General features: G+C 38.5%; 9 protein-coding genes and 7 long non-coding RNA genes across 39 annotated transcripts; 5 read left to right on the plus strand and 11 right to left on the minus strand.

Annotated features, from left to right (window-relative positions):
• Window positions 1-219: 219 nt before the first annotated feature.
• Window positions 220-72,859, minus strand: MYOM2 (myomesin 2). Its single transcript, XM_053973080.1, has 37 exons — window positions 72,800-72,859; window positions 70,811-70,943; window positions 69,672-69,791; window positions 67,909-68,047; window positions 67,575-67,732; window positions 66,634-66,726; window positions 56,239-56,327; window positions 56,108-56,158; window positions 55,665-55,829; window positions 50,475-50,636; window positions 48,444-48,585; window positions 46,634-46,833; window positions 45,892-45,945; window positions 43,114-43,241; window positions 39,974-40,157; window positions 35,922-36,096; window positions 34,492-34,613; window positions 31,677-31,864; window positions 29,087-29,213; window positions 25,857-26,035; window positions 25,577-25,691; window positions 24,874-25,030; window positions 24,675-24,781; window positions 22,944-22,988; window positions 22,325-22,461; window positions 17,409-17,553; window positions 17,226-17,285; window positions 15,736-15,803; window positions 11,897-12,010; window positions 10,462-10,549; window positions 7,287-7,325; window positions 6,507-6,612; window positions 4,571-4,734; window positions 4,223-4,259; window positions 4,078-4,100; window positions 3,195-3,250; window positions 220-1,300 (listed from the first exon to the last, which is right to left on the minus strand). The coding sequence occupies exons 2-37, from the start codon at window positions 70,915-70,917 to the stop codon at window positions 974-976; spliced, it is 4,371 nt and encodes a 1,456-aa protein (XP_053829055.1). The 5' UTR covers window positions 70,918-70,943; window positions 72,800-72,859; the 3' UTR covers window positions 220-973.
• Window positions 72,860-78,135: 5,276 nt separating this feature from the next.
• On the minus strand, window positions 78,136-82,530 carry LOC128805744 (uncharacterized). The gene is made up of 3 exons (XR_008436546.1): window positions 82,458-82,530; window positions 79,497-79,529; window positions 78,136-78,401 (listed from the first exon to the last, which is right to left on the minus strand). It is a non-coding gene; the product is annotated as an uncharacterized LOC128805744 (long non-coding RNA).
• A 908-nt stretch (window positions 82,531-83,438) lies between these two features.
• On the minus strand, window positions 83,439-85,640 carry LOC128805743 (uncharacterized). The gene is made up of 3 exons (XR_008436545.1): window positions 85,254-85,640; window positions 84,019-84,182; window positions 83,439-83,680 (listed from the first exon to the last, which is right to left on the minus strand). It is a non-coding gene; the product is annotated as an uncharacterized LOC128805743 (long non-coding RNA).
• An 8,969-nt stretch (window positions 85,641-94,609) lies between these two features.
• LOC128805745 (uncharacterized) lies at window positions 94,610-101,643 on the plus strand. The gene is made up of 3 exons (XR_008436547.1): window positions 94,610-94,686; window positions 94,794-94,970; window positions 101,074-101,643. It is a non-coding gene; the product is annotated as an uncharacterized LOC128805745 (long non-coding RNA).
• An 11,922-nt stretch (window positions 101,644-113,565) lies between these two features.
• Window positions 113,566-136,209, minus strand: KBTBD11 (kelch repeat and BTB domain containing 11). 2 transcript variants are annotated; one of them, XM_053973666.1, is made up of 3 exons: window positions 135,967-136,209; window positions 121,986-122,117; window positions 113,566-121,547 (listed from the first exon to the last, which is right to left on the minus strand). In XM_053973666.1, exon 3 carries the CDS (start codon window positions 121,470-121,472, stop codon window positions 119,700-119,702), a length of 1,773 nt encoding a protein of 590 aa, XP_053829641.1. In that variant the 5' UTR covers window positions 121,473-121,547; window positions 121,986-122,117; window positions 135,967-136,209; the 3' UTR covers window positions 113,566-119,699. The 2 variants fall into 2 exon arrangements, with proteins under 2 accessions (XP_053829641.1, XP_053829642.1); XM_053973667.1 differs by lacking the exon at window positions 135,967-136,209 and adding an exon at window positions 122,314-122,402.
• A 7,917-nt stretch (window positions 136,210-144,126) lies between these two features.
• ARHGEF10 (Rho guanine nucleotide exchange factor 10) lies at window positions 144,127-256,976 on the minus strand. Of its 9 annotated transcripts, XM_053973134.1 has the most exons (29): window positions 256,090-256,976; window positions 238,898-238,973; window positions 224,577-224,747; window positions 222,146-222,436; window positions 221,180-221,243; window positions 219,927-220,006; window positions 218,792-218,848; window positions 216,013-216,176; window positions 212,804-212,920; window positions 211,532-211,646; window positions 208,930-209,042; window positions 205,132-205,209; window positions 204,726-204,905; window positions 203,337-203,453; window positions 201,451-201,543; window positions 199,868-200,038; window positions 197,428-197,573; window positions 194,956-195,131; window positions 179,719-179,834; window positions 177,956-178,083; window positions 177,381-177,481; window positions 176,337-176,458; window positions 173,969-174,055; window positions 172,418-172,641; window positions 171,193-171,350; window positions 162,553-162,695; window positions 156,572-156,746; window positions 150,003-150,125; window positions 144,127-148,054 (listed from the first exon to the last, which is right to left on the minus strand). In XM_053973134.1, exons 2-29 carry the CDS (start codon window positions 238,932-238,934, stop codon window positions 147,540-147,542), a joined length of 4,062 nt encoding a protein of 1,353 aa, XP_053829109.1. In that variant the 5' UTR covers window positions 238,935-238,973; window positions 256,090-256,976; the 3' UTR covers window positions 144,127-147,539. The 9 variants fall into 9 exon arrangements, 8 of the variants coding, with proteins under 8 accessions (XP_053829109.1, XP_053829101.1, XP_053829105.1 ...); XM_053973126.1 differs by lacking the exon at window positions 212,804-212,920 and having other exon boundaries at window positions 256,431-256,976; XM_053973130.1 differs by lacking the exon at window positions 212,804-212,920 and having other exon boundaries at window positions 176,337-176,455.
• Window positions 256,977-259,466: 2,490 nt separating this feature from the next.
• Window positions 259,467-266,325, minus strand: CLN8 (CLN8 transmembrane ER and ERGIC protein). Of its 2 annotated transcripts, XM_053973848.1 has the most exons (3): window positions 266,238-266,325; window positions 264,250-264,890; window positions 259,467-263,830 (listed from the first exon to the last, which is right to left on the minus strand). In XM_053973848.1, the coding sequence occupies exons 2-3, from the start codon at window positions 264,835-264,837 to the stop codon at window positions 263,516-263,518; spliced, it is 903 nt and encodes a 300-aa protein (XP_053829823.1). In that variant the 5' UTR covers window positions 264,838-264,890; window positions 266,238-266,325; the 3' UTR covers window positions 259,467-263,515. The 2 variants fall into 2 exon arrangements, with proteins under 2 accessions (XP_053829823.1, XP_053829824.1); XM_053973849.1 differs by lacking the exon at window positions 266,238-266,325 and having other exon boundaries at window positions 264,250-265,436.
• A 37,967-nt stretch (window positions 266,326-304,292) lies between these two features.
• DLGAP2 (DLG associated protein 2) lies at window positions 304,293-752,559 on the minus strand. Of its 8 annotated transcripts, XM_053973320.1 has the most exons (18): window positions 673,163-673,184; window positions 532,163-532,195; window positions 453,270-453,302; window positions 450,262-450,381; window positions 450,122-450,181; window positions 435,522-435,674; window positions 427,196-427,337; window positions 400,092-400,157; window positions 384,447-385,516; window positions 368,355-368,566; window positions 353,031-353,178; window positions 349,663-349,882; window positions 331,672-332,021; window positions 322,239-322,324; window positions 320,598-321,013; window positions 312,353-312,444; window positions 307,843-307,995; window positions 304,293-305,484 (listed from the first exon to the last, which is right to left on the minus strand). In XM_053973320.1, exons 9-18 carry the CDS (start codon window positions 385,446-385,448, stop codon window positions 305,266-305,268), a joined length of 2,898 nt encoding a protein of 965 aa, XP_053829295.1. In that variant the 5' UTR covers window positions 385,449-385,516; window positions 400,092-400,157; window positions 427,196-427,337; window positions 435,522-435,674; window positions 450,122-450,181; window positions 450,262-450,381; window positions 453,270-453,302; window positions 532,163-532,195; window positions 673,163-673,184; the 3' UTR covers window positions 304,293-305,265. The 8 variants fall into 8 exon arrangements, with proteins under 8 accessions (XP_053829295.1, XP_053829294.1, XP_053829293.1 ...); XM_053973319.1 differs by lacking the exons at window positions 435,522-435,674; window positions 450,122-450,181; XM_053973318.1 differs by lacking the exons at window positions 427,196-427,337; window positions 435,522-435,674; window positions 450,122-450,181; window positions 450,262-450,381 and adding an exon at window positions 752,451-752,559 and having other exon boundaries at window positions 673,163-673,217.
• Window positions 752,560-752,818: 259 nt separating this feature from the next.
• On the plus strand, window positions 752,819-829,063 carry ERICH1 (glutamate rich 1). 4 transcript variants are annotated; one of them, XM_053974276.1, is made up of 7 exons: window positions 752,819-752,939; window positions 768,033-768,227; window positions 782,063-782,197; window positions 810,256-810,633; window positions 813,338-813,532; window positions 815,961-816,029; window positions 818,076-818,159. In XM_053974276.1, exons 1-6 carry the CDS (start codon window positions 752,918-752,920, stop codon window positions 815,978-815,980), a joined length of 945 nt encoding a protein of 314 aa, XP_053830251.1. In that variant the 5' UTR covers window positions 752,819-752,917; the 3' UTR covers window positions 815,981-816,029; window positions 818,076-818,159. The 4 variants fall into 4 exon arrangements, with proteins under 4 accessions (XP_053830251.1, XP_053830252.1, XP_053830249.1 ...); XM_053974277.1 differs by lacking the exons at window positions 815,961-816,029; window positions 818,076-818,159 and adding an exon at window positions 828,703-829,063; XM_053974274.1 differs by lacking the exon at window positions 815,961-816,029 and having other exon boundaries at window positions 818,076-818,651.
• On the minus strand, window positions 816,700-858,580 carry LOC128805518 (uncharacterized). Its single transcript, XR_008436469.1, has 3 exons — window positions 858,411-858,580; window positions 823,962-824,060; window positions 816,700-816,819 (listed from the first exon to the last, which is right to left on the minus strand). It is a non-coding gene; the product is annotated as an uncharacterized LOC128805518 (long non-coding RNA).
• LOC128805520 (uncharacterized) lies at window positions 839,228-842,296 on the plus strand. Its single transcript, XR_008436471.1, has 2 exons — window positions 839,228-839,318; window positions 841,113-842,296. It is a non-coding gene; the product is annotated as an uncharacterized LOC128805520 (long non-coding RNA).
• A 28,349-nt stretch (window positions 858,581-886,929) lies between the features above and the next one.
• TDRP (testis development related protein) lies at window positions 886,930-914,476 on the plus strand. The gene is made up of 4 exons (XM_053974278.1): window positions 886,930-887,123; window positions 899,295-899,354; window positions 908,984-909,087; window positions 911,366-914,476. Exons 1-4 carry the CDS (start codon window positions 887,016-887,018, stop codon window positions 911,709-911,711), a joined length of 618 nt encoding a protein of 205 aa, XP_053830253.1. The 5' UTR covers window positions 886,930-887,015; the 3' UTR covers window positions 911,712-914,476.
• A 7,408-nt stretch (window positions 914,477-921,884) lies between these two features.
• On the minus strand, window positions 921,885-952,049 carry FBXO25 (F-box protein 25). 4 transcript variants are annotated; one of them, XM_053974269.1, is made up of 11 exons: window positions 951,994-952,049; window positions 948,967-949,110; window positions 942,218-942,327; window positions 941,395-941,444; window positions 938,424-938,516; window positions 934,732-934,825; window positions 933,814-933,998; window positions 931,754-931,936; window positions 929,456-929,599; window positions 925,749-925,775; window positions 921,885-923,131 (listed from the first exon to the last, which is right to left on the minus strand). In XM_053974269.1, exons 2-11 carry the CDS (start codon window positions 949,101-949,103, stop codon window positions 923,042-923,044), a joined length of 1,113 nt encoding a protein of 370 aa, XP_053830244.1. In that variant the 5' UTR covers window positions 949,104-949,110; window positions 951,994-952,049; the 3' UTR covers window positions 921,885-923,041. The 4 variants fall into 4 exon arrangements, with proteins under 4 accessions (XP_053830244.1, XP_053830245.1, XP_053830247.1 ...); XM_053974270.1 differs by lacking the exons at window positions 925,749-925,775; window positions 951,994-952,049 and adding an exon at window positions 951,907-951,962; XM_053974271.1 differs by lacking the exons at window positions 921,885-923,131; window positions 925,749-925,775; window positions 951,994-952,049 and adding exons at window positions 927,566-928,103; window positions 951,907-951,962.
• Window positions 952,050-1,043,853: 91,804 nt separating this feature from the next.
• FAM110C (family with sequence similarity 110 member C) lies at window positions 1,043,854-1,052,073 on the minus strand. Its single transcript, XM_053974273.1, has 2 exons — window positions 1,050,913-1,052,073; window positions 1,043,854-1,047,745 (listed from the first exon to the last, which is right to left on the minus strand). The coding sequence occupies exon 1, from the start codon at window positions 1,052,045-1,052,047 to the stop codon at window positions 1,050,953-1,050,955; it is 1,095 nt and encodes a 364-aa protein (XP_053830248.1). The 5' UTR covers window positions 1,052,048-1,052,073; the 3' UTR covers window positions 1,043,854-1,047,745; window positions 1,050,913-1,050,952.
• Window positions 1,052,074-1,093,774: 41,701 nt separating this feature from the next.
• Window positions 1,093,775-1,097,499, minus strand: LOC128805519 (uncharacterized). The gene is made up of 2 exons (XR_008436470.1): window positions 1,097,391-1,097,499; window positions 1,093,775-1,094,010 (listed from the first exon to the last, which is right to left on the minus strand). It is a non-coding gene; the product is annotated as an uncharacterized LOC128805519 (long non-coding RNA).
• A 3,467-nt stretch (window positions 1,097,500-1,100,966) lies between these two features.
• LOC128805517 (uncharacterized) lies at window positions 1,100,967-1,106,343 on the plus strand. The gene is made up of 3 exons (XR_008436468.1): window positions 1,100,967-1,103,470; window positions 1,103,921-1,103,978; window positions 1,104,892-1,106,343. It is a non-coding gene; the product is annotated as an uncharacterized LOC128805517 (long non-coding RNA).
• Window positions 1,106,344-1,153,433: the final 47,090 nt, after the last annotated feature.

Genomic DNA, 1,153,433 nt, shown 5'->3' on the forward strand with positions numbered 1-1,153,433 from the left:
CAACTGATGCCCATCCTATTTGAATGTTTCACAATAAGAATGTATTGAAAATTTTGTCTAGAACATCACCCATGGAAGAGTCCCCTTGTTCTTTTCACTGAGGAGAATCAAAGACATAATTATCTTAAGTGACTGAATTGTATACATATCGTCTGGTGCCAGTTTAAGCTTGACCTGTATTGTAAAAAGTGAAATTAATGTTGCAAGTGCCATCCAGTGTCTGTGATTAACCATAATTTGCATTCTTTATTGAAAGTCGATAGTCTGCATGCTATCAGCTATGAAATTGTGCAATAAGCAATAATTAATGAAGAAGAGTAAATAGAACTAGTTAGGCGTGATTTGGAGTAGTGAGTAGCGAAGGTGACTTTTAAAGTTTTATTAGCACAAAGCAGGAAAAACAAAATGCAACCATGTGACTTATGGTTCAGTGAATAAAGAGTGGAGATTTGTAAAAGTCTACTGAAGTCACACTATTGATAGAACAAGAGTATCACTACTAAAGCAAGATTATTCACTAAATGTACAGGACCAAGGGCTTGAAAGCCAAAAGGACCATCTTTGAATATCTATCTGACTGCAGTTCACTACCTTTACTGATGGGACATTTGTTCTCAGAGGCTTGTTGGATTGCTTGGAGTTTGGGGTTTTTTTTGCAGAGGATTGACAAGTGTGAAAATGAAAGTTTACTGTAAGTTTGTAGGTTTTTGAAACTTGCCATTTCATATGGGAACCCCTGGCAGGAATTTGTCTTTTCACTGTTTGCAAGTCCTACTCTATTATATGCATTCAAAATGAGATTGTTGCAGATGTGTACAGCACCACAGCACAGCTACCTCCCTAAGCAAACTTAAAAACTTAGTTTCCCTTTGGATATTACAAATTAATTTTGTGTGGCAATAGCTCAAACACAGCTTATATATTCTATTATGTTTGTCAAACATAGGGTGAAGCTTCACTTGTTACAGAATCTTCATTTGCCCTCAGGTTTGAGGACTTCTTCTGATGGTGGTATTGGCTTGGGTTTAGCAAGTTGACCAGGCTTAATTTCAGGCATTTTTTCACCATGTCTGTACACACTTACAGTGACATCCACTGTTTCGCCACCATACTTGTTCTTGACATGGATGCTGTATTTGCCTGAATCTTCTGAAGTCACCCCCTTGATGGTTAAACTGGCATATTTCCCTTGTTCCAGTGAAAATGCATAGTGCTCATCAATTTCAAAGGCCTTGTCATTCTTGAACCAAACCACTTCAGGGTCAGGATTTCCAAATACAGTACAGGTCAGATTCAGTGTCTGAGGGAGATAAACAGAAGTAATTTTGAGATCAATAGGATTTGTTTAACCTCTGTATTGTTTTTAGGCATTTTTTATTCTTAGCTAATTAAACATGGTATCATGTTCTTGAAGACTAAAAAGTAGAGTCTCTAATATTTCTTTTTCCCTTCAGACTTTCCGCCATCTCACCAGTAACTGTGATACAGGAACAGCCTCAGGGTTTCAGTGTCTGAAGATGGTAAGTTGGACTGTCATTGCAGTCCTGCCTGCAGGAGACTCCTGACAAACCATTAGTCTGACATGAGGTTCAGGCAATGATAGTTTTAAAAACATCCTTGAAGCTTCCCTGTACACAGTAGGGAGGAGAACTGAGCAAATCTTTTCTGACCAAGGCCTCCTGAGGTTATTGCTTGAGATGATTAAAAAAAAAAAAACCTTAAAATAGAATACATAACATGAATCACTGGACTTTGATTCCAGGTGTGGCTGACTGAAAAAGTGGAAATATTTTATGGAGAATAAATAATACATAAATACTGGTAAAGTGCTCTCAAAATCATAGAATGGTTTGGGTTAAAAAGGACCCTAAAGATTATCTTCTTGCCATCCCTCTGCCATGGGGAGGGACATCTTCCACAGGCAGGGACACCTTCCACTAGACTAGGTTGCTCACAGTCCTGTCCAACCTGACCATGTGTTACATGCATGTGAAGCACATTCAGAAAATAGCTGATATTATGTAATGGACCATCCTGGCAGCTTAGCATTTCTCAATGGCTGAACTGAGATTTAAGGAGCTTGTAAAATTTTCATGAGCATTCTTCCAAATTTTTTATAGATGTACTGCTGAACCCCATTTCGACCACCCTCTAAGAGTGCGTGTGTAAACTTCATGTATTTAGGTACAGTGATCACAGAAAAAATGAAAGAAACATCTCAAAAGTTGCATTGCTTAGTCCGTATTTTGTTTACCTTTGCTGAAAACTCACTCTGCACAAAATTTGGCCCTAGATAAAATCACCTTAAGAATTTATCATATGCAGCATTGTGTTAGGAAAGAAAATAAAAAAGAAAACAGGAAAAAAATAAAACAAAGAAAAACCCTACTGTCAGCAACCCTAAACTGACAATTTCTACCAGAATTCTTCATTATATTCCCTCCACATTCCCCTTCAGGTTTCACCAAATCCTGATCCAGAGGGAGCTGAGAAAGTCCATCTGCATTCACACATGCACATTTTTGAGGAAAGTTTTTCTTGATTGATGATGACTGAATAGGTGTGATATAACTCAGAGTAAAAATAAAACAGGAAGAAATTTTTGGTGATCAAAAGCAGCATGTGTTCAAAAATACAAGTGGTCTTGCACAATTACTGCATCCAAAGTCAGAATGCTGAAGGAAGATTTATATACTATGGGTGCAATCTAGTGGCAAGCTGAGTCTGTGGGTATTCCTGAAGTGATATTGTGTAGGAGGCAAAGTTAACTAATAGCATATAGGAACTAGACTTACTATAAAATATATAAAGGAATGATGATGCAAATGCAAAAATAAAATTTTGGGAAAATAACTTGTGTGTATTAGTGTGAGTTTTATTCTTTCTGTCCTTTTTGTAACATAGGCAACATTTAATTACTATTGCTTTCAAAAGTGATGTCATTTAAGAAAAATTAATAATTAAATTATAATAATTAATCAAGTCTTAATAAGTTAATATTAAAAACTTGGCAGATATATTCCACAGTCATTTTAGATAATTTGGGTCTGTTCTACTTATGAAATTATAGATGTGAACTAAAAATAAAATTATTCTCCTTCTGCTTTCAGTTTCTATGAAACCATTTGCATACCCTCACCCTTTGACATCAAAGCAAACCTCTCACTGCTCAGCAAGACAAAAGCTGTCCTTACCTTCCCATCCATTATAGTAACGACATCAGGCAAACCACCAATGACTTTACCACGATCTAGGAGTTAAAGAAAAATATGGTGACCATATGAAGTATGAAGTTCAGACCTCAAAATTACTAATTTCTTAATGATTTTGGAGTCATGACTCACAGCTTTTTTTTTTTTGCCTTTTTATTTAAATCTTAAAAAAACCCACAATTTTTGTGATATTTTGGGAGGTGTTTAATGTGTTGCATAATCCCTTTAGATTTTTTTGACTGAGATTGTGCCACAGCATTCTAAATTGATACAAATATCAACCTGCTGAGCTTGACAGTTTATGTTTTGGGCCCAGAGCAAAGTAAGGAGGGTGCTTTTAGCATCTCAGTGGTATCCAAAATCTAAGGAAAAATTTGTTCTGCCGTGGACTTTGTGGGCAGAAACATCATGTCATCACCAGGGAATTTATATCATTTCCAGTCCTCCTACAGTCCCTAACTGTAACGAGCTTCCCCACAGTCTAGGTCTCGGCACGCAGTGCAGAACAGGCAGCAGCTGGCAATTTTTTACTTAATAGATAGATCCCAATATTTGGTATTCTCAGCAGCTTTCAGACTCAACACCTCTTTGTATGACACACAATTCACACTTCACCAAATCTCTGCAGACACAAGAAGATACAGTGGAGGCTTGCAAAATATGTGAAGTGTTTAGTGTGTTTCCATTGCAAATAAAGACAACTAAATCCACAAATTACTATTGTTATTGCAACATTTTGTGCTAACAGAGGATTTCTGTAGCCACAGAATTCAGTAAGTTATGGCACTATATCATGATGAATGCTTTAAAAAGAACACTAGATCACATTGTAAAACACCTATGATAAAATGTAAAATAAACTTACTCTTCTCAGCAAAAGCAGCTGCCCTAAAGTTGTTGAGAAAGAAAGAGAAACATATAATGTTATTGATGAAATTAATAATAAAATATATTTTGACACTGCTGGCGCTGTTGTTATGGCATTAAAATACAAAAGATGCAGCACTTACTTGAGTCGCTGGAACTCTTCATATGCCTCATCAAAAGCTGTAACAAAACAATTGAGAGGGTTATTTTCCATGAACATAACTTGCACTGGGGCTCAATAAACATTTAAACACATACCCATGTTTAAAGCTCTTTTAAAACCTGTACAGAGTCACACAGTAGCACAATGAGAAACCATGCAGCTGGTGCTGAAAACAGATACAAGACTAAAAAGATAATAACAGTTATAAAACTTACTTATCACTGGTTCTGATCAAAGACTATCTGTTTTTACTGTAATTCCTCTATTTTCAATAAAATCTGCATAATCTATGAAAAGGCACAATACAAATCTGATTTTATAAGTATACCTTGCCCAGAGAGATCAAGCGTGCGTTTGTAGGATTCCTTGCCACCAAAGATTTCAAATGTGTAGTTCCCCTTATCCTTTTCAGTGGGTTCACTTATCTGCAACCAGGCAACATCTTCTCCACCTCCAATCTTCATCTTTTCACCAGAAGAAATCTTAGATTCCCTGGGAAAAAAAAAAAATATTCATAGAGATGAGTTTGAACATTCTTTTCCTGTATGTTGTCCAGAGGAAATCATCTATAAAAGTCACAAATTATAACATAGTATTCCTAAGCTATAGATAGATTGCAACTAATGGGCTCATTTTTCCAGAATACTCTTTGCTTCTGGGAGGGAATATGAAACACTTTGAAAATATTAACTTGAGTTTTCATTTCTAAGATTCATTTGTTCACCCTTTTCTCATTCTCCTTCCCTCCTCACACAGAGCTATGCTTACATCTTTATGCACATACATGATTCTGTGTGAAAATGCTTAGGGTTCTATGCCCTTCACGCACAGTAAAATATAATACATAGGGGTTGTAAATTATAGGCAAATCACTTTTTTTGATGAAGGAAAGATATCTTTTGCATTTCATTAACTTCAAAAATCAATTAACAAAAAGTTACTCTTGCATCAAGTTAAAGTACATTTTTGTTTAAAAAAAAAAAACAAGAAAGGAAAATGTCTTAACTGTAGATAAGTAATAAAAACTCTTTAAAATGACATTAGCTTGACTTATCATCACTCCTAGTTAAGAATAAAAGAAATGCTCTGCAGATTCAGATCAGGTGGTCTTCTGGTCCACAGTCTGTCCCGAACAGAGAAAATAGAAGAAGCTATTTAATGAGAGCATATAAACCAGACCATTTTCAGTGCCTCAAAGAGAGCTTTCTTCTTTCACTCATTAACTACAGAAATACTTCTTTCCGTTCTTCAACCCCAAGCATCTTTAGATGGATTTTTTTAGAAATTAAGTCAGTTTTAGCTTTTTCTTGATCACTCATTTTATTTGACTAGACAGAGCTGATTTGACTTCATAGCTAGAATTATTTTGATGGTGAAAAAGTATTTTTACCATTTTCCTTTCTTTAAGACAGCTTCATTGAGTTCAGCCTACCAAATTAGATTTCTGGATAGAAATGGCTGTATATTAGAAAATATTGCATATCATGTTTCCCACTGTGCCCTGAATAGATGATGAATACTAGGTCTAGAACTTGTATTTTATTTCATGCTATGCAAGACAATTAAATGCTAGCTAGAAATTTACATGGTGGGGAAAAAAAATAAAATCATGGGTTGTGTAGCATTTCAATTTTTCCAGGAAAAAAAAAATTGCTATAACTCCATTTAAAGGAGATGGGAAGCTGGGAGAGGTTGGTCAGTTAGTTGGTTGGTTTTGGTCTTTCTTTTAACAGCTCTGATTATTGTCCTTGTATTCATATAGGAATTGAAATTTTATTCATTCAGAATCTCTGTTCAATGATCTTCAAGGCAATCAAAGTGTAAGACATTATAAAATCTGAAATATTCAGGGGGTTCTATATGTAAATGTAAATATAAATATAAATATGCACACTGATATTCCCATATTATCCATGTAGCATTCTTTACTTTTATACTTCTATGAATTGGATGGTAGAATAGACTGTCACTTTTAAAACTCAAGCAGATACAATAGAAGACAAACAGTCTTGTGTTGAATAAGATAACACAATACAGTAGATTCCTTTTTTCTGTCTGTTACAGCCCTCCTGAGTGTGTTGTATGAGCCTTCTAATATTTCTTTTACCTTATGTACTTTCTATGTTAAAAGAGAATATATTGTTCTGGAAAGAGAAATTCATTAATGTGTTCCAATTTTTAAATGAATGCCACGGAATAGTAAATATTAAATTGTAAAGACAGCATTTTTTCTCAAGTAAAACTGAAACAATATTCTCATCTACCTGTGGCACCAGCTGACTTTCATTTCTTCATTGTAGTATTTCAAAAAACACTGCAGCCTTATTCCTTCTTCAGTGCAAAGAATCTTCAGGGGAGAGGCTGACTTACCTAGATTAAATAGAGCACATGTGGATCAAATAGGAGAGATAGTGGAATGAACAGGAAATGGAGCAGTGGATTATTTGTACTGTCTGGACAAAAGAAAATTCAAGACCTGGGTCATGATTCTCAAGTATCACAGAGACAATTGTCATAGCTCTCAGGGAACATTTGCTGATTTATATCAGGTGAAAGTTCAGTATAAGTTTGTGACATTATTGTCATATACAAGCATAATGACTGGCAAGATCCATTGTGAAATAATAATCTAATCATATAATTGCCATGAAAGAGTTGTATAATGATTCTATTTGCATAAAAATTTTATTCTTTTGCAAACCCTCTTCTTTAAATGGAAAGAACAGCTTCTCACTGGGAACAGATTCAGAACCTCCTTCTCTCTATATCAACATTCATTTACTAATGGCAAGTAGGAAGAAAATTATTGCTGGAACAATTTCACAGAAACTAAACCAAACAAGCCAGGTGGAATAATACTTTGTTCCCTTTTAATAGTGACAATTAGCAAGGTCAACTGCCTGTTCAGAAAATTAATAATGTCCATAATAACATAACATTGAGACTCTCAGAGATTTCCCACTTAAAATAAAAGTTTTATGTCTCAGCATCTTGTGACTTCAAAATAAAAAACGACATGAAAATTCAAGACAGCATTTACTTACCACTCATTCCACTCAATGCCAGAATTATATCATCATAAACTGCACAGAGAAAGGAAAGAAAAAAAAGAAAGAAAATGTACCATCAAAATTCAATCAGAATATAGCTTTTTTATGTTCACTTTAATTAAAGCAATATGGGAAATCTTCATATCCTTAAGCAAAGAAAACCATTAAAATTGCAACAGGTGTACAAGACAAATTGGAAACTGTCTGTGTACAGCATATGAATTCTGTGCTATGTCACTCAATATCTCAGCCTTTTGTGGAGTCAGCTGTCTGGTGCCAAATCTTTGTCTCTCTCCCTTAGGCTAGCAGAAAGAAATAAAGTCATTAAAACCGAATAGTTCACATTCAAAGGAGAGTGCAGGTGAAAAAGAAATTATCTCATTCTTGGTGAAAACAGTTTCACCTTCTAGCTGTAGGGTGGCATTTGACAGAAGTGAAGTCCTTTAACAGCAAGTGAAATAAAGCAGGTATTATATCAAGCTTTTGAAATATCACAGAGCTGATGGGTTTGTAGCAGGAGAGAACCCCAGAGACAAGGGCACAAGAGTGAGGGACCCTTTCATAGCAGAAGAATCATATTCAGTGACACCGTGTAAGATGAAAATAAAAAGAACCACCATAGTCTAAAGAATGCATAGTCAAGTCTGAAGGATGCTTATTCAACATTGATTAATTTTCATGAAAACGGAAGACAGAGAAATGCATGAAATTCAGAAAATACTACTTATAAATTTGTTCTGTATTGATCTATTTATGCACATTTTTGTCTCAACTAAAAATATTATGATACAGTTCCATAATTCTTTGCAATCTCCAGTATGTTTCTACTCATACCTTGACATAAAGACATTAATTGCTTATTATATCTATATCTTACATTACAGATGTCTGAGAAGGTAGGGTTGTGTTAACCATACTGTCCAAATGAGGCTGTTTAGGGGTTTTTTTTGTTTGTTTGTTTGTTTTTGTTTTGTTTTTTGGGGTTTTTTTGTTTGTTCTTTTTTTTCTGAGAGAATAATGGGCAGAATTTATGCAAAAGAAAAATGCCCGGGAGACTAGCAATTGATAATACAGCCTTCTGCAATAAACCACAGCTTAAGAATTCAGCCTGGTACTCTTCCTCTTGTTACAGATACTTCCTCTATCTGCTGAAAAGGAATGTTAAGATTTTTGTTAAACTGAATTAATTTTTTAACATGTCTTTCTCCATCTACTGGCAAAAAATATTCATTATTTGGGACAAATGTCTACATGCAGTTGAGATGAATCTAGATTCACTTTGGCCTGTTTGGTGTGATCTAAGCAAATATTTCCAGGGAAGCACTCTTCACCAAAGTTAAGTAAAATTCACTCATGTTGGCAACAGATCAGTGTTTGTTATGCATTCAGATTGCAGAATATTCTGAGTTGGAAAGGACCTACAAGAATCATGAAGCCCAAGTCTTAAGTGAATAGCCCATACAAGGATCAAACCCAGCACCTTGGCACTGTTAGCACTATGCTTTAACCAACTGAGCTCATCTCAGGGTCAAAGTAAACAAACATTTTTTACATGAAAAATATTAAATGTAAATAGAATTGCTGTATCTCATTGTGATGTTTGATATAATATAAAACCTTTTCTAAATGTCTATCATATGTCTATTTTAGTTTATATTCTCTTATTTGCATTTGACTTCATTCGAATGTCAGTGGATACCGAGCTTGAAGTAACCTGCCCCACAGAATATGCAGTCTTCCCTGCTCCTGCTAGACTTCTCTTTTTATCCTTTATGTTTCAAGGCTAACTCCACCATTTAGGAGAGCCATTGTTTGGTATAATAGTGCAGTTTTCATGGGTTTGCTGGTTGACATTTTCAAAGCCTCCTGGAGCCACAGAATTAGACACTGTGAATTCTCTAAACAGGCATTTCACTGTACATTTCAAGCACAACACTGTTTGCCATACCTGAAGTATAGTCAGTGGAAGCCCTGACCATATGAGGGAAACCTACAGAACCTTTTACTTACTCCAGTGGTCAGGATACACATACACAAATCCACAGACTAAGGGAATGATATCTGTGTATATATCAAAGGACAGGAAGGGAGGAGGTAATTAATGAGAACGTATTGCAAAGTGTGGGACCTGAGCATGACATAAATGGTATGGAATAAGGGACAGAAATTGTACTGGTTTTGGCTGGAATAGAGTTAATTTTCTTCATAGCAGCTTTACTTACTATGCTGTGTTTTGGTTTTGTGACTAAACCAGTGTTGGTAACACAGGGAGGTTTTATCTATTCCTGAGCAGTGCTTGTACAATGTGAAAATCTTTTTCTTCTCCTCAGACTGCCTCACCAAGAGGAGGCTGGGGACACACAAGAAGTTGGGAGGTGACACAGCCAAGACAATTGACCCCAACTGACCCAAAAGACATTTAACACCATGTGATATCATACCCAGTATATAAAGCTCAAGGAAGAAGGAGGAAGTGAGGAGCACTTTGAAGTGATGGTGTTTGTCACTATTTGAAGTGATGGTGTTTGTCTTCCCAAGTCAGTGTTACATGTGATGAAACCCAGCTTTACTAGAGATGGCTGAACACCTACCTGCCCATGCGAAACAGTGAATTAATTCTTTGTTTTGCTTTGCTTGTATACACAGCTTTTGCTCTACCTATTAAATCATCTTTAGCTCAACCCAGGATTTTTTCACTTTTCCCCTTCCAATTTTCTCCCCCATCTCACTGAACGAGAGTGAGCAAGTGGCTGTGTGGGGCTGAGATGCCAGCTGATGTTAACCCATAGAACAGTTTTATGATTTAGAATCAAAAGCACTCTTGGTCCCCACTGAGAGTCCCACATGAACATAGCACTTTGTTGCTTTAGGTTTTTTTGTAGATATTAAAGCTTAACAAACCTGAGAGAGAGTGTTCTCCTATAAAATGGAGTGTCTGTCTGGTTAGAAACATACTTCATCTCCTGCCTGTCAAAATGCTAGAGATTAATCACAACAATGTGCAGTGTCACCTCTCCTAAAGTGCTGATCTGCAGTTCAGCAGATAAGAGAAATTAAATTCAAAGAATGCTAAAAATATATGCAAATTTGCCATTTGCAAGGATATATCTTTAACACCTCTGGAGAACATGTGGAGATCATTATTCCACCACAGTAGATTGAATGTTACCTTTTCCTGATAATTCAAGAGAAGATACATCATGACCTCTATCATCTGATAGTGTTGCCTTATAAACTCCTTCATCTTTGCGAGACAGCTGCAAGGAAAACACAAGATGTTTACTGACAAACTTGATAGTACTACATAGTACTAGATTTGCTCAACATCTGCACAATTTTCTAAATAAAACAACATACATTGTACTGTCTTCTGGATAAATAACCTTACCAGAGAGGAGATGGACACTATGAATGGCTGGTTCATGCTTTTTTTATGGAGATACATTTAGTTCTTAAGCCTAAAATCTATTCTGATTTCAGTTCAATTTCCTCTAGAAACCATGAGTTTTTTTTTTCTTGTTCCAAAAAGACAGGATTGATCTCGGTCAGTAGAAATTACAAGCACTGTAGTAAGATGTAACAAGGCATAACTGCAACCTACACAAACTTTAGAAATCTAATTTTTCTTCAACAAAAATGATTATTTTTTGAATTATGTAAATCATAACAGCAAATCTATATCCTGTAACATCAGCTCCTTCATGCTGCTTGCATTCAAGCAGCAACTGTAGTCAAATTATATCTATTCTAAATAAATAATTGATTCATTACCCTTGGAGAGTTTATATTCTGAAATCTATCACAGTGATATTGCATTAAAGGCAGTAGGGATTTTTGGGTTTTGTGGGTTTGTTTTCATTTCTTTTAAAACCTGAAGGAAAATATACAAAAATTTATATATAGATTGGAGATGACTTAATGTTTAGACTTATACAAATCCAGAAGCACATAAACCATAGCAGAAATATAATAAAATTTAATTACTAGTAACAAGAGCAATCCAAGACAAGCAGAAACCACCCTCCCCAAAAAAAGTCTACTCCCGAAAAATGAAGCTGGTAAGTCAGTATCCTCTTTCAAGGGAAATGAAGGAAGGAAATTAGAAGAATATGAAGCCAATAAATAAACAATTTAGATGTAATGCACATTACTGAAAGCATAAAATCTCATTCTGGGAGATTTTGTCACTTCACAAAGGCAGCAACTTTGTAAGTTAAGGTTTCAGATAGAAGTTGGGTTATCCTGTTTGCATAAAGATAAATCTTAAGAAGCCATAAACTTCAAACTTATTCATTTTAGGCAATAAAACTGAAACACTGTTAAAAAATAGGTGATTGAAGTTGAAAAATTAAGGAGTAATAATAAAGAATGAGATACAGGTCACCCAAGGACTCTGAAGCAACTTAAGCATGAACGCTGAGCTGATTAAAAAATCAAATACTTTTTGCTAGCAATAGCTATTCACCAGCTAATTGAAGAGCAGAAAATATGTTTTTTCTTACAACTGTTCACAAAAATCAGGTAGCTGGCTTGCTGCTTTGTCTGGCAAATCTATAGTCTGTCAAGCAGAAGCTGTCATTTGTAACCGGCAGGCGATACAGTACCTTGGGAATACTGAGGTGACATTCTCCTTTCTGCAGATCAGGCAGCTCCTCAACATCAACCCCAGAACCATCCTTATACCACTTAAAATCAGTCTCCTTCTTTGTGTTTGCAACCTGTACAATGGAAAAGGCACATAAGCCTGGCTATGTCCTGAGGAAATGTATTGCACTGTGAGAAGTCACACAGGTACTTTCAACATATGAAACCATTTTTTTATAACACATGTTAAATAAAGCTAAGTGAAAAACCAATTTCAACCAAGTCCTGCTAAGCAAATCTTAGTCCTACAGTGTTTTTGTAGCACAGTATACAGGTTACAACTTCAGAGCCCTGTAAAATCCTTAAAGAAAATCCTGGCAATCTCTTCCCTTAAATCGTTTTGCACCCTTGCTCTGTGCTTTTAGAGTGTTAGAGATAGCTGTGGAAGAAGTATCTTTCAAATTAGAGCTTCTGAACTCTCCTTTATCTTTTTGTGTTTGCCCTGTGACTCCAGAGAGTTGTAACACAGAACTTAGGCCCTATCTTAGTCTTTGGCCAATTTGGAGATTTATCGCAGCTACCTAAGCAATGTCTCTCCCATGGATAAGCTGCAGCAAGCAACTGAAATCACTATTCTGAAAGCATCCGAGACTTCAAAATTGTGAGCCGCACCAAAAATCCTTTTTTATTTTACCTTCTATATTGAGTCCTATGGGACATACAAAGACCTGAGGAATCCTACAAATTGCAGTCTCTTCCAACAAAAAAGGCGCTCAATACCATAGTGCATATGCTGTTTGAAAGCAAGAATTTTGCTGTAGTAGCAGCAATTCATTGAAACAACACCTAAATAGACTACAACTGTACCTGAAGTACTGTTCTAATTTTGATATAAAAACTGTATATTGGTTACACTTGAAGTATTGCTGGATAAATTACCTCCACCTGTGAATTCAAAGAAGCTAAAAGTGCAGCTCTTTTTAGAAACCCCTTATTTTTTTATCCTCACTTTCATAAACACTATGGTTTATTTGACATCACTATCTCCATACCCTTCTAAAAGTCATAAAAGTGCAATGGTATTTTGATGTGTAGCCTGAATTCTCAGTCCTTGTGGCTTTGGTAGAAAGACAGAGCTGGCAAGATATTTCTCAGTCCCTAGGCAGTTGCTTTAAAAAGGCTCCTTAAGGAAAAGGCAAAAAATGGAGCAAATGGCTAGAGGGCAGCCAGGAACTTAATACAGATCTGCAATAATTTTCAAGTGGCTTGCTTGGAGGAAAAAACATGCACCAATTTCTAACCCTTTTACATTAGAGAAGTCATTCCATAGATGAACAGCTCTATGAAAGCTCACCGTAGAGGTGACAAATAAGAGGGTCTTCTATACTGATTCCTAGACATCTCTATCAAGCATGCTCAAATTAATCACATCTATTCTTGCTTAATAACCAGCATGGTTGCTATGGATCTCTGACAGTATTTGAGATCACCACCTGGTCCAAAGCAATGACTTGCTGAAGAAAAGTGAGCAACATTTTACATTTACCAGTAACTACAAAGTGGCTGTTCCTGTAGTCCTATGACATGAGTGGCAATTTTATTTGAACAAAGCCCGAAGGAACAAGACTTTAATGCTTTTCAACAATTTTTCATCAAAGACTGTTAGCACTCAATCTAACAATAAATAGACTGAGTTTCAGACACATGCAATTTGCAGTGCTGAAGTAATTTCATGTTGGCATTTACTATGAAATGTTACATTTTTCACTGTTTAGCCACATACCAAAAATCTTGCTTTTAACAGACACAGTACAAATAAGGGCCAAAGCTGTGCAAGAGCAAGTAGCTTCTGAGTGTTCTGAAATTTAGAATTACTGGAAGCAAAATGACAGTAGTTGCTAGCATATGAAGAAAAATAAAGATAAAACAAAAAGCAAAAAGCAAACATCATCAAATTTTCATTCAAATGGACAACCATGTTCCACTGACATTGAGGGGCTACAATACCAAGAACATGGTCATCAGTCCCAGCTAATTCATAATTAAATATTAAGTCAATCAAAACTCAGTCAGGTCCAATCATGTAGAAAATAAGGGATATGTGAGGTAATATTTTATATACTCTTTTATAACACAATCCATATTTCCACATAATTTCTGATATGGGCCTGGATCATACAGTCCGTCCTTTGCCCTACACAAGCTTCCACTTGATGTGATTTCCTAGCTTCCCTGTGCCATGCAATGGCCTTTAAAAAAGTCAAGGTAAAGTACCCTCTCTTACAGATACTTCCTTCACATTATCCCAGGCTCTTAAAAGAGGCAAAAACTCCCTTGACAATTTTTTTTTTTTGCAGAGGTGCAGTAAACAGAGCCTGGAAGAGACCTGGGTCAAGTATTATCATATGGCCTTAGATGGCAGGGATTATTCCTTGATTGCTTTTATTACCACAGAAATAGCACAAAGTGGCCACACTTCTAACTTGTTTGTCAGGTATGCGGAGTTTGAAGGACAAACCCAGGCTTTGTTTTTCAAACTCTTTCTATGTATAAATACAAGTTAAACAGACATAAACAACAGTTCCATGTGAACCTAACGGCCAGTCACATACTAACAGTAACAAACATTATAAGGTCAATAGCATAGTTAAAATGATGAGTGTGCAAGCAGCTCACATCCTAGATTTCATTTACATAGAATGTTCTGACCTTGTGAACAAAAAGCACACTGGTGAAAAGCAAATAATCAGATGCTCAGCCTTTCACAGCTTCAGTGCTATAAACAGGCTTTACAGTCAATGAAAGAAGGATAATTTCAGATTAATTTGTAGAGAATTAACAGTAGCATAACTGGTTCAGTGACATTTAATTCCCCATGTGAATGAAAGGATAAGCAGGGTTCCTGCCTGAGGCACATGCATGTGGAGATTATAAAGTATTCCAGCAAAGGTACACTGTGTTAACTAATGTTGAGCCCTAAACTGTGAGCACATGGAATGGCAGCTTCAGCACCAGGTCAGGTCTGCTAGGAATAATTTGAGGTTAAAGGTGTCCTCGTTAATGAGCAGAAAAAAAAATCCCACAAATGTGCATGTAAATTGCTCATAAAGAATGATTCAAGTTAGTCTAATTATAAGCCAAAAGTTTTTCAAAAGAAGAGGAGAAAATTAATACAAAATAGTCCATATTAGAGGAAAAGAGAATGAAGAGGAGTTTGCTGCCTGAATTCAATGTACTTAGTTTTTCAGACCTCTAATTAGTCACTCTAGAAGAGCAAAACAAATGAAAATTTATCTGTTCAGAAAGGCATTTAAAGATGTTAACAGCAGAAGTTACACTGAAATCAATATACATTATCATTACTTAAGATTCAAAAGTCATTAGCCAAAGTTGCAAAAATAATTTAAAAATCATGTTTTATAATCTTAATTCTCGAAGTCTTTGTAGCACATTTGATTACAGTTGATTAAATAAGAAGACATTTTGTTAGAGAAATCAGAAAATAGTAAAGAAAGATTTTGAACTCTGCCTTTTTTAAGCTATTTTTAAGGAAGAAGAAAAGGAATACATCTTAAGGGATGTATATTTCATGCAAATTATTCTTATGGCTCACAATTTTTATAAAGAATTGGACCACCTAATTATACATTTAGAAATTTCCTATAATATTTTTTTCTTTCATTAACACTACTGCTGAAAAATTGTAAGTCAGAAATTTTCATATTCAAATTTTCCAAATAATAAATAGTTTTCATATGAAACTTTGGTTTTTAAAGGTATCTAAGTATTTTTTCACATTTTTCTACTTCAATTCTTCATCAACATATTCTAAAAAATAAATTCAAGTATATTTCCTTACCTTACAAGAAAGTAAAACTTCACATTCCTCTGTAACATTCCAATACAAAAACTCTGAGAAGTGAGGACCTAAGAAACAAAATAATCATAAAGCAATGTTGTAGAATGAAGAGTATCAGAAAAATCCAGTGAAAGAAAGAAAAAGGATGACAATTTCAACATCCTTACACAAGAACAAGAGGGAACTCCTGAACTACCCATGCACTAGATGGAAAATCCTGCAAGTTTTTATCATAGTTACCCAGTGTCTACATTACAGCTTAGAAACTTGACTCTTATCTCTGAATCTGTATGAATTGGGTAATATTCCAAAATATAAAATGGTGAGAGAAATTATTTTATTGAATATCTTTGTGCCAAATTACCAACTAAGCAGAGGAAAGAAACAAAGTAGCTACAAAGAAGAGTACAAATAATGTATTTAATGTAAAAACAACAAACTCATGACAAACATTTTTTGCCCAAATAATGTAAAATCTAAAAATGTGTTAAATATTACAGGCAGAACAGAAAATATTCCTTTTCCCCATGAAGGTCCCACTCTTGCCAAGAAATACATCCTGATGAAAATTTGCTGACATGCATAGCCTTTTTAATTTTTTTTTTTTTACTTATCTCAATAAATGTACATGTCTTTGTGTTGGCAGGATCAGGGGCCTTAATTCTGATACCTAAACCTGGGAAGTTGCAAAGTCCAAGACTTTAACTTAAATCATTGAGTGTTGAAATATTTTGTCAGTTTATGCTGTAAGTGGTATAATTTCTTTCCTAAATCATTTTTAAACAGCCTTCAAAAAGAAAAAAATAGAATTACATTGCTTCTGTACAGAATCTTACTTGAGCTATTTAGGAAAAAAAGTTTTTAATAATTATTGTTAGTTTCATCCTGAAAGCCAACTGCTTACAAGTGAAAATTACAAACTAGAACTCAAGGTCAGTTTTTTAAGGATTTCACAGGGATAGAATTCTGAATTAGGTATCCAATAGTAATTTTCTCATTCAGCTGCAAGCAATGTTGATAATGAGCATATAACAAACTCTACAAATGTATAGCAACTATGCAACAAATATACATTTAGTTCCTGGAATTTTGCCTCCATAGAAACCATAGGGCCAAGCTTTTAATCTTCCTTATCTGGCACTACTTGTCTTGTCCATCTACTCTTCTGTCAATTATATTGAACAGACAACTTGAATGCTTAAAACTAAATGCACTTAAATGTTTTGTTGGAACGGTGCCTACAGCAGGCACACTTCGCATGAATATTGAGCAAAGGAAACCTTTTGTGAGAACTCCTTTTTTCTCTTTTAGTGAAGGTTCTGTCACAAATTGACAAAGTTGGAAAATAAGATCCACCAAGGTTTCAAGTGTCTCCTAAGACTGAACAATATCTTCTCATAAAGAAAGGAAGCTGTAAGTGTTTAGCATTCACCAGGGATGAATCATTAGCTGTAAACTGGGCCTGAAGTCACCAATCTGCTCTGTCTTACCTTGTTTTCTGAGATATTCCTTTCGTTGGAGTTCAGACTCAGCCAATACTCCCTTGAATGCTAAATTTTAGAAGAGGTGAATGAAAAATGAGTTAGTCACAAAATTACTCAAAATTGAGTAATTGAAGTTTACTTCTTCATCAGAGTCAAAGTTTCAATATTTTAACGTTTCAGTGAACATACCATCTCCAATGAGAACTAATGAGGACTGGTTTTTGGCCTTTCCATCCTGAATCTGTACTGTGTAGGTACCTTCATTGTCAATTGTGAATTTTTCCATCACCATTTCTATAATGCCACTTGAACGGTCACAATTTATTTTATGCCTCTGAAATAAACAAATAAGTACTTCAGTATACTCTAAATTACTTATTATTCCTATTGAATAAATTATGAGTTATATTCCTTCCCCAACAGTCAAGCTTTTTCATGTCCTTTTAATTGTAAACTAAGGGAAGAAAATGCTGTTTTATTTACTATTGTGCAATAAGATCCCAGTGATGACAGAAACCTCTGTGTGTAGCTGCATTTGGAATCCTCAAGTCATCATAATATATCTGGTTTGTATTTGAAAAAATTGTTTATGGCACTGTGCATATTTGAAGAGCCTAACAGCCAGCCTTTAGCTGCATTACAGCTTCCAGTTCAACAAGGGGGTTTGCTAGGCAGAAGGACTATTCCTTGCAGAGTCCAGAAACAACTGGAAATATTAAATGTGGATCTTCAAATAAATCCATCATACCAAATCCAAAAAGTCATCCCTACTAAATATCTGAGACATATATAGTAGTCAATGGTGGATCTTATTTTCTCATAAGAAAAGTATAATGATTTTCTCATTTAATGCTAGGTGTAATTTTCAAAGAGCACTTTAAGCAAACGACCATGAGAAAAGTAACTTGTGCAAATCCCACAGAGTTTCTGGGACCCAAAAGGGATTGACCAAGTCCAGCAAAAGAGAGATGTAATTATTTCAGGATATATAGTTACCCACGTAAGTGTTTGCTGAATACACAAAACACCAAATATTGACTTGAATTCAAAGTTAAATATGCTTTTCACTGTTTGTGTCCTTTATGTGTTTGCTTTTTATTAAATATTTCAGAAAGATAAATTATTGTCGAGAATCATCATGGAAACAGAAAATTACAAGCTAGTATTGGACAATCTTTGCAGAGTATGTGTTTTGAATTTTCAGGTACTGTTATAAATATAACCATGTTTTACTAAAATAATCTTTTATTCAGTGAGTTACAACTATGAGGACAATGTCCCCCACTAACACTGATGTTTTTTGAATCTCAACTAACAAATTCCTAAAGCTAAGTAAAAATAACCCATAGAAGTTTCTTGGTGAATACTTTCAGGTAAACGATGTGGCCAAGGATATTACACACTAACTTCCAGTCACAATTGCATAGAACAGTAAATGTCACCATCTAGGAGTTATATACAGTGAATTACTATAGACCCTGTTACTTTTAAATTTACTATACATATTTTTAAAAGTAGACATGATGTCTTATAAATAGAATGCCTTGATAAACCTGTTTGTTGATCTACAAAAGTAAAGAATGGTACTAAAGTAACAGATAGATAAAGTTTAAGGAAGGAGAAAAAGAAGAAACATTAAAAAAGCTAGTAAAAATGCCACTTATTAAGCTCTCTAGAGTCTTATTGAAATGGAAGAACCTCTAAGTTCCAAAAGTAGTAGGAATGACCCCACAGATATATCTGCTTTAGCTTTGAGGGACACATCTTGGCCAGCCTCAAAAAGACTCACTGTTGTATGGATAACAAGTCTGGAAGAACAGTGTCGCACAGTCAAGATATTTAGCATTCAGTACTGACATTTTCAAATTTATAAATATTTTAAATCTTAATGGGGTAATGGAAGAATGAAGAAAAAGAAAAGATGTGGAATTGACAAAGCAGCCAGCTAACAGATTGATCGGGATAATAATGTTTTAAGGGATATGCATGTTAATTTGAAGACACAATTTCCCATATAGAGTGCAAAGAAAGATGCAATGTCAAAGAATAAGACAAGATAAAATTAATTGAGAAATTAAGTAGAAAATCTACTTGTGTAAGACTTCATTTGTAAGAGTTAAGGTGATAGGTGAGGAAGGTTAAAAAGAGCATTAATAAACTTACCTAAACTATCAAAAAGTGAAAATTTCAATGTGCAAAAGTCATATTCTTGCTAACAGCCTCTTCCCGTGAGAGGTCAAGGACTACACTGGCATTTACTTCAAGAGTTCCCAGGGAGAACATTAAATTAAATTTTGCAAGAAGCAGAAAAGTTTTTTTAAAAAAATGCAAGAGGTATGTTTTAATCTGATTCTTTATAACACTTAAAAAAAAAAAATCTAGTTTTATTCAACAAAATATTAAAATATTAAAATTAAATCTGAGTAAGTGGGACTCAGTTCATTCCATTTTAAGCTTATTCCGAAATCTTACCAAAAACACTCCCTGTTAGGACCTAGCAGGAAAAATTAATCACTTCAGCCAATGTCATGAATCAGGCCACAATTCACCAGCATAATGGTCTATTGAACATGTTCAGTGACTGTAGCCCAGTCTCCAGACAGGTTTTAGAGTGCAATTAGGCTTCTAAGTATTGCCATTATGCAGCAAGATGAAGTTCAATGATTTTATGGGCATCATAAATATTAGGCTTTTATGTGACTTTCCACAAAAATATCATCTGTCTCCAAACATAAATGTCACCTGTGGGTTACTAATTAAAGAGGTGAAATAATGCAGCTGCATTTCAAGACTCTTTCTGATGTCAACACTTCCAAAACGTATGTGAACTAAAAATAGCTCATTCTGTTCCATGAACATTGCCAAGACAAAGTATTGTCATTTCAATACATCCTAGGCACGAATATTCAGGTTTTCAGTGCTATGGTTTGTTACTTCTTAAAGAAAGAAAAACAGAGAATTATTTTACTCAGAAATACTTCTACTTGTCAATATGTAATTAAAATAAATGCTCTTTGCTTTTCTATGGTATAAAAATGCTGATAAAGCTTTTCTGACCCAAACCAAGATTTGCATTCTCAAGAATAAACTGAATCCTTCAAACAGCTGCACTGGAGATGAACTCTTCACAGGAAAATATTTCCAGTGCTGTGCTTATGTCCTGTAGATGAGCCATACTCTTGCCCTGCAAAGGCATGATCTTGCTCTCTTATCAGCCCAATCTTTTTTATGCCCCTTTATATGAAAGGTCTTCCTAGAGCTATAAAAATGTGGGAAGCTGGTGGCCTATCTTTTTATCTCTATATAGCTGTTCAATGCACAGTTTTTAATCCAAAACTAAGGAAACAAAATAGAAAGTGCTACCATATAAAAATTTTAAGTCTATGAACACTGCTGCACTGTCAAGTGCCTCCCACATTATACATAAAACTATTAATATCAGCCTCAGAGAGTCTTTGGGAACAGCATGTTGTTGGTTTGGAGTCCAAAACTGAAGCATCCATTTTCTTGAGCTATTTTTCTAAAATATTTGTTCTTAACACTGGTCTGTGTGTAAATTCTCCTTCTGAATAGACAGAGTCCAACTCTTTTCCCAGTATGAATAGGTTCACACTGCAACAGGGATTCTATACTGAAAAAAAAAATATTTGAGTTACAGATTGGCCTTCTTTTCAGGTATTATAACACCTTAATAACGTGGTATTAAGAATCTATAGGATCCAGGGAACTACAGGACCATCAGCCTGACTTCAGTGCCAGGGAATATAAAGAAGTACATGCATCTTGAGAGACACCAACATGCACAGGACAACCAGGGGATAAGGCCCAGCCAGCACAGGCTTGTGAAAGGCAAGTTCTGCTTTAATGACCTGATAAACTTCAGTGACAAGGTGACTCACTTAGTACATGAAGGAAGGGCTGTGGATTTTGTCTACTGGGAAGCCTTTGACACTGTCTCCCACAGCATTCTCCTGGACAAACTGGTTGCTCATAGCTTGGATACATGCACTAGCTCCTGGCTAGATGGCCAGGGGCAAAATTGTAGTGAATGGAGTTAAATCCAGTTGGTAGATATCACAAATTATGTTCTCCAGGGCTCAGCAGTGGGGTCAGTCCTGTTTAATATTGTTTAATAATGATCTAGAGGAAAGGATAAAGTTGGGTGGGAGTGTTGATCTGCTGGAGGGTCTGAAGACCCTCCGCAGACTCTCTGCTGGAGAGGAAGACTTTGCAGAGACATCTCAACAAGTTCGATGGCTCAAGGCCAATTGCATGAGGTTCAACAAAGCCAAGTGCCAGGTCCCGCCCTTGGGTCAAAACAAGGCTTGGGGAGGAGTTGCTGGAAAGTGGCCCAGTGGGAAAGGACCTGGAGGTGCCAGTCGACAGCTGGTTGAGCATGAGCCATCAGCATGTGCCCAGGAGGTCAAGAAAGCCAATGGCATCCTGGCCTGTATCAGCAACAGTGTGGCCAGCAGCACCAGAGCAGTAATTGTACTCAGCACTGGTGACGCCGCCTCTCAAATCCTGTGTTCAGTTCTGGACTCATCACTACAAGATAGACATTGAGGTGCTGGAGTGTGTTCAGAGGACAACGGAGCTGGTGAAGGGTTGGGAGCACAAGTCCTGTGAGAAGCATTCGGGGGAGGTGGGGTTGTTTAGCCTGGAGAAACAGAGGTTCAGGGGGGACTATTAGTGCTCTCTGCAACTGCCTGAAGGAGGTTGTAGCCAGGTTGGGATCAGATTCTTCTCCCAAGTAACAAGCAAGAGGACAAGAAGAAATGGCCTCAAGTTACATCAAGGGAGTTTAAATTGGATATTAGGAAAAATTTCTTCACTAAAAGGGTAGTCAAGCATTGGACCAGGCTGCCCAGGGAAGTGGTTGAGTCACCATCATTGGAGGTATTTAAAAGACAAATAGATGTGGCACGTAGGGACATGGTTTAGTGGTGGACTGGCAGTGTCATGTTAACTGTTGGATTCCATGATCGTAAAGGTCTTTTCCAACTTAAACAACTCTATGATTCTATGATAACAATAGAAACCTGCAGGTTTCTTAAACAAAATCACTTACGTATTATATATCACAGTACTTATTATATACTTACATCACTGTTTTCGACTTCTTTATCATTAATGACAAATCTGAAAGTAGAATCTGAAGATAAGCTTTCAGCCTGAATCCAGAAACGAACTTCTCCTTTATCAAGAACCTCATAAGCTAATTCTGATTTCAGTGGTATTGCTACAAAAAGAAAAGAATCAAAAATCAATAGTTCATGAAACCTTGTGAGAAATAGGAATATCATAGCAAAATACTAGCAATTCCCTATTATTTATGGATTTTTGGGTATCAAATTAATTATACACAGGTAAAAGTCTTCTGACGCAGTCTTTGGCTGATTTTTAAATTAATTTCCCAAAGAGAGAAGAGAATTTACAGCTTACTGTTTGTACATTGTGTAAGGATTTCACTAGTAACAATTTATAATGTATTGTCAAAGTTAAACTTCAGAGATATTTAGGAACAATGATTTTATTTGATGTCAACTAATATTCTTCTAAACAAACTAAAAGATAAGGAAGCAAGGTGTTCCATGCTAAATGAAGCTGCCATGAAAAATGAAGTTACTATTGTCTCAGGAAGAATCATTTTGGAACTCCAGTCATTAGTATGTAATTATATTACTTCTAGAAGTGTCTAATAGATTCAGATCTTCAACTTACTTGGATTCTTTATTTCATAGCTTAATGCCATCAAACGTTCAAACTCTGAAAATAAGAAAAATGTTCATGTTTTAATTTATTCTGAAAAATAAAGATAGCAAATGGGTGTTGATGAAAATAAATATCAGCATCAGCAAAGTCATCTCCTTAAAGCTTGTATATGAATTCACAACTCTTAAAAAAATGACTGAAAAAAAAGATTTAGGAAACTTAAATTCTGATAAATGGATTCAGCAAATGTTCTTATTGCATGCATTTTAGTACACATTCTCTCATGCAAGGGAATCTAAACAAAGGCAATATAAAAGAAATATGGTAAACAATGGCTTCTAAGTAGTGTATAAAGTTCCTTTATCCCCAGACTTCCTTTCTCAGACTGTTCCTGAAAATTTTGTTTTACTGTGGCAGGAAACAAGATTGAGTGCAGGTTAGTCTGAAAACAGTACAGAAAGTTCTAGTTAATGCACCAAATCCTCATGAAGGCCATATGAGAGTCTCGAATTTAGTTTTTTAGATTTTCATACAAATCCTATTTATCATAGTCATTACCAACAAAGATTTGGAAAATGAACATTACTGCCAATTCCAAATTTACAGATAATGTAAAGACCAGAGAAAATTAGCATGGATTTATGACATGATAGAGGATTTAGCACAATTACAGGAGAATTTATAGCTTTTGAGAGAGTAAATGGGCAGTGAAATGATGGTTTTCAGTGTTAAGATGAAAACTCTGATACTTGTGCAGAGATCCAGTATAAATAAAATTGTAATTTTCAGTGATATATGATCAGGAAAGACGTAAGGGAAGAATGGAATGGGAAACACCTTCAGTGCTTTATAAAAAAAAAAATTCAAAGTTAGAGAAGATGATGACAAGATCTACAGAAAGATTTCAGAGCGATACTTCAAAACTTAGCTAAAGGGCAGTTCTCATGATAAGGGCTCAGAAATCTTCCATGTCCTGGAGAACTCTTTTTTTCACCCCTGAACATGGATTTCTTCTCAACACCTACTTGGAAAGGGTGGTTTGACATGTTTCTCACTGTGATTCCTTAAACAGCTTAGTAGGTTGAGAAGCAGAGGGATTTTAATACTTGAGGAACTGGGCAGAGCAATTACAGCCAAGAACTGGGAAAGCACCAAAGTAATTTTTATTTTACGCAAAACAGCAAACTCTCCTCTTTGTTTTTTATGTCAGCATTTCTCAATGATAGAACAAAGTGAGACTGAAGCAAATTAATTTTGAATCCAATGGAAAAAAAAAAAAATAGCTACAATGAAATAAAGCAAAACTAATATATGTAAGCCAAATGATAACTTGACCCAATATATTTAGGCCTTGTTACAGCATCATTGTTTTTCTCACTAATTTCCTGCATCTTGATTATGAGAAACTGCATCTAGAGTCTCAAGCACAACTGAAAGTGTAAGGGAAATTTGCAAACATCATTATAATCCCAGCATAATGAAAACAATTCTAATTTGCCATATTTTTTATCTTTATCTAGAAAATGTTGCCTGAAGTTATCCCAGCTTTCCTTATGATAATCAGAAAAATGAGCAATCACACAAAGCTTGTTGTAGGTTCTTTTTTGTTTTTCTTTAATGCATAGGAAATAATCTGAGGGTCGTAGGGTTCTATTCTGTTTTTCCTTGGGTAATTTTTAGTGCCCAATTTTTAGTTGAGGTGATACAGTGAAGAAAGATTTGAAATTGTAAGGCCCTTACCTTGATCATCCATAATGAAGCTGGAGGAAATCCCATCTGTGTCACTAACTGAGATAGAGTAAGTTCCCAAGTCTGATTTATCAGGATTTTTGAAGTACAGCTTAGAACTAAAATCACCAATTAAAAAGAATATAATTAGCTGCATATCACATTTTTAACATGACTTACTGATTTCCTTTGGTAGATTGGCATGACTTACTGATTTCCTTCTGTTTCAATCTTAAACTTATGAGAATCATCAATCTCCTCATAAGATTTACCCCATGCAAAATGAGATGCGTCTGTTGCTTCTTTGCACTCAAAAGCCAGGTAAATATTACCCTCATCATCCACACCTGAATAGATTTCTTTTGTTCCTGCAAAATAGGAATCAACTCAAATGTGAAGACTGCATTTTTCTGTCAAGGTGCAATTCATAAATTACTAAAGCCCATGTCTATTTTGTCCTAAAAGATGCTGATTTTATTAGCAGGTCTATGTCATGTGCTGACTCAACATCACATGCTTGTAAGTTTCTTACTCTACATGCAAGAATTTAATGATTATACTAATAAATGCTTATTGAGAAACAATGAATAAGATAGAACTGAATATGAGAAGACATGAACGTTTAAACAAACAAATTTTATTATCATTCCTGAAGCTTTAATAAATGTGTTTCACCACAAGTAGCACCTTTGTTAGAATAAAAACCAGAATAACTGATTATCAAATAACTCCAGTAATAAGTAAAGAAAAATATTATAATCACTGTATCTGTATCCACATGATGTTTTCTTTAAGGCTAACAGATTCTTAATTCTTTAAATACTTATATGTGATATAGCAAATTATGTTGATTAAACTCAATTGCAACTATTTTAGTATTTAAGAAACAGAGGAGATTAAACAGTTCATTTTACCTGGTCGTTCCTCAACAAGCACTGGTTCAGATATTTCAGATGACTTGCCTACCCCAGCATCATTCACTGCACGAACTTTGAAAACATAGGTATGACCCTCATGTAAGCCAGTGACCTTAAACAAGATAAAGGGCAAAGCCAATTTAAAAAACAATTTAAACTATTTTTGTTTACTCATATGAAGATATTAGCAGAAGCTGAAGGTCAAATACATGCATTTTTTATACTCAATCGGAACTTCTAGCAGTTTTATATTAATATTAATTAATAAAAATGTTACCTTAAAATAGCGCTTTGAAGTAGGTTTTTCATTAGCAGTGATCCAGTCTTCTGTATCTACTTCTTTATAGTCCACTAAATACCCAGTAATAGGGCTTTTGCCTTCATACACAGGAGCTTTCCACAGAAGAACTAGTGATGTATTTCTAACTTCACATATCATGAGATCATAGGCAGGACCTAAAATATTTCAAATATTGGAAATTCACTTCAATATAATGAAGTTTTGCAAGCTGTTCCTCTAGAGACTGAAATGTACCTCTATAATTTTGACTGTATCTACTTCCAAAAATCTCATCCTTTACAATACACCTCGTATATGTGGTATTTAGGTCATTTCCCCCTCATGGCTCTGTACAGCAATACCTGCCTTATACAGTGAGTGACATTAGTATTCTGAAGCATACTTGCTTAGGTAGATCTCAGTAGCTTTATTTTAAGGTTAAGCTAATCATGTGGAAAATCCATGCAGTTTAAGATTTTCCAACAAGAGAGGCTTCTTGTCTATTATTTAACCCACCAGCCTCACATCAAAGTTGCTTCACTGAGCCTGATTCAGGTTCATAATTTAACATGAGGTTTTTTATCTTTTCATTAGTATACATGAGCCATGATCTTTCAAAGTAATCCAAAATCCAGTGGCACCAAGGGACTTTGGATCAGGCTTCTTGCTCCCTGACAAAAGAATTTCCATTGTGAACTGGATAGCTGCAGCTGAGAGGAACTTCTCAGGATTAATGATATCTGTTAGGAGAAATATTTAAACCAAAAATATCCTGATATTCTACAAATAAGTGAGAGTTTATGTTTGCAACTACCAGGTTATGTTCTTCCTACTATACTTTCCTTCTCTTTCACTAACTGTTGAAGTGCCATTCAGCCTAACTTACAGCAATTATTTTTTTACTATACTCTTGATATTTATTTACACTAGTAAATAAATATAAATGTAAAGGCATAATTATATAAGTTTCCTACCATGGCCAAAGACCCATGACAGAGTACTCATATTCAGTCAAATCATATTGCTTGCTTCTTGTGCTTTAGATGTAGAAAGCTGAAGACTTAAGGATTAATTTGAGACTTAAGGATTTCCTCAGTTTTCAAGATATTCATTTTCCCTACAACACATCTTACCATTTAAAATAATCATTAAAAAAAAAGGAGTGGAAAGCCTTATAAATAAATCTAATTGCCATTCCAGCCTACATGTTGTTAACCAATGATGAATGAACATAAAATTTGTAAAGGATGATACTCAGCAAATACACTGAGGGAAACAAAAAAATTAGAAGTTTTTCTCCAAAGTGGATAAACAAATTTCAAAAAAGAAACATATTAAATACCTGTTGCAGACCTTATAAGGATAAAGATTAGATATGTCGTGGAAAGAATGCTATTTTCAAGGAACTTAAAGTCTTCCCTCAGGGCTCTTTAAAAATTCCAATCTGAATGTCCATATATCCACAGATAATTAAAAATACACTGTGAAATGGACCTGATAGAAATCTAGACATTACAAGGAAACGTGTAATGAAGGATGTCCTGTTCAGAGGAGTCTGAGACCCCAGACATTTCTTTTTATTTAAAGCAATGTAAGATAATCCATTAACAATCATTGCTATCACAGAGAAACTCACAGAGACACCTAAAACTAAAGTTTTGTGGGTGGATGAAATAATTATGGACTCTGGGCAAAGAATCCATCACTTATGCTGGAAATCCTGCAAAAGGTTTTGGCCTTTCTAAGGAAAGCTTCATTCTATTTCAAAAGGTGGAAGAATATTTTGTTGACACTTGGGAGCATATTGCAGACACATTACACTAGTCCTCAGTACCTTTAGTAAGTCTAGGAAGAGGGTCAGGCTCTTTCTCCCAGTCTTAAATCTCAACTATTTCTTTTCATTATTGCTAAACCATTGTTTAAAAATGTATTTTACAAAAGGCTTGTGAAGTATTTCACAGGTCCAGAGATCTGAGGTTTTTTGCAGGGTGGGCAATGTTCTTTGCATGTAGTGGGTTTTTTCAAGCAGGAGGAAAGCAATACTGTCTATTCAACTCATATCATAAAGAGAATAACATAATCAGCCAAACACTAAAAAGGTCAGATTGTTCATTATGGTAATTTCACTCTCTCCATTTCCTGAAAACACATTTTATTTCTTTATCTGTCATTTAAAATGAAGGATAATTTTCACTTCTTTACACATTATGTAATTTCGATGATGTTTTGAAAAAATTGTAATGAGTATAAATTGTAGAGAATTTCTTTAAGAATAATAATTGTTCAGATGATGATGCATTTACTCTAAATATTACGAGATTATAAGAAAATGTTATTAAAGTTAAGGTCAGAGGAGTAAACGTTTTGTTATTGACAGCTTTGTCGTGTCAAATCCATATGATAAGACTTTTGAACTCTGATGAATTTAGCTAGAAAACATAAAGACAAACAGCTTTTCAGCTAAAAATATGGGCATTTAAAGGAACTAACTTGGAACTTAATAGTGTAATTTTTGTTTTAGAGGGCAAAAAGAGGGGGATTTGTAAGCAGGCAAATGACTTGCAGAAGGTAGAGTTACAGTTGCTCTACTAGCATTGAAAAAATACTTATTTGGAGTAGTGTCTCCACTTTTGGCACTGCCACTACTACTGTGGGTTTGTTAGCACATTTGTTCTAACACCTGGCTAATAATAATCTCTCAGGTAGCACCTAGGTACAATCTAGGGGAAACACACATACATGGGCACACTGAGAGTAGAAGACTAGCTGTGCCACTTGTCTCTACATCAAGAAAAAGACCCTTCTTATATGTTATTTATGACCAAAAGCTAATGTAGTTTTGGACTCTGAAACTCCAGGAATACTCTTAGTAGACTGCATTTATGGTGCAGAGATATTGTACAGGTGGTGGGTGTGATGCGGAGCTTGTAGGGCTTGAAGAGGTGATAGAGATACAAACATAGACTAAAGGCTCAACATTCTTTGGAGCTGGTGAGAGCAGTGAAAGAAAGGGACACTCAACAAGCTAAGTAAAGGTCATCTATTTCCTAAGAAATAGATGTCATCATTGGAGGTGTGGCGGTAGCTTTTAACAGATCTCAGAAGCAAGGGCAAACTCAACAGGAGCTATGGAAGAAATTATGTAAAAGACATCCTGCAGATTTTGGCTGGAACTCCGTGGCTGTGTTCTAAGAACTTTGGGATTCATTAAGAACTAATATGCTTACCAGGTTCTGGCATAGTCCAGGCTTTACACTTGAAATGCTCGCTGGGATCTGAAGGTTGACCTATTCCAACCAGATTTGCAGCAGCAACTTTGAATTCATAGAAGGCATCTTCAATCAAATCCTCTACCTTTTTCATTTGAGAAAACAATATATCAAAAGCCATGATTTATATTCATTTAATAAATACTTGGATATAAACATTCATTAATTGATTATCAGGCCTTACTTCCATGCTGAAGGGTCTAATTTGAATACTTTACTCTTAAACCAAACACACTGCAGAGCTTTATATTATATGTCCATGTTTCAGTCACATAATCCTAGGAATAACAGCACTCATATACTGGCATGAAAAGTTGTAAGAGTTTAGAGCAAAGGTTCAAGGAGCCAAATCAATGAATGACCACTATCAGATACTTACGTGTGAGTGTTCTAAAATGAAATACTTTCTTGTGTTGTTTGTGAATGGCTGTTCATAAGCCATTCACTTAAGCAACAATTAAAATTGTGTTTTGCTTAAAAAGGTCACAAAGGATTGACCTAGGAAGAAAAGTAAATTATAGGAAAATAAAAGAAAAAACAATCCAATTAGTTCCACAATATGCTGATATAATTCCAGGCAAGAGCCTCTCAGCAGTATTTTGTGGCTTGTATGAATCTTTCTCTTAATATTGCTTACCATTACAAAGTGAGAAAGTAAGCACTGGTAATGGGATGAGCAGAATCCATAATAATCCTCTGCAAACATCCCTGGTAAATGAACTCAGATTTATCTAATGAGCCCATCCCCACACCAGCATCTCAGATTTTGAGATCAAAGTAAAGGACTAGAAGGCATGAATGTCTTGAAACCCAGAACACCTCATGGCAGCAGCCCTCTTCCATCCTTCTTCTTCCAGAACACCTAAATACAAAAAAACAAGTCTTCTACACCTGATTCCTCTGAATAATTTTCCCACAGTTATATTTAATCATATGTCTCAAGAGAGACAGCTAAGAGTGGTACTCCTAGTGGAAATACCAAACAGTTTTAGATTTTCATGAATAAATAGTTGCCTTTGAGAATGTGAGATAAAAAAGGATTTTGGTGTGATTTTTTAATAATAAAAAAACATGTGATGGTAACAAACATATCAGGTAGTATCAAATTCAAGACCAAAGCAAACAAGTTAACACAGAAAAGCCAGGCACTAAAATAATTTAGACATAATTTTCTGAAGACAAGGAGCTACATAGTGTGATCCACAAGACAGAAAAACAGATCAGCCTGTGAAAATTATTTTGAAATCCCAGGTTATTAAGAGAAAGAATATTTGTGGGGTTCCCATAGAATTATTTGATCAGAGAAGGTTAAACCTTCAGTGATTTCCCAGTGCTGTACTGAACATCTCGGGCATTCTCTGTTTGCAGTATGTCATAAAATATTCTGTGCTACTAAAAGCTGTCTTGGTTTTGTTTACCATCAGTATTTCAGATTCTAGCCATTCAAACTAATGTATGAGGATGCACCTTTAGGCACAAATACAGTTACTGGCAGGACTGACACTTAAATACCTAGTTAAATTCTCAATGGTAAGCCCTAATTTACATTACTTATTTGTTCAAATGCATTAAAAAAATATATTGAAAACATTGCTTAATATTGCCCTTTCATGCTTATCCTACCTGCCCTTTTTTATTTCTCATCACCCGTGGTCCATCTGCTATGTCAGAGATGCCAGTCATAGAATGCAGGCACGCACGCATGCAGGCAGAGTATTGCTGCCTGCCTTCTGTGCATGAAACATTCTTCCTCAGCTCATCTGCATCATTATCTTCTACTTCAGTGTCAAATACCTGCAAGACTTAGTTCTCTCCTAAGGTTTACAGGAAATTTGCTGACTTAAGAAATAAAATTTTAAGTATTTGTGAGTAAAATCTGATTGTTTAACTTAATTTAAAAAGCATCACATTGATTACTTGCTATATGCTACCTCCCTAACTTTTCTTCATGGAAGTTCACACCCAAATTTTCCTATTTTAAGAAACATTTAATAAATTGCAAGTGCAACCAGAAGTAATTTATTTCAAAACTGTACTCTGTAAAGGCAGTGACGAGACATAATGCTGAGTTCATTAATAAACATGCTTTTCCAGCTGAAGGCAGATTTTGAGAGTAAGAACAGAGACACTTATATTTTTTTCCAACCCATCTCCATTTCATTTGCAAGTCCTCAGTTCTACAGAGAGCAGCTTCCATCCTTTCTCTGTATGTTGTTTTAGATGTGGTGATGTATACAGTGGTGATGTATACAGTGATCATTAACGAAAATAACTTGGGGAACTTTTTATAGCTCATTCCTCTTATTCCTTGTGAAAAATGTGCTTCACACTTTTCCCTCCAAAATTTACTTATCTCAATGGTCTTATTCGTATTAGAATTTCACAGTAGAGGATGGCACTGATCTTTTAGCCCAGGTGTAACATTGCTGCACTCCGAATGGAAGTGCCTAGTTTTGTTGAAGAATTTAAAGAATTTCTCTGCTAAAAAATCTGAAGGAATTTTCAAATTCAAATCAACTGCAAAAACATAATGAGCAAAAATACTAACCGTATAAATCGTCCGGGTAATAAGGGAAGAATTGACTTCATGCCAGTTTTGATGGTTAGCTTCCCGTTTATCCATATAATAACCAAGGATTGGTGAACCTCCACTGTACGTTGGTGCTTTCCAACCAAGGATCATTGAATGCCCATCACAGTTCAGAAGAGTGATACCATGAGGATAGGAAGGACAAGCTACAAAGAAATATGAAACCTGAGAGTTAGGACAGAGTCTAAAACACTGCAGTGGAGAAGTTGCTTAGCATGTTTGATATTGCTTCTGTTTTCTGCAGCATACTGCTCTCAGCTGCACAATGAGAGCAAAGTGGTTGTAAAGTTGCTAAGCAACATTCATTTTATCACCAGATATAAACATGCCTAGCGTTTTGCCCTCTCAGAAGGTAGCAAGGAAGAGTAGATGATTGCAAGGAAATTGTAATGTCAGCATCTCCAAACCAAAAATTATGCTAAAATATTTAAATGGGTCAGAAGACCTCTTCCTAGGAAGAAAAAAAAAATAAGCTGCTCAAATACTTATGGAATACAGTAAAAATCATCCAATAAAACAAGAAAAAATATTATAAACTTGAATGAAATTAAGTCATGTGACTGACTCATCTGTGCTCACCACAGTTTTCCTGTACTGTCCTGATATTATATGCTTTATTCAGACTGTGACTGCTTTTTGACCCAGAAAGAGGAGAAGATATTTAGACTTTCAGACTATGTTGAGGCAGAAAAGTAATGTCCTCCATGAGGTTCCTTGCATGGGTTTACTCCCTTCTGTAGCAAAAGCAGAATTGTCACCAAGGCACCTTCCTAAGGATGAAGAAAACCCTTTTTCTGAGCTTTTTAATCTCCTCCTACTGGCAAGCACCCCTTCTAGCAAGCAGTTTTGCATTTGTCATCCATACTTGAAAGTCTGTCCAAAGATATGCCTTTCTTGGCACTGGAGTGCTTCAATCAGTACAGCTAAACACCTGTCCCTAAAGCTGATCTGATACTTACAGTTGAATTACCAGGATAACTTTAGAGAATGTAACTTACCTCATTCAGAAAAGAATACATTAGCAAAGACCTTAGTACAGTCCCTGACTTTGTAGCTGTATTAGTGATCACCATGAAAACCAATAGTAATCAGCAGAACTGCCCTTTAATACTTTTTTTTTTCAAATATGGTGCTATACTCAGAGGTCACAAAATGTGGCCTTTGTGTTTACTGCCACTTCTTGATAAATAAGAATGACAGTAGCAAATTCTTGTAAATAATCTTAAAGTAATACTACAGAAAGATTCTGGTCACACTAATGCTAGGTCATCTATAAATAGTCCTGCTAAATTCCTGTAGAGGCTACAAAAATGGATAAAAGCTGTCCACATCCCATAAGTGTGTGTAAGATCCACATGCTCTGTGTTTGATGATGTACCCCATGCAACCCTCATCTCCAAAACACACAGTGACAAATAAGGTGCAAGTGCATTTACAACATTGTGGTGATAGATGTGCAAGTGTCCATGCACCACCTACCCATATGAGACACACTTCCTCCTAAAAAAAGTCAAATAGAGTAACTTTGTCAGTAACATATTTACAAATTTACTTTCTATTGACTACACTGAATTATAAATCTTTTAGAGGATTATTTCTCACAAATATGTCTACTGGTGTTCTCCAAGAGGTGGAGGGCACTCTGCTGGGGAAAACATGTCCTATTTAAAATTTCTTACTATGGAACTGACACTGTCCCTTAATTCAAATTGAACCACTGTTCTCCCTGACCTGCAACCGCAGAGACAGAATCCGGCCGAAGGGCAACATGGAAGCCGTGACCAACCTGACCAACCTGAAAGGCATCAAGTGGGTGAATCATTGATTGATGACTCGGATGCAGACAACGCGAGTGATCACTCTGATGAATCCTCCATGAATGGACACTGAACATTGTTCATTTTTCTTTTCTTTTTTCTTTTTTTTAAACTGAGAATGGTGAGATGTCACCCTGATTTTTAAGAGTTTTCTAAAGCCTTCTGAGTTTACATTCTTGTAGAGAACTTTCTCATACAACTTTCTGTAAACAACTTATTGTTTTGCATTCTTTCATAGAAGTGGAGAAATTTGATGTACAGGTAGTTTGTCCAGTGTCGTTGGAGAGGTGGCACGTTCACCCTCCAATCCACTGGCACCTTTTGAGAACTATAAATGATTGGAGTCAGAGGAAATAAATTAGTCTCTTCATCGTGACCATAGCTGTGGTGCGTAGTTTTTCCTTGTGTCATCTGGTGACAAACCACAATAGCCCAGATCTGTGTATTCTTTGTTGTAAATACTTATTCAACCCTTCACTCAACTTGTACCATTCCCACTGAATGCTGCATGACTGATCTTACACAGAAATTTTGTTTGTGGGACAACAGAGGGGATTTTCTGATTGGATCAGTTACGCAGCAATAAAGCTTACTGAAACTCTTATAAATGGAGCAGATGTCATGCTAAAATGTTTTGCACCACTCCAAGCCACTCAAAAACTAATTGTCTAACTTATTCAGTATTTAAATTTCTTTGATACAGCCTAGGAGGAAAAGGCAACCTGTCATTAAAGTGCATCTTACCCAATATTTCTAACAGTCATTATAAATAATGTCTTTTATGAAATGTCTTTTCTCTAGAATAGTCACATGCCAGAGAATAGACATCATTAAACAGATGTGCATGATGGCTTCAAGGTATACTATTATAGTAAATGAGACCAAAAGAGGTGATTGCTGAAGATATGTCACTCATTTGGGAAAGAAGAAGCTGAGTTGCACAGAATCACACTTACTAAGGGCTGCCTGCACTGTTACAGCCTCCGACTCCTGCGAGTTTTCACTCAATCCCACAGCATTTGCAGCTTTCACACGGAAGACATATTGCTCTCCAGTTTCCAAACCATGAACAACAAACCTGGGTTTAAAAAGATAATATCACATATAAGTGTATATTTTACAGGACTCATTCTATGCAGTAACATGAAATTGTGTATCAATTAAAAAACTCAACTTCATGAGTGCTTCACAAAGGAAAATATTTCCAAGAGGGAAACTGCAATAAAAGGCATGATGTAATACAATATAACTGTAGCAAAAATGGCAGTACTCATTAGATTGTTAGTACTGATCTAGCAGGTGAAGTCAGATAAAATATAATATATTCCCTCTGAACTTTGTATTGCTAAATTCTAATCTATTCTGGGAAGGAACTGTATTTTTCACTGTAGTTTTATATTCATTGTCAAAAATAGCTTTCAGTTGTGATCTGAGTTTCTTACTGTACTAAATAAAATACTCAGAGCTATCCTATTGTAATATATGTTCACGTATGAAGAAATGAAATGCTTTTTCTTATTTTTGTGCTTTCTCAACCCCCTTTGACCAAGAATTAGTCTCTTTTTTTTTTTTTAATCAAATTTCTTGACTACTTGAAAATCAGACTCATCAGAATACAAAGTCACTCAGTAAATGACTGACATAATACACTAAACAAGATAATGTGTTTGTTATAGAAAATACAAACTAAATATCTAATCTTTGCATTTAGTGATTGATTCCAATAAAAATAAATATGATTTTTCAGAGAGAAAATTGCTTGAAGAATCTTATAATGAAGTTTGATATCTTCAGCAGGGAGTAAGAAATCATCAGAAATTGAAACAGTGCTAATGTCATGACAAGGGAATAGAAACAGGGTCTACTGTTCTTTATCCAGAGATGTAACAGATCAGGGAGCTCTGATGTTTCTGGAATGGGACACTTGGCTTTCCTGCACAATAGTATCAGCTGCCAAAGCACTTTTGCCACTATATTTATAGCAGGAATGGCCTGACCTTTTGCTCTGTTATTCATGGACTATCATAAACCTTTAGAATTCCCTCTCCTTTCTCATACTCTTCCTCATCAGGTCTGTTTACCCCACAACATGTACTTAAAACAGGCATATGTTGCACTTACTCATGTCCAAGACACTCAGAATCATGTCTTTAGAATCTGCTTTTAAAACTCAAAGTCATGGAATAGAAAAATATATGAAAAAAAAAAAGTGAGGAGAATTGCCCTGCAATTTGGAAATCTTGGCTCTAAGAGTCTGCAGACTGTTTTTCTTCACATTCATTCAACATTCTCCTTCAATTATAATCCTATGGCTTAGCACATAAATTGTCCTAAAAATATCCTGCAGTTTTTAAACTTCCCAAAAATACAGGAATATTATCAATACCTGTTATATTTAATAGGTTTATGGTTACTGGGTTCCCAGCGATTTGATCCCACCACAGAATACTCAATGTAGTAGCCATATAAATCCTCTTCATGTTTTGGCTTATCCCATTGAACTACAACTGATGTTTTTGTATTCCTTGTGGCCACCACCTGACCAGGTGCAGAAGGTAAAACTAAGAAAAAGAGATAAAACACATACGTATTAAAAAATACATAAAAATAAAAGTAATTTGAACTAGATTAAACATTGCATAATTTGATCATATTTGATCACTACAGCTATAACTACTCCTTCCATGTTGATATTGTTATATGATATGTATTTTAATATATTTCTTTACGTCTGGATATCTATATATATGTGTGTATGCAAATTTATTTTTCTATTTTTTTTTCTCAGAATGCTCTGTGATACTCCTTACCTATATGATTTTATACAGGTTTTATGATAGTCAATTATAGAAGCACATATTTTCAAATAGGAGTGTGGATAAAAGCATAGAGATATGAAAATCTTCACACTCTAATTTCTCTCTCAAATAAGAGGTTGAAGGATAGCTTATCCTCAAATAAGAGGTTGAAGGTAGCATTACTGTGTCAGTAAAAATGCACATAAACTACAGAGATGTGATATCATGAGGTTTAAGAAGTACTATCTTACAGTTAACTAATGACAGCCCCAATTCCAAAAATATGAGCTTTTCAGGTCAACTTTAAGCATATATTTGAATGCCAAAACTTTATCTAAAAGTAGCTAAAAGAATGTCATAGAAGCATAGGAACACGGTTGGAAGGGATCTCTGGGGATCATCTAGTCCTTCCACCCTGTCACTGAGAGTGGGACCATCACCAACACTAAACTAGTGTGTCAGTCACGGATCTGTACGAGTCTTGGAACCTTCTGACAATGGAGATTTCACAGCTTGCCTGCACAACCTTTTCCAGCACTGCACTCTTGCACCTTTCTCATTAAAAGACTGTCCAGAATTAACTTACTAAGCTACAATTTTTGGCTCTTGCCTCTATTTGTCATTTGACAATACTGAGAAGTTTGACACCATCATCTTTGTAAGTCTTCAAACTAAATAAGCACCTCTCTTCATAGGTCACAATCTCTAATCCCCTGGTCATCTTGTTGCCATACAGAGGACCTCTCCACTTTACAACCACCCCTCTTGACTAAGGAAGCCAGAACTGGGAAACAGCACTCCAGGACCAATCTCAACACCACCAAGAAAAAAGAGGATAAAGCTTTCTACAGTCTGTTGACTACAGTTCTTCCAGTGTACCATAGTATGCAGTTTATTTTACATGCAAAGAAAGTTCGTTGTCAGTTTACACCGATCTGAGCAGATGAATGTGGATAAATAGAACCAGAAATATTGAGATCCAAATGTGAAAAAAAAAAATCTTAGTAAGAATCAGCACACAGTCTGTACACTATAAAATATCTATCTGAGATTTCACAGTTCAAGAAACAAAAGCAATGTCTCAGCTTAACACAACAGGTTAAGAGAGGCACTCAGTACTCGCCCTTTGAAGGTATTTTAGTTTCCTCAGATTGATATTGCAAAGAACTGCAAGCAGCATGAAACAAAAGAAAGGCAGCATGTTTTCCAGATAGTCTTTCAATATTAAAATAAAAATTAATACTTACATACTGCTATAATTTATGCTATAGATTTGTAAGATCAAATTCATTCAGTCTGATAAATGAACCTACATTTAGGCTTTTATACATGTCTACAAGCACATATTCTTGAGCTGCCACTGTAGTCAAAGAGCTAGGGCTTAACTCAGTTACACAAATGTGGAAACACAGAGCACCGGGAATGTTTCTCTGTCTACTCTGGGGTGTCCTGACCCCCAGGGGAGCACTGACTTTAACCTTCATTCATGGAGAAAACTTCCAAAGCCTGAAGGTAAACTAGAAACTACAAATTGTAGAGATTGTAGATAGTAGTGCAGTATGTCACATGAGTGAGAAATTTAGGTTTTAAGATTTTTAGTATGCTATAGATGGGTTCAACATGGAGGATATAAAGTGTTGTCTTGAGTTCCTTTCTTCTTTCTTCTTCTTCCTCTTTCTTCTTGGGTTTAAGTAGTATCTTGTAATTAGGTAGAAAAATCCTCATTGCGGGTCTCTAGAGATCAGTTATGTTAGAAAGGAAAATAATTTAGGTATCACTTCTTAATTAAGTAGCTTAGTTTTTGATTAAACTAAAAAAGCCTTGTAACAAGAGATTGCTAGCCATTTTTTTGCTGTTTTTCCTGCACGCAGAGTCTAGTGCAGACAGTGTACTGAAGTTTTAATAAGATAACAATAAACAAAAACCAAAGACCAAAAAAAGTCCAATGTGTCTCTCATTCCTAACACAGAACTGCTCCAAGAGGGTCTCCCCTGCCAGGGGAGCCCCAGAAAGTTGCCCAACTTGGGGCCCACAAATTCACAACAAATAAATTAATTTAGGGCCATTTCAGACCCTCTGTCACTTCTTCATGGAGCTGTCAGATATGACTCAGGAGATAATACCTACAGTCCTCTGAAATGGCAAACTAAAAGCATTTCAAGAGGATGTCACTGTGGCCAGTTAAACTGAGCCTTCCATCAGTGCTTGGTAGGGTGCTGAAAATTATTAATCTCACCCCAAAACAGACACTCTACAGCTGGGTGACATGGGGCAACTTATGACATCAGCCAATTTATATTCCAGGCTCCAATTGCCACAGTCAGAGCAGAAGCACCTAGTGCACCTGTAGATACCATACCTGTGTATGGAAACACCTAAATTTAGATTTTAACCTCAAACTGAATACTTCTTTATCAGTCAATTAAATTGCATAACTTTCAGTGTCATTTAGGATGGCCTAGGATACCCCAGCCATTCTTTAGTTTCTGCTCATAAGGTACCAATAATCACTGTGTAAGGATTGCCATGCCCATGAAGGTTTCCCAGGCACCCTTAAGAATATCAAATGACACTAAGTGCAGGCAACTAAAACGAGTAGTGTTCCTGCTATATTTTAGTTCAGGTGGCAAACTCTGTCTCTGAAAATACTCCTGAAGTTTCTCTTTAAAACAGATTCTTCTACATTGTGCTTGATTTAAAGCTGTGAGTTATGCAGAAGGTGTTGCGTTAACCCCTAAGGGATAGCTTATTTTCTGTACTAAGTGCAATAAATACAGTGTTTTTCTTCCCTACCTTGGGGAATGTTGAATGGTTTTAATAATTTATGTGCATTAATGAGACAACAAATCAAGAATATATGAAAGCGAAAGATGCTTTTCTTTGTCACATAGTTACAGACCAAGCTGAAAGTATGGAATGTATTTTTAATTACGGTATATCAGATACTGTAAATATTTTTTATATTACCAGAAAGCATACTAGTAGGATATGTGCACTTAAGGTGACAGTTATCAATACATCAAGCTGTTATGTGTGGCTTGTGTAAAACTGCAAAAACAAAACAAATATTTCAAAAACAAGATGAATAACCACTCCCTAAATTTTCATTTGTGTTTTTGAATGTGATCCCAAGATAAACATTTAATTTTCATTTGGAAAATCACCACTGAATATGTAGTTGTATTTTTCCCTGAAGTCTACTCATCTGTATGACAGAGGAATAGTGCACTAGCAGTAATTTGCAGCTCAGAATACTAAGAAAGAAATGAATGGTTACCTTATCTAGCTGAAACTGTAGGGAATTAGGTAGTATATAATTACCTGAGGCAGAAAATATAATTATTGAATTTAGTGATTAACCTATTTTTTGATGTCTCATTAATAGAACACTGAAGAATGAAAAACTATAAATAGTTATACTGATTATTGTTTTCAGTAGCAAGGCTTGTGATCACTAGGAAAATTCAAGAAAGTCTCTAAAATTTAGCATCATTGTCTTTTTTAAATCCTTCACAGAATTGAACACAAATAAAGTCTACTACTACTATTGTAGTTATACTAATCTAATGAGAGTTCTCTAGTTCCAGTTTGTAAAATAGCTATTGTTTTTAATATTAATGTCTTAAAATTAATACCTTACCAGTAGTGTCTTGTGGTTGAATAGGTTCTGTGATTTCAGATGGATCGCTGATGCCATTTTTGTTTGCTGACAACACTCGGAAAACATATGGTTTTCCTTCTGCAAGGTCAAACACTGCATAGCGAGGAGATTTTACTGCAACCTGTGCATTGACTCTTTGCCAGCTTCCACTGCCAACCATGGACTACAAAAAACAAAAAAAGCCATGAATAATTTCTGTGAACTGTCAAAAAGTGAACATATTGCTGTATTGCATCCTGTCATGAATTTATTTAGGAGCTATGAGAGAAGGATCACTCTCAAATGCCTGACTTAAACATATGCAAATTCTCATTGCTGGTGCATTCCATTACTCTACAAAAAGGTCTGAGTCGCTTACTGTCTCCTTGCCTGTCTCGACTTCAATGCATGCACACTTGTACATACAGCCAGCCTTCTTTTAGGGCTGTGACTGTCATCTGTGATTGGCCCCAAGGAATTACTTTCATGTCCTGCAAAACTCACATGAGCACCCAAAGTTTTGGAGTCAAGAAAACAAGCCCTAATCCAAATTCTACAGAAAGGTAGGGAGGGAAATGTTGCTTTACTCACAACTTTATTTATTCTGTTGAGTAAGGTCATGTCCCCTAAAAGTATTTATCAAATAAAGTAATTACTTTTGTGTATTCTCAATGCAGCAGCTGAGCTTATAATCACCAAAACTGCACATGGAAGAGAGCCAGAAAATCAGTACTCCGAGAGAAATCTGCTGTCCATTAGATTTCCCACATAAACTGTTTATTCTAACCAAAAATTAGTCACGGAATCTTTCAGAAATTTCAAAATTTTCAAAAACCCAAGTGCCTAATAAACAGATTGAAGAAAATTTCCTTGGTTCATAGATAGGTGCATAGAGTTTATATGTTTATAAAATTTTGGAACAGAAATTCAGGGAACAATCTGATAGACTGTGAATTTCTTAGAGGAGGAACAGTGTTTCATGGGTGCTTGGAAAATACCCTGTATATAATGATACCTACAATAGGCAAATAATAATAATGTAAACAGGTGGAGTCATATATCAATCACATCTCATAGGTACTGAACCCACCTAGTGTTCTCAACAGAAAAAAAGAAAAATAACATCAATTTTCTTCATATTAAAAAGCTGTAAAATATGAAATAAATATTATTTTGCCATATATTTTGCTTTACACCATGAAAAACATTAATTTCTTCTTTTCACAAAGAATCAGCATCGCATTTTATTCTGCAGTTTGATTTGATTTATCTGTTAAAAAAATATTTCAAGAGAACATAGAAAACTCATTTCCGTATTGTGTCTCTTGAAGGCTTTACAAATACATATTTATTCTTCAGGATTGAATCTTCTTTATTTGAAATAAAATAATTAGAAACTGTTGTAAATTAACAGATGACAGTGGAAAAGCAAAAAGCAAACATTCACCTATGAACTGACTAAGCTGTTCCTATACATCAGTTATTTATGCAAAAAGATTTTAAATTCAGGTATTAATTAGTACAATGAACCTCTTTCGTCTAATAATAGCATTTTAGTCCTCATTCTTACTTTCCTTCAGTAAGTCTGGTGTTTAATTGAGATTTTTTTTTTTTCATCGTTGTCACTGCTGTGTACTGTTTCTGGAGCTATAAAAATTTATTTGTATAAAACAAGCAGATAATATATATTTTCCAATTCATTCTTAGAATTAAATTCAGCTAAACAAGTGTAAGTGTCCACTCAATGGAAATCTACCTCTGAGCTTTTTATCTGGGCTATTTCTGCATATTCTGGAACTAATAAGGTGTTTCCATGACAAGAGGTGGTTCAAAATCCTTACATCGATATTCTTGAAATTTATAGATAAGCAAAGACATATGTAAGTGGGAATAAATGCAAGAAAGGCATTATATTTTATTGCATAGAAAGAAAAACTAGATATTTATTTCTATGAAAATTTTTATTACTTCTTTTGAATCCATAAGGCAGAGTGGGAGAATGGTCATGCTTGCTGGAAAATTTAACCAGTGAGTGGTGTTCACTTTACATCGATTTATTCAACATCCAGCAAGTAATGGATGATGAAGAGCGTAGAAATGGCCAATGGAATTCTTTTGAAGTGGAGGGGGTTTTTGTGTGTCTGAGAGGGAAAAGACAAGCTGGGGGTCTGCAAAAAAGAGGAGTGGCATGAACAGGACGGCTGGGGAATGAACTGTGGAGGAATGTGCAGAATTTTAGATGTGTGAAGAAAAAAACTTGCATAGTAAGGGCCTGAGAAAAGGCTGTTACAATATTCATGGTGCAAATTGAATGTGTGGCAGTTTTATTAAGAGGTTTAGTGTTTGTGGATTGGTAAGAGGGTGCATGTGCTAGAGGCATAATTCATAAAAACTAAGTATAGCTTGACCTGTAAGTGTTTTAGAGGTCAGGTATGAGGCCCATTTTACCTACTAGAAAAACTTTGTAACAAGTTGCTCTAATCCAATATAATTTGGAAGCATGGCTCAGGGACAGATTTATCTAAATTTTATTCACTTATGTGGATGAAGAACAAACCTCTCCTACTGTGAACACTGAAGTCTCCTTTCAATGCAAAGAGAAGAGGAAGGCAGCCATGGAGAGCACCAGTCTCAGTGAACCTGAGACAGGCATCTGCCTCTTTGCTGACCTTACAGGGGATAAATTGGAAATGTCAGTGTACAGTAGATGCTGCAAAAAGTGAGGATCAAATTATGAGTTACTGTTTATTCCTTGTTCTACCACAGAACTAACAGAAACTTCCCTTTTTTGTACAGAGACTGAAAACTTAGAATCATGCCTGTAGGACTGTGAAAACTATAGATGTTTCTTATCTTTTTTTTTTTTTTTTTTTTCACTGCTAAATGTTCCCATTTAGACAGCAGTAAGCAAATAGCATAAGGGGAATCCTTTTCTCTGGGCCTTGAATTTCAATGCTCATTAAAACTTATAGTAAGACATTTGATTATCCATGCTTCTCTAATATCCCACTTCCAAATCCTGCAAGACCACAGAAAGTGTTAGTTTTATTGCTCATTCTGCATTTCTGAAAAGGGCTTGAGTGTAACTGAACACAGCAACGAAGCACCTTTCAATAGAACACCACTATACAGTGCAGTACCTTCTCAATGAAATATGTCAGTGGCTCCCTGCCACGGGGAACAGGTGGATCCCAGCTGAGTACAACATATGTTTTGCTGATTTCTGAAGCATGTACATTGGTGGGAGGGCCTGGAATCTGAACATCCCCTGTAAGATTAATAAATGTAGCAAGTGTTAAACAGCAGATTAACTCCTGGGTCAGCATTCATGCTACAGCTCATCTTTCTGATTCAACTTTCCCACCCTGCACTGCAATGCTCAGCTATTAGGGGCAGTGATATCATCTGTACAGTTCACCTGATCACTTCAATTAAATTTTGATAAATAAAACTTCAGTATTAATAGCTAGTTACTTACTCTTTCAGTAAAGGTTAAATGTTCTCCCTGAAACTCTCTGCATTTGTCAGACTTTTTCCTTTGATCATGTTTGAATTACTCCAATCTGCTAGTAAAAAGCCTCCTCACTATATGCAAACATTTTTTGATCAAAGACAGAAGTTTAAAGAGTTATTATGAGAAATTAGAATTTAAAAAAATAGCTGGAAGGGAAGTACAATCAGAAAAGAAGCTTTAAAACAAAGGGGAAAGCAGGTAAAGGAGCAGAACCTGTTAGCAATATATCCTGTAACATGATGGTATTATCAGCTGTATAGTCAGAAGCACTTCTAAAATCTAGGAATCAGAGACATAAAAATATGTCACCAGTCCTCTCATGGCTCCACCACGTAGTGTGTCCTGATCAAATCCCTCTCCCCACTCTTTACTGAGTTACCAGCAGTGTTAGAGACAACCTGCCTACCCTGGGCCAGGTAGGAAGAATTCAGCTCAGCCTTTCATGGTCCTGCTCACTGACTGCAACATGAGAAAAATCTGGTTCTGCTATCCAAGGAATTACAGTGGGGCAAAACAGCATTAGATGGGAGAGTGACCTGTGGTGGACCTATGATGGACCTCTGCACAGGCACAGCTACACAGCCCTGAAGAAGCTTCGACTTGGTAGTAGGTCAGAAATTGCAACTCAGCAGACACCTAAAAATTTTATCTTTATGGTTTGTGATAGAAAAAGAAAAAATCTTTGTTCTGTGAAGGTAAATTTTTCCACTTCTCAGGCTAAGAAAAGAGCATATATCCTCTAAATGTGTGTCTTTAAAAAAGAGAAAAATATTTCAGTAATAATCTCTAAATCATGGCAATGATATTTTAAATGATTATCTGTAGAATGTTTTAAATATTTATCTGTAGAATAAACCAGACCCAAAATATACACTGATATTATTTTGTCATATATATTTGCCAAATCAAAACCAAACCTTTTTTAAAGCAAACTGACATATCCAATGAAAAATTATTTCTCACAATGCTTTCTATATTTGATTTCCTACAAATGTAATTTTTTCTTTCAGAAAGGCACATGAATCAGCTGAGTTTAAGATGAAATTGAAGACCTATAGTCAAGAAAATTACAATAATCCTTCACAGCATTAAGAAAAAAGGCTTCCAAGTGATTTCAGGTAACAAAATTTCAACATCTTTTCTTTCATTCTTGGAAAAAAAAAAAGCGTCCATACTTTGGGATGACATAACATGGTGATAAAGAATCATTGCCAGAATGGCTTATCAGCCTGAACTAAAAAGGAAAACCATTTGTGATCTGTGAGGTTGTTCTTTCAGAAACAGTCTTCAATCTTGCAAATGAAAGTAGAGATCTACATAAAGAGTGATATTCGAATATTCATCCTCTATTAAATATGCACATTCATGTGACAGAAATCCAAATATCATTATTTATGACTGTTCCAGAGTCACCATTTACTGGACCTGATCATTCTAAGGCAATCCTGAGAGCAGAAAAATGATCTATGAAGCCAAACAAGACAATTACAATCTGATATTGGGGTGTGCCTCTGATCCTGTAATACCCATATCAATTTATTTAGATTACTATTACAAAAATAGAGAAACTTTCTCTGACTTGTCCATGCACTGGGAAAGCCATTTAATGTCTGATTCTCCTTCAAACTACATTTTTTCTCAGGTGATTTCTCTTTTACTATGTTATTTTTGGAGTTACAACTTTATAACTTTTGTGGAAGAGAGCAGACAGACTTTTGTTTTTTTAATTTTGAGCCATTATAGTTAACAATTTTAACAGTTCAAGTGTAAAGAAGGTCATTATTCAAGTATAAAAACCCAATCATTCCATAGAGAAACAACTAAAACCTAAAAAAAAAATCAAACTTTATCTCAAAATTTGTCAGGGATCTCTCCAGTTCTCCTGAGGAAAAACATTAGTCTATAACCTTAGTCTATAACCTTAACCTTAAGAATAACCTCAATTCAGGTCAATTCAACCTCAATATGTCTACCTAAATTCAGGTAGACTTATTAAAGAATTGAGATGGATTGTGTAAGTTTTTATGAGAATGGCAATAACTTGCTCAGATAGTCAAAATCAGTCTAAAAAAACTATTCTTAGCTCCCAGAAAGCTAGAAAGAGGGGAAATACGGGCAATCAAATGCCCAATCAAATGGGCAATTAAATGTTCAGCCATTTCAGTCAGCTTAGCACTAGTAAAAGCAAAAGGGTAAGAAAATGCTGTCAACATATAAAAGTTTTGCTGTTGAGAGTGTGATGATCCCCATCTTTTACACCTCACTGTTCACTTGTGTTCGCTCAACCTCGCAAGTCATGTGTCTTTATTTCTTAATGGATTTCTTTTCAAGTTATGTTTCTAATTATGATGCAAAATTCCTGGAGTTTAAGCAGATGGACTGAAATTGCAGAAATGCTACATACCTTCAAGGTCATCCTTACTGATCACAATCTTTCGCCCTTCATCCACATGAACAGCTGTTAATCAAAATATTCAATTAGTTTGTCAAACTAGTTCAATATATTTACAAATCTTGCAAATTATTTCTTGCCACGTGTTCAAAAGCCTGTATACCTCTGTATATCTTTCCCCAGATAGAGTCAACTTGAAATCATATACTGGTTTATTCACTTTCATAGGAAAACAGGGCATGATAAGACAGTGTTATTCAAAGATGTGTTAAAAAGCAAGAGTCATAGTTTCAGTAGATGGATTTGATTTTGAGGCATTAGTAATAAATTGTACCACAAACTGTACTTTTGTTATAGGAATTAATCATAAAGCATACACACATACATAAAACACATTTAGAGGAAATTGCATATTCAGCTCAGATTTCACAGGCAACACTGGGGCAGTGCTTTAAGGTATTCATGATTACTTGAATTCCCCTCTGACCAAAAGGAAGACATGAAACAGAAGGTGTGCAAGTACATACATGATATACAGAATCTGCACAGGGGTTTAGGACAAGGCTAAATCAATAAAACTACTCCCCAGAGCAAGCTGGCTTACTCTGTTCATGGAGAAGCTCTCATAACACTACTTTGCAGTCTGTAGTGAGATATTCAATCAAAGGAAGAAATAAACTCTTCTCCTTAGGTTAACTGGGCAAACAGAATCTTAAAAAAAAAAAAAAAATTAAAGAAGCTTTGAATAGCCTACTTTGTGTTCTCTCCAGGTCAACGGGGTCAAGTGCTGCAACTGGTTCCGAGGCTCGCGAAGGCCGGCTAATGCCAGCACTGTTCACTGCTCTGACACGGAATACGTAAGACCGTCCCTCTTGAAGACCAGTCACAGGATACTTGCAGACTTTTACAGGAGCATCATTGCACTGGACCCAGTTTTCCAGACCTACTTCACATCTTGGAATAGCAGAAGACAGCATTTGTCAGTATCATCTCACAATAAATATGCCGCATGCTACCCACACCAGGTCAGAACCACAGAAGTCACCTTTGCTAGGCTGAGGAGCTAAACCATACATCTCATTAATGAAAGTCACACACTTTATACACTCTTCTCTGGTCAGAGATCCAATTCCCACTCTGTTCATATTTTTTTCATAATGCAAAGTCATTTCTCTTCCATGGTTTTTGGCCTTTTCAAATCTATCTGCTTCCCTTCTGTTTGGTTCTCTTCCTTGCCATGTAAAGAATAAATTATTCACTTTCATTTTTAATATTCATCTCCACAGAACATGATGAATTTGCAAGATTCACCTAATCATTTTCATTTCTTCTTTGTCATATTTTCATGTAAAATTCTTTGTGCCTTTCCCTCCCAAAATGACTGGGCCACAGAGTGTAGGAGTCATCAAGAAGAAGAGTGATGTCCTCATACTGACTGCTTTGTGTGTACATGTATAGTTTGTGTCCTACTACTATAAAATTCTGTGTAGAAGATTCTCTTTTGCCCTGACTGTACCAGAAAAAAAGTCATGTCATGATCAAGGGCTCCTTGGCACTGCAGTGACACAAGCAACATGTCAAATGGCATATCTGACTAGATTATACACAATATAGGTGAAATACTCCTATAATCTATGTACTGCATAAATTGGATATAGATGGTAGAGTCCCCAGGTCTCAAGTTAATTTCCTCATACTGACTACCATTCATAAACCTCTATTTTTTCAGTTTTTCCCAGACAGTTATCATTGAATTAGACCAAATGACAGCATAGCAAACAGCAATGAGCTGCAAATGTTGCTTTTAAGTGCAGAGCACTATACATTATGAAATCATTTCAGTAAGGCTTTGCTGACTGACAGTTTCAGACACTGAGGATAAGATGATCTGCTCTGGCTACAAGGAGCAAGCATTTACTTCAGTGGGAGAGCAAAACATACAAAACAGTCCTTGGATCCTCTGCTTGCCAGCTGCCTGCACTGATCTGAAACCCCAGCAAAGTGCAAAGCTCATTGAAGGACAGAGGCCTGCCAGTCTGATTTAAACTGCCAACTCCCAGGAGTCCAGGCCTTGAGCTCCTGTTGTACTACATTCAAGAAAGAAATAAAAAGATAATGTAATAACTCCTAGGTTTCAGCTTTTGCAGTAGAGAGATTAAAGAGACTAAATCTAATTCAAGATGCCCATGGAGTCTAACTTTTATAAATTAAATACTGTCAGGGCTCATTCTCTGATGTGCCCACATCCATACTATTGAACATTTAAAGTGCATGATAAAATGTGTCTGCCTGCAAATATTACTTGGAATGGCCTCCAGCCCCTGCTAATTCCCAGACTGTGCCCAGAATTGCCTGTGAAAGTACTAAATCATCTGGGCCAAAAGTTTTCCAGGGAACAATCTCATAATTTAACACAATGTGTAACTGAGTTCCAGTGCCAAGTGTCTGTAAACATATATCCAAAGAACACACACATTGAAAGGATATAATGGTATTTTTTTCTCTTCAGTATATACATATTTCTGGCAATTAACAAAATTAAATAAATGATAATGTTTACATACTTGTCAACAAAATATCCAATAACAGGGCTCTCACTGGTTGTATTCGGTGGTTTCCAGGTTACAATAACATAGTCTCTGTTAGCATCATGGCATTTAACATCCATTGGTGCCCCTGGTGCTCCTGCGATCAATGCATCAGCATCTGGACCACAAATTAAAATAAATTGGTTTTGACCCCGACTCCTCTGATATACATCAAAAAGTCAAAGGGAATACTTTCAGTTCATTGTGCTACTTGTTTATATGAATGGAAGCCCAAACATTTTATGACGTACTAATTCACTGCAATAATGATTCAGGACCATAATGTCTATATTTTTATACAGACAAAGTGTTCAAGGATATTTTTGAGAACAGAAAGGCTTTTTAGGAACCAAACACGTCTTTTTTTTTTTGTGAGAATTAAAAGCTTAACCCACCCATGGGTTTTTGATGCTCTGTCACACTGAAAGCTGTGACTCAGTGTGTTACCAATCAGACCAAGGTACTCAATAAAAAACATGCAGATCAGGAAAAAAAATCTCTTAAAGAATGAAAAATTTGGATACTCATGGAACATTTGTAACGCTATGTTTTATTTATAATCCTAAATACCATCTTTAAGATACCCTTTGTGGCTTCATTTTGAGAGATATTGACAAGTCTGGACCCACAACTTCTAATGAAATCTCTTAACAAGTTCTCTCCCTTCAAAGGAAGATTTCCATAACAAAAAAAAAAAAAAAAAAAAACCACCCTATAGAGAGTCTAAATTTATAGAATCTAATCCAAATCAGTTGTGAAGTAGTTTGTGTTCAGTATCAAGAGAATGACCAACAGACAACACTAGAGACTCCAGAGGACATAGCACAAGGCCAGGGTCCTGGCCATGCAAAGGCATCAAATATAGCATAAAATGGACAAGAGAGATGCCTACAATTTACTCATCACTACAACAAAAACTTCTAAGAAAGCTTTTGTATATTAGTGGAGTTTTTCACCTGAATAATGTCTTTCTTGGAATGTAAGAGATAACTTTAGCAAATTGTTTCTAAGGAGATCAGGATGCCAGAGTGGCTTATTCAAGATATACTTCAAAGCTGATGAAGCCCTTACACCAGTTCTGTGAGGAAGTTGAATTTCAAACCTCTGAAAAAGACATTCACTCCCTCTACCCCACATAAACTGCCTGGATGACACTCCCACAAGGCACATATGTTCCAATATGTTTCCAAGAAGAACAAGGTTTAAAATTAATGCAGCTACAGTGGCCTCAGTGGGGCTGTTCCAGTTTGCCCACATCAAGGATGTTGTCCAATGTATTTAAGAGAGTGAAAGAACTGCTTAACCAGAAATATTTTTATCTTTCAATTAAAAAAATATAAAACTGAGTACTAAGTTCTCCTCACAGGTACATGTAGAAGTTCATTTTTACTTCACTGAGAGCTGTGCAAGGAAATCTGATGAAAAGTTCAGACCTTTATTCTATGTTAATGCATTTATCTCCTTTATCTATGTCTCTTGTGAAAACTGTATTTCTTCAGTCAGTTAGTTTCTTACTTTGTTTCTTTTCTCTGTTTAATGACATGACTATGACTGGTATAGTGGTATAGTGGGAATATTTCTTTTGCTTTTTCCTGCATGTATCCCTAAGAGCAGGCACAAGGTACAAGAATGCCCAACAAGGCTCATTCCAAGTCCAATCTCAAAAGCCAAAACCATTACAGTGAGAACTGATTGTATGCAAAGATGCTTATTTCCTACCAGGAAAGGAGATGAAAAAGAAAGAAAGAAGTTGTTTCTTCATAAGTATGGTTTTTCGGGTTCTCCAGGAAACAAAATGTCCTCAGAAGCATGCTCCTCTTGAAGCTCCCTATTCATGTAAGATGACTGGTTTTTAGTACAGACTACTATATACAAATCAAATTACTATGAAATTCCACAGGGCTAAATTTCTTTCATACTTCAATTGCTACATGGGATTTTTTTCATAAAACTAAACTGTATAATGTTTTTTTTAATTTCTCCTCAAGAACCAGATTAAAAGTTTACCTCTTACAAATAGGTATGCACTGCATTCACTGATTCCACCTCTTGAAACCATGCACAGAGTGTATAAACCTTCATCATCTTTGTTCAGATGAGTAAAGGAAAGAGCTGCCTGGCCTTCTCCAAAATACAGCTTTGTCCACTTGGAGTCCTTTAGCAGCACATCTGGAAGAGAAGACCCATCAGACACGTTACTGTGCTACTAGAACAATCTGCATCCTAGTGCAGTTCTCTGCTAACCAGGGACACAGACTAATATTTATGCCAGTTTTATTTGGAATGATAGTGCTTTGGATGCTATAAAAACTCTACAGAGAGTAAGTTGCATCTCTCTAAAATTATTCGATCAGTGAATTTTAAAGAATATGAGGTCTGGTAATACACTATGCAGTATTAGCCACAAAATTCCTATCACTATTCTTTTTAATTCACTGAGAGACAAAAATGTTACTCACATTTAGAAATATTGAGGTGAAAACCTGCCATACCCTATAATGAATGCAGGGTGGGACCTTATTTCATTTTTAATAAGTTTTGCTTCCTGTTCAGGTCAAATGTCAGTTTATTCAATTTTTTCTTCCAAATTTAAAAAAATAGATTTCAGTTTAATCTGAAAACTGATATAAATATACACCAAACTTAAATCTTCAAGGCATACCTGTTGAACATTGAATTGAATTAAATTAAATTTAAACCTCTCAAAGGTGAGAGGTGGTGACCCAAGATTAATGCACATTAATCTGATTGCCCAGTGAAACCAGAGCAAAAGAGTGAACAGGATGTTTTATGCTAGGCAAAGGGCTTTCTCATATCATCCTTTTAAATAACTGATTGGATTATTTTTGATTTTTAACTCCCTAAGGCCAATCATAGATAAATTTATTGTAATCAATGCAGCAGAACTGTATTTAAAAGATCTGAATATCTATGAATGTTCATTATTCTACTGCTTAAATAGATTTTGTAGCCGACACTCAAACATTTGCAAAGGAATCAGTGTTCTCACCTACCAGCTGAGTTTCATAAGTAGGTAGAAAACATGACACACGTTCCGATAATAAAGCATGTGGCAGACATGCACTACTAAATCTTACAGCAGTAAATTGCATAATCAGCTAAGCATGTAGTAGTTTTATGAGACGTACACAAACTAATTCAATCACATTCCTTCCCATGAGATCCCTAGTCATGTGATCCTTACCTAGAAAACCTGACTGTCCCCCTTCTGTCATGCCTGCCACAATGGTACTCAGACTTTGTGTAGAGAGACATGATGTACTTTAAATTAAATCAGAAAATATCTTCACTTAGAAACTTTGACCAATGCATGAGCCCTGTAGAAAATCCTAAGCATAAAAAAATTGATTAACCAGCATCTCTGAAAAACTGGTCACTTATTTAGACTCAAAGTTTAAGTGAATTGGTAGCCGCCATAGTTTGAATATATAGAAATTGTAGGCAAGCCTGTAATGCTACTAAGGCCAGAATCACCCATTTCCATTCTTTATGTGTACCTGATAGCAGAAATTGAGGGGGCACTTGTGTTTGGTAAGAGCAGAAAAACTTCTCTTCCCCACACAAGGCCAAAGATCCACCAGAAATTAAGAGAGGTCTGCTTTTTTTTTAATGCAATCTGGATTAACAACTTTGTAGGCAAGATAATTAGAATAAAGTTTAGACATATTTAAAACATATTTAAAAGTTCTAATAGAACAAGTATTCCTAAGCCTGCTGCCATAATAATATCACAATTACAAGATCTCACTGTTTACAGTTGATTCACATGTTGTGTTCTGTTATTTTCCCCAGAATTTACTTGCAGAAGACTAATCCTCAGAAGCAGTGTGTCTCAAACCTCACATGCTGTTTATAAGATAATTTTCCTAATACATGACTCTGATTAAAATTCATACAAAGAGTGGAGAACTACTACATACTGAAATTTATTTTCATCATGTATTTTTTGTTCTGCTGAAATTTTATCTAGATTCTTCACTCCATGATTCTTCCTTCTGAAGTCAATTATTTTATTCTAGATTACAGTATAAATGGCTGTGGAATGCTGGCACATAGCACTTTATAGTGTTTATATTACATTACAGATCAATAACAGAAAATTCTTATTATTAGCTGAAGTCATGTCCAGATTAGATATACATTCCTGAAGCATTATTTTGATTTTGTTCTTTCAGCATCTTGAATGGTTCTTTCAGTATCCTAAATTGTTCTAAGTGGGCCATGAATAACAGCCATCATATTCATGTTTGTGAAATCCCAAATCAATTCAGAGGATTTCACTGAGCTGACTTATATGCCCCTAGGAGTCTACTAGATACCCTCAGTAAGGCTCACTAGTGTGAAGCCTATTTATGCTAGATGAACACATACTTCTCCTGAGTATAATTATTAGAAGTAGATCGTACATATGATTTATGTATGTAACTCAGGGCTTTAGTTGCTCTTATTTGATTAACACAAACTGAAAAAATTTAGAAAGGGTACTGTTGGAATGCATGAAATAGAAGCCTCTCTCAGTCCCTCAGAGAGAGAAAGGAATGCAAGGATTGAATTGGAACCTTTAGAGAAACTGAAATATATTAAGCCACACAGATGTGAAGTAGGAGTGTAAGTTTTAGTTTTAAGTAAGTAGAAATATATCTAAAGTGCCTCTTAAGAGACTGTGTTAGCTAGTAAGAAGCACTAAAGCCTAGTTTAATGTTCAGTAGTGTCACCTTTCACAAAATTAACTTAGCTCCAGACATAATAAAAACATAGCAGCACATTGCTTGCATTTCTAGATAGAACAGATAGAACTATTGGCGTGAGCAGATAGAGCTATATGCATAGATTTTGTGTAAGAACTGACACTACTTTCGCACATTAGAATTAAGCTCAGGTAGGTGCAGGAAGAATGCTTTGGAATCATGTTTTTATCTGATTGGATGATTTATTAATAAAATCCCCCTGTATTGGGGTGCAAAGGAGGTGGTAGTAACTTCTGCTAGCTACTTCTGCTGCTTCTGCTGCTTTTGCTTGGAACATCAGGATTCTATGCCAGAAAGCTTTTAGCACGGACTAATACTCTTAACTCTACACCTTCGAGGCTGATTTATTCATGCAACAAACAGCTTTACAACAACCAGCAACTTCTTCTGTCTCTTCAAAGACACAAGACCCACTCATAGTTCGACAGAGTACAGTCTTAATGCAAGAGTAGAATTAAATATTACCTCATGATGTTGGACAAATTATTAACTTCTCATTGTTTATATTTATGCATTGCCTCCAGCTCTCAAGGGACTCAACACATGGAACTGTAGCACATAACATGGGTTCATAGTGCATGAATTCCTGCTGTGTTTGGGAAAACGTTCTGCCAGTTAATGTACCTGTATACCACTTGGAAATATTGTGATCCACATACTTGTAATGAAGGAAAAATCCAAGCTTGTTTGTAACATCCTATTTCACGTAACATAAGTAGAATAATGGGATGAACACCTATCTGGCTCCCTAGCAAAAACTTGGCTTAAAACAGACCAAGTTTTCATCTCAGGTTTTCACAAATAAAGTCTTATTAAGTTAAATAAGGGGAGAAACAAAAAGCAAAGAATTGTTATATATCAAGAAGGAATTATCTCATCATTATGAAAGAACAAAGAGAAAGGGTCATGAGCTTTATTTCATAGGGCAACAAAATGTCATGTCCAATGAAAAGTGGAACAATACTGTACATTCCTTGAAAATTAGAAATTCTTCTTAGCTACAGTTTCAAATTTAGAATTTGTGAGGTTTGGCACCTTGAGAAACTGTGTCCAATAAGTGACAAGGTAAAGGTACCCTTGAAAATGATGGTTCATCTGATAGTGAAGTGAGAGATTATTTTTAGTTTTTAAAAATCCTGAAGCACATAGCAAAATTCCTGTATGCTTCAGTGGGAACACAATCTGAATTAAAGGATCAGCCTTAGATTTTAGGTTATTCACCAAACAGAAAAAGCCATTTTTATTATCTCATATTTTTTACTTCAATGACATCTAATAGTTCATCACAAGGAAGTATCCACAATGATAGAGAAATAGGAAGGAAAAATTAAGTAGTAGTTTGTTCCCTGAAGAATAAGATGTGAATGTATGTAAAACTATGATCTACATGAAACAAATGGCATAACAAGCAGTAATGAAACAATTCTTTTTCTGATTTTTGTAATCATGAATTTTCTTGACTGCCTTATTAATCTTATTGTCGTTTCTTAATTTATTCATCACATTTTGTCCCCCATGGAAATTTCTCCCAATTTTTTGGGGACGAGTCCAAACATCAGTCTTGGAAGTTCACCATTCTCAAATGTGGTCCCCTTGGGGAAAGGTCTAACCATTCAAAAATAACTAAGGCTTTCCTTAAATCCTCAGGTAGAATAATTACTTTAGAAACCTACACAGATTGTGGTTGGTGAAAAGTGGTGGAATAAATATCTACAACAGGCTGCTATCCTAAGCTCTAAGTAGCTAGTTTTATGTTTCAAAACCCTTCTTTGCTGCAGTGAAAAAACACTACTCATGTAGGGTTTGTGTACCATTCACCCCAGTATATGATCAATTTAGTGATGTTATTTTGAGTGCTTCATTGTAAGACTGCTTCACCTGGCAAAACATAGGTTTTCACAGACAAAAGAGGCAAGGTAAGAAACCTACTACCATGTCACATAAACAGCAGAGCAAACATATGTGTATCAGGCTTGGCTTCTATAAATATTGCCTAACTATACATTGATGTGATTTTAATATAAAATTCACAATAAATGCTGGAGCAAGATTAAAGTAGAGAGCCATACCTCAGTACTTCAAACTTTAATTTACTGCCCTGTGAATACCCTTCAGCTCAGTGGTCACAGTATTCAACTATGAGTCATTGTGAAATCTAAGAACTGGCTTTGGATCTCTTCCAAGTAAATGTTCTATCTATTGTACTATCACAATATGATGTTACCTCCTGCTGCTATTACTGTGTGCTCAAGAAAATGTTGACCAAGTCACTTAATTGAGAGTGCAGGACTATAAATTCTAACTAGAGATATTTCTTTTTCTCTATTCCAAATTTAATTCTGAGAATATGATGCTCTAAACCTGACCTGTATCCTCAATGTCTCCTCCAGCATTTTCCAGGTAGATTCTACTCAATGTAATAACTTACCATCTCTATACCACTCAGCACGAGGTCGTAGTCTTTTCAACTCTGGAGTGATCAACATAGAACACTTCAAGGTCAGTGTTTCACCTTCAGTTGCAAAAGTGACTCCAAACTTCTCCAGAAACTGGACATCAATGTGGGTGAAGCAAACGTCATATGACAGAGGCACTATGCATAAGAAAATGAAAGCGTTCTTGAGTACAAGTAAATTGTACTTGGCACAGATTAGTGTCTGATCTGAGTAGGAGATGGAGTTTTCTGTTATATTGTATGCTGATCTAGAAATTCAACTGGGAAAGCAAGAGCATCTGGACAGCTCCTACTGTAACTCAGTGCTTAGAAATCAAAATCAGAAGAAGCTAGTTGTATCCAGTTTTCCTGTCTGTAAAACATTGCCCTGACAAGAGGACGTAAATTATCTAAGCAAATAGAAAAAAAAGGCTTACAGTGGAAGGGCATTACTGCAGCTGGATGAGGCTCTTCATCCTCTCTGAACCCTATGAATAAACATACAAGAAACATTCAATGACATGAGCATTACATTTATTTATTATTTTAAATATGAAGTAGGACTTACTTCGCACAATCACAGCACAATTAGTTGATGCCTGACCGTGGACATTTGTTGCAACTGCTGAATAGGTTGCAGAATCATCAAAGTCAGCTCTGAAAAGAGGAAGGAGAAAAACAGATGTCTCTTTAGGCAAATAAAAATTCTCTTAGTGATTGATATGACAAGCCAAACTATGTCAACCATAAGGAAAATGTATAAAGCTCTTTACTGGTAGGGAAAGTCTAGAAAGCTCTTTACTGTCCATACAGTGCAAGACATCCATGAAAGACAATCAGAAAGCTGCTACTGTTTTTAACTGCAATTTTATCACAGCTTAGTGTGCAGGCTTCATTAACTTGAGCAAACTGGAAATGACCTTTAGAGAATGATCAAAAGAAGATAGCTGGACAATGCCAGTCTGGCTATACCCCTTCCGTATGTAACCTTCTTTAATCCATTTTGCCTTTCTGCCATATTTTAGAAGAGAGACATAGAATAAAATTACATGTCATTCTTGCTAAAATTGTGCCTTCTATGTGTATTCCCAGCTGACAGACACTGGTATTTTTGCCTCTCTTATATCTCAATCCAGGAAAATTACAAAAAATCAGGAACGTGGATCAAAATTGTTTAGGTGCAGACATAGTTTGGTTTGTTATATTTTTTAGTGAGAAAAATATTCATTATGCAAGGACAGTATAAACAAATATAAAGCAAAAAACAGTTACTCGGTGCAAAACACTGATAGTGTCTCACTTAATACATCCTTCCTTGAAGTTCCATGAGCACATATGAGATATAGCTACAAACGTTGATGCACCAGTTCTTTTCTTATTTAAAAATGAGTCCATCAGGAACAGTTTATTTAGTATTAAATTTAATGGAGGCCACCCAAAAATTTTCAGTTATGACATACAATATTGTGAATGCATCCATTTAGTTTCCTCTCAGAAGAGCAAATTTGTGTCTTCTTGGCAACTGCCAAGTGATGAAACTCTGATTCCACCTGTCCTCTAAGAGGTCATATATCCCAGATGTGGGAGAAGGAATATGTAAGGGTGTTTTATGGAAATTGCATAACAGGATGCCAATTTTGGAGTATGTAGCAGCTGTCACAGACGCATCAGACACCTATTTTTCACTTCTTGCATGTATTCTGGACAGTGCCATATCATAAAAATGATACTATCTGTACTGGCATGGCTAAAAAAGGACAAGTTGATGAGAGCCCCGTTAAATTGCAATTTATCTCTCTAAATTTACAGGTCTAACAGCTCCTCCTGGAGGCAACCCTACCACCACATATTTCACAAAATCAAGAAATCAATTACAAAGTCTATCATAAAATTAATTATCAAAGATGTAAGGGTAAGTCCTAAGACTAGACTACAGTCTTAACCAAAAAGCCTGCAGCTGGGTAGGAAACCCTAGTACAGTCTGAACAGGCACAGTGAGACTGAAAAACAATGTAAAAGAATTGAAATTGCAGAATTGTTAAGGTTGGAAAAGACCTCTGAGATCATCAAGTCCAACTGTCAACCCAGCACTACCACTATGCTAAACCATTACTATGCTAAACCATTAAACCATGACTTCATGATCCAGAGCTCCAGGATTTTTGAAAACTTCCAGGAATGGTGATTCAACCACTTCCTTGGGCAGCCTGGTCCAATGCTTGACAACCCTTCCAGTGAAGAAATCTTTCCTAATATCTAAACTAAACCTCCCCTGGTGCAGTTAAAGCTATTTTCTCCTGTCTTGTCACTTGTTACCTGGGAGAAGAGCCTGGCCCCACCTGGCTACAACCTCCTTTGAGGCAGTTGTAGGAGCAATAAGGTCCCCTCTGAGCCTCTTTTTCTGCAGGCTAAACACCCCCACTTCCCTCAACTGCTCCTCACAGGATTTGTGTCCACATCCTTCACCAGCTCCATTGCCCTTCTCTGGACATTCTGCAGCCCCTCAATGTCTTTCTTACAGCAAGGGGCCCAGAACAGGACACTGGACTCCAGGTGTGGCTTCAGCAGTGTCGACTACAGAGGGACAATCCCTGCCCTGCTCCTACTGGCCACACTATTGCTGATACAGGCCAGGATGCCATTGGCCACCTGGGCACATGCTGGCTCACGTTCAGCTGCTGTCAACCAGCAACCCCAGCTCCTTTTCCACTGGGCAGCTTTCCAGACAGCCTGTGCCCAACTTGTAGCCCTGCCTGAGGTTGTTTTCATCCAAGGGCGGGATTCATTTTGCCTTGTTGAACCTCACACAGTTGGCCTCAGCCCATTGATCCAGACTGTCCAGATCCCTTTGCAGACCATTCCTACCCTCCAACAGATAAGCAGTCCCACCCAACTTGGTGATATCTGCAGACTGACTGAGGCTGCACCCATTCCCCTCATCCATGTCACTGACAACAATATCAAACAGTTCTTACTCCAGCACCGAGCACTGGAGATCACCACTTGTGACTGGCCACTAGCTCGATGTAATCTCATTCATCACCATTCTCTGGGCTGTATGTTATTTAACAGTTTGTTTTCATGAAGTATTTTAAGGAAATTACAATACCTGTTCCCAGAGCTATATAAAGCTTAACTGATTCTGGACTTGTTTGAGAGATGTCAGACTTGACAACACTTCTTTGCAATGAATTTTTAAAAGCAGGACATTTTTCTTTTACTATCCCAGTTTCACACTGTTTAACACTTGTGTAATAAAATGCCAAAAGGCGATATAAGGCTGCAGTACAGGACAATTTCCTAAGGCATGTTATGCCTCTATACAGAAATGTGCATAGTTCATGCATTCATCACAGTCTGGTACAGTACCATACCATAACAAGTTAACAACAAATGAAGAAGCTCAAAAATTTCTTACAACGGGCATTGCAGAATTAACTCTTCTAAAGTTTTAAGGCATTTTTGTCACTCTGCTATATCCTAATTTAAGAATCTATATATAGAATATATAGTAAATAGTGTAAATATACTATGTTAGGTGATGCCCAGCGTGGGAGATGGAATGCTGGACCGAGATATCAGCCGTCCAGGGAGTCTGAACTTTTAACCCTTTCTGGGAAATGAGGGCTTTGTAAAATATTACTCCTCCTTGATTTGTAGTGGAAGAGAGACAGTCCGGGACCTGACATGTTAGAAGAAGAAATACTTAGGTGGGAGGAGACGATGAAGTAGCTTTTGGCTGGACTTTTCTTGTTAGCCATGGACTGAACCAAAATCTCCTGCAATAGAGACTGCATTTTAGGGGGATGCAGTGGTGACCCAAGGAGACCTGCTTCAGCTTCTAACCGCACAGGAATGGCAAGAACAGAAGAAAGCTGAGGAGGGAATGGTGATGCCCTCTGTCTTCAGGAAAGAAGATGAGTTCTGTTCTTGGACCCTTGGCCCCAGGGGAAAATGGGGGGGACTGTAGTCCCAAGATGAGAAGCTGAACTGTTGTATCTTTGGGTCCGTGGCAAAGCATCCTTAAAGGAGCCCTATGAGCAGTCTGTCCATGCACGGTGGTGAGAGCACTGTGACATGGAATGGAGAGTGTCGCACTGGCAGATTTTCTCCGGGCGGTTGCCATGTGTGACAGGGAAACACAGGGAGTGGCAACTGTGTTTCCTGGGGGGTCTGTGGTGCAAGAGAGACTTCTCTCTCCCTTGATAGTTTGAGTATTGATTATCTGAAGGGTGGTAATTTGATCAGGAATCCCGGGTGATGTTTCATGGTGGGTGTTTTAGGAATTGGGAGGAGGAGGGGTGTTTTAAAAGGTCTTCATCCTGGATTTAGTTTATGTGTTTTCTGTAGTAGTAGTAGTTTAATAAAGTTTTTTTTTCCTTTGTTATTAACCTTGGGCCTGCTCTGCTCTGTTCCTGATAACATCTCACAGCATTTATTTAGGGAAGGTGCATTTTCATGGGGGCGCTGGCATTGCGCCAGTGTCAAACCATGACAACATTTAATAAATTAAACAGCATTCATCCCCAGAAACTGGATCTTGATTGCCCTAATGTCGATGCTTTAGAACACCCCTTGCCAAGCTTTGGTGTGCTCCAGCTCACCAAAAGGATTCCCACACACAGCTCAGGAAATAGTAAAGGACCTTTTCCTGAAAGGTCCAGAAAGCAGTCTGGATGTCTGGCAGCCCTCTCCTGAAGGGTGAGAAAATTAGTCTATCTCACACCAGGAGGTCACTGTGGTAGAACATGTCTATAATTTGCTGTGTCAGGCAGAGCCCAGGAGGGCATTTCCTAGGCACTGGTGGCAGGTATATGCCACAGTGTGCCCTGCAGTCCTTGTCCCCAGATACCTGCCCTATAAAGCCTTCCTGTCCTTCAAGCCACAGCCCAACCCACATTCTGCCAAAGACCTAAAGAGGTGCACAGTGTCTTCCTACCACCTGCATGCCCAGGTTTCTCCTGGATGAGCTAGACCTTCCCAAAGAATGGTTCACACTTACCCCTGGCAGGACATTGCTGGGAGAGCCATCCTGTGTATGCTGATCAGGCCTGATCCCTCCCTGGCCTGGACATGATTTAGACAGCACACAGCACCCAGCTCATAAATGAGTGATGAACATTACACCAGCACTGCTGCACTAGGCCATTTCCTCACATAAACAAAGCATTACTTCAGGCTGCTTCACTTCTCTCAAATTCAACTTAACTGCTCTCTAACATTTTGCTGTTCCTATAGAGTGTTGACAACAAAGATAAAAAAATCAGCATTGCTTGACTGAGGTTAACTCCGATTAAATCTCACTTTAAACCAGTCATCATCTGCTCACAGTGTTTACTTCATTTTCCTGTAGAACACCAGATAAAATTGTTAAATAGGAACCAATATCTGTAAGAATTACACAGGATTTAGGGTCTAAAGAGAGATTTACTGTTAAAAAACAGGTGACCTAAAAGTAATACAGAAAATAAAGAAACATGTATTGTGGACTAATTTGGGGTCCCAAACTGTGCAAAACCACTCAAAGTGTTGGAAATTTAAAGGTGTAAGAACTGCAAAGTTGTCTCCTGAAAGTGAAGAAGTGTAATGGCAGGTACCTGATTAGCTTTTCAAATGAATATATCTGTGCTCATCTCTATCCCCTCCCCATAGTTTTGCTCTCCTAAGAAACAGCAAAATACATCTTTTGATGAGCTCTTTCTGTTTGTAATGGTGTCCAATGGTAATGGTGTCCAATGGTAGAGAAAACAGAATATTATCTTAAATGTCTCTAGAACAAACAGGAGATTCACAAAAGGATCATATCTTTAGCCAAAAGAAGCTCAAAATCTGAAAGCAAATATTTCACAGAAGTTAGTGACAGTTATAATTAATTTTCTCAGGAAGAGCATAAGAAGTAACTAACCAAATAGCTGACCACATTCTTACAGCATCCTTTGTTTTTTATGAAGAGAAATGAGACTCTTACAGTTATTATGAACACACAATTCCACAGGCCAGGCACTTCTTATTTAAGAGGTCATAACAACTCTACCCATTTTCTGTAGCTTACTGCTTTGAAAGCAATCTGTATGTCTTTGCTATGATCACTCCTTTGACTCTCCAGAAGAGAAATAAACCATCTTAGACAGCCTAGTACTCTCTGAGACCCCTTTAAATCTTATATTAGAAATGTAGGGTTTTAGTGGCTAGGAGCTAGACAGCACTTTTGTTTCATATTCACTATGAAGAAAGTTGGATAGGATGGCAAGTTACTTAAGGTTCTGACTTTTCTTTTGTGCCAGATAATGCTCAGATGGAGGATTATCCTGGAAATTATCTATTTCCTTGTATGCTAAAAAAATCTTAGATTTCCTAAATTGCACTGTAAAGTGCACTGAGTCAAGACCAACTAGAAACTACATTTGAACTACCCAGGAGGCAAGGTGTGGTCTAACAGTTATTCTTGTTTTATGATGGAGAATGTGTTTTTCAGCCTTTACAAAGGTCAGATAAAATATGCATAGAGCATAGATAGCATAAAATGTGAGTGCAGAACTGTGTCTGTCCCAAGGTACTAATACTTTTCTGCAAATATTAAACTGCTCCAAATCCACATGAGGTTCTGAAGTGCTAACACTTGTGTGGGGAATATTCCCCAGCCTGATACATCTATTTAAAATGCATATATTCATCCAACTGACTAGTGTACATTAAAACACAGGAGTTAAGAGTGAAATAGCATCTCTGCCTGAATTAGAACACAATTCAGTGCATGTAAAGAACACGAGGCAGTACATAGTAAATTACACAGTTAAAAATTACTCCTTTGAATTCAAATGACAATATTTTCAGTGTTATGTGACATCAAATTGTGGAAATAGAATTGCCTTCTCCTGCCCTCATTCTCCAGTCAGAATGAATCTGACTGATTCTTTTTGTTTGGTTGGATTTCATTTTTAGGGAAAAGGGACCTCTGTTATCAGGTGGCCATTTCCTCAAGCCCCCAGCTACAGCAGCTTATAGAAGACAGTGACACGTCAGAAGATCACAGATTTAGGGGCTGTTGTTTGCCTTTCAGCAAGGAAAGGAGAGCAGTACACCATCTTGCTGCCTGTACAGCCACTGATGCTGCATACTTGCAAAACCCAGGGAGCTGCAGTCTATCACCCACCCACCTCGCACAGCTCAAAGGCTCTGCGGGCTACGCCGGAGGATTGCCTTTGTCTCAACACCTCTGCTCTGCTCTGCTTCCACCTCCAGCGGAGAAAGGGCACGCCTCGCTCTCTAGCTCTCCAGATTAAATCATCTCAAGCCTTTTGTGCCTAATCAAACTAAAATAGCACTCTACTGACCGCACAGGGTCATTTGTTAAATGAGAATAGCTAGAAGAGAAGGTTCATTCAATTTTTAAGCTTTCCTTTTTGAAGCGGTGCAGGCGGTGCTGCGGGCTGGCGCGCCAGAGCAGAGCTGGCTCTGCCTGCTGCCAGCAGGAGTTACACTGCACTCTGCTGGCTCTGCCGCACGCTTCTGCTGATGCAGCTGCAAACCTTCTCCTCTGCCATGACATGCACTGCTTCGGCTCGGACTTTGTTAAACAGGAAAGGGAGAGGACCCTAAGAAAAGAAAAAATGCTGTCAAACCTTGAGCCCTATAGATGAATCTGTGTGGCCACACCACACTGACAGTCCCCTGGAATGTCAAATGTCCTTCCCTGCTCCTACCAGCCAGCTCAGCTCACCCTCCCGCTCACTGAGGGGTGGGAGTCAGGAATACCCCCAGGGAGGAGCATCCTGCTGTCTCCTCTACACACCAGCCAATGTAGCTGGGAATATAACACAGTCAATCACAGCAGAATAAAACCAAGTGATCCATTTAATAAGTGTTCAGAGTAAACAAAGAAACAAAAACTCTGTTGCTAAACAAGTATTAGCAACCAGGAAGTTAAAAATGTTACAACTGTTAATTACTGAGGTAATCACTAAGATAGAAAATATTTTTCAGCTACTTCATAAAGCAACGGCCTCATCTTGACTACCACTGATACAGAAATCTTTTCTTGTACTATGTGCCTATGCATAGTTAAATTATGTGAGATAAAAAACACATTTTAAACCAACCCACACATTCTCAGACATGTATGACTTATTTGAACTACCAAGAGCTTTCCCTCCAAGGATTCCTCACAGTCTCCTCCTAATAACCTATGAGATGTGAGTTGAATGATGGGATAAACCACCAGTGCATATCACTTCTGCAATCATTATGAGATCTGCAAAGAACTGAATTAAACTCCAAACTCTTTTTCATTACTGCTCAAGGGAGACCTTGAGATCAAACTCCCATTTGAAGAAGTTTAAAAGGAGCAAAAAAGAGGCACTGTATGATCACGATAGCACTGAATGCACACAGAAAATGTGGTAATTGAGAACATTGCATCATAAAAAATATGAGACAGAGAAATTAAAATTATCTGGTTACTGTATAGGCTTATGGGTTCTGGAGAACAGCAAACAGTGGAGGATGAAATTGTGTCCAGTTACTACTTTAAGACAACAAGGTGACAGTAACGTTTCGGTGCCTCAAGAATGTTTCCACTGGGATCAGGGAATACTCACAGGAATAAATATCACACTTGCATCAGAAGGAAAAAGTTCACTCCCTGGGCTTCGCTGAAGTGCTAGAAAAGTAGCCAAGAAATTCCAAGGCCGTTCTGAGCGGCTGTGGATAAGATTACATTCAGCTCAGCACTTTAGCATGAACAGCTGAGAAGAACACAGAAGTGGATAGGAAGAAACTCCTGATGGCTCCACCTCCCAGAAAAACAAATTATTCATAAAATACAAAATGCAAGTGCACAAAGATATTAGTGGAAGATACAGAATTAATAGATACGTTTGTATAAAAGAATTAATAATAACGTATGTTAACCATTATCTATACATCTATTTCTTTTAATACAAGATACAATTAATTATGTGCTAACAAAATGGTCTTCCACTTCCTGCATGTCCATTTTCTGTGTTTTTAGGATAGAAAATATAGCTGATGATCAAGTTTTGAAATAAAATGGATTACCACTAAAGAAAAAAAAAATAGAAATTTTAATGTAATAAACTCAATAAATCTTAACCATCCCCCAGTATTATTTTAAGTGTAGATGGGAAATTTGTGGGAGACCAGCAAGGAATCTTTAGGTGGCAAAAAGACCACACTGCCAGACAGAATGAAAGAGAAATGGAGCAGGAATCTCTGAAGATGGCAGCTTGGCTGAATGTGAGGGAGTCTGCATGAGTATATACAGGTCTGGGACTAGGAGACAGGGGGTGGGGAAACCTGAGTAGGTGCCAATAAATGACTCTGTGGTATGTCTGAACTTGCCTGAAATACAGCTGGGTCTGAACACTCCCAAAGCTGGTTGTGCCTACATGACTGATAACCAGCAGAGAAAAGAGAGAAAAATCACCAAGGGGATGGAAGCCATTACTGCCCTTCAGCCTGATTGTTACAGGCACTCAGAAAGCAGCATCAGCACTGATTCTCATTTCTTCTAAAAGCTATTTACTCCCAAAATGTCACAAGGGGACCTACATACTACATAACTGGCATCTGGACTCACCAAGCAGTTCCTCAGGAGGGATAACCAAAGGAAATAAACAGTCACAGTCACTCACCATCGGGAAGTGACCAAAGTTTCATCTCCTGACTGGCACTCACACATATCCAGACAAAGGAGAGGGTTTTCCATTTCTCTGCTAAAAGGGAGAGGAGTGCAAAAGGACAAGCTGTTTTTGTATTTTAACCTCCTGTTATTGTCTTCAAAAGTAATCTTGGCAGGAAGAAACACTGGTATGAACAGATTCCATGGGTACAGAGAGCAGTTAGCAAGCATGCCCTGGGGGTAGAAGACTGAGTGCCTTTGAAGCATCTTAGGAAGCAACAACCTGGTGATTCTTGCTGCCAGGTTCTGTACAGGGATGTGTTTCTGCCATCCTGAGCTATGATAGGGTTGACAGTTGGGCTGAACTTGGCTGCAGGATGACAAAGGAAGCAGTCCGTCCCAAAGGCAAGAAGGAATGATGCACTTATTTTCTGTACTAATGCCACAAGGCTGTGCTCAGGGCTGCTTCCACTGCTGACAGATGGAGACAGAGCAGAAGATTAAATGTTTGGCCAGCCAAGTGTTAGCCACAAATATTCCAGCTGTTTCAGCACAGTTGATGCTCATATTCTGGAGAAATTAAAAGAAGGGGTTTCTGTCTCTGCTCTAGATATTAATTTTCTATTTAAATATTGCAGTAATTTCTTCATTTTTATTTGGGTTTTTATATATTTTAAAAAAAGCATACACTAAGTCACGTGTAACATTTCAATTGTTTTGGAAAGCATGGGATTAGTTTATGGGAAGCTGTAATACCCAAGCATGTTCTATATCACAAAGTTAAAATTTTGAAAAAATAAAATTAATTAAATTAGAACCTTTTAAAAAAGTAATTTACACTTCCTTACTTTCTGGAAGAAAAAAAAAAAAAAAAAAACGAGATGGAAAAGTAAGCAGGACCCAGCATACAGTAAAACAAATACAGCTGTGTATCCCTGCCTTGCCCAGCTATAATTTTGTTTACCTAAAAGAGCTTCATCATGACAAGAACATATAATTTTCCACTTCAAATGCTGAGAAGATATAATTCTAATAAAAAAGGAACTACCATTTTTTCAGCTACTTGCCTCTTCTTTTTATATCTCGTAGATTGCTGAGGTTAATGAATACAAATATCTAATTTATAATTTCATTTTCACAATCTAATATTCAGGTACTCTCCAGGCTGGTGAACCTTCTCCAGCCTAAAAGTGAGTACCATCAGAAAAGTGTGCTGAATTTAATAATTCTCTTTCAGCCTTTGTGTGAATTTTAAATTTTATTTGATATAAAATACTTTGTATAGAGTATAAAAAACCTGTTTTATTCCCCAGAAAGATTTACCTGTTTATATGTAACACATGTACTCCATATTTGCTTTCAATTCTGTACTTTGTTGGATCACTTGCAGGAGAAATCAATTCCTCATTTTTGTACCTGACAATCAAGAAAAAAATAAAACCCATAAATATCAGCAACTATTAATTCGCCTGGTAGATCTTTGGATCAAGATATCATTGACTATCATCTGAACTCTCTCTACTTGCACAGAGTATTTTATAGTAAGTATGGATAGACACAAATTGGCCCATGAAGGTAAAGCAGGACCATTATAGCAGCAAGGAAGTGGAAAGAGAAGATGCACACTCAATCTAGAAGATGAGGAAAAGAAGTAAGAGAAGATGGCATGGGGCTTGAACTTTCAAATCCACTAACCCTGACACAAGATGGGAAGCAAACTTTATCTTGTGCCACACTAAAACACTTCAGCACAATAAGGGGAGCAGCAGCAGAATTATGCCTCATGTTAGGTCTTTACAGTCCAGCCTGAGGCTTTCATATATACAGGACAGCACCTGTCCAGAGAGGAGAGCAGCTGAAAGGACCTTCATGTCCTCCTCAATGACCACAGATACAGCCCATGACAACAGTGGTGCTGTGCACATTTATCCAGGCTTAGAAAGTAGCCTGTGAGTTCTGTGTATTTTGCCACTTGCTACTTTGTGTTCAGGAAACTCAGTGGCCAGAAAGACTGGAATGCCTTCCACTGTCTGCCTTCTGAAATGCTTGAGTTTGTTTCTCACATTGCATGGGGCCACTCAGCAAGTTTTCCTCCCACTCCTTCCACTGCAGTATCAACTGCTACGATCCAGCACGTCTAGGAGGATTATAAAGGGGATTTAACAAAGCCATTATATACATGACACTTATCAGTTATGGCATAACTTTCAAATGAAAAAAGCTTAACAACATTTTTAGAGGGCTAGGAAAGGCAAGTCTCTTACCATTGTACAACAGGCATTGGAAATCCTTGTACAGTAAAGCAAAGGCTCACTGACATCTTTTCCCAGACTGTGTGAGACCTCAGGCGCACTAGAATTTCAGGGGCTCGACTTATCCTTTCTTCAATGATATGTCTTTCCAGAGCCATATTTTCTTCTACCTATTAAACATGGGAAAAGAAAAGAAGCATCTGGCACCAGACTCAAATAGGGTAGGAGATCTAACCTTAAATTCACAAAAAAGATACTTAATCACTACTCATATTTGAAGAGCAGGCTAAATTTCAGTACATCTTGTAATTATTTTTGCATAGGAGCAAAAAGATTCAGCAGGTACCATTCTTTGCACAGCAAGTCTATCCAGATGTTCTCGAGCACGGTGCCTGGCTGTGTGAATCTCTTTTTCCAAAGCAGATAGCTCACTGGCAAAACGGATTCTTTTCTCATCACTTACATGAGACTTTTGCTCATGACTCCTGTGGGACAAGAAAAAAAAATCAGGTAACCACCACGAGGCTTTAAGTTTGTCACTCAAGTACATCAGGGAACCAAGGGCTCTGAAAGCATATCAGTAGGATGTAAAATTTAGGTTAGGAATCATTCTTAGCATATATCTGGATACCCTGAGTATGTGAAATCACATTAATTTTCTTCATATTCTTTCCCCCTGTATTTGTTGGGTCATATCTCTAAGTCTTGAATTCTGCCATGGTCACATTGACATGGTTCGCCACAGTCCCCTGGTAATCGCAATCAAGAACATGCCTAGCCTCCTTCTGGCCCCTGATTTTCCTTCCCATGGACACAAGAAGGCAGAGCAGTGAAGGGAAGTTCTCTGCCTGTTCACAGCCTTTTAAAAGTTGTGCCTAGCTTACACAGTACCCTTAGTTTTAGAAGCTTTAGAACCTGGGAGCCCTTGTAGCTCCATGGGCTGTTTCACCTGACCTCACCTGAAAGATATGGACCAAGGAGTTCACAAGGATTTGATGAACAGTTGCATGCAAAAAAAGCTGTCCCTTGACAAGGATGAGGAGGAAGTATTATAGAAACTACCAGGAAAAATAGAAAGTTTTGAAAAAGTTGTGAATTATTCCCTGAAAACCTAACTCCACAGATTTTTCAGAATTCCTAAAAACACCCCAATTTGTAAATGTTTTTAGGAGGAACTAGCTCAGTTTTCTTCATTCATGCTGATTCAGTATACAGCCTATGCTACTTTTTTACTTCTCAGGACAAAAAAGGGTACTGAATATCAGATATTTCTAACATATCTGTCAATATAGTCAACATATGGCAAGACTCTGAAAGCATAACCCAAATAAGAAAAGTTCCATGAAATTCAGTGAATCAAGATATTATTTGTCTGATACTTTAAAAAAATTATTTGTACCTATCATCCAATGTACTTTAAATACCAGCCACGTCTTGCCACTTTTTATATTGCTGAATTTTAAAACAGTTTTAAAAACCTAAATTAAACTATATAAAATAATTTAGTTTTGCTAGAGATTTCTGTTCTGAGGTTATATATTTCAAACCAATCCAAGTACCAGAACCATATGGATGTGTGTGATTTGCACAACATATTTTCTACACAAGCTAGGATTCCTTCTTGTAATATAAATCCTCCATGTCTTTGGTGCAGTAACTGTAGAGCAAAGCAGAGCAGAAACAGTGAAATTCACTGAGGGGAATATTGTCATCAGCATGGTTACTCTGGGACATCTTATCAAGGCAGTAACTGAGACATAACAGTAAACCCTTTTGATATTCAGGAAAGAATTTAAAGCATTTAAATTGATCCAAATTAGAAATTTAGGAATAGTGGAGTTCAAAATGAGTTTTGGGTAACCAGATGGATTCTAATTTATTTTTGGTTTAAAGCTGTTTTCAAGGGTCAGAGTGGGAACCAGGGGAACAACTCTGGGTTGAAATATGAGACTGAAAGTGACACTCAGTCATTTAGTGTTCCAGCCAAAATAGATTAGTGAAGAACAGTGACAGAGAAGCCTCCAATCTTGTCAACTCAGAAAAGATCCCTGGCAAAAGAGCTGGGACCAGAGCCACTACACAGGTCAGAGTGGACCAACAGAGCTTTACCTTTTCCTGGATTCCTGCATTGCTTCATGTGCCAAGGTGCGTGCCCTCCTGGCACAGAGTCTACATGTGGTTTTGCCCAAGCCAGACGATTCATAATAAGCAGCCTGCCTGGAAGCAGCCCTTCAAATATAAAAGAGATTGTTATAACCCAGCAATTCAGGTAAAACATGAACTCACAAGCATCGAAGAAATTACATTGAGCTGAATGAGCAGAACACCATGACTGAGCACTGCTCAGTGAGAAACCTTTGTATCTTCACTGACTGCACTAAGTGCTGATTGTCACTTGTCCTTCAAGGGCTTTATGTCCATCATCTGTCAATGAGGTCATTAGGCATTTTTATTTCATTCTATTAAATGTATATTTACTTCAGTCTTCAATCTTTCAGGTGTGATGATAGCATTTCAGTGAACCCCAAGGGTACCAGACTGTCTAATACACAAATCATAATACATACAATACATAGCATTGTCTGTTTTGAAATGTTCCTGCTTTTCTATATTCCACAGGTCTTTTTGCAACTGTCCTCTTTCATAAGGGAAACTGGACCAGCTAGACAGCTAGGCAGGCATGTTAATTACCAAGTAGGGAGAACAGTGATTCTGAAGCAACCACAATACAAAGTTTAAGGCTTTGAGATACAAAGGATGTGTATTTTCTGGTTAAAACCCTGAGATTTCGAATGAGAAGCATTAAGCTTTCATTTAAGTTTAAAAAAGGAAATTGAATCACAAAAACTATAATTAGTTATAGCCAACTTCAGGAGAAGGAATATCATCATGTCATACAGAAGAATGGATAAAAAGTTGCTTCTATGACTTACAATAAATTTCACGGCGATTTTTCTTAAATCAGAGTTTCAATTTTAGCCTACAAGGAAGAATTTTCAATTTAGAGGTACCAAACAGGACAGATCCTAAGCTAAAAGGCCTATGTAGGCATCTTGGAATGTTGCTAGGAAGTTTAGCCATGATGGTGGGAGACTACAGACAAGGAGCATGCCAATGGAAGGAAGTGGAAAACTATCATTCTGTATAAATCACATTTTTTGGGGGTGGAGGGAAAGGTAAGTATCTTGATTCTAAGAACTGACTACCCAAAACAGAGACCTGCTTATGCTCAAATACACGGCACTTACTTTCTTGCTGCATATTCCTCAAGTACATATCTTGTCTGAATGTTGCGATAGGACTGATCAAAGTGCTTGTGCCTCTTCTGGTAAAATGGCACTGCTATTGAAGACATATTTCCTCTGTGACAACCAGTAATTCCTGCAGAGAGTGAAGGTAGCCATATATTTAGCCATGCACACATTTAGCCATATATTTCAGACTCTTTGGTTTGATATTTTCTGATATGTAGACATGTATGTGAATATGTCCAAGGTATAAAATCCACCAATTTGTGACAAATAGAGCCATCAGTCACACAAGTGGGTACCTCAGGCTGTATCTTATCAGTTGTGCAGTGTGAGCTACAGAATCATAGATGATGGTGTAAAAGATATTTCACTGGATCATTTTTCTCCTTCTTTGCAGATATCATTTAACGCCTCCAGAGAAATTCCCAGGGATGGAAATTTGACAGGTTTTTGGCCACTGTTAGACATTTCAGCTCCCTGCTCTTCAAACCTTTCACTTTTTCCACTTTGGCAATTTATGCTCACTATGTTTTGTTCAATTCGCCATGACAACAAATAGACAGTATTCGCTCACTTTTGTAGTAGCCTGTTGAAGATTTTCTTTACTTTTCTTTCCTGCTCTCTTGTTTAAACCCATCAAAGCTGGCCCATGCAATCTTCCCTCGTGGGTTATTTTTTCTGCACTATAAATCATTCTGGTTTCCTTCTTGTGGACTTTCTCCAAAGCATGGCACAGTTTTTGATCAATATTTGGATATTTGATTCAATATTCCTAGAAGCAGTGTGGGGAACAAGAGCACATTTCCCACTGAGTTAGAGTTAAGCAGATTACCAACCACATAATTAAAAGAACATGGAGGTGCCTACATCCCTTTGTGCTCATTAGAAATGTGATGACAACTTCTTGCAAAAGTGGGAAATATCACAAGCCATCTTGTGAGTAGGTGCCAGCTTGTGTAACTGCAGTCTCAGTGGGGTATGGGGTTCTCTACTCCTGGGCCGTTAGTCCCAAACACTGTGGAGGGATCCCAACTGAACAGCCAAAACCTCCCCCACAAGGCACCTACACTTCAGTGAAAACAGAAGCAAGCTTCCAGTATAACTCTATAAAGCAGATGAAGATTTATTCAGGTAAATTACTGCAGTAACATCCAATACCCTACTAAAAGCTGAGGGGAGTGTCCCTGTTGTTATGCTCCCTGTAGGGTGCAGGCTGCCAGCCCCATGCCAGCACCCAGGGCACAGGCTGAGGCATGGCCTGGGATCCCCCTCAGGGCACCATGGCGAGTGAAGCAGCACCAGCTCACCCAGGGAACACATTAAGTGTGTGTCAGGGTCCTGAGGACAGCAATGGATCTGACTATCCCAGCCCAGCCTCCTCCAGAGTTCCTCCTACCCTGCCCACAGCCCAGGATCCTATGTCAGTCCCCAGGGCCATCAGTTTCTGCCCCAGAAATGACAGCAGAACCAATCTCCAGCTCCCCACAGCCTGGCCCTGCCTGGATGTAGACCATGCAAGAAGAACCTGCCTCAGACCAACACCAGAAGTCCTAATTTATAACAAAAAGTCACATAAATAAGCAGCTTCATGATATATATCAGACGAAAGCTCAAAGGGATTTGAAAAGAAATCTTATAAGCTCATTTAGATAAAACATTTAACAAGTTAAAATGACAGTTAATATATACCATAGTTCCAGCATATAGTATTTGTCACAAAAAGGTAAAAGGTATTCATTGGTTAAGTAGAGTAAAAAACTGTAACTGTGTCTGATTATTACTTGCAGATAGTCAAAGGCAGAGTCAGATGCTCCCAAATTATGCTGTTCTTATATCAGCTACTTTTACTTTTCCAAGAAAAAGTAAGGAACAAACAGTAGGTATATTTAATAGAACTCACATCTTATTTTAAAATGTTCAGAGATCTAAAGAGACTTTTGCAATTTATCACCTCATAGCTGCAGCTTCTGCATAACTTAGAGTTACCTTTTCAGCTCTTTTTCAAGATATGAGAATGACAAGTCACAGGTTCAGTAATGAGAGCTTTAGGCAAAGCACAAGACACTGCAAAACAAAAATTAATCAGGTTTACAACATTACTATGGGGCATTAAAGAAATATATCACCACATTTATAGAGAAATAAGAAACTTAGCATGACCCAAGTTATTTCAGCACCTCACAAAGATGACCTCATTCAAATGCTGAGCTGACATGGACCCCTCACCTATTAACCCATCATATGACACAATGTCTTGGTTACACGAGCAGAGTTGCACAGACCCACAAGCAGCCTTGGCTTCTCCTAGTTTTGATATCTGTACATCATGTGACTCTACATCTGCAGACATTGAACACTGGTTTTCTTCCTGCTGTCTAACTGTGTGACTATTGTGTATATGACACTGGATTCCACATTAGTTTATATGTTAACTGGACAATTAATGGTATGATTTTCCCTTTTTTCTATTTTTAATTAGCCTTTTTGCCTAAATGAATGTTCAAAAGACAAACACAGATTAGCTCACTCCACTATAAAGCACTACTCATGTTCACATGTGACCAAGTTAAATAGTTCTGTGAATTTATCAACATGCAATGTAAATGTTGCTACATATATAATTCACACTGAGATCCACTTTATAAGGATTGCAGAGTAATGCCCATTTATCTGGATAGATCAGTCTAAGTTATTTTCATTTATGAGAGAGGAGAAAACACGACTGTCATTTACAGTCCAACCTTTTTCACTAAATGTAAAACTTACATTTTAATTAGTGTATTTTTTTCTATTTTTCAGCACCCAGGAGTCCTCAGATTTTGGTTCATATATTTTTCACGTTTATCCAAACACCTTCAGTATATAAACAAGGGTAGCCATCCACTCATGTCCTTCATACAAGCAATAAAAAGAGTTTTTTAGCAGCCAGACTCACTTTGCCTTCTGTTAACACAGAGGGGAGCTGCCTGGCAACAATTCCAAATGTAATAATAATCATCAGTTAATTACAACATTTGCAGAGTATGTATTTAATACTTAATAGTGCTGCAAAGACAAGTATCAGAAAAGCAAAATCCAAGACACACTGTCAAAACAGCATATAGGGTATTGAGCTCCTGATAAAAGAAGTTTCTACTGTATTCCTAGGAACAGTATGTTGACTGTTTTACCTGTTTTCCACTGATACACATTTATATGAGATTTTTGAAATTTATTCTAATATTTAGACAAGCTACCACTAAGACAGAGAACATGATATGCTGATGACAGCTTAATCCCAGTGAATTTATTGGTTTAGATGAACCAAAATTTTATTAATGGCAGTGTCTGGAGACCTAGATATATTGGCAAATGAATTGGTAGAACTGACTCTCACTAAAAGTGAGATGAATGAAGTGGTCTGGCAGAGAAATTGGGGGAAAAAAATCCAGTGGAAAATTGAGAGCCCAATAACAACAACAACAAAAAAGTAAAAGTCTAGAGAAAGACAAATTAATTATCTGAATGATTATAACAAATTAAAAAGCAAATCTCAAGTCTTATTTACCAAGTTCTACTGCAAGAATTTTGGAGGCATTGCTGAAATATATGGCCTGCATGTCATAAACAATCCTTGAGTTACATCCATGCACATCCTATTAACAACCATGGATTTCAAGAAAAAGACCTAGAATTACAGGAAAAAGATGATCCTAAAACATTTGGTGTCTCATCTGACCTTTACACTGTTAGTGCAATGTAGCATCATTGTACTCCTTTCTTTATATTATTATTATTCCCATTTGTTTCTATGACTGTAAATGCTGGGGACATCAAAGGACCTAAAGTGCACTAATCTATGTGCTGTATAAACCACTCAGAAGATTATTAAACACAAAGAAAAATATTACCTCAGCCAAAATATCCTTAAGGATTAATGACATCAACCACAGGTGAATTAGACTATTCAAGTCAGTTTACATAAACATACATTTCTTCATGCTTTGTAGCATGTATATAACAAGCCTTTTACTTGACTGTGAGTGAAAGGCTGAGCTCCCAGGTCAGGATATGTATGCATAGTTTTGTGACACAGTAATACTGATCTGAATAGAAAGCCATAATCTAGGACCACGTGACAAGGGGCCACATTCTTGAGCAGAGAAGCCAAGGGTCTGATATAAACAATGTTTGTCTGATAAGTGAGTTAATTTAAGATTTAAAGGACAAGCAGTAAATTGTAGCATGATCATTTACACTGCCTCAGAGAGCAGGCATACAACCAACTAAATTGATGGATAGCTTGACAAATGCCATGGTAAGAAGAACATGGCTGCACTCACCATAGATAGACAACTTGCATTCCCGGGTTCAGAAGGCTCGTGTCACAAGCAATGCACTGTACAGCATGTATTTTCTCAGCCTGACCTGCCAGTGCTATACCATGCAACATGCACTTCTGTGCTCAACTCTGTTCCTGGCCATCTGCTGAAGTGCCAAAAATTATTCACAAGTTCTCGCCTGTCCTCACGTAGTCAGAAATTTCTTTGACGCTTTGCACTGATTTGAGGGCTTGTCCTTTTTTTCCCATGACTTCGACATTTTTTTCTGTATCTGTCTCTTGTTCTGCTAGATGTTCTCCCCATTGTTCAAAGTTAAATGTTTTCAGGAAGCTGCCAACTTATACTTTTATGGTGCATAAAAGCCCTTGATATTTAACTGATAAAATATATTTAAATCCATATCACCTACATACTATAATGAAAGATAGAAAAAAAAAAAAAAAACACCTTCTATTAATTGTTCCTAATGACCAGTATAAAAAATTACCATATTGTCTCAAAAAATATGTGATCCTTTCCAGATGGTTATATCCATGCTCTAGAGATTGTAGACTTAATAACATATTATCATTTTCTCCCATAAACTGAATTTGGTGGAAATCTTGTAAAACCATCATGAGCCATTATGCAGCTCTAGACACTTTAAACAGAATAGTTGGTAGAGGATCTGGTTAATTCATCTCCATTTTGATAAGAAACTAACTTGATATAAAACTGATTTGACAAAATTTGTATGTCTCTCCAGTCTTTTTTCTCTGTACACATGTGTATATTTAGATCTTCCACAGAAAATTATGTTTTGTGAATGAAAAAACCTACTCAAATATACTGTAATTTTAAGATGTTTCTTCTTCCTTTGAAGATCTTGTTCAGTCTGCATAAGAATTCAGATTTAGCTTTTTCAACAATAGAACAAAAATAAACATAATTTTTAAAAAATCATACGGAATTCTCACTTGCTTACTCTGCTTAATTCCAGACATCACTCAATGAGCTTGAACACTTTTTGTGTTCAAGGTGTTTGTGTTCAAGCTGTTTGTGTTCAAGGTGTTTTTCTTTTTGATTTCTTTAGCTACATCATATTTGGTCTTATGTTTTACTGATCTCACTGCCTTTTCATGGAAATAGTATTTTCCTCAATTCACCAACTGGTTTTAAACAGATTCAAATAATGCCCTGAAATGCATGCATTACTTTTGTTATTAAACATAATAATAAAAAAAAAAAAGAGTTCTCTCCTCCATTTCTACTTATCTGAATACCCAACAAAGCAACATTTTCAAGCAGCTGACAGTATCAGCTATCACAGATGTCTATCATTTTTACTAATTTCATGTTTTGAATGAGTAGACTTTCAACATTTCCCATCATCAAATGATACTGTTTTCAATGACATACAGGTAGATTCAGCAGTTTAGTGCAATTATTTAGCTATAGCACGTCTATAATTAGGCAGATTGAACACCTTGACTTTGTAATAGTCCCTGAGTGGCTTGCTTCACATTCTAGCCAGGACAGTTAGTGTGGAGGTAATTTGAAATATGTAATGGGTGGTCATTATCCACAACCCTTGATAGGGACCTTTTCTCTGTGGAGGTGAGCAGCAGGCAGAGTCATGGGTACCCTTCCCTCCAGCAAGGTAATTGTTGTGAAGGGAAGCACCAGATCCTGTATTTTAGTGAGTCTATAAAATAATGTAATTTTGCATTTTCTGTGACTTTCATGAAGGAAAGGAGTAGAAGCTTCCAAACTGAATTTCTTTCCATATCTCTAATAGAAACTGCACAGTATATATCCCAGATAGGGTATTAATGTGGATGTTACCTTGTGAATTCATGATCATGCAAGACTGGCAATTAAATGAGGCTAAATTTGTCCACATTGACTTGGATCCTTGCCACCCTAACATTCCAAATGTAAAGAGTTCAAACACGTTCTGATAAAGTTTGAAGACTTCCCTTCACTTGGCAAGTGTATTATATACCTTCAACTGGACAGCTAAGAACATTGGACATGATGAGATGATAAAAATCATATCCCAACATTCATTATGGTACTTTTATTGCCTCATAGGCATTATCAACACACAGGCATAATTTCAAGAGCATGAACTTAATTTCCTAAGACTCTATCAGTGGTATTTAGCTGGAATTTTCATGTGGCCCAGAACACATCATTTAGTTTAGAGCAATACAGAACCAGAAACACATCTTCTGGAAACATGTACATGAAAGCATGGCAGACACGAAATAAAAGTAGATTTTTTTTTTTTTTTTTTTTTTTTGCCTACCTACATCCCATTCTTCAGCAGGCCAAATAGTTTTGCCAGCTATTACGGGATTTTATGCTTAATTATTTACACCCAGACTTCAGAAAAAATCATACAGTATAAGCACACAAGAAAGGGCATTGCCAATATTTGTGCAATTGGAAAAGCATATATATGAATAGAGCTACGGATTTCTGCAATGTACTTCTTTATATGCGGAAAGAAACAGAGGGAATGTAATACACAATAAAATCAAGGTGACTATGGACAGAACAAAACAATCTTACTTCATTTTTTTTATTTTGCTTTTCATGAATCAATTTGTGTCCTACTTATCGCTTGTTTTCCCTGAGGAAAGTAATTTTTTTTTTACAGGAAAGCACCCAACCTCCTTCTACAAGTACTCTCATTTGTTCTGTGCAAGAAATACATGGATAGAAAATTGACTTACCTAGGGATATAGAAAAACTGTAAAGCAGAGAGGAAGACCAGCCTTTCCCAGCTTAGCAAACACTGCCCAAGGAAAACAAATAATTCTCCTCTCTAAAGGCTACTGCCCCTTCACTCCTATTTAAGGGCAGATGCAGGGCTATATTTAGAACTAACCAAGTGATTCTCCCAAAACTGGGGTCAGCCTAATATGCAATAAGGGAGTGATATAAAGGCAAAAGAAAAGCATCAGCCTATGTGGAGTTTAATACTGAATTTTAATAAAAGACAAACCTCATTCCTTAAAAAAGCAGTTGCTTATGTTAAAAGTGGAGTTTCTTTCCTCAGCAACACCAAGCACATGGGAAGCAATTGAATGCCTGAAAACAGTTTAAATTTTTTATTTAGAAAGGTTTGAAGTTTTAAAATAATCAGTAACTTAGAAGACCAGCGAGGAGACATAAGATTGAGAATATTATTAATAGAGACATGAGATCCCCTTGGTGCTTCGGGCTGTAAAATGAGCGTCTCTATTGCTTCTTTAAGAGCTCTCTGGATGTGAGAATGTCTGCAACATATGAAGGCATACCAACTGTATAAAACCCCTATTATTTCCATCTCTATTACACCACCAGTCAATCTGAGAGAGATTTTTCTATGTCTTGTAGGTAAAGTGGGAAGAATTTAATATGCATAGAGACATAAGAATGCAGAGGAAAAAATACAGCCAAAGCAGCCAGCTCTGTGAGACCTTGGTGGTCCTTGATGGCTCCCGATTATTACCAACTAAAATGGATGCTTTCTGCCTGTAAGGCTCTAAGGTTTCTGTCCAGAAGCTACAAGGCATCACTGTGGTGCTCTGACATGTCCAGATGGCAGGGGGTAGTAGCACTGGCTCTGCAGAGCTGGTAGACTTGGGATCAGTCACTCTGCCCCATTCTGGTGGTAGACAGCTGCACAGGGATTGCATCCATATGGGGGAAGGGAAGGAAGACTGGGACGTCTCACAAGGATTTGTGAAAGGCATGAATAATTAATCACCTTCCTCTTATTCTGTCTGGAAATAGGACAACATGCCTGGGAAAACCTGGCTATATGGCAGACCTAATCACACCTCATGACTTAGCCCACAATGACTCAAATAATCAGTGAGTCAGCAACATACAAACAGTATTCATTGATCTTAAAATTGTTTGAAAATAAAAAGTTCTATTTTCAATTTACTTATACAGAAATCCAGTCATTGTCAAAGTGACTAAATGACAATCTCTTCCACTGCCTGGTATGTGACACTGGATGCACAAACAATATTATTTTTAAGTCATATATTCTTCTTATATATACATGTAGGGAACCAGAGCAAGAGGTGGAAAAGCCTTTAAATCACTGATTCTTATCCCATCTGCAGTGTTCATCCAAGTTTCCTAAATAGCTCTGGTGAGGATCTTTCTTACTTTTTTATCATCTAGGGCTACTATTTGCTTGAAACAGACTTCTCCCTTTCTCCCATTGATCTTGAATTATAACTCAGTCTGACAGAATTAGATCTACAGAGACAGACAGAGTGGAATGACTGCATATGCCCTGAATGTAGATGTTGCTTCAGAAGCAGCTGTCAAAGTAATTAGCATGTAATAATCCAGAGCAAACCCACTTTACTTACCCAGCTCCATCTCTTCTCTCCTATTGAATTTTCCTGTGGGAGGTAAAAGGTCATTTTTCAGGGAAACGTTAAAGTTCTCACTACGCTCTGCTTTTCATTTCTCATTCTATATTTATTATCTCTACAGAAATGGAGGCATTTACAGCCTACTCTGTCTGCCTTTACACTTGAGCACTCTTCTATTTTAAGTTTTCTTCAGGGTGTGGCTGGATGACAAAAATATGGAAGCGCATCCTAAGGACTGTGGGGGAAATGCCAAAGGCAAGAACAAGCTATGCAGGAGGGCCAGTCCCAGGCTGTGTCCAGGAAAGACAATAAATAAATTCTTCTCTTCATACACAATACAAAATAAGATAGAAGGGGAAACTGCAATATTGTGTTATTCACTGCTAGTGAAATTTAGGCAGCAGAGCACAAAAAATTATCCAGCATTTAAACTATGAAATAATTTTCTATGATATTATTATAATAATAATATGAAATTATATATTCCTACTTCCCCCCTAAAACAGAAGGTGCCTTCTGATCCTTCTACTTCCCAAACAGATCTTCCCTAAGAACTTTTCTAAAGCAGAGATTTAACAGGGTATCAAAAGGATTACTCAAGCATTGTAAACTTAGCATGTGCTAAAATCCTTCTGTGAATTTGGAATTTTAGAATTACTTCTTTATCTTCTGCCAGTCCCTTGATGTGGGTTGCTTAACTGATACAGGCCTAAGTCTCAACTACTCCAGCAAAGGGAAGAACTGAAATGGAGCTCAGGAAAAAGAGGTGTTAGCATTTTAGCCATTGGATTAAGCACCAAAACAGTAATGAAATTAAATGGAACAGTGTTAAAAGAGGTATGTTTTTAGCCTAAAAGGGTGTCTTAATAGTGGCCTTGTGCTTTTATCTTTCTCCAGTTCCAAGAAAGCCTAATGCATCTTCGTATGGCAGCTTCTGAAGCCCAGGTTTGTTAATATGTTAACTACTGATTTCTTCAAATGCTTGTTGCATATTCATAGCTTCATATAAATTAAAAGATAGGTAACTAGCAATGAGGTTCCTCATCTCTGCAGCAGTCCTATTATTCACTCAGCCCTGTGGTGAGGTTTCTAAAGCCATGCTAGAACAATGGATACTGTGCACTGGTGATCTTAGAGCAGTCTCTCTTCACAGTTACCCAAGTCCCAGCATCTCCCTTGGTATTACAAATGAAAGACAAAACAGTGCATGCAAAGTCAACCACATAAAAAATAAATCATGTTCTTTCCTCTGTTGGTGCCTTTGGTCAGAAATTCAGGATTATGACTTATGGGCTCCACACACAAACCCAATAGAATGTGTCTCATTCAGAGGAGAATACCACCACCTGAAAGACTGAACTCAAAACAGTTTTGGAGGAACTGTACCTGCTCATGAAGATGAGGTAGCAAGAGAGCAGTAACAGATGCACTTGACTGCTGACAGCAATGTAAATATGCAGTGGAGCACAAATTCCCAAGGGAAATACACCTTACTGCTTCTTTTAAGTGGGGAGAGAACAAATCCATACTGACTTCTAAGAAACCTAAGCACTTATCTCTCTACCTCCTCTTTTCTTTTCTGCTTATTTTCTTGTTTCTCTTGGTGCATTTCCCTTATTCTACTAGAACTTCCTGATTTTCTTTTTCAATGCCCAACTTGCAAGTATTTTAAGGCTGGCTTCATACAGCTGAAAATTGTCAAAACCTTTAACTACCCTTCTCAGAAATTAGACTATGCTGTGTGGAGATGAGACCAAAGAGTCCACTAATTTGGAGGAGGAGGAAAATATACTTCCAACTAAGGGAAGGGTGTACAACTCCCAGGAGAGAGGACAATGGCAGCTGAAGGAAAACAAAATAACAACAAAACCCCTGCATTAGATGCAAGATGTTTTAAAGAGCCAGACAAGGATTTTCAATCAGCAATTCTTCTGAGCTAGACTGAACTGAATCCAGAATATAAAACAATTTTTGCATAAGTCTTTGAACAAACACTAAAATACCTGAGCATACAAAATGTTGGTGATTTTTCCCTGCAACATAAGGCAAAATTAATCTCTTAGTAAGTATCTTCATTTCTATCTAAGACAAACACAGCACAGAGCTACAATTCACTGAGTTACAGCAAATCAATTATTTTTTAAGATACCTAAACAATAATGTGTCCCCCTGCTGTCCAAGAAGCCACTTTAAAGCCCATCAGAGTCAGTGCTAAGGTTTTATTGACTCAGGAAAGCTCAGATTCATATCCTTCTTGATTTAATATCTGCTCAGTGGCATCTCTTCATTTACCTTTACAATGACACCTGTACAAAGACAAGGACTATAAAGATGTCTGTCTTAGCCTGGTATATTTATTCCAGTTTCACACAACACACTTGGCAGGTACCTGCTGCTGCAACAGTTACCTTTATCAACTAACCCCAGTATCATCAGCAGCACATTAAATCAAGAGAGAACCACGGGCTGTAAGAAGACAGAGAAGGGACTAACACTGCAGTGGTCTGGTCCAGAGGTTTCACCATACTTGGAAATGAAGGCAAGGCAGCTGCCCTCCAAAATCCACCATTAAGCAGCACCATTCAAAGCCTGTTTTAATGTCCTCAAGCTTCAGTAGCTGGCAGCTGTGGGGTTACTTCTCGTAACAGCATTTACATACAGGATTCATATCAGACAAGCACAGACAACTGAGGCACAGAATCAGAGAATGTTTGAGGTTGGAAGGGACCTCTGAAGGTCATCTCATCCAGCCCATTTCTCCAACAAGGCTACTTGGAGCTGGTTGTCCAAGACCACATCCAGATTTTGAATATTTCCATAGATGAAGACTTGTGGTGGTTTTGGCTGTGGTAGAATTATTTTTCTTCCCAGTGGCTGATATAGAGCTGTGATTTGGATTTTTTCTGAACATAGGGTTGATAATAAATGTTTTTGTTATTGCTGAGCAGGGCTTACACAGAGCCAAGGCCTTTTCTGCTTTTCATGCTGTCATGCTGATGAGGGAGCTGGGGGTGCATGAGAGGTTGGGAGGAGACACGGCCAGGACAGGTGACCCAAATTGACCAAAGGGATATTCCAGACTGTATGGCATCATGCTCAGTATATACAATGGAGGGAAGAAGGGAGAAGGAGGGGACATTTGGAGTAATGATTCTTGTCTTACCAAGTAACTGCTGTGTGTGATGAGGCCCTGCTGTCCTGGAGATGGCTGAACAGCTGCCTGCCCTTGGGAAGCAGTAAATTCCTTGGTTTGCTGTGCTTGTGTGTGCAGCTTTTGCTTTTCCCGGTAAAGTGTCTTTATCTCAACCCAGAAGTATGTTTACCCTTCCAATTCTCTCCCTGACCCTGCTGGTGGGAGTGAGCAAGCAGCTGTGTGGGGTTTGGCTGCTGGCTGGGGTTAGACCATGACAAGAATACAAAACCTCTCTGGGCAACCAGGGCCAGCTCTTGGGTGCTCTCACAGTAGGGAAAAAACAGAAACCAAAAAACAGTTTTCTAATGTTCATAACCTCTGTGTTTGAGTTTGTGTCTCTGACTGGAACTGCCTCTGATTCTGTCTCCTTCTCCTCTTGGGCTGGCAGAAGTTAAAGGTCACTGGTGAAGGCACAGGCATGACACCCTCCAGGTTCACAAGCACCCACACATTTGCTGTCTGGTTGCCTACTCTCTGTCTGTCAGTGCTTGCTGCAAACAGATGCACACTCTCATGATGGCTGATGTTGCAGGCACCCCACAACCATGGGTGCCCCCAGATAGCTATATGTAGAGTATAAGGGCACCTAAACCCCCCAGGCTGACACCAATAGCTGGCAGACAGTCCCCCCAGTAATTGGCAGCCAGTCCATGCAGTACTCACACACATGGATGAAGAGTGAGAGAGTTAAGAAAAGTTTGAATGAAGACAGGACAGACTGTGGTGATCAGGCACAGTGCTCATTCAGATAGGCGCATTTTATATGCAATCAGCCCCTTTCACAGCCTTTTCTGGGTGATACTATCTTTGTTCCTCTGACTTCTTCCCCTAAACATTTCTTCATCATTTTATGCAGGTCTACCAATTCTCACACCTCTGGTCCAGCACTCAGGATCTTCGCTTACCCCATCTCAACATCTCCAGGTAAAATCTTCTCACGCTCCATATATCCTCACACAAATAATGTGGAAATTATCTGCTCCTGCTTCACACGGGAAAAGGAGAAGAAAAGGAATACATACAGATCACATGACTGTGCCTGCGTTGTGAGTCCAACTTGAGAGCTGACATAAAAACCTCGAATGGTATCAAGTTCAGTCATATCCTTCTGTTCAAGGTCAATGAACTTTTTATGGCATATCCAACAGTTCATGTCACTAAAAGCACATAGTTGTCATGTGATATCCCATGCCACACAATATACTGCCTGACATATATTATCATTACTGTACTTTAGAATAATGAACTTTTACTGTATTCCTGGAAGCAGGTAACTCTCACTATAAAAATTATATGTTTTTAATTAATAACTAAATTACTTACACCCACAACAGCTCCAAGGAATGGAGATCTGACAAGATTTCACTGTAAATGGGCAAGAACTATTGCAAAGGCAGATCAGGAACAATTTTCTTAAGCAGCTATATCAGCTGGCTCCCTTAATTCCTCTTCCTCACTATTGCTGGATATCTTTGATTCTGTAGTTGCTAAAAGCAAAAAAAATGAGTTTACCATAGGTAGATATAACAAGTGTGCTAAGACTGATAGTCTCAGGCAGACTCCAAATTTACACTGTTTTGATAGATTTTCATATTTTTAGTAAGAACCAAGAAAGAAACCACTGTTTAGCAGGAGCGTTAATGAACCACACTGATTCTTCTCCAACTGCTCAGTAGTTGCTTCTCCAGGTCTTCAAGAGCAATGCCATAGTCCATAAAAAACAAAGCAGGACTTCATTATGTCTTCATACTGAAGAGATCTACTTGATTATTCCATCCCTGCAACTACTGTTTCTGTCCATGGTGCATATAATGGTGCTTCAGGTCAAGCTACCTTTGGAGGTCACCAGTTCTCTCCATTGCTGCTACTGCTCCTCCTGTACAGTGTGAGTATTCCTAATGGGGAGGTTTTGCTAAACTCTTTGTCCATGCCATTTCACTGATTATTTAATCTTCGCACTCTTTGCCAATCAGTTGTCACTAAATCAGTCATCCACTAGTGTCCTTGACTCATTTGACACAAGGACTCATTTCATTTCAAAGGGTGCTTTTACCCAAATAAAAACTGTAGGATTCGCCACACAAACACTGTTCACATTAAAACAAAACTTAGAAAAGTTATTCTTAATTTGTTCTCTTTTTTTCATCATTCATCCAGACTAGGTCTTGTTTCACATAATGACCTGCTGAGTATTCCTCTGCAACTGTATTTTAATCACAAGGTAATATTTACATCACTGATTGAAGAGCTTGCAGATATAAGTACATATATTTTGAATTCTACCTCACTGCTATCTGAATAAAACAATTTTTCTATTATTCTTAACTTTAATCTGAGATAGCTATGTGCTCCAGATACACAGATAGCTTGAGATGGCAGTAAAATTTTTGCACTACCTGTCTCTTTTACTCTGATTTTCTACTGCAATTAGGCAGCATTAGATACCACCAGCATCTGGTATCTACTGTAACATATCCTAAAAAAATGGTAGGCAGATTCAGAGAGCTGCAAGACCAAAGCAGGCTTTCATCCAGCTTAATAAATATCTTGAGGCTTACGTCATATCAGAACGGCACAGAATGTAAAGCTCTGAATGCTTAGGACAGCTGTCCTCCTTCCCTGCCTCGGTGGCCTTTCTGATTACACTTGTACCCAATCCCATCCACTGGCAGTGTTTCCCAAGTGACACAAATACTGCAGCAGCACAGGAGACGATAAAATCTTGAGCTGAGTGTAGTCGTCAAGATGTCTGGGTATTTATGACAGGACAACAACAGCAACATCACAACATCACAGAAACCATTGAGGTTGCCTAGAACCCCAATGAGTTCCGTACGTGATAGATCATTCTTCTTTACCTGACAAAGGAACTCAAATAAGCTGCCTGAAATTTCCAGTGCATAGGAACTCTTGACTGGAAACATATAGTTTGAGGCCAGAGTGTCATAGTCATCACTGTCTTATTTATACCTCAGAGTCTATTCAGTTGTGTTGGCTACTTTCGTGCAGTGACACCACGGATTGATAAAACATATGGTTAAAACATCAGCTGGCTGAAGTACTTGTACTATAAAAGGAAATAGGTGTTAATTTGGATGTATCCAGGAATTAATCCTTACTTATTGCTCACGCTTTTCTCCAACTCTTAATTATGTTTACCATATGTAGAAAAATGTGCCTTTTTTTTTCTAAAATTTTAATTTGCTTAGCATTACCTTGCACACAGTAGTCTTTTGCTGGCTTCTCAGATTCAAAAAACACAGTATTTTCTTCCTCTGAAGGTGCTCACATACTAACCCTCAAATTTCACGTTCCCACTGCTATTTCATTGCAATTGCTAGACAGAATACTGGTTTTGGACTGTATTCTGTCATTGCAGCCTACTAGCACAAAGAAGTCAGGACTTCTGTGAACATGGTAGCAAAAAACCAAATAACTAAAACAAGTTTGGGGTTTAGATGTTTATATAATTGAAATTTTCCAGATGTACGAAAAAGGAGAATGATTCTTTGAAGATATTGCAAACAGGCAATGAAGTAACAAGGAAATTGGAACTATGTGTGACATAATAGTGGACAGTCACCTGGAGATGAGAGACAGACACAGTTCATGGTATACACTAGCAGTGGAAGAAATAGTTTGCAGTGATACCTTGCCAGTACTGTCCCTTTGTGTCTTTCTCCAACTTTTTATTGTATTTAGTGTAAAAGAATTGTGCTGTTTTTTCTAGAGTTGAAATTTATCTATCATTACCTTCCATGCAGTAATTCATATCAGAGAAGCAGTATGAACTTGCCAGCAGTGAGTCTTTCTGGCCAAGAAGGCCAATAATATCCTGGGGTGTATTAGGAAGAGCATTGCCAGCAGGTCACAGGAGGTGATCTTTCCCCTGTGCCCCTGTGAGGCCATGTCTGGAGTGCTGTGTCCAGTTCTCAGGACAAGAGAACCATGCAGGCCCTGGAGCAGGTCCAGCAGAGGGCTATGAAAATGATTAAGTGTCTGGAACATCTTGTACAAGGAAAGGGTGAGGGAGCTGGGCCTGTTCAGCCCTGAGAAGAGATGACTGAGATAGCTACAGGTATCTGAAGGGAGGGTGTCAGAGGATGTTTCCAGGCTCTGGTCAGTGGTGCCCAGCAATAGGACAAGAGGCAGAAACTGATGCACAGGAAGTTCCACATGAACATAGGATGAACTCCTTAATTGTGCAGGTGACTGAGCACTGGAACAGACTGCCCAGAGAGGTTGTGGAGTCTTCTTCACTGGAGATATTCAAGAACCATTTGGGCACAATCCTGTGCCATGTGCTCTAGGATGGCCCTGCTTGAGCAGGGAGGTTGGACCACAGGATCTACTGTGGTCCCTTCCACATGACCCATTCTCTGATTCTGTGATTCTGTTACAAAAAAAATAATATTCCAGAAAGAGGAAGTGTGTAGGAAAAGGAACCTTACCAAAAGGACACCTTAGGATTATGATCTTTTCAGAAGTTTTCTGGGAAATTATAATTAAGCAATCTGCATTGGATTCCTAAAATGTAATATAAAAGTTTTCACTTGAGCTTTAGCTTTGTGTCTATAAAAGGACAAATATCCCTTGTAGATGTTTTATTTCCTGCTTAATCCTAGGTAGAATTAGTATAAAGACGTAAAGAGTATAAAGCTGATTGTGATAGCTGCTGGTGAAGACACTGCTGGACAGCTTGGAAGATCGTGTCTTTGCAGGAATCATGAAAGAAGCCAGTAAATAGAGGCCTGTGTAAGAGAATGTAAGAGCTCTATTCTGGACTTGGTGAGTTCAGATGGACAACAAAATATGATGGCTGGTTTTCTGTGCACTTTTGATCAATAACACACTTTAAACTCACATATGATACATATGGAACAGAAATACTGCCTTCATTTTCAGCTGGAAAAAAAAATATAGCACTGAAAAGAGAACAGACAACTATATGTAATCTGTCTAATAGCAGAAAGGAATGTATGTGCAGTGTTACTCCCTTTCAAATGGAAGTATGACAGGAATTTCCTCATGTGTCACATACCCTGGCAAACAATTGTGCCTCATGACAACCACAGAGAAATAGTCCACTAAAACTCAATCCTCAGGTAATATAGAGAAGTTGTCTCAACAGTTTGACTTCTGATTTGCTGTGTGCTTTATTCATTATTATTGTTTGCTATTCCACCTCCTCCCACCTCCCCATACCTCCCTTAATAATTCCCAATAAGAAAGAAAAGGGAGATTCCCACATGTCCCATCATTAGTGCCAGCTCAGAAGATGAGACAATGACTAGGAAGACAATGCCACTATCTCTCACCACTCAGACACATGACAAGCAGGGTAACACATAACTTACCAACATAACTAATAATGACATCCATTAGTCTTCTGATGGGTCTCTCTACAGCCAAACTTCCTGCTGATAGAACTCACAGGCACTTGGAAACTGATGGGTTAATCCTGGTCATGAAAACAACCCTCCACATCCAGCCCTTCTGAATTCACAGCTGCAGAGGTGCTATATTCCTCCCCTAGAGCACCTAACCTAAGTTAAGGTCAGAGGATGTATACTGCTCTGGGCAGCAGCACAACACATACATTTGCTTTGCTGGTTTAATCTTTCCTAGGAACCTGCTATTTGCTGTTGACAGGGCAAGGACACCAAATGTACCTCTAGGCCCGGTATAATAAAGTCACTCTTATGTTAAGACAAAACTTATGAAATACGCACAAGGGATGTTAAGGAGGAAATGGTCAAAAAGTTGATCTGTATTCCAGAAGCTAATGAACATTTGCTTGGTGAATGTAATCTGTTGAAAGAAAAGAATAGAGAACAGCAGCCAAGTAAGAAGGAAAGATAAATCATTGTGTATGACAGAGATCTGAAGAGGAACCAAGTATGATGATATCTTTCTAGACAGATACACTATAGCTAAAGATCAACACCAAAGATCAATAACTTCCTCCAGGAAATAATTGAAATAGCAGCTATCCAAATACAGCTGCCTGTAAAAGATGTTTAAAATGAATAATATCCAGAATCACATCCGGTTTCTTTAAAACATTCAAGGAAGTTTCATGACTTGATAATTCTGGCCACCATTTACAAGACTACCAACTAGTATTTAATTTACCATATCTGGAATTATGTGCATTATTAAAATTTGCATATATAAGTGTTTACACTGACATACCATGGTGATGATTAAGGGATTAGAGCAACTGATATGCAAGGAGAGGATGAGAAATCTTGGCTGCTTATCGTGGAGAACAGAAATGTCAGGGGATTTTATGTATGTGTATAAATACCTAAAGGGAGGGTGAAAAGAAAACAGAGCCAGGGTGTTTCTAGTGATGCTCAGGAATGTGATAAACTGTAGATTGGCTTTGGGGGACTGAGATGTGGCCAAGAGCAGGGCAGGAGGAGGCCCTTATTAACTCCAAAGTTGCATTTGGGAAGGAAAGTTGGTGAAAGTCTCCTCCACACCTCTGACTTTTCTTCAAACACATTTCATTGTGTTGGCCATCAGTGAAACTGCTTTGATCAGGAAATGCCTACTGCCTTCCTTTTACCACAGAATGTAGCATTTGGTGATTAAGAAATTCAAAATAACAAGCAAGGTTTCCATTATACAGTATTTGTCTTTAGACAACTGGTCCATTCAGATGCTTAAATTTATTTTAAAGCTTCATTTAACTTCTGCAATATATTATGACTCACGAACTCCAGTTTCAAATAGGCAAGTTTCAGTGATTTCAATATTGCAAATTATTTAAACTTTACACTGCAATATAATGATAAATATCAAACTTCATATTAAATATCATATATATAGTATATGAAATATTAGCTTACATTCAACAGATGTGGATACTGAATTGCTAGCAAAGGCTTCTCAGGTCCAAGGAGGATTTTCAGGCCACAATGAAGGTGCATTTACACTGTTTATGAGTTCTTAGGAAATGCTTCTGTCTTCCCTTTTACATTGGGAAAGCGCAGGACAGCAGATCAGCCCTGGCTGGAGGGCCCAGCCCATACCATGTAGTTTGAGGAACAGATGAGAGGACAGCCACGAGCCAGGAGAGTGTCTGGATGTGAGACTGCTCCCACCAGCCTTGTAGCTGTTATTGCTAGTGGCTCACCAAGCCTGAGACCGAGGTCAGAATGAAGGAAGCATTAGACCATTTTCCAAAGGTCTCCTCAGAGACAGCCTGACCTCTGAGCTGGAGACAGCCACAGCCCTGGGCCATGCAGCTCGAGGTTTAGCACTCTGCCCTGCATCTGCCCATCCCCTCATCCCTGTGCTGGTTAGGGGAGCCTGGGGCTCTGCTCCTCTGCTGCAACTCCTCCTCTTTGGTATTGACTTCCACATGGAATAAAAAGGGACTGAATTTTCCCTCTCCAAATGGCTATTTTTCATGCTGTGGCCAATCTCTCTAAAATTTGAATATTAAATATCAAATGGAAATAGCTTACCTAGGAGACCATATAGAATAAACCTAGGATGTGGCACTTAATAAAGGTGACAGAAGAACCTTCATTTATCATTAGTATCAGTTCAAGGACTTTTGCTGAACCTCAGAAATCAGAGTGAAAAAGCCATTTGCTATCTAGTCTAGAGTGATATATACATATATTTTATATATATATATATATATATATATATATATATATATATATATTTGTGATTCAAAGTTTCTCTCAAAAAATAAGATCTATTTTGTAAAAATCCAATCAGCATTCACCTCTGTCAGACCTTCGTGCCTTTCCTGGGGAGGGCAGACCAAACTCAGCTAGGTCAATTTTTGCTCAGTGTAATGGGACTTACAGGACCATTCCAGCAGTTGTAACTTCAGCACTGTGCTTCAGATCATTTATTCTGAAAGTAATTTTTTTTCCAGGATCATTTATTTTGGAAACTATTTTAGTCCCTACAAGCTGAGAAACACAGTGAAGGAAAAAAAAAATTTGGAGCTTCTCCAGGATTTGCACAGAGATAAATTTGCACAAAGGTCTTTCCCACTCTCCACATGACCCCTGAGACAGCATAAAACTAACCTAGGCTAACAAAATATGGAAATGTAAATGTGTTGTTAAAAGGATGCCATTTATAAAAGTTAAAGAACAAAAGAAAGAGGCTGAAAACCATTTAAAATTATACAAAAAATAGTATGTCAGTAATAATAAAAGGAGAAAATATTGGTCAATCACTATTTTATACTAAAACACACTCATATATTGTCTTTGAAAACTCTTCATCCTTTATAAATAGCAAACCAAAGAGTCAGATTTTCAAGGCATGGAAAGCTACTTCACTTGTGTTTTCCACACACACACTAAATTTAAAAAGAAAAAAAAATAGGCCAAGGAAAAATAACTAAGACAAGGAGATGTTCAAGGTCAAGAGTCAAAGTATGAAAAGGCTTCTTTGTCAAACATGGTCTTTTTATTTTAGCCAGATTCTCATTTATCTTCTGATATTTCTGCCCTGGGAATTTAATTCATAGTTTTTAAATAACCCCACTAAGCAGCTTAATAAAAATAATCAGCCTGTCCTTTATAAAATAACTTTTCTTGCAAAATAACTTTGTTACACAAATGCAGGAGTACCCAATCTCCATCCCTTATGATGCTTTCTGAAGATACAGATAGCACAGAAACACTTCAGAAAGTGTTTTTATTTGGGTTCATCTTAAATTGAAAGACTACTAGCTATACTACAGAGAATGTCTGCCAAACAGCTAATTCTGTAAAATACATTTGCCAGAGAAAACAGCATTGTCCTTACCAGATAGGTTAGCTATTTCCTTCTTTCTTTTTCTTTTTATTTTTAAAAAGCAAAATATCAGACAGCTGTGGCCACATATTTTATCTAGCTACTCATCTTACTCCCTTGGGCTACTCTGAATAACTTAACTGCAATTGAAATCCAAATTTGGCTTGCTAAATTCATTTGACAGATGAACTAGAAAAATGCCATTTGTAAAAGTAACATGGAGATAGACATAAAACCTTTTTTCATTTATTAAGACATTTTCTTTTCCTAATAAATATATATAACAAACAGGTCCTGTCTGAACATGTAACATCTGGCATATGAGCACTTCTGTCAAGACAAAATACAGATTTTAAATGTTTGGCTCTGACAGACCTTTTAGTGTGGCTGGAATTTTTTCTAACTTCAAGTTTACCTGAGAAGCCTCTTAACTTATGGATAACTTCACAGAGTAATACTCACATCCTCGTGTCACTTACCAATGACTTCAGCATACTCAGTGAAATAATACAGCCATTCCATTAATAAAATAAATGCAGGGGTACAGAGAAGAAATTTATTTCTCTTTTCTCCTTTCCTTTCCTTTCCTTTCCTTTCCTTTCCTTTCCTTTCCTTTCCTTTCCTTTCCTTTCCTTTCCTTTCCTTTCCTTTCCTTTCCTTTCCTTTCCTTTCCTTTCCTTTCCTTTCCTTTCCTTTCCTTTCCTTTCCTTTCCTTTCCTTTTCCTTTCCTTTCCTTTCCTTTCCCTTTCCTTTCCCTTCCCTTTCCTTTTCCCCCCATGATTAGGGTATGCCTCCATTATGTCATGAAAATCCTTTGACACAAAACGCAAAGTAGCATTGTCTTTGTAGAGAGAAAGTAAAAAAATGATAGTAGGGCCAGAATGAGCAAATAATTTTTTCATTTGTGATCATTAAGCTTTGTAAGGAATTTTTGTATCAGCTCCTTTTCCTGCTTTTCATTTCTCAACAGCACAAATAAAGTTGCCCTTGCTGCTGCTCAGTAGAAGCCACTACCCACTACCCACTAGATGGGGCCCCAAGGCAAGAAATTCTCAGCTCACAACACCAGGTTCATTCTGAGACACTGCATTTCCAGGGGAGAATTATTATAATAAGGGCAAAAGTCAGATATATCAGAACCCCAAGTGTGTTTCAGAGTTCAAGCTGAATTTGTAATTTGGTTCAGAAGGATACTTAAATTCTACTAGAATTTCCTATACCAGAAGGATAGCACAGACCCTCTACCATACAAATTCTACCTAATCCTTAAACCCACCATTCTTAAAAAGGGAGGGGGGGGGGAAAGGTCCTTGTATTTCACCAATAAAATTCAGAAGATTTTTCACATAACTGGATCTGACTACATAGGATTATGGCTACACCTACTCACAGGGGAGGACAAGCACAAAATCACCTGTAACAAGTAGCACCATGTGTTTCCTCCCTGTTGGTCCGGACAACTGCAATGCCACCATCCCTTAGGAAAATATGTTTCCAACAAGCTACAGTTCCCAGAGACGTTTTAGCTCTATCTTGGTCTGCTGGGAGCTCAGCCTCTCACAAAAATGCATCAGCTTCCCTGCTCAGATTCTGCTTCACAGATCTACAGAAAATGTTGATCTTCGCATACTTAGTGAAAAAAGGGGTCACGAAAAAGCCTCTGCACTTCAGACCCAGAGACATAACCACTGATCCAAGACATTATTGTGATTTTATTCACTTTAATGCACAACTGTTTTGCATTTAATCCATTCAAAGTTGATTCTCATCTGACAATTTACCACCTTGTATGCAACTGTCCTATAACGTGAGTGCAGACTGCTATTATATAGCTTATCCCACCTATAGTTGTAGCTGAACCCTTTACCATGGACTGTCTTTACTGTCAGTGGAGAAAGCCTCTCCACAAATGCAATTCATCCCATTCCAAAGTAAAATTTGTCCTCCTAGGGTAAGTAGTTCAGACATAGGTGCCAAAGTGGCAGAGGTATTAGAGGTGTGCAAAACCAGCCCCTGCATCTACTTCTCAGAGGAGACATTGTTCTTAGCCTTGTGTTTAACAGCACATGCAGTAAGAACATGAGCTTTTCTCTCCGATTCATCAGATTTGCAAAGTAATTTTATTTTTGTATATCATCACTGCACAGCAGCAAGTGCAGTGATGGGTACCAGCCCCCTGCTCAGTGAAGACAACCTAGACTTGTTCATGCCAAAATGGATAACATCCAAGCCGAGGCTGGCTGAGTTGTTATCCTGTTTATGTCTGCCTGGATCAAACCCTGGAGTGGCAGCCTTCTCTAAAGGCAGCTCCTGAAGGTAGAACACACTGGCTACTCATCAAGCTTCACTGTCAGACAGATCACCACCTCTAACATTAAAAAGAAAAGAAGGGTAATCGTACTGGGTGACTCCCTTCTCAGGGGAACAGAGGGCCCCGTATGTCAACTGGACCCATCCCATAGGGAAGCCTGTTGTCTTCCTGGGGACCGGGTACAGGATATTACTGAGAGACTTCCTGGGCTGATTCGGCCCTCTGATTATTACCCACTGCTGATACTCCAGGCTGGCAGTGATGAGATTGAAAAGAGGAGCATCAGGGCACTTAAAAGGGACTTTAGGGCACTGGCTCAAGTGGTTGATGGGGCAAGAGCACAGGTAGCATTCTGCTCAGTCCCCTTGGGTGGCAGAGACAAACAACGGGAGGAATCAGAGAGCCTACATTATCAACAAGTGGTTCAAGGATTGGTGTCATCAGCAGAATTTTGTTTCTTTGATCATGGGGCAACATTTTCAGCAGCTGGCCTGTTGGAACCAGATGGGCTCCATCTCTCTGTTAAGGGCAGAAGGATTTTAGCTCCTGAACTCACAGAACTCATTGAGAGAGCTTTAAACTAGGTTTGAAGGGGGAAGGGGATGCAGCTGGGCTGTCTGGAAGCAGGCCCAAGGGTGATAAGCCTGAGTTAGGGGTGAAATCAGCAGCCCAGCTGAGGTGCATGTACACTAATGCACGCAGCATGGGTAACAAACAGGCAGAGCTAAAGGCCATGGTGCATCAGCAGAACTATGATGTAATTGCCATCATGGAAACGTGGTGGGATGACTCACATAGCTGGCGTGCTGCACTGGATGACTACAAGCTCTTCAGAAGAGACAGAAAAGGGAGAAGAGGTGGAGGGGTGGCCCTTTATATTAAGGAGGCTTTGGACGTCATAGGTATTGAAACTAATGACAAGGAAATTGAATGCCTATGGGTAAGAATTAGGGGGAAGGACAACAAGGCTGACATCCTACTGGGAGTTTGTTATCATCCACCCAACCAGGAAGAAGAGGTGGACAACTTATTCTACATGCAGCTGAAAAATGTTTCAGGATCATCAGCCCTTGTCCTTGTATGCGATTTTAACCTACCAGACAGCTGCTGGGAACTTAATACAGTGGAAAAGAGGAAGTCCAGGAAGTTATTAGAGTGTGTGGAGGACAATTTTTTGTTGCAGCTGGTAAGTGAGCCCACCAGGGGAGGGACTATGTTAGACCTGTTATTTGCAAACAGAGATGGGCTGGTGGGAAATGAGGTGGTTCGAGGCCACTTGGGGCATAATGATCAAGCAATTATAGAGTTCTCGATATTTGGTGAAATCAGGAAGAACATCAGTAAGACTTTTACATTGGACTTCTGGAAGTCAGACTTTGGCCTATTTAGGAGACTTATTCAGAGACTTCCTTGGGAAGCAGCCCTTAGAAACAAAGGACTCCAGGAAAGGTAGGCGTGCTTCAAAACAGAGATCTTGAGGGCGCAAGAACAGACTGTCCCTGTGTGCCAAAAGATGAGTCAATGAGGCAAACGTCCAGCCTGGATGGGCAATGAGGTATTGAAAGAACTAAGGAATAAAAAGAGGATGTATCATCTTTGGGAGGAGGGTCAGGTCTCTCAGGGAGTATTTAAGGGGGTTGCTAGGGCATGTAGGAAAAAAACTAGAGAGGCCAAAGCTCAGTTCTAAATTAATTTGGCAACCTTTGTAAAGGATAATAAAAAATGTTTTTACAAATATATTAATGGTAAAAGGAAGGGTAAGACTAACCTTTGTTCTCTACTGGATGCAAGAGGGAACTTAGTGACTGCAGATGAGGAGAAGGCGGAAGTGCTTAATGCCTTCTTTGACTCAGTCTTTGGTGGGAAGATGGCTTGTCCTCAGGACAACTGTCCTCCTACGCTGGTAGATGGTGTTAGGGAGCAGAATGGTCCCCCTGTTTTTCAGGAGAAGGCAGTCAGAGAACTGCTGAGCTGCTTGGATGTTCATAAATCCATGGGACCAGATGGGATCCATCCCCAGGGTGGTGAGAGAGCTGGCAGATGAGCTTGTGAAGCCACTCTCCATCATTTACCAACAGTCTTAACTCACTGGCGAGGTTCCAGATGACTGCAAGTTGGCCAATGTGATGCTCATTCATAAAAAAGGGTGGGAAGGAAGATCCTAGTAATTATAGACCAGTCAGCCTGACCTCACTACCCAGCAAGGTAATGGAAGAGTTTATATTGAGTGTCACCACACAGCATTTACAGGATGGCCAGGGTATCAGACCCAGCCAGCATGGGTTTACGAAGGGTAGGTCATGTCTGACCAACCTGGTCTCCTTTTATGACCAGGTGACCTGCCTGGTGGATGCAGGAAAGACTGTGGATGTTGTCTATTTGAACTTCAGCAAGACCACAGCACACTCCTGGAAAAGCTGGCAGCCCACGGCTTGGACAGGAGCAGTCTTTCCTGGATTCAGAACTGGCTGGATGGCCTGGCCCAGAGAGTGGTGGTGAACTGTGCTGCATCCAGCTGGTGGCCTGACACCAGTGGTGTCCCACAGGGGTCTGTGCTGGGGCCTGTTCTGTTCAATATTTTCACTGATGACATGGATAGAGGGTATTGAGTCCTTCATTAGTAAATTTGCAGACAACACTAAGCTGGGAGCCTGTGTCGATCTGTTGGAAGGTAGGAGGGTTCTACAGAGAAACCTGGAATGGTTGGATGGATGGGCAGAGTCCAATAAGATGACGTTTAACAAGTCCAATGCCCTGTCCTGCATTTTGGCCACAATAAGCCCCTGCAATGCTATAGGTTGGGGATTGTGAGGCTGGACAGTGCCCAAGTGGAAAGGCACCTGGAGGTACTGCTCGACAGCCGACTGAACGTGAGCCAGCAGCGTGCCCTGGTGGCCAAGAAGGCCAGTGGCATCCTGGCCTGTATCAGGAATAGTGTGGCCAGCAGGAGCAGGAAGGTCATTCTTCCCCTGTACTCAGCACTGGTGAGGCTGCACCTTGAGTGCTGTGTCCAGTTCTGTGTCCCTCAGTTTGGGAAGGACACTGACATGCTTGAGCGCATCCAGAGGAGGGCAACAAGGCTGGTGAGGAGCTTGGAACACAAACCCTATGAGGAACGCCTGAGGGAGCTGGGGTTGTTTAGCCTGGAGAAAAGGAAACTCAGAGTTGACCTTATCACTCTCTACAACTTCCTGAAAGGTGGTGGTAGTCAGGTGGGGGTTGGTCTCTTTCTCCAGGCAGCAACTGACAGAACGAGAGGACACAGCCTTAAGCTGCGCCAAGGGAAATATAGGTTGGATGTTAAGAAAAAGTTTTTTACCAAAAGGGTGATAAAGTAGTGGAATGGTCTGCTTGGGGAGGTAGTGGAGTCAGAATCCCCGGATGTGGTTCTAAAGACTGGATGTGGTACTTGGTGCCATGGTTTAGTTGAAGTCTTCAAGCATAGGTTGGACTTGATGATCTTGAAGGTCTCTTCCAACCTAGTCATTCTATGATTCTGTGGTTCTGTGAAGCTAACAGGAGGTTCCCAGGCATGGTAATTCAGTCATCAATATTGTAACAGTATTTAAATTCCTCTCTTTTGGACTATAAGACTGGGTGCTTTCCCAGACAATTCCTCAGTACAGGCAGGATTCAGCCTGAGCAAAGTATCATTGCCCATGGTGGTTTGGAGGCAGTCCTCCTGTACTACTAGGTAAGATAGCTTCATAGTGCAGTATAAAGTAGTTCTAGGGATGCCAGTAGTTCTAGGGATCAACCATGACAGACATAACCCTGTTCATTTTAAGAGTATATATATATATATATATATGTATGTATGTATCTACATCTATCTATCTGATAATACCAGAATCTGGTAGACTTAAAAATGGAGCAGTTGCTGAGAATGAAAACTGCTAAGCAATATTAGAGTGAGGGCAGGGGAGAGACAAGTACCACAGGAGCAGTATGGAGGTGAAGCAGCTTGGGCATACTATGGCAGGGTCACCAACCCTCTTGAAAGTCTGTAATTGTAGCAGGGGAGAACAGCATACCATAAGAAATCTGACAAATTTCAGTTGAAGAAATGGAATCATTAAAGTGTAAATTCAGGGTTTAACTGGAGTAAAGAAACTAAAACAGACAAGACTTGTCTATGTTCACAAATAGGCTGGCTCAGGAGAAGGAACATGAGGTCCAGATAAAATTGAATATTTGCAGTGACCAAAATAGGAAAGTGCTTCTGAACAGGCAGGCTTAGAAGAGCCACTCATTCCTGATGGCAACTAAGCCTTCTTCAGGAGCTGCACAGAGCAGGTCCACACTGAAGAATGCTATCTCTCTGCTGTACAGAGCTTTCAAAACAGACTCTCCTCCTATCCACTAATATAAGGGAGGGGGAAGGAGATCTATTACTTCATCCTCATGCATGTGGCAGCTTTTCTTTGCTGCCTCCTACACTTCATCTGCCACTGCTTTAAGTCTGCCCACTCTCCCCCTTTCGCATGGTTCTTGTACGGCTCTGTGTCAGATATTCCTTCGTCACCTGCATGCCTCGTTTTACCAAGGTCATTTTCTCACATGCCATCATCAATTGTTCTTCTCATATCCTTTTCATGAAATATTCAATCAATCAATCAATCATTTTCCATGTTTGTTATCCTCTTCAAGGGCTTTTCATTGTCCAAGTTACTTTCCTCCTGTGCTTTATTACACTTCAGTCTGCTGAGCTTTCTCCAAAGTTCAGCATGAGATTACAAATGTGTGGGTGAGCCCATAAGCTCTCAGACTGTGTTCTCAAGATAATTAGAAGCATATATTGTTAGAAACATGGCATCTTTGTTCAATTAATATTGAAATTACATACTAGTACTGTATGGCCTAAAGACACTTCTAGAACTTACAAAATACAGAGTAATGCATTTCAGGCATTGAGATTTTTAGTAATATACTAATATAAAAATAAGGAGGTGTTGAAACTTTAGGTAGATTAATAGGAATATTACTACCTTAACAAATTTTTCATAGTATCCAGCCTGAATATTTCTAGCAGAAGAGTAAGCAAAAATTAATCTGATTTCTTTCTGTATTTCCTAAACAAACAAAGAGATCAACCATGACAGTGCTCTTTTACATAATAAAAGACTTTCCATGTTCCCCACTCAGAGTTTCCTCTCCTAAATCAAACACAGCCAGTGCTCAGAAACTTTTTTCATTTCCCAAATCTCATCTTGCTTCCCTCTGAACTCCCTCTGCTGAATCCACATTTCCAGTCAAGGACAATGCCTGAAAGTAGGTGCAATATTTCAGCCCGTCTCACCTATGCAATTAATCCTCATTTTACAAATAATGCTCCTGTTCAGACTTTTAGCTAAATGGCAGATTTCTCCTTGGTATATAACAGACTCACATGGTAACCAATATCCTTTGCTTTCCCTCACTATCCTGAGGGACTTGGGATTCTGTCACCTGGACAGCCGCACCCTATCTCCATTCCACATTTAATTTCACATCCACAAGAGAAGCATTTAATGTCATTCATTACTTTTGCTTAAGGTGTGAAGGGAATGTCTTTCTTTTTCACTCCACTTAGGAATAGCCCACAGCTTTCTTGCTGTACTGCAGACCCCTTGCTTTTTGCAATGTCTGCAAAACTTCATCCCCAGAAAAAGATGCATACTGAGACACTTTGTGAGATAAAGCACTTCTGGAGAGCAAACTCCTCCTTGTTCTCATGAAGCTCATTTTTATTGCCAGCAGCGGCATATGGGAGAAAAGACACACTCAGCCTCCCTGTGGGTGACACAGACTGTAAGATCTGTGGAGGAAGCAGGAGGAAACTGATACATTTGTTACTACAAGGCAGGGAGCAACATGACACAGACCAAATGGCTAAACCAGGCATAGTGTCCAGGACCTTGTCCAGAAAGAAGAGATGAAATAGACTATATGGCATTAAAAAATAAATTTTAAAAAACCCAAACCCAGAACAAAACAAAAGCTCCTTAAAGCTTATTTCAAGCATCACATTGCCTAAACAGTCTGGGAATGGGATGGAAAGAAAACCAGCCTTTCATTAAGTCCAGGAGATTAATAACTTTGAATTTTAGTTTTCATTCCTGAGACCACCAGAACAAAAACTTTCAGAGGAATAAGATGTTCAGATCAACAGCCTGAGCTCACTATGGGCATCTGAAAAGCCAAACAGGGTATATGAGTTACTTGCTGCCCACCTGAAACGTCATGTACCACATAAAGCAGTCTCAGGTGAGTCTCCCTGAAAACCCCATAGCTCAGTCATAGCCTGAGTTATGAAAAGCAAGATCTGCATCTACCAAAATATTCACACCATTTGTTACTATTCTGGATATACTACACTTCCTAGTTAAGAGATTTCACATCTTCTTGTTGCTGCACCTTCCAGTTCTACATTTTACTATTTGCATTCTTTGTGCGACCTCCCTTTGACAGCATAGCAGTCAGCTTCTACAACACTGTCCTGCAATTCCCTACACATTTTCAAAGCTTCTTTTCTTCTGAAAGAGGAAAAAAACATAAAGCTAAGGCATTTCATTCTGTTCTAACCTGTTGGAGCAAAGTTATCAAGAAAATACAAGTTTTTAATATATCTACAAGTCATTAAATGAGATTTTCTCCCTGTGATATTTCTCTTTCTGTGCTTGTCTGCAAATATGGCACCAGTGTGGCACAGACATATGCTTAGTTTCCACATGGAATAATCTCACTGAATCCCACAGGTGAAATTCGATTTAATTACAGGAAAAAAAGACCTGTCTCAATTGTCTCACCTGGGTACTGCATTTCAGCAGTAAGACTATGCTGGCACAAACTGTTAAGCTAAACACAAGCATCTGCTGACACAGCAGCTATTCTACTTAAGGCTCAAGGATATTTTATATGTATTTAGGAAGAAAGATAATGCATGTGTATGGTAGTATACAATACTCTTTAAGCATTGGTAAAGCAACCCAAATGCAGAAAAAAACCTCTCAGTGTTACACAGAATAATGACTTTGATGGATTGGGTAAGGTTTTAAAGACATAAAGTATTTTATGTAAGATGCAGTGACTCCTCTGAACAGCGGAGGACATTTAGTTACTGCAACTTGTCACTTGAATGGTATCCAGAGAGAACAGTGGGACCAGTGAGGAAACTCAGCCTGGGGATAGGCAGAGAGAAAGGCTCTTTTGTGTGGCAGCAGAGGCAGAATCCCAAATGCTCATTTTCACACACAGACAAAGGAGGAAGGGCAACATTTATCTCTTCTGTTTTTTCTAATTTTTTTCAGGGTCTGCAGCACAAAATCCCTCCTAGGCAAGCTGTCAACAAGGAGGAAGCATCCTGTGTGCAGGGGCCCAGCCTGGCAGATTAGCAGTATTGCTCACCGCAAACCTGACGCAGCAAGAGAAGCTGCTGTGAGAGGACACAGCAGAGGAGAGCTCTGAGAGCTGTGGAAGAAAATAACAGATACAGCTGCCACTCTAATCATTGCACCAAGTTTCCAATGATGTCCTCATTTTGCCATGCCAGTGACCCAATGTGGGATGCTAGAGGAACTCACAGCAGTCAGTGGAGAAGATGGTAGGAATTACAGCTGAAGGAAAACTAGCATAGCAAAGCTCAATATAAGCTTAATCCTGCATACCACACTGTGTTGCTGCTGCATTTTGACTTCACTTGTTAAGCAAGACATGCACTGCAGCAACTGGGCTTCTCTGCTGAGAGGAATGCAAACTCTAGATCAGAGGGATGACAAGAGACACCATTGCCTGCAGTGACTGTGGCCCGCAGCTGAGCAAGAATCAATCATGTTGGTTTTTATTCCAGATCTTGGAGCTCTTGAGCCTTTTGCATTAAAACTTTGCTGCATAAACAACTGAGAGAGGGACCAGACTCTGAATCTGTCTGCAGCAAACAGCACGGTCCAGCACAATTTTATACCCTGTCTCTCATGCCCTAAATCTCTCAACATCATCTTACTGTCATAAAAAGAGGATGAGATGCTCTTCAGTTTGAAGGGTCTAGGACAATGTGATTTTAAACTTCTTCAAGTACAAAAAGCACTAGGAGATATGTTAGTGACAATACTATTAAGAAACTGTATGGCAGAACAAGTGCCACAGATTTTAAAGAAAGAGAGGTAGTATCACATTGAAAACAGTCTTTTTAGGCAGCATATACAAGGTATGAATGTGCACAGTAAATCCCAGCGAACCAGAGTACTTCCGTTCCAAATACAGACAAGATTTGTGACAAAGCCAGTATTGTGCTCACTGCACCACCCCCCCCCCCCCCCCCCGCCCTGTAAATATATTAATCACTGTGATGATCTTAAGGGTATTTTCCAATCTTAATGATTCCATGAAACTAAATCATCATCATCAGATTTTTTCCAGGCACACAAAACTTACTCATCTCCACTGCATCACAGAATGAGTCCACATGCCCTGGGAACATAAATGCCTCCTTGGGCACAATTGAAAATGTACAAAACAGTCATACAGCTCCACATTTACATTCTCTCCAAGCTCACCAACTAGGCCTAGCACATTAACGATCTCTCATTCAGACAGACCTCTCAGAACCTCCTTTTGGGGTCAGGAACTGCACAAAATGCAGGGAGATTAATCCTGTGTATCAGAGGCAATTGTCAGTGCTTTATTGTATATGAGGGAAGAACAGCTTCATCCCTTTTCTCTGCCCAGGGAAATGTGAACTCTTACCATCACATCCTGTTGATGCAACCAGCAGTCTAGAAGTGTTTCTAAATGCCTTTCTCAGTCTTTTCTGAGCTGCATATGGCATGGAATAATGAAACATCTGATGGCCTGTGTGAGGGAAATAACTCCATAGTCAATTTTGGAGAGTAGACACTGGAGTTAGGTATTAGTGACTCCTTCAGGATTTTTAAAAAATAATCTCAAGTATTGGCATATCCAAGCATTTTGGTGACTTAAACTCTAAGATTTTGCTCATACCATCTTTCGTAGTTAGCTCTGCCATAAAGACTCCCTAACTGAACTGCCCCTTACACTGGCAGAAAAATTGTCTCATTAGTGATCACAATCAATCACACAAACAGAGAAACTTTCTGTCAGTCTAACTCACTCCATATATAACAGGCCATTCCCACAATCAGCTGACTTATATGTGAAGGCCCTAATGCTTCACAGATGTCCGTGTTACCTCTGCATAAACCATGAGTCTGGACAAGTTACCCAGCCATAGGGGTAAGAAGCATCAGAGTGCTCCTAGGAAGAGCACCACCATCCAGTATGGGCTTAAATAAGGGTTGTGAATTTGCCATGAAGAAATGTAGGAGAGATGAAGGTGATGGGGAGGGATTGAGGCTGTCAGGGGTTCACGGTACCGCAGGGAGCTGCAGCCTTCAGCAGAACTGGGTACTCTAGGCATGACTATAAAAACTGATCTGCTTCAAATATAGCTCAGAGAGTGAAAACAGTGTGGAGCCATTAGGTCTGGCACCAGAAATAGGATGTAAATAGGATGTAGAGCTGTAACAAGGACCATGAGTGTCTGTTTTCCTGTGCAGGTGAACAAGCCCAAATGCTGCTGCTTCTACAACCTCCTCCCTCTCCCTGCCCACTCCCCTCAGCCTCCTCTGCCCACTGCTGCTGTGGTGGGGACAGCTGGGAGCAGCCCTCTAGGCAGTTAAATGAATCCATGAGGAAGCAGAACCGGGAAGAGCAGACCCCAGCTCCCAGCCCCTCTCTGTGCTCATCACAGGCTGCTGGAGAGATGGAGCCAGGGCTATCTGACAACCCACTTCAGCTCTGGATTTAAACACATTGGATAGACTGGAGGTAGAGACAGGACAGGTTTCATGCCCTCCACCCACTCGATTTCCAACTGACTGAATGTTACTCCAACAGTGTTTTTAGATTTGTATTAACCCTGCAATGGATAATGCTCAATGCTGTTTTGCCCAGACATCCAAAATTACAAGCTCTTTCAAATTTTCAAAAGGTGAAAACCAAAGCATTTTCATTTTTTAAGCATTTACAGCTTTTCCTCCATATTCTGATCTGAAATTAGTGTGTTTTCTTGTTTCAAGGAGGTGCAATAGATAACAGCAAGCCAAACATATGACCCAGGGGAGGTATTTGAACAGGAGCTGAGCACAGCTCTCAAACAGACTATAAACCTTTCATCCCTCATTCTCAAGCCTCTACTTTGTTTATGCCAAGTAGAATTTACTAGAGTAGCAGTTAGTAATGCTAGTGAAGGAAACTGCAGGCTGGGTGTGAGAACAGGCCTTATGTCAGAGCACAGTTCTTATCTTCCCTCAATGCTTATGCTCAAGTCATGTCTCATCTGTTGTGAGAGATCATTATCCTCCTGCCTGTCCTAGCACCTCTGCACTGCTACTATCACTTCATTATTTGTCATCCAACCCACCAGCTTGCATGTTTGTGCAAATTTCATCTGTCTTTTTGCTTTACTATCACCTGCTTCATTTAGGTTTATATGCCACCTACTAGCAATAAGGCAATAGTTCTGTTTCCTCCCATGTGAGAAACTGAAATCTTATGGTTAATGGCTTAAACTTTTTTTATAAGGACTTTGCCCATTATGGAAAAATTGTATAAAGAAGCTGTGACCACCAAAGTCTGCTCCCTATCTGAATATGCCTCCTGACTGGAACTGGACTGTGAGTCAAACCACCTAACTTGAGAGAAGGGTGGTACTGCTGTCGAATTATCTTCTATCTAAGGAGAATGTATCCACAAGGAAAGCCAAACCCAGCAGCTGTCCTGAAAATCAGCTCTGGCTGGGCTCAGGGTGAGGGAGGCCATAGCCCACAGATTCATTTGCTGAGGCCAGGTTTGCACACACTTTCCCTAGGCCAAGGTGGGAGAAGAATTTTTGGTTGTGTGGTGTAACCCCATGTCAGATGGAATACTCACCCTCCCTTACACAAACTGGCTCAGTTGTAAAACCCCTCCACCCCAGGAAGGCCACATCCACATGTGAGAGGCAGCTGAGGAGGGATCATAAACCATCAAAGACCCCCAAAGCACCCCCAGACTCATTCCTGAGGCCTTGTACCAGAGGACTGCACATGATGCAAAGTGATGCAACCAATCCAGAGTCTATGGCAAGAGACAGTGTAAAACATCTCTGCCAGAGGAAGTACCCGGATGTTCCCAACTAACCTGAATACATATTAACCCTTTGAACTCTGTGTTTTGTGGGAACCTCACCACCAAGAAGACCAGAAGAGGATCAATGGGATGCTGCTGGGATCCACAGAGTGGTGAGTTTTCCACCTAACCTATCTCTCCGTCACTCTTTCGCTCCCCCCACGCCTTTCCTATTTTTTTCTCTCTCCCTCCCTCTTTCTCCCTCCCTCATGCTTAGTGTTAAATAAAATCCGTACTATTGACTTTCAGCATACAGTCTCTTCTGCACCTTAATTTGGGCAGAGGCATCTCTGTAACAATAACCAGATCTCAACATCCCATAGTAAGTAACTTACCTCTGGAAATACTTGATTTTTTAACAGAGAAACATTCATAAAAAGACTCAAAATATTGTTTATCTTGAGATATTTTTGACTGATTTTTTCTCCTCTTTTTCCCAGTTCTGTTCCACTGATGCTTGCAATGGTCAGATAGATAACCTAATTTAAAATACTGCCACTAGTATCCAAATTCTGTCTTACATATATCTTTAAATTAGGTTAAAAAACAGTGTTCAGAATCCCAGTGGTCTCTTGAAGCTTTTTGGGCTAGATATCAAACCCTGCTATCATCATCATATTTCAACTAGTGATTGTAACCATGGGATATTTTATTTTAAATTATTGTGGAGTATATGCAGTCACTGTCACCTAGGAGATGTTGAATGAGTAGGAGTTTAGCCACAGATGATTTTGAAAAGTCATATTTTCCAGGGTGAATCAGATGATCCTTTCTTTAGCTGAAAGGTGTCCCTGTGACTAGTGAAAAATAAAAATTTGATATAATCTCTTCTGAAAATACAGCTGATAACAACTGTGATCACATCTGGCATTTTAAGGAGTAGTAAAAGGAGTTGTGTATGAGCAGAAAAGAGAAGAACAGTGAAAGATGGAGAAGTAGCATAAAGGCTAAGGAAATTACTGAAATCCCACTTACTTAACAACAGATGAAGTAAAATTTATGTTTCCGATATATATTTATGTAAAGTATTACCATGAGTGCTGAGCTCATAAACCCACCAGTGAAAGAAAAGCAAGAAAGAAAAGTGCAAAAACCAGAAAGAAAGTCATCTACCTAGATACAAACTCTTGGAAGTGATGGGAGGCATCCTTTAAAACAGGGGAAATTATAAGTTTTAAACAGGTCATATGAAAAGTATCTTACTTTTCTAAACAGAATAAAAAGGTGGAGGAAAAAACAGAGCCTGTAAACTTAGCTGTGTGCATCAACACAAATATTGGCCTGCAGACAAAGCTTTGCCTACTGCCCCTTAATCAAAGGAGCTGTCCTAGAGTTTTCTTAGATCAAACAGAGAAACAAACAAACAAACTATATGGGGAGAGAGAAAACAATAAGGTCTCTGTTTCTTTCTTGAAATTTACTAGGGCAACCACCGTTTTTACTGCAGTCACAGGCCTTTTCTATTTACAAATTCAAAGGCCAGTGCTAAACTTTAAAAGATGCTTGTGCCAGGCTCTGTTTCCAATTACCTGTACTGTGTGGTTTCCCAAATGGGGTTTCTGCTGAAACTGTAATCAGTCTAAAGTTAAGTCATATCCACAAATGGCAGCTTGGATTAACAGGCTATGCTCCACATCCCCAGCAGCCCCATCCTGTCTACAGGAAAACATTGTCTTTGCTATCATAAGAGCTCAGCTAAACTTAGATACATTTGTCTTCAATTCAGATGTAGGCCAGCTACTGAGGAGAAAATTGGCAAACAGATATGAGGGGAAACTATTAACAAGTATGCTTTCTGTAGCACCTCTTTTTGAGCTTGCCCTCTTTTCAAACTGCTTGCAGTGGTGAATGCAAGAGGCTACACAGGATGCTTGAGCACCTAGAAGACACAATTTGCTCTGTTTACTGAACCCCAGTATCTGTAAAGTATTTCCAGCACAGAGACTTGCAAGTCTCCAGTTTTGAAAGGAAGCTATATGCAGAAGGACTGCTGGAAGCAGCTCTTTCCATAAGCAGGTTGTGCCCTTGAAATGAAGCAAAGCTCTCCTGCTAGCTAGTTTGGATGAAGACAGAGTTACCACACTGCCAAAAGGAACTGCTGAGTGTTTCTCCATACTTTGTTTTGAAATTTTTAACCAGACACGTTGTGGCAATCACCAGCAACTGGCAGAGGCAAGAATTGATTGTTCAGTGAACTACACCACCAGAAATATTTAAAATGTCTTTAATGGGGATGGCTAGTATATTTTAGATATCCTCACAACCTTAGATCCTGACAACAGCACATGGAATGACACTGGCAAAAGTGTCCCAGAAACAGTTTTTCACAAAGCACAGATCAGCATTGCTCTCTTGACTTCGTGACTGGTGGCCAGTCACCAGTGGTTCAGGGGTCTGTGTTGAGACCAGTTCTGTTCAATATTTTTATTGATGACATGGATAGAGGGTATTGAGTCCTTCATCAGTAAATTTGCAGACAACACTAAGCTGGGAGTGTGTGTTGATGTGTTGGAAGGTAGGAGGGCTCTGCAGAGAGACCTGGAATGGTTGGATGGATGGGTAGAGTCTAATAAGATGAAGTTTAATAAGTCCAAGTGCCCTGTCCTGCATTTTGACCACAATAACCCTCTGCAGTGTTATAGGCTGGGGATGGTGTGGCTGAACAGTGCCCAGGCAGAAAGGCACCTGGGGGTACTGCTCAACAGCCGGCTGAACGTGAGCCAGCAGCGTGCCCTGGTGACCAAGAAGGCCAGTGGCACCCTGGCCTGTATCAGGAATAGTGTGGCCAGAAGGAGCAGGAAGGTCATTCTTCCCCTGTACTCAGCACTGGTGAGGCTGCACCTTGAGTGCTGTGTCCAGTTCTGTGTCCCTCAGTTTGGGAAGGACATTGAGATGCTTGAGCGCATCCAGAGGGCAACGAGGCTGGTGAGGAGCTTGGAACAGAAGCTCCTGCAACTGACAGAACAAGAGGACACAGTCTCAAGCTGCGTCAAGGGAAATATAGGTTAGATATCAGGAAAAAGTTCTTTACTGAAAGGGTGATAAAGTACTGGAATTGTCTGCCGGAGAGATGGTGGAGCCACCATCCCTGGATATGTTTTAAAAAAGACTGGACGTGGCACTTGGTGCCGTGATTTAGTTGAGGTGTCAGGACAGGTTGGACTCGATGATCTTGAAGGTCTCTTCCAACCTTGTGATTCTGTGATTCTGTGTATCCAGATTTGCAGCCCTTGACAAGACCTATGAAATCTAATGAAAACACAACACTTTCCAGGGCATGTGTTTGGTTGGTTCTTTTCTCCCTTGTATTAGGGATTTATTACATTTCTTCCTTTTTTTTTTTTTTTTTTTCTGACAGAATTCTAAATTCTCTGAAGTTTACAAAAAGAAGCACTTCAACACTGTAATGAGATTTTACCCTTTAGGATTTCGGAAGAGAAAAAAAGGAAAGTCTTATCTGTTTTAATTCACGTAAAGGACTCTAATGGCCTTCCAGTACTTTTGACATAACTTTTGAGAGTTAAGATAAAAACATAATCTCACCCTAAATCTTAAAAAATTAAAGTGAAAAAATTGATAATTGATTTGTAACCTTAATTATGGGCAGATGGCAAGGCACTGAACATTATTTCAGATAAAAGTCTTTCAAAAAAGACTGTGAGAAAGAACATGACACTTCTCTCAAGACTACATGTCCTTCCTGATATAAAATACAGGGGCAAGAGATGAAGGTGGAGGAATAGGCACAGCAGAGGTATTACCATTTCCAATCTGTTTGTGTTTTTACTCACCTGGTTCCTCCACTGCAGGCATCTGTGCATCTACAGAAAGGCAAGCATCCCACTGCTTTTTCAGAGCCCAGGAATGATGCTACAAAAGCCCACAAATAGGGACAAAAGTAGGAACAGTTCCACTCCTTTTTTATACTGGTCAGGTTCACAGGAAGAAAATATTCTGTTCACATGGAGTAAAATGTTGCAACAGTAAAACGCACTCCACAGTATTAGCCAATATTCCCAAAGTCCTTTACTGATGAAAAAAAACACAAATATATTTCCAATACCTAATGGGTTGAACTACCTTTCTCTCCCTCCCTACCCCCACTTTTCTCTTTGGAGAGAACTGAAGCTTTAACAGCTTTTCCCCAGTAATACATGGAATTTTATAGCAGAGCCAGAAATAAAACTAGGTCTTCTTGATGTCTCTACTTCCTAATGCAAGAGCAGCAGGAACTAATCATTCATTGCCCATAGAATTATCTTTTTTAAACTATGTGCAAGCATATATGAGTCAACATTAACAGGGAACTGTTTTCCTAGGTAATCTGCACCCGTGATTTCTTCTCGCTAAGAATGTTTCACTCAAGTCCCTTTTTGCTCCCATGTTCTCTCCCCACCTGCTGCCATCCGCCACAGCACAGCAGTGCAGAGTCCCTGTGCAGCACTGAGGAAGATGAACTGCTGCAGTCACTCAACTGGCTCCTCTGCCTTTTTAGTGCTCCCAGAGAGCTGCAAGAGTTCAAAGAAAGTGAACCTATTGCCTGAATCCCTTCACATTTAACCTGTGCATGAGGAAGCCTTGGGTCTGATGAGGAGACCTACACTCCAGCTGTTTACACAAATACAGTAGCAGCATCAAGGATAGCAGCTGCAAATCCTTGGTTTTTTACTGCCCCTTCAAAAATAACTTTTACAAGTTCTTTATTACCACATATAAGCTGAGTTTTTTTCTTGGCTCTTGGGAATGAAGGGCAACCTTGTAATTTGAGTAAGAGGAAGCCTGGAAGTGTGCTCTCCCCAGAGACCTACAAAGGAGTAACAACTGAGCCGCTGTGCCTCTCTTGTTTTTAGGAGAGGAAATATACAGCTTTGCTCCCTTGTGCAGGCACTGAGTCAGGCAGTCTGGTCAGGAAAGCAGTGCGAGCTGGAACAAATTCTGTTCCCCATGGCCTCCCAGTTGTTGCTTACAAGAGAGTATGAGGTGAGCAGAGACTTCCTCTTCTACCCTTCTACATGTTATAGGCATATGTAGTGATAGGTACTCTGACACACACCTGTACACAACAACCTGCTCATAAAGTCTGATGTAGCAATGACAGCAGGTATGACGAGTTAAATGACAGGCTGGGCTCTTTCCCATTAGTGTGTCAGCTAGCTGAGTAAGAGCCAGCATGGGCTTTTTATGGACCAGGCTTGTCAAACATTCCATATGCACCACCATCATACCTTTATACTCCAACTCTGTCAAAGGCAAACCAGACTTGGACACAGACAGAATCTACATTTAAATAACACTGGATTAATTGAAAAAGCACTTAAGAAGGAGATATTAAGGAGGCTAATTAATTAGGGTGTTTCAATTTTTCTTTCAGTAAGTGTTTTGAAATACACCATTTGCTTTAGAATGGGGTGATAGAGTACTGCACCTCCAAGGTGTATTACTGAATCACACAATCAGACTCACCATTTGCTTTCAGTAGATACACAGGAGCAGAGAACTTTAGTAAGAATGTAAAGCAAAGAGGTTCATCTTCTTTTAATTAGCCCATGGAAGTTCTCACGCCATGCTGCTCCAAACCCAGAAACTCTCTCATGCACCTGCATGATTTTGCATTTTTCTAATAGTTTAAAATGTATTTTTAAGAAGACTCTCTGCCTGTCTAGGACTTCATTATGATCTAAAAAGAGACTGGCAATGATGGAAAAACTTTATTTGTGTTAGTTGCATTCCCTAAAGTTATTTTTAATCTCAGGTTTTATAGCTCTAGTTCTAAAAAAGATTCTGCATTTTTCTTTAGCTAGAAAAACATAGGAGAGACAAATGATCCATTGAGGATGATTGTGGCACAGACGATAGATCTGCTTACCTGTACAGAATAGAAAAAAAATTCCTACAAATTTTCTACTGTCAAACTCTGCAGTGATTTTTCACATGTGCAATGAACTGCAAATCAGCCGGTCAGGGAACAGAATTGGATGAGACATGGAGATGGGGATTGTGATGACACAGTATTCCATCATTTCATCTGTAATGTACTAACAAGTTGTCAGTAAATTAGTCCCTGATCACTGAGATAATGGTATCTAAATGGTGTGGGAATTAAATTTATTCTGCCAGTTTGTGCTCTTACTTTACTCTTTACTCAAAGACCTCCTAGCTGGTTGATACTTTAATCCTGCAGTTCCTTTTTCCTGTAGCTGCAGTTCTGAGGTGACTTAAAGCTCAGCTCAGCTTAACAAAAGGTGCTGAACTCTTGCCTTAAGTTTGCATAGTGACTAATTTAATTGCTCACAACTTTCTCTTTAGGAAGTGAACAGCTCATGGTTCCATTTTGCCAAAAAGCAGATGCATTAAGTCTTCCACACTTCATCTAAAAATTTAGGGCTGTATTAAGGGAAAAAATTATCAGGCTATGGAAGGAAAGTTTGCCTCCTGAGGAAAGGAGTTTCAATGATTTACAATAGGTTATATTTCCAAATTTCCAAATTCAGACTCCCTGTGTTACCTATTGAAATGTTTGAGTAGAGAGACAAATACGTACAACCTCTAAAGGGAAAAAAAAAAAAGATAATGAGAAAGGTAAAAAAAGAGAAGACTGCGTAACAAAAGAAAAAAAAATAAAAAACAGGCAAAAAAAAATTAAAAAAAAAAAAAAGGAGGATAAAAAGTCATCCCCTTCAAGACTCTCCATGTATAAGCTGCTCAGCAGGGAATTTGAGAACTGGCACTGCCAGCACAGGGAGCACAGCAATGAAGGGCATGGCCCAGGACAGCCAGGCGTGTATCATTTTCTCTCTCCTTCCCAAGGACTCCACATCAGGACAGCTGTCCTTCAGAGGATGCTCAATCAGCTCCTTCTGGTCACTGTTCACTGCCAGTGACCTGCCAGGCAGGTGTCACTGCTGTCAGGTACAGTCATGCTCCTCTCCCTCTGCCTTAGCTTGCTCACCAGCAGCTGCTCCAGTTGGGATTTAGGAGACACAAATCCTCTTCACATTCACTTTAAGAAGAAGCCTGCAGGTACTGCCACATTTATTGCTTCCTGACCTTCTTTTAGCCACATGCTGTTATTTAGCCTAGGAATTCCTTCCTCTCTTGACAGCTGCCTAGACAATGCAATCCTGAAACAGGAATGGGGTTTGTTTCTAGGCATAGTCCCAGCACTAACAGCTACTCAAGTTTCCTTTGTCCCCACCCATGATAGGTACATCTGTCCATAGGCTGTAAACTCATGCTTGATGACATGTTGTTCACTTGATAATTACTCAGTATGACATGGGAGTTCACAGCTATGTGTGATTTCCCTGTTTGCATAATCTAGCAACTGAAGATTTGTATTTCCAGCAAGACTTCTCTGCCTTCAGGGGAATAAAGACCAACACCATCTGCTTGCAGATGTTTTTATACAAAAACTTACTGTGAATTTTGAATATACAGACACAAGCGATGCATTATACCTGGAAATAGGTAACAACAGGGAATTTTGTGTGCCCAGATTGAGAGGTCTTTGAAACCCAAATCTTTTGTGCTACAATTGTTTGGTTTACCATTTCAGAACTGGAAAATTAACCATGGCACAAGTTATTGGACCAAATCACATAATTTACCAGACTACACCTGAAGCTTGAGCCTCGGGCCTAAGCATCCCAAGAGATGCAAGTGCAAAATGTTCAGTGAATCAAGCAGGAGTATAGGCTTGAGATAAACTTCATTGCCATGAAACTTCCCAGTGTGTAGTTCACAACACAGAGAAAAATTAAGAGTTAAAAATTTACATTCTTGTGAAGGAAAAAAGAAACAACCCAAAACCCAAAGCACATTCAAGTGACTGACTGCTTGAGTCTTATTCAATCAGAGCTTTTCTTTTTGTTTTCCAAAGGAGGTCCCCAGTGATTTTATAACAGACTCAAAACTCTGGGGCTGAATGGAAAAAAACCCCTGGTAATCTAAGCTGTATGGTTGAGCTATTCCAGATTTACCCTCGTTTAATCAGCAGCAGAATTTATCCCTTCTTAAGAAAATATAAGAAAGCCTGCATATTGCAACAGGTAAGGAAATAAGAGAAATTACAGCAAGTCCAATCCCATGTAGTCTATGAATACTGAAGTTTTCAAACAGGTCATATGGCCTCATGTCAAGCAAAATATGTGATGAGAAAATAAGAAAAAGACAAAGTAGGGAATTTAAATTGTATTTGATTCTGCTTTTACTTATGCTGCTGTAAATCTACACCAGCCAAAAATCTGACATGTGGGACATAATACAGGAGAGTATCCTGGAAAAACCTACATGTAACTTCAATAAAAGAATAATGCACTTTAACATACTGACAACAAAAAAGAAAAAAAAGGAAATAAAAGTTAAGTGGAGTATATGCTAATCTGCATTTAAGAAAATGCTTATACTGCAGAATATTTTAAGTTCCAAACACCCAGGGCACTGTAAAGTGAAAATTTTCTTTTTTTTTTTTGGCTTAGTCTTAGAAACATTTCCTAAATATTTACCTGTCTGATAATTTGTATATTTTTGTCTTTGCTTTATAAGAAAAAGTAAAATACCATTTACTGATTGGATAGATAACAAAGAAAAAACAACAATTACCCAGAAATCCCTAATGGGGAGCATAAGCTTTTTTTAAAGTATTTATTTCATTACAACATAAATTGGGAGTACATAAAAAGCTTTGCCTATATATGCTTCAAAAATGAAACTATTAATACATCAGTTACACATATAATTCACCTGAACTGTGAACAGTGTCTAAAGAATTTGCATTAATCTGTTGAAAGTGGCAGCATCGACATTGTTATTTCATGATTTCACAGATTTGTCAAGGGTTTATCCACTAAGACTCGAAAACAAAGCAAGAGACTCCTGCAAAAGGTAGCTTATTAAACACCGTGGTGGTTTGAGAAGCACTGCAGGTGTAAAATGGTAATAAGTAGCAATATAACTGGTAAAAACCTAACCTGTTCAAGAAATAGTTGAAAAAAACCTGGCCCTATAGTCATCACTGTCTCAAGTACCAACTGTGGTTTCCCTTCCCTGCTAGTTGTTTCAATTGGACATACAGTAGGTACTTTTGAATCTGAATTCATCTCTTCCGTCCTATCCCTCACTCCCATTTCTTTCCTTTCAGTAATTCATGAAAGTTAGTCTCCAAAAAAGCCTGCTGTTGCAGTTTAACCCCAGCCAGCAGCTCAGCCCCACACAGCCCACACTCCACACCCCACACTCACTCCTCCCAGTGATTTGGGGGAAGAGAATCAGAAGGGGGAAAGTGAGAAAATTCATGGGTTGAAATAAAGACAGTTTAATAACCAAAGCAAAAGCAGCACCTGCAAGCAAAGCAGAACAAGGAATTCATACACTGCTTCCCATGGGCAGGTAGGTGATCAGCCATCCCCAGGGAAGCAGTGCTCCAACACACATAGAGGTGACTTAGGAAGACAAACTCCATCACTCCAAATGTCCTCCCTTCCTTCTTCTTCCCCCAACTTTATATGCTGAGCATGACAACAAATGGTCTGCAATATCCCTGTCGTCAGCTGGGGTCAGCTGTCCCAGATGTGTCCCCTCCAAAGCCCTTGTGCACCACCAGCCTCCTCGCTGGTGGGGTGGGGTGAAGAGCAGAAAAGGCCTGGGCTCTGTGTGAGCACTGCTCAGCAACAATGAAAGCATCTCTATTATCATCACTGTTTTCAGCACAAATCCAGAACACAGCCCCATACCAGCTACTGTGAAGAAAATTAACTTGACCTCAGCCAAAACCAGCACTCCTGCTGATTCCTATTACCAGTGGGTTCATTCCAGCAGCTCTCAACATTCAGTAGGCCAAACCAAATGAAAAGTGTGTCATCACATACGCTGAGCACACAATTTCACTGAGCTTGTGTATCAGCCTCTGCTTGTAGTAGCAGCAATACAAAGTCAGAATAGTTCCAGCAACGTAGTAAATGCATGGAACAAACTACATTATCTCAGAGTAGGAGCTGAGGCAGGAAAGAAGTAAAAGCATACTTTGCTACAATACTACTCAGACTCATACTATTGGAAATAGCCAAACAGAGCTGTTCTGCTAAACCAGTGCCAATCCAGTTTGCAAAATAACAGCAGAAAAAAAGACAAATTAATAAAATGTTTTTTACTATGACTGTTCAACAGTACTACTGTTTCCCCTTCTTGTATTTTCTTAAGTTTCTCAGGAGCAATGCTACTGGAAAAAACAAAAAAGCCCAAAGATAGGATTCTGTCTAGGTCTGGATTAATTCCAGCAGAGAACACTACATATCAGTCCAGACACTAAGCATCAGCACCACTGTTAAGCTTTGTGATAATGAAGGTTAACAGATTTATGGAGCAGTCAATGGAATACATGATGTAAATCAGGAAAAGCAATAGCCACTCATGAATAGTGGTAACTGGGATACAGCACTCTGAGAGCAACTCAAACAGCACAGGAGAGGTATGGCTTTCATGTGAGTAATTTATTCTTTTATCATTTTAAATTTTACCAGGTATTTATTTACAAAGAAACTTTCTGTGGATAGAATTTACATCAGCAACTGCACATTTTTAGCCATTACTAGAGTATGACTAACATCCTCCCCATGTTGTTTAACAGTGCCAGTTTTGATCAAACAGGATTATTCTTTTGCGAATTACTTTTTTGACTTAGTTTCAAGTGTAAACAGAATCTGTACACATGCTTTTGCTGCAATTAAGATTTCTATTTTACAGAACCAGTTAGTAGATAGAAACAGTAAAGTTTCATTTGTTAATAGCATTTCTTTATTGAAATCGGGATTTAGTTTGAGGTTCTATGAAGGCTTTAGGCATTTCATTGTTAGGTACTGCAATGCCTCTTTACGGAAGTGGCACCCCTGAGAAGAACCCAAATTACCTGTTTGGCTGCCCAGTACAGTGCATGGACGAGCTCACTTCAGACTGGTAACCCAAAACACAGAGCCTGTTTGCAAAAGCTTTCCAAAGAAAACATGTCTGATTGTAGCAATTTGTACTAAATCTATGGTGAATAGAGGTGGGGCCTGCAAGCTACTCAGAACTCAATGTACAGGAGCCTATGTGTGTAAGCTTATGGAGGATTTGCATGAAGCTCGCCCCTGAGGAAGAGCCGCAGGAGGTGGTCCCAATGTACCTCTCTTGAACAGCCATCGAGATTTGAGAACACACGCACACACACACACACACACACACACGAACTGCAAGGCCCCAGTTCAGTCCTTACTCAGCTTATGGGAATTCAAATTCTCTTATGGGAATAATCCTAAATTCTCTAGCAGACGACCGTGAAAATAGGAGTAGTCTAGGAAGGAAAAATTACTCCTTGAAAAATTAGGGCAACTATCTCCTGCATGTCCCATTAAAATGGCAGGGCTGTAAGATTCAGGGGGAAGAAAGAGAGCAGGGCAGACAGACTGTGTCTCTCTAGCTAGTCTCAGATCACTCAGTGAGGATGACTACATTCATGACTACCTTGACTAGCCCCAATAGTTCCTTTAGCCCAGACAACCAAAGAGAGGGAGATGTGGACTGAATGCTTGCAGGCTAAGAAAGCACACATAGGTCTCCATGTTCCTATGTAAATATGGTACACTTCAGGCTACTCTAGAGAAAATGGCTGTTTTAAAAGCAAAACACATGCAAACACAACTTGAGGGTGGCCTGGCCTTTTGGTTTGTACCTAAATTAAACCCTATTACATCAGTGGTTTCTGGATATCCCACTTGGTAGGTAGATGTGGAACTGCTCTGAGCAGTTCCAAATGGGTGGAGGGGAACTGCTCAGCAGCTCCCCAATTCAAAGACACAGTTGTTGATAGATTTAAGTAAAACTGTAGGGTTCTGGAATGAAAATTTCAGTCTTTAAATGCCTGAAGACTACCTAAATTATGGTTTTAGTACCCAAGTTTGGGGGCAGGAAGGGGGTTTCTTTGTGAAGATAGAACTGGGGGAGAAAACAATTCTCAGCAAACATGCCTCAGGCCTACCAGGGAGGAAACAGAGGCCACAGAGTAGGAAATCTGGCTAGAAACATGCCTCTGTTGTTAATCATCAGGCTGTGACTACGCAGTGTGCAAAGGAAACAGGTTTGATAGACAGCTACTAATGAAGCCCAGACTCTCCCCACTGACACTGTATAAACAATGAAAGCAGGTAAGCACTTGGTTCAACTTTTTTAAAATATAGGAGCTAGCAAAAACACAAACCACTGCAGGTTTTTCAAGCACTTATTACTGTAGAAATGTATTTCTTCATAGTGTACAGCAATAAATATTGGAAGAAAGGATATGGTTCATTCTATTCCTAAAGTTTGTGGATTATTGTCACATCTTAAACCATGGAAGCTTCTCAAAACTCATTTAGAAGCATTTTCATGGCATTAGCAGAATGAAAATGCTTAATTAACAGGAATGCAAAACCTGGCTTGATACCTCACTACACTGTAGTATAAGAACCATACTATGTAAGTCTTTGAACTATGAAATTGCCTTGTATTGCAAGATAAAACAGACGTTTCCTTGTGTTCCTGGTGATGCTACTATTTCAAAATCTGGCCTAGCACTTACATCTCTAGTTTAAGTATGCACCTAAGCCTTGACTTACACAGCTTGAAATACTTTCTACAGTTAACATAAAAATTATGCTGAAAGCAAACATGTAATTTTTCTTTCCTACTCAAGCTACAATACTGTAATTTAATCTAGAGTCAATATTTCCAAGGATTCTCATCTGAGAATTAAATCAAATATTCTGTGAAGGATGTTAAATTCCACTGTACCAACCTATAATGAGGCTAAGATAAATGTTACACTCCACAGGCCTACAGCTCCTGCCTGGCTGATGCTTTAATTAGCTCACTAGGGAACAGGCTCACTTGGCTAAGAACTTCTAGGACTGGGCCACTGTTTTCTACAGAATGACTAACCAGATCAGCTGCATTAAAATCCTGTGCAACAACAATGAGAAGAGAAAAATAACCCCAAACAATAAAGAGAAGAAAAGAAGCATCTATGAAGTTCACTATTCTCTTTTGTAAAGATAGTGTCTCGTAGGACAGAGCCTGCTGCCTTCCTTTGGAACTAGCAATTATGTGTAAGAATGCTAAAGTCTTGTTTAACAAAAACATCTTAATAATACATAAAAAGACTTGCTTTTTTTGATGCAAGATCCCTATGTCTTTCTAAAATATGAATCTATACTAGAACTTTGAGCATAAACAATTCTCTTCCATAGTCCATGTGAGTTCCATGCTGAAAATACAGCAATGTACCAGCAAAAACACAGGTTCTTTTTTCAGAAAAGGTTTCTCAGTGATTTAACATAAAGCTAAAACATTTGCCTTGCCTACTGATTTTTTTTTAAAAATAAAATGTATAAAATAAACACATGTGCCCTTTTCAATATAGTCTGTCTGTGCAGACATTGCATGCTTTCCAGTTCTGAGTAACATGACAAAAAGTGTGCTCCAACTTTCCACAGGCAGGAAGTTTTGTATGGTTTTGCCTCATTTGGATGCTGCCCCACAAACAGCACTCTTGGGCAGTTTAGAATCACAATGACAGCGTACGCCATCAGCACGTACTGCAATTAACAAGGACTTATTGATTACAGCAATCATTAGTTCAAAATAAATAAAGCAGTCTCTCAATCAAAAGACAGAGAAGTAACATCATGCTAGTGCACAATATAATCAATATGTGTAGCACATTCCTATTTTCCATGTCCCCTTTTCATGGTCTTGCAAATAAGTGGGAAAGGCCTTTTGCCACAGGTTGGTTTAGGTTAACCTTCCTTGACCTGCAGTTAATTAAAGAGCATATAAAGTACAAACTTTTTCCCCAGCTCTAGTGCCATACATGGACATGTCAATTGGTTGCAATCTGAACAGCTTCAGTTCATTTTTAATTCAAAATCTCTGATCAAGAAAAGTAATAAAAGAGTGTGTTTTCATAGAAAAAAACATTGCCTTTTTCAATTAAAGAATATATCTACATTTCATATCTACCATAAAATGCCACATTTTAGAAAGGTAACTTGACTTTTTTTTTCTTTTCCTTTGCATTCCAAGTAAAACATGTGGCTCACATTTGTGTTACTTAAAACATTAAGTTTGGTATCTGTTAAATCATCTGTGGTTGAAATTCCTGGGACTAATACAGTGCCACAGCTTCCTTAAACCATCTATTGCACCAGAAATGAAAGGCTGTGATGGAGATGTTCTTCCTATACTTTTTAAACACAGGAAATAGTTGTTTTAACATGAAAACAAATGCAGCTAAACTATGTTGCCAGCAATGTTTATCCCTCAGTATCATCCCAGAGGGGAAAAAAACAACAAATGAGAGAAGTCTCCAGCCCAGATTGCAACTACGTCTAAACACACAACCAACACTAACATCCCATTATGAGACTGTTGTCAAGAATATTTTGGAAATCCAGGTTTAAAAATGTTTTTCTCAGATTGGGGATTGGCACAAACATAATCCAGAGATTATCCTTTATAGCAGCTTTTACTTTTGCGTGCTTGGCTTTTCACACAAAGCCCAGCAAACATGAGAAGAGTTACAACTGAGATAAAACCAGCTCAACATCTTGAGAGCAGAGAGGCAGAAAGGGGAAGTCCCTTTTCTCTGCACACAGAACAGAAATGGTCCCCTCTGTAGATGGGAGTTTGTGGATCTGTGACCCAACTCCCCTCTCAGGAAGCCAGAGCCAGGTTGGCCACCTTACAGTGGGAGGGAGCCCTCCTGGTCCCCGGTTTTGTCCAGCCTCTCAGGCAGGGTAAGTACGAAGGGTAGGAGGACACCCTTGGCATCCAAGGGAGCTTTAAGAAGCTCCCCATCAAAGGTGCCCTTGAGCCCACCATCTGCTTCCACCTCACCGTCCTGGGCTAGGCTGAAGCGAAGGGTGCCGGTCCGGTTGACGCAGTAGATGGTGTTGCCCAAGGGGGCACAGCGGAAGGGCTGGATGGGGCCACCGCTGGGCCGCAGGCTGGCACACTGGCTCCAGCACTTGGCCACTGTGTTGTACCGGAAAACTTCAACGCCGCCGCTCGTCCCGCCACCTGGGCCCTGCTCCCCACCACGGCCACTGCTCACATCAAAGCGGTAGATGAAGCTCTTGAAGGCCACCATGTCAGCAGAGCGCCGACGGCTGCTGTTGTAAGGGCACTCCTGCCACTCGTCACGCTTGGGGTCATATTTGAGCAGGCGGTAGAAGAGGGAGCCTCCTGACACATAGATCTCCCCGTTGCAAGTGGTGGCCTCGTGAGCCACAGCAAAGGCACCCTTGGGCAGAGGTGCCACAGGGCTCCAGCGGTCGGCCCGCGGGTCATACCTTTCCACAGTGAAGAGGCACTCACCCCCCACAGCATAGAGGTAACCATCCAGGGCCAGCAGCTTGAGCTGCGAGCGGGGCTGAGCCAGCGGCCGCACCTGGCTCCAGGTGTCAGTCAGGGGGTTGTAGCAGAAGACCTTGTCGGAAAGGCGGGCCCTGGGTTCACTGCCCAGCGGCCCCGTCACAATGCCCCCTGCAAGGAAGAGGTAGTTGTGGAGGACACACATGGCACAGCCCTTGGCATTGGCCTCCTCGGGCAGGCGCGTCAGCACCCTCCACTCACCGGTGCTCTCCTGGTAGTAGTGAATGAGGGAGCCGCTCTCCTCCAGTGACACCACGGAGGAGGGACTCTGTGGCCGACTGCTCTCGCGGCTCTGTGGCCGGCTGCCACCACCCGGCCGCTCGAAGGCATCGCTGACCTCGGCCACCAGCAAGCAGGGCCGGCCGGAATCCATGCGCTGTTGCAGGATGAGGTCCCGCTCAGCGCCACTGAGGCGGCCGTAAACGCTGGGCTCCCGCAGCACCTCCAGGTAATGGTCGCTCATGAAGCGATAGGCAGCCTCCCGAAGCTCCGCCAGCCGCTGCTTCTTGGCCAGGCAGAGGAGTTGGTAGCAGTTGCCGAGGCAGAGCTGGGCGCGCATGGCCTCGGCGGCACAGTGCAGGGCACAGGGCATCTGCAGGACGCGGGCACCGCTCACCACCTCAGCCAGGTTGTCGTGCCGCACCTCGCCCATGCGGGCCGTGTACACGTAGTCGATGAGCAGCCGCAGCGCGCCGTAGCTCACCCCCTTCACCCGCAGGACGTCCCGTGAGGCGCGGGCACGAAAATAGTCACTCTTGGCCGCCAGCACCGACTTGTGCGCCCGAATACGGCGGCCCGACACCTCGATCACTAGGTCGGGCTCCTCCGACGGCCGGTCCCGTGGCCCCACCACCTCCTCATCCTCCTCCTCCGGCTGGCAGGCGGCGTTGTTGATCTCCCACTGGTTCTGCACCACTCGGCCGCCGGCCGCGGGCGGCTGCGGCTCGGCAGCGGCGGCGCTGAAGCAGAGGGAGGAGCTGAAGCCGCAGGGGGCGGCCGGCGTGGGCGGCGGCGGCGGGGGGGGAGCGCCGTTCGCGGCCCCGCTCTCCTCCTCCTCCGGGGCCGCGCCGCTGCCCTCCATGGAGCCGCGCTACCTGCGCCGGCGCCGCGCCTGGTCCGTGCAGAGCGCTGCCGGCCGCCGCGGCGCGGCCATCACCTGCGGGACAGACCCAACAGCGCTCAGCATCCGCGCCTTCCTCCGCTCCCCCGCGGCTTCTTTCCCCCCCCCCCGCCTCCCAGGATTAGTATTCGGGGCCGCCGCTCTCGCAGGCGGGGCCGTCTCTGGTTTCCGGGGCTAAACCGCCGCTTCTCCTTTCCTTGGGGGATCCACCCTGCGGCTCGGCCGCCTCCCGCGGCTAACTGCGCTAGCTCAGTCCCTGAAAACCTGAGCTCTTTTGGTGGGACGGGGGATTGCCCCGTCTGAACAGCCTGAAAAGCAATTCTGGTTTTCCCGTTGCTCTGCAGAAATTTTAAGCAATCTGCAGGCACTGCAATCCTTTTCAAGACAACTGGTCCCTACACTGCACTGGGTGATGAGCGGCAGATACTTAGGAGTAACGGCAGACACTTAGGAGTACTATCATGATGTATTCACCTTGTGCAACTGTTTCAGTGGAAGGCTGAGGCTGCAGTCTATTCTGGAAGGCAATTCCCCACTAGCCAAATTTGATTTTGGATGACCTTCAGGAAGTTCTCTTCATATCAACGTTCCTCATATGCATTCCCCCTGTTTAAAACAAAAATATTATTTTTAAAATCGATAGGTTATCTGTTTAGTTAGAAGTCTGGGAGCATTAAAGTTATGTCTCCTTTAATAATATATCTAGAATATCTTAAAGACACTGTAAGTATGCTAATAATCCTGAGTGTTTACGAAACACATGAAAGTATTTTTTCTGTACTTGGGACAAAAGCAATCTCACCATTTGTGTAGCAGCATATGTAGCCGTAAAGCATTAGCAAGGTGTTAATCAGACTTCATAAAGATTGCTTCATGTCTTTATTCAAAGATTCTGTTAAATAAAAGTAGAGGCAAGGAAAAAAAATCACAATAGATAATTAGAACATGAAGTGTCTTGTGGGAAAAGGCAGGATACAGGGAGGGCATAGCTGTAAGTAGGTTAGTCCCTGTCAGCACAATCACCACCCAGCTGTACCTTCATTTCACAAGTATAGATAGTTTTTAGAATTTAATGAAGTGCCATTTCTTTGCCTCATGTTTGCTTATGAATTTCTCAGACTTGGAACCAAGCATCAAAACTTGGTTTAAGTTTTGATGAGTGACGCATAAAAATTGTCTGAATGTACTTAACACAATTTAATAAGTATCTGCAGCCCTGATTCTATTTTTAAGGAGGTTATTAATTTCCATTAAAATCCCCTTTGTCAGTTTTTTCACAGTCCTCAAGGAACACTCATTTCTATGTAAAATATGCATTGTGGCTTCCTTTTCACAGACATGATTCATTTACCCTGTTAAATTAGCATTAGGGAGATCTAACTTTTTAATTTTTTTTTTTTTTTTTTTACTGAAAGCATAATTGGTAAATGACATTGTCTGGAAATCCCTGACACAGACAGGAAATCTAGAAGCCCATACTTGCAATGCAAACTTTACTTAAATGGTAATATCAGTCGTCCCACATGGTGATTTATTTTGTGCACCTGCTCAGTAAGGGGCTTTCTACTACATTTGATCACATTCAGTTAGACTGAATCAATGCTAAGGCTTGATTTTTGGGTATTGGAGACCTTCAGATCACAACAACAGCATTTTAAAACTTATTAGAATTAGTAGATTTCACCAAGTTTGTATTCCTCATCTGAATGTTTAAAAATCTGGGACTTAGGAACTTTCTATGACTGTATGAACTTTGGCTAGCTTTAGTGGCAGACTTCCTGCTGTCCAAACCCAAACACTGTAGGTCAAGCTTTACTGAGTTTTCTCAGTAATGTCCTAACTAGACAAAAAGATTTGCAGTGATCTGTGTACACTCACAGTGTCTATAGAAAGTGTACTGGGCAGCATCCCTGTTGATGTGATTATGTTTTTCATCAAGTCTTAACAGTACACAGAGCAACTACTGCAACTAAGAATACTCTGGCCATTCCTGACACACCTCACTTCTACCACTTCTCCTAACTTCTACTTATGTATCCCCCCTACAAGAAGGATTGAGTACCTTTACATAGTTTCAAGCTCTTGGTCATGGCTTGATTTTGCAAGTGAAACTATAAAGGAAGAATGAAAGAGAATGCTACCAAAAATTAGAAGTATGGGTGATTAAATGTGAAAAGTCAAAACCAGTAACTCTAATACCAGCAATATCTCTCTTCGGTGAAATGTATTTCTTCCATTATATCCCAAAGGAAAATCACCATTTAGAATATTCAGAGTACTTCAAACAATAACCGGAAAAACTTATCTTTTCAACTTTCTTAGCTAATGGGAAAAGAAAAAAAAAGGGTGATATTCTCCTCAAGCACAGTAATCATACCTTTTCCCATATTCAAATATCTGCTTGGTTTAGAAGTTTGGTTTGACATATTTGAAATGTTATTGAGAAAGAAGCTTATAACAAACGTCTGTGTTAACTCACTACAATTCCCCTGAGGAATTGCAAGGATAAGGAGGGACTGATGGCATTGCTTGCTAATGGGAAACAGCAGAATTCTGAAGAAAATTATCCTCTGGTATATCCAAAGCTAATTACCAAGGATATGCTGAATTTCATGCTGAGCATGAGAAGGACTTGAAGTACCACATACAATTAAGGCAACAAGGAATTATATGGGGAAGCTGAAGATTTAGAAAAGCTGAAAGAGAGTTTGGAGGATTTTGCCAATGACAGCAATGACCATGACAGCAATCCCAGCACCTCTGTCTAGTTGAAAACAAAATACAAGAATTACACAAAGATGAAGCTGAAAAAACAATTCAGAGAAGTAGTGGAACCTTGCCACAATTGAGCAACACGACTGATCTGAGTGAAAAGGTCATGGATTTAGTATGAAACAGAAAGATGCTGAAAGAGCCTGATGGAAATACAATACTGAACTCCTCCTCTGTTCTTTTCTTACCTACAGTGATCAAAGAGTTGTACTGCTGTTCTTGCAACACAGAATATTCAAGAAGTACAGAATTGCAGAAGATACTTGATAGCTGTGATTATTCAGAAGAATTTGACCACCCAACGATCTCATTTGGCTTAAAATAAACTTGGTTTTAACATTTTTTCAAAACTCACAGACAGGATAGGTACTGGAAAAGGAAGCAATCTATTGAGAGTACATGGTACCTATGGACTGAGGTCACCTTTTATACTGGGGACTTTTAAGTCAGAAGCTGAATTACTTGGTCTGAAAATGTTTTCATTATCATGGGTTTGGTCTAGGGATGATGTAATGCTAATGGACAGAGGAGCTGCCAACAAACATGAACTGTATTTACAGACTTGGCAATGACACACACAATACCCTGAATGTGTGGCCCCAACCTCAAATGCTGTGAGACACTGCTCAAGTAACAGCACAGATAAGAAAGCACAGTTTTTCTGACAGAGAAACTGTAATAAAGAGCTGCAGGTAAAGTTTCCTGGCATTGCATTCATTTGGCAGTCCTTCTGATAAAATCCAATTAAATGCTTGTATTGAATTGTTCTCTCTTCGTTTTTCTTGTGCAGTGCCAATAGCCTTTGATCTAAACCACCTCCTCCAGCAAGACCCACTTTCTCCGGGGAATATGTGCATGTGGGAGGAACCGGGTTACTTCTCTCCAGTTCACAAATGGAAACAGCTCTGACTCAGTCACGTGGTAAATAAAAGCAGTGCTTTCCCTACCATAAGCAACTCTAATTTACATAAACAGGCTATCCTCTCCAGCAAACTTACCAGTTCAGAAATGACAGAACACCATTCTGCTTCACCTAGTCCATAAAAAAATGCTTTTATAAAAACTTGGACTGCCAAATTTTTACTTCAATAGAGAAGTCCCTTGGGATAGGGGTGTAATCTGATTGAGATGATTAAGGCTCTGTATACTGTCTAAAGAGGCAGGATCATCAAAAGAGAAATAACATCCCTTATATTTATTTTAAAAACTAAACAATGACTTGAAAGTAGAACTGGCCAGGGTGAAGTCTAGGCAGTGTCAAGTGTAGAGTGGTTTGCATACTTATAAAACTAGTCTGCAACACTCCTGGTCACTGAGTAGATCTGTGAAATCTGGAGGAAAAAATGTTCTCTTTGTACATAGGGAAAATATTTGGAGCATAAAGATGACATTTCTCTGAAAGGTCCTGCACTGTTGGATCTCATTACAAATTTAAACTCTCAATCTTAACCACTTTATTAACCTCCTATTTTTAAGAAAAGAGTACAATTGTCTTTCAATGTGCCACCTCAAGAAAAACAGCATAAAGAATAACTTTTTTCTCTCCCTCTTTTAAAGTTAGGTATGTTACAATCCTAGTGTCTCTTGTCTGAGCCTCTGGATATATGGCTTTTATAGTATTGCCTTCACACTCGTGTGGATGCAAATTTTGACCTCTCAAGGTGCTCTAATTTTTTGACAATATGTAATAGAGGTATGAATTGGTCTTTATCTCATAACTACAACATTTTCATACAACCACAAAGAAAAATAAACATTTAAGAATTGCAGCTTATGACTACAGACCACACAAAAACCATGTGGAGAGCAATTTCTCGTCAGAAACTCAGGGGGAGAAATGGCTGTGTATGTTTGGGCAGGGAGGAAGAGAGAGAGGAAATAAGTCATAATAAAAATATTATCAAAAGCTTGATTAAATTGATACTATAGCTAACAAATCTAAACCAAAAATATACAAGTTCTAAACAGACATCACGACCGGAGAAAAGGTTTCCTAACAGTGATATCCATAGAGGCAGACATTCTCTAAAAAGGAAACTATCTTTCTGAGTTCCTTCCAGTTTAGATTCTTCTGAAATAGTTAGGGAGGAGTAGTGCCTCTCAGGAGTTCTCACAACAAAAAGGAAATAACACTCCTACAAAAGCAAAGATTAAGTGCAAGTTCTCTCCAATATCCCTCAGAGTAAAGAAAGTCTGACAAAAAAACCACTCAGAAACAAATTTGAGTGACTACAATACCTTTGGGAAAAACTTCAGGGCTGATGTGGTGTCTTTATCACTAATGCACTACAGGTCAAGAGATAAGTATGGCATGACAACACTATACTGAATGTAACAAAACGTTTAATGCAGAATTGCTGCTAATTCTACACAGCTACACTTCTAAATATGAGAGCATGTGGTCACGTCTGTGATAAACTGAAGTCTGGTTGCTTCTATCATATCTAGGGACAGCTACGTTAAGTTGACAGCAGTACCAAACATACCAGCGTGGTGCTACAGATGAAAGGATGAATGCAGTCCTTCAATGTGTGTACTGGGAAATACAGAGTACTCACAGGGAAATGTTCCCTTTCCTCTACAGCATTAGTATGTTTGCAATGGAACATGGTGGTTGAATGGATGGAAGCATGTACACTCAAGGCTTTACATTTTGGAAGTAGCATTTAAAAATCTGTGAAGACAAAGAAGAGTACCAAAATATTTCAGAGACATAAACAAACCACTTTAGTGAGAGACTCAGAACAGCACTTTGAAACCAGACAAAGGCTTACTCTGTCTCCAAGCTGCACACCAGCTCCCAAGCAAAAAGGTGATACCTAGCCTAGAAACCCTCTAACAGACACATGGCTTTGGAGAAAAGGTGGCTTGTGCTAGTAGCCTGGAGAACTAGTACAGCAAGCCTTAGTCACCGTGAAAAAGGCAGAGCTGACACTTCTTCAGGGCTTGGTATGTTTGCTCTGTGACTTGATGACTGTGCACAAGTGTAGGCACATGAAAATTCTGCATGCTGAAGGCTTTCTTAGGCTGGTGAAGAAACCCTAAGCAAACCAAGTGTAAGTGAAAACAAAGCAAAAGATTTGTGCTGCTGAGGGAAAAAAAAAAAAGACTGTTAGAGAATATTGTGGTTAATTAAAGTTTATAATAATTGATAGGGAGAGGGAAGGATGGGCTCAAGGAATTCTATAGAATGAAACCCAAAAAGTGCATTCAGCTTAGAAGGATCCTGAGTGAGAAAACTGTCAGGGTATAAATATTCAAAGACAAAGAAGTATCCCATGGAGAAATACACATTTTTATCCTGCCACACACTTCTGTCAATACTGGATTATGGTTCATGTAGGATGCAGGATCTTCATGGACATTTCATGTGACATGGGAAGATCCTTATTGTAATGTGATGAAAGGGATCTTGAGTATATGCCTTGCTGGAAGGCAGCTGGGAAGCAAGGGTAAATAAAATTAGACAGGAGCAGACTAGTTGATCTAGAAATCCTTTCTGACCTTAAATTCTGGAAATTGCCATACACAAGGAGTACTGACTTGAAGCAAAGCATCAGCTTGTGATGATTAAAAGCCTCATTTAAGCATTAGTGTGTAATGTAATGTAATGTGGTAATGTTGACTGCAGAAATGCTTTTCATTATTAAACTGTCAACAAATTGCAAACATATTCAAAGTCTCTACAAACACTTTGGCAGTGGTGGTACTAACAAAGGAGGAAGAGAATATCCACTGAGAAACCAAGTCAAGCAAACAAGCAAATTAGTTTAGACAGATTTTTGAAAATGGAAGTAGAGTCAGCCTTGGTTCTGCATTCCAGAACAGCACTTGATCTCCATAAATGTACTACACTCTGCCAACACACCTGCTCTGTACTGCATTTAATACAGAAGATGGGGTAACTTTTGGAGGAAATTAAATTCTTGCTCTAAGATAAAACTGGATTTTGCTTTTATATCATTGTAGAAAGGACACAGAGATTGAAGAGCCCAAAGCACCATAAATCTGCCAAAATATGTCACCATTGTGCTTGAAAAAGACCGAACGTGAGAGGTAACAACAGACTCCAAAGGGAAGCAAACAGTCCCATTTTTCTGAGACTTATACCTAGGAAAAGAAAGTAGAAGAATAGGCAATAATGAAAATGCTTTTTTCCCCCAGACAAACTCTAGATCTGGTACTTAAGAGAAAAAAAAAAGCCCCACTTTTAGCAACTGAACAGTTTCACTGGTTTATTGACAAATTAAGTAAGTGATGCTAAGAAAGGCAGAAGTCCTTTAGACACGGAATGAATGGCACCCTTCTCATTTTTGGAGCTCATATATAGTTTCTTTGTCCAGATACTTCTTCAAACTTAAGGTTTACAGTCATTCTAGCTGCAAATAAAAATTATATTACAGGCAGTTTGACTTCAAGAAAAATTCCAGGTTCCTGCAGACAATGTCTCTACACAAACTTTGGACTAGATTCAAATACAGAGAGACCCGCCACAGTGCTAAACACGGCAAAGGCTGACTTTGAGGGCAGGTTTATCTGGCAGCTGGCAATGTAGCAAAGATGTAAGAGCTAAGCCAGCCAGATCAGATAGCAGAGCAAAGCCTCCAGCATGACAGCCCTAATCTGAAAGAAGGAAAGGAATCAGCTTGCCATGGCAGAAATGCTGCTGGTACACTTTGCTGTTGGTCCTATAACTGTGACCTACTAGGTTACTCACAGAAGTTTGACTTCTTTTATTTTTTTTTCAATAAAATCAGGCCAAGGTGGATATACATTGGGCCATATTCCCACACAGAATTAACCTGTGGGTGGGATGCACCTCCCAGTTTTCCTGCAAGAGAGACCGATGCTGTGTGTCTGAGCTGTACAGCACTGCTGATCTACCTGTAACCAGCTCCTGGAATGGAAACTGGAATATACACACAGGTTCTGTACACATAGGCATGGGTGGGTACAATTAGATCCCAAATGATTTGGATCCTCAAAAATCAGCGCATGAGAGCTACCAAGGGCTAGCCAGTAGAAAAATACCAAAGACCATGGTGATGAAGTGCTTAGCTTGTGCAATCAGGGGACTTTAGTTCTTGCTTTGGGCGCCTCAGCCCAGAATCCTCTACAAAATATACCTAAATTACTTTAAAAGGTAGCAGTATTGACTTTTGCTGCTATGTTCTGTACAATGATTAGAGCTCTGACCAAGCCCCACGGGAAACTTGTCACTATCCCTTCCTTTGCCTGACAATACCGAAACCCCCAAATATCAACCAAGTGCCCAAACATCAAGTCTATGAAAGAAGGCTTACTCTCCTTCAGACTAAAGCAGTTATTACTTTTCAGAGAAACAATAAAAAATGGTTTTGAGGGTGAGGAAGAAGAATCCTGAGTTCTGCTCCCTGCCAAAAATGAAGTTTCTGTACTTCTTTCCATAGCCTTTAGTGGGTCAGGGCTCAGCTATATTGCCTGGAGATCTAAGCCATTCTGACTTGTGCTAGGATTGAAAAACACTTGCGCTGATCTCAAAGCAGAAACGCATGCTGCAGTCATAGGTACTTTTGAGGCAAGACTTCACTATCAGGAGTACCTGTAGGCTGTCAGCCCAGATTTCACCAAACAATGGGAATGCTTTTAGCAGCAGTGATGCAGCTGAGGGCTTAACAAAGTATGAAATGACTTTATGTAATCATTGGAACTAAACAGGGAAAGAAGAGAAAGTTGAGTGTAATACATGCTGTTTACATTAGCAGAAGCTAACACTTGCTGACCATTCTGAGACAGAAATAAAATAGGTTTCTATTAAAATACTCTTTTTTTCATGGGCTGACGCTTTCTGCCTTGGATGCATAGCATTTTTTACTATAATGTGAATTTCATATGCTCAGCCTGAGTGTTCAGGCAAAGGTTTTCTGGCACTAATTTCTCTGACTAAGCTCAACTTCTACAGCAAGAATTTAGAGCAGGCAATTCAGTATCTCCCACTATGTTTTTTTTCCATTGAACAAGGCAGACAGGTATCTAAATTAAAGGGACAGAAAAGATTGCCTGGTTATCTAATCTTATTCCTGCAAGAACAGGCCAAAGAATTTCACTCCTCTACCAAGCCAGTAACTTCTGGATGAATTAGGTCAAAACATTGCTCTGTTCAGATCATTCACCTCACATCCATTTTGTTTCTCTGTTTTAGCCAAAGGCCTTGATGGAAAAGCAGGTGTCAAATAGATCATCCTGAATACCTTGAAGAAATGTACATACTGCTTTTCACTTTGGAATTCTCTTTCCCCAAAATGATCCTTGGTCTTTCTGAAGAGCCATACAGACCAGCAACACAACCATGAAGGGTGATTGTGGTCACAGGACTGTCCCATCTGCTTTTGGACTTCTTGACACAGAGTAGAAGTAAAGACTGTAGTATGTCTGACTAATCCATGACTCAAACTTATCATTTTCAAGTGCTACAGAATAAAGGGTTGCTAATGCATACAGTTAAATATACAGCATGTTCAACAGTCATAGTTCTATCCTTGCATTTATTAGTTTGCAATCTGGACAGAGGTGTACAGCCAGGAGCCGGAATAAGAAGTAAGACTTTTACATCAGAATGCTGAACACAGAGAGATGTTTGGGTTTATGGTTATGATTTGGGAGCTGTGAGAAGAAGCTTAGATTCAGGGATCCTAGTTTGTGGTTCTGACCATTTAGAGATTTTGATGTTTCAGTTAGAAGTCTAAATTTTGGTTGCTTCTGACTAGAAAGATTTTAGATACACATCAGCAACATCTCAAAGCAGATACTGAGGCTTTTCAGCCACTGTCATGTGAAAAGATGCCTGATTTTGGGAGTACAATCCAAGTATTTATTTCCCATAAGGCTGCAAAATGTCTTGGCAGAAATACTGTCCAGGTATAGGACTAACAGATTCTTCCAACTCTCTTGCCTGTCTCAAAGGTCATTCACAGAGAATGAGTGGTATAGACCTCATCCTGAACAACAAGAAGCAGCATCAGTGAATTTTATCACATGAATGCAAATGAACAGTCTTTGCCCTCGTTTTCCTAAGATCAAAATTTAAAACTTCTTGGGACACATGGCACTGACAAACTCCAAAGCTCACACTACAATACACTCAAATGACATTTACTTTTGTTGTTTCTGCATCTACTGTGGAAACCAAACTTCAAAACTCAATCATCAGTTGCTGTTGAAGAAGTGTGTTTGTGTACTGCTCACTTCCATGGCTTTGAAGAGAATTAGGCTTGTGATAGTAGCCTGTAACAAGAAACTGCCACCTAAGTTTCACAGAGAATTTTGATACAGCCAGAGTTTGACATCACCTTAAATCCCAACCCCACTGCAGTCAAGGAAAATTTCCATTAACTTCATGAGCATCTGGATTTCCTACACTGTTCTACTGGGTCTACATGGCAATGTTTTGGCAGTGGGAGGGCTGCAGGGGTGGCTTCTGTGAGAAGCTGCTAAAAGCTTCCCTATGTCTGACAGAGCCAGTGCTAGCCAGCTCTAGGACAGACCCTCCAGTGGCCAAGGCAGAGCCCATCAGTGATGGTGACAGTGCCTCTGGGATCATAGAGTTAAGAAGAGGAAAAAGTTACTGTGCAGGAGCAAACTGAGAGAAGACAGGAGTGACAATATGTGAAAGAAACAGATCTGCAGGCTCCAAGGTCAGTGCAGAAGGAGAGGGAGGAGGTGCACAATGCGCTGGAGCTGAGATTTCCCTGCAGCCCATGGTGAGGCAGCTCTGCCCCTACAGCCCATGGAGGTTAATGGTGGAGAAGAGATCCACCTGCAGCCTGTGGAGGATCCCACACTGGAACAGGTGGATGCTGTGGATGCCATGACCCTGTGGGAAGCTCACACTGGAGCAGATTTGCTGGCAGAACTTGTGACCCCCACAGAGGGCCCATGCTGGAGCAGTCTGTTCCTGAAGGACTGTACCAAATGGGAGTGACTCATGCTGAAGCAGTTTGTGAAGAACAGCAGTCCATGGGAAGGACTTATGCTGGAGAATTTTATGGAGAGCCTTCACCCAGGGGAGAGACCCCTTGCTGGAGCAGGGGAAGATTGTGAGGAAGAAGGAGCAGCAGAGACAATGTGATGAACTGACCACAATGCCCAGTCTCTCTACCCCTAAACCACAGGGGAAGGGGGAAAGGTAAAGAATTCAAGTGTATAGATAAGCCTGGGAAAAAGAGAAGTATGTTGGGAAGATGTTTTTAAAATCTGGGTTTATTTCCCATTATCCTACTCTGATTTCCCTAAGTCGACTCTGTTTTGCTTTTAACAGTAACTGGTGAGTGATAGCTCACTGTGCTTATCTTGACCCATGAGACTTTACACTTTATTTTCTCTCCCCTGTCCAGCTGAGGAGTAATAGAGCAGCTTTAGTAGGCACATGGCATCCAGCCAAGGTTAATCCACCACAACTATACAGACAAATGTAAACAGTAGCTTTTTTTTAAATTAAAGCAATGCAGTGAGTTGCAGTAAAAAGAAAGATGAAAAAAGCTACAGGATAAGAGAAAAACTCTCCCAAGAACGGATTTGTCTTTGACTGACGGAATCAGAACATTTGTTTCACATGCCACTCCCACAGCAAAGGGCTGGCTTTTAGTTCTTACTGTCTAACACCTAAAATATGGGTTGCAGAAATAATAGTTCATTTCCAGAGCTTAGGGCCTGTTTTTTCAATCTACTTACAAGAAAGGGGGAAAGAGAAAAAAGCAGAACTGCTTTCAAGAAGAAAAAAACAAAACTATTGTAGAACTCTGACAGGTTGATAGTTTCAAATGATTCACAAGTCCAGGAGCCTGCCAGCATTTAGAGATCCAAAGCTGAGATGCAAAACTTATCTAGCTCCCTAAGTACTCCTGGAGGAGTCAGTGTCCAGAAAAACAACTAAGAGCTTGTGCTACTCTATGAATGCATAAATGTAAAATAACTTCAATTAATGCAAATTATGTTGTGACAGACAATGTAACAGCATGGAAGCTGCTTGACCAACATATGTTGATTTGTATAGAAAGATTGTGGTTTCTGGCACGTTTCCAAGTGAGTTAAAAAAGGCTGTCAATCTGTCTGTTTCAGCCAGAGGCACAGCAATGGCAGCTTGTGAAAATCACACCTGAAAAGCATTTATGTGACACATCTTTCTTCTCTCCCTGACACACGGTGCAAGATCTGTAGGACCACTGGATTTTTTCTCGTGCTTGTTTTTCATTAAATAAACTGACTTAACCAATCATGAATCCTGCTATCCCCACTGATGAGCTATAAGAAAGAAACTGGGAAGTACCAAATGTATAGTGCAGAATAAAAACACCCAACCAGCATTTTTTTGCATTAACACTCAATCAACCATATACAATACTGACCCAGTCTTGTAATCCTTCTGAAGCCAAAACTGCCAGTTAGCATCCAAGGAGCATTTTAGGATGAAGAAAAGGGTGCAGCATTGCCAAACAATTGGTCCTGATCCTGCAGAGAGTTACACACAGATTTAAACACTCTGTTCACAGGACTAGCCCCACTTGTAATGCCAACATCTGCAGTGCAAACTGAGTGCTTGCTTAATTAAGTGCAGGAGGAAGGCAAAATCTCTGTCCATTTACTGTGTCCATTTACATGGTGAAGAGTTCTGGCCCAGGGAATTGGGCAGGAATATACAGCCCAGGCTAGGGAAAGAGCAGGGTCCCTTCCTGCTCAATGAGAGCTTGGTCACACATCAGGTTAAACTTGTTGTCAAATCCTGAACTGCTATAAAGTAATTCTTCTTCAATGAAAGGAACTAATCATGCCTGCTCACTGACATAACAACACTGAGACCAAACATGAAGCAGAAACAATAGATTATGACAGTTTCACTGCAAAAATAAAACACCAAGAGTAAAAATGTCATGTCCTGAGAAGGCTAATGAGATATAATACAATGAAAATGAGCTCGTTTTTTAAATGGGTATTTTCAAGGACATGAAGAAGTGGCATAAAATGACTTCTCTGCTTCTGTTCAGAGGCAAGAAACAGACTCCCAACCGCAACACTGTGTAGTGCCAGTAAGGATAAACAGAAAAATCCCTGCAAAATCCACAAATGATCCCACCACGGAAAAAAAAGTTATTAAAAAAAAAAGTTTAATTCTACCTTGAAAGAAATTGCAGGATTTCCTTTCATGTTTTATTATACCCTTCTTTAGCAGTCAGCTGCCGCTAATATCCTCTTGCAACAGGATACTACAGGATGCTGAAACCCCTGGTAAGTAGGATCTGGATGCAGTCATCTCACCACATTGTCATCTCTATGGTAACCTAGGCCAGCCCTAAATACTATAATCCTGCTTTACTATAGTAAAGCCAGTTAATGACTTTAATTGAATGTTCCTGCCAAATAATGGTGCTCTAATATTTACTGACATTTCAAGTCTGTCCATCTCTTTGGACTATTTGTTATATTGAAAAGTGATGCAAACACAGCATTTGTAAAAGAAAGGAAGCCTTTTGACATTATCAAGGTGCAGTCCTGCAAACTTCAGCTTCTGAGTTGCACCACTGACTTCAGTGGCTCCACTGCAGAGCACAGAGGAGCTGGGGCAGGCATGGGACCAGCCTGGCTCTTGGCAGGTTCTCATCAGACAGTGCCATTAGCAGTGGATGACCAGAGCATGCACTGGATGTCCTAATTAAAGAGTGAATAAATGCTGTGTGATGGGCCCTGGGAAGAGGAGAACGCAGAACAAGCAGGATGGGCCAAACAATTAAACAAGGGAGGAAATACTGCTTTGTCAATACTACTGACAATTTAATTATTATTTTCCACTAATATCCCACTTAATTCCTTTTTGGGAGACAGATGGTTAAGTCCCTGGAAAACAGAGAAGCCCTTTTGCTTCTCAGATCATACAGAAAGATTGTTCTATTTTATTCCTATTCTATTTTTTTATTGTCCTACTTTTTTCCCTAGCTTTTTGCTCCAGTTTTCTATTATTTGGTTTAATTGCTGTGGGAAAGCTTTACAAAATGTTATTGTTTCTAGAGGGTTTTATTTTTTCCTGATGGGTAAAAAAAGTTGGCTATAGGATTTAATACTATCGTTTTCTGTGCTACGTGTAAGTTTGGGTTCAGAAGTCTGCTTTTTGTTGCTTTAAATCACCAGACATAAAAATCTACCTGCTGAAATTCGGTATAAGTTTTTTTGAAGCATCTTCCACCCTGCCAAATCCTGCGTGCGTATGTTCACCCAGGGCTTGCGCGTGCTTTTAGTAAGATAGGGCAGCACGCCATGAAGAATTTATAGCGGAAAGCAATCTCCTGCTGTTACACATCCCTAAACGTTAGAGAGTCATTTAGATTTTGAACAGGTCAGCAGGATAAAAAAAATATATATAATAAAATAAAATACGCAGGCATCAGGGTTGGCTCCTCTGCGACATACGGAGAAGGGATATGGAGATATGCCCGGCCTCCCCGCTGCCCAGAGAAGGTGGATTAAGGGGGCCAGAGGAAAGAGAAAAGAAACACGATTAAACCTGACAGTGCTCCAGCAGCCCCTCTCACACACACGCGGCTACCGTGGCTGCACGTCGCGGTCCTTACTGCAGATATCGGCAGATACCGGCACCAGTCCTGCCCGGAGGCTCCGCGACCCCGGCCCCGCTCCCGTCCCGCTGCCTCCCGCTCACCTCTCGGCGGCGGCCGATGAGCCCCGCGCAGCTCGGGGGCAGCTCCCGCAGCGCAGCGGCCCCGGCGCCTCGCCCAGGCAGCGGGAGCGGGAAGGCGGCTGCGAGCGGCGCCGCGATGCCAGGCGAGGCAAATGGCTGAAGCGCAGGGGCCGGGCTGGCGGAGGGGCCGGGCGGGCGCGGGGCCGCGCTCAGCCCCTTTGTTCGCCTGGCAGGCGGAGGGAGGAGCGGGCACGGACCTGTTGCTGCTGGCGGCGGCTGCCGGCGAGGGGCAGCGGCCGAGCCGGGAACGCCGCGGGCTGCCCGCGCCGCCCCGCGGGGCTGAGGCGGGGCGGGCGGCGGAGTGGCCCCACCTGCCCGCGCTGAGGAGAAACTCCCCCCGTGTGGCGCCGGGCGGGGAGCGCCGGGTCCTCCCTCACCTCCGGGCGGGGCCGGGAGCCGTGCCGGGGGTACGCGGGGCGGCGGCGCCGCCGCTCCCCTGCGTCAGGCAGGGCTGGGGGCTTTGCCGCAGGAGCTGCAGCGCAGCGCCCCGGCTGGAGCCCCGAGGGCCCGCGGCCCCCGGCACCGCCCGCCCGCCGGCACCGCCCGCTCGCTGCGGGAGGCGGCGGGGAGGCTGCCCGGACGGAGCCTCTGGGTTATTCAGGTGCCCGCCGGCGCAGAAACAACGCCGTGGAGGCCAGTTGCAAATGGCACCATGGTCCCATTTTTTCCTGCGCTTCAAAGCTGAGACTCTCATCAGGATTCTCCGAATTAGACCCGCTTTTCAGTTTCTTAGAAAACAATTCACGTTATGTTATTTGGACTCTGGGTCTGCTCCCGACACAGGCAGTGGTACCTAACCTAATTCAAGTCCCATCGCAGGCTGCAGTTTGATTTCTGCCAAGACAGCAGACAGGCCGCCCTAATCCCTGACCCATTTCTGGTGCTGGGCTATATTGTATTTTCTTTGTAGCATATAGTTTTCCTATGATACTGCTGCCTCAAAACACTATTCATCTGCAGGTTTTCTCTTTTTCCCTTTCCACGGACTCCAGGGACCTGTCAGACTGGTTCCCCTACAGTGCCCAGTGAGTGGCTCCTGGGCTTGGGAGACAACCCTGAGCAGACTTGAAAAGCAGCTACGATCTCCTGTCTCAAATTAACCTGACAATTAATTGCTTCTGTGCTGACAGTGTGGCCATTGCAGCTGTGTGTTCTTCCAGCATCATGGTTGTGATGGCTAAGCATGGTTGGGTATCTTCTCCTTCATTTTGTACTATTGCTTCTACTTTTTGACATCAGTTGTGCTAAAAACTCTCATGTGTTGACTTAGCACTTAATAAACTAAAGTACTTGTAAGCAGTGCTGGATAACTATAACCACTTGAAACCCTTGGCTCCAGTCATGTTGTGCTCTGACTTCAGAGCAGCTTTTAACCAGCAGGCGGGTGTTCAAGCAGAGGTCACGTCTCATCTTGACTGAGAGAGGCAGCGCTCTTCTGGGAGCTATAAAATAGATAAGCAATAATCATAAAGTGTCACCAGGGTTTTAGAAGAGACAGTAACCACAACATGTGGCTTTAGCATAACTGTAAATTTGTCACTGTCCCCTGATTTGGTTCCATTACAAGGTTAGAATGTAAGTTGTGTACATGGTTTTATTCTTGGCTAGCTGGAAGAAATTTCCATGTGATACAGTAGATCCATTAAAACCTGCCAGAAATAACTCTTCTCTCTGACATCAGGAATTAATATTCTTGCTGTTTCATGCTACTTTAAATACTATATAATTCAAGATGACACTACAATTAGACAACTGATACAGGTATGGGAAATTATTTTCACTTTTAAAATCTCTGTTGTACTATTTCTCTGTGGAGTATTGTCTCTCCTTAAGGTGCCTGACTTCTCTTCATACTGATGAGAGTTATGTGGCTGTGGCAGCAGTATAATATCTGAGATCATATCATTCCGACTCATGCTTTCTGAATACATAACGATTTTAACCACTACTGGATTTTCTTAGCTTCTCTTCAGGTTTAATTGCCACATCACATTCCAGTATGAGTGCACTCTGAGTTATAGTTTGTGGAGACCATTTGAAAACCTGTAGTAGGTAGGAAGTAGCATATTGTGTTTTTATGGGCCCTGTGGATAGAGCCAGCAGAAGACCTTTACAAAATCCAATTCCATGGAGATCCTAGCCTGAGAAGTCAGGTAGCACTTGGCTGTTGCAGACTTCATCCTCTGCCCTCACTGAACGTTGCCAGAAGCAGATCAGCTAAAATGACCTTTATGAAAGTTCAGCTTTGGGCAGCAATTTCCTAACTTTGTAACTCAGTCTACTTTCTTCCCACCACGTTTCTTTAGAGTTCCCCATGCTCCTTTGTCATTAAACCCATTAGTGAAAACAAATATAAAGGAGTTGCTGACCTCTTAGCATAAATTTGCAAAATACTGCTGCTCTGTGGATCATAGGCCAGGACACTTGCCATGGAGAATAAGGCTGCTCATAAATTAGCCTCACAGTTTCTCATAGAACTGGAGGTGATGAAAAAAACTGGGACATGCACAGTGGAAGTCATCTCAGTTTTAGTCACTTGATTTCCCTATTTAACCTGAGTTCCCAAGGCTCCATTTATAATTAATGTACAGTAATAACTATGTCTGAAGGGCAATTTTTTCTCACCTATCTTTGACATCTTATCTTAGGATGAGGTGAATCACCCTTTGGTATTTCTTATTTTTCTCCATTAGCTGTAAAGTCAGACTGGTACAGCTGTAGACAATTTTTAAATGCCTGATTTACATGAGATGAATCATTGTCCCAGTGTAGAAAAGACCTTATCCTAAGAAATCAGGTATCATACAGTTTACATGCTATGTAGTTTGGTGCCTGAAATTCATTTCTGTAGCCCAGCTGATGTGACAAATATTCAAGGGGACTGATAGATTATTGTAATGCTGCTACTGGCCATCAGGACTTGCTGCCATCCTCTGTTCTGCAAGGGGCAGTTAGCCTGGGGCAGCAACAGTAGAGCGCTGAGTAGAGGCAGGAAGGGAAGCATTTGCTGTGCTCTGCCCCAGAAACCTCAGGTGGCCCCTGCTCAGTCACATACAGCAGACTTCCTTCTGGACATGCAGCCCATGCTCTGTGTCTCTCACGTACCAGCAGTGGTGCTCAGTAATTAAAAGGAAATACAGTTTGGAACAAAATAATTTTATCAAGTGTTTCTCTGGTTAAAAAGAACAATCCAAATGAAGAAATAGTAATGGGTAGTTTTTTTGTCTCACACACCTCTTTAATCCTCATCAGGCAAAATGAAGTATTCCTTCTAGAAGGCATAATGCTGCAATGTCTCCAGTGCAGAAATAGACAATAGTGCTGAATGCCTTTCTCATGACAGGGTCACCAAACAGCATCCTGATCCAGAGCACATCTGCTCAGAGCTTATCAGGGCCATGCTCTTCCAGAGCAAGGTAATATATTTATTTTCTTTCTCCCACTGGCTGCACCAGCAGCTGCATTGCTAGCACTCCCGGCTTGTAGGCTATCTTGCAGGACTGGGTTATCATGGTAGCTGGAGCAAATGCACAGCTCCTCAGCCAAAATTAGCCAGTAGGTCACATAAAAAATTAATCATCCCAGTCTCAGGAGGTTGATTCTTGGCAGAACTTATAATTTAAGGAGTTTAGGAATAATTTAACCAAATAATTATTTTATCCAGATGAAATATTCACTCCACATCCTATGAATCAAGAAGTGTTAAGCCTTCCTAGGTAATAGGCTCAGAGTGTAGCTCACAGCATATGCAGGCTAGCTTCTCTAAGTAAGCAAAGTAGAATCCTGCAGGTAGTGTACCCATGGCAGCATGGGACTGCATATGGGTCCATGCTCAACTATTTACCCAGCTAATTAGGTGGGCTTTGCAGCCTTTGATCACTGAGTCCATCACATTGTGGGCACATGTCCCGCACATTAGGCAGGACTGGTATGTCTGCACAGACTTGCCACCAGTGCCTTTGCACATGCAAAACTGCTGGTAGGCTATTTTTAGGTTTCTGAGTTAGTTTTGTTGGGTTTGTTTTTTTTTTTTTGTGATTTGGATTGGCACGAGGATGTATTGAAAAAATAAATGTTACAGCATCAAAATTCTGGAACAGATAATAGTTGAAACTTGCTGAAATTCCTTCTGTGAATAGATTACTGGAGTGACAGATACTTAGTGGTAGTAGCTAATGTCTGTGTTCCCTACAGTGCCCAGGCTAGAAGCCAACATGTAAAACCAAAACAAAACAAATAGAAAAGAAAACCTGACTTCTTATGCTCATCCTATGAACAGCTGAACACTCCCACGTGAAATGCTTCTTGGTGTTGTAATGCCACAGACTCAAGGATTGGTTTGATGGTATTGCTGGAACAGACCAAATAATTTTTGTATTTCTGCTGAGCAAAGATGCCTAAAATACATTCTTTATATTTGGAATACAAAACCTATACATGCTGTATACATGTTACAAATGATAAGTTGTATACATCTGATGCAGGGCCAAACTGATCTGCCTGTATTATTTTTCACACATCCCTGTAATACGCCCAGATAGTAGAATTGGAAGAAAAGTGCTGGTTGCACCATGAGGGTTATCAGCTTGTAGCAGATAGAGCTTTACAGTTGTAAGGAAAAATAAATCATAAATATTTCTTCAGTGTTGGTTTGCATACTTCTGTGCACCAGAGACAAATGAATATTGGTTTTAATTTAAGAAAAAGCAAAAAAAAAAAAAAAAAAAAAAAAAAAAAAAAAAAAAAAAAGCATAAAAAAAAGGCCTTATTACCACAGACTTCTGCCACCCAAAAGAGTGTTCTGAATAGGTAGGGCAGTTTTTAATGAGGTTGAAAGCATCTGATAAGGTTAAAAGATGGGGAATACACAACATTTACTTAGATGAACAATTGAGAAAATGTGCACATCATTGTTAATTTGCTAAAAATAAAACCCAAGAGAATGTGAAAAAAAAAAAAAAAGAAAGCCTACCCTTGCTCTTTACATTGCTGAATTTATCCAGTCATTTCTTCCGAGCCATAATCAGTCACAGATTGTTCCCATCACCTGTCTCATCTACATGTGTAGAGCAAAATACCTCTACCTGTGAGCAAAATACCTCATTATCTGTACATTTCTCCCCAAATGCCGTATAGAATGTTATCATGTATTGGCATAGGCTATAACCAGCTTTGCTCCCCTGAAAGGCAAGGGAACGACTGGCACATGGATCACACCTGATACGGCCTCATGGTGTGTGTCTGTAACCTCTGCAGTGCTCTGCACTTCAGCAGTGCAGATGCAGCTTAAGTTAACTGATGGTGTCAGTTGCTTGTGATCACGATTAAAAGCATCACAGGCCGCTCTGAGCAACATTGCAGAATAGTGGTTGCTCTTACAAATCTTGGGGGTAATCCTCCTTAATAAAGCATGCAGTCTGTGCTACCCAACTCTACAGAAGAAAAGAATCTCCTTAGAAAGGGAACACTGAAAAGCATTTAGTTAGTGTAGTCTGGCAGGCGTGTTCTGCAATTTGAAATGCACACAGAGCAAACCAGAAAAGCCCACAGGAAACCATTTAAACAATTTGATTTGGAAGGCACGAGCTAATGCAGTTTTTGTACCCACATTAAAGGTGATCCTGATGCTCAAGTTGAAACCCACAGAGTTTCTCTCCAATGTGGAATAAGAGAACGGAAAAATGAAACTTCTGTAGCTCTGTAGCTAAGTTTTTTGAATTTAAAACCATTCTTGTTATCTGCATTTGGGCATTTAAGATACATAGGTTTCAGTGGAAATCAGGTACTTCAGTGCTTTGAGAAAACTCTGCTGGAGGCTCAGCTCAGCCTTTTGATGTCAGAATACTCCTGTAACTGTATTTCCAGTAAATTCTTACAATTTTATCTCCCCCAAGGTGTGTCATTTTAATCCTAGGTGTTCTGGCTCCTCTTGTAGGCTGGGACACACACTAATGATAATTATCATTGGAGTATAACAATATGTACAACAGTAGAACTTGCAGTTCTGCTGTCAAGGCCTGTTTTGCTGGAGGAAAAAAATCCCTTTGAACACCTTTGAAGGTCATGCTGTGAAAGACTAACTGCTTTATAGTGTGGTTTATGGAGCTTGGCCAAAGCACTTGAAGCGCTTTTGGTCATATATCGGCATTGTTGCATTTCAAATGGAGTTACACAGTAAATCTTAATTTGCTAGGAAATTTTCTGATCCTTTTGTCTGAAGTTGTTTCAGTGTTGCTTTGTTGACTCCTTGTTTTAGGAGGAAAAAAGCGTTTTTTGCAATTTGGTAGCTGGGCTGGGCATGTCTTTAAATAAAATGCTATTAATCAAGTAAGCACAATTGCAAAACAGCAGCAACTAATTACGAAAAATCTTGAGCTAGATTTCTCAAACTGAATAGCAGATAGATCTGGCAGTGTGCATGCTGCATTTGTGAGGAAACAGGATGTAGATTCTACATACAGCTATAAAGCCCCTAAATCTTAAAAAGCATAGGAAGTAGACCAAGAATTTTGAGCTGTGGCATGGTGCAAGCAGCTGATGAACCATCCCAAATTAACAGTGGCACTTTTCATACCAGCTTGGTACCTGTATGGTACATGTCAAGTCTATGCTAGTAGGTATTTCTGTCTCCTGACAGGTCCCAAGTTCCAGACTTTTAGGCAACCATCCCACAGAAAGAAGGTTGTATGGATACATGCAAGGCTGCATCAGTATCAAGAAACTAGAGGCAGAAAGCCTATTCTGCAACTGTCACCACACAATTTACATCAACATAGTTAATCAGTTCCTAAAATGTAGCAGGTAAGTGGCCTTGCCAGTGCTGTCTGACAGGAGCAGCCCAGGCCAGGCTCAACCCCAGCCAGTCAGCTACTACCTGTGATCACAGCTCAGTGCTCCAGTTGCCGCCCTAGTCCTGGCCACTTTACTCACACAGACATTTTCCACCACCACATGTACAGGACACCTGCAAGGAAGAGATTGTTTAAAGGACTAATCATGGGCTTGGAGAGCAGCAATGGCTTTAATCTGTGTGCTTTTACAGACTCATCATATAGCTTCAAGTCAGGCAAATGCTTTTCAAATTATTTTCTTCCTAGCTACAGATACAAATCTGCCTTCTTAACAGGACTATTATTATGTGAAGTATTATTACTATGAAGCTATGTAAAGCAATCTAAAAATACTGTTATCAGCTCCATGGTGTCACTCATTGCAATACAGACTAGTTCATGCAGAACTCTCCATTACAGCTGCACCTTTCAAATGACTGATATTCACCTGCAAATGCATTTTACAAAAACCAATTTGTCTATATGCAGTTAGAAAATTAAACAGGACAGAAGAGAGAGGACCAGTGAAGTTTAAGTACTGAACCACAGTTCAGGAAACCCTTCTCAATATTCAGGCCTCTCTCAAAGAGGCAGTAAGCAATTTTAGCCCTCAGATTGTCATTATAGATAATGAACTGTAAATTCCCATTGGGACAGAATCTGTTTCCAGGTGTGCACAGGTATCCTGCGCTCATATGATTTGATGTTTTTCAGAACCATGCACTAAAGAGATGTATGCAGCCAGGAGCAAAAAGGCAGCTTTCCTAGCAACCAACGAATTCTCAGTAAATCCTCTTGTTTGTTTATGCTAGCACAGGTACACTCGAAAAGGCTATTGCTGAGTCTGTATTTAAACGCAATCGTGGGATGTATGCATCCTTTAGGGGAGATTAATTAGAAAGAATTGCCTGTTAGCAACTGAAAATTAATTTCCTCTCTTAAAGCCTTTGCTCTGCAATACTCATTTTCAAAATTAATGCTTCTCATTTTTATGCAGCATGCATGCTGCCCAAGTGCTGATGCTTATTCCACACAGCATAGTAGAAATTCTACTGCTTAGACACTATTTGTGTCTATTGATACAGTAATCAAACCTTATAATAAATGACTACATAATTTTTAGAAACTGCATTTGCTGGCATTTAAATTGCAGAAATGTAAAACTAAAAAAATTTGATCTTTGTCATCCTAACCACTTATCCTGTTTTCTCTTGCATGAGTCCATATTATTCATTAATGCATGACCCAAATTCTAACCTTCTAGTTAAAATGACAAGATGTTCTTCTGAAGTTAATTTTTATCATATCTTTTATTCAACATTTTTCTCAATTTATACTTTGAACATAAATACACAAGTTTTATGGCTCATGTTACAAAAGACACTACTATGTGTTAGAAAACATATATAGAATATATCGTAGTGGTTACATTTGCTCCCCTTTTTTCCTATTATTTTCATAACTTCTATTAATCTAGAAAAGCAGTATCAGAAAGCAAAATCCAACCTCTGAGCAGCACAGTCTACAACAGCTATAAGGACTATTTGTCAGCTGTAAGAGAAACTTTGGTTCCTGCCTGTTTTTATAGTAACGTAATACCAGAAAGTTGCATGTCAAAAAGGAACATTGCCCCTTGTGCTCAGTTTAGTTAAACTAAAATCTAGTTTATGACCATATGTATTTTTAAAGACAGAGATACAGCTTCTCTTTTGCTTTACAGCTTGGTAAGATAAATAGATAGGTATTTTCAAATTAGGGGAATTGACTGAGAGACCCATTCTTTTCTTACTGAAGTCACTGGCAAAACTCCAACGTACTTTCAGAAGAGCAGATTTGTACTTTATTCTATTGATTTGGTCTGTATATAGAACAAAGAAAAGAAAATTACTGACACGATAAATGTCTCTTTATAACTCTCAAGAATTACTGCTAGGGGATCCTGTAATGCATGGATTTCCAGTTAAGTGTGTGGTGGACTTTACTTACTGCTCCTAGTGATGATCAAGATCCATCAGGGAGTAGATGAGATTCTCCAGTCCTGATGGCAGGGACGTAGAATACCATGCCCAAGGAGCATGCGAAATAAAACCTGTGGTCTTTTTGCTGCAGCAGAGCCAAGGGATACTAGATTATATATGCTTTATACACAGAAGAATCTCTTAATTTGCTTTTCAGCATACATATATTAAACTGTACAATGTAGTACTTCCACACAGTGGGCAAAGAGCAGCTCCCAGGGCCATAGCTATGGAAGAGTATAGAAAATGAAACTGGCCTTGATCTCTCAAGCCAGGGGAGCCTAAGCAGTAGGTCAGGGAGGAAAAGAAGAAAAGTTTGGGAAAATGTTGCCAGCTGCCTGGCTTAGAGGCACTCTGCTTTTTTCCTTTTTTTTTTTTTTTTTTCCCTACCAGGACTCAAGCCAACACTAAGCCTGTGCCAACACTGACAATACCCAGCTGAAGTTGCAAGACACATAGCAAAAGACATGGAAGAAAAGCACAAAACAGTAATGAAGATCCTAAGCCTACAATACCACCTATAACACGTATCCTTTGTGACTCATTGAAATCCATGCTATTATGGCTCAATGGAGGATGTAGGCAAAGCCTCTGAAATCAGGATGCATACCTGATTCTGAAATGCCTATTTTGGTGCCATTTAGCAGGCAAAGACTGCCTTCACCAGCATTCCCTTTGTCCCCCTCACTGGTGTCAGGCATCAGGGAAGACCTGATGTTAGTCCAGTGCTCTGTCAAACTTGCTCAGCCAGCCTACACACCGATTTTGGGGTCACTTTGATAGAGGTTTGCTTTTTAAAGCAGACAAGACTGAAAATTTTAGACGTACACAGATCTGTTGCAAAGTTAAAAAAATAAATTTCAACATCATTTAAAAACCCCAACCCTACTACTGTATCCAACAAAAATACTTCAGTCTCTAGTACTGTTTGCCTTGAAATGGCACATGCTGGGAAACACTGCACTTATGGTTGATAGTGATTTAAACTAGGCAAATTGAAAAAAAACAATGGAATCAAGGCTTTGAATTAGAAGTAGCAAAAACCATTTCAGGGCAAATCACCCTCTTACCAGGATAATAATGGTACCAAAGTAGCCAGAAGTTTTATTTGAGTCTAGTCAATGCATATATCTTACAAACATTCTACTTCAGATGGCATTTTACTGAAATGATGGACAGTATTAGAGTTCTTCACAAAACTGAAATTTAGTCATTCTAATTTCTCTGTATTTCAGTCTACTGATGAGGGAAAAGAATGTTCCCTGCAACTCTATTCAACAAGTTACCTGCATTAAACAGATTTTGCCTGAAGGATGTGCCTCATCACCATTTCTGGTAATGTCTTTATGGTCTGAAGCCTTTGTCTTGTATTTCACATGTGCAGAGATTAGTGCAACAGGCAATTTCAGTACAAATGCTAAATTCAAAGTTTCCTTTGGAAATACATACATTCATGAATAAAACATTGATCAGGTCCCTACTTAGAATTCATCCCTTTTACAGTACCAAAGTGACAACTTGCCTATCTAAGGGAACGAAGCTGTGCACCCCACTTTCCCAATACCAATTTAGAGGGCCATGCTTTGCTGAAACTGGGTGAAAAGAAGTGCTTGCTACTCAGGTATGACCATATCTCTGCTGTTGCTGTTGCACTGTGACATTATTTGATAGATGCTTGCCTGGGGACACAGCACAACTCAGCTAATGTAGGACTTATATTGATTACCTGTACTTCCTATAGATATTCCTGTATTAGTATACATATCTTCCCAATTAATGACTTAATTAATAACTTCATTATTAATTTACTGGCTGTGCATGCCTCCTTAAAAATGTTACAATCCATGTTTAGCTTTGATACTGAGTTGAAGAGGGAGGATGTTAGCAACACTACAATGCACAGCTGTCCTGTATCTGTATTTTCTATTTGCCCAAAGCCATTGCATCCTTGCAACTTTCTGTATAACAAAAACAAGTTGCATACACATCACACCAAGACAATGTGCTTTTTGTACTGCAACATTTCTAATAATACTGAGCATTAGAAATTAGAATTTTAAAAAATCTATGTTCTATGCTGAAGTAAACAAGCACTGATTAATTAATTTAGCCAGTTTTGTTCCAACCAAACTCTGGTATGTGGAATGAAGTTTCAAGCTATTATAATTCTTGCCAAATTAATACTAGCTCACATTAGACTACTTATTATTTAAAAATATTTGTTAATTTGTTAAAATCTACTCTTCCATGCCAAAATCTACTCTTCTTTCCAAAATATGTCACTTTGAAAAAAAGTAAGAACAACTGATTCATGCAAGCAGAAACCAGCATGAGACATGACATGTCTTCCTTGCCTTCCCTAAGTGCTATAGAACATAATTAAGATATTTATAAATGTGAGTATAAATAAGGTAAGAGATTCTAAAACCATTTTAAAGTCCCTAACATTCCTTTTTTTTCTAAGTATCAAAGACAGCACCAATAGTTAAACATTTTCCAATACTCTAACACTGCAGAATGTTCTAAGTATGTGAAGACTGTCTTGCACCCTTAATCATGGGATCCAAGCCTACTGAAATTGCTCCCAGGTGTATAAAGCCTATCTGCTTGGGTCCTAAGCTGGCATTAGCCACAAAAGGATATCACATTTATTTTAATAGCAAAAACAATCTTGCATTTAGTTCAGTTAGATATTTAATAGTGGAATTTGCCAGACCATCACTGAAGACACTAGTTCATCTTGTCGCTGCTGCTTGGTCTTCTTGTTCACTCTTCTGTGTCCTTGGCCACCAGAAATTACTAATACTGAACTTGCTTTCATTTTCTTAGATTTCTGTCTTTTACTTTTAAATGAGATATTTTGATCCTTCAGAAGCTCATAAATGTTACTGTCCTCTGGTCTGTATTCTAGGGAACTTGATCCATGAGACAAAGTAAGGGATCCAGAAGATGATGACAAGTCACTTCTTTGTGCAATGGACCCTGCTGAATCCCCCAGCCAAACTGCAGTGTCCTGGGTGTTACTAAGGGAAGAGCCTGGTCTTTCACTGTGCAGAATGTTCTTTTGGTCATCGTCCTTAGGTTCTGAGCCAGGAGGGAGGCTGTTTCTCAATTTGTTTCTGTTCTTTTTGTTTATAGATGTAGCTGTTACAAGAAACTTGACTGGGCTATTGTGTGCATGGTATGACACCATTCCTCTTCCTGGAGCCAAAAGAAAAGACACAATTAAAGAACATTATTTCTCAGACCACAGTGTTCTACCATAATTAGTTCATGAAATTTGCTCAGAATAGCGTAACTCTTAATGCCCTATTATATGCATCCAGTCTTTTGCCTTGTGTGGACACTATTTACAGAAAAAAAAAGTACAAAACTAATGTTCTACCACAAGTGCTTTAGGACTAATAAATCAGCTGAAATATGGCATATGAACTTTAGATTATGTACTTTTGTGCTCTGTTCTCACTATGGCATGAGCACAGAAATACTGCTGACTTTTTAGCCAGCATCAACACAAACGTTGATGCTGGCTAAAACAACAACAACAACACTGCGTTTTCTCCAGTAATCCCCACATATTTTATGTACCCCAAATCAATCCTGTTCTACCTCTGTACCTCTCCAGAAAAGTATAAGAACATCTGTTTCATTGCAACAGACCCATCCACACTGTAGAACAGGAACTAAAACTCATCCTTCTGGTTGTCTAGTTACCATTATAGATTCATAAGGAACTGACTGAACAATCATTTTTTCTTTTTTTTTTAAGTATTTAATCAGTGGGATATTGGTGGTAAAAGGAAGATTTACACAGTGCAAATCATTAGAATGTATGAAAAACAACTTGCACATGGCCAAATTGAGAAGCTGTAACAGTATCAATAGATGTGCCTTTTGCAGCAAAAAAAAAGGGAGAAAAAAATGGAATTCTACCAAGTAAGCTACATTACTAAAAAGAGCTAGGCAAGCAAGGGGAAAAGCCCACAAATCTTATAAATCACTACATCTATCCCTAACTCCCAAATGCATTTCACATTCTAAGAAAACATATTCTACTTTTACAGGAAGTACATTCATATAAAGATTAATTATCGTTATTGGAAACATAATGGGGAAAAAGCTATAGTTTTTGAATTCAAAATACAGTTACCAAAGTTATCAAACAACTGAGAGAAAACTAGACAAGTATCTGGGTAAAATCTTGATCCTAGATAAATGCAAGAATACATGACATAAACCAAAATAATAAAAACAGAAAATGGAAGAATGAGAGATTTTTTTTGATTCTGCATATATGCATATTCTTGTAATTGTATTTATTTTCACCTAAGATAGGTTCCAGATATTTACAAAGCATTTATCTTGTGTCATACCAGATTATTGCTGCGTATTTTGCTGAACACAGAGGATTTAATTTTCATTTTGTGAAGTTACATAAGCTTTTTTTTCCCCCTGGAGGAAGCTGCAAACAGCTTGCCTCATAAAATCTGCCAGCTTCCCTCTGCAACACAGAAGCTTGAGCAGAACTCTGAATCCAAAACACTGGGGAAAAGCCCCTATTAAACACACTTTTAAAATCTTGCTTCTAATAGTAGCTTAAACATTTGTATAGTGATACAGAAGCATTCGTGTGTTTGTATTTCAAACGGGGTAATATGAAAGTAACTCATAAATACATCTCTCCAGAATCCAAAAACCTTGATCACTTTTAAAAAAATGAAATATATACCCTCATATATTCCAAGTCTCCATTTTGGGGGAAAAGGGAACACAACCAATTTATTAAAAAACCAGTTAGACAACATGCTCATTTTTAAGTATCTGTGTCTCTAAACCTAATGTATCTATTTTCCCTAAATCTGGAAATAAGTCTGTCTGCATTCTCTTCTCATCCCCATATATTTGGCTGTACTCCAACAGGATTAATGCCTATTTGTTAAAGAAAAACAGCTGTCCCATCTCAAACAACTGAAACAAAACTAGACAAGTATCTAGATAATATTGTAAAGCTCGGAAAGAACAACAAGTATAATTTCATCACACAACTCTAACTTTTGTCTCAACAATACATATAATTTGGCAGGTTCACTCAAGTTACTGGCAGAAGTGACATCTTCAGTACTCGACATGTTTGAGAAATTTCACTCACCAGTTACTTTGGGAATCCCCTGCAAGCGTGGCACTGGTAACGCTACTATAATACCCAGGTTTGTTCCAACCAGCAGTAACCCATGGCACACCAGGAGGCTGGTCACAGAGACACGCTGCTGCCCTGTGGAGGTTGGCAAGTGCTCCGTTACCGAACAGTGATGACCTTTGTCTAGATCAAAGCAACTTCAGGCAAACACAATCAGCTGTACAATCTCAATTCAGCAAAGCACTCGTTGCAAGGCAAATATTTTGCTGGATTATGGAATTACACTTTACATACATGACAAATATTACTGAACTTCTGAAACATTCTACCCTAAATCTCTGAACCACAGCATCTAAAGGTAAACACAGACAGTCTCTACAAACATGCTTTTATGAATAGGCTATGTTTGTATATTGCCAGTAATAAAACTGAAAAAGCATTTCAGTTCACAATACTCAAAACCACTCTATACTCAAGACTCAAGCCTGCTCATTATTACTTTTTTCTCCTAGTTTTTAATCTGTGAAACTCTATCTGAAGTGCTGTGTCCACCTAAGTTTGGGTATGGGTCCCAACATACAAGAATGGCATTGGCATATTGGAAGAAGTCCGACCAAGATGATCAGGGGACTGGAGATATTAAAGGAAGTGCTGTCTGCACCTACATGATGGAAGGATGCACAGAAGACAGACAGATTCTGTCCACATGTGTGCAGTGATATGGTAAGACACAACATGCTCAAATTTAGAGCATGGGAAAATTGTATTCTATACAGGGAAAAGCTGCATCACTATAAAGGTGGTCAAAAACTGCAATGGGTTGTTCAGAGATGTGGTGGAATCTCCATCCTATCCAGAAGTATTAAAGTTTTGGCTGGACAAGACCTTGAACAACGAGGTCTAATCAGGCCTTCTTCATGAAAGATGAACAAGACAGCCTCCAGAGTAATTTCCAATCAAAATTACTCTATGATTCTATGGTTTTCTACAACGGTATTTAGAGGATTGCTATTTTTCTAGTGAAAACAAAGTAATTTTTGCTTGCAATGCTGACTAAAAATATGTTTGATTCCATTTAAATGGATTTTCAAAATGGCCTTGGCAAGCTTCAGAAAAAATGAAACTATGATCAGCCCAAACTTTTGCCCAAGTCTATGGGGAGGAGCATTTAAACTCTGCTCAAAGCTTGAAGAATTTCAAGTTCAAAACATACACTTTCTTAGGTTTGTTATTAACTCTACATGTAAGAGAGCAGTCATTCCATCTTCATCATAGCTCTCAAACTGTGAATCACTTCATCATTAGGTCAAGAATTTGAATTCCACATTTGATTTAACTTGAGTAAACCCTCATGTTCAGTACTTTGGAGAAGGATCTTAATTATGGTGCTTCACAAATGAATGCATTTTCTGTCTTGTCCGTTGAAGCTGAGCTAATTGGCGTCCAAGAATATATGAATTACAGACTCAATGGGAAAGCAGGGAAGGAGCAGCTTGACAGTCACCCAAAGCATTTGACTGGAAAACAGGAGGCAGGCCACAAGTCTTTCCTCTCAGAACTTTACAAAACCAAGTATTAACCCAGCAATTGTGTGTTTTAAGAAATTCACACAGGGTCAGATCTGGAATCCAAGGTCTGTCTACCATCCTAAAAGCACATCCTTAAACACCCTAAAGGCATAATGATTGGGTCATCCTTAAACACCCTAAAGGCATAATGATTGGGTCATCCTGATCAGGTGTAACAAGGACAAGTTTAAAAGGCTCCATCTACTTGTGCAGACCTTCAGACACTGCTACACTGAGTTCCATGAACTATACATGTTTATGCTGGTAGGATGCATCATCCCTCCTCAGCTAAATGAGCAAGGATAGTCTATGTTGTACACAAATTACAAATCTTTTGACTCTTTTTTGCCTTTTCAATGGGTTTGTTGTTTAGTTGAGTTTGGTGTTAGGGTTTTTTTTTGTTTTGGCTTTTTTGAGATATTAATGGGATTAATTAGTTTCCAAAACAAAGCACACAAAGGCACTCCTTCAGCACAAAAGAAGTTCCAAAATAATGCCCAAATACCTCTGTGTTCTGGAATTTTCAAAAATCAGTATTTGAATTCTGAATGGATTTAGAGCTCGGGCTCACTCAATTTATTTATGACATCCAAGTCCTCTCCTATCACTTGTACTACAGGAAGTGCAAGCTAAGGTACAAGCTTAGCTTAACTTAGAGCTTGTTCTACAAACTACACAAATACTTGAATACAATTTTTTAACTTTTAATATTATCAAAAGCTCCAAGTGCACTGTTGCCTCTCAATCCCCTGCAGAAGCAAGATGCTCCTATTTTTAGAACTTTAATGCTTTTTAAGCATTTAAAAGATAACATTATATTCATGATTTCACACTCCAAACCTGAAGCAACTTTTAGACAGTGATTTTTACCTGGCAAATACGTGTTACTGTTTCCATACGTAAAACCAGCAAATTATCAGCCAGCAACTTAGATTCTTAAACACTGAGCACAACCTAAAGCATGAAACAGCTACAGAGAGGTCAAAACAAAAAATTGCTTGCTGTGAAATCTTGAAAAAGCAGGAAACATCGGCATCTGAGAAGATACTTTAAATAACATAAAACAACTAAATATATATATAGATTTAAAAATACTAATTTAAAATAATAATTTATCTGCTAGCCAAGGTTTGAAATCATATTTATCTTTGTTATTTTCTGACTTTTTGTTTTGATATATTTCAAATTCAGAGGGAAATAATCAATCCAATTCCCCAGAATGTATTATGCAATAAGCAGACAAATTAATAAGTTAAGAAGGGAAAATGATAAACATATTCCAAAAGCAATAAAATACTCATCTTTAAATAGCAACTTTTAGATCACACTGTCCCAATGAGGAAAAAACTGTTAAAACCTGTAAAATAATCTGACCAAGATCTTGACTTTACAAGAACTGAAACCAATAATTAAGTGTATGGTCTGCCCTGTGTTCACCCTTCTCAGGTCTCCATTACAACAACCACCAGAGCTGGATAAATCCTCACAGATCTGAATTCAACCCCAATTAGGTGCAAGGACATTGCTCCATATCCTCTTACATGGTCATGCTGCTCCTACAATGTAAAAAACCAGCCCACTGTACAGATCTGCTGGGCTGACCTGAAGTTTTCTCATCTTTTTATCATTTCCCAACAGTAATCATAAAGCAACTGCATTTCATGGTCTGGCACCTGGTGGGGTTGGAAAAAAAACAAGCTGTAAAGCCTCATAGTAGAGTTGATTTTTTGTAGAGAGGAAATTACACTTTTTTTCCTTTGCTTTTGCCATCTGTTTCCAGGAAACACACATGCCACTAGAGGATATGTGGATATAAGCAGAATATGTCCAGTTAAGCAGAAATCATCTCTTTGTTAAATAAGTAACCTGTCATTATCCATACAATCAATGAATTATCAAGGTCATTGTAATTACAGTAGTCTCTTTAAAAGGGCAAATTCCTTTAGAGCTGAGGGCAAAAACATGTTTAATGATGTTCTTTAATAGAATAGTGACTGTAACTATGAAAAAACATGTCTGTTCATGTACAGTATGATTTTTTTTGGTGTGAGCTGTGACAAAGGCTGGTGAAAAACTAACTTTCTTCATCCTTCACCTACAGATCACAAAATTTAAGCATAAACTTGCTCTACAAATGACATATGTTGCACTAGTGAAGTGTGAGTATTTGTCTTCAAACATTAATAGATTTCTCTGCTATTCAGTATGCCCTCTGTTAAGATACCAGAGCTGTGCTTGGGCTCCTTAAAAGTGATCTAGCTGTACTGTGAATCCACAGTGAACTAGACAGTGAAATAAACAGTTAGCTGGATCTATAACAATGATTATGTTCTTCCTCTCAACCATTCTCTTCCTTTCTCACATGGCATTTGGTCTTTCATTACAGAACACAATCTTGTTATACATTATTAAGAAATATTTTTGATGATGTATGAAGTAAAGGTAGTGCAGACCACTCTAGGCTAAATGTCTATCCCACAGTCACCTCTGTGATCTTGGTTTCATTTCCAGTCCTGCATTCCTACACACAAACTTTCCATAGCTCCAGAAAGTGAGAGCCCTCCGATCTCCAACACTCAGAGAAGTAGACTGCCACAGATTTAAAATTACCTCCAGCAGGTAAAAGAATCTGCCAGACACAGTCTGGTTTTTTTGCATTACTAAATTTCACCAAATCATAAAGACAATGGCCTTCTGTGCCATTTCTCTCCCCTGTGATTCTGTCCTTCACCAGACAGAGAGCTGTGATATTTAAAACTGTTTTCTCCTAAGAACAAAACTGGGGAAATTTACTGCTATGAGAATTCATTCTTAAGGTTATGAGACCCTCCTACTCTGCTTAGTTACTGTAGTTATATTTTAAGTACTGTAACTCACAGTAATCATTCCTAACTGTGACAATAATTTTTTCTTTTACTTGTACAGTATAACAACAAAAAAAAAATCATTAAATTAATGAAGCAACATTCCTCTTATTTACATTATTTTTAAGTGAAGACATGTCTAGGTAGTCTATCGGGACAGTAATACATCTTGGTACTTCTAAAATCCTGGGAAAAGAAGCCCAGCTTCTTCAAAGTTATACAGAGATCTTGCCTTTTTATATCTCTCTTCTTAAGACTCTTAGCAATACTTTTACACAAATTTCTTCTCTCATTTCAACACCACTTGAATTTTTACTCATCTGTTATTTCTGCATATTAAGGGACTTCTGTTGAATTTCAGAAAGCTAACAGAGCTGTTTCCTTTAAAACTAAACAACATCAAAATCTGTCATGAAGGCAAATACATATATTGTAAATATACACCTATTTCACCATGTTGTAATTCAGTTTCACTTGTTCGCCTTGTTTATCTTAATATATACTATACAGAACTTGATTCTTTAGCTCCTTTTAATTCTGACACTGCTGTTTTATTATGTAAACCTCCTACTGCTCTGTCTTTTAGTTTTCATTGCTGCAGCATTTTTGAGATCATACAAACAGGCCTGAGAGCTGCTGCTAAATAATTGAAATTCATTTCATTTTTAGAAAGGAGTCTCCCTTTGAACATTTGCTATAATAATGTCCTACTCCCGAAATAGACTTCCATTTCCATTCACTGGTGTGCTTTCTGTGAAGACACTGAGAAAAAAAAAAAAGGTACTAAAATGGATAGGAATGACACCAAAGAGCTATAATTAGCTAAAACTCTTTTACAAGAATAATGGTATGCTATATCGGCAGTTTTATTGCCATGTCAATGAACAGAAAGCTAAATTTTTGAATATTTTTACATGCAGAAAATATGTATAAGGGAGGTCTTACTTCCCTTTTTCCCCCTGCTATGAACAGCAGAACATAGTAAAAGGTAATCTTTTTACAACTGGTCTTGATTTCTTTGCACAGTTCTGATGAATTCAATCAAGTGATCTATTTAAAGGCAGGTGATTTGCTGCTGTTCAGTGCTGGAGCTATGGTGAAACACCACATGTAAAAAGCACCCTGTCTAGAACATGACAAACAGACAAAATTTATAATGGAGTTTTATTATAAAGCTAATTTTGTCAGAAAGAAAACATGGTAAGAAGACAGATACTGAAAAGGTGAAACATTTTTGATGTAAGATTTTTACCGAACTCCTGTGAGAATATAAATATAATCTCAGTGTGGGAAGAACTGGCTTCAGCTAGAAAAACTAAGCAATAAAGCTGGCACACACATTGCCATAAAAACTGCAGAAGCTTGTCTACTCCAGTCTACAAACAGGGAGAGACAGAAAGAATGGTTGTCCACTCATGGATACCTCATGCTCAGCCATACCAGTACTACTTTTCTGTCTCTGTCCTCCCAGCACAGCCCCAGCTCCCACCTGGTGTGCTTGCTGATGCTGAGGTCCTTGTCATCCACTTGCTAAACTGATACAAGGCATTTCAACTGCCTATTGAACAGCTTCTGTCTTAAAACACGTAAAGAGTTTTAATTTTTAAAATTTTATCCTAACAACCACAGGTTAGATTTAAAACTAATCATTCACCAAATTAGAGCTCCAGTCAGCAAAACACTGAACACACTCCAAAATGGCAGCAAGTGAATAATTCAGAGTTCCCTGGATCTACTGCAAGTGGTTTTTTGGTCCAGATCCCAGGCAAAATGATTCCATCATGTACTTGATTCTAAGGTTCCAAAAGCAAATGCTAATCTCTGCAAAGTAAATACAATTTCATGACAGATTACATTAACCAACTGTTTCACAGTCACACAAAAAATATGACCAAAGAGAAGAGTCCACCTGCTTATCTAATTACACTGATAACCTCTAAGGAGAAGAGCTGTTACCCAACCAGCTCACTGCACACATTGTTCACCAGGGCAGGAGATGGACTATGACTTACTAAAGCAAATAGTCAGCAGACACTTACCAGACTCAAAGTCTGAGATGAACCTTCTGATTCTGGCCTAATTGGAGAACAACACTGGAGAACAACAGTGATAAAAAAAAAAATGTTACCATGTAATGCAATTCAACTACCTGGCAACATATTGTGAACAGGTGTGGCAATGTTAACATCCTGGAGGTGTTTCAGTGTCTCTGTGTGGAACAGTCGAAGAGTAGATCCAGATGTGAAGGCAATCCAGACTCCCACTCCAGCCACAGCCATGTGAGAAATTACCATCCCTTCCTCTTGATGGGCTTCAAAATGGTTCTGCAAGAAAAACAAGGGCTCTGTGGGGAAATGCAAGTCAAGGATATCACTCAACATTTCTTACCAACTTTTCAGTGTAAGTACCGTATCTTCATCCTCTTTGACAAGGACAAAGCTTCTTCTGCCTTGCTCAGGATGTGTTCTTATAGCCGTGTATGATGTGTTAATTTCCCTGGGACTTTTTTTGGAAATACATCATCATCAGTATAGAAGGATTCTCAGCTCTTGAGCCAGGGTTCCACCTAACAACAGAGTAACTCAGATTTTCTGTTTTTTAAAAATATTGCATGATAGGGGCTGGCAAGCCCAAAACAGCTCAGACTTAAAAGGATTTCATATTTCTTTATTTATACTCCTTTGGGAAAACTGCTGCAGCTGTACTTTTATCTACAGCAGAACTCCTATTTCAAAAATAAAAAAGAAATACTTTTCTTTTGTTCTGCTGGGGGTCTTTTCATAGCAAGAATAACAGAATGTAATAAAAAGGTCATATTTAGAAAGCAGAGTGTTTAAGAATATAAACACACAATTATTTGCTCAATTACACACATAACTATGTCAGCCTTAATACTGCAGTTTGGTTTTTGATGCTTCTGAATTTCACAAGTATTAGCCATATTGTTTTTCTGTCCTTCAAAGAATTGATGCTTCTCATTATAAAAGCCAAAATCCTCTTTCTAAATATAAGTAACATAATACTTTGAAGGTAGACCTTTTTCCAGTTACAACCTGGCTCCAGGAAAGCAGAAACCTCTCTTCTGTATGTCTCTATTAAGATGTGAGATAAAGCTGTAGTAAAGTTTCTTAATCGTTAACAAAAAGGAGGGATTGTTTTCATCCCAGTTTGATCCTGTGAGAAGACTGTCTGTGAAGTTGAACACAGCCTTTTATTGTTGTGCCAGCTATTACCAGAGAGAGAGTCTGATAAACACAAAACTTACTCAACTAAATTAATGACAAACTGTTCCTTGGATAAAAATCTCTTATTGAGGGGTGTGGAAGTAGTAAGTTCTCTAATATTCAATTAAAGTATTATTCTTTATTACATTTGTAGATAAAATGCAGAAGTGCCTCCTCCTTCCTTGTGAAATACACTTAAATTTTCCAGGTGTTACAATTAAGTTACATTTTGGCTTTTTATTCATTAAAATCTAAATATAATAGGGTTATAGATATATTGTCCAAATTTTCCATCAAAATTCAACTAACAGGCTAAGATCAGAGACAAAGAACAAAAAATTTAGGATTTCGACAAAGAATAACTTTTGCTGTTATGTTAACTAAGCATTTAAGGTTTTTCATACTTTCTTACTGCATAAATTATTATTTTCACTGAGGAATTTGCTGTTTAAAGAGAATGGGAATTATTTTTTGTGGTTTTCATTTGTTAATATTATTTTCCAAATGTTCAGTTTTTAGTAAATGAACAGAATTTTCTCTTCAGCTGTCAGGCAGTGGTTCAGTTATTGAGCATTACTGTATTACCTTTTGATTCTTTGAAAAATAACACTGCAGAACCTAAGGTAAGCAACTCTGGCAGGCACATTCATATTCACTGTTTTCCTCAAGTAACCAGTATTCATTCATTACAAAATGATATACACAATTTGAAAATTGTAAGATTTATTCAACAGAAGAATTTATCCATAAAAAGCACCTTTCAAAGTCAAAAACAGCCCTTATGACTAGATTTGCTGATATTCTCATCATGCATGTTCCATTGCAAAGAAGATTCTAAACTACTTACTTTGTTTATGGACTCATACATCCCTACACTGGTGACTAATTTGCTTTTGAGAACTTCTAGGGTATAGACCATGGATGCTAAAGCAAACCTGACCAGCAACTTGCACTCTTTGAAATTAGAAGAAAAATGAAGATTGTAAAAAAATAATTTTCTCTGGAGTGATCCAACCACAGCTGACAACTACGTTGGTGCCACTGAAAACAACTTACACATGCATTTTTGTCACATTCCATTTTTACTAGCCAACTCATTATACTCCCACTTAAGTCTGTCCTGACATTTGTACAGCTGTCTGCCGGAACACACAGACCCACTTGAAGTAAAACTGTATACTGCAAACATGACAAGACCTGTAGAAAGAACTATTCTCATTGAAAGGGTCTTCTAAAATGGAGCAAGAACATATCCCAAAGCTGCACCTTCTTATGCATAAATTTTTGCATAAAGGATAGCTTTGACATATGTTTCAATTACACGTTCATCTGAAATTTCTAATTTTCTTTTCTTTTTATTACAAGAAAGACAGATCCAAAGGAACAAAGATGTCTTATTCCTTTTGTTATCAAAAGAATTGAATTAATTTTCCTTTTTCTCTTTCTGTTTTCATACCTACATTCTTCTTGCCTGGCTTTTCCTCCTCAGGTTCTCCCATTCTAACTACAGCAGCACAGGAGCTGCAGAAGGCACTGTGGACACCACAGCCCAATGCAGCTCACCGGTGTTCCAGCAGTGTGGGACACAGCAGAGCCTTCCTTTTGAGGGAGTGCTCACTTACACCAAACAGCTGCACCAAGAGATGAACCACAATTTCTTCAGCTTCAGGTGAAGAGGCTAATGGATGCCATTACCTTCAACATCAAACAAATGTCTTTCACTGCTTTAAAGAAATTACAACACTTGGGCAACACACATTAATGTATAGGGATTTCCATATTTTTGTTTACTCAGCTGAACATTTCAGCGTAACCCCTGTATAGATAGCAAAGTTTTAAAAACAAGATAAAACAGACTAGGATAGAATGTCACTCAATCAGTGACTTTATTCTATTCTGGCACTTTTTGAAGTTTTGAAAGAAGCACAAGCCTTTGCAGAGTACAAGGAGCCCCAGGCCCAGAGACAATTATCAGATGTAGGTCTGTACCCAACAGCAATACAACTGTCAGATCTAGGGTCAAAACTAAGTGACAAATTTCTTCTTCACAGAAAGAGGATCAGAGTATGTAATAAATATATAACAGCAATTGATGCATTTCTCATGTGTGCCCTGCCAAGGATCTTGAGGCATTGTGCCAGTTTGGGGCATTGTGCCAATAAAATACATTACCTAAAACATTTTATTACAGTAACATATTATTAGAACAAGTGAATTGAGAGTCTTACCCATATCAGAGAGGGGAGAAAAGCAGAAGTGAGTAATATCCAAATCCAATACACACAATGCCAACCTGCTCATTTACTAAAAATTATTAAAGAAAGAAAAAATCTCAAATAAAAATTTTAGCAAAGCAAGGAGACATGGAATGAGATTATCTTCAAGGATAACATACTTTGCACTTAGCAAATGCACAGACAGTTAAATATGAGATACCAGTGAAGCAAAGAGTGCCTCACAAGGACAAGTTTAAAAAATAGACTTGAATATGCTCATGGACTTGCACAAACGTGGCCTTAAAATCTTGCCAGATGCCTTTACAGATAATGTACTTGATGCAGAGCACATAGTATGTGTGCATGACAGTAGCAATGAAATAGCAAGCAGCTGCATTGCAGTATACATGGAGTATCTCCACATTAAGTATATGGAGATATAAAGGAGTTCAGTAAAGAGGGAAGAGAAACAGGTGAGTCCTGTGCAACACCTGGATTCCTGCTGATGGAGCTAAGATCACGTTTATGCAAAAGATCTTGAGTCAAATCATGACAACTAACTTTCAACAAGAGAGAGCAAAGAGGGAAAGCAAACATTTTGTTGCTGCTGCTTCCCCTCATAGCAAAGATTCAGCTCTTCACAGTAAGGAAGAGGCAGCTCAGATGTTAAAATATTTGATATACACGGAGTTTAAATTGCCTCATGTATTGTATAATATTGAAACAATATTGCCAGTGAACCTGAGAAGGACAACATAGCAGATCACTTTTGGAAACATAAACCCAGGAAATTATCAAAAAAAGTCAGATCACTAAGTAGGCAGCAACACTGAAAACATTAGTGACCTGTTTAATCTGGTGAGATGATGAGAAAAAGCTCAGTATGCCTTAATACCCATAAAGAAGCAACAGAAAATCATTGCTCATTCACAATTCTATGAGGAAAAATGACACACTATGCCATGGATATTTGTGTGAAATTAAAAAGATGACCCTCAGCCACATATACAGAAAATCATCATGTTCTTGAACAAAATTATTTATATTGAAAAAACATTACTCAACCCATATGCACCATTCCTTATATGTTGCTTGCTGCAGCACTTATTGTGTGTGCAATAGACCTATAATAACCTGAGCTCTGAATACAACAGATGGCTTAGTTGAGAAATTAGAAGAAACCTCCTGTGATGCTTTTGTAGGAAAATCTGTAGTAACAGCTGAAAAATGAAACTGCCATGTCTGAGAGATATTGGTAGAGTACTTGTTATTTTATGTCTCCAAACTTCTGTTTTCAATACTGCAGTCCATGACATTTTACTGTATTATGACAGAGTAAGCTTTAAACATTCTTTAATCCTCAAAGTTTGTTTAACTCTGTGTTTGTTCTCCTTTGCCAAAACAGCCCAGCATAGCTCAACTGCAGCCATACCACCAGACTTAGGGAGAGCTTTGTTACAGAATTAGGCCAGACTTGCCAAACCTATTTACAGAGATCTGGCTGTACGTATCCAGCCTCACACAGGAACAACCTGGCTGTGATTTCTCACTATTTTCCTAGAGAAGTTTTCTTACTGTTTTCTGAGAGATTTTACCAAAGTCTGTAGAATAGCAACCATGTGTCCCAGAGGCTGTAAAACTAACAAAAGTCCATTATAAGCACCTATCCAAATCAATAATCCAAAAATCTTTCCCTAATCATACCATTCAAAATACTAACAAAACAAGCCTTAAAGAAAAGCAAAGTAAGAGAATATATGATCCAAGCATCTTATTCGATGAAACAAATCTCTCAGAAAACACAGAAAAGACAGAGGAAATTAGGATGTTAGTTATTTCTCTGCAAACCCATGACAGTGACTCACAGAATCAATTGTACCAAACAGACAATTGTTGGGAGAAAACATGATCATCAAAGAAAAAAATGCAGCAACAAAGCACACAAAGAAGGAGGCTGTGAGCTCATCATGACTCCTGTTTGAAAAAACTTCATGGCTGTAAACATCATGCAATTCAGTGACACTCTATTGTAGGTTGAAGGAGAGGTTGAACTCCTGATGCTTCATCAACTCTTAACTTTGGACTACTAAGATGTTCTTTTGGTGAAAGGTGTAATTTTGACAGAAATAAGGGCTTAACATTTTCTGGAAAATGTAGTCACAAATGTGAGTTTGAACACTCTTCTCTCATTCTGAGAAAGCCAGCTTTTGTGTGACTATTCATCAGAAACTGCTCTTATGGAAATAAATTTTTTGTAGGCCACCAAGAAGCAAAACTCTGAAAAATTATATTATGAAATTATCACAAGGTACAAGTAACATCTAACTATATAGAAGCAATCTCTTAGTTAAATCTTCTTCAGTAATTAACATAAAAATCCTATAGGCACCTACTTCTCTGCTGCCTTACCTCATGTTTAATTTTTAAGAAAATCTCTTGCCCCAAATACTCTATAATTTCCAAGCACCTTATGGAAACCAGTGGGTAAATGGCAGCAAGGTTTGATGAGACATCAGCAGAGAACACAACAGCAGAATTACAAACTAAGGGAGTGAGATTTAAAAGAACTGAGACCACATTCAATAAAAAGCTCCCTGAATCATGATGCTTCTTAAACACATTTTCATCTTTAAAATTTCACCCCTTATACCCGGAAGCATAATGTGAGCAATGCTTTTAAAAGCTCTTACCTCTATGGAATGCGTCACAGTGCTGATTATAAAAATTTGCCCACCACATGCAGCCCAAATGGTCTCCTCCATCACAAGCAGACTTCTAACAGGCAGAACCCCCAATTTAACTATCTTCTGAGGTTCCGTGTTCCATGTCCCATCTTCAATAAAAAAAGAAGAAAGGTTATACACAACCAAATGGTGATCGTTGCTTTAAAACAGTTCTGAAAAGTCCACTGCTTAAATTTCTGCAACTTGCTACTTCCAGCTACACTGGTTTGTGTATGATTACTTTTAGCTTCCAGGGTAAATTTGTAAGGCTAAAACAACATTAAGGAGAAAACCCAAACCTAAGTACTCATATAACTTTCAACAGAGTAAATTTTATCTAGATTAAATGACAAATCAGGAATACTACATTGCTGTTATGATACAACTGCTTTCCTTTCCAGAGGAAATACAGCCAGAAACCCATGGCTGACACAATTGTCTCCAACTCAGAAGAAGCTCACAGCCAACTTATTTCAAGATGAATCAATTTCTAACTAGGACAGAATCATCTTTCATGTGCAAAGTCATCAGGAAGATTTTTACTGTAGGCTCTAATGAGTGAAATCACTCTTTAAGAGCATTTTCATGAAATGGACCTTTCTGCTACTAGATGCTTCAATTAAGACGGAAATTAAAAGCAAAAAAAAGAAATTAAAACTTGATCTTGTGCCATATCTTCACTTTTCTTACTTTTTCCTCTAATTATAAAACCCACAGTGTTTTCTTTGGACTGCATTTAGCAGATCTAAATTAAATTATGCATGTGTATGTGGCACAATCAGTTATTGAGAGAGGTTCGGGTAAGAACAGCATGCTTCCACTTACTGCTATGGTCACTCTCAATTGCCATCTCTTTGAAACAAGGACTAGCAGATTATTTATCCCCAAATTTAAGAACCAGCAACATAGGTTTCTTGAAACAGTTGTGGCTTTCTCTTTTATACATACAAATGGACATGTTAAGTACATCAATAATAATTTTAATGTTTTCATATTAGTTTATATATTGTAAGTGCTCACTGAATATAGTCTCAAGGATGACATTTCTATACATTATGATTTATTAATAATATAAAAATCTGTTAAAAGTAACTGGGTTTTACACTGAGATAAAATATTTCAAAAAGCATAATTTCTTCATTGAAAAGCCTTCTTCCTGCACAAGCTGCAGAAAAGTTTGTCTACTTTTCTGACACTGGTTTCAACTCAGTAACCACTTAAATTTTGATTGATGAGACCAAAGTAAACACATCTTTGGACAAGCACTTAAGTACAATTTTTTCTTTTTCCTCCTGAAAACAAGTGCGTCTTCTATTACTTGCTTAAGGAACGGGGTCACAAAATTTCCTGCTTCACCAATCACAGTAGCAACAACAATAATGAGAAGCCTCAGGTCTGGAGAAATTCTCAAAATTTCTGTCATCTGTGTGATACAACCTTCACTGAGTCATTCTCAGGATGTGGCTCTCTTCTGAAAGCATCTTTGTAGAATTGACATTTAGTTTCAGGCTGTCAAAATAATTTTCATTATTTTAGTTTGCAGTGAGAGGAGTGCTTCCAGTTATTAGCCTGCAAACTCTCCCGGTAATGTCAGAGTCACTCTGTGTTCTCTATGACTCATATGTACTATTAGTAATAAACAAACTTCTGGAAAAGTTTCCATTCTTCAGCAACCACATTACCCACAAATTAAATTATAAACTGGAGGCTGCCCATACTCTATGATTGCTGTAACCACTGCAGGCAGTGCAGAGCCTTCAGAGAGTGAAGCCGCACACGTGTGTGTCACAATTTTCACTGTGCAAGGGACGCTGACTGCAGACATTTAACAATCTGTACACAGCACCATTCTCAGGGATAAACCCAGCATAATTCTGGTACAATCTTCCTGTCTTTTCTGAAGGATAAGGACTGTGAGTTTGGGCAAGAAGCAGATATGCTGAGCAAAAAGCTATCTTTTCTAGTTGTATTTTCACACTGAAAAAACTATTAATATAAAACAAAAGTTCACAGAACTTGAAAAGTCTTTCTCTTAAATACATTCAAGCTATACATTAATTTATATATAAAGCATAGCTGATACTGAAACAACAGGAAAATAAGGTTTTCAGGATCTCTGTGGACTCATTTACAATTTGCTGAAATTAAATTTCAAACATCTAATGTGTTTCTTTTTTTTTTTAAATCTGGACCTTTATGTCCTGAAGTTCCATGTAACTCCTCAGATGACTAAGCATTAAGCAAAATGTATAATTTTGATCAATGAAAGAAGGCGATTTCAACACTATCAATGTTATAAATACCATGTGAATAATGAATATCTTATTCAACATATATGCCTTAAAAAACTCAGTTCTCACAAAACCATTTTCTGTTGGTGTGTGTGTTAACACAGTACTTGACAATCCAGTTTAAGAGTTCTGTAGGATTGGACATATGAAGAAGGTGAGATAGAAGTCTCATGTCTTTCATGTTATCACAATTTCTTGAAAAAAAACCCTGAAATCTCACTTGATGCATCAGTCCAGGAAAAATCCAAAGCTATCACTCTACCTTATGACCCTAGTCATGTGATAAGGCTATTCTCTGGTGCTTTTTTATTTCCTCCTGCAAACACTGATGTCTTCTAGATCAGACAGTATCTAAGACAGATGAGGGGAAAAAAGGGTAGGGGGACACTCTCCAATCTAGTCAAAGGATGTGTCAGCTGTGTTCTGGACCCTGCCTCAGTGAATGATTCCTTAATTATACAAAGTGGAATGGCACCAGGAGGACAAATGAAGCCCTGTGCATCTCTCTCCTTTCATTTTGTGGCAGCCAGGGAAATCTCTTGAGAGTGGAAAGCATGGGTAAAAATCCACTCAAGCAAGGCAAGGGATTAAGCCTGATAATCCAACATACTTCTGTAAATGCTTTAACCACAGGCTGGCTAAGAGTAAGATCATGACTTCATTTTGCTGACCAAGAAATTTATCACCCATCTCCAAAATTAATCGGCAAGTCTATGTCTAGCTCAAAAGTGGTTTAACACCATCAAAAGCATGCTTTGAAGAAAATATAATATTCTTCCTGCTTCTCTCTCCAGATCTCAGCAGACCCTGTTCAATACCTGCACAGACTTCATGTTTGACACTGGCTATTTCATGTTATCTGTCTGATTCAATGTCCATTGCTTCTAAAATCTAAGGGAAAAGAAGCATTATCTCTATCCAACTTGTGTAAACACCTGCAGATTCAAGACATGCTTATCTAAGTAGTTTCACCAACTGGCACTACCCAGGTATTTAAAATTATTCCCAGCACTTGCAAAAAAAGATATGGAATAGCTTTGTTTGATGCTATAAAATTCTTTGCTAGTTGCTGACTAAAATAAGTTTATTTTTTCCTGGCAAAAGAGAAAAGAAGGAAGAAAGAGAAGCCAAGATAAAACGTCTGCCAACAGAATCTCAAGGCATATCTCATGAGGATATGAATTGCAGGTACAGATGTTTGCAGGAAAGAGGTGTGTCTACAAAATCCGAGAACAGGGTCAAAGATAGAAATGAATCCAGGGGCTTCCAGAAATTAGATGTCATATATTTATGTTGTATATAAGATGTTTGATATTTGCATATTAGATAAGTATTTAAAAAAAATAGAAGACAGATATTATACTACTAGATCTGTGTTATGTCACTGTGTTATGCCAATATTTTTAATACTCTTTGTAACTTATATTTCTCCAGAAGTTACATGCTCTAGTTTATACACCAGTGTTGAACAGTATCTTGCAATGCATGTGTCGTTTAGCTGCATCAAAGTAAGGTCTCTCATGCTTATAAAATATTTCTAAGACTTCAGTGTAAAAGGACATTATATTTCCATTAGTGCATTTTGTTATTAGTCTTGTGATTTTTATGAATTTGAAAAATTAGTTATCTTCCTATCTGATTAAATTTGAGTGACTAGAAGAAGTTTTAAAACAATGTCCATTTTATAGGAAAAGTTTTAAAACAATGTTCATTTTATCCTTCTGTGGTTTGTTTCTACAAAACTCAATGAGGAAAAGTAAAATTATTTTACAATAATTTATAAGAATAGGCTTCCTATGATTAATTTATAAATATTTTAAATATTTAGTACTTTTAAAACTGTAGTTAGTTGGTGCACTCAGGTCTTCATATGAGATAACCTATTAACATATAGTTTATTTCCTCAGAAAGTCTTTTCAAAGTTTGTAGTAGTCTTCCCTTCCTTTATGCTTTCAGTCAAGCTGAACTGAGCAAGCTCTTTTGTTGACAGCTTCCTCTCTTGCTTAGCAGCACTACTGATGATTTCAACAGAGCTGCCAACACAACCCTGGGAACAGCAGTTCTTGGTTAATTAGTGCAGTGGAGCACAAACATTTTTTCCATCACATGGTACATAACCCAGCACTGTGGAGGAGTAAAATGGTACCTACAGAAGTCAAAAGTTTAGCACATTCCTGATTACTTGGAAATAAGACAAGACACTCAGGCCTGCTCTTCTAAACAACATGTAACTAGGAGTGTCCTATACTGTGCATGCATACTCATTTTTTCTCCCACATGCATCAAATTCTTCAAGCTAAATAGCTGACAGAGGTCTTCCTACAGTTATGCACGGGGTGGTGCTGAGGTCCTGGCATAAGAGATACACAAATAAGACTGAAAGCATTGTCAACATATTTCTGGTGATGAGTATTATCTGACAATGCATAGCCAACAGTATTTTATCTCTGTTTCAGTATCACTACTCTAGTCCTCTCCCTAACAGCTTAATACCACTGCTTATTTTTCATAGCAATACCTCTCACAACATCTACCTAAAGTGGCAATCACATGCCAGAAATCCACTCTTCAGACAAGCTACAGCAATACATGGATCCACTCAAGCTCTGACTTTGACATCAGTGTTTTATGTTCCACATATTCTTCCTTTCCTCAGTGTGTCAGAGAACACAAGGGTCTTACCAAATCCATCAACTGGTGGTTGACCTCACCAGTCAACTAACTTGCTACTCCTTCACTGTTATAACTGTTTCCCTTACTCTTGTATTTCCTTTCAGTTTTTGTCATTTTCTTCTATATTAATCCTCTGAAAATGCTCCATTGCTTAGTGTCACAAAGCCTCTTTGGACAAGTAAGTCATCAAAACTTCTGACCAACTTCAGAGTTCCTTAAGTTCTTACCAGTGAAGTCTCTTCTGTTCTGTGCATGGCCAAAAATGACCCAGCTACTATTTCATAGGACCAAACTCTTACTGTATTACTAAAATATTAATTCTTCTACTTTCTGCCACAATAATTCTGAGTTTTTATTTTCTTTTTCCTGTTTCTCTCCTGTACTCTTTACAGGACTTTATGAAAAGGAAATGTATATCAATGTCTAGAAGAAAGGAAGCTGGAACTGACTACAGTATGTCAGGAACAATACACCTATATTATATAAAGATTGTGATTTCCCTTTCCTAAGATACTTTTGTGAATGGAAGTCAAACACGCGCTGACCTTTTTTGCTATTACATCACTCAGAAAACACATCTGCTGGGCTGTCTGCAATCATCACAAAGGGGTTTTGTTATGTTTTTTAAACAAAGACAATACAACACACTTTTCCATTAACCTCTTTTAAGCATGTTTTGCATGGAAATATTAACTCAGCCTGAGGCAAACACTAAAGGCAGAATTTTCAGAATGATAACTCTGCAAAAGAGAAATTTTGCAATCTGCACCACTCCCCTTCCTATACAGAATCTCATTTAATTCACTAGCTGTCTCACAGTTCCCAAAACAAGTCTTCTCACACACATAAAATTAAGTATTAGTGAGGATAATTATCAGGGGTACTGTTTTTACAATTAACATATTAGATGACCTGCACCCCAGTGTTCTGTGATATTTTCACAAATCACCATGTTAGCTCACATTTAAGAGCCAAGTAGATTTTATTACTTTTTCAAGACTTTGCTTTCAGCTTGTGTTCAAATATTTTTAAGTACTTAAAAATACATAAAATACCAAAAAGTACTTAAGCACTTTTTACCTCATATGTGAAAGTACATGAGGTGTCTCACTAAAATATGACTACCCTCCAGAAAGGAAGTTGTGCACCTCCTACTCTCCCACTAACATGGCATTTGCTCTTGGTTTACTGTAAGACTTCTCAGTTTCCATTTTTTACTACTTCAAAACAAGATTTTCTGCAGCCGGAGCACTCTGGATGCTGTTTATCTGACATAGTTCTCTAGTGAAGAAAGTCAGATGTTGGTAAACAAATATCATGGATATTTATATGCACTGACCCCTCTGAGAACAACTGGAGAAATTAGAGCTATTTGGGTCCTGCAAACCAAATGACACAAATCGTGAGTCTCTGACTACACAAAGTAAGGCATTGAGCTACAGTGACTGAACTGATCCACACAGTTTCTGCCCAGGGAAGAAGACAAAAGGACCTCAACTCTATCACAGACTTGTGAGACAGATTTTCATCCTAGAAGAAAGGTTATCTTTTCTCACTCATGGAATCCTGTAACAACCATGTTTCCTGTGCATCTCACAGCATTTGTCCTTCTCAGGCTTCAAATCAAGATGTAATGCATAGATATATTTCACATTCACTTTTAAATCCTTACCTAATCTCCTTTATGATGATAGACCAAAACCCAAGCTGAAGTGGCTGAAAAGTAACCTCCTCTGCAGAACAGAAGGCAACCCTGATGAACTGCACAAAGCTCCTCAGAGGTTGGATTCCTTTGTTTGGTAAATAGGTCAGTGCTTATAAAAACACCCCTCCAGGGCTGACTGCCCCACATAACCTCAGCAGCCAACATAAGGAAGATGGATGCTAACATGGCAGCAGCTGAATCACACAACTTCCATGGTGCATGGAGAACTGAAATAAGCCACAATGAGCAAAAAATGAGAGGGACAAGATTAACTGACAAGAGTCAGAGAAATACCATTATTTCCCATATCAAAGTTCCAATGACCATGACTCAGACTTTGACAGGCTCTATGAACATCTCACTGCCCAAACCCAGTGTCTTCAGAAGAAGACAAGCAGGGGATGCTACGATCCTGGTAAATGCAACAACCTCCATCTCAAAACCAGACTGTAATGCAGTCTGGTTAACAGCTCTGCCCCATCTTTAACATTCTCTGTAGTTATGCAACTCATCAATCCTTTCTTAGCTATACTGCCAAGGATAGTTGTCAGTTGTGTTTTTTAGAAGTTGAGTGATAGTAATTGCAGTCTTAAAATAGCTTAAATACGCCAACACCTTTCTGAGAAGATGACAGATTCACTTTAATACCCCTCCCAGGTATGTAGAGAAACTGAAATACCAAAAATATTATGAATCTAGGATCAAGACCTCTCTCCTGTGCCTCAAAAGCAAAGAAAAAAAATGCTATTCAGTGGTTAAAAAAAAAAAAAAGTTTTAAAGGGAACTGAAATCTAATGCCTGGCTTCGGATCAGAGACAACAGCTCAACAGGAAACATACTGGGTTGAAGACAACAACTGGACAAAGGAAGTCTCTTTCCCAACACTTTTTACCCAGATCCTTTGTTGCTTGGGGAAAAAAAAAAGCATCCTGTACCTTTCCCAAATAAAGTCTATAATCTAACAGTGGATGTATAATTTGTCCCAAGATTACAGATACTGAGTTTGGTTCCTCAGTTAGAGACTGGTAGGATTTAGTAGCCAACGTACAGTGCCACACAAATGCAGCTGAACTGTTCACAGGGCCCACCTCATTAGAGAAGCATGACAACCATCATTACTGCAGCTTACAAACAAGGCAGATCTCTGCAGGCTCTGTATTTCGCAAGGTTAGGAGTCTCTTTGCTAATATTTCACTTAAAACATTAAGGTTTCAAACCTTGAGCAGTCTCACTGATTTTGAACTGAATCACTGGATATATATGCAATACTGCAGGTAAGTTAGTGAGATGTACTGGAAGCACCTCAATCAGCTCTGGAAAAGACAGTTGTGGTTCAGAAAAAGTGCCTGGGATTCTCCTTTATTCAAATTATTTTAGCCAATTATTTAGCTAGATATAAAACAACCAACTGTGATACTAATAGAAAAAGGAGGCCTGCCATAAAATACATGAACTGCACACACAGGAAAGACATTCCTATGACATTTTTACTGTATGTTCCATCTGTACAGTAAAAATGGGACTGTCATTTTAAATGAGAAATACAGAAATCTCTACCAATAGGGGATTTCTATGTTTCATAAACACCAGTACTTGATAGTTGAGAGAAATAAGCACTGTGCTGTGTAAAATACTGTGTAATGCTGTTAGCACATAAATTTCTGGATTCTTGCAACACTGAAGACTTCAGGGTTTAAGGGGGGAAATCAATTGTCATATGCATGTATGGTGAAAGTGGGCACAGTATCAAAGTTCATACTATCCTTCAAAAAGAGACAACAAGTCTCTTTAGATGTACCGGAAAGAGTAGTAATCCTAGTTCAGCAGTTTTACAAAGAATTTTCAGAAAATACATTAGTGGAAAATTGCTTCTGCCAAAATACACTGACATGTGAGTTCCTCAGGATGCCATCAAATCATATCACTATGCAGCATTACCTTCTGCTTTTGTGTAGATTGAGATGTTTCCATTTACCAAGCCAGCAAACAAGTACTGAGACCTATATGTTAAGCTCATAACAGTTGATTTTTCAGGAGTGAAGAAGTGTTGAAGTCGAATTTTCTTTGAGCCTTGGCAACTTTTGTAAATAGAAATGCTATAAAAAGAAACAAGAAGAAACAGACCTGTGAAATTATGCTTTACATAGTTCTTGCTAGAATATGCAAAAGGGAAGTTTAAAATAAAATACTGGGGAAAAGAGGATTTTCTCCTTCAATTCTTGACACCCCAGAATGTCTGCGTAGACAACTTGCAATTACTTAACATTGACATATGACAACACATTCATATTATCTTGTCTGCAGAAACAGTTATTCAAAAAAGAGACATAATAAAAATTCTGCTCAAAGTCCTTTTTATGAGTCTACCTAAAACTTTAATTAGTTAAAAAAATATATATTATGTGGAGAACTAGGGAGAAGAAAAGAAAAACTCACTACCAGACATCACTTAACACTTAAAATTTCCACAATTCCTATTGATTATTACAATGGGTACGATAAGAATATTGTTAAATCTGGAATTAAATCACTGATTTCTAGAAATGGCATTTTCCTTGGAAAATTTTGTTTTCTTTCATTTATACTGGCTACAAACACCTTCAAAAATAACATGTAGTTTATGACCTCACTAACTATAACAAGATCTGTTTGCCAACTGACCTATAAGTTTAGAATATGTAGCCTCGTTCTTCAACACAAATCAAGGGATGGCTCAGTAGGCCATCAGTTCAAAGACAGCAAAGTAATTCATATCAATAGTAAACAACAAAATTTTTTTTTCATGTGACAAATCCTGCATAATATGACAGGGCAGAAAATTAGTGCATTCCTCTTTGCCATTCTGAAAACTGTCTAATAACTGAAGATTACCTTGTATTGTTACAAAAGTAGTATTTATATTTTTCAGATATGATGAACTAATCCTCTTTCATCAAAAAGATGCCCTGCTTTAAAATCAAATATCACACAGTGTTATTTTAAATAATGTAGAGTGCATTTTACCCTTGATTTAAGTGGAGATGATACCTTGAGGTCACTAGCATAACACTTGGATACTTTTTTAAAAAGTAAACATTTTCTTGGAAATGTCTCACACAGTTTTGCTATAGAACAGCAAACTTAATCAATAAATCATACACATTACACCAAAACCAAGAATCACCTTCCTTCTTCCATGCCAAGGCAAATAGTAGGCACATTAGAAGTTTTTGCAAGAACACTTTCAGAGTCTGGAGCTTTGTTTTGCTCTTTCAGCTTCTCCTCCTCTGGTATGTAGACCATGCAGAGAATCCGTGATTCCACATTGAAGCACTCAATAACCTTGGGGCTGGAGCTTTGAAACGAGACTATTGCAATCTGGCCCATCTGATTAGTACAACTGCCAATCTGAAATGAAAAAAGGAAAATTAAAAAAAAAGACACAACAAACCATGACTGATGCCTGTCTCCAGGAAGATCAACATGTACCAGAAGGAATGATTGGAATGTTAACTGAAGAGTGCATCTCAAGTTATATGTGCCAATATGAATTTTCTTGCATTAAGACATAAGAGAATAATTCAGCACAAATACAAGATATATAAAAACATTATACATACAAACTTGAATTATACACTCAAAAAAATATTGTGTTTTTAAAGCAGGAATAATATTATGGCCTATTCTGATATCTGACTCAAATGTACATACGTTACATAATGTAATTACTGTAAGTATCTGTGCAACATGCTATTTTAATAACTGGTGTTCTAATTGTCTCAGGCTCTTTTAAAACAGGTAATACAGCTGAGGCCTGTCCTTTGCACAGTAACAGGTCTACAAAGAAATGCTCTGTCCCAAAAGAAAGAGTCTTCTAAACTTGCTGAAAAGAAACCTAAATTTCTCCCTGATCCAGAACTAAGTATCATGAACATGTCCAAAAACTTGCACAATTTAGGGATCAGGGAGAAGTAAAAAAAATCTACCCAAGCACAGTACATGTTTTTGTATAGTAACTCTTTCTGTTTATACGAAATAAAATAGGAAAGAGAAAGAAAGAATATTTTATAGCAGCAGAAAGATTTCATTTGCATGTTTTTGCAATTACTGTTTACAAATGGCAAAGACAAAAGGAAATTTTATGGGTCACCTTGAAAAACACCACTAAGAAAAGCTATTTCTAACTTTTAATGTGCAAGGGTTCCCTTAAAATTTCAGTATTGTAGTAACTAGAAAAGCTCCTGGAATCATTAGCTTGCCTTTTTTTTTTTTTTTTTAAGAACAGCCTCTATCCACCTCATTTTTTTCTGCTGGAGCATCTGCATATCTGGGGTCATAGCAACATGTACAGTAAGTTTTTTTCCTATGCAGATTTAAACAGATTATTTTTGGCTAAAGCATTCTTGAACCATGAAAACAGACAGTGTAAGCTCATATGGGTTTTTAGCACCAATTGTTACAAATTAGCACGTAACTCCCTTCTGAATGTGCTCAGCACTTTGGAATTCATTCTGTGCTGCACAAATTAAACACACTTAACTGACACCCTACAGAGACCAGCAAGATCACATGGACAAATTAGTAGCTAATCTTTTATTTTTAAACAAATAAACAAAGAGGAAAAAACATCCCAACATTTCTTTCATACCTACACATTGTCGAGTCACAAAAAGCAGTGGAAAGAAACAGGAGACAACCACTTTCAGATTTTACTTTGGGTAAAGATTACACTTACCCAAAGAAAACCATGTTCCACAGCACAGGAATTTGACTCTGTTTCTCCAGCAAGGTATGGTTCAGGATTATAAGCAGCACATTCAATCTTCAAAGAGAGAAAAAGAGAGCCATTAGCACTTAAAAAAAATATGCCTGTTTATGTCTATTTTAGTTTGTAATTAACTAAAGCATTTAAGGATATCAAAGAATCTCATAAGGCAAGGAGTCAGTTTGCTTCACCCAGCTTTCCCTGGGCAGGGTCAGCTGAACAGATATTGTTCCTGACACATTCCTTATCTACCCCTACAGACCTTCATGGCCAAAGATGACAAATTCTCTTTTGCTGATCTGCTCAAATGCTTTGTGACTTTTATTAAGCTTTTTCATGTCCCCAAACTGACACTATCCCTGATGGAATCATTAGCCTGTTACCTCTCATCTCAGACACCAGGTACTTACTTCTCTTTCTTTGCAGTGTCCTTTTACATGTAAGGCTGATATATGTCATGACTTTTTCAAATTTTTGTTTTTAAATTTATTATTGCCACTTTTTCAAGTGACATCCCTCCAGCAGATGTATCAGCCTCATGTGTATATTTGAGAGTGCAGAGTTTTCTCGCCCAAACACACTATTCTAGCAGAGCTGGTAGCAGCACTACACCATGGTCACCTCTTCAGAAGCCTGTTTCTACACATCTCATTCATACTGCTCTTTGTAACAATATTGCATTCCTAAGCAATCCTTACCTTGCTGGTCTATTAAAAATTACTTTAACAGACCAACTAAACCACCGCTTCAATCTGCATTTATGAAACTCCTAATTTCTCCCTGAGCATACCATGTGTCTGTCCTGCTGACTCTTATCCTTTTTATTTTTCTTTCCCCCCGCAAATTATTTCTCCAGGTGCCTTGGTCATTTTGAATGCTAATGCTATCATTCTTCAGACTTAAACTCCCTTCCAATCTCATGTCATCATGTTACTGTCAGTATATTAATAGCAATACTCATGACTTTATCATGCAGGCCATTTAAAAAAAAAAACCTGAAAGCAGCACCAGACTCAAGATCTATATTTAAAGTCCATCCCAACTCTGAAGATGAATAAAGCATCAAGGATCTGAAAAAAAACATTTTTATAACCAGTCATGGATTTCTAATTTCCCTAATATCCATGGCAGATTGCTAAAGCTTATGTAAACACTTCAAAATATATAAAAGCAATTCATAACTGTGTAGAGAATAGAAAGTTTTCTAATGAGGTGTCATACTACATTTTTACACAAGATTCTCTAGAATTCAAACTAATGTTCACATTTTGGACATCAACGTCCTTGTGATCATATTGTAGTACCAGTGAAAACTCAGTTAGTATTAACTTAGACTACTCAGTTAGTATTAACTCCCCACAGTCTAGCAACATCACCTCCCAACAGTGAACAATTAAAAACAAACAAACAAAAAAATCAAAACAAAATCAAAACAAAACAAAAAAAAAACACAAAACAAGTTGGCAAAATTTAAGAGTTCTAAATTCCAAGTTGACTTGATTTTCTAAAGTGCAAAGAATTTTACAGTCTCCTTGAAGTCAGCAGGCATTACAAAGTGATTTGCCTTAGTAGAAAAAACACTATTCAGCAAAGCAATTCACTATATACAGATAAAAATTTGAAATCAATAGATGAAAAAAAGAGAAAGAAAAAAGAGTTTCCATGCCTGTCTTAGCATGTCTCATTTAACAGATGCTGAAGGTATCTACTTGTACTGATTTACAGTAGATGTGACAATGAAATAAATCACTGGTGAAAAATAAGACAGTCTGCATGTTGGATATTTCCCAGGTTCCTTGTTACACCTTGTGTCACTTTGCATCTTAGTCAAAAGTGATGCTTTTTCCATAGTTAACCCTGGTAGTTTAGCTCTCAGTCTTGACAGAAGCCTGGGACATAAACCTGCCCTGATGGCTCCCTACACCACTGGGTAGGCTGAGCAGCACGCAGAGAGCCAGCGAACAGGATTAGCCACGCAGAGGTTCTCTTCCCACCCTGAGCTGCGGCCTGAGAGCCAAACTGCAGCTGAGGCTGCAGTAATACTTAAGTCATATTTTCTAGTAATATCAAGGATTTGGAAAAACCAGGAATGACACCTGGGCTCACACCCACATTACTTTAGGAGCTGCAAAACTGGCAAAGTTAGCCCAGGGCTGAGGCCAATATTTTCATTTTGCATTCCTGTGACTCTTCTGGACCTTTATGGTCTTAAACCAAGGTAGCCACTCAAGAGAACTAGCAGATGTGAACTAATAGATATATTTACAATACGGTATTCTTTAGAAATTATATCACACAAGAAAACCTAATTGTAATCTCATATCAAAATTCCATTCACCTTAAACTCCTGTTGCTTGGCCATCATCACTGGCATGTGTCTAACAAGGAGAGGATGTTTTTCCTTTTTGATTTGATTCCCATCATCTTCTATGCAGAACCAACCTAACAGGTTATCCTCTGCTGTAATGGAAAGAACAAACATGAAACACTCCACAAACCTCTCACTAAATAATCATTTCCACCCTTCCACAGGAATAGAAAAGAATTCTGTCAGGACGAGTCAATACAGATCAGGCTGTTCTTATGCCATAGATGCATAAATGACAACATAAAACTATGAGCAAAAATTCCATTGAGTAGATTACATGCATACTGATAATGCAAAGAAAGACCATCTTACATTAGCAAAATGTTAAGGGTAGTCTCTTAACGATCTTGTAAATTGAATATTGAAAGAGGAAAAGACACATCAAACCTCTCCTCAAGACTCTAGGAAATCTGTTGAACAGCATTTCTCTGCCTTTTTAAGAAACATCACTACCAACTGCCAGTTATCATAATTATAAGGATCCTCATCCTGGAATGATGGAAACATCCATTCTCTCTTCTTTTTTGTTACTTTGCTTGTCTTCTGTGAGACATCACAAAAGAACTCTATTTTGACCATGTGCTGGTGAAACTTGCTTTCAAGAAATTAATGTTTCTCAACTTAGGCATTAAAAAGTCCAAGTATCTTTGGAAACCTATCCCTTTGTGCAAACACAAGAAACTAATAACATCACAGGACAGCATATTTTTTATTGCTCTGACTTCGAGACTATTTGTGTTGATTTAGATGCAACAATTAGTCATGAATACCAGACTTCATAAAAATACTGTTGAAAATATATTCCTTCATAATGATTGCCCTGTTTTATCTATAATGCTAATACTTTGTAGTGATACACAATCACTACTGTTTACTCTATTGCAATTTTAAACATCTACAGACAATTTTCACCAAAAAAGGAAAATCATTCTCCAAAACATAAAAATAAATATATTACACTGTACATTGAGAGCTATTTTAACTTGTTAGGAAATTTGAGTAACTAGGAATTACCAAGGGCCAGTTTAGCCATTTGTAAATTGTTGATCCAAGACTGTTTGATGGCAGGGGTAAATGTATTGAACACAGCTGTAAAGAAAGTTGGCCGCCCAGACCTGCAGTACAGGAAGAAAAAAAAAGCCACTATAAATGCGTTGGGTATGAATACAGCCATGGCTAAGAATGTTGAGCAAGATGAAATTTCATTACTTTCTAATATTTAGACAAAGACTCAGCTCTGATTTAAGTGTGCAGGCTATGACACACCATATGTCCATCTTCCTATACTTTACATGAAATATTATGAGAGGAGCTGGTGAAGGAATACAACAGTGACTGTTCCCTATTAGCTGTCACTGCCATGGTTCCTCTCTTGCTTCTTGCATCCAGAACGCTGGGCTGAGGAACAGGAGAAAAGCTACAGTGCTGCTCTGGAACATTAAAGCTGCCAGAATTATGGTGTAAGAGCAAAACTCAGGGGCTTACTATGGAGACAGAAGGGAGGGAAGAGCTACAGATTCCCAAACCCGCACTCGTACATATATACATAAACCAATTTAGAAAGTTTTGTAATCAAGATTTCTACTGACTTGTCCTGTTTTCCTGGGAGTTGCAGCTGAATTCTACAGCGATCTGCTGCTCTGATTTCATCTTCTTTTTTCAAAATCAGTTTTTGTAAACCTGAAGTCCAGTCATGGGCTACAGATGGGTTTAAGTTCTGAAAAATTAAAAAAAAACAAGATTCAACACCAGCCAACCAGCCCGTTGCATACAGGATAATAAGGTGATTCCTGCATATAGGAAACAATGACACATGGCCTTCAATTATACCACATTTCCATCATGGATAATTTAGCCATAACTGTAAACACAGTTTAGAAATATCTGTGTTTCTAATAAACATATTGGAAAATATTTTCTAATATATTTCATCTGAACATTTAATCTCACATTGCTCAGTTTGATGATGCATAAATGGCATTCTCAAGTGTTTGTCAAATTAAAACATGTGGATTTTTATTGAGTGTATGCACAAGCCTTTTACTTTATTCCAGCATCACAAATTCTGCTACTAAAATCTTTTGAAAACATCGAAAAATCATATGGAAAATATGCTTTTGTTCAAATCTTTGAGTCAAAATGTTTACGGAGCCATCATGAAAGATGTGTTGACTAAATGTGTTCAAGCTGCTGAAACAATAACTGCAAGGTGAGTGTTCTGTTGCAGAGACTAAAAGCTGACTGTATAAAGCATGAAGACTAACAAGTACACAGAAGTATACACACTTTCCACCATCAGAATTCTATGACAACTTGTTTTTCAAATATCAAGAAGCTAACTTCATTCCTCAACTAAATTCTTGTAATGATCTTACACACATCTACCCTGAAACAATAACTGAATTTTAAGTTTTCAAAGTGCAGCTAGCTCTGACTGTCAGTGCAGGTAGAAAGGTTTTTTATATGGTGATGGGTGAATGTCTTATGGTATATCTGTGCTATACATATTCCCAATTATGCAGATGAAATTCACCTTCTAATATTGGTGCTTTTGGAAAAAGCACTCTTTCCATAAACTTCATTCAGAGTACATATTTTCACAAAATGCTATGTTTTATTTAACACCTTCACTCTGAAGCTAAAATATGTCAAGAGAAACTCAGCTTTCATATATTCATAAATATACACACATTTGCAAGCTGAGGTAGCAGGTAGGAGTTAAAAACTACACATAACCATGTATAAAATGTATAAAACAAACATGCAAAAAAGTAATTGTCATGCAAAAAAGTCTCAAGACTTCATTTGGTGTTAAGTACAATATTTGTTTGCCAGAATATAAGCTAAATCAAAGAGATGTGAACAAAGCTAAAGCAAAATAGTTTCAAACTTCTTCTGAAAATCCTTTTATATTTTTGTGATTTATACTCAATTTTAAATACAGTTTCCCCCAAAAAGCCAGGATTATAAGCTTGGATGGGGATCAAGAGCTTCCTCCAAACAACCATCCTCCTACTACCGTGTCTAACTGCAAGAATCCAATTTCTTAACATCAAAATGTAATTCTGTTTCCATATAAGCTTATCAGCTACTGAACAAACGAAGACACATGTAGTACCCACCTACACTTAAAAACCATAAAGAAAAGCAAGATTAAAAGAACAGCTGTAATCTATTTATAACACCTAACAGTTAAAAGTAAATGCTGTTAACTAGAGGTAATACTAGTGGTAAAAATTATCCCACTTTTTGCAGAGAGAACTAAAGAATGCTTTGCACAAACCCTAGGGAGAGGCAATTATACAACTTTACAAGAACAGACTTGAAAAATAAATCCAGCTTTGTTTATTACCTGATAGTTTCCTTTAAGGCTGCTTATTAATTGGCTAATTTGACCAAGTACATTCAAGTCATGTAAAAGGTTCTGAAGATCATGGTACAGTTGCCCTGGCCCCATATAGAGCTTGTCTGAAATGAATAAAAGCATAAGGTTATACATAACAAAAATATGCAATTTTCAGTTGAACAAGGAAAGCATCACAAAGACAATATAAGCATATATTACATCATAAAATCAGAGTGCTTTATTTCTTTGCACGTACAGGCATTACCATTGGCTTTTACACCATCTTATTGCATTTTTAGCTACAAACAAGGTTCAAGTTGTTCATCTAGTTATTATGGAGAGCACTATCTGCAGTTTTAATATCCCACACTAGAATTGTAACAAATATCAAAGCTTCACCTGTCCCAAAATCTCTTGCTGCCATGGAAGTTTTGTTTAGCACCAAACATCAGACTTGCTGTAACACATTAATGCAAATATTTCCTGGAGGTTGTTTTTGGTTACATGACAAGCAAAAACATTTATCTGTAGCTTTTGCTATGATGGTTTAAAATTCAAAATTTGCTTTATTGATCGTGAGACAGTTCTGGATCATATATCTATATCCTAACTCTAACACAAGCCTGCAATTTCACTGAATCACTTGAAATTCTACTGCAATCATGCTTAAATCAGAAAAGGATCTGTTCTAAAATCAGCAGCAAATCTGAATAGCAGCAGAAATATTTTATGCTAATAATCAACAAGTAAAAGGGCTTATAAAGGAACAATAACTCAGAAAAACACACTAATTACTAGGATAAGGTGTCCATTTAAATGCATAAAGCTTGCAAACCCCTGCTAATATCCTCTGACTATCATGATGCTAGGAGTGGAATGGTTATGTAATTCCTTTGGAAACAACACTCACTGTCCCATAAAAAAACCCACCCTGACTCATACAGAGTCAGCATGTTTCCCTCTGGCTGAATGACAGGAACAGGACTGGATTATCGTGCTAGGAAACTCCCGAAGATTCTTTAGCTCACACAGTGTAGTATCCAAACTAGGGATCCTTCATCCCTAGCACAGGGAAGCCAGTCTGTGGGCAGCAAACGCCCCTGGATCAGACGGATTTCACTGCTGTGTTGGCAAGAACAGGATCTGAATACAGTGCTGGCTACTGGCTCTGCAGACAGCTGAGGAGCACGGGCATGAGCTGTGCCACCTGCTCTGGCTGCAGGGCAGAGGGTGCTGGGCACAGCTCAGCTGCTACACACACCGCTGGTGCCTCTGCTCCCCCCAGCCTGCTGCAGGGCCAGGGTACAAAACTCAAACCAAACACAAAGCTGTCCAAGTAGCCTAAGTCAGAATAAATATGAAAAATAAGCATGCATGAAACAATGCTACTTAAATCATTAGTATTTTTTTAGTTAGGTATCAAAATAACTATTTTCTAAAGACATTTTCCTGTTTGGAGGCAATATACAAATAGAGGCCATCACAATGTGCTTCTTTAATGCAATTCATTATATTAAGCTGGAAGTCTGCCTTAAATCCTGAAAAGCATAACATTTCAAGGCTCAAAGAAAATATTAATGGCTACTTTATTTCTGAGTTCTCCATTTCACTGCAGGAAAATGCAACATAAACCTAAAATATTACACATTGCCATAAAATTCCAAATTATTATCTGGCCCTTAAATCTTCTGGTAAATTGGATCAATGAAATTATTTCTGTGCATTGCACTTGAGCACCAGACAGGGAATGACTGCCTTTTACTACTGTTTACCCATCCAGATAATAGATGTGATTATTATCCTCTTCTTTGCCTGCTCTGAATGCTAATTAAAAAAACAATCTAGCCTTTCTTGCCCTGAAAACCAGATTAGTCTGTAAGAAAAGATAATTACATTTATTGTACACCATGAAAAGAAACAACTCCAAAGCAGATCTAAGAAAAAGAATTTGGAAATTATGGTCAGTTGAGTATGTTTGCAGTTGTTTCAAAAAAAAAAAAAAAATTAAACACTTTTCTTGAACTGCAGACTCCATACTTTCATTAAGCTGCATTTTCACTTTCTTCAACCCAAATACTTGAAAAATCTCTCTTCTCTCCTTGTATCTATCTTCTGATAGCTTACATCTTTTTTCTTGCTAACATCCACAATAACTGTAATTTGTTAAGTACCAGAATCACTAGTTCCTAGATGCATCAAATTGTTGATTTTTATGGGGTTACTTGCAAAGAAAGGCGCAGATCAGTATCAACAGGCAATCTGGTGAAATCTAGCTAAAAGCCATGACAGTGTGTCTGGCACTGTGAACAACACGAATTACATCATTCTTGCTCCAAGTTTCTCTAACGAAAAGATAACTTCCGCAAAAAAAAAAAAAAAAAAAAAAAAAAAAAAAAAAAAAAAAAAAAAAAAAAAAAAATTTACACCAAACAGAAATAATTGTTTGATTAGTTGAGTTTTTGGCAGAAGTCCAGTCACCTGTCATTTACAAACTCTACTACTAAACAAACCAAACAGCTGCAGTGAAAAAATTACTTCAAGTCTTTTTGAAATTTAGCTTTGTGGGTTTGAACCAAGAGAAAACTTAGAACAATCAGGCTGTGAAAAGCTGAGTCTGTGAGGCTTCACTTGTATAGGACAGATATTTTCACCCAAGCAAATTACATTATTCTTAAATTATAAAAGCCAGGGTCACACTTTGTAGCTTGATAAAGACAGTTAGCAGACATTTTGTTCATTATTGTTTGGAGAACAGATATTAATGCAACATATAACAAGCAGCATCCAGGCAAGTCCTAGATGCTGCAGGACTTTATGCCATAGTCTTCAACTGAGGCCATAAAGCAAGCTTTAATTTCCTACACAGATGGGCTTGCCCTGGGCAGTACATACATATCCACCATGCCTGATAATCCTCTTCTTGAAGCTTCAAATAATCTTACAAGTATCTTTGTTCCAGCCTTGGAAATAAGGCATAAATCTTGAATTTCATTCAGTAATTGTCACCTAAGTCTCTTTTGTCTGCTTAATGCATATTTTATAAGCTATTAATAAGTCAAGATAAAAAGGATGCAATATGAATGTCAAAGCAAATAAACTAACCTGGCATCTGAAAGGCTGTCACATAGAAAAACCAAATAAAAGTAATTTTAGGCTCATTCATTAAAAGATCACATTCTTAATACAGGAAAGCAAGCACAAAATCAAAATAGTAAATAATTAATGAGAGCCTGCTTCCATTCTCTGATGTTCTAGAAAAGAGAAGCGGCCAAGTTAAGAATACATTTTAATAGTCAAGGATTATAGGCACCACTATTATCAGCCTTTCAGCGAGGTCCCTAATGGGCACAAACTGACACAGAAAAAATAAGGCTTCAGAAATCAACAATGATGTAGATTCATCAGAAGCAAGTTCTCCAAAAAGTGATCACTTGGATTGAGTCTGGATAATAGCTGCAAGTTATAGAAACTTTATCTCTGAACTGGGTCCTGCAAGGGTTACTCACAGTGTCCTTTAAAATAGAACTGGCTTCTCAGCGGTTAACCAAACACTGGCTACCAGCTGATCCTGAGAATTGTCTGATGGAGGGTTTTTCTTGAGTGGAGGAGGTGGGGGAGAACACTACTCTGTTCATCAGATGTTTCTCAGTTCACAGCCACAGACTGGCTGCTTCAGCCCACACATGTTCCCTGACCATTCAACTGCTGGCTATTTTGGTGGGTGTTCACTCCTTTTATCCATAGAGAGTGCACTGAAAAACTCTTGGCTTCACTCCAAAGCAGATACATGGTCGGTTTCTTTCATACTATGAAATGCTTCACAAATGATAAAGACATTTCCTTCTCTTTCCAAGCCACTCTTGTTAATTATCAAGCTCTCAAACAACTTATTTTTCCTATGGGGAAAAAAGCCCTTCATGGTTTTAGAGAAGGATCTCCCCAGCTCTACACATTCTACATGCTACAGAGTGTGCCTGGGCAGGAGAGAAGGCAGTATGCTGTAACCAATAACCACATATGTGGCTTCAAAGGCAACTTTTTTGCATTCCACCTACAGATCAAGGGTGAAATCTTGGCCACATGTAATCTAGCAAGAATCTTTTTCACCAACTCCTTTGTTGCTAAGATTTTGCCAGAGGAATTTGTGCCTCCCTGCAACAGGCAAGTTTACTGCCAACAACCAGTAATTCTTGCAAGATACCCAATTCCTTGCTCAGCATTAAAATGAAATACACTCAAGGTTAAAAAAGAAAACATAACCACAGCTTGGTTTAGAGGGAAGAAAGGAGGTTAAAGTTTAAATTGATTTTGCTGCTATGTAAAACTGGGGAGAATATTTGCTTTTTATAACAATTTCTTCTTAGACCAAGATACATTTGAGTATAATACCAAACATTTACTTTACCTGCTTGTTTCCCAGTTATTGTTCTCAGCACCACAGCTTCAAATTCATCAATTTTGCCTGGTATTAAGCAATTTTTATAATTGAAACAGAAGCAATTCTTGGTGATTTATACCCAGGCATTTTCAAAGCCTGCAGGAAATTCCCTGGGTGTGGTTAAAGTCAGTTTAACTTGGTTCAGGCAAAAGTAGAATTGGGAAGGTTGTGAATAAATATACACATGCTAGAGAAGTGTCCATGTGCTAGTGCCTGGGCAGAGGGGAGGATTCCCACCTCTGGCAGAGGGCTGCAATGCTGGGGATCAGCCACAGCTCTCTCCCTGCACAACAGCAGGGAGAATAGGTGCTGGTACAGCAGCTGCTCCCTTGGGATTGTCGTTCATCCGGTTTCCCTAAATTTTTAATTTCCATGGCCACTTCAAGCATATTGGTTATCATAATCCTGAACTGATCACACCCTATTCTTCCTTTCTAAGAATTACAAAGGGACACATTTATTTTCTATGGTGATTTGTTACCCGTAAATATTTTCTACAAGCTCTTGCTGTGTGTTCTGATTCCCATTTATGAATTACTATTCTATCACAGATTTATGCTGCTAAAGACAGAGTAGATGCAATCACCCATAATTTGAACATCTATTGCTGGGCAAGCAAACATAATGGCTCAGCTGGTCCCATCCCATACTAAACTCCTGTTTATTCCCAATTAGAAGGATTTTCTTCAAGTAATACTCTTATATAAATCCAAATGTCACACAAATAAAATAAAAGCCTCAGTCAATACACTTCCAATATTGCAACTATTTTTGCAAACATTTCTGTACTGTCCATCATGTTGAAATGAAATACTGTTTATAATAGTCAGACTGATGGGTGTCTCTTTTACTCCAAAGTAACTAATATAGACAACATCTGCCTTGAGTATAATCATAGTAATGACCTTTTCTCCACATAGTTCAGAACCACAATACATCAATATAAATTGCTTTTGGAAAAGCTACATTGAAATGAAGTGAAAACCACTGCATCATGAAAATTCAAGGTCCTTATAAAGATTACTTTGCTTCTGAGAGACACATAGCCCTGAAGTCAGGGTAGTGTTGCACAGAATGGAAGACCATGAATGCTCAAATGCAAAAAAAAAAACATAACTGAATTTGAGAAAGGCTCTTTTCCTGACTACCATTCTAGTGTTAATGAGGGGTAACACAAAATTAATGATACGCTTGAAGAACATGCCAGATCTGAAGACCACTCTGAGAGGTTGGTATATCCCAAATCTAACTTGCCATTTGCAATCTGGCCTTCCAAGCTGAGCACATTTGTATTGCTTCCTCCCACTGAGCCATCTGTGTGCATCCAGGCAGCACACTGAAACGTCAAATGTTATAAAAGGAAGAGATTTGGGAAAGTTTCAATCCTCATATAGAGCATAAAAATCACCTGGGATGGGGGAAGAAGTTACATATGTGGGAGGTAACTTTAAAAGCTGATGTGTCTGAGAAAGGCATATCAAACTGGTACTTCTATAGGATCACACACTTGGAACAAATAATAAAAAAACAGCCCCTTACACAACAGTTAAACTATATTTAAACCTGAGAAGCTTGTACAGTCTTCTGGAAAGCAAAGTATCATGATACTAGATGAATTCTTGATCAGTTCATAATAAACCAGACAGATATCGTGAGACTGTTAACCTATTAGTGTTAAACTATGGTGATGCAGCAGTAATATATTTAAAACCATTTAAGTGTAGACAGAACTATTCAATTCTTTGAATTTGGCTTTGATTGTCCTAGAAAAGTTATGTTGATTCTTTTTCCTGAAGTAATAATAGGCAGAGAGCATCCCACTGCTTAATTCATAATGCGCACCATTAAGAAAGGACAAGAATGAAGACTGTGAAACACAATGTTGTATCTAAAGTAGTTTCCTGTACACTGAAGACCTTGATAATTAATATAATGAAGCAAAACCAGAAACTATTAATAAGGCCCAAGATTCAATCACTGCAGTTGAGGAATTCTTCCCCTATACTTGGTCCTAAATCCTGTTCCTATAGATACACTGGTATGCAAAACACACCATTGCTTTACAGCTGCTCAGTGGAAGAGAACTTATCAAAGTGAGAAACAACATTCTCCTTTCACAGGTCTATTGGAACTACTTTTCTCAGTACAAACAGAAAAGGAAATCTTTATGTGCCATTTTATATGCAAGCTACCTATTTCAGCAACAAATAAACAGAGTTGGCAAAAAGATTGTGAATCTTGGAAATACCAGAAACACTAATTCATTTACCAGTTCATACTGATGTTATGTAAAATATTATTCCCTTTTCCTTTGCAAACTCGCTTGTCCCAGAACACCTAGCTTTCACTAGAAGGCTGGTGATGAGGGCCCCCTTCTGTACTTAAACTTTATCTTGCACAGAATGGGACAAATCCAAGCACCTTATACACCAGAGGCACATCCGTACCTCTGACATACATCATCCTCAAAAATTCTGTATGAGTGTTAAAGCCAGTAACAAAGCAGATGAGATTTTTAGATGATGAACTACCAACTTCCTGCATGCTGTGTTATGCAAGCAAAGTCCCTGACAGCACCCACATCACCACCCTCCTCATATTTTTGTCTTCACTTGCTCACTTATGCTGTTTCTGTTTCTACAGATGCATCAGAGAAGTACGTGGCAGGTTCAGTTTTCTTGTTTCTCCTTTATGAGAGTTTTTGAACAGCCAATTGGAATTTGACTAAAATAATGATTAAATAAAAGTTGTCCAAAATCCTGGCTTATGACCTAAATAAGTCCACGGGTCAATTTAAAGTTCATCACAGGAAACCAGACTTTCTGCCCTCCCTTGGTTTGCTTTTTCACACTAAATCCAACTCATGATATCCACAGTTGCATGCACCCAAAAAATTTGAGCCACCTTAAATCAACTGCAGGTCTCCTGAGATTGTACCACACTCTCAGGTCCAAACTACACAAGTCTTTGAGTGGCATCAGACTCCAGGTTTGGAAATTTAAACAAATGGGAAGTTAGGAATGATGTCAGAGAACAAGAGTTTAGTTGGCAGCCATCAATGAAAAGCTGATACGTGCAGCTACTCACACATATCTTTGCAGTACAGCCCTTATTTAGGCTTAGTAACCTAGCATGGAAAGAAGCAGCACAAGCATACACACAGTATTAGGTGACGAGCAACAAACCCCTCAAGCTTACTAGAATGTAAACTATTCAGTTCTGACATGGTGTAAGCAAGTAGACAGGATATAGTCAGGACTCTCCAATCATCAACCACCATGAAGAGCTTTATCATAAACATGAAATTACACTGTTCAGTTTAATCATACTTTAATCATCTAAGTATCCAAACATAAATTATGTTCTTAATTATTGAAATTTATAATCTGAGTCTCTCAAACTAATATATTAAATTAACTATTCTCACTGCCATGCAAGACGGGAGTTCTTTGGGTCCTAATCACAGAACCAAATACCATGCAATAGCCAGTACACAGAGTAGAGCTGGGAAACAAACCTCACAAATCTCAACTCTGACAAAGTATTTTTAACATACTTTACCTCACTGTCAGTTGAGGTATCTACTGGTAATTACATGAATGCTGAGACCTGTCCTTCTCATTGTACCAGATCCAACATTGAAGAAATAGGTTGCATAAAAATTACCATCTAACCACAAAAAAACCTGCTTATTCACATATCGTGAAGAATAGCAAGATAAAATCAACAGCTTGCAACTGCAAGTAGTGAGTAAGGTATTGAATTCATAGTGCTATACCATTTGTGAATAAAATTATGCAAAATAATGCAAAACCACCCAGGAAATGTAAAGCCTTGGAGACAGTGAGAAGTAGTTCAAATATTGAGAGCATGGCTTCAAGATTATATTAAGCTCCAGCTAATCCTGACTGCACAGGGAATTTCAGATATAAAAGGCCATAAATATTTTTCCTTCTGACAGAAGCAGCTGCACTGTGTCAGAGATTAAAGCAGAAGAGAACATGAGGGAGAAACACTGGAGCCCTGATCTGCTCATTAGAGTGGACCCCACAGCCTGGCTCCCCAGTGTCATCCTAGCTGGGACAATGATCAAGGGTCTTCCTGGACTATGAACTGACTGCAGTTCCTGGCTCTGTCCCCATGAAGAAGAAAAATGCTGTAAACAAAGACTTGGGAGTGAAGGGAAAGAAGTGTCATGGCCCTTTCTCTCACAAGGCCCAAAGAGGAAGGCTGAGGACAGCATGGACGTGGAAGCCCCTGCCCTCCTAAGGAAGGAGAGGGGTCACACAGGACCTCTGGGATGCACCTGCATGGGCACAAAGGGCGAGGGAGAAACTGGGTGCAAAAAGACAAGCCCTGATATAAACAGGCAATGAAAGTACACGTGTGAAGGCATTTAAACAATGTAAGTACTGCAGGGGTCCCAAGACAGGTCTGCAGGCAGTCGTAAACTGGCCGAGCTGCCAGAGGTTTACACTGGAGCTCCCACCAGACTATAACAACTCACGTGGAAATGGCACTGTGAGGAGCTCACCTCCCTCTTTCATACACACCAGCTGGGTTTCTAATAATTTTACTACTCTGTGCCATGATGTGGATAAGATCCCTAGCAACACAGAACAAGGTTTATAGGAAGTGGATGACAAATCCTATAATCGCTATAAAAATACAAAAGGCAAAGGGAAGAATCTCATCCTGCATGGGTGAGACAAGCATATAACACCTAAATTTATCCTTCCCTAATCCACTAGATAGAAACTTATGTCTGCTTAACAACGTCAACCATTTAATGTCACCCCATTTGCTCAGATGAACAGGCTTTTCGGCACTAGATTTATTTAAACCCTTTGGTCTTTTGTTTGCATATATCAGTGACAATTTACATTTATTAAATCTCATTAAATCTCATACACATTCATTAAATCTCATACACATATTAGATCTCATTTAGTGCATAGTATTGTCTTCAATAACATTAACTTTAAAATAAAGCCTTACATTATTAATCTTTATATATTTCATTGAGATGAAAGCTAGTTCAATTAGCAAGTCATGCCACATCTTTCTTTCTAAAATCTTATCACCAATGCTGGAGTTGATATGTCACTTAATATTAGTTTTGCTTACTCTGGATATTGTATTACTATTGCTGTGCCTTAGAGGGATCATAAAGCTGACTTTTTTTTCCTTCCCCAATTCTGTATCTCTCATTAGACAAACCTGCAAAAAAAACTCCAGCTTTAATGGCAATGGCTATCACAGCAGCACTATCTTCATTTTTGAAAAGAGATGCCATTCCACTGAGCAACATATTGACAGAAACAAGTACACATTAGCCCATCATACATCTCTCCCTGTTTCCCTGGCAACACTCAGAGGCCTACACAAAGTGAGTACAAATGTATCCCTGGAACTCTGAATGAGAAAGGGGAACAGCTGTGATTTAGCAGTTCTGAGCTTTGGTCTCAGTTACAAATTGTAAACTTGTGAAAGAAAAAAATTACACGAAAACGCAGCCATAAGAATACTAACCTGATTTTTGACATCATTGTTTTCTTCAATGCTCATCACTATACAGATGGGTCTGGCTCATTTCCCATTTCAGCCTTTAGACATTTTGCTCAAATTGATGTTTCTTTGCTTAAGTAACTGTCTATGCTGTCTATGTCTTTTAATCAACGTGATCAGAGCAGAACACTGCTGCCAGACACTGGTTTCCCATCCAGACATGGCAGGATGCCTAGCCATGTCTGGGTGTAGAACCCTTTGGTTCTACAGAGTCTCTCTAGTCTGGTCTTCTTAAATAAAAGCCCTGTGAGAAACTTCTCACTCACCCTTTTCATTCTTGGGAACCCAAGAACAGGCAACTGGTGGTGGCTGCTGTGGCACCAAACCAGCATTTGCCTCAGCACAAACCACAATTCCCAACCCATCGACAGTTTGCATGAAGTGCCGCAAACTCTTAACATGTGCCAGAAGTCTGAGAAAATGAAACTCTGGCCAGTATATTTGACTTCCATTCCTATATTCCCAATTAAAAGGCAGTGAAATACACATATTTGCAGTGATTTTATGTACACGTGGATGAATTGCAAGGAAAGGTTATCTTCTGATTCTTCTAGAGGGGTAATACTGAATATTTTGGTAAGAAGTTACAAATTTGCCCTTTGACTATATTATTTGTATGTTTTGAAAGTATTTATAATATTTCATATCAATGACATATTAAAAACAAGTTGTATTCACTGTGCTTTCATCCATCCTTTATTGTAAAAGTACAGGTAGTGTTGAACTTTCTTGATGCCCTCTTTCCACATATTCAACCCAATAGGGAATCTGAAGAGGTCCCAGTCAACTGGAACCTGACAATATTGTCCCAAGGCAAGAAGGATGACTGTGGTAACTACATGCCTGTAGTCTCACTTCAGTGTCTGGTAAAGTTACAAGGGTTATTCTGGAGCTAGTGAAAAACACCTGAAAGGCAACGAAGTCATTGGCCCCAGCCAAAACAAGTTCATGAAGTTGAAGTCCTGTTTAAGAAACTTAATTTCCTTTTATGAAAAAGTAACTCAGGTAGTTGATATGGGGAAGCCAGTTGATGTGAACTGTGGATTTCAGTAAAGCTATTGATCTGAGGCTTCTCACAGGCCTCAAAATGTCCAGCACACATTGTTTGATAAACACATTATGCACACATTGTGGATAAACACATCATGTGATGGGTGAGAAACTGGGTCACGGGTCAGGCACAAAGGGTTGTTTATAGTGGTGGTAGCACCAGACTGCTGACCTGTCACTACTGGGGTTTCCCAGGGCTTCATTTTAGGCTTAGTTCTTTTCAACGTCTTCATAAATGACTCCAAGGAAAAATAAGAACTTTTACCAATGACACTAAATTGGGAGGAGCTGTCAAATCCCTTGAAGGCAGAGAGATCCTGCAGAGGAACCTTGGCAAATTATAGGGCTGGGCAATCACCAACCATAGGAAGTTCAACAAAGGCAAGTGCTGGATTATGCACATGGGACAGGGCATCCCTGGATGTATGAACAGACTGAGCACAGACTCTGGAGAGCAGCCACACAGAAAGAAATCTGGGGATCCTTGTCAGTGGCAAGTTGAATATGGGTCAGCAGTGCTCTGGCAGCCAGGAGGTCCAACTGTGTCCTGAGAGGCATCAGGTACAGGATCACCGGCCAGGTGAGGGAGCTGAATTTCTTACCAATGCATGTAAATCAAAACCAAGAATATACAAATTTCTGTTCCCACTGAAAACATTCCCCTCTTCCTATATTAATTCAACTTTTCTATTCTATGACTGTGTCTGTGCTTCTACACATGGACTAACTGGGGTGAAGAGAACAGCAACAGCCTACCAGAAATAATACGTGGATTTACCAGGGGAAAAACTCTTATCTCACATCTTACATGGTTCTATGGAGAAAATTAACACATCACACTTTTTGGCACACATAATTTAATAACTGCTTCCACAAAAGCTGTCTGTCTGGGATGCCAGAGAGCCATACAGACTTTCAAGCAAGACTAACTCTAATACATGAAACAGGACTTTGACTAATTTGCTGAGAGAAATGCGTTTTTTCCAGAAGACTGAGATTGTGAAATGTTTACTGGTTATGATTGCAGGAAGCAAACACAAGTTGTAATTGCACTCCACTGAGAAAAAATATTAGAATCGTACAAATAAAGGACCCTGCCAAACAGCTAAGACTTCAATCCCTCTTCATGTTTGTAATTATGAGAATTTAGTCTACTGTTGGCGCTAGGGGAGAACAACAGAAACAAGGCAAGAGCACATCAAGGACAGGGCAGTATAGCAGAATACACTCAAGTAAAATATCCCTGCTTTGCCCCATACACCCTCAGGCCACACAGTTTTCCCTACCAAAATACAAATGGCTTAAAACCAAAAAACAGCCCCTAGATGTGTTCTTCTGTAGAATCCAGAGACAAAAGACTTCTGAACAAAGGTCAATGGGGTAGAAAACTGCCCACTGATGATTTTGCCAAGTGAAAACCAAGTTCACACAGCCCTTGCTTTTCATCTTAGAACAGTACTGAAGCATGTCTTTATTTATTCATACTCATAAAATCTTTCAACCTTTCAGCAGCATATTACAGGCTGTACAAGATTAATTCAAATTTAGCTATTAATTCAGCACCCAAAGTAAAGTTTGCGTCTTTAGACTAAACTGCTTTTTCTTGCAACATCATAGAAAACTGGAAGCACCAATTGCATTTAGTCAATAATAAACAGCAAGATACAATTGTGACAGCTGCCTACTCACAGAAAAGATTTTGGTGGGGAAGAAAGTACCATGATAAGGGAAATGTAACTAATAACCAGTAATCCTTGCAAGAACACAACCTGAATCTATCAAGAATCCTCACTAATCACAGCAGCAATGACAGAATACCAACCTTACAGGAGTCAAGTACTCAACCTTGCATGTGGCAGATACAAGTCAACTATTCTCAGTCTTCCAGAAATGCAAGAGGTAATCCCTCTACTACTTAATGATTTTACACAGAATCACCATTATTCTGTATCTTTTCAGTACCCAGAAACTGGATACGTAAGCTGAAAATTAGGTCTGAGAAATGGTTTTATGTGTCAAGATTTTGCCTGCAGCATCCCAAACTGTTCTTGATCACTATATTTTATTAAAACCACATACTACGAGGCCACTGGGATTTCATCATATACTTTAAAAACAGAGGGAGACATAACTTTATGATGACTGCAAAGATACAGAATTACCTACAGAGTAGGTAGTATTTCTCTGTTACCACTTTGCAATTTGTAGTAAACACAGAGTAGACTTATCAATTATGTGATACTACAATATTAAAGACCATGTCATCAACTATAAAATGCAGCAACTTGGTGGGTGCGAATAAGAAGCAACACTGAACCTGTACACAGTCTTACCAGTCTGTCCCTCTGCAGGAGGGCTGTACTTTCTGAGCTTCTGTAATCTTTAGCAGCCAACTTAAACTGGAACTAAGGTGACAACGCCACAGAATAACTAACAGAATTAGTGTTAGTGTGTATTCAAACTTGTCTATAAAGGGCAGTTCAAACAGTTCTGCATTCAGAGTAACAGCTAGTGCAAACACAGTAGTATATGCAAAAACAAGGCTATGATGATCCTCTTTCATGATTTTTTATATTCAATTTAGCTGGATCATTTGGCAGAAAAGTTTGATTAAACAAAAGGGAGGATTTTTTCAGTATACCCAGTATCCTTCAAATCCTTTTTATTTCTTATCTTTTGATCTTTTTTATTAGAAGACTGAATTAATATAACAGAGCTTACCAAGAGAAAAATTAGTTCAGCTCACATTTTACCTACAGAGTACCATTTAACCTAAAGGTTGATTTACAAATGATGTACAAAGTCATTTCTTTTTTTGTGTGTGTGATTTTGTCACCAAATATGATGAAGCTGAAAAATCTCAAAAGCCAAGAGGTTCAAGGAAGTTTGGTCAGGAGATTTTGTTCCTCCCCTCATGCTTTTCTTCCCCATATGACCACGCTGACATGTAAGGATTTGGTCTTATCAGCTGTGAAACTGTGGCACAAAAATCATAGTAGGAATACTCAACAATCTGTTCCTCTCACACTCACCTAAAAAAGGGATCCCAAATTCTAAGAAATACACTTCTTTATATAATCCTTTCAGGGTTATGCATACAGGAGCTGGTAAATTTTAAGATAAAGGCTTTAATCTCATTCTCTAAGTAGTCCATTATTGCTTAAAAGGAATTACAAGAATTAAGTCATCCTTGAAATAAAGACATAAGTGCCTGTAAAAATTTCTGTAGCTATTTACAAAAGGAGGAGCAAGAAGACCTGACAAGAACCATCCCGGAGAATGCAGGAGGCAGTAAATTTTATACTGATGCTCTAGCATTTATGCCTCATTATAGCACAACTGTGAGAAAATTCATGAAGCCAAAGGTGCAATATTAAATAAATGTAGTGTGATATAATACCTAGAGCTACTAGCACTGAAATCCATGTGAATCATAATCCACGAACAGGAATCAAATCACAATCTAGAGATATTAAATGCATTTAATATTACAATATTTAGGCAATAAGCAGGATATAAAAATAACTCCTTATGTATGAAAGTCTAGCTAAAAAGTAAAGTCTTAAAATTCTTGTAGGGGGGATTAAGGAGCAAAGAAGAATTTGTAAACTTCAGAGCTTGAAGTCATTTTTGGAGAGAGGTTAGGAGGAAATTACCTATTAACATATAGTTTCAAAAACATTCATTAAGGATTTTTTCTGAAGCACTAGCTTGAAGGGCAAGATACCATGAGCTTGAGAGAAGTGAGTAAAGTTTACCCTGCAGTAACCAGACTTTGCGTCCAGATTTAATCACAGCAACAAGGTGGCTTGGTCATCTTTATTGAGAAAAACTTTGCTCTAATATGGGATAAAGAACAAAAGCAGATCCAGTGACCACGAGATCACTGGCGCACCACATCAAACCCACATTTTTGCACGTCTGCACACTCTCATGCTTTACAACTCTTTACTCATTCATGCATAAAATTCTAAAGTACGACAAACACAAGTAATTCATGTTGCAAGGCAGGAGCCTGGCTGTCACTTTATGCATTCTCAGTTTCCAAAGAAAGAGGCTTTACTACTCTTCATGTTACAGAAATCTTCATGGACAAAATGCTTTCCTTTGTTTTCAGTAGCTCAATGAATTTCAAATATGGATTTTAACAAAGTAGTCTGTAAAAGTCAGTAACTCCTGTCACTTACTTGGCTTACAGTTAATGATGACATTTTCAGCAGAGAGTTGGGGTGGGAACCTGCCGTTGTCTCCTTGGCCTTCACTGCTGCCATACTCTATGACGTCCACTTGTCCCAGCGGTACACTCCACTTCAATAAATACCTGTGGCCAGTTGTCATGGTGCCACTGCTTTCATAGGAAGAGCTGGAAGATGCACAAATTATTGCTGTGATGAGCAACTGTGTTTCAGGGCATACTATTTATTATTTTAGCTTCTAAAATCTGCTGTTTATCAGCTTGAGTAGAGTGCACAACTTCAAAGAAATACATGCATCAGGCTGATTTTTGTGACTGACCTTTCTCAGTGTGCAAAGAGCAGCCATGCAGGTGCAGATAATCTTGTCTGCAAACACCACAGGACTGCCAACAACAGTCCTTACATTTCTATAGCAAAATGTAAATTACCATCTTTTAAGATCAATGTGCATTCTGAAATCCTAATACAAGTGCTTGGGATTATACTTTGGTCCACATTTTCCTGATTTTTTGAAACACTTCTTTTTGGGCCCTAACTCCTATGTTTAGAGAAGTACAGATGATGGGACCTTTGAATGACTGCTGGCAACAGGAAGGAAAACTGAAGGGCTGACAAGCCAACATTTCTGCCAAGCCCCACAGCCCAGACTGTTCTGTACAGCAGACCTCTGCAACTGCTGTGGCTTCCAATAGTAATCCTGCCTGAGCTGCTGCTTAAGAAGTGTGTATCACAACAGGCATTTCAGAGGAAAGAGCACACTGAGGAAGCTCATTAGGAATAGAAATGACATCAATACTAATTTTACTTTGTTTCCTTCATTCCCTTATTCCCATTCAAGAATATGTAACAAACATTTACTAAAAAGGACAAAAGAGATGTTAAAGTGAACACAAAATGTTTACTTCACAGAAAGAATGACTGAAATCCAGAAGTCAAATGCTTGAGAGAAATCAGCAAAATGCATTTATCAAGAATGGGAACTAAATGCTGAAATTCAGCTAGTCAGCTACCTATCTGCAACACAGACTTTAGTTTCAATGAGGAAGCAAGTATGAACAAAGAACACAACTGCCACAACTTAAGTAAATATTTATAAATTCTTGACCTAGCTCAGAAGAAACAAAAAAAACTAGGCAGGACACAGTTGTTCAGTCACTAGGGATAGCATCCACCCCATCCAACTGCTGCTACTTCAGAGTCAGGCCACCAACCCCTGCTGGTCATCTACACTGTGTGCAAAGAAAGACCTGATGGTTGTGTCATCTGTAAAAATATCTATCTTTTGCAAACCAGGAACACTCAAATGTCCCAGGTGCCCAGGGTCCACTAGTTACATAAGAATTTTCTATGGCTTGCAGAAGATACATTTACAGAGGAAAAGACCCTCAGAGAGTCAGAGACTTGGCATGATCATGAACTTTTAACATGGAAAACAAAAACAGACTGCACTTTGCTGCTTCAAGTATACACACAGAAAATCCAAGACTTTACTGGTATGAAAGAACATAAAATATGAATAGTTAAAAACAATATTCAAGTGTTACTAAGAAAGTAAAGAATTCGTAAAGGCAAGGACCACAGGATAATTGACATGAGCTTGTTAATTTTCTAAAGTATAGTTATCTCATGGCACTTCTCACTCACATGGACATGAGACCAAGCAATCACACACTTAGAAATGTATGTACAGGATTCATACTTCAGTAATGAATTAAGATATCAACTCATATTATGCTTAAGAAAAGCTGTTCTTTAGATTTTAACAATCCACATTTTCATTGTCAGAATGTACCATTACATAAAACAACTTATGATAGAAGCAACATATGAATGTGAACACAACCTTGGCACACACAGACATTTAGTAACAGCAATAATTACAGCCAACAAAAGCACAGAAGGAACTATGAAAAAATGCTTTTTTCAAAGCATTTCACCTTTAATCGTTCAAAGTTTGGTCTCAGAGATAACAACCCTTCCCCATCTGGGACTTTGTTAGCAAGTTCCAGGTTTGTTCTGGCAATCTGCATTACCTTTATGGGTTTCGTTTATTTGTTTGTTTGAGGTTGTTTGTTTTGCAGAGGGCAGTATTTGCTTCACAAATTGTGTCAAGTTACAAATCTGTGTATGTTACAGTCTGAATTTAAGGAAGAAAAGAAAAAAGTCTTACCCTGGCATGCCTGTATTGCACTAAGCACTAATACACAGCAATAGCAAGACACTACAGAGCATTTGTATCTGTAATCTCCAACTGATATAATTTTCTTACAAATTTACTCTAGAACTTCCAAATATCAGCCAGCAATTTGGAGGACTATAACAAAGCTATTTATCCATTTATTATGACTTCTCCTCGAAACCATTAGCCACAGTAAATACAACAATACAAAAGCAATTCAATAAGTGTCACTTTTTGCACCTGAAGTTCAAATGATCATTTAAAAAATATAAGTTAAATCTTACCGAATATTTACTGTTGCACACATCAGCACATCATTTAACATGAAAAGTCGCCGTTCTTTGGTTTTGATAATTTCTCCTTTGTCATTATAAACTGTCTCAACCATATCATCAGTCCGTATGAGGTATCTGTTTCCGCTGCTGAGTAGCTGGATTTTGAAAACAATCAGCATTGTATATTACACACAGTGCATCCAACATCCAGCACACAAAAAGCAAAAACAATGGGTTGTCACGTGCCATCCTAGCAGGTGGATTGCAGGTGGATTTGCCAAGGGAATTAGGTCTCTTTATTAATCTGCTTTTGATTTAGAGAAACAGTAACTTCTGCTGTCATCCATGTGGACTTAAAGGGCTTTGCATCTTAATGTAGACCATGGCTGCTCTGGGAATCTTCCACACTGATAAAGGTTTCTTGGCAAAAAAATTATTCCTTCCACAATTTCTGTGATTTCCTTCCTTAGTCTCCTTTCATAGTCCACTGAAGACCTACACATGATTCCAGCTGCCCAGAGTGGGAGGCCAGAGTGTGAGGAGGAAGTGTGCTGAGCCTGCTCTGTCCCCCTGGGCTCACACAGCTGAGGAGTGCAGCTGGCAGGGTGTCACAGACTGTGGAAAGATGACATGTCCAAGAGATTCTTGGCATGTAAATTGCAAGTGACATTTGCCTTCAAGGGCTGAGGATCAGCCACTGTGTTGCAAGCGTGAACCAATCCCTTACATGTCAAACACATCTCCATAGTGTCCAACAGAATAAAATGGTCCATAACTCACTAATTTGCTACTCAAACACCTCTTTCACCATCTATTTCACCCTGGCTAGCATTGTTCCAAAACTGTATATGCCAATATACAGGCCCAGGAGGGCCAACCATGTCCTGGGGTGCATCAGGCCCAGCATTACCACCCAGGCAAGGGAGGGGATTGTCCCACTCTGCTCTGCACTGGCCTCACCTGAATATTGTGTGCAGTTTTGGGTGCCGCAATGTACGAAAGATATTGAGCTATTAGAGAGTGTCCAAAGGATGGCTTCAAGGATGCCTCAAGGAAAGGCCTTGAGGGGAAGCTGTATGAGGAGTGACTGAGGTCACTTGGTCTGTTCAGTCTGGAGAGGAGGAGACAGAGGGGAGACCTCTCTGCAGTCTACAGCTTCCTCGTGAGGGGAGGGTTCTTCACCCAAAGGGTTTTTGGGCACTGGAACAGGCTCCCCGGGGTAGTGTTCAAAGCCCCAAGCCTGACACAGTTCAAGAAGCATTTAGACAATATTCTCAAGCACTTGGTTTGACTCTCAGGACTGGTCTTGTGCAGAGGCAGGAGTTGGACTCCACGATCCACGTGGGTCCCTTCCAACTCAGCTGATTCTGTAATATTAACACAAAAGGCCTGTGGGACCCTGCGAGATTTGGAGTGACAGCCCACGTATGAATGAATTCCCCACTGCATAACACACAAAATCTTGCAATCACCATCAACTGACAAACGGTAACCCGGCCACCTCTTCAAAAGCACATTCTGTGTCTTGGAACTATTTGCAGATGAGTAATAGCTGCTTCATGAAGCAGGATTATGACAACTAAAAAAGAAAGTAAAATGTCTGAATCCATCTTCCAATGCACTTAGAATGGAAATACTGTTCCAGTATGAAAATAATTTCAGTATTCCATTCCTGGTAAATAGCTTAAACAAGTATATTCTGGTTGACTATTGCCTTCCTAAAAGATGTGCTTTTTTTGTATCTCCAAAAATAACCCAATTCCTTCAGCACATCCCCACTAATAACCTGAACCTTCACAAAAGCAGTAATTGAAGCATCTATGCCCCACTACATGGGAAAGAAGGAATCATTTATGTTACAAATAAAAAAGCATACATATATTCACAGTATAGATAGCTACTAATAAACCCAAATAAAAGATTGCTCCTTCCTTCTTACTGAATTTCTTCTAGAGCTGTTTTCAGACATTTCTATTATACAGTGCAAATATATGAATGAAATAGACTGAGACTTTCCGTAAAAGAAGAATGTTGGAGCCATTCAATAGCACATCTTGAAATGCTTCATAGTTGGAAGCACTGCTGTAGAAGGACACAGTCCCTTTCTTTACACAGGAGCAATTCCTCACTTCTAAGATAAATGAAAAGTTGAGTTTTTCCATGCAGAACACATACATGAGATTTTACTATATATTATTATTTCCTACACTGCCACTGAACACCAATACTGCTGAGGCAAGTTCAGTGTGTTGCCTATTCCAGCACACAGTGGTGAGCCTGTTCAGTCCCAGAGGCAGGTCACATCTCACATCTACCACTAGAGTGACCCCATGTGGTTACCTCTACAGAAAAAAACAACATGGCTGTCTCTTTGGTGTGTGTTGTAAAGATCGCTCAAGGCCCAGAAACTGACTTTTCCATTTCTATTATACTTTCCTACTTTCCTTACCTTGTTCAGGTAACGTTCATTCATTGCTTTTGCTATTTGTTTTATTTCACAGCGCTGATCTGCATCCCTTTTCCTTTCATTTAACTTCTCTGCCAGTGTCTCAAGTTCTGTCAGAGCCATCTGTAGAGGTAATCTGTCAGGATGTCCTTTATTAGTGTTCTTCAACATATCCTGAGGGGTAATTATAAACCAAAAAAAACTCCATCAGATTTATTTTCAAAATCAGGTTCCAAAGATTACAGAATGCACAGTTACAACTACATTCTTGAGTACTACTAAAGAATAAGACCAATAAACACCTAATCAATATTCAGACAGCACATTGCTTAACTTCCCAAATGTCTTAGTAATTCTTTAAAAATATACTGAATGGGATCACATATATTCTTATTTAAAGAACAAAATTACAGAGATGGAAGATAATATTAAACAATCTGGCAATCAGTATTATACTATAATATGTATGTGTCTATAAACTATTTTCCTGATATTTACTGTCATAATAATATTGTACTATCTTTATTACTTTTATTACTGTTATTACTTTATTACCGTTATCACTCCTCATTAAAACATGGACAGCATACTCCTCCTAAATTAGGAGGCATTTCTTCATTAAGGTCACAACACCTCCTTCAATTCTTTCTATTTTGTAGGCATATAGTAAAGACAGTTTGAATTATACTTTGTCTCCATTCCCAGAGCACTTAAAAATCCTCCTGCCACAATAAACTTCATTGTTCCTACTATTTCAAAAACTCTCACCATGGCTTCCAATTCACATGCTTTCTCCATGACTACCTCTGCTCCTTTACCCCCAGTAATTCCCAGACTTGCAGCCCAAAGCCTGTCCTCCTCTCGGCACCTGCAAACACAGCTAATACGCAGTGCTTACTGGGGTAGATCTGCTGTGGTCTGGAAGGAGGTAAAAACAAGTAACAGGAGGTAAAAATTGTCTGGAGCAGGTCTATACTGGGGAATTGTGCTCTTCCTGCAGCTTGACTGTCTGTTGACATGAGACCCAAGGACTCCTGTCAAATCCACAGTTTCCACGCGTAAAGAAACAAGATGCTGCAGGTCAGAAGAAAGCTGCAACATACTCCAGCAGGTCCTGTGAGCCAAGTAGTCAGAGAGTGGATGATTGTTCTGCATCTCACAAGTATTCTAAACTATCTGAGGTATGAATTTAATCTTCTTGCTTTTTTCTTCAATGGAAAGTAATGCCACTAAGATCCTAGTCATGTTTTGAAGTGTTACTAGCTAACAAACAAATATAAACAAGTAGCATGTTTGAACTACACCTTTACTAGAAAACTATTTATAAGCTATATTTTTCTTAGCAAGTAATCTATAGTAAATCTAGTTTACTAAGGCTTTCCTGCAGTGCCCTTACTGCCTATCCCTGCAATCAGACTATGAGATCAGCATGTTTAATGCACTGAAATTTTCTCTTTATTTGCCCATGATCTAGTGGTCACTTCCACTGCAACAAGATCCTATAGCAGAAGACAGCTACCATGTAATCCCAAGGGTAAACTATACAAGAATGAAAAAGGAGCCTCCCTTTGGTAAACATTATTTACCTGCAGTAGTAGAATGAATTGTGGAAAACGTTGGATTGGTTTCATCATTAAACCATAGAGTGTAATGCGATCAGGGCTTGACTCCTGACACTGCTGCAATGCAAGAAAGCCACATTTACTACCATGAGCACATTTCCATCAGTTACAGAACGAAAAGAAAACATTTCCTAAAAATTCTCCTATATTGCTTACATTAATTATAATAGGAACGCTGTAAGGATTCCATTTACTATCAAGATTTAATTTTAAAATATTAAATCTTTTAGAAAACCCATCAGTATGAAAATGATGGCCTATCACTGAACTGAAATATCCCCCTTAAATAAATACAGCTGGGCTAAAGCCACACCAGCAATGTAGCACGTAGAAATCCAAAAACCTACATATGGTTTTTAAGAGGAAATCTAAGAAAAACATCATAATCTCCATGCTATGCAAACAGAGATTTTGATCTTCTTTATTAGAAGAAACAAAGGAAAAAATATTGATTTATATTTGGAAAGAAAAATGTTAGAATCCATTATTTCAGTTATCAGGAATGGCAGATAAAATCAGACAAATTTCTTTTGCATGAGCAAAAAAGCCAGAAATGGCCAGAAATAGGAAGGTTACAGGAAATACTCAATATTAAAAACAAAGCAAATCTAAACTAGCATTTTGGTATTAAACGAGCATTGTGCTTAAATTGCTATTTATTGCTACAACTATCAGCTTCACAACAACTTATTTCCACAGTTTTCTATACAAACATCTATTTTTCAGCAGTAGTGAGGATTTTGATCTTCATTGCTGGTGAGAAAGAAAAAAAAAAAAAAAGGGGTAAAGCAGAGTCATCTGTCATCAGAGTTTGGCAGTGTTTCTGGAAGCAGAACCAGTGTGGCCCTGAACAGCAGTGATGAGAGGTGTGGATTTTGTCTCTATTGGAAAAACATGCTTTTAACAGCAGAACCTGTTTAACATGTGACTAAACGCTCACTAGAGTCTGATCTTCAAGGTGCTTGAGGCTTCCAAAGTATCATCCTGCACAGAGTTGCCTACACTCCAAAAAGTTGTTAGTTAATTTAAGATCTGAAGGCAAACCCCTGCAACCCTTCTCTAGGCAACCTAAGAGTTGCACTAGGCACCCAGTTTTTACTGTTTTCTGGACCACTGTAACAGACCCGACGGGGTGACCAGCTCTGAGAGGCACAACTCAATCCAGGATGCCTGGGGAATGAGACAAGCTGAGCTTTCAGACTCTCAGCAATGTCACAGACAATCCAAAAGCCTTGCAATTAATTCTGTGCACTGTCTGTAAGGTGTCAACCCTAGGGTTTCACAGCACTTCTACTGTGTGTGCTAGGCTCTCCGTACCTGTGTCATGACAAGCATCATATGCAACAGGGCAATATGCATTCTGCAAAAAAATCACCAATTTCAACCCCAAGCCAGAAAGATAAACTTCAAAATCCAGGGAAATTGTTGTAGAATGGAAATCCAGCTGCACTACTTCTCACAACACAATAAACAAATTAGAATTAAAATAAATTTCAAATTAAAAAGCGGCTTAATACAGTGAACTACTATTTGAAGCTCACCTGATATAGAAGAATCCTAATGTTTAGACAAATAAAGTAAAGCAAACACCAATAAACTGATTTGAATAACAATAAAACTACTGTGCACTTCAAAATACATCCCAGATCTAACAGCATGTTACTATGCCAAAAATACAATACTGGAAGGGCATCCTCTGGGGTCTGTTTGTGCCAAATCCACAAAACAGACCTTAAGTCCATAAAAACAGTGAGACAATATACAGTATCAGCAGTCAAATTTCCTCCCAAATTATAACTCATGCTTTCTTATTTATTGCATATGCACAACTATTTTAAGAATGAACTAACCTTTAAGAAGTCTAAAAAGGCAGGTTTGGTGGCACAAGATTTCTTGAGAATCCCAACTGCGGTACTGAAGTTGTTTACATATTCACTGTATGCATCCAATACCATAGATTTAGAAAACTGAAAAGAAAAAAGGGCAAATCCTAACTAAAAATAGAAAAGACCTCTGCCAGCACAGCTATATAGACCTCTGGCTGTTAGGGACTCACTCAGAACTAAAGGCTTTGCTTGGCCTAGTGCTGGATATACAAAAATACTGGTAATACCAAAAATAATCTTTCTGCAGAAGATAGACTGGAAACAGAAAGATGTAACAGCTGTGAATGGCAAGAAATGTATTTACAGAAATTGATTCATCTTGGCTAGAACACTGGAGCAGAACCTGAGGACAATCAGCAATCAAAGGGAATCCCCTGAGATTCAAATTGACAGCTGAGATCCCCTGTTCATCTCACTACCTGTCTTCCAGATTAAGAGAATCAGCAAAGTCCTAGGGCCTTCACATCCTGACTTCAGCTATTAAGGACTTACCAAAAAAGCAGACAGATCATGTGGCCTGCAGTCACGGGAATTGTAAGATCACCACCCATTGCCTTCTTGGTAATTTCATCCCTCTCTTTTGCAGAGCTAGTCTCATTAAGACTACCTAACTTGCTTCAGTCACAACAAGGCAGGTTTGCTTTAAACAACAAATCTTTAATAACTATTTCATTTTGGGTGAACTGTGATCAGACCCCAGCTCTCTTACAGCAGGCATGAAAAGGTGGTGATTTTCAGCATCTGGGTGGCAATAAAATAAAGCATTCAAGCCAGAAGGCAGGCAGCCTCTTTGAGCCACACTTTCATGGTGAGCAACATCTTTCTATCCACCAAGGCCATTTCTTGTTTTCTCTAATTTAAAGCAGTAGCTGATTCTGTCCTTTACTGAATGGACTTCCATTAATGATGGGACAGGGTTTTACAAATACCCTTTATCAGTGCCCCACCTCAGTTAAAACTCAGGAATTTAGGACATTACCTACTGTGGTTTCTTTCTACTTGCACACTCCTAGGTATGACTACCCATTTTTTACAAGATACCAAGACTCAGTCTCACCTTAATTTTGGTGGGTTTGTGAATCTCTAATTTCTCATAAAAATAAACTGTTTACTTAAATGTCTGAAAGATTAATCAAAGCCTGAAAATTTTTCTCACAATCCTTTCACATCTGCCAACCAAGCTGAAGGCATGTGTTGGTGTCAGTTTCCTCATCAGGATAGTACATGAATATTCTGACAGTTGCCACAGGCATTGGAGAACATGGGAATAAAGCAGCTAAGTTAGAAAGATGTGGAGCTGGAAAAACAAGACTAAAATAAAAACAGATTATCTGTTCTGACACATTTGCTTACGGAAGCAACAAAGACATCACCGATCATTTCAACAGAGTCCCACTCAGATACACGACTCGCCAGCGCAATCTGAAACATTGAATGGCACTGAAGGATTTCCTTAATTCGATAGAAGACCATTTTAAGTTTTCTTTCACTCAGTAATTTTGGTTCCATATCTGAAAGGGGCTTCTCATATTGCTGTGGGAAAAAAAAAAAGTGAATTGATTTAAACTAACAAAAAAATGGACTTCTATAAGCAGAAAAACAAACTTATGCAACAGTACACAAACACAAAATCACTGAACATTTGGTATGAAGTATCTATAGCAAAATCTGTGTTAGTTATACAACAGATTCTTTAATTATCTTTAATGATTCTTTTTCAAATATTCAAAATTTTTAAATGCAAAAGATATTAAGGTACCTCCAGGATTCTTTTGAGAGCATCCACGTAATTCTTCTCACTATCAACTACAGAGGCCAAAATATACCTTCTCACAACCTGTTGAAACAACAAAGTTTTGTCCAAAGCTCTAATCAGGTAACACATTCATTATAGTTGGAAATGATGATGATAAAATTCTCACATTAATAAAACACAAGATATACAGAGCAATTTCAATACTGGAACTGCATTTAAAAAATCCTGTACCTCTTCAAAAGTAATTAAATTTACTATTACTTTAAAACTACTTATTTTAAAGAACATAGCAATTATTGTATCGATATCTGTAAGTTTTTTCTGACTGTTGTAATTCCAAGCTTTACTTTTGAAACTTTTGGTTTGACTTTGGCATTTAACAATGCTCTCAGGCACCTGGTGCAATTTTTAGGGCTGTCCAGTGCAGGACCAGGAGTTGGACTTCAATGATCCTAGTGATCTTCCAAATCAGGATATTCTATAATCCTATGCACTTTAAATGTATATATGTAGGCATTAATGGAAACAATCATAGGTATAAGATGATGTTAATTACTTCAGTGGTTTGCTACAACAAAATAGGTAACAAGTTTTCAAAAATCAGTCCTAAATTTTATTTTTAATAGATTTATAAATTTATTAGAAGCAACGTGAAGGGCAAACAAGCAAATACTAATTGTCTTTTAAAGTTAAGGCCATATAAACTGTACCACTGAGAAAGTATCCAAGTCAGCATTCTCTTTTGGGCATTACCACACATAAGTGAAGACCCCCATGTTGTCTATATTTATATGCATTGACAGAGTTGTAAGATCTTCAGGAAAAGCTACCATATTTCATGTTAAACAGGCTATTTATTACACCTTCTCCACTTTCTGCTTCAGTTGAAATGCACTTTGTATGGACATGTGGGTGGCAGGACAGGAAGGACTGGAGAACCAATCTAGTTTAGAGCTTAAGCTTCTTGCCATCAATTAGATTTCTTGTTGGTTATAAGGATTTGTTTTCACCCAAATCCATTTCCTAATCCAGCTCACCCTAGAGTTTCAAAAGGGGACTATGAGGGAGAAGACAGCACAGGGGTAGGATCAAAGCACTGTCCATAACTACAAGAGAAGGAGAAACTGTTCATTTTGCTATTTTAAGCTAGCCTAAACAACCATTAAACTCAAATCTCAGGCTTGCTTCTTTCTGCTGCAGAACCCCCAGCCTCCTGCCTCCTCCACCATCACTGCCTTTAAATTCTTCACACTTGTATTTTGCATTATTTAAATGCAGGTTATGTGAGAATTTTCTTTCAGGTACTGACATTTCAAAGGAGGACTTCAAAATTATCTGAGACTTTGCTTAAGATATATACAGTAAAATTAGTTGTGTCTAATCTCTGTTTAGAATGGATTTAGCAGTGTCATATTTGGTATAGTGGATCAGTGGCCGTGGTGAAGAATACTAATCCTACTTTTAGTCACAGTTCAATCTTCTGAAAAGAATAAACATCTGTAGAAATAAAAATTTCAGGCTCTATAATACACAATAAGAATACTTATTAGTGGCTTCAGGTTATTGCAAAAGATATGAGCCCCAGCCTCAGTACTTGCGGGCACCAGGATTTAAACAGAAGCCATCATGCCACCTGCTGTCTGAAGCCAGCATGTCCACAGAGCAGCTCTGCTGTGACAAGGCAGCTGGGCTGGAAGGGGGCCCTGGCCTGGGGCACCCAGGGCTGTGACCCCTTCCCACAGCCAGGCTATGCTGGCCCCCCTGAACTGCTTCGGTGTTTCTGTGCACCCCAGCCCACCAAGCCCTGCTGACCAACAGCCAACCTCCCCCACACAGCTGCTGCACCCTCCAGTTTGGCATCACCTCCAGATGTGCACTGCAGCTGGCATCCAGATTACTCACACAGGCTTTAAATGCCAGAGGCCCGTGCCTGCTCCTGGGGACAGCTCTAACGCTGACCACCCCCTGCACTTTGTACCACGGACTCACTGAGCGTGGCGTCCTCACCTGTTTCCCACCCACCTTTCAATCCACCCAAACAGACTATCTCACCTACAGGAGTACAGGAATACTTCAGGATACAGCTGAAAGCCTTGTTAAGGCAGAGCTAAGTGGCACACTTTGCTCCCCTCTGCCCATAAAGTCACCACAATCACCTCCCCCCTCAGTGACCTCAAAGAGGCTCCAGCTGGTCATGCACAAATGCACTCTGGTCCATCTATCCTGATTTTTCCCCACTCACCCTCTTGTCCTACTAAACGCAGACATAGATCTCAAGAGCATGTGCTCCATCACTTTTGGGACTGAGGTGAGGCCAGACTCAATTCTCCTTCTTGTGAATAAGAGTGTGACACTTTTTCCCAGTCTTCTGATCACTGTGATCTTAGATGACTGGGACAGGCCTTACTAACAGCATCCTTATATCCATCCCATCTGGTCCCACATACACCTGTATGTCCAAATGGCCTCAGCACCCCCACCTGCAGATTAGGCTTCACCCCAGCAGACCTGCCTCTGGCTCATGGGCTGAGTCCCAAGGACAAACCTCACCAGTAAAACCCAAGGCAAAGGTGGCACAGCTTTGACCCTTTATCACTAGGTCTGTGCCCCGCCAAGCAGCGTATTCTTCTCAGCTTTCTTTTGTTGCCAGCGTACGTATCAGAACCTCTTCACTGTTCACCTCTTCTCTCACACCTCACTAGCTCCAGCTGAGCTTTGGCTTTCCTAACTCCATTCCTGCCCACCTGGACAGCTCCTCCTGGGCAGATTACCAATATTTGTCATGACTTACACAACTATTACCAGTTTGTTCCAAACTACAAGCACTGTGGGGTTTTTTGCAAAAGAGGGTGAACTTATTTGTACAAAACTACCCCAGTGAACTCAAATTCCTATTTGGAAATAAGGAACGAGCATTCAGACTAATGCTGAAATCTCACAAGATAATAAAATCTTACAGTAATGGAACACAGTTTGATAGTTGCTTTGTTACAAGATCAGCATTTCACTGTGTTAAACATAAGAGAAAAGTAAACTTCACCCAAGTAAAACGTAAAACAAAACAAAAAATAATCCAAAAATATATATAGCCCTTTCCTCAACTGCCCCTTAGTTTGTTTTTTTGTTCTTTTTCTTTAGGTACTGACCAACTAACTCATGACTTGACACCACAATAAGCTAAAAACTCTCATATAGTTATTAGTTGTCATAACAATTCAGTAGCATGAACCCAAGGAATTTATTTTCAGCCAAAATTTCTTAACTGATGCTGATTTCAGTATTTTTTCAATTGATTTCCACAGTGACTATACAGTTTGAGGTAGAAAACAACAAAATGAATTCTTCTATTTTTCTTGACTTGACGTTACTGGGGATGATTTTTTCAAACCAAGAAAAACCTTTGGATTCAAAGAGCATACAGGATAGTCTCTACATTTAAAATGGAAATCTCAGAGCACCTGGAACAATGTTTTCTGGTTCAATAAAAATGCTTTAACTCTCTTCTTTTTTTCACTCAAAACCATCACATTTAGTTTAAGTGTTCAGGTAGTGAAACAATATAGTTCTTATAGATAATCTTATAATGCAAAACATTTTGCACCTCTGGGTGAATTCAGTATTGATGCAACTATAAACTAGCAACACACAAATTTTCAAAAAACTACTTATTAATTTCTGAATTTGACATCCACTTAAGTAAAATGCCAATATGTTTGAAGATCAAAAGCACCTAAGAGCCATTGGTACAGAGCAAAAGGGGAGAAAAAAAAGCAGAAGACCATATTTCCCAAAGCTTACTACCTGCTGCTGTGATAATCCTTCAGGCATAGGAGTCATAATTGCTTCTGTATGCATACAGTCCACATCAATAAATAAATTTAGCTCTTCTTCTTCCAGACAAGATGATCTATGATCTACCAATAAATAACCAAAATGTCAGCTTCTATGTGTGGATTGAAAGAAGAAAAAAGCAAAACAAAACCAAAAAAAGCAAAGACCCTATAATCCAAGCACAGAAATTGTAAATTTTCACTTACCAAACAAAAGAAATTTCCCAGCACTTCTGTATCATCTGTGAGATCACATTAATGCTACCACCAATAGGTACTCTAATACAGAACACCTTTCAAAGACATCCTAATTTCCCACAGCTGCAGGCAGCCTAAGCATCCTTTGCTTGACCTCTACTCCCTCCTCTCAGACAGGAGAACGGGGCTATCCAGAGGGCAGAAAATGACAACTTGGGTTAAACCACTACAGCTCCAGGGACAGCAGTTTTAAAATAAATGATTCCTGGGAAGAAACTGAAAACCCATATTATGATCCAGCTAAAAAAATTCCATACACCCTTCTATAGCTGAACTAAAGTAGCCAAATTAACCAAAATGTTTGCTTTCATCAGAAAGGAGTGAGGGATTCTGCATTGCTCTGTGGGTAAAAATGTTACTGAAAAAGCACCACCGAAGTGCACTGATAGGTGGCAGTACATAGCCAGCCAAACAAGCAGATGTGAGGAAAGGAGACATAAAGAGAGAACAGTATAAGAAACTGTCTTAGAACAAAAAGAGAAATAAGGGAAGCAGATCTGATGGATGGGAGAAATTTGTGAGTTTAGTTAACAAGCTTAACAAAATTTTCACTAGCTCTGTGCTGATTTGGAAAGTGGCTATGAGATTCAGCCATCCACAGATATGCTGTGCCTGCAACCTAATCTCTAGAAATGTAAGAAGGAATGCCAGGTCCATTGTTACACCGCCCTGCAGATCATTTTCATCTGTTCGACTGCAAGAAGTTGAGGATACACTTTTTGATCACCTCATTTTTTGTACCATTCTATATTCAATTTTTGAATTAAGTAAATTGAGAAGCAGTCAGAGGTCATGGCAGAGATGTAAGATGTGTCATGGCCCATACAGCAACTTTATTTTTCTCAAGAAAAATATTTTGTTCCAGCCTTGTGGTTTTAGCTTCCTAAAATTGTAGTTTTATAAGCTCTGAAGTTACTAACATTTAATTAGTTGGGAAGAAACTTTAGCAGAAAGATACACTATCTCTCAGACTTATCCTGAAAAATAAACTAGTTTTAATTTACCACCTGTCTCTTGAAAAAATTACCTGTGGACAGCTGCTGCCATCACTCATGACAAAGGATTGTCACTTGCTCTCAACTACAGAAAGAACACAAATACTTCTGTGGCTTTTTGATTTTACATCACTTTCTGTTTTCCCAACCCAAATTCAGCTTTCATCAAAAATCATCAACTGATTAAGTTTTCAACAGTACAGTACAGTCTTTTTCCCTACTTTCACTCTTAAGCATGGAAAGCATTACTCCTTACCAATGATGAACTTTTTAAAATAGTCAACTACTTCTCCACTAAAAACCATGTCTTAACAGCACATTCTCCTGACATTCAAGAGTTATTTGATGGAGAGACATGGACAGACTTAGTAACTGTGCTGATTTTAACTGGCGTAGATTTATTTTTCTCCACAGTGGCTAGTATGAAGTTACATTTTGTATTTGTGCTGGACACAGGGTTGATAACACAGAGATGTTTTTGTTATTACTGAGCAGGGCTTGCACAGAGCCAAGGCCTTTTCTGCTTTTCATACTGCCACACTGGTGAGGGTGTTGGGGGTGCATTTGAGGTTGGGAGGAGACACAGCCAGGACAGGTCACCCAAATTGACTAAAAGGATATTTCAGACCATATGACATCCTGCTCAGTATATAAAATTGGGAGGAAAGAAGAGTAAGGGGCGAGGACATTCAGAGTGATGGCCTTTGTGTTCCAAGTAACCACTGTGTGTAATGGGGCCCTTCTCTCCTGGAGATGGATATGTACCTACCTACCCCTGGGAAGCAGTGAACTAGTTCCTTGTCTTTCTTTGCTTGTGTGTGGCTTTTATGTTCACTCTTACATAGTAATCAACCCACTCAGTCACTCAACCCACAAATTCTCACTCTTACCCTTCTAATCCTCTCCCCAGTCCTGGTGGTAGGGGAGTGAGTGAGTGCCTGTGTGGGGCTTGGCTGCTGGCTGGGGTTACACCACAACAGTAAGTTAACATCACTTCCATACTCCCATCTACCAGTACCTAGATCACACTGCTTGGTGGGACATTTTGTTATTATTCTTAAGTTGACCCTTCTCTGTGACCCTCAGGTTTCTCAGGTCACTCAGGTTCTTGCCCCAAACAGAAAAAAATGCTCAAGATGCATTGACCATACTGTCGTCTGAACTGAATATTATACCACACATTTTTGATATATATCTGATTTCATGCATCTATGCATCTAGCTCTCAGCTCCCACTACATAAATTTGCTAGGCCATTCATCTACTTTCTCAGAAATTACTAGAGAATGTAACAAAGAGAAAAACTGTAAAGAGCAGGTACCTTGAGAAATGAAAGATTTTGTCCGAATGAAGGAGCGACCCTTCTTCACAGCTGCTTTTGTCTTTTCAAGTCCATCTTTGGTACCTTCTCTAGCAGCTCTCATAAGCTTTTGCATCTGTAAGACAAAATATATAGTCTACATGTTCAGTGAATAATAGGAAAACATTTGAGCCTGCACACTTTTAGGGTATCGATATCGTCCAAAGTCAAACAAATACATAATAAGTAGAGAGAACCATGAAAGCTCAGAGCCAAGCTCCTGTATTTCAAAATAAAATAAAAACTGGAGACAAGGACTTACTTCATGGCAATACTGTATGCAAGTCTAAAAGAGCAGAAATGCTCTTTTAGACTTCTGCATTCAAACAGAAACTTTAAATAACCTCAAATGTTATCTTATGGAACAAATACCTACTATTCACAGGTCATTAACGGCCAGAGGTCTTGTCCATCTTTCAGTGTCCCAATAACTCTTCCAAAGTATTTCTGACCTAAAGATAATCCCCTAGACTCAGTTATATATTAACTATATTCTTAAACAAACACTGTTATGAAGGGAAAAGTTGCAACTAGTAACTTCATTAATTGAAGAAATACAATGATTTAATTAAGAATTCCATAATCTTACAGTGCACTACTACAGTCAAATGAAATTTCATGGAACAAAAAAAAAACACCAAAGAAATTTTGTTTTGCTGGAAAATGTTTATTAAAATATCCTGTTTTGTACTTCTTTCCCAAAATGTCACTACAACAAAAAATCCCCACTACTGTCAGACCACAAACAAAGCTGCCTTGATGCAATCAGGCAATTTCTGGGCTTGCGACTAAAGCTTTTCACAAAAACATTCTTTTCATACTGGTTCCATTCAGAATGGAGAGCAGGGAGATTCCCAATTTGATCCTCTGTGGCTACAGAGCTAGGACTAGGCTAGCCTCAAGGAGCCAAGGTCTCAGAGAGACACTAGGGTTGTGCACCTGGCTCACACTCTGGGATAAGGGCACAGTCATTAGGGAAAGTCAATGCCCTATCTCATCTTCTGAGACTGTTAACATTAAAAGTAAGCATGACAAAAGGTCCTTGACCAAGTATTTTTAAGAGTATAGTAATATTATAGTCTTTAAGACTACATGATAAAAATTCAGCACATTCAGAATTTATTTCATACAAATTATTATCTACTTTTTCAAGCTATTAATAAAAGACAACATTGTCTGTGTTGGAAAAGCAATTATTTAAATGTAGCTAGTTACAAAAATCAACTACACTACCTTCAGCTCATGTTTTTGCTTTAGTTGCTGAATCTCTATTGCTCCCACAGTGTTTGACATCAAATCTTTCATCTTTTTTTCATAATGCTCCTTTAAACGCGTTAGTTCATGAGAAAGCTACAGTGTATAAAAAGACACAATCTTTTCAAAAAGCCATAGTGAAAACTTCATGCTAAAGCACTCACATAAATCATGCACAATGCCCCATCTATCTACTGGCACAAAGACAACTAAGGGAAAACTATCACTGAGGGAAAGCTATCACTGAGGGAAGCTGCAGTCCGAGGGAGGGACCATCGCTCCTGGGCACTGTTGAACTCCACCAGTTGCTTTTCTGTAAAGACAGGGGCAAAGCCACTTAGACTAAGGCAACTAAATTGTTATGCATATTAATTGTATTTTGCCTATCTCTTAAAAACCACATGGAAACAATACATCAGCTTTAACCATAAGCATTATTCACTGGAGCACAAACCCTAGTCTGTATTTGGACTATCCTTCAAAACAGAGAATCAGAAGAAAACTCAGAGACTGAGGAACCTGTGGAGATTGCTGGCACCTGAGAATACGGAAATTGACAGGGCAGTGAGTCAGGTGAAGAGACACTAACAGGATTCACATTCTTGTGGTTTCCACATGCATCATAGCCTCATTGTATGAACCTGGGTGTAACCATCTCGTACATAAATATATTCATTTGCAAGGTAAGGAAACTATCACAGAGAAAGGAATGCTCTGGAACACTAATTACCATTTGTTAAACATTTTGACAAAGGCAGATAAAAGAGGTTAAAATGCAACCAGGAAAAAAAAAAAAAGAGGAAAATATTTGGTGTGCCCTATGATAGAAGTCCAGTGGAAAACCCCTCAGCTTGGTATTAACAGAGTTATTTGGCAAGAGATCAAAGCCTCAGGAAAGAGAAGGCCTACTGAGTTGAAAACAAAGCAACAGGCCCAGCACATAGCTCCACTAGGCTGGGTCAGGATGCAATTACCTCTAACATCATGATTCTGGCATTACAGCAGTATAATAGAGAATAGCATCTGGTTCACAGACAAGAAGTATTTAACAACACAAAAACCTTCCCTTCTTAAAATAAATTCGTAAATAAATAAAGTAATAAGAATTACATTGAAAAGGTGACTTTGAGGGAAGTCAGCACTTAAAATTAAAAATCCCACCTCCAACCTTGCCATACTTTTCAACTAACACTATAATTATAAGTAGGACAAGTCCCTCACAGGCTCTGAAAGGCCACAGAAGGTGATGTGCTGGGAATATACTGTAATATCCATCACAGGACCTGAGGAGAAGCGAGAGTTAGTGCAAGGAATGGATACAAAGAAAATGTACATAAAGAAGAGTAGTGTCTGCCCATGCTGAAATGCCAATGCAGGGAGGGCTGGGATTGGTTTTGGGGGCTTTTTGTTGTTGTTGTTGTTTTCTTGGTTGCTTGCAAGGTTTTGGTTTTTTTTTTTTTTCAATTCTAAAGTTTCTTTCCTCACTCTCTGCCAAAACTCTTCCCTAATTTCCTGATTTCTCCATCTCCCAGCAACCCATCCAGGTGCAGGAGCCTATCTGACTTTTCCATCCACCAGCTTCAGTGTTCCTCACCTCCTCACACCCATCCTCACAAGGCAATCCCCAAAACCTTTTGTCACAGGCCTGAAAAAGCCATCCACATGACAGTACCCAAGGGCACACCACTCTTCTCTCATCACTCCTCAGTCTCTTGCTCAGGCACTCTGTGCCTGATCCTGGTGCAATCACATTCAACCACTGCCAACAGTTTTCCATGACAGATCAAAGTATACTTTTAAGAGTTCCAAAAAAATGGCTTTAAACCTTGCTTTGTTCACATATGTAAATAGATTCTTATTACTATGGCCAAAGCTGAAGCTAGGGATAACAAGAGAACATTAAAACAAAAATAAAAAGAATAAACCAGCAGCCATGTTAAGGCTTACACACTCACATGCAAAGTATTTTCCTAGTCTCTTCCAAGGTATTAAAAAAAAAAAAATAAATTCAAACTCCATTTTTTCAGTCTTGTTAGAAAAATCTCCCAAACAAACAGCTGCAACAGCTTAAGATCATTCTAGTCAGAGCAAAACCAAGACAAAAACAGAGCATGAGCACTCAGCTTACAAAGTGCAGATTTGGGTTGGCTCAAGTCTTGCAGTTAATTGCTCACTCCCTGATTTCCAAAGGACGTGCAGCAAGGATGGAAGTGAGGGGAGAGCAGCTTACATGTACTGGAGGGAAACACAGACAGCAATGCTTTTATTCTCATCAAATTAAGAAACCTGCAAAATGAAAATAAGGGTCCCATGAAATAACACCCTGTCTGCAACCCCTGCACATTCCAGCTACGGGGTGCTGAGGCAGCTCACAACACACAGTTGCCATGTGGCTCTTGGGGGTCTGTCCCCAGTCAGCACACAAGAGGGGAGCCTCTCACAAAGAGGGCATTCAAGGGCAGAAGAGAGCCAAGGCAAAGAGAAGGCAAGAGCCCAGGGCCTCTCTCCCTGTGGAATGGGAGAGGCGCAGTGAGGACAGGCAGCTGGGTCACCTGCGCCTTCTTGCCTCCTGCAGAACAGATGGAGCCAAAGGTATGAGACCTGAGAAGTGTCACAGATAGATCATTTTAATCATGCCACCTCTCTTCTCTCCTAACAGGTAGAACTCTCTTTGATTACAAAAATCTTTTACTTTCAGAAGTTTTTTAAGCTCACTTTCAAACAAGCAAACTGATGCAGATCTAAGACAGACACCTAGGGAACACTGGCAAAGAGTTTTGTGACTTTGGAGCACCTAAAAGATCCCAACCCATCAATTCTTGTCAGGCTTGTCCCCATTTATTTTTCACATTATTTTCCACACTTATTACCACTTACACTAATCCAGCAACTGCAAAAGAAGAAAAAGGTAAGGAACTGCCCATAAGCAAAAACAATCTCACTTTTAATTTCATTTTATCCAATTTGAGTTTTATCTTTTTGTTAAGAAGCTTCTGTTTAATATTTTCATATCTTCTTTTCCCTGTTACATTTTGGTACTGTCACTTCCACACTGATTCATATTTCCTTCAAAAAGATGCTGTTGGCATTTGAAACTGAATTGAGGAAAAAAAGAAATACAGGTGAGAAAGGCAAGTGTTAGAAACCAGGACAACCTCAATGACTGAGCAGCACTGCCAGATACATACATGTCTCTTGTGGTTGCCTCGCAAAAAGGAGCTGGGAATTCCATTTTTACACTCAGAATCACTCTGTTCTTCATAGCTTTCAAACTCACTTGAACTCCACCCATATTCCAGTGAGCTGTTTCCACCATCATCACCATTTTCAACATCATCATAAATCATTTCTTCTGCAAGAATTAAACAAAAATAAAAAAAGTTACACTGAAATGCATGTTTGTTCGAGCACCAGAAAACTTGTTCAGGATATGCTATAAAGAATTGCACAGACTTTTGTATGCACATTAAAAATTCTGAATTAAATCCAATATTCAAATAGCCAAAGTGGATTGTCTTTGTTGAAACAGAGTACTAAACAAGGACAGTGTTATGGGTACACACCATGATCCTTTTAGAAACATGTGCTACTCAAATGACACTGTTGTGTCCAAATCCCACAAAACTATTTAGAACTTCAAAGGAAGGTTAAATTCTAACTGTGAATGCACATCTGCACTGAGAAGCATCATCCTTCCATTTTTAAGCTTGCCATTTGTCCCTAGAGATATGCTAAAAAATGTTAAAACATGGCAAGAATCAAATGAAAAGGTCACTACTTCCAGCAGAACAGGTCAAACCAAAGTAGCAAGAAATGTGTTACACAATGGTGTTTTATGACTCATCACCCCCAGTCCCTGGAAGTCTCCCATACCTGGCAGCTACCTTGCTCATAATTTACTCTAAAACCTTGAAGTATTAACCTTTCCAAGACATAACCTTTTCAAATCTATATTGCAAAGGCTGACCAAAATACCTTCTGTTAAAGACACGGGTCTTTTCATTGGCACAGATGTCAAGAACATAAAACTTAGTCAAATTAAATGGAAAATTTAGAGCCAATTACTTATCAGGAAACAGGAATGCACTCTACCTGTAGCATCATCTGTCAATGATTGATGATTAATATTATCATATTAAGTGGGAAAGTGTGGACACTTGTCATGGTACAGCACTTCTATCAGGATTCACTATTGTCAGAGGTTATGATGCAGCATTTACAACTGTCTCCTATTAAATTTGGGAAACAGCAGCTGTGCTTTTATTTTAAGACTGACATTTCATTTAAACAGAGAAAAACCATGTACTCAAAAGAAAAGCTGATATGTTTTACACATCCATCGAAACCCTGGATTTTAATATTAACATTTAAATCCTCTGTGTTAATTATAAAGAATTTAATTAGTCTAATTTGGAAGATTCAGATTTTTTTTTTTTTTTTTAATCCCCATGCATATCAAGACTGTCCTTAAAATATTGTTACTGAAGAAGACATCTTAGTGGTAATCTAGCACAATGAGTAATTTAAAAGAACCATCATAGCAAGTTAAAATAAATCAAGACTTTTGCAAGTCTAAATCCTGTGCTGTGAGCTTTGGGGCAGGATTTACCCCATGTCTGGGTGAATTTATCTTGTCCATGTGGTAATGTAGATTGTCTGACTGAAACTTTTTTTTAAATACTTGAGTCTCCCTGACAAAATATACAAATAATAAACATCAAGATCATGAATGTACGAAGATGAAACTTCCCTTCCTACCTATTTCCTCAGAATATTTCAGTGTCTTAGGGGACAACATGCAAATCAAAATTTTAATTGATGTCTTATGGGTTAAGCTAAAGATACTGACCAATATGCTCAGCAGAGCTTTGCTCCATATCCCATAACCCACCTAGCTCAGCCACCTGAGCCTGGTGTATGTGTTTCCTGACTGATCAGCAACAGCACAAAGATGTCCCTGCTCAGAGCAGCACTGAGGGAACTTCCAGTAATATAAGCATTCAAGTCATGAATGTAACACAGTACTTTCCAATAATAAATGTAAAAAATACAGTAATAATTTGTAAAACACCTTGCCTGAACACTACTAAGGATAAGAAATTAAACTGTTACAGCTTTAAAGATTAATGTGGGTTTCACACAAGAAAGCTTAAATGTTTTCTTGATTCATTAAAAATTTCAGTATCAAAGACCTACACCCTCTGAGAGCCACGATGATTAAGATGCTGAGCCCCCAATAAGCCAATTCACCCAAACACAAAATCAGTCAGTAGCAACTGATCTTTAAGCAGACTCCACTATACCCAAAAACTGCAAAACAAATGTGAGCAAGAACTCAATGAAATATGCTTCTTGAACCCTAACTCCATCATTTCCAGTAAAGGTAAAATCTTGACTCCAGCAACTATTTTGAGATCTATTCCACCCCCTCCAAACATGAGCACGATCATAAGGAGCAGATCACTTCAAAGCTGAAATAGAACATTTCTGTAGTCACAATCGGGATGGTGAACAGCCACCCTGGACCATCTCTTCCATCTATCAAGCATTAATATATTGAAGGGGACTTTCAAGGAAAGAGCTTCTCTCTATAACCACGACAATGATACATTATCATACATCATTTAATTATTTAAAACACCCTATTCCTAACTATCTTGCCTTGTTCAGGGCACTACAGCTGCAACACTCAGCACTGTAATTCTCTAATATGCAAAATACTCAAGCATCTGGAACAATATCTATTAAACAAGGTAGAATTCAGCTTCTGAGAAGAGCAGTATAGGAGACCTGCTGAGATAGTCTTTTAAGTATTAGTATAATTCTGAACTTTTTAAGACCTACCAATTATTGACACAACGGTAAATCCATTTACATTTATTTTAGGCACTTAATGAACATATCCGTTTAGTATACATGCACATAATTCCATTTTACATCACTTTCAACATTACAAAGACCTCAAACCTGGTTCAGAGTCTGAATCTTCTCTTGGCACATCATCATAAATTACCTCATCCGGGTCTAAAATCAAGACAGAAAAAAAAAAAAAAAAAAAGAGAAACTTCTTAAAATTTGAATGGGACCAAGTGTTTAAGAGGCAGACAAAGCCCTTAACATGCCTTTAGCTTTTGGTCAGCCCTGAAATGGTCAGGCAGTTGAAATGCTGTAGGTCCTCTCCAACTGAGAGGACCTTTATATTTTTAAGAATTTTTGTTATATTGGCATATATGAATACAATGGAGATAGGACTCACTCTCCACTAACATTCTGCTTGCACATCTAATCATTCAAATATTGCAATAATGCACCAAGCAGTATATGATATTTGTGAAATTTCAGTTTTATCTGCACTGCTTAGAATGACCTTTGGTAGCCTGAAAACAAAAATCCACTGCAAAAACCAATATTTCTCCCTCCTTCTTACAGAAGTATGGTATGTTCTGTGCCTGTTGATGGCTGTTCATTGCCTTACTAAATGGCTGTAGAAAAGCTGAAATTGACTTTTTAAAAAGATCCAAAACTAAATAATGTAATGATTACCATTAAGAGGCAGAATGACAACGCAAATTCTTCAATCACTTCACAAAATATGTAAGATGAACTCCAGTCCAGTGGGAACAACTGAGAACAGGCAAGATGACCTGTCCTCAAACCACACAGTCTCTGTTCTGATTTAAAATGCAGCTGCCAGCCAAGAATCAACAGCACACACCAAGAGAGAGGCAATTCCTTCCCTTCCTCCTCCTCCAAGTACTTATTTGCTACTACTGCACAAGAAGAGTAATTTCAAATACAGTCGCAGATCAGACTCTGAACTGGAGCTTATTTTCAGTGCACATGCATTGATGGAGCCAAATGACTTCCATAACACATGATTCCACAGATTCCAAAAGGTGGAAAAGTGAATGTTAACTTTATTCTAAAATAAAGTTCTAACTGGTACAGCTTGGTTCTGAAATCTATCTGAAAACACATAGTAAAAGTGAACACGGACATTCCCATAAAATCTGCTTGTGCACATAGACACATACATACTGCTGATCACAACTTAAAACTGACCACCTTCCACAGCTGTACTTCAGTGCTCACTGGTACTTACTTTCCATCCATGCTGTATTTGCAGGATCTGCAACCCATTTGGTCAGGGCATCATCCTCTTTCTTGGTCTGGTTATCTTCACTTGAAAAAGAGGCAACAAAATGAAAGAACTAAAAGTTATACCACAACGTTTTTAAGCATACATGAAGACAACACAATAAATATATTTCTGCCTTCTAGTTTCCACTCCAAGGCTGCTGATTAGTCAAAAATGTTGCTTCAGTATGTAGCTGGGTGATGAATAAGCTATTCTAGTCAGTAGTCTGACAATTTTAGTCAGAAAATTGAAAACACTTTCTTTACAATCTTAAAAAATACTCTGCTTTTGAGTTCATCTACCACAACACAGGAAATTCTCTCAGAAACAATGAAGTGAGAACTTCTTTTTCATGGTAAATAGGACTAAAGACACTCTGGGTTACATCGGGAGCCATCAGACAAAGTTCTGTTCTCCTCCTCCACCTGGTGCTGGTGAGGCTGAACCTGTAGCAGCATGTCCAGTCTTGTCTTCCCAACACTCCCCTGCTAGAGAGCTGTGGAGAAACTGAAGCTACCTCTAGAGAGATGTACAGAAACTGAAGTCAAGGACTAAAGCACATGGTTTACAAGGAAGAAGATAAAAGACATGGAGATTATTTAGTCTGATAAAAAGGATGTTATGGGATGATCCAAGCTACAACTATCCAAAAGAGAACTACAGAGGAGATGGAATCAGGGTTATGTTTTTTGCAGGGGGTTCTTTTGGGGCCCTTTTTTTTTTTTTTTTTTTTTTTAATGCCAGACAAAGGGGGAATGGTCAACAGACTGCCCACTGGGAGATTTGGTTTGGACATTTGGGGAGGTAGGGGTGGGGAAGGGAAGTACAGCAGGGAAGACTGCTCAGGGAAGCTGCAGCACCTCCACCCTTGGAGGGTTTGAAGGCTCAGCCAGCAAGGCCATGGTTGATCTGATGGAGTATTGGAAGTGGTCCTGCTGAAAGCAGCAGGCTATACCAAACCTCCAGCAACCTGTTGCACCTGACATTGCCATCACTCTAGAAAAATTCAACCCAGTGTCTTCAAAAATGTCATGCACATTTACACACACCAGTGCTGATTTTTGTGCACAACCAGAATACAGGAGCAAGAAAGTGAAAAAAACCAAACCAACAAACATGGAAGTATTACACAACGAAAATAAAATACTTATCAAATGCAAGCTTTCTTAGGAACAAAGGCTTTACAAATCATTAAAACATGATGAACAGGCAATCACCTATTCTGAGGGTCCTCCAAATTTACAGAATTATAATGACATTCTTCAGCTGCTGACTGTGCACCTGCCAAGTAGGAAAAAAAAAAAGAAAGCATTTGCAATAACATGCCAGTTTGACTCAAATTGCACATTTTACTATAAGAAACTGATTTTACTAGATCATTGCTAAAGAATAATCTCTTTCCTTGCAATAGTTTTATTCTTACACATGTTTAAAAAAAATTGGAAGTTTCTTCACACCATGCATTTTTGAAAGCTAAGTAATTCAAAGACACAGCCTTTTGTTAGAAGAGCTGTTAAGAGGAAATCACAACGCCTAATGCATTTAATTCTATATCTCAAACATATATTCCTCTACAGGTAAGAAGGACCACACAAACATTTGCTTTTATTTGACAGTATTCCTAATAGTGGTAAAAAGAAAAGGCTGGAATAAAGGCTGGAATTATAGAAGAACTGCTGCGTAGCTAAAGGAAAGTATATTCAAAATACAAAGAGGAAAAGGCAGGATATGGGGAGCTTTATTTTCCTACTGTCTTGACATTAAGCTGTCAACTTTCTCAACTCTGGTTACAAAATGCATCTCTTGTTTCTGTAATAATCCATAGTTATTTCGCTTTCTAATTTCCTCTTCTGTCTTAAAATTGTACTAGAAGTCAGAGAATTCATCAAATCATCAAGGGAAAAATCCCATAGCAACTCTAAATCCACAAGAAGTGGAAAATAAACAAACAGAAATGCATATAGAAAAGGCAAAAGGGATAGGAATTTTGCCAGGATCTAGGAAAAAAAATAAAAGGTATGAGAAGAAGCCATTTGGCTTGAACATTGAACTCTGGATCTGGAAATTATTTAATTACATTAAAAAGGAATTAGCATTAATCATACTCACCCAGGGTGAGTGCTATACAAGAAAGCTACCTGAGGATTCCCTTTCAAATAAAGTAAGGTGTGTAAATACAGTACCTTCTTCATCTACAGAAACACTGCGTATGATGACAGGGCTGGAGTATGCTGGCAGTATCAAAGGTAAATTGGATGGCACAGCATATCCACAAGGGACAGGAACAGAATATCCACCGGACAGGTTGGGACTTGCACATTCATCTTGAGGACTTGGTTCTGGTGATGAGGATGGATCCTTATCTTGGATTGGGGAAATATTTATGACTGAGTAGGGATTTACTTTGGCTGGAGTGCCTTCTGCGCCAGGTTCTGATGTTTGCAGCTTCTCAGTGTTTTCTACATTATCAGCTCCTTTAGTTGAAAGAATAAACAAAAATACGAAGTTTTAGTTTTCATACCTGTTCAAGCCACTCTAATAGCTCTTTGCAAATATGCTAAACATTGACCTGATCTTTACTATACAAGCTGCTTACAACCTATGACTCAAAATTCCCACACAGTAGAGCCAATCTCCCCATTTCACAGATGAGGAATGCAACAAGAGCAAAACAATGAGTTACAAAGATGCTTATGGAAAAACAGTAACTTGACTGACATAAGCACATGAGTCAAAATAGTCTTAAATCAAAAAGGTTAAAATCTGGATTCTAGATGAATTTGAATCTCTCAAACACAAACACAAGAAGTATTTTAGGGGTAGTCATGAGGACAAGGAAAGTCATGGAGGGACATTCCTCAAAGAGCAGTCCTGAAAATGCTGTGTTAAGAAAGGGAGGAAGAAAATAACTTCAAAAGCTTTCCTCTTTGAAAATGTATTGTTATCTGTTATAGAAAGGATTTTTTGAGACACAGGTTCAGCTGAGATACAGCAGAACCACAGGCCACTCTGAAGGAAACTGCAAAACTGTATCCCAAATGATCAAATGATTTTAAGCTGTAAGCACAACTTCACAATAAGGGTGAGCAAGCAAGAGATGCTCAGGGAAAGATGGTGTTTAAGTTCCAGGTTGTCAAACTGCACAGTACCTGAAGAGTTACCTATCTTTAATTGCCATAAGCACAGTGAATCTGTTTACAAAAGGAAATTGGATTAAAGTAAGCAAAATCAGCTGTTAGCAATTTGAGCAGAATACAGCAATTTCTAGACTACACCTCAGCACTGGAAACATCTGCATATGTTGTAAAAAATGTTTCAATATTTAGCAGAACTTCTGTTTATGAACAAAATTCATACATTCAAACTCCACTTAGTTTTATGCACAACATTCAACTCAGCAACCAGCAAGCTTAGCTGTGAAACAGCTTATCTCAAGCCATCAATGTGCCTTAAGACCAGCCAGGATATACAGTTTTCCTGTAGCATGACACTCAGATTATGTCCAATCCATTGGTTTGCATGTCATACTTGAATGGAAAACCTCACAGGAATTACATGTGATGGTCAACTGCCCTGTCAGATCTACCATGACTGTAACTGGCAGAAATATTCAAAACACTTGCATGGTTTTTCCATGTGTGAGAGACCGGACTATGACTCAAAACAAATGAACCATTTTCAGAGATGCCTGGGTGCTTTGCTGAGGCCAGGTTTGCAAGCCTGCAAAGAGAAGGCAATGAGTTTTTGGGTGTGTAATGACAAACCTCTGGTCTGCATAAGACAGAGGGGGTGAACTTACCACCACCAGAGGCTACAAACTATACTCTGAGGCCAGTAGGAGGCAGACAGGATCGTGCCTTTCATCACACCAAACTGCCCTCCCTTACACACACGCCCTCCTCCCAGGGCAGGTCACATCCACACAAGGCTTACTGACATTGGAGGCAGCTGCCTTAGAAGAGCTCATGAACTCTCAACTACCCCTGAAGTGCCCTCAGACTCATTTCTCATTTCCACCAGAGAACTGCACATGACCAAAAGACAGAATAAAACTTCACCCTTGCAGAGGAGGTGTTTGGGCACCCCCACCTGAACCTGAGAGCGTATTAACCCACCAGACTTTGTATTTTATGGGCTTTTTCCCCCCACCTCTGACAGATAAAGACCTTCAATCGTCACTTCAATCAAGTGTCATCACAGATCCATGGCTGGTGATTATGTATCTTTCTACTCTTATCCTTTCTTTCCCTTTCTTCCTTCCTTTTCCCTTATAGGTTTCCTTAAGCGGGTGGTATTTTTATGCTTTGATATTGCCATATTACTTTACATACTAATAACCAAAATGGCTACATTTATGCTTTCCATTACAATCAAATTGTTCCAAAGTAAACCCAACATGTGTATATTTACAAACACCAATCTTTCAGTGTTTGTTTCACTCTAATCTGCTCCAAGAGATCTGTTAAGAAGAACCTGAGTTACCCTCAGGGGTGGGCCATAACACCATGGAAAACTCTTGTTAAAGTACTTTTATTGCACTGTCAAGAAAAGGCATCCTAAGACCAGTCTTGACTATTTAGCCCAGTGGAGGTACAGACCAACAGGCTGACTTACCTGCAGCACCAGCCTCTTGGTGCTCTACGTAATTTCCAGGACCAGGAAGAGGTGGCACAAGGGCTTGCCTGTCTGCTTCTGGTATCTCATCTCCACTATCAAAATCAAACTGTTCTCCCTCATCCTCCTCTTCATCATTCAGACCCGTGGCTTTTGGTTCATGCCCTAGAACTGTGCAGAAAGACACACCTTTGTTTGTCTGCTCTTAATAATGATTTCATGGGACCAGTAAATGCTCCACATTACAAATTAAGCTTACACAATGAACCCTTAGATTTTTAGGTTACTGGAACAGAACAAAAGTTGATTGATGTGTTGATAACCTCATGCAGTTTTCAATAAATCCTTTAGTGCAAACAAAGAAATTACTTGGAAAGAAATAAACAAGTAATAACGGAAATACCCTTGCTTTTGTCATAATGAGCCAAAAGATTTTTAGAAAAACACCTAAACAGCCAATTTTTAAACAAAAAGACTTCACAGATTAATTTATTTGCACAGGAACTTTGCAACTTTAAAACTTCAAGTAATTTTTCCTTTCTAACTGAAACTCCTAAGTCTATTCTTTCCTAGCAGTGTCCAAATACCAGTGATAATCACTTAGTTCACACACTCCAACAGAGACCAGCAGTTGATTTTCCTCCTCCAGTCTGAGATAGTTTTAAACCATGCAGCATGCTATTAGCCCTATTGCCACACACCATGCACTCTGGTGGAGGGAGGGTATGGAACCTTTAAGTAATGGCCAAAATAATGACACCCTAATATAGATAAAAAGGGTGGGTTAGAGTTTTTTTCCCTCTTTGCCTGTGAAGATACTGTAGCACAGATTTGGCTCTGTACATGGGGCAGGGGAGAGAAGCAGGAAGAAGTACACAGCAGTTTCTCCCCAAGCTACTAGGGAAAACCCATGAAAATGTAAATCCCTTCATGTACCTACAGCATAAAACAATATCCTAAAAAAGATAAAGGTATAAATACACAAGTATGTTATAAAAATTTACCTGAAGGTGATAAGTTTCCCCCCTCCATCCTCAGGTAACAGAAAATGAAAAAATAATTCTTGCAAAGACTATTAGATCTGCTGCATCATGATGATGTTATCAGCTATCCTACCATCCAGAACACATTTTTTATCTTTATGATAAAACCCACAACACCCCAAAGCTCTAGACTGCTTAGATTGTCATGGTAATCAGCATTCTTGCCAAGGCTTCTGTTTCTTCAAGCAGGCTGAGCCAGCATATTTTACTACAGCCACAAATAACAAGATCTTTCATGCAGCCTCTCTGCAGGAGAAAAAGTGAACTAATTGCAAAAATAGTAAGGAACAAAAAACCCAGATTATCCTGCATTTATTATCATGTGCAATAACTGAGGCAGTAGGACATTTAATTTCATTTTGATTAATTCCTTTCAAAAATTCTTCTGTATGAAGTCAGGCTTCTCATTTTTGCTTTGTCCATTAGCAATTCCTTTTTTCCTGAAAGATGCAAGAAATTCTTCAGAGCTCTTCCAAGTGATTAAAGACAAACATGGCATTCTTCCTGATTCACCATCCATCTGACTAAACTGTAATATTTGTTGCTTGACTGTGTAATGGGGAAAAGAAACAAAAGAGAGGAAGATGTCTTTCCAACATGAGTAAAAAAAACCAAAAATTGGACATACCACCTAATTTTTTTCTGTTATGGCTGTTAACACTGCCCATCTTCATTCATTTCAAAACATTTACTTTGCATCAAAGATAAACAAGGCACAGAACCTGATAAATGGGCACTACAGCCTGGAAAGATCCCATAATCGCATCACTGATGGTACAGCGGGTTAAGATTACAAAAAGAGACAAAAAAGAAAGAATACATTGTCTGTCAGAAAGGGTATACGGGAGACAAACAAATATCCTCAGTTCAGAAAGTTTTAAACTGTATTTCAGCTTCGCATTACTTCTACATTTGCTTAATCCTGCAGGCATAAACTTTAGTCTTTCAAATTTACAGATACTTTCCATCACATATTTAATAAAAATATTGTCCTTTAAGCTTTTAATATCAAGGGCATACTATTTCAATTGATGGAAAAAGTATTTTAACAACAAAAATAAAATAAAAAGAGGATAGGGGCTTTTTGCTTCAACTTAAGAGCTGATCAGAACTGCAGATAAATACAGATTATGTCACACAAAAAAAGACAAATTCTTGTTTTGAAAATACATGTTTTCCACAGTTCTCTGTGTTATGTCACAACAACACAGACAAAAGCTCTTTTTTAAGTGCTACAATTAGAAAGACAGATAGCAGTTAGACCCAGGCTGAATCTGGCTACTAAATACCACCACAGATCTTGCAAAATTTCATGCTCATGAAGAAATCCCCAGTTCCTCCTACCCTTTATCTGCAAATCAAAAGGATCAAGCCAAATAGTGCATGAGGCAACTGTCTTGCAGAAAAAAAAAAAAAAACGGAGGGCGGAGGAGGGGAGTCTGCTGGGTGGGTGTGTGCGTGGGGTATTTTCAAAGGCAAGCTCCCTTGCAAAAAACACACAGAGGACAGCTTTTTTTTTTACATAATTTTAAAATGTACATTTGTTTTCTGAAGTAATAATCACACAATGCTTAGAATGACAGAGTCTGTCTGGAATTACTTCAAATAATTAAATTAAAAATTCAATTTTCCTTTTCACCACTACTCACACTCACTTAGCTGTATGTGTGCCAACCAGTGCAATGAGAATACAAAAATGATTGAACTTGTTCATCTTATGGCTATACCACTCTGAGAGCTCTGTAAATGCTTCAGGGAAATTCTCACATTTCTAAAACTTTCTATTTGGAGTTTTCAAAACCGAAAAAAAAAATCTGATATAATGGAAACATTGTCTTCAAGTTAAATTAAGTATGAAAGTGCTAATTTAGAATCAGAAAAAGAAATACATTCTCTCATAACTGTGCACCGCACACAGATTTATGACTTTTTCTGTGCCTTGTTATCCAGTGAAATGACATTTCTTAAGTTTACTTCAGAAATAAGCTCACTTAGGTTATGTTTACAGAGACCTGCTGGGGCATAAACAAATTTAAAAAACATTTGGTTGGTCTGCCAATTGCAAAGCATTCTTGGCACCTTTGCCTTCCCATCCATTAACTAAGGAGTTAAAGGAATTACATTAATTTTAAAGCCCAGATTAAGTCAGCGAAGCTTCATTAATAGTTTTCTTAAACAGTTTATTTTAGTGACATAGAAGTAAGATAAAATAGCTCTGCACTTACTATCAATTGCATTTTGAATACAATATTAATACACCTGAAATAAACAAAAGCACCCCAAATGTTTGTCCCCCCCTTGCAATCTTGTAAATCCATGACAACTCAGAAGTCATCAACTAAAGAAGTCAACGTTCTTCCAAGAAAAATCATGATAAAGGAAGAATGAAATAGAACCCCAAGCACAAACAGTTCAGCAGTCTGGGGCATGATAACAATAAACCTGGAAGCCCTGGACATAAACAGACATGCTGCCACCAAGAAATATGAATACGTTATATTTTAAGGTTTGAAAAATATTTTTAGAAGTGGAAGCCTTCTGTATAATTAAGAATGTCATCTTTGCAATCAGTTGTACTTATGTTTTTTTAAAGTTCACAGGCTATTATGGAACAAAAAACAGAAATGTATCTATTATATTTAAAGAACTCAATAAATATTTTTAGTTGCTTCTACTATATGACCGATGAAGGAAATACGTGTACAATGCTTTAAATGGCATATATCTAGTTATTATTTAGTGAAAAAATATTAATACAATTGAACCTAAAATGCACTGGCAGGAGTTGCCTGCTCTTACTCCAACATGCAGTTTTAAAACACTTATATTTTTTATTTATTATTTTGGATTGCAACAAAACACTTAGGACTGCAAAGACCTACCTTCCTTTCAAATGAATTCCCCAAATGTTTCAACTTTCTACAAATACCTGAGTGTCTTGAAATACACAAAACTTATTAGTAAAAAAAAAACATTTAAAATGTTACTATCCCAGAATATTTTGAAGTATTATAAAATATGCTAACTCACACAGGTTACAAGTCAAAATAAACTGCCAGACATAGCAATCTAAATGCTTATTATTTATCCTTGATACATTCCAGACATTTCCCTGATGAGATACCCTTCCCTTTACAAACCTGTATCTCTAGGCAATTAAAATCTGCCGAGCTCCTTATGGAAGTGTACAATAGAAATAAGTATTGAAAGCATGCAGATACCAGGAAACAACTGAATTTTTAAAGTTACCATTGTTTTTGTAAAACTAACCATTTGAGGCCAAACACACCCTGCTGACTGTGCTCCAGGATAAATGGGCTCTCAAGCTGTTCCCTTTTTATTTCAGAAGAGATTTCATAGCAGAGGCTTGGTGTTTGTCAGGATGATGAACCTTGTGCTAGGAAACACTCATGCCTGCAGAAGCTTCCAGATTTGTCCAACTTTGTAAAATAACATCTGCCTCATCTTCAGCTAGAACTTGCAGACAGGTTTCAAGAAACTTGGTCGCCACTGGACAACATCTTATTTCTCCCAGCTTGAAAGCACTGCTTAAGTTGCATTCCTAATGCTAGAAAGCAACGTGGTATTTTCAACTCACTCATCTCCCACTTGTGACCACTAATTCTTGAGTTCCAGGAGAGAAAACTGCAGTGAAATAGTCTTTCACTCTGGTACTCAGCTGACACATTTCTCTTCTGCCCTTACTCAAAGGACACCTGCACCAGCATCTGTGCAGGGAGAGCGGTGAGGTGCAGGGCAGGAGGGACCCTGCAGGAGAAAGGCTGACCTGTAGGAAAAAGTGCTTCTGCCACTTCACTGACACTTCCCAGTCACATGGGACATCCATCAGCACACCACTGGCATCCACAAATCACCTCCTCACACAGTCATACAGGTGGAAAGTATCTATTTTTCTGGGGGACTATAAACATCTAGGACAAACTGTGCACACAAAAACACGGGAGTGAGAGCTCCTTCCCATGGGAAGTGGGTCGGAGCCAAGGACTTTCCCTTTGCACCCATTCCCCTTGCACTCACAGCTGTGCTAAGCTGGCACTGCAGGGAACCCAGGTCCTTGTGGTACAAGCATGCTGCTAATTACACACAGCTCGCACACACATCCAAAGCGTGACCACAATGTCAGCATTACCAGCCTCTGTGGAAAACAGTTACAAAAAAACTCCAACCAAACTAAAGACTATACATTCATGCAAAAAGTGTTTCCAGTGATGGAAACAAAAGCAAAACCATACGAATTAACAGGCTTTCCCTGCAAATAAATAACAAAGAAATAAGTACAAATGCCTCTTTAGTATTTTGCAAATACACACACCACATACTAATTATGTTGTTGAGCATGCACAACAGATATTGTTCTTCTGGATAGAAAAAACAAATTCAAAACCAGAGTCAGAAGAGTAATGCATCTGCCTGCTCACATTTCAGAGAGCCTGCTAACAACAGCATGCCTAACACCAAAAAAATTGCATTCCTTGAAATAAAGCCCAGGTCTATGGATGTTAGGAGATATTTACAAATAGCAAAAATGCTGAAGTTTACAAATTACTCACAGTGCTAAAAATTTAAGTCTTACTTAGCTAAAATTTAAAAGAACTGAGTTGCAAAAAATCAAAAGTCTAAAATAACAGCATTAAGACATGAATCATGCTGTCCAGAAAAAGCAGGAGCAACACCAGCAGACCTGTACTCTTTTGTAAAGCCTCAATGTGCTTTTCAGTGCTGACTACCTGATAACCAGAAAGGCAGCTACGTAAAATCAGTGGTTTGTGGCCAATTACTTTAAATACTCAGCACACTGGTGGCACTGCTATTGCCTGCCACCACTGGAAACACAGATCAAGCCTGGTCTCAAGGATGTATTTTCCCCTTCAGCACCACATTAACACATTCTGACATATGAATTTCCAAGAAATACCAAGAAATTTTGCTGGTGCTGTAAGGAAAGCCTGTACAGATGTTATTTGGAATTCTGCATAAATACATGAGAGATCCCTCTCTATACTAAAAAGTACCCCTCCATATTAAAGGCTACTAGCTTTCCATCAGTATTCAAGAAATACCAATACATTTAACCCTTAGCACCCCCAAAGTTACCCATCTGAATTGATATAAATGCCACCAGACAGCTGAGCTGAGGTACAATGGGTCTGCTGATGGTGGCTGTGCAGCCGAGCTCAGCCTCAGCTACTGCGCACACGACCCGCTGAACTCACCTCCAATGTGCTGCCAAATGGACAATCCACACAGGGAACAGGAAAACCAGAGAGCTCTAATAAAACAGCAGACAACTACAAAGTCATTGATAAAATGAAATATCCAGCTCTGGCATTGCAATGACAGAGCATGTTGGCTAAACATAAGGTACAAATTATATATGAAGGAAAAACAGAAACATTTCCTAGAAAACGCAGTTTTGACCATGTAGTCGACAATTTTAATAAAAAAATAACCATTTTTAAGGAAACTTTCACCAGTGAGAGCAGGCTGGCTTGTAATTTACTTCGATATTTCTTTTTCTATGATTAACAACTATAAATATCTAGTTTTCCACATAATTACTTTTACTTTGAAGCAATTGCTGTTTAATGGTTTGAGGTATATGCATTTCTCTAATATAGTTTGTTTAATTCTAATTAGCAATATAAAACTGCTGAATCATTTAGTAATACCTTGGACCAAAAGCTCTTTAAAAATAATTGGGAACCCTATGAAGAAGAAGGCAGCCAGACACACACTGGAGATCTAAAACAGAGCATGAGATCCCAGCTCTACAGAAAGAAAACATACAGCTCAGGTGCATAAACTGACTATCATACTAAAGAGAAGCTGAAAGCCAACTAGAGCAAAAGCTTGAGTTTTTAGGTCTTGGATCATTCTAGCAACATCTTTCTAACAGGATGACATAGTCTGGTTAAGAAATTAGCAAAGGACTTGACTTCATTTTTGGATCTTTTTTTTCTCCACCTTGCCAGCAATTGTACATACTTCCTAGACTGAACCTCCAGATTACTTAGGCAAAGGGATGCCAGACCAGGTTTTGGTTCTCCAGGGGCTACAGTGGTGGCTACTGTGGTGAAAAGCTGCCAGAAGCTTCCCCCATGTCCAGCACAGCCAATGCCAGCCAGATCTGAGAGAGCTGCTGTGGGGAAAATGAACTCCATCTCAGCCAGACCCAATACAGTTAGCAAGTGTTCTTCTCATGCAAATATGAATGGGTCACCATCTAATATGCATGGGAAAACAGCAATCCCACCCAAAGTTAATTTTGCTTCTATTTCCCTTTGCAACCAGAAGACTGATAAGATCCTCTGGACAAATCACACTTAACCAATTCACTGCTCCCAGGGCAGCACCTGCATTTCCCTCTGTCCCCCCTGCCAACATACAGAATGGGGAAATATAGAGACTGGGAAGTCACCCATCAGTTGGCATCCCCATGGCATGGGAGCACAGCTGGCATCCCCATGGCATGGGAGCACAGGCATCTTCCTGTCCAGCCCCTAGAGAAAGTTCTACAAGCATAAGGTTATCCAGAAACTATCATGCTTTCACCTAAACAAAGTTATTTAGCTCAACAGTAAGACATATTCTTGCAACAACCTTTATTTGACCTACTAAATAATCTTCTGTATTCATTTTAATGAAAATATGATAAGGCTAGAAAGATTATTTCAATGAGGAAGAAAAAAGAAAATCTGTACAGGGGGTTGGAAGAGTCTTCCCCCAAAAATGTTTAACAAGTATGTTTTCTTCAGATTACTAGGCAAAGTTTCAGTTCCTCTATGCCGGAAAAGAAAGTAGCACCTAATAAATGACTCATTCAAAAATTCATACACTTTATTTAAGTTATTATAATACAGACAAGCTTTTGTCTGAGACAAGCTCATGCACAAGGTAAGAGAATTATAACAACTTATACGAAATATGAATCTTTCTGTAAACTCTAGAGTAGAAACATTACAGAGGCTTCAGGCATGGTTAGTGAATATTTATTGAGTTCAGTGAAACAGAAGTAAAAAACTCCAAAAATGAAAAATTTCTCAGTTCTCTGCCAGCAATTTGTCGCAGCCAGTTAATGATAGATTCAAGTCCTAAAAAGGCAAAAGAAGTATAGGGGAAAAAAAAAAAAAAACTTGCCCTCTTCTTACATGTGGACTCACTGAAATTAAAATTTCAGAGCTTAGTTTCAAGTCTTCTTTGAAAGAATACCCCCAAATCAGCATAAAATCCTTTACAATTTTGGAGAGGTTTTTAAGCAATCAACACTGATTACCATCAAACAATTATCAACTGTTTCTGCAATCCCCTGAAAGGTCTTTATGTCATCATCTACTACTCTTTCTGATTAACATGTCTGGGCCTTGTCCCTACACAGATCTAGCACGTAAAGTCCAGTCACCTTAAAGAGCAGCTGAGTAAACAGGAAAAAACCCAACAAAACAACTGCATCTTATTATTCAGAAAGAAAACACCAAATATTATCAAAGAAATGAAGTCACTCACCATGAAATCCAGAACAGTAACATAACATTAACATAACAGTAACATGTTCTAAACATCTAGCAAAGTTTTTACCATTTTTCTCCAAAATGAAATAAGACATAATTACATCTATGTATACAGTGTTTTCTTTGTGGGTACTAAAACTAGTAATAAGCTATTAATTAATCTATTTTCTTTCTATTTTTTTGTTTTTCCCAACATTCAAATATACTTGGCTAGAAGAAAAAATACATAATTAGGAGTGACATGTGACACCATAAATGGTTTATGCAAAGGGAATTTTCTTGTTGCTCTTCATTATACAGCTTATCTGAATTGTCACATAAAATAATTAATCTTTACCTTAAACAATGTATTTTGCTTCATTTACTGAGAGAAATGTGACCTTTAGAAATAAATAAATTGTTCTGTTACAGATGGGATGTCAGACACCAGCAAGCTATTGCCAGTTTCAAAAACAAGGAGCCATTCATAACTACAATTCATATTCTGTTCTTATTCTCCTGAAATCTTGGCTCCCTTTTTACAATCATTTGTAACTGTCTGTATGCTGAAAATAGATACCTAACAATATTGTTTAGCCCAAAACCAACTCCCTTCATATCTGCAGCTTAATTTAAGCAATGCCTTATTTCCCCAACCACAGTAAATATATACAATCTTAGGGTTTTCAATCTTCTGTACATTCAGAAATTAAATCATAAAACATGTAAGTGCTTCTCTTGTCGATATTAAAAAGCCCAATTTAACCACCTCATCTCAGTCACAAAATTAGCTGTTTAAAACTGTTAAAACATAAATAAACAACAAAATTTTTCACTAAATAGTAGAAAAGGTACCTAAATAATCTGAAAGAGATACATATAGGATACAGAATAAAAAGCTGCTCCCCTGGCAGAGAAATACAGTCGTCTCTAAGGCAAAACAGAGCAGCTCACCAGCAGCTCCTTACTAAAGTAAATAAAAATTTTTAATAAGTTAGTGGGTTTTTTGTTGAGTATCAGAGATGGTGGTTTTTTTGTTGAGTTTCAGTTTTTTGGGATTGGTGTGGGGGCTTTTGTTTTAGGGTTTTTTGGGGGGTTTTTTGGGGGTTTTTTTTTGGTTTTTTGGTTTTTTGTTTTTTTTTTTGTTATAATATGTAAGGTCATCCGAGTGGAAACTTTTATGAGAGCACAGTTGCTTCTACTTCAATCTTACCCAAGGATTCAAGCCAGATTTCCTTCTCAGGGACAGAGGAGCAAGGACTATTTTAGTGTTTTGGCCCTGACAAGGAAACAACAAAAAATAACTGCGGAAAGACACAATCACAGCACTCAGCTGCATACAGGATATCCAGATTTATGTCCTTGGTCTCCTTGTTCTACATGTCTCTATATCAGGAGCAAAGAAATATCCCACTCATAGGTCTAAAGAGGTGATTTTTTTAATATAAAAAGGTGTACAAAATTGGTGTCTAGGAGATATTTTTATTTATTACCAGTTTTAGAAAAAAACAACTTCATTTCAAAGAAGAACATCTTAAATCCCAAACTTCAGCATGACAAGGCTTCTTATCTAGCTTTACACAAGGAACTAGAGACAGTGGTGTGGCTGAGTGAACATCCAGCTCTCCACTATACTTGGTCCTTAAGGGCATCTCTCATACTTCTCAAGTGAAGATGATTCTCTCTCAGCTAGAGAGAGTAGTTGGCAATACTATGAAGACTATGCATTCAAATTGATTCTCACAATGTCCTTGTACAAACACTGAAATTTCAGTATTTCACTTTAAAATTTTAATGTATCATTTATGTTAATTTTCTATAAATGGGAAACCAAGAAAAGTATACTCACTATGAGGAAATACACCCAATGCTTTTTAATAGTTTTCACAGAGAAATCATACGAGGCATAGTGCCATGTACCAGAAAGGGTGAGAGACTGACATATTCAGAGAGAATGAAACTGCAAAACTAAGCCTCCTTGGCACAGAAAATAACCCCAGCTTCCTTTGGGCAAGAAACTGTTTCTCAGGTATCCATTGTGCCAGGCAAACAAACATAGGTTTCCTTTGGAAACAGGCTCTGATAAACATCTCTCAAGTCCTCACTTCAAGAAAAGGACTTCCACTTTGCAAGATCACCAGATGTTTTCCAAGTAGAGGAATGAGAAAGTGCCAGACATGACATCTCCTAATAAAGCACTTATTGCACAAATACAGTCCATCACACATAAACACCATCCTGACATTAACATCCAGCCTCCAGTCCCAGTTGTTCAGTGTGAAATTAAGTCCTGTACATTACAGATTCAATGTGATGCCACATTCTTAGAACTTCCAGCTTTGTAATTCCTCCCTCCACAGTCTGCAGTCCACAGCATATTCTCTTCTTGTCCAAATGGGTTTGGTTAAGGACACTCCATTACAGCAACCAATTAAAAGCATAATTACAAGTTACAGCCATGATAAAATCTCCCATTTTCATTTAGCTTTCAAGAAAGGATTTTTTTTGTTGACAGAACAAGAATCATCCTCTACTTTATTTCACAAGATAGACATGGAATTCTTTTATGTAAGAAATTCTAAATACCTGCACTTCACACCTAAATTCATATGTACAGACACACTAAAGAAGGGAACACGAGCTAGCACCATCATTCCAAGTATCCATTTTGGAAGTACTTTTTTGGATTTTGCTCTTAGCCAAGGAAGCTTTTGCATCTACCCCACTCCAACTGCTCCCTGGTTGCTAAAACATACAATCCCTCGACATACACAGAGAAAAATACTAGGAGATTTTTAACGATGGCTAGAAGAAGAAGCTCTTTTTAAAACAATCTAGAGGACAGAACACACAGGCAATAATTTTTCCATGCTACTCACTACTTGAATTTGCTCTGAGGTAGGAAATGTAACCAGCACAGACTTGTCACTACCTGATTAGCAGTGCATGAATGGAATGTCCAAACACCTATGAACAGATAAGTTGCATAAGCAGAATAAAATAAAATAAAATAAATAAAATATGTTACATTCCATTCTTTTATCATATGTAGTTTTTCCTTATCAAGTAGTGGTAGAAGCAGCTTCAGTATTGACATTTACTGCACCTTAACTTAAACAAGGTATAGATTCAGATGGCTATGGCTAATGAAAACACATTATTTAACCCTCCATCTATTTTCTTGCAACATCCCCATGACAAAGATGAAGATTTACTACTATTCTTCCCTTTTGCATACATTAAAAATTTGATAAAAAATAAGTGTGGAGAATTTACCTGGCAAAACCATAGAAAACTTAATTGTCAAGAATAAAGCTGAGATTTATAGTGCAAGGTATATACTTGTAGATAGAAAGGAGCCTACGTGACTTTCAGCACTACAGCTATCTTTGTTAGGACAAAAAATAAGTAAACAAAAAATTCCCACAAGATCATAAGAACCTTCTTTTTAAAAAAGCAGTTGATTTCATCCATGGCCTCAAAGTGGGATTTTAGAATCATCATGACAAAAGTAAGAATTTTTTTTTTTAACGTTGTAGCAAAGGGTTCTGCTCCCAACAGGAATCTCACCCCCACTATGAGCTAGGATAACCCACCCATGTGCCCACTGTCCAAAGGCTCTGACAGGTGCTGCTCACTCCTCCTGAACAGACACATGGATGGTCACTGCATATGCATGCAAAATAAACCTTCATTTGTTAGTTGTTATGTGTATTTGCTGTCATACTTGGCCCTAAAGTCCTCACTTCTTTTCCACCTGCAAAACAGGTAATGAGAATTAGCTAGATAGTGAACTAAAATGTCTTTTAGTGTCATTATTAAAATTTATCTTCACTGATAATCCCTTTAGTATGTTTTTAAGACAGCAATGGCAAACTAAATATATTATAAATAAATATATAAATATATATATATATATATATATATATATATATATAAAAAATATATTTTTTTTCAGATGAGAGAAAAATCACAGAACATTCTGAGCTGGAAGGGACCCTTAAGGCTCATCCAGTCCCACTCCTGCACATGGCCACCCCAGAATCATACCATGTGCCTGAGAGCATTAACCAAGCACTTTTTGAACTCTGTCAGGCTTGATGCTGGTCTCTGGGGAGCCTGTTCCAAATCCTACCCTGCCCCTTTCCCTTCCCCCTCCCCAAAAAAGTATCAATTAACATTGATGCAAGATTAGGTAGAGCAGAATCTCAATTCATGTTAAATAAATCTAATCCCAGTCTATTAAGAACTGACATGTCTGAAAATAAGGACATGATATACATAGTTCTACACGTCACAAAAACTTTTGCCAAGAAAGAACTTGAATTTTGGAATTGTACTGAACTGCGTCACCCTGAAATCTCCTCAGAATATCCCACAAGCTGAAAAGCTGCACCAAGTTGGAGCTGTTGCCGCAGCTATTGGCTGTCTTTGAAAAACAGCAGCCTCTGCTCAAGTGGAAATATTGATTCCTCAGGGATGGATCTTCCCCTACAGCACTACACTGCTTTGGACATGGATTATCCCATAGAGACAGTTTCACAGTAACTGTCACTAAACAAAACGGAACTAAATTCAGGGTCCTGACCACATGGATTAGGACATGGACAGCCAAGGAACTGTTGCCAACAATAACCTCAGTGATATCTCAGAGTATAAGTGAAACTGCCAATAATGTTGGCCAGAAATTTAACCCATTAAAAGCTGATTTCACAAGTTTCTGCTTCTTTCACATTCCCAACTCCCTAGGTAGTATCTAGTAATAGACCTCTATCTGTGGCAGTGCCGAATCGAAGAGAAAGCAGTTCTGATCTAGAATGACAATTCCCAAATTCCTAAAGAGTTACAGCTGAACAAAATGAAGATTAAATCTGTTTTTATATTCAAATGGCTTCATGTAAGTTTTGTGTGAACATTAAGTGAAATGTCTTATAGGCAATAAGGTATATTACATACATAAATATATACATCTATCAATATATATAATAAAGTGCAAGTCCATAAGTAATATTGTCTTATATAAGGAACAGATAATATTTTACAGAAAAATCACTATCTATACAAACTATAATAGCAACTCAACTGAAATAAAAGAAGATTCAACCACAGATCTCCATAAATTTATTTGTTGGGATGACCAGAACAAGCACATAATACTTCTATGAAGTCTCTCAACATCCAGCTACCAAAAGCCAAATCCTGTTAAGTATTAAAATATGTACTAGCAAGCACTACACAATGATGTGCTTACAGGAAATCGAACAGGATAAAAAAATCACCACATGCAATGTTCTCTTTGAGCATAAACGCAAAAGGCAGTGAGACAGTGTCTTTGTAGATCCTACCTTTGTGCCCTCAGAAAGCTGGGTTACACCAGAAGCCATCCAGCTACCAAGATACAACAGGCAAGGGGCACTGAGTGTTAACTTTACACAATGAGCCCCTTAGTCCAGCATCTGTAATACTCTTCCGTAAGTGTCTGTGCTCTGACTACAAAGAGTTGCTGTAGAAAACACATATTTTCAGATTTAGACTGCAAGGAACAATTGCTCCAAGGTTTCTTCCCATCATGTTCTAACTATACCAGTGAATGAAGTCCAAGAACAAGACAGGGAGGATGACAGGAGCTCATGTTTCAACAGAATACCACTGGGACCAAGCCTTAGGGTGATATGGGGAAAGGGAATGTTGCAGAGGTAAAATCACTGCTGGAAAGACAATCAAATTCTTATAGAAAAATTGGCTTTAAACTCCAAACTATTTCAATTACCTTCTGGTGGTGGTGGAGGGAAATCCTCTGTGTCCATTCTAGTATATCCACTGCACCTTTAGCAGACTGGAAAACTCTGCAAAAATGAAGGAACATGTTTTGTAGATGAACACAATTTCCAAATATTGAGCCACTCCTTTTCAATTTGGCCAAGCTCATACCTATTAGCTAATACCATTATGGAAGAGAGGAAATTTGCTTGGCTTCTTGTTTCGATATGAATACAGTCCAAATTTTTATGTACACAGCCCTCAGTATTGGACCCAATTATTTTAATGATCTCAGTAAGTCAGCTGAAGAAAGGCGAAGTTTTTTAACTATTTTGTACTCTGCAGTTCCCACTGTGACAATCACAAGGAGATTACTAAAATATGTTATTTCAATGTCTGTTTGGAGTATATATTCCATCTCAAAATATTCATGAAGGGGTGAAGGATAAAAATTGTAGGAAGCTTATGAGTTTTCATGATGCTTTTCTCTATTCAGCAATCAGAAAAAACAAGTTTTAACTATATACTTTATACACAACTTCTTTCCACTATTTTTTTTTTCTGCTAATCATAAAAATTCTGCTTAAGTCCCTTTACTTCCACCTTTCCTAAGGAGAGTGAAGTACAAGGGAGCGAGTTCCTGAGGACCTTTTCTTTCAACTTTTCTCAAATGCCATTGCTCTCATTTTAAGGAAAAGAATAACTTTACAAAGCATTCCCCTACATTGGTCCTGAATACACAACTGAAGAGAGCAAAGCCCAGAACCCATGAGAGACATCATTCCACCTTCCCCATAATGCTACTTAATAGTGACATTCCAGAATCATCTGGAAGGAAAACATATTGTACTAAGCAATGCACACACTCTGCCCCCCGTCCATTTTCACTCTAACTCAAAAGACAGCATGACAAAAAGACAGATTTCAAAATAGGGCTGAGGAGGAAAAGTTAGCTTCCAAAAGCTACAAAAGACAGTGGAAGAGCCAATGCTGAATTTTCTGTCCTACTCTTGAGTGGCCCATAGATGTTCATCTGAAGAAGTTATGTCTTCTGCTGGCAACAAAACAGCTCATGCCCTTGGAAAGTCTCCATAGCCAAATATTAAAAGATTATGTTGAAGGAGATAGTGAAATTCAAGGTACAGTGGCAAAATATTAAATGGATCAGGATTCAAAGGTCAAATCAATTGCCACTTACAGAAAAAGTGGCAGTGAATAGAGAAAAAAAAAGCTTCAAAAAACGATCCAACCCTAGGAGGCACCAGACAATTTACCTCCCTAACATTAGGTTTGCAAGGGTGATTATCAGGACAGATGTGCCAGGAAAGACAACAACTCTGGTAGTGCAAGATCCTAATATGATAATTTGTAACAACTTCATTTACTAAGCACACAAAATTCCCTTTTAAACTGTCTTAAGCTTTGGTAGCTCTTAATCCAGTCCTAGACAAAATCAAGTAGCTTCAGAACCAAGGCTCAGAAAGGATGCACCCAACATCTGTCTATAACACAATGAATTCCATTATGTGCTTTCACTGTACAATGTTCCTTCTAAAGCTTCTCTACAGTTTATATATACAGAGCTCCAAGGCATGTTCCTGCTTACAGATGTCTGGAATGCATCCTGCCACACCAAAACTGTCAGCCAAAACAAGAGATAGTTATGGTCTGAAGAAATGGCTATTTTCCTGTATTTTTTTTAAGCTGATCATGACTAGAGCATAGGTTTTCAAGTGTGACATATGTAATACCAAGCAAACCTCTGAAAGTGAGTCTCAGCACCTTTTCCAAATGCATCTTTAAGAGAGCAGCTAAAAGGCTTTCAGAATTATTTTTTTTTCTTTTAATATATGATGCAAGCTTTAAAACATCTATCAAAGTTAACTTCCAACAATGATTTTTTTTAAAATCAATTCCTTCCTCACCAGCAAATATTAACAAGACACAGAGCTGAGCCATGGAGCTTGATTTCCATTTTGATCTAGTTCACAGTGACATGCTTCAAATTACACAAGAATTGTGTCAAAGAAAGACACAGACCCAGTGTTAGAGTCCTACCCACTGACCTGCTTGCTCCCATCTGAACAGTGCAGTTATTCACAAGAAGAAAGATACACTTTCTCACTTAAGAATGCCTCAGGGGTTGATTTATACATTACATTAACTCATTTTGAAGTTCCACATATTTTTCACAATTTTTTAGATGCTGAGAAAAACCCTGCAGCAGGAAAGAGAGCTTGTGTATTACAGATTGCATTAATACCCTCCAAAAAGAAAATAATTGCCATATTATGTAGCAGACAGCACATTTATGAACAATCTCTAATAGCACCATATTTCAAAGAGAAGTTTTTCACTTTGAGAGACAGGGGAGCTAACTCAAAGATGTTTAAATCAAGATTAAGGCAGATGGTTTAATTTGACTAGCAGCGTATGGTACATTTGCATTTTTAGCTCAAGTGCTTTTCCCATTGATTCTCCTGCTAACAGAACTACACAGCACAGCTTACAGGTGCATTTAGACAATAATCGTGAAAATCAAAGCTCAAATTAAGCTGAAAGGGACTTCTGAATGTTCTCTCATACACTCAAGACAGGTGTTTTCAAAATTAAATCAGGTTACTCAGTGCCTTTACCCCCCCAGGTTATGAAACCCCATGAAGGTGGATGTTTCACCACCTCCCAGAGCATCCTGCTCCTGAGCTTAACCAGAAACTCCAGGAAGAGTTTTTCCTGTAAGCCCAACTGGAACTGGCCCTGCAGCAGCTTGCAGCCATTGCATCTCATTCTCCTGCTGCACACCCCTGAACAAAGCCTGGCTCCAACTTCTTGCCAACACTGCCTTGGGAAGTAGAAGACTGCAACTCAATCCCCCTCATTCCTTTCTTCTCAAAATGACACAAACCCGATTCCCTCAGCCTCTCCTGACCTCTTCCCACTCCCAGCCATAGCAGTGGCCTTTACTGGACTTGCTCCAGTTTGCCAATCCCTCACTTGTACTGGGGCCTCACAATGAACACCGAATTCCAGATGCAGCACTGAGACCACCGAGTAGATGTTACTGGCTTCAACATAAAATTATATTTAAAAAATTAACAGCCTTTAAGACACAAAATATTAAGATTTTGTTCCAAAGGTATTTTAAAAACTGCAAAAAGAAAAAATCCTTATTAAAAATTAAACACATGTGCTATTATTATGTTCATGCATATTTCATCATAAAATTATGAATATGAATAACTGAACAACTGTCCCGACTTATTCAAGATTTCATAGAGGTTATAAAAATATGGAGCTCTTTTCCCCCATGTAACATTGTTTTCTCAAACACAGTATAACCTCTGTTTAATGACTCAAAGTTCACCCTTCCAGACTCCACAGCAATCATAGGAGCAAAGGGACAGAAAGAAGCTCTCAGAGCTACTTTATTCCCATTGGCATCCAGATGCAAAAGGAATTCACCTGACTTGGTGCTCATCACCTTCTTTGCTTCAGATGTGGGTAGAGATAGCAGTGACTGCTGTGGGCCACAAAGGTGGTCTACAGATTGTCTCCTTTTCCCCTCTTCCCCCATATTTCCCTTGTGTGCCCCATATACAGAAGACAGGGGGAGAGGCAAAGGAGCTCCTGGGCACTTTGATAAAAAGGCAGCTGACCTGTTCTGGTCTAAACATCGGCCCTCACTTCCAATGTCTACTTCCTGATGTCTTCATCCAGTCCTTTCCTGCCAAACTGTGAGGAGGAACAGGTAATTCTTACTCATATTTAAAGGTAGATTTCCAATTTTTTAAGTTCCCACTTTACCTGCCCAGTTATAGCTGAACCAGCTTATCTAGGCAAACCCCAACTATTCCAAGCCTACAAGACTACTATTAAAAAAAAACCCTACTCGTAGCACAACAGCATGCTTTTATTACAGATGTTTAGCTAGTGACTTCCTACGTTTGGCACTAAAAATCAGAAATAATCATATTAAATGTATGCATTTTGAAAGAAAAAAAACACAATAGTCCCTTATTATACTGCAATATGTTCAGTTCCTGACCAAGTTTGCAATGCTCTCTAAATTTTAAGTTGATATGTAAGGAAAAAAGAAAACAAATTAAAATACCACATTGGAATCAGATGTTCATGGGCAATGTTTCTAATGCAGAGAAGTCCCCCACACTTAAAGCAGTCAGAGCTCCAATGGCACTCACACCAGAAACCAAAATCATCCAAGTGTGAAATCGTCCCTTGTCACCCTGATTTTTAAAGATTTTCTAAAGCGTTCTGAGTTTACATTCTTGTAGCAAACTTTCTCACATACTTTCTGTAAATAACTTATTGTTTTTGCATTCCTTCATAGAGGCGGAGAAATTTGATGGACTGGTAGTTTGTCCAGTGTTGTTGGAGAGGTGGCACTTTCACCCTCCAATCCACTGTCACCTTTGGAAAACTATAAATGCTGGAGTCAGAAAATAAACTTCCCTTTTTTACCTTTACAATAGCAGTGGTATGTGTCGTGCTTTCTCGTGTCCTATAGTGACAATCACTAAGGACAGCTCCCAACACTTCAAATTTTCCACCAACTACACTCACCTTCGACCATGGAAGCTGGTACTGAAGGAAGTGAGAGTCTGTGATGTTCCACAGCAGACCTCACAAACTCAAAGTGCTAATGCCTGCAAAATCTGTGAGACTGAAATTCTGATTCCACAGCAAAGGGCAGTTTCAGCAAATGAAACAAAGGCAAAGACACCTTTATACTTGTCCAAAGACTACAGAAGAATGTCAACATTCCTCTTTGAGACTCAGTTTTCCTTTCTCCTAACCTCTGGTAACTCCTTTTGCCTCCAGGACTCTCGGCTGTGTCTGTGTATCTGATTTTGTTCAATGATTTCCTCTAATTGTTGGAAAAACAACAGACTCTCAGTTCTCAGCTAAAAATTACAAATACTAATCAACATCTGCATTTCTACTTCAACAAAAGTATTTTCCAACAGTCAGAAATCAGAAAGCAGAAGTCAGAATGCAACAAAAATGGGACCGGCACAAACTCTGCCAAAACTACAAGGCAGTGCATCATACAGACCTGGAGGCACTGTACTTACATGCCAAGCTCCCAAAGGGCACATGCTGCCAAGCTTTCTCAGCTCTATCACCCCAAGAACTGTAATGGCGACTTACACACCTTCTCTTACAGGTGTGTGCACTGTAACTGCAGCAACATCAGGATTCTTCATTCTTAACACTGCTGAGAGAATGAACATTTTATAATAGGAAACAGAAGCTGAATCAAGGAGACTGATTTCCAAGAAACTGTAACTTGTGGAGAAAGCTTAGTCCAAGCAGAAATACAATGTCTCTGAGAAAGCCTGAAAGCCTAAAAATTAAGCTAAAAACCAACATCAAAACAAGAAAACTTGAGAAGGTAAAGCCCCTGAATGTCTAAAATCCCCTTGTGTCCACATCACTTAGTGAATATTGCTGTATAATGCCCAGTTGAATCTTCTTCCACCTAGAACTACAGAACTCCCACTGGGAATTAAATTTCACTGAAATTTGATATGAAGACTCTTCCAGCAGTGCAAAGTAATTACAAGATAGAAGGCAGAGGGGGGAAGGTTAATTTACTATTTTTTTTCCTCCTGTAGCTCAAGAACACTTTCTTACAGACAGAAAAAATAAAAACTGATTGTACAATTTGTTCTCCATACACGTTATTCCTAAGAAACATAGACTGTAAATTTTTTTAAGAGGTGTCTACAGTGAGTATGAATGAAGCAGCCATTTATATTTTGACAGCTTCCCATCCACACTGTAAGCCATTAAAGAAGTCTGTATCAAGACTGGATCATTATTTCTTTTAATGTATATTTGGTTTTATTAATAGCTAAGAGTCCTGTTCTATACAGATTTTATTCTTAAATTTAGCAAAGAAAATTACTGAAATCACAAGCAATGGAATAAAAAAGGAAGTGCATAGGTTCGGGTAAAAAATTAATAGGAAGCCCAATTCATGGCTCAGATAAAGCTGGGTGACATTCTATTTCTTACAGCAATTCAAACAAGGCCAGAGATGCATATTCTTCAGAATAAATAGAGAATCCACTTCAACAAAAGCTACTTTGCTTCTTTTTCTGCTCCCCTTTCTCACACTGAACAGTATCTTGCTCAAGACCAGAGAAAATACAGAAACAGCACACTCTGAAAAGGAAACAGTCTACAGAGACACCTCAAAAAACATGGCCGAAGATTGGTTTTCTAACCTTTCTTTTTAAAGGGTAATACTTACATTTCCTCACCTAGATTCCTGCTCAGTACATCACCTAGAGGAAGGGAAAAAGGAGGAAGCAAAGACTGCATTTGTAGAGTTATTAGACAGATCCTGATCACAGCGAAATCAGTACTGTTAAATTTTTACTATTTATGTTCTTTCCCTCTACAGACTATTATTGCAAGGCAAATTACAGAATCACTGCTTGATAGATTAATTCAGGTTAGCAGGAGGTCATGTAGTGCAACCTGGTGCTCCAAGCCAGGTCCACTACCAAGTGAGACCAGGCTGCCTAATCTACTGAGATAATCTCAGTAGATAGAAATCTCTAAAGGCAGACTGCAGGACCATGTCAGGAATCCTGCCACCTTGCTTTGTTGTCCTCCTAGAAAAAAACCATTGTCCTTATATCTAGCTAGAACTACTCTTATTTCAGTTATGACCATAGCCTGTGGTCCTGCCCCCTTCCTCATAGTCTGCCAGCTGGTGGGAGCACACTGCCAGGCCCCCATGAAACTTCTTTCTCCTCCAGGGCACTGCTGCCACTCCCTGGCATTGTAGCAGCCTTGTGCTGAACTTGCTCAGTTTTATTCACATCTCTCTTGTACTGGGGTGAGGTGTGGGCACAAAACGGGGTGCAAGTGTGCATACTGCAGGTGTGGTCTGACAAGTGCTGAGTGAGAGGAATCCTTCCCCTCCGAGGACGCATTCCTTCCCAGGTGTGTAACCTTACCCTCATCATTGCTGAATTCCACAGAGTTCTTGCCAGCCAGCTCCTCCCATCCACCCAAGTCCTTCTGAATGACAGCCTAAATCTCAAGCACATCCACTGCCCACCCCTTTCCCACAGTTTGGTGTCACTTGCAAACTCCATGAGCTGATGGACTTCCACTTTATGCATAACATTAAACTGGACACATCCTATGCTGGACAGCCAGGGCTCTCCACTGGTTACCAGCCTCAAATTACAGCCAACGAGCCACCTCCAAAATCAACCATCCCACCAGGCTTCCACCCATCGAGCAGCACACCCACCTGGATCACAACCCCATTCTGCAAAAGACCTTCCTGAATCCAACACAAGTATATGGTTTTATTAAGCTCAGTAGCAATATATTTACTTTACAAATAGAAAAGCCATGACTTACAAATGTTTGAGGAATGAGAGGAATATGCATAAAAAGTAAACCAGGGAAAGGAAGAGGTTGCCAAACAGGCACTTAGGACACCCGACTTTTTCGTGAACGAGCCTTGCTCCTGTCTTTTGTCATGGCAACTATTTGAATACCCAAAGTAAGAAGACGGGCATCACCCCAGAATCTGCAGACCATCCTGAAGGTCAAGAGTACTGTAACAAATTGCAAGCCTCTGAAGAATTAAAAGGGAATGCTGGAATCATATGCTTTAAGTCAAGAATTATCTCTTTTTCTTCTGTGCCACACAAACTAGAAAACTGCATCACTGGGTCAAGACAAAGATCCTTCATGTCCAACACACAAGCAAAATAAAAATATATTAAGAGCATTTTTCTTAATTTGTGCTATAATTTGACAGCAATCGAGTAACTTCATCTGGAAAAGCAATCGTATTTCTGCAATTTCCCTTTTTAAATCTAATTCAGATTAGTCCCTTTCAGTACTGGATATGAAGAACTACCTTAATTGGAAATATCCTCATCAAAGTTTTTATTTTTTAATCAGAGAAGATCCTCAAACGTTGCAGCACACTTCAATTGTGATGTAAACCTATACAGGATTTAGTTGCATACATATTATTATAATACATGTGTAATTATTATGAAGAGAGTTTAGAAATGGTTTTTATTAAAAATGCACCAAAATATCATTTAGTATAGTAATCCTGATCAGCCTTACATGTAAAATAAAGTAATTTTATCACAGGGAGGGTTTCATTCTGCAGCAAATTAAGGTCTTAACTTGAAAAAAAAAAAGCCACAGAAATGTTATTTATGGATACAGTCAATAAAGCATTTTTTCCCCTCCATTCTACATTAGTCAGACGTTCATTACAAAAGCAGAATGTCTTGTTTCAACTTGAACTAAATCTGTGCATCCTGGTTTCACATGGCATAGGTTGTCTTTCAAGATACTGATGACAACTGATGAAAATTTCCACCAGAAACTGTTTCCAATGATTTAAGTGAAAGGATACACTGAAATGAATATTCAGTTACTACTGCTGCCTGCAAACCAGGTCCTGACAAGAGACACTTTACCTAAACATTTTCAGCTCTTTGAGTACTACTGTCCTTGGAAAAGTAACCATGCTGTTTCTCATCGAGGACAACTCATTCTATCTGATCATTAGAAAATCAACCAGTTGAACAAATGTATTTCATCTGATGAATAAAGTTATTAAGAATATAAATAGAGTCTTATTACTGAGTTTCAAAAATATTTGAAGTAAAATATAGAAATACATTTCTAATAACAAAGTTAAAATGCATGCTCTAGAAAATCAATGAAAATTGATTATTTTTCTAACTCCAAAATTTTATTCAAATACATCAGAAATCAGGTAATGCAGCTGTTAAATCATTAATTACAGGAAGAAAGAAAAATAGCAATACCACGTGCAAAGAACAGCCCTTGTCTTCAAAAAATGTATAATGGAAACTAGATTCCCACAGAAGTGTAGGTTCTGCATCTAGTCCAAACATCAGCAGTCTTCACTCTTTCCTTGATTTGGAAATTATCTAGTAGCCATTTTTCCTCTCAACCTTCTACAATTTGAAAGTGAAGTTTTTAAAACTCAAATTAGTCAATCCATGGTTTGCAATATTGAATAATATTGAATATTAAGTATGAAATTCTAAAAGGACACTGAGGATGAGACTGAGAAAGCTTTAGAAAAGTGAAAAATATAAAAACAAGAGACATAAGCTCAAGACTCACTGTGATCCTACAAGGAAATCTAAATATTGCCATCTACTTCTCAGTAAGTTCTTATCCCATTTTACAGATGAGGAAATAACATTTACCTTCTTTCTTGGAAATTTTTGAGATGCACAGTCAGTATCTCTAAGGAAAAAAAATATTCATACGATTTCTGCAATTTTTTAACGGGTTTTGAGAAACAAGGGATTACAGAAGAGAAACAAGAGTGACCTTGAGCTTGGATCCCAACAGTTCACATTCATGGTTCAGTCCCAAGTAACAAGTATTGTACAGTACAGTAAGTCACTGAAACAGATTTTCCCAAGATAATGCCCCTATTCAGCAGCACGTAAGTAGAACAATTTATTTTGCTCTGCTTAACTGCTTCACCCACGCATCTGACATTAAGCTTCAGGCTTCCTGACTGAGCAGTGAGCATGTAGGACATAATCAATGTTGTGCAGTTATGCATCACTTCCCACAGTCTTGCTGTTTCAGGCATTTCAGAATAAGCATGAATCAAGTTTTTGATCTAAAATCACAAGTTTGAAAACATATTTTTCAACTCTTGTTTAGCATTACCTGTCATTACTCCCTTAAAAACAAGTTCTACTTTTACATGTTCCTGGTTTCTAAATAACCTACATTATTTTGGTGCAAGTAAAACTCAAGATTCTTTACAATAAAAAAAAGTCTAACTGATGGAAATCTCAAAAAAATACTAATAATAATGAAGCAGTTTTCTTCCATGGATATGTGACAACTTGAGTCACAATATTCTGCCCTGCAAACCACATGCACACAAGTACAGTGACATTACTGAGAAAGATCTGAAAACAAAAATACTAAGACATAGTTGCATAGGTCCACAATGAGAATTCTGGTTTACCTTGCTCATGTGCCTCCCACCTCCCTCTAATAAAGAGCCTTTATCTCTCATGATACTCCCAAAGTCTCCCCTAAGTAATTCTCAGGCTTCAGTTTATGACCCAATCCCTGAAAATTTCCAAGTATCCAGGCTTACAGCTTTTCTACTCACTAAACTCCTTCTAGATTCAGAAATTAATTTTCCAATATTAATTTCCCACTAATAGATGTAATAAAAAGAATGACATTGTATTAAAAGGAATGGGGGGAAAGTAATAAATGCTGATTTTAACAAAATATGATCTTAGGTATGAAAAATGCCTCCCTCACATGTTGTCGAATACACACAAAACGAAAGACTAATTCATACCACTATCAATGAAACCTCATTTATAGTTTCATTATAACATACAACATGTTCAAAAAGTAAGAACAATTGCATTCACAGTGTTTAACACTGTAACTCCAAAGGAAGTTTCTCTAAGGTACAACTGCTGCAATAGATATTCCACAAGAAACATCCAAGATAGTCCAGAAATGCACCTACACCTCAAAAAACCATCAGGAAGCTGAACTTACACAAAGATAGTTTAAAAATACCTTTTAGAAACCGTATGACAACTCCATGGGATCCCTTCTAACATTCTAAATAAACTGTAACATGGAAACACATAAAGAAAAAAGTGAAATCGAAGTCACTGTACATAAGTGGAAACAAAATTACTGTCCTGCATATGTAAAATGAAGAAAATAAGTACCTCACGTAGCTCATTTCTCTATCACATACAAAACTGAGAACAGTGTACTACAGATGCACAAATAAAATGACTGTAGCTTTGCACAACATATAAAGCTCAGTCTGAAAGTCTGAATCAAAACTGGTCCTCCTTCTTCTGGACTGCAGCTTTTGCTTCCTGGCTGCGTCAGAAATAGACTGAAATTTATAATTTTTCTACATCAGATTCTAAAAATAATTTATAATTCATATAGATGCAATTAATAGACATCCTGTTTTACAAATAAGCAATGTACCATTCCCAATGGCATTTAATTCCGTTAACAATTATGAAGTTTAACAATAGCCTTTCAGGTTTGTTGTCTTCCTGCAAATGTTTATAAACTATGCAATGATTCCTAAACAGCTCAGAATCAACTAAAAAACTCCTCTGTTGTTGAGATTTCTTCACAGAATCATAGAATGGTTTTGGTTGGAAGGGACCTTAAAAATCATCCAGGTTCCAACCCCCTTGCCCTGCATGAGGCAGGGACATTTTCCACAAGACCAGGCTGCTCAGAGCCCCATCCAGCCCAGCCTGGCAAGATAAAGTTTGTTTTACGGTATTCCAGAATGGGAAAGGATTTCTGCTGTCTACTGATGAGTGAAATCATAGCCTATCTGCTAAGCATTAGCATAGCTCAGGGTCAAAGAGAGCTCCTCAGCATGGAAGGAAGGAGGTAACCCCTTTTCAGTACTTTAGTGTGCTCATAACTGGCCTGACAGAGCCAATAGCACAAGACTTGTACATTTGGCTTCCACATCTCCGAGCTGCAATGCCAGACTGCACCCACCCATCACACAGCACTGGGGCTCCTCTCCATAACCTGTGGTATACCAGTTCCTGCAGCCCAAACCCATAGGATGCTGCCAGGTCCCAACATTCAGCAGAAGATGATGGACAGCCCATTACTCAAGTGTCACTCTGCTTCCATGGTCCTTTCTCCTACCACATCCATCCGTGGGTATCAGCCACAGAAGCTCCAAACACTGGAAACCCAGTACCATTACAAGACACCTGCCATCACTCACACAGTAAATCACATCTTATGTACAATGCCACAGGTAATCTAAGGAATCCATAGAATATATGATAAAAATCTTGAAATCTCACTGCAAAGCCTCCTGAAATACCAGATTTCAAGGTAGTTCCTAAAGAACTACTGTTCATAACCAGATAAACACATGTAACTAGTTCATGGAATACTAAGCCTGAGGGTGAAAAGGAAAAAAAAAGAAAAGACAAGATGGATTAAACAAAGCAAGTCAGACAGATTATCAAGATCAAACAGATCACCCAAGTGAAAAGAATGAAGGGTGCATTGAAGAAAACAGCTGAACAGCCAGAATCTATTCTGCCTGAATAATGGGCTTGAAGTTGTAGGCACCAAACATGTCCCCACATTCAGGCAATAAACCTGTGTCTCCTGAGTGCCAACAGAAAATTTTAAAATGTTATACTTCATTTCTACTGCAGAACAGATTGCTCACTGGGGTTCACCAAGCAAAGTGAAGGCTTTAGGAAAAAAATATTTTATTTACAATAAAAATAGCCACAAACTAATACATGTTAATAGAATCTCACTGTATTTATTTAGCATGAAACAGTTTTTAAGCAATATTTTTTACTTCCTGACTCATGAAAAAAAGACCCCAATCCTACACCTTTTTATGCTAACAGTTAAACTGCAAGACTGAAACAAAACGATGCTTTTTATATTTCAATTAAACAACTTAAAACTTGCTAGCTCAAGGTAAAAGCCATGATCTTAGTATCTTTGGAAAATAAAGAAAAAAAAAAAAGAAAAAGAAGGATTAAAAAAACATGTAAATGAAAGATGACAAAATTTAGGATGGATTAAATTGTTTTGGCCAAAAATAAAACAACACCTAAAAATCTTTAAAATAAGCCTTTGCTGTGGTCAAATTATTAACAGCTGCCTTTCCGAGCATTTGGTACTGCCTACTGACACAGCTTGCTCACTCACTCGTCCAGTGCATGACTGGGCAATCTTTTAAAGCTCTTATTACTTTACCCTGTATGCGCAGGGCATCTTGCAAAAGCAACTACATGGTCTGGGATCACCACAAACAACTATGTAACTTCTCCAATAGTTTGAACCGTTAATTACAAAGAAACCAAATAAAAAATACATAAAAGGACAGTGTTATTGTGAATAAGTATTTTTCCCCTGTGTCAAGACAACGGATTTAATTGCAGATGCCAACTAAAAAACTGGTCGACACCAGCTTTGAAGAACGGGGAAGGAAAGGAACTCCAGCTCCCACGGGAGTTCTATTTTCCGTAGCCGTGTCCGTAGCTGATGGAGCGGGGAGGGACGCTGGAGCCGGCGGCTCCCCACACCGCGGAACACGAAGCAGCGCACACGCGAGAAACCCCCCGCGAAAACCTCGCGGAAGAAACTTCACCATAGTTCAACAGCAAGAAGTTTGGCCAAGGCGTTTTACGGACCCCTCGCATCCTCGCTTCAGTGACCCACCTCGCACGGGCAAAAGGGATTTAGTGACGATCTCACACCATGCGTCTCCCCCTCCTGTCCCTCGGCGGTGCCCAGCGGCTGCCGCCCCGGGCCCCCGCAGCCCCAGCGAGGCAGCCCCCGCCCCTGAAGGGCGTCTCCGCACCAAACATCGAGCCCACCCTCCGAGGACCAAACTTTCCGTGACAGCACCGGAGCAAGAGCCCGGCGCGAAGCGAGCACCCACCTCCTCCGCCGCGGCCGGAGCCGCCGCCAAACGCTCCGAGGCGGCCGCCGCCCGGCACGGCCCGCTCCGGCCCGCTGCGCCGGGGCCCCGGCGGCTGCCCCGCTGCCCGGACACGTCACTCAGCCCGCCGCGGAGCTCGCACTGACCGCCGGGCGGAGCTCCTGAGCGCCGGCGAGCGCCGGCGGGAGCCGCCCGGCCCGGCCCGGCCCGGCCCCGCCTCGCTGCGGCCGCCGCTGCCGTCAGCGCCTGCCCGGGGCCGCCGCTCCCGGCGCCCGCCCCGGCGAGGCCCGGTTGGCTCCCAGTTGGCCCCGCCGGTCGGGCCGGTCGGGCCGGGGCGGGGCGGGCACCTCGGCTCTCCCCGGAGCCCGCCGCATTCCTGCCGCCGCACGTGACACGCCCGGGGGCGGGAGCACATCCCGCCGCTCGCCCCGAGGCCCTGCTGGTGCACGGGCGGGGAGCGGAGCTGTCCGGCTCCGGAGACCGGGAGGGCAGCCGGGCCCGGGGCTGGACAATTCGGCACACTCAGCCTCATGCTCACGAATAACCCCTGAACATGCCAGGGTACAAACTGGGCCACGGCGCTATTTTGGATTTTAATCTCATTTATAACTTGAAATCCAGTAATAGTTTTCAAGTTAAATGCTATCTAGAGATGCTGGAATCTTATGCCGAATTTTTTTTTTTCTTTTTGCATCTTTTTGCATCCTTCTTGCATGACAATCCTCACAGCAAGTATCTCTACAGACCAGCACTGACCAAGCCAACCACACAGCCACCCAAAGCCTGTGACACTCAAGCATGGAATGCTTGTCCTGAGAGTAACATCAACCACTTGTACACTCAGAACTGACCATGCCACTTAGTTAAAATATAGAAAACATTTACAAGATGCAATTATTCTGCAAATGTGTACATTACAATGTACACATATCCATGTACACCTGTCACACTTTAATAAAAATAAATGCTCTTAAGTAGATTATAAATTCTTAAATAAAATATTAAAAAATCGACTATTTAATGTTAAGTATTGCCTGAAATATTTGGATCACTTTTAAGAATAAAATCTTCGAGCTAAATGCTGTTCAAAGATCCATGCATCATCCAGCAGTGATCCCTGCCTATTTAAGTAAACTCATTCTACAGCAAGTAATAAAATACACTCAGTAAATAGTAAATTCATTATCATTACAGGAAATCATTACTAGAAAATAGTGGCATTTGACATTTGATTAATCTGCCTTTTCCCTACATTATCCCTTTGTCTGTAGTTTAACAACACAAATTCACAATTATCCAAGTCATTGTGTGGGTTCATACAGTCTGAATCACATGTTTTTTAAACTATTCCTTTCAAAAAATGTTTCCATTTTCACAAAGTAATTTCTTTTTAATACAGTTCATCATGACATTGACTCCAAATAGCTTTAATATAGATCTGTAGGTTCTATATAAGAAAGCAAACAAGGCAATTGGGCCATATGTAAAAGTTAAGGCCAGGAATACCATTATGGTGTTCAGTTCATATCAGAGACATCTCAGTTCCATCAGAGACCATTTTATCCTGTTTTTTCTGTTGTTTCAGTAATTTTTAAAATGTGTTGCATTTCACTCAAGCTATAATTTCAGGAGCTGAAATGGTGGGGAATCAATCTTGGGCAAACTATTTAATAAGTACTTACCATTAGAGGCCACTTTAAAAAACAGACACATACCTAGACCAAGTAGAACTATCTTGATTCTGTAATTAAAAATACCATTTACTAGCAATATCCTTCTCCTTTTGACACCTGTCTCACAATCTATGTGCATTAAATTCTCTCTTTCATAATTACCTTCCACAGCTTCTTATCTTTCACAATTAGACAAAATTTAAATCCTTCTTTAAGACTTTTTTGTGAACCCTTTTGATCTTTGACAGCTCCTTCTTTTGATTCTGGTGACCATACATATATTCCAATCAAAGGTTGCTGTGGAAACCTTGTTGGAAAAATCCAATAGTAGCAGATCAACTTAAAAAAGAAAAACTAACTCTCAAAATAACTTCCACTTTCCTACAATTTTATAAGGCAACAGCCTTAAAAACAGCAGTAATAATTAACGCCCTAATCATTGCAATCACAAATTATTTATCCACCCATAATTAGTTGTCAATAATTAGAGTACAGATAATGGCTGTCTCCACTGTTAACATGATGCTTTTTATAACCAGATTCTAAGAAGTTGATGTTTAAATTGGTTTTATTGCTGATACTTGAATGAGACCTCACCAAAATTTACTTGCTCTCATTTCTGATTACTGAGGCTTCAGCAAAAATACTTCGCCTCCAAGCTACTGCACATAGGTCATCTACCCCACACATCTTCATCACACATCTACACCATCCACCTACTCCAGCTCATGTACTGGGCATCTTAAGGACACCATCAGCCCTGGCCAGTGTCCTGAAAACCCTGTGACACAATGCCATGAAGGTGGGATGCCTTTTTTCTCACTCCTTGGAAACTGGCATGGTTGAATGTACACCTAAATTTATGACACCTAAAGACATCATTCCAATAGCTTGCTTTTCAAAATACTGCATGAAATTAACAAAACTAAAACTTAGGTTATCAAGTTCGCCAGCAAAGCCCAGTTTTCTCAGATTCTTCCGTTTAAGAGCTGATGTAGCTGGCACTTTTTCCTAGGAAGTATTCACCCACTGGAAATTCTGTTGTTCCTAACTGTGTCCCCCATGAAGACAGTACATCATTTGCTTACTGTAGTCCCTCAGAAACCACTCCAAGCCAGGACATCCAATGAGCTTGCTTAACTTGAGCATCAGCAGAACACACACTGTAGCCTTGTAAAGTTACAGGTGCCCTCTACTTTCCTTACCAAACTCAGACTCAGAGTGACAGGTTTTTTTTTTTGTTTGTTTGTTTTAATATATATATTATACATACAATATAATATATATTTTAAAAAATAAAAGCAAACCACAGTTTTCCTAAATTCAGACTATTACATCAAAAATAACATTTGAGTTTATAAAAACATTGCTTATTCATATTCTGCTTTGATGCCTACCGCTGACTCATCTTCCACCTCTTCCTGAAGCACCAGCACCACTACTGGGAGACAGTTCCTCATTTCTGAGCACAGCAGTACAGGTGAACCCGACAATTGAATTTTATAATATTGTGATATTTTACCAGCGCTAGAACATCTTTCATGAATGCATTTCATTTCACTTCTTTCCTTCTTTTATGAGGAATATTTGCAAGTCAAATTCTCAGACTGCCAATTCAGACAGACTAGATATAAATTTTCCTATATTTTAATATTTCTCAGGAGCAGAGACCTTGTGTTACATCATCTTCTTGTTGTCATGGGTGGTACATAAGTGATAGTACAGCTGATGCCATAACTTATTGTGATGGGTTGACCTTGTCCAGCAACAAGACCCTCACCCAGTTGCTCTCTCATTCCCCCTCATCAGCAGGACTTGGGGAGAAAATAATATGGAAATCTTGTAGGTCAAAACAAAGACAAGAAGATCCCTTAGTAACTACTGTCATGAGCCAAACAGGCTCAACTTGGGGAAATTTCATTTTTTGCCAATTAAAATTAAAAATGAGATGGTAAGAAACAAAGACAAAACTAAAAAGACCCTCCCCTCTCTGTTCTTCCTCCTCACCAGGCTCAACATCACTGCATTCCCAACTCCTTGGCCTCCTCCATCCTGAAGGGCACAGTAGGATGGGAACCAGGTTGTGCTCAGTCAATAACAGCTCCTCCCAGTGCTTCTCCTCCTCTCATTTCTCCTCTGTTTTAGTGTGGGTGCTTCCCACAGGCTGCAGTCTTTCAGGATAAACCTGCTCCTTCACGGCCTCCTCCATGGGCTGCAGGTGAATCTGCTCTGGTGCACTGGAGTAGCTTCTCCCCCTCCTTCTTCACTGAACTTGGTGCTCACAGAGATATTTATTTCCCTTTGTTCTCCTCACTCCTGTGCAGCATTTTTTGCCCCTCTTTACTTACATTTTCCCTCGGTGCCCCTGCCCCAGCCGTGGCTCAGCCATGCCCTGTGGAGGGCGGTTGGATCCGGCTGGAACCAGCTGTGTCCAGCTGGAACCGGCTGTATCTGGCTGGAACCAGAACCCCGGCCTCCCCTCATGGAGCCACCGCTGCTGCTGGGGCTGGGCACCCGCACCCCAAACAGTCATATGCACAAGTTGTTTCTATAACACAACGTTCCTTCTTTCAGTTATTTCACTGTTCTCTGATAGTTCTTCTTCATCCTGAAGCTAATAAAGGGAAAAACTTAAGTGAATTTCCTCTCAGGAGCGCCAAAAAGCGCTGAGGCCCTGCAACCCTGAAAGACAAATGCAGCTTTTGGCCAAAGCAGAACTGTTCCCAGGGAAGGAAAAGAGGTATTAGTGTAATACAAGATTCTGAGAAGACTTTATATCAAATACTATGTACAACTCTAAGCTGCCGACACATAATAAAAAGGAATTCAAGTGGGAAAAGTGACAAGCAAAGAGTATTAGGATGGCTGGGAAAACAAAAGAGCAGATTGATTTCTACTCATGAATATGCAAAAGAGTCTCCAGGGGTAAAAAATAATTATGTAAGATAAAAAGGAAATGATAATACAAGAATAAATTACTTTAAATTAGAACAGACTTTAGGCTCTTTCAGCCTAGGGCAATATATTGCTTAGCAATTTTGATGTCCTAAAAAGTTTTTAAACTTGGCCTCAACCAGTGTCACAGTAATACTCAATATAATGCTGAGAGAAATAAGGAAGAGTTAAAGCATCAGAAAAACTACATATTCAATATGTAACCACAACCTCATCAGCAGTATACAATGTAACAACCAGTTCCATCTACCTCGCCCGAAAGCCTCCTAGCTTTTTTCTGATTTAATTCTTAATGAGTACTTAGGAAGGCTACTGCTGTTTTCCAGGATACACTTTCTTCCTGTAAATACGACCCACAAAACAAGATGAACAAGCTCTTGTTGGATGCTATATGCCTATTCTATGCAAACCTCCATGCAAAAGTACTCTACACACTTCTGTAGTTTGTCTGCATCACTTTTGTTTTTCAAGGTATTGTAGATTTCATACCTTGATTTATGCTTTAAAGATCCTGACAGCAGAACTGCAAGGTTCAAGAACATAGGAAAGTCAGCTCTCTCTACCTTCTACAAAATTATTCCTTTCTCAGGTATATTTTATCCCCTTCTTGTTGCAAGCCCCATGCTTAAACTTGAATGAGCAAACTTCAGTAATAAAATGCAGTGTTCACCTGGTAAACTGCTTTTAGCAGTAGAAGCAGCAAGGCAAGAAAAGGAAGTTGCAGATCTATATAGTAATATATAAATCCAAGCAAATACCTGGAGCTGCCAGAATCAATTACCAGTACTAAAACCTCACAATTCTTTACAGTGTCTGAGGACAGAGTGGTGAAAATACTGTCAGCTTTTACAGCACGCTAATGTGACACAACCAGTCAAACGAGCAGAGGCAGCTACAATCATAAGAGGAAATAAAAACTTCAGACCAGACATAATGCATCTGACAAAGCTAGTATTAAATTTCCACTCTCTCTACTCAGGTCATATTCCTAAGGACTCAGAAGTGACCCTAGGTGGCTCTCAGAATATACACACAATAGCAGCAAGCAATGGCACAGCCCATTTCCTTGTTTTCTTATTTGAGGACAGGTGAGCAGGCCCCAGTCTTTCCAAGCTTGCCCTGTCTGCCATCTTGAACTATGAACAAGGTCTGCTATGGCCTTGCAGGTTTGCTGTATCATCATCTTTCCACCTCACTCGCCAGTGTGCAACTTAGGGAAAAGCAGAAGGCACAATGTGCTGCAAAATACTTGCTCCTGCTCTGTGGCACCACCACTAGGAGAACATGCTAATTAGTCAATCAGATCCAGTGCATGAAATGTCTTCTCCAACACTGGAAACCCATCTGGGGGCTGACAACTACATCAACAGGCATAGTTTACTTCATTAATACTGCTTGCATTTTTTGTTCCAATTTAAGTAACAGGCAATGACACAAGACCAAAAGACTGTAATTGCTGTGTAACATTGTCGGCCCAAGTCTGCTCCAGTATTTTTCTGAGAATATGTTTAACACTACCAAGTAAAATGTATTTACCTGTTACCTGAAACACCTGAATAGCAAAACAATAACATTTAAATTAATTTTACAGATAATTTACCAAAAAAAAAAAAAAAAAAAAGAAAAAAAAGGGAAAAAAGAAAAAAAAAAAAGAAAAAAGAAAAAAAAAGGAAAAAAGGGGGACTTTACTCATACAAACACAATCATACATTGTTCTTCTCATCCCAGTCTGTACCCACACACGTCTCACAGTCAGTGGAGCTGTACACATGAATGTCTTACTTCTGCTTCAATTAATCTCAGGAACTTCACTGCAGAGGCAGCCAACCAGTTGCTTGCACTGTGCATTCTTATAATAATTAAAATACCAGTTATGATGCTGGGTTCCTTTGACTCACTAATCTAAAAAGCATCAGGAATCAATTCCTGAAAAACATCCTGAAAGAAATGCTCAGAACTGTATTTTACTATTTTGCAATGGGGCAAGTTTTTGGTCTTTATGTTCATTATTTTATTGTTTATTTAAGGTAGCTTATACCAAACTATGAAGCATCATGTGGTACCAAATGAAATGTCTTCATGGTCAGAGCATAATGCAAAAATGGACCACACACTTCAAATATCCAACGAGAAGGGTCATTCCCAAGAGATGTTTTTTTAACTGTTTTTAATACACACATTTAGCACAGCTTTTAGTGTTCTAAACATGCTTGTAGGAATAACACATGAAATGCTGGTGAAGGGACACGGGTTTACAAGATTTTTATGGCTATTTACATGAATATGACATTAGCTTTGTCAAGTTTAACATTTCAAAATAAATCACTTTTTTAGTGCATGCTCTGCAAAAACTGTTTAAGCTACAAATAGCAAGTAAAAAATAACAGGCATTATTTTAATCAAGAAATTAAAATCACAATAGACAGCTATACAATAAAATACTTTTATTTATGTACAGTGTAAAGATGCTTTTCAATAAATGCTACATTGTACAAGAGCAGACTTAAGTTTGTTTAACACTTTTAAGTTCACTTTAAGAGGGAGTCTCCCTGAGGTTAAAGAAGCTTTCTTATAACTGCATATCACATCAATATTTAATCCATGTTATCAGGAAAACACAAAAACACTCTGAAAGATTTGGACATGAATATTTAGTGGAAGATGGGCCTGACAGCCTGAAAACTACTAGACAAAAATATTGCAGTGGTAATGTGACTCCAAGATCATGACCAGTACTGCAAGTAAGAATAAAAATTGAAAAATGGTGGGTTCACGGGGGAAAACTATGACAAGTTTTGGAAAAAAAACATATGCTATAAATGGAGGAAAACACAAACTGATTTAGGAATGTTGTATGAAGACTGTAAGAACCAGATGACTGGACAAGGATGTCTCAGATCAGACATCTTTGAAAAAAACAAAAAAACCAAACCAAAATAACTGAACACCATTATCCCCACCACAGTTTGCTGGTTTGGGTTTTTGTTGTTTGGGGTTTAAAAAAAAAAAAAGCTTCAGAAAGGTGACACAAACACCACTCCTCAAATACACTTGTTCAACAAGAAAGCAGAGCCAAGTCCCTAGCAGTCACCTTGGCAAAGAAATAATTAACCCAAAACCACGTTATGCAAGTTTTCCAAATCTACAGCAGCATACTCTGTAGAGTATCCAACCATACCAAAGCTGACTGAATTTTTCTAAATTGTGGATTGTGGATGAAGCTGTGTAAGAAGGCCCAACAGGACTGGGATTAATTTCACTTCAACAAAATTTACAACCACATATTGCTACTCTACCTTTGGGCTGAAAAGGATCACTTAGTTTTAAGTATCAAAACCCTCAGTTCAAGAACTTTTTCAGACTTGTTTCAGAGCAATGTGACTTCCACAATAATAAACCAGAAAATCCTCCTAAAGGGAACAGTCAATAAACACTGAAGAATCTCAGAAGTCTGGGATTGGAAGAGACCTTATGGACTATCTAGTTCCAGCCCTCCTGCTGTAGGCAGGGACACCTTCCACTACACCAGGTTGTTCAAAGCCCCATTCAACCTCACCCTGAACACTTCCAGGGATGGGGTATCCACAGCTTCTCTGGACAACCCGTTCCAGTGTCTCACCACCCTCATGAGGAACAATTTCTCCCTAATATAATCTAACTCTCCCCTCCTTTAGTTTAAAGTCATTGCCCTTGTCCTATCACTACATGCCCTTATAAAAGGTCCTTTTATACTCAAGTATAAAAAAAGAGGCTCTGTGTAACAGAACTGGTAACTCCAACACTAGGCCATGAAAAGGGTGAAGAAGAAAGGTTGTCTGTATTTTTGTTGTGTTGTATTTCTAGCTGGACTGTAAAGTACTCTTAAACCAACAGAAATAAAATAAGTGCTGTCATTTGCTTTATTGCATAGCTTTCTTGTTCTAGCAGGTCTACCAGTGTTTAGGTTAATAGGGGCTCTAAAGTATCATTCATGATATAGTTAAGACATGCAAAACAGTCTTTTTGTGAAAAAACTCACACTAGGATGCAAACTAAAAAAACTGCATTATGATAATAAAAACATAATTTTAATGAAAGATTTAAAATTCAATCAATAAAGTTATACACATTAATAATAAAAAATATTAAACTTTAGACATCCAGTGCTATGACATAAATTTCCACTTGTCTTTTTTCAGTCTCAATTCACTACTAATCCCCACCCTCCATATTCTTTTATTTTACTACATAGTAACCTCACATTCTATAAGAATTCCAGCCGCTATAAGAATTACACACACATCCCAAACTTCTTCTGATGCTTCCATTTTCTGTAAGGACTCTTCAGAATTCTGTAGCTGGGATTTTAACAGTTATTACCTTGTTTTATTGAATCCAAACCTTCAAGTTTTAAGCTTGTATAGAGTATACCATCATTCTGATACCTGATGACTTATTCTCTGCCTTTCTCCCTGGATCTCCTGCAAGTGAGGTTTGGATTCTGCAAGGTATGGATTCAGATCATATTATTTGGTTCCATAGCCAAGGAATTCATCCTTCTGGTTTCTTCCAAAGTACTTTTAACATTACTCTCCCATACACAACTCCTCAAGACAGGTACACCATTTCAAACTTTTGAGAACCCTTTTTACTATAGGATGGTGGCCAGGCAGGCAACACTGCAACTTCATTCTGCCCAGCTTAGAAATAAGAAGTTAGCTCCAAATTTAGATTTTATCTATTAAAGATCAGCACAGTAACAGACAGGCTTGCTGTGTAAAATTACTGTGACCCTCTCAGCCTGGTTTTGAATGGGCAATTTCAGATATTCACCACTTCATCATTATCAACAAGATCTGGCTATATATGTGTGACCTAAAGTAAGAAGTTTCCTCCCCATCACAGAACAGCAACTCTGTGCTCAGACAGAGTGAATTAGGGAACACAGCAACCTGAGCACTCCCTTCACTCAGAACAAATCAAAGACACTCCCAACAGAAATTAATAAAATGGGGCTGTTTACACCAAAGAGTGCTTCCTTCACACATTTAAAACAATATGCTCTACCAGAGATCAGTTCACAAAGTCTCTAATTCATGGCTTAATGTAAAATTCTTCACAGCATGGGTTTGCCCAGTCTTAATGCTTTGGGAAATAAATTTGTGTAGCAGTAATGTCACACAGAGCTCCAATTGACCATTTTTTAAAATCTAATTTCTTCTGTGTACCAAAACTAATACCCCTGTCATTCTCCTGCCACTAGGTGTCACTGTCTTCTATCATGATCTTTATCCTTCCATCCACTTCCCAACATTTCACCCAGGAACCATCAAACCAATATTTTAAGTGGGAGAACATCCATCACCATTAGTCCCTATGTAAAGAGCAACCCAGTTTCTCAGGTCAAGGAAAGATTTCTGTGATGTGGCAGATAAAGTGCAAAGGATTGTTAGTGTCACTTGGTATGTTCTTTAAAGTTAAATAAAAATATTAAAACAACTGAACTCCCCCAGGAGGTGATAGGGGCTTTCCTCCATAGAGGAGTCACCTCCGATTCTGAAACCATCTAAAATTAAGTGCATTCCCAAAAATAAGAGGAACCATAACAGAAGCACTAGTGGAACTAATTGCTTGACCCCTCAGACAGGACCTACAAACAAAATAATTTTACTAATCAAGCAGCATTTTTTTCAAGGATGACACAGAGTCACCTTCTGGTGTTGCCACTTGTATTTCATTGATTTAAAGTCCAGAAGGGGTCACTATGATTACCTACCAAACCACTCATATGGCAAATGTGTGGATGTCCACATGCATGGTTTTGATGGATATAAACTCCTTTCATACTGAGGGCAAACTGAAAACTATAACTTTGACAGCAAACACTCAAACAATTATTTTCCTTGTTCCTTAAGAGCGCTTAAAAGAAAAAAAGAAAAAAAACAATACCCAAAAAACCCCAAACCCTCAAACCAGCCAATGACAAAACCCAAAGCTGGGCCATGACTACCACTGACCAGTTCTGTGACTTGGAATGATTCACTGGCACACAGGAATTAGGTACCCATGCATACCTAACTTGGATCATAATTGATCTTAATAAACAATTTAACGTAATTTTCAGTATCTCTACCATATGTGAAATAGGATTCAAGTTAAACTTGATTCAAGCCAAGCTTAATAGATGACTTACTGTAAAGCCACTTCGAAGCATTAGGAAAAAAAAACATGCAATTAGGGAGCACATCACTACTAAATTATGAAATACTGTCCAACCCAACAAATTGTTGGTGTAATTCTTAACAAGGGTTGAAGTTCTTGTATGTATACACATAAGAAACCCAAACAATGCTTTTCAACACTTGTGATGCACATATAGTGCTACCAGCAAGGAGTCACTGCATCAATGAGTTTCTTGCAAAATCTTCTAGTTCATATGCAAAGAATGACTTTGCATTGTATTCTTCTGTTACCCTGCTGGGAAACTGTTGTTTCAGTGCTATAGCCTCTTCTTTTCATGTGTTTCACCATTTAATTTTCCATTTTCCACTGCTTTATTTTCAAAGTTCCAGTCAGTTGGGCTGAGGAGTTGCTGAGTTTTTTTGTATGTCCAGTATGGGTTAAGTATTAGTGTAACAGCAAATAGTCCCGAGAATAAAACAATAAAGTGAAGAAGTCCCAGGTTTTCTATAATAGAATTCCAATTGAAAAGACACACCCACCACATGTGGTAGGTAAGAATCATGCGGCAGTGAAACAGATGGATCATCACCCACTGGTTTGCCTTCCAGAAAAAGGTGTTAGCACGGCCCGCCTAAAAATAAGAACACAAAGTATACAGAAGTGAGATTGTTACTTCAAGATAAGGAACTGAGGAATCTGTAGAACTATCACAAATATCCAGCTTTCATATACACACATTCTCACGCATTTTTCCTCATACTGCAATGTTACTCCACATATATATATATATATATATATATATGGAATCTTAAACTTGGTATGGATCTATACCATCCCACTGTACACATGCACACAGCATCACAGAAACCTACATGGAGGCCTGCACAAGTGCCATCATGACAAAAGCAGGTATGACAATAACACAGGTATCAGTTGGATAAATGCAGTTTTGATGAAAAACTATTCAAACAAACCACACAGATTATCTACGAACAAGTGAAACGCATGAAAACTGTTACAAATATAATCTGAAAATTATCACATTCTTACCTTCAGAAGCATCCAGGAAATGCATGTTGAGGGAGTACTCATCTCCAGCAACATTCCCATCAAAGGCAGATAATGTCCAGATTTCACATTAATTACTAAACCAGCCAAGCCACCAAAAGCAAGCAAATGATGAACTACTAAGAAAATATCAAATGTTCTAAAAATAATGTTGGACACATGAACTGCTACATTTTCAAGCAAGAAAAATCCTGCTGCTATTAAACAGTTAAACCAACTCCACTTTTGCTGTGAATAGACTTTGTCAGCATGAAAAACGGGATCTATGAGCAAAGCCCATAACCCAGCAACACAACTCTGAAGTCCAAAGACACCACGTGTGACTGCCATATTCCAAAACACTTTCTCCTTTGCATACAAGGCACGGTAAGTGGTACTTCTCCAAGAAGACAACCAGTGAGACAGAAGAAATACTCCCAAGTAGATTAGAAAACCAGCAGCTAAAAATGTCAAACGAATTTCCCATAAGAGATAGTCCCAGTCAAAAACGGTCCCAAACACTGGATCATCATTTGTAGGATTCATTTCTTCTCTTTTGATACTTCTCATCCCCACTACAGTCTCCTTCATGCCTATTTAGCCTCTGCTATTTTATGCAAACCAGTAAGCATGAATTCTTCCATCTGGAACAAGGATAAAAAAAATTTAGTGAATTTTTAAGTACATCCGTATATATAGACTCAAAAACATAGAGCGCTCACATCCATTGCAGTTATGACTTTGGTCCTGTTGCCATTAGGCAAAGTCATCCCAAAGACAGGTAGAGAGAAAAAAAAAGCATAAGCCATAAGATTTACAACTGGCATGTGAAGTTCCTACTAGTACAAAGCAATGCACTGAAGCAAAAGCAGAAGAGGGTCAAATAGGAATGCAAGAAAGAGGAAGAGAAAATACAATAAGCTAACCCTGTTTTGTTACTTATGAATCTTTTATTTCAACAGCATTGCGCAGTTATTGTCCTACTCCCCTGCTTATCCTGCACTGCTTTTACAGCATTTGCTACAGCTTTGGGTGCAATTCAGAATCTCAAATACAGATCCAGGACATAAAACTACAGAAAACTAATGCAGTAAGGGGGACCACTTACACCAAAAAGGGGCTGTAATCATCATGGCTGAAAACAAGACTCTGCAATCAGTTTTTGAACATTAAGCTGCTTTCCAAAAAAAAAAAAAAAAAAAAAATTCAAAAATGGAAAAAGAGTATGGAATGCAGACTAGCAACCGTATTATATATTATTAGTAACATCGGTGTAATTAGCTGAACAGCCCAGCATTAAGTGCCTTAAGTTGTCTGAAACTTCCTGAACACACCGTAGTTCAAAACCAAAGGCTTGTGGGGAGGGAAAAGTCAGATAATACTGAAATATTTGAACTCCAGCTCGTTTTACGAACCATACAGGCGATATGAGCACGACCAGCACACCCGCCGCAACCTGTGAGTGCTGAACACCACTGTGCGTTTGGGAGTCTGGTGAACGCAAGTGAAAAGGCCACAAAGACCACCGAGGGCAGAACGCCCGGTGAGAAGCTCCCGCCGTGCTTCAGCAGGCAGCAAATGTTCCGTTCCCCGTGGTGCACCTACTCGCACCCTTTGCTCGCAGGCGCCCCGCTACAAGGAGGGGGACGGGCTGGGAGCCCCGAAGGCTCTTCGCCCACCCCATGGCATCACAACTGGAGAGACTGACTCGAAGTCCCAGCAACCCAACCCACCCCCCCCACCCCCCCCCCCGCCATTTCCCCGGGGAAAACCAGGGCAAAACACAGCGATCCCACGGTACGACCAGACTCTAAACAGCGCGACCCACTACCGCAAGCCCTGGCTCTAGCAGGGCCGTGACAGCTCCTCCGCCCCCGCACAGACACGGCACCGACGCCCCTCGCAAGCCTCCCGAGCCCTCGGGGCCGCCGAGCCCCTCACGCAGACCTGGGGACCGGCCCCGACGCCGACGCACAAGCCCCGCTCCTCACCCACAGCGCTGCCCGCAATGACGGGACGGCCCTTCCCGGCTCCGGGACTGCCCTGCCCGTTCCCCCAGGAGCACCCGGCCCGGCCTGGCCCGGTCCGGTCCGACCCGCCTGGGGAGGCCCTGGAGAGGCCCCGACCCGGCTCGACCCGCCGGTCCCTCAGCACCGCCCGCAGCCGCCGGCCGCCCTCTGCGCACGCGCCGCCGTCAGCAGCAACCACCGGGCGCCGCGGGATGGGGGCAGGGAGGCGCGGCTGTACCACTCGGGCAGGGGGAGCCTTGTGCCAAAGGAGCCTTTCTGTGCCCGGGAGCAGCGCTGAGCACCGCCACCACTGAGAGAGCAAAAAAGAAATATCAGCGGTGGCATTGCCAGTACATTTAGCAGTCATTATCCCGTTTCATTGAGGACAGCAGGTTATGGAATGGATGTCAATGGTGTTCTGCTACATGATTCTCTTCATATTTGTGACAGCTGATGTTGTCATCCCAGTGACTCAGGCTGAATCTCCCGAGCTCACTGAAACTACCCCGGGAGGCTTCCTCGGCCGTGTGACAGTCCCGCACCCGCGGTGCACTTTGTCTTCAACAGGAGTGACTGGCAGGGACCCTGAATTTTGCCAGGGAAACGCTCAGTCCCACAACAAATCAGGTGATTCCTCAAAAAGAGTGACCAAAAAAGACAAAATCAAGTCACAACTTCTGTCACGTGGAAAATTGGACTAGAACAGCTGAAATCCTAACCTGAGTCTACCTATGATGAGAGACCAGAGCTGGAAAATCTGCATCGGCAGCCTGACAGGTTCTTGGTTTCCAGATGGGGAAGTGCTGCCATTCCCTGTGGGAAACTGGGTCCTGACACCACGGTGGGATAACTGGTCAGCAGCAGTTTTGTGCATTTGCTTTTAATTGCTAATGTGATACCAGGGTCTGCGGCAGACCCTGAGTGAGTTCTGTGAAAAGTAAGATCGGTTCATATGCCACCTCAGTAGTTTACATACGGACAGCCAGCAACACCTGCTTGTTGTGAAAGTCTGGGGACAAAACCTACCTCTTTTGCCTTCTTTTAATGTGCTGGGTGTGAGGCACCTTGGCTCTGAGCTGCTCTGCAGACAGCCCAAAGGGACAGGAGGGCTCAGTGCCTACACTACCTGTGTGCCACTGAGGTGAGTCACAGGCGGAACACACCTGCCACTTCCCTACCAGTAACCTCAGGAGGACCAGGCTCAGCAGTAAATGCTGGGCAAGAAATTTCTGCCAAAATACTGATTTTGTACAGCAGGCATGGTCAAGTGACAGAGTTCCTAATGACAAGCTCTGGTAAATTGGTCTTGTAGACTGGAGGATTCATTTTTGCACAAAAAGGAGTGTAAATTTGTTGCAAAGCCTTGGGATATAGTTAGAGCCATTTACTAACACTGAACGGGAAAAAGGACCACAGGGCCTGAAAGATATGAAGTAAAAAAATCTGAAGAAGTTCTCACTTGAAAAGTACTTCCTAGCTGATGGTAGATATTCATTTATCAACCCCTGTTTTCTAGCAGGTGCCAGAGTTGTCCTGGCAGGTTCCCAGTTTTCCTGGGAAACCTGAAAAGGATGATAAAGCTGATCAAACAAAAGCTGGGAAGAAGTTGGAAGAAGTTGCTCTCTCAAGTAACATGATGGGACTTATGTACCAAGGGCATGTGTTTTAGCTGTCCCCAATTTTATTCTTTGCCAGAACTGTCTTTAAATAATTCCTTTAAGTTGTCAAGGAAGGGGATGTTTTAACTTTCATATAAAGAACTGTGACCATAATGTCAAAAGCCAGATCACTGGCTGTTGTCTTTCTTGTGTATTTTCTTTGTCTTTGCTGCCTTTCTTGCCTTCTCGAAGCAATGTCCCATCTTTTAGTTACTGGCAGCCATAGCTGTGTTGAAATAGTTCAGTGTTGCTTTCTGAATCTTCTATTGATACTACAACCATACTTAGTAACAGCTTTTTTATAGTTGTTTCATTATGATCACTTCAGGTTTTTCAAAGTAATTATTCCTGCAGTGAGGCTCATCTTCCACATTGTGTCATATTCAACTCTCCCTTTCACAGACATTCTGTCTGGATGCTACAGCATGCCCTGTCCAAAGCTAAATTTCCTGTCTAGACTCTTTTGTTTACTTGCTTTGTGGTCACAGCATCTTCAGAATGTCATGGCTGGAAGAGCAAAGAGCACCTCCTGGCAGGGATCCCTGCCTGCAGTCTGGATGATCCACTCATTCCTTGTAGCTAAAAGCCTCTCCTTACCAATTTTGGTAGTGCTTGCCTGAAGTCAAGAACTGAGTCTTTTTACACTTTACAATACGTGTGTTTCGTTGCCTCAATGTCTACATCTATACATCCTCCCCCATGTGGAGGCTGCCTTTTCCTTTGAAACAAGTGGTTGCATCCCTGCTGTGAATTGAGAATTATTTTGGTACGCACTATTCCCAAAACATGTGCATAAATGTTGGCTTTAGAAGGTAATTTTGACCATACTGCTGCTTCAAATGGACCCATGCCCAATTCCCAGGAACTCTTTAGACAAGTACCAGTTAGTTCAGATGAACCTTAGCATACCTTAGTGTCATAGCAATAATTAAATACTGCATGTGGTAACAAATCAGTAGCTCCTCTGTTTTATTTACAAATACACAGATACCTGATGATAGTTAAAAATTTCTTTAGTTTTAACACTTTTGTTTTCATTATTCCCCAAGTCAAAGTGTCGTGATCTCAAGTCCTTTTCCCTGCTCCCTGTGCTTCCAGAGGCAGACTAGTCCCCTCTCAGTGGTGTGAGAGCACCTAAAAGATAAGCTTAGGAGATGGGTATGGGGGACACAAGGCCAACCAGTGACACCTTCAGTGAGAGGGGAGCCTACTCTTTGTGCAGAGACTGCAGGATGACTACAGAAGGATTTTATGTGTAAGTGGTGGGAATACAGAATATGGCCAGCCTGTGCTTCCATTGCTATTCACAGTGAGTTACGTGGTTTAGGACCAAGTTGAGAAAGGAGTTTCAAACCTATTATCAATTAATCCATCCATTGCAAAAAACTGTTTGTCCTGTAAACATTTGCCTTGCACATGTATTGGCAGAAAAGTCCATAATAAGCCACTCTGAATTCTGCCTTTTGCAGTGGCAACAGAGGGGATTTTTCTCTCTGTAGGAGACATGGCGTGATGGGGCCAGAAGTTACCTGTAGCAAAAGAAAAGGGATGGAGACTGGAAGAAAACCTGAGGCTATTCCCTGATCATTTTATAGCTCTTTGTCATCCTCTAAGTAGCATATGAAGGACTCAGGTTACTGCCTAAGGTTTTCATTTATATTTTAATTCCAGAGTACCAAACACTTGTAGTCAGTGTATGTTGAAGTCATATGATCATGAATAAAACCTGAGCTGGTAATCTTCCTAATAGAGGATAAAAATTCTACTACTAATTTAAAAGCCAAGACCTCACTGACTTCTCAAAAGGTTTTAGCCCTCTGCTCCCAAAGTTTAAGAAAAGCTAGCACACTTACAGACATTGATTTATGCATATATGCACAACTTGTGTTGACCTATCACGTAATTCTGTATTTCAGTCACATGCTTCTTGAATTCTCTTTTTAAACTGAAATTTACACCACAATTCTCCACCTACTAATCTACAGTCTGGGTTCAAATCTATGGGAGCTTTACAACTAATTGTGAGAGCTTTGGTTCAAGTCTGTGGGAGGCTTACTGCATGCCTGCCCCAAAGAACGTTGTGGCAATACCAAATGTGTAATCTTGGTTTTTCCAATGCTTTACACACACTCTCAAAGTTCTTCTGATTCTTATCCAACAAGTACTTATGCAGTATTCCTAGATGCAAATCACAATTGTTAAACTGAGCACTTTGAGCATGCTTGTTTAAGGCCTTTTTCCTCTCAGCTAGTAGGAAGTATACTTGACTTCTTTTAGAAAACCTGTATTACAAGGCTTTCATGTGTGCCATGGATTCAGAATGTCTTTACATTGCATAACATGTTTATCTACCTAGACTGCTATGCTTTCCTCAGTACTGGGAGATCTGCACAAACTCTTTTTGTATTTCACTTACAGTCAGTTTTAAATAAATTAGTCAACTCATGCTTCAGAACAGACAGTGAAAATAGTTGCCTTGAAACCTTGATATTCTCAAAATTTTAAACAGTTCAGATTTGCTGGTCATCCACACTTTGAGCTACCAACTATGGGGAAGATCACAGCAATGAAACTCTCAGTTTCTGCCTGCTCGAATCTTTCCAGATAATGAAAGTGATATAGAAAAACTGGAGATTCTTTACTTAGTCCCTCTCAAGGTTATCACCCATTTCCATTTGTGAACATTCCATGAAAATGCTGGAGGTATACAACCACTGTTGAGTAGTGTTGGATAGCTCAGTTTCACTCCAAAAGCTCTGTTACATGTTGACAAAGTTCAGGATATTACTCATTCCCATGCTGAATCTGGCCATTTCTTGTCCACTGCTTTGTTGGACCACACCAAGAACAGCCTTTGGGCAATTATTCCTTCACTATTTCCTCTCTTCTCATTCTTTTAATTTCATTTAAGGCAAGATACCCTCTCCTTTTTTTTTTCTAATCCTAATTTATTTCTATTTTAATACATGACACTCTCAAGGTCTCTCTTGGTTGGTCCAACCATTTGTGTAATGAATTTATCTGAATCTCCAATTCTCTCTTCTGATGGCTCTACAGTTAATCCGCAAATAATAAGTAATTGCAGCTTCACCTCTTCTTTGTCTCTTTAAGTTCATATCTCACTCCACAGACTTCTTAGTCTCTTTCTGTTTTGCAAGCTTCCCTTTCTATTCCGTGCACTGTAAGCATGTCTCTTGAGTCATTGCTTAAATATATTTAATCTTTGGGTTTTTCTCCCTCTTTTCACTACCTCTGTCTAGTCAATGCCTCTTTATGGTCCTATCTGAGGATCTTCACCTTCTAATGCCCAGACTCACTGGTGTCATTAACCCCTTCTTTTACCCAATAGGAATAACAAGTAAGAATAATACCAACTGTATTCAGTCCTGGACTTAAGTTTCTCAGCTGCTTCTGGCTGGCTTCAGGTAAGTACCACGAGGTGATGATAAGATCTTGGGTTTGCAGTTGAACTTTTTTATTCCTCCCTCACCAAACAACATGTCTTAACAATGTTTGCTGGGACAAGTTATTCTGCCTTAGTATTTACACTGTTGCTTCACAGCTGTAGTCATGAAGGTTAGTCTTAACTGGTGTTTCAGGTTGACCCAGAATGTCTAGTCCTTCTTTCTCATTTCTCACAGTTACCTCCAGTGCCTCTTCAGGTATCAAAGGAAAAGACGGTATCTGTCTCCCAGAATACATGCATTCTGGGGCTTTATTTAGCTTCAAGTAATCTTACCTGAATAGAAACTAGGGGATTTACCAGCAAGTAAAATTATGTTTGTCAAATGAGAGCAGCCACTGGTGGGCTTACCAATGGGTTTCTAGCAAGGATTTGATCCCAGGTATCTCCTTAGACCATCTTTCAGTTGTATGTGTAGACAGCTACAGTTACTGTGAAAATTATCCAAGGTGAAATTAAAGACCATACAATTACTGCGTGGCAACAGTGGGCAGAAATGAGGAATATTTCTGTGGCTTCAATGAGTAATATGACAAGTTTAATTTTGGGGATTTCAGCAAAATGATAGCAAATCCATCATAATAAGAAGATTCAGAACAGCTTAAATGGTTTCTTGGAATAAGCAGCCCATAAGAAGTAAAGAAGATGGAAGGTGATTAATTATTTTCTCATTTTCAGCCTGATCCAAGTGGAAACATTCAGTTATTTCACAAATCGCAGTACTGTGCAACAATTACAAGACTATAAAGCAAGAACTAATATTAGAAATTAAAAGGAAAATAATTTTTGTTACAATATTTTACTAGGAATAATTGGAAGAAATGTATGTTTAAAGCAACAGCTGTGAACAAGCTGCTTTTATGGCAGGTTAGTCTAGACCTGCAAAAGATGGATTTTTTTTTTTTAATTTAGTCTATTTAAATTTGTTTAGAATAAGAAGATTCTTACCATTTACAAAATGAATTTCTAAAAATAAATTCTACACGTATTAATGTCAGTAAACAGCAGTTATATTGTCTCTTTTAATCCTTAATACAGATTTCATTTAACTAAGCCTGTGGTGCTGCAAAATCTTCCTAATACCTCCTTTCTCCTCAAAGCTAGGTTTATATGCAATGGTCAGGAATCAAGTATTTGATGTCTGCCACAAGTCTATTGGCGTTAAATGAGCCTAGAGCTTTCACCAGTCTGCTCTTTACTACATTGGTGTGGTGTGCTGAAACAGAAGGCATCATCCAGCACATGACCACTGAACTGATTTATACCAGTTTGTGGTCAGGCCCTGTGTGGGCTTTTCCCATTTCTTTGTATTCCATTCTTCCTGAATTTTCACTTTCAGTATAGCGTAAACTGGCTTTTTCACTATTTTGCTAGACTCTTGCATACTGCAGTAGGTTCATCCCATAGTTTAATGTGAAAAGTAAGACTTAAAGCCTTTCATTCACAAGTCATATTCACAGAGGGAAAGTAATGTATTTCAAGGGTGAGAAGGAACATGTGTTATACAATTTTCTGCCAAGTTATCCTCTCCTCTTTCTTGCCAGCTTAATCTAAACCCCACTGAAATAAACCATAGCGGGTTATGGGTATAACCCATTGTAGTAGCCTTTTATTTTAAGGAAATTTAGAGGAAAACACACAATTAACAAATCATAAAATTTTAAAGAAATGAGGTTTTATTTAATCTTACCCTTTGTGCATCAGCTCACAAGAGATTTTTATATTATGTTTTGAACTGGTTGGCTGGGTTCATTCAAAGTAAATATGATCTGAAAAGTTTCATAGAAATCAGTAGAAAGGAGCTCCCAGTTAGTACCCCATGAAAAGAAAGGCTGCACCATAAAAGAAGAGTTCTTTGTCCTGTCACATCTCTTACAGAGATAGCCCAAACTCAACATCACATCACCAGATTCACGCACAGGGGCAGCTCATTCTGCAAATTGCTAAGCATGGCAGAAGACCAGAGGGAATAACATGTTATGAGAGAAATTTCTGATGGAAAAAACACAGGAAAAAAGTTTCCTTTGCCTTGCTTCTCTCAAAACAATTTGAGCTTGTGATTCATAATGGTCATTCAGAACAAGTTTTTCAAGCTTTTTTTCTCAGAAAAGTTGACACCCAACTTTATAAATATTTCAGGGGGATTCCTCATAGTAAAAAGCACAAGTAAGTCTTTGTGGACTGAGGATGTAACCTATTAAATCTATGTGTAAATATTTTGTCAAGTTCAAAGGGTAATGCTGTGACATGACCCTGCTGGTGGGCAATGGGCTATGGAAAGAGCCAGTTTTAGTGGTCTGAAAGCTGAACTGGGCTCCAGTTATATACCCACCCTCCTTCCTCTGGAAATGATGATGCTACAGCACAACAGTCTATCTGTTCACTACATGTACAGTGTGTTGGAGATGATTGTTGGTTACTGTTCCATCCTTTTATTTCAGGAGGCTTAGACACTTGAAAATACAGCATAAGGAAAATGAGAATATATTCTGCATAAGTTTACAGCTTCACACTGATAGACTCCTAAATAAAGCAGCCCTCAGTGAAATTATTAACTTCTTACTAGGTACTATCATCTCACTTCCACAGAACTTGACAACTTCCCTAAATGTGAAGTCAGCTGGTTTTCTTGTTCTTGAAAAAGGAATCCTTATTTTGTGAACATTTATCTGATTCTTAGCCTTCTTATGTCTTCCAACATATCATTTTGCAATCAATTATGTTAATAAAGGAAAAGCCCCATTGAAAGTTATAGTAAAGGTTTTCACTGTAATCAGAGTACTTTTTTTTTCTATAAAAGTGACTGTCTGGACTGAACTGTACTGAAGTTGCTATATTTGTGAATTGACAGAAAAGTGATACCTGCTTACACAAGCTATAAAAAACAATGGCCCTAGTTTTTTTGCCAGTTATTTGGAAGAGAAGACCAAAACTCCCATGCATCAGGCTCATCTTTATGTATAAGCATTCCAAACGAAATTAATGTCTGAAGAAAAGAGAACAAACTGAAGGCAAAAGAAGCCAGTTAATGAGTCAACACCTTTGTTAAAAGAAGACAGTTTTTACAGTGTCAGAGGTGCAGGATCTCTGCTGTTCCAGCACCTCCAGGGGATAGGCTATTAACAGAAACTAGATTTTAGCTGCCAAGCAATTCTATTTCTGATTTGGTCTTAAGGTAATTAGAGGTTTCGTTATTAGCTCAGTTGGTTAGAACATGGTGCTAATGACACCAAGGTCATGGCTTTAATCCCTATATGAGCCATTCACTTGAAAGTTGGACTCAATGATCTTTGTGAGTCCTGTCCAACTTAGAGTATTCTGTGAAATAAAATGCCCCTCTGGAAATGTTTTTCACAGAAAGGGGTTTCACAGAAATAGCTGTGCAGAATGAAACCTCCCTTAAGGTCTTTTAGCAAGAGTATCTCACTTTTCCCTATAAAATGAAATCTAAATTTACCTACACTACCAAGGATCAAACTGACAACCAAGGAGAGAGCAGGTGTACTCATGAAATCATTGCAGGAGAGTTTACTGAACATTTAGCCCTTCAGCACATAGAAAAGAACTCTACACTGACAAGGCAGATTTCCATTTGCTAAGGTTAAAATTTCATTCTGCTGAAGTGACTGGATTTAAAACTGCATGCCAAAAGAATCAGATTAATTATTACCACTGCTGAAGAGGATGCAGGAAAAAAAATACTGAGTGCTTCAGAATGACAAATTTCTGAGGAAATCTGATCATCAAAACCATATTGCAACAGCAATAAGTAATAAAATACCAGCTTTGCCTGAAGCCCAAACATAAGGATCCAGATACACACTTCTTATTTTACCCCATTTGATTAGTTATACATTCCCCAGTCTCCATTTTGTATTCAATACAGAGCAGGAACTGGTAGTTGGAAACAGCATGAAATAAGTGAATAGCAACAAATTGCATAAATTCAATCTGTTAAATTAAGTTTTTGTGATTTGAGTTATTGTGACTTACAAACCCATCATCTATTGCAGAAGGTGAATTTTTCACAAAGTGACCTAAAGAATGAAAATGAGCAAATACTTTCAACTTCTTCCAAAGTAACAGTCAGGATTAAGTTCAAGTACTAATTGGTACTGCTGCATAACAGAATTCACAATATGATCACAGCCACTGTCTTTAGAAGTGAGTGGGAAGTGAATAAGAACAAAGAAGGGAGCTTTTAGAGGGCTCAATGGGCAAATTAAAATCCAGCATTAAGGGGGAGGTATGCATATGAGATTGGGATAAGTAGAAGCTCCCAGAGAAAAATCCTACTTTCTATTTTGCTCCTTGTTGTAGATGAGAAATCAAGCAAAACTAAGGCTGCTGTATATGTTCACTGCAAGATCTGGCTGTGCTAGCAGAAGCTGTTGTCTTCAGCTCACCACCTCTCCCTCACCCTTCACATTGCAGTTTACTGCGCCTTCTAATCTGTTCCTGAGCCGCTTATACTCCTGTCAAGGCGAGCTGGGCTACCTTGACCGGTAACCCTTTTCTGACCTGTTGCAGTAAGCTCCAGATAGGGAAGGAAAAATTCTGCAGATAGCTTTGGTAACAGCTGGGGTGGAACGAGCGTGTCTGGCAGCAGACCTTTCATGTCCTTTTAGCTGACACAGCCTGGAGCTGGAGAAAGATGTTCATTGTCTTGTTCTTCAAAATGAGTGGTGACTTCCATGATTGCCATTTGGTACAATTTGATATGCAAAAGATTTATAAGGCACCAGCCCTTAATGGTGGAAAAAATGGTCTAAGGGCTTTACAAAAGAGAAATCCTTGACCAAAGCTGTATACCACAGACCTTAAGTTAGGCCAAAGTGTTATATGATTATAACTGGCAAAAAACCAACCAAATAAAAAGTTACACCAAATGCAAAATAGTGTATAATTTGACCAGCAGCAAGTTGTAACAGCCTTCTCCCTAAATATACAGTTCTTATTGCTTATATATGTCAGATGCAAGGCCAGTAGCTGTTAGCAAATATCTAAGGAAAGAGAAATGACAAACTGTAATAAAAGGCTCAGATGAAATCACAGAATCAAATCATATTGGAAGCAACCTTAAAGATCATCTAGTTCCAACTCCCCCTGCCATGGGCAGGAACACTCTTTGCTAAACCAAGCTGTTCAGAGTCAGATCCAACCTGGCCTTTGAACACTTTCAGTGACAGGACATCCACAACTTCTCAGAGCAAACCGTTCCAGTTCTTCACCACCCTCACAATAAAAAATTTCTTCCTAGTATCTAACCTAAACCTACCCTGCTTCAGCTTAAGCCTATTCCCCCTTGTCCTATCACTACATGTCCCTGTAGAAAGTCCCTGTCCCGCTTTCTTGCAAGCTCCTTTTAGGTACTGGAAGGCTGCAATTAAGTCACAACGCCTTCCCCCATCTTCTTCAGCTTTTATGCTGCTTGCTCCATCATCATCAATATGGATGAAAGACCAATCACTGTGCTGGTCTGGGTGACATGCTGAAATGCACCTTCAAGTTACAGCACACTACATAAAGTACCTAATGCTTGGAAGCCCCCAGAGAGCAGATTATTGTCATTTGACACGTGGTCCCAGGGAGGTGAATGAATCACTGCCAGCCAAGTGAAAAGGCAGAGCAATGATTAGGCTTTGGAATTGCCTGACTGGGAACTTAATGAGAAGCACACTTAGATGTCTCTTTCCTTGAAAAATGACCACATTGTTTCCAGGCTGTGCTGCAATGCATTTTAAAAGATGCAACTGTCATGGGACATGTCTCAGCATGGTATAGTTACAACCCCAAATAATGTCACCTTCTCTGTAATCCCTTTGAAAATGTCCCTATCTGATCCAGTGTGGCTTCTGTGAAGGCTTGCTGACAAAGGTGGCAACATGACCTAGAGGCCAGGATGTGTCCCAGTGGTCTGTTTTAGGGTTGTTGCTGGCTGTGGGAGGAAGGAAGTATCCCCTGCAAAGGGTATTCCAATACTCTGATTGGAATAAACAAATCAAAACATAAGGATTAACTCACCTGACCAAGCTATGACATTGTTATTTTCATTTGATAAATTAAAGAACACAGTGATTAATATAGGCCTTAAAATTATTTACTTCAGTCCTGTGAGTAACACAGGTCAATGGACATCCATTATTTAATTTGCTTCAAGTCCAATAGATGTTGCAGAATTAAAGCACGTCTACCAAATAAAAAAAAACATGTTGATTTAATTCTTTTTAGTGATGGGTAACCCTTGATAGATTATTTCAAGAGTTTATATGTACACAGATAACTAATGAGAGCATTATTTACGGTCTGAATTGGTTTATTCCAGTCACTGAATCTCATTATAACTTCATCAGCTAGATTTGGCATTTATAAATTGTGTTCAAGGGGGCTTTAATCTTTGATCATTTAAAGAGAACAATTTTCTAGAATGATTAAGCAATCTATAAAAAGTTTTTAAGTTTTAATCTATAACTTTTTTGAATCTTTATTTGTTTGGAAGCAGTATTCTAGTAGTTGTTCTACCAGCAACCTATAGGAAAATACTATGAAAGTATTGCATCTCTTTTCTAGCCCTGTGTTTGTACAGAAAGACTACCAGAATGATCTCCAATTTTTTTTCTACACTTCTTTTCCCTGAACACTACTGTGGAGATATGTTCTTTGTGCCTGAAGTCATAGTCTTATTTATGACTACGGTAGGTGAGCACCCTTTTCTGTGATCAAACTCTTGATCTCCCACTAAATCACTGTGTGACTACTCCTGTATCCCCCTGGCATCTCCGCTGGACTCATAGGTAGGTGCTAAGCCTCTTCACAGAAACACAGTTTTTAATTGAGATGCTGTAGCTGAGAAGTAATAGATTTTTAAAGAACTCTTTAACTGTAATTTTCTTTGTTATCTCTGCTCAGTCTATTTCCGAAGGACAAGACAGTGAACTTAAAACATTATTGAATGACCTTTGGTCTTATTTATCTACATACAAATAGACTGTAGAATGTAAGCATTAAAAAAATAGTTTTTATATATAACATATTTGAAAATAAAGTTATTCAACTACAGTTGTTAATACTTTCGTATTATCAACACTTTTGGCCAAGAAAACATGGCATAGCTGTTCTATTGAGAAGGAGATTTGTTTTAAAAAACTTTCTCTTGTAACATACTAACTGAAAATGTTCGGAGATTTTTGTTGTTTTTTTTTTTTTTTTTTTTTTTCCATAAAAGCAGCTCATAGACAGATGTTAGGTTAATGAAGCTGAAGGAATGACAAAAATAAGTGTGATGTGATGTTGCCAGGTCCATACCAAAATATCTGAGCAGGGATGCTATATGAGCAGCTAGGGAGGGATGAAAAAATGTGAGGCAGACAACTGGTCCCAGTTCAGTATGAATCTTGTTCAGAAGGCTCTAGGCAGGAATTAGGGACATTAAGACAGAAATTACAACTAAATTGACAGTAAGACAATTAGGTGGGTCATGAGGGTCTTCGGCTGACCAACACCAGGTTTCCATGGACTCACATGGATGTCAGCCTTCTACAGTGCAGCAGCCACTCCACAGAAAACATTCATCCTGGAATGAACCAGTTTTAGCTGTGGCTGGAAAGTGATTTCCCAAGAGAAGGGACAGCTAATCTGCTACCACAAACACATCCTAATGTGCCCCTTTGCAGTGTCAGCAGCTGTTTGCTCAGGAAGAAGGCGTTGGGAGTGTACTCACATGTGCATGGGGAGAGCACTGACAACGATCAGTGTCATCAAGTCTGTCTAATAAATACTTCTGTCATGTCTACTCCAGTCTTCTATTTTGCAATACCCTTAGGCTCAATTCTCAAATCTGTCTCACCTCACTTCAGTGCCCATCTCCCTTCTCTCCTACTATTGCAAAGTATGATATCCTCAACCTCTTTTCCCTACCAAAACGATACTCCAGTCTGTACCTCTTTCTCTTCCCCATTCCCAAATTTCTCTTCTGTGAAACTACAAAGCTTTTCTCTTACAAGGCCCTTTATCCAAAATTATGGGATCTGTCTCTCAGCATCTTCCTGCCTCAGTATTTTAATCCTTCTGGCTGATATTCCTTTCCTTTTGTTTGGCTTGTTTACACCTGACAGGTCATGTTTCTGTAAGACTGCTTTAAAAGATGGAGAGAGAGTGGCTTAAAGATTGACTTCTCAGAGACAATGACAGCTCAGTTAGAATCATGTTTGTTTTCCTGCTGACAGGATAACAGCTTGAGATAGTTTGAAGAGAATTCTTTTCAGTTAAATCTTGTGTGTTCTAAAATTAATGCATAAAAGATCTCTTTCTTCACACAAAGAACAACATTTAAGCCAGACAACAAGGGAGGTCTTACTTATTTCTTTCTTAGTGTTTCTCAACAGTTAAGTTATGTTTCTCCAGGGACAGGCAACCCTGGAGAAACAAATGGCTTGATGCCTTAGCTGCTTTTAGCCTAGACCTCTTGCTAGGTGCACAGCAGAATGGCAAAAACCGATCAAAAGCTAATTCAGCAGAAATGCCTAAATTCAGGAAGATACATGGAACTGAGCCCATGCATGTCCATAATCATAAAAACATTTATGTGCCCAATTTTATGAGCTACTCTGCAACGGTATCATTAAGCACCATCTGAGCACTGTGAAGGCTGTGCCACAGACGATATAAATCACTGTCTAAATCACACTTTTCACAACTGCCTGACATAGTGGACAGAAAATACACCCTCTGAAATCCAAGGACATTTTGGATTGGAGAGTATATAAAATACAAGTTTATAACATACAATACAATTGGAGAGTATATAAAATAAAATACATTTCTGTGTATGAAAACCAGTGTCAGTATTTGAGGGGAGTATACTGAGAGGACAGAGGTAGTGAGCAGAACCCAGAGAATGTGGCAGGGTCAGGCCAGCATCTCTGTTCAGTACATTACAAGACACGGCAAAGGAGAAACACGGGGAAGAAAGGAGAATGTCAACAAAAGGGATTCCGGAAAAAAACCCATAATATGTAGTTTGGGTGTAATGAATATCAATTTTAAATATGTGAACAATATTTATTTGGGACAGCCTCACTGCAGAGATTTGTGGTATTCAATGTTTCTGTTTCTAATGGAGAAGAAATTGGCCTTATTAAACTGCCAGTTGGGAGAAAACAAGTGCAGAATTATTTTAGAACAGAAATTTCGCACCCTTAACAGTGTTGTACTTTGATGTATTGTTACTTAATCTTGCTTTCATATTATAGTTAAAAACTGAGATTATGTTCATTGATATGTCTGAAAGGAGTCTCGATTTTCAGTTTCTTTGCTGTGATTCAGTAATTGTGCAAAGTAAGATAATATTATGAAATATTTATTTATGAAGGTTGGAGGTCTGCTTAGGCTCTGTGAAAGCACTATTTGCTTGCCACTTATTTTTCTACTATGGGTTTCCCTAATACTTCTTAGCTGTTTTTTTTAGTCTATATGTTAGTTAATTTTAATAAGTATATTTTAAATTAGGCACCAGCTATATATTAGAGAGTTTCTTTGATACAAAGGCATGGTTTGTCCCACCTAAATGAAAAATGCTTTCAGTTCTTTTTAACACTGCAGCATTTTTGTTGAATGTATGTATGCATTTATCAATTGACATTATAGAGTTTTCCTTAAGCTGAGCCATGGGTGTACACCTAGTGTGTGGAAGAGCAAGCAGACCTGCTTGTGATTTCTCTGATTTGAATATATCCTTCAGGCAATTTATCTATAAAATAGAGCAAAGTGCACTTTGAATTTTTACCGTATTTAGGAAAATTCTGTTGGAGAAAAATGTCACAAATATTCAGAGGCTGGCTCTGCCTTTAGGCAATTGGTAAGCAGAGGAGAAAAGGAGAAAAAAAGTCCTAGAAGTCTTCAGAAAGGATGTTCATGGTGCATAGCTCAGTCTTATACTGTATATCCCCAGTTTTCCTCTAGTCAATGGAAAATAAACATGTTTTCTAGGGAACATTTCTTGACCACTGAGCTATGTGTGATCTGGGACCAAAAGGACATCAATGACATCATCATCTTCTAGGACCATACCTGTCCTGATGACCTGGCTCTTGGGAGCAGGGGCTCAGCAGTAAGAAGGTACTGTTGCAGTCAGGGTAGGTCAGCTTCATGCAAGGCAGGGAGCCATGCTGGCTGCAGGTCGTGCAGCCCTGCAAAGGACAAGCATGCTTTTGGAAGCAATTGGGCTCCTTGGCAATTGCACAGTTTACTGCACAAGATCTGAGGCAAAGAAGAACCAATGAGCTGTGATGACAGGGCCAGGAATCCACACGTGCCTGCCAAAGCCTGGGAGCCAGCCAGCTAGGGTTGTTTGCTTCTGGGTTATCAGCCCCATGCATCCCCATGTCTCTCAGAAGCAGCCCAAGAAGGGTTGCTATCACAGAATAAATGTGATACTGGCAGGAAGGTTCAACACAGGTCACAGTATAGCAGGCACATCAGTTTGCATTGAAAATGTGCTGGCTGCTACTTCAGTGAGCTCTGTCAGTCCGCCCATTACAGAAAGAGAACAGTTGTATTTGCAGAGAGGAGAAACCTCTACATAGGTTCCCACCTACCATGGCAGATGCAATCTCTGCTTTTCCTTCACGTGTTTTCATGATTTCTGAGAGCCACACCAGACAATCATTATTCTCTACATCTGCCATTGCACCCTGTCAACCCATCTTCCTGAATGACCACTTCAGGTCTGAGGGTGCATTTCTGACCCCAGCTGCAGAATACTTCATTTCTTTTTTTTTTTTTTTTTTTTTTTTTTTCTTTTTTTTCCTCTGATCTCCACAAATAATCTGGCATCACATTAGGGGGAAAAAATGACTCATCACATGGGTGTTGTAGGGGACAGAGCAACCTCTGTGTAAAGATGAAAATATCAGAGGGGTATTGAAGGCAGCACAGGACCAGAACATCTGAACAAGTTTAAGGAATAGAAAGAGAGGTCCCTCTTACCATCCTCTCTCAGGACTTTGGGATTTCAGTCAATTTCTGAAACAGTTCATCTGCTTTACTAAGGCAAATTGAGAGACAGAATGAAGACAAATGTCTCCTGCATCCAGCACTCCAGATACCTGTTGACCCGTGGTGGCAGCCCACAGCCACTGAGCACCCCCAGTAGCCCACCATGGCTGCTCAGACTGGCTGGGAGTATATGAAACCACATCAGCTGCAGAGCTAATGGAGTTGGCACTGCATCAGCCGCCTAGAGTTCTCCATGCTCTTGTCAAGGACAGCTTGAAGCAGCAGCTGGTTCTTAATCTACTTAGACCATTAGAGACAGAACAATGAAGCAGCACAGCATTGTACCTCTGATGTAGGAGGTAAAAAATTAGCTCATTCTCTCTGACTTTCTCTATCCACACTCCTTTCTGCCTTCAGTAAAGAGTACTTCTGTGGAGAGGGGAGCAATGGAAATGGATACCCACCGTGGCTCCATCCTACTGGGCTCCAGCCTTGTGGCCATCAGGGCCCCAGGAGACCTTGACTCTGCTTGGCTTCATGGGAGATGCAGAATGTCACAGCGCACACAGATGCCTTCATAGTGCTCAGCATTTGTGCCCCACTGTGGAACAGGGTCCAACATCAGCAGTGTGCCTAAACCACAGGCTTCTGATCAGCCTTTTGTAATGTCAAGGGCCCTTTATCATCCCATAGCCCCTGTCCATATGCACCAAGACAATGTACGGAGGCAGGTACTTGCTGCTGAAGTTTTGGAATTCAGTCTTGACTGGGAAGGAAACAGACCCAGTTAGTATTTCTTTTCCCATAGATCTATTTACTTTCTTTAATTAAAATAGGGGAATACTCACAAAAAACTATTGCAGCAGCTCCAAATAAAGCAAATTCAACTCTTTCAGAAATTAAGGCCTGCAGAAAGTCAACAGTCTAATTCATCACACATTCTGCATGATGACAGTCTGAACTCTTGCATAGATGTGTATTGTGCAACTACTCCAAGGGCTTTTCTAACAAAGCAAAGTGGGGGCTAGCATCCAGCTCCTGGAAGCAGTGTTCATGGGGGATTACAGGAGCTGTGCTCCCAGGGGAAGGTATGACTAGGCTGGGTTCCCATGTGCAATTTTAGTTACACAATTCTTTCTCCACTCTGTGGCTGTGTTTGGCTTTACAGACTCTTCCTGAGCAGCCAGGGCCCTAGCAGGGTATTCACCTGCCTTTTCCAGGGCTGTAGGGCCAACTGTATTGTTTGGTTGCAGCTGCCCCTCCATCTGGGGTAGGAGGTGTTCACAGGTGTTGGTCAGGGAATGCGTTTGGAGGTCTCATCCTCAGTCTTAATGTCCATGTCTGGTTTGTGGCAGGTACGAGAGATGCAGTTTTGCCTGGTAGGGAGACACAACACCAGTGAGCGGCACAGGATCTGTCGAGCCCTGGATGGCCTGGGGATGAGCAAACTTATGCCACTTAAAGGTTGATGTAATGGTACCTTGGAAAGGCTGGCCTGTAAAAAGGATTTTATGATTTCCTGCTTTAGTTCCTGGTCTTCAAATCTACAACTTTATATGGTCTAAGAACAGCCTGTAAGAAATACTACAACAAATCCCCAAAATTACAGCCCCCCTACTATTCTTATCCACTGTCAGGTTAAACGTCTGATTTGTAATTATTACAAATAAGGTCAAGCACAGGGTAGGACTGACATCTATAATAAAAGCTCCATGATAAAAAAAATCAGTAGCTTCATAGTAGCAGACCAGTGTTGACCCTGTAAAAGTCAGTAATTAAGATTGAAACTCTCCTAAGGACTGAATTACCAAGGAAACTCACCTGAGTTTCAGTGCTCAGAAATTTACCTCAGGGCTCAGAAAGGGTTGAGTGCTGGTTCCAACAATAATTTTACTAAAAAGACATATCTTTCCGTGTCTCACTTGCTAACGATTAAAACATCAGAGTGGCATTACAATACATCACAGCAAGACAAGTTAAAGGGTAAATAAATGAGTGAGATTTTGTCTTCTGGACAGGAACTTGGCCACAACATTCTGTGTATAAAGATCCGACACATTTGGAACAAGCTTTCACGGGATTTGTCACTCTCTGGCAAATTCTCCTTGCCCTACATTCTCATTGCAGAAACAGCGTATGGCCGTGACTCCCCAGCCGCAGGTCCGCAGCTGAGCGAGCCTGCGAAGAGCTTGTGCACCCGCCAGCCCTGGCGCCACTGAGCCCAGGTCACTTTCTGAAGAGCTCAACTGCGCTCCCAGCTTTCTCTGTTTTCCTTTTATTTATTATTGATTTGAAACCACGCAAACAAACATAACCCCGCCCACATTTTCTGCAACAACAAAAAAAACCCCCTAGCTCTGCAACTTTCCCGTGCCGCTCTCGGGCGGGGCGCGGCGCTGCTCCGAGCCGCCCCCTGCCCGCCCGTCGCTGCGGCTCTGCTGCCACCTGGCGCGGGCACCGGGACCGGGACCGGGACCGGGAGTGTCTGCTGCGCGCCGGGGGGGACGGGCACACAGTGCTGGAACTGGGTAAGATCCGTCTCGCCCGGTCTCCGCCCGGTCTCAGCATTTTTCCAACCCGGCAGAAGGTCACGGCGGTGTCGCCAGAAACGTCTCGGTTTGAAGCTCAGGGCTCCTGAAGCCTCCGCCCGCTTTCCGCAGCGATGCTGGTGCGTATGCGAGGGGTTGCGGCTCGGCGGAGTGTGGAGATGACGCTCCCCCTGCGGGTTTGAGCGTTAATCCTGGTTACAATAGCAGGGAGTGGAGCACTCACCCCCGAAGCAGGATCAAACACCAGGCTTTTGATTACCGCTTCCGAAATGACGTCAACCCCCGATGGGGAAGCAGGGACATTATTCCTTACTGGCACACAAGGCTCACCATCACCTCTCACGGCCCTGCTGGCTCACAGTTGGATGGCCAAGTCAGAGGTCAATACCAGGCCGAGGTATTCCCAGCTGCCGCACGTCCCGCCCGTGTCTCCGCCCATGTCACCCATCTCCTCCCAGCTGCGGGACCCCTGAGCCCCGCTGGGGCAGGCGGCTGCTACCCGTGTCCTGCGCTCTGCCAGCGCCCTAAAGACCTGTGGCTGCTCTCTTCCACCGGGTCAGCGAGAACCCGATACTGGGAAGGATGCATGGGTGTTAATTCCAGGGAAATACACAGCCGTGCTGCTGTCGTGAAATCAGAACTTACTCGAAAGCACGGTGTCACGGATATCTAGAAAGATGTTGTCAAAAAGGGGCACAGTTCCTCACCTGCAGAACGACTCCTCAGAGCAAATGGTAGCAGTGGCACTGTTTCTTTGAACCACTTCCACACTTTTCAAGTACATTACTATTAACAATTTTTTTTTTTTTTTCCCATTTAAACTTAACCCGGTGCTAGAAATCATTCAAAAATGGAAGATGCAGTGGGAGCTTCCCTTGCAGAGAAATAGAGGAGAAGATACAACAGACAGAAGGCTGGTGTGGGACAGGCATGACACAAATATACAGAATTGAAATTACTGTTTTAATTAAATAAATAAGCTTTTTAAGCAAACAGTTACTTAAACATCTTTAGTGTTTATTTGTTTACAGAAGTGGAATGGGATCTGAAGCTCCCTAAAATATTTTAAGGAGTCCCTAAAATATTGCCATTTATCCCACATGCTTGAGGCTACAGCATGCCCAGTGAGTGCCTGCCATTTCTGTGGGTTTAGCAGTGATAAACATAATGGCCCCAGCTTCTTTTATATTATAATACCATATTAGTGTGAAGGGGTCATAAAGTGAATTCTGCTTCTTTTCAAGATTTAGGAGCATAAAAATAGCAAAGCAGACAGATGGGAACATGGCAATTGTCTCCCTGGTTTTTGAAAAGAAACATAAAATTGAGGAGAAGAAAAAGGTGGATTTGCTGAATTCTGATCATTATGCTTGAAGCAAGTACAATGCTGTATTTACTCAGAGCGTTTAAGGAGAGATGGTATCACTAGAGCATGTAATCCAGCCTCCTGCACATCACAAGCCATTAACATTCACTCAGTCATTCCTTTATCAGGCTTCATCACTTGAGTTTGACTAATGCTTATTTTCAGAAATCCAGTTATTGTGCTTTTGAAGGCCAAAGAAATGAATTTGCTGCTTTTATTAGCTGCTTGTTCCAGTGACTAATCTCAGTCTTAAAATGCAGGCCTTCTCATGCGTTTGAAGCAGTCTAGCTTCCCCTTAGGTGCTGCCTGTTGTACCTTTCCTTGCTAGACTAAAAAGCCTATTAATTCCCAGTACTTCCTCCCTGGAAAATACTGATATATTGAAATCAGATGATATTTTAGATTTTTGATGTAGGAGTAGAGTGGGCTGGATGGGGATTTTTTTAATAAACTAAATAGATTATTTTTGTGCTCCCCTCTTAGACATTTTCTGAAGTTTAATGTAATTTTCATGATTCTAATTTTGGGGGTGTCTTTGAAAGACTATATACGGACTAGAAATTCTGTGTCAAAAATGCCAAATAAGGGGATTTTAAGCATAATTAGAGCTGAACTTATTTTCTTAGTTGTTTTACATATAAATGTAACAACAACTTCTTTGAAGTTGCTTTTTCTATTCATATATTTTTTTCATTCCATCAGAATGTTCTGATTTGTAGGTACTGAGATGACTTGCACAACTGGACTATTTTAGATAAAAATTATTAAGGGATTGGACAATTCACTGCGGAATGTATTTTAAAATTTTTTTTTTGGTTGCTCAATTTTTTTTTCATTCTTTCTGGTGCAGACAGCATTTATCCAGAGAATGCAGTAGTAATATTAAGAGCAGCAGAGCAACATTAATACAACATGGTGCAAGAGAAGTGTACTAGAAGTCAACTGTCTTCAAAATGTTACGGAAGATAACGTCTACAGATGGAGAGGAATATCCTTTGTCCTCTCTACTCTCAACTAGGATGTGACTAGTACCCTGGCTACTCCATTCTGACTCTGACTAGTTATGCCCCACCTGTTAGTGTCAGACACTGGTAAATGATCCTTAACTTTGAAAATCCATTTGTAGTTAATAGAAGTAAATTTTGAATTGATTGTGTCTTTTCTCTAGGTGGGTAAACACAGGAGATACTTAATGTTTCAAGAATAGGAACAGCAGATTTTTCCATCCCCAAATATACTACATGACGTTATTTTTCTCATTAGAGAAAAGTTGCTGAGCATAGACTGAACCCAGCCAGGTGCAAAGTTGCCTTCAGTGAGTTTTCTGCTTGGCCATTGCTTATGGTAGTGGACAAGAGAAGGGAAGAGTGGAAATCACAGTCTTGGAGAAGGTATTGTCTCATGTTAGTTTCCACGTTGTGATAGTTCATCCGGATATTTATGATGAATTTTCATTTTCAAATTGTATTTTTCTCTTTCCATCTGAAACCAATAGGGTCCCTCCTCACCTCCATTATACATATTTATAGAAATACGTTCCAAATGCTTATGCCACAAACCCTCATGCAGTCCTTGCGTACAAATGACAATTTGTTCCCTAGAGCAAAGCAAGTGATTTCTATCCCATGACCTCGCATTAACTCAGCTTTTTCTACCAATGGTATCAGACAGTACTGGGGTCTAGATTGCTGCAGCTATTAAAAATTCCCTAAATTGCTGATTTTCAGGGTAATTTAAAGGTAAACCCATATGGGCTGGATGGAACTGTCACTTAGACACTCCTTTTAAAATCACTACTTGAACAAATGCTCAGTCAGGCAAGAATGGTCTTTCACACCATTTTTTAATTTAGAAGAAACAGAGTAATTTATTACTTTCACACAACACAATAATAATTTTATTATTTTTGTAATAAAAACATTTGTGTATCTTAAAATAGTAATATCAACCTTATAGACCAAGTCTTACATTGTTATTTTGAAATGGAAGAAACTAGGTGGTATCTAACTTAGCTTACACTTAAGATATGCCTTAAATTATTTTACTTAGAGGTATAAAAGGAGGTATTCTGTTTGCTTGATTCAATGGTCTAAATATAGGCAGAGGACAACCCAGAAAATTCCAGTTGTAGATTTAAAGTTCAAGAGCTGTTCATGAATCCACAGGGATAAGCCCAGGCCACAAAAGTGAGGGACAAGGTTACTCAAGTATGACTACAGAGTCAGCAGCAGGTACTTTTATAAGATCTGGTATACCTGTCTTATGTTCAGTGAAAATACTGCTGATCCTCCCTGGCGTATGGCTGATTATGCATTATTGAAGTGAAATTGCATCTGCAATATTTTGTAGTGAGTTTGACTTGTTGATTTATTTTTAAAGCATTAACAAGATCTGAATATTACCTCCAAGTCCAATTTTTCTTTTTTTTTTCTAATTTGAATGAAAAAACAACAAATAAAATGAACAAAATGTATTATGTGATTCAGCATTCTTGATGTTTTTATTTATTCATTTATGCCTCATTGCTTGTCTTGTGTCTTGTAATGTGTCTCCTGGCCATTAATTAGAATTATTGAAGTTCTTTTATGTTCAGATGGGAACCTTGTTTAATTTAATTATGTAGTTTTCTCCTTGCTGTGTTATAAATCCCTGTGTTTACTTGTAGATTCTCACACTTGCTTGTTATGTGGCAGCACTGTCAGTGGGAAAATGGATAGAGGGTGCTGAGAAACCCTCCATGAGCCAACTGGGAGCTTGCTCATCCTGCTTCCCAGCACCTCTTTTGGCCTAATATAAGCTGTATTCAATCTGTTCTTCATAGGATGAGGGACAGGTTGGGGTTGTTTTGCACTCTGCAAGAGGCTTTTAAAATCTCCCAACCCTTCAACCCCAAACTAAAATCCAGTTTGATATATGAAAAGACTAGACCCTTCCATCATTTTTACTGACCTCTATGTGAACTGGTCTCCTAAGAGGGACATAGCTGAGTTTTTTTCAGAGGCACTGACTGGGAGTAGCTCAACATTTACTGTTGAGTAGCCCTGAATTCAGTCTGGGCCAGGGAGGATAAGTTCATATTCCATTCCAGCAGCCAATCTTGGCCTCCATCAGCACCTTTTTTGCATATATTTCTTCCTGTTTCCAGAAGCATACCTTTCCTACCCCCTGGCTCTTTTCCTGTTCCTCCTCTCCAAGCTGGCTGCCCACCTTCTCAGTATGAGTTAGATTTCTTCCTCAGTAACTTCTTGCTTCCTGAGCACTGGACAGGAAAAAACAAACATCCCCGGAGGTACTTCCTAGCTTTCAGCTAGCAAAATCTTCTCAGCCTATCCTCTTCAAAGCTGGAAGAAAAGGGTAGAGGGAAAAACATCGTCTCCTATCCTGTCCCTTACTGGGCTCTGCATGATTGCTGTGACACGAAGCTCCCAAAATCCCTCCAGCTTGAGCTGCCACGCACAAATAGCTTCTGCTTTTTGATTTTTCCACATGACTCTTGCAGAGTTGAGCTTTGCTCTAGACATACCATGGAGTTCCCCAGAGCTATGATGATGATGATGATGAAATAAGTATCACATTTTTTAAAATACAAACAAAATGAATTTTCTTCCTAGTCCCACTTATAGAAATGCATTCTTACACCTACAAATGTTCTGCCAGATAATTTCATGAGATGCTTGAGCAATGGCATGGAAAATTTGAGACTGAAGTTCATTAATGACAAGTACTGGTATAAAGGAATTTATCATCTATTCACATGTGCATGTGTTAGGAACACAGATGCAAACTGGTTGTGTATAGTTATAGCAGATGAAGCCAAAGGGAAGAAATGAAATTAAAATTAAAGTTTTTTGAATAGCACAAGCATGGTGCGAGGAAACATTTGTAGAACTGTATGATAACATGAAATCCCCCAAACTCTCTGAAAAAGAACGAATCATTACCATTGAAGAAAGTTCTTGAATTTGGTGCCTACACCGACTGCTGATATATTGGTTTAATGCCTTTTTTTTTTGTAGGCTCTGTCTGCAGAAAAACATAGATTCCGTTATTTCAGCAGCATACATTGATGACCCAGATGTACCAGCACAGTCCCAAATGTAGTTTCCTTTTCATCTCATTTTATAGGAGCCATAGTTCCCATTGCACCTGCCCTGCAGGTGCAGTTGTTTCCAATCATGTGGTGTAATATATCTTGTCAGGCAATGGATGCTCAGCCTCAGAGTTTATGAAGACCTGAATTTTTTCCCCAGCATCACTGCAACATGCTGACAGCATCTGGAACAAAACCCCTGAGGCAGAGGGACAAAGCTGGGGCCAAAGTATTCTTGGCTGAGAAGAAGCAGGCGCTGAAAATAGATCCAATGACTCCACAGTCTGATCACACTTTGCCTTTGAGAGAGCATTTCCACTCCAACCTACGCAGACACACTTCAGAAAGCATTATTCCCACATATATCTGTTTGCTGTGATGGAGAGCTGTGATTCCAGAAAGAGAAATGTGTTATTGCGAATGAAATCTGTTCAGGAGTTTGCTATCACTTTCGGGGAAGATGTGCTCAGCTACAGCAATGGGTGGCAGTATAAACTTCTGAAACACGGAGCGCTGTGCTCAGAAGTGCTGGCTGAGCTTGTTGCACATGGCAGCTGCGCTGTGCCTGCGCCAGCAGCCCCAGTCCAGCTGCGCGGCAGGGCGCGACCAGAGGGTGCGGCCATCCCGCTGCACGCTGCCTGCCTTTGGAAAGACATCGCGGGGGCAGGCTGGGAAGGAGATGTGATGTATGCCTCTCATTCCTCACGCTTTCCAGACTAGCAAAATGGCACTGTGAAAAGCTTCTTCTGTCCTGTTTGACACAGCCAAAAGGAACTGAATAATTTAGTGCCTCCCCAGACTGTCCCTCCAGACAATATTGAAAAGCATTCTCTAATTTATTTGTTTCTGCTTCCTTCTTGACAAAGAAGGGTGGAAGAACTACATTTATACCGATTTTTTATAGAGGTTATACTGGTTTATTTAGTTAAATGTAAGAAACAGTGAGGTTCCTTCCAGAATAAGGTAAAATTAAGAAGAGTCAAAGGGGTTTTGCCTTTAACCATCACTGTACAAGGAGGGAACTCCCAGGACACTGAAAAATATCTGTTTGTTTAGAGTAAAAGCAAATAACATTATAACTTTGGAGATATCCAGAAAGGGGGGCACATCAGCAGAGCACAGTGATGTGGTGGGGGTTGAAAGCACTGTCAGCTTCTCATATGATTATGAGTTTTTATTCCAGATCTCTCTTGGGTAACATAAGTTAGTGCAATGAGAATTACAGCAAGTTGGATACTATTTTGGTCATAATAATCTTTCATTTTTAGCTACTGAAAATAAACTTGTGACTGAAAAGCATCTATTGTTCATTCCTATCCATTTCTGACATCTCTCACCCACTTCCCCAGGAACAATTTCCCTCATATATTTTCCCTTGAAAACTACCCCCTTTCATAAATTGACTGAGAGTTTTCACTCATCTCATTCCTGAACTCACATAACATTTTTCTTCACAGGTTAAAAATACAATATTGGCTTCACTGGAAGCCATTAATCTTTGTCCAAAAAAGTCAGTAGTCCTAGTATAGCCTCTGACACTAGATAAAACAACAGATCATCACAGAAGGTATTTACAGATATTTCATTTGTGACATTAAAGATAAATACTTAGCAGCTCATGGACTAGCTCTTCTGTTTTCCAGAAAAGAAAAGTTGATCCCAGAAAGAAGCCAAGGAAGGGTCACAATCTGTTACGTCTCACAAGGTAAATGCCATCAAAGTGAAACACAACACAGATGGTAAATGTGCCCCCAAGGCTTCCTACAAGTTTATCACACGGCCATGAAATGCTGCTGCCTGCTCCTCAGGTCCTCCTATGCATAAAACCCCTCCTCTCCTTGTATCATCTCCTTCTCCTGCAACACAGTGAATTCCAGGGAAGAGTTTGTAGCCCCTGACTTATAACAGCATTTTTATTACACTTACCTTACTTTGATATTTGGAGACAACAAGCTGGGAAATGACCCACAGGGAGAACCTCCCCTCCACATGTGCTATCACAGCTGGTTTATATGTGGTCTTAAGTGACCCTTCTAATGGAATGGATAGAAATTCACATTTATCTCCAGGTATTAGGCTTTGTTCCTTCTTCAGTTGCTAATTAAAGATGTAAAATCTGATGGAGGGTTACAGATTCTTGTTTGTTGTTTCAAATGAGGATGCTCTTATAAAATTTGTTTATTCTGCGTCTCATTAAATAAGATGACAATAATATGTGTTTTGGAAAGATTTGGGAAAATGAAGTGAATCTGAGTGGAGGATTAAAAGATCTTGAATTTGAATTCTTTAGACACCAATTTGTCTCAAAACAGTAAAACCACCTCCTAACTGAGGCTGAAAAGTGTCTCAATGAATTAGCTCATCTCATGCATAATCTGTTTGCTTTCTGGCACAATATGCATGTATGTATTTGATTTCAGACCTGGCTGTTGAAATTGATATTAATGTGAATTAGCCCAAAAATACTCTTTTACAGTGAAGGAGAATTATGGTAAAGTTCTATTCCAAATCAGCTAAAGCAGTCATGTATTTATAATAAGCAAAGAATAAAGAATATGGCATTGACATTGGTTTTTCTCTGTAGGTTTTCCCTTTCCTCAGTCTTTCTTTTCTGCTTCCTTCTTCTGTGATTTAGACAAGCAAACGGTTTTATCATGAGACACAGACATGCACAGACCAAACAGAACATGATTTCTGGCCATTTAAAAATATTAAATATATGTAAAATTTACAGTTGTTCCTCTTTTATTTCTGTATGGATAAATATATACATACATACTATATTTACACGTATGCATATGTATATACATGTATATACATACACACATATAAAGCCACATAAACTCACATAAATTTATAAACAACCATAAAATTTGAAACACCAGATTTTTAAAAGATGTTGTCAATGCTTCATAAATTTATAAATATTTTACAAAATTCACTTTGACATATTCAAACCCCAAAGCATAACATTCATCTGCTTCCCTTACTGTTCAGTCGTGATTTATTTCCTATCTGGCAAAACTGATTTATCACCTCTCTTATGATTGGGATTATGTTACTTTTTAATACACTGAATCCTTGGTTTTTACCAAAGCTAATTTCCTTTTAAGATTTGTCTGAAGCAGTCTATTATAATATAGTCCTCCAGGATCTGCATTTAAATTGATTTGTCACTATTTTCCATTCCATTGACCTAAACCCTGTCCTCCTCAAATATTTTAGTGCCAAGTGTGATGGTGCTCAGTTGCAAGGCGGAAGCCAAGTATGGCAATGCAGAGCCTTTCTGACAAGCAAACTCCTCCATATTTCAGATAGTCTCACCTATGCAGGTGAGTTACTGGGGGTCACAAAGGATACAAGAGCCACACAACAACCATGAAGACTTTTGAAGAGATTCTGGCTAAGCAGGTTAATAATGTCCACTCCTGATCAGGATCTGGGCTTCTCTTCAGGGGTAAAGGCTGAGATGATGTTACTCCTCATGTAGATCAGAAATTTTCTTTAGATTTTTTTCTTAATTGTAGCACCTCAAGCAGCCTAGTGCCTGGTACTAATAAAAAAGGATATGAACCTCATGCAGAGAAAAGAACAATGCTGACTCAGCTACTATCACCAATTTTCTGCAATTCCCTTATTTAGTATTAAGGTGTTTTATTCAAGAACAGCACATCTTTGTTCCTTTTTGAGCAGATAACCCCATAACACACAGAGAAGATGTGGAGATGCTGAGCACTCACCTCCCCAAGTGCTGAGGCCAGCAGAGGCTCTAGCCTCCTGTATCCATCTTCCTGGTCAGCTTCTCCTTCTGGGAAGAGCTGGGGAGCAGAACTGGCAGCTTTGGCAGGCAAATGCCTCTTTCACACTTGCAAATGGTCAGTTGCTTATAAATAGGATCATCTGTCAAGTGAGATGAGGGTACAGTGATCTAGGCACATCCCTTTCAGATCACGTGTGCAGCCAGGATGCTGGATGGTGGTTCCTGTGGCTCTTCAGGGAGTTCTGACATGTGGATCACAGCTGCAAAGCCACGTAGGATATTTGTGCTGCCTTGTCCTTGAGTTAAATAGCTAAACAGTGATTCACTACCTTTATCCAAAGAAACAAAAGCTAGACGTTTCTGCTAATGATGCTAATAACCTCCTTCCAGGGAATGGGGAAGCAATTTCATTAACACCTCATAACAACTCATTTGATTGAAACAAATCAGCTTTTTTAATTCATCTTCTGAACTCTGTTCACTTATGTCATGCTTTCTAAATATTTTGTAATCCCTGTTACTTTCTTTCAAATTTTCTCCACTGCTTTTCAATTCCTCCAAAACAGAATTTAATACTCTAACCAAAACTCAACAGTATTGAACAAAGTGGAACACGAACCTCTTAGCACAGAGGAAATGTCCCTACATCCGCAGCATCTGACTTGCCATTTTCTCAGTGGCGTCACTAAGTACTCAGCCAGTCAGTGTCACTTTCAAGCATTATGAAATATTTCTGCCTATCTCACTTGTTAACATTTTGTGTTTGACTGTTGGCTTGAGATCCAGAGGGTAATTTCTGCCATCCCAGACAGAATGTGGGTGGAAGTGGCTAAGTTGAAGATAGCAAGATTCAGAGAGTGTGTATCCCACCATTGCCCAAATATGACAGTCTGGTTCCTAAACACAGGCAGACAAGCACACAAAAAGCATCCTGCCCTGTATCCCAGACCTGCTGGGGTTCATACCTAGGACAGAGACAAATATCATCTTCACCCAAGTCTGTTAGAAGTCCTTAGACACTTGACATGGAGCAAAATGCAGTGCCTATGGAGATATCTGCTGAGCAGCCTGGATGGGGGAGGATGAGCCATGTCTCCATATACCAGTTTGATTTTTATCGATCTGAAGACTTCTTGCTTCTTGGGTAATTTGTTTTAGCTTGGCTTGCAATGTCAAGCCCAATAATGTGTGCACGCTGCAATTTAAGATTGTGTATACATGGATGATTACACAGCACAATAATTTGTTAAGCCACACTAATTTAATGATATGCTAATACATTCACTATTAGATTTCCTCTTTTCTTAAGAGCATGTGATTTAGCGTGTGTTGATTTAGCATCAGGTTGACTCTCCTTTAGCTTGCGATCACATTTTCTTTGCTCTGCTTTTTCTCAAAAGAATATTCTGTTGTTTTTTCTTTCTTGTTTTTTCTTCACTGAATTACATCACATTGAATTTAGAAAGCATGCCTGTTTTCTTGGGATCGCTGTGAATTCTTGGTCATATCCTCTGCAGAACCTGTAACGATTCCCAGGTCAATGAATATAATACTCCCACATCAGTGATGTTTTTTTAGTAAATCATCAAAGTTGTCAATGAAATTGCTGAATAGCACTGAGAGCAGGTTAGATTTTTCTCCTTCTCACACTCCAAAAGGCCTTCAGAGCTCACAAAAGGTCAAACATATGCATATTTAAAATAATATTTTTAGATGCATCAGTTTTAATTTTTGAAAAACTTCCTTTAGAGAATATTTTCCTAGTTTTATATGAAAATGGAACTGAATCAAAAGCCTCAGTGAAATGAAGATCTATCACAGCCTACTCTTTTTTATCTAATTCCTTAGGCCATTCATCATGTTAAAGAGGAAAATTAAATTGGCTGACATGATAAGATGTTGGCAAACCAGCATTGCCTAGTTTTTATCACTGCATTATCCTCTACCTACTTATAAATTGCTTGTTTAAAAAGTCACAGCAAAATTTGTGCAAGGTATTGTGTTAGGGCTGCAATAGGTTATGTAAGATACTTGTCTACATTTCAAAATTTTCACACTTCAGCTGTGCTGCTACAGTTAAAACAATAGCAGCCTTCCACAAACCCACTGTCAGTGTCAGTGCAGTTCAACTGGAATAAATATGTTAATTCGAGAGCATGTGCTCTGCACCTGATTATTTGGTTCAGCAATTGAAATAAAATATGTCACATCTATGCCCCAGCTTTACTTGACCTTACTAGTTCATCAGCGATGCCTGTCCTCATTTATACGGGTATGCCTGTAATACTGAGCTGACATTCAACCATCTGTGAAGCTGTTGTACAAGAAACAGCTTGCTTGTTAGTCCTGAGATCTTTTCCAGATTGCAGGAAGGATCAGCCTATTTTAGGGAACTCATGAATGCTAAGAGAAGCTAAGAGGCTACTGGAATTTCAGCTAGAAGTGATCAAGGCCTTAGTTCTGATATAAGAGTACAAAACTGCTGTAAGTGACGCTCCATGCATTAACATTCAGTGTTAGGATATAGAAAAAAACAACCACTAAGCTGCTCTAATGACCTCTCCCTAAATTTCATTCTCATTAAAACTGCTGACATATAGCTGGAAAATTTTGAGCCTTCCACAAGAGATATTAAAAATGAAAATTCCTTCATAGAAGCAATGAGCCATCAGAGTATCAAGTGTTGAATTTTATTGGTCTTACTGTCAAGACCTTTCATAGCCTCTTTGAACACCACCTGTCCATAGTGTACCTAGCACCAGTCATTAAATCAGGAGATGTCATCTTTCACCTCCAGGTGGTTAAGGATGCCAAAATTCATCACCTCTGTGTTAAATTTTCAAACAAACGTTCTTCCTTGAACTCAATCCCTTCTTGGGAAGACATCCCTGAGGGTATCTTCCACTTCATTATCCCCTCTTTTTCTGACAGCTGCAAAACAAATGACAGCTGATGGGATGCCGGGATGCTGTTCTTCATTTTAATTAATAGCATCTCACTTTTTCCCACCAGTTTCTCTTCTGTGTCTTCCTATCTATTGTTTCCTATCTATTGGCTGGACTGTAAACTCTTCATGGTAAGGGAAAATTTTCAGTTTGTAAATGTACAATGTTCAAATGTACAAGTGGTCAATAGCTAGAGCTCCTAAGAATTACAGTAGTATATATAATACATGAGCAATAAAAATCTAATGATTCAAGCAACTAGGCACTTTTCTATGCCAAATAAGTTTATATTTTTCATATTATTTCTGATACCTCCTTTGTTTAGACTAATCTTTGTTTCATGCCTACCATGGGTTTTGTCTAATCAAGAAATGTGGCAAAGTATTCATCAAATTTTCTGCTGAGCTGCTAAAGCCATTCCCAGAAGGAGACTTGTCTGACCTGAAAGGAGCTGAAAACCGTGAAGTAGGCTAGAAGCTCTTTTTGGTTATCCTGTTGCAAACAGTAAAAACACACAGAGATGCTTCAGGATTCACTTTGTCGAAACAAATAATTCAGTTACTTCTGCCCACTAATGACTGCTTAACAAGTAATTAAGTTTTGGGGTTTCTACAAGCAAAAGAGACTAGTATTGTTTCTGTTATGGTACACAATGTTCTCACTCTAAATCAGTGGATGACATTCTATACCTATAGTATTAATGACTGTAAATCAAAGCACATCGATGAAATGGCATGGTTTATTCCATTATTTGTTACTTTCCATCAGATTTTATATGCATCTTCCTCTGATTTCAGCTAAAAATCCTATCAAATTTATTTTTATAATTTATTTCCTAACACTCCAAAGGCTACAAGTCTAAAGTAATAGTTTAGTGTTGTCTACAAATTGCCTAGTTGGAAATGTCAGATTTTAACAAATGTAAAATTTGAAATGTAATAAAGAATGTACTCTATTTTTTCTCAAAAAATTTAATTGCAGAATTATTTACAGGAGATGAACATAAACAATACATAAACCAATTGAAAGAGGCAGCTTCATAAAAGAGCCATGGGGCAAAATAGTGAAGCACATTTTCTTACAATCAGCTGGAGATGAGTAGAGAATCAAGAAAAAAAGAATAACTCAATAATAAAACAATTTTCAAATATGTCTTCAAAGGTAACAAATAACATTCTGGTAAAGAAGATATTACTGAGAAGCAATAAATTATTGTAGCAATGAAACAACATACTGTACATTCAGTTTAGGTATCCTGCATGCTACTAAATAGAATTTATCAAAAGAACCATAAAAGCATGAGAAAGAATTACATAAAATAGTTTAATTCTAATGAAGTGTAGCTTTATACAGATGGTGAATATTTGGCACTCAGTTCATCCTCATTGTTGATATGATTTCTTATGTATACATATATTTATATATATTTATATACTTTAAATGATAACTAAACAGCTAGTTTCCTGGTTCTAACATTCCTTTAAGTTCTATAGGAGGCATTTAATTTAGTCCTTAGGCCACACTTGATTATTTTGGCATGTCCATGGTAAATGAAAGTATGAGTTTTGTCTCTGTACAGAAAATCCTGCACAGTCATAGTGGCTTTTCTTCAGGAAAGAACAGTTTTAGAGTATGTAAGCCAGGCTACTTGAAAGGGAATTTTATTTCAGTAAGGAAATTAATGTATAAATTGAACTAAATAATACATACATGCTGAGCCCTTTTAAAATGAGATGGCCATTCTATTAAACCTCCAAAAGGTAAATCAAAGCATGGATATGAGCATGTGGATTCTATGGCAATTATAAACAAAGCTGGCATGTCTTTGTGAGGACTCTCTTCAGAGACTCAAATCTACTGCTGAGCCCTCTGCATGACTCTGACCTATCTGAAAGGAAAAATGAGCTCCTACAAAGTAATGGCACACTTGCTACCTTGAACATGGAGTCCTTCCTACCTCAGACTTGCTGAGTCAGATATTGATCTGAATTATATTGATTCAGATCTGATATTTCTTTCCAGTTTCAGTTTCTGAGCATTGATTCTAATACAACTGGGATCAGAACTTAGCCCAGTGCTCTGCAATAATCCATCTCAGAAATAAGAAACTTGTATGACAGTGAAGCTTTCGGAATGGGAAATAGTGTGTTGAATGAAAGAGCGGCAAGGTAAGAAGAAGAAAATTCCTCATTAATGGACTCTGTTTGTGAATAATGACTATATATTCAAATAAGCCTCCTCCTCATTTATGCTTAGGTGAAAATATCCATGTTTTTGTACCTAGAGAAGTAAAAAATCCTGTCCAACAAAACCAATTTAGAAAAATAACAATTTGGCCTTAATAAAATATAGAATTAAATTGCCAGCTGATGAAAACTATTCTGTGTTTGCTCAGTTAAAAGCAAGCTGTGTAGACAGACTAATTTACCTTAACTATGATCTAACTTCAAAAGCCCAATTCTCTTCTGGCAATGAAGGGTAATGGGACAAAAGCTGGGTGTGGAAAGGTGGATCAGTGAACGTGCAGTCTTCTTCTGCCATAATCTTTTATGAAACGCAATATGCATTTAATGAGAAAAGATCTGGAATACCATTTTTAGATACAGATTCATAGAATTGTTTATGTTGGAAAAGACATTCAGTAATGAATGCCATGGCCCCTTTCAGCTCTTGGAATTTTATTTCATTAAGAGGAGCTGAATCAGCTCACATATGCTGGCCAAATTTTCTTTTGGGCAACATTCCATTTCAATTTGGGTTTTATACTTGCTGTCCTGAACAGCCTATTATGTAGTTAAGCAGCTACAGCATTATGCCATAGAGGTAGCTGCATTTCAGAGATAAATTAAGCAATTTCTGTGGATACAGAGGGCTTAATTCCTGACAGGACTCTGTATATGCATATGAGTATGCCATGTTCCTGAAAGATGGTCCCTGGAGGTGAGCATGGTGAATAGCTGCTGATGGACCATGGGGCTGCAGTAGGCAGTGAACCTGCCACAGCCATCATTGTTGAGGATGAACTGCAAGAAAGTGGCACAATCTACAGGATTGTGAGTGTTGACTGTGGTTCCTGGGTCTGGTTCTCTGGAACCTTGTCAGTGAAAAATCATTATGTGTATATATTGATAAATGTATATATCCTCTTTCTGTTTTGTGCAGTATGAAATGGTGACCCCTCATCCACTGATCCTGTCCATGCAGAGAGAGGTGCCCCCATTGCTCTGCCATAAAAGAACCCTTAGGGTTGGGGCTAAGTTTCACGAAAGAGCAGCTGCCCAAACCGAAACACAATCATCATGCCTCAGTGCTGTGCCCCACATCATCCCTTGTGTTTGCTGGGCTGGAGGGCAGACCTGGGGAGAGAACAGGGTGCCTGGGAAAGGCTGCTTGTGCAGCAAGAACCCCGGATGGATCTGTCCTGCTAAGAAGGTGGGGAAAATGCACTTGCGAAGGGGAGACTTGCCAAGATTCCTGACCAAGAGGGCTCAGCTGCGGGTGCCATCAGCTCCTGTCTGCTCCGGCACCCTCCCAGGGAGCTCCTCCACTGCCGGGACCTCATTGCCATTGTCAGGAACAGAAAAGGCAGAGATTGTGCTGGAAGATTAATTTGATGCTCATCACTCCCTGCCTACTCCCTAGGGGATGGTATTAGCACTGATTGCCCTCATCTCTGCCCCTCTTAGTTCAGTGAGTCTTTTCTTCTCCTTCAGCACAGGCTCAGACTGTGAGGTCCCAGATGCTGGAAGTGTGCTGTGGAAGGAAACTCCCAGCAGCATGGGGACAGGTGGGAGAACCCCCAGCATCCTGCCGTGCTGGGTTACCTGTCCCAGCTGCAGCCCAGCCTGGAGTTTGTGTGTTGGCTAATAAAGTGCTTGGAGATCCTTCTGGATGAAAGGCACTGTGTAAGTGTGGGTGTCAACCTGTCATACACCAGGAAGCACCTCTCTAGACATTAAGGGGTTTGCTGATATTCCTTACCTCAAGCGCAGTTGGCGCGTGGTATCCCTGCATCATAAGATGCTCAAGGAACAGTAATGGGAGTAACGTTGCTTCATGATTCATTTAAGCTCCCTTACACTGAGACTCTGGTTTCACAGGTTTTCAGTGCACACAGCTTGACACCTGGAGCTGCCAAACCAGCTTCAGACCTCAAATTGGCATGCACAGACCAGCGCTTGATGGGTCAGCCTCCAGTGTGCCCTTGCCACTGGTGCCAACTCTGAAATGCTGAGGAGGACATCAAACCCACCAGCTGGGCAGGGCAGGCTCAAGGCTTTGAGTGTAAAAGGCTGAGCTGGGCTGATGTGGAGGTCCACTGCTCCAGGCGAGGGGCCGGGGGGCCTCCACGGAGAGGGCCTGGGACAGAACGGTGACACTGCCCGAGGTGCCACGAGGCCAGGAACCTCTCAAGGGCACAGCTTCCACAGGACACGAGGAGGCTGCGGGTCCCATGAGACACCCCGCACCACGTGTGACACTCGTCACATAGCAGTTACTTGCAAAACCACCCAAGGACCAAACATTCCTTGAATATATACTAGATGCAGTGCTGAGGAAGTAGAGTACTAATTTACTGATACAGCAGGATGTGGGCTTATTTTAAAACAAATAATTTCCATTATATGAAATATATGTTATATCTATCTATATATATGAAATTCACACACTTTCCTATGCACACTTTAATTCCTTCCTGATTGATTTCAAATCTAATATAGTGTCAAGGTTTAAGCATGAATTAAAATATAATTTTTTGGTATTAAACTGTACAGCATTGTTCATGTTTGCATTCTACCAAAGGCCATTCTAATAAGGTGGACATGAAATAATAAAACAGTTCATAATGTACTTCACCAAATTACAAAGGATTTAAAATCTAAAAAAAATATACAAAGGAAAAATAAGTATGGCAAATATCAACAATTTTACCATTCAGGCATTTTTCCTTATTTAAATTTTCTGAATTCTGTTTAGTATACTTGTGTTTTACAGGCAATGACTAAATGAACAGAGACTTCCTACAGTTTTAATGTGTTAAAATACATATTAGCCCAATTAATATTTAATTAAACACTAGACTATTTTGCTATATTCAGCTGTTGTGAGTGGGTCTATACTATGAACTCTCAAAGGAGAGAACATTCTAGTTTCTATCTTTCTGTTTACTTTGGTTTTGCAACTGACTTTTATTTTTGTGATGTGGGGTCAGATTACAATTCATCAGGATATATATTTATTAAGATATGGTGTTTCTCATGTCAGAGAATGAAGCAATCTGACTTTGATTTATTTGCAAGACAAATATTATAAGCATAATATTATCTTTCTAAACCAACCAGGTGTACAATATGTAAATTGAAATGGCTTATTTGCCTTAAAAGATAAAATGTTACCTGTACAACAATTTAATATATTGCATTTCAAAATGTAGTGTGAACAGACAACATTATCAAATTTGATGGTAGGCATCTAGTTTACTTTTGATTTTTTCCAATTGTTTTTGTGGGGTTTTTTTGTTTGTTTGTTTGTTTTTTGTTTGTTTGAACAAGGTGGAAAAAACAGAAATCATAGATTTATAAATCTTATACTGAGAATTTTCTTATAACAGCATGGGAAATGTAGAACACAGACTCCCCCAAGTCAGCATTATTAGGCCAGCTGGGGTCTCAGTTTATCTGTAATCTGTTTGGTTTACAATTTATCTTCATAAAGTCTGATTACTGGCAGAATCAGGTACAGCTTGTCTTAATTGAATGACCTGTTGCTGCAGGTAGGGGGGTTCAAGTGAGTAAAGTGATTCCTCCTGGAAGTGTACAGAAAATTAGATAAAATGTGTCAGCTGCCATATGCATATATGTGTACAGGTGTGTGTGTCTCTATTTTAAATTTCTTCAATCTAGGAAAAATACTGGCTTTGGTTTTGTGTGGATATTCTAATTAGCAGCTCCATTTTAACATACCAGTTTTCAAGACTAAAGATGCCAGTCTCTGCATGTACTTCTGTATTTAAAATACTACAACAAATATAGGAAGTAGCATCAATATTGTACACTGCCTAGGATCCAGCTCTTTCCTTAATAGAAAATGCCTTGAAAACATAAGTGATGGGAAATATAATGTTTTCATCTATAGAAGAATATTTCAGGGATTTATTATTTTTTATTCCTTTTTTTTCTTTTTTTTTTTTTCTTACTTTTTTGCATTCTTGAAGGGTATACATTCGTCTTGGTTTTTGCTTCAAATATAGTTTAAGGCTATTTGGTAAAGTATATACCAGATACCAGGCTCAATTTACAGGGCTGTCTTCTCACAGGAACTTCTCAAAACTTCATCTCTAAAGATTCGTACTTTGAAGCCAAGCATGCTTTATCAGTTGTCCAAAGACAGAACTCATGCTTGATACCACACACTAGGAAAAAAGAAGGAAAAAACCAAGCAACCAAACAAAACAGATTTGAAGCAATGTCAGATCTGCATAACCTATGGTACTTCACGTTTTCACTCATCCATCAGGCTCCAGGGTGTGTGGGATTTGGATTTAAAGTGCTCAATAGGTGAAGAACCAAAGTGCTCGAGTATAATTAAAGAATTGTTCTGCCTATGGCTAAATACATTGCATTTGTTAAAGCAGGTAAACAGGGAATGTGGTAGCTGGGGCTGCCTGTCTCACTGGGTTCTCATTCTTTTCACCTAAACTTGTGTTCAATAAGACTCAAACCTTGGTATTGGGGGCTGCATGTTGCTCATTTTATTGCGTCTTCACCTGAAGACTTCTAAGTGCTGGATTGCTTGGTTGGCTCTGGAAGGTAGGTGAAGTGGAATAATTCTGTCCTAACTTGTTTTAAATTAAAGCCTCTTGACTGTGGTGGCTACCACTTATCTCTTCCTTATCTCTTCTGACAATATGAGGCTTGAAAATATATTATTTTCCTTATATTCCATGGCTGGAAATCACTTATCTCTTGAGTCAGGTTTTTTTTTTTTTTTTCCCCTATGTCTGAAGCAAGCAAGAACCTTATTCTTGCCATAAATGATACTGCATAGAAAAATAGTTCTAAAAAAAAAATACAATTGTAAACCACAGTTCACCTTTACCTTAACATAACCATTTAAACTTATATATACTTACCACTCACATTCATATTTCTTAAACTGTTTACAACATCACAACTGGCATTTTAAACAAGCAAGATTTTTTTGTTCTCAAGGATACCCTGGAAACTCAATTGTTATAACAATTTGAGAGTTTGAAATAGTACATGTAGCACAGCTCTTGAAATGAAAGAGAGAAGGTTTATAAAATAAATATTAACATGTAAAAGAACTGTTAAAAATGCAATGAATGGTCCAAAGGAGCGAGTATAACTTTTTCTTTACTCATCTTACTACAGAAGATCTAACTTTTTAAGGCTTCTGTTTTCCTTTCACCCATCACTCAAGTTCTCTTGCATTACAATTTTGCTTAGGTTTCAGAGTGTCGTTATACTGCTAACAGCAAACGTTTCTTAGTGGATATTCCCACCATCACCAGACTTGTATGCTTCTTGGTTTCTGATGAACTTTGGAGTTTTAGTGGCTGTATATCCCTGTTCATCTCCAGAAACTCGAATAAGATGAGAGGCCTAATGTTATTTTGCAGTAACAAAGATGAGAAGAGTGGCAGAGCGCATGGGTAAATATGTTAGCTGGATTCTAGGAAAAGAAACTGAAGGTCAAGGAGATAAATGGGTTCTTTCTTTCCTGCTCTTTACATTTGTAGCACCTTCTACTTGGATTAGCTAATGCCTCTAGTGAATGGTGAGATGCACCCATTTATAGTTTGTTATTCTTATCCCTAATTATCACACATTTTATAAAAATATAAATAACAAAAAGTAAGCTGGGTTCCATCTCAAGAGGTGTTTCTTGTTGTCCTCTGAGAATATATTGGATAAGTCAGGTCTTGACAAGCCCTATCCATTGTAGCTGATTGTAAGTCAGACAATAAATACAAAAAGAAGTCGTTCTTGCGGTGAGCTCAGCAAATTCTGAGGAAATCAAAAGCATTCCACTGTGCTTATGGCACAAAGAACACAACATCAAGGGCATATTTAGTGGAGAGAATGAGACAAAAATTACCAGGTAAGTGACAAACTGTACAAGCATTTTGTTTAAAAAAAGGAACTCTGCAGCATTCTGTCTTTAAAGCCGGGTTTGAGCCTCTGGGATATAGATCTCAATGCTGTCTGCACGCTCTGTGGCTGAATTCTGCCGGAAAGAGGCTGCTCTCTTGGCAGCCATCAGCCGTCTTCTAGCTTCTTGTCGTTGTCTGTCAGGTAGGTCCAGAGATTTTTCTCTTGTGATAGGGAATTTTCCTTTTGGGGGCTTCTTTGGTACAGGAGGAGGAATCTTTCTTTCTTCCTGCAACAGGGCATTAAAACTAAGGGTGAGCTGCATGTAAAAGGTATTTGTCAGCAGAGCATGCACATCAAAGACATGAAATGCAAAATACTGATTACATACATCAAGCATGCTCAGTTTGTGCTTGCCCATCAGCTGACTAATGGATTACATGAACAGCTATCCACACTAGGGACACTGACAAAACCCTCTTATTTGACAACCATTATGCATTCTGCAGTCCTGTGCCTGAAAAAAGACTGCCCTTCCTTCCATCGTCCTTGCAGGTATTGGCACATGCAATCTGCACACCTCACTTTCATATGGATTTGTTTGATTTAAGCTGACACATTATTACACTCATTATAAACAGAAACACACACTGTCTCTCCAATAAGAATTCAGCGCATCTGTGTGGTCTGATCAAGTGAAAAGACTCTCTAAGATTAGCAGGACAGGATTTTTGATTAAATTAATCATACTGAGTTTAGCCTCAGCTGGATATGAGATAGCAGCTGTGTATACATGTCTATTAGTTTAGTCTCCTCCAGGAATTGCTCTATGGAAACATTCAAGCGCCAACCAGAGAGAGAACATAGGGCTAATTGTTCTGCTTGCAAGCCTTGTCCATTTTAAAGAAAATTATGCTGAAGAATTATCAAATTATAAAGTGAAGTCAGTAGATTTTATTACCAAAGGAGCTGTAAATTTCTCTGCAGGTGTTAAATCAAGAATAGTTTTGACCATTTAGAGACTGTAAAATATCATATGAGGGCCTATAACCAAGGCATTGTACACTAATTTAGGTTTGAAGAGGTGGACCTCTGGAGGTGATTTCATACAGTCTCCATTAAAAGTGCATTTGAAATTAGATGTAACTTTGCAGTTAAATCAGGTTTTTTTGTTGCTGTTTTTTTTTTAATTTCATTTTTAATTCTGGACTGCGTAGCCCTGAAGATGAAGACTCCATAAGTTCATTTGTATAGGTAGAGTTATTATGATAGATATTATTGCTGTATAATTTGTTAAAGTAATGGTAAAAGTCCAGAGTATGTATGGGCTGTTCCTTATGGAGAACACAGTTAATTTGATGTACAGAAGGATTCAAATAATACAAAAATTGAACTGATACACTTATGGTTTACAGACTTCTCATTGTTTTTTTTTCTTTGTTTGGTTTTTTTGTTTGTTTGTTTGTTTGTTTGTTTGGGTTTCTTTGGTTTTTTTTAAACTAATTCTGACTATACTATCCAAATGCAATAGCCAAGACTAAATAACTAAAATTGTTTAAGAATATAGTTCTGCATTAAACAGGAACAGTGCAAAGTGCAACAGCCTAAGATGCTATTCCCCATGATTGCCAGTTCTGGCGGTCTTTATTTTCTCTATCTCCTGTTTTCATAAAAGCTCCATTCCTGTCATCCTATCTTATTTTCTTTTCCACTTTTAGTTATTTCCCTCTTAGGAATATCACTGTTGCTGTCACTATAATAATTTCTTACTTCCAGTTGCCACTAGTAAGCAAGAGTTGCAAACTCACCATCCACCAACCCGTTGGCTGAAAATTAAAATCCAAGAGGAGCATGAAGAAATGAAAAAGTTGTCAAAATGCCTCCTAATTCCTCCCAAACCAAACAAATATTCACCTGAGGCTAACAGTACTCAAACCAAATGCTGTTTTCATTTGACTGAGACAATAATAAGCAAGGATAGTGGAGTAATCAAGGTAAGGGATGAAGCTCTAGAGAGGGGAAAGGCAGTTTCAGAATTACACTGCTTTTATGGTGTGTCACCTTTGGTTTGTAAGCATCATGTGGGGCATCTCCAAGTGGTGGAGTTGCAGGGCAGGGGTGCAACGAGTTCACCAGCAGCACTTTGTCCCCCAGAAGTATGTCAGCTGAGCTTTAGTATGACCTGTGCTATGTTCTGTAACATGCTTTTCTCTCATACTGGTTCTATTATCATTTGTGTCATGCAGGCAGGGTTAAACACTGCAGTATTCAAGTTTGAGCTGCCCCAAATATAGCAGAGTGCTGAATTTACCTTGTGTGAATTCTTGGGCTATTGACTTCTGTCTGAATTAATAAGAACATATTTCTGTTATAGCCTTTAGAATGTGAATCAAATAATTTGAACAAAAGTGCCATGGAGTAAACCAGCTTAGCAAAATCCATTTTATTTATTATATAATTCAGCTCAATGTTGTTAAAAAAGAAAAGACTCCTCACATCTGATGAAACTTTCCATGTAAATATTGGGCCATGCCAATTAAATACTTCCCAGGGTTAGAAACCTAGTGTGTTTCACTATTGTATTTAACACAAGGAGACTGCAGAACTACAAATGGGGAGTAAATGGTATTCTCCATGTTCTGCTTACCTTCCTTTCAGGTGATTCTATTATTTTCCATTCATTGAGTTTCAACTGGTGCAGTTCATCAAACTTCATGCTGACGTCTTCAATTGAGAGCTGCAGTAAGTCCCAGAAACCTGCAAGGTCCTGGGAAGTTGGTCTTGGCATGGCACTCGGGTCCTGTAGTGCACAAAGGAGAGAACGTGAGTACTCCAGGAGGCTTTCAGCAGTGTGCACTGAGGCAGGAAGGGCATGGTGCCAGATTTCATTGCTGCAGCACTGCTCAGTGCTAAGGCTCTGTGTGCTCTGCAGCTGGGAGCTGTGACTGGAAAGCTGTGCCTCCTACACAACCCAAACATGAATGAGTTGGATGTCACACGCGAGCTTTCCTGAATTTGCGGCATGGGAAGTTCCTTAGCACCATATGCTGTGCTGACCTGCATTTCTGAAAAGGAATGAGCTGACAGCCTCTGTCTGCTGATTATTAAAGGCAAGGGGAGCGTGGTTTGTATTCCAGCCAGCCGAAGTCTTCCTGCTTAAAAATTAGATTCACGATAGCTGATTAAGACAAAACAATGCCACAAAGATGTCACCTTATGCTGAACTTGATGTTTACATTGTCTTGGATTTTCAAATGTATACATGAAGTATGAAACCTTGATGGGATGCTTGGATTTTGTTCTCCAGGGAGTTGAATCACACTCAGGACCTGGGAAGACATTACCACCAGGTACTGCAATTAAGAGGCCCTATGTGCATAAGACTTAATGGAGCAAACATTGGTGGTAACAATTAGCAAGATGACCCTGTATTTGATAATTAACCTGATGCCAGTGCTGGATAAAAATTGTATTATAAGGCAGTATGCAGACTCCTAACCCTATACTCTCTGAGCATTGGTACTAGTTCAAGAAGAGAGCTTTGCCACTTTATTAATAATAGGGCTTAATTGGTAAACATGTCTGTGAAGGTAATGATGAAATGCCTTTTCCCTTCCAGGACAGGAGGAAGCCATTATGATGGTCTAAAGAATGGAGCTGGGAGAGGGGACATCAAAACCATGCCAAACAGACTCTGGATCTCTCCCTTCCTGGCCAAAACCTGTAAAGACTAGTTTGCTATGTCAGCACCATTGCTGTTATGGCAGGCTCTGTTCCCCACCGTTTTCAAATCTAGTGGTCAAAGGCATTTTGTATTTAAACACAACCCCACAGCTGTCTAGAACCTGGGAGATAAGTCAGCATTGCCATTGAATTCCTCCTCTGAATCACACATTTCTAAGGGTTTTAAACTAGGAATTGCTGCTCAAACTTGAGTTTACAGATGCTGCTGTGGGAGATTAGGTCCTAGAACTGAACATGACAACATGTAGTGTCACCCATATCTAGACCCCTACTGGAATCTGGCCAAGAACAATTTACAAGTCTTCTTCACTAGAAGAAAGTTTCCTTTTAATAGGGAGCTTCAGGGATTTAAGAGAACTGGCCATAGAGATTATAACAGACATCTGGGAAACATTACAACTCCAGATTAGTGTTTACTGAAAATGACTTCATTGGGTGGATCCAATTTGTTACAAAACAGTTTAAAATTTATGTCAGTGGGGTTACTTACTCTACAGAGGTCAATATTTCAGGCTTTAGGAACTGACTCCCTGTGTGAAATTCATGAGAAGAGTCCCACAGCAGTCTGTCTTATCTTGCAATCAGTTGTCTCCTGCCTGGTCTCCTCACTCACTCTCCCCAGTTTCCTCTAAAAAGCCAGAAAATGATGCCACTCATTGCAAGGGCATTGCCTTCTGAATCAAGGCTAATTGCTGTTCTGTACCTTTGTGCGCCCCACTCTGCTCACAGTGTTTGCGAAGACCATGGCCTCCAGCACAACTCTTGCAGAGGGCTGTGCTGTGTGTGCTCTGTACACAAGTGGGCTGCCTCCTGCTTCTTACACATCCACAGTTCATGAATAAATGCTGGCACAAATGAATACTATTACAGCCAACTAAGTTTTGAAAAGATTGGCTTAAACCTGCTTCTTCTCAGAAATTGCTTATTTATTTGTATCTTGGAATTCAGCTTTGCAGCCTTCGTTTTGAAGGTGGCCTAAAGCAAGCAACAAGCACCTAGATGGTGCTCAAGCTGCTCTGTTTTAGCCTGCAACCGTGACATACAAGTGGGATCTATGCTGACTGGAGAACATGGAGGAGGACACTTCAAAGAAAATAAAGGGCATTACAAAAAGTAGTGTTAATAATGCAGAAGATACTAGTTATTAATCAGTAATGATGTTTTTCTAAGCAGTTAGTGGGAACAGTATATATGTAGGAGATAGCCAGCCAGCGTCATAAAAAAGAAAATTTCATTGAAGCTTAAATTTCTGTGAATTTACCCTAAGTGAGAGTCTTTGATAAGAACTCCTAACACGGAGCATAATCAAGCACAATAATGTGCCATTTGAAATTCCCATGATTCTTTAGAGAAGTCCATACGTGACCTTCATGGTTAAATTTCAGTCTAAGTATATTCCTCGAAAACCCTTGTTGCATTTTGAACTGGCAGAATTAAATGCTATTGTTCTGTGACCTACATTTAAGCTTATAGATGCTGAATCCTGTCAGAGAAACTGCTGTGTGGCAGCCCTGTACATGCTGGATGTTTTGGAGAGAGGGAATGCACAAGCTGGCAGCATGCACCTGGGGCACTGAGATGCTGCCTTAGGAGCCTATGGAAACCTTGCTGTAGGTATGCACTAAGTGACTATTTTGCAACAAACTTTATCATTAGGTATAGGAAGAAAAGCCTCAAGGCATGAATGACCTATAGTCAATTTTGCAGTTGCTGCTTTCTGCAAAGCCCATTATTGATTTAATGAAAGTGAAGGATATTCAGAGCCTAAATCTTCCGAGTGGGGTAAAGCCGCTGTTACGGACTTCAGAGGTTTATTATCCAAAAGAGAAAAAGAGAAGTAAAATCTTGCCATCTTTTTGGTTGTGTTGTCTACAAAGTTGTAGATTTCTCCTTGCACTCTCTATTGCTTTTCAGTAATGAATTGTTCTCTCTCCTGAACAGCTGATGGTTGTGCTGAGCAGGAGCTGTGCTTGCTATTACAGTAATTCTCCCGAGTACAAGTGCTCGGCCCACTTAAAAATAAATGAAGTGGAGTGGAGGTTAGGCTCTCCAAATCTTAGTTTGCACAGCTTAATCAATCAGGTAATGGTGGGCATTTTTAAATTTGCAGAGAGAAAGTTTCAAACAATGATGAAGATTCCCTTCTTTCGGTATGAAACAAATTACTAGCTAGGAAGCACGCATGATATAATTGATAATACCGATGTACTCAATTCTTGCTTGTCAAACTTTGTATATTTCTTCTGTTATTTTGTAACAGCTTTTAAAATTATTGTTTTGACAGAGTTTTTGATAACCAGATTCTTTCCTAATGAGGACCATGTATCTTAATATTTTCTATCAGAAGGTATGATATTTTTTGGCATTATTTTCTCAGTACTATTTCATTGCAGGTATTCTGAATGTTTAAATTTATGGATGGAAAGTAGCAAGTAGGTCTTTGCAGAATGGATGTTCTGCCTTGGAAGTTATGTGACAAATCCCAGCTAGCAAAGAAAAGTATGTAAGCAGATGTGTAGGTTATGTCTGCTGTCATGCACACAACAAAATTCAGTACTTTCAAGATATGAGGTTTAGAGACAGTCAAAAGGAAAAGGTACACTTGATATTTGAAAGAGGCAAAGAAAGGTTTTCTACCACCAGCTGTAGCTAGAAGAATTACGTTCTTCTATTGGTTGGTATCATCTTGCCACAGCGTTTGTATCACTGATGGCTGCTGTCATATTAATGAAGATAACATTTAGAACTGAATTAGTCTCTAATGAACTTCCAGAACAATAGCAGTAACCCTCATAAGTAATATAATGTATCTGTTCCTTTAGCCCCAGGACATCTCAAATATAATTGGCAACACAAATTATCCTACTCAATTTGACGAACATTATAGATATCTCATTTCCATGATCAGTCCTATTTTCAGGTAGGTAGAAAGTTGGATCCTGTATTCTCCACTATTCTATTTTACAATTTTCCACTGATTTTAATGTGAAAATTTCCCCCTTCCTTACGTGAAATATAGTTACTATATTAAGGTATTGCAAAAATAAGCCATAATCTTATGTCTCAATGTCTCAGAAAACTTGTATTTGTTCCCTTCTCTCTTTTTTTTTTTTTTTTTTTTGTTTAATAAAGACAGCAAAAAGAGAAAAGCAAAACATAATCAGGCTGAAATTACTGAAATTACATATATGCTTAAAAAAATCTACCAACATCATACATAAGAACTTAGTTAAAAAAATGGGGGAAGTAAGTGTGGGACACGAAAATAACATTTCAGAATGTTACTACTCAGGTGCACTGCAGTTGTTTTTGAAGTAAAAATATTAAATTCTAAAATTTAAAGTGACATTTTGTGGAATATTATGGATAAATAAATTTAAACTCTTCAAGAATAACCAGGCAAAGTGACTTACCAGATTTTGCTGACAAAGCCAATAAAATTGCTGGAATTTCTGAGACATGAGGAGCTGAGCACTTCCAACTGCACTTCGGATCTTACCTAGGACTAAGGATACAGATGGATTACTACCAATAAATGTTTTTTGGCAGTAAATACAATATCCAGCTCAAAAAAATGCAGGTGAAGTTCCTGGTTATTTTAAGATGGAAGTAAATATTTGATTTTATTCTTTGTGATTATACACATAAAACATTTTTTAAAAATACTGAGGTATAGGAAAACTCAATGGCACCTTATCTTTTGGTAATAATGGATGATTAATAAATGATATATTAATAAGTCAAAACAGCTTAGACTTTACTTGCTTAAGGAAGTAGAAAAAACTAAGGGACTATATTCAGCTTTCTGAATTGGGCATCCATCAATCCATATGATTTTGAAAACACTCTTAAATTTCAGAGTAAATGACACCTCTCCCATTTACATTTGCTCATGTAAATTGAGAGCTGTTGAAATTGTCTTGCCTCAAGAACCAGTTGGATGTCTGCTCCTTTTGATGTCAAAGGCACACATACCTTAGATTATACCTTCTGGTTCTGAGATTGCAAATTACTTCACTCACTATGCTTGTGTGAATGATCCTTGGGTGAGATCTGTGATATCTGTTCTGAGGATAAAGTTACTACATTCATATGTAATATAGCATATTTCTACCATAGGGATTAGATCCTCACAGGAATTACATCTCTGAGACATGTTTTGGTACACCCACTAGGAATGACAGGTTGTCTGCTCAGGAAGTCTTCAGCACAGGAGCTTCAGACAAAGTGGGACACAAACAGGTGCTCCAGGACTTTGCTAAACCAGCATCAGCCCCCATGGATGTGTTGGTATTTCCTCACTGTCCATGTACATGCCCATACAGTATGCACTGGGGAAAATCATCAAACTCATTTTACTTTGTTTCCAAATGACCAAACTCATTTCATATGTTTCCAAGAGTCATCTGTCTAAATTAAAATTTTTGATGTGTTATAATCAGTGATCTGAGTTCAGCAGTTCAGCCATGTTAGGCACTTGTTTTTAGATGAGCTGAATTTCCTCCTGGAGATGCCTTTGTCCTTCTATTGACAGTACTAAGGGTATTGGCTTATCTCTAAGAAACAACTCATCCCAACTCCCACATCTGCTGGGATAAATACCACACTTTGGTAGGTGGCACCATGCTTTTCTATACCGTCCTACATATCCTTTCCTACCATTCCTTTCCTCTACATCTGTCTCTATGATGAAAAAAAAAAATTTAAAAAGTATTATAAGTTGTGGTCTCAGTGAAAAATTTATTTTACCAGGAGAATTTCCAGATCTATAAATAATGTTAAAGAGATAGAGAGGTGGGGTAAGGGTAGACAGGAATTACTCTGATATATTTTACTTCAACTTGGAGAAACCAAGTTTGATAATTCAAAAGGGATGGTAAGTGTAAGTGTGGAATAAAGCTGGTACAGCACAACTGATCTGCAGCTCCTGATATAGGAAACATTGAAATGTGGCAGGGCTTAACATTTTGTTGTTATTTATAATAAGTACAAGAGGGCATGTTAAAACAGTATTTTGGTAGTAGATTTTACATTTTAATTCTGCTTTCTTTAGACCAGTGAAACATCTGCTCACCTGCAAGTAGTAGCAAGAGATAGTTTGAAAATTTTGGGCTCTAGTTAAAGTCTCAGTAGCTTTCAAAGCATGGGCTAATATGTAGAGCTGTGGTTCTCAAACTCTATTCCATTTTCACTTAGACAAACAGTGCAGCTGTGCCACAACACTGAATTAAACAGAAATATAGATAATTCATCAGTCCTGTGTGACATCCATTGTAAAAGGGTTAAGTGGTTCAGGGCTGCATGAGTAATTCACTGAGGTTTGTTTTTGTTCTATTGGCCAAATGAAATAAATCATTTTAATTGGTTTGGGGTTTTTGATCATCAAACTCCTCACTTTCCTCTACAGTGTTATTGGTATAAAGGAAGGAATATTTGAGTGTTAAAACCTGAACAAACATACAAAAACATAAATAAAAAAGAAATGTTTCATTTGACCTGACACAAATTGCTTTAATTATATTTTCAAGATTTTCAGTAAAGGCAATGACTTTAGTGACAAACAGCCTTGTATCCTCCTTTTTTCTCTCGGTGATCTGTAGCTTAGGACATTAGACAAACTCCCAGTGTGGGGTCAGAGGTCCTCCTTTGCCAGGATGAGGAATTATGCTTTAGCAGGTCCCTGACATCACTTATTCCATGCTATGCTCAATGATTCACTGGGCAAAAAAAGAGTGAGGTTGATTCCGCAGGGTGATGATTGTAATGGTTGTCTCTAGTGAGTAAAGTTCAGTTTTAGTTTCCTCTGGTGAATTTTACAGTTCATAGCTCAAATATATAGCCTGAGTAAGGGACATTGTTACTCTTCTGCAGAAATAATAGATCCTGACAGAATCTATGTATGTCTGATATTTTCTAGTGAACCTCAGCTACCCCAACCCTCATATTAAATAAACATTAATTTTATCTTCATTATCATGAAGCATCATGTCAACAAGCATTAGTGATTTAAAGCCCAGTCAGACTGGTCAAGATTTAGGCACTGGCAATGTAGCATTTTGGTGGGATACACATTTGTCAGGGGTATAAGGCTGTGACGGTTACATGTGCCACTGAGTCACAGTGCTGAATACATATGTATAATTACAGCCCTAGAATTTACTAAAGATCTAACTCTATTTCCATTTTAATAAGTAAATCAGATGTAATAAAACATAGAGGCTAGAATCTCTCATATTCATGCTACTCTGCCTTGCTGTAATTAAATTAAAGTATTAAAACACTTCAACTCATAATCTTTAGCACAATATTAATAGACATCCAAAACCTTGTTATTAATTTCATGCATTGGGGAATTATTCTGATGAGTGCAGATTGATTATCTCCATGAAAGAATGATAAATGTTAGAGACTGAAGAGATTGAGATGTTTGGTGATGACTAGAAGATTTTTCTTGTAAATAAATGATGATAAGATCTACCAATGCACATAAATAGACATAATCTTCATATAGTCCATAAACCTCCTTGCATTAAGATAATTTTGTATTTGCCTAAATGTCAGGAAAGAGTCACACAACCTTAATTCTGCTCCCTGAAGCATATGAAGCACTTCATTTTTGTTGCATGGTCCTGTATGACTTTAGCTCTGAAGACATACAAAACCCTGACTATAACTTCAGTAAGCTCAGGATTTACACCCTGATTAGAGATTGTGTAAATTGCACATTAACACAATGGTGTCTTTCCCCCTGTATGTGTGGAATTACTTGAGAAATTCTACAAAACCTTGCAACCAAAAAATATTTCATATCACAAAAGCAGAGAGGGAAAAGTTAGATCTGTATTGATGAAATAGATTATAATCTGATGCTGTAACACTGATCTTGACAGGTTAAAAGCTTTGTTAATTGTCCCACTGCTGCACCAGCAGTCAGAAACTGTTAACAATCAATCTGCTTCTGGCATTCATTACTGTCTATTTAAATGACATGTATTAATTTAAATTTTCATTCCATTTGATCTTTTCATTCTCTCCCTATACTTGTAAATAAATTACTCTACAATCTGAAATAATATGGCTGGAAAAATATTGAAACTGGCATTTAATTCATCCTCCTAACTCTAGGGAGTAGGGCATGATATTTGTCTAATCTCTAAACTTAAATTAGTAATCTTTAGAAATATCATTTTATTATCAACAGAGCATCTAGACACACAAATAAATATATAATGTTCAGATGGCAATTTAGGACAGCACAGCCCCCATCTGGCAGTGCTCTGGAGGGTAATGGGACCCGTTCAGCAACGAGGACTTGCTGAAAATTTGCTTTTTACCTCAACAAAGCTAAGTTCAAAAAGGAGAAAATTTCAGCAGAACAATAGAAAGGCTGGGAGGAATTATTGGATACCACAATGTAGGACTTTACAGACTGTTTCAGTATAGCTAAGACATTATTTAGTCATTCACAACACTCCAACTGAAAATTTCAATATCTCCTGAAGCATAGGTTTGTGAAAAGCATTAGAAAATGATGTCAGTAATTTCTCTTTGGTTAAAGGATAACTTATATTTGGTCAAACACCTAAGAAAGCTTTTATGGATAATTAATTCATGAATGTACTAAAATCAATTGGCTGTGAGGTTTTTTTTTGTTGATTTTTATTCACCTAAAATTATGGGAGATTTTACTCTGTGTTTTCTATTACTATTCAGTCCTATTAGTAAAGCCTTTCCAGTACTGTGGAAATATCAGCTAGAGGATTAGCAAGGAATGGTCCAGTATCCATGGAATTAAGGGGAATGGGAGAGAGAGGTGATACTTTGAGCTCCCACTCTAATATCTTTATTTTTTTCCCCACTAGAGATCACTTTACTGCTATGCCATCGGAGGTTCTAACCACGAGGCAGAAGATACCAGCAAAACAACATTTCTGCTGGTATAGTTTATCCTATAGTTAATGTTTGCACCTATCTAAGGATTTTTATGTGAGAGTAAACTCTGTAGAGCTGTTCTCCATAATGAAGTACTCCAGTGGCCAAGCAGGTGGCACTGAGAAACCCAGGGTGTTGTGTCCTTTCCCCTGCCAAACCCTGCCTGCAAGCTGCAGGCAGGGACTGTGGTTCCCTCTCCCTGCTCTGTTTCCCTGCTCCCATCACCATGCTCATGGGATACAGAGTCCTGACCCTCTTGGTCTTCAATAGCTTTGTGACACTTGAAATTGTTTTTCTTGTCATCACCTACACACTAATAGCCAAACACAATTTTCAGGGTGTAAAACTGAAACTCCAGTCAGCACCCATGAGAAACACATATCTTTGCCTGGATGCACCCTGTGAGTGCAAGTGACCAGATGTCTAACCCTGGGAACTGTTACAGACACATATCTATATTTTTTAGATATAAATGAACACACACACACACATATATATATAAAAAAATAGTAAACAGAACACAAATAACTGCCTCCATGAACAATATAAGAACTTTGCAGAGACTTCAAAATAAAACTCATGGCAACTGACCAAATTTAAAAAATGCTCTGGAAAAAAGAGAGAAGTTATTTTTGTTGCAATGATTATATCTTTTTCTAAGACCTGATGAGTGAACTTCTTAAAACAACATTATGGAAGAAAAGATTCAGTGAAAGAAAAAAATCAATATAGCAATCAGACAGCTTTTGGTGATCTCAGGGCTGCTGTCTGAGCACCAAAACTGAAAGTGTTTTCTAAAATGCTGTTCTATTTTAACTGTTCCCATGTTTAAAACAAAATAGAAGTGGTATCATAAGGACAGCCTTCTCCTGTGAGATGCAAAGCTATATTCCGTCTTCATGTACAATTAATATATCCAGAGCAAGAAGAAATGATTCAGCATTAGAGAATGACAATTTGAATGTGCAAACGTTGCTGTGAAGTGTTTTGGGAAAAGTAGTCTTGCTTGAAGATGGAAAACCGTATTTATTTGCTTTTGGCTCAGCCATTTCTGTTTATTTTCTTCAAGAACTGGCAAATGTTTAAACATGTCAAGATACATTTCATGCTGTGATGTTATTAAACTTAAGTTCTTGAGGATACACACCCTACAACCTCTGTAGCTCAGACTGGGATATAAAATGTTTTAAAGACTCAACAGGAAAAAAATTATTCATACAGAGTTTTTAGAATTCTGTGAAGCTCATTCCCCTGCTGAAATTAATTATTTGAAAACTTTCTTTTACTCAATGTAAGTGTTATTAGATGAAAGGATACCATTTGAAAAGAGTGTAATTTGGAAATTATTCCAGGAAGATCTCTTGAAATTAGTTACATACAATGAAAAATCTGAACTTTAGACAGTCAGCTGAACGCAAATTCTGACCTTGCAAACACTATGTAGACATATTCTATAACTTCTTTAACCTATTAGGAAGGTCAAAAAGTTCCCCCAAGAACAAGTAATTAACCCATTTTTGTTAGTTTAAAAAAAAATCTTCAAGGATTTCAGTTGTATTTAATCAACTCTGTTATCAGGGAATTGCTCTTTCTTTTTCTCTTCCAAATATGAGTCCCTCTGCAAACAGGGAAACAAAATCCTGATATTATGTTTTGTTTTTTGACTGAAATATTCCAAGTTAGTGTCACTAACTCCTAATATTAATAAAAATTACTGAAGTCCATATTGTCTTCATGTCCTATGTCCAATTTATAGAAAACTACCTTATTGATTGCCATTTCACCATGTAGCATGCTGCTCCAGAGTATATCTGGAGTGCAAAAGTATAGGTTCACATGATGGGAAGGAGAATGGTTTTGCATCTGAGAACAGGGAGTCAGCTAAAGTCACGTCATCCAAGTTTTCCTCATGTAGTACCCAGTTTCATATTCCAAAGAGTAACAGTTCTAACTGCCTCTCCACATCTCCAAGTGAGGGAGGGGTACAGATGCAAGCGTGTTTCCGTTGCTCATTTCACATGGCTGCAGATTTGACTGGGGCTGTGCAAAAGGAAGAGCTTACAAAGAGAGGCGGTGGAAGTCCAGCTCTTGCCTGCAGACTCCTTGCTAGGAAAGAGAGGGGCTAATGCCCTGTGTGTTTCTCCCCTTTGCTCCCTAAATAATCTTACACTTTCAAAGGAGATCAAAGTCTTGCTCTTTGAACTTCTGCTTCAGACAGAAAACACTGATGTTCCTACATCAGTAACAGGTGATCCGGGAAGCAGGTGCTTTGGGATTCTTAATGATGACATTGAAACAACAGTATTCAGCACTGCAAAGACTTGAAGAATTGAAAAATATAACATATGTGAAAAAAAGAAGTACTGAGGAATAACCATTATGAAAGCATGGACTGTGCAAGACAGTCCACAGGTTAATCAAAGCAAAATATGTTGTTATTTAAGAGACCCTAGGAGGGTATTAAAGTCTTCACAGTACCAATGGAAGGGGAAAATTCTGAGCTCTGCTCTGCCATGATGAAAATAAGGACAAAACCCACAGTCCATAAAGCACCAGAGGCTGAAGAAAGAAAACCAGCCTTACTCACCGCCCCACCCCAAATTCTCTGTTGTTACTTGTCAGACTTGTGCACAATACAGCAGAGAAATATGACTGTAAAATAAAAAAAACGATGACGTAAAACATAGACATTTTTTGCTTTGAAAAGGTCAGTGCAAGAAATAGAAATTGGCCTTTTAGTCACCATGCTGGCCTGGCTCAAGACCTGAGGGTACATCATAGCAAGAACTCATTGAGGGGGAAAGAAGACGATCAGAAAACAGTAGTCAGAGGTGATGGTGAAATTTGTAAGAGTGCAGGGAAATATGCTAGTAAAAAAGTTAATATGAATTCATTTGTGGTCGGAGAAAATCTCAGCTGAGACAATAATTCAGATTGTCAGGGATTGAAATATTTATAAAACTGAGCCTGAAGAACAAGTATAATTGACCTCAAAGGGAATCACAGGGAGCTGGCTACTGAGTCCTAGGACCACTTTGATATATTACTATCATTAGCGCTGTCTTGGATCTTGTTCCAAAATAGTCTACATTATTTTTCACTTGATCCCATCACTCCTTTCAAGGTGTCCACAGGACATGAGAGAATAATAATGATTCTTGAAAAAATTGTAATAAGAAAATGCAGCTGAATTTTCTAATAATATATATGCCTGTCTAACTGCAGAAGTACTTTAACTGTTGCTCTTGCCTGCTATGCTTTCTGTATTTCCAATAGGCTGAAGTGCCTGTAAAGGAATGGAAACATTTTTTAAATGGCTGGTCACTAAGAGGCAAAATCCCAGGTTTCAGGAAAAGGGCAAAACAATGTTCATGTAAGACCACCCTGTGTGCTCTGGCAAATGGCCAAGACTGAAGCCATATAAGCGAATGGTAAGACTGTGTCAAATTTGGAGCTGTGGATGGAGCTATTGCACCATGTAAGCTCCATGTAATACCAGACTTTGATCCTGCACTGGACTCTAGAGTTGGCTCTTTAACTACTTCCACAAAACCTTACTCTGGAACGCACCATCTTGCGCAGCCAGCTGCAGGACAGTGTTCTTATGTATTATGGTTCTTTTCTCCTACAGAATGAGTGAGGACAAACCACAGCTCACTGCTTTATCCTAACATTTCATATTTTAGTAATCATCTGTATACTGAAAATATACTGAAATGTTCTTACTTTCTTCAGAAAGATCATTTTCTTCTGCTTCTCTTTCCATTTCTTTGCACCATCCTTCCATTCTCTTAGTTTCAGTGTGTAGTAACTTCATAAACCAAGATCCGTCCCGTCGACAAGGAGACATTCGACCAGTCTCTACTGTCTCAATGGCTGGCTCCAGCCAGGGTTCTGGTGGTGGAAGGTTTGAGGTGTCAACTGGGGTCCTATAATCTTCTCTGTAACTGAACAGTCCCTGTGTCCGTACAGTTCTCACTGCACTATATTGGGTGGGTGTGCTGGGCTCTGAGTGCTGCTGGAATGATGAGCCAAACTGAAGTCCCTTATCCTCCATGGTGATGTGTCCTGGAAAACCCTCCAGTTCCAGGTCAGCCTGGACAGCTGCTGTTACACTGTTCGAGCGCTTGAATCGTCCATGTCTTGGTGAAGGGGGAAGAAAGAAAAGATATTAAGACATATAAATAATGTATGTGGTGGTACAGAGGCACAGAATAATGTGTCAGTGAGATGGAATGGTTTCTATTCTTCTCATTGGGCTTTATGTTAAACATTTTTTCTTTGTGTATAACTCACTAAAATTAGATGGTGAGTAGCAACAGAGCAGAGAGGAAAAAAAATGCACAGTGGAATCATTGATCTAAGCAAGGGTACAAAAGAAAATAATTTAAATTGTCTCTGGAAGCAAATATTGATTTGTTCTCATACTACAAAATAACACGTGCCGTTACTAAATAAACTGGAAATAACTAGCAAAACTAGGACTTCCTGATAGAAGTCTGTAAAGTATATGTATAAAAACTTTCCAATGTTCAGAATTTTAAGTAGGAAGATCTGAAAATCTGCTCAGTTAGGACTTTTGAGAATCCTGTAATTAAAGAAAGATAATACCAGCATGTTTAAGACTGTGGGTTGGGGTTTTTTTTTGGTCTTATAGTGTGCCCATTAAAAGTTGATTTTCCACTGTTATATGACACTGAATAATGACATTTTAGAAAAGCTTTGTGTTAAAATGTTAGATAGAGAAGCAAAGATTATTTGTGAAATCTTTTGACATTGGAGTCCATTGTACCAAATTATTTGTAGTCAGTGATGGCAAAAGGCAATTAGCAGCCTGATACTCTCAGACAGCTGCTGTGAAATGAGATAATGGTCCTGGTCCAGTACTTGACAAACAGTACCTACCAGGGTTAACCTGTGGGTCAGTACATGGGCCAGCAGCTTTAAAAAACTTTAAAACCGAACAAATCAGAAAGCTGATTCTAGTTTAGAATAAAGGTACTGTCCTAAGAATTTTGTCTCCTTTTGTGGACTGGGAAAGCCTGGATCAGCATGAGGAGTCCTATCAAAGGAAGACTGTTCCAACATGTAGCTCTTAGTATTTGTTCTGACAATAATTATATTAAGCCACTATTTCAATTTAATACTTTAATTTCCTTCCTCCAATTAAAAGCTGGAAAGTTAGATAAATGTGAAGCAACTGCTAAGTAATCTCACAAATTTTACGAAATGATAAACATGCATATAAGAAATTTGGCGTTGGGGATTATTTAGTGGCAGCACCTGTCAGGTGTTATTTATTAAATCAGTTTACAAATGCATGTTGTGTTATGAAAGACTACAGATTTTTGAACATGCTTAAATTACCGTTTTTCATCTTCCACTTGAATTCCAACAGAGTGGTATTCCCGTAGGCCTCTGCTTTCAGTATCTGAATCAGTTGCTGTTTCCACCTAATTCAACACAAAAGATACATCTGCAGAGTGAGCATTGACAACTCAGCACAATTTTGCACACACTCATTCAAAATTAATTATGTATTTCATATCTTACTGCTAAGAAGCACCTAGCACAGTCAAATAAATGCAATAGATATTCAGTCTGGTATTATTGTTTTGGTGCTGTATCTTATTAAAGTTTTGCACAAATTCTTCTGCTATGTAATTCTCTATTTCAAATCCAAGCCAAAGCAATTACTCAGTTTGGTGGGATCAGAGAGTAAGTATGGTCTGGAAGGGCTGTTATTAGAATGAGGAATCCACAGGGTAACTCTGTTTTATGTTATTATAAACCAGTCTCATTATAGTCCTTGATTTACAAATTAAAATAAAGTCTGAAGTAGCCCCATAAGCTTGCAAGTGATAAAAAGAAATGGAGCAATGAAATTTTATTGACAACTATGTTGACAAATATAAGGCCATTAAATGATGTAAGGGATAGAGCAGAATGCCCTATCTCACCTTTTTTAAATAACACAGTCCTGAAAATGCTGTATCAAGCAGGCAATTTATGCACTTTTTATAGCATTCCCATCTGAAATACACTTACCAAAATATATTCACAGTAGTTTCCTTCAAGACTGAGACTTGTGTTTGCCAGTTTCTGTGGGATTTTATATAGCACTCCCCACCACCACACCGCCCCCAAGTCTTTGACACAGACAGAGCAAGTGCTGCAGTATGCAAATTGTACTGAATCAAGGGAGAGGCAGGAAAAAAAAAAGAAAAAGAGTAGAACTGACTTTTCCTTTTGAATAATGTTTTCACTGTTAAATAAAAAAAACTATTATCAACCAGTTTTCCATATGCACACTCCATGTGTGAATTCAAAGAATATATCTGATGATAAAGATAAGAAAAGTTTTACCCTTGTAGCAGTCACAGGCATGTCTGGAAAGAGCCTGATGGTCTCTGCAGCTGTGCCTCAGCTGCACAGTCCCAACCCCACCTGGTTTCTGAAGGGATCCAGGGACAAGGTGGGAGGAGGGTGGGAAATAAGTGCATATGTGGACTATACTTCTTGAGGAAGAGAGTTTCTGGTAACTTCTCCTTCCATCTTTAAGCTGTAGCTCAGCATACATTCACACGTAGGTGAATGGAAGGGAGCTCCAGCCAGCAACGAGCACACGTTCATATTTACATGTGTGTATGTCTTGGAGATGTTAATCAGAACAGCAAGTGCAGGAATCCTCTAGTAAATGTTAATGGCATGCTTGAACTGCACAGTATAGCACCAGGCACCTTATAAATGTCTGCAAGTATCTGAAGAGAGGGTATCAAGAGAATATTTCCAAGCTTTTCTCAGTGGTACCAAGCAATAAGACAAGAAGCAATGGGCAGAAACTGAATACGTGGAAGAACTCCTTTACAGTGTGATTGACCAAGGACTGGAGCAGATTGCTCAGAGAGGCTGTGGAGTCTCCTTTCCTGGGGATGTTCAAGAACCATCTGGATACACTCCTGTGCAGTGTGCTCTGGGATGACCCTGTTTTAGCAGGGAGGTCAGACCAGATGACCCAGTGTGGTCTCTTCTAAACCAACCCACTCTGTGACTCTGTAGTGAATAAGAGCAGACACAAAATGCTTAGACTGTGGCTCCTGGTTGCACCTGTAGGAGTGCTAGTAGGAAGATGATATCCGAGGTGGGCAAACATTTTCTGGAGGATGTTGTTTGATGTTGAAATCCATAACAACGATTGGAGTGATGAGGAAGTCTAAACTGTTTCTAAGAGCTGTGGTACTGGGGTTCATCCCAAAGCAAACAGTCAGTCTGAGTTAAATCATATAATTTAGGAACAGATTGACCAGAGAAGTTGTGGATACATTATTTCTGGAAGTGTGTTTGAGGCCAAATTGGATGGGACCCTGAGCTCCCTGGTCTAGTGAAAGGTGTTCCTGCCCATGGAAGGGGGTTGTAACTAGATGGTCTTTAAAGTCCCTTCCAACCCAAACTATTCCATAAATCAATTGTATTTTATTTTTCTATTGGACTCAGTCCAAAGGAAAAGACCATCATAATTTCTTATTACTTCCACTTGTTGATCAAGTTCCTTGAACTTGTTCGACTGAACTGCAACTCCAGATGATGGCGTCAGTGATGTAGGCACAGGCTCTACAGGTTACAAGTCTTAAGGTTTGACAAGGGAAAAGAGGTTTTGGGTGGCCAGATTGAAGAAGTTGAGCAGATGGGAACAAAGGATTTATCAGGGCCTTCTGCTGACTCGCATGGCTCAGCATGGAAGGACAGGACATTGTGGCCAGTTCACACCTAAGACAAAGCCAGAGAGATGAAGCCAAGCTGACATCTCCTCACATGTCAGTCTTTGCCTTCAGCCCTTTCCAATGAACTGCACTCCTTGAAAGACTAATATCCTTAGGATGAACATTTTTATATAATGTGCTCCTTGCTATCTAGGGAGTGAGTCCTGAGGTATGAGGGGTAGGCCAGGTTCCTGAACACAGAAATAGGGTGAGGAGGGTCAATGGTATCATAGTTGTGGGGGCATCATACGGCTAGTAGCATTCTGGAGGTGAGCAGTGGCCAATGGACAGAGAATAGACTTTTGATTTCCACGGAGATTGCTCAGCAGCTCAGACAGAGTGTTGTTGGAAACATGATGATGCAAAGACATAAACTAGGAAAGGCCCCTACAGAGAACATCAATCAGTCCATCAATTTTTTCTGGAACAAAGCAGGCAGACTTGCAACACACACCCTTCTTCATTATTGCATATCAAAAACATACCTGTTTTTGCCAGCTACGTTGTTTGGTTTAGTAAGAAATTGCAGGTCTTCTTTTGAACTCTGCTTCTGATATGTGGAGGCAGATTTATCTTTTACCTTTATTTGGAATGGGTTGGTATCTTTCTATTGATGCAACTCATTGAGAAAAAGTTTTTTATCTGTCTGTTTTCAAGTGTTTTCTTATTGGCATTTTACCTGGAGATATAATCCCGAGTAATTTACCTAATATGCAATTGATACCTAGAATTCACAGACAGAAATTAAGTAATATGCTCTAAAATTTTATTCCAAAAATTATCAGAAAAATGATGATCCAGGTATCAAAACAAAAATTATATCACTTATCTCTAGATATAAACTCTTGCCAAATTGTCCTTCCTCCAGCTTGCCAAGACTGACACTAACTAAATGACCTGATGATTGCCTTGATATTTTAATGCTTTCATTTTGTCACTATGCCTTGTAACAGCACAATGCCGATTTTTTGTGTGTGTGTGTGTGTGTGTGTGTGTATGTAGGCAAAATCTAGCATTGCAAATATTGTAACGACCAATAAAATGTAAATTGGAGGCAAATACCAAGACAAGTAAAAGTGGAAAATAAGACAGTAATTTGCAATCATAAAGAAAAAAAAATGAACAAACTGCATTGCTGTATGACAGATATTATAAAGACTCCTGCTAGAAAACAGCAGGAAACTCTTTCATCTGATTGGCCAGGTTAAACTCAAATGAGCAGAGGATAAAAAGTAATACATTTGGTTTGATTGTGTGACTATTGAAACTCAAATATGCTTTACTAAGTCTGTAAAGATTTAATAAATGTAAAGACTATTATAGTCTTTGATTCATTATTGTTTTAATATTTACATGGGTTCTAAAAGCCTTATTATTTTCAAATTAGCCTACAGTCTCAGTAAAGCAAAACAATGTGAAGAATTTTCTCTTTACATGTTTATGATGGAATCTCACACAAAAGAGGAAAGAAAAAATAGGCAGTCATATCAAAAGCAGAAGAAAGGAGTAGATCTAATATAATAAATCAGCTTCCTCTTTCATTGCAAAAATAAAGAGCCAAAAGTTGCTTAAAATTGGCATTTTATGCTATTAAAAATGTTGTCATATGTGCTTATGTCCACTAGGCTTATAATATTAGTAGCATATGTAATGGAGCACCTTGAGATTATTTCTATCTTATCAGTGATCCTTGTGAGTCCCTTCCAACTCAGGATATTCCATGATTCTGTGATTCTATGTCTTACCTTTCACAAAGACATAACTGTCCCCTCCATATTCCTTGCTGTCAGTACAAGGAGCTGACAATACTATCAATCCTCAGAGATCAGTCACTGCTGACTGATATAGCTCTTAATTTGAAAACTAAGTATCAGATACTAACACTGTAGTGTTAGTGTTAGTGTAGTAAAGGATCCACAAGTAAATTATATGAACACAAAATTATTTGAATAAATGCAAATCACTATGGCAAATAACTCACTTGTAATAATCAATCTTAGTATGTTTATATGCACTCATTCTAGCAAAGAATGCATGAACTAAATTATTCTTTCAAAGTATTTACTATGCTTTTTTAGATAATATTTTAACTACTCTAAAACCAATCTTTATTTCTGTCTTCTAAAGTCTTACTCTGCTCTTAAACATGAGCACTGCAACTGCAATAACATTGCAGCATCTTAAAAATTCCAGTCTAAGCTTCTGTGCATACTGCCTCAAAGGTAAACTTGAAGTTAATATATTCAATGCATAAGAAAACAGATTTTAACCTGTTGGCTTTTGCTTCACTCTCATAAACATTAGCAGGAAGAGTCCTTCAGGCCACATTAGCTCTCCCCATGTGACTTCACTGCCCTCAATGGGTTTCCACTGTTGTAACCAATTTATTCTATAATTAGAGTTTAATAAACAATCTCTCTGATGAGGTACAGGAAGGGAAATAATTCACCCTTCCTCTTTTGCATAGACTTCTCAGTGATAACAAGACTAAATAGAGTAGAAAACACTACTTTTGACACTAGATCAAGTACATGTAATTGTGAATTCAGATAACCACTCTTAGGTATGGGGAGACCTTATTTGTATGCAGTGACTTCAAAGTAGGAAAAACACTTGAAATAAAACTACAGTACTAAAGTACTAACAGCTATTGCTTTACTTAACTGATGGAAGATTTTAACCAGACAAAAACATACACTCTTTCAAAAGCATTTTTAAAAACCTGGCAAAATAAACCTATACTTTAATGCTTGTGAGATTTTTGTGTCTCACCATGGAGCTACATTTTGCCACTCTGCTACTTCCCAGCTGAACATCTGGACTACTCAAATATGTGGCATGGCACAGTAACTGCTAATTATCAAAAGGAGCAGCTTGAAATCTTCTCTGATCTTCTAAGAAAGGACTTTTTACTAAAAATAGAGGCCGGAATTTAGAAATGGGATTTATGTCAAGCTTATACGAGATTGTAGAAAGAAAATAATGTATACAGTAGAGGTTACTGATAATTTTTTTGGTGCATTTAATGCTAAGTGGCAAATTGCTCTGAAACAACACTGACTTCAGTGACTTCTCCAGGCAACTTCATACACTCCTCTCACAAAAACAGTCTAACAGTCATTTTAGGAGGAGAATAAACAGTATTTACTTCCATAGCTTTGGATCATTTATGATCCAAAGACCAGTGTAATCAATGCAAATATTTCTTTTGATTGCTGTGTATACACTGAAGTAGAGCACTGACAGAGATGGTATAACCTAAACTGTACAAAGAAAATGTAGGTGCCTATCTAAGTACATTTAACATATGGGTACTAAATGCTTTGTGTTAAAGGGAAATTCTAGTTTGAGAGTGCAGAATATCATTAACAACGTTTTTACTATGTGACAGGAATAATTTATATATATATATATATATATATATATATATACACTCACACACACACATATATATAATTAAATTATGCAGAAGATCTCCTTTTGTTACAAAAAACTTAGGCAAGCAAGCTATTGCATTAATCTCCCTGGATACAGCCTTTAATTCATAAGAAGGATTTGTTCAATGTAGATTCTGGAGATTATAAAAAACCCAGTAGGTATTTTGAAGTGTGATCTTCTGATGATAAATGAAGATGACTGAGTCCATTCTCTACGCTACAATTAGGGCTTGTCTCCAAAAATACAACTGTGAATCAGCCTTCACACTTAGAATATTTGCTTCCATCTCATTTGTTTCTGGGGTTTCTGTTCATTTTGAGAAGCCTTGAAGTCTTTTAAAGAGAGAAGAAACAAAGGACTGCATGTTTAGAAGACTTGAAATAAATAGGAGGAATTCCTTGACATGTTTTCTCATATATTTCACATTCCCAATGCTTTTAATATGAAATAGTTTATAACTAGAGCAGATTTGAAATGTTAATAATTAGCATATATACCAGGATGTGCAAAAGAGCGAGGAAAATCCTGGAAAATATCTTAGCAACAACCTTGTTCTCATTTAGCCCTTATTTTACTCTTGACAATCTCTACTCTCCATTTTAATTCACATACTTTGATTAGTCTTTTGCTGTCATGATGGAAGACAGATATGAGGTTTAGAGCTACTAGTATTACAAGAGTCTCGTTCTTTTTATATCCATATATTCTTTCAATTGCTGAATAAATTTTTAATCTCAAAATCAGTATTTTTAATTAATTTGAATTTATAAGTCAGCAATTTTTTCCCAGTGCTTACTGACATGCCTGACAAAATTTGTCTTGATTTATATATGTCAATGGAAAAAATAAAACCCAACACCCCCCCTGCCCCCCGCTGCCAAAGCCTCCAGCTATTTTCTGAAAAAGCTTAATTTCCAAAGTATTTATTTTTTAATTCAAAATTCCATCTGGGATAGGACTAACACACGGTGAGATGGATTAGTGTATCTGTGCTGTTCTCTCTCTCTACAGGCAGGTCTTAGAGATGTACAGTAACTCCAGTGCTTCTCTGGGAGCTTGGGTTCTCTGTGCATGTGAATACCAACCCTATTGGCACATGCCTAGAATGCCAGGGCTTTTCCAAAGGACTTCTATTCACTACATGTACACTACACAAATCATATATCTCAAAGACATGGAAGCCCTAGGGTGGGTCCATTGTATTTCCATTTGCAGTGTTACCACTGGTCACTCTGTACCTTTGTTGCTCTCCGCTCCTGTATGAAGCTCTCTTGGCAAACATTCTCCCATCAATGTGTTAAAGGAGTGGAACAATAAAAAATGCACAAATTAACCATCCTGATAGCAAATTAACTAATGCAAATAAATGCAAATTTAATGCATTACCCTGGCATGGCACACTAATGAGAAAACAAGTCATTTAGTCAATCAAGGAAATATGCAAATAAAAAACATCCTTTTCCAAGGTACTTTGACACTGAAGTCTAAAAGAAATTAAATACTGCAACTGTACTCTGAGTGCATAAATTACTATTTGTGTAGTTTGCAATAAGAACATTCTACCTGTGTTTTTATTCTGTACAAACTTGGCAATAGCAATATAACAAAATGTATTTCCTATTTAAAAATACTGCAGAAATGTATTTTTCTCACTAATGTGATGTTTGAAACTTAATGCTGAAAAGAATCCCAAACAACTAAAATGTGCTCACCATACTGTTGAAAATTCAGCTTTATCTAATGCCAAATGGTACAACCAAGCAGTTTGCATTTTTTGAAAGATAATAAACAGCTCACCCTTCTAAGACCTGCTGTTGTAAGCAACATTTGCCTTTCTCCATGTGTGCATCTGAGGACCACTGTTACAGTCTTGCAGCAGACAAGTTGCTCCGAAAGATCTGCTGCCCCCAAGGAAATCATTGTATAGGTGTTTTTGTGGATTATAAGCACATATGATTAAATACAGCACACATAAAGAAGGGTCATGGCCCAGTGAAAAGTACTGGTAGAACTAGTACCTGTAGTTATAAACAGGATCAAGCGATATAATCAAAGTTCCAGAATTAATTGCTGGAATATGACCAGCAACTGACCAAATCAAGACACCAACATTGATAAATACCACTGTGCACAGTTGCTGTTAAGGAGAGATAAGAACAGCACTACATACTATTCCTTTCTGAATAGTAAGTTTCAGGTTAGGAGTTAAAAGGTACCAAAGATTTCTTTGCTGATCCTTTGAACTTTTCAGTGGTATCTTCCATGCTCCTTCTCTGAACAATTTAGGATACACTAATTACTTTGTAAAACATTTGAAAAGTAGGCATCTGAATATTTTGCCATGGTTGTTAAATTGAATTCTACATTTCTGCATCCAAAGAATCAGAAGGAAATACTTTTATGTCAAGGAAATGGACAAACAGCTTTCTGGCAAAGCTGATTCCTTCCCATTAGTCTAATGCATTATGGAAACTCAAAATTACAGCATGCTAAAATGTTAACCTGTAAAGTTCAATCAGCAGCTGTGACATGCTTAACCCAAACACTTTTCTATGACTACATTATAATATTAATGGAAAAGCAATTACTACTTTTTAAAGAAAATCACATTCCTTCTTTTATATTCTTGTATATTTCTAATATACAGTCACTCACTGGGCTTTTTTACACAGATGATTACCTTCTCAAGATCTATGTTGCTGTCTCCACAATACCTATGTCAAAATAAATGTCAGTTTCTCTATAGCTAATTTAAAAAAAGTAAGTGCAAAAGTGAACCCAGTGATGTAAAAGGCAATATTCAGCAGAATAAAAGTCTAAATTTTCCTCCACTCCTGTCTCAAAGGACTTCACATTCTTTGCAAGTTCATCTTTCCAATTTTTATTATGATTTGGTATTTCCTAAGGATTTGAACAAATGACCAATTCTAGCTATTTAGCAGAAGGAATAGCAATCATAATTTGCATTTGGAATTGTCTTATTTCGTTTGCCTGAAACAACAGAACTTGACTAAGCTTTCCACAGTCTGACACACATTTTGTCAGGTGAAATAAATAGTGTGGGTTTTGATGGACAAACAGAAGAATGCTCAAAGACTGTGTTTATTTTATTACTTGCCATCTCTAATTATGCTGTATCTACAGAACATTTTTTTCTCTTCTTTGGTACCTTCTTCCAAGCACAACTAAAAGGGCAAGCATCTCTTTTTAGGTAGAATACTTAAAGATTTTACTTATTTTCCAAGGTCAAAAGAGAAATAGAATGGAAAAACTACAGTAAAGTATTTTAAAGCTGGTGAAATTCTATAAAAAGGACTGTTAATTCATGGAGGGAAGGAGATGAACATGCTGTTCACCTGTAGCTCTGCAGTATAATTTTCATATCAAGTGTTAATGACAGGTAACCTCCCTAGAGATCTATTCATTCATTTTCTCCCAGGTACAGTGTATTAGCTGAAGACTTTTCTGCACAGCCATGATGTGAATTGCAATTAACGCTAAGCAGCCAGAGGTTGTTGGTTAGATTATTAGAGCAAGTGAAGCTGAATGACTCACTCCGTGCTATTTACAGAAAGACAAGACAGGTGTTTGTGATGGATTACCTGGATCCCTATAGAAGAACGACGACTCTTAAGGAACTCCTCTGCTTTTGTCACAAGGATGGCCTTGTCACTGGTCCGTATGGAGGCGCTCTGACTCTCGGCCGCGTGGCGCTGGGCAGCCGCTGTCTCCAGGGCGAGGTTCATGGCCTTGTTGCTGTCCAGGCTGTCGGTGGAGTTGTACATCCCTCGCCCATCCTGCGGCCACGGGGATATCCTCTGAGTCCGGCTGTCGTGGTACGCATCCTGGGTGGATTCTGTGCTGCTCTGTGCCGTGACCGAGATCAGTGGCTTGGAAGTGGTGCGAGGGGGTACTGGTGGTGGTGTTTTTTTGTAACTTGTATAAGTTACAGCTATGGAAAGAATTAAAAGAAAAAAAAAAGCAGAAAGAAAAAAAGAAAGAAAAAAGGAAAGAGAGAAATCAAGATTAATCTGATGGAAACTTGACAGCAGAAATCACCTTAAGATTGTGCTACTTAAAAATTATGACGGTATAGTGTAGTGCTCTTCATGAACCTTGCTATTATTTGAAAGTGTCACTCAGAGTCAGATGGCTACCCACAGAAACATTTTATTTCAACAAGGAAGAAGGAAGGGGTGGAAATGGGAGTCCCAAATTACAGTGAAGATGAAAGAGAGTTAGCGAGGATATGTGTGTTAAGACTTGTGCTGGGTAAGTACACACTGAGGCTTCTGAGATTAAGGGATAAAACTCATAAAAGAAATTCAGGAAGATTTTTTTCCCCCTTGTTCTTATTGTCTGAATGGTGAGCTTTGTATGGATACAGTATACTAAGAAAATAGCATCAATATACTGGAACAAAATATTATTTAACAACTTATACTTTATGGTATGCCACACTATAACCTTTTAAAATCCTTCCAGGTACACTGGTTGGAATTAGGTAAGGTTGGCTACTTACTTGTGCAAGAAGCATATATTAAATTTTTTTTTTCAATACAGTTAATAAAAGGAAATTCAAAGCATGTTAAAAATATTGTAATATATGCAAAGCTATTAAGACTTAGCGCAGTTCTGAGCTGGTTTAACATAGATTCTGTCTTCCAGCATAAGGCTCAACAAAACATCCAAGAAAACTCTACGGATGCAGAACTGCGCCAATACTGCATCCTTAAGAAAATTTTTAAAAATTCATAGAGATTAATATTTAATCATTAATATCACAGAGCTGAATTTTCTAATTGTCTAAGCCCACTATACACTTTTCACCTTTTTTTTGGTACTAATAAGATTATTTCTGCTGTGGAAGAGTATTTTCCCCAAAGCACATACAAACAGAATTCATAAAATTAGCAACTGATAAAAAAAATGCATTGTGGTATATCTATCTTTATTCCTATATGGAGAAACCAAATCCAATTCACTTCTTGTATAGTTACAGGAGTAAGTTTGCCTTTGTCTGGTGTTACTAATGGATTAACATGGCAACAGTTAACTCAGGTAACCTTGGAATTGGGGTTACTTGAGTCCAAAAAAGGTTCTGTAAGAGTTCCTCTTCCCATTACACCAGTATAGGCTGATGAGCAATGAAGTCACCCTCTCCAGTTGTGGTTTTTTTTTATAGAAGGCTATGCTGCAGCTATCTGTAATGAAGAGATCAGCCTAGGAATTAACACCTTGGACTGCTAAACCTGTATCACCAGGCTAGCCTATGTGAACAGTAAGGCTAGAGAAAGTGACTCTTAAATGTTGACTCTGGATAATCACAAATTAAAGTCTTATCATGCATAAAAGAGAGAAAGGCTGAGCTAGGAAAGAAAGCCTTCGTTTAAAGAACATTTTGAATTACTATTGATGCAGCTCAATTCTGACAGAGATTTAGAGCCTTGCTCTGAGCTAAATTGCTCAAACAGAGTGAAACACGTGAAACATGTAAAACATGTGAAACATGCTCTTCAGAATCTGAGACTCTGCTTTTTTTGAAGTGCCATTTTGTTGTCCTATCACCAATCTTATCTCCTGTCAGTTTTGTAACCAGCAATTAAGAAGAAAGAAAAAACTCAATATTTTTCAGATGCTTTAGGGAGTACAGAAAGTTCACAGAAGAAGGGGGAGGCTGTAAATCTTGGAAATTAAGCCAGTGTCTAATGAACGCAAGCAGTGGGTCTGAGGAAAGTTTCCACTAAGACAGTTGCCATAATGCTGCTTCCCCACTCTGCAAATGTAGATGCAAGTGATCAACGTGCTGGGAAACTTTATAAATAGAGAAAATGGGGTGAAATAGGGTGAACAATATCCAGCACATGAAGCCAATTTTACCTGTTACATAAGACAGGTTATCACTGTGATAACTACTTTACTGTTTTTTACATCTGTCTTCATGTAAAAGAATAGCAGTGAATAATGAAACATATGGTTAATGTGATAATGAAACATCACAAGCAGGTATATCCCTACTACTTGAGCAACAGATCACTTCTCTGTCTAATGAATATAAATGTTAAACTGCTGTTGCAACCCTTCTTAGCTGACTTAATCTTCATTTACATTTCTGAAAAAGAAAAATTCTCCCCGTGGCAAAACCAAAACAGTTTCTTGCCTTTTTTTCTTCCCCCACTTTTTTTCTCTCCCTAGGATTGAATATTTTATTCTAAAAAAGTCTGATTATTTCAGTGGAATGACATGATTTAAAGCCACCAAGTATTAGAGTAATTGCAGTGTTCTGACAAACATTTGATCATGATCACTAAACAAAAATTAAAAAACCCACAGATACTCAACAAGTAGAAGAAACTTCAGTAGACTAGAAGTTTGTGAGAAACTGGCAACATGTTTGCAGTGAAATATGGCAGGAAGAAATTCAATTAATTCCTATACAGTCACAGAGATCAAATATTGAGCAGGGAATAAAAAAAAAATCCATCTCCACACTGTTAATGAGTTCTATCTGAAATAACAGTTTCAGAGACAGAAATCTGGGACTAATTGGAGACCAACAAAATCAAGTAAGAGGCTAGAGACCTGCATTTGAGAGTCAAATCTTGCTACCAAATTCTATTTGCTTTAATCACTCAAGTGGCTCTAGTGAAGTAAATGGGATAACTTGGCATGTGTTGCTGACTTAAGGGACAGCTACATAACAGATTAGGGTCTTGTTAAAGGAGAAAGTAACACAGTAATCCACAGTTTACTGTTCATGCTTGGATTTAGATCTCTAATAAATAATTATTGCCTTAAGGTCTGAAGCATGAAACTTTATGTCACTTGCAAATTGTTTCCATTAACAATGGCATCTGGGAATAGTCCTGGTATCAACAATAACCCTTTTCTATCATGTCTAGTTCTTGGTCCTGGCAATTGTAAATGAAACACATTATATATGGGAAGAAACATTTCCTGCTCCTAATAGAAAATGAGCGTTTTATTTATCATCTGCTTATGCTGATGGACAAGGACTCCTGTCACATTTGCATTTGCACCATTCTCTATTCTGTAAATTATATTTGCCTTAGTAGTTATTAATCCAAAGCAAGCATATAAAACCTCTTCATCATTGCTTCATGTCTTCCCTATTTTTAGTCATCATTCTGCAAACTCCAGAGCTGTGGAGGATTTTGCTGGCCCCACAGAGAGGGTTGGTGCTAGGCAATGCAGTCCTGGGGTGCTGAGCACTGACTGAGGACAGTGCCCCATGGCTCCACAGGGCACTGGTGGTGAAAATTGAACTGGGGACAAGAAGACCAGGATGGAGAATTCTTGTCTTCAGTACGGACAAGCTGAGCATCAGAGGGAGCACAACAGCAGGAGATGAGACCCAGCATGAGGCAGGCCTGTGAAGAGCACCAGGAGGGCAGAGATGGTGCAGGATGGCTTCAGACAGATTTAAATTGTGCACTTGAACAGATGCCAGAGACCCACTCCATGTTCAGACACATAAAACATCAGTCCAGGATAATCTCCTGTTGTTTCCAGTGCTGACTAAAGATTTCTGAATTCTTTAGTTTTCTGATTTCTTTAATTTTTTAGTGATTTTAGTGTGCATATCCTGAATATTCCTGATATTTCTCTCACCAGTCCCACTGCTGAGCAATGAGGCTCAAGCAATGTAAAAGCATCAGGCCTCTGCAATGATGTTAATCAGTTTGCAAAATCTATAGCTGCTCTGAAATGCAAAGAAAAAGAAAGTAGCTGTCACAAGACATAAGTATGTCTTTTTATGAATAAACTTGAAAAATAAACTAAAATTTTCTTTCCAGTTGTATTCAAAGGCTATCTTGATATAAAAAACAGAATTTATTTTTTGCCTAATTTAAAGTGGGAAAAATATTTTTTAAAGTTCTGAACATACATTTTGCCTGCCTCTAGTAGCTTATAATAATCAATCAAAAATTACAAAAATGGAAACAAACTGCTCTAATTCTAAACCATATGGGTATTTCAGACTCCAATTTGAATCAAAGTATTAACTGCTTAGGTACTTGCCTCACTTCAACATAAATATGTGCAATTGGGTCCACTAGATTTTCTTTTAAGGAAGGACATTTAGTGAAATAGAGAGAAAAAAAATGGTTCTGTGCTGCTTCATAGTGGGCCAGATTAAACAATGATGCAAACCAGGCATAAATTGTTCAGGAGAAATGAGAAAGTAACAATGCAGCATAACATGCAGTAATTTCTCACCCAGCTAGGAAAAAGTGTAAAACGTCAAATTAGTTTTGTACGGATTGATATCCTAAGTGCCAGACCCTCACACACACAAGATTGCCTACCAGTGCTGAATTTGGCACAGAGGTGGCTAAGAAGGACCTATTCTGTAAACCACATTAATTTTTTTATTTGCTTTTTTATGTGATGCCAGCCAGGCAGCATCGGTCACAACCAGAATATCAGGCACCATGGCAATACTGCAGAGTAGCCAGGAAGATGATTCCAACACTGAAGAACTGGCAATTTGGCGGTTTGGATACACACAGTAGAAACACAAGGAAGATTTCCTGATAATTCATAAGCAACAGTTTAACTGATATAGCTGGAAGCAGAATATCCCGCTTAATCTACACTGTATTTGTTTAAACTTGCTAAAAGTTACTGTTGATACAGCCATAGAAATCAGTTATTCAGGCCATATTTCAGTGTCAGCAAAGTTTATACGAGAAATAACATTATTAAAATAAGTAAATTTAGATCTATAACTTCAGGTTAGCCATAGACCTTCACAGACACAATGCAGTAGGAGAAATGTGATTTATTTGATGAAATAGCAGTGGCTGTGGGTGACATTCAGAACACCTTTCAAAAGGCAGTCTTTTAATAAATCACCACTTTTGGTCCATTTGCAAGATAGAATCACCTGAGGGGTTTTTGCAAATCGATATAACCATTAAGCACTTAGTAAAAATAACATTATTTAGGCTGAGATCACAAAGTTAGCTGGGTGATGAATTTACATGAAAGCACCACAATTAAAGGAAATGGTTGTGGCAGGAGTAAACTGGACTTTCTGTTTTGTAAGGAGGTCTATCCAGAAGGATAATTACTCTGCAGGGAGCTTGGAGCTGCCCTGGAGGCTGAGGTCCCAGGGGCATGTTGCTGAAGGCATACAGGGCTCCTCTGAGGAGCCACAGCACCACGAGAAACAGTGCAGATGCCCAGGCTGGAGCTAGATCTTCTGCTTTGCACAGGAAAGTCAACACCAACCCTGAAATTATTTCAGAAGAGCAAAAAGAGACCTTGTCATAATGAAAGGCGACAATCACATCTAATCATGTATCAAAAGAGTACTTAGTTTTTGGAGAAGTCTTTTGGTGTATACTGTTTTAGCCAAAGGCTTTGGAAGTCCCCGCTAACATGTCCCTGAAATGCCCTGAAATCTCTTCACAGTTCTCCATCATGGCCATTAGAAATTCTGAGTTACTCCCAAAATTAAAATGTACATATGGATGCCTAACAGTTACTTCTCAAAATACAGAATGATGATCATTAGAAGAACATTAAGAAATCAAAGAAGACTTTTGAGAAAAAAAAAACAAAAAACACAGACACTAAAAGAGTTTATTTCTCACAAAAAGAATTAATTATCTGATGATTTTTCTAACAAGGCATGGATGTCAAAAATAAGAATACAAGTCTCCATTTAAAAGAGAGGGTGTTGGGACATATCTTTTTATATATGCCTCTTTTCATCTTCCATCTACACCAGCCTCTGATTCCAAACATAATTAAAAGGAGACTGTAGTGTCAAACAGGACAGTTTAATTGTACAAAATAATCTGCTTTTCTTAGTCAAATTCTGAAATGTTAGTAAGGGGTTTCCTTCTTGAATCAATTATAGCTTTAAAGTTCAGTCATGACAAAAAGATTTAAAAGTGCTTAGTTTTAACATGTGTAGCCTCTGGTATTTAATTAAGAAAAATGGATCTGTTAGAATGATGAGGAAAAGGTTGAATCAGACTGTTTGGATCCAAGTAAATTAGTAAATCAGTCTGTTTGGATCCAAGCTTGCCATTTTCAATGTGTGCCCTCAGTGACTACCTCAAAACCTACACTGATGATTGGAGTCTCTACTTTCTCCTTTCAGTGCTGAAGCAGTATGTACTCAGGCTGCACAGAAAAAGAGTGATTTGCTCCATTGTCTGACCCTAGACAGGCATCTGAATGTAAATCAAGTTCTTCAGAGCGCTCCTCTTACACACCCACTTGTACTTAAATTGAAATATCGTCTGTATGTGAGTGTAGGGCAGGTGAGGGAAATGTCACATACAGTCCAGGATTCTCCAGCCCTTTCCTTTGCTGCTCCCTGGAAAGGTCCACACCTTTGCTTGCTGCTCTGGTGGTGAAAGATCCTGTAATTTCTGAGGGCTTTCCATGTTCAAGAGCTTCTCCATTTTACAGTTAGTTGAGAGTGGATTTTTTAATTGTAAGGATATTCAAACCTTGCAAAAGTAGTCATTAAAACTTACCACTGTCACACTGTGATTGAAATTTAAGAGATAATTTTGGTTTTAATTAAGTTAATTCCTTTAATTAAATTCTGAATAAATTTCCCTCTAACATAATCAGAGAGATGCTTTAGTTGTTAAACTATCTTTCTGCTTCTTCCCTTTTCTCATTCAGGCCTCCATGATGAATCCTAGCCAGTAAAGAGACCAGAGAGTTTCTCATTAGAGAGACAGTCTCGAGTCTGGGGATCTGTGAAAAGACCCTGTTTCTTCCTTTTGAGATTAAACACTAAGAAACAGTGATATATAAGATATATAAGATATAAAAGTATCACAGTGATATTTTTATGAGATTTTTTTTTGAAAGACTGCTTACACCCACATGATTTTTATCAGCAAAGTTTATAGGATGGGCTGCACTTTATTTAAACTTGAAAGCATTGTCTGGGTAGTATGTATCTATAACTTTACAACCTTATTTCCTGTTGGATCATTTTACACATCTTGTGATTAAGTAAACCTGGAAATTTGTTACACCCTAAAGTCAGATGTTAATTGGTAGTCTCATGTTGGCATAGTCTGTGGGGGCAAAATGTTGCATTTATCATGTGCCAGTATTTTAAGTAGGGTCATTTTGTAACAGTGAATTACATCAGACCTTCAAGACAGTGTTTGGGAACTATACATGGGAATCCATCTCACCTCACATCAGTCACTGAAAAAAACCCCAGGTCTAAGTTAGTTGTCCAATCACTTTTAGAATTACTGTGAGAAAAATAAGCAGTTTTGGGGGCAATTCTTGCCCATTTTAGATGCTTATTTTACCAGGAAATGAATCATCGTGTGCTTTTCTCTGTCAACCATAAAGACAATCAAGGACAACCAGCTCAAATTAGGACATTTAATTTTGACAGTTACCATCTCTGGAAGTGTTCAAGAAAGAAGTGGGCCTGGTACTTGATTAAGTTGACATGGTGGTGTTCAGTCAAAGGTTGGACTCGATGACCTTGGAGGTTTTATCCCACCTTAATGATTCTATGGCGCTGTGAAATGCCTAAAGGGATGAGAAAAACTCCAGACAAAAGCTCTGTTCCTGTGACACATTGGTATGCACTGGGACATAACCTCTCCTGTCTTTTGTTGCCAGTGTTCATTGGAAAGGTGGGAGCTTCATCTCCCCTGCTCCACATCCCCTGTGAGCTGTATGGTAAAGCAAATTGGAATGGAATATGCCTGCAGCAAGAACTGAAACCTAATTTCCTGAACCTTCTGCTGAAGATACTACATAGCAGACAGTACCAGCTTTGACCAAGTTATCTTCATAACTCCAGACAGGAATGAAAACCAAACCTTCTGTATTTTTGTAATTTTTTAAAATTAAATGACCAGTTTGAGGTACTAGATTACACCATGCTGTTAATCCCATTGAAAATGATATTGAAGTCAGTGGAACCTGTCTAATTCATATCATCTTAGGATCTGGACCATTATATTAGCATATTATTGACACAGACAAGAATTGTGCTTCCTATATACAACTTTTTAAAAAAGTTTTTCAAAATAGCTCATCACTGAGATACTGCTGCCAAACAAATTACATGTTGAAACCCCTATTTTTTAAACCAGCATCTGTCTTTGACATCTCTCTGATAAACAGAATCTGTTCAGCACTTTTAAAAACTACTGAAATCATTAGTATGACACATAACCTCAATTAAAATTTATTGGGGTTAGGCAATGGATGAGTTGTGGTTTTTTTTAAAAAAAAAGAAAATAAATCTGTGAGTGCAACAGGTTAGCCTCAATACCCAGAGTAGATCCTTTTAATTCTGTGCATCTATCTGATTTTGTACTGGAAACTAACAATTAAGAGGAAATGTGACCACTAAATTTGGAAAAAGCTGGAGCCACTACAGTCTCCCTGGAGAAGAAATGTATAAAAGGAATTACTCTAATCAAGTAATTCAGTGCGCAAGATGTTACCTCCATATTGAGAAAACTTAGGTCTGTAGGCAGCTCCATGTTACATAAATGATAAATATGTTTTGACAGTGTAATTAATGTTAGTCTCAAAACAGAAATGCAAATCAAACAAGGCATCAAGATCAGAAACTGTAGGCCTTTGCTAAAATTAACGGAGATGTGGGCAACACAAACCTCATAGATTGCTGATGGACTGGTTACAAAGGGTTCTATTTTAGATCAGTTAATTAGCAAGAAATTATAGCCTAACCAGCATCCTGTAGATGACACGGCGAAGTGCTGACAGCTGTACTGCTCTTCTAAACAGCTCCTATGTGCCTCTAAAATACTGAAGTTGCATAAAAAACACCATCTCAGTTTTTCAATTACAGGAAGGAAAAATGTTCCGTTAACTATATTTCATTTTCAAAATGTATGTGCGGCTTTTCAGGAATACAGATTGCATTTGTCATCAACACAGTAAGAGACAAAGAGAAAAAAAAGTTCCAAACACTAAGAATCACTCTTGTGCTACTCTTTTCACATTGAAATAAAACAAAAAAATTGAAAATGTTTTTCAGTAAAATTTCTTCTCAAACTCCCACGTACCCTTCTCACTCAGTTAAATTAATTTCCATCAGCCTCCTAAACCCCCTCATGAATATATTATGTAGGCTTATAATTGGTTTTGCTTTTTCTATTTTCTATTCTCTTTCTTACAGTAACTTTGTGTAGCTTGCAATTTTATTTAATTTACAGTAAAGAATTTTAAGACAAGTAGGATGAGAAAAACAATTTGCTTACTTACCCTTAAGGAAATGTTGCATAATTTTATCACTATATTATGATAATAATCTGACATTAAAGAACATAAGTGATTACTAAATATTTTAAACAAATGCAATTTAATACCTTTAAGCAATTAATTTAATCCACAGAGATTACAAGTCTGGACACAAACTCAGAGTGCACTTTTTTGTCAAATCCAATAACCATTTTTCCCAAAAAGCAAATGGAGTAAGTATGAGTGTCAAAACCAGTGTCAAAACCAGTCAAAACTAAGAAGGCTACTTGCAGGCTCCCATCCCTGTATTTAGGAGTAGAAAATGATGCTGCTGTGTTTTGATCTCTCAGATTTTTAAGTTCTCTCAGTTATCCTTGTTTTCAGTGGGACCCAAATTTAACCTTAGTTTTCATCCTATAATGCAATTTGAATAGCTTTAACTTTTGCCTTAGATTAATGGAAGTTAGCTAGCTATGCAATGCTATCATTGTAGACTATTTTAATAGACAACAGACAGAAACAGGGAAGTCCAGAGGACCACTTCTTTCATAACAGGTACAAGTTATAAAGGACATAGACATCCATTGGCTATAATTGGATAGTAAGGTGATTGCCTTTGAAACCTACATTTTAGATATATGTATCATGTGAGATGAACTTTTATGACTGACAGAGAGAGTAGAAATACATGTATTTTTCTGGACACAGGAATGCCTGAAAAGGTAAAAAAATGCATATAAAATTAATGACTCGTTGATGTGTCCTTGATATGCTATTCTCATTCTCAGAAAGCCAAGTGATAGGCTACTCACTTCAAACTAAGTATCTCCCAGGACCCTAGATGTCCTCTAGTTACCCTTGAGGAGTAGTAGTGTGCTGTTGGGATTGATCTGGTATTTGTGGTTTCCAGTGTGTATATTTCAATGGACTATATACTGAGACTGAACCTTGGCCTTACAGCAAGTAAGACTTTGTCAGAACTAATCAAAGTGCTATTCACTGACAATAAAACACCTCAGTGTAGGCTGAGGTTTGTTGATTCTGTGTTGGTGCACAACAGGATCCATACACTATATTCAGTCTGAGTCAAACTGACTAAAACATAGCTACCAAAGCCTTCCTCCCTAAACAACAGCTTCTTGTCTAGAATGATGCAATTCTCTTCTAGGTCCTGTATAGATGTCTCAAATGGTACCAGTCAATTGTCTTTGAACTAATCAGAGTTTGTTGTCATAGGAACTTAGACAACTAGATTGCACAAAAGCATCTATGTTTAGTTGACTTGACCTGGAGGTTAACCCAACACAATTCAACTAACCTGTCTGGTCAAAGGCTAATTCTGTCAGGTTATGCCCTGGAATGTCACCAGTTTTAGTGTCTTTATTTTCTCAGATGCTCTGGAAAAAAAATCTTTCCAGTATGTTTTAAGTATAAGGTTTATCTCTTGTCTTTCTAGGGTAGATCTGAGTCTGAATATGTGTCTTAATGCAGAAATGGATCAAATGATATTTGTACAGCTAGCACGGCAAGGAGTGTAGTTCCAGTGCACATATCATCATTGTGGCCCCTGACACACATACTTTCAACAAAAAACCAGGGCTGAATACATGCAGAGCTTCTGAGAAGACTCCTTAGCAGTTATTTTCTTTCCCAGGAGCAGAAGCAAAGACAGGGTCCTGCCTTCTTTTTCACTGCAAGGAAGCATGATGTACTGGTGCTTCCAGGGTCAGCCACTCTGTGTGCTTCCCTCAGCTGCACAGACAAAGCCCTCTGGCAAACTCAGGGTAAACAGCTGGGCTGAGATTTACATCTGCCACTGTCAGCTTCTACCACATCAGGAAGGGTTCAAACTGAGCAGTGAATCACCTTCCTTGCATGTTACATTTTTATGATAAATTCTACTTTTTTTAACCATATAATACCATAAAGAAAACATAGCTGAGAAAACTCTTTCAACAGAACAGCTTTGAAGCCAAATTCTGCCAGGAGAGGCAGCATAGGTGTCCTTTTTAATAAGAAAAGAACCAGATGTCGGCAAATCCAGTGGGTTACGGAAGAATTTTGTCAAGCACAGAACAGCAGGAGCGAGAGAGAAACACTCACTACACATTTTTAAACTAACCATAGATGGAAGGCAGTGACTTCATTTTTTATCTTTGACTCTGAAAATAATCTGCACCAGGGAGAATGAAAATTATTAAAAGCTCCTGGCTACTGCTCCAACTGCTTTCATGCCTCATCAGCTTGAGGAGGCCAGGCAGCCCTGATTAGCACAGCCTTACTCGATCTCCAGGAATCCCAGAGCTGTGAACAGCTGTGACAGCTCCTTGGCCATCTTGTCAAACTCCTTGGACCAAAGTGTTTGTGTCACCTTCATCCTAGTGACTTCCTGGGCCATTTCTACCATGTAGAGCTGCTCTTGAGCAGCAGTGTCAGCATAGCAGCAAAACTTCAACATGTTTAAAAAATTAAAGACTGATTATGCTCTCCAGATACACCCAGAGCAATGAAAATTATGTGTCTGTATCCAAGTGTAGAAGTGGGCTCATCATTTGTTAGGATAAGATTTATTCTCACAGTATAGGAACACAAATTGGCACAGCATCAAAGGATTAACTCAGGATGCCCAAATGCTCCCAGAGATAGATGATGTTTCCTGCAGAGAGTTAGAGTGATAATTCCATAGAGCCCAAACAGTAATTAAGGAAAGTCAGCATACTAAATTATGATTGAGAACACAGCCTTCTATATCTTATTTGAACTCAATGCTTTGTGTTTTAAAACATATCTGTTATGGATTCCACTGCTAGCTATTACTTAGCAATGGATACCAGTAAAATCCTCTCAGACTGAGTATTTATTTCTATAGAAAGAACAGAAATTGTGTAGATGTTACTTCATGCATAAGTTTTCCCCCTTTTGGCTGGGTTTTCCTAGCTGTGTGCTTCAGATTAAGAAGATCCAAACAGCCACCTGAATGAAATAGCTCATACTTGAGGAAATTAAAGAAAATCACACAACTGTTGCTCATAAATAATTTTTCTTTTAAGAACTGAAAAGAATTTTTCCCTCATTTTTTATATTTATACACATTTATAAAATTCCTTCTGAGCTTTCTCTTCCCTAAGCTCACAGTCCCGACACTCTTCTGTTTTTCTCATGGGAGGGGTGTCATATGTAGTAGCACCGTGGCTTTTTTCCACCTTTGGTATCTTCGTAAGTGGCAAAAAAACTTGACAAACCAGTAAAACCTCAAAACAATAACTAATGTTATTAGAGTGTTCAGATAACAACCAGTGAATCAGTCCTTTTAGGGTTTGAAGGGGTAGCCATGCTATGGAACAGTACAATTTCTCTGTGAATTATCATATTCTCATCCATTTATTTTTGTAAGTACATGATTATGCAATCAGTTCACTGACCATGAGAGTTTTGTGGCTAAATATCAATCACAGGCTGTAAAAATTCACCTTACATAGCCCTTTATTTGGAAATGGAAAGCTGAAAATAGCTGGAAGTCAGGAGAAGGGAAACCTGCAATTCCTCAGGTATCCTGTGTAATTGTAGGAGCTCTAATTGAAAACTTCCTCATCCAATGTGACCTTGCTTCAATTAATTTGTTTTGGAAATAGTGCTGAATAGTTCAGTAAATGTGGAATTCTCTGAAGTTTACTCATTGCCAAGCAGAGTCCAGCTGACTGAGAAAAGTAAAATGTCCCAAAGACAGTTTCCAAAAAGTCAAATGACCCAAAAACTTTTCTTCTTCCTCAGTGAAGTCTTTAGCAAGCATGAGCTTAGTTGAGCTACCTACTATGAATCAGAAAAAAAGAGGTGTGTGCACAACTGAGAGAATCATTAAGGTTGGAACAATCTGACAGATTGCATTATGCTACATTTTCTAGAAGAATTTAAAAAAATTATGCAGTATACTAGCAACTTAAGGTTAGTAACTCTGTTCCTCAAATCCAGCAATGCTTTATGCTAAATTTCTCTCAAGATTAGCAGGAAATCCCTGAAGTGGGAGAAATTACTTTGGACTGACATTTAACATAGGACAGAAATCCAGGATGCCTTTATGTACCCTGACCAAGTCCCCATTGTGCTGAAGTCCATAGCTAGGTGGATTTTTTTAATCATTAATCCATTCCTTTATCAATAGTCCAGTCAAAAAAATACTGTCGTAGCCAAAAAAACTGGGAATATGTGGAGTAGTTTTAAGAAACTGAAAATGATACTCTCTCTTACTCATCAGACTGAAAACCAAAGAACTTAACAGAGTCCGCTTAGGTCCTGCTCGTTGCTGGAGAAGGATTTTATGCATCTGATTGAGTCACATATTTAGTATTTCTGGCTAGATGCTTCAATTTGTATATAAAAGCAATATACACTGAGAAGCTATTCCACCTGATGGGTAAACATCCTGAGCAGTGGTCCAGAGGAATCCAGAGGAAATGTTCCTCTCAATAAAGATGAAAGCGTTTTATACAATGTATGTAATGACATCAGGACAAAATATGTGTGCTTCCACATCTGAAGAGACGATAAGTTGGTGTTGAACTTGGCCAGAAGTGCAAATACCAAGTTACTCTCTCTCTCTCTCTCAGGGAAGGGATTTTAGCATGTTCTGCTTCACAAGAGACCATCCCAACTGCTACCTCCATTACCATTGCAATTCAGTGTTTCTGCATTCACAGTAAAACCAAACTAAAAAAAAAACCCTGTGAGGAAACATCCTGAAATAGTCTATAACATAAGGAGTGATTAATATAAAGGACTCTCTCTACATACAGAACTTGTAGCAAAAATAAACCGACCTTCTCAGACAAAGGGGGAATGAGGGAGTGATTAATACCTTCCAGATGTCCTTGTTGGTTATGTTTTCATAGTACAGTCTAGTGCTGTACCACAGTATCTGAACTACTTTTCAGTAAGAGAAGCCAGGTGTTGCAGGTGGGATAAGGTGTTACTGCTCCCGACCTACTGCCCTCCATTTCCCAGCAGGACTCTACAGCCAGGGCTGGCTGCAGGCTCAGCGGGTGGTGGCACAGCCCCAACACCTCCAGCAGCTTGTGCCTCCCACAGCACTGTGCCATACTCCCGGGGTGTCTGCTGAGCTGACAGCGGGACGATGTGCTTAGACAACAGGGAGCCAGGCTGGTACTACCTGGGAAAGTGACCCAGTTTTTATGAACTCTTCCTGAAAAGTGAAACATTGTTTGCAGGAGTAGCAGAGCTGTAAGTCAGTAGCACTCAGGATGACTACTGCACTCAGTGACTTCCCATTCAGGAAATTACATGTTGTCTGTGATGGAGGAACGAGGTGGGAGGCAGCAGCAGCTGGAGCTGCATTTTCTCAGCTGTGCATCTGACAGCTGTGACTGGATATGGTTCAGAGACAGAAAGCACATGCTGCCATTCAGGGCTTTTAACATCAAGTATCTTTTACTGGGTTCATTATCTCCTCACAGAACGGAACGTGAAGGCTAGAAATGCTCTAACCTCAATGAAAGAAGAGTCCCAGCAGGGGTCACACAGAGGCCAGGTCTAGCTCACCATAGGCCAGCAATGCTGGCTGCCTCCTTTGCACTGTCACCTGTCTCATTCTTTTACACCTGGGGCAACAGGGAGTGCCCTAGGCCTTGTCACAATCTCTCTCAGAGGTGGAGAAGACTGGTTCCACAAATAATAAACTACATGGATTCATGCAGAAGTTATGTGTTCTTCAGTAGCAATGTTTCATTGAGCTTTTTTCTGTCAAGCTGTATGCAGTTAAGAAGAGCGCAATACTGCTAGTTCTTTTTCCATCTATTAGAAAATCCTTTTAGCATAATCCATTAATAATGTCCCACATAATATTCATTATAGTTGCAACCTCCTGAAAGTTGTAAATGCATCTAGGAATATTTTAGGAAAATGCATGTTGTAAATATATATTGTAATTGAATTCATAGAGAATTTTATTTTAAGTTTACATTTTTAGTTACAAGAATTAATTTTTAGCAAAGCCTGTGGGTTATGAATCAATTGCTTTATGACAATGATAAGGGGCAGTCATGATCTATATAACTAAAATTGAGTGGAATAATTAAATTGAAATGACTGTTAATTTTCTAAAAAAATCCTTTAGTTTCTTTTCCAAGAAGAATTTGTTACATCAGAATCAAAAAATAAGTTAATGTAATTTTCCTAAGAAATAAAAGACTGAATTGGAAATAAAAGCTGATGTGAAAGTCTGACCTTTCTGACATTTATTTGAATGTCAAATATCTGCCAACACCATTTTCACATTTCAGGCAACTGCTTCTTTTACAATTTTCAGAAAGGGAAGAAGAAGTAAGATTTTTGTAAAAATTATAGTAAGGATAGGAAATGCAGCATCTCCCTCCAAAGTGACAAGGGCTGAAGAGAGAAAAATGGAAGCATTACACCTAGGATTCTAAAAACAAGAACTTATTTGGCAACTGAAATTTCCCTTAAAAGTGAATAATATAATTCTTCTGTCGTATACCAGATAATTATTTCTGATTTGCATATTTACCTTATATAGAAGCTGAGGACCAATTTGCTCAGTGGTACAGAGATGACATTTTAATTACAGAATCACACTCAGAACTGTATGAAGTCCATAGGCTTGGAAATTATTTTGGAACAGGAAAACACCTCAAGTAATCTTTTTTCTCCAAATTGTCAATATCACCTCACCACAACAAAGAAGAAGAATTACATTGTGGGCAAGAAAATCCATCTGATAAATCATTTCTGAGATGAGGGAGAAGTTAGGAGTGAAAGGAAGGTTAAAATTTTCAAAACCACAGTATTTAACCAGTAGACTACTAATAAATGCAAAACAGTTTTCATAAGCATGAAAACACTGTGAGGCAAACATATTTACTATCTAATCTTGTGTTTTCCCAAATATATTCTATTATTCAGCTTTTTCACACTGAGCAAAATAAAATAGCTTTTCAGTGAGAATTTTGGGCTCAGGTAGCATATAAACTCAAGACAGTTTAGGCAAAAATCAGTCCACTTGGTAACCAAGGTAATTCTGAAAATATTCCAATTCAGTAGTTGGAGCAGACTCCAAAGTAAGCATCTGTTTGTGTCTTTTGCCATGGAAGGTGTCTTCATAATGATCACACAGTAATATATGATAAAGATGAAAATCAGTGTCTGGGTAGCAATAAGATCTCATTTTATATCATGATAGCATCTCTATTAATCAAAGGACAGAAACATTCCTAGAGGGGGCACTGTAAGCAACAATTTCTAGTTTTACACAAAGTTTTATATAACAATTAGGATACTATGCTTAAGAAAAAATAACATTTTAACTACTTCTGAAATGAAAATGTATGTTATTCAACCACAGATTCCTTTCTAAGTTCCCACTGTTCTGTTATACAACAGAGGTATCAAGGAAATAATTTAAAAAGTATTTTTATATGATACATTTTGAACTCATTTTTACCTTGTGTAGATAGGTAACCTGCACTAAAGCTTAATAGTATGTGGCAAGGACAATACCATAATTAGGAACTGGCATTAACATATTTGGAAATGTAGAAGTGAATTCAGATCAGTTTACAAAGAATACATACTTTAGATTTCATTTAGTTATTTAATGGCTCTCTGTGCAATCTTTTCTCTACCAATACTTGCTAAAATTCTAAAAGGGATAAAGCTATCGTCTTTGCTAAGCAACTAATAAGAAGAAAGAAAATTGCCAGAAGAATGCTAAAAGATCTTAACAGTGAGTGTTATAACAATGAATGCTAATGGATAATGAGTAATAGCAGATGTGTGAAGCTTGCCAAAGCATTTACAATTCAGTACACTGGTACAATTGGTTAGACCTTCCCTAAAAGAAATTCATTACCTTTTACATTAACCACCTTCGAGTATTTAGACCAAATATTTTTAATCTTACTTCTCTTTTTTTTTTTTTTTTGGGGGGGGCGGTTACTTTAACAATCCAAATTAAAATTATCACAACTAATCTCATTTAGAAGATCAATTACTTGGCATATAAACCACATAAATGTCTAACAATATTGAAATTATACCATTTGCACTTGCATTTTTATACATGCATCTAGATAATGGTATGTATGTGATATGGAGGTCAAAAATCCAGGTTCATCACATTATGCATGCAGGATTCTTCCCAGAAAGAGCTTATTCCAAGATGTAGCCACAATAGTACAATATTAAAAACAAAAGAATACTGGTATCAAACGCTATCTCTACACAGGGAAAATGTTTCTAGTGTCAAACCTCCCTTTAGAAAGCAATCTGATATGTTTTTACATGCAGAGCAGTGAAAGGGTCAGTGGAGACTTGCTTACCTGTGGTTGACCTGATGGTGGAGGTGATGTTGGAAGATGTCAGCGCAGGTATACATTCATCATCTTGGGAATAGCCTGCCTGAATGGCACGCAAGTAACTGTGGCTTCTTGTCCGGAAACATCCAGGGAGGTCAAGGGCATCCATTGCCTGAGCTTCAACTTCACTAAACACTGATTCACACACCGATTCAAATTGTCCATTAACCTCTGCTTCACTCATCTGAATAAACAACAACAATGCATTTGATTTTTGACTTGCTTTTTTGTGATCATCACGGCCTCAACATCTCAAATGGACACCTGTACATTGATGAAGAACTGTTTTAGCAAATAGTTAAAATGTAGTAATCCCTTCTGATCACATTCACATTGTTAAACTTAGATCAGCTGTTTACACATCTATATTAAATGCATCACACATGCCATACATTAATGTTCCATTTAATATTTTTTGGCATAGTTGAGAAGGGACCCAAGCCAAACTCACTCCCTGGTTAACTGGGTTAGCCATTCACTTCCATGGAAGAACCTTTTTTTCAGCAGCATTATATAAAATCTGACACTTCTACCAGCAGGTGTGCTGTGGAACCCTGCCTGGCAGAGCAGCCCAGCTGTGCCTCTTGGACCCTCTGCCATGTTGTCCTCTTAGGTTTCAGCAGCAGCCTCCAGCTCCCTGCAGTGCTTAGGCACGACCCAGCATTTACCTGCTAGCCCTGTCTTGCAGGTTGGGCATGATGCAACACTGTGCCTTTTTTTGGAGGCAATTTTCATGATAAGCATGGCTTAGGCAGAGTGGCCAGGCTTGGAGAACTTCTAGGTAGGTAACCATGTGTCGCTGTTTTGAAGATTAGTGCCTTAATTCTACCTACAGCGTTTTTCAAAGGTTCACTGAAGGCAGCCCTAATTACCTGTAAATGTACCTGAATAATTCAATATCATGTTTATCCAAAATCAGATGGGAAGTTAACACTGGACAGATAATTGCATGACTTTCCAAAAATATTTTTTTTCTAAAAAGTGAGTACTAGAAATCAGAATCAGTATGAATAATTTTACAAGTTAAATTTATGGCATCACTAAATGGCACATCCGGTTGATATTAATTTTTCTATACAGCTACTAAGTGCTCCTAGTGTTTTATTCATTATGGAAAGAGAGTCCCATCAAATGTTACAAATGTTATAGGGTTTTGGTTAAGTAAATGGAAATTTTATCGAGAAGTTCTGATGATTATGAATAACAGATAATTTTATGTAAGACATTTTGACTACAGAAAATCTTCTTAAATGAATTAAATTACTCTTCATAAAATTTTCTTTTAATAAAGTTAAGTAGACTAATGCAATCTCAAAGAGATAAAAAAAAATCTTACTCTGAACTATTTTGCAATATTGTTGATCAGGAAATATATGGTAATTTAGTCCATAAACTCTGTAAGTCTTAGCCACTTATTTCAAACTAAGGTTATTGATAATAGAAAATTAAAACTTTTCAAACCTAAATTAAAAATATATACCATGGAATTCAGCATTCTTCTTGAGTCTAACCTTTCTGAGATGTGAAAAAGGAAGGATCTCACAACCAAAAGGCATAATAACTCCCACAAATTATACAAACTGCTATTATGTAGATGGAACAAGAGGAGGATGGTGTCATGGAAAAAGAACAGGAAACAGCAAATGTTCAGAACTTGATATTTTAATACATTTGCTTGGGGTAATATCTATTTAATGCATTTATTAATGGTCTGGAAACATCTGGACTGTGAGGTAGGAAGTGTGTGGCTAACACAAAGTTGCATAGGTTAGTGAACACTGAAAAAGCAAGGAACTATATCCAGCAGGTTTAGTTAATCTGGCCAACTGAGCAATCTACCTGCAAATGAAATCTATTGTGGACACCTTCCAGGTAATGCACACTGAAATAATGAATTTTAACCACTACTGAAACCAATTAATCATCATGGACAGCTCAGTGGATATCTCTGTGAACAGACATGGTCAAAGAGGCAGAAGATGTTAGACTAGTTCTATGTGAGAAAATTGTTACTTGGCAGCTGACAGCATTTGCTTTGAATGCAGGATTTAATACTCATGAAATTTTCTCAAAAGCAGAGTATAATAAAAAGACAAAATGACCAATAAGCAGTGCAACAAAAAACAAGGCATCAGAATGATGGAAACAGTTTTCACAAGGGAGCTGGGAAAAAATAGTGAAAGGTCTGGAAAATGACTGACTGTTTCTAATTCTAATGTGTGCTACATAAGATTAAATTTATAATTACCTCACATAAATTAAGGAATTTGACTGAAGGGTATTAGTCAGGTGACCAGCCCCTCCCAGCTCTCTACAGTCAGTGGAGACTGACAAGCATTTCCAGAGGGCTCTCAGCCCACTCAGGATGTTCACTGTCCTGGAAGAAACTCTTTTGCTCCATTAACTACAGAGGAAGCTTTAGTTGTTGCCTCAGTTAAAAGCCTCAATTTAGATGAGTTGAATCCAGGCCTGAATAGCCATGTAATACAAATCGAATATGAATGAATATGAAATTGCTTTGAAAAGATTTTGCTTTTAACATAACCACTGAGTATGTATTCTCTTAGGTGGCTCACTAAATGGTCAAAGAAATATTAAGTACCAGGTCTGAGAAGTGGGCAGGGCCCATCTGTCATGAAACAGCACAAGGAAGAAAAGTCAGGACCAATAAACATTAGAAACATTGGGAATTTTATGTAAAGTCCTCTGCTACATAGAACATGTACATAATTCTTATGGCTTATTGCACTTCAGGTGTGATTCAGACCTCACTTTACCATGAATTAGTACTAACTAACAGACATAAAACCAGTAGGGAGGAAAACTGTACCTTTTCAGGAGACCCCATACATAGAGTAGTTGATGGAACTTATTGTTTCACCCAAGAAGAGGGAGGGATTTGATTTAGGATGAAACACTGCTCCTTTGGAGCATATTTTTTTTTCAATCTATATCTTAATCTGGCAATCCACATTTACTGAAATCAGAGCAGGTATTTTCAGATGATGAGTATTGTAGGAGTGTACTCCTCATGCTCAGTCTGAATCTTCTTAATATTTAAATATTTAATATGGACTGAAAATAAAAACACCAGTATTTATATTTCTAATGAAAAACAAATGGAAAATATAATGTTTGATAGTGTCTCTTTGCCTCCAGGATTCAGTCTTTTTCTTGAAATTTTGAGTTACATTCCTTAGAACTTAATTACTTCCACAGTTCACATCCTCAGTTTGATATTTAAAAAATGAAAAAAACCTAAAACATCCACTAGTTTCAAGTCTCACATCTGCAGTTAACCTATAAGAAAAATTATAACAAGAATTTCCCACCTGACTAACACAGCTGGCCTGACTGAGCGTGCTCACTGCTCTCATATAGCTCTGATTCCTTGAGCGAAACTTTGGGGAATTGTAGTTTGCAGAGGGATCCAGGTTGTGACCCCCAGGCACGTCACTTGCAGTTTGAAGGTAGCTCTGACTACAAAGGAAAAAGGAAGAAAAAAAGGAAAGGGTGTAAAACTACAGATGGTATCAATTAGGACACTAAAGGCAGTAATTTGTATGAGACACACAAACCCACTCCCCTGGGTCCAAATCTTACTCTTTATAAAGCATCATAGATCTGTTGTAGCCAAACATCTTAGCACAAGCAGAGAATCTGTCTGTGGCTCTGCTACCTAGATGGTATAAAATTTTAAGTCTTTGCTCTATTTAAACCTCATAAATCCTCCTGGCTATTAATGTTGAACTTTACTAAAAGACAAGGTCTAGGTCAACAGGAACAAAAAACAGAGCTAAAGCACAAACCAAAGTAACTAAAAATCTTTCTTCATAGATAAAATCTGTTACTTGTAATCTGGTTTTCATTAGGATTTTAGGCATCAAGAGCCCTTTTATCTTCAAAGAATTGATATAGTTTTACAAAAGATTAGAATATCCCATGTTCAGCTAAAAAAATAAATTCATAAGGTGCTCAGAGCAACTGCATGAAGCTCTAGAAATTGTTTAATTACAACACGTTTCCCATTTTGCAGAACTGGGCCTGTAACACCACATTGAGCCCTCTTCAGTATGCTTTCACACCAAGAGTATGCTAGTCTCCATGTTTTGTTTTAAATATATTGATTAACATTCCAGAAAAATATATAAACCTGAGAAAAGTGCAGTACTTTGCCTTGAATACAAAAAATTAAACTCTGGTATACCGGAGTTCTCAGAACCTCTGTAAATCAGATTTTAGAACTTTCACCTGCACATCAGTGCAGAAATGAATTGGTGTCCCAGATGATATTTGTTTTCATGCGGTAAATAGGCAGCTTTTATATTTATTCCTTAAAGGTAGCTTGAACAAAAACAGTTTCTGGGAAAGTAGATTTGTGCTAGTTGAATGCCTAATATTGGCCATACAGCTACTTCATGCTGAGCTGGCAGAGTTGGTCAGTCCAGCAGCGTCTGTGCCTGGGTTGTTGGAAATTTCCCTGTGAAGGGTGAAGTTTCCTCTCTGGAAGAACCAGACCACTCAGTGAGTGAGAAAGCCACAGTTCAACTCCTGCCACAAGACGAAGCACAAACCAGGGTTTTGTTTCTCAGACCATATTTATCAAATATTGAGCATGACCATAGGCTGGTGCTTGAAGAAGAACCCAGCCTTCCTCATGGAGCAGACACAACATGAGTTTGGATGCAAAGCCTGAGGAACACTGTGGGAGGAATCTCAAACATTTTATCATGGCTTTGCCTAGAAAAGCAGAGTACTGAGATCCATCTCTCCCTGTGGCCATGTCCTTTGATGTCTGATGTGTGATGATCCAGTATTCCCTCACACCACCAACTGCAAGAGCAGATGGGATTTAGAGACCCTTATACTTGGGAGGTCTGTTCTCAGGCACTTCCATGTGTTCTTCCATCTCAGGGTCAACACAGACATAGCCCTGCTTCCTCAGTGCATCTGCCTTAGAATCATTTACTTTGGACAAGGCCCCTAAGATCATTGAATCCAGTTGTTAACTGAATGCTGCCAAGTCCACTGCAAAACCTTGTCCCTATGTACCACATCTACATGTTCTTTAAATACCCCCAGAGATGATGACTCAGACATTTCCCTGGGCAGCCTGTTCCAAGGCCTGATAATCATTTCAGTGAAGAAATTTTTCCTAATATATTTGCTGGAGCATATCCAAAGAAGAGCAACAGAGCTGGTGAAGCGGAAAAAAAAAAAATGCAGTTAGTTTACATCTTTGTTCAAGGGAAACATTCTTTCATAATCCCAAGAAATCTCCCTGGAGAAAAAACCAATTCATTTCTTCCTGTCTATTCAGTTCCTTCTGTGGAGTGCCTCTGTAACCTCATGCCAGAGATAAACTATGTAGAAACTATGCTATAACTGCTAAAAGCAAAATTAAAATATATGAGATTATTGCAGGTATGTGCTCAGAGGTTAATTAAGTCATTACAGTCAATGTGATTCTATGATTAAGATAACAGGCTGATAGTGGGTCTAATTTGGTTCTAGATGATAAAAAGAAGAGCATTTTTCTGTTCCCATAGGTATGAAGACAAATATAATAGATTAGGTGAAGTGGTGTAAAGCCTCACCATCCACATTTAGTTGTTGGATGTAACTAAACTGCCTTTCTTCTATAGACAGGCTGATGTCTGACAGCTGCTCTGTGTCATTCTGACTTTTGTATATGCTTTACTTACTCATGGAATCACAGAATGGCTTGTGTTGGAAGGGACCTTAAAGATCTTGTAGTTCCAAACCCCTGCCAGGGGCAAGGACATCTCCCACTAGACCACATTGCTCAGAGCCCCATCCAACCTGGCCCTGAACACATCCAGGGATGTGGCATCTACAGCTTCTCTGGACAACCTGTGCCAGTGCCTCACCACCCTCACAGTCAAGATTTTCTTCCTAAGATTTAACCTAAATCTCTAAGTTCAAAAGTGATCACCCCTTGTCCTATCACTACCTGCCCAGGTAAAAAGTCACTCTCCCTCTTCTTTAAAAGCCCCGTTTAGGTACAGGAAGGTTGCAAGGGAGCCTTCTCTTCTCCAGGCTGAACATCCCCAGATCTGTCAGCCTGTTTTCACAGGAGAGGTGCTCCAGCCCTCTGATCGTCTTTTGGCCTCCTGTGGACCTGATCTAAGGGGTCCACATCTTTCTTGTGCTGAGGACTCCTGTCCTGGACATACTACTCCAGCTGGGGTCTCATGAGGGCAGAGAGACTTTTAATCTGTCTGGTATTGTCAATAATCTCTTTGATGTTGTTACATTAATATTTTTCAAAACAAATAAGTCTCTCCTGGATGTTCTGCTTGTCATCATTGGGTGGCAAAAGGTAGAGTCTGAGTTCGTAAAGAGTTTGTTAAAGAGATGTTTGAGATGTCATTAAAATATGGGCCACATTAAGAAAATATAGAAGAATAGAATTAAATTAGAAATTACTGTATGAAATACTCAAAATTAATTAATTTAAACCTGATTCTAATAACTATCTCCTTTGCTAAATAACGATTAAAAACCTAGTATTTAATTAATGACATTCTGGTTCCTTCTTAGGCATTTCTATCATTAAATACCATCAATAATTTTTACAGAAATAATTTCTTATGGAAAGAAGCCCAGTATTCCATAGTACTTCTAAGCAGCTGAGTTTTGATGAATGAGTTTGGATATTACCTGATCGTTAAATAATTTTTCATTTATCAGAGGAGATTAATTGATTCATGGAACTGTAGCAAAGTAAAAGAAATGTAACATATAAAAGCTATAAAAGGCTATAAAAGCAATTCTATGCTCATTTGATTAACACTTTGAAATTTTCCTGATAAATAGAAATTATTCGTTTTTATTTGTAAGATATAATCTCAAAGTTATCCTCTAGGATAATTGTGTTGATGCATGGTGAAAATTATGATCTTACTATAAACATGATCCAGGAAGTGAAATACCAGAGTTACATGGGGAAGTTGCTCTCAAATATCACGACCTGTTGCTCAAGGAAGTCTCATGCTTGTCAACAATGCTAGAAAATGCAATCAACATCTGGCCTTAGTGACTTTTTAATGACATCCATTCTACCTATAAGCTTAGGAACAAAATTATTGACCTTCATTTCCAGAACATCAAAGTTCTTTTGCTTTGAAAAAAGAAAATAATTTTCTTTTATGTTCTGTAGCAGCATAGATGATCTTATATCTCAGCTGATCACTGCAGAAGGGCATGACAAACATGTGCAAATGAGATGTTTTAACAGATCACCTCCAAGACCACTAAAAAAATATAGATAGTAACACCAAAGAGGTGGATCTAAAAAATCAGTACTATGGAGAAGGAGGAATAGGGCGAGACTAACAGGAAAAATTAAATTAGTATGTCTGCTCTCTTCCCACTTGCTTTTCTGAATAGACTAGATTTTAGGAAGAGATGTCCTTTAAAAGCTTTTCTGCCCCCAAGGGTTACTTTCCATTTTCCATTGGCTTCAGTAGAAGTTCATGGCAGCCAGGCAGAGGTCTTAAATTTAATGAGAAATAAATTATCTGAAAGAAAGGCTCAAAGCCTAAAGAAAATTTGGGGAAAAAGCACTTCCATGTAATGACCTTGCAGCTGTTGAGAACCTCTACTCTAAAAGTGAAGGACTCCCAGTAAAGGTAGCTAAATTTGCAATAGCACATTTAGCACTCAGCAGATTGCCCGAGTGTGTTCAGGGAGGAAAAATACTGTATTATAACCAGATAAAGTGAGCTATAGCATGACATGTTTATCTGGGACAGTATAACTAATAGCATGCCTGATAGCATAGCTGGGATAGCCTGTCAGCCTGGTACAGAGTGAATGACAGTGAGGTTAGGCTGCATATTCCAAGAAAAAATAGATCAAGAATAAGGGAAGAGACAGTAGTCCAAAGGCAGTCCTAAGCAGTTTCTAAGAGTCTTGCATTACAGTCCCCATCTTCTTGCATTTCTCTAAACTGAAAAAACTCAGGTTTCGGTATCCAAACCTCACATGTCCTGTTTTGGCTACTTGAAAGCTGCTCCTTCCTCCACACTCAGAACTCACATTTGCCAGAACCTCCAAAGACAGCTCTTTTTCATTCTTGACCCACCCAGATCCTAATCCTTACTGTTTCCTCTTTAAGTCCCCGCTAACAGTTTCCTGTTCAAGATCTTCTAAGATACCCCCCAGAAGTCAGCATTGGGCTGCTTATCCTTCTGTCCTCTGCAGATTTCAAAAGTACCCCTAAAACCTGATTTGTCATCACAGTCCTGCTCAACCTGCTACAGCCACCTAATCCCACCCCATCACTTAGGAGACTACCACTACTCCAAACCTCCTTGACTTCTTGTGTAAACTAACTGTTCTATCCCACACTTCATCAAGAGTAAAGTTTAAGAGCAGAATGAGGCAAAATAATTGCAGGAAAACACCTGTTACTTCAACCTTACAACAAGTAACAAGATGTGCTAAAAAAAACCAAACCCAAAGAAACAAAAAGGATGACCTTTTAAAATTCTTTTGACTCTAACCCCCCAATTGAAATTTGTGCTTTTCCTTGTCTTGTAGTCATCCTTAACAGAACATATATCAAAAATGTAGAAAGAAATTTGAGTTTTCTTGTACTGCAATCAAAAAGCACTACATAAGGTTTGTGAAGAGATTTCAGGAGATAGAAAATCATGTCTAGATCTCTTTATCTTTTCCCCACTTAGGCCTTTCTAACCAGCGAGTTATTTAGAACATGTTTTAATGAAAGGAATAATAATGCAAGCTAATCCAATAGCTACAATAACACATTAACTAATGATAAGGGAAGGGCATTAACTAACAATCACAGAAAGACTATTATTTCCTCATCTTCAGCAATCTAATACTCAGCCTTCTATTTCCTTTTATATTAATGGTGCATTTGTTAAAGGAGTAAGATACTTTATAAATAAGAGAGAGCTAACATGATTTCATTTTTTTTTCCTGAATTCCATTGTTTTAGATAACTTTTGGAAAGGTTATGGGACCATGGATAGTGTCTGAAGTAGCACAGTGACTTCACGTATGGTGATGGGGGATTGAAGGCATTCCCACTGCAATGTGCACCACAGCACCTCACACTACTCAGCCTAAACCTTTCACTTTGTGTAGCACGCGGTCCGTCCTCTGTCATCACCAAGATCAGATGCTGATGAACACCCAGGATGGTTTGTGGAGTGTCTCCTGAAGTCTCTTGGCACTGCTGCATGATAAGTATTGCTGTGAGCTAGATTTACAACGCACAGTACCGCACCAGGACTTACACAAACATTGCATGTTTTTCTGAAGACAAATCATTTTGTCGTTTGGTGAAAAGGTATGTATGGTAACAATATTGTTTTACTTTTAGGACAGCTTGAAATGCCAGAATTAGAAAATGGCAAGGTTTAATGTCTTATAGCTAGTCCAGGGTCAAAACAACAAAGAAAAATCACAAAATCACAGAATCAAGTAGGTTGGAAAAAGCCTCTGAGATCAAGGTCAACCTATGACCTAACACCACCTTGCCAACTAGACCACAGAACTGAGTGCCATGTCCAGTCTTTCCTTAAACAGGGAACGGTGACCCCCCCACCTCCCTTGGCAGCCCATTCCAATGTCCAATTACCCTTTCTGTGAAGAATTTCTTCCTAATGCCCAATGTAAAACCTCCCCTGGTGCAGCTTAAGACTGTGTCCTCTTGTCCTGTCACTTTTTGCCTGCAAGAAGGGGCTGACCGCTGCCTGGCTACAGCCTCCTTTCAGGCAGCTGTAGAGAGTGATAAGGTCTCCTCTGAGCCTCCTCTTCTCCAGGCTAAACAAACCCAGCTCCCTCAGCTGCTCCTCACAGGACTTGTGTTCCAGACACTTCACCAGCCTTGCTGCCCTTGTCTGGACATGCTCCAGCACCTCAATGTCCTTCTTGAAATGAGAGGCCCAAAACTCGATATGGGAATTGAAGTGTGGCATGACCAGTGCCGATGTTGTGGTTTAACCCACTACAGCCGAGTACAGGGTAGAAGCTAGAAGCCCTCTAACTTCTTCCTACAAATTCTAATTCCTGAGCAGACATACTTGACAGCCAAGACAACCCCAGGGGAAAAATGGACTATATAACTCCTGAGAAAGAAATCTCTCAGGAGATCCCAGTCACACTGGTTTCATTTTGTATTTTACTGTCTGCATTTTCTAATAAGTGATTGACATCACATAACTTTATCATAAACCTAATACCATTGTTTAAAACAGTATGATTGTGATGCCAGCAATACACTTGCCAAGGTCATTCCTTGACCTACTCAATTCAAAATAGAGATCACTCCCAGAGTACCTTTTCTCTGTCAAATGTTCAGTCACCAGTGCACCCTGGGTCAAGAAGGCACCAAAAGTGAATTAATGTCTTCCGAGACCTCTAAAAGTTGTAGCAAAAAGGTCATCTTCTCACTCTGAATGGGTTTATCAGGTTTATTCAGGGAGCATCCAATATAAAGAAAGTCCATGTTCCATCAAATTAAGTTTTGGAATTGCCATATTCTAAAATCATAACTTTTTATTTTCATGATCATGCCTGCATTTGTGTAAAAATGTGAGAATGAATGGGAACATTAAAGAAAGTACAATCAATTCTGTTCAAATCAGTATATGCAATTCAGAAGTATCTTTCTGGGACAAAAAGATAAAATTTGTAAAAGAATTCATCTTGGGTGCCTAAAAAGGAGGTGCATTAGAATTATCAAAGTAGTGGCAGTTATCAAAACCTATTTTATTGAGAGATTTGCATTTCAATGGATATTCATTTCTCTATCTGGACCTATCTTAACTATGTCTTTCGAGATACATGAAATAACTCATCGACCAGAATCTAATGATTAAGCTTAGCCAGCAGGGCTATTGTATAGCAGCTGCGAGTCACACTGCATCTCCATGGAGCCCTGCTGGAGTCAATAGAGCTCTGCAAAGGCACCCAGATGTGCCTGCATGCAGCCCATTGGAGAACTCAGAGTGTAGATATTAAGTCTGATTCTCCCTTTCAAATAGCACATTTAGTCTGGCTCTTTGGAAACCAAAAGTGCACATAAATCTCATAAATTCATCTGTAGCAAAGAATTCCTTTTCTAATATTTGCCAGTCTGAAGCTTCTCTTTGATCACTGATAGATATGAGAATTTGGGTGAAATGAAATAGTTTAGATGCCTAGATAGTTCATCATTGACCCATACCTTTTTAAAAAGTGTGCCTGAAAGATATTGAATATTATTACAGGAAAATGTTAGGAAAGAGGTGGAGACTGCTGTTTCTATCCTTATGAAATGCCTACTAATCACTGGTAGGAGAGAACTCTTACTGTCAGTAAGTGTTTAGGGATTTGGTACAACATGAACCAGAAGAGAATGAGAGGAAATCATCAGAATCGTTAAACAGTCTGGTGGTTTGATCACTCCTTGCAAAGATAGAGAGGATGTAGGCTCAACCAAGCCTGTATTCCAAATCACTCAAAATGTTCCTGTAATAAAAAAAGTAGGCTACAAGAAATCTAAACTCTAAACTTTCAAAAAGGTGACAGATTTACACATATAGCTAATCTATAGCTAATCCTAAAAGTCTTGTTCCCATATAATATTTTGAGCTTGCCCTGGCAAGCAAGCAACAAGCTAGTCAGCATCAACAAAATTCAGGCGGATGCTATGGCAAAAACTCAAAGGGCATTTAAAGCATAATGTAACAGTTCAGTATATGGGTCTGTGGATCTAAGCAGAACTCAAATACTGGATATATGTTCCTAAATCCATTTGTGTAATTGAAATATTCATCAATTTCCTCAGGAAGCTATCTCACTTATTTTTTTTCTTTTTGCTTTTGGTGCATGTACACATGCAAAAAGTCGAATTCGGTAGAATAAGTGTAGACTATGGGCTATCAGGACTCATTAAAGCATCTGAACATGAGCTTAATTTAAGCACACATGTAAGTCCATTAAAACCAGTAGATCTAAAGCAAATAAGTGACCTTCATGCTGAAGTTGAAGATATTAATGAGATGTAATTTCTGGAGAAGCAATTGTATAGAATTGGGAAAAGCGAATATATATATATATACACACACAAAAAATTTTTGTTTTTTTAACCAAAAGCATTTTAATTTTCAAATCCTTGCCTGAATAACTGTTTGTGTACACATCCTTTATAGTCCTAGTTATTTTATTGAGAAAATCAGCTTTTGAGCCTTTTCAAATGAAAAGTAAAACTAACATATTTGTTAGAAGCAGGAACAAATAGGCACAAAAAAACCAGAAGCATATTTTTCCTTGGATGTCACTATTTGTGTTTGTTATATTGACCTGAATCTTACTGCATTTTCACCACAATCCATCATGTAATTGCATTTTTCTGAGAAAATCCTGCTTTATTCCTGAAAATACTCTGGCCTTTGGGTAGAGCCTTAGGATCCCCCTTCCATCCCTAATCTAGGGTAATACATTTCAGCTCTACAACATAAAGCTGGTATTTACTAAAATGAGGCAGGAGATCCAGGCTCAGTGACTCCCTGTGTTTCACACTATGCTACTTCTCAGAGAACAAGATGCCTAACACTGCTTAAGAGCATTTGCTATTATTCTGCAAAGGAAGAAAAGATGGGGATGTCTTTTGACCCCACAAAAGATGTTTCCTAGGTAGCCAGATGACTGTCTGCCCTTCATCAGCATTCCCTCTTAACCCTGCAGCCTAATCTAACCCAGATCTTACTGACTGCAGCAGAGAAGACTATCACCAGGCCAGTGGCCCTCTGATTACATTACTAGTTGATAAGGCTTTGTAATTAGCCCTCAAACTGTCCTCAGTAAATCTCCAATTTCACCCCTCAGAGACTCTGAGTAGATGCTACTACACTATAGGGCCTCAGAAAGCTACTAATGAAGTGTGTAATGAGGCTTTTAGAGTCAGAAAATTGAGGGGAAAAAAAACCCAAAGATAAATAAAAAGCATATAAAAGATGAGGGTTCCTTTTCTAGTGATTTTCTTCATCTCTTCTCTTACAAATATTTCTCAGGAATGGCTTCAAAACCATTCCTAATTTAAAATGGAGAAGAGCTAATGGCAAATTGAAGCTTACCTTAAAAATTAAAAAGGGCTTGGATCAGTGGTACACAGCAATGGATATAATGTTGAAAGAGGACACTAAGTTCTCTAGCAAGGAAGGTGTGCTTTAACTCCCAAACTGTGACATTTCTGCAGCACACCCACTCCCCCACACCCACTTACCCACAGCCTTTTCTGTGTACACCTGCCAAGGGGTGTGTCTTAGGAGAAAGACCCATGAATTTGTTTGGCACTGAAGAATAGTGGAGTCTGCACTGTCATGGGCAAAGAAGGATAAAAACCCACAGGGCTGGTCTTATGCATTGCTCCCAAACTTCTCTTTTGGCTTTCACTTTCCCATGTTGTAAGCATGTTATGGTTTTCACAAATGGTTGAAAATAGAAAGATTATTATTTTTTTTAATGGAGATTTCCCATGTGTCTTAGAGGAATCTGTGCTACTCCATGATTCCTGCTGAGCCAAGGGGTCTGGCAGCTAAGGGCTGTCAGATCTGGTTGATGTTTAATCCCCTTGCTGTGTGCTTTGGCAACATTTTTGTTGCCATAAAAAAGTCTGCAGAACAGAATATGGATATGCCTGGGATAACAGTCCAGATAAGTATTAAGTTAGCGTGGCCGTGGGTAGATGCAATCTCTCACTCTGAAAAGAGGGAGAGCAGCGAAAGATCATTCTTTCACTCTGGTTTACTATGAGCCCAGAAAACACGTCAACCATTTCAGGTTTTACACATATTAACTTACAATATAAATGAAGTGGTTTGTGTTGAGTGGTGACTCACCAGGCTGTGAGTAAGAGTGGCTGAAATATGGACATGCATCGTGCTCTTCAGGTGTGCTATGGGTGTAAAAAAACTACAAAATAGAGATGTTAAACATCTGAGGGAGGCACAGATGCTGTCTCTCTGTGAGTGTGATTCATAATTTAAGATACTCATTCCATACAGTGGCCAAAATCTGGCTGAGTATTAAGAGAAAAACTTAATCTTGTGTTGTCAAGACAACTTGAAGTATCACTGGTATTGTACTGTGACAGTTTGCCAAATAATTTGTACTATGGCAGACTCCCTTCCTCACTGAAGCACTACATTTTTGTACTACCTCTGTGCTCACACGTCTTTCTGTCTGTCCAACCATCAGCTTAAGGTGTCTGGGCTACCAGAAACAGAAAAGTCTGCCATTAGAGGTTTACAAAACAAGAGTACACATTGCTGTCACTGAATTTATTTTACTGTAGCTTAACCTATTTAATCTTCATCGTTTCCTGTGAGTCACTTCAGAGCATAATGGAAAACTTCAGCACAGCATGACTCTTCATTTGTGTGAGTGATACCAGTATGATCTTCAAATAGAGTGTATTTACTTTGGGCTAAATGCTATTGTTATTACTTTTGACTACATGGTGAGATGATTTTCAGAGTCTTTCATAACACTTCAAAAAGGAGATACTGAAAACAGGATTTGCTATTTCTATAGTATTATTCTGTTCATTTACATAATCAGTATATTAAGTACTTTTTTCCTGAAAATGAAAAGCATCAAATAACCGTATTATATTCAGTTTTTCAGAATTACCTCCCTATTCCAGAGTATAAAATTTCTGTTTTATTTTCAACTTGGTGTTCTGGATCCTAGTGTCTCTGATGCTTCCATCTCAGCTTTGCTTGGTTTTGTCATAAATTAAGAAAAATGACATTTCCTAGGTTGAAAGGATACCCTTACAAATCATGTGGGTCAATCTCTCTCCCAGGATTGCACAAAACTTACTTAGGACAGGGAACTTTGTTTCAGCTATCCATTCCATAAACTGATCAGTTGTTTTGATCTTTAATGTAAATGAAAATGCCTAGCAGTATATGGCATACCTTCTACAAACTACTGCCTTCCAACACTGTTTAACTTCATCTTCAGTAGCATCACAGCACAGCAGAAAACAATGGACTGAATAGAAGGGCTTGCTGCTCTAGCATACCAAAACTGACATCTGAACAATTTTGTATAATCACAGTGAAAAACAATTTAAAAAAAACACCAACATTTTTTTTTTTCCCCAGGGCTACTGGGAGTCAACATGATTTCCACATTAAATAGGACTTCTGACACCATTCCAAGAAAATGAAAAGTTGAAAGGAAGTAGATTCAGGTATGTGTCCTGTCTCCACTACAGCAAGTCTGATTACATTATAATTTGCTCAAATGCAATTTCCTAATAATACTAATAAGTTATACTGGCCTCAACTTGATGTTATTGGACTAAGTCATGCAACATACTGTTTACTTTTTTGAAACATAAAGAAAGAATTGAAGTTCATTTATCTTCAGTGAGTCATCTAGATATTTAGGTGCATTTAATTTTTGAAAAGTTCAGAAAAAAATTGAGCCGCTTTATGCTATAGCTATACTCAGAAATAAGCTAGGTCCATTACCTGACCCTTTGGCCAAGCTTCCCGATCCTACAGTGGGAGTGGTTGCATCCAACAGATCTGGTCCCTGAACCATGTCTTGGCACTATCCAGAGGTGAGACAGGTGGCCCAGGCTGGAGGTGGGCTAGGGATGCTGCTGGCTGTGCTCTCTCTCTGACAGAGGTGGTGATCAGAAGACTGTGGTTGGGTGTATGACCTGCTTCTGTCAGCTCTATAAACCAGCAGTGGCAGACAATGCACTTCTGGTTTTTTTTTACTCTCTCCCCCCCCCCAAGTTGGAGTAAAATATACTCCTTTCCAGAAGCAACTTAAAAGATATTATTTCAGAATTTTAATACTTCTATTATATTATTTATTTATTTGTATTTATTTATTCAGATGCAAAAATGCATTTTTATTGTTTAGAAACTTTTAATGTTCAATTTGCTGGATCTTTGAACAACACAACCCAGTTAAATAAGGCTTACTTTTGTCGAAGCAGAAACAGAATTTAAATGGGAAAAAAATCCTTGCAAAGATGCCTAATAGTACTCAGAGGAGAAATGCACACATGTCAAACGTCTGTTGAAGGTTAGGTGAAAGCTGTTCTAATTTTCGTTTTATCGTATTCAGGATAGTGAAGGAAAAGTAGGCTTTTTCTTATGAAATCCATCTACTTTTGTTTTGCAGCCAATAAATGTTTTTATACTGCCAAAACTATCAATATTCAGCTTTTATTACAAGTCTACTGGTGGTCTGGCAGACCCCAGTTCTGAGCTACCGTGTCGCCCCAGCAGAGAACTAAGAGAATTAAACCCCCATTTTATTTCTGTGCACTAGCTCTCTCCATCTGGGTAAACAAGGAAAAAAGCCAGCTAATGCAGCTGACATCTTGAATTATGTAATTTCTCATAACACATGCCAGAAATATTGTTCAGCCCTGCTATACATGCAGGAATGCTGCTCAAAGCCCTGGCTTCTAGTTCAGCAGCACGATCAGTGGTACAAATGGTGCTCAGCATGCAGTGGGGATTACTGAGCCATGCTGGGGGAGGAAGGAAGGCTCCATAACCATTATCCATTGCTGTATCATTCATAGACATCCACCAGACAGAAAAGGCAACCACAGGGACAGGGAGACAGAGATACTGGGAGGAGATGGCTTGTGGTGAAAACCCAAGTTTAGGATCAGCACTTTGTATTTCTGTGCAACAAGAGATTTTCTGTCTGCCTTTAGGATTGATGAAATCTGTAGATTTTTGCAAGAAAGACTTACAAGAACCAGAATAATTGTCACATTTCTACTTGAAGTCTACTGGAAAAACCTGTGAATGTTAGGCTGGTAGATTCAAGGTTTTGCCCTTCAGTTTAAGGAAAAACTGAGGACTTTAAAGATACCTGTCAGCAGGGGCAACTATTCTTAGTCCAGTGCTAGTGACAGATTTTCAACAGAACCTCTAATAATATTTTACAGTATTTTACAGTATTACAAAAGTCTTCCTTCTTTTCTGACTGGTTAGTGGTAACTATGGCATGAAATCCTCTGGGGCCATGAACAAGCACAGTTGTCAAACCTAGTACATGCATCAGCAGTGCACCCGTGCTTTAATCAATTAAATTCTGAGTGGTGTATTCGCAATGCATGGAAAACTGACAGAAGACACAACATTTGGTATTAGCCTACTAATAACCACCTGCCTTCACGATTTAACAAATCAGAATACTTTCTTAATTGAAATATATTCCTTATCTGAATATGTATGTTTAGTTATGTTTAACTGCTGTCTGAATGTGTTTATAAGCTGCAGTGGTCTAGGGCAGCCACCAAAACCTGTCACTCACTGGAAAATTTGTGCTGCTACTCAGATTCCCTTGTGGGAGGCCCAACCATAGCTGGATACAAAAACAGCATAGAATATATTTTATTTGATCTACGTGCTTGGAAAGTTAGAAGACTGTCTTGAAAAAGATTTCAGTTTGTAGCATGAATAAGATAAGACATCCCCTCCAAAACTGGAATGACTGCAAACAAACTGTCTCTGGGAATGATCCCTGGCCTACAACAGTGCCCAGAACTCAGCCAGGCAGTGGCTGGGCCAGTACAATATGAAGCAATGAAGTTGGAAACTCTTCTCTTCAATAATAGTGAAAATTGGTGACTTTCTTGCAGTTTGCAAGGCAAATAATTCAATTTAATTAAGCCAAAAGGATTTTTGCCTATGGTTTTTGTTTTATTTTGTTTTATGAAAAGGTGAGTCACTATGGTAAACCATATGGTATTACCTAGAGAACAATAAACAACACTTGGTCCAAGATTTCACTCTTAATTTCTTTAGTTTATATCCCAGGCAAAAAGATAAATTTGATAACCCATGGAAACACCCAGTCAAATTAATAGAATCTGCAGATTTTAAATCAGGCTACCACTTTGAAACTATCCTGACAAGAATATTTACCATTTACTTATAAAATGATATATTGAAAAGATACAAAGGAGAGGAAAATAAAGATCTATTGGAAAATATATGTATCTACATACTTCCCTGTAGTTTTAAGATTTGCTTTACTTATTTAATAGGCCATATTGTAGGTAATATGAATGATAGGATGAATGAATAATAACCCGGTCAAACAAAATCCTCCACAATGTGTTTAAATGAGTATGATACAGTATAGCCGATACATAGGCATTGCACTGATAAAAAAGGAGTAAAATGCCCAATATATGGTACAATTACATATTTAATATTATATATAGTATAGAAAAGAGTATAGAGTATATCTAGTATAGAATAGAGTATATTTTCTATTTCAGAGAAAGCAATGAAATAACAAAAATTGTATTATATACCAAACCTTCTAGAGAAAAAAAAAACCTGAACTTTGAACTTTTGTCATAAAATATGTATACATTTCCTTCAGTAAACATAACAAACTCATTCAGAAGTAGAAGATTTATTTCATGGATGGAAGAAGATATCAGGTTTTCATCCAGTAACCACAAGAAACTGTAACTAAGTTAAAATGAAGCCAAAAAAATTACCTTTTAAACTACAGATATTTTTTCCTATGGAAGCTGACCATTGCCCATAAGACACAAAGAAAAGTTATCCAGGTCATGACAACTTCCAGAAAGGTGTAGTGAAGCTTACTTTTGATGATCTCCAAGTGGTCTTTGCCCAATGGATTTTAATAATGACTCTGGTCGAACTGATAATTTTGGTGATGTCTTGGGGCTAGTATCAGAATCTCCACTTTCTTCATCTCCCATGGCCTTAATATAGCTTCCACTTCTCATTCTTCTGCACGGGATCTCGTCATCTTTCCCACCAGCTGGGTATCCTCCCCATTCATCCTGAGGTACCTAACAGAGACAATAAAACACACACACACAGAATGTGCTTTATTCTTTTCATATGTTTAAATACTTCCTTCCATTATTAATTTTACAAAGACAAGTAACAAATTTTTTATTCTTCAGAAACAGATTGCTAAGAAAGAGAATTCTAAGAACCCTAAATGATTTTCCCATTTAACTTCAACTTCAGAGTTAGAAATTTTCAGTTTATAAATGTTAGAACCCAAGGAACAATGAAGTAATGGATTGTGAGTTGAGCTGCAATATCTATTTGTAGATATGCTCTAAACTGCAGGAAGCAGCTTAAAGTTTGCACATAGATTTTCATCTGATAACAGTAAATTAATCAGGTATCTCAGACATAAAACTCATTGAAAGCTGAGCACTTTGGGGTTTATTACCAGCAGTCCTTATAAGGGGCTTTCAGGGAGGTGAATGGCATATTTCAGAAAAACTATGCCATGATCTTGGCATAAATGGATAGGAATAGGATTTAGGGCAAACTTCTGTGGAAAAAAAAAAAAAAAGAAAAAGTGGTAATTTTTCTTTTTTCTATTTAGAAACTGCAAAATGGTTGATAGAGACTGTAATAGATCAGAAATTCAACCAGTTAAATAATACGTGTGGTTGCAGGATTGCAGCTGCCTTTATGAAGTTCAGGTGGATTTCCAAATGGTAAAATTGGTAGTCAGATAATCCACAGCTGGTGGATGGAAATTTCTCTGCACCACAAATTACCAAAGAATTGAGCAGGAGTGGATTCTTTAATCCAAAGTGAAATCAGCCTTGTTTCAATGCTTATGATTAAACACAGCCTGTCTCTGCCAGTGTTGATTTTTTTTTTTTTTTTTTTTAAATTTTTTATTTAATCTTCCAAGGTGCTGAGTCCTCTGGCTCTAATCCAGAAACACACTTATGCATTTAATTTGTTTTAAAGATATAGGCAACTCTCTGTAATACATTATAAGGACTCATGGTTAAAAAGTAGGATGTGACAGAGTTCATCAATGGACCAAGGCAGATGTCCTTGGCAGCTTCAAATCCTTTATCAACATTATGATTCCATCTATATTAAGCAGTTTAATGTCTTTATTTACTAATATACTATAAGTCTGAAATCTCAATTAAACATATATTTAGTAGTTTCTGCAAGGCAGGATGTCAAATAAAGATTTTCAAGTCAAACATATTTGAAAGCTTCTATAGACAGAGTTCACTGTGGAGCTGAAGCAAATGCTCCCATTAGTTTCAGCAGTCTTGGAGACTGGGTTTAAATAATTAACATGATCTGCTTGCCATCTACAGCCCTTTCAAGACAGATGAATTAGCCACGCACACCAGGTGAACAGACCTGGGGCTTTGAGTCCTAAAAAGGGATTAAGGGAGAAATGAAGTTTTAAAAGGGGATGAACAAGTAAAAAGAGAGATACTAAATTTAAAAGCCCAAGCTTGAGACAGAAAAAAGAAAATAAAAGACTGAAGATGAAGTCAGATAAGAAGAGATGAAATAGATTGCACATATCAGAAAAATGTTAGAGATAACTATCAGAGAAAAAAAAAAAGTCATGTTCTTATACAAAGTAATAGGACAGAGCATGAATCTAAGTGAAATATGGGTTACATCATGCAAAGAAACAAACTTTTCACATTATTCAGCTTTGGATCGTGATTGGAAAGGAAGCATCGAAAATCTTCCCAAACTTGAAGCCTGTAAGTGTGATACATCATTCTCATTTCTTTTCTCAGACCTAATATGTATAAGATTAATGCTGCAAGATTGTTTTCTATGATTCTATGATACTTAAAAAATCATTTACATGTAGTCATAGTAGTCATAGCCAGTCGTTTAAAATACTAAATATGTATACATTAAATTCAGCATTTGAATTTTTAATCTACAGCTGACAACTCTATAAAAATCTGAATTAGAGAGCTGTTTTATTACTTTATATCATACAAACACACTCTTATTTTTAAATATTCTTTATTAAATGTATGTCAGCATGGCTAAAGCCAAAATCCAAATGCCAAAAAAGCAGTTACTGACATCTACATAGGCCCACTACAAGGTGTACTGTTAAATTTTCAATACTAAAGCTGAATTAACATTTCTTAATATTATTTTCTAAAAAAATCCCCTCATAACTTTTTCATAGAATAATTATTTAGGCTTGAAACTTCTTTCCTTCATTTTACTTCAAAGATAATTAAATAGAAAGTTTAAAAAGGCATTGATCAATAACCTTTTACTTATTCAAATGCAGAAAATTATTACTTTCTCAACTTTATTTTGTCTGAAATTCCATGTTCAAATAAATAGATAAGGACTGGATTTAAATGAGTACAACACAGGCTTATTTGTTGATTGAAGTTGCAATCTTATTTTAAAAGATAGGAATGACTGATTTTGTACATTAAAGTATCTAAAAAATTAAACTTCATCACTGTGATAAGGACAAACCTTACAGTTATGTGCATTACTGTTTCTGTTGATTGCATTTCTTTTGCTGTCTGTATTCATAAGTTATATGAATTCACATAACAACTAAAGACCAAAGCTAAAAACCCAAGAAGTCCTGCTCCATTTGTGGTGTGATGTGCTCATGGTAGACAAGACAAGAAGAATCCCTTTCTAATCAGAACAACTCATTGGATATCACAGAAGCATTTCTAGTTCTTACAGCATTATTCACAATTAAAATATCTGGGTTTTGTACGATTTTTTTTTTGCCCTTAAGCCATTTAAAGGAGCACAATACACTGAGCACAGTGAAAATGATTCTGGAACCTGGTGAGGAAGTTTGACCATGTGTTTTCTCAGAAGGTTTCATCCAGAGCTTTGGACAACAGCTGGAGTCCTTTTGCCATCTTCAAAATAAAAAGAAAAAAAAAAGAAAAACAAAAACAAAAAACAAACAAACAAACAAAAACACCAAAAAAACCCCACCAACAAACAAACAAAAAAAAACAAAAAAGAAAAAAAGGAAGAAGAAAAAAAAGAAAGGGCCCTTGACATTGTTTTTCCTCGTGGACTGAGAATAGAAGCAAAATTTGAGTCCCAGTTCAGCCTAGTTCTTTGTTTATTTGATAGGTTAAATACTTGGAAAAATCTTTCCAAATCCAGGCTATCTCAAACCTCAACATAGCTTTAAAGAAAAGCAAAAGCATTACGTAAGTGCAGGAAAGCTTTTTATTTTGAGATATTAAAAAAAAAAAAGAAAAATTAACATCATGTATGAGGGTGATTAAATACACATCTTCCAAAATATGGAAAGGGCTTTGCAACTTGCAGAAATTTTATCTTACAATAGTTACCAGCCCCTGAAATTCCCATCTGCAGGGCTTGCAGCTGCTAATTTGGAATAATTACCCTAATTATCTACTTACATACAGTGATGAGTGCTGATATTTATAATGTCTAAGAAGGCCTTCCTTCTGTTCTAGATGTTAACATGAATCCTTGTATATGTAGTTTCTATCCACAGAGGAGTTATACTGCATATTACCATATGAATTTCCTTTTGCAAGAACAACTGGCTGACAAGGTCTGGCTGCTGATCTGGTTACAACTGTTAGAGAGAATGATGAGTTTCCTTCATAAGTATCATTCACTGTTGCTGTGACCAGATTCACAAAATTTGACATCTTTCAATTGTCCATCTACTGATTCATTTTGACATCTTACATTAATCACCTAGGGTCAATTTTAATAAAGCACTTGATACCTAACACTTACTACATGGTATGAAGCTGAACTGAGAGTGAATTCCAGAACCTTAGGAAGGATCCTAAATTCCCCATAAAGGCATTTAGGAGAGTTAGTTCCTTCAAAGTAACATAAAGAAGGTCCATCTAGTTAGCAATCCGAATGTAAAGCGCGAAGAAAAATCTCAAATAGTTCTCCTTTCTTGGACTTTCTGTACCTGATTACAGGCAGTAGAAAGGCCTTCTGTTATTTCCCTGTCAGATCCTAAAATCATCTTTTGAAGAAAAAAGGTGGGTTTTGTTTTGTTTTGTTTTGTTTTGTTTTTTCTAAGTACAGTAGCCTTATTTTTTCCTTCTGTGATGAAAAAGCTGTGGAAGTGGAAGACTTTCTTGGTCACCTTCTAATCAATGATGTTTGGAGAGCTCTCCTCTTTTTGTCATTCCCAGCCTTTTCATGAAGCCCTCATAGATTGCCTGGGGAGGGCTGGTTAGGAGAGAGGCACTCCATTTACACAAAGGGTGTGATACAGCTTTGTGATCAGGGATTTATCTGAAAAGAGAGAGCTTAGATACAGTCCCTAGGCCAAGCACTCACATGAATTTTATGTAAAAGAGTGTTTGGATAAAACTTGCGGAGCCTCTTAACAAAGAAAGAAGTACCTTTACTCCAAACTGATGTACATCCTGATGATCAGAATGCAATTCATGGAACTGAGAAGATGGTTTGACCTTCTATAGGCTACAGAAGAAACCAAACTGTCATCTTCACAGAGGGTATTCTAGAAACTTTGTTACTATAAAACTAAGTTTCCTTGCTTTAGATAAAATGTCGATAACTTTGTTCCTTATTAGAAGTTCATGTCTTAAAATACCCCTTACTACTAATTTTTTGGCTAAATACCTAGAGTGTCACATGACCAGTTAATGGCCATGAAAGTTATGATTTCTGAATTTTATTCTAAATCTTACTTCTATCTCCCTTTCATAGAAACAGTACATATTTGTGTGAGTAGAGTTCATATTTTTCTTGTTTTATTATTTTATATGTTTTACACTGTGTTTTAATTTGAATTAAATGGACCAGGCTGCCCAGGTAAGTAGCTGAATCACTATGGATGTATTTAATACCCTGGATGTATTTAGAAGACGTGTACATGCGGTGCTTAGAGACATGGTTTAGCGGTGGACTTGGCAGTGCTGAATTAACAGCTGGACTCAATGACCTTAAAGGTAATTTCCAATCTAAACAATTCTATGTTTCTATTCTTCCTGTTAAGTGTATTGATTGTGCTCAGACCAGATCTGACAGAAGAAAAATTTTGGACCCTTAACTGGACTTCAGTTGTATGTCTGTCCCCTGATTCTCAGGAAGAAAAAACCAGCATGTTGTCAGGGAAAATAGGGATGGATTTAACAAAACTACAGAGCAAACTAGAAATCATGGAATTTCTGAGGTTGGAATGGACTCTGGAGGTCTTTAGTCCAGCCTTGTGCTCAAAGTATGGTCAGGTACAGCAGGTTGCCCAGAACTACTACAAAGATGGTGAAGGGCCTTGAGGGGAAGCCGTATGAGGAGCAGCTGAGGGCACTTGGTCTGTTCAGCCTGGAGGAGACTGAGGGAGGACTTCATTGTGGTTACAGCTTCTTGTGAGGGGAAGAGGAGGGGCAGACCCTGATCTCTTCTCTGTGGTGACCAGTGACAGGACCCAAGGGAATGGCCTGAAGCTGTGTCAGGGGAGGTTTAGTTTGGATATTAGGAAAAGGTTCTTCACCCAGAGGGTGGTTGGGCACTGGAACAGGCTCCCCAGGGCAGTGGTCACAGCACCAGCCTGACAGAGCTCAAGAAGCATTTGGACAGTGCTCTCAGACACATGGAGTGACTCTTGGGGATGGTGCTGTGCAGGGCTACGAGATGGACTCAATGATCCTTGTGGGTCCCTTCCAACTCAGGATATTCAGTGACAATTTGACTGTGTCCAACTGGGTTTTGAATATTTCCAAAGATGAAGAATCCACAACCTTTCTAGACAACCTGTTCCAATGTTTGACCACATTCAGGGAGAAAAAGCTTTTCCTTATACCTTGTGAGACATAGGCAACCTAGGCCCCCTAAAACTAATTCTAGGTGAGTGAACATCTAATCTTGTATCTAAGCAATACTGCTAACAAAACTGGAAGAAACAATGAAGTGTTCATTCTTCTGGACTGATAATTTGATTTTTTTTTAGTTTATTTCCGTTTGGGGTTTAGCTAATACAGTCAAAATGACAATAGCCATTGACATTTCAAAACAGACCTGCTCCTGTTGTTCCATCCACTTCTATGGCATTTGCTCACAGTTCACAGAATTTTAAAAATGTTCCACAGCTAAACTGCTGATTACTTTACTATCTAAAATGAAACTCTTCTAAATAAAGGGCTTCAGCTGAGGGAGATGACTATGACTTCTTCATATTTCTCATTCCCAAAGGTTAAAGTGAGGATTACCTACCTCATAGGAGTTCTGTGAAATTTAATTAGCATGCAGGTATAAAATTAACTGAAATATTGATTTTTACCTAAATCTTATTTTAGTAATACAAATTTCACATTTTACTAGAAGCAGAAGCTGTCTACACATGAAATTAGACTATACATGATGTGAAGAAGGATAAGATATGAAATACTCTGTTGGAGACACATATTTTTTGTAATTTTATGCTTAGCCTGGTCAAGAAGATGACACAACCTGAAATGCAGGTAAGAGGTTTTCTCCTAGATCATATCTTCAAGAGCCTCAGAAAAACAGCTTTCATGCACAGCTGCAAGTAGATGAAAGTAAATGACAATCTTGGAGAGCAGAGATGTTTTTTTGCAATGGTAGAAAGTTTCCTTGATACTACAGTGGGAGATGAGAGCTGGACCTCCTGTGTTTTTGACAATTTCACTCCAGAAGGAGCACCACACAATTACAAGAATATCTTTCTGAAGTTAGTGGCACTAAGACATTCCCCTGTTTACTGGCTGTGGACTCTAGACCCTGTTGCTCAGGATTTTTACAGGAAGGAAAAGTGCAGTATCTGAAAAGAGAAGTTTGTTTCCTCAGTAGCTAATCTTGTGTCTACAACTCACCACAATTTCAGTGCACATTTTTGACTAGTTTCTTCTGTGTGGCTTTTTTTTTTTAATGTGCTGATTCATTGTTCAAAGAACATGAATTATGCAATGAAGTAATTGAAAAATCTCTACAAAACATGCCAGGGACTCCTCCTCACCACTAATAATGTCATTATTCATAATTAGCTTTAATTTTCACATGCCACCCTCTACTCCTTGAACTTCTTGACAACTCAGAAGCACAGAGAGTTCTTGCAGCATTCCCAAAGGTGTGTTGACACTGTCCATCAAGGCAGGAGCTAATTTGAGAAAACAAGAGTAATATTTCAAGCCATTCTCTCCAGGCTTTGCTCTGAACAGCCATAGTGTTACAGAAAGAGGAAGGAAATAATATAGATCCCAAACAATATATGTTTTACATTGGGTTGAAAACAACTTGACTTCAGGAATTTGGGATTTGGTAATAATCTGGACATCCATGCAGATCACAGAACACAAACATACTATACCAGCTGGGAGATGTTCAAATAGAAAAATCATTGTTAGCATTATTTATTGCCTGGTTTTATTCTCTCATGTGGAGTTCCAAGCAAACTGGACTAAGCAATCCTCGAAGCAAAGATTTCTGTCCAATGTACTAAAATTGCTTCTGTGTTTTCTAAAGAACTGTGCTCTTTTCAGTTTAATCATGTTTTATAACTCATATCTCACAAGTGATTAAAAACAAAACCAAAACCAAAACCAAACCAAAACAAAAAAAAACCCAAAACAAAAAACAGCAACAAAAAAGAACCAGAACTTTATTTCCCAACTGGTTTTCCAGCAACAATGTGAATTATAATTCGAGGATGGCTTAATACTGTAATTGGTGTGAGGACTTTGTGGCTTTTTTTATACTATTTGGATGAAAATGGGCCAAATTCCTGCCCCATTACCATATGTGCTCATATTGATGGCACAGATCCTTGCAGTTCAGCCACCTGGAAATCCTCTGCTGTGTTGTTGGGTCTCTCTGGGACCCTCAGGACTCTGCTGTTTTGACATAGTGGAGCAAGGTGCAGTCAGACAGCAGTCATGGACTTGTCCACACTGTGGGTGATTTTAGCTTGCTAAGCTCACTGAGATTTTGTGCCAGAGCTTTGGTATGAGATGAACTTGGACTGAAGGGAAGGCTTGGCCTGTACTTACATGAGAACCTGTTTATAGTCTCTCAGTCTAAGAGACAAAACCAGCAGAGTTTCAACCAAGAAACCTGTGTTTCAATTGGCTGTGTATTTCCTTTGGTATGTGATCAAGGACACTGCTTTGTGGTCAACTCAAGCCACTTTAAAATTATATTACCATTAACTTCAGTGGGGTAGGTTTTCCTTAAGCAATATTCAGCTTTTCAAGCAATGCTAGTAATGGTCAAATGACCTAGAGTGCTACCTGAAAAATTACCCTAACAACAGTAATAGGGATAAGTAAAGGTAAGTGTTCAGCTGAGCTGGTGAGTTGCTCCAACTCACTGTGCTCCTGCACAACCATAATAACTTGGGAGAGAGAAGGATGCAAATAGTGTGGTTGCTGCTTAGGGCTGGGCAAACACAGGTCAGTAAAGTCCCATGGTCTTGCCTGGAGGTCGCTGCCCTGCAGCACTTCACCCCCATGCTATGGAGCAATCTTTACCTCTGAAAAAGTGTGGCTACCAGGAGCACACCCTGGCCTTCAGTACTGTGCTAAGTACTGAACCAAGAGTGCTCAGGAGGGAGTTTAGGAAAAAATTGGCTAGCTTGGATGAAAAAAATGCCTGAGACCTGCTGAGCCACGTAACAGTATTGAGGATCAGAATGCAGTGCCAAGGAAACCATCCTGACACTATGTAATTTGATAGAATAGATGTAGCATAAGGTAGCAATTTACTAACGGAAATTCGCAGAAACATTAAAGATCCCAAGTTGGAACTTTGCATGCAGGCCACAAGCAGCTTTTCTGCCAAGGAAGGGAGTGTGCACCCAGAGTTCGTTTTCCTATGTCTCTGTCTTTGGGCCAGCTCTAGTTGCATTTTCCTTTCAATCTTTTTTCTATAAATTGAATTGAATGCAAATTCTGCTAAAACCAAGCATCAAAAGTCTAAAGACCTAAACAGAATTGCAGCCTGTCTCTTACTACAGATGAAAGGGAGCCAGGAATACACCTGCCAGCTGGGCTGCCTGACTGACAGGCAGCAGATGAGGCCCAGGGAACCACATCAGCAACTGAAGCTGACTACAAGTTTTTCTGAGTTGGGCAAGACCCTGGAGACCATTCAAGGTTACAGAAGTATAAAGTAAGAGAAAAAAAAAAAATGCCCCTTAAAAGAAGAAAAGGAGAGGTGCTCCCAACAAACTTACAAATCACAGCACCTCTGAAACCATAGAGACTAAAGAGCAAGGTCTCCAGGGTTGCAGAGCTATTATAAGGCTAGAGAGGGATGAACCTAAAAGGCAGCATATGCAGGGCTGACTCAGAAAGTGGCCTGTGGTAAACAGCATCTTATTAAATTGAAGCAGGAAATTATATAACTTTTTTTTTCAGTTTGTTACAGGTCTACTACTGAAAAAACAGTAAATGTCTTTAAAACATAAATATTTTAAAGGCTATTTAACAGCTGTATTTGCCTCTCATCATTTTTTTTCTGATTTTAGCTAAAGATTGACATAATGGTTTGAACAGTTAAGTCCAGATGACTGCAATTATCTAGCTTCCAGAGCAAAATGAGTATTTTTCTCCTGTCTATCTACTATGTAATGCTTAACTATCTGCATACTTTTCAAAAATTGTTTCCCTACCAAAGTACCAAGAAACTTGACAATGAGCTATTTAAACACATTTGCCATTCCACTTTAAAAAACAAGCTTTAAGCACAGCATTGTAAGATGGCCAAACCCAGAAAAAACAAAAATAAAGCAACATTTGTGAATACTTCACCATTTTTACAGTCATGTCCTTGCAGGAAGAATGGCATGGACTGCTCAAGAGAGGAGCGGGGTCTGCCCTAGGCAGCAAACCTGTGGCCTAGGAGAGTGTGCAGTCATTACAGCCCCAAGTGCAGTCTCCTTTGACAAATGGCCTGAGTGTATATAACAGCAAGTTACTCCTGTATGAAAACTTCTTCAGAACCAGTGACACCTTTGAGTAACAACTGCAAAGGTCAACCTTCAGCTTCAGTGAAGTGAACATTGAGAAACAATTTGGTAACACACTTCTAACATCATAAAGAGGACAACTCCCCCTGATTAAAGGGCAGTAGGATCACAGCCTCCCTTTTCTGCTCATAGCTTTGACATTTCCACAGTAATAGGGACATGTTCTGGCAGCTTTAAGAAAATACTAACTCTGAAATCTTTCTACTCTCATTTGGAAAAAAGTTTCAGTAATTCATTTTATTCAATATGAGGATCCTAGTACATGGGCATGGAAGCAGTGCCCTGTATTACTGATTAACACAGTAATTCAAGATACCAGTGATTTAAGACAGCTGTTTGGTCAGAGCTTTTCTTTACAGTATTATTGTTTGAATGTATTTCCCTTTGGGAGGGGTATTTAGGTATTATAGGATTTGTGATACACAAACCCATCAGCATTCAGTAATACAGAGAAGTGTAAGCTTTATTACTCCTTTTTATTTAATGCTCCACGAGATGTTGCAGACTGACATCAACACTGTGAATGGACTGTAGGGCAAAAAACTGTCCCTTCATTTCCCGATTGTTTGGGCACTACCTGTTTGTCTTGCACATCTCTGCTGCTGACTGGAAGGTTATAGGGGTGGCTGGGACATGGATGTCTCAGCCTGTAGAAAACCAAATGGTACAGCATTTGTCCATGCTGATTGAGGATGCATACTGCCCTGCTACCCTGCTGTCTATACTAGCTTTTCATGCTGTGGAAACAACCCAGTTAATTCTTCAGCGGTGGCTGGTCATAAATCATTGTGAAGGCAGCGTGGGTGATAGTGATTTGGATGTGAGTATCAAAACTCTGCTAGCTCTGGCTAGCTCCACAGTGTGCACTCACTGGTAGAGGATTGGATGTAGTTTCTGTAGTTCATGCACGGGTTTTATGTCAAGCAAGCAGATACAATCTAGTTTCACAAAAATGAAGTGCTGAGAAAAGTGCATTGAGTTCAAATCCCTCCTTGCAAACTAGAGGGAGAGTACAAAGCAGTTGTGTGCCTCACAAGGGCAGTGGTTTCATTTTGGGGAATCTGTACTGTCACCAGCAGAGTTCCTGAGAAAATGTAACTGAGGACTTAAGGCCTATTTATCCATTAGCTTGTCCTCAAAGGTTTTCTCTATGTAGCCTTAACTTAAACCAGCAAAGAGCCTTGTTGAAACTGCTGCTTTTTTCTTTTTCTTTTTTAAAGAGACCAACTGTGCTTTTCTTTTATTCTGTAGCATACACAGCTGACATTATTATCCACATTCTTAGCAGTGCCTCTGCTGTAACCGATGACGCTCGCACTTAAATGCACTAGGAAGACAGGAGTGGGTTGAAGCCATTTTTAGAACAACATGCTGTTTCCTTTTTTAGTGCTGACTCATTCACTGTACCTTGTGGTATGTTTACCCCAATTGCTTGCTGCTTTGGAAGCTGTTGAATGGGTGAGGAAGGAATATTAATCAGTGACACATCGCACTGTGCTCCAGAACAACAGTCATGGTGAGTGTGAAGCCCTTGCCTATCTTTTGGCTCTATTATAAGAATTATTTTTCTTTAACTAGCATTCAAAGTTATTTCAGTTCTGGAAACCGGAAGTGATTCTTTTGTGCACATCCTTTCAGCACAGTTATCTAGTTCATATCCTTTTTTTTTTCTGTTAAAAATCTTTGCTTGTTGCTAGTACTCATATCAGAGTGGAATTAATCAAAGTCATTGCACTGTACACATGTGAACCCTTATTAGCCAAAACAACTGATGAAGACAGAGGAGATCTCACAGCTCATTTATCTTCTTCTTAACATATTTTATATTAAAATTAAAATGACTTGGAAAACAGTAGCAGCCACTATAGCTAAAACTATACAAAAGTGTGCATTATTGCATGTGTGTTCTACCTGGGCTGTTTTGCCTGCTGAGTGGGGTGGCAAAGTGTTTGGTGCCCAGAAATGCACTGAAATGCTCAATTTGTCTGCATTCAAAATAGAAATTAAAGGCCCATACATAATAACTGCAGCTCAAGATATGGTCTGATAAAATATTCACAAGATATGGTCTGATATATGCAGTTAGTGTACAGTTACAAATGGTAGCCTTCTGCTCTTGAGGCAGATCAATTTTTGATCTGTTATTTTTTGATCAATAATTGATCAACTGATTGACATTACAGCCCTCCCAAATGAGTTTCTCACTCTTACCCTCTCCCTTGTTCCTGTATGTTCCCGTCACTTCCATTGTAGAAGGAGTGAAGCAAATCTGATCTAGGTTTTAAATTATAAATATAATCACTATATTATACAGCTTTATTTAGACTCATTTAGTTCTCTCAAACCATCCACTTTAGGACTAGATGACCACCCATGCTTGAAAAAGGCATGCTGACTGAACCACCTCTGACTTACAGCACCACACTCCCAGTCCAAGGAGATGCCTTAGCTGCAAGGACTGTGTGCAGAAGGAAATGCGAAACCCTAAAAGAGGAGCCAGAGATTAAGCTTGGAGATTTACCAGGTTAAATAAATACTTGCTTTCAACTCTAGGACATGACTGAAGCATATAAAGAGCAGACAATTTCAAAATCCCTTATCTTCTTTTTCCAGGCATTTGTTAATTTGCTAGTAGCTTCCTTCTTAGAAAGAAAATTCCTATACTCACTCTTCAGAGTTTCAGTTTGAAGGAAAAGAAGCTCAATAATTATGACAGAAGACAAAGTGGAAGCCCAGAAACATAAGACAGTAAACAAAGTCTCAAGCACAGGCATAAGACTGCCATGGTCTTTCAGTTTGAGATTCTGCATATCAAAGTCTCAATGGAAAACAGAAGTAGAAATATTTCATGCAGATACTGAAAAAAATAATAGGAAGAAAACTAATAGATAGAAAAGTGAGTTGGCTACTGAGAAACCTCATATAACTAGGTAGTAGAACAAAAGTAGAAAAAAGGTAGTAGAACAACAACAACAAATATATATATAAATTATAATAATACATAAATATAGAAATTTATTTTTTGTTATTCTGAGGTATGCTTACGTATTTATGTATTCATTGAAGGACTTTAATTTCACAACTGTATTTTAAAAAGAATTAAAAATATATAGCTGACATCAGTCAGGACAAATGTATTTGATACCACTTTTAAAACAGAGATCCTGTGAAAGGCCTTGGGGTTTTATGCTAATCTGTTCACTTGTGCACCTCAGAGAAATCTACTGCTGCACATCAACTTCATAATCCCTTGAATTCTCATTGCCATCTACTTTTGAGCAAGGCAGTAAAATCTCCTGGGTAGGGATTCTGACATGTTTCTCTACCTTTGTCAGTTTCTGAACCTAATGATTATTTTTATCCAATCATTATTCAGTGATGCTGCTTACACTGCCATAAGAAAAGTTAAATATCCCTCCTCAGTTTTGCAGATAAAGCAATTGAATAGTTCAGAGAATAACAAATTACATTTCCTGGGTCAGAGAGGAAGTTCCTGGCAGAGGTAATAATGGGACATATTTCTGATCTTAATGATTACATTGTGACAGCCCAACATCCCTCAAAGCAGAAGTTTCAAAACCAAGCATTTAGTTATGACATTTGCAGAATGGAATCCCCTCAATTTGTTTGCTGACCTTGGGCAGTGAATAAGCCAGCCACTCAATCTGAAGGCTATCTGTGCTCTGAGTGACATATTCTGATATGATGAAACATATGTTTTATTTTAATATTTTATAATGAGAATATTTCTGTTCTAGAATTCCTTGTATTACTGCTTTGGACACAAGTATAGATTCCTTGTGGTAGTAACTGAACACTTGAGTCATAACACATTTCCATTATAGGATCCCTGTGAATAGGGAATGGGTACTGTCCCATTTTAAAGGGTCTTAAAAACAAAGTCTCTGTGCAGCAAAAATTTGAACTCACGTCTCCTAGATTTTAAGCTGGATAAGCCTTCCTAATTACTGAATGAAAATTCCTTTCTGTAGTAATCCAAATTCACAAAAAGCATAAAAAATATCTGTAAAGAAGTGTGCTTTTCCAACCCCTAGGCCTGTCACTGGGCTTGATCTAAAGCTTAGTGATAACCAAGTTAGTTTGTGAGCTCAGTCTTTCACATTCACTTGAGGATGTTGATAAAAGTTGGGAGCAAGGAGAAGGCCAATGAAAATTAAAAATTGATAGCTTCTGCAAAGACAAATGAGATGTAGGAGTGGGGGATGGGGAAGAAGAAACAATGAAACATGATTCAGGAAGGAAAGCACTAAGCCCAAAAGAGGTATAGAGGAACTAGAGTTTTCAGGGTAGAAGTATGTAATGGGAAAGAAAAATCTAATCATATCTAAACTTCTCTGCAATGTCACAGCTGTATGCATGGTTTTAGAACATAGACAGAATGGAAGTCTCTGCACATGACGCACTTCCAGTTCTGGCTCGTTGAGTTAGATCAAAAACTTCTAGGGAAGTGCAGTCTATTTTACATATGTGAGAATGTACTTGGATATGATAAAATACCACAGCTGTCAGTCTAGATTGGAATCAATTTGCATGGTAATGCTTCAAGAGCTGCAATTTATTTTCCTTTCTCTACAATCAGAAACTTTCCCTGTTTCAGTAGGGAAGATTGATCCTGGATGTCTGCATATGCATTTGAAAAGATCTGGCTCTTCCAGTGTGACTCATCATTATTGGACACCTATAGCTCTGAGAGGAGAGAGTTCTGCACAGAAGTACAGTCATTTCTGCAGTGCCCAGGGAAACTGAAAAGCTCTAAATACATAGATCTGGACTAGAGATTTCCCCATGTTAATATGAGAATTGGTGAAGTTCTGGAGAAAGAGGAGTTCCTTAAAAAGAAATAAAAGAGAATGTACTCAAAACAATGTGGTCTTTGCAGGCTATACTTAGTATAAATTACTAAAGGAATATTTGTATACTACATTTTTTTCTGGTGACAAAGCTAGCTGAAGAGGTTATACTCCAAGGTACTCTCTCCTTTCTGCTCTGCATCCACTAAAGTTCTCTGTATAATCTGATGTGCTTATGTCACTTGTGATAAGACTGTGCTGGATGTAGGTCAGGTAAATTATACAAGTGTCTAGAAATAGTATTTTAGAAAGTATTCCTTAAAGCCATGTCACTTTATGATCCAGATCATTTTGCAACATGATAGTTACATTAGCATGACTTTGGGGTGGCAAACGGCATCAAGCAGGAGGTATTAGAATTTAAATGCAGGAGAAAGAGGAAGCTTCTTTGTTGCTGCAAGAGAACACACATGTAGAACACCATCAAAATCAGTCTGGGTCCCAGGCCTGAAATATCTTTCTCCCTGAGGTACTCATGTATCTTTTAGTACAGATGTTGTTATAGTATGGTTTCAAAAGAAGCTCAGTTCAATATGATCCTGGGTGATCCAATCATTACCACAACAAAGCAATTTGGTACACCAGTAAATCCACTCTTCTGTTACTTACAAAGTCATGGAGAAAAGGAATAAAAGAACACAAAAATAGGATTCCCCACAGCCTGTTTTTAAAATCATGGATTTTAAAAACTCATTCATGGATGTATTTGAAACACTTTTTCTAGCTCTCAGACTGCTGAGAGTACTGCTCCTTTTTTAGTGTAATATATATCTTTCATCAAGATATTCAGTGTGAATTCCAAAGATGAAAACACCTCTACTGACCTGAAACTAATTTATATCACACCTGTTTTATAGTTTTTAATCTGTGGTCTATAAACAAAGACAAAAGCCAGAGCTTTCTCACTTTAATGGACTATCTGATATCTGCATTAGGAGAGCCACACAGAAATTCTTTGAGAGGTACCTTTGTATATTTTTTTACAATGACTATGGCATATACTGTGATGCTCTTTTCATTAAAATCTCAAGAAAATCTTCCTCTTACCTGAAGGTAATGGCACGGCCTCAAGGAAGGTTTGATTTCCTGATGAACCAGAGGCTTATCTAAGTTCAGTGATGATTTGCGATAAGCTTCTTTAGCCTGACTTACTGTAAGCGTGGACCAAGAACTCCTTTTCATGTATTTACTATCAGGGGTCATTGGTAGCCCTTCACAAGCCGAACACTTCACATCATTGTTACTTTTGGAAGTCTTCAATGAGAGATCCCCAAAATGCCCCTGGAGTGCCTCAGGATAGCAATGGGATATATGATCTGCATGGTGCCTATTTACCACACTAGGGGTTCGGTAAGTGCTATCACTGTCCAAATTATCATCAGAGCTCCACCAGCTACTCATTCCAGATTTATGCTTGCCTTCTGGTTTTCGCTCCTTACTTTTACTCCTTTTGCTATGCTTGGAATGGTGCCCATGATGATGATCGTCCCCTCGACTGTCTCCCTTTGTTCCATTAACATTGCCCTTGGATGATCCTTCCAGAGAATGAGATTTAGTAAAAAGTTTCTGGACAGAATGAACGAGATGGCGAATCCTTCCCGGGCTCTCACTGCGCTGTTCCGCAGCTGTTGAGGTCCGCTGGTACTGTAAAGTATGAAACCCATCCCGGTGAAGAGGAAGCTGTTTCTCAAATTGGTCCAAAAGATTTGCAGGAATACGGTTAATCTTAGGGTTACCGTGAGACATGGCGCAGTCGTCTCTTGAGTCGTAATGAGAGCTGTAGTGCATTCTGGGGAAAGTGCTACTTGACATGTGATCGCCCATTACCATGGGCATCATCATGCACTCAGAATGAATGGAGCTGCGTGGGGAGCAACGGTGGTGGTCCAGCGGGCAACTCTCTGTGGGGCTGAGAAGATACGATGGCCTTGGCTCCTGCCCATGGTGGATATGGTCGTGGGTATGTTCACAATCTTCAGGGGATGCTAAGCCACAAGTATGAGCTGAACATAACTGTGGTTGATTGCGACTACCAGATAATCCTTTCATATTCCTCGGAGCAGGAGAGTATCTTTCTTCATTGAAGTGCTGAGAAGGCGACCATGAGTACTGCTGGTCTGTCATGAGAACACATAAAACCTGTGTTATGTGTCTGATTAAAAGATTAACTTGAAAATTCCAAGTATATTGAAAAACGAAACATTTTTTCTCTATGACCTTGGTGGAAAGTCTCACCATTCATGAAATTTCTTCCACCATTTAAAAACTGCTTAAAACTGTTCACTATGACTAAATTATGGGGAGAATATAGCCTCCTTTCTCTTTGCAAAATTGTGTTTTAGCAATTCTAGATGTTATGAAGCTATTCACTGTGTAAATTTACTCAAATTTAATGGATACATTCAAGTATTCAGTTTATTATTTAATATTTATAGCTCATATGTCAAACTTTGTGACTAATCATTTAAGTTACATGGGTCTAGTTTCTATTTTGGTGGTTTGACAGTTGGATATATTAAATGTATCCTTGCTCCATGGTGTCATTTTTGTACCATAAATTGAACTTCATTTTCTTCAATGAATCTCAGCTTCATGATCCTAAGTTCACACTTCATAAGTATAAATAATAAACAGCAAGAAGAAAAAAATATGAACATGCTGAAATGAAGCTAAATTTTTATATTGCTAAACAATATAAAAAAAGTATAAGTTTATCAATAAGCATTTCATACTATTTGAACATCTGTTATCCTCAGTCCAGAAGTATTAATGCTATTACCATACATTTGCCCTTTTTATGACCATACTACAAAATATTTACTTATTCACTGTAAGTTATTCCTGAAAAAAACCCCAAACGTATTTAGGTACAAGCTATGGAGTTTTATATACTTGATTATTTGTTCCTATGAACCATGTGCACCAAGTTGTGGTTATTATGCAAGCATGATTGCTAAATAAGAGTAGCTTGTAAGCAAAGATTTTGATACTTAAGCCTTTGATTTTTTTCTCTCATACAATTTCTTGCAGCTGTCAAATGTTACAAACAGAAAATTAAAAACAAGCCCAGAAATACTTCAATTTGATTTTCCCATTCACTTTTCCTCTTCAATTTCAGCTTATTTAAGAAACATTTCAATAGCAGACAAAGAGATAAGATGCAAGATAATCCTTCAGAGGATAAGACAGATGTGTAAGTGTTTATACAACCCACTTAGCACAGCCTTTCTGCAAATTTGTTCTAAGAATCTAAATAATCTTGCACAGGTGGTTGATGCAAGGAAGTTGTAGGTCTGAACCAGAATGGAAGCTAGAGAATATTTTTTAACTGGACACTTGAAACCAGGCTGTAGATATAACACAGTAATGACAGCACTTGGAAGGGTTTCTAATCATATGACAAAGCTCTCCTAAATCATATTTCCACTGCTGGTGAAAACTCAAGGCCTGAATATGGTCATGAAACAGATCAATACTCATATCTCTCTTATTTAATTCAACGAATATGTGTTATATCAAGATACCTTCAATGCATACAGCAAATGGTTGCAAGTCTTTAGCATAAGCTATCTCATAACCTAAATGCTGTGTATTTCCTATTGTGGGAGATGTTTTGATAATTTTATTACACCCTAAGTTCAACAGGGTTGCACACAACATTTTAAAATGAATGCAGCATTAAACTAACAAACAGTGAAGTATTCTTCAGCCTGGCATAATGCCACACTGAAGTCAAAGACGGATTTAATGGTACATATGCCACTTCCATACTTTATCATGGCATCAAACTGATGGGTCTGTGCATGTATCCTTTTCTGCTTCTATTTTGTTTTCCTGTCCATTTCTTTTACTTAATTCTTGGCTATTATTACATTAAAATAAAATCTTATTACTGCTGATTGCTCAGTCTGTTTTCCTATTTAGGTTATAATACCTATAAAGTAGTTACAGGAAGGAAATATAACTGTTTCTCTGAAATGACGCAATTTTGATTAAATACAGTCGTGGCAGTAAATTATAACAGTGCTTTGGAATTCAGCCACATAAAGTAGTCCTGTAATTAGTGGTACTTTACCCAGGATATTACCAAACATTATCAGGGGAAGAATAATGGACCATGTGCTGAATTTACTTAGTCTCTGCTTCCCATAAAGGGTTCCCAAAGCACCTGACAGAGATTACTACCGTAGTTCTTACAAACCCATGAGATTAGATAGACTGAAGAAGTTTTTTTTACAATGAGGGTAGTAAAACACTGGAAGAGGTTGATCTTGTTGAAGATGGTCCCTGCCTATTACAGGGAGGTTGGATTAGATGACTTTTAAAGGTGCTTTCCAACCCAAACTATTCTATGATTCTATATGGAAGGTACTGTTCTCCTTTTACAAAAATAGGAAGTTGCAATATAGGAAATATTTTTTAAAGTGCTTATGGATTTTCTGATATTAATATTCACAGAGGTGTGAGCCAGAGGGAGGTGGAAGGAAGCTCTTCTGTCACTCTAACAACACGATAAGAGTCAACCCCAAGCCTTTTCATCACAATCTTGCACATCTATGAATGAATAGTGCATGGCAGAGATCCAGAATGAAAGAAAGAGAATAAGAAACTAATTTTAAATGAGTTCTCGAGCACGGAATTGCTAGTCCCTGGTGATTTCTTTAGGCCTCATGCAACATCAAACATGGCCCAGAAGGCTTCAAATATTTTCATCATGTTACATCCCCAGGAATATGAGAAGTGATGATTTGACTGCACTGCAATGGATAATCTAACAATGGTTTTTCTGTCCTTCATGGCTCCCTGTGATTCCAGCTCATTTTGCAACCATAGAAAAATACAATTTTCTGTATGTTGCTTTCACATAGCATGCTTTCATATAGCATTTTCTGTGCTACATGGAATGTCTGAATTATTTTTGTTTGAAACACATTATCTAGAAACTGCTATAGGCATTTATTAAGTGTAATCAAAATAATTAAAACATGAATTAAGAAGTAGATGTTTTCCAGAAGTAATTGCCCCTTAACTCTGTCATAGAAAGTAACTAAAACTAGATAAACTCCCAAATTACTTACATGTGCATAATTCAAATTTATCACTCCAATTAGGTTTGTCAATCTAGGATATCAAACTTGTTCTTTATCCCAGACACAGCTACTTCTTCATACAAATATTTTGAAAAATCTTCAGAATTTTGAAATAGAATATATAAATTTATCAAGTAATGTGTGCTTTGTATTATTCAGTCAACTTTCTTCAGGAGACTGAAGTGCTTGAAGAAACAGTTAAGATGTGGCTGAATGAATTACTATGTGGTACCAGAGCAGTGTAATTGCCCATGCACTAGCTCTTAGTCTGCCAAGTAAAATGTCCTAGCTTAAAATTCAATTAAGCTAACATGCTTTCCTAGCATTTGCAAGGGGCTAAAAGTGTGTCTATGGTCAATGACCACAGCACAGCTAATTCATAAAAATTCATAAAGCTACAGCAATTTTTTTCTCAATCCTTCCAAAATAAATTTAATATTTTGGTAGCATTAAATAGTTTCATATTTGACAGATCAAATAATGACAAATTGGACTGAAGTTTTAGTCTATAACTTGAAGTTTGACAGCAGCTCTCATGTTTGCTCTGGGCAATCACTCTAAAAACATAAAATACCACCATCAGAACTAAAGAGCTAAAGGGAGACAGAAGAAAAAATAAACATAACCCAAAGCAGACAAAGAGATAAAGGAATAGGAACAGAGAAAATATATTATATGAGAGCATAGGAATGGCTTTTTTAAGATTTCATCAGAGCAAAATGGAATCTTCCAACTAACTTCAATGGATAGTCAGATAATATTTAAAGACTGGGGTTGGGGGTGGACCTAGAACAAGACATGGGCTGTCATGTCAGAGAATCCAGTAATTCCAAAACCCTGAAAATCCCTTAAAGGTCTTCTTTTTCAGAGACTACTGTGCAGATATTGCAACCTTTAACCTCAGCAGATGGAAGGATTTCTGCATCCCTTCCTATCTCTTTCAAATCTTTCCCTGTTATGCCATGTTGTGTCCTGCTTTTTTTTCCCCTCCTGTTTTCATTTCTGGGTTTTCTGAGAGTTGTTCTCTTGCTCCAAGCAGACGTTGGTGTGACTGTGTTTGGGGTCTGGCCACTATTTTTAGATCATCCAAGATTTTTCCTTGTGCTAGTCAGTATAAAAAGAAAGATAGGTTCAAGGACCAAGAATAATGTTTGAAATTATGATTTAGAATTGTTATTAATGTTCTAGGCTAGAAGGCTAAAACCCTCTAAGTAATGAAACACAAAAGCTGTGCATTTCTAGAGTTCCTGGAACACTGCTCTTGGCTAAAGAGCATCAATAGAAAAACACAGAAACTTCTCTGACATTCAAAAGAGGTTCTTGTCTCCACAAATCTTTTTGTGTGTTGCATATTAGAAGCAAGCTTTCAGGGCATGATAATACTTTCTGGAACTACTAAATGATGCCTGATTTTTTTCTTACTTTTCTTTCTATTGTGAAATTAATTTGAATTGCTTTAACTGTATAAGTCTTGCAGTAAACTGCTTTCCCATCTGAAACATCTGTGCTGTTTTCATTGGAGAAGGAACTGTTCTTCTGCCTAGTGTAACCAGGAAAATGCACTGCTGAAAAGACATACCTAATCTAGCTTTCAAAGAGAGGTGGTAGACAAAAACAGATTGATGCATCTTGCTGTTTCACACAGTTGAATCAGAGTTGAAATGCATTATGAAAAATATATCCTCACAGCTTAACCTATAACTAATAAATAACGAAATATTGGGAAAATGGGCATATTAATTAAACAAGTAGATATTAAACATGAAAATGCATAATTAAAATGTTTTAGCTGGAAAAATGTCTGTCCAAGGTCTGCATTAAGTAGTATTATTGAGTATTGTTTCCTCATTAACTCGTTACAGTATTTTTTTCTGTTCTATACTAGCCTTTAAAATGAATATTTACAGGGATTGAGAAGACTGACTAATTGGCCAAATGCAAGGAAGAGGTCCTGGAAATACAAATGCCTGAAGCCTCTGCTATGGTCTCATGAGATTTCCAATCTATTTATGTAGCACAGCATCTGGCATAAAATTTACATAAAATTGCAAAGATTGAATGACCAGTTTCAGAAGATGACTTGTATTTTTGGTGATGCATGTGCTTTTCATGCACTGCATTGACCTATCCGTGAATCCCTACGTAACTGCTCAGGCTGCTTAATTGAAATATTGAACATTGAGTGGCATCCCCTCAAAGACAAGTTATATTGGTTCTTGCAGCACTGTTGCAACGAGGTACTTTATGCCTCCAGTCTCTCTGCACAGCCAAAGGAAAGAAGTAGGGGGTTCTGAGGACCTAAAGCCAAACACCAAAATGCCCAAAGCTGTCAAACAGCACATGGGCTGCATGTGGCTGCTTGGTTTGTTCTGACACATAAACCTGAAAAACAAATACTTCTCTATTCAGAATCCTGGGCACTGTGTGGCAGGCATGTATCCATTAGCAGTGTAAACAGAGCTGGAGGGTGTGTCTAGCCCATACAGTTAAATTGTTGCCATCACAGTTTCATACTATGGAAATAGGAACTGATAACATACAAATGATTTCAGGAACAACACCGGCCAAAGATCCTTACAAATACACAGTCTGGATATGGTTTTATTTTTGACTGAGAAACAGGCATGATTATTCTGAAGCCTGGACTGTATGTCCAAGAATGACAGATGAATACTACCCTTCATGTACATATTTGTCCCTGCTGACTATGGCAAAAACAGTGGCTGACAAGCTCCAGTGCAGAAATCTACATCAAAAATGCATAAATTTAGGTGATCTGAGGCACACAGATACATCTAAACCACAGAAAATGTTTTGACAGCCCAAGCTAATTCAGTGGAACCACATGACAAATAATGATCAAGGGTAAGATGGTTTTTATAACTCCCATGGTAGATAAAAATGGGCATTCAAATTGTATTCTTAGAACAACACCAGAGTCCAGAACATACCAAACTGGAGCAAAGTCAGAAAATCCAAAGGGAGAAGTAAGGACCATGTGGAATGCTGCAATTTATTCAGTAGTCAGTTTTGAGCATGGTTACACAAGTGTCTGCATGTGGAACAAATATATGATAGCACAAATCCTGCTGTTCAGCCCAACAATTTTCCACATCAATCCATTTTTCAAATAAAGAATAGTAGATGACTGTCCAACAAGGTATTTTTTTCCGAGATAAATAAGCATGATAAGAGAAAAGGATATATAATAAAAGGAGTGCAAAATAATAGTGGATGAGCAAGAATGGAACCTTGTAGGTGGTGAACAGGCTGGTAAGGGACTCAAAGAACAATATACTGGGAGGAAGGAAAGTACAGAATTGTGTTAACTGAGGAAAGCTGTGACCAGGGACAAGCTAAAGCCAGGTTACAACACTGTCTGCCTGGCATGGAGAACAGGGCATGCTATATGTATAAATGGAGAAATGTGGAAATAGTATCTGAGGAATGAAGACCTCTCACATCTTCTGGGTAGAAAAATCAGCCCTTGGACTGTATGGAGAGGATGAAAGTCACAATGTTGTGCCTATGCCAAGAAAAAGGACAGGACAGAAATCCATGAGAGGCAATATGGGATTTGTATAAAGTTCCAGGATACAGAGCAGAGCAATGCAGGGACTCCTCAGGATTGTGCAAAATTAATTTCCATTGGTTTGAAGTGTGTGATGTCTTGGTACCAACGAGTATGCAGCACACAGCCTTCACAGTGCTTTTCAAGTTTGAACTATATTGCCATTATTCACCTTTCAACAGTGCTGTAACATAGGTAAGTCTACAAAATGATTTATGACTAATATTTTTTCACAGAATCTGTATGATCAGCAAAGTTTTAGAAAAAATATAAAGTAGCAGAACTAGATTGATCTAAAATAACTAACACATCAGCTTATTTTCTGGAAAAATCCAGCTGCAGGGAGTCAACTGGGGCTTCACTATGTGAATATCATTGAACAATTGGTTATAATGCTTCCAAATACAGAGCAGAAATGCTGGCGCTTCACCATTAAACTTCTTTTGTTCCTTATTGTGCCTGGCTTTATGGATTTTCTTTCCTAAAGGATAAAATTTTGCTGCTTGCAGTTATTAGGTCATGAGACAATCCATTTCCCTCGTGGTCAAAAAAACTGCCACTATTTTCTCAGCAATTAAAGGAAGCCAAAGTAATTGCAGAGTACAACTCAAAGGCATACACAGAAATCTATGCACAGCTCTGGAAGTACAAGGGAAATCCTTGTCATGTTGATAGCAGTAACAAATCTCCCATTAACTTCATGTGGCCAGGATTAGTTGTGAACCTTTGCTGAGAAAGTTCTTGGTCATTTTACCTATGACACTTGTGTTACTTGAGGTAGATCATCTCTAATCAGGGCTGCATTTTGCAGAATGCACAATTTGTGCTGGACTGGAATAAATGTGTTAGAAAGCTGCATGGATTCCCAGTCAGAAAGATCATGGCATGGAAGGGTGAAACTGGTTCTTTTGAAATACTGCCTGTGATAGCATAATTGCCAAAATTTAATCCCAAGGATTCAAACACTTGGATCAACTACTCAGCTGGATGTAACCACCAAATCTCTGGGGTTTCTTGTCTATTAAGAAATATTTATCATTGATTCTTAAATAAAAATTAAAAAAAAAAAAAAAAAAAAAAAAAAAAAAAAAAAAAAAGCTGACATTTATTACCTTGTTCCCTGATTTTTTTTTCTCAATGCTTTTGGAATTCTTCTGAATTTGTCCACTTTTTATGATGATATATCACAGAGGAAGTTTTCCACTCCATCCAATACTAAGGGGACTGCAAGAACTAATGCTCACGTATCCAAGCAAAAGTATTTATTGTATATTCCCTCTAAATTGCCTTTTACTATTTATTTAAAACATGGATATATTTTAAAGACTTCACTTATTTTACAGAGTGCTCTTCTGGGAAAGAAATAATGTAATAATTAATCACCAAAACCATTGATTATTGCCATGGAACAATGACTGCTCAATTTAAAATACCATTGTATTTCAAAATTACCTTTATATTTCTTTTTTAAAAAAATTAATTCAGCTTTTAATTTATCAGAACTGAAGAAAGTTATTTGATTTTCTGTTTGCTTCAGCATCAGTTCTTTACAGATTTTTGATTCTCCAAAAAATTTTAGTTTTAGCCAAAATTTTAGTTTGACCCAAAAGAATTATTTTCTTTTCAGAGTTCATCATTATCTGCTCAGGTGTACACCTTTGGTGCTGCCTCTTGCTGCTCTGCCATTGTATAGTGAACTTTTCTGTTGAGTTCAACCCACTGAGATGGAGGAGGACTCATCCTGATTTTCCTGTGGGGTACAGGAAGAAATAGCAGCCTGGTGACAAGATCCCTTTTAAACCTGTTGCCATAGTAACAGGCAGACAATCTTCCTCTTTACATAACCTCCAGATTGGGAATTTTTCAAATCAGGGTGCTGTCTCTTTTCTGCCTGGCTGAGCTCTGTTTTGGATCTGTGACAAACACTGCAAACATTAATTGCCTGTGCCCACAATCACTAGCACCCAGATTTTCCATGTGGCAGTGATGGGGCAAACAGTGACTCCTGTTCCTGGGACAAGGTGGTGGTTTAAATACCCCTACTCTGGGTGAGTTTGAGACAAGGTATCTCAATATGCTGCTGTCTGTTCTCTTATGAAGAGAAATGACATTATAAATAGATGGAAAAACAAATGAAGTTGCACAATGAAAGGTGGCAACTGAACTCAGCAGTGAAAGCTGGGATTGCATTAGCAATCTTTGCTGATGTTTATGTTGCTGCACTGCATTTGCCAGTGCAAATTCCCTTGGGAAGACAGTTACCTATGTGCCCAGCACTCTGACAGAGAACTGCGGTCATTTACCTCCACTCTGGAAGCATCTCCACCACCCTGGTTGTGCCAAAATTGTCCCACTCCCAACAGAACCTAAGCAGGCAATTATGAATGTGGAGGTAGAGTAAGGTAGCTTTTTTTCCTGAAGAAATTGATAGTACATGATTTAAGCTGTTCATTATAGAAATACATTTAAAAGGTTTCCAGTTTATCCTTTTGAAAAGGGAGAATCTAGTGAATACACTCATTGAAGAAGGAAGGTGTGGCTAAGCAGTCAGTCATCTCATCTCATCTCATCTCATCTCATCTCATCTCATCATCTCATCTCATCTCAATCGTCACCATCATCATCATCATCTCATCTCTGCCGCCATCACAATCTTTATGTGAAAGTAAATGTTGCATGTCAGGTATGCATCCAGGGGTTACAGAGGTCAGCAGGCCGTGAGGGAGCGAAAAATGTCCCTTCTTTGTGAAGTCATTTAGAACAGAAATATTTGTTTATGACTGCATAACTCCCTTTTTATTCTGTAGTAGAAATGGATAAATAATTCACTACAAATATCCTATTTGATTATTGTTACATCCTTAGAAATATCTTTACCTGTTTGTGAATTTACCTTGGGCCTAATGGGATTTTTGCAGTCATTTGACATTATGAGGTATTTAATTTTTAGAAATAGCTTCTGATCTGCAGACTTTTAGTAGGCATTTGTTGCCAACAACCTATAATTAAAATGCTGGACAGTTAACAGGTTTTTACATGATCAGGCCATATGATATGATTTTGTTCTATGACTGAAAGTAATTTAAAGAATAAGTTCTCAAGCATAACTAAAAGGAATTTAAAGTTCAAAATTCATTTTTTGAAAAACATTTCCTATGATTTCATTAATGTTTTCTACAGTCTTGATTATCACATCAATAACCTTCTACATTACAGTTTTGGGTACAGAAAAACAAAGAATATGAAGTGGAATTATTTCAAGACATGGTGGAATAAGACAAATAAGAAAGGCTATTTCTTTTTGCAGTATCTGTTAATCTCGTCACAATAAACAAAATATAGGGTGACACTGAATCATATCGGGGCACGTCATATTTAAAATCTCTTGTAAATTTGAAAGACTTTTATATTGTCATACCAAACCACCTGGCTACGTATTTTTTATTATATGACAGAAAGATAGCCCTGTGGTTAGAGGATTAACCTGGGAAATCTTCAGTCAAGTTTTCTGGCAGCCATGAGTTATTTGCATAGTTCAGGACAATGCCATGGGCAGGGGTGTCAATTGCCATGAGAGGCTGATCTGGATTGCAGTGATCCTTTGTGCACGTCTCTTGTAGACTCCCTACTTCAATTCCCCATAGAACTAGGATAAAACTTCTGTACCTCTGAATGTTAGTGTCACAATCCAGGGAAACATTCAGTCAGTGGCTCATCTAGGAATTAATACCAGAATGTTACTGTGCCTGCTGATTACTGGGATGAATGTCACTGTAGTGGTTACTCTGTGTGGCCAAGCCATGTGTCTGGCTGAAGTCCCACCAGCTTCAGTCAGTCTACATATGTTGAACTATCCCTGGATGCTCTGGGGGAAGATGCACCAAGGCATAGATGTAGCACAGACAAGAGTCAAGGGCTTGTTGACAACCTCTCCTCTGTCCTTGGAAAAATTTCCTGTAATGCCTGGCACATGAAACTAAAATCCTTGAGAAGTGTTCAGACACTGACTGCACTGAGTGCATGGTAGAAGGACAGACAGACTGAAAAGTCAGGACTTTATTAATGTTTTCATTTCAAGAACAGCCATGTCCTTTCTTTTTTCCAACACATAAGGTCATAAAGGCATGATCATGCAATCAACAGTGATTGAATAACCATGAGTTACTGTCTGACACTTGAACCTTACCAATTAATCAAAAGCATCAACTGTGAAATGAAAATACATTTTTGTAACCTGCCCTTAAACTCCCTTACAGTTTACTTTGCAACTGGGGCATGTTAAGAGCATTATTAGTAACTGCAACCTGTCTTACAGGTTTCAACCTTTTCCTTAACATCAACTCAATACCCATTCCTGAAGAGAAAACAGGAATTTACTGCAGTAAAGAGCTTTAGTGCAAGTTCTCTTTCTTTGCTTGACATGAGATGCTGCTAACTATAGAACTTGTGTAAAGTAAATGTTTTCCTTACCTGTAAAAATAAGTTAAAATATTTTTTCAATAATCTATTTCCCCCTCTTTACTCTGTGCATGTACTACCTATTAAATCTTATGTTTAGATAGAAGTTCATCCCATCTTCCCAGTTCACATTTCTGTAACTATTTGAATGCCTTTCAAAGAGACATTTTTCTATGTCTCTTGTTAAGATTGCACTATTTGCTTCAGACACCTAAAGCAAAATATTGCCTTACCCTTTACATGCCTAAAGTAAACAAGACTGAGAAATTTTCAGATAGCATAGAAAAGAGTAGTTTCATTAAATGTTTTTTTTTTTTTCCTAATACAGTAACATTGTTTAGATGATATAGACACCAGCTAGAAGAAAGCTTGGAATGATGGAACTCCAGTTTCTGTGAGACTTACAGTGATCTGCTTGACATCAAAAGTCAGATCTCTTGCTCCCATCACCACGCCCTGCTACCTTTATTTTCTTATTTGGCTAACGAGGTTTCTTATTTGAGTTATTCCTAGTGAAAAGAATAGGAATTTTTGGTGTGAGTGCAAATCTTGTAACAATAATACTTATCACCCTGAACTCTGGCAACAAAATAAATATTAATGGTAAAGCCATGAAGTAATGTTCTCAGAAACTGACTGATAATGCTTGGATAAGCTTTTTTTAAAAGGAATACAATGCTCTTCTGCCTGTTTCGACTAAAGAGTTCTTTTATAGAATCAATAGTGGAAAAGAGTTGAGATCAGTCCTATCCCTTGATACCTTTTTCCAATGAGGCAGTGGAGGATTTTATTAAAAATATTATTTAATAACTATTGAGCATTTTCATTCTCATGAATACTGTGCAAACATTAATTAAACCCCACCAAAGCCACAAACCTCACTTGGAAATTCTAAACTCATTTTACAAACAAGGACCTGGAGCCAGAGATCATTCAGTACCAGAGAGATCACAACCTGAAGCTCCTCGGGACAATGAGAGCCTAGAAAAATGAATGGCCCTGCAGCTAGAGCTACCTCAAAGAGCATCATCCTGACTCTGTCTTGACTTAGGGCAGTTTATTTTACTTCTCAAGGAAAGCCCTTTCTGTGTTTTCTTCAGGGATGAAGGTCTCTAACAGCCTGTCAGCAGTCTGTCTCGCTGCTCATACAAAATTATGACATAGTCATTGGGTAATGTAAATACAGAAAAGAAACAAGCCCATTTCCATAGTCCAAGGATTAGAGTATCCACCCAGAACCATATTTCTCTCTAATGAATAATTAATTTCATACATATGCAGCAACAAGAAAAAATGAAGACTGAGAAAGATCTGTTTGCAGTTTTTTCACTCATGTTATATATAGGGTTCACTGATTTGAACACAAATCTTCATGCGATAGAGCACAACACTGGGGCAAAGACAGAAGGACAGATATGTCCTATCCATCTCTAAAGGGGTAGCACATTAGCATAGCTGTAACTGCAGAGCTTATCTACACAGAATTTAACTAACTATCACACAACTTTTCTGAAAGTCTTCCCAATTTCAGTGATTCTCTCAAGGGGAGAAGGGGATATGTTTTTACATTATGTTTTACATTATATATTTTTACAGTACTGATGCTATCCAGTCCACTTTGACCACCTCCAGTTTGGTGATTAGGTTCTGTCAGGAGACAGGATTTTATTCTGAAAATATTAAAGCCATCCACCTTTTCCCATGCATTATCTAGCAATCTTTGGTACTTACTTTCAGACTGTAATAAGGAATTGAGGAGCAAGGACAGATTTTTCCTTGCTTTTAGAATATTTTTTTCAGTCACTTGGCCATAAATAGTTGAAATGTTGGAAAGCAGCTTAACTTTGCAGTCTAGTTGTTATTTGTTGTTCTTATTGCTGTTTTACTTTCCTGTTTCTAGTTTCTGACTAATCCCCATCTTCTTCCTAGTCAGGGTTCTGGATAATTGGGCACTTAGAATATATCTTTGACTACCTATTTCATAAGAGTGTCCTTGCTCCTATAGAAATCTGACATTTAATATTATTGACTTGTACATCATTTACTCTAGCTCCAGAAGTCCTGCAGTTCTTTCTCAAACAAATGGGAAGGAGAACAATTTTGACTTACTTCTAAAGCATTACTTATCTCTCTTTTCATTAAGCTTCTAAAGTAGGCCAAACCTGCTATGTCCTAGAAAAGTCTATCACTCTTCATTGACTATAAAAGAAGTCCCGAGATCTACAGTTTAGACATCTACATTTGAAATACTTTCCAAATCTCAGATGAGATTAATTCTAACCCAGGTATCTGAACTCCATCCTGTGTGCTGTGAAATGGGACAGCAGGGTGAAAAAATGCCAAATGTCCAAGAAGGCTGAGATATTTGTTCATTTCATAACTCATAGGATCCACTTGTGAGATTCCTAGGACGCCTCATGTTAAATGATATCTTCCCTTTTACATCACTTTGATTAAGGCAGAAACTGACTGAGGCCTCTTCAGTCTCTTCCTTAATACATTCTTCTGTCTAATATTTGGAATGTATCCTGTAGCTTTTCTTCACTTGTTTTGAAATGTTAAGTGAATAAACAAGTCCAGTACAGATATTTTTACGTTGAACATTTTTGACACTCCATGATTTGAGTGCAATTGAGTGGCAACACTACTTGAATCCTCTTCTAAGATATTGGCTAAACATAAGGACACAACCTATCTTGTTCTAACTGTTGGGTAGTTTTACTTAACATGGAAATTATAATTTATCTTCCTAGCAGTGGGTAATAATACAGTCCGGGCAAGAGTTTATAATATTCTTGTCAACTACAACAACATCCAAATAACAAAAAATAAACTGTTGCAATATATTAACATGAGCATATGCACAAAAAGAAAAATTACTTTACACTGACTTCTGAAATGTAAGTAAGCTCATGTTGAATAAAGTGAGCTTTAAGTAGCAAACACATAGAAACCACTTCCCATATTGCTTTTCTAAAAATAACCACATGAAGTAATTGCATATAAGTCAAAATTTTGACAGATTTCACATAAACCAGTGACAATCTGAGTATGAAATTCCAGGAACAGAAACTCAGTTTTTCACAATCTAAATGTATAAAACTGAAGCCAGAGGGACATTTTAGTATTAGCCTTGTAAGACAGAAGTATCAAGATTTCACTCATGGGATTTAAGAGTTTCTGATTTCTTGCTTCTGTTATTTTTTCAAATTGAAAAGGTAACATTGAACACTCTGTCTGCATTTAGGATGTTCCCTAAAGAGTAAGACAAAGAGAAAAAGACAAAAGAAAGAAGGTTGGCAATTTCCTTGAATACCTTCTTTTGAATTCTCAGTTGCCTGAGTATTACTCAAAACTGATGATTTTCCTTTGCATTCTCTAACCTTATATAGCAGGTGAGAAATGCCCAGAAGGATTTGACTGAGAGTTTTTTGGCCACTGTCAGTGACAGTGGCAGGCTCCATGGCCGGGGCGAGGCCGTACCCCAGAGCAGCCTCCTGTGCCCCAGCCTGCGGCTGCACCCAGCCTCGGGGTGCACAAGTGGTACCAGGTATCTGAGAGATGTATCTGTACCTAGCTCCTCCTCTGGCGTCCCTGGAAAACTGAAGCTCGACTTGAGCAGATCGCCACCCTCTTCTTCTGAAAAGACAGAAACAAAGTAGCTATTTAATAACTCCGATATTTTTCTACATCCAGACATAACTCTCCACTAGTTTTTAAATCCACTCAGTGACACCTATTACCATTCAGGACTTCTCTTAAAGTGAAGCTGCTGAGTTGCTGTTGTCTGCAGTATCTATCCCTTTGCCAGTTTTTCAAGTTTTCTTCTATCAGTAATATTATTAATTATTATCATTATTTAAATTTTGCTAGACATTTTCAAATCACTAATATCACATAATATTCATAAATGCCTTTTTTGTAATGTCTTTTACATTGTTCTTTCCAATTTTTCTTAGTCACATTAAATTGTATTGAGTTTTAGCTTTCATGTAATTATTCTAGAAGAATCCTTATTGTTGGTCCTCCACCTGCACCTCTAGCACTTACCACACATGTTTGTTAGGCCACTTTTATTACCTTCTATACAGAAGCATTTCAATTCTGCCATTGTGAACTATGATAATATTGTGATGATGACTTTTTCCTACCAATAACATTTACTTTTTTTCCAGAGATAACTTCTGAAATTCTGAAAGAGTATTTAAACTTGGATGACATGTATATGCTGCATGAATGCAGAAACCACCTGATTGGCACCAGAGTGCAGCTCTGAGCTACCCTGCTTATATCCCTTTCAGAGCTGCAGTTTGTTGCCTCTGCATCACCCTCTTGTCATGCTGGCATATAAACTAATTTTGGACCAGGCACCTAGTCTAGATATTTCTGAGATAATGGAGATGCAAATAGAAAACTGGGTCAGTAACGATTCCATGAGATGCAAGATTTGCTTCAGAATATGTACATTATGATACAAAATATGTCAGCAATATGTTTCATCTATTTACTCAATACCACATTTTTAATGTTTTGTATGTTTTTCCCTGTTCTCCACATTTGCTGGTGTCTCAGATGGGTGGGAATTATTGAGTATACACAGCCTGCCACTTTCTTATCATGTACGTATGTTATAAGACACCCAAGAAGAACTGGGAAATAATGGAGTACCTCATATCCTTTCAGTATACATTCAACCAGCAGCTCTTGAAAGAAAGATAAAATCAGGTATTGCAGACTATGTTTTTCTGGTGCACAACCAAGGACCAATGACTTCCAAATAACTCATATCAGTTCATGTTATCATGCCCTCAGGCAGACAGATCTGTAAGGTCAAACCAACTCAGACTTTTCTTAGGAGTACCTCAATGAGACCAGCTGGTTTTTTTTTTTTTTTTTGTGTGGCTTTCAGTAGACACATAGTTTTGCCTGCTTCAATGCTCAATTTAACAAACACATGCATTTTGCATATTTCTTGGTCTTGGTTACACTTTTTATTTGTACTCAAATTTTTTCCCAATTATCTCACAGCAAGCAAAATGAGTGAATATACTCATGTGTATCTCTCAAGCAATTGTTCCAAGGTTTTGACAATTTCTGAGGTTAAGAATATCTAATTGATAACAATGAGTTGTATAGCACAGATACTGCATAGAAAATTAATTCCAAGCATGTTAAGCATGTTGGATAAGCTGAGCTGTCAAATAAACATCCTGTTTATAAAGTCAATTGTTAAATAAACTCAGTCTACTAAAATACAGCCTTACAAGAAATCTCAGTAAGTGATGGATGAAAAGTCATACACAATTTAAAAAATGACTGGCATATGAATTTAAATTAAACTTCATTTGGAGAGGTAATGGACAACTCTAATTAAATAAAAGCACAAATTAGGCAGTTTCCATGGAGACTTTGCTCACATGATCTGCCTATATTGTATAACTCATATGCTTGTCCTCTAATGTGGCTGCACAGGAATCAGTTATAAGTAATGAAAGTTATAATAAAAATATTTGGAAGGATCCTTTACATTCTTGTAAGTAAGTAGATCTAACTGCTAACTTCAAAATAAAGAAGATAGTTTTGTATTTTTGAAAAAGATATTAATTGATACTAAAATTCTGTCATGCATATATATTCAGAAACACATACAGAATGAATGGATAACATTATTTTCCCTTGCAAGAAATCAGCATCATAAAACAAATCTGCCCAAAACTAGACTAAGATGCTGGGAGTAGGCTAATTAAGACTAAACATTTGTGGGTGTGAAGTGTTTGAGGAAAAAAGAAAAAAAGAAAAAAAAATATTTTCCAAAATTTAAGGGAAAGGTCATACAATGAGATCCCTAAGTCAGATTCTGACTTTGCTGTAAGCATTTCTGTGCAAATTTGAACAATACACTTAATCTCTTTCTCTCTCAATTTCCCATTAGAATTAGGATTAAAATTAATTTCTCTCTTGTAGCTGTACTACATTTGTTAATGTCAGTGAGCCTATTGTCTAGAAAAGTCTACAGAGAGCACAAAGAGATAAAATGTCCTTCCTGCAGAAAAGTTATATTCTGTTACAAATAGGGTCAATTGCAGATATTTCAAAGGAACTTAGAATTCCTTTGTCATTCCCTTAGGTTTATGAATCTGTATGAGGGGGACGAGTAGGTCTTAACTATTAGTTTACTTCCTAATTATGAGGACTTTTTTATTTATATTTTTTTGCTATACATATTCACATCACTATTTCATTATTTCTTTTGTTTTTTTTCAAAAGGCTTTTATCATTTTAGCCATTGCAAAGGTTCAATTTTTGTGTTCTGCACTTATGAAGCATAAATTAACCTAGAGTCTTGGTGGCTCTTACAATATTACACAGATAATCTTTGTATGAGATTAAACTGTACTCCAAACTCATTATTCCTTCAGCAATAGACATATGTGGCCTTTGTTTCTTCAGTTTAAATTTTTCCTAGAAATTGCTATTTTTATTATTGACCATAAAAATGAAAAGCATGGCCTTCATTCATGAACACACAGCATTCATGAACACTTCATATCTCATAGAAAAGGAGTCAGGCAGATTATCACAGCATTCTGGCTCATGCTGAAGTGCAAGTGTCAGAGAATGAGTGCATTCATTTCATGCCATTCACCTTCCCTATCTCACAGATATAGAGGGCCTCAGCTGCTCTTTGCTACCTACTGGTAGAACATTCTACACCAGTGGACATAGAAGTCATGTTCTTAGCATGGAATACTTCAATGAGCAATGAATTGCAAACAAAGAGATTATGAAAATAGGATGATTTACAATATAAGTTTTTTAACAATGTATGGAACACAGCTCACACACGAGGGACACATATCAATATACAAACTACTGCATCACAAACAGGTCCAAATAGAAAATAAGACTCTTGCTCTGAACCTGAAACTAAAATATAGCAGGAAAAGTCTTCACTTTCAACAGGGCTCAAAAACATTGACAAAAAAATGAAAGGCTCTAAAAATGCAGAGAAATTTGCTTCTTTGAAAGCTCAATGTATAGTAAAATGATGCTGTGATCTGCATAAGTAGGAGAGCAAACACTATCACTTACATGTAGTATCTCATTTTCCTTTTAAAATATGCAATGTATCTGTCATTCATTCCAGTTCAACATTGCACGGATGACACTCAAAACTGTGATAGAAACTTATCACAGCTGAAGTTCTCCAGACTTAAGCTTGGAAATGTCAGGAGATATTGCTGAGCTGGAACCAGCTTGACACATCCAGACAGCTCATTCAACCCTGAAGCTACTACATGTACAGTGGGAAATGACACAGACCAGTGCCCAAGATCAAGCTGGTGTGGCATAGCTTTTGTCCCCAGTACAGGCTGGATGTCTGTCAGGAGCATGGCCTGGCTTCTGCTGTTCCATACCCTGCTAAGGAGACATTCTCTAGGGAAGCATGGCATGGGCCAAATTCTGGTCCCTTATTCATCCCTGCTGTGACAGGGATGAATAATCACTTTGCCCACCCTTCAAATTTTGTCATTTCAGCTTTAACCTCTGTCTACTCTCTGAACCTGATCTATCAGTTGAAATTCTCTTTCTTCACCTGCAAAGTCTTGTCTCTTTGTTGGACTTCATTTTTCATGCATTCATTCTACTCTTAATAACCAGGCAAGCTGTTTCCATCTCCTAAATTGTGCTTCTTTTATAAACTATCCATCCACAAAATAGGCCCCAGTGTCAGTGGACTTGTTGCTCACATACTTTAAAAGGTTCATGTCAGCAAGACTTATAATCAATTAACTCCCTTCTCCATCACAATACAAGAGTAAGACTGAACTAGAACTTATACTGAACTTCTTAGTACATAGGATTTTGATTTATTTATTATTGATCTGCTCTGGACCTCACATCAACTTTTTTCACTGTGTGCTTTTCTTTCAGCCTGCAAGCTCCCTGCAAGCTGAGAAAGCAAAATCACGTCTCCCAAACTAGGGAAACTTAAAGATCTAAAAGAGAAATCTCCTGTACCTCAAATCTTGCTATGCAATCAAAGCATTTCTTGCAGGTGGCCTTTCACCCTGGCCAAAGACATCCCCAGACTACTCAGTGTATGTCATGAGAAGAGAGAACTGAGAACTGATCCTAAACTCAGGGAAACTACCAAACGTCTGCATGCCTGGGAGATGTTATGGACTCTTCACCCCTCCTGACAGCTAATTGGATTGATTTGGACCTTCCCCAAGAGGCCAAAAAAACTTCTAGAAAACCTATTCCTTTCCTCACCCAATCCTCCAGAGGTTACATCCAATCTTTATCACATCTATAAAACAAACCAGGCATAGTGAAGGCTCCTCCCCTGGCCATGAGGCCAACTGGCATGGTCTAGCCATATCTTCAAGAACAGGTTGGATCCATCCAAACTGTGATGGGGGATGATCCCTTGTCTATACTAATTTCCTAGTAAAGCCTGGGAATTACTTGGGACAGAGAAAATTAGTTGGCCAAACGTAAAACTAAGATAGGGACTTGTCTGAGCAGCATTACAAGTACTCAAAATCCTATTTGTTGGGCATTGTCCTGGCACTGTTTAATTTACTACAGATGTAGCCCAGGTGGCAGCATTGTCAAATACAATATTCTCAGGCATTGTTCTCATAGCATGCTGATAAGCAACAAATACACAGAAGGACAACAGGGCTGGGAAAACTCTGATTGAAATGAAAATTAAAGTTGATAGTAGCACATTTAGGGTTATTGAGGTTTTCCTTTGCAAGAGGCCTGCGTGAAAAGTATTAACAGTAAGAGGAAGTAATTGTTTAATTAAGCTGCTTTTGCTTTTCTCATCACAGCCTCCTTTTTCTTATTCTTATTTTTCACACACACACACACACACACACACACACACACACACACACAGAATTCAGCAAAGATCTTTTCATTCCAGTATGCTGGCTCAGGCACTGGCCCAAAATGATATTGCTAGAAAGAGGGCAAATATACAGATTGCCTAAAATACCTTTCCAACTTCCTGCAACCAGCACTTAAGGGACTTCCTGAGACAGAAGTTTAATTTAGACCATCATTTGTAATAGCCACCAATGGGTCTATCCTCTATGGATTTATCTAATCTTCTCTGAGCCCATTTATACTGATAGCCTCTACTGCATCCTGTGCCAATGCACCTCACAATCTAATTATGCTTTATTTGAAAAAGAATTTGCTTTTTGTTTGTTTATCAGGATGCGTGATAATTAAATTAGGTGCCTCTAGTTCTTTGGTTGTGAAAAATAATGGATCATTGAGCGCCCTACTCACTATGTCTATATAATTTATAATTGTGTAGACCCTATCCCTTCCTTAGTCCTCCATTTTCCAAACCAAAGAATCAACCTGTTTAGTATTTTATTATGGCAAAGCTATTCTAAAACTGTCATTATCCTTTTCACTGTTCTCTGTACATTTTTGTTTCTCTGCCATACCATTTTCAGATGCACCAAGCAGAAATTCAAATGGCTTCACAGTATGGGTTTTTTCTTTTTTTTTTACTGTGGTGTGGTTCTCTGCTTTTTTTCTTCTATTTTATTTTTTAATATTTTCATCTGCCCTTTTCATAACTTAGAGAATTCATTAGTCATATTAAGTTGTGCCCAAGAGAGACAATTTGTTTGGCTTTCCAAACACAAACATACTTCTCTTATATATTACACTAATAAATATTGAAGAATCCCAGCCTTTTACTTAGCTCAGATTACTGAGCAAAACCAAACCACCCTTCACCCCCCCTGAAAATCAGGACTGAGGAATTGCTGTTCTCTTCCTGTTCTCTTGCTTTCATCCTGCCTTTCTGCTTTTATATAGTATAGTTCCACACAGCAGTACTATGAAATTAGGCATCAGTTTTTGGAGGCACACAGCCTAGCAAATCAGAGAGAGGAAGCTGGCTATATTCCCCAGATCTTATAATGGAAAAAGAACAAAATAAAATATATTGCAGGGGGCCACAGAAGCTGTCAGGGATCATCTTGGTCTTGGCACATTAACTTCTACCTCCCAGCTTTTGGCAGCTGAAAATCATCTACAAAACACAGGTTGCCTTAGCAATATTGTGGTAATCACCCTGAAAGGCTTTGGTTCCCTCCAGCAGCCTCTCCTGAGCCAGCCAGGGTAATTTTGCTCCTTGGAAGGTTTTCTGAGCTGCCTTATCCCTTTTACTCCAGAGATCTGCAAGTTCCTCTTCCCTTCCTCACTTAAAGCAATGAATGCAAAAATGTGCTGGATGACGCTGCGAAGTCTTAGAGTTACTTTTCAGTCATTCTAACACTTAAATGAATAATTCAGTTAAATAACTCTATCTTTTCATATCAAAATTAACAAGTGACTGCGAGCAAAAAAAGGATAACTCAGTGATAAGACATTGTGTTCAAACTCAGCTCTGTGTGACGTACTTCAAACAGTCTATGAAATTCCTAAAAGTTCTTCCTGGATTTTTCATGGCTGAATGACTACATCAAGCCCTGAAAAAGCTATTTACCCTTTATTGTTTTTCAGGATCTGTGATAGGAATCCCAAATATTCTATAATAAAAAGTGGGAATATTAAAAAATATAGTATCTCATTATTGTGAATTATAACTCACATCCTGTGAACCCAGTAGTTCTGGAAACCCCAGAAAAATCTTTAGTTCTCCCTACAACTCTTCAGAAACCATTATGTTTCTTTACTCAGGTAAACTGCAACAATTGCCTTTGGTACACTTTCATCTTCCACCCACTGTGCCAGCTCTTGGAAGGACTCCCAGCTACCTCACAGTGGACAATTAAGGAGGTCCAAAAAGTCTATCTTGGACCTTGGCAGAGAGGAAATATAAAAAATGCATGTCAGGAGCACAGAAGAATTTTGCACAGCTGTGAAGGCTTAACTATCCTGTCAGAGAAGTAAAATGCTCACCAAGTCTATTAAAATACATGCAGAAATTATGTGAAAACATACTTAAGAGAGTTGAAAGTGAGGAAGAATGCCAGAGCAAAGTGTAGGACAGTCCAGTAGTGAGAGAGGAGTATACAAGCCAGAAAACTTGACTTACGCCTCTCCTAAGAATACATAAAAATTGTCCCTGAATTGCACTGGTTTGTGAAAAGGAAACAGGATATTTCTCTTACTGGATGAGTTTAGTTATTTAGTGATTTTTTTTTTCTGCATATGCATGGAAATGAAAAGTCATTTAGAAAAAATAAACTGTAGATGAAATTAGCCATTTCAATTTATTTCAAAATCATTTTTAGAAAAGGCATTTCTTAAGACTTTCCTTAAAAATGACTGAAATCTCTTAATACTAAACTATCTTTGACAGAATATGGGTTCTGTAACCTTTCCATTGTCAGGTTAAAACTAGATATCTCACACTATATTTTGCTTTACTCTTTGGTAAAAACCACAACCAGATATACAGCAACTATTACTAGTAGGTCATGACATTCTGATTTTACAGATTCATTTTATGGTGGGGCAAAAGGTCTGAGCAATGTCCCTGTCTTTCAAATGTTCAATAAATAAGATATTTCAACATTAGAGAACAACTGCAGTTGTTCCACTGATCTACCATGGTAGGAGACATTTAGAATGGAAAACCTTTGACCCCAATGGGATGTGAGGGCAAAGTCAGCAGTTCCACTGAAAACTGAAATTAGCTATTAGTATCTGCAGCTGTGAAATCCCTCATTGAGGCTTTTGACATTAGATGATGAAGCTCTCTAGAGCTGGAGACAGGATGTGCATGTGTTTTTCTCTATGTGCAAGGTTAAAAGAGAGCAGAGGGAGGGCTCAAATATATTCATTCCTACACAAGAGAATTTTGGTGAGGATTTCTGTGAACACTTAAATGCTGGGGTGGTAAGATTGACAGCTGGTGGGGTTTTTTATTTAGCAAATATGATTGCATATTATATAATATGCAGCTTCCTTTTGGCAATTTGAGCAGATATGAAATGCTGTACCTAAAACTGAGCCCTTTTTCTTTCAAAAATAGCAATAACCAGGATAAGTTTTCTTCCTAGAAAGAATCATGGGTCTGGAGCAGCTGTAGCAGGCATAGACTGATGAATCAGGATGCCTCATTTCTTTGCACTGTGTTTTCATCATCCTGGGGGTGCTGCTGAAATTATGTTCAGTGGCTCAGATTTAATGCATTTTCCAGAGATTGGTTATTAGTTCCTCCCCCACTATCCCTATGCAATTGCAATGTGAGGCTTACTCTGCCATCTACTTCCTTTCATCTCTCTCATCTTTCCCTTGTTCTGTATCCCTCTTTTTTCCATCTCCTTCATAGATATGCTTTATTTTTGCTGTTTTTTTTTCCTTTTAATTCTCCCCCATTAATCTTTCTTTTCTTTTTTAAAATTATCTTCTTCTTCCACCCACAGTCCTAATACTCCTGAGGTACAAGTAACATGGCATAGGTTGAAGGTCACCTGAAGGTTTTGTGCATGATGCATGTATAGTCCCATCTAAGTGCTTTGCTGAGTTATTTGTACCACCAAGTCTTTAATGGAGCACTGCAAATATTTAGAAAAGCCAAAGAAATTTTCCCCATTCCCATAGCAATTTTCAGCTACAAATTATAAAATCACAGCTTAGAAATAACTTAAAATTAATAAAATTGTTGTGTGATAATCTAAAATGAAAGAAACATCTATATTTTAAAATTAATTTCATACTGTTTTATCCTTTTTCATGAGTTAAAAGAGATGTCAGGCAGCACATCTTCAAGGTAGAAAAATGAAACTTCTAAAAAAGTCAAAATAGGGTGCTTCAACAATTGAAAATCTCTTTTTTCCCCCTGCATTTTTATTTTAAGAATGAATTTGTTTGGAACTGACTCATAAACAGTTTCAGTTTCAGGAAAGTTATGCTTTATAAAGAAAAGGGTTTTGCCAACTACCTCACCACAGAGAGCTTTCTCACTAATGCATTTGTTTAACACTGCACAGTGGGTGCAACCCTCCTTGGGTCCTCTCTAGTTGCTCTAGAAATTGTGTAATATATAGTAGATATTTCTGTGATTGTTTAGGATACACAGACACACTGACTCATTACATTTTAAAACCAATTACAATGTGCCTGAGGTGAACCTTTCTGTTTGTTGGTTGACATTCAATTACAACCTGGGCAGCTGCTGGGTTATTTGGATTTTCCCTATGACACAAACAGAAATGAAATTGAAGGAGAATCAATTCTCTGTGTGGCCAGTGAAAATGGAAAGCAAAATGATAAGCTGTCCATTGTGGGATGGGCAGAATCAATAGTTAGGATGTTGCAAAAGGTATACAGGTGCTTGGCCAGCTCCTAATTTTAAAGTTCACTGTACTGATCTCATCAAAATAAATGAATTTTTCATTTACTTTCTCAAGGATAGGCTTTTCACTGAAGCACCTGGGGAGCCCGGGCACCTTTGTCTTCCTCCCCTTGGTGGGGAGGAGTGGGAAGCTCTAGACTGATCTCTGTCCAGCCCATTTCTCCAGGGCCTGAGGACAGTGCTAGGTTGCCAGGCTCATCACCTCCAGTCCACAAATGAAGGCCTAAAGCAAAATGACATTGAGCTAGACTGTCACGATTACTTAAAAAGGAACTGAGAAACTGAACACAAATATTTGCTCTCAGCAAAGGTGCTATTTGTTCAGGTCACCTCACTAGCTGTCGTTATGTTTGTAGCTGCTACACTGGCAAAGGTACAACCTATATTTCTTCCACATTTAAGTGCTGCTAATCCTACTTGATCCACAAAGTAATATAGTTTCCAGACCTTGTTCACTACAAGGATTTGTCTTTGAGGTCTGTGTGTGTGGGCAAATACCCACACAGAGCCAAGGTCACTGATATTATGCACATGGACCCTTTCTACTCCTGTATCTGCAAGGCACTAAAGGTGCTTTGCACAGATGTTCACCTGCCCTTTTCCTGCCCTGGCAATGATACATGATCAGGAATACATCCAAATTGCTCTTTGGAACAACTCACACGACTGAAAAATTTAACAACAAAAAAAGTTTAATAATGTTAGCTTAGATACTTGATCAGATTTGGTTGGTTTAATGTGCTTAAGAATATCAGCTCTGCTGAAGTAACCAACCATCTGCCTGTAAGGTAAGTCAAACAAGTTAAACCATAGCCTGTAAGGTAAAAGTACCTGGAATTAGATCAGCTCTGCCAATAGTACAGCATAAAGAAGTTCAGTTACCAAGGGTCAACACACATATGGTGACTTAATAAACTACTGCAAAACACTAGTGTGGCAGGGCCCTCACTTTGATCTGTGCATCACAGACAGAAATACATAGGAAACTAACACATCATTCCATTTACAGTTACATTTGGGCTGTTTCAGTACCTTGAACACAGTATCTTCTAATTGCAATCCATTTTTACTACCATATTACTCCAAAAGCTGTTTGGGACACCCATAAACATTTGCTGGGATGTTACATACAGTGGTGCAGTATTTAAGCCATGGCTGCATTTTCAAGGGAAGGAGGAGAAAGGCTTGCATCAGGGTCTTCAAGCTCACATTACAGATGGAAACCAAATGATTACTGTTAGGCTCATTTTGCTTCTCCATATCTTTGTTTATTTAAGGCCATAAACAGGGGCATCAGAAAGGCCAGAAGCCTAAAATGGAATATTGAGACTTTAATTTCTGATGCAATGCTCAAATCAAGCCCAGGCTGGTAGTGGCAAACTCCTTGACTGAAAATGAATTAGCGAATTCTGTGAATTCACACAAGAGAGACATGCCATCATGACAAAACTTTCATCTCCTCTCTGTTGTCTCAGAAGGAAAGGGCAAGAGGAATAAAATAACCTATCAGCTTCTTACCCCATCAGAGTCAAGTCACATCAGCAAGACAATACTAGGAATTTTGCTTCCATGTACCCATTATTCACCCATGCAAACTGGATGTAGTTCCTATACGGTCATTCTGGTAGCTCTTAAGGACACTTGCAAATTTAAAGACTGCAAATATGGTTTTGTTCTATGGATATCTATGAGTAAGGCCTCCACAATTTTAGTAATTTGGTCTCTCAGTAATGAGATTTAAAATGAGTTTAAATCAGTGCTTAATTTCTGCTCTTCCAGGACAATGGCAGTGATTAGTAGTAATGTTTGACTTCCACTTCCATTTTTTTAATGCAGCTGTAATACTGTCTGCATTTGGCTGCTGCTTTAATGATTACTAATTACTTTATTTTGAAAGTAATATTACTTTTTGTATTCATTCTCCAGCCTCTGAAGAAAAAGAATTTGAATCAAATTATGCAGTCTCTTCATACAAGACCTTCCATTGTTTTAATGTTATTTGGAGTCAGTCCAAAGGAAAATGGCAAAGGCACTGAAAGCACACCATGTATTTACAGGTGGCAGAAAGAATATGACTATGTGAAAGTGGCAGCTAGAAATAAATAAGCAAAAAGATTCCATACTGACAAAAAACATATATCAATTACTTCCTAGCCATCAGTTCCAGCACTGAAAGCATTTATTGGGTTAAATGTCACTGTTGCACCCACAGTTCTTATATGTAGAATCATCTCCCATCACATCCATGCAGACAATCACCTATGGCAGCACTGATGGTAGCACTCTGTTCAGTCTCTTAATTAAAACATAACCTCTGTGCATGCTTTATTTATTTTTAATCCCTCCCTTTTGGATTTCCTGAGGAATTTTTCTTGACCAATTCTTTGATGGATAATTAATTTTTTGGGTGAGAGCGTTGTTGGGGGTTTTGTTCTTGTTTTTCTTTCTTTTTTCACTTATTATTCCTGCTCTTAGAAAATATCAGCTCCTTGAGGCCTAAATTTCTTTGCAAGAATGTATCAATTTTGATGAAGGCTTCCTCTTCCAGTCAAAGAGAGAAGGAAATCTTGGAAGAACTTGCTAATTTTGACCTTGATTCAGCATAGAAGAAGCAGCTGTCAGCTGTTACTTTATCTGGGTCAGATTTGTTAGAAAACAAGTCCCTCGCTTTGATCAAGCACTCACAGTGTCTTGGTGTTATTGACTTGATATTTTCTAGGGTTTTAGTGGACCTATTTAAACTAATTTAAATGGTTAAATGTTTGTTAAGACAGAGGGAGGATGAGTCACCATGTCAAAAACCAAGTAATGTCAAGTAGAATAGAAAAAGCAGAAAAACATGTTTGAGTTTCTCATATTGCTACTAGTGGTCATACACCTCTTCAGCCACTCGTTAAAAAAAAATAGGAGAACGGAAAAAGCAACCATAAATGTTTCAGTTTCTGCTGGGTCTGTTTGGGATGAAGCTTGCTTTCTTCATGTCAGCCCAATGAAGTAGGAAGAGGAAGGATGTTTGTGGTTATGGTAATAACCACAATATGTGGTTATGGATTTGTCTTCCAAGTCATCGCTATGGTTGCTGAGCCCCTTGTTTCTAAGGAATGGCCACACACCTGCTTATGGGAAGTAGTGAATGAATCCTCTGTTTGATTCCATGTACACCTCTTACTTTCTTTATTAACTGTCATTATCTTCTGCCATAAGTCTTTTCACCTTCCTTCTATTTTCTCCCTGTCTCGTGGCAGAGGGAATGAGGAAGCAGTAGTGTGGGCATTTGGCTGTTGGCTGAGGTCAGCCCATGACCCAGTTTTGTTGTCGTCCTGAAAACTTGCAATCCTGACAAGTCCTGTGATAGTGAAAAACTGTTTTCTGTTCAATTCTCCAAATAAGGCCAGTACCTGTTTGAATATCCTCCATACTTCATTTGAAATTACTAACATTTGCACCACCCAAATGGTTGACTTAGTGAACAGTTGGACTCAATGATCTTAGAAGCCCTTTCCAACATTAATTATTGTATTTTGCAGGTCATTCCATAAAAGGGGTTTCCCCTCCTCCCCCCCAGAATTTCTTTTAAAGTTTTTGGATTTATGAACAAAAAGGGAATTATCAGTAACTAAAACTTACCGCCTTTGAAAGATATAGAACATATTTTATTGAAATGCTTTCACTGATACAAAAATCCATAATGTTATGCTCAAATACCCTCTCCTCCACCCTGAATTTTACTACATCATTGAAGCAATGAAAGCAGGGCCTCCTATGCTATCCTGTGCTCACTCCAGTAGTTTTCCATCTCCTACATGCTGATGTGTTCTTATCCATCTTCAGCCCTCTGTTCTCACACCCATAAACACACTTGCTCAAGATCATATGCCTTATTAAGAATCATTACAACACAAGAAACTTTAATCTAGCTAGAAATCACCTGTTGCTAAGCAATAGCAGCTCAGGCCTTCGCCACCAAGAATAGACACCGGGTGCTGGTAAAAACTTCACTGAAGCCTGAGCAACGGCAGCCTTGTTGCCATCAGTGCTGGAGCTAAACACATCAGCCCATCTGCTGAACTAATTAAGGGAAATCACACTTGATGGCAGGATAAATATCTCCATGGATAATGTTGTCCAGAGCAGCATGGCAGGGTTTCCTTAACAATTCATTAAGTTATACTATTCGTGTTCTGGACACATGGACTCAGCCCTGGGTAGACCCAGGGGACTCTAAAATATCCCTAGCTGTTCTCTTATCTTTAGTTTCTCAACTGGCAACAGCTTTCTTCTTCTCAAAACTCTAATCAGAAATTGCAAATAACAAGAAAAACTCCATTAAAAGAACTCCTAGACAGAGAACTAGCATGATAGCTGTAAATTGCTGCTCAATCTGTGTCATAGTGATTTCTCCTCTTATTTGTTCATCTTGAAATTAAATATTATAAATACTATTCTCCTAAATTTACAAAATCTCATTGCTGCATTGCTCAGCTCATAGTTTCCTAATGCTACAATGTTAGATTTAACATATAAGTAATGAAATAAGTAATTAATATTAAATTAATATGGTTATTCCTAGTAATATGATAGTATTGGTATTTCTAATACTTATTAGAAGAATTGTTTTACTGAAAACAGTTCACAAAAAATGTCCACAATCTGGGACAGCAAAGCCCTCAAATGGAAGTTAGGACACCTGGAAACTGTACAGCCATAGAATTTTTCATCCTGGTCTTTTATTTTTTTTAAGAACACTAATGGCTTCAGGGATGAAAAATGCAACATAATAAAAGCAACAAAGAAACAAATTTTTGGATGCCCTAGGTAGGAGGATACAGATGTCTCTTGCTTAGGTCATGATTCATACAACTGGCAAATAAATATTGTGACAATATACACGTAACACTTCTGAAAACAGACTCTCTAATCTACCACTATAGTAAATAAATAATGCTATTAATAATAAAAAAATGGATATTCAAGTGGAGTGGCAACTTAGGACTGCACTGTCTGTATATATTGAATTTAAAAACCATCATTAATTTGCATAGATAACTATTTCCATTTACAGGAATCAGATTTCCCCTGGGGATGCATATAAGACTATACAGAACACATGAAAATTTGAGTAAAAGTAATTTCAATGTTTTGGCCTATACTTTATGGTATAGGCTGAAAAAAAAACTCTGTAGGTTTTTTATTCTACTCTTTCAATTATGTCATGCGTTATAAACTCTGTGAAAATTTTAAAAGCAGACACTGATGCTTCCTTTGGTTGTTTCCACTCTTCTTGCCTTTTTTCTATCCATTTGGACATAATTAGGAGGAATATGATACATCTATAGAAAGGACAACATCAAGCTGAAAAATAAAATTTCCTTATATCATGATTCATCAGATAATCAGACATACATTTTATAGGTATAGTGGTAGAAACCTACTGCCTGCTTGCCAAGTGCAAACTGGAAAAATCTTTACCCAGAATGTTAAGCAGGATTTTATAAGGGATTACTAGAATCCTTCCTATCTGAAATGTTTAAGACACGTTTATCACACTGTAGATTATATTTGACTTCCTGATCCTAACAGCCTTTTTCACAGTTAACAACATTTTTTCTGTCTTTCCCACTACTAGTCCAAACACTTTTAGTCAACAATATATTTCTTCTAATATTTGCAAATCATACTAATAATATTTTGTTCAATTTTCTCCTTTTTCCGTGGACATATGTCAAAAATTAGAGACAGAAGATAATTGTAGAAATCCTTCAGGATCCTAACTACATGTCCAGCCTTCTTTTATTGCTGGGTTTTCACTTCATGCACAATCTCTCTAATTTCCTTCTTCAATAATTTTTAATATCTTTTATTTTTTTCTTATGGCTCCAGATTATTCTTGGTGCTTTCCTTATGAATTTGATTTTTTTCACTGTGTGCCCAAAACTCACCTCTACATGAAATAATAGGCTCTATAATAGTCTTGTGTGTCTCAAGCTTGGCTTTTATTAGTATTTCAAAGCTGTCAATTATCTGCTGAGAAAAGCAACAGGCATTCTTACTTTGTACTTGTGCTGTTCCTTAATTAATTTTCTTATTAAATTGCAAGTAATTAACATTCTCTGGCATTTAAAGTGCATTTTTTATATCAGACATTATTTATCTAAACATGTTCAAGGTTTTGTCATGCACTATCAATGCTGCATTTTTTCTTTCCATTAATCTTACAGCTTTTTATTTCATTTGGAGTCTCCTATAACAAGATGTATCAATATCCCCTAAAATTCACTTTTTTATTACAACAGCTGCTTATGCATATACCATAGGTGAGAAAAATGTTGATACTTCTAATTTGTTGAAGTGGGTGAAGGCCAACATTTGTTTGAAAAGTCTTTAAAAATATAACATAAGAGGTAAAAGACAGTTCATGAGCAGATGAGAAATAAATAGTTCATACCAGTCAAGCACTTCCAAAAAGAAAAGCCTTTGTGGTAAAACTGAAAGAAATCTTGTTAACATAAATGCTGCTCAGAAAATATCCAGCATTTTTTGGCTCCTGTTCCCTGGAGTCAAGACATTTTATCAAGATATTTTGATCACAACAAGGCTTCACCATAGCTCAGCAATGGAAATAAATTAATTCTCCCTTGGAACACTTCTTCTGTTCTCTAGGAGCATGGCTGCAGCCCAGAGACCTGGCTAAGCAGCATTTTTAGCTCTGAGGCAGTCTTGTCATAAGAAGTGCCCAATATGGTAGCATTTTTCTAGCTGACGAAATCAAAATTTAGTGGGCTTTATATTGAACTAGAATTTAAAAAATTACAATATCCTTCATGAAGTGAACTTTATTCCTAGGTGCAGTTACAGCTTTTACATCTCAAAAAAAAATGTATTCTGTTGGTAAGAAATAAAAAGGAAGGAAAAGCACCTCCTGAGGAAAAAACCCAAACAAACAAACCAGATTTTGTCTGAAAGGAAACAGAAAGGTGTATAAGTGGAAAAAGAAATTAGAGAATAATGCTGAATACAAATAAGGAGGCTTTTATAAGGTACTAATACAAGTCTAGCTAATTACTGGGTTGCTAATCCACAGAATCTGATAACTGGCAACTCAGCGTTTGCATGAGATAGCGGTTTACCTCTTCACTCTAAATTTCTCCATTACTTTTAAGTTTCAGGTATCTTTCAGCATCACTATTGTACCTGGTATATAAAATCCCACTTTTAGTCAAAATGAACCTGTCATTTTTTTGATTGCCAACAGCCTTTTCTTGTTGAATTAATTTAAATTTTGGTGAGTATGTGTGGGTTCCAAAGTGCTAACACTCACTTTTTGTTTTTCTACTTTTAATAATTAGAAATAAAAATACAATTTAGTTTATTACATGGCTGGAGTCCTGAAAATTCTGTCTTCAAGTGCCAAATGTTGCACTTTGTCTAGGCAAAGCCAAGCTTGTGAGAAAAACAAAACAAAATAAAGTCCGGAAGACAGTTTTCAAAATGTAAAAATTTGCTTGTTTTCCAAGTAAAAAACCCATGGAAAAATATATGATGAAGATAATATTCTGCATTAGAAATGACTCACTAGACAAATTATAGGTATTTTCTCTTGTTGCATTCTTAGATTCCAGAGCAGTTTTCAGAGTATCCCTAAATCTGAATCGCTACTTTCTTGGAACCTGTTTCTACTATAACAAAATTCTTACATCCAACTTTTTGTCACTGTGCATCAAAATTAAAATCTAAACTAGGTTAAATATGCTCAGTTTGCAAAACTTTTTTTATTCATTTCGCTTCTTCTCCTTTCCCTACTAGTCTGGCATTTTTATTGATAACTCTTCATGATTCATACAGACTGCACTTTACTAGAAAACCTGGAATTTGTCTTTTGCCTTGCTGACCAGCTTTTGACCATCTCCTTTTTTGCTTTTCTAAAGGTGGTATGTTTGCAGTACATATCATGTCCATGCTGTGCAAAAATGACCAGATGCCAGACTTGGCATGTTAGCTCTCTATGGTTAACAGTAACATGAGCAAGTCAAAGTACAAAGTCTCAGAAGAAAAATAACAATAATAAAAGAACCTCATTATAAAAATGCCTTTGTTCATGATGAGTAGTTCCTTCATTCCTAAAAACAAATATGAGTTGACAACAATGACCAAAATGCATGGAAGGGATGGACAGGAGTCAAACACAACAAAGACTGAGTCTGAAACACATAGAAAATGTTAAGGCTCAAGTTATGCATGGCTGAGAAATTAGAAAGCTGCAAAAGATATTTCCATTTTTTTCCCAGCCCATGGGCTGTTGATTCTGCACCAGAAAGTCGCAGAAAAAAATTTAACTTTTATTAGGCAAAAATGAGGGGGAAATTCACACATTTTTTAAAAGGAAATCACCTGTTTACAAATAGTCAGAGAGTGGAAAAAGCTCCACAATTCCCTTTTCAAAGATTTTACTCTCAAGGAACTGCTGTTGAGCATGCAGAAAGAGGACATCTGAAGTGTGGAAGAATTAATGAAAGGAAAAACAATACACAGAAATTGTGAAGCATTGCTTTTACAGGTGAATGTCAAGAGGATAAAGGGTTAAGTAGCAACAGGGTGCAGTTTGCTGAATTAAATGAAGTGTCTGCATGTCAAGGTTAAGAATAAAGTAATATTTTTACCTTAGCTTTTCTCTGAAGGTCTGTGCTGTCCTTTCTGCTTTTAGACCATAATGGAAAATTTGACCTTTCAAATCCTTTTCCCTAAATTTCTTGTGATAAATATTTCATTTAATACACAAAATGGAATTCAATATCCTATTTTCAATTTTCAAGAGACAAGTCAGTACCATTGGCCATGCTTTCTAGTGCATGTTGAGGTTCTCATGCCCTGGCCTTTCAAAGGGCTTTTCAAAGATGAATTAAAATTCACAATTGCAGTTAACTTTCTGAAAAAAAAAAAAAAGAAAAACTATAAAGGAATGGTGAAGTGGCAGCATCTGGGCAAATGGGAGGAAGCTGTGAATAAGGAACTTGTGGGTCCTAATTATTGGTTTTGCTGCTGGTTTTATTTGAAACCTTGGGCAAGAGGCAGTCTTTCTGCCTCAGCTATTCAATCTCCGTAATGCAAAATACAGCTGTACTCTTCAAAGACAGCTCGTGAGTTTCTATTTCTGAGTTTATTCAGGTCTTCCTTTCCAAAGTGGCTGCAATGGGCCCACTGAAAGCAGTGCTTTCAGAGATGGAGTGGAATGGGGAACGCTCATGGAAGGGCTGTCTGTCCATCCACCTGTTCACTGCAGCTGCTTGTTGTCTGTGTGGGTCCATGGCATCAGCTGCTCCCACAGACTGAGACATTTCATTTTCCTTACACATCTCCTGGTCTCTATTTGCCCCTCTCTAGTTTGCAGTCTCATAAATATAATGATTAAAAATATTATGATTATAAACTATAATACCAAGCAAATACTAGTTCCAAACTGGCTTAATTTTTATGTCCCAGCTCCTGAAGCACACATTCTAGGCATCCCAGCATACTGTGACAGCTCATTCAAAACAACTAGGGACAGAAACATAAATCCTTATATTAGACAGAATTTTATTTCATCAGTATCTTGCTATTTATAGATCAGAATAGCTGGATGCATAATTTCAAAGCAGAAAGAAATAATTGGCATTGCACAATGTAAAGACTAGATTCAGCACACAGATGCCAAAATCTGGTGGTAGGTGCAACACTTCAGCAATACTTGAGTAAAAAAGGTAATGTGCAAGGCAAAAAAAGAATGTAACAAGGAAAGCAATCTGCTTTTAATTTAAATTGAAATAATTTCAAGTGAATGTTTAAGACAAGTATTAAAGAAAAACATTGGTATTTGCGTAATCCATATTTTACTACAAAATCTAGAGAGAGGTTTTCCTTAGGCTGGGCAATCTGCATAAGACTATTCAGGTTTCATTTTTTCTTTTATCCACTGTCATAATTTAAGTTTGCACTGAAGTCGATGATGAGAGAGATTTTCAACACACTTAGAGCTAACTGTATTATTTCTACAGTAAAAACAACGAAAAGAAATGTGACTTGTGAATGCATTTAAATAGAGTACCAAAATACATCTGTTACCTCTAAAAGTTAGTAGGCATGGCACTATAGAACAAAAATCTCAGATTTCACTGTCCTCTGAGATAGATTTTTCTTTTGGGGGGTGGAAAATAACCAAACATAAATGCATTGTTATCTTCTATTTGCATGTAAGATTCACTCACATTTAGACCATATTTAACATAACCATTATACATTCCTTTGTTAGTCCTACACTGCACTACCATCCTGCTCAAGGCAGTATCTAAATTCTGTTTCCATGGCACCATTTACCTTCCCATGCCACTTTTTTGTGTGCATTACTAGAAAATCCCAGGAAATATTGCATTGCTGTACCAATAACTGAGTATCATAAGCTGTGGAAGGAAGCTGTAACAAAGCAATATGTACCTTATTTCTTGATTTCTTGGATTGGTGTTTGTGGATTTTTTCCTTCACTTGTAACCAAACTGCTATATTTTATTCACAGCACTCTTTGGTCCAGCTGGATCATGCTGGATTCAAAGGAAAAGCTTACAAGTTATATAGATGAGAAGTACTACTTACAAGATATAAGTACACTAATAAATTAAACAATGCCCAGGAATGTTCCCAGGCTGTGGTTTGTAGTCAGATGTGGATAAATTGTTAGACTGCTCTGCATGTTTTTAGCTCGTGCCACCCAGCATAAACCCCCACAGTTTCAGCAGTGGTGTGAGGCCAGAATGTTGCAGGGAGATGAAGAGACCCCTGCCATTTCCAACAGACACTTTTCACACTCACATTCATGTGCACAGGCATGTTTTGGAGGCTGACAGGTTTACTAGCAAAAGGTAGTTCAGGTCATGCCACATGGTTTCATTGCCTGGCACTATTCCAGAGTGTGTTTCTACATAGATGTAACACCTACCCCATGCAGGAATGCTAACAGCAAAGCAGCTTTTACAGCCATCTCACCATGTTGTATCAAGGTCAAAAAATTCTAAACATCTGGCTATAATTTGTTATGCTTTTATTAAGATATTATAGGTGAGATTTAATTCACCCATCATAGCTATATATTAATGCTATGTCTACATATCTGCTAAGCATCTGAGCTGCCACATACTCTAAGATTTATTAAATATAGTCAGTGGAGTCTTTATGGTGAGCTGAGGACCCACTGATGAGATCTTTAATGACTGTCATGGGAACTTAGACATCTAGCCATCTTTTTCTGTAGGTACACATATTTGATACTTTAATTCTGAACTGAGTTCTGTTCTAATACTTGCAGGCATTACCTAAGGTCATTCTAAACATAAGGACACAAGAAAAACAGAATAATTTTATTGATTTCAAAATTTTAAGTGAAGCTAAAGAACCGAATGATAAATGAAGAAACCATGTTTTTAATTTGTACACAAAATCTTATCCCTTCTTCTCTGTTCCAGCATCTTGGCTAACTTTGAGGCCTGGCAGCTTGGGATGCCTAGGTCAGCTGAGTTGTGTCTCTCATTTAACACTGGGGCTGAAGCATATTCCAGATCCTATTGATTTCCAGGAAAAGGAGCTAGGGGAAGGCAGGTCCTTCTAGCATGCAGAGAGATGGAGCATCCACAGAGAGCTGGGAAGCTCCTCTCTCCCTTTTGCTGAGGATGGAAACACCGAAATTTTTCAGCCCTTCCATCCCAAATTCCTTCCTGGTCACTAGGAAGGTAACTTGAGTAACACAGAACTCATTCATTGGCAAGTGGCCAAGAAGAACTTGGAGTTCTTCCCTTTCCTGTTCTCTGTTTCCACTTTCCTCCTTTTCAGCCTATCCACATCTTCCCAAGACTTCCCATTTGGAAAAATTTTGTTTCTGATGCATCAATTTTTTTAATACATGAAAATTGCATCATGGTTTTCATAAACAACCCTAAAAAAGGGAAAAGGTAGATTGGTTGACAATGTTTCAACTACCATAGTTAAAAACTATTCCTGTAGAAGATACCAAAACTCAATTTATTAATAGCATACAAGTGCTGTTTTTTAAATATCAATTATTTTCATAATAAATAATATTTTGAATTAAATGTGTGAGAACTAGCTACCTGTACTATTAAACTAAAATTACCTTAGCCAGTATTTCTTTGATGACTATCACCAGAAATATTCAAAAAAATTATATGTGAGAAGCATGTATTTCATCAGTAAAACCAGCTGACTTAATATTTTTAACAAAGGGCCAACTTATATCCACTGACTTTCATCTCCCTTGAATTACTACTTAATTTATTGCTCAAATAATTTTGTAATTTCTAAAATGATATTATTAAAAGTGTCTGACAGCAAGTGGGCACACAGTGGCATCCTGACCTATTTATAATGCTTTTTAAATATATTGTAATGTGTAATCTCTATAGGCTATGTAGCAATAAAAATGACAAAAAGAATAAAACATCCTCAGTGCACGCTCTTCCAGTTATTCTACCAGTAAATGGTCTAGAGGGTTAGCATATTCATATATATATATATATATATATATATATTTTCTGCAATTTACTGACAGGAGTGCACAATTATCATATTGACAGTTTCCTTCATAATATATTTGCCTTCAGCAATTTATGCTTTCTATAATGAGAAATCTGGTCATTTTATTACATTTGGCACAAAGCGCTTAGATAATAGAGCCTGGAGAACAACATAAGATAAATTACCATTAATGGTGTAGCTTTTCCCCACTACACTTATAAGAACTCAGCTGTGCTACAGCTGTTGCCAACTATTGCTAGAGAAATGGAGCAGTTTACTCTCTCTTATCCCAACCTTCATTTATGAGATTTTCTTTTTTACTTTTCAGCAAAAAAATGTGTTGACTTGTGAAAACCATTAACATCGTTTAGGTAAAGGCAATCTGTACTGCATCACACAATGTTCAGGAATGCATCCTCCAATTCTTTCTTCTAGTTTTCCTTCTTGCCTTTTTTTTTTTTTTTTTTTTCTCTAATAGAAATATAAGATTGAAAACTCCCAAGATGAAAACAGTCTCAGAAACTTTCTGTGTGATAATCTCCTTTTCTGTAGCCATTAATTACTGTCTGCAACATCTCTGTGCACAACTGTATGCACACTTGTGTGACTCTCGTGAAGTTCACATGATTGCTCATAATTGAACCTGTTCTGAAAAGAAATTGTGTTCAAATCCTTGTTCTGGCACTAGTACAGATGTGACTGATGTGACATACTGAAATGTATGCAATCCTTTTGACAAAGAATTCCTATTTCAAACTTACAGAACTAATTTTCAGGGCTAGATCCTTACAAAGGGATCTAGATTCTCCATTCTGCTCTGAATACATTCAAATACAATATAAATACCACCTATCTATCTAAGCCAGGATCTAACCATATTTCTACCTAAGTAAGAGTCCAAAGGTTTAGATCTCAGATCTGCACTATGTTACTAGCTCTAATTTCCCCTCAGAGTCTAACAATTTTCAGTTATTTTGTTTATCTGAAACATACTGTCCTAGGTAGGCAGTAGAAAGCAACTAAATTCCATCAGGAGATGCAAGGTAGGAATTTTTTCACCTATCTAATCAATTCCCTCAAACTCTATTTTTCATTTTCTACACTGAGCAGCCCTCTCAAGGTATCTATAAAATTCCTGTATTAATACTTAATTGCACTAAATATTACCCATCAATTATATTTCAGTTAACCAAGAAGTAAACAATTATTATAATAATACCTCCCTCTAATATGTACTTCTCCTCATCAGTATATCTCATATATAACTAGTCTATCTAGTTAGCCCGCCTATTTTTTTCTGATGGAATAGTTGGTAGTTGTTGTCACTATTCATAATTTACGAATTGGGAAACAATCAAGTAAGGTTTTTTTGATAGAAGTCATGCCACAGGCTACAGCAATAAGTAGATCTGAATCCCTGGTTAATGCACAATTCAGATAAGCTATGTACACAAAAGAACCATTAAAGACAGAAGCAATGAGTCAGTTGGTCTTCATAGACTGATAAACAGTCTCTAATTATTCCTCAGTTCCAACAGACAAATCACACAAAAGGATTTACTCTTGCTCTTTTATGCCAAGTGGAAACCTGAGATTTGGGATGCTTTCTACTGAGATGAAAAGGAACCAGAGGAAAACTCAGCTAATGTAATTTGGTATTCTTTTCACATCTCATCTGAGGCACACAGTGTTCAGGCTTTTATAGGAAAACCAGAGTAAACAGTTGGGCTCAAGGACTGTCTGTGTCTCACTTTTATTTCCACCACACAATTTGGCTTATTCAATGTCTGAATAGTTATTTATAAGAAGACATGTGTTCACTTGTCCATTCTGCATAGCTTATATTTGTAAGATATGAAGAGCAATTAACATGGTGATGAGTCTGAGACAATAAGTTCTGCTAAGGGAGGATGTATTAGCTTAGGGTCAGCACCCTGGTAGCCACATCCAAGTGGCTTTCATTTGCCCTGGAGCAGGACAGAACAATCTTGTATCTGTCCAGGAAATAGTGGTTGAGACATAGAACCAATAGCTGACTGCCTTAGTTTCTCACAAGGTTTCTAATTTTATTACAGTCAGCAACAGCTCCTCCAAGTTGGTGTTTCCAGAAGTTTTGCTGCTGCTGCAAAACACTGAGCACAGGATACAAATAAATGGGTGTGCTGAGTAAGCCACACATAGCTGTAGTCTGCATTGCCTGGTCTGTAACAAGTACTTACAAAACTGCTTTAAAGCTGGCTTAGGATGTGTATGTGATTTGCAGAGATGTTAGATTGGTACAGACATACAAAGAAAGTCTCTTTTTGAACACTTATTATCTGGATACAGTATCCAAATGGCTACTTTAATATGTCACTTCAAATTTTGATAAGGTGACCATTCTTGGCTGACTACTTCAAAGAGTAATCGTGCTTTGAAGTGATTTTGAGATTTTGCACACATCTCTGAAAAACAGCCATTACAGCCATTTCCAGGAACATAGAAGCACAACACACATAAACTATGTCTTGAAGGCTCAAGTCTACCTTTGGGCATAAAAATACAGCTTTCTCTGAAATCAGTGAATTTCATATCATCATCACACTAATAAAAGGGAAAATTTCCACACCTTGAGTCTGCTATTACACGTATTTCAAAAGCTCCACCCTAATTATGTGTTATCTATTTTCTGCTCCCCCCCCCCCAAGAAATTGTTAGAAAAACTTTCAGGAATTATGTTATAGCACAGAGTTGTCACAGCTGGCCTGTAAAATGTACAGCCTAAACAAGTCTGAAATGGAACAACTTTCTAAAATATCTGCATTAAGGATGACATATGTACTCATTACATGTACAAAAGTACTATACAGCTATGACCTGAAACAAGGAAAATACTTGTTTGAATAGCTCTCAGTGGTAATGGGAAGGCACTCAAATGCTGCCTTCAGCTGTTTCCTCTGCTTTTCCAAGCAGGCTGCCACTTTACCTGAGACTGCAGGAGTCCAACAAAGAAAGAGACCTTGACTGACTCTAAGTGCAGCAGATCACCTAGCACAGAGCATCTCCCACACAAGGCATGGTAGTAGAGAAATGCTGTTCAATATTTGCCAGTAGGAAATGGGCCATAGAGAATTTACAGCTATGAGGATCTTCCTTTAAGTTGGAAAAAGACAAAATTCCAAAGCAGCTGCTGGACAATGGCATCACTAAAGTGATATTTCTCACTACTCTCCTCATGACATCTTTTTTCCCTTTTGACCTCCCATTGTCCCAATGATACATACACATACTTACACTCCATTAACAAATTCAATTGACTAAATCCACCAAATTTTGCATATTCAGTAGGAAAAAGAAAACAAACCTAAAATTGTTTCTGAAAATTAATCAGGATGTCTAGCTAGCCAGCCTATTTTTCTTCATAAATAAAATGAGGCTTGGGTTTTAATCTTCACTGGGACAAAAATAAAATTAAAAAATTGTCATGAGGAAGTTGACATGTAAACACTGCTATTAGAGATGTAAGCACTGCTACTGAAGAACAGCCAAAAGACAAATGGTCAGCTGTTCTGTGTGGTGCCTATACACTGATTGCCTTGATGCAGGGACTTGACTCTACATCTCTCAATAACAGCTAAGTACCCTTACCACAAGGCTAATGTTATTTTTTCTCCAGTTTTAGCTGTTCCATCTTGTTTAAATAATTAAGCATTCAGTGACCCTTGAAGAGTGTGTTACTCTAATCCAGTGACTTGGCAAATTGACCTGTTAATCTAAGAAGGCATTCTACAAAGACTTTATAGTCAATTTATTTCTATCAAAAAGGAGAGATTTGGGGGGTTTTACTCATCCCTGCATTAATTCTCTCAATTGTCATGTATCCCTTGATTCAGCACTGGTTGCCATTTTTAACAGTGCTGGTAAATAAGCCATTCAAAGTGTAACAAAATTTTTGTATAACATAAAATGAGCTTAACATATATAATTAAAAATGGATTTATAGCAATTGCTTATGAAAATACTGTTAATATTAGGTTTGGAAAATGGCTAAAGAAGAGTGCATATATAGAGATGGATGCAAAATACACACTTGATACACTTATGTATACTTGCTTGGTATACATTTATAAAGTCTGAATAGAGTGTTTCCATCTCTCATATGGTACCAAGTACAAAAAAATTAATATTGAGGGGTATGTAGACTGCTGTAGCAGAGAAAGTCCATTAGATACGGAGTGTCTTCATATAGTAGAAGGTAATGAACTTTGTTCTTTGATCCTGCATTAGGTGCAATTGTATTTAATTCCATTATGAACTTTATTAAGCAGGAAGAATATCAGAAGCACTGTAAGAATCCCATCTCTGCAGAGTCACAAGAAGTTTGCTAGACAACTGCCAATCTCTTCCTAGCCAAATCAGTGCATTGAATGCAAAGCAAGTCTGGCTCTTCCAGCAGATTGCTCTGCCCATCTCTGCTTGAATATCTCTGCCCTAAATGCAAAAGTAAAAAAAAAAAAGGCACAGCTTATTTATTCCATCCTCAGGTCTACTTGTTTCCAACATTTTTATCTGGAAATTTATAAAGTGGATCAGGGCAGGCATGTAAATACTGCTCCAATTTCCTCCAGGATTTGACAGGTAGCATACATGTGGGGATGGGCTGAAGCCTTCCCACCCAGGCTCCCTCCAGACATCACATGGCCATGTCCTGGGGCTCTTTCTCCAGGACATTTGGAATGAGAGAAGACTGCCCTGAGAGAGGACAGTTTAGCCACTTACTGTGGCCCATTTTGCTTACCTGAATGGGTTCAGTGAAAGAGGCTAAGTAAAACTGACAACTGTTACAGGGCCGGATACAGTTCAGGGACTGGGGTTACTTCTTGCCACAATCTGCTTTACTGTCTGGCTGTTGGGGCTTGGTTTCAAGTGCAGCTCCACACCTGTTTGGGAAGAATCACTGCAGTGACCCAATGCTGGTGGCTCTGGAAAGCCCTAGGGGCAGCCTGCCCTTCCTCCTGCCCTGCATCCTGCCCACCAGACCTGCCAAGGGGCAAGGCTGTTGCATGAGGCCTGTGTGAGAAGAAGATTCTGCATTATCCCAGCTTTAGCTCTCCCATCAGCCACCCAGTCTTCTGCCCCCGTGCCAGAATGAGGATAAACTGGACCCTACCACAGAAAATAAGGAAACAAAGGTAAAAAGGCAGCCCTAGCAGTCTATAGGAAGACTGTGCCTGACAGCCTGGGCAGATTTTATGTACCTGTCCCTATTGTTTTTCCCCATGCTGGCTGCTGCCTTATTTTCCTATGCGCAGTTGTTCAGGAAGCGGCACGAGGCTCAAGTGATGCAGCGGTTGCTATGGAGAGAAGCTTGAGTTTGCACTTTATTTATTTTATTTATTTCTGAATGGCAGCATGCTGCAGTATGTAATATCTGCATGGCTTGCCAGCACACAGGATGCCACAAACCTGGGACTTTGTTCTTGTTTTTGGAAAAGCACAGGAAAAAACTGAGTCTCATTAGCAGCTGATTTTATTTCCTGTTTGGGATTGGATTTCCCTGGAGACTCGTGTCTGTATTGTCCACTGAAGCAGAATTAACACATAGCTGAATTAAATTACTTTTTTTTTTTGCCTGATACAAAGACACTTGATGCCAGTGCTGTAAAATATGCAATTTCAATAAGACATTCAAGAGTGAGTGTAACATGATTTTCTATTTCTTTTTATTTATTTATATAGCAACTAGAACCATGCAGAAGCCTTCCTGCTTCCATGAAAAAGGCTTAACTTGCACAGTAATATTTACAATTAATTAGCCATTGACATTTATCCTTCAGTATTACAATAAATCTTGCCATGCAAAAGTGACATGGCAGAAGTGTCACATTCTTTTTAGATTCACTATATCTAGTGATGCCAAAGCAGTGTGCAATTATTAGGTGCAAATCATGTCCTGGAGAAAGAATTTTTTTGTCTGTCATTCACTCCCTACCCCCAAGTTTTGAAGGTGTTACAATAGTCATTGTTTGGAACTAAAAACTACAAGATCTAATCTGTATTACCACTGTCATGAAATAAAAAATGTAGAAAGACAAGGTAATTTAAAAAAAAAATCTATGGATTTTGAGTGAGCTAAGGACATGGTCATGGGAGGCAAGCCTTGTTCTGGCTGGACATTATAATTGTTACATTATATAGAAAACAAATACAGCTTTCCTAAATCTATTCCTTAATAAAAATAAGTTAAATTATCTACAGAAATATAGCATACTGGGTAAAATTAGAAATCCTAAAATTCTGATTATGTAATTTGACAGACTCAAGGGCTGTACCTTTTCCAGTGTTCTGTGCATTCCCTGCTGCCTGGGGAACCAGACATGCCAACCAGCCATAAAGGCTCTGCAGGATGAGCACTGTCTTACTCACATCCCATTATATACTGCCAGTTGCTTTGACAGTTCTAGCTATCTTTTAATTGGTTTGGTAGGTATTATATAGTTATTCATATGCACAGATGATTAATTAAGTCAGTTCATATCCATATTTAAATTCACATCTAAGGAGCAATATTAAATTTTGTTCTTCCCCACAAGATGAAATAGAGGGATAATCAAAGGATAAAATAAGGATAAATAGATTAAAAATAAGATTAAAATAAGGATTAAAATACCCATAGTTATAAAGGGATGGAAATTAATAGATTGGTGACTCTGCGCTATGAGAGCTTTTTAATGGTCCACACACTTGAGCAGTATTACAGAACTAATTTCAAAGTAATATCTTTCATTAGCACATTATATGTACTTTCATTATGTCAAAGAAGTAATATCAAGCCTTCATTCTCAGCTAAGAAGGTCATATGGCCTGTTGTCCTTGCATGGGAGAGGAGGCCAATAATTCAGCACTAGGAAAGTTAACACTGAACTTTCCAAATATTTGCGTGGAAGACTTACAGGACTGAAGTAAGCATATGTCAGAGAAAAGTCCCTGAAAGAGCTAGTCAACAAAATGTCAGTTGTAAAAACACTGGAAACTGCAAAGGGAAAGAAAGTCATGTAACAGATATAAACAATTTGTCATACTGTGTGTTGCTTGGTGTGACCTAGATTTTAGAAGCTGGATGTGGCGTTCAGGCAACCTTAAATATGGACATTGGTAAAATCAGCCGCTAAGAGAGGTCTAGAATCCAGCATCTTCTACCTTTCACTTGTGGCTCCTTTGTTGGTGAGGAAATGCCCCTTACTGCTAAACCAGGCTTCTAAATCCTTTCTAAGCACTACCACCATCTAAAAATCATAGGCCAGGCAGCTTATTTCTGTTTGAATATCCAGAAGGGCCTGATCTTTCACTGACACTCATGATAACACACATTGACAGCATGGGGTGCAGCACAGAGATCTTTCATGCCCCTGGCCAGAATCCTAACCCTCAGCAGCTGGGAGCTGCATCACACGCTCTTCCCACTCCCACTCTGAGTTCCCCAACACATTTCTCCAGCTCCAGAGGCAGGCACAGAGAACTGCAAGGTGGCACCCACCAAGTGTGGAGCAGACTTGCAGATCTCCTGCCAGGGACTGGCATTGGAGAGCCTGTCTCTAAACCGTGTGGCATTCAGGATATTGATGGTAAAAACCACCACCCTACAAAACAGCCCTAGCTTCAGTTTTCATTATTTACTTTAACGTTTCAGGAGCAGATCCTAACATTTGATTTCTCTCTGCTATGCATACACAGCCCAGCAGTGTGTGCAACCTGCTGCAAAACAGTTAACTGGTTGAAATTGTAAACAGGAGATTTCCAGGCTTCCCCTGTGTAAGTTGACATAGCAGGTGACATGTCAGCTTAAAAAAAATCATTGCTACACTTGAAAAGATTTATTTTTTTAACATTTGGGGCCCTTTTTGTTCTTCTCCACGATACCAGAGTGACATCCTCCAGGACCTTCAGAAACAGACTGTCTTGCTGTAATCTGTGCTATTACAGACCAGCTACTTGAAAAGGGTTAAATATATCAGCCATTCTATTCAAGAAATGAACAGGAGTAAAAAATGCAACTCCTTAGAGACCAGCCTATCCTCTGGGCAAAACACTTGCATCAGTCATTAAGGAAAACATCCTTCTCAGAGGATGAAAAAACAGAAAAAAATCACAAACTCCAACTAATATTTATTTGCCAAACAAACCTGAGTGAGTTCTTTGAAAGGGTGACCAAGGAAATAGATGATAGAAAGGTGATGAAAGCAATCTGTCTGTATTTCACCCAGGCATTTGATAAGCTGTCAGATCAAAAACTGGTGGGGAAATGATAAGACAAGAACAAGTACTATGTTGACATCAATTAAAAGCTGTCTGTCATCCCAAAGCAGACAATGCTAAGAAATTAAGTAACTAGTTAAAAGGTGGAGATGCAGAGGTCTTGGCATAACCATGTTCCAAAATCTGGGTTCATCCTGAGATTTTTTTTTTTTTTACTGTGTTTCATATATATGATTTCTAAGGATTTTCTTCAAATGAATAAAATAAAATAGATGAAGGAGGAGGAGGAGGACTTGTCCCTGTTATGATTGCTACTGCAATTCAGAAAAGTATCTAGATTCCACATATGCATTTATGTTCTCCATGGATTTCAATTTAATAGCATTATACTTCCTTAGAAAGTGAATAGAAAGAGTCAGCAAAAAATAACAACGAGATTATTGAAAATTATTTTTGTGACTTGAGATCAGGGCCATGCTGTATATGCTGCACAAGACACTCAAAAAGATGAACAACAAACTCTTTCACAGAAGTAAATGGATAACCCACACATTGATCTTAATCAAACACACAGATAGATGTGTGTTTAGATCTTATTCTAGGTCCCTACTCAAAAGCATGCCAAACTAAAGCCCAGGTAGTGGGAAAACTCTGGAGTTTCTGAAGAACAGCTGAAATTCAAAGTGCCACACAAAAACAAATAACAAGAATCCAGGACAAACTTGGGATTTTTTGCAGCTTGAAAGAGAAAGAAATTAAGTAAAGAAGAATGAGACTTTGTTAAGATTCTATCTAAACGAGATGATTCTGCGAAATTTCACTTTTCTCTATTCGTATCTGATTCTCCATTTAACTCTATGTAATTGCAACTTTTCAGTTTTAAGAGATATTCATAATTAAGGATCAGATCTTGTACAACCTGTCATTTTTTAATAACATATCTTCAATTTACATTCAGACTTCAAGAAAATGGGAAATTTAAAAAGATTAAAGCATTTGTGATAGTCTAAAGAAAAGAATTGCACTAAAACAAATATTCATGTTTCCCTACCTTTTTATTCATAATACATGTATAAAGCATATTAAGAACTACAAAACACAAATATGTTACACTTCTTTCTCTACTGCAGTGTTCACTCATGAATACAAACTTCAAAAGCTGTGTGAGAATACATTTCCCACTACCTCAGCAATACAAAGAGCTTTAATCTCAAGATGATAGGTTTACAGGGGTATTACTTACACATAAAAGTTTAATCAATATCCTAAAAGACTTGTGTACAATGTAATTTTTTAATATACCTTTGTACAACAGAATAGACACTGGACATGAAAGTTATATATTTCATGTTCATGAAACAGAAATTTTCAAATTGGGCCTAGCTCAATATACAGAAGACATTAGACTAAAAAAAATGTGATTTTTTTTCCCCTCCTCCCTTACATTTTCACGCATGGAATATGGAATGGTTCTCTTCCAGTGTTGTGTGGAGCTACTGCAATCTAAACATATTATCAGCAGCAATAGAAGTGCTATTTCTGTTTATAAACAAAGGGAATAACTGCAACAATAGATAAACTGACAACTTTGGGCAGGTAATGGTACCAGTTATATTCCTTGGATGTTCTGCAATATTGTGGTTCAGTATGCTTTTTCTGACTGGCATCTGGGAGGAAGGATGGAGGCAGCTCCTTCTTATGGCCACAGAGTACCCTTGTCATCAGCTCATGACAGTCCTCACTGTTAGACACTGCTGCATGTACATGATCCTAAATTCCCTCAACTGGTTCATCAAACTACACAGTTAAGAAATTACTCTTTTGATTTTTCATTGGGTGCTTCATTGTCCTGTACAGAGAGTACCAGGAGTCTCATTACTAATGGAAATCTTTACAAAAGACAATGAAAAGTAAAAAAAGTAAGAAAAAAAGCCCAAGTAAATATTAGACCTGATGAAAACTTGCAGGCACTTTAATTTTAAATAATGTGCGTCTGTTTTACAATAGGGTGGCTAAAGCATTTTATTAGCAGGGCTTTTAAAAGCCATCTCTAAAATACCATCTTTGAAAACAAGAACCGTCTCTAATTCCATATTACTTGAAAACTTTCAAATTTCTAGGTGAACACATACAAGAACACTTTTTTTTTTTTTTTAACAATTCAGGTAACAAGGTTTTTAACAATTCTGTATGAGAGATCATCACAGAGGACTGAAATTTGCTGTGAGCAAGTTTCCAGTTGGATGGGGAAAGGAAAAATCGTTACCCAAACCAGTTAAATTAATCATAAAATTGTTGGTTTTGAATATTTTTCACCACACACCATAATTTTGTGCATGTATTTGTAATTCTTTGGTGTTTTTCACTATAATATCTCAATACTAATACAACATCTACTCTGCACTAAGAGAGTAGAGGTTTCAGAATAATGATCTAAATCTACCGTGATACTTTTTATAATGCATATTTTAAATATTCCATGTGCTTCCAAAATCTTGCTTGGAATCCTGGCCTAAAACATTACTGCCTGACTCCCACCTGAATTCTCTATGTAATGAGTAATATCATAAACAATTGTAGTGATCTCTTGTAAATATAATAAAATGTTACAGGTTGAGGTTTAAACTACAGTGATTCACACTTACGATGCTTCCTTAACACTCTTTGCTGGTCTTACCACTACCTCCATAATGCAAGTGCATTTATTTAACATCAACTTGGGAGTTCACTGGAATGAATATAGCCATATTATAGCCATATTATAGTGCTGTTTCTAGAAAGAATCATTTACCAGCCCATCTAGAACAGAACTCAAATGCAGAATAAGATAGTATTTGTATCTGAAATACCAATTCCAAAGACTCTTTGAATTGAGGTGGAAACAGCTGCATAGCCAGAAACATCCTAGTGTACTGACTAAATACTAATCATATACTGGAAGCATACTGTTTTCAGCAAGGGTAACACAAATGCAATGCATTAATATTCATAATTATCACATGCATTATTAGTTTAATTAGTGTCCATTCATAAATCCATAGGCATGGGTTTGATTAGGTGGACTACCTATTCTTATGGTGAAGGCAAAATCAGCTGGACAGCTGGGTTTGCAGCATTGTGATCACTGATAAAAAGTTTGGCCAGTGGGTGGATACTAGTGGCGTCTCCACACCTTAAAACTGGGGTCAGTTATTTAACACCTTCATTACTTTCTGGAGGTGGTGACAGTCTCCCGTCAGCAGCATCAGTTCAGGGGAAAGGTCAATACAATGTCTATTATTACTGCAATTCACAAGAACCTGGCAGAGAAACAGGCTGACAATAAACTTGCGTGCAAAGAAATGTCAAGTCCTGCATCTGGCACGTAATAACCTCTTGCCTCAGGTGAGGCTGGTGGTCAATTGATTCCAAGGCAGCTTTGCAGAAAAAGGACTTGGAATTCCTGGTGGATAGAGTTGAATATGACTTAATGGGGAACCCTTGAAGGCTTTCAAATATTGGTTTACTAGAAAGGCTGCAGATATCTCCATCCTTGGAGAGGTTCAAACTTGACTCTACAAGGTCCTGAGAAACTCCAGGTTGGCATTGATTTGAGTGCAACCCAGACCAGATGTTATGCAGAGCTCCCTTAAATTTTTTATTATTTTGTGACTTTAGATTTTAACAACCTGCTCATAAAAATATGGAATACTATGCATTTGCACTGATTGGAAAAGTATTAGCTCTGTTGCATACTACATCAACCTGTCTCCATCTTTTATGAGTGAATGGAGTCGTACTTCAGTGTTCTTGTGTAGCATCATATCCTGTTCAATTTTTCCTTCATAAAATTGGGACAGCATATTTGTCATTCTTAAAGCAAGAAATAATTTTGCAAGTCTGACACTGCAACAATGAATGTACAGCATACTCATGAGGCAGATATTTTCTAGCTAAAAGAAAGAATGCTTGCATCTGTTTTATATGATTTAGTGACTACCTTCTGCATAGACATAGTACACCATTTGTAGCATATGCTCTTTGCTCAGTGTGTTTAATAAATAGATTGCCTTCTGTTCATTTGATAATACAAATTTACTTGCCTTAAAAAATTACTTTGTATACCCTAAGAAAATATAACCCCATAGAATTGGATTTAGCCTATAAAATGGCATTTTTTGACACTACCATGCAATTAAGGGGCACATCCCTGAGTGCACTGGAGCACATAAGTTTACTGTACTCTTTCCACTGCTAATTGACCTCTTTTTCAGTGTACCTCTCCGTGACATTCTGCTTACCATGTTTTTCTTAAAACCACTTTTTGTTATCCCATGGATTTTTATTACCTCCAGACTAAATGTGTTGCAATTCTTTAGTTAGCCTGAAGCCTTTGAAGAGACATTAAAGACTCTATCATGTTGTTTCTTGGAGGTGGTGAAGTTCTTTGCTATGAAGATGTAATGAGTGCTTGTGTTTGTGTGACAGCATCTGTAAAAATATCAGGCTTGTTCTCTGCTCTATGTTGAATTTTTCTGTCTCTGCATGGGTTTCCTCCTGTCTGTCACTATGTTCTGGTTAACATCTTTCCTGCACTTCCTGAGGTTTCCCTTTGCTTTCTTTTGTCTTTCTGACTTACAACAGAAAACGACAAATGAATGTAAGCTATTATATGACACAAAGAATGTGGCTTCGTGTTGTCTTTGATTTTATTGACATTGCTGTATTTTTACTGTAACTCATTCCAATTATTCTTTATGTAATAAAATTATATTTATTTTAAAAGAGAGGGAGTGTCAGTACCTTCTAGGAAGTGATGACCCTTAAAATACCGGTACGTACTGACTCAGTACAGTAACAGCACCCAGCAATTGAATTTCAGACATTACCTGTATCTAGATAAAACCGGTAAACATAAACACCAACTCTTCTTCTAAGTCACAAGATTGAAAACAGCCACTCTGAAGTGCTGCAACTGAAGCTCTCTGCTATTGAGCTGAAACTCTCTTCTCTGAGCTCTCCTATTTTGAATGACAGTTTTTCTGCAGTAAAATGCAATATTAAAAAGTCAAATAATGTGAACTTTAATTCAGCCACAGTGGTGCTTTTCCTTGATTCTGAGAAAGTATAACCTCTCTCCTGAAAAACAAAGTATCAGTTGAGATTAAATTTCACCTAATTGTATTGATATCAATGCTTCAATGGACTTCCTTACTTCAGTAGATTTCAAAGGCACAACCTCAAGAAAGTGATGATTCTGGACATTCTCAGTTGGATATATTTCACTTTACAGATTTTTCAAGTTGATGGAACATTAGGGTTAGTTTATTTTCAATACAGAGTTCTGAATTTCTCTCTTTCCAGAGTTTATTGTTCCATACAGTCATTCAAATACATCTCATTCACCTGCTGATAGTCTATAAGACAACACAATTTTATTGAGATCATAGATTTTCCCTCTGAGTACATGTTCAAATTCTGAGGCACATAAATACTCCAAAGACAAAAATAACTTAACACATTTGAACATTTAGTTTCTATGGAGACAAAACTAAAATTTCTAATGTGAATTTATATTCAGCCTGATGCTTTACAGGTTAGAAGCACTTCATTAAGCCTTAAAGAGAGATATTATTCCATAAATAAATACACAAACAATAAAAGAGAACCACACAAAATCCCAAATCCTGTGCTTCTAAAATGCACTTGTGTATTCTAGTTGTGTAAGTATTGCTTCTGGCAGCCAGTTCCTGTTTTTCTATTCCCACCCTATATTAGAGACTTATTGATAGACTCAAGACATAGTTTGTGTCATTTTCAATAGAAAAATCTTTTTGTTGAAACACGAGAAAACTCAAAAGTCAGGACTTTGGGGCTTCTATCTTTCACTCCAAGTATTTAGAGAATAATAGCTATAGAGTTAACTGCTACAAATGCCTGATACTGCTAGGTCAAAGTAATGAATGCTACTTGTCTGACCTTTTAAGCCAGGATCAGCAAAAAAAAAAAAAAAAAAAAAAAAAAAAGGCCTGAAAGGCACAGCATCATGATAAGAGCTGTAGAAGTACTTGTGAGATTTCTTTCAGGCAGTTGGATACAGAGCCCACTTTTGAAAGTGCATTTTAAGTGGCACTCTAGTCAGTCTTAAAGATCATATTTGAAGAGGTGTTGTTCACAATTATCATCTGCTTTAATGATGTTTCCTGAATCCTGTTCTTCTGCAAGCCATATTAGTTAGCTTAATGTCTCAGCCAGTTCTTCCTTCTCACAAACTGCAGGTAAAATACAACATGAGATTATCGGTACTAAGGATTTCTGTAAAGAATTTTGCCAGGCTTTGATGATTATGTCTGAGCCAACTTCCACGTGATAACCGTGTAAGTTGTCATTAGCACAGTGCTGGGCTTCAACTCAGTACCCAGCAGGGCTTTTTTAGCTCTAAACTGTATCACATTAAATATGGTTGCAAGATTTTTTGGCTTGAAACTTGCTCACAAATGACCAGCTCAGAGCCTGAGCAAAATGTCTGTAAGTATAGACATCTAGAAGAACCATTACAATGAATTACAATGTGGGAGTCAGACTTGGCCAACTTAAGTGGATCTAACTTGGTTTTTATACTATTAAGCCTGTTTATCCACTTGAGGATCTGCCAAGCTTCTTGTGTTAAAAGAGACCATGTATCTGCTCAGCTAAAATTTATTATGCAAAAAGATATAAAAAGCAAAGAACAGGAGCATAAAGTTGGGTTCAGAGGACAGAAGTTCCACTATCTGCTGAAGTAACTCCAGTGCAGAGACAGTTGGGAGCAACATTGAAAGTGTTCCCAAGTGGAAGCTGAAAGCAGTGAGGTCCCTGGCCCTGCCCCGGGCAGGTCTGTGTCTGCTCACCTGCTGCTCGCCTGGCTGGCAGCAGTTTGGAGCCAGCACAAGCTGCTCCCCCAAGTCCCCTTTCAGCTGTGTTTCCCATGCCTGCTATCAACACCATTTTCAATTCAACCTCCTTTACTGGCAATGAGTAACAAACTCAAACACTGGACTCTCACTTACTAAGTCTGGCATTTTTCCACCCAAATGTTTGTTATGCTGCACACCGACCCAAGTTCTGTACAGACTGACCCCATGTTTAGTTGCCTACCTATTCACTGTGTTACAAAGATTTACCACCACAAATAAATATGAATTTAAGGACTTTTACCTCCATTTCCCAGAGCATCATTAGTATTAGTGTCTGCAACTGCCATTTCACTACATATTCTTATTTACATATGCCTTATTTATACTTTTGGCATAGAATTTTTAGAAGACCTGACTTGTGCAATCAGATTGTCCATTGACTTGGCAGTTTGCAACTAACTGTGAACTCAAGACCCAATATAAAAGGGAATAAAATCTCCTAGAGATAGTTTGTGAAAATCAGAAAACAGTAGGGAAATGCACAATAGTGACTCCACTTAGGCAGAATGAGGCCATGACACCAGAGCTGGCAGGAGCTAAGTGCCCAGATGGCACGTGGGTATTAGCAGAGCGATGCTCACACAGTTGCAGGATAGCAACAACATTGTCACTATATGGGCTGTTAGGTGGAATGAAAAGTCAGACAATGAACACAATTCATGGGAAATTAGACTTCAGTATTTCCATTTGCCTAAATAGGAACTCATTTTGTACATGTCACCATGTTTATCAGTTATCCTGGTTAATCAAGACTTGCCTGTGTACTTGATACCTTATCAATTCTTATGCAGAGTACCTGATGGAAAAAACATTCACTTATTATTCACTAAAACCCCAAAAAAGAGATTTATGTTACCTGGCTAGAATTCTCCCAAAATACTTCCATGTACTTTAGAAACCCGAACATATCTTGTGTGTTTATTTGGCTCAAAAAGAGCAAAACTCAGCTACCAAAATGAATCTTGGAAACACTCTTGAGTCCATATACAGACACTGTGGAGATAAAGTGCTATTGGGTGAATAGGCTGCTATTCATGTAATCTTAAAACAGACGTCTTACATAGGTCAGATGAATCTTATCCTGAAAATACTTCTCTCCATTTACTGTAGAGTCTGAGGTAACTTGATTTAACAGAGACACCTAGAGCGTAAATACTTAGAGCTAGGTGGAATAAATGCCACCTCTGAAAATGAAATGTAGAATCAGATACTTAATGTACAAATAAATCATGTCAAGGATTCCACAGTGAATTTCTTTGAAAGGAAAAACGAAATGAACCAGGCAAGTCTTATTAAATCGCAGCTGATTTCTTTTCCTCTTGAGTAAAATGCAAAAAATAAATCTGTTTCAATTCAAAAGTTCTTGTTCTGTATCTCCAATGCAGAAAAACCGTTGACTAATAGTTGACTGAACAGTTAGACTAACATGAGAGACAGACACACTTGGAAGTCACTGCCTGGAAGCAGAGGTCTTCCCTGCTGTCTCCTCCTCCAAACAAGTCTTTCTTTAAAGCCCAAATTTGGTAGTTGATGGCACAACCTCCTGCACTCGTCTGTGACATACTGCAAAGGAATACCCATAGCCCCTGCCTTCCCCAGTCCCTGGCATTTCCTGCAACCAAACCTTGTCAGTTTTAACTCTGTTCATTTTGCCCCAACTTAAGAAGATGAATAGTTGTCTAGGATTATTTAAAATTATCTTTTAGGAAAAAAAGCAGTGAAACTGCAAAGCAAAACAAATAAGAAAACCCAGTTCTAGAAGGTAGCTACTAACAATATTCTCTACTACCTGGATAGACTATTTCCAATCCCAAGCCCCTCCAGGAGATGACTCATACATGTAGGGACATTTGTACATGGGGAGCCCTTATACCACAATGCGTAACAAGTCTGTGAACCCAGAATTGATTCACCATCTGACACATGCCACTGCACCCCCCTGACACCTGGCCCACAGCTCACCCAGAGCAGAAGGTGCTCAGTGTGGGCTGAGCTGCCCATATTGCTGAGCAATTGGAAGCGCGGAGAGCAGGGCACAAAAGGCAAAGTCCATTGCCCTCCACTTTCTCACACTTATGTGGGTGCAGGTTGTGGAGAGGCTCACATCCAGAACTGCAAACTCAGAACTGAGAATTTCCAGCAGCCATTGTCCTGCTGCAGGCTGTACTTCTCTACTGCCTAATTTATGGAAATCAGCTTCCAAAAGTGACCTACTTGCTGTAAGGGAAGCCCTGTCAAGTCAGGGCCCCAGCTATGCTTATACTTATTTCCATGCCAAAGTCTGGTAATAAAAACTCAAATCAGCAAGTGCAGTTCCTAGGGATGTAGAACTTAGTGTTTGAGAACAGTGTGAGTTTAATAAACAATCCAGAAGAACGTTGTACTAAATCTGGTCCAGAATGTCTATAGATTTATAAAACCTGCATTTTATATACATTTTAGAAATATTAAGAATATAAAGTCTACTATGAAAATGCTTTAATACAGTTATAGTTATATTTTTGTCTTGTTTTAACATGGCTGAAACTTATCTAGCATTCTCTGCATATCTAGCACTGATGGAAAAATAGGTTTGACTTCAGCTAAGTATGGAAAATATCTCAAACACACTAAACACTTCTATTTCAAGAAAAAATAATTTGCTGTATTGTGCAAATTGACTAAGATTTTGGTATTCACATGAGAAAGATCTTGATCACAAAATGTGCTTTGGTCTCAATAAATAAATATGATGCCTTCGAAGACATAAAAAGATTGAAACATTCATATCATCATATCTGTAATTTTTATTGCGGACATGTCTCCTATTGCATAACAAATGTGTTGGAGAGGTTTGCAAAAGGTCATGCAAACTGTAGGCGATATTTTAAAGACTAAGCACTAAAATAGAGAGAAAGAGGTCAAGAAAACAGAAAGCTATGATCTTAAATAGCAAAATAACACACTGTGTAACTTTTTAGAGTATATGAGGAGTGAAAAGTGTAGCATCTATTCAGACCATGAAATTCACTAATATCATTAAAATGCATGACAATCAACAAACAGCTATAATCCACCTTGACAGAAGTCAGTGCATCAAGCAAATTCTTACTTGAGAGTCCTGTCACTTTCTTAATTAGAACAGCAACCTCATCTTAAATTATGCCAACAGGTAACAGAAAAATCAGAGCAGAAAGATTGCAGAAATGACTGGAAAATAAATGCAGTTAAAGACAAGTTCCTGGTGACAAAACTTGTTTAACTGAAAGGAATCAGATCATGCAAGGGAAGTTGTTTGTTCCTTCCAGGCAGGAAGGGCTGTAAACTTTTCTTTTAAGAATAAGTTAGAATATTCTGAGCTAGGACTTTAATATCGCTAGAAAGCTCCATAGATATTAGAGAGTGAGGGTGAATTGGGTCATCCTCATGGTAGACAAGGGAGGGAAATGGCAGAGAAGCGCACCCTTTTCTCAGTCAATGTAAAGTGTCATGGTTCAATTACCTTCAAAGTCATTACAATAATACATACCAGGGGAAGAACTGCCCCCCAGTTCTGTGTAGGCCCTAACAGGGAAAACTTGGCTATCGATGGTTACAGTAGAAACAAGTGCAATAGTCAGAACAAGATAGTGTCTCTGTACCAGTGCAGACTGTTGCTCAGGATTATATCTGTATAGGCTCTATTTACATGTTGTGATGGTTTTGGCAAAGGTAGAGTTAATTTTTTTCACAGCAACTGGTATGGGGTTGTGTTTTGGATCTGTGCTGTGAACAGAGCTGATGATCCAGGGGTGTTTTTGTTATTGCTGAGCAGTGCTCACACAGAGCCAAGGCCTTTTTTTGCTCCTTACCTGCCCCCATGCCACCAGTGAGGAAGGTGTGGGTGCACAAGGAGCCTGGAGGGGACACGTCTGGGACAGTTGATCCCAAATGACCCAAGGAATATCTCACATCATACAGTGTCATGACATAAGGCTGGGGGAAGAAGAAAGAAGGCAGGGACATTCAAGAGTGATGCCTGTTGTCTTCACAGTGTTACACATGCTGGAGACCTTTCTTGGGGACAGCTGAATGAAGTTGTGAATTAGTTCTTTGCCTTGCCTGTGTGTGCAGTTTTTGCTTTACCTATTAGCCTGTCTTTATCTCCACACATGAGTTTTCTCACTTTTACCCTTGCAATTCTCTCTCCTTGGAGGGGAGCGAGTGAGTGGCTGTGCTGGCTGGGGTTAACCCATGAGCTTGTGTAAACGAAATGGGCCTGGGCTATCACACAGGCCTTGAGGCCAGCTGTCACCACACAGCTCTTGTTTGTACCACTGCAATCCTTCATCCCCTCTTCCCCTAATATTATGCCTGCACCCAAACTGTTTTTTGGGAAAGATGCATTGCCAACCTGAGTCCTTGAAACACACCCAGGCACACACACAGGGAGAGCTCTGGCACTTAACTATGTGGATGGCCACAGGCCAGTGAGGGAACTCAGATCACAGCCCACATCAGCTTATGTGGCAGATGCAGTAACAGGCACTGGGCAATGTGGCTCACGGGACTGGTGCAGCTGGGACTCAGACAAGATGTGAAAAAGAGATGACTTGGTCCTACAAGAGATGAGGCTGGATAATTATAGACATGGAGAAAAGGAAGGATTGATCAAAGAAAAATTAGAGGAAAAACCATTTTTATGACTACTTATATTTCCTTCTGTTACTGTGACAAAAATCCCAGCAATGACCCACCAAATTCTTGAAGGCACACTCTGCAAGTCTTGTGTTAGTTGCTGCCTTGTTTACCCAAAGAATGTACTTGCTTTCTGATTTTTTGAGATGAAGACACTACAGCATCACCGTATTCCTAAAGATTTGCTTTCATCTTATAATGTTCAATTACCTTACTAGGATCACATGCTTAACATAAATGTAGTGTTCCAGGGAAAATTTCTTTTGCTTGGCTTGTTTCTGATCTCTTGCAGATAGATATTTCTCTGTTTATTTAGCAACTACATAATTTGCTAAAATAATGGGGAAAATATGAGTTTCAAATTCCCGTCTCTGATTTCAAGACAAATATAATGCTTTTCTATTAAGTAAGAAATAAACAGGTACAGTGGGTGCAGCTTACACGATGTGGAAAGTGTTATGAGAATGCAAATAATTCTCTGCAGGAAGAAAACAAATTTTTGGTTATATTAGTGAGAATGTTTTATAAGATGTAACAGGAAAGGAAGTTTTGGATAAAACTTATGAGGGCTTGGGTTTTATTTCTCAATCCTGTCTTAATATTGAGGGATTTTTTGCTACATCTTGACTTAAAACAAAAGAATTATATAAAGGTGATACTGAAAGAAGGCAGGTAGAGTCTTAATTGCAACATGCAGAATAAACAATGCTTGCTTAAAATGATTTGCATTTTCCTGTAACTATGCGCATTCAAAACATCGGCAATGGATATATAAATCAGATTCAAAGGCTGACAACTTCCTGATTATATTGCAATTCAAAAATTGCCAATTATGATGAAAAATATTTTCATGGAATGGGTCGTTATTTCAGCATTTGCTCTTGGGGATTACTGCCCAATATTGTCATTAACGTAAAGCAAAAACCTGATGGTGGATGAAGTATAAACCTTGTTTTTTAGATAAGATGTCGTAAGTATTGTACCTCAAGCACTTACATAAAAATTCGTGAGCTACCATTTCCATAGCAACAGGCAACATAATTTAGCTAAGATAGCTGCTTTCCATTCTGGAGACTTCATTGTCACTGCAGTTTATGAAATACAAAATACACTAATACAGTAAACAGATAAAATGCTGGAAATGCTGAGGAAGGCATAGATTTTATTACAGATGCAGAACAATGCTTCTTTTTCTTCTCACTTGTATTTTATAGGATTCTCTACCATTTTCAACTCACTACATACAAATCTAGTTCTCCTTGCTGTGCAGGAGACCCAGTGAAAGGCATCTGAAGCTGGCCTGTCTTTCATGTTAGTCTGATTTTTTCTGGAATGTGCAGAAGGAGCTGGCCAATTCTTTCTTTCTCTCCTTCCTCCTCTCAGTTACCAAAATAAAATTTACTTCAATGCAGAGAGTCAGCACACCATATCTGGGGCACCTGTTAAATCTCATATTGAGCCTACACACAGTTACTAATTTAACACACTGCTGACACACTCCATAGTTGTAAGTCTTTTGCTTCCCCAATGGTTCCGTGAATCTTGTTATTAATCTGAATCACCTTAAAGTGCTTTTTAAAAACATCTGGCTCCATACTTTTAAATTTTTAAAAAGTCTGTGAAAAAAATTTAAAATAAGAACTTAAAAAGACAGCAGAACTAATATTCTCACTAAAGCTACTCTGAAATTTCACACTTGAGTAGCTGTGGTCTAAATGGAAAGATCACAGGGAGGACCATCAATTTCTACCTACTGGAAGTATACGATTGCAGTCTGCTACCCTTGTCTTGCAAAGAGTAATGCCTTATACTGTTTTCTCAGTGAGGGTGGAAGAATTCCTTTTGAAGGAGAAATCTGATTGATGTAAGCAAGTGAATCACCACCTGTCCATGGGAAATGGATGCTTTTGAAAGCAAGCTCTATTGGACACTGCATTTGATAGACTCTGCAATGAAGGGATGGCTCTGTCTGTGAAGTTCTCCTGAGCTGAGCCCCTGACAAGGACCCTAAGGCACTGATCTCCTCACATATTTTCCTTACTACAAAAATATGCAGAAGGTAAAAAAAAACAACACGTTTCTTACTTCACCACTGAGAATTGATGATACGTGATATTAGGATGCAAATAATTTATCTGGCTCCTAAGTTATTTTCTCATTTTGGCAAGTGCACTAAAGACAGAAACTGGCACAGGTAGCTGGAAAAGAAACTGTGATGCTGGAGCACAATCACTTGTCCTGTGGGTAGGTTACATGATTATTTGTCAGGAGCAATTCAGGGATCAAGAGAAAGATGCAATGTATTCTACTTATGAACTTCACATAAAGAACATATAAAATGTAAACATGGCAGTTAGCTTATTTTTTCCATCTACAATGCATAATTTCTTACAACCAAAGATCCTGACACAGGGAAATAATCCTCTATTTCTACATCCATCCAAACAAATATGTACAACCTGACTATCATTTCATTCATACAAACTAATTGTGTATGATCTAGCACTTTGATGAAGGCCTAAATGTTCAGCTGATAGAAAAAGAAAAAAGCATTACACCTACCAGAGTAATTATTAAAAGGTTATTTTTATCCTGCAGTTGAACATACGCAATAAATGAGCATTAGATTATGCTCTGAAATAGTGCATGAGCCTTCATCATCCTACAGGACAAATTCTGTAATCTCCTCTGACAGACTCATAATCACAGCAATAACCAGTTCTTGACCTGTGAGACAGGTTGAGTATTCCTGCCAAACTAACAGGAATTGTAACTTCTCTTTCTGAAAAATTGATTGTTAACCACCAGAACTGTAAAAAGCTATCTCCATATTAATTAACAGTGCCTAGTCTTGCATTAAAATCAAACACACATACACAAGTCACTGATCTTGATAGATAAGTCTTACACAACCACCTCCAAAATTTATGATTATAGGAAACACAGTGATATTTATTCAGAGGTAGAGACAACCAAGGAAAACACCAGCTCCTGTTGTCTCTGATCATTATGATCACTTCCTTGGCTGAAATCTGAATAAGGAAACAGTTCTAAAGCTATGTCAAAAATAAAATCTAAATTCTATCAGCAAGTTTACTTTGAAGTAGTAAAGACTGCTTATGGCATTTTAGCTTTGAGTGTCATTTATTATTTTCATAAGAATGTGTTTATATAGCAGTATGATTTATTATTGTCAAAATCTTATAACAGCAAAGAAATACCTGACTTGTGATCTATGCAATACATAAAACGTCTGGGCAGAATCTGTTGGCTTATAGAAAATAATCTGAACATCTATTCTCCTTGGATAGTTTTTGTAATTCACAACTCCAACTACTCATTTCAAGAAAAGGTAAAACTGAAAGGTCTGAAATAAATATATATTTCAAAACTATAACTTTAAAAAGCATTTTGAGATTATATTATTTTACAGAAAATGATATTTGATAAATTAATACCTATAAAAATTAGAACAAAACCAGAAACAATTAAAAAAACCCTTATTTTTTTGCATACAGCAAACAACTACAATTCATTAAAAAGTGCTGCTGGACCACTTAATTGGCCACAAGGATAAAAACAGTCGTGATTTATGTTGTGTCCTGTAAAGTTTATATATTTATATATATATTAGAAGAATATGTACTAATATCAACTACTTATTTTGTAAAATATTCCAAGTACAACCTTCAGCTGCTACAAGCTGGCCGATACATATAGCCAAGGAGTAATATTGGACAGTACATAGTAACAGTAAATACAAACCCCATCAATACAGTATATTCAATATTTGTGTACTTAAGGAGCTACTACATGACAAATTAAAAGCATTTTCTATGTCTAGCTTTGAAAACAATGTACATTTAATCCATGCCATCAAAATGAGGAAATTAAAGACAGCAGGTATTAGATGAGGAGTCAAAGCTTGCAAGAAGACAAGCTTTGATTACCAACATGGGTGTCCTCTTTTCAATTCAAACATTAAATTATCCTCCTTAAGGAGTTGCCTTTGGCTCAAATTCCAATTTGATATCTTTCTTCATATGCGTTCTTGTGAACTATTAGTTTAAAATATCTGAATATACTTCTTTTCAGAGACTTTAACCTTTCAGTCTTCTTTTGACATTTTTCTCTTAACATTATGAAGCCCTGCAACAATCTCTGGCAGCATCACAGTCTAAAACAGAGCTCAGAATAGTTGAATGAGTTTGGAAAAATTGCTGCCTTAACTGAACACTGGGGATAACTTGACAAACCCAATATCATAAATACAGTAGCCCGTGCGGCTTTCAAATAATTACAGTTCAGATATTTCTAAAAATACATGATTAATTAAAGAAGATTCAAGCCATGACTTCATGCATTTGCAAATCAGAGATACACCATGTAACTCTGCAGGATCTGGTAGAGTCCAAATATTTTTTTAATTTATTTTAGTTCCTTTAAATTCTGTTTGGTGGTAATGAATGAGGAATATAATTACTTACTTACTTACTTGAATTACTTGAATACTTGAATTATAATATAATTCATCCTGTACCCTTAACATGAAATACCCCAGAACACTTAAAACCAATAATTAATAAAATATAAAAAAAAATTAATTAAAAGCACTTTATTAACTAAATTAACTAAAAATTAATCATTAACTTCACATTAAAAAAGATCAAGAATTGTGCAAAACTCATTAAGACTTATGTTATATAAATGGCTAAGAAATTGCTAGTATTACCTGCAGTACCTCTATATCAACAGCTTTTTATACAGTTCTTGTTAAACAAGTATGAATCATAGCTGAGAGCCAAAGAAATGAGACCAAGTAATCCTAAAGAGTAAAATAAATTCATGTGGCAATGCATCAATACCATATGTCTCTGTGAGACTCCTAAGTTCCTTCACTTCTGAAATTGCCATATTTTCAAGAAAAGTGTATATCCCTTTCATTTTTGCTTTTTGCATATATTTAGGTGGAAACTAAACAAGTGAAATTGAGGATATAGAAATAAACACTTGAATAACAGAATGAATCACACTGTCAAGTTCCTGCATGATTAGGTACTTTCATTTTCTTTCCCATCTTTGTAACTCCATGACTGCATTGCACTCTAGAGCAAGCACACAGCTGTGCTTGCCCCAGCTCAGCTTCCCCAGAACACATCTGTATCCCCACACCAGGAAAGGTTTGCTCAGTGACATGCAATCCTCATTGCTCAACGACCAAGAAGAGGCAGGCTCCAGAGCAACCCAGACTGAAAATATATGAGCTATTTTGGACCAGGAGCCTGAAGGAGCTCAGAAACAAATTTAAAAGAAAATTAAATCAATTTGAAATAATTTTTAATATCCTATACGCCCCCGCCAAGTACAAATTCCCAGAGCAGAGTTTTCATGTTGGTACGTAATTGTTGTTTTTTTACCTGCAGCTTCATCTGGAAAACTGATATTTTGAACAGCAGGACTATGCACAGTTACATCCCAACTAAGACTCTAAAGGCAAGATAGGGCACCCACTAACTTTCTCCTCATGGTTTTTACTTGAGACAAAAAAGTCAAGGGACAAACATAGAACTGGAAGAAATGAACAGAACTACAAAAGTTATGAATCTGGATAAAATCTATACTAGATGAATACAATAAATGCAGGATAACTTATTTTTAGTTTGTGATTCTGTCCATTCAATTTTACAGAAGCTCAAAAGGAGCTCAGCTGTGAGTGACCTTTTTAGTTTTGTTTTGTTTACCAGCTCATCATATTCCATCCTCTTAACCTTTGATGACTTTCATTTTATATTTTGGTTTACTTTTTTTCTTTACCTTTTTTTTTTACTCAGGCTTGTCTTCAGCCTAAGCTGACATCTTACTGAAATTCAGGAGAAAGATTAAAAAAAAACCCTGCAACACTTAGCAGACTCAATTAACTAGCTAAGCATTTCCCCAGATAAAATCAAAATGATAGTTAGCCCAAACCATCTGCAAAATAGTATTTTCTCCAAATTTGTTCTTTAAAATCTGTCAGCTCTAATCAAATACCACTGAACTTTGTTGTCGATACTCTTGAACTAAATTCTACTCAGTGTTATTTGTCCTAAGCCATCCAGTCTTCATTTTCTACCCAACCTTACACATACTTTGGGCAAAGGCAGAGAAAAAGGATAAAGATGAGACTTTCTATGCTTCTGACACAAATGCTACAGTAACTGCAATTAATATGACTGAGAAGACACTCACAGATAAACTTTTATTTCAACCACAATACCCAGTACTGGTGTACTGAATGAAATGTCCATTTAAATTTTTGACATAGCAGATCTGTGATTAGGAAAGTGCACAGTTCAACAGGCCATTAACTGATTCATGAAATGATGCTCATTATATGGACAAAATGTTGTTTCTTCTGGAAGATGAGCAGGTCACTGACCAGTACCTTGATTGGATACACCCAGGAATGAGAAATGAGAAAGGATATTTTGAGTTCATTTTTAATTAGCATTTGAGACACTCTTTCTCTAAACACTTCCCACAGGACTACACTTGCAAAGTTCCTACCGTAGCTTGAGCTATTATTCAAAGACCTGAGAACGCTTATTCCACTTAGGGCTATCTTAGTTTTACTGACTGTGCTGGAGACAGCAGTCTGTTCCCTAGACTACTAAGGGACTTTCAGAAATTAAAGCAGAATATTGAAGTTGAAATCTAGCATTACATTGCCAACAGTGAAGAAGTCTTTGAAAAAAATAATATCTTTGTCCCTGAGGTATTTCAGAAAATCTCAAGCCTATTCAGATGAATTGCAACAAAACAGCATTCATCATTAACACAATGCAAAACAAAGTCTGTGGATCTTACTGACCAGTTGGGTACTTTGGGGTGGTAGGAGGGAAAAGAGAAAACACTGCATGCTAAAGCTGAATTAAAAGAAAAATCAACAGAGATGCAGAAGGTGCATTTGAATTACCTTCTGTAGATTCCTAGCTCAGGTGGCACCTAAATAATTTTTATGTGATCCAGAACAGGAATTCATAGGCGTGCTTCACAGCCCGTGGAAATCAAAGCAGACAACTGCTATTAACTCTCTTCACCATGGAGCTGGGCTGTGTTAAAGGTACATTCTTAATCTTCTAAGTGAGCTAATACAAGATATCAGTTATAGGGATGCAGTCTGAAGAATGCACTTAAATGGGGCTTTAAAGTCTCAAATCTTTTTTTCATCCCACTCATTAGTGACATCTTGGCTAATTCTTCTTCTTTTTTGGATTAATTATCACCCAAAACTCAGTGCCCACCCAGATTTCATCAGATTGAAACTGCTAGATTTCATATGCTGCCATAAGAGCATTCCCTTCCACCTCAAATCTCATGTTAGTCACATCAAGCTAGGGAAAAAAATGCTCATTCCTCAACTCAAATGTCAGTTACCTTTTAGAATTACCTCTTGGTTTGCTTGTTACAGACAACCACTGTAACCTGAACTGTAGCTAAATCCATAAAAAGGGAGAATTAAGAAGGAAGTGTTATGTACAAATAAAAAAGTAATTTACTTCTATATACAGCATTTACAAAATTCTACAGGAATATATTCTTATAGTTTTTGAAAACCAGGATTTCCTAGGATAGCTATCAGAAAACCAGTCTTACAGTGTGAGCCTTAAAGAGTACAATGAATCAAATTTACTAGAAAAAAGTTGAAAGGTACCTTGACTACTGTATAAAATTTTTTAGTAGTCATAGGGGTGATAAAATTGTCATAGTCTATGAAAGAGGCCAGGTTTGCAGATCAAGGCAATAAGTTCATCAGGCCAGGTAGCACAGCTTCTCTGCACAGAGACCTTTCATCAGGTCCCTGCAGTTTGTCATAGACACTTGTTCAGAAAACATACCTGAAGAAGGGGCAATTTTCAGTGTTGCTGACAAAGGCATAGCAAAAGGAAGACTGGCAGCTGAAATTAGACAAATTCAACCTTTCCACAACAATTCCATTTCCTAGCACTAAGGGTAATTAAATATTGGAATGGCTTACCAGGGGAGCTGGTGGACTCGCCATTGCTTGGAGCTTTAGGACGAGATTAGATATCATTGTAAAAGAGATGCTTTAATCCAGCTTCTGGAAGTTCTCAACATGCCCATAACACTTGCAGCTCTGCATTAAGACAATGACTATAATCAAATCTTGTACTTTAGGGTTTCAGCTGATCAACTGCAAGGGTTATAAAGAATTTTTTTTCCCTTCACATAAAAACCAGAGAGATACTTTGGTGTGGTTTATATTCTGATCTGTCTCTGAAGTAGCAGAGATTGCAGAAATCTACAGAAAACACGATGGGGCCAGTGGTGACAGGGAAAGTACTTCCTCTTAGCCTGAAATTAACAAAGCAGTCGTATCCAAATGGGAACTCACACGAATTTAGAGTCATCTAGATGGATGCAAACCCCACCTGCCCTAGAACATGTGTGATTAGGACAGTGCAAAGGCACGTTTGGTCTGTCTTCCCTGCTAAGGGTCTAGCATTAAGTCAGCATTTCACTGACACTGCTCCGTGACTTAAGGAGTAATTTCATACTCTGCTCCTGCAGAGCACTGGCCAGGGGTCAAGTGTAAAACTATTGGATCACCATACCCTTAGAGGTCTTGCTAATGAATCCTGCTAGATTAGCTTAAAGGGTGTGCTTTTTTTCAAGGTGAGATAAATAGAAATCTCAAATGGGTTTGTTTTGTGTTTCCTCAGCGTGAGATATAAATCACCTGTTAACACACTTATCTCAGCTAATTAGCTAATTGCTATTAAAGATGCTTAAGTAATACCTTGGTCTCTTCTATCTGCTGAAAGTTAACATACTTCAGCCTAACTAGAATAATCATGTTGACACATAGGTATCAGCATTTACTGTTCTGTGTTTTCCAGCATATATACATAAGCATCCCTTTTGGTTTTTAATTTAGCTACACCTGTAACTATACATTCTGCAGTATTTTAGCAGAATACTATAACAACTTGATTATTAAATGTAAGTAAAGCTGAAGGCAAGAAAGAACATTCTGCTACTTTTACCCTTCTATTTGAAAAGATTATGTCTTAACTGTCAAATACAGCATAAAATGAGAGATGGATCTTCTAGTGATTTCTGTGAGCTGCACAGTAGCATGTTCATATTGTGAGTCTCCAAATAAGTATCTATTTAAGTGAAGTCCACACCAGGGTTTTATGCTTATTGCCTACCTATACTATTCTCCTACATCCCTTTGACAGTTTGTTAGATTCCAAGAGATTCCTATCTGTGCTAAATAATGGGTCATTTGATTTGTGCACAGCTACACCTGGAATGTAATGCTGGCATGTAAATCACCTGTCGTGCAATTCAGGACATTTTTCATGCAGAATAAGGATGATTTATCTTTGCCATAATTCTGAAGTATAGGTATCAATATAAGGCTCTGTTGTCAGTATTGCTCGTTATGATTATGTTGTCATATTACAAAGTAAGAACGGGACACACCATGACAGCACCATCTAGTAACATAAAATATTCATGCAAAAACAAAAGCAGACTCAACCTTTAAAAAGCAGAGAAAAAAAAAAAAGATACACTGATCCTGCTTATCTCAATGTCTATTTTTGTGACACATGCATATATTTGACAGCACTTAGAAGGATCAAATTTACAAGATGACCCTAATGAAGCAGTATATTATTCCATGGGTATCTTTACTCAAACCAAACCAAAATACTCAGAATAAGAGTTTTCTCATCTGGGATGAAAATACCAAAATCTGCATTTACAGTCTTCTGACTTCTCAAACAGACCTCACTTGTTCTGCTGCTGTATTTAACTACAAATAACTCTGACAGAATCTGTACTCAGATTTGCTCCACACTGCACACAAATTTCATTATAATGAAGTTCTAAACTTTTTTGTTACGTTGGTATTTTTTGATCTGTATCTTAGAGCATACCTAATGCCTACAGTGCAGGAATGCTTGGAAAACATCAAATGAATCTACTGTCCAATATTTTTTCAAGAATTATCTTTAAGGAAAAACTGAAGGAGGAATACTATACTATGCACTAGACACTTTAGAAGCAAATGACATAATAAATAGTAATAAAATAGTAATATCATTCTAATGATAAGTATCATCCAAAATTTTGACTAAATCTCTTTGTCATACAAATATTATGCCTTAGTTTCCACAGCCTGTTCAACTGAAGGATTATCAAGAAAATTTTGAGTACAGAAAGAGTCCACATATTTGCAGCAGAGAGTTACTTTATTTCAGAAAGTGCTCATTTATATTCCTTCTGTGCCAAAATTTCTGCACGAGTAACACAGAAGTTTACATGATTACTTGGCATCAAATTCTCTGCTCTTGTATTTCTGCTAAAAAATTCACAACTCAAAATATTTCAATTGCATAGTTGTAAAGTTATAAAATTTTTAATTGAATGTACTATCTTAAAATTTAAGTTCCACACAGCAGAAAAAAATGTACATGTACAGTAGAATCCAGAGGATTAATGTAATTGTGTTATCATTCTTTTTCGATTCTCTACTGAAAGTGTTCTTACTATTCAAAACCTCTTTCCTACACACTTCTAGTAATAAAACTGGAAACTAAGTCTTGTATTTCTTGAATCTTTGCTTTCCTTAAATACTGACTAGTGGGGCTTTTTTTTGCCTGCCTTACAGAATCACATGCAAGTTTGAATAACTTAAAATCTTTTCATGAGGACTTGTTTTGGAATAATTCTTCTCTCCCCATGGATTGTTTACATTAATGATATAATAGTTAATATTTAATGCAAATTTTCAATTCTATTCTTTAAACTAGTGCATGTAATAGTTATCTTTTCGTCATTTATCTGAAATCTACAAAAACCCCAATTAATAGTACAACTTTGACACATAACAAAATGCTGTCAGATGCACACCAAATAAATTTTACAACACCCCTTTCCCCCCACCCTCCAAGAAAACTGAATAAACTGAGTATAAAACAAACAACAATCTAATCTAACTGTCCACTTTACCTGGAAATGCATGCCCTGTTAGAGAATCCAAATCTGAAATTAAAACAGTGAAAAAATAATCTTTAACACTAATTTAATATTAAAAAGCACAAAAATTCAAAAGCAAACCTGGCACCAAATATCATATTATCATCAATATAAAATTTTAATCATATATATATATAAAAGCAAAACCAGAAAACTTAACATTACATCATGATGGTTTTCTTCTCCATAGTTTTGTAAAGATATAAAATATTATCTAAAGATGAAAGCTTTAAACACTATGAGAAGTTAATTTATTTTACTGTTTAAGACAGACATACCACAATTATATAGGAATTTTACAATGCTTTGCAAACGAACCTCTGATTTCAGAAACATATATTGAGTATAAACTTTTGTTCTACCTTTGTGCATAAGAATAAATTAGGAAAGTGCAGAATGCTTTTTAGATTGTACCCTTTTAAAAAGATTTTCTTTCTTGATCACAACAAATAAGAGACCTAACTTTTTTCTATTCTACTGTCCACACTTTTTTTTTTCTTTTTTTCCCCCAATCTATCTGTTTTTAAAAAGAGAATAGAGCTGGAATTATTCCTGCTGACGCTATAAAGCATAAATGAGGGCTTCACTGGTGACTCCCATTTGAAAAGACAGCAGGAAGGCACATCAGTGATGCTGGAGGCATCAGAACGGGCCCTTCTAAATGTGCACCAAGACCAGAACTCAGAATTCCATCTTTGAAGCGCTTTGCACCTTTGGAAATTCCGTGTTCTTAAAAAAGATTTATTTGGTAACTTTGAGGAGTTACACTATAGCCAGAAGAATAGTGCAGGCTGACAAAGTACAGTCAACACCAGCTGGGATTGCTATTGCTCTGCCAAAGTGAAAGGCTAGTTCTCAGACACACGTGGCCAAAGAAACCCTTCTTAGACAGTGCTCTGTCACATCATGTCAGTGATGTGAACCCACTTGGAGAACAAGTCCTGTTGCTAGGAGCACTCCCCCAGGTCCCAGTTAGCTCATGAAGGAAGTGTGAGAGCTTGAGGCCCTCCTTCCTCCCTTTGTATGAGAAGTGGGATCACAGAGGGATGCAATGGCTACACTCTCTTGGAAAAACACAATAGATTGTGGCTGACCAATCCACCCTACTATGTGTTTATAAATGAGCTTTCTTGTCATTTTTAGGAATTGATTGCATTTACTAGCAATGCCTGGAAAAAATCTTTTAGTACTCTTTATAATCTACTTAATCTTAAAAAAAAAAAAAAAAAGTTGTTTTCTTATTGCAGCAGTCAACAGATACAAGATTCTAAGTTAATGGTTTAGGCTACAGAAATTCTGATACAAAAAAAAAAAAAAAAAAACAACAGAAGAGGAAAAAAATCTTCTAATAGCAGTGAAAAAATATCTACTCAGATACTGGGATTTTAAAAAATAAAACAAACAAAAAAACAACCAACCAACAAACCCAAACTAAAACAAAAACTCAAATCAAAACAAAAAAACCTGCAACTAATTTCTATCTGAAAAGTTCATGCATATATTGTAACTTACAGCAGAAATCACTATTAAAAATGCTATAGCTGAAAGAAATGCAGATAAGGTAATACAAATTAATTAGGCTCTTGTCCCAGCATAAAACAACATTTCTGTGTAATACTTTGTGTTAAGCTGATGATATAAATTGTGGATGTGTTTATTTTCTTACAAGCCAACACTAACTGAAAACAAGGTAGTTTGTCACCCAAGCTTGTGTCCTGTGTGAACTGTTAAAGAAAATCAGACCTACTTTGCTGGCTGAAACCAGAAGATTTTATGGAATATTGAACCTACAAATCATGATCCCCATGCCCCAATTCCATCATTACATTTCACAAAGAATGATATCAGCTGACACTGCATAGGCAGGCAAGGTAAAGCTCCCCATATAAAGATAAATACCATGTGCAACATTTCCCTGCTAGAGTTCAATACATGAAATTACTGCAGTTATAATGGAATGAAACCTTTGCTGAAACAACTGGAATATTTAGTCTCTGCCATAAGATTTCTTATACTTTTCCATGGACTTCAAGGGCAGCAGAAAAATCATCATTTCGTGTTATCATTAAGAGCATTTTTCAGTTTCCTTGACTGATTTTCAATTAAGTAAGCCTGAATGGGTGGAATCCAATTTTCCTCTATTCCATTTATTTAGTGAATTGTCCAGAATTGTTGCTATTCACTTTTATTTTCATACACAAGGCTTCCTAAGCAACAGGAATCTGAGATGAAAGTGGAGTACACAAAAGTAACACACACTTCCATCCCCTTTTTTAGGTAACATAGCTAACATGTCAATAGTAGCCGGGAATTATCAAAGAATTACACTCATGAAATCTAGACCTAATTCATACTAAATGTCATTGATTTAGGTAATAAAACTGGTGATTTGACAATAAAGCTGACTTTGAGTTATAATGCAAACCATGATTTTTTAAAAGGGGAATGAGTGTGCACTTTTTAGCAAGCAGTATCTCTAATACACCACATTTTATTAGCTCAGTGCAAAACAGACATTGGAGATGGTGCAAGATTTTCATGCTAATAAACTAATTATTTCTTCCTAGAGCTGATTAGCAAAGATGTAGTCCTATCTGTATCTTGCCTCCAAGGCCCATTCTTCCTATTGTACAAACAGTGTTCGCTGCACAATGTAGTGCTCAGCTTTTGACTTCCCCTCTCATGGTACTCCTTGTGCTGTGCTTACAGTAAAATACCAAAGCAGTGGATGGTTGCCACTGACATGCACTGGCAGAATGCCAACAACAATGAGTGGAAGGGGTGATTTTTACAGTGCACAGGAAAACACATTTAAGGTGCAGAGTGCATTTAAGTCATTTAACATTAAAGGTTCTCCATGGCATTGGCAGCAAGATGATGCAATACCAAACTATCTCTGGGAGCTGGTACCTGCTTAGAAAGGTTAGAAGAAGCTAATGAGTGCTAAATTGTGCTGTCTTGAAGGTACAAGATTTTGTCCTGCTTCCAAGTGTTTTAACAGCGATTGTCAGCAAGAAATAAGTGTCTCTGCTTTGCTAAATCTCCAGTTAGACTCATTTTATTACAAGCCCCCTAACTGGGAACCAGAACTCAGGAACCCTTACAGATGTGCAGATGTACATGTATACCATGAATTCTACAAAGCTCAAGTCTTCTTTAAATGAGATGAGTCGAGTGAAGTCCAGCTATTCATAATATTTGGAATACAAAAGGCTGGTTGCAAAGAAGAACATGAGGAGTGCCATAGAGCTACAGTGGCTGAAGATGATGGATGATTTGCCTTAACTAGAAGTTACAGCTGTAGTTTTGACAATCAGGTCAGTGACAGTTATTGGCACGGAACTCAGGACTGGATTGGGATTGTGAGTTTGGCTGCACCAAGATTTGAGGGTTAATTTGGTAGTATCCAAACCTAAAGCCAGAGGCTACAGAAGTAGGTGAACAATTATTTGCATTAGCCTCTAGAGGGAGAGAGTTTCCTTCAGCTCCACAAATTATGTAAATTATTCACTGAAGAAAAGCTTTTTCAGTGGAAGCAACTCTTGTACAGTTTTGTTGCCTCAACCTGGGTCTCCTCTATTTATTATCTGTCACTATGATCCTAACCTACTGCAATAAATTTGTTTTCAGAGTCTCTCTTATTTTCATTAGTAGGTTATTTGCATTCAGTGGCCACCAATCCTTTAAATAGCACAATTACAATTTTAATGGAAATGTAAACATTTTTGTGAGAATTTCCCTGACAAGAAAAAAAAAAAAGAATAAAAAAAGAACATAAAGGTTACACTCAAGAATTCATAACAATGCAGTCATCAGTCACCATCTTACAAACCCACTGCTCATTTGTGCTGGTGTTTGGAATTCATTTTTATTTTTGGAGATAATTTTTAAAAAATCCAGCTGAACAGTTAATTATGAAGAATTATCCATATGACATTTGAAAACCTATTTATTGCTCTGATTCCATTTGATAGTATTAATTTTTTGATAAAAAATTACATCATATTGAGACAGGTAGATTACATTTATGCTGCTAACCAGGGTATCATTTAACTGCATTCCTTCCTGTGATATCATTAACAGTAAATCCAAACTTTTCTTCAGTAGAGGTGTTTTGTTGTGAGATATGTGTCTGAGCTTCCATTAGCTCCAATGAAGAAATAGTTGAAATTGAGTCAATTAATTGCATTGAAAAGTAGAAATTAAACTTGTACAGAGGAATAGTTAGAACAGCTCTTTCCATTGACAAGATCTCTAATGACTACAGAGTGAGTTTAGACATCTACATATCTACATAACCTGTAGTGTAGGCAATTGGAGATGAATCTCACCACCAGAATCTTTCAGGAAAATAATCTATATTATATGGGTGTGGATCTGAGAATAAAATGGGAATGATTTAGACATGGAAAAATTGCTGGTTTACAACTGGAAAATTTGATGGTCTCAGATGTCTAAAATGGCTTATTAAAATCAGTTCTGGACAAAAATAAACTTATTTAGTCCTGTCAGCCTCTAGTGCAAAAATTCAATGATCATTTTTCCCCCTCTCTTAAAATCATATGATAATTATACAGGTTGATACTTGCCACTTTATATTTTGCTTTCTGATTTATGTTATCCAGGAAGAACTTGATCAATGGCTACAAACTGAAACACAAAAGGATCCATCTGAACACCAGGAAACACCTTTCTTTTCAGTCATGAGAGTGACTAAGCACTGGCATAGGTTGCCCAGGGAGATTATGGGCCACATATGGCTATTGTGTAGAGCAGGAAAAAGAAGTGAATTATTCCTGATGAGACAACTGAATTGAGGGAGACAGATTACCAAAAAAAAAAAAAATATATAGATTAGGGAAGCTTTATTAATAAGTCTGGTTTCTGTAAAAGAAAACTTCTGTTTTTATTAATAACTGGTAATCATTCACACTGGCCACTGAAGTCTTTGCACACACAGCGCACCTTGTACTTGCACAGTCACAGTTTTCCACAGTGCATGACTGGCAGGCCAGCACAAGCTGTATGCACAGAGGGACAGGATTATAGCAGCACATGGGGGCTCCCAGGTGGTTGCCCAGGAAGTCCCTCAAAGGGTCCTTCACTTCATCACGTGTACCCTGCAGCCTGGCCACATGCGGCAGCAGCACTTACCCTGGCCAGCTAAACTGGTTCATTACTTGCTTCTCTTCTGCCAAAACATGTTTTCCTCACTTCTTTACTCTGTCTCACTTTAAAAAACTGAAGAAAAACACTAACAAAAAATAAAAACTCCAGAAACAGTTTCTTCACATTTTGAAAGCCATCATTAATCCACTTTCTTCTGCTGCTGATCTCAAGAAATTGGTCTGCTTCATGCTTCATAGTATAATCATGGCCTCAGGACTGGTTTATCCAAATTCAATGCAGGATTTTAAAGAGCATCTTAAAATATGTTGTAGAACCTACAGCTACATACAGACATCTCACAATCAGAACATTAATTCTTTCCAAAGTAACTCTCCTCAGGAAACTAAAAGTACATTGTGGATGAAATCCCAGCCCTGGTTTCCTGCAGTGATGGATGCTGTACTGACAGCAGCAGCAGCGCCCACCCTGCTTGAGTGCAGAGACTTCATTGAGGCAGCATTCCCCAGCTCTTTGAGAGCAGTCATGGAGGACACGTATCATCTGAGGTAGGTATAGTGTAATTTGGACCCTGTGGAGCTTATCACAACTTTATTGCCTCATACTGAGTCAGGATTTCCCAGTGGACTACCACAGGCATGCCATCCTCACCACATGTAATAATCCAAAGACTTTCAGGGAGGCACAGAGTATCATCTACAGGCACACTGTTATGTACATATGTGCATTTATATAAAACAAGCATACAATGAAAACATTTTTCAGGAAGGTCAACACAAACATTATTCATGGTTTCCCAGTGACTTCAACTTGTGTAGCTGGCTTAGCCATGGAAGAGGTGAGAGCACCTCTTTTACCTCATGCACTTTAGTGTCTTAGCATGTACAAAAACCTTTTTAGGATCAAAAGCACTTTTAAAATTGCATATGCCTGATCACTTAATAACCAACCCCTTAAAAACATAGAATCATTTAGGTTGAAAAAGAGCCTGAATACCATCAAATTCAACCATTAATTCAGCACTCCTAAGTACACCACTAAAGCATGTCCCTAAATGCCACACATCAACACATCTTTTACCAGGGATGCTGATTCCACCACTTTCCTGGGCAGCATGTCCAAATGCTTGACATCTCTTCTGGTGAAGTTTTCCTAATATCCAATATAAACCTGTTTGCTGATGCCCTGTCACTTGTTCCTTGGGAGATGAGACCAGCTTCCCCTCACTACCAGCTCCTTTCAGGACCTTGTAGAGAATAACAAGGTCCTTTCTGAACCTCTGTATCCCCAGGCTAAAAAATCCCAGCTCCCTCAGCTGCTCCTCATCAGACTTCTGCTCCAGTACCTTCACCAGCTCCACTGCCCTTCTCTGGACATCCTATAGCCCCTCAGTGTCTTTCTTCTAGTGGTGAGCCCAGAATTGGACACAGGACTCAAGGTGTGGCCACACCAGTGCTGAGTACAGTGACTTGATCCTGCTGGCAACACTATTGCTGATACAGGCCAGGATGCCGTGGCTGCCTTGGCCAGCTGGTCTCGCCGTTGGCTCATATTCAGCTGTTGTCAACCAGCACCCCCAGCTCCTTTTCCTCTGGGCACCTTTCCAGCCACACTGCCTGCAGCCTGTAGCACTGCAGGGGGTTGTTGTGACTGAAAGGCAGGACCTGGAAGTTGGTCTTGTTGAATCTCACTCAATGGGGCTCAGACTATGCATCCAGCCTGTGCACATCCCTCTGCAAAGCCTTCCTACCCTCCAGCAGATCAACACTCCCACCCAGCTTGGTGTGATCTGTAAACTTGGTGAGGGCGTACTCGATCTCCTCGCACAAGTCACTGATAAAGATACTAAACAGGACTGGTCCCAGCACTGAGCCCTGAGGAACACCACTCAGGACCAGCTGCCAGTTGGATGTAATTCCATTCACCACAACTCTCTAGGATGGCTATCCAGACAGATTTTTACCCAGTGAACAGTGCACCATCCAAGTCATAGGCTCCATTTTCTCCAAGAGAATGCTGTGGGAATGGTATCAAAAGCTTTTTATTTGTCCAGGTAGACAATATCCATGAAGAAGATCAAAATGTTCAAGCACGACCTGCCTTTCATAAACTTATGCTGGCTGGACCATGGTTGTCCTAACCTCACATTTGCTACCTTCCAGTCACCTGAGACCTCTCTGCTTAGCCAGGGCTGCTGATAATTGTTGGAGTGGCTGGGTGAGCACTTCCAACAACTCCCTCACTACCCTTGGGTGAATCCCATGCAGCCCCATAGACTTGAGAGTGTGTAAGTTATGTAGCAGGTCACCAACAGTTTCCCCTTGGATCACAAGGATTTCATTCCATACTCTGCAGCTGTATTCCAGTTCCAGAGCCTGGAACCTGGAGAACAATTGATCTTACTGTTCAAGACTGAAGTAAAGAAGGCATTAAGTACCTCAACCTTTTCCTCATTGTTTGTCACAGCAATCCATAAGGGATGGAGATTATCCTTAACCCCCTTTTTGTTGCTGATGTACTTATAGAAACATTTTTATTGCCTTTTACATCAGTAGTCAGAGTAACTTCCAATTAGGCTTTGGCCTTCTAATTTTCTCCCTTCTTAACCTCATGACATCATTATAGTATTCCTGAGTTTTCTGCCCCTTCTTCCAAAGGTCATAAATTTTCCAGTTTTTCCTCAGTTCCAGGAAAGGTTGTCTCTTCTTCCCCATCAGTCCATCTTTCAACACATAGGGACATTCCTGAGTTTTCTGCCCCTTCTTCCAAAGGTCATAAATTTTCCAGTTTTTCCTCAGTTCCAGGAAAGGTTGTCTCTTCTTCCCCATCAGTCCATCTTTCAACACATAGGGACAGCCTGACACCTAAAACTTTCTAGGTAGTTGTATTTTCCTTTAAAAAAAAAGGATGTTTGTAAATTTATTCCAGTCCAGCCAGAACTGTAGCCTGGCCATACCTAGGATCTGCGGAGCTGTGGTTAGTACAGTACTGTTCTTGAGCTAATAAGCCAGAGCACTAACTTTGGGCCAGAGCTGATTTCTGTTCTCAAACAGCAAGTGTAACTCGTTCCTATTTTTCTGAATAATACCACAGAGAAAAAACACAGTTCCCAAATTCAGGAGATGGCTAGCACAGACAGCCATAAGCTTTTTATTTACTCAAAATCTAAAAAACATTATTTGTACATAGAATTTCCATATTCCATCCAGCAAATAGATGGTAGAAATTTGAGAGTCTACTTGTATCTGATCTATACATTCAATCACATCATCTTTCCATATGAAATGTTAAAACTTCAATTTATCAGACATTGTCATGGAGCATTTATGTTCCATGACTCAAAAAGTAAAGTAAATACACGTCATGATATGGTGATATCATGACTCTCAGAAATATCAAGCTATCAAATTTTCAAGACCAGAAAACAATAAAAATTAAAAATATGCTAAATAAAATTCAAACTGTATATGTTATGTTAAGATATTTGTGAAACAGTCTGACAAAACTCTGAATGTAGGCTTGGGCAAATCAGGTGTCTCAAACAGAGGTTCCATAATATCACACAAAAAAAGAAAGAAGAGAAAAAAAATCCCTGTTTCCTGAAAAGTGAACTTCAAGATAATATATCTGCTCAGTTTTACTGCCATTCCTTCCTAAATCTGCTTTCTTCATAAGAAAGGCAAAAAATCCTATGAAATTCAACTGTTTCACTTTTTGCCACTAATCATGTCAAATACTATGAGACGTCTTTCAGAAGCTGCTTCTTCATGTCAAATTCCTTCAGTTTATCTCATTCTTTCACTTCTGGAAATGCATCTTCTTCCCCACTTTCCCTGATTTTTAGTGACTTAATTTTTTCCTTGAAAATTATGGAAATATAAGCTGTTGAATCAGAAGGCTTTTCTAAACAAAAGATTATTTTCTCTCATTTTCAACACAGCATCAGCTTCTCTTCCTCTAAATCATGTGAGATTGCTTTCACATTTGTGTTCAGCTTGATCTGGTCTTTCATACATCATTCATTATGCTCTGCTAACCAAGAGACAGTACTTTTTCATATTCATTCTCCTGTCCTCTTTTCCCTTTATCAGATAAAACAAAGCAATCTTTCAAGCCTTTGATGCCCTGCCTGGTTTCAGAAAGACTAAATAACTATGCTTATACATTGACATATAAAGTACCAACTCGAGCTTTATATGACAAAGCTGATTCAGTGGTTTACTAAATATTAGGACAATTCTGGTTGTACTAAATCTTCTAGCTGAATCTTCTAAGGTCTGTAGTTATGCAAAAGCTAAGGAAGAGGGAAAAAAAAAACCAACCAAAAAAAGCAGCATCTACTTAAGCAAATGCATGCCACACAACCACTTGCCCATAGCCCCTCACCCTGGTGGATGGAGAATCAGAAATAGACTGAAATAAAGGAAGGGAGAGGAATAAAATACCAGAAAGACAAGTGATGTAATACACAGTTGCACCTGCTGACCAATGCAGTGATTGGTCCTGCCCATCTCCCTGGTTTATATACTGAGAATGACATTGTGTTGTCTGGAATATCCCTTTGGTCAGTTTGGGTCACCTACCCTGGCCATGCTCCCTCCCAGCTTTTTGTGCACTTGTTCACTGGCAGAGTATGGGAAACTGAAATCTCCTTGATTTAGGTAAACACTATTAGCAACAACTGAAAATCAGAGTGTTATCAATATAATTCTCAAACTAAATGCAAAACACAGCACTGTACCAGCTAATAAGAAGAAAATCAACTCTGTCCTAGTTGAAACCAGGGTACTATCCACCTTTGTTCCATATAATTTATGCCATGACCATGTCCTACACTTTCCAGTACATCCCAGTAAATCATCATCACTCTTCCTGTGCCTTGATATATATATTTATACACACACACATTTCACTTTGTTTATGGACCATCCCTAAAAAGGTCCATTGAGTTCATTTAGTCCATGCCTTTGGACTTCATCTGTTGTTACAGCTTTTCATCAGGGTAGGAAAAGTAGAGTATAGTTGAATTGTTGCATGCTGGATCCAGCCAGTTGTCCCTCTTCTCCACCTATTTGGATGCAGAGCTCCTCTACTACTGGTAGTAGGATTCTCCACTTTTTCTAAAAACGTATCAGAATCTGCTTCCATTGGATCAGGAATATAAAGCTCTAGTAGTTACCAGTGCACAGTGTACCCTTATGCCATCAGATAAAGGCAGAACCCATTTATATTTCTGGAGTGACAGGAGCTAACTGTCCTTGGAGGCTGAAATAAGCCCGCCAGGAACAAGCAGCCAAAGCAGCCCATGTCCCTGGCCTGGAGACGCTGCACATCCCTGATGAGGCGTCCTCTGTGCCTCATTCACTAACAATGGCCAAGCTCTGAAGTGGTAATTTAGGAAAGTTGTCAATGCTTTCAGTGATAAACACTGAAATCAGAAATGCCTGCAAGACACCCTTTAATTTCATAGAGATAAGAATTGCATTGAATTCAGAAGGAAAAGACTGTGAAACAGGAGAAGGGATTTTATGGAGGAAAGTTTGTAATAATGTAATTAAAATCTCTATGCACAAGGGAATGAAGTAAAAGCTGAATTGGCTCTTGCCCACAGGCATTTCCAGATTTGATTGCTTCACTTGGTTGGTTTAGCATTCTTTCAACACAGTTTTGTACTTTCAACATTGTTCATGTGGAATATAACCAGAGGAGAAAAGTTAGTTCATGTTATAACTCACTGGAGTCAGTGGAATTATTCCAGTACAGAATATGGTTCATCATCCAAAGTACTTGATTTTTTAGATTTTAAATATTCAACTATTAGATGAGATAACAACTATTTATTGATAACCTAAATCCTAGGTATGATTCTTCTGAAGGTGATTGTAAAATACATGAATGTACAGTTAAAACAGAGTGAACAAGTCAATTACCATCTCTAAATCCAGGATACATATCTGAGCTACAAGCTAATTCTGCACTCTGGCATGCAAATAGGCAAGCAGCCAAATTATTCTTGGTCTCTTTCATTTTGACCAACTTTGGCTTTGAAAACCTTTTCTAAAGAAACGGCTTTGTTCTCTGGAAAAGACTCAGTTTTGAAAAATCAGCATTTTCAAATGGAAGAAAAAAATTATCAGAAAATTTTGAAAATAACTATTTGAAGCCAAGTCTAGTCTGTGTGTACAATTTCTAAATGACAAAGATCTCCTTTCAAATTTTAGCATTTCAACATATTATATGTTCTGGAGTTTACTTTAACAAAATCTGTAATAGTAGGAAGGTTGCATTAATTTACTTTTTTTTTTAAACCAGCTTTGATATGGAATTAGATCTGCCTCCAAAATTAACTCATTTAACTTTGTAGGCATTTTCCCATCTGGGTATATTATGAATATGGACCTCAATGCAACATTAATATTTATATCTGGAGAGCCATAAAAAAACCCCTTCCAAACCCCCAAGGTCCACAACCTCACAAACTCTGGACATCACTCACAAATAAAATAAAATGAAATGAAATGAAATGAAATGAAATGAAATAAAATAAAATAAAATAAAATAAAATAAAATAAAATAAAATAAAATAAAATAAAATAAATCACGCAACTTAAAAACTCAAAATCTCCTCCAGTAATGCATGTTTCTAATTGCAATCTTAATTTGTCTTCATAGCTTTGCTTGGTCAGCTTATTTTATGTCATGCCTGTCAGAAAATTTGGTTATGATATTTTTAAAAAAACAAAGCAAACAAAGAAAAAACCCAAGAAAAGTAGTCCAAACAATTTCTGATTCTTGTCTTGTTGCTCTACTTAGCATTTACCCTGTGCCAATTGAATATTGTGAGAAGATGTTTTATAAAAGTAATAAGATACATGATTTTAATACTGTTGCTTAAAAAGTAAGATACAATTGTTTTCAGGAATTATCAACAAGAAAATGGAGCTGTTTTCTGTGTCCTACAAATCTTGCAGTGATTTAGTTGTTAGAAGAACTATTTCACTGACATAAAGTGAAGAGAATAATATCTTTCATATTTCTTAGTTTAATTGTCTTACTGCAACTGAATGTGACACACAGTGTAAGAAAGTCTAATTATGAGAGAAAACTGAAGTCAGCAGCCTCAGGCAAGACCGTTTCTTAGAACTGGTTTTATAAGCTCAGTAGAGATACCATTAAACTTAATTTTTTTTTTTTACCTTTTTCTTTTATTTCTGAGACAGCACAACAAAATATGTTATTGGTCTGTCTGTATTCTTAGCAAAAATTTATAGCTTTTTAATTCCTGAACAAATTTTAAACAAATCCAAGCAGCATTTCAGTGAAATTTATTGCACAGCACCAAGAATTTGCTAACATTGAGAAGTTTCTGAATGTGATTAAATGTGTCCTTATCAAATCCACCCGAAGTGTCTTCAGTAGGTTCAGCTCTGTACTAAAATAAACAAACAAAGAATAGGTTCTAAGCAATTAAAGCAGCAAAAGTGTTGTTTGCTCCCGTCCCTAGAGGTCCCAAAGACATGAACTGTCTGCCCTCACATTTCATGTTGCTATTCTACTGCTCCTCTTCCTTATGAGATCTTGGCCTCTTCATCTTCTCCTCACACATTATATACATAAAATATACTTCTTTCCTCATCAAAGACATGTTGGACATTGAGAACCCATCATCTCTTCCAGCCTTTGCTCTGTGGGCAGCTGTCCTGAGGGAGCAGCAGGATCTTACAGCAACGTGAGTGGCAGGAGAGTTAAACCAGTGGAGCAATGGCTTCTGGTGGCCAGCGCTGTGTGCTTTGCCAGAAATTTATTCCAAGTTCTGAGTCAGCTCTCTTCTGTCCCTAGATTCAACTACAGGATATGCATGTGCCCTAATTATCTTAATCATAAGGTCTCCTAATTTTTAACAATGTCTTCAGTATTGCACAGGTACCTTTGGGTGGAAGAGACTCCATTATCTTATTGCTGTTATTTTATTTGTTGAAGGAGACTTACACCACTTTTCTGCCTCAGGACCAGCAGAATGAGTTTGAGCTCCCAGATAAATCCCGGATTCTAACCTACAAAGATGAGGCATCAACAATGAAAGCACCACTGCTGCTGATTATACACAGAGGTCAAGTATATAAATGCATCTTTGCATCTGGGTTGATGCATATTCTACATCTGATGTGCTGTCTCCTCAGAGAAGAGAAAAAATAATCAGGCATCACAAAACAGAAAGTCCTCAGCCCTTCTGATTACATGCCAGGGGATTAACTTCATTTAACTAATTATTTTATTGCAGTTTTCTTTAGACACAAGATATGAAAAATTCATATCAAAAACTTGAAAATATGGAGAAGTTGTGCAAATTTGTTCTGCCAAATTTTATTTACAACCCAGGAAACTAGACACTAAAAAAAAAAAAAAAAACAACCGGGGAGAATAATAGGCTTCACGTTTGCTTTAAATTTTCTCTCTAATAAGCTTATTCCATGTTGGCCAAAGGTAAAACAGTATGATCAGTAACATAAAATCCTTTAAAAAGCTGATATCACATCAATCTCCATGACTATCACTAATATATATCAACTCCTTACTGTGAGGGCAGTTTTCACAATGATACCTGGTAATTTGGTGCATAGTACTTAAAATAGGTATTGGAATTAAAAATAGCTTTAAAAAATAAAATTTAAATTCTGCATTACATTCACCAATGCCCATATTGAAAGAATTCTCAGAGTCTCAAGTTAAAAGGAAATAATTTTCTGTACAAAGACATAGCCAAGCTTGGCTTTTCTATATTTTAGCTGCATGTTAAAGTTGTCTTTTGTAATACAATGTACAAAGGCAACTATTAGAGATGCAGACAAGCTAAAGAAAGGAGTTCAGAAACATTGGCCTATTCCCAGCTCTACTACTTCTCTGCTGAGCTAGTTCAGGAAATTTCCTTGATAACCATGTCTGCATGTAGTCTATGAAAAATTAGCTATTTAGTATATGCTGTTTGTTTAGTCTCCTACTGTAATCAACAGAGAAAAATACATTTCCAGGAAGTGATTTATGCCACCTGAAGACAGGTATGAAAACAAACTAATCCTAGCACAGAACTCTGGAAAACTTGCGGAACAAGCACTTATAGCATATTTATAAGTAGATGGAGGACAAAGAGAGATTTGTTAGTTACAGACCATTTTTCATTTTAGTTCAAGGTTTTTTTAATGACTTTCTATATTTGACTTTGCACTGAGTGTGTTTATTCTGGCCTATGTGAGCAGAGCCCAGGTTAACTAGAGACAGGTACCTGGAGCAGCGGGCTCCCACATTTCTGCTATGGTAGAAAAATACTGCTCTTTGGTTCATGTGGCTTGTAGGACAAGTAGGAATATTTATTTCACTAATTCTATTAAATTATCTTGATTTTACTGAGAGATTACAAAGGGAAAACAGAGCCTAAACCTTTAAAGGGCAGGGGTACAGAACAGAGGCTGACCAGGTAAAAAGTTGTAGAAATTAGAAATTCTGGGGAAAGTAAAATATTTAAAACAAATAACAATATATAAATACTTGGAAGAACACAAGCAAAGGAGTGGCAGGCCACATTTTGTCTGTCTAGAATAGAATGATTTCTTTTTGTGTTAGAGTAGAAAATTTTATAGATGAGGATGAGCCCTAGGTGTCCGTTAATTGACTTTCTTATGTCTTTTGACACTGGACCACATGTCAAAGGCAGCAATGTCACAGACATTCTAGATGAAATTACTTTTAATTGAATTGATGGAAAGTCAAAAACTTGTATCCTAACCAGTCATTCACAGTTGCAGTGGAAGAATCAACAAGGCCAGAAGAGAGCTTCAAGATCATTCAGTTCAATCATCAATCCGGCACCAACATTATCACCGCTAGACCACATCCCTAAGTGCCACATCCAGACACCTCTTGAACCTTCCAGAGACAGTGACTTCACCACCTCCCTGGGAAACTTATTCCAATGTCTGACCATTTTCTGTGAATTTTTTTCTAATATTTCATCTGAACCTCCCCTGGCACAAGTTAAGGCCATTTCCTTATGTTATGTTAAATGGGGTGTCCCCACTTAATACTGATGAATAAGTAATGGCAATTTGGGTTTTTTTTGATCAGATGGGATTGCCTGACTGACTGGGTGTGTCACTGGGACAGCATGAGGGCAGGCTTACAATGATCTTGTAAAACTAAACAGTTCTCTGAAAGAAAAAATAAAATAGATTTGGATTTAGTAAGGACAAGTACAAGTTACTGAGCTCAGCAGGGAAAAAATTATTGTAAGATACCAGCTGGAGGAGAAATTGTCATGTGTCTGCTCTACACAAAAAAGTGTCCACTGTTATAGTTTAGCACACTTTAGATAGACAATATCATACTACTTGTGGAAAGAAATAAGGGTCATAGTGGGACATATAAGCAAGGGCAGAAACTGTAAGACATGGAAAGTTGTCGTCTTTTCACATGCAGTACAGGTTAGGGCCTCAGCTGTCTGCAGATTTGACAGGAGATAGTATACAGAGGAGACATTGATCAGAATTCTGGAATACATGACCTGTGAGAAGACTGAGAGTATTTACTTTGAAGCCTAATAGATATAGAACCAACAGGGTACAATTTGGTCTTCAAATATGGGAAAGACTGTTGCCAAAGGGAAGGAATAATATATTTCTATTTTCATATGTGGAAAAAAAATCAGGAGCTCATTCTGAAACAGGGAAGACTTATGTAAAATATTAGGTGAAATTTCTAACAGCAAGAATAGCAAAGAAGAGGAGCAGAATTGATGGTGGTATTATGGTCTTTCCAATATTGGAAGCAATGAAAAACCAGTTAGATCAAACATCTGTTCAACATCACAAATCTTGCAAGGGCAGGAGATATACTGGCTGGTCTGTGCAGTTCTTTTCTTGGCCTATTTTTCTGAAAGCTTATGTTTTGTTTATTACAGGGATCTACTGGTAATATTATGAATTAATATTAAATCAGTCCTTGTCAGTCAATAAACAGTAGGTCTATACATTTTCTACTCTGTCAACATCAGAAGCATCTTCATGCAGTACAAATAGCTTAAAAAGTTCAAAAGATTCCTTAATGCTCACATGAAGGAATATTTCATGATACTTAATGGAATACATATTTGCACAGTTCCTGTGCCAATTCAGGTTAGACCAAAGTGAAAGAAATTGGTGTGAATAGAAAATTGAGTATTACAACTAAGAGCAGTAAAGAATTATGGCATGCATGATGACAAATAATAAAACCTATATTAAGTACTAACATAGTTAAAAAAAAAAAAACCCAAAACATAAAATCTTCTTTTACAGACTGCTGTGTGTCATTTCTTGAAATTCCTCATTAAAGTCAAACTAGTTGAGACTGAAAGCAGCACTGGACAGAAACCTTACTACCACCACAAAAGCAATGGACAAATAAAAGGCTTCAGATAGATGCTGTTTTGCATTTTTTTTTTTTGTAAATTTATACCTTTCTATACAATAGAAATCAATTTACCCCTTGCTTATAGACAGAATGTAGAAATAATGCCCTGATTTGCTCTTTGATTAGTAATAAGTGATAAGCAGATAAGCATCTACTCACATAATAATTATGTTTCTAAACATATCACTGTTGTTATTTTTATTCTGAAAGTTTCACTCTTCTTAAGTAATGTAACTGCCTTATCAGAAATCTCTAGTCTGAATGAAGTGAAGCTTAGAAAAGCTACAGGTAATAGCCTTCACAAGGGTCAACAGAAAAGCAGTCATTTAGTCCTCTGTTTGGTGTACCAGAAACAAAGGAACTGCAAAGATCAGGAGTACAAATGCTGTAATAAGAACTTAGACACAAGGTTTGTTTGGTTTTTTTTTGGTTTTTTTTTTTTTTTTTTTTTTTTGTCTGCATGGGAGTTCAGCCTGGGTAAAATTCTTTGGAACCCTTAAACTGAAATATTTTAAAAAACCCAAACAAAAGTGTAAAGAATGGTAGCAGAACTGATGGGAGAGGGGAGGATTTTAAGAAATCAGGAGAATGTTTTTTCCCCTTCCCCCAGAATTCTGGTGCAGCCAAGGGTGAGAATATCCCCCAGCATTGAAATCAGGGATGCAAACCCACAGAAAACACTAGCTTAACATTTAATTATTTTTATTTTCTTAAAATTCATATGAGTAGTACAAAACTAAGGAGAATGAAGGACATACTTCTGAGGACTGTTTTCTGTAAATGCAACAATCCTACTTCCCTTCTTGTCTCAGCTAATACCACTGAGCTACGAATTCAAATACTGCTCATAAAGTTTATATTTCCAGTTAGCCATATTTTACCAACTGCTATGAAAGCATAAGAAAATTCGATGATACTTCTGGCTGGAAAGGACTTTGAAGCTGCCTCTAACAACAATAGAAACTGTGTGAACATCTCATACAAAACCTGTGCTCAAGTGTGTAAAAGTATAGTAATTTGTTTTTTGTAGGTAAACCAGAACATTTGTAGGACACAGTAATTGTGAAGTTGTGAGGCTTTAGCTTTGTTTTGGAACCTTGCATAGGGCTGGCAGAAGCAGTAAGTAAATACATTTGATTTATCATTCTTATCCATAATGGATGAAACATTGGGTGTACATCAATTTGTGGGAGTGCTAATCAGGACACAGAAATGTTCAAAGTTAAAAACCAAATCACTTGAGTAGACATTGTTGTGGTAATCAGTTTCACTTTGGCTTTCAGACCACAGATTAAGAACTGCGGGAGAATGACACTGGAGTGAATGGCACTACTATGACAAAAAATAAGCATTCATGTAGTGCTCAAATTTGGTCCCCAGAGAAAACCAAATACTGAATGGCTCTCTAATTTACACCTAATGAATCACTGCTCTGAAAGTAAGCACCATCGTGTTAATAGGGAGGAAAAATCCTTCTGTCTTCAGTGACACAGGTTGCTCTCTTTTGCCTATATATGGCATTCAGCAACTTTGAAAAGCTAAATTTTTGTGGCAGCAGCTCTCTGGCCACAGAGAGCAGGCACAGACTTTCCCAGGCATTTTCCTGGGGAAGGCTGTGAGAAGATCAGAGAAAATAATGAGAAACAATTCTTATCTTCACTTGCACCTGCTGTTGTGCATATGTGGAATGTGTCATGGAGATTTGTTTACCAAAGGGTGATTTCTTAATTGAACACTGGATGGTGTTTGGATTGATTGACCAGTTAGGACAAAGCTGTATTGGACTGGCTGTAAGGGTTACTGAGTTTCTTAATAAGAATAGTAATAATATAGTATCAGATGATATAATAAAACAAGTGATCAGCCTTCTGCAATCATGGAGTCAGTACTAATTATTATCCAGCTGGGGGCCTGCAGCAACAAATTTGAATCAGAGGTTGGCAATATTATAATATACTCATGATAAGACAACCTAGGATTGTCCTAGAAATGTCAGTGTATGAATTACAGAAAAAGCAACATAGTATGATTTCAAATTCCAGCATCAGGTTTCCAAAATGTCCTCTGAACTTTCCTAAAAAAATAATTTGCTCAGCAGTGGCAGACAATATATATTTTATTTGTGCTACATTCTTTCAATAGTCTGTGGTTGGATGGACCAGAAAGCCCTTGCTTGCCTTCTCCCAATGGCTGCACCTTCCACTGGGTGAAGTGTGTGGAGGAAGGTCAGGGGAGGGCAAGATTGTGTTCCAGGAGAGAGAGATCTCCAGCATGGAGCCACAGGTGGGGGGACAGGTTGGGGGAGGGCAGCAAACAGAGTCAATGGCATGGGTCAGCATGCCTGTTTCCTATTGCTAAAGAAGGGATTGAAGGCAACTTGCAGAAGTCAACAGGGAGCTTCCTGGGCTGGGACAAAGATGGGAAGAAAGGATCCTTATAAAATAAGATTCCTACATAGATAACAAAAAATATGTGGTAACAACTCTAACAATATAGGTTTTCAAATGCTGTGTTTAGAGGCCAGGTTTGCAGACCACAAATTGTCAGAGACTTTGGAAGTCATTAAAGCTCTTATGGTAACTGGGTCCTAAGCATTTATACATAAACTGTTAATTTATAAGAACACTTCAAACTCTCAAAAACTTGTGGAAGGGAAATGATACTTAAGAAGTTTTGATACAAGAATTTCAAATCCATTCAAAAACACTTTCCCATGCCCCACAGTTATAAACTTCTCACATAACAAGAACTTCAATGTCCTCACACATGCAATAACTGCAGAATTGACAAAGACCAGCCCGAGGACCAACACTTGAATCCTCTAGCACCTCTAGAATCCTCTAGAAGGGGATGTAAGGAAAAACCGAAGCAAAGTGTGGGTTATCTTCTACTGCAACCAAAGCAAATATGGTGAAAGCTGTGGGGCAACCAAAAGAAAGGAAAGCCTTTCCAATCAAGAATGTCAATGTCAGCAGTGCTCAAAGAACACATAGAAATGGAGGCTAAGCCAGATAAAGATTTCAAATGTGTAGAAGGCCCAGTACTGAATGAGCAATAAGAGAGAACAGAACTAGCCATATTTCTTCCAGAAATAAATCAGCCTAAGGCAGGAAGGTTCATCTGATGACATGAAGTTCCTCACAGCTAGTTTCAGGGTTTCCTGCTGATATTATTTTTAATTTAACACTTAAGTAACTTTACACTTCTTTCCCCCTAGCTAGAAACTAGTTGGGTATATCTGAAGAGCACAGAAAAATGACTGAGTTAAAATAGATAGTTATTGTAATTAAACTTGATTTTATTTCTAGTACCCTTTATCAATAATTGCAGTAAAAATATCAATATTTTTAATGGAATTAATAATTTTAGCCTCTTAGTAAAAGTAAAAATGCTGTTTTATTAATTTTTAGCCTCTTCTTGGTACCAATAATTACAAAAGGGTTCCACCCATTTGTGGTGGAACTGTAGAAATTCAGAAATCATTCTAAGAAAACTGAGGTGTGAAATTAAAACAGAAACCACAAGAAATGTAAGCAGACACTTAAATCCCTCTTATAAATTTTAAAAGCTTATGTAGCATAGTAATAAAGATTTAAAAAATATAGAAAATGTAGGAAACAATAGAACAACTGGATATCACTAGGCATGATATAAGTCCTCTAGGAGGGAAAAGAGCATGGAATAGAGATTTATCTAGCTGGAGTGGGAGAGACTATATTCTTCTCCATCAGGTATCTTATTCACTCCACAAGGAAACAAATTTAAAACAACTGTTGCTCTGATCAAGCAAAAAAACTCAAAGGTCCAGAAGCAACACTCCATAGATTCACCAAAAATCATCACAAACCTTATCACTCTTACAGAGCAAAAATGAAATTTTTTGTCTCCTGCTGATGTTCGTGTGTTGTGAACTTGTGCTGTGAACTGGCTCTGTCTTTCCAAAATCTATTTGCAAGAGAGCACAGAAAGCTGATGTAGCAGCTCTACCTGACACTGATGAAGAATACATGGCCATACAGACAATAAAAGCAGTAATGTATTTTCATTTTTGTTACCCTACTGCAGAAACTTAGAGGATTGCAACAGGTTCTGAGAAATGTATCAGAAAACTGAACCTGTCCTGCCATCCTGTCATAAAATGAAAAAGTACACAGTACCTGTCAGAAGACATGGTAAATTAAATCATCCATTAGCTTCTGCCTGATCCATCACTTGCAAAGGATCTTGCAAGCAAACACTCAAGTACTGAATAACAAAGTAAAGAACAAGAGCAAGGTCTTTTGATGTGCATAGAATTTTTCCTACCAAATTTTAATAAAGCCTCTGACAATTTAAATTACTACAGGTAATTATTTCAGTTTAAATCAACAGTCTTCAAAGTAAATGCATATAAAGCACTAATCCGTCAGAATGAGGTTACAGACGATAAAAGTCCTACAACTGCAATTTTAAATTACTAATTAGAACTGTTGCAGCTGTTCTTTTTGCTAACCATTAAACTATAAAGATATGAAGACAATGAGAAGAGAATGACCTTCTATAAGTCAGAGAATATTGCTGAAGGCATCTGCAGCTAATGGGCCTGTGCTTGCTTGTGCAGAAAGAGTAAATAGGTTTATTAGCTTACTCAGCTGGAAAATGCTTAACAGCTACTGGTCATCTGATAACAAATTTAATTCATAGTTCATTTATCTACAAAAGGAACTGATTTTTTTATGCTGCTATTCAAATGTCCTGAAACATAATCTATACCCAGAGGGGATAAAACAGACTCATGAACTCTAGAACAAAATGTTTTCCACTCATTCTGCCCTGCTTTGCATCCTGCACCACTGCATGAGAGGTTCTTAACATTTCACCATTGATTTCTTAGAAAAAGATTGGTTCATGTAGCCAGAGATAAAAAATGGAAAAACTGAAAGCTTCTTGAAATCTGTATCAGCCTTGTTGCCACTACATAGATTCCCTAGTTGCAAGATGTGCTTAAAAAATAGATTCAAAAAAGTACACATTGTAAAAATTTTAATGCAACAGTTTTGCTCTCAAAAACCATTTTGGGTTTGATTTGTATCAGATTCTTCAGTTATGCAGAAACTACTGCCCTTAGGTTAACAGTCTTGTATTAGATGTGAAATTGAGAAAGGGTCACACCTACAAATATTTGCCTGCAGTTGCCTCAGTGAGCCCTTCCCAGCCACTCATCTCCTGGCTTTTTCCTTAGTGAGTTTTTCCCACTCACTAAGGAAAGAACTACAGCCAACACTTGCAAGAAGGGGGAAATGAACACTCAGGTCCAGGTCACAGAATCAGTACTACAAGTTCACCTGTCTTGTTTTGCTACCCATAGAAATTTAGACAATGGCAAAGATTAAAGCAAGTGGAGAAGCTCTGGATAACACAAGATCAAATATAACCACTCTATCAAGCTGCAACAAAAATGTCTACATAAGGGAGACAACTAAAATATATAAATAAATAGGATGATAGCAGAATCCAGCACATATTTTTCATGTCAAGAAGGAAGGGAGAGAAAAAAAGCAAGAAGATTCTGCCCTTAATGAAGTCACAATGTCTTTTTTTTCCGCCAGATTTTTTTTAAGAGATATATTTTCAAGACAGGTTTCATTTCCTCCCATGGTATTGTAATCATTCTGTTTTTATTATAGTGATAATTTCATCTATTTTGATTTATTTCTTACATAGTCTTACTGCCAATAAAAAAATTCATAGAAAAGGTAGCAAAAAATAGAAATATTTTTTCTCAATTTCTGGAATAAAATAACTAATTCTGTGGCCTGAATTATTGCTAGTACTTGTAGTTGCCTAGTATTCTGTAAGTTGAACAATCATTCTTATACCTGTGAAACTCATCAGAAAATTTTCTGTTCTTAAAACACATAAATGAAAAGCAATTTGTTGAATGATACTGCTGTTGCTAGTGACAAGAATTTTTAGGATGTATTTATGTCTTCTTTATCACAAGTTTAACACAATTGAAGAAAAATCCTTAAATTTCTTTGCAAAACTGTGTGGAAAATGTCACATTGAAAAATTAAGCGGAGAGGCTTGATTAAAATATGTCTTCAGCACTACATCTTCAGATACCTATGGTGTTGAAACATGGTGAAGTAGAAAAGACTATTCATTTGGCATTCTGTTCAACACAGCTTGATCTTCCAACAGTGAAAAAGAGCTGTGGTGTTTTCTGGTTTAGCTCAGAATAAGTCTAGCATCAGTCTGACAGTGTGAGCACTCCAGACAGGTGAAGAGCGTGTGAACCCAATTACCACAGCCGTATTTCCCTTGGTTAAGTCAGTAAGCCACACATCATGGTCACTTCGGATGTTCATTACTCCTCACTCAAAAACTATCATAATGTTTTTTCATGACAGTGTTCTCTTTACACATTAAATGGATGTATGCATGGGTGTTTTCTTCATAAACTGTTGCAGCAGTAACTCTTCAGAGCATGTTAAATGTTCAGACTACAGCAGTGTCTTTTGCGTGCTTTTAGAGGTGTGTTGTGGCTCAGAGAAGTTTTGTGTGCAGATTTAAACGCCCACATGAAAAACACAGTTTATATGTGAATCACACACTGAAGTAGAAAAAAAGCTCATCAGATTTCTAAAAAGGATTGTATTTTTGTAGAAAAATAGATGCATTAGTCTTAAAATATCTGCAGAGGACAGTAATAAATATATCCTATTTGCACACATTGCTGAGCTACACGACCTTAAATCAGTATATGCTCCTGCACTTGTTTTTGCTATTAACTGCCTGTAAGTAAATAGCTTCCCACCTGAGGGACCTACAGGTAAGAGCAGATTCCAAATGGTAGATAAATCTTTGATTTATTGAATCAGGACTGCTGTTCTTACTGAAAAAAGGCTTTCTCCTTTATGAGAAGTCAAAGCTTTTTATAAGCAGTCTTGTGCAGGTTTAGCATAAGGAAAAGTCACTCTTACAAATAGCATTACTGTTTGTAAGACATCGGAGGTAAAACATTAGAGAAATCAAGAAGAATTAGCGATGAGTTAGAAGTTTCCATTATCTAGTGGAAACCTAGTCTCTTACAACCTCTGCTAAGGTAATGAAAAGTTCAGTGTAAAATGGGTACCAGCTCATGGAGGAGAGATGAATGATGCAGGAATTCAAGAAAGTGAAGAGGTGAGAAAAGTAAGGAGAAGGAGAAACTTCTCTGAACATGATGAAAATGGGAAAAGGAGAAGAAAAAGCAAACCAAAGAATGAAGAAAGGTCACAACAAATTCTGTTTATTTTCTTTTGGAAAAAAAATCAGCAAGGCTCTGTAAAAAGAGAGAGGTGGAAGCTTTGAGAAGTAATTCAATAGAATAAAGGTTGCTGGAACTGTGAGTATGGCATTCATTTGTTCTGAAGATGTAGAGCTACTGCATTCACATGCATTTGATCACAGAAGTTATAAAGTAATAAAATCTTTTTCTTGCTGTACCCTGCTCTTTTATCCTACCTCAAAATGTGTTTGTATAAGTTACTCTTTTTTGCTTTTTCACCTCTTGGTTCATATATCCTGGAAAATATTTTTTGCGTTTTTCTTTTTATTTCTTTTCCTACCCCCATCATCTTGAAAGCCTGAAGAAGCAGAAAATCAAACTTATGTGGGAGTTTCCCATCTTATAAACAAGCTGAGCATCCAGTGGTCCTTTATAACTTCCCAGTATGTTCCTTAAATAAACTTTGTAGAAAGATGAATTAGACAAACAAAACAGCTGAGTACCTATGCTAGGAAAGCTAATACTGGTAACAGGTTGGTTTTCTGGAATTTTTAATAGATAAAAGATGAAACTTAGACATATTCTACGTAGCTTGTTTGTTTTAGTTCACTCTCTTCCATGGTATTAGAGTATTAATATTTTAGTCTGATATGAATATGTATTTCTGGGAATTTAATCTTTCTGTGAGGCTAAACACTGAGGAGCAATAATAACTACTAACTAAATATTTTGCAATATTTTATTAATCAGAGGGCCATATTATTGCAAAAACTGAAATCCTGTCTCCTAAAAAAAACAAAAAGGAAAAGAAAACCCTAGGTATTTTCACTTTGGCAGTGTATTTATTTACCAATACAAGAAACTGTATGATCCTAAAAAATTTAGCTCTTGTTAAAAAAACTACGGTAGAAAACAAAACTATGATATTTTAACTTTGGCACAATGCATTTCTGAACCAATAGACTGAATTGTTCTTAGAGGTTTTCCTAAGATTTTTATCCCATGATAACTTTATTCCTTGTGGTAAAACATTCTCCTGTCCCCACCAAAATCTCTGAAATCCAACGTATTTTGTATCTAGCAGCTGATGAGTTATAGGCCATTGTTCAAGGAACTGATCCATGAAAACAAGTAAAAAACAATATCTTAGATCTTTATATCTTGTTTATATCTTGTTTTTGGTTGAACCTTTTTTCTTTGTTAGAGTAAAAAAATGAATTTGCTGATCATGCAATAATCAGTCAGCTGGAACTAAATATCTTGAATAGTATCTCAAACAGCTTTCAAAACACCAAAAAAAAAAAAAAAAAAAAGGAAAAACCAAATGGCAGTGTTCTTCTGAAGACTAAGAAATTATGAAAATAAAACCACGCAACAGTACCATCAAGAAGGAAACTTTCAGAATATAACAGCCAGTCACAATTGCTAGACAAATGAACACTGAAAGGTATGAAACAGCATATTGTTTTTTTATCAACAATTAACATTTTGCTTGACTAATTTCACATGTCCTGCCAATATATGCCACCAGTTTTTGTCAAACCAAATAAATTTTAAGCTACCCCATATTTATGCATGCATTCTATATGGTATCTTATAAATATCTAAGAAATGCAAATCTCTGAATGTAATAAAAATATTAATAGTCAATCTAGTACGAGTTGTTATTATCATGACTACAGTGACACGGCCACATTTTAAAATAAACAATAAAACCTGCTATACCTCTGCCTGTAACTATTGATCCTAGCTATCCAAGGATTATTGATGTCTATTACCAATTTTAAATGTAGAAAATCAGAATGGTTTATGTTACAATCAAAGGTAATTCCCAGTTCATGGTGCAATAACACTTCTTAAGATCAATGACAGTCTGGTTATGTATAAATAACATGAGGAATTAAGGAAATTGTCAGGCAAAAGTATCCACTGATGTTTGGAGGCTGGTTTTGGTACTTTCTCTTCATCAACAATTAATGTTAGCTCTATTATATATTTCCTTGTTTGTGTCAGAGAAAAATACAGAAATGTATTTTTCCAGTAGAATTATACCTATTGTTGGTTACATCCTGATTGAGCAATCACAGGAGTATAGCAGGTGCCTTTGGGAGCTAAAGCACAAAATGATAACAAAAACCTTAAAAGATAAGCACGGTGTGGTATTAGAGCGCCTGAGGGAATGAACACAAACCACAAATGGTCAGTTAATGGTCATCAAAAGAGTACAGCCCCAGGAACTGGGCTGAATCCACTATGGGGCATAACAGAGGACAAAGAATATTGATTCAATACTGAAATAACTAAAATATATGGAAAATGCAATGGAATTGACAAGATAGGTGGACCATGACAGCATTTGCAAAAATGAAGGCAGAGAAAGTGGAGGGAAAAAGAATGTATCCAGTTGTGCTTGCCCTGCTTAGGGCTGCTGCACCTAATCAGTGCAGCAGGGAAGGCAGGGATGCCATTCACCACCTTTCACTACTCCAACTCAACAGTTGTACCTGATGTGTTATCTTTTGCTCTGTAGCTGGATTAAGCACATATGAATTTGGAAGAGCAGTGTGTGTGTGTCTGAGTGTTTTCTGCTTTGATTTTCATACATGGTGAAGTGATTGATTCTGTGGATACAACAGGTGAATAATGTTAGCATGTTACTTATGGAGACTATTTATCCATGGCCTTCCTACCACTCTCAATCATTATATCTGCATCATAATTATTAAATCATACCTGAGTGACACCTACATCTTCAGTGAAAAGATATGGAGATGTTAATAACTGCAGTTGAGGATTAGGACAATACCTGAGCCAGAACAAATTTTTTCAAGCTTTGCGAAGGTTCCATCAATGACTAGAAGGGGATTATTTTACTTTTCAGCTAACACAACTAATTTACTTGTTTTTGTCAAATGTTAAGTTTGCAACTGGGTCTTTACGGATTATTAACAATGTTTGTCTTTAGGTATTTACACTCCCTAAACTGGTCAAGGGTAAGAAAGGGTACCTAAATTAAGCTCTTATTCCTAGCTTTGGGAGGACCATCTCTATTTCTTGATGGTATCCAAGTCAGTTAAATAAGCTGTCCAATGTAGGCACTTAGAAGATTAATGTCATGGGAATACTTCAAGCTAGAATTGTTAATTCATTGTATACAACATAGCAGCATTTGTTATAGCATATCAGTAATATTCTTTGGTGCTTATCTGTATTGTCAAATAGCTATCAGCATTTCTGGCTTTTCTGAAAACACTCGTAAGGAAAATGTGAATAGAAAAAGAGAAGTAAATTTAATGAGCAGATTTCTCTTCCATCCTTTAAAACAGAAACAGGTCAACAAAATAAATCTATCTATAACAAAGAGCAAACAAGAAGCTGTCATTCTACTTTCTATTAAAACATACAGTTTCAGGGTAATTTTTTTGTTACACAAGCAAATGCATTTTTCTGGACCATCTGGCTGAGGGCTGAGATATATGGAAGAAAAAAACAACCAGAAAACCGAGGAGAATTTATGAAGACTTTTAAGGATCTAAGTTTTAAAAGTCTTCCTTCATAAGTTTGGGGTTTTTTTTTTTCTAATTTAAATAAAAAACATTTCAGGAACTAGCAAAACTTTCTACTTACTAGTAAAAACTTGTGCTGAAATATCCTATGTAAAAGGATGGGTGTCTGAAAAAATGAAGAATGTCATGTCGAAAAGTGGTACTTCACATATTTTTAAAAGTAAATCACTACAAGCCACAGTTCAGCTGTGAATGATCCTCCAAATTCTACATGCATAATTTTGGTATTCCAAATGTATTCTTTCTATATTTTTACAATATTTAAAAGCTATCACAAAAATACTTAAATATTTTAAAAAAAGAAAAATCTACAGTTATGGGATGTGACAGGGACAAATAACCTTGCCAGATGATCTTAGCAACATTTGGTTTCAAATTATTATGAACATAGGTTTTTTGCTTTCAGTAAGCATGTTTCACCAGTACTCTACAGAAAACCACAAGTGATTAACCTGTGTGATCACACAATAACAAATTCTGTTATATTGTCCCTTTTTAAAGCAGTACAATATAATTCCTCTAATATACTGTATCAGGCATCAGTATCCATTTAGCTCTCTGAGAAACATCTGTTATGGCAAGTAGAGAAATGGCCCTCAGCCTTCATATTTGAGTTCCCTCTGGCCTTGTCCAGGTCACTGGTGCAGAACAGATTCTTGTTCCATGTTTTTTATGTAGGCCTCTTTTTCAAGACTTGAGGGCCTTAGACAAAGCTATGAGGATTTAGAGTCTGCTCCAGAGCGGCATCAGGTTAAAGACATGAAGAGAAAGCTTCCCACCCTGATATGGGCCTCAGATTATTACCTTTTATTGATTTTCCAGGTAGGCAGCAATGATATTGCAATGTCTGAGGGCATTTGAGAGACCTTAGAGCCTTGGCATGACTTGCTATGGGATCAGGAGCACAAGAAATGTCCTCCTCTATCCTTCCAGTTGCAGGGAATAATAAAGGAAGAAACAGGGAGAGTCAGCAGATCAATACCTGGCTCAAAGCCTGGTATCACCAGAAGATTTTAGAGGTTTTTGATCATGTGTTTACACAACACCAAACCTGCTGGCAACAGACAGGACATACCTTTCTCAAAGGAGGAGAAGAATATTTGCACAGGAATTGCCAGGGCTCACTGAAAGAGCTTTAAAATAGACTTGAAGGGGGAAATGAATAAAACCAAAATCACTAGAGAAAAGTCGGGGACATCATGCCAGTGTTTGAGGGATAGTGGGCTAGCAAAGTCATTTAGGCTGCCACTTCAGGGGACATGGGGGATGGAGATACATGCAGAAGCAAAGACACAAGGTTTATTAATGTGTTAGTAATCATGGAAGTGCCTGAGAATGGTCATGTAGGAATTAGAGCTTCTGTCCCTGAAAAAGGTGTCAGAATCAAAAGCCCAGGTGAGGTGCATCTACACCAATGCACCTTGGGATTGATCCAAAGGTTCTGGGGGCATTGGTGGAAGCGTTTGTGGGAGAGTTCACTGAGCCATTTTCTGTCATACACCAGCAGTCCTAGTTACCTGGGGAGGAGAGGTCTGGAAGTTAGCAAATGTGACACCCATCTACAAGAAAGGCAGGTTTATGAAAGGCAGGCATTGCTTGATCAACCTGATATTCTTTTATGACAGAGAGACCCACTAATCTGATGAGGGAAAGGCTGTGGATGTTGCCTATCTGGGCTTCAGAAAAGCTTTGGCACCATTTCCCACAGCATTCTCTGGGAGAAACTGGCTGCTCATGGCTTGGACAGTGCACTGTTCAATGAGTAAAAACTGGCTGAATGGCTGGGCCCGGAGAGTGGTGGTGAATGGAGTCATATCCAGCTGGCAGCTGGCCATGAGTGGTGTTCCCTGTGGCTTAGTGCTGGGGACAGTTCTGTTTGATATCTTTATCAACAGTCTGGGTGAGGGGATTGAATGCAGCTTCCCAGAGTCTGCAGATCACATCAAGTTGGGTGAGAGTGTTAAACTGCTGGAGTTTAGAAAGACCCTACAGAGGGATCTGGAACAGCTGAGTTGATGGGTCGAGGCCAGTTGTGTGAGGTTCTATAAGAGCAAGTGGTAGATAGTGCCTTTGGGTTGCACCAACCCCAGGCAGGGCTACAAGCTGGGGACAGAGTGGTTGGAAAGCTGCCCAGTGTAAAAGGACCTGGGGGTTGACAGTGGCTGAATGTGACACTGCACGTGCCCAGGTGGCCAAGAAGGCCAAAGACACCCTGGCCTGTAGCAGCAAGTGTGGCCAACAGGACTTGGACAGCAATCACCCCCTTGTACTCAGCACTGGTGAGGTCAACCAACACCCCAAGTCTTTCTCCTCAGGGCTGCTGTCAATCTAGCCTCCACCCAAACCTGTATATGTGCTTGGAATTGCCCCAACCTATGTGTGGGACAATCATAAAAGAGGCTTTAGAATATCTTTGAGAATAACCATAACCCAGAAAAGAATCAATTGATCTTTTTAAAAGAGGAAATTAATTACTGGGTCCAGGTAATAGTATACTTTCAGTGATATTTCTGAAAGAAAAATATGATAATTTTATTAAATTGAGAAAGAAAGGAAGTGAAACTTAACATGCTAAATTCAAAAATACAAAACTGGCAGGCATCAGTTAAACCAGCATCCAGAAATTCTCCTCCTTCCCTTAATTTAACCTACGATTCAAACAAACCCCTTTCGTACCACCCAACTTGAAAAATGTACGTTTATCTTGAATAAATTTAACCAAATATAGTACAGATTAAAAAAATCTTGAGGACCCAGCAGTCACTTAAAGTAAACTAACTTTTCCTTAGTTTGAGCTACCAACAACTGTGGTTAATTTAACTAAGGTATTATTTTGTACAAGTGTTTTGATTTGTGTCTAAATATACATTTTATTTCAAAAAGTGGATGAAGTTCTGCTTTGAATATCAGTTTTGCATTTCCCTGTAGTTCTCCTTATTCATACTGCTTTTTATCTTTGAAGTTGTAAATAAATTGGTTTGCTATCTGTGCTCTAATCTACATGGGACTCAAAAGAGGAAACAAAACTTGGCGGCATTTTCTGCTCACTCCTCTTATCTCAGCAACCTTATGAGGTGGCTTATGACTACCTTGCTATCTTGATATTTTGCCTGTTGTGGAGAAAGTAATTTCTCCTAGAAACATGTACTACTCTCTGGTGATTACTTACCAGTAGCTGGCTACTGAACTGACCCATATGTAGGACTTAAAACATATCAAGTAACTGTGGTGTGTTAGAGATTCACAAGAACAACTGAGTGTGGAACAGGAATGAAGAGGGAGAAAATAAAGGTGTAAGTGGAGGAACAAAAGAGAGACAGAGTTAGATGTTAAATGGTAACATTTGAGTGATATTTAAAAAGAGATTGATGATTGTGAAAGGTCTAACTTTTGGAGGCAGAAAAGCAGTGGTCAAACAGACATGTATGACTAAGTGACCATTGTAACAGTTTCTGTAAAATGCTGTAACTAACTTCCACATCGTTGTGACCATTAGGGAATTCCTGTGCATATTGCATATGCCATGGTTTTTACAGTGTCTGTACCTTGGAATGTCAATGAGCCAATTCTTATCTCTGATTTTAATCCTTAAAATAAACTAAGCCAGATCTTGTAAAGAAATGGCACTGACTTCTGGAATGGAAAAAGTGTTTTCCATCTCAAGGCAGGCATATCATTTCTCTAGAAAAATTTATGTTTCCATAGACCTTTTCAGAATATTAAAAGCTAAAGTTTCAGGTGCTTATGAATACAATCCAATATAAAGTCTATAATCTAGTGTTGCACCCTAGTGTTACACCTCAGGTGATACCATTCAGAAAAAAACCCAATATTTTGAATTATCTGGAATATAATACCTAAATTTGCTTTTTTTCATATAGGCATAGTTATATGAATAGATACAGATATATTTCATTAGCAGAAGTTCTAAGAGCCCAAGAGAAGGAACATCACATAACAAACCCAACACTAAACCAATTTGACTGTGCTATTTTCTTTGCTATCATTGAAATTTTAAATTATGTTAGTATAGCTATGAGTGCACTGCATAGGATCTGGTCTTGCTTCCACTGAACTCAGTGGCAAAATTCCCATTAATTTAAATGGCACCAAGAATGACCTCCAAATATTCCTTCAATAAACTGTTCTCTCGCTGTGGTTCTTCATGTTAATCGGCAATGAATTTTGTTTGTCAGCTGATAATTTAGCATTAAAATAATAACAAAGAGATGTGATGACAGCCTGCCATTTTTTGTTCCTTCAGTCAAACACTTGATGTGATGGACTATGTGATTTCTTCATTTAATAAACTGCCGGCTGAAGATGCAAGTGCTGTAACTGACACAAATAAGAAATGTTGACAAAAAAATCTTTAATATAATTTAAGAAATGTTTATACTGAAAAGAATTTTTTCCACTTGTTTTCTTTTCCAGACAAATAGCTTTTAGAGTTCTGTTTAAATTTATGTTTAAATTTACCCCTAGATCTTTGAGAAAAGAAAATAGAACAAGGAGAAACAATGCATTCAGTTGTCATTTTGTCTACCACACGTGCTACATAAATAAATAAGTATATAAACTCAAATGAATAGAATGGCAGCGGGCTTCCTGTAATATTTTTGTTTAATCAAAAAATCAAAGGCAGGATTCTACGTTTCTCCCTAATTCTCATGTATACAAAAGATCTTTTTAGTTCTACAGTGTATGAATTCCATTTAGCTCCAGTTACTGGCTTCTCACATGCATGACTGTATCCCAAGGAGCCCTTTGTATATTTGGGCAGGGAAAAGAGCAAATCTTCCTTATCCTCCTTTTCGTTTATGGTGAACACTGCCTGAGGCTTTTCCCTCCTCTTTTGACCTCATTACTAACCTTGCTGCTTTTGAGGAGACCTAGCGAGCTGTGTTCATAATGGTTCATTTCCATTAACCAACTGTTCAGAAGGAATTGGCAAGGAAAATGCAATATTAAATTGTTAAAATAGCTCTAGTGGCAACTAATGCTTGTATTTCAGATAGCCAACAATGAAAATTTGTTGTTATTTTATTTCACTTTTTTTCACCATAAAAATCTGGTTGCTTGGTGTATAACTAACTATACAATGCTCTTCATTATGACTGTAATGCTGTAATGTCATCACCTAGAGTAAAACTTTCCCAGTTACTGCAGAAAGTGGGCTAAGAACCTGTGTTACAAATTTAAAAAACCCTTGAAAGCAGACATTTAGTTGAAAATAATCCCTGGAAGCATCCCTCTATGTGCCATTTGCCACTAGAGTAAATGCACAATTTTAGACACCATGGAATTTGATAATCAAGACAAGAAATTGCTATGTTTTTGCAAAAGAGCGATTCACTGATATAGAATCATAGAATAATTTAGGTTGGAAAAGAACTTTAAGGTCATCAAGGTCAACCATTCCAGCATTGCCAAATCCTCCACTAAATCATATCCCTAAATGCCACATCAACACCTCTTTTAAATATCTGCAGGGATGGTGACTCCACCACTTCCCTGGGAAGACTGTATCAGTGATTGACAACCCTTTCCATGAGGAAAGTTTCCTTAATATCCAATTTAAACCTCTCCTGGCACAACACAACACTGTCTGCTCTCATCATCTCACTTGTTACTTGGAGATGAGACTGATCCCTACCTCATTTCAGTCTCCTTTCAGGTACTTGTAGAGAGATAAGTTTACCCTCAACTTCCTTTTCTCCAGCCCCTACTCCTCAGCTGCTCCTCACCAGACTTGTGCTCCAGACCCTTCACCAGCTCCACTGCCCTTTTCTGGACACACTCCAGCAGCTCAGTGTCTTTGTAGTGAGGGGCCCAGAACTGGACACAGCACATGAAGTTAGGTATTTCATGACATGATAATTCCACCAAAAAGAACGACATTCAATTAGAAAGAAAGCAAAACTGTATAATGTAGAGGTACATCTTAAATAATATTGATTTCCAGCTGCAAAGACCTGGTCAGTATTACTGTGCTAGGAATGGGAAGTCATAAGGCACTCATCTTTCATGAAAGAACAGTCAAATTAATGTGAGTGGAGCAGATGTCTCAGCAGATCAATAATATCCCCTTGACAGCCACTAACATATGCCAAAACATAACATCTGAAAGACAATGAGGAAGAAAAAGACAATAAGCACCTGTTACGCTATCCCAGTTTTATCGTTAAGGTGACATCAAGCAGTTCAAACTGAATACAAAACATCCAACAGAAAATGCTTACATTCTGCTTAAATATTCATTTCTAGTTTAAAGGAAGAAAATTCAAAGACCACAACTGAGATGCATGGAAAGCATGGGTTCAATAGTAAGGGGGAAAATTATAAAATATCCTACTTTCAAGGGTCCAAAACCATTAGTAAACAGACGAATGTATTCAACTCCTTTTGATGTGAGATTCAGTCAGTTAAGTTATTCCAAGATACTAATTCTGCTGCTCTTAAATTAGTTTTTTCTTTATTCCTCAAATATTTGTTAATATGGGAGAAATTGTAGAACCTATTGTCATGGTTTGACAGGGGAGTGAATTTTTTCAGGAAGTTGGGGTCAAACCAATCAGTGATCAGGTTTGAATATTGGCACTTAGAGTGACCACTGAAGGCATGGACACGCCTCTGAGAACACAGGGGGTTAAAAGCAAGAACGCCCAGGGGAACCTTCTCTTTGGCTCCAGTCAGAGGTCAGAGTGCAGTGCAGACCTCCCCTGCCCGGCCACAGGCTGGGTGGGGGAGGGGAAGCCATGCGGCCTGGGAGAGAGAGAGTGAAAGAGACTGAGACTGTGCCAGCAGTATTCTGGCAGAGGAGAAGGAGAACAGGGTGGGGGGGAAGGTGCCCAGCCATGGGAGTTGGAGCTCTGGGCTGAGATTTCAGCTGTCCGACTTTTAACCCTTTCCTGGGAAATGAAAGCTTTGTGAAATATTACTCCTCCTCGATTTGAAAGAGAACGGAGACAATCTGGGACCTGAGATGTTAGAAGACGAAATCCTAGGTGGGAGGAGATGATGGAGTGGCCTTGGCTGGACTTTTCTTGTATAGCCATAGACTGAACCAATCTCTCCTGCAACACAGAGACTGCATTTTTAGGGGGATGCAATGACTTGGGCCAAGAGAGTGCAGGAGTGTGAGTGACCTGCTTCAGTGACTGAGAGCGACAGGAGTGGAGTGAACAGAGAAAAGCTGAGGAGGGTGTGGTGGTGCCCTCTGTCTCCAGGAGGAAGAAGATCTCTGTTCTTGAGACCCTCGGCCCCAGGGGAGGAGAAAATGGAGGGGACTGTTGTCCCAAAAATGAGAAACTGAACTGTTGTTCTTTGGGTCCTTGGCAAAGCATCCTTAAAGGAACCCTATGAGCAATTTAGGTCCATGCACAATGGTGAGAGCACTGTGACATGGAAAGGAGAGGGTCACACTGGCAGATTTCTCCGGGCGGTTGCCATTTGTGACATGGAAACACAGGAGGTGGCAACTGTGTTTCCTGGGGGTCCATGGTGCAAGAGAGACTTCTCTCTCCCTTGATGGACTGAGTATTGATTATCTGAAGGGTGGCAACTTGATCAGCAATCCCAGGTGGTGTCTCACTGTGTTTTGGTGGAAATTGGGTGGGGGGAGGAGGAGTGTTTTGGAGGGTTTTCATTCCGAATTCCGTGTGTCTTTTATTATAGTAGTAGTAGCAGCTTAATAAAGTTCTTTCCTTTATTTTTAAGCTTGAGCCTGCTCTGCTCTGTTCCTGATCACATCTCACAGCACTCATCTGGGGAAGGTGCATTTCATGGGGGTGCTGGCATTGCACCAGGGTCAAACCATGTCACCTATCTTTAAAGTAATATGGTCAGATGGGAGCATGTTTCTTTAAAACATAAACAATGGTCATTGATAAGAGGAATCTGTAAGAGTGACTTGATAAAGGAAGAATTCCAATTTTTCCACCACTGTCTCTCACAGATACCTCAACATCAGCAACACTGACAACTCCATCTGGATAATTATTCTAAGCTTGTCAAACCTGTCCAGCTGAAACAATAATTCTCAACATATACATATATACAGGTATAAACATGGATCACTCGCTGTCATTTCAGTCTAATCCACCCAGAGGGATCTATTATTAAGAAATTGAGAAATATTAAGCACTTATTTGGTGTATAATTGAGTTGTGATCAAACTTTGAACTTCTGCTTTAATAATCATGGGGTAATAAAAAAAATGGGGCTTGAAGGAGCCATGGGAGGTCATCCAGCTCCCAGGTAAGAAAAATAATATCTACATTGTTTCCAAGAGCTGTTTGACCAGTTTTTAAAAACCTCCAGTGGTGGAAGTTCCATCACTTACAAAGAGAACTATGACAGCTCTTCATTGACTTTGCCAGTTTAAAGTGTTTCACAATAATGAAACAGGTCAAACTTTACAGAATCATAATTCATCTCATTCATTTATTCCAGACTATCTCCATTGCACCACATAGTTCTTGAATTACAATGCCCCAAACATCAGTTTTCCAGATGGCCAGTCTACCAGAGGCCACATTTCTGATTGCTTTACACATCTTTCTGGCTGTACTTTTGATTTGTGCTTGCTTTTTTTTTACAGCACAGTGGGCTCATGCTCAGCTTTTTCTGAAAATCTGCTACCAAAGCATCTGTCCTCATTTTGTATCAGTGCAGTAAATAATTCCTGCTTTATCTTTTCACATGCATTGCTGCCTTGTCATTATCACTTTGAATTCTGATCCCATCGTCCAGCATGAGCTCTCCCAGTTTTTGATCTTTGCAAGACACAGTAAACATACTCTATTCTATCATCTAGGCTGTTAATAAAAGTACCCTAGAGAGTGTACTGCATCAAATAAAAGATATATGACAGCTAGTGCTTTGCTCCTCTACTTTATTTGACTTTTTGCTCTAGAATTTTTCTGAGGATTAATGTTAACTGTCAACAATTGCCAGATTGTTCTCTTTTTCTGTTTACAGTCACAGTGTGATTTTTTTTTTCCAATTCTCTTGATACCTTGTCTCCTTCTGCCCGATCTCAAATATAAAAGTGAAGAGTTTTGGATGCAGACATATATAGGGTAGTAGCAAAGTTCATGTCATGAAACTGCACAGAAGAGTTGTACTGCTTACTCAGCACAACGCCCTGGAGCTCCCTGCTCTAATCATGAATCAAGAGATACCCTGGGCTATGCCAAAGTGACACAATGCTGTGCATTTGCTGCAAAACTAATCACCAGGGAAGATCAAAATTGTTTAAATAAAAGGAGAAAAAGATTTACTGCAGCTGGCAGACACACAGAGCACACGCTTTGATTGGGACATCATCTACCCCAACACATATATCAAGCAATGATGATGAAGAGTCATATTTACTAAAAATGATGTTACTAGTCACTGTAAAAACCTGGACAGTGGGGAGTTAATGTGTTGCTATGCCTCAAACACCAATGGCCACTCTAGTGGGCAAGTTAGGACAGGATGTGGCTGGAAAGAGGGGCTGTAAAGAGGTAGGGCAAACTTCCCTGTGACTGCATGGTGACTGAACAACATAAGAGCAGTGCAAGCAAAGGAATGGGGTCAAAAAGTGCTCATGAACAGTCTACTGAGAATCAGTCCAATGTTGGGTTATTGAGGTCACCAAAGACCCTCAAAACACCCAACCCAAAAATAAGGATGGACTCTTAAAATTAATTTTAAAGAAATTAAAAGAACTAAACCAGGGAATGGTGTTGTCATTTGAGATATGGGTTGTATATAGCTAACAACAAGACAACAATTAGACCTCAACACTGAGGTGAGATAAATGAACTGATCAAAATGTAGCAACTCACCACACAACAGAGAATTCTGTAAGAGACTTGTTAACCGCACACAAGAGCAGCTGTGCAGTTCATAAGCTCACTAGGGACTTGGTACCGGTGTACAAAGACATACTATGTCTAGAAAAGTCAAAACAATGAACCAGGGAATTGCCACTAGATGTGATCCCTACAGTAATATTAGCATTTGCAACTGCAAGACAATTCACACATCGGTACATATCAGAACTGGGCTCAAATCCTGACAGTAACTTAACAATAGTAAACTAAAAAGAGCTGTTAAGAGAACTATGATCAGACTTCAGAGCTTTATGAAATGCTTGAATGAAAATTGTTATTTAATGAATATATACAAATTTAATCCAGTAATGTTAATTATCTTCTAATTCTTTTTAATGATGTTATATTCAAACATACATCTAATTAAAAAAGCAAGCAGTAAAACTTGGAAATTATTCCCTGCATTCTGAATGAAAAGGTTCCTCAAGGAAAAAAAGTTAGATTTTATCTGACTCACAGGATTTTGTTTAAATAATCTTTAATCTCAAATAACCTTTAAATTTTGCTTAAATATAACTATACTGAAAATTACCTGTCATATCACATATAGTTCCCACCTATGTGAATCAGAGCCATCTTTGTTAGCAGGAAAAGAACCTAGCATCAGTTAGGATACATCAGTGAAGCCCCTTCTCTCTGCCCTCAAAGTGAATGGTAGGGAGTCCTTAATCTTCTTATGACCCTGACAAAACACCTAATGACTGCACTCTAGTCAGGATTTCATAATTTAGCTCTTCTTATCAGTCTGAAATCAAAGTAGATTTCCAGCCTTACTTTTAAACTTCCTTACAAAGGTGGCCAACCAGACTTTTACTTTGTTGATACTACCAGAGGAATGATAAATGAGGCAAAAAGCAAAGATTTATGAATCAGGCACTATAATATAGCATATTCCCCTAACAATGACATCTGACTGCAATGCAAACAACACAGAAAGGTGACCTCAGTGAAGCAGTCCTTAACAAATGACAGTTCTTAGCTATTCCATATATGCATAGTGTACAAACACTGCAAAACTATATCCATCTGCATTTGATTTTTTTTCAGCCTCTCTCTGAAATATTCAATTTTTTATCTGCTACTCTACAGTTCTTGGAATGTACCCCACAATACCATTTCTGGTTTATTAAAGAGTTCACATTTCATTTTAGAAACAAGCAGTAATTTTTTTCCCAACAATTTTATAAGTCCTACCATATTTCACTATCATGCCCTTTATGTTCTGCTTTATAATTGGAAATAGGAACACAAACTGAAAACTTTGAAAATATATGCCAGTGCAGGATGCTGCTGATGGAATGCTGGGATGTTTTATCAGTCTTTATAAGCATCAATTGTTTAATTTTTAGTTGATGTCTTTCTATTCTGGGCACTGCACAAGCAGAAATTACATGACTATTTATCCTTTGGAATTTATCTCCTCCTCTTGGTTGAATTGCAGTTGTGACTGTAAAACAATAACAAGAAAAGGATGATCACAAGAGTGATTACCTAATTTAATTTTGAGCCTGCAAAGTCTGTTTTAGGTAGGATATGTGAAAAAGTTATCCCAGGCTGTAAGCAGAGTCTTTTAACAATTTATTAATGGCTCACTGATTGCATAATTTAAATGTTTCTTTCTTTTTCTTGCTTCTTTTTACCCCATTTCATTACTTCTCCAGTCTGTCATGACAAGCAAACAATAGTCAATTGCAAGAGCAGTCTACAATGCACCATAAACTGCACAGACACTTGTGGAATGCTACATTATTAAGTCAGGATCTTGATGAATGGCCAGTTCAGTGGTAAGAGCCTTGTCTAGTGCAGCACTCCTGTGCCACAAGAGGAAAAAAAAAACCCAACAATCCAGACAGACTATTCTTGAAGCCTCTTCAAAGTAGAAAGTAATAGAATGAAATATCTGCAAAATATAAAACTGTTTGCAATGTCAGAATTTGCTATAACTGAGAATGTAAAGTAGTTTTCAATCTAGTTCCCATTTTTGCATTCTCATTTTAAAATCATTAACCCTCTAGGCTTGACATTTTATTCTGGTGATAACATATTTGTTGATAATACAAATTTGTAAACATACTTTCTACTGTTTTCAATCCCAAAAGAAACAATTTCAAGTTGTTCTACCAAGGGCAACAGTATAAACATCCCAGCTATGCTGTGACATTATCAGCCTCCCTGTTGTACAACTTTGACCATTTGTGCAAACTGTAAAGCATTTTTCAAAATAGGCAGTTGAGCCAATGGCAGAAGTCCTACTGCCCTTAGCAGGACCAGCACTTCACTCAAACTTTGAAGCTCAGGAATGATACACAGGTGATTTTTAGAGAGGAGTTCACCCTTCACCGAGTTTGCAGTACAAGGGCTTATTTCAACAAAAACTGGAAGAGGTTTGAGTGCCCTATTGGGCAGGTAAAATATAAGCTTGAAAGAAAAGGTAAGTGTGGCTCAGGCAGAGCACATTAAACAGAACAGAGCAGGAGCCAGACAAGCCAAGGCACATCCCGTTCTTGATATTGGTACCTCCAATAGTACTTGTCTCCACAGTATTTTTTTTTATGGTCTAACCTTTAGTCTTTTAGTTATTGGTTCAAACTCTTTCCGGTATTTCTTTCTGTCTTTAAATGAGGCAGAATTAAAATGATCTAAGGCTTTGAAAGCTGCTTAAAAACCTTAACCTCTCTAAAGCATCATACATTTTACATTATCTGAAATATTAGCCTGCCTTACATTAGTTTAAAATAAATAAATAAAAGTAACACTAATTTGTCAGCTAAGTAGCCAAGAGAGAGTTAGCATAATTTATTAATATCTTGCATTTAAGGTTATATACCAGGAGACAAGATAATAGCATGAAATCCAGACTCTGAAGAGTTTTTAAATCTGAATAAATTTTAAGACTTTTTAAGAATTAATTAATAAACATTAGAGAACGTGACAATTGCTGCATGTAAAGTGAATTGTGACCACACACACTACATAATATTCTCTGAGATCCTGATCTCTAAAGTCATACAGAACAGAGATTTGGCTAAAAACATCCTTTGGCTTATTAGCATGTCATAAACCTGGGTGTTCTTGCCCTGGAAACCAGGGCACCCAGAAGGATAGAAAAATAAGAGAAAGGAAGGCATGACCATAACCAAATTGAGCTTAAAAGCTTAGAATTAGCTATGGGAGACTTTTTTTTTTCTTACTGTCACTACACTTTCCTCCTTTGGAAAGTGAAGATTTGAGTTATTAGGAGGTATTTACCTATGACAGCAATGGGGTCATTTTTCTTAAGAAAGGTAAAGAGTCACTCAATCACAGCATACTTATTTCACAGTCCACAGATTTTTTTTCTGCTTCGGCAGCTCATTTATTTTCTACAATATTTTGACAAATTTCAAATATTTTTTAAAACAGAAATGTTTGTTAAAGTTTTAAATCTGAACTGTACATTTACATTTTTTTCCTTATTGCTACAATATGTTATCATAGAATTTGACTTCTTTGTGTTGTTTTTATGGCCTATGGGGCCTTCTAGGAATCAATCATACCTCTCTATGGGAAAGAAAATAGAGAATTAATAGAAGTCAGGATACAAAAATCATGGTATTGTTTCTGGCTGTTGCTTTTCTTCAAACCCTGCAACCAGAAGTGCTTCAGAGAGGAGAGGTGTAAAGTGAACAGGGAGGGATCAAACTTAGAACACCACATTCAACATCCAGGCATGGGATTTACAAAACACAAGGAATACTGATGAATAGTTCACAACATATATGGCTATGGACAACTGTTGTTAATGTAAAGAGAAAGAGACTCAGTAACATACATGAAAAACCTGGGTGAGACACCCATAAGCAGGAGCTATTCTGTTTTCTGTTTTGACAGGCTTGTTACAACAATGAATGAAGTATTGATCTTTTCCTCTGTAGGTTTAAGCAGCAGACATACAAATACAAAATCCAGTTCAAATTAATCTGTTCATACTGTAAATAAAAGAGCCACTATGAACATTACTACCTCACCTCAAGTACTTTCCTTACTCTCTTACCTTTCAGCATTTCAGCATTTTAAAAACCACAAATTCATAACAAGATTAGTTATAAGCAATTTGGAAATAAATAGCTCACATGGAATAAAATACTTGTAGTATCACACTTCATATTTGGAGGAGTTTTTTTAGGATTTAAACACTTTCTATACTTATATGCCTTAATCTGGATTAAACACTTGTTTACTCATTAGTGATCCTTATACCTAGTTATTTCTGATAGACTCATAGTGGCATGTTCAAAAATAATGTTATAGAAGAAGTGCTATATTTCAAAGCTCTTTTCAAAGCAGGAGAAAAAAAAGGAAGAATCAATTAAATACATGTATTTTTAATGAAAATCCATATTCTAAGGAGACTCATGTGTTGCTGCTTTTAAGAGAAGGACCTAAGCAAATGATAAAATATAACTGTGCATTGGTCTTACTGCTGGAAGAGTGAACAGATGATCCAAGGATGGTAACAAGCGAACATTTGTGAACTAAACAGACATGGGCAGAAGGTTGTGTGATAACAGCAGTAACACTGAATGATTTGGAAGACCAGTTTTTGCTTCTTTTTGCATAACATCTTCATATTCTCACTAGGTTCATGATTAATGAGAATGAAATTGTACAGTTCCAATATTATTAGACTAAGAAAGGTCACTAAGAAAATTAAAAAAAAAAAAAAGGCTTGCACTAGTCAGCATTTGTCAAACACAAAAACAAACCCTGTTACTAAGACATTATCTTCATACTTAAAAGGGTTTACTTGCCTTAAGCCTCTGAAAACTAAGTAACTGATTGATGAAGTTATGAAATGGTTTTTCTTTTAAATTTGTGAACAGTAAGAGTTTGAGGCATGGAAAAAAAAATACCATCTCACCAAGTAACTTTAAAAGATGGATGAGAAATCAATAACACTGCACTTGACAATATACAGCTAAAATCTGGCAGTGATGTTGATGACAAACACTGCAATTAAAATACAGATAATTTAACCAAGTGAAATGCTAGAATAATATAAATCTTCTTTTTCTCTAAACTGATGATCTTTCGATACACCTGAGCTAAATAATGGAGAGGAACAAATTATTCCTGTGTTTGAAAGATTATTCTTCTGTGAAGAATAACAACAGAGCATTCTCAAATACATAGGTTAGAAAAGAAAGGCCAAGGAGATTCTATCTCCCTGAGAAATGAAAAGGGAGAACTGGACACAAGATATATGAAGAAAGCTGAGATACTCAGTGACAACTTTGCCTCAGTTGTCACTGGCAGTCAGGCTTCCCACTTCTCTCAAGTTCCTAAACCTCCAGGTGGGGGTTGAGGTGTTGAAGTCCCTCCCACTGAAAGTGAAGAGCAAGTTCACAACGGTTCGATGAAACTGAGAAGGTCCAAGTCTGTGGGGCCTGACAGCAGACACCCCAGGGCCCTGGGAGAGCTGCTGGTGCTGTTGCCAAGCCACTCTCCCTCGTATTTGAAAGTGCAGTCAGTCCCCAGCAGCAGAAAAATGGAAACATCACTCCTGCTTTTTAAAAAGGGATGAAAGGAAGATCTAGGGAACTACAGACCAGTGAGATCACCTCTGTGCCTGGGAATACCATGGAGAAGATCCCCATGGAAGCAATTTTAAGACACATACAAGACAAGAAGGTATTATTAGAGCAGATCCTGCCTGACCAATCTGGCAGCCTTCTATAGTGGACTGACTCCAAGGGTCAACAAAGGAAGACAGACAGATGTCTATCTAAACTTATTTAAGGCATTTGACACAGTCCATCACAAAATCATTTCTTATCTTCAAATCAGAGATTAGACTTTTCTGTGATTCTATGAATTCTTATTTCTGTCCTCAGATTTTACATTGCCAAAAGCTTCCCAGTAAATACTAAACTTATTACTATAATGGCTTTATGTGAAAAAGTATTTAATAAGTCACAGATTCCATAAACACACATCATAAATATACTTCTATTTCATGGTTCACTGCAAGTGGTGAATAATCAGATATAAACTGTCAGTAATTGAATATACTTACAAACTTTCAGTTTGCCACAGTGATCTAAGATTAATCTGTTCAGAGCATTTAAGGTTTGCATGTACATTCACCCTGCCTGCTCTTTGTCAAGGCAGAGTTTTCCATTAAATTGCTCTTGTGCTTTGCTTTTTACAATTCTCACCCTGTCCAGCTTCTTACTTTCTTGTTCCTACTTACTCTAAAGATAAATTTATCACCTCTCTAGCCTCTTATTCATCATTCCCTTCGAGTACCTGAAAAACACTACATGTCTCACTAAGCAGGTTTGAGACAGACACTGCCACAGTCAGGCACTGTAACTCCACACATGTATTACTTTAGGTGGTGTAGTTGTCTGTGACAGCAGCACATGGAGCTCCACAGTCCTTTCCATTCCTTGTCCCCACATGCTGCAGGGCAGCTCACAGTGCAAGACATAGGGCAGAGGTCTGGCAAGCAAAGCCATTTCAACCCTCTCATTTCCCGGCATCTCTGCTGAAACCCAAGCTACCCACTCCAGTAACACCCTAGAGAGACTATCTGTAAAAATCTTCAGCTGAACTGAGGCAGGAGGACCAGCTTTTTTCTACATTGTACTGCATCACAGTGACAATAAAGCCACATATGCTAATAAGAAGAAAAAGTAGCAGTGTGGGTACATAAGTGAGCAATAATTACTGCATCTGGGTTTATCAAGAACAGTCATTCCTAATTCTCCACACATTTCACTGGCACTGGTGTCAGATACTCTTAAGCTGATGTGTGAGGAAAGAAATGATAGGAAAGAACAGCAGGAGGCAGATGTGATGTAGTGAAAACAGAAAACATGGAGATGGAAAGAGACAGGAAGCATTCTGCTCAAAAGACTTGGACATCTATTTTAGAAGGAAAGGTAATGAAAACTAGTGTAACCACGACAAAACTTTTTAACAGTCCATTTCAAATTCCAGTCTTTCTTAACATTCCTGTCTAATTACACATGAACAATATTCTATGTATAGGCCTTGTGCAAACTGTACACGTCGTGGGACGTGTTTCTATTCCTCTATAAATGTTTGGTAAAGATACAGATAGATCTTTTTAGTACAGTGGAGGGAGACTGAGAATCTGTATTGAGTTTCCTGATTTCTCTATGTTAGCTCGAACACATGTGAGCAAAACAAAGCAGCTGACAGAAGCCCTAGTAATTCACCTGTCTCTGTGCTCTCTGCTTAAGAAATGAAAAGGAAAATGGGAAATGGTTGTGTTGCAGATGTTTCAGCAAAGGTTCTCTTTTCATATGGGATTTGAGCCATGTATTTATGCGTAGATTATTAAAGGTTTGCTTTTCTTCCTGCCTTTTCTTTTTTCCTTGAAGATACCAATATTGGACTGTAACATATGATTCAGTTTGGATGCAGTCCTCATCAAAGAGCTGAAATGACAAGAAAATTTCAACACCCACTCTCCTAGCTTCCTATGCTTTTTTGCCTGAGGTTATAAAGGTGAGCTGCATTAAAGAAAAGGAAAGGAATTGAGTGTTTCACTGATCAAATATATATCTAATACAGACATTTTATCTGCCTTCATCATCTAGATTCCCTTTAAAATTAGTGATGACAAACATGTCACAATTTCATTTTATCTTAAAGCTGATGTCAGATGAGTTACACTCCTACTTCTCTGCCGTGATTACGAAGACTGCCTTGCACAATACATTTTCATTCAGAAATCCAAATTCCAAAACTTCATATTAAGTGAGATGAATTTCTTCCACCTGCTTCCCCCCTGAATGGCAGCACACAAACCTACCCTCTCACTCAGATCAGAATTTTTAGCTTTTTTTTATTTTTTTAAATTTTCTCCCTTCATCTGTCTCATGCACGAACCTCGTAAATGTTTCCAAAGCATTGCAGAATTCATCCTTAAAAATTCAGTCTTTATATCTTTAATCTGTCATCTACCGTAGTTTCCTGGACTCTGTCCCTCCCAGTTTCCCTTTCTGAGTGCTCAGAAATTGCTCATTCCTAAAACCAAAAGCTTGTTACCTCTGACTTTACTGACTTGTTGTCTATTTTATAATCACATCTAAAGATAAATCCTATCCATTTACTGTACTTGGTCTTTTTACAACCCTTTCTTTGCTGCAGATTTATGTTTTCACCATCCCATAAAAGTGATATAGGTTCACATTTTTCTATAAACTGAGTAAAATTCATCTTCATCTGCTTCAATTTATGAATCTTTGTGCTGAGCATCTTATGATAAAGTTTTCTGTGAAGGATGGTTTGTAAAGTAATGGTATTGCTTTACAGAATAGATATTCCTCTCCTTTGAAGTAAAGAAATGTTTGAAAGACACTTTGACTTTTTACATTAGTTTATGAATCAGGTGTGAATGCTGAATACACAGGAGTATTTTTGAGTAAACATTAAAGATTTTGCCAGCAGTTTGTCCATGAAATGCCCAAGTAAAACCTGCAAGCAACTAACAAATAAAACCTCTTGCTTCTCATACATGTATTAGGTTTGGATTTCAATCACAGCAGACACGAAGAATCCAATTCTACAGGGATTTGAGACAGTGTAGCACAAATATGTACTATCATTGATGTGTAACTAATAATCATGCTTCTCCCATTCTATGCTGCTGTTACTCTAACCATATTTATCTCATTGCCTCAGGAGCCACCTTTAATAGCTTGAATAGGTTAAAAAAAAAGCTTTGCACCACTTCATACTTTCATACTTTGATATTTTAGTGATACAATATTTTCACATTAATAGCATATTTTGGAAAATACAAATATTCCAATATCACTGAATTTGAATATTTAAAGTATAAAAAATCCCCAGATGTGATACTCTTGAACCTGGAGCCTTTTGTTCTAACACTGTTCTCAGTAAATGTTCCTGTTATGAAATAAAACTCATAATTGGAAGCATATTGGAAATGTCTTAATGAACATCAGAATACACTTAAGAAGTAGTTTTTGTGTATGTGTTTATACTTTCATCCCAGGAGAGGTGTATTTTTTTAAGAACTAGTGAGCAGAACAAGATCAAAATACTTTCTATATATGCATTTCAAATTAAATTACAGAAATGTTTAGCTTCTTCAGAATTTAGAAGGACAATTTCAGATTATCAAAATGTCTCACAAAATCTTCAAGCTTTCACCATGTTTTATATATGACTAGTGTTGTTATGGTTAGAATAGCTGCTTGGATGCCTTTTTATCTTGAATGTGATATAAACACAGTTTCCTTTCCCAGATTTTCAGGATTATTCCAAATATATTTTTTCATAAGACTTTAAATACTCCAGTGAAGTTTGAATAGACCTTACTGTACTCTGCATTCCTTGAGAGTTTATGTGGACAGATTTACTGCCATTTCTTCTCCAGGTATCCCAGTCTTTCCAGTGCTCTATGCCCAACTCTGCCAAGGATGCTAACTCTCCATTGCCCTAAATCAGAGCTGAAAGGTCACTTATTTCCCTGTTGTGCTCTCAGTCTTTTTGATTGGCAGTAGATACCACAGAACTCAATGAACTAGTGCCTTGTGCAAAGAGCCTTGAAATGCCATTGCATGTTAAGGTGATACAGCTTAAATACAACTTAGATTTCAAGGGTTAATCATGGACATTGAGTGAATCTGCATCGTCATGGTCTTTATCAGTGATAAGGAATCAGAAATTAGGCAGAATACAATGGATTTGCACCTGAATGAAATACTAGACCATGACAGAAGGCTTCAAACCAAATGAGAAGAGTCTCTTACTCTTGATACTTCTAATAAAGTCTCAATAGCTACAACACTTCTGCAAAATCTTGTCTGTGCTAAAAAGTTAGTCTTCAGTACTAGATTTTTCTCAGTTTGAGACAAATTTAGGAGGAAACAACATCCTGAAATGAGCATCACCACTAAAGAAGACAGGTTTTGGCACTCCTTCCCCCACCAATACAAAAGGAATTTCTTGGAGGAAAGTGAAAAAAACCTGTCTATTTAACAAGCAGATTGCCTGCAACACAGGAAAAAATAACTTAGTATTGAACCTTCTCACTATAGAGAAAGCTGGTGGATTTTAGAGTTCTGCTTAGCTTCTCCCAAGGTCTGGAGCCGGGATGTTGCTCTCCTGGAGCCTCCCTACCACTCACAGTGTCCAGCTCCCATCGATGACCTGGTTCTTGGACCCGAGCAAAGCTGAACAGTTCCAGAAGAAGAAGCCACACACCCGAGAAAAAACTTCTTGCCTCAGCTAACAAAAAGAAGTTAGCTAAACACAAAAATGTACTCCCTCTCTCCACTGCAGAGCTGAGAAAAATGAGGGAACATGTGAGAGCTGAACACAAACAGCTGAAGGAACTTCTCCAGCTTCTCCCCCTTCCCCCAGGCCCAGCTTGAAGCTATAGGACCCATTTCTGGGCATAAAGCAGATGATAGGGGATACAGTATTTTATAAAATCATTTTGTCAAAAGACAAGACTGTCGTAAAAATCCCAACCCAGAAGCATACTGATAACATCTTTCAGAGGAGGAAAAAACCAGAAGTTTTCCACAAATCAGGATTGTTTACTTGTTGTGGCTCAGGTGGATCTTTTTTTCCAGTGTGTTAGGTTATTGTATTTTATTAAAGGCTGAGCACCACCAACACAAAAAACCCGGTTAGAACTGGAGGAGCAATGACAGGCAGAGGAACCCAAGTAAGCTAAACAGTGAAAAGTGGCTCACTAAATCAGCTGCTCCCTATGACCAGAAAGGGGACCTGTTACACCATGGTTCCTGGGTGAAAGACCCCAAGGTGAGGCAGCAAAACACCCTCCTGCATGGCCACATTCCTTGCTGGAGGGGGTAATTGTCCCTAAAGGTTTGAGACTCCTTGTGTGATGAAGGGAAAGGACATTTTTGGAGACTCTGTAAAACTTTCAGAAGGAATATTTTAAAGAAATTTTGGAAATATGTGCAATTTATTATGGGGTGTTTAGTGGAAGGACTCTAGGTGGAGAAAGGGAGGTACCTAGGTTGCTCAGACAGGAAGAGGAGTGGGAAGAGAGAGGTCAATCAGATAAATGGGGTTAATCAAGTGGAAACAGGCAATAGTACATAATACCTTCTGACTATGCCCTGTGCTTGATCACCACATATGTATTCTATATACTTATTTAATCCTATTATATATACCTTCTGTGTGGATGCACTTCTGTTCTGAGTGAGGCAGGTGAATGCTGGTGAGCATCAAGCTAAACTACAAGGCAAACAGGATGAGGTATCTCAACATCAGCAACCAGAGCCAGGCTGTGGGCTCCCAAGGCTCCTGGGTTTATGTACCAGCAACTGAGGAGACCTGGGATTTAATGGCAAACTTCTAGGCAGACTGAGAGTCTAAGGCCAGCTTCTAGAGTGTTCTGAAGTTCATAGGTGTGTATGTACACACACACATATATATATATATAGTTAGATATATATACCAGCACAAGAATGTGAATACATGTATTCATGTATGTATATATATCTGAACATATGTATATATGCCTTTCACAAATAGATGCTCAGTCTTTTTGAGCCTAGGGATAAAGAGCCATAAGAGCCACACTGCAGTGGGCTACCAGACTCTGCAGCCTCAGGCAGTATCAAAACTAAATAATGAATTGTTGTAAACCTAAAATGCTGCCATTCCCAAATATTAACCTATATATGTTCAGTGTCTGAGTTGGAAAAGAGAAATATATCCAAAAATAAATTGCTTTGTAAAAGGAATCTTTTAGTAACTGGAGAGGTCATGTGTAGTAAGCCAAAATCTGAAAGCAATAAAAGGAGCAAGCTAGACAGTGTTCAAAAATAAGGGAGGACAAAAAGGCAAAAAGATTCAGAGAGAAGCAGTACTGTGTGAGGACTGATGAAGAGAAAAAAAAAAAAAAGAATCAGAAGAATCTAACCAATGAAGAGGTTTGTGAAACATCTGAGGAAACAGAGCTAGAAGACTAGATGCAACATATTTGATATGTTGGAGAGATAATACCTTACCTATCTAGAAAGGCCAGTGAAAAGGTGGAAATAATCAGGCATCATGAGGACAGTGTGGAATTATCTACTGTGATGAGATAGGAGGAAGTAAAAGAATATCTGAAAGGGAAAACCATCAATCATGGGAGAGAAAGGGGATTCCCTCAAAGAATCAGAGCTAATTCTTCTCAGAGTATATAACCACATGGAGTTTTCCACAATTCTTCACTTTGTATTTCAAATTATCAGTCATAAAGACAGACTATCTTAGCACTTGAAGTACTTTGCACCCAAGTTTTTGATAAACTATGCTTCTCCAAAGGAGTACATGCTATTCCTTGGTTCTGAAGCCACAGTTTCTAGCCTCTTTCCATTTGACATATCCTAAATATTTTAAAACATATATGAAAGTTCTTGTAAATATTTAAACACAAATATGCCAGCACGTCAGATCTGAAATACCACAAATAAATGTTAACACTTACTTAAATAAAGAATAGCCAATTTTGATGAATTGCAAAGCAAGTGGTTGACTGCTGAGATTCCAGAAAATTACTGCATCTATTCTGAGGGAAAGGGTATAAAAGTGAAACACAATGAGAGCCTATTATTCATCCCTCCCACACAGTCCAGTAAGAAATGCATTTCAAGCATGAAGTTTCATAAGAACTTGCCAACGACTCTTCAGTGCTTTGTGGGAGGGAGCAGCTGATTTCACTGGATCAAACTTCTGATCTCTATCTCAGTCTTACAGATTGTTTCCAATATGGCTGTGAGCAGAGAGATATTCAGTCTGTCAGAGGCAACAGACACAATGAACTCTGCTCTGAATTCTTTTGCTATTTTATGGGCAACTACTACTTGGGTTTAGGTTTGTACAACACATTATTGTGAGGTTGCTATAAGAATGTTTGTTTGTTCCACTATTTCATTATGGTAGGGTTTCTGTAGTGCTCTTCTCCTACCTTTCTTTTTGATGATGGTGTGCAGGATTCCCCACAGAGAAAAAGAGGTAGCCCAGGCTCCTAACTGAAGTGGTAAAGAGAGGCTCATCTTCTCTACACAGTCCTGTGATCCAGACAGCTGCACACTGCCAGCCAAAGTTCCTAAGCTGGCACATGCACCACAACAGCTTTCTTTGGAGAGGGCAATAGAGGAAGACATGCCTTTCTGTATCCAGCATTTCCTTGGAAGAAAGTTTATATGTATTCCCAGGCCAATAAATTGTAGTATTCAGGCTGAAGTATGTGTCCACAGACTGTAGCTGGTGCTTGCAACTCTTACTGAAATATTAGTTGTGTTGTTTCCTTTTTTTTTTCCTTTGGACAGCATCTACTGCTTACAGTGAAAATTAGGACAAGCTGCTTGATATTCTGGAAAGGTGCTAAAAAAATACACTTCCTCATAAGAAGTAAAAGTAAAAACCCCACTATTTCCATTGAAAAATAGTAGGCAACATTACAATTAATTAGACTTTCAATGACAAGCAACCAACAGCTACAAATATGTATTATACACAGAAACAAAAAAAATGCATTAAAGAACATTATTTTTAAAAATGAGGCTTTCAATAGTGAGAAAGTGCAAGAATTAGTTTACTGGGGTACTTAAATTTGCCACCCTAGTTTGACTGGCCTTAATTGCATAGTTTGATTCTATTTTGCAGAGGGTTCTGACTTCACTCAGAACTCATGATGGTGGGTGCTCTCTTAACATGCATCTCTACAATATTCTGTTGTCTCAGTGAGCAGTCAAACAATACCTGTAGATATTATTAGCCTCACAGATAATTCAACTCCAGAGATTAGCAGCATTTCACAGATTTATTTTCTTTATGCCCCATATGATGTATGAAAACTTGAGGAATATTCTGAAAATATGTCAGACAACTAACATTCAGTGTCCATTCTGAACTGCCCAGGATTCAATCTTTCAGAGAATTTTGTTTTAAACATCCCGTCTAATGTCCCAGCTGAGGAAGATCAGAATTTCTCCATAGCAGACCCCACTGCATCAATTTAGATATCAATAAAGAGGAAGTACTACATTTGGCACCCTTTGCAGGAAGGGTGGTAAAATGACATCATCCAAGAGCTGCAAGAGTTTCTGTTTTCTCCAGTGTTTTTCCCCCATTGATTCAGCAAACTCCTAGTGGTTAAAACAATTATTCTTCTACAAACATTGAAATCACTAAAATTATTGTCTCATGCTTTTGAAATGTAATTAGATTAAACATCTTTTCTTTGGTAAGGTTACAAGTCAACTACTCTGTGTGTGTGTGTGTGTGTGTGTGTGTGTCTATCTCCACACACATCTCACACAAGAGAGGTTCCTAGTATATGTAAAAGTATAGAATTAAGGCTAGCAGAATCAAACCCTTTGGATAATTTCTTAGGAAGAAACATCTGCGTGTTATCTGCATTTTCACTTGTGAGGACAAGAGTAGATTGGCTATACAATCAGAGTAGGGATAGTCACACTTCTTGATTAGATCTCAAAAGAGTATGGAAGAATAAGAATAAATTCACACACAACACTGTAGGGTTGCTTTATGACTTTACTGCATTTTCAAACAGCATCATGATAAATGGGAAGATAATAAAAAAATCTTTGGAAATCCATGTGACACCATCTGGCAAAGATTCTCATGTGAAGTGTATTGGTGTCTGCTTCTGAATGATAATATTTTTCCTAGAGACAAGAAACTCTTTCAGCTGGCTAAAATATAACTGGTACTCACATTCTGTAGCTTTCAAATTATTTTCTGAGTCAAGCAAGTTGCTTCTTGTATTTTAAAGATCTGCTAGACTCTGGCATATAAATAATTCTACTCTGGAATTCTTCATAAAATCATTTTCTATAAAGACAGGACGTTTTATCTGTCCTACTAAACAACTGAATTTACAGAAGATTGTTTCCACCATTTCTTTGTGAGACAAATCACAGAACTGCAATATTGACCTGAACGGTACAATTAATTTTTTAAGAGTAGGCATACTTCCCTAAGAAGTAATTTTCCTCTGAATTCAGAAAGAAGGAAGAGTCCAGTTTATTTAATGTCATAAAAGGAGGTCTGAGAAGAAAAAGAGAATATACAAGAATTTCCTTTTATTCATCCAGTCAGCAACTATATCAGATTTAATTTTAATTAGTCGTGAGGAATTTAATGAGAATCCAGAGGGAGAAAATTAATTGGGAAAACAGCTATTATAGTTAATATTTTAATTAATTGGAAAGTAAAATAAATAGCGGTAATAGATTTCAAAAACCTCAAGTGTCTCTTGAAAAGTAAATCTAAGTTGGACTAAGAAAGCTAAGGTGGAGATGCTGGAGACAGTATCTGTAGATAGATAGTTCTAGGAAGCAGGGCTAACATAGGACTAAAACCAAGCAGTGACAGCATCATCAGAGGCATCAATGAAGACATGTCCCAGCAGCTGGCTCCTACTGAATTCCAGGCTCTGCAATTGCCAAGAGCTGCTATCTTGCATTTAAAAAAATGCAATATCATAATGGGATTGACAGCATCTGTCTCCGTAAGAGACAATATTTCCTAGTTCCTGCTGAGACTTAGCCTTCAGGGGAAAACATTGCAATCCAATTGGCTGTGTACTCTTGTACTGTCCTGACCAGAACAACAAGGGTGGAAGAGCTGATTGTGTTTGTAAACAGCTACAGAAAAACCCAAACAACTAAGAACTTGCTAATCTAAGTGCATTGGTTTTCTGAAAGCTGAATCCTTTGCTGTTTCTGATATCATCAGTGCCACGAGATGCTTTTCATCTTTGTGTGTACATATCAAATTCTGTCTTGCCTTTTCTCAGTCTGAAAAAACAAAGCAGTACATTTAGTAACTTATTCAAAAAATACATCCTAGTAAGTACAGAAACACAGTAAGACACATTTCAACTAATCTGAACATGTAGTTTGAAAATATTCCCATTAGCAAGACTGTACTTTTTGTTACCAAATGTAAAAAGACAAATTGTACATATGTGAAGAAAATAGAGGAAGGAAAGTTAGAGATATTTCTGGCTGAGCTGGGAGCTCTTTAATGATCTGAAAGCAGAAAAGGAATCATAGAAACACAAGGGAGTACTTTATGTTTATTTAAAAATAAAACAAAAAGACTACTGTGAAAAAAACCAAAAAAGTTCTTATTGGAATAAAGAAGAGAAAGCAACAGAAAAGGTCCATAACTATATTTGAACAATAAAAACAAAAGAACATAAAAGAGAACAGAGACCAAATTATAAAAAGGAAGGATAACCTATTAATTTGCCCTTTCCTTAAATCTTTACATGAATGACAAATAATGAAGATTCATTGAACAGACTTAATTTAACAAGCATCATTAAATGCACAGATAAAGATAATATGATAAAAGAAGATGCAGACCACTCAAACATGAGCAAGGGGGCAGGGATTGAAAACATTCACTTTGAAGTTTTTAAGAAATTAGCTATTGAAATTCTGAATATTACTAAGTATTTATCTAAGTATTTATCAAGGACCTGTAGGAGAAGAAAAAAAACTCAAAACAATGAAAATTTCTCATGCCCAAAGAAACACCTTATTAACTAAATAACTTTAAAGACAAGTATTAACCATGATATCTGCAAGCTCCTAGAAGACAAGATAATAAAAGAATATATGTACATCTGTCAGCAAGAACTCAAGTCAGTCTACTTTCCTTATACAAGTCAACTGGATAAAAGGGAAGTTGCAGATATGATATATCCTAACTTTTAATTAAAGCTTCTGAAACTATTCCATATAATATTCTCATAAAAAAGCTAAGGTAGGGGATCTAATCACCATGGATGGAAAATCAGTTGAAAAATTTCTCTCAGCAAACAATTACTAATGATTTGCTGCCAGAGTGGGAGAGAAGTTCAAGTAGGAGTGTATCAGGGACTGGAAGGGCTGAGACTTAACAAATATTTTCACTAGTTTCAGTCATAATGGCAAAACCAAGACCAAATTGTTAGACTAAGGGCAGAAGACTTCTACGCACACTGGAAACTGGAATAAAAATTATTTTTAGACTAAGGTTTTAAAATTTCAACCACTGGTTGGAATTCCTGGAGGGAAGCACAGTGTTTTACTTGGAAACCACCAATCTAACAGTCGTAATAGAGGAAGTAAAAAGGTAGGCAGCAACTGAGCAGATTAAGATGCAATTATTTTGCACAATTCAGCACCAATGAGCTCCAAGTAATGCAGTATCCTCTTTACGCAGCAGCACTTTAAGGAAAGTGGAGAAAGAAAAGAAAGAAAGAAAGAAAGAAAAGAAAGAAAGAAAAGAAAGAAAGAAAGAAAAGAAAGAAAGAAAGGAAAGAAAGAAAGAAAGAAAGAAAGAAAGAAAGAAAGAAAGAAAGAAAGAAAGAAAGAAAGAAAGAAAGAAAGAAAGAAAGAAAGAAAGAAAGAAAGAAAGAAAGAAAGAAAGAAAGAAAGAAAGAAAGAAAGAAAGAAAGAAAGAAAGAAAGAAAGAAAGAAAGAAAGAAAGAAAGAAAGAAAGAAAGAAAGAAAGAAAGAAAGAAAGAAAGATTAGGAATATTACTGAACCATTTATTTGAAAGTTTTTAAGTACAGATATATTGCTGGTCCAGTTTGTTTAGGTGTAGTTGGTACTGACAGAGCTTAGAGAAGGAACTAAATTACTTTACTTTTCTTCTTTGATGTCACCTATTTGAATCTGTCATTTGATATTGACCATTATAGATAAATCAAGTATAAGCAAGTAATATATGCCACTTCTAATATCAGAGACTTCTAAACAAGTAATTGCTGATGAAGCCACCTCAGGCTTTTAATTTATTTGAATTGTTGGGATGAATTCATTAGAGCAGGAGATGCAAACTTAGTAGCTGTAGACTTTCATATGTATAAATAAAAATATGTATTTAAACAAACAGAAATTTAATGACTGTGAGGAATATAATGGTATATTTGTCTTTGACAAGGGTGATACTAAAGGAACCATTACAATATGAATGGACTGTGAAACCCATTCTATCAAACTTGCAATCTTTGTAAGCAGATGTAATCTTTTACATTACTTGAATTTCTCAGATAATTGGGAAAACAATTTGATCACAAAGGAGGTATGTGCAAAGTTGAATCAAAGTTGCCTCATATGCTTCCACACTAATTCTGAATAATGTGAGTTCTGTTTTGGTGTTCAGACCGTGTGGATAAGCTGAGACATTCAGCATGATACTGATTACTCTTAAGTGTTATGTGGATAACCAGTCCAAGAATCACACTTTAAAATTTTTTCCCATAAGCACACAGTAACACTTAAAAGGGGGAAAATTCTTGTTGATCTGGAGCCATATTTAAAGCAATTATCTCAAGATAAAAAAATGGAACTCCTGTGAGTTTCACTACAGATGCAACATTTCTGCATGAAGAAATACAGTTTCATTTACCGAAAAAAAAAAAAAAAAAAAAAAAAAAAGAATCTTAAACAAAATGGAGCATACTGGTAAATACATGATGGAAAAAGAACTTTAAGGAAAAAATCCTCTAAAATAACATAAAAAGATAAAAAGTCTGAAAGTGTTCAAAGTGTTCAAATTTATATAGCAGTAGATTTAGTGGAGCTATAACCAGAAGTTCAATATTGCACTCAGGAAAATCACCAAAGACATTTCTTTTAATACAAATAAAGTGAGGTTCAATTTTTAAATTATGTCCTTCTGAAGATATATTTTGTCTCTTGGGGGAGTGTTTACATAAAGAATTTTACTCTGGTTCAAGCTTTGCATTGGTACCTGTGTTTGTGCAGATAAATAAACAAATAAACCACACACCTCTAAGTGCTCAAGAACATGAGAACACCTGTAGCTTTCAGAGGCAGAGCAGTTAAGCTATTACTGTACTACCCTGAAAAAGGAGCTTTGTGATTTCCAAAATGACATTTGAAATAGACACAGGTAACCAGAATGCCATTTTATGTACCTTTATCATCTTATTGTTTTCTACTGAAAAGCATTAATTTGCTCTGTTTTACTTTCTGTTATTTGCATCCTCTGTGAGCTCACTCAAAATTTGGGTGCAGATTTTGTTAGACAGTTTTGGAGTTGACTCTTTGTTAACCCAACAGAGAACCAAAAACTCCAGCCATTTGGGTATAGCTTCTACATCACCAGGAACTTATACAGAAACAAATATTTGTCACATGATTAGGTTATAAAAATGTCAAAATGTCACCTAAAATAAACAATATTTTTTTTTTATATTTGCAAACTTAATTCTTTATCTTGAAATGTCAAAGTTTTTCAGGGGGAAAATACAATAGTACTAGTTTCTGTCTGATCTATTTGTTGTTTATAAACTTCAGTTTATTTTCATAAAGAGGTCAGACAGGTATAGTCTCTTACTTTACAAGACATTAAAGGTTTTCCTGTGGTTTTCCTGTATTGATATTGCAGAAAGGCTTAATTCTACCTCTATTTTCTAATTCAGGAAGTCACATTTGTTATTATACCATTTTCAGATAAAATATAAACAAGAATTTGGCTACATTTGAAGTGGATATTCATATATATATACTCGATTCTCTTTCCTGATCAGATCTAATACCTAAATAAAAATAAATAATAAAATTTGACAAAAAATTAGAGAATAAACTGAGCACCACTGCTGTAAATGAGAAAAGCACTCTACGTTTTTCTGACACTGCATTAGTACTCTTGTATTACAGAAAAGAGGGGAAAAAATATTGATAACCTCCCATATTGTGCAATATGAACTATTTGTGCAATATGAAGGAGTTATTGAATTACACAGAATAGATCTGTTTATCCAATTCAAGCTTTGAACAATTTGTTCCAATTTAGAGAAAGGTAAAAGGACATGAAAACCCAAGTGCAATAGAAAACACAAAATACATTGCAAATATACCTTATGAAGTGAAAAAAAACACCTCAACAGACCTACTCAGATTAAGATGCTTAGTTTCATTTAGCCAGAGTACAGAGAAGAAAAAGTATCATATTTCTATGTTTTACCTAAAAAAATCCACCACAGTTAAAATACCTCCATAAGTACCAATTTTACCAAGTACATGAAATTATTCTATAGCTTACCACAACATAAATACAGATGACAGTCCTAGTAAAAGGTAATTAGCATATCCAATGATCCATGAAACATATAGCTTTCAGTGTAGAGTTTAATTACCGAAGTCTCACACTAGGCTGGATATTACGTTGAAATTTATGAGACAAATAAAGGATTATGATCCTGAATGGTACAAACATATTTTCTAGACTACTCAGGTAGACTGAGGAACATAAAAGGTCTTCACAATTGTATAGAGCAAAGCAGTTCAATCATGTGTCCAGGCTGTAGAGTCAGAGGGCTTTCACTGTCACTAGCACTGCTAGTGCAGCAAGAGTTATTACCTAAGAGAGAAATTAATCTATATCAACTGACACAGTTAATCCAAACCACACTGCAGATCCTGCCTAGCAGATTTTGAGCCTTACTCATCTTCAAAGTCACATCCAGAAAGAAGACATTAAAATGAAATAACTTTGACTGATCCCATGGAGTTAAAACCAACTATATTTATGATAGCATACATTTATATAAATTATAGATTGTACACTGAGACATTATTTCAGAAGATATTCTATTTACTTAGATCAATCTATTTTTTTAAGTTCTTAAAAATGTAAAGGGCTGCTGCTTATCCTTCTTGTAAAGCTAGTATAATTTTTTCTTTATTACTTTGAACAAACTTTCAACTGAATTTGCAAATGAAAAGAGAATGGACATGAGCAACTTACTGAAATGAATTGCTGTGCTCATGTGATAAAGCCTTTGTGAAAGTAAATATAATCTAGATGGTAGAGCAAACACACAGAAGCATATGAAATACTCTGTGATTTCAATAACTCAAATGATTTTTGTTCTCTGAATTTGCTCCTGTAGTTTTGAATGTCAGAATCCACTGCTGTAGTGGAACTGGAAGCAGCTAGCGTTTATACTGGGGAGCAGATTGTTTAAGTCTGAAATGGGCAGTGCAGCTCTTGCTTTTAAAATAAATTCTTTCAATTTCTCTAGAATTACTTTCATTAGTCCTTGTGCACAGATATCAAAATAATTGGAAAATATTTGAATGAAAAGTTGCTATTTTCTTTGCACAGATATCAAAATAATTGGAAAATATTTGAATAAAAAGTTGCTATTTTCTATCAGGTCAAGAGCAAATCAAGACAAAGTTTTAGAATCTCAAAAGGAAAGTATGTGCACTAAAAAGGTCAGAAATACTTCTAATGAAATTGTGCTCATTTACAACACAGTAAAACACAGAGTGCAAATAGTGTGGAATTGATGAAAAGTTGACCTTTCATGAGTCCACAATGTCTTCTACTATAAACAAGCCTCCCTTGTTTGATCTAATCACAATAGCTGGATTTGTTTAGGCTATATATCACCAGGAATATATGATACACTCCAACTTATAGGAAAGCAGAACTCTTCAGTCACTCATTTCCAAGGTGATTCTATCCCTCTATTCTGCTCTTGTGACACCCCAGCTAGAGGACTGTTGTCAGCTCTGGGGGCCCCAAAAGAAGGAGAACAAGGACCTGTTGGGATGAGTCCAAAGCAGGCTGTGAAGATGATCAGCTGTGAGATGATCAGATGATCTCCTGTGAGGAGAGCTGGGGTTGCTCAGCCTGGAGAATCAGCTTCTGAGTAATCTAAATGCAGCTATTCAACCCGAAGGGGCATACAGGGGAGAGGGACAGGCAACTTTTACAAGGGCACAGAGATATAGGACAAGGGGGAATGGCTTAAAATTGAAATAGGGCAGGTTTAGATTAGATATGAGGAAAAAAATCTTCACTATGGGGGTGATGAGGCAATGGAACAGTTACCCAGAGCAGTTATGGATACCCCTTCCTTGAAATTGTTGAAGCCCAGGCTGGATGGGGCTTTGAGCAGCCTGGTCTTGTGCAAAAGGAGGTTGGAACTAGATGATCTTTAGGGTCCTTTCCAACCCAAACCATTCTAAAGTTCCATGAATATAAATAAAAACATTACTAAATAAAAGACTACAAGAACCTTCTTAAAGGTTTCATAAAAAGTAAGATCATACTTTAAAAAATAGAAGAAATATAACACTCACTGGAAAAAAATAAATTGAACCAAGCTTGTTGAGGATAACCAAATATTTTAATCATGAATTAAAGTCTTCCTAAATTAACTAGAACTAACACCATTAAACCCCTTTTAGCATTTCTTATTGGAGACCCTAGAAGCATAATCCAAAGACTTCCATGGCTAAACAAACATTAATAAAAATGTGTATTTGTGTAGTATAGCCTTTTTTTTTTTTCTCAACAGAGTATTATATCAGTTTTAACCACTTTTAAAGTCAGAAGAAATTTCAGTAATTTTGATTTTCTGGAGATGAAGTTACCATAAAAACAGAGAGAAAAACACAGATTTGTAATTTGAAGCTGAGAGAACAATACCTTGCTAATACTAACAACTGATAAAATATTCAAGTGAAATGCTGATTAAAGAAAAAATTAAGTATTTTACTGATATATTGACATCTCTTCGGCAGCTAACATCAGGAAAAGAAAGTTAAAAAAATGGAAACCAAAACTAAAGTTTGATTAATGAAAGAAATAGAAAAATATTTAGCAAAAAAAACCCTTTTGATTTGAAAATGCAAGCGCATGAAATAAAATATTTAGTTAAAAAAACCTTTTGATTTGAAAATACAAATAAGGACTTCAGATCTCTCAAGGACTTTGTTACCTGTATAATGCTTTTTGATAAATATCTTGGTTTAAATACCATAACACCCATGTTTTTGTATCACAATGGCAAAGCCAAAGGGATATTTCTCAAAAGTGGTTCTGCAGGAACAGAAACGTTTTGGAAATGTACAGTTTTAGAACTTCACCAACCACAATGTGCTTCAGGAAGAAAACTGAGCAATTCTGTAATGCATCTAGCAAACCATCATGCCCCAGGAGCCGCAGTGAACCAAATGCAGTTCCTCTGCTGTTCTTCTGCACTCCTCCCATGCACACTTTATCATACCCAAACTGCTGATTTAATGTCAAAGTATGCGGTAAGTACTAACCCAACTAACTCTGCTTCCAAAACCAAGTGATGACTCTCTTCACCAGCAATACACAAGCAAGAAATGTTTCCACCTCTCTAAGCACAAAAATTAGAGTTTTAGGAGTCCCTGTGTCTGTTCTGGAGGTAGAGCTAGGTACCCGGACAATATCATATCTTGACAGATTTCTGATCAAATGATTCAGGCCTTCTAAGAATGCATTTCAAAGAAAACTGGAGCAGTCAGTGAGGGTGGGATTCATCTGACCAAGAGCTCATATCTGCAGTATTCTGTGACATCTGCTTCTGTCACTGATTTTACAGTCAGAAAAGATTTGTCTGACATTATAGAGGTGTTTAAAGAAAAGTCAGATGAGCAGACTTGAGGCACGATGTGGGAATACAGTGGAAGAATGGCGAGGATGATTGCAAAGATGCTCAAGTGACTTACAGATGGGGTGTCACACTAATAATACTTTAGTCTTGTGTGCTTGACAAGCAGGACATCTGTGTTTAGGTAACCTAGGCCTCTGATACTCAGAGGCACCCTGTGGAAGTTGCCTGAGACTCCTGCCCTGCTGTGGGAAAGATCAAAGCCCAGTGGCTAAGAGACTTCCCACAGTGCTTGTGTGAATCCCTGGAAGCCACATGGAAACAGCAGCTCCAGCCACCCTCTGGCATGGAGCAAACTCTGTGGTGCCTGTGTCCCTGCCCGTGTGCCACTGCCCAAGTGCTGCTTGGGGTATCCCCCAGCTAGTGAGGTTAACAAAAATAAATTCACACTTTGCATTTCATCCGTGGCTTTGTGTTTGTTCCTGCATCCTGCCTATCCTGACACACTCCCACTGTCATTTCTCTTTGTTACTTGTAGTGGGAGGCCAGGTGAAGGATGTTAAACTATGGCTAAAGGGAATGAAAAGAACAATTGCCACACCAAAAACTGAACTCATGAGCAATACACAGAGGAAAGAAGTAGTAAGAAAAGAGAAAGGAGTAGTAAGAAAATGGAGCAGGAAGAGAGGATGAGAATGAGCTTTGGAGAATAGAACAGGAAATATAGAGAGGAGTAAAGAAAGAAGAAGAAGAGATGAATAAGAAATCCCTCTTGCTTAAAAAAAAAACCCAAACAAAGAAAAAAAAACAAAAACAACAAAACCATAAACAAAACAAGAAACAAAATCATCCAAAAGGTTAATAAATTATATATATTCAGGTTCTTTATGTTCTTTTGAAGTATTTTTTAACAGTACTATTGATATTCTCAGCACTAAGGAATAAAGCTGAGGCTCCATATATGAGAAACTCACAACATTTTATTTTTCTTCCTTTTTTTTTTCTTTAATATAATTACTGGCTAACTTAGGAAGATATTCTTTTCCATTTCCTAATTCTTCCCATCCAAAACTACTTGGGTAACAGGAAAATACTGTGGTTTCTTTCAACCACAGTAAAGGAATTAGTGTTCCTATGATGAACTACCCTCCTGACACTAACACAGAAATCTTAAAAGCACCAGGAAAAAAGAATACAGAAATAAACAATGACTTTAAGGTTGACCTTCCTAACCACTGTAGTTTATTTCTTCAGTAACTGAAATAAATTAAATTCCTGACTGGCTAAAGAAGGTAAAAATAGAGGTTTGGTAGTTAAGGCAGGATTCAAACAAAGGGTGGTTTTGAGGGAAATTTTTTACATTACTTGTTGTAATTGAAGAAAGAGGTTGTTCTAGGCTTATAGAGAAAGCAATGTGAAAATACTGCAGAAATTTAAGGTTCTCCAAGGCCTTGTAGTCAGTGGCACCCAGAGTTCTGGATGGGTGCATTTTAATTAAATCAAAGTAAACAAGCCACAGCAGGGCCAAGTGTGAGTCAAGCTGCAGGCAAGCTTGACATACAAAATTTGAAAGTGAGTCTGAGGAAGTCTGAAGTTGCTGAAGAAGGAGGAAAGATAATGGAGAGAAGCACGGGACAATTTGCTTGGGGGAGAAAGAAGGACAGTAACTGTATCTGCAGGATGATGAATAGCCTAGAGCAGAGAGAGATGCTGGGTGTACAGGCTGGAGCAGAGATGGTATTACTTGAGAGTGTGTGGCTGACATGCATATCTCACCCCAGAGTTAGGAATGCTGCTCACTCTGCATGTTTTTCTAATCCTTATTTTTACACCAGACATGCATAACAAAATACTCTTCTGAATTTTGAAGATTCATTTATGGGTCACTGGCCACATTTTGCATTTAAAGCAAGTTGGTCCACCAATTTTTTAATACTGTTACTGGTTAATTGTGGTGCAGCTGAGTAATCAAGAAATACTCTTTTTTTTTTTTTTTTTAACAATTTTAGGGTTAAGTTTATATCTCTAGAGATTAGTAACACAAAAAATTCTTCAGCCTTGTTCCCCAGGAATTCTGCAGGCTGTGGACTTGCAGTGCAGAGGACAACATGATGGAAGGGTTCACAAAGCATGCAAAATAGAAAACAAATTAAAAATCTTCATCCATAACTAACATTACCAAAGTGATCATCCTGGACAGTGCCACTTCCAGTGCACTTGTTTTCCCACATATTTTTTTCCTCAGATTGACCAATGAATAAATAAAAACCTTGCTAAAAAAAATCTAGGCTAAAATAGCACTTGTGAGCAAGAGGTTGGACAGCTTGTCAAAATACTTTTCTCCAGCTATTTCACCCTCTTTTTACAGGAAAAAAGTAAATACACAGCTCAAATATTCAAATGATCTACTAGGAACAATCGTGGTGTTTTTTAAATCTAAAATGAGAATATAAGTTTTTATATTAAAACTGTTAAGTCTAAGGCCATTTATCTGATGAGTCCTTACATATATGTACCCTGATTCACAGTGAAAATCATGGACACAGCTGTAAGCAGAGAAAAATTTGCTTTATGTACAGAAAACAGGTTTTTTATCAATCACTAGAATATTCCCAGAATGGCAGGTTTCAAGACATAGTTAATTCAATTAATTGTCAAATGCTTTTAGAATTTAGTTATATAGAAGCATTTTGCAGGTCATTAACTGCTTATGTTTCTCACCAAAGGGGTGCTACATTAAATAGTAAATAAATTATATTAAACATAATGAGCTCAAAACTGATTAAAATGATAAAGGACCTCACTGAATACATATACGCTTTTGCCTGAATGTCTTTTGCAAGAAAAACAGCCTTGTGTTGTTTTTGTGTCAGCAAAGATACCTGACAGGAGATTTTGTTCAACAGCAAATTAAACTTCATTCTGTGCTTACAAGGGATGAGTTAACTGCTGGAGGTATTATGGGATATCTGTATATCAAAAATGCACTAGTTTGATAAAATAGACATAAGCATCTTGACTGTCAGTTAATAACAGCAGCAATATTCTCAAGGAAAGTTGGCTTTTAAAACATGGGTTTGCATACAGAAAGTATTCATAAACAGGTCCAATTTCAGATATTTCAGGGTTTTATAATTTTAAATCATTCTTAATTTCAGCTTTGTATTTTTGGTAACATAACTATGCAAGTACAGCACAGTAGAAATGCTTACATTCATCCTTGAAATTCTTAATATATAGCCCTTAAATCCAATTTTTTTTCCATTCCATTCAACATTGCTTCACTGTAGTATTCAGATTTACATTCTTGACAATTAAGGCTGACTTGATAATTAAGAGCCAGCTGATGCTCTTACAGCTGATGCTGTATTCAATGGGAATTCAATGGTAGGTGGGGCAGCCCTATTGATCCACGAAACAAATAATTTCTCTTTTCCCACAGCTATCAAAAAATATACCTAATTCAACAAAAAATGTCAACACAGGCTTAAGCTGGTTATTGCTAACATATAATGAAATATTTAAACTTGACTGCTTAAGACAAAGCATGTGCTCAATTGAGCAGCTAAGCATTCAGCTAAACAAATAATGTATTAACCTTTCTTAGGTTGCTGATTTACCAGCAATTTCACAGCTGAATTTTATATTTAAAAGTGCATATATTGTTCTTGGTCCAAGGCCTGGCAGCTGTGTACTTCAGAATGTCCCCTGAGATGCTGTAGAAGATTTCTGTCATTGTCCTTATGGCCCAGTAGGTCAACAGAAAAATGTACAAGTGTCTTGTGGTAATGACCCTTTGTCTCACTCACAAGCCTAACTTCTATATAATGCTGCATCAGCAATATTTTTTGTTCCCATGGCACTTCCTCCTTCTACCCTGTTTTCTTTGTGAGTTTTTTTTTTTTTTTTTAATAACTTCTCCAGTTCTGAATTTCCTCCAAGAACAGATTATTTCACCTTCTTCTAGTAACGGTGCCAGCAGGTAACTTACTCAGCTTCAACTACTGAAATATGTATCTGAGAGTCTGAAGCTTTTACACATTCCAGACACAGAGCACAGCAGCTACAATTCTGAGAGAGGTTTTCTTTCCATCTTCACAGCATTGCTGTGCTTTGGGAACAGCCAAAGCCCTGACATGCCTGAATTCTATATGACTGAAAGGCTCCAGTCTCACCAGAGCTTTAATAGGGATGCCACAACTGATCAAACAATTGCCATCCTGTTGCAGACCTTCTGAGAGCTGCAGCAGTTTTCATTGCTCATCACACAACCTCCAAGGCAATTCTATAGATCATCCTTGCTAGCACACACTTGTGCTGCGTTATAAGTGCAGTCCATGGACATTTAGGGACAAGTGGCAGTGGAAGCAGAGAATAATTTGAAGGACTTTTCAAAATATTTAATACTTTTCTATACAAGAAATAGGAATTATGTATTGGTCTTGATTTATTAGTACTCAGGTTGCAAGTTGCCTCTCTGCCTACCCATTCAGCTATCTCATATGTTAAATATGCAGCTCTGGAAAAAAAAGTTAGTAATCAAAACAGTCAAAAGTGGTAGCATTCAACTGTTTGATTTATACTTTTGCAAAGACTACTTGATTGAAGTAAGACAAAATAAAGGAAACCACAGTGGGAAGAGAGGGAAATAATTCATAGATCAGTTACAAGTTTTGTCTTGTGCATCAGTTTGAGAAACAAGACAAAGGACAGAATGGATTTGGATATCAAGCTTACCTAAGAAACTGAGATATTCTGTTTCAGGAGTATGTTTAATTCCTACTATATGCTTAATTACAAACTTTATTTCTTTGCATTAACACCTTTCCTTTCTTTATCTCATTAAAAATGAAACTGGAAAACAGCGCACTCATTAAAGCTTTGATATGCACTCAGAGCAGCCCTTGAGCTTGCCTTTGTTACTTGATGTAAACATTCAAGGCTGTCTCCCTGCTCAGTGCAGTAAAATGGCAAGAGACACAGATTGACTCGAGGATAAACAAAACATGATCATAGACAGAACATTACTTCTTATTTTTATTTCTGAAATACAATAAAAATATAAAAATCACACATTAAGTGGCCAGACTTGGATTATTGAGTCATTGAGGAAGTACTTGTTTTACAATCAGTTTGAAATCAATCCCTGGGAGCTGATTAAGGTAGGATCAAACAAGGTCAGTGAAGTTGCTGTCCAGGAGTCAGCAATCCCCTTGCTTGATCAAGGGCTGTAACCTCAAGAACTTCAATGAATCCAAAACAGACAGACTGATGTCAGCATCCTAAACATGACCAAGAAACCTACTGGCAGCAAGCATAGCAAGCTTCTCCTTTTAGTGTTCCAAATAATTTTCAATAAAATTAATGTTGCTAAAAGTGACATTTTATGCATAGTAATCCACTGCATGGTCTCTCCAAAATGTGGTGTTACTACAAATGTCTCTTACACATGTTAGAATATATACGGAGAGGCCATGCTTTAGATCTGATTATCCAAATTAACATCTTTCAAACTAAACCATAGGAAATTAACATCTTTCAAATGTAAACCATAGGAAATACCAAACAGATTGAAGTTATGTAAATGGAAATATTCACTGAACACAGCTGTTGTCTCCATGCAATTCTTTGGTTTCATTTTTATTCCTTAAAAATAGAACCAGAATAGGTGACTGAATTTTGCCTTTGGTTAATGTGTTTGTCTATTTCTCTTGTACCATTATGGATAAACAGCCATCTACTCTTTCAAAGAAAGAATGATTACATAGGCCATTGGAGATCTGTTCTACATTAGACTTTAATCCAGACCAGAGCATTCATCTGGAAAACAGACTCAGCTTCAGTGTTCCTGTTCTGAACTAAGAGGAACAGGGACTGAAGGATGTCTCACATCTGAAGAAGAGCTTGTCAATCAGCTATGGAGTACATTTATTTTATAAAACATTAGTAAGCATGTTGTCATCTTAGTCCCTACATTTCCAAGATATGTTTTCTTTACAACAGATCTGACCTTTTCTTCAAAAATGAACCTCAACCTAAACTTTTAGGTCACTCTTTTAAAGTTAATATTCATTATAGCCACTTCTCCTGAGGTGAGACACTGTATCAATGTTATTCCACCAGAAATTAGAGCCAGAAAAAAGCTTTCCAGAAGTTCAGTATAGCTAGGGAGCTTAATTCACCACTGTGTGAGCAATTACTTCTTCAATAAATTATGCAGCATTTATTAATCAATTTATTACCTGTTCAAACAAGAAACAAAATTATCTACTGTGCATATTTTAGTAGATGGAGTATGATACATGATGCTGCAAAGAAACAGAGAGAGGAATGGAGGGAGTTACAGTACTAAATTCAGGGTGAGACAGGAGAGATGTTTAAAACAGAGTGAAAAATGTTCAATAAGGAATTAGTGAGTTGAAGAGAACATCAAAGCTGTGAATATTTACAACTCATTTATCTCCCTCTAAGCCAGTCAGAGAGAAAGGCTCTGACATTTTGGAATTGTCCTGCTGTGTCCCCACATTTTAGTTTGAAAACAATTATCATTCATTTCTACAAATTTTATTAAAATGTTTATTCTCTTAAATAGTGTCACTCTTGCTTCATAAATTCTCTTTGTCTTTACTGTACATTTGATCACTTTTTAGATCATATATCTTATTAAGAAGGTCTCTGTAGACTCAACCAAAACATACTAGATGTTATCTGAAATTTAAACTTTAGTAAACAACCAATCACTAAAAAACAGGCATAAACATTCTGACCACAGTTTATGCCTTATGTATTTACTATACTGAAAACAGAGAGATTTAGATTAGATATTAGGAAAAATTCTTCATTATGTGGGTGGTGAGGCATTAGAACCAGTTGCCCAGAGCAGCTGCGGATGATCCTTCCCTGAAAGTGATGGGGCTCAGAGCAACCTGGTCTAGTGTAAGGTGTCCTTGCCCATGGCAGGAGCATTGGAACTGATGGTCTAAAGTTCCCTTCCCTTCCAACCCAAACCATTCTGTGATTCTATTTAAAACTAGCTGTGTTAGGTTTGGCCTCAGAGCCTTCCATTGCTGTGGTCACTTGGATCCCTACTGAATGGCACAGCATTTTGTGATGTGATCACAGCTCATTCAGAACAGATTAAATTGGGACACTGTTCTCTCACTACAAAATTGTGCTATTCACTACTACAGGTTTTAAACCTTAAAAGTAATCCAAATGTTGATTTGTTGTTTTTTTTCTAATTCTCAGAAATTTTCCTAAATCAGAGAAAATAGCCTCTGACAAAAAAAAACCAAAAAACCAAAAAACACCAAACAAACAAAAGAAAAAAACAAACCACTGAAAATTACATAGAGTGACTGTATATATATTTTTTAAATTTAGCTATAATAACATATATTGGCATATTATTTAATATGACCTAGTATTTAAAAAATGTATTTGTAGCAGTATTCTAGAATACAATATGGGACATTATTCTTTTTAATTCCAAGTACTGAATTTATATCTCCAGAGCTGGTTGTTTTTGAAGTTTCCACTGTAAATGTAATTCATCAGATGTTAATGAGTAATCTCATTTTTCAGTTGTGAGGGTAACATAGGTTTGCTACAGAATGCTAGTTCTTTGGAACCAACTTTTACTGCAAGATCTTGCAATCAGTCAGCAGGGATAGTAGGCAACTACACAGTCAGCTAGGGCTGTATTTTGTTTCTGCTTGTGTCAATGTTCCACTTTGGATTCTCCTCCAACTCTTCCTGTTATCTCCATCATTCTTGCAGACAGTAACAAATTGCCTATTTCTTTTCAGTGTGAGTTGGAATGATTGATTTGTCAATGTCTAGTTAAAATATATTGTACAAGTCTTTATATGTCTTCATATTCAGAGGCTGATTTTTCTACAAGATAGTGTTAGGAATAGAGCACAGATGCAGGAACAAAGTATTCAATCTCATCTGTCTTGTAGAAAAAAACTTAGTACAAAATTTCTTAAACTGTTCCATTTCAAACACATTAATAATTTCAGTTTGTGTTGCCTACTCAGTCAGATAGATCAAGTCCTGAGCTTGCTCTGTTGAAATAATTGTGGCAGAAAGGTACTATGTGGTTTAGCAGAGTACAAATGTTTTCCACAGACATATTAAAATGTTAAAATGGGGCCAAATTCACTGCAGGTGTTAAAACCAGGTATTTAGAGGCTATGACATTGGAAAAAAAAATCCTGCATCAGTGGAATAGAGGAAGAATTCCAGTTACGAAGTTGGTCTTTGTCCCTCTTCTGTTACATCTTCTATCATATCCACAGCTGATCTTTTGTGCTAGATGATGCTTCTGTATTTGGTTTTCTCAGTAAGAGAAATGGATGTGTTTCATTTCCTTCCATGGTCTCTCTCCTCTCATGTCACAAAACGATTCCTGAATTAGATATTGATTGCTGCAAAGAGTTTCTCATGGCAGAGACAGTAATAACATGTTCTTTTATGAGAGCACTTTTACAACATGAAGTAAATCATTCTAAAAAAAAACATCTCCCAAGCTGGGTTTGAATTCTCAGAAACTGGCTAGCTAGAAAATATAACACATACATAAACCTTATGGTATCAAGAATCAGATTTAGCTTACAGAAGAAGAGGCCAGAATTTGAACTGCATGGACTTTTCTTGATGAAAAAGTGTCTAGTCTGCTAGCATAGACCAAATAGAGATTAGTTTTGGCTTGTCTTCAGGAATATCCTCCAGATCCTCCCTGTTGCTTCTGTGGTACAAGGCAAATATTGCAGTGGTTAAGCAACCACTTAATTGGGTGCTTCACCACCAGAAAAGTGAAAATCATTATGTCTAGCACAAAACTATTTTTAATGTTGTTTATAAACAGTAAATACAAAGGAAAACAAAGGAAAACAGAAACCACGGATTCTTCACCAGTAAGGGAAATAATTTTCTTCTATATCTGTATGATGAACTGAAGATTATGATTATTGAGGAAAAGGAAAAAATAAAATATCCACTGTGCCATCACGGCACTAACTTAAAGTCTTATTTCAGTTCACATAATCCATAACTTACAATAATCTACAAGACAAATGTTGTTTCATCACTAGTTTTGGATGCTCTTGGTAAGGAACAGAGACTGTTGAGATGGAATTATCTTGCAAGTTTCTTTTCAGAATGGAGTCTGATTTGCCAACACAGACATTCAGTTCTTAAGAAGGACACTGTTATTATATACTTGACAAACAAAAAACTTAATGGCATAATGAAAATTCAACACAAGCAAAAAAACCCCAACAGATTACTGTCTCTGCATACACTGAAAGATAAATTATTTCCATGTTTTAATAATTAGTCTGTCTCATAAAGAATGCTGATAATGGACATTAGTGTAACCAAGTTCAACATTTGAAGTTTCTAATTAAACAATAAGTCCATTCTAAACAGCAAACAGAATTATTATCATTTTCTTCCACATAATTTGTTGGACCATGTACAAAGCCCTATATCTGACAGAATGCATTTATCTCATTATCTTTTCATGGGCTATGTTAAATAAAATAAATAAAAAGTGAACCATGACCTTTGTGAAGTATTAATATAAGGGTTTATTCATTTTTGCCGAGGCTTTCAGTGGTAGTCCATTTGTACCACTGAGAAAAATAAGCTATGGGGAAAGAACAAACTCACCCAAGTTTCTGCTATATTGTGTGGGATCAGAGTTTGTAAAACCAGCTCTAATGTAGGAACTGTACTGCATGTGAACAATGTGCTGCCTCTTGATGCACCTGGAAATGCATTTTTCTAGTAACTGGAACAATACTATGTCAAGATTTTTCTGAAATATTTTTCAAAGACCAGCACTGAAAACCTTGTTTAACTTTCATCTGCACATGCTAATTGTTATTAACACAGTTTCTGCCATCATATTTTTCATTTTCATGAACAGTCAGTCAGCAGATACAAAAAAAATATTTCCAACCACATACTGAAAGCTATTTCTTTCTCACATATTATAACAGAAAAACATTTCCGTTATCATTTTATAAGGCGTGAGAGGATTCCAGTGACTAAAATTGTGATGAAAGCTTGTGGAAAATAATCAGCAGGTACAGAAGACTAAAACAATCTGCTTGAAGTTCTTTGCTGTGAAAGTCCTAGTTCTTTTTCTGCATAATATTTCCACTAATATCAGTTGTAGCTCTGCACTAAGTAGGAGCTCAGGATATTCATACATTGTTGAGATGAATGTTGCCAGCATTATCTAAGATTTATGCAAATATACACTCTAAGAGAAACTGGCATTCTTTCTGCATGGAAATCTCTTTTAAATTAATGCAGGTTTGTCTTCAAAACCGTGCTCATTTTGCCACCACACTATTTCGTAACCTTTTCAGATTAATGATCTCAAATCAAAGTAAGAATCATTCATGATCTGCTCAGTCAAAATGAAATGTGTACATGTGTGCAATTATAATCAAGTAATTTATTTGTGCATAGTTTTCAGAAGATGGATTGGAAATATTCAGTCTTGAAGGTCGCAGTATGTGGTGATAGGAATGGAGTTTTTCTCTGCTTTCTGTTACATCTATGCTTCTCAAACTTTACTATTGCAGTTTTTTTTAAGACTCTACCTCTACCCAGGAGAATTAAAAACTGATTGAGAAACAATAACTTAATCTTGCATGCAGAAGATCCAGTGGCACTTAGAGCATTTTGCATCTCACTCATGTTCAACTTTACATTTAGAATTAGCCTCACCTTTTCCCAGAAAAGGACAAAGATACCTACAATTCCCCAGTAGCACAAGGCTCCTGTTAGATATAAAACTGCAAGCTAAGGCAGGCCTAGGTTTCCTTTTAAGCAGGTGTCTGCAGGGGCCAGGATGACCATCTGAGCCTTCCCTGAGCCTGGGACTAAAGGACAGGCCCAGGGACTGATATGGTGAAAATCAAATCAAATTTGCAAACTGTCCAATCTACATACTGCAGAACAACAACAACAACAAAAAACTGCCTGACCCATAATATCAGCTATTTCAGCTTTACTGGGTCAAATCCATAGTAAATTAAATAAGGAATGAATGTTGAATTGTGCCATCTTAAAAAAAAATATAAAGAATCTCTATGTTTAGGTAGAAACCAACCATGGTTCTTATCCTACAAAGAGGCAGAAGTATGTTTCTAAAACAAAGTATGCTAAAAGCTGTAGGCAATATTCTGTAGACATTACTATTCAACAGAAAGAGTTCTTCTAGGTATACGTAAAAAGTTTTACAGCTGAATTACAGAGCATGGAAATTAGAAGCTCAGGCAAAGCACAGAGAGCTCACACTATAAAAGTTTCCATTTATGAGACATACTTCTAAAACAACATCTTTAAGAGGAAGGTCCTTCTGCAGAAATTCACATGCAGCAGACAAATCTGACATATAAGAACAACGACTCAAAAGAGGACATTTCATGTAATATGAAAAGGTGCCAAACAGTTAGCAAAAGAAGAAAAATGGAAGCAAGAAGTGTGCACATATACATATCTACTTCCACGCAAAGGTTAATTTAAAATATCAGCATCTTCTAGGCTGCACCGACCTTACTCACACTGGCCTCCACTCTAGCAAACACTGCAGTCCTGAGACAATTTATTCCCCTACAGGACTAAATTACATTTGCAACTTCATCTACTGTTGGCAGAGGGAATATTCACGTTTCTAATGCTGCATAAAGCCTTAAGTGTGTGCTCACTACAGCCTTTGAGGCCAACTTTTCTCCCCTCATCCCCAGAAATCTAATCAGCTTTTCAGTTATTCAGTCATATTGGAGCAAAAGAGATAAGATGGTCCTTGTCTTTGGGTTTGTTTGTTTGTTTAATCACAACAATGTGAAATGAATGTGCATTTGGGATTACATCCTATTTATCTAAATTAAATCAGGTTTTTTTTCTTTTTTTGGTTTGCAAAACTCAGGGGAGTGGATCAGTAGATGAAAAAAACAAGAATAACATTGTAGTTTTCAGAACAGCTGTTTCCTGTATATATGAGAAGTAAAAAGAGCTGAAGGATTAATTTAATTTATTTAAAATATAAATTAAGTGAAGGCATGGCACACACTTTATTAAAGAAAATAATTTCTTAAAATAAAATGAGATTTGTTTCTTTAAATATTTCTATCTTAATAACAGCAAGATAGACTATAAAAGAACTAAAATTAGTATCACCATATCTCTCATTCAGTTTACATAGGACCTAGGCTTTTGAAAATACCATTCTCTATTTCAATTCAACTAGATGAAATGGGCATATTTATTACAGTTTTAGACAAAATTATTAATTTTAATAATGTCATATATAACTTTTAAAATTATATAAATATGAAGGTTCAAAATTGAATCTTCAAATATTTTAAGTATAATCAGAAATTGAGAACTTTTTCAGCAGTTAAATCTTTAGTAGACAACTTTTTGTGTCTGCCTAAATGTAGGCAACAGGAAAATGCAGCAGCAACCTGTAGTTCAACATTGTCTGAAGAAGAAATACTATAACTCTTTCCTAAAAATCATGATTCACATCATGATTTCACTTTATACAAAACCCAGCACAGGTCAAGAATAATGCTCACTGTGAATATACTCTAACTTGGTATCCTAAAGAACTTAACTGGTAGAATCTCCCATACTAGCCCAGTAAGAAACAGATTGAAAAACTTTTAGGTTTATATAATGTCTAAATTCTGCAGGTTATTTTAAAAAATGTGTAGTGTAACTAACTTGCCTGTTTTTGTAAAAAAAAGTTCAGTATTTACAGACTCACAGAATTGTATTGCTGTCATTCTCCATTGGGTAAACTTGAAAAAATTTCTATAAAAACGGCAAATCAAATTACTTTGAGAGTAGTAACTAAAGTGTTAAAAAATGTTTATTAACAACACTTGGATCAGGAGGAAGTTTCATACAAGTAATTTTATTAATCATTATTTAAATGCTAAGAAGGAAGTTCATCCAGGCACACAAATGTGTCTGTTCATGAAAACCAAGGTGCTGGTGTACAAATAGGTCAAAGTAGAAAGACTGAAGATCTTGACCTTAAATTTACATAATTTTTTTCATATATGACTGAATAAACTCAGAATTATCTCAATCACTTCAGGTAATAATTATGAATTATTATTATTATGTTCATAGCAGGAACCATAATCTATTTAAGTATTTCATGATACATATACAGAACAAGAAACCTTCTCATGTGAAGAAACAATTGTGATTTTTTTTTTTTATAAATAGCAGGAAAAGAAGAAATATTAACGTATTATTTTTTCCTTAAAAAGTCAGGATTATGTGTCGTGAAATGTACTTTGCTTCCTCAGACAACATGTATTTTATTGCTAGCAATTGTTGGTCTAGTAAATACCACAGGAGTATAAAAAGTTAAGACTACAGGACTCTTGAAAGTCACTGCTAATAGTGGCAAAACTGTCAGCTCTCAGTGTAGATTACTAAATGTTAAGATTAGCAAAATGAAGATTAAGGAAATTCTCTGGAGTTATTAATATACCTGTAATAGTTTTCCATGAGATACCAAGGGAAATGGTGATATTCAGAGCCAGAACTGCACAGATGGATCACCATCAATATTAAGACATATTGCCAAGTTTAGGGTATTTTTTTGAACTACCTACTTCCAGATTCTTTATTTAAAGAAGAAAAACAAAACCAAAACCAAACAAAAAGCCCCAACCAAACAAAATAAAACAGAGCAACAAAACAAATCAAAAAACCAGATCTATTTCCCCCCAAACTCCAACACACTAGCATTAACCAGAGCACAAAAGGCAACAAAGCTAATAGCACCTGAAATAAATACATCTCTCTAACTCTGACATAGCTGAAAAATACATTTTTTTCATCAAGGAATATAGAGTTTTTTGTTGTTACTGTCAACTATTTATTTACATTTCTTATATTTCCCAAGTTATACTAAATATTTTATGCATCTTGTGAGCAAATAAAATTAAACAGTACAATTTGGTTTTATTTCAGAACATTCAAAACTTCTTTTACTAAATAAAAATAGAATAAAAATAAATTAAATTAATCTTCCACTATTAATCATATTAAAAATCCTCCTACAAGTAATTGATATAAACTTCTGTAAGGGTAAATCTGTGACATATGCTAGCATTTTTGTAGCTGCTAGAAATTTTGCACAAATTTATTTTTTCTCAGAGGAAGACAAAATTATGTGGGCTTCTGATCTCGAAATTGAAATCAATAGTAAAAAAAATCTTAATCTTCTGACAATTGGATTTATTATCAGAAAAAATATAATTGTGAGAAATTTCTGAATCTTTTGACACTTGGAGTCATTCAGTATCTATGCCTTGGCTGTATGAACTATTAACTGTTTGACTTAACAGAAGAACAAGTTTAGGAAAAAACCGAGTGTGCAATGTGGAAACATTAAGAAATAGGTCTCCTCTAAGCTATCCTTTTGCATAGAATATTAATTTTACTAATTAAAAGACTCAGTCTTTAAAGTTTGCTACCACCAAGCACAACTTGTGCAGGTACTGGCAAAAATAATGGGTGAACTTAATTCAAACTGTAGGTGTATACCATAGCCCAAAAGAGATCTGAGACATTGAGGAAGAATCTGAACTACCTGGACAAATTATAGAAAGAGTAAGACACTACTGGAGTTAGGAAGGATACTAAAAATGCCTGGAAGAAAAGCTTTCATTTGTATAGGCTTTGAGAAGAAAGAGTCATCTACTGAAACCTTAGCTGCCACCAAAAGGACTTGTTTTCTGCTTTGATAATATAGAAAATTACATTTGACAATATCGTCCTTTCAAAACCTTCTGCGAATATTTAGAAAGAACAGAAATATCTGCTAGAGGATTTATGGGGAAAACTGTTCCTGAAACCTCTCATGACTACACCAGTGTGTGTAACAGTACTTCAGCTGTCACAAAGACTGAGCTAGACATGAGTCTATAACATGCCATCCTCACTTTAAATCTGATCAGGAATATAGCAAAGAACAACCCAGCAATGTTTACCATGACAACATAATCTGTCAGCTGCAGATCACTTGCCCAAATGTAGCTGTTGTTACCTCTTTGAAAACATGCCATTGTTGCTCTTGCATTTCCAGAAGTTGGATCTGCTTGAAGTAGCCATGCTAATGGGATTCTGCAATTTTAGTTTCCTCCCAGTATAAAAAAACCCTAATGTTCTTCAAATATCACACACTGACAGGCTGGAACACTATCAGTAACAGAGTAAATCCATGATTTTTGAAACAGAACACAAGTCTTTGTAGCTCATACAAAAGACTTATTTTCAAACAGAGATCTCAGTTTTGTCTAATTCATTAGCTTTAGATAGGACTCAAAGGAGGACATGTGACACATTTAACTGCAGAACCACAAGTTCCCAGGTGAAACACTGAAGTGAGGAATCTGTACTCTCATAATTTATATCTCCCTTCCATATCTGATACATACACACACATTGTTCCACACCTGTGCAACAACGTGTATGCAGATAATTGCACTTGCTTCCTGCAGTGCAGCACTAACTGCTAAAAACTTGGCAAAGTGCCCCTAGCAAAGAGCCCTGTTTTACACAGTCATTTTTATGATACTTAGATAATCCAGGACAAAATTGCTGGTTTTGAAAGGGGAGTGATGGTTAGAGAAAGGATGAACTGTAGTGACAAGTGAGACTACAGTTGACCAACTTGACAGTCAGAGTTTGAGGCTTGCAAAATGCTTCCATTCTGTCACCTCTGTTACAGAAGGCCAAACATGATCAGAACACACCTATCTGCCTGCAGGGCTTTCAAGAAATGGCATAAACAGCTTCCAAGGAACCCAGAAAATATAAGATGTGAAACATTGTCTTCCTTTCACCCAAGCCCGGGAGATTTCCTCACATCTACTATTTCTCAGATGAATCTCTGCTTAACACTTTGGAAATTAGCATAGGAGCACTACACTGAAGCATGTCTGTCCTATAATTCTACAAATTCACCTTGATATAATAAAGTACTTTAAGGCACTTGGTGAACTTTCTTTTTTTTTTTTTTTTTTTTTTTTTTTTTTCTTTTATCTGAAAAGGAGGAAGAAATAAGGAACTTGGAGGCAAACAGTATCTAACTGATACTCACTGAATTATCACCTGATTTCAAAAAAACAAACTACAAGCCACAAAATATCACAAATTTCTGAAGAAGTCAACAGAGAAAAGTCAGAAATTACACTTAGAACACTGCAAAAACTTGATTTTTTAGTTCTTCCCTTCTCTTAGTGTACTACAGAACCATAGCAAAATTTAGAGAACGTTGCATAGAAAAAGGAACTTTTTTGAGGGTTTTTGTTCTTTGTTTTGGTTTATACAACAGAGATAGGAAGTTTGTCTTAGAATGGCCTTCCAAAAACTAAAGTCATATCCCTAGAGTCACTGCATCTTCACCACAAAATCACGTATCAAACTTCTGTAATGAATCTGTTAATGATAGATAAGAATTTGTGCTAATCTGATAAGGGAAAAACTTCAGATTCTAAGTCTTGTCACTAATCTAAGGTGATAGTTATATCAATATTTTTAAAATTGAGGGAGAGAATTAATAATTAGCATTCCACTAATACTGTGTTTTAGAGGAGACACTGGTGATCCAGGACGCATTCACTCCTGGGAAAGTTCATTTTTGTATAGCTAAAAACTGAACGTTATTTTCTTGAGGCCTGTTCCTACAGTAATGCATATAGTTATCTTCTGAATGTGGGTTTTTAGTCATATAAATGTTTAAAAAATATTACCCTTTTTTTTAAATTCCCTTTTTACAAAGTCCACATATATTTATTAATATTTGCAAAGCTGAAGATGTATGAAAGAGCAGGAATGAAAAGAAAGGAAAACTATTGTTACAAAGCAGGCACAGCATATAATGAAACAGAACTAATCCATTGCATAACTTTAAAGTTGGCCAGCTTTATCAGGTGAGAAATATCTCATGAAAGGCAAACAAACACCAATCTCATTTTCCCTTTTCATGTATCTGTATTAATATAAATTTATCAAATAAAGGACAAAGAATATTTAAAAATCAACACTTGACTGCTTATTAAAGGAATGCAGTCAAAACAAATTTCTAAAAGAATTATTTTTCAGTAGATAACAAAAGAGAAGGAGATAATTATTATTTAATTTACTGAATAATTTCACTAGGTGCAAGGTCTCAAAGCTTTCCACTTCCAGGCTTCATATCCTAACAACTTGTCTCTATTAAATTTAGAAAACATTAGAAGATGAAACTTTTTTATCAGCAACTATTCAAGACATAAAGCTGAATGTCTTTGTGAAAAGCCTAGAATCTATCATTTTATTTTTTAGTTCATGTACTTTGCTCCATTATTTACACTATTTTGAACTCTGTTCCTTAGAAAGACTCCAAGGTTGATTTCAAAATAGTCAACCTTTTAACATTTTCTTTATAAGAGCACCAATGTTAATAAATAAATAAATTAGAGATATTTTCTTCAATAATGGCATATTTTAGAAACCATATTCTCATTGCTTGAGCATTCATTTAAGTAAAATGTGTGTCTCATTTTGATATTCAATTAGTCACTTGGAAAAAACCCTAACAAAACAAACCAACAAACATTGCCATGTGGGCAGATGTTTGAACTACATAGGTTTCTACTTAATTATCTTTGTTTCAGAAGCAGTATTCATTCACTTCATCTGCTAAAATGTGTTAGCCTATCTGTAAATGTAATATCTAATCTAACATCTAAAAATATTTTTCATTTCCCTCTTATGTCTAGTCTCTATGTTTTCCATTCTCAAACTGATGTCCTTAAATGTCTCTTTACACTCTCACTGACAAATTAGTTTGAAAGACACAAAAAAGAGCAATAAAAGTAAATATTTTAATTTTTGTTTGAATGGAATATTTGTCCTTTAAGGTATTTCCTGCCTGAAGCATGTGTTCAGCTTAATTCAAATATTTTTTTGTATCTAATATAGGGTAGAATGTCTTTCATTGGTTTCCACCATCTATGTACTATTTCCAACCTATTGTACATGAGTATTATTAAAGTCAAATGTTCACCTCTAGCTGCTTTGAAAAATATTAGTAGGAAGACACACTCACCTTCAGGCTCCCCACAGAGTGTGCACTGTGACTCTGCAAAGAAAAAGAGAAAATTATAATTTCTTTATTTTTAGATGTCATAATTATATCCAAATATAACAAAACTCAGATAACTCAAAGTTAGCACAAAAAAAAAAAAAAAAAAAAGCAATTCTATTTCCAGCACACATTTCTTAAAAGGTGCAAAATAATTAACAAAAAAGATTTTTGCAGGAAGAATTTTAAAATAGAATGATATAAATGTTTAGTTACATTTATATAACTATCACCTTCAGACACTCCAGAGTGCATTCATGTAGCAGGACTTTTTGCTTCCACAAGACATTTTTATATTTTGATATGTACAATACTGCAGTGACAACAGTCATTCAAATAAAAAGTTTAAGTCTGCTAATATTTTACTATTGGAGGTAGCAAACAGTAATAGTGACAGAGTTATGTTTCTTTCTCATAAAAGACTCCCAGGTCCTCCCAGGCAAGAGAAGTCAAACAGTCATTCAAATGTACACTTATACTCTGCAAAATACTCAAGTATAGCAATGAAGGAAATTAAACTCCATCATAACAAACATACAATCTCTAAATGTGCAGTTACTATTTTACCTACACACCACTATTTGTAAATTGATTGTCTTAAAATATATTTTGCATAATGTAGAAATATATGGACACATGGAGAAAATATTTTGAAGTATCTCTTGAGACCTGCTGCTTCAGGAGTCAGTATCAAGCTGTAGAACAGAGCTACTGTTTAGAATCCAAATGCCAAAATAAATTGAAATACCAGGGAATGTAATCATGTTGGAAGATAATTCTGATATACTGGTAAAAGTCCTACTAGAACAAGAAAAAGCAGTATATTTTATATCACAAAGTTCAGAAATCTTCATTTTAACCCTCAGGTGAAAAATGGCATCTTCAACAGCAAGAAGTATGCTGAAGTAAATATATCTATATATGCAGGCACACACATACACACATGTGTGTATACATTTTAATATAAAATCAGTACAAAAAGCAGTTTAACATGCTGGGCAAATAAAAGTCCACTACAAAAGCTTGCTGAAATTATCTCCACCTTGCATAACAAACAGAAGATTTGACTTTAGCTGTGATCTTCACTCAAAAGTAAAAAATGCCAGAAAAATACAATATGAAGCATGTGCACTGAGCAGATTGACCTCCACAGTGCTGCAGTGACACTGCCAGCTATTTAGAACTTTCTCCATACAGGGAAGAAGCTGTTCCACAGTAACCCGCCTTGTAATGGCATTTGACCTTACATCTTTTATATATTTTAAACATGTAAATCATTGGGGTTTTACTACTGTTAGAGACTGTGGCATGCATGTGGGAAAGGAATGAGGAAAAATAAGTTTTTCCAAGCAGCTCTGCTGATGATAGGTAGATCACAACTTTTAGAACACCATAAAGTTGCCTGATAGAAAGGAATGAAATTTAAAGCAGTTCAGCACCTTGAAACATGTAGCCCAAGTTTGTATCGACAGACTCATTAGTGTCCCCAGCAGAGGTGACAAACTAGAAACAGCACCCCAACAGCAGGCTTGAGAAAATCTCCAGTGAAGAGCACGAAAAGCCTGGTCACAAGTAAGACAGGCCTGTTTCTTTCACCACACGATGAAACATGCACTTGCCACAACATGAACTGATGCAGAAGAACCAGCTCAGAAGATATTTTTTCACATTTAATTCAAAGACTTTCTGAGGTTTTACTGAGATGGACTGCCTGCCTGTGTGTAGTTTGTTATCCTGATTGATAAGGAAGAATAATCTGACTTGGTTTCTGTACTTCTGACTTTTTTTGGTCCTCTGTGTTCTGCTAACAACTGCTTCACCAGTTTTTTACAATCCAGAGTCTGCCTGCCATATTTTGCACCTTCAAACACCATCTTCTAAAGGTCTCCACTCAACAGTACAAATTACTAGCTTCCCTCTTTTTTCCTCATAAACATAAATTAGTGCCTACATTACAAGTCTGCAGCGGGCTAGATAGTCTACCTGCAAAATAAGGCTTGCAGCTAGGACTATTGCCAGAAAGTTGTCAAAAGCTAGAGAGGTGTCAGCTCTATCCCTGCCAGACTGCTGCTTTTTTGGACTTTTTTCAGAGGTTCATTTAAGGTCCTGTATCAGTGAGCAACCCAGGTGTCCCCCTATCTCAGCAGGCCTGAGGAGACTTCATGGGGAGATTTTTTGTTATGCCTTCCAGCAGCTGGGAATCATTTCAAACTGACAGCAGCACGTCTCCCTCTACACTGGTAAGAAGCTGACTTTGTGGATGTGTATAATTCACCAGGAAGTTTCTGTTTATGAATTTCTCTGCTGTAGTTTGCCACTGGGGTGGGGAGACTAGATACCCTTGTTGTTGTGCTGCACACATACAGGTTGAGAGACAAATAAAAACACAAACCACTTCTAGTAGGCAGGTACACAACACGACAAGGAGGTGACAGAGCCCTGCTTCCCACAGAGCCTGTGTGAGAGAGACAGAAATAATTATTTCTCTATAGAGTCTGTTTAGATCTGTACATTCTATGGCTATTGTTGAGAGACTGCATGTCCTCAGTTTCTAAAACCACAACACATAAAACATACACATGGCACTCAATTATTTGCAGATTTACATTATATGTAAATACAGAAATCTGAAAATTTTGTTAAGAAGCTCTGATTTGACACTTATTTTAACTTCTTTTCTCTGTAGTGAAGTTGTTAGTTGGTAGAAAAGATCTTTCTGGAAGATGGCTCAATACTAAATACCTGTATAAATTTAAATTTTTCTAATTTTAATTTCAGTTCTGGGAACAGATGACAACAATGAAAGACATGACAACAGGATACCTTTCCATCAGGTGAAATTACATTGTTTAGGCTTAGGTCTATCTCACCCAAAGTTGAGTATCAACATTAATTGAGTGTATCAGCAAAATCTAAACTAGTCTTAAAAAATTAACCAATGAGAATAAAAGAGAAAGAGAAAGAAACAGCCACCTAATCTGCCTTAGAAACTTATGTAGCATGAAAACAAAATCAAGAAGTCACCTTTTTTTAAATTATACATTCCTTTTTTCTTCTTAATGTTGTAAAAGGTCTTAGACTTCATAATAATATTCACTGCAAAAGAGGAGTGTTTATTATAAGTGACCGCTGGAAATGAAGTAGTTCAGTCTCCCACTGAGAGCAGAGAAGGCCAATACAAGTTTAACTCTGCTGGGGTTTAATAGTCAAGTCCTGAAAGTCACCAAGGATGGAGATTCCACAACCTCAATGAGCAGCCTGCACCAGGGCTGCATCAGTCTCATTAAGCTGTATTTGACTGTCTTGGTCTGCACTTTGTGGCCATTCTTCCTTGTTATATCACTCAGCATTGCTCAAGTGAGTTTTGCTCCATACTCTGTAACTCTCCTTCATGTAGCCCACTGTGGATCTTCATCCCAACAGACTAACTAAGCCCATCTCTTTCAACTACTCTGAGCAGAGGGCTCTCTGCTAGACTTCCTCCATTTTCTCTCTATGCTTGTAGAAGCAGGGAGCCCCAACCAGTGAACACAGTATTCCATGTGCCTCACCAGCACCAGAGGGAAGTAAAAACCTTGACAATTTGCTAATCATACTCGTGCTGACATAGCCCAGAACACACTTTACCTGTTTGCAATGAGAATACTGTCTGCTCACTCTTATGCAGCTTGGTATTCATGTTTATTCAGAAAAAAATAAACTAGTATATCAAGTCTCTATAAGATGAGTCCCCTGATCCAAGTCTCCCAACTATTATAGGCATGCTAATGTATGTGAAATTATGGCCTCAGACAAGTAACTTTTCTACACCCATGCTGGATAAAATGTTGAAGCGGATGAAATAGAAGTGGGGACATGACCACATTTCTGACAAAGATATTTCTTAAGCCTCTCCCTTGCAAAATTCCTAGTAATGGATTATGTCTGTACATATCTGATCCATCCAAAGTATTATAGTGATATCTCACAGGACGTATTCTTTCTTTGTTGTGTGTTGCTAATTAATTGCACTTAACAAAGTTGCTCCTTCTTGAAAACACATACGTCTGAGTAACTTTTTGTCAGAGCTCTCAATAGTAAAATGACTAATACAGGTGAGTGTTCAGAGATTTAGGACCCAATAAATCAATAGAACAAGGAAAACCTGTATTTATATTATTAATCTCACTCCATCATTTTGAAATTGTCTAGCCAACAGAAATAATGTTCCCATATACAAGAACTTGCTGACAAAATAGGTCATAAGAAAGATCCTCTGAAGAAACAAATTTGTCATGAAGACACAATATATTTTTCCCTCCAAATATTATAAAATGTATTTCATTTTTATCATTTTTCTTGTCCAATCTCAATGATAAGAACAACTAAAAAGAATAAAACCAGACATATAAATACCAACATTATTTCTCAAAAAAAAAAAAAACAAAAACAAACTGAGTTCAGTTTTAAATTAGAGTGAAAATAAATTATTCTGTTAAACACATTAACATTTCATTCTTTGTATACACTTTTCTTGTATGGCTGGTGCAAGTACAATTGAATCTACTGTAAAGAGGTAAAGAAAGCAATATAAGGGCCAGGTGAAATATACAAAATAGCCATTAAATATTGCAATTCAAAACATTCATGCAGGCTATATAATGGAATAGGATTAAGACACCACATACCAGTAATATTTTTAATTAAAGAAAATACTATATGGTATTTAACTCTACATTTTACTGTACACTATGTACTAAACAGGGGTTGAGATTTTTTCTAAATTATGGAGTCAAATCTGGATTTTGACCAGGTTTTATGGAAGTGACAATACGGTGAGAAATAATATGCAAAGGTGAGAAGCAGTGCTGGGGATAACTTGTCATTTCAGCACTGCATTCAGAAAATACTTGAGGTCAGCACTTCTGACTACCCTTTGAATAATATACCACATATCCTGTTCTGTATCTCCTCTTCATTTTTGTAACAGGCCTTTCTGTCTCTCTTTTCATCTGATACTTCCAGATACCCTGCACAGCTCTTCCCTGCTGCCTATATAATTTTAAATTTCAATTAGAAACATGCATGTTCTCTATTGCCCATATTTCTCTATTTGCTTTTCCTGTTTGCTCCATTATATCTATTTACTAACTGGCCAAAAAAATCAGATAGCACTGTACAATTACTGAATATCACTGCCTATTTGAATGCAGAGTTCCATGCATCAGAGGAAAACCAGAAATTATTTCTGTTTCACAGAGAAATATGGAAATATGGTTTGCCTGACAAAAAACAGGTCAGTTTACCTTTCCCCCATTCACTTAGGCAAAATAATAATAATAATAATAATAATAATAATAATAATAATAATAATAATAATAATATCAATTTACAAGAGGAAATTTAGCAGATAATTCATTAGATTTTTGTTCTAAAGGCAAACACAACTACTTAATCATTTTCATCAGCACCCTACCATCAGTCTCTTTACATCATTTTACTGATGTTAATGAAACAGAACTGTGTGGCACTCAAAGAGAAATAGAGTAGCCATGCATTATATTGAGATTTAGTGCGACTGAAAAGCAAATCATAATTGAAGGCTCAACTGTGAAAACAATAATTTTAAGGAGTTTAATCCAATATTTGTATCAAAACATGGCTATAACAGCTCCAATAAAAGCTCAAAGTATTATGAACTATATTTTCCATTCCCTCTCATGTGTATTTTTTCTCCTACACCTTTTGCTTTATCTATTTCAGCTCTTTCCTACTGTTGGTATTTCATCATTACACAGTATCATCTGCTGAAACATCAGTGGGACAGACCTGCAGGATAAACTGCAGGATTTTGCCCTGTCTACCAAGACTATCCATTCACAATATCCTCTTTGTTCCACACTGATGCTAGAGCAAATCCTCTGGAGACATCCTGCTCCATGTTCAGTCATCCATTTAGGTAAGGTATTCAGAGACATCTACAAAAACCAACTAGCCTTTTCTTCTACAAAGCCCATTTTACCTACAGATTTTTTTCTAAAATGTGCTCTAAAGCCTCCAGTGACAAGGAATAAAACCCTCCATATGCAGATGGAGAATAAAACATTTAATGCATTCAGGGGGAAAAAAATAATATCTCATTGATACTCATTTCCTTGAGTTTGTTTTTTTTTTTTCAATTTTAATTCCTCAGTTTTTCTCTCAGTCATGGTGTGTAATACTCATCTTTGCTGTTCTCCAACTTATAAGTGCCCCACACTGAATACACTTCATGACCAAAACCCTTTGACTGCCTGATACAGCAAAATATTTACTCTCTGACAATCTCCTATTTCTAAGAATGCTATTGGCCTAATTTAAGGCAGCACTATTTTCTTGACTCAAATGATATGTCACTCATCCTTTTGGACAGAAATTTGACTAGAGGTACCTGGATCAGTTACTATCATAAGAATGAAATTAATTCAAAGATACTTTGTTGATGCACTTTTGCAGTACAAGCCCTATTAAGGTAATCCATGTAAACCAAATCCACAAAGCATTCAAGGTACTTTTTGCAACTACTTCTTTGAAAGAACTACTTGTTTGAAGTGGTAAAAATAATCAAAATAACACTACACAAAAGCACTGTATTTCTTTTAGTACTGTGAGTGCTGAAAAATGGCACAATAGGAAGAGAAAGCAAGTATTTTTGCACTTAAATATTGTTTTGGACCATTTCCATGAACAGTCATAAAAGAAATAAAAATAACTTCAATCAATCTTCAATCAAAAGAGAATCACATTTGTGTACCTATAGGTAAACATATCTGTTCATCTTGAAACTTGTTTTGTTTTTCTGTGGTTCTTTTTTTACTCAGAAAAATAAGTAACTTCATCATGCAGAACATGATGAAAAATATAATCACAACAATTGTTTAGAGTTGTTGTGGATATAGCAAATAAATGTATTTGATTCCTTTGAAACTATTTCTACAAGTACTTCTTGCTGAGTCTAAGAGCCTACTTTCCTGCCTTCCTCTCACTGCTGATCATTGTATGACCATTCTCAAGATGTGATTCCTCTGCATTTGCAATTTCAGCTTTCTTGAATACTTCCTTTCAACTGTATTTATAGCTAAAGCCCTTTTACTGCCTAGGACTAGGCCTTGAGGTTAGGAAAATCAAATAGCTACTAAAGTTTTGGAGAATAGGAAAAATACAATAGGAAATAACCCAGCTGCTTGTGAGAGCCTAGCAGCTGGGCTATACTGGGAAAGATAGAGCAAGGCAACTGAGTAGTCCTGAGAAGTGAAGATACTGCAAGAAGTTTAAATATAAACAGAATAGCCATTATTGAAATAGAGTGAGCCTAAAGCTGAAGAAAATCAACCAGCCTGGAAGCAAACTTTGTATATTTTTGAGCAAATGAACTGACATCCAACCAAATTCATAAAGCAACCACTAAGAGACCATTATTTTCCCCAGATAAAAATATAAAGTTCATGCTCAAAACAATGCCAGAACCTATTCACAGTATTTGTACATCAGATCCTTCTCCATATGGAGTTTACACATTACACATGCATTAGCCAAGCCAAAAGAGATCAAAAAATCAGATATTTTCAAAGGAAAACAAAAATAACTGAAGCAATAAAAAGCAAAATATTAGCCACTCAAGAAATAAAAAAGGAGCTAATGTTTCTCTTGGTGATCTGGACACAAATGCTTTCTTTTCAGAGGAGCAGCCATAAACACAGTAATAAAAAGGATGTGCTTTAGCACACTTCTGATACACATTTCAAATGCACAGTAACCAAGTGGAGAGTCTAAATATCTAAATATCCTAAACGAGTCCAAAAAGACCAGGTGATAGGTTTATAAAGTGAAAATCCATTTGTATTTCTTCTTGTTTTTTCTCATTTTCTAGTGAAGTTGAAGGTTAAAGTGAGTCATATTCCTCATAGACAAGGATAAAAAACTTGCCACCCCCTAATCACATTGTAGCATGATTTTGAAAAATGCCATGGAGGGCAAGGGTGATGATCAAAAATTGTAGGAGTGATGACCCATGAGAGTGCTGTGAAATACAAAACTGAAGACAGTTTGAACCTTGCTTGCTCCAAAAGCCCTCTGGAGCCAATGCAAGTGTCATTGGAGTTCAATTCAGAGTCAATAGTACACTAGTGCAAATCTACCCAGGCTATAGATCATAATTTCTCTATTTTCTGTCTCTTTTTTTCTCAATCTTATTTCCTTTTGCTCATTTTAAGAGATTTCACCAATACTGTCAGGGCCTCATAAGAACAAATAAAAATGGTACAAATCCAAGCTGAGTATGATATAACAAAGAATCAAATAGGGAGATGGCAAAAAAAAAAAAAATAGGATGGGACTGTACAGGTATAGAGTATATCACACAATCTGATACTCTGGTACACTGAAGGTGTAATTGATTTTTTCACTCCTTTCTCTTTATTTACTCTCATATAGGAATCAGATTTTGAAAGCATCTAAATGGAGCGGGGATTTGACTTTAAAAGCAAATTTAAGGAAATACAAAGGGTCTACAAAAATATGTAACAATTTTAAGGGGATGTATCCATGTCAGGGCAAGACTTGAATGATGTCCTTCATATAAAGTCAGTAATGTATACCAACTCAGAACAGCAGGGATTGGAAAAGATATTCTGAGGTTGTTAAAGTTTAGCCCTCAAAGCAGAATACTGCCAAAGTAACCTCACATTTCTCAAGGCATTGCCTGCTCAAGTTTTGAAAATCCACCAGGAAGGAGAATTAACAGTCACCCTGGGCAACTGTTTCACTGTTTGACTACCCTCACAATGAAGAGTTTATACCTCAAATCTAATTGAAATTTCCCTTGCTGCAACATCTATCTGTTCCCTCCTGTCCTTACACTGTGCATGTCCATTAACAGTCTGGCTCCATCTGGCTGTAATGACCCATTAAGCAGCTGAGGACAGCAATTAGCTCTGTTCTCCTCTTAGCTTCCTTAGCCTCAGGCTGAACAAATTCAGGTCTCTTCAGTGTCTCCTTGTGCATCATATACATCAGTACTCTGCCCATCTTGGTGGCCATCCTCTGGACATGCTCCAATTTGTGTTTCTTATACTGGGGTGGGGGTGGCTAAGGGCTAGAACTGGGCCCTGCTCCAATTGCAGCATCTGAAGTGCCAAAAGAGGGGAACAATCACTCAATTTAACCTGCTAGCTGTACTGATGCTGTCCAGTGTGCAGTCAGCCTTCATTGCTGCAGACACACTTCTAAGGTTCTTATAAAAGTACTAATTACACTTCTAGGTCCTAATTCAAGCTCAAAAGGACTGTGATATGCAACTTTAAAGCTTGACCTGATCCAGTCAGGTCAAATATGCAGTGGCCTCATATGCTAAATAACTACTTGAGGATGTTTACAGAATTTTGATGTGCCAGGCAGTGACTACCAACAGCTAGAGAACATAACTCAAGGTCTGATCAGTTGTATAAGAATTTTCCACTGTCCTAAGAAAGAATCCACTATGGCTTCCTTCTTAAATACAGGTGGAGGGGAACTAAGTTCACAAGAGCTCTGAGCTGAAACTGGGATGTCTGCATTGAACAGTCCTTGAGATCTGATGACATTTCTAAATACATCTTCATATCTCTGAAGGAAAGCTTCCATACAGTCTCTACTCTCCATCAGAAACATTGTCTTCTGGAGAGCAAATACAGAAAAAGCACAAATTCAGTATGAAGCACTAAAACTGATTTTAAGAAATTAAACCAAAATCTGTTTATGCTATACAGCATTTGCAGCCAAAGAAATAAGCATTAATAAAGTTAATCTGGAAAAATTTGAAAGTGAACTTACAGAAAATATCCTTACTTTTCCATCTTAAACTTTCTCAGGGAAAAAAAAAAGTTTATTGTGATGATGATTTAAAACACTTTAATCTCACTGGATACATAAATGTGACCTTTATCTTAACCATTACAAAGGCACAAAGAGTTCACTGTAGGACTCAGACCTAAGCTCAAAAAAAAAAGAGTTCTTAATTTTAGCTTTTACAGTAGAAATTAAGGATTTATTTGGAGTTATAGAAACTTTCCAGTGAGCTAAACAGGAAAAAAAAATGTTTGCTGTTTTCTGTAAAAATCATCAACTTCAATCTCCCAACTTTTCTCTGGTGAAGTATTCACTCACACTTGTACAAAGCTGCTATGCTGGAACAAAGTGTAAAACTGAGCACATCTGGAAGCTTTCTATGCATGGTTTTCTATAGTGAACATTCCTCATGAACATTCATAAACAAAACCAACCCAAAATTCCAGTTACAACTAAATGAACATTAATAATAACTAGATAAATCCTTTGACAAAAAGATGTAGAATTGCAATAAAGAAATAGGATTTGAAGGTGCAAAAGATATTTTAAGCTACATTGAGATATGGAATTCAATGACTGAAATATCTGATCTTTTTCTAGAAACACTAATTAATTCAACTTTAAATAGCCAAAAGTGAAGTTGCAACAGCAGATTTAAAAATCGCTATATCTTTTCAACTGTATGAGCCCCTTGCTTTCTTCTGTGCATCATGTACACAGCAAATGATACCTCTTTCAGCCAGCATTACCTTTTAGTTACTGCAGCAAGCTAGAATTCACTGCCAGTGATTTGACCTTCACTTCCTTTATGCCTTTGCAATGGTCTGGTGATTGCTTTAATATAGCTAGCTATAAGGAAGTCCAAAACTGCAGTATTAGGAGTCTATGTACAGAGCACAACCACTGAAAGGTCAAAATACAGACTGTTAACATGCACTATGCCATTTTTGCAACTGCTAAGTATCACAGATCTCTATATATCATATAGAAACTTCAGAGAACCTGAAATGTAAACACACAAAACTGATATGGGATGTATTTGTCTGATTTTAAAACAGCACCAAAATTAGAATCTTAGAACAAGCCATGCTAGTATTTTAGACATTGTTATCGATATATTGAAACCCTCATAAAACTCTCAAGGTTAAATTAATGTATAATATACTCAGCTAATTAAGTACAAATCACTGGCATTATCATCACTGGAGCAAACTTCCACTGACCAATCTAGCCTAAGGACAGGATACTACTAATAGTTACTGAATGGTACTGCCTTTTGGAAAATAAACATTTTTTTGAATTAAACATAAAATGGAGTTGCATAATTGCTCTTCACTTTTGAGAGAGAGACAAAAGCAGAAGACCATAAAATACACTAGTCCATATTAAATGCCCAAAATTTTTCAGATAAGTTAACTGAGTTTAAAGCAATACCAGTTTCTCCCAATTCTTCAGAACTATCTTTCTTTCCTTTCCAGATGCATTAAATGAAATATCTACTAAGACTGCCTTTTTCAATTTTAGTCACTGCTCTCTGCTTTCTTTAACAAGATACTGGAAGCAAGTTTGCATACACAAATGAAAAATCAGATTGATGGAGTAGTTTCTCTTTATGATCCAATGTTCAAAATCATGCAGAGAAACTGCCACCACCCTTGGTCTGTTTTTCTGACAGAATATTTAAAGGGAAAAAATTGTTTCAATCATGTGAAATTTGTTGTTAATGCAGCAATTTCTTTTAGATAAACATTCTAAACACTGCTGACTGACCGGTAAACAGTCACATGAGTGAGGTTATCTGCAGGACTGGCCATGAATTTAGAAATTATAAACACACACATGTGATTACCAAAATTTGACGGCCTCCATCAACTATTTGCAAGACGTAACTAAGGGGTAAATTCCTGAAAATTTAAAACTAAGGAGATTATTTTTAACAAGAAGATAATATTGAATTACTGGCCAGAGACAAGTAATGAAAAAACTATGATCCATCTTTCATAATCAAACTATAAATAATACATAAGTTATTCATAAATAAATGTCACAAATGAGTAGTTTATAATGCTAAAGGATTTAGCATTATAAATTCTCTTAATCACAGAAACACCCCTGAATTCCTAATCAACAGAAAACAGATATACACATGTGAAATTAGTTGTCATTCAGATTTAATACTTCATTCTTAAAAGAACCAAGCATGATTTATCATAGCAATTTTTCAGGACTATTTATCTAAGTTTTCTTATTTAAAACATTTTAGTTATTGGATGATATAATTAGACAATTGCTATTTGACTTCAAAAACTGTTGTACCTGAGGTGTGGTTGAAAAGCAGTAAACAAAAAAAAAAAAATGGCTAAAATGGAGTTTAAACATAAACAAGCTTCCAAATATATATAATTTTCTATTAATATTTTAGGACCTTTAAACATCTATACAGACTTCATGAAGTGATTGTATGATGCACTAGTAATAACATAATTCTATCTATTAGACTTACACAAAGTTTTATAATATAAATTGTCTAGCCTAGCTTTATTATTTCCAAAATAATCCAGCAAAAATTTGTCTAATATCTAAACTACACAAAGACATTGAAATGCTTTGAGAATATTAATAAAAGTTTTCAACACACATTTTTAATATTTTCATGTTCTGAAGGCATACATTATTTTCTCTAGGGTTGTGAGTTTAGTTCCATAGGATTAAAATAATTAATCAAACGATTTTTTACAACAATAAAATAAATTTCTGGACGGGAAATTACATGCTTTCACATAATTATTACATGTGATGCAAAACCTAGAAAAGCAAATACCTAAATATTTACACTGATTTCAGCAGAACAAAGTAATTTTTATACATTTCTCTAAAAGGTGCCTGCTTTGAAATTGGCCCAGATTAGGAGATTCTTAAATACTCTTACAGTAAAGGAAAGGAAATTTAAGAATATCTATTCCCTCCTCCTCTTTACCCAATTTCCTGTCATTTTAGAGAAATTTCTCTCTCTCTCTCTCTCTCTCCCCCTCCCGTGATTTTTTGATTATGGTAATGCAATAATAAGTGAATAAATTAATAAAATTGTAAAAGACTAATATTTATGGGGAAAATTTAAATTATATTTAAGATGGGAGAAGAAATAATCTCCTTGAAACAAAGCTTCAGTAAATGCCCAACTAGCATTGCCTCAAGTTGCAGGCACTGAATGCAATGCTTACAATTCCCATTAAACTGATATTTCTTTTAGGTAAGCAGAAAAATGGAGATCAATAGCACCTTACTATTGAAAAAATAATTAGGAATATAAAACAACTGGTAGCCCTGAGGAAACTCGGGTGGTTTTAAAACTATCCTTCAGCTTGCTTGTCCAGCTAACTAAAAGCCCAAACTCTGCTTTTAAAAAGACCTTTGAAAAGAATACTGGTATTGCTAATGCACAAAATCAAATGTTACAATAAACCTGTACCCTATGACTTCATATCCTTGCCACAATATTTTAGTGACACTGCTCAAACATAACAGCTTACAGGGGTTCTGTTTATATGAAACATTTTTTTCCACAGTGAAAATAAATAGTTCTGTATAGTTTGCATGGTAGATCTCCTTCCTGTAATAGCTTAATAACACCAATATCTAATTCAGCTGATTTGGAAATAAGAATCTATCCTTAAAAATATTTTCCTATACAGACTCTATGAAAAAAATACATAAATATATAGACAGGAACAAAAGACAGGAATGGTCTTTATGAGAAAGAACTTGGTAACAATAATCTAGAACTGAAGATGGCAACTCACAAAACACCAAACTTTTCACCAAATAAGTGTATTGGGTTTGCATGGCCAGATTTTCATAGCAGGGGGCTACAGGGGTGGCTGCTGTGAGCAGCTGCCAGACACTTTATCCATGTCCAGCAAAACCAATGCCAGACAGCTCCAGGATGGATGTGCTGGGCCAGTCAGAAATGATAATATCTATGGGATAACATAGTTAAGAAGAAGAAGAAGAAAAAAAAAGTTATTGTGCAGGTGTAATTATGACCAGACAAGAGTTGAGTGAGAATATGTGAGAGGAATAGCCCTGAAGACACCAGGGTCAGTGCAGAAGGAGGGGCAGGAGGTGCTCCAGGCACTTGAGCTGCAGCCCACGGGGCAGCCATTGGGGAGGCAGCTGTGCCCCTGCAATACATGGATGTCCAGGGGGGATGCAAAGATCCGCCTGCAGCCCATGGAGGAGCCCCACACCTGAGAGGAGAATGTGACCCTGTGGGAGGCCTGTGGAGAGAGGAGTCCCCCCTGGAGCAGCCTGTCCTTGAAAACCTGCACCCTGTGTAAGAGTGATGAACACTGCAGCAGTTTGAGGGGGCCTGTTGCCCATGGGAGGGACTCATGTTGGAAAAGTTCATAGAAAACTCTCTTGTGGGAGGGATCCCAAGCTGGAGCAGGGGAAGGACTCGGTTCCCTGAGCAGCAACAGAAACAACCTGTGATGAACTGACCTTAACTCCATTCCCTTTCACCCTGCACTGCTGGGGGAGGTAGAGCTGGGAAGTGGGGGAGGGAGGTGTTTTTAAGGCTTTATTTTACTTCATTATGCCACTCTGATTTTGTTAGTAATAAATTTAATTAATATCTCTAATTCTAGTCTGTTTAGCCCATGACAGATTTGGTGAGTGATCTCCTTGTGTCCTTATCTCAATTCATGAATGCTATGTTATATTTTCTCTCCACCATGCTGTGGAGGGAAGTGATAGACAGGCTTTGATGGGCACGTGACATCCAGCCAGGGTCAGCCCAGTACAGTAATGCAAAAAGTATCGGGAGGTAACAAAATCACAGAATCCAAGTGCAAGGCTTAAAAACAACCTACGCCAAAATGCCATACAGAAACACTGAGAAGCTGAAAAAAATCAGTAGATACAGAGAAAGACGAAAAGATACATATGAGAACTTAAGATGTTGTTGGTTTGGGGTTTTTTTTAATGCCATAAGCATTGATATTGCCAAACATCTGCAAATGTTCACATATGCATAATAACAAATAAATGTTCAGTTCATGTTCATTGAAACATTGAAGCTCATTGGAAGTGCTACAAACTTTATGTGAATTCCCTGAAGAGAGTACTTGCCGAGTATAGATGAATGAAATACTCATTCACAGTGAGAGCTTGGTCGAGGTGTGGGAAATGCAGCATCAATACTGTACATGAAAATTGAGAGAAGTGGGACTCAGATGTTTCTATTTTGAAAGATGGGGAGCTTTAGACACTAGGAAGTGAAAGATCAGGAGCTTGGTATGTATCAGCATAGCTCAGCCAAAATCAAAGGAATCTCAGGTTTTTTGCTAATTATTTGGCCCAAGATCTTTCAATCTGTGGGTAATAACACAACTGGAGACAGAACCAGTAATTAGGAGAATGCAATTGGATTCAAAAGGTTTTCCATTATTTTTTGACTGGATGAGCAGATGGCAAATGCAGCTTAACATAGAAAAAAATTGTGAGATAATTAGCAGGGAAACCAAACACCAAGTTAGAGAATATATACTAAATGGAAATTTCATCTAGGAAGCTAATCAGGAGAGGAATTTGGGGGTTATTATGAAAAAATAATTAAAACCATCAAATCATTTCACAGCTGCTGGAAAAGAAGGCAAAGATGATAGTAGGTTGCATTAATAAATAGAGATACCACAAAGTAAAGTGGTATTATTAGTGCTCCAGGCATTTATTAAAAACCATCTAGAATATTGCATCCGGCTCTGGCAGGCATGAGAGTGTGCAGCAAGGCACTGCATTACTGACAAAAATTGGTGTGCTAGTGGTACTCCCCAAGCACCAGACTCCCAGTGCTCTTGAGTAAGCCTCTCCAAGTCTAAATAATGATTTGACAAATTTCACCCAAACCTAGGTAGGATATTTTTGTTGCTCTTATGACACTGTTACAGGAGCCTCAGTCTTGGAGGATTAAAACCATCCTACTAAACTGGAAATTACATTAATTCATGGTCATGATATCCTTCTGCTGGCATTATAATTTAGACTATAACACTTATCTTTATTCCTGCTGTTTACCTTGAAATATTTATAGAGAGCAATCATATCCCTTCTTGGCCTTCCCCTTGGTGTGTAAAACTTGTCAACCCATAATATTTTCTCTTGTAAAATATGCATTCCTCTTTCTTGATCACAACAGAAGCCCTATCATCTCAATTACTCGCTTCTATTCCAGTCCAGACTTCTGCTCTGTGAACTGGTCTCTATGCTTGCAAAAATCACTGCCGACATTGACGTCTATGTTAGCAAGTGTCATGGCTTGACACTGGCCTGCCACCAGGCACCCACAGCCACCCACTTGCTCAGCCTCCCCTGCCACAGCTGGGCAGAAGAGAGAAAAATTAACGAAGGGTTCATGTGTTGAGATAGGGACCAGGAGAAAACACTCCAAGTGCAAAACAGGCTCAGCTTAGAGATACAAAGTGAATTTATTACTAACAGAGTCAGAGGAGGATAATGAGAAATTAACCCTTCAAAACCACCATTTTCCCCCCAAATTGTCCCTCCTTCCCACCAACAGCACAGGGAGACAGGGCATGGGGGTTTGGTAAGTTTGGTAAGCAAGAAAATCCTCCGAGATTTTCTTACACTGCTCAGGGAGGGGAGTCCTTCCCCTCCTGCACGGTGGAGTCCCTTTCCATGGGAGGCAGTTCTCCCTGAACTTCTCCAACATGGGTCCACTCCCACAGGCAGCAGTCCTCCCAAAATCGATGCAACATGAGTCCCTCTCACGAGCACACAGTCCCAAATCTGCTGTGACGTGGGTCACTCTTCCACGGGGTGCAGTCCCCCAAGGACAGGCTGCTTCAACCTGGAATCCAGGGCCCTCTCCCTCCACTGGGTCTCCCAGAGGATCACAGTTTCCTCCAGGCATCCTCTCCAGTGTGGGCACCTCCCCCATGGGCTGAGGGTGGATCTCTGCATTCCCTGTGGATCCCCTTGGGCTGCAGGGGTACAGCTGCTTCACCACCATGGCCTGCAGAGGAATTTCGCTCTGGCACCTGGAGCACCTCCTCCCCCTCCTTCTTCACTGACCTTGGTGTCTTCATGTTGCTTCCCTCACATGCTCTCACCTCCTCCTCTTCTCTGGCTGGGAAAAATTTGTGCCCACATTGTTCTGATTTTCTTCTTAACTATGTCATCCCAGAGGCATTACCAACCTCTCTAATTACCAACTTTGGCCAGCAGCATGTCCATCTTCAGAGCCATCAGGGATTGGCTCTGCTGGACATGATGGAAGCTTCTCACAGAAGACACCTCTATGACCCTCCTGCTTCCAAAAACCAGGCCCAGCAAGACCAACACAGCAAGCAAGGAGCCCAAGGGAAGGGATGCGCTTAGCTGTCAGAGTAACCAACAACAAGATGGTCCAAGTGACTTTTGGGAATAAATCCAGAAGGTAAGGGCAATCCATTAGCTCAGACCTATCCATGTAAATCAAAGTACCTGGTCCTGGCTGAGAAAATAGGTAGATGCATATGGGGCACTGAGCTTAGGTGTGGCCCACAGGAGAAGCAGAGGTGGTAAGGGTTGGGGTTCCCAGAGGACTGGGAAGAGGCATTCTGGGGAAGAAACTCCAAGGCTGAGGGCAAGGCCTGGAGACAGTATGGTCAGTATGGGAGAGAAGATATGTGATGATGGGTCATTGGTAGGGGAAGACACCAGAGCAATCAGTGAGGGGTGTATTGTAGGTATCTCCAGAGGGTCTGGAAGGAAATTTTCTGGAGAAAATTAAGAAATACTAGGAAGGCTCTTAGGGCGATGTCAGTGCCACTAATTTGGACTCCATCTGTGCACCAGGACAAACACAGGTAAGCTGCTGCCTTCCTGCCACTTGATTCTCCTTTTAAATTTTGCTTTGATAAATATATATTACATATATTTGACTTTCTATCCCTTTGGCTGTTCTCTTACTCTTCTATGCACTATTCCCACCACCTTTGTATTTAACCAGGGAGCTTGGCACCTAGAAGACAAGTTGCTAAGATATTTGAGAATGTTGGCATCTGGAAAGAGGAAACAGAAACCCAATATAAGACCCCACTGGAAAGGCAGCCATACAAGCTCATCAACAATCAGATTTGTTCATCTCTCAATCAACACACGTATTATGTTGAAATCAGCTCTTATACAAGCTGCTCCTTCCCCAGCAGCTGGGATTTAGGGAACATGGGAGAGAGCCAAGCCTACTGTGAATAGGAAAGCCTAGCAGATGTTATCAAGGAAGTAAAGATATTACTTGGGGTGGGAGGAAGCTTATTTATAAGGAACAAGAGGAGAGGGCCAGGCTACTGCAACACAGGAACATAGGTCATGAATCTATAAGATTGTTTCTGTAGTTCCAGCATTAATCAAACAACTTGGTTGCTTTCCAGATACAATGCACCAATGAAATGTTCAGTATAAACCTAATTTTCAACTAGTAAATTACAAATCATTAAAGCCAATATTTTAAGAAGAATTTTAATATAATGGCTGATCTATATGATGTATTCATTACAGTTCGATCAAAGAATAGAACACATAAATGTTTTCTTTGATTGTGTCCCTTAAGTTTGCAGAGAATTAGTGATCTCAAAGTACTTATTAACCAGTATTGAAAAAGCACAGTAAATTTTTTAACTGAGAAGAGAATCTCTAAAGTACTATTCTTAGTACTGTTCTAAAGTTACTGTTCTTAAAGCTTGAGTGTCCTTTGGAGTGCTTTCTACCCATATCCAGAAGAAAGAATAAGATCTTTACTGTACATTTTTGTATGCAAACTATTTATTTCTTGTTCTTTTACCTGCTTCCTCTTTTCTACCTGGTAGGCGGGAAACATGCAGTTTTACCTTCCTATAACAATATAACCATAAATTTAACTGTATTGAGTAAAGTGGTACTTTGCTTCTGTTATTGTCAGTCATCTGATTAGTACTTCACTGGAGCAATGGGAACAAAACTGCCTCTGACACAGATTTCATCCCCAGGATGCTTCTAGATTCATATACTCACATAGAATCATATTGCCATTTATCTTTGAGAAAAAAGATAGCATGTTTACTGTACAAATTAAGAATACTTTTAAAGTAACATTCTGATTTACTGATATGCTATATACTTACTATCACTTATAAGGTAGGTTAGTTAACACAAATGACTTCTAAACAGTGCTATATCATAGTTCCTGAGAACTACTTACTGAGCCATTTCGGTCAGTAAGTTGGCTTCATTTAGGGCACATAAGGAATTGGCTGGATGGTTATACTCAAGGAGCCAATCAATGTCTTGATGTTCAAGTGCAAACCAGTGATAAGTGATGATCTTCAGGAGTTGACATTGTGACTGGTGGCATTAACATCTTTCTTGGGATGTGGACAGTGAAATTGAGTGCACCCTAGCAAGTCTGGATCCTGAGATTAGCTCAGTTGGTTAGAGCATGGGTCTAATACCAAAGTCGCAAGTTTGATCTGTGTGTGGACCATTCATTTAAAAGTTGAATTAAGTGATCCTTGTGGGTCCCTTCCAACTTGGAATATTCTGTGAAATCTGTGAAGTTTGTGGGTGACACTAAACACCCACACATGGGGTGTGCTGCAATTGACACAGTGCGGGGAAGGAATGTCATCCAGGGGAAGCTAGAATGTTACTTTAAAAAGACTTGAGAGTTGGGCATATGTGAACCCCATGAAGATCAACAAGGCCAAGTGCAAGTTCCCACAGCTGGGTCAGGGCAATCCCAAGCATAAATGCAGGTGGGGGAGAGAATTAATTGAGACTAGCCTTGAGGAAAAGCTAGCTGGTGGACAAGAAGCTCAACATGATCTAGCAATGTCCACTTGCAGCCCCAAAAGTAAACTGTATCCTGGGCTGCATCAAAAGTATCATGGCCAGTAGGTCAGAGGAGGTGATTCTCTTCCTCTACTCCACTTTCATGAGACCCTACCTGAAGTACTGTGTCCAGCTCTGGGGCCCCCAACATAGGAAAGACAGGGACCTGTGGAGCAAGATGGGGCTACAAAGATGATCAGAGGTCTGGAGTACCTGTCCTATAAGGAGAGATATAGAGGCTGAGAGAGTTGGGATTGTTCAGCTTGGAAAAGAGACAGCTTGAAAAATCTATCCTTGAAAGATAGTAGTAGGTTTAGATTAGATATTAAGAATAATTTTTTCACTATGAGATTGGTAAGGCACTGGAACAAAGAAGCTGTGGATATCCCATTCCTGGAAGTGTTCAAGGCCAGGCTGGATGGGGGTCTGGGCAACATGGTTTCATGGAAGGTATCCCTGCTCATGGCAGGGCAGTTGGAACTAGATGATCTTTAAGATCCCTTCCAACAAAAACCATTCTATGGTTGTCTGATAAGAACGTGTATACCATAGGAAAAAAGCCCCATTCAGGAAACCTGTTCCATAAAAAGAGCATGGACACAAGGAAGGACTCTAAAGTTATTCAAACCATACCAGTGGTGCAGTTCAGTATCTATTACAGAGAAAAGCACTCCAGCACAGCACAACTCTGAAACATGGCTGATCTATCTTGATACCGAAATCATATTCCTTTTCATTATGTAATAGTGAACAAATTCAAAATCTGATAGTCTTTTATGTTGCAGGAAATTTTTCCCCAGTCATGGAATATGTAAAATCAACTTTTAGTAAAAGTGTCTGTGACAGGCATAATGAAATCTGCAATATGTTAAATATTATTAAAGCAAATGCATGTTTTTATTATCTAGCAGGAAGGTTCCTAAATATTACTAATAATTTTATTACTGTTTCTGTTAAAAGCTTGTCCTGTTACCTTTTTAAAGAATTTTCTCAGGTAGAAATTAAGCAGCAGGAAATGGACTTGTTCCACTTTAATATAAAAAACAAACTGCAAAAGGCTGCTGCAACCTGTTATGTCTCACCCTTTGGCCTTTAGTCTGGATAATCAGTGCTGGCTATTTTTCTGCTAGTCATTCTAAGCTGTAACTCCTTCCCTCACAACATAGCATCCAGTCAGGCTGGCTTAATATAAAAGGTTCACATTAAAAAGTGGCTGCATTTTCCTTTCTCTCAGGAGCTGGAGAAAAGAGCACTGTGTGTGAAGAATTAGGTATGGTGTACAAAATTCTGGTGCATTTGAAATCTAATCATAGAACAATGACTTGTGCTCAAAGGTTCATCTAAGTGCTTCCACTGTTTTGTCTCCAGTGGGTACCATCAAGAGTTTTTATTTTTTTATGTTGACAGTTTACTGTTCAACAAGTAGTTAGAGAAAGGACTGTGATTTTTCTGAATGTGAACAAATAGCCATTTGGGGATGGAAATGTTATGTTCATGTACTTATGGGTCAGAATGCCATAACATACATTTTCATAGAGGACTAAAAAAATATAATTCTTCAGTGATACACTTCACTGAAAGCCTATACATAAGCTAGGTAGGGTGTGACAACATCTAAAGGGGAATATGGGAAAGCAAAATTCCTCCCTTAGCTTCCTATTATCAGCTGTGGCTACTCATTTATAAGTTTATAGACTTAATAAGGTCAAAACCACAGTCAGGATGTAAGAAAGAAATGTTCTTCTAACCCATAACTTTACCCAGGGAAACAAAGAAATAATGAGTGATAATTATATTAATGATCATTATTAAAGCTGCATAAGGGCTTCTTACTGCTTGAACACAAGCTAGGTCTCACTCTACCCACCTTACCTCTGTCTTTATTGCCATGTTTACTTTTCTGAAGGGGCATGAAGAAAGCTGATATTCTGTGGTTGGGAGGATGAGTTCCAAAAAATTAGCTTCACAATCTTATTTGCTGAAAAATTGCACTCTTCTACAAGAGTAATCTTACCAAATTTATTTTTTAATCCATTATTATAAAAGTTAAAAACATACTGGTACAAATCATCTGAGACAATTTTAATATATTAGACTTCAGTATCTGAGGAATAAAGAAGGCTTTTATAAACCAGGAATCATGATATTCAAGTTTTGTTAAAATGTCATAGGGAATGGTCATTAAATTATATTACACTTTCTAGGAAAATTAATAGGTGCTGTTGTGTAAGTTTCATAGCCCTTACCTTTGATTCCCACTAGTTACGAGAGCAATACTGGGCAAAACATCTATCCATGCAAAATATTTCAACTGTAATATAACTTACTCACTTTACCCTCATCTGAAGTATTCATGTAATGATGTTTAATTCACTGTTCATGCTATCTACAGTAAGAAGGTAGTTATTGAAATACATAGAGATGACACCATAGGCAAGGCAAATTTCTCTTTTTCCAGTGTTTGCACTGTGCACACAAAATCACACAGTCATAGAATCACTTACATTGGAAACCATGTCTCAGATTATCAAGTCCAACCATTAACCCAGCAGTACACAATCTGTCTCTCATTCTAAGGTTCAGGACTGTTTGCCCATACACACATGCTGGTAATTGAGTTTGGTGCTTGCATACAGAAATTATTCTGAGATACGCTTGCCTCCCATCACAGAATACTAGAATCATTTAGGTTGAAAATGACCTTTAAGATCATGGATTTCAACAGTTAAACTAACACTGCTAAGTCCCTAGCCATTTCCCTAAGTGCCACATATACACCTTCTAAATATCTCCAGGAATGGTGACTCCACCACTTCCCTGGGAAGCCTTTTCAAAAGCTTGAAGACCATTTAGATACAAAATTTTTTCTAATATCCTATCTAAACCTCCCCTGGTGCAACTTGAGGCCATTGCCTCTTGTCCTGTTGCTTGTCACTTGGAAGAAGAAACTGACACTCACGTCACTCCAGTCTCCTTTCAGGTAGCTGTAGAGAGCAGTAATGCTCTCCCTGAACCTCATTTTTTCCAGACTAAGCAATCCCAGATCCCATCAGACTTCTGCTCCAGACCCTTCAATAGCTCTACTGCACTTTTCTGGATTTGCTCCAGCACCTCAGTGTCTTTCCAGTAGTGAGTGGCCCAAAACTGAACAGAGGATTCCAGGTACAGCCTCATCAGCGCTGAGTGCTGGGGGAGTTACCAGGTAGCAACTGACAGAACGAGAGGACACAGTCTTAAGCTGCACCCAGGGAAATATAGGTTGGATGCTAGGAAAAAGTTTTTCATGGAATGATAAAGTACTGGAATGGTCTGCCTGGGGAGGTAGTGGTATCACCATCCCTGGATGTGTTCAAAAGAAGATTGGATGTTGCACTTGCTGCCATGGTTTAGTTGAGGTGTTAGGGCATGGGTTAGACTCGATGATCTTAAAGGTTTCTTCCAACCTAGTGATTCTGTGAAATTCTGTGAATTCTGTGAAAATCACTGCCCTGGTCCTGCTGGCCACACTACTGCTGATACAGGCCAGGATGCCACTGGCCTTCTTGGCCACCTGGGCACACGCAAGCCCATGTTCATACACTGTCACCAGCACCTCCAGGTCCTTTTCCACTGGAAACCTTTCCAGTCACTCTATCACCAGCCAGCAGCCCCACCTCGGGTTGTTGTGACCCAAGGGCAGGACTTGGTACTTTGCCTTGTTGGTCCTCATACAACTGGCCTCATCCCACTGATCCAGCCTGACCAGATCCCCCAGCAGAGCCTCCCTACTCTCCAGGTGATCAACTCCCACCTAGCCTGGTGTCATCTGCAAACTGACTGAGGGCACACTTGACCTCTCATCTAGATCATTGGTAAATTAAACAGGACTGCCCCCAATACTGAGTCCTGGGGAATAGCATTCGTGACCATCGCCAGCTAGATATAACTCCACCACCACTCTCTGGGCTCAGTCATCTACTTGTTTTCTTTTACCTGTCAAACAGTGCACCTGTTCCAGGTGTGAGTAGCCAGTTTCTCCAGAATACTGTGGAAAGTAGGATCAAAGCTTTACTAAAATCCAGTCTCAAGATGATCTGCTCCATGACCTTATCCAGAACCAAGGTAAGACTGACAGGCCTGTAGGTTCCCAGATTCTCCTTCCAATCCTTCTATATGTTATCTATAATGGGTGTTACATCTACAAACTTCCAATCAGCTGGGGCCTCCCTGGTTTGCCAGAGCTGCTGGTAGATGATTGAAAATTGCTTTGTGAGTTGTTCTGCCAGCTCCCTCAGTACTCCGGGGTTGATCCCATCCAGCTCCATAGACTTGTGTATGTTGAGGTGATGTAGTGGCTCACCAGCCAATTCCCCTTGGAATATGGTGTATTCATTCTGCTCCCTGTGCCTGTCTTCCAGCTCAGGGGGCTGGTTCGCAGAGACCAACTGGTCTTACTGTTCAAGACCGAGGTAAAGAAAGCATTAAGTGCCTTAGCTTTTTCCTCATCCTTTGTCACAGTTTTGCCCTGCATGAAGTAAAGGATGGAAATTCTCCTTCCTTTTGTTGCTGATGTATTTATAGAGGTGGCAAGGAGCTACACAAAGCAATTAAGTCACCAAAGCTTGGAGGGCATGAAGATTGAAAGGACTATGACAGCAGCCACTACTCTCTCTCTCAGGTCACAGAGGATATAGTACAACCAGCCTTCTTTAAACAAGGCATCATGCCAAACTTATCATGCCAGACAAGTGCTTTTAACAGCTGCAATTAAAAATACACCAGTGTCTCCAGAGAAATATATTTTTTCTTCCTGCAAGTGCTTTTCTCTGCCATTCTCTCACTTTCATTCCTTCCCCATATGACAAAAGCCTAAGGTCCAAAATGTACAAATGAACCAGTGGCAGGCCTGACATTCAATATCTGGCAATTCCCACTGAGATAGCAAATGGTACTTCATGTTACTGGGAAGTGAACATTCCTCAGAGGATCCCAGCATATGTCTCACAAACCACACTTGAAACTGAGATTTTTTTCCTGCTGCTATACAGAGTTCCAGTTTATGTAATTTTAAATCAGATCTCAGTGATTTCAGTTATAAGGTCAAAGGGATATTAAAAAAAAATCCTAATAAGCTTAATCAATATGTTACAAATAATTCTAAAGCAGGAGGTTTCTTTGCATATATCATCCACAAAGAAATGTAACATAATGTTTATGGCACAAGTGTTCCAAGCAAATCTGTACTAACCTTTCCACATAAAGACTGACATAAATATTCAGATGTTTTTTGTAATATAAAATCTAATTTTTCTCATAGATTTTACCATATAACATAGGAAGTTAACAGGCAAAAATGAGATGTTAATAGAGATAGGAGAAACCAGACATGTAAAGATATCAAATCCATTTTTGTTCACTAAAAAGGCAATGGTATATGGAGCTGTTGTACTCAACTGTAGTGCACTCTGAGATAGAAAAGAAAAAGTTAAAAAATTGCTACTGTGTACTAAAAAGACAAGATAAACTATGTAATATTTTTATTTTTCTACTTCACTAATAAATTTAAGCAATTTATACTGTAACAGCAGAATTTTCATTATCAAATTACAAAGAAAACAAGGAGAATTGCTTGAATACCTACAGTTACTTGGGATATTATCAGTGATTTATCCATGCTGATCATTGGTTAGAGACAAACAGATAAAGCAGTCTTTAAGGGGTTCAGAGAAAAGCAGCTATAGTTGTGTATGAGATGGGATGTTGAATGTATTTTTTAAGAGCTAAAATAGTGATTTTAAGTCAATTTAGTGTCCCCTACTGTGACAAGTTGCTTGGATGGTACATTAAGGCTTTGAATATTTTCAGTCTTCTTGTAGTCTTTCTGAACTGAGAGACACAAACTGAAAACAAATAGGCTTTTGCAGTACCTGGGGTCACAAGAGAAAAGAGATGCAGGTGAAAATGCTCCCAAGGCCAGCAGGGGCCAAGGTATCATTCATAACCACATCATGTCAAAACCTTGCAAATTAAAGCCTCTGGCTCCTAACTCCTTATTTGTCTGGTGGAGATGGGGTACCTCAGTACTTGATCTTGTGGTACCCAGTACTTTAACTTGTGGTGGCAAGTAACTATGAAGACAAAAACTGAGATTTCCATCACAAGAAACCTCTGAATTTTAACCAAATTACCTACATTTATAAGATGATTTGAATGCTAAGTTGTACACATTTTATTAGACAAGAAAACTTTATTTAGCTAATTGTTTTTATTTTTGTGAACACAGCACACTAGAGGACAGTAGAAAGTTTCCTCTGGGATCTGCACAACAACAGCTTTAAAGCTGCGATATACACATACTAAATTCTTTCCCCAAATGAATGACACAAAGATTGCCCGTCATAAGTGAAGTCAGTGAACATTATATGGAAAAGACATCAGAACAAAGAAGATAATTTGCAGATGATGTTAGTTCTGTGAGAATAAGAGTGTTATTTTATCAGTGCAGAGTCAGAACAATAGAAATAATTTGCAAATAAAGTTTGAAAGAAAAGCAAGGGGGAAAATGATATTTTTATCAAAGTCTAAAGTTTGTGATGACTACTTTCCTGAAAGATTAGGATGATTCACTGCAGAAAAAGGAAGTTAAATAAATAATTCATCTTCACCCAAAACATGTCAGAAGAAATCCATGGGGATTGAAATACATGGTTTCATAAGCAGGCTACAATGCATTTTTCTTTTGTGTTTTTGATTGGTTTGTGGGTTGGTTGTTTGGCTGGTTGGTTGGTTGATTGGTTGGTTGGTTGGGGTTTTTTTGTTGCTTGTTTTCAATTATGTTCTGACTCCTGACATACCTTTTATTTTATTCTAGGTTCTCTGGGTGCACGCAGTCCCTTATGTAGTAATTCCACTTTTCTTCCATTCCTCACTTAACTACATTTCTCTAAACTCATCCCAGTCTTCCTCACAGCCTTCTTAGTAGCTTCTGCCCAGCTTTGTGTCAGGGCTGTGTACTGACTGGCTCGTGAAACTGATCCATTGCTTACACAGCTGACTTTGGAGTCAAGACTGAAGTTTTTCTGTCAGTTTGAATTTGTGTCTCTCTCCCTGCAGTTATAAAAACCTTCAGATCTTTGAGATCAGTGAGTTTACAATTGTTTTGTTAAGAAGTGCAGTCCATGCTTCTGGGAGTTCCATCACTGGTGTTACGGAGAGCATCCCAGTTCCCCAAGCTCTGAAGCCAGTCAGACACCATCACAGACACAGCTGCAACAGATACGTCATCCTGCCAGACTGCACTGATCATGAACAAGGTGCTCATCAGGTATTCCCAAAAAGCTCCAAGCAGATGATTTGCTTCATCTTATACTTCATTTTCCCCCTCTACCCAAGCTATTCCTGTTTACCATCCTCAACTCCTCCTAAATAAACTTCCCCCTCTATTTTACCTTTACCTCATTGGCTCTGGTTTTGCTGACTTTCTACCTTTACTTGGTGACTCTGACAGTTGTCCCAGTACTTCCTGCCTTGGTCCTCCATTCTCTGCAACTGTCAGTTCCCTTCCCTTACCCATGGTGTCCTGCTGTCTCTTATGTGGCCATCTTATGAGTGCCACCAAAGGACAGGGAGGTCATGTGCACTGCTCCCATTTGTCTACAGGCACCCTGGCAGCTCCTCATGTCATTATCTTGTCTGATGTGCAGTAGCCCAGGATCTACACACATTCCTTAACTTTTTAAAGGGAAGATTTACAGACAGACAAATGAATGTACATGCATATTAAGGTCAAAACCCAGGAACAATGGCATGGTGCCCTGGTAAAATCCAATAGCCACGCAAAATCCATCTCAGTCTCAAGGGAAATGGAATTTCAGGAATTTCCGTAAGAGATAAGTGATAGCACCTGATGGGAAACAGAAAGAAATTTTACTTGGGATATGTAGATGCATGAGGTTTTTCTACTACAGTAAAGTTAGAGGCTTCAAGAAGCCCACTGCTACTTTCAAAATACAGATTTAGTTATTAAATACAAATCTAGATATTGCAACAAGGCTGTGTGAGAAATAGTGAGAATATTAAACCTTTATCTGAATCTTTTGGTAAAAAACAGATATTAGAGTACTAGTAAGGAAAACACAAAAGCATCTATACACATCACAGAGACACAGTGAAAGTGCTTTTTAACAAGCATATACAAGAAGGTGTAGAATTGCATGTATTATCTAAAAGACTTACTCTGAAATTCAGAAAGATGTATAAACTTACTGGTATCTCAGGGTAGATTTAGCAAGAGAAAAGTCATTGCCAAGGAGTAGGAAAGGGTTGGGGATTATTAGTTTCTTTGGGTTTTTTTTAGGACACATCATTATGCAAAAATTCAAAAGTTTCAAGAGGTGAAAAAAGCTACTAGGGAGGAGCTACTGTATGTTTGTTTTTAACTTAAACTTAAATTAAGTGGCAGAGCAAAGCTAGTATGGGTTCATTGTGAAATGATGAGGTTAACTATATATAAAAAAAAAGATTTTAAGTTCTTGTTCTGACTTAAAAAGAGGAGTAAAAGAGGAAAAAAGACCCACAGTAAGATCTCTCAATAAGATTATCTAAAGGATAAATGAGCACATGAGAGCTACTACCAGCTGAGAGAAACTACATTGAATATACAAAAACAAACCCCTTTTGAAGTGTAGGTAGGAAAAATACAAAGAGACAATTGTAACTGCATCAGTAATTTTTGGTAACAATCTGAAAATGGAAAAAGAATAACTATAAAAGTGGAAACAAAAGCAGATAATTAATGACAAGCAAAATGGAGAACATAATTAATGATAAGCAAAATGGAGAACATGCCCCATATGGATAAAAATCAAAAGACTGGGGTGCAAAAGGTCTTTCAGTTAGCTAGAGACTCAAAAGACAATGAGGAGAAAGTCTACGAATGCATTAAGCAGTCATGGGAAGACAAAAGAAAGGAAGAGACAACTGTTTAATTGGATAGGAGATGTAAATATGGATGTTACACAGACATGGCTAAAATATTCCACACTGCTTCAGGTTTCACACATGGAAGAATTAATTACAATCAACCAAAACAACCAAAAAAAATGCATTTTAAACAATAATCCAGGAAAAGAAAAGAAGCTGAAGAATATGTAGAAAAGTGAACATAGGAAGCTTCAGAGAATGAATTACTTTAGAGAACTTTTCTAACTAGCCTAAGCAATCTCAACAGAGATCAGCTGCAAGTATACAAGGAAGTAGCAGACAAACATGTCCTCTATGTACTGAGATAAGGAAAGGCTGAGGAAATAGAAACATATTAATGTAGCTTTGAAAGTCAAAATATTGCAAAATAACAAAAAAAAGAAAGCTATAAAAAGAATATAAGAAAATCTATAAGCAGACAATAAGAGCTTGCCAAGCATAGTAAAGCCAATGTAATTGCCTACCACCAGCAAAAATAAGAATGACTTTAATACAGTTAGTGGTACTGCTGCAAATTTAATAAACAATCTTGTTAATGATAATCTGAATGTAACTACTACTACAGAGAACCACAACTTTGGGGAAAAAAATCACAACCATTCCTACCATTATCAATTGTCAGTTATCAAGTCTGGAGTCATCAAATTTGGACAACAGCTTCAGTGCTGGCCCAAATCTGGGACTACAATGTATTTTCAACAATAACTTACACAACTGCAGTGAAAATGCATTCATATCACTGTAGGGGTAAAAAGCATTCTGCCAGACAGCATTGGAATTCAAAATGATTTTGACAAAGTTCAGTGTGTTAAAATTGAGAGGACAAAACTCAACAGAGACCAGGCAAATAACTCAACAGAGACCAGACCCAAACTGATATTAGAAAGGAGAGATCATGTGCACTAATACAAAAAGTGACTATACATTCTGGGAAGAACTAGCTGATAGGAAGCTGGGTGTTAACAGTGATCACATAGCAATCAGCAATGCCAATGGCATTTTAGAAAAAGGTCATATTTCTTTCGGGGTTATGTTAGTAGGAGATGCCTTGTGACAGGGCATTTAACTTCCTGGGCTGGTAGAGCCCTCCAGAGATTATCATACCTTCAAAAGCCATTCCCTTTCAGAAAGCTATAAACTAGAGAAAAAAAAAAAAAAAATAGAAAGACCGACCCAGCACATTTTAAGTTGTTTAACCAAGATGCAAGATTGAGAGAGTTGTCTTATTGCCAGTGCACTCATATTATATGGCATGGTGTTTCATGTAAACTTTTTATGGGTAACTGCACCATGGTATATTCTGTAAAAAATATGTAATCAGCAAACAGATTTTCATAGCAACTCCTTTAATACAATGCATTCTTTGTTCTTTCTGATACCCCAATAGGGTTATGATCTCAAACTGAAAAAAAGATGCCTTAGAAGAAAAATGTAGCACAGCTGAAACAAGGTTTGAATCAGGTTTATTTGGCAAACAAACTAGAAATTATATTACAGTTTATTGTAGCATTCTGTTTATCCTTTGAATGGTTATCAACATTTATAGTTATACTGGAGACACTAAGCAGGGCATGTGCATTGTAGGGGGCTTTTCATCCCTCCATGCCTTCTGAAGTTCTTAAAAAAAAAAGGTTTATTCTAAATGTTTGTATGCTTTCTCTTTGTTTTCTAGTAAAACAATCATGCTTCCTCATCAGAACAAAATGTGAAAATATTAATGATCACTATTGACCATACAATAAAATACTAAGGTCTACACTGAGGTATTTGCAAAGGTGATGGACTCCACTGTTATAACAGGATTACAAGTTGGATCTTGGCAATGATGACAACAGCTGGTAAACAGCAGCTCTGTAAGCAGAGTTTTGTTAGAGTAACTGCTCAGTATGGTCAGAATAAAGTCTATGCTCCAGAAGAGGTCCTTGGGTGGAAAAGTGCAGAACAATAATAGGTATATTGAAAGAACAAACTCAGTATAACAGTAAGGCCCCAGAGAATTAAGCACATGTGCTGCAAATGATCTGTTCCTGGCCACGACAGGAGTGCAACTTGGAGAGCTCAGCAGAATTTCTTTTAGAGCACAATAAAGAAAATAAAAAACACACACCAAACACATAAATCTGGATACATATAATGAAAATTCTAAGGAGAAAACAAGAAAGAATGTAAGATCACAGCCCCTATGAGAATGAGCACGAAGGAAAAGCAGAGAGAGAATTGTCTCTGAGAGCTCCAGCAGTGTCTCCCCTGATTAAGGATGCTGTACCTGATTAATGTCCCACATTCCTTCAGTGAAGGAAAAGTGCTATTTGGTTTGATGGTCATCATATTTTCCCTCTGCAGTTTAGAAATCATATATGAAGTATTATCTCTTACTGTATACTTATAATGACAGTTTAAAAGAGTGGCATGTGTGTGTTTTATTTAGCAGTACTCTCCTACACAGTAGCATGATTGATACTGCAATACCAAATCAGAATAAACCTCGATGCAACAGTAGACCGTACTTACATACTAATATACTCATACATATGTGAGCTACTTTAGCATAGCTATGTTAAAATACAAAAAGATTTTTTAAAAATTACTCTATAGCATAATTAGTGCTGATAAAAGGTATTCAGTTATCCTGCCACCCTTCTTACAATTTTAGAAGTTGCAAAATGCCCATTCAGTTCCACATATGATGGTCGGTCACATGCAGCAATGGCAGAGCAAGCCTCCGTGGGTTGATGTCACCAAATGTCAAGAAACTTCCCCTCAAAGCAGGAAGATTCAAGAGGATACAGATCTACAGGATAGCAGATTCTTTTTCAGATTGCATTAGGACTAAATTTGTTTGCTATACAAAACTAATTTTTTTGCTATATAAAACTATTCGATAAAGAAAAGTTAAAATCATACACTGGTACAAAGTTTCTAAATTATCAGTCCTCTTTTACTTGAATGACTGAGCCAAAATAAAATGCTATTTATTTTCTCTAGACTGCATATCACATCTGGAGTCTTCTCTCTAAGGTTTAGTCTGTAAGTATGCACCCACGCAGGAGAGAATGGAAGAACCCTGCAATTAGAGCCCTACGCAAACCAAATTTTAGGCCTGAGTGTGTAGGATTAAACCAGACTATTTACCTAGCTGTATCTCCTTTAAAACAGGTGAGCAGAAGGTACCTAAGGAGGAATGGGGGCAAGATTGAAGTCTTTTTCCAGCCTTGTTGGCTAGAACAGCTGTGCCACTGCAGAGAGATACTAATTTCCAGAAGTAAATTGCTATTCCCCCAGAGCAAGGAAGAAGCAGAAGAGAAAATGTGATTCAGAGGAAAATCTGAGTCACCATACTTCCCCAGGCTGGCATTACAATGATGCAGTTCACAAACCACCTCTTGCTGAAGGCTATGCCAAAAGGCACAATCTTACCCTAAATAAAGAACAGGATAGTTGTATCAGCAACTTACAGTTTCCAAAAGTAAGCTTTAGATGCTGATGTTTAAGGCTTAGGGGAAGATCGAGAATCTAGGAAGCTATGAGACAGAGTACTTGCTATGTTCTCCTACTAAAATATCAGTGTCACATGCCTTGTGTCTTTTCATAGCACAGAAAGTCCCCTCTGTAGAATCAAAACCCAGATGGATCATTTTGTAATGATTAGGCATCACTGTTTAAATGTAGACACCATGAATCATTCTGCAACAGCTGTCAGCAATTTGCCTTGGAAATAAAAGCAATCATCTACCAAGTTTAAAGAGCTACTTTATGGGAAAGGGATAGGAAGCATGTGTTCAATAAAAACAGAAAGACACAGAAATGCAGAAAAGCAAAATGATTTAGTTTTGACAAAGTATTCCGTAGTAGTTATAGACTATCATAATTTACATGGCTCTGGAATCCTGTGGTCCAACCACAGGGCCAATGCTGAATATTGATATTCATCATCTAAATGTGATTAACACCACTGAGGCATCCATGTATTTTATTATCAGAAATAAGAGTGCATTAGTATTAACTGCTTAGGAAAAATATTGCTTTGTCTTTTAACAATAAACACTGTATAGTTAAAAAGAAGATTATTTTGTTTGAGCCTAGATTTGTATGTGTAAAGTATTTTCCTGCTATACATGAGAAAATAAGAGTGATCTTACTTTACCAAATTTTCTGTTAGAAAAATGGAATAAGCATACAGGAAGAAATAAAACTGGCAGACAAAAATTGAAAAATCCTACTGTTTACATTGGTAACCATTATATTAGGAGTGCTGTAAAACTATTATGGAAAGATGTAGCTATTTCTGTTAAGAGTCCTTTTTGTACACATACTTAAAATTGCTGCCATTTTGAGTTTCTAAAACAGTGTCTCATAACCCATGTTCCCTTCAAAGGCTCAGAAGCAGAAGTACACATGACCAGCAAGACATGATCAGAATCTACGTAAGACAGTAAAATCCTTTAACTCAGCAATGTGATCTCAGCATCAATGCCACGGATAGCACACGCTTGATGGGTAAGGAGTAAGGGAGATATTTTTATCATTTCTATACTAGCCTAGAGTTGCCTTTATCCAAGAGTTAGGAAAATAGGTCTCTTCCAAAGTCTTCTTCAGCAGAAGATATATTCCTATCACACATCTCCTTTTCCATAAATGTGATCCAATCATTAGGTTAGAGCAAAGGCTGGACTGTAAAGAAGGAAAAAATTCACAGAGGTACATATCTAAAACACAGGAGGAAATATAATTCTGCATCTCTCTTAGCTTGACATTCAGTTGGGAATTTCGGGAACAGAAACATATAATTTTCTGCCCCTGTTGTGCCTTGTTTATGTATATTATCCTCTGATGAAAATGCAAACACTGCTGTGAGATTTGGATACTTCATCTTACCACAGTACATAACAGGGAAAAAGGAGGGACAATATCACAGGAGTCCACTGTCCAAGGTCATACGTATAGTCTGAGCACTTGCATCAGCCACTGTAGAAACAGCGATACTTGCTAAGCTACTTCACTGATCCCTGAAATGAATTGCATGAATTGTCCCAGTGTATTCCTAAAGTCATAACATGAAACATCAAGCTTACCTTTGTTCAAGGAAAGAGTAACTGTCTGAAAGTACTGACCTTCTAATAGGGCCTACCTATGGCATAGAACTGTGGTAAGGATGTATTTATCTGACTTTTGATGAAGAGAAATCACATCCATTTTTAAAACCCTGCTGTGATAATTTAGGCTCAAAATATCTGGCGCTATTATGGATACAACATTTTTCTATGGTTATATATTTTTGTGGACATTTTTATTATCTGTGAATGTGATATTTAATGTAAAAGGGAAAAAAGGAGAGGAACAATGTATTCTGCAAGACTAATGGACAGCTAAACATAATTCATTAGGTGAGACGGGCAGTGTATAGAACTAGAAGTTAAATCATGCAGCAATGACCTTGGACTGAGCAGCTTTTTTGAGCTAATGTACTGAATTTTGAATTTACTTTATGAAGGGGTCCTTTTTTATAACTCAATAAACATTATTGAGGGGAATTCATATAACCAAATGCAGATGACTGCATTAAATTATACATAAGATAGTTGTCTCACAGTGAAGACAGAAAAACAGCCACTTTAAAGGCACAATTGAGTCACATACCTGAGAGAAGACTGACCTAAACCCACCTATTTCTCAGCATTCATTATAAAAGAAGAAAGAGATGATCAGTTCAATATGCAGACATCTCTATTATACTGGTATTGGATGAAATTAATTCCAACCAGAAGGAATAAGAAATTCTGGTCTTTTTAGTTAGCTTCAGGCATCCAGTTTAAATCTCATCCAGGGATTTAATTTTAGAACTGGGGGATGAGGAACATACCAGATATAATAACAAGGCTTACCTCCTACCTCCTTCTCTAAAAATACAGTTTGCCTCCCATTTGCAATATACCTCAAAATGAGCCGACTCCTGAATCATTTAAGGTAAATAGTTTTTCTAAGGAATTTCTTCATTTTGGGTTCTTTTCAATCATGAAGAACATTTTTATCCATCTTACAAAATCTTCCTCAAAAGAATTCAAGGAAAACCTGTGAATCTATGTAATGTTGCATTTTTCTTTCTTTTAAGGAAATACTAGAAAATATTAGGGAACACTATTTAGTCCACTTTCTCTTTTAGAGCATTATTCTCAACTTCAGTCTTATTTAGCATCTGGCTAAACTTAGTTGTCTGGCAGCAAAAAGTGTGTCTAGGGAAGCAAACATCAGGCCTGCACTGCTTGGGAATTGCTCAGTATCTCTCCATATAGACCCATAGTCTTCTAGCAGTGCTCACTTTAGTTTATATTTTAGAAACCAGCAAGACCTGAAGTAGCTGAATACTGTGTTAGTAAACACAGGTGTTCAGCTGAGACCCTGTGTTGTGGGGTTGTGTTGTTGCTACAAAACAACTTAAAATGCATGAGGCATAGTTTTTAAACAGCAAACATCAAATAAGTTCTGAAACGATGAAAAATGAAGCTTTCAGAATTTAATATATTATTCATCTGTCAAAACCATAAAAGCAGCTTCATATCCATTCTTTTCTTCTAAGAATAAAGTGCCATGCTACCCACAAAGTATAAGGCATAATGCACTATTTGCTGTAGTTCAGGTGAAACAAAAGAAAAGAACTCTGAATAACTTGAATCAAAAGCACCTTTCTGTAAATGAAGAAGAAAAATAATAACTTGGCATACTACTTTATGTCCTATTCACAGTTATTTTAATTAAGCTTATTGGCTCCTGTCTTTTCCAAGAAATATGTATTATCACTTACATGATTTTTATATTAGCTTTTATTCCACCTAATCTTTTTATGTCAATCAATATCAGTATTAAAATGTCTATGAAATGTCTGAGTCTGCTGAGAACTAGTGACAAAATGCAACACAAACCTCAAGTCTTTGCCAAGACACAATGGCATGAAAACAGTAGGCTGAAGACAAGACTGCTGAGTTCCTTTGCCAGCATCCTTGCTGGTTTCCTCTTCAGTCTCCATCAAGCTAATATTTTCTTCTGTCTTTTCTATTTTGAAGCTTTGAGATAATAATGAGTAGGTCATTAGGTCATCTTAATAAAGACCACTGAGATATACAGAAAAGAAACTAAGGAAATGCAGGTCATTTTAATAAAACAGAAATAGATGCACATATCTAGAATAAGTTTCTTATTCATCATATCTGCTAAAAAAAAACCTATAATGATAGAAAAGAAAAAAATCTGTAACAACTTTCACTGAAATATGAAAAGTAAGACATTTGGTGTTATAAAATCATTAAAAAACCTTCAACCTCTGGGTCCTTAATATGGATTAAACCATGTTATTAAACAATAGACTATAATGAAAACAACTTGCTTGATTTCCAGTGCCTACCAATTAAAATTCTCTTACGTATTCCAAATTTTTGTTTTCCTCATACTGTACAATTTCTTCTTCTCCATGAAGGCACCACAACTAAAATTCCACAGCTTCAGAGATAATCAGAGCACAATTAAAATTGCACATTCCCTGCAAGCAACCATTTGCAAAGACATTTAGTTGTAGTTCTAAAGTTAATAATTTACTGTCTCCATTAATTATAAAAAGCTGAAGTTTTGCTACAAATGTCTGTCTTAAGAAGATCTAAGGAAGACAAGTTTTGGATATGTTATATAGAAGCATGTAAGAGCAGTGTTACATTATTTAAGGGAAAGCAGCCTTTAAAACTGGAATTCATCAATATTCACCCTTTTATGACATTTGACTAGTACATAAGTGACCTTGAAATATGAATCTTCTGTGTAGGATGCATAACAAGTCATGGTCAATTAATACACAACAGAGCCCATAATCATAAAGATTATTGCCTGATCTGGAGAAAACATAGTCAAGGGCATTACTGCCTAATTTAGCTTCACAGTCAAATTGATAACTTCAGGACCTCTACTACACAGAAACCATAGCAATGAGTACTCTGGAAACACACATAAATCTCTAATAAACAGTGATGCTCTAGAATGGTGTTTAAAGACCTGTGTAACTTTTATAAAATAAATATTAGAGCCATAAATGGCATTTCATAACCTTGCTAACACAAAATTACATGGTCCAGAACCTTTCCCCTACAGCTTTTTCTCAACAGAGAGCTGTCACACAAGACAAAGAGTTTAACTCTGGGGTTCCATAGGGGCACTGCCTAAGAAAGGTGTCCAGGTCCTCACTGGAACAGGCCACTGCATGGCTCAGAACAGGCAACCATTAGAAATACTTTTACAGCTCTTTAGAGCTGCAGATTAAGCAAGCACCATGCATTGCATCACTCTTCAGTATCCCACTTTGATCAGCTCAACCAGAGAAAAGACAATAGGGGCCCAATAAAGAGGATAACCTTAAAATAGGAAGAAAATATGGGGCTGCATTTTTTCAATTTAGACTGTGTAAGAGTGCATTGATTTGAATGTTTATACTTTATTTCTGTAGAGGCCCTGAACATCATTAAAGCTCTTCTCATTAATATCCACTGTAATTTTTGTGGATGGCTTTTCACAGCAAAGATGACCTACCCTCCCTGCTCCCCCCTCCAAAAAAAAGTCAGATTAAAAACTTTGGTACTAAATTATAATTGATTGTTTTTTCTAAGTTAGAAATGAGTTTTCCATATGTCCTGAAGCAGATGAAAATAAATGAATAATAAATAAGAATGTTTTATACTTGCAGTATTTGGAGCCTTTAATCTGAAGATTTTAATAGGGCTCTGAAAAGTATTTTCTAATTAACCTTCACTTTACTATGAACAAGACAAATCCTTGTAACTTTCCTTTTAGCTCAGATGAAAAAGAAAAGGGAAAAAAAGGAAAGAAATGGTGTGATTTTTTTCTATTTTGTGCCCCCATGCTAGCTCATAATCAATAATGCAAAATATTTCTTTAAGATATAACACCTCATTGTCATTCTTCACACGCATAAGTCGCAGTGAAACAATGTTCTAAATTCTAGTTAACTGTCCCATCTGGAGGCGAGGGTCAAAGTCAAAATACTAGTGGTACTCCTGTTAGCAAAGCATGAGAAGCCAATATAAGTAGTGGGTAAAATGACTCTCCCTCTTGCACCTCAAGACTGTGAGCTACAGAAATATGAATAACGCCTCTTCAGACAACCATCCAGAAGAAAAGATGCGGAGGTCAGTATGTCCTTGTTCCCAAGGAAATTGTCACTGCTGCCATCACAGGACTGAGGGATTTGTATGGCTCAATGGCAGGTAAATTTCACATTAACACACATGAAAAGTGACCTGACCCTTTCAGGCTCAGGAGGAAATTCCCTGTCCTAAAAGAAGGACAAGTGGGTAAACTAGATTGCTGGCACCATCGTCCTCACCTTCCCCAGCAATATTAGGCATCAAGCAAAGCAAAGAAATCTACCAGCAAATACATTCTACTCAAGCTGGTGCCTTGGAATGCTGTGAAACTGCTTTTTCCAGCAAAAAGCCTATTCCAGGAAAAAACCCAAACAAAAAGCACCACAAACACCCCAACAAAAACAACCACCACCACCATCCCCATCCTCGCAGCCTGACTCAGCTCTTCTGTGCTGTTAATCCAATCCCTTTGCTGTACTTTTACTTTCCAGTGTAACTTCTCTCACTCAAGGCAGGCTGAATTGACAGAAATGAACTCAAATTCTGATCGTGCAGCATTCATGTCAGTCACATCCAATAGATATCGATTCTTTCCTCTTCCTTTTCCATGAACTGCTGAAGTAGGATAGGGGTCAAGGAAAGAATAAAGGAATTTTGGAGATTATCTGTGATAAAGCTCTTCTTTGTCAGGGACAGAAAAGGGGAAAGTCATCTTGATCACTGAAAATGCTGACTGAAAATTTCTATATAAGGTCTCACACTGATGATAGTGAAAAGTGTCACTCTAGGTCCTTAGCTGGGTAATAATTAGCATTGCCTTTATAATTGTAGAAGGCTGATTAATTGTTTTATTATATTATTTTATACTATATTTTACTATACTTATTTAGAAATTTAGTAACCCTTACTGTCAGTCTGATATAGCTTTGACCTAATTGGTCAATTAATCTAAACACCATCCAGTGCCTAATTAAGAAATCACTCTTTCATAAACAAATTTCTATGATATATTCCACATGTGCACAACAGCAGGTGCAAGTGGAGATAAGAATTGTTTCTCATTCTTTCTTCTGATCTTCTCACAGCCTTCCCCAGGAAAATGTCTGGGAAAGTCTGTGCCTGCTCTCTGTGGTTAGAGAGCTGCTGCCACAGAAAAGTAGGAAACAACATGGGTTTTTATGTATCCTGTCATCAGAGAGTAAATCATGAAGTTAAATGCTTGAGTTTCAAAAATTATTACAGGGAACAGTAAAGGGAATTTTGTAAAAACAATGCATAACATATATGAAAATCTGAAAAAACCTATAAGGTTTAATTCTTACAATCAAAACAGTAATCTGAACAACATGTGGCTATGTATTCAAAATTTACACGCACATGACGCTCAAAAAAGATCTTTGACTCTAAACTAAAAGTAAGATTTTATGGAAGAAGTAGTAATAATTTATTTAAAAATTTACTTAGATCACAATACTAAGCTTATTATAATTCTATATTTGTTTATCAGAAATAGTTGTGTTGAATGCTGAGAAATGAAGACTGACAGATCCAAAACCAGATATTATTATATCATTCCATGTGTTACCCTACAAAACTCAAATATTTTCTGCAATTTATTTACTAATCTGTTGAATGTTTTTATTTGCTTAGAGTATTAGCTATCTGAAGAAAGATCATCTTATTACAAGATCTGAAATTATATCCAAATGTTGTTTGTTTTTAAATCTGAAGCCTAAACAATTACCTAGCTGCAAAATTTGTTCCTCAGTCTAAGGTTCAACACTGTATTTGCCAGTACATACATGCTGGTTATCAAGTTTGGTGTTTCCATATAGAAATTATTCTAACTCTGATGCCTTTGCGTTCTAACACAGAATCCTAGAATCATTTATGTTGAAAAAGACCCTGAAGACAATTGAGTCCAATTGCAAACCTACCACTGCTATTCCTAGCCATTCCCCTAAGTGCCACATATACACATCTTTTAAATATCTCCAGGGATAGTGACGCAACCATTTCCCTGGGAAGCCTCTTCCAGTGCTTGACCACCACCATGATGAAGAAATTTTTCCTGCTGTCCAACCTAAACCTCCCCTGGTGCAACTTGAGGCCATTTCCTCTTGTCCTACTACTTGCTGCTTGGAAGAAGAGACAGATCCCCATCTGGCTAACACCTCCTTTCAGGCAGTTGTAGAGAGCAATCAGATTCTCCCTGAGCCTCCTTTTCTCCAGGCTAAAATCCCCCAGCTGCCTCAGTCATTTCTCATCAGACTCTTTGTGCTCCAGACCCTTCACCAGCTCTGCTGCTCTTCTCTGGACTTGCTCCAGCATCTCAGTGTCTTTCCTGTAGTGAGGGGGCCAAAACTGAACAACACATGGCTCCAGGTGCAGCCTCACCAGTGCCAAGTACTGCCCCAGAACTACTGGCCACACTATTGCGATGTCATTTGCCTTCTTGGCCACCTGGGCACACTTTGGCTCGTGTTCAGCTGCTGTCAACCAGCAACTCCAGGTCCTTTCCATGGGGCAGTTTTCAGCTACTTTGTCCCCAGTCTGTGGCACTGCAGGGGGTTGTTGTAACCAAAATGGCAGATCCAACACTTTGTGTAGCTGGAGTTCATACAGCTGGCCTCAGCTAATCTTGCATTTTCTCCGTCTTCTCCTGCCATTATGAGTGAGGTACTCTTCTTTTAACTTTAGCTGTGGCCCCTTAATGCTTAGGGAAGGGATTGTTACACTCATCACATTAACCCAGCCCATTTAGGAAATAAGGCCACAAAAACAAGGCTACAAAACAAAACATGTAAGGAAAAACAGAACACATAGAGCTGAAGAACATAATTCAAGGCAACTGGATTATTAATATAAATGTACTCTGAAGGCAGATTCACAGCTAGCTACTATTGCACAGCATGACTGTATCAAAGCAAGATGTCATTAAGGCACCCTCATTAACAGTGCCTGCCAGGGAGAGGTAGAGTGCAACTCATCAGAACTCTGACTCCTATCACCTAGGAGCAGGAATGTAAGAGCTGGAGTGGTTCACTGCATAAAACATATTTACCAGGTAACCAGTCAGGACAGAGATGACAGGAATGTGTTAATGGAGCAGGAGGATGGCTGACTGTCTGGTACCGGCAGTGGATGAGATTTACCTCATACTTATCTCTGAGCAACAGCAGAATTTGCACTGCCTTTTTGCTACAAGTGCCTCAACACCTGCTGTGACTCAGGAGCCCATGCAGCCCAAGAGCAGGCTGTCTCAAAAGTGTTTGGCACTTCACTGTGCTGCCTCCCACCTGATCTAGCTCGGCTTTGCTTGTGACTCATTTAGCCTGCTAATCTCAGGAGAGTCAGGCTCCATCTCATGCATTCCTGTTACTCTGGTGCTAGCTAACTTATGATGGATTCTGGTATATGAGACATTGCTGATTGGATCAGATTTTTGTATTTTTGTAACCACCTTCACATGTCAATTCTGCAGAGAAAGGTGTTTTTATGTTTCCATTATTCCACCTGTTCTACATCTTGTGTTGAAATAAGCCAGTCAGCTTTGAACTGACTTTCCTCTCAGACCACTGGAAGTATGCAATTTAACAAAGAGGATTTAACCCCCCTTTAGATCTTTATCACCTCTGGATCATGCCTACTTTAAGATGTTCATATAAAAACATATATAATCTCATGATATTGTCCCAGCTTTTTCCATACTACACTTTAGAATTGCAGTGTGCTGTAGTTTTATATTAGCCAGTCTGTTTTCCTGCCTGAGGCTAAAATGAGGGAACCTTGGGACAAAAAGATAGAATATAAGGCCTTCCATCAATACTGGATATGTTATCTGTTGCCTCTTTCCTGTCTGTAAACTTTGCTACTATTTCTGAAGTTCATGCTATTGGCACTTCTTTTTTCAGCATAATTCCCTATAAACATCTGCAATCCTATATAGACTGTCATATTACCCTGAAGTAACAGTGACAAGTAGACATGTCTACTGGAGTAAGGTGTGATGCTACAACCCAATACATACATTCTTCTATTCAGCGTGGATTATCAAGGGTGGACACACTCACTAAAATCTGACCAGAATTACCTCACATATCAGGTTGGCTCATGATATGTGGGGAGTAACCATGACAGTCTGCTCTGATCTGTGTAAGCCTTGCTAAACATCACATGCAAAACACTAAAAAAAAAGTGTAAAATACACTTTCAAGTAACAGACTGGAAGAAACAAATAGATTCTTTTGTGGAGTGCCTTTAGTGTCAGAATTTCTAAAATGTCTTAAAGCATTGTGTCTTGAATTGAAAATTGCCATTTCAGTTTCTTCAATATAATATTTTTGCTTTCTTTGCTAGAATTTACTTTCAAGAGTTAAACTGCAGATAAGTCAGACTACATAGTTCATTGTTACAACCAGTAATAACAGATGTTGCACAAGCTGATTTTCTTCTTACTCATCACAAACATCTGGAATGGTTAATATTTGAAGTACAAGATATATGAGAACCCTTCTGAAAAAAACCTTTTTTTGAAAAAAACCAAAACATAAAACAACAACAGCAACAACAACAACAACAAAAGCGCACACACACAAAACCCCCAAAACCAAACCAAACCAAAACCAAAAAAAACCCAAAAAACCCCCTCCAACCAACCAAAAGAAGATCTGTCCCATTTTGAAGAGGAGCTGTATCAAAATAGTGTGCTTTTACTTACAAATAGGTACTTGGAGTGTGCAAATAGAAACTGGATTATTCTTCTTCAGATACACTCTTTGGACTGCTCAGATAAGTGCTACACAATTATGCCTGTGCATGCCTCTTAAAACCACAAAGGCTGGTGTGATTTAAAGCTATTAATTTGCTCATACAGCTATAGTATGGAATAAATTATCAGAATAATAACACTTCAAAGAACAGGGAACAACCTTTATTATGTTGGAGCTGACTACCTCCCCCTATACAGAGCTCAGTTCAAATCAAGATATATTCATACAATATTTTTAATTTTATCTATGACTAACATTCTTCAACAAGGAATAGCACAGATATTTAGGATCTAGAATATAATCTTTTCAGAATAATGCTGTGGCAAAACATACAGCCTTCTTTGAGGTCATATTAAGGAGATTTGTCAGAATGGTGTAACTTTGGTTTTTTGTGCCATCCTGGAATATCTGTTAACAACGGAAATGAAAATTTCCAAATAGTTAAAAATACTCTTACTGTAAATGCATATTTTTTCTATGAGACATATATATCCAAACCATCTTTTCTTTCAGACTTACTTGTAAGTAGTTACAGAACACTTGCCAGAGAAAGAGCAACTAAAGCTTAAGCATTTTGAGATGTTTCCTTCCAAACTAATTACTAGCTTTCTACCTTAAAACATCAGAGGCAAAATTTTAACTACCATATTAATAGCTAAATACCAGGTGAGATTGCAACTCAACATTTTCAGAATATGCTGCCACTGTTCTTCCATTGAAACAAACTATTTTGAAAGATAAACTGTTCCCTAATCAATCAAATTCCTCTTGTTAATTAGAACTAGGGTTATAACAGATGTCCACATGTTCCTGGCAGGCACTTCACAATCTATAGTTTAAAGCATTTTGCTCAATTAATTAATTGTCTTTTTCATGTTTATAACATGAAATACAAGCTTAAAGACCACAGGGAAATTATAATTAAATGACAAACACAATTATTAGTCTCTGTTGCATTGGCTATTTGCAAGAATGCAATCTCATCCCAACAGGGTTAGATGAAATCATAAAACACTTGTCTGCACTTCTAGCCTTGATGAGACTGTGATATTTATGTTCTCTTGTAACATAAACTTCTCTTAGCTGATCATGAACAACCAACCAGGATAATATGTTTTGGATTTCCACAACAGGTATTGAAGTAATATAGCAGAAGGTTGTGTGGAAAACAAAAAAGAAACATTATTTTATTTATGATCTCCCTCATGGCTGGCCAACTTTTCTCTCTTATTGGAACACCTATTATTATGTTTTCTCCTGAGGACACTTCTCTCAAATGACTCCTCTCTTAATATCTGTTCTCTCTGCTTCAAAATGTCAATTTTACATTATTTTTTTTCCTTTAATGTCACATTAATTCATTCTTCAAAATAATAATAATAAAAAAAAGTGGTAACAGAAAGGCACTTTACTCTAAAATCTGATCTGTACTTTTGTTGAAAACAGACACTTTGTGGACTCCTAGTGCATTTTTACACAATAGATGTGTGGCCTAAAAAGGAAAGAAAATATCTGCCTTTGTTGACAGTGAAATAACAAGACCTTTCTTTTAGTTTTTATGCTTCCAGACCCAGTTTTCCTCTTAGAATGGTTCAGTCTATTTCTGATTTTCCAGATCCATTGACATCCACTGTACCATCCTGGCACCACAAAAGTTTTAAAACGAGGGTGAATATAACTTAAAACAGATTTTTTTATATTGTTTAAGAATGGAAACAAGAAGCTGAACCTTGATTTCCAGTGACAGCTCCTATACTCTTCACACATGGAGAAGGTAACAAGCAGCACATCTGAACATTTTGAAACAGGTGTTAAACCTTTCTCAAGAATAACCACTGGTAAGAGTGCAACATGCCCAGAGTAAGCACTGTCAGCTTTGGGTAAATATTTTAATATTCAAGCTGGATTTTGTTTCTGTGCTTTCCCTCTACTAGTGTATCCAGTCTTACTAGCCACTTTTTTGTTCAACTTCACTTCTTCTAAATGATCTGCCATCTCTGCTGCATATGGACCAATTATTAAATCATTTATTATATATCTTTCTGTCTTACAGAGAATACTCACATTTTCAGAACTAATTAGTTTGAATCCCATCTCTGCAGTTTAAGAATACCAGTTTGCTGTTGTTTGAAATAAATGAGCAATGCATCAAACTTATTTTATAGTACTTGGAAATGTACATTTTCTGCTCCACAAAAGACTGGGAAAAGTCAAGGCCCATGCAAAAAGATTCCCAACACAATTTCTGCCACACACAACAGATGGTGGTAGCCAATGCATAGGGTGGTTGGAAAGCACAGAAATGAACACTGCAGTAATCAATCAGTTTAGAAAGCACACGTTGGAAAGATATGTTGGTTCTCTTTTGTTTGGGTATTATTTCTAATTTAAATTAATATCTACATTTATGAAGTCTTTGTAGAGATATTACTAAGCATAGTTAAAGAAAAAGACCTCAAGATCTGGTCTTGATACTTGTTTTTTTTGCAACACTTACAATACAAGAAGATTGGTTTATAATTAATATATATGAATAATAATATTTTATATATAAAATAAATAATAAAATATTAAAGAAATTACATAAAATATGTACTACTGAACACAAGGTTTGAAGTGTGAATAGTCAACCTACTAGTCATGAAAATAACAGGCAACATAAAAATAATTTTTAGAATTTTATAATGCTGAAGTGTTTACAGTGTTGCACAACATATATATAATGCCACAGTGACGAAATTTGCAACAGCCAGAACTGTTGCCGCAGTACTAGCAAATGGTGAAGAACTCTGAAGAGACTCATCATGCCTGAATTACAGTTGAAAGTACAACCAAGAAATGCCTTAAATTACTTATCCAGTGCATGGCTGGGCAAGAAGCTGTAAAACTTTTAAATGTATGTGTGCACCTGGATAATGTGTCTAGACTTGCTCTCCAAATGTGGCAAATCCCTTCACACTTCCACTGACTTCCCCATGAACAGGAGGCTCTCAGCCCATGAGGAGCTGCATTGCCATTGCCATGACTGAGCTCATGCATACAAATCAACAATGAGCATTTGGACCTGCCTAAAGTGGTTTAATTGGATTTAATGGGACACCTCATATGCATCTAAGGATCTGGGACTAAGTAAATAAAGTTTGATTTCCGAGCAAAATTATCATGCTAGAAGTAAGAAACCTGCCATAGAAGAGGTTTACCTAAACCAATTTGAGGTATACAACAAAAGAGCAGTTGGCTATGAAGCACTAGGACAGCTGGTTCCTGTTCTAAAACAGGAATGTTAAGGCTGTTCTTAGGATAAAGCAATGCTTGCTCCTGTTTTTTTAACTGACAAAATAAAATATAGTATTAAGGATTTAAAAATCACTTATATTGATTAAACAATTGTGGCAATTCTGAGCTATTATTATTAATTTAGTTCATAAATTTCAGTACCATTCTGCTGAGTCACACAAATGGAAAACCTGGCCAACTGGATGGATATATGGCTCGATTAGTATATTGAGAAAAAACATCCTGTTATGTTTCTACAACATAGCTTAGCTTATTGATTTGAATACATGGATTGTGCAATTCCGATAGAAGAAACAAAGACAGCAGTATTATTTGGCACAACACACAGGCACAAGGGGCAGTAGGTAAATGGCCTGAAATACTAATTACAAGAGAGCCCCAAACTATGCCTATGGAAAAGAACACTAATGTCACCTATAGCAGTCTGAAAAAAAATCGTTAGTCATTTCATACCTATTGTACCTTTATTAGACATACCTGTTTTTAAATGGGCAGTCTGGAAAAACAACATCAATACACAAATATATCTATCAATTAATTAGATTCCACTTGGATACAGTCATACATGGTGAACTTCATACACTATTTATGCTTTTATACAACTAACAGACTTGTTATAGTATATGATCATCCAAAAGGAGAATCTTCATCATCACTGACAATGTACATGTGCAGATAGGAAATACTGCTTCTTTCTCTCTGATCAGCCTGTGAAATTTGTCCTCATTCCTTTAAAAGGAGTGACAGTTATCTCCTAGGAGGTGGCAGAAGCTGCACATTTCTTTGGGAAATCCAGCAGCCTCGTTACTGCATGCCAAAGGCAGGGAAGGGCTAAGAGAGAAAAAGAGAACACACCTACATCCTGCAGCTCAAAGAGAGCCTGAATGATTGCTAACAGCAGCAAAGGGCTGTGAGCAGAACAACAGGAGATACTGACAAGGACCAATAAGCACAGCAGTCAGGAGGTGACTGAAAGCAAAGATCATCCTGCAAGGTCACAGGGAGAAGAAGGTGGCTGATTTATAAACCTTGTATTTCCATTCTGCTTCATCTGGCCCCTTGGAGTTTTCTATTGCTTTTATTAATTCCAGTTCATAGTCTAAGAGAATCTGGATTTTTGAACTTCAAAGCCATTTGGATCCTCTTTGGAAAGCCCTTTATAAGGAAAAGGTTCAGGCCCCAGTCCCTCAAAGCTCTGGCAGTTTTGGCTCTCTCACAGCTCTCAGTTCTCAATGAAAGCTTAATAGAAATTACACTTTTCCACAAGAAAGATAATGTCTTTTACAAACTATAGAATAGAACCATTGGCAAGCATGACATAAAGGGCTCACTTGAGTATGTACTGTATCTCCTACGGATTTGATTTACTCAGCCTTGTGATTCTTCATGCACGTAGCTACTCTTATAAAGGAAAGAGGTGCACTAATATAGATGATACAAAAAGTCCAGGCAAAGGAAGCATAGCAAATGTGCCAGCAGTAAACTAACTGTGAAGCACTGAAGCTGGAGTCCAAGCTGGGATAACTAATAACACACTACTTTTAAATACAGATGCCCGTAACTGTGCCAGCAATCTGTGAAGTTGCACAGCTAGAACTGTACTTTACTGCCTTAGATGCAGCTTTCTGATATGAATTCTCATTTGCAGTATTTAGCCTTTATTCTCACACTTTTCATTTGGAGACAAGTCAAGCTGAAACCATTTGAAGTGCTCCCAATAAAAGCTACCATACCTAGCATTAATCTCCAAACATATATTTTTTTAAAAAAATCAGTTTTCTAAAGAATATTACTATGATCAAAGGGTTCAGGTTCCTCATCAGCTTTAGTATGGATTACTATAAATCTTCAGTGAATTGTATTGCTGTGATGCTTAACAACTCTTCTTACTGTCCACCAGTGTAAAATGTCCTGCAAATACAAAGCACTATCTAAGAATGCTGCACATGTGTAATTCTGTGCTCTTGGAAGCTGTCAATTTAACATTAACATACTGGCAACAATAACAGAAAGTATAGAAGAAAAATATCCTTTCAGAGACAAATTCTCTTGATCTCAGTAAAGAAAATTTCCTGTCAGATAAATACTATAGAAAACAGAAGATTTAGTCCACTGTTTTAAAGATTACTTATTTGAAAAAAGGGAAATAAAACAATTTCCTAATACCAGGGTTTGATATTTTCAAAGCAGATATAGCTACACTTATTCTGTAAAGGAAGATGTACAGACAAGTTCCCTGCCCAAACTTAAAAAAAGAAAACTATTTGACTAAAGAAAGATCCTCTATGAAAACTTAATATTTGTATAAATGAATATTAAAAACATTCAAACTGTGTAATACTATGAATTGGTAACTGACATATTAGCAGAAAAAATAAAATATTAGGCTGGATCAAGAGTTTTCTGACTTTGCTAATAAGAAACTTCTCATTTAAGTTCAAAACTTTGGAGAATCTTTTCCAAAAATAGTCATGATTTATTCTTCTAGAGTAGCTGTGCAATTTGGGAATAAAATTGATGAAAATTAACTTTTAGAGATTTCTGGGATTTTCTCCAGAAACTGAACAGGTATTTAAAAGTTTTATACTGGGGGTGAACATGAATTTACTCTGCCTCTAATTGTAAAGAGTCATTTAGAGTAAGGAATGCACCAGCATTCAATTTTGTTCACCTACAAAAAAATGGATTCTTCACAGCTCTTGGTGCTACTGTTCAACAACAGGATCAGTGGTGGCAGCTACAACATCCCCAACCATATGGCAAAACTCAGCTCATGTCCATGAAAGGCCATTATTCTATACAGTCGTAGGATCATAAAGAGGCAGAAAGCTCCTGTGACTAATTTTTCTTTTTTTTTTTTTTCTTAAAGACTAAATATTGCTTCAACAGATGACAGAAAATATGGCAGAGTTTTCATTTACTGTTTGCGGTTCTGCTGGCTGTGAATGTGATCTGAATTGGTAGATTTGCAAAACGGATGAGAAGCAGTTTTCCTGAGTTGACAGTGGTTGTACAAAGCAATTGGTCTGTGAAAGCATAAAGTTAAATTACTGGAAGATCTGTGGATATTTCTTCCCACTTTTATGTAATAATCTGTCTAGTTTTCCTCATGCCAATCTACCCACACTACATCAACAACAATAAAGGTTTTGCCCCTACACGTCTTTCAATTTGCAAACCTTGAAAAATATCACATTTTATTAGGCAGAGAAACCATAAGGCGAAATGCCCTTTTTTCTCTGAATTTATAAGCTTTCAAAACAATAGACACCATAAAGCTTTAAGATTTTGACTCTATCTCCAAAATCTTACAAAGAGAACATATTCTGCTTGTTGATTACAAATCTCTAAGCACTGGAACCAATGATGTACATCACATATAAAGAATGGTGGATGTATGGTTCTTCAGGAGCTATAGATGCATATGTTTAGCAAACTTCTGAATGGAAAAGTTTAGGTATTACTGTATAATTCAAGAGTGTCTTATTGAGAAATGCAAAGCCTTCAAGCAGATGTACAGGTACTGATTGCTACCATAAGAAAACTATATGTAAAACCACACAGTTTTTACAAAGCCCCTTTAGCAGGTTAATATATCAAAGTAATGTATAACATAATTTAAAACAATTACACATCCTTGAAGCATACCAAGAAAAAAAATACTGTACTAAAGGGATATTATTTTTGCTGGTTATTGAATTTTCCAACTCTTCAGTGAAAATCTTTGATGCAGAATTATAGGTTCAAAAATAATACAGTCCTTGACATTAGGAAGTGTCTTTAGAAATTACAGGTGGTCCTTATTTTCTATTTTGCATATACCAAGCATACACAATTGTATTATCTGGGTTCTTTTCTGTCCCATTTACAGGTAGAAGAGAATTATAGACACTAAGTCCAGTATCACACAGACCCATGGCACTTAATATCAAACTCAGGACCTTGTATTCTGTCGTGGTTTGACATGGAAGTGAATTTTTTCAGGAAGTTGGGTCAAACCAATCAGTGGTCAGGTTTGGATATTGGCACCTGGAGTGACCACTGAAAGTATGGACACGCCTCTGAGAACACAGGGGGTTAAAAGCAAGAACTCCCAGGGGAACTCTCTCTTTGGTTCCGGTCATCAGAGAGTGCAGACTCTCCCCTGCCCAGCCATGGGCTGGGTGGGGGAGGGGAAGCCACGCGGCCTTGTCCAGGTAAGCCGAGGGGCTGAAGGTCTGGAACCGAGCCAGCTCCTGGACGGAAGGGTGGAGAGAAGCAGAGATGCCTTTGTTCCGCCCCCCCTCCCCCCCCCCCCCCAGAGGGAAAGCGACAGAGAGCCTGGCGGCACCTGGAAATTTGCCGGCAGAGGAGAAGGAGAAAGGGGGGGATAGTGCCCAGTGTGGGAGACGGAACGCTGGACCGAGATATCAGCCGTCCAGGGAGTCTGAACTTTTAACCCTTTCCAGGAAATGAGGGCTTTGTAAAATATTACTCCTCCTGGATTTGTAGTGGAAGAGAGACAGTCCGGGAACTGAGATGTTAGAAGAAGAAATATTTAGGTGGGAGGAGATGATGAAGTAGCTTTTGGCTGGACTTTTCTTGTTAGCCATGGACTGAACCAAAATCTCCTCAACAGAGACTGCATTTTAGGGGGATGCAGTGGTGACCCAAGGAGACCTGCTTCAGCTTCTAAAAGCACAAGAATGGCAAGAACAGAAGAAAGTTGAGGAGGGAATGGTGATGCCCTCTGTCTTCGGGAAAGAAGATGTAGTTTAATAAAGTTTTTTTTCCCTTTGTTATTAAGCTTGGGCCTGCTCTGCTCTGTTCCTGATAACATCTCACAGCATTTATTTAGGGAAGGTGCATTTTCATGGGGGCGCTGGCATTGCGCCAGTGTCAAACCATGACATATTCAAAAGCAGCAGCTCTTGATAATCAAGTGCCTGATTCTCACAAGGGCCCTTGTGTTCAGTTCAAATCAGCTCAATTTACTGGTCTGAATCCTGCAAATAACCAATGGCAAACCCATGTTTTGGCACAGAGCTGTAGATACTGGCTGAAGCCTTCTGGAGAATGATGTTTAGAGTGCAAATACAAAGGTATCCAAAACTGTGTTAAGGGTGGTTGTGTCTTCTAGACAAAATAGACAGTGCTGTGTGGTAAGTACTACTGATTATGTTATATGTCTGCAGTGGCTTGTTCTTATATGAGTAACTTAAAGAATAATAGACAGAGTGTGAACAACAGGAGTCCCAAGAAAACTTTGAAGGCAAGAGGGGATAATAAATGAACAGTTTCATACTGAGATGCTTTCTGCTTCAAGTCTTCTAAAGTGCATATTCAAAATACTTGAAACTGCATCCTCACAATATGCTGTAGTTTACACCATAACTTAAAATGCAATTCAAATCCATGTCAACATATTTGCTAGCAAAAAAAATATTTTGCTAGCAAAAAATATTTTGTGTATCTAATACTGTTAATTGTGCTTACCATACCATTTGCCATTATATTTTAATAAATAAATAATGTAAAAAAATATTTCTAATGTTATCTGGTTTTAAATAAGCTCTATAGCACTGAAGGTGTTAGCAAGTAAATTCAATCCCATTAAAATGAATGGAAAGGTGTGAATACTGAACTAACAGCATTTGAAGCTATTTTAAATTTTTTATTCCTTCTAGAATTGTCAATGTAATCTGAAATGCTTTTCTAGTTTCTAATGCAATCATCACTACTATAGCAAAGAAAAGAATTCCAGAGGTGGAATTTCCTTTACTGCTTGTTATGACATCCATGCAATGGCATTTCCAAAGCAAACACAACAAGCAAAATTCAAAATAATTTATTACATCTTCAGTGTATTAGTTTTCACTTTAGTTTGGTTTTTTTTCCTCCCCAGAGTCAACACCAACTCAATGAAACTCTTGAGCTTTGCTTACTGTTTATATTAAATATACAGACTTTTGTAATGTTCTTGAAGAACTTGGTGAAAATCACAGCTAGAATAAGAGAAAAAGAAGAAATTGTCATTCCTGAAAATAGAGGTAGAAAGAGCCAGGAAAGAAGAGCCAGTATAACCAAAGTTTAGAGATAAACAATGCAAGCTGAGGGAAGAGCTTGTTTTATTGTATACTTGCTATAAAAAATAAGGGAGCAAAGGGAGAATTCTGACTGAACGGGCAATGTGTAGCCTGCTGAATCACTGTAAAGACTAGGATTTCAAATGAAAGGCTTTCCTATGTTAAAAATTATGGAGCTAGTTATATAGTAAAGAATTTTTGCCTATCTACATCTAAAGAATAGTTATTGGAAGAGTTAAATGGGCTCTTTCAGTTCATGAACAGCTACAGGGATTGCTAGCTACCCAAAGAGTAATAAATGGAAATATCTATATAAAGGTTTTTACTGTATTGTACCCTTTTGTTTTACAATCTCCTTGATGTATTTGATAAACTCATGCCTTCCTCAAAAAACAAATAATGAAATTCTGGTAAAAATCATAAGTTCTAATAACACAAATAATTTTTTTTTTCTCTTTACTTACTAAACAAAGCAATATTTTGAAACGTAATATCTAAATACAATCTGGCAAAAAACAGCACAGACATTTTAAGAACCAAACACATTTTTGAATTAAAATATGGAAGAAGAATAGTTAGTGTTTGGAGTCCTTTCTCTAGTTAGAACAATGAAAGACCCAGGTATGTGACGCCTTAACTTTAATAAAACAAACCACTATCAAGCAGCAAGGAATAAGCTCACAAGACAAAGATCGGGTTAGGTTTCCTCCTGTTTCAAGGAACTATAGTTTTACAACTGAACTCTAAAGATATCCCTGGAAAAAATCAATGGAGGAGAAGAAAGCAACATGGACACAGAGATTTGCCTTTCATTGTTTCAATGCAGAACATAGGAAGGGTAGTTGGGAAAGTGGTCTGTGTGTTATATATAACCTGAATAGAAGTCTTGAGCAAAGAGCCCTGTCAGTCTGGCTTCCTCCAGGGGCATGACATTCATTTACACAGAAGATAACTCCTGAGACTGCATAATGTGCTAACATGAATAAATTTATTCCCTGCCAGTGGAAGATTTTACTGTACTATTATTATCAACTAATCTTCCTCATTCATTTTACAGGTTGAAAAGACAAGTAAAAAGTGGATTTTTACAGTAAATTAAATATTTCACTGAAAAGTATTTTGACAATGCATTAACATATATATTTATTTACGTAAGGCAAACTTGTAAGAAACTTAATGAATTGCTTTTATATCATCACCAACATAACAGCTGAGGTGCCTACACAGCATGGATCTTTAATAGGAAAAAAAATACCATCCCTAAAGAATGTACAAGTCTATGAAGCTGTTTCTCAAAATATTTTAGAAAAAAAAAAAAGATGTAGTTCCAACAGTTTTCCCCTGTCTGAGGGATACATGATCTGAAAGCATACAGCTGACTCAAACAGAATTCATTGATTGCATATGCTCAATTTTTTGAAATGTTGAGTAAGACTGTATGAAATATACTTTTAAGCATCAGATGAAGAGTTGATGTATTTTTGCCTTATTTTTGCAGTTTCTCTCAAACAATGTAAGAGGTCAACTCAATGCAAGAAAAATAATAATCTGAGAAAAATTCCTCAGGTGGCAATGCCACTTCTTAACATCTGATAGATTTCTACTGGAATTATTTATCTCCTAAAATAATCAATACTTGCAATCACAGAATTATTTAGGTTGGAATAGACCTTTAAGATCATTAAGTCCAACAGTAAACCTGACACTAAAGTTCACCACTAAACCATGGAGCCTAAGTCACTTACTATGATCACCAAGTGCCACTTCTAGACATCTTTTAAATACCTCCAGGGATGTTGACACAACCACTTTCCTGGGCAGCCTGTTCCAATACTGGATGACCCTTTCAGTGAAGAAATTTTTCCTAAAATCTAAAGCTCCTATGGTGCAACTTGAGGCCATTTCCTCTTGTCCTTTTGTTTGTTATTTACAGATACTGATGCATACCTTCTTTAACAAAGCAAAAGGCTAACAGTGTTATCTTGTGGAGCCTTTCAGCTGGAACCAGTGTCTGTGCTTTAATATCAGAATAAGTCTACAACTCTAAACTAACAAAAAAAGAGGATATGTGGATAATTTAGGTTTGTCTTAATTGTGCTTCCTACATAATCTAAGTACACCTTGTTTCTCTGCATAAGATGAACTACTTCAGCAGATTAGAATTCCCATTGATTTAAGTGGGAAGGGGGGAAAGAAAAATCTATACTTTGCTAAAGCTGCAGCACTCTGTTTACCAATAATGATTTTGTTCTTAGTTTAGGAGACAGAATGTCTATTTGTCTACTGAGAAAATTTTATAAGACAACAATATCCACTTTTCACCAAAATATTAATTAGGCTTCTAGTGTCTAACTGTAGTCCCACAACATAATCAATAGATTATTTCCCAAAGCTTCATCATATGCTTCAAGCATATAATAGCATATCAAGACCTACAGCCCGCTAAAGACTTGCTTACTTTTCTTTGAGGTTAAACTCACCCATATCATGATAGAGCCAGTGATCATGGGGAACCAGAACATTTTTCCCATATTTAAAAAAAGCCCAAATCCTCTCTCTACAAACATGCTTTTTTTTTTTTTTTTTTTCAGACTGGGAGAAGGTCTTCAGTTTAATACTGTGTCTACTAACAAAGTATGTCTTTTTTTTTCATTGTCTACTTCTCCCAGATGAACATGAATGAAAAAGTCTGGTTCCATTTCCAAGCTGCACAGGATATCACTACCATTAACTCCTTTTCAATCTGCATTACAGTGCCTGTATTGGTGTAAACTGCCTACATAGAAGTGTATGAAAAAGTATCTCTATAAGTACTGTGGTTTTAAGCTTTTCACTTTCAATTTTTTATTTTCTTTCCTAATGCTCTACAATTCACTATTGTATATTTGTTGGTCTGGTAACAGCCTTGATGATAGAAAACTAATAGACAGTAAACATATGTAATTTTTTTTCTATGTATTGCTTTTCATTTCAAAATATGTCCTTAAGTTGAAAATTTACTGAAAAATGCAATTCAATTATTAAAATGCAATTATTCCTAAGGCATAAAATCGTGACTATAAGTAACATACTCCCCCATTTGGGAAAAAAAATTAAAATTAAGTTCTGCAAGCCTCCAAGACCTTGAGGTGTGATATTTACAGCATTATGAAGTTAAGTTTCTTTAGTATTCTTGTTTTTTTCTGGTTATTAATATTGGAAATTTTCTTCTGAATTTTAGACTCCCCTCTTTCACTCTCTGAAATTTTCTGTTTTCATTCTGTGCTTCTGTTTAAGTACATATGTGTGCTTTGCTTCCTAATGCTTTCCAATTAGCAAAGCATTTACTGAGCTTTCACAGTCAGTACTCTGTGATGGCAGAACCAGCTTCTGAAGATTTAGAAAGCTGAGACTGCCACTATTCAAATAACTCATTAGAAAGGGTAAAATATTTAATCACCAGCTAGCTTAACATTTTTAATGCGCATTGAAAACAATTTTGTTGCAACTGGCAAGAGACCGCTAAGTTAAGCTTAATTCCATTAAAGCCAGCCACTATGACCGTATAATAGGAATGTCTTGCACAGCTAAGTTGATAGAACTCTTTGAAGACAATGCTGAGAGAGTGACATGGATGGTATGCATTTTTCAATAAACATTTGATAAGGCTACATGTTAAAGATAATTGATTATTGTAAGGAAACCTTACACAGAATAGAACATATTTTAGAGAACTGAATAGTGCATAGTTCCATGAAGACACAACATTTTTGTCTTGATAACTGTAAACTATAAGACAAACATAAATCTGTTAGTAGCATAGACACCGCACTGGACATATGAGAACACAAAAGCATCAACCCATGAAATTTAGTACAGTGAAATTCTGCTACATTGAAAAATATGGGTGTATATATTTATATCCTAAAATTTTAGTCAAGAAATGCATCCTATTCTGGACCATTACTGTGAATAGGAAGGAATCAATCTTTTCAACTTTATGCCAGTGCTTCTATGAAAAATAGGGTACATGGAGATATTAACAATGAAGTTGTGTCTCCATTTTTTTTAAATTGGAAATAAGAGGTCACTTGTCTGCTGATATTTTTTACTTGCTTTTTTTGTTTGCTTTCCCCCTTTTGTAGTAGCCAAATTAAGATAATTAGGCAGCTAGAACTGAGATGCATTTGATTTTAAAATAATTGCTATAGAAAATCAGAGAAGTTTTCAAATGCCTTTGAGTAAACTGTATAAAGCATTATGAAAACATACCAGGGTGACAATTCCTGAAGTGCAGTGAGAGAGATTAGATGCTTCACATGTTTTCTGAGCTATGAATTATGATATTCAGAGCAGGTCTATCTGCTCTCAAATCAAGTACTCCTACTATCTGAAGATCTAGCACTGGTTGGCTCATATATTTCATATTCTCAGCATACACTTCCTCAAAAGCTGATGAGTCTATCATTCTTTCAGAGCAAATATACGCAAACATGCAGGGTCAATTCAGTATTCAGAAATTGTCATCAATATTTGGTAATTATTACACTGCTGTTTAGGAATGATAAGTAATAAAAATGTCATTTATTCATAAGCATTAGAAAACCTAAACACAGCCTTTCTGCTTTTGATGAATATTGAAAAGTTAATAGTTATTCTTCACTTAAACTCATATGACTACTTTGTATATCTAACCTCTGAAATTGTTTCATAATAAGCTCTCAATAATGACAGACTCCACTGATTTACTGTCTAGAATATCCATTGACTGACTGAACCCATGATGATGAAGCAATTGTATTCCCAGCAGCATCTATGCTTATACAGCATATGCAGTAATACATCTTTGGTTTGATTTTATTTAAAACCTTATTCTGAATCCTCTTGCCTACTTTCCATATGTCTCTATTTTTACAAGAAATCTGGAAGCATTAAATCTATGTGCTTAGTTTATCTACTGATCCCATTAATCAGCCTTTTGACTAGATGCTAGCAATCTCTCTTGGATACACTTGGTTTATGTCTGTCATAGACATCATCTTTATTTGGGGTTGTTTAAAGAATATTTTACAATGATATTATTTTTAAGCTATGCCCTGGTTATTCTGTAGTTGAATGCTGACAAGGTTGGAATGACACATGACACATCTCCAGATTAAAGTAATTTACTAACCATTATATTCCAGGGATCTTCTACTTCCATTTTTGCACCAATATCGTATCAAAATTTTAAAGAGTAGACCAGCAAGGACATATTTAAACAGCAGGGAGAGCATGAAAAGAATGAAAGCTTCATCTTATGCTTATAAGTTTACTTCATAGAGTCTTGATAGCTTTGACAGCTTTTACTGTTCTTTCAAGTTTCTGCCATATGACTGTTTTTGAAGCATTTGAAGCATCTGCTTTTTAGCAAAATATGCTAAAAAGCACTGGAAAGCCTCCTCCATGTTCAAGCTTCCCACTCTTATAGATAATTCCTTTTTTTTCATGGCTAAAATGAGCTTTTTTTTTTTTTTTCTGTTTGTTTCCATGGACCTTTTTATTTTAAACCTCCATTTATAAAGGAACCAATGGAAAATGTTCACCCGAAGAAAATCAGCTTTGCAGTTTAGGAAAAAAATGAAAGCTACTGAGGGTGTGGAGAAGCAAAACTTTTTCTACTACAGACTTCAAACATACTGTATAGCAGCTTAAAAAACCCTGTCTGGTGGTGGCAACCATAAATAAAAGGCCATATAAAGATACTCCTCAAAAAAAACCACAAGACAATATGGTCTTGTTTGTTAGTTTATCATCTTAACTACTCACCTCACCTACTTTGGCAAAGTTCAGAAGTTTCAGTAAGATGCAAGTTACCCCAATATGAACAGGAGAAATTATAGTCTAGATAAATGAACCTTACTATGATATGGCAGCCCTTGCCATCTTGCCCTTGTATCTTCAGCATGAAGTTTAACATTTGCTTAGACCCAAAAACATTTACATTCCAGAACTTCAGTATTTAATTACAATCCCAGCTGGAGTCAGTACTTTCACAGTGGCATGCAATAGCTCATAGGACATATCTATCATAAACTGTTGCTCAGTGATTCCATATGACAGACTCAAAACAAATGTGTTCTCATACAAAAACATTATATTCAAAGCAATAGTTTATTAGATGTATTCATAGAATTCATTTCTGCTAATTTGATCTAATTCAATCATTTTAGGTGCTTGGCTTTATAAAACAGCACAAAATTGATTTTGCTGGCGTTCCTGATTTCAATCAGGAAACAAGATTTTCAGAATGTTTGTGAATGAGTCAGAATACATCTGACATTAATACATGTACACCTGCAAAGATAAACACAAAAATATCAAAAACTTCCTTGTGATCTCATTTATATTATCTAAGTAATTAATCAGTCAGACAAGGCATACATGAAAAGAGCTTCTATTGTAATCACTGGCAGTAGCACAATGACAGAAACATCACATTCAGGAAAACAGGATGAACATAACTATGGTAACTTGTGCAGTAAAGTGAAAGAGATAAATCCAACACAAAAATATACTCATGTCCCTAAAAATTAAACTAAAACAATACTTGTAGTGGAAGAGAGTACCTCAACTTCAGATCTTAAACCATTCTAGTTTCCAGAGATTTCTGTCTAATAATAGCCTTACATATTTTTGCCACTCTAAATTGCTGTCAGAGAGCAACGCTCGTTTTCCTTATACCTGAGATCAGGAGGGAATTAACATTCTGTGGATTTTTTCTTCTTTTTTTTTTAACTCACATCTTACCTCTCCATTCAGAAAGTTTTGTAGAGTGCCATGAGTATTTTGGTTATTGCAATTATCAAGAATATTCATCTATTAGAGAGTTTCAGTTCTTTACACCTAACATTAAATATTTCCTTAAAATGGAACCTGAAAATATTCCCTCTCTCTACAGCCATTGGAGAGAGACAGAGGTAAATCTCTCCCAGAGACAGTAAAAGCAGGTATTTCCTTTGCCTCCTTAAGTAAAACTCTGAAAGTTACCTGCAATAAATATTGGCTAATCTCTATCTTCACCCCATTGTGTAAATAGGATAATCTTAAATTCTTATTTAAATAATAATAATTAAAAAATTATCTGTTGAATAAAGTCATTTACAGACAGCAATCAAACCCATTCAATTTCATACTCAAAACAGTTTAATACTCAAACCACAGTTTCATGCTCACAGATCCCCAGATTATGATATAATGGCTGAAAGCCATCCACATATGTGAAATAATATTCAGCACTACTCTGATGAAAACATTGGCAACCTCTAAATTCTCACAGAAATAAAAGAAATCATGCTGAATATCTAACCTTTGAACTATATATAGCTCTGTAGAATGATGTGAGCCTGTGAATTACAGTAACAAAACCTGTTGGCCGTTTTTCATAATAGATGGTGAAGAAAGAGGTTATTGTCATGATAACAGCCGTGATTCTGAATAGATTTCCACAGCAAAATATATTACAAGTGGGCACCAGAGGACAGTCAAAGTCTTCACTCATTTATAGATATTAATTTTTTTTAATTTATGTACTGTGGCTGCCTTAATGCTCTTCTCTAGTTATCATCTGTCCTGGCTTGTAGTAAGATAAGCATATATTCTATTTGCCATCTGTTGGAGGTGGGGCAGGTATCTTCTGTTGGGCAGTTTTCTTATCTCTTCCAAGAACAATGTCTTCCTCCGGGGAGATATCTTGTGTTAATGGGCCATTGAATGGCTCACTGCATGACTGAGAAAGTTACATCATCCCATTGTGAGATGCTCCGCCCAGAGGGAAGAGCCAAGCATCCCTACCTGCATAAACCAGCATTTTTTTAGTACATCAGCACAGCCTCTTCACTGGATTCCCAGAGGAAGACCAGGCCCATCTATCACCAGACCTTCAGAGAAAACTACACCCTTCTACAGGATCATCGCTTCAGCAGCCACTCCAGGAGGAGCAGCCACCATTTAACTGGACTATCACCAACACCCTGACTCCTCAGGGTGTCAGGTTTCTGACTCTATCAGTAGTTTTATTTGTACTAATTACATTTTTTTTAAATTTAGTTGTGGTTTTTGTTTTTTTTTTTTTTTCCTAGTACAGAACTGTTATTCCTATTCCCATATCTTTGCCTGAGAGCCTTTTTATTTTGAAATTGTGGTAATTCAGAGGGAGGGCCATTTCACAGGAGGCCCTTGCCTTCCTTCACAGACTCCTATCTTTTCAAACCAAGACATCATCCTGGATCATGATGGGGGTAACTTCAGGGGTCATGGGCCACACCTGAAGGTTTTTGCCCTAGATATTCATGGACATACACACATCCATACGTACTTCCAAGAGAGCATGAGCACTCCACCCCCTTGCAGCAAGATGTTTTACTGATTAAAGAATGGTGATATAGTCAATTTCTAACAAAGCTGCTGCGACTATCTCACTTCTAAATTATTCTGAAACAAAGGAGGAGAACACTGCTGAAGTACAAAATTACACAGTACTTAATTTCTTGTTAATCAGTCTTGTTATCTAGTTGGTTTAGAGTGGCATTGAATTTGAATTCAGCTGAGTGTCCTGGACCCATTGAACCTGTTCAGATAGCACTTTGAAAGGGATAAATTTGACTTCTCTTTTCAAGGGTACAGAGAGGTAACCAAAACATCAAGTTCAAACTTTTCCTCCTACATAATTTCTACTGATTCCAGTCTGGTATGTTTTTGAACGTGTATTGATCCAGATTTAAAGAATAGACTAACAACAAAATGATAATATTATTTCTTAGCTGTTCCTCTCTTTATTTTGTAAACAATGCAGTGTTCTGCAGTTTACAAATTAATAACTGTCCCTCTGTTATACTCTTCTCAGAATATCAACTGACAGTAAAGGAGACAATGGGCACAAACTGAAATAGAGGATATTCCACTCAAAATTTAGAAAAAAAGTTTTTTCAGTGGAACTGATAAAACTTTGGATTAATCCCCCAGAGAGTTTGTGCAGTCCCCATTCTTGGTGACAAAACCCAACTGACATGGACAGTGTCATGGGCAACCAACTTTCAGCTGGTGGGCTCTGACTGGAAAATCTCTAGGGATGTCTTCCAAAGTCAGCTATTTCTGTTATTCTATGAAATAATTCCACCTTAAGGCATCTGCTGAAAATGCACTTTCAGCATAAAACTCAAATCATGACTGCATTCCCAGAAGAAAACTGAGCAACTAGGAGCTCAAAGACACCTTTGACACTGGAGGTCAGTACAGTATTTCTTGCCTGATAATCTTAGACTTTACTCTAGGCCACAGCTGGTGTTACCGTTGCATTCCTAGGGCAAATGCTGGCATTTAAAAAAAATCCCATTTAGACAATCTCTTTAAATAAACATAGTAATAATATAGCAATGTGATATTGAGTGTCTATTTTCTCCTTAAGATGGTTATCAACTGAAGATTCAGTTTCCTTCTTCTCTTGCCTGATCTGTTGCTCACTGAATGTCACCTGCGGTGAGGTAAATGGCCAGTTTTTCAAACAGCCCAGTTTGGTACATACGGTTCAGAGGCCACTTCATTGTCAGAAAGCTGTTTCAGTACTGATTTATTATTGAATATATAGAATACTAAACTAACAGTGAATAAGATGTTTTTCCATCAGAATATTTTTCCGATGCTGCACTACACAGTTTACCTCTGCAGATGCAGTTTGTAGTTTTTTCTAGCCTACCTGAGAATGATTAGACACACTGAAGGGGAAGGAAACTACCCTGAAAGTCAACTCCTTAATAATTCCAGGCAACCAATACTGCCTCACTGATTCAAACCAAGAGCAGATTCCTTCACCATACTTGATAAGCTGTGTTGTAAGAGAAATGAGAAGCAGAGCTTCTTTCAGATCCATCTCTCCCTTGCCCATTAATTCAGTTTACAGTGCCAATCGTTTTCCTGACCATGTATAGGTCACAAGAGCTCATGAGAGCACGATATGTGAGGAAAATTTCCTTCCCTTAAATCTTGAATGGCCATAGAAGTCAGGATATATATCTGTCATTAGTCATTTAATATTGATTGGTAAGTTAGACTGTCCAAACCACAAAAAATAACCATACTTTTCCTCATATATGGAAGTCATTGGTTATCTAAATGCATAAACACTCTTGGATACATTCAAGCACTTATTTAAAATACTTGTCATTTCATTTGCTGAGAAATTTGGCAAAACTTGTCTCAAATTTTGTGCTAAAACAGCTTCTTCCTTGACTTCAGAAACAACTATTCTGTAAAAATAAAAACTATTAATAAAGTTTGAAGAGGTAATAAAGTTTTAAGTATTTCTTGCTTCCCCTTCTACTTTAAATTATTTCAAGGATAAAGTCCTATAACCAGGAAGCATAGAAGTCCCAAGAGTGGAACCTGAAAGGCCCGAGAACTGCCAGACAGGAAACCACCCGTGGGATTGGTTTTGAACAAGGCACAAGAATGCATCTGAATGTGCATGAATGAGAAGAAAAACCTAGTGAGGATTGGACACTTCTAATATACTTTGTTATACAGTAATATTTAAATAATATATCTGGACATGAAAATGAATGTATTACAGGGACCTAATTTTATTTACATTTACATGTGGCACTTAGGGACATGGTTTAGAGGTAGACCTGGCTGTGTTAGGTCTACAGTTGGCCTCAATGAACTTAAAGGTAATTTCCAACCTAAATGATTCTGATTCTCTTTCTGTCCGTGTTCATAGCAGTGATAAAAAATAAGAGGATGAAGCTCACATTGGAATTTTGTGCATTTCTAACAATTGCTGTGAATACATGCAGTATGATAAAAAAGGTACTGCTGGGGAAAGAAGGGCCACCTCAGAAGATTAAGGCATTCCCTAGAGAAATAGAAATAATTGTAGAAGAAAAAAGACCTTTCTAGTTGGCTTTTTCTTTGTGTGGTGTTTTGCATAGAGCACGTCAGATGTAGCAACATAGTAAAAAACAAAGCCTTTCTTTATCCAATCTGTTTAGCATTTAACCATTTCTGCTTTAGGTGAAGTGTCATCTACTGTGCCTTCTGCATGCTGGACATGGAGAGCAACTACTGGGGCTGTCCTCTGTCAGCTTAGGTCACTTTCTAAGAGAGTTATTTTCCACATTCTCACGCATATTTATCTATTTTTTAAAACCTAGGGACAATGGAGGAATACACACTGTGCAGAACAAGCAAAAGCATCTAGAGATGCTTAATGCAAGGGACAATCTGCTGGGGCACAACTTGAGAGAAGGGAAAAGGACAGCATTTGGCCAAAACAGGTATTGTGCTATGATAAAACCTTTAGTATTTACAGTTACCAGCAGAACTGTTTGGTAAAACTCAAGTCAAAGAGTCCTTAAAAAGCTGATACCATTTTGTTCCCATTCCATTCGATCCAGCTCCAGCTGGGTGAATCCTGCATTGAATGAGTTGTTGAGGTGTTACCAAGACTTCTCCTGTTTAAGTCAGAGAGCTATTCCCTATCTCAAAAGGACAATCTGAGAATATAGCAAAGCTCATGGTAGCACATGATAGAAGACTGCCTTTCTTGTTTATTGCCCCATTTGCTATTAGTTGGCTAGATTCAACCTGTTTGGACACTTGAAGAAATCCTCAAATAAGCTGTATCAAAGGCAGCTTTTCTTCCTGAAGTGCTGCCATGCACAGCTTTATTAATGCCAGCCAGAATTTCTTCATGACGCTCTTGTCTTATATCTGTTGTGAAGCGAATCTGATGGAACATACCTGGTAGATGATGTACTAATGCCAACACATCAATTCCTATGGATAGCTGCTAGTTTCTAAGTAAATGGCTCATTTTTACATATGGTGTTTTTAGCAATCTGGATTGTTCCTCTACTTCTCTTCTGTTGCAATAGCAATGAGCAAAAGCATCTGACTTTGAGAAAATGCCCAAACTCTATTTTCTCTATTTCTAGATAGAATCTATTTTAAATATTTATTTTCCTTCTAGTCTCATACTAAACTAAACTGTATCAGCTTAAAAGGGTTCCTTTACTGTTCAAAACAGCCACAGATGAGAAAGAACAAGAGCACATGGCAGGTACTGGTAAGGATATAGTTATGATTAATTCATTGGTTGGATAATTTTGTCTGGTGATGGAGTTATGATTAAATAGCCATGTTAATTATTTATTTAAGAATTTGGCTAAAATATAGGTTATGGTTTCCAAATGTTTGAGGAAAATGGTTTCCATTAATCTATACAGAACAAAATAAAGACTGCAAGAGTCATCAGCTGACCAGTCTGTTCTAAAGCATAATTTCTGTCTTGCCTTTTATTTCTGTTGAGACACCTCAAGGCTGAAAATAGCACAGGTGCCTTAGGATGCTTTATTCCCATTTAGCCTCATAGGTGTCCAAGGCCTTTTGGAAGTTTGAAGGAATTCTGATATCAAAGTATCTGAGTAGGAGCACCCCTGCTACTTTCAGGGGTCTGCAACTGCAGCTGCTGGCTACCTGCCTGCCGGCCTGTGTTTTCATTCCGCTCACTCTTCAGCTGCCAGCCAGCTCTCCCTGCCTACCCCTCACAGCTCTTGTTGCTCAGCCATCTCTATCCTCTTGTTTGCCTCAATGCCACCATCACATCCACTAAACAACTGGGTCTTTTTCTTTCCCAAGTGTCCTTTCCTACAAAAGACTGCCCTTCTTAATATTTAGCTCTATGCACAATTCAGAACAATTCTGAAAGTGATGTCAAACTCTTTTCTCTAATATGCAGAGCAGAGTTGGATTATATGAAGTCTGGTAGGAGTTTCTGGTTTAATTCACTGGTTTTAGATTCAGAGCAGAATTAGGCCATTTGATGCTAAATTCTCAGGATGTGTTTGAATAAAAATAGTACAAATACTATGGCATTCAAACTCTTCATCCATAATATATTCATCTTGAAGTGCACAGCTGCCATGCATATATTTATGTAACTGTTATCTGTAGAAATAGTTAAGCATTCAGTTCAACTCTGAAAAAAATATTTAGAAAAGTTAAGGACGGCTAAGTGGTGAGCACAAGCAAAAGGTATAGTCATTAGACATACATGTCTTCAGAAGGCAGCAAATCACTAACATTTTCATCTGAATCATATATATATGATATACATAACAGAGCTAGAAAATGTACAGAGAGGACCAAGATTGGCCAGACATTTGGAGAAGTGAGGAATCTAAGCAGACCGCAACTTTTCTGTTAATAAGCAGACAGCTAAAAGGGGCAATGATAAGCATTCATTTTTCACAGTCAGCTAAAAGGGGCAATGATAAGCATTCATTTTTCACAGTCAAAACACTTGAGGCAATCCATAAAATACTCAAACACAAGGCTTAAACCAAAGACAATGTAATTAATTTATAGAACCTATTCCCATAACAATTTTGAAATAAACAGTGTAAACATGTTAAAAAACAAGACTAGATAAAACCATGAACAATTGAGACATCGGAAGCTTTAAACACAGTATGACCTCCAGCTTGAGAGGACCAGACACAACAGAAGCCAGATATGGACCAGACAGGAAGGTGGCAGCATTCCCTACAAACCCCATCTCCTGTATTGTTTTTCACTATCAACTACTGAGAACTTTTGTCTCTCCCATTTTGGCAGCTGTCTTGCACTTGCCCTACACTGTTCTCAGCCTTCACAAATAAAAATGCTGCAAGTAACCTGGTCTATGTATACTGTAGGTGCTGAGGGCTACAGGAATATCTCTGCCTTCCTGCTCTACACAGCTGGTACAGCTATGCAGAACCTCCTTACACCTGCCCCTACGTTTTCCAGATTTCTTCCTCCTTCCTTTCTAAACTTAACTGTACAATGTCTTTGGTGCAGCAATACAAGCACAGTCATATTAATCACCAATATTTTGTATAGTTTATATAATATAGTTTATTCTGTTGCATCTCTGGCAGGCTCTTGGCAGTATAGCAACAAACATCCCAGTAATAAATGAGCTTTTAAGTGCACCAAGCTTTACTATTCAGCAGCTGGCATGTGGTCTCTGATCAAAACTTAATGCATACGACCCTTGCATAGGCAGCACACCAACCAGCAGTAACAGTAGCAACACTAATAAAAATGTTAGACATTGCTCTGACCTCAAGTTAAGAACACAGGTCAACTGTCTTCCTAACTATACCAAAATCTATTACTTCAGGGGCTCTTTTCCTAAGCTGCACTAACACACTACTGAATTGCAGTGAGTTAGGTAAGTAGGAGCACAATGCCCATTAAGCCTCCATAAACAATTAACTTTTGCAGCTGAGGTCTACAACAAAACAACCTGTCTGCTGCCATGGGATGTTGTTCCACTTCATGTAGGTCATTGGTGAGGTAATAGACAGTTTTACCCAGCAACAGCAGAAAAGTAGCAAAATACCAGCAGAACACATCCATTGATAGGTTTAATAAAAATATAGATCAAGTTTATAGCAGAAGAAATTGAAAAAGAAAGCAATTACCTCACTTTAATGTATTTCAAATGTTTGTAAAGAATACAGAATTTTACTGCTAAAAATACCCCAACAAAACATACATTCAATGTAAAAAAATGCCTTAAACTTACCTCTTAGTTTACACTGATTTAATATATTTTTTCTTCTACTTTTCAACTTTCCTTGCATCTTGGGAATATAGTGGTTTTCTCCACCCGTTTCCTTCCTCTCACCTCCTCCCCCTCCAATCTGGCCTCCTTTCCTTCCTTGGAGGTTTTTAAGCTTTAATTTGAGAGTGTAAAGCTGAAAAATATTTGATACAATTTTTTTTTTTAATTAGAGAATTGAGCTCCTCACCATGGTTGAAGCATTTCTGGGAATAGCACCAAAAAGCTGGAAGCTACTGCACTGAGTAGCCACAGCTTATCTCTTAAAATCATCACTCATTTATTTTTTCCAGACAACTAATGTTTCAGCATTTTACTTACAGACATGACTGCACTTTAGGAAACTAGAAATGAGTCCGAGTCTCTTTGTTCAATTTTGGAACGTGAAAACTAGATTCCCAAATTCCAGCGTGGGCCCATCTCCAGCTGGAACAGGAACAAGACTCACCAAGTGGGATTTGACAATGTATGAGCTGAGGCTTAAGTTAGTCACATTTTAAATGAGCTCAGAAGGGTATTGATGATTATATGTTCCAACTGGAGGAGGTAGTTGTCAGTCTGCCTGCAGTGTGCATGTCACCACAACGGGGAAGGGGAAATATTTTAGAGCTTGTGTGGGATTGGGCTTGATGAATGGAGCACTTGGGAAGTCTCCTCTCCTATAATTTGGATATTGTTGGGGAAGGGGGGAAAAAAGTATAGGTTAGATATAATCTTCAGGAACTCTGTAATATGCATTCACAGTGAGGGGTGTTGAATAGACTTTGCATTTATGTATGCAAGTGAGTGGAAGCCTACAGCCTGTTTTAGGTTTCCATTAATTGGCACTAAATTTGCTTTACAGACTGTATGTATATTTTTTTTAATCTTCATTTGATATGGCTAGAGATTGCTTTCATCTAATAAAGAATATTTTCCTGATATTTTCCTGTGGTAATGCTAAATAAGTAATATCTTTTGTAAATGCTTACACATTTCAGGTATGTGGATAACAGTAGTCTTCCTCTCCATTCCTTTTTTGTTCATTCATTACATTTGTCTTTCCTCTTACATTACCCCTGCTTGAACAACAGCAAATTGCTCCTACAATCTACTTATTTTGTGAAACTCAGCAATTACATGTCTAGTCTTTTACACAATCTATCTGCATATTCTTTCAAAGACATTATTTCCCTTTTAGACATTATACTGACTACAAACTGGACCTTTCACAACCAGAAAATAAAATGTTTTAGTGTAATTGAATGTGTATATTTTTATGTATTTGGTTAGTATGTATTAGGCATATAAAATCAGTTCTGAACTAGTTTATCACAGATGCATTAGCTTCTCATTTGTCTCAATCAGAATATGATACATTCATAACTCCTTCTGCTCATGTTTCTAACCTCTAAATATCGTTTATTTTCTGTTTCCTGCTGTTTACATCATCTGCTGACTTCATTAACATGCTGTTCACTTGCTTTCTTTAATACTATTAATGAAAGTGTTAAATAAGGCTGAAACAGAGACTAATCATTACAGCAGCACATCGGACAACTGGAATGTGTCATCAGCCAAGGTTTCTGCAGCAAGGTCTAAAAGGTCAATTTGTCAAAATCATTCCTTTTAATTAGTTTCACTAAATTATTTTTTCAATTGACTGATGTTTAATTGTGGCATTACCAGAAAGCCATTTGTGAAACCTTGGTATAGAAAATCTGACTGCTTATGTATTTGCTTTTGTCTAAACCAAACCTACTGGAAAGTTTGTATTTGCTTCAGAATGGGTTTTGAACTACTTACTACAGTTCTTCTTTCTATTTGCCTCTTCATACTCGCTATTTCATAACATAGTTTACCCTTTCAGATTTGAGATCCTTGAATTAACTCCATGCAATTGACAAAACAATTAGGTTGCTTTAAGGCTGTGCAGAAGGGTATGTGATAACAAACGAATAATATTAAATAGAAGATAATATTATTTACATAAATAGACACACATAGTGAGAATATATATGACTCCAACACAGACACAAACAATTCCAAATATATTTCCAACATAACTAAGGGAAGCATGAGAGGTGTCTGTTAAACATCAAAAAGCATAAACAGAGAAGGAAAAAAAACTATTTTACCTGCATAGTTACTGGTGACCTGCAAACACACTAACTGAGGATAAATTAGGCTATAAGTGAGAAGGTAAATAACAACCATCAGGAATGTGAGCCTTCAGATAAGTCCTCCAGTACATGTAGCCAAGGCAATGAAAATAATGCCTCTAATACAAAGCTGGCTTGGTTCTCAGAAGGAGTTGTCAAGTGGTTGCTTGAAAAGGCAGCCATCCCTGATCTCAGACATGGTGGCCCTATCTGCCTTCCAGCTCTGCGAGCACGACAGTGAATACCAACAATTCTTAGCCCCTAACTTTGTCTTTGAAATTACTGATTCACATTTTCTTTGTACTGAAAGTCTGGAATAAATACTGCACAGTTTTGAGGAACCACAATTGCCTCATGAAATCTAAAATAAGAAAATGCAATTATTAATCTTCATTACTAAGAAGATATGAGCAGCTGAATTTTTAAGTGTCAAACTTTTGGCCTCTAAAAAATTAGTTTTCAGTAAGTATACATGAGGGAAAGCTTCACAAGCAAGGGCACTCTCAAAGACAGTGGATTCTGGCACTAACTGAGGTCTTTGTTGAAAAGCTCAAGTTTACTACTCCTGACATACAGCAACTACATCAGGGTCTGCTGCCACCCCAGTAGTATCAACACAGACCTGGGAAAAATGGATATAATCTAGCCCAAAATAACACAGCCTTGACATTTTTTCTTCTTCTGGGGACAAAAACCACAAAAATCTCTCATGGCTTTGAAAAGATTGAAAATATTTGAATTCAGGTCCCCAGAACTATTTTGAATTTGAGAAGTGACAGAGCTGACAGAAAAGGACAATCACGCATTTTTGTAATCATAGTATTTTGAGTATATAGGTCATTTCATTTTGAGGTCTTCAGAAAAGACTTGCGGACATTCAAAAATTTCAGCATATCTTTTTATACAAAAAAACCCAGTCTCAATTAAAAAGAGTATCAAAAGATTTGCTCATGGATATGTATTTGATTTCATGGAATGAAGCATTCTTGATCCTCCTAAGAGCATTCTCCTCTAAGTTTTTAACTCTTATCAGTGGAAGAAGGAGCTTTGGTGAAAGTTATTTAACCTTTATAGTGCATTATTTACATAGACTACTCCAAGAAAACTAACAGGGCTGTTACTCTAGGTACAATCTTTTTTATTTGGCTGAATAGTTCTTGGCCTTTTCAAAGCACATGACTCATTGTTTTCATCAGCCTATGATCATAATGATACAAAGAAAAGTCACAGTAATTATAGAGCAGTCTTCATAAGAGCTATATTTAATAAGCTATGTTCATCCTTGTTCCAACTTCACTAGCTTCTGTCAAAAGCAAGGATATATTTAACCGTTGTGTGCTAGCTGGCATAGCTACAATTATTATCCTTGAGAAAGCAGCAATGCTTTGGACCTTTTAGAGATTAAACCTTATTTTCTGTTTGTTAACAAAAATACTGAACAGTTGAAATAAATTGAGAGTGCAATAAATGTTCATAGACTTCAAACAAAGCATTCTTTCTGAAATCAGGTCTATAAAAGGCTTAATTATGTTTTTACCTTTTCAGTTTGACAACAAAACCAGTGATGAAAGGTGAACATACATATATTGGTATATATGCATGTATTAGCATAAATACAAACATATTGGCAAGAAATATGAGAAGTGTATCATCAAAACCCTTTATTTTTCATTGGATTATTAGGTGTTTAAGTACAATTAATGATTAATATTAACACCAGAAGTCTTTAAAAAATGGAAAAAAATCCAACTCTTTACCTAGAGGAGATCACAATGAACATATGAGACAGCAGTAGGATACAGTCTGCTGAGTAGCACAAATTAAAATGACAAAAAAGTTGCTCAGGATACATCTTAGCACACAAACTGAGCATCAGATGTAATCTGTTGCCATCACCAGGTGGTTTACATAAACATTTATCTATTATGAGGCCTCTGTAAATGCTATTTTGAATTGTTACTGGAAATTTATTTCATAATAATAATAATAATAATAATAATAATAATAATAAATAAATAAATAAATAAATAAATAAATAAATAAATAAATAAATAAATAAATAAACGAACTCAGGGCACCAGCACCAGCCTGGTTCTATTTTACCAGTTCAATTTAACCAGTGAAAAATAATTCAGACTACCTTGAAGGAAGAATAGGCACATTATTGACTTCAAAGGGCTCACTAACAGTAGCATATGACTTCTGGCATCATTTCAGTCTCACTGGTTCTTGATAATTAAAAATACTGTTTACTTCACAGTACATTTTTAATTAATAAACAAAATAATTTACATAGCTGCTTTCTTTGTCTGTTTGCTAGCACGTGTTCTGCTACACAAGTGTTTACTTCCTGCTGCCCTGAAGAGGAATCCTTGTGTTCACAGAGGAGGAACAATATGGCTCAGAGAATCAGATCTACAGAACCATCCTGCAATAATTGGTCATTCAGGGTGGGAGGAATGAGGGGTGAAATTTCACATAAAAATTATGATGGGGGGCCAAATGAAAATATAAGATAATAATAACAGAATTCATTAATATCAGGTAATATTAATAGAATTCAAAGAACCAAACATATTTTTTGTTCATTCCAGAACTCCACACATCCTTCCTTTCTTCAAAAGCATGAGGTATAAAATCCTTCCATCTCATCTACTGTATACGAGATATCTGTCTTCCCACACTGCCATCCAATACAGCTCAGAATTCTGGTCTTATAAGCCTCAATATAAAATGTGCTGTTCTCTAAATTAAAACTTCAAAAGCATACATTGTGTTTATAGACTGGCTCACAGTCACAGGGATCATATATGCATGTGAATGTATATGAGAGTGCATGAGACAAGACTACTGAACTTATTGATTAATTTCTAATTAAAAGAGAAGACAGTGAAACACTGGGAAAATTCTGAAGCAACCTTGTATTGTGATATGCAGAAGAATGCAAGCTGCAGTTCATTGGTGTCTCCATAGAAACAAGACATATTGGGGGGTGTAAGACACTGTCAGAGGACTAAAAATTTCAGCTTCAGCAGAAAACAGAAAAGCACCTGAGGGATTTTTTTTTTAACCAGGAAAACAAAAATTAATTATTCATTTCCTATATGGGAAGCATCCATTTTTAGATGAGTTACTTATACATCAGGATTAATTTATGGAGTGGCTAATCCTATGATTTTCTAATCCATAAAATCTGCAGAAAACACATCGTTGCACTTCTAAGTATAATGCCAAAGAGGAATATAAGTAGGCTCTCAATGAATAATTGAAAGGTCTATTCAATGTGCTGTTAATTCTTGGTAACATTTTCACACTTACTTTAGACAGTGCTTATGCATTCATATGAATATTGGCTCATAAGCAGAACCCCTTTTTGGCTTGTGCAAAAGGTGTCCCCAGGAAAATTAAAGGCAGTGGGGAGACATTACTTCAAGACACTGCTCAGCATCCCTTCTACTTCAGATGAACAGAGACTCAAAGTGTGCAGCTGCATCAACTATTTTTAAGAAGCTGAACCCACACACAGGATGGATTAAAAAAGGCTCATCTCCATATGTTAAACCTGAAGCTATAGGCAGAGATTTTTTCCTATGTGACCAAGGGACCTATTCTGGCTGGTAGCTTCGTAAGCTGGGCTACTGTTCCCTGATTTTATGCCCTGAACTGGCTATTGGAGCCTTGGAAACAGACTTCCACCTCAGAACCAACCCCAAGCCCCCTCAGCTCTTTTCCTAGAGATATTTTCTTCTGTGGAGGTCCCCAGTGCTGAAGGTACTTCTTACCTTCTTTTCTACTGAAACAAAAAGGCTGTGGAAATTATCAGTTTCCTCATCGAGTCATTTCTGCTCCATTTCCTCAAAAGTGAAGGAAGCCTGTCCTACTGCCTCCATGGCCAGGGGTACAGATGAAGCACTTCTGCTACACAAGGGAACTGAAGTTGAGAATTGCCATTAACTCTTGGCTTGAGGTCCCTGCAGTATTAGGAGCCTCTCTTAGGCCTATATTAAGACTGTGCATGTTAGATATCAAAAGAGAAAAGGTCCTTCAAGAATAACCAGGCCTTTTCCTGGTGACATGGTGTACCATGATATCATGGTGATGATCCAACCCTTCAACAACAACTAACCACTTTAAGGAAGACAAGGATTAAGGAAATGGATAACTATGAGACTTCCCAGCTGCAAACAAGACTTAAGGATTCTAAAAAGATGTTTCAATGAGTGAGAAGGAAAAAAAAAGGTTAAAAGTGAAAGCAGCTATTTAGGGCTTTTTTAGTTTGCATGTCACACATAACCAATCTCTATACAAAGCACCCATGTTAGTAAAAACCAGAGGTCTCACTGAAGACTAAGTATTATGCATATTTTTCATCAGCTATGATCCTCATAATAAATATTCAGGTACTAGAGCTCTGCCAGAGGATGCAGACTCACTCTCTAGCTCTCTACAGACTTGCATCAAGATGCATCTAAGATCAGAGACAATGCTTCAATTAACAAAACATGGCATCTTGCAGTCAATTTTCAAAATTGACATAAAATAGAATGGTACTATGAGTGACTATGACATGTTTATGTCCAGCTGTGCTTTTTAGCATATGTGAAAAGATGAAAATTCAGAAAAATGTGAACTGATATGTGAACTCATTTACACTACAGTTTCTCCAATCTGTGCACCAGAGCTAAAAGCAGTGAACTTGCACAAAATCACTTATCTTTCACAAATGCGAAGTACTGCCTGCACAGAAAATGTTAAAATTGATGAGTACACATGGAAAAAGAAATTATTTTAAAAGAGGTACAGAAGATGATGAAAGATAGCTGATACGGCTATTTTTTTTCCAATGAGAATAATAATTTAAAAGATAGAATTATTTTTGGTCTTATGAAGACTCTAATGGCCCTGTAATTGACTTTTGGACTTTGGATAAGCAGTAATACTACCCTATACCTTTGCTTATATGTGTCATTCTTGCCCACATCATCAGTCATAGGTGATATTAAGGCCATTTCTCACACAAGTAAAATTTACTCTAGGAATAAGAGATACCAACAGAAACATTTTGTTTTGAAGAACATAGTACTAGGCTGCTCTTTAGGGAATCTCTTGAACTCTTCTATGTTGCACCTAAAGGAAAAGACAAAAGAATTGTATAATCTCGAGTAGTCTACCTTCACATCCTTCACTGCAACCTCAACTTTGGGCCTCCTGAATCCTTATAGACACTGATGTAAAATGAGGAAAGGATACAATAGTTTGAAGTCTCTTTTCCCCTTTCCTGCACACCCTATCCATTTCCCAAGGAAATGAGAAAGGGAAATGACTGACATTTTTCACTACTATGCTACTTATTAATAAAAGTCAGACTGAAGGGACAGTGAGAAATAACACTCCGAAAGGAAGGGTGCACAACAACACCTGTTCAGATTAAATTAGATGGGATGGTGTCAACATATCTCAGGAGAAAATTAGCTATAGCTTACACAATAAAGTCTTTATTGTCTGTCAAGCATGCTTGACACTTATTTTTACAAATTATTATACTTTATAGGAGGCTATGCAAACACTCTGACTAAATGCTTTATTTTACCATTGTTTGTAGGTGACATTAGATCTAAAGCATATACCAGCATCCTGCAGTGACAGAACTTCAGCAAGATTTTGACATTAGTAATACATACTGAGTTTGAAGCAATAACTCTTACAAGTTGTTTGGTCCCAGGAGTATGTTAGAAATATTGCAGTGGGGTCACAGATGGATGTTCCTAACTGCAGTTCCAGGATCAAAGATCTCTGCCAGATCTTCTGTCCCCTTAGATGCACACAGACCCAAATTTTCCAGAGATTCAATTTATCTGTGTAGCCAAGGCTGTTTGAGTCAGCACAGGATATATGAAGTTTTAGGGCAATTACTAGAGAAAAACATATTGGCCATGCTAGCTGTCATAGAATTTTGTCACACACAGTTATCAGATGTGGAGAAAGAATCAAGAATAACTGTTATGAAAGACTGAAGACTACTGCAGTGTGTCCATCATTCAGGTCAGTGGTTATGGCTGTAGTGCAAGACTGGTGAGTAATGTGTTTAATTTCATACTTTGCCAAAGGCCTCTTTGGGGACATGGAGCAACTGACAGAGTCTCTGCTTAATTCTCAAAATAAGGATCTTTCCTCACTTCAGAGATGTGCTCAGATGACTGAGGCAGGTTGCTGTAGTGTGCAACAGGTTCACATTACTTTGCTTCTATATGTATGTATACATATATGTGCATATATTGCATATATGTGCATATGTGCATATATTTTCTTCAATGAATAACATCAAGGACACAGTGAATATAGATAAATATTGCAAGTTCACTCGCTTTCTTAAAATTTGCAGGTAACACATCTTACTTAGAAGGAGAAAGGATTTTGTAAATATAAAAGTTTTACAATATATTTCCTGAATCCATCCAAGATAACCTAGTGCAATATTCTTCCCGTAGTTATTTTACACTTTGGCAAATACAATATTCATTGTGAGCATATTTGAGTGAGTTTGTTTGGGGTTTTGAACATTATAGATATGTAATGCAAGTTCCTTTAAACAACTTTACTACTTTCCAGAATTAAAATAAAATAAAGCAGAAAAGGAACACATTGATTTTCCTGCCAGAGCTGCATTTATCCCTAAGCACTTTGAGCAAGGCACAGCGATGCACAATATGTTGCACAGTAATTCTGCCTGAGTACAGCTCCTGATATTAAAGAATAACCATGCATCCAAGAGACAGTCAGCCTTAGGCACTGACAGATTGACACAGCGTGGTGCAACATTTTTGTCCAGAATCTGGAAATGCCTGCTTGTGAAACTTTGGCAAGAGTAAGTCTGCACCATATGCATCTCCTTGTAAGTTTAATTGTCTGTATGCAAGCTATTAGTCTACCTTCAGGAGTTACTTTTCCTAACATCATCTTCCTTCATTGCAGTACTATGGCTAAATGAATATTATAAAGTCAAATAAATAAAAGACAACCCATGGTTGTTTGAGGCTTTTGACCAAGCCTGAAGCCAGAGCTAATGAATAAGAGCAATCAATCAATCAATCAATCAGTGTTTGGTTCTAAATCAGTATTGGTATTCCACAAGCAGAATTACTTAAGGCAAAGGTTCCTTTAGTGTGCACCACAGGTCTCCAACATCTTAATCTCCTGCCATCACTGCACCTTAGTGCAGACCTTGTTCACTTGTATTCCTCATTGCTATCTCTTCACACAATAGTAAATATTGGAGCTATGCTTAATGAAAAAGGGATATTTTTAAAAAACTACTAAAAAGCTGCACTAAGAAACAGTGGTCAGTTCCACTGAAACGGCATGACAGATCTGCAGCAAAATCCAATATTTCTTAGAATTTGAATGCTGATTACCTAGTTAGAAGCAATAATCAAAAGAGTCTTATATAAATAAATGAAGACACCTACAAAGAAAAGACATTTACTGAAAATAAGCATAATGTATTTTGCATTTCAGTGCCACAACACAATGAATCACTGTGAATAGCATGATGATGGCTTCTTTAGAAGGCACATCTCTATGCCTGCTAAAAAGGATGAGCACTCCATACTGTGTCCTGTGTGAGTCTACTCAGGTAATTTAGCTGTATTACAGACTGGACAGACTATACATATCACTTGCACGTATTTTCTACATTATTGTCATCAGGATAGTCCCAAGATAACAGAAGTACTTGGTTTTTTTGTGTGTGTCTAACTTCCTTTTTGGTATTAGAGTTTTCTTGGATATTTACTTTGGACTTGGTTTCATAAAAATCATCATTTAAATAATGTTCATTCTCATGTCTATGAGGCTACATGAAGCTACAAGTAAACTTTTGTGGACTTATACTGGTGTCACTGCCAGAAGACATCTGAAAAAAATGCAACTGCATGGTTCTACCATTGCCATGGGACCTCTTTGAAGACGTGAGCCAACATGCTCTCTGTAGATGCACTGTACAGGAAGGAATTCAGCATTGCAATCAAGTTGAAGTCAAAGTGACATGGAATGTAATCTACACCAATATGTAGAGGAGCAATCCACATTCAAGAACACAGTCAAACCTCCACTTGCAAAGGAGCCGTGCTGCCTGGTGCTCCCTTCCAGGGGAGCTCCTGGAGGATGAGATGCTGTGCAATGCAATGCCACGCAGTCACACCGGCTGTCTGCCAGTGAGGCATTTCTCCCCAGCCTGAGAGGTGCTCCCCATGAGCAACAGATGCTGGTCCCCTCTCTTAGCACTAAGGGAACAATCTCATCCCCTCCTGCTGGGCTGACATGAGGGCACAGAGACACACAGGCTGCTCTGCTGCCCATTTGCTCTGATTTCTGCTGTGCTGCATGCTGTACAACCTGTCACGGGCTGGACCATATTAAAGATGGACAAAAAGAAGGCATGAATCTTATTGCTTCTACAAATATATTCTACCCCGCATTTAAGTGGTTTTGAAGTAGCTGATCCACACTGTCAAACCTGAGGACTTTTCTCTAAAATAATATTTCAAAAAGCATTTCTATTAACTGAAACACTATGAAATTTATCAGAATATAGTTATTTTAGAATTATTATTTATCAGAATATAGTTATTTTATAGTTACTTCACAAGAAATTGAGTTTCTTCCTATGGAAATTTTCATTGACACTTTTAAACAGTGTAATACAGTGTAAGTCTAAGTGTAATACACTCTCCAAAAAAGGCAGAATAAAATACATAGGTTTTAAACAGAAGAAATTTGGGACAACTTTTAAATTTGAAATCAAGGTGCCCTACACTCCAGCCTACTTATGAGAAAAGTCATGATTCCACTGTCCAAAAGCTTATATGATTTAATTTTCTGGTGGTTCCCCTACACACCCTACCTGCACCCCATTCATATGAGCAGGGGCTTTTTAAACTGCTGCTCCATCCATAATCAGATAAATTACAAACTTTCTGTTTTAAACATTCAAGGAAAAAAGCACCGCACAGGCTGCGGGTGTCCAGCCCTGGCAGCAGCAGCAGCTCTGTGAGGGGAGCCGGGGCTGCCCCAGCCAGACACAGCCGGTTCCAGCCAGACACAGCCGGCTCCAGCCAGACACAGCCGGCTCCAGCCAGACACAGCCGGTTCCAGCTGGACACAACCGGTTCCAGCCAGATCCAACTGCCCTGGGCAGGGCGTGCTTCGGGGGCAGCGTGTGTAAGGAAGGGCACAAATGGTGGTGAGGGAAAAAATTGTGAGATAAACCTTCAAAAAAAAACCCCAAACCAACCCTGTGGGCATGAAGGTGAGAGCAGAGAGGAGGAGGGGCTCCAGGCACCAAAGCAGAAATTCCCCAGCAGCCCGTGGAGAGGACTGCGGTGGAGCAGCCACAATGCAGCCTCTGAAGACCCCTCACATAGGCAAGTTGGTCATGAAGGGTTACAGCCCATGGAAGAACACATCAGGAAAGATGTGTGCTGAGGAGCAGCAGAGAGGAGTTTTTATGGATGGACCCCTACCCCTTTCCCCATCACCTTGGGTGGCAGAGGCCAAGGAGTCAGGTATAAAAGAATAAAGTTGAGCCTGGGAAGAAGGAAGGGCCAGGGGAAAGGAGTTATTTTCATTTTTTGTTGCTTCTCACTATCCAAACTTATTTTAAATCAGCAGTACATTAAGTTAATTTCCCCAGACTGAGTCTCTTTTGCCCATGATGGCAACTGGTAAGTGACCTCCCTGTTTTATCTCATTCCATAAACTATTTCCTACCTCATCCTGCTGAAGGAACAAAATGAGAGGTGGCTGGGTGGGGGTCTGGCAGCTGACCAAGGTCGACCCAGCACAAGGACTGAAATCAGAAATACACACGCTTTCCAGAAATTAAATAATCACATCAGACATTTTGTTAATGATATAAAAAGCACTGCTTTGAGTCAATACATAAATAAATCACAGTTGTAAAGGTTTGTATTTATGGCTAACATTAGAGGTTAACAGATGAATGTTTAGCAGTTTTTTATAGCAACAATATTACAAAAAATTATTAAATATCGCAGTGCTGCTCCTTTCTCTTGCTGCAGGCTGAAAACAGGGAAAACCTTCATCTGCTTAAGGTTATCTAGTAAAATTTTCATAGCACATAGAGAAATGGATTCCAACATTTTGCATAGACAGCTTATTTTGGTATTGGAAGAGACATGTTTAACCTCTGCTGTACATCAGTGGTAAGTGAAAGAAGGACTCCATGAGCAGAGTACATGGCAAATAGGCCATTTTCTGTGAATAAGCAATCTAGTTCAAGCTAACTCAGGGACTAGTTAGTTCAAGCTAACTCAGGGAAATCAAATCAACTCTCCAGACTAAGGTTTAGTTACAGACATGTAAACTTGGAATTACTTAAACTAGTGCCTTAGAATTTCAAAAGATAATCTGCTTCATAGAAATGCCAAATCACTAACACCTTCAACAGACCAGATCTCATATTCTACGAGAAGATGATAAACACGTTCTTACTAATCCACAGGAATCAACATTGTCTTGCTGAAAAGAAGGATCTTTGAACTCTCAGTTCAGATTTATGCTAAGTTATTGTGCAAGGAGCTTACTCTTTTTTCCTTCCTCAAAATCATGTGCTGTTTATATCTTACTACCACATTAGATCTGTCTTTTATTCTTTTAATATAATAAGTTCTTTGTTTAATGTTGTCATTACTAGTGAAACACCACGTTTTGTCTTATTCTTGTTCTAATACAGAGAAAAGAAAGCTGTAAAAAAGTCTTCAGAAAAAGTCTCCAGCTGATGCAAGATTGCTATAATTCTGATTTGTCCTGGTTCCTTTTGATGCATAAAATATGTGAGGAAAACCAAGTCAGCTTTGGAGAATGTATTTTAAAACTTTCATTGAGCATTCTCATTAATGTTGTTTGTAGCCTGGTTTTGAACTTTTGAAAAAAAGCTAACAGGTTCTCTTGGCATCTTAGTTTACCCCATAGCCTCGCGAATATAATTTTTAATAGATACTTCTCACAGGTCAGTAAGAGCCAAGGTTTTAGCTTTAACTGGCAATGAGTTGAGCAGAAAAAAACACGTTTATGTCTTCTAGGTGGACATCAGGCTAAATTTACATCTAGTTTTGTCTACTAGTAAGTATCCTATTGATTTGAATGAGGACCTATATACTTTTGCTAAAAACAAATGAAAATCACACAAACTTAATTTGGAAACCAACGTGTACAATACTCAATTGGATATCTGAGTCTATTGATTTTGTAGGTTTAGGAAACATTTGGTAGATCCCTACTTCCCTTTACTTGGACACATTGTTATTTTATTCCTCTCTTATCCTATACAACTTCTCTGTAAAAGTGTCCTTCATTTAAAGGTAACAGCTGCTTGCACAGTAATCACAATGTCCCCTTCTGTGTTGGAAACTGTAGTTCAGAATCCTGTTCTCAATTGCTATTTTTCTGTTCATGACACATCACAGCTGTGTGAATAAGACCACTTAAATTTAAGAATAAAAACATTAATTTAAATTATTTTATATGGAGGAATCTCTATTATTCAATATACAATGCAGTCTTGATCTGTTCACAGATTTCAATGTCTCTGAAAAAATTTCAACCATATCAGTTCTGTGTGACTTCCCATGGAGTAGGGGCACAGGTGCCATACACACATGACTAGAAGCTGTGCAGTCCTCCAGCCTGAAATTCCGTTAAAATCTCATCTTTTCATAACAACTGACTACCCCTAATTGGATTCTTAATGGCACACTGCCTGGAAATTCAAATGTGGCCTCTCTTGATTTCAGAGGAACCTATTTGAACACAGACAGTTAAAGTAACTTGTTAAGACCATTTAACATGAGTGAATACTCCAGAAAGCAAAAAATCATATTACTTCACCCTTAGGGGTTAGGGAGAAAAAGATTCATATTGTATTCATAAAACGGGCACCGTTAAAGGAAAAAGACACAGCAGTTGATCAGCTCATATTGAGCTGTTAATAGAATTCAGAACTGAAATCGGTAAAACAGAAATTATGCCATTGCATTAGCTTTAAAACAAAAATCTTCTGAAATACAGTTTTAAATATTTGAGTTAATTTCCAGGGCTGTGTGCTACTTGTGCATAGGATTTGTCCTCTTTTTGTCTCATGCAAATGTAGTATGGCACATGCAGGCTAGCTGGCTTTCTCAATGCTTCAAAACTAAAATGAAATTAAGTGTAGACTGTGTTAAAGAGTTGCACTTTCAAGAGCTTCCTTACAATAGTCTGAAGCCAAATGCCACCAGCTGCAGTGTGTGTCTTCAATATCTTTTCAATTTCAAAACCTTAAATTTTGGAAGCTAATGCAAATCTACATTCTTTATTAGGTCTTTAAGTCTGCCCACACTTGACTACTGCTGTAATTTTATGTTTTAAAGCCAAAAAAAATGGAAAATACAGTTTAAGACGAGTTTTGAAAGTGAGCATATTAGTGGCCAGGTTCCCTAAGTGCCTTCCCTGATTTCTGCACGCAGTCGTTTTCACTGGGCTTCTTCAGAGTCTCAGCATATTGACAGAAGAGACAAAATGGAAATGCCTGCCCTTCTGTGAGGACGATTTCCCCTTCCTTAGCATAGAAAGAAACATGTGTGAACACCATCAGTTGTAATTTCTATCAATTTATGTCAGTCATGCTTCCCAAATATATCAAAGGGGTAACTTCTGGACCTTTATCTCAAAGAACACAGCTTTCTGCTACATAGCAAAGTATTGCCACCCATCCTTTACAGAGGAATGACTTATAAGGAAATTATATGACTTATTAACAACCAAAAACTTTTTCAGCATAGTCACATCTTCACCCTTTACTGATGTGCCTGAAACACTTGTCCTGCTCTTTTTTTTCCCAAATACCTGTGTAATTTATACTTTTATTATCACTGCTAATAGCGTGATCACATAAGGGAAATAAAAATATCTGAATCAAAGGGATCAATCTGGCAAAAAAGTCAAAATTACAGTTTTGCTACTTTTCTCAAAAAACACATATTGATCCCCCAGGAGCCTGGTTTGCAAAGCAATGACATTGCATGAAACAATGAATACTGAAGTATTTATGAGCCAGCTAAATTGCAGCCCTGTGTGAGAGTTTGGGAGATGCTGTTAATTGTTCATGTATAAATTAAGAGTGGAAATTTTAGAATTATAAGTCAACAGTTTTATTAACTTCAGAATCCCATCACTATACAATTATTATTAGTACAAAATCCATCTTTTGCTGATTTTGTTATTTAAAATGTACTCAGTCATTGAAAAGCCTTAACTGAGAATTGTGTACCTACATTTAAATGTGTTAGAACCAGAATTTGGATCAGACTATGTCTGTCACTAGAGCTCCAAGCCTGGGCACTGATTGTGGTGTATGTGTGACCATGGAGCAGGAGAGTGAGCTGAGTGAGGAAAGCACCAGGAGGTCTTTAGGGTCCTCCATAGCTCTTGTGGCCTCTGCTATCTGGCACTCAGGGGGGCACACACTGCTTTTTCTGGCTCTCTTACTGGAACAAAGTGTGTGTGTGTGTCCCTGTGCATGTGTGTGTATATGTCTGTGTGCACATGAATGCACTCAAATGCTTGTTCCTGCTCACACTACAGCATTCCTGCATGAGAACAGGTATAGAAGACATGAGATCTTAGGAGAACAAGAGAAATCAAAACTGAATCTCAAGATTACATTGTTATGAATATATGTCTGTTCTTGCTTACTGAAGCATAAATGTATCCATAAAGCCCCATGCTCAGATCAGACATAAGGGGTTTAATTCAAAGCAGTAAGCGTCTAGATAGAAAATCTAGGGAAATCTCTCTGGGATGCATGGGACTGATAAGAAGCAGGCACCAACTGCACAACAGGCACATAAGGGATCCATCAAAGTAGTACTACAACCAGCTTCAAGGGACACCAAACACTAAAGGCTGTGTTGCCGTGCACAGTCCCAGGAAAGGGAGTTTCCCAAGTTAGAAAGCATTTCAAGTTCATACTTTTCATCTAGAATGGACTCAACATTTAGACCAGGAAAACTTAACAAGATTTTTAATATTTCTTTGGATGTAGAGCTGATTTAAGATGTTCTTTTTGGAAGTTAGTCTTACTCCTTGTTCCAGATTTTTTTTTTTGTAGATCAACCTAGCTATCATCTGGTGTGCTTTAAAATGGAACTGCATGCACACAGAAAAAAAAAAAAAAGAATATGATTTATAAAAAGGCCTGTTTAGCTTGTCTCTGCATGTTTTGGAAAAAGAATGTCTTGTTAAAGCCATGGTTTGGAGTGTGGCCACAGAAAAAGCCAAGTCAGCACAACCAGGCACACTTCAGGCACAGAGTGGGAAGGAACAAGTGTCTGTGGCAGGATGTGAACCTCTTCAGATGAATCGGCTGAAGGAATAATGAAATGGTACCACAGCTTCAATATGTGGCAGTATGGTTAAAATATGGAGAGATAAATGCTTAGACAGCACTTCAGAGCAATAGCCCAAATTAATTGTCTAATTGTAAGGTATAATTTAAGCTTTAACTAAGTATATGAAAATGTATGCAGACTACATATTTATGAGAAAGATTCCATTGACTACATATAATCAATAAAATCAAGATTCCCTATGAGATTCAGCTATTTAGCCTGCCAATCTTTATGACACTACAGTATTATTCCTCTTGGTTTAAGATGTTTTTTCCTTTCAGCTTCTATTATGGCTGTACAAATAGGAAGAAGCCAAATGATTGCACTGAGGAAACAATGAGGCTGAATAGATACAAAATGCTGTCAAACACACAGGGTGAAGAGAAAAAATAAGTTTTTAATTTCTTTTTGTTCTTTCTTGTTACTTCTATCAGCAGTTGGAAAGAGGGAAGGGAAATAAATCAGATGCAAAAATAGCTGTCCAGATGACAACACCCCACTTAAAGAGCCATTGATAAAATTTATAGGACCAAAAATGCATGGAAAAAAAGGGGATTAAAAATTCATTTCTGCAGAAAAGTATAGAATAGCTCCTGAGTTCTGTGCCCTCTCCTACGCACGCAGGTGATGTGAATGGTGAGGGCTATGCGATTTTGGGGGAGTTTAACCCAGTCATTTTCTCTAGGAGTGCCAGCACAAAGGAAAGCTTTCTAAGAATAAGTACCTCTTAGGTAGCTGATAGATTAAAAACAAGAACATCTGAACTGGGCCCACTCCTCAAAGCAATGCCAAACTCACTTCCCCCTCCAACCCCGCAGCAAAATTTCTGTAGGAGATTAAATACTTCCATTTGGGTTTCCTTGTCATCACATAGAGAGGAGCGGCCACAGTGAGGGAGTGTGACTGTGACTGTGTGCTGAACATCTGATCACCAACACCTGCTTTCCTTTCAGATCCTGGCATTTCAAGTGCAGGACCCCAAAGGGGTCCTGGCAGCAGGTGCTACATGGTGCTACATGCAGGCAGGCAGCACAGCCTGGGGCACACAGCACCTGGCTGCCCTAAGCCACATGCTCACCATGCTATCATTTGTGCTGTGATGCTGGAATATTTTATCTTGACATGCCTGGCCTGCCCTTGCTCCTCCTCTCTCTGTGGGTAAAGGACACGAAGTCCAGAAGTCCTCGTCCTCTGCGTGAACTGCTGTGAGATTTCTGCCCGCAGGAACAGCACCTGGATCTGACAAGCAAAAAGCAGCCTGATATTTTCTGGCCTCTTTTATTAAATGGCGCTGCCCTTATCATGAGCCCAGTTAAGCCAGTAAGCGTTTTGCCATCAGCTTCAGCAGAAGCGTGTTCAAGCCCTAGAAACCAAGGATTTGATGATGGTAGATCACAGAAAATGAACTGAAAATTTTAAAGGATGTTGTTGCTCTTGTATCAAATGTCAGATTGGGTGCTTAGAACTGGGAGGACAGACAGCAGATTATTATACAGATCAGCTAAAACTTTAACCTAGTGATAAAGAATGCCTTTTCTCAAAGATCATGGAAACATATGATTCCTAAATAATTTTTATGCTTTCGATCCCTTTCTCTCTTTAGTTTGATGCGCAATGGTCACCATTAAATCTTTGACTTTAATACTGCAAGTAACTATTGCTACACAAAAGCTGCAGTGGCATTTATTATTTCCCTGCCATTTCTCTGAAGATGTTAATGGCAACTAAGATGCAGTTTCACTTTGCTTCAGTAAAAGAAATCTATGAATTACTATGTGGTTTTCTCTGTATATCACTGAATGCTCTACTGTGCGGGTTGTCTGACAGTAACAGACTTGTTACCCTATTTGTACCTTGGTAATGTACTGCTAAGAGGAATTAATAGCTTGCTGCACAGAACTACTTTGCTGGCATTCATACTGTCATGTACAATTTTCAGGCTTTAATATCAATTTTGCAAACGTATCTGTCAAAAACAATTAAATTCTACAACAGATATAATTTTTATTGCACCAATCTATGCAAATCTTTCATTGTTGCAGGTATGAATATTTTATATTATACAAGGAGAAACTAAAAGGAATTAAATTTAATTTAGCCATGGGGTCTCCAGTCAAGGATGTGTGGTTTTGTACGTACTCCAGACCTTTTCACTGTTCTGGGGCAGAATTCCTAAAGTATATATAAAAAGAAAAACTGTAATGCCTGTTGTATCCAAAGAAAATAAAGCTGGCACTTATGGACCTTGTGCTATAGTAAACGCTTATCACTGGGCAGAACTTTTTTTTTTTTTAATGAGTGCAAAAAGCCAGCTAATTTCCCTTACTACTCTAGAATAATGTATTGGGATTTTATTTTTGATAGCAATGTGGATCCCATATTCTTTCCTTTGTGTTCAGATTTAGCTCCCTTTATTTTCACATTAGAGACATCTGGGACAGTCATGAAACTTGAATGTACAGAAGTCCAGTTATTTGTGATTTTCCTTGATGAACTCCAGCATAAACTCAAGCTTTTCTCCTTGAAACCAGAACCAAATTATTAACTACATAAATTTATTGCAATGATAAAGCCAAGAGCAAAATATTAAATATCTAAGATGAAAAATCTCAAGTATATAGATAAAAAAGTTTTCAGAAAAATATGGCCGAGATTTCTAACACGTTGACAATAGAATGCCAGAAATAATAAGCAAGATTTATGGAGCATAACTAACATGACGTAATCTATGCTACAGAGTTCTATGACACCTCCATATATAATTTAAAAACTTATTAGATAAAGAACAAGTGAAACATTGTACGCTCTGTGCTATGGTCATTTCTCTTTCTGTATATTCTTTTAATTTAAGAACTGCATATACTGTTTTAAACATAATGGATGGATTGCTTTTATTTATGTGCCCTTCAGTGTGCTTATTGCTCCAACTATGTTGATTATATTTTCTATTATTTTTACATTATTTTATTATTTATTACAAGCAGCTGCTTTCCTTTAGTGGGAATTATAATAGATGGAAAACTGGTAAAAATTATTAATGCATTTTTGGGCTTTTGGAAAATAAAGTTTTAAAATAGCAGGTAGGCTAATAAAAGCAGTGACTACACAAATTTTTTTTTATCTTTGTTCCCCAAAAGATGCACCCTGAAAACCAGTCAATCAATATCTAAGACTTGATCAGCTAAGCTACATAACAGTTGTATGTCTGAAATACAGCGCATACAATTTGGCCTCTACTCATTATCTGCCTCTTTCCTTTAGCTTTCACTTAATGCACACAAAGGAAATCTGTGAAAATGTTTTCATTGTTCTAGATCACTTTAAGAAGCCTTTACAGTAAAAACTCTTGGTGAAACATATTAAGTAAATCTCATTATGTAATTATACCAACAAAATAGTCTTTATTCTGTGTTTTTTCTTGAAAAAGCAAACAATAATATCAGGCTCAGTACTGCTGTTTAATCTGCTCATGTGTTGAAGCACCTTCACCTGCCTTCTAGTATTTTAAAATAACATGTTTTGCTCAAAAAAATGATGCCAGTAGTCACCAACTTTGCTAAACACACAGATTTTGTATACCTAGCAAAAATATTGTTTGACTGTTTTCACATTTCAGAAGATACCTTTTGAACTGTACTGTACTGGGAACTACAGGATCATGTTGGTCACTTGTTGCTAAATAGAAAGGATGTAGTCTGTCTCAAATGACAGGGAAACATGACAGATATGGATCCATGAACTAATTGTGATCAAATGCAGGAACTGATATTAATGCATGCCTGTAAAATAATCATGTTAATAGTACAGAAATAAAACCATCAAACTTCTCCACAGCAGTGAAAAAGCAACAGAAATTGCAACTTGTGAATTGATGACAGCCAGTCTGAACATTTGTTCTTATTTTATGCAGACCTCTCTTTTTTCTCCTTTGTGGCTTTGTTCCTGCATAAACTTTTAAAGAGCAAGCTATTTTACCTGCACATCAGAAATCTATACTGGAAAATAGAAATTTATTGATTTTTTGGATAGGCATATCGAAAACTAAAAGGGCTAATAGTCATGGAAAAAGCAACACCCCAAACCTCTACTGTTGAAAAGTTTAGAGCAGGAGAAGGAGAAAAATACATACAGAGAATACTTCCCATTTTGAATCATTTCAAGGCATTTGAACACTATTCACTTGCTGCAAAGTTGCCAGTTCTAAAACCAGGATTGAATGAATTTTACTGAAGACCCAGTAACCTAGTGATCCTCCAGACTTCTGCTTAAAGGTAAGATTCTCAAAAAAATTTCTTATATCAATTCTTAACCCTCACTGTACAATTAATATTAGGTTTCCAAAAGAGTGCTTACTGTGTGTGTGATCACAGCACTTTTTTAAAGCTCATTAAAGAATATTTCTGTTCAATAGGATTTTTTGTTAGCAACATTTTTATAATGCAAAGGCTCTCACCACTGTGCAGCAAATATATGGGGTTTTTTGCTCTTATCTCATGTAGTGCACTTGATAAGGAGTACTACTGAAGCTTCTGCACGCTGCATTACAAAGAAAACTGTCTTTCTGTAAGGCATTTTCTCTCCACTGCTTTCACATGAAATAAGGGCTCTTGTAGCTGAATGTATCTGACTATTAATACTCAAATGAAATCTGAAACCCTTCTACTTTATCTGAAGTATAAATCCCTGAAAATATTTTTGCCTTTCCAATTGTGTTCACTGTAATAAAGGTTAATATTGAACTGAACTTATTGTAATCTAGCATCACATGTTAAGTTCCAAATCTCTGCATGTGATTTATTTTCTTCTTTACTGTTGAAATTACAAAATAGGTAAAATGATGGCAATATTATTAAAAATATCACAGCAAAAGCATTTTACTTAAAGACAGTTCAAGCCTATTGCTTTCATGAGTAGGAAAAAAAACATGGTGCAAAGTGCTCAGGAGAGGGAAGGGGCTAGCATCTGTTGAAAATTAACTACTTCAACATTAATTAACACATAATTTTCTACCTGATGAGATGGTGTTGTAGAAAGTATAAATTGAAGGCACAAGAGTAAGAAATTAGTCATCTTTGACTTACCGTATCAAAGACTATTGCTGTATTGCAGTCAGCATCCAAACACAGAGCATGAAGCTTCTCACAAATCAGAAAAAATATACAATCAATGAACAAGTCAAATTCATTGTAAAAATAAAGGCCAGAGATTAGAGTATGTATCCAAGGGTCTGGTTAGTCACAGCTTTGACTAGCCTGCTACAGAGCTCTGCAAAACAAGTATACTGCAGCAGTGTGGCAAGCATAGGATTGCAATGCATGTCCCATATATTCAAGCATAATAGAAAACATGGTCTGGAGCTTATTCCATGTGGAAGTGGGGTTTGTTTTATGCAGGCAGAAAAAAGAAAGGTTCTTTTCCCACATAATAGAATTAGAAATGAAGATTTTTCTTGATTATTGTACACAATAATTCCCCAGGATATCAATTACATAAAGCAGGTGCCTCTGTCTCCTGTTTCCCAGATAAATGCCTGTAATCTCATTTCACAAATGATCCTATTTAGACAGGAGCCACCTATTGTGATGATATCATTTGCTCTAGTATCCATAAATGGGCAACTTCCTACAAAACGTCATGACTACTGACGACACAAATTTTTATAATATTGAGTGGGCAGGGTGGTTGATGGGGTCCCATCAATCTACAGCAGCTTCTTCTGATGTGATACCACAAATCCTGCATAATCACATAAAAGACTGTAAATGAAGAAAAGCATTAAACCTCTCTAGTAAAGCTCATTAAAAAAAAAAAAAAAAAAACAAAAAAAACAAAAAGAGAACCCAAACAAAACCCCCACATCTAAAACTGGGAAAAAAACCCTGGAGAGGTAGTAAAGGCAGATAACACATAATGACAGAGCAGTGGCACCTTTTCAAATGCCTTCGGCACTCTCAAGGATACTGGTAGATATGAACAAAATCACTCTCAGTTAAGAAGTGTAGCTGTCAGTTTCTTTTTAACAAATAATAAAAGACTGGATATCCTTTTCCCTTGCAAATTTAAAATATGCACTGACAGCAAAGAGGACCAGTGCTTCAGTGATACACAAATTAGCCCACTCTTAGTGAATATTTTTTAGAATTAGCAGCTGCTTGTCACAGGAGTTTGAAATATGAACACTGTATCAAATTACCCTTAGACTCTTTGAAATCCAGGCTGCTAGACAGAATTGCTTCATGCACTAGCTACATAGATTTAATTTCTTACATCAGTGTTTTCTTAAGAAAAACCATTCCATTAAATATATGCATTTGGGAAATATTATAATACTCACAGATAGCTGAAATTAGTCTCCATCTGCCTGCTTTAACACACAGAGATATGAGGAAAGTTAAAGGTGATACAGTGTTCACTTGCCTACCCACCCTTATCCCTAAGGGACTCAGTTGTGCCTAGAGGCTAAAGCAAATTGCCTAAGAACTTGTATTTAATATTTTTCCTGGCAGAAGTTGGTAAGAACTTCAGAAGAAGATCCCCTGGTTAAAAAAAAAAAATTTACCTCAGGGCATTTTTCAACAGGATCTCCACAAATCTTGGTTTATTTACTTCTGCTTTGAACAGACTGAGCTGCATCTAAACAGCTTCTTCTTAATACACGGGAAGAAATGCATTAGGATCCATCTGCATTCATGTTTGAACAGTGCTCACCAGAACACTAGTCAAGCTGGGGTTTCAGGGTGGAACACTTTAAAGCTTAAAAGGAAAAACCCCGAGAGGACTTTATATACACTTCCACTGATGTAGTTCTAGCAAAACAGAGTCCACTTCTTGAAATCCAGCCCCTACACTGTACATTCCCTTCTAATAATTTACCTTTATTTTATAGTTTCTTTGGACCGGGGACCGCCCTCTACTAAATTTCTGTATTACACATAGAGAGTGTCTCAAAGGCAAGGCAGTGCAAATTTTAATAATAAAAGCAACTCTTTCAGAGTTGACTCCTACCAGAGTGACTCACTTCAGTCTAGATAGGTTAAAAGCAAAATCTGAATGCAGCATCCATGGCTACAAGACACAGTATGCTGTCAAAGCAGAGAAGTCAATGGGTTTTTTACAGGCACTCTAAAGAGAAGGAACTCCTTCCTCAGGGATTGAAAACATTGGAGAAAACAACTTCAGAGCACTGAGTAGCCATTTAGATACAAGCCAGTTCTTTCTTTCTCCCTCCCTCCCTCCTGTGCTTGTCTTCCAAGACTAGCTGATCTCCTTAAATATGCTGTTAAGGAAAAGACAGAAGCACAGCTTTGGCTCTGGATATCATAACCCCTTCATTTCAGTACTGGGTGGAAATAGAAAAGCATATACTCTGTGTATCCAGATGGCATAAATATTTTCCATGTGTTTCCATGACAAAAGACAAAGATAACACAAGAAACAGTTAGAAAGTAGAAGTGGTGTGAGTGTAACTGAGATTGATGGTCCAGAAGTTTCTCTCTTGGCTAGATAAAAGCTGATGAAATGGAAATAAGGAGAAGAAAAAAAGACAGAAAATAGCTAAAAAGAAAATTAATCACTGCTTCATCAAATTCTATCCTGCCTTGGGAAACATCAAATGTCAGATTTCTTTGTTAATTTTCAAAGTCTTTCAAGGCTGTTCCCAGGATGTAGTAGGCAAGTGCATGCTTTCTTAAAACAATATCTTTCACAGCATCTGAGTCAAAGGATGCCACCACTCTTCCTTTACCTAGATTTGAGCTTACCATGAACACAGCGATGAGCTCAGAGCTCATTCCCATGCAGAGGAGAATGTTAAACATGGTCCATGGAAGATGCCTTGATGGTTCTGATCTGTGCTTAAAGGCTTCTAAGCTTTCTAAAACATAGTGTTGAAGGGAATGGACCAGCATTTCAAGCAGTTACCATTTGTTTGGGGAGATATTGTGGGAAAATACTCCAAGCATATTGTTGTCTCAGGAAAGGCCTGAAGGATTATACTGAAAGGATGAGTCACTCCAGTGAAAGCAAAGCTGCTGCACTTGATCATGGAGAGATTGTCATAAGCCACAACATTTAATACTAAGTAAGGAAGTACAGTGGACATCTAATAAACCTGCAGACCACACAACAGAATATTCTAGTAAGGTCTTAAGGTCTTTCATTTACATGTGGGATCTTTGAATACCCTGATAAGGGTCTTCCTTAAGGTCTTTCATTTACATGTGGGATCTTTGAAATCTCCTGATATCCTAACAAATAAGTCTAAATGTCCTTAAACCACCTTTGAAATTCCTACTGGTCTTCCTTTTGTTTGGTTTGTTCTTTCTGCCATAAATGGAAACTAGATCTCTCCAGACATTATAGACAGCTGATAAATCTGAACATTTCTGGGCAAAGAATTAGAAAGGCTAGATCTTCTTTAAAATGTCTGGGCTTTCCACTAATTAGAGTTGAAACCTAAATTATAGAACACCAGAACAGTGGGTATAGAACAGTGGATTATTGAAACTCCATCCTGAAAGGCAGGAGACAGAAGGATGTTACCTTCTAAAACACCTACTGATATTTTAGTAGATAGTCTCTAAAGCAGAGAAAAACAAATTGTTTCAGTTAAATGAATTTGTCTGCTGGTTTAAGTAACAAGAAACCCTGCCATCCCCATCTCATTGTAAGGTATATTAATTATACCAAATCAACAAAAATTATGCTAAAATATTTTTAAGTGCTGTCCTTTTAAACTGCAAACAGCTAATAATCAGTACAAATAAAAAGTGAATTCTTACATGCCATCTTTTCCCAGAAGCAGAGTAGGAAAACAGCTACTGGACATTGTGATGCTTCCTTTAATTGTATTACTTAGGCCACCCCATGTGCATATCGATTAACAAGGCTCACGCTAACTAAAACAAAGAAAAGCTTTATAAGAACTTGCACTTCCACTTGTTTCTGTAGCAAACAAACAGGAAAATTAAGCAAGAATCTTGGACAAGGAAATTTTAGTCTGCTATCCTTCATAATGATTGCAGCCAAGATAAAAAAATGCTAAGGGCTAGAAGTTTTATCCTCATTCTTTTAGTCAGATCTACTTGTGCATAAATCTCTTGAGCAGATGAACTGGACTGATGGGATCCATTGAACAGACAGCAAGCATCACATTTCTGTACCTAAACAAAGATTCTCCCTTAAATCCCTCTGAGATTCTTCACTTTTGCTTTTCAACAGCACTGTGGAAAACTCAAAGGGGAGATTTCAGCCTCATAAGGCCAAATTTAATTTGTTATAATATAGCAATGTTGATGAAGAATAATGTGCAGTTTTTAATTACTTGTCAAAATCCTATTTCCCAACAAAAAGCTAGAAATATCAATTACAGGTATCACAACTAAATAAATTCTTAAGAATGATGATAATCATTGTAAATTATTACTTAATGTCTAAAACAATCAGAAAAATGTTCTGTTCATAAGCTCAATTTTATACCACCAGCTGCAATGCTGGTGTCCCAAAGAAAACTTGAACTCACATTCCATTAGCAATACAGGTGAAAAAAAAAATCTACCAAATGAAAAATTAAATGTTCTGATAGAAAAAAAAAAAAAAAAAAAAAAAAAAAAAACAACACAAAAACACACCACCAAAATTTTCATTTCCATATGAATATTAAAATAATTGAGAGCAGTAATTTCTAAACAATTTGAGGAGGACTTTGCTTTTCAAAATCTGGTTAGCACAATTGTTGATTGATAAGGGGCAATCATGGTTTGCATCTAGTGACTCATCTAAATGAAACAGAATTGTTTGGGAAATAGGAAGAAAAGGATAAAAAGTTCTGCCTAATTTCTTTCTGTCTGTGAAAATGTGCATTTTACTAAGTCATTTCCTTTTCAAATTAACTCCCCACTTCTTTGAAAGACAGCTGCACTGAAACATTTATGGCTCTAAAGTTTTTATAAAATACTGTTTAATATAAGCAGGAACTAAATACTCTCCTTTACCATAGACCTTGATACTGTAGAATGCCTGGTAGATTTTCCAGAGGTCAGATGTTTGGTTGGGTTCATCCTCGTAATCAAAAAAATCAAATTCTTGGAGCATTTCAGGTCTGGATTCTCTATAAATTATAGCTATTGTGACAAAATACTGCCTTTGGCAGACAGGAGATCTATAGAGAGACTTTTCTTCATTGAAGATCAAAGCTATAAAATAGTACTAACACTGACCAGCAAAGCTATGGTATGGCCATAACACTGACATGAAAAGGAGAGGGCTCTTGCAGGTTAGGATACTATCAAAATACTATCATATTTTGATAGTGTCAAAGTGCAAGATGCATCTGTGAGCAGGACAGCTTTGTGAACAATGATCCCTCACTCATCTGGAGGTAAGACTGCAAAAACATCTGGCTGCCTCTTAATGCAAGTGTTGAAGAACAGCTGTAATAACAATGAAGAGAAAGGCAATCTTGAAAGACCATAGTCAAAAAATATAGGACTAATGCCATCTTTTAAAGATAATGAGTTTGCTTCAAAAATTTCACTTTTTTCTTCTTACCAACATCTCCACAGAGCTTAAGTTAGAGGCCCTTCCTTCCTTCCTCCCTTCCTTCCTTCCTTCCTTCCTTCCTTCCTGAAAAGTAACCACCTGGTCTCCCTGTACGTTTAAGCTTAGAGCAGTTAAGAACTTTCTCAACTTTGCAATGTTTAATTTTGACAAACTTTATAACAGGTCCATTAGTTTTACCAATTTTTCTCAAGTAACATTGCTTCAGAAACCACTAATCTGAGAATGTTTGTGTAGGCTTTCTGACCTGACAGGCTTTAATTTTTATATCTTTTTGTTTTATGTTCTATGTCCTTTGTCAAACACAGTTCCTTCACTTGCAGTCTTGTGTTCTTTGCCTTTACTTCCCCTTGTCCTCCTTCCCAATTTTCTAAGTTCAAATAGACAAAAAAGTGATGTGAAAATAGACAAAAAATTATCTTTTCCTATCTGATTTTACACATATCTGATGTCTTTGAAAGATGATCAGTAGACTTTATGACAAAACTGAAGATGCTGTTCTAAAAAACCATTCTAGAAACCGTGGAAAAATAGACGAAAGAGGAAGGAGTTGAAGATGACCAAAGTGTGATCAGGTTAAATCTCATATTAAATAATCTATTCTCCCTTGACAAATTTTTGGGAAAGGTGGAGAGAGACGTGACAGCAGCTGCAGATCGTTCAAAAGCTTTCAGAGGATCTGGAGAGCCCAGAGGAGGCACCTCACACAGTGAGGCTTCAAGCTGAAGCACTGTCTCCACATCACAGCTATGAGAAAGAGCCTACAAGGTCTCAGTAATATTTCTTGATTATTTGCTAAATATAGCAACACAGTCTAGGTCCTCTGGCACATAAATAAAATTCTGCTTCACATATTCTGTGCTTTGTTTGCCAGTATGTAAATATGGCTACTATGTCACCCCAATATTAACTGTGTCTTGTGCTGCAACAACTAAAGTACCAGAGTTTGGACCTTTGCAAGTTGAAATGTGGGTTTGACATCATGTTCATGTCCTTGTTGTGGCTGATGATAAGCTTTGTTTTGAAGGTGAAACAAAGTCAAATTCTATAACTTCACATGTTGCCAAGAGACAAAACAGTCGTCTTTTGGCCATATCTCATCAGAGGCACTGGCACTAATCCATTTCCAAGCATCACAGCTCATAAACTCAGAACTATTATGGACTCAATAAAGTCAATCGATACATTAGTTAAGTGAGATGGAATTATTTAGCTCTTAGGGAAAAAAATATAGGGCTCAGTGTTATTAAACGCTGGGCTTGAGCATCCCAGAATAATGAATTATAAGAAAATCATTCAGACAGACACCCCTGTCTTGGCACATTCACTTGAAATACAACCAGGAAAACACAGTCTTTTTGTTTTGTTTAAATAAATTGAGAGGACTTCAAATCAAGGACTGCTTCTTAGTATCCGTTTCACAAAAGCTTCTTGAAGAGCTTTTTTCTGAGACCCTACTTCATACAGAATATGTGTAACAGCTTGACAAGAACCTGGATTTGTCCCTTACAAATTTGAAAATCAAACTCTAAAGCATCCACGTAGGACTGAAAAGTTTTTCAAAGGTGGAGAAACCTATAGCACTTATATGACTTCCCTACTGACAAATCTGAGCTAGACAGAAAAACATAGTATAGTGACAATGGGAGGAAATGGGGTACTCTGGATATCATGATTTGCATTAAAAATACATTTTGACACAAATTCTTTTCAATCTTACATGTTAACTTAAAGTAATAAAAGTAAACAGATGCATGTATTTACACATATCCAAATAACCAATAATGTATGTTGACTTATCGCAATCTTTACAAGGCCTATTTTAGAAACTAATTGAATCTGTCTTTTATTTTAGAAAGAGGAGATTTTTATACTTTATTTTATATAAGAGGTGTTAAATCTCTTTCCTCCTCTATCAGCCTACATTTTCATTTCAGAGAACCTTGCTCACATCCCGAAGGAAAGTTCCCAAACTGACATGTACTACAAATTCAAATTTTTTTTTTTTTTTTCTTGAGGCTTCTAGCATAAGCTATGGCAGTGAAAATGTGCATTGAAATTACTGGTTAGCCTGACTACTAAAAATAGTTATTTCAGCCATAGAAAACAACACAGTAGAAATATTCTTTCTGTAGATTATTTCTCATAAGTTTTATGTTTCTTACAGAAAGACAATGTGAGCAAGACTACTCATTAACAATGGAATGCAGGAAGAAGTAAAATCCCCCAGCAATAGTTCAAGAAAGCATATTACAGTACGTCTGTAAACCTGGTTTTCTCTAAGGGTGACTGAGGGCCAGAAAATGACATGACAAAGACGAAGATATCCCCGATAGATTATTTAACCCTGCCAGTCTGCAAAAAAACCCCATCAGTAGTAACATTAATATTCACAGTGGCACCTTTTGATGCTTCCATAATTTAGATTTGACCTCAGTGAGAAACCTGTTCCCATGTTTCTAGTCTTTTATGAAAGGACAATAACACCCCTGCATTAACCCTGCATCGCAGTTGCCCAGTAAGCACCCACAAATGTTTCATATCAAGGATTTTGCAGTCTAGAACTGAAGCACACTGGAAAAGCTGATACGTGCAGAAGTCACTATGGTTACTGCCTACACTTTCTTTGCCTCCAATAAGATCTTTCATTTCCATAAGCATTAAAATTCACCAAATGCACCAAAATTATTCAGACAAAAAAAAATAGTCTCTTTGGTTTATAAGCCTTTTAGCTGTGTTGCTTTTATCTTTTTAAGTACAGACTCTGAGCTGAAGCATATTATTCCACATCTGAATATAAGAAAAAGTATTGCAGGAGAAACCTTGTGGTGTGAATGCTTTCTGGACCCCCAGCTTCTTCAGTGTGTGTGGAACAGCTGTCTGCTGTTGGCCAGTGCAAAGCCGAAATCCAGAAAACACTGCACAGGTTGCCAGAAAAAAGACACTAGTTGGAGATTTTGGAGATTTAGCAAGCCAGATTCAGATTATTGTTCTTAGTATTATTGTAAATCATTCCAATACAAGAAAATTAAACGTTCATCTTCTGTGGTTAAATTCCCTATCCATTGTAATAAAAGATAGCTATATGTAAAATGAATTTTAGGGTTTTTTGGGTTTTTTTTTGTTTTTTTTGTTTTGTTTTGTTTGTTTGTTTGTTTGTTGGTTTTTGTTTTTTGGTTTTTTTTTTTTTTTGCTTTGCTTTATCTTACAGCAATCAGCATGATTCTTTCTTTCAGTATTCTTATATAAATGTCAAACTGGCTAGAGCCTGTAATATTTTCTGACCTCAGAGTTACTCAGTATACCAAGCTCTTTAAAATTGTATCCAGTGGCTGTGTCCTCAACAGTCATTTAAAACATTTCTTAGTTTTATCCTTTTACTTCAGTTAGCTTTCTACTTAAGTCCCTTCCAGCACACTGAATGATTTTATTCCCTGGTGTTGCCTGTTATTTTGAAAACTTCCCTGAACCACCTTTGTCAATTCTCCTACATACAAATAGCTTGTTTTTTTCTTTTCACCTCAACTACCTCCTTACAGCTAGTTGCTTTTACTGTGGCATGTTTGACAGATCAATATATTCTTTATCAGTTCAGTTACTTCCCTTTATTTTTCCTCTATGTGATTTTGCTGATGTTCCCTTTAGGTGAAAGTTCTTAATATTACTCTTCAATACACTCAATGAGGTCTTTTCACTGAGAACCCTTTTTCAGACAGAGCAGGGTGCTCACTGCATACAGGACATGCAGGTAAAATACTTGACACCTTCAGCAGGAATTACACCAAATTCAGCTGTGGTTTATAGAGAAGCAGCACCGGCAGAGGCTTATTCCTGCTGCTGAGGAAGGAGATATAATCCCCTCAACACCCAAATATACAGCATGTCTTCCAGCATTGCCAACCCCAAGGAGTCAAACAACACCCCCAATACTCACAGATGGAACTTTCCCAAAAGCACAAATACTTTCTTAAAAGTAGGTATGAAAATTGCCCACGACATTTCAGACCAAATGTCCAACTTGTAAGAACTCAGAAAACTGCCTATCACAACATTAGTTTCTTAAACCAGACTGGAAAATAGACCTTTTCCCTGTAATCCCTCACTTTCATAATAACAAACTCTTGCTAATGTATTAAATGTCATATGAAACAACAAATCAGAAGTGGTCACTTTTTCATGTATCATTTCCATGTATGACACCTAGATACATTAAAGAAGGGGGAAAGTACTTTCTAGAAGTTCAAAGAATTCAGCTGTTGGCTTAAAATAGTCAGCAATTTCTATAAAAGTCATAGAAAATATTGAACAATTCTCTGCTCAAAATTTTTCAATGTAAATGAGAATGTGATAAAGGTTTTACTTCTGATGAAGTCTTAGTAAATGCACATGCATACAGATTTTGACAGAACCAGAAGCAGTTTAGTGGGAGCTTATAAAACTTATGTAAGGAGAGTACACCAAAAGGATGATATTTATTGGTAGAATGCTACTCTGACATTTAAGCTGTTTTCTGTTATGCCTGCTTACTTACTTGTGCTCCTGTCTTATTCCCTGGGAGAAATACCAAAAAATATAGTGACCTCTGTATACTAACTATTAACTATGTCACATCATGCTGCTTAAAATATGTAACAACCTGATTGGCACAGAAACACATTTTGTTCTGTTTGGGAGCACTTATACCCAGAACAATGAAAATTCACAGCCCCAGCTTCTTGGGAACCAAGAAATCAGCTCTAAATATGGCTTTATATTGGAGTTCAGCTGCAGCATTACAAGCTATGGCAGAGCATCTTAACTCACAGACAAGGTAATTTATAATGGGACAGTATTTAAAACAAGAGCAGATCTTGTTCAGATTGAATTAATCCAAGCCGAGGATCAAATTACCTGTAAAGATACAAATTATTCTTTAGAAATCATTCCAAGGTGCAAACACATAGGAGACATGCCCTGACTTTACCTAAAGCACAGACAAATACAGTGCAGATTCACAATCACAGCAAATGAGTACACAGTATAAAGAAAACACAGCTTTAGAAAAGTTACTATCTTACAGAGCACAGCTGGCTGCTAGATTTAAGGAGAAAATGAAGATGATGAGGAACAAGTGACTTCTCTAGGCCTGGAAGATGCCAAGACACAGAGTGAGCTGCAAGAGGTGAACAAGAGGAGAGACCAGAGAAAGCCCACAAGAAAACAGCCAGGGATGGGAGCAGGGATAAAGTCTTCTGTAAACAGGGAGACCTGTTTGGCTGTAGGGCTCTGCCGAGCAGCAGCGCTGCACCTTTGAGACTCTGCTTCAGCCAGCGCCGCTGTAACGCAAGTGGACGGCTCCATCTAGAGGCAAATATCCCCTGAGCTGGTGAAATGGCATCACTGCGACTGAAATACCTTTCTCCACAAGTCAGAATCTACTCAAAATAGCTCTCCGAGTTGCTGTTCTCTTGGTAGGGATGTCCAGCAGGGGGGAGCAACCTCCATCCACCTCCCCTTCTGCAAAGGCTGAGCAGTTGAAAATAAAGCCAAGCTTTCCCTGAAATCCACCTCTCAGCTTGAATGGTCTCCCACACTGTCTTGCCAGATTGATTCTGCGGCATGCATAAAATGACACAGATTGAAAGCTTACTCTCATTCTGATGGCAAGAATTCTGATGGCTCCCACAGGCAAAGGGTTCTTGCATTCCTTTACTACTTGTGTCTTGTAAGAAATACAGAGTATTTCCCACAAATATCTTGATAAGCACATCTATATTCAGTATCAAACAGAGCACCAGTAGTTAATACAAAGTTAAAGAAATGTTTCAAAAAATAATGAGATTATTAAAAAGAACGTTTATAATCCTTTATGTTGCAAAGGCCTTCTCTGTCGAACAAAGATGAAGCTATTATTTTCTGTCCATCAACAAATATCTCCAACCATGTATTAATACTGATAAAGAACCTAGAAACATCAAATCACACACTTTCAAAATTATAAGCAAGTCTAACTTCATCCTCTCTATGCTAGGGTTTGGACTCTGTGCCAAGCTATTCTCATGGAAGAGTTTCCATGAGTTTCTTCTGCACTGATCAAGAAATAAAAAAAAAAAAAAAAAGCCTTTGAGTGGATGTCTCTGAAAGCCCTTTTCTCCCAGTCACAGGCTAAAACATGTATTGCAATGTAATTTTACAATCTTAACTCCACTGTAGCTTACTGTATGCCTAAAAGGTCTTTTTCAAATAAGTAGCAACCAGTTATATGAATATAATTCTTCCTGTTCACTGTTTTCAGGCTTGTTGGGTATGTATCACCAAAGCTGCACTTTTTATAAATCAGTTTGTTTAGATTCAGACAGGCTGTGTATCTGAGCAACAGCACAGCAAGGAGCAACTGTTGTCTATGCATTACATTTTCTCTGATTACTCATTTATTATACAATAGTGTCCTAAATTTTACCCATCGCTTTCTTCTGGTGTTTGTTAGTGAGGAAGAAAATTTGGATTCAGACTAGTTTACTTTTGCCATAATGATGTATTCTGCAAGTTAGGTATAAGTAGTTAAGATTAAAACTGGTGAGCTGATTAGTGTAAGCAAGATACATTGGGGAGTGAGGGGAGAGAAAAAAATATGCTGCTTTTTTTATAAAAATTAATTGCAAAAATGTCTGCTCATTTCTTAACTTATTCATTTTCTGTGTTTTACTCATTTTAGATGTATTTTTGCAATATGAATACAAATCTAAATGAACAAATGCAAAGGCAATATATTTTACAGTTCTATATTAGGTTTTGGGTTTCTTTTAAGGGCATATATTTCATAAAGCATTGTTTATTTTACAGTATTCATTGCTGAAAACAAAGTAGCAAAGTACACAGTCATTTCTTCCCCGACTTCTTCCTAACTTTAGGAATTCAGATCCAGTTTGCTGTTACTCAAAACAAAATTACTTGCAGGTATGACTCACATCTTTGTGGTAGCAAAGAATATAAGATGTATGCCTATTTATGTAGCACATGCATAATAGCACATTGGAAGTTTTTTAAGGTCTCTTCTAAGAGAAGTGCAAGAGCATGGCTAGAGAAAAAGCTCATTGGAGTCAAAGGAGGAGCCCAGCGGACCCTCATATATACATACACAACCAATGGCACTGATTATGTACCAACATCTATGGGAAGAGTTGAATATCAATCAAAAGAAAACATCAGAGCTAACCTCCAAGAGGCTCTAGTGACTAGCAATGACTTACACTCAAAGACATTCCCACCTTGCAAGCTCAGCTTCGTCCCTTGGCTTCAGACCCAGAACAGACCAGTCCTCAAACAAGTCCTGCCTCTTTGCAGTGTTTGGCTTTGCAGTGTCCAGCACTGATTTAAATCAATGTCTCAAAGACACTGGTGGCCAAAGAAACTGCTCAATTACTGTGCCTGCGAAACATATGCCACAGTCCCCAGCTTTACCTGGGTGGTCCAAAACTGAAGAAAATATAGGTGAGAGATGGACCTCAGACATTCATTATTGCAATAAGTTTTTGAAAGTTTATGAAAACATTAATTAATCTAAATGGATAAACGAGAAGAACAGCTTAGGTCAAGATGCAGTGCTCAGAAAGGTGAATAAAATATGGAGGGAAAAGTAGCATACTGAGAAAGATGGAGAAGAGGGCCTGTTATTATGTGTTAAAGACGTGGACAGGGCAGAGATAGTTCACAAAAATTTAACATAGCCCTCTCTGTGTCAGGAACACATATGACACAAAAATTCTAACTTTTTTTATATTTGGAATGGCTTAGCCCTCTCTTGCTCCATCTGAAAATGGTAAAATATATGAGCAGTGACTTCCGGTGACGGAGCTATACAAGTATCCATGGGGGTGATGCCAAAACTTCAAATGTCGAAAGCGGAACAAGATTGAGACTATTTCAGTCATTGTAGATCAATGTTCCTGGTCTAAATTAGTCAGCTGCCTGTTATGCAAGATCATCCTCCCTGCTAGTCATTCTCACAGGGTATTTACAGAACACTGTATGGGAATGGTGAGAATCTGAGTGAAGGTACTACCAGGAGGAGGCTATTTAAAAAAAGAATGTACTGCATACATTTTCAGGCAGACATTTAAGTAGACATTTCTGTAAAGCATTTGCTTTTCCCCTTGGCATTATATATGCACACATACATACATGTATACACACATACATACATGTATAAACACACACACAATGTTTTCATGTCACAGCAGGTAATGTGGGAAGGAAGGCATACATAAATATGTTTTAAATCTTTCTAGAACATGAAATACTTCTCCTACTTCTGAGTAGCACAGGCTTATTTGGAAATAGCTTTCAAAATGCAGCCTTTGGAGAAAAGTATTTCACAAATCAAAGTGATTCTCTCAAAGCTTATTTGCCATGATAGCATTTACTAGAGTAGGAGGAAAAGGAAAATTTTGTTTTATATCACCCCAGTGAATTCAAATCTTCCCTTTTCTGGATGTTTGACTCAATGTCCTGAGCTAGATGTAAAACATCTTGTTAAAAAGATCCCAACCAAATGCACATAAAATATTTCACCACAATGATCTGCTGCTCTTCTTCTTTTCTATCTCACATGCTTATTTTCTTACCCTCACTTATTGGGGTTGCAATATAGTTGCATCTGTACAAGATAATTTCTGCCTGCTTAACTAATGCTAAAAGACTCCTTTTTGGAAAAATACAGAACAAGTGAAGTGATCATAAGGTGGACTAGCTCAAAAAAACCTAATTGAATAGCCTTCTGCTGTACCGCATCATATAACAGGATTGCTCTGTGTCAGTGTTATCTCAATAACTGTTCTATGAATACAGTAATAATGAAGGCAGGAGGGAAAAAGTCAAGTAATGTTTCAATTTTTAACTATTATTTTTACTGTATATTTTCATTTTTATTTCTTATGGTGTATAGTACATGAATTAAAAGAAGCCTTATTCATTTTGTTAACACAGAATACAACATGATCTGTACTGATTCAGGGTCCATCTTATTTGCTAAAGCTGGAGATAAAGACCTGGAATTGTTGAACCAAGCCAAGAGTTAGGCTACTTTTTTTTTATATAAATCACTTTTTTTTTTCAATAGCACTTGACCAAAATTGCAGGAGCTTCAGCAAACCCCGCCAAACTCCAAATGGACTGTCTGATGATTTGGCACAACTTGAGATAATGCTGAAAGCAAGTACAGCCAAATTAGTACTTTCATTCAGTTAAAATGAAATGGACTATAATATAAATAGATCAAAATTGGGCCCAGACCCTGCAATTCACTATGCAGGCAGACTGTCAAGTGCAGAATCAGCACTTTGGTGAGCAGAAATCTAATGAGGAAAAGCTCTAAAATGCAGAAAGAATTATTAGAAGAAAAACTATTTAAATCCTCCACATAACTAGAAATATTTGCTAAATACCATGGATACTAATAAATGTGTTGAGTACTTACTTAGAACCTGTAAATCATTCTTTAAATGTAGTAAAAATAATTTCATGCAACAATGTGTGAAGCCAGTTTGGAAAAAGCGCTAAAAAAACCTTGATGACTGTGTTTATCTACAGCAGAGCAAGTGTATAATCAGTATTAACCAGCCCAAGAAGCAATGCACTACCTGAGCACAACACAAGTGACACAGATTTTGGAAGATTAAAAATGAGAGAGAAGGAGCGAAAGGTTAAACATACAAATCCCACATAGAAAGCAGTCTTTAAATGCTGGGCTTTTTTGAGAATTTCAGCCTACAGTGCAATTCCTCTGTTTCATGTTTGCTCCGAATTAAAAATAACTAAATAAATAAAGATAAGCAGATCAGTATTCTTAAAGAACCAGTTTTAAAGAGAATTCTATTCACATTAACACAAAAGATTGCATCATGTTATATAAATAAAACCATATACTGTGACACAAGGATCTGCTAGGAAAGTCAGAAATTTGATAGACAGAAATGCTGTGAAAAATCCGCAAACCTGAACACCGAAAAGAAAAATGAAACAAAGGAAACAGAACATGCTTCTAGACACTTTATGGATAAAAATAAATATGAATAATAAAGTAACAACAACAACAACAATAGAAAGTCTTACCATGATGTTTGCACAACTGTGTGTCTGTAGCCCATGCTATAAATGTGGATACCTTCTATTTCCATCATCTCAGCCCCTCTAGTGGTCAGTACCTGAAGATCTTTCCTTCAGGAGGGACACGATCTATCCATATGTACCATTTGCTGTTGCTCTAGTATCTTGACAGATATTTTTTTCTTAATCCTGTAATTTTTTCTGGAGATATAACTTGTCACTTTTTATTAGCATCTTTGTCAGTGCTGCTGCTACGTGCATACATTTAATTGCTAAGCAACAAAGAGTAAGCTCTGCACAGCACATTCGATTACTGCATTCCCTGTGCCATGTATTGTTACTAATGCACTTATATAATAAGAAAAAAAAAAAAAAAAAGGTAAAATATTTATTTCTGTTTCCACAGCATCTAGAAGCCACAATCTGAAATCAGGCTCCATCATGCTAGCCATGAGGAAGAGAGCTAAGAGCTAACAGCTGAAGGAAGATGAAGGCAAGTGGACTGATAGAAAGTGCACAAAAGTTAAAAGCAGAGGTGAGTTTCAGGGTTTCCATAGATGAATAGGCTAAGTCTAAAGCTCAGAGGTGACTACCCACCTACAGTTTGTCATGATTCTCAGACATTAGGGAAAAATTGCTGTGGCTAAAATACTTGAAGCTTTTGCAAGTGTGGTGGCCTCAAGGTAGGAAGTATTACCAGTTTTCAGAAGTTTATCAGTTTGGAAGAGATACATCTGCATTCTATCACGAATACACTCTCTTCCTTTTTCTCTTTAAGTTGGAGGAAAAAACAGGGCAGGCACTATTTTGTCACCAAGTGTTACACGTCACTGTCTATTCTTCATATCAAAATGTATATTTGCCCCTCTCATTGAAGGTGCTGTCTCCAAAACCTGAGTTTGGCATTAACAAGGATTACTTGAGTCTATCACACAAGGGATTACAACTCCATCTTTCCTTTGTTGAAGTGCAGCAGTGTTCCCCAAAGAGTTCTGTTTACACCTGAGATGTACAAGGACGGTGGTCCCTCTTTTCTCTTGGTGTGATTACCAGCTATTTTGCAGTCAGCACTGCATTTCTTAGTGCCATATCTGCAATGTTCAGCAAGAAGAGCTGCTTGGAAAACTAAGCCATGATTGTACAGGTGTACAAACTTGCACAACCACATACAACCACTTCTATTTCTGCAGTTAGATTCAGGAATTGGGCCTGACTCTGTCTGTATCACTTTGGCATATACTATTAGCCCCAAGGATCAAGAGGACTGCTAGGAAAAGAGGTAGTTGCTTTTGAATTATGAACAGTCATGTGCACAGTCCTGCCCAATAGCATTAGTATTTCCTCTGGGTTCCAATATTTTTGCAAAGAAACTGGAAATCCCCATAGCTAATGTGTCCTGTCGTTTTGGTGGGACTGAAACAAGGGCTGTAGTTGTGTTCTGGGCACAACATCCTTTATACTCCCATGGAAAGACCAAGAAGAAGTTCTAAATGAACCACAGCAGGAGACTACAAAGATTATCAAATTCCAGAACTAATTAAGTACCTCAGTACTTAATCATACAAAGTGCTTCTGCATTAAGCTACTCAACACATTAATTACTTAACCCCTGAAATATCATTGTGAATATATGCTTTTTATTACTATTTCATAGGAGGGCAGAGGGATGCTTGGAGATGCTATATATTTCCAAGAAATACAGAGTCAAATCCTTTCACATACAAACCTTGCTGGAAAGCCTAGGTAAGAACAGCTCTGACAACTCCTGCTCCAGCAGAGCATTTTTAGTTCAGAATCATGGAATATTCTGATTTGGAAGGGACCCATAAGGATCATCAAGTCCATCTTTTAAGTGAATGGCCCACACAGGGATTGAACCCACAACCTTGGTGTTATTATCACCAGGGTCTGACCAACTGAACTAATCCCAGTTCAAATCCCGTAGCGTCTTGAACCAGAATAGATGCCAGGGAACCAGCTGCCAATTGGGAGACCCTGTTCTTGCCTCCTGGGTCACTTTGGGAGATAAATACAGAACAAAATGACAGACTTTCTAGCTACTAGAAAGAGCTCAGTGATTGTCTTATGACCCTGTGTCCTACAGTTCCTCAGACTAAGGATTCAACAGAAGGTAGCACAGAAAAGAAGTCCCACATCACTCGGCTTCTAAGATAGAAATTTTAATAACCCATCAAATGAGGTAAATTATTGTCATATTACATTGTACTTGTGTACCGATAACAGTAAGAATTTAATCTTTTTCCTACCATATAACTTCCTAGCATTCAAAAACTACTACATGAATAGGTGTACTTCTACATTTCTCAACATATAGCTTATTTCTGGATCCTCACATTGAACATTAATAGTTTTTTCTGCTTAGCTCAGTATGATGGCCTGGTGTCCCAGGGGTCTGTTATACCCCCCCGGGGCAGCAGCCGCCATAGGTGTCCCGGGTAGCGCTGTGCTGATGAGGCGCAGCCTGTCTGGGCCCCTGGGCTAGCTCCGAGCCGCTGGCTACTTTAGCGAGCACTTGTGGAGTGATTTCAGCTCTAGTGAGTTCAGCTCTCAGTGATTTCAGCTCTGTGCTCGCAAAGTGCCTCGGCAAATGCAGGGATGGAGAGAAGTGAAGACTGTGGAGTTCTGCGGAGATGTCTTTATTGGCAGCTTCTGCAAAGGGTTCCAGTGACAGCTCTTCCACTGAACTGGGCAGAAGTGAGGGTTTAAGTAGGGTACTGAGGGATTGGAAATCGTCCAACAGCTGATGTCGAGGAGAATACGACCTATAGCCTTACAGAGAGATACCAGGGGTCTGAGTGCGGAAGAGGGGCAGCTCTGGTCCACTCATCATGACTCTGCATTTCTTATCTTAGGCTAGTGACCGCCATGGAGGCCTTGCAGGACCTCTGACTGCTACAGCTCAGGACAGACCAGAATGACCTTGTTTGATGGGATTTTCCCTAAACATCAGTCTGAACACCAAATATATCTGGGCCACCTTCTTGAATTCATTGACAAAAACTCATTAAAATTTTCTGGATTCAACCCTTAGTGATGACTCCAGTGTGACTGTGAAGCATTAAGTACATAACACAGACTCTGAAAGTGAGCTGCAGTGACAACATGTGCAATACAGCCAACAGGTAGGGAAGAGGAAGGCTATATATGACCATCTTAATGGTCACACACTTTACAGCACAGAGATCAAATAAATGCTTTGTTATTCCTCCATATCTATAATTGCCCTTGAATGCCTCCAAAGAAGAATTGAAGTCATAATATGTTTGGCTTCAAGGAGGAAAGTATACAGCTTATATGCATGTAAGTGCACAAGTCTCCAGTAACAAGACTATGTTTAATTTTTGGTCAGCCCTGAACTGGTCACACAGTTGGACTAGGTGATCATTGGAGGTCCCTCCCATTGGAGGTCCCTTTAATTTTTTAATTAAAATTAAATTAATTATAATTCAAATTAAAATAATTTATTCTTCCATTCCATTCCATTCCATTCCATTCCATTCCATTCCACAGTGTTGGGCACAACAGCCACAGACCCCAGGGCAGGCAGGGTGATGCCTTGTCTAGCTGGGGGCTGGACATCACAGCAGCTATGGACTAATGGCATTTGAAAAGGGATTTTTTTTCCCTACAGAGCCCCGTTAAAGAGCATGTCTACTTACAGTAAAAATGAAAAGGATAGTAAGCCTGCACTTTGCAGACTCTTAGCATTCTTTTATCAAAAAAGCACTCATTGCTGCAGTAGCCTTTGTTCATACTTCTCAAATGATGGTTAATGGGGTCACCCTTCAATGAGGTGGCAAGACAAGCCTTACTGGACTCAGAAAACAATCTTTTTCTGAAAATAATAAAACGGGATAGATTTCTCTCTATTAGAAAGGTATTTTTCATGGACTGGATCCATCTTGCATAGACCACCAAAAACAGGATAATCTTCAGCCAGTACTAAGCTAAATATATATGTATCCCTAACTCAAAACAACTTTAAAGATGTGTCACAGAAGATTGAGTCCAAGCCAAAATAGAACTGTGGATTGAAAAGACATTTTCAAAAGGTGTATGTGTAAAAGGCTCAAAGATATTTCTCAGTTCAGGAAACAAAGCTTGCATTTTGGTTGTTTTTTTCATTTGCAGAGAGATCATTCGAAGGAAACCAAAACTAAACATTCACTGACAACATAAAGAGCACCCAATGAGGTCCTTCCTCAATTGCAGTGCTTTAGACACACTTAATATCAACATTTTCCAAGTTTTTTTCTGCATTATTATGTTCACTTCTTCCATATCTGCCATTTTTGTGAGGTTTGTCTTTTACCCAACCTGCTAATGTATTACTAGTGTGCCCACCACTGTGAGGAGAGAATTTTATCCAGCAGCCAACTGAGGAGCTGAGTAGTAGCTGTGAGCTTTATTGTTGCAATATTAATAATTTAAACCTTCTGTAAAACAGTTGGTTAGGGATGGGCATGAGGGAGCAAAACATTATAGGGCTTTCTGCAATTTAGTACCTCAGAGTGATGAACAGAAGAGCACATCTTGAAGCACTTGTCTCCAAATCAATGCTTCCTTGCTTGTAAGGCAGAGGGAGGGAATGTTTTATTCACAAGATTTCAGAAATGGCTAAATGCAGCTCAAATGACAAAACTTTTAGAATATGTACTTTACTTAAGCTTTGAACCTTATAGAATTTGTTAAGATTTACACATCTGAGAAAAAGGGATCTTCAGTTTCTAAAGCAGTGAGGTGTATTCAATCTCTACTCTAAATTTTACTCTCCTTATAGTAACTGAAAAATCCTTCTCAATTCGAAACATTTCCATCTGTTCAGAATGGGGTGGAAGTGGGGGACATCCCACAAAATCTGCATCAATAATATGGGGGTTAGGGGACACCAGTAAAATTCTAGGAATTATTCAAATCTTAGACTAATATCTCTCTGCATGGAGGCAACAAACATTTGATGTAATTTTATCATTCTGTAGAAAGAGCTTTTTGATATGTGAGAATTTTTTGTCAGTGAAAGAGGCCTTTGTCTGCTGGTTTCATTTGCTTATGGTAACAAGAACAAAATACCAAAACAGAAAAATATTAATTTTCAGTGGTCTAGGTAATCCTAGCTGTATTTGCACATCCAGGACCAAACTGAAAGGATCCGATCTACATTTCTCAGAGGAAAAAGGATGGGAAGATGAAAACACTTTCAGAGTTTTGAAAGTGAGTTTGAAAATTCTCTGTAGCTGTTGCCATCTACCAGCTCTTATGTTCATCCCATACACTTGATAAGTTTGCTTATGTCTTTGTTTAGTCCAAATTAGTTCTGCGGGGGAGAAAAGATAGGAGACCTGTTGGAGAAAAAGTAATAATTTGGAACTTTCAGATGTTGAAAATCAGACTGATTTTCTTTGGAAAGAATACTCACTAGGCTGAAGAAGGCCATCACTCATTTTCTAAAATAATGAAGGCATGGGATGAGGTGCACTTTGATTTCCTGATTATAATAAAAGTGGGAATAGCTTTTACTGTATGGAATGTGGAGAAGAAAACAGTGGTGTTCTACTGCCATGCAAAAAAAGTGTATCTGAAATAGTGTTGTATTATGTACAACAGAAAATTAGGTATAGCAGGACTGTACAATATGCTTCCCTTCACCAACACTGGTAAACATCAAATGTTTTCGTAAATGGAACAATGGCATCCATTATGTCATATCAGAATACATATGCTTCATAATTAACATTATTAGAAGAGGAAAAGTCTGTTCTGTAAAAGCAGAGCAGTTAAGTGATGCTCATAATCCCTACCATGCAGTCCATTAACCTCAGAAATTTTAAGTAGCTTCGTAGTCATCCATGGCATTTCAGATTTCTCACAGCTTCAAATCTGTGGGCAGCTTCAGAAGCTTTTTGTAAAGTTTCTCATGACTAGGACATCTGTAAAATTCCCTCCAGACCTTTCTTCAATTAATCTTGTGTTAAGCAGTCAGTAATTGACATATCTGAATAAGGATAAAGGTACATCCCTAAAAACATGCTCTACTGAACACAATATCTTTTTTTTTAAAGACTTATTGGTAATTTTACATGCTGTAAGATATTATAAGCATTCTGTTTTTTACTCTTACCTTTTTCTTCCCATTTCAATGTGAGTTTTTGATGAGCAGCATTCCCAGACAAGACTCATAGTACTGAGTCAAAATAATCAGATATAAATCTTCTGCCTTTTACAAACTCATTCACCCTTCAACATAGGTGTCCTCACTATTTATGTGAAATAAATTATTTATTTTAGAGTCACATGAAAAATTGCAACACTGCCAAACATGTTGCTTAGAGACGACTGATGAATTTTCTTCCTGGATGTGTACTTGGGAAATATGAAAGGTAGAACCAGGATGCTAAATTTTGGCATAGTGGTTTTTTGTTAATTTCTTTACTCTACAGAAGGAGGAAATTGGTGAAGCTTTATTAATTCTGATCTCATTAACTGGCCTTCTTTTCCTAGAAGGAATTGATTCAGGACTCAACTGCACTAGTAATAACACCTTTAAATTACCTCTCACAAATGTACTTGTAGTCCTGACTCCTTGACAAAAATACTTTTGTACTTCCAATATGGATATATGAGATGGACCTAGCTGAAGAAACATATGAGGATTATGTTAGAGGAATTCAGAGATCTGCATGCAGAGAAGAGGATGTCATCTCTTCCTCTCTGGCTGGCAGCACTAAATAATGTTGCACTACATAGTATAAAAAAGATATTTGGATACTCAGAGTATGTTAATATCTAAAACAGAAATGCAAAAATACAGTGAATATTATACCTCAGGGCATCCATTCAATTATTTTAGTACTAGGGGAGAAGAAACAATATATTCACCCTCTCAGAAGTCAAATCCTACTTATCTAACTTGCAATTCACCTTGAGTGATGAGAAATCTAGATTTAGAGCTTCCAAATGGCGCATGGGTGGACAGCTTTAGCTAATTGGGATTATCCATAAAAAGACCCATGTCTGAGCTGCTGGTCTGGGGTTTTGAGCCTAAGTCTTCAAATTACAGAATTTTTAAGGACTGTCTGTGTTTGCAGGGAAAATAAAATCAACCAGATTGTGATCTGAATATTAGGGAAAGATAGTTGCCTTAGATCTTGTGTTGTGCTGCGCAACCAAATTTGCTAAACTCAAACAAAATTTTCATTGGTATCAGAGTAGCTCTGATTTCCTGTTGACCACAGGCAGCAATCATACTGAATGGCTTAGTGTGCTTAGTGTGCTTCAATACTGCCATGCCAAACCCTTCTACACCAGCACAAAACTCCTTTAGGCCTGACAGATTTCCTACTCTACATATTGGCCCTAGTTTAAGCCTGCTTTTTTGGCAGAGCAGTACCCTGAGTCTCCAGGGATTTCCAGAAAAGACCCCTCTGGAAGCTGATCAAGCTGCTGCGTCCCCGGCAGTGCGCAGAGCCCGTGGAGCCCCCAGAAGGCCGGGAGAAGGCTGCGGCACCCCCCCGCTTCCTGCAGCTCCCACAGCCTCCGCTCCGCTCCACAGCCCACGGGCACGCTCTGAGTCACAGCTCACAACGTAAAAGCTCCATCTGCAAGAGGGTTCCTTCTCTGCAAGCAATGGGAGATGACACTCTGACTAGGGAAAAAAAAGGCAGAATGTGGCATTCATCTGAAGAATGATGCTGTACCAATGTCCCACATTCTCAGTCAGCTCCAGGGTTGATTCAAGCTTGTCCAAATGGGGGGTGGAAATTTGTATTTGCTCGACATGCAAGAGAAAACACTTCAAATTAAAGACAAATAACATACACAAAAACTTTTTTTTTTTTTATGCTTACCAGTGCTGTCTATGAGTCAGGTTTTTTTCCCCAAAGAGAACTGTAAACTAACTAAACACTGAGTATATGTTTGGTAACACGGAATATCCAAATTTGTTAGATACACTTTATAAAGGTCATGTTCTGTAATATCACACTGATCACCACCTGATTAAATTGCCTACTGCTCCAAATTTAATGAGAGACTGAAAAGTCTCAATGGTAATTGGGATAGATGATCCTTTAAAGAGAGAAAGTGAGTGGGTGGTTAGTTGAAGCACAGAAGAATGCTTATTAATGTGGAGGTGTAAGAAGTACTTCCTGAGAAAAAACAATTAAAACTATTTTATTTGGAAAATAATTGAACTTTTAATTGTGTTGCTTCACTGAAATCCTGGACACAGTATCAATACTCTAACACATGGGAAAAGAAAAATGAACAAAAAATCCACCAATAATTCACCAGTCTGTCTTCTGCCTACAATTGCATACTATATGGTAAATTTAATTATTTCAAAATTTTTAGTATAAAATTTGTCATTATTTTCAGGAACTCTCTAAATGATTTGTGTCCTGCTCTGTTTTTCTTAGAAGTTTTTTATTCCAAGCAAAGCTATTGACAGAAAATCCAAGTACACAAAAAGATATAAAGACAAAAACAGTAACAACTATCTGACTGAAAATTACAGAACTACTATTAAGAAAAAAGGAAAAATTTAATCTTAATTAATATAATGTCCCTTAAAGACTCTAAGTATTCTTTATGCTCTTGTAGTAAGATTATCAAAATGTTTTACTGGGCATTTGAAATGGCACTAAAGTAAACTGCTGTTAAATGTCACTCCAATGTTCATCAGGAACACTGTGATAAAGAGGAAGTTCTTATAAAAATTACTCTATTTTTAAAATCATAATTAGATCTTTTTCTGCCTAAAAGATTAGGTCAATTTCAAACAAGTCTTATTTAAAGGAAATCACATGAACTATATTACATAAAAGATCAAGCAAGGCAATTGCAACAGATATTCTGGGGTCATAATCAACAGAATTACTGATATTTTATGTCTTTAAGTCTTCAATTCTACTCATATTTTACTCTGACTTTTAAATGCATATCAAAATTCCAGACTTTTTTTGAAGTTAAAATGTGCCATAAAGCAATATTTAAGTTTACATATATATTAAAAAAAAAAAAAAGGAAGCACTTAAGAGCCTGCTGTAAAAATATCATTGAAAACTGGTAATTCAATTGTTCTGATTTAAAGGGAAAAAATAACATAAGAAAAATCTTGTAACTCTGTTTTAGTTCTGTGAAATGACTATCCAGCTCTCAGGAGCTATGACAAGTCTGTATCCTCAGGTCCCAGACAGGAGGATTGTACAAGTCCTCCAGCACAAAAGCTCTTTCAGAAGCCATATTTGATGTTCCTCGCCTGTTCTGTGCCAGAAGCATGTCAAAATACAGATGAATTGTGGTTCAAGACTGGGGTTAAAATCTGTCCTCAAACATATGACTGCAGTTTGTTGCTCAGTTGAAAGGTTGACTTGTTTTCTAGTTCCCAATTTTCTTTCAGAGCAGGTATTTTATTTAGAGCCATATCTGGCTGGGTGAAAGGGACAAACATAAACTACTTGGTATAAAATCTCTGACAAGATACTTGGGAGAGTGGCAAAATGTACAAAACAACAGCAAACTCATGCTATAAGAAGCAGAAGAGATTGAAGCATGAGCAACCACCAGCATGAGCAACCTGGCCTCTTCCCAAGCTGCCAGGAGAAATGAACTTCAGTAAAAACTTATTTCCCTTTCTATGAGAAGGCAACTGTTGGTTCAGGCAATTCCCACCAGGTCTATTATTATTTACAATGGAGGCAGACATCACTCTTGGCTCTTGCTCAAGGAGAACAGGGAGAGGGGGAGAGCTCCAACAACTTTCAGAAGAGAAGAGGCGTAACTCTTCACAGCACATTCTTGGGTGCAATGAGAAGGGACTTCATTGCTAATTATGGCTTATTAGTGCTATTGCATTTTAAGTTGTCACAGAAGGAGTTCAGGTTACAAAGTGCACTATCATTTTGAAAATCTTCTGACTTACCTTTCCCTGAAGAGACTGAAGTCCTTTTGCCTAAATCACAAATCAAAATTACCTCTCTCTAGCCCAGTAGTGCTAGCCTACATCCACAGGCTTAGAGAAGACACCCCAGTTCCTGGTAAGAGGTCTGCTTTACCAGTTCCTGATAAGATGTCTGCTTTACCCTCAGACTGAGAAATTTCATGCAGAAAGGCTACCCTGGCACTAGCTGTCCCTGTCATGTCCTGTGATAGGTACAAGAGACACAGCAGAACAAGATCTGGGCAGGTGAGAGGGTCACAGAGTTGGCATAACCTGCATGGGAGCTGCATCCATCAATAATTCAAGTCAACCCTTCAGCTCTTCTAACTTCAGCAAGGGTCACATAGCACTTGCTCCCTGGTCAGCCTTGTGTGCCCATGCACACGAGGTAAGGTAGTAAGATGGCCCCAGCTGGGGGCTTCTTCTGATGCCTGGAACATGTCATTGCCTCACTCCAACAGAAAGGAAGCACACTAGATTAAATATCCCTTTATATCACCGTATGCTCTTGCCAGCTGGGGCGTTTGAACCTGTTTGAATGTGGTTATGTAATTATGACTGAACTGATTCTGAGGTAGAGGAAGTTTGGAGAGGTGCCTCCTCCCTCTCCGTTAAGCATGGGATAGTGAAGAGAGCCATGGCAGAGGCAGCTTTTTGCCTTTAAGTCTCTCCTCATTTTCAGACTTTGAGGAAAAATAAGAATCTACTAATGTTTCTGCTGTAATTGAATTTTCAAGCCTATATTTACCAGATGGCTTTCAATTCTGGGAGATAAAGGGAAGGGAAAAAATGAAAGGATAGTAAAAAGAGAGGAAGAAGAGATACTGTAAAAGTTAGCTTAAATGCTTGAGTAATAATATTTCTAGGACTGTTTTCATTGCCCAGATTCCAGTGGCATTATAGGATCACCATTTAGCAATCAAGTCTGCAAATCATTGTCTTGGAGAAAGACACTCCTGGACAAAATAGAGAGAGAGAAGAAGCAGGCAAGAGCAATTCAGTTACAATTACTAAACTAGACAGTTATTAATTTAATCTCTAAAGAGAAAGCATATTTTATTATTCACTCTGGCTAAACTCTGTTCTGTAAGCCTGGTTCTTTTATACATTGAAGACTGCATTACTGAAGTATGAAATGAATATAAATAACATTTACATTAAACTCATAGTTCCTATGTCACAAAGCTTAAGAATGCCAAGTAGATAAATGCAAACAAACCTAATTTCACATTTCATGATAGAGAAACTCAGGAATAATAAAGCAAGACAATATAATAGTGAAAAGGAAAAGAAAAAAAGAAATCACTGCGTCATGTTTGGTTTCATTTTATTCTCTGATAGGTACACATTGCAATTAATTGTGCAGGCTATATACTAAACATGAACATTTAATCATGGAAATCACTGTCCATTAATTGATTACTGTCAAGAATCTGCTGGTCACAGAACTTGTTTCTTCTTGATCCACCTTAACAAAACTGAATATTAATGCACAACAAAAATAGTACTCTTTGCATGCAAAACTTATGTGTTTCACTGAAGACACCCCCACTTCCTCCTACCAAACAGCTGTGTACAATTGTATATTCCAAAAAATTTTCTTTAATGCTAGAGCACCAAAGAATAGCTGAGGTAAAAGGAAGTCTTTTTGTCAAATGCCTTGTTTAGTAAAGACACTTGCATATATTTTTATTTTATTTACAAATTTAAAAGCTGGTATCATATTACATAACTTCTTCCAGGCCAGAATTACTTTACAATTAAGCTATCATCTGAATGAATCTTTAAAGAATTTATGGCACTTTCTACTCCACCTATTGGTGAAATATATAGAAGCAACAGAAGTCTGACTAGGCAAGTATGCATTATGGATAGACATACAAACCTGTTATTAATCAACTATTCATGAGTACAGCCGGAGCACAGACACGTTGAGAAGTGCAGTTTCAGTCCAAAATAGGAATAGTAAATCTCCAAATTTATATATAAGCTAAGAACAATATCTAAAAGTATCTACCTTGTTGGTAGTTGGTGCACCAAAGAAAGTATGTAGTATCTTGCTATGTGCAAAGACATGTCTGAAATGCAAGGCTTCTGATAGTTTTGCTATGGAGAAAACTTACCTGACAATGATATATCTCTTGTCTCAATGTCCTAAGTTTAAGCCACAAGCTCATGTTAATGTCTTGATCCATTTCAGCCTAATGGGGATTTGTGAAAGGTGGAATTCACCAAATCAGGGTAATTTCAGTGCTACAATGGGTGATTCCAGGATGATTTATTTCAGGACAGCTTTTACATACAGCACAAATTGCAACTGCTTAGTGGTGTTCTGAAGAGCCTCCTGGCTGGGAGGACCTACAATGACCAGAAATGCAGAACCAGCACCAATTTTCTTTCATACTGTAGGAAGTTAATGCATGATGACCAAGTGGTATTCTCAGAAGTTTGATCCATTTTTACTAATAAAGTATTCTTTGTAATCAACAGCTTCCTTTAGATTGTGCACTGGGACTTCTCTTGGCTTATTTTCCTGTTTGTTATGCAGTGTCCTGAGATAATCATCATTTGTCTGTATAGAACTAAAGAAAGCAAATAGTATTTTTCAATTTCTTATTTTAAAAAGTATTTGGTTCCAAAGATCAAGGAAAAGGTGACTGAGAGCTCTACAGTGATTGCTAAAGCCCTTGCATCACTGAGAAATGGCAGAATTGAGTAATTTCCCCTTGGACCACTAGAGTGTGGAACTCATCATGCTTCAGCAGGGGGCTCACAATGGACCCAAACATCTCCATTCAATGCAGAAAGCATTCAGGCTCTCCTGGCAAGCACTACCCAAGATGACACAGAAGGTAGGTCAGGCTGGGGCTTGCACCTTTCATTAACACACAGCAAAAGAAGAGGCAGAGATGAGGGTAGAGAGAATCTGTATGTATTTTTTAAAGAAAAGAGTCAACAAGATTCCTATGGACTGGATGCAAATGGAAGAGTGTGCTCTGTTGTTAGCCAGCAAGCAGATAAAGTTGCATGGAGCCCAAGAAAAAAGAGCCTGTTGGAGATACTTTTTCACCTGACAATTGCACAGGCAGGTGGAAAACCTCATATAAGGACTACACCTAAAAGAAATCTGTGGGTTACTCCACAAATACTTCCCACATACTGGTGTTTCCCTGTCGCTGTCGAGCAGGACGGGAACAGAGAACTCCAGATCAGAAGGCAAAGAAAATGAGCTCTCCCTTTATTTCAAATGTACCACTCTATATATACAGAACATCGAGAAGACTAATTTCATTGGTGTTAGAGTAAAAACATGTCACACCATTGGTGTGCAGTGAATGATGCACAGTGGCAGAGCATATCTATAAACAATGTGAATAACAAGATAGATTAGAGAATTATTTACATCCTTTCCCAACTGTTTCCCAGGCTCTTGCCTGGTTAGAAAACCTTTCTCTTTCTCTCTGACTGAGCTGAGAATATCCACATTTCCCAGGGCTCAGTGTTGAGGCCAGCCCTGTTTAATGCCTTTATCAATGAACTGGACACAGGATTGATGCTTCCTCAGCCAGTTTGCAGATCACACCAAATTGGGTGGGAGTGCTGATGTGCTGGAGAGTAAGAAAGCTCTGTAGAGGGACCTGGACAGGCTGGATCGATGGGCTGAGGCCATTTGTATGAGGTTCAACAATACCAAGTGCCAGGCCCTGTGCTTGGGTTACAGTGAACCCCTGCAGTGCTGCAGGCTGGGGGCAGAGTGTCTGGAAAGCTGCCCTGTGGAAAAGGACCTGGGGGTGCTGGTTGACATCAGCTGAACATGAGCCAGCTGTGCCCAGGTGGCCAAGAAGGCCAATGGCATCCTGGCCTGTATCAGCAATAGTGTGGCCAGCAGGAGCAGGGTAGGGATTGTCCCCCTGTACTCAGCACTGGTGAGGCCACACTTCAAATCCTGTGTTTACTGCCTTTAGTTTTGGGTCCCTCACTACAAAAAAGACACTGAGGGCTGGAGCAAGTCCAGAGAAGGACAATGGAGCCGGTGAAGGGTCAGGAGTACAAGTCTGATGAAGAGTAGCTGAGGAAGCTGTGATTATTCAGTCTGGAGAACAGGAGGTCCAAAGGAGACCTCATTGGTCTCTACAGTTGCCTGAAAGGAGGGTGTAGCAAGGTGGGGGTCAGTCTCTTTTCCTGACTAACAAGAGGAGATGGCCTCAAATTACAACAGGGAAGGTTTATTTTGAATATTAGGAAAAATTTCTTCACCAAAAGGGTTGTCAAACATTGAAACAGGCTTCTCAGAGAAGTGGTTGAATCACTGTCCCTGAAGATATTTTAAAGATGTGTAGATATGGTGCATAGGGTTGTGGTTAATAGTGAACTTGGCAGCACTGGGTTAATGATGGGTCTTGATCAGAATTTAGAGGTCTTTTCCAACTGAAATGATTCTGTGATTCTTTTTTATAAGGGAAACATTGCCTGAACTAGTAGGCATGAAAAATAATTTCTCCTTATTTTAGAACTAAGGTTCCCAAACATGCTCATCAAATATCATGAAGGGCACCATTTTTTCTTTCAGGAACAAGCGATAGAATAGATGTTATTAGGCAAAATATCTACATTACTGTGCTCTGGTGGGAGTGGTGGGAGAAACTGAACTACAGCTAAACATCAAATTCCCAGTTACTAAAGTTCATGTAACAACCTGATTTTCAAGATGCTCAGTTCAATCAGTTATATATAATTTTCTGATGCTGGATGTTCAATTTACCTGAATATAGCTATGCTAATTATAACATCACTGTACCTTTGGTCTCCATGGGGCTCCTACTTTGTAATGGGCCACACTTTAATAAAGGAGAATGTTTTCTTCTGCACCACTGATACCCATCCAGATCTCCTTGCAGAGGCTTCCTCCAGTCCAGCTGCATACAAATGGGTGCAAAGTGGTAAAGTAGCTACAGATCTAATACGACTGAAAGTAAAACTTCAGCCTCTCTTGCTCAGAGGCTGTCCCCTTTTTTTACTTCTACTTTCGGAGTATTGTAAGCACTGGAATAAATAATGTTTGCTGCCTCTGTTTTTTTCCTTTTTTTTAAAACCATGCTGTAATAAAATTGAGACTTCTCCAGAAGTCTCCACATAAATCGGATGATAAGAGATACTTACATTAGTTGAAAATATTAAAGTAAGAATATTTAAATGCCTTTTTCTTCAGTCTTCAAGTTTTCACTAAAAAATTTGCATTTGCTATTTTCCTAACATGGCTTTTAATCAAATATCCAACAGGACAGATTAAAGTTTAATTATTTCCATTCACCTTGCAATATTCAAAATTAAGATGCTGTCATGAAGAATGCATATGGAACCTTAATGGAAATAACAATACTATTTCTTTCTTTTTCTTCTATTCCCATGTAGCAGAAAATTAATACTACAGACAACAAGAAAAAGTTTCTTACTAACATTTAATTGGAAGATTTTTACATTTGATAGAAATTAGAAAAAAAATATTTTCTGTTGGTATCCTAATTAAAAATAATAACCTAATTTAATTTCTGTGAATTGTAATCTACATGTAAATAAACTGCAAAGAGGAAACCATTCATACACTAAAAAGCTAAAATGCTGTATGCAAGTACTTTCTCCACACAAAAGTATCTTACTGTAACTCTATAGTTTTGTATTCGAGCCAAAAATACTGGTCATAAGTGATCTTGGAGGTATTTCAAACTGTCCTCCATGTCAAAAAGATCAGAAAGCCACAGAGCTGCTCAGTGAGAACACAAAACCAGTTCAGGTAACTCAGATGTCACTAGTCTAGGTGACATGGTTATAATCTTCCGTCCTACAGCAACAAATCTATGAATGGAAAAATTACTGCCTTCTCAGTCCCTCCAAATTTTCTGTTTATATGCAATTTTGTCATTTTCCTTAAAGCACAGAAGGAGCTACACATAGCCCCAGTATAAAATGTGTATTCCTGTTTTAATTAGGTTCATTTGGCAGAAGCTGAGAACAAGCTGGCAGAATTTGGCCTCTCTGGAGGACACACAACAGCAACCACTCAGGCATGGGACACCCCTGCCTTGGCAGGACAGTGGCAGGATCTAACCTGGCCCATTCCCAGTACTGCTAGTTCATCCTCAGCTATTCTCATGATGCTGCTAGTGCATTACTAATGTGTCTTATTAACATTTAAGTAAAATTCCCCTGGGAGCAACTTGTGAGACACTGTACATGTTTTTCATCAGAATACAAGATGTGCATGATTCAGTATGTGCCCTTTTCCAATCCCGCATCCCCATCAGCCCCAGCAGAGGCACTATCACTGTGCCAAGATGCAAAGAACACAAAAAGTGGTTGACTGAAGAAAATGGCCAAGGATCAGTACAGAAAACCTGGCTTAAAAAAAGTTACGAATTGGAAAAGGCCTTTAGGGCATCTACTCTATATAGAGTAGGTCACTGTCAGCTTCATTTGCCTTTTTAAAAATTAAGTACAAAGACTGCTTTGTAAAAATGAAGATATCAGATGTGTGTGAGACCACTGAGAAGGAAAAAAATGTAGGGTATATGAGCTTCTTGGTCGTATATTAAGAATTTTCTTGAGAGACTCAAATGCCCATATATAAGCAATGTCTATCATTATTATTATTATTATTATTATTATTATTATTATTATTATTATTATTATGTGTATATAAGATTGCCAAGAGGTTGCAACCTGTTCTTCCAGGCACTAAGTTTTCTACACAGATATACAACTTTTCAAACAGCCTTACTAGTGCAAAGTGAGCATGAAGGCAAGAATATATATAATAATTTACTGCCTTGACCCAAACATTTGAAGCTAAGCTTTGTTTTGGTTGGCTCAGATTACCACTCAGAAATGTTCCTTAAAAAAAAAATGTGTCCTCTAAGTAATAACAGTCAAGCTAAAATACTGGGTTCAAAGTACATCTTGTTTCCAGGGAATACCGGCGTTGAGTGCAATGGGAAGTTCAGAGGGAGAGACTCAAAATTTCCTCAGCAAGGAGTGAACCAGGAGTGAGGAGCCTGAGGAAGAGGGGCAGAAGAGGAAGTAAATAGCACCAAAATGGAGAACCAGAGCTGTGACAGGTTGGAAATGAGACAGAAAGGACAAACCAGATCATCATCAGGAATTTAGGATACTCAGCATTATTCTTCTACTTTCACAGCAAGAACCTCTGAATCCAGCTCATAGACAGACCTGTTGTTATTCAGCCCAGGCCCACAGGTCATTCACAACCTTCCCCAATATCCCTTTTCTGTACACAAAAGCTTGTGCCACATCAACACTGGCAAACGAAATTCACCAAGGAACATTTGCTTACTGTGAGGGTAACATGCACAACCTGTCCACTCTGGACAGCTCTTTTTCCTCTAAAATAAGAGTGGCTGCATCCAAGAAGCTGCTGGTGGGTTCTGTCCTTAGCCTCAGCTACCATTTGTCCTTGTCTAGGAATTGTCTGAGACACAGATAGTTTTGGCCCCAGGCAAAAACTACAGAGGGAAAAAACCCTCTATGTTAACAATTCAACAACATGGAAAACATTAAAATCTGTGGATTGGAAAATAACAGTATCTCTGGATCTGTTAATGATATTATGTTTGCACCACATGTTTTTGTTTGCTAGTATAGAAGTAGCCTAGGTCCTATAGCCTGATTGAAAACATACCTGTAATTTCTAATTTAAAAGGGCAAAAAAAAAAAGGAAAAGAGAATGGAGAAGGAAATGGGAAAGTAAGAAAAAGGAAGGAGAAAAGAAGAGCTCAGAGAAGCAACCTGAAAAACAAATCAACACAAAATCTGTATAAAAAATGCACTAGGCAGTGGAACCTGTGTGTACTCTAAGATGAAGAGCTCCTCTCAAACTGCTGGGAGGGACACAAATATCTGGCTACTGGCCCTGTAAAACAAAAAATTCCTGAAGTTTTGCAATTCTCCATCAAACAAAATACTTCTTTCAGTGTAAACCACATAGTTATTTGGACTTAAGCCTGAGAAACATGACATGAAGAGATAAATCATAAAGTGAGTAATGTCTGAAAAGAAAGTTGTTTCTTTACTTTGAATAGATCTCTGTCAATACCTAACACTGCAGATCTCTGAGTGCTGGAAGCTGGAACCTCATGCAGTATTGCTGAGAGGCAGCTCTGCACCCCAATATCTGACCACTTGGTTCTTGTGGCTTTACACTGGGACTTGTAGCTGTACAACTGGGAATTAATACACATTAAAAGTGAGTTTTATTCTGAATTGCTCCCCTCTTCTATGTGCTCATACAGATGTTTCCATGACCTTAACAGTGGGAGAATATAGGATCATCAGCCCAGCTCAGGACTGTCTCTTCCCATGCTGGCATTGACATAAATCACTTTGTGAGCACATGGCCAGCCAGCCAATCCCCTCTCAACAGTGCCCTTGTGGAGGCAGCTCTGGCAGTGTCAGCCCACATTTGTGATGGTACATTTGTAAAAACATTAATAAGAGTAACCAGAAGTTCCAGAAAACCTTTGGGAGATACCACAGTACAAAGAAAAACAATACTTCAATCTCTCTCTTGCTTAATTGCTCACTTTTGGATTCTAATATCACTGCTGAAATAAGTTATTATCACAGGCCAGAATTAGTGCTATGGGAGATTAAGTTATGACTGAACACGAGTAGTTCAAAACACATCCTGCTTTCACATTACCCCCAAAAAGGGGATTGCAGCCCCAGATTGCCTTCCTCTTGCCCCCCTCAGCCTACATATAGAGATAGCTCAGTTTGGCCCTTTCTCCAAAAGGGCAGTTTCTTACTGCTTGTAGTGCTTCTGCAGCACAGCTCACAGCTAATTACTGCACCATCAGTTTCCAAAATGCTCCCAATCCATCTTACCATTCTTTTCACCAGCTATTGTCAGGAGCTTTACATATCTGAGAGCATAATCTTTCTTTGCTTACTATTTGTTTTCATTATTATTGTACCATTATAATCTCATTATAGCCTTTTCCAGTTTCAATTATTGTATTTATTTTTTTCTGAGTCACTGTAATTGCTTTTAGTTTTTAATAATGTTTAAAATTTTCACTCTCCAAAGCACACGTTATTATTCCTATTATAAAATTAAGTTAAAAGATTGTCAATAGTCTTGGTTTGCACTAGTCTTGGATCAATGTTTTTGCCATGCATGATACAACAACCCTGCCTTGTCAATGCCTCCAGCCTACAAAGGTAGATTCACTTTTAAACAACAGGCTAATCAGAATATTAGAACTCATTGGAAAATTGGTATTCATATTTGTGTGGAAGAGAAATATTTTACAAAATCCTTAAAGCCTAGGAACGTTACAAAGTTATTCTCCAACCCATCCAAATGTGGGAATTACCAGTTTTCTACTCTGGGTGTGATTTATAAAACAACAATTTTTTGACAGGACTCTGAACTTCTGTGACAGAATTAAGCTATTGAGCTTAGAAAACATAATAATTTCAATGAAGTGCAATGAAGTAATCTACCTCTGACAGAAAATTAGAAGACATTTTCCTAATTTCCTGATAATTTCTCTCAAATGTGAGATTAAGTGTCTATCCACCAATCATGTACACATGTTCAAAGAAATTAAGTAAAAAAGATCTGAAAATCAATCCTGCTATGTCTTCCTGCACAGAAATCCTGTAATCTCTCAGGAACCCACTTAACAACAGTACAGCTTTATTTGGTTGCATGACTTGTCCATGAGACATGTTTACAAAAGTATTGATTCAAATTCTAATGATGCAGTTTTTAAGTTACCAGAGATATCTTTTTATCACATCACATTAAGTTCATTTACACATTACTGATTTACCAGGATGAATGTTTTCATAGAAATAGAACTAAATGCAATGATACTGCAATACTTTTAAGAAATGAGCACTTACCTTTTTCAAATAGCTTTGGATCTGAATTTATCAACAACTTGGCAATAGCCTGAGCCCTTTATCTGCAAATATTATTTAAATATGTGCACAAGACCCACTGTAACAATGACAGAACTTTCATCTGCAACACTAAAAATACTGCACTCTGTCAGGAAACATTTTTTAATGCTTTTGAGAAACATGTCTCAGCATTTAGTCCCATGCAAATCACATTCATTGTACATACATCATAAGTATGTAATATTTGCATACTTTTAAAATTTGACTGAATTCAGCAGTTAGGACACAGTATATGCGTTTACTTAGATATGATCTAAGTAATCTAGTGCAGTAATCTAGTGCAAAACTAGATTATGAAATATTTTGAATATTTTCTGATGCAGGATCACTGGAAGTAGGCAAAGATGTATCTAGAGGTTGGGTGTACTTCTCAGAAAGGCACAGCTTGACAATCCTATTAATCCTCATTGCACTTCTGATTCATTCAGAATTGCTGCTATGAAATTGCTCTTCAGCTTGTTCATCTGCATAACAAGTGATCTCTGATCACTTCAGAGCCAGAAAGATCCATCTATGATAACATCAAGATAAAAGTTAAAAGCTCTGATGCTACAGACAGCTGGGAATAAGATAGTAATTTAAGTGTAAACTTCAGGAGAATATGCAAGCTGCATTGCACAAGTAACAGGATGTGATGAAGAAACCATTTCAGCCTGCTCCTGAAGCCCTTAATTACCAGAAAAGCAACCTCCATACAATTCATTGTTTCCCAAAGGAAAAAAAGACATAGAAAAGATCATGAAATCTTCTAGTTTAGTCACCATTTCTCCAGTGACATCTACGTTTTGCACAAAAACTCCAGTCAATTTGGTTGCCTAAATCATGACCATTTACAGAGGCACACATTGGGTCTATGTTGTGATTGTATTGACAGCAGCCTCTGCACCTTGGCCACTGAAACACCAATGCCCAGAAAAAAATTTACACAATAAGAATTAAAAAAAAAAATCCATAGACAAAATCAAGAGAGGGAAAAGAGAATTTGGATTTTTTTTTAAATTTAGTGCTACAGCTAATATCTAGTCAAATACAGAATAGAAATATTTATTGAAACTCCCTAATTTCTTTTATAATCAGTAGTGCAATTTTCCTCAACTACAATGGGCTTACTCCTCTGCTATCATTTTGTTGTTGTTTCTAAGTTGCCTAAAATCCTCCATTAAACTTTGTTCTGCCAATTTTCACCATATTTTTCACTAATGTCTTTGAAGAAAGACACTTCTAAGTGTTTTGCTGTATCAGGTACTCATAAAGAAAGGAGTCAGACCTACAGAAGCATTCTTCTCTTTTGACAGAAAGCCCAGGTGCCAGTTCCATATCATTTTAATGTACACAGCGATATTTGTAAATAATCTTTGCATTTTTTAGCCAACTTGAGATGATCTGGAGGAAAGACAAACTCATTGAACTCTAAAATATTACATTAATAGATTCCTCAGAACTATTAGTAAACATCCCAGGTGGAAGATAAAGGTACTTTTGAATTGCAAACAAATACTCAGTCATAAAATAAAAGGAGGAGAGAAGAAAAAGAGCAAATACTTCCAAATACCTCAAGAAGATAAAGTTCAGCTTTAGTTACTTCAGATGGCTTCATTTCAAAAATCTAACTAGCACACACAGCTTTTAAAAAATAGTTGATTATCATATTAAGAAATTTAAAGGAGGAAAAATACCTAGATGGAAGGCAAGTATGCAGCCTTTGCTAGATGCATACATGCCCTTTAATTCATTTGAATAAAATACTTGATGTTGGAAATCATCATTGTAGCAATATGTCTAACCACATTTCTTTATTTTGCATAACATAAGAAAACAGGCACTTAACTCCTATAGATTTACTTCCCACTGTCTAATATGAATGTGAGTATATTAAATGAAAAGCACTTAAGGATTGAAAATAGGGATTATCACGGGGATGGCAGTTGTTTCATAAACATGTGCCAAAATGAAATGCAGAAATGGTCAAGGGTCACTGTTGCCAGTTAACTCATATTTTAGTATGATTTACTTATTGGCTGTTGAACTTTAAATATTGTAAGTGCATCCCAAAGTCAATATCTATAACATCAATGAAGCTATCCTGTTAATAATTTCAAGGCTAAAATTAATGAAAATAGGCTAAATGTTTTTCTTGACTTTCTGCAAAAGTCACTTCTAAATTAATAGAATGAATTAGGTACTACAGTTAAGAAGATATACAGAAATGAGAATACTTTTTAAAATGCTCATTTTAGCACAGATGGAGAGATGGGGGAAGGAAAGAATGGAGGACAAGAATATAGTTGAGAATTAAGTTATCATGCCTTAATTCCTGTTTAAATGGAAGACAATCTACAGCTGTATATATTGACTTCTCAAAACTGAGTTTTTAAATTATTACTTTCTTCTTATGCTTCCAATTCACATAGATTAATCAGGATTATTTCATTGTGGCTGCTATGTTGGTCTATGTAATTTGCTTTACAACTAATATCAGAAATAGAGGCAAATGTTTAATTTTTTTTAAATTCAGTTTAAAAATAACTACAGGACAAACATTCTTGTTATCTAGGAACAGTTATCACATTTTCTTACCTCTCTAAGAAGAAATTTCAATGCAGTCACATCACACTTTTAAGAAAAAAAAGAGTACAAAGCCAGATTCACTTTTCCCACAAGAAGTTTAGATAAAAAATGGTTAAAGGGCCAAGAAACTATTTTAACATCTTTTCTTGAAACAGAGAAGGCTCAAATCAAGGGCACTAGTTCCCAGGTACATAAAATACAAAAACAAGTAAAAATAAAATATTCTCTATGTCCATGGTGGACTGAACAATAATATTAAGTTTAAAGTTGCAACATGGTATATTCAGTTTGAAATATTTTGCACAATATCTAATAGTAAGACTAATCCAAGGCAGACCTACTTTGCTTCAGAAAGTTGTGGAACTTGGCACAGGCTGCACAACCATGAGGAGTTACCTCCAGGCAGGCATGAAGAGAACTTGCATTGGACAAGGAGAAGACATTGTTTATAGTTCAAATCAAATCTTCCAGACCTAGATGTCTTCTCTGATTATCTGAATGATTTAAAAAACCTGTGGCCATCATATCAAATAGATATAATTAGAAAAAAAATGCAGTTTTCTACTGGAATAAATAATATGGCTTCAGGCAGAATTCTTCCATATATCGCATTCTCCAAAATGTCAAAATCGCTGTAAAATTATTTCATTAACCTACATGCAAAATTAGTTAGCAATTCCATAAGAAATTGTGTGTATAGGCAGATTGTGTCAAAAGTTAAAAGTTACCATCCATTAGGAAGACATTAAATGTAAAACATGCTTATGAAGAGACAGAGACAGTACTCAACTGTACCAGAGATCCTAAATTATGGACAACCCATATCATCACCTAAGACACCTAAGAATTTAGAGGAATACAAATTCAGAATACCTGGAAAGGAAAAATGTTTCTGAAAATCAGATCCCTGGAAACAGTAATCAATTGTGTTAGAGAAGACATGCAATTTGTGGGAGTCTGGAAATTCAGTCTAAAGAGCAATAACACAGGGCAGACTGGCCTGCCTTCCTGCCTTCACTTTGGCTGACCACAGTGCAAGTAGAAAAGACAGTGAAGTTAAAAGAATGGAATGAAAATTCCATCTTTGTCACCTATCCAGAGGAAAAAAAAAAAAAAAAAAAAAAAAAGAACCTCAAATCAATACACAAGCAACAACACAAAAAACCAGGATCCCATATCTTCATTTCTGCTGAAAAATTAGGTCACTCTTGGCACTTCCATACCATCCTATCCACATGGCTTGAGACAAATGTGCACACATGACCAATACCAGGAGGAAAAAGGGGGGAATGAAAAACGAAAATATTTTTACTGCAAGCTAAACCTCCTAGGTTCTCCTAGAATGCTCAGTGTTAAGCCAACATCAGATTTCTTGAGTAGGGAAAGAAATATTTATGATGCAGTATTTATACCTTAGTCAAAAGCTCAAACAGGAAGGCAACAAAAATCAAGTTAAATAACGACACAGTTTTGTAGGAAGCCATATGTCTTCTATAATGCCAAACAAAGATGCCAGTAACAGTTAAAGAAACTCTGAATTCTGCAGCCAAGAATTACACAACATCAAAAAGCTAAGAATCTGCTAGCTATATTAATAAAGAGGAAGTATAGTGAATAGTGTTTCTTATATGCTTAAAAAAAAGACAGAAAAAAAATCAGATAAGTTATAAAGAAGAAAATTAAAATATCAAATAAATGCAGCAAAACTAGAGAGACAATAACAAAAAATCCTACAGGGAACTGTAAACATTAGGCATAAGAATCAGCAAAATATCCAACAAAGTGATAAAGCTGTCAAATTCTTTTAAAAGAATGAAAATAACTACCAACAATGAAGACTTGAGTTATTGGCTATGCAGAGTTATAAAAGGTCCTAAGGAAAAGGAAAACACAGAACATCAGTGAATGTATCTGTGATGCTCTTGAATTACAACTCAGAAAAATCAAAATTATGAAATGGCATAGGATGTCTTCCACAAGGACTTAAACAATGGAGTTTCAAAAGAAGAAAGATGACCACAACGTCCTCACTAAATTACTGGAGAAAAGAAGTCAGAGACAACCTCTAAGAGAAAACAGTGATGCAGCCCAGCAACTATCACTTGCAATGGTTTCCAAGAGAGTAACATCTTCATGCCTACAAGGATGACATTTTGAAGACGTCAACCTTAAGGCCATAATCTGCCTTCAAATATGAAGGTAAATCTCATAAAAATTGAAAGGAAAAGCAATCAAATCTATCTCAGAATTTACCCCTTTTTGAATTTTAATTCAAATAACAAGTACAACCAAAATCAAGAAAACATGGATTGATCAAATGGCTTGGGTTGGAAGGAATCTTTAAAAATCTTCTAGTCCAAAACCCCCTGCCATGGGCAGGAACATCTTTCATCTTGTACAACTAGATCAAGTTGTACAAAGCCCTGTCCAGCCTAATTTTGAACACTTCCAGTGATGGGTCATCTACCACTTATCTTCTTCCAGTGCCTCACCACTTTCATTGTAAACAAATTCTTCCTTATGTCCAGCCCAAAACTACCCTCTTTCTGTTTAAAACCAATGCCCAGTGCTCACCACCTTGGTAAAAAGTGTTGCTCTGTATTTCTATAAGCCCCCTTTATAAGTTGAATGATGTATGATGCAATCTATCTCTTTTCAAGTAAACACTAGAAATGGAAAGATAATCATAATGAAGACTTATGGCCTGCCCCCATGAAAAAAAAAAAAAAGGCAAAATAAAATGCTATTGGTCCTTAAAAAAATCTCTGCCTATGCAGGCTGATGTGCCTTCATTTGCTTCTAGAGTTAATGGTTATGAAAAAGCACTGGCTCCTTCATGAAGATATGGGATCCTTCATGGAGCCAGTCTCACTGAAACAGTAAAAAGTATGTTAAGGGCTCCTGTCAAACCTGATGCCCTGCCTAAAGAGGCTTTCTTTAGGATGACACTAAGACACTTGTGTTTGCACACAAAGAAGTGGATACCTTAAGCACCATCCAACAGCTTACTTCTTATTGAACATCAAAGTAATTCTGTGGCTTTGAGGAGCACCATTCGTCACCACTGCATCCAAAATCCAGATAGACTATCTCAGTCCCTGTCACAGTAATGATATTCATAGTACTGCTAAAGAATCTGAAAAGAAAAAAAACTAAAAACTGGGGTTTTGCTGTCTACCATTACCACAAGTACATTAAGGCTTTGAGTGATGATTTGTGTTTCTCTAGATCAACAGCTTTCCTTATTAGCACACCATTCCCATCAGTTTCTCTAAAGCCTTTTTAGAAGTGACTGCCATTAAGTAAAGTTATCAACTGATTTAGTTAGATATTTAACATAGCAGGTCTTCAGTGAAACAAGCATCATAAGCTTTTCATAGAAAATAAAAAGTATTTTGCTTATGCTATGGCAGCTCTTTAAACTGTTAATGTGTATTTAACATTACAAACTGGAGCAAAGGTGACTGCCTCATTGCCACCCTGCAGCCCAGGGGAAGAGTTCAGAGTAAATTCCAATCTCTCCAGTGCATGAAAACCAAGCAGGCTTCTCCATTCCTAACCTTGGTTATTTGAGCTTTGACTTTTCGCTCCCCATAAACCACTCAAGAAGTATAGCACAGGCATAGCATTTATTGACTCATTTGAACAATTTATTTAGTTTAAATCTTTGAAAACCTCCTTACCCTTTTCAGCATGGTTAGTCACCCTGAAACTGGTATCACAGAAGGAAGGTTCTAAAACAGAAGGCAAGATCAGCAATCAAGCAGGGATTTTATTGTATGGTCAGTGAGTATGAAGTTTGCCACCTCAACTCAAGCTCCTTGGGTTGGCATGTGCCTTCAAGACACATGGTCCTCAGCACTGCCTGCTTCTGCCTGCAACCTGCCAGTCCTCCCAGAGCAGCAGGGAGGAGATCAGTCTCCTCACTGTATAGCTGTGTTTGACACTCTAGAATGTGCAGAGAACTTTTTGCTGAGTAAAAATACTGAAGTAAAATACTTCAAGACTGCAATTGGGCATGGCTCAGGAAGATGACACTCAACTTTGTGAGGTGTAACTTGTTCCACAAAAGCCTAATTCTTTGACAGCAGGCCACCTGCTGACCTTTCCCTGAAAGACCATGCCACATAAGCATGTTCTAAAGAACCAAAGGCAAAAGAAGCTTTTGGTTTCTGCATTAGCTAGCAACAAGTGTACTTCTACACGTTTAGATTTTCCTATTTCTGAAGCACTGCATATAAGCACTCACTACTCCCCTCTGAGCTAAGCAAATATTAGCAGCGGCAACCACTGGTACATACCAACTCACCACTGTGCTAGGAAAATTATTTAAGAGCAAGTAAAAGCCCTCAAAGCTAGAAGATAAGTCTTCAGTGAAAATTAAATAGATACTTTACTGTTTGAATGGTTAAATGAACAATACCTGTCACCAGATAAATTTGGACAGATATTAGCAAAATGAATGTCCTGCTAAAGGGGAGGCTTATGATACAGTGCATTTGTTTACTGTGTCTTATCAGTATTACAGTTTCCATAGAAACAGGAGAGAGAAAATTTTAGCACATTTGGCCAACAAATTGTAATGATCTTTGGTAAAGAATCATTATAGATATTTAGTGCAAATACATCAGAAAGATTTACACTCAGGTATATGAAGCACTGATTACTAGTCCTAATGGACAGATGCTCACACTGTAGATGATTTCCAAGTCTTTATGGTAATGAAAGGAAGGACACATCTCGTAACACATGGTATTAACAGTTCATGCCATGCTGACCCTTCCTCTTAAGATTTTCAGTTTTGTGTTGCTTCCTTGAACTGCCCTCCAAATTAAAAGGGGAGCAAGAAGTATTGAAGCATTTTCAATATATACATGCCTTTCCCTGAAGCTTATCTTATCCCTTACATTTATAATCACCTGCAGCTTAACCATGATGTAATTTCTTATGCCTTGTGGGCTGATTTCTGTGAGTCACAATTTCCAAATATATTTGTGAAGGTGGTTCATGAATTAAACTTCTGTCAGCTGAAGCCTCCAGCATTGTTCTGCCCATGTTCAATATGATGGAGGCTCATGGCTCACAAGTGTTAGTGGTACAGTACAGAGGATCAGTCCTTGGTTTATAAAGGACATTCAAGAAGCCATTACATAAGGTAAGAAAAACCACAAATGCCTCCATGGCTTTTTGTCATTCCATTGCTATTCTTTGGTAAGTTTAGGTTTCCTATATATACCACTGAAAATCTGAAGATGATTCATCCCCAGGATTTGCTGTCAAATGAGAACAGTTGTGAGTTATGCTTCTCATAGTTTCCCTGATACTGTACTCTCTACCCTCACTTCTTCCCTGATTTTAAGCTGTATCCAGCTAAAACCTGAGGAATTCTGGGACAGCAGCTTTGGCCAGCAACATATTCAAACTCCCTCACTTAAGCATTTAACTACCTAAGTCCAGCAAACCAACATATTTTTATAAAATTAATACAACCTACAAGTGACAACGTGCATCTAATCTTGTACAATGACTTTCACAGATATACTGAAATATCAGCCTCCTGCATGGTTAAACATCTTCACTTTCTCTGATCCTTCCCAGCCCCAATGATCTTTGTGTCAAGAAGGATAAGCTAATGTGTCCATTTTTGCTGTTCCCAAGCTCTTCCCCTGCTTTTTCCTGCCTAACAGTGTTGCTCCTCTTGGCTGGCAGACTGGAGGTTTCAACACCTTCTTGGCCGTACCTCTGGAGGTACAGCTGGTGTCTTAACCAATGCAGTCATGCTGAGACAACTAAACCACATGCATGGAAACATTTGCTACCATTTAATCTCAAGTGCGGAGGGTGCAGCACTGCCTCTGGTAATATACTTCTACAATAAGCACCACTAATGGCTTTGGGGATCATATGCATTATTGATGCAGAAATGTTTGCTATTTCCCATTGTGACAGAAAGGAGACAAGTGGTTAAATTGCTTCCTGTTGTGCATGACTGTAGACATTAGCCACTGTTATTTATAGCTCCTATAGTATCCCAAAAGGCAGGAGAACACGTCATACAGCATTACTACAAATAAAATCATTCTAGCAAAGTAAACCATCTTAAACATAGAGAATACCACTGTAGAATGGAAAGCATGAACAGCTCAGATGTTTTGATAACAAAATGTATGTGTTAGTCCTCCCACCCAATCAACTAATACAAGAAGATTTAGGAAGGGCAGGAAAAATTGTATATTAATAAATTCAGCTGAAAGAAAAAAGATACATCTGGAAAAAGTCCTCACCAGTACATCAGTGGAAGGGTGTCAGTGTCCTTTTCTGGAAAATGCACAACTAGAATGAAAGAGAGCTCTGATGGTTTTAATCATGGAGAAGCTTGCATGCTACATCTCTTTTAAACTGTTGTTCTGTCCTAGGGAGTTAAATACTAGTCCAAAACATGAGGCAGACTATTCCAAATTAGCAAGCATGCCTTACAGCAGGCAAAGATTGTTCAGACATCTTATGAAAATAAAAGTTATCTAACCCTGTGGGCATCTTAGATACAGAATCCAATTCCCCATACTTTCCCACTCTTCTAGTAAAAAGGGGTGGGAGGAGTGGGAGGTGGGTGAAGAAGGACAAAAGAAAGCAAAGAAGAGTTTCATAAAACAGATTTCTTTTAAGAAGTTAGCAATGTGATTTCTAGTCCTTATTTTTTCTAACTTACATTCTTTTTCCAAGAAAACTTTCATGATAAATTCCATTATTCCCACAAACCTGAAAAAAATGTTTTACTCTTCAAAACTTTGAAGAACTTCCACCAATTGAAGGATTGTTATACAAATGATGTAACTCTGTAATAAAAGACTGGTAGTCACTTCCAATGCTGTTTTTATTGCTTATTCCTCTCAGGACAGGGTGTCTTCAAAGTTCAAGAACGGGTACCTTTTTAAGATATCAATCAACTTACACAGTTTAATTGCAAATTAAGAGAAAAAGGAATATAATTAAAATGTTTTAAAAATGGTAGCAAACAAAGCATGTCTATTACTTCTATACTTTGCACAACTGACTTATGTATTTAATGTATACCAGCCAAGAGGTCTATTCTTACTTCAGCAGTGCCTCAATGCAGCTGGAGAGGCAGGACACTACAGAAGCAAGGAATGCAGATACTTTTGTGCAGGCATCCCTGAGAGCTTTAAAAGGTAAGGGAATAGTTTTTTTGGCTTACAGTCAAATTTCTCTAAGGGTAATGAAATATCAGCGTGGTCTACTGAGCCCACATAAAACCAATTAATTCGAGTCCTTCAGCATTATAGCTATATTCCTCTGAGATCTATAAGAATTCCCTGTGCTCCTCACCATTAACTTATAGTTGTTCTAGAAAAACATACTAACATTTTTCCTTACTCACTGTATGAGTAGAAATGTCTGTATTTTGATTTCTCTGCTCAATTACACACTCTTTACCTCTACCCACACACTGCACTGTGTTGGCCAAGACATACCTTTTGGCAGTGAACTTCAAAACCATGTTCCTCCGCAAGAGAGTGCCTGAGTACAGTACACTCACACACTCAGAGCCCCTCAGTCCATGTGATTTACATACTGCCTGGGCAACCGTTTCACAAGTAGATGTAAGCACAAAAAAAACCAAACTCCAAACTGTGGCATAGAGAAATCAGTCATTCTACATACAGCTTTCATTTATCAAGACCTACTCACATTATTAACATGGCCAGTTATCAGAGCTGCCTGCTGTTTCTGTGTCTGAGGATGCACAGTTCTTTCTTCTTTCATCAGCTGAGCTGTACACATTGGAATTCATTACAAAACATTTCAGAAGTAAAGGTCGAGTAAGCTTTCTTGAAAGGGATGCTGTTGTCTGGAGATAATTTCCTTCCTACACATTTTTAGCCACCAGGACTCTTGCGATGTTAGGCAAAGACTGCGAACACGCATGTCCACATCTGCTTCTAGAATTAAGCCTCACCAAGTCAGATTTCTTTCTTCAGTCCCTGTTTCCCCCCACACATAAGGGGGTGAGACTGTTGGGAAAGTGCTATTTTACAGCTAAGGATTTACACTCAGTCCTGAGATCACAGGGGTTAGACAACACTTGCCCTTCAGGGGAGTCCATTTTATCAGTCTTGAAACATTTAACTTGACATCTAAACATCAGTGAAGTATTTTGTTCAGTGTTTTGGTTTTAAGACTACATAATTTTGGGTGAAGCAAAACTGTGACTTCTCATAACAGTAATAAGAGTGGAAAAACATCTCCATGGACGAGCTAGTGGTAGTAGGGGACCAGAAACTCCAAAAAGGTCTTTGTACTATGCTTGCAACCAACTACGACACCATGCAAAGACTGAAGCACCTGCACTGTGTACACTGATCATTCTTTTTACACTACAAGCAGAATGGCACAGAGATTTGTGCCAGCTGAAGCCTTAAAACATTTTTTTGCTCACTCATATCCAGGGTCTTCTAGCCTGCCCAATTATTTTAAGTGGACTAATATGTGTTGATTAGTTTTAAAGCTGCCTTGATACTGAAGTCTGAGGTTTTATTGGTCTTGAGATAATAGACCTGGCCCCTTTGAAGTATGAGTCTAGCCCAACCTGCCTATATTTTTGCTCTCATGGAGACCAGATTTTAGTGGATCAAGATGAACAGTCCTAGGTATATACAAATACAGTAAGACAAGGCAGTCTTCTGGCTAATTTGAGATGGAAAGTGTATAGTTCCTTATTCTAGATAGACATCTAGCAGTACTAAGTCTAAAAAGGACACTGGCCACACATCCTTTCATCAGTTTATTCTTTCCCAGTCCAGTTCTTCCTTCATCCTCTTCTGGTGATCTCCAACACCTCTACAGAGTCATGGTAACAGGTATTGCTTGTAACAGCTTTGATAATGAGTTTAATTTATTTTTGCATTTGCAGAAGTTGGCATCATATGCCTATCCAACTAAAAGCAAAACAACCTTGACACTAAGGTAAGAGTACTTCCAGATTAACTAGAAGATTAAGAAAGTACGTATTCTTCCTTTATTTTCTGCCCTCTAATTTCCATTTCCATGGAAACTGGGCTGGAAAGTACCAGCAGGCAGCCTGCAGCTGAACATCTGAATGAGAATGCTCATGTTTAACTCAGCAAGCAGACAGCAGGTGAAATCTGCAGGAACTGTCTAAAATCTATAACTACATCTTGAAAGCAAAAGGACAACTTCAGTTTCAGCAACAAACTTCTTAAGATGATGATATATCACCTAGTGAATATTCTTATGTGGGAGCAGCTGATAATCTGACTTCCTCTTTGATTAAAGAGGATATGATAGGAAAAAAATTCTTTATCACAATGGCACAAGGCAAAAATTCATCACAATTAATTTAATATTCAAAATGTTCAGACGGAATATGCTAGTGAATGTGGTAAAGATATTTTTGTAACAGGACTTTGGCTTCTGAACACTATGCTGTAACTCCTTCTGTGAAATCAAACTGGCTGCTGTACAGTTCATACATACACATTGTCAGCCCAGTCATCTGGATGGCTCTTCTTACAAATACCCGTTGCATTTCAATAAATATTTATATACACACACACATATATAAATAAAAATTAACTAGCAGGCAGCAACGTATTTGCTAGTTATAAAACACATTGGTTTTGAGCACTTATTCACACTACTTGTATTTTAAAATCTAATAAGGTAACACAGTTGTAGTTAAAGAGGGAAAAAAAGCTATGTTAACGTCATTATCCAATTTAGTGAATTTTAGTGCAGGAATTCTATTTAGTATCACCTTGGACTTTTCTCCAGTTCAATATTTGCTCTTCAAGCAACAGGAAGAAAAGCAAACAAGCAAAGGATGAAACATTACTGGCTTGGGCTGACTTTACCCAATGAAGAGATTGGTTATTATTAAATTCCTGCTTTTGTATATAAAGCAATTACCATTCTCTCAAGAATATATTACTCATTCTTTGCAGAAAGCAGAACATTGGTTACACTTTTTTCAGTGCAATTTTAGGCAATGCAGTGGACAAAAGAGGATGATTATAATGAAGGATTTAACATCTTGCGCAAGTTCAATATCAGCACACAAGAGCTGACCTGAAAATGGGTTATGAAGAAACTTGAGACAGCATCAATCTTTTTTCCTAAGAGTGTTGCTCAAAGTTTAAGAGTGTTATTTATCAGAATCAAGTCAGCAAAATGGCTGCAGATGCTCTGTATTGTACCTATGTTCTCCTTCAGGATGAGAGGGGAAATTCAAGATTAAAGCATCAAAGACTGAATCAGCCCAAGAAGCTGCTAGTGACTATTGATTCATTCCTTCCTTTGGGATCTTCAGTGGAAAAAATGAGCCCAAATTTGCAGTCCACCACATACCAAAGTCACGGCTACAATGGAAAAGAATATTGTAGAGGCTGTCTATGCGATTTCCTCACATGATAGAAAACTAACGATTGTGTATCAAGAGCACAACAGAGACAGACAGAACACACAGCTATCAGTATCTCTGCAGTACAAGAATGTCCATTTAACGGCTGTGGCAATGTAAAAATCACACTGAGTGCCTCCTGTTAAGGAGTTCTATTATGCTTTACTTCATCAAGTGTATTTGTGCACACCTTGAGGATCATTTATTGTGCTAAATCATGATAGAGGGAGGTCTGGGATAAACAAAAATCAAACTCCAAATAATTCACTCTTCTGCTCTAAGACTGCTTAAACACAAATACACAAAAGCATAAGCTTTCAGATATATTTCTTTTTTATTTGCATGAAATTTTCTACAGCTGAACAACCCACATGTACTGCCTGAAGAGTTCTATTTCAAGCAAGACTGGAAATAAAAATAAATTTTGAAAATACATACATTTAAATAAAAAAACAACCCATAGCAGGGTACATTGACTTCTCTGTTTCAAATCAGCATTCCTACCCCTCAATTTTTTTGTTTAGGAATGTTGAAACATATTGCATTTAATGGCTATCTTCATTTTGAGGGTAGAAACCAAGACCACTGCTCATACTGCATGAACAGCTCTCTTATCCATTGCCATATCCAAGTACCTTACTAAGGGAGGGAGGAAGGACAGCCTTAGCATCTGCTTAAGGCTTACAGAAGTAATTCTCCAGTAATGGAAAGGACTTCTGAATTGCCTGAAGATTGCCCAGTAACAGGGGATGGATCATTGCTGGGAAGCATTTATAAAGGGACTATGAGCTGACTGCATGTGTACACAGAGGGATGTCCATCAAAAGGGGTGGGTTATTTCTCCCAGCTGGAGCTGGAAAGACAGAGGGCTATAATTCAAGAAACTAAGCAAGCTGCTCCCCACCAGGTCATGAGCACATTCGCTCTGTGTCCCCTTATGATCTTGTTGCTAACACATGTACAGAGCATGTAGCTGCTTTTCTTCCAATTAACTTTATAACTGCTAATGCATCCCAGTTGTTGCTGTCTAGTTAGGAGATGGAAAGAAACTGAGCAGGGCCATCAATACAGTTATTACAGTATGGTTATGGCATATAAGATGGAAGTGTAGAATAAAGGTGTCTGGTCTGGGATCTTTTGCTTCTTGAGTAATAGAGTATGTGACAAATAAAGTTTCTGGATACCAGCTAACACAATAACAAGCACACATTGTGCCAGTGCATGCTATATGAACTTTTAATTAAGTAATGAAAATATCATTAATGGAAAGCCACAAATAAATTATCACTTAAGGATTGAAACATCACTGTCTGTTAGCAAGCTTAATGCAAGCAACTACTAGCTGTATTCAGTGATTTATTTTAAGAATTTTATTTTGTAAAGGCTTTACATGTTTGAAAATTAATCATTCTTTAACCTTTGAAACACCTAATCTTGATAAATACGTATCTTCTTCCAAAACTGCATTGCTATGGGATGGCTGAATTACATTTTTTATGCTCCCTTTTGAAAGTCTTTGCAGGATATATTTTTATAGCTAAGTTATAAACACTGAGAATAGCAGTTCATGGTAGAAGCACTAACACACCATCACCACTGGAAGGAGATCACTGCTCTCATGTACCTATCTTTCCATGCTAAGCTCTCTTCTCCAGTTTACAAATATAGAATACCAATACTGACAAAGTGTGGCCACTTCAAACTCCTACGCAGCATAGCAAGGGACAGTGAGATGTGCAGTTTTCTTAAGTACAGGCAATCAAGGACATATTACATCTTAGGCTAATTGCATATATTCCCCAAGAATCAAACTTAGGTCTGAAGGGCAGCCAGACAATGGATGGCCTGGCAGCACTGGCCCCATCATTCCCAAGGGCTCATTTCTTTCCCTGAGGTGCAGCCTCAGTGCTGATAGTGTGGAAGAGTCTGGTCATGGGGGCACTCTTGAATGAGGAGCCCAAGAACACCAAGCTGCCTTCACTTGAACTGTTGAATGGCTATAAGTGAAGAAACTGCTACTGCCTCTCTCCCTTTCACTCATCCCACTCCCTCCAGCATTTTGTTTTTCCCTAATGGCTTTGTCATCTCATTATATGGTTCTTCCCCTCTCTCTTCTCCCATCCCTCCACCTAGTCCATTTCTCCTTGTCATTCCTATTTATTAGGAACAACACCCAAGCTCAGTTCCTCCGAATGTCAACAGCTGAACACAAACAGACTTACAGCTCACAATCAGGTAATTTTTCTGGGCTCATTTACTGAGAGTGGGACTGGACAAGATTATGTATGATGTATACATTTGAATGCAAATAGCACATTCCACATTTACACAAATTTCCTGAATTTCTTTTTTTTAGTTTGGACTAGTTGATTTAGACCTAAAGTCTGACAAGACAAAGGTTCATTTATCTCTAGCAGTTGCAATTAATCAAACTGTAATTCAGTCATTCTTTTAATCCAGAAAGGAAGTAAAAAAATCCCCCATGTCCTGTCTGAACTCTCCTTCTCTCTGCCATGTGTTTAAATACTGTAAATGGAAGAAGTGGAGGAAATGGAACACAGATTTAATTTACTTTACACCTGCTGGCAACTCCCCACTATATAGTAGGTAAGCATAAAAAAAAATACAGCAGCAGTGACACAGATGCAATAGAACTTACAGATATTTTCGCACATAAGTGTGCTTGAGTTGTACAGCAGCTGTTACATACCAAAGCATGATAGATTTCCTCTTCAAAGAGCTTAGTTCAAAATTTTCAAAACCAAATTTCACACTAGCAAGCTCCTCCTTTCTTTCTTATGTCCAAATTAAGGCACTATTCCAGGTGACTGAGATTTTAGATAAATGATTTCTTGATATTGGTTGTAAAGACATATTGTACCTCTCCAAATAAATGGTCAGTCTTAGTACCCAGCTCCAGACCATCACTTCATGTAACTCTGACTTTGATATCTACATGATACACTTTATATAAGTTAAGAAGAGTTTGGTTATCAATGGAATCTGGATCAAGTTCCTATATTACAAATAAAAAGAAAACAATAATTGGTACAGGATATCAGCAAAGGAGCACACAGACTGGGCTGAGGTCATTACACCAAGCCCAATTTTCAGGAGCTCTTGAAATTGTTATGAAGGCCAAAGTCAGTCTGCAATTTGTTCGCTAATTATAAACTTCCCAATTTGTGCTGGAATGGGTGTGTTATGAACTACCTGATTAGAGTACTTCTATCACATTCACAGTCTAAAATGGAAATCAGATTTTAAATTTCATTTGAACATTGCTGGGTAACCACAAATCCCAATACAGTTCAGCAGAGTTGTCAAGTTCTCTCTGTAATCACCTTTAGTACAAACTGTGCCTGAAATACAGATAATAGCAAGCCAAGGAGCAAACTGGTTTATTTTAACGGTACCTACTGGGGAAAGGGGTATGCAGATTTAAGAGATGCCAGCAATCATGTATATTCTATTAAGAAGATACAGAAAAAAAAAGCTGTATTTTTCTTCCTACTTCTCTAAAATTAGTCTGTCAAATCATATCCAGAGTTGCATATGCAGTCACTTTCACTCAATTTATAGTACTTTTTAAAGGATTTTAAAACTTATTTTAAAAGAAATTGTTTTTTCCTGTCATAAAAGAACGTAAAATTAAATCATGGCTTTCTTCTCGTCCAATATCATTCTCATCAATTTATTTGTTCTTTCACAAACATATTACTCTAAGTTTCTTCTGCACAACAGTAAGGTATTATTAGTGATACCTCTTCTGATTACTCATTTAGTCTACTCCTCTACTCTGGAAAATAAGCATATGGCAAGCATTTTTCTGCAGTCAGAGCTACATGCAACTTAACGCTTAGTACTTTTGTGAATCAACAGGACCAGACTGCAGACTCCAGTATTAAACCCCTTTTTCTTGACAAAGTAATAACTTTATAATTAAAAACATATAAATGCTTCAGATGTTCATACAAATAACTTTTTAAGTGAGACCTGAGAGCAACATCTACAATGGTGCCACCTCCAGAATGTTAACAAAATACATAAAATCTTCACATGAAAGCAGGTAATTTAAACAACATATGCAAGTTAACCCTCCCTGTAAGATAATTTCAATGACTATAAATAGCAAACAAGACCTCTCTATATAATCCAATTTGTGTTTGTTTCCTCTAATCATATTACAACATTGACTCATTAAAAAAAAAGTTTACCTGTGTTCCTGTCAGGTAAAATACAGCAATGCTTCTGCAGTATGCCCGGCAGAACCTATGGCAATAAAGAAACAGCTGTTAACTAATATATATATATATATATTTTAACATCATATGAAGAAAAGCCAGAGATTCCTGGAATGATGCATTTGCTTGATCTGCTGATCAAGGTTTGTGCTCTCCAACTGAATCCAAATTAACTATCATGTGATGTAAAGGTGAATCCTGTTCATCAGGAGCTGCAGAGAAGAATCTTGCAAAATTAGCTGCTTACTACCTGCCTGTAAAGTTAGTTTCACATTCTCCCATTGATTACAATATCAAAAGTTGATTCAAAGAACCTAAGACCATAATCAAACATGCTCAACTTAGAAAGACAGTATGTTATCAGTCAGTGATGCTGCTGTCCCTGATTTCACACATGTGGCCCTGGGGTTGTGGCATCCAACTTGTTGTAAATCACTCAGGTCCAAATTTCAAAGCACAGCATTTTGCTCCCCACACAGCCAGCTCCAGTGGACAGCATAAAGCTCCAGAAGCTCGTGTAGGAAACTCAAGGGAATGGGGACAGAGAAGATCCACATTTTGTAGTTCACCACATCCACCATGGTGCAATGCTTCTAGCAGCCAGTGAGAAATGCTGCAGAAGCTGAGCGCCACCACTGTCAGCACAACGGGTCAGGACCTGCTAATAAGCAACAAAGACTCTCAAGGGGTTCACAGAAGGCTAATTCACTTTTTTAAGAAACCCATCGCTTTTTACACCCTAGTTCACTACAGGTAGACCTGACTGGTCCTTTAATTAAAACACCATCACCATTGGCTAATTAAGAAACCACCCTTTGGTAAATATATCTCCATAATACATTCCACATGTTTACAACAACAGGTGCAGTAAGATAGAAATTATTTCTAAATCTTTTCTCTGATCTTCTCACAGCCTTTTCCTAGAAAAGTTGTCCACTGCTACCACACACCACTGGCCCTTTCCCATAGGCAGGACCTCATCCTTCTTCACAGATTTACATATTAAATTCACCAATTTTGGTGTAATCAGCTTTGGTACTCCTACTAGCAACAACCTGTACTTAAAACATCCAATACTTAATTTTAATCTGACTTTAAAATCTAGAATTTGCACCCTGGACAACGATATGAGCATCAGTAAAACTGTAGTTTAAAGTTTAATGGCTTTTCTTTTGCTTTTTTCTGAGAGAAAGCCAATTAAAAATCATGCTCTAAGACAACTTCTTCAAATTTACCCTTGAAGATCAACATGCACCCTTTAAAGTCTGAAATGTAAAAAAAAAAAAAAAAAACCCACAAAAAAAAACCAAAAAAAAAAAACAAAAAAAAACAGGTAGTTTCTAAAGAAAGCAGGTCAGCACCACCACTGTCAGGAAATCCTGGGCTTCCAACCTCTAAGAAGATCCCAAGCACCACTACAGCTGGCATTAAGTTCTGAAAATCCAGGAAGTAAAATATTTCAGGGAATACAGACATTTCAATTTTTCCCAGAGATTGCTCTTGCTATTTGGCCAAGATTAGCAGCCAGGGATGAGCGTGCTCAGACCCAGCCATGCACAGCCCTGCGGCAGGACCGCGCGTCCCCATTCCTCCCTGCGGGACTTTTCCAATGCTCGATTTCAGAGTGCCCAGGAGGAGCAACAGCTCAGCTTGTGTGTCCTCCAGCAAAACAATATAAAGTCTTAAGAACCTTGCTGCACCATGCTTCCTCCTGAATGCACACATGCAGAGGCAGGGCCACTGCAAAACACTGCTCCCATTGCCATTATTGCTTCACAAGTCTGTCTGTGGCCAGAAAGCCTCCCTGAATAAAAACAATGGGTACAACTGACAGGGATGAGAATGGTCTCCCCATCCAAATCTTCTGAATTTCACAGAAGTCACAGCATTTAAATGTAAGCTTTTACAAAAGTAATTCATTTGTTTTGGCATTATTCTAAACCTAAGCTTGTGGATAAAAGGTAAAAAAATCAGCTTGCTTTACCCCGCTTCATAGGCAGCAGGCAGCTTGTATTTTGGGAAGAATCAATGGCACAAATAACAATTTTCTGAAAACCACACTCGCCATTCTACAGTGTTTCTTATATTTTAGAATTTAAAAACAACCTGGTAGTTCTTGGAAGCACAATGTCATATGTACAAACTATAGAATTTTCCTTACAGCCATGGATAGAAATAACAGCAGTCTTACAGGCATCGAAAGCATAAAAATTAGAAGCAGAGAACAAAGAAATCCTAAAATGAGCTGAGACAGTCTTTCAAAGCAGTGTAACACAAAGACTGAATTTCAAAAACATACTGTCTTACTCAGACATAAAGTAACATTTAGTTCCTCAAGAATCTGTCACATTTTCTTCCCCACATTCATGAATGATGAAGAAGCATTATGAATTTTTTATGAACTCCCAATTAATCAAATTAAGACTGAAATTAAAAGTAGAGACAAAAAAAAGCAGGTCTGAAATTGTAAGACAACTTCAATGGGGAAATAAAAAAAAAATCTAGAAAATAGTTTATCTAGAAAATAGATATAGATAAAAGAACAGATGTGAAAAAAAACACAAAAAAATTTTATTTGTCCCTTTCCTTCACTCTCTTTAAGTGCTAAGCAGGCAAACAGTATGGCAAAGTCTTAAGCAATGCTTCCTGCTCCCCAGTCCTTTAACATGTTTACCCTGCACAAAGCCAGTTTCTGGCTGGTAGGAGTTTGATATCAACCTCCCACTTACTTATCTATAGTATACAGATTTTTACACTGTACCCATCTCCATGGTATCCAAGAGCCTTTTCACACTGCTCTCCTCCCACTTTCTCCCCACTTTGTTTCTCTCCTCCCTAGGGAAACTGACAGGAGAATTCCTCAGCAAAACTGTCACCTTTCCCTCTACAAGCCTCTCCTTTCCCCTGCTGCTTTCCTTTCATTCATTTGCATGCTGTAATATCCAGTTTATTGCTTAAAATGCCTAAAATACCTTATCAGTCTCAGAGATTTTTCTCTAATTTTACAGAAGATCCTTAGATTTTTTTTTTCCTTTTGGTTGTTTGAAATTTACCCACACAGGCAATTTGAGGGAGAATCTTTACCCAAAGCAGACTTGGATTGGTTTCTGCAGTAGAAATCAAAATATGTGAGCAACTGGAGCTGGGGGGGGGAGGGGGGGGAGGCAAAAGAGAAACAGGTTTCAATGATATTAACTGATGATTTAACCTTCAGTTGTTTTATAAGCTCTCAGCTGGGAGTTAAGGCATTGCAATACTAAATTAAAAATGGACTCATAGATGCAGAAACAGAATAAATAATACGGCAGGTGGTATGTCCTTCACATCAAGGTGCTTCCATAGCAGTAGGCAAATTAACTTTGGTCAATTGTATACAGCTAGACAGTCACATGTAGCAGGAACATAGTCTTTGCTTATGATGCCAAGATGAAAGCAACCACAAATTCAGTGAAAAATACCAATTGTTGTGGTTGGATACTGATTTGGGTGTATTTACATTTGTTTTCATTATAGGTTGCTGTGCTTAGAGATGTATATATAGCTGTCATAATCAATGTTCAAATTTTAACACGTAGCTACACATAATATAGGTATTCAGAAAGCTCCTCAGAGCAGCACAGGGTAGCAACAGAGCTGGTTTAAGTTTAATAAAGATCATCTTTTTATAAGTTTGCTTGGAAACTTTCCTTCAATTTCTTTAAAATAAGACAGATAAGTCCTTTGAGTGTTCAGTACACAACTTTTTTTTTCTTTAGAGTGATATAACAAGAACTAGAATTATTCCTAAAAAAACAATTGAAGTTTGGAAAGTATTAACTTCAAACCCACTAAAAAAATCCCCACTTTACAGAGAAGCAGAAATGTGAAGCAAAATAATTCTCGTGTGCAAAAAGGCCTCTGTGAAATGGATAGCTACACACTTAAAAGGATCTGCTGCACAAAGATGATCAGGCCTCTCTTTGGTATTGAATGATAAAATGTTTTGCTTTCTATTCCACTTATAACTGGACTGCTAAAATAGCCATAGAAAAATGAGTTAGATACTATTTTTCTTTCTCCATTTACATTTTTCTTCTGCTAAAAATTGAGTCAACTGAAAATTAATGTTTCACAGGTCCAAATTTGCAGAACACCCAACTCAGAAATCTGAGTGCTTGATAAGTGAAATTTAAGGCAGACCTTAACAAGGATTTATACTGTGATTTGTAACTTGCCAGAAGGAAAGAAGCTCAATTTGAATTTCAGGTCCAAGATGGAACAATATTTTTCTGTTTTTTTACATCCTAGAAATCCAGTGAACCCAAAGACTAGAAATTCAGAACATACCCTTTTAGGCATGCCAGCCACACAGGTCCTGTTTGTGGCCCTTGCGGTCAAGGGCAATGGCAACCACTTCCAAGGACTGCCTCTGGGAGAGCCCCCTATGCTGCAGACCTCCCTCCCCACAAAACTATTACAATAAGTATGTGAAGCATTTTGATTGCAGGAATAGGGTAACATTAAAAAAGAAAATGTGTCAAAAATATACTGGGAACATCCACATCAATTTATAAAATTTCAGAGAAATGAGATTCCAGAATTTGAGATTTACTCCTACACTGATGGTTGCAAAGAAATGGTCCATGGGCAGAGTCAGCCACCAAGTGTGCCCTGCATCTTCTATGGAAGCAGTATGGTACTGGAGAAAATTCAGGTTAGATACTCGGGTGTGATCCACTGAGTTCCTGTCCTTTTGTCTTTCAAACCTTGTGTCACTTTTTTGTAAAAGAGAGACACCTCCTAGACCTTGCTACCTGCTGTGGTAGTCTGGTATTTTACAGTTTGTTCTTCTGTGTGTTTTGATATTCCTTGTTATAAGTTTGTAATGGTTCAGTCTATGTACCCCATTTGGCTTCCCTAATGGTTCAGTCCTGAGTTGTTTACCACAGTTTTCCCCACCAAAACGTATGTCAATCCACATGTCAATCCACCTGTATACCTCCCTTGCTCCCTTGTCTCACTCCTGTCTGTCAAAGACAGCACACTCCTTTGGTTCTGGAGTGTTCCCTGTCTTTCATCCCTTCCTCAAAGCAGAATTGGATTGTAAGGTTTGCTCCCTCCCCATGTTGGCTATAGAAGCCTATATATGGGGAGCCCTTACCCTGAACCCCTCCCCTAATGCCTTCCTCTTGGTCAAAGGCTGTGTCCTCCCCGTGTTCCCTCTATCCTATAAAAGTAGTCTGTTCAGGTTCAGATTTCTCATTTGCTCTGCCCCAACTTCGACATTAAACGTTTAGAGATTCAGACAAGTGTCCCTCCCTTATTCCTCTGCCTCGGTTTCCTCGTGCCCTGTGCCTCTGCAGTGCTACCCACGCCGCAGCGATCACCGCCACCCGCGACAGTCTCAGCAGAGACTCGGGAGAGGCCACGCGCGTGTCTGCGGCCACAAGCGGGACAGCGAGCCAGCAAACCTCCATCCCGTGGCTGCCAAGAGCCAGGTGCAACCTGCACTGCTCTGTGCTAAGCACTGCTGCCTTCCTACCATCTACACAAGCCTCATGGAATTAACTTTGTTTTCATTCTAAGAATCATATCCATTCTATCTCTGTATTTGGTTTTCCTTATATTTGTTTCAGAGCTTTTGTTTTAGGAAAAAAATTCTTTGTCAGCTACTACAGAGAGGTTTTGGAATAATGTTTGTAATATATCTTAAACCACTGGAAATTCTGTGCTCATGCTTCTCTGAATATCTTTTGCTGCCTTCTGTAATTAAAGAGGCATATTATATTTTTTGTTTTAATTTCTGTTATTGTTTCCATCTATTTTTGGCTTCATACCTGAGGATTTTAGATGTCTTTGTCCCATTAGCACTGTTGAAGGAGAAGGAAACTCTCTGGAAGTTATTCACTGGTGCTTCTTCAGCAGAAAAGAAGCGTTTGGGATTTGGTTGCTCACAGCAGCCACTTATCTGTCAGGTCTGTAAAGTTATCTGACTTAAGACAGGGTGTTACATGTAGGCAAGGTTTCCTGTTCACAAGCTGTTGGGTGCTACAAACCACCATAAATCAAAGGCTTATCATTACAGCATAACCATAATTCTTTCAGAGCAGACAGGCTCAGGCAGGATAAGGGGAAATTGTATTAAACTAAAAGTGGAGACATTTAGATTAGATAGTAGGAAGAAATTCTTTCCTCAGAGGGCAATGAGGCACTGGAACAGGTTGCCCAGAGAAGTTGTGGATGCCTTTTCACTGAAAGTATGCAAGGTCAGGTTGGATGGGATTTTGACCACCAATCTACTCTAGTGGAAGGTGTTCCTGCCTATGGCATAGGAGCTGGAACTAGATGATCTTTAAGATCCCTTTTAACCCAAGTTTTCTATAACTCTGTGATGATTCTATGCAACCAGGTGGTGAAGTGCTGCATCAAGGCTGCTTGACTTCAGATTTCTAACAATATGCAGTTGGTTCAACCTACCAAAGCCAAGTCTCAACTTCATAGCACTCCCACAAGCATAATTATATTTGCTTAAGCTTTTTAAGGGGTATCTAGGGAGTGCATCAACAAATACCAGTTATCATTTCCATTCCTGTAAGAACTCAAAAGATAACTTCATTACTAGTGTGCCTCTTCTATGTCTCAATTGAAGCCGATATTGATACAGCCTACACCAGCATCAGCAGCGGTTCCAAGTAACTCCTAAAATCAGTCCTTGAAATATCTAGCTCTGGCAGAAGAGAGCATCAGGACCAGTGGCACCTGCCTTCCCAAGCCTTCCTTCAAAACCACATGTTCCCTGTCAGAGCAACACAGATCCCACTTGCAACAGCAAAGCTGGCCCAAGTAGAACATATTAAGACTTGATTTGTTTTGTTTTTTTTTTCTCTGTCTGGTACTGCCAGAAGTAATAGAGATTTTTGCAAGACCTTTCAATCATTGCCTGTGAGCTGTCAATTCTTCTGCCCTCCCAAGGAAACAACCTTTCCTCTTAGCTCCTGATGAGACGTGCCCTGCTGCCAAGGCAGCCTGTGCCAAAACGTCTCCCACCCACGGCGGTGTGAGTGAGAAGCCTATCTTGTCAGTTCATTTCATTGTATTCTGATGAGGTAGCCCAGACTTGTCCAATTATATTTCCTCAAGATTTTACTAAATTGCTATTGTCCAATATCCAATTTGTCATATACACTGATGAACATTGAATATCCAATTTCACATATACACGGATGTTTTAATTCCTTTTTCCAAAAGCTAATTTAATGTCCAAACAGAACTTGATAATGATTTATTTGCTTTGTGGGGTTTTAGTAAAAGTATTTTCCTTTATCATCCTCTGCGTTAGCCACCATTCCCAATTAGTTATCAAGAACATAAATAAAACATGATGATTTTGTGGAAAGGTAAAGTTACAATGAAAATAAATATATCATATTTGCCATATATCAAACACTTTGGCATTGTATCAACATATTTATCATAGCACGCCTTGTCACACTTAAATAAGTATATTGTGTCCTTTTCCTTTCGAATAAAAGGAAATGTTAAAGAGGATGAATTTCAAAAATATTCTGAAAATATTACAATATCCATACTAATACGTGTTCTTTCAGATTGTATTACATCCCAAAAAAATGCAACTTCTCTACAACCCTCTCCATGATTAAAGGAAGTACTGACAGCAACAACAGAAAGAACATTTCCTTAGCAGAGTTTTCAACAAAAGGTGATAGACATTTAAGTAATGAGAAAATCATTGACTGCATTATCTATTTTTTATATTTCAATCAAAACTAAGAGAAAATAACTCCAGAAGACAGGGTATAGTGCTACAATGACCCCAGATAACATAGCTGATCTCCTTGCACTGCCATTGGCTTCATTACTCCTTCTATCCAGTTACCATGACAAGTTAAGCTGAAACACAGGCTTGATAATTTTTTGATGACCCAGGAAAGAAAACATGATAACCATTATGACACTTTTCAGAGTAATGTTAGCATGAATCTGCATTAGAATGAACTAATTGTTATCGCCTTACAATTAATACATACTTATAAACATTTATCTTTTAGAAGTTATCATCTGAAGTATAATCCACATTGCTTTCATAAGAATATAATATACAGACTAAATAGAGTAACTAGCCAAGCTTGAGGGAAAAAAAAAAACCTATGTAGACTGGAATTAGCTCTGAAGTGATTCAAAATAATACCTTAAGACAGTCTTTTCATATTTAATACTCTCTTAATTGTAGGAAAACAAGTAGTGGTGCTGGCAACAGGCACAAACCCTATTTATTTCTAACTTCCTTTTCAGTATTTAGACACTTAGAGAACAATACATCAGCAAAAGCAAAAAACTCTTTTAAATCTTTCATTTGTCAGAAATTTATGCTCTTGACTGACAGAACAAGACTTTGCTGCAGTGATACATATACTTGTGACCTCTGAGTCCAATTACTGTAATTGGCAGCACTTACAAGAGATTCCACAAATTATTTAAGACACCTCAGACTAAACACAGCATAGTAAATGCAGGTCCATTTGGAACTCTCCACTTTGTTATTCAAATAATTGCACCATTACACCATTGTCCAAAATTATGCCTTCAAAAATCTGGAACAAAGAATGTCAAAGTTCTCTGAAGCTGAGAAACGATGATGCTCTCAAAGTGCTCTGAATCTGAGAGATGATGATGTGGTCCTTCCCAGACTACATTGCTGGGAGGAAGAGGCCAAGACTTTTCAGTTGATGTCTTAATTTCTTTTTCCAAAGTAAATTAATAGGAGGATAAACTTCAGGACAATAGCAATTGCATTTTCAACTTTCTTTCAGGTGAAGCACTCCTAAGTATCTCGTCATCTAAGCAGGCTGACCATGAACCAGCAGCATACCCACATGGCCAAGAGGGCCGATGGCATCCTGGCCTGTATCAGGAATAGCATGGCCAGCAGGACTGACCATTCTTCCCCTGTAGTCTGCACTGGTGAGGCCACACCTTGAGTCCTGTGTCCATTTCTGGGGCCCCCCAATTTAGGAAGCATGTTGAGGTGCTGAAGCATGTCCAGAGAAGGGCAGCTAGGCTGGTGAAAAGCCTGGAACACAAGTCCTCTGAGGATTGGCTCAGGGAACTGGGGTTGTTTAGCCTAAGAAGAGGAGGTTCAGGGGAGACCTTATCACTCTCTACAGGTGCCTGAAAGGAGGTTGCAGCCAGGTGGGGGTTGGTCTCTTCTCCCAGGCAACAAGTGTCAACTTGTTGGTTTCTTCTCCCAGGCAACAGAGTCTTAAGCTGCATCAGGGGAAGTTTAGGTTAGAAATTAGGAAGAAGTTCTCCTCAGAAAGGGTGATTTGGCATTGGAATGCCAGGGAGGTGGTGGAGTCACAGTCCCTAGAGGTGTTTAAGAAAAGACTGGATGTGGCACTCTGTGCCATGGTCTGGTTGACAAGGTGGTGTTAGGTCATGGGTTGGATTCCGTGATCTCAGAGGTCTTTTCCAACCTATTTGATCCTGTGATTTTGTGATCAGATATACAGTCATTGCATACATTTAGCAACCAAAATAAACAAATTCACTTCCCTGAGACTGTACCCGAGAAACAAGTCTTGGTGTAAAATAGAAATTATGAACATTTCTTCTATCTCTTACCATCATGAGCAACACTGACATCTCCTACCTTATGTCAATAGCCTGGATGGAAGACATCCTGTCTCTGGCATGATCGGATCATGTGGATCATGGGCACAGAAATAACTGTGGCAGATCACTAATAGTCCAACAGTCAGCCACAACATTCCACAGGGACTCTGCAGAGGTAAGAACCCAAGCTTCATCTTGTGGTATTCACATTTTCTGAACAGAGAGAGGACATGATTCTCTCTCCCAGAATTTTTCCTGGGAAGCTGTGAGACACAGTGAGAAAGCTCAGAGAAAGAAGAATACAGTTCTTATCTCTATGTTTAGCACATATGGAATGTGTTATAAAAATTGCTTAGCAAATAGTGAGTTGTTAATCGGACACTGGTGATAGGTATTTTGATTAATTAACCAGTTTGAGTAAAAACTGTGTCGCGACTGTCTAGAGAAAGTCATGGGTTTTTCTTCTAGTATCTTTTTAGTATAATATAGTTCTAGTATAGTATTAATGTAATATAATTTAGCTTAATAAAAACAATTTATTCAGCCTTCTACAACATGGAGTCAGAGCGTGTTATTCCCCCTTCAAGGGTCACTGCTTCATCATCTTGTGGTGAAGAAGGGATGGCCAGACCAGCTATCTCAGGAATTTGCTTGCTTGCCTGGAGCCCAGCTCCTGCATGTCCTACAGCACTTGCAGAGGTTCAGCCAGCCCCTGCATTACACCCCTGAGCTGCACATCCAGGAGGGTCAAGGAGGGGAACACTTCAGTTAACTGGATATAGGCAAATACATGGGGCTGGATATGAATACATCCAAGGGGTACAAGCATGATGACTGTGAGTTCTCTCTGTCCTGGAAAGTGGTCACCTTCTCAGGGCAAGAGGTAGGGGGGATCCTGAGAAAGAGAAGAGAAGGCTAAATATAAGCCAGAGATTTTTTCCTGTGGAATCTTCATCCTTGAAGGACTTTCAAAACTCAGATGAAAGAGCCCTGAGAAACCTGCTCTAACTTTGAAAGTAGCCTGCACTGAGAAGAGGCTTGGATTTGATGATCTCTAGAAGTCACTTCCAACCTAAGTTATTCCACAGTTCTAATAAATTAGATTTAATGTACCGATACAGTCTAATATCACTGTAAAATATTAAATTTAAAATGCATCAGCTCCTCTATCCTCCTTCAAATATAGTTTTGACATATGCAATTTCTATTATTACTAATGAATCTTAAATTTGAATAGTGAGTACATTTACATCCACCTGCAAAACCCAAAAGCCATATAGAAATCATAGCAGCTTAAGAAGGCAGCTAAAGACAGGTGTTCCTTCAAAAGTTACTAGTCACCCCAGGCCTATAATTGCTTAATTTGTGGGCGAGTAAGGTGTGGAGAATTATTTGGCCCAGGAAATTGCTTATGAAATCTTAACTGAGCTGCAATGATTTATCTTTAAGCATCTGTATTGGGTCTAACTGAGGTGAAGTTCACAGCCCTCACAGTGCTGTGCTTTGCATTGGTAGCTGGATGGGGTGTTGATGACACACCAGTGTTTTGGCTACTGCCGAGCAGCACTGCCCCTCTGCCATCCCTTCCCTCATCAACGCGATGGGACGTGAGCAAGATCCTGGGAAGGGACACAGCCAGGCCAGCTGACCCAAATTATCAAAGGGATATTCCATACCAGATGGCATCAGCTCAGATATAAAAGCTAAGGGAGGGGAGGAGGAAGGGCATTTGTGTTTCTACAGAGTTTGCCTCCCAGAGCAACCATTACGTGTGCTGAAGTCCTGCTTCCCAGGAAGTGTCCAAATATAACCTGCTGATGGGAAGTAGAGATTGACTTTTCCCTTGCTGACTCTTTCTTTCTTTCTTTCTTTCTTTCTTTCTTTCTTTCTTTCTTTCTTTCTTTCTTCTTTCTTTCTTTCTTTCCTTTCTTTCTTTCTTTCTTTCTTTCTTTCTTTCTTTCTTTCTTTCTTTCTTTCTTTCTTTCTTTCTTTCTTTCTTTTCTTTCTTTCTTTCTTTCTTTCTTTCTTTCTTTCTTTCTTTCTTTCTTTCCTTCCTTCCTTCCTTCCTTCCTTCCTTCCTTTCCTTCCTTCCTTCCTTCCTTCCTTCCTTCCTTCCTTCCTTCCTTCCTTCCTTCCCTTCCTTCCTTCCTTCCTTCCTTCCTTCCTCCTTCCTTCCTTCCTTCCTTCCTTCCTTCCTTCCTTCCTTCCTTCCTATCCTTCCTTCCTTCCTTCCTTCCTTCCTTTCTTCCTTTCTTCCTTTCTTCCTTTCTTCCTTTCTTCCTTTCTCCTTTCTTCCTTTCTTCCTTTCTTTCTTTCTTTCTTTCTTTCTTTCTTTCTTTCTTTCTTTCTTTTCTTTCTTTCTTTCTTTCTTTCTTTCTTTCTTTCTTTCTCTGTAATAAAACTGGCTTATCTCACCCCACTGGTTGCTCTCCATCTTATTCTCTCCCCTGTCCCACTGGGAAAGGAAGTGATTAGAGCAACTTAGTAGGCATCTGGAACCCAGACAAGGTCAACTCACTACAGCATCTGATTGAATTTTGAACAAATACAAATTCTAGAGCTTGCTATACAAATATTGGAACAGAACAAACATCTTCATTTTCACTCTCTGAAATACAAAGCAAAGCAACAGCTCCTTTTCTTCCCCCTGCACTAGTCTATTAAGATACAAAGCATGTATGGGCAGGCCTTGCAATGCCTAGACTGCAAAGTCTCCTAGTTGGAGAGGATGGTACTACAGTGGCAGGACAGTGGTAGTCCTTTGGCAAAAGGACACCTTGGTGTTACTCTTGTCACTGCCATACCCTCAGGCTACACACCAAAAAGGTGCAGGTAAAAGTATAGAGCAAGGCTAAAGGAAATCACAGCAATTATTTTCAGGCTGGGGAATTTTAAGCCCTTTAGCAGATAGGTCCTGGCTACCTCCCCACACTTGTAACTCATCTGACAGACTGTCAGCACACACACACATGCTATGCACTGCAGATACCACTGCTACTGTTTCTCCTGAGTAGAAGTCATAGTCCTCCTTATTGGACATTTTGGATCCTACATGCCTACCTACTCTTTCCAAAGGGCTGAATCCCTGCCAAGCAGAGCTGAGCTGGGCTGCAATAGCCTGCAGCACACCCACACGGTGGAAAAAAACTCCTCCTCTCAGGAATGGTCTCCAGTGAGCACACCAAAACCAGAGCTGGAGAAGTAGAGGTGCCCCACCATCAGGGAGAGGGTTGCGCCTGGTGGCCCCAACCTTCACCATGCCCCTGGTACCTCACAGGGCAGCATGTGGCTCCTCAAAGATTTTGTTAGAGATGTGGGATGTTTGCTTGCTTCCATCTCACCCACACACCATTAACAAAGCCAGCCATGGCTTGAGCCCTCTCAGGTTTTAGTCTGTGAGAATAGCAGGGGAATACCAGGTGGTATTTCTCCTTGCTGCTCTGGAATTGTACTTAAGATTTATGTGTGAAGCATATGGATTTTAAATATTTTGATGCCTATACTTGAACTGCAGAAACAAATCCATTAAACATGTAAAATAGAGTAATAGTCCTTTCATGCATCTTTGTTACAAAGAAACTAATTGTCATTAAAAATTAAAGTTTATGGTTTTGTGCTAGGACTTGGCAACAATGGCCTGCTTTATTCTACTGTGTAGAATGTGTAGGAGTTACATAGATACAAAGACATACAGTTCAAAAATTATGAACAAGGTAAAAGAGGATGTTTTAAGTATAAAAGTTACCACAACAAAAATAAGAAAGGAAACATCCTAGCTGTTTACTTATACCAGCATTTATGGTGCTGGTATCACAGATCTTTCCTGCTTTCCTTCTGCTCTTACCAGAAGTTGTGAGTCATTACTTCAACTATCCAGGAAGTTACTTAATGGTTTATAATTTATTAGTAGTTTGGATTTTAGAAACCACTTGATAAATCAAATTCCAAATTTCTTAATAGCTAAAAATAGACATCACCTATATAAATGGGGGAAAAAAGTCTCCACTGTGTAAGGACCAGAGTCTGCAAATATTATTTGGTATTACATGTCAAACAAGGTTTTTATACGTTTGTCACTTTGGAGAAGTTGAGACTCTAGATGTAACTAGCACTTTATCACTGGTGGGAGACCCACTGAGATGAATCAGATGTCTGATATTTCACCCAGCCATTTTCCCTGCCCAGGCAAAAGTTGCCCTGAAAATTACCAGGCATAATTTTTCCAGCAGCTGCTTTGTTGTGCTATGTAAGTCAAGTCCATTAGTCTTTGATGTGCAATGAAAGTCAAGTCCATTAGTCACCTTTTGGCCCAACACACAAACTAAAGCAGCAGCACACTACAGAACTCATGCATAGGCAGAACTGAGACATTTCACTCCTGATGGACATCTGCAAGTGACAGCAGAAAACCAGAGAAGGATGAATTATTTTTAGGAATACTTACTTCATAGATTTAGGGTATACAATTCTTTCATGCAAACAGAACAAACAGAGAAGGATGCCTGTGCCTCATTCATGCCCTTGGCAATGTTTGATAGCACAGGGGGATATAGATTTCAGAACCCAAAGTGACTACCCACATCTCCTTCCCCAGTGAGCAGGCTTTCTTATGGAAATAATAGCTTTCTCTTTAAGACAGAAATATTACCTACATTTCATTCAATGTTGAACAATGCGATAGTTTATTGCAAGCCCCAGTGGTCTGGAGAGATTTTGCTGAAGGTGGGATAAAACAAGGATAGGTCTCAGTAAGCAGGTTATAATTTTTTCAGTACCAGTTAAACAGTTATGCTTCTGGTGGTGATTTTTAAGGAGGGAGATCATCATTTGTGCAGTCAGTTTTTGAGATTTCAAAATTGGAAGAGTGGTAGGGCAGTTTTAATCTGTGAGTTGATGATACCATACTGTTCAAACTATGCTGCTTCAATGCATTGCTCTAATCTTTGATCAGTTTAGTGTGTACATACCACTAGGTGATCCAAAGCTGCACACAGAGAAAGGGTATTTTTGATGCCTGTTAGGGTGGGAAGACGGAGGTAAAACACAAACAAATGTGTATTTCTCTGCAGTTGATGCTCCTCCAGTGCAGTGGGAGGAGTGAGGGGAGCTTGGGGAATCCCCAGGAGTGTTACTAAGCTGGCTGTCATAAAATGCCTGATACACTCTTGGGGATAATCTTAACACTGAGCACTGGAGATGACAGTGCTGTCTCACCTCTTGAGAGACAGGCAATAGAGGCACAGCTTATCTACAATACTGGAGATTGAGCTGCAAATCAAGTATCTGACAAATGGAGATGGGAGAATCTTATCTTCTAAATGGCTGCCAGGAGCAGTTATTGTGAGATAACATTCATCTTCTCTGATGAAGATTTTCTTCATTTTGCACAGTTAAAAAAATTTACTAATGTTACTCAGACCACAAAGAGCTCTAAAATTTAGCTGTCAGAGGTCTTAAAAGAAAAAAAAAATTAAAAATTAAAAAAAAAAAGGAGAGAAGTTCCTGCGTCTTTGGTAATACCCATTTAAGTATTTTGTACAAAGCAGAATTGCTTTCATAGAAAAATATCCCCAGTTTTAGAGCACTGGAGTGGGGAAGAACTGAAAATAATCAAAGGAATATTTGGATCTGTGCTACTAACTACATCCCTGGACAACACACTTAGTACTCCCCTATAAAGAAATTATTAACAATTAACACTTTGCTTTATCTCTCTACATTTTGGGGGTCTTATAAGGCTTGCAAGGGGCAGTGAGGCTGTACAAATTTAAATAGTTCTTTGACTAGGACAAACTTTTTCCAGTTTGTTTTTTTTTTTTTTTTTAATGATGCTTCTAGAGTTTTCATTTAGCATCAGAGAAATAAGCACAAGAACTGGTGCAAGTGTACAGGAGCATTGTTTTGTTGGTAAATGTACATGTGGAATGACCTTTTATGTATCTGTTTTCTTAACTACAAGCTAAAGTAAATGTAGTTTTAGAAGCTTTTATTTTCTTCCTGTCTTGACTATCCAGTTGAAAATTGATTGTTTTCAGCTTGTTTGTTTTTAATTCTTCATTTCATGTTGCTTTCAAGGAAATGTCACCTCTCAAGAACAAAAGGTTAAGTCACACAATGCTGAACTATATAATCAGTCTGCTTGACAAGTCTAGGCTGCTGAAAATATTAAAGAATGAGCACCTGACTAGTAGACAAGCCATCTCCACCGACATAATTTCCTTTTTCAGTGTTTTAATTATTCTCATGGGTCATCCCATCTTCATATACAACAGCACTGATGTTACCTCATGACTGGTAAACACTATCAATTTATTTTCTTCAAACCAGAATCTACAATTAGTAATGAAATTTCCTGAGTCTGTCCCAGTTGCACTGGTGTGATGAAAGACTAAAGAGCTCTGCCACTCAGCATTTGCATTGTTTATTCTAGCCAAAACACTATTAAAAAAGCTACCAAAAATGTTTTGACACAGACAAGATTCCAAAGTATAAGTAGCCTGTTTATTTACACAAATGTTCTGTACAACTAATGCAATATCCTACTGAATTTCAGACTGCCTTAGATTGATGAGTTTTTGTTATTCAAACACACAAAAAGCCCTGAGGTAACTGCAACTAATTTGCTGTTTGGAGTGCTTGGAGAAAGTGGCAATTCATTTTGTGGCTCTCATTTAAACACCAAGAGAAGATATTGTGATCTGTGAACTAGAACAGAAACATTATTGTTATGTGACATAGTGTGGAAATTCATATCAATGCAAATGAGAGGGGAAAATTGTTAGATAAAATAAACTACTATTTCAGTACCTGTGGGTATTTTCCTTTGACCCATCTTCAGGAAAGGATGCTCCTTTAAATTCCATACTGATTTTTGAGGCAGATAAGTAAATGCTTACTACCTTTCAAAGGCAACCTGCTGTTTGCTGTCCATAGTTTTTCATATTTAAAATAACAAGACCAGGAAGAATAGCAAAATTATGTACATGATAATAGAAGGTAATATTTACACTGTGTTACTGATGAAAATATGTTTGAAGACCTTCTTTGTATTCACTTGTTTGAACTAATAATTAATTCATGCTGAAGCCTCTTCAAATGCATGGGTATGACATGGTCTACTCTTGATCACAAAGAAAATAGTATGAATGCTGGTCCCCTCTTCAGTGCTGGCTTCCTCATGACATGTACTGTGTGCTTGTCATTCTTTGTAACTATGAATTCAAACAATTGGAAATGGAAAACAGACTCTTGGCATTCTTTGCTGGAAATCAGATTTAAAACCATGGAAAACTGAAAGTCTGAATGTGATTAGGGGTGAAAAAATGTAATAAGCCTTTGAGGTATCAGTAGAATAAGGGCAGAACACTGTAAGAGTCACAAAAATTTGCATATAACTTGAGGAAACAAAACAAAATAGCATTAATTGGCCTCAGAATAATGAAATAAATACTCCAGGGGTCATGTATGTTTGCTCTTTGACTTGGCACACAGATGTTTATTGTAGTTCAGTATTTTGTTGTGATAAATGTCCATTCACAAGTCAAGCTCTGATTCAGCAGTATGTCCACATTTGATCACATATTGAACTGCAAGCTATATACTTAATTATTTTGTTGGGTTGCAGCATAGACATAATCACTACTAGATCTGTTATTAAATTATAAACATTTAAATTAGTGAATCTAATAACATTTGCTATATATACATTTGGGTCATAACTTCAAAACCAATGAGTATTTCAGCTGAAAAATTTAACGTGAAAATTAACAAAATACAAAGGATAAACAATGTCCCCATTTGTTACCATTGGATTTGCATCGATAGCTATGGTGCTGTCATCAGCTCCCATGCAGTTTATATATGTGGCATTCCCTGCATCACACTCTACATCCCAGCCTGTCCTGCTGTACCCTAAACATGTTTTATTACACCTGTGACATTGTTGGAGTCTTTTGCTGAGAGAGACCAGACTGGACACCAGAAGATTACAACTAATTGGTTGTAGATTACAGCTACTGGTTGACTTGGTCAATATCTTCTATTTTGAAAAAAGAATGAGGAAAAGTCACTAAGGCAGAAGCAGTCCCTTGAGGTTGCTCCACAACTCTGGAACTGCACCAACAGCAAGACTTCTGCTGACTCAGCTACACTGGGGCAGGTGGGTTTGGAATAAGAGTATAGGCTTTGCCAAGGGTATAAAGGAAAACAGGAATATATAGTGTATGTTCCCATACATATGTTTATAGTTTTTACTCTGAAGCTTTTTACTAAAATAAAAAACAAGGGCCAAGAAGTTGCAATTAACTTATTTATCATTTTTAGACTAATGCTAGTTACATTTAATTATATAACTAATGCAAATGAGATTGTAATTTGGCCCTACTCTGAAGAGTTACAACACAGGAAATGCAAAACAGAAAATAAAACCTGCACATCATTCTTGGGATCTGAGAAAAAATGCTTTGTTCCCTGCTGCTTTGCCCCACACCACAAGCACAAAAAAAGAAAAAAAAAAAAAAACAGTTGTAAAGATCAAATAATTCAATGGTCAAACTTGGCCCTATTAAGTGATACAAAAGTCTTTACCAAAAACAACTAGAGCACTAAAATTCATCTAAATGATTCAAAGTAACACAGTAGTCTTTCACAGTTTACATTTCTTACGGTAACAGCTAGTAATAATAGCCTTTTGTTCTTTGAGTTTACACAGGACATTTTGGATTTACTATGGGGAAGGATACTACAACAGACTAGTGGTGGGATTTTTTCAAGGGGAGATGATTAGGTAAACCAGAGGAGCACATAAAATGCAAATGCACAACCTAAAACACCAGAATTTTTCATGCTTTCTGATATTTCATGTGTTTTTTTCCAAACATGTAATTAGCTTATATATTTCCATATACACCTTTACATTTAACACAGTATCCTAGATATTTTATTTAATAAACCCTTAAAGTAGTAGTGTAAATAGATAGTAACTCCTTCAAAAAACAGTAACTCCTTCATCTTCCCACATTTTTTAACTGATTAGACTACATTATAGCTTTCACAGAAGCAAATACTATAATTAAGTCTATCAATTTCATTACAGCTTCACTGTTTTCACCTGCTGATCCTCCTTCTCCAGAATTATCCTTCTGTACCTCGATTCATCCAAAATAGCATTTGGAATGTGTCATTGTAACTTGTGCCTTATTTTGAATGCTGTTTTTACAAAGTCCACTAAAAACGTGTTCATCCCTGTGAATTGGGTGTACAGGATAAAAGAAAACAAAGAGGGGTCCACATGCAGCCTTGGGGATGATCTGCCTTGGGAAGGCTGCTGTGGTTCCTGCTCCTCATGACCCACAGTGTCCTTGTTGCAGAAATCACACCTGTGATCAGAGCACACAGCAGCTGCTGCCAAGCAGGCCCTATTTGCAGCACAGAGAGCTGGAAGGTGACTAAAATCCATGAGATGATGCCATCAGAAGAGGCTGTCCACTCCTGCCCACTGCTGAGGCACCTTCTCATATGCCCATTTGGCTGCTTATCTTGCCCAATGCCCAGCCCATTCAGTTTGCTGAGCTGGCAGAAAACAAATGCAGAAATAAATGAATTTTTAAAAACTTAATTTTTGCTGGCATATTGAGCTAGATCCTAGCTTCAGACAGAGAGGAGAACTGCACACCCAGGGATGAGGGGGACATGAGGCAGAGGAGAATGCCCTCATCTTGTGCCAGCAGACGGAGGAGGTCAGTGCTCTCTTCGGAGCTCACCCCAAGTTTACCAACAGCCAATTTCAACAGTAAACAGTTTTCTTAGATGTTTAAAAGTTAAACCAAGCCCTTTAGAGAGGACAGGTCCAGAACTGAGGGGTCCATAATCTCAGTGGGAAGCTAAGAACAGCAGGCAAGCAGAAGCAGACCAGGGCAGGGACCCTCTTACCTATCTGAGCAGATAGGCATGTCTTCTTTTGAGAGAAAGTTAAGAGAGCTTAAACTTAAAACATCAAAATGTAACAGGAAGGGAAAATCTTAGTTTGTGAGAATTGGAGACTAGAGTCAGGAGAATTTTCAGCTGAACCTTTTTACTCAGTGACATGAAAAGCAGCAACTGGATCTGATCGCATCAAGCACTCCTAGGACGAATCCACGTTGGAGTCCTCACACTGTCAGCTACACTTTGATGGGTACAAAGGTCGTTTCTCAAACTACTGATATAACCAATAACAATGGTTTTTCAAAAGTTTCAAACTAAAAATCAAGTTTCCAGAGAATTACCTTTGCCCACTAGTAAGGCTGTCATTTCTCCTTAAAACACACCTAAATTTTTCAGTCCCCCAGGACAGTGAAACTATCCTGCATGAATGATTCCTTCATGTGAAAATTTCTCTTATGCTTTGTAAGCATAAATGGAGTTTGGAAGTTTTGTCTGACAAAGAGGATGTCCCTCATGAGACTGCTAGAGGAATTCATATGCAGTTTATGAAATGTGGGTGATGTTATAAAACTGTCATGCCACTAAAAGCCTTTATTTATGTGAAGTCTGCTATTTGTGATAGTGTTTCTGTCATTTAGCTCTCAGTGCAGAGATAGTGAGCAAACTGTTACATGGAGAAGAGGTACCCTATAGGTGAGAAACACTGGACAGGATAAGGACTAGGCATGACTTGTTACAGCAGTTCCCTGCTTTTTAATTTAGAGAGAATTTCTGCAGCAGAGAAATTTCCCTGGATGGCTTCCAGATTTTGGTTGGTGACCATCTAAATAAAAATAACCAAGCCAGTGCTGGAATCAGGGATCAGAACTACATGCATTTTCTCCCAGAGGAGAGCCCTGAATAGACAGAAAAATCTCCTTATCTTCTCCTGGAGAGTAGCCAAATTTCAAAAGAAACACAGTGCAGAGTTTTTCTTCACTAAAATCATCCATACAAGTTACAAGAGCTATTATGACTCATGTTTATACCTCCAGGGGCTGAAAATTAGACTTCTTCGGCTGCCAGGGACAGAAGAAACTTCAAACTAAGCTGGGGCTTAGATATACCCTCTGACTTCAGCTCCCAGGAGCAGTCACCTGACTTAAGATCCTTTTGGATCTGGACCCAAAAACCTTAACTGAATTTCCCTGGCTGCACTTACCTAACATCTTTCCTAAGTCAGCTACTCCAAAGCTGGTCTTGTTCTTGTACCACACACGAAGATCATTCTTCTATAGGCAGTTTGTTCTTTAATTTAATATTAGATGCTGTAGTATATGGACTCATTTGCAGATAAATTCACAGTATCTTATGAAATTCTGGCAATGGAATAACGTTTTGCTCTTTGTACTTTGGCATCAAGAAGTGTTATTTTTCACTAAGTATAATCACATTAAAATAAATATACTTGCTCTCTTATTCTGTCATTATAGATTAGCATTATGGCCTTGCATTAATGTGCTATTTTCCACATGCCCAGGGATTTACAGGACTCCCTCATGCTTTGAAACAAGCCATTACATATACTACAAAAGCACTACTCTTAGTCTAATCATTATTGCTTTGCCTCTTTTTTCCCGAGCTGCTTTGTTTCTGGAACCTTACAATGTACTTACAAAAAATCTAATGTACCTGGTGCCTATTTCTTTAATAACAATAACACATGGTTAAAATCAGTCATCATTGAATCATAGAATATTGTGTGCTAGAAGTGACCCACCAGAGTCACTTTTAATTTTTTTAAATTAGATAGTTATCTGGAAGAGGAAATGAGGAACAATTCTTTAAAGCATCCTTAACAATTCTTTGTTTCAGATCCAGTCTGATCCAAAGCCCTGTGGGTAGCTGCATTTTTAATATGTGTTATCCACAGAGAACTGAGCAGAGAGAACTCTGCTTTTCTTTCTTTCTTCTTTTCTCTCAAAAATTCACTGAAATTATTACAGACATTCTGATCCCATGCTCCAGATGGGAGAGCACAGAGGAACACATGATGGCTCACTTGCTACTGATGTGTTTGTGTTTCTGTCCAACAAACACTGATAGTCTGGCCTAAGTACTCACTTGAAGGAACTGGGAAATGCTCCAAAATTCCCCAGTTCAAATGTGCCCAAAGAAGGTCTCTTGGCTATATTTACTTTTAGCATCCTTTGCAGTCCCTACTGACACACACCTCACACCGATTTCAAAGGGAAATTTTATGAATCCATACTGATGTTTCAACAGGGACACTTTCAGCACTGACACTTTGAACACTTTGAGCTTATGCTTTTAGAAGTGTAGCATCTTTAGCCCTTCCATTCCTGCATATTGCCTGGAAATAAGTACTTTGGTTACTTCTTTTTGATAGTAGCTTCTGCATGAACTCAACAGGATAGGTAAGTTACTCATGCAAGTCATGTGGAAAGGCTGCTGAGATAAAACACTGAAAAGAAATGCATGGGGTGGATAGGAGGCTATTGTACTACAGCATTTGCAAATGCCATCAAGGAGCCTGGAGGAGATATCTGGTCTAGGCAAGTATTGGGAATAAAATGTGCTGCAAAGTAAAAAACAAAGCTGATATGCAAACAAGAGGGAGAGAAGCCACTGGGGAGATGTTCATAGTACAAATTTCTGACTGACTCCAAGCTAGCTCAGGTGCCACCACTCTAACAGTACTTTGGAGGAGAACAGCAGCAGCCAAGCTTCCTCTTCTCCTGGTGCAGCATGGGCAATGCCTGACTTTCACAGCAAGCAACAACTGGGCAAGGTGTGCCGGGAGGCATTGCACTCTGTCAGACAGCAAGAATGCCTCAGAGCTGGGTGAAAACTCGACAGAGAACTGTAAAACAGGCAGTGGCTGCAGAAGGATGAGCAGATCGAGCAACAAAGCAAGATCTGAGGATAGACCCGGTGTCTGTGGACAGTGCAGGGAAGCAATAGCTAATTTTGGAGCCTATCAGGAGACCACAGTCCCAAAAGAGTGCTGGCTTTGCTATGTAAGCACAGCCCCAAGTCCTGATACTGGGTTTTGTCTTTCCTTAGTCTGATGTCTTACAAGTAAAGAGAGAAAAGATGCTACAGGGATAGCATCTGCTGCCCTCTAAAAACCACTACCAAGAGCTGAGACAGATGGAGATGTCTCCCTGCCTGTATCGCTTGCATCAGCAGCTTTTTTACAGTGTAGCTTCAAAGTTTCTCAACTTCAGAGTAGCTTGTTTATGACTGCTGCAACCTTAATGAGTGCTTAACTTGTGGTGGAAATGTCCAGCTGCCTGTCTTTGTGGGGATGGACACAGAGATAACCACAATTTGCTCTAGCACAAATGGCAGAAATAGTGGAATATACAGTTCTTCCAAAAGGTTGCTATTATTGAGCATTGCAGTAAACAGAAGGTCTTGGGAGGTGAGATCTAGCTAGAATTACCTACAGGGACTACTGTTGTCTCTGCTAAAGCAAAGTAAGTGGCAGGGAGAGAAAAGATCTGCTGGAGAACAGAAGAGAGAGAATACTGAGAAGCTGATTAATACTCTACTGGATAGAGTATTCAGGATAGAAACAAATCTTCAGAATTTTCAGTTTTGACCAAATAAAAGGTTGAAATTTTCATTATCTGTGACATGCCAAATGGTTTTCAAAAAATATTACTGTCATGTTTTCTTATATCTACCACAATATGACTTACACTGGCCTGTACTGGCATACTTCTAGATATAGGTATAGTGAGGGCTTGTCCATTACTAGGATAGATTACCTTGAGTTTCTTTGCTGGATGGGTATACTATGCTGCAACACCTTCAAAACCTATGAGGAACTGCTCATAACTCCTGTTTCTAAAAAAGAGATGGGATGAGGGACAGGGAAGGGGTGTCGGGGGGAAGCCTTAGGGGGATGAAGCAAGAGGTCTGACTCAAAACCTAGATGCAGTTTGTTTCCAAGGTAGATTAAGGGAAGTAGACACTTAGGTGTTTCAAAGGTAGTATTAATCATTCTCTAAAATTGTCCAGAGGTCTATCTTCTAAAGAAACTGGTATTGAAAATAAGAAGAGAAAACTAGTTTTGGAAACAATCACTGGTTTGGGATTAGGGGAATATGATAAGAAAGATATCTGTGTGAGTCAAAGGACTTAGTGCAGGGGAGCCAGCAATGAGAAAGATGAAGCCTTCCATTGGATTTAAACTGTTCATCTCAGGTTTTGTGCCTTTAACCAAGCTGCATGTGGTATTGCTTATAAGGAATGTAAGATAAATCAGATATGACATTTACCATGCTTTCATGCAACTTCCTATTACTTCTACTTAGATTACTTGCTGTAATGGTGACTTTGTATAGACACTTCCTCCTAGACAAGAGACACTTATGATTTGTAATGAGCAACAGCAAAAGGTAACAGAGTTTAGATCTGACAGCTGCCTCACAGTCATATTTAAAGGGTTTGCAGATTTTGCCCTTTTGTGCTCCTCCACTAATACCCAAGTGGGACGCAGGCGATTAGCAGCCTGGAAAAGTGGTGAGGAGCACAAGCAAGATAAAAATTGGCTATTTGTCCAGTAGCCTTCTGTCTGCTTGTCAAAACTTGAAACCTAGACACTGCCTGTCTGTGCCCTCAAACCAAGAAACTCAGAAACCCTCTGTCTGCTGCCTTCAAACCAAGGGGGGCCACAAGCGAGACAGTCGGTTCTGGTGGCAGCAAAAGTCATTTTTTCCACAAGGACCATAGGTGTGAGAGACATGACTGGGAACAAGGTGGATATCTGGTGCACAGTTGATTCCCAAACCACTATTGGAAGGTGCCCATCGGGAGAGGATGGTGTGAGCTGCCCTAGTAAGCAGATCATGGCTTGGTCACCCCTGATCTAGGAGAATTCTTTGCCAACATTAAAGCACAAAAATGCTTGGGTGATTTTACAGTTCAAGAATGTCAGCTCATCACTACAAAGATTATCTTTGCACATAAATACCTGCATTTATACAAAAAGCTCGTGGTTTTCTGTAAGTGTGGCACAGATTTTTCTGTTGCTTGAGTTATTGCCAATATGAGTTAGTTGGCCTGCTATATGCACCTTTGTTTTTCTTCCAAAGGCTGCAGGGACATAATTAATAAAGCTGGAGCCTAACACTTCTTAGTATGGAGGTGTTAAATTGTTTGAATTTAAATAAATACGGAAAATTGATATCTCTAGTCATCTTTATTTGGTATTCCTCATTGTCTATGTAAGAATTTTCAGTCATTCAATAAGATAACAGAAAATATGGTATATCACTGCCAACTCTTTTTATTTTATTTTATTTTATTTTCCCTAATTTCTTCTTGAAGATTGAGATCACTAGATCAGGATAAATGAACTTCCTTTACAAAAAAGTGTTCTTATCCAAACTTGCAAAGAAATTTAAAGCAAATATAATTTAAAGGCTCAAAAGCCAAATGAAATCCAAATAGCAAAAGTATTTTAATAGGAAAAAAAGGACACAATTTTTAAACAATCCTATGATTTTCTGAGGCTGACTCATGATTCTGTAATGCTTAAAGTTGGCAATACTGATACCCTGTGATTTAGATGACTAATCACAGACTGAAAAGCTAATAATCAAAGTAAGCAGTTTGTGAAGTACCCACAGTCTAGAAAATATGTTTCTCAACTACTCAGCAAAGGCTTATGTATAAATTGACAACAAAGAGAATCAGTTTATATAACTGTTTCACAAAGAGAGAAAAGAGCTAATCAGTTAATCAGTTATTTTATTTGTATCACATAATGCTACCAGCTGCAGTACTGAGTGTGAAGAGGGAAGAGCATGAAATGGAGAGAATAACAGGGTAGCACTTCAGCACTGCATTCACAGGGAACAGGGGAGTTCGGATGGAATTCATCAAGCAAAATACAAGAGTAAAAACTGTCTGAAGTAAGACTGCAATTACACTGCACACCAGATGAGAACATACCTAGGGAAAGGAGGGAGGCAAGCACAAAAGGAAGTCGAGAGAGAAGTGATCTTTTGGCAACAAAGAGTTAAATCTGGGTTCAAAATGCAGTCCATGGAAGATGGCTATGGGGAAGACTAAAAAGAATGAAAGCAGAAGAAACATTGTTTGCAGACAGGTGGAGGCAACAGGGGTGACTCTTGGTTTCTTGGCAGGTTTTCTGATTAGATCAATTTTTTGTGCACCATAGTTCTCAGCTGGGCTCTTTCCAGTCTTTTATGTTATCTGATGGTAAGCAGACAGCAGAAAGAGGTATATGCAGCACGTGCTTGGCACCAATTATATTTCCTAACAAGAAGATGGATTTTTTTTCTGAAACTCTGCTCATAGCAAAGTGATGTTGGCAGAAGCTAAAGCATCTACACGTAGTATTGAAGCTGCTCAATCAGTCTAGTTCCCTTAAAGTAAAAATGACAAGGAAGGATGATTTCTAATTTTCAGAAGTTAAAGACGAACTGAAGCAATACAACTAATATGGTGGAACTTAACTTATTGGCTTGCAAAGGCAGAAAATAAAACCATTTTGAAAAGAAACACTACATGTTTCTCTGAATTAGTATTTTTTGTTGCTACTTCATTGCAAAATATAAAGAATGTGCAGCATTGGCCCACAAATTTGTATCCCTTTTTCTATAAAATTTATGTCTTCTTTATATAAAATTTATATTCTCTTTATCTAAAATTCAATAGAGCTGTTAGTAGTTTCAGAAAATTTGCCCGCAAAGGCATATTTAATTACAAGTCTGCCAAATGGGAGTTTTGCTTTCTTTTGAAGAACCTGTTTTAGGCAGAGTATTACATTGCTAGGATCTCCAATCTGATCCTACATGGATCCCTGGGAAAAGGAAAAGATGGCACACGCTGTTTGAAAATGAAGGTTCAATAAAAGCAAGCAAACCCAAGAAATTGGAGTGAATGGAGAAAAATGATTCATCTGTATTAGGGCTTCCTATAGCAGCTGTCACTGAACAGCCATCATTGCAACATCTAAAGTGCTGCAAAATTGGAGTGGATCCCAAAATTCAAAGGAAGATCGCAGACTAAACTGGAAAGACGGAGCAACATATTTCACAGCTGTCATCTAGATAGGAAAGATATTCCCTTCCTTACTCCAGATGGAGAGCAGCTCACATTTGGACACAGGGAGTGAGGGGGTGACTGAAATGTAGGGATTCATTCATGAGCTGCATGTACAATACAGCTCTTTTGAACACATTGCAGTAATGTACCGGGAAAGGCAGGGGGGCATCAGCATAATTAATCCCCCCATGCAGGAAATGTAGGGGTCACTGAAGGGAGCACTGTTGCATGCATGCCTCACATTCAGAGTGTGTCTGCTTTGCTTTTACATTTATTTTAAATAAATGCCTTAACATTAGCTATGGCACTCTGACTGCAGGAGACCCTTGTTTGGTGACAACTTTCTGCCTCTGTTGACATAATTTCTTAATTAACTGTAAGCAAGAGATTTACTCAATAATATAAATATTTTTATGGAAAGGCATTCAAGCATACAAAGGAAAAAGTATTTACATAAATATATTGGGGAGGGTGACAGAAATGGCCATGACAAAAGTCCTAAAAATGCTTCATGCAAAAAGAAAAAAAATGGAGAACTGTACCTGGGGTGCATCTGGAAGAACATCATCAACCAAACAAAGGAGGAGATTGTCCCACTCTGCTCTGTACTGGGGCCGTCTCACTTTGAAAATTGTGTGCACTTTTGGGGGCCACAAAATAAGAAAGATACTAAGCTAAAGGAAAGCCACAAGAATGGTGAAGCACCTTGAGTGGAACCTGTATGAGGAGCTGCTGAAGTCACTTGGTCTGTTCAGCCTGGAGAAGAGGAGACCAAGGGGAGACCTCATTGCAGTTACAAGTTCCTCCTGAGGGGAAGAGGAGGGGCAGACCCTGATCTCTTCCCTGTGGTCACTGGTGACAGGACCCAAGGAAACAGCATGAAGTTGAGTCACAGGAGGTTTAGGCTGAATATCAGGGAGATGTTTCGCACCCAGAGGGTGGTTGGGCATTGGAACAGGCTCCCCAGAGAAGTGGTCACAGTACCAAGCCTGACAGAGCTCAAAAAGCATTTGGACAAAACTCAGGAACAGCACATGGTGTGGCTCTTGGGGTGTCCGGTGCAGGGCTTGGATTTAGACTCAAATATCCTGATGGATCCCTTCCAACTCAGCATATTCCATGATTCTTGATTCTATGAAATGTACATGAAGTGGACAGAAGTTGCTAAAAAGGTTCGTAAAGAGCAACTCACCATGCAATATGCTGACAATAATAACCTGATAAAAGAACCCTGTGTATTTTCAAGGCATGTTTTTTAATATGCAGAGCATTTCAATACATTTATTTAACTGAAAAAAAAACCCATAATATTAATGCAAAAGATATAAAAGTTAAAGTGAAATACATCTTGATTATTCTGCGTGCATATATAGAGTTTGTAGAGCACATCCTGTATATTCTATGTGTTCTTACTATTCATACCATTTGATATGTGTTTACAAGACATGATATTGTTCCACCCAGCTCACCTCTCCCTAGATGCTTGTAAACTAACATACTGATCTAATAATAGACATTAAATATGACAGTTTGGGGATCTGTCTTGGGGAACTCAAACATTTCTATTTTATTTCGTCAACACTTTGCAAGCTCATACACTTGTTTATGGTTTTTATTGCAACCTTGAATTGTTTATCTTGCTTCAAGGAAAGGAGATACTGATATATGAGGAACAGTTTGCATGTGCTTCTCTCTTCTATTTTCCCTAAGAATAAAGTCTGATTCATGCATTAAAGGCTTTGCCAGAAGCCTGCCTGTCCCTGACTGAAACTGTCACAGTCTCTGCAGAATGAAATGGCAGCATGGGGGAAATGCAAAGGGATTGTGCACAAGCTGTTATGAGACAGAGTCTTGACACAGCTCTGGAGGGAAAAAGGAACAACACTCCCGAGTTCAGCCCTCCAGAGAGACCTCAGCCTTGGCCTCTATATCCACAGGAGTCTTCGAGTGCTGCTAAAGGTCAGGCCACAGCAACCAAGGGTTTGGACATAAGTCAGGGAGTTCTGGAAGATCAAGATCTCCTCAGCTCTAGAGGGATGGTTATAAGAAGAGATCAGTTATTCCACTAGAATAACTGCAATAGAACAGCAATGGCTGATGCAGTGAGCTCTGGAGTCATCTTGTGCGGCATAGAGGAGGCTCCCAGTAGTGCACTGAAACCCTACCAGAAACTCCTTTACCTTAGGGAACTGCTATGCTCTTCATTAGCTCATCACAGCTGTGTAACTCTATCTGAACAATTTATTTCTTCCCTGAAAAACTGTAAAATATGGATGCATAATGACAACGAAATCCAAAAATTGGCAGTGCTTTATGCGTGAACATGAATTCTTGCATTTCAGCCTGCATGACACCCAACAAAAAGCTGCCTCATATCCACCAGCACGTCCACCTCATTTCACTCTCCATGCTCACATCTCTGCTTGCTCTGCAGCCTCTCAGATGACCACTGAAGTCTTCGTAAGTAGAATCCTTTGCTGATGACCTCTTAGCCTCCACCAGATCTGTGATTTTTGGTAGAGAAAGGGAAAATAGGCAGCCATCTCACAGTACTGGCTTGGGTACATTTGATCTCTGAGAACTGCCAGGATATAACCCACAACTCCCCCACTGATGACGATGCTGTTAGATCCCTAATGCACAGTTAACAGACTGTTTAGAAGCCAGTGACTGTGGCCCCAAGGAAAACCTGAAAGCAGACAACCAGCATGGCTGCAGCGCAGCAGCTCTGAGCCCAGGACTGTGCTGGTGAGCTCGTCACACAGCAGCAGTGAGCCTGGGGACCAGAGAGGGCTGTGGGCAGGAGCCCATCAGTCAGACAGCAGGGAGACTCCCAATGCCACAGAGAGCTGCCAGAGAGGCTGGGAGTACCAAAAAGCCAAACCACCACAGCCATGAAGGTGGTGGTTGGGATTCACATGACTCATATTCATGCTCTCTGTAGGCAACAGAGAGAAGCAGGCACCCTAAGAGAGACATCCAGATGGGTTTCTATGGCAGACAGATGAGCCACCTCTGAAAGCCTGTTCTCTCCATTGACTGCAAAGGCTGACTACACAGGATCCACAGCAGTGTACTCTGTGGCTCAAAAAATTGAAAATTATTGCACCACAGTGAGCTTGACTCTATTTCCAAATATACACCTTATTTCCTAGATATATTTTATATATTCTGAATTTTGAAAACAAATTGTTTATTTCTGCTGGTTTAAATACTACAGTTACTCACCAGTCAGTTTTGCATTTTGCTTCTTTTATATTGTATGATAATAGGCATGAAAGATTTTTATTATAATATTTATAAGCATATTTGCACACATTTACTAGCCTACACATGAACATGTGAATGTGGATTTTTTAAAAATTTTGTTCTCAGCCTTCACTGCCAAGTATCATTGCTGTTTTTAAAAGCATTCATATGAATATTTACATTTGAAAGTGTGCTACTAGAAATTTACAATATGCTTTCACATGCTGTATCTCAAATGCATATAATAGTATGCATCTTGCTTTAGTCAGTAGACTTGAGCATAGTCTGTTCTATATTTTGCTGGGTTCTTCTGAAGCCTTTGAATGAGAAACCAGTGATTTCAAGAGGCTTTGGACTGGACTTCCTATTATCTTATTAAGACAAGTGGCCCAGTTTACTTCTATTTTAAAATTCTCCCTAAGTTGGAAGGCACAGTAATAGCACTGTCACTCTGAGAAATTACATACACCTCACCTGAAAAGACATGTTTGGAGAGATAAAAGACACATTTGGAAAGAAAACTCTGCTGTAAAAGTTCCAGATACTGAGAGGTTGGAAGCAAGGAGTAGCAAATGCGGTGCCTGACCTCAGGATTATTATCTGCTTCTTCCTGCTGTATCATCCACTTCTACCTAGGCTGATGTTCATATTTCAAGCTCTACATAGAGAGCTGAGGCTAAATCCCCAAGTCCCTCACCAAAACTGATGTTAATTTAACTTAATTTTCAGCGATAGGTTCTTGCTGTGTTTTTGCCTGCAAGGTAGGAAAGCATGCTCTTGTCAGATCCTTTTACTCTGCTCTGGATTTGTGTTCAGTGGTCTGGGGACCTCCCCACCTTCCCTTCCCCAGGAACAGAAATCCCTGCTGGCATGTCCTTCACAGAGCTCTGCACCTCTTCCGCTGTGGGTTGCCCCCCAGGACCCCCCCAGCACCTGTGTGTCTGCTGGGAATGCCACCAGCACCCTGCAGCCCTCGGACTGCCACCCTGCCACCAGGGACAAAGCTTCATCTCAGCTTCTGCCTCATACATCTTGTTCATATGCCTTCAATCTTCATTCTCAATTCATTGTATTGCACTTGAATTAACAAAGCAAAATAATGAACAGAAACTATTTAGAGAAAAATCTACATAATTTTGTAGCATCGATGTGCCTTCTGCATGCTTTACCAGCCATGTTTTCATTTAGACCACTGCCAAGGTACTGAGCAGCTTTCAGTCAATAACCAGTCTCTGCAGATCCCCCCAGGAAAAGACATAGTCAAATCTTAAAATGAGACAGTTGTTTATTCCTCTTAACACAGTTGTAGGTTTTAATCAAAATACCCTGTGATACCAAGCCAAATACTTCAGAGAAATGAAATTGCTTCTGTATCCACACAGTTGTTTCCATCAACCAATCTATAGTACTGTCAAAGAAACACAACGGATTTATTTGACAAGTCTTCCTTGCTGTCAAACCATATTGACTGGCATTATTTATGTTTGTTAACCTATCCTTTCTGTTGAGTCTTCCAGGGTAACTGTTCCAGTATTACAGTGGAATCCAGATTCACGTAAGAGGGGCTGTGTATGTGTTCTAGGTCCTATTTTCTACCCTTGACAATTGAATTGTATTATAGCACTTTTTGAAGTTTCTGAAGTCTTCTTAGGATTCACACTAGTGGTTCAGAAGCAGCCTCAGCTATTTCCTCCATAGGTTTTGGGGGGGGGGGGGGGGCAGGGATTACTCAACTTGGAAAAGCTTGGAAGACTTCCATCACCCAAGGCAGGGTCACACCTTTCACGGAGAGTGGGCTGCCTTTTGCCAAGACAACAAGCAGTACTCAGACACTTCACAAAAAGGGAGAGCTGGGCTGGAGAAACAGGAAGCACCCTGAAGAGCCAAGGTTGCTGTGCCATTTGTTGCTGCTCCTGTGTACTTCTCCTCAATAGAGAATGAACACCTTTATTACCATTTTGTAATTTTATTCTGAATACAATCATAATTAGTGTAATTATTATGCAAAGAGATCCAAGAAATTGCTACAGAACATGCACACTTCCAGATGGGTTTCTCAAGGTGAAGTGCTGATGATAATACAATTGCTACTACACCTCCTAAATAACCATCAATTCAATGGGAGACAATGAGGCAATCTAACTTGAGCTCCGCTCCGGTAGGAGAAAATAAGGAGAAAGAACTCAGATTGTATCATAAGGACAGGGAGGAAATCAAAGGATAATGATTATCTTTTGTGTTTTAAATGCAGTATTTTGTCTGTCAGATTCATTCATCTGATACAAAGAAGAGCAATAGCATACACTTCCAAGATAAAATCAATTATGCATTATCTTAGAGTTGTACAATCTCATTCTCCACAGAGGCCTTAATGTGACTTACATATAGCATAATTCTTATTCCAGAACTCTGAACAAAGCTAAATTTTACTGACAGTTCACTGTACAAATTCCAATTTATGGTTTTTCCTGCATTCTCAGAGAGCATAAAATTGTAAAGACCATCTCTACTTGAAGTAGAATATGAATTTTGAAATACCACTAAAATAAAGGAGCAAATTAAGACTAGTTTGATTTAATTCATTACCTCAGAGCACTTCTGCCTACAATAACCTCCTATATTTTATGTCAGTTTTTTAAATAAGTGATAAAAGGCTTTGTTCCTCAAAAACTCCTGAACTGTGGCCAAGCTAGCCACATTTTAACTAGTTTCTTAATTCATCTCCATTATGAAATAAAATAAGGAAATAGCTCTTGTTTCTGCATTCCATTAAAGTGTTTCTATAAAGTTGAAGACGATTTTGTTAACATGGCATTGCAAATTTCAAGCAATCTATTTTTGTAAAACCTAAAAATAATATATCACATTCCAGGTTATCTTCATTTGCCAAGTTCTGACAGAACTCAGAAAAGTACAGCAGAATTTGCTGGAAAATTTGCAGAGTTTCCAATACTTAGCTCATTTTCAAAGGGAAAAGTTCATTTCCATTTCCAGAAAGATTGTTTCAGAAACTCCATGGTTTGTTTTGGTTTTGTTTTTTTTTTTTTCTTTTTTGAATGCCTGAGGCATTTCAAGCAGTTGAAGTTGAGCTTTTTCTTGACTATCCGAGCTGTCATCACATTGTTTTTTAAGAGTGTTCTCACTAACAAGCCAGTAGCCAGCCTATAAAACATTTCATTCGTTCCCTCTGAAAAGATCAATTCCCATTAAGTCATTCTCATGACATCTCCTAGAGCAAATGGGAATGGAAGGACATCTGCAAGCCAGTGGGACAGTGAGCCTCCATGCAGCAGAGCAGAAGGTAACGTGTGAAGAAGCACTAATAGGTAAGTTCCTAACTGGATAAAACTTTGCTTTGAGAGTATGGGCAATGAAAAGTATAGTTAGTACCTTTCATTCATTGTGTCCAGGGTTTTACTTTTAAAAGGAGAAGAAAAAAAAAAAAATGGAACAACAACCATAATCACTTAGTCTATTGACAGAACAGCTGAGTGGTGTATACATAGATGAAAATGTAAAATCTTAGGCAGGAATGACAAACAGGTCAAATCACCTTTGTGAACTATGCTTTCTTAAAAATAAACCTGAATTCCTAAACAATTACTATTTTCCAGAAGATCCTCAGTGATGGTATTTTATGGGGAAAATATGTGCAAAGTAAAGTCTAGCACGTAAGCAATGGTCAGAAGAGCATGAATCGTAACAAACATTATAGAATGACGGTACTCTCAAGTCTACTTGATGTGGGAGTATCTGATGAGAAGAGACATGTTCCCAGGAACCCCTGCAAGATGCAAAATAGATGATTAATGCGAAAGAATCTGGCAGAGACTGATATTCATAAAAATCACACAGCTTCTTATGAAGCCTAGACTGAAATGCTATTGTCCAAGTTGAAGAGCCAGATTATTATTGTGTACAGCTTTGAACATGGACATTAGAAAGGCATTACTGAAGGTCATTGTGCTCAAGCCCAGCTGCTTGCTGCCAGGCCTGTGGATAATAAGAGATGTTTTCTCTTCTCTCTTCCCTGGTTTGGCTTCCAGATTCCTTGTCAGAGCCCCACCATGCTTGTGTCATGCTTGCTGCCACTCTGCTCTAGTGTCTCTCAGTGAACATGGATCAAAAATATGTTTAGAATAATTTCCCTAATAAGCAACTCTATATTTTGCATAACTGTGATATTATATAGTCACATATTATAGGCACATAGAGTGCTGTATGTTTCATTGACAGATACAGAGGCAAAATGGGACATATTTATGGGCCTAGGTGCTGCTAGATTCAACAGTCCTCTCTTTCTCCTCTGATTACCTACTGTAATCAGAACAACTCCACTAGGGAACTAGGAATGCATCTTCTCATGAAAACAGTTGCATAAAATGAGAATCCTGAGATCATCGTAGTGAACAAGGGCATAGTCTTGGCTATGGAAATAATTGAGTGAGCAATGTGACCTGAAGCACATTTCCCTTAGACACTCACTTTCAATCTCCTGGACTTCCCCAGCTGGAATTTTCTTCCATATGTGACTGCCTATGCTCCTTCTCACAAAATACATTGGAACATTTCAGAGATTGACAGGAGGTAAGGAAATGGGTTTTAAGTTGTTTCCATAGTTGACTAGAGTCAAGCAACTAGCATCTGTCACTGAGGTGAATGCTCATTAACTTCTTGATTCCTATTCCTACAGCTCTTCTATCTTCAATGGGCAGTTGTTGGTTTTTTTCCCTTGAGTTATCTTTTGTTTGGTATTTTTTTACCAGAGAAGGAAAAATACATGGAATGGGATAGTTAAAAATTAGTTCTTCTTGTAGTGCATATGTAACTATTTCAGTGAGTATGAAGCACTAAGCATTCAGAACACAGGCAACCCCTTCCTCAGAGAAATACCCCCAACAACCAATTTTAATGTTTTTTTTAAATCTCGCTCCATTAAGATTTAATTGTTTTTGCAAAAGGAGAAACTCAAAAGGACTTCACCAAAAAGAATGAACTAAGACACTCAGACCAGTTTCTGGTAAACTAGAAGACAGAAGACTGAGCCTCTTTCCACAGGAGAGGGAACTGAATACCTCCATATTTAGCTGGGAGTGCTGCTGTTATTTAATTGCTAGAAATTTGGGCTACTCTCTAGCATGCTTGCTTTATGCACAGTACTAGTGGAAAAGCAGTTTCACAGAATGAACCCCACAGATAAATAATTGTATATCTTGTAAATTCTAGGATTTAGGCAGGAGATCACAGCTGCTGCAAAATAACTTCCTATTTCTATCACATCTCCTTGAAGTACAGAGCAATTTGAACTTTAATAGAAAGGAACTGTCTTTGAAGAGCACAGCTGGAGCATGGTTTGTGGGGTTTGCTGCTCACAATACAAACAGGAGAAGGAAGAGGGTAGTGCAGAAATCAAACCAAACAACCCCATTTTGATTCCTGAATCAAAACAACATAGCAGTTTTTCTCCTTTCCCCTGAGAGACATCTCTTTTATCCCTTCAGCAAATGAATGAAGAAACTTCTGATTCCCATGAGATTTGCTCAGTGAGTTGGGGTTTTTGTATCATTGTTGGAGGGTTTTTCTAAATGCCCACAAGAGTTTTTGCTAAGGCAGGGCTCAGAATAAGTACACTCCTTGCTTGATTTCATCTAGGTTCTGATGAAATAGCCTGGTCTTATCATCTGCTGTGCCTTGCTCTGCACATGAGCTAGTGTGGTATAACACAGTACTCTATAAAGGAAGACTAAATGGAACCAATAGAAATCAAACTGTATTTTACAAATCTTTCAGCATATATAGCAAACATAACTCAGGAAAAAAAAAACCAAAAACAGGCTGTGAGGTATGTTTATTCATACTCTAGGTTAAATCTACCATGGAAAATCCCACTCAGAACTAATTTCCTTATTTGAAGCTTAAGAAAATAGCACATAATCCACAGGATATCATACATTCACTAACTGGATAATAGGTGAGGGGAAGACATCTTGCATAGAAATAGGTAAGTAGTGGTGAAATCTGCAACAGCTACCTTGGCAAGAGGATACATACATATATATACACATTTACAAAGTCTAGTAGCAGTAGCTATTTGGACCAACTAAATTACCCTAAATCCTAAAGACTTCAGACTACCTAGGTGGAATTTAATGAGGCAAAGCTAGACTCTAGGGACACAGTTTAGTGATGGACTTGGCAGTGTTAGGTTAATGGCTGAACTCAATGATCTTAAAGGTCTTTAAACAATTCTATGATTCTACCTCTGCAAACATGCCGTGAAATTCTGTTAAGTAAGCAACCAGGAACCACAACATTTGAGTTAAATTATATTATTTGAGTACAGGTTGCAGCCTGACCATTTATGACAAAATCAGCAAGTCACTTTTCTATTAAACCTTGATGGACATATATAGATATATTTTTTAAAAGGTTATGCTTATTTTAAGTATTTAAAAAGAACACACATTTGAAATCTCTGGTCTTTCAGGCATTTTGTATTTGGTATCTGTTAAAGATCCTATCTTTCATTTACACAAAAATGTATATCACAGTGGTTTGGCATAATATAGGAGTGGTTATTGTAAAAAAAGTATGAGATTATAACAAGAGAGTTTATCAAAATTTTGGAGCATGACACAGATGGCAGAGCAGGGTCATTATCCAAGTGATGTACTGCTTTATAAAACATCAGTCAGAATCAACAAAGAATCAATTAAACTCCTATATCACTGGAGTTGCTCATTTCAATCTATTTCAACTGCATTAAAACAGTACCACTATTGGTGGGCTCTAGTTACAGCCTGTGACAAGCTTTGTTTCAGAAAGTGTTGCCACAATCAAAATGCATGGCTCTTCAAGGCAGTTCACAGCCCATGCAGCCCTCAGACAGCACTTCACAAAATCCCCAGTAAATATAGAGCAATAACAGTAAGAGAAAATTTAAGGCTCATAAGGAGAAAGACTGGCTGTAGACAACCACCAAAGACAGATGCATTCCTGGTTTTGCAATGGAAAGTTCTGATTTGGCCACCATAAAGAGAAAACACGCTGACTGCAACAGGTAAGTAACAGCAGGGCAAGTCTGAAGCAGCATTACATCTCTGCTCTTTTGTGCCATCCATCCATAATTTCTACTCTTCCAGGGCATTTCTACTCTTCCAGGGCACAGGGCAATGGCTGATGCAGGGCAATGGCATGGAATATATCCATGCTCTCCTCCACACAACCAGCAGAAAGACAGAGAATAGCAAAGATCACAGCAAAACCCTTGTGCAGCTCTGGGAACATTTGTGCAAGCCAAAGTGCTGCATGTTAAGATCTGGGAAGTAAATCTGGGTCCATTTCCTGGCATATGATCTCATGGGAAAGGGCTGGTGTTTAGAGAGCAAGTTTGGCTTCTGTCCCTGATGGAAGGACCAGCTGCAGGATCAGTGCACAGGACTTGACTACATTTACCTCAGCTGCTGAACATGAAACACATGCTAGGCTTTCAGCAGGCTGCAGAGAACCAGACCCATTGTCTCCTGCATTGCCCAGGTCGTTCCCACCCTTGCACTGTGTGTCCTACAGTGCTGGCAGAGAGATCAGATCCTTGTGCTGGTTTGCCTCATGCTCACTTCTAAAAAAATGGGGTTCCCATTACCCCGTGGTGCCCTGAAGCTGCTCCTCAGGACCAGCAAAGCCAAGGGCTCTGGCCAGGGTGAGCTGCACACCAGCAGAGCTGACTGCACTCAGCAGTGACAGCCCCTAGAATAGGCCCAGAACTGTGCTGAAATTACCATGAAAAATGGAAACAATCTGCCCTAAGCCTACAAAGCTAGTGAATCCTAAATAAAATGTTTCAAAGATTTGACACATCCTGGCAACCCAAGAGATATTTTGGAAATCAAAACCTGCAGCTTCTCCTAGTTTAGTGCTCAGACACAAAACTGAATAGCTTTGCTTGGTACGTATCATAAGGCAGCTCTCCCCTCATTTTAAGGCTGTTTACATTCTCCTCTTCTACCTGCCTCCCATGCTGCAGCAACACAAGCATTTCACCTGTCCACTGTGCAAGACACCAGCTAAGATCACCTATCACATCTCATTAGAGCTGCCTAAGCCCTGGCACTTGGCTCATGCCCTGCTGGGATACCCATGACCCTCAGGTTCCCAACGCCAGGTGCCCAAAGACACCCACGAGGCCTCCAGCTCCCTTGTCTGACACAGCTCCAGCTCCACCACATATCCTGCACCAGCCCTGGGGAGATGTTATGGACACCCTCAGGCATCTTTACAGCAGCCAGAAGACATCAGTAGCTGGGATGAGCCATTTGTGTTTAAGAGCCCTTGTGTTAACCTAACCCTGCCCTGAATTCACCCACTGGAATTCTTTAAAACTCCTGCCTGGCTCCCAAAAAAATCCTGAAGCAAGAGGTATTGCAACTTGTCTATTCACCGTAGGCAGAGCCCTCTCCTGGCACCTCTCCAACCTGCCACCTGCAAGTTTGAGCTGATGTTCCTTTGTTTCCTTGTTTCTATGTGAGGAGAAAGAGGTTTCCTTGCTCACCTTTTTCCTGTTACTTGTGGTTTTTAGATCTCTCCCAGCTCTTTCTTTCCCAGCCTGACCCATTCCAGGCCATGTACCTTTCAGAAGTTATTCCAGATCTTTCTCTATCCTTCTTTCCCTTTGCTGTTGTTTGCCCACTTCTGATAGTTGTTTTTTTTTCAAACCAGCATAAGGAAAATAAAAATATCTGCTTGGTTTGTATCAGTGATATATTAGCTGAGCCTTTATTTGAGTAACTCCAAGCTTGATTGCTATTTATTATTTTTTAAAAGGACTAATGGGTTTAGTCCTCTCTATAATTTGGATCTGTGGTGGATTTCTGTGTGGCTTGATTAAAATACAACAGAAGTAAATATAGGGATCTGTCACTGAAGTTTATGGCATGCACACCAAAGAGAAAAAGTTCCTTGTATTGGCCATGAGGATAAATAACAACCATGTCCATAGTCCTGGAAAAAACTTGCTTTTGCCTGAAATTTAGACTGTCACAGTCCAACTGCCTAACCAAACTGAGACATATATCCATGCTCCACTTCAAATGAAAGTGGAGTTATCAACTCTTGTGGAGCTTTGCTGGAAGGTTTTACTCCTCTGGCCAGAAAAAGCTATAATATGACCTTGGAAGGTAACTAACATATAAGCTGTGTAACATGAAGCTATGATGAAGAAAAAGCACTTTAGCTGCATCAGGTCATAAACTATGTGGGATCAACCATGCCAGAGACGTCATTTATCCTCAAGATACTTCAATTTTTGAGAAAAACCTATAGTGGATTTTCCCTACAGTGACTTTACCTCAGGATGGTTTGTGTCAATCAGTTACTCTACATCAAAACCACATTTTTCAAGCCAAAACTGCATGCAGTAGTCAAGGACAAAGAGCAGATATGAAGACAGCAATCAGCCCCTCTTTGGTGAGTCAAGCCTGGCTGGCAGTCAAACACAAAGCAATTATTGATGTGCAAACAGCATTTTGCACTCAGTTCTAATATATATATTTAAATACAAAACACATATTCCACTAAATTTACTCTTGCAAAGTAAATTTATCTGATCGCAATACAAAGGTTCCATATCGTGTTTGCCAAAAGCAAATACAATGCACTGGGCCTGTCCCCAGTTTTACTTGGTACTTTTCTTTCTAAAGAAACACAACGTTACTAAATTTTCCCGGGTTTCTTCTTTTTTTTTTTTTTTTTAGTTATTTCTGAGGCTGGAGTTATTACTATAGCAGTTTATACCCCCCCCCCCTCCCCGATATCAATTTCCTTTCCTCAACCTTAGGAGTTGCAAAGGTGATAATATGCATGGAGAGATTCCCCAAAGCTTGCTCTGCCATGATATACAGAGAAGGCTCAGAACGACTGGCTTGGGTTCTTAAATGGTTTTAGGGCATGTTGAGGATGGAAGACCTTCGACCTTGGAAGACCTTAAGCAAAGCTTAAGCCTCACAAAGCACAGACTGGACTCTGAGCCTCCAAACACGCAGGCTTCTTACTTTGCATGGCTCTTGTAGTTAGCAGTGAGTTCTGGTCATCAGGATAACTGCATGCATTCATATCAGGTGCCAGATATTTTGTCAAGTAACTTACTAGATCTGTAGCTGTAAAGTATCTGATGCTGAAAATAATTACAAGCTGAAAGATAAAATAGTACAAAATACCATTCAAAGGCACACTGGGGCCACATATTCACAAACAGTGAACTGAAAGCATGACTTTCGAGGTCATTGTATGTTTGCAGCTGGTCTACTCCAGAAAAACCACAGCATCTGGCAGTTACATGCTTAGAAAAGAACACCTAAGAAAAGAACATTGAAAATAATAATATTTTTATTCAGGTCAGCAAGAGTGGCTACAAAAGAAATATTTGAAAAAAACCCCAACAGAATAAAGGAGATGGCTTTCAAGATTACAGCTACTTTATATTCCAGTAAATATATTTAAATGGTTGGTCTTGGAAAAGGTCATGATCTTTATGAATCATTCATAATGTATTTCTTAGTGGATTACTTTGCATGGGATAATGTGTATCTTCCTCCTTGTAAGGAAGGAAGATGTATTTACATCTCAGTCTCAGCCTGTGAATCCAAGGCTGTAGATAAATTTAATTTTAATCTGGTAGTTTAATTCTTTAAATCACTGCAAAGGGAAATAGCCCACTCATGCTAATGGCAATAGTTTACTTACAAGCAGAACAGGAGTCATTAAAACTAATACTAAAACTAATGCAGTATTTCTAAGTTAGTGAATATACAATACAAAGGAAACAATAAACTTTACCTAATCTGAAGCATGTATTTGAAAAATAAGGGCTTGGATTAATTTCCTTTGGTATATTCAAGTTTCTTTCCATGAAATTCCTGTTTTGCCACCTTAATTCCTCCAGGAACACTTCTGCTATCAAAATGTATTCTAAAAGTATATGTGCTAAATAATTTAAACTGCATTTTTTTACTGCATGCATCACATTTTGACGTTTGCTATTATTTTTCACTATTCTGTGGTTATTATACATAGTCAAAAAACAAAGTCAACACCTAGAAAGCAGATGGCTTAAACAGGATTTGAAAATGATGCTGTGATAACTTCTCTTCTACATTTTTAGATATAATTATATGTTCATAAACAGAGACTACATAAATATTTACTAACAAAAAATGACACACAAAGAAAATGGAAAATACAGAGCTGCACTAGATCTACTGTATGCACCATGTATGATATCTAAATTTCTTTATAGCTAATGTAGTTTATAATCCCCTCCGTCATAAAATACCATAATCCAAAATTGTACTTCAGGTACTGCTTTCCTACTTACAGCACCATTAACTAAGTACTAAGCAGAAAAAAAAAAGAAAAAAAAAGGGAAAAAAAAGGAAAAAAAAAGGCTTACACCTAGTTCAGTTGAAGCATTTTCTGAATTACAGTAACATATTGATTTTTTCAATGTAATAAAACTAAATCAAATCCCAACAGCAGATGAACACCTAAAATGGCCTTAGGGCTCAAAACAGCTAATTTTATTTCTTGAAATATGAGTTTGGGGAAAAGAAACAAAACCCTTACAGTCGAAAATTATTATAATTTTGTAGAATCCTTCAATCCCTTTAAAACAACCCCAAAAGCTTAAAGAAATGTAGACAACTAAACACACACCTCCCTTTACCCCCTACCCCCATACCCTGGGAAAAATTTTCCTACTAGGATGTCCTAGTTTGGGCTGGGATAAAGTTAATTTTCTTCCTGGTTGCTGGTACAGCGCTGTGTTTTGAGAATAACGCTGATACAACGCAGATGATTTAGTTCCTGCTAATAGCGCTTACCCTAAGTCAAGGCCTTTGCAGTGGCCCATGCTTTGCCAGCGAGCAGGTGCACAGAAAGCCAGGAGGAAGCGTAGCCAGGCGAGCTGACCCCAACTGGCCAAGGCCATATTCCAGAGCAGGGAACATAATCCTCGGGATCTAAACTGGGAGGGAGTTCAGTGGGAGCTGCCGACGCCTGCTCAGGTGTGGGGAGGGCATCGGTCAGTGGGCGATGAGGAACTGCCTTGCAAATCACTTTTTTCTCTTGGGCTTTACTCCGTTCTCTGCTTTTAATTACAATTATCATCATTATTATCGTTATTACTATTTTTGTTACTATTATCATTATTATGATCCATATAATTATTATACTTTATTTGGCTTCAAATATTAAACTGTTCTCATCTCAGACCCCGGGGTTTATCTTTTCCTTTCCAGATTCTCCTCCACCCGGGGTGAAGCGGGCGGGGTCCGGGGTTACACCGGGACGGGGGAAGCTGGAGCGGGCGGGGTCCGGGGTTGCACCGGGACAAGGGAAGCTGGAGCGGGCGGGGTCCGGGGTTGCACCGGGACAAGGGAAGCTGGAGCGGGCGGGGTCCGTGGTTGCACCGGGACAAGGGAAGCTGGAGCGGCCGGGCCGGGCCGGGCCGGGCCGGGGCTGCGGTGCCGAGCCCGCTCCCGCCGCCAGGGGGCAGCACCGCGCCGCGCCGGCGGCCCCGCCCCGCCCCCCGCCGCGCGCCGGGCGCTGAAGGGCGCTCGCTGCTCGCGCGGCCGGGGCGGTTCGCGGAGCTGGCCGGGCAGGTGCGGGGCCGCTGTCCCGGCACAAATCAGTCCCCGGTGGCCGCCACCTCCCACCTCTGCCCAGCCGAGAGGTCTCCCCACCGCAGCCACGGCCCACGGCAGCGATGGACGCGGGTCACAGGCCTGGGGCTGTCCTGGCTGTCGCTGCATGGCAGAGGGCGAAGAAGGAGAGCTGAGGGAAGTTAGGGCTGTGCCGCTGCCCGGGAGCAACAAGCACGGGATGATCTCCCCGCCCTAAAAGTCGTATCGCACATGGACCGCAGCACTGCGCGGAGTCCTGGATGTCACTGGGCGCCTTCACCCCTTTGTCTTCTCCACAAACACAGGCTGCTGTCCCCGAGCCGAGAGCAGCCCTGAGCTGCGCCCGTGCCTGAGCCTTGCAGAGAGCCGCACAGAGCAGCAGCAGTGGGCGGACTTGGGGCTCTCCTCCTCATGCATCAGAGGAGTAACCCTAAGGTGAGGGATGAACAGCAATGGGGGAAATGCAAAATGCAAAAGAGCACCCCTTCCCTCCCCACCCAAAAAAAAAGAGAAAGAGAAGGGAACAAGTTTTAAGTTCTTGCAGTGTGCACATAAATCAAAAATAAGACCATAACTCCAAGAAGCTTTTAATTTAATTAAGCATAGAAATATTGCATGTAACAAGGAACACAGAGACACACACAGCATGTTAACAACTATACTATGGAAAAGCTTTTTCATATATTCGACTTTGCCATCATAGACTGAGAATGTTTATTAACAGTCCCTTTATTCTTTACATGCAAAATACAGGAAAAAGAGACACTATAATTGAATAATCTAGTCATTCATTCATCAGGTAAGATGGACATTATTTATTGGAAAGACATAGATGGGAACAGAATGAAGAAAGATCTGAGCTTGTTTGGGAAAATCAGCATAGCAATATAGGATAATCATCACGGCAATAATGGAAATCAGAAGTCAAGTGAGTAGAAAATGCAACATATTACTATGCTGAATCCTCTATACAACCCAAGAAATAAAAATAAATAAAGGATAAAGATGCATCTTTTGGGAAGGATGTTTAACTGCAGTTGGAAATTAAACAGAAACTCACATGACAAAACTACAGATATGGTACATTCACAGAGAATCTGAGACATCTGAAATGCATCAGACCCATAGAGCTGACCCGAAATGAGTGTGCCCCACAGAGCTGACCCATGGGCATGGCAAGGCCTTACATCACACAGACAGCTGGGAAGTAGGGTGCCATTCTTTTTACATCATTCAAGGAATTCACACTTTGGCTTTATTCCACAGCGTTAAGCAATGCAGTACATCTACTCCAAGTCATGGTCCAGACAGTCCAAATCAAAAACATCAAATATCCAGCAGTTAGGCTTCCTAAACCATGTCCAAAGAAATTTGAGATACCTAAGGGTAGGTGCCACATAAGCCAGTATATTAGAACAAACACTTGAAGATTATGGAAATGGCTGAATTTTATTCTTTTTTAATTTGTGTTTGTTTTTTTTTTTTTTTTTTTTCTGGAATTCAAGAACTTTTGAGAAAACAGTATGAAGGAACTTATTTTAATTTAGGGATTGAAGCACTTATCCATGAACCCCAGACCTGCATTAGGAAATACTTTTCTTTCTTTCAAAGACTGCAAATGTCTCTTTCAAGAAATGCCCAGAGAAATTCCACTTGGTAGTGGCAAGATGTGGGTTCCAGAGAATTAATTCTCTCTGTAAATAGGGCCACTTCACTACAGGAACAGGTGGAGCCTTACCAACAGAAACTCTTTAAATTTTAAAACTTTTTGGGATTTGTACATCTGTCTCCTGCCTACAGTTCTCAGAAGATTTAACTCATTACATATATCCTTTGTAGACAGAGCTACCCAAAGGACAGAACTGCCTTGTTAATCTGTACTTCAGTTTACTGAGAGCACCTCAAAATCCTCCAAATGCAGTGCAGAGCTAAACTCAGGGTGCACCAGTACTGAATTGTCATCAGTATCTCAGCAAATCTGAAGCTCACCTTAGTCTTCTCTGCCTTGATTTTGGTGGGATAGCATTCCCTCAGCTCACAGTGCTGGCAGGATGAGTACCATGAGGTCTGGATGATGCTCAAGTATTAGTTGAACACCCTTTAAGAATGTACAGAAAAACTCATAAATTCAGGTGAGAAAGTAGTCTGAATTGTCTTCTCACCCACACAACCCCAAAGGCAAATACAACCACGGAAGATCAGGAACAGTCACTCTTGAGGTAAGGGCACCCTGAGGAGTAGGAGGGATTATTATAGGTATATATATATTTATATATATAATATCTTACAATAAATGTGCATTTATGTTCATTCCTCCCAAAACAGTGCACCAGCACAGGTTTCAGGCTCCTTCAGGCAAGAACTCTGTGCAACAATGATAGCCTTGTTGTACTCTTAGGAACAGCACACAACAGTGTAGACACAGCCAAAAACACAGCCAAAACCACTCATGTTAGATATGTAGGCATTTAAATCCCAGCCAAGCTCTTGAGTTTGATTTCCAGTAGAAGTAAGGCTCTTTTGCTTTAGCAAAATGAAATGAAATCAAATCAAATCAAGTTAATTCAGATTTGGAAATTGGTAAAATACTCTTTTCCATACCCTTTTGAAATTAAATGTTAGTTTGACTTGCCTGTCAGCACTCAACACTGAATTGCAGCTGATCTTCTCTCAGCCTAATAAACACTGTAGATATCAGCTCAGTTTGTGTGATGTTGGAGAATTCAACACCACTTTAATCTATCCAGGGTGGTCTACATTCTTGATTAATGTGTATTTCCCCACTGCTTTGCTCTGTTGGCTCACAGAGGAAAGGCACCAGCTTACCTGAGCTGCCAGGATTAAAGGATAAACTGATAATTCACCTTTCTCAGAATTTTGTCTCAAATTGACAAAAATCAAAGGCACATATCAAAGGATTTGATGCCTAATAGCAATGTTCTACCCAAAGGGTAGAAAATCATAGAAGCAGCATTAACCAACTGTACTGCCACACAGACCCATGTCTACCAGCAGTGGGGAAAGAAGCCCAAGATGAGCTTAGAGGTACAGAAACTACAGCTTTGAACCTGGAGGACAATCCAGAAGTGAGGTGAGCACAGCCTGTCCCACACTTGCAACACCCAGTGCAGAGACCCAGGGACTTGAGAATAGGGTGGGTGTGACTCTTCTGCCAGGTGACAGCAACCAGCCCTCACCTAAACCCGCTCCCCATCCCCCACCCCCGGTACTGCATAACTTCTCTGCAGGGTTGAAATACCAGATTTTAGGTCAAATCACTGCAGAAAATGCACCTAAGTGTAGAGAAAGTGGTGCTGACAGGCTGAAAGGGTGGTGGAGAGGAGGTCAGAGGCTCATTTAGCACCTGGCTGCCCCTGAGTTGCAGCATCTCATCCCTCCTCTTGTCTCATAGGCAGCATTTCACACTCTTCTCCGACTGCTTCTGTGCAAAGGAGTGAGAAAACCCAGCCCCAGGCAGCTGCAATTCCAAACTACAGCCAACCCTGCTTTTTCTGCAGTCTCCCTCAGAAAGGGAGGTGCAGGACAATAATAGCTTTTCCTGCTCCCCATGTACTGGCAGGAAAGTCTCCCACCTGTGGAAGCCTTTTCTTTTACCTCTGTCCCTGCCTGTCTCTGATGGAGATATGCTTAGAGCATGAGGAGCAATGCTAGCAAAACTAGCAATTCCCTGATAAATTTTTTAATGTTCTTATTGATATTATTGTTTATATCATTATTTATTGTTTTAAATTATAAATTTGATTTATTTTGATAAAATTGCATTAACTGGGTTAGTTTACTTAAACTGGATTTATTTTTCTAGGGCTTCCCCACTTGTCCTGACCTTCAGCACAGGAAGTAGCTGAGACCAATCACCAATTTCAGGCATGAGGGGAAAATAAAGATAAGATGATGCCTTTTGTGAATGCTTCAGTATTCAGACCAGGACCAAGTAACACAGCAGGACTATGGTTTCTCTTCAAAATAAGACTTCAGAATAAATAAAGAGAGAAAAGGTGTAATCATACCATATGCAAAGTTCATATTTCAAATCCAGAGCAAAGGGAGGTCCCTGCCATATGTATCTGAATCTTGTGAAGGTCTAAAATGTAGGTCATGTCTATTTAGGACACTGAGCATCCCCTTTGGCTAGTTCTACATGGCTTCACACTGAGGTACTTGAAGAGCTGTTTGGTTCACCATGCTACTTAGCATCCAGTTCTGAAATGCTATTCTCTTGCCCCAGGTATTTGTGTAAAGTTTCTATGGGCTTCTTGTCAGGACTGGAGACTCTACTTGTGGGAGACAGGACCAAAAAGGAGGCACTGCGGTGCTGGGGATGGGAGTGTGCATGTCTTTCACAGATGTTTCCCTGAAGTCTCTCAGTACTTCATTGGTAAAGATGCCTTAAAGTGAGTGTGCTAATTTATGTTATCTGAGTAGCACACAGTTCCTTCCCATAACAGAGAATCCATCCAGTTTTACCTTGACTTTAACTTATTAATATTTGGGTCAAAAACTAGGAAAATTCAACAAGATTATAAAGAATTATTTCTTATAGACATTTGCATGGCCAGTTCTTCATCCTGAACTTTCTTATTCTTTCAATCTGCCAAGATTTCAGTGAATGCCTCCATGGAGTTTTTATATCAAAGCTTTTGAACAAACCTATGAATCAAAGAGAGCATTCAGTCCTGTGTACATTCTTTGCTTGATACTGAACCCTCTGCTGATTCAGGAAAATATAGATGTAATTTTAGAGGGTCATTTGTTTAAAGTTTTCTTTGAAGACAAAGAATATGTAGTAACTCAAATACAACCAATGCATCTAAGAACTAAACCTTAAAACATGCACCAATTTGATGTTTTTATGTTACTTTAAGCTAATACATTACTTAATTGCTTACTTTTCTTTGAAACACAAAGATGAGAAATTTTGAAAATACAGGAGATAAAAGAGAATGCAAAGCATCTCATCCTTAAACAGGGTTTTACCACCGTCAGATCTAATGTAAGGATTACTGATATTTTTAAGCTCATTTTTTTTACATGGCTGTCTGGGACCTTGTTTTCAAACCAGAGAGTAATTTTCTGTCCATTTGATAATTTGCAGTAACAAAGGGGCTGAAAGGGGCCCTCACTGCGAATAGGGAAGGCAGAAGATATTTTCCAATTCTGTTTACAGAGCACTAAAGGTAGCAAAAGTTATCCAAACTAGAAAGAAATAGTATGCTGGTGTGAGAAACACATTGGCTATAAACTGCTAATTATTGCAAAAAAAATCTTTTTCTTAGGAATACAGTGAAACTGAGTCATTACCTTCTCATTTGCTCAAGTAACCATCTTACACTTCAATTGATTTATTGATGAAAAGCTTAGAAAAAGAGCTAGTAAGCATCTTGGAAACTTTAAGGCACATTTTTATTGCTCACAATTGAGATCCCATGAGCTTGCAATACTGCTGCAGATAGGAATGCTGGACAGTCACCATTTTTTGACTGAAAATGTTTCTTTACAACAAATTTACTGCAGAGGATACTTCCATGACAATGTATAAAAGTAATAATAATAAAGCAAGTACAATGTATTTTTACATTGTCTAGTCATTGCAACCTTGCTTTTCCATTAATAGAATTAGTATTTTCATATACAATCTTTTCTGTAGATGAGATACTTAGAGAATATAAGAATTTACAAGCTTAGGCTTTCTTTGCTTATTTGAATTTCATAAATGTTCAACATATTATTGGCAACTATTTTCTTTCATTGTGAAAGATCCCTTTGCATCAGGGAAGATGCTCATCCTTGTAGCTATAAACTTGCATTTGTTGTCTCAGGACCTTTCAGGTCTGGAACAAAACTTTAAAATGTCTCTTTAGTTTAAGGTTCAGTATTAATGTATTTGATAGTACTTTGCAAGGCTTCATTAGTACTGTTTTATTCATATGTAAAACATTAAATGGAAAACTTTAATTACATATTACTGATACAGTACAACTGTTAAGTCATATCTGGGACCATTTATTCAGGAAAGCAAATGAATGCAAATCTTCTAAGAAAAATAAGAGAAAGGGAGAAAGAGCAGTCTTTTTTTGTGTAGATTTCTGCCTGCAATGGGCATGGTCTCCACCACAAAACCACCACAATTCTAATACACTCTGTAAAAAATACAAAGATGGTTCCCATTTGCAATGAAAGAAAAGTGAAGATGAGGAAGAGGGTTTTGAAATATAAACTTCTTCACACCATCTTATTTTTCGTGTCAGAGAAAAAAATGAGACCAACTTTTAACTCTTAAAGCAGCTTTTAATAACCACCATAGAGTTTTTGTCTTCTGGACCATAGGGAGGCCATGCCCCTGGTATGGTTTGGAAATGCTTCATTTAAGACAATGTTTCAATAACACTGAAATGCAAGTAGATAAGTAGTAGCATAACCTTGTATTTACATTTCAGTCTGGGTTAGATATAATGACAAGTTTTCTTACAGTAATTTTTTTACACTGTAATTATGAAAGTAGTAAAATATTTCACATCTCCATGCAGCAAGTTCATCTGTAGAATGAATTTGGTATCTAGCAGTAGCAATGCCTCATCTCGGCTGCTGAAGACTGATGAAATGTAAGGGGTAACTGACAAAAGCCTGAATCAGTGCAGGAAGCATAAGGATGCTCTGAAAGGTTCTTGATAAACGAAAAACACTTCCAACTCCACGGCATATGTATCAGCAGATTGCAAATTTGTGTGTTGGAGGGCCTCCCAAAACAATCTTGCAAAGGCTGCTGAACACCAATGAAAGGCCAACAGTGGCTGGTATTTGAATCTAGCCAGCCCACTTAAGTGTGGGTTTTTTCTGCCTTTCTTCTTTCTTCAAAGAGATTTGGGAAAGAAAGGACACATCTCTCTGTATCAACAGAATAAGGAGCAGTACTCTCAATTCCAGCCTGTTAATTTCCACAAGCTACCAGAAGCCGCAAGGAACAAAGAAAGAAAAAAACACCAAGGAACTTCATCTTTCTACCAGCATTTTTGCAATGCAATGGCACCCTTGAGACTTTCATATTGTTGCTGAAAGGGATTTTAAGCACTGCACTGCAGTGCCAGTTTGCTGGGAAATTGCCTTATAACATCTAGATCAGTTGAAGCTTGTCCTCCTGTACTTAGCTTGTGACTTAAGTAGCAACTGAAAGATGCCACCAGTTTCTTGCTGACTTTAAGAAACAGCCTAAAACAATCTATAAAAAAATAGCACCAATCTTTCCTGGAATGGAGTAAAGGGACTGCAGTCCATAGTGAAATGGTAAAATTGATGTGTTTATGAATCCAAAAAATTGAAAATGGACTCTTTCAAAAGTACAGCAATGAGTTATCACTTTTCTTTGACTCAGATAGTTCCAATAATGAACTAATATTGCATTTTCCCAACCAAACAGTCAAATCTGTTGTGATAGCAGATCATTGGTGGTAAATGCAAGCATAGTCCAAGGGAGATGTTGACTCTTGCCCAAACTACAGCTTTGATAAGTTGGACTATCAGAGCGCAATAAACACTTCTGGTGAATTGTCCCACAGACACCAAGCAGCAGCCAAAAGCTTTGATATCAAACGGGTGTAGTAGGCAGACTGCTTGACCATCACCTTCTCAGTGCACTCTTGGGCCAACTGGTTGGGAACAGAGACATTTGGTACAAAATACAAGCTTTTGAATGGACCACTATCTGAACTAGGTTTAGTCACAGCTGTGCCAGGAATAAAAGTGGGAAGTAGAGTTTGCCAGGCTGGGTCTCAGAAGGGACAGGCACTGTGGAAGAAGTCCACAGGAGGTGGAGAGGTCTGGAGAGGAGGGAGGAGTCAGGAAGGAGCAGAGCTGGACTAGCTCCAAAGGAACCCAAGCCCAGAGGTAAGAAGCAGTGAGGATACTGAGAGGAAGAGAAAGCAAAATCACTGAGAAATGCCATAAAATGTTTGGAGCTATTCACTAAAAATAATTAATGTCTTAAAATTACTTGCCTTGATCCCTCAGTAAAAGAAGTCACTGACTTATCTGCACAGGGCAGCATAAGACAATGGACAACCAGATAAACATTGAATAGTAAATTGGCTGAGGCTTTAAAATGCTTTCCTCTAATTATCTGTCTCACTGGATAAATGCTGCCTACATAGCTAAAGAACAGCAAAATGGAGAAGCTGGAGCATTCACACACACAACTTGATTAAAAGCTGAAAAACTTCAGCAAGAGCTGGAATGGCACCTAGATTCTGGTCACAATGTAGGTTAAAGGCTGAGCTTACATCCAGACACAGGACTAGGCATCAGACTTGACACCTGGAGGACTCATTCCAGGGGGACCAGAAATGGGACAGAGATACTATTAATTCCGTAACTGTGTCACCAGTCTTAAGCAAGGACTCGTGGCCAGAAACTTCATAGGACTATAAAAGCCTGGGTTTTGTTGCTACTCTTCTGTCTATATTATATATATATGTATGACTGCCTTCATTTGTTAAAAAAAAACAACAACAACAACAACCTTTTTCTGGTATGGTAATACAGTCCTTGAAAAACTCTCAATAGGAACAATAATAATACTAACAATTATAATAATTGTAATATGGCTGTTAGTCATGGATTACACTGCCTTGTCAGTAAAGGTTCAAATGAAATAATTAAAAATTAACTATTACCATTGTTGCTATTATTATTGTAATAATGCCATGAAAGAAAGATGCTCTTAAACTTTAAATTGTTCACAAAAGATACAAAGGTTAGTATTTTAATCTTTCTCCCCCACACTGGTTTCTAACAAAAAATGTGTAATAAAAACAAAGGAATCCCTTTTTTTTTTTTTTTCTTAATACCTTCTGAGCAAAAATAAATCCCTTGAACTTGAGAGATATTTTTGACAGTGAGCTAAAGGTGTATTATGAGTGAGTAGGAGGCTCGGTGGGTGAATATAACTGCTTACCTGTAAGGGGTATATCAGAATCTGTAAGGAGAAATGTGGTTACTCTGTTTAATGGATATTAGCCAGAAGAGCGGTCAAACAATTCATCTTCACTAGCAACTCTGGTGAGTGTTGTAGGGATTTTTACAGCAGACCCATACATCAGCATAAACCACAATTCTTCAATTGGTTGGAAAAATCTAGTGCAGCGCCTCTGCTTCTGTTAAATGCTCTTCTTCCCATTTTTGTAAGTACAAAAGAACCAAAAGAGAGCAAACCTTTTCACTTTTGGCATTCCACTTCAGATTTCCTATCTAGATCTTCATGTAGCTAGCTATTATTGCATTCTTGGTATTTCTTAATGTAAACCTGCAATCAAGCACTGACAGTTTGAAAATTATGCTTTTCCCTATTGAGATAATTCCTTTGAAATGCATATTTATTTTAAAATATTTTGCTAAATAACCATGTAATGTTATTATATATACTGCATTATATGCCATGCTCTCCGCTGACTGTTGACAAAAGAGCTTTAGCAGGGATAGGAACTTAGATAATGTGATCTGGTTATGTAAGATGCTGTTAAATGCTGTTTCTGTGTGGGATCTCCTCTTCTATAGGTATGTCTTAGGATATGGTGTCAGGATTTGGCTTTGACCAAACTGGGCAATACAGAGCCAAGTCAACCACAGTTACAGCTCCCCCTTTAAAATGGGCAATTTTATCCAGATTAGAGTCATTCATATACTAACAAATTAACAATTTTAAATAATTCCAGCTGAACCTTCTTCATTCACAGGGCAATGCAACCCATGACTAACACCCATATTATGATTTTCTTCTGCTAAAGCATTCCTTACCTTCAAGACTCATCTTTGCTGAATCTTAGCATCTGATTTGCAAAGCCAGGAATGCTGTCCAAAAACATGTTCCAGTTTCCGTACAGTATGTACTCCCAACAAAGTGTTTCACTTCTACAGTTTTAGTCAGAGCTCACTATTCCACATTAAGCCTAGCTGTCAATTCCAGCATTCATAATTATATTGCTTAACCATACAAACAAAGCTGAAGTCTGTTTGGTTTTCCCTAATTTGACCAATATAATTAGCATTTCATAAGCCCTCCTATTAGCAAAATATTGGGTCAAATCATTTATTGATATAACTCAACTGAAAAACAACAGAATTACCCCAGAGAATAATTTGGCCTATTAGGTTTTCATATAATTGTGAATACTTAACCTCTAATTATCTGCTTATGAAAACATAGCTACATAACAGAATCACAGAACAGTTTGGGTAGGAAGGGACCTTGAAAGATCCTCTGTGCCAGCCCCCTGCAATGAGCAGGGACATCTTCAGATAGATCAGGTTGATGGGTCTGGGCGAAATCCAAAGGTCATCCTGATCAGTGGAAGACTATCCACTGGCCTCAGAAAGCCTTAGGCTGGGTCCAAAGTATGGCTCACTTGAGACTTCAGTTTCAGCAGAAAATTCATTATTAAGTGTCTTGGCCACCAAGCTGATGATACTGCCTTCAACTGAGACCTCCAGGTCTGACCAAACAGCCCTTTTGGAGAAGTTCAGCATCTGTCCCTCTCCAAGATCGACAGCCAAAGCAGCAGGATGAAATAGGAGAGGCACAGGAGAGAAGGTAGGACTATAAATCATATACCAATACCCTGCTTTACTGCTTCCCCACTGGAAGAAACTCTTACACAAGCACAGCCTGTCACAAGAAAACAGGCACATTTCAGAGTTTATAGCAAGAGCCCTGTGCCCTAAATTCAAAACTTCAAATAATATGAAAGGAAGCACCTGAATCTCTTCTATACCATAATGAAAATACAGTAGGTTTCTAGGTGGGAGCCAAATGCTGGGTGCAACCTCCAATACTTGGTGTGATTTGAGACCATATTACCGGAGAAATTGCATCTGCCCTGTGAAATCTTCCTGCAGTCAAGATCTGCAGGGATGTTCAATTGTGGATTTATGGTGTAAGTGAGAAGGCTTTCTTTTGTGATGGGGGGGCTGAGTTTGGGAGTACCCTCAGGGTTTGTGAAAGCTCAGGTTTGTTAACCTTCCAAGTGTACTGTAAAACTCCTCTTATGCTGCAGTGCAAGGACAAACTAAAAGCAGTGGAAAATGTTATATTCATGAGCTGTCCTCTGGCACTATTTAATGTGTGTAACATATAGAAAAGTGGAACTCAGCTGTACTTGTTGCATTGCCTGTATGGTAGTTTATGCATGGAAAGGAGGATGTAGAACAGGTGATGGAAAAGTGCTGACTGGTCAGTTATTAAACCTGCCTAATCAGCACAGGCCACGTGGAGCTTGGAAATTCATCTGACTATTCTGCTCATAACAGTATTGACTTCTCTGCATGAGAATAATTATTAAAATAATTATTAAAATTATCTTAATTTTGTTAGAAAAAGCAAAATATCTCTTTTATTTATCTTCTTTATTTACCCGTTTTATTTCTACTTGTATTCCTTTTCTGTCTGTAGAATAGTAACTGTTTTTTCTTTCAAGAAGAAAGAAATTATGATGATTTGAGGCAGGGATTCTTGGATGAAATTTCAGGTAGGAAGCTCCTTCTTTTTGCTGACCAATGGACAGCAATTGCTGGTAACGAGTTCTGGAAAATACCTTATTTTGCTCTGTCAACCACAACTGTAGACTTCTTCATTTCAAGCTTCCATGAGCAACAATAGGCGGTTGACAAGAGTGTGGGGTGAGGTGTATTGGTTCCTCAGCAGCAACATTCAGAAATCAAGTTCAGATACTCACAGTAGCACTTTTAGCCTGAAATTCCATGAATCAGTGAAGTTGTCTATACCCCACAGTGTTGTTCCTAGACCATGGCCCATACCATAAGCACAAGAGGTCACTAAACCTGCTCCACTGCAGCACTTCAAGCCAATATCTGTGCCATCCCCAAGCTTTCACAGGTGGTGGATGCAATGTGATATGCAACAGAACCACCATCCCACATGGAGTATTTATAGATAGGAGAGGATATTTCAGGTAGGAGAGAATATTTCTACAAGAAGAAGAGAGGATAAGCCAAAAGATTTTGGAAACACTGCAAGTTCCCATGACAGAACTACAAGACTACACTTCCCAATACACTACACTGAATATGTGAGGAACTAGGATTTCTTGATAGTGATACATCCTGCCCAAGAGAAACAGGAGTGTGAATTAGGCCTGTCAAATTACCAGCAAAACTGCTTGAAAAGATAGAAAGGGATGGAGGATTCTGATGTATCAGTCATGATGTCCAGGAGAGGAATTCTGATGCAAGAAAATACTTAAGGGAGTTAATAAAAAGGTGCTCTGTGAAGTTGAGGAAGCTGAAGCAGCATTGAGTGTGTGACACGGAACATGTCACTAACTTTAACCATGAGAGGTAACTCAATTCATTTATGTAGGCAATTTCACAAATAGAAGTGTTGGCTATATGGAATGCTATCTATCTGTGGATTCTGAGATACTCTGGAAAGGAAAAAGCAACAAATCTTATTGTATTATTAATTTCTACTATCAAATGCCTGCCATTTCCTTTGAAATGTTCTCTTTACAGTTTTCAGTAGAATTCCAACTTTAACAGATACATAAATCATGCAGGTACTTTTTGCCTTGCCTTGAAAAGAATCGTTATATTTGGAGAAGATCAATGAATGACAGCATTTCTTATCCATGTATCAGACAGCACAGGGCAATGTTGTCAGCCTGGTAATGCTCTTCAATATTTTTTTCTACTCTGTATACATTGCTTTAAAATTAATATTGGCTAGGAACAACTTGATAACATAGATATTTTACGTGGAACAATTCTCAGTTGCTGAAAACACTTCTCAGGTTAAGACTGACATCCTTTTTGGAATAGGGAAAAGAGCTAATAGTCTTTTATCTTGATCAGTGATGTGGAAAAGACAAATTAAGTTAAGGCACTAAATTGATGCACAGTAAGAATTTAATATTGGTCTTCTACTTCCTAGACAAAGACTTTAAGCATCCTGAGAATATTGAGCTAGGTGAGGAAGGGGAGTGCTGACTGATACAGTAAAAAGTAAATTTTGATTGCTTTAAACCCTTGGAGTTGTAAAAATATGGAAAGCTTTCCAAAATACAAAATAAGAACACAAAATAAAAATAACTAGCAATAAATAGAATTGGGACTTAAATCAGTCCAATGAGATAATATATGTTCACATTATCTCACTGATCCAAGTGATCCTTTTCAGTCCTAAACACTTTATTCCTAAGAGTAATTTTTCATTACATTCTTGTTCATGGAGCAGGTGTGTTCCATCATGTCACTACAGCAGTCACACAGCTGCCCCTGGCCATGAGGCAGCTGTGTGGCTCTGGGAAGCAGAGGAGCCCTTCCAGCTGCCAGGTGCTCTGACTGCTGCCCGCTCGCCGGGCCGTGTGCTGGAGCAGAGCTGCGCAGCCTTGTCTGGCATGGTGGTGTCTCATGGAGGAGACCCTTGTTCTGTGACCTCAGATAAGACACTACACTTCTCTGTGAGGGATTTTCTTTTCGACAGTGTTACACAGATTGTGAAAAACAAAAGCAGTCAGGACCTTTCACCATATGCACTTCTGCACTACTGCAGTAGGAATGAATAAGGATAAAAGAAATACAGCAAAACTCTGTCATACAGGTACACTGTCTCTCAAAGTCACTCAAGTATCTGTGTACAGCTACTGCTGAAGGTCCTTTCCACCATTCCCAATTATTAACCATCTTTTCCCCATGACTGGTCTAACTAGACTGGTTGGATAAATGTCATTTCTTAAGCATGAGTGACAGAGGCATATGGTAGCTAATAAGTGTGCTATTTATGTAAAGTTTCTTAAAAATAAAACCATTTTCAAATCAAAGAAGGTTCTAAAATGTAAATGAAAATAAAATAATTGAGGTTGTCACGTCAGGCAATTGGAAGTCAGGAAACATGAAATGTCTTTATTTGGCACTTCTGAATATGTATTAGGATAAAACTTAAATTACACAGTGACTGACTGATGACCAGAAGGGCTCTCATTTCAGGCATTCAGTGCAAAAAAAAAAAAAAAAAAAAAATCACCACCTTGTACATAAAGTCATGTTAATGAATAAGGAAACTCCAGTGTTGCTAAGAGTAATAGGAGCCATACTTCAGGCTGCACATACACCCAAGAGGACATTAAATTACTTCAGAGAACAAGATAAATGAAACAACATGAGCACATCCAACATCTAAGATCCATCCAGAATTGTTCAGAAGAGATTCACCAAGTCCTTAGTTCAAAGTGCAAGACGGGATTGAAACTGCAAGCAAAAAACATTCCAGTGTTTCTCAGGGGAAAGAAAAAGACATTATTTCAGTCTCTAAAATTTAACAGGGACATCAAATCTATGCTCCATAAAACCACCTGAAAAGTTAAAAGCAGAAATAACCTTTTAATCTGTAAAGGGATAGCAATATATAATTACATATTTAGACAGCAAAAGTCTGATAGCCAAAGGCTTACATGAGATACATTAATTAAAGTAGTTTTGATAATTTACCTGCCTTGCTGATGAGCAGTTTTCGAAGCTATTGACTGGGAAGATGATACTCTTTTACATAAGTCATTCCTAAAGACTAGAATTAAATTCTGTGAGCCCCTATACATAACTGATACTTTCAAAGAAATCCAAGACAGTACTACAGAAATGCAATTTATGTGAAATATTTTAAATTTTCTAATGCAAATATAAATAATTTTACTAACTTGAGATTTGGTCAAATGCGCACATCCTTAGGAGATTAAGCCAAAAATATTTGCACCAGCTCAGACCCACAGGCCATGTAACATCTACCAGTAGTGCCCTGCTTTCACCCACAGTCAGTAGGAGATATTTTAGAACAGTGAAGAAACTGAATGCCCCTCCTCTGCATACACACTCCCAGCTTTTAGCAGTCAATGGTTTCAGATCCTCCTGACTAGAAGTTGCATCTGATCACTCTGTGAAATAGCTGCTAAGAGCTGAGTTTTCTATGTTATGTTCAGGAAAGTAATTCTTTTTGATCAGCTAACACATAGAAATCAATAGAAGTGTTATATGAATGAAATCACTTGCACATCTAAAGCCTAGGCCAGTAGAATGAGCCTTTCTGAAAGTAGCCATGTCCATCACTTTCCTGGCTTCTCACTTCCTTCTCAAGTCAACTTCTCATTCTTTTCAAGTTGAGATGACAACAGCTGGTCACAAACAAATGAAATACTAGGCCTGTAGTGAGCTGTGTTTCCAGCAGTCAGGATTCTGGAAGTACACATGGGCTCTTTGAGAAGCACTGCTCACAGAGAAGTTCCCAGAGGCGGAGGCATAATTCAGCCCTGAGGGCTGATAAGCAAGGCAGTGGACATGAGAGCAGGGAAATACAAATGGATGATTAAGAACATGACTAGAGTGTGATGAAGTAAAACAAGCAAAAATGGAAAAGAGCAAAAACAGGAACAGAGCCACAAGCCACAATGAATGGTTTTGTAGAGAGCGGAAGATCTCATTTGATGAAGCTTAATGCTGCAAAAAGCTCTTTTAATAATCTGATCATTTTTTGAACTGCTTCTCTATCTTTCGTGTAATGTAAGGTTCTTTTGTCAACTCTTGATTTTTACAGTAGCTATTCACGCTTCTAATTATTTTTTACCACACTCTTATTCATTCTGGATTTAAAAATCTGCATTTTATATTCTTATTATACTAATATAAATTTAGGGAGAAAATCTGAGTAGCAAGGGAAAGGATTTCACTGCTAGGTTACTTTTCATTCTCCATTTAGGACAGGAATGCCTTGATTCAAAAGCAATTACATAAAAGCAACTGAAACATTTAATAAGACTGATCTAAAAATATTTATTGAAGAGAGACAGCACTGCTTGACAGATTTTAAAAGATGAAAGAACAAAGCACATTCATATGTGGACTATAATAAGACTCCCACTGAAATAAATATCAGGATTGTGGCTTTGAACACAACTCCTCTTTGTATTTTTGAGTACTACCATCACAGCATTATGTTACCACACTAATGGCATGAGAAACTACTGAACTGCAACAGATTGCACAAAACAGACAACTCAGCTTACCCTCTGTTTAGTTATTTACTTACATCTTTTCTAATATATAATATACCATCATTCTAATATATAATATACCATCAAGGGATAAACATCAATGTGCTTATCCCTTTACCAAGTAAAAGCTTCTTCACAAACATAAGACAAAAAAATCTACCCCTGAAAAAATCAAAGCACTTGAATTGAGAAGATAGGTTAATCAAAAAAGGCATTTGTATATAAAGTTTTAATAAGCCTCAATGATGTTACAGACACTGAAGTTTTACAAAATATTTCAGAGTGGTGCTAAATGTAACAGAAAGGCTCCTTTCTGCATGCTAAATTTGAAAAATTAGTTAATTTCCTATAGTTATCTCTTAAATGCCAGTCATGTCAGTTCTGAATATGCATGTTGAGTTACCTTTCTAAGACACATCCTGGCCAAGCCCGTATGCTCATCAACAAATGGAGCAAGAAAAATAATTAAAACCTGCACATTTGTTCACAGACACAGCAAAGACTTATTAGGTTGTGCAGAGCATCACCCTCATGCAGCTTCACAGCTTTTGGATAAGAGGAGATATTCCCTTCCAGTTTGCTTTTATTTAGTTATGCTATTTACACTTGCTCCTGTTGGGGATGGTGAATATGAGGCTGCTGTGCTGCAGGTACAGGTAGAGCAAATACACTCTTGTCCATTGCTCCTCTTAGATACACACAGTTTCTTAGCATGACTCACATTGTTTCTGTAACTCCCACCATTTATAATTTCACTTTCCTGCAGAGTTACTGACTGGCAGATTGCTAACACGCCTGGCCTTTTTTCTTGCATGGCATTTTCACTAGCAAGTGTAAGGGCAGTCAAGTCAGTACTAAATGCAGATTGAAACTAATTAACTTGTCCTTCCCAAATAACATAGCTTAAAATTGAACTTCCCTAAATTTAGGCATTAAAATTTTATGATTAGTTTTAAAATTAAGATATTAGAAATGTGCCTTGTAGCACTTGAGCAGGTTTCAGGATATCTGAGATCTGTGGCCTAACTGGCCACACCGACTTAGGATATTTATTCCTTAGGAAAAATACCACATAAATCCCTTAATATTCTTTTGCAACTGCTATGGCTAGCCCACAGTGCCCAACCTGTAGCTTCAGAGTAAACATAGGCCTTAAATATTCATTGATTTTAATTTGAATTTGCAACATATTGTTTCTTCTTCATATTTAAATAATCTAGCATTGAGTACAGAATGGAATATCAAAGAATTTCCTAGTAAATTGTGTGATCAGTATGTGAATAGCATTGTTTTAAAAAAATCTGTAAGAAATAAGGCATCAAACTACCTATTCACTTCAGTAACAATGATGCAGGTCCCATACATATTTACTAAAACATAATAAAATACAATAGATTGCGTAGATTGTGTCTTAGTGCTTTAAGTTGCCCCCTTTTTTTCTTTTTTTTTTTTTTTTTTTTTTTTTTTTTTTTTTTTTTGAGGGGGCTTGGAGTGTATTTTCCTTTATCTGTTTGGAAGTGGGTGATTTTTGCTGTGTTGCTTATTACTGAGACTTTCCCTACCAGTAAAAACTGGCAGAGAATTACCATTGCTTATAGGATCTCATATAGATCTGCTTTCTTCCAATATGAAGCTGTTTTCAAGTCTTTTGAAAATTGTCAAAATCAACTAAGATAATTCTTGGATTAATTTGTGAGTGTCAATATCCAGTTATTGCTGTAGAATAAATATTCTATTATAGAATATTAATATATTTTCACAGTAGGGAAATCAGCCATGAGTATGAAAGAAACAGGGCAGAAAAAAACTATATATAATTAGAATGAGAACTCAGGTCAGTAAATGTGTGCAGTTCCAGTGTGGATGATCTATGCCTGCTCTGAAATCCTCAATGCAGCAAATTTTTGTCTGTAACATGATTTTCTTTTAGATGAGGGTAACTGTAAGAGATGCAAGTAAAGAGATGACAAATAAATGAAACTTGACACAAGATATTCATATATCATGTCCAGTGCCATTCTGAGACACGGGTGTGCAGGTACCTGAGTCACCTCACAGTCACTGCACAGTGGCAGGTAAGACACAGAAGCTATAGAAGACCACACCTTCCTTAAACACCAGCTGGAGATAGGGATATAGGTTACATATGGTTACCAAGTATTGCATTAGATCTGTGGAAATCTGAACAAGGTTCCAAGAGATCACATTAAGGAACAATGTAAAAGTCCTAGAAATTAGGAAGTCCTAGAAAAAGAAGTCCTAGAAAATTTCCTCAGTCCTCCACTATGAAACCTTATTCATTACATTGCTTGCTGCTCCAGATGACCCACACAGATATAATGGGTGTTGCCCTTGTGTTTGTGTAAGGTGATAAATAATTATTTGGTATTTATAATTAAAATTCTGGTGTGACAATCTATGGTAAATGCTTAAAACAGACTTATTCTGAAACACTTATACATCTGGTATGCTAACTGTGGCTCAGTAATGTTGAATGTATATTTTTAAAGGCAAAATCATAGCAGTTTAGCCCACGGAACAGGTAGGATGAGATTTAGTTCTCCTACATCTGAACCAGTCACCTCCATGCATCCTTTGCAGTCAGTCTAATCTATTCAGACACCTACTTTAGAATGAGATTAGTTACACTTTACACTGACTAGACCTCCACTGACTGTAAAGAAATGCAAGGGCAACAAGCTCAGATGGAGACATCTGCAACTCTATGACTTCCACACATTTTGATAAACGCCAGTATGAATTGTACAGTGAATCCCACTGAATTCACATTATTTTGGGCTGTAAAAACACCCCTACACTTGCCATTTCAGATAGCAATACACTCAGCTAGCATCGCCCCCCAGCTCCCCACTGAATACAGCACTACTATCCATGTAAGATAGGAGATGACAATCTGAATGATTTACCCAAGGTTTCAGGAAGAGTTCATAGCTTCTTTTTAATTCCATACTTATCCTCACAGAAATGGGCACAAGCTAACAATGTGAACTTCATTCTTTTGTGATGTTAATATTTGAAAAACATATTTAAAGTCACTGATGATCCAGAATTGTGAGGTCTTATTGTGATTATTACATAGTTTGACTTCAGCCCCCAACTTCTGTTCAGGCTGCATGGATGTGATCTGGTGGGAAGACTGCTGCACACTTCAGATTCCCACACTTCAAGCATTTAAACTTCATAATCCTGAAGCAATGTTTTGTTAATAGAAGATCAATAAAGGACTTAATAAAAAGCATGTAGACATGACCTGCCAATCTTAGTCCTAGGTACACAGATACTAGTTCATGAAAATCAGTGATGACTGTTCAAAGGTAGGCACAGAAGGTGTAGCAAACAGAATATTGTTTGGATTTCAAGTCAAAGCCTTGAATAAGACTTAGAGGCCAAAGAGCAGAGAATGTTAGTTTATGGGAACAGGTCTCTTTAGATGATGGACTAGTAATTTCTTGTACATATGTGACAATGAAGCATTGAGGTACCACAGGCAAACAGCAAAGCAACAAAATTTTGCTGAATTAATATCCAGGTCCTCCACAAGGCAGAATTCAGCTCACAGCTCCATGAGGCACAAATACTGGTGTTGACAGTTCCCAAAGTGCCTATGACTCTAGTACAGTCAGTGGTGCCTCTGATAATAAATACTGTGAGGCTCAGTTCAGCTGCTCACAAACCAGTGCCTGGTGTCACTGCCGGTGCTCTCAGATGCAATGCCTGACCTCCAGGCATTCTTCTAAAGAACATACACCCTCTGTACATCCCACAACACACATTCTACCCCGTGCTTGATATCTCAAGCATCTGAAATACACACACAGAGGGTGTTCAGCTTAATTTCTCAGTTGCTGTCACTGTACTGATTAATCTTTATGCACTACAGTGGGATCTTATGCATGGCAGAATTGAGTCAGTATATAAATACAGGTGACTGTGTTTATTGTTTGTGTTGCTGTGTTTGTTGTTGTTTTAATGCCTTCCCCCCAACTTTTGGGGCTGCCTATTTACTCAGAGCTCTGCTGATGTTGGGAGATATCACACAGGACCTAAGAAGGATTGAAGTCTTTTAGTGCAGTAGCTGAGAGCAACATGGAATAATTTAAAAGTTTTTGAAAAGGCATTAGATATCTGATTGAGGCAGATAACTACATTCAGATATCTTAATCCCAAATTGAGTATCATCTGTAGATTCGGACATAAATGCTACGCTAAGGATTGGTAGTTAGATTGTAGAGCTGATTAGAGGTCATAAGGAATGTAATTTTTAAAAGTAACCCTTTAAGCTTGCAGAGAAGTGAAAAGAAGTGTGATGGAAGCAAAGAGTGGTGCTCAAAACCCCAGGTGGCAGTGGTGTTTTATAGCTTGGTTGAAAACAGAAGCACACATTGTACCTGAACTTCATAAAAATGCAGTGAAATATTTTAATGAAAGAATACACTGCCTGAATGGTGACAGTGCACACAAGATACCATTGTACAAAGGAAAAAAGTTGGTGGTCATATTCCCTACAAAGTATTATTTATCTATGCTTAAATATGATTTAGATATTGATATGATTGTGATAGATGTGTACCAGGTTTAGGTAATTTTTAACTAATCTAGGTTTAGGTAATTTATAAACTAGGTATTTATCTTTTTTTATGGATAGAAATTGTGAATGTGTAACATGTCTATACAGTATGAAAACACAACTAATAACAAGAGTGTTGATGAGAATTGGAGGGAAAATAGCCATATCTGTATTGAACAGTTATCTCCTTTTTCCTCAGTGTCCTGCAGAGCTAGAGTAAGCTAACTATTCAATAATCAAAAGCAACAGAAAACAGTTTAGAAGTCAGCTGAACATAAAAGGTATAACCTACCTATGTGGCTCAAACACAAAGCATATAAGCTCTTTGGAGGAACATACAATGCTGAATTGCTAATAATAAAAGTATTTAAGGATCCATTGTAAAGTCTTTGGAATAAAGAACCGCAAAAAACCTATTTGATTTCATGCTAACAGGACAACAGAGAGGCTGTTTTTTTTAATGCATGAACATGTGCCTATTTAGGATGCTGAACTACTAGGACTACGACGGCTTACAGAGGTTTCATATGGAGCAACGACAATATCTATTAAGACTTTTTTAGGTATTAAAAGTATTAAATTTTAGAATGTTATGCATATTTTTTTACTCTTACATATACAGAAATTGAGGTCTCACCCTAAATCATTACTAGCTTTCTCAGTTGAAATCTTCTAACATTGATTCAGTTTGAAAGAAACTCTGTGACTGCTTCTAAAAATAGCTCTGTGTGCCGCATGGCAAAACAGAGCTTTACGAGCTTTTAAATCCCAACAATAAACTTTCATTTAATTTAAAGTATTTTTTTGAACACTGAAATTTGTCAAATATATCTGCTACTGAAAAAAGAGAATGGGTATGTGTATAATGATGTGCAGAATGTATACTGACAATTTATCCCTTTTATGCTAGCAGAGTTATGGTAGTATAACTTTTGACTAAACATTCAGTTTCAATGGCAATTTTCTGTTTAACATTCAAATGGTCAGCAGAAGATTAAATTTAAAAAAATGTCAAAATAAGTTCAGCTGCAATAAAGTGCACAATAATTGTTCTTCTAAAAGATTATTTTATTACTTTTTATTTGTTGTGTTATTTTAACTTTAGGATAAGTTAAACAGTACAGAGTTGCCACTTCAAAAAGTGACAGTAGATCAACCAAGAAAATGCAGGACACATCCATTTCAAGAACATCAGGGATGGAGCCAGCATTTCCATGTCACTGTAGAACTTTCTACTTTTTAGCATTTTAAAACTAGCACCATGACTATCTAGACATGAAAAATCTTGTTACAAAGACGAACTTAGAGATCAAACTCCCTAGTTCAAACATAGCTGGTGAGGGAACACAAACACATTTCTCATGTGACTGCTAAACTTCTCTTAGCAATAGTTGAAGGAAAGGCAATATCAAGTATACCAAGCAGACACTTCTGCCTCTCCCTTATATTTCCTATCTCTCAACCCATTTGCTTTTTTTTATGCCAAAATATTTTATGCCTCTGATATTTTTATGTATTTAACTACAGGCAGAAATCAAAATGTTGGCATTTCCTGGCTACTAACATTTAAAGCTTCTATCAAAGAGAGGAGGAACATGTCATGTACTTAAAAGGAATAGATTCATTACCAACAATTGCTATTATTGGCATGTTTCAAATAGACTCCAAAACAGCCTTTTTCTATGTCTTAACCTCCTGTTGCTGAGCAAGGAATAGAATCAGAAAGCATATCAGGAGATCTGACAAAAATTTACTAACTGATAAGATGAGAGAGAGAGAGAGAGAGAGAGAAGGCAGGTACCCCAGCCCTGGTCCTGTGTGGAACTGCACTAAACCAGACTTCTTCTGCTATGAAGATTGAAAAAAAAAAAAAAAAAAAAAAAAAAAAGTGTGCGTGAGACAGGGCATACAACTCAAAGTTCATGCAGTGTTAGGACACAGTTTTTAACTTTCTGCAGAATTCAGGGCATGAGAACTTGATTCAATTGCAACCTCATATTAACGAGAAATCAATTATTTCTGATGTATTTATGCTTATTTTAAAAGCATCTTTAGCAACAGTGAGAAACTACAGTCATGAGATTCATTCTTTCAAGACCTGTTTAATAGTATGGCAAAATTCTCCCTAAATGTATGAAAAAAAGACTACCTGTAGATTTTCCTGACAAAACTCCCCATACTTTTATACACATCCTTTATGATAGAAATCCACCTCTGAGTCAGTCATCCCAAGCTCTGGTGTTGACACAAGCAGCACTTTCCAGGTGTGATGCAGCTAACCTGCCTTAGGGCAAGGCTACATCTCCACTTAGGGCTGCCCATCCTACTCCACTCTCTACACCAAGGGAACCAAGAAGTTCCAGTAACCACTAGTTACTGTCACAATGGAGCAGCTACAAGATGGACATTTAATCAAACTCATACCCAGCAACAAAGTCTCAAGGAAAGAACTGAATGACCACGATTTCACTTTCCTTTAAAGTCAGCATCACAGAAGCACATAAAATACATCAAATACTGTGAGAAATAATGGATGTAAATTATGAGAAGAAACCAATATATTTCATAGAGAGTCACAGAATTTGCTAGGCAACATTTCCCAGTACTATACATAAGGGACCAGTATTATCCACAAATCAAGCAATGTTCTTATTTATTTCAGAAAATATTCAACATAACAAATGTAAGTACCAACATTACAATTATAGTGGTAAGCAAGGAGACAGTAAAAAGAGAGCATTAGGGGAAAAAAGCTAGCATGGGAGAGCTACATTAATTTTTATAAAGAACTTAAAAATGCTTTCCTATTTAGGAAACTCAGTCCACTCTGAGACCTTTGTGAGAGCAGGGGCAGAGGAATGGTGATCTCCATAAGCAAGGCAGGAGCATTGCTTTACACAGCCCAACATGTGCAGAGCTCAACCATGTAGTGCTAGACAGGGGAGTTTGTAACAGTGCAGGCAAGGAAGATGCAAACTGAGATTTTACCAGCACTTGACTTAGGGATGGGCTACACACACCAGGACTTGGAAGACTTCCTGATGCACACAAGGCAGACAGGGAGAACAAGGTCCAGGACTTTGAGGAAAGGTATCCTAGGAGAAAGGGAAGCCTGAAATAAAGGAGGCAACACCACACCTGCACCTATTACTACTCATGCCTTTGAAAGACTTCAGAGTGAGTTTTGAAAGACTTAAGAGTGAGGTTTTGGTGGTTTCAGTACGCTGCTCTACAGAATGGAGCTATTAATTAGCTAATAAAGGTTGTCATAGCAGGCCTAAGACATGCAATAAATACTCAGGGTCACTGGACAATTTTTTGCTTATTTAAATGACAACTTATATTTAAAACTGCTTATTGATTTCACTTAGACCAAAAATAATTTCATCTTCTGAAGCACTATTTAAAATAGATCACGCATTGTCAGCTCTTTCAAAGGAAAATTCTAAAAATGATGGAAAAGCACATGCAGCCCTGTACAGGATAAACACTAAATCTGTGCCCCTTCTCGGTCTTTACTGGAGATCAGCACAGAGGACTGCTGACTGCGCTCTTCCCAAACACTGCACCCAGGAGGGAGGTCAGTGTTCCAGTGGCAGGGCGAGCTTTGGAGCTGGTAATTGTGGTTTGGCAGTGAAATGCAATATGCTGCCCAGCTTCAGTATGGCCTGAAAGCATCATCTTGGATGGAGAAAGCAGAGATCTTCAGGTGCCACTTCTCTCCTAAGCCCCCGCTTCAGGGTTCTCTGATGCCAACAGAGGAATAGCCCAAAGTACTCCAGTAATTCTCATCATGCCAGTGACTGGGGCAGCTTGCAGAAAGTTCAGAGATGGACAACTCACTGACACCATAGAAGAATGGATTTCCCCACTTGCAGGAATTTTACAGTTGGCCACCAACCCCAAAGATGGCACATTCATCAACAGTGCAGTGGCAGGGCAAGAGGCACTGTGGCATTCCATGCAGTGTGGTTCTGGTCTCAGGCATCTGGCACACCATCAGTGGTCATCGATGGAAGGGGAGGCTATCAAACAAAGGGCACTGCACAGTTTGGGTGATGCTCTCTCTTCAGCCATCAGCACATATCCCAGCTCAGTGTTTTGGGATATTTGGTTACTTTTCTGACAGAAGCAACAACAGTAAGAAAATGCCTTTTCCCAGTTTCACATTAGAAGAAAAAATAGGAACATGGATTATTTGTTCATAAACAACATAGAGAAGACAAAAATACAGCTTTTCTTGTAGGCAGTTTTTGATCTTTATGACTTGAAAATGCTCATGCTCATCAAAATTTTGCTCAGAGTTAACATATACAAGTCACCTTTTCTGTGGAAGACTGGAAGACTACCGTGAAAACAACTGAAGTATGACACAGCCCAAATACAATACTAAAATCCAAAACCCTGCTCACAGCAAGGTGTGTGCTTAGGGATGCCTCTGCAGGCTGGCACCTAAAAACCAGATCAGAGTTCAGAGGCAAAACCTTCCTTGTTCACCCGTAACTCAAATGGCTGAATTAAAACATTTCAGATACTTCAGATGGCTGGTTTTCACTGGGAAGTAGGCTGATTTGTGAAAGCTAAATACAAATAAGCTGAAGCCTGCGCAACTGACAGCTCAAATTTGCACATAGCCAGCACAGTGCTCTCCAAACATATCTGAAGAGCAATTTAGATGTGCTCATTTATTATATAAAATAAAATTTTAAAAAGCATTTAAATCTCTAGGATCCATTAGTTTTAAATTTGCCTTATGACTTTTGCCTTACTATGAAGTTTTTTCATCAAAGTCGATGGTTACAGCCAGGTACTGCCACTTAAAGAGCTCCCCTTGGTGCAATGGCAACACAGGTCTTGGGCAGGATTTAGTTATTTGCAAACAGGTATCTGGTATTATTATGGAAAGTTCGAGTTACCTGAGGTGGAAAGATTTGTATCTGTTGCCATGGCTGAAGGGCAGAAGTGTGACTATCTATAGTCCCTAACATGGCCCTGAGCTCTTCACCAGTGGCAGGGAAGGGCCACCTTGAGAGCTGGTGCTCCCTGGGCAGTGCTGGATGCCCCTGACCTGGATGCAGCCAGGGCTGCACAGCAATCTTGGAGATGCTACAGCACCTAAAGTGATGCTGGGCACTAAAGGGAGCCCAGCTGCATTTAGTCCCAAGTGTAAGCCAGAGCTATCAAAATGCTGCCTCCTGTCAAAAATGAGGATGCTGTGTTCTCCTCACCCCCAAAACACTCAAACACCACGGAATCAAGCACAGGTAAAGCAAATAAATTGCCATTGTGCAAGAGAAAGCCTGCAATATCCATAGTGACCAAACCACAATTGGGAACAGGAGGCTTCAGCCAGCCCTTTTTACTGCATCAAGAAACTAAATGAAGGCCCAGGTTCAGCCACAAACATACATGGAAGATATTTTTACATTAATTCAGAAATACACATCACTTCAACACCAGCTGAAATTTCCAAGTTGCCTGCTGTGAAAAAAAAAACAAAAAAACAAAAAAAAAAAAAACCCCAAAACAACGAAAACAACAAAAAATGTTAATATCAAGGAAATTCTGAAAGACAGCGTTTCCTGGTGACAACAGGCAACAATCCAGGAAATTATTTTCGTTCATATCTAAATAAAAATTTCAAGACACAAGTGAGGGAAAAAAAATTTATACATAACCACTAAATGACCTTATATCATATTTCGTTTTTTACAGGAATCAGTTCAACTCTGTTTTCATCTTTCAGTTCATGAGTTTTTTTTCATATATTTATGAACAATTAACTGCCTCCATATGGAAAAAATGTGGAAGTATTACTAGTTTCATTTTCATCATGACTATATGAATACTACTTTGCTATTGCACAATATCATTAATTCTATATTATCTTCTGGATTTCCACTTTTATTTGTTACACTTTTAATCACCTTTTTTTCAGTGGGAATATTTAAATTACTCTTAAAAATTCTAATCTAAGGATGCTAAAGATGTTGAAAACTTACTGTTTGGTCTGCAATTTTCCCTCTTTCTCCACTCTTCTTTGTGGAACACATATAAATGTTTGGGTATAATCACAATTTGTTGCTTATATATACAGTGAATTTTTCTAAAAGGTTTATGGCATATAGATTGAAACAGAGTTGTGTTAAAACAATACATGAAAAAATCTATCAAAAATAATATCAGAAAATCCTCTAGGTCAAACTACATGATTAATAGCTGCAGCCAAAGAAACAGTAGTACTGGACCGTTAGAGTAAATTTTCATGGATACAGTTTTTAAGAAAATGCATCAGTAAGGTTTTTTTGAACAGTATTTCAGTTTATCTATCATTCCTTCATAAAGGGGACATCTTGCATGCACATACATTGCTCTTAATTTTGGTATTTCTTGCAAATCTTTCAGATGGGATTTCACCAGTGGTAGTGATTACAAGAGCTGGACATATTTATGAAGGGAGGACAAGGCTGGAGGATTTTATGTTTTGCTCTGGAAAAATAAGACAACTAATGATGACATTGATGTCTTTCAGAAGAGAATTCACAGGGGAACAGCCTGGCTGCCAAGAATACTTTGCTCCTTGTGCTTTCAACTCAGAAACACGGGAAAAGTTTGTGCCATTGGTCAAGAGAAGCACAACTTTCATGGCAAATTTTAGTGATAATAATAAGCAAGATATTTCTTTAGGGTACCTTGGATAAGCCTTATGAAAGATGTTGAAAAAGAGAGACAAATTTTATTCATCACTATGTAGCATTATGCAACTGAAGTTAACAGCAGAACAATGTTTTCTTTCAGTAAACATCTTCTTGGATTTTGTTGGGTTTTTTTTTAATCTAAGTTACCCTATTTTACGGGCAATCTGTTTTCCAAGTAAAGAAAAATCCAAATGTATCCTGGCAGCTACCTCATATCAGCTGACCCTTTTCTATAATTTTTTATATATCAAGATACATTATGCAATACTGATGTCTGTTTATCTATAGTCCATGCAATTTTTTCTTATACTCATGAAAACATTAAAGTCTGTCAATGTTGCATGATACAGTTCCTAAAATGTATGTGATACCTCAGGAAAGGGATGTTATGAACTTTGTTTTTGTCCCTTACATGTAACCAGAACAAGGTAACCAAAACAGTCATCCCCTGTATTGCACTATTAGGATCTCTCCAGTGTTACATTCTGACACTTTTATCTATATTCTTGATCATTTGTCTTCTTTTCTTCTGCTGCTAAGCAGTACCACACACATCCCTAAACCCCTCCATAATAACTCTCCCGTTTTTCAACATTAACCTGGGCTTGTTCCTGTTCTGTTCACCCTCCAGCTCATAGACAGCAACATGAAGTGCAGGAAAACACAAATGTTAACGAGCTGTACCTAGAGCACCGATTGTTCTTGTAGCGAAGCAAAGTGTTAGATTTCATTTCCAGTCTGTAATCAGAATGTTCTTGTGATTCTCAGGTATCACACTACTTTGCTAAGCTTCAGTGTCCATGTTGGAATAACAAATGCACAATTGTCAGTACATTTTAAACAAAATTCTATCCAATTAGGAAGCGTGTCACAAAGTTTTAAAAATAATGGTGTGCAATTTAAAGCAATTAACAAATGCAGAGAAAATATTCTATTAAACAAAGTTCAGAAAAGGCATTTGTATCTTTCTTTAAAAAATGAAAAGAAAAATGTATTACATTACTCAGGAGTGCAACTAAATAGAAGATTACTCACAAACATGCCAGGAAAGCTCCTTAAAGAGAATGCCATCTGAATGTGATATGCTTATATAGGAGAAACTTTTCCATTTTATTGATCAAAGCATTATTCTACAGCCTAGCACACACTGAGCTTCGCAGCTTCGTATTTTGCTTTTCTGCATCATTTTTAGAATAGCAATTCATGACAATTTTGGAAAGTAAAAAGAAATAGAAAAATCCCAGGGAATTGATCAGAGACCTGGCACTGGTTAGCAAAGTAAGTGTGCTGAATAACTTATCCACAACTAAGAGTATTGGAGAAACTTCCACACTGCTCTAAATCATAAGCACAGTACATGATAAAAATAATAATATATCAGATGAGACATTTACTCAGGTATGCACAATACCAAAAAGCACCATAAAATGAAAAAGGTATTTTGAAATACAATAATTAAGGTGGGAAAAAGAAATACATGTAAAAAAAAGATAATTCAAAATGAAACAATATACATGTAAAAAAAGATAATTCAAAATGAAACAATATAAAAGAACATTAATTGCACTATAAATTACCTCAAGACTTAACACACATTACTATATGAGGTATTTTACTGGTGGACATAAAAATATTTCCACTGATTTCTGTCACCTTTAACAAGCTATTTTAGCTGTAGAGAAACATTTATAAGGAGGAAAAAAGAAGAACTCTGGGAAGCACCCAAAATTAATCTATCAGTTTTTAATTTGAAAAGTAACAACTTCAAAATATTTAATTTATCATTTAGATTTGTTTTAATACTTTGGTCCTCTATTTCCTAACTTTCAAATGTCACTATGTGCCTTTGAATTCATAAAGTAATATATAACTTTCTAAATCTTGTTGCAGCTGAAACCTTGCAGTGTAAGGTTAACTCAAATTTTTGTGAGAAAGGTCAGTGCAATATAGGAATGCATCATTTTACTAAAGGAGATGAGACTGAAAAGTATCATGGAAACAATTTCTCCCTTAGAAGTGTCATGTTAAGATTTTTAAGGAGTACATTATAAATTATCACTTAAGAAAACCGTTATCAAATTAGTTACCATCTATATTATTATAAAAGTACATTATATCATAACTAATTGCATGCCTTTTTAACTTCACAAAAAGTAATTTCTTCTGAAACACCTCACTTGCTATACTTACCTCTTGCATAATGAATAAGAGCTGACATATATTGAGATGGGAGACACTAAGAATCCAATGCATTTCAGGACTGGCAACAAAAGTAATGCTGCATTCTGCTGTGTACTGCAGCCTTTTCTGCATATAATGCTATAAACCACAGGACCTTGTGACAAAATTACTCTGATCTACAAATTGTAGTAAACTGGATTTTCAATAAACTGTTATGAAGGAGCCATGCCTAAGGCACACGTAACATTTTGTTTTCTCAGTCTACTAAAACTCGAGGGGAAGGAAAGAGCATTCCAGTTTGTTTATTTGAATTCCAGAAAGGAAAAGAGTGTATTTAAATTTCTGTTAAGTTACTAAGAAAAAGATAATTTACATTAGTTATTTAAAAATGAATCTATTATCTATTGAAGCTATTCTCTTAAATCCAGTATTTTATCTAGCTCTGAAAACTAATTTTGGACTTTTGTGGTATGAATATAAGCTATAGTAGCTACTCCTAAGTGACAGTATGTGTAAACAGACCCTCAAATGAGTGAGATCAAAATTTCAGACTCAAATAAAAATAAATTTATCATGTATACAGTGCATAACAGGAACACTTAATCATATTTTTTCAATTCCTTACCTTTAAGTAAAACATTATGGCAAAAGTAATCCCAAAATAGTCCAAAACCAGGCCACATGCTAGATAACAAAGCCACAATTTGCCATCAAAGAAAAGATCAGTCTCATGTCCTGCTGCCAGAAAGGGCTTAAAACATCAGAGAGGCTTGAGCTCTCCTCCAGAGGGAAGGTGAAGCTTGTGTCATTCTTACCAATGGGAGCCCATCGTCTTCCCAGCTGGAGGATATTAATACTTCTCATTGATACTCAGCATCTTCTTGCTGTGATGGTCTTCATAGCCCAATTAAAAAAACCCCACATATTCTTAAGTCTATGTGTTATTTCCTCTGCATTGTGTTATCATGAGGAAGCCTGGTTAAGAATTGAGATAGATACATAGTTTTTTCAAGACGTTTGGACATACTTTTCCATTTTCTTTTCTAGCATTAAAAAAAGATTTTTTCATGTAGCTTCAAGTATGCAGGATTTGAAATGCTGCAAGACCAAAGGAAGTAAGTCAAAGGAATAAAAGCAAGCATTGTCCTCCTTTCTGCTCATCAGGGAAGATAATTGTAATCAAATTCTAAAACTAAAGAATATATTTGTTGATTTAAGTGTAATCTGTTGTTGCACAGGGGATAAAGGTGGCCTTATACTGATGCTATGTGGTAAGAATTTCACTCTGCATGAATGAGGCAAAACTGTTGTCTTTTATCTTACTTGGACTCTGCTTAGACAAATTTGAGAGAATAAGAGTGTTTATGCTCTTTAGCTTTATATCCCAATGACTTATTAATCCATAAATCAACAAGGACGTGGAAGCGGAAGATCCTCTGGGGTTTTTTCCTTGCTCCCCTATTTTTAGAGTACAAGAATAAAAGGTGTAGTAACTACTTGAGATTCTTTCACTACTGTCTGCTATTCAGGGGAAAAAAAGAGGTTAAAAAGTAACCTCCCACTTGTGGCAATTGAAGCTATTTGTTCAGTATTATTTTTATAGGCTACTTGTGAAACCAGAAGGCAGGCGTGAAAGCTGAGAAGTTCGTTCTACTCCTCATTGCCAGAAAAGCACAGAATAATACAATAGCATATTTCTGTATTATGCAGCTGCATGAGCTCTAAAAGCCACCACATGAGAGGGAAATGGTTTGGACAAAGTTTCCTTTAAGGGTAACTTGGTTATCTGCATCATTAATAATATTGTGTCTGTTTTCTATGAAACGTCACCAGCTTATCCAGTTGCAAAACTAGGCGAATTGCTGGAGACTTATGATATGTAATTTGCATAACATTTTTTGAGGCATTTAAAAGTTTCACAATACAAGCCATAGCATCAAGAAGCAAAGAATCACAGGAAACTTATTCAGTTGACCTCCAATGCACAAAAATAAATTTCATTAAGAAAATCAGCATTTTTTTAAAAAATGTGATGCTAAGGGAAAGTAGATTCCAGACAAGCCTAAACGATTAATTTGCATCCTCACCACACCTTAGGGATTACTGAAAATACAGTATCACCTCAGTTAAAGGAGAAAGATAATAAAAATAGTTCTGAATTGTTTTTCTCAATACTGACCTGCTGCCTCTCCAGGACAATGCAGAGAAGTTGTTTCCTCTGAAAGGCAGCATGCCAGAGGCTGAACACTGCTCAAGCAGCCTCTAAGCTTCCAAGATGAAATACGTATCAGAGACACCTTAATTGACCACCATGCTATAGAGTGGTGTTCAGTTTCTCCCTAAATCTGTGTCTTAGTTTTACGTTTTCCTAACTGCTTTCAATGTCATTATCAAGATTTAACCTTTAAATTTTCTAGAATAAACTTTGAAATGCAAGAACTTTTTTGTTTAAAATGAGAACAGGTCAATCTGACAACATTAAGATGCCCTTCTTTCTTCTGACATAACAAATTTACTTTTTAAAGAGGGTATTTAAGATGGAAGATGCAAAATTGAGAGTGGTGGAAGAATTTTGCATGGAGAAGGAGAAGCTATGAAGGACCCAAGATGGGGAACTATAGATAGACAGAAAGCTCTGGAGTATACTTAAGCTTTCTACTATTTGTGCAAAGTCTGAATCTCTAAATTACTGATTTTTGTCTTGTTGGATTTATGCATTTGATCATATTTGGGAGATGTTCCACTACTGTCAGTTTATCTATGCACAGTGGTTGCAGCATCTCCTGAAGATAACAGACATTGATTCCCCTTGTGAGATAAAAGCCTTCATCTATGGTATACCTCATGTATTTCTGCTAACTGCTGGTGGATGCTACCTTTACTATCAAAAATAGAAATAAAGTCTTTTTATATCATAGGAACATATGCTTATAAAGCCACAAAAAATTTAGAGGGCTTAAGGCCAATGCCATTTTGGAAGTTATTTGCTGTTCATTTTCAAAACTGGCAAGGACAATTATGACAAATATGGAATGAAAATGCATGGAAGATAAGTACATTTTATGCACAAAAGAAGTATTTAAGAGAGTACAATGAGAAACAGATAAAAGCAAAGTGAGACCAAATATATATGCATGCATGGAAATACTGATTGAGAAATCTAACTGCAGTGATTTCTATCCTCCCATCACAACCGAGCGTGTACTAAATGAATAAACTGCTACTTGACATTTTATAAATAAGTATCATGGGAAGAGTACTTATTTTACTTTAATGAATCATTTCAGCCTCTCCAACAGAAAGTAGTTGTGATGAACTATAATCTGTTCCGGGAAATGTAGTTCTATAATGGAGATATATATGGACTGAAATATGGGAAGTTGTGTTCTCCAGCAAGTCTACTTTAAAAGAGATTCTGATTCATCCATGCCCACTTCTACTTATATTTGATCATAGCTGTTGACATACTGTATCTGCCATGCTGAGAGCTATTTCTCTACTAGAGGTAAGAGAGCCATATGGTTTGTGGATGACTATGAATTTTTGCAAGGCAAACTGAACTAATATGTGTATATTTTTTTTTTTTTCTGTAGCTATGTAGCTATTCAAACAAAACTACCCATTTAGCAAACAGAACATTTTCAATTCAATGGGATATTTTGGCCCATGTAATGCATTTCTAAGAACTGAAAGTCTTCCTTAAATACAAGCACATTTGATGGGCTAACAGTGACTCTCTGCATTAGTGGTCCTCTCATTCACCATGCATGGTTAGATAGAAACAAATTCACTGTACTGATTAAGTGAAGCAGCAAATAAGACTTGTCTTGTTCATGGAGTAGAACCAAAACAGCTGTTTTTGTTTGACTGATGCAGATTCAAAGGGCCCCAAATGATATACCTCATAAAAAATCAGCAGGTTATTTGAGGGGTTATGTTCTTTTTATTACTAAAATTTCTCATAGGAATATCGTAGTTATACAAGGAAATTGCTTTGACTATGTGTAATTACAAACAGGGAAAAAAAGTTCTTGCCAAAGGCAGGTGTAGCATTTTACCATCCTTGTTAAGGCATAAAAAAGCCATGCCAATGATTACACCAAAGTCCACAATTTAGCCAGGCAAAGCTCACAATCAAGCTGAAATTCAGTCATCCAGACTGCATCTACAAATATTTCCTACTAGAACATCTGCTGTCAAAAAACCCTTTCATAACTGTGACATAATAAGTGGACCAGGACAGGCAATGTTCAGGGGAGCTTGCAGAGGGTACCCTCTGGGCAGAATGCTGCTTGATGTTCAGACACAGTGGAAACTAGACATGCAAGCTTTCCTCGGGACCAGGTATGAATCCTTCTATTCAGGGATATGTTTCTTATATCACATGTACCAATTACTATTGAAATAAATTGTTTCATGTATTGGAATTCATTTAGAATATTACTTTTAGTTTGCCACAATGGACCTTGAAATTTTTGTCTTGCTTTGGTAACTTTGTTACCAACAGTTTGGCATTGCCAACAGTATCACTATTAATATTTGTGGGATCCTGCCATGCACAAATGTGAAATCCCAATCCCATTAAGTCATTATGGTTATTACCATTGATTCAGCAAGTCTTGGATTTGACTGTGATTTTATGTGTTACATAGACAAAACACATTCTGCTCAATACCTCTGTCAAGAGTAGTCTATGTTTGCTGATTGTTAAATGCTTGCTTAAAGCACTTATGACTTCACTCTAAGTGTAATTTCAATTTGCACCAGGAATTTAAACTCATTTCAGAGGGACTGGAAATTCTAAAAAGTTATTAGAAGGTATGCCCTATACCATTCCAGTGCAAACTAGATATATGACTGACTAAATGCAAATAGCACTTTGTAGTACTAAAATGAAAAGCTTAAAGAAATCTAAAATAAAATCAACAAATTTATTTGACAATCCTAGATTTTAGTTCATGTGTTACTGAACAATGGCATAATAAATGCATTCTTTAACTTAGAAATATTATGTCAGATCATACAGGGTCTGCCTTGAGCACTCAGAATTAAATCTCCAATGTATAACATTCTAATTCATAAAACTATTAAACATTGTCTGAGTCCATTTTAACCACATAACACACATTTTGAAAAGCATGCAAAATGATAGGGGGAAGAACCTTTGAAACATAAATGATATGATCAGCTTAGCACTGTAAAAATAACTACAGACAGTAAAATTAAAACTTGCGGTTCTGAAATGAAGGGTTTTGTGCAAACCAGCTGGAAATTACTTGAAAGTATTGCTATATTGCAGAAAGCACAGAAATATAAAACTTCTACTCTTCCTATTTTACCTGTTCTCCAGATAAAACACAAAGATGGAAATGCAACAAACCAGAGATGTGAATGGCTGATACCTCAAATACACGTGCATTATAAAATATTACTGTCCATACTCTGCTCTACCTCAAGCTGCTTTTTAAAATGTCCAGTACCATCAGTATGCCCCCTTGACACATCCCACAGTAGAAAACACTCAGTTACTAAGACTCCACATGAGATTTCTCCATCATCTGCACTTGGATCTGCACTCGGTCACATTGAGGTGACCATTGCTCCTCGCAGGATGCCCGCTTGCAGTCATCTACTACCTAAATGGCTGGAGGTATCCAGTGTTTTATATTTTGTTAGTGCTTCGCTTGTGTTGCTACTGTGAAGCAGAGATACGAATAAAAAAAAAAATAGTTACAATACACTCTAGGGCTAAGAAGGGCACTTGCGTTCACAGCCGTGATCTTGGGCTCACACCACCTAAGGTGACGGGAGCACTTCCCTTCTCGGGGCTTTAATTTGGAAGAGATTCAAGTATCACCTGCTCCCATGGCACATTAAGCCTGTGTAAGAATGTGCCGTAACGAAGCAAAATTGGAAACAAACAGTAGGTTGTCGCCGTAAATTAGAACCCTTTAAGTTTAAGGGAAGTTGAGGCCGAAGCACTTATAAATGGATTTATGGCTAAACGCCAAGCTGTACGGCACCGGCACCGATGTTAGAACTGGGACACCAGCAGCGGCAGGAATTAGGTTACGAAGGCGACAGAAAGCGGGGCGGTAAAAGAAAGCCCCTTTTCTGCACCTCCCGCCGGCTGGAAGGGTCTCCCCACTCCCTTGCCCCGGACCGATCAGTACCGGCCCCACAGCAGCAGGTCGGGTCGGGCCGGCGGGGACCGCCCGCCCCGACGGGGGCGGACGCCGGGCGGCTTGCCGGCTCCGCTCCGGGAGGCGAGGCGGGCTGGGGCGCGCTGCGCTCTCATTATGACACTGGGTAATTATTTTATTTCTCCGGCAGACGGTGTTTCAAACGGCCGCGGAGGCGCTCAGCCAACCCGCCCGCGAACGCCGGCCTCTGCGTGGCGAGAGCCACCCGTGATCGCCCGGTGACCGAGGGCAGCGCAGCAGATGCGCCGGGCACCCACCCCCGCGCTCCGGGGGCGCGCCCGCGGCGTGGCAGACGCGCAGAGCCGGCGCGGGGAACGTGCGGGACTCACCTGCCGCCCGCCCCTCCTCGGCTGCCGAGCTGCCGCCCCACGGCCCCTGGGGGTCGGGCCGTCCCTCCGGAGGACGGGGACAAGCCTGGCGGAGCAGCGCGGCCGCTCCGACGTACCCGCACCCTCCCCGGGGCGGCACGGCGGTCGGGAAGGGAAAGCGGGGAGCGGAGCAGGCGGCGGTGCGCTGCCAGCCCCGGCTGCCCGGCCCCTCCTCGCAGGGCAGCCCCAGAATCACGCGCTGCCAAAATTTAAATCGCCCCAGCACTGCGGCTCCGCGCGCAGCATCGCCCTCCCGCCGCTCCCTCCGAGCAGACCGGTCACACGGGAGGGTGCTAGACCGCGGCCGCCCCGCTCAGGCATCGGGCACTCCGCCGCGCAGCCGTCCTGCCCGGGCTGTACCGAGGCGAGACCCTCGCCACGGCGACACCGGGACGCACCGGTGATGGGGACGACACCACAACCGACGGCGCGGCTGGCGCGCCCTCGCCCCGCTGCCCAGGCGCCCGTCCCCGACGGTGCGGTCCCCGCGCGGACCCGCGGCACCGACACCCGCCCGTTCCCTCCGCTGCTCGCGCTGAGGCGCCCCGCGAGCAGCCCGGCGCGCCTGCCGCCCCGACGGCGGCCCCTTCCCTTGCCTCCCCTCCCTCCCTCCCTACCTTTTTCAGCGCTGACATTCTAGTGCATTATTAACGCGGCGGGTGCGGGCTGCGGCGGGTCAGGACTAAGGAGAGCCGGGAGCGGGAGCAGCGGCGCGCGCCCAGCGTCCCCCGGCGCCGCTCACCCGCCGGGGCCGCCGCGCGCCGCTCGCCCGCCCGCCGCGCGCCGCTCCCCCGCCCCTCGCGCCCCGCGCGCACCCCCGCCCTCGCTCCCGCGCGCGCGGCAGGGGCGCCCCCGCCGGCTCTGCGCAGCCGCGCGCCCCCTGCCGGAGCCCGCGGGCATCGCGCCCGCTGGGGAGGGGCGGGAGGGGGCGGGGCCAACGCGTGGCGCGGGGACGCCCCCCCCCCCCCCCCCCCGCAGCCCCCGCCAATGGCGGCGCCCAGCGCCGCGACCGACAGGCGCGGCGGCCAACGGGAAGGAGAGCGGGCGCGGGGCCGTGGGGCCGTCTCGGAGAGGCCGTGGGGCCATGGCCGGGAGCAGGAGGAACGGTGAGCCAGCGCCGTGAGGGGTGGAGGGATGGTTGATCCCGCCGCGCTGCTGCCGGGGCTGGTGACGGAGGGAGCCGAGGGGCGGCGGTGACGGCCCCGGGCGCGGCTGCCCTCAGCCGAGGTGTGTTCCGGCCCGGGCGCACCGCGCTGCCGCCGCGGGACTCGCTTGTTCCGCTGCTCGGTGCCCTTCCCGCGGGGGAAGGCGGTGAGAAGGAAGCCGGGCGAGCCCGGCCGGGGGGAGGCGGATGGACAAAAGTGGCCTCAGCGGAGCCTTACCGCCGCACAGGCGGGGCTCTGGGTGCGCGGGGCCGCGGAGGCTCCGGGGCTGAGCCCTCCCGACCTCCTGTCCGGCCCCTCTGCCTCGGAGGGCCGGGCGGGTTCTATTGCCGAATATTCCTGCCTGGGGGTTGGGAGAGAGTAAATAAAATCTACTTCTCTAATCACAAAGTATTTTAAGATGACACCTTTTTTTCCCTCAATACGCACACACATGCATGCTTACTTGTTAGTGACCCTCTATTTCAGCTTATTCAAAGTGAGTTAGCTCACTTCTGAAATAACTGTGGTAATGTGCTTGCAAAGAATAAGATATCTGCTATCTAAGCATAGCTTCAGTCTATTCCGTTTATCTAAATGTTTTCTAAGACACGGCACAAGAAGAACGCCATAATCAAAATACAAATGTTCCATAAGTAATATATCGTTCTTAAGGGGTGTCGAGTAGAGCAGAGCTGTCAGAGAACTGAAGGCTTGCATCCTGTGCTTAGCTTTGGCGTTTATAGACAGTTCCAGCATCCTGAAACTGGAATGCTTCATGGGAGGATAACAATTTGAGAGCGAAACTGATCAGCAAGAGTTAATGTTTAAGCTCTTTACTGACAGACTGCAAGTAGAGATCGTTTGAAGGAGGTTTAAATACACAGTAGTACACTGTAGTTTAGATGCAGATTTCGTTGTGAGAAAGGGAGGAATAACTGTTTTGCTTCTGGGGATGTGAATTACAAATTGATGTTTTCTGGAAGAAAGTGAATTAGGAAGAGTGAGTTCATGCACTTGTGAATGAATGCATGGCTCTAGAGCTGAGAATGGGGGAACTGAATTCTAAAGCTCTCAGATTGTTTAAAACGGAAGGTCAGATAAAGAGCTGCTTGTTTTGGTAGGTATCAGAGAAAGCTAGAATGATCACGCTGAGTGTCTAACTTTACTATGTAAAGGTGGAAATAGTTTGTGTTTTATTCAGCCGCTCTAAGGAGCCATGACTTTAGATTGGGAAGAAAATACAGTGAGAAATACAAGGATGTCACATGCTCCCCTGGGAGGAAATAAGAAAACTGGAAGAGTTTAGAACCTCATCTGATCAGCCTCTGCAGCCCCGTAGCATATATTAAAACTGTTGACTTTCTGTTGTGAAACAATATGTATTTTTGAAAGGACAGATGTCCTATAAAAGAGCTGAGAAAGAAGGTTTAGCTGATTCTTTTTAAGGTTAGTTTTGCTGGTTTTTTGTAAGAGTACCATGAAATGCAGAAGACGGATTTTTGTCTGCATTACACTAGAACAATTAAGCTTTTTATTTTGTCTGAACTGGGCTGTAATACAGAATAAATGGGATGGTCAACAGCTTGTAGGTCATGGGTCTAATTGTCAGTGAAGAGAATCTAAATAGTGAAAAGCCAGTAGAGCTGGTAAATGAAATGCACTTCACTCTGCCAGGAAAGGGTGCGACAGAAGTAGTTGAGAAAGTGCTTTTATTTTTTTTAGTTTTGTGGGGCTTTTTTGCTTTTCATTTTTCACTTGCTCATGTACCAGTGATTCATGACAGGGCTAGAGGTACTACCACTGTCATTCTATGTGTTATCAACAAGGTATTGATCCTGTCTGGGACAGCTGAACTCCTAATTTGTTGACGTTAAACATTGACAATTGCATCTTGAAGACTTTAGTCATCATTCTTGAAAGTTTGTGCCAGCCCAAAATAACACTTTCATAAAGGGTTGTACAGAGAGTGATGTTCCAGCTGCTGAAAGGTAGAGTTAAGGTATTGATGAAGGTGTAGTGTACATTATTGATATAATTGATAGTAAAAAGTGATACAAAAGTTGTGCTGTACAAGGGGTGATCTACTGGGACAACAGGAGACTTCCTATTGGAGAGATTAAACTGGAAAGCAAATGTGGACACTTGATAGACATCAGTAACAAATAGTTTTAAATAGAGAATATTGCTTCAAGGAGTGCTATTTTCATCTCTCAGGTGACTTGGGGCAGGATTATAATGGTTGTTGAAATGAGATTGCAGTTCCTTAGTTTTGGGCTTTTTTTGTTTTGCTGGGTTTTTTTCTAAATGGCTATATCACATATTAAACATATTAATTCTTGCAGAAAAGCACACCATTTCTTCCCTTTTTCTAGTTTCAGATAAGCATTGATTTTTAGAGATCTTGAGGTTATTCAAAACCTTTTCTTATTTTTGTTTTTCAAACACAACATAATTTTGGCAAATACTTTGATGCTTTCGTGGGAAAAAAGATAGAGGCCTTTTTTTTTTAAAGTGTGTGTGTTTTCTTTCATCATATATGTTTATCAGTAAGGGAAATATTAATTGCAAGTGGAGTTTGATGCCTGACATTGTTTTTTCTTTTGTGAGAAGTATCTTGCTTCCCCCCCAAATGTGACCAAAGATTTATTACAGCTTACCAAGATGTAAATTCTGTTTGGAATGTCATTGGCTAAATTACAAATAACTGGGTTTTTTGTGATTTAATGTAGAACTTACACTAGACTAAGCATACTTGACTCTGCCATTGAAACCTTTTGTGGAAGGGGGGAAAAAAAGTTTTTGTTGCTGACCTTGGTGTTATGCCTGGATGAGAAATGCAGTCAAGGAGAAAGACCAAAACGATAGTGAAAGTAGCAGAAATTATAGGCCCAATGGCCTTTTCTTTAGAAAGTCTTTAAGTGGAGCGCATGCTCGCAGGGAGCAGAGCCTGACATGATGTGGTCTTTAGGGTTCTGTGTTTTGTGTGGGTGGCTGTTTGGGATTTTGGGGTTTTTTGGGAGATGGAGTGTGTTAATGTAGGGTTGGTTTGTTCTTAGGAAGCTCGAGCAATTCTTACATACTTTGCATTGAGATAGGATGGTCCCCAAGGGAAGGTGGGACTGTTTAAGCATGTATGCAGTGATTATATTCAGGAGCAGGTGTATGAATCTGTGTTATTTAGTAAAAGTGGTGGAGGTGGCAGTGTGTGTCATTAAGGTGTGTCTGCTTGTAGTTATTTTGCCTTTTTAAACATTCAGTGTGTAATGCCTTTCACTCAACACTAGGTTTGCTCTTGTTGTAAAATAGATTTCTGGAATCTATTACCTCAGAGCAAAGCCTCTCACATACTCACCTGCTGCTGGGAAGAGGGAAAGAATCAGAAAAGGAAAAGTGAGAAAACTCATTTGGTTGAGAAGAAGACAGTTTAATAAGTAAACCAAAATCCACACAAGCAAAGCAAAAGAAGGAATTCATTCACCACTTCCCATGGGCTGGCAGGTGTTTAGCCTTTCCCAGAAAAGCAGCGCACCTTTACTTGTAATGGTGACCTGGGAAGACAGACATCATCATTCTGAGCATTCCCCCCTTCCTTTTTTCCCCCAGCTTTATATGCTGACCATGTCAACATACAGTTTGAGTCAGCTGCTCCAGATGTATCCCCTCTCAATTCCTTCTTCAACTTCTTCACTGGTAGGGTAGGTAACAGAAAGGGCCTTAAGACTGCTCAGCAATAACGAAAACATCCTTGTTTATCAGTCCAAAGTCAGAATGAGTTGTGGGTTTTTTGTGTTTTGCTTTTTGATTTTTACTGTTTTCAGCTATTTTGATGTCTGTTTTCCACACTACTACTATCATTTACCATAACATATAACTTTAGCCAATGTGTGGCATAGTTAAGTCTTCACTTTTAGCCATATGCTCTTTGCATCCAGATTTAGGTTGAAGTAAGATCTAAACTTTCTGAAACTTTACACCAGTGCTGGCCTCAGATTGGTCTCTGAGCAATGATGTTATAAGTGCACAGCCTTCCACCTTCCCTTCCCCAGATCTGTCCAGAAGAGAGAGTAAAAACGTCTCGTAGAATTACAGAGTACACTGAGTTGGAAGGGAGCACAAGAATCATTGGAGTCCAGTTCCTGTCCCTGCACAGCACCATCTCCAAGTATTCACGCCATGTGCCCAAGTTGTCCAAATGCTTCTTGAGCTCTGTCAGACTTGGTGCTGTGACCTCTTCCCTGGGGAAGGCCCAAACACCCTCTGAGTGAAGAACCATTTCCTGATACCCAATGTAAACCTCCCCTGACGCAACTTCAGGCCATTCCCTTGCATCCTGTCACCGGTCATGGCAGAGAAGAGATCAGGGTCTGCCCTCTCTTTCCTCTCACAGAAGCTGTAACTGCAGTGAGGTCTCCCCTCAGTCTTCTCCAGGCTGAACAGACCAAGTGCCCTCAGCCATTCCTCATGCAGCTTCCCCTCAAGGCCCTTCACCATCTTTGTAGGTCTCTTCTGGATGCTCTCTATCCAGAGAGCTTTTTCTGTTTCTTACATTGTAGCACTGAAAACGGCACACAGGATTTGAGATGGGGCTGCAGCAGCGCAAAGCAGGACAATCCCCTCCCTTGCCCAGCTGTGCCTCATGCCCTCTGGAACACAGTGGGCTCTCCTGGCTGCCAGGGTGCGGCTTGCTGTTGTTTCTCCCGGCTCCGGGCAGCTCTGGCACTTGGAGCAGCACCGCTTCCCTCCAGAGACCAGGTTCGCTGTTTGTTCCCGAGTGTTGTGCACTCCGGGGAGGTGGGCCGGCCACGCTTTCTACTGCCATGTGCGAGGGACGTTGGTAGAGAGGTGAAGGAATGTCCAGTTCACCCACGAGGGAGGCTTAAAGGCTTTAATGGCCACGGTGAGCTGCGGCGGAGAGACTGCGACCCGCGGTCCCAGCGCCCGCTTGGGGGAAATGGCAATGGGACCAGGGAAGCGCAGGATGTGGGACAGAGAGGGCAAGGGCCCTCCTGCCCCATGGGGACAGGCGCCGTGGCGGTGACATGGACCACGGCAACCAACGGGAACGCGGCAGGGGCGGACACGGGGTGAACGGGGTCACGGGAACGGGGAAACAGACACCAAACCGTCCGGAGGGGACAGGGGGGTGGTTACAGGAGTGGCGTGGGCTAGCTCCAATAGTAAGAGACCCGGAGCTGACCACCGTGGGGGGGGGGGGGAGGAACACAGGGGGTGCACGGGGGTATGCAGAACTCAGCTAGCTAACATACACCAGAACCCCTAATCTGAACCCAAACCCGGGATGCAACACCAGGACACTGCTGACAGTCTTGTGCAGTTGTAGTTTACAGTTGGCTCAACTCAGTGGCCAGAATTATGATTATTAATAATAATAGTCACCAAAGTTGAACTTTGTTAAGGGTGTATGAGATATCTTTAGATGTTTTCAGTGATGTCTGTTTGATTTTGCCAAGTAAGAAAAGAATAATGATGCAGTATGAGAAACATATTTTTAAGTTTTGTAGAAGATGGATAGTATGCACAAATTGAAACTATAGTGAAGATGCTCTGTTTTCCCAGGACTGCAGTAGCAGTACACATTTTGCAGGGTTTCACTACAAGGGAGATGGGGTTCTTATGAACAGCAGAACAAAATCCTGGTGTTCTCATTATGAACTTATCATCTTTGTCGTGTCAAGTTTATTAGATGTCTAGGAGCTTGTGGCTGCAATTAAGGTGGCCTGCTGACAGATCTCTAAAACCTTTGCTGAGACAGGACAGCATGATCTATTAGTCAGATTCTTGTTGAACTACAAGTCATGTAGAATTGGCTGATAGATGTAAGACCAGTCTTACTGATTTGAAACTGCAATGTGACAGAGACCATGCTTGGTCTAACTGAATAAGTTTCTTTTAAGCTAGGAAGAGAAAATAAATGTTGGCTTTTTCTAGCAATAAGTTACTGTTTTGTGTCTGCAATTGCTATGAACTGCGTTGGTCTGGAGGCTCACAGTTCAATCTCTCTTTGTAATAACTCTCCCTTTGTAATAACTGCTTAATTTAGGTGAATACGTAGATATGGGGTGTTTAATCACTATATTCTTTTCCTTTCCTCCCTTTCAATTCTACTGATATGTGCCATATGCTTAAATAAGCTGCTTTGAGCTGTTCAAAAGTTGTTTCACAGACAGGAGAATTCTATATTACTGAGTTTTAGATAACAAAGTGGGTTTCCATGTGCTATAAAAAGTAATGCTAAGTAAAAAGATAAATGGAGACATATTTTATCAACTACTGCCTTAGAACACAAAACTGGATTTTTTTTCCACTGTGGTTCTCGAACCTGTAATAAAGAATATGACAGGTGTAAAATTAGGGCAATTAGCATCTGATTTTTGTTTTTGTCTTATGGGATGTTGAAGACTAATAGATGCTGTTTCAGTGAGAATAATATCAGTGGTCTTGAGACAAACCTTGATATTGTGAAGTTACTATTACACACTAGATAGAAAATGATAGCATCCACATTTCTTGTGCAGCTCCCTGTGATGTTTTGGTTAACAGCCATACTGAGATGCAGCTGATACCTAGTAGTTCAAGCACAGAATTCTTGGACCTTGGATACAACTAAATCCTTCCATTATTTCATTCCCAAATAGTACATGTGGATTCTTTTCACCATTAAATATGTAATAATAGCTTTAGCTGTTAAAACCATCTGTTATGTGTAATGTCAATGAGATCAATTGTAAATTGTAAAGAGGATCATTCCCACCTTGTGTAGACATCCTGTGAAGACCTGTACAATTTTTTCCCTTCAAGATGTCACTAAAATTTTGTCAGCATGTAGAACTAAAAGATTGTCTAAGGAGCTAGTCAAGTTTAAAATAATCAGTTTGTGATATCAGCATTTCACCATGGTGTTTCTACTCAGTCTTAGTTTTGGAATTTTGTAGTTCAAAAAACAAAGCCAGAAAAACCTCACAGCATCCAAGTAACTTATCATAGCTTGTGGGAGAAATGGGATGAACAGCCTTTGTTCAAAAAAAGTGCTCTCTTGACAAAGGCAGATAGTTAAAAGTAAGGTGTGTGAGGCTGAGAGACTGCTTTCCAGGCCAAAAGAGACTTCAGAATCAAGGTTTCTAACCTGTAGGGAAATTTCCAATAGGAAACATATTCCTATATAATGTAGAATTCCTTAACCTAGTAAGGAGAGGAAGAAAAAGAGCCAATGCTGAAAACAGTGAAGTTTTTCAAATCTGAGTAGCAAACGTAGTCTGTGTGTATGTGTCTTATGCCAAAGGCAATTAGGCACTGGAAAAAAACCTCATATGAATTACGGAGTTCCTCTAGAGTCTTGAAGTATATTAAAAGTATTGAGATACAAGTTTTTGGTCTCAGTGTAGGTAGATATAAAAGTACTTCTCACAGTCATTTGGACAAGATCAAGTAGTACATTTTCTGGCCTTAAGATGCAAGTGAATTCTGTCCTGAAATATGAAGCTGAAAAATTACTTGGTGTCTTCCTCGAGAAAGCATGTCATAAAATAGCAGTGCTGTTTGGAAGGAAGCACTATAAATTCATAGATAGATGCGATTTAGTCTGAAGTATGGAGACTGAAGATGTAGTCAATGATCTGTAGAACAGCCTCCTCTTTGACTAAACACAAAATCTTGTAAACTGTTAGCTTCTGCGTTTGTCGACAAGTGCCTCTTAAAAGAGACAGTCAGCTTCAGCCTGAATTTTCTGCTGCAGATCTTGCAGTCCTTGCTTTTTTATCCTTTTTTTATCTTTTAGCTAGTGTTGTAAGAGCCTGTTACCATAGCTTCACCTGCAGGATGAAGACTGCTTGCAGACTGGGAATGCAAAGCAAAATACTGTACCCATTCCTGTGTACTTAAAACTGTACTTTGATCACAGCTAGGATTCTACATATTTCACTATTTTTCCCCCAGTTGGAAAGATCAGTTTTGCTATTCCCATGATAAATCCATGGTGAAATGGAAATACGTCACTCTTGGCAAAACTTTTGACCTTGCTGATAGCAAGAAAATCACATTTTATGTTTCTTTCTCCTGACTTTAACAAAAGCATCCCATCTTAGATGCTGGATACACTTCTTAGATGATCTGAACTGTCAAGCTGCACAGAATGTAATTGCATGTCACTGCATCATTCTTTTTCTCCTATCCCTGCATAGCTTGAATGTTTTTGGTAAAAATAAGGGGGAGTGGGAAAATTATACCCTCTTCAGTTGCCATGGAATGTTTTGTCGTGGTTACAATTACTCTCTTCCTTGATTTTAATCTATTGGTAGTTTCTGAATTGGTATCCCAAATCTGGGAATCTTCTCTGCAGCTAAGTGATCTCTACTAAGAGGATTTTGACGTTAATGACTAAATAGCTATTCATTTCCCTTAGGACTAGAATATGTTGTACACGCACACAAGCTCTCTTGACTTAATTCAAGCCTTTGGTCTCTGCCACTTCTAGCAATGGTTTGGGGTCTTTGAGCTTTCAGCTGATTCCTTTTTGTTTTGCTTGTGCCATTTTGGCTATGGGGCTTGATGATTGGCGGTTTTGTTTTTTTCTGAGGTCAGTGTGTGTGTGTGTCTTTTGCTTGTATTGGGAAGTTTAGGTCAAGGTTAATAAATTTAATTATCCTTGGAGGTTCTTCGTATTCATTTCCGTTTACTCTAACAGGGACCTGTACTCAGTGCACTATCATCGCTACTGAGTACGTCTTGGGCACTCAGAGGCTCATTGGTGTCTTGTGTACATTGAGGTCTCTGGAGCGGTGTCTAATCTGCAGGCAAAACAGGATACCTTGCATGCCATCAGGCCGCATAACTTCAGACTGAATTTTGCCCTGGTGGCTGAAATACAAACTGAATGCCTTTGTCTTTGTGAGGCTTGCAGAGCCATGACCCAAAAATCACTGTGTTAGGCCAAATAAACACAGAGCAAAATAATTGTTCATCAGTTTGGCCAGCTGAGTAACTGCTTCAGAAAGAATCCAGAAGACTCAAACTATGAAACTCAAACTATCCTGTATAGTTAAAGGAAAAGTAAGCTTTGTGGGTCATGGTTTAAAGGAATGAGCAGCTCCTGGCCTGAAGTTGTCATCAGTCTTCCACCTGCTAGCTGGTAAGAATAGCAATCTAGCTAATACTTTGTCTGTAACAGTCTTTTAAAATGCTTTTACACTCCATTGCTCTGGGTCCTGATAAACACAGTCATCTCTTTTTTAAGAGTCACTATTTTTTGGGTGATTCCTTGAAGGTCTCTGGTTAAGAGTGTCCAGCCATGATTAGGGAAGAGGAGATGATCCATGCAATGGGATTTTTATACCCTACTAGGCAAGGCCCTCTGCAATTTGCTCTAGTTGATCCTGTTCTGAGCTTTGGGATTAGACTGGGTGGTGTCTGGAGATCCCTTTCAGCCTTAACAGTTCTGTGATTTTTATGATCATATTTTAAAGTAAATGTCCTGTTGTGCCCTTCATAGGAGATGTGGTACTTGCATGATAAAAAAGACTTCAAGGATTTAAATCCATTTGAATATTGGAGAGTAATTCTTCACTAACAGAGATGAACTGAACATTTTAATGAAGCCTTGTCCATATGTTCTGCATGAAGATTATCATTCTGTCTGCTCTTTCTGTCCTTTTCCATTCTGCTGTACTATCTTTCCTTCTGCTGTAGCAGAAATAGCATATTAGCACATCTTGCACATAGGGTGGTTTCAGAAGAAGTTCCTGATTCTTCCATTTTTGGAAAGCTTCTGTTTGTAGGAGAGACAAAGACCAAGTAGGGCAACTTGCAAGCTTCACAGAGTTCAATGCTCCCAATGCCACTTTACTTTGTTTTTACTGCCCAACTTCCACTTAAGTAGGCAGGAGGCAACCAAATGAGAAATGTGGTGGGGGTACTTACAGTATGGATGACAAGTAGCCAAAAGTATGTGGCAAGCATTCTTCACAGAAATGTTTTTGAGGAAGCTGTTGCTGCAAAGGAACATTTCTGATGTTGTTCAGAACTTAGTTTGTTTCGTTCTTCAGCATGCTTTTGTTACAGTCTGTATTCCTAATGGAGTTTTAAGTCATGCTAAGTCCTGTTGCCAATCCCAGAATGTTTATAAATCTGCAGTGCTATTTTAGTGTGTTTGTGGATAGTCTGCTTATGTATGTAATATGAATTCAGTCATGGTGTCAATTTAATACATAGGTGTCAAAAATGCATTTATTTGAAGCAGGCTCCTTACTCATATTGTAAAATTAGTAGTAGAAAGGTCATGGATGTTCATGGATGTTCACAATTTGTATCAGTAGTCAGCATGTGTTCTGCATTGTATTTCTTGGGAGTTACACTTTGCTTTCCTTATGTGATGTCAAACTGTAGACACCTGGTACTTTTTCAGTTTTCTGATATATTTGTACTTCACACTTTCCAGGCATGAATTGTCAAGAATTAGTAATGGAACTTGTTTGGTACCTTTTGCAGCTTGTTCTCATGTCTGAAAATATTGACTCCTTTTTGTCACTGAGGAATTCCTGGAAAGTCAAGTGTTACGGTGTTTCTTCAGCTCATCGCACAGTAGGAATATTTTAATAGTGCTGCATGTTTTCAGCTGGAAAGTGATTTTTTTTTTCTTTTAAAATTAAATGAAAAGCTTAATCAGAATCAAAAGACCACATGAACCTGTACAGTTCCTCCATCAGCTATGTTGTCAGGAAGACATTGTCAAGAAATAACCATATGGTTTTTAAGTTGACTATACTATGGCTATGGTGAGTGTAAGTCTTACTGCAGTTTGAAACTCTAATAGGTAAGATACATTTCTAGTAGTAGATATTTTTGCTTGAATTTCCTTTATTGCTAATTTTCTGTTAAGGGGTAGTTATTTTTAATGGTATGAGCAGTTCTTACCAAATGGACTGATCTCTGATGCTGAACAGTACCAGAGACATCAGATTTAGGAGAGGTTTTCAATAGGCAAGAACTGCTCTATAGCATCAGCAAGACCATTCTCCTGTGATTGAGCCAATGCTTATGGATATCACACGATACCTTTTTTTCAAATAATTGCAGCAATAAAACCCTCTGGAAAGAGCTTCCTTTGTCATCTGAAAAATGTTTTGGTAGCTCAGTTCTGAGGCTTAATTGCAGAGCAGAGTGCTGCTTTGGAGCATGCAAAGCTGCTGAGGATAGCAGAATGGGTATTCTTCAGGGCCTAATTTCCTTGGTCACTTATACTGAGGACTACTTTGTTCAAAAGGTTTTGGGTTGCAGGTAGATTTTTATTTTATTTTTTATTCAGAATAGAATATACTTAGCATTCCAAATAGTTCAAAATAAGGCAGTCGGTTTTTTCAGCATTCTCTGGCGATTCTAGGGATACTAACCAAATCAGCAGACAATACAAAACTGGGAGGAGCTGTTGACGACCTCAACAGGGCTGAGCAGTCACCAGGAAGTTCAAGAAGTGCTGGATTCTGCACCTGGCATGGGACAATCCTGGCTGTACAGACAGACTGGGGAGTGAGATTCTAGAAAGCGCTGCCATGGAAAGGGACCTGGGGGTCCTGGTCAATGACAAGTTGAACATGAACCAGCAGTGCCCTGGCAGCCAGGAGGGCCAACCCTGTCCAGGGGGGCATCAGGCCCAGCATGGCCAGCTGGGCAAGAGGATTGTCCTGCTCTGGGGTGGCCTCATCTTGAGTGCTGGGGGCAGTTTTGGACACCACAATATAAGAAAGATATTAAGGTATTAGAGAGCATCCAAAAGAGACCTACAAAGATGGTGAAGGGCCTTGAGGGGAAGCCGTATGAGGAATGGCTGAGGGCACTTGGTCTGTTCAGCCTGGAGGAGGCTGAGGGGGGCTTCATTGCTGTTACAGCTTCTTGTGAAGGGAAGAGGAGGGGCAGACCCTGATCTCTTATCTGTGGTGACCAGTGACAGGACCCAAGGGAATGGCCTGAAGTTGTGTCAGAGGAGGTTTAGGTTGGATATCAGTAAAAGTATATCTTCACCCCAGGGGTGGTTGGGCACTGGAACAGGCTCTCCAGGGAAGTGGTCACAGCACCAAGTCTGACAGAGCTCAAGAATCATTTAGACAAAGCTCTTGGGCACATGATGTGACTCTTGAGGGTGGTGCTGTGCAGGGACAGGAGTTGGACTCAGTGATCCTTGTGGGTCCCTTCCAACTCACCTGATTCTGTGATTCTTCATTCACCTGAGGAAGGTGAACTTCTGGGATTCATTGCTTCCTGCTGTCTTCAGAAGGCTTGAAATATATCAGGTTTCAAATGAGGACCTTGTAATATCTACGTGTCAACACTGCTCACTTCTATTTTGTTATGATTTTTGGAAATTACTTGTTATCTTAAGAGATGACCTGTGTAATTGCTGAGATGCTCTGATACAGATGTGAAAACTTTGCAGGCAGTAAAGAGCTCCCTCACTCCACACATTGCTGCTTCTTCCAGTGTCTGCTGAAAACTCCAGCCAAGTGGATGTTGCTTTTGTGACTCTATCACTGTTCCTGATCTAGATACTTCGTTCTGAGCAAAAGAGATTTTTATCAAAGAATAACCTCCTCAGTATTTATACCCTCCAAGGCGGGCATTCTATCAGCTTGCTTTCTCAAGCAAAGGTATTAAAGATAGGGAGAGCTCCCCATGGGAATTAGAAGGAATGAATGTATCACAGCAGGTCTCATCTTACTTTCTGAAGTAATGCTATTGTGTGTATGAATATAGTCCCTCAATTTTAAAAATGGAAAGGAAAACGTGATGTAATTTGGGGGGGAGACGACTAGGGATATCAGATTTCAAGGTGGGAAGCATAAAATCCAGTGTAGTTTTGAGGAGGCTGCTCTTCTCAGCAGATTTGGAGTTATATTTGCATATCTAGATTTATCAGTATGTCAATGATCATTTGCTTTGGAAGAATAGTTCCCTCAGTACATACAATAGTTCCCTCATGACAAATTATGTGATGGTAAAATGTTTTTCTGATAAGCTGCAGTGGGATGCATTCTTCTTACAACTCAGTACAAGTGCTTGAATGTTAATCTGTGTACTAGTTGTGGATGTGCTAAAGTTAATTTTCTTCAAAACATCTCCTATGGTGATGTGTTTTCTGTATTTGTGGTGAAAATAGTGTTGATGACTCAGGCATATTTTTGTTATTGTTGAGCAGTGCTTACATGGAGTCAAGGTCTTTTCTGCTCCTCACCTCACCCCACCAGCGAGGAGGCTGGGAGTGCACAAGGGATTGGGAGGCGACACAGGTGGGACAACTCATCCCAGCTGACCCAAGGGGTATCCCACACCATATGGTGTCATACTCAGCATACAGGGCTGGGAGAAGAAGGAGGAAGTGGGGCACATTTGTCTTCCCAAGTCAACATTGTATGTGATGGAGCCCTGCTTTCCTGGGGATGACTGAACACTGCCTGCCCATGGGAAGTGATGAATGAATTCCATGCTTTGCTTGTGTGCGTGACTTTTGCTTTACCTATTAAACTGTCTTTACCTCAACTCATGAATGGTCTCAATCCTATCTTTCTGATTCTTTCCCCTATTCCATGTGGGGGAAAGTGAACAAGCAGCTGGACTGCCTATTGGCATTAAGCCATGACATTTAGTAATGGCTGTAGTTTATTAAAATGCTGTAGTGTTAGTAGCAGCACTTGGGGAAAGGATTCAGGATAAACCTCTTGGAAAACTTGCTTAAGAGTCAGAGATCTGCAAAAGGCAGTTAACTTTGTCTCATTACACTTGTTATTTCCCTCTACTTTCTTTAGCTGAGGAGAGTAATTGTGGATTTTTGTCTTTCTAGCTGTAGACCAACCCAGCAAGGCAACCTTATGAAAACACACAGTCACTTGTTCATATCTGTCTATCTGGAAACTGTAATCATAGCCCATAGCAAAGCATTCTCTCACGTAGTTAAGCATTTACATGGGAAAGCATAGCTGCCAAGGTACACTGGAGGTACAGTTTCTCTGTCAAGGACTGGTGGTTCAAGGATGAAGGTTTTTTTTTTCCAGTTGTAAAGTAATTTATTGACAAGTTATGTGATGGTAAAATGTTTTTCTGATAAGCTGCAGTGGGATGCATTCTTCTTACAACAATTTAAGTTCTTTTCTCTTGGCAGAATTATTTTATTATGAATCTGCAGCAGGTTGCTTGTGCAGTGTCCACAGAATGTATATTAAATCTGAGGTTGCAGCATAGATAACATTTTTCTCCAGATGTCTTTTTTCCCACCCCCACATACTGCCATATCCCCTTGACCGCATAGAATTCATGAAACTAGAGATGTTGCTTTGCAATAGATAAAAACTTTTAGTAACAATTTATACTTTAGTATGTCTTTTTTAAGTTATTGAAGGGTACATGTATATATTAAAAAGATAATGATTTTGTTAATAAGTAGATTATTTGCATATATTTCTTTAATCAAATGATACTTGCATTTGACTAACTCATAGCAGATTGTCGGTGTCGTCAGAAATGGGCCCATAAGAAGAAGAGGCGTATAAGAATACTGATAATTCTGTAGAAATAACTGGTTACCATGTGTTTCTGCTGCTCTCTACCTCTTGCTTTTTCTGCATGATTAAATCATTGTAGCTTACTGATTTTAATGAGTAATTCAATTGCGGTGCCTCTGTGCCAGAAGAGAACTGCATTTTGAGCAGCCTTATGACACTTGCATAGAAAGATTCTTGTTTTAAAAATTAATGTGTGTTTAATCTGTTAAAGTACTGTTAATTTATTGCCAAAATGTAGTCAAATAGAAGACTTTAAATGTACCCTTGCTAGTGAACTCTGGTGTTTTAAAGCTGTTTTTCTGATTCAAGTTTTGAACTTAAATTTGTTTATTTTCAGTTTCACCTGTGAGAGGTAGAGACTACTCAAAACAGACTTCCATGGAATATGAGGGAAACTGTCTCGTATCAATTAGTTGTTGTGGTTTCTGAAGTCTTAAATTATTTTTAAAACACTGTAATTCTTCCTATTAAGAAAAGTTTTCTTACCCTGCAGTGTTCTTGGCGAAATTACTGAAGCGACTCTATGGTGAAACTTCATCATCTTCTCTTGTTCAGACCTCAAGTAGAGAAGAGGAGGTCGTTCTTGAAAATCTTGGATCAAAATCTAAAGAAAATAATTTGGATAATGTTCAGATTTCATCAGCAGATGCTAGCACATCAACTACTACACCCTGCAAATCATTTCAAGGTGAGACTGTGTTGTCATTTTTATGATGATATACTTTTAAATATAGCTGCTTTATTTCAGAACAGTATAGTATGTTGTTTTTTTTCATCTATTGATACCAACAGATGAATTTGAGTACTAGGGCTAGTGGTGCTTAATACCTGGAACACTTGAGGTCCTGTGAAAGTCAAGAAATAGTCTTGGTGTATATGCTTGGATGCAGCATTTAGCAGTAGCAAATATGAAAGTTCAGTGTAAACTGTAACTGTCTTTGATGTAATGTCTCTTAAATACTGATAAAATGACTTCTACTGGTATAGCTCTGCTCAGCTGTTAGAGATGCAGATGAAGATTGGTGGGAATACATGAATTCCTGCCCTTGTGCTGCAGCAGAAACCCCATGGGGAACACAGATCCATCAGAAGACAAATATTAATTTAGAGACTATGTTAGTTTCTTGGAAAAGAGCATTATGTTGTGTGTGTTTATGCAGTGAACATGGCACATGAATATTTGAACAAGTGAGTAAAAGTCTTTTTTTTTTTTTTTCAAATAAGTTGTAGAATGTGAATGGTGTGCCAAGAGGTGGAGCTGGAAAATGAGGTAGCTCACAGGGAAGAACTAGTTGTGGATGTGGTCTGGGGCAGGAGAATAATGTCCAAAAAGAAGTGAGCAGAATGATTAATAGGGTTAGAACTGTGTGCTTCATAATAGCAGATGTTTATCTTGTTCAGGGATCTGCTTGCTAGGATCAATGAGAGGATTGGTCTGAATTGAAAGGAGCTCTGAAGAGCTGGTTCCAGAATAATCTCTCAAAGCACAAGAATGGCTTATTTTGACATGCAGAAAACGAAGAAAATGTGGTAGGATGCCTGACTGAGCTCAGATCTGTCTGGGAGAGCAGCAAAGGGAAGGTGAAGGAAGGCTAGCTGGGACAAGGTAGGCACAGGAGCTGTGTCATCACTGTAGAAGCAGTCCCACAGTGCCTGGCAAAGAGCAGCAGAATGTCTGTTCACAGTAACCAGGTTCAACCAACAGTCCAGTGACACCAGGCAAGTTAATTTTAATTTAATTAATTTAATTAAATTAATTTAATTAACCAGACAAGGCAGATCTGAGGTCAAGTCTGTGTGTCAGTGTGTGCATCACTTGGTCTGAAATATCCCTCCAGTCAGTTTGCGTCACCTGTCCCTGCTGTGTCTCTTTCCATTCACCCCCAGCTTCCTCACCAGCATGGCAGTACAAAAAGGAGGAAAGGCCTTGGCTCCGTGCAAGCCATGCTCAGCAATAACAAAAACATCTCTGTGTTATCAACCCTGTGCTCAGCACAAATCCAAAACACAGCCCCATACCAGCTACTGGGAAGAAAATTAACACTACACCGGCCAAAACCAGCACACCTTTACCATAATACAAGGTTGCATGGAAATTTCAACTTTTGTAGTTCTATATGTTTTATACACAATTTGGTTTTCAAGATTAGTACTTCTGGTACTTCTTTTGTGTAGTCAGTAATGAAAAGCATATTTTCAAAAGGTTGATAAAGCATTAAACTTATTCTGTACAACGATATGTGATAAAATTGGTAACTAATGGTCCTTTCAAAATAAGTAACAGGCTATTTTTCTGCTCTATGATAAAGGTATGCTAATTATACCCAACTATGGAGTAATTTCTTAAGCTAAAACTGTCTTTGTTTGTAGTGAATCTATACCATTCCTTATAAATTAGGGCACCTCACCTCCACTGAAATGGGAGGTGAGGGGGAGAATTTATTTTACCTTGTGATTTATTGCTCCTCTGATTTGTTTATACCTGATTCCTATTGCAATATTCTTCAAAGTAATGAAGGCTTTTTATTCAGAATCCTAATACAGGGAAAATATAGTTTATGGGGTAGGAAACGTGGAGTAAAAAGAACAGGTTTATATTTAGGATTTTCAAGGCAGAGCAACAAGCCTGGTTTTGAAATTAACAGCAAACTATAACTGTGTTTGTTTCCTGTTGGAGGCATGCAAATGCCACAGTAGTACAGAAAGGGTTCTGACTTTTTTCAAATTCAACATATAAGTACTTAAAAAAAAAAAAAAGCCTTGATGTGATAAACTCATAAGAAAAAAAGAATTACCCATCTGGGAAACCAACACAGAACCATTCTTTTCTGGTTGTGATTTTAATTAAATGTAATGAGCTCTTGCATTTACATGTGGTGATTTTATACCATTGGACACTGAAAGTACATGTTTAGAGATAGGTAGAAGGTTTAAGCTATAAACACTGTGGCCTTGGTGAAGGAAAATTGTAAAAGCATTGATTGAATTTTTTGATCATAAACTGTTTTAAGTGACTTCTTACTTACAGACCAAAGATTATAGGCATAACTACAAGACAGCTGATGATTTAAGTAGCAGTAGTCAAAGATGGCTAATTGAAAGAAACAGTGGAAAATAAGGCATTTGTTTTTTTGTAGATATTAACTCTTTCATAGTTTGAAAGTTTATTATTTCAGTCCTACAAAATACTACTAAAATGATCTAGTGTCAATAAAAAGTTGAGAATTTCTTTTAAAATAAACTTAGTCTTAAGTATTTTCTAGCATTAAATAACAGGTTTTACTGTAAAACTCATCACAATGTTCTTATTTGCCTTTAACAGTTACTCTCAGATTGTGAAAATACCATAACCAATTTGTCTGAGCTAAACTGTCACCACCTTCCACCTGCAAGTTTCTGATCTTTATTGGAATGCAGTTTGCAGCATTGCCTTTAAAATTTTATGGGCATGTCTCTGTTGTCCTTCCAGATACAGGCTTTTAAGATCATACTTTTATATCCTGTAAATATTTGCATTTACATGACTTTTTTGAGACCAGATTGAAGTTCAGATGTTTAAGAAGATGGAACATCAGGACCTATGTTAATGATTGGTCCTCATTTAATTATGGATAATTAATAATTTGGTATCAGAAAAGGTTATCCCATAAAGCTCCTTGCATAGTTCTGGAACCAAAGCTTACAATAAGACCCAGAATAACTGGAGGTGGAAGGCAAATTCTGAGGGACATTGTCGTTTGTTAATGTGGAGAGGCCTTTTGAATGGTATTTGTGTTTTCTTCAGGAAGGTGGTAGTTCTGTTAGGCATGGAGAAAATATGTGGAGGTGTCATGCTTCTTCTGGACCCCAAAGAAGAAGAGTAGTCATATCATTTTGCTTGAAGAGAGCAAATTTGGATTTTCTAAAAACAAAACAAAAAAACTACACACACAAAAAAAAAAAAAAAAAAAAAAAAAAAACTACAAAAGATCCCCAAAAAAAACCCAGCCAACCAAAAGCCTACCAGCCAAACAAATAACAAATCCAAAACAAAACAAAGCACTTGCCTGTGTGCAGAATTTTAGTTCTAGAGCATAAATAGTAAGATATACCTTCCCTTTGAATTATAGTTGTTGTAAATCAGACTTTTTTTCTCTTTTGTACCAAAATACATAGTAAGAAAATGAATGTAACCAAAGTGGGGATTCCTATCCCCCAGAACAATTAGAAATTACTTTCTAAATATTTCCCCCCTTGAGGAACTTGATTCACCCATTGCAAGAGCTATAGTTCTTAATTTCAAAAGATATAATACAAGATTTTTTTGCTACTTAAGCATAAAATTAAAGGAGGTCTAGATTACCATCTTTATTACCTTAAACCATTTAAAAGTTCCACATAGGTAATGAACCTGATTCTTATGGAAGGCAAAGCATTAAAAGAGAGCAAATGGAGAGTTGAAAGCATGTAAAATATGAGAAATTTTCCCTGAACAAAGGATATTTTGTGACTATGGTGTCTTAAAAATGCTTTAAAACTTGCTGTATCACAAAAAAAAAAAAAAAAGTATCTGGCAAAAGACTGAGCATTTCAAAATAGAAATTGCTCGGGTGGTTATGGGCTTCAGCTAAATTCTGTCCCGAGAATTCGTTTTGTTAGTTTTTGACCTTTGTTAGGGCCAAATCTACTTGCAACAAGAATTAATATAATTAAAAATGTTTCTTGTGAGGTCTGCAGTTCTGTGATTTCTTTACTTTTCTCTTGATATTTTAAAACCTCAGTAATTATTTCTAATAGCTTTGTAGTATATATTCAAAAGCGACCTGCATGCTTCTAACTAGAGATTTGCTAATTGTAGAATTGACTTTTTCACAGAATCACAGAATGGGTCAGGTTGGAAGGGACCACAGTGGGTCATCTGGTCCAACCTCCCTGCTCAAGCAGGGTCATCCTAGAGCACATGGCACAGGATTTCGCAGCCTCTCTGGGCAATCTGTTCCAGTTCTCAGTCACCCACACAGTAAAGAAATTCTTCCTCATGTTCAGGTGGAACTTCCTGTGCATCAGTTTTTGCTCACTGCCTCTTGTCCTATTGCTGGGCACAGCCAAGAAGAGCCTGTAAATGTTCTCCTGACACCCCATGCTTTAGATACTTACACACATTGATGAGGTCGGTCCCCTCTCAGTCATCTTTTCTTGAAGCTGAACAGGCCCAGCTCCTTCAACCTTTCCTAGTACGAGGAAATGGCCTCCTTAGCCTTTGACCTTTTTCTTGGTCAGAATTATAACTACTTTTTATAAGACTTGGAATTTACTGATCAGTATTTAGCATCTTCCGTATAAAAATGAAAATTTCAGAGTTGCTGAAGGATAATTGCATTCAGGTTAAATATATGTCAGTATAAATCGTGCTGTGCCACTTTTGATTTTTGCCTTTTCCCTAATTCTGAAAAAGTAATTTGAAATGCAGAGAGCCTAGCCAGAATTTTGGATTTTTGTGGAGATAACTTAAACTTTCCTTCTTCTTCATTTATTTAAGTAAGAAATAGTGAGGAATGTTACTAAGCTGTTGCTAGTAATAGCTCTTAGTTTTCTAAAAAAGCTGGAATCCATGTTATGCTATATAAATGGACAAAACACGATTTACTACTTATTCATTAAATAGAAATGTGAATGTCTTATCAAATATGACCTATCCCAGCACTGTTATCCTATGTCAAAATTCAGTACAACTGTGTGATTGTTTTGTGTTCTCCTTATTTGTCCCACTGAAGTTACTGATGCTGACAGTGTACTGCATTTAAATCATCCCTAGGACTCCAGGTCTGTGTCCTTCCTCATACAAATCCTGTCTTCCTGCAGCCATTTTACTGTAGAAAACTTAAACTAGTGACTGAAATGCCTAGAAGACAAAACTTGTCTAAAAAATATGCATGAGCTGCCCTGCCTTTTAGTTGATCAAATTGATGAAGTGCTTATGGTTGAGAAATTGAATTCTAGCAGTACTTAATGCAATAAACAAATTTAGAGACTTGTTAAACAATTCAGCTTTGCTTTAGTTAATTACTTTGAAAAGCTGTCTATTGTGAATAAGCTAAAGAGCAATGGAGATTATAATTATTATACAATAAAATGTTGTCACACACTCTTATAGTGTTTTCTCAAGGATTTAAAAATTTTCTCATTGCATGGTATATTACAGTGCTGTTATGCTGTGCAAATGGGACAGATGTATCCAGGACTAGAGTATTTAACTGAAGATACCAGCCCCTAGTGGCTGTGGTAAAAATGGTCCCCAGCCACTACAAGCCAGTATAGCTATGTGCTTTAGGGGAATGTAGAAACCTGGGGTTGAGGGGAGAAGGGAAAAAAATTCCAAAACCCAGCTTAAAAAACCCAACCAATCCAAATCCCACAAACAAAGAAAAAACCCTTTCTTTCTGTTCAGACTGAGTGGGTTGCATGTATAATATCTGTAACTTCTGTTTGTGACAGAAACAGTTCTCTTGTTGTCTTCAGTTCCTATAGCAATGTTTTTTCTGGGTTTTGGAGTGGTTGTTTGCTGCTGATTGACAGATTCCTTCCTTTTCCAGTGTTCTTATGTATTTATGTTAACTCCTTCTCCTCTTCTATATGCTCATTGCAAACAGCTTAGCTGTCCTAGGGAGTGCTGGCCTCTGTGAGCTACTCACTGAGCTCCGTTAGTAGCTCATCTAACAGTTGCCTATGTAGAGGAGAAAATGCCAGCTTTAGCTCTAGGTGTTAAAAAGCTCTAAACCTAAACTGGTCAACTGCAGGAAAACAAATTATCTTGGTAAAGGAAATGGAAAAATGGCTTGTTTAAGAACTTGATAAAAAAAGCTTTGTTTCACCTAGAGATGGCTGATAGGACTAAATTGAATAGAACTGCAGCATAACAATTCTGTGTTAGCATTCCTGCTGTCTGCCTTGACTCCTTGTTTGAAATAATTTTCAATGCATTGATGACAAAATGGGTTGTGTGAGACACCACTCCTGCTCCAGTTTACACTGGGGAGTTTATCAATTAAGCAGCTGTTGTCAAAATCATAGTTATTTAGAGTCAAATCCCATATTTTCTGCTGTTGCTTTCTACTTGTGTTTCCCATCAACTCTACCTTCTAACAATTTGAAAAGTGGAAATGTTTATAATGTGAGCTTGGTACTGAACTATGTTCTGAGCAAATACTTTTCTATAATATTTTCTGCTTTGCTTTGCTTTTTATACAAATGAGAAGGGACTGTTACCAATAACTTCTAGTTATGGAATAGAAAATGTGAGTTTAGAGGGGCAAAAGCTTTAAAACCTTAAATTTTGTATGCTTTTACTCTTATGAGCACATCTATTTACTTTCTGGTCTTGTTTCAGGTACATTCCAGTAATGACATAATCACTTCATCAGTGAGGATAATTAAATAATTGCAACTTAGGCATGGCCTTTTAGATTCAATGTTGTTGCATTTTTTTTTTTTTTTTTTAAGGATTGATTAACAGGGATATATTTGGCTTTTGTGAAGTGTGTTGAACAAATAAGATCTGCAGCAGGAGAAGTAATTGAGTAGGGTACTAGCATAGCATTAAGATAGCTTTATATTCCTGTTTATACAGCTCAAAATCTTAGACATCTAATCAAAATATTGCATATACTAATATACCAGGACATATATGGGACGGATATACCATTTAGCTGTAAAATTTGTTTCATCATTACCTCCTATATTCAACTTTCAGAAAACAGCAAAATTTTAATTCCACCGTCTGCTTGTAGCCAGATTCATGTCTGAAAAGCGTTCTGTTTCTTCTTCTCCTCGATAAGTGGTTTTTCCATGCTTTAGTCTCACTTTGTTTTATGCTTAGTTTTCATTACTTTTTCCAAGGAAATGTAAATTACTTTAATGGTTCATAGGTAAAAAGCAAAAACGTCTTCCCAAATCATGAGTGAGAAAGAGTAAGAAGGATTTGTACTTAACCAGTTTTTTCTCTGTGACAAAAAATGTCTGCCACTCCTAATGTAGTGAAACTGAAGCTGAGTTATAATGGTAAGTGCTGTCTCCAATAAAATTAGCTATAATAGAGCCTTTCTACGTGTCTAAAAAATAACTAAATCTAAGAGTTAGAGTACATGTGGGAGGTAGTGAGGGAAATAAATGTGAGCTTGCTTGTTCCTTGTTTTTTATTAATTTCCCATCCCAAGTTTGGGCCTTGTAATATGTCTTTATAGACCTCAGTTTCCTTTTGAAGGAAAGCTGAAGGAAAACACCATGATGAGGAAGTACTTCTGAGGATTTTCTCATTTCATTTTCTTCTTTCAGTGCTCTAGTTTAGTATCCTCTGTAATCTACACTTTCTCTTTTCAATGAACTGAAGAACTTCTGGGAATGTGAAGTATCAGAAGAAAGGTAGTTATGAACTAGCTTGAGTTTCAACATGCTGCCAGGCGCAAGTGGTATACACCCTAAGAACTGGGAGCAGTCATCTGTTGTATGGCTAGGACTCTAAAAAGTAATACCCCGGGAATGAAGTGAAAACATGCTTTGCTTGAATGTCAAAGGATAGTGGGCTTGGTTTTGCATAAACAAAACTGAATAAAGTATCAGAAATTAAGGTAAATAAAAAAATTCAGTACTGCTGTCTGCACAATGTTGTGACCATCAATATTATAAAAAGGAGGATTGGAATAAGTGTATTGTACTGCTTCCCCACAATGTTCTCCAACAGTTGCTGCTTAAGGATTCTCTGAGCCAGAGGACAACATGTATCTCTTTAATTAAAAGACTTTTTTCTTTTATCACTTTATTGTTTAAATGTATGTAATTGTGCAATTTAGAATAGAACTTTAACATTTTACCTGGAAAAGAGGGGAATTTGTCCTTCCATAAAGAATAGCAGACATCTTCAGAATTATAAACTTTCACAACTCTGAATTTTGCAGAAGAAAAAGCTTTTTCAGCATTCTGTTACATGTATTGGTGCTAATGAAATATATGACAGTAATAACAGTGTATTTGAGATAACTGGATATCCGAAAGTCATTCGGAAAACTATTTTTTTGTATTTAGAAAAATACGGAGAATATTTGGAAGGAATATATATCTTATCTTATGCCAAGAAGTGGCATGAGTGACTGCCCTTGTTTATTCCAATAAAGTAAGGATAATGAGGTAGAGTCTATAGTGGCTGGTAGCATCTGGTTTTTTTTGTTTGTTTGTTTTCCACCCAGTGTGACTTCTCTAGTATTGAGGGAGAGAATACTGTTGAAAACTGCAGTCAAGCAGTAGGAATTCCACCCTCCAAGGAACAGGACCATATTTCCAATTGCACAGAAGACTAAAAGCTTCTGTCTTTGTGTAAAGCACTCTAGGGTGTGTGAGACTGCAAGGCAAGGTTGTGCTAAGTCAGCCTGGGAACTGAGGATGTTTGTACATTATGTAGCACCCCATGTCCCTGAGGTTACTTTATTGTACCTTATAGACTGAAATAGTTTGATGTCCAGGAACTTGGATATTGTCTGAACAAAAATGAGTATACATTGAGGAATGGGTGGGTATTTAGGTTCACTGGATTTGTTCATGCTATTGAAGGACATTTTGATGTGTTCACATTGATCAACAGGAAAAGTATTTATTTTTCAGTACCACAGTTCAGGAGGATGCTCAAGGTATGTACAGATAGTCACTGATACCACCTTTGGTACACTTCAGTTTATTAAGGTTTTTGAAGGAGATGACTCTTGCCCAGGATTTGTGTCCTGTCTTTATAGATGCTTGTCTTGCTAGTCAGTGAAGGGGAAAGTTATTGTGTACAGATAACGAGGTGTATACATTCCTTGGGAATTGTCAGAGTTTTGGGGTTGTAGTCTCACTTGTATGCAATAAAAATGAGAAATAGCTATAACAGGGTCATATTCCAGCCTACATACTAAGTAAAATCATACTTTAATACAAAATTTTTAAGGGAAATAACAAACCTCATTCAAGCCTTATTTTTGTCCAGTCATATCTACTGTAACACTGCACAGGAAATGCCTACTACCAATAATGACTTTTGTAGAGGGTATGACACTGAACTACTTAGACCTTGTATTTGATTCAGCATCAATTCCTCATTTCCTATGTAGGATGGTTTAGGAATGGTACTCTCAAATTTAGTACTCCCACTAAAAAGAAAATCATCAGCTGCTCCTCTGTCCTTCTCCACTGGGAATCAAAAGGCAGAGATCATTGGTGAAGATAAAAACAGTTTACTGGAAATAGCAGATAAGAAAACAAACAGTAGCAGCAACAATGCTAATAACAATGTACAAAGAGAGGGTGATTGACATGACAAATGTTCACCCCAGCCCAGGACACTGAAAAACAATGGTAAACAGCTCTTCTGCCTGACAGGAATTCCTTGTGACAGGAAAGGAGCACCTATCTTCTTGGAAGCAAGAGTCTCTTTTCCCCAGCCCCTGGAAGTGGCCTAAGGTAGTACTGAGTAAGGTTGGTGTCTTGGCCATGTCCTCTGGGCACAGCACAGGGCAGCCCAGAGCTCCTGGATCAGGTACTCAGGTGGGCTCAGCCTATCCAGCAGCTTGTGACTACAGGCATGTGCCACTGCACCTGGCTGCTGTAAAAAGTAATTAACTGGCCAGAACTAGGACACTGTGCTTTTCTGTAAAGACCTATTTTTGGGGATTAACTTTTTCCATCTGTTTGGAAAAGTATGATAACTGTGTGTTTCCAAGAGGTAATTTTGTGGAAAAGATCACAATCTTGTTAAGATTTGGCTAACTTACAGTTGTTTGAGAGAGAGGGGGAGCTGCAGGATTTTCTAGCTTGACTTGGGTTCTCTGTTTGCTCTTAAGAGTTCTGCCCCGTGGGAACTTAACTTGGGTGAGTTATCAAAGCTTTCTGAGTTGCAGAGAAGCACTTCATAGCTAAGACAAAGTTTTTGTCTTGATTGAAAAACTCTGCAGTGTCCTGGGGTCCAGTCACTGGTAGTGGGACTTCTGTGATGGGAAGCCAGGGATGTCCTGTGCTGATCACGGCTAGTTCCAGCCCACCCACTGCAGGGCACAACTGAGCCCACAGCTGAGGCAGGGTCACCCTAGGGGACACTCCTTTAAGAAATGAGAAAACAATCCCAAGACAGGAAAGAACTAAAAGGAGTGGCAACAGTGGAAACCTGAGGGTCAGAGGAGGAGAAGGTACTCTGTTGTTGAGTAAATGTTCCTGAAGGATGGCAGCCCGTGGAAAACCCCTCCTGGGGGGAAAAGGAACAGCAGAGACTTCAAACATTACCCCCACCTCCTTGTACTGCTCTGTCTCTCTGAAGGAACTGGGTATACGCTGCAGTGAGAGGAAACAGAGGTGAAGCTGGGAGTGAAAAGAGCCAGTGAAGAAAGATTCTTGTAGTTGTGATGTCCTTGCTGTTGACCCATGAGCTCTCTTAGTCCTGTTCGCCCCATTGTAAGCCGCCCCACCCTCAGCCTGCTGAGGGGAGAGAGAGTGAGTATCTGGCTGGGTGTTGGGCTGTTAGCCAGGGCCAACCCAGCACAGAACCTCGAAGTGATTCAGTGTCTGTCCAGGGTTTAGTCTTACAGCAAGCAAAGAACCAACCAAGACTGTATGAACGTGTGCTCTGGTCATGTCTGTGTCTGAGGTGTGCCTAAGCATTCTTTGTGTTCAGGCAGTCTGGAAACCATGCTAGTGCTATGTGCCACTCTTCTGAGCTACAAGTAGGGGATAGTTTAAAGATGCTGAAAAATAAACTTAACAAAATACAGTGGCTACCTGAGATGACTGACTGACTGGGCAGTTGAGAATTCTGTATGGCTGGGAGCTTTACCTTCAGCTCCTTCTAAAAAGATCTGATACTGGTTTGTAGTAAGATAGTAAGAGATAACATAGCTGGCCAAGGAACTGACATGCTTGGAGATGTAATGTTGGTAATGGCATGGTGTAGATGCTTTTCCCTAGTCTGTGCACAAACCACCACACTGAGGTATATGCTGTGGATCTCTGTGTGGGAACCATGAATAGAAGACAGTTTCAAAACATTTTTTCTATATTCTTGGTTTGCCTTAAAGAAAAATGTTTACTCTTTTTGGGGCACTGTAAATGACCTTTAGCTGTTGGAGCTTTTTTTTCCATAAAATAAAACTTCAGAAATGGGATTAATGACTTTTAACTAGTAAAAGAGGAGCATTCTTTAATATCTCTAATATCTGTTTACTTTTGTTTCTCAAAAAACCCTCTTTATGTCACAGTTTTATAAGCTCAGCTGTTTTCTTTGCAGCAGTTTGACCTTATGTTTGACCAACCCATCTCTTCTTGGCCCAAGGAGACTCTGGCCCCAGGCTGCAAAAATCCAGATGTAGATAAGGTGACAGTTTGGTTTGACATACTTGCACAAGATTAGCAAAGACTAATTCTTGATTTATGAGCTTGCAAGCTTCTGAAAGATGCAGCTGGTGTGAATAAATATGTAATTTGGAGATTCCAATTTAAAGAGGTAAAATAAAAAATATAGTCTTGAGTCATCATTCATTTCCATAGAAGGATTTGTAACTGTTCTTCCTTGTAGGATTACAAGGAAGATTACAACTGTTCTTCCTTGTTACAGATGGTTCCTCAAATTCTATTATGTGTAACTATTTTGTCTGGGAGGTTATTATCTCAGTATAATTACTGCTTATATAATTAAAAGATTTGAATTTTTCAAAGCTATTGTAAATTAAGTTCAGTGTTTTCCTGATAATCTTTGTTTAACAAAACCTAAATAAAAATGGAAAAAAGGGGAAACTTGAAATCCTTCAGAAGGGAATAACTTAAACATTTATACATCCTTATAATTTTAAACTATCACTAATTAGCACTTCATCATTAATCAACCTGGGTGGGGGAGAAAAAAGTCAATGCAGATACTGCCAGTTCAGTGATTTGGCATCATCTACATGGAAAGGATCTGCTGAAGAATTATCCCATGCTAATTTTTAATGGATTTTTCCAAAGCACATAGTTGCTCTTCATCTTTCTCTATTATTTATTTCTTGCCCTTTATTATCCCTCTAAATCAGTATTATCAATACTGGAAACTTTGTGGCTTGTTCAAGAAAAAGATTATATTATTCTAATGTGTTTTCAAAACAAATTTATTCCCTCATGATGAAAACAATGGTGGTGTTCTCAGAAATACGTTGAATGTTCAGAAATGTACTTTGTTTTCAAAACAGGCTGCCTGAGAAATGTCAGTGCATAGTTAAATTCCATATTAGAAATATAGAAGTTATTCTCATTAGGGATCTATCAGATGCAACCCCATTTTAAATATTTAGGAATTAGTCCAACCGTAGTTGCACATAGCTGCACCTCGATGATCAACTTGGATCATCTGGGATCTTCAACAAGTTTGTGGTGTAAGGAGGTTTATTGTGTCACCTGCCAGAAATGTTTTTATTGTATATCATTTTAACAGCTCACTGTGTATTTTAAAGGGACACATTGCCCCTAAGAAGGGAAGGCTAGTGCTGTGTCTGTGCTGACTTATGGAGCTGCTTGAGTGTTTAAGACCCCAACAAAACAACAACAAGCACAATCAAAAAAGCCCAACAATCCAAAATTAAATAAACTTCACACTGAGCCATCCAAAACTACATTGCAACATCTGGAGACACCCTGAAATCCTTGCCTTCTGGAAAGGCTTTTTTCTTACTGTGGTTGATCTCTGTTGTTGTCACTACTGTGCGCAGAAATACGGTCTGACTTCATGTGAATGGAGCAGAGATGTGTCTGTCACTTCTTGTCTGCTGAACAAATGAGGTTTCTACTGCTTCTCTTGCAGGTACTTTTAAATACCATTCAAAGGGGAAAGAAATCATACAAAAACAGACTGCTGCCATCAACACAAATCGTTTCCTGTGCAATTAAATAGTTGAAAAGCTGTCCCTTGGCACTTCCCCTCCTGCCCTAGAAAGAAGTAGAGCAGGATGAGGAGATGAGTCCTCTGGGGCAGGCACTGCTGAGGCTTAGTCAAGTGTGACTTTCAAACTTCCTTTGTCTTTGCGCCCTTCAGAGGAGTATAGGCTATGACTAAACAGTGTGCAAATGGTCAAACCACCATTTTGTGAGTCTTCTTCTGTTGCTTCCTAATAAGCTTGTATCCATCCATCCATCCATCCATCTTTTGTGAAGCAGTTCTTGAAGAAATAGTCTGCTCATGCTGAATGGAGAAAAAAATGTTTAGAGTCTCTCTTAAAATATCACTGAAAGTGGAAGCTTCTTTTCAAGATAGGGGAGAAGATTTGCCTGATACAATAAAAAAAATGTTTCTGGTGTAAAGAACTAACCCATGGAGTATTTTTTTTATTTATAGATGCTATGAAATTTGATACAGTTCTGTTGGTCTTAGGACAATTTCAGTGTTCCACAGCTCACCTCTGTAAGGATTTTCGAGATCACTTATTGCTGTAGTTAGGAAAACTATTGAGAAAATCTGTAGTGAGACCAGTATTGAGCCAGATACTTTGTATTTTCTTGTTGTAGATAATGATGATACAGTTATGTCTCCAAGAAGAATTTACACAGTGGATCTTCCTCCAGAGGGTTATGTTGCAGTTACTCCAGATGCTGTTAGTAATGCAGTTTCTGAAGCCTCTGGCAGTAGTGCTGACTCAACAGGTAAGTTTGCATGGTTGTTACTGTGATTAGTTTTTCAGAAGGGAGACTTCTTAGCAGCTCTTATCAAGTAGATTCAGACTGCAACAATAAAGTATTTAAACCGTGGCTGCCAGTGGGTGTCACTGTTTTGCAACATAAGCAAAATGAGGATGTACTTCCCTGTGGGTTCATTTCCATCATTTGGGGTTTCTAGACTAGATTCAGCATTTGGTGATAGCCATGCAGTGCCACAGATCTTACTGAAGTTACATAGAACCTAAATGAGGACAAAGTCTTTAGCTCCTCCCACTCAAGTGATATGTATATTCATATTATGCCTGCTCACAGTCATATTATTTTTAAGCATAAATGTTAGATAAAACTGTTTTACTCCATCTACTCTTGATGTTCTGAGGAATCGGGTAAAGGCTTAACAACCTGTCAAATTTGCATCTCTCAGAACAGTTATTCATCATTAGAGTTGGTAGGGGGGATGTATCAATCCTTTAATGTTGAAAGGGTTTCTGATGAGAAACTGTGACCATATAACTTCAGAAACAATATTTGATTATGTTAAAGGATACATGAGAAAAAGCACAGACTCTGTAAAGTGGATTCTAAGTTGACCTCAGTTAAATACATGGTTTTCTGAATAACGCTGCCAGAATTCAGTTGATTCTATCTGTCTTTAGAAAGAAGTCCTAAGCTTAGATATGACAAATGAATTTAGTTTTTTCAATTGCTGTGTTCCTGTGGATGTATGTTTGTCCAGAATTGTGTATCACTGTTGTTGGCCACTAGGAATGTTCTATAGCCAAGAAGATATCCAGATAGGGCAGCTGAAGTAAAACACCTGATAAGCAGTAGTTATTAAACTACAGTATCAATTTCAGCCTGGAAATTGCCTTAAATGCAAGGAAAACCTGAGACATAACTTGCAGATATAGAAAGGCAAATTCTGCTTGTCTCTGCACACAATACCCACAGGGGTGAATTTTGAGCTTGGAAATTTGGTCTACAGTCGTTCTGAGCTCCAGTCAGAATCCAAATACAAGTAAAGCTACGGAAGTAGCTAAAGGGACTGAAGTAAAATACAAGGTGACTAAGAGCACATTAAGAATGTTCTTCCTTGGTGTGTAGTGGTTTAAAGACTATTTTTGAGTGAGAAAGAAGTTACTTTATCAGAGTAACATAAGAGTAGATCTTGATAGGTTTTGGATTATGAATAGAAAGATGTTCTAATTTAGAGCTTCTAGGTTGTGCTCTTCTCAGTTACATAGGATTCATGTTTGGAATCCAGAAGCTGTTTCTAGGTTACCCTTAACTTTGTTTAGTTGCAGAGCTGTCTTTGGACAGTTCACTGGGTTTTTCTTTCCCAGCATGTCAGATTCAAGCTGCTTATTCTGATCTTGAAGCATCTTTTCTCTCCTTCCATGCCATATAATTTCTGTTTATTATTTCATGCACTTTCCTTTCAGATAATAGAGGAATCCTTCTTCCTCTTCTGTGTTTTGCTGATAAGACTAAATGAAGCCTTATAATACTTTGTGGGTAAATTCAGTTTATGCAGGGACTTGATCTGTTTTAAATAAAACACTAGCATACATACTGAACACTGCTGCAACCAAGATAGATCCTTAAGACATTAGCATGGAACTTTTGTGGCAAATTACTCAGCTGCTGTTTAAAATCTATGAATAAATCAGATTATGTGTGGTGCATATTAGATGTTGCAGTGATACAGTATTATATATAATTAGACGTTCGATACATTGCAAAGCAGTTAAGCAGAGCAGAATTTAGGATTGAGTTATATTGTCTCTTTTTAGAATTATATAAATACCTGCCTGGTTTTACAGTGGATAAAGTATTGAACAATGACTTCATTGGCTCATTGTTTAGATTTAATACTTTCCTTTAGTATTTCAAAACAAATATACTCAACCATGATAGCAGTAAGTAGAGTTCTGGTGTTCCTTAGTGATAGTATTAACTGTTGGATGGAGAATGCTCTTAGCTGAAACCAGTTTCACTGTTCAGGAAGAGTAAGTTTTGGGTTTTAGCTACTTTTTAAACAGTTAACAAAGGATCTGGAATTCTGGGAGACTTATTTTTGGATTGTTTTGTTATTTGGCTTTGCACTTTGTCATAGAATCAAGAAAAAACAAATTTGAAATGAAGATTTTTTTATCTGTTGCTCCTTTTTCAAGGTAGGTTTGATGTTATACTCTAGGTGTTATTTTTAACAGGTATTTGCCGAATTATTTTTTTAAAATCTCCTTATAGGGAAATTTTTGTTACGTTCCCTTTTTTACTTGCTCTAGTGTTTCACAACCCTTTAATGATAGATCATTCTTGCTGCAGTTTAGACCCTTATTTGTTTTGTCTAAATAAGAATTGCACAATTGGAGATCTGTGCTAATCGTGCAAGGGTGAGGGTATGTGGTTCACTTTACTTGTGTGTGTCATTTAAGCATACACATAAAATCTATTGAACAATGAAGTCAGTGATTTCAGGCAGTGCTCATAAAATATTAAAGGAACATCTTAAGCAATCACACTATGGATTACTTATTGTGCTCACCTAGGTTTAGTTTATATCCCAAATTTAGATCTTTTTTGAAGGAATAAATGAAAGCTCTAACGAGAACCTTTGACACCAAAGGAGAAAAAAGGTGCATGCATGACTGTATATATGAATATTTTATATATATAAAATAAATGTTATGTTTAGAATTGTCCCAGTTACTCCCAAAGGACCAGGTCCATAAAGTGAAGTTGAGATTTAGTGTATGCATTGTTTTAATCCTGATACTATCTATATGATATATTTTGTATGGCAAGAGGTAATCTTCCACTGTGTTTCCTAACAATGTAAGCATATTGCTTATGTACTGGGTAAGAAAAGGTTCCTGTGTTCTCCTTTTCTAGCCCAGAACTAAAGGGAATTAATGATGTGGAAATTCAACAGAAAAAAAATCTGACTCAAAAATTAATTTCATTGTTTATCAAATTTTCATTGTTGTCTCATGAAAATAAAACGACTCTATTTTCGGATTATAATTTTTCAGTTATGCATCACTGTGATTTGCTGTGTCCTCTCAATAAATTAAGGAAACCAAATATGACTCTAGCTGAATTAATATAACAAGATCATCAAGAGGAATAGATGTGCCATGGCTGACAGTTCTTTTTGGTAAATTACTATGTGAAACACTGAAATATTCAGTCACTAAAATATGGATTTCAACATCAACTGTTTTTGAGAAATGCTTTAAAAGTTGAAGTTAATTAAAATTATAAAATAAAATAATTTTTGTCAGCTCTAAAATATGTTTGGATTTTTCCATTATTATTGTTGTTTAAACTACTAGTTCCACCAAGGTTGATGTTGTCAGCGTGAAATTAATGATGTCCAGAATAGCTTCTGAACAAAAGGAGAGAAGAAAATTCAGGTAGTCTCTTACTTGTCTGTAGCATCTTGATTCACTTAAAGGCAGCCATTTTGGGAAGACTTAATGGTGCTTAAGTGTATGTTTGTTTTTAAGAGATGCTGTTATGAATCATGTGTTGTCTACTTACATTCTTGGCAAGTTGGGAATGTGATACTTCACAGAAGCACACAAGGGACCAATATGTTTAAAGCAGCTAAGGTCAGCAGCAAACCTTTTTCACTGATAAGAAGCACCAGTTGTGAAACTCCAACATTATGAATCTTTTTGTAGCCTTCAAACCAGAGGAATCATTAGACCATTTAACTTAATCTTCTGTACATGTTAGAGAAGTCTTACGCCATGTTGAGCTCAGTACTTTGCGTTTAGAAGAAACCAAACAAAAAAAAGCTGTTCACATTTCAAAGATCTCACAGAGACTCCACTGCTTTCTAGTGCTAACAGTTAATTGGTCTCACTCTATTGAATAAAAAAAAAAAATAATTGAAAATTGCTTTTTCTGCCTTCCTCCATTGAAATGAAGGGCCTCTATTAACCAGTATTTTCTTCCCACAAAGAAGCACAGTAATCAAGTCACCATCAATCTTTTTGATTAAACAGGTCCACTTGTGCATTGCTCTAAGATATTTACTTCAATCCTCAAGTCACATTTGTAGATCTTTTAGATATCACCCTTTTCACAGCTTCTTTTTAAGAATATAAACTCCACTACTGCATGTAGTATTTGTGTTTCTTCACCCTCGGAGAAACTAATACTGTATCAATGTTTTAGATATGTTTCCAAATTAATCAGAGGGTGTGACAGTAGACAAAAGTTACAAGAAGTAGTTAATTTTAAAAGTCTTCTGCTTTAAATCTAAATCAGCTCATTCATATATAAAGTTATCTCAGTGATACTACAATAAATATTGTTTGTGTAGGGCTTCTTAACTGTAAATCAAAATGTTTAACAGTATTCAATGTTACTTATTTCAAATAAAAGAGTTCAGGAAAGAATTCAACATGAAATGAACTCAACTTCTCTTGAAAACAAAGGCGTTTAAGAGCACTTAAAATTGCTTTTCTGAATCTAATATCTGAGAGAAAAAGCTATGAAAAAACCTCCTGCATATCAGATTGTCTTATAGTGCCTTCTGTCAGCTGCTCCTGCATTGACTGTCCAGAGTCTTGTGGCAACTTCTGTGAGAATATCCAAGGCTTATAACAAGACTAAATGAGGGAATTGTGGCAGTTTCAGAGTAAGGATTCTGCATTAGCAAACTAAAAATAATAAAATTCTTTCCAGTTTTGTTATTTTTTTAATATAATAACAAGCCTACTAAAGTATTCTTGTGAACAAAAATCCTATTTAATTCATTACTTCATTAAGTATGCCTGAATAATGAAAGATGCTACAGTACAGCTCTTAGTATAATAACCAGTGTTTTGCTACACAGGTGAACCAAATCATAGCATAAATAAGTGAATGGGATTGATACACAGATGTGTAAATTGATTTTTACAACTTGCTGAAAAAAAAGGTTTTACTTTTATAACTCTTTTATAACTCTTACTTTGAGGTTCGCTTCTCTTTTCCTTCTCTTGTTAGATTTGTTAGCATGGATCTTTGCTTTTCCACTAAGGGTGGCATTGACTTGCGGGTTGAAAACTTACTGTGAAAGAGTTATTGCTTTAAAAAGTTTGTTTCAATAATTCAGCAAGGAAGGATTATATGGTAGTTTGGGCTCTTTTGTATTTCTAATAGTTAGGCTAAGTCTTTTTAAATTTTATTATTTAAATGTTATTTGAATTCCCTTAGCTAATTTTGGGTGTTCCGGTTTTAATTCTCTGCCGGTTTGGATGTCACTGTTTAGTATTAAAACAATATATCTTTGCATGATAAAAATATATGTGATAACATTCTGTAGTTTAACTTTGTCCTTGCAGAAATCAATGTATTGCTCCCAGTTTGTGAATGGCAGATTTTTCTGAGCCATCAACAGCTTCAGGAATTCTCATGTGGTTCTCATCATCAGAAAGCAAACTAGTAACAGTGACACCTCTGATGAGGTTGTTACTATGAGCTTTTTCAAAATGTTGTGGTGTTTAGAGATTAATCAATAGCTTGGAAGGAGAGATGTCTGTGAGGTTAAGGAAATTTCTTCTCCACAGCCTGTTTTTTCTTCAGCTTAAGTGCACTGGACATTTTGGAATCAGTTACAGTGAAAGATGCCACAAACAAATAGAGATGTAGGACAGCTATAACTGAAGAATTCTATACTTAGATGTCTTTTCTGTCAATTTCCTCTTCACAGACCTTGTATTTGTTGATAGATGCAATGACATTCCTTAATAGATAAAATCACCAGTTTTCTTTCTGAAATTGAATAAGATTAAATAAACATTTTTATTTTCAGAGTTCAGATAAAGTATTTAATAATTTGTTAATTCTGGCTTAATTTTTAGAAAAAAACCAGAAGTCTAGATCCAGTAATGTTTGTATGTACACTGACATCTTTGTGGGTTGAATGCATCACTGGAATTATATTAAAAGTTAAGAAAGACTTAAATCAACTGCTCTAATACTGCTGTGGAAAATTTTTTGATTTATTTTCTATCTGAACCAGGAGAGGATTTCCTTTTTAAAGGGACACCTGATTTAAGAATTGTCAAGAATTCTAGTTATGAGTTTAACTTTTATCATACTTAATTTTAAGGAATTAAGTGTATGCTTGAAAGAAGATGCTTGCTGATATACTTGCATTGCAAAAGCTGACTGTTGTGATGCCATATTCTTGGAAATATTTCTAGTGTACTGAATGTGATACAAATTATAAACATTTAAGGTGTAACTTGGGCAGGCACTTAGGAAAACATCTCCAGACTGCCAGTGTCCTGGAGCAGTGTTACAGGCAAATTCTGTGCTCTGTCAAGCAGCCAGCTAGAATGGAGTAATCACTTCTCTTGATTTCATAGTAAGCAAGTCTGAACCTCCTGAAGGTGAGTGTAGAATTTACCAAGAAATTCACTGCTGTCCACTGAGGGTTTTAGACACAGGACTGGGCTATCAGTTGAACTTGTAAGGGTGACTCACTAATTTAGGTTTATATACAATGTAGAAACCAGTCATTTCTAACTACCACTATCTGTAATTATTTACATTTTCCAAATGCCAGTATATTCACAAGCTATGGGACTATTGCAGAACCCATGGTACAAATAATGTCATTGAAGCCTTCAGTATTTCTTGTGATAGTTTATGACATTAACATGTTGGTAGACCTTATCAAAACAAACAATGCAGCAAAACAAACATTTCCCCCCACCCTACCCCAAACTCCCAAAATACCCTCTGGAAGATGGCTTTGAAAGCTAGATGGCAAAGAATTCTGCCCCAGATATTTAGCTCAAGTTTGTGTGTGATGCTAGGAAAAGGTGTAAATGCTGAAAATGTATTAAGGAAAAAAAAGTACATGGTAATGTGATACACTGGTAATGCTTTACTTTTCCCATGGCTGCATGTTAATGATTTATTAAAGATCCTTGATTTATATTTTTAACTGTAAATAAAGTTCATGTTTAGATGCTGTATTAGTTTCTGCATGCTTCTAAAAAAGCCTCAAGTATTTCAATAACAAAAATTTACCTTTGAAATAAGCTTTCATTACTATATGTTGCTGTAGTACAGAAAATAACATATCCCTAATCCTAGTGTAGTGGGTTGATGCTGGCTGGATGACACGCACCAAAGCCACTCACTCCCATCTGCAGCTGGACATGGGAGAGAAAATTTAACAAAGAGTTCATAGGTTGAGATAAGGACCAGGAAAGATCACTCATCAAATACTGTCACAGGCAAAACAGGCTTGAATTAGAGATATGAAGTTCACAAACTTCTCCAGTGTGAGTCCATCTCACAAGCAACAGCTCTCTGAACTGCTGCAAAGTGAATCCATCCCATGGGCAGCAGCTTCCCTCAGACTGCTGTGGCATGGGTCACTCTTCCACAGAGTGCAATCCTCCAAGGACAGGCTGCTCACAGGCCTCCCACAGGGTCACAGCCTCCTCTCAGGCATCCACCTGCTCTGGTGTGGGGCTCCTCCATGGACTGCAGGTGGATCTCCATGGGCTGCAGGGGCACAGCTGCCCCACCATGGTCCTCACTATGGGCTGCAGGGGAATCCCAGCTTTGGTGCCTGGAGCACCTCCTGCCCCTCCTTCTGCACTGACCTTGGGTCTGCAGAGCTGTTCTTCTCACATGTTCTTGTCCTGCTTTCTCTGGCCCCAATTACACCTGTGCAACAACTTTTTTGTTTTAATTTCTTCTTAACTAGGTTATCAAAGAGGCATTACCACCATTTCTGGTTGACATCAGGATGGCTCCACATCCATCTTTGAGTCACCAGGTATTGGCTCTTCTGGACACTGAGGAAGCTCCTGGCAGCTTCTCATGGAAGCCACCCCTGTAGCCCACTCCCACCACCAAAATCATGGCCATGCAGACCCAATATACCTAGATTATGCCTTTCCATTTTAACAAAGTAAATAGAACGCTGGGCTGGATCCCAGGGGAGAGATGTGTGTTTAAGCAGAGTAAGAATTAACCAGAAAGTGCATGTTTAATGAGACATGTTGACTCAGGTAATTTCATTCACTTTCTGTGGTAGTTCCTTGACCTTCAGCTTTTCTTAGTCCTTTGCGCTACAACTGGTGTCTCAAATGGAATCTCTTCTCATTACATGTCCATAAGTCTGAAAGTAATTTGATTAAAGTAGGTTCTGAAGTCAGGTGACAGTATGCATAGTAAGGGGAGAGGGAATTAGGGCCATTATCCCTGACTTTTGTTTTCTTGCTTTTTGTTTTATTTCAAATTACAGTGACGACAAATATTTTTGTTGAGCATCTTCTCCTATAATAGAGAAAGAAGAGGCACTGTGGCTTTTTACTTTCTCTTCTTTCCGTAGTGAACATAATTTTTCCCTTCTTGCTCCCTACTGGCTGAGTCACTTAACCCCTTTCAGCTGGAGCATGCTCCCCCTTTTTCCTCCCTTGCAGCTGTGTTACAGGCATCTGTTGTCATAGTGACAGTAAGGCACTGATGGGCAAAGAAAATTGAGAACAGCACCAACAAGCTCTTTAGATCCCAGCAAAAAAGCCAACACTGTTATAATTGCTGCCTCACTTGAGCAGACACCCAACACTTTGGAAATCTGACACTGCTTGACTACTTTCACCTCCTTGTTTCATAATAAAAACATAATCAAGGCCTAATCTTTTGTAGTTAAATCTTCATGTAGCAGCAGGATAAAAGCAGTATGGCTAGATGAAGGAGAAAGGCAGAAGACAGCTGAGTCTGTCTGCAAGTGCTTCATGGTTCTGAATCTTAGTTCCTCACGTGTTAAAGCAGGAAATTTAATTGGTTTGTAGATCTTGGGATATTTCTGATCACATGATATTTTCATTTTGGTTATTAGTTGGTTGCCTGCAGAATTCTAACCTCCACTGCTCTGTTACTGCTGCTGTTGCCTGTGAACCTATTGGTATTGAACCACAGCAAAACATTGTTGTCCTTCTTGTTAAGAGCCAAATATCCACTGACAGACAACACACTTATTGATTATTAGGTATGAGAACGTGACCCTGGCTCATCCTCTTGCTGTGAGGACCCATGTTACTCTTTCTAACAAGACTTGTTTCAATGCAGTATTTTCAATTTTCAAGTTGAAAATAAAATAGGGAGCAGGGGAAGAGGAAAGCCTTTTGTAAGAATAGGAACTCATATTATCCTGGTGTTTAAATACTCTGGACACTATAAAAACAGAGTAGAAAGTTTGTTTCTAGCATGAAACGACTTAGTGTGGCTGAGTGGACAAGGAAAATTAAGACAGTAAAAAAAATGTGTATAGTATTAACCATGTCTTTTGTTTTTCTTACACAGCTTTCTGCAAGTATTTTGTATGACATACAGTAAATGCTACTGTCTCACGTTCAAAGTCAAAATCAGGCCTACCTCATGATTTCATTTTATTGTTATTCTTTTTTTATAGCAGTAGTTGTAGTTATGGTAACTTGTAGGCATAACAGCAACACATTGATATAGCTTGCAGTAGGCTGTCTCCATTCAGTCTCCACTGGGGAAAATTTTTGATCTCATATCCTTTGCCTTTGATTACTGCCCTCTGCAAAGTTTACAGGTAGCAGTTTGAAAGTACTGAACAACCCTCAATACAACTGTAACCTATGCTAAGGAAGCTTTGAAAATCATCTTCCTTCAATCTCCCATTCACAGTAGCTTTGCTAAGTAATTCTGTTAGTTTTATTCTGTTTTCATTCTGTTCTATCCCTGCAAGCAGAAATTGGCTCATAAGTAGAGTTCAAATCACTAACAGGGCATACTCCACCAGAGACTTCTGTATTGTCAAGGAGAAAGGAAGCAAGGAAGCTTCTGCCTTCATTGTAGGCTCAGGATTGTTCAGTATTACAGGCTGTGTGTTGTCCATGCCATGCATCAGCCTCACTCACCCTCTTTCCAGCCATCTGTGTAGGGCTGAAGAAAATGGATATTGCTATAGCAAAAGACAGAAATACCAGTGTACAGAAATCTATTGCCATAATCTAGCCACAATACAGTGCAGGCAATCTGAAGTGCATTCCAAGGATCCCCAGTTGCTTTGAGCAGCTTATGATTGAACGAAGCTGCTCTGTACCAATAGTTCCATTTCCCAGCTGCATCGGCCTTGTGCAGGTGTGGAGGAGGCATTAGGGCCAACAGGCAGTCTCTCCTGACAGTAGGCAAATCCCTTCCAACAACTGCGCCTCTGGCTCTATCCAGCTGATAGTGCTGTATCTCACAGACTCCTCTTCTGAGATCTGAATGTGCTCATCCTCTGGGCTGGTATAACCAGCACAGCTGTACTGATGTGACTGGTTCTGCTAATTTGCAGTTAGCTGAGCACTCAGCTCTGTAGGGCTGTAATGGGGAACAAGCCTTCACTGACCTGTGGGACACTGCCAGCATCTGACACTTCTTTTCTTGATGCAGATACTTTAAACAGTAGCCTTGAACCTCTGGTCATAGTGTAGCTAATCTAATGACAGGTGAAATTTTGTGTGTAGTCATACCTGTTCTGCCTGCTTCTGTACTATTCCAAAAGAACTGGGTGACCTTACTTTCTCAAAGCCCTTTGGTTTTGGGTACATGGAGGATACTTGGAAAGGACTTACTTATATCTCACCCGCCTAACTCTCCACATCTTGCTGTGGAGAGAGATGGAGAGAATGCAGAAACAGTTTTATGCAACTGTTTTTGCTTTGTTGGGATGATGATACCAGTTTTTTACCAATCTAATTGAATGAACATGAATAAAAGGTTTCTTAAATTGCCTTTTTAAAAAAAGAATATTTAAAAGCTGAATTTATATTTGAGAAAATGCAACATAAGCTAATTTTCTGGTAGGTCCAACTTTAAGGTATGTAGAACAGGATGAAAAATGCCACATGACCTAAAGTTCTGACTGCTAGAAAGGAATTCTGCCATTCAAATCTTCTTTAGTACATTACTCTCACCAGATTTTGGTGATGGTTTTGGAACAGGTCCACCATGTGAGTATAACACTGAACTGGATATCAGCATCCTTGCACAGCTAACCACAAAATTGAATTTATTTTGTTAATTTTCTTTTCACCAGCAAATAGCCATTGCACTATCATGATGCCAGATATTATATTAGATAAAACATTTGTTTTGGTAGCTTGAATAGTAGGTTAGATAGATGGAAAAATCTGAAATACAATAGAACTGTAATGGTTGCCACACCTTAAGGAGAGCCTAACATGGCATCTTTAATGCACAATGAGCTTAATTCCTTTCATGCTTCTGTCTTAAATTCAACTTAAGTACTTACCTGAATGGCTTAAGTTTGCAGTGTATTCACAAACCATTCCAATCTTTTTGCATTAGGTATGCACTCTATTTGAGTAGTATATCAGCATTTCTTGAGTACTTAGAAATGGACACGTCTTGTGTCAGTCTGGACAAGTAAAGAGCTCTATTCTATTTTTTGGTCACTGTCTGTCTGAAGATGAGAAGTGAAAAGCTAATACTGTATAGTGCTTGTCTTCTCACATATAGAATGCTTTGTTATTCCCATTATGAAACAGCATGTAAGATAAATTTCCAAAAATTACAAAGGCATACAACATTGAATTGATAAAAAAATCAATCTGCTGTAAAACTTTATGGAAAGTGGCTATTAATAAATACAGGAGCTGTATATCTAGTTACTCTGCTAGCTTTCCAGAGGAAGCAGCAAATACAGTGAAGAGATCTTAAGGAGTACTCAGTGTTCAAGTATGGCACATACTCTTTTCCAGCCTTCATTCAGTATACTAAAAACCTTAGTTTGTAACTGACAAATTTAGATCAGTTCTTTTAGACAAGGTAGCAGAATTAAATGTGCATCTTTATTAAGAGTCATTCCTCAGAGAATTTGACTTTATTGAATGCTCAGATCTAGGCACTTGTCATATCACAAGGTATATAAAATAGTAAAGATTCTACTGTGGAAACGCAAGCATTTAAAGACATGAACAAAACCCTGCATATTGTAATGTAGTTGATATTGAGCCAGTGCTATTAGATCAGCACAAAGAGGCAGCAACTGCTGCAGGCTCCAGGGCTGCTCTGCAGGTCTGGAACAGTTCATACCCTGAACTGCTGCAGTACAGCACATTTGTGCAGGGATCTGATTTTTTTTTTTCCACCTCTTCACTGAAGCATATGAGAATACTCTACTAAACTGCTTGAATAATTAGAAGAGCGAGGCACCTAGTGGTATTACAATAAGTGATGATAATAAAGTCTGTCTAGGATCAAACTTTCTATTTGGAGGAGCCTGTCTCTTTTTATATGAACCCAGAAAGGGGAGTGAATATTATGGTAGCTTTTACACAGCAGTTAAATACCTTAGCTGAACTGTGGCATTTTTACTGAAAAGAACATAATGTCTATCCTTCTTGTTCATCTGCCAGAGAAAAGAAGTGATTAATTATTTGTTCAGTACTTTATTTAGTATATAGAAGAACACTGTAGAGGAGAGAAATACTAATTTGTTAAAGCTCCTTAAAAAATAAAAATACATAGCCTTACAATAAGTGGTAAGACTTTAAGTAATAAACCAGTGATAGAGTTCTTCCATCTCAGGATATATATTTAATTTTGTCTTTTTTTGCCAGCTTTTCTTCTCCTGAGGAAAAATGCCAGCCTTTCTTGGTATCCTTCTCCTTTGTAGCACTTGCTAATGAAAATGATGCACTTACCTCCATGCAGTGGGTTGACCCTGTCTGGATTCCAGACACCCTCCAAAGTCTCTCTCTCACTCCCCTCGGCACCTGGACAGGGGAGAGATAATATAACAAAGAGTTCACAGTTTGAGATAGGTTTCAGGAGAGATCACTCATCAAATACTGTCACGGACAAAACATCCTCAAAATACTGAGTTTATTATTTTAAAAAATCAGAGCAGGATAATGGGAAGTAAAAACAGACCTTAAAACACCTTCCCCCGCCTCTCACTCCTTCTCAACTCTGCCTCCTCTCCAGAGGGGAACAGGGACAGGGGTAATGGGGATTTTGGTCAGTTCATCACATGTATCTCCTGCTGCTTAGGGACAGGAGTCCTTCCCCTGCTCCAGCATGAGGTTCCCCCCCTCCCCCCCAGAAGATAGTTCTCCATTAACTTCTCCAATATGAGTCCATCCCATGGGTTACAGTTCTCTAGTATGGGGTGCAATCCTTCAAGGACAGGCTGCTCCAGTGTGGGCTCCTCTCTTTACAGGCCTGCAGGACCCTGCTCCAGCACGGGCCTCCCACAGGGTCACAGCCTCCTCTCAGACATCCACCTGCTCTGGTGTGGGTCTCCTCCATGGGCTGCAGGTGGATCTCTGCATCCCTGTGGATCCCCATGGGCTGCAGGGGAATCTCAGCTCTGGTGCCTGGAGCATCTCCTATTCCTCTTTCTCCAATGATCCTTGTGTCTGCAGAGCTGTTCCTCTCATGTTCTCACCCCGCTATCTCTGGCTGCAATTAAATCTGTGATTATGACTTTTTTTAAAATTCTCCTTAAATATATTATCACAGAGGTGTTACTACCATTTCTGATTGGCCCAGCACATCCATCTTGGAGCTGTGTGGCATTGGCTCTGCTGGACATGGAGGAAGCTTCTGGCAGCTGCTCCCAGAAGCCACCCCGTAGCCCCTCCACTACCAAACCCTGGCCATGCAAATCCAATACACTCCATTACTAACTGTCTCTTGGACTTTGCGTGTTTAATCAAATAATATTTCATTTACAATCTTGAATATGCTATTGATGGGTGGAGCCTTCAGTACTAAAGATTGTGCAGCTTTGGATGGAGATTCTTCTTTTTCCTCTGAAAGGGAAGAAGAATATATCAAGGAAAAATGAAAGATTATCAAATATGCAGTGTTTCCTTATTTAATGTTATTTTTGTGTGTGTGTTTCTAATTTCAAGTTGTAAATTGGTTTACTGAGTGCATGAAATTTAGATGTATAAATCAGTAATCTCAAGGAAAAATCCATTGCAGTATTTTTTTTTGACATATGTCTAGAAATCATACTGGTATACAACATTCACTAATAATCAGAAATGTTAACATTTGAAATAATCTTCACACTTTGTTTAGTATAAACATAGAGAACTTCAGCAAAAGCTTTACAGATAGTGTTACATGTTCTTCTAGCAAAAGAACTTGTACATATGCAGAAAAACATCTAAGTAAAAGTGTAATGATTAAATTACCTGAATATGTTCCCTAGTAACCTACAATGCTTTTCCTTTTTGCTCTGACTCTGACATTTTTCTTCTATTAAATATGTTTATAGTAATATGTAAATTCTATTAAATTGAAGTGCCTCTAGCAGTTATGTTACAAGCAGTATAAACTTCCATTGTGGTTATATATCTGTTCGTTCAAATGTATTTACAAGGTTTTTATATTTCCCTTTTTTTATACCTTTTCTTTTAATGGCAGTAATTTTGTACACTTTAACTTGCTTGCAGCGAAGTGCTTAAGTTAAAATCCAAGTAAATGAAAAGCCCTGAATTATTTTGAGCTGTTTGCAGCCTATTCTCTAGTGATCTTCTGCCAACTTTTTGTGTCATCATACTTGTTAGTACAGTGGAAGTTCTCTCTACCGGCTACAGTGTAATTTAATGGCAGAAGTGAATCTTGTGTGAAGTCCTAATTAGCATGTATCCCCTTGTGGGGGGTGAGGGAGTAATAAAATACCAGCTGTAGTGTCCCTTAATGCTGCCCAGCCAGAGAAGTAGCCAACACCACCATAGAGCCAGGCATCTGCTATCTCCATCCAGAGGACCCCCATTCCCAGTCCTGCATTCCCAGAGGTCAGTGCACTGGCCCTTGTGTTCAGAGAACCTAAAGCCATTCCTGAGATTTATTGATTGTTTCACTTGCTGCAAGATTTTTGTGAGCTCTTTAATATTCCAGAATGAAAAAGGTCCTATGAACACAGGAACCGGCTACCAAAGTCAAAATCCCAGTTTTTTGAGAAGACAGAAACCTGTACTCTGTGGCCTCTTGTCCCACTTGGTGAAAGATTACTTTTATGAAGGAATCAGGAGTGGAACTGAACAACCATTCCTTGTGATTTCAAACCCAGCATTTTGTGAATCTTGAATTTGCTAATAAGATGTGCAGGTAGCTTGTAACATTACTACAGACTTCTTGGACTTTCGTTTTGGCTTGAATAAGTAGATTTGGATCAGATCTGTCCTGCTTTCTTTTTGCTATTCACTGCTATATAAGAAAATTTTCCACTTTCTCATCACTTATTTTGCATATGCTTTGGAAAAAATCAAAACAGAGCTGAGCTGGGTATAAAACCCTTGATTTTTAGGACTTGTATAGATAGAACAGAGTGCATTGGTTTTGGTAGTGTGGTTTGGTTGGGTTTTGATTTTTTGTTCTCAAAGTGGAAAAGAAAAAGCCAAATGAAGCTATAGTCCGTGACTCCAGCAGAACATTTGCATTTACAATGAGATTATTCCCCCCCTTGTGTTTGGTAATTAATTAAAATTAGGGAAATTGTAACTACTTAAGGAAATTGAAAAATTATTCTTGGTCCTATGTTCCTTGCTTCTAAATCCAGAATCTTTATGTATCTGACTTAAAATATTGGGGGCACGCTTGTGCCTGGATCCTACAAGAAGACTCTTACTTGTCCTGTACAAGTAAAATGAAGAAACTTTTATTTTACATTTTCTTGTTTAAATAAAATTATGTGTGATGCATATAATCAGGCTCTGAATATAAAAAGGTAATATTCCCCTAGTGTCAGAAAATTTTCTGTGATGTAGTAGCTGTTTTGGGGAAAAGTGAAATATGACAGTCACTTAAGAGTTGGACTTGATGATCTTTGTGGATCCTTTCCAAGTCAGGGGATTCTATGATTCTGTGATATCACTGAGCCTAGACAAGGACTTCCTAGACCCAGATTTATTCCTCGTCTCACATATTTCTTACCTGCTGCTGAGTATTTCATTCAGGAAGAGCATCCTGCCTAAAAGTCAACATAAATGGTTAAAGTTAGATGCTTGTGGCAGGATAAGCTCTCTTTGGAAGAACCTTTTTATTCCTACCCCAAAGAAATGGCATTTTACACTAACAAGGAAATTTATTTGCATCCCAACTGGATTAATAGTAGTACATATCAGCCAGCTCATGAAAGCAAGTGAGAGATTCATTTAGTAATGAACATCTAAGTGCATCGAAGACAAAGGATGTATGCATATCCATAGCATATTATGGGTAGTCTGGGATTGACAGCTATTGATACCTAAGGTTCTATGATGTGGGAAAGAAAAATTAAACCAACTTTGTAGAGGTGATAGGCAGTGTACCAAGTAAAGATGAAAAGCATTCATGTCACACTAATCTGGATTGGGGGTACAGTGTGTGATGGAAAAAACTGTGTTCTGCAAGTAGATGACAGATTTTAAAATTTGTATGAAATACAAAGTCAAGTGAAGACAGATGAACACATTTCCCTTTATCGCATCAGAGTTATTTCACAGATCATGTAATATAGCTGAAGAAGAATAACAATGTCTCTCTTATATTCAAGGGATGATACTATTCTTCAATGAGGTGCAGAGCAACTCTTATTTTTCAACAACTTAAATGGGAACTAAAAATAACTTGACACTTCGCTAAGCTGAATAGACAAGTTGTTGTGATCCTGTTGCCATTTTAAGGTTTTTTTTTTTTACATTTGGGAAGCAGCACAAGAAATCCTGGAAATGAGAGTGATCCATATTATCCTGGTAACATTCTACTGTGCCCAGAAATAGGTGATTTAATAGTGTAAAGATGGCGTACAATGGATTCAACACCTAGGAAAGTAGAATACACTACATGATCTCTTGTTGAGAACATGTGACAAAATTATTTCGGTCACTTTCCAAAGATTTATTTTTGTAATGGATGCTTTCATCTGGGTTTTGTAGGGTTTTTTAAGTTTATTATTATGAATAATCAGATGTTTATGTCATATACCATATTTTAGTATTTAAAAATCTGTAGCTGCTTAGTACAGAAATCAGGATGGAGTCCTTAGGCAATGAGGAGACACCCACTGAGAGGGAATAACTTTATAGAATGTGAGGGACACACTGGTGTAGAGGAATGATGGCCAAGGGATAAACCCTCTGTACAGCAGAGACCAGAAGTCTGTTGAGAACAATGGGAGCCCAGGCTTCAGGGGGACATTCCCTAGAGACCCAGAGAGCACTGTGCAGACTGTTCTGCAGCTCTGGTATCTGGTGTGCTGAACTGAGAACAAGCCTAAGAAGAGAGGATTGATTTATGAGGATGCAGTGGGCAAGGTGGAGGTAAAGTTATGTATGTTTAGTTTTGTTTCGACTTCCCTCATTTTGAGTTTTCTCCACCCCCAGAAAAGAAATTAGCTGTTCTAGTGTCTGTTCTAATAAAACCTAGCTTTCCTATTAAAAAGTTGGTATAAATGTTCACTATGGAAAAAAAGTTTGAGCATACCAGGGAAGACTGTGGCACCCGGTTCACATCTATTACAGACTGACAGATTACCAAATTACAGCTGTTCTGGATTTTTCCCTGTGGTGTTGCTCCTTTTTCCAGCATACTTGCCTGCATATTTATATGTATGATTAGTTCAACATAGAGCACTTGGTCATTAAGAAATTACTTACTGCTTCAATACACAATTAATTTAGAATGTGATTAATGAAAGTAAGCTTAATCCTTGTCCTAAAACATCCCTGTTTTTGCAAAGCTGCTTGGAAACTGTATAAGTAAATTTAATTCAAATCTAGTTTAAGATTCAAAGATAAATGGATGAAGGAAGTAATTAAAAATAAAACACATGGAAGTTCTGCATTCTTTCAGACTTTACTTTTCCAGATTGTTTTGAAATAGGGTTTACTGGAAGAACCATGTAATAAACTGCAGTTGTGGCAGCTCTTTCATATATGGGGTTAAATATAATTGTTTATTAGATGCTTTGTAAAAAGTTAAGAAATATTACAAAATATGGCAAAAATAGAATTGAGGTGTAAGCTGAAATATTGAGTTGATAACTGGCATAAGTTGGACGATTGTTGCTGAGTATCTTCATTTTGCTGGGTCAGTGTGTGTGTACTTTCATGTAGCTCTTCTGTGCTAAAGACTGTACTTTAGTTTACATCTGCTCTTAGATGCTGTTCTGTCACAGAGGAAAACTACATATCTGTTTTCCAGTAGATGACCTGTTCTTCCAGTTTTTCCCATTTTCCAGTCTGTATTCCTATACTCTTAATAGCGTCTAAACATTTTGTGCTGTTTTAGCTGGTATCTTTGGAAATAACATTTTAAATGCTGCACAGGATTTTAAGATTGCAGTGTTTCTTATCATTTCTGATGTTATTCTGAGCAAAGGGAGAGCTTTGGATTCTTTAAACTAACCACTGGTTGAAAACCATCTCTGGGAAAAAAGGCTTTGAAGACAACTCTAAACATGTGTTTGTGTCCTGAAAATTAAAAGAAAGAGCAAATATTTAAGATAGAAATGTGACATCAGGTACTTAAAATGTTTCCAGTTTTTTAATATAAATGTTACAAATCTCCCCCTCCCATTCATAGTGGTGCTATCTGTTCCAATACAGAGATGTAATCTTATTTAGCCAAAGACTAAGAAGATTTCTCTATTTAGTAGCAATTAGTCTTTGTGGCTGCTTAAGATTTTTGAGCATTTCTGATTTAGTAGCCTTCAAAACAGTTACTGGTTGTCATTGAATCTCTGGTTTTTTCTTGTATGTGAGTATGCTCAGCTTTATAATTTTACTCTGTTTTCCTCACTGAGTCAACATTCTTAGTGGGTTTGGGGACCACAACTGAGCCCATGTGGGAAGTGCTGTATGATGCCTCTAAATAATGGTGACTGAGTCTGACTGTACATCACCCCAAAATGCCAAAATGACTGAAGACAATGAGTTTGAAATTTAAAACAATAAAGGATCACTGAAAGGTTAAAATACTTGCTTTTGTTTAAAAATTAAGTCATTGAACAGTACAGAATTTGTATCAGAAATAGTTCTATTAAATACTATTCCTTACTAGAAATAGTATTTCTTAAATACTATTTAAGAAAGATTGGGAGCTTCATCAATTAGAGCTTTCTGTATAAAGTGACAGAAGGCCCAAAACATTACTGCTAAAATGAATTTATGCATTAAAATAGTTTTACATATCTCCTGGATGCCTTAGATCAATGTGTGTGGACTGAGTGTACATACCAAAAAGCAAAGCAAGTTCAGAGTCTGTTTCATCATGTATCCAGCTGGGATTGGGAACACTCACTGCTGAAAGATCAGAAAAGCAGCAGAGAGCACAATGATGGGATCTTCAGTTTCTCCCTTACTGTCTCATCAGGATATTGTGAAAAGTTTCAGATTTTAGACACAGTCAATAAAATAACCAAGACATTGGTTAGTGCTGTGAGAGGAAATCACACCCTTGACTTTATCCTACATAGAGTTTCGTTCACAAGAGGCACATCACAACAGCAGCCATTGGGTTCAACATGCTGAAAAAAACAAAAGGAAACAAACAGTAATCCACAACAATTCAAGAAGGAACACTACACAAAAATAAAGGTATTTACTAAAAAGAACCTAAAAAAGGTCAGCTAAGAGAAGGAAGTTGTACCAGGTGGTTTGGAAGCTACTTAAGGACACCATATGTGATATTCAAGGCCAGCGCCCACCACCTGTCATGACAGGCTTGAGAAAAAGCAAGAGAAAGACAGCACAGCCAGACAACAGAGTAAAGGAAGTTGTTGGAAAGAAGTAGGTGTCTTTTAAAAAACTGAGTTCACACCCAGATGATATATTAAACATATTTAAATGTAAGAGTGTGGTAAGACAGGCAAAGGAGTGTTTGAGCAAATGTTATATAGAATTAAAACTGAATAGGTCTTATTTGTGATGCACCAGGAGCAATGTGTCTGCCACTCTTTTGAGCCAATGATCTTGATGTAGAATGAGTATTTAGAGAGGCCTGTTTCAGAGAAGTTAAATAAATCCTTTGCATTGATGTTAGCTGTAGAAAAAATACTATGGAGAATCCCATGATGCAGCACTTCTTCCTGGCTTTTCTGAAAGGATATGTGAAATTGAAGTGATTTAATGGTCATGCAACAAATAAATTTATAAAATAAAATCACAAGTACCAGATTTTATTCACCTAAATTTTCTAAAAGAATTTAAGGAAAAAATTGCCCATATTACTGACAATGATGCATAGCTACATGCTTTTCAAATTGCCTTGTGGTCAGAGACTTTGAGGTAACATAGTGTGAAGCCAGTTTTTTAAAACAGTTCTTAAATCATCCAGGGGACTGCAAGCCTGTTAACCTGTTGTTTGTTTTAGGTAGTTCGGCACAAATTATGATGCAAAATAATATTTGTGGATGCTTGATAAACTGTGATCTGAATGGGACAGATCAACAGGTTTGCAAAGAGGAGGTGTACAAACATCTTGGAATCTTTGAAGACGTAGGAAATATATGGATAAGGATCATGCTACAGGTGATGTGGTTTCCTTGAATTTCCACCAAGCTTTTGATAAAGCCCTTCTCCAAAGGGGGCACATAGACTTAACATGAAAGGTGAAGCCCTAGAATAGATAAGTAGATGAAGAAAATGCAGCAGTTCTCAAAACAGAGGTCACAGCTGGAGGCTTGTGTTCAATAGATGGTCAGGTAAGAAGAATGAAGTGATATCAGAAGGTTTCCTGATGGCTACATGGATATCGACTGCATTAAAGGCTAGAGTTGGGTGCAGTGTAATCCCAGATTGAGTGATTTGTCAAAAATGACAGATGAGACACATCTTAGATAGTTGTCAAGTGATGTACTTAGGAAAAAATAAACAGTCAAAATTCACCTGCAAAATGGTGAGCTCAGAACTGACTGCTACCAAGCAGGAGTAAGATTTTACAATATGATGAATAACTATGAAAACAACATTTTAGCAGCAATCAAAAAGCAAAACTATGGCAATTATTAGGGCAAAAAGTGCAAAAGAACACCCATTATTGTACCTCTCTGTAAGTCCAGAGTTCACATTTTCTTGAATGCAGTGTATGGCTACTGTTTGATACAGGATATAGAATTAGGTAGTTGTTTGATGTGACCAAGTACAGCTTGTCCTATGGCAGGAATTTGACTTAACTTATGAGTAAGAGAAATTCATCTGTATATACAGTCAGGTGAACATTCATGATTGAAGACTTATGCAGAAAGTGGTATCTGCCTTTAATTGATAATTGTCATTAGCATGAACTGGATTTGCTTAAAATCCAGGAGGTAATACTCCTTTGTGGTAGGCAGCACTTATGCAACATTTGCCAGTTTTATGTGAATTCTTGATTTGTCAGCACACAAACATAGTATGAATGAAAAATAAAAGACAGTCCCTATCCTAAACAGCTTCCAGTCTTGTAGTTTTCTACAACATTACAATTGTTGCACATTAATAGGTGTTCTGAAATTTTTAAATGGGTTTTCTTTCTCTGATTTCAAATTATTTGAAGCAGTTTCCCCAAAAAAAGAGTGAAAAAATAGTAACATAATTTTGTGTCCCTGAGATCTTTCCAGTATTGCTTTTGTTCTAATGAACCATTCCATTTTATTGTATTCACCAGCCACAGCTTTTTACTCTTGGTCAAATTGCAGCTACAAATATATTAATTAGTACTAAAAATAACATTTGGTTTTTCCCTTACAAGATCCTAACCCAAAATTAAACTCCTCTGCTTTGGCTGCATGGTACACTATGGAAGATTCATCCAGTATCAAGGAGAAGAGCTTAAACTGGCTGAAAAATCAGAAGGACATATGTCCTGTTTCATCTGAAAAAAAGAAACCAACCCAAAGCCAAAACACCAAAACCCAACAGAATTACAGAAATACCATGAGCAACATCCAGAGAGCCAACGGTGGGACTTGAACAGGAGAGCCAGCTGCCATGCTTGAGTAATGATGAGCAGATTATATGGATTCCTCAAGCTGAGTGGATATTCTTTGACTCTTTTTCCTCAGTATGCTTTACATATTTTTTTCCTCTCTTTTTTCTTTTTCCCTGTTCTAAAAGTTTGTTCTTATAATATTCAGGGACCTGATTTTAAAAAATCCCTAGCATTCAAAAATCCCAGTTTATTCTCATAGCCAAACTTCATTTTACATACTGTGGAACTTTGTATCCCTTGGATTCGCAGACACCTAAGTAATCAGCCTCCCATATTTCATTGTCTTATAGGATGCTGTCTCACAATGTTTCCATCTGGCATTGTATGAAGGAACTGAAATAGCAAAGATAAACTCGAGAGAACTTGTATTTTCTATCATGGAGTTGCCAGCAGTGTGTTCACACTGATGGTTAGTCTGGACAGGAGGAAGTCAGCTGTTGCTCTTAGCCTGTGTTAAGCTTTGTATTTAATCTCACTGTGCTGCTCTGATGATGAATACAAAGTAACTTCCTAATAAAATAGAACTCAATAAAAGTTAGCTTATTGGGTGTCTTCCTGTCAATTTTTTTTTTCTATTTTTCATTGTTTTCTGTTTTTCTTTGAAGATAGAAACTGGCTGCACTGACTTTTCATTATCACAGTTCAGTAAGCTGTACGTATCAATGGAGTCCTCTTATTTCATTTAAAGTCTCCTTTTTTTACGTATTTCTACATCTGTTCTGTTAAAGAAACATGAGTTTGAATGGAGAAAACATTTAAATCTTTCAGACAAGATAAGATAGGCTGTTAGAAAATTAGTTTTTCTTTTAGTGCTGACTTACATTCTGAGGCTGCACATCCCTACTTCTGTATCATACTGCCAGTCAGGGTAGTGTGACTGTGCACCTGCGTGGTAAACTGCATCCAAAAAGGAATCTGTGCCAAAAAAAAAGAACTCTGAACAGTTCTTGAGGGAGCAGTTCTTACTAAGGCTGAAAGAAATGCCTATGAAATTATGACTGTGACTGGAAATTGTATATGGGCATTCCATCTGGAAGACACTTTGCTCAGTCTGAAGGAGCACCAAGTGCAGACTAAACAGGTTAGAGTCAACTGCTCCTGGATAATTGCATTATGTGATCAATTAAGCAACTTGTGGAGCAGAGATAGATCTTAGGACAAAGAGAGGTGACAGACCAATACGGAACAGGAGAACAATCATCAGCTCTTGTGGAATTAGAGCAAGCTGTAGTTATAGTTGTGGCTAGAGTTAGTGTGATTCTAAAGCTATTCCTATCATTGTTGCTTAAGTACTTACTCAACATACTGAGATTGCTTGCATAGTATATATTCCCTGCATTTTTTTAGAATTGCTTAGCTTTGACATAACAAATCTTTTCTGTCAGTGGTAAAAATTATTAGAACCAAATTTGTATCTACTGAACTTTTATCAGGCCTCCCTACTGGCTTGAAATGTAGAGAAAAGTTCAAAAGTTGGGTCTTGTTCATGTGATGAGCAGACTCATGTAAAGAAACACCTTCCTGTGTACCAATATTTCCTGTAAAAGAGACTGATTCTTCTCAGGTGTTGCAAGCATCTAGTCAGAGCTCATCATCTCGATTTCCTTTGTGGTTAATGGAAGGGGAGAGAGAGAGATGAAGTCCTTCAGATTGCATTTCCATCCCTGCTGGTTTAGTATGAGGTAAACTGCTTTCTGAAGAAGAAAGTGTCTTTTGGGTTATCGGAGGGAGCATAGGTCTAAGTATGCACTAAGTATTTTCAGGCAGCTAAAGATGTGGGAGGCGAATCCCACTGAATATGTCATTTGTTAAGGTCGTTGTGTAGGCTGTGACATAAACTTTATGGTGTATGTTTCTTGTATAATTTTCATTTATAGTTTAGCGTGGCTGTTGTAATCAGGTAGCCTTGCTGGTTATATGAACAAGCAGTTCTCTTGGCTCCTCTGCATGCCACGTGCATGGGGAATCTATAGCAAACTGTACCATTAGAGGAAAAAAAAAGGTTTTACTTTCTTCTATTAGCTTGTGAAACAGCTCAGATTAATTGCATGTCACCTTTTCACATGAGGAGGCAGAAATTAAGTCTATTTTATTACTCTTTCAAGTTAAACCATACAAATCTTTTTGGAGTTTCTTTCTCTTGCTAACTTCTGTGACAGTCCTCCTTTTGCCTGCCAAAACCTTTCTGTTCTGGAATTATGCTAAGAAACACAGCATTACAAGCTTGAACAGTACAGTAGGTTTATATAATAGCTTTGGAATATTTTTCCTGTTATTTTCCAACTCTTTTCTTATGTATGCAAACAAGGTGTTAGTTGTTGTGATCACTGATACCAACTGAGCAAATGTTTTCATTGAGTTTCCATGCTGATGCACAGGTATGGCTTTTGTTTTTCCTGAGCTGATAACAGCTCACTTTACCCCTACCAGTGAGCTGTGTGAATTAATCCCTTTTGTGTGCATTGCTTTGCATTCATAAGCATCTAATTGTATTTGTTCCTGATGTTGAATCACTGGTAGCTGCCACACATGGAACAGTAGATAGCATACAGATACAAGAATACAGGGCAACGAATGACCGAAACTGCTAAAGGACTGCCTTAAGCAGTCTAGAGGCTAGACTGCCAATATCTCCTCAAGAGAGCTAGGCAGAGTCTTGTATTTGTTTCCTGTGTTGGAGCAAAGTCAGCATAGTTCTGGTTTCCTTTCAGTCAGGCATTTATCTTAATACCTACACATGGGAAGACTAAATTCATTTGGCCTTTTGACAGCTTCACCATGGTCTCTTCAGACCTTCTGATGTCCTGAGCTACTTAGGATAAGGAAGCTTTTGGATTGGACTCAAAGCATTGGTTATCTTAAGCCCCATGCTGGCTTCTGTTTTTTTTCAAGTCATCTCAAACCAAAGAAGGTGCTTGGCTGCACACCATGCTGTAGTTTCACTGAGTTTTGGGGTTCTCAGATGCTTAGAGAACAAGTTAGGCTGCTTTGCCGAGTGTATAGATTAGTGTTATTAGCAAACAGTGCTGTTCAGGTCAACAGAGGGCTGAGAAATTTTGCAAAGCAATGTATATATATTTGCAGTGAAATTCACCTATTTTAACACAAATACTTCCATGAAAATCCAAACTAGATCTCAAGATGAAACACTGATGTTTTGTTTATAGCATCTTTCACCATTCATATCTGCCTTCAGTTCTGATATTTTATTCCTTCAGGATGACACAGACATTATTTTTCCCACATCCCATATGTCCAAATCACATATAAAGATGTAGTTCAAATACCATGGGTGCAAAACATTCCACACTGTGGGTCCAGGGTGATGCTTGGTGTGTCTTTAATGTGCTGTGGTGTTCAGTTACAATACAGCACATTTATTTTTATGCAGCCTTCTTCATTGAAAGTATGGAAAATTGCTTTGCAGTGAGTCATCTGACAGCTAAAGAACTAAAAGTCTGTAGTGATATTTAAAGAGAAAGTGGATCAGAGCTGACAGAGTTCAAGACAGAAAAAGAAACAGAAATTAAACAGAGGGCCTCCAACCATGGAGAAAATAGTGACAAAGACTGGTTAGGGGGAGGAGTGATGAGAAAGCCAAACACACTGAGAATGTCTGAGACAGTTCAGGAGATTATGCATATCATTCTGCAACAAGCATTAGGCTTCAGATGTCTCTCCTGTATCACACCAACCTTAGCCAAGTGGGGTAGCTTTGACCCTAAGAGAATGGTGCAAATCCAGATAAACAAGAGTGCTAGGTTCAGGGCATTGTAAGGAATTTACAAGCATGTAAATGGGGTAGGGGTTGAGGGAAGGATTAATGTCTTAACTTTCTTGAGCAAAACATTAGAATGTGGTGTATTCACCTTGGCTGAATGCCAGGCGCCCACCAAAGCCTTTCTATTACTGTCCTCCTCAGCTGGACAGGAGATAGAAAATATTACTAAAGGTTCACAACATAAGGGCAGGGAGAGATCACTCAGTGATTACTGTCATGGGCAAAACAGACTCAGCTTGGGGAAACTAATTGAATTTATTACCAATCAAAATTAGAGCAGGATAGTAAAAAGTAAAATCAAATCTTAAAAGCACCTTTCTGTTCTCCTCCCCACCACCACTCCATCTTCCCAGGCTTAACTTTATTCCCAGTTCTCTACCTCCTCCCCACCAGCAGCGCAGGGAGATGGGAGATGAAGGCTCTTCATCTCCTCAGGGAAAGGAGTCTTTCCCCTTCTCCGGCATGGGGTCCATCCCATGGAAGACAGTCCTCCAGCATGAGTCCTTCCCAAGGACTGCAGCTCTTCATTATCTGCTCCAGCATTAGTCCTTTCCCACAGCATGGAGTCCTTCAGGAACAGTTTGGGTCCTCTGTGGGGTCACAAGTCCTGGCAGCAAACCTCCTCCAGTGTGGGGTCCTATCACCACAGGACCAGAGATCCTGCCAGGAGCCTGCTCCAGCATGGACTTCCATTGAGGTTACAGCCTCCCTCAGGCTTGCACTTGCTCAAGTGGAGGGTCCTCAACAAGAGGATCTCTGCTCCACTATGAACCTCCATGGGCTGCAGGGGCACAGCTGCTTCACCATGGTCTTCACCACAGACTGCAGGGGAATCTGCTCTGGCATCTGGAGCACTTCCTTCTCCACTGACCTTGGTGTCTGCAGAGTTGTTTGACTCACATATTCTCACTCTGCTCTTCTCTAGTTGCAATTGTATCTGCACAATAACTTTTTTCCCCTTCTTAACTATATGTTACAAGTTACATATATATATATATATATATATATATATATATATATATATATATATATATGCATGACTATGTTACGCCAGAGGCTTTATTGCCATCACTGATGACTCAGCCAGCAGCAGGTCCATCTTGGAGCTGGCTGACATTGGCTCTGCTGGACATTGGGGAAGCTTCTAGCAACTCTTCACTGAAGTCATCCCTGTAGCCCCTGTGACCAAAATCTTGGCATGCAAATTCAATACTTTCTTCAAATAGAAGAAAACTGGCATTCTGCAATCCATGATGTTTAAATGTGTGGGGATTTTGTTAGATCATGAATGAGGGAATTCCAGTTAATTAGGCAGCAATTATTATCGACAAGAATATGGACTTCATCAGCAGTGCACTTAGAGGCAAGATAGGTTTTTGCTTCTGGCCAAATCTTCCTTGGCCAGTGCTAGAGGGGCTAGAAGTGAGTGTGTGGGAGGAGCAATCAGTTCAGGGTCAGAGATTACTTTAAAACTTGGGCTTTGTGTACAGGGATAATATCTGAGTAAAGAAGTGCAAAAGCTGTCTTGAAGAGCAAGAGAGACTTATTTCTTGTGACATCTGAGGCTTTTGAAGAATTAGGTAGTAAGGAAATTATAATGTAGCAAGAGAACAATAGAACCAAGGCAGGCTGTTAAAGAGATTAGAGATTACTTACCAAGGTCACTGTTGCCTTGCATGCTTTTCCTATAAAGTTAATGTCCAAAACTGAGCTAGCAGTAAGATATCCTAATGGAGGAGAATGCTTAAGGAGGAGAAAGGAGATGAGTCAGAAATGTATGCCTGGTGTTTTTAAAGTACAGCACTGTCATGAATGCATCTCATCAATATAAACACTATCATCTTTCCTTGTAAATTATGTACATTCTTCTTGTGCTCTTGGTCAAGTCTACCAACTGGCACTGTGGGACTCTTTGGGGAGCTCTCTCATGTCATGTTGCCCAGTCTGCCCATAGTGATTTTTGCTCTGGGCATTCTTTTGACCTCACTCTGTATAGAACCATATCATCTGCCTTAAGAAAGTAAATGAGATGTAAAGTATGTAGCATGAAGGAGAAAACAGTCTTTATTGAAAGCAGAAGGGAAAAAAGCATGTCTTTTTAATGCGTTCAGAAAAGTTGACTTTGACATTGTAGTACTGAAAGACATTGTAAGAATAAAAGTAAGGTTAGAGCCACTCAGGTATCCCAGAATTTGAAGGGTGTCATATTTCACTGTGTGCAGTTCTAAAATGCTTATTACAGATCTTCCTATTTACAGTTCTCATGTCTCTTTTGAATCTGCAGAAGAGGAATATCAAGGGCAAACCAAGAGAAAGCGCATTCGAAGGAAGAAACAAAAGAGCAGTTCACAAATCTCTAGTAATTTCCATGGAGAACAAACAGATTTGGGAATGCAAGAGACTGTTGTTCAAGATAATTTACAGCTGCAGCAAACAGACGGTCCCAAAATAAGCAAAAACAAAAAGAGGAAAATGAAAAAGAAGCGACAGAAAGAAAAAAAGAGAGCAGCTGGCTTAGTAACAACAACTACCAGTGTGGATTTTACATATCAGCCTGACAAAAACAGCAAAGAAGAAGCAGCAGGCTTAAAAGACATAGGTGAAAAGGCAGATAGCATTCTGGACTTCCTGCAGGCAACACAACAAATTTATTTTACTGACAGTATGTACCACTCTTTCTCCTTTCTTTTTTGAGTATTAACACACAGGAGAAAACGGATATGCATTTATTACTGCTGTAAAATGGGACAAAGCTACTAAAGAAGTGTCTCTGTTGAAGAGAGGCATGTGAAAATAAGTAAGGCATGTACCTAGTATTTGTCCCACTTTTTGGTCTGTACATGACTGTGCAAGAATTCACATCAATAGAAAAAACCTGTAGAATTCCTTGCTCTTCTCTTAAACATTCTAATGCACTTGGGACAAGTGGTTAAAATTCTTTTTCCCCTCTGCAAGCAAATATCCAGAAGGATTACTTGCTTTCAGAGAACTTCAAATAAGGGCAATTGCTATCCTAGTATCTCTGAACCAATCTGCTTCTCTGAATGCTCTGAATGTCCCAGGAGATTTATTTGAATTCTATAAGGAAATCTAGACAGACAGCACGTACAGGAACAGGGAAGATACTACTGACACTAGGAAAGTATATTGGCATAAAATGCTTGTGAACAAGTTGAATGGGAACTGATGCTTAACGCACATTCCCTACTACTTTTAAAAGAATTGCATGGATTTATCCCTAATGGCCTATCCAATGTGATTTATCCCTATTGGCCTATCAGTCACTGTGGAGCTGAATGGAGAATATTAAATAGCTTACCTACCTGCATTAGTCCATCTTGAAGCAGAGCTGTCAGCTTCTAGTACCATAAAATTCATCTTTTGGTCACAGAATTACTGTAAAAACCTTAAGATGACATCAGGGATTTCATGTTAACTTTTTCAAGATTTATACATAGAATTTTCTTTGCTTAATGTTAAATTTTCCTGCTGCATCAGGTCTTCATACTAAGCCTAGCATTTGAAATCTATCCTACTTTCTGGCTAAGGTCTTTCCATCAATTAAGAATTCTACTACTTCACCATATGGCTAAGTAAATGCAAGCTAAGCTACTTGCATTTGCTGTAGTGGAACTCCACAGTGACAGAGCAAGATTGCAAATTCTTCAAGTTCTGCTGTTAATGCATGACCCAGAACAGAAACCTGATGAATTGTCCACAGCTGTGTTGCATGTTGGTTTTTAAGAAAGAGTGTTGTTGAACTTCCAGTTTTCCTGCAAGTCAAGTTTAGGTTTTGGCAGTTTTTGACAGACTGACTGGCTCTAGTTTCAAACCAGCAGATTGAGGTGTTGAGCCAGTGAGGACCTTGGAGTCCACAGAGGGGAATTCTTAGTTGAAAGGAATTTCATCTGCAAATGAGATATAACATCTATAAATCAGAGTGTGACTAACTTTCTTGTTAGGCAAATCCCAGTTTATATATAGATCTGACATTATGTTGTTTGCCTTTTCTTGTTGAATGACTTTAATACTCCCTATTTTTTTTAGATAAAATTGGAAGCCATTGCTTTTAGCTGCATTTTCAAATGGTCACATTGGATTACACTTCTAGTACATATGTTAAAAATCTGAATGGGGAAAATTCTGTACTTCTCAGTTGTCTCGCTGTTTAAAAAACAGAATTAAAGGGAGTCTGGTTAAAGGGACAGACAACACATTACTGGCATGAAAGAGTGAATTTATGGTTTAGTAGTGTAAAAACAATTGTATTGGATGTGGCTGAGCTGGTGCTCATTTGTGCACAGCAGCCCTCACAGTACTTTGGAAAGGTGTTGATAACCCACCAGAGTTTTGGCTGCTGCTGGGCAGTGCTGGCATCCTATCAGTGCTGTCTCTCCAACATTCCCCTCCATCAAAGGCTGGGAATGGGCAAGGGCCTGGGAGGGACACAGCCAGGCCAGCTGACCCGAATTAGCCAAAGGGATATTCCATACCCATCCGTACAGATGACGCTAGCTCAGATATAGAAGCTAAGGGAGGGAGGAAGAGCAGGGGCATTCGTTCTTTTACAATGTTTGCCTTCTAGAGCAGCCACTACATGGGCTGAAGCCATGCTTCCCAGGAAGGGGCTGAACATCACTTGCTGGTGAAAAATAGAGAATAAACCCTTCTTCTCTTTAATTATGTGTATGTAAACATCTGCTAGTTTTGGCTGGGTTTTCTGTGGTTTTGGGTTTTTTTAGCAAACTGCCTTACCTCAACCTATGAGCTGTTTTTCATCTCATTTTCTCTGCCCTGTCCCACTGGGAAGGGGAGTGATGGAGCATCTTGACAGGCACCTGGCATCTAGCCAACGTCAACCCATTACAACAATGTGTGTCCTTCTCTGCTGTCTTGCATGCTGTAATACTTGCTTTTTAAATAAAAACATAAAGGTGCAATACCAGAGTAGTTGTTTGCCTCCAGAAGTGCTTTGCAGTAGTTCCACAGAAATGTTCCCTTCTCCAAATGTCTGTGCAGTTCATAATATATAGTGTGTAGGTAGCAAAAACACAGTGCTTTGGCCACAGTACAGTTTCTTCTTCACACTTTCTTTCTCTGCTAACTTTGAAAATTTGATTCTTCTTGCATTCCTATCATTATGAATCCTATTGTCCTTTTTACTTACTGATTTTTGTAGTTTTCGCTTTACCATTATTTGAATATTTAACAAAAAATGTTTAACAAGTTATTTTTTAGTACCTGATACTTGGTTCTAATTTGTACAAAAAAGGAAGATGCTGTCTTAGGAAAAAAAAAAATATGATTAGGAAAATTCTCTGAGTTCACTGAATATTTGTAACATAGTTTTCTAACTGTTTTTGCAGAGAAATCAGAATGCAGAGATGCTGCTGTAAATTCAGCAACTGCCCAAGAGCTCTTAAAATGTCTTGAATTTCGCACCATCTCTTCCTCCGACGTGACTCATCTGCATCGGCTGAAATCCCTTGTATTGCTACAGGATATTGAGAGATTGAAGGATGCTTTGAAACAATTCCAAGAACAATCTATGATGTCTCCTGGTAGGTACTATTCACTCATGTTCATACGCTGATACTTTCGTGTGAATTAAAATTCACACAGATTTTTTTTTTTTTTTAATTAGGAAGCTGCAAATATATGCTTATACAAGAATGAAAACATAATTCCCACTAAAAATACAGTGATATCCCTATTTCCCATTTGTTTACAATCAATATAGAAGTTTTTCTCACTTTGCAGCAACTACAGAATACAAGATGATTCAAGGGTTTAAACCAGTATTTTTAGAATCTGAAATGTTTTAAGATTTAATCATAATTAAAGCATATTTTTAATACGTTCCCATGGTAGACTTTTTAAATTGCAGGAATTAACTTGTTTATCTTGGAGATTTCACTCCTCCAGCTAAGGATTAATTTTACATGCATAAAAATCAATAAAACCCATTATTTTGCTTCTTCCTGGTCACCACGTGGCTTCTTTGATACACAGACTTTGCAAGCTAAACTTTGATTTACCATTTTGGTTTTGTTTAAATATAAACATCTGGTTTAAGTTTCTAAAAATACTGTTGATAATGCAAAAATTTAAAGTTATTCTTTATAACAAATATTATTCTCAAGTCATTCATAAAAAGAAAAATTACTGTGTTACTAAATTTTTACATGCCTGAGGCACAGGCTCCTTCTGTTCTCTTTTATAACCCCTATCATTTTAGTAGAATCTCTTCTTGTACAGTTAATAGTTCTTCAAGTGAATGTGGGATCAGCATGTAGTCCACATGAGGTATAATGATTCATTTTTCATGTAGTCTTCATGTAAACAGTCATTGCTACTAGTCATTAGAACTTGTGTTGCAGCATCAGACAAAAATCTACAAGATGTGCTGAATTTTCTTGCCTCCCAAAGAATTTAATCAGAGTTGAGAGCAGTTACCTACAGCATGAGAGAATCTCAACCATTTTAGATTGTACTCTAAGTCTTTTGAAGAGTAGCAGCAGGGGTGGTAGCAGTGTGGTAGCAGTGCAATTAAGATCATAGCCATCAGAGGCTTAGCAACAGCATTCAGAGAAGTGATATCTGCTTGCAACTTCATTAAATAATTTACAGCATGATAGTGGCTAAAGATCCTCATGTAGACTGAAGCCTACTGGCTGCTGTGTGTTGGACAGAGAGAGGAGAGAATTCCTGCCTGTGGAGTTCAGATCTGACACATTTTGAAAAGGATGCTCTTGGAGAAGTACATATGTATGCTTTTAAGGGTAGATATGCAGTATGACAACCCTTAGGGTTCTGATGGATGTGAAGTATCCACATATACATGGAATGAAATCCTTCTGTGCATTTCAAGCCTACAATCTCTGATATTAATTATAATCACATTGTCTCTTTGGATGTAATACATGTGTGCAAACCACGCAGAACTCAGCAGGAATCGTGAAAATGGTATTAAGCCTTTATTGAATGAACTAATTCAGATTTTCTTGATTAAATCCAAATGGAATTGAAGTGACAACATTCGGGATACTCTTTACAGGCCTTTTCTAACTTCTATACAATACAGTTGGAGTTCTGTTGGGTTTTGCAGCTTTGAGAAAATTTGCTCTGTTTACTTTTGTATAGCAGAAATGTCAAAATGAAGAGAGAAAACAGAAGCAAATTAAAACCCCTAATTTTCCAATGTATGTATTCATCACTTGAAAAAGCAAAAGACAATTTTCTGAGTGATTTTTAAAATTCAATAATGTTTCTGCTGGTACAGCCTGGAATTGTTTACACTTCCAGTTAATTTTTTTCCCTAGTAACTGCTGTCACTCTGGGCTCAATTCTAATCTCATTCCAAGTTCACAGTGGTGTAACCATAGTAGTTTATTTGATATTCATGAGGTACAACAACATAAGAAAGAGGAAAAATACATTCTTATAAATTATTAAAGAATAATTAAGCACCTGCTAGTCATTACGTTTCCTCAGCAGACTTTAAAAAATACATTCTATTTGTAATTCTGGAAATTCAGTGAATGAAAATACAGTGCTCTGAAATTTTACTTTGAATTAGACCTTTAATTTTTCCCTTTTTTTTTTTTTCTTCCCATACATTTGGCTCAAAATCAGGTCATCTTGTCCAGTGTGGGTTTTTTACATTTTAGTTTTCACTTCCGATGAGCAGGTGATAAAAGTTAAGATTCATTACAAAGAACTTTGTAATATAATACCTTTCTATAATAAGAACTTGAATTTGTTAATACAGTCTTTGTTATATTAACAAATAATTAGTTAAAATGCACAGTACATAACAGTAATCTCTAATTTTTTGATTATTTTGTCTTATCTTGTCTTTTCTCTCTTTATTTTTACGATGATGCGAAGTACTAGAATGAAAGGTCATTCCATGTTAACATGATAAAAAGCCCCTTGATTTTAGGAAGGTGTATTATTTTTACAAAATAAACATTTTATTCCCTGTAGCTCAAGGAACAGTATGTTGACCCTTTTTCCCATGGTTATGATTCTACTTAAGATGCCATCATCAAGGAGGTAAAGATGGGTGCTGTGTTTTGTTCAGTTTTATCTTTAATTTCAGGATGGGAAGTATACCAAAAAAAAAAAAAAAAAGAGAAGTGATGCATCTCCTCATATAAGTGCACATTCTCCACTAGTAAAAGTTACAAATTATCCACAACATTATGTCTTTTATTTCCTCATATATGGATGTTACAGTTTCATCCAACTTTCCACTGGGATTTCCAAGTCCCACTTGGCAAGCTTATGCCTACTGATGATAAGTGTGCTTGAGAATAAAGCCATGGGCTGTTCCCGGTCTGCAGACTGCAAATTCAAAACCTCTAGTTCAATACCAAGATTTGGTATTTCCTTTGCATCTCTTAGCTGTTACTCAGATTGAAAATCACAGTGCATCCAAAAGAAAAAAGAAACAAGAAATGAATTTCTGTTTTATCTTAAGCTCTTAAATCCCAATTTTTGCAGTCATATTGAAGAAAGTCCTATCAAGGGTGATGGTAGGGTGTGATAAATTTTGCAGGAAAAGGAAATACTAAGGAGATTCAGACATAAAAATTATCAACATTAGCTATGATCTTTTAAACCTTCATTTAAATGAGAAAAAGTACTTAAACAAGAAAATCTCTATGGTTCAGAGGTACTGGTTGTTCTGTTTAGTTGTCATCCTCCATCAACTTACCTTGTACTTTGTGCTTCAAATACTTCATCAAATTGTCTTTGACCTTGTATGTGAATGATCAGACAGAGCTGAGGTTGGTCAAGAGTGTTCATGTGAACATCATTATTTAGAGTGTCTGTTCTCAGTCTGTAAAAGAGAACAAAATGCCCTATTACTAGTTCCATTTATTTGGTAGTCTTTAACAAAACCTCTACCTAAAATCTTCTGTACATGCAGGGAAGACAATGTTTAGAAGTCACATAGACATGGATTTCTCATGATGGAGGCTTTGCCGATCTCTGTTAGAAAGTCTGTGGCCATTAGCAAAAGGAAGCCAGAGACCTTCATGATCCTCCACAGTGCAGTGGGCAAAGAAGAGCTTTTATAATAATGCTCCCTTTGCTGGCTGGAAACTGGCTTTGGAAATGACAGCTACTTAATTCCCATTTCACATCAATTATTAAAGCATAGGTGATCACCTAATTAAAAAAAAAAAGTCATTATCTCCTAATTTATGAACTCATTTATGAACTTCTGCTCATCAACTTCATTCTGTTATCTATTAACATTTTCCGTTTGTTGGTTGGTTTCAAATCTCAAACATACTCTTCCCTTGTTGCCTAGGAAATTATCACTCACAGCAGAGCTAGAAGCTTCTTTTAACTGTCATTTTTTGGAGAATTGTCATTTATATCAGTCTTCATTGCAGGGGGAGGTACATTTTGCAGACCAAAATTAATATAGTTACTGTGTGCCAACAATGCAGAGGCTGGATATACAGAGGCCTTACAATGATGAAATTTACACTTCTTTTTTTTGAATGAACGAGCATTCAAAGAAAAGGAAATTTGAAAATTGTATTAGCATAATGTTATAGAATCATCTTAAATGTGATTATTATGTGATAAGTACTGCAGAAAATCCTATCATTAAAAATCGGTAAAGTCACATACGTAATCTCTGAACTCAAAGACAGAAGTCGTAGCATTTTGAGGCTTTAATGCAGCTGTCTGTACAATATGACTCATTCTCAACTGGGGCTTCTAGGTACTACTTTTAAGTTAAATAATGACCTGTGAAACTACTCTCCAGACAGAAAGAAGCCTTGCCCATATGATTATGTCATTTCAATCTCATTTTTTCTGAATTACTGAATCATAACAAATAGGAAATTTCAAAGTGTACGAGCAAAATAGTGTCTTATACAAATGACTGCCATCCTAAAATAAAATGCACCTGCTTATATAGAAATTTATAGGTATTAGTTTTCAGGGTCCAGTATGTGCATTGGTTTTACTGAAATGTTAATACTGAATGGAAACAGATGTGCACACAAGTCTTTTCCTTAGTGTTCAGAAACATCATGGAGGTATTTCAGGAGGAATGTGTTTTCTTTGTTTCAGATCATGCCAAGGTAGCCACATCTCTGTTTCACTACTGGATTACAGATATACTTCCTGTGAAGAACAGGAAATAAAGCCTTACCCATGTGTCCATATGCACAGGATTAAAATTTAATATACAGACTCTTAACCAAGTAGCAATTGTTCAGGAAGAGCAGTGTCAATACACTTTCTGCACCTTCAGGTAAATGAACAAAAACTCCAGAAGACAATAAAGTTAAATGAACAAAAATTCCAAAAGACAATAAAGGTATAACTACAGTGTGAGTTTTGGGATGGGTTTGTCAAGAGTATGGCCTGAGTCTTCAGTTGTATTAATATGTACATTTCATTTTAGGATAAGGGACTTGCTGGAATGATAATAAGTTCTCTGTCTGGTATTTTGTTTAAGAAGTATAGTATTATCTTTTTTATTTGTAAGTTTGTGATTCCTTTCTGGAAGTTACATTTCTTGACTTTTTTTGTATATCTGCTTGCCTGGAAAACAGAACTATATTTTTTTATATTTAAACCTAAGCAACATTATGTCTGAGGAATGTATTTTTGCTGAATAAACTGCTAAATTGTGGACATAGATACGTTTCTATATGTGGATCACGTAAGTCCTGTTTGGAATTATGCAGAAAGTTGGATGGCATTTTCAGAACTACTCCATGGCTCAGCCTGTCACAATCCAGTGGGTTTCACTGACTTCAGAGTTATGGTACTGGGTTCTCTCTCCCTGATTACTGTGTAATCTGTCTACTGCTGTATAATATTTTTGCAATTGAATTTATCCAGGTGTAGATACTACAGTAAGTAATACCCATGGTTGTAAAATGTTTTGGAATAATGAAGAAAAAAGTGCTTTGTGAGAGGCTCTTCTCTCTGCTGTATCATTCATCTGACAGGTGATACAGAGCAAACCATGTCTTATATCTAGCACCTGTTAGCTTTGTCATCAGTAAGATAGAGGCAACATATTTAACTCCTCCAACGTGTGCTTGGAGATACACTACTGATGAAACTGTACAAACATTGCATGGGTTTTTTTGCTTTGTTTTTTCTGTTTCATTATATTGCCTGATATATCACATTACAAGGCATTGGTTTAGTGATGCTCGAAATTTGTAACAAAAATAAAATCATAACTCTGTCTCATTAATTGAAGAAATTGAAAGGGGTTTGGTAATACACCAAATGATTGCAGGTGCAGAAAAACCATTCTTATGGCTAAGGGAGCTTTGTGCAGCTCTGAAGAACTTGAGTTTGGTTTGTATCTGGTAGGAAAGGTATATAAACCAGACTTTGCAGAGGAGAAACTAGTAGTGTGTTCCCCGTTTTAATGTTCCTGAATTGCTAACACATAGGCGTTGAACTGTAGCTATGACTTTTCAATGAGCTCCTGTGTGCCTCAGATCCCCATCTGGAGAAAGAAGAAAACATCACTTGAATGTGAAGCACCTAGATACTCCTTCTTAACTGACTCATGGGAAATTAATCACTTCATCCTCACTTTAAGGTTTGAATGTTGCACAGTAAATGAGGCCTAGAAACTGCAAAAAAAGGATACACAGAACTCATTAGGTAAACATCATCTCTCCTAAACACTGAATATGAAAAAAATGAACAAGGTCATGTAATCAAAGACAGACTTTTGAAACGCAAGTACAAAAGAGATCAAATTAGGACCACAAAAATAACTGTAGTGTCTGCATTTCCTAATACTTGAGTGACTGTGTTAGGGAGGTTATAGGGCTGCTGCCTGGAGTAGATTCCAAGACTTGGTGATTCCTCCTCTTTGTCCTCTGGATTCCAGGTTAGTGTACCTGGAGATCTGGATGTCAGTGTGGGTGACTCCAGTTTCCATGTTTCTGGGTTCAGACAGTAGCAGTGCTTAAGCACATAGCTCAGGGACACACACACACAACACTCTCACATGGCTGGCTGCACAGCCCTTTGATCCCTTGAATAGCAGGACAGCCAGTGTCCTATCCCTGCCTGGATCCTGGGCCCTCATGCCTGCTCTGTGGCTCTCCTGCACACCAGCTAGTCCAGCCTGGAACACACTACCACACGTTCACACACCCATCTCACAGGCACTCATGGACTCATGTCACAGCCTTGTTTATTGCTTTCATTTCTCTTACTTATTATTTCTCTTTCAGTGCTTGGCTATTTCTCATAATCACAGGATGGTTTGAGTTGGAAAGGACATAAAGGTCATCAAGTTCCAGCCCTGCTGGCATGATCAGGGACACTTTCCACTAGACCACATTGCTCAATATTAAAGTGATTTTTAAAATTCAACTGAATTTTGAATAGTTGCGTATAGATGAGCAGATTTTGATATCTTTGCCAAACAGAAATATTTTCACAGAATCACAGAATGGGTAAGATTGGAAGGGATCCCCACAGTGGGATCATTTGGTGCAGCCTCACTGCTAAAGCAGAGTAAAATTTTGTACTATTCCAGTGAGTAAAAGTTCACAGGTCAAAAAGGTACTTTGCTTGAATCAGGCAATAATGGATAAAAGACTACTTTTGGTCTCTCTTTTTTTCCCTTTGCTTTCACCACTGTAAGAGCCTTATATTCTGTGCAGAAATCAGCTGGCCCCAGCTAAGCAAGCCCAGGAGCATTTTCTGAGCGTAGCCAGTTAGTCAGTGATATCTGATGTCTTTGCAAATGACTTGTAATAGGAACTGAATCTTACACTTACCAAACCTGCCACAGTTGCACTAGCAGGGATTATGAAGAGGTTCAAGGTTCTGAGTTTAGAAAATTGGACCAAATTCAAGAAGATAAATTGTAGATTGTCATTGTAGATAAATGCAATTGCATAAGTGTATTTATTTCTGAAACAAATGTGCCAGACAGTGATGTGCTGAACTGCAACGTGCATGAAGAGACTTAAAAGCAATGCAAAAAACAACACAGCAGAAGGATCTAGTTTAAAAGCAAAAGAAATGGACATTACTCATAATTTAAATTAGCCAGTGTACTAAAAATGGCAGCAGGTCCATATTTGATGTTCTATTTGCAGTCAAAAAGATTTCATACATCACAGTTCTAATACCTAGTCACTCTTCTGCACTGCTTCTCTAAAGAAATGGTGCTCAATCTCCTTACACTTTCTCAGGTGTATTTAAGCAGTGGTATCACAATGTGGCTGAGATATGAAAACTGAAAAATTTAAATTAATATCTACCAGTGAACACTGTTTTTCATTTCACTATACATGGCTCCTTCAACATAGCAATGAAACATTTATCCCTTTAGATTTTCATGCTGAACTTATACATGGTAAAGGAGATGGCCTTGAATTTTTGCTTCTTCAGCATCATTCAGTTTAATGAATATGCTGCATCATGTGGAATTACTGAAACATAGAAGAGTTTTTTAAGTGGATTTTGCATCAGAATACTTCTGGCTAAACTGTACATACACTATTATTAGCATATTTCAAACTTCTGTGAAGACAGAACTTCAAAATTTTGGGTTTAAAACCTACATGGACTCCAAGAGTAGGAAGAATTTAAGGATCAAGTGGAAAGTAATCCGCATGTGTCTTCAGGGGTTAACTTTCTAGTTTACATTATTGAACAGTGCATGGTAAGTAAGGAACAGCAGCACAGTGGGAGAGAAATCTGCTCTGAGAGGCAGTGGTACCTTACCAGCATGTACAAGGAAGACCAGAGGGGCTGAAGTCACTTGAGACATCTGTAGTAGTGGATAAGCTGGTCAGTGCACTTGTGTATGCAAGGGTATGAGTTCAAAGCCATTATCTCTATATATAGGTACATGTTTTATTCTTAAAATTGCCTGTAAGACCTTAATTCTTCTCCTTTGTGGATATATAGTATGGGAATCAAACTCCAATATTACAGATTTTTACTGCTTTGTAATTGGTGCAATATTTTAGGTAGTGCTTTACAATCATGTAGAGTTATAAATTCCTTAATATGTTTTTCATGACAGCTGGATTTTCTCTTCTGCACCACTGTAGGGAGTTACTACTCAATAGGCTGAATGTCTGAAATTATACTGGGAGAAAAAAAAATAACTTCAAAAAAACTCAAAAACAAGGAAGGAAAAAGTGGTAAATGGCATCATGAAGACAGAAGATTTTTAAGCTGTCTTTCACCAGAGAAAACTTATTTCACCTACTAATACCATGTATATCATAAAACCAGTCCACAGACATTGAGTGGAAAGAGGTGTGTGTTTTGCATGTACAGGATGCTACACATTGGGCATAATAATAGAAAGTGGTAATGCAAAAGATGGCAATCTGTAGGATTGGGAAAATGTATTATATTTAATATTTAGAGAAACCTCAGGTTTTAGCTATGCAGGTTTTGTAGTTAATTGCATCAGTCCTGGATTGCTCCTAAGGAAGGCTGTATTGCACATGTTTATGCAGATAATTAAGCTTCACTCTTTACTGCTTTATCCTCTGCATTGCATCTGAGTAAATTTTGTTTGTTGTTTTAAACTGTTCGATGTATGCAGTCCTAAGTGGTGTGGGGGACATAGGTATTTTAGAAAAGCACAAATTTAGATGCTGTATTTGTTTACTGTCACTGAGAATCTAGGAAAAAATCTATATATTCTATGATTATTTGAAACTACATATGCACCATAGTGAAGGTCAAATATATAGCTTTAATAAGGCTATTCTCTAAGTTGACTGCTTAACTTTGTATAATTAATAGTCTGTAGTCATTTTAATGAACTCCATACTCTGGTAAAGTGTATAAGCAAGCTGTAGTTCTCTTTTACATTATTTCTGCAAAGCTATGTCCTGTTTTAGGATACATAATGGGCAAAAAAGAAGTGTAATCTAAGATTGAAGAGGAGTATCTCAGCCACATTGTGATACCACACAAAAACAGAAGGAACTTTTCTTTTGCATCAACTCTAGGCTGCTATAGGTTGCATCAAATAGGGGCTGCTTTTCTTCACTTTCAAGATCTTTGACAGTCCTCTCCATCCTTCATTCAGTGCACAGATGATTCCTCCATCCCTGCCGACCTCTGGTATTAATTTCCATCACCCATTTGCCATACTTCAGATTTACACATTTGTGCTTTTTCCCCACAGTGCTTTCCACATCTGTACAGCACAATCTTTCCATTGTCTTCCTTTCCTTCTTTAAAGCTCTCTTTTGCTGTGATCCTGCCCAAAACCTTGGCCAAAACCCCAAGCCTGGTCAGTATGGTGCTAGGACAATTGCCTGTTGTGCTGACTAATGTTGCCTTACTGCTGTATACTCCCACGTCAATCTCCCTGTTTTCTCTGCTGTTTTCTCCTTTCCTAAATCAGTAGCAGTTTGATGCAGCCAGTTCTATCACCTCTGAGATGACAATGTGCTCAGGAAATGTAATAGACTTATCTACAATGGAGAACATGCTTGAATCTGTGGGCAAGGCTGCTGATAGTTTAAAGTGGCCTCATAATTTTACATTGCACACATGATCAGTCTGGTAAAATGGGGACCTGGTTCTCCCCAGCAGGTGCTTTGGAGACAATGTTCTTCTGCATCTTGCTAAGGAGATCTTGGAGGCATGCAGTCATTCATCCCAACTTCAGATGTCTACAGTGTAGCTTTTACCATCTGAGCTGCCTATCCTAAAGAACTTCCTAATCACTGGGATTAAATAGCTGGTCTGCTGCTAGACATCTATTTTAGAACTGGAACAATGGTACCAATGGGAGAACTTAGTGCTTTATGTTGACTGGTATGAAAGCATAAGTAGGTTAGTCATGAAAACATCTGCATTGCAGGCATCTTGGTCTTGTTAAAAAAAAAAAAAAAAAAAAAAAAGGAATGAAAAAAAAGATCATTTACTGCACCTAAGAACCGGACAGAAACGTGGGTTTTGTATGGCCAAAACATCACCTACTCCTGACACTGGTCTGGCAGTGGCAAGCTCTTTCAGCTTGGACAGGGCTGTGACCTCCTCTCCTTGATGCTTTCATGTCTTCTTGTGGGAAGCTACTGCCTGAGAATGGTAAAAAGGGAAGGGAGAAGAGTAAGACGCTGTTGTACAGCTGTGCCTGGAGTTCACCCAACACAAGCTGAGGAGATGCTTCTCCTGTTCTTGTTTCTTTTGTGCATATGATTGTGCACAAAGCCTCAACCTTTTCTCAGGTAGACTCAGTAAAAGCTCACTGTGTGATTCATTCCTCCTCCCAGTGACAATAATCAAGTGGAAGTGACTATAAATGCTCAAAGAATAACCATTGCTAGGAATATGAAACTGATCAACCATTACCTAGATTCTGCAGAAGGAATCAATACCAAATATGGTTTCTTGAGAATCACAGGTGTAATCACTGAACTCTGTAGACATAATGATAACTGTTTGATCTCTGGCACATGGGAGCTTAAAATGAAGGTCATGTTCAAATCTGATTGGAATTCAGGGAAAGCTGCTTGGCTTATTACCATGGCTATAGTGCTGGATTCTATTTACATTAGTAAATACTTGACATGTGATTCAATTATATCTGTGATTGCAAGCTGACAGACCAAAGTTCATTGATTTTTCCAACCACATTAAACTAAGTACATGGCACAGTGTTTCATTTAGCCTGTCTACTTAACCCTTTCACCTTGATTCAATTACCCAGAATAAAATTAATGTGTAAAATATTAAATAACTCTAAATTTCTAAATTAGAAGGCATTGCAAGAATATATTCATCTTGATGGTTTCTGACATGCATTTATTACTGTATGATTTACAATTTGCTATGGATCACATTGCTATCCAGATGGCAAAAGTCACTCAGAATTTTTTTTCTCTATACTCATTCAGTAAGTTGATAGATTCGTGGAAGGTAAGACTGAAAAGGCCATGAGATTATCTTCTCTGACCCCATCTAGATCCCTGGTCATGAATTTTCCCTTTACTTCAGGGCGAAGACCAGTCTAATAAAAGCACAATTTGTGTTTTTTGCTGAAGCAAGTCATGTACAAAGACAGGCCAGCTTGATTTAAGGACATCAAGGAATGAAGACTTAGCCCCTTCTTTAGTAATTTATTCCAGTACTCAATCACTTTCATGCTTAGAATCATGTGCCTTATTTTAAATTTCAATTTGTCTATATTTAACTTTCAGCCATTAGTTCTTGGTATGATTTTCTTCACTAGATTAAGTAGTCCTTCACTAGCTACTACTTTCTGTGAAAGTTTTGTAATCAAGCTACAAGGCAACCTTCTTTTTGACACCGTAAGTATTATCTCTTTAAACTACTTGATTTAAGGCATTTTCTATAGCTTCCAAGTTGGTTTTTGTGGCTCCCTCATACATTCTCTCCATTTTTTTCTCACCATTTAGGAAACAAACCTGCTGGAACTGAGCATAGAAACTTAGTGTTCATTTAAAATCTCAGAAGTGCCAACTTTTCTACTCACTGTTTTTTTGGTTTTGGATCAATCTCTTGACATAGGATTGTATAGGAAGTCCATGTTAAATTATTTTTAAGAGTAGACAAGTACTCATGAAATGTATTGCTATCCAGGATTTAGTCCTTGGTTCCATACTTCATGTTTGTAAATGTTAGTCTTTCTGTTTGGCTGTATTAACTTGAATTGTTTTTACTATGTCTAGATTAGTAAATGATGGATCATTTTGTGTGCCTGTACTGCTTTCATTAGTATGGACTATCTGCTAATCTTTGTGATATCTGCAGATTTTGCCAGAAATTATTACATTTTCTTCCATATCATCAGTAAAAATGCTAAGCATGTTCAGTCCTAGTATTAATCTTTATGGGATTCAAAGAAAATCAGTCATTATTCAGTCAGGATTCCATATCGGTACCTACTTTTTGAAAACGGAAAACTGAAATAATTTAGTGGATTTCTAATGTATTTAACATGTATTTATTACATTATGTGCTTTTTGTTTTGATCAGAAAGTCATGTGGCACTAGGGGTAATAGTTGTCAACAAGTTTCTTCAGTTTTCTACAAAAACAAGCTTTAATGTTTTTCAGATAAGGATAAGAATCCAAACTAAAGACACTGTAAAAAAAAAAAAACCCTCTAAAGTTTTGTTTTAAAAATATGTTTAGGGGGAAGTAGAACAACTGAAAAGTATATTGTTGTGTTGCATTTCTTCCAGCTGGTAATTGAAGAAAGATCCCTGCAATGAGTTCATTAGCTGCTGATGAATAAAACAGATTTGAGATGTAGAAGTTTGCTTGCGAATTTGCATTCACAGTTTTATAGTGGGTTATGTAAATTTTCAGTTCCTTACAGAAGCAGTTCTCTGAGCAGATTTCTAGCCTGCAGCACAGGCATGTTAAATGTCAGCATCACCATTGGCTATCTAAACCTCAGGATCAGTGTAAGGATTTATCTGAAATATTAATTGAACTGTGGCTGTATAAGACCTTGCAGACAAACAGTATAGAGCCTTCAGTTCCCAGGATCTGGCTCACTGCTAATACACAATGCCTTGCAAGATTCCAAAAGGTTCCTTAACTCTTCCCTACACAGGAAGTCTTAGAGGGGAAAAAGCAGCATTTCTGTCAAAATGTCCTGGTACTATCCTTTCTTCCAGTCTGATTCTTTTTTCCATAAGCAAAAAACATCAAGGTTAAATATCAAGCCAAAACCAGTTCAGGTGTCTGTCAGGCTACCTGAGGCATAAAGACTTTGCTGACTTTGTTTCTAAAAGGCCCCTCTACATCTACTTTTTCCATAATTTGCAAGGCCTTGCAAAGTGAGAAGTGATCTCAAACAACCCTGCAGGTACCACAGGGTGAGAATTTGAACATGGGCAGATCCTGGCGAGCAGCTGGCAACAGTGGCTTACTGAGGTGGTGTGAACAGGAGAAGGAGACACAAGTATAGCTTTTCTCTTGTAGGTTGTGATGGTGACCCACAGACCCATTGTGCTCTGTGCTTGACAGCATTCTCCTGGGTAACCTGAGACTGGGTAACCTGAGACATTGAGCAAGTATTTCCAAGAGGATCAGTAGTCTTTTGAGAAGCAACTATGGGTCCTCTCTGTCAGCCTTGGTGCAGCTCCAGTTGTGCAAGGCTGATCACCGGAATCACTGGTGTCCTGAAATCATAGTTGCTTTGTACAGCAGTCTCTTGAATAGAGGAAGCTTCACAGCTGCTCACAGGAGCCACTGCTGTAGCCCCTGCACTACCAAAACGTGGCCCCACAAACCCAATACAACTGTCAACCCTGCTTTCAGCACAAGTCCAAAACAGACCCAGAGCAGCTGTTGGGAATAAACCCTACCCCAGTGAAAACCAGAACTCTGGTTTTGCGCACCACCTGAAAAACCTACCCAACCAAAGCATTCTACTGACAGTTATTCTTTCTCTTCTTTGGCTTCAAATCTGAGTCCATGGACCTTAATATTATCGCAGTGCATGGAATGGTGTGCTGGCAATGCATTATGCCCTGAAGCATTCCTCATCCCCTTCCCAATCCAGCAGCCTGAGCATTTGAACAAGAGTCATTACAACAGGGGTGCTGTGCTCTGGGATGCCCTAAGGCAGCAGAAATGTCTACAATCCACCTCTCAGCTCAAGAGTATTGTGCACCAGGATATTAACAGTAAAACTGGCAATATTGCTTTGGTGCAGAGGCTACCTCCAGGCACCCACAAGACAGATGGCTTTATCAGTACACAGCCATTCACCTCTGCATTGCAATTGGGAAGAAGTAGAAGCAAATTTCCAACTATCTTTCCTAAGCAATTTTGCAGCTGTCTATCTGAAATTAAAGCACCCTCTCTTGGTTGTGCTTTGCATTTTTATAGTGACTAGCAATCTTCCTTCTACAGTGCTACACTCAGCCTTCCACTGGGTTTCTGATGCTCACAAAAATATGTGACACTAGTTAATGAAGATGAGTGCTTCAGGCTGTAGGGAACCAAGCAAAGGAGAAATCTGCGTAATCTGTATAATTGGACATTTCTACAGACACTGTAAAAAACAAATCATCTCTAGCAGGGAAAAGCTTTTGTGTACAAGTTCATAGGAAGGTACTGATCTGCACTTCATGGAAAGTCTTTGTAGAACCTATACAAAGGGCAGCTTCCCACCCACAGCCCATGAGTCCCATTCCTCCTGAATTGAAATGCATAGGTCTTTGAATAGCTATGATCCAAGGACTGAAGCAGTGGGCTTCTCAGTAACTGAGTGTCTGTCCCACTCAAGTGAGTGGGAATCCATGAACACATCTCTGAAGTTGGAGTGATTTTCCATCTGACTCAAAACTAGTCAGAGGTAAGTTTGAAGATGAAGCAATCAGGGTATGTGCACTCCTTGGCAATTGTACCTGTGCTCCAGTTTTCAAATAAAGTTGACCCCAGCTTCTCATACATGAGAGGTAAGAGTGAAACATCCTTAAAAAGTGGTACCACCTCACCGTCAGGGAAAAGCAGAGGACTGAGATTTCTATAAGCTGTGAAGTGGAAGGAGTTTACAGTCAGCTCTGAAAGTAACTTCCAGGTGGGAGAGTCTGCCACTGAAGTTCCTAATTCATGGAGAACCTCTGTTCTGAAAGCAAATGTCTGATAATCTGTAAAAATCTTGTTGACAAGACTTTGATGCAGGAAAGAGGTGAAAAAAAGGATTTTTTTTTTTTTTTTTTTTTACCTTTGTATCTTAGTGCAGTGAATCCACATTAGTTTTCTGCTTTGGAGAAGGAATATGGGAAGATGGAAGAAGCCCTCCCTCTAAGACTGAGTTAGAAGAGAAAATCCCAACAGCTTATATTTTGACCCTTGATTTGTCTGGGAAGACTATGGAAATTTTGGTAACATCACAGTAAGATGAGAGGGAGAGGACTCCATCCAGATGAAGGAGGGAAGCATGGAAGAAGAGTAGAAGGACACATACAACTTGAAGAGGCCTGTTTGCAGATTCTTCATAAAGAAACTTTTCCTATTTTTCTTTGTACCTTTTTTTTGCCCTTTCGTCTAACTTTTCTAAGGCTGCTTCATCCTTTCAAAGATCAGAGAACAAAAACTGCCCATGTTATTAAAACTGCTGGTTCACCACAGATTTGTTGAAGTGTGCTCTGGTTTGTTTTCTAGTCCTTTTCAAATAATTTAGTTGCTTTTTTGACCCCTCACTGGGTAATGGAGCTGACATCTTCATGGTATCATTTTATAATTTATGAACAGATCTTATCAATTTACAGAATTATGTCCACCATTTTGCGATACCCTGTGTGGAATTTTATCTCCCATTTTATCTCAAGTTGTGCATGATCATAGTGCTTTTCTGCAGCTTTGCATAGTCAGCTTTTGATTTTAATCCCTGTGATAACTGTAATGGAATCAGCAGTCTCTGTTCTCCCATTATTCATCACCTTTTCCAGGTCATTTAAGACTTTGCTGAGCAGCAAGATCCTGGCAAAAAAGTCCCAAAGGATTGTGTTGGTGATTTCCTTCCAGTGGGAAAACTGCATTCCTACTTTTTTTTCATATTTTTTAATTGTTTATTCATTTAAATCAGGATCATCTTAGCTCATGACACTTCCTTTTTAAGGGCTTTCTTTTACTGCATCTAATTGTAAAAATGTGCTTTAATACACCTTGTTTGCTTATTTGCCAATTCCTCCAAAAAAAAAGCCAGTAGATTTGTGAAGTGTGTCTTCCTTTTATGGATACTTAATGGAGTGCTTCCCAAGATATTTTTCCATGTGTCTGCTCATTCTCTTCCTTGCAGTGGCTTCTATTGATTTGCTGAACAAGGGCATCATGTTCATTCATCTGTAGTTCCTCAAATCACCCCTGGAATCCTTTGTAAAAATTAGTCATTTCCCCACCTTCCCATCCCCTGACACAGAGGATTCTCAGGGAATCTGCGGCTTCCAGTGCTGTTATTTCATCCTTCAGTTGGTTTAGAGCTCTTTGGTGAATTCTGTCTGGTTCTAGTGAGCTGTTAGGGTTGTGCCCTGGGAAATGTGATCTCTGAAGAGAGAACTCCAGGCTAAGTCCAGTGGATCCTACTTAAGTGCAAATGCTCACTGCTCTGACCCTCATTTTGTTTTCCACTCCCAGATAATTTGAATTCTGTTCTAGTAATTTCTGCTTGGCCTCACAGACATTCACAGCATCAGAATAAAAACAACCTAACAAAAAAATATTATAGAAGTGGTGCTCTTTGGATTAATGTATTTGTCATGCTTCATTTCATATTTATTGCATAGATTTTTTTACCCTCTTCTGAAGTTGATGAAAGACTCTTGCAGTGTTCAGCTTGAGACTTCACAACATAAGACATTGACCTTTACCAGGATTATGCCTAAAAATAGACTACCAGTAGTGTTAAATAGCCACAACTATGCTGTACAATGCCATGCCAGAACTAACAGATGTCTGTTTAAGGGATCAGAACATTTAAACTGGACAGCAGACGGTAAGGAACGAGAACCATGTGTAATGAGCAATGTGAAGGCAATTGCAAGGAAAGCAATACCAGAAAGCATGCAAGAACAAAATTCAGCTAGCAAGGTTCCCACTAAAGCTATGTGATTTAATTTAAGGCTTTGAAAGATTTTCTGTCAAACTTGGAAAGCTCAAGTAATTTATATCTTCTTATATTTCAGTTTAAAGTCTTACAAGGGAATTTACAGACATTTTGTGGTTTTGGTGGACTTATTCACTAGCCTGTTGCATTGGAGACACACAGTGTTCTGCAAAATGTATTTAGGATTAATCAAAGCATTTACAGCTTCTAAATCAGAAACCATTTTTGGATGTTACAGACCTAGATATCTCTTGCCACTAAATGCAAGAAAATTTCCTAGGAGACCACTATGGAAGACTTTTCAACCCCTGGATGTTTAGACACATTTTCTAATTCAGGAATGGTGAATGTCAGTAAAATTCTACATTTTCATAATAGCTCTACATTCATTTTAAATGTGATCATATGTAGAAAAAGTTTCAGACCCTCCAAACAGATTGTACAGGGTTGTTTAGAAGGTGGAACAGATGCTTTTGTAGAATTCATTACTCACAGTTTATAAAGCCATGTGGAATATAGTAGCTTAGACATTTTGATTGTCTGAAAATTTTGTTTGAAAGGCACAGATGAAATGACTGGCTGAAGTTGTCCTTCTGTTGTAAATCAGTGCTTTAGAATTAGAACCAAAATTGTGGTCATACTTTGAATGTATTTGCGTCTTCTTAGAATGAATCCTTCTTAGAATGAATCCTATTCCAGAGTCCTGGTACCCCAGATATCCCCACTGCAGCTGTAATTTCACACTGTGGCTGTGCTCTGAAACAAATGAAACATGTCCCTAAGTTACAGAAAAGCACAGCATGCTGTATGTTAGGGTTGTTCACACACACAAAATATGGCAGTGCTTTGCAAGCCATCCAGTCATTCACAGGCATTGAATGAAAGGCATAGCCTCCTATCCTCATTTGCCATACTCAGATACCTGGAATTGTATGTCCGAAGGCTGCTTCCAAAGCTCTCTCACTTGTGTGACCCAGGGGGACTTGGCGTATGTGTAACAGGGTTGCAATGTGGGAGATACACAAGGAGAGACAACCTGTGCAATAGTTGGTTGCATATGCATCTGCTCATGGGCACAGTTTTACTCATGAGAAGATTTCCCAGCAACAGTACAGCACTTCTGGGAATGATCTGTCCAGCTTTTTACAAACAAATTCAAATTCCAAAGACCCTGGGCTGTGTGTGTATGCGCAGTGGGCAGGTTACAAGGGTTACACAGGTCAGTATCTATACACTGTGTATCAAGATGCAGAAGATATCTGGGGTTCTGTGATGAAACCTGGCATGACTTGGAACCTCCTGCAGATGGAAGGAGGGATGCCCATGAGGATATGGAGTATGACAGTCCAGCTTTTAGTCCTGTCAGCCACAGAACCAGCAAAGGACATGACATGAAGGGTTCTCATCACAGATTGTAATAAAATTTCTCATACCAGCTCTCACAGTGAAAAACACCCACTCTGGATGGCCAGCCAGGAACACATGTTCATCCTGGCATGGGAGCCAGTATCTGGTGGGTGTCTTGATGTAGATACCCATTTTAGTGGACTTGGGAGTAGAGCAGGATGAGAGAACATGCCTTGCTCCTTAACAAGCTTGTCCCTCTTTGCTCCTAAGCAGATGGGAAATTGCAGGCTGTTCACAGGAAAGAGCCTAATGCCTTCTTTCTGTGCAAAATAGCAGCCACTGTATGTCATTCCTTTAGAGCAAGAAATAATCTACTGTTGTGGATTAAAAACAGCTAAGTGGTGCACACAGAGGAGTGCATGTGGTCTTAAGTAATGATGTGTCTTGCGACTCATGTATCCAGATATATCCACAGGGGTGCCATAGGCTTCCCACATCAGATCAGCAGTGCCTTGGTAGCTGAAAAATGGCTTTATGTTAAAGGATGATCCCCACCTTCTTCACAAGCTGTCAGGACTGCATTGCATGTCCTTCAGTGCACTACCTTGCTCATGGAGTGTGTGTGCTGAATCCTGGGACATGGCAGGACAGGGCATTGCACTCGTGAGGAAAAGGGAACTCTGTTACTGACTGTTTCCAGGGTTAACTGGGACTCTGGACCTGTGCTGGAATTCTGTCTACTGCCTGCCAGATATGAGCCTTCCCAGAATAATGTCTCTAGATGAATCTGTCCAGCAGTATGCACCCAGGCGATTCTCAGGTCAGTAAGCACAGTTCTCAGGCCATGTCTTCCAGCTTCTCTCATAGCATGTTGTGCTGGTTGACCTCCAAACCCACCACAGAAGCAGCAAGGCATAAAGTTGTTACTCCAAAAAGACATTTGTAATTCCGCTATGCACTTTAAACTGGACCAACTGCCCAGGAGTGTGTATTAAGTGAGACAACAGGAGTGCCTGTGATGCAATATCTTGCACAGCAGAGGCAGGCAAGTTTCTCCCTGCCCATGTCTGCTAGAAGAGTTTTCTGTTGCAGTCCAACTTACAAGTTCTGCAAAACTGTTCAACGCATTAAGATGGACCCTAACATAAGAGTTGCCACATAAGTGGTTGGTGTGAGTGTAGCAGCACCTTTTCAAAAGATGCTAGCTTCTATTAAGGTCTTCAGACCTTTAAGAAATGCCCATTGTTTCTATTTGTGGGTTTAGGTTGAGTTGTTTTGTGTTTGGTTTGAGTTGTTTTGTGTTTGGTTTGTTTATTTCATTTTGGTTTTCAGTTGTGAAAGGAATAAATTCATCTATACTAGTACACATCTGAGCTAGAGAAAAGATGACAGCAAATGTGCTCATCCAACTGATGGCTCATGGATCAGTAGGTGCCAGTTCTGTAGGGCAATGACTGTTCTGGGACATTGGAGATCATCCCCCCCAAAGATGCTGTAGTTGCATATCAGGTCAATAGTAACTGATTATGCAAAGCCTTCTATTCAGCCTTCTCATATGCTGGCTTTTCTATGGCTACTTAATGTTACTGGTGTTGCTCTCCCTCTGTGCAGACCTCTACTGAGTGAGGGGAGATGAAGCTTGGCTACTGACCACATGCAGTAGTTGGGGAGTGAGGCAAAAATCAGTGCTCAAGGACATCCTCACTGCTTGTCAGTATCTGAGAGAAAGGGTTTCATGATCCTCCTTTTGTGAGGTTAAGCATAGCTGCTTCTTGTAATATATGCCTTTAATCTCCTTTGGTCATCTTAAAAGCCATTCTTCATAACAGCTTCATTTTGAGTTGTCCTGCTGTAATCAATGGGGTGAAGTTCGTACCAACTCACTGTACTATTGTCACTTCCTGCCCTGATCTTAACATAAAGATTTGAAATAGGTGAATGAGAATGGGAATTCAGAGCAACTAGTTCCAAGGCAGGCATCTGTGTGGGCCTTATCGAGTTAGGTGAGAGAGATCCAGCACTGCTTGACAGAACTGGGTTCCAGGTAAGCTCTGGAGCAGTACCTTTGTGCTTTTCCAGCGACACTATGCTTTACCTACCTTTGCTTAGGAAATACTTCTGGATCTTTCCCCCCTGTAGTTTCTTACACATACACATTGCAGCATTTTCTGATAAAATTTGCTTCCATTAAAGAATTCCTCCTTTCTCCATAACTGTAATGAATTTGATTTCTTCCTATTATTTTGCTATGACATTTTTGTCAGTTTCTATTCTTTTGTCCCTCAATGGCATCAAAGCACTGTGGGCAGGCAGGCTGCAAACACAGGAGTAACTGCTTGGCAGTGGAACTGTGGGAAGTGCAGGAGTCAATGCTCAGCAGGAAATAAATGAATAGTTTAAGCTACTTCAATGGTAACTCCATAAGCCTCAGCAACAGAAATATCTTGCTGCTGTGTATCTGTAACCTTAGATGACTTTGAGGACTGAACTCTGCAGTCTATAGCTCATCTACACAGCATTGCAGTCTTCTTTTATTGATGGCATTTCCTACTTCTGTCATCAACATATTCCAATGCATCTTCTTTATTTTGTGCTTTGTGAAGATACTACTGTGTAACTCAGCAATACAACTAACATTGTTCCTGTTCCTTGCCTCCCTTACCATCTTAAAATTCCTTTACCCATGTTTTCTCTCCTTTACATTGTGTTTTGCTGCAATGCCTACAAAAATTTGGAAACAGTCTGACTGTAAGTGAGCTGAGAACACCGCTTTGCATGCCAAGCTATACGTTCTCTTTGTTTCTCTGTACTCCTTCCACTGGTGGCAATCATCTGCCTCCCCATAGATTCTAGGCTCTTTGGGGCAGGACTGTCCTTTCCTTCTATAACCTAGTAGTACCCAGTCCTGTTACCCCAACAGAGCTGGCAGTTTAGTTAACTTTGTTTAAGGCAAAACTACTTTTAGCTTAGCTCTAATTTTTGAGTAATGCACATAATTATTTGCAAGGACATGCTCTCAGATCTAATAACTGTTGAAGTCAAAAAGCCTAGCATTTTCATACAGCTGTGTGTTGAGGAAGATTTGGTGGTTTGTTTTCTTTATATGGTTTATTTTATTGATTTGCCTGCAGTGGCATCGCTTTATGTTTATTCCTATCCTGCACAAAGGGGTGTTAGTGGAAGCCATGGGTAGGTTCAGAATTCTGCTGTGTATTCCTGCAGCCTGGACCCTTTAAGGATGATGAATTTCGGAAGCTACTTCTTTAGTTAAATATCTGGATTGTTTTCAAAATTATGACTTCCAAATGTCATATTGTTCGGCAGGTATAGAATGAAAATGATATATGCTTTATGGGAAATCCTCTTTTAAAATTCTGTCCCTGTATCAGTATAGAGAGCCTTGAGTAAATCAAGCTTAATGGCCCTCAAAGCCAGCAGAGAGTCTTGCTTTAAACCAGTTTATTGTTCAGAATTGTGACTGCACGTAGGCAGTGCCCTGCAGTGTTCTGCCTGCAATCTGTCTGCAGGTGTGCAGTGCCTTCCCCTGGCAGTGAGGGCTGCTCACCCCAGCCACCCCTGGGGCAGCACTGTCCCCTCCATGCTGTCACATGCTTGCTCTCACGCTGTCAGTCTGGTGACCTTGCCCCAGCAAAGCCAGTAATGTGACTGTGTCAGGTTCCCTTCGGAACTGAGTGTGGCAGCAGGAGAATCCCCGGCCTTGTCCCCGCTTTTCGCACTGTGTTTCGGCCCAGGCCATACCTGTGCGTGGTGTGGCAGCCGGTGCACATGGCAGCCCCAGCCAGCACGCACAGCTGGAAAAAAAAAGCAGGGTAGATGTAGGCAATGGACTCATGTGTATGGGAATCAGGGCCTGCTAGCATCCAGAGTCTCAAGTGCCATAGGCCATTTCTACTCCAGATTCCACAAGGGTCTCCAATAGCAAGAACTGATGAGCAGAAGAAAGCAGTATAGGATCCTCTCCTGAAGAGAAATTTCTGGTGCTAGAGCTGGTATAGAGGGAAATGGTGATGTAGCTGCCCTTTTCAGGATAAAAATAAATATGCTAGGAAGTATGTGGGAAAATGAGCTGGTAAATAAGAATCATTATATGGAGCACAGGAAACAAGGAAAACTGAGAAGATGAGTCTGATTTTAAGATAAAACATTTTTAAGGATCTGAAAGAGGATTCTTATGATGCAGGAATCATAGAACAGTTTAAGCTGGGAAAGACCTCTAAGATCATAAAGTCCAGCTGTCAAGAGAATCAGCTGCCTGTGAAAAAGAACCTAACAAAGTCTGGGGCACATAGAGAAAGTGACAAGTCCATGAATGATTACTGTCTAAGTATTTGAGGTATTTGTCTGAGGGTGGTCAACAGCACAGGCTTCAAAATCTGCCAGAAGAGCAGGGGCCAGAGCCCTGTGTGCAGTGCTGACATGGATGACGCAGTTGTAAGAGTCCCTGCTCCACACTCTGGAGAGGCAGGGACATGATCACTGGCAGCATGGAAAGTTTTTTGGGGAGTGCCAGTCAAGAAGGGTCTTTTAAGAGTGTGAAAATAATTTATTTCTATTGGTTGATTCCTGCTGCATTTGGGGAAGCAGCCCTTTCAGGTCCCAAAGGCACCGGATTACAGCAAAGGAACTTGTAATTTCATTATTGATTTGTCCTCCTAATAGAAATAGAGCACAAGGTGGTGAATATTGACAGCTGAGTTCCAAGTATCTCTTGTCTTTAATACTGGGGAGGATGTCAGCATATCACTTGCATTCTTAGCTGCTTGATGCCTATTAGTAAACAGTGCCTCCATCAGGCAGGGGAGGCATTAGCAGACGAATGAAGAGAGAAGCCTGCACAGCACGTGCGATCCCTGTGTTTGTGCCAGAAGAGGTCTTTGTGACCCAGAAGTTCATCGCTGTGTCCTGGCAGTCAGGACTCAATTCTCAGAGGCTTGGACTTCAAAAGGAATGGAGGCAACCTCTTGTTTGATCAAAGTTCTCCTGAAACAGCCTAGGATGGTTATTTTTTCAGAGTTCTTGGGCATGTAATTCAGATTCTGGTAATGTCTGCAATTACAGAAAATATTCTACAATTCAGCTGTGTTGCACGTGGCCAAGAGATCCTTTTAAAAAACAGCTATCTCAGCCAAAGCATATTCTCTCCTTTCCCTTTTATTTTCCACACAAAGAAGCTTGTTTGGAAAGCTCTCCCTTTCTGAATACCACGTCACTGGAATCTCACTGCCCTTCTCTGAATGGAAAGGGCAGTGAATTTCTGCCACACAAAATGGCAGAAATGTTGCAGCTCCTCTAATACTTCAGGTAAGGAGGTTTTCCTTTGAATGTAGGCAAGGCTGCAAATTTAAAGGAAAATCTCGGTGTTCTGTGTATTTCCAGAAAAAGGAATACTGTATCATTATCCTTGTCCTTCTCTGGACAGCAAGCACAAGCCCTCTCCTGACTGTTTGGGAAAGCTGGCATGGAGCATATGGTGAAAAACAAGAAAAAGGCCTTTGACTTTTCATACTATAGGTTTTCATCCCAAATGCATTTGGGCAGGTACTGATAGGCTTCCTGTTAACTTCAGTCAGCTCCCAAATTTATGTTGATTACTTCCTGCTAATACAGTATTTCCTATACCTAAGGGATGCAGTGCAAAAGGTTTAGCATGGGGTCACTATGAAAATTGCATATATATAAAAAAAAAACAAACAGATTGGCAGGTTCCCAGTCTCTTGCTTTTAGTGCCCAGAGAAGTTGTGGAAATACTCAAGGCCAAGTAGGATGGGGCTTGGAGCAGTCTGGTCTAGTGTAAGGTGTCCCTGTCTGGGGAGGGGAGTTGGAACTAGGTGACCTCCAAAGGTCCTTTCCAACCCAAACCATCTGTGATGATTCAGTGATGATGATTTAGATTGATGCTATAGGATTAGTTCAACTCAAGTTATCTTTTTTTTTTAATGAGAAACTGCTCTGCTGGTGCCACAGGGTTGGTGTGCTACAAACATGGTGCAATGAAAAGAAAATGAGAACTGCTCCACGTACTATGTAAGCCAGAGCCTTGGAATAAAACAGAAGCATTCTTTTATGTAACATTAATTAGGCATCTGCTGAAAGGAAGATGAGGAAGTGGTATCATTGTGGAATATCTGGAGTGGATAGTTTTTCCAAGTACAATCATGTTCTGCTCTTTTAGAGCAGGAATATTTCTCAGAGATCTTAGAGCTTCCATAGCAGAGACTATAGGGGTGCAAGTCAGCACTGACCTCTGGAACACTTGTCATGAAAACTGGTATGGGCTCAATGTGCACATTGGTGCTCTACTGACTCAAAACACCTGAAGATTCTTACCCTGCATGTTTAGAAGTAGGACTGCAACTGGAGTCAAATTCTGCCTTGCTAGCTCTATGCAAGGTTGCATATATTGAAAATGGAAAAAAAAGAGCTTTCTTAGCATGGTCTGTCAATAGACACTACTAAAAGTTGGAGAAATTAATTTTATAGATTATATTTTACCACCATTTCTTACATAGTCTGCTATATGACTGCAGGAATAGAACTGAATTCAAGCACACTACAGTGAAAAGAGATCACAGTTAATAAAAAGTGGTAATATCAGTAAGTATGAGATTAGGTATTTTTAGTTTTAAAGAACTAGCAGTAGAAAAATGCACAAGACCATGCATAATGATAAAAGGGTATGCTATCAGAAAAGAAAGCACTTATTTTTAAATGTGCCTCCAAATAGCCCTGTTATATTAGCACAACCTTTGAACTTGGGTCGTGGTTGCATTAAGCTTCCTATCCAGTCAGGTCATCCTGTGGGTATAAATATATGCTTTAAGTTATATAAACACCATCCAATCCTATTTGCATTGTCACTCTGAGACACGAAAAGCCATCGTGACCTCCTTTTCCTATGTCCAGTGCTATCTATAAAGCAGGCTTAGGTCCTTTTCTTATTAAGGAGGTCAGCTCTCTTAATGAGCTTTAGGCATTCCCAGAGAGTTTTCCAATATTGCAAGACATACCTGGCCCCAGGCAGGACGGTTGCAGCCCTGCCAACACCTAAGCAGTGCAGACAGATGCCATGTGACAGGTTATGCAACAGAGCAGGGCTTTATATACCCCGGGCCCTAGAGCATGGAAAGGGCTCGAGGGAAAGGAGCATCAGGTGAGCAAGAAATGTTTGCACATTGTGTTTCTTGGGGTGCTTTTGGCACTGTAGCAAACTGCATTAGGCTTAATCTTATGTATCATGAAGAGGCCAACTTGTAAAGCATCCTGGGGTTTAGTAATGTTTTGTGTGCTCTAGAACTGTAGGGGCTGAAATTCTACGAAGACTCAGAAATCATGGTTATTCCTCTCCGGAGAATGACACCTGGGTATATAAGGTTGCTGCAGGTATGACTTTTTTTTTCCTTTTAATTAATCTTAAAAATACCTGTATTTCTCTTGATCAGGTTGATTTTATTTCAAATTGCTGTATCACCAACCCAAGAGAGCACTGGTTTCTTGTGGGTTAACTCAAAATAATTAATCCTCTGCTGAAAAGCAAATGAATTACGACATTTCTTGATAATTGGTATCATGCTGGAACACCAAATGCAGAATATTTGGAAGGAGTTAATTCTTCTGCAGTGCTTAAACAGAAACTGCTTCTCCAAAATTTTCTCTTGCAATGGTTTTGTGTGTTTGGGGCAGTGGGAAAATGCTAATGGAAAGAAGGATGTGACTCAGCTGACCCATCAGTGAAGCACTTCAGCCAGCTTCTTGGCCATGATAAGGAAACCTCAGTCAGTACTGACCTCTGGAACACTGGGAAATCAGACTATCAATCATTATATGAAGAAAACAAATAAAAGCATGTATAGAAAACGTTTTAAATCAGCTGAATAATTGAGACTAAAGCAGCTATAAATATATATACATATGTATACACCAAAGAATACAGAAGAATTCCTTATTGTATTCCATATTTTGGTATTTACAGAGTATCCATCCTTTCTCTGGAAAATGCCACAGCTCTTAGCACTGCGATCTGCATCCAGAATCATAGACTGTAGCAGCTGACAGGGGATAGTTGAGTGGTGGAGAGGCTGAGCTAAAGATGCTGTGTTTCAGTCCTAGCCATGAATTTCTTTCACACCTCCCTGCATATCTTTTGATATCACCTTACATAGTAATTCTGTTTGAAATTTCTTTTGTCTTCATTTATTTTGCAGCTGAAATAGCCCCAGTCAGACACATTTATCAAAGTCAGAGCACTGAGCTCTAATTTTTTAAGCTCAATAAAAAACCTAGAATCTGGAAGTGAAAAAGAGGCTCCTTGGAATCTGTTGCTCCTGTCAGTGATGCCATGCTTTTCATCCATGGATTGCAAGGAAAGCATTAAAAAAAAAAAAAAAAGAACATTATTTGAGGCCTAGTAATTATTTCACTTAAAGAAACCAAATGCAGCACCAAGAAAGACACATGTATTTTAACTCAAAGTGCCAATATGTATATGAACTTTTGTTTTGCTCTTTAAGGACTCCATGCAAATGTGTTTCTGCCTCTTGATCAGTGTATCATATGGACTAGGCAAGCAACAGTAACTTAATTTCTTTTCTGATTGTTATTCAGATATAAATAAGTAATTCTTATCTTTACTTTGCTTGGCATTTTCTGCTTCTTCTTCGGACTTGACAAAGTGACTATGTCAAAATTTGTCTGCTTGGTCTGGTCCTACCTGTGGAGGTCATAAAGGACATTAGTGATCCCTTCTAGGCTTGCTTTCCTGAATTAATATCTAACATTCAAGGAAACGTCCTGTGTTAGTAGCAAATCTGTTGGAAAGAAGAGATCTTCGTTCTTTACACAATAAGGACGTTCCTTCTCCTTTATGCCTAAGCCTCCACACTTGATTCAGCTCTCCCTCTCAGGTAGCCAGAGGGAACCCCATTAAAGTCACCAAAATCAATGAGCAGCAACTGAAAGGAAAATCATTATCAGACATGTGTCCTATCTTTAAGAAACTGAAAAAAAGGGAGGGTTTCCAAAACATGCAATAGATTGTGTGAAATGTTCTTCAGTGGAAAGCAGGAGCATACCCTGTTAAATGGCATGGAGAAAAAAAGACGTGCTTTGTAGGTTCCAAAGACCTTTTGTGTTGCACTGAGCGGAATCAGCTTGTAACTTGCCCTGTTTCTCCCTTAGACTCAAGCTGCAGCAAAGATCGTTATCAACCCGTCAAACACAGCGCTGCAGCGGGCGGCATTGCTCCTGGGAGTGTTTGGGATCAGCATATCCAGCTACAGCACACACCAGCTAACTCAAACAAAAAGATTCCCCTTGACCACTTAGGCTGTGGTAGGATCTGTGACCCAAGAAATCCAGGCTTATGGCAATACTGCCTGACTCCCTGCTGATGAGTGGCTTTGCTGCCGCTGTTACCCTGTGGAGGTAATGAGACACTTTGCAGCTGTGATTTCTACATGCAAAGTTAAATAGATGGAAGGACTGCAGACTTCATCAAGAAAGAAAAAAAATAACTGCTATCAAAAGCATTGGATTTCCAAACAAGACAAACTTTCTGTAAATGTTATGGATTTCTTTTGTTATTCAGTGTATACATAGAGATCTAAAGGTATAAAATACAGTTACATTCAGAGTAGCTGTAAAGAGACCAGTGTGGCTGCTGGGCTCTGGGGGTGTCACTGCGTTGCAGCTTTTGCAGATGACTCCAATGCAAAGACTGTTTTTGCAAAGAAGAAGTTAGAAGCAATATATTCCTCATGACAAGGGTTAGAACAAAAGGAATTAATCTCCCATAGATTCTTTGCACTGTACATTTGGGTATTACAGAATTTGTGCACTCTAGCTTTTTCTATTGAATCTTAAACATTTCTTGATGCCTTTTGAGTAGCAATGTTTGTGTATTGCAACACAAGCTGGTAGCCTTCTGTCACAGCAGAGATGGCCACAGGCTACACCAGCCATATGGTGCTGGGAAGGCCCCATGGCTCCAGACCAGATAACTTCATAGCTGGGCAGAAACTAAAAAGTATCAGTAAAGTTCTAGAAAGTATCGGTAAAAACACTGAGTTGGGTTCCATTGCAGCGTTCAATATCTGGCTGTATTTTTCTGCAAAGTCAACTCATCTCATAATATATATTCTGATTAAAATACAAATAGAGTTTGACCTTTTTACCCTACTTCTCCCTTGTTTTCTTCTCATTGGGTACAATAGCTTATTCAGGAAAGTTCTCTTACTATTGGCTTGTACTTTTCCAACTGTTTCTTATGTTTTATGTAAACATGGCTTTGTAGGCTCTTCTGTGCATATGTTAGCATTTAACATCCTTTGTTCTTGGTTACTAAATACAAATATTATTTTGGGGTCGTTTTCAGTGTTTAAAATTATTTCATCTGTCAACAGTGTTTATATTCAGCCACTAAGGGGCATCCTTCACAGCTGAATATTTTGAACTCTTCAGATTGCTCATTCCAACATGACAAATCACAAACTAAATCAGGCTGAAATTTTTACTTTTTTATTTTTTAATTGTTCTTGTCCCTGTTTGCCTTTTTCTCACCCTTTCTAAGAAATGTCTCTCCTCCTCCCACAACTTTTGTTAGAAGATGATGAGAAAATCAGTGTTTACAAAGTCATTTTTTTTCAATGTGCCAGGTCATAAATTGCCTCCATCTTATATAGACTTCTGTTTGTATTAAAAAAAAAATCATATAATTAAATATTCCATCTTCTGCCTTCACCTAAAGAAATGAAACAAAATATTTGAACTCCTTGACAAAAGTGAGAATGACACCTCTGGAAAACATTCAGTCACAGAGACTGACATTATATAGTGTGACCCCCACCACCATGCTCAGTATGCCAGAATTATGGCTTTTTAATCTATTACAGGATTTTTGGCTGCTGCATTTTTGTTAACTGATTTCCTGCTCCCATTCAACATGAATGTAAGACCATTAACTGTTTTCAGGGTCATTACTATGCTAATGCAAGCTCTTTTGTTAGAGGAAGACTATGTGCAATAACATCATTTTAACAAGATATACTAGAATAAAATAAATGATGACTTGGCCACTGAGATGTTCCCATTGGAAATAATGCTCACGAGGAATGTGTACTTTTCCATGAAAATTGTTTTGAGTAGTTTTGAAAGCTTTACTTATTACCAGTGAAAATGACAGGAGGACAACACAGGCAATAGGCACACTAAGTGTGGAGAGATTTTATAAAGGTAGGGGCCACAGGAGCCTCAGGAACATACAGTGAAGCACCAGGGAGCTGTAATTAAAATTATTTACAAAACAGGATGTTTCAGCTTGTTTCTGATGAATTGGGCCTGGGTAGAAAATCACCTTTGTGTGAAAAGATGGGACTGCATCCAGCAGAAGATGTAGGCATTGATATCTAACCTATCTGTTCCTGAAGAAACCTACACCCAAAATGTCAGTTTTCTGAAGTGCATCTGCCACCTCATGCCAGGCACAACACACAGCCGTGTGCCCTTCTCTTTCACTGCTGTGCCTCCCTGGAAGACCTTTCAGGTTTCCCCTCAGCCAGGCGAGACTGGGGTGTGTTGAGCACCAAGGCATCAAAACCCTGTGGAGATGGCAACAACATGCCCATCTTCTCATCCTTCCTGTGTCTGAAAGCCCAGCTGTGGACTGGAGGTTGCCCAGAATATGAGTGGAAGCTAAAATCCTGTATCCCTTTTTGTCCTGCTGTATATTAGAGCAAGCACTCTTTGGCAGAGGAAGGAAAGGCACCTGCACAGGTGTTCCCATGGAGGAGCCTGTGGCACTGTACCTTCCCTTCTCCTCCTGAATGACTGGCATGGTCCCAGGGCTCCTGACTCCAAAAGGAGGCTGGCTGTATGAGCCTGTCCCTGCTCTGCACCCGCTACAAACAGGCAATTAGGACAAGCTAAAACCTTTTCCTCCTAAGTGCTTATTAGCTAAGCTTTCCCACTCCCTGCACACAGTGTGCCATGGATTTGGACCTTACTTATGTTTGCCATGTTTATAGATGTCTAACAGAAGCCTGCAGGCTCCGTATGGGGCTGGGCTCCCAAAACCTGAGTAGGATACTGCTCCATGCTGCAATTCCCAAGCCTGCCTGTGAATTTTCTCTTCAAAGCTCTGAGCACACCAAACTTCAAGCATATGTTTATGTCCTATTGAAGTCAAAGGGGATTTAAGGAACATCCTTACATCCTTTGCCAGTGAGGTATTTAATATTTTCCTTGATCTCCACCAAAGAAGCATTTACATTTTAAATATATTTGTACTTTTGTTTATATGGTTTTACTTCAAAAATGTTGGCAATTCATCAACAATTGAATGCTGATGAAAGTCAGGAGCCTGGTGAGCTTGGGGAGGTTAATGCTGTATTACCTAGTTTTAAAAAACACCAGCAATGGATTTCATTTGGCATATAAATTGTTATGTTTGAGGACTTACCCTCCAGGAATTACTTTGTACCTTCCCTAGCTTCTAAGAATATTTAAATGGAAATGCTATTTAAGCTAGTAAATATTAGACTTTCTTTACAAATACACTTTAAAAGCCATTTCATAAAATTTATTGGATTGGTTTTACTTCTAATATCAGGTAAATATAGGTTAATATCTCTTGATACTGAACAATTGTAACTCAATTAATCCACTTCTAACAGAAGTAACTTTTCTAGTCTGAATTATGTCTTGATATATCAAGTTAATTATTTTATTCTTTGAGGAGGTATCACGGGAGATTTTGTAGCTGTTTGATTTGTATGCCTGAGTCCACCTCCTAAAGGCAAGAGAAATTAAAACATTAAATAATCAGAAACTCAAACATGGTTGTTAATCTTCAAATAGATGTAGCATAGACTGGAGACTTGTTTGTGATAAGTGGCATTGCTAGTGAATATCACAAAGCATTCAAGCTCTTTCACACATATGTACTCAGTTATCTAAAGCAGGATTTCTGTGTCCTTCCATTGGGACAGGCAACTAAGGGCAGCCACTCAAGGTAGCACTCATCCACTAGTAAGGGAATATAAAGGGAGTGCCTGACACATTTCATGCACCTTCTGGAAATGATGTTTCTGCAAACTGCTGCTCTAGACCATTATTTATCTCTAGAGCTGCAGATTGTGTATCTCCCAGTATGCCACAGACCCAGAAGATGAAGCTGAGTTTGCCTTACCCATCAGTGGGTGCTCCATTTCTTACAAGGTAGTGGTAATGTCCTCATGGGGCTGAGCCCCTAATTCATGTATGTGACTGAGAACAGAATGCAAACAAGATGATAAACTCTTCATTTTAGACCATGCATTTTTGCTAGTGCCAGATTCATGGAAGTCTGGCCTCAACTGAGGTTTCAGATGCTGCTGTAATGGTAATTGACAAATTAATAAATTAATAAATAAAACTGGGGCATTGATGCTGTGTGGGAGCTTCCTTCCTGAAAACTTCTGTGTCTGCACCACCTTTTCAGTGGCAGGTTGTGCAGTGGGTTTGTCAGTGGAAAAGCTGTGTGTTAGTGTTCATTCACTTCCCTGGCTTCATTTGAATGTGGCCACTGACACTTAACTGAGAAAAGGTTTTCCCTGTGCAGTGCAATGGCACTTCCCTATGGATATATTAGTGATAAAACAAACAGAAGGAGATATTAATGCTTGTCACATCTTCTCTTACCTTGGATAAAATGCCTTTTCCCCTCCTAGTTATGAGTAGTCAATGACAACACAAAATAACACCCTCAAGCAGTCTTGCCTTTCATATGACTTTGTTGTTATTCTTCTAGAACTATCACAGTTTAATAAGGAGGCTGAAAGGTAGTTTAATCAAACAGTAGATTAATAAGGTTCCTGAGGCTACATTCACTTCAGCTTTCAACTTTGTGTGTAATCATGAGCTATGGAGTGTCACTGACTTTTAATCAGTGCCTGTGTCTGCAGTGGGTGTGTTTGTAAGCATAAAAAACAGCCCCAAAGGGCCCAGAAAGAGCTATTTCTTCCCCTCCTTAGCTTCATTCTTGCAAGTGACCTTTCTAAGAGTATAAAAACCATTAATCCACACCTTTTAAAAAGGTGTTAGGAACCTCATGTAATCCACAGCACACCACTCATGAAGTCAATCCTGCAAGGGGGACACTGGAGTCAGAGTAGTCAAAGGAGGTGTCGGATGCCAAGCAGGGTGAGGGCTTGAATTAGCTCATAGTGGGTACTTCCATGTCTTTCCATTAAGAAACAACAGGTGAGATCCAGCTCAGCTGACATGATCAATGGAAAGTTTGGCCAAATCTGCCCACACCCTTAGCTCTCAATACAGAGAGTACATATGGGTCCTAGGGAGGCCACTACCACCTTGGCCCCTGGCAGCAGCCTGAAGGTGCTTTGTGATGAGCTGAAGAATGGGGATGGTTTTCTTACATGTCAAAGTACTTAGTATTTGAGGGTTCTCCAATTTTTCTGTGATTTTCCTGACTAGGGGAAGAGACTGTATCTCATTGCTATTATTTAAACCAGAGTAAGGAAGAAATGCCAAAGCAGATTTACCCTGCTGCTGAGAAAGATTTTTAATCTTTTTTTAAAAAGCAAATGACAAATTGGTTTGTCCTTTACTCTCTGTTCTTCAGTAATGGATTACAGGAACTTGGCCCAAAAGGAATGGGGGCACATAAATCCAAAATTGCTGAAAGCTTAAACAGAATCATCACTGGCTAGGAATAGCTCAAACACCATGTGCCTTCCCTGTCATAGCTGAGCCATAGTTCCTTTTAAAAAGTGAGCTCTGTCTCAAGGGAAAAGGAAGCACATGAGGCTGTACTCTGCTCCACCAGGTGTTACTCAGCTGCACTGTGATAGATTCCTGAGGAGAGGAAGGCCAGTGGAATGGAACCCAAAACTTTGCTTCACTGTGACCCTCCAATGGCAGAAGAGCCCCTTGGGTGCTGCTTTGGGCCAAGACAACCAGAGTATGGCTGAGCCTTCAGTGAGGGTCCACATCTCTGTCCCAACTGCTGTCTCCTGCTCCCAGAGCTGCTTTGTGGCCCCTCTGAAGCCTGTGGAGCTGTGACTGACCCAGTGTGCCTGTCTGTCTGTCTGTCTGTGCACATAAGGGAGAAGGGCAGGAGGAGGCTCTTGTGCTCAGACGCAGGTGGTGAACGCTGCAGCGGTGTGAGGAGTGATGCCTCGCAGCAGCAGCTCTGTCCTGAGCCACCTGCAACCTCCCACTGGGCCTTAGCTTTCATCTGCAGCACAGCACTGCCAAAGAGCTCTTTCATCAGGTAACTCAGAGTCCCCCACTTGCCAGCTACATCCTGTTCATTAGCCCCAGAGCTCACCTGAGGGATTATTTGTCATGCTTCATCCCCAGCTGAATTCAGCTGTTTATTTGATAGCACAGAATCAAGAGGAGAAACTAAATAAACACTGTGTTTGCCCTGAGAAGGTATCTGCAATGTTTTTTGCCACTTTCCACCTTATTTTCAATTTTCCTGTAACAATTCTGCTGTTGCATGTGTGTCCCTGCATCTTCCTGCTTTTCCTTGCCAAGTAAAAAGGCCCCGAGGCCTCAGCTGACCCTGTCTTGCAGAACAGCATGGGATGGGGTGAGAGGCATCACTCAGCAAAGAACAAGGGAAGCAGAAGCAGCATCCCCCACACCGGGTGAGAGGGGCTGTAAATCTCATCCATGCAGTGAGCCTGGGACCACACTGAGCCCAGGGTGGCTATAATGAGTCAATGCTCCCACAGTCACTGAGCAAACCCGGCAACTCACTCAGGCTCTGGGTAGCTGTGGTTTAGCTGTGCAATTCAGTTCAGGTTTGTGTCAAAGTGACAGGAGGATGAATGTAAAGAAACCCACTTTCAGTGGGTCACTAGCAGACTTTTTGGCTGTTTCTTTTTAAATCATACAGTTTGAATTCCACTTCATAGTTGCTCTCCCATATTAATTAGTTCCTTGCTGAGCAGTGCACTAAAAAGCCCAGAGTTTGCTGTAGGATATGAACACTGGAGTATGATTCTGCACCTTTATTTCACTAAACTTTAGTCACTATATATTAAATATTCAGCCTGAGTTATTTCCATATGTTCTGTCCACAGTGAGTGAAAAAAAAATTAGCACCTCCAGGAAAAATTAATCCCCTTCGGGAGGTGTCTAGAAGAGGTGAGCCAACTTCCCATCTAATGAGTGCCTCTCTCTGTACTGATAATGGACTGGACATCTCAGTGTCAGAAAGCTCAAGGCAGCAGAGATAAATCATCCCTATCTCCACAAAAACATTCTGTTCCAATGATAGCAGTTTCCCATTGAAGACAGACACTGAGACAGATAGTGAATTCATAGGCACAATTTCCAGGCTCCATCTTTCAGAGGGAGTCACTGAGCTGCAGGATGCTGTTTCTGGGACTAGGAAAGCAGAGCCTGGGAACTGACCAGCCCCCCTGTGGCTCACCTCTCATATGGAGGCACCTGGAACCCTCAGAGAGCTGAAGCAGCACTGAGTAGGAGCAAGCTTGCACTGGAGAGGGGGATGTCCTGCAGCCTGCCAGGTACCAGGGCTGACTAGCATTTATGGGAGGAGCAGTGAAGATGCCATGTCAGAGCATCCTTATGGGAAGGAAGAGGTCACAAAGGGCATTCCGTCTTTCCTTTGGAGATGAAGCCCTTGGCACCAAATGTGCAGTGTCATTGAGCAACAGCAGGAGCTGCTAGACAGGAGTTTGGCATGTATCTACTGACATCCTCCCTGAAAACGGCAGGATGCCTTCTGCAGAGAGAACAGCTTGCAGGCACCCAGAAAACTGCACTCAAGGATCCACCATGAAGCCCATTCACAACCCCACTAGCTCCTTCCCTCCATCTCCCCCTTACAGGAGCAGGGACCCCAGTCTGGTCACTCTTGTCCCTTCCAGGACCACCTGTCTTGATGGGCCTTTCAGGAAATGACCACAATCTGCAATGAACTCATGAGAGATGGTTCACTTTCTGCCCCCCTGAAACAAGGGGATGGCCACTGTCTGCAGGCTACAGGCTGGAGGTGGACTGAGGGCCAGGGTGAAGCCTGGTGGCCACCAGAGCCATCTGCTGGCCCTGGGACATGAGTTGTGGCCAAATCAGAAGGTGCCCACACACTGTAGCAATCTCATAGAGGCCACAATTAATTTCAATTGGTGTATAAATGCAATTTAACAAGTTTCCCAGTCTCTTACGTAAGCTAGGAGAAAACAGCAGAAAACTAATCATTTCTGGATGAGAACTGGAGAACTGCAAACAAACAAAACAAAAAAACCCAACAAATCTCAAACAAACAAACAAAAAGGAAAGTTCAGCTCAAAACTGTGCAGCTCTGTGTAAAACATGCTTCAAATACTGTTTTGAGTCTTATTTAGTTCATCATTATTTTGCTACCTGAGCAACTTGTACATGAAATGACATAACATAAAATATCTCAGGTATTTAAAGTAGGATTGGAATTATTTCAGGTTTTTCTCACTGACACTGGAGAGAAATAAATGCTACTCAGCTCTTGGGTGAGACAGTCCACCCTCCAGAGGCACACATTTCTTTACACTGATTATGGAGGGAGCCTACTGTGTCTGTGCTCCTAATTCAGGCATCTCATTTATGTTTCCATAGCTAGCTAGGCTGAATCTGAGCCAAAATCAATCCACTTAAGTGTCAAATCTCCCACTGCCAAAGGTCAAATAACTCGCTCTTACAGCAAATGAAATCCATGGCTCTTAACACTTGCTTTTCCCAAGCAACAAAGCCACAGTCATAAACAACATCACAGAATCACAGAATGGTTTGGGTAAGAAGGGACCTTCAGAGTTGGAGCTTCACTGTCATCCCTGATATTCGATTAAAAAGTGAGTTGTGCTGTACCTCAGTCGCCATGGTTCTTTTAAAGCTGGACTTCCTGTACTCATTGTAGTCTAACAGCCCTTTAAATGAAACATTATTTTGCCAATACCTGTAAAGTATTATTTCCCCTAACACAATGTTTAACATAGAATGTTATTGCATTCTTTAATCCCAGGGACTGCTAAGAAGTTCTCAATAAATAATAATTTTCATTTCTTTTCAACACAGGCATCTATAAGTAATTGTGTAATATCGCTGGGGCTGAATTATCTGCAGATCTCTGTTGCACTGTAAATAAAGTACTGTATGTGCTTTGCACTCTTGGATCTGAACTGGTGCCAAGGACTTGAAATCATCCACTTCAGTGAGAGAGGATGAGAAAAGGAGAGGGTTTATGGATAAGAGAGCTCAAGTTTTACGTTAGGGTCCAATAAGGACCAGCAGTTGTTTCAGTTCCTCACCTGCAACAGGCAGGTAACAGTATTTCCTTTTTCTCACTTTTCTGCTCTGCCCATGGCAGCAGGAGGTGGCTGCCCTTCCCATGCAGGCAATGTGCCTCTGGGTGCCAGACTCTGATGGACCACAGCCCTCTGTTGTCTGAGGAAATTGCCTTAGGAGTACTTTAGGATCTGGCTGAAGGAGTCACAGAGTCATTAACGGTTATAGCTGAAGTTCTTGAAGAATGGGGGAGGTCCCAGAAGACTGAAAATAGGGCAAAAATCTTTCAAATGGCAAAGCCTAGGATCACTGCTTAGTAGTGCTCAAAAACCACTCAAGAGTACTCAAAAAATAATCAGAGCTATTTGCAAACCCACAAGAAAATAAGAGGATAAAAACCAGCAAGTGTGTTTATCATGAATAAATCGTGTGCAACCAACCCAGTTTCCTTCTCAGACAACACTGCAAGGTGAGCAAGTATTGTAATGTAGGTGGCAAATGTCATTCTCACATGCAAGCTGAGGGAAAACACTATTAAATGAACCTCAGTAATGCGATTACAGGCCTTGTTCAAAAACCTACAAAGAATGAAGAGCATTCTTTGAGTGTCTGGGAAAAAAATATAGAATGGGCTCCTGCACACTGCTGTGAACGGGGGCTGCCTGATATTTTTACTAATGACTCACGGTATGTGAGTGGGAATGCATAAAACATTACCCTCAGAAGGTCTCTGGGTGCCAAAAGACAGGAGCAGAATTCAGAATGATCTAAAATCTGCCAAGTGCTCTAAGATCAGCAGTGGGATTCAGGAGGGACAAGCACAAAAACTTGACACTTTGGCAGAAGCATCATCTGTGTGAACACACGATGAGGAGCAAGGCAAGCGTGATGGAGCGAACCACAGCACTAGGCAGCAGTGTCAAACGCCTGCAGGGGTGGGAAGCAACCCTGTGGGGCTGTCAGGAGAGGAGGTGCAGGCTGGAAGGTGTGTGAAGGAGTCTTCTTGCTTTGTCCAGCGCTGGTGAAGGCCCAGCGAAACTGCTGTTTCTCATTCTGAACCACCTTTCAAGGAACATGTGCAGCAAGCAAAGAGAGCTCAGAAGGAAGTTACAAAAGTAAGAAGCACAGAAAATGTGATCTGCACAGAAAGAGTGAACAAACTGGTAGCTTGGAAACAGGAAGACTGATACATGCCACAGACCTGACCATCTCCCAGAAGCCCTGACAGTGGACACTGTGCCTGCAGAAGGCACCTCTGCTGACCCACAAAAAGCAGGTGTTCTTTCTTGCTGGCCTTGTAAAGCTCTGTGTCACAGCATTTTGCAAAGCCAAGGCCACCCTGCTTGGCAATGCTTTTGTGGATGCATAATGCACACTCTGTGCCACAAAATTATGCTAGAGACAGCTGATTTGGACAGGAAGCTCAGGGGTGCTCTGTTATCCTGGAACCTGCCAACACAGCAACCAGCACTTGATACTGCAGGATCACCAGAGGGAGCATGCCACCAAACATGTAAGTAGGGATGAGCCATCCCAGAAGTTTTCTGCCCCGCAGGTTGGCATCTAGGAACAACAACATGCGTGGCTGCACTGCCAAGTGCTTTCAAGGGTTGTCTGGAAATTGGTATTTTGTTTTCAGTTTTATTTAGTAAAAGATGTTCCAGCAAAATTGATCTCTTGCTGTTCTGTCCTCTCTCAGTGGGAGAGGGTCCATAATATTGGGGGGGGGGGGGGGGTGGGTGTGGAAAAGAAAGCTTGGCTTACATTTGTAAATGCACTGAGGCCAAAGTCATGACTTACTACTTGAGGTGCCTTTCTTCAGGTACCACAAAGCCTGACCTCATGGAAATGAGCTGTACCCTACCAGAAGAGCAACCTCTGCTCCCCACAGTGCCAGGGGGAAGAAAAGAGACTGCAGAGCAGCCCAGTGGGTCTGCAAGATACTACTTTCAGCTGAGGCAGCTACTCCAAAATACCTGAGCTTCCATCAGCACTTGGACAGTCCTGATCACTCAGGACCCACAAGCCAGTGGAAACCGCTTCCTAGCACATGCATCCTTCAACAGCTGCCTCTGGATGCACAGCTGGAGAGGAGCAGATGATGCCATTCATCCCCAAAAGTCCAGTAGTCAAAGCACCTGTCTCAGCTATTTCTCTTGGATGTGGCACCAAACTCACCACCAGGAGCACTGTATCCCCAGCCCTGGATACCTCCCAGCCCCAAGAGGCATCCCCAGAAGCAGGCCTGGGGATGAGGCAGGTCCCTGCTGTGGGACAGCTGGGTGTAAGAATACTGAGGGAACATGAGCAGGATCAGGAGCATGGCTGTAGTGAACAGCTAGCATGGGAAAGGAGGACAAAAACTTTAAACCACAGACCTCCTAGCATCTGCCCTGCTCTTCCTGTGGCTCCTCAGCCAAATGTAATTAACCACTGAGAACAGACTGACTGAACTTCACCATAAATATTGTATCAAACGTCATCAATTCTCCTTCCCATTATAATTTCTGAGATAGAGCCGTGATTTTGTCTGTACTCTGTAGAAAATAGTTTGCAAGTGGTAAACAACCTCCATTATCTCCAGTGCCATACCCTGTCACATGCCCAAGCAAGTCCCACACAGCAGGATTGCTCAGCTTGGCAAGCCTGCCATCACACACACAGGTGGATGGAGGCAGAGGTCTCATGCCTACACTCACCTTCCCCTGTCCCACACGTGGGTTGCTGGACCCATGAAAAGTCTTTAGCAATGGATGTCTGGTCTCAGAGGTCACAGCTGCACATGCACACAGCAAGCCCTCTGCTGAGGTGCCTCAGGTGGATCTCCATGGCATGAGCCCTGCCCTGCCTGTTGACCAGAAGGTGAAGATGGCCCAGTTTTGGTGCAGGAACCCAGCTTTGGCTACATAGGACATTCATACTTCTGACATTTAACACACCATGTGGGAGGAGGAAAGCTGTCTCTGATCCATAGCATAACCAATGTGCCCTGAAACTTCATAAACCATGCACCCCGTATTTTTTAGATAATTTTATGCAAATATCTGTTATTTTCCGTGCTGGTTTTATTCCCATTCTGGAGTTTTCACTTTTGCCACCTTGTCCATCGTGTGCCCAGTTCTGGTGTTTATAAATACATGTGATTTCTTTTGTTATTCTCATTGTTGCACATGGTCCAATTCAGTAGCCTGATTTATTTATCTGTATCAGCTATTCAATATCATGCAACCCAAATAATATTTTATATTCCTAAGGTAAAGTTAATTCAATAGCATAAACTCCAGGTTTCTTTTTAGGAGTGGAGCTTTTATTTCATATCCTATTGATCATCAAGAGACAAAATGTTAATGCAGCTTTCCTCTGAACTGTTCCTATAGCACCAGTGTGGGGGAAGCATAAAGATGAATACAGAAGAGAAACTATATTTCTTTCACCAATTTACATACAAGTAAAAAAAGAATAAGCATACTTAGTGAAAAGTTCAATTTTTCTGTTTATCTCCTGTTGAAATATAGCTCTTCTTTTGACCAGCTCTAGAAGAACTCAATGGATTGGGCAAACATCAGACCAAAACTATTTTTGATAGTGTTTTGAAAATATTGGCCAGCTTGTGCAGTTGGATGCAATGAGAGATTTAAGCAGTTGCTGTCAGAACTGGCATAATTTTATCCTACCTGCAAAATCCAGTCAATGCCCTTGCCCTGGTGAATGTAATTTCCTCTGTGCAAGCCCTCACCAAAACATAAAGTCAGTATAAATGAGCTGAGTGAGCACAACCACCCTGCAGCCAGCAGCGTACTAGGAAGAAAAAAAAAAAACAAAAAAAGCCAGTCTGGAGATCAGCATGTCCTTAGGATCTATTTTGATTCCCTGCACATCATTTTTCCATGTTGCTCCAGTGAGGCTCTTTTGAAAAATTACATTCATAGTTCATTTTAAGTAATCTCTGGTGCCTCATAACCTTGTTCTTTGAAACACCTCAATCTGAGTATCTATCACTGAAAGGTATTTGAGGGCAGATTTCCAGACAAGGTCCTAAACCATCCCTGTTACATGCATGTGTTCACAAATCCTGTGCAAATTCCTGCATTTAAAAAAACCTTATTTTTATTGCACAATTATTTTTGCCAAAACAGGAAGCTTTCCCAAGGCAAGAACAAGTGAATATTTGGTCAACCCCTTGTATCTGTGCTTATAAGAGAAAGGAAGAAGTGGAAGAGAGCAGAGTCCTGCAAATGCAAATAGATCACCTCTTAGTCCCAGCTGCTTATGCTTTTAAGTCCTATGAAAACTTTAGTGTTAGCAAATTTAACTTTTCCTTCTTTTGACAAGGGATGAGGTATATTCTTCTTTGGGAGCCTGTCTGGGTATGACTCCCATATACCAGCTGAGCACACAACGAGGCTGAGTGGTTTAGACAAATGAATCATCTTTCTATCAATGCCAAAAAACTGCCTCATCTGTGGAACAACTTCGGGGAAACAAGGTAATATCTGTCACTTTGAAACAACTCTAAATATCTTTAAAGAAGTCAGAGGCTATCAAACTGATGCAAAAGCTCCTGGGTGAAGCTCCTTCTGGTGTGCTGTGGTCTCCCCCTCCAACTCCGCATGTAACACATCCTCCTGGCTAATGTGCCTGTGGAGAGCGTATGGAGGAACATGTGGACTCCTGCAGTCCTAGGAAATTCTAGGGGACAAATGTGAGGGCCAGGCTTTCTGTGGTGCCCCAGTTTGCTCCTTTACAATATACAGAATCAGAAATTGCACCAAGGCTAGAGGTGTGGGGAGCAGCTTTGCAAATCCTGTCCATACACAAGTGCCATAGACCAAAGCCTGCTCCATACAGTGGGTAGGATAGGGGATTTCTGTGGTGGATTTGCACTTGAAGTACTTCTATGTACAAAAGGAGAGGGTGTGTGTTGGTTTATTGCTTCACTTTAGGCCTTCATTCCAATTTTGGACATTTGTATTTACTGTATCTAGCTAAGTTCTGATTTAAGTGCATATCCTTATGTCACCAATATATTTCTTTAACTGCTTTAATATTTCTAACAGTTCAGGTATCTTCCTCTGCAACATCCCTCATGGAAGAACAAGTCTTATGAAATTCCTTTGTGTTGAAACAACCCATGAACTAAAAAGAGATTAGTTGGGATAACACAAAAAGTCTCAGATCCTGCAGTGAGACACCATATCTCCAGTAAAGTTTTCCCAACAAGGAGCCTTCTTTTGTCAGAACCTCACTGTGCACCATCCATAAGAATGACAGTCCCCAGTAAGACTCAGTGGCACCTATGTGTGCCAAACTCAAGCTGTTAAAACACCAGGTGAGAGATGCTTCCTGCTGTATTCTGGCTGGGACTGCCTGCAAATGCACACCTACCCTCCCCCAGTGTCCTGGGTGCTACAGCCCCACCACGGGGTTGACTGCATGCTCACTTGGCCGGTCCTGCTGCCACAGAAGTGTCCTCCCTTCACAGACACCCTACAACATCATTGGGAGGTTTTGGGGTGTGTTCAGGGAGAAGAGCCAGCATGGCACCCACCACCCCATAGCTGTAACAACCCTCTGAGGTGGTCCCAGAGCAGCACTGTGAGCCAAGATCCACCCTCATATAATAAACACATCCTCACACTGTCAAACCTACTGGCAACAAATGGATGGATGGTTATTACAGGAAGGATTCAAGGTAACAAAAACACATCATCAAGTTTTTCTATATAGTTAGTGCTATAGTTAGTATACAACTCTATATATGGCCCATTAAGAAGGGCTTTTTTTTTACACTTAGTGGTATACCCTTTGGGGTAGGGCAGGGGAATATATGGGAATACACTGTAATTAATCTATAAGCAGATGATAACTCTCTCTTTAGTGGCAGATTGTCAGAGAGAAACAGTAAAATGAAGTGTGACTCTATGAGATACCAGAATTTGGGGGTGGGGAGTCTGTTAATAAGATCCCTTCAAAGGAATAGCTGACTGACATCACAGAATACAAAGCAGGAGGCAGTGCATTTTGTGGGACGAACTCTACAAGGCATCTCAAAATATTCCAAACCTAAATAGCTCCAGCATTGCTCTATCAGTTTTGAAATATTCAAATGTTACTCACACTGATTCAACCCTACTGAATTTGTCAGCACCCTGCAGAGATACCAAAGGGAATGATTGGACAAGGCAGTCCTTCAGCCTCATTATAAAATTTTTCATCACTTGCACCTCAGCACTCCACAGGCAGCAGAGAAGGTCTGCTGACCATGACTGTCCTGGTGTTGACCTTATTTGGTTTGGATTAGGGGCTTAATTCACACAAATCTGCCATGAAATCAACATTACAAACCCCATAATTTCGTGTTTAACTCTTGAATTCTCCAGATGGATTTTTTCTTATGTTGAATTGTTTCTGAATATCCATAATGAAAAAATTGGACATGTTATTCAGCAGTCCACATTTTATGTGAAATTATTTCCTGGTTCTTTTAAGAGTATGAACTTTAGAAATATTAAGAAGGGAAGGGAAGGGAAGGGAAGGGAAGGGAAGGGAAGGGAAGGGAAGGGAAGGGAAGGGAAGGGAAGGGAAGGGAAGGGAAGGGAAGGGAAGGGAAGGGAAGGGAAGGGAAGGGAAGGGAAGGGAAGGGAAGGGAAGGGAAGGGAAGGGAAGGGAAGGGAAGGGAAGGGAAGGGAAGGGAAGGGAAGGGAAGGGAAGGGAAGGGAAGGGAAGGGGAAATAAAATACTCCTGCCAATTTTAATGAAGAAACTGAAAGTTCTGTCATAAATTCACCTAAAAGCAGCTCTGTGGAACAGCACAGAGGAAAATACACACCCAAAATAAATAAATAAATCATAATAAAAAAAGACCAGTGCAATCAGATGAATGTTGGTGCAGTTGGAGACCGGGAAATCAATCACTGCTCTTGGCTGTCTCTACACATTTCTGCCCGTGCCCAGTTGCCCAAAGCTATTTCTCAAATTCCCATCTGAAGTCTCTGCCACTTCTACACCATCCTTTGCATAACAACTATCACTGTCTTTTTTCTAGAGAGTTCTCAATAATGTCATCCTGTAAGGGGCAACTGCAGTGATAGGTGCTATCTTAGAAGTCTGAAAGAGCACAATTGTGCAAGAAATACTTTCCAAGCACTTCAGATAATCAGCTTTCCAGATGTTTGTGTCGACGCAGCCTCACAGCTCCGAAGACGATGTGCATCGTCTTTATCCCAGGACATAAATCTCACCACTCTCTGGGAAGTCTCCTATCAGCCAGCACTTTCAGGGAAGGAGCCATATTCAGAAAACCTTTATTCAATATTTCATTTTTATCTGAATTATTTCCTGGGAACTAAACACAATCCATAGAAAGAAAATAATAAACATCAGGGCAAATATGCCAGGCAGGGATGCCCTGCAGCAGTGAGGTAACATTAAAAGAGCTGCTACATAATGCTGTCATTGCCACCTATATATTTAGGTTGAAAATGCAATTTATGGAAAACCAGTACTAAAATGAAGAGATGCAACAGCTGGACACCACAGTGTTAATGCTCTTTTTGAAGTTTTAAATAAGGCACATTAGGGCACCTCTGCTCTCCTTGTGCCTCCTCTTCAGGAGTCATTCTGCAGTCTTTCCAGACAGTAACAAAACTGCTTGGCACTGCAAGGCACAAGCCAAATCTGACAGATCCACTCAGGTATTTCAGCTGAGGGGTTATCTATACATATAGCATTATGTCTAACAATAACAATACAAATATTGTGTTATGTACTTACAATGCATATAATGCTTATACTGTATATTATAAGCATGTTATTATGTAAAATGTATGAATATAAAATACAGTAATATAAAACATAGCAATATACTATACTATATAATATATATCTGATGTCTATTATATTACATATATATTATAAAAAATACAATATGTTACTTATACAAACTTACATCACATATACACTGTATATATACTACAGTATATATATGTCATTACATAGCTGTTATTATATAAATGTATTATTTACATGATAAAATATATACATATATTTATGCTTCTATAATTAATATATAAAATGTGTTTGTGTATTTATCAGATCTGATTTTGTGTTTTATATTATTAATGTATTCATATTACTTATAAACGTAGAATTCAACCGCATTTACTGTTGTTGTTATGTTATCACCGTGTATTTACGTGTTCCCGCGTGTCCTGCAGGCCGAGGTGGCAGGAGGAGGACAGGCGACAGCTCCCGGGGCTTCGTGGCAGAGCAGCTCCTGCGCGTCCCTCGTGCCTGCCTGTGGCCGGGACTGCGGCCCCAGCGGCGCCCGGTGCCCGCGGGAGCAGGCGGGGACCGAGCGGGGGCCGAGCGGGGACCGAGCGGGGGCCGAGCGGGGGCTGAGCCAGCCCCGCACACCCGGGCCGGGCCCGGGGAGCGCAGCCGCGCCCGCGGCGGCTCGGCCCGCGGTCCGAGGGGGCGGAGAGGGCGCGGAAGCGACTCGGGCCGCTGCTTGTCCTGCCGCCTCGCTGCCTCCTGCAGCGAGCTCTCCTCCAGCTTGGCTTTGTGCACGCTTTGGTCCCGCCAGGCCTGGTCTGATCCCCACCGGCCCAGGCGAGAGCCAGGCCCCGCAGGGCCGCCCGGCACGGACACGGCTCCTGGCTCCGGGGACAGGCCCGGCAGCCTGGACTACATTTTGAGGCAAAAAGCTTTCTTTCTTATTTTTATGTATTATTGTGTAAAAAAAAAAAAAAAAAAAAAAAACAAAAAAAAAAAAAACAAAAAAAAAAAACAAAAACCTTTTTCAATGATTTGCAACAGATTTTGCCAAAGTGTTATACTTCAATGTCATGGTCTTCAAATGCCCATCATCATGTTGGAGGAATCTGGATCACCTATGTTTGAGGCTTTGGAAATAGTCTTTGACAAGGGACACTCACTATGTTTCACACTGTTCACCTCAGGTTAACTTTTGGTTTTGGACTCGTATTATCTACTACAAAAAAATACCAATGCGGTTGGCTCAACTTAGGGTCATAAAACCAGTCAGTATTTTTTACTTCTGACCAACATGAAATCAAAAGCCATCCAAGCGCAACTTCCTCACCAGTTAGTTCATCTTACAGCACTTCTGTGCATCTTATAAGTGTAATCTACAATTACAGAGCTTCTTATAGTGTGCTTGCTTCACCTTATATAGCCTCTTCTTCACCTGACAGCACTTCTGTAAAAAGCAGCTGAAGAACTGACAGCAACTTGCAGCTTAATTTTACTCAGGTCTTCATGAATAGCACATCCTTCCTCAGGGCACTGTGAGGATGGAGCCACTGAGCTGAGCCAGAAAGGTTAAATGACAGTGAGCTCAAGTGCTCCAAGGCTAAGGGTTTATGGATTCCCTTCCTAGGCACTATCCATGTGCTACTTTTCCAGAACCTCAGGACATCAAAAACAGCTCTGACATACAGCTCCTGGAAAATGTATATACATGCACACACATCCCTATATGAACAGACAATTATTTGGGGTTTTATCTATGTATCTATAGATTAAACCTCAAAATCTGAGCTTAGTTTCTTGCTAAGATTGTCACCAAAATGCGAGTGAGATGCCATGTGGTGGAGACTTGGAGCTACCAATAAAACCAGAAAAGTAACCCCCTCAAAACACCATGAATCTGCCCAACATCCCAGCTGTGGTACAGCTGCAGCTCTCTTGTGCTTGAAGTAGTTTTAAGACAGAGCAAGAGTATTTCTGCCACACCAGCATCAGTATTGGGCTGGTGTGGCAGAAATGAGAGCACCCTCAGCCCAAAACACCAAGGCACAGGCAGGGCTGCCACTTGGAGGGGGAGTCAGTGAACTGCTCCTTTCCAAAGGGAAACAGGAAAAAACACCAGCACACAGAGCCTAGAGAAACTGAAGTCAAAACAGGAACTAGAGTAAGACTTGAGAGGAAGAAACAAAACAAACTTTCAGGCACAGCCCAGCAGGGAAGGAAGCTGGGAACCTTTGCTGTCTTGTCTGTTACTCCTGCTTTCAGCAGGAAAACAGTTGCATCACAGAGCCATCTGGATCCATCAGCCATTTCTTCATCTATCTGGTAAAAAAAATTATTTCAAGGTATGGCTTTTCTTAAATTAATGAGTTCCTGCAAGAGAGCATGCTAACCTGACACAGCTGCAGAGATCTTCTAAACAAATACAAATGTAATTATCCTGATTCTTTAGGATAAAATTTTTAGTTGTTTATTTCCTTTGTCCACTCATCTTGGAATACTAATTAAAATTAATTGTTGGATAAGTTTTTCCTATTGTTTTCTCAGGCCTTTGAGCTTGATGCTGCTCTCAGGATTATGGACCTGTAGGCACAATATCCTCTGAAGTTATTATGTGTTAGCTACAGCCCAGAAACAGATAACCTGAAAAGTTTTACTCCATGGGAAATATGAAACTGTCCAACTCTCAGCAGAGAGCAGCAACTCATCAGGAGCTACCGTGTGTTTCCCATCGGTAAGAGATGTGTATTTGGGCAATTAGTGTTAAGCAGTTGAATGGAAGCAGCTTGTCGGTCCCTGGGGTGTTGATGTGCTCAGCTACATTGATGTGATTCAGGGCTGGTCCCCCTGAGGATGGTGGGTGAAATCCACCTCTCAGGAGCACAGTCTGTTCTGAAGAGAAGCACTTGTATCTTGCTGCCTTAAAGCATCCTGTTGTGTTTGCCTTGAGCTGAAGTATTCAGGCAAGCCTTGCTGTTGCCAGGATGTAAATTGGGAGCTGCTGCAGTGCTGTCCTTGTTTCCAGCAAGCAGGCACAAGAGAAGGGATGTTCACTGTCTGCATGGGGGGGTCCCTTTCCTTGACTTTTGCAGTGAAGAAGGAAAAAGCAATTTAGCAGAGGACTGGCCATTACAAATCCTTATTTTTCTGATTACAGAAGGACTATACAAATGACTTCCAAATACACCCCTCTCTTCCTTGTGCTACCCCATGAGGCCATACCACCCTTCCTCTCCCAGCCTCCTTCATGCTTTTTTTCTTCTGGCACAGTGGTGCGAACAGCTGCACTGCAATTAAATACCTGAACTCCTGCATTTGGGATTAGATCCAAATAGTACTTAAAATTAATTCCTGCTTAAGCCTTCCTATGTGGCCCAGTGGTTTGGCCTGCACTTTGCTATTTAGTTGTTGTACTTCATAAAGAAGTGTCACACTGGAGGATAATTTCAGAAAATATCTGCAGCTATAGGCCTACATACACTCCAGGAAAATTCTAAGATCAGAACATAACACAAGATATTTGGCACATTAAACCTCCCACTGAGCGGCCAAGGCTGAAATTCTCTTCCAGATTGAGCACTAAGTCACAATTCCCACCTTATAATAGATGGTTTTTTGGGTAAAATTCCTGTAGGAGTGCTTCCCTGAGCCAGCAGTGTGCTGTCTACTGGAAGATCATCAGATCCAGATGAACACTTTGGCTCTCCTCCTGCAGCACAGTTCCTTGAAAGTGCAGGAGGGATCTTATCTAATCTTACCAATCACATTAGATCAATTGAATATAATCACAGGTTAGGTTAGACACGTGGAAGAGCTGTGTTAACCACTGTCACCTCCTCTGACAAGGCGCTACAGAGATCAGATGGGCTGCATCTCCCTGACTGCTCACATGCCTTTGGGGAAAATGTCAGTGAAAAGCTGCAGACTTCAGCTACTGGTCCCGCATGATGGGAAAGCTGCTGTAAAACATCCCGTGCTGGGACCATTTTTTGAACAAAATGGTCAACCTTGCAAATGCCCGTGAATAAACTGGGTATTTCCTGCTGTAATAGATATGCTGAACCTGTGAAGTATTGGTTTGAGGATAGAGGGCTTAGGGGAACACTGAAATTGTCTGTCAGTCAGGCTGTCATTGCTGTTGACGGGTGGTAATGAGAAAACAGGCTATATGTTTCTGTCTGTAAAGTGATGTTTTTTTGAACTAGTATCAGGAGACTCTGAATAGGCTTTGCCTTCCTTGACTGCAGAGTAGACTAAAGATGTTTTTATTTGAATAGGTATCAGTTCTTTTTGTTATGGAATTCCCTATAGCAACCTGGACTGCCTTGCAGTCTAATGTGATGTGTAAGAAATTAAACTTGTTGCTCAGGGCTCAAGAACAAGAATAGATGATTCTGTCAAGAATAGATGATTCTGTCCTTCTGAGACCCATTTCTTACAGCTGGAAGTCATTGAGGAGTGCCTACTTATTTAAAAATTTGCGACTGTGGTATGAATTGGTAAGGGCAGAGAAATGCCTAATGATTGCAGGGAACTGACAAAGTGTGTAAGTTCTTTTTGCCTGTTTAATTGAATACACAGCAGAGCACATGTAGATGCAGCCTGGCCAATTGGTGTGTGCTCATTTGCTTGGAAGCCCTGCAGTCTATCTGACTGGTTTGGTTTGATTCCTACAGATGCTGACTGAGGAGAGGTCAGCTCTAGGCTAGAAAATCAAGTTTCTACGGGTGAATGCCACTCAAAACCAGCTCATAGTGGGGTTCGCTCACAGGAGTGTAGAATGTAATTTGAGGTAAGATCTACCTTTAACCTGCACACTGTCCAGGTAAAAGTAGGATCATCTTCCCTGTGGTGCTCAGCACTCTTTGAAGATACAATATGTTATGCAGAGACACAGAAATACTCTGAGCTTGTCATAAGTAGCAGATGAGGGGGGGGAAGTGATTTAGTTTAAAAGCTGCAAAAATAGACAGCTTTTCTGAATCCCATCTCTCTTGGAGTAAAAGGAAAAAGATTCCCCATTTCTAATCACAGAAAGGAAATGTCATATAGTGAAGTTCCTTCTTCCTTATATTATGAGTGTACCTCCCTAAAAGCTCCCAGGCCATAGGAGGGGCAGTAAAGAGCTCTTCTGGACTCCTGTTCCTTATGCTAATATATTTTTATACTTTTTAATGCTTTGATACTTATTTTTCCTCAAACTACAATGTTTGGTTTTGGGCAGGTTTTTTGTGACTCACTTTACACATTCTCTTTTTCTCTTTTTCTTTTTGGAGAAATTGTTTCTGTTCACTGGAGTGCTGGCTACTGTATTCAACAACTAATAACTGTGGGATAACATGTTCCTTGGATATATACTAATACAATTTTTGATCAGTGAGATTGTTTTCACTTGCAGGAAAACTACTCACTTGAGGCTTGTATTACTGGTTGTTTTTTTTCCTGACACCAGGAACAGAAACATAAGTTAATGCTGAGATCTTCTCTATAGATCTTACATCTCCCATTGCAGCAGATTGTTTACATTTCATTGTCAGCAGAGCATTATGAATGCAGGGAATAATCTGTTAAGCTGATTAGGGATCTGGAGTTTAGCAAAGCAATAAACATGTGAAAGCAACTTGTAAACTTTTGTAGCTTCACTGCTGAGCTCTCCCCTTTACTACTTGTATTAATTAGAATGTGTGTAAATCAAATAAATAGAAATGTCAGCAGCAGCAGTAGTTAGAAGAAATGTAAATGTGCTTCTCTTCCCTTCTCTGCTATATTTTCTCCTTCTGATTTTGCTACAAAGGGGCAGTAAAATGAAGGACCACATTATTTCTTTCCTCTTTGTTGAAAGGAACAGTGCAAAGAAGCAGAAAGTTTTAAACAGGAATGAGAATGGTAGAGAGGAAACAGAGCAGGAACTGGGAAAAAGAAGGGTGGAAAAATAATTAGATTTGGGAGTATGAAAGAAAAAAGCTTCTGCATGCCAATACTTGTTGCAGGGATTACTACATGATTTACTGCATATTTACCACATTTAAGATTTTAAATGGATCAAAAAAGCCAAGAGTTGCGTGTCATTCCTTCTGGTGATGAGATGGGATCTGGGCAGATGGTTCTTCACTTGTCCTTCAGATTGTGGGAGTGCTCCTGTCCCCTGCAGCTTGTAAAGTCCTACGTTACCTACATGTCCATTCCCATTAACTTTGACATGGCTAGTGCCTGGCCAGTCCTGCACAGGGGTTGGCAGGATATGTGGTAAGACAGTGAAATCATCCTATTTTCAAGTTGTCTCATCCTGGTTCCTAATGAAAGCTTTCAGTATGAACTATGGTTTCATTTCAACAAGCAAGAAATAAAAATCTCACATAGTGGCCACAGATTCTTCACGCTGCATGTCCCAGCAAAAGAAGTGTTTAAAAATTTTTGCTGGATGCATGATGAGTGAGTCTGTGCCTTGGCCTGGGCCACATTGGGGGCTGTGTCACCACTGCCAGGCTTTGGCAATGCTACAGGCAGTTTCAGCAGAACTCACAGTTTGGATAACAAAGTTTTCCAATCTCAAATTAATGGGCAACTTTGAAATACCCAAATAGAGGCCTCAAATGCATCAGATCAGATCTCATGTTTTCATTCTTTTCATCATAAGGATTTGCTTTGTGTGCAGTGATCTGTGCACCCTACTTCATAGGAGAAAATGATGACAGTTAGCTATTTCTTGGATATGATTATGTTTATTGGCAAATAATGTTCTCCTAAGCACGGAAGTCATACAGAGCCAATTTCCCTTTTCATATTTCAACCCTGGTGTTCAGCTAGCATACTGTCCAAAAAAGTGGTTTTCTGGTTTTCTTTCTGATTTACAAACATGAGTTTTCCTGTCTCCATGGCTTTCTGCTGAAATTCTGCCTGTTCTATAAGTTGCACACACATATAAATCCTGAATTAATTAATTCCCAATGTTAGTGTTTATAGTCAGTCTAGTCCTTGGCAGTCACTACCATTGCTTTAGGTCTGGCTGAGCAGTGGGACACTTAATTGTTTGCTCATTTAGTCTGAAGAGAGAGCAGCCAGCATAACCATAAAACCCAGAGAGAATTTTATGTGACCAGATTGAAAAACAAAGATGTATTTGCTGGATTTCACCCAATCTCCTGCAAAACAATGCTTCAGCAGTGCATGAAGAGGAGAACTGCTATCTTCACAGGGTAAGGGGGAGGCTCGATGAGTCTCTTGGGTGGAGAGCACAGATCCCCTGCCCACCTGGGGGCTGACATTGTCCCCAGCTCTACTACTGCTGTGGCTTGCTCGTGCCACCATGTAATCCTGCCAAGGCAACCATGTAATTAAAATAATAAATAAAATTTTAAAAACACTATTTTAAGCTCTTATTTTTTTTTTTTTTTAAAGGGAAAATCTTCTGTGTGGAAGTAGTCCAATGAGCAATCATGCAAATATACTGGAAGAGCACAGTCAGGCCAGGGGCACTGGGTAGCCTAGGCTTGGGTGATGGGCATGGGAACACATTAAGCCAAGCATTGCCATCTGCAGTGAAACTGGTACATGAAACTTAAGAAGAGGAAAAACCTGGGTCTTACTTCCCTTACCAGTTTTGTGCCTCAGGTTGCCTATCCCTATATTTCTGAAGACCACCTTAAGGCATTGCTAACATTATGAAAAGCTTTGAAGTTCCTGGAAAGAAGGCAATACCATTTATAACAGGAGTTTGTTTACTTCTAATACTTCAGGTTATACATCAATAGGACTGTTTCTGCCACTGCAGTCACTCTGTGAAAATACTATATAAGTGCTTCTTCTAAATAAATGATTAGATGAAGGAATATAATTTGCATAATTACTTAATATCTATAATTTAGCATTTTCAATGTCCATTAACTTATAATTCATAATAGCAATTTATTCCTCTGTAGCCATCCACTATTTCTCTCTCAGCTACAAATAGCAGTGGCCTATTTTTGGCCAGCTCTAATGAAGAAATTAATAGACTGACTTTGTGATTATTTATTACTTGTTGGCCTTCTACCAGTAACCGTGAGAGTTCCAACAGCCTGACATCTGTCTTTTGGCAGATGTAGATCTTGCCTTTTTCATCTTGAGTTCAGATTTAGAGAAAGCTCAGCCTTACCATTGTTGCTCTGTGCTATCATTTTACTCCAGACCTAAGTGTTCATAGGGTTGCTAACATCATATGCTGTAAGAGCACCTGTTTGAGAGCCACTGGTGTCTCCCTGTGAGGGCAGTGGAGAGAAAGCCTCTTCGTGAAAGCACTTCTCTCCACCTCAGCTCAGGTCATCATCTCACTTGTCCTTCAAGAGACTGCTCACTGTGGAGCAAGGGTAGCTGCCCGAGTTCACAGCACCAGTGCCTTTCCTTCCATGCTTTTTGACACCTGGAATCATAGAATGATTAAGGTTGGGAAAGGCTTCTAAGGTCATTGCATCCAAGCACTAACCTTACACTGCCAAGCCCACAACAAAAACATGTCCCTAAGAGCTGCATCTACGTGTTTTTTGAACACTTCCAAGGATGGTAACTCCACTACTTCCCTGGGAAGCCTGTTCCAATGTTCAACAACCCTTTCAGTGAAGATATTTCTCCTAATGTCCAATCTAAACCTGTTTTGTTATTAGAAAAGATATTAAATCAGTAGTGGTTCTTACTTAATATATTCAACAAAAAACTGGTTAGCGCCTTCAGTCAAGCAGCATTTCTGCTCCAGTTGACATCTCACTGTGGAGCTGCGCAAGGCAAGCATGGTAAACAAAGGCTATGAAGGGCCTCCTGGGCAGTGTCCTTCAGGCACAAGGGTGCAGAGCCGACTCCATCTGCTTTGCACTGCTTGGAGACTGTTACAGAAATTCGGTACATTGTTCCCAAGCATGGGGCAAGAGCTGTTCCCTGTGGTTTAAACTGGTCACATCCCTGCTGCCTTGCTGGTGAGACTGGGTCTGAGACAACACCTACCTGCTGCCTGAGTTTTTCCACCTGACAACACCTACCTGTTGGATCACACCTGAGTGGCATTTCTCTTCCTTGCCATTTTTTAATTGCCCATGAATCATCTTTAGTTAAGTTTAAGAAAATGAGTAACTCAGTGATGCAACAGAAACTACAGCTCAGAATTCAACTCTTCAGGCACCATAAGTAAAGTGTGATACCTTTGACTGATCTGTTGTCAAAATAACTTAGTTTAAAGCAGCATTTAATTTCAAAGGGTTTTCATTTATTTCTCAGGACTGTGGCATATGGATTTCTCTTTATCTGATGGGGAAAAAAACAGGTGGTAGAACACTCAGGACTCACCTCCATGTGGAAATGCACTGGAAGAGGCATTCCCCAATAGCTGTATCTGGTACAGAAATGAGAGCTGTGACTATTATTCCAGAATAATTTTTTTAAATACCTATTTTCTATGCAGCCACCCAGTTTCTGAATTAGCTGTGAATAAGGATTAGAGTCAGACCAAAAAAAGCATTCCTACTCTGAAATAGGAGCATCCAGAGAAGATGTACGCCCAAATTATGTTCTGGAATAGCTATTTCAGAAACTTTCCAAACACTGAGGAGCCCTGAGGGCAGGCAGTCTGAGGTCTTCCAGCAGTACTAGGGTGGCCAAGTTTGGACTGCTGTGAAATCTTGGGTGGAGCAGGGAAAGCTGCCACTACCAGCCCTTTGTGGAGCTCCTGGAGAAGTTCAATGTGCAGGGTTTCTTGCAGAGAAACAGATCCTGTCCTTGAACACACAGCCCCAGCTCACAGATGTGAGTACACATGATGCCAAACAGGCCTATGTCCATCAGTCCTGCCAGGATATTTTAGCTTGACCTCCTCTCTTTCTCTCTCTCTCTCTCTCTCTCTCTTTCTCTCTCTCTCTCTCTCTCTCTCTCTCTCTCTCTTGTGTTTTGGCAGACCTGCAGTTATTTTTATAGAGTTAGTCCAAATACATACTGAATATACTGAAAATATGTATTTCAATTTCTGCTTCACATTTGCCCTACAATATCTTACATATAAGGAACAGCCCTTTTTTGAAGGCCAAAATTCAGTTTAGGTACTCCTCCTGACTATTCAAGAAAGACTGAAATAAAACTTTCATGTGAAACAATTTTTCTTACGCTGAACAGTGAGATATTTTTTTGAGTTTTATTTACCATGTAAGGAATGTATAAATGAGACTATAAAATATGTGCATATTCATTTTCCTAGTTTCTTTTATGGAAATACAATTTCCCCCTCTATTGCGTTGCAGCCTATTTACATATACAGTCATAGTCTTCCTTTTTGCTAGTGAGTCAACAGCCATGCCTTGTTCTAACTGTTCCTATTATTTTCTTACTATTACAGACAAATGTTAACAAGTAGGTATATATGTCAGTAACTTTATGTTTCTCATAGCTATGAATGCAACACAAAGTGTTTTTACATAACCCAAAGTGTATTTGCTTATTGTTTATAGTAGGTTGACCCTGGGTGGATGCCAGGTACCCATCAAATCCCTTTTCCCTTCTGCTGCTGGAAAGGAGAGAAAAAAATGTACCAAAGAGTTCATGGGTTGATTTCAGGACACAGAGATATCACTCACAGGCAAAACAGACTCAAACTGGGGATATTAATTGAATTTTAGTACTAAAAAAATCAGAGAAGGATAATGAGAAGTAAAATAAGATCTTAAAAAGCATCTTCTCCCCACTTCTCCTTTCCAGCTCTACCTCCTCCCCCAGCAGTGCAGGGAGATGGGAATGGGGCTTATGGTCATTCGATCCCAGGTTGTTTCTGCTGCTGCTCAGGGAGAGGAGTCCTTTTCCTACTCCAACGTAGGGTCCCCCCACTGGAAATAGTTCTCTGTGAACTTCTCCAACGTGAGTCCATCCCACAAGCACCAGTCCCCCCAGACTGCTGCAGTGTGGATCACTCTTGCACAGAGTGCAGTCCTTCAGGAACAGGCTGCTCCAGCGTGGGTCCCCCACAAACACAAGTCCCACTGGCAAACCTGCTCCAGTGTGGGCTCCTCTTTCCACAGGTCTGCAGGTCCCTGCCAGGACCCTGCTCCAGCACGGGCTTCCCACGGGGTCACAGCCTCCTCTCAGGCATCCACCTGCTCTGGTGTGGGTCCCCTCCATGGGCTGCAGGTGGATCTCTGCATCCCTGTGGATCCCCATGGGCTGCAGGGGCACAGCTGCCTCACCATGGGCTGCACCATGGGTTGCAGGGGAATCTCAGCTCTGGTGCTTGGAGCATCTCCTGCCTCTCCTTCTGCAGTGACCTTGGTGTCTGCAGGGCTCTTCCTCTCAAGTTCTCACTCCTCTCTTCTCTGGGTGTAATTGCAACTGTGCAATAACTTTTCCCTTCTCAACTGTGTTATCCCATAGGTGTTGCCATTTCTGATTGGCCCAGCACATCCATCCTGGAGCTGTCTGGCATTGGCTCTGCTGGACATGGAAGAAGCTTCTGGCAGCTGCTCCCAGAAGCCACCTCTGTAACCCCTCTACTACTAAAACCTAGCCATGAAAACCCAACACAAATTTTTATAAAGTTTTTTTTCTGTTATTTTTTTTTAATCTATATGATATCTACAAAGTACTTCTACACCTCCATTGAAACTTTTACTAGCTTCATGCAAAGAAGTAACGTGCCTTGTTGGTTTGTGTTGTCAAACTTACTTACTTTGGAAGTTTCAGTCCTCTCTTGGCATATGTTCACAGACACCAGAATGTCTGTTGGCTGGCACTGCAAGAGGATGGATGTCCTATTCCTGCAGGAACATCCAATATGAAGCAGCAGAAATGCCAGGGTGACCAAAGCTGCTGTTGTTTCTCAATTGCCTAAAAAAAAGGCTAAATCTGAGGCTAGAAAACACTGCTCTGGTAATATAAGCTAGGAGTGCTGTTTTGATGACTTAACACAGTTATATTAACAAAATATACTGACAGAAAACATGATATTTTTTTCCACCTTTTCATAGTTTGGGAAATTATATTAAGGTCTACCAACAAATCCCCCCAAAATGGAAAGTCTAAGCCCAAGGGGATCTGACAGGACAAGGAGGAAATATTTTATTGCTGTTTGGGATAATTCTGTGATCCTCTTGGCTTGGCTTGCTGTGGTATTTTAACCTACAACAAATACACATAATTTCCTCATTGAGTAGGCAGGAAATGAATGTATATGACATATTATTACTGCTGTCAATTCAGTCTGTAAATGGAGGTACAATGGGCTCACTTAGGTGGTGTCATCCTCTTCAATCACCAGCTATCAAACACTAGATAGAAAGTAGTAAGCACTTCACTGGCTCTTTTGTTCTCCATAGACTATTAAGCCTTGAAGGGAAGGACCAAACCTCAGACATACCTGTGAAGCAGGAGAGTATTTTCTGTTTATTGGTATATAAATCCCAGGGAGTTTCTGTTCTGATGTTTGCACTAGCTGGGTGCCTTCCATACACATGATTTTCTGAAACCTAATTTAAGCACTTCTGCCTGACCCAGCAGGGATGTGTGCCCTAGCCCAGGTGGTCCCAGCTGTGGTTAAAGGGTGGTATGGGGTCTCTTGAGGGCAGAAAATTCTCCCCCGTGCATCATTAGTCACTGAGCATCCTCACTCAGCCATACCCTGGGCAGGGCAAACAGACACCTCATTTAGTGCCCACCCCACGCACTGGGGCTAAAGATACCCTTTAAAGTACTTGGCAAGAAGGCAAATGGAGTCACTTGCTCTGCTCTGCTTCCAGCAGTGCTCCACAGCCCCCAGTAGTGCTTTGCTTTACGTTCAATCACTTACAACTGTGCAAAAGGGCAGAAAGCCTCCACAAGTATGTAGAAGGGAGTAAAAGGTTACTCCCACACTGCATTTCTTTCCACAAGCTACAATATTTAGAGTGTGATGAGTCTGCTGACTGCAGCTCAACATTTTTACATTGGCAGTCAGTATTTCTGCCAGAGCGTTGCCTACAGTTGATCCAAAAGAATGAGATTCAGGGAGTTATTTCTCCACACAGAAAAAAAAATGTGGTTTTACTACTGTGTACTGAAAGCTGTCCCATAGATCTCCCAAGGCATAGAAAAGGCTAACTGCTACTAATAAAGGATTTGGGTGTTTCAAATATCCAGATGTTTCAGACAGCATCTTCAAAACTGAATATCTGGGATTACGTGAATCCACAGTTAAGAATCAGGCCAGTTCCTTCCTGGTGCTGAGGGATAAAAGTCCTCCCAGCACTCTTTCATGATGGTGACATCTGGAATTGTTCAGTAGCTTTCAATTCCATCTCCTTTAGGTGTCTAAACAGTGATTTTTAAAAAAACAGTATCTATCTCTGATCACACTTTTTTCCTTTCTTAAATGTGCTAAAACAGTTCTCTCTCATGCTCACATTTATGGATAAACCCAGCAAGTTTTCAGAAGAAATACAGAATTTGATTGAAGTGGATCACTGTTATTTTCATTGTGCCTAATACAAAGCTCAGAGTAATAGGAACAATACTTTATAGTTTGTGCCTGTTACTCAGGAATCTCAAAAAGCATTTCTGAAACATTTAGCCAAGTAAAGAATATAACACATCTATTCATATTTGGAAGACTCCTGCTAAGTAAAAGTATGCCAATTTTGCAAGTGAATGAACTGAAGTTTGGTAAGAATCACGTAACAAAACCAAAATTTAAACTGGAGATAAATTACTGCAGTAATAAATAAATAAACACTTTGTATTTTGGTTTTGTCATCTGAAATTTTCAATCTCTGATGTTTGTTTATTTGATTTGCTTTCTTCCCAGGATTAAGGCAAGCATTCTTCTAGGTTTGATTAGATTTAGATCTCTCTCTTGTTCCAACTTTGTAAGGAAGCAAAATGACGTGCTTTGTAATACTGAGGATCTGATTGCACTGCTTTTCTCCAGCCTTGGTTTCAATTGCCCATTTTTTTCAGCTTCTTTTAAACTCTTCTCACTTGTCTTGCACTTGTGCTTTGCCTCTGGAAGGCTGTGTCTCCCTGTGCTGCCAGGTGCACCCATGCTAGGGGGTACAATGTGGGGAATTCTCCTGGGCCATGCTGTGGCTGTCTTACAGGCTGCAGGATTGGGGTGCTTTCTGTGGAAAGTGTGTGTCCAGTGCACAACTCTGCAATGAGCAGCTCAGGTCCACTACAAAATCTTGGAGGTCAGGAGCTCTGCTTTGCAGACCTAGATCTGCAGACCATTAAAAAACCATATTCCCTGTCCTAGTATTTACAAGGATGAAAAACCAACCAAACAAGTAAACAAATAAAAAGACTAATGAAGCAGCTTGTATAACCAGAAAAAAAAGTATTTTTACTAATTGAGTGATTCTACAGAAAAAATATATACAGAAGAATGGCTCATCCATGTGGGGTTTTTAGTGAGGTTTTTTTTTCCTTGTATAATCCTGTGTCGTTCCACACACAGATTGACATTTAAGGAAAAATGGGCCCACACAAAGCTTTAGGATCTACAATTTTAACATTTCCACCTTGCTCTGTTACACTGCACTTGGATCTAACACAATTTTTAGCTCATTGAGTAAAGCTGGCCACTTTGGATGTCACACTTTACACCATACACAGCAATTTTGGACTGAACATAAAATTTAACTTTTCAGTTTTTTTGCTTTCTACAGGTCATGTCATAACCTTAGTAACACATTTATTTTGTTTTACTGTGTCATAGGTTAAATTCTTAGCCACAATCTTTTCAGCAGTTCAATAAGAGCTTACTAAGCTTCAATTCAGTTTTTATCCACAATGTAGTATCTTCAAGCCACCACTTACAAACCTTGCTGAAGGACTCAAATGCTATGTTGCAGCAGCCTGGTAACACAAGCATAGGCACTGGCAGTGCTAAGTCATGAGCTTTAGATTTCTGTTCAATAGCTTACAATGAAATGTCTTGTGAGACATGCCTGAGGGGGTCAGCAAGGAAGTTTTGAATACCAGTGTTTTTCTGTGATGAAGAACATCTTCGTTCTGTTACAAGCTCCATTTTTTCAGGCACTGTAAATCATTCTTCCATATCAAAGCTAAAAACTGCACTTTCTAGCAGACAAATATTACCATAAGAAGCACAATAGTATTTACTTTGAATATTTATGCATTTTATGACATTGCTTACTCACAGATATCTTGGTTATTCACAGATGGAAAATATAAAATACCAGATAACAAAAAGGGTGATAGTAATAAGCATGACAAATTTATTATAGATTATTTTAAACTTAATGGCATACAGATTTATAGCACAATATCACACTAAGAGTCATTTTGACAAATGCATTAAAAAATTAATAAATATTCCATTAAATAGAATATGCCACTTTGCTTTTTTGCTGGACAATAGTTTTGTTCATTCTGTAGTTGAAATTACAGATCACTGTAATCATGGATCTCCTTTATTATCCTGCAGTTGCAGAGTTGGGATAGGAAGTGAAACTGAATTGTCTTCCCCTGGTACTGCCACTGTTGCTAGAGGTGCAGCTCATGCTGTTAACCACTGCATTGGACTACCCTGCCATGTGTCACTTTGTCAAGGTAAGCAAATTTACTGGCAAAGTCACAGGTTCTTCTCAGTTAAGCTGGTAAGAAGGACCACTTACTCTGCAATCAAGATATTTTCTGTTGCTGACCTAACTTTGTGAGCAGTGTCAGCCTACAGAGAAAAGTCAGTATACTTGGAAAGATGCAGCTCTAAAGCAATAGTGACAAACTCCTCCATACAAAAATGTGGGCTGTGGAACTACAAGAAACCCATATTCAATTAGGCTATGCTTTATTTCTGGAGGGCAATGGATCATAATCTGCACCTTCCTAGTAAGTATACCTAGGAATTACCTGTGGGAAGTGCAGCTGCTCCACCAGGATGTGTGGATAAGGAGTAGTCACCATCTAAGTCACCCTCCAGCTGTGTTTGTAGAATTTAGACATGGTGCTTCTCATCTAAGATTATGCAACATTATTAACTTCTCCTGCTTTCAGAAAGCAATTAAAACCCCCCATAAACAAATAAAAAAATTCAAATCTCTTTTGGGCATGAGGTTTCTGTAAGCTATTCCCTGATTCATATGCACCAAAACACCTGCTTGGGATAGTACTGAAAGAAAAAAAAAAAAAAAAAAACAATTAGATTTTAATAGTGTTACATTAATGTTTCCACAGACCCTCAGGAAAAATGCCAGTGGCTTTTTTCATAGGAGGGGGTCAGCACTAGTATGGGTATTTTTACTGAGTAAATCAATTGATCCTTATGCTAGTGTAATTCATAACTTTTCTCAGGCATTTCCCTGCAGGCTCATTTAATAGAGAAAATCTGCATATATGTATGACCTGCAGAATTTCTTTGGACTTTTATGTAATTAGGTTAAGAAATTTCTTCCTTTCTTTTTTTTTTCTTTTTTTTTTTTTTTTGCCTAGCTGTTGTTGTGCTTATTGTCAGAGAGATTGTAATGTCCAAGTCTTTAAAAATTACACAGTAAAATTATGCCTCCAGATCTCTAAAGAACACAAGGATCGAGTAGGTAAAGAAAAATATGTAACATTTTATACATTCAAGTACCTGTCACCTAAACAATTCTCATTCTTCCTTGCAGTGGTGGTGAAGAGGCACATGACCTCTGCTAGGCAGAAACCAGATGTTTATAGAAGCATCATGAAAGGAATTCCTCATTTTTGTGGGCTCAGGTCCTGCCTGTTGTGGAAATCTTCTCAGTAGCATGATGAATAGTTGTAAGATGGGCACACTGGTTACTGAAAAAACTGGGAATTGATGTACCACTCTTGGGTCTCTGTGCTTAGTCACCCATCAGAGGACATCACCCTTGCTGCATCTGTGCAGACTGAAAAGACTTACTGAGGGACAGACAACCAAAAGCTCTTTGAAGGAGACTAGCAAAAATGAGATCAGTTTCTTCTTATTACTGGGCTGATGAGGGGGTAAGTGGCAGCTTCCCATCTCCCAGCAACCAGGCACTGTGACACCCAGGGATGCTGCAGAGCAGGGAACTTGCAGACCCTGTAGTTAGGGAGCTTGTGATTTATCTTAAACTGTGATGAAAGCACTCTTTTTGGATTGCAAACTAGGATTTAGCAGAACACCAGGTACCCAGATCCTAGCACAGGTTAATGGGATGTGCTGCCTTCCCTCTGAAATGACCTCACTATGGGTTTTCATCAGTGTACACAAGAAAGATGTGGTGCAATACTACATCAAGATGCCAAGCCTTTCTTTGCAAAGAACACAAAAGAGGATCATTAAAATTTATTATGTAAAAATAGCTTAATTTTGTAGCTGAGCTATCATGTCCCATCTGAAACAGTTCAGTACTTGCCTTTGAAGGCAGCAGCAAACTGATCAGCTGCAGGCTCCTATGCTACTGAACTCATCCAGAAACCTTGCACAGGACAGCTAAACTGATGTTATTTGCTCTGAAATTCAAAGGGAATTTTACTTGCTAAGTAGTTCTTAAGCAAAATGCAGGATGACTGACTTTGTTGGCACACATAATGGCTGCTTACCTTCAAGATCAACATTGAGGTTAATGCGGAATTGCCAAATCAAAGATGAAGTTTCAAAAACAGTTTTGCAAAAGCAGAATGATGAGATTACAGAACTATACAACAGCATGACAGACACAATACAAGGCACAGCAGGCAATGCTATTTCTGAATCTAAACATTTCCCCTCATAGGAAATGTAAGTTTATTCATTTTGATATCAATCTTCACCTTTCCTGAAGCACATGAATTTCTTGGTTCCAAGTAACTGATTTTTTTTTAATTTTTGTTGTTTGCAATAAATATAAATTCCTGACCAAATGGACAACTATATAAACTATTATGGTATGAAAAGCAAAAGGATTTATGTAAAGTATGTATTGAGACTATTAAAGTCAGGAGGAAGATACAGTGGAATTTCAAAGAAGTTAGTGATTTTACAGTATAACTAATAGTGGATGAAATAAAGGCAGGGAAAGCTATGGAAAAAAATTAAATTACATTATTTTAAATCTAAATAAAAGCTATCCAAATTTAAGTTACAAAATTCTTATGAAAAATAAGTACTGGTATGCAAATATATCTACAAAATATAAACTCTTCTAATTGAAGCCTTTCCTAAAATCTCTGAACTCTCTAAATAAAAGTAAGCTTCTTAAAGCATAAGCAAATTCTCAGCCAGTATAAATCTCTCCAGCTTTAGCTTAAACTGAATTCCTATATTGGCATAAGCCCCTTGTGGCTAAAGCAAGCTTTATATTCCCTTACTGTCAAACATAAGGGACATAGTCTCTGGGACCTGGCCTACACTAAGCATAACACACAAAAAGCAATGTAAGCTTTCAGAAAGTAACTCTCACCTGTATCTGCTTTACAGTAGACTTCTCTGTTAAGCTGAGCATGCTATTAGTGAACAGCTGGGGAAAAATTTATTTGGATCTAAAATTTTAGGTGCTGTAAAAGTTGGAAAATCTAGATTATTGTAGATTTACATCTCACTGGGGCTACATGAAAGAAATTGTAAAGTAGCAAGCTGCCAGTTTCTTTGGGGATCCACACTGGCTTTACATGCTAGTGCCTTGAGAACAGCAAAAAGCAGCAACTGATTGGTGAAAACTTGATGATTTTGGAAGCACTTTGGTTTTTAGTTCTGCTTTTGGAATAGCCAAATGCTAAGAAAATATTGTCATTGAAGCTGAGATTAGAGACAAGAAAACCTTAATAATTCCATGATTCTATGAAAACTGAAAAGACTCAGCTATGTAAACTGTTTTCTAAATTTCTGTAAACAGGTTTTCTAAATTTAAATCATCTACACAGTCGGCTAAATAATACCAAAACAAAATCTAAGACCCTGCTCCAACGCCCACTAGATTTTTATGCCTTTCATTTCAAATAATTGTTCAGTAACATTTTAGATAAGTCTCTGTCCGAAGAAATGGGGCTAGCCCAAGGTCTCCTTTTAGGTTTGGTACTGCTATGACCAAGAGGACTGAGACATGAAAAACAAATCACTCCTTTAACTAGGTTTTGAACCAACTGAAGTGAATCTTTCTCTTGTGAAATTTAACTGGACAGCAAAATATCTTTTTAATACTGATCTCAAAGGCATGAGAGAGAAACCAAGAACTAATCTGATAAAATACCTCTTTAGATTACATTGATATTTCTACACTGCACAAATGCAGGCTTTTTCTCCTCTCTCTTCTGTATGAAGTTATTTTGAATTAAAATACACTGCTGCTAAAGTCAGGGAAAACTTTATCAATGACATCAATGAGGTCAAGGTTTCAGCCACTTGGTCTAAGCATAGAAAAAAAAAAAAAAAAAACAAAAAAACACTCCATCTTGCATCATTAGCTTATGCATGGGAACTTTCTTTTTCATGCTAAAGGAAATTAATAGGAATGGCAAATACTCCAGGCAAATTTAGGCAAATGCCACTGACTCCTGCATACTTTATTAGAAAACTAGTTAATAATCAAAACTGTGTAATAACTTCTGTAGAAATATTTATAGCTCTCTTCCTGACTCTCATTATCCAAGACTACAGCAGTGTCCCAAACATGTCACACCAGCCTTGATTATATAGAAACATTCAGGAAAATGATCTGAACCACCTACAGGTGTGACTTGGAAGTGTATTAGTAAAACTGCCTTTAATCCTGTGTGGACACAGCTTCAGAATAAAAGCACCTTTAATTTTGCATATATCAGAAGCAAAGTAAACAAACTGAAATCAAGGTCAAATCAACAGTAAAACTATATTTTAAAGAGTAAATATAATTTAATCCACATTTTAAAGACTTCCAAAGTAGAGTAAACAAAATTCTTAATTGCAAATTTTTTTGTTCTGAATAAGAGATTCATGGGCAGTTTTGTTGAGATGACAATACCTTGCATTTAAATAATTTTAAATTTTCAACTTTCATGAATAACAAGTTTTTTTCTACAGAATTCTATGGAAAATACATGGTCATAATTTCATGAGCCATAGCTCTAACTCCATCTGTTAGGCATTTGGGACAGTTTTGTTGCTTAGCTAGTATTTATACTTTTCCAATGCCATTCCATCTTTTAATTTTCTCAGTGCCTTTGATTTCATTATCCATAGTATGCTTCTATCTATATATAATTGTATATTTCCTTACAATAGAAATCAAGTACATTTCTCAGACTCTGGACTCCACTGGCATTCTCATAGTCACAGATTATAGATTGCCAAACGTTTAAAAGGGCAGGAGATCATGTGTCTGTATCATATAATAACAATAACACTTGGGATGCTTAATGGGCTGTTTGGACTTGACCTTTATCCTTTGCCAGCAAGAAGAAGTTAAATTACTGTAAATTCCATCATCCCCTGAAGATCTGTGCTTGAGCAAAAGCACACCTGAATGCTGGGCACCCTGGCTGTGAGCAGAGATGGGTGGAAACTAAGGGGCTGCTCACATGGGCACAGAGCTGTCCTGCAGTGATATACAGGGGGACTTTTTGAAGTGGATGGCACTGTTCCACCAATAGGAATATGACCAGGTGACCCACATAATGTTTCCCATCAAGCTATTAACATTCCTAACTTCTGCATAAAAGCAAAGTTTTCTGTGTGGTTTTCTTTCTCATTGCATTTAAAAAGAAAAAAAAAAAAAGTAAATACGTTTTGTGGAGAAAAGTTGAATCCATAGTGAAAACTCATGGAATAGAGGTCCATCAGGCTTTTTAAAACCAAAGATGCTGATATAGTCTCTAGAACAGGAAGCTGATGCTGGCAGGACATGCCATGGGAAGTACCATGCTGGACTTACTCCATGCCTTGTTTCTTTTTTTAAACACCATTGTCAGAGATAGGATGCTGGGGCAAATGGACTTTTGGCCTGATTCAGCCATACTGAAATAAATATCCCTTTACTGTTTCAGAAGGATGCTTGTCTTCTAGCAATACTGCTTCTCATTCCCTGGTTTGCATCTCTTCTGTATTCCTCACAAACCTGGCTATTGCTACAGCTACATGATAAACAGCCTTACACCTTCCCTTCTCTCCAGCATGAGGATATTCACACTTTTTCTCTGCAGACAGAAGCATAGTGTTTAGGTGTCTTCCCAAATTATGTAAGGCAATGACTCCCTGCCTGTGATTTGTGCTAGCAGTGGAGAAAATAAAAAGTCTTTCTCAGATGTGAAGTTTTCATATTACATTGATCAATGCAAAGCAATAGAAAACAAAACCACAATGGGACAATTGCTTTGAGGGAACAGGGCACTGTGGAACTGGAAAATTGTTAAGAAATATATAAATGAGGCAACATCTCTGTTTCTAGTCTTCTGTAGGCTTGATAAAAGCTTCTGTGGCTTTGGGAAGGTTGTATCACTTGGATGAGAATATTTTGAGGTTTTGATCACTTAAAAAATGTATTTGTAGATACACAATCCATGACGACTTGGTGACAGTTCTGCAACAGTGCTTGTTAGTGTAGATGTGGAATTGGCAAAGAAAGTGGGCTAGTGGATAAACAGCAAGAACATGAAATCAGGATGTTGCTGCTTGTTTAGTAAAAGATCTGACAGTGCTTGCTAGGAAATCTGTGTATTTTGGCTTCAAGCATAGATAGTGCTTTATTATTAATCATGATTTGTTGTTTTATTCCAGTAATAGCAAACTTTGTAAAAGAGGCAAAAAAAAAAGGTAAGCTGGAGTTTTCAGCTATGAAGATTATTTTTTTCTTGACTAATATGTTGTCAGGATCAATTCACTAATATGTAAGTAAGTACTTTCAGATCATTGCACTGAAGTCATACTAAAAAAAGAAGTATGTAATTTGTTTTCTCACATCTGAAGCCCATTATTAGTACAACAAATAAAGGACATTTTAAATGTCAGGGAAGAATAGAAATTACAAATAAACAAATTTCTGTCTTAAATCATACATGACATATAAAAAAGCAGACTAGCTCACTGCAGAACAGTATTTCATTTTTTGCCTAGATTAAAGAGTATTTATTCTTCCAACATTTTCATTAATGACTACTTGAGATGTTTATAACACAATGGGCAATAAACACAAGACCTATTCATCAGTCTCCTTCTGGTTACAGCCCAGTGTCCTCCTGGTTACAGCCCAGTGTCCTCCTGGTTACAGCCTGGTTTCACACCACCATGGTACATAAACTCAGTGAGGGTATCCTGCCAAGTGCATCATCTGCTTCCAGTCCCTCATCTTCTCATGCTGACAAAGAGAGCTCTGGTGGGCAGCAACCATGGCTTCCCTGGACACATTCCAGGAGTGACTGATGTTGTTGGGGGCTGCCTTCCTCCAGTGCCCATCAATCTACTTTTGAGTCTGACACACTCACACATTTTCCTTTTAATCTTTTTTTTTGTCCTCTGGAATCACTTCTCATTCTCATATTTCTTTTTTTCCTCCAGCCCCTTCTACTCAAAGGGCTTGAAGGGTCGGTTATGGTTGGGCTAGCACTGGCTCTAAAAGGGAGAAAGACAGATAACATGGTTTAAACAGGACTTAATTAAAAAAATTTTGCTCCTTTCTGCAGGGTCTAGTGAGAGCTTATGTGCTTGCTGCATCACTGAGAAATGCTTGAGGAATAATTGGTCCCAAGAGAGTCATATGCTGGTGCCTTGAGATTCCCCCTTCACACTGAGTAGTTTCCTTTGTTATCTTCCCACTGCTGATGTTAACCAGCAGAATAAGCACTGAACTGGAATGTTTCTACCATATTTTTCTTTGCCAATTTCTTTTTGCTGTCCATCTTTTTGGAGATTTTTTTTTGTGACTAACGGCCTCACGATGCTCTGAGTAAGAAGAGAAGTTGGAGGTGAGCCTTGAGCTCTTCCGTGTCCTTGTGCTGTAACTTTGGATCAAAACTACAGTTAAGAATTGGATCTCCAAAGAAAACTCCCAGGAGACTCCTGCAGTCCAGAGATGTCACTCAGGGTCAGAGCTGCTGCTCTGGTAGACAGCTGTGGGGGGGAGGGGAGAGAAACAGTCCCCCTTTCCCCCCAACACACCTTGTTTTCTTCAGATAATTGTGGAACTACAAAACAAAGGCCCCACCTGGAGATCTTTGCCTGTTTGGAGTGCTGGTATATCCATGAAAATATCTCAGGCTGAGATCATCAGTTCACCAGGCAGAAAAGGCCTGAATCTGCAATCAAAGTTTTACTGTTGACTTAAATAAAATGCTGGGAAGGTTTCATTAGGTTTAGTTCTCTGCAAAACACATCACTGAGTAGTCTAGAAGATGACGCATATTTGATTACATTTGCTGTTCTTAAGTGAGTCTGGCCAAACTCATGAGAGTATGCTCATGAGTTGAACTACATACTCTGTGGCTTAAATACTCAAAAGTTAATCTACCGATTGTTCATTTTTGTTAGATTTTGGTAATTAAAGTTTTAACTGCACTAGATTTCTTGAAAAAGTTTGTGACCAACATAATATAAAATACAGCATACCTCAAAGAACAGAGAAGTTCACCCACTTTGGATTATGACATTTGTTTTCTGCAGACTATGAAATCTTGGTACTTGCAATCTTCTGAGTGCACTTCTATCCAGTGTACATATTGCAGAGAACAGCACTGTTTCAGGTCATTTTATTTTAACTTTTCTCTGTCTAAGAAAAATTTTTGAAAATACTTATAAAAAAGAAAAGGGATGTAAGATCAGAGAGGTTAGGTAGTGATGTGCTTTATGTAATATTCTATTTCCCATAGAGATTATTGCCAATTTGATGTACATTACAGCAAGAAAGCCTGTAGTGGAAAATAACAGAATATATTTTCACTTTATTAAAATCTAGCTTGTGAAAATTAGCATAACACTTGACATCTGAGCCTTTTCCTATTAGTTTTTTGGGGCTTACTTGTGCTACCTGATGCTCTTGTTATCCTCATGAAGTCCCTGTTTCTTCAATACAACTTCAATGACATTCTTCAGAAATGAATTTGCACAGTGTGCAATTACACCATTGAAAAACATCTATTTCCTTTTTCAGTTATAAATGCATTATCTTTTGTCTAAATGGATGCTTCCTTGTTTATATCTGATGAGAAGAAGCAATTCTATTAGTTCTATCCACCTTTTCAGTCTTTTTCTGTGTACATTTATTCCATTTCCTAGTATTTATTTCTGGTTTAAAGCACAGTGTTCATCCATCTTCATAACAGTATTTTTCCATGTATGAGTGTCTTTGTCATTCTGGCCTTCTTCTATTTTTGTATGTCATCCCTGGGGACATAAAATCTCTATAATAAATCGTAATGACAAAGTATAAATTAATTTAGCGTGGATTTGCACACAATCATCTGCTTCCTCTAGGACTCTTGGTATTTCTTGAACTGACTTACAGTTGATTCAAGCAGCTGTCAGTTTTTAAAATAAGTGTATTTTCCAAAAGTATTTTGCTTTTCTCTCTTACACATTTTCTTTGGACAAAGATCTACATTGACTAACTTACATGCCAAACCACCAACAGCTTTCCTATACATGTCAGTATTTCAAATCAAAGTGGGTTTGTTATCAAGGAGAATTGAGTTTGGCTAGAGACAGAATATTCCTTTCCCTTGTAGGGTCAGACCTCACCTTTCTATTGGTAGGCCCTGAGAGTTTAGAAAGGAAGGTTAGACCATCTTGAGGTGTTTTCTGGCTTCTAAACCAGCTATGTTTAGGTTTTGTTTTAAATGAGAATTATACTAAAATCCCAAAAGAGTAGAATGCAACATTTTTCAAATTGTTGAGAACAGCTTTTATGTAATAAATGTGACTTACACACCTATGTATATATAAGTGAAATGTAAGTATTGCATTTGAATGAACTTGGACTTTGTGATGACTTGCAGAACTCATGTACTGTAGTCATCCAGAAATCGTATTTCTAAAAATTGTGTATTGTATCACACAATATGTATTTTCTTATACATATCACATATGTTTTAGCTTGAAGCTGGCTAGGGAACTGCTAGGAAGCATGGGGGAAAACACGAACAAGAAAGTTTTGCCCTGAACTCTGGCATTACTAGTTGCTGAACCTTCCTCCCTTTCTGCAGTTCAAAAGATATAGATAGCCCTGGCATTGCTTAATTTTGTGAACTTTGATACAGTGGTAGGTAGATGTCCACAGTAAACGCTCCAGGAAGCTAAGATGAAAAAGGCAAAACAACACAGCGTTGCTCTCCACAAGTTAGAAAGGGGGAATAACTGAGATATGACATTTATGCATTTAAACTTTCATGAGATAAATTCCAGACCGGGACTCTGGTACTATCAGTGTCCAGGAGGTGAAGAGCATATGGGGATAGGAATCCAGGAGTGGATATACAGATACAGTGCCTATGCTGTATTCTGGCACAGTGCTATAAGGACAGTTTTTACCATGAAATGGCTAACAGTGGGTCCCTGCAGGGGGAGAGGGGTGTCTCCCTAATGCTTGTGGTGCATGCCTAACGCTGCTGCGAAGTGGCAAATCTCATCTTGCTAGCATGGGCTTCAAGAGCTTGGCTAAGGTCTGAGTACCAAGTGCAGCTGAGAAGGTTGGCAGTGGTGGCAGCAGTGGTGGCAGCAGTGGTGGATGTGTCATCTCTAGCACAACATGGGTTTGTTTTTGCATCTTGCTTGGAACAGCAGCACTGCAGCCGTGTTCAGGGAGCCATAGCAAGGCTGGGAAAGGTCCTGCAGCCTGGAGTCACTGACATATGCTAAAGCCACTAAGTGTCATGGAGTTACGTGGTATGATACAGGGTTTACTTACTGCTCTTCACTTTTCTCATTTTTGCTCTCTGTCTCCTGAGAGCCTGGTTTAGGCCAGCAAAGGAACTCCATCCTTTTCTCTCATGGGTCAAAGCCTGGAGTAAAAGAGGAAAGGAGAAACATATTTTTCAGCAGCATAATGTTTTGCCAGGTCATGAAGTGGCTGCTAAAACCATGTTGTCTGGCTTTGCTTTCGAAACAGCTCAGTACTCCTTGGGAGTCAGAGACAAAGGCTGCATTTTCTGTTACTTCTCTCACTTTTTTTTCCCCTGCTCAGTGCTCCCTTAAGGGAGACAGGAGCAGAGTTCAGAAGAGGAATCATCGATTTTTTCTCATAATGATATTTATAAAGATGTTCATGGCATTTTAAACACCATGCAAGAAGTTTCTAACACAGCTTTCCCCTGAATACAACTTAGGGACACATGACAATATAGTTTCTTAGAGGAAGAAATTTTGTATTTAAGTGTTTTGCATTCTTTTTCACCCTAGGCAGATCCAGTTGGCAGATGTCAGCTTATTACTCTGGAAAAACAAATTTTATTAGTTGTATACAATTGTATACAATTAATTTTAAAAGGATATAATAAATTTATAAGCCCAAATCTGTAGAACAGATCAGCAGAAAATAATATGCTTCTCCAAAGAATATGAGATAACACTCAGCCATGCCCTGGGGTCTTGAAGATAAATAGAAAATGTGAACTGAAATTCTCACCTCTCTAAGGTCAACTGGATTGATTTTCAGTGACCAAAGTAAAGCCAAGTTTTCACACTGAAGTTCAAGATCTTAGGAGAAAACCTAAGGGGGAAAAAAGTTAAAATTAATAAAAAATGAAGACCAAAGGCATGTAGTTAATTTTGTGTCTATTGGGAATGCTGTGTGAATTTCTTAGTGAGACCAAAACTGAGCAGAATCATAAATATTTCCATGATTTAAGCCTAATGGTAGAGTTGGTGTTTCACGCACCAATAAGAAAAATAGCATAAGGATGGCACTGGATTAAAATAGTAGGGTCACATGGTGACAACTTACTTGATCTTTTCAAGATTTAAATATAGAATTCAAATCAAATAAAATGGTTGTTTTCTACTTAGAGTTACACAAATATGTACCAATATAACTTAGAAATACTTTTGTTTATAAATTTGAAAGAGTGAGAGGTTAAAGAACTAGTTATAAATTGACTTGGCCTTCTAGAGGAAATGCATGCTAAACCTGATCTGTCTTTAATAACGGAGAATGTGTTTTGTCTCCTACCCTCTTGAGATTCGGTTAATATTAATGCAAGCAAGATGTGAAAGGATATTCTGTGCTTCACTTTTAGTAGCTTTTAGTCTCACAAGAGAAGGGATTGAAAATAAGATAAAGATGACTTTGTTTGAAAAACTTATTGCAAAACTAAAGGCTTTTAGAGTCCTTCAAACACTTGTTCACTTGCTTTATGCTCATTGATATAATTTTGTGAAGTTCATTTTCAAGATAGAGAGTTAAAACTGCACTGATGTAAATTCTGTGGTTGGAGGTCCAATTGAAGTGAATGTATACTTTGTGGAGTCAGCTACAAATGATAGTTAGCTACCTATAGTACAGCTTTCCTAAGTCATTACAGAAATCCTGAATCAGTACAAAAGAGAATTTATAGTTAAAACTGTGATGCCTCTGAGGTTAGCTTACACAGGACATTTTATGACAGAAAAAGTCCTTTTTCTCATTGATTTGCAAATCTCGAATCTGTGGGTGTCCTTCTGCCACTGATGGGAGCTAAAGGCAGCAGGCAGCACAGGAGCCTGCCGGAGCTGCTGTCCCTGCCCCGGGGTGAAGCCTTTTCCGGTTAAGCAGGTAGGTGCACATTGCAGCCAAAGCACCCTCGGCAAAGCACTGCTGCTCCCGGATTGCTGCTGCTCGGCCCCAAGGGATCAGGCAGTCACAGCAAGACTTGCAAGTCTGTCATGAGGGATCCTTGATTGTTACAGCCTTTCACTAGTGAAATCATAGCAGTATTAAGCAAGAGAACAACCAAAAACGGTAGTTTTAGAGCAGTTTCCCAGTTCTTTGGATGTCTGACCCTAATTCACAGATCAAAATAATGGATAAAGGAGTGCTTAGGTGGAGATTTTAATGGAAAAGTATCCCAGCAAATCTGTCTGCAAACGAAGAATCAATGAAAATACCAGCTGGTACACAGGGCATTAAATCTGGATCATTCAGCCATCAAACTGGGAGCTCCTGGCACTCACTGGACTCCAGCTGGATGCACCAGGCTTTTCCACCCTGGCTGTAGGGCTCCATGGGTGAAGGGGAGCAGGCCTGTGGTCCAGGCTGGGGGCTGGCTGTGCAGCTTGTCCTTCCTCACAGGCACCCCGGTGACCCGCGGGGGTACATAGGTGGGTGCAGAGGTGGGTGCACGGGTGGGTGCACTCATGGCCACACCGGCAGGCACACGGGTGGATAAGCTGGCAGGCACACGGGTGGGTACGCCGGTGAGTACACTGGCAGGCACACGGGTGGATAAGCTGGCAGGCACACGGGCAGGGTACACGCGGGGTGCGCCAGGACCATTTGCAGAGCTGTCGGGCCATCTATGGAGCTCTGCGGGTGCCGGTACTCTCCCTACCCAGACGGGTCCAGCTTCACCTCCCGGTGCCCCGCGTTACCCTCACAGACATCCTGCTGCCACCGCTGGCCCGGCAGCGCCATCCGCGCCCTCCACATCATCGGCCGGCGCTCGGCGGGTCCTTATCCTCGGGACCCCTCCCGTGTCTGCGGGAGGCTGCGGGGCGAGCGCGGGGGTGCTGCCGGCGGCTGTTGCCGCGGTGATGCCGGGCAACCCCCTCTGCCCGTGCTCCCGCCCCGCAAACATGGCAGCGGCGGCGGCGCGGCGGCCGCGGGCGGCGGTGGCTCCGGCGGGGAGCGGCGGCAGGTGAGGAGCGGCGGGGGGCGGTGGCTCCCGGCCCGGCCCGGCCCTGCCCGGCCCGGCCCGCCCCGCCGCCGCGGGCCGCCCGGCAGCACCCCCGGCTCCATCCGCAGGCCAGCGGGCGAGGCAGCGGCGGGGGGCGGGCTCCCGGCGCCGCCCGGCAGCTCCTCCCTCCCTCTCTCCCTCCCTCCCTCCCTCCCTGCCGGCCGGGAGCCCCCGGCGGGGTGACAGCCCTGCCGAGCGCAGCCGCCCCGGCCGGGGCTGCGGAGCAGCGCCCGCTCCCGCCTCGGCCCGCTCGCTGCTGGCTCGCAGCGGGGCCGCCCCGCGCCCGCCATGTGGAAGCTCAACAAGAGCAGCAAAGTTCTGCTGGACGACTCGCCCGAGGAGGAGGAGACGCGTCCCCGCGGGCCGCCGCCCGCCGCCGCCTTCGCGGCCCCCCAGGTAGGAAGGAGCCCGGTTCGGAGGGGTCGTGAGGCTCGGCCCCGCTCCCGCTGCCCTGCTCTCCGCGGCATGAGTAATCAGTTTTCCCACCCTGATGTGCCGGTAGGCTGGCCCTAGTCGGAGCTGGGAGTGTTTGAGCGGATCGTGCGACTGTCACCCGGTTTTTGGGGTGCTGACTGGCCTATCCACTGGCCTTTCCTTCCAGCAGCCGGCCTCCGGCGTTTCTGGGACTTGCTGTCCTTCATTCCAGTGGCTTCCTACCGCAGGGTACTTTCTCTCCCAACCCTAGGCAGAGGCACTGCAACCCATCTGTTAAGCACAGTACATTAAACTAGGATGTTTAAGAACATAACTTTATTTACGCATTTGTGTAGAGCTCTGATGTTTTGGCAGGATTGCTTTATACTTTGGTTTCACTAATAGTAGTTCACTATCTTTAAATAGCTGCAATCTTGTTTGAAAGCTTTTGTTGTAAGGTGTTAAATTAAATACCAACAGTGACTTTCTTAACAAATATAACCTGAAGGAAAGGGTATCAGTTGAGTATCAGGGAAAACAACTAAAAAAATGTTTGTTGACTTGCTTTGAAAAACTTGGTAGCAATTAGGTATCCATCCAGCTCAGAAGCCTGTTATGCTGCCCAATACAGCTTAGTTGCTGATCTTCTGTTGCCACAGAGTTACTTTAGATACTGAATGAGAGGTTCTGAAGTAAGCAGTTGCCCGTGGCTGCAAAACAGTGAGGTTTCTTTTCAAAAGAAGGTACTAAAGCCTTCCCAGCTTTCTACTCCATGTTTATCTTGCCTATCTTGCTGAAAGAGCTGGAGTGTGTCTGGATAAATTATCCTCACCTTGAGTTTCTGTGAGCTGTCAACCTGTGTGGCAACTGCTGAAGAGCAGCCTCTCCCAGTCACATCTGTTATTCTCTCCATCTTCCAGTAGCCACAACCACTAGTTTAGCCTTGCTTTGCCCTTGCCCTTGCCCCTGCACAGTAAACAGTAGAGCCATAGCCCTTGCTACTTCTTTGGCAGCAGCTATGGGGAGTCATAGGGATGATTAGGATCTCCTCCTGTGGAAGAGGAATGGACACTCATTTTAGAGACTCCCTTCAGTGGAGTAAGGAGGATTCTGGGGTTTGAGGTGACCTGAAGTATCTCCCCTAACCTCTCATACAACATCTGACCTCTGCTTCCTACAGTTCCTATCCTGAGGTGCTTGTAAGCTTCCACAGTTTGTGCTAAGCTACTGGCTTGTACCATCATAGCCCTTGTAGACTTGCTTACCTCCTGAAACCCTCCTAGAACACCAAAGGTCACCGAAAGCTTCCGGTAAATCCCACTGACTCTTCACTGCTCCTCTTCTCTACCACTAATGATCCAAGCCCCCTTTGAGGCTCCTGACTGTAGCCTCCCAGTCAGGAGAGGATTCTTCAGACATCTGTCCACACAATTCTCCCAGCCCTCTACTTTAGCAACAAAGGCTGGAGTTTGTTTATTTTATTTTGTCCAGTCCAATTGTCTTTTACTGTCATGGGCCTCTGTTCCATTAGTTGAAGTCTCAAGTTATAATGGTGATGACAATGGTTTCTTGTGAAAAAGGTTTGCATGTGAATTTTAAGAAAAATCCTTTTCAACTCCCAGTGGAACTGGGATGCTGATTTTAGTGTTGAGGGGTGGCAGGAGAAAAATAAATGATTCCAAGTCACTAAATGAAATATTCTTGAAGATAAAGGATTCAGTAAGGTTAGCACAACTGTAGTGTAGCTTGGCACAGAGCCTGGAGTGAAGATTATATGCTAATAGTTATTTTGCCTGTTAAGATCAAAATATTTTGAAAGGAATGCAGCACCCTGCCCAAAATACAGGAGTAGTCATTTTAGAATTTGTGTACACTTTAAGGAAGAACAGAGCGTATAGAAAGCCCTGACCACTTGATTGACATTGTAATTCTCATGATCAGAGCGGCTTTTAGGTCAGCCATAGGTACAGTATCTAAACCATGGCTGGGACAGGTGTCAAGGGAATCAAATGTACTTGTTCAGCTTGTTATAGCTGATCTTGCTTTTAGTATTTGAAATTTTTGATGTTTCATCAGATCCTGTTTTTTTCTCCCAATAATATGATTGTAAGGGAGTGAAATCCCATAATGTGTAGAGGGATTTGGTAATGATCTGCACTCTCTTCTGCTGCATCCTGACCTGTGTCAGCCAACCCTCTGGCTTTAGAGGACAGCAGCACCATGAGAGCTTGGAGGAGTTATGGGGGCAGTTCTCGTGGTACCTTAGCTGTGCATGGGGATGCCTCAGTGTGTGTGCGAGTTGTTATGGTACAGCCTGCTGTGAATGAAGGATTACCTCATCAAGATGAGAAGAATCCAGGACATCCCTGATTTTTTATTGTTGGAGCCAAATCTAGATAATTAGTGTGAGTGCTTTTTAGTAAATTAAGAAGCCCAGCTTTAGATCTCATGCAGAAGTCGACTGTTAGATCTAATTTCCTTTTCTAATACATCATTTGGTAAAAGAGAAGATGAATGAGAGTCATTGTGTTTTGACTTTGATTTATGATATGTTGTTTTCCCAACAACCATATTTTGTCTTTATTTTCATTTTTAATAAGCAATTGGGAAGAAAATCCTTAAGCTTCTACCATTCATGCTAAAAATAAGGCTGAAGCGTTTTACTTCAAAGGCAAGAAATTGGTAGTCACATCTATGTCATTAAAGCAAACCACGTTGGAAGTATTCCAGTATAATGAAATGTTGGTGCTGTATATTGTTTCTTCAAAGCTGAGAAAGAGTGAAGGAGTTCTCACTGTGCAACCTAATAATTAGGACATTGCAGTAGACAGCAACAAAAAATTAGTCTACTATAAGTTAAAAAAAAAAAAAAGCCCAACACAAAAAAACCCTTTGTTACTTCAGAGAAATTTTAATCATCCTATTTAGATATGGAAGCCTGATTTGGGCTTAAGCAGACATTTGAAAGTGTAGACATTTGTAGTTCTTAAATAGAAAAGCCTAGTTTGATCTAAAAAAAAAGTTTTGTCAGTTCTAGTTTTGTGTTATACAGAATGGATTGATTTTGTTCCAGGGGAGAACAAAAACAAATTTTAGAACATGAAAATTGCAAGGGAGGGAACTGTCAGCCTCTGGCCACTTTTTAGTAAAAGTTTCTGCATACATTCAAGTACTTTGAATTGTTTACACTTATTTAAAATAGTAAGGTGTTTCCTGAGATAAGAAAGACAAGTAAATTTTGAAACAGTACTTGTGTAAATAAATGTGTGGATTATTGTGAGGCTTTTTTAGACCAGACAGTTTTAGACTGTATCTTCATTTATGCTTTGAAGCATAAGTATTTTTAATTTATGCAATGAAGGTGCTTTATTCACTTAAGTTATAATTAGTGCATGAAGGTAACTTGACATGCATAAATAGTACACACACATGAGATGAAATTAATGTGTGTGTCTCTCTAAAAATATGCTAGAAATGTACAGTGGTGCATGCCAAACTTGCGTTCAGTTTGGAATATAGTCATTATGTTTCAAACTGTAGTTGTTTTTTTGGAAAGGGAAAACTGCTGGGTTTTGATTTCTGGAAGTCATTGTTTTGGCAGTTGTGCAAATTTCTTCTTGATGCAATCCTACCATCTAATAAATTCTCAGAGATGTCAATGCTGTGTCAATATCACATGTAACTCTGACGTAAAATGGAACTCCACGTTAAAATACATCTATATGTTAGGGAAGGGGATGGGTGTCAGGCTGACCTATATTATCTAATGAAACTCTGTCTTTCATGTAAAAATATTTCAGAACCCTAGCCTTGATCTATTCTCCCCAGATTTTTTTTTTTATGTTCAAAGAGAATATGTGCAAAAACATGTTTTATGCTGAATTTTGTTTAGACTTGCTCAGGGTGTTTGAAGGTTGGCTGTACAGAATTTTAGTTATCTCTTTTAATGAAGATGTTTAAGTGTCTGGTACAATTTTAATACTGGCTTTAATCTTGAAATGAGTTGAACTCAGACAAGCCCTGCAGAAATGGGTGGAAGCGGAGCAGCTTTTCTTATGTTGTACTAATACGTTGAATAAGGGTATTTTTTAATTAAAAAAAATAAAGTAGAAAACGTTAATCCAGCTAATGCCTTTCCTTCACTTTCTAGCCATTTCTGTGTGTCTCGGGCTTTGCCTTCAGTACTCTAATAATCCCATCCTGCCTTCTCCTCTCTGCTAGCCTGGTTTTTTTTCCTCTTCATTGGAGTTGTTCTTGTGACATTTCAGTGGCATTTTCCTGGCTAAAATCCATCACCTGTATTCTGTCATCATTCTTGAACATTAGATTGTCGTACTGTCAGCAAAGACTTTCCTGAGCCTTCCTTGGCCTGCCTTTCTTGCTTTTCCTCCTTCTTGTCACATAAAATCTTTCAGCAGCTTCTTGAGTGGGTCCTGTTTCTTTCTCACAGTCTTTCTGGACCTCTACTGAGTTGACAGTGTCTTTTAGGGCTTTTGGCTTTCTAAGTTTTAAATCCTTTTCATTTTTGAGGTGCTTCACTTTTTAATTTATACTGTCATTTTTTCCACAGTTGACTGGGATCAGATCTGTTTCTCACCTCTTATCCCCTCTCTGCTGGCTTATTCTGCCTCTTAAAAGTCCACAAAGCACATATTGTCTGATTGGTCTCCTATTATAGACACCATCACTATATATTTTTTTCTTTCAGCCAAGCCTCTAACCTGGAAGTTGTCGGTGGTTTTTATCTATTGTGTGAAAGAGAATTTGTGTCCTAGACTTTACTGTTGTTTCTTCCATGAATTCCAGGTCAAGTCTGCTTTCTCTCTCTCTCTCTTTCAATTATTATTTTTTCTTGCTGTCTAGACAGCTGAAATTCTTGTGCAGACCCTCACATCCCGTACTGATGGTGATTACTTCCTCTGCAGCTTCTAATACCTATGTTGTGGTTTCCCATCCCCTAGTTCCTGTAAATTCCATTGCTGATATTAATGTTGTTGCTTATGGCATAAAGTTTAAGTCCTCCTCATCCTTCAGATTCCATTTCTTCAGCTGGCCTCCCTTTGTTTCAGGAAATTTGCATTTAAATCTCTGTCCTTACTTTCAAGATTTTTCTTAATACATCCCCTTCCTCTCCCCCATTTGTCACCTTTATCACTTGCATCTTTCCTTGAGCCTGTTCTGCTTTAGTGGCTCTGATTGCCTGGCTTTGCCAGCAGCAGCCATGTCTGCCCTCCTCCTCTCCAGCCTGACGCAGAATTATCCACTCCCACTGATCCACAAACCCACCAGCATCTCCTCCTCTACAGCTTTGCTTGAGATCTGCTTTCCCTAAGTTATTTGTTGCATCTTCTTGGGGTTTTGTGAGGTTTCTGGAGCCATACTCTCCTGCCACTGCTGGACTTCCTACCATAAATATACAAAGTAAAATGTAAATGGTTTTGAGAACAAATTAATCATTTTAATTCTTTACTGTTAAAGTAGGTTTATAATGTTTTCATTGCTTTTATAGAAACTATTTGCCAGACTGTGTGAGGACATCCATAACATAAGTAGAGTTACTAAAAGTTGCTGAACTTTACTAGGTAGACTTTCTTTCAGCTCTGTCATCATCAAAGGTACATTTCCAACAAGTTTTGCTGCTGGTTCTCTGTGAGAAGCTCCAGGAAAATGTCTGTGTGATCACTGCACGTGTGATAAAAGCCACACATCAAAAGGAAGCTGTACGTGTGCTGCTGAACACTGTAACAAAAAATGATGCATTCAGCCTGTTTTGCAGAAACTGTACTAGGAAAATATGGCCATTACTCATCCAAGACCTTTATTGGAGACATGTAGTTTAATGGCAAATTCCACGGTGGAATAAGAATTGTATGTCAGCTACTGTCTTTTGAATTAGCATCTATTGGTTTGTTTTCTGGTTAAGGAAACAGCAAATATGAATTTCTGCTGTGGCTAAGTTGTTCAAAATAATTGACAGATTTTCAGCTGGAAATTTCATCAAAATGGAAAACTTCACTATAATAGTTGATTTGTTACAGAAATTGAATTAAAATTGATTATCTGACCTTATTTGTTTCAGCTTTGACACTGATGGTTTTTTGATCTTAATACAGCTGTTTCGATTTCATGAAGGGTATTTGAAATATTATAAATTACGTAAAACTAAGTTCTTAATGACATATGAACTTTTAAAATATTTTAATTTTTAATATTCTTTCAAAAATATTTCAGAGAAGCAAAGTCTGAGTAAGATGTATTATAACCTCTTACTACAGAGATGCACAGTAATGTAAACACTTAACAGAGTAACCTTGTGTATTGATGTAAAAACAGAGCCTAGGAACCTGGTGTTCCAATGTTTCTCTTTGTAATGCCAATAAAATTCAGAACTACAGAAGTATTCTTGTGTAAATACTTACATTCTGAAATTAATCTTCTCTGCTACACTTGGCCATTTATATCAATTGACAGTAAAAATATGGAAATAATTTAGATATTCTGTTTTAAAATGTAATGGAATGTGAAACAATAACTGAAGTGGTTGAATGAAACAGAGTTTGAAAATGCTAAGCCAGGTCTTAACAGCTGTGGATGCTAAAGAGAAGAGTATCATCTTTATTATAAATACTGAATAAATTAAAATTATTTGAAAGATGAGAACCAGTTTCCCTATGTTTTTACCTCTCAGTTGGTCTGGTGAATAGTAGGCAGTTATGAGAGACAGGAGCCTAGAAGATGGAAGAATTTTTAAATACGTTGGGTTTTCTCCTGTACCTGAAGTAGTCACACAGACTTTTTAAAGTTAGTGGAGTGAAATAAGTTCTTTTAGAAATGATCTGAAGAATTACATTTTAAAAGCATGTTTCCAAATTAGTGTTGTCAATGAACTATATGCCAAAATTAAAGTATATTCTTCAACATACTTATATTATACATTTTCTTTTTCTTTAGCAACAGAAGTATTTTCAGGTTTGCTGAAGACTGGCAGAGGAAACTTGCAGCATACGAGTAATTGTCCCTATTTAGATAATTTATTGTCATAATAAAGATGTTTTTTCTAAGTGTAGGGAGCAATCTGGTGTGGAAAAGTATTGTTTATAGAAAGAAAAAATGAGTTTAAAGTACCAAATTACTCTTAAGCAAGACTTTAGAAATGCCTAGGTTAATACTTTCATTGGTGACATTAAAAGGAAATTTTTAATTTACACCGCCTGCCCAGATGGCTGGTTTGATTCAGTCATTGCTTTAGGGATGTACAAATGGAAGATGGAGATCTAGCAGTAGATGAAATATGGACGAGGCTGATCACATTATCTTCATCTCAGTCTAGGATATCTCTGCCGGAAAGGTGCAGAGGCAATTCGCAGTTCAGCACTGGAGTTTTTCTGCTGAACACATAGCCTCATGTCCAAGAAGAAAGTGATGCACGATTGAGTAATGCAGCCTTTGTTTGTTAAAATTGAAAGCCTTGTTTTTCCTTAAAGGCATGTTCAGTTTTGTGTGGGTGTTCAGGTAGAGTTCAGCTTTGTTTTTCAGTTGTGTTAAAGGAATATTGAAACTAGTAGAGTTGTTTCAGTGCACATTTACATTTGATCACTGTTGCATCAATTTCCTGACTCAGAAAGCATATGTCCATGCATTGAATTTTTCCAGGTGGATATTATAGGTGCAGCAAAAAAAAAAAAAAAATGAGGACAAATGCCACTGATCTTCTACTGATAACTTTCTTCTTACTCAGTGTTTGAGTATATTTTGCATTGGTTTTGATTCGGTTCTAAACTTAGATAAGCAGGGTGGCTTTTGCATTAATAATCACCTTTAGTCTTGTTTATTTTGTTTTACATTATATTAAAATCCATCTCAAACCTGAAGAAATATTTTCTTTTGTTGGCTGTATTTTAAGATGATGATCTGGCTGTGTGATCTCCACTTCCCAATCTGTGTTGTTTCTGGTCAGGCTGTGTATATGTAGTTGTTCTACTGTTTGGTTTGTAATCAGTGTTTTGGGAATCTTTCCAACTTCAGAGATTGACTTTCAGGTTTGTGATTTCCTGAATGATTTTTTCAATTTTTTTTTTTTAACCCTTCCCCTCTCCTATCACTAAATGATTTAGTAGGGTTTGTGGAGTACTGGAAATTATGTTAAATTCTTCCCTGGAGTGTATCTCTTCAGGTGCTCCTTGTTTTGGGATTTTTTTTTCCACTTAAATCACACATTTGTGGTACGTAATCTTATTCACACTTACAGGCATGGCTACCTAGACTTTATATTACACTCAGTCCTTGATGAGATGTGATGATAGGCAGAGGGGATGCAATAAGTCAGTAGAAGGGTGAGAATTTGTTCCACAAGGTCCTACTCTTTTAACAATAGCTTGTTTACTCTTATGTTTGCACAGCTAGTGTGTGTGTGTGTATGATAGGAAACTCCCACAACGGGGCAGAGAAAATCGATAATATATAATTTTACTTACTAGAGCACAAGAAGGGCATGCAGGATGAAATGATGCTTTCATTTCCCTTAACTCTTTGATGTTCAGCATTCTTCATCTTGGACTGAATTATGAAAGTGAATGATCTAAAGAGACTAATTAATTACTTTACCACAAAGGAAGCTGAGGGAAGCAGATTACAATTTTGATCTCTGTACAAAAAGGTTTGTGTGCTAGTTGAATTAGTCCCTTGAGTACCTTATGGTTTGCAGTATGTCCAACAAAAGGGCACTTGTTTCCTTATGAAAACACACTGTGCATACCAACCTTCTCCTGCCAGAACTGGAGGGCTATTCAAGCTGCTGATCAGCATTTCCCACTAGTGTTAGCATTTTCACCTAGAAATATCTAAATACTGTAATGTAGTCCAGGTTTTTCTTTTAAATTGAAGTAAAACAATGAATTGTCATACCTGTAAACCAACCAGACTAAAACACACTGAAATAATTTATAAGTGTTCAGCATCACTATGTGTTATGCAGCATGATAAAGAGTGAAGATGAGCTTTTTTGACATTTAGCTGCACAGTAGATTGTCCTCTAAAGAAAATTGATAAACCAAATCATAGGCTCCCTCATCTCAGAATGGTAACAAAAGCAGGGAAGTTGTATCAGGAGAAGGGTGTAATAATGTGCATCACTTAAAAATACAAATTATTCTGTGGGTAACAAGGGAAGATGGGTTGTAGTGATGTCTCATCTTTCCTCCTGGTTTCTTCTCAGTTGTGGCACGGTCCCCTCCCTCCCTCCCTCCCTCCCTCCCTCAGCTCTTTTCCTCTGTATTTTTTTTTTTTTTTTTTTATGCAAAGCCCATCCGTCCTGCAGGGTGCACAGGTCCTTCCCTGCCATGTGGGTCACAGTTGGCTCTGAACCCCTATACCTGCTCCTCTCCCACTCTCTTCTTGCTGTGTGGCATTAGTCTGCTTCTGTCTGCTTTCCCTAAGGATGGATTTTCCACAAAACATTTTCAAATCTAGTCTGTTGGAGATGACTGAATTCAAACCTACAGGCTGTTTTTGAGCAAAGCATGGGATCTATGGATCCCATCACAAGCACTCTGCCATTATCCAAGTCTCCTTTTTCTTCAGCACTGTATTTAAAAAGATACTATGAATACTTTATTGGTCTTCTGCCCCAAAAAAATGTATTTTAGGGATTGGATTCTCACCAGTTTTTCTTGAGGGTTTAATGAATTTCAGTCTTTGGATTTAATCTCTTTAAACTTCGTGTTGTCCACTTACCATCAGCCTGGGTTGCATGACTATAGTTGCTGCAAACGAGTGTCTCATTCCTTAGGAGGTACCACGTCGTATAACCATGAGTAGTAACGCTATTAATACAGCAACACAGTCTTAGTTGTCCCTTTTTAAAAGAAGCAAATAAATACCCCTTTTTGTCTACTATTTATTGGTAATTACATCTTTTGTTGACAATGATATTTACATTTTATTATGCTGACTCTCTCGCTCTACATGGTGCTCTTTGCATCTTGAGGCTTTCTCCTAAAATTTTTCATTGTGAAAATGCCTTGCACTCTCACTTCCTTGTGCTCAGCCTTGCTAGAGACTCACACTCTATCTTTTTTCTCTTCTAGAACATGATGTCTCTATACACTTTCATATTTTCATTTTCCTTCCTAAGATACTTGGAGAGCTGGAAGAATTGAAATGAGAGGTGTTATTTCTTTCAAAAGTATGAACAGTGTCTTGTTTGTTCTGGAGGTAGTATTGCTCGTTGTTGAAATGATAGTTCTGCCAGCTCTGGATGTCTGAGAATTTCTTCTCTTAACATATTTCCCCTTGGAGATTTCCTAGTTCTTGTTGATTTCTTTTTGTTCTTGGGAAAAATTTGGATAAAACAGGTGATGTATTCTCTAGCTCATGCCATGTCCTAGCCGAGTCTTAAGTTTAGGATTTTGCAATCTCATCCAAAAGTTTGAGAGCTGAGAGTGTTGAGGGGAGAGAGAGAGACTTCTGAATACTGTGTGTGAGCTGTTTCCATTTAAAACATGGCCAATGTTTCTCTTAAAAGTAGAGAAATAAAAAAGCCAAAAGGAGTGGAAGTAGTTGAATTTAATTTGAGAGAACGACACAAATCTTAACGTTTTTGGTGTCCTATCTACTATCATCCTGTGTTAGACAGCTAACTGAATTCGGAAGTTAAATAACTTGTTGCAATCCACAGGAAGCAATAGTCTCATTTTGAATGATAATATGAGTTCCTGACTTTGTGTTCTATCCCAGCAAGTAAATCTGGCTATCTACAGCTCATTCTATTCCAACATACAAATACTATTGAAGTATAGAGCAATGGTCTTCCACTACTCTGTTCTAGGAATGTTCTATCCTTGTCCCTTGTATAATATAAAGTATTGCCTGTCAAGTAAGTGGAAATATTAGGATGTAAATAAATATATATAAAGGAATATAAAGAAATATATAAAAATTGCATGGGATTTGAAGCTGGTCTGTCAAAATGAAGCTGATACATCTGGGTCCCCACATGACTAGAAATACATAATACTTTTGTGCTGGTTTTCTCACCTCTTTCTGATGCTGTTAGCAAAGTGAAGGAGGCCTTTGGCAATGCATAGGAGCCACAATAATGAGTGTTTTAGGTGTCTTGAGATAGGTGCATGTGGAGTGCATATCAACTCCTTAGCATTTACTTTAATTGAAAAAAAAGGAATTGATAAATTTGATTTTTGAAACAGTAAGTGGCTGACATAATCAAAATATGGACCAGAGTGAATATTGGAGATTTAGTGAGACTGCTGCTTCAAAGACACTTTCCACTTTTCTGTTTTAATTATTTTTATTTTTAATTATTTAAATTTTTTCCTGAAACTGGGGTTAAATATTTTTGGTCATATGTAGCTGTTCTGGCTTTGTACTTGGGACTGTTTCTATGTGTAGTCATATGTAGAGGAAAAAAAAAAGGTAACATTTTTCTCATTGAAACACAGAGTGAAGAAATTGGAAATCACAGATTTCCTGAATTCTGTGTCCCACTTCCTTTATCTTTGACCTCTAAAGTACTCCCAGCAGTGATCCTACTTGCCATGTCTTGAAGAGAGCCCTGATAGTAACAGGAGGGCCTGACAATACTAACATAGCAGTTTAATTCAAAGATGGGCAGAAATGCTTCCCTACTGAATAGCCTTCACAGGCATTTAGCACTCTAGTTTTCTTCTGAAATCTACAGTTGTGCATGGAGGGAAAAGAAATGTGGAGGAAAGTTTTTATTTGAGTTAAGGAAATGTAGGGCTTTTTAATGTGAAGGAGGAAAAAATCCTGGGACATTCCTTTCCCCCCAGCCCAGACAATGCATAAACCATCATCAAGCACAGTATTTAGAAACTCAGTGCAGATCCAAAAAAGTTAATGTACTACCATTAAGATAAAATCAAACTAATTGGACTAAATTTTTTATGATGCAAGGGTGTTTCAGGGGTTTTGGTTCTGTAAGGGTTTGATTTTTCATAATTCTAAGTGTAGATTTATATTTTAGTAGTGGTGTTTACTTAGTTTTGTGTTGCAATCATGTTTTTTATGATGTGCGAAATAGAATAAAAGCATTTATGAATAGTCTAAAATGTGTCAGTGCTAATTGTCAAACCAAAACTGACTATGGGCCTTTTTTATCTTTATCCTTCTTTTGAGAATAAAGACCAGTTTCTTCATGATGAAGTTTCATCTTCTGTGTCACATCTTGCAACAAAGGTAAATACCCATTCTTTGAAAATGTAACATTTGATATCATATATATATTTCAGTCCGTGTATATTAGGAAGTTTCCAGCTTTTCATGGACAGATGATTAAGGAATTTATATAGTTCATTGATGATTTTATAATTATGTATAATCCTTGCTCATGGGCTTCTCATTGAAGTAATATTAGTAGTGCGGGATTAGTTGGAAAGCAGCCTTATTTGCTTTCATTAATGAAAAGGGGGAAGGCATCCTGATTTTTTTTTCCTCCCAATGATGGCTATTAAAGCCCAAGATGAAAATATGAAGCCACAGGAATTGCTGAAGTCTAAAGAAGCAGTAAATTCTAGCTGCAAAAGTAGAAGAGTTTGGGGTTGTTTATTCCATTATATGTCCACTTGCTCTCTGACCACAAGAGGTTAAGGATTTTATTTTGTATCTCTTTCAGGAAAGAGAAGTAGGCATGCAAGTTAAATTTTTTTACCTTGATATGTATCCAAGAATCTTCTTTAATGTTCTTAAAATACATTAGTACAAGATGAAAGAAGTGGAAGTTATTATGATAAGCTAGAGCTTGTTTTGAAATTCCATAGGTATAAAGAGAAGTATTTTAAAATATATTCATTAGTGTAATGGGATACTTTGCATTAATATGTATAAAGTGAACATCTGTCTCTGTTACTTCTTTTTGTTCTACTTCAGATGCAGCATGATTTTCTTTGAAAATAGAAGTCAGATTGTACTATACCTTTTTCTACCCTTTTGAAGAAATATATTCTTTTTTATGAAAACATAAATTACCATATATTTTATACCAGATGATAAATGTTTAGGGAGATAATCATAAAACGAATCAATTTTCTATTGAAACTTTTTTTGCCCCTTTCTTAGTCATTCAGGAAGGCTTACTAAGTGTGTGTTCTGACTGAAAAAACCAGAAATGTCACCAGATAAACCACTGCAGTGTTTTTGTCTTTTAAAGTAAAACCCTCTTGTCTTAAAAATGTATTCTCAAGAAAGCACCTTATCCTTCTCATCTTCTCTTTCTAAAAGCAATTCTGTATTTTATTTGGTTGTTCTGTAGTCATAGAAGCTGTCACTACAGTGATATTCCAGAAGTTCTAAAATTTTAATATTTTCAGCTAATAAAAGGCTGAAGAATTGCATGTGTGGCCTTTCCAATACACACGTGTCATTAATAAAATAGTCTCCATGTTGCAACAATGTGGTGACAAGCAACAAAATTCTTGAAGAAGAAGGTAGGAGATGAATAGTGTGTGTGCTCCTTGGGGAGACAGCCTTCCTGGTCTCTTAAAGCCTGAGTTTTAAGACGGTGTTGATGCCCATTTGTGAAGGAAAGCCTTTGACCTAGGTTTGGAGGTCTAAAAGTGGGAGCTAGTCCTGAAGGCTGCAGGTGGAGCTTGGAAAATGGTCTTGGATCCTGCTCTTGCAGGAAGCTGCCCACTGAGCACTGAGGACAGGCTGATTGCAGTGCTGAATTTTTCTAGTTCTCACATCACAGCTCTTTTAAAAGGCAGGTATAGGTGGTTAAAAGGCCTCATGACATCTCAAAGTGAGGAACCATGAGTGCTGCAGTGGTGGTCTGCAAAATGCAGAAATCTGGAACCTGTGTGCACACTCTGCCTGGACGTGTGAATTAGAGAGTAAGTCCTATGAGGAGTGACTGAGGGAGCTGGGAGTGTTTAGCTTGGAGAAAAGGAGGCTCAGGGGAGACCTTTACAACTACTTGAATGGAAGTTGTAGCCAGGTGGTGGTCAGCCTCTTCTCCCAGTTAGCCAGCAACAGGGCAAGAGGAAATGGCCTCAAGCTGCACAGGGGAGGTTCAGGTTGGACATCAAGAGGAATTTCTTCACTGAGTGCATTGGTTAGCGTTGAGATGGGCTGGCCAGAGAGGTCGTGGAGTCACCACTCCTGGAGGTGTTCAAGGAACGACTGGATATGGCACTCAGTGCCATGATCTGGTTAACCACCTGATGTTTGGTCACAGGTTGGACTCGATGATCTCAGAAGTCTTTTCCAACCTAAATGATTCTATGATTTGGCCTCTGAAAAACTCAGTCTTTGGGGGTCTCACTGCCATGCTCAGCTTCTGAATTAAAAGTATAGTAGAAACTTAATCTGTAGTTGTTTTCGGGCCAGATTTTGAAAAGACAACGTTTTGAAAAACAAAATAGATCAAGAACCTTAATGCACACAAACCCATGGAACCTGGTGAGATACATTTGTAGGTCCTAAGGGAGCTGGTGGAGAAGTGGCTAAGCCACTATCTAGCATACTTGAGAAGTTATGGTAATCTGGTGGAGCTCCCGCTGACTGGAAAACGGAAAACATGAGCCCCATTTTCAAAAAAGGTTATAAAGAAGACCAGGGAACTGCAGACCATTCAGTCTCATCTCTGTGCCAGGCACGGTCATGAAGCCAATCCTCTTGGAAACTATACTATGGCTAATGAAAAATAAAGAAGGAATTTGTGACAGCCAACGTGGCTTCACTAAGGACAAATCAAGCCTGACAAATTTGATGACCTTCTACAACAGTGTTACAGCATTGGTGAATGAGGGAAGAGCGACTGATGTCATCTGTGTGGACTTGTGCAAAGAGTTTGCACAATATCCATGTCTTTAAACTGGAGAGATGTGGATTTGACAGATGGATCATTCAGGAGATAAGAAATTGGCTGCATGGTCACATGCAAAGAATTACAATCAGTGGATTGATGTCCAAGTGGAGGCCAGGGACAAGTGACATTCCTGAGGGGTTGGGATTGGGACCAGGCCTGTTCACCATCATTGCTGGGGACATGGACAGTGGCATGGAGTGCACCCTCTGCAAGTTTGTGGATGGCACCTAATTGTGTGATACTGTCAGCAAGCTGGAGGGAAGGGATCCCATCCAGAGGGACCTTGGCATCACAGAGGTGGGCCTGTGTGAACTTCATAACTTCATAAAGTTCAACAAGGCAAAGTGCCAGATCTTGCAGCTGAGTCGTGGCAGTCCCAAGCACAAGTACAGGATGGGTGGAAAATTGAGAACAGCCCTGCTGAGAAGGATTCGAAGGTGTTGGTACACAGCAAGAACCATTAGTTTGCGCATCAGAAGCTGGCTGGCTTGAGAAAATCCCCACCACCACCAATGCTTTAATATCTATCTGTAAGGCAGATTTGGAGGGGAGTTGGTTTTTAAATTTTGGTTATCTGTCTTCTCGCTCATTTTAAAGAGGTTTTAATTAAAGAATGCTTCTTTAATTAAAGCTGATTGGCATTTTTTTAACAGTTAAACACTTAGTTGTAACTTTATTGAACTGTAAGGTACTTATATGGAAAATAATTATCTCTAGCTTTCTATTTTAGCTTCATTTTTTTAGGGGAGGAGTGAGGAATCTGTGGAACAAACAATTATTTCTTCTCAGTCAAGTCAAGAGGAAAAACTGTTATTTTTGTTTATATTTATAAAAAAATTCTGCAAGTGTTTTCTGAAGTGCCTCTGCTTAACTGGAGAATTTTAATTCACCAGTTGTCAATCCTCTGTGAAAACAATTATGAAGGTCAGGTGAAACATGGTCCAAATATAAATTTCTGGAAATCTCATTTCATACATGCTGAGCAGTGCCTTTTTAGGGATTAGTTGCTTAACTACACAATGGTATTGGAAGTGCTGGTTCTCACTGCAGGTATACAGCAAGAATGCCCTGTAATTGCTCATTTTGCTTGCTAAGACTCTATCATGTGGCTTGTTCTAGCCCACAGAGAGTGATTTCTGTGCTCCAGAGCCCTGCTGGCCTGGCAGTCAGGAAGTAGAAGAGTCTAACAAGAATATTCTGAAATTACTGGTACCCACTCCTAATGCAGTCAGGGTAAATTCAAACATAATTGAATCTCTTGCTTTGTAAACTGCTTATCTTGTACCTCCAACTCTGTGACCCAAAGCTTGTTATTTTTCTTTGATTTGATTGAATTCTGTGCTTTTTTATCTCTCCCATTATAAGATGTTAACCTGTATTAACCACATCCATCTGATGCACAAGTTTACCTGTTTACAGTTAAATATACGCCATCTTCCTCTCAGTATATATCCATCTGTATCTGCATACTTTTTTTGGGTGCAATAAACTTTTGAAATTTGCTTTTAGTACTGAACTACTTTAATTTATACCCAGCTGTTGGTATTCCTGGTTTGTTGCCTTTTATGCTAATATTTCATGAACCTTCTTGCCCTCTAGCAAAGCTCCAATTATCAACTGTTTACCTTTGACAGTAAAATTAACTTAAAAGCCTTCCTAGTGATGCTTTACTGTTTCCCAGTAGACTTTGTGATTGTACATTTGCCTGTTTACCTATTATGGGAAGATAGTCATGTAAATATCAGAGTTTGTTGATGTAGTGAAAAATGGTGTCCTTAAAGTAATTTTTGGTAATAATATCTATCAATTTTGTAGGAGACCTCCAATTTAAGAGGTCCTGACCCATTCTGGGGCATTTTATAAAGTTAATTAGCAGTAGACATTTGTTCCCTGTTTTATCTAAAGAAAGAAAAATCGCAGTCAACGTATACAATTTGTATACAGTTAATTTACTTGAATCACTACAGGTAACAGCTGAAGTATTACTATGAAGGTTGAGATTGGAGTGGAGCTTAAGTGTTTGAGGGGAGCCATCATGTATGTACAAAGCTCTGATTATGGAAGAAAGCTGATAGATGACTGCAATTTTCAGAGGGTGCTTCAGATGTTACAATAGTTGCTGCTACAAAAAAGGTGCTATTGCCCCTAAATTCCAAATACTTTATCTTTGATGAATTGATTCTTAGCACAAACCTAAAAGAATGCAAAAATGAGGGAGTTAGATTCTGCTGGCTTAAGTAGTTGAAGCAGTTTTCCACAGCATCACACAGGTACAAAACCATAGCATAAGGAAGGCAGTATCAGTGAGCAGGCAGTGGCCTGGGTTGACCCTTTTCAGCAGCAGCATCTGATAAAGCAGATCTGCCACCTTGTGATCCTCTCCCTCTGGGGATCTGTCTGACAGATGGGCACCGATACTGGAGCACTGGCAAAGCAGAGGGGAGAGGAGCGAGCAGGAGAAACAGCAGACAGCTTGACCAGGGATACAGACCACATCCTTTGCATGATGTTCTAGGAGGACTGCTTGTACTTCCACTTTCAGATGATACACTAATTAAATGGCAGCTTTCTCAGGGTGGAACAAAAGTACGTCACAAGCTAGAAAGAATTAAAGGAAAAGAATCTGTGCGCTGGTCTTGAGCTCTTAAGATACCAGCTGGAACAAACCATGATGGCTTCTCAATGGTTTGCTGGTTGATGGATTAATATGTATGTTGAATTTAATTTTTACTGATTCTTTTAGGTGATTGCACAGGACATTGCTGCACAGGTATTCCCAACCTAAAGTGGAAGATACAGGAGAAAATGTATTAATTGCTGTCATAGTCAAACAGCTATGAGACCAGCCTGTATTTCTACTTCAGAGAATACCGAAATGGCTTCTTCAGAAGTTCCTGCTTTGTTTCTCATTGACATTTGAAAAATAGTAAACTGCAGCATCCAATGTGGTCTTATAATTCCAACATCTGATGTTACAGCTGTAGTCAGTAATAGTGCTCTCTTCCTTAATAGTGGTCTTCCTTTTTTTTTTAGCTGTCCCATGAGCATTTCACTGATTTTTTTTTTTTTTTTAATCCTTGTTTTGAGTGTACACCTGGTTCTATCAGTCAGCTTTGATTTTCAAAGATCACCTACTCCAAACTCAAGCCCAACCCAACAGGCAGAGAAAGATGCAAAGGTGGCAGTAGGCATGAATGTGATATTCCTGAAAAACCTTAAACATTAAAGGGAGGCATTCTAGAGGTAGAAGCAGGGTCAAGTGACCTGACAGGAGTATAGATACATTCTTTGAGTATGCAGGGATGGGGTTAGAAAGGATTAAACTCACCTAGAGTGAAATCTGGTGAGCAATAAGAAAGGTTTCTGCTTGTACACCAGCAGCAGAGAGAGTGTGAAGAAGATGGAGCCTGACTGTTCTCAGGGTGGTCAGTGAATAGGCAAGAGAAACTGAAATAGAAGAAATATAATTTAAAAATAGGAAAAAATGTTTTCAACATGAGGATGTTCAAGCCAAGGAACAGTTTTCTGGGGAGGCTGTGGATTCTCCAGCTGTGGAGATACTCAAAACCTGGCTGTCCATGATCCTTAGCAATCTGCTGAGTGTGACCCTGCTTGAAGCAGTGGGGTTGGACTAGATGGTCTCCAGAGGTCCTTTCCAGCTGTAAAGGATGGAATTTCTGTGAATTCTGGATGTTTAATTATTTCTTTTTTCCAATGGCATAGGGAAAAGTAGTTTAAAGGTTTGAGAATATAATCAGGTCAGTTACATTTATAAACCTCCCAGGAAATTTTAGGAATAGTACTTTTGTGTAGAGACTTACATACTAAAAATGATATACAGAGCTTCTGCCAGTGGATTGATGCTTTAAGACCCTATCAGTACTGTGTTTTCATACTTTGCATAACTTTAGTAGTTTTACATAAAACAAGTCTCCAGCGTGGTGAGGAGTCAGCTTACTGAAGTGTTATCTTTACTTACTGACCTTCCTTTGACATCCATTGCAAGGAAGCTAATTGTTCTGGGATATGGGTCTTTCTCCAGGTGCTCTGTGAGGTTGTAAGTGATTCCCAACTGATTTAGATTCTGGCAATCTGTGACTGTGGCAAAAGGAGATGGTGTTCAGGGAGAGCATAACATGGCTGGGTTCTAGGGCCTCTTCCCCTAACATCAAGAATCATTGTCTTGAGGTATTAGAGGGTGCACCCCTTGGGGATTTTCATATATGGATCTCCTGTCTGAACTTGTCTAATTCTTCTTGTGATGGTTCCCAGCACATTTTGGCTATACAGCTGCTGCATGTCAAACTGATGGTTCGAGGGAATGGTGACTTCAAGATCTTAGTGAGCTGTACCTACCAGCTGATACAGTTGTAACTGTTCCAGCTGCACTCATCAGTTGGTTAAAAGTGTTCAAAGAACTCTGAAAAGAAACATGGAAATGCAGCAGGCTGTTCTGAGGAGTTTTGTTATTATGTGTCAGCTATATTACTGCAGAAGTCAAAAAACAAGATTGTTGCCTTAAAAACAGTTCAGTGGTTACAAAAAGCTTCTGGAAGTGTGAGATGAGTATTTGACCTCCTCCTTCACTAAGGTTTAAATTCAGGAGTTTGCCACCACTGACAATCAAGTGTGAGATGTTCCCTCCAGGTCGGTGCACTGAAAAGATGCTTCAGGAGATCGGTGCCAGTGCAGGCAGGTGTAGAAAAGGAGGCTTAGGCATGGTAGGCAGAGGTTCTGGTTTTACTCTTGCACTTCCTGGTTTCTTTCAGCCGAGTCTGTTTAATATGTAGTGAGCTTTGCACAATGAGTTGTATTTACATATTGGCAAAATATGGTTTACTTGGACATTGGTGTTCTTATGCAGATTATCCTGACAGTGTTTCCTTTGGAAACCCCAAATAAGTAAGTAGTGGAAGTGTATCTTAAATGTTTAGTGTACATTTCTCCTAAGGACTAGTTGAGAGAAGAATAAATCCATTACAATCTGGTTATTAGCCTTGTATATACCTACCAAATGCCATGGACATGAAAATATTGAAGGAATGGTACAATATGTACATAGACAATGATTTATATACAGGTAGAAAGAGTGCAGAGCTTGTAAAAGTTTATCCAAAGACCTGCACATGCTATCTACTTGTCAATGAATAGAAAATTTCTGATTATTGTTCTTAAAGATATCTGTGAATCAGAACTGGACAAATGAAATAAAATATAAAAAATCTGAAGTTAAATTGTATGGAAAGCTTCTGTTTGATTTTTTTTTTTTTTTTTTGGTTGTTGTTTGGGTTTTTTGTTTGTTTTTTGGTTGGTTGGTTTGGGTTTCTTTTTTTTTTTTTTTTTTGGTTGGAGGATTGCTTGGGTATCCAGACAGTGCAGCAAAGGTTGGAATTGCATTGGCGATATATGTATGATGTTCTAAATTAAAGAAAGTGTATGTACAGATATATCCTTTTTGTTACATTGGATGTATGTGTATAAAGACTTCTCCCCAAGCATTTCATCAATGAAATGTTGTTCTTTAAAGGCACAAATAATGTAAATTAAGCCTCTCCTATGTCTTAAATTGCCAACTGAAAACTAGTAACAAGGTGGTTCTATGTTTTTATAATCTGCAAATTTATTAGGTGGAAATGACTTGATGAAACATCATTTTTGAAATAAGACAGCTTATCTATGAATTGCATCATCCAGTTTAAAGGGTAAAAGAGTTTTTAAGTGCAGCTTGTAGCTGTGTTTCTGCCTTGGTAGCAAAGGTTCCTTCCCAAAAAGGCCTGAAACAATAGAATTTTAGTAAGATAACAGATGAGAGAGTCATGGAATGGTTTCGGTTGGGCAAGACCTTAAAGATCATCTAGTTCCAACCCTCTTGCCATGGGCATGGACACCTTCCACTAGACATGATTGCTCAAAGTCTCATCCAACCTGGCCTTGAACAATTAGAGGGATGAGGCATCCACAACTTTTCTGGACAACCAGTTCCAGTGCCTCACCACCCTCAAAGTAAAGAATTTCTTCCTAATATTTAATCTAAACCTACCCTCATTCATCTTAAGGCCATTCCCCCTTGTCTTATTACTACATGCCCATGCCAAAAAATCCTGCTTTTCTTGACAGCTGTGGTTTTGTTTTGATTATTATACTTCTTAATGTATATTAAGAAGTATATATATTTTATATATATATATATATAAAAAATATATATTTTTTTTAATACAGTCAAGTAACACTGACAGACTATCACTGCCATTCTTACTGGATCTTGTGAAGAAGAGCAGCAACCTTCCTATTCTGTGCAGAGCACACACGTGTGTGTTTTTGTGAGCATGCTATCAAACTAAAAATATCCTATACCTAGTTATTTTGCCTTGAGGGAGGGAGAATCAAGCCTTTAATAAAGTTAAAAAAGTAATTTATGCTGTATGCTTAATGGTCACAGTAAATTTAGAGAACACACTGTAGTGCAGCAGTGCCACATCATACATTGCACTGGTGAGCCAGTGTTCTTGCCCTTCTTGCTTGCAGGGCAGGAAGTTGTAATTTGGTGGTTACAGAGAGGGACAATATGTGTAAAGCAGGTTAAATCTAAAGAGTTTCATAATGTATGTGGCTGTCCTGTCTGTTGACTCTTTCTAGACATGACAGCTTGTTTCATTTCATGTCTACTGAAGCCCTTTAGACTGTCTTTAAAGCTGCCTAGATTCCCTTCTTACTGCGATACATTAAGATGGAGCCCAGCTGTTCTCGATGACATCACAAAACCACGGAGGGTTTGGATTGTTTTCTCAACAAGGGAGAGCTCTCGCTGCAGTAACCAGAGCAGCTCTTTTCCCAGGCATGGCCATCCTCTGCAGGTCCATGGAGTCACTCACTGCCAGTGGCACCACGTGCAGGGGACACAGCCACTGCTGCCTGCCAGCCCCAGTGGCAGCAGTGGCAGCCCCACTCTGTGCTTGTCAGTCTGTCACCCACACTGATGAGGATTTACTTCTCTCTGTAGGTTCAAGGTGCAAGTTTCCGGGGCTGGAAGGAAGTGACATCTATGTTCAATAAAGATGATGAACAGCAATTGCTAGCAGGATGCAAATCTCCAAAATCCAAAGGGTGAGTAAAGCCATTTGGTCTATCTGCTATTAAAATACACTATTAAAATACCGAAAATAGCTGTGCAAAGTAATGGAGCTGGCTGCTGAGAAACAGCATTGTCCAACTGCTGGAAGTCAAAGCAACACAGGAAGTTTTATGGGCAAAGCTATATATACATTAAGCTTACAATGAATGAGGCATGCATGCTGTATTAGGAAAGGACAGATGATGTTTTAAACATTTTTAGGTTTGTCAGGAAGTAAAAGGAATTAAGCTGCATAATAATTTTTTTTGCTGTGGAAAAGTAGTAAGGCTTATGAGTAAAAGGTTCATTCTCACACTTTCAGTTTCCTCTTAGGGATTAATTATGGTTGAGTTTACAAATTCCCTTTTTTACATGCCTTACTCTCTCTTTTGAAGTCTTACTACACCTAGAAAGGTTAAGTGGAGTAGCTGTACTAGGATCTGCAAGGCTTCCCTGTTGGCACTGAGCTGTGTTTTGGCACAGCTGTGTGCTGGTATGGTGAGGGCAGCTTCCTGGACAGAACACACTTCCAGGACAGACCATCTTCCTGTTACAAGTATCTGTAGGCTTTACCTACATTTGCTACCCCACTGCCTTGTTACAAACCAAATATACCAAATATTCCTGCCAAATATTAGCTTTGATAAGACTTGCTGTAGCAAGCTTTGTCTCCAGTTTACTTTGAAATAAATGTTTCAAGATGCAACATCACATATGCATATAGGGAGTGTATGTATATAAATAAACAATTTAGAATATAAATCCATCTATTTTATTTCCATTTGAGCCTCTTCCATAAAACTTCCCAAAAGTTCCTATCTACTAACCCTGTGCAATTTTATGGGTGTTATTAAGATGCTAGGCTCTTGTAACAATACTTTGCAATTGATGCTGAATATAAGAATCAAGTAATAAGGTGAAGAGAGCAGAAGTATGATAACAGAGTTACCACCAATGTAGAAAGTTTTTCTGGTATTACTATGAGAACTGCCTGTTTTTTAAGTTCAGGATATTTTTCTTTAATTATATACAATGATTTTTACTTTACTTTTAAAGACCCATGCAACTTTTAAGCGTGCTGTTTACAAAATACAAGAAAAGTGTTTGGTGTCTGTGGTTGGTTTTGGCAAGATAAAAATTCTGAGGCATCATAAATTCAAAATCCAGTAAAGGAAAAGTGATTTTTAAAGGTATTGGTTGAGTTGCTTCTGGGTAAATATGATAGAGCTAAACTTTCATTAATGGAACAAAGCTTTTTTTAATATAAGTATTTAAAAGAGATTCAATGGTTGGTATAGTTGTGGCTAAGGAATTGATATGCTACTATAGATAATGTTTTCAATTTGCTTTTTAGCTCATTGAACCCTAAAGGTTGTGTCTTTCAAGCCTGGTGTTCAACCTTTCCTTGTGGCCCATTATTTGATTATATACATAATCCTGCATATAAAGTTATGCATAAATATTTGACATTCTGTAATTTAAATATTTCACGCTGCAAAATTATTCAGGTTGAAGATTCTTAAGGGGATAAGAAAAGTAATAATATGAGTAGCCTTTCAAATCTCTGAGAGAGATGTTCCAGTTATGTTTTGAGTTTGGGAGGAGCATTTTGAGAGTTCTTACCAGAAATACAAAACAGCTGTTATCACGTTATTGTGTGGATCTTTATGAAAATATTAATAAAAAAGCCTGGTATCTTTAAAGTCCTAATACTGTGTACATCAACTATTCTAAGGTATAAGGTTTAACTGGTAAGGTGGTAGCAGGTATATGAAACTGAGTAACATAGTGATGTTAAAGCTGGTGTTAGAACATTTTCATATTCCTTCTACTATTGTAGTCCTAGGTTTTTTAAATTTTTTTTTTTTTTTTTTTTTTTTTTTTTTTTTTTTTTTTTTTTTGTTTGGGTTTTTTGGTCAAAGTCCTAAATTGTTCAAATGCATCCTAAAATACTTCGTACATTTCCAAAGGCAGCTCTGTGGAGTTCACCCCACAGGAATGGGGTGGGGATGGTGGTGTGTCAGTTCTCTTGTAATAGAAAATGACCATACTTGGTCCTCTTCTGATTTATCACTGCAAGATTCTGCTGTGTTTAGGTTTATGTGTATGTGAGGACATTTTTCCTGAAGCTGACAGCAATGGATGTGCTGCCACAGGCTGACAATGATTAGTACTCTTTACTGTGAAACATAATTTAATTGTGTTTATTAATAACTGCTACATACATTCTTAAATGAAGGAATTAATCACAATATCATTGTTATTTTCTAGAACAAACCTAAAATTAAAGGAAGAGATGAAGTCTGAAAAGAAGCCAGGGTTTTGGGACAGTTTGGTGATAAAACAGAATGTTCCATCTAGAAAACCAGATGAGATTGAGGGATGGGAACCACCACAGATTACCACTGCTGACTCTACCAGTGATGCAGCAACTCCTTTAAGTGACTATACAGCCTGGTCAGGCTGGGAAGATGAAACCAAAGGCTCCACAAAATACACAAACCTGGCCAGCTCAGGAAACAGTTCCAGGTGGAGTATCAAATCAGCTGGCAAGCTGGTTAGTATTAGACGTCAAAGCAAAGGTAACCTTACTGACAACTGGGAAGAACTAGAATGATACTGGTAATACTGGTGAAACACTTTATACGTAAAAAGAGAACAGTTCCATGATTTACTCACATGTTTAAACCAAAATCAATTCTGCTCAATATTGCACCTTTATACAGTACTTTGTTTTATTCAGATTGTTACAAATTTTTGCTCACCTGATAGTAAATTTTCTTATTACATTGTTGATAGCTATGTTTTCCATACTGAAAAAAAATAGAGAATCTATTTTGTGCCTATATTTCACATTCAGATTCTGCAGTATGTCAGATTGTTGGTTTTACCAAAAAAAAATGTAATTCCTTAGTGAATGTATACACTGGTTGTAAATTTGACTGCCTTATGAAGGAACTGCCACTAGCTTGAGGTCCTGCTTCTTTTCTGGTATTTGAGGGCCATTCAAAATTTTAGTTTTGATGCTGTCCCTTTTTAACTAAGAATACCAATCTGTCACTTGCAGGGAGAGTGCTTGTACTTAGTACTGTTTTCCAAATCTTCAGCCTCAGCTTATGCTTCAGCTTGTGCATACAAGATGCTTAGTGTCACATTGTGCTGTACTCTGTGTGACATGGGAAAATACTATTCTGATGTAATTCCTTCCCTTACAGGATTGTCACCAACAGTCGGGTCAAATAGGTCTTCCAGAGTTGGGGTTTTTTTGTGTTTTAGAATTTTTTTTCCCTGTGTATTTTTGTGGGGTTTTTTTTTTGTTTTGTTTTATTTTTATTTGGTTTGTTTGCTTTTGTTTAATATTGAACTTCTTTTGACAAAGCTAAGGTTCTCAGTTTTTAAGATGCATGTTATGCCAAAAATAGAAATTATTGAAAATTTGGAAAACAGCATTAAGTAGAGTGTAAGATGATCTCGGTATTCTGGAGGAATATTGATTCTGGATATAGGAATAAGTTGCTTATTATGGAAGGGCATATGTTTTCATTGTTTTACAATAGCTGATCTTTGTTCTACAAAGAACTTTTTTGGTTTTGACTGTGTTTTTCCTTCCTTCCTACTGCATAAGCAATGATCGAATTATATTCCAGCATTTTCAGGGTAGCTGAGTAACTGAGCCATTGCAAGTATGTGCATGCACACAACTTCTGAAGCATTTTTGTTGAAAAGTTCCATCTTATTAGCTACTGATACTTTAATTTTTTGATAAAAGAAGGTGAAATGTTAAACTTGAGATTTGAAATGTATATATGACTAATAAAAGTGCCTCTTTTTAGCATATTGTCTCTCACTAGTGGTGCAGCTGATGTCAAATCCAAAGTCAGTTTCTGTTTTGTTTATATGACCCACACAAAGACTACTTTAACATTCATGAATAAAAATCAAACCAAAAGTTTCATAAGAAATGAACAGTAGGCCTTTTCTCTCCAGGTTCTTAAACTGGTGTAACAGAACTGAAACTTGACTGTCTAGCAATATGGCCAGTGCAGTCGGAAGATGAAGCTAGCATGTCAAAGAAAATCAGCATTTTTACAAGAAAGTATAGACCTTTATATAACAGATGTCTTGTAAACATATTTTTGCAAGAAGCTTATGCTGATGAAAAGGGATGCATGCAATTTTTTTCTGAGCTTGTTTCTGTTACTGCCACATTACTTCTCCCTTAGCTCTCTCTTTCTCCTCCTCCAATTCATGTGTAGTTTTCTGGCTTGCAGTTCCTGCACAGCTATTTTTTGGAGATTCCTTCTGAGATGTGCCAGGAGGGAAAGTGTAGCAAAATGGTTTTGGAAGGTTGGAGTTTTTTTCCTAATACTGATAGGATGCTAAAAGACATTGTTCTTAAGTTTACCAAAAAGAACAGTGATGTGTTGTGCTACAAAACAGAATCTTACAACTGGCAAATATACTTGTAAAATTTGCATTAGATATTAAAAAGTATTAATAGGGGAGAAAATGTTAGCATTTATATTGCATTGTTTAGTCTGTGAGTAAATTCTCTTTCTGCCTTGGGCAAGTATGTATGCTGAGGTTAATTATAGGAAAGAATTAGTATTCTTGGGTAAAGTATGCTGCATTTTATAGTTTATGGAATACCCTCTAAGGCATGAGCTAGTATTTAATTTGGTTGTTGGTACTGATCTGAAAGAACAGAAAAAGATCTTTTAGCAGCCCTTAATATTCTCAAAGACGGACTGAGAACTTTTAATTTCATTTTTGAAGACACTATTTATACTGTGACCAGTAAGGGTTTTGCCTTGCACATTATACTGTCAAGTGCCTGTTTCTCACCTGTGTTTGATGCACAGCTTAACTGCAACCTTTTTCAATTTGTTTTTAGATGTATGATAAAGAATATGCTCACAAATATGAAGCCTATTATAAAACAGAAGTGGGAAATTGAGATATGTAAAATTTCAGTTTCACTCCTAGTGATGAAAGTTTTGGTGTGCTTTTTAAGTGGTATTTCCTCAGAAATAACCATTTTAAGGATCAACATTATTAAATTTAATATAATTTATTGTTATGCTTTAATAATGTGTTTGTCTGTTGAGAACTCACTGGTGTGAGCTTTCCTTCTCTCGTGTTTATAAATGTGTCTGAATTTTCAGAATGGGGTCCTTTCATCTTTTACCTTTGTTAGATGCTTAACTACATTAAATGTTATGAGCTTAAGCTATACACAGCTCCATATGTGGAATAAGTGTAGAATATGTCTCTTAATATTTGTTTTGAAATTGCATTTCAATCTATGTGAAATGTTTTAGAAGAAGGTAGCATTAAGATGGTATGATAAGATTGCACAAAATAAAATATAGTTTATATTGCTTTCTCGTAGCCAATCTGCATGATTGTTGGCGTGGTTTTAACGGGAATTAAAAGCTTTGTGTGGCTGTTACTAGTCACTTAGCTCTGAGCAAAGTCCTTTCTGAGTATTTTTATTTATTAGCATCATTTGCAAAAAGAAAAGTAGTATTTTCCATATGAATAAAGATTTAGTTTGAACTGAAAGAACTTGTTCTTTGACTTTTTTTTTTGTTATTTGAATTTGTCATGTGGATATGTTTACATTTGCTTGGACAGTTTTGGCCACCACAGTATAAGAAAGATAATTAAACTATTAATGTCCAAAGGAGGGCAGCAAAGATGGTGAAGGGCCTTGAGGGGAAGCCGTACAAGGAGCAGCTGAAGTCCCTTGGTCTGTTCAGCCTGGAGGAGACTGAGGGGAGACCTCACTGCAGCTGCAACTTCCTTGTGAGGGGAAGAGGAGGGGCAGACCCTGATCTCTGTAGTGACCAGTGACAGGACCTGAGGGAATGGCCTGAAGTTGTGTCAGGGGAGGTTTAGGTTGGATGTTAGAAAAAGGTTCTTCACCCAGAGGGTGTTGGGCACTGGAACAGGCTCCCCAGGGCAGTGGTCACAGCAGCAGCTGGACAGAGCTCAAGAAGTGTTTGGACAATGCCCTTGGACACATGGTGTGACTCTTGAGGATGGTGCTGTTCAGGGACAGGAGTTGGACTCCCGTGGATCCAAGGACTCGATGATCCTTGTGGGTCCCTTCTGACTCAGCTGATTCTGTGATTCTGTGACATGATTTGCATCATTATAGAGCATGGCCAAGGAAGTGATAGAAGTGTTTGCCCAAACTCTGTGAATTGTGCCATCTCAAAACTTGCAGCGTCCTAGATTTAAAGTATCACACACTGCTTTTACAGTGGCAAGAATTCATAGGTTTCAACAAGCTAAATATATTTTGGTATTTTTTGGTTTAAAATGTTGTGGGTTTTGTTGGTTTTTTGGGTTTTTTTTTAACTGATTGGCTGTTGTGAAAGCTTGGGCAAAGCAGCATTCTTTCCCTGAAGATTTCCCAGCTACATGTAGAGTGGAGGACCTGAAATGCTTTTGCACACACTGGCCTCTAACAAGGTGACACCTGCACAGCCTGGCCTGTGACACGTGAGGAGCAGCCACTGCTTCCAGTGGAGCAGCTGCAGAAAGTTTATTGTCAGTCTCCCATTCTTCCACTCCAGTCTGCTACCACTGGGGTTGTCTACACAGACTTAGCAGGGAACATTTAGGCAAGATGTTTCTTGTCATAATACGTGAAGTAGCTAAACCAGAAAATTTCATTCATACAAGTTATGTTCTTAGTGGGGAGAAAAAAGGCTGTCATGAGATGCCTCCAACTAGACACAGGTGGGCCAGATGCACAGCTAGGCAGGTGGAAGGAAGTGGAAGGACCTGTATTTCCAGATCCTGAGCAGACAAGAACCCTGTCAAATTTTAACATAGATGTTCCTATAGCCAGGTGAATTCAGCCTGGCATCTGTCTCAATTTCTGAAACTTTTCAAAATGCTTGTTATTGTATAGGAATCTTGGATGACAAAACTGCAGGTTTTGTGCAATCTGAAAACATGAATGTGCACATTATTTAGCTGTTTCTTGCATATCCAAACTGTTCATGCTCATTTGGAGGGGTTTGTTTGATTCTTTCCTCTGAGTGCCTGCTACTTGGTTTCTGATGTATCTGGGAAATAAAACCAGTACTGTGAAGAAGAAAAGTAATTTCCTAAAAGGCTTATCACCAGTGACAGTTGGCAAAGGTGTGTATCATCAGATACTGTCAGTCTCAAAAATTTCTTGTAGCATGGCTGATTTGCACCATACAAGACAGGGAATCAAACATATAGGCAAAAAAGCCATTTTAGAAATCAAAAGGAGAGAATTACATTTATTTTAAATGCCACCAGCATCATAGCAGAAAGTTGCTGCTTCTGTAGTTACAAAGAAATAAAGAGTATGAAAATAATAAAAATAGGAATATAAATAATAGAAATTTATATGAAATATATGACAGTAAACAAAGTGTAGGGAGTTGATGGTTTTTTGCATGGTATCTACCGACTGTTATCACTGGTAATGAAAAAAGAAATACCTACTCTGCAATTGGAAAGAAATTTTTCCTATTCTGTCTTGTAATTACTAGAAGATGCAAGCAAGTGAGAATATTCTTTTCAAGGCCATAACAATCTGGTAAAAGCTTGGCTGGCATTTAAGTTTTTATGCTCTTGAGACCCAAATAACACTACTAGAAGCTTTACGACACATTTTGAACTGTGAGTTTGCTATTGGAAAAGAAAAATTATTATTCTTTGTGAAGAAAAGTGCACAGCTGTGTTTTCTGAGATTGGTTTGTCCACTTCTGAAAATAATCTTGATATTTTGCTTTCTAGTTGCTCCAGCCCCTTGTACTGAGGAGACTGAACAATTAAAGTAATTTTTCAGAGAATTGGCTGGTCTCATTATTTGAGATTGTATAGTAAAATATATCAGATTTGATACAGAAATATTCCTATAAAATAGCAATGTCTTTTGGCCTTTTTTATCTTGTATTTTTTTCCTTGAAGCCCCCAAATGCTGTGGTCTTGACCATCTTGTTTGTCCAGGAGCCTTGGCTTCTCTACAAGGTTACACTGCTAAATTCCTCTGGTATTTGAGGGATGGATGAAACATTGTGGTGTGTGTTTGTGCTGCAGAAAGGAGGGGAGACCAATGTACCCTGACACCAAGTACTGTACTTGGCATATTATCTTTTTTTTTTTCTGCTAAAGATTTCTAGTATGCAAGATAATGAATAACTTTTCTTTGATTTGTTTTATTTTTGTACTTGTAGTCTGTTAGCTTTTTAGGAGGGGTGTCACACATGCAAAGACACCCTGATTACATGAAGACCCACTCTTTGGGGTTTTTCTGATGACCAACACTCCCTTTTAGGCTGAAATGCCTTCAGTTTAGGTAGTGCCTGTAAACAGTTTATCTTCTGAACATTTGGACAGAAACTTGGCAACTGACATTTTGATAGGACAAAAAAAGGAAAACAAGTCAAGCATCACTTCCCATTAGGAAGTAAATCATTGTCTGATGGGATGAAGCACAAGATTCCCATAAGTCATACTACAGATAGAGTAAATATGCACATAGAGTTATTTTAGACTGTTAATGAAAAAGATACATGCTCTTTTTTTTCATTTTCTAAACTAACCCTGAAGTGCAGTAACCCATCTGCAGAGCATGGCTGCCTCAGTGCTCCCTGCCCGAGGGCAGGTGTGACCTGAACAAACCATGGTGGCCAGGGTGAGCAGCAGCTGAGGCCACGGTGCAAGATCTGAGCTCCTGAGCTGTGCAGTGGGGAATGGATGCACTGGGCACAGTGCAAGACTAGGGAAGGAGCTGATGTTCTGGCATTGAGGAATGAAGCACACTATAAAGAGAAGAAGTCCAGAACATCTGGGAATGTTCCTACAGCTGTTAGAACCAATATTTATTATTAGGCCAGGGTTTTGGTCTTAGAGAATGAGAACTAACACACATCTAGTCTTTTTTCCTGGTGTTTTTTCACAGTGTTCCAGTTCAAGACCAGGACTTTTGGCTTTTGATGAGCAACTGAAAAAAACATCCCCTGTGCACAGGTGAAAATGGCAAGTTCTGTTTGTTTGTACCTTTGGGGCTCTTCAACTTGCAGCAAACACTTCTCCAGATCTATTCCACACTACTATGCCTATATATTAGACTTAGTTGATGAAAAATGTAGAAGGTGAGTGCAGGCAGCAGAAGAAACATGGGATCAGCAGAAGGCCTATGGGTAGCTTGCAGTAAGAGCTGAAGTGGTGGTAGGATTAATCTCCTGAAGTGAGGGGGCTGAATTAGGCCATGGAGCCACACCCATCCTGCTTAGGGGTGGTCTCACTTCTGCCCAGTCGCTGCTTAAACATGGTCAGGCTTCAGTGTAAGAGCAGGGGAAGGGCACAGAGGGCACAGGAGCAGGCCATGCACTGCGGAGCTGCGTAAGGAAAAACAGCAGAGGTGCAGCCTGGGACATGCAACTGCAGGAGCTGCTGCATTATGGTCAAGCATATCTGGTTCTAGTGAAAATGCTGCCAAAGTACTGCTTTTATAAATTTACCAAGTTCTAAAGGGATACCACTGAGTTCAGAAGGAGAGTGCAAGTCTGCAGCTTTAAAAGTTGCCAGTAGGAATAGAGCTAAAAATAATGGCTGTGCCTAAGAGAATAATGAGAACCAAAACATTAGGAAGAGGTGCTCTCAGTATGCAGAACTTCATTCTGTATTTGAGCATTATGGGAATGAAAACTGACTTAAGCAAACAAATTACTCTTCCATTATAGTTTTGCTGTAGATACTACAAGAAAATAGCATTCAAGTGGGAAGAGCATATAAAAATCAAGTAAGTAAATTTTAGAATTAAGTGGCAGTAAACCTGTTGGTGTAAACCTTGAAAATTGTTAGAAAAACTTTGAAGGCACAATGATTATGAAGTGCAACAGATGTAAAACTGAAGGTGTTTTATTCATATTTGTAGAAGAATGCACACATAAACCTGCAGGAAATAAGCATTACCAGCATGTGTGACAGGTAGAGGGACAGGTCTGTGTGTGGCACAGATGATGGTCCATGGGAATCGAAAGAAACCCAACCTTACTCTCACCTCTCATGTTCTGATCCACTTATCTGTCATATCCTTCAACAGAGACATTTTAAGCATTAAAGGTAACCCTCATCCTACTGAACTTAGTAGGAATGTTTGCTGTGAATTACGTTCCACTGTCTTTGAGGGTTTGGACCTGAGCCTTGCAGATGAAAGTATAAAAACACTGCAAGCAAATAGCATAATTAGCTAGTGTTTCAATATTCTGCATTCTAATTTAACAACTATCTCCAAACATTTGATATTGATTTATTTAATGCAAGTACCTATTCTATCTGCCAATTCAAGCAACTCTAGTTGGATATTAAGGATCTAGCCTTCTTCTAAGTTCTTTGCCAATGACGGAGCTGTAAATATGCTAATTTGTGCACCATGAAATCCAAAATGTTTTGCTACTGTTCCCCGTCCTACCTTCTGCTTCCTGCTAGCCCTCATTGCTTCTGCCTTCTACACTGCAAAAAGGCCACTAGTCTTTTAATGATAGTCCTAGTAGAGAACTCTTGGTTTGAGCTTGGTGTTTTCCTGAAATTCAGCTTCTTCCTTCTCCTAAAGCAACTTAATGCATTTCTCAGGGATGGGGAACAGGGGGAAAGAGTGAGCAAGGTCCCACTCCTCTGTTTTTTCCAGGTAAGAGCCTCAGTCCTGTCAGACATCCAAAGAGAAAGGCTCACACAGTGTTCTTGGAGAAGGTCTATGGCAGAATGTCTTTTCCCAGAAATAGGTGAACAAAACTGTTGGGAGAGAATGTAATAAAAAAGGCCAGGAGTCTCTCAGAGACAGGTTTGGGAGGTGGCGACTGGGGAGTGGGAAGGGAGACCTTGTTTTTCAAATTTGTAATTTCAAGCTCCTTGTGGACTATGGCAGCAAATATCCTGATTGTTTTTGAACTGCTATTCTCAGGACTAGAATTCACGAAAAGCAAAATCACCCAGGATTGGGAAGTGATCTTGGAGGGGCCACAGTTAAAACATGATTTCCTACCACTGCCACTGAAAAATCTGTCTATAAGGAAATCCAGGTTTGGGGACAAAAGCTGTCCCCAAAGAAAAAGAAACCTCTGCTTTGGGGATTTAGAACGCATTTCAAGGCACCCTTTCTGCTGAAGGGGAGAGTGCCTGCCCTTCCTCCTAGGACAGCAGCACACATGAGGCCAAAGAGCAGAGGTTTCACATTAAGGTATAACCCTTCTCATGGTTACGGTGCTTTAGGTTACACAAGAAAGTGCTGGAGTAAAGGAAAAGAAGATTAATTTAAGCTGTCAAAATATGTTCTGTGCTTCAGGTGAGGTATTAAAGATTGGTATCCTAAAGGTGAAATCCTTTCCCCATTCTTTATGTGATTTAAATTAAAAAACTGAACAGACCGCCACAAAAATGCAAACACCACCAACCCTATTACCAAAATCACTGCCTTAGCTTTTTTGCTTAAGTAACAGAATTGAAAGCTATCTTCTTATGCATCTGATGACTTCACATCAGATAGCCACTCTTAACCAAGCTATTTAGCTCTTAACCAAGCTATTTGCCTTAAGTCTAAGCCATGTATTCACTAATATTTAACGAGTTACAGAACTATTCCCAAAACTCAGTTTTGCCAGTGTTAAAAGCTTGTATTACTGCTCATGACAATGTGATTCCACACTCAGTGTTTAAGATTTCTTAAATAAAGAGTCTTGAACTGAAATGCTTCTCAGCACATCTGTGTGTATCTCTTATCCAGAAGAAATGTTTAAAAAGCCACTATACTGGCTTTGGGATCCTGGTGGGCACTAAGCTGAACATGAAAACTATTTTTTCCAAACCTGTCTTAAAATGGACTATAAGACCTTAAAGTCATTTCTCTCCCTCCTCAATTTAGTGGCTATGAGAGAGGTTCCCTCTCAGCTCTCTTAATACCTTTCCCCAGCTGTCACCTTATTTGTCTTTCCAGTGCTGGGCATCTCTCAGGTCACAGTGTAAGAGCTTTGCCCTCTGTCTGCAGGAGAGGTGGTTCTGCACAGTCCCTCAGCACGAGGGTGAAGAGCTCATGGCAGCATTAAACCAAATGCTGGCTTTAAAACCTTTCTTTCAAGCTCTCAGAGAAAGCATCCATATATTTACAGGAAGTTTTATGCAGGGTAGCAAAACTGTAACCATGATAAAGGAGTGATTAGAGGATGTCAGCCACCACCAGCCACTGTCAGGGTTACTGAGGTCACAGAGACAGGAAAGCGTCTGACCTAATACAGGAATTAAATGAATGGGGAACAAATTGCTGTTAAAGAAGGACTGCTGGGTCCTTAACAAATCCAGTGGCTGCAGCAGTGCTTGGCTGGGAAAGCAAGGCTTGCAGCAATACTCTGAATGAACAGGAATAAGAATGGAGGTCCTTGGATCCATACCTGACCATTACTTTTGCCACAGCCAACACCTGCAAGGAAAGAAAGAAAAAAAAATCCACAAAACCCTGTATTGAAAAATCCACAAAAATCAGCAATTCAATCACAAAGACCTAAGTTAACATAAAACTATTCCTTGAGGACATAAATATTCTCCTCTTCTTGTGCAGCCTATTAACAGCCCAGCTCTGCTATTACAAAAAGGGAAAATACAACAAACTACTGTAAAGCAATAGCACTAGGACTGCTTGTATGCTTCTCATTCCACTACCAATTACTAGAGACAACAGGTTACAGAAAGATCTTACAAAATTCAAATGGATTCATCTCCATGCACCAGAGGCTTCTAGGAATAACAGATAAAACCATGATTTATTACACTGTACACAACTGGATTCAGAACAAGCAAGTGCAGAATATGGTACATGATTTATTTTTTTCTGTACATTACATATTATTAAATTTCATTGACAAACCCAAAACTTCCACAATTTTTCCTTTACCTCCTTAAGCCAAGCAATTTATTTTGTTCTACAGGATAGAAAAAAATTGCTTCCTGGAGAATTTATCATCTGATTAACTTGGCAGAAGTTGCTCCAGCTCAGACTGACTTTCAGTGTTTCCCATAGCTTGTCAGGTTAAAACCTCAGTTGGTAGCATAGTGTTCTGCCACTGTACCAGTCTAGGAACAAGCAACTCCATCCTCATTAAATTTCAATAATGTCTTCTTCTTAGAAGATGAAATTAATGCAGTTGCACTTGTAGACATTCCAAACAGTATAAATGAAGGCTGTAGCTACCATCAGAAAGATTTCCAGTAGCCCCAGGTTGGTCTCACGAGTTCTGCAAGATGTGCTAAGACAGGTTAAATGCTTAATAAAGTCCTTAAGAAAAATAAATATTTTTTCATAATGTATGTACAAAAAATGGTTGATTTCCTTCATTCATATAGGTCCAACAGCAGATATAACCACAGTTCTATTTTACTCACTAGCTCATAATAATGAATGCCACCTTCGTAATGATGTAGTAAGAGTCCAAGAGAATATTGGCCTATTCTTTGTAATAGTGCAAATTATATGGAGGTGTTTTGAAAACCATGGCTTATAGAAAGAAGGATTAACAAAAAACCCCCCTCCCTTTGGTCCCTGCAAGAGTAGTTTAATTCTTCCATGAAATTTTCAAAACTCCCCTACATAATTTTAACCAACCATTAAGGCGTCAAAAGCATGGATTTAAAGTTGAGATTAAAGTGGTCTTTCTTGGACTTGAAAAAAAGTCCACTGGAGATTTCCTGACAATGAAATTTTTTTAATGTTTCTCCTTTCCTCCTTGCTATTCTGCACAAAAGCAATATGCTAAATAAACCTCTCTGATAATCTCCCCCCTATATTTTTTTAAGCTACAATAAAACATAACACTTAAATATATTGCACAAAAAGCATAACATATCCTGTCTGAATCTTCACAAAAAACAGCCACAAACACAGGAGAACAGCTACTGAGTATCTCAAAATTTGAAGAGATCAATAAAATGCTGAGGAGATACTGGCATGAGACAGGTGTTTGGATCACTGGCTGTGCAGGGATGTCCTGTATCCTGAAAAATGAAGGAGAAAAATAAGTAAGTTCTCTTTCCATAGTCAGTCTCCTTTCACCCCCAATTTAGGGGAGAAAAAAAACCAAAAAAAACCCAAACAAACAAACAAAAAAACCAAACAAAAAAAACCCAAAAACAAAAACCCACAAACATACAAACAAACAAAAAAACCCAAAGCAAAATCAAATCCAAAACAATTTTCTCCTTCTACGAGAACCTGAGCTGGAGCCTTTGAAAAAGTATCATCTTTCTTATTCATTATTTTTCAATAAGCATAACAAAAAGGCAAAAAGGCATGAGCTTTATTGAACCAAAATTATCTATTTAATGAAAACCTGAAGTCATCTATTGCTTTGAGGGAAAATGAGTCCCTTGCTTTGAAAATGATGGGCAGCAGATATTTTCTCAAAAATCCTGAACAGTGTGTTTGAATTCCCAGTCTTAAAAGCTTTTCTACCTTGCTACATTTTCCCCCTAATCTTTCTTTTGTCTTTCACACCTACCTTTTCCCCAAGTGAAATGAACGTACTGCCTTAAAAAAGAAGTTGGCACCTAGGCAAAGTAGGAATAGAGAAGTAAGACAGGGTGGAAAGGCTTTGTCCTTACAAATTCACTAAGCCTGCAGTGCTTTCTTTCTCCTCTTACAGAAATTTGACCTCAGCAGACCTGTCCAATTATTTAAGATTCAAATTCATCTTTGAACAAAAAGTTGTGTTTTGTATCTTATTAAAACCCCCTAAATGAGGGAAGTGCAGAGGTGTAATGAGAAGAAGTTCCCAGACAGTTCAGTGGAGAAGATAAAAAACTTGTCAGTGTTGTTGTAAGGCACAGAAGTGTCCTCACCAGGCTTTAAGGAGTTTCTGTCCCTTTTCCACCCATGTTGGTGAATGCACCATGTGAGACAAGAAAACTAGATAAATACATGACAAACAGATCACAGACTACTATGGTCTTCATTGCTTTTGTTTCCATAGGAAGTGCAATTACATGCAATTCAGATAATAGAAGGAAAGAATCTCTAAGTGATATTTTTTTTCCTCACTGCCACATTCCCACCCAAAGTCTTTGCAGCACCTAAGTGCACCAGGTGAAATACATTCTGAATACTGCTCAGCTTTTCCAGTGGAAATTGTTACTCAATAGATTTTTTTATCTGTATTTTTCCATTAAGTCTAGGGAGGACTACAAGAATATGCCAGGTAGTATCACCTCCTCATCCTCCCACTCTTTTTAATAATTGCTTTAACATCACTTGAGAAACAGTTATTCATGACACAGAGGGAAAGACAAACACACACATAAAAAAAGAGACCCAGGGAGAACTGCCTATTGGGGGAATCTGTAGATGAGACAGATCAGATGGCGAAGACCTAAATCAGAAGTGTTAACCTTAACACCTTCATCTTGAGATGACATTTGCAAGGAAGTACTGCACCACACCAGAAAACACTCAAAGGTAGTTGCTAATGGACTATTATCTTCTCTACCCATTGCCATGTCAATGTCATGTCATTACTTTCCTAGTTTCCAGGAGAAAACACCACCAGAATTATAATCCTGGGAAAAAAGGTAGGGTTTATCCTCTTTCTTATTTGTACTCCTGAATATTTTAAACCGAGTTTGTGACATGCTTCTTTCTCTGCACATTGTTATAAAAGCGCTTTTGAAAGTTCTACCCAGTTGGGAATTACAGGTGCAAAAAATATCTCAGAGATCAGTTATTGATGTTTTTAGTTATTGAAAACAAAATAAATTTTACAGTGAAAAAAGTTATGAGAACTGAAAAGAAGAATCACAACTTTCTTGTAATTTTGAGTATTCCTCATTTCGAGAGAAATACATTTTTATGGGAATAATAAACTCAATAACAAAATAAAAACACTTAATAAATTGTTAGAATAATTTGGTTTCAATGTTCAAAGCTAAAGCAGACTTCTTTGAAAGTAAGAAGAGAATTCCCCAGAAATGTTTACTGGCAAATGTAGTTGTTTTTTCCGAAATCTAGCATAGCTAGGTATTAAGAAGATCTGTAAAAGTATATTCACCATTTCTTCATTCAGAAGACAACAATTTAATTGCTTCCCTTGACTATCTCAAGTCACATGCAGCCTGTTTTGGGGAATTCCTTTTCAGAGAAATTCTCTATAAAAGTAAATACGACTACAGCATTCCAAGTGCAATAAAATCAATTTTTGTACGTTTGTATGGAAGTTAGCTGAGGTACATGTTACTCTTCAAATTTAAGTATGAATTAAATACATCAGGGCATGCAGAAAACAGTTTATAATGACACTGAGTGCAGAGAAACCTATTTCTTAGCAACATCTGTCTGATCCCACTAACACCTATGCTCATTAGAAACTGAATTATGGCTCCTAGTTTAAATGGCATTAAGAGAGATTATAGCAATAATAAAAGACAAAATGATGAAAAGCTGAGATGGGAAGTTATCACTACCCTTATCTAAAACAGAACAAGAAATGAACAATTCCTGCTGCTGAACTGATGTGTAGAAAGAAAAATCAAAACAGAGAGCATCAGATTAGAAAGGAACACATTATTCACTTTGACATTATGGAACAGTCAGCAATGAAAACAGATGAGACAGAAGAAATACCTGGAGTAACAAAGCAAGGTGGTAGTCCTTTGAAATCGTGAAGAAGGAAGCAGGAAGGAGAGCCATAAAGTAAAAGAAGCAGAGTTAAAGTTTATTTAAGCAAAGGTTCATAAGCCATTTAGAAAAAGTCTTTTATTCTTGTGGCAAATCACAAGCAGCTTTGTAACAACCAAAATAAGCAGAAGTCACAAGAAGACTAAAACCGAGTGTTATGCGAAGTGATTACACTGTTTTCATAAAGCCCTGGAAACTGAAAGAAGAAAAGACATTTCAGCTTCTGTGGCCATGTCTGAGATAACTGAAAAGTGCTACTAAGTAAGCTCAGGAAAATAAAAGAACCTGCCACAATTGCAATGGTGCCTAGTGGAACAGAGGAAATAGTATACATTAAACCACTCACAAAGGCATCGCACAATAATTAGCCATTACTTTTGCACTACTGAAATTATGTGGATTTTTCAGTTTCATCATGGACTTATTGCTAAAGGATTTAGCAATGATCCTTTTGAAAACAGACGTTCAGTATGAAAACTTTCCTATGACTCCCTCCTAACACAGAAGAGTACAAAAGTCACTGTACTTCCAACAAAGAACTTAGGAGACTCCTATGTGCTATATATAAATTGACTTTGGTTACAGATTTTAGACAAGTAAAGGAATACAAATACCTCTTCCTGAAAAACTCCTGAAGACTTGTTAAAACCCCATTATGGTTATTATAGTATACTGAAAAAGTTATTTACCTACTTCAACAGTTCAATAGGTAATTCAACTCAGCTGCCATCAGTCCCTTTTTTGCAAGGCCTTCTTTGAAAAGAACACAAAACAGAGGGTTCCAAGAATTTCCTGCGTGTAGCCCTCTCACATTGTCAGCAATTACATTATATTATCCATTTCATAAATTGCCAAAAACTCTTCTCATCACTAGCTAGGGCTGTGCCTTTGGGCTATTTGAGACCCTTGTGGCTTTGGTTCTTAGAAACTCCTAACTCTCAGCACACTTACCCAAAACTACCATTTACTTGCATCAAGGATGGCCCTTAGTGTAAATAATTTCCCAAAATAGTCTCATGCTTATGCACCACTTCTGTCTCCAAAAACAGTTTATGGAGAGTAGCCACGTTCCTTGTTAGCACAACTGAGGTAAGAGAAATTAATCTTTCCTAGTCTTCATGCCCCGATCGCTTTAGCACCTTTTTCTCAGCAACTATTCCAATGTTTTGCTTTGCTCTTTAATGAGGGAAGAAAAATAAAAATAGATGCCATATGAAGAAGTGTTCAGCTCTGCCTGAAGTTCTTCTGAATGACCTTGGAAACAAGAGTTCCCTGACTTCTGCATTACACCATTAAAAGAAGAAACAAAAATTTTACATATTGTCAGCTAGCTGAAGAATACAGTGCTTCCATTTGTTTCAAGATTCAAACACTTGCTATTTCCTCTGTAGTAACTGTGATTTTTCTTTTAAAATTTGGATTTGGTGGTAGTGTTTTTGTTGTTTTTCTGCTTTATTTTGTTTTTTTTTTTTTTGCTATGCATTACAAATATAATTGTCTGTTGAGCACTCATATACATATTTAATTTAACAGTCTTTCTAATCAAGTATGATACTGAAGCTTGAATAAATTTTCAAAGCCAGAAAAATGTTCAGATTAAGGAATATTTTCACCCAGAACAGGATTTATCTAGAATTCATAAAATACCTCCTATCCCTTTGCCCCTCACCCCTGCTTTATTTCTCACCTCTTTAGCAAGCTTGGGAAGGGATACAGACACAAGAGTCTGGGAAAAAAAAAAAGCAGCACTATTTTTCCCCCATATAACTGAATGACCAGCACTACTTGACCCACACTGCCCTGTAAAAAGAGGGACAGTATTTCAGATGAACAATTAACTTGTCCCTACCAATAAGGATGCCAATTATGCATAAATCAATTCATTTAACAATCCATTTCAGCCTGATCATCATTTATTTTAAGACAGAGACAAGGCTTAGATGCCAACGAATACTGCAATGTAGGCTCACAGAATGATCAGGTTGGGAGGCACCTCAGGAGGTCTCCAGCCCTGTCTCCTGCTCAAAGCAGGCTAAGCTGTGAGATCAGACCAGATTGCTCTGAGCTTCAGTCAGTTCCTGATCACATCCAAGGATGGAAACTGCATCAGCTCTGTGGTCAAACTGTTCCCTTGCTTTGTTGTCCTCATGGCAGGCTCTTATGTCCCCCTGAAGCAATTTTCTCCAGCCACTCCTCACATGGCAAGTCCTCCAGCCTCCCAGATTACTTCACCCAGTTCAACAGTATCTCCCTTGTGCTGGGGGCCTCATGGCTGCAGCATCCCAGGTGGTCTAATGAGTGCTGCATGAAAAGAGATAATGACTTTCCTCAACCTGCTGACTGTGCTCTTGTTGAAACAGCAGATCCCAACACCTGCTCCAGTATTTTTGGTTGTGTGCTTCTGCACAATCTATAACTGCACTGTCACTTTAAGACCTGCCCAAATCTTTAGGATGAGGCAGCACTGGAATGGTGATCTAGGAGGTACTGCTCATCAGTCCAAAGTACCTTTAGAGCTTCCTGTGCTGCATTTCAAAGAATTTAAAAGTCCAAAATGAGCCCTATTATTCCAGCAGTAGATTGGAACAGGTGTCTTGTCACCTTGACTGCTATAACCTACTACTGGAATACTACTGCAACCTGCACAGGTTCACTGCCTCTTACTGTCCCACTATCTCCAAAGTTAAACATTTAATTCCAAACACATTCAAAGTAATTCCTAATATTAGAGACTTGTACTTTTCAATTATATTAAGATCAAAATTAGAGAAATTTAGTGTAGAAAGCATTAACTCTACACAGTGAAGGCAGGCAATCCAGAGAAATCTCATACCACTAATGCCCATCTAAATGCACCTGTGTACTTAACTTTGAAATTTCCCCTTTCAGAGAGAGGCTTTACCCTACATATTGAGTTACATGCTGAAGACTTATTCTACTGTAATGAAAGTTCTTAGTCATTCTTGACACAGATCCTTCAGAAAATGCCCAGGCTTTTCACAGTAGGAGCCAGTTCTGGTTACCTGCTTTCCTACTATTAATTTTGCAAAACATTACTACCTGGAAGGGCTCCCATGATATCAAAAATACTCAACTTCAAAATCACATCATTAAGGAACATGCTATTTCTAGCAGAATTTAGCTTAAACTGCTAAACAGCCTAGGTTTTCTGAAGGAAAATTCAAAAGCCTCACACTGGCATAAAACTTCTCATAAATATCACAGAAAGATGACACAAGAGCAACTAATTTATGTTATTTAGAATATGAGTAATATGAGTATTTTCCAAAATCTCTCAAACATTTCTTGCTCTTTGTTGTCCACTTGACACTACCCATATCTGATATTTCAGCTGTAAAATTAAGTAAGTGTCACTAACTAGAAAGTAACTCTTTCCACATGGCACTTTTCTTTGCAATTCTAAGTATTGAGTTATCAGATACGAAGAAATAAGAAGGCAAGATTAAGAACAACTTCAGAATTTAACACAGATTTTATAAGGAAGTTTTATATATAATTTTAGAGTTAGATATTAGTTATCCAATCACCTTTCACATGAGACAGCTGATAAGATGACCGTAGTATTTTTCTTTGCAGATGATCACCAGTAGATGTTTGAACTTATTTCTGATTATCTGTTCCAAAGCTCTTACCTTCCAAAACAGAATACTACAGTGTCGACAGAAATGCAAGGTGTCCCCGTACTGTTCCTTTATTGGGTAATATTTCTGAAGTGCAAAGTACATCAGCTTCCAGTCAATGTGACCTTTCTCTGATGGAATCAAATGCCTACAAAACTAGACATAAAATTAATATCTTCTTTAAAATTATTGTAGTCAATTCAGGCAAAGGACAGGGGAAGGTGGGGGGAAGTTTTGTAACTAGAATTCTTTGAAGTCAATATTATGACATCATACATCTCTGCAAAGCAGTGAGAGATCTGGCCACAAAAAAGATGGAAGGCAAAGACTAAAAATAGGAGAGTGCATATTTGCCCAGAAAAACTAGGCCATACACAGCTGATCTAATTCTACTGTCTCAAAATTATTCTAATTATACTCAAGAAGCATTTAACAAAACAGTATTTAGAGTTGTAAGCAATTAATTTTATCCTTTTAAAAAACCCAAATCACTCAGGAATGAGATTTAAAAACATGATTGTGCATTACAGGTCATCGTTTTCTGTTAAAGCATTATGGATTTAAATAAAGCTCTTCCTTTAATTTTAAAAGCATATACATGTTTCTTTTTCACATTTGGTTGTGATCTCTCTAGAAGGATAGCAATAATTAGTACACTGACATACTCCTTGAGGACCTAATCTGCATGTAAAGATTAGCTGCAGCACAACAGCTATTTCTCCCCAGCTTGAGAAACAGACAAGGTTTATTAAGTATGTATTATAAAAGACTTCTGTTCCACTCAGTATGGATTAATGCTAATGCATTGAAGGCTTTCTTCATTCAGAAGACAATTCCTGAATGGGGAGAGAATAGAACTGCCTTTCTGATTTCAGCTACACTTTATTTTGTTTCATAATGGCTCTTGTTTTTTCCAAAAATGCTCTTCAGATATCAATTATGTTTTCATGGTTGTTTCAATGGCTCAACAAACACACTGCAGGGGACAGAAAAAACCAACCTAACGTGATTCTGTGGCTTAGCCAGTACACTTGTAATGAGAAGAAGCAGAATTTGATATGGTAATATCATTAGATAATAACTTAGTAAGAAATTGAATGTGAACATTCAGGAACACACTGGAAACACTGTGTACAAGAGTACTTTATGGGGCACAGGGACAGCTAATTTCACTGAAACCCTTAAGGATCTTTTCCCCTGCATTACCCTAGTATAAGAAGTTCCTCTCTAACCAATTTTGTCACTGTTCAGTAGAGCTTCCCTCATCTACCCTCAAAATCCACTCAACTGCTACATAAGCTTAAATTTGTTATCCTTGTAACTTTACGTTGAATTCTTCTGGGCTGCTTCTGAGGATGGGTTTTCAGTTTGCTTCTGTCTATTTTTTCCACAGTTAATTCTAAAACCTTTCATCTCACACACAAAAAAAAAAATCTTATTTGGGTCAATGGTGCATGAGTTAATTGAGCTTCAGTTCTGCCTTCCCCATTACAATAATACTTAATCTGGTAGTCACCAAGCAACTTCAACCTGCCAGATTTAAGAACAGGCACTTTTGGCTTCCTCCAGTACAGAATGTTTCAAAAGTTCTTCCTCCGGCTCTGATGAGGTACCTTCCACTTTCTTAGGTTTATTTTCACCTAGTCTGATTTTTTCCCAGCATTTATTAATGTCAGAAAATGAAGACAGTTCTGGAGTCATTCCTAGATTAATTCAATGCTCTTTATGAGAAAGTGATAGGAAAGTACTGCTTCTCTTTCTATTATTAATTTCAAAGCATTTGTTCTTACCTTCTTAGCAAAGATTCAAGTTGGCTTCTCCAGAATTTTCATGTAGCTTAAAAGTTTGAGAAACCTGTCTGCCTACCTTAGTTGGTAATGCAAGCTCTACTTCAGAGGAACACTTTGGAGGTATCCTCTACAGCACTGCTAGGCAGTTTTTTAAAAAGCCCATCTTGCAGTCATTGTGCAGTAATCATGAGTATTCTCTGTATTTGGGGCATGATTCCTCAAAATATTGCATTCAGTATGTCTGTGAGTTTAGGAGAACTACTGGGCTGTTTCCTTGCATTATTTTTAAAAGTGAATGCATTATTTCTAAAAGTGAATGCAAGGAAACAGCCCAGTAGTTATCTTAAACTCACAGACATACTGAATGCAACATTTAGGAGGAATCAAGCCCCAAATACAGAGAACACTCACGATTACTGCACAATGATACACTTTTATCTCAAAAAGGGCAAGTTCATGCTCCATTATTAGTATATGATATCAAAAAAGCTACATTTATACAAATAACAGAGTTTATTACCTGCTTTTCTGCAAAATGGTACTGGCAGAGTTTTTTCCACAACTGCCTGTCTTCACTAAGCATGTACAAAGTTGGGGTCACTTGACCCAGAGTAATAATGTCCCAGCCATCAGAGAACCTGTATAAGATGTTATTCAGCATATGGAGAGGGAGATCGCTAAGCGTAAGTCCATTGTTGACTTGCTGGAAGTAAGAGTTGAAGATTTTAGCTACAAAAACGTGACAGTATAAAGTACAAATAAGATTCTTTACCTTAGAGGCATCTTAGGTCATAGTTTAGTTTTTTCAAATCATTGAATAAAATCTATGGTTAATGCTTGCCTACAATTATTCTCTAACTGCTGTTGAAAATTTAAATGACTAATGGTACAGAAGAAGCAACAAGCTGTAAGCTTTATAATTCATAGCTTTCCTACTGTTTAAACAAACATATCTTAAATTCATTATTTAAATTTCAAATAATTTTTGAAACACTTCTGTTCTCCCAAAATAATATTATGCAGTCTCGAAAACTATAATCTAGTCAATTTCATCTATAGTGTGCTAAAGCCTTAACTATAAGAAAGGCATGAACCAATTATTTCTAACTTGTTGAATCACTATAGTTTCTCAATTTTTATTAGCAAACAAAACACATATCAACTTGCCTTAAGCGAACTAGAGTATAGAACAGAATATAGAATACAAGACTGAAGACCAGAGATACAAAATGAAAGCAGTTTGGAAGTTAGAAGAGAGTGGGATAATTTCTGAAGTCTAGAGAAAGTTCCCCCTCATTTATAAATGAGAAGATCTGCAGAGATGACAGAAATGACTGAGAATGTTTTCATTAAGACTATACACCTCTGTGAACTGTAGTGGGGTAAGCAGCAGCACAGCTCCTACACAACTAAAGCTGGAGCCCACAGGGTCAGGTGGCAGAGGCCCAGCTGGCTGGAGGCAGGGTCTCAGCTGGCAGGGAGAGCATGGGCAGCTGCCAGCCCCAGGGAGCAGAGCTGCCCTGTCACAAGGCGGTGGCAGCACTGCAGCCCTGCACCCATGGGCTCACATTTCTGTCTGCTTCCTGCCCAGCCATTCACCTTGCTTATAGACCAGACTTCCCATAGAGTCATCTGGTACAAGCACTGCAGGGGCAGCAGCATTCCTCCTCTGAAGAAGGAGTATGTGAGCACTACAGATGCAAGGCTCCTCATGGGCTACTTCAGCCAGTGTAAAACAGCGCCAAGGGAAGTGTCACGCTGGAAGGGAACAAGTGCAGCAGTAACTGCACTCTCAGAAGTGGCTGTGCTGTGGTGGCCTGGCACATGGAAACTGCTGTGACCAGGTTTCTCATTTCTCCTTTCTATTCCAAAAGTAGTTGGTTTATTCAGATAACCAGCTCACATAGAAAGGACAATTTCAAAATTTCATAGCTGGGAGCCAATAGATAAAATACTTGTATGACTTTACAGGGAGCAATATCTTAGAGGATTTCTTCCAGGAGTAAACCATTCAAATTAAAAAAAAGTTGTCTGCTTATCATCAGACATTTCCACTATAAAACCCTGGAACAGTGCATACCACATGCTTTGAACACAGTCACATGAGGAAAATCCAGATGCTGAAGTCATTATCTTTTTTCCTACAAAAGCAACTGTGCTAATGAATAAATCTGTAAAATTGCTACTTGAGTTGATACACCTCCAAAACGTCTTAGATTTTTATTTCTTCAATTGTAGAAAATTTATTTTGGAACTAAAAACTGGGGCTTTTTCCTCAAGTCTATCTGACAAACTAGAGATAAATTTTTTAAAACTTGAGTGGGAAAACCAATTCTATCTATACATCTCTACCACAAAGCAGCAGTACATACACTGTAGCAGTTTTCATTAGAGAAAAGCTATTAAAACATTAGAAAATTAAGTTGATGCCAATGAGTTAATTTCACATTACTTCTTCATAAAACCAAACAAGTAAAACTTTAAAATATATATGAAACTTGGTTCACTTACAAATCCGCATGCAAAATTCAACATAATTCTCCTCCCCCAAATACTAATTAACATGATTTAATAATATACCTTGTTCATCTGAAGATTTTTTAATTGTTGTTGCCACAGAAGGATAGTTTCTAATCGGCAAATCCAAATATTGATGTTGCCTACCAACACAGATTTTCCTACTCCCCTAATCAGTATACAGAGAGTAGAACTCAGATCCTGCAGAAGGTCTTTGATCAATCGTGGATTATATTGGTCTTCCATAACTGGAAAACAAGACAAACCAAATACAATTTTGGATGACAAGAGTTAACCAAGCTAACAGCTCAAGCTAATCAATACTATTTTTTAGATGAATTAATTATAAATCAATTGTTTTTGTACAAATAACTGCCCTAATTCCCACCATGGCCTTCAGTGGTGCAGTTCCTTACATGCAAGATCAATAATAAACAATTTCATAGGCAAATTTGATGCAAAAATTCATGCAATGCATTTAATAAGCTTAATGCTAAACAGGTAGCTATAACCCAAATTTCTTCAGTTCAAAGCAGACAGTATAACATCTCCATTTAGTGTGGTTACCAGAAAAAAAAAATAGAAATCAATATAATGTAATGGCTTTTTCTTAAAATAATCAAAACTTATGTTTTTTGAGTCTCAGTACATCATGCAAACTGAAACCCAAACATTTTATTAACCTAAAAGCTTTTGCATTTTGTGAAGAGCATAATTGAACGGTAACCAATAGTTTTTGAATAGAATCTAAATGTCACTTAATTTCACCAACCTGTTTCAATAGACTTTATTCAATAACAAAGAGAAAATAACTTACTGCAATCATGGGATGGGAAGTATGAAACCTGGCATAATTAAGTATGCTATTACTATGTCTGAAAATGTAAAAATGGCAATAAAACTAACAAAAAAAAAATCAGTTGATAGCTTAGTTACAGCAATTAAATTTGAACAGTTAGATTACAAATCCTTAGGTCTTACCCTTCTGCACAATTTTGTCCAAAATGTTAAAGTAGTTCTTCTGTGCTGCACCACTCAGCGAAGTTAACTGGGATTTTGCAATTAACTGCAAAAGCTATAGAAAAAGGTTAAAAGTCATAAGAATGACAGAAGTAAAGGATGGTTTTAAATGCACATTTAGTGCATATGCTCACCTACAACAGCCTGCATTGGCATTTTGTGAAAATATAACTACAGATTTCAGAAGACAAAGTAAGACGTGGAAAGCTTTAACCATTCCCACTAGCATTCCATGAACAATTTCTGAAGGATGCACATTTTCAAAATACTGTACAAATACTTTTCTCTGGCAAAGCACATTACATACTTTATGAGCTGTAGCGAAGCAACAGAGAGAGTCTGTTTTAGGGGCTGACAAATACAAATGTGAACTTGGATGTGGCTGGGTCCTGAAGTCCCTGACAGATTTGGTGGCCAGGAACATCACTCTGAACTGATACCAGCTACCAGAATTACAGCTTGAGTCAAAGTATCTTACTGGTCAAACTGAAATGTGATGGATTTAGTGCACTACTTTCTATTCATGGAGAGGAAATACCCTATTTTGCCTAAACTCAGCAAAACCAATTTCTGTATTAGACCTACATTCAGGTCCCTGGTAGAATAAACCACAGCAATCTAATAATGAGCAATGTATAAAACATATCAGTAACTTTCTCTTAAGTATTATAGTAAGAATCTCCTAGCTGTCCACACATTTGCCTCTGAAACTACTGTGAGCAAAAAAAAAGTGACAAGAACAGTGGCAATGGTTTAGGGCAAAATAATCACAACAACTTAAGCTCTTGCCACACATGAATGCCAAGCTATAGCTACTAGAGGCAGCCCTTGCTCCATTCTGACACATTTGCTTTTACATTTCAGATTAAGTTTTATATCTGATAAGAACCATTAGCTCTTCAACAAAAAATGGTCTCTTATTATGAGAGACTTTGATGTTGTGACACCATTGCAATGTTGAGAGGTGTGGCACTGAGCTTTGCAATTTGCACTTTATAACAATGAGTTCAGAACAAGTGTTCTCAACACACTGGAAAGGGAAAGCATGGAACAGCATTCCTTACAGAGTGCTCCAGTGTAGGGCAGCACCAAGTGTTGGCACAAGAGGATGACAAAGACTAAGCTTGCCAAAAATTATATTGTATCTTCATTTCTAAAACACCAATTTGACACTTCACTCAACAATAATTTTCCTTGGGAGGAAGAAAGAATATACCCGTTCTGTCCCCGATTTAATAATGTTACTTCTGGCTCCTCTGCACTATCTCTCACAAAACATTATGTGCTATGAAAGAAAGAAATAATTGTCCTGATGTAGTTAAATACAATCAATTTAGTCTCAAAAACTGTATAAATAGATACCAGGATCTCTTTCTTGGCTTTTTCAAAGCCTATTAGCTTGATTAATAATTGAGAACATACCTAGAAGTCTCTGGCAGTCTGCCAGTTCAAGCAAGTAGGTACATTTCTCTTGATTAATAAAAAAAAAAAAAAAATCTGTTATGTTGCTCAGTCTAAAGATCAAATTAAAGAAACAAATTCCACCTGATTGATTATAATGAAGATTCCAATTTCAGTGAAAGGTAATATGCAAGGATTAAGACAATTCTAGCAAAAGCAAAGTAGCAGAAAGTACTAGGATCTCACACACTGATACATGCAGAGCCATGGCTTAGGTTGTCTACAGATTGTAACTTTGAATGGATGATATGTTTACTTGGAAACATTCAGCCAAAACTCACCCAGATCCAATTCAGTGCATCAGAATTTAACAGCTACGAAGTTATCAATACACTGCAGCACCAACAAATACAAAAAGTAACCGATCCTACCTTCTCCCCCTCACTGCCCATCCTAAAAAAGTCCTGGACAGACATCAATATTAACTTTTAATAATGAATGACATATTTTTAGTTAGTTGGAGAACCATCTGGATGGTCTGGGATCAAAGAAGAGCTAGAGTAGGGTTTGGTCTTTCAAAATAGTATTCTTGAGTTATACCTTGCTATCAACAAACAGCTACCACCTCAGGGGAACTGATGCAAAGACATGATCAAAGTTTTGTATTTGTAAAACAATTCTAAATTTTCAAAATCCCAAATAAATTCTAAAACAATTAAAGGACTTTGAAAGTCTATCTACTATTTTAAATTCACTCAGATTTCTTAGGGTCTGCTATTAGCAGAATAATGGTTTGGATTGCAAAGCCAAATTTCTGAATTTTAAAGTACTACTACTTCCTCAGTGATCTTAAACCTGGCTGACTAAACCAGCTTTTTATATTTCTTGGAGAACACAAGAAAAACTGGTCAATGTGCTTATGCTGGACTTTGCACTTTGACTTGATCAACTGTTTTGAGCAACCCAGTTCAGGCACTGCGGCATCTAAAACAAACGCAAAATTCTAGATCTGCATTCCTTTTACCTGCTTGCTATTCAAGTGAGACACCCAAGGTTAACACCATTTATACCAAATCACCTTTTTTAAGTGCTTTGGTTTTTCTTCTTCCTACTGTTCAAGGCAGAAAAGTCTTGTGAAAGATCAAGGCTCTTGATTCTGCTCCCAAAACAGCATTAAAAAGCAATGTTCTAAACCACAATACATACATATACCAAAAAAACCCCAAACCAGGCAAGTACCCTAACCACTAACCTGGAAGCAAATCCTTTTTGATTTGTTTCCACATCTGTTGTTTTTCTGAAAGTATAATACATTGCCTCATCTTCACAGGCATGGATAGAGTGTGTTTTCTCTACAAATAGTCCACAGGCTAGTGGTAAGAGTGTTCTCCTGGTATGTTTATTTAATTTTTATTTGTGTTTTTTTAAGTTCAGGATGCATTCCAAGAAATACAATATTTGTGAACAGCCTCACCACTGAACAGTTCACTCTAGTCCTGATCTGACTCAGATTTTGAGCTTCTCTAGGAGCTGGGACAAGCACTTTAGTACCTCAAGTTAGATAATAAAATAAACCTGGGGCTAGTAAGATACCAGTATCCCCAAAACAGGCATTTCCAAGTGGGCAGCTGTTGAGGCATTGAGCTGCAGTCTCAAGTTATAAGGAATGTTAACAAAGATAAATGCATAGATATCCTATCCTTGATTTAAAAAAAAAAAAAAACAACAAAAACAACAAAAACTGCAATGAATCACAGGACTGGTAAGAAGTTACAGAAGATACAGAAATAGCAAAATACTTTTACATCAAATATACTTCTGGAAATTGTTATTTGAAACATATTTGAGATGCAGCAACATATATTTAAGATTAATAACACTTTACTATTTTTGGTTGTATAGAAATTATTTTACTTTTAAAGAGAGTTCATTACCCAGACTGATGAACAACAACTGAAACTACCATGGATGTTCCCCTTTTAAATGACACAGCACACTGACTATCACCATCATCCTCAAGCTATAGGCTTTCAGACAGCCAGATAAAGAGTTTTCACCAGAGAAAATTTACTCAGTTTGAAGTTGCTACTTGCATTATAAATTACATATGATCAGGATACTTATACACTTACAAATCATCATCTGTTCAGTGCAAAAATATTCCTTTTGTACACACAGGCAGATCAGCAGGAGCATTTTTATAATATACATATAAAATAAAGAGCTTTATACATATAAAATAAAGAGCTTACTTTGACCACGTAATTGAACCTCCTGATGTCCTGAATCGCACTTGAAAAGTCCAAGCGGTTAAAGGCTTCTCCCAAGGTGCAATAGCCATGTCTCTGAGAAAGGGAAAAATATACTTTAAATGGAAGGAAACAAAGACTAAATTGAGTAAAACATTCAGAAAAGCAATCCAACATGCAGCTGATGCTAACGGATACCATGCTCCCTGGAAATAAAGTGCCTCTGGACTGAAGAGTTGTTTGTTCTACAAGAAATTAAATGAAACAAGATACACTATTTGTAACCATCAGGTATGTAGGCAAGACCTTTCAATTCATACTAAATGTGTAATCTGGCATTACTGGTATTTGATTTCCCTGGGAATCTACTCCATTTTTGCATGGCCACAATGCTGGCACTCCTCGTGGCTATCACAGTCCCCACTTGCCATGCACAAAGAAGCACCTGATTCACACTTGAAGGTGAGAACATAGCTAGCTGCTTCTGGGATCAGATGAAGAAATGGTCTCAACATCTAGAATTTATTTTCCAGGTGCTAGAAGCTCAGGCACTTTTTTTTTTTAATGCACCAAGAGCAAGTGTATTTTCTCTTGGTACTTCTCCATATCCTAATGTGAAAATTGAAGTTTCAGAGGCTGTTGAGAACAATGTAAGGTGGTAGTATCAGCCCAAAATGACATAGGATTATGCAAAATCAGTACATTTAGAGCCACAAAGCCACACTGGAGCCCAGGACCAAATACACTGAAGCTAGGAAAATCTCTAACTGGTAAAAGAGAGTCTTGCAGAGCAGTGTGCTACTATGGTTTTGCCAGCCCAGGAAAGGAGAAGCATAAATAATTATTTAAAACTCATTCCTAGAAAGACTTCCTCGGTAAATTATGTGATGTTGACAAATTTTGAGGTACAAATAATGTTCCTTTTTGCGACCCAGTGAACGCTTACCCTGCACGTATCCTAGAGGGATGGGACAGTTAAGAATTCACGCAGAGTGGTGATAATTACTGCCTGTTGGTTAATGACCAAATTCAGAATTGTACTGCTTGCTCGTTCAGCTGATACACCTCAAGCACACTGCACACTTCACAATATGCACACCTTGCTTAGCTAATAGCAGTGAATTAACACATACAGTCAACTAAACTTTTGTTGAAAAAAATTAAGTATTTGTGGCTGTTCTCTGGCTAAACAGTTATCATTAGGTCATGCTTAAAACATTAGCATAAGACATTTCCCTGAATAGATTGCTATGAAACTACAGTTCTACCTTTCCCAGTGTACAATCATGACAAAATTATTCAAAAACATCTCCAATTTCATTCCAGCCACACAAATGCACTTGTTTTGGTTTACTTTAATTTCAATGCTCTACCATAGCATAGTTCACATGTTTCGTATCAAGACCTCCCTATCTTCTCATTTTGCCCTAAAAAACAGTATCCAGTTTGGGAAGAAATGTTTCCTAGTTGTGAGACCACTATTTCAAAATCAAGAAGGATTAGAACCTGTAAGAAAAACTAGAGCGTCTGAATAATGATTTAGATTAGCTTAAATTGTTGCTCTGAATTTTTTGGCTCATGTAGTCTTATTCCTTGCTACTTTTTCAACCTACTATTCTAAGCTTTTAAATTTATACAAAGAATTACTTGAAAGATTAGCGTTTAATTCTAACCATCCCTGGTTTGTTTTTTATACTAAAAAACCCAAATAAACCTGAAAGATAAATGGTCAAATATTAGAAGGTAACTAGAAATATTTAATCTGCTCTCTGTATGGACAAGGAACAGAAGCAAATACTTACACATCACTAGTACAGCAACTTCTGCACAAGTAGGGGAAAAACTAATCCCTTTATATATGGGTTATGAAGGACACCAATGCATGATTTTAGGCTATTTGTATTTTGGCCTCAAAGTACTTTGAAACCTTATCATTCAAAGCACCACAATGACTGGTGACAGTCTGTTGTCCCCCTGCTCCTTCTCACCCTAATTTAAGACAGCAGAAAGGGAAAAAGCATACTTGAGACTTTTGCAGACCAATCTAAGTAACCTCATCTAGAAGATAAGCAGAAAGAGGGCTGTGAATCTGGTGAAAGGCTTTAAAGTACCCTTCAGATGTAGATGGGCAGTCTCTGGGTCACTGGTCTATAAGGTCTGCAAAGTCTTGAAATAGGTCCTTTTATGTAAGCTCTCCTCAACAGCATGTCCTTCCTGAGTAAAAAGCTCTGTATTGTCTCTCTCAGTTCTAAAATGCAAAGGTACTTTTGCCTGCTTGACTACAGCCATCAGCCTCACCTCCTTCCCTCTCTCCTGGCTGGCATTACTACGTGCATGTAAAACCTCCTTACTGGTGTTCAAGCTCCACACATCCCAGATAGCCATGGCAATCAGCACAGGAATGAAACTCACACCTCAAGACAGTTTAATCTCTACATACAATGGATGTATTTTAACTTTCCAAGAGGTCACTCCAAGAGCTTTCATATTCCCTTTACACTTACATGATACAGTTTATATCCCAAACTGAAAGCATGTGGACTTGGTTGAAAATAAAGATCCTCTTTGTAAAGTTTGAAACTGATGTTTTACTTACTTCCATTCAAATTTACACCAAGATCCCAAAATATAAGACAGCTGCCTGCAAGCAACTTCTTTGGAGATATTTCTCTGGTTTTGCAAATACTTTCAATTTTAGTTCAAAGAGACAGTAGAAAGATAGATGGGCTTGGATAAGTAGTGAAAAACTGTATGTCTATCCTTGCAAGTTCTCACATCTCTGCCACAAAGACCTACTGAGAAGTCATTTTGCCAGCTGCCTTTGCCTCACCATGTGCACATGTCCAGTGTTGCCAATGAAGAGAGTTAAGTATAGCCCCTAAGACCACATGGCAAAAATACTTTTTTCAATATACTGTCTGTCAATTAAGAACCACAAAGATTTTAGGAATTGACCCACACCATGCAGACTTACTTCCTTGGTGCTTTCTTTATGAACATAAATCCACTTTTCACGATAAAAGCCTAAAATAAAATAAAAATATAAGCATTTTAGGCTTCCACATTAGCTAATGCCCTCCAGAAACTCAACTAAACATACAATTTTCAATAAAATGCTTCATAAAAGAGCAGAACAGTTTTAATGAAGGAACTTTACAAAGGCTGGAAAAGATAACTAAAAATTGCCACAAGATATGGACTTCATGAAAATAATAGAAAAGTTATATAAATGTGTTTTTTTAAAACCACAAGAGTTGACACACAATTGGCAGATGAATGACAACTTTTGTCAGCTGTGACCAATCACTGACATAACAGTGGTCCTACATAATTCCTGATTTTTTTTTTTTATACAACAGGCTCCTTAGCATTTGAAAGTACAGCATATATAAACAATGCTTTAGTTCCTGACCACTCCACCCCTCTAATCCATTTTCTTCTGTACAGGTGCCTGTTGTTCTGCATTGACTTGGTTCCATAAGCATCCAGAAGAATTTAATCTAAAACTAGTCCACAAAACATAACAGTGGTTAGTATCAGAAGACACCTAATACTCAGCAATTACTATTCTTAAATGAATTACCTTTGGGTATTTGAAAAAAAAAAATCCAACACAATAAATGATCAATAACACAGTTTCAGTTAAGACATATCACTTTTGACACCAGAATTTGTTGCCAATACAGAAATAGGCATAATTTGGAAGGCTACTCTATAGGTGAGTATAATATAACTATTTTAACATTTCTCTGAACCTACATGAGACTTCTAAAATAAATGAAAAACCCCAGCCTTACATTGCGAATCTGTGTTATTCCTAAAATGATCTTTTTTCCTTTTCTTGGCTGCAAACTCACAGTCTTCAGTATTGTACACTTCTTCATTCTCATCATCCCCAGTTATGATACTGAAATAAAAACATCTAATTAGAATAGCAGTAATTAAATATTTAAGATGCATACATCTTACAATTTTCTGCATTAAAGTCTACCAGCTGAAAAAAAAAAAAAGAAATCATGTTCTTAATTAAGATCCTCTACCACATGGTCTATAGCAACACGTATCTGGAGAGCAGCTGCCTTGTTTTCTTCCCAGAGGGGTTGAATTTTTGCCAAAATAATTAATGCATGATAGTATCTTTCTAAATGGTATCCTGAAAGTCATTACTGACATTCAGGAAGGACTACGAAGGAGACAGTACTAGTGGGACAACTGTAAAACTCTGTAAAGTTCTGGTGTACAAAAATCCATTATTTGAAGTGGACCAAGTCTTAACTGCACACAGGTAAAAAGTCTGTGAAGAATTATTGCACATCCTTGCACAGGCAGAAAGCCAGCAATGAACATCTCTCTTTACTACTGCCACCTTTGGGGCAAAGGAAGTTTTTCTTTTAAGAAACTCTTGATTCACAACTCTGCACATACTACAGGTGTCATGGCACTGTTTTGCCAATGATTTGTCTGTCACTGCCAGAGAGACTCAACTCCACCTATGTCACTTCTGACAGTTAACTATGTAACCCAACACTGAGGACTACACCAAATGCTTATGTTTATTGAACATACTGGGAATACAAAAAAAAAAAAAAATACAGATACAAATTACTGAAAACCTTTTTTAATAAGCTAGCATTTCTAAAATCTATGTGCATTTAAAAACTGTGCTACAAGAAATCTACACAGCTTCATGAAATGTTCATTCCATTTTTGCAGATAACTATAAGGACCAGCACCAAAGATAAGAATGGGTGTTCTCTTTTCTAGCACTGAGAAGGAAGATACTTCATATGAAGGCCATGGTCTTGCACAGATAAGACAGAGTAATGAAGTCAAACTGGGGGACATTCTTATTTCTACGTTACTGCTCTTTGACAACAAAGTTGTATATGAAACTCCTCACATCCATTAGTGTTTTTAATCTAAATTGCTTTTTATCACTACCAGTTTGAACTTCAGATTAAAACAACTGAACATTGTAAACTGAAGGACAGAAGTTTTTTCAAAAATAACCTCTATCTGGGCATTAAGTGACAAAAATAAAATTATTTCAGTCTATTGCTACTACCTTACAGAGTTAAAATTTTCAGGTTTGAGCCATCTGTTAAACAACATTGTAAAAAATTTTTGGCTTTTGAATTGTTCTAATCAGTACATGCTAGCTCAGCTTAAAGATACACAAGTCAAGAAGATTTAGAAAAAGAAAGTTGGTTTCATCTTAGCTTTTTTTTGAGGATTTAAACCTAACATCTGCATTCAGATAGTGCTCAATACAAGGTGATAGCATTAGTTCAGTTCTTAATATTTTTAAAGCAGAGGATAAAGACTCAACACCTTAAATATTCTATACAACAGTGCCAAATATCACATCTGGTCAAACAGCAAAAGAGCTCAGCGGGAAGAAACCAGCAAGAGACAAAAGCAAAACATCAAAACAAGTTATTTGATTATGTAACATTCCAACCTATCAGTTTGTTTTTGTGGGTTTTTTCCCCCAAAGCTATCATGCACTAAACTCACTAAAATTAATTTAATTATGATTTAACATATGGGCTGCATCACCACATGATGTGAGAAGCTATGTCAGAATCTGAAGAGTTGCTACAGAACCAGAAATTGAGCCCAAAGCTCCCAGAGTTTTATCATCCCAACAACAGACCCTAACAACAGATACAAGACCAGGCAGATAGGTCCTGATACTCTGCAACACAATCCAAGCAGCACAGAAACTCTCTCATGCTCCTTGACCCAAGGCAAGCAATGGGGAGAGAGGGTGGGAGGCCACATTTCTGAAGGCCTGCTTATAAGAGGAAGGTGAATATGTAAAGATTCCTTCTTTTGCTCCTGGGTCCAAGTGTCCCTATAAAGTAATTTAGGTCAGTAACATACCTGAAGTGATTTGAATCCCACTCCTGACACCCCATAAGATATACTTCCTCAAGCATCATATAAATAACTAAGCTTAAATAGTCAATAAACATAAGGAATTGTGAAGAAGAAGATGGTTATTTCAAACACCTTTATCTAGCATTCAAATTTGCCTGTGACATTCCTGGAATTCCTTAAGTCTCTGTAGAGAAAAGACAAACTGGATGTTACCTCTGCGGATCTCTGATATGAGGCTTTATTTCCTCATGTTCTGTCCCACCTCACATAGAGTCTTTCCCTACTCATCTGTAAACAACACTACTCTTCTTGACAAACGTTTAGTCTGAAAGCAATGAATGAAAGCAAGGGTCCCACAGACATCAGAAGAATGGAATAGAAACACAGTTACCCAGTGACTGCTAGCATTCCTTCCAGAAATCTGCAGAGCTGCTTGACAAGTAATAAAGCTGTTCTACTGTTCCAAAAGCACCCCTTGCCCCCTCAAACACCAAGCTAAGATACAAGAAACCAAATCAAGGGCTGCACGTGCCATATGGTGCAACAGAAGCCTTAATTTAGTGTTTTTATTATAATACTGCACGTGACATCTGAGTGCACCTGGCAGGATTTAAATACATACATAACACTGTCAATTTACAGCTATTCTTACTCTTGTCTTGATGACGCACTTCATAAAAAAATTCTTCTGAAGCTTTTAAAAGCAAAGTACCTGGTGTCCTTAGAACTACAGTATCTTAGATCACGCAACAATTCCAGTTTTTCCAAAAAAGGTAATTTCATAGCAGTATTTAAATAACCTCTTGGGTATGACACTTAAAATGATGGAAAATATGACAGGGCTATCTGAGCTCCAACTATTTTCTCTCATCCCCTTGCTTCTTTTCACATGGCCCTCAAGTCAATTATTTACAGAGACACACTATTTTAGAAGTGACTCTCACAGCTCGACCATGGAAAATCCTAAGTGCATGCACCAAACGATTTTGTCATTTGACAAATATATTGTAACGTTATCTGTTCATAGATTCAAATCAAAGGACTTCTATCCAGTACCAAAATCACTCTTGTGAACACTGTATCTCACAGAATAAGACAAGAGACACTGCAGACTGAAATGACTACCCTGCCAGCCCAAGTAGTTCATATGAACCCAACACAAAAAAAGTAAATACCACCATCATGAAAATCTTATTAGTCTAATTCTCTTTCTTTTACCTCAAAAAGAACACATAAAACAGCTTTACTCCGAAGTTGCAGGCTAATGAAAACACTTGCATACAACTCTGTAAGGTAGTTCCACCCCTACCAAGCCTCTCTCCACCACCAAGCTTCAATGACACAGTGCTATAGCACTGGAAGTGTTTATCTTCAATTTACAGAGAGTCATGGCCAGCATTCACACCACAGAGCTTGAATGCACACAGCCCAAGCCACGTTTCCAGCTACTATATACCTTGAACACAAGGCACTCTTAGGCATATAACTAAGACTGACAGAAGTGATGGTCTCTTTTTTCCTATCTTAGTTTCCATAAAAGGATCTAAAGTGCAATTATTCAAGCATTATGCCAAATAATTAAAACTGTGTTCCTGCACAAATGGTAATATTTGTTCAAGCATGGTTACTATTAGGTCCACCAATGTTACTAATTCAGCATCTGGATTCACCAAGGCATTGGATGACTAATCAAGCAAAGTTTGAAGTTCTATTTTAACAAGAACCCATTCTTCAATTTAAGTAACTTATGTGTCTTTAAGGTTTATTTATGAATCTGTTTGTGATTAGATTTCTGAAGAGAAAGTATTTGCAATGCGTAAAGGACAAAGTTTGGCAAGCAACTCTATCTACACTTTCACTCACAGAAGAGAATAGAAGCAAAACTAGAAAGGGTTTCATTCAACTACATAGCTTAAATTGATTTCTTTATAAAAGAAAAGTGCTATAACTGCTCCCTTAAATACAATACCAAAGTACTAACTTCAGAAGAGATTCCTACAGAATATTTTAGTGAAAAAGATTATTCCTTACAATGGATATAAATGAACAAAACCCTGCTAGAACTGCCAGATCAGCATACACCACCATCCCTATTTGCAGGGCAGCTTAAAGAGAGACAAATAGGTATTTTTGTACTGTTTACTATACCATTCTTCTACAAAGAAGCACTTTATCAAGTCTCATTCTTTTTTTAGTGCTACATCATGTTAACAAATCTAAACTGAGTTATATCTTCAATATACACCATAATTATTGCCAAATAGCTTAAGATGGTACAGAGATCCAGCCAGCAACACATCTTACACCGCTGTACAACAACGTGAAGCCCTGCCCATGACATAGAAGAACCCCAAGCCTGGGTATATGCTGGGTACAGACTGGATAGAAAGCAGTTTTGTAGGAAAGGAGCCAGGAGTCTTGAGGATAAGTAGCTGAAAACAGGTCAGCAGTGTGCCCTGGTGTTGTGTTAAGCCAACTGCACCCTGGACTGAGCTATCAAATGTGTATCCTGCAGACTGAAAGAAGCAAACACCCATCTTTATTTGGCATGAGTACTCATCTGGAGTACTGTGTCTAGTTTGGGTGTCCTTAGAACCTCCCAATACAGTGAAAACATTGTCATACTGGAACAACTCCAGTGGGGAGTCACCAAGCTACTGGAGCACATGGTGCACAAGGGTAGAGAACTGACCTTGCTCAGCTTTAAGAGCTGCTGGTGGAGGGAAATTTAATTGCTGTCAGTTTTTAATATGAGACTATAAATAAGATTGTGTGGGACTGTAAGGTTGGAGGAGGTGGGCAGTAGTAAGTCAAGTGGTAATGGGCACAACCTGTGATAAGAGAAATTCTTACTAGAATGAGGAGGGCAGGGAGAAATGACACAACCTAGGTCAGCAAAACAACAGAAAAATAACACTGACAGTAACAGAACTTAGAACAGGAGCCCAGAAAAGCACAAAGCTGAACTGGGCAAGGCCCTGCAGAACCCAACCTCAGCTGGCCTTGCTTTAAGTATGTGTTTCAACTAGATGATGCTCAAGAAGTCATTTCCACTCTAAATTGTTCCATAATGTTGTGCAAATAGACATTAATTGCAGTTTAATGCCAAAGCTTAACTGGAATATAAAAAGTTACAATCATAGATCCAAAGTTAAAAGTGTAGTGAAATTACTCCAAAGTAGAGTGCTGCTACACCAAGATGTACCAACTTGAATTCTCTGAGTTTGAACAACATACATTTTTAATTGAAAAGACAAAAGTAAAATCAAGAATCAAAAACTAAAGCCACAGTTTTTGGCTCCAGAAGAGTTCAATTCTAGGGTCTCCCAAGACTAGGGGAAAAAAAAGAAAAAAAAAAATTAATCCATTATTTTTTGCATAAAGAAGCCATAAAAATGCCTCACCTTGCTCTTTGGGGAAAAGATACATATATACATTTATATACACACACAGTTATGAGCAGAAGTCTTAATGGTATTCACAAAGATTGATAATTCCTTTCATACTTATCAAGCAGTATTAATTAAGCAACCTACATGATATTTATTTTTGAAGCAATTTGCATGTTTGCTAAATACTTATTAGATTTCTCTTACTTTGCCAAGTATATTATTAAAGATATAAAAGAGAAAATATTTTTTTCAAAGGTATTTAAGGCAACTTTTATGTTGGAGGCTTACTGAACATTCTTCCAGACGAAGTTTTGTATCCACAGTGGCCAGACTATGTGGATAAAGAAGCCCAAATGAGATCAGTGACAGATTAACACAAAAGGAAAAAATGCATGAAGCAATCAGTAAGTTAAGATTCATAATAATGCTTCACTGCTTGGTATCTCCCTTGAAGATTGTTCTACAAATTTAGAAAACACAGGTGTGTGGCTACAGCAAGTCCTAGCTTCCCAGTAAATCCCTCTCTAAACCAGATGAGTTATCTTTTACTGGACTAACAACAAAACAACAAATGTTCCCTTTCCTCATTATGAGCACATTATGCTGGAATTTATGAGCAAGAATCCTACCCCTGAGAATTACTTCTTTGTGGAGAAGTTTGTTTTGACAAAATGATTTGTATCACACCAGTCAGTGGCCATTTGCCACAAGTATTACTTTATTTACCTAATCTCTTTCTCACCTGTCCTACAGGAGCACATAGTCATATTTTGTGTTAGAGAATGAGCATTAAGCTACCACTGATTGTATATTTTGAGAAAAAACATTTTATGGCTGCCACAAACTAATCCAACACCCACTCAGCAGAAAGCCTTCATTCACTTCCAGGTTCAATATGCCTGCTGTACTTGCAATTTACAAGTCTCACTTTTACCCTTAAATGCCCAGGAGGCATTGGGAGGGGCATGGTTTTTTGTTGTTGTTTTTTTTTTTTTTTTTTTTTTTAAGTATTTATTGTTTTATTATTTTGAAAGACATATAGGCTAAGAAGGGATCTGGCTGCCTCAAATAAGCAACTCACAAAGAAGTGACAAAAGACAGTCTCCACAGGGGTCTCCTGTCTGCCTAACTAACAAAACACATGATTGCATTTGGATACAGATGACATCAGCTACCACAAACAGTTGCAATCTGAATGGAAATTAAGTCAATTTTGCCTTCCCACCTGCTATTAATTCATGCAGAATCACTTTTTTTTTTTTTAAACTTACACAGTGTGGCTGATATCATTCAGCTGATTATTCCCATCCTCAAGTGCATGACTAAAGGGTTCAGATCTTTTCCATCCATCTTCTGTTTTAACCCATCTCCATCCAGGGGATCTCCAATCTTGGCCCAAAAATGGCATGGTTTCTCTATAAGCAGGAAGAAGAGATTCTTTGTCTATTATTTATTTAAAAAGTTTCAAAACTTCTTGTCATTATTTCAGTTTTCTCTTTAGCCTTAAAAAGAAAATACCTTGAGAAAAGTTCTCTGTAGAGCATCCTTTAAAGAACCTTAAACATCCTTTAAAAGAAATAGATTCAGTGGTTTAAGTAGATTATTTTATTCTCTAACGATGTTCTTCTTGTCTTGCAGCATTTTATTAGATCAAGGTAGATTTCCTTGTTCTTTGGAGAACAAGGAAAAAAATCCTGGAAGTCCAAGAATGGAATGATACCAGGAAAAGAAAATTATATCAATTATATCATATGTAATCTGCTCTGTCATGATCAAACAGATTACTAATTTTCATATGTGACTAATAAATGGTTTAAAGAGATTGACAGCTCACAAAATCAATGTTGCTCCTTTTGTTTTTTCTAATCCTTACAAATACTGAGTTTATGGTACAATGTGTAGTGATGCTTTGGGAAAGGAATTTTAACATTCCCAAAAATCTTTTTACATTGTTTTTGAAACCACCTCCCATGCCAGCCTATTAAGCAGATACCAGGAAAAAAGGAGACTGCAACAAAGTCCATTGTGACAGGTCTCCAGAAATTCCTACAAACAGATGCAGGTCATCACAGGTATATCCCTCAGTGTACTGCTACCATTTTTCAAAAGTGAGATTCATGTCTGACACATTAAGAGTTTGAACAAGGCAGTTTTCTACTTTGAAGACTATAACCTTGCCAGCTTTTACTCTCTTCTTCCCATTCATCACACAAATATACTGCTCCTTAGTTTAACAAGAGATTTCACATGCAAGCTATAGAGGGAAGATAGCATTATCATATTCAAAACACATGTTAATATATAACAGCAACAGCTTTTGTCCTCACAAGCATGCATTTTCTAATATTTTTTCAACTTGAAAAAATATTAGGCCACATCACTAAACATCACTAAGAATTTATTTAAAAAGTTGCACTCTTGACCAGCACTCGCCCAATATATTTACTAGAAGAGAATAAAAAGCCAGAAGAAATACAGGCTGAGTAAGACAGCTGGGTTTCTCTTTATTTAAAAATCTGCACAGCATGCAAAACAAAGTGCATTGCCTAGGCCTCAGGATTGACTGAAGTCCCCTTCCTACTAATAACTCAGGTTTCCTCTGCTCCTAACAAGAACCTTTTCCAAAATTTACATCATCCATTCCCCCAGCTGCATCAAATTTTATTCATGCCTATCTGCTTTTCCAATCCTTTTATTGCTTCCTAGGAATAATATGAACCACAAGTAGTTCTTTAGTACTCCCCTCATACTGGTGTCTCGATCACAGAATGGTTTGGGTTGGAAGGGACCTTAAAGATCACCCAGTTCCAATCTGGGTGACACCTTCCACTAAACCAGGTTGCTCAGAGCCCCATCCAGTCTGGCCTTGAACACTAAAAAGATGGGATACCCACCACTGCTCTGGGCAACTTTGCCAGTGCCTCTTCACTCTCACAGTAAAGAACTTTTAACTAAGACCTAACCTGAACCTACCTTCTTTCAGTGTGATGCCATTCTTCCTTGTTCTGTCACTACAGGCCCTTGTAAAAAGATCTCCAGTTTCCTTGTAGCCCCCCCTTTAAAGGACTGGAAGCCTGCTCTAATGGTCTCCCCCAAAGCCCTCTCTTCACCTGGCTAAACAATCCCAATTCTCATAGCCAGTGTTCACAGGACAGGTGCTCCAGCCCTCCTCTGGACTCTCTCCAACACATTCACAGCCTTCCTATGGTGAGAATCCCAGAGCTGGATGCAACACTGCAGTGGTGTATGAGGAGAGCAGAGCAGAGGGGCAGAATCACCGCCCTGGACCCACTGGCCACACTTCTTTTAGGTCAGCCCAGAACACTTCCAGCTTTCTGGGCTGCAAGTGCACATTGCTGACTCGTGCTGAGCTTCTTGTCAACCAACAGCCCTGAGTCCTTCTCCTCAAAGCTGCTTTCAGTCCATTCTCCACCCATCCTGTACTTGTGCTTGGGACTGCCATGACTCAGCTGCAGGACCTAGCATTTAGCCTTGTTGAATTTCAGGAGGTTTGCACACACTCACTTCTGTCCTGCCAAGGTCCCTCTGGATGGCATCCCTTCCCTCCAGCTTGTTGACTGCACTACACAATTTGGTGCCATCCAAAAACTTGCAGAGGATACACTCAATCCCACTATCCATGTCCCCAACAAAGATGTTAAACAGGCCCAGTGCCAATCCCTACCCCTCAAGAATGTCACTTTTCACTCGTCTCCACTTGGCCACAGAGCTGCTGACTGCAACTCTTTGAGGATGACCATCCAGGCGGTTCCTTATCTACCCAGCAGTCCATCTGTCAAATTCACATCTGTCCAGTTTAGAGACAAAGAATTTGTGTGGGACAGTGTCAAATGCTTTTCATAAGTCCAGGCAAATTACATCAGTCATGGTATGACCCCATATGACCTCATCCACCAACCTTGAAATCCCACTGCAGAAGGCCACCAGACTTGTGAGGCAGGATTTGCCCCTAGTGAAACCATGCTGGTTCCCATCCTCACACAGCTCAATGAGATCCCAACACCCCATTCGTCCGGGCAGGCTCCACACACCTCCCTCCAGACCCCTCAGTGCTGCCCGTCCCGCCTTGCCCCAGCCCCATCTGCGCACCCTGACTTTTAACACCTTGTCCCACACTCCTTCAGCCCCACATGCCCTTAGGAGCCAACCCCAAACCCCTCAAGCCACGACTGCCCACGCTCAGCCCCTACCCCGCGGGCCGACGGAGCTCACACACACGGCCCCACAGGTGTCCTCCCGACCCCGCTGCCGGCCGGGCCGGGCCGCGCTGCGCTCACCTCACGGTGCCCACGGTACCGACCCCGCCGCTCCCCGCCCGGCGCTCGGCCCGGGCTCGGCGCTGTTGCCGGAAGTACCATGGGCCGCGCTGGCCACGCCCCCACCGCGCTGATTGGCCGCCGCCCGCCGCGCTTGTTGCTACCCGGCAGCGCGCGCCGCCATTGGCGCAGCGGGGCGGGGCCGTCTCCGCCCGGCGCGAGCCGCCGCGTCACGTGACAGACGCCCGCGGGGCGCACGTGCCAATGTTTTGGTGGGCGGGGGCGGGGCGTGTGGCGCGAGCGGGGCGGGGCGGGGCGGGGCGGAGCGGGGAGCCCCCCCGGTGTGACCCCTCCCCCCGGTGTGACCCCCTGGGGAAGCCTCTTGGTGTGACCCCCCCGGTGTGACCCCCCCGGTGTGCCTCCCTCCGTGTGACCGATGTGACCCCCTCTCTTCCATGGCCAGTGTGACTCCCGGGCATGCCCGGTGTGTCTGATAGGACTCCCCCTGCCCCGGTGTGTCCCTGTGTCCCAGGTGTGCCCAGAGTACCCTGGTGTGGTCTCCCTCCGTGTGCCCCAGTGTGCTCCTCTGTGCCCCGGTGTGCCAGGGCGCCTGGAAAACCAAGTTTATGGAGGGCCTTGTTTCTTAAAACTTTAAATCATTAATATATGATTGTATAAACATTTCCGATTTCACTTAAAATCAGTTATTTTCACCTGTTTGAATATGGAGAAAAATATTTAAAAAAAAAAAAAGACAAGGTATTAAGACTAAAATTAAAGTCGTATTTTCAAACATTGTAATTGGTCCTAAATTTTGTGCTGTAGAAAAAGGCTTTATTACTTTAATTATTTGAATGCTTGGGATTGACAATACTACAATTACTGCAACTTGTCCCTTCCTGGAAGCAATCCTTAAATCTTTTTGCTAGTCTTTGCCATAAGAAAATGGAGTTTATGAGCTTGTAAAATAATTTCAGTGTCATAACAGCACAGAATTCAGCAAAGACTCAGACTGGAAGGGCTGCTTTTCTGTTTTTGGTCTTGAAAAACTTACATGAGTAGTTATTTTTGGTCTGAGATTCATTGTGTTCTCAATATGTTACTTTTAATAATTAAGCTGGAGATAGGATTCCTTTCTTTTCTTGAAGACAGAAAAAAAAAAAAAAGAGTTGAATACCCAAATATTTTTCAAGACCCCAATATCCTGGCACAAATACAGCCATGGCAAAGGTGCTGCCTTTGCACAGCCAGAGGCTGTAAGCCACTCTCTCTGCCATTGCCTGATTGAAAAGTTTCCCAGCTCCACACTGGAAAATGATGTGAGTCAATATTAAAAATTCTGCACCACTACTCTGCCAGGAACATGTCAATCTACATTTCCAGCCCATGAAAGTTGTTGGGGTTTTTTTGGTTTTTTTTGGGGGGGGGGTTGTTTGTTTGTTTGTTTGTTTTTCTCTTTGCCACCTGGATCTACAAAACTCCTTCATAATGTGGCAAGAAATCCTTTTGTCTCTAGGATCCTTCTACATTTTCTGTCTTTGAGGTGTCCTGTGATGTGTGGCCATACAATGAGTACTCAGTTAACTCAGGTGGGGTTGCTCCTTTAGGGCAGGCTGGATTTTGCTAGCAGAGCTTCATAAGTGAAACATCTAATCCAAAAGTGATGCAGTTCAGAAAATATGCTGTGCTTCTTTTGTGTTTACCTGAGGAGTAAGCAGCATTAAAACCCTGAAAGACAATAAGCAGGAGATTACTTCTTGAAAGGGTGCAGCATTTTGGGAAGGACTCACACTGGAGCAGTTTGTGAAGGACTCTGTCCAGTGAGAGGAATTCCACACTGGAGCAGGGGAGCAGCATGAGAGGGAAGGAGTGGCACAGACAAAGCGTTATGAACGCACCCCAGCCGCAGTTTCCCATCTCCCTGTGACGCTTGCGGAGGAGAAGAGGTGGCAGAAAAGTCAAGAACAAAGAGTGGAGTTGAGAGTGTGAAAAAAAGGGAGTTGACAAAAAAGTGCTTTTGTTTTTTGTTTCTGTTTCTCACAGTGCTATTTTTAAAATACCCAATTTTTAATTCACAGAAAATTAATTTAATCTTCCCCAAGTTGATTCTGGTTTACCTATGATGGAAATTGGTGGATTGGTCATTTTCTGGACCCATCAGCTTTTTCATTTTTTTTTCCCCTGTCTTGCTGAAGAGGGGGAGTGAGAGAGTAGAGGAGTGGGCACCACACTTCCTAATATCATAGAATGATTTGGGTTGAAAAGGATATTTGAAGTTCATTTCCAATCCCTCTGCCATGGGCACAGACACCTTCCACTAGATGAAGCATAAAGCTCCATCCAGCCTGGCCTTGAACACTTCCAGGGGTGGAGGATCCACAGCTTCCCTGTGCCTGTGGCAGTGGCTCACCAGCCTGAGAGGGAAGAGTGGCTCCCAGGTATCTAATCTAAACCTACTCTCTCTCAGTTTAAAGCTTCTCCCATTTTTCCTATCAGCACATGCCCTTGTAAAAAGCCTCTCTCTGTTTTTTTTGTAGGACTTCTTCATTCACTGGAAGCTGTAGAAGGTCTCCCTGGAGCCTTCTCTCCACTGAACAGCCCCAGTCTTTGTGGGAGAGGTGCTCCAGCCCTCTGAGCATCTTCGTGGCCCTTCTCTGTCCCCAGTGCTGGATGCAGCACCCCAGGAGGGGCAGAATCCCCTCCTCAACTGCTGGTCACACCTGCTGGTATCAAGCCCAGCTGGGGGATGATACCCTGGGTGAATGCCTCACACTTTAGGGAGGATACAGTAGGGAAGGAAGAAACCAGGAAAGTCTGTTCCTTCCTATATGCTTCTAGCTTTTTTCGTTTTTCCTGGTATAGGTCCTAGAAGGACAAAGGACAAGTGTGTCTTCCCAGCTTAGGCGGTCACACTCTTTGACTTGTGCTTCAAATTTAATAAAATTATTAATAGCTGAGGTACATAAGTAATTGGGTTTTCCATGACAACTCTCTTGCCTGCATATTTGCTGCTACTCATGCCCAGCTATTATAATATTTCACCTGCTGTCTTCAGCATACCTATATTAATTATAAATATTGTAGAGAGAGCTGGAAGAATGCAATTTTAAATTTATTTTTAGTAAAGAGCCACTTATTACAAGACCTTATGTATATGTAGTTTAATTCCAAGTGTCTAAAAGTCTTGTAATTATTCAACAAGCAGATGCAAAGTGGTTATTGCCCATAGTTACTACTGAGCCATCCTCTCTTGCAAGTGTAATTTTCTCACTCCGTACTTCAAATCCAAAGTCATTTTGCTATATAGTGTTTGTGAAGTAATTCTACCATTTAATGTTTATGATACCTTTCCATCTGCCTTTTTTGCAACAAAATACGGTAAATTTTCAAATGAAGAAATTTAGAGATATTTTCCATGTTAAGAATAGTTGCTATTTTGAGAGTCCATGCTCTGACCTATAAAAATTCATTGAAGGCTGAGAAATTTATTTTAAAATATTTTTTCTTATGTGTAGTGCATGTCTGTGTTAAAAGTATATGAAAGAAAGCATGCTGCTCACTTTAGGGGGGTTTCAAGATGTAAAATAACTTAATGGAATGTGGAAGTTTTTAAGACTATTCTGATCAGCATGGAGCAGCTCGAGCAGTTCTTGAATAATTAAATATTAATTGACACTATTCCATTTCACATATTCCTTATAAAGTTCTATTGTAATTTTCTTATTCTGGTGTCACAGCCTTCTATCATGTTTTATTTAATACTAAAGCAGTTTAAACCTTCTCAGTGGAAATTGAACAAACTCATCTGAAGTGTGGCTGTTAGTACTTTTGATTGTTTCAGAGAGATTTTAAAGTGAAAATTTCATTAAACCCAGATGAGTTTTGCATTTGGGATAGTTACCCTTACTGCTGATTGCAGGTCCATGTAGATGAGGTGCTAGATCATTGCTACATTAACATGAAATTAGGAGAAGAAAATGGTGAATTCCATCTTTCCGATTTTTTGCTGTTGAATTACTTAAATTAGGATTTCTTTTTAATAATCCACAGCAAAGATGAATTCTTTAAATGAGCTTGCACCGAAGGAAAGCGAAGCTATTTTACTTTAAAATTACAATTGCTTGTAAGATCTGAGACACATTATTAAAAGCAAAACGAATGTTATTTGGTGTGGCTTAGGATAACCTCATGGAGCACATAAATCATCTTGTCATTAAGATTCATATTTTCTTAACTGTTTGGTCTCAAAAGTTGCATTGTAGGATTGTTTATATATGTTTACATTTACATATAGTATGTTTATAGGAATCACTTCCTATTTTTTTTAGAAATCACCTGAAAATGAGGGTTGTGGTAGATGCAACTACCTTCCTAACTACTTTCCTTTGGGAGAGTAGCTTTCATTTTGCTGAGTAATCTCTATACATATTTCAAAAAATAGAATAGTTCTGACAAATAATACTGCAGCCCGATTCAGTTACTTAGCAACATTTAATGCTAACAAAAAGAAGCAGGAAAGTTATGCAGGAGCAATAAAATCATTAGAAAGCAGAAGGAAACTCATGACAATGATGAAGACAAAACTCATAAGTAAAACAAAAATGGAAAAGAACACCTAATCCAAGCAGTTGGTCTTTTTCCAAGGAGTCAGTTGCATATAGTTTCATTTTCCAGGAAAAAACTACCAACCTGTAAAACAAACATCAGAACTTGGAGAAAAGCCTCATTATCCCAGATATTACTTAACGTGTGTTTTTCAGTGTATTACACAGTTCTTCAGAAATTTATTTTGTGGCTTGCATTTTTTTTTCTTTAATACTTATCATGGATACTGCCAAAACAAGAGGTAATGCTACCGCTCTTCCTTCATTAGGTTTATTACTGTCCTCAGTGTGAGAGGATAAATAATTTAGTGTGTTAGGGAAACTGTAGATGCATAAGACAACATCTCCCTTCCTAAAGGCTTGGCTGCTGAGGACAGGTCCAGCTCAGCAGTGGTGCAGCCCAGGGCAGCCCCTTTCCTCCTGGGAATGTTGGAGAGGCTGCTGACAGTGCCAGAGGAACCTGAGTGGCCTGTCCACATAGCCTGCTGAGCTGGGCTCCTACCTAGACCTGCAGATTGGCTTCCCAGCACGACTTTGGAGCTGCCTGAACCTGTCTTACCCTTGGTCTGGACTCTTGGTTGAACCTGGGCACCATCTACTTGCTTTATGCAGAGAGGTTCTGACTTGTCACCCCAGCACCCCTCTCAACTCCTCAGTCCACAGGGATGTGATATCATCAGACAAATTGCTCCCCAAAGACCATGGGGAATGGAAAGAATTGATGAACAGAAACATCTTGTAAGAGCTTTGTGGGGAAAAAAGATTCACAGATATACAGGAGGTTATTTATGATTACACTCAGAAAAGTAATTGTCTTCGGCAGATTTGCATATCAGTGTTGGTTGCAGAATTTTAATATGGAAGATGTATCTTATAATAATTCACTGTTGAATGTAAAAACATATTTACTTTGCTTGGAACAAACACTATATAGCAGAAGGAAAAGAATTTTGAAAGCTAATAATTAGTCTGTGGAAAAAATCAGTAACACTTTGCTGGGAAAAAACATTAAGGGAGAAACTGAAGAACTTGCAGTGTGGCAGTAAAAACCATGATTTTAGATAACTCCGGAGAAACAATCTGAAAAAGTGCATGTACCATATCTTGAGACAAATCTTTAATTGAAAGCCCTGGGACACGAACAGAAATCACACCATTTGATCAATGGCAGGTTGGATACTGCAACTAACTCATTTGTGATGGGGGAAATGTGAGGTCAAAACTAAGGTTTGGAAAAGAAATGTTCATTTTTCAAGAAATATGTGCTTTGCCTATTTCAGAGAAAAATAACTAAGAAAAAAAATTAATTAGTTTGGGAATTCGCAGTATGGGATGGAATTTCATGGCGGTCCAACCTATAGAAATTGCTCATCAAAATAAGGTTTATTGCTTTTATGGTAATGAGGGATGGCAAGAGGTTTCTAACCTTCTTGAAACCCCTAATCAGAAAAAACACCAATTTTTAGAAGCAGACTTTCTATATTGGTAAGTTACCATCTGTTTTCACTATATTTGTATGCATTCATAGAATCTTTAAATTGGTTTGGATTAATGATTTCATATATGTTCCTAAGAGAATGTGATTTCTTCAGCAAAAGCTGGGGACATAGAACTCAAGGAAAAAATGGATCAAAACTGAGGACAATGTTGTAGTAATTAAGATAGACATACAATTAATGTGTAAATGAGAAGATATCTAACTGATGAAGGAGAGAGTTTTTTTTCCTCTCTTGTTTCTGTTGGCTTTTCTCATAGGAAGAATTGGAACAAAGAAGTCTAATTTTACAGAGAAGTTTCATCAGTACAGGAAGGGAAGCTTAGTCAGTATATATGATATATTTGAATCTGAGGAACTGAATGCAAACTAGTAGATGTACCTAGAAGGGTAAGAAAAGAAGTAAACTATTAGTCTGCTATTCTACAAAATGAGATGCACTGGTGTTTGCTAAAATGCTCAGCTGAAGGAGATGGCTAACAACAGAACTGCTAGTTGAAAAGGGTAGGTTTTCAAAGACAAACATAAAAATGGGGTTTGAAAGAGAAAGATAGTTAGAATGTTTAGAGAAATTAGATGTTTATTAGTTTGGCTGGACATGATAAATTGAGTTACATAGCTAGTAAACAATCTTAAAGATACTAGCATTTGTATAGAAAACATATAGAGGATATGAGAAGTGTGACAGAACTGCAAAAGAGCAAATACTGTGTCTATTCTTAAAAAGTGGAAAATAAAACCCATCAATTATAATTTGTAAATTTAACTTCTGGTGGAAAAATCCAATACTAATAAGACTTCTATAGTGAGGTGGAATACAGAATTAAGTCTATGCATGTTAAATTGGTAGATGGTAGGAAATTGGCAAGATCTCTAAGAATGTGGAAATATATGCTAAGAATTAAAAATGACCTTGGAGAAGTGGTCTGAAACAGAATGAAATTCCCTACAGACCTTCTTTTGTATATCTACTCATAATTAAAACATCTGTCCATAGGGTGCTTCACTCCCATTTAGCTATGCCTATGATATACATGGTTTAATGAAATAGCATAAGCCCAAACATAATTACTAATGCTATCAGTAACTGTTTTTATCTCAGCAGCAGAAGCTGTATCTGATATAACAGCAATGTTGTTGTGATAAAGCAGACCAGTGAGGAAATAAAAAAGAAAGCATGTTGAAATTAAAACCCCACCCTGAAGCTTACTTGGGTTTTGCTTATACCAAATGAAACACCCATAAATAATAATTGTGTTAGTCAAATTATGTTGTGGTTTATGGAAGTAGTAGAACAGAATCATGCTTTCTGATTTATCAAAATTTTAATGGAAGCTAGCAAACACATTTAAACTTGTCCTGGTTTCAGCTAGGCTGGGGAGAAGGGAAGAGGGGGGCTGAGTGAGCGGCAGCATGGTGTTTCACCTCCAAGTGGGCTTGAAACCATGACACTATTTCATCTGCATGGGATGCAGAATCTTAACTTCAGTAATTCAAATTACACTCAGCTACTGTGCTTTAGCTCAGTGGTATCGAAGAACTGTTGTTCTGGCTTACAAAATCTCCTGTTTCTGGTTTGTTTTTTGAAACAAACTGCAAATGCATAGTAAGGAAAAAGAAAAGTCTTGTACAATAAAAATTGTGGTTAAAGCTCCTTAAAGTCAAAGTGTCTTTCCACTGGCAATGCAGACTCCACAGAAATTTAACCAATTTCTTACTTCAACTGCTTTTATACTATACCTATGTTATTTTTCAGAACTGGAAAATCTTCCACTCTTACTGGAAGTCTTTCCCTGGTGGATTTGTACGTGTTGAACAGAACATTTAGTTTATCGAGGTTTTAGTAAGTTTCAGTTCCTATGTCCTTCATTTGAGCAATTTTCAACAGTGTAAAGGTGGGGAAAAGGCTAGAATGAGATGGGGGAACAAGGAGGAAGAGAACATGCTGAAATAAAGACAATTACCACTGTAGAGGTAGGTAGTAGAATAAGGGGCTTGGGATAATCACATGATGAGCTCTGGAGCATTGTAAATTTTGCTGGCATCTGTGTTTACTCCTGTTGGATGCAGGTTTTACTCTCATGCTCATCTTTTATGGCAAATGTAGTTAGTACCATGCATTATGTTTATTACCTCATGGTGCAACTTTGTGACAAGAAGCGATGTTTTAGCAGCTTTGGGACCTTGAGCTGTTGTAGTCATTGTTGTATTAGACTGAGCTTTAATGGCTACTTTCTTTGAGGGGTGTTATGCCTGCCATCAATAGGGACTGTCAGATGGCTGCATGCACTGTATGGTTTCATCCCTTGCAGGTGTCCTGTAGGGAATTTGAAACCTCATGTTTCCACTCTCCTTTCTCAGGAGGTTCTGAATTAGGATGGTTTTCTCTTCAAAGCCCTTGGACATTCAGCTTGAGCTCAGGCTGTCCACGGCTTTGGCCAGAGGGAGCTACTGTCATATTTAAAAAGCACTGTCTCCAGCAGCTGGAAATTAGTGCTTTTAATCTAGTCTTTGTCTACATGTAAGCTTGCATATTAGACTACTTTTGAGAAATAAATTTTGGTTATAAATAACATAATGGTCTTTGTTTTCAATAGGGTAATTTACAGCACTGCTGAATGAGAGTGGCATCAATGGACTATCAATCTGACACAGAGATGAAACAGCAAGCAAGCTGTCAAAACCTTTAGTTTGTAGGGTATTGGACTGATGGGCTCAGAATAATTTTATCTTGTCTTGGAAAAATGCAACTATAGGTGAGTCTAATTAACAAAACAAAAACCTGATGGTTGAATGCTACAGAGGTTACTGTATAAGGTATGCTTCTTATATTGTATACTTACAACTAATTTAACTACTCAAAAGTCTATCAGAGATTAGTACATGGTCAGTAATTTTATGCCTCATCATTAGTAGTTCTCATGATTTGTAATCCACTGTGATCTGTGGTAGTAAAGTGTTCCCTTTGGAAGCACTAAACAGAGGAAGCCTTAGAAAATAATATATTTTGTGAAATTAGAGCACAATATACTTTTATGATTATGATTCATAGCCTTGCTCACTATGTAATTACAATCCCTAAATTCACATTTCCTACTAAAGAATCCATTTGTGGGGGCAGTGGCTGGGAAGAGGTGGTGAGTTTGTCTACTAAGCTCTATGGGTTGAAATTCCTGCATTTGATCTCTGCTTACTGTGTTAATATGAGCACCACTTCATATGACAGCCTGAAGTGCCACCCAAGTCCCAATGGAGTCAAGGAGGATTTTGACCTTTATTTCACAGGAAATGAATCAGGTTTGTTTATATGGAAAAAAAGCAACTACATAGTATACAACTACAATTCTAAACTTTACAGTTATATTCAACGCCAGTCCAGTACAAAAAAACAGTCATGAAAAAAGCTAAGCAAATTTCAGATTTGTTTTCTTGATGCTTCGTTTATTCCCTGAAAAGGAAGAAACAAAAGCAGCATTTTATTCACTCACAGATAGATGTCTGCATAATTCTTGGGGCCGTTCTATTACACACAGCATAACAAAGTGGCAGTCCATCTAACCAGTTCTCAAAGAGGTTTAGAACTATTAATTCTGAGTGTACATTTGTTCATATGCTCTTTTGAAATTTTAATTATGATTTTATAGATATCTTAACCACAAAATCTATGGATGTAAATAGGAACTTTTACAAAACAATCAAAGACCTTGTGGATTGGAATTTTTTTTTCCTGGTACATTTTATTAAAAAAATAGGATTGCCATTAAACTAAATGGGCATTTTCAGAAGCTCATAGAACTGGAATTCACGTATTATTTGGACACAAGCAATATGCAAAGAATGAAACCATTTTTGCAACCTATTAAGGTAAAACTGCCTCATTAACACATGTATTAGATTAGAGGAACAGCAGGAAGTGATCAATGTGCCTTTCAAGGTGGAAATTTATGCTATCAAATACCAATAAACAATGGGAATAGTCTTGCTGATAGCATTGGAAATGGTATTTAGGCTGACATTACATAACTAGGTGTACAGTTATCCCATGAGCTAGATTCAAGAATCACTTAGATGTTTTTCTCCTGCAAGCACCTTGGTTAAATGAATATAACATTTACTGCAGCAATGATTGCCTGTCCATACCAAAAGGATGACTAAATGTCTTTAAAACCCTGAGAACAAAACAGGAACCATATTTAATTGTGTCTTTCTTTCCCCCTTCCATTTCTTCTGCTTCTTTCTTTCTACTTTAACTTTGTAGAGTAGAAGTAGAAGAGGAGTAGAGAAGAGGAATAGAAGATCCACGATGCTCCTTGGCAAAAACCAGAGAACTTGTGCTCCCACAGAGAGCTGTGGGCTGGGGACCCATCTCCTGTTACTTTATGCTACTGTAGAGGCTTCTGTTCTTCACAGTTCTGATCTGACAGAAAGGGTGCCATGGACTGGTGCTGTCTCCTCACACTATGGCCATTCTCAGCTCTTCTGATGGTGTTTAACATCTAGATCATCCTGTAGGCCCTTTGAGAAAACAAATTGGTACCTGATGAGTACATCCACACTGCCATGAAATGCGGGAGGTTACCTGTCACTCCTCATTACTAGCAATAAGTCTTTGGGATAAACTGGAATTTAGACCACCCTGTAAAGTACAGTAAAGGTGTAGTCAGTCTGTTTAAAGATGCAACTAATTTGTTTAAAGACAGCCCAGTCATTTCCTTCTCACTCTCTGATTTTCATAAATGTGCAGTTCTGTGATATCACCAGTTGTGAAAAGTGCTGATGCTGAAGGGAGTTTTGTCTAGGTAATGGCAGCAGGATTGCACCCTGTAGAGTTCTGCTCTGTGGCATCAATTTCACTTGACTCAATATGCTTAAAAGAACATATTTATGATTGTATTAATGATTGCTGCTGTTAACCTATATCCTTATATTATTTCTTCAACTTTGGGAGGACAGAGCAGCTGCCTATAGATTATTAAAGTTAGGACATAATTCTGATTTACCTGTCTGGAAGATATTACAATTTGTTGTTGTTAAATTAAAAACCGTTAATCGCTTTCCTGTGTTCATTTATACTGAGGAGATCATTTCCTGATTGAATTTGCTGACAGCTCTAAAATGTAAATTCATGGCATGTACTATTTTTATGTCTTTATTTTATAGCATGGTTACATTTTATTCATTTAATTAAATAAAAAATGAGAGTAATTTATAACTTTCATGCTAGATCTTTCAGCTGCATAATTGGGATCTGTACAAAATGTTTTTGGCATAGTAGAGATAAGAGGATCAGGAAAAAGTGGTTTTTTAGCCCTTAAAGCTGGACTAGGTTGAGTTACTATAGTGACAGATGAAGTTCCATCTCTATGTAACTACCACTTTGAATGCTTATTGCTTTGGTAGTCACTTCCATGCTTGTTATGGAAGCTGCCTGGTTTAGGGAGTATTAATCCCATGGCAGTAATAAAGTGGTGCTGCAGAGGTTACATCTGTGAGGGTGAACTGGGCTCAGTAATTTCAGCCAGAATTTGTCAGAGTGAAGGCTGGCCCCAAGATGCTGTTTTTTTTCAGATAAGTCTGTGCCAGTCTGGGGAATTAATTTTGTTTTAATGTCAGAAAAATTACTGAATTAAAACCAATTTACAATTATTTAACCTTACTTGAGGATATGCATTTAATTTAATGCAGTGCTGACCACTGAGCTGATTTATTTATTATTATTGTTTACAATTTTATGTAGCATGTACATGCTCTGAGCATTATGTCCTTCAGGAGACAGAGAGCAAAACCTTCACAGCTCCCAACACTACCAAGAAAGTAATGGGCCCACAAAGCAACAGTCCTGCTGGTGGGAGAAATAATCTGATGAATTCTTGTGGCAGCAGCATTAGTGGTTGTAAAACACTGAATTTAGAGTCTAAAAATGCATTAGGCAAGTGCTGTATGCTTTCAGTAATCTATCACAGCAGAATCTATCATGCATCTCCTTTTCCTTGGATGACATCGCCTTCTAGCAACATCAGCACAAATATTTGGAAGAAGATAGAGGAACATATGGCTTGCAGTACTTCACTGGCAAATTGCTTCAGCAGAAAGCATGCCTTTTCATTTACCTTCCCAGCCAATGCTTAGAGTTAATCACAGCAACCAAGTGCCACTGCTGAGCCATATGGAAGCAGAGCTAACTGCGTTAACAGAAATTTAAACACATGTGGGGAGAGTCACAGGAATTATGAGTTCTGGGAGTGTACATTTAATAGTCAGACAGGAACACTTGACAGAAAATAGAGGAAAAAGTTGCACATTTCTTGAATCTTACTCTTTCCAAGACAGTCTTTTGACTTAAGCTTTCACCTCATATGCTCCTTCACAAGTTGCTGTGCTCCATAGGTCTTAGCTACTTGATAGAGTAGGCAGCAGCAATACTGAGAATACAGTCCTGATCTCAATGAAATCAGTGGCAAGACTCCAGTGGACTAGGACAAGCCAAAATTTCTCTTTTCATGTAGGTTCAATTCTATTAAAACTGTTGCCTTAAAACAAAAATGAAAAAACACCCTGCTGTCTTTCTAAATATAACAGGAAAATATCACAACTGGATCCCCATTCTTCAGTTACTTGCCATTATGATGAATGATTGGGTTGGACTGTGCTTTGGGTTTCCAGGTCTAAAGAGATTGTCTTGGCAGCTTTGCTGTATCTTCACTTTAATCAATTGTGTAATCAAATTCTCCTTCTTTCTCCAGTGTTCTGTCGACCTCTCTTAAAATGATTAGAAGAGATTTAAAGGATACTAGCTGCCATCAGTGACAGCAAGCACATAACTTGAAAATCTCATTACAACTTGTGAGGACTATTCAAACAGGGCTATTTAAAAGACAGGCTCAAGTCCAAATTTTGACAGTTAGTAAATTCTTTCCAGACCTTATGAGAGTGAGATGAAGTGAGATTCATCTCATCCACCTTCAGCCATCTCTAGTTTAGATGTGTTCACCTGAGTTTGCTACCTGATGCTATCTATATAGTTGGGGAGCACAGAGAAGTAGGGAATTTTAAAGCACATCAGTAATGTGACCGGTTTTAATCTTCTGCTTTAGGATAAGATGAATTCCTCCCTAAAAGTACCAGTGTCTTTCCAATGACTGTGGAGGGAACTTTAAAGGTAAATGTGCATATTGTAAATATGTCTAGTTAGGTGAGATTCATTTCCTCTGGGATCACCTTTCATCCTCCTGTAGGATATCCCATATTCCTTGCAGCTTTTGAGAAAGACTTTCATTTCCCACCATAGTTCCTGAGTAGTGTACCATGCCTAGGTAGCCCAACAGAATTGAAGTTAAAGCATAGATCCCTACTAGGTGACCTTGGAAAAGACATGCAGTAGACATGCAGAGTTTATCACAAATGGTTGATAAGGAGAAAAGAAAATCAAACTAATTTAAAGATTAGTAAAGACATACAAATATGTGCTTATTCTCCTAAAAAATGGTAAATATAATATTAAATACATTGTTGGGTTTTTGACACTAGATGGCAACAGTATACATTAGAAATACTGCACCATCGACCAGTAAAAGTAAAATTTTACTCAAGGAATTGAATGAAGGAGAATCTCAGAAAATATTTTTAGAATAGATTTTGATAGAACAAAATAAAGCATGTTTAAAGTACCACATGTTTCTTCTATCAAGATAGAAACCCTGGAGAAACTAATTAAAATCTACTAGAAAAGCTTATATTTACTCTGAGTTAGAATCTGCCCTTCCATGAAAAAGTACTTATTAGAAGTTCATCAATCTAAACAAAGGTTTTATGTTCCTTTTACTGACTGGATGGTTACACAAAGTCTGATGGTCACAGGCCCTCTCCTTTGCTCCTCAACATATTGTTGTATGCACAGAGTTTGAGAGCAGTTTTCTTTTATCATGAAACACATCTGTAGAATATAAGAATCAAGTTCTCATTTGCAGCTCTTCTACTGAGTAGTAGTGACATTATGCTACAAGATTCATTTAATTAGAAAAAAAAATACTGAAACACTATGGCAAGATTAAATTGTGGTGTTAATTTTAGAGGAGATCACAGCTGCACTTCTCCTTTTACAGTGGTCGAAATCTTTTGGTTTGGTTGGTATCATTAGTCAGTGCAGAGGAAGAGAAGGACGTGACTTTCTGGTAATTTTTTTCTTTCCTGATGTACTTGAGATATCATGTTTGGGAGATAGCAAAAATAGTCCTGTTTAGGACTTCCCAGCTGCTTAAGGAAACATCCCCAGTCCTCACTGTTTGCTGGTTTAGAGAATTTTTCTTACTATATCTTTCTCATTGCCAGATTCCCAATGGTGTTTTTTAACATCCCACAAGAGGAGTCTAGAGCTAATATTCTGTGGTACCCTAATGCAACTTCTACAGTAAATGAGAACACTAGAACAGAATAGACTCTTTAAGGGTTAAAAAACAAGGAGAAAAGTTCCTAGATTGTTCATGAATATATCCTTTTACCATTGCTATTTTGAAAGGAAAAAAAATTTTTTTTTTTTTTTGGTGGAATACTCTTCTGGGCCATGGAGCTATAATTTTAATATTGCTACTATATGAAAGAAAAGACAAACTTATTTATTTTGTACAATATGTTTCTAGGCTATGGATGTAAAGCAAACTGGACATTGTTTGAATTAGCATGCTGCAGAGTTTTCTGCAGGACTAAAGCCACAGTAGTACTCATAGCTTCACAATAAAAGAATATAAAGAGATCCCTTTGTGTCTTTGTGGGTCATGGGTCAAAGTGAGAATTGTCTACCTTTCTTTTTTTTTTTTTTTTTTTTTTTTTTTTTGTAAAATCATACAGTTGATATTTGGAACATGGGCAACAAAGTTATCTTCCCAACTCCATCTATACTGTATTTTAAGAGGACTCTTCCTTCCACCTTCAAGCAGAAGGTCACCAAGCATCCACATTATCTGTACTCAGGCCTGTGCTATGGTCAGATAGCCCATGTATCCTGGGTTCAGGTTCTGAGTTTGCCACTAGATATTTCTGTTGAGAGAAATTATGTGGCCTCAAGCACATACAAACTTTTAACCCCGCCTCAAAGGTTCAAGATAACTTTCAGTCCTCATGTGACTTTGAGGTTAGGTATGGCCTAAGGAAAATATTTTTGGAGAAGAGAAACAATGACCTTTCTTTACTGTTAGGTGAATATGGTAACTACATATTTCACACATGTGGAGTATGAGGCAGAAAGATTAAGTGAACAGCTCAAGGCTATAAAGAAAATTTTGCATCAGAGCCCAGATCAGAAGGGAGGAACTGCTGATCCCAATGCTATGCTAAGATACCTCTCTGTGCTAAAATTGGCCTATGAATCATCTTAAAAGCCAACAGTAATTCTTTATGAGTCTCAGCACTGCAGATGCTATTAGTCCTGTTGAGGAAGAAGGCACTTCTTTATCAATGTGCAGCAATAATCATTCCTCACTCTTACAAGCATTTATAAATATGCAAACCATTCACAGTCTAAATCCAGCAACGTTACCTTCCCAGGACTAAAAAAAAATCATATTATTATTATCATTACTATTATTGTTATTAGTATTGTTTTTCAAAATGTAGCTCCCAAAGCCTGTAAAAATACTTTGCAATCATATCCACTTCCTGATAATGCTTTTATTTTCCTTCCTTAAGAGGTATTTTTAAGATATTGTAAGCTCCTTGGTGGCAGCAGTGCACACAGAGAAAAAAATTGTGAGCCTTTGTATTTCAGGACATATCTTCATTTGATTCTGAATGATAGTACCTGATTATTTTCTGTCCTGTTTCAGATAGGAGCAATTTTATTGTCCCTATCTTGTGAATAAAGTGTTGAATACGGAGCAGTTGTGCTTGCAGAGAATATTCCAGTTGCCAAACCTTGTAGGCTATAACTGGCTTATATTTTATAGAATATATTCTGGGATCTAAGGATTTGGAATCACAGAATAGTTAGAGTTAGAAAGGACCTTTGGAGATCATCCAGTCCAACCCTCCTGCCAAGGCAGGGTCACCTAGACCAGGATACACAGGAGCATGTCCAGGTGAGTTTTGAGTATCTCCAGAGAAGGAGATTCCACAATCTCCCTGGGCAGCCTGTTCCAGTGCTCTGACACTCTCAGTGTAAAGAATTTCTTCCTCATGTTGAGAAGAAACTTCTTGTGTTTTATTTTATGGCCATTGCCCCTTCTCCTGTCACTGAGAACCACTGAAAGAGTCTGGCACCTGCCTTTGACATATTTGCATGCATTGATGAGATCCCCACTCGGTCTTCTCCAGACTGAGAAACAGGGGCAGCTCCTGCAGTCTCTCCTCATGAGAGAGATGGTCCAGACTCCTAATTATCTTTGTGGTCTCCTCTTCAGTAGCTCCTTGTCGTTCTTGAACTGTGTAGACCAGAATTGAACACAGTACTCCAGATGTGACCACACTAGGGTCAAATAGAGGCTGAGGATCACCTCCCTCAATCTGTGAAATTCCTTTTGCTTCACTTGCTTTCTCATCAGTTAAGATCAGCTGGATCACCTTGGTTGACAGTCCCTAAACCAGATGAATTTTAAACCAAAAGCCACATTTCTTTAGGTTGCTTATTGGAGTAAATCAGGACTAACTCCACTTAATGGTGCCACAATGGAGGGTGAAGAGGAAGCAGGACAGAAATGTCATGAGGGAGGTTCCCTAGGCAGTCAAAGTTACTTACTTAATTACTGAATTACTTGGTTGTCTATCTCACTCTGAGCACAATAAGCTTCTTGGTGATTCTAGTTTAGAAGGCAATTTTCCAATGTGTATGGGACATGATGGCAAACCCCAAATAATCCATATCTCCATAGCTGTCAAAGCAGACAGCTCAGAGGGCATGGAGAAGTTTAAGTCTCTGGCCTAGCACAGAAAAGGCTCTGAGATTTGATATTCTCTCTGAGTCATGAAGAGGATTATTGCTATGAAGGTGCAAAGCCTGAAGCTTTATAGGTGATGGGGGAGATTTGCATATTGAGTGTGAAATGCACTAAAATTGAGGAGAAAAATAATATGATGTTGCACACAGCCTCACTCACAAGCAGGCATTAAACATAAAATGGATCTAAAAGAAATCACCGGTGAGCTCTGAAATGATGCTATTAATTGTTGTGGTGTCTTTGACGTCTCGAACATTCCACCATGTTCTCTCATCTGGAAACAAAAATGAGCTTTAGTGGATTTTCACTTGACTTGCAGACATGAACTCAGGCAGATACTTAGCAAGAAAATCTGTACATACCTGCTTACGTTCAAGTAGCATAGCTCATTAACTTGATGTCCTCAGAAAATAGCTTTTATTTAATTGTGATTTTTTTTTTAGTTCATAAATACAGTGCCAGATTTATAACTAAAATTAAATGCTGCATTCAAGATCTATTTTCACAACCGAGAGATTTGTAAAACTGTTTTACCTTAATCAATTAGTAGTATTTAGCCACCTGCATAACTAGCCATTTTGAAACTATCACTATTTACATTTATTATATATAAAACATCATATTTCCTTCTTCATTTAGCTGTTATCTCACTTATTGTCTTTGGTTAAATTACTTAAACTTCAGTGGGCCACCACTGCATGGCTTGATTATATATAGGTATTCTGCTTTAAAGCTGCTTTTACTGTGGAATAACTTTCATCTGTCCTTTCTCAGTAATGAATCCCATAGGCATTATGAAATTTGTCCATAAAGAGGTTAGCATAAGAGCATTTAAGCATCAAGAATGTTATACCCCTTAGGAATTGTCATTAAAAAAATTTAAATTTTAATTAAAAAATATTTCTCAAAAGTAATATTAGTTCTTTTTTCAGTAACTTTGTTTTGTAGCTGCTACAAGTCACTTCAGACTTGTTAACAGCTCCAGTAATCAAGTTGTTTACATTTAACCAGTACACTGTGAAGAAACCAGAGTACTGTAGATAGTGCTGGTAATTGTGCAAGGCTATTCCTGCTGCCATGCAGAAGGATCAGACAAGAGTGCAGCTCCAGCAGCCATTTGTTCAGTTTTCAGGTGTAACTACTATCCAATCCAGAAGTGATTTTGTAGCCTAGAAATTCGCAATGAGTGAGAACCCCAAAATGAGAGGAAGGCTAATGTACCAGTAAAGAGGAATGTCAGATAAAAATGTGTGAAATAATCCATACCCTTTCCTGAAAGAGCAGAAATACTGCTCTTTCATGACAGTGGCTTGGAGCCTTGTTGTGGTATAACCTCAACCAGCAACTGAGCAACACACAGCCACTCACTGATGCCCCCACCAGTTGGATGAGCGAGAGAATTGGAAGAGTAAAAGCTAGAAAATTTATGGGTTGAGCAAAAGGCAGATTAACAGGTTAAAAAAAAATAGCCACATATACATACATACAAAGCAAAACAAAAAATTAATTCACCACTTCCCATGGGCAGGGCAGGTGTTCAGCCATCCCCTGGAAACCTGCATGTAATGGAGCTTAGGAAGACAAATGTCATCACTCCAAATGTTCCCCTCTTCCTCCTTCTTCCCCCAGCCCTTTATGTACTGAGCATGGCCCCATATGGTCTGAGAAGCCCCTTTGGCCAGTTTGGGTCACCTGTCCCTGCTGCATCTCCTCCCAACTTCCTGCCACCAACAGCCCCCTCACCAGCGTGGCACCATGGAAAGCAGAAAAGGTGCAAGTGTTGTGCTAGTGCTGCTCAGTAACAACAAAATCATCCCTGTATTATCAAAAGTGTTTTCAGCACAAATCTAGAAGTTAGGCCTAGATCATTGTGAAGAAAATTAACACTACCCCAGACAAAACCATTACAAGTCTAATTCTAAGATAATTTTATCCTGGATATGTAAACTGTTGCCCTTTTTGAACAGCGTGATATTATTTCCTGACTCAGGCTGACTTGAACAGTTACCATTAATCAAATGCCAGAGGCAATTCCAGAAAATCCTTGTATCCCTAGTGAAGAATGATGAATAGTTTGTAAAATGTTTAGGCATTCTTCACAAGAGAAAAGCACTGTTTAGGTGTTTGTATCTTGGTAGGTCTCTACAGTTTGTGTATTAAGAACAACAATAACAACAACACAGAAATTACTATGCTTAAACAGTGCTAAATCTGCTTTGATGTTATTGTGTCTAAGCAGCAAAATTTTCAGAAAGAGATTTAATCAAGTACTTATACAAATACAGTTTTACTGTCATTTCATGGAATAAATCATTCTTATTATACTAGTACTGAACTATAAATGCACAATGAATGCAAATGATACACAGCACTTCAGGTAACATTGTCATAGGAAGGAACTTCAACCTACTTTACTTAAATGAATTAATGTATGTGTTTCCTTTATAAACAAACAAACACATAATGAAACAGAAATAATGAATGACCTTATAATAGGGTGCTTTCAATTAAAAGTTATAAAACTCCTACGCAACTTCATGAAAAGAGTTTGGAAATGCCACTTGAAAAAGACCTCAAAGAAGAAGTAGCTTAGGGAAGGACCATCAGTACTTGCTCATCTCAGTTGTTCATAGTGTTACCACTATTCAAGCTGAGACCTGGAGGCTATGTTTACACCAGAAATCTGAACAGAGTCAGAGTCCTTGGCTGGCAGTACTAATTGCTAGCCTGAGTACTGGCATTGTTTGGTAAGCACAAACCAGGGAGACACTCAGGCTCTGGCCCTTCTGTTTTGAGATGGAAGATAATTTAGTGGTATGTCTGCAAACTGTGTTGTGCCACTTGGCTTCTCATGCTACAGGGCTGTGTCTGTAGCGTCTGATTTACTAATATAGTCACAGTCCAAGTGTGGAATGGCAGCCTCCTGATTTTTTTGCTAAGAATGAAGTGAAAGAAAAATACAGTTTCTTTCTCAGGGCAGAACACACAGACAGCCTTATTTTTTTCTAAAAAGGTATAAAATTCTCGTGCTTTTGAGGCAGATCTTCCAAACTGGTTGGCTTGGGATGGGACAAAGGGACACAGCATTTTTGTGAAGCCTCCAGCACTTAAGAAAGTGAGAAAACAATAACATAATGATAATTTGCAAAATTATCCCTCTAAGTGGGAGGCTGGCATCACACAGAGAAAAAAAAAAAACAAAACAAAAAAAGACCAAAACAAAAACCAAACCAAAAAAAACCCAAACCAAACCAAACCAAACCAAAACAAAAAAAACCCCAGAAAACTACTGTTGGGAGGCTGGAAGCAAAAGGGATAAGCAAAAGATTCAATTGCCTTAACCTTGAGATCTTTTTTTTTTGTTCCACGTATTCACTAGAGACTTTCTCATTCCCTCAGGAAATGCGACTGCTACAGATAAGTGTCTTCTTCAGTATTCTGCCTTAATTTGATCCTTAGACATGTTGGAAAGAACTGTATGTGCCATGTAATTAAACATTGTACTAAAGCAGACATACAAGAGAGCTTAATCTTTTCCACATGATGTGGAAACAGATATGTCATTCTGTTGGTGCTGTTTTTCTTATTCTAGGCAATATTTGCTATGACTAGCACTCTTTTCCATGAGACTCTAAGAAAAAAAAATAATTTGATTATTGCAGGATTTTTATTGTACAACTCTGATAAACAGGATTCCTCCAGTGTTCAGTCTATGGTTTGATCTTCATGCATCCAAACTCTCCCATTTAAGAAAAATCTTGGATGTCCTTTATAAGAGCCTGTACTCCTTTCATTGCCTCAGATATGTCACAAAAGCATGGGACCGTGTTGTTTACTTTGTGCTATTGGCAGTGCTGAACTATTGCTTACTGTAACTGTTAGCATGTAGGAGGGTGTTTTCAGTGCATTTTTCTAAATCTGCCTGTGATTTATTCAAACAAAGAAGCCAAAAGAGATTACACACAACATGGTGAGATTTCCCTTGGAGCAAATTACAAAACCCACCTGTTTGTTAAAAGGTTCTTATCACTGTAAATAAATATAAGGAAAGCAAAAATCAGGCAGTATTTCTTAGAATAAGTGATGATTCAGGAGCCAAGTTTCTGGTGAGTTTGATTTATAGAAATTACAGTGAAAGTCCATCAGCTTGTACCCTAAAAACAAATGTAAAAAAAGTAGGTCAACAAAAATAACATTGACTATGGCATATATCAATTACTAGTCTTAAATTTTCAATGTCTACTCTCACAGTCTTCATTCCATTTTCTTTTATAAACTCAGAAGATTTTTCTTGACTTATAAATGAAATTTCAAATTAACATAAATTTTTGATTTTGTTAGTATATACGTGGGAGGGTTAAGACCTGCATTTTTTTGCCTATATCTGAGATGTTTGAACACAGGAAAGTGTTACAAGTGTTGCAAGTGTTACATTATTAGGGACAATTTTCATATTTTCCTTGTTTGTTTAGTTTTTTTTTAATGTGAAAGTGGTATATGAAAATGAGAAGTAAATTCATACCATATGAAGATTTTATCTAGTTGTGATAGCAGGTGTAAACAGGTTATTAACCAAACTTTACACCACTACCTATCAAACCACTAAACATTACTCACTTAATTTCTGAAATTTTAAATTCTAAAATAATAAATCCAAGAGAATAATTCCTTCTGAATATGCATGTACAAAAATTCAGGAATTGAAAACTGATTCTGGTCAATACCTCCTAACTCTTTTTCAAACAATTTTATAGAAAGAGGAAAAAGAGGGAAAAGAGAAAGGGAATCCATATGAATACCTCAAAGCTGGGCGTCAAAAGGATGGTGCCAGACTCTTTTCAGTGGTGCCCAAAGACAAAACGAAGAGCAATGGCCATGAAGTAAGACACTACAAGTTTCACCTCAACATGAGGGTGGCAAAACACTGGAACCATCTACCCAGGGAGGTCATGGAGTCTTCCTCTCTGGAAATGTTCCAAACCCACCTGGATGTGTTCCTGTGTAACCTGCTCTAGGTGACCCTGCTTGGCAGGGGTGTTGGACTGGTTGATCTCCAGAGGTCCTGTCCAACATAACAGTTGTGGCATTCTGTGAAGTAATACACAATGCAGGACTTTCTACCTGATGGCAACCAGGTTAGAACAGAGGAGAGGGGAAGAGGCTATTTCTAGAAAAAAAGGCTCATTCTTACAATGTACACAGCTACATGTTATCATGTCTATCGAAGGCTGTGAAAGTAGGAAATCATTAGTTTCATCATCTTTTGGATGTTCTGATGAATGTTAGGAACTTCATTCATTACAGTAGTTCAGACCTAACAAAGGATAAAGGCATCTTCGCAACATCTTTCATCTTTACCTTTATGCTCTCTGTATTTTCTGTTTCCAAAGGTTGTCACTGAGTTCTAGATGATAAGTGTCCCTTAGTGATACAGCAATGGAGTTACCTTTTTCAGACTCTTGTTGCTGGCTGTATATGCCATCTTCCTGGGCTGCAACTTGTTCTGTCACAGCCTTTGACAGGTAGAGCTTGGTTACACTTGACTCATATGCAGCAGCTCAGACACTGCGGAAGCGAAACATCCCTCAGCTGCCTGCCAGTTGTCAAGTTAACTCAAGCAAATAAATTCCATGTCAGGTCAGTGCTTCCTGAAAATTCATTGTTGAGAAGACTTAATGCTTTCCTCAGAGGCAGGAAAGAATTTCACTAAGCCAGTTCTCCCTTTGATTGTATCAGTCACTTTTTCTTGGCCAAGCTGCTGTGAAGTGTTGAATGTGTGAATGCAGAGGCAGAATCTGGACTTTCGGCTGTCCTTCGAAGGCTCTGGTTCCTAGGTCGGTATCTCACTTGACAAGTATTCTGTTGCTGACAACTGAGCTATTAAGTATTAGTTGAAAGAAGAAAAAGAATGCAAATTCTCTTTTAATTAATTGGAGAATTTGTGTCATCAATCAATGTCATAGTAGTCTTTTGTCAACATGCATATCCTTATTAATACACCTATAAAGTAAGGAAATACTATTATTTCTGTTTCACCAATAAAATGTAGCTAGAAAATATAAAGTGACTTGCTTAAAGCCACATCAAGATAGTAACAGAAGCAAGTTCAAAATTATTAATTCTTGAGTCTCAATCCAGTTCCTTCACAATGAATATTCTTTACTGGAAACAAATTTTATTCCTCTAACCTGTACTCTTCTCTCACAATTTCTGTATTTTAGACAGTTACTGAAGTTGTAACTGATATTTCTGGTTGTTACTCTTTAGCTTATAGTTTAGTTCTCAACCATAAAATCTTACAAAATATAATAATTTATAACAAGAAATTAAAATTAAAGAGGAAAACAATACTGTGATGGAAATGTCATGTTTTGCCGACATAAGATTTTTCTTTAAAGCATGTTGAGGCAGATAGATGCATATCATATTATGCATTCCTGTTTAAATAATTTAAGAGAAACTGAGTATCTTCTTAATCTTCTACAAAAAGGGATATTCAGTATTGGTATTTTAACACTGAGTGACAGATACAATATAATCAAGTGATCATCAGACATCAGTATTCCAGGAAAAAAGCACATCAGTAGATCAATGAAAGAGATGCCGTCTGTGAAGGGCATTCAGAGGATTCTTTCAAAGACACCTTTCACTCATGACGTTCACAGAGTAGTTCCTTTTACCTGCATAGCAGAATATAGGACTTTCCTCAATGCTCAGCTTTAGGCCCAGATGGAAGTTTCAAAATTCTGTTTAATGTTTGGTATGCTGAAGGCTTTCATTAATAACATATGCAGATGACAATTAGCTGCAAGGACCATGGAAGAGTAGAAAGCTACAACCTAGCTACATATATCATGAGTCCAGCACAGGAAAGGGATGTCCTCCACCTTTGATGAGGTTTCAATATAACATGGAAATCTCTTGAATTGACTTTTAGGATGGTTTGTCTTGAGAAACATAGACTTGACCTGCATTAAATTAATGCATCTGAGTGAAACTAATGAAAAATATGTATTTTTAAATTTTTTGACCATGGGGAGTATCTTTGTCCCCAAAGCTGGAAATTGCTTTCTTAGCCATATAATCATGGATACATTCTTTATCTAGTGATTAAGGCACTGGGAATAAGTTAGTGTGACTCCTGTGTTTCAGTCCTTCATGCCAGAGCTGGTTCTCTACTGCCTGTAGGAGTATGACTGAGTAAACTCTGTCTGCTCTCTTAAAAATTGGACTCTGAGGTGCTTTTTAGACCTTTGTACTTCAGTCAGTAAGTAGACTGTATACATTGCAAGAAATACTACCTTATGTATGATATGCATTGTATATGTTCCTGCTAATGTCTCTGCCTAGTCATATGCATAAATATGAGTGAGCTGTGCTACCAGTGTCTTGGTTTTTAATTCTGCAATTTCCACAGTATCCTCTTTGCTAAATATTGGATCAGCTTCAAAAGCAAATAGTAGGTAGTGCAGTCTCCTTCCTTCAGCACTCTCTCAGAGAAGAAATTAATTCAGGTTTCCTGCTTTCTGTACCATTCCTACTTCAACCTTGTTTGTAATGAAAAGAGTGACTCCTACATAGTATTTGGAAAATAATTATGCTTGTGCTTAGGAACCAGTGCTTTTGATCTCTGGTACTATATCCTTGTGACCGCCAATCAAGGATCCAGTGAGAGGAAAAGGGATGCTTTTGTAAAGATCTACCCTGATGGAGTCCTACTGATGAGCTATAGGAAAGTGTATTTAATTTTAAATTATCTTTATAAATGTATACCTCTCTTCACAGAGATTACAGATTTAAAATGTGGATTCTCATTTTCAGAACTTGCTACCAAATGTTTAGATTCCAGCCTCCTTTAACAGGTCTAGCCCATGGGCCTTAAACTAGAGTGTGAAAGTCTGTGAACTTCTCATGTATCATGTTTCTTTTTCTGCTCCCTAAATCCAGGGAGTCAGTAAAATTGGGAAGCACGTCTACATGAAGTATGACTCACTCTTTTAATTAAAAAATTGGCAAAAAAATAAAAGAGGGCATGCCTTTTTGTAGCATTCATTTTGCAAATTGTATTTGATTGCTGCCAAAATTTCTGTTATTACTGTCAGTTATTTAGTCCCTTTAGCAATATTTCTTTCAGTCTACCAGATAGTAAGGGTTTATGTTTTGAGTCACATGGGAATGATGTCTCCAGGTAACTCCCTTTGTTATGAACTAGAATAAAGGGCCTAAGCCAGGTGTGTATTCCATCAGATTTCATTTGGAGTTTTAATAATTGTGGCCAGCAAGTTGAGGGAGGTGATTCTACCCCTCTACTCTGCTTTCCTGAGATCGTACCTGGAGTGCTCCATTCAGCTCTGGAGCACCCAACAGAAGGACATGGACCTGCTGGAGCAAATCCAAATGAGCATCACAAAGATCAGAGGGCTGGAGCATCTCTCCTATTAAGACTGTCTTAGTGAGTTAGGGCTGTTCAGCCTGGAGAAGGGAAAGCTCCAGGGAGACCTTTAGGGCAGTCTTCCAGTACTTAAAGAGAAGGCTACAAAGAAAGCTGGAGAGCGACATTCTGCATGGGTCTGTAGGGATAGGACACAAGGAGGAATGGCTTCAAAATGAGAGCCTAGGTTTAGATGAGATTTTAGTAAGAAATTCTTTACTGTGAGGGTGATGAGGCACCGGAACAGTTGCCCAGAGAAGCTGTGGATGCCCCACCCCTGGAAGGTCAGGGGTGTTCAAGGCCAGGCTGGATGGGGATTTGAGCCACATGGTTGAGTGGAAAGTTGCTGCTCATGTCAGAGGCATTGAAACTAAAGGATCTTTAAGGTCCCTTCCAACCCAACCCAATCTGTGATTCTATGATTAGCACTTTCCCAGCAAAATTGCCTACACATAGTTCTCATATAGCCAGAAGAAAACAGCCACCTTTTAAGCTCCAGTTCCACACACTTTTTTAACAAAAAATTCAGTTACAGATGTGTTTTTTTAACACAGACCTCTCTGTGTTACCTCAGTGTTGGCTTTAAAAGAGCCTCTGACAATCACATCCCTATTGAGTGTTACAATTTGTCTCACCTTTACTGGAATTTGTCCAGGGCTTTACATTGTGCTTTTCTTTCATAATTCAAACGATGGAATGCTAGAAAGACCTGAGGCTAAGATCTAAGAAAAGAAAACCAACAGAAGCAACTGATTATTCTTCTACTTCTTTTACACACAGATGATACCCACATGCCTAATACACCTCATTTAGATGAAAATGTCCAGATGACGAGAATAATTGATGAAAGGTCTGCAGAAGCAGAGGTTTCCAGTTCATGTGAGAAGAAAATGAGAATTTCAGGAAGAGATCCACAAAAAAGACCAGAGGACTGGATAACATGACCTACAAGTAAAGAATGAACAAACAAGGGTTATTTAGATGAAATAAGAAAGGATTATCAAGAGAAAAAGAGAGGGAAAGAAGTGTCAAACTTCAATTAAGTAAAGGTCTTCAGTGAAGATCAAGGAATTAATTTGTTCTCTTTGTCTATGACATGTATGCCATGGGATGCAAGGGCTTAAATTACATCAGAAAATTCAGGTTAGACACCAAGGAAGCTTTTTAACAGTTCAAGTAGTAAAGGGATGGAAAAGCCACCTAGGGAAGGTCATGGCATCTCTGTCTTTGAAGAACTTTGAAAATAGATTAGAGATATGTCTACCAGGAATAATCCAGGTATAGATGTTCCTGCTTTGTTGTACAGTGCTGAAACACAGGAAATGAAGATCTTCTGTAGTTGCTGTGACTCTGAGACTAGTAGGAATAACAATGCACTTGCTTCATTTTTGTAAACTTGTACTTTCCAGACACTCCCTGGTGCTGAAAACACAAGATTCTCCAATGGGGTAATCAGAGCTTTTTATAGTGCTGGCAAACCCTTAAATTTGATGTAGTCATCACTAAGGAGCCAGGAGAGAAACCCAGACGACTGGGTCATGTGGGCATTGAGGTAACACCATTTCTTCTGTAGGGAGAGAAATGAAGAATAGTTCCAGCCTTTGGCTGCAGGGGTAAGTGGCTGGACAGAGGAAAGGCAGTTATCCCCTGAAAATGCAAGTATCCCTTTGAGGGGGAACTTGTAGAATTCAAGGAGATAAGAGTGAAGGGTGAGTCTTACACTGGCTGCTGGCCATTGGAAGCTCCAAGCACTCTTCTGTATAAATGTAGGCATCAGTATACCAGTACCACAGAATGACTACTAGCTGAACTGAGAAAAAACAGTGGCCTGGAGGAAGCATGAGTGTGAAATTACTTTGTACAAGAGATCTTGATTTAAATTGACAAGAAACTCAAAAATTAAAAGCTAACTTTTAATTGCATTGCTGCAAACTTTCTTTTAGTGAATAACTTTCATGTTTATGGATTGAAAGCCCAGAAGGAAAAGCAGCAGCAGCAGCAGGGTTCCTGATGGAGAGAGGACTTCTGGCACAGTTTTAGCTGACTGCTGAGATCCATAGTGGAGTTGGAAAGTTATCAACACACTCCTGCTTGACGTGAAAGCAAAATACCTCAGACAGATGATGAATGGTCTTGTGCAGTTGTGACAGGCAGGGACTTGACCCAGTGGGACCTGAAGAAGCTCATCAGGGTCACTGACATGTGCTGTGAATACAAACTTCTCTGCTGCCCTGATCAATACTATATCTACCCTTAGGATGAAAAGTGGTTATATGCCATATAGCTCTGTAGGGCACTATCAAAAACAGCAACAGTAATCAGGAAAGTGGAGCTCTAAATAGCTGGGAAATGACACCCTAAACTTCCTATTCGCAAAAAAAAAAAAAAAAAAAAAAAAAAAAAAAAAAAAAAAAAAAAAAAGAGATGACTTGGTTCAGTTTTTGAGCTTTGCTAAAAGAAAATGATACAAAATCTATTCCTAAATTGTCAGCAGAGACTTAAAGCAATTCTTAGCTTATTGCCCATATGCTCACCCTTCCCAGTGATAACTTTAACTCACTGTGAGAAGCATTGCTTTATTTTCACAGTAAGAGTTGTGCCTAGACTCAAACTAACAAATCTTCATTTTTCAGGGCATCTGGGGAGAACACGACTCTCACTGATTTCATAATATATACGAACTATCTCTAAAGATAAGAGTTTGGAGTTGTTCCATGAAAATTCATAGTATACACAAATTTTGCAGGGGTGTCAATAAAATGTGAAGGTGCTTTGCATGTTTTAAGATCATGTTTAGGTTATTACTATATAATAGGTCTAACTATTATTTATTATTATTAGATCATTTCAGACTATTATGAAAATCTATAAACAGTGTGAAGGGCAGGAGGAACTTCCTACATCTAAGAATGGTGTTGCTAAGATATGTGTAGGAGATACAATAAGGATCACATTCCAATAATTGCCAGAGCTGGTGCTCACATTTAATCTATTGGTATTAAATGTAGTGATTGATGGAGCATTTCCAGTCTCTGGAGAAGCTTATTTAACATTGTTGAAGTTATTCTAAAATAAGTTGAGAAATCTGTGACAGCTGGTCAAAATCATTTTATGTGTACTTCACTGAAATTAATCTGGCCCAGACAGCATTTCCAATTTCTCTTGAAATGTGACCACAAGGCACAAGCTGGAATGGAGAAAAAAAAGTCAAGATGTCAATCAGTTTCTAATAATATAGTGAATAGGTATAAGCTGTGAGATATCACTCTAAAAGTAATAGGCATGATGGTAAGGAATTTAGGAACCTTGTCAAAATTTGATGTAATGGCTTGATTTTTTAATAAGCAATAGGAAATTTTATTTAATGGGATCACACTTTGTTATTATTTTTCTGTTGCTAAAATATATCTCACCTTTCACTGCATTGTGGAAAATGATCTTCAGAGTGCTCAAGCTTTTTTTCTTTCTTCACATAGTTTGAGAACTACCTCTTTAGACAAGATATACCTTTAAACCCTGAATTTGGCAGGGTTCTGAGAGCACTAACAGGCTTTAATGGCCCTGACCAGAACTACCTGGAGCCTCCACCGCCACAATTGTGCTGGGGGCTTCATTTCAGCTCAGGGCTGGGCATTCAGTCCTGGCCTCAATTGTGCTGTGAATGGGCCTGTGCCAATCCATGTTTCTGGTCCTGCCTCCAGGATGGATCCTGGACCTCAGCTGCAGCTTTTTCTCCAGTCCTTTCCTTAGTCGCCTATTTTAGGAATTTCTCGACAGTCTCTGTCCTTAGTTTCCTGATGGTCCCTGGGTGGACCAAGGACGTGATTCATGTCCTCACTGTGCCAGGGGCTGTCCTTGAGTGTTACCAGATCTGCAGTGCAGGTGCTGTGGGGCTGTGCACGGGGTGGTGAGGGCACTGCTGGATTAGCAGTCACCCTCAGCTCCCAGCTCACCTTCCCTTAGGGAATGGCCCCATCTCTTGCTGCTGTCTGCCTGTGAATTTCTCTGCCTGTAAAACCTGAGTGTTCTGCAAAGCTTGCTGGGTATTTTTTCTTCAGTCTTGTACTAGTTAACTTTAAGGGCTTCTGCTTTTACATCAGAAATTTTTCATTGTAGATCAGTTAACATTAGGTTATAATTATGACCAAGTTTTAGTATCTATCAAAGCCTAACTCTTTTTTCTTGAGTCACGTGAAGGATCTTATCTCTGAAGTTTTGCTGTGTGCATTGACATTCATCCTGTACCACTGGAATTGCTTTGCAAGCAAATAAACAAAGAACAGTTAGACCTGTGCCTATTTTCCTGGTAAATACTTTAAATCAGAGAATCATGGAAAAACAGTTTCAAGGGATGCTTGAAGGTTATTTAGTTCAGACTTCTGCTCAAAGCAGAGCTATCTCTGAAGGCAGGTGGGGTTTGTTCAAGACTGTGTTTAGCTGAATTCTGAGTCTCCAGAGATGGAGATCAGACAATTTATCTCACAGTCTGTGTCATTAACCCTCACTGTGGATTTTTTTTGTCATGTTTGATAGGAATTTTCCTTTTTGCAACTTGTATCCTCTCTTGTCCTCTTGCTGTCCACTCTGAGAAGTCTTGCTCCATCTTCTCTATTAACTCCCTTTCAGAAATGATAGACTGATCCTAGGTGCCCCTGGAGCCTTCTCTTCTTAAAGCTAAACAAATGCAGTTCCTTCAGCAACTCTTTTCACATCACCTGCTCCAGATCTTTAAACATTGCAGTAATCAGCTGCTGGGCTTGCTCTGATTTGTTCTTGTTGCTGTTGTGCTGGGGGCTAAAAGTGAAACCACTGTGTTCCAGATGCAGCCACAGAAGTGCTGAGAGCAGGAGAACAATCACTTCTCTTGACTGGATGACTGTACTTTTGTTTGTACAGTCCAATATGTGGCGGTATTTGATTTATATGTGCAGTGGAAGTCTGAGTGTGGCCACAGGTACGTTCAGGGTACTGCAAAACATCTTAATATTTCCCCATTCTGAGCCTTGAGACTGCACTGAACTGAACAGGGATCTCACCTATATGTGGGCAAGACTACAGCTTGCCAGCTTATCCATCCACCTGCCTTTTTTTTTCTTTTTTTTTTGGTGGTTTTTTTTTTTTTTTTTTTTTTTTTTTAATCTACAAAATGGGGAACACATAAGTGATCCTCTCTGCTTATTACTTTGAAACGCTGCCCTTCATGTTGGTCATTCTGAAGAATGTGCAGATGACGGCCATTCAATGGACTTTGCAAGCTCCATGGATTATCATCTTGCTGTGAACAGTCCTACACTTGGCTAGGGCTTTTTATTACAAGGGTTTACTTACAGTTTCCTCTGACTCCAGTGAGAACAGTTTACATATTGTTGCATATATAGGTGCTGCTGCTTCATACAACGTATGACAGTGGTGAGGGTCTGGCTAATATAAACAGAAATATTCAGGTCCTTGCACTGCCAAATATTTTAGCATCTTGTGAACAGAAAAGCTGGTCCAAAATATCCCAGAGTTTTAGCCTTCATAACTGGCATATAGAGTGGTTTGTAGAATTTTAAGGAAGAATTTGTTTTTGTTATGGATATGTTTGTCTGCACATGATTACCTGTAAAAAAAGTATGGAGAGGAAATAATTACTGATGTGTCTCTGTGTCATGTTTTAACCCCAGCTGGCAACCAAGCCCGACACAGCTGCTTGCTCAGTCCCCTGTCAGGGGGATGGGAGACAGTCAGAAAGATAGAACTGAGATAAACACAGTCCAATAGGTAAAGCAAAAACTGCACCCACAAGCAAAGGAAAACAAGGAATTAATTCACCATTTCCCATGGGCTGGCAGATGTTCAGCCCCGGGAAAGCAGGGCTCTACCACACCAAGCAGTGACTTGGGAAGACAAACGTTTTCATTCCAAACAATTCACCTCTTCCTCCTTGTTCTTCCAGCTTTATATATGCTGAGCAAGACACCATACGGTGTGGGGTATCCCTTGGCTCAGTTGGGATCAGCTGTCCTGGCTGTGTCCCCTCCCAATTGCTCGTGCAATCCCACCCCCTCCTCTGGGATCAGGAGCAGAAATACCTTGACACTGTGAAAGCACTGCTCAGCAACAGTGAAAACATCCCAGTATTGTCAACACTGTTCTCAGCACAAATCCACAGTAGCCCCATACCAGCTACTGTGAATAAAATTATCTCTAGCCTAGACAAAATCAGAGTGCTAATGAGTGCAGTCTTAAGCTGCACCAGGGGAGGTTTAGTCTGGGCATCAGAAAGAGGCTCCTCACAGAAGGAGTGGTTGGGCATGGAATGGGCTGCCCAGGGAGGTGGTGGAGCCGTGTCCCTGGAAGTGTTTAAGATAAGACCAGATGGGATGCTCAGTGCAATGATCTGGTTGACAAAGTGGTGTTAGGTCGTAGGTTGGACTCAATAATCTTAAAGATCTTTTCCAACCTAATTGATTCTGTGATTCTGATTCTACTTGCAGAAGTGCTACAGTGGAGGGAAAATCTGTTTCTTTAGTATGCTGATTTAAATACCAAGGAATAGAGAAAGGGAAAATGAACACACATAAAAAAATATTTCATTCTGCTACAGCCTGCCATTACAGAAGTCACCAATTCCCCTGTATGTAATATTCAGCTGCAAAGCAGTGAAAATGCATGCCTGAACTGTATTTGCAGTTTTCATATTACTGGACAAAACCGTGAAAAATTCTAAGTATCCATAAACTCCCAAGAGGTAGACAGCAGCCAAGGGAAATAATCTTCCTCTTCACCTGAAGAGAACTTAACACTTCTCTATTTACATCTCAAACAGAAAGTGAATGTGTGTTCATTTTCAGTACTTAAGCTGGCCTTTATAGAAGTATTGGCTGTTGTTGAGTGAACTTTATGACATTTCTGGAGGTTTGAAGCCACAACTATTGTGCCTGTATAAGAGCACAGTATGGTTCTGTCCCTAGTACCAGTGGGTTCAGTGCAGCACGGAGAACAGAGACACCTGGTTTGAGTCAGGGCAAAGGAGAGGTGCTCAGGGTCTGACACATGCTCCTTATTATAGCTGCCTCTCTCTGCAGGCTGCCAAAGGTCTGCTCTACAAAAAGGAAAAATGTGGAGTTTCTTATTGTTGCCCCAGGGATCTAGAGTGCTTCAGAGCCCTGAACAGAGAAAAAAATCTGTCTCATGTCAGAAACAGGATTTGAAGGAACTATTACTATTCATTTATTACTATTTTTAAACTAAATAATACTGAAAAAAATAAAGGTGAGCTGAGAATTCAGCAGAGGAAAACAGCTTACAACCTATCAATTACTGGCTTTTCTAATGAGTTATTTTAGGATTTGGGTGTTCTGGGATAATGAAAGCAATTTTCAGGTTTGCTTCCTTTTTAGCTCCAGCCTTATCCTGTTGAAAGCAGTACATTGGCTACTCAGTGAAGTCTGGAGAGGTATTTAAGACAGGGAGGAGTGTTCATACATTCATACAACTTATCTCACTCATGAGATGCAGGGGCCAGAAGATATTACTGGTATAGCATGTGTTATTCACATCATCTTCCATGCAAACGTCACTGAAATTGAGTTCGTGAAAATAGTCCAATATCACACTCAAAAAGGCATCCAGTGGAGAAACTGTAGTGGGTAGCTTTTATACTGTATGATTTTGTTTTGTCTTTACTGAAATGCTGCCATCCCAATTAGCTACAGTTATTCAATTGAAGTCTTACCAAAGCAGAGCAGAAGTATTACTTCCTCATGTGTTTAGAGGCATACTTCTTTTCAAAAGTGCCACTATGGCTTTCCTCCACTAGCATGGCACTTCTGATTTTTCATCTGAATATTAGCTTCCATGCTAAATCTTTTTTTGAAAGAATATGTACTCAATTATCCCCATACTTGTATTCTGGTAGATTATTATTACCTCTGAAAAATAATATTCTGCACTTGCACTTATGTTTTGAGACTACTTCTCCCATTTGTCAAATTGGTTTTGGATTATTGCTCTATTCTGTAATAAAATTCTTCAGCTTTAAGTAGTTTGCATAAGCAGGAAGTATATTCTGTCCCTTGAAGAGAGCTAGAGCTGGGAAAATCTGCTTCAAAGTTTTACTCAATAGATCCTCTTATTTTGAAAGTGAAATACTGATTGCTACCCCCTTAGTGATTACACAGTGTTTGAAAGAAGAGTCTGTATTATATTATAATTTGCTTTACAGTAAATTAAAGGAGTGACCTTTGCAATACTGCCATTAAGCAATACAACCTTATCTCTTAATTTTGTGAATTCTCACCTGTTTTACTCTCTGTGTCAGATGATCCACTTACTCTTTCAGGATCCATTCTCAGTTTGCAATATTTATTACACATAATTTCTAAATGTATCAAGAAGAATTTCTGTTTTATATGTTTATTTTTTCCCCTTGGCTGATACAGTATGATGTATGTATACAAAAGGCTTGACCAAAAAACTGTGTATTTTTAATAATAAAATAATCAAGAAACTCAAGATTAAATTGGATCTGTCCAAACCAGAAACAATGTATACTGATTTATATTCAAAGTATATAATATTTTAAACAAATGTCAATAATCACAGTAGGAATTCCTGTATCTTGATCCTTGTCATGCCAGTATTTTAGTGTGATTATGAAAGTATTTTTAAAAATTTTTTTGACTGAATTTGGCTCTTAGATACATTTCTGCAATTCTGGAGGAATTCCCACTTAGCTAATAGTTACTGGAAATTTAACATTGCTGGAACTGCGAGCCAGTGCCTACATTTACTGAAGTATGTAGCAATCCTCCCACAGATTCCATTAGAGCTTGATTTGCAACCTCCAAGTCTTAAAGATGTTCTTTTTATATCTTAGTGTATTAAAAATATTTTATTGTGAAAGCTGTCATGTACTCTATTTTTTTAAATGTACAAGCAAATATTTAGCTTTAAATACAAACTATATAATTTTGCTGTTGGTAATACAAAGTCCTGGGTAGAGAATTCTCTATGTGCAGAAGAAAAGATTATATTCTCCATTTGTTTTGTTTTAACAGAACTAGTTCTTGATTTGATCTGTTCTGTAGAAATTGAAAATAGGGGCAATGGGGCAATGGAAGGAATGAAGGAAGGCCTGCCTTGTGTAGTGTTTGCCTGTAGCTTGAAGTGGCAGACATATTTGGATAAAATAAATCTCTCCTGTTGCATCTATATTCATAAATTAAGCCATATTAGAGTATATCTCTAGGTAATAGTACTCTCTATTGTTAAATTCTTAGAATTTTTTCTGCAAGACTTGACCCATGTCAAGTAGCACTTGGCAGCCCCTGGGCGCTGTTCTGAGTTGGCACAGGTCATTCCAATGAGAAACTGATACTGGAATGTTGAATTTTGCTGGGTAAGAGCGTTTGGTATCATGGGCTGGAGGTACTGATGGATAGAGTACTCTTATGCTTCTCAGCATAAAAACACTTAAAACAGCAAAGCCTTGAACTTAAACTGTGAATCTACAAACACTGTCAGCCCGTGGATAAGCTAAAAATGTGGCTGCCTGAAGGTAGATACATAAACTATGTATGAGTAAATTCGGAAAGGGCTGGACACAGTCCCATGGTGACAGATCTAATGCTTTCCCAAACAGCATTTGGATATAGTTCAGGGAGCATCACAGGCCATCATCACATCCCATCACATTCCAGAATCTATGACACTGTTTTGGACTGGCAGAGTCTCCATGTGCTATGAGGCTTGCTGCATGGTTCTGTCTCTGGGCTCATTTTGTTTACTAGCACAGATGCCCTCTTGTGTTTCAGGTATACTAATTCATATTTACGTTTCTGACATAAGGCTCTAAGCTACCATGCAAGAGAAACTGGCACTGAACTTTAGATGGTGTTAGGGAAGCTTTCCTGTCTGACCATCCAGGAGCCACTCTGGCAGCCACACTCTCACCACCTGAGCTGGGACTGAGACACCTTGGTGGGGGGTGGCTCCAGTGACTGACAGGTCCCCACTTCACTCCCTGCACACTCCACTCTCACACAGACAGACCAGGTGTCCTTACTGGCTCAACCATGGGTTTCCAGAATCTGGATCCTTGAAATAATTTAATCTTGGTGCAATAGTTAAATAACAAGATAAAACTCAAACTGGCTGTCTCTAAGGAGGGAACCCAAGCAAAGGAAACCATAGGCTTTTATATCCTCACAGTCTAAGTGTGAAAAAGTCTGGGGGTCTTTGGCTCCTGCTGTGCCTTTGAGAGTCTGGTCATGCCCTTTCTTGTGCAAAAGATCAGTGCCACTTCCTGGCCTCTTGCCTCTCAATCCCACCACCCAGAGCTCAATCTGCAGCCTGCACACTGAGCTCCCTGCACTAAAGGTGTTCTTCAACATGTTGAATTAGAGCACTGGCTCATTAAACCTGTTCAGGTATCCTAATACAGTATTTGGTGCACTTTACCTATATCCTTCTGCCTCTCAAGAACATTTCAATCACTGTTCAGGGAAGTAGAATGGCAAACCTGGGGAATGACTTCATTTTGAGCAGGTTTATCTCTATGTCTGGATTAATTAATAATGACTTCTCTGTTTGTAGAAATGGAAATTTTTCCAGTAAGACAAGCACCAAAACACCAGAGATCATCCAGAGGTGATGTAACTGCTAAAAAAATTTCATACAGTCACAGTAAAGATTTGCAGAAGGACTTAGTTATTGTTTTCCTAGTGCTTAGCTTTGGTGACTTGTGCTCTGCAGTCCTTACCTGTAGAAAAAGTGTCTTCCACACTGCATTTATGAGTACTCATTTTGATAAGGAACTTACATAGAAACGTGTTTGTGCAGTGCATTTTTGTTATGGCATCTTGGGAGTGTTGGAACCTGAATTCCTTTTGCATTTTGCACTCTAGCTCAAGTTAGCCACAGCCACAACCAGGTGTCAGAGGGAAGATCAAAGGGATAAATCCTCATGTGAGCACAGATTAACTCCTGGCATTTCAGCAAGCATTTCTGTATCTTTTTCCTATTTTAAACTCAATTTTGTGAGGGTTAAATTTACTGAGGCAGGAGACTGTAGGAAAGAGAGAGCTAATTGCAAATTGTAGAGATAAGAAATCTTTCCTTTATACATCCACATGCACTAAAGCTTTCTGAGGCATTGGATCAGCTGCACAAGAACAGATAGCTAGAAGAATGTTCTAGGTGCCAATGTGAGCAGTTGCATGAAATTTTCCTGCCCTTGTGCTGAAGTCCCTTATATGTACCATTATCATTACAATTCCTTCAGCAATGAAACAGGATTTGACCTTGGCTAATCTGCCAAATATGTTCCAAATTCAAGGATTTTGGGATATTTTCAAGTAATTTTTTCATAAAGGTAGAGAATTTCCATAAAGGCCACTTCAGGTAAGGAAATTCCTCTATTTAAAAAAAAAAAAAAAAGAAGTTTTTCTTACTCAGCAAGCCACTAAAGGAATGGCTTGGAAGTTCCCCCTTGTTATCTGAATTTATCTTGGGGAAATTTTCCTGGTTTAGTGAAATGGAAGTGGTATGCTTTGGCTTAATTCCTTTTCAACATGCAGAAATAATCACAAGTGAGCTGGTAGGGACTGAAATAAATTCTGGAGGTGAGTAATTTCCTACGTCAGGAACTTCCTTTTGCAGACAGGTTTGCTATCACTGGTGTGTAATTATGTGTTTTAGAGGGTGTCATGCAAAACACACAGGAAGCCAACCTGAAATTTGTCATCACTGAGTAATATCTGTCCTTAGAACAGGGGACTTAGAGTCAAGGGTCATAATCTTTGTTTTGTATTATACAAGAAGGTCCTTGATTTATGACTGATGTCTGATGCTGTGATGACTTGTGTGATACTGTTACCAAAGACTTACACCTGAAGTTGAAATGATTCTTTTATTTGTCACAGTCAGTGATCACACTGATTTTAGCTGTGGCAGATGAAAATGTCCCTTTTACTCTGAAAAATTTTGCAATTATTTCAGGCTAGTGCTATTTTTACTATAACACTGAAGCTGAATTATTTGGTTAATGACACTTGCACATCTTGATGTGAGGGCAATGAACAACTGTAATAGTATCAATTTTCTATATATATACTTGTTTATAACCTTTTATGGTGATAGGAAAGAAAGAATCATTGTGATAACATGGTCACCAATCAGGAAAATGCAGCATGGTGTTATGTTGCCCTGGTTATCAAGAGTTTTCTAAAGCCTTCTGAGTTTACATTCTTGTAGAGAACTTTCTCACACAACTTTCTGTAAACAACCTATTGTTTTGCATTCTTTTATAGAGGCGGAGAAATTTGATGTACAGGTAGTTTGTCCAGTGTCGTTGGAGAGGTGGCACGTTCACCCTCCAATCCACTGGCATCTTTTGAGAACTATAAAAGATTGGAGTCAGAAAAAATAAATTAGTCTCTTCATCGTGACCAAGGCTGTGGTGCGTCGTTTTTGCTTGTGTCATCTGGTGACAGTGTTACTTTTCTTACTGAGCAGAAAGAAAGTGGAGAGTTTGGCAAAGAATAGGAAACATTTCTGCAACCTTGCTCTTTTAAATTGATTGGAATTTTCCATTGTTTTGTTTAACATAAACCCAGTTTGTTCATTTGCTTTTAATTTAGAGGGTTTTTGGTGCATTGCAGTCACAGTGCGTCCCACTGAGATAACCTAGAAGGACATTATGTTTTCACGCACAAGGAACAAATCACGCTCTTGCAGGCTATGGCTATTTTAATTTCAATTAAGGAAAGTGACAAGAAAGAAAAGAAAATAAATACTCCATGGCAGAGTATAGGAAAAATATCTCTTTTATTCATAATGCAGAAATAAAAAATTAGCATAAAGAAAAAAGAGTAATTTGGAGGTAGAAGCATAATTGTGTTAATATTTCTTAGGTTTAAACTGTATGTAAGGACTCCCTGAAAGACAGGTTAGGAGTCCACAGCATCTTCACAATTCTTCATGGCACCGTGGAACAACTTGAGGTTTTGGTAGTCATTCATTCAGAATCACAGGATTTAGAACAGGGAGAAGATCTATCCCTTAGGATCTGCTAAAAGCTTTCAAAACAAAGAAAAAATCCTCCTCATTATTTCTATTTTAATGGTTTATCCTTAAATATACCAACTCAAGACTTGTAACCACATGATTACATGACAATAAAGAAAGTTCTTGCAGGGAGACACTTTTAACTATATGTCCCAATTATATGTCAAAATTCAGATAGGAAATATAATAAAGGCAAGAAACAAAGTGCTGAAAACACCATGATTTTAAGCTACCCACCTGATGACAGTATCATGCTTCTGAATAGCTGGGGATAAATAGCCTCAACAAGGATTTAATGCCTGTAAATTTAAAGGAGATCTATATGGATTATGTTAACATTTTTGCCAATGCAAATAGTGCACTGGTCAGCAAATGTCCTGTGGGAAAGGTCCTTCCTATTTGACAGTCCATTCCATTTGTTGGTTCCAAAAGGTCTCTGCCTTGTCCAGAGCATACTGAGCTTGTCCTGGCATTCTGCACAATGCAGAGGGGAAAAATAAGTAAAAGCAAAATGAACTGATTATTATTCTAAAATGTACTTGACAAGTGCTGTATTTGCAGCAACTGTACACAAGGAGCCCCAGGTGTTTCTAGCTACTGATGCTTTGCTTAGTAAGCTCAAGATAGTCTCTAGACCACTGTCCAAAGAGCTACTGATGGTTGTGCAGGTCTGACAGATGGGACCCAGGAATTTAAAAACCTCATAAATGCATTTGAAGGATCAGAGTATCATCTGAGATCACACTTCTACTTGTTGACACTCTTCTGTAGGAACTCCATTCAAAATCAAATGCACCTGGTTTTCTTCTAGTAAGAAAGTCTACAGTTTAAAACCACATTCCAAATATTTAGAAATGCTGATGTCCTCAGGGCAGAGTTAGCACTTGGTCAGACAAAATATTCACTTGAGGCCACATCTAGTGAGTAGATTGATACTTGTCAATAAAGAGATCACTTAGCTGTTGAGAATTAAGTGTTCATTGCAGAATGTTAAGTGATATGAACCTTAGTGCACAATCCTTTATATCATATACATCAGAAATATGTTTTATATAAACATAGAAAGAAGAATTATGAAAGGACCTTATTACCAGTTATTGACAGTCTGGAAGTGATGACAGCGAAGCAGGTTTGGACTGATGTGATGTTTGGGATGAGAGCACTCTCCCAGAACTGGTTTTCAGGGAGTAGAGATACTATGACAACATGACATAAGTAAACCAGACACATAATTTTTTCCCCCTTGACAGAGTGAATTAATTAGCCACTGCTTAAATTGCCATGTTGTCATCATCATTGTCAAGAGAAAAAAATGTGTTTATAAGGCTTTTTTTAGTAACTTTTTTAAAAACTTGTTTCATGTCTGAGAATGATGATATACTAGACAGAATGGCAAAAGGAGATGAACAGATTTTAGAAGTGCTCAAATTCACCTGAAAAACTTCAACAACGTGCTTTAAGGTATTGATTAAGAGCAACTATGGCCATTATCTATGTTTCTCTGAAGCATAGACTACATATTATCTTTATCCTTTTTCATACCTGACTCCTGTTGACATCCAGCTGTCTGGAATTTTTCTAGAAGTCTAAAATTTCTTGAAGAATACAATCCAAAAAGCAAAGACTTCTTTACACAACTCCTCCAGGATTTTAGGTAGGAGTTAGAAAGTTTGCAAATTTTAATGGTTGTCCCTTATGGGTATCTCTAGTAGCTAAAAGAGGAGAAAGTTTTTCAGTTCCTCGTGTGTACACTATCCTGCTTCTTCCCAAATCCATTATTTAAGCCTGTCATTATAGAAACCTCAAGATTTTCTTTCAAAACATGATTTTCAGGTCAACTTTTGTTATCATTTTCTGTGGGGGAGCAAAAAGTTATATACTTGTCAGAGTGGTCCTCCAAAGTGCCTAATTCCAATCTCTATATTCTTTTTATTTGTCACAAGGAGGTCTGTAGTGAAGTTATTTAAAGTTTTTGAAATCCCTTGGGAAATGGGAACTTGCCATTTATGATTTTAGGATCTTCAGTTGCATGTGAAGTAACACTCTTATGACAGTCTGTCAGACTTGCACACTTATCAAAATTTTTGCTCTAACCTATATTTGCTTAAGGCACAATCTGACACGTCCCTGGTGTTCTTATTGATATGGTAAATACTTTACCTAAATGTGTCTTTTTAATAAATTAGTACATTGACTAATTCTGATGTTGCTTATTTCTAATTAATTTGTAATTACAAAGTATAAAGAAAAATGAGGATGGAAACCTTATTGCTCAAAGCCTCTTTTAAGCTTTTTCTCCAAACATTTCAAATTTCTGTGCAACGAATCTTTTACTTTTGACTGCAGTGTTTTCTTTAGGTTAATAACTGCTTCCAAAATTAAGTGCAACTCACAGGAACCTAGTTTATCTGTTCATTCACAGAGGTTTTAGAAGACTTAGTGCAACTTTTCTGTGCACAGCTGACATGTGCTGCCCTTCTGCTCCTGCATGATTTGCAGAAGTGGCAGTAGTGGACGACAGTGGCCGTGTGCTGTGGAGCTGAAGCCTCAGTTTTCTGCTTCACACCTTGATTTCTGAGGCTAAAACTCAAGGTCTGCTTACCATTCTGTCCTATATATGGAATCCTGAAGTGATAGAAGTTTTCTTTGTGTAGTATGTGTTTGTATACTTGACTTTAAAACAGTCCCTCAAATGGCAATGGAGAAATATTTACCTGAGTGAGGCAGCAGTACATAAAGAGCTGGTATGTGAAATGAAAGCATGCCTGCACTGGCTATCAACAGTTGCATAACCACACTTCCATTTTTCCACTTGTTAGGAATACATCTTGAAAAAATTTGAGCTGCTCATTTGATACCTTGTAAACCTACCAGAAAATCTTGAGTACCATGCAAGTCACGTTCCAACACTTTAATGCATTACCTTGTGGTAATGCAAAGATATATGAGTTAGATAATGCATTAAACAGCAAAAGTGAGAGCCTTTTATAATATTCAGTTGTTGCTTACTATGCATTTTTTACGTATAGATCAGCAGGATGGTGTTAGACAACATGGAATGGTAATAAATGAATCTTGGCTCATTGCAAACAGCCAGGAGGGACTGGCATATAACCTACACACTGCTAACAAGCACATGCAAAGTGTTTGTGGTTAAGACTTTGGCTTTGTTTACAATGGAACAAATCTTGAGTGAATCATGGTTCCTTTGATCAACTGATGCAAGGAAAGGAGATGAAAATGCCCAGAAGAGAATACTCCTGCCATGGGAAGCTTTCTGCCAGGCTGATCAGGTCTGAACTCACATGTCTGGGCTCTGCTTCCCTGGGAGTATATGGTGGGCAAGGATGGGCTTCACTGGAGTGAGAAATGGCACCAGGGCTAAAGGCCCTCTTGGCCAACCCACAGCACCTGCAGCTCCTGCCCAAACAGAGACAAATGCTTTATTTTGGATTTCACTGACAAGCTGGGGCTCAGTCTTTCAGTTGGCTTCATCAGCAAAGAACTAAGGAGAGAGTTGTTAAGGTTCTGTCTGACTGTTCTACCCCAGGTGGCATTTGGAAGGGAGAGCTGGAGGAGCTCACAGGTCATCCATATTTTGGCTTTCTGAATGTACCTTAATCAGCTCCAGCAAGGACAAGGAACAAAAGCACCCTTCCGGGGAGGAGCTTGGATGTTCACAGCTGACCTACTACAACTTCTACCAGGAAGACTAGAAAATCTGACCATTTTCTGCCAGATGTTCTTTATCCACAAAATACTGTGGTTTATTTTCTTAGCATGGCTGCCTTACACGGCTGCCTTACAAATCCTTTACTTTTGGCCTGGTTCTGCGTTCCTTTTCTTAGTTTTGCAGCTAGTTTCCTAACAATAACAGCAAGAACTATTCTGCCTTCAAAATACTTCAAAACACATTACAAAAAATGAAGTAATTAAAGTTTAATTCTGCTTTTGTCCATGGCCTCACCGGTATAAGTTGTGTTAATGATGTAACTGCTTTGTCTCAAAGCTTTCCATTTAAATATATCCACTGGGGTCAGAAGTCAAAATCATTTACATTAGAGATTTATACTTGTAGGTATGTACCAATATACAGAATATCTAGTTTTTACTATAGTCAAAGGAGCTCTAATGAATGCAAAGCCAAAGGATGGCTTGTCTCAAGCCAGTTCAAGTACCATTTAGTTGCCTAAGCATAAATATATTTTATGACTCAACAGAGCTACCCTTAAGCACTGTCTATCTGAGCTGGAGGCAGTAAATGTAGGCATGTGTGGAGTGGGGTAGCTAAACTGGAGCTTTCAGAGGGGGTGGTGGGGTCTCGTATCATATCCTGAGGTGTGAATCCCAGAACCAGCTTACTTGGAAGGGACCCACTCCTTGGAAGGGACCCACTTCCATTCCTGGAAGGAATCCAACTCCTGTCTCTGCACAGGATCACCCCCAAGAGCCACACCATGGGCCTGGGGGTATTTTTCAAACACATCTTGAGTTCTGTCAGGCTTGGTGTTGTGACCACTTCCCTGGGGGAGCCTGTTACAGTGCACAATCACCTTCTGGGGGAAGAACCTTTTTTCTAATATCCAACCTAAACCTCCCCTGACACAGCTTCAGGCCATTCCCTCAGGTCCTGTCACTGGTCACTACAGAGATCAGGGTCTGCCCCTCCTCCTCCCCTTACAAGGAAGTTGTAGCTGCAGTGAGGTCTCCCCTCAGTCTCCTCCAGGCTGAACAGACCAAGTGCCCTCAACCCCTCCTTCCCCTGAAGGTCTTTCCTCATCTTTGTGGCCCCCCTTTGGACACTCCCTGAGAGTTTAATATCTTGCAGTGACTAAAAGTGCCCACAATATTCAAGGTGAGGCTGCACCGCACCTTGTCCAGCAGAGCTAGAACCACTGAAATAGTTCAGGTGTAATGATCTAGTACTCCAAGCATTTTTGTATACTTCAGGACAAATACTGGCCTGAAAAATAGAAGAGGTCTTCTTAACATTTTAATTTCATTTTCTCTGTGTATGAGTAGCTCAATTCTGTTTTTAACTAACCAGAAACCAAAGGGATCGTTGAGTAGAGCTCGGCATAAATAAAACAGAAATTCTGCTGGAATATCCTCTTTTACATAATGAGTCCTGTTTATTTGCTTGCTAGAAAGGGCTGCAGATTTGGTTTGCAGCTCTGTGCAGTACACAGATCATTGATTATGATCAACCTTAAAAATATTCCCTAAAAGATATGTCAAGAAACTATATTCTAAATTGCAGGGAAGATCCAGAGTATCTTCCCCATGCTATAGATATTTTTGTTCTGTGTATCTGTAGAGATGTGATGCAACTGGAAGCTTTAATACCACTACCCTTAAAAGAATTCCAGTTTTCCAGACAAGGAGACAAGTAAAATTGGAATATGATGTTGTGGAAATGATCTTGTAATATTAATAATATCTAATAAATAGCCAGAATGACTTGATAGTGGATGACTGATAGATAATTTATTTTTTTGTTCTTTTTTAAGGCAAATGCTGTGAAAAGGAAACATTTCTTCAAGCTTGATATGAACTAATAAACAGATTGTTAAAAATCAGTGAGATTAACAAAAATGTATGATTAATTATCCCTATACACATATTAAGTATGTCTTAAAATATCACATTAAGTATAATTCTGTTATTACATTTTGTAATGGTGTGTAGTGCATGTACTATATTTGTACATGATATAGTGTGGTAATTATATAATGTAGTATACAATACATAATAATTATATAATATGTTGTATAATGTATTATATAATTACGCTATATCATTATAACATATCTAATATAGACCATTATATTAGATAATTCATAACTAGTAAATTAGATAATTAGTATTAGATAATTCATAATTCAGTAAATAATGGACTAATTATGTGATATAGGTAGTCTCAGTGAAATGGTGACATTGCAGTTGAGATGTGGAGCAAGAAACCAAGAAATATTTGACAAAAAGTGTTTGTTTGATTTTCTGATGGGGAATTTGAACAGTGAGGAAAAATAATAACTAGAAAGGAACAAGATGTGGAAATAAAGACCAAAGATTTGGAATTATTTATGTGACAGCTGTTCTTGATACACATAACTAATGTCAGCTCCTGAAGGTCTAAGTGCATTTCAGTGTCTCACTCATGCTGGAATCTCTTGTTTTTTTTCAGTGTTTCTCAGCACTGTGTATTATAGACTCTGCAGTTCAGGACAGAGTTCAAATGCACTCTGTGAACCAGAAAAATCCCTTTTTTCTCATGGAATACTTCAGTGTATGAACAGTAGTTTAAGCAATATTCCAGTGAACAGGTTTTGCTTAAGCATGTGAAATCCATCATCAGGGTTTTGTACAAATAAGCAAGTTTCAGAATGTGGTTGTCCACAGATGACTCAGTACCTCAAAAGCTGGACTTTTATTAAGCAGATTTTCTCAACATTGGAGATGAGAAAACAAAACAATTCTTCCTGTCTTATTTGTTTAATCTAAAGCAACTGCTAACCAGCCGTCACCAGAAGAGGGCTCAGCATAGAGTATACTGACCTAAAGACACTATGGAAAATGCTCTTGAAAGAGAAGCTTTCCTTGCCAGTGGAATGGTAAAATTGTTGGTGACAATGAAAATTATGTTATACTTTTTCTGAGCCAGTGATCCCTTTAAATCCTCTGTGAATCTATGGGGCCTGATTTTCCTCTCTCATGATGTTCAGCATTATTATAGTTTTTCAGGCTGACACTACAATAAATGGGAGAAAAACAGTTTTGTTGTCACTTAAAAAATTAGCTTTCTTTTTTGTCAGTAAAAGGGCAGTCAATAAAGGGAAACTGAGAGTGGTCATTAAGTTAAAGTAGCAAGAGTAAAACAGTAAGAGAAGTGTTTTGGGTAAGATCTTAAGTTTTCTGCACGAGGTGGGTAGCCCCCAACTCTGCAAGGCTCCATAGAAATGGTAATTAAGCTCTGTGCAGGTTTAGCTAACAGCCTGGAAGGTTCACAGAGCAGCAGTCTCCTGCTGTTTTACTTAGTCTTGATGAAGACTCCTGGCACTGTGTTTCTGAGAGATTCTGGTGCCAGCTAGCACCCGGGCAAATGAAGACTGAAATTACTAAATGACCTTACAGAGTCCCAGGACCCGCAGGTGCTTTGCTCTGCCCCTTTAACCTTTTCTCATGCTCTCTTCCCAGTCCTGGGAAGCCAAGTGACCCAGGAGCTGTAATGCACCTGCCTTGCCCAGGCAGGTGCTCTTCTGGCCGTGCCTTGGTGCATGGCTGAACATCCCAGTAGTCTCTGGGGATAAGTGCTCTCCACAAGATCTATCAGCACATGCACCCAGTCCATGGCATCCTTACTTCTGAAGAGGGATGAGTCAACACAGGATGTGGATTTTGACATCTCACGTGGGTTCATTTAAAGAGTGTGAATGGAATATTTGTCAGAAGTGGCTCTAATCCTAGCAAGTGACTGGTCTCCTCTCCATGGAGACATGTTTCATAGAGCCGAGCAGCTGAAATGCTGTCTTCTGATTTTCTGCCACATGCTCTTGAAAGGGCTGCTGCTGCTATCAGCCAGTCTGCTTGATGTGACTGAGCTGTTCCAGCTTCTAGCAGAGACATTTTCCTGCAGACAAAACCCATTGTTCACAGGTCGCAGAGCTGCTAGCTTGGATCAAGTGGCTTCTTACCAAAAGAAAAAGGCATTCAGAAACTGACTGTCCACCCAGTGTGCAATTTCTACATCCTCTTCTCATTCTCCGCTATGTTTAATTTAAATTCTCCCTGATCACACTACAGGCTTCACAGTCACATTGTTCCTTGCACTTCAGGAGATTAATGAAAACACAAATTTCCTTTGAAAAATGAAAGAAAAAAAGGAACTTCCCAAACAGTATCACAACCCTACACCATTGCTACAGTCAATAACGCACACACATTGCTGTACACCGGAAAATTTCCTCATCCCTTACTTATGAGTGTCCAACAAGATCTGTGGTAGCACAGGAAAAGCCCAGTCCCCAGCACTCCTCGTGGCTCGCTGTGTTTGACGCCTCGGCTGCCGTGAGGTCGGTGCAGAGAGAGGAGCTACTCCAGGGCAGCAGCTCCAGGCAGGGGCCATGGGCAGCACTAAGCCAGCAGAAAGGCTGGGCCCAGTGGTGCTGCCACTCTGCTTCTGGGGAGAGCCTGGGCACTGGATGCACCTGGGGCTGCTGCAACAGCAAGGGCGGGATGCTGATGGCTCCTTGGAGGAAGGACCTGCCTGCAGGGTTTAGGGTCTCTCTTGGTCTAATGTCTCTTTCTGAGAGAGGTGGTGGGGTTTGCACTGTACTCAGGCACTGAGAAATGTGTCTCCACTGCCCAGGACAGGGCTCTAACTCAGAGGAGATAATGCTGAGAGTTGGAGCCAGGTGGGAGAGAAGATCAGGGAGGAGAGCCTCCATCTGTATGAGAAAGGTTTTGGCTATCAGCAAAGATAAAGGAAAAATCTGAAATCTTTGTGTTGGTAACCAGGCAGTACTGAGAAACATCCATTCTGGATTGGGTTCTTGTACTGGAACAGTGGACCCAGGTTTTACAGGATTTTTTCTTTCTAACTTATCTTTTTCCTTTTTGTCCCAAAATAGAGTGTTATGTGTCTTTCACAATTCTGACATGAACTATCATGGCATTTCCCACCATATTTCTATGACTTCTTTTCCTCCAAAATGTAAGAAACACATTACTCATAAAATATTTCCTGCCTCCCCTTTTCAGTTTTCAGTGAGATAATTAAAGGCCTGTCACAACTTGTGTGCTTTAGTCCTCATCATTTCTGCCCTGTTTTCAACAGCCACTTCTATTAGGGAGTATGAAACCTCCAGATTCAACTTATAAGCCAAAGAAAACAACTGCAATTCACAGAATCCCTTAATAATTTCAGCAAAATGCTGAAGAAGGTATTTTTTAATTAAAGATTTCATGTTTTCTTACTTACTTTCTTATTTTCATTTCTTCATCATGTTCTGTTATGAGGTGGGAAGATTTTTTCTACTGATTCCATGACACTACGCTGGGGGAAAAAATGTTTGCACAACTGGCAAGTTTTTTATTGGAATAACTTTGTCATGTTGTTATATCTTAAATTCATGGAATCAGTATTTATGTGTATCCTTTTTCCAGGCAATCTTCAAATCAACATTTTCTTCATTAGATTGTTGCAACATTTAGATTAAGTGCTTTGGCAGAAGAAATTAATTCTATCCCAAGTGGGTGGGTTAGTGTTTGGAAAACTGTAATACATGACAAATCAATGGGATTTTATCAGGATTCTGTGCCATGCATCCTGTGAGCTAATACACAGAGGGTGGAGGACGGAAAGAAGCAAAACTTTTGTCATAGTAGAAGCTCTTGTGAATCTGATACCTTAAGAACTACTGCTCTTGCTCTGTCTATTATGTGTGTGGTTGTTCTTTCCACAAAACCCCGGGGCTCAGTCTGAAGGAAGTTCCTGATTCCTATGCTCCCATTCCTGTGTTTCAGGGACATTACTGAGTTTTCTTTCACAGGATTTGAAAATGGAACTGAAGTTTGTACCATACCAAGTTCAGTAAATAATAATTTGAAAACATACACTATATAAAAAGTCTTCCTGGCTGCCACATAGATATGGCCAGACAACATGCAGCTCACTTCTAGTGAAGCACACCCAGAAGTCTCCTGTCCAATGGCTCTTCAATGACATTATTCCTTTACCTCTTCTTGATGAAGAAAATGCATTTGTTAATCTAAGCTGGAACACCTGAATATTCCTTCTTTGTGAATTTTGCACAATAATTCTTTCTTGTGCCCTAGATTAACCTCTTTTGCCCACAGAAAGTAGTGTAATGTTAAAAGATAACTTGGTCCCTCATTTTCTGAGCATTTTCTGATAATAATGTTTACTGTTGAAAGTGCTGAAAGCTCAGTCTTTGGAAAATTGACAGTTATACAAGCCTTAAGAAGTCAAACTGAAAAAAATGAGACAATTCCTATCTCTCTATTATTAATTTGTGTGCACATGAAAAATAACAACCAATAACCACTGTCATTGATAAAGTACATGCATAATATACAGAGGAGGTTCAATACATTATTGTAGCAGATTAATGAATGACCAAGCATAAAATTAAATAGGAAATGTAAAGACAACTTCTATATATTATAGTTTTGTCCTCTGGTCTCTCTCCTTTTATTAGAACTTGGGTTTAGTAGCCTATTTCTAAAACTCTTATTAAAATGTTGCTGTGAAGTGATATATACAGTTGCTTAATACTGAATTTCAGTACTTGCAACCTAGGCACACAGAAATCTCCCGAGTCAGCAGAATGGCAAGTGCAGAGTTTCTGCAGAGAAAGGCATCACGTCCCCTGTCACACTGCCACAGACCTGGAGCACAGAGCACCTCAAGCCAGAGGGATGGAATGTTTGAAGCACACTTAAATAAGGGGAGGAAATAGGAGAAAACATAGAAAGAGGATGTTAAAGAGGACTTTAATTTGTTTCCTTGTTATTTGGAGGGACATAAAAATTTGATCCAATGTGGAAAATTCTTTTAAGAGCCAAACTGGGATGTTTGTGGTATAAATATGGAACTTGTTGAAAAGGAAAAAGTAACAGACAGCTGTGGTGTAAACTCTACCTGAAAAAATAGTGGTCATTGAGAATACATGGGTGTATGCTGATGAAATTTGTGCCCATATCGATTACAAGAACACCATGTAGAAATTATAGCAGAAAACATGATCAAGATGTAAAGCAGATTTTACTCGATTAGGCCAGATTTATTTGTCTATCTCCTTTCATATTTTAATTTATGTTTTTACTTGCAACTGTACCCTGTCATGTCATCCTGTGACACCAGATTATGCTCGCTTTTTAAGATTTACATTATTTCTAATGAAGGTTATATATCTCTATTCATTGTCAATATCATAGTGGCATAGGTACAAGTGTTCATACAGAATATTTTAATTTAAATTTAATTTAAAAAAATGACATGGCTTTATTTCTTATTTTACTAACTGGGAAATTAAACCAGTTAGTCTATGAGAAATGAGATATTATTCTTCCTTGGCTTTTTTTTTCTTGCATTTTTTTCAGACGAAAATAAGAAAACTACTCTGTTCAACAGCACAATTTATAGATGCTTTAAAAGGAATGCAACAGAAATAAATGTTTAGGTTGTGGACAATCTACTCTGACAAATAATTAATGGCTGTCTCACTCTAAGAGTAGTAATTACTGATCAACCTATTTTCTTTCTTTTTTTGAAGTGTTGAAGTACTGTAACCAGCTGCATTTTAGAGGGCTGAGTGAACTTGGCTTATTCACTAAGGCTCAGACACTGCAAAGTTAATGAGGCTGCTGAACTTGATGACTTCACAGGAAGTGAATATAGGACACTGAAAGATGTGCGTTTCTTCCATTCTATTAAGATACATTTTATATGTTTAATAACTGTTACAGATAGCAAGACCATTAGAGCAAGGAGTCAGAGAAGAAGCCACTTTCTGTGGCTTGTCAGGGATTAATGAGTCTTCCATTGCAGAGCTGTACTGCTGTCTTGGTCACTGAAGATGCATTCTGCTAGTGTTGAGAAATTCCTTCAGTTTCCATGAAATGTAACTCTAGTCATCCTTTGACTATTTAGTCCTTTATCTTGGGATCAGTCCCTGGACAGATCAGAAATCCTGCCTTGAAAAGGAAACAGAAAATTCCCATCTGTACCTGCCATAAATCAAATACTGTATTCAAATCAGACTGCCTTTAACATTTAAACATTAGATACCATATGCATATAGAACATTTTTGGTTTTAAGATATAAGTCTTTGGCCCTGCATTATAGGATTTCTTAAAGTCTTTGTCTTGACAATGTACATTTCCTAATATTTCTTCTTATCTGTCTCCTTTTGCAGCAGCCAGGGGACATTTTTTTTTATTATATTATACTTCGAAGAGAAATTACAAAACTCCCCCAGTGATACTCATTTGTCCTGGTGTTTAATTCTTTGGGGTTTTCTCAAATCTTGGCATCCTTGCTGTGACTACAAGGATGACTATGAAATCCATCTGTTCAGGCTATTAAAAGAACTTCAATAGGAATTATGCACAATGTTTCAATTTATAAAGAAGACTAAATACTCTCAACCTGGCAGTGTTCACTTGTCACCTGCATTTTATCTAATGGTGCTAAAATTAAGGATTTCCTTACTATCATCACCATCATTATAATTAATTTGTTGTAATAGAAATATGCCAGAAGCAGTTTCTGGACACTGCTTTGAAGAACTTACAGGATGGTGCAGGTTTTCTTCTCATTCCTGTGAAGCATGTTTCATGCTTCCTCTAAAAATATCATCACTGCTCTTCAGTCTTAATAAATGTCTCCGACCCTTCTCTTCAATTTTCTAATTCCACTTTCTTCCACTGGAAGAAAGCCTGCAAGAAACTGATGAAAAAAGCCAAAGTCTAGATCTATCTTGCACTCTAGCTGTGCAGAAAGTGCAGAATAAGAGTGTGTCTGCTACTATAATATCAGTGGCTTTCTTACAAAATCTATTGGTAACCTTTTTTCCTCCCTTCGATACTGAGAAAGAGAAGAGTCTCACATAATTATTCCGCTTTAAACTCTAATTTTGTCTGTCCTTCTGACTTGTGCCTCATGCTTCTCAGGGTGGTGATTCACTGGTAGGGGCAATGCACCCTGGCTGACATGGCTTGTAACTCCCACGTGGCTGCTTGAGGTGCCCGTGGATCATCCTGACCACTGCTGCAGTGGATCTCCTGACTCCACACACAGCACACTGTCAGAAGCAGTACACACTTCCACCACGCTGAAGGGGATTCTCCTGCTGATATATCTTATAGTAAGGTATGGAACAGGGTAGATACAGAAATAAAGCTGGAGGTGACTTCAAGTATTCATGCAGTTCAGCTGGCTACCCCTAGAGAGGATCACCCATAACTGCAGTTTTTCTCTTTTTCAAAGATTTGAGGGGATGGATATTCAACAATATCCTTGGCCAATCCCTCTAGAGCTTCATTATTCCTGCCATTAAAAATTTCGCCCTAATACCAAACCTGGGTTTTTCTCTGCCATTTAAGTTCATCATAGTGGGGTGTATTGCTCAGTAGAAGTCCCAACAAAAATGTTAGCTATTTCCCCTGGGAAACACATGTGTGAAACTTCAATGCATGTTGCAATGTCTGCCTGCGCGTTCTGCATTTCGAAAGCATTTTGAAGTACATGTAAAAAGTCAAGTTGCACTTCTGCATTTAGTGTCTAAAAGCTCTTTTCATCCTGGAGGAGACTGAGGGGAGACCTCGTTGCAGCTACAGCTTCGTCATGAGAGGAAGAAGAGGGGCAGACCCTGATCTCTGTGGTGACCAATAACAGAACCTGAAGGAAGGGACTGAAATTAAGTTGGGGAGATTTAGTTTGGATATTAGAAAATGATTCTTCACTCAGACGGTGTTTGGGCATTTGAACAGGCTCCTCAGGGAAGTGGTCACAGCACCAAGCCCAACAGAGCTCAAGAAGCATTTGGACAGTGCTCTCAGGCACATGGTGTGACTCTTGGGGATGGTGCTGCACAGGGCAGGGAGTTGGACTTGATGATCCTCGTGGGTCTCTTCCAACTCAGCTCATTCAGTGATTTTTTAATTATAATAGGCTGCATCCGAATGCAAGGTCTTGTTACCAGTGCTTGAAATAAGGTTGTACATCACTATCCCTGGGTTCACTGGGATGAATCAGACATTCCAGCATCTTCTTGTACCCATCAGGGTGGATAGTGCTAGGAATCATTTAATGACTGTAAAAAGGGAAATGGGGGATTAATATCACAACAAGGGAATAAGAAAAGCTGCTTACACACTACACACCATCCCTTAAAAAATTGACCAGGGGCCAAAATCAAAACCATTAAATATTCTTTTTTAGAGGTGTAAACTAAGAATAACCTGGTTTTACTTGAGTTGTCAAACTACCTGTCAAAGTTTCCCCACAGATTCTTTGCCAGAAAAGGAACTGGAATAGCAAATTGATCAACAGGACAATAGTGCAGGGTTACCTCTGTGCAGACACCTCGACTGGCTAACTGATAGCTGAGTGATAGCTGAGTGATAACTGAGTGATAACTGAGTGATAACTATGTCAGCTTCCAGTCAGTTGTCGGTTAACACAGTTACTTTTCATTTGGATCTAGGAACGTTACTATGACTACAAAGATAAAATTTGTATGCATTATTACACATTTAATCTTTTAAAAGTGGATTTTGTTTTGGTTCTTATCTCATATCCAAACATGGTTCTAAAGCTGAGTGAGCATAAACTATTTTGAGATAAAATGTCAGATTTTGTCATTGGTTAAATATGGCTTATATTTGTTTCAACAGTAGGTAATGCACCTGAATAGCTGACTTAAAAACATGTTTGCATGGTACACAGAATTTTGCCCCTACTTAACAAGAGAATATTGCTGCCTAGATTGCAAAAACTGAGCAAAACTCTACAGATAAGCATCATGCTGTGAGCTTTTATTGTCTGACTGCATCTAATAGTAAAACTGCCAAAACTAGCAGCAGGATAAGAATAAAATATGAACAAATGAAGAACTCTCTCATTCTTGTGTGATAATACAGATTTTCTTTATCTATAAATAATGATCTCAGGGTTTGAAAATGAGAGGGACAAACATTATATGAACAAATGGTAGAAAGATTTTACATCCTTCTTAGAATTATCTTCTCTGACAAATCAAAACACCAGATGCCTAATATAAACCAGATGGAAACCCTGTAAATTAAGTGTCCATATAAGATATCAAGGCCTATATGAGATGCTTTATATTCCCAAACTGGGTGTGCATGAGTTCTTTGTAGCCTTAGTGTTTTGTATTCATGAGTATGATGACCCTATGGCTCACAGTCAGTGTTCTCTTTATAATCAAGAGGAAGAGGGTGGCTTTTGCACAACAGATTGCCCAACCTAGCAGCTTATTCATATAAACAATATCATTTAAATCAATAGGTTTCCCCATGATAATTCTCTCCAAGTACAGAATGGCATGCTTATTTAAAACCACACATACCGACATCACTAATGCTAAATCTTCCTTGCATGGATTTGTACCAGTGTAGTTGTTTCCATGAAGAAATCACACTCAAATCAGAGAACTATCCTTATACAAATAGGACTAATAAAATGCATACTTGCACCTTGATTGTATTTGATGAGCAGAAATTAAAATGGGACATGCTTCAAGCTGAATATGATAGGGAAAGAAAGAGAAAGAGAAAAAAGTGTCAAAGAAAAGAGAGGAATAACAGACAAGATGCTAGAAAAGGTAGACAGACCTTTAGTTAATTTCTTTAAGTTTTGAAATGTTCTGCCAACTTTAAATTATTATTTAGCAGAATACATCAAATGACACTTATTTTGACCATGACCTCAGGTACCTGACTTCCTCTAGTTCCTATGGTCTCTTTTTTGTTTTTTTTTAATCTTTTATCTTGTTCTTCCTAACCTTGTTTAATCTTTTAAATCTAAACTAGCCCAGTTTTTTACCCAGTTTTACCAACAGGAATATTCTGCTGCTGTAAAGTCCCATTGTTTCATAGGGCAAACACAATGTCGTTTTCACAGGCAAGAAGTTCCCTACTGGACTGAATTCTGTTGAATTATTTAGGCAGAATAACCAAGGTATGCTACAATATGAATTATTCTTTACATGCTTGCATCAATTTCTTGCCTTGGCCCACTGGCTGTATAGTCTGAATAAAAGTCAGTGCATTTAAGCCTTTTAACCTACATACATAAATTAAGACATTTGGCAAGAAATTGAATGTAGACCAGGAGATAAAGTATACAGATAGCATTAACACTTATAAATACAAATAATTATTAAAAAAAAAAAAAAAACCAAAAACCCAATGAAAGTTTCATATAGGAAAGATTGTTAGGAACAAATAGGAAGACTGATACATTTTCTAGTGCAAAATTGTTATGTCAGAAGATACCTTTAGCCACAAGTCAGTGCATGGATCTTGAATTTTGCAATTTTTTTTCTTTCACTTAATGTACTAATACAGCTTGAGTTTATATACAATGTCTACAATATGTTAGATGTACTAAGCATGTAATTACTTGTGTATGATGACAAGAATCCAAATTTAGATCCTGTATAGAGGGCTCTAGAAATGAGAAGAACTTCAAATTTGTACCCTGGTTTAAATATAAAATTCTTGTCTTTGCCTGCTTCTGAAAAAAGGCCAAGAAATCAAAATTTCCTAGACCCTCTCAGCATGGAAGCTAATTGAATCAGTCTGTTTTAATAACTCTGCAAGAATTAAGGTGTTTTTAAAAATTTACTTTATTTTTGCAAAATCAAGACTGCCTAAAGAAATTGTATGAAAAAGCTAGTTGATATGCACCATGCAACATTTACTTTTGCATTACTAGAAAATATAGAAGAAGTGATTGAAAACATAGTTTGTATAGGGGCTTGAAGGAGGCAAAAAAAAAACATTAAAAAGACCAAATTAATACAGAATTGCTGTGGATTGCTTACAATTTTTATATATAAAGTAAGATTTGGGAGAGATCTGCAATACAGATTCTGCATGAGTCCCCTGGTTTCCAGTGACTACAGGATCTAAAGATTTGTCAAATCAGCATCTTCGTTTCACAGAAGGTACTCATGGGATATTTCACTTTCTGCCTAGCAAAATAATACTAATAAAAAAAACCAACTACTGTGATCTCTGCTTTGATGTTTGCAAAAAAGTGGAGTGGTCAAGAACATCTGAAAGGAGATTAACAAAATCACATATACTCAAGTGAAGACTTGCCAAGCTGCATTTACTATGCAGGATAAATTTGATTTGCAAAAATGTAGAATTTAGATTACTAAATTAATGAATCAAAAGAACAGACCTTGCTCTCTGTCATTTGCTCATTTTCTGTACCATGAGAAGAATAAATTATATTTTCTCTCCTCACTGGAATAATTAAAAATTTGAAGAGCATGCAAGTACAGTACTGAATAGTTACGTATCCATTTGCAATTTTGCTTCCCTTCTCTCTGATTTAGAGTGGGTCTAAATTGGAATTGGACTGGAATGATTCCCCCCCACCCCCCATTTCTTCCCTCATTGCAATTTTTTTCTCACTGACTTTGGATCCTGAATTGATTTTGCTTTTCTCAGTGAATATTCAGATTGCTGTCAGTGAATTCCATGGGAGGCAGGACATCTCACACAAAGGAAGAATCTGGTGAGAGGTTTTTATCCAAGGCACAGTGAAGCCTGTGAGATCCCCTCTTAAGGTTTCTATGCACACACAGGAGAGGTAGAGCTCTGCCCTACCTGCACTGCTCATCTCAGACAAGTAACTAAACTTTGAGGGGAGATAACAGTAGCAACAATCACCCTCCAGAAAACAGGTACATACTAAGGCATGTTTGATTATGTGAGAAAGAAGTAGAGCAACTAGCAAGGAAAGACAAAAGACAAGAGCACATTGAATGTGCCTGCCACAAGAGTGTATGTGGCATGATAGCGAAAAAAAAAGAGAGACTTGAGGCTATGAGGCAAGCCAAAAATAGGGCTTGGTGCCAAGGAGAGACAAACTTCATTGCATTATTCGATTCCAGATAAGGGACTCCAAGGCAGATGTAGTCTTGATGGAGCGATAGGAGTAGTCCTTCCTCTCCAGCTGTGTTGTTTTACTGAATGGGCTACTGCAAAGAGGACCACAAGTCTACAAGCTGCTGTGCCAAATCAATGTCATGAAGGACTCAGGAGTCCTTGCATTTTTGTCATTGCTGTTGTGAATTAATGGGATTGCATATAAAAAATATGTTACTTTGTCAAATCTTCAATCAATGTCTTTATCAATTGTTTCTGGTAGAAACAACATATTGGACTGCACACCCTGGCTGATAGCCCAGTCTCTATATATAGATGCAGTGTGTACACCTATAAAATATTTCTCCTCTATGATGATCCCTCTGCAAAATGCCTCTTTCTGTCAGTTTAGATTAGCCTTTGAAACTTCAGAGCCAGCAGCTAACAGGCTTAACAGCACAGCCTAGTAAATCATCTGTCTTGCAAAGGCACTTATGTGGAAGAGCTGAGCATCTCTGAAAATCAGGCCATTTCATTTTACTGGCTATATATGGGTTCAGCAACTTAAATTAGGCATACAAAGATGTTAGCAGTGGAATTTTCTAAAGACTGATTGCCATTCCATTATTAGAGCATGCTCCAAATGCTTGTTTCATGCCAGAAAATGTATGACAGCAGTACTTCACTGGCCAAATGGACATAATGGCCTTTCTGAAATGGCTCCAGCACAGGATGGGGCTGACGATGCAGTATCACTGCATGCGGGTGGGTACTCAGAAGTGCAGGGGTTCAGCTACCACAATGGGCAATTTTCATCTAAGAAGATGAACTGTAATTTTGATAAGCTTGTGTGGCCACCCCACAGCCCTGAAGAAGCTGTCTTGGACAGGTTGGTGGGTGATGAGAGTATATGGCTGAGATCAGGGGTCCAACAGTGACGCTGTTGAGCCAGGGACAGGCAAAATGACTCGCACAATTTCAGAAGGCAAAATGAGCATTTATTCAAAAGCACTTCTCTCTTTTATAGAGAACATCATGAACATTAATTCCATTGGTCTTAAAGTAAAAACATTTAACCTGATTGGTACACTGGACTTAGGTCAGTGTGGTAGAACATATCTATAAACAATATGAACGGAAAGCAAGATAACAGATTGTTTACATTCCCGAGACTTCTTCCCAGGCTTAGCCTGCCAGAAATCTTTTTCTCTCTGACTGAACTGAGAATATCCACATGACAACACATGTGCTAAGCCAGTCACTGACAACCTTAAATTGTTAGAACACGTATTTTTCCAGCTCCAGGATAATGTTTTCAAGGGAGCTGGGATCCTTTGCCTTTCAGAAGAAGTTCTCTCTGGCTACTGCTTTTGGAGCAGTAGTACAGCTTGTCTCATCTTTCAGATCTTGCAGCCTGGGCCAGCTCATCTGTCTGTCAAGTGAAATTTGTTTGTGCAATGGGCTGCTGGCTCTGCATGACTGTTTAAGTCATCCCCTAAAGTTGGAATTGTTGCTACCCACAGGCTCTGTCTGGCATTGACCACTGACATGATCTGCAGCATCCACACATACTTGGTCCCCTTCCCATGGAGTTCTCAAGACCTCTGAAACTACCTGCTCCCAAAGGAATGATCAGGCACAGCTTGGATCACAATGTCATGGATTGTTCCTGAAAATCAGCACAAGCAAGGGGGTAAGTAAAGCACAGATTGCAAGGTGTGTTCTGCCAGTTAGCTTCAGGACCCATGGTCATTGGAATATTTTACTCAGTGGTATAGACAAAGAGAGAGACTACAAAGATCTGACCTTTTTCCCCCTGAGTCTGAGAAACAAGACCATCCTTAGGATACCTCAGATTTGGTACTTGAATGACAGAACTGCCCAGGAAATCTTGTAGCCTGAGATTTGAGAGATTTCTGTCATCATAAATGCTTAGGTTATGTGCAGTTTTATGTCAGAACTGGTTGTTGCCCTTTCTTCCAAAGGTTCTGCAGGAAGTCTGCACCCTTTTAAAGAGCAGAAGGCCATGCTTTGGGAGCCACAGGTAAGGCAAATGCCAGGTAAAGCAACAGCTGCTGGGAAATATGCACCCTTCCTGAGCCATACTTGCAGTCAGAGTCAGTCTGCAGTTTTGACATAAATTACATAGCAACAAAAGTGGTGAGGAATTGTTTAATAAATTGGGGAAAAAATGGCTCTGAGGCTGACTGGATTACCTTTAACACCTTTGAAAGTTAGCAGAGAGATTTTTGCCATGCTTTGAGAATTCCCAGTGGCAGGTGAACACAGCTAACGAACAGCTTTCAAACAGCCTAAACTTAGCTAAAGCCTGTTTCTTGAATCCCTTCAATAATCAAGAACAACAGCAGAAGAATGAGATTCAGAAGACAAAAATCTATAGCTTGACTTTACACTGTGTACAAATTAAGGAGCTGAGCCTTTTATTTGATCTTTTAAGTAAAAAGGTAAAGTATCACTACATTAATACTTCACTTTGCTTCTCATCACCTGACTCCTGTCAGTTCAATTCAAATGGTGTTGATTCTTGATGCCACTGCTATATACTGGACTAGCTGGACTCCACCTACATTTCCATATTGTGCTGTTGTCGTGTCCTGTCTTTGAACTGAAATGTTTGCAATTTGTCCTGCTCCAGCTTCTCCCCTTGACCATGAATGCACAATCCAACAGATATTCTTCCATTCTCTTTGGTTATTGAAGAATGAAACATTTTTTGGATCTTCTCCTCAGCAAGTAAACAGTTAATGGGAGCTTGATGCCACACTGATCCCTGAGCTCCATCCTAATTTCATTGAAAACCCAGGATGGCAGCACTTTGAAAAGCTGGGCTTTACATGTGAAATAGAGATTTTTGGAGTTCACTTAAGTTAACAAAATGAATTAAGCATTTATATTTTAACTTGTAGATTTATGTATTGAATTTTAACCTTTTACTTAAGAAACCTCTGCCTGATACAAAGGGCATAAGAAAATGCAAATTTCTGAAGCTTCTTGCATAAAGAACAATACTGGAGGAGACCAAGGATGCAAAGAACCCAGATAAAGAAGCTCCTCTGTCTCCAAGCCTATCAAGACTGACAGACGTACTCAGAAAAGCACCAAAGGACCAAAAGCGCACGCGCAAAGGAGAAAAGTTCAAAAGCTCAATCATGAGGAAGACCACAATCTTCAGCCTCAGAGACCACTGAGAGACCCACGTGCGACCACCACAGCAAACCATGTGTGCCCAGAAGGGCGTGGACTTGTTTAGCATGAGAGGCGAGGACAGGCGGGGCCAGGGGTTGAATATGCATGAAAAAGTTGTGTAATGTATTGCATATGGAACACCTTTGGGAATAAAGATGTGGGTCAGACCGAGGCTCAGTGCACAAGTTTTTATGAGAGCTATCTCGCTTGTGCCAGGCGCTGACATACATACCCACTTCATAACTACCCCAGGTTGTGGAGTCTGTTTATTTATTCCATGTATCGCTTCACATGCTGGCAATACCTGCTTGCAGTGAACAGACTATAAAAAGGCTCTACCTGAAGGGAAACAAATCTCATGGGCAGGCTGTCTCTAATCTGTCTTCTTTATAGAAGGAGTTATGGAGTTATGACTGCTTTGTTGCTGTTGCTTTGTTGTTGTTGCCTTTTTTTTTTTTTTTTTTTTTTTTTTTTTTTTAGAGAGAGAGCTGAACTACTATTGTACTGATTGAATTTTTCCTTTTGGTAAGCAGTCTAAATTTCCTTCATTGCCAGCTGCTGCCCAATGTAACTGTAATTGTGCAGATTATTTTACAGAGATTAGTGGAGTTTTGAGGTATGTTGTATGGTGCTGAATTGTTTGTCAGGGAAATGTAACTGTAAGTGCAACAATATATGAACAGACTGGATGAAATTTGCAGTCATGTGCTCATGATACTACCACTTTTCTATTTTAAAGATAAACAGCCAGGTTGGATGACTACTAAACAAATGAACAGATGTTCCTTCCTCACCACTGAGCACACTGAGTGTCACACTGATTTATATGACCTGGAAAGGATGTAATTATAAAATATTTTGGATCTGGAAAAGCAGAATAATTATAAGACCAGTTATTTAAAGTTTCAGCACTGAAGTACAACCCAATATTTGACTGTAAACTGATTACCTCTTCAGTCTCTTGCTAACAGGAAGACTCTTGCCTTGAGCAATTTTAGCAAGAGCAGGATAACTGCCTTAAAATGGCTGCAAGCCTGGATATGTCACTGTGGTGGTTTAGAACCAGGTGGGAATTAAACTCCAAATAAGCTCCCCTTCCCTGCCCCTCCCTCAGAGAGAGGGACAAAAGCAGAGAAGATGGGTTGAGATTACAATTTCCTGAAGGCAAACAGCAATGGGCTGAGAAAGAACCAGTAACAGCAACAATATGAGTAAGAAAAGTATACAAGAGACACAAAAGGGTGCTCACCACCTCTACTCAGTTCCATGTGGCCACCGAGACAAAGACACGATGGGGGACATTTCCACTTTCCACAACTAGCATTCCCCTTCCCCAGTGAGAAAACTTCAGGGTTGTTTTTTTTTTATATAACTTATTTTGTAGCTAGATATTGCAGCCGAAAGGCTGTATCTGGCAATAAGCATTGAAAATTGCCACAAAAAAAAACATTTGGGCAAGTACCAGAAAACTTCCCTATGGTGTTGTAACACTTTCAGTAAATGACTTGTGCATTAGATGAAGGACATCATCAAGTCATTCTCAGGGAGCTGTTGTGGTCAGTCACACAGCTCTGAGGTGAGACAAAACTTCACGTGCTGCAGCCATCCCCCTCTCAACTTGCTGTCCCCTTGCTGTCCCCTTGCTGTCAGCGAGGAGAAATATCTACTCTGGAAGAGCAGGCATCTCTAAAGTCAGCCAGGAAGGATAAGCACCTCCAGAAGATTATGATCTCATCTAGTGTAGGCAAGACTTTCTCTTCCAGGTGACTAAAAGAAATAGATGACTGATTAGATAATAAAAAGCATATTCAAGCATTGGTGGAATTGTGTCAATGTAGAGAGTACATTATAACTTATTTCCCTTCCAAGCATATAAGCACTTTTAACATTTAGGCTACACCCAAACAAAAAGTTGCCATGCTATTACAACTAACTTCTGAGGCTGGATAACTGAGGATCCTGCTCATAAATCTCTTGGGGTGAATTATGAATATGCAACTATTTTAAAAGAGAGATTATTTTCCATATAACACAGGGCCAGCAACAATGTTATAAAAGGGCATTGTGGTTTATACTATGCCTCAGATCCACAAGCAAAGGTTTTGCAATGTAGTCTGCCATCCTGTCAGTCCTTCTCCTCATTCAGTGTGGGGTCTAGCTCTAGTGTTGGCTTGTGCAAGAGTCATGAGGCTTTCTCTTGGACCTGTGGCAGAAATTGGCCCAAGATGTCCCCAGCTACCCACAAGCAAAGCATATTAGGTCCAGTAGTGATGCAGTGTGCAGAGCTCCCATCTGCCAGAGGGAAGCTTGAATGGTGGATTTGGCCACCCATGGATGAAGAACAGTGTTCTCCTTCAAAGACAGATTCAGCAACTTTGCATATATTACCAAATGGCACACCAAAAATTTTCCTAGTCCTTGTGGGATTAGGCATCTTTTTGGGGTATGTCTCTCTAGTGGTGAAAATCCTGGTTTTGTGGGTTCTTCTTTAGGTACTTTCGTAGATCTGAACCGTAATTATTTACCTCTTGTGACAGTCACACATCTTAAGAGGAAGCAAAGGTATGTGATTAGCAGCCACTGGGGCAATCTATTCTTCATAACTTAAAATCTAAATTTTACCCACTGGAAAGGAAGCACAAATAGATCACTTGCAAACAATATTTGAGAAGGACCCATATTTAAAATGGCAGTAAGCTGTCACCCAAAAAAAAAAAAAAAAAAAATCCAGAACAGGTGTTTTAAAATCAAAAAGGAAGATGTTGCAGATCTTTTGTGGTGGGTGAAAGGGAAAAGTCAGTTGACATGTTATGTGATGTAGCAGCTGGATTAAATATAGAAGATACTTTCTGCTGTCTACATCTAAGTGACATAATGCTCATGTGAAACCCTGAAGTAAAAGTTTCCCCAAAAAGCTGAGATTCTTAAATGACTCATTGAAAGCTTGGATTGTCTTTCAATGCATTAGAGACAGGAAAATCTAAAGACAGACCCTGCAGAATTAAAGTGTTAAACCATCCAAGTCCCTCAAATACACAGCATATCCATGTGCTAGTTTAAAATTTCACTCTTAATAGCATAGATGTGAAGCCTTCCTCTGAAGTCAGTGGAGTTGTTCTCAGTTATACTGATGGAAGAGAAAGCACATATAACTCACTGTATGGGAAAAAAAATCAAAAACTAAACCTCAAAACTTACTATGACTAAAGCTGAGAAAGTGTTTTATTATTTTATCCAAGTAATATCTTGACATTGTATTTGTTATTTGAAAAACTTCCCGTTTCTTGAGTCTGAGATAGCACCTGCAGGGCTGACATATGCATAAGTGAAGGAGACATCTGGTCTGGAGCAAAGCTGTCTTTTAGCTCAAAATAAATGTCACTTTTTCTTCAACCACAAACAGTAGACAGCGGTAGGGATGAAAGCCAGGTGAATGTTACACAGTGCATATCAAAGTGATTATAATAGGAAGAACTTACAGGGCATGCAATTTAATCACCTCTCCAGAATCCAGGGCATTTTTCTGTTTTTTTTGTTTTTTTCAGAGGCCTCACTGTGGTTAACCAGGTTTGTTTTAATAGCTGAAGATGATATTGCAGACCACCCCGTGAAACTCTGTGGGACAGCATCTGCGTAAAGCCTCTTTTTTTTTCTTTGCCCAGTTGCCACCATGGAGGGACTATGGGGGCAGGCTGGGAAAATGCTTTCTGGAAGGGAGAGCTTAAATGTGGTACCCACCTGGTTCCTGTGCATCCCTGTGATGCTCCTGTCCTGCTGGCATTCTGGCCTGCCTGCCCACCATGGTCAAATACATGGGACTGCAGAGTGGGGTCTCCACAGGGTCAGGGGAGCTTTAGCCTTGTGTCTGTGAAATAATGATGAGGCAATCAACAAAGGCCAGTGCAGGGTCCTACACCTGGGGAGGAACAACTCCATGCACCAGCATAGGCTGAGGGCCAATCTGCTGGGAAGCAGCTCTGTGGAGAAGAGGAAGAGGGGTCCTGGTGGACAACAAGCTGTCCATGAGCCAGCAGTGTGTTCTGGTGACCAAGAAGGCCAAAGGTCTCCTGGGGTCCATTAGGAAGAGCATTGCCAGCAGGTTCAGGGAGATGATCCTGCCTGTCTACTCAGACCTGGTGAGGCACTTTCTGGAGTGCTGTGTCCAATTCTGGGCTCCTCAGGGCAAGAGAGACATGGAAATCCTGGAGCAGGACCAGTGGAGGATGACAAAGACAAGCAGAGGACTGGAGCATCTCTGTTATGAGGAAAGGCTGAGGGAGCTGAGCTGTTCTGCCTTTAGAGGAAAAGACTGAGGGGGGACCTTATCAATGTATATAAGCATCTGAAGGGAGGGTGTCAAAAGGATGGAGTCAGTCAGTTGTTGATATTCTAGTCCTTGGCACTGTCTGCAAGGGCCCAATATGAATAAAGTGGGATGTGGCAACATCAGTTTTTAGCCCTGAGCCTGTCACGGCTAAAATCTATAAAAGTGACAGGGTTTGAGTGTAAAAATTGGAACTAGGTTCAGTAGTTGAAAAATTTTTGTATGTTTTGCAAATTAGAAACAATTGGCAACCTGCTGGAAAAAAAAGTCCTTGCTGACTTTTGCAAACTGTAATTTCTGATAATACTGGCAAGAAAAGCTATTTTATATCCTGGAGGACTGTTCTTGAAAAAGAAAATAAAACTTCTTTCACTTTTCTTTCAGGGTGGGAACATGGAAGAAATTGTACAGCAGAGCTGAGTGTATGACAGGGAAGAGACCTCCCTTGCTATTAATGAATACCCACTGGAAGAAGGAGTGTGGTGGATCACTGAGGATGAATTTGAGTTCCATGAAGGGTATGATTTCTGGTTTCATATGCCCTAGAAAAGTATTGAAAATTTAATTAAGTTTTAGACACTGGCTCTTGGGAAGGTCACTTGGGGACCCACTGGAATAGATGGATTTTCTTGACAGAAATACTTTTGCAGGGTTCAGTGCAGTGTGTACCTCATGGGATTAATATATCTGGGGAGTAACTGTGTGTGTGCTGGATCTGCATGGTAAGTCAGACATCAAGTGTACAGCAGAAACACAGATTGGCTATGAAATCCACACACCAAAATCAACCTCTCAATACTCCCAAAGAATCAGACTTTGGAATGGGCGCTGAAGGGTAACCTTCCTCCCCAAGGAGCGTCTCTGTGGTTTCTGGGTACTGAGCAAGCCAGAAGTCCCAAACAAAAGCAGGAAATCCTCCTGTTCTGCCCAGGTGACACATTGAAACTGTAGAAGTAAGTGAAAAAAAAGAAGCCCTCTTGGAAAGAATCACTGGAGGACAGAGGCAGGAGATATCCAAAGGAATGCCATGAGAGACTGCCTGTAGCTCTTAAGAAGAAGAAGAAGAAATTCTGTATAAGAGACCTATTTTCATGCTATTTCAAGGTGGTCCTGATAATTTCCTGAACAAATTAGCTTGGGCAGTCTACTCTTTTCAGGAATGGCAAATCCTTTGCTTTCAAAGAGCTCAGCAGATATATCCCAGCCTGCTGCAGGGACAGCATATGCACAACTGAGCAGGAGATAACAGAATTTCTGCTTGAATTTCCACTAAAAACCACAGCAGGTTTTCAGCACAAATATTTCACAAATATACTATGGTTCATTATGAAAGCAGTCTTCTCCCTTAAATTCTCCAAGTACTTATAAGATTGCCTAACATGACTAAGACACCTGTTAAAAGTAATTTAAACCTGCCTAGAACAAATGTCTTTATGAAACATCAAAAGGAAAGGGAGGAAAAGAACAAGAAATTCTTAGAACAGATTAGCATCACTAACGTGACTCTGTCCCAGAAGGTCAGTGATGCTGATGTCATGCCATTTATATTCAAATTTTACAGGATTTTATGAGAGAGTGGAAAGTCCTCCCCAGACAATCATATGCCATCATTCATTAATCTTGTTTTGCACTTGGTGATATGTTTTTGATAGCTCATGATCTTTCTTAGTATCTACTGTTGGAGGTGGCATGGCTGTAAAACACCAAAACTCCATGGTACAATGCCCATTTAAAAACTGTTTTTATTTTTTACCTTTAGATTTCTTATAAATATAGGTAGTTCTCAAAGTAGCCATAAGAAGTATTTTTCTCAAGGTATAAATCGTTTAAAACAGCTGTCACTATACATCTCAGACTTGCTAGACACAGGTAACCTGCTAAGTTACTAACCAGCAGTGTAACACCAAGTGAAAAATTTCCTCCTCCTTTCCCATGTATGCCAGGTACCAGAAAAAGAGAGCTCCTAAGGCTCTTAATGAGTCACAGAGAAGTTGGTTTGGCCACAGTAAATTAAGCCTCATAATGGGCCTGTTGAAGTGTGTAGACAGTGACTGCTGGGTGATGTTAAACGTTTGAAAACTGCTGCAGGAGAGGACTAGAGAGACACAGGGAAAACATTAAAATTTGCACATTCAAGTCAGGTAATGACTAGAGTAAAATGCAGTGCAAATGAAAAGGTTTGTAATAAACTTCTGCAGTCATACTTCTCTGTGTGGATAAAAGATTTGAAAATGAAGGCAGAATCTCTACCAGCTAAACTGACAAAATGGAGCAGGGTTAAACAGTAGCCAAAAAAACTGCACGTAGCCCAGATGTGCCCCTACTGCCTCTTATATGGTCATTCTCTCCTTATTCAGGCTTCCCAGTAAAAAGAAACAGTGCTAGAAAGATATTAATGTGTTCTGTGAAAAAAGTACAAATGCATAGCAAAAATAAATGTTTTTCAAAAGTGGAAATGTTCTTAAATTGTAAAAGACCTTTGCAGGATAATAAAGAGATTTGAGCTGAAATGAAAGTGCACATTAATGTTTTGAAAACAAAGCCTAAATAAACCCAGAAATGGAACTGATTTTTAGAGTATACAAATGTAAAAGAAAAGGAAACTTTAAATATTTTGGTGTATTTTTGTCCAAAGTGCAACACCTCTTCTCTTTACAAACAGTAGCAATACCAGTGTAAAAAGCATGTGACATACTTACTTATTAGTTGGCAATTAACAGAAAGAAATGTTTAATGTTTTTAGGCATAGCCCCAATGCCTTTTGAAAAGTTTCTCTAAAAATGAAAGAACACAGACATAAAAATAGGAAATATTTATGGAAATTGAAGTCTTTTTTTTGGTCAGCTGGTTCATTTGGTTTGGTTGGTTTTTTTTTTTTTGGTTTTTTTTTTTTTGTTTTATTTCATTTGTTGTGGGGGTTTTTTTGGGTTTTTTTTTGGTTTTTTTTTTTTGTGGTTTTTTTTTGGTTTTTTTTGTTTTTTTTTTTTTTTTTTAAGTACAAATTAGTTAAAATTAGCTTTGTTTATTTCATAGTTTGTGACGTTTGGGGTACTTATTTTCCAGCATTTCTCCACAGCAGTGATGCCTGACAAAGCTAATATTTGTTATTTCAATGAGCTGAGATTTCCACACAATCACTTAACTTGAGGATTAGCTTTTTAAACACAACATTTAATGTTATGATATAGTTTGTGTTATCAGATAAGACTATTTCCTTCACAAAACCTACCAGGGAGCAATTGCATGCTCCAGCAAGTCAACTGAAGTTCGAGAGGGTTATATGAGAGGGTTTTAACTAGCAAAAAGAGAAATTAGCTAAGAAATGACCTGGTTTCCGATGCTTTCACAGCAGCAACACAGTGATATCTCAAGAGGAAAGGCAAACCCACTGACTAGATGATGGCCTTATCTCATTTACAGAGTGCAGCCTTGTGACTTAGAGCTTTTGTAACAGCTTTTTTCTCCAAAGAGGAAAATCTACCAATTTAATTGGCCTGCTTGTTTGATTTGAGCAAAGGCTATTCCCTCGCATGCGGTGCAGCAGCTCAGTGATTTAGATAAGAGCTGTTGTTTGTTCACTTCCTACCAGTCCTGCCCTGCTATGAGAGAAGACAGTCTGGAAACTCCTAAGGAAGTGGGGATTAATTTCATGAGGACCCTGGCACAGGACTTAAAGTCTACCAGATCCTGATGGCTGCTTGAGGAATCCTGCATTTACCTATAGAGATCTTAATTGGGTCAACACAAGAATATTCCATTTGCAGTGCAAACAAACAAATTTAAAAAGTGTTAGACATTCCCAATGGTGTCAGATTAAACCCTGATCCTAGCAAAATGCAGATGTTATCCTTCAGCTTTTTTGTGCTAGCAGGCAGCCTGCTAACTGAACAGCTTGCCTTGTCTTATGCTTGACAACAAAAAGCTACATTTTTCTTACAGCAGTTCAGTCTTATAGAAACAGGATAAACAATTTGAACTCTACACTCCAGTAATGTTCACATCCACCCTGTTCTGCATCCAGTGCTTTCCTCAGAGCTACTGGAGACACAAATGGTCTTACAGCAAAGCTTTAAAAACTGTAGACCCAAAAAGGTAGGGAGAGAAGAAGCCTTTAATAGACATTCAGTTTTAAGGCAATGATCAAAGCTATTGTAACCAGTGAGAAGTCACAGAATTTAGGTTCTTTTTACATCTTCTGACAGATTATTCAACAGCATCACTACGATGGATTATGTCACGAAAGTAGAAACATCTCACTTTAGACAGCTGTCAGTTTTCAACTTTAGATTTAACTAGGTAGCTTAATACAGAGATATTTTTCCAGTGTACTAACTAATATTACCAATATCAATCCTACTTATTCTCTGGGTGTGAATCAGCTGAGGGAGGGCTGAAGAATGGGTGTTATTATATTTGCCCAAAATAGCACCCTCCAGAAGGGTATTTACCCTCACCAGATGATTCAGTCTTTGTCATGCATGGGTACAGTTGGTCTAACCCCCATCCTGGCCTTCAAGATTGTAGCAGAATGTGAAATATGTAAAATTTTCTTAAGAAAGGATGTTTTTTAATCCTTTATCTTTGTATAATTTCAAACCAAATCAATAAGAAGGGAGATTTAAACCAGAGAGCAGCTAACAGGGCCTAAGTGATGTCTTTGTGTTAGAAAATCTAATTACTTGTTGGCAGAATTGCCTTATTAAGGTTTAGGGCTGGACATGATCTCAGACCTAGGGGGATGTTAACAAAGCTTAGGAAGAAGGATGCCTACTCAGAGTGGGCACAAAGAATGCAGAATTTGTGGGTCACAAAAACAACTGGCGGAACTTCCAAGATAGGCAGAAATTAATAAACCCAACTCAGCAACTGTGCTGAAATCAGCTCCAACTGGGTAAAAGGTAATTCTGGCAAGAGGAGATCTGCAACCACCAAACCAAGAAACCCACTGACCCAAAAGAAGAGAAGCACTGAGCCTGGGGACTAATTTGCATGACAGGCAAGAGAATCATTAACCAATAGAAGATAGAATGCTAATTAATAAGAGGACTGTGTAACATAAATAGTAAAAAGTTTTGATAGTTGGTGTGCTTGATTTGTGGAATTCCACCGAGCACTCATGCTTGCACAACTCTGAAATAAATAGTCAATGTCTCTCTTGAGTGTTTAATTACTGGCTTGCTGCACACCAGGCAATGAATCCAATTTTTGAGGACAGCACCCCTGCCCTATGAGAACTGCATCTGAGCAGCTGGGCTGTCAGGTAATGCCCTGAAGGAGCCACAGGATGCTTTGCAGATCACAGCCCCAGTGCACAGGGGTCACCATGTTCATATGTCTTTGCAGGATCAAACCTTTCAGTATAAATCTACCCTTTTCATCTTCCTTGCCTTTCAGTTCTGTTTCATTTGTGGCTGATTTGTTCCTGCAAGCTCTTTGGGAGGCATATTCCTCTGCACCTGGTAGGCTTCTGCTTTTCAAGGTCATTTTACCCATGGAAAGTGATATTTCTACTCTTTTACAAAAAAAAAAAACCATCAGTAGACTGAATTCAGACCACTGTCCAGATTTGTGATCATGGATGCTTGTTTTGACACTGTCATTTCTGAGTGAGGCTGTTATCAATCTGTAGGAGGGGAAGAGTGTTTGCTACCTTGCCTCACTGTCAGCTTACTACTTCATGTATCAATGTTATGAATGCAGTTCTATTTATATTTGTGAAACCCTGGTAAAATGTTGCGCACACTAGTAGTGCTGAAAATTAATATTATTTTGCTCTGCAGAGAACACATCTCTTTCAATAGGACAAGGCAGTTCAAACAGGTCTTGACAGAGTCTGGATAGGAAAACAACACCAAGCAACCTCTTGTTTTTTATTCTGCAAGCAAAAGGCTGAGTTGTATCTGGCTGGAGGTTTTTCTTTCTCTGTGTATTTCTCTAAAATACCCTGAGTCACCACATAACTCACGGGAAGAAAGGTAAAGAAGCTGTCTTCACTCACATTTCTTTACAGCCCTGATGCCTTTTCATGTTCATAGTAAGTGCAGAAAAACTGTACTTGCTGTGATTTCTTTTGATCTTGGACTGGCACCTGCTGGTGCAGGGAGCTGGAGTCACTGTGATGAATGATGGCTCAGCAGCAGCCAGCTACACTGAGGTTAGAGATCATGGAGTTGATGTGCAAAGGTAGGTCTGAAGCCCCACTGTGCTTTCTACCATCCTGTTCTTAATCCTTATGGCATCTGATTTGAGAGGCAACAGCTGTGAAAAATGGATAGCAGTTCCAAGACTGCTTTTTTCCCTGCCAGAAAGCCTTGTGCACTGCAACCAGCATTTCAAGAAGTGTGTGTATTGTTATCACTGAGAAGTCCTGGAGGTGCTTACACCCAGAATGCCCCACCTTATGTCACTGCTCAAATGGGGCTGTGAGGAAGCACTGGGTGCTTCCTAAACTGCAGCTCTCCTAGCGAGCCATGGGCACTTAGCCTGAATAGTGGTCTCTGAAATACAATCTAATGAGTAATACAATCAGAAAGGATGCAAGTAATTTGGAAAATGACAGAGAGAAGGATAACAGTATTTTTTAAGCATTTACTGCTGCATTTGCACCTGCTGGGCCATATGAATCAAGTTTAATAGCCAAAGCAGAAACAATCTAGATTTTCTAGGAAGTTTTAAAGTAAACCATAATGCATTGAGGTATTTTTTTTCTGTTTGATTGCTTACTTTAAAAAGTTACAAAAAATGGCTCACTGCAGCCTCACACCCTGACAGCCTTTTTTTTTTTTTTTCACCCATTACAAAGCATGTAGGCAGTGCAACTCATGGTGCCTTGAGTTCAATGGTGGGGTAAGAAATTTACCCAGACTGCCAGGCCCCAACTCCATGTGCAGTCACTGGAGACAAGCAATTAGGGCATCTACTGTAAGATTTAATTCATTTGCCCTAATTAAAAGCATCTAGAATTCAGCACATGTTTAAGGATTTTTCAAAGCTGTGGTATATGCACTGCTACCTATGACAGCCTTGCCTTCCAGCAGCCTTCTTCCCTACTTTGTCTATGCCCAAGGCCAATTTTGAGTCGTGCTGTGGGTACTTCTTTGAGAAGGATAGTTTAAACTTCCCCTAGCAACTTGACATTTTTAATTGCATAGCATGGTACAGAATTATTAGACTGAGCATAATACACCAAGTCAATAAGCCTTGTACTACATTTTTAACCTGAGGCTTCAGAAATCCATGTATTTATGTAGGTGTGTTTCCTGTACCTGCTTTGAAGCCCAGGACATGTATAGCTTAAGGGAGCTGTACGACCTTCTTCATTTTATACAGGCAGCTGTGTGAATGAATGGAACTTACACCTTTGGTCCACACCTACAATCATTTTTCTTTGGTTGAGAAATGTACTTTTTTCAAGTACAGGAGAGCATTAAATACCTCAGAGTGTAATAAATAATGACTCCTCTTCATGTCTCAATTCCAAAATGGAGACTTCTGACAACAGAGAATTTATAAATTTATACCCATAGAGGAGGTGCCCATATCTACTCTTTCTGTCTCAGGAGTCATTGACAATTTGTGACACTAACCGAATATGAAGTCAAGTAAATCTATTATCTCCCCAAGGAAAAGAATGGACTGTGTTTAATTCCCTTGATTATTGCATGAAAAAATTACTAACTAAACATTACATTTACATCCTGGCAGGAAACGTGCCCCTCCCTGGGGCTCAGGCATGGAGATGGAGAAGCTGCAATCTCCAACATCCTTGGCAAGACAGAAGGCACCATCCTCCTAAACATTTTAGCTCTGCAGAGGCTCCTTGATCTCCATAATTCAAAGCAAGGCCCAGTCTGTATTTGGACCCTGGCTCACCTCACTTGGGCTGAGCAGGAGGTGAGAGGGCAGTGCCCCACACAGGTAGTCCCAGGTGAGAACCTGCAGGTGACGTGACAGTGGATGTGCAGGCACGGAGCTTCCCAAGCCAGAGCACAGCTGGCAGGCAGACTTTGCCTAGGAGGAGGGTTGGGTGCATCGTTTGTTCAGCACTTAGGGGAATTAGCCAGTAAAAGTATCTGGGAGATCTCAGTCTAGCACAGCATTCAAGTACCTGTTAAAATTTAATCAAATCAATAGCTTGTTGGCTTTGGTGGAACTAATGATGAGCATCATTTTCAGGTTGTGTTTCAGTGCTTGCCTGGATTCAGGTTTGAAATATTAGTTGCTACCGAGTTTTGTGTAGCCTAATGCAGGTAAGTGTGGAGAAAACAGAAGGTGATACCACCCCTAACACAAATGCTACTAAACTTGTTTTGGAAGAATCAGATAATTGCAGTTCAAGGTCGAAAGCTAACCCTCTGTTTTGCATGAAAATATGTTTTACAGTTTCCTCTCCTAGCTCACTTTAGGACACTGCCGTTACTGCATTTTATTTGACTTGCCCACCTCCAAGTCCCTTCTACTTGTTTCCTTCCTTGTTTCACTGTTCTGGGAACTGGAGTTAAAAGGAAAGCAGAAAACCTTTGAAACTGCAGCAAGCTGGATTAACTGGGATAAGCAGCCCTCCCTCCCCTCCCCTGCTCTGCTGTTTGCAGCTGAGTGATAACATCAACCAGTCCTTGTTCCTTGCACTGTCCCATGTGTTTTCTCTTTCTGTTTTTTTTTTTTTTTTTCTTTTTAACCTGTCACTGACTTTAATTCCACATGCACCAGTGAACAGCAGCTGTTAATGCTTGATCTAACCACCACGAAAGAAAGCTTTTACACAGCCTGCAACCTGAGCTTCTGCAAACACAATTCAAAACTCCAGCTGGTCAAGGTGCACCACTGCTCACATTTCCTTTTATCAGAGGGCTGCAGGGGACCATTCTGAGCAGATTATTTATTCTCCTCTGTAAGCAGCTTTGCATTTCATATTGGAGGTTGCCATCCAGTAACAAAACATGAGATAAATAGTCATGAGCAAAAAATACTTGCTCTTTGTAGAATTTACTTAGATCATTAGAGGATCACACACTGTTTGTTTACTCAAATGAGCAGGCAGGAGCCAAAATGTGGATGCTTGTCTGCACCAATACTCTCTCTCTATTTATTTTCAATTGTTTTTGCCAGCATAGCTCAGAATCCAATATAGGTGAAAATAAGAATGCTAGGCTCCAGTTCCCCCAAAGGACATCACAGGGTATGGTGGTAAAGCCATCATAGTTGATGTAGCTTGCTTACTGCCTGGTGGTATTTAAAAGTACTTTGAAAAGCAATCTGACCCACAGTAGAGGCTGGCACTGAAGGCTACTTCTGTATCCAGAGCAGGAAGGTAAGAAAGGCCAAACACCATGAGATGACCAAAAGCAGCAGAGGAAAACCACATGTATGTGTGCAGGAGGAGCATGAAAAGGCTGTCAGGCCTGTTTCCTTCAGGCTTTCTTCACTGCTTTTATTGGCTGGCAAGGAATGAATGAGGTGGCTGGGACTTGGGCTGTGTCTCACAGACAGGCTGGGGAGACCCTGCTTCTCCTTCCCCAGTGACTGCAGAGGAAGGCAATGAAGCTTTGTCTTGGCCTCTGAAATGAGGCATGAGTCCATGCCTCTGCCTCTTTTGTTGATACCCTCTATACTTAGCAAAGAAACAAAACTGTCCTTGAAACGTGTGGACATGATAGGCACTTGCTTGCATTGGGTGTCCCCAGGGAATTCTCAGCTAGTATACATCCTTCTGCATTGCACCACTTTGGGGAAAATGATAGAGCTCCTCCCTGCCTTGTAACTTTGCTATGTAAAGCATCTGAATATGCTACCCTCTGAGAAGTTGTGCCAGCTCCAAGAATCCCATTCAGATATTTCAGATATGATAATGACCCATTTAAGGAACTAATTAAAATTGGATGAGTTTCATATCTCCCCCAGTTTTAGAAAGGAAAAATCACAGGCCAAATATAAATTTCATAAATGCTTGATAAACCCTCTGCAGGAAGAATTTTGGCATAGGACATCAAGACCAGGCCATTTTGAGCAAATGAAAGAACCTAAAACAAGACTTTGAAATCTGACCTTCAGAGTCTATAATAATACACTGGATGACAAAGGTAATAAATACCAGAGAGTGGGACAGAATGTCAAATTAAGCAGTTTAAGCCATGTTTTGGCATTCTTTTCAATTATGTTTCTCACTAGAAGGATTTTCAAACTTTCCAGTACAGTTTTGCAGCGATCTTAGTTCTGAAAACACTGCTTTTCTTCCTCTATACAAAGCAGCACATCATCAGTTATTTTATAGTCACATCCACTTCAGTGATGTCATTTCCATTACAGCAGTGGAAAGCTGTGACTGTGTCACTTCAGTGAGAACTATGGACCAAGCACATTTTTCTGAGCTTTTTGTTAAAATCAGTGGATAAGCTAATAGGATAGACACTGCCATGTGAACCAGAACACTGATTTCTTCTACTCCATATGAAGAGACTAAAATCTGTGCTTTCTTACTTATTTGTTTTGCCAGAATCACAAAACAGATGAGTTGAAAGGGACTTCTAGAGATCTCCCATCTGACCCCCACATATTCTTTACAGCTCTGTGGATTGTTTATGCACAATTGCAAGTAGAGCAGAGGGCAGGGTCACATCCTTTGATCTACTGGCAACACCACTATTAATGCAACTCAGGAGGTTCTTGACCTTTACTACAATTATTTAGTGCCGGGTCACGGTCAGTTTGTTTTCCACCAGGGTCCCCCACTCCTTCTCTGCAGATTTGCTTTTCAGCTGGTTGTCTCCCAGAGTCTATTGGTGCATGGAACTTTTCCTCCCCAGGTGCAAGACTCTGCACTTCCCCTTATTGAACTTCATGAGATTCCTGCCCATCCATTTCTCCAGCCTGTTCCGGTCATGTCCCTCTGAATGCCCACAAAACTCCCTGATGTGTCAACCACTCATTCCAACCTTTTATTGTCTGCAGTCTTACTGAGTCTTCTCTCTGCCCCAACATCTAGATCATTAATGATGTTATGAGAGCCAGTGTTAAAAACCCTACTAAAGTCATTAGTAGATAAACATCCTTTGTTCCTCAGTTTCATTGCAGAAGACTATCAGCTCAAGCATCTTTTTCCTTTTCTCAAACCCTTGCTGACTATTCCCAGGCACTTTCTTGCTCTTGTGTTTAGAAAGGTTTTTCAGGATTGTATGTTCCATTACCTTCCCTGTGATTGAGATGACACTGCCTGGCCTATAGTTCCCCATGTCCTCTTTCTCTCCTTCCTTGAAGACAGTGATACTTTCTCTAACAGTACTCATGAACCTTTCCCAGCTGCCATGACTTTTAAAAGAGAATGGAAAGTAGCTTTCCAGTGACATTGATCAGCTCCCTCAGCACTCATGGGTACATCCAACTTGTCTTTACCCAGTGTATTCACAAGTTCCCTACATGATTCTTCTCCAGAAAGGCATTCTTTTTTGTTCCAGTCTTTCCCACTGGTCTCAAGGCCTTGGGACTGATGAAGGACAAGACCAGTAAAGACCAAGTTGAAGGCAGCATTCAGTTTCTCAGCCCATTAACTACACTGTCCTTTGTCACCAGGTGCATCACCCCATTCAGCAGCAGACACATTTCTTCCAGTCTTCCTTTTGTTTTCAATATATCTGCTGAAGCCCTTGTTGCTCAGCATATCCCCCACACGAAAATTTAACAGTAGGTGTGCTCTGTCTATCCTAACCCCATCCTTGTATGATCAGGCAGTGTCCCTGTATTTCTCCAAGGTTACCTGTCCCATCTTCCACCTCCTGTTTTGTCCCTTTTTATGCTTGAGTTTATAAAGGAGTGGCAGTCCTCCTCCCACCTTTGCTTTTATACCTACTCATGAGGATGGACCATTCTTGTGCTCAGAGAAGATGACCTCTAAAAATAAATCTTTAGGGTCCCTCCAGAACTGTATCCCATAAAATCTGCTATATATCTGAACAGGCCAAACACTGCTCTCCTGGAGACCAGGGTTATGACACTTCTTTTTGCCGTGGTTTCTCCTCTCAGAACTGTGAACTCCCCCAGCTTGTTGTTGCCACAGTCAACTGCCCCATGATCTTTATGTTCCTGTGAAATTCTCTTTCTTTGTAAGCATGAAGTCCATCAGAGCACCTCCCTCATTGATCCTTGTCTCTGAACTGCACAGCCCTCAGTAGCTGAAGACAGTTGGGTCTCTGCTGGCAAAGCCAAGGATGGATGATGAGGAAAACCTTATAGTCACCAGTCACAGATGCAGGCAGATGGGCATGGCAGATGCAGGGTGGATTCCTCCACGTTCTTTGTTCCCTGCCTCTGCTCTTGGTTCACAGATCCAGAACAGCTATACAAAATGATCTTGCATAATTTGTGCTTCCAATGCACAGTATGAAACCTTTTCCCAAAAGGCACCCACAACAAGGCTGTTCTGGCAGTGGCCCCATTCCCCAGGTGTTTACTTTACAAACTGGCCCATGTAACAGAAACTTTCAAGGCTGATAAAGAGTGAAACAAAGCTGTGTGCTTGAGTAGCTTTAGCTACAGGAACAGAAAAACCTGATAACCCAGGAGCTTTAGAGTGCTCATGTCAGTGACCAAGACTAATACATGGAAAGCACATTTAATATTCTAGAGGCTTTAACTTGTGGGATCAGCTCAGTCCTTTCATGTAGATTTGTATGTGCTTTGGATGAGCACCTGCTGGAGGAGAACTGTAAGATGCAAAAGGCCACTCTCCACAAATAGAATCATACTGGATTCTGGGACTGTCTGAGCAACAGGGTGCAGATTTGCATCAGGTTCACTGCCCAATCCAAAGTAAATGCATCATGCTGTGCTATTGAGAGGAACTCTCTGAGGACATTGGAGACTGAATGTTGTAGGAGGTGGACACAGAATGATCTGTTCCAAGTATGACCAACACTATCTGGATATCTATCACAAAAGTCACCATGCTTCCCTCATAATCCGAGATAGAATATGCCATGTTAAAAACTGTTAACACTAGACTTCTGCCTGGTCTTGAAGCGCACATTTTTTCCTGTTTCCACTTCTTCCAAGACCCTTTTGCCAACTGCTAACAAGTCTTCTCCTTTTCTACCTTCTCTTCATACTTGATTTTCTCATCTCATGCCATAACAGCACAGTAGTCATATTTTTCAGCCTTTGCCTAATATTATTTTTCATTGAAAACACCATCCTATGTGGAAATTAATTCCTGGTTGTGTATGGTTTGCCTAACCTAGGTTCCTGAGCTGTACATAAGTACCTGGTGCTTGGTGAAGCAATCCTGCTGAAATGAGGGCTTCATGGGGCACTGGTTCTCACTAGATTTTCACACTTCTCATAGATGCACTCAGTCGCAGCCTCATATGCCCTGTTGAATCACTCACCCTCTGGGGGATGTCCTCTGTGCCCTGGCTGAATTCATCTTTAACTCTGTGTGCCATCATAACAAGGTGACACGCTTTCTGCAGACTGATGTGTCACTGGGGCAGTAGTGGCAGATGGACTTTCCAGTCCTCGGGCTTTGAATTATGTGAAGGAAAAAGCTTTTATTCCTCGCTGAGCTGGGTGACTCATGCTTCTTGCAGATTCACAGATATATCATAACTCACAGAATCATAGAATTGCTTGAGCTGGAAGGGACGTTAAAGACCATCTAGTTTCAACATCCCTGCAGTGGGAAGGGATGCCTGAACCAGGTTGTTCAGAGCTCCATCCAACCTGGCCTTGAAGACTTCTAGGAATGGAGCATCCACAGCCTCCCTGGTCAAGCTGTGCCAGTGCCACACCATCCTCACAGTAAAGGATTTTAAAAAATATTTTAGTATCTAATCTAAACCTACTCTTTTTCAGTTTGAAGCCATTCCTCTTGTCATGTCTCCACATGCTCCCGTAAAGAGTCCTTCACCATCTCACTTGTATTCTTCCTTTAGGTATTGGAAGGCTACAATTAGGTCACCCCAAAGCTTTCTTTTCTCCTGGCTGAACAATCCCAATTCTCCCTGCTATTCTTTCCTCACAGCAGAGGTGCTCCATCCCTCTGATCATCTTGGTGGCCTCCTCTGGACTCGTTCCAACAGGTCCATGTCCTTCCTGTGCTGGGGACTTCAGGGCTGGATGCAGCACTGCAGGTGGGATCTCAGCAGAGCAGAGCAGAGGGGCAGAATCCCCTCCCTCATGGATACAGCCCAGGATAGAACTGGATTTCTGCACTGCAAGGGCATCTCTGTCCAACGTCTCATCCACCATGTCCACCATATCTTTGGGATTTTTCTACATGAGGACCTAAATGCACTGTGCACTTAACCTGGTGGTCTAACAATGTGGGGTGTCTGTGTGGGGCGCTCCAGTGCCATTTGTGAGAGCTAAGGTGAGAGATTGGAGCTGGTGTCTAACCGTGGTAACAATTTTTATATGTATCTATGCACCTTTATCCAATATATAAAAGATGATTATAGTACAATTTGTAAATTGTTTTGCACTCTATGGGTTGTTTGAGGCTTTGTCATTGTTCTCAGACTTTACAAAAATCAAAGAAACATCACTGATCTCCTTGAAATGTCTTGTGGTTTACTGCTTAATTATTTTACATGTCTCTTCTAAATTAGCCATGGTTAGTATGTACAGGTTTGTGCATGGCACTGACTGCACTGTAACATGCACATACCTGAATATTATATAGCATGATTAATGGTGAGTTCTTAAACACCAGCTTTGCTGGTAGGGATTGAGTGCAGTCATCTGTGTGACCTAAATTGCTTCATGAGCTGGGGTTGTTAAGAGAGAGTGAATAAGAGATGGGATGGCATTATGAAATCATGTCTTCTCTTGTATAGCTAAAAATGGCTGCAGTCAAATACCAGAGGGGCTAAGTTTGCTTTGGGGTGTGGTGAACTCAGATATTTGCAGTTTCACACAGAAACAGAATTCAAAACTTCCTTTGCTGAAGGGCTACTTTGCCAGACGTTAAGAAGATTGGGCAAGAACTCCATCCTCTCACTGACATTTGCTGTTTGTGTTTGCCATCTGCCAATGGACATTTTCTGAGCTCTTTAGTGCTGGAGGGTTTACAACAACCATTACAAAGCATTGCAGGTACATGCAGGCAGAGCTCACCTGCTGTGCCATGAGCAATTCCCAGCAACTCCAACAGCCCCTGGCTTGCAGGAGCAGCACCACCAGCAGAGAAGCTGCATTGGAAAGTGCTGTGTGTTCTAAATGTTCACTGACACCATGAAGGATCAGCTTGTTTCAGGTTTTTAGGAAAGTTTTCTGTATCAAAAGGATACAACAAATAGTGATGGTTCCAGTCAGATCAGGAAAAATCACCTTTTGGAAAAGAAAGGAACCAAAAGATCACTTGTAACATAGCAAACCAGCAGAGTAGGGCTTTGCACCTAGGTTTGGCACAGCTCTTGTTTTTCTCGTTTACTATGAATATATCTATGAGGTCTGTAATTTGTTAAGTAAAGTACCTATGAGTAAAGGGAATATCCAAAGCATCATTTCACAATATTCTGGGGAAGATCCTTGAATATCCTAGGGAAAATCAAACCAAACTCCTCAAAGACATTTATATGAATTTTCTGTTGTTCCATGAAAATGATAATTTTTACTGTGATAAAGACAAATCAAACCCTAAATTCTTCCATAAGAGAAAAAAAAAAAAATTGAAGACATGTTCTAGTTATCAGGGAAGCTGCAACTGTGGAGTGAAAAGGCCATATTCTCATTTCACATTTCCTGCCTTAAGCAAAGGCTAAAAATTGGGTAAACTGTTTATTTGCTCTAATTATGGAGCAAATGGAGGAACTAACTGAAAAGGTGCATTTATTAGTAACTATAAAAGAAAAAAAATTGGGTTTGAGGCAGCACAAAATTGTGTTGCTGCGTGTTCTTAGGATCATGGTAGCTCAATTATGGAAAAACCAGTTGTCCTCAGAACAGCACTATTGAATAGGTCTATGGCTTACATGACTTTAGAGAAAGCATTCACTATTTTGTTTCCAGCATCCTAGGTTATGTATATAAAGATAATTTTTCTTCATAAACTCTGAGGGAATCCTTTCAATGCCAAATCAAATATTTTGGCATCTAGCCCTAGTCATCATCTCTAAAGAGAACAGGTTTTCAATTTGTTTCTATTTCTTATGAAAAACTAAAATTGCAGTCCTAATTCTTCTTTCACTGAAATGATAGTGAGGTTAGAAATCTCTGTAGTCATAGACTGTACTGCTATTTTCAGAAGAAAGCTACCAAAACTGTCCAATGAAATAAAATAATTGTTTTCAAAATAATTGAAAACAAATTTCCAGTGGTTCCACCCTTTTGATTTTGTACAAAATGAAAACAAGATCCATTAATATTCATGATTGAATGAATATCTGTGGTAAATTTTTTTTCTAAGATGAAATTTTTTTTTGATTGTTCTAGCAGAAAAGCTTCAATTCTGTTTTTGTTAGTGTGATGTACTTCATATCAATAATTCCATGATTAGTTAGCATTTAAGTGGTATATAAATACTGTGAAGAGTTTATCAGCTCACCCTTTCTCTTGGCTTACTGCCTAATTCAGAATGTGACTTTGATCAACTTCCAGTTCAGCAGGCTTTGGTGCTTCTATTATATAAACACACATGAAAATGGCTATACATATTGCAATGATTATTAAACCATTAATGTCTGCAAACTCCAGAAATGTCTGTGTTGTGATATTCATTTTCATTGCTAACCAGATCATACATGGGGAAATCCACTATTTTGTAACTGGTATGTTGGTTCTTCTTTCACAGTGGTGAAACTCTCTTAGGAAAGACACTGAAGAATTCTGAAGAGAAATTGCTCCTAATGAGAGAATAATGCAACTGAATGGAAAGAGATATGATAAATGGATAAAATTTTCATTTAATGGTTTAGAACATAAGTCATGTTTTAAAATTATTTATGTGTCTGTCTTTCTTTTTCCTCATTCATTTATTTATTTATACTGCTCTCCAAAAAGTGAACAGTATTTCTAATTCTGGAGAAGACAAGAGTTCATATGCAGCTCTGTTTTACATTTCAGGTTGTTATATTTTGAAATGTTACTAACTTTTTATTGGTTGATAGATCAGCAATTGTATGAGGGATGCACATTTACAAATAGGTCTGCCAAACCCCTCTTCCAAAATAAAAGGCAATAAAATAAGAGAAATGTTGATGGTTTTTTAAATTCTGTTGTGTACCAGTGCTTTTTAGAATCATGAGTCTTTATCAAAAAAGAGACTGAAAGGCTTTGTCATTGAGAACCGTGCTCTTACTGATTTTTTTTAAAGCTGGGTTCAAATCCATACAACCATTTTGTGGTACCTTTCCTCCAGCACTGCTGATATGGAAGTATTGAAAGAACAATGAGTCTACTCTGAAATATCAATATCCAGTGCATATTGAGTCTGTATTTTAAAATATTGTATTTATAATCAGGAATGCAAAAAAAAAATTCTCAAAATTTTGTATTATGAACTGCAGGAGACATGTTGCCAATAAGGGGTGGGTTCTCATGTGGCATTTCTGCAGAGCTGGACTGTCAGGCATGTTTGAAGTTGGCCTTTCTGAATCAGTTCCTGTGTTCTTAGGAAAAGCTTGGTTCTACATTGAGTTCAGGCAACAAAATGGGAGCTCTTTTCTTTCAGAAGTACAGATGTTTCTCAAATGTTAATGTCTTTAATGAAGTCTGTGATTGAGTAATTTAATTGCCCAAGTATAGATTAAGATACTAGCAGTATTTTGAAAATGTTGGCTTTGTTTTGACTTGCATCTGTTGTCTTTACTGTAGCTGTCAGACATTTCTTGACATCTCCTAGAATGTGCACTGCTTTTGTTGCAAATATATTATTGGTTTGTGGTTGTGCCTTGTCAAGCACTTGGGGATGCAGGACTTGAAGGCAACCCTGTGCTGGTGCAGAGAGCACCATCCTGCAGCTTTGGGTGGATTCTGAGCTGTGTGGGTGCATTGCCCACAGCACAAGCCTGGTGCAAAGTAGGTGGCTTCCTGGTGGATTCACACAAATGTTGAAAGTTGTCCCAGTTACATGTTTTGCCCTTCACAGCTTTTAATCTTTGCCAGTTTATTGATTTTTCTTCCTCCGAACATGCTTGGTTTTAACAAGCCAATAAAATATAAATACCAATCCATTTAGTCCTGTATCATAGCTTCAAAACTAACCAGTTCACAGGACTTCAGCAAAAGAGTTAAATGTATATCAAAAAGAGAAGGTTCCTTAGGTCTGAAGAGCTGATGAAAGGACCTGAAAAGCTATCAAAAAGCCACAGCCTAATTTTTATTAGATAATAATAAGAGATATTACAGTATTTTTAAAGAATCTATTATTATTGCAAACCTTTATTTTAATAATAAAACAGACCATTATTCCCTCTGTACCAATTCTCCAATTACATAATATCTCATATCTTTGATAAAAATATTTTTTGCAATCCTTTGATCAGCAATTCCCTTTTAAACTGTCTCCTCTCAGCTCCTTCTTTGATCACCTTTGACAGACTATTAGAGTCTGGAGGACCAGTGCACCTAGAAGAGCAAGAAAAATCTCTGGATACAAAACATATTTATAAGAAATACGTCTTAGGCACATCTCCAAAGCAGAAAGTCAGGATAAAAGACATAAGAGCTACTGCAAGGAAATGGCAGAAGCAAGAAAAATTGTCTGGTGTCTCTCTGGTGCTACAATTCATTGTTTGCCTTAGGGTTTCAGAAAACAGCAGCTGCCTGAACCCTGATGGCTAGAAATCAATAATATAGATTTAATCTGCAAACAAATGCAATCTCTGCCCCTTTATGGGAGGAGCAGCCAATACCTCAGGCAAACACAGGACATGACTTTCAGGTACACCAAGTGAATGCCCTGGGAAGTGTCATGTAACCTTGCAAGCAGCCTTATTTTCATAGGCAGAATGAAAAATCAAAGGGCCCGATAGGAGGGGGAAGACTGCTGGGGACAAATTTAGGAGCAAAGTATAAAATAATTACTACTAAATAGATTATAAAAAGCATGTAAGCAAGATTCTAAGAAGAGTGTAATTTCTTAGGAAGGATAGCTGAGCTACAAACAGGCTTTGTTTTAAAATATTTCATTGATTTCTATTTCCTAGACACTTTTATTTCAGCCTGATATTTCCTTCCTTCCTTCCTTCCTTCCTTCCTTCCTTCCTTCCTTCCTTCCTTCCTTCCTTCCTTCCTTCCTTCCTTCCTTCCTTCCTTCCTTCCTTCCTTCCTTCCTTCCTTCCTTCCTTCCTTCCTTCCTTCCTTCCTTCCTTCCTTCCTTCCTTCCTTCCTTCCTTCCTTCCTTCCTTCCTTCCTTCCTTCCTTCCTTCCTTCCTTCCTTCCTTCCTTCCTTCCTTCCTTCCTTCCTTCCTTCCTTCCTTCCTTCCTTCCTTCCTTCCTTCCTTCCTTCCTTCCTTCCTTCCTTCCTTCCTTCCTTCCTTCCTTCCGCAACTTCCTTCCGCAACTTCCTTCCGCAACTTCCTTCCTTCCTTCCTTCCTTCCTTCCGCAACTTCCTTCCTTCCTTCCGCAACTTCCTTCCGCAACTTCCTTCCGCAACTTCCTTCCGCAACTTCCTTCCGCAACTTCCTTCCTTCCTTCCGCAACTTCCTTCCTTCCTTCCTTCCGCAACTTCCTTCCTTCCTTCCGCAACTTCCTTCCTTCCTTCCTTCCTTCCTTCCGCAACTTCCTTCCTTCCGCAACTTCCTTCCTTCCGCAACTTCCTTCCGCAACTTCCTTCCGCAACTTCCTTCCTTCCTTCCTTCCTTCCTTCCTTCCTTCCTTCCGCAACTTCCTTCCTTCCGCAACTTCCTTCCTTCCTTCCTTCCTTCTGCAACTTCCTTCCGCAACTTCCTTCCTTCCTTCCTTCCTTCCTTCCTTCCTTCCTTCCTTCCTTCCTTCCTTCCTTCCTTCCTTCCTTCCTTCCTTCCTTCCTTCCTTCCTTCCTTCCTTCCTTCCTTCCTTCCTTCCTTCCTTCCTTCCTTCCTTCCTTCCTTCCTTCCTTCCTTCCTTCCTTCCTTCCTTCCTTCCTTCCTTCCTTCCTTCCTTCCTTCCTTCCTTCCTTCCTTCCTTCCTTCCTTCCTTCCTTCCTTCCTTCCTTCCTTCCTTCCTTCCTTCCTTCCTTCCTTCCTTCCTTCCTTCCTTCCTTCCTTCCTTCCTTCCTTCCTTCCTTCCTTCCTTCCTTCCTTCCTTCCTTCCTTCCTTCCTTCCTTCCTTCCTTCCTTCCTTCCTTCCTTCCTTCCTTCCTTCCTTCCTTCCTTCCTTCCTTCCTTCCCTTTAAAAGATAAAAAAAAAACCCTTTAGCATCAGCGTGTGTTTTCTCAATTTTTACGGAATTTTCATTTCTTTTTGCTTCAGTTTTCCACACAGGAATAAAAATATCACTGTGACATAATCTGAAATGGGTGTTACAAGACTTCCTGGATGATTTAAGTGTGTGTTTCACAACACACTTGCTTTTCATAATATAAGGGATAAACCAATATTTAGAGAGGGTACATAGACCTTTAGAAAAAAAGAAAAAGCTAGAAGGGAAATCACCTTTAATTTTCTCTCTGACACAACTATATTTGTTATATGAAAAATATTTTATCACAACACACACAAATCACAAGTTGCTGACAGTAACATGACTGTGAAAACTGCAGAGACTCGAGGTATTGTTTCAAAGAATCTTTCAGTTAGTTACACATTAACAGCTTCAGTAGTTGCACATTCACATATTAAGATATTATCCAAGTTTAGAGTTCAAATGAAAACTTCCTTTTCAGTGCATTGCGCTTTATCTGGAAAAAAGTAATGACTATATTGCATTCTAATGGCCTGGAACATATTTGTCTGACTGGAATACTAATGAATATTACACTTTAATATTAATAGGCTTGAGAAAGTATATGTACATATTGGAATTTTAAAATGAAGGGGGTACGGTGCCTAGACCCAGTAGTGTACTAGTTAGTACAGAGTTTTGTATTAATGGTATAATGAGAGCTCTCTAAAACTCCTGTCAGTAGTTTTGGCCTTTAACAACAACAGCAACAACAATACTGTTCAGCTGCACAATTACTAATTAATTGTATTCAACTTTTCCATGATCCACCTTAGGACCAAAAAGAACCCAGCACCCAAAATGAGCCTATTTCTGAATACACCAGATGCTCTGAGCATACAGCTTCCTCTACTATGTATGTGATATTTTGCTTTGATCTAGCCTGTTCTTCCTGGCAAAAATATATTCATTTTCAGAGATTTCTAATTTTTTTCGTGCCTAAAATTTTATTTTTTGGCAGGGGGGAGGGGGGAGGATATTCATTCAATACTTCTGGAAAAACATGAACTCCATTCATGACAAGTTCCATTATGAAATCATTTTTGTTGAAAATTTTTTTATCAGCCTTACCATTTAGATATCTAGATTGATGTACAATAATGGCTCACATCTCCCTCCTCCACTGATTTTCAGCACATTTGCTATTGTTTTGACAAACTGCTCTTTCCTCTTTTATTCTGAAAATAAAACAAACACAGTTGTATTAATCCTTGCCTTTGTTTTCCCTGCCTTTCCAGCAACTGCTTCATTGTTTTGGCTAAAGACACAGCTCTTTTCTGGAACAGGAGCACACCACTTGATTTTTCAGATTTGCCTTAGGTGTTGTTCTCTATCATAAGGATAAACCAAATCTCAGCATGTCTCAGTTGGCATCACTTTAACCTGCAGGTTGTGAGATTGAAATAGCCTTCCAAAAATGAGATTTAAGGGAGTAGACAATTGTTCTAGACAGCCACGCTCCACAGAAGTTAATTAATATGCCAGACATTGTGTTTAACCTTAACTAACTTGCCTATTCCTAGATAAGTAAGGACAACTCTTACACTTCCTCTCAATGTTAGGGTACCACTGTGCTGTCACATTTGCTGAGCCCACCTAGCCTGGAGACACCCAACATTCTTTGCCCTATTGGGACTTTCTGCCAATGACCATGTTGGCTTTGCAGCATTTCTTCCAGGGCCCCTCAGTTTTGACAAATTTGGGGTTTACCAAGCTGAAGCTTCTTCCAGACACACCTGGCTGGGATTTTCAAAAACAGTAGGTCAAAACAGTAAAATATTTTACCTCAATAAAGGACAAAAAAAAAAAAAAGTGACAGGCCTTCTCTAAAAATCTCATTAGGTTTTATGACTGCAGACAAACACTTTCACAACGGTACAGTTTATGAACATCAGATGAGGGTAGGATTGCTCTTGTCTAAGTTTAACTGGCCAAAGGTTAGTAGTCTGGCCTAAATCAGTCACCATTCTCCCCCAGCAGTCAGCAGTGAACTGTAGGTAGCTGCAGAAGTGATTCTTTCCAGGTCTATCGGAAGACAGGGTGACTCACTGGCTGCAGATAGGCCTGCTGGGGTTGGCAGTCAGGTGAGATGCACTGGGCTGCTGGGCACTGTTTGTTAGCCTGCCCTTAGAACAGAGCAACAGCCTCAGCTGTAAAATACCCACAGGCTGCATCACCTCCCATTTGAAGCCAGCCAGGAGCATACACCTGGACAGTCTCAGCAGCTCACAGAACAAGTGCTGGCAGGTTTGGCTGCCAGAGCTGAGTCATGTGGCTGAACCCTTAGTACCAGCATCTGTTTGTAAAACTGGCTCTGAGATACTTCTGATAAAGAGAATTATGATTTGGAAAGGCTGTGAGTTCTTTTGAAACATTACACCATTTCAAACAGCTCAAGCTATGACCCAGTATCTTAGCACTCCGTCTTCTTGGCTGCAGTATCATGTGGCTCTTTCTAGCTGTAACTACTACCAGTAATTAATTATTACTCAATTAAATACTGTGAGAACCTTAAGCCTGAAAAAAGTCATAGATTTTGGCTTTTATAAAGCCAAAATCTATGACTTCATTAAAATTATTCTCACATCAGCTTACTTTTACCTTAGAAGCTCACCAGACTCAAACAGCAATTATTAATAAGGAAGTCAAATAGTTGACATATCTTTCACTTTATTCCCAATGAATTTTTCTTGCCTCCTCCACACAATGGAAGATGCCATCATCACAGCTACCTTTTCTTTCTACAGTCTGGGAGCTTTCTAGTTCACTTTATTCCTCATGTCTTAAGACTCCTCCTTGAAGCAATTTCATTTTCACCTCCTTTTTTAGCTACACTGGCTTTTCTCATACTTGTTATGGATTTGTTGCTATGTGGCACAATTCTTCCTATGAAACACATCCGTTTATGATCGACTATTTTGTGTTTCAGTTGCACCATCCCATTTGATTTCACTCAGATCTACCCACGTTTACTTCCTGCTTGGATGGAATTTTTTGTCTTTGCTTTACATTTCATTCTTGATCATAGTGGCAAAGGTGTGATCCTGACTGTGCAGAAAACATTGTTGTGTCTCAAGCTGTGTCTTTGAGGCTTGTCACAATGAATAGAATCACTAAGAAAGGCTGGAAAGGCTGCAGGAAATGGACATTGGAGGGTTCTTGATATTGGAAATGTTTGTACTGGGCAATGTTTATGCTTTGCAGCCATTCCCTGGGCGTTATCATGCTACATGTATACATCTACAACAAAGCACAGCACTTATCCGTGACCAGACACGCTACAGACCATACGTTCCTCGTGACTCTCCTGCCTCCTCCACTGAACTGTGAATCTGGATGAAAACCAGGCTTGTGGCAAAATGTAAAGTGTAAAATTGATGTCCTTCTGTTTCTTGTTCAAATTCAGTACCTGAAGAATCCTAAATGTTTGGATGGTTTTGATCTGGATCATAACTGTGTTTATAGAACTATGAAAAGTTTTTATTTCAAAAGAAATATACCTATATATACCTTGAAAAGATATCTCTGTAGAAGAATGTTGAGTAAAATTAACAGAGAACAAATATAGGAGTCCTTGGTCAGTGTTTGTTTTAATTTAGGAATGAGCAAAATAATTTTAAACTGGGCTTGAACTGGAAATAAGTATTTCCAGTTAATCTGAAAATCTATTTTAGATATTTATTTAGAGAGACAAATATAGAATTTTTTGAAGTGGTAGAGCATTAATTTAGATGAAAAGAAATCCTCTTCTCTAACTTACCGGTATATATTCTGTCTACACAGTAGGCAAGGGCCCTGAAGCTGGAACAGCTATAGTTGAGAGGATGATCCCTGGAGAGCACTTTTAGTGTCCAGATCATTCCTTTCTTCATAGCAGGCCTCCTTCCCAGCAGTCCCCACTCCTCCATCAGCTCCTGCCTGGTGGACAAAAACTTGAGAAGATGCCCAATGTGCTGCAGCACTAAAGGGGGCTGGTGGTGGCCAGGGTCTGCTTTTGTGCACCTCAGCACACCTTTGAGGCTGGACTTACAGCTGATGGAGGGTAACTGGCTCCACAGCACTTGATAGCCAGATCTCATTCCATGGCCACGTCTCAGCTAAGTGTTTCAGAGCTTCAAATCTTTTCAGCTGCTTCTGTTCAGCTCAGCCCTGTGGCAAGCTGACTTGAACTAAGCAGAGGGAGGACTGCTGAAGGACAATTGAGCACATGGGCATTTGCAACACTTTTGAATCAATTTTATTTTACAGTTAAAGTAATGCAAATAGATTCAAATCCATACTTCTAATTAAAACAACAGTTTCCTGTGCCTCCCAACTGCAGGCAGAATCTGAGTTCTATTCTGTGACAAAACATCTCTTTTGCAAATTTACTGCAACCTTCCTAAATCTTGCCAGCTCTGCTGAACCAATAGATAGGCTGTAAATGCCTTTCTTAGAATACTCTGAAGAAAGACAAAAATACATCAAATTATGTAACTTTGGGAGTTAAACATTCCTCCAAATCAGTTTTCCCTGTTTCCCTGTATTTTGCAGGGCATGATTTTTTGTTGCATAATATTCATTTTTACTGTAAAAAATCTTCCAGATTACCCCAATGTAGTGTGATGTAATTGGCAGACTTTGGATTTTTTATGTACTCCTGCTTTTGTACAAACATTTTACACATGAGGACTGTTGTTAATATTGGTCTCAGTCCTCAGGTAAAGCAAGATGCTAACATAATACAAACCACACTGATTTATGTTGTAAATATTTGAAGTTCAGGGGAATTTATTTGTGAGAGTTTGAGATCAATCATAGGTAAATGGGGATTTCAGACAAAGTATACATGGAAGAAAATTGTCCTCTTGGATAGTGCATGATAAGACTCTCAGGCACATGGTATGTTATTCTTGGGATTGTCCTGTGCAGGCCAGGAGTTGGATTTGCTAATCCTAGTGCGTCCCTTCCAACTCAGCATATTCTATGATTCTATGATCAGTGGGCAGAGAAGTCCTCTTATCATCCTACCACTTTGTGTCTGAAATTGTTTTAGAGCAATATAAGATGATCTATGAATGTCTCAAACTCTGCAGGAATAAGCTAGTCTTTCTACCAGCTGTAGGGTAATAAAATTATACAATCTAAAAATCCGAAAATTTAGGAAAATTGGAGCTTCCAGACAATTAGTCTGTTTTGGAATGTTACATTGAAGGCCTGTTCTTAGAAGTTACACAATTTTCAGCCTCTTCATAGTACTGACATCAAGGAATTTAACCCTTTTCCTATTCTCATTGTCAGAGCAGATGGAGGCAGCTCTGCAGATGCTCTTAAACTCAACAGATGCCTGGAGAGGCATCTCAGCTTGTGTTTGCAGATGAACCCAATAGACTACATCTCTGTTTGATGCTGGTTGACTCTTGCATGTGATAAAGCACTTCTTAAATTTACTTTCCTGCAGGAAATAAATGTTGAGTGAAGACATGTTCCCAAGAAATGAGTGGTGAACTGCATCTTTCCAACAATCTCAAGAGATACCCTGCTGTCCTGGGTCCCACACAGAACCGATTCAGTCTTTCTTTCTCAGTCCTGCTGCTGCAAAGCTTACCCAATTGCCTTTTACTGTCCTAATGTTCTTATTTGGCCCCACCAAACTTCCTAGAAGGTTTAAACTATAGTACACCATGAAAAGACTTGTGATTTGGGATTTGATTTTGCAATAGCTGTGCTCAGGACAAAGTGTCACCATGGCTCTGAAAAAACATTGGCTAGAAGACATAAACCAAGCCAAAGATGATGTTACAATCAGGTATCAAAGAAGAAAACAATGAGAAAATTATTGCTAAGCTATGTAGGAAGAGCTATATAGATGAAAAAAGACTAGAGAGTTGGTCTCAGATCTTGTTATCTCTTTTGTTTAACTACAGAGCACATTCATTTCTTGACTTTTTGCATGATTAGTTCTTAGTTTCCTTAGGGCAGAAACAGAAAGATTGAACAGAAGGGTGTAAAACCTAACTGAAAGCAGTATTCAGAAAAAAAAGATTAGAGGAATGAGGACAAATAGAACAGTGCCATGCGTAATGATTGGCACATGAATGAGTTCATTGGAAATGTAAACACGGAAAGGGACTGTGAGAGGGCGTAAGATGAGCAACTCAGAGCGATGATTAACTGCGGAAGTGGTTAAGACTTCCCGGTCACCAAAGAGAAAAACAGTGATGCAAGAAGAGGTTGGGCTAAAAGGAAGGAATAGGAGCAGCACTCCCCTTCGTGTGCTCAGCTGTGCCTGCTTCTTTGTGCGTGACTCTACATCTTGGTGCTTGTTGCTTCAGTGCTCTAATGACGATCAATAACCAACCAATAATCACGTAGTTTCGTGTTGATGATTGCTACCCTCTGGTTCCTGTTACTGCCTATGAAAAAAACATAAAAATTGGTACTCCTGTTGAGCTCTTGATGATTGAGGCAAACTTTGAAACCCACACAATCACAGCTCTTAGATATTTTTAATCATAAGTGCTGAGGCAACTCAAGTCCAGTACAAATGTGCAAGCTAATTTTACAGGATTTCATTTTCTTTCAGTAACTAGATTGATTTCTGGAGAAAGATATATGAAGCTGACTTCGATCTGGAAGGGGTTTTTTTCTATGATACTGTTTGTTTTTCTGCTATATCACAAATTTTATTGGCAAGTATAATTGACCAAAATTCTCAACACCTTTTGTCATAGAGACCTTGACAGACTGCTGTTACACCATTGCCTGCAAATAAGCTGAGTAGTCCTTTCTAAGTTCATTTTATATCCAAGGATGGAACATCTACCACCTCTCTCTACAACATTATACTTAAGTGAATTGACATAGTCCCTGTTCAGTACCACAGGATAAAGCCAGGATAAATACAGCCCAATCACAAAATGTCCTCAAAATTTGAAGGTATCTCTTTGCAGAGTAAAGCCAAGTCCTGTATTTGTTTATTTACTGCTGTTGACATATCATAGCCCTTCTTTGGCAAAACCTCTTGGAGATACTAAGTACTTTTGCAGTGGTGTGTTCAGAATGCTTCAACATCTACAATACATCTGAAAAGACCTTTTTTCTGGGTTCTTTCCAACATCTATTTACTACTCAGAGATGAATCAGAAGCAAAGCAGTGGATGAGTAAGCTGTGACTTTTAAAGGTTCCTTGCACCAGAGAGTCCGAGAGCAGGAGCTTGCCATACCTTACTTTTGGAAGAAATCCAGAAACTGGATTTCATAAAATATGGGATACAGGTGTTATCTGAAAAATTACTTAAGAGCAATGTTCCTAAATGCTAAGCTGGGCGGTAGCCCAAGGTCATTCTCAGACTACAATGGCTCTGTCCTCTCTAAGGCAGCAAGAGAAACAAAGGCTTGCTATGGGAGATTAACCTCCATAGAAAGGGGGATGCATGTATTTCACCCTTTCCAGACTTGCTTCATACCTTGCACTGACATAGGTCACACGGGATTTGTGAGAGGACGGTTACAGGTGATAATAACGTTGCTCTTGGGTTTTTGTGGAAGATCTCAATCTGCACAGCAAGCATCCTTTAGTTCTACCTCAAGTTGCCTTCAAATGCTGGCTGGTGAAACACTTGAGTCTGAGCAGATTAGACCATACCAAAATGATAAATATGAAACTGGAATGCATTGATTTCTAGTAAAAGCTCACTGTATGCAACCATTATTCCTGATGCTTTCTTCACAAAATAAATAGAGATTTAGCATAATATACCTAATTCTTTTTATGGAAAGAACAGTCGAAGAACAGTTTTTTATAAAATTATGGAGATAATATATTTTCCAAGCAGAACTTCAAACTCCCTCCCACTTTGGACACTGGCTGAGATGAGTGTGGTATTGCCTGCAGCACATCGTAGCTTTTGAGAGTGAGCAAGACCAAAAACAATAGTAAATTTGGAAAAAAAAATAGTACCCTTCAGAAATAAACTCTATCTTTTCAGCCATATTCTGAAATAAAAAGTATTAGAATGTTGTAGAACAGCCTTAGCCTCATATAATTCAAATGTACTGATATTGAGAGCTATTAGTTATTGTGCCACCTTCTTGTGAGATTCCGTACCTAGGGTCTCAGCCAGGGGTCTGGGCAAGACTCAGGGATGCATTGCACTTTGAGATGTTCACAGTCCAGTATCAGACTCACTCACAGAGAAATTAATTGGCTAATGAGATTCCTGCTTTAAAATAACAGCACTTTAATGGAGACAGCAAAATAAAAGTATACTTTAAAAAAGCAAACATTACCTCTCAGAGTGGTAGTTTTATTTGTATGCATTAAACAGCATGCAGTTTTTTTCACAGGAATATAAGCACAACAATGGTGAAACATCCATATCAGATCCGACAAGTATTCCATTTCAAAGGGTCCAAAAGCAGATGCAAGAAACTTCACAGGACGCAATGGCAGGACAACCTGCTCCAGAAGAAAGTTTCTGCTTAATCCCCACCAATGTAATGCTTGGCTGATTTCATAAAACGCGTAGACTTATACCCCTTAGAAAAGTAATATATATATAGAAAAAATCTGTATTTCTTATAGATTTCTGTACAGTAATATTTACAATATATTGCAAAGATTTCAGTCTTATCTCCATATTCCAGACCATAAACCCCAGACTTTGTACCTTTCTTCTGTTATGCCACAGCTGTGGACATTGCCCCTTGTCACAGCACTGGAGAACCATGAAACACTTGGGTGTAAACAGCAATTTGTTCTGTACACTTGCATCCCATTTGACATTTTGTTTACATAGTTCTAGTCAAACAAAATAATACAGTTTATGACTAGCCGTTGTCATCAGCCACCGTTTTAGGCTCCCCAGACAATTGGAAAACCAGCTCCATTGCTAAAACTTCTGTTCAAACTGCAACAGCCCACTTTTCCACAGTTTAACACCAAAGCTGGAAAATTCCACCCATCCTAAATTATATCTTTTATAATCAAATAGTAAAAAAAAACTTTTTTTTTTTTTTTTGAGAAAAAGATAGGTAGTAGCTAACATGAGCAAGTTCTTCTCGTTTTGAAGGATATGACTGAAAGACCCAGCAGAAGAAAGAACCCTTTACATGTAACAGTAACAGGAGCAGAATGAACACCAGAGCTTTCATCATTTGGAAAAAGCACTGAATTAGCCATTTCCAAAACATATGGGGAAAAAAGGCTGTCATCTATTTTTGTTCTGACATACAGGAAATGTAAATTATTAGCTTCCCCAGAAGGTATTATTAAATAAAGGGAATCTACAGCATATCAGGCAAAGATCTTAGACAGGTCCACATCACCTCTGAAATAAATGGGAGTGCTTGGGGTTCCTACAGAGTTTGAACAAGGCCAAAGAAATTTTGCCACATCAGTGTGGAAAGTCACCTGAACCCTACTGAACTATCCACGAAGACAAAAAGAGGGACTAAAAAAGTATTCAGAATGGGTCCAGTTCTGATTTCACTAACCTCTGCCATAAAATCCTCATCGATTTTCAGAAAGGCTGATGTTCATTCAGTATTTTCAAGCAAATTAAACATAGTCCTTCCTAATATTGAAAACTCATGAGTAATACATCTTTCATCTTAACTTTTAAAAGCTGCTCAACTGACAGAGGAACAACAAATAGAAGTTTGAAAATGAAACAAAAATTTTCCTTGGAAACAAAGCAAATTAATTCTCTTCTCCTGTGGCAGGGCACTGGATTGTAACTCAAAAGATTTTTCCTGTACTGTGAGCTAACTACAGTCATCCATGTTTTCAAAGAAAAGCACTCCTTAGCTCTGATATATAAATATATATGTGGTACAGCATTTTGCTGGGAGCATGAACAGAACAGATACATCAGATTATGTTCCTGACTAATAAACCTAGACTGTGATCCTTAAAAACCTGCACCTTCAGTGTATAAATCTTATCATATTAGCAGCATCTTGAAGTCTTCTGAGAATCATCCTTTTATAAAAATGTAACAAATATATATGGAGATTTCATTATGTAAGAAAATATCCATGTATGCTACCTTCTCTCTAAGTTTGAAGGAGCTCACACAAACTAATTTTCTCCCAGTTGAAAAGTGGGTCCAACAATTATTTTATCTGGAATCATTATCTAGTTATCTTAAGAACTTCAGACATGTAGGCCTTAGAACCCAACACTAGAAACACAAGACATTGCATTTCCAAATTGGAGCTGTAATTGAGAACTAACCATCCAAGGACTGACAAGCACATTTAAAACCCATGGAAGTGCAACTCAGATGATATTTAGCTGATATCGATGAGCTCTTTAAGGGCAACTCTTCCACAACCATGGTAACACAAAGTAAGCTTTTAACCTCTGCAGGACCAACAGCTGAAGTCAACATTGTGCCAGTCAGGCAGCTTTCACAGATGGATATCACTGCAAATGAAAGGGAAAGTGGCTTTGGCTTTTTTTTTTTTTTTTTTTTTGTTTTTTGTTTTTTGTTTTAATTGTTTTGTGGTTTGCAATGCCCGTATAGAAATGCTTTGATTGCCTAGCAAGCAATGACAGATTGGGGTGTTTGAGGCACAGCCAGCAAATTCCATGAATTACTGCAGAGGCCTCATTCACTACACTAATGATACAAGTATCACCTTTTAAAATAAGTTTAGCTCAAGAAGCCCAAATAAAGCATTTTACTGATGATATTGAATGAAGAGCTGTCTACACTGGGTGTCCTCAGGACATTCCCTGGCCTGGCTGTGCCCTAGCATGCCTTCTTGCCTTGCAGCCCAGCGCTGCCGCCTTGCACAGCCCTGCTGCAGACCCACACTGGGGAAGTGTGGCTTAACACAGGCTGGCATAGTTCCCTAATGCCATTCTGTAACAGCCTGCTCACTCACTGCCTAAAACTAAAGGTGTTACACCACGACTGCCAAACCTTGCAATGCTGGCCATGTCAGACTCGGGCACACACTGCAAACAAATTGTACCATTCTGCAAGGCAGAAACAATGCAAAACCTCCCTCAATACCTGTTTCCTGGAACCATGCAGCTGGAAGTATTTGGTGATATTCTTTCCCAATGTCTGAGCACGCTGAGTGACAAACTAGCAAGAGCAAACTAGATGGATACAAGGTATGCCAATTTGGCTTGCTTGCTCTCAGAGAAAGAGAGGTTTGGTAGCTCACATGTTTGCCAAGTATCTCGGATAAGGCTGCCACAGTTAGTCTTCACCAGCCAAGCAAATGATAGTGAATGATGTCAGGATGAGGTCTGATCAAACAGCCCTGGTCAGGCAGAGCCTTTGGACATCCAGGTGGAGTCTGTCTGCAAGGGAACACCTGACCCAGAGGTCATTGCCACTTCATTCCCACTTTCTCCCCCCATCCCTGGACAAATTCATTGCTGGAAAGAGATGGGTGCGCAAAACAGACCTTCTGTCACAGCCTGGAATGACATCCTGAGGCAGTGAGCTGATGTTGAATATTACTGCAGACAGCAGCTGCTGCCACGCTTCAGTTTCCCAGGGGCTTTTGATTCCTGCTGTCTTGCTGGGGGGCACAGTTCACAGTCTCCACTTTTCATTGCAGTCTTGGACACTCTTGGGCTTGACAAGAGTGAGGCTTCCAGGGGATGGGGGTGAAGGTAGGAAGCAGTAACAAAATACTACACTTGGACAAAGTACACATAAGCCAGATGAGGGAACAGTTTCTTCCTGCGTCTGGTTTTGTTCAACTTCCAAGTCAACAATTCTGAAGAAAGAAGAAAAACAGTGTCATTTGTTATTTATCATATCAGACAAGCTTAAGGTGATACTCTAAAGCTTTTATTCAGCTGCCTGTGGCTACTGTGAACATAGTAAATTACCCTCCCTGGAGATTTCCATGTGAATAATGTCCATCCATTTAAGAATGATGAGAAACTCAAGGCTGAATAATCTTGATTCAGTGCAGGAAGGAGGATGCAGAGTGAACCCTCTTCCTAGAATCAAGAAGAACTGACAGTGACAGGAACTGAACTACAGAGGTCAACCCAGGAAGCTTTCTACCAAGAAACAGCAATGACCATCTTGCTAAGGACCTCAGTTTTCTGAAGCTCACAACCCACACTCTGCAATCATCTCTCTGATGAAACATGCTAAAGAACCTGATCCTTCAACCAGCTTTTATTTACATGGTGCTCCACCAGGTCTCAGACAGCTTATGAAAAATTAAACAGAGAACATAAAATATGAATGGAATGATCACTGGCCCATAAAAGCTCTGCAGCTCTTGAAAGGTGTTTTATATGTAACGAATGTTGGGATTTCAGAAATGAGGTTTCTGCCTCATTGTCCAAAGAAGATGCAACAATTTTCAAGCCTCTGCAGCAAACCAGGAACTTCTAAGGATGTGCCTGGGAACACCAGGAAGAGTACATTGCTCCCCAGCAGAGAATAGCAGTCCACTGCCCTTTAAAAAGCAAGCTAAACAGAGCCAAATACTTGGATATTGTGAAAACATAGAGATATCTGACTTGATGCTGTATTGTCGAAGTGTAGAACTGAATGAAAATTTAGACCAGAACTACAAGACTCATCTTGTAATCACGTGATGATAATCAACTCTCTCCTTAAATTCTGTCCAGCAAATGTAGTATTTAACTTATGGTAACTCTTGATGACCCTTGTCCTTTATTCTGGGTGCAGTGTACAGGTATTTTTAGCTGACCTTTCTGAACTTCCCACTTCTGTGGCCTAAATGATAAGTATGTTTTCAGTTTTCAGAAACTACCTGACAGATGAGATCCAACAGTTGAGAGTTAGCCCTAATATTCTTAAAATCAGGTTTATAAATAAGGTCCCTCTGAATTAATCTTTCCTAGGCTGTCAAAAATTTTGGTGCCAAAGGAATTGCTACCGTAGTAATTAAAGTTATTGCAGAATGAACATAGGATCACTTGAATAAACTTGATGTTTTTTTCATTGAGATCTTTTCACCACCCTGTTAGGCTGTGTACTACAATTTTCTCTTATATGGTAAAAATAAAGAGCCATTGACCAAGCTCATGTGAGGTTACACTGGTTCAGCTCCTGGTATTTCCCACCCTCCCGCCCTTGCCTTTGCCCTGGTGCACCTCTTCTGCAGACTGCATGCTCCCAGGGGTGCCCACCACCATCTCCTGCCTAAGCTACAGCACTGGACACACTTAGCACCCTGCAAATGGATGGGAAAGGACCAGCTGCTCCCTCTGGAGCCAGCTCTGTGGTGACGACCTGGACCTTACCCCCATCAGGGGCATTCAGGAGCAAACAGGCTTTTATTTGGTTGTTTTTCTTGTGTGGTTCAATGCTTGCTGGAATCTGCCTCCCATCCTCTTGTTTAGCAAGGCTGGCAGCTGCAAGGAGCTTCACAAAACCACCACCTTCCTCATTTTATTTTGTGTATCCCCCTGGCCTTTTATCACAGAAGGATGAGGAAGGAGAAATGATTACTTCAGAAGAGCTCTTTCTTCTCTCTAAAATTATTTGGGAAAGGATTTGTTACATAACAACACTTCTTTTAAGTTGTCAGCCAGATACCTGAGAATATTCTTATCAGCATGGCCTGGAAAAGTTTTTGTATAATGGCTCTCTCCCTGTCTTTCTCCTCTTGCAGGAAGAAAATAGACTTTTGAGAAAAATTCTAATTCTAAAGATGAACCGAATTTCACATCATTAAAAACAGTTTCAAGTAAATGGATTTTTGCCTTACATGGATTAAAGGAATTTAGAGTGACAGCCTCACGTCCACATAGGAATGAGGCTCTAGCACTAAAATTCTCCACATTCATAGGGCCCACATGCTCTAACAGCTGCATCTACACAAAATGATGTTCTTCTCATGCACCAATTATGAACTGTCAGAAAATATACATGTAATCCTTCATATCAAGACCTACTCATGAAATTTTTAAATACCTCTGGTAAGCTGCGGTAGTTATCCTGGGAGCTTTATGCACTGAAGAAGAAAAACTCTTATCTCATAGATTACCAACACCACAAACTCCATTAATATAGTTCTTTTTAAGAAGATCATACGCAAAATAAACACCGCTTTTATTAAACCCAGGACATTGGCTTTTACCAGAGCTAAATTTGTTATGCTTCTGTCTGTGAAGCAATTGATTTCTAAGCCTAGATCCACACTTTTATGTTAATTATCTTTAGCTTAAAACACTGGAGCACACCTCTGACCAAGGCAAACCACACAATCCATTCCCAGCTACCAGCACCAAACCACACAGCAAAACCCACTGCAGAGGAAAACTCAAACTCTGAAATGCTACGAGGTCACCTGGAACAAACTTCTAGGGTCCCAACAGAAAGCCATGGAGGAAATAAGATTGATAGCAGGGCACTGATTCAGTTTTGCTTTTCTGATACTTGGGGGTGCCTGTGTGTAAGGAGAAGGAGAGAGTGAAGTAAAGGAGAAAACTGTAGCAATGTAGTGTAAATACAGTGCACTCCTGATGAGTAATAGTTTCAACAGTACAGTATAAATACAGTGTACTCCTAATTAGTAGTAGACTCTTCAGTCTGTTATCCAAATAACTGTAGCTAAAGGCTTTTTCCTAGCATTTAATATAGCAGAAATTAGAAGAAATAAGATATTTGCAAAGCAGGAATCTGCAAAGTGCAGGCATCCCTCACAGACACTGACTCTTTAATTTCCTGTGGCAGTTCTGATCTAAACCTGGCAAGCTGCGAACATTTACTTGTTTGTATTTTGGTTTTTGTAATAACACAGATTTCTGCTTTGAAAAAAGCCGTACCTGGAACGTGGGAAACAAAAGACATTTTCCTTTAGCCCTTCCTTCAAAGACTAATATAAACCATGAGAAGTTAACTGCCCTCTAAAAAGGAAAGAGAAAATTTGTCAGGGCGAGGCTTTGCACACACCTTGAGTTTACCAGGCTCAAACGCATGCTGAATGAAGCCATCACGCCAGTTCCTGGATCACCTTATTGGTCTCCTTGGCTTTCTTACACGTGTACAACCATTTGATTATCCGAGCGTTGCGCTCAATCACAGAGGTGCTGCTGGGGACCTGCTCTGTGAGTTCATCCTCCAGCAGCCCCTCATCCCCGCTGTGCCTCGTGAACTCACTCTCCGACGTTGCCACGCTGATGCTGCGGATCCTGAAGGAGACATTGTCAGACACCACGGAGAAATTCTCTCTCCCAAGATCCTCAATGACCTCCTGCTCCAGGCCACAGTACTTGAAAAATGTTTCAAAGTCAGCGAAGGACTTGGAGTAGCGAGAGCTGATGTCTGACTGGGAGCGATGGAGACCTCTCCTCTTCACCTCCTTGACCTCTTCAGGAGGTGTACTCAGTTTTGAGGGTTTCTCATGCTCTTTTGTACATACCCCTGCCCCTTCAGTGCTCACAGGGATAGTCTGCACCGCTCCATGGTCGTCTGGCTCATGGTCACCATCTTTTGCTGAGAGAGGCTCACTGCTCTCGGTGGCTGCGATGTCCTCCATGACTCTGGGCAACGCAGGGGAAGCCAACTGCTTCTCCTTTATGGACCCATGGAAGATCCTCCTCACTAAGTTCCCCCGTGAGCTGTCCTGGCTTTGACCTCTGCCGAGCTCACATTTCTGACGGTAGATCACCAGGGAATCCGGCCGCATCTGCCTCTTGGTGCTGCGCCTGGCGATGGGGGGGCCGTGCTGCAGGGGGGCTCGGCAGGAATTCCCCGCCTTGCCCAGCTCCAGGGGCTTCGCGCCCGTCCCTGTGCCCAGGTCCCGGCTCGCTGCTTTGCTCTCCACGGAACAGGTCTCGCTGCTGCTCTCCGAGGCTGAGCTGAGCGCGATGACGGGATCCTGCCTGGTGCCGATGACCTGCTGGCTCTTCACGTACTTGGCCTTATCGGCGGCCAGTCTCTCCACGGCACTTTTCCTGCCCGGCTTGCCGGCCTCCAGCTGCCGGCGGAGGTACTCGGGCCCCTTGTTGAGGAGCCGCAGGGGGAGGGAGGAGTGCAGGTCGGAGATGGCGTGCATTCCCACGGCCCGGGAGAGTTCAGCTGGCATAGCAATTTCAGGGACGCGGATCCTGCTTCCAGTCCCGAGAAGGAAGTGAGATAAGAAAATTAAAAAAAAAAATTAAAAAGAGGGAAAAAAAAGAAAATCGCGGTGTAGGACAGCCCGGGCGCGCAGGCGGCGGCTCCGCGCTCCGAGGGCCGCGCTCCCCGCACCGTCGGGGCGCCGCGCGTCCCGCCCGCCCGCCGGCAGGCACAGCCAATCCCGGCCGGCAGGAAGGGAGGGAGGGAGGCCGGCAGGGAGGGAGCGAAGGAGGCAGGAGCCGCCCTGGGGGGGGCGGTGGCCCGGCCCTCGTCACCTCCCGCGGCGCTGGGGCGGCCGGGGCTCCGGGGGCACGGCGCTGCGGTGGGCGCGGGGCGCCTGCTCCGACGCCGGGGCTCTCGGAGGGTTTGCTCCCCTCAGACACATCCTCTCCCGGGCCGCCGCTTGGGGACGGGGCGCTGCTTGAGGGCCTGACCCGGCAGACCCCGGCGCATTTTCCCCTTCGTGGGGCACCGCCTTGCCCCGCTCCTTTCGCGGCCCTTACGCGGTGCGTTCCCCCCCGCCGAGTTTTGCTGCCCGGCCGTGCCGGCGCTGCGCTCCAGCGGGAAAACTTGGAACGATCGGGATAGGACGGGACGGGCTTCCAGAGCACAGCGGCAGAGCAGAGTCTGGGCACGCCGGGCGGGCAGCACAGATGTGCCTCCAGCTGTGCCCCCAGCTGTTCCTCCAGCTGTGCTGGCGGCATCCTGCCCTTCCCGGGGCAGCGGCTGCCGCAGGGACACGTTTGTCTCTGGCCCGCTGCTGTGCTGTAGCTGTGCACGCGTAAAGTGTAAAGTGCAGTGGAATGGCATCAGTCTGAACTGCGTGTCGCAAATCTTTGCCCTTCAGAAACACAGGGCAGAATTCGCAGTTCTGAACAGGCAGGACAGGGCAATTTACTGTAATGTAAACTCCCAAAAATTAGACTTGTAAGATAATCACCTGGAGCAGTTCAACTTTAACTCATGATCTCATGTGAGATGCACTAATAACTGAATTATAGATAACTTTTATTCTAATTCAGGAAACAAAAGCCAGTTTATATCTGCAGGTTTTTTAATGCATATTTTTTACTGGTTTGGTTTGGTTTCAGTTTGTCTATTACTTCTGGGGGAATACTAGAATGCTTTTTTGGTGATTGGTTCATACTTCATCTTTACAATCACTAAATTGTAGCTAACAATTTTAGAAAGGAAGAGATGAGCCTCCGTGTCCTCGTTACGAAGTTTCAGGGTAAACCGCTTTGCTACCAGCAAGGTTCTCACTGTGTCAAGAGTAGGGTTATGATCAACTCTGGAGTCAGAGTTTGGGCTATCTCTTCAGTGAAGACCTTCTTAGAAACACACAAACCAGAAATATTCTCTTACCAACATGTTTCTACTGCTGGTTTTCCCCTTAATTTTACATTATCTTTGTTTCTAGACATGTAGATCTGAACTCCAGAAGCCCTATAACACATACAACTGCCTGTTCACAGCAAGAATCCCAGATATGATGGTCGCCTGAATCATGACTGAAATTTGTAACATACCTTGAGATCACTTAGGGTGAAATTCTTGCTGATATGTAGAATGGGTGCAGTTCTTTGAGAAATAACTTTTTTTTTTCTTTTACAGGTTTGCAAGTAGAGCTGGTTCACGTAACAACTTACCTAAAATCAATATTCTTGAAAACTGAGAGAAAATAATAGAAGCTTAAGCACAGTTAGTTACTAGGGAACTCTTTCCTGTTAAATTGGTTCATACACATGTGTAAGAGTGTAGTTAATATCATCATGTATTGAAATGCTTCATGAGATGCTGGGCATCTAGGGAAGGCTGATGTCTTCTGACAGTTAATCTGAGCAATAGGCTGATAGATATAATGAATTTAGTAATGAGATACTAAGGTTTAATTCCCATATTGACAAATCTGCCTTAATTTTTTTCCTTCAACATTTTCCTTGGAGTTCTATGGCACTGAATAATGTAATAACACATATTCACATTTCTCCATGCATTTTATTTTTTGTTTGTTCCAAATTCTAGTGTCTTTTAGAAGCTTTAAGAACTTGCAAAAAAAAAAAAAATCATTTGTTTGCATTCATTTGAAATAATAAGAAAAATGAACACACACAAGTATCAATTAGAGGGGTCTTATTAAACAACGATAATTCCTTTATTTATGAAAGCTGTTCATTCACATGCTGCAATATTATATAGTTTTTCTCAGTGGACAATAGTTGTGTTTAGAGTTGATATACAAAACCAATTTTAAAACATTGGTTTTGATGGAAAAAAAGGTTTAAAACATTAAAAAAATTGATATATTTTTCTTTCTCTTAAAATGTCCTTGGCTTTAAATGCATGCCTGAAAGACTTTTGATGGAATATTTTCATTTTTCAGGCAGTTTCATCCTCATCTCACTGACAAAAGTAGATGTGAGTTTTGGTTTCCCATGAAGTGCATGTCACAAGAAATTTCTCATGAAAAATTGCAACAGCAATTTCCAGCTGACTTTCCAGATATGTGAGATACTTGTCCCTGAGAATCCTGGGTGATGACAACAACATTCAAGGAGAGGAAGAGTCTTCCCAGGGTCAGAAAACATTTGCAAGCAACAAAATTCTGTCTCCCTTTAATAAGGTACATCAATATAGCAGCTGCACAGTTAAGTGATATTTTAAATATATTTAGGTCACATATTTTAAAACTTAAATGCATTTTAGTTTAAAATATGATTTTCTGATTTAAAATACTTATATTTGTATTTGTTGGAATTAGCTCTTAAATTTTAGATACACTCTTACAGTATTTAAAGAAGAGGGAGCCATTGCATTTCTTCCTCCTGGAAAGCAGCAAGAAAGAGAGTGTATTATGAGAGTCCCGAGCAAACCACCTTTGCCCTGTCCCAGAACAGCCTTGCAGATAATGAAAAGGAAATAAAAATGGGTGCAGCAGCAACTGTCCCTCAGCCTGTCAGCTGCCATCAGTCTCCCTCTGGCACCAATGCATTAGACAAAGGTAAGAGAGGCAAGTCCTGCACACACTAAGCCTGAGCTGACACAAAGAGTTTTCCCACGGAAGGAGAGTTCAACAAAACACCTTTGAGTCAGCTGGCATTTAAAGTTATCACGAAACACAAAGCAGTTGAATTTTATGTTGGGTAGAAAAACCACTTCTCACTGAGTTTTTATTAATAAGGGATGTTTTCAGAGCACAGCTAGAGTCTGAGCCAGATGAAAGCCAGAAAAAGGACTGGTACAATGGTGCTGCAAGCAAACAGTACAATGTGTGCAAAGCTTAGGTCATTGCTGTCACTGCTCCCACCCCATTGCCAGTGTCAGTGACACTCTGATTTATAGTGGTCAAAGGGCAAAAATGAAGTGGTGGCAGTGGGAGGTAAAGGCAAGGAGGGAAGAGAAAGGGGAGCTCAAGCTCTAACAGAAATAGGATGCTCCCATTTTGGAGACCACCAGAACAACTGTGTCCCAGGACTGAGGTTTTTACCCCCGGCAGCTCTCAGTACTGAGTGCAGGTGTTGCAGCCCACATCAGGGGGTGATTCACTTCCACTGTAACACTGAGTGGTGCCACTGAGTGTCCTGTTTGCTGCACTGGGGGGGTGTAAACCAGCCACAACACAGAAATGAACAGTTTCCAAACAGCTGTCTCCAATGGGGACATTTTAGGCCTTTCAACATTAAATCAGTGACTGTACTGATTCTCTCAGATTCACACAGCAGAAGATATAGACATGCCTGTACATCTTCAGGCAGAATTTTAAGACTCAGGGCTTGAGCACTGTATGGCAGAGGCAGACCCACATCACTTGTATGTCTTCTTTTAGCCTCTCACACCACTGCCAGATTGCTTAGCATCCTTTTCCACCATTGTGATTTTGGTTTTTTTGATTCATTAGACACCTTGGCATCTTAATCAGAAAACATCTTCCTCCTAAAGTCAGTCCAGCTTGCTCACAATTGTCATTAGTGGGCTTCATTTTTTGGAAATTCACCCCGGTAATACCACTATCCAGGCTGAACAACCATCATGGATCTCATCAGGACTGTGTAATTTACATCACAGTGATTCATGGCAACATATGGGGAGCTTTATTAGAACAAAGAGCAGAAGAAAAGTGGTGGAATATCACCGTGAAAGCAAGAGATGAAAGGGAGAACAAATGCAACATGGATTACACCAAACAGTTACAATGGGGAAAGTGCTAGCCATAGCGGCATGCTTCTTTCCCTTTTTATGCCTTCTTGTCCCTGCAGTACATCTGAGCTTACACTAATTCCTTTTTTCATACACCTCTCACATGCCTAAAATGTAAAAAATAAAAAAAAATCCAACCCATGTTTGGTGCCTAACATATTTAAGTGTGCGTTAAAATATTGAGATTGAATATTTTGGTATGAAAGGGCTGATATGTTTATCATGCTGTCTGATCAAATTCACTGAGTAATTTGGAAAGGAGTGGAAGAGCAAGAGTTTTCACAGTAAAATACAACTATGATGCTGTAAAGGAAATGAGTAATTTAACTCCCAGATCTGTTTGATCCTGAAAAGGATTCCTTGAATTTTGAATTGAGATACTTCATGAATGAATGTGTGTTACACGTGTTAAAATAAACTTTGCACTCAGGAAAAGGTTCTTGCTGTTGCTTTTGTCGTGTACGAGTTGGATAAATGTTCACAGTGTTCCCCATAGGCCTAGTCATAGCTTGCAGTTGTAAAACTGCATCTCAGTGCTTGCAACACCCTTTACCAACCAACCAGACTCATACACCGTCACTTCACCCAACACAGGGATCGGTCAGGGCACTTCTTAAATACTTTATGAATTTTATAGGCAGCATTGCTGCAATCATCAGCATATTTATCCACAGAGTTTTCCTCTGTAAAGGTCCTGCTAGCCTAGTCTCACGTATAGTTAGCTTTGATAATTAAAAAGCCCTTTCATGTCATCTAAAGCTGAAACCATAAAGGTTTAAAGCCATCCCTGATTCCAGCATCTGTGTGTCACCTCTTTGGTGTCTGCTTGCCTGGCAGATGCCTAAAACAAGCAGGGCAAAGCTTTTGCTGCTGCTGTGCCAAGGCAGTACATGCCTATCTGTGGGCCTAAGCGGGTGAGAGAGAGTGCACACTTATGTTCTGTGAATTCCACTGTGTGCTCACACACAGGCAGATTAGTAAGTACATGAAAGGTCACTGATTATTGAACTTCTGACAGATAATTGCCTGTTGTCTGTTACATACAATTATATATCATGGTAATTGGGGTACTCACCTGGCGAAGTGTGAGAGACAATCTTCCCCTCCCAGATTTGCAGCAAACTTTCAAAACTGGATTTCTTGCTTCCCAACACGGTAGTTATAAAGTGGCTCTGTAGTTCATTGTTGTAGTTCATTCGACTCAGATTCTGTTGCTGAAAACATGCATATTTTTCTTCTCTAATTAGAAATTTTTTGAAGGTAATGGTCAGAAGATATTCATTCTATTATCTAGTGTGCATGCACCTAGGAATTTCACGGATTTTTAGTTACTCTTGCAAAGTGGAAGGATTTATTAGGGAAGGTTGAAAAAGTCTCACTTTCAATGTTGTTTAAGGTGTTCCCTGGAGATGTGCCTTCAAATCACAAAATAGTATCTGAAAACTTCATCTCTTCCACCATACTTGCTGACATGCTTCTGTAAGCTCTCCCAGTGTCATTTTCAATGATACAGCCTTGAGCATAGAAATCAAACAACTAATGTTCATATTTGAGGATCCCAGTGATGCATAGGGACCAAACAACACCCAGAGCAGTCTTCAGACTTCTGAATGTCCTACCTGCTTATGCAGGTATTGTCCCATTCAGACACTGACTGCTGGAAATCCCATTCCCTATTGGTCTTATCCATTTTCTGTAGAGTGTATTAAATGTTTTACAGTATGTGGTGAGTCACTAAACTGAAAATGTTTCTATTAAGACAGAAATTTTGTCATATTTTCCTTGAGAAAATGCCCATCATTGAGGTCTTTTTAAATATAATGGAATAAATTTGTCCAACACTATGATGGATACAGCTCCTAATGTTTAAAGAAATCCATCTGTCAAACACCAAAACACTGGAAATATCACCGAAGGACCACAGTGTCAGAACTTGGAATGCATGGATATGTATAACATGTGAAGTCTGTCATCTTCTGTCTAAGGTTTTAATACCAAATAGGATGAGATCATGATGTGTCTTTCCCAAGGATTTCTTGTAGTCTCTCTAAAGATACAGCTAGCAGTTGTTCATTCTTTCTTATCAAGTGATTGCGAATTTAAGTCTCTGTCCTTATGAAATCTATGGAGAACTGACCAATGTTTTATCTGTACTTCCTATATAATAATTTGGGGCCAGAAGAGCTCTTGCATGGTCTCTCTAGCAGAGTCATTGGCATATGAAGTCTGCATGTTACCTTTCCACAGAAGGAGCCAGTGCTTTTCATTGCTGAGATACCTTGTGATTTTCCATGATTTTTCAGTGCTTAGAATCTTTCCCAGATCCCTAAGGATGTGGGTTTGCAGTTCATTCTTGATGGACACATGATAATTAAAGGAGACTGTTGGAATACAGGCTGTCTAAGGACTCCAAATGGTGATTGGTTTATTACTGTTTAGGCACAAAAAAAAATGCAAATATAGGAAAACTGATAAATGTGCTTGTATGTATTAATGCAGCTTTTTTGCTTCCCCTTCCTAAGTATTTTCAAGTCTCCTTCAGTTTGCTGATGCAAGAGCTCCTTTCAGAGTTTAGATGGGAAAATGAACTAATTTATCAAGACAGTTGCCCTGCCAAGGACAAACGTTTACATTTAATAGTCATCAGTCACTATACCTCTGAAAGTGTGGTGGTTTGTCCTGTCACTTTCTAAAGGACTCTTGTACAGTTCAGACATGAAAGTTCCAAGTTCAAAAGGGAACCTGCACCCTGCCCTGTCTGTATGTACAGAGGAGATAGATAGGCTATGTATCCTTAGCCCAGCTTTGGGAATCAGCACAGGCTATTGGCTATTTCCAACTACCCTATTTGGCTAACAAGTGAGTTAAATAGTGTAGATGTTGTCAAATCATGTCTGGTTTAGTCTTGAGATCAGAGAATAAAATCTGAGCCCACAGATGCAATTCTGAATAATCACTACAAATTTAATTAATTGTCTGTTTGACCTTCTCTAGATATTCACCATTACATGCAGCAATTCTATGCATAGGCTAATTGTGAGTTTGACTGAGTCTATTGGATAATTTTCAGCTTTGGTTTAGGGAAGATGAGTAATTTTCTGTTACACTATAGAGTTGTGTTTTAACTAAGCTGGGCAACATCTGTGTTGCAAGTGGGTTCTCTGACACAGTTGTTTACGTGGTGAAATCGAGCCTTGTCTTGCCCTTTGCATTTCAGAGTCCTTCTAAATGCACCCCAGCATGACCTGAGCTCCACATAACAACAGAAGAACATTCACAGTACTCTTGCGATGACCTGACTACAAATTCTTGATGTACATGAATTTATCTTGAAAGTCATAACAGATTTGTTCTAATCTGATTGACTCCAAAGATTAAATAACATCTTGGATAAAGAGAGTAAAATAGCTTAGCTGTTCTGTATCATTACATCAATTCCAATGCTATACAAAACAAATAAACGTAAGTCCCAGTAGTCAAGCTTCATTAGGTTTATGTTGCACAGCTACATTAAACAAAATTACAGATTCAGTAAGATCTTATCATGCTGATGCAGCAGCTGCTCTGGACAGGATCACACAGTTATTCTAATTTGCAGGTTTTTCTAGGAAACAATAGTCCAGACCTCTTCCATTAACAGGTCCACCCCTGCCCTGCAAACTTTAAACCAGGTGCTAGCAAGATGCTAAATCCTGGCTGAAAAAGCAGATTCAATGAGCAGAAAAGGGCTAGAGATTTCAATCATTCATCCCATATGACTATTCAGTGTCCATCCAGTAATTTACCTGTCAGAAAATGTTTTTCTACCAATTTCTTGTTATTTTTCTTTTTAACAAGTACAGCTTGTTTCCTTTTTAACAAGTACAGACATTTATGGCACCCTCTCTATGAACTAACCTATATGTTTAAGTCTTTCTAAGACAACTTTTACAGACAAATATAAAAAAGGAAAAGCTTCATGGATTTCTGAAGAAGAAGCCATTTGGGCTTTACTAGAGCCTGAGCTGTGAGATGTTGAACTACACTAAGGGGTGGGTTGTGACCTGATCGGTGTGAGGGGTTAGGGAGGGAAGGTGAGCACTGGTTTCCACACCGGCTTTGCTTTGGAACCCCCAGTCACCCTTCTCCAGAACAGGCAGGTCCCCTAGGTGCTGCTCAGAGAGGTTCCACCCCCAGAGCCACTCCAAAGGGATACATGGAGACAGCTTCCACAGGTCTGGTTCCTCCTGTCCTCAGTCTCCTTCACCCTACGCCCTCAGGTGTGCAACATGCGGTCTCCAGTACAGATATTTATCCTGTGGAACAAGCACAGACCTCACTTTTCAGGTGAGATCAAAATGGGCAAAATGACCATTTTGGACAAAATGACCCCTCAGCCACTCACACAGATGGTAATTACATCTCAGAAGTGACACAGGAGTCTGGAGCAGAGAGGTGTGGGGTGGGTGTAGACTGGCTCTAGGAGCAGTGTGGCTACATACATGGTACCCAGGCATGGTGTGCTTTCACTTGCCAGGGTCCCTCTCCACTGTGGGCACTGAGGTCAGCCCAGGAGCACGTCCTGAGGGATTTGACAGTGTAGGTATGGCCTACGGGCATGCTTTGGCTCCAGAGGAGCCAAGTGGAGCCAGCACAGATCACAGGATCAGAGGGAAATTCATGTTGAATTCAGGACTTCTAGTCTGGTCTCTAGTCCAAACTCTTTCTTCAAGCAGCTGTGAGATCAGAGCAGGTTATGGCCTAGACCTAAAAATATGTTGTGGGGAAGGATTATACAAAGACCAATAAGATTTGGCAGAAGGAGACAAATAAGGCAAAAACATTAATAGTTGATCATATGATATTTTTGAACACCTATTTAATTTCCATTCTTAATGTGACCCATTCATTTAGTTTTTCTATATAGATTTTAGCCCCCTGTTTTGTGTATTTAACTTTTCTGTAAATTGCCTACAACATTGTTCAGCATAAAATAAAAGAATTCTAGCAATATTAAAATCAACTGATATACAAATAAATGTGATATGCTATTTACTTAAAGTCTAAAGTACTTATTTATCCCCACTGAAAGTGAGACTTCACTGGAGAGAAAAACAACTTCTGTTTATAGTTCTTTGGCTTTGAATAGTGAGTCTATTATTTTAATGCCAGCTGAATTTAGAGGGAGCCTGTAACATCAGCCTAATAGAACTCATTTCTTGTTCTTAAAGAGTAACTGCAGATAGTATTTTAGATTTCTTTTAGGTTAGTATTTTAGATTTTAGAATTGCAGATAGTATTTTAAATTTCTCCTAAGAAATTGCTTCCATTACCCTATCTAATAAATGCACCCACCCCCCCCCCCCAAAAAAAACACCTTTAAATATTTTAATAATTAGACTGTTGTGGGGTTTTTTTCTCTTTCACATGAGATTAGCTCAGTTGGTTAGAATATGGTGCTAATAACACCAAAGTCATGGGTTCAATCCCTACATGAGTCATTCACTTAAGAGTTGGAATCAATTATTCTTCTGTGTCCATTCCAATTCAGAATATTCTGTGATTCTGTGAAAGTATTCGATTATTCTATTGTCCTGTTCAGAATCTGTGTCAAAATTTTTATTAAAGGGAGTAAAATAAGGATTAACACACAAACTCAAGTCATGCAGTATGTTGTAGAATAAAAGTTAGTTGAAATCCTTGTTCCTTTGGTTTAAGACTGGTACTAAGTAATGAATGAACAGATAATCTGGTAATTCAGATTAGCATTCTGGATTACCAGGGAAAAAAATATTTCCAAAACACCATAATTATTGAGTTTTCTGTTCTGGGGGTTTGTGCACTGTGTGTGGTTCTCCCACTAACCCCAAATACAGAAAAAAATTGATCCATCCAATTTTGTAGTGTTGAGCATTCAGCCCAGACTGAACTAAAGCTATTTCCCAGAACTAAAGCTGTGTGCAACCAGGCACTGGAACACAGGGTCACGCAAGATATGAGTCTCCTCTTGGGCTTGGGTGCCCCTGTGCAAGGTGCTGGCCCTCAGCACCAGGCATAGTCAGCCCTGGCTCATGGTGAGGGATGATGGAGCAGTGTTTGGATTAGCACATCTCTTGTCCTAAGCTAAACCCATTTGAGGCTGGAAGAGCAAAGCCCAGATTTTGCAGATATTTTGTGGAATGGGGGGCAGCACTCCAGGGAAAGAGCAGGACCTTGCATCCACCAGAGTCCCTGCAATCCCAGCACTGGCTCTGGCTTCATGTGTTTCATGTGGCGCCTGGAACTGACCCTTATCTGATTTCAGCAAAGACAACATTTGCTGAACCATTTGTGAATCGCTTGACACTTGCACAGACTTGTTGAGAAACCAAAGTCATCTGCCAGACCACAATGTTCCTGGCTTTTCTTTCCTTCCTTCGTGAGACTGCTGCTTCAGCCAACTGAAATTATGTGAGCATGGCAGAGGTGAAGAGATAAGCTAAGATGGTGAAAAATAATTTTGTTCTCATAGGTTTCCATGCAAAAATGAAGGCTTTCTATGTATCAGTGAAGCTATAAACAGATCTAGTTCCCACTGGCTTCAGTCAGAGATAAGGACGTGAAGCATCAGGCAAGTTTGTTTGCCCAGAGATACAATCACTGAAGAAATAAAAATAACTTGCATCCTGTCAAGTTAGTTAAAGACGTCAATGAACCCTTACAACGGCTTTTGAAAGGAGATAGTGTAAAAAGCTTAACTTATTACTTAACTAATTATATTTTATTTTTAAATAATTTAAAGTGAATGAATAAGTAAAACATAATTTAATATTTATTTAACCTTTTTAGAAGCATAAAAGTACTATAAACAAAATATGCACACATTAGTTTGCTGTGTCTTATTTGAGAGGTTTATGTTTTGTTAATACTGTCTAGGTCCTAGCACTGAATATGTAAATGGATACAACATCAGAGTGTGAGGTTGCATCTCTGAGCTTCAATGTCAGAGCTTTGCCTTTTATGCTTCTATACAATTCTTTGAAAAGGCTGACATTATGTGTTGGCCACAAAGTTGCCTTATTATGTTTTAAAGGATTTGAGAGATTGAAAAAGGATGATTAGCAGGGCTATCATTTGGCAAAATCAACTTCCAACTCCATACTGCTCTAGAGGGCAAGAAAAAAAAAGCACAAAATCTTTCCTCTTCTAGACAAGAAATAGAGATAATAGGCATTTTTTTTTAATGAACTCCCAAATATTTTTAACACATGATTTTAAATTGTGGCATTTCTAAATCCTTCTGCTAGCAGAGCTCCTACCTAGTGAGGGTCTTGTGGTTTTAGCTGGTGGGTATAAATACAGCAGTACTACAGCTCATCCCTTGGAAGGCACCTCATATGAAGGCTGTGGTCTACATCTGCCCCTCCCTCACCTTCCTAACAGGGCTCACCACCCTCCAAAGCCAGAACTGACCTCTTCAGTGAAGAATGCATTTTCCTCCATATGATTATAAACTGGAGTGCCATTTGTATGAACAATATTTGTCCTGCTTCATGCTGATGGTCTAACCAACAGCCCCAGTGTACACTTCACAGGTTTGAAGCCTGGTCCCACAGCATGGAGCTCTTTGTGGCTCAGCATGAGAAAGAACAGCAAAGCACATGGGAATGGTCGGGGCTGTGTTCTGTAGTACAGCAGCAGCAAGGGTTTGCTTTCTTTGCCAGCAAGACACAGCTGAGTTGCTCAGGGGAGCTCTGTGTGGCTTGAGGTAAGGAGCATTAGATCATTGGCAAAGTCATTGGACTAAAGCTTTGTGCTAGGAAAGGCTGAAATGCATTTACCTACATAATGTGGTTAGTATTTTATCTTAGAGCACACAAGGCCTGCTGTCCATCTTTTCCACTCCCTTCTCCCTCAGCTCTCCCCCTCTTATCATTCTCCCTCGCTTCCCACTGTCTCTCCCTCACTGCTGTCTTTGGCCAAGTATTCAGCAGCCTGCAGGGGAGGTGGCCTCTCTAATCACATTTGTGCTAATTGGGGCCTGATGAGAGGCATTTGCTTTCCCCTCTGTGCTGATGGCTCCCCAGCTGGGGCCCTGGCTGGCTCTGCTCTTTCCCCGTGTCTTGGCTGTTTCAGGAGGACAGCAGATGCTCCCTGCTCCCCCACAGAGAACAGCTGGCTGCTGTCCCTGTTGTGTCACAAACCAGCTTGTGCATCGTGTCACAGAGCCAGGGCACTTGGAATCCTCCACCAGCATCCTGCTCCTCAGGAAGATCCCCATGTTTTTTTTTCTCTCACACAAAAAACCATAACAGTTGTGTTCTAGTCTCAGTGTTTAAAGCAGGAACTCTCCAAGGTCAGATAGCATCTCTATTGAAAAATGCACACACATAAGTGCAAAGATTGCTGTGAAAATGTGTTGATTTTTTTTTTTTTAATAGTAGTTAACACAGAAGAGAGCCATATCTGATGGCTAAGGGCAAGGCAGGACCTCATACACATAGAACTCAGTTACAAGGGGTAACCCACTAGAGTTTCTATATCAGTTTTTATTCAATTTAGTCATGGGATTTTCTACACAGTCTCCAGATCATCTCATTTTACTGCACCTTGGTTTGTACTTCAGTATGATGTCAGATTTCCTGGATGGGATTCTATTTGATAGAAGTACCAGAGCACCCTACATCCCAGTTATTGACAGGCAGTTGATGAGAGCTAGTCCAGCCTGGGTAGCAGGTTGGTGGATGTGCTTCCCTTGGGCTGTGCTGTCTGCTGACCTCACCCGCATGTCCCCCAGAGCAGCCAGTCGTGGCATGACTTTGCCCAAGATGGTAACAAGACAGTGACCTCCAGACTCTTGTTTCTGATGGCCTGACAGAGCTTGTCCCCCTTTTTCTGGCTGTAGACATGTGTTTATGTGTGTGTACTGCAGAGGGAGAACATCCTCAGGGCCTTTCCAGGCACTGCAGCAGCAGTATTCTGCTGGAAGCAGGATGCTGCCAGGGACTCCACGCTCACTACAGCTGCAAGCCAGTTCATCCTCCAGGTGGTTTCTTCACTCCTGTTGATTAGATAATTCTTTCCTGGGGCCAGATCTAGTTTAAAAACAATCTATGGGAAATGTTGACTTCATTGTAAGAAATCACTGAGGTTTTTTTTCCTTACAAGCAGAAGAATGCTAAGTTGTGGTTTTTAGTGCACTTGTAGAGCAGGTTGTGGCCATTTGGTCTGTGGCCACTGAGGACACTCACACAGAGACCCTGACAGCTCCACCTTAAATGGGGCCTGATGACAGCTTTCTTACAAGCCAGCAGAAACAATGAGTTTTTGTCAAGTACGAGTTCTCCTGAGCATGGGGGTTGGAGAAGAATAATGGTAAAAGAGAGAAAACTGTTGAGTTTTTTTAATCTTAAAATATTGCAAGTGGCTTTAATCACTATATCACTTAACTGCATCAAAGCAACTGAGGTTAGTAGAAGGCACTGAACACTCCCTCTGAACAACGTTTCCTTTGAACTGTTTATCCATGCAGTGCTCTGCTGGAATTCAACCAGCAGAAATAGCGCCTAATTTTGCAAAGCCCACTTAAGGTGTATTATATTGTCAAGGGAGATCGGTAAACTAGCTTTTTCTGATCAGGAGCAGTGTGTTTCATCTTAAATCTTCAAAACCTGGCATGTTATCTGAGGGGAGAAAGCATCCCTTAGTCTACTTTGTCCGCTTCTGCATTGTGCCTGCAGTAAGCCTTCCACTCAGGAGAGTTTGAAGTCCTATGATCAATACATTTTTAATAACCTGCTATGTATGCATATGCACTGACTCTGTGGCTGGATTCCTTTCACCTAACGGTACCAGTGGGATTCAGCAAAGGACAACATGTTGTGTCCCCATGTAGGTGCCATGAGCCTAAACTGTGCCCATGGCCAGTGAAGGTCTAGTCAACACAATCACTCGACAATTGAGTGGGTCACCCAAAAGCCCACCTAACTTCAGATGCTTAGATGTAGACTTTGCATCATTTGAGCTGCCTGAGAGTCAAACCATGAGATGTCCAGCTGCTATCTGGAAGGAAATTGGTGCTCTACAGGATATGTGCCATGTTTGATGGACCCATGATGCCATTTTATACATCCTATTGTGACTCAAATGACACCAGATGCTTATGCATAGGGAGCTCAGTTGCCTTGGAACATCAGCATGATAGACTTCTATATTCTACCTTGTACGTCTGTGTTCCCTCTCTGTTCCCCTGTTGCTTGCTGGTGACACCTCTGTTATTTCAAGATGAAGTGTGTCTTGTAATTCTTTTTTTACTGCATCAGGACTGCCCAGGTCACGGCAGCTTCCATGCTAACTGCTGCAGTTTTTCCTGGGAATATGTCTGCTCTGGGAGGGAGCAGCCTGCAGAGGATGATGGGTGGAGCTCAGGTGTGTGGAAAAGGCTCTCAAGTCACAGCCTGTTCCCACACCACTGCTCCTGTCATCTAAGCACACTTTGCCCTTTGGTCAGGACTTTAGGCAGTTTTGTAATGTGTCCATGGCTGATACTGTGGCCCAGTTCACCCAGGGTGTGGCATGGGCAGGATTAGTGCACACCTGCCTGAATTTCTAAAAAAACAATGTTCAGAGAAGGTAAATTTCAGCAAACAACCATAATGACAGTATAATATCCGTTGTTTGGGTTTTTTGTTTTGTTTTGTTTTTTACTGGATTATCCTGAGTTTAAAACAGAAGCATTGACAACTACAGTCTTGCAGCCTGTGGACTATGTCAATATTAAAATAATCATCTGCACTTTTCTCTGCCACATGTTTTCAGCTATGGCTGACCAGCTTGGAAATCCTTTAGAGTGTTTTTTGCTCTAAGGGTATGCCTGCATGTGAAAGGTATTCTATAGAAAATCAAGATGTGAATTTGCATGCCAGTAGCAACATAAGGGTTTCTCCATTTGAACAGCCTTGTTCCCTTTCCTGGTCACATCTAAACTGATGGTCAATGGTACCTTGTTCTCCCTGTTCATGCTTGCTTGGGGCAGAAATGGAACTATTTCTGTTCTGGAAGTCATGTAATTATGGCTGCAGCCCTGAGCATTAACTGAGGTGCTGACCTGTGCTGACATGCTCAGTGAACTTCATGCACATTGACTTCATTAATTTCCAAAATTCACCGAGCTAAATGAGACAAAAAACTTTTTGAACAAACTGTTGACCTAAGAGTCAGCACAATGTATCATTCTGTACCATCTTCTCATAAAGAGAAGTCCTAGGAGGAATTCTCCAGACTCTGTGTTTCTGGAAGACCCCTGTCACTCTGCTTAGCTGTCAGTGAGATAAAGAACTACTTGCATAAAAAAACTCCCTAGCAACTGCAGTTTGGGAATTTTAAAAGATCACACTCTTCCTAGGAACACCAAGAAGACACTTTGTTCAGTGGCTATATCATAAAAATGAAGGGGGTTGAGGACTCCTATCTAAACTTTCTTCATAACCAATTCATCCACAGCCAGGTGTTTTGCAGATATGAAAGATGACTTGAGATACTAGTGTTTCTTTGTGAGACCCTGATGGTGGATCTAAGGGAGTAGTTTGTGCTCCTGTGCCTTGGCTTGTGGAAGGTTTAGAATCCAAATCTTGCTGTTTATTCTGGTTGTATATTTAGATAATGCCCAGGCAGTACACATGGGACTCTGTCTTCTGTCTGTCTCCACTGTCAAGACTTAAATTTCTGCCTTCTGGTGAAAGGCTTTTTTTTTCCCAGCTGCTTACTCAGTTTGTTGATGAGACAAGTTGAAGAGGAGAAGCCACCTTGGATGCAGCAGGGCTGCTCATGCAGCAAGGAATGTTCTGCCTTTTTTGGTTTGCTCATATGTCTAATAGGGCTGGGCTCTAATACAAGGATAGATTGTAGTGGCCTGCTTACACCAAGTGCTCATACAGTAAATGATTATTTTACATTTGCCCTTAAGCACAGCCTTTTTTTCCCCAGCCTAATGTGGTTCTTCATACTCCCAAAACTCTTTCGGAAGTTCACATCATGCAGACTACCATATCTTACAAGTTATGTAGAATGCATTTCATCTTGCTTCCTTGAGCTACTTCACAATTTCTCTCTGTATTTTGTCCATCCTGAGAAACTGTATATTTTAACAACAAACAAATCATCAAAAATACAAAACCACAATCACAAAATTTGCTGATGCTTTATGTTTGGCTACTTGTTTAGCTGAGTTTCAAAATGAAGTGCTAATGGTCTCAAAGTGCCATCAGAATAGTGTGGGAGAGTTTTTTTCCCCATACTGCTCCTTTTTCTATTCTTCATAGTTGTCTGAATTTAGGTCTACTGGTTGAGATAATCCTGTGGAAAATGGAGGATCTTTGGATAGTAAAAAGCACAGGTAATTAATGTCTATAAGGACATCCTGAGTATACACAGGAAAGTAAAGAGTGCCAGGAGTGTCAGTTTGCTAATTATGGCCAGGGTTATTAATGACATTCTTTGGACAGTTAATTACTCTTTTCTTTAGTTGAAGCCTAACTAGATGATAAGACCACCAAGACTCCATTTATTCTTCTTCCTACATACAAAGACAATATGTGCCTTTAAACAGTGTGCAGACACATCCAAATCAGATAACGATGTCAGATATTTAAGGATATTTTCCAGTTTCTCCTAGAATATGCTGAAAATTTGATGTATAGTATCACCTATAATTAAATAGGATGCAAACTAGGGTGTTTTCTCTGTCAAATTCATAGGTGAGGTATATAATGATAGTATAAGATTCACATAAGTGACCTGCAGGAGGCTTAATTTAGTGAATACAGGAGAAGGGTGGGTTGTAGCAGCAGATGAAAACGGGTGTATTAAAATCATATGAAGGACAATACTTGGTAAGACCAAAATCCAAGTATCTCAGTATTCTCCCACTGGTAGAATCCCATAATGGATGTTTAACACACTCAGGAACCTGGCTCAGGAATTCTGCTGTGCATCTGTGTCCCTCTGGTATAAGCACACTTGTTTTCATTAAGGTATAGGCTGTCTGTATTGTTCTTCTCCTTAACTGTCTCATCCTATGCTCATCATGCATCTTTCTTTAGACTGTCTGGAGGAATATTTTTAAATGAAATTTTCAGAAATTCTCCTGAACCACACTCATGAGCAAAACTAAAATAGAAGTGGGGGAAATCCCAGTGTAAAAGCAGATGAGAAACACATGACAACATCAAAGACAGGTTTTAGGAAAAGTCTCAAAGAATGGGCATTAAGATTGCAGAAAGCAAGGTCTTCAAGCAGTGGAATGCAGGACGGCAGGGGTTTGACATGAACATAGAATTCCAACAAAACCTGGCACTTATGATGAGATGTTTTATTCTGGGGCTTTAGTGAAACATGTATTAGTAGAGCATGAAATCTCTATGGCAGAGGTAACGTCTGTGTTTATTGGCTGTTTTCTATGGCTAACATTTGTGAGTCTGTGGTACCCTTAACTAACCCAGCACTGATTTTTGGGATGTGACTGAATAACGGATAGGGGGTTGTTGTAGAAGTTTACAAACAATTCCTACAGGAAGGGAGCAACAGAAGTAACACATGAAAATAACAATCTAGCTGCTGCTTATTTCATATAGCTACAAACAGTACATATTAGAAAATACCAGTGTGTTACTTCTGCAGTGACATCAGGGTCGTAAAAGTTGAAAGATTATATGAAACTAGAAATAACTTTGAGGATGGTAAATAGAACAATAACAGTGTCTAGCAGATATAGCAATATTAATCTTTCAATTTTTAAATTGCCTGAAATCATCAGTTTCTACACCTCTTAGATAAAAAACTAGCTTAGATGACTCAAACTATATTTTCATGACATAGAGTACATCTGGGAATCTGGGAATATCTATGACAACAGAAGGTACCACTGCATCTTGCTTCAGTGTTTCTCAGACCCTATACAGAGTACCAAATTGTGCCAATACACAATGATGCAAAGGTTGAGGAGCCACTGTCTTCCTGCTACTGTCTTTTACTTGTCACCTGTAGCACTTCTTCACTCTCCAGAAGTGATACCATTACACAGGGAGAAAAAGGTGTTTTTACCCACTGAATCGAACTAACCTATTCTAAGTTATATGGGATTTTTTTAAGAGGCTACAGGAACATTTATAATCTCTGCACTCATCTGAGTGTGGAAAATGTTTCCAGATATACCTGTCTGGTTGGCAGGGTCTCCAAAGCGAATCATGCTAGAAGGAGTATGGTTCTTTTCTATTCTTTCTATCTAGTTTCTGGTTTTCTTCTGCTTAGTGGGGTATAACTTTCTGACACCCATTTGGGGCTCTGAAAAATCAGATTTCAAGGTCAACTGAAAATTCTCACTGCTAAAAGGTGGGTTTTTTGCACATTGGCACACCAGATGCATTGCTCTCCCACACATAAAAAATATACTGTTGCTTAAATGAGTGTGCATGCTCCAGATGTAATAGCTGTCCCTGAAATAACAAATGCACTTAAATTATGGCTTGAGTATGGTCTCATTGACTTCAGCAGGGAAGTTCATGTGATTAAAATTAAACAGGTATAGACACTTTCACATGTTGCTGTCATCAGGACATCATTACATGCCCCCAGGAACTCCACAGCTCAGTGAGATCAGCTTTCTTTTGCATAAATAAATAAAAGTTTCAGGATTAAAAAATGTTTTTTAGGAAGGAGAAGGGAGAGTGACATAGCAGGAAACAGATTTTCCACCTTGACTGACAGATGCTGGAGCGTGAAGAGTGCTGGCATGGGCCTGTTACAGGGGCTCAAGGTCCTGGCACAGAGCTGCTGCTCTGGTTCTGTTTCAGAGGGTCCTGCACAGCTCTGTGAGTACAGACAGCACTGCCTGGCCCGGGGCTGAGGCAGCCTGCACAACTTATTGGTAACCAGGGCTGCAGTGGTCCTGGGCCTGGCTTCTGTTTTGTTGGCACCTTTACTTTTGACTAGAGGTTTCAGAAGCCTGGGATTTAGCTCTGTCCTGACGTACAAGATGTAGCATCCTTTCCTTTGATGACTTCTCTCTTCTGTATCGTGCATTCCCCAATGCACAGAGTTTTAAGAAAAAATAAAGGAAGAGTCCTCCTTCTGCTCAATTATTTTGTATCAATTGATAGCATATTCATTTAAATTTAGGGCCAAAATCATGGCCTGTGTCAGCAATTAATTTGGATCCGCATAGTGTGATGTTATGAAGCTTTTGTATAGCTTTTATATAGTGGTCGACTTGGCAGTGCAGTGTTAGTGGTTGGACTCAATCTCAAGGGTCTTTTCCTACCTAAATGTTGCTGGGATTCTACACAATCAGGCAAAATGCAGATACTCTGGCTTACAAAAATGTTATTATTTGCTGCAGCTCAGTTTGTTTGAAAATTTGTCCTAATTGTGGTAGTGCATAAAAGAGAGTGCAAAGCTTTGTGGAGATACAGGGACAAGGCCAAAACTTAAACATGGGCCAAGTAGACTTTTTAAATGATCTTTACAATGAAAAGGAGATAAAATTCAGTGGAAGCTGATTGTTCTGCTGAGGATGTCCCACATGTCTGAAAGCCTCGTATTCAAATTTATGGGTTCCTCTACCACTACATTTTCTGTGTAGCCAAAACATTATCAGGTAATTAGTTAAAATACCGAAGTTCTATTTTTTGGATGAGTAAACAAGATTCAGAACTGACATTTGAGCAGTGCATCAAATACAAACCTTGATGTTTGAATAGACACGAGTATTATTGGATGTACCCTGTTCAATGCATTGTTTTGGCAGCTTATCCCTTGGAGTCTGAATGAGTTGTAACTCTTTTATACAGAGGCTTCTTCCTCGGATGTTGCCATAAGGGAATGAAAGATTGTTTTGTACCAGTGGATGGGGAGCTGAAGGTCGGGAGTAAATTCTGTTTACTAAAATATATTCTGGTGCTTAATTTAATCCTGGGTGAGCTCACTCACACAGCAAAGTTTAGAGAAAGAAAGGGGAAAAACCTTGGCAACTTCATTAAAATGATTGGTGGTGTGTGCAGGAAAAGAAGAGAAGGACAAAGAAAGGTCCTGCTAGTACAAGAAGGGTAAATACTGGAGAAGATGAATTTTACTTTCAAAATAATAACTGTGTTCTGGTCAAGTATGCCCATAAATCTTTAATATAGCCTAGAATTTCAGAACTAAGCCTTTTTTACTTCCTGAAATAAATTTTTGAGAATATTTCCAGAGATCTTTTTAAGAATCCAATGCAGGAAAAACAGGACTGGTATGTATAAATTTTTTCAGCAAACTGAAATGGTATTTTTCATCTCTCATTCAATTTATTTATTTGTAAAGATCTTTCTAACACCAGTATATTGTTATTCAGTACCACATGTTACATTTTTTTCAGGATTGTCCACTAACCTGAAAAGAGTATGGTCTGTTGGAGACATGATGCAAGATCTCTGCCCCTATTTCCATTGTTTAACATAGGAGGCTTTGAGTTTAGTTGATCGAGTCTTTAAAAATATGGGACAGCTTATTTCATACTTTTCTGCTAACATGGTGGGTTTTTAAAATTTTATTAGCATAGTGATCACAAAGAGTTCAGTGTGGGAGGGACACGGACACCATCCTTAGAAATATCCTGTATAGAAAGTACCTGTGGAAAGGGTCTCTGCCCTCTCCCAGCAGCACACAGGCACGGTGTTTGTCTTGCATTCTCAGAGCTCCATCCAGCACGGCTGCCAGCCTGTGGCAGATTTGGTTCGTGGCTGCCCTGCCAAGCCTGTGTGCAGCCCACTACCACTGTCCTGATGTTTGCTAATTGATAGAATCAGTTACACATTGCTGTGGGGAAGTTTTTCAACTACTTTTTGGTCAAATTGTAGGTGACACAGATCCTGACATATTTAGCATGAGGGGAAATGACTGCCAGGTCTCTCAAGAGGCTGCTTTGTAATTGCTCTCACCGAAACATTGTTATTATCACTAATAAGAGGGATGGAGCTGAGAAACAGCACTCATGTTTGGGAGCTGGATGTGCAAGGGGAAATGGAGTAAGTAAGGAGATGTCAACGGTTGTCTGCACCCAAATTCTCCAGTGGTGATAATACAGGAGATGGAATGTTAATTGCTTTCCAGGAAGATGCCTTCTAATATGGGAATTGCTCATATGAGTATTCTGCAGTCCTACATGCTTTATTTGAAATTCAAAATGAGCTTTTCTCATCAGTGCATGCCAGCCAGAGTGACTTTTAATTTCATGTTACCCTACAGACTTCCACCAAATGTTAATAAGTGATTGTACACAGCACGGGTGTTTGAAGAAGCCACCTCAGAAAAGGTTGCAGAACCACGTTGTGCTGTAATTTGTATCAAGATAGTGTCCTGGGTTCCAAAATTAATTTGTATATTTGCAGTTTGTTTTCTGTGTGCTTTGCATTTTGAACTACTTCTATATACAAATCCTTCACTGCCTCAGCAGGTCACAAATATTTAATCTCCGTGGTATGGAGGGAGAAGAGATAAAGAGTGGCTGCCCAGCCGTGTGTGCACCTGCAGGTCAGGGTGCTGGTGACTGAGATGAAACAGGAGGATGTTTGGAGCCAGTTGTCTTAGGCTCTGTGTAGATACCTGATGGCGGATAGTAAGTGAGATAAGAAATTCATAGTTTGAAAGATGAAGTAAACAATGAAAAAAAAAAGAAGAAATTAACTCCAAACGACACCAAGTGTTATGCAGTACCACTGTACACAGCAGTCAGTGCCTTTTCAGCATCACACACACAAGCCACTGCTGGTATAAGGGGTTGCCCTTTTTTGCCTCTTTGGTTTTCTGCCTGATGGTACCAGTAGCAGAGATCTACCTGTGCTACCTGTGTGAGCCCAGCGCTCACACCTGGGCTGGCAAGGCTGAACTGAGTGCAGCTAACTGTGAAAAGGAGTTTAAAAGGCACAAGTCTTCCTTGTGCTCTGCTGCCACTGGGCTTGGGTGAGCAGGAGCCCTGGCAGCCCCCAGCTCTCCTTGCCTTCCTCACTTTATCAGCTCCTGGAGGAGCTGTTGCTGCACTGAGGACAGAGCAAGGCACCCCCCTCCCCTGCAACATCCCCACTCTTGCAACCATCCCACGCTGCTGCAGCTTTCAAATTCACGCTGCTTTGATGGATTAAAACCTAGTAATAATTTACTGATCCGTGAAGCCTGATATTTCATCCGGGAAATGAAAGAGGCATTCACAGGATTATGCACTCCCACCATCTTATATCATCGGTCTGCCCTCTGCATTTTTTCAGGTAGCAGCTATATTGGGCTTGTGTACATAGAAAACAGGAACTTGAAACCAAGCAATGCTTTCAAATGCTTAATTTGAAAACAGAAATGAGCATACAACAATATGCAATTTTCCCTGATTTTCATGTTCCAAAGTAATTAACAGGGATGAAAACAGTTCATTTTCCTCTTCAGATACTTCAAATGATGCTTGCCATCAGAAGTCACAAACATATCTTTGGCCTTTCTTTTAATACAATGATATTGCAAAGAACTATATTTTTTATTATTTAGGCTAATGTTTAGTTTGCCTAATTCATACACAGAACTCTAGAGTCTCAGGAGAAAGAAATTTTAAAAATGTAAAAATGCAGCACACGTCAAAACATCTTAAAAGAAATGGAAAGCCTTAAATGCTGTTTTTAAAATGGTTTTTATCTAGAAAATCAAGGAATTTTGAACTAAATACCCTTAGAAGATTTAAAAGTTCTACTTATTCCTTTAAAAGCATATTTTTCATGTAAATTATGCCAGTACAATGTAGATCCTTGTTTTTCAAATAACTTTACATCAGAAATGTATTAACATCTAAATATGAGCACTACGTATTTGTGGAAGTATTTTTTTACCCAAACTAAAATAGTAGACACCAGTTTATTAATTTTAATTCTACCAAAATTTGAATGCCCAAGCCTTGCTTAAACTGGAGCCTTTTACTGCTGCCAAGAATCCATAATCAGGAAAAGGAGTCTCTCACCTATCTGAGCATTTTTGCAATGGCCAAGTGTCATGTGTGATGAACAGGTGGCAGTGAGCAGGGGAGCTGAAGACTGGAGAACAGTACAACAGTCTGAGTCAAACAGATCACTGGCTGCAAGACAGACCACAAAATAAAAGTTGCCCACTAAGTAATTTATGTAATGATGGCAAAACTACCTTGATTTTTGTAATGATGGTAAAACTACCTTGGTTTTATTTCATATAATTTCTCAGGTTTTGTTGCATCTTCTTTTTATGTATATTCTATATTGGCTTTAATATATATTCTAGTCTTTTTTTTTTTTTTTCTGTCTGACAGAAGAGTAATATTCTTTCAATTTCAAAAAAGGTCAAACCAACTTTTTTGTCTGAGATCTTAAATAAGAATCTCCAGTCACTCTGCAAGCTGGTGTCTCCCCCATGCATTGCAGTAGGTTATTAACCCCAGAACATCCTAATTTCAATACTGTAACCAGTTGCTGCACAGGTCATTTCATTTTACCACATTCCTGCTACAGGCTGTTTGAACCGGAACTCACTCTTGAAGGAGAACCAGAACTTCTTCTCCTGAAGGAGAAGAATCAGATGAAAATGACACTGCTCTCTGTCCATGGCAGTTGAGAGAGGGCAAGAAGCAGCAGGATCTTCTCTTCCTGCACATCCAGCTGGCACGTGGAGAAGAGCCAGGGTGGGATTCTGGGCTGTACCCAATGCAGGAGTTTGCCTCCTTGGATGTCCATAATTATCACCAGGTATCACTGAACTGGCCAGCACATGCAAAACTCACACCGGGGCATGGCATAAACTGTCTTTTGTCACACTGGTGTTTGGGGAGATGGGGACTTCGAGGAAATGGAGGATGGGTGTGCCACACTGAGAAAGAGACATAAAAGGAGGAACTGTTCAGAATGGATTATGCTGGAAGGAAGGGAGGGGTAAGACCTTGCTCTTGGGGGCACATCAGGTAGTAGGAAACAAGGCTGTGGGAAATCACACTGGCAAAACGATTCATTTTAGTATATTTGAACTTTAACCAACTTGAAGTACTGACTAGGAGCAAGACTTTTGAAGTAGTTATTGGACAGATGCAAGAGGCAATAGAGATTTCCTAAAGAGGAAGCAGGTGAGTAGATACCCAGAGCCTTTCCTTTTGAGAGCTGCCTAGCCAGCCCCATGGTGAATGAAAGGCTGATAATAAACACAGAACTAAAGGTACTTCTCATCTCCGGGGCTTTAATTTTACCTGTACCAGGCTGTTAAAGAAGATATCACAGCCTCTGGAAGGAAGCAATAGGAAACTTTAAACTCCAACAAGGAGATCTTTCTTTTCTGTCAGAGAAAAGGGCAACTTAATTACCCTGTTCTGCTTTGCTCAGCCATCGTGGCATTCCTGCTGAATACAAAGTGCTGAGCAGGAGTGAGGAAGAACCAGCACTGAGCTGATTCACTCTATTTTGAGAAATGACTTATTATTTATTTGCTGGTGCCGTTAGCTCTAAGGAGAGAAGTAAACAATATTTTTGTGATGCACCCATCAGTCCTTCTTCAAAATGCACAGTTGCTCAGTTCTTAACTAGAGATGTTTTTATGGTGGGGTTGCAGGCATTTTAACTGCCCTGCTGCCCCTTTTCCTATGGCCAGTTTCTGATGCTGTTGAGACTTTACTGGGCCTAAAAGTTTGTATTTTAATGAACAAAGGTTTGCTGGTTATATCATTAATCTTTTATGTACCTTCCATCCCATTTTTCTTCCCTGTCAAAAGACTCTGTAATCTCCTGCAATGATTTAAAAAATGCAAAATTGGTGATTTTCAAATAGTTGTTTCTGTAGTTAATTTTCCAAAATGTACTTTTCAAAGTACATTTTTGTTTTTTGGTTTTTTTTCTTGGTCATTTTTTCTGTGTTTGAGGGGGAGGGCTTGTTGTTTTGTGGTTTGGTTTTGGGTTTTGGTTAGTAGTTTTTTGTGGTTTCTTTTTTGAAGGATTTTTAGGTAGAATTTTCTATGTCATTAAGTCCACTGCTTTATGCAGCAAATATAAACCAGATTCTTGTTGCAGCACACCCCAAATAAAGTGAATGACTGCCACAGAGATTCAGCCTTTTAAAGAGAAATTGTACAATATTATCAATGGACATGTTGGCTAAATAAATTTAAATTTAAATAAAAAAGAAGGATCTTGGTCTGCTATCATTGTTTTTCACCCCTTCATAAATAATGTTAATCTTCATAAGTTTATCTAATTCTACTATGGATATTTTGTTATCAAAGGGAAAAAAGAAAACAGAAGTCCTTTATGCATGTCAAAGAACCATTTACAGAAGACCATTTTCTTAATATCACTGAAATTTCAGACAGGGAAGTTGAGTCGCTTACAAAAGGAATTCTGATATCAGTATTGTAAAAATATTCATTTTTCTAGTGGTGAAGGCTCATAAACTTGGAAGTTCTTAAAGCTTTTCTACTATCAGATTAAAACCTGTGAAGAACTCCTGGACCGAGGCGCTTATTTTATTTATTATTCTTCACTTTTGACATTTTATGACCCCACACTGACTAGATGAGTAATTCTATCAGTGCTAATTCTAACCAGATAATCAAAGTGTGAGTAAAAACATTGCCACTGTGGGACAACATCCCCTCAGAGACTGAACTTACACTTCCCTTCCTCTGAACCCTTCTGTCTCTCATCTCTGTCCTCCACATCTGTTACCACAGTAAGCATATGGCATGACAATGCTGGGGAATAATCTCTTATGAGAAGAATTTCTGTATTTGAAAGAAGCAGATAAGCTTTCAGGAAACCCAAGTCCTTCTTTGGATATAAAATTGAAGCCCTGAGCTCCAGAGCTAAAACCTAGCCACTTTGTTATTAATTAGATGTGTAAATCATTTAAGACAACTGAGAGTGGCTGGGCAGCTTGAGCCTCAGGAATAGCATGGGGAGTGCTAGATAAGATAAGAAGGTGATTATCACTTACTAGAGGAAAAAAATAACAGGTAATGTATTGCCTAAGGAGGAGGGGAAGGTTGATGGGGGGAGGGAGAAGAGATTCCACAACATTAAAAATGTTCCATTAGAAAGTCTGCTGACTCCCATTTTTATGGATTTGAGTTCTTACCATCATATTTTTTGTGTGTTGTTTACTATGTAAGGAACACCACAAAAGAGGAAGTAGTGAAACAGAATAAGAAAGCACTTCTGCTCTGTGGCCTCAGGGTTAGAAAGCCATGCTCCTCTAGGGCAGGACTCAAAAAGGATATGCAGTGCCTAAAAAGTACAGACAGAACAGCACTAGAGAAGAAAAAGGAAAATAAATTTTGGCTGCGGAATGAGTCATTGTTTGAGGTGGAACCAGCTCCACAGCTGGGCAGCTGAAGGATGAGGTACAATACATTGATTTTCAGTTATGAAAATGTCTCACAGAGCTCTTTTATATGACATTGGATGCATGTACCTAAAGGAGAATTGCCAATAACAGCTAAATGGGAAAGAGAAAAATTCTTTATTAGAAAACAGATATAATAAAGATTATGAAGATGTATCTTACCAAGAAACCATTATTGTAGGCAGGCTCTAAGTGAGATAAACAGTAAGACAGCTTGTTCATTATAGCACACTGTGCATTGTATATCATAATAACTGCACTGTACCGATATTCCAGCGCTTCCAAGAAGCTTTACATTGTTGTTTCTCTTATTTTCTCAGTAGGCTCCTGATTCAGGGACGAGATCATTCTGTGCTAATAGAGATTTGAGCACGTGATCCTTGAAATGATTTGGCTAGTTACAATGCTGTAGAATGTCTTCTCACAATAATGTCTATTCTATAGTTTATCTTATGTAAATAAAAACCATTAAAAAGCCTTATGAGTCAACACTTTGGCACAGCTCTATTTACAACACACCTCTCTATATGGAGATTGTCTGATTATGCTTTATATTCCGACATTTTAAAAAGTATCTTCTGAGCTTTATATTCTGAGCATTTAAAAAGCTCATTAAGAGCTCAAAGCACAATAGCACATAATAATTTACTGTTGTTTGAAGAAGACTTTCAAACAGCTCTCCAGATGACTCTGAAGTGAGTGTTGACTGTTTGCCTGCTGGTGTGAAAGCTGGAGGATGGTGATGCCCAGCATCACGAGACCTCCTCAGTATGTGGGATCAGCCTACTTCCATCAATCCACATGAGCCATAGGCTTGGCTTTTTCCATGCTATGTGAGTTATTTGTAACTACAAAGAGTGTCATGTTCAATGACCAGTGGAAGAGGCAATAGATAAAATTTTAGAAATTTCATCTGTACCTCACTCAAGTGCAAAAAATGCCCTAAAATAAACATAGCTTTAGAAAAAGAGAGCTGTCCTGTGATATCTCACATCTGAGGAAATTTCTCCAGCTCCTCTGGAGTTTCCAAGTCCTTTATTGTCTCAGGGGTATTTCACAATAATAGGAATCTTCCAGGGAGAGTCTGAGTAGTGCCAGAGATTCAACAGAAAAGTGGACTGAAGTGGACTGAATACCAGATCCTGGACTGTACAGCTTTCTGCAGTACCAAAGAATTCTAAGTCTACAGAGAAAACCTCCTTTTCCATGCCAGCAGGCCTAGGACTGAGTTTCACATCTCCTGCAGCCAGTATCACCCCATCCCCTCTAAAGCTTTGCCCTGTGCTTTAGCATCTCTACCCATCAGAATGAGTAAGACCCACTGCTCGGTTGAAACTCTTCCTTGCTCTACCCATTCCAGACTGAAGGCTCTTCTCCAGAGAAAAGACTGCACTACATCAACACAGACTCACTGGGAGCAATTGTCTTCACCCAATGTGATGATGGACATGAATGTCACAGCTACCATGGGTCATTCTAGCCCAGGGACTCTTGCTTTGGGAATTTAACCTTAGCCCTAATGGGAGCTGTGCCTCTCAGCCACTCCTTGCCTGTGAGAACGGTGCACCAAAGAGTCATCAAGAGTGTGAAACTTTTACAACAAAAAGTAAAAAGGGAAAAGCGGAGTTTTCTTCAACTCTGCATCAGTCCTACACAAGGTCTTCTAGTGGTGTTTGAACTGATCCAAACCAGTCTTTTATTCACAGGGTATTTGACAAAAGCTACAGCTCTTGATCCAGTCCCAGCTGGAGTCATTTGGCACTCTGCTCTCAGCTGTGGCAGGTGTATGTGCCACCTTTGGCTGGCATTATTCCCAGAAATACCCAGGGAGTACAAGTGATACTGAAGAGACACAGTATTTGTGTTAACTGTTTTTCCCCAAATGTTTTTCTTAAACTGTATCTGCTAAAGCCTCCAAAGCTGTCATGGACATTAAAGTTATTTCTCTATCACAGAAAACTCTACTGGTCGTAAACTACTTCTGAGTTTTAGTGGGGTCATTAGTCACTTTCTGGAAGAACACAGTTCAGTAAAGTGCACCAGGACATGAAAAATATTTCTGGCAGAAGACACCAGCATGAAGGGTGATTCACCCACAGGAGGATTATAGTAAATTACAAAGCAACCTGGAAAGCTGACAGCAGGGATGAACGCAGGAAAGCAAATATGATTTTATATAGTAGGAACTTGATATATGAAGGGAAATTAAGGTCAAGTTTAAAAAATTATGACTGAGCATAATCAAAGTACATCCATCTCATTAAAGCAAGTTTATTTTCAGCTTGTTACTTTGATATAACTTTCTTGTGTTTTCATGCTTTCTTATGTTTTAGTCTTTGATGAAGGAAGCTGAATAAAACTGTCCATCAAAGAAGGTTTATTTTACTCATCTTTTGAGATGTGTGAGCCATATTTACACTCTGACAGCAGGGGATCTTTCCCACAATACCATGACCTGGAGTATTTTCTAGCTTGCAGTAACTGCAGGCACATGCCGAAGGCTGCCTCCTCTGCTGCTCCTACCTCCTGTGGCTGCTGCAGGGGCAGATCAGGGCATCCTGGCAGCTCCTCCAGATGCAGAAACACAAAATGCACCATGATTGAAAAGACGAGCAGGAGTGAAGGCCGTGCCTGTGTGCATCAGGAGCGCATCAAGGAGAGTGGCTTGGGATAAGAAAGTCTCTCTTCTCCTTCATGTCATTATCTACAGATAGATTCACACTGTGGGTCACCCCATGAATCTTACTTACTTTCCCACAAAACTACTATCAAAAAGGCTTTGCTCTTTGAAAGCTAAAGAAAAGAACCGGGTGCATAGACTGATAAGTCTTTGGTATGAGAGGTGTAAGAAGTGGGCTCAAGTCTCACCAGGGAGTTTGCTTACAAAGGAAACACTAAAATCATCTCTTCAGCTGAGTGACAATACAGTAAGATGAGAGAACACTGAAACCCACATATTTTGTGGATACAAAGCAGGTATGTGTTTCCTTCAGTTGTGGGAAGTAAGTCTACACCTTTTAATAGGTACTGATGATGCTCTAAAACAGGATTTTAATAGAGATTTACACATGTCTGAAAATCTGGTCTATTTGGCCAAATACTTTTTAGCAGAACTCCTCCTGCTATTACTGAGAATGCCATTACCAAGAATAAGCAAACTTGCTTTAGCCCAGGATCAGCCATCACTCAACTTCTTTTACGACATCCAGGTGAATGGAGGAAAATTGGATGTTCTCCAATGGCTCTTGTGAATTTGGAAATCTGTTTGGCTATTAGTGCATGGATATAGCAACATCAATCACAGTATTATACCTAGGCACAAGTGCTTGGAAAAAACACAGTCAGGATGTTTCTTTGTTCCTATGTATATTTAATAATAATATGTTCCCTCCTGAGCTGCCTCCTTTACATAGGAGTATCTGCCTGCAGAGCAATGTGCTGTTGGATTGAAGCTACAAAACATGCAGACATCAGCAATATATTGGTTTCTGGCAGCAAGGGTTTGTCGCACCTTGTTAGTGAAGAATTTCATTTTCAGCCCAGTATATTGACTGCAGGACAGGCTGGCCTCTCAGGCTTTAAATTAATGTTTTAAATGAGACAGAAGCATTCCACGGAAAAGAAACTACCTGAAAATCACACATCTTCTGGCATATAATTCTACTCCATAATTTTGACAACTGAATTAAACCAGATTTGTATCTCTATTCCAGTTTCAGAAGGATATTTTTCCAGGTTTCTGATGTAGGAATGAAGGACCACAGGAAAGAGATATGCAAAAAAATGAGAGAGAACTTCCATATGTACATAACAAACACATTATACATACCAAAACAAAACCAAGGTTTAGTAATTATGCTAGAATAATCACCAGGACTTAGAGGCAAAAACAGAGCATAGAACACTGATCCAAATGTTTAACAAGATGAAAATTTCAAAATCTGGACTCTTTTGCATTTCAGAAATTGTGTACTGAGAAATTTGAAATGAAATTCGATGATTTCTTAAACCTGCAAATTTACTGAAGATAAGGTGGAAAGTAATTGTTTAATAATCATTTCTGCCCAGGTTTTCTTGTTATTCTTTCCTTGAACCAAGAAGAAACAGATAAATCAGTGCAATTGTAGGGATTTTATAATATTTGTACGCTTTATTCCTTGGGAAGACATATGACACAATGAGTAAATTTTCCATTGCCAAGGCTTTGCACAGATTATGTCCTTCCACATCAAAATAGCATGTCTGAAGATTAATGTGCAACAAAAAGAGTTCAATTACAGACAAGACTTTAATGACATTGAGCACGGGGCTTTAATGTCTTATCAATTCTGATTTTGGGACCAAAAAGGCATCTGCTGTTTTAGAAACACACAAATGACAGTGCACTTTAAAGGAAAACAGTCTCTTATGGTAAACTAAAGGATCATTTAATTTTACCGGAATAAAGGGGGCATAAAAAGATGATCTACAATCATCTAGGCCTCATGAAGACTGAAACCTAAGATATAACCCAAACAGCTTCATATTGTTTCAATCTTGGTGTAAACAAACAATTTAAGGATTTTAGATTTCCATACCATTTGAAAATTCAGAAGGCTTGTGTCAGTTCTGTATTCCACATTCACCCTTTGCTGTTACCTCATGTCTTTTTGTAGCATGAATTCTGATGTGGTTGGAGTGATGAAATGCAGCTGATGAAACAGAGAATTCTGTCCCTGACTTTCAGCCTTCCTAACATGGGGTGCTGGGGCTACTGATCAACAGAAAAGGTAATTTATTTAAATAATGGATTTTGGGATGAACAGTGGTCACAGTGCTTGTCATGATTTTCATTCCCACTTAATATTCCTTTGGAAAATGAACAGTGACACAGTACAGGTGGGAGAGGATGTTGATTCTAGTATATGTTCACACAAAATAATTTGGCTTTGCAAAAATTATCAATACAAGTTCCAACTTTATAATGTGACATTACAGTATAAATAAACTTTTTAATTCCGCTTTGGTAAGAGCTTGCTAGTGGATTGCCTAGGACAGATCCACAGTTAGCATGAATGAATGGCCATGGGGAATTGTAAAGGAATTTTATTCCTTATAATGATAAATATGGGGAGAAGTCAACCACTTTAAAATGCTACTACACTACTAGGGCTCCTTTCTCTGCATATTCTGAATATTCAGGAGTTTAGACCAAGGAGGTGTTGAAATCACGTGTGCTCACTTGAGCATCACTTGGGAAAAATGAGGATTCACTTGGGAAAGACAGCAGCACAGGGCAGGAGAGAGAGGCCAGGACCTCAATCCAGAAAATTTGCTTTTCAGACATTTTAGCTGCAGTTGCAGGTGAACTTAATTGAAATGGTGATTGTTCACTACTTCTCGCAAGTCTCCCCACAATTTCAGGGATGTTTTTTGGAGGTTACTTCAACATAAGTAAAACATGTGGGACAATGTATTGGTGTGTCCATTAGAAAATATGAGAAGCATTGCAAAGCCTGGTTTGATTTTATGCAGTGTAAGTGTACATTTCTGTGACTGTTCCTCAAATCCTGATACAGTAATTCTTCACATAAGTTAGAATTTATTTTTCTTCTTACTTCATGTGATTAATCTTTTAGCGAAAGAAGAAAAAAAAAAATGTTTCTTTCCACATTGATTATCATCCAAAATCCTAGCTCTATGACGCAGATGAATTACCACGAGCTTTATTTGTAGATGCACAGTCTTGGCGAATACAGCAGGAAGAGAAGCTCAAGGTCAAACAGTGCTGCCTGCACTGAAGGAGAAAACATGCCCTGCTCATCCTGATTCCTGTTCCAGCACCTCTCTGCTGGTTCGTCATCCAAATTAGTGTGGGCACAAAGAGAAGGCTTAAGAAATATGCCAAAAATCAGTGTAACTAGGCAGATGATAGAAAGCAGAGGAGACTGTACCATGTCTTTGAATGCCTTCCCCCGCCCAAAGGCAGGCTTATTTATCTCTGGCTCTGCCAGTTCTGTTGCTTTTTTGTGTAACCTGTTCTTAAAAAACAACACTGGCAATCCCCTCCCTTCATTAGGCAATCTTTCCTGGGAACTGGGCTGTATATCCCAGGTATCCAGATTTGCCTTTCATTGCAACAGTTCTGGGGAACTGCCGTTCACATGCTGACTTGTTGTGGCTAGTCTTGATAGAACTCCACGAGATAAGACATTGTGTGGGCTGCTGCCATCCAGGGCATTTTGTGCCAGGGTAAGAGCTGGGACAATGAGAGAGATTTTGCATTGGCTGGTGAAGAAGGATGGCTGTAAATTGTGAGGGTGCATGCAGAGGTTTGCAGATCTACATAACATAAATTCTGGCAGCCATAGCCTTTTGGCAAGAGTTAGAAGGTGCTCTGGCCCACATAGAGAGCTGGGCTAATGGTGCTGTGGATTGGCACGAGTCAGCAAAGAGTTTCAGATGATCTTCTGAGAGAGCAAGAGCCCCAGCAGCTTTGGAAGCAGAGGAAGGGCAGTCTCAGGAGTGAGCAGGGAATAGGAGGGAAACAGAGTATTCGAAAGTATGTAAATTTTAAGATGCTACAATACAGAAATTATAGGACTTTTTTGGACAAAACCTAATGGATGGTTTTCAACCTTACAGCTCTAAGGGCAGAGAATAAAATATTAATATATAACATTTCTTTTTCTTTTTTGAGTCTAAATGGGTGCTTATACCACCCCTTATATACCCAGTACTTATTCTGTCTAAATATCAGTACATCAGTTAATATCTGTAAATCAAGACCAACATGTGTCTCTGGGCCCATTAGCCATTCGTAGTGACTACATCCATTGCAATGAATATTATATTTTAATAATTGATGTTTCATATGCCCTATTTTTCTCTTCTTTGCACTGGGACCTTCTCCAAATGCATGTGAAGCACTCCTGGTAAATGGAGGGTAATGATGAAGTGAATGAATGATGAAACTACAATGTGATCTTTTCCCTTTTGTTGATGGTCAGAATTTACATGTTAAATTAGAGTCAAATTTCTGCTCAGTCATTGGATTCCTGTTACAATGCTAAGGAATTGAGGTTTTGTGATACCTTCTCCAAATTCACTGGAAAGGAAATAATGAAACATTCAGGTAAGTAAATTACAGCTCCACACCCTATTAGTCATAGAACTTGAAAGTAATTTGAAATCTTGAGTATATATGAATTATTGAACAATCAGTGAAAATGAAAGAAAATCGGGACTATAACTTGTGCTTCCACTTTTTTGTGTAAATTGCTACTGTGGTACCTCTGTTCAGTAATTTCACGGCAGTGTTGAAAGAGCAGCAGAAACCTGTAATATTTAAAAACAGTAGGAGCCTTATTACATAGCAAAGCCAGAAGGCAGCAACAGATCAAAGATGAGAAAGGACATAAAAGGGAACGTGGATGGTTCCAGTTAGTCCCACCTGAGCTCATGGATAGGTTGAGTTCTGCACCTCTTCTTGTTGCCCTCCTTCCATTTGGCTGGTGGAGAAGTGTTGCATCCCGGAGGACACATTAACACATTTTGTTAAAGACAACTGGGGCAAGCTGAGAACAAAGGATGTGTCCCAGCATCATCTCTGGAAGTAAACTCTGTCCAACAGTTGTCATCTATGGGATGAAAGGGTGAAAGTTTTTTTTGTAATACAGGGATAGGCACTGCAGAATAGCCATATAGAGGTACAGATTAATCTTTTAGAATATGTGTATGTGTAATCTTGAATTTTGTAAAATGTCTTTTTCCCCGGTATTTAGGTTTTTACATGTTCCAAATTTTTATGTGGATATTTACCTACACAATTTTAGGACTCTTCTTTAGAATTTTCTCTTTTTCTCGGTATGAAGATTTGAGTAGCACTTTTTTTATGTCCAACACCCAAGTCTCATTCAATATTCTCAACTCTTCAGCACCTGTGCCTTCACTCATTAGCTCTTCCTGTATCCTACAGACTCTTCTGGAATAATCTTTAATATGGGTTCATTTTGTTGATCCTTCTAGTTAATTTAACCCCACATGAGGCAAGACCAACTTTTGCAGCCACCACTTTCATGGTAGCATTATGTTTTAACAAGACCAGGTACAAAATTTTCTTTGCTTAGGAATGTGTTTCTCAATTGCAAATAAATTTCATGGCTATCAAACTAGATATCTGATTTTCATGTCTAATTGATGTCTGGGAACTAAAAACCTTCCATTTTCATGTGTAATATTTATCTTCCTATATTGTTAATATCTCTTCTAGTAACCTTAAGGATTTTTTTTTCTATGCCATCACCATTACTGACTAGATTACAGCAGTCTGCTATTTATTTCTCTTTTCTCATTGCTATTTCAGTCTCAGAGAGCAAATCTTGATTGCTATTTGATTGTGTTTTAGTTTTCTCTACAGTACTTGTTCTTACACTCTGCACAGTAGTTCCAATTCCCAGATTTTATTTTCTGGACTTCATGAACTGCTTGTGCATTAATTTCTCTCACACCAGTATCTCATAGTTTCCTACATAGAAACTCATTAACCATACCTTCTATCTGATGACTTTTGCAAGAATCATTCTTTCTCCCAGTTCTGCTTCCTCTCTGCTCTCCCTTCCTTCTTTTTTTTTTCCTTTCTGGTCAATAGCTGGGGTCTCCAAGATCCTCTACCAATCTTCTCCCTTTAGTCCATAAATTAAATTCATAGTCATGCACAGATCTCACACACAGACTTTGATAGAGTTCAAGAGGAGTCCTTTCTCTACAAGAGCTTTCTGATATTTTCTAATGAAAAACTTTCTTCTACTATCAAACTTTGTGCTCTTTTAATATTTATTGTTTTGACATGTCACTTCATTAAATCCAGCCAAGCTTCAAATGTCTGTTCATAAATGAGTTTTCTAACCCTATCTATACTAGAACTGTCTCTTGGCTGTTTTCTCTGAGAGGATATGATCCTTCAGTTTTAAGAAAAATTTGGGCTGGCAAAAGGCAAAGCTGGAAGAGGCAGACAAATTTTGCATTTGTAGTTAATTTTAGAATGAGCTGAAGACCTTTTTGGCAAGTACAAGCTGTACTTTCATAATGGCCACACTGGCACAGCCTGTATAGCACTGGAAGAGCCAAGTGGCAAGTTCTCTCTGCAGTCATGAAATGAGATACTGGCCCTTGTCTGCGAGGGTGCACATGAAGCTGGGTGTGCTGTTTGCTCCTTGTCACAGGAGACCTGTGTGAGAGGGCTCCAAGCAGCACTTTGGAGACAGGCCAGGCAGCTTCGTTTGCCAGTTGAAATCAACCATTCACAAACAGGTTAGTTTGTGTAAGCTATCTGGCACCTAGACAAAAGTCAGGCTGAGAGGAAACAGGAGTCCTTTGTGAATGTCTCACAAATAAGAAAGGAAACTAATTTAATCAAGCACTCTAGAAAACAGATTGTATGATCAGTTTCAGTTTTAAGCCAGAGCAGCCTTATTGAACCAGCTGTAAGAATATGAATACAGATTTACATAGTGGCAACTTGCTAGCTATCTTTTGCAAAATCATTGTGCCATTTTTAGGTAGTTAATTAAGTCCTTTAGGTATCAGGGCTCCAGGAAGTGATAAGACAGCTTGTGAAAAGGCAGCTTGGGCAGTTTGGGTGCTTGCTGCTTGGTACAGTATTTATAGGATACCTTTGGTTATTCCAGGTGAGATGGACTGCACATTGCCATGCATACAGTGGCTAGATAGGACTGGCACTTTAAGAAAGGTAGAGCTCTAAGAGTCCAGGAGAAAAGGGGGAATCTTACTTCTTCTTTTACTTGTGTGAATATAATGCATGACTTCTTGATTTGTAACATGAAATTTCTCTGCATGCACTTCCAGTGTGACTGAAAAAATAGATATAAGACTGCTGATTAAAAGTATAACCTTAAAAATAAAAGTGCACCAGAGGTTAGACTCTCCAACTCACCAAGGACATTGATCAATGCTCAGCAAAGACTTCATCTCACATCTCACCTCACCTCTTACTGTCACCTGTGGAGAAGTCACAGAACAGAGTAAGTATCTGGCTTCCTCCTTGTTTAGGCTTTTAACCTCATTTTGCAAGCCCAGGGAAGAAGCAGCAATGAAGTAGGTAAATTAAAGACTGAGAACACTTCTGGTCTCTGTCCCTCTTCCTTTTTTTTTTCCACTCTCAAATTAAGAAAGCATATACCAGGATTTTAATGAGGATCAAGGGGTTAAACCAGAACATGACTTTTAGACCTGAAATGGGACTTACCTTGCTGTTTTCTTTTCACCAGACTTTTATGGCCTGAAATGAGGCTATGGGAATTCAGTTTGCTTGCATGGGGCATGACATCTACAGCATGAATTTTTCTGTTGTTATTTAATTAAGCACTGCAAAGCACCCATCAATTCTATTTGAGGCTCCATCAGTGCTCTTAATGTTACCACTTTGGATAGGCTGTTTATTTCAACAGATAGTCCTCAGAACCGGATAAATTTAAAATGCTGATGCTAGTGTTTGACAGTACACCACCAGTCCGAAGCCAAGATAAGATCAAGATAAGTGGAGCCATTAAAAAACATAGGATATTACTGCTGGAAAAATTCTGTTTCCTCTTTCAGCTTTTATTTAAATGACAGCATATGCAGTTTACTGAAACTAGTAGATGGAGAGGTTTTCCTTTTTTTTCCTTTATTATTTGTTTTTTATGATCAACTTTTCACAAAGAGTGAAAATGGTAGCAAAGGCCTTTTTCACTCCTTATTTTTAATTTTCTGACACTGGACATGCCGGCACTTGTGTGTGAAGCAGTGCTTACCTCCCAGCACACAATCCCAGAAAGCTGTCCAAGCTTCTACCTGCTCTCACTTACTGAATGTGCTACACTGAACACTGTTGATGGTGTGGAGTAGGGCAGGGCATTCTAGTGGTGGTACATGACTCACTGCTGAATCATCACATCAGCTAGTATTAGTTCTGACCCCTAACCCATATAAATCCTATTTAATATATGCCTATTCAAGTATAAGAAAGAAGATGGGCATAGTGAAAATAATATGAAGAAAAGGAAGTATTGTGCAGACAGCAGTGCTATGGGCCCTTGCTGCGACATACACAGTGCATAGTTGGTGCTGTAGGGCTACCCTTATTTTTACCTGTGATACACCAGGAAACTTTCCCAGCTTTGTTCTGCAACCCCCCACTGCAATTCTTGGCAGCACCTTGCTTTTATTGTGGTGAAATATCTCTTTACACAAAGTGCCCAGGGACACAATGGAACATCAGTCTCTACCAGGAGACAAGTGTTAAATACCATGCACGAAGTAATAGTCAACAGTACCCAAATGGATTCCCATGGGAGACGGAAGTGTTTCCCTGTTTCTCCAGTGCAGGTGTAGGCACAGCAGTACCACCTTTCTGATTCTTCCTCCATAAAAATCCCCAAAAGCCAACCAGTTCCCTATTTTCTGGGAGAAGAACAGCCCTTTCCTCCTCTAAAAGGCATCTGATGCTTGCTGATGGCGGAATATCCAACTCAGTCAGTGACTGAAGCTTTGAAAGCAGCCCTTTTTGCCCTGGAAGTTAATGTAAAATGAGCAGCATTTTTGATGCTGTCAGAAAGCTTGGCTGGTTAGTCCTCAAAGGTTACGAACAACAGGAGAGAAGGGAGGGTTCCTGTTGTGCTATGGCAACTGTCACAAACTCGTGTACACATTAGCAAGATCAAACGTTTGCTCAGCCTGGGAAAGAGCAGGTAAACACCACATTAATCCCTTTGGAGCTGTGAGACACACGGGCTGCCAGGATGTATGGCTTTCAAGAGATGCAAGAAGTCAGTCAGGATTCGTTTCTCTCCTTGCAGTTTATTTATTCAAGGTTTGTGCTTTGCAAGGCTGCACCACTTGTTCCTTGTCATGCAGCTGCACTGACTGAAGTACAAGGGAGTGTAGCACAAAGGGAGAAGGAAGCTTTAAGAGGTCAGCTTTGCACTAGAAAAGCAGAGACCAAGCTGATAGCAAGGTACCAGGGATCTGTAAGTCCTGGCTGCAAGCTCTGCGCTTCCTTAACCGTCAGACCTATCTGCCTCCAGCAATATGTTCCCAACAAGCTGAGCTGAACAGGATTGTTCCCAACAATCCTGGTGTTGAGGATGCATTTATAGCACACGATAAAATGCCTTTGGCCTGATGTAGAAAGTACATCCATCATCATAAGTGATTTGGTGCCTGAATCAGGGTTTCCCCATGGACACCTGATTTCCTTTGGGATCCAGGCTTTGGTATGATCCCAGAAAAGCTTAAAATTATACTGGTTAACTTGAGTGAGAAATGACCAAGGCTAGGTTAATTTTATATCCTCCTAACAGTTCTGAAAAAAGACTGTGAATCTGTACTAAAATCTGAGACAGGCTGTGCAGAACACAAGCACAAAATTGTGATTAGCTTTGCATGCATAATTATTTTCAGGCCATGTGAATTAAAGGAAAAAAAACCTTTGAAACATTATTAAGTACTGAGGTGGCCATCTCAGAGCTGCCTTCACTTTGAATCAAGCCAGGTGTGTACAATGGAGGAAAAAAAAGTCCTGAAGAACTGAAAAGGCAATACGAGATTCTGATGACACGGGAAAGCTGCTTCCTTGCAGATCCATCAGCATTTAAGATGCAGTGGTTTGGCTTAGCTGCCTTGGAATATGTTAAGAGACACTCGTCTCTGTGTACATTGTTTGGTTTTCTTTTAAGTGTCTTTCCAAATTTGTTTTCCTAAAGCCTTAATCAAAACTTTATAAGTAAGGAAAGATACATTTAGCAGAGTTTACTGGGTGTTAGTGGTCAGTAGGGCCTGCTAAACCTGGAGGAAATGCTGCTTCCAGAAAATGAAGATGTTGACATGAAAAAGTGTGTGCAGGGGGAGACCTGCCCCCTCCATCCATCCTGCTGAGACAGACAGACACACAGCCAGGGATGCAGGACAGGCAGTGGCAGTGGAGCTGTTGTCAAAGCTTAGTGGCCAGGACATTTCGATAAGGTACAGAAGAAAACCAGGCTGCATTCCTGTGTCCTGCAATGTTTACAAGTGCTTTGTGAGACAACACAGAGAAAAAATAATTTGGTTTTCTTAATCTGAAGGAGATGATACAGACACTGCTTCACCCACACAACCCAGGTGGAGATGCAAAATTACACATGCCCAGAGCTATGGGGAGCTGGGCCATTCTGCATCTTCTGCATTAAAAATGTGTCCTGAGCTGTCTGAAACTAAGGGAGTTTTGGATTGGACGTGCAGGAATGTGTCTCAATTTCTTAAACTGCATCAAAGACATTGATCAAAGCCCAAAATTTACTTTTCTTTCCTTGAATCCCATGGTCTGTTGCTTGTGTGGAAAAAATTATGAGTTTTGTGCTCTTAAGGGGAGGAGATAATGAAAAATTCAGAGGGCTCGCAGCCTGTGGTAAGGTTGATAAACTGGCTTCTAATTAACTGCCAGTTCTGAGAGCAGGGAGTGAGCCTTCATGCTGCAACCTGTGACTGCAGTGAGTCTTGCTCTGCGGTGCTACAGCCACCTCACATGGTAAGAGGATGGTAGATGACTCAAAACAAAGCAAAGAAGCTTCAAAATTATTTTGGTGTATTTTTTACTTTAAAATGTGGAAGTTGCAACTGCAACTGGCAAATTTTTAACTTTGTAAGAGTCCTTTTTTTAAATTTTTCTAGCATGTAGTAAGTAAAAGGGACCTTAGGCTACAACTCTTTACCATTACGTCTGCTACTACTTGAATCCAGAGAAACTGGTGAAGGTTTTCCGGAATAAAATGTCTGAACACCCTGAAAAATCAGTGATATATTCCTGATATGACAGGTAATCCAGTTTATATTTCACTGTTTACTTTGTAAGCAGGGAAAGCTTTGCTCTTACAAGATTTTTTTCTTATAGTTTTAACAGCAAGATGAATGTATGGCACTTTGTGAATGCAATAGCTGAGTTCGGTTTCACTGCTCTTTAAAATATTCTCTGCTTTCTCTCTGTTTAAGAAAAATCAAGGAATTATCAGGGATTTGCTTTTTCACTACAAATGCAAATGCACAGGATGATAGCTGAGCTTCACTGATTTAAGGCTTCACAGACCTGTCTTGTAAACATTAATGGCATTTGAGTCATCTTGTCTGCCTCCTCACAGTCACACAGAAAGTATTAAATGTTGGGACACTGGGGAGCCAGGGGTATTAAATGTTGGGGCAGTGGGGGAGCCAGGGGAACCCTTTGGTTTAAGATGTTGTCCACAGCTGTCATGAAAATTCAGTCTAACTTATAAGATTTATCAAGTTTGGAGACCTTTTTTATCTGTTTCCTACCTATATAAAATGAATAAAAAAACAGACAAGAAAGCTTCCTAATGAGGCAGTCTAGATCTGAAGAGCAAATTAAGGTCAATTCCTGAACAAAATTGAAGCGTGAGCTATTTTTTCAAGTAGTTTTACTTATGTTAATAGCCATGGTTCCTTAGTTTATGAATAATTCATGTGTATGAGTATCCACAAGACTTGAGCCTGTAGGTTACAAACTTGTATTAAGCACTGAGTGGCTTAAAAATACATTGGTAAAGAAGTACAGAACAAGTTTTATTTGGTGTTAAAGGCAATTGCAATGCAACAGTTAATTATTGTGAATAAAGATGGTTAAACAAACACCATCTACATAAGCAGAATGTAGTAAATATCTTCAATATGTCCTCAGCCTGCTGTATTGCATATTATGCCTTCATTTTGTGCAGGAAAATGTTAAGGACATGGCTACATTCCTCCGAAGGAAAATGCACACACATTAAGCAGTATATATTAGACAAAGGTTTTGGCACAAAGGTTTTGGCAGAAGAATGATGACTCCAATTTAAAATCTTATTTATTTTCTCTTTATATCCACCCGTATGTTCTCTACACTTCTGAGCAAGGTGAGCCACAATTCTGGGGGCTTTGTTCTGGTGATGTTTTTTCAGTGGTGGCCATTCCTGGTGATTCCCACTACCTCTGTGACAAATGGAGAGCAGTGTCAGCCTCCCTGGTTCCCACTCCCCACCACTGATGTCTGTTGGCATCATTCAGGATATTGTACAGCTTAACAAAACAGGGTCTTCAACATGCATGAGGAATCTCACCTGGAAACAGAATCCTAGGAGGTCCTGTCTTTATTTGATCCAAAGATCTCCTTAAAGTAAAAGAGGCAGCTTGCAAGACCTGATGATCTCTTCCATTTCCCTTAGCAGTCAGTCCACAGTCATTCCTCTCTGTTTGTAGGGTTTTCCCACCCATTGTTCTTCCATCTGCTACACACAGCAGGGATCATGGAAGCAGGGGCTCAGCAGGAGAGCACAGCATGGAGGCAGAGGTCTGGCAAGGAAGGGAAAAAATAATGGAGAATGAAGAATAATGAGGAGGGTTACATGTCAGGGAAGAAGAAGCAGAGACTGTCAGAAGGTGGGAAGGGATCGTCCCAGTGCTTGTGGGAAGCCTGTGAAGTTCCATGTGTCTGTACATGGACATGCTGAAAAGGAGGCTGAAATGGAATCTCCTCCATACCATGACTGCTGCAGATTTCAGTCATGACTCGGTGAGGCCCCTGCATCAAGAAATTTTTGTTCTACCTTAGCACACATTTGTTGAGTTCATTTTGAATAACTGACATGTGACAGACTGATCACATGCTAAACCTCTCCAGGAAGAGCTGAATGAGTGTTTGTTTGGTGGTTTTTTTAATCTATATACCATATCTGTTACACACTCTGTGCCAAAAAAGTATTTAGTACTGCACAACAGGATGTGTGTTTTGGAATTAGAGTGAGTGAAAGAGGTCATCTGCACTTAGCAATGACGGGTTGCAGTGGATATAATCCAGTCCTTTGCACTCAAGAGTTCGTACTTTTGAAAGGCAGCCGCACTCAGAACAGCACTGTGACATTTCCAACAAATAAAAATACCTTCAGCCCAAAGACAGGTTGTTCCTGTCAGCCAATTGAACTTGGGAGTATGAATATACATTCAAATAGCATTGCATGAAGCAATGCAGCTCCTTGGGTGAGAAGGCCATGCCATGGTGGAGGAGAAAGCAAGCTGGAAATTGTTTGTAGTCTCACCTCCACAAGCTTTTTTTAACCCTGAGTCCTTGCCATGAGTCAGGGACTGAGGAACACTGCACCCACCAGCTGCAAAACCCCTGCCCTGGTGGCCCCAGCCAAAGGACCTCTGGTCTTTTGCTCCATAATTTCTGCTGAAAGCATTAGTTTTATCTCTTGTATTTGTCCTCTTTGTCTCAGTAGCCCAGTAACTGTATCCCATTCTGTGCATCCTACACCACAAGTTGAAATTTGTCTCTTGCCAGTTGGTGCTGTTTCAGTTGTTCACCTGGCAATGTCTAAAAGCTCCCTTTGCCCTTGTGACCTGCTCTATTAAACAGTTGTCCCTCGACAGTAAGGGAAGGCTTTAATGACATTTGGATGCTTTCTGCTCTGAGTAAAGGATAAGACATATATATATATATCTGACAAATGATCAGGAGGGGTAGGAGGGATCTTGATCTCATTAACAACACGAAGTAAAGAACTGAGCTCTCCTGCCTGATTACCATCAGGTTTAAAAGGTCAGGCTAGGGATGATGGCTGTGAAGGCATTCAGATACTTGAGGAGATTGTCACCAAATTGTAGGCATTGTTTTCCAGTACCCGTTGTTTAATTTGCAGAGCAGGTATTAATGTATTCTTCCCCTTTGCTGGGTGCTTTGCTGACCCTCTCCTCCCTCTGCATGTTACACAGACACACAGGGGAGATGGGGGTGTGAGTGCATGGCTCATTGGGGTGATGTTGGGAGACTGTCTCCACCACAGGTATTTTTCTGACCTCGAGTAAATTGTATAGCATTCTTCATCCAATCCTTCCCCTTTTAAACAGTACTTTATGTCTGCCCAGCATATTGCAGCAGTGTACCAAGATACCTAAACTGCCTTTTAACCCCTGTGAGACAGAGGTTATATTAATCCAAGTGAAGTAAAGCATTTAGATATCTTAGGACTTCTTGGCTAGGTCTTTGATATATGACACTGCACCGAGTCATATAAATGCTCGTTGTTACCAGTGTTTTAACATTTTTCACTTTGGAACCCCTGAAATATTTCAGAAAAGGTACAGACAGCTTCACCAATGTCCCAAATGTAGGTTGTGTGTATGTGAATGTCCTTTCCTTAGCCTCTGCTCCCTTCAGTTCACATACAGGTCAAACCCTTCTTCATTAAGTACATTATAATAGGCAGTCTCTTTCTTTTTGCTTGTGTTTTTTTCCAGTGAGCAATACATGGTATTGAGGCAGTAAACAGCTGAGCACAGGCAGAGAGAGGAAAAACACCCCAGCAGTGGGGGGCTCTAGGTAGTGTTAGACATTTGAGGAGTCCATGGTGGGCCTGTCCAGCCACCTGCCTGGGGCTGTGTGCCCACACTAAGGAGGGGAAGGCTGTGCACTCACAGTGCTGCCACACAGGCACAGATGTGGGCACAATGCTTGTGTGCTTCTCCCCATACAGATTAGTGTCCCCAAGACACAAAATTGGATCACTGTGTGAATCTTGGATTATACTATCCATCTTTCCTTTCTGGAAGCATGTTTTCACTCAAATGTCATGTAAAGATTTTTTTTTTTTCTTTTTATCATCTGCTTGATCTTTCTGTTGATGGGTCTGTTGCTTTTAACTCCAATGACATTCAGAGTTGTGCAAGTGCTTTGCAAACATGTGAGAAGATGAGTCTTTGCTTGAATGAGATTACAATCTTTGAAGGCAACAGCAAATACTGAGCATGTAGATAACTCCTGAAAGCACATCTGAGAAAAGCTGGCTGAAGCACAATTTTGTTAGGAGCAAAGTCTTAAAATCCCAAACATTTAAAAACAAATTAAATTCTCTGATTTGTCTTAAATTAGCTTTATTGTGTGTATTATTTTTTGTACTTGCTTGTGAAGTATTGTCATACTTTCTCAATGTCTTTTCCACCGACTTATCAGAGACTGAGATTTCAGCAGGTAAACATTTTAGTAGCTATTGTGGTAACTATGTCAAAATATTGGATGAAAAACAATTAAGCAGCTCAACCCTTTTACAAAATAAGAAAAATATTATTATTATTTTGTTGCAAGGAATTTTGTTTTGGGAAAAAGTACCTCTTGCCAAGGTAATTTATTGAGAAAAAGCCAACTGTCTTTTGTGGCTCATGTGTCTCAAAGAGAGCCTTCAGCCTGTGCAATGCAGAGCCTGGCCCTGAGGTATGAGGGTCAGTTTCCATACTTTGACTTGAGCTGCTGCTTGTGACAGACTGATCACATGCTAAACCTCTCCAGGTACAGGCAGCTGCTTGTACATTGCTCAGTGTTGGTGAGGTAGCTCCACCCCAACATTAGAGAGACTTTTTTATTATACTCAAATCTGGGCTTTTTTTCCCTGCTGTGTTGTCTGTGACATAGAGCATAGTTTTTTCATGTGCATCACTTTATTTCCAGCAGGGAATTTACAGAGCAACTGTATACTTCCTTATTAAGATTTAAGGCTCTGCCCAGAAAATTAAAACAGGTTAGGAAACTGGTCGCTGGCTTGGAGGTTGGGAAGCAGCTCAAGCACTTTACACAGCTTTATACATTCAAATAATATTACATGAAGCAATGCCGCTCCTTGGGTGAGAAGGCCATGGCATGGTGGAGGAGAAAGCAAGTTGGAAATTGTTTGTAGTCTCACCTCCACAAGCTTTATTTGACCCTGGGTCCTTGCCAGCACTTGACCTGCATCTCCTTAGCACCTCAGCTTGGGTTCCTGTGCCATCATTATTATACTCTGGAAAGTTGGGGTTTTTTCAGCTCAAAGTGCCTGAAAAAAATGTGACAGTTTTGTCAGCTACATTTTTTCTGTGGAAGGAGGGTGGTGGCTAGTTTGCAGCACCTGCAGGGTAGTGCTGGCATGTGGAGGCATTTGTGGGTTCAAATCCCAGCTTAAACTGAAGGACAGAGCAGAAGGAGCCAGCCTGATGCAATCACATCCATCCTCTCTGCTGGGAACTGGGCCTCACATGTGGCCTCTCCCAAACCTTTCTCAAGAAGGAGTTGGGAAAATTTTATCTGGCATATATCAAAACCCACCTGGAAGTGGGTTAACCATTGACTAGTCACATCCAAACACTGGATAATTGGAGGGCCACTGCTCAAACCTGCCTCCTGGCCTTGTGAGCTGTTGGTGGGGATACTGTGATGCCTGTGTGAGGATCAGGATTGGACTACCCTTGGCACTAGGTGTAGACATGGATAAGGAAAAACTCAATATGTCCTTCAACTGTTATTTATCTAATTTTTTTTTTTGTTGTTGTTGATATGTTGTTATCCATTGCATCTGATGTTTGTCTTTGAAAATTTCCAGTTTTCTTCATTTTGAGAATGAGGGCTCAATTCTTTGCAAGCACCATTAGCCTGCAGCCAGCTTTTTCTCTTTGCTACTCTCTTATCTATAAGAAGATTATCAGTTGGCTAATGATTTTAATTTCTTATTCCTCTCTAGACTTTTTTTTCTGCTACTCTTCAACACTGGGAAAGTGCTGCAGGGTAAACTTGCTATCCTAACTTTGTATCACACTGGAAAATGAATGGAGACTATGAACAATGAGTACCTTTCTGATAGAGAGAGAGTGGACCTGTCTCTAATAGGCCCTTGGCAATAGCCTTTCATTCCTTTTACCTGTCCCACTGCAAGCAGGGTGCTCGTTCTGCAGGGAGTTTTCCTTGACCATGCCAGCCCCATGAATGGTCTAGCACTGCTATACCTTGCTGTGATGGATTTACATTAGCTGATGCTCTGCACTATTGCCCAGGACAGAGGCTAACCAGGCAGTGTTTCTCATGCACCATTTAGATGATTGAAACATTTACAAATTTACATTACCCTTCTTTTGATGAATTTCTCATCTGCATTCCAAAAAAGAGCCTCATTAGCTTAGGACTGAAGAATCATTTGCCTACTCTTTATTTCTCAGTATTTTGCTATTGCCAAGAGTACACTAATGCTTCTCACAGCATGAGCTGCCACCAGCACTGCCCTGGTGAGCTGACAAATCTCAGGGACCCTGCTGCAAAGAGGACACAGGCTTTGGAGGGTAAATGAGGGCAGTCTTAAGAGGATAATGTGGCATTCGGTGACGCTTAGCCATAATGCAACAGAGCAAAGGAGGCTTTTCCAAAAAAACAGATTGAATAAATAAGACATTATTAGAAGATCCTTAGCTAACACACTTCTTGTTATTATGAAACCTAAGATTAGTGTAATCCTTAAAAGGTTTTTAGTTTCTGTTTAGAAGCACCTGCCCCCTCTCATGGCACTGAAAGGTAATTTTCCCTAGAAGACAGATTCCAGTTTTCCTGTATCAGTCACAGTCTAACGCTGTATCTACATCTAGTGGATCTCCCACAGCATTGCCACTGGCTTCACTGTGGGTGCTGGGAGCAGGCAGCTTTGCCCAGGAGAGTGAGGTGCCCTGGCTATGCCTGCCTGGGAATGCCCTGGCCACACCAGCCTTTTTCCAGCCCATCAGTCAGCAGCCAAGTCTGATAAATCTGCAGCTATTCATGTTTACAAACTCTAACTCAATAAATAACTGTGGGTGTCTCTGTGCAGAATAGCACCAAGGAGCTCACCTGCCTGAGCCTATGCAGCAGTTATGCTGGTGACTTACATCTGGTTTTCTTACATGTATCAGTGTTGGTACAGTTATTAGCTCAGTATCACCTCTGTGGTGCAGTTAATATTCTCAGTGCCTTAATATGTGCATAGCAGAAAAGAGAAGAAGACAGGAGAAGACAGAGGCAGTGCAGCTCAGCTTAATTCTTCTATTTTACTTTTCAGAAAATCTTACCATTAAACACCATTAGAAGATCTGTGTCCCACTCATCATATCTACCCTACCTTTAGGCAGATTACTCTGGATATTTCTTGTTCCCCTTCTCACCTCTGTTTTCCACCCTAAGCCAGTGTAGCTTAACTACTTATTCCATTGCTTTTTGGGGCTGGTGCATCACAATGCATAGCTGGGGGGGGCTTCAAACATGGACAGACAGTTGTTTCTCAGGGTAAATTGTTGTTTGGATGATTGGCCCTCAATGTGAATGCGCTACACAGCCACTACATGGAGTAGGTGCCACTCTGACTGTATCACACACCTAATGGAGGGGGCACAAACTCCCTTGTGCCAGCAAAGGCCAGCCCTGTCACTGCAGTGCAATGACTTTCTTTTCCTGTGTCTCCCTCCTCGCTGCCTGTGCTCCCTGCTTGACTCTCCTGCTTCACATGTCAACCAGCTGCATGCGACTGGCTTCACTCCATCTGTCTCCATGGTTCAGGAGAGGGTCCTCACCCTTGTCCCCCACACTGCTGAGTAGGGAGGGTGCTGCAACCCTGGAGCAGCTCATCTCCCAAACACCTGCACTGCTGTTCCAGAGCCAGGGATGAGCTGCAGGTCCTGCAGCACTCTAACTGCCCTATCCAAGATGTTCATCAGCATAGCCCAGCTGCTTGCCAGACCTGCAGTAGATGTCTTTGCCTGTTTAGATGGTGACACAGGCTCTGCAGGGTGTGAAGAAGCCCCTCTTTCTTGAGGGTCCTGCAGCAGACAGGACAGGCTTTACTAGAAGCAAAGCTGAAGGAAAAGATCCCAGGTGGACACAATCACCTGGCTGAGCAGTTTTTGCATCATTGTCAAATCCAGACAGTCAAACAGCAGCAGATAGACTCTCAAAATCATAAGGCTGGCACAACCTTGGGATTTTATTTAAAGTCCAAGTGCCTTTCTTTTTGTTCCTGTGCATGTTCAGAAGAGGTTTTCAAGGTTTTTACTGCAGCCAGCAGCCAAGATTTTGCTGTTAAATTCAGATTGCATTTAAACCGTACTTCTTTAATGAGGTAATTCTCCAAAGTTAAAAGCCAAGCTCCCTGTTTAGGTGATCAAGAAAGGAGCTGGGGCTTCTGAATGCTGCTGCAGTTGGTCCCATAAAAAAAACTACCCCTCTCCAAAATCTTGTTTTTCTTCATGTGAGGCACTAAAGAAAGGCACACAAGAACTCCAAATGGGAGTCTAACTCCTTCTCTGCACTGACTATATGGAAAACCCAGGTGCTGCCTTTAGAGAAAATGGTTTTTTTTAATGTTCATCTGCTGGAATTAGGCTAGTAAGAAAATACTTGAAGATTCAGCATAAACCTGCAGAGTAAAAGAAACTAGTAGATTCAGCAGCTGCAGATAATTGCTAAAGACTCTAATATTAAAGATAGCCAGAAAATGTAAATTGCATTCCATGTTTACTTATAATTTGTGTCAGAATTATGTGACAGAAGTGCAGTGTACAAGACACCTAAATATGATATAAAATTAAAAACTAAATCTGAATAATGATAAATAAAAACTGTAAAAACCATGTATTTGAAATGAGAGAAGAAATGTGTTTCTTAGGCCTTCTTTGCTTGAGCATAAATTGACTGGGACCCAAAAAACTTTCTCCTTGGACACATGGTCATTTTATGATGGAAAATTGTTTTGTTATATAAGAAGACCAAGTGTAATTTGTACCAATAAATAAAAAATTCTACAGCTATTACGAGCCATAAACAAAAAAGACTCATTAAATACAAAATAGCTTCAATAAAAGGAACACTGAAGCAACTGCACTGATCTCCACCAAGATCTCCTTTTCCCCCTCAGAATTCCTGCAAGACAGATGTGGAGTGGATGCATTCAGACAATCAGGAAAATTATTAAGATGGTCCTTAACCAAATCCAAGGAGAACTATCACCTAGCTCATTCACTATGGACAAAATAATGTGTTTATCATAAGCCCATTTGAGTGTAAAGAATTGTGCAAGTTCTCCAAAGGAGGAGTCCCTTTCCAATTCATCCTCTAAGAGATCAAAAGAACCTTCAGCAACCAATGAAACAAGTAAGCAGCTATTCAAAACAAATGAGTCAGCCTCAAACACTGATCATAGGGGGCAAAAAAAAAAATAAAAATCAGGCATTGTTTTTTATGCACTTGTCCCCCTCTCCCTACCCACAGCTGCTCCAAACTCACATGTTCAGCTGCAAATCTGTAATTGTACACTTTTGTTGATAAGTCATGTTTGTCTGGAGTTGAAAGAGTTTTGAGGAAGTTCTTTGTCAATCAGTGTTATTAATGACATAGTTGTAAATCTCACTGTCATAGTATTGACTGAGTAAATAAGTACTTTATGACCTAAAGGAATATTTTCCCAGTGAGGAAACTGGTTTGAAAAAAATTGCCTAATCTTTTTTCCATTATACCTCAAAGTCATGCATGCAGCTGGGCACCCATTCAAAGATGAACTCAGACTGTCTGTATCTCACAGGATCAGTAAGGTGCAGATTTTCTAGATGTATCACTTAGCCTGAAGTCCAACAAATTGTTAAAAATGGATATGTTTTTTGATTGGAGTGGAAATAAAACTTTGTATTCTTCCTAGAATCCCTCTCTTTATAATTTTTATTTGGCACATCTGTGCTTCCAAGTAATTCTAGGGCTTGCTTGGAAAGAGACCAGATTCAGCCATTAATTTCCCCTTTGTAAATCAGTATTATCAGTAACCTGACTCAGTTTCCTTTTCGGTAGAGTCACCCTCCACAGCACTGCTGGTGTGACAATTTGCTCATTTAAAGGCAGCTACAAGCCAAGCTCATGTGAAGGTGTCCCTGTCCCTGTCTAGACAGTGGCTGTGGCCCGACGGGCAGAGGCAGCAGGAGGAATTTGCACTGGCAGCCAGGTCCAGCGTACAGCAGCTTCTCCCTGAGTCTCAGAGCCAGGCTGTTCCTCGGCACAGTCAGGTCAGGATCCAGCAGGCGGGAGCCTTTGCTCCCCGCCCCGGTGAGATGATTCCCCTTTCCGCGCTGCTGCGATGTCTCCGAGGCCTCTGCGAGCTCCCCCTGGAGCCCCGGCCGCTGCTCCGTGCCCGGTGCGGGGCCTGTCCCTCGCAACCTCCGCACGCCAAGGGCCGGGGCCGCGTGTGGAGCGGAGCCGCACTGACAACACAGAGGCACCGCCGTGCTGACACTGGCTGGGCCCTCGGAGAAGCTTTTTGGTGGAAGCCAGGTCGCTGGTTTAAAGCTGTGGAGTCTTAAACAATTCCTGATCTAGTCCCTGACTGAGCTGAGAGCAGCGGAGCTGTTCAATCTGCGCTTGTCAGCACAGAGCAGAGGAAAGCTGCCTCTGGGGCGATGCCTGCACGGAGTCCTCAGCTGAGTGGCTCTCCCCGGCTCTCCTGCATCACTTCTTCCTCACCAACAAGCCCCACAAACTGGAATGCTCCTGGCATCTTCGCATCCCTGTGCCATCGTGGCTGCTCAAGGGAGTGAGCACCCACCTTTGCTCCTGGAGGCACCAGGCCTGCAACACGTAATGGAGGTGTCCGGCTGTGGGAGGAGGGATTGTGAGAAAATAGAGATAGTGCTGAAGGCAATCTCGCCCCTGAGGAGTTGCAGCTGTACTAATTACCAAAGAGTAGGAACAGACTTGCCTTTAATAGGTCAGAGCTGTGTCCAATACGGACAGTCCAATAAGGATGGGTGTTAGAAAAGAGTGGGTTAGCTGCTTGAGAAGAGCGTTGGAGTCAGTTGGCTGTGCTGCTGTGGGGAGCAAGGGTCAGGCAGTTGGGCTAGGGACAGAAAGGGTTAGGTGTTCATGATAGGGACAGGTAGAAGTCAGCCAGCCATGTGGAAGAAAGAGAAAAGGAGTCAGAGTTGCGAGGAGCTAGCTGTGAGAACTCACAGAGAGAAGGTGTGAAAGTCTTACAGTAAGATAATAAACTAACAGTGACAGTCAGTTTCCATCCACCGTCAATTGGTGCCAAGCACTGATGCTGACAATTGGTGACCCATCTGGGGATGGATCCTGACATCCAGGCACTGAACAGGGGTCTGGTGACCTTGTGTTGAGATCAGCTGAAGAAATAAAGCCATCTTACTCTTTTTCAGAATCACACAATAATTTAAGATGCAGAAGTATCACTGGTCCAATCCTTGCAGTACTCAAGGTCAGATGCACCTCTGAGATCATGTCACTCAGGGCCACACGTAGTCAAGTACTGATTATTTCCAAGGACAGAGATCCTACTAGAGATTTCAGTAGGTTTTATGGATTTTACACCTGACAAGAAATCACAAGTTGATTTGTGCTCTTGGATCTCATGTAAGCCACTCTGAGCTCTTCTTGGGTAATTTCTTGCAGTACATGTGAGAGCATGCTTTTCCTGCCTCAGGAAGACAGCTGGACCCACAAGATACAGGTTTGCTTGACTTGTTTCTCAGTTAGGCTTCCTGGTTTTCCCTCTCCCCTTAGCTCTGCCCTATTTCAGTGAACTTCAGCGAGAAGCTGTCCAGCGACAGAAGTTATTCCTTTTGCAAATTATCTGGTACATTTAAGTGCCACCAGAAGCATGATGAATATTAGCTGTACCTCTGAGAAGAGATTTTTTTACCCATTTACCCATTTGTGCTTTACACAAGCAATGCCATGGCCCTGCTATTGCCTTAACAATAACATATATTCCTGAGGGCCAGATTCAATTAATCTGTCTGAGTTATCCTGAAATGAATTTTTTAGGTCTTTTGTGACCGTGCATGGGGCTAAAATGATTTTTGTTTATTAAATTGAAATGAACCATGTTCGCTGAAAAGTAATTATGGTATTATGCAATGTTAGCTGGTATTCCAAAACTTGCACAGGATGTTTTATAATTCAGTGTAATGAAATTACATAATAGAGTAAATAATTTTGCTACTTTTTTTTATCCTATATATGAATAAATGACAGATACTAACAAATTGATTGCATTTATTTAAAGAAAACCCTAATCTCTTTTGTATACATGTACTATGTGTATAATTTATTTATTCTTTTATTCTAGGAATATATATTAGAGTAATCTTCATATTAAAGATAGACTTTATCCTGGATAAGATTTCTCGGTGTGCCTGATGGCCTGTCATCACTTCAGAGAGAATCAAGCACAACTTTAAAACAGACAGTGGAATAAGTTTTAAAACAGAAAAATATCTTATAAAATAATCTATTTTGACAAAGGGTAAAAAAGTGTATTCTGCTGCTTTTTTTTAAATATAAAATTATTATTCACAATAAAGAGTTACCTGGTTTTCTTAAAATAGAACTATATTAATATCAAATTCTACTTATTTCAGTTTCTTGGAAAACTGTAAGACTGGATTGTGATGTTGACATTGACAGAAGGCAAGATCTGAAAGCAGTGTGGAACAAGAAGTCCCAGAATTGGGGGAGCAGAGGGGCATGACTTCAAACCAACAACTTACCAACAAGATAAAGAATGACATTTTGGTTTTCAAAAAATGTGCAGCACTTGCCAGACAAAATCTCTGGTTTAAAATTCTTACAGTGGAACTTTTCTCAACCAGCAGAAAAAAAAATCAGCATCTCCATAGGCACAGACCTCAGGACTTGCTTCCTAGTTACTTGGGCCATCCATAGTTTTGAGCTAATTAACCACAGCTTTCTTCCAGAAGAAGAAATAAGGGGAAGTTTATTACCTATCAACAATGTAGTTTCCTCCTTCTGTCTCCCACATGTTAGGCTGGCAGAAACTTCCCAGCCTCAAATTCCTAAAGTGTATTGTGAGCTGGTCTGTTATATACTGTTTATTAAACAAATCCAGATTTTTGTTTTTACCGAAACAATTATGATTTTTTTATCAAAAGAGAGACATTGCCAGAATTATTGTGCTGTCTGACAACTACCTTATCCTAAAAACCTGCCTTAAGGGCCATGTTCACAATTCTTCATCTAACAGAAATGCAGCTGAGGTCAAAACCAGGTTTTGTGGTTTAGGGGTATATGATGGGTAAAGCCCTGGAGGAAAGGAGAAAATGTTTGTATTAATTATATTGATAATGTGCAAAAGAAAATATTTTTTGTAAAAAATAATAAAAGCTCACAAACTCTAGCAATTAATCAGGACTATTTTGGAGGTGAAGTTGTATGCAGTTAAAGCAGTTTGTTGACAAAGTAAACAAAAGTAACCTCAGGCATTTATTTTTATTTCATAGCTCCCTAACTCAGTAAATCTAAAAATTACAAGGCAACAAAACTCTGGAAAGAATATATTTGTATTTCAATGGACAAAGGCATCAATATTATTTTACTCTGACAAATACTATAAAAATTCAAATTATACTTTCATTGCTCAGCTCCAAAAATCCAGTAGATTGACTATTGCACTGTTTAAGGTTTTCTGTGGGCATCATGACTTGATTTAAACATTTGAGAATTAAGCTATGAACTGTCAAAGGCAAAGCTAAAAATAAATGTTGCATATGTTTTGTCTCACAAGGGTGAGCAACTAATAGAAGAACAAAAGGTTATTGAGTAAATATAGATTTTTGGATGGAGGGAGTGGGTATAAAGGTTCAAGATATTTTAGTGCTTTTATGACAGACTGACACAAACATTAAGAAAGTTTGACCTATTGTGTATCCAAACTGCAACAAAAAGTGATTTATGGCTTATTTAAACTTGTGGTACTGAGGTGGAAGACATTCATCTCATTCTATGCATGCTTAGAATAAATCAAAACTGATTTGTGCATAGGACATTAAACTTGTTTTGTATAAAATTGAAGTTAAAAAAAAATATACCTGTGTTTTCTCAGACTACTCTCCCTAGTAAAAAAATAACCAGTAGACTGGTTAAAGAAAGTGAAGGTCTTCCTTTTCCTACACAGCAAACATGAACAGCTGCTTGGCTTGAAATGTTTCCCTAAATATGAATAATGGCTCTGGTTGAAGGGGTCAAAGTATGAAATAATCATCATCATAGCGCAGCCAAACTTTTGGCAGTGAATTATCCAAATCCCATTTAAACACATTTTCAGATCTGATCTTCCTTTTGTAGCAACAGTGAGCAGGGTGAAGCCAAGGGGAAAGAGAGCAGGGTTTAACAGAAAAATCATGGAACTGTGGTTACAAGAACTCAGCTCAGAATATAATTCACTATAATATACTTTTCTTTGATACTGAGGAAGTATCTTATGAAAAACAATGGAAATAGCTGAAGGTGCTTCATGCACATAGCAAATAACAATTTGTAACAATCAAAATATTGAAAAAAAGATTTTTTTTGTATTGAAATTTGATCTACTTTTCTCCAGGTTTCCAAAATGAGCAGGACTTCACTGATATCAGAACTTCATCTGCAGTAACTCTTATCTTCATGCATTGCTGTTATATGGTTTGGAGTTTAACATAGTAAGAAGTTGAAGCCAACCCTGAAGTTACTTGTTACCAGATTTATGTATGAAAAACTACAGGCTTTTAGATGTATGAGAGTTGAAGCACTTTCTCAAATCAGGTCATTAGGCCACAAATTTTGTGGAATTCACTAATCTTTACCATGTCCATTTTGCAGTGCCCATCCAAAAGCATTCAAGGTTTCATTTATTTTACTTTCATATATATATATATATATATATATATATATTAGAACAGAGTAAGACTTAGAATAGTCAAACACAGTGTTTCTATTTTGACATCCACAATTAGCACACACTGGAAGGCGTAGGATTTGGTCTTTAATTGGACTGGTTTGAAAATGATACAAAATTAAATGTTAGCATTGGCTTTAGTTCCCCAAGACTGGATTCTGAAAGTTTCCAATCTGCTTCTTTCAGGGTTTCTTTCACCTTGGTAATAGATAATGTTCAATTAAGAAGTATTTACTAAGAAAAAGGAGAGATTTTTCTTTTCATTTTATTCTCTTTGGGGATGTGAAAATTACACTGCAGTTAATTCAGAAAAGAAATCCTAAGGCTTCTAATCTCTCTCTCAGTAAATGCAATCCTGCTGAATTACTATCTCTCATATAACTTCTGCATTTGCTTAGCATGCACAGATTTACAGGTGTTGTCCTCTGCCCAATTTCAATGTTCAGTAAAGCAGAGAAGGGATCTTGGTTTTAATCCAGCATAAATCCCTGGTTAGTTTTATGGGGCTATCTCAAGCAGGACACAAGGGGCAAATATAACTCCCGCATGTATCAGGACTCTGGAATGAACAGACCCTCAGAGGGACTCAGAGCTATTTTGAAGACTTTGGGATTGCTTTTTCTGTCGTTGTAGTATTGGCAAACTCTCAGTTTTGCTTTGACGCCTGGACTAAAACGTTTGATTTGTACTTGGCTTTCAGTTAATAAATATTTGGGATCTGACTCTTGAAGTAAAAGAAAAGTTAAAACTGTCTACCCTATAGGGACAAAAAGGATGGACGCTTCTCAGGAAAACACATGGGGTTTTTTTCAGCTGAATTATTATCAACTCTCTCTATCAGACTTTACCTCTCTTTGCTTTGCTACAGCACCAGGGCTTTGCCTTTCTGCAGGGAGGCCAGTGGATGCAAGATGCCCCGCTTTAGTGCCAGGGTCTTCCAAAGCACAGGAAGTGATTTAAGAGGAATGGGGGAGAGGAGGGGTTATGAGGAATACCACGATTTCAGCATCCTGGTTGTCTCTTATGGAAAAGCTGGAGGCAGAAAGGACAGAAGGAGACACTTGGGTCTCTAGCAAGCACAGGCTGTTTTTGATGTCTGCATACATTGTTAGCTGGGTTTTTTTTTTTGGGTTTTTTTTTTTTTTGGTTTTTTTTTTTTTTTTGGTTTTTTTTTTTTTTTTTTTTTTTAAAAAAAAAAAAAGCTTTTTCTACATTGTCAAATATGTATCCTATTTGGCAGTGGAGTGTGAGGAATGAGCCACTACTCTTTGACAGTAGAGGGTGTCAAACTGCTATAGTCAGAGTGGTCTTTGCACTGATGCACACAAGGGGAATACTCTGTGGAGGGCCAAAAAATTTTTCTGAATGCAAAATTGTAATGTTGAGGAAATGTCCCATCTGCCTGCAGGGATAGGAGAGTAATGTGTATAAGGTGGCACAACCTTTTAGCTTTTGTTTTCATGCAGCTTAAACCCAGAACAGATTATTCAATGTGAGAGTTTATTATGACTCATTCAATATATAAATAAACACAAATATATATATATAGAGAGAGAGAGAAAAAAGGAGAGAGCTTTATGAATAAGAAAGCGTATTTCCATTCTCACAGCCTCAGAGGAACAGGAAATTAAATAAGAAACAAATAAGAAAAGTAGCCCCCAGAGATATCTGCAGTCTTGGCACTGTCAAGGAGCTGATTACAATGCTCAGATGTTGAGAGGCTTTATTGTGAGTGAGGTAAGATTGTATTTTGCTTTGATCATCTCATATCTGAGATGACAATCCGTACATTCTCTGAAACAATACTTTCTGAATTAGTCTTCCAAACTGTAGATATTCTTGTATTACCTTGCCTCTAACTGAATTAAAATGCATTTTGTGGAACTTGAAATACTTGACTCTGTAGTTTCAATTCCTATACACCAGAAATTTATTCATAGTATTTACTACCTTGCCATTTTTTTTTTTTAATTTGCAAACACACCACCAGTGATTTTGTCATCTCAGTCATGTGAACAACTTTAAATAAAGAATTGATAACCTGTTAGCAACTGTCTGACTATTGGACACCTCCTCATCAACAGTTAATTTTCTGGGATCTGCCACTGCAGACAAAATGTCTCTTGTTTACATGATGTGTGTGCTGTAATGCAAACATTTTGGTTAAAGTACTATACTGCAATAAAATATGTGTAAAAATACTGTTCTGTAGAAGCAAATTATATTGCAAAAATTAGTTGTTTTCTCCATAGCAACATACTGTACCAAAAAAAAGATAAGATCCTTTCACTGGATTTGCCTTCTGTGAATCCATGTTGGCTGTCCTGAGTTATATTTGCAGATTTAATTGTTTGCTGATAGAATCCAAAGTGATGAATTTCATTATATTACCTGCAGTGGCAATATTCCATTCTTTTTTAATATCTTCAGTTTTTCAAATTTTCTCAAATTTGGCTTCAGAGCTTCAGAGATTCTCCTGAAGATGCTGGGAGAAGCCAAGGGAATGATTTCCATAAGTTTCCAAAACTCAAATGCACAAGACCCTGAGCAACCTGATTTAACTTTGGAGTTGACTTGCTTGAACAGAGGATGGGTCAAGGTGACCTCCAGTGGTCCACTCTAACCAAGATTTTCCTATAAATCTATTTTATATTTTATATCCCAAATGTTGGTAAATAGATATCCTCCCAAGAGAGAGCATAAAGGAAATAATCATATAGCTGTATCATATTGCAAGAATTTACTCAGATTATCTTAAATATATAATCCATCAATTTTTGAGTGATTAACCTGGCATCTTGAGAATTTTTGTCTATTTTTTGTATAAGGCGTTTCTTAACTCTTCTGAGTGAGTAATGAGAATTAACGTGTTGGTATGGAAGATTTCAGAGGGAGAAGAAAATCACACAATGCTGACATCAATAAGACCTTTCATTGTTTCATCGGTTGGTGGAGCTAAAAAGGTTTCTAACCTTTTTTTTTGACCACTTTTGCTCAAAATTAGTATGTAATTGTATGTCATGACACTAGGCAGGGAGGCAGTGGACTTAACAACTCTCCTTTGTCAGAAAGGGAAAGTGTAATAAACTGAGGGCAACTTGAATAGCTAAGTTCCTCTCAGTTGGAAGAATACATATGTACACAAAATCCATCAACAAAACACAGCACAGCTTGTTGCAGAACATCAGTGCTACAGGAACACCATTACCTTGGAGAGTAGAGAGGTGGTGATCCTGCCTTAGCTCCTTAGCTCCATTTTCCCTCAGGAATTAATTCAGAATTTCAGTTTTATATTAACTGCAATGAATCAGTTTCTCTGCAGCTGTATCTGAAAGAAGTATAGTGCCTTTTATTTTTAGATGCATTAAAATCAATTTCTTGTGATTAGTGCTTCTCATTTTCTGAACTTCCTGCTTTCTGAGCAAATGGCAATTAGTTTGCTAAGAATACCCAAGTGTTAGAGAGTAAAGTTCGTAAAGCTCTGATGTAAAGTTCTGCTTCCATTTATCTACAGCCATTTTTTTAATCCTGATTTCAAGACTGACTCCAGTCATGCACCTGTTTGACTCAAGCTGGAGGATCTGACACAGTATTAACCTTTGAAACACTGTTTTTAAATAAAAAGGGACTGAGTGGGATTTTGCATGCTCTGTAGGAACCTTCCAGCCACCAGTGACTCCTGCAGCAGAAACCCCCTCTATCCCACTGAAAGCTTCCCCAAGGAGTTATATGGGGGAGCAATTTCATTTGGTGCATATTGAAATGCCTGGTTGACTTTTCTAAGCTAACCCCTGTATGAATTTTTAGTGCAACTCTATTTAAAGGAATCATAGAATCCTATGTACTGAGTTGGAAGAAACCTAAGGGAATCATCAACCCTACGCCTACTCTCAGTTATTGACTGATGACTTTAATCTTTCCTGCAGTTGTTTACATGTGACCCATAAAATGGTGTACCAGAGGCACTTCAAGTCAATATTGATGGCACTGAATGGACCCCCTAGGCTCCAGAAGCTGATGATGCACTGGTGGGTGTGTGGATACCAGCCCAATCAATGGGCTCTAAGATGCAAGTGAACTCTTTGCAAGGTTGGTAATCATGCTGTGAGTTGTCAAAATAGGGCTTCTGTGCTTAAAAATATGTTGAGGGCAGAAGGTTATCCTAATAGGTCTGAGTTTATCCTGATCACAGAGCCCCTCACTGCTTCCTTGACCACTTTGTCTCATTATCCAGGGAATTATCCAAGTTATCCTGTTGTTTTCAAGGCAAGATCAGCTTGCAAGGCAGAATCTTTCCTTTCCACCCAGGAAGATGTCTGCATGCATATTCATTTTAATGTTAGTCATCACCTCATTTTTTTAATCTAATCAAATTCATTTTTCATTGTTTTACCTGACTAGGTTTTTAATGGCTCTCACAAAATTATGTCTTGATTTGCCATCTATGTTCTCTCCAAATATCTGTGGACAGATTGTACCAGGTTACAATAATGTTACTTCAGTTACAAGCCATTTTTTTCTCCTCTTCCCTACCAGAGCAAAAACTTTACAAAATATTGTTCTGTTTTCCAAATCTCATTGGAAACATTGAAAAGTGTATTTCTTCCTAGTTATCTTTGCTGCCAAAATGAATTCTCAGCTTGAAAACTGCAGCCTTAACAGTGCTGTCTCTCACATATTCTTTGTGCCTGCTCATCTGAGTACCATCAAAGCCTTCATCGCTGCACCCCTAACACTGTCTTCTGCCCTGAAATGTTGGTCTGGCTTCCAGACTCCACAGACCTAATTTCTTGTCATCCCCGGACTTGCTCTACAGTGTTAAGCTTTCAGACATGATTGCTATTCAGAGCAGAGCTTGGGTTGGGAGCCAAACTAGCACTTAGGCAGCTTTCAGATACCTAAATTGCAAGATGTGATTCACATCTTGTGAATTCCATGTGATTCCACATGTGAATCTTCCTTCCTTTCCCATCCTTCACCTCTGCTCAAAAGCCCTTGTTCCTGAAGACACCCAAGATTACCCTGAGCCTCCAGAGGACTCATTATTCTTCTTCAGTTCTGCAAGTGCCCTGAACTGTCCCATCTCTGCAGCACTGTGTCTATCTTTGGACCATCTCCCGGTGCAGATATTCTCCTATATAATTTCTTTGGCAGGCCCCACACCAAGAGGGTAAGGCACCTAGGCACATACTTAGATGAAGAGGAGAGGTGATATGTCCTCTTATTATTATCATTTGGTGGCTCACAATTTTTTCTGTCATAACCTCACTTTCAGTTCCAGTTTATGACCTGGGTGCTTCTCTCAAAAACAGGACCATTAATGTTTTCCAGCACCTGAAATGGCTCACATCAGCACCCACAACTTCCCAAGCTGTGTCCCAACCACAGGTTAGGGAGACTTCTGCTAGCTCTCTCCTCTCTCCTGTGGAATTTGTGCTCCTCACTGGAAAGAGAAAAGAGCATCTTCAGCTCTGTTTTTCACTCCATAACCAGACACTTAGGGAACTCCCTCTGGAGGTCAGAGATGTGGGTTTGACCCTGCTTATTTGCCCTCCACTCCAAGCAAAAAAGGGAGGCCAGAGATTGAAACTTTTATTCATTGGCCATGGTTAAAACCATTAAACTACTAAATAAATATGGGGACCAATACTTTCCAGACTGCTGAACAGTCCCCATACTCTACATCAGTGAGAGAACCAATCCATATTCCCTTCAGGGATAAGATATCACACCACCCAACTTGCTGTCGCCTACCTACTTCCCCAAATATACGCCTCCACCTCAATTTCAGCATTGGCAATTTCTGCTTTGTTTCAACTGATGTGATTTAGGGAGTAAAAAGGATGAATGGCTTTTATTTCACATTAAACTGCCATTTCACAAAGGGATATGGCTGGATTCCATTTCCATTATCTAGTTTGACCATTATCTGACATTTCAGATGGAACTGATACGTTGAAATTATATTACCTCAGCACTCAGTGGTTACTCACTGCCTTCAATAGGAAATTGTTCAGATAATCCATTTGGGCATCATTTAAAAGGGATATGTAGAGTACTCCTGCAAGTAAGGTGAGCAGCACTGGATCAGCATGGCTAATGGCACAAAATGGGAGGCAAAGTCTGGTTGAAAAGGGTTGAAAAAGTAAAAATTTATTTGAGAGGATTATCAGAAACACGCTGCAGTGTTCTTGAAACTAATATTATTAATTCCCCTTTATTTTGATCTGTAGTATTTTTTTCTATATCAGGCAAGCTGGAGGAACAAAAATGTGGTTCAGGTTCAGTTCATCCTCATTACTTCATTTATCTGTATTCTACAGAGTCCTATGCAGAGAAGGACTCTTTTATTTATCTGAAGAATATTTCATATGTATTATCCCATAACAGCCTTTTCTACCACTGTAATAGTGAAAGTTCTATCAGCAGTACCATTATGAACAGATGAGTCTCATTTTTAAAAATGTAGTTACAAAAATATGGTTTCAGTTCAGACTTTATACTGAACTTAGCCATCAGAGGGCAATTGTTTTTTCTTAACAGTATTTTTATGAAGATATTTGAGAAAGGACTAAAACTAAAGAAAGAAAACTAATCTCTCAGGAATTACAGAAGTAGTGTCGCAAAGATGCTCTTCTACAGTGAGATAAAAACTGAGCAGAGACATCTATAAATACCAAAATTGGGAACCAGCAGAAATGGGTCAGAGCATCTTCATGCCTAGTCAGTGAAAAATGCTATTGAGCTAACTGAGAGCATCTAAATGCATCTTTGCACTTAGGAGATCCTTAAAATCACATTTTAGTCCTTTTCTATTTTCAAACTCTGTAATGAAGGTGAAACCTGCACATTCTAAAAGCTTAATATTAATGGACATACTTGCACAGGGAGTGTCTAAGCTTTGAAAGCCTTGCTAAAACACATGGGCTTGCATAAACATTTCTTCATCTTTTCAGATTAAGCTTTAGAGTGTTTGTGGGACTTTTATTGTTTGGCTATTCAAATTTAAAAGAGACTGTCACAGTTTGACGCTGGCGCAATGCCAGCGTCCCCATGAAAATACACCTTCCCAAATAAGTGCTATGAGATGCAATCAGGAACAGAGCAGAGCAGGCCCAAGCTTCATAACAAAGGGAAAAAAAACCACTTTATTAAACTACTACTACTATAAAAGACACACACACTATATCCAGGACGAAGACCCTCCAAAACACTCCTCCTCTCCTCCTCCCCCCCACCCAATTTCCAGCAAACCACAGTGAGACAAAACCCTGGATCCCTGATCACGTTACCACCCTTCAGATAATCAGTACTCAGTCCCTCAAAGCAGAGAGGAATCTGACTTGTACCATGGACCCCCCCCCAGGAAACACAGCTGCCACCTCCTGTGTTTCCATGTCACACGTGGCACCGCCTGGAGAAAATCTGCCAGTGTGACCCTCTCCTCTCCATGTCACAGTGCTCTCACCACCGTGCATGGACAGACTGCTCATAGGGCTCCTTTAAGGATGCTTTGCCACAGACCAAAAGAAACAACAGTTCAGCTTCTCATTTTGGGACCTCAGTCCCCCCATTTTCTTCCTCCCCTGGGGCCGAGGGTCTCAAGAAGAGAGATCATCTTCTTCCTGAAGACAGAGGGCATCACCACGTCCTCCTCAGCTTTTCTCTGTTCACTCCACTCCTGTGTTGGTAGTCACTGAAGCAGGTCTCTTGGCTCACCATTGCATCCCCCTAAAAATGCAGTCTCTGCTGCAGGAGAATTTGGTTCAGTCCATGGCTAACAAGAAAAGTCCAGCCAAAAGCTACTCCATCATCTCCTCCCCACCTAAAAATTTCTTCTTCTAACATCTCAGGTCCTGGACTGTCTCTCTTCTACTTCAAATCGAGGAGGAGTAATATTTTACAAAGTTTTCATTTCCCAGGAAAGGGTAAAAAGTCTTGGACTCCCCGGACGGCTGAAATTTCTGCCCAGAACTCCAACTCCCACGGCTGGGCACCTCCCCACCCCCCTTCTCCTTCTCCTCTGCAAATTCCAGGTGCCATCAGACTCTCTGTCTCTTTCCCTCTGGGGGGGTGGGGGGGAACAAAGGCATCTCTGTTTCTCCACCCTTCCATCCATAAGGAGCTGGCCCGGTTCCAGTCCCTTCACCCCTGGCCTACCTCGACCAGGCTGCATGGCTTCCCCTCCCCCACCCAAGCCCATGGCTGGGCAGGGGAGGTCTGAATTCTCCAATGACCGGAACCAAAGAGAGCGTCCCCCTGGGAGTTCTTGCTTTTAACCCCCTGTGTTCTCAGAGGCGTGTCCATGCCTCCAGTGGTCAGTCCAAATGCCAATATCCAACCCTGACCACTGATTGGTTTGACTACCAACTTCCTGAGAAAATTCACTTCGATGTCAAACCATGACAGAGACCTAATCTTTTAATGTTCATGGCAGAAATTAAAAATTTGGTCACTGGTGCTAATCACAAGACTGTAAAATCAACATGTAGTTTGGGTGAGATTTTTTGTCAATATCCTCTCTTTGGTATTAGTAATATTAGGTTAATAATACAATTTGAAGTCCTTTATGCAACCCCTCACTTATCTTCTGTAGGCCATTTTGAAGCAGATCTTACCAAGTGAGAAATGTTGCCATGGGCTGACCAAAGTGAGAAATGCCAAGTGAGAAATGTTGCCATGGGCTGACCAAAATTATTAGCATGGGAAAAAATGGTCCATGGTATACAGGGACATCATAATGGTTCCTTTTTGGCCTTAAAATCTAAAGAAAAGTACAGTAAAAGAGTGTTTAGGGATATATAAGTAGCAAAACTCTGTATTAATCTTCAGTGAGAAAAGAGGAGAAGACAAAAATATTTATTTTTAAAAATTGCAAATTGATGGATTTTGCCAATTACTGTTAATAACACTTCATCTGAAAGTGGATCTCAGAAGAAAAATCAAGGTTTTACAAGGAATATTTATAGAGGTTTATGATTATAAATATTAAACTTGAATATTTATGAAGCAGAATTGCTTAATTGTTATAAATTAGTAAAAATAACGTAAGAAAAGTACTAAAATTAAGGCTCTTATTTTAAATTGAAAAGTTGCTCCTGGTTTCATTGGTTTTCCCAGCTTCTCATTGATACTGCTGTGATGATCTGTCGCAAGACACCGTGTAACTGCTGCAACTACAACAGCACCAAAGAGTAAATGTTCTCCAAAGCCGTGTTCAGCTACCAGGGGAGGCACTGAAAAGAATTCAGACCTCTCTGAAGGTCAGCTGCACTGAAGTGGAGGGTGCCAGTGAGGAGGACTGCAGCTCACTGGTGCTGACTGCACCTGGAGGGGCTGCCAGTGGCCAAGGGCTGTGGGGCTTTCATTTTCAGCACAAAGTAATCTTAACTATCTTTCAAGCAGTTACCTGCTTCACTTTAAGTGGGAGGAAAAAGTTTGCAGTGGGGGAGTCTTTGGGGAGCAAAAGGTGGAGAAACTCTGCCAGGCAGGATGTCTAGGGCAGGTGGGAGGCAGGGGCCTGGGAAGGCCAGATGTGAGCAGTGCCTGGGAAGCCATGGTTTGAGGCAATTCAGGTGTTGGGTTTTTTTGGGCTAGGAGCTTGGGATTTGGCATGAAGTTAGAGGTTTCTAACACAGTAGTGGAGAGAGCAAGGATAAAAGGTTTTAAGAGGTCACTATAAGACAAGGTACTCCTAATAAGGAATACTAGTGGTAAGCAAAGCTATAAACTACTGAAGCATTTCTCTTCCTTGCCTCTAGCCCCCATTCTCTTTTTTCTGTTCTCTGGCATATAGAAATCACATTTTTGAAAACTTAAATACACTTGGCATAAGGGATGAACTGATCCTAAACTTTCAAAATATTTTGATGATATTTGTCTTAAATGACTTTTTGACATAATAGGTTCTTACTGGCCTAGATGAAAGATCAGGTTTTGGACTAAGGATAAGAAGAAATGCTTCTGTCTGGTGAAGTCTCTGAAAATCAGTGGATTTTTTACTGTTCAACATGTTCAGAATGATCCTAGAATAACAGCGTTGTTAGAAAGGTGAAGATTTGCAGTGGATAAGAAATTATCCAGTGGGTTCAAAATGAAAATTGAATGCAGAATGCTACTGCAGAGTTCACAATATTAAATGGCAAAATCACAGATTAACTTCAATGTCATTAAATGCAAAGGAATTCACATGGGAAGAAGTAATCAAAACTGCACATGCATAGTGATGGATGCTAAATGAGCTGCTGCTCAGAAAATGAAGTTTTGGAGCTGTTGTGGCTTGTTCTCCTGAGACATCAGCCCAGTTCTTAGCTTTGGTTGCAAGGGCACAAGTGCTTATTTGGCTCTATTAGAAAAGAATGAAACAGAGAATTTAATCATGTCACTCCTCAACTTGGAATTCTTTAAGCATTTCTTGTCATGCCTTCTCAGGAAGAATATTGCAGAACTAGGCTCATCCACCTCCTAGATGACATTCACCATTCATTTGTTCTGGACATAATAAATGTTCAGATACTTGGGAAACCATTGCTTCCCTTGTGCAAAAGAAATTATCTCCTCCATCACTGTCTGTGTTGGAGAAGAGGAAGCCACCCCACTTTGCCTCTTCCCTGCAAAGCTCACGAATGTTCATGTTAAGTTGAACTCGCAGTAGGTAAACCTAGAGTGAAAAGTACAGTTTGTTTGGATGTGCTGGTTAGGTAAAGCAGCAATGACCTTGAAATTAGTTCTTCCACAACTTGTTTTTTGCTCTGGTTAAAGGTGGTATATGTTATACTCCCCTTTTCACCTTTGGGATCATCAAATTTTTAGCAATGAGAGAGTTTTATTATGAAAGCATGAATCTCTTTTTCTGAGGCTGGCAGATGACTTGAAGCTGGCCACCATGATAACAGCATCTGAATTCCTTTTAAGTGATTACAAGACTATGCAGGTCTGAGGTCTTGACAGCCCAGTAGTATCAGGGAAGAGGAATCTCTTCTCTTCACACCACCTAGACCCAGCACATTCCTCCCTCCTCTGAATGTAAGATAGGCACCCCCTCCTGATAAACTCATCAAAAACAAGGAGCAGGAGAGTTTCTGATGGATCCAGGAGTTGTCTTAAAGAAAATAATTGACACAGGAACATCTGTATTAAAAGCAATCCAGATGAAAGTGACAGTATATTTTTCTAGCTTTCAGCCTTAATTTTAGGTTTAGTAGTTACCTATAAAATGTGATTCCTATTCAAGTAAATTCCTGCTTATGTGAAAGAGTATCAATAAAACTCACAAAGTATTTTTAAAGAACTTTAAAAACTAAAACCAGAAAGTGTGAAGTATATTTAAGGTTCAGAATTTTAGTGTCAGTGTGAACCGTGCAGGGAGAACAGGACAGTCTAAAATGAAAAATTTAGACTGACATGTTCATAGCTGGCTAACTCAGACCCAGAAACATGTATGAAAATGTAAGACTGTGTTCTGTGTGTGAAAAAACATAGGAGTAAAGAAAAAATTCCGAATTACTTTTTCTTCTGTTCACTCCCAGGAATACAAGGATGGGCTACAAATTAACCCCATAATGAATATGGCTTTTACAGGCAATTTACCATACTAAATAATTCACCTGGAAATAAGGTATGGTGACAAGTTGGAATATGGTTATAGAAGGATTGTGAAGTCAGTGTCAATGGTAAGCCTATCTCCCCATTTGTACATACAGCTAAAGAGGTAACAACTCTCGTAATTTTATCTTAGTTTTCTTGATATATAATAGCTTTCTTAAACCTCAGCTATGGAAGTCATAGGGTTATGGAAAAAAAAATCAAAAACAAACCAACCCAACACTTATTAAAACCCAGATATTTTTAAGACTCATGCCTTAAGACGAAAAGCAGAAAATATGACCAAAACACACTCTAAAAATAGTAGAAAGCAAACAAACAAACTTCCACGACCTCCTGATTAATAAAAGTTCACTAGTTAAATTGAACGTGTTATTTTTGGTGGATGGCTTGACTTGAAACTTTGGGGCTGAGAGAAATCCAAAAAGAAAACTTTTGGACAGAACCCAAGCTTACCTGACTGACTGAGAGAAGAAACTTCCACCAGATCAGAACTAACTTATATAAAACTTATTTCTTATCTCATACTGGGTACACAAAATGCATGGCAGAAAATGTATTGCACATGTCAGAACAATAGCTAGGAAAAAGCTACTGACTGAACATCAGATTTGCTAAGTACAGTTAGGCCAAAAGTAATCCAGTATCACCAGATCATGTCTGGATTATCAGAGATCCCTCCACAGTACTAGAATACATAACCTACTGCCTGCACTATATAAAATCAGGTGAATGAACACAATCCATCCTTGGTCAAAATTCTTGGAGTACCTATATAATTACTCTAGGGGAGTAGAGCTCAGCAGGAGCATTAAATGACATAAAATGTAATTACTATGCTCAGGGTATATAGTATGCAGCATATGTTTCCTATTTGATATGTGTTAAAGAAAATTTGCCTCCAAAGAGCCAGTTTTAAATGTAAACAAGACATGATGATTTCACTGTGGAAAGCTCTTGCACTGGCCACTGCAGGATGAAAAATATCTCAAGAAGTTGTGCAACAAGATGTGTCTCTGACTCCTTTCTTGGGTCTAGGTTTCTAACTCCTCTCTTGTATCTACTGAGCAGATATTTTACAGATACTTTCTGGGTGACAGGAAGACTCCCTCTAACAATTTTTGGTGTTGGGACTTCTGAATACTAAAATCAGACATGTCTTGAACAGTATAAATTCAGGGTGGGGAAACTAGTTCTTGCTGACTAGGCTTACCAAAAACATTTTTAAACCAAACAGTAACCACAAGTGTTTTTCCAATAATAACATGAAAAAGAAATCATGTACTTACATGCCTTGCAAAATGAAATCATGGATTGAAATCAGGCCCTAAGGCCACAGGGTTTTCCACCTTTGTTACACTTCAGATTTAGCTGGCATTTTGTATCATGCATATATTTATAGCAAAGGGAGATTAGAAGTCTATGCCACTTTTGGTGTCATTTCAATAGTTATGAACCTTAGATGAGTACTCTCTGAATTTCCTATACATGCAGGCAATAAAATTCTAGTGTGTGAATATAAAAACCTCTTTTTGTCCATATTTATATATCTGTCTCATTTGAAACTTTAGAAATATGAAACAGCCAAATGGAAGATCATTTGTTCCTTGAAGCCAGTTCTGATGAGAAAGACAGGATTTAGGTTACTGTATGGCCTTATATATTCACTAGCTAGTACTCAGTTTTAGAGGATGCTCTGGAGAAATACTGTATTTTGTTTTCTTCTAATCTTGTTTTTTGTCTTAGTTTGGTTTTCTTCTTTCCTTTTATTGTTTGCAAGGTGGACCCTCTGCTGTACAGGCATGAAATGGTATGGAACAAACAGTTGGAACTAGTAATTATGGGGAAGAACAAACCATTCCGTTTGCTTGCAAGGCAAAAAAAAATACACACCTTAAAAAAAAAAAAGAAAGGCAAAGTTTATAAGCTGGCATTTATTTTACATGTTACTGATCAAGGGTAAGTCATTGGGAATTGTCTGCCTAGCACAAGTTAAAAATAAGAAGTAAAAGAATAAAATCTGCAGGGCACAATATATATCATACAGCCACTCCAGCTGAAGCACAGTATGGAATAAAAAGAGTTGCAGGTTCTGGGCAAGTTGTAAACTCTTTTTGTCATCTAATGATTTGCTGCAATCAGTCTTCCATCACATGAATTCAGGGGATTGCACGTGATCAGTGTGAATGTTCTACCTATAAGGTCATAAAGACTTCAGCTGTTTTCCTCTGGAGATTTTGATGGGAACTAAGCAATTCTTAGGATGCCTCACCCTGTGAAACGTGCTAACGGGAAAATAAAACGTGTTAGCAGCTCCCCAAAGCCAAAAAAAATAAAAAAAATTCAATCATTCTTGGCAATGCTCCAAGGCAATTCCTTTCAAATTAATCTGTGCCATCTTCAATCTCATTAGGAATTAGGGACTCACAGATTCTTGTCAACATTAATATCACAAAGGGAGAAGTAGCCTCTCCACAAAAAGCAGAAGAAATTACTGCAAAAGAAATATTTGAGGCCAAACTCTGCACCTAGTTACTCTTTGGTAAGTTTATTACAGATTCATGCTGATGAATGATATGTGGAAAATTGCTCATCTTGGTTAAATAACAGTGGCCTGATTTTCAAGGCTGTGCAGTGGTTTTCAGCTACAGGCATTTAATACTTCTGCAAAGGAATGCCCCAGCTCTCCATAGTATCCTTTCATTTGGAGTTGTATTTTTTCTTATATCATACATTTTCCCCCCAAATTATCTTTTCCTTTGAAGTTTGTTATATGGAAAAATAAAGCTGCTTAATGAAATTTTATTATGATGCTGCCCTTTGCATGGTGAATTTGGGACTGAAAGACAAATCTAATCCATCAGTGTGGCAATCAGGTGTAAAGGCACTACATTGCTGTGTCTTTGATCCCAGATCATCTGCAGTCTCACAGTGGCATGGCTGACTTTGCCTATAAAAAGGCACTTTAGATTTGAGGATTTGCAGTCCAGCCTTAAGTGCAGTGCCTCACGTGCAGTGGAGCTGCAGCACTGGGAGGGCCAGGTGGTAAAAAAGAGGAAAGGTAGCAGTTGTAAGGGATAAGGTGTGGGGGCTTGGTTGGATTTTGATTTTTTTTTTTAATTATGGACTATATATAACAGTCTAGTTTTTGCACAGTGTTTTAAAGTGATTATTTAGTAAGGCCTTAGTAATATGGATGTCAAGTTGAAAAGAAAAGCAGCCACTATAGATAGAAATAAACTGTAGTTAAGATCAATTTCCTTTGGACTGAAATATTTTTCTCTTTAAATATAGAGGTGGTGTCAAGTTATTATGAGATTTGTAGTGAAATGTGAAAACATCTTAAATTTACATTTATTTGACATCATTAAATTGCAGAATCATAATTACTAGACTTGCAAGAGACTGGAGGAGGTCATCTAGTCTATCCACCTCTACCCATGGATATTTCTGTCAAGCCACCTCTAATCATGCAGGCTTCACAAATCTCCACACAATCAGTCCTTCACTACTGTGATGATTAAAAAAAAGAATTCCTAATGGTAAATTTAATTTTTTCCTGCTGCCTCTTCAGCACATTATAGAATCATAAACTCATAGAATGGTTTGGGTTGGAAGGACTTTAAAGACCATCCAGCTGTAACCCCTCTGCCATGGGCAGGGACACCTTCCAGCAGACCAGGTGGCTCAAAGCCCCATCCAACCTGGCCTGACGCACATCCAGGGATGGGGCATCCATAACTATTCTGGGCAACCTATTCAAGTTTCTCACCACCCTCACAGTAAAAAATTTCTCTCCAATATCTAGTCTAAACCTGCCTTCATTCACTTTGAAGCCATTCATTACATGTTCTTGAGAAAAGTCCCTCTCCAGCTCTCTTGTACCCTCTCTCCAGTACCATTTGATACTGGAAAGTGCTCTAAGGTCTTCCCAGAGTCTTCTTTTCTCCAGGCTGAACAACTCCAAGTATCTCAGCCTGTGTGCACAGGAGAGGTGCTCCAGCCCTGTGATCAACTTTGAGAACCTCCTCTGGTCTTTCTCCAACAGGTCTGCATTGTTCTGTGGATATTCTTAGTTCAGTCAGAGAGAAAAGAGAGAGAATTCTCCCAGGCCTAGCCTGGGAAAGTTAGGAGAAGGAATGAAAATAATTATTATCTCTCTTTCTGTTCATGCTCTTTATAGATATGTTCTACCACAGTGTGCTATTCATAGTGCAGCAATGGTGTGAAAAGTTTTCACATTGAGACAAATCATATTTCACCTTAGCGATCCTGGTTATAAAAAGGAACGCTACTTCCTGTAATAAAGATTATTCTTTTGCCTTCTAAACCATTGGAGTCTTTTCATTCCATCCCTGCCTCAACAGCAACCTTGTTCTTACATCTTCTGTGTTGGGGACCCCCGAGCTGGATGCAGTGCTCCAGGTGGGGTCTCACAAGAGCAGAGTAGAGGGACAGAATTACCTCCTTTGACCTAATGATGACACTACTTGCATACAATAATTTTTGCATCTTCTTATCTCAAGTAGTGTATTTTTTTTTTGTTTCACAGGGCAGAAGTTTCCAGAATTTTCATCATTCTCATTGCTTTTCTCTCAACCATCTCCATGGAAGGTATATCTCCAAGTGCAACAGTCAAAATTCTAGATGGGGCCTTAATGTACATTGGATTATTTGGAGGTGAATCTTTTGTTCAAACAGGAGTTTGCTTCTCCTGAAAGACATCAGTGTCTCAGCCTTTGAACTGCTGAAGACCCTGTTCTGCTTTTTCTGGACTGCTACACATTGCCCCACTTGTAAAGCTGGTTATTTCTGCCTCAGTTGAGGACCTGAAATTTGTCTTCAGGATTTACACAATCACTTTTCAGATGGTATAGGTCTCCAGGATTGGATGTTTAGTTCATAGGTAGCATTATTCCCAAAGCCACAGAAATTTGGAAATTGCTTTTTGAAAAATGCTCGTTGAATCTATTGGTGAAGGGCGGAAGGGCAGAATGCCAAAATGTGTAACAAAACAGACTTGTGCTTCTTCCTTTATTCAGCTGAAATGTCAAAATTCCTCCCTGAAATACTACTCATGCCTTCTTGTCCTTGGTGGGTTTTCACACATACCACAGCACAAGGTATGTGGTATTTCACCTCACTCTGAGCACGCTTAAGCGAAGTGTTTACTTTGAAGTAAGGTAGGAAACAATGTTTGTGCTAAAATAAGGCAACATAAGCAGTACTTTGGCTTGTATGGGCACCCTCTGCCATCACTTCTTTTGTTAGCAGGATGGGAAATGAGATGCCACAGGAACTCCAAAAGTCAGAGGCAGAAATAGCACAGGGCTTTCTGTGAGCAAACAGCCAGAAAACCAGTCTGTTTGCTGTATAGGTAAGAGCTATAATTTCAGCTCATTTACCTTATCATTTTCACTTACATTACATAGGCTATGATAATTTTATATTGGTGTTCAAGATAATGAAAAGTAGCTGACTTCATAGCTGTGCTCATGTGATTATTCTTATTTGTAGGTACTAAAAAACCATAAAGTTGTCTAAGTCAGACAAGGTTTTCTGTTCTAATAACACCCTATTAAAATAGGGTGTTATTTTTTTTCTTCCTTTTATGCTTCCTTTCATTAAATAACTATACAATAACTGACTGCATACATTTTTAATCAGTATATTATGTATGTTTTTTAATGCCACTACTCTGCTGCATTGCTCTCTATTTTTCCATTGTACGACCTATTTAAAATATGAAATACAATTTTTTTAATGTACAACCAGGAAAACTTTTGGTACAAAATACTTAAATAATTTCATTCTGAATTATGTGCAGGAGATCAACAATATAAGACAGAATGAAAGAGCAAGGTGTGAACTTGTTCAGTGTTTCAAAATAAACACAGGTTTTTTTAGTAAGTAGAAGACTGAGGAGTCCTGGGGAGGGGAAGAAACCCTCCAGCTGTGTTCAGGTGTCTGTGACTAGCTGTTGTCAGAGAACTGGATGAAACCATGCCAGAGTGACAACTGCAAATACCCGGTGATCTTCTCAAACCACTCTCCAGGAGCTGGCAACAATCACCAGTTGGCAAGTCATCTCCGGCTTCTCACATAATCCCATTTTTAAACTGTGTACACACAAACAATTTCTAGTAATCTCCCTCATTAACATAAATTTGTGTGTTGTTTGTTGGACACATGTAAGTGTGTTGGAGACTTGAGAATTTCACTTCTCTGCTCTGGAGCCTTTCATGCCTACCCAAACTCAAAACTCAGGTCTTTTCATGTCTCCTGGGAATATATTGATGTTGAAATCAGTGCAGCCCAACCCACACACTCCCCTGCATGTGCATTCCACCATCTTCTCCCTTAGTGATTGGGAACTTAGCTTCCCTATCAATCAGGCCCATAACACCGGTTTTCTTTGACTACTTTGGATCCATATATTCATACCAAGCTTGTTCCTGAATTCTTGTGAGTCTGTCTGCATCTGTTAAGGTAGATCTCTTCTGTCCATCCAGCCAGACAAGTTTTTCATTCAGGTTCCCACTGTCTCTCAGTAACCACAACATTGTCATCTCTAAGGCATAAATGAAATGTTTCCATGGCCTTCCTCACTCAGCCAAAAATTATAGTCTTAATTATCTGCTCTTTGTATTTTAAACACCTTCTTACTCCTGTGATGCCAGGAGAGCCCACCATACCAGGACTCCCTAGAAACACCCTCAAACTTTCCCTGTTGCTCATTAGACACTTCCTGAGTGTTGCCCCAGGGACAAGCAGGTGACCTGCCAGTGTTACCAGCAGCAGAATATGCAGCTGTGGGGCTGACACCTTGAAGGCTTCAAAGGTTATTGGGTGAAACTGGCATTTTGTCCTCTGTTTATAGAGCACTTAAAGCACCTGGGTCCACTTTTGTGGTTGAGTTCTTAGTTCTATTACAGCACAAAAAATCACTACTTTTATTAATTACAGTGTCCGAAAGAATGATGGCACAAGAGCTGTAGACCAGAGTCATGCTTTGTGTATACTCTTGCACTACTGATGTTTACAGTAAATCCACACCTATGGAAGTGAGTAGCTTTGATTTCCTATGGTTCACCCCATGCCTGCTTCTTCCCAGACATCTACTGTATTGTTATATTTCCATTTGATACATAAATAATACAAGAACTATGTTAAAATGCTCTAATTTTGTCTACCTAGTCATAAACTTGTCAGAGAGAACTAAAAGTTTTGCTCCAGGAGTGCTAAATAAGCACAAGCAATAATAAATAAATAAGCAATAGCTGAATTACCAGTGAGGGATAAGGAAGATGAGTTAAAAGGGTGCCAAACTTGTGCCATTCCAGTAGACTGAACAGATCACTGAATTAATCAAGGCAGTAACTGTTCAGGTATGATTTAATGTATTCTCCAGAAAGTTTCCAGATTTTCTAACCTTGAAAAGAAATCTTGAGATGCAGGTGTTTTTCTGGCAGAGAAGGCAGTTCTGGTGTATCAGCAACAGCAACACCTACCTGGATTTACTGGTGGAGCACGTTTCTGGTTTACAGCCTCTCTTCTGTAAGCACAAACCCTATGAGACCTTTTTTGTTGTTGCTTTTCTTTCTTACTTTAAACATAGTTTGTTCTCACTTTCCTTTAAAAATTGAACCTCTTCCATTTGGGAGGGTTTTAAAAATTTGCAAGTATTTTCATTTTCATATTCATATTTTTTCATTTTTATAAGGAAAAAGCAAGTTGACTAACACAGTCCATGCCAAAAACAGATCACTCCTTTTAGGGCTGTTTAGGGAGTCAAGGAAATATTAGACACCTATGTGTAGATGATACCAGTTTTTATATAGCACAGTTTATAGTATTGCACTACAAAGGCAGATGATCAAAAATATGACCTGTTACATCTACCTTTGAAAATCTTCCCCACAGGCCTTCTGTTTGGCAAATGCAGTGTTTTAGCTGAAGTTCTTGCTATGAGGGGTAGTGCTCTGCTTTCTTGTAGGCCCTCTTTAGGTACTGGTAAGTGCTTTAAGGTCTCCCTGGAGCCTTCCCTTCTCCAGGCTGCATAGCCCCAGCTCTCCCAGCCAGACTTCACGGGGAATGCTGTATTATAGTGGTGATATCATCAGGCAGCCATGGCACTGGAGAGGCTGTGTTGATCTCACCTGGACTGGTTTCAGAAGATAAGAACAGACCAGCTCTCACAGTCACCACCCCAAGAAACTTAGACAGCTGCTGGGCTGGTGGTCCTGGCTGCTGCTCCACCCTGTGCCCAGCCCTAGGGACTCTTATAGGACCAAGTGCCTTTGAGAAAGTAAAGAAGGCATGATGTAGGCAAGTTTTAGTGGAAAAAAAAAATCATACAAGAAAGAGATACATAGAAATTTTCAAAAGGACTAAAAGAACAGGCATTTTCCCTATTAGTGGAGAAGCTGCTGGATGGGCCCTAAGTCAGCTCCAAAGGCGACACCACCTGTCAGGTCTGATGGAACTCAGGAGCAAACCTAGCACTGGTGCCTGAGCAGCTCATTATGCTCCAAGTTTCCTAATTTTCAGTATGGAATACTTTCACCACTGAAATTGAAGGACTGAATGTATAAAGATTTTTTTGAAAGCCATAATTTTCTAGCTAGCAGAAATACACCGTGTCTCCAGCATGAGGACTTGCCTGCTGTAAAATGTCTTGGTTTATATTTAAACCAGCCGTGGTGTTCAGTGACATCTAGGGACTGCCTTCGAGAATTGCATTGCTTGGAAACGACATCATCTCCTTGTGTCTCCTTCACAGTACAGCTGAGAGTTCGAACCCTAAATCATCACTTCCAACTGCGGTGGTCATTGCTGAAGTCTGCAGACAGACATTTCCATTTTCACAGTGACTGAGAAATGCATAATCATGACCTGTGGAAACAGAGAAATATGTCTGCTCTAGCCGTGCTGAGGCAAGACTTTATATTTTCAGTGAAACATTCTGAGCTACTTAAATATTGCACGTTTTCATCTGAATATAAAGTTTGTGTTCACCCCTCCACAAGTCCCCATGACCAGGGGGCGATTTGTTTACTCAATACATAGTAAATATAGGGGGGTGCAGGCAGTGTGTTCTTGGCCACATTTTAAAGTATCTAAGTTATGAACTATTACAGTATTATTGGTTAGGAAAAAATATTCTTGTTGATTTTTTTCGTATTTAACAACTGTAAGTGAATAAACATCAGTTACTTCATTAGCAGCATTCCTCCTCTTTCAATACCACTTTTCAGAGTCAGGAAAGCTACTTTTAATTCAATTTACTTTTCAAGTTCCTGCTATTTGCATTTCTAGGCATTAGCCATGTGGGAAGCAACTGCTGACTTGGAGGAACAAGGTGCTATCTGTGCTTGGCATGAGAGTGCAGGAGCATCAGGGCATGGGCACCACAGGTTCTGGGGGCTGTCAGTGCCTTCCTGAAACAGGCAGCTGAGGGGGACAACAGGAACAGAGCACAATATGTTCCAAACTAAAGCAACTCTACTAAAAATTCCTCCCTTTCTTCCACCAAACCTGCTTGGATTACAGAAATGAATACAAAAACAGGCAGCTACCAAAGGAGTCACACTGTTCTGCACAAAAAATACTCTGGAGATTTAGTTCTCATGACAGGATTCATTCCAACTCAGGATCACTTTGTTAAGAAGCCGGCTGGGCTGTAAAAGCAAACAAGTCCATGCTTTTTGGACTGAACAGCAGCATGAGCCATAGTGGAATCATGGGACTTCACACTGTCACTGTAATTGTGTTGCTAGCACCTGCAAACCCTGGTAACTCTACCCAAGGCTGTTCCAGCTAGGAAGCTTGCTAGTTAAATAGAGAGAAGGGCACAAAAGGACCTTGTAGTCTAAGGCCCCAGAGCAGGCTCTATATAAGAGCACTAGACCTGATCTGTCTATTCCCCTTCTCAATTTATTGAGGAATGTCAGAGTATTCCAGTGGTTCTCAGCTATCTCAGCTGTGGAAGAGTCTCCTCCAGAACATGACTTGGATGTGTTGTGGACAGCCTTTCCTCTGGTTGTCAAAGGAGCTCAGCTGAGATGAAGTGTAAGCTGGTACCTTGGTCTCCAAAAAAAAGGTGGTGAACTTTGACCTACATTTCTGGTGTGGCAACCTCAACCAGCTCTGCTGACAGTTCATTTCTCAGTAAGACATTATGTACTGAGGAGTGGTGGAGTGTGACATGCTTATTTGTTTATTTGCTTTATTTTTAAACACAGATGTGTTTTTTTGAATATTGTCTGTAACACTATGCTGCTGGGAGGGATCCCAGTGCTTTTCATTCCTTGAAGTTTTTGGATCTGTGGTTACTTTGCTGGTTGCTGGAAAGCATTTACTGCATATGCTTATGACAAGGAAACCATTTGTGCTGTTACAAACATACTGCTAATGAAATAACCCTGATGTGTTTTGAATTTGTGTTGCACGTCTTCACAGGGATTTCAGTTCATCCTGGTTTCAGTGCATGCCAGGTAGACCTGGCAATGCTGCCCACCCCTGAGCAGTGCTTACAGAACAGGTCCATGTGTTGTCACCCCTTTTGTTGTCCTCCTGCTGCACAGCCTCACTGGGAGAGTGGCTCTCACACCAGCCACTTTCCACACAGTCGCGGCTCCTGCGCCTTCCTGAGTGAAGCAGTGTTTTCCTGCTTGACCTTGGATGGGAGGGGAAGGGCATGAGGCTGCAGACACCAGTCCATGTGCCCTTGTCCTGCTGTTTGGTGGTCACTTGAGGTTCCAGCTCTTCATCCTTCTACCATCTGTTTCATATAGGCTTTTCTTATGTTAATTACTAACCTACTTATTTGCTTATGAATAGGATAAATTATGTTTCTCCCTGGAGAAATCAAATGCTCCCAGTCTGTAGTTCTTTCAGAGAGAAACCTGTGCCCAGGCTCAACAGAAATAATTGCCTTTGCCCCAGCATAGTGACAAAGAGATAAGCAATCTCTGTGGCCCTGCAGTTTAGTGAATCCATCTTCCCTTCCTAACAGCTGGATTAGAGGCTTTGTGCTCCCAGGCTCTGCAATAGTTTCCATCTCTCAGAGAATACAAATAATTGCTAAGAACAAACCATGCTACCACAGTTGTCATATATTTCTTGGTTGAGTTATCAGCAATAACTTATCTATTATCCAGGGTTTATTGTTTTGGCACCTTTGGGAGACACACATGAAACACAATGAATATAAATCACATTGCATTTTGACAATATCTTAAGATTTATGAAGAAACTAAAGAGAAAAAAGAATCATTTTGTATGTGGAAAAGACGGGAAAATGGTTGATTCAAAATGCAGTTAGAATGGTCTCAGTCTGGTAAGACAGTGAGAGATAAGTTTACCTTCAGATCCATGGAATAATGACAGTCAGCTGAAAATAGTAAAGGATTTTTAAGCAGCTTCACTGAAGTCAATGGGGAGCAGGAATGGAAGCATTTTTTTACCTCTGAAGTCATGGGTAGACTCACAGAGAACGCTTTTGAAAATTCTGCCCATAATTTGTACTCTTCATAACAAGTTAACAGTCACAAGGATGTCTTTTCTGTTTGATTTTTGAGGAAAAAATGTTTGCCACCATAACAGCAGGAACAGATAAAATGCAGGGAAGCCTTATTATAACCACAAACCTCTGTTAGACCCAGAGAACATGAAGCTATAACACCACTGACATTTTCCATGAAAAATGCTTAATCTCTGGTCTCTCTTGTACAGATTCTTTATTCCCTCCTAGGTTCTGTAAGATGCTACTAACCATTAAGGTGATTCTCAGAGCATGGAAGTGAGTGACCTAAGCTGATAAGTTTATTCAGCCTGCGTGAGTCCTAGGCAAATCTTTCATCTTCAAATCAGATGGGAAATGCCTTGTGGCAGAAGGTTCTACTTCTGTTGTCCCAACAGAAAAAGAACAAGTTGGGTGTCAGTCTTGCCCCTGGCTGCTTTCTCAAGTCCAGATGCTGGTCTCAGGAAAACCATCTCTGATGGAATCACAAATCTGCACCCTCAGGAAGACACATCTTGTTCTTACGTTGTTGCTCCAGTAAGATGTCACCTAGAATACCAGGTTGATGCATTCTGATGAATTAAAATTTGATTCCCTCTGAAAAAATGTCATTGTGATAAAACCTAGTTTGAAACAAATTGAATTGCTGTGAGTTGGATTAATGCCTGGTTTGATCAAAAGTGCTCTTTAAAAAAAATGAAAATATTTCCATCTCAAAATTGGTAATTTTATTAGGCTAGCCATAAACTTTCATTAACCTAAATTTTAGAGGTCAGCCACTAAACCAAGTTATTAATTATTCATGTAGACATAATTCCTAATTTCTAAAATAGTGGCAAAATAATTAGAGTTCAATGTGAAAAGCAAAATGAAGAGAGATTGATTAGGAAATTACTAAATCAACAAAATCAGTAGAAGCAAATGTCTTAAAGAGGTGATTATCACAGAAAAACACAGTGAAAAATGACAAGTCCCAAAGAAAGAAATGACACTGATAAAGTTTTAAACATATACACTTTTATTTTCTGTCCTTTTCAAGAATACTGATGATCAGCAATAGAAAAAGTAGCATTAGGGATTTCTGACTGAGCACACATGGAAGCACAGGCAGTACCAAGTACAGGACACCAAGCCCCAGTACAACAAATTGCTCAGAGGTTCTTGTGCTGTGTGAAACAATTAGTTTAGAAACACAAATGTTCCTTCAAGAAGAGATGGTGACTGATGGTTCACTTAGTGCGCTATGCAACCAGATCTTTGATCATCATTAACAGAAGGCATCTAAAGGACAGACTTGAACATCAAATATCACTTTACCTACTCAGTGTAGGCAAAGTGAGTGACCTAAGCTGATAACTTTATTCAGCCTGCCTGAGTCCTAGGCAAATCTTTCACTGTCAAATGAAATGGGAAATGCCTCGTGGCAGAAGGTTCTATTTACTGTAGGCAGTTATATTTACTAGATTATTCCCATTATTTTCACTATTTTATAATCTTAAGGTGTTAGAGGAACTACGACCTAAGCTCCCTTTTTCATGAAAGATGGGATCAGATGAACTTTCAAGGTATTTTCCAGCCTGGGCTGTTCTGTGATTCTACTGTTCTGTGATTTTTTTTTTTTTTCTTATATTTTAAGAGGTTCAGTTAATAGGTACTATTAAAATAATGAAATTCTTCCAAAAAGATGTAAAGATCCTGGCTGTGTGTCTGTACAGATGAAACAAATGTAGCATATGGGATAAATAACCCTTCTTTGTGTCTGAGGTAGAAGAAGCAAATGTGAAGAAAGGTCAAGAACAGACTCAGAAAGGCTGAGAACAGAACAACGGCTCTGAGTTTAATTTTTTTTTAATGAATGAGACAATTTGAAAAAAAGGAGTAGAGTGGTAAAGGATTTAGGAGAGAACAGAGATCATTAGTCCTAGTGAAATAAAAAGAAAGACATTCGTGGAAGAGAAAGTTTAAAATAAAGTTTTTCTATTGTCTATAAAGCAAGTGGAATGCTGAATTTTAAAGTTCAGTTTTTAAAGGGGAACAAGGTTTAAAGCTCAAACTTAATGAAAAATATTCTCCCAGTGCTAAGTTAATCTTTATGTATTTTAGTGAGGATGTGTTCACCTTGTTGAGTGTAGCTTGGTTAGTTGCGTCCTGATAGCACTATTCTCTCCTTGATGCCTGGATGAAGCACAGTTCATTTAGAAGAGGACCAGTGAACTTTCTGTCTTCTCTTTAGCTCTGTTGGCAAGGGACACTTACTGTGATGCCTACAGAGTAGTGTTGACTGATTTCAGCACTTAACAGGCATAATTTTGCATCTCAAAATACAGCGTATTTTCCTACAGGTTTTGTCTTTCTCATATCTCCAGTCTGCTAGGGCTGTAACAATACACAAAAAACCCTGAAAAAAACAACAAAAAAAATCTCTGATTAACCAACAAAAAAAAAAAACCCAAATGGTAATAACATATTTAGTTATTATCTTAAATAATATAGTTTTATCATATTTAGTTTTATCTTAAAGACAGTAAATGCAAATATTTTCAGATACAGCCACCAGCTTCTGGTCCTTTTCTCTCAGGCATAATGAAATGTGATTTCTCCTACATATTAGACTTCTTTAGCTCCTGGCACAGTTACATGAAATTGTGAGAGTTTCCTGGCTTGCTTTACAGCTTTAAATGTGGGTACATGACCTTCTCCTCATAAATAACTTACATTTTTAGCAGCAGGAGAAGCCCAAGTGAGAAACTTGCTCTCAGAGGCTGCCACTGTGCTGGTGGTCACTAAAGCTCTCCAAGATGTTTCAGCTGTGGTACAGTGGGGTAAAAACTGCTTCTTGCCTTGTGCTGACCTTCTGAAAAAATCTTTGCTGTTTAGATCCATCTGACAGTCTTGTCTGGTGGAATCCATTGTGCACCATCTCTACTAAAGGCAAAGATAGGCATCAATGTCTGAAGAGTGCCTGTGTTTGATACCTCTCATAGTCAGCCCTTACAACTTAAACACAGGTCATTGCATATTTCAGCCCACACAGATGTAGCTCCAGCTTTATGTGCTCCCTTTTTCTCTGCCCCTCACTGCACAAAGAGCTCAGGCACATGTGGGAAAGTTGCCCTGGCTGGCAGCCACTGCTGTTACCCTGCATTGTCTCTGCAGCCCCAGTGCTGGAGGGTTTGCTGCAGGTGAGCTTCTCCAGCCATTCAATCCCTCCTGTTCTTCATCCAAGTCAGCGTAGCCTTAGGCACCTTGGAGAGAAAGAAATGGATGTCAGCCTTTGGCAGGTGTTGTCAGGATCATCAGCATCTCACTACATCATTGAGGCATTGCAAAGAGGACACAGAAAGAGCTTGGTTCTATCCTGACACATTTGTTGTTAGAGAATAAAATAATTGAAGTCATTAAAAACAAACCTTAATCTAAGACACCCACATACATTATCTCTTTTATTTTTTTTTAAAGGAAAAGCATATTTGTAACCCTTTTGATCAGCAGTATTAGCTACAATGACTTCATGGCCATTTGTTAAACTCAGTGTAACCTGTGCATCCCATGGAGGCTGGACACCTGTTTAAATAACCAAATCTTTCTTATTTTCCACTACACAGCACTAAACAGGATCTGTGCAAAATTTGAGAGAAGTAGAAACCAAGATATATAAGAAAATTTAAAACTTTTCTTGTATTTTAAAAAGAAGAGTTTCTCAGAGGGCAAAAACTCAACCAAACTTAAGTAGCATGTTTTTTCAGAGTGAGCTATGGACTTCTGACACAAACACTGCCCACTAGTTTGCTCATCACATCAGAAAATCTTCCTTGTGGTGCAAACACCATAAATTTTAAGAAGCTGATGCCTTTTATTTACCCATGACTGCACTAAAGAGACTTTTCACTTTTTTTCACACATTTACTTACATTGAACTGTGGTCTCAACTAATTCTCCTTAATTTTGGGGTATCAACTGGCTTAAGAACCTAATGGCTTGAGATGCTGTGAGGCCACTAAAACTGTTCTCTAGATATGTTAGACCCTTGTGAGGCCATGGAGGCATCTTGGATGCCTCAGACACAAAGCTGGAGAACTTTGGTTCAAAGTTGAAGCTTCCTTAGAGGAAGGGACAGGGGCTGAATGTTTTCACTTTTCTGTAATAAACTCTTCCTTTGAGACTCCTGATTAACTCAGTCATTGATAGCAGACAGTGTTTTCCTTCTTTTGCTGATTGGAACAATCAGTTTCATGTGGCCCTGGAGGAACAACCGATACGTAAATATTTGTTTTCCTTCACTACCTCTCTAAAAACCAGACTTCTCATATCTGCTGGAAAGGAACATGGAAAGGGGAGAAAGGGGGGGGGGAAATCAACTGTATGCAGTATTCTAAAGACTTGTTATGTTCCTTGTAACTTGACTCTCTTCAGATTAAATAAAAGGCTACAATCTTATGTTGAATGTGGTGCATACCAGCCTGAAAACTTGTAACCTTTATTCAGGCTATGAATCAGATTGCGAAAGCTGATGTTCACATAACTAAACATTTTCCAAGACAAATGCCATTCGTGGCTGCTGCCTGCCTCAGCTTGCTGTGCTGGAGGTGATATTCATAGCACTCACCCCAGGAGGGGCTTGGAGGAAAGATACTCCCCAGCAGCTGAGGAATAGCAATAAGAGTATTTCATGGCATGAAATGTATTGTTGGAGCCTTAGCCCTCTAAAAGGAGGCAACTGTGGGGAAATTTTGTAATATTGGGTCCTTTTTTCTCTGTGGCCTGCATTTCCTTCCCGTTATAAAAATTACCCAAGAATGGAATAGCAGTGGAGCATTACCATAGTTTTCTGTCTGGTATGGGGAGGCTTGGGTCTCCTTGCCTGTAGTCTTGCATTCTGGGGGCAGGGTAAACTGTGCCCCAGGAGCTGTCAGCAAAGCCTCACCAGAAATATCTGGGATTCAGGCATGTGATACAAGATTGCAAATGCAGTCCTGATGCTTTGCTACTTCTTTGTGTCCATTGTTCCTGCCTACTCCCAGATGTTAGAATGCTCGTTGTTCACATTCCTTATTCTTGTTGAGGGGGCAGGATGCAAGTACTTGGGGTACAGTTGACTGCCTGAACTGTGCTTTAAACAGAGGTCATTTGAGTTAGAACTAGGTAAATAAACTGGCTGAGGCTGCTAAAATGTCTTTTAAATATTTGTTTACTTACTGCATTCCAGCGGTGTGGCGTACACACTATCACATCTACTTTTGTCAGTACAGGAGGAAAAGAAAACCATTCTTCTCTGCACTTAGAGTCTGGAAGCCAAGTATCTGTCTGGAACAATCTTCAGTGGCCAATTTATAGATATCCAGAAATACACATTTATAAAGAAGAGGCAGAAAGTCCCAACACTGCACATTAAAGTGGAGATTGCTGCAGTGCCTTAAAAAGCAGAAACATAACACAAAACAAAATCATTTAGAAGATGTTAATAAGTTTTTAATCTGTTCTCTTAGAAATAATTGTTCTCCTTAACTAAAAGAGGGTAAAGAAGATCCAGTATCTTACTAGGTATCAAGTTTACCTGTTTGAACACTATTTTCATAATATTTGTGTTAGGGTTTACATATCCTTCCAAGTACAACTGTTTTTCTCCTAAAAGTGCAGTCTTCTGGCAGCCATCTCATACAAATTCATGAGATGGTGTATGTGAACATAAATTCTACTCTTAAAATGAAGTGGCTCATCATGTTTCAATGGGAAGTTATGGTAGAAAACAGTAAGAAAACAGTTACTTTTACTGACCTTTGGATATGAAAATTACTGAGTACAAGATGGCAGTCTGAAATAGTTCACCACAGTTCAGCCAGAGGCATCAGATGATCCCAGAACACTGAGAGAACTGGCACACAGAGCTAGAAGTCTGGTAGGAACCATTATAAATACACCCATCATTTGACTGTGCTAGCTTTTGACTAGAGAATAATAAACTTCCAAGCTATATTTAATGAAAGAAAAACATAAGTCAGGCATCTACTGATCCATTTGTCAGTGGTCATGATTTCTGAACAATTTTGAAGAAAAACATAAGTGGAGATGTGGAAGAAATGCAACAATACTTACCAAATATGGATTCTGCAAGGCTTATCTGGCAACTTTTGTGTGCTAAGCTATTCCTGGGTAAGGGGGATGAACCAGACCCAAACTATTTGGACTTGTCTAAAACATGCCTTTGGTTGTGTTCTACAGGAGAACTGAACTGGGATGGAGAAGATGGGGAAAATGGAAAGCAATCATCAGGAAATAGTTCATCAGGAAAACATGAGGTGCTGCTTCAAGCAGGTATCCATGGAGCAGGAAAGCGTTTCTTTCTTTTACAGAGGCTGTTGTGAGATGGGCCTGATTTAATATTTTAGTTGATAAGCCTTCCCACACAAAATGGGTATTCACAAAAGTTGCTAACAACAGCAGGGAGTAGAGTAGAATTGTTTTCAGAAGTAACATGTTATAAGGATTAGGTACTGGGAAGTCCCCAGTTCTCTGATGGTGAAGTATATGACTTTGAAAAGTCCAAATGCATGTTTTCTTTCTTGCCAAACTGTTCTCAAAAAATGTAGTTTTGCTGAATGAGCTTGAGTTCCATGATATATTTACCTGCTGTTCTGCTTTCCTTCTTCAGCACTGATTTTTTCTCTTTCTCAGTTTCTCAGTGTTTTGAAGTGATTTTCATGACAATCATTGGAAAGGAAGACAAAAACCCACAAAAACGTAAAGAAATAAGAGGAAAAGCTCTTGTATTTCAAGATAGCAGCAAAACCAGGTAACTGGTTCACTGACTCTTCCTTTGCATTTTGGCAGGATTATGCAAACTGTTTTTAAGATTTTAGGCAGATTTATTCTGGAAAAGGTAGCTCCCATACAGGGTTTCAGACAGCTTGACAGGATAATACATTTTCACTGATGCATTGCAAAAAAAACCTCAACATGCATCATTAGCAGAGTTTTTGCAGGGTAAGGGCTCCAGTGAGCTCTGCTGCACACTTTCAGCTTGCACATGGGCTTAGCAGCAGCTTGGCTTAATGGGAGCTTCTGAGGGGGGAGTGTTGCCACATCGTCCAGCTCTCATGTAACACAGTTTCTGGACCTCAGCTGTGGGAAAACCAGTTTTTGGGGGTACCCACAGGCAGTCAGGAGGATTACACTAATCAGTGCCAGTGCAGGGGACAAGATCTGAGCATGTTATTGAAGAACGTGCCCAGGAAGAATCAAGGGGGTGTGTTTCCTGACGGGGATTTTTTTAAGGGCAACTCGCCAAGCATTTCAGCAGCTAATTATATTGGGAGTTTATTTTTTGAAGTGTTTATAAGTGATCCAAAAAGAGGGAGGTTTGATTCTTCCACTTGACATGTGCCAAATATAATTGGAATGATCACACACTGGTCAGTCTGTGAACAAATTGGATTTGCAATTTTGGCAATCACCAGCTTTTGAAAAGCACTCTGGAAATCAAGATGGTTTGTTTCACACAATGCTGACAGTTTGTGCACAAAAAAAAAGAATAGAAAAATAAGCACTTTCTTGCTAAACAAATAAGATAGATCTAGGATGAAATCTGAATCTTTTGAAGTTGATGGCAAAATTCCCGTTGGCCACAATTTCACCCCAGATCTTTCAGCAGTGAACCTAGTAGTTCCTAGATCTGCAAAAAAGAAAAAAAAAAAAAAAAGCTATGAAAAGTAATCTGGTAACTTACCTTCTCTCTTTGCAATGATTACCAACAGTGTATGACCAAACTGACATTGTTCTTCTATACAACCCCCCATTACAGAAATTAAGAATCAAGGGAAGTCAATATTTTCTTTAAGTCAATAACATAATGACAGGGGAAATGTCTAAAAGTGCTTAAAACAAAGGCTGAGGACTTTTTCTGTTCTATCTTCAATATTCTTGGCCATCTGGTCCCTTAACTTTATCAGCCTGTCATTATGAAAATCTGGTTTAAGGTCATTTTTTTTCTAGCAATTTCCTTACTTTTACTGCTTATACACTCTCCTAAATCGTCTTTGTTGTTTCTTTTTAAAGTCTTTGGAGACTGCTATTTAAAAAACTAAGAGGAGAAATGAGGAAATAAGAAATAATTTATTGTTTTGAATACGGATATTTCATTTGTTGCACTTACTTATAATTGCAATTAATATATTTTAAACTTTTTATTATTTTAAACTTGATGGTTCTTAAACTATATTAATTAGCAGTTAAAAACTACAAGACTAAAAATTGGGGGGGATTCAACTATTTACTTTGGCCTCTAATTCATCAAAGAAACCTAATTCCCCATTAAGTGAAAACTTTCATTGAAGCCCAATGTGACTTAAATCTCTTATATGTATTTATCAATAAAAATTGTATATAGCTATAGATCTTTCACCTGTAGAGCATCAAACTAAATTTTAGATTGCCACTGCCCCTATCAAATAACATTTACTCTATCAGCTCAGCTCTTTTGACTTTAGTGGCAGCAAAATAAATTGCTTTAGTTACTTCTCTCTGTGTTGGATTATTTTCTAATTCAAACTTTCAGTTTCAATGATTATAAGAGGTTTTCTTTTCAATGTGGAAGTGGATTAAAATTGCTTTCAAAACAGTTTATTAACCCAACTGGCTAAGCAGAATCTCCATCTATCAAAAGCTTGGTTGCTGCCACTGACAAAGTTCAGCCCATCTGAGAGCAAGAATCCCACTGAAATGGATTGAGCCATCAGAGCTCTGCATTTTTGAATGTCAGCCAAACTATACTCAATATGTACTTCTTTCATGAATACTCTTCCTACTGTATATTATTTCCTCAGTAAATTTTATTCCATAACATGAAGTACAGATGCTCACTTAATGATCAGATAAACATAAAAATGTACAAGCAGATTAAAATCTATGGAACTCATACTAATGTTAGCTTTTGAACATTACATAAACTTGCAGAAGGGATCACCAGGTCATGTAAATAAATGACTTGTGTTGAATTTCTGTAGTTATAGAATCACCTGAGATGTCAAGATACTCTGGGCTTTGCAAAAAATCTGGGTAGCTCGGTGTGGTCCCTCTATCACAGTAGAGATGTGCATGCAAATATCTCAGAACAAAAGTATCAATGACCATCTTTGTCCCTTTCTTTCCTGTATGCAGGGTTTTGTATTGAGCTAAAAAGTGTATTTTTCTTTGATTCTGCTGAGTTGATGCCCAAAAGCAAGGGGGAAAACAAACATTCCAGGACAGCGAATGAAAAGAAATAGGTTTTTACTTGCTTCTGGTGGATTTCAGAAATCACATGCATTGGGGATAGGTGTGCAGAGGCCAAAAGAAGAACTGCTTCATTGAGTTTTGCATGGTCCATTGCTGCTCACTGCTGAATTCTTCTGACTGCTGCTGCTGCCATTCCTGCTGCAGACTCACCCTGCCCAGCACTCGGGGTGGCTCTTTACTATCCACAGGAGGGAAAGTTCTGCTATCAAAAATGACAAACAGCTTTGCCTGTGACACCATTTTTCTTGAGAGGGCTTTCAAACTTTAACCATATTTCTGGCTTCACAGAACACCACAGGTTTCTGTGTAACTCTTGTGTGGGGGGCCTTGCCAATTTTAGGCTTTTGGCTTTATGGGAAGAGCATAAGGAGAAATAAAAGCATGTTTAATATACTTTGGAACTCAAAAGAACAACAGACATTTATTCCATTAATCCTTAGTTTATGGGAGCAAATGGATTATTCAGTTCTTCTGCCATCTTCCTCCAAAGTTGCTAAAGCTGACTCCCGAAATAAAATGAGGCTGACGCATGAACCACAAAACATTTCAATTAATTCAATTAATTAATTGGTGGTACCAGTCTTCTGATAGAAATATTTTTTTCACCCTCTATTCTACAGCTTCTTCCCAAGGTCATGCCTTCTAACTTGTCTAACATCTCATTTTCTCACACGTTCCAGTGCTGTCTGGCACTGAAGCAGACTGATGAGACCATGTTAACTTGTTAGATATTATTAACCCTCTTTATTTATCTGGAATCACAAGATCTTATTCCATGAGTGACCTATCCCTTACTCCTTTCTCTGTGTCTGGCAAAACTTGGGCTTTGACTCTTCCTGCTCTATGTGCATGAGAAACTGTCTGGACAGTAATGTCTTTTATGTCTCACGTACACTTACGAAGCCTTGCTCAGCTTCTCGTACTGCCCCAAGGACATTAATTTTATTTGGAACGTACAAAGTTTTAGGAAAAAAAAAACAAACATAAGAGGATGGTAAACACAGATACTCTTGAGCTAGTAGAGAGCCCATTGATACTCTTGCTGATATGAATGGCTTCTTTTAATCTGTGATTTTCTTGGGGCTGTGGCTGCTGTAACCCTATGGCTGTTGACACATTATCCAGTAGCTCTGTAATTCAAATGCCCTTTACTTTATCCTAAACTCTTCAAATACATTCAATGAGGCAGCTAATTTCTTGAAAGAAGAATGTCCCTAGGCATTCAATATAAAGCTCTCTAAAGTTAATTCCTATTGATTTCAACAGCAATTGGATCAAACCTTTTTAGCATATAAGGTATTTTAATATAGGTTCCTTTTTGGTTTGTTTTCATTTTAGTGTTTACTAAAGAATAGCAATGGAAAAGCAGCAAAAATGAGACCTTTTTTTATTGCCTTTTCTTTTTCTTGCCTTTTTTTTTCTGTTGGCAAGGAGAACCTTCGATTCTGTATTTATCATTCATGTGATACTTCTTTCCACAGATGTTTCAAATTAGATAGGATAGGATATCTGTGTGTTCTCATCAGCAAACAGGCAGCACCCAAACTTGCCAAACAAGAAAGTGCATTTGCTTGGCCTGGTCTCCTTTGGCTTTGGACCTAGTAAGCACAAATTGGGGCCATTTTTAATGCCTCTGAGAGAGACCCATTTGCTGCCTGTTTGCTTTAGTGTAAGTCAGGCAGGTGCTTAGGCAATAGTGCCTTTCTGAAAAAAAATGGCATGAAGGCAACAGAACCTTGCACAGAGTTCTGCTCTGATGTGAGGGAGAGCTGCTGCCTTTACCACTCTTCCCCCACCATGTTCCCACAGTAAGGATGCTTATTTTTAACCTTTTTCTTTTCCACTTTCCCACGTTCTTACCGCTTTTTGATAACATATGTATAATTGTGAAAATATAAAGGGGTCAAAGGTTTGCTTTTGGAGTGGTAGATGCCCAGGACAGCTGGGGTTCATCCAAGACAGCAAGTCTTTAGGATACAGCTTCAATTATTGTGTAGGCACATACCAATATTACAAATAATTTGCTTTGACTTTCTTTAACACCATGGAGACCACAGGGAGCTCACCTTGTCACCATGCTGTCCCTTTAAGTAAGGCACTAGCCCAATCCCACTGTTCATAAGCAGTAAACTGAGCAGGCTGCCAAGGAACCAACACAGAATCTAACAGGGGTGGTTTAGAAATAGACTTCCTTCTCTCAAGCATGCCTGTGTTCAGTTCCTTCCATTTATTAGTCCGTGCAGTGTTTTGAACACAGGGTGCTCCTCACCTTGCACATGGGGAAAAGTTGCAAGGCTGGCTCAACCAAGAAATTGCACCCAGCAAGTGGCAGACTGGGGGGCTGGATGGACACAAATGCCCAGCTTCTTTTCTCTCTGTCTGTTGTTTGCCATTTTCCCAGCCGGGCAGCCTGGACCTTGAAAACTTCTGTTTGCAAAAATGTGAGTCCAAAACTTCATCTTCTTTTTTAATGAGATGGTACTTGATTTGATGTCACATCTCTAATGTGAAAGATGCATAAAACATCTGAATTTGGGAGCATAAAAGACAAGTACACAAATCTGGAAGTTTGTTTCATACAGGGGGACAAAATATACTTTTACAATAGAAAGCAACATTCTTTGGTTTGGTTTGGTTTTGGTCTTATGGGATAACACCAGTGAAGGAATATATAATATATACCCAGGCATATATATATATAATATATACCCAGGCACCCAAGTTAAATCAGGCCTACATCATATCTGCACCCTGAGTTATATTTGGCAATGTACAAATATGTTAAAAGTCATGGGAAGTGAACAGACCTTGAAAAAATATGGACCCTCCAAATGTTGATATCATTGCTGTAAACTTTTTCATTGCTCTGGTATTTGGAGTACTCTACACTGTTTAATTTGAGCTATTAACATTCCAAATGAAAGTAGCAGGAACTCCACCATAAGTTTATCTTTCTTTGACTAATCTTAACATGCACCCAAGTCTCTGTCTCGCTTTCCAAGAACCACATGGTATGGTTATATTTCAGAAGCATGTTATCTGTGCTGTCTGCTTTAGCCATTTTACTGACACTGCCTAAGTGTCTGCCCTGGAAGCACTTACCTCTCTCCAGTGACTATGTAGGGAGTTTGCTCTTCTAATTTTTCTCTTCTCAACCAGAGCAAAATTAGATCTTACAGTAGACTAAACTAAACTATGCCTGTAAGTCCACCAGTATCAAGTTATAGTTTTGATCCTTTAAATCTTATTCATGCAAGTAAATCAGCAGTGCTGTTTGTGGAGTGGAAGAGTAGCAAAACTATTTTATTAAAGATCACAAGACCAGGGCTTCAGAACTTCTATGGCTTTTGCTCCACTCAGCCTTAAATTCCCATGCTCAGCCCCGTCCCTATGTTGTTGTATTGTAGCCAATTCTTAAGTAATATTCCCAGCACAATATAATCCTGAACTTCAAAGGCTTTTTTTTTTTTTTTTTTTTTACAGCTGTAGTAAAAGCACAGTTATGAAAATAAATGTCAGCTAATAATATAATGATGATGGAAAGGACAAGACACAATATAATCTAATCAAAGAGGTTCACTCTGGCATTGCTTCTTCACCAAAGACCACATATGGATACACACACGTGCAGAAGCACTCACTGAACCTCTACACAGAATCTACCCCTAGCTTACCCAGTCCCTCCACTTTATTACTGACTGATACAGTAAAGCCTTTTGGCATTGATCTAAAAACATGCAATATAAAAAGATACTGAAGAACAGGATTTGAAAGAATCTTCTTTCTCTGCAACCACAGTTCCAGGCAGCTTCCATGTGTTTTCCTTTAACATTCAAATCTGACATGTCAGTGCATTTTCTTAACTACAGAGAATTATTAGACTGATGTATTGTTAGTGTTAGAAAAATAATGTCGGGTGAAGAAAAAAGGGAAGTACTGTGATTATAGAGCACCTATTTACAGCTTATGGTATCTTTGATGCACAGTTATACTGCAGGGATTTCTATCCCTTTTTATTTCAATAGCTAAGTTTGTTTTCTGTGAAAGGCTATGACATGCACAAACACAAACATAAGGGAAATATGTATGAAAATTACAGATACACTGCAGGGTGAAAAACTATGGGGAACAGTAGAAGAAAAGTTTCAGGGGGCTGGAACACCTGAAAAACGCTTGAAGAAAAAATTATTTTTGTCAATCCAAACAGTTTCTATTTCAAAGACTTTTAAAAATGGGCAATTCTTGTGGAAGGGAGTGTTTTGTGGAAAATTCTGTTCTGTTGAAAAAATAACTTTTGGCAAAACCAAAATCCACAGCTGTGATTTAAAGAAGCAGTGGATACTACATATCAAGAAAAGCACATTCCCCTTTCAGCACCCAGAAACTGGGACATTGGCCTCCACACACTTCTCAGTATTATGCAAGGACAGTCCCTTGCTGTCATAATTTCATGCACAAAGGATCATGCACAAAGAAAATATTTTAATTTTTTAAACTTTAATAATAAGAAAAGATCTTGGTTGTTCAGTAAAGAGTGAAGTTCTCTAGTTTTTGAGCAGTGCACAGCACCATTATAGAAAGCAGGCAGGGACCCCTGATGAACTGTTTCCAGGAGGAAGTGTAAAAATGGTCTTGAGAAGGACCTGGAAATTTTACTGTCTTCCAGGAAATTAGTTGGAAAAATCTTCAGTGATTTTGGAAATAAATTCTGTTGTGTTGCACTGTCTAAAATCATCTTTCCATTGAAGCCAATGGCAATGCTCCTGTGGATTTCAGTGGCTATCAGATAAAGGTGTGACTGTTGATACAGAAGGTAGTACTACATGAATAGTTTTGTGCTAAGACATGTCAGACCAGATTTGTTAAGGTGCTTTAACTGCTCAGCTGCTATTGAACTAAGTATGGGCAGACAGTGCAGACACTCTTCTGAAATGTCTACATCAGACTGGTTGACTTAAAGCTATTATATAAATCCTGGTGATCGACTAATACTTTTGATCACTTAAACTGATCATGTTTCTATGTTTAATTGAAGCAGTAGCCTCTAACATACAATGATTTTTTCATCCAAGTTTACATGTTTGTCATCTATTAACATCTGTGATTTTTTGTTTAGTTTTTGCTACCTGCAGAAAACTTTGAAAAACAAACATGCAGAATCTGTGGAAATTATGCACTTATTTAGACATTTCAGAAATTCAAGGCTTATTATTCTGCTGACTCCATTAACCTTTACTTACCTCACAGACTACACAGTTCAGACACCTATCCTGGTTTTAATGGCAGCTTACAAGATACTTTCACTAAAATCCAGAAAGGAACTCTCCATCTATCTTGGAGGTGCATAGCTTGCTTTAAAAGCAGCTTGGGATTTGCAAGGGAAGAATGACTTTTTTATCTCTGTGACAGAAATCCCAGCTGACAGCCCTGTTTATGCTACAGAAAATAATGACTGCTGACAGTCTCAAGGACCACCCGGTGGGTTATTTACATTTGAAACATTTGAAATCAACTCTGTTTAGATAATGTTTCAGTTTTGAATCTGGCTTGCCTGCACATGTTGCTTGTAGGCTTTATTAAAGCTAGTACATCTCATTGGAACTGTAATCAATAACGTCCTGGTTTCATACTGCCAGCCAGGATCTGTTAATGGGGAACTGATGAGTTACATGTTAAACAATTTGTTCATTTGGATTTTGGAGTCCAGTTGTTAAGAGCAAACTCTTCATGTTGAAGAAAACTGGCATTTTTAAAATGTAAAAAAATTAGTATTTTTATTCTAACATCATCCTCAGGAGAAGTATATAAATTTTTTATGTTATAACATGTAAAAATAAAGATATTCCAGATTACCTGAGTTTCTTAGGCTTGGAATGTACACTGTTGTTAGATATCATCAGCAAGTAATATTATTAAATTCAGATAACCCATTTAGCAATATATGATTTTAAAAATTTCAATAAATAACAACTTTTCATGAGATGTGTGTTTTCTTCAGTTCAGGAAGTTCTCTTTCCAGCTCTTTGTTTTGCCAAGAATATTTCAAAACTGATCAAATAAGAATAACTTGAAGGGTGTTAAATTAATCTCACCCAGTTCTCTGAATATGAAGTTAGATAGATACATATTTTTAACCAGCATTTGTCTTAGTACCTAAAAAGGCAATGATGAAATAAGCAGATAGCTTGAGTGTGCCAAAATTATCAAATAAGATTAATACCCCTTATTAATTTCTATTACCAAAGTAGATATGAATTTATATTGCTGTTAATTATATCTTTCCCTTTCTTAGATTTTTCATTCCTCATTTCCAGTGGCAGTGATCCATAGCTTCAGTTCACATTCCAGTTTGCAAACATTGGTTAATAGGATATGAAATTGTGTCTCCTTCCTTAATTTAGCAGGTCATGGAGAAAAAATTGTACTTATTTTTAAAATGCAACTATAAAGGATTTATAAATGGAGTTCATCCTGTGGGATTCACTACAAAATGACATTAGGATGGCAGTGTCACGAAACAAGTTAATCTTCTGTGCTACAGACTTCAGAAAGCACTCTAGAAGGCACTTCATGCAACCTACCTCTTTTAACTGACTGCTTTGGAAAAACAGACATCCAAGCTGGGAGGACTCCTAAACATTTATGAACAGGTATCTGGAAGTCAATGGCACAAATCTAGGTGTATGTTCAAAGAAAGAGTGCTCTTTGAATGATGTGTTGGTTGGTGCTGAATATGTTTTCCTTTTACTTCAAGGCCAAGTGCAAGATCTTGTACCTGGATCAGGGAAATTCCAAGCACAAGCACAGTCTGGGCAAAGAATGGCTTGAGAGCAACCGCCAGGAAGAGGATTTGGAAGTGTTGGATAAAAAGCCCAGTGTGACCAAGCAATATCACTTGCAGCCCAGGGAGACAAAGGCATCCTGAGTTGCATCAAAAGCAGCATGGACAGCAATTTTTGAGAGGTGGTTCTATCCCTTTACTCTGCTCTTGTGAGACCCCACCTGCAGTCTGTGCCCAGCTCTGGGGCCCCAAAATATGAAAGACACGGACCTGCTGGAGTAAGTCCAAAGGAGGGCAAATAAAATTATAAGGGCTGGAGAATCTCTCCTAGAAAGACAGGCTTTGAGAGAGTTTGGGTTGTTCAGCCTGGAGGAGGCTCCAGGGAGATTTCAGAGCACCTTCCAGTACCTCAAGGGGGCCTGCAAGAGAAGTGGAGAGGAGCTTTATACAAGGCCATGCAGTGATAGAACAAAGGGGAATGGCCTTAAGCTGAAGGAGAGTAGGTTTAAATTAGGTATTAGCAATAAATTCTTCACTGTGAGGGTGATGAGGCACTGAAACAGCTCGCCCAGAGGAGTTTGGCTGCCCCATCCCTGGATGTGTTCAAAGACAGATTGGATGGAGCTTTGAGCAACCTGGTCTAGTGGACGCTATCCCTGCCTATGACAGGGGTTGGAACTAGATGATCTTTAAGGTCCCGTCCAACCCAAGCCATTCTATAATTCCACTTTTGTTTTTTAGAATTTCTCATTCCACTTTTGTTTTATAGCATTTACAGCGTACAATGAATGCTAGTATAGAGAAGAGTACCTCTGTCCATCAGAAGGTGAAGCCCTGCTACAAAAGGAAATTCTTCATGTCATGAAATACTCCAATTTAAGCTAAGGTAATGTTCCAAACCTTAAGAAGGCAAAACAAGGAGGTAGCTGTAGAATTTTACTTTTTATATGGTAAACTCTTTTTTTTTAAATGCAATCAAAAGAGCAATTGTGACTAAAAATCTTGAAAAAGAAACTCTGTTTCCTCTGGCTACCATGATCATGACCAGACTCTAAAGGCTCTATAAGAAAAGATGCTGCCACTCTGAACAGGAAACTGCCAAGCTCAGGGCTACTTCAGAGCTTAACAGGCTTCGCTGTCTGCCTTGTATGGAGGAGAGGCGGCGTCCGAGGAGGAAATGAGGGAGTCTACTCACTGCCGGGGAAAAAGTCTCAGGTTTAATCTGAGCTCTGTGGAGCTCTGAAGGCCAGAGCATCTGACAGCCGAAAGTGCCCCCGAGGCTTTCGCAACAGCTCAAATACTGGGGCGGTAACAAGGGGGAAGGGACGCCCATTAACCAATGGGGGGATTTGGGGGAGAGGAAAGTGGAAGGACAGACAGACACACAAACCAATGGGGGAAGTTTAAGGGAGGGACCCCTGGCCCTCGTCCACTCACTCGATGCCCAAGGTGGAAGATTCTGGGAGAGTGGGATGGGTAGCCGAGTGATGGACAGGGTGCCAGGGCTGGGACAAGGGAATGACTGAGCATTTTCAAGGAGACTGACATTGAGGGAAAGGCGGGGAAGCTCAGGGTGGAACCACCGGGAGAAAATGGGGGGTGAAGAGGCAAAACATTACAGAACTGTTACAGAGATATAAAAATACAATACAACAAGTATGGCTCCTAGTAAAGCCAGGAGGGTAATGTAGATTTTAAGTAAATATAGCACCATTTAACATTTAGTATACCTCAAACTACCAAAAGAATCCCACTGATGTAAAATCAGCTGGAACACGTCCAAGTATTTTCAGCATTCCCAGAAGGAAATAAGGGGTTAGTCTGAAAAGCATGAGATCAGATATGCAGAAGGAGTGATCCAAAACACATCAAATACAGTCTTCAGCTGAAAAATCTTAAAACAGCTTGTCCTTGTTCACATTTGTAAGAATCTGATGGCTGACACAAAACCAATCACAATAAGAGACTGATGTTTTGAATTTCTGGCTTAACTGTGGCCTTAATTTTGACATCAGATATGACAGAAGGAAATTGGGAAAATTAAAATACAAGACATACTAAAGGGAATACAAGGCTGAGAGCAAGTAATAGCCTGAGACAGGTTTTAGAAGGTAACAGGCAGATCTAGTTTCTACAAAAAATGAGTGTCACAGAATGTTTGAGACAAATTAGACCCAGTATTTTAACAGACATCACCTCTGCTTCAAAACATTACATTTTGACCCAAATTTCTGCAGTTGATAAAATATTACAGAATGGCACCTATTTAAGTGACTTGATACTTTAGTAATCAAAAATATCTCCCAACCACCTGGAACTGTCAATCTGTGACAATACTTTTGTATCCAGGTGCTTTATTTATTTCCGTCACGAGCATCATCTAAATTTATTGTGAGGCATAAACTCACATTTAGTTGGCATGAAATTAGAATCTAAAAAGATTTAAAACTCTTGGAGAAAATTATTTGATTAGGATTTGCATTTGGAAAATAAAATTAAAATGTCTGAAAGCAGAAAAGGCACTGCAATATTGTGAAAACAGAATGTTCAGAAACTCAGAAGTCTAACAATGTTTGTTGTGAGACTGTAGATCTGGTTTGACAGAACAACAATTTTGGCTGCTAAAGTCAGGTAAATAGCCTTTTTTTTTTTTTTTTTTTTTTTTTTTTTCCTCCTGAGCTATCTGTGTGGTACCGTGGTTAGCATTACTCAGATGCTTAGAGGAAGGCCACAGTAAGGTTAGGTTTAATTGCCCTGGACACTGTCAAACAGAGTCCTCAGGCATTCAGCAGGTCAGATACCAATTGGCCACACATAGCACAGGAATAGCACAAGACTGGAGAAGGATACACAGGTGAAAAAGAAGGAAGAAGAAGAAACTCTTTGCTTCAAAATGTCTTAAACCATAAAATTACTTTAACTATGATTACTGTTTTTGTGAATGGAATAATTTTTATTCAAGTAGTCCAAGGAAACACTTCATATAGCTAGAATACCCCTCAGGCTCATATTACCACTGCAGACAGAGTCCTCAGGCTGGACGAGCAAAGCAGCTCCTCAGTCTTCAGCGAGGCAGATCCTCCATGTGGCATTTGGCTCCCCCAGGCCCTGCCCAGGCTGCTTTCTGTGCTTCTAAGAGACACTCCTGTATTAAACAAATTCTCAAGCCAAAGGCTAGAAATGGGAATATGAGCATGTTAGGAGTATTTGCCTCTTTCAGAATATCAAATGGAATGTGAACCTTCTCAGGTAAAAGGCTCAAGAACCACAGGAGAGAACTCCAAAGTGGTGCTACCTATATGCTTTATAAAGGCAGATGCAAAGGCTCATCTTAGCAATGCAGATAGCAGAATTCCTCTGCAGAATGCAATTTTCAGAATTTTTATTTTTACTGTCAAAACCAGATGTAGGTAAAGAATTACAGAATGGAAAGCAGATATAGAATATGTGGCTATCAATCTAGCACAAGGATTACCACGCATTAGTTTATACACTCCTGACATTTAAGGAACTATTTGCACTTAATATTAGATGAAATTAAATAATTTTTTTTCCAAAGAATGAAGCTTACTATTTCTTTTTTATTTATTTTTCTTACATTAGTTATGGCATGGGAAAAGCCCAAGAGGTTTTCTTTGTAGTATTTCTAATTAAATTAAGAGCAAGAACCAATTAAAAAGTCAAATGGTTTCCCATGAACTTTTAGACTGAAGTGTTGGATAAATTTAGATCTCCAATGAAAACTAATTTGATTTCAAAATGTTCTGGCCAAGTGATTCAGAAATGGATGCTTATAGGTTGGATGCTGTGTCTATGTTTTTAGGTAATACAGAAGAAAGGTGTAACTTTCAAAAGTTCTCTGCATCTAAGTACCCTCAATAAATCAACATGAACAGGTGACATTTAGTTCCCTTCATATCAGAGAATTCTTTTAAAGATAAATTGCAAACATGAACAACTTTTTTTGTCTTATGATCCTAGGCATAGGCTATGTATAGAATTGACAGAAATGTATGCAGAATGGATTTAAGTCTCTAAAACTTGATTTGATCTGTAAAAATCAGTCTTCAAAATTTAACACCGTTCCAAAATAACCACCCTGTGTGCATGTGTGTGTGGGTGGGTGGGTAAGTGTGCATACAGAAAGAGTGAAACAGAGCACTTAATCACGAAAGACCGGCCTGAGAAATTTTTGTGAAAGGTTCAGTAAACAGGAGTGTTTGGCCTGATATGAGAAGGGAGATTGGGATTATATGTTTACTTGTTGCTGAAGACCTGGAGATATTAGCCATGATGGAACTTTACACCTGCACATAACAGAAATATTTTTTGGTCTGCAATGGCCTCCAAGAAAAAAAAAAACAAAACAAACCAACAAATGGAGGTGAAAAGTTTTCCAATTATACCTATTACCAAAGTAACTTTTAAAATCATGAGTTAAAGCTAAAATATTACTAAAGGAACAGGGGAACAGGTTTTTATTTTTTTTAATGTATTATAACACTGAACACAGTCTATGGTTTTGGCCACATATTTAAAGTATCACAAACAAACATAAATGGATAAAATTATGTAAGATGTCAAAGATATGTAAGGGATCACAGAATCACAGACTGGGTCAGGTTGGAAGGAACCACAGTGGGTCCTCTGTTCAGCCTGGTAAACAGCAGACTGAGGGGAGACCTCATTGAAGTCTATGACTTCCCCATGAGAAGAGGAGGGGCAGACCCTGATCTCTTCTCTGTGGTGACCAGTTACAGGACCCAAGGGAATGGCCTGAAGTTGTGTCAGGGGAGGTTTAGGTTGGATATTAGAAAAAAGATTCTTCACACAGAGGGTGGTTGGGCACTGGAACAGGCTCCCCAAGGAAGTGTTCACAGAACCAAGCTGACAGAGCTCAAGAAGCTTGAACAGAATTTGGACAGTGCTCTTGGGCACTCTTGGGGATGGTGCTGTGCAGGGAAAGGAGTTGTACACGATGATCTTTGTGGGTCCCTTCCAACTAAACTGATTCTGTGATCTGGTCCAAGTTCCCTACTCATGCAGGGTCATCCTAGAGCATACTACACAGGATTCCACAGCCTCTCTGGGCAATCTGATCCAGTGCTCAGTTACCCCCACAGTAAAGAAGTTCTTCCTGATATTCAGGTAGAACTTCCTGTGCATCAGTTTCTGCCTCTTGTCCTATTGCTGGGCACCACTGACCAGAGCCTGGAAACATCCTCTGACACCCTCCCTTCAGATACTGACAGACATTGATGAGGTCCCCTCTCAGTCATCTCTTCTGGAGTCTGAACACAGAGCACATAGTCCTAACTATGACCCTTCAGGAATCACCTTGCTCAAAATAAAGCCCATGAGGACTGACAGGAAACTGAGCTACCATATATAAATATAATCATGAAATAAATATGGAAAGTACCTGTACCATATGTATAGAAATTACTATTGCCTGATTAACTGTTTCAACAATAAAAATAGTTGTTTTGAACCCTGACGGTAACTGCTTATAAAACTGCTTATTGAACCTGCTCAACACACAGCAGAAGTACTTCCCCTGTAAACTCTACCTTTTACTAAGTATTCCCTTGAGGGAATCCCATGGCTCCACAACTTATTTTTTCTCTTCCAGTACAGATTCCTACTGATTTGATGCTGCAGACATCTGTTCTCCCAACTCCCAGTAACAGCTGGATACCAGGCACCTCATAACTCATTACATACATTGTGCCAGAGGCACCATCTTCTTCACTATCTTTCTTCTGGATCTGGTCATGCATCCTGTAGCAAAGGAACACAGCCATGGATTTTCATTGATGGAAAACCTCTCTTACCAGAACATGTGTCTCATGGGTGACTCTGTGTATCTCTAGGTTTTTGTTCCCAGACCTACTGCAGAGAACCTGAGCTACAACCACTGCTCCTTACAGAGCTCTTATTTCACAGAAATGTGCAGACTTCGTTTTAGTGTAAAGTGGTTTTACTGCAAAAGCACTTTTGGAATTAGCCTAAACCCACTGATATGAACTGATCCAGCCTGTGTCAATGACATTTGGAATGAGGCAGGAGAGTTCTGTAGTGCTTCAAGGTCTGTTTTTGACAACCACTGACTTTCCTTGCATTAGGCTAATTTGCTGAGTCTTCTCTTGCCTATATTACATTTAAATGAAGTAAGACGCATTCCAGTTATAAGATATCCTTTCCGTTTAGTATTTCCCCTTCAAAATGCAGCTTGGATTTAGTAATTAATCAGTGATATCCTGCTGAGTCTACAGTCTATCATGAACACTGAGATTAGACAATCCTCAGTTTTCCCCAAACTCAGCTAACACAATCCAGGAAACCGAATTTACATAAACAATAGAAAGATTTTGCTGTGCAAGTTCATAAATTCTGACAGTTTCATGAAAGAAGACACTTGAGATGAGTTAAGAAGCTTTAACAACACTACTAAAGTACACTGGCTGAAAAAGCAGCCAGCACTCTGGAAATGACTAATGAAGTATTACAGGAAAATTCTGCTAGTGGATGCTTCAGCTTATACTGTATAACTAAAGTGCAGCAACAGGATATCATAAATGCAGGAGTTATTATTTGTGAATATGTGACAATATCTAGCTTCTGGGACTATCACACTATTATAAATCCTGTTCACAGAGTCCTGGCTTATTTGGTGTTTTTTGGCTTAAGAAGCAATAGATACAGTCTGTCAACGATAGGTAAGCACAGAACCTGCTTTCTCAACTGAAATTGGCAGATGCTACAACAGTCCTTCTAAAGGCATATATTGGCAGCATATATTTCCACTGTAGCTACTTGAGGTTGTATAACTCTTTCCCACTAGCTGGAAAATATTTACTAAAAAAACACGTGCAAGCAGTATGGATCTGTTTGGTGGTGGTATCTATTTGAAGACAGATTTCTGTCTAAATTATGAGGCAAAGCATATAAAGGATTTTCACTGAAAGGTTGTAAACACATTTGATTATGGTTTCAGTCTCTTCTGTGTCATTTTAAGTTTATCAAAATATATTTTTGTCTGAAAGAAATC

The sequence above is a fragment of the Vidua macroura genome, chromosome 3 (assembly GCF_024509145.1).
Source record: "Vidua macroura isolate BioBank_ID:100142 chromosome 3, ASM2450914v1, whole genome shotgun sequence".
Taxonomy (NCBI): Eukaryota; Metazoa; Chordata; class Aves; order Passeriformes; family Viduidae; genus Vidua; species Vidua macroura.

Excerpts from the sequence above, each read along its gene's own strand:
- MYOM2 (XM_053973080.1), bottom strand. The coding sequence starts at position 70,917 with ATGTCTTCAATAGCAGTGCCATTTTACCAGAAGAGGCACAAGCACTTT. Across the intron at positions 55,830-56,107 it reads TGCAGTAATGCCCTTCCACT|TGCCTCTGTCATATGACGTT; the intron begins GTAAGCCTTTTT and ends TCTTATGCATAG. Across the intron at positions 25,692-25,856 it reads CTTCAAAGCGCTATTTTAAG|GTCACTGGCTTACATGAGGG; the intron begins GTAACATTTTTA and ends ATCTTGTTTAAG.
- KBTBD11 (XM_053973666.1), bottom strand. The coding sequence starts at position 121,472 with ATGGAGGGCAGCGGCGCGGCCCCGGAGGAGGAGGAGAGCGGGGCCGCG.
- ARHGEF10 (XM_053973134.1), bottom strand. The coding sequence starts at position 238,934 with ATGGACACAGAGGATTTCCCTCCACCACCACCAGAAG. Across the intron at positions 174,056-176,336 it reads CCAAGCAACAGGAGTTTAAG|ATTGAATGTGCTGCTTATAA; the intron begins GTGAATGGAATT and ends CTCTCTTTGAAG. Across the intron at positions 171,351-172,417 it reads CTTGGCATGGAAGAAGGAAG|CATTTCTATTTACAAAAGTT; the intron begins GTGATTCTTGGT and ends TTCTTTTTATAG.
- CLN8 (XM_053973848.1), bottom strand. The coding sequence starts at position 264,837 with ATGAAGGAGACTGTAGTGGGGATGAGAAGTATCAAAAGAGAAGAAATG. Across the intron at positions 263,831-264,249 it reads TTTCCTGGATGCTTCTGAAG|GCGGGCCGTGCTAACACCTT; the intron begins GTAAGAATGTGA and ends TCTTATTTTTAG.
- DLGAP2 (XM_053973317.1), bottom strand. Across the intron at positions 332,022-349,662 it reads CACCATCAGGTCAACCACAG|CTGTAACTTATACAAGTTAC; the intron begins GTAAGCAAGTCT and ends TTCTTTCCATAG. Across the intron at positions 305,485-307,842 it reads TAGAATCACCTGAAAGGAAG|GAAGAAAGAAAGATTCCTCC; the intron begins GTAAGCAGAACA and ends GCCCTGTTGCAG.
- ERICH1 (XM_053974274.1), top strand. The coding sequence starts at position 752,918 with ATGGCCGGGAGCAGGAGGAACG. Across the intron at positions 768,228-782,062 it reads ACCCTGCAAATCATTTCAAG|ATAATGATGATACAGTTATG; the intron begins GTGAGACTGTGT and ends TTCTTGTTGTAG. Across the intron at positions 782,198-810,255 it reads CAGTAGTGCTGACTCAACAG|AAGAGGAATATCAAGGGCAA; the intron begins GTAAGTTTGCAT and ends TTGAATCTGCAG.
- TDRP (XM_053974278.1), top strand. The coding sequence starts at position 887,016 with ATGTGGAAGCTCAACAAGAGCAGCAAAGTTCTGCTGGACGACTCGCCC. Across the intron at positions 887,124-899,294 it reads CCGCCTTCGCGGCCCCCCAG|AATAAAGACCAGTTTCTTCA; the intron begins GTAGGAAGGAGC and ends CCTTCTTTTGAG. Across the intron at positions 909,088-911,365 it reads AAATCTCCAAAATCCAAAGG|AACAAACCTAAAATTAAAGG; the intron begins GTGAGTAAAGCC and ends GTTATTTTCTAG.
- FBXO25 (XM_053974269.1), bottom strand. The coding sequence starts at position 949,103 with ATGCCATTTTTGGGCCAAGATTGGAGATCCCCTGGATGGAGATGGGTT. Across the intron at positions 933,999-934,731 it reads GGACAAAATTGTGCAGAAGG|TTATGGAAGACCAATATAAT; the intron begins GTAAGACCTAAG and ends CTTGTTTTCCAG. Across the intron at positions 923,132-925,748 it reads ACCTTGCTTTGTTACTCCAG|GATACAGGACATCCCTGCAC; the intron begins GTATTTCTTCTG and ends TTCATTTTTCAG.
- FAM110C (XM_053974273.1), bottom strand. The coding sequence starts at position 1,052,047 with ATGCCAGCTGAACTCTCCCGGGCCGTGGGAATGCACGCCATCTCCGAC.